The 1153433-nt window shown below is 38.0% G+C and overlaps 1 protein-coding gene and 1 non-coding gene across 3 annotated transcripts; one reads left to right on the plus strand and one right to left on the minus strand.

Annotated features, from left to right (window-relative positions):
- Positions 1-150303: 150303 nt before the first annotated feature.
- Positions 150304-932133, minus strand: ADGRB3 (adhesion G protein-coupled receptor B3). 2 transcript variants are annotated; one of them, XM_059083264.2, is made up of 31 exons: positions 931396-932133; positions 927983-928754; positions 636494-636604; positions 630606-630767; positions 624280-624444; positions 609841-610005; positions 609202-609366; positions 592579-592680; positions 592120-592226; positions 564516-564710; positions 546692-546760; positions 542432-542540; positions 519402-519551; positions 518485-518560; positions 498676-498778; positions 478240-478283; positions 301647-301773; positions 299944-300047; positions 295642-295744; positions 210360-210510; positions 207642-207711; positions 205294-205360; positions 202449-202534; positions 197839-197937; positions 197340-197511; positions 185282-185377; positions 183592-183631; positions 178705-179348; positions 168708-168743; positions 158653-158757; positions 150304-152161 (listed from the first exon to the last, which is right to left on the minus strand). In XM_059083264.2, the coding sequence occupies exons 2-31, from the start codon at positions 928737-928739 to the stop codon at positions 151973-151975; spliced, it is 4569 nt and encodes a 1522-aa protein (XP_058939247.1). In that variant the 5' UTR covers positions 928740-928754; positions 931396-932133; the 3' UTR covers positions 150304-151972. The 2 variants fall into 2 exon arrangements, with proteins under 2 accessions (XP_058939247.1, XP_066867492.1); XM_067011391.1 differs by lacking the exon at positions 931396-932133 and adding an exon at positions 929789-929833.
- LOC131740282 (U6 spliceosomal RNA) lies at positions 409117-409223 on the plus strand. Its single transcript, XR_009330879.1, has one exon. It is a non-coding gene; the product is annotated as a U6 spliceosomal RNA (small nuclear RNA).
- Positions 932134-1153433: the final 221300 nt, after the last annotated feature.

The following is a 1153433-nucleotide window of genomic DNA, read 5'->3' on the forward strand; positions in this document are numbered from 1 at the left end:
TACAGTTTTTTCTCATCTTCCTGTATTCTAATTCATATTTTATTTCCCTTTTGATGGCTTTTATTTGCTAATAAACTAACAAATGATGTCAAGTTCAGCTGAGATCATGAAAGTGAAAGAAATAGCTGGAGTTTCGAGGAAAAAGGAGATGCATTATCAGAGAGTAAACTGATTACAAGAATATAGTAGGATTATGAGGTATGCTTGAGGGCCCACTTAAGGTTTGGAGGAATAAAGTGGATCTAATCTGTACACGTGTGTTTTTTGTAAGGCAATGTCTACAGCTCAAGAACAAGCCTGGAGTAAAGAGAGAACTGAGTTTAATCAAGTTCAGATTTTGCTGACCTACATGATGAAGTCAAGGAAGTTGCGAGGAAATTCAAGAGAGGGATTAAAATGATCATGGCATCTAACTAGATCAGCAGGTGAGGGCGGAGATGAACCGTGGAAAAGCGGTAGGATAAATAGACATGACGAAGGGAGAGAGTCCAAGGAAGTTGGCTGGAAAGATGAATGGTGGTGATCGGAAAGGCAGATCTCTGTGATGGGCCGTTAGGAGCTGCTGCTGATGTTGTCAGTGTTGACGTTTGACCACGGGATGCGTGCTGGAGTGGACCATGCGACAAGACCGCTGGAGGAGAAAAAATAAAGAAATTGAGAGGCCAGTGTTTGGATGGGACCATTCATGTTGATATTGAAATAATGCAGAGTCACCATAGGAGTAGTGGTAACAGTGAAATGGAGCACGACTCTACCGTCATTCCTCCCCCAGCTTCTCTGCCTGCCTTTTGTCTGTAGAAAAACTTTAGCCAAAGAATAAGTTTAATCAGAGAAGTGAGAAAATGCAGAAGCAAAGGAAAGCAGTCAAATAAGACCAAGTAATAATATAGTCATGAATCAAAGTCAAGGACGTTTAATTCCTCCTCAAGGGTTATAGACAATATTCTGAACCATGTCTTTTGAGCTCTTTTGTAGACACTGAAACCTTCAGTATCTGAAGAAGTTAAATGCATGATGACCAGACTGTAACCATGACAGAAGCTGCCACAGTTCTGAGAACTGGCCTCAAAGAAATGGGAAAAAATCGACCCTGGAAGTGAAAACTAACTGTATTTAAAATAATCAAGATGACACTGAGGGCTTCCCTGGTGGCGCAGTGGTTGAGAATCCGCCTGCCGATGCAGGGGACACGGGTTCGTGCCCCGGTCCGGGAAGATCCCACGTGCCGCGGAGCGGCTGGGCCCGTGAGCCATGGCCGCTGAGCCTGCGCGTCCGGGGCCTGTGCTCCGCAACGGGAGAGGCCACAGCAGTGAGAGGCCCGCGTACCGCAAAAAAAAAAAAAAAAAGATGGCACTGATCTGACCAGGGCGTGACCAATTTCTAGATGACGGTCAGAGCTGTCTGTGCTGTTTCTGCATGTAGCCCCCTCCCTGTTCCTGTGCACCTCTGAAACTCCCCTTTAAAAGCTCCTGTCCATTTGCAGAGACATGGATGGATCTAGAGATTGCAGTACTGAGTGGAATAAGTCAGACAGAGAAACACAACTATCATATTATATCACTTACATGTGGAACCTAGAAAAATGGTACGAATGAACTTATTTACAAAACGAAAAATAGAGTCACAGATGTAGAAAACAGACTTACACTTACCAAAGGGGGAAAGGGGAGGGGGGAGGGATAAACTGGGAGATTGGGACTGACATATACACATGACTATATATAAGATAACTAATAAGGACCTACTGTATAGCACAGAAAACTCGCCTCAGTCCTCTGTAATGACCTCTATGGGAAAAGCATCTAAAAATGTTGATATATGTATAACAGATTTGCTTTGCTTCACAGCAGAAAATAACACAACATTGTAAATCAACTATACTCCAATAAAAATTAAATAAAAAATTTAAAAAATAAAATAAAATAAAATCTCTTGCCCGCCAACCGGTGGGGGGAAGTCGGCCTTTGAATATAAGTCTGCCCTCTCCCCCGGTTGCCGGCCTCTGAAATAAAACACGCTTTCTTTTCCACTAACCTTGCCTCTTGAGTATTGGCTTTCAAGCAGCAAGCAGCTGACCCGACTTTCAGTAACAACTAGGAAAGTCACAAACAAGGTGCTAACATGAAGAGGGTTGGAAGAGGGTTGACTAGAGACTCAGTAGACAGCTCCCACAGGTGACACGTGCTTCAAAAGGGGTAGAGATTTATGAGAAAAGAGGCAAGAAAATTGTCTGAAGCTGTCCACAGGGAGCAAGGAGGACCCACCCTACCTCCAGACCCTGAAGTATATGCAAAATTGGAGGAAAATGGTCCTACTGGAGCAGCTACTGGCTGCTGTGTGATCAGATTTCTCCAGCAGAGAGTAAAGCAAAGGCTCTGTTGTGAGTTTGAGGGTGAAGGATATTTTGCTGATATTAAGTGGCAGGTTACAGAATTCCCAGCTTAGAAGGTCTCAGAGGGGTTAGAGCATGGATAGGATTAGGGGACATACAGAGCTGTGTATGATGATTCCAGGTTATAAAGGCTAACCTGAAAGTGTGGGACTGAGGTCAACAAGGACATAAAGCTGAGGATTAATTCAAATTTTTTTTTTTTTTTTGGAAGTGGGGAAACTGAACGAAGCTTACCTTTGCATCTGAATGTCTTTAAAATGAGAAAATCATGTATTTAACTTACTGGGAGTAAAGAAAGATAGTGATAAATGAGGTCGAGAACTTGAAAATGAAACTGACTTTTTTTCTTTTTTTGCGGTAAGCGGGCCTCTCACCGTTGTGGCCTCTCCCGTTGCGGAGCACAGGCTCCAGACGCGCAGGCTCAGCGGCCATGGCTCACGGGCCCAGCCGCTCCGCGTCACGTGGGATCCTCCCGGACCGGGGCACGAACCCGCGTCCCCTGCATCCGCAGGCGGACTCTCAACCACTGTGCCACCAGGGAAGCCCTGAAACTGACTTTTGATAACACGGGACAAATGTCGACCTCACACATTTGTGAACAAAATCATACAAGTATCATACCTTACATACTCTCAAACACTGAGCACTAAACAGGTACAATAGAAGTAATTGGAAATCATCTTTACAAAATAGATATTCTCTGACATGAAATGGAAGTCTCTGTTATCAGCTATTATTATTTGAAAATGCTGCCCATTGAATCATTTCATTCAAAATAATTCGCTGAAGTAAAATAGGAGAACTGATATTTTGTAAAATCAGATTATCAAGACAAAATGAAAGAATAATAGAAAAAACAAAATCAAATCAGGAAACCACAGGTTTAACATTTTATTGATGGATTTGAAGAAGAATCAGAATTAACATTTAGAAGCAATTTGCATTTATTCACTTTGTTGTTGTTGTTTTAAAACGCCCTTTTTCTACGTCTCATGTTTTTTTTCTGATCCCAAAGTCTGATATTTTTTGTGTTTGGTAACGTACTGTCCCTCCAGCCTGCATTGTGGGCTGAGGTTGTGTCACTGGGGCGGAGGACAAGTGAGAGGAAAGTGACACGGTGAAGATGCAGCCTCACCACCTGTTACATTTAGGGACCCAGCCCTTCGCTGATAATCCTTTATGCTATAATTAGACTTACAGGAATCTGGTTGCCACCTGTGAATGCCAAGTATGCTTCCACGTCGTGTTTCACGTTTTATCTGCAGAGACAGTACACCCAGGAAATAACCAGCTTAAAGAATGTGCAAATTCACACCCCTGAACTGCTGAGAAATTCTTTAGTCTAACTGAGTAGCTGTCAGAGGGTGCTATATTAGCTCTCCCTGACAGACGTGTAACGGAGTTCAAAAAGTCATTTCTTTTTCCTTCCATTATTACACATGTGACCGAACATAGAAGTCGAGTGCAAGGGTTTTGCTCCAAAGATGAAAAAAAAATCACCATTTGAGCAGCGCCTGCGACACAGAGCATGGTGACCAGCGTGGAGACTCCAGCCAGCCCTTCCTGGACCACTGAGGGCACCCGACAGACTGGAGGCTGTGATTTCCTCCGAGCAGGGAGGCCTGTGACGCAGTGCTTTCCTTGAGCGAAGAGGACCCACGGCCTATGTGGGTGTCCTGGATAATTTCATGAGGACAGGCCACTCTTCTGCACCATCTCAACGCAGTCACAGTCTCCAAAATATTTCTCCTGGTATTGACATTTCCTGGGAGTAAGTTGAAAAAGGGGAGGCATAATCTAGACAATGAAATATCTCTATTTCTCCACTAGCTTTAGAACTGTGGAGGGGATACATGCCAAGGCTGAAACCTTGCAGGAAGGCTGACCGTTCCCAGAGGAGGGGTGTTTGCCACTTGATGAGAACAAGAGGGAGAGACTGAGGAAAATGTCATCTACCAGAGACAGAGCACGAACTTGAACCCCAGGTTAGGTACGTCGGGGACCTCAGCACGTGACGTCTGCCTTGAGTTTACATTTATTTCTTGGCACGCGGTTTGGCAAGACGTCAGTCTAGGATCTAGGTGGATGTGTTGGGAAACAGCTGGATCCTACAAGAATATTCTTTTAAATTTTATGATTGTGTTGACAGCTCACGTCAGACAAGCGGTCTCCAGCCTAAGCAATGGTGGGTGAAAGAGCTTGCAAAGTGGAGGTGAAAAGGGCATGAGAAAAACCAGAGTTACCTCTGAAATAAAGGACTTTTCAAGGCAGTTATATGGAATTTCAGCTGCTGGATTACTCCTACAAAGAACACTTAAAACATTGCCCGCCCTCCCTCCTCCCTTCCTTCCTTCCTTCCTTCCTTCATTCTCTCTTCCGTGCTGCTTCTCTTTTCTCTTTCTCTGCTTTTCTTTCTTTCCCTCTTCCTTCCCTCCCTCCTTTCTTTCTTCCTTCCTTGCCAGATAAGCCATGATTTTTACTGCTTCAGTGCTACGCAGTGGTGGGTGTGGGTTTATCTTTGGTATGGTATTAAATTAGAGTCGGGTTAGTTTCATTTTGCTGATGAAGGATGTGAGTGTAAGATCATTCTCCGTTCTTTCTACCCTGTCCCCTTCCAGAGGTAAAATGGTCTTTGACTTTCTTTACTTTTCACCTCATCCACAAGCTTGTTCATTTTATTATCCACAGTGATACTGTTATCTACATCAATCTCTCTAGAGCGGTGCTTTTCAAACTGACCTATACAGGGTCTTGAAATTAACTTAGTGCGTTGTAACCAGTGTTTAAAAAATGAAGTAGTGGGGAACATATGATATTGGAATGCCTTGCACATTGGAAGAGTCTTGTTTTAATGAAATAGGTTTAATTTATATGTATGGCTGTACTAGAACACTATAAGAAATATATCCCTTCATGTGGACACAGATAAGAAAGTTTGAAGGGCTTCCCTGGTGGCGCAGTGGTTGAGAATCCGCCTGCCGATGCAGGAGACACGGGTTCGTGCCCTGGTCCGGGAAGATCCCACATGCCGCGGAGCAACTAAGCCCGTGAGCCATGGCCGCTAGGCCTGCGCGTCCGGAGCCTGTGCTCCGCAACGGGAGAGGCCACAACAGTGAGAGGCCCGCATACCGCAAAAAAAAAAAAAAAAAAAAAAGGTTGAAAACCACAGCTGAGGGAGATGGGGACTCACTGGTGGCTGCTGAGGGGCCCCAGAGGGCAGTGACCACAGTGGCCCACAGACATGCCATCTGGATTACTTGAGGTGGCGTCTTGTACAGATATTGTTCTTCTGTTTTCTGAGCTCTTGGAGTTGCACTGGTTTCCGTTTTCCAAGCCTTGTCTTTTAGACAGTTCTATAAACTCTCACTATCCTTCCGGTAAGTTATTTTGCTGCCTAAGTGAACCAGAGTTGAACCATAATAGCTTGAAAAGGTCTCTGAATTATGCCCTATGTAGAAGACTTAAATGTTAACCCACCTGATACTGATGCAGCAAGAGTTCTCACGTGGGGAAGGTCAGCTGTAACTCGGGTCACAAATCCAAAATTAATGTGGTTCACTCCTTTTCCCTTTTTTTCTGCCAGGAAATACAAAGAAAGTCAAGTTGATTTCACTAATTAGGGTCCAACAGATCCTCCAATGAAGCAGTATTCTGAGTATCGGTGATGTCATTTAGAATTTGAATGAAGTTTAATATGCCACATCACTCTTTTTTTTTCCCCTTGAACACCGCTTTTTTTGTTGAATGAAAGATGCTTTAAATTTTATAGTTCTTTACAATTTTCAAAAGTGTCACACAAAGGATTTCATATAATCCCGTAATAACCCCGTTATTTTAAATCTCCCACTCCTGTCTTCCCCCTCCCTCCTTCCCTCTCTCCACTGGTAACCACTAGTTCTCTATATCTGTTAGTCTGCTTCTTTTTTGTTTTATTCACTAGTTTGTAGTATTTTTTTATATTACACATATAAGTGATATTATACAGTATTTGTCTTTCTCTGTTTGACTTATTTCACTTAGCATAATACCTGCCAAATCCATCCATGTTGCTGCAGATGGCAAAATTTCATTCTTTTTATGGCTGAGTCGTATTCCATTATACATATATATATATATATATATATATATATATATATATATATATATATCTTCTTTATGCATTCATCTGTTGATGGACACTTAGGTTGTTTCCATACCTTGGCAATTGTAAATAACACTGCTATGAACATTGGGGTGTATGTATCTTTTCGAATTAGAGTTTTCATCTTTTCTGGATATATGCCCAGGAGTGGGATTGCTGGATCATATGGTAGCTCTATTTGCAGTTTTTTAAGGAACCTCCACACTGTTTTCCTCAGTGGCTGCACCAATTTACATTCCCACCAACAGCGTAGGAGGGTTCCCTTTTCTCCACATCCTCACCAGCATTTGTTATCTGTGTTCTTTTTGATGATGGCCATTTTGAAGGCGTAAGGTTGATATCTCATTGTGGTTTTGATTTGCATTTCCTTAATGATTAGCAACATGGAGCATCCTTTTCACGTGCCTGTTGGCCATCTGTATTTCCTCTTTGGAAAGATGTCTATTCCGTTCTTCTGCCCATTTTTAAATCAGGTTGTTTGTTTTTTTGATGTTGAGTTGTATGAGCTGTTTATATATGCTGGATATTAACCCCTTATAAGTCATATCATTTACAAATATCTTCTCCCATTCATTGTTGTCTTTTCATTTTGCTTAGCCACTTTAAAAAAATCTTTATTGGAATATAATTGCTTTACAATGTTGTGTCAGTGTCTGCTGTACAACAAAGTAAATCAGCTATATGTATACATATATCCCCATATCCCCTCCCTCTTGTGTCTCCCTCCCACCCTCCCTATCCCACCCCTCTAGGTGGTCACAAAGCATCAAGCTGATCTCCCTGTGCTGTGCGGCTGCTTCCCACTAGCCATCCATTTTACATTTAGTAGTGTGTATATGTCAGCGCTACTCTCTCACTTCGTCCCAGCTTACCCTTCCCCCACCGTGTTCTCAAGTCCGTTCTCTACAACTGCATCTTTATTCCTGCCCTGTCACTAGGTTCAACCTCACACCTATTTGTTTTTCTCTTTCTGACTTACTTCATTCTGTATGACTGACTCTAGATCCATCCACCTCATTACAAATAACTCAATTTCGTTTCTTTTTATGGCCGAGTAATATTCCATTGTATATATGTGCCACATCTTCTTTATCCATTCATCTGTTGATGGACACTTAGGTGGCTTCCATGTCCTCACTGTTGTATATAGGGCTGCAATGAACATTGGGGTACATGTATCTTTTTGAATTATGGTTTTCTCATGGTATATGCCCAGTAGTGGGATTGCTGGGTCATATGGTAGTTCATTCTTAGTTTTTTAAGGAATCTCCATACTGTCCTCCATAGTGGCTGTACCAATTTACATTCCCACCAGGAGTGCAAGAGGGTTCCCTTTTCTCCACACCCTCTCCAGCATTCATTGTACATTTTTTGATGATGGCCATTCTGACCAATGTGAGGTGATACCTCATTGTTGTCTTGATTTGCATTTCTTTAATGATTAGTGATGTTGAGCATCCTTTCATGTGCTTCTTGGCCATCTGGATGTCTTCTCTGGAGAAATGTCTATTTAGGTCTTCTGCCCATTTTTGGACTGGCCACATCATTCTTAAGTAATGTTCACTGAGAGCCAATTGTTATACTTGGCAGTTAGAGTTAGAAAGGATTGTAAAGGGTAAAATCACCAGATGAAATTGTTTGAAGTAGGACAATTTGTGTCTCTGCTAATAATTCAACCAAATATTAAACACTTAGAGAGTTTAGGATCTAGGCAGAGTACTAAGCTATAAGTACATATAGAGAGAGAGCACTTCCTTTGTTCATAGTTGTACAGGATGAGACATAATCTAAACATTCATCAATAGGGAATTTTCACAATTAATTGGATATTTATATAATTGACTATGATGTAATGAAAAAAGAAAGTTTTCTTTATGTACTGACGTGAAACAATCTCCGAAAAAAATTAATTTAAAAAAGCAAGGTGGAGGGTGAGGCATCTAGTAAGCCCCATTTGGTTAAAAAAAAAAAAGAGAATATTACATGTTTGTTTGTTTAGGCATAGAAACACCTGTGGAAAGAGCCACAAGAAACTGATGCCTTTGGCAAAAGAACCTGGAGGACAGGGAAGGCTACTTTCTTATTATCTTCTGGACATTTTGAATCTTGCATTAAAAAAAAAATCAGTAAATTAAAAATGAAAAACATCTTCTACATGCTGATCTTTAATCCTTTTGTGAGTTTATTTAAGCTTCGTTTGCTCTTTTTACCTTAGCCTTGGCGAGATGAAGATAATAGACTCTCAGAATTCCCCATTTGGGAGAATGTGGAATTGAGATGAATCATTAGCCTTGATGAATCCTGAAATACTGGAGACCCAGCAGCACATGACTTTCCAAGGGTGAAATTTGGCCCTTGTCACTTGGACCAAGTGTGTTTTGGCGTGTTCTAGAGAGCAGCAGCATCTGTTTTATTATTTTGTATTGCATATGATCACTTGTAAGTGTTTCTACAAACGGCAGGTATTTAAAGCATAACACCAGATGTGCACAAATAAAAATAACCCCAGTGATAAGGACTTGATTGCTGTCATAACTCATCAGAGCTTCTGAAATTGACTATTTTGTGACACCCAGGATTATCATTTGCTACGACTAAGCCCTTGGTACTGCCCAGTTCTTATCAAGGCATTTCTATGAATGTATTTGAAGAACATAATTGTATTTTATATTTATAAAACAGATGAAAAAGTCTGATGCAATATACTGGTATTTAAAAAGCCAGTGGCCTACAGCATCAGGAACAGCACTTGGACCATAATCTTCTAAAGAACCCAAGAGAAAGGAAAATAATTAGATAACTTTTAATAGAATGCTTATCTGTGCATTTGTTTAATAATTTAAACATCTATGCTTCCTATAATCTATATTTTTCTGCGTTCTTTGAATTTTTCTAGTACCCAGAATGAAATTAACCCAACGTGCTTCTCTATTTTTCCCTTTGAGCCCTCATTTAGATATTAGCCTATCTGATCAATAAAAAATATCTGTTGTCATATCCATAGTATATTTCAAGAACTTGACCTAAAATTCTTGACACATATTGGCTAAGTGGGTGCACTAATAATATTCAATAGTCTATGAAGTTTTATTAGCAGAGGTATAATAGTAAGATAAAAACAGTTTAAACTTTCAGGTTCAACTCCATAATATCTAATTCATTGTATGCATTTTAAAAGGTGTCATATTTTCCACGGGTACAGCTTGCATACCATCTGTTCGGTGAGGGGATATTTGGAGTCATGCCAGTTGGCAGCAAAAGCTATTGTTGAGGCTTAAATTTGGCACTTAATACCCTCTTTCTTATCCCTACCACTTATCCATTCATCCACCAATAAATTTACCTGAGCTAAGTGGATAGGTTTAAACAATTCAACCAGCCACAGAGTTTTTCTTTCTCTCAGACACAAAGTGATCCTGGTAAAATCTGCAGTAAAGATGATTATCCCTTCCAATGCTGCCTGTGAATTTTGGAATAGAAAATGTTTTATCTATCTATCTGGCTGGCTATCTCTATGTGTATATCTATATATAGATTAAAATTTCCCCCTATGGAGTGAGGCTCCACAACATAGAGCAGCAGTATCAGAAATGATGAGGATTCTTGGTTGAAGGAAACTGATGATTCTGGAAAAGATGAGGGGGAAGGAGGAGAGAGTCCATTTGCAGAGTAACAGATGTCTTAGAATGGAATTAGATCTTGGGTTTGGCAAGAATTCGTAAAAGCTTCAGAGGTAACCTCTGCTACCAAAGTTGACATTACATTTCTTTGTCCAGCAATCAGTTAATTTCTGTAACACCAGAACTTTGGGCCCACGATCTGGCAGGGAAGCTGATTTAACTCAGAATAAAGATATTAACATTTAAACAGAAACACCCTTAGGTTTTATGTGGTTATAAAATTGTTTTAAATAATGCAAACAAATGAAAAATTCAAATTAAATATTGCAAATGTTATTATAATTTCAGTTCCTTCTTGGTAATAATACATGCCTAGTGGTGCCTTTGCTACTTGACCTCTGGCTTTCTAAAAAACTGCTCTACATAGGACAGAGCAATATTCAACCAGAAATGCATTTAGTCCTTTCCCATGGATATATCTACATTTGTTTTTCCATTTGTGCTTCCTAAACATAAACTCTCACATGGATTTTGTTGAATTATTTCACTAGGAAACTGGTAAGTATATGTCCTTGTACTGATTAGGTATAATGACCTTATTTTGAGACTAGACATAGAGAAACACTGTATCAATTTATTAAGTACATGCATGAAACCATCTTTTTCAGCTTTGTTTTTGATAGTGACACACTCTTACTGCTATACTGTGTATCTATATAGTGAAACATATCGTTGTCCAGAGAGTGTGGCTTTAGGATTAAATTTGGAGTAAAGTAAGTTTTGACGTCAGATCTCAGCTCACCAGTTATTGGCTATAGGACTTTGGCAGAACTACTTAATCTGAGTGTCAGTTTTCATTTGTAAAATGGGGAAAGTAATTATACCTACATCAAAGATAGAATTAAATGAATTGTGTGTGATGAGTATTTTTCCTCTGTGGTCAGTTAGTCTCCTTTCTTGGCTTTTTGTCTAACATCTTATTGTTTTACTTATTGCTAATCATGTTTTGTATATAATGCTAATAACTTATTATTATATTTTTGGTGAACAATCATTCCCAATTCATAGCCTTGCATTTTGTTTACGATATTTTAAATGTGCAGTTTTAGAATTTTGATGTTGGCAAAATTGCCTTGTCCTCTCTAGATTATTTCTTCCATTGTGCTTTACAGTTAGAAAGTCTTTCCTTACCTAGAGATCAGGTCCTCCTAGATATACAAACAGTTGATCTTTGAACAATGCCAGGGTAAGGGACGTCCACCAAACTGAGAACATGTAGTACTATCGTACGTATTTATCAAAGAAATCTGTGTATAGTGGACCTGTGGAGTTCATACACACACACACACACACACACACACACACATGGTCATCCCTCAGTATTCACAGGGGATGTCAGGACCCACCCATGTGTACCAAAATCCATGGATGCTCGAGTCCCATAGTTACCTTATCTGCTGATTCTGCATCCACAGATATGGAGGGCCGACTGTGTATGTATTTCTTGTTTTTATGCTTCAGTTTAACATTTATTTCTTCAATTTATTTATAATTAGCATATGATGCCAGATGACAACTTGAATGAATGTTCTTCCAAACGATTAGTCAATTTACACAAAGGCAAAAATCTTCCCACATCTTCATGTATTTAAAATAATACATTAAGTTCTTATTTTGCTAGGATTGACTTCTAAGTTTTTTTTTGTTTTTTTTTTTTTCTGTTACACTGGTCTCTTTGTTAATTCTTCACTGCTTAAATTTTTCTGTTTGTAGCAGGCATTACCATCTGGTATGGTCAGTCTTCCTTCATTAGACATTATCAGAACTTTGGGCTTTTTTCCTACTCTTTTTCCAGATGTGTTTTAGACTTTGTGTAATGTTTTTATAATTTTAATTTTTATGTTTTGAAAATGTAGTAGCTGCACAAGCAATAGAGCAGAGAGTAGATATTCCTACCAACCATGACTCCTATGTTTTCTTCCCCTTGAAGTTGCTGTGTGTAAGAACTTAGGCATGTTACTTAATCTCTCTGCCTCAGTTTCCTCACCTGGAAAATGGGGATAATAATTGTACCTAACACATTGAACTTTTGATGATTAAATTATATAACTAAATTGTTTAGAATAATGCCTGCCCTATTGTAAGTGCTCTGTAAAACTTAGCTGTTTTTATCAGGAGCAAAGTTTCTTGTAAATCCTTCTAGAGATAGTCTATGTTGATGAAACGTGCTTTATTGCTTTATACAAACAAATGGAAGCAAAATGTGTACATTCTTCTGCACTTTAAAAAAAAAAATTAAATAGATCATGGAGCTCATTCTCTATCAGTATATATATATTTTATATATATATATATATAAAATATATATATACCTATCTTTTCTTTTTAATTACTTCATAATATATTATTGTATAAATATATTTTTTATTTAAAAAATCTATTGCCAATGAATATTTAGATGGCTTGCAGTCTTTTGCTACTGTAAACAATGTGACAATGAATGATTTCATCTTAAGCACATGTGTAAGTATATTTGTTGATCAATTCCTAGAGGTACAATTGTGGATCAACGTGTATGTTCATATTAAATAGTAATAAATCTTTTTGATTTGACCTCCATAGATATTATATTAACTTGTACAGACATCAGTGCTGTGTGATAGATTCTGTGTCAGTACTGTATTACTAACACGAGAGATTATCAAGCTTGGTCTTTGTTAGTGTGAGAGGTGAAAAATGTTGTCTCATGGTTTTAATTTGCAGTTGTTTAATTACGATTAAGGTTGATTTCCTCTGATATGCTTTAAAAATTATATTTATTTTTATTTGAGCAGTCAATGAATGTCTTTTGCCCATTTTTAAAATCAGAGTTTTGCTCTTTTTTATATTGATCTAGAAGAAATTTTGGAATATTAAGAATATTTGGTCTTTGACATGTATGTGGCAAATATATTTTTTCCATCTCTTCACTTGTCTCCATAGTTTATGAATTGTTGTTGGTTTTTTTTTTTTTTTTTTTTGGTATGCGGGCCTCTCACTGTTGTGGCCTCTCCCGTTGCAGAGCACAGGCTCCGGACGCGCAGGCCCAGCGGCCATGGCTCACGGGCTCAGCCGCTCCGCGGCATGTGGGATCCTCCCGGACCAGGGCACGAACCCGTGTCTCCTGCATCGGCAGGCGGATTCTCAAGCACTGCGCCACCAGGAAAGCCCCTATGAATTGTTTTGAGGTGTAGAAATCTAAAGTTGCTCTGTGTGTCAAGTTAATCAATATTTCTTTCTGTGACTTCTGGGTTTTGACTTCTCTTTTGTGTCAAGGTCTTGGTAGTAGGTCACTTCTGTTGTTCCCTACATTTTCTGGGTGCTATTCAGGAATGAACTCAGGAGAATTAAGGGTTAGGAATAAGATGTTCACGTTCACGTTTAATGGGTTTTAAGGCGAGCCACCAGAAGATTAAAGTAATGGAGTCAGAGTAAGGCAATCATCCTCATGTCCATCTGTCATGAGAATGAGCTTAGTGTCTTCCTCTCTGGATAAGGACTGCTTGCTGGTGAACTGCCAACCCACAGGCCATAAGATACAAGCTATCATTTTCTCCCATTTGGTGACTTCTTTTCTTTGGGCAAGTTACTAAAAGTGGAATTTTAGACCCAAGAATAGGGCTATTCTCAAGACCTTTGACACCTATTCATATACTATCCTCCATAATTTGTAGAAATTGGTACCAACAATGGATGAGAGCTCTCTTTCCTAGAGATCTTGTTAATTTTTTTAAATCTCTCCCAATTTGTAGGTAAAATATAAAATTCCAATATTTTTAAAAAATTGCTAGTGAGGCTAAAATGTTTTTGCTTATTGTTTTTTTTAACATCTTTATTGGAGTATAACTGTTTTATAATGGTGTGTTAGTTTCTGCTTTACAACAAAGTGAATCAGTTATACATATACATATGTTCCCATATCTCTTCCCTCTTGCGTCACCCTCCCTCCCACCCTCCCTATCCCACCCCTCTAGGTGGTCACAAAGCACAGAGCTGATCTCCCTGTGCTATGTGGCAGCTTCCCACTAGCTATCTAATTTACATTTGGTAGTGTATATATGCCCATGACACTCTCTCACTTCATCACAGCTTACCCTTCCCCCTCCCCATATCCTCAAGTCCATGCTCTAGTAGGTCTGTGTTTATTTCCTGTCCTACCACTAATCTCTTCATGACATTTTTTTTCTTAGATTCCATATATATGTGTTAGCATACGGTATTTGCTTTTCTCCTTCTGACTTATTTCACTCTGTATGACAGACTCCAGGTCTATCCACCTCATTACAAATAACTCAGTTTCATTTCTTTTTATGGCTGAGTAATATTCCATTGTATATATGTGTCACATCTTCTTTATCCATTTGTCTGTTGATGGACACTTAGGTTGCTTCCATGTCCTGGCTATCATAAATAGAGCTGCAATGAACATTTTGGTACATGACTCTTTTTGAATTATGGTTTTCTCAGGGTATATGCTCAGTAGTGGGATTGCTGGGTCGTATGGTAGTTCTATTTGTAGTTTTTTAAGGAACCTCCCTACTGTTCTCCATAGTGGCTGTATCAATTTACATTCCCACCAGCAGTGCAAGAGTGCTCCCTTTTCTCCACACCCTCTCCATCATTTATTGTTTCTAGAGTTTTTGATGATGGCCATTTTGACTGGTGTGAGATGATACCTCATTGTAGTTTTGATTTGCATTTCTCTAATGATTAATGATGTTGAGCATTCTTTCATGTGTTTGTTGGCAATCTGTATATCTTCTTTGGAGAAATGTCTATTTAGTTCTTCTGCCCATTTTTGGATTGGGTTGTTTGTTAATTTTGTTATTAAGCTGCATGGGTTGCTTATAAATTTTGGATATTAATCCTTTGTCAGTTGCTTCATTTGCAAATATTTTCTGCTTATTGTTTTTATGTCTTTAGAAATGATTATGTACTTAAGTAATTTCAAAATTTTATGGTGTTTGACTTTTTATTATTGATTTATAAGTGCTCATTATATATTAAGTTTATTAATCCTTTAATCTAGTGTACTGATTATTCAACAATCCAAATGCTTTCCTGGGTTCTGTTAAAATATATGTATATCACATATGCATACTTAATTTTTACATATCATTTTACCATTTTCTCTTACATATAAATGCTTATAAAAGATAAATGTTTATATAAATATAAATAAATGCCTATAAATATGCATTATTTCCTTTTAGATTTTAGATAACAATATGACTATAAAGGACATTCATTTACTGTGGCATATTGTTTTGAAATCTGTTTTAAAAACAGTGTAATTATAAGTCTCTTTGTTAAAATTTTAGTGTAAGTTTTAGAAGTTCTACCCTTCTAGCCTTGTATTGAGTGTTAAGGACATTTTGCCTCTGTAATGTTGCTCCAGATGCTTTCTTTTATTAAGAACTCACTTACAGGAGGAGTGACATCAGCATCATGGTGGTGTGAGATGCTGTCTTTTTCCCTTCAATTTACAAACAGTAAAACATCCATAACTCAACAAAGTTTCCTCTGTCCAATACACTAGGACATCAGAGAATTCCACACATCCATACTTCTGAAGGTGGGTGGATTGGAATATATGGAGGAGGAACAGCTGAGGAGAGCCCACAACCCAGGTAACCCTAGACATGGCAGAGGCACCCACTGTCCTGGTGCCCCAGGTGGTGACACCAGTGACAGCAGTGATACTGGCAGCAACAAGGCACCAGCAACCATGGAAGCTCAGGTACAACAAGGGCACCAGGTGACATTTCTGGCAGGAGGGTAGAAAGTGCAGATGAGGAAGCCTAAGTAAGAGAAACCAAAAACTTGTGCTATAGTGCCACCTACTGAAAATGAAGACATCTAATTATCAAGCTGTTGAATTGTTAGAATCAAGTGAAAAAAACAAAAACAAAACAAAACAAAATAAACCCCTCCGCCTAAGGAAGAAAGGTGTTCACTACTTCAAATGCACCAAAAGAGGAACAACTTTTCAAGCACATGATAAAACATGGTATCACAGTATTACAAAAAGAAAATGATAATTCTCTAGAAGCCAAACTTAAATTTACAGAATATTGTGATCTAACTGATAGAGAATTCAAAATAATTGTCATGAAGAGACTCAATGAGCTACAAGAAAAGTCAGAAAGAAAGTTCAGTGAGCTCAGGAATAAAGTTAATGAACAGAAGGAGTACTTACCAAAGAGATGGAAACAATAAAAAGAACCAAACAAAAATTCTGGAGCTGAAGAGCTCAATAAATTGATAAAGAATGCATTAGAAAGCACTGGAAACAGAGCAGATCATATGAAAGAGAGAATTAGTGAACTCAGTGATAGAAATGATACAGGAGAAAAGGAGAGAGAACTAAGATCTTAAAAAATGAAGAAATTCTTTGAGAACTATCTAACTTCATTGGGAAGTTCAGCATAAAGATAATGGGTATCCCAGAGGGAGAAAGGAGCAGAGACTTTATTAAAAGAAATAATAGCTGAGAACTTCCCAAACCTGGGAAGGAACTGGGTATGCAAGTCCAGGAAGCTAAGAGACCACCTAATTACCCAAATGCATAAAGACCATTTCTAAGACACATTATATTAAAACTGTCAAAAGTCAATGACAAAGAAAGAATTTTAAAGCAGCTAGGGAACAAAGGATGGCTTTCTCAGCAGAAACTCTATAGACCAGGAGAGAGTGGAATGACATACTCAAAATATTGAAAGGAAAAATGGTCAACCAAGAATACTCTATAAAGGAAAGTTATCCTTTAGATATGAAGGAGAAATAAAGGCTTTCCCAGGCAAACAAAAGCTGAGGGAGTTCATCACCACCAGACCTGCCTTACAGGGTATTTTGAAAGGAGCTCTTCTCCCTTAAATAAACGGGCAAAAGTACAGAAAACTTTAAGTAAGGTGATAAATAGAGAGACAGAATCAGAAAATCACAGCTCTATATCAGAAGAGGTTGTTAAACACTTAATTATAGAATAAAGATTAAAGGGAGAAAAAACAGTAAAAATAATAATAGTTACTTCAATTTGATAACAAAACTCCCAACATAAAAAGAGATTATTTGAGACAATATCTCCTCCAGGAAACAAACCTCAGCTCTAAAGACAAACAGAGGCTCAAAAAAGAAGGGATGAAGGATGATACTCGAAGCAGATGGCAGCCGAAAGAAACCAGGTATAGCCATTCTCATATCAGACAAAATAGACTTCAAGCCAAAAGAAGTAACAAGAGACAAAGATGGACACTTTATGATAAAGGGGATAATGCATCAAGAAAGTATAACAGTTATTAATATATATGCACCTAACATAGGAACATCCAAATATAAAAAGCAATTACTGCCAGACCTAAAGGAAGAAATGGACACTACACAATAACACTGGGGGACTTTAACATCCCACTTATATCAATGGATAGATCATCTGTACAGAAAGTCAACAAGGAAACAGCAGCCTTAAATGAAAGATTAGACCAGATAGATTTAATAGATTTATATACAACATTCCATCCAAATGCAGCAGAATACACATTCTTCTCAAATGTGCATGGAACATTCTCAAGGATAGAACATGTGTTGGGACACAAAACAAGTCTCAGTAAATTTAAGAAGATTGAAAGCGTATCCAACATCCTTTCTGTCTTCAGTGGTATAAAACTAGAAATCAACTGCAAAAAGAAAGCTGGAAAAATCACAAATATGTGGAGACTGAACAACATGCTACAGGAAAACTATTGGGTAAATGAGGAATGAAAAGAGAAGTAAAAAAATGACTGAAGAAAAATGAAAATGAAAATACAACATATCAAATTCTATAGAATGAAGCAAAAGTGGTACTGAGAGGGAATTTTATAGCAGTTCAGGCCTATGAAACTCAAATAAACAATCTAACATTACACCTAAAGGAAGTAGGTAAAGAATTAAAAAACAGAGTCCAAAGTCAGTATAAGGAAGGAAATAATAAAGATCAGAGCAGAAATAAATAAAATGGAGACCAAAAAAAAAAACCAAAAAACCACACACACGAAAGATCAATGAAACTATGAGCTGGTTGTTTGGAAAGATAAACAAAATTGACAAACCTTTAGCTAGACTCACAAAGGTAAAAAGAAAGAAAACTCAGATAAATAAAATCAGAAAAAGAGGAGAAATTACAACAGATACCACAGAAATACAAAGGATTATAAGAGAATACTATGAATAGCTACCCACCAATAAATTGGTCATTGTAGAAGAAATCAATAAATCCTTAGAGTCATACAACCTTTCAAGACTGAATCATAAAGAAATAGAAAATATAAGTAGACCAATCACTAGTAAGGAGATTGAGATGGTAATTTAAAAAACCTCCCAAAAAACAAATATCCAGGACTGGATACCTTCCAGGTGAATTCTACCAAACAGTCAAAGAAGATTTAATACCTATTCTTTTCAAATTCTTCCAAAAAAATTGAAGAGGAGGTAATGTTTCCTAACTCACTTTGCATGGTTAACAACACCCTGACACCAATACCAGACAAGGACACCACACACAAAAAAAATTACAGGTCAATATCTCTGATGAGTATAGATGCAGATATCTCAACATAATATTAGCAAACCAAATACAATACATTATAGGATCATATACCATGATCAAGAGGGATTTATTCCAGGGATGTAGGATGGTTCAAATCAGCAAATTAATTAACATGACACATCACATTAACAAAATGAAGTATAAAAATCAAATGATCATCTCAATAGATGCAGAAAAAGCATTTGATGAGATTCAATACCCATTTATGATAAAAACTCTCAACAAGGTGAGTATATAAGGAAAATAACCCAACATAAAAAAGGCCATGTGCAAGAAACCCACATTTAACGTCATACTCAATGGTGAAAACTGAAAGGTGTCTCTCTAAGATCTGGAACAAGACAAGGACTCTCACTCTTGCCACTCTTGTTCAACATATTCCTAGCCACAGCAATTAGGCAAAGGAAAAGAAAGGCATCCAAACTGGGAAGGAAGAAAAACTGTCATCATTTGCAGATTACATGATTTTATATGTGTAAAACCCTAAAGACTCCACCAAAAGAACCATTAGAAATGTTAAATGAATCCTGTAAAGTTGCAGGGTAGAAAATCAATATGAAAATCTGTTGAATTTCTATGCACTAATAACAAACTAGCAGAATGAAAAATTAAGAAAAGAATCTCTATGTCTTCTTTGGAGAAATGTCTATTTTCGTCTTCTGCCCAGTTTTTGATTGGATTGTTTGTTTGTTTTTTGGTATTGAGTTATATGAGCTGTTGTATATTTTGTAAATTAAGTCCTTGTTGGTTGCAACATTTGTAAATATTTTCTCCCATTCTGTAGGTTGTCTTTTCATTTTCTTTATGGTTTCCTTTTCTGTGCAAAAGCTTGTAAGTTTGACTAGGTTACACTTGTTTATTTTTGCTTTTATTTCCTTTGCCTTGGGAGACTGATCTAAGAAAATATTGCTAGGATTTATGTCAGAGAATGTTTTGTCTATGTTATCTTTGAGGAGTTTTATGTGTCATGTTTATATTTAAGTCTTTAAGCAATTTTGAGTTTATTTTTGTGTATGGTGTGAGGGTGTGTTCTAACTTCATTGATTTACATGAGGCCATCCAGCTTTGCCAATACCTCTTGCTGAAGAGATTATCTTTTCCCCATTGTATATTCTTTTTTTTTTTTTTTAACTTTTTACTTTATATTTGAGTATAGCTGATTAACAATGTTGTGATAGTTTCAGGTGCACAACAAAGTGACTCAGCCATACATATACATGTATCCATTCTCCACAAACTCCTCTCCCTTCCAGGCTGCCACATAGCATTGAGCAGAGTTCCCTGTGTTATGCAGTAGATCCTTGTTGGTTGCCTCTTTTGTTGAAGATTAATTGACTGTAGGTGTGTGGGTTCACTTCTGGGCTTTTTATTCTGTTCCATTGATCCATATGTCTGTTTTGTGCCAATGCCATGCTGTTTTGATTACTGTAACTTTGTAGTAGTGTCTAAAGTCTGAGAAGGTTCTGGGCTTTTTATTCTGTTCCATTGATCCATATGTCTGTTTTGTGCCAATGCCATGCTGTTTTGATTACTGTAACTTTGTAGTAGCATCTAAAGTCTGAGAAGGTTGTGCCTTCAGCTTTGTTCTTTTTCCTCAGGATTTCTTTGGCATACAGATGGCCAATAGACACATGAAAAGATGCTTGACATCATTAATTATTAAAGAAATGCAAGTCAAAACTACAATGGGGTACCACCTCATACCACTCAGAATGGCCATCATCAAGAAGTCTACAAATAATAAATGCTGGAGAGGGTGTGGAGAAAAGGAACCCTCCTACACTGTTGGTGGGAATGTAAATTGGTACAGACACTATGGAGAACAGTATGGAGGTTCCTTAAAAGACTAAAAATAGAACTACCATATGATCCAGCAATCCCACTCCTGGGCATATACTCAGACAAAACTATAATTCTAAAAGATACATGTACCCCAATGTTCATTGCAGCACTATTTACAATAGCCAAGACATGGAAACAACCTAAGTGTTCATCAACAGAGGAATGGTTAAAGAAGATGTGGTCTATATATACAATAGAATATTACTCAGCCATGAAAAAGAATGAAATAATGCTATTTGAAACAACCTAGATATAATGATACTAAGTGAAGTAAGTCAGACAGAGAAAGACAAATATCACATGATATCACTTATATGTGGAATCTAAAAAAATGATACAAATGAACTTATTTATAAAACAGAAACAGATTCAGAGACATAGAAACAAACATATGGTTACCAAAGAAGAAAGGGGTGGGGAGAATAAATTAGGAGTTTGGGATTAACAGATACACATTACTATATATAAAATAAATAAATAACAAGGACCTACTGTATAGTACAGGGAACTATATTCAATATCTTGTAATAACCTATAGTGAAAAAGAATCTGAAGAAGAATATATATATTCTTTATACATATATATATAAATCTGAATACAGATAATATACAAACATGTATATATATGTATATCTGAATCACTGTGTCATACACCTGAAACTAGCACAACATTGTAAATCAACTATACTTCAATAAAAATAAAATCTCATTTATAAACTCAAAAAAAAAAATAAAATTCCAGGAATAAATTTAAACACTGAAAATTGTACACTAAGAATGATAAGATATTGTTGAAAGAAATTGAAAAAGACAGAAAGAAATGGAAAAATATTCTGTGCTCATGGATTGGGAGGATTAAACTGTCAAAATGTCCATATTACTTACAGCAATCTACAGATCAATGCAATCCCTATTAAAATCCCAATGATATTTTTCACAGAAATAGAACAGAAGACTTAAAATTTGTATAGAATCACAAAAGATGGCAAATAGCCAAAGCAATCCTGAGGAAAAAGAACAAAGTTAGAGGTATCACATGCTCTGATTTTAAATTATACTACAAAGCTGTATTAACCAAAACAGCATGGTATTGGCAGAAAACAGACACACAGATCAATGGAAGAGAATAGAGAGGTCAGAAATAAACCCATATAGATACCAACAACTAATTTACAACAAAGGAGCAAAGCATATACAATGGAGAAAGATAGTTTCTTCAGTAAACGATGTTGGGAAAACAGGACTGCCACACACCAAAAGAAAGAAACTAAATTACTACCTTACACCACACACAAAAATTAACTCAAAATACATTAAAGACTTGAATGTAAGACCTGAAACCATAAAACTCTTAGAAGAAAACATTGGCAATACATTCTTTGTAAATGGTCTTAGCAATATCTTTCTGGATTTGTCTTTTCAGGCAAGGGAAACAAACAAAAATAAATAAATGGGACCGCATCAAACTAAAAAGCTTCTGCACAGAAAAAGACATCATCAACAACATGAAAAGACAGCCTACCAAATGGGAGATTATTTGCAAATCATATATCCAATGAGGGATTAATATCCAAAATATGCAAAGAACTTACAGAACTCAAGAACAACAACAACAGAAAAACCCAAGCTGATTAAGAAATGGGTAGAGGATCTGAACAGGCATTTTTCCAAGAAGAAAAATGGCTCATAGGCACATGACAAGATGCTCAACATTACTAATTTTAAGGGAAATGCAAGTCAAAACCACTATGAGATATCACCTCACATCCATCAGAATGGCTATTATCAAAAGGGCCAGAAATAACAAGTGCTGGAGAGGGTGTGGTGGAAAGAGAACCCTCATAAACTGTTGGTGGGAATGTAAACTTGATACAGCCATTGTGGAGAACAGTATGGAGGGTCCTCAAAAAATTCTGAGTAGAACTACCGTATTATATGGCTATTTCACTTCTGAGTATTTATTTGAAGAATATGAAAACACTAATTAGAAAAAATATATGCACCCCTTATGTTTATTGCAACATTGTTTACAGTAACTTAGATATGGAAAAAACTGAGTGTCCATCTATGGATGAAAGGATAAAGAAGATGTCGTATATATATATATATATATATATATATATATATATATATATATTTAGATATATATCTATATCTATATCTCTCTCTATATATATGCCACCTGAATACTATTCAGCCATAAAAAAGATGAAATCTTGCCATTTATAACAACCCAGATGGACCTTGAGGGCTTCATGTCAAGTGAAATAAGTCAGACAGGGAAAGACAAAGACCGTATGATCTCACTCCTATGTGGAATTTAAAAAATAAATAAAATGAACAAACCAAACAAAAACAAACATATAAACACACAGAGAGGAGAATAGTGGTTGCCAATGGGGATAGGGGTGGGATGAGGTTGTGATGGGTAAAGGGGGTTAACTGTACGGTAATGGTTGGAAACCAAACTTTAGGTGATAAGCACCCTGTCGTGTATATAGAAGCAGAAATGTAATGTATGTGTGAAACTTATACAATGTTGTAAGCCCGTGTTACCTCAATTCCAAAAAAAAAAAAAAAAAAAATGTTCACTTGAGTAAGACTGACATATTTGGAAGTATGCTTTAGTTACTTTCAAGATGAAATTTCTGCTTCCTTATGCTGTTATTTCAACATGCATAGAATTTTGAAACTGAAGATGCTTCAAAAGGGGTTCCTCATTTCCTCGAGCACATGCAATCCGTTCTTAAAGCAAATCATTGGGTTGGAAGTCTGTATAACTCAGTTGTTTATCTAGTTCACAAACTATGCCTTGCTGATCAATTTGTCATTTTCCCGTGTCCTTTTTAATGCTCATCTCAAGATTCCAAGCCTCAATTTGTCAAATATAAGGCAAGTACTCTCACTACACTGTGCTAAGTACTGTTCCAAGTACTTTCAGTTCATTGTCATTTAACCTTCACAAAAATTCTATAAAGTGAGGTATATTATTACCCCCAATTTGTAGATGAAGAAATTCAGGCACAGAGAGGGTGACTTTGCACAGATCATTCAGTCAGGGCAGCCAGGATTAGATCTACGGAGCCCCAGGTGAATCAGAAAGTTGTATTTTTATGTAAAATCTCTAGGTCCGTTAATGGTCGTAACTAATGCAAATAAATTTTAAATATTGTGTGAGTCAACAAAACGCAGGCAGAAGACAAAATATCTGCACACTGAACACAGCAGTGCACATTCAGTTTTTGACTTCAGGCTTTTAGGATTCCTTGCTCATTTACATCTTCCAGCTACTTCTGGCTTTGCTAACCACTGCTGCCTCTTCTGAGTCTTTCTATGGGCCATTTATCACACTCTGATTTCCACATTATTAAGCTGGGCTTGTTCACTCTCTCCTCCTCACTTTCTTGCAAGTAATCGAAGAGGACAGATAGGCACAATTGAAGGAGGTGGACTGTGGGGGTAATGGAAGGACATATAATTATTGAAAAAAAAATCCACATATAAGTACACCATGCAATTCAAACAAATGTTGTTCAGGGGTCAACTCTACACTGAAATAGGCTTTTGAAGATGACTTCGGGAAAATGGAAATGTTGTATTCTGAGATGAATCAGGCAGTCTTATAAAGAAGCTGTTCCTTGCCTCTGACCCTCTTTAAGAGGTTCTTTGGGCTGAAATACTGCAGCACTCTGTCTCATTAGTGGAGTACATTAAGTCTATTGTAGGATTATGTTGTCTCTCATCTCCATTCTGTTGTCTATAACCTCCTTTTAGAGTTTGAAAACTCCTCATTTGAAGTTTCTTCCCCATGCTCTTTCTTGTGTTACATTGGCCACACTTACGCTCTTTTCTTCCTTTCTTTTCTTGCATATATATTGCTGGTGGTACTAGTCTTCACATTTCAGCTGCACTTTAATTGGGATATTTCATTTGAATCCTTAAGCTTGTCAGTTTTACACTCTCTTGCTCACAACATCCAGCAGAGAAATCAATCCCATCAGTTTTCTCTTCTCTGGGTTGGCATCGTTGAAGTGCTCTACAGGAAAAGGAGGCCTTTATTCCAGACATAGAGAGAAACTTCATGAACTGAAGGGCTGCTGTGTGACCTGCAAAACCAAAAACAGGATTGACTAAACTGGGACATCTCTGCCTCTTCCTGCTGCACTAAAATAGAGAATATATTCGGGTGACCCCATTTGTAGTCCGCTGTTTGAGGGCTCTGTGATAAGGGCTAAATGATGACAGGGAATAAAATCTAAATGAATGCCAGGATTTAAAAATATATATATATTTACAAAATTCCTTTAAAGATGTAACTGATGCTACATTATAATTTTCTAAAAGAGATCATGATTGACAATTTTTTATCTTGTAGTTGAAACATTTCCTCTCAATTTTTGTGAAAGGTCCCTTTTGACTCATCCTATAATGCTAAGCAACCAGATATATAACACTGAATGATATTTTATCTGTATTTTCTCAACATTCTATATATAATAGAAATTTGGATGTACTAGTCTTCCTTCCTTAGTGAAAACATGCAAACATCTCACAGAAAAGAAATGGGTGCAGTAATCTTTGACACGCCCTGTTTCAGAACAGTGGCCATATACTTATTAATATTATTTATTGTAATAATAAGAAAATAATTATATAGCAGGGTGATAGGAGGTTTGGGATTTTCCTTAAAATATCCCATAGAAATCTGACAAGTTCTACTTATATTTTAAGTTCAGCGTTTATTATACCTCCTAACTCTGCCGGGCAGAATCAATTATTTATCTTTTCTGCTTCATAGAATTTTGTTCAGTCATAGTACCTGGTGTGTTGTATTGTAATTTATATTTCTGTCTCCTCAGAAGGGCTGTGAAGGACTATATTCTTCTGGAAGAATATATGGTATATATCTGCAAAGAAAAGGATCTCACTCAAGTGTTAATAATTATTAGCTTTGGATGGAGAGATTATTTGTGATCTTTGAAAATACATTATTTTTGTTTCTGTTTACTTAAATTTTTTATTTTTTCTAGTATGTTGTCATTTTATCCCAGCAAGTACGTATTGGCTTTTTGTCAGGTATTGTTCTAGGAATTAGGTAGTATGTTGAGAATGAAACAGAGCAAAATCCCTGTCCTCATGGAGCTTATATTCTCTTGGGAAGAATCAGACAAAAAATGTAAAGAAGGAAAAGCAGGAAGAAGAGAAAAAAAGAATGAGAAGAAGAGGAAAAAAGGAGGGGGAAGAGAGAAGATGGAGAAGAAAGAAAAATAACACTAGTAGTAGAGCTCAATGATGGCTGGAGATCATTTAGAGGTGAAAGCAAGTGAAAGGGTGGTTTCTAAGCCCGTGCACCACAGCTACTGAGCCTGTGCTCTAGAGCCCGTGAGCCACAACTACTGAGCCCATGTGCCACAACTACTGAAGCCCGTGTGCCTAGAGCCCATGCTCCGCAACAAGAGAAGCCACTGCAATGAGAAGCCCCTGCTCACTGCAACTAGAGAAAGCCTGCTTGCAGCAATGAAGACCCAACACAGCCAAAAATAAAAATAATTGAAAACATTTTTCAGAAAGTAGGAACAGAGGGTAAGTAGGAACACAAGTGATGGAAGATAGGAGAATATATATTTAAAAAGCAGAGGATCCATTCAGGAAGCCTAATATTTGACAGGTAAGGGCTCTAGTCAGGGAAACCAAAGTGATGGGACAGAAGAGATCAGTGATGGACCTGCCGTACAGCTTTCCAATTGAAGGGTCCACCTAATTCACACTCAAACCCACCAGTCAAATGTGAGGGCAGAACAAAGCCTCTTTATGCATGTGGGGTCTCACAAAGTTATCTTTATTATATTTTCTGGAAGTTGGTAGAGGAAGCACTCCACCAAAACCAGAGGGTAGACAATAAGGGAGAGACGTGGGGTCGAAGGACAGAGGGTTCTAACAAAGGGAGTGGGTGAAGGGAATTCCAAGCATGTGGGTAGAGGGAAGTGCCAGGGCTTCAGCTGGACAAGCATATGGGCTAGAGCAGGAGGACAAGAGGCCACCACATGGAAGTCCCCCCCAAAGACCACCCTGAACTGGTGACATACCTGATGATGGGTTTGTACTGAGATGAATCTGAGAGTTTGTTAGGAGATTTTAAAAATATATAAATTTGTGGTGAATGCACAGAAGACTAAGCCAGCAAACAAAACCAAGCAAACAAATAAGCAACAGTAACAAGCAAAAACACCCCAGTCAAATAGAAACACTAGAAAAAAGTAAATGGAAGAGCAAATGTTAGAAAGAAAGAAAATATAATCATATATGTACTATGTGAATGAGCTGTAACAATGTATACGTAATCACAATTTTGGTAAAAATGAATATTGACTTAATAAAAATTATGATATAACCACATTGTGAGAATGGGGTAAGATGTATATGTATTTGGTCATATAAGAGATTTTTAAAATGTACTTCTGTGTAGGTTGCCAATTGCCAATATCCAAAAAATAATGATATACTATTTATAAGCCTGCTGTTCAGAAATGGGAAGTAAAACAATCGAATAAAAAGATAGTATAATTTAAAATGATTATCTTTTGGTGGTGGAAGTAAATGGTGAGGAAGGATAGGGCAGGACACTGGTGTTTTTTGCTGTAAGCCTTACAATAATAGTATTTGACTTCTAAGATAGATACGCACGTTATTTTGAGGAAGGAAGGAAAAAAGGGGAACAAAGCAAGAAAGGAGGGAGGGATGGAGGAAAAGAGGGAGGGAGGAAAGGGAGAGGGCAGGAGGGAGAAAAGAAGAGAGTGAAAGAAAGGAAGAAAGAAGAGTTAAGAGGAGGCAGAGAGATTACAGACAAATAATAGAATAATAAGTACTTTAGCCCTGCAGAATACATCAGCTATTTTTGTGTGTTATGAGGGTACTGGGGGTGGAGAGGAAGGGATGATCTATCCTCTACCTTTTCCCTCTTTGGAGCTAAAATCCCCCAATTCTTGTCATTATAGTGAGAATTCAACACCCAGCCTCACTTTCATCGACATGGAAGCATACAACCCCAGGCTGATCAGTGTTCTCTCATAATTCTGGACAAAGTGATTGGCTCAAGGATGGACACATCATTGATACAGATTGACATGGATACTGGGGGATAGAGTATGTCTCTCTTTTTCCTGGATTTCTTAGCTCTAACCCTGGAGCTGCTGGGGATCATCTATGCTACCACGTGATTGAATCTTTCTGGAATAAAGCAAACACAGAGGAAATCAGAGGGTAAAAAGACACAGCCTCAGATATGGGATGATATCATGCTTGAAATAGGTCAAGGATTTCTTAGTTATCCATGCCAATATATCTCTCTCGTGCTTTGGCTAGTTTGATCTGGCTTCTGCCATCTGCCACCAAGAGTCTGAGTCACTGAGCCTTATCTCTATTCTCCATCCACTTTCTTCTTTGTCCCTGACTTGTTTATACCACCAACTTCAGGAATCCATAGCTCCCTTTTACAAAAGTCCACATTCAAAAAATCTGTATAAACAGTTTTGGAAACAAATTAATATGTTATCTTAATTGGGAGTATTTGAGTGTTGATATGGTGTGAAACAGAGGTGAATATTAAGATGTTCTTTTGCATTTTGTTTTTTTTTGGATATTAATTTATTATTTATGTTATTTATGTTGACTGAAGTATAGTTGATTTACAATGTTGTGTTAGTTTCAGGTGTACAGCAAAGTGATTCTGCTCTCTCTCTCTCTCTCTCTCTCTCTCTGTATATATATATATATATATATATATATGTTCTTTTTCATATTCTTTTCCCTTATAGGTTATTACAAAGTATGAAGTAGAGTTCCCTGTGCTATACAGTAGGTCCTTGTTGGTTATCTATTTTGTATATGGTAGTGTGTAAATGTTAATCCCAAACTCCTAATTCATCTCTCTCCTGCTCTTTTATTTATATATTTTTTTAAAATTGTATATGTTCAAGGTGACCATTTGATATACATACACAGTGAAATGATTGCCACCGTCAAGTTAATTAACATATCTTCCCCCATAGTTACCATTTTCATGTGTGTAGTGAGAGCACCTGAAATCTATCCGCTTAGCAAATTTCCGTATTCAGTACAGTCTCCCTAACTACAGTCATCACGCTGTACACTAGATCTCTAGACTCATTCGTCCTATGTCAATGCAACTGTGCCCTTTGACCAATCTTTCCCCATTTTTCCCATCTCCCTTCCTCTGGTAATCACTGTTCTATTCTCTGCTTCTATGTATTTGACATTTTTAGATTCCACGTATAATGGGATCATGCAGTTTTCTTCTTTCTATGTCTGGTTTATTTCTCTTAGCATAGACCCAAGGATGGAGAGAATGAAACGTGCCCACCAAACTGAGAAGGTATCTTGAAACTGAAAACTGAAGGAGCCAGCTCCCTATAATCAATGGATCGGTTTATTATTGAGTAACTGACACACAGTGTGGAATCAGGCAGACAGTGATCCCTCCATTATTCAGCAATTCTCCACACCACCACGGGGCCACTGGGACAACTTTATAGTCAAACTCAGGCATGAGGGCATGCGCTCAGAGACAGGGCGTGCATTCCTAAGTCAAGACTGTATCTGATCTATGATGGGTGACTAGACTCATGAGTGCCGGGAACATGTCAGCAAAAAATCTTATTGTTCAAAGACTAACAGAGCATATGGGCTACCTAACGAACATGAAATAGTATCTATTAACTACAAAGCCCTTGACAACAGAGAAGAGATTTACTACACAGTAAAGTCCCAGGTAGGGTCAGAGGAAGAACAGGAGGAGCTGAAGGGGCCCAAGATGGTGTTAGTTATGCTAACAGCTGTACAACATAACAGCCTCCAGGTTCATCCATATTGTTGCAAATGACAGAATCTCCTTCTTTAAGGCTGTGACTATATACATACGTACATATATATATATACATATATTTGTATATATATATATATATGTACGTATGTATATAGCCACAATTTCTTCTTCATCCATCCGTTGATGGACACTTAGATCTTATTCATATCTTGGCTATAATGAATAATGCTACAAAGAACCTGGGAGTGCAGATATATTTTCAAGATACAGATTTCATTTTCTTTGGCTATATCTCCAGAAGATGCATTGCTGGATCACAGTATAGCTTTATTTTTAGTTTTTTAAGGAACCTCCATACTGTTCTCTATAGTGGCTGCACCAATTTACATTCCCACCAACTGTATACAAGGGTTCCCTTTTCTCCACCCCCTCACCAACACTTATTTTTTTTCTATCCTTAGGATATTTTAACTGTCTGGAAATCTAGGTGATAATTAGTCAAGCTTCATAACAGAGAAAAGAAGTATGTTTTAATTCTTGCAAACAACTTGAAATGTTAGCTGAGGTTACCTTTAAGTCATTGACCTCGTGGATGCATTTAAAGGACAGCTTAATTCAGTCAATTATTTGTATCTTTTTAGAGATAAAATCATATTTCTAGAATGTGTAAATAGTCAAATAATTGATTTTTTTCTTTTTCAAAAGTTAGCTATATGCCACATAATGTGTGTGACTGTATTTTTCCAGCATTTCCCTTCTCAATTATTCTTTCATTTCTCCTATCATTTACCCACTTTGATTATAATTGTAAAATATCTGCCATAAGTAGGGTGAAAGTTTTGGTAACGTAGTGTAAGTGTACATGTTTACTGCTGACAGTCTTCATGTAGATTTTAGGAGCTCTTTATAATTCTTAATGACTCAGCCTGAAACATTGTCTTTGTGAATGAGTAGTTCATCTCTTCGCAAGTGTAACATCCGTACAGGGGACTGTTGTAACTCAATGTCCTTCCTGTGCCAGGTAAAGGTCAAGCTCAGGAGCTTCCTGTCGCTGTTGCAGATATGACTGGGGAGTTTTCATTACAGGGAAAGCTAAAGGTCAGACTGGAACTGAGCCAGCACACACTTTATGTGGAAGGAAATGTCAGAACCAGATGGAGGCCAGTGGAATTTCTATCCATGATATAGGGGTGACCTCCTCACTCTTGAATGGTCCTACAGATTGCGAATGACGACACCTCTGTGTCTAGTTAACGCCAGTTGTTCAAAGTGCAATATTTGTGACAAGTTCAATTATGAAGTTTTCCATCTGTAAACTTTTCCAGAGATTAAATTGAGTGATAACTGTTCCTACCTTCTCACTCTCAGGATTCATACTGCATCAGAATTGACATTCAGAATTACAGGGGAAAGAAGAATGAGAAAGAGATGTGCTTTCTTTACAATTAACCTGTAATCATAGAAAAGTTCCTGCCCCTTCTTCATTGCCTCATTTTCACATCTTGTTCTTTCTTCACATCATAGAGATTTCTAACAATAAGTATTAGTGTTTTAAAGTAGTCAGTAGTCCATATACTATTTAAATAAAAAGTTGTTATTTTTAAGGAAAACGTTTCCCACAGTCACTGAAAGTAGAATCAAAGAATACCAATTCTTAAGTGCAAACTGCTAGGACAGTTTTCTCTGATATCAAAGCAACCTGAGATAGATTACCATGCATCCTGCTCCAAGGCTTTCTGTGGATGGAGATTGTACTAATGTCTGCAGAAGCCTATCTCTATCAACAAAACTCTCTTATCTCTAGTGTAAATCTCTTCTCAATCACAATTTAAATCCACTTCCCAGCTTATATAGCCCTCATAGTATGGAAATACTAGGAAGTACCCTTTACATAAAATGTTTCTACTTTTTAAAGTAGCCGTCATCCCATTACCTTGTTTTTTGAGGATTAAACAACCCAAAGGCTTTATTCTTTCTTAATAGGCTTTAATCACGCCACCCATAATTTTGGTCTGCCTTTTCCAGCATCTTTTTCAAATTCTCCAAACTGCTCTTAAAATACGGAGATCAACCTTAAGCCTGTACAAGTAAATGGGAATCAGTGTCTACTCTCATCTGGCCAACTCCTCCAAGTATGAATTTTTAAAGAACTCAGTGCTGACTCATAATAAACTCATGGTCTGTTATCAGTTCCCACATTTAAAAAAATGTGGTCCTGATGTCTAGCCAGTGATTTCCACAATTAGGATAGTGTTTGGTTTGGGACTTAAAGCACTGGGAGATAAATGGTGAAATGTTCCCCTTTTTCTAGTTAATTTCTAATTAATGATGTATGGTACCCCCCGTTGTGGAACTGTCAAAATTCTTTATCCTACTTTGGTGAATATAGTCTCATTAAGAACATGAAATGTTTTAAGTACTTCAGGAGGAGAGCTACTTGTCAGCCAACTTGACATTGTTGTGTAGAGATACCTTCTTGATCAGTAGCAATAAGCCAGTGGTTATGTTGGAGAAAAATTGCCAATCTGAAACTCTTCTCAAACTTCATATGCATTTATCTGCAATTTGTACATTGGCATATTTATAACACACACGTATGTTTACTGTGTATCCTCAGTGTGCAGAAGGGAAACATAGGTCTAGTCTTTGCAAAATTTTAGAAAAAACTAACTTTGCAAAACTGCAGCATGTCACAAACAGACTATGCGTCTGTATAAATATGGTCACAGGTATTTAAAATATGTACATGTTATAATTCTGCTTTTCTATTTGGGAATTTATTTTTTTATTTTTTTCCTATTAAGTAGACCCAGGTAGATAATACAGAACAGTGTCAGACATCTGAACCTAAATGTGAGACTCACTCCTTCTTAGACTCATACTTTTTCTGAAATGAGCTTGAATTTAAGAAAGATTTTTAATGAAGGAGAAATGATGGTTTAACAGATGGCAGATGGGAGCTTGTTCTAGGTTTTTGAAATAGCATAAACTGTCCTATAAAGCATCTATAGAAAGAGACAGACAGAAGGGGAAGTGAGTGGTATTTCTTGATTACTGTGTTGGAAACAGGTGGGGGAAATGATGGAGGTGTTACAGGTAGGCGGGCTGGGGAGAGTGACATGGACATCCCGGCTGATTGGCAATGCAGGATAAAGCACCATGGAGAGCCTCTGGGAAAGGAAGATAATTTTTGCAGCAGCAAAGGAAGAAGAACCAGCTATTTGCTAAGTGAGAAGACATAGGATACGGAAAGCAAAAAGAAGAGACTTAGCATATGGTGAACATTCAACCCCTAGAAAGGGTTCCAGCTGCCCTCTGTAACTTCCCACAATTAACTTCCCTTCCCGAGAGTCGGCCTCTGAACTGAGTGCGGTGAGAAGCAGGTTTGACTGAAGAGTCTCTACCTTCCATAAACACACATCCTTCAGCACTCCCACACAGGCACGTCTCAAGTCCGCAGCACTGCGGTCACGAAGGTGGGCAAAGGAATCTTCCTTCCAATCTTCATGGAACTTGTTTTGGGGAGGGATAAGAAAATAAGTAAGCGGACAAGTAAATACCTTACAAGTTGCACTAGATGCTGTGAAGACGAAATAAAAACATGCAATAAGAGAGATTACTGAGAAATGTCACTGGGGGGGGGCAGTGAGAAATCTACTTTAGACAGCCTAGGGTTAATAGAAGCCTCCCTGAGGAGGTGATATTTGAGATTAGTCATAAGATCAGAGAAGTCGGTGGTCAGAGGAAAGAGTGTTTCAGGTAAAAGGAACAACCTTTGTGACAACCTTGAGGGAGAGATGGGGCTAGGCCCCACCACAGTCTTGTAGGCCATCTTAAATTATTTTATTTTGTTCAAAGTGAAATGGGAATAACTGGAATGCTTTTAACAGGAGTGCGACATGGTCAGATTTATTTTTTTGAGAGATTGCTCTGGCTATTGTATTGAGAATGGCTGTAGCAAAGTTGGCAGAATTACACACAGATATTGTAATAACTTGAACAAGAGTCATTAAAGCAGTGGCAGCTGAGAGGAAGAGACTCAAGATATTTTTGTCGTTGAGTTGATAGGGCTTGGAGGTAGATTAGACACTAGTGATGAGCGGGAAAGAGAGACCAAAAGCAGCCCTCGGGTTTGAGCACCCGGTGAATGGTGGTACCATCTATGGGAATATGGAGGACACACAGGAGAAAAACTGGGAGGTTGAGTATTGCAGGCATTGTATTTGAGATACATGAAATCTGAGATGTCTGTAAGACATTCAGTTGGAGATATCAACAGCTCTCTGTTTGATATCACAATAAACACTTGAGTCTGGAGCTCAGAGATGTCTGAGTTACAGATACACATTTGGAAGTTATCACCTTGTAGGTGGTAGAGGCAACATTCATACGGACATACACCTATTCTGTGGATGGGAAATATCCAGGGTACATAAACCGGTATATTCTACCACAAAGTTACATTTGCCATCTTTGATATCTCAGGTCCTATAAACTTTGGATTTTACTCTAGGATGGGCTTTAGAGCCTAATAGAATTTTGTGGAAACTTCAGGATACATTTGAAGATGGAAGGCTTGATTTGTTTTGAAGACTATGCTCTGCCAGGCAAATGGTGAAGAATCCAATTAGGATTCTCTAATGCAAAACCCTAGGTCTCCTCAGTTTTGCAATTGTTACCTTGCTTTTGCTATTGGGCCCAATAGATTTTTTTCTTTAACCCTTTCACAGATGGTTGAGGACATCTGTATTAAGCCAACAATGAAGATCACTCCATTATATTCTTCTTCTTGTCTTTTAGCTGTTATGATAATAATCAAAATTAGCATTTTGGAGTAATCTTTCATACCTTCAAATTGTTTTTAAAAACACTGACTAATTATTCCTCAGTACACTCTTGTGTAAAAGGAAATGCTTTTATGGATGTAAGGATGGGAGAGCAGGTAAATTGATACCATTTTGACAGCTGTTGTTTATTCAAACCATCACTGAAATTGCTAGGTGAAATTTCTTAGACAGTGAGTACAATGCATTTACTTTTAAAAGAACAAGAGTGACAAAGAATGAGCTCATGGCCATAAGAAAGGTAAATTTCAGTTATTCAAAAAACTGAGACTGAATCCTAAATAGCTGAACTATAGTCTATATAATTATGTAAGTAAATAACTATATATATAAACATCTACATATATAAAGTTATATATAACTATATATTAACTTAAACCTTTATAACATTATTTATATTATACATAACTATATAAACCTTTATATAGGATATATAAAGATATAATTTTATATATAACTATATATATATGAAAAGTTTGCCTCTTTTTCAGACTTGGAATGTCAACCATTTCGCATAAAATATTTGGAAGAAAAGTTTACATCTTCTTAATCAGAACAAACTAAACATAATTTAATATTTTCTAGATGATTTAGGATTATCATTATAAACATTCACTATTGCACTGTCTTACAATAATATGAGGCCCACTTCCCAGGAGCTGTGGAAGGTTTTCTTCTGGTTTCTCCATGAGATGGCAAAAGATGGTGGTACTGTTGCCGTTATCTGCTTTCAGTACTTTGCTTCCTGCTCATGCCTGTAACTCTTTTTCTAAATTCTCCTTCATTTTCTTATCTCTCATCAGTCTCATGCCCAAGTCAATGTCCAAGGAACCCTATTGGGTAAAAATCAACAAATTTTTTTAAAATGTAAATTTTTTCTACTTTTTAAAGTTTGTTTTTTATTAAGCTCCTTTAAGCTCTGTTCAGAGAAGTGAGTTATAATCAGAATAATAGAAATCCATCATGTGTATCATGCATACATACACGAGTACGTATCATATAATACATACTCATGTATCCACATACAAAATGATTATAGATTACTAAGTATAGATTATCATTTGGATTACCCTCATGGTACCACAAGCCCAAACTCAGACAGTAATATAAAAAGTTGCCTGGAAATAGTGAACACAATATGGATTTATTCCAGAAATGTGAGTATGATTTAATAATTTAAAAAATTAATAAACAGAATTCACCACATCAGTAGATTAAAGGATAAAAATAATTTTATTATCTCAATAAATGTAGATAAATATTTGCTAAAATTCAACATATGTCCAGAAAACTAGGAATTTTTGAACTCCATAGAGCCATGCACATGGCTAATTTAGAAATGTGTAAAATGGATTTATCAAAGAGCTAAATGAAATAGAATCCATAAAACCAAGACAAAATATTTTATGTATGTATGTACTATGTATGTATGTACTATGTATGTATGTACTAAGTATGTATGTATGTATCTTTCTCTCTCGCTTCCTCAAGGTCTGTTTAAATCTAAAATCCATGTCTTGTTCCTTTGTTCCAATAAATTGCCTCCATAAACCATTAAAAAATTAAAGAAACTATTTCAATTCCCATACTGTTGGCACTGAAGTATTTAGGATTAGGTTTTAGTGAAAGAATTAGTAAATGTGCATTAGGAAGTTGAATATTTATTATTAAATCTAAGAAAAGTAAATTTACTTTATATTCATACTTAAAGTTCTTTCTGTATATTAATGAGACAATAGCCATTAAATATTTTAAAATAGAAATAGTTGAATCCAAAAATTATAAAATTAGCTTTTTTTTAGCTTAAGTCATCATCTTTTGGTGCAGGCTGACAACTGCAAGTTGACATTTTGTGTTTGTCTAAACATAAATATTAATTTTTCCCCATTAAAAACTAATAATATAATGAACAAATTATATAAACATGGTCAATATAGTATTTTACCATTTCTGATACCAATACTCCAAAATGTTTCATCAGCTTTGACTTCTAATTCCGTATGTGTGACCCCAACTGTACAAAGAAAGGTTGTAGAATTAGCACCTTTTAGTTGTTGTGAAGGAACAGAAATAAAATGTTTACAAGATTCCAGGAGTTTATTGTTCGTATACCAGAATGCTAAATTCTGGGTCATAACAATCGAGTAACGTAGCTATAAAAATGAGTCAAGATGCAAATATTGGCCTTATATCCAGAAGATAAATCACTTGAAAACTCAGTAGTACAATATACTGACAATTCCGAGAACTCGTCAGGATACATTTTTGCCTTATGACGCAGACAAACCATAAATTCAGACTAGAGAGTATATTTTACCTTTTGTTTTTGTTTTGGAAATTGTTACTGAGGGTGATTTATGGACAATATTTAAACTAATCTTTTTATATTAGTGATGAGTTTTACGACTTGAAAATACAGAGTATGGTTTAGTGGCTTTATTTTTGTTTTATTTTTTTATTTTATTTTTTTATTTTATTTTTTGCGGTACACGGGCCTCTCACTGCTGTGGCCTCTCCCGTTGCGGAGCACAGGCTCCGGATGCGCAGGCTCAGCGGCCACGGCTCACGGGCCCAGATGCTCCTCGGCATGTGGGATCCTCCCGGACCGGGCACGAACCCACGACCCCTGCATCGGCAGGAAGACTCCCAACCACTGCGCCACCAGGGAAGCCCCTAGTGGCTTTATTTTGTATCCTGAAGATTGTTATGTTAGATAAAGCTGCTCTCAGATCCAGAAGAATAAAATTAATCCCATGTGGCCTGACATCTATGCTCTTGTGTTTCCTCCTTGACACTTCATCTATGATTACTCTTACGTCCTCAGCCATGCAGACTTGGTACATTACAGATGAGACAGCCAGGGAGACCCAGGGGTCCAGAGTTAGCTGGGCTGGGGACATATTCCTAGGTTTGGGAAAATTAGTCCATTATTAGATAGACTGAAGGAAGCAAAGGCCTTCTTGCTTTTTCAGCTGGTGTTGTAGTATCTGTCTCTCTCACAGTAAAGAAAGAAAATTAATTTTAATTTTTACACATTTTGGGTTGGTATTCTGGGTTGGATTACTTCTAGATGTCTAGTTGTATCTGCTGGGAAGGAAAGGACATTTATTTTGGATCTGAGACTTCGGTGATATCCAAACAGGAAACCCCCCACTCCCCATATTATTCAACTCCTGAAAGCACACTACTTTAATCATAAAAATATTATTATTATTATTAATAATAATGGAAGCTATTTATTGAGCACTGACGAGGAAAATTTTGCCTTAACTTAGTTGATTAAATGAAGTTAATCAATGTGGACTTACTTGTTTCAGTTTTTTTGTGCTTTTGTTTGGTTTTTACATATACTGTATTTATAAAATATATTCATATTTATGTTGCAAATACACACAAACATCATGTTTTAGAACAAATGTACAGTGGTTGTGCTACACTGATACACAATTTAGATACTTTGGTTCTTTATGCTCTACGTGGGTCCAGGGCAGTGTTGTTATTTGAGTTGTATTTGAAACTGGTATCACTTACTATCAGTTTTGTAATCTTGGGCCCCTCACTTTAACTAATGAAGATGATAATTGTGCCGACTTTGTTGGGTTATTGTGACACATTTATGTCAGTGTGTGACAAAGAACGATATACAACAACAGACAGCTGTTAAAATTCTTTTTAACATTTTCACAAGGCAAGTCTTCAGAGATCAGGGATCATATTTTTAGAGAAGTTTCTTGGTAAAATTCCCAGTATTGCACAATGTGCCAGAAGGCTTCCGATAACTGCTGTTTGATGGCTTGATTCTGAATGATCAGGTAGGAAGGACTCAGAATTTAGGAGCTTTCTGGTGCTATAGATGAATGAGTCAGTAGAATGTAAAGTGATAATAAATTCAAAGATTCCATGGCATAATTTAGTAGCTTTTCAATGATCTGCTAGCTGTTCTTTGATAATGGTGTTGTCCTGCCTTAAGCAAATTTACTACTGACATTAAGTGGGGAAATTAAATTCCTGTGATTATCAACATCCTATTGCTTAGCATCAAAAGGAGAGCTCTCTGTTTGGTAAGAGTGGATTTCTGATCATAAACCTTAAACCTTAGAACAGGGAGGACTGTCACTTTTATGGGAGCATCATGGAAATGCTCTGTTGATCGTGGAAATGTTAGCAGGTGTTCATAGATATTTTTATTGCTATGTTTCCTCTGCAAAATGGGCTCTCTGCCAATATATACACACTCCCACACTTATCAAATTTTTTTAAAAAGGAAAATAACAACACAGAATAGTGGGATGGCATGGAAGGGAATGTCACCGTCATATACTCAACTTCATTTCTGAAGAAATAGAAGACCTCCATGTTTTAAGTTTGAGCATCTTCTAATTGTTCTCTCTAGAATAATCATTGTGGTTCCATTTTAGACCCAGGCATCAAATTCTCTTTGGAGTTTTTGACCATCTTGTTTACTCAGAAATGCTAATGTCTTTCAATTAGCTAATCTAAAATTTATATAGGAAGTTCTTTAATTTTCTTGTCACTTCTTCAGCTATATCACTGGATAAACTGGGGTAATCCTTTGTTTTTATTTAGTTTTAAGGCTTTCTGTTACTCTCTGTGCTCCAACTTTTCTAGAATCATGTGCCTGATTTAAAGTTTAAGTTTTAACTTGAAAATGAATTCAAAATACTTTTCTTTGATAATTCATAATATGCCCTTGAGATTATTTTGAAAAATGGCTCACATGGCTAGAAAAATACATATATATATTTATAAAATATATCTTTATATGTAATTTCCTATATATTTCTATATAAATATATATCCATCTAAAATTACATATACATTTAAATATTATTCATATTTATATAGCAAACTCATATGAAAAGCAAGAAATATGTTTAATAGCAAGTATTGTATAGAGATATTAATCCCATGGAGTAGGAGACTGGATTGCACTGATATTTTTAAGATACAAATTACATGTTACAGGAATTCTAGCCTTCTCTATTTTACACAGGGAGAAACAGAAGAACCAGACTCTAATTTAGCCATATGTACTGTGTTCCCAAGATTTACTTTAATTCCTGGGAATCCTGGAAAGAGACAAGGAAGACTGAATGCCATTGCCTTTCAGATTTTTCTCTCCTTTCCAATTCATTTCCTTTGAATTTATTTTTGGAAAGTGGTATAGGGTGTATTAGAAATTTAGCATGGTTGGGAGTTAAGCCATTGTTGAGCCCTCTCTTTCCCCTCTAATGAGCATCAGAATAATCCTTCATCTCTGCGACTCTTTATTTTTAACTGCATCTCCTCTTTTCTCCTCCATTCTTTTTTTCCTCATGTAGATTCTTTTTGTTGTTCTGCCACCATCACGCTTTACAGAAAACTTTAAAAGGCAGTTTTATTAACATCAGTGTAGTACAGCCCACAGATTGTCTATGCAAATGCCATTCTTTCCTACTTCCTTAGAGGAAAGCCCCAAATTTACTCCAAGCAATGATGTATGTCTACGTAAAGTCTCCAGGTCACAGCTTGCAGATATGGTGGCAATGAGATGTTACTGGGTAGGGATTCCCAAAAGGATCCTCACAGGGTCTGACTTGGTAGGACGTGTGCCCTTTGCCACCCCCTTTCATCCCTCTTCCTGCCAGGAACGCAGATGGAATGGACGGTAAGGTGACCCTGAGCAAGGAAGCCATGTTCTACTGGTGGAACCGAAAGGTATGAGAAGCTTCAGCCACTGGTAACCCTGGACATGCCAGCCTCCAGATTCCCTTCCTCCAGACCTCAGTCAAGTGAGAGAAATCAATCTTTGTCTTGCTTAGGCCATGTACTGGGATTTTGTATGGTATGCTGCAAAATTAAATCCTGTATATGCACATGTACACATAATACAGGATTTGATTTGGGTGCATATCAGAGAATATCCAAAACTATTTCAAAAATTTTAAATCTCTATAGTGAATAGAATGTGTGTGTGTATATATATAAAATATATAATATATATACATAAATATGTGTGTATATATACATACGTGTACATACATATATATTCAATGTAGAAATTTTTAGAATATGAAAGAGCATAAAAAATTTAAGTAGAAACCACTTGTAACTCTATTACACAGAGACATACATTGTTAAAAATGTGTTTCCTTCTATTACTTTTTGAGATTTTTTTTTTTTTTACAAAATTGAGATCTTCCTTTATTTACTTTATATCCTTTTATATCCTGTCTTTTTTCACTTACAATTATATCATATCATTAAATATTCTTTCAGAATCTGATTTTAATAATCACATACTTGTCCATCTTTTGGATCTACTGCAGTTGATTTACTTAATCTCCAATTGTTGGAGATTTAAATTGTCTCCAATATTTTGCTAGACTAATTTTTAAATCAATCTTTCCATACTTTTATGAGTATGTCTTTAGAATAAATTTATGAAAATGACATTGTTAATCATAGTTTAAAATGGCACAAACATTTCTTAAATCCTTGACAAATTTTGTCAAATGGTATTATACAAAGAACATTCTCATCATCACTAATATAGAGTACTGCCATTTAAAATATCTTGTGTAACTTGATGGGTAAAAAGTGGCCTCTCTTTTTTAAGAAGATGTGCTTATTTGATTACTAATGAAATCAAATCTTTTTCATACATTCTTGGAAATTATCAGTTTTTCTTATCAGTTTATAGAAGTACATTGCAGATTAAGGACATTGACAATTTGGGTTGAATTTGCATTGTGTTGTCTGGCTCAATGCTGGCACCTAGTAAGTGCTGACAAATGTTTCTTGATTTGGGGCATTTTTCCTTTAATATTTAAAGGTAGGAACACAGGAAAGTGGTACATTTTGGTTTGTGGCAGAATATAAAAAGGAGACATTCTGTTTTGGATAAGTTGTTCTGGGGTGTTGACTGGGCATCTAAGTGGGAGTTGACCACACAGCAGTCTCTGGGAAGGTGTATGGGCACCACTTATGCTGTATGGAGAAAATATTGGAACATTTACTTGTGTTTATTTTTAATTTTTTATAAGGAATTAAGCTTTACGAAGTGTCACCTATGGATGGGTACTGACTGCCCTGAATGATCCCTACATTTTTCACCAGGATGGGTTATACACAGTAAGTAAGATTTCCTGCACAGAGAGTTTAGTTTTGCCCTGAGAATTGAGCTGACAGAGGTCCCTCCCATGTCTAATCAGGGCCCTGCCACAAAGTAACATCACTGGATAAATGGATTTACAGAGCTTATTACTGAGTTTTAATAAATATACCTCAAAAATGGAAAAGAGGTTTAAATATTAATATGGAAATTATAACTTGAAAATGATATTAATAATATAAGCACCTGTGCACACAAGAAACTGTCAGAGTCACACTCGTGGTAGGAGCTCTTTGTCAGCCTCACTCCATGATTAGAAACAGCAACCATCTGCTTAGATCTAACAGGGTCCACCAGATACTTTCACATTACCCACATGTAATTTTTATAATAACAGAAAGTGAGAAAATAACTGCCTTTTGTACTATAGAGAAAATATATTGAAAATATACATCTGGATATCTTTTCACCATTTAGCAATACGTACCATTGATATAAATATATATACACACATACACACACACACCCTCTACACATATTTAACACAATTGGAAACAGAATTTTCTAGATAATTTAAAAGTATTTCATGTTATACTTGTGAAAATATAAAGTAACACTGTCTAATGAGTTTTCAAGGACAGTAGGATGAAATCAGAGAAAAAGCATATTTACCTGTTGAATATTTGCTTTTTTTTTTTTTTTTTTTTTTTTTTTTTTTGCGGTACGAGGGCCTCTCAGTGTTGTGGCCTCTCCCATTGCAGAGCACAGGCTCCGGACGCGCAGGGTCAGCAGCCATGGCTCACGGGCCCAGGCGCTCCGCGGCACGTGGGATCCTCCCGGACCGAGGCACGAACCCGTGTCCCCTGCATCGGCAGGCGGACTTTCAACCACTGCGCCACCAGGGAAGCCCAGAATATTTGCTTTTAATGACTGCCATGACCTAATAAAAAGTGTCTCACGTAAATATCAAAATGAATTGAATTTCAAAACTGACCTGGAATCTAATTAATGTATAACAAAATATTAAACCAAGGTTTTCAAAAGTAAGGAAACATATTTCATCTCTTTGTACTCAATATATTTGGGCAGAGTGGATAAATAAAACTTAAAAATACTGAAAGTGTTATATTGAAAATATTTAATCTCATTGTAAAATGATTTTATCTTTGCACAAGTGTTATAATATAAGCAATATATTAATATATTAGTCCTTCAAAAACCTATACAGATAGGGGAACATTAAGCTCAGAGACCACTGGAAATAAGAATGTAACATTGCCCTTTTGAAGATATTGGGTAATTAAAGTCATTAGGGATTGCATGTCAAATGAGAAAAGGACTGATCAGACAGTTCCTCTATCTCATGACCATGTAGAATCAACTTATAGAGTAGAAGCCTAGAGGATGCATAATCCACAGAATCGATACTAGAAAGCAGGGTGAAAATGCAAAGGGCTTTGTGTCCAGAAGCCCTCACCTTCAATTCTGCTTCCACCATCCCTAGTTGTACAATTTTGGGCAATTTATTTCTCAGAAATTTACACTCAATACGTGTAAAATGTAAATAACACGTAATTCTTAGAATTACTCTGAGCGTTTCTGAGATAACCTGTGCAGGATACTTCACCTCCCACCTGGCACACTATAGGTGCTCAACCTATGGCAGTTTTTCTCACAGCATCTTTACAGGTACATTTTCAGTAGCCCGTTTGCTCAGTGTGATGTTATTGCTGGAGAAACTGGATATCCTACTAATTACCAGAAGAGGCTGAATTTCATTTGAGAATCGGAGTCACTACCATTTCTTCTGTTTTATTTTCATTACTACACTGATGTGAACTAGTATTTACTCCAATTTTGTGATTTTGGATGGATATATTTCTGGTTGGTGGATAGGGTTCTAAAAGATTCATATTACCTATAGTAGCCTCCCAAAAGCATTTGTGTTTTATCTCCAATCCCAGTCCATCTTGCATTTAAATCCTTTTATTAGACATCACATCCTTTTGCTTTTCCTCTGTGCTGTTTATTAAATCATATTGCTTTATGATAGCATCCCCATGCACTCTTATCTTGCCCTTGCACCTCTCCACCCATCCCACTGTGATCAAGACACTACTTTTAGACCATCTGTTTTTTAGACAGAACATGGTAAGTGAACAGTGCTGCTGGCCGCCCTACCAGGAAATCTTGAAAACATCTTTTGTAGGCTTTGTGGTCTATCTACAGATGCTAGGAAATTCATATGTTATCAACCTCCTAGGGTCCAAATGGTACTCAGAAATTGCAGCCTTCAACTGAGCTTTGTGATTAATTGTTGCTGTCAGTCATTTGTCAGCAGAAATGGTGCCCTCACCTTTAGCTTTTCACCATAAATCAAAAGTCTGGGGACTGACCTGGTGGTCCAGTGGTTGGGACTCTGGGCTTCCACAGCAGGGGGTGCGGGTTCAATCCCTGGTTGGGGAACTAAGATACCACATGCTGCAAGGTCAAAAAAAAATTAAAAATAAAATTTTAAAAAGATCTACATTTAAAAAAAAAGTCTTGATGAAGGCAATCAAGAGGATGGATTGAGGGTAAGGATAATGGTAGCTGATCTGAGCCTCCACCTAGAGATCCCTGGATGTCCCCTTCCCACTCAAGTCTTTCCTGTCTCCTGGAAGTGTCCTTTCCTTGTGACTCTTACAGACCTCTGGCGTTGTTATCTCTGCCAGCCTCCTCCGAAGACCTGGGGCCTTGCTGATGTCCACCCCTCAAACCCCATGACATAGATGGGAGGGAAGTAGAAACCACCTGCAAGAGCAGCTCTCTTTTTATAATTTTTTACTGAGATATAATTGATATATAACATTGTATAAGTTTCTGGTGTACAATGTGTGGAATTGATACATTTATCTATCACAATATAATTACCACTGTAGCATTAGCTAACACCTCCAACATGTCCTGCCATTGTCATTTCTTTTTTGTGATAAGAACACTTAAGGTTTAGTTTCTTAGCAACTTTGAAGTCTATAATACAGTATTGTTAGCTACAATCACAGTGCTGTGCACTAGGTCTCCAGAACGTATTCATCTTCTAACTGCAAGTTTATGCCCTTTGACCAATATTTCCCCAATTCCTCCATCCCAAGTCCCTGGTAACCACCATTCTGCTCTCTGTTTCTACAAATACAGTATGACATCACTTGTATGTGGAATCTAAAAATGAGGCTGTATTTTCTGTGGTGGGAAAAAAAGATTTTTTTAATTCCATTTTTAAAATTTTCAAATGGAATGGCCTTTGCTTATTTATTTATTTTTTTAACACACAACTAGTATTATGTATTTTATTTATTTCTATCTCCATTTATCCAAGATCTTAGGGCAAACTCTGTAGGGCTGACCCAAGGGAAAAATTAGAGCAATGCTCACATTATTATACCCCAAGTCAGTTGTTCTTATATCTGGCTGTACATCAAAATCATTTGGAAAACCTTTTTCTCTTTAATTAATTAATTAATTTTTATAGATGTATAGTTGATCTATAATATTAGTTTCAGGTGTGAGACTTAATGATTACACTCCATATAAAGCTATTACAAATTAATGGTTATATTTCCCTGTGCTGTACAATATATAATTGTTACTTATTTATTTTGTCCATAGTAGTTAGTATCTCTTAATCTCCTACACCTGTCTTGCCCCAGTCCCCTTCCCTCTCCCTACTGGTAACCACTAGTTTGTTCTCTATATCTGAGTCTGTTCCTCTTTTATTATATTCATTCATTTGTTTTATTTCTTAGCTTCTACATATAAGTGATAACATGCAGTGGTTTTTTTTCTCTGTCTGACTTATTTCACTAAGCATGATACCCTCTAGGTCCATACATGCTGTTGCAAAAGGCAAAATTTTATTTCTTTTTATCCTGAGTAATATTACATTGTGCAAATATATAACACACCTTTTTTATTCATTCCTCTATTGATGGACACTTAGGTTGCTTCTGTATCTTGGTTATTGTAAATTATGCTGCTATGAACGTTGGGGTGCATGTATCTTTTCAAATTAGTGTTTTTTTGTTTTGTTTTGTTTTTTCAGATAAATACCCAGCAGTGAGCTTGCTGGGTTATACGGAACTTCTATTTTTCGTTTTTTGAGAAACCTCCATACTGTTTTCCACAGTGGCTGCAGCAATTTACATTCCCACCAACAGTGTAGGAGGATTCCCTTTTCTCCACACCCTCACCAACATTGGTTATTTGTGTTCTTTTTGATTATGGCCATTCTGACAAGTGTGAGGTGATATTTCATTGTGGTTTTGATTTGCATTTCCCTTATGATTAGTGATGTTGAACATCTTCTCATATGCCTGTGGGTCATCTGTATATCTTCTTTGGCAAAATGTCTATTAAAGATCTTCTGCCCATTTTTTAATCAGGTTGTTTAATTTTTTGATGTTGAGTTATATGAGCGTTTTTTATATTTTGGATATTAACCCCTTATTATTTGTAAATATTTTCTCCCATTCAGAGGTTGTTTTTTTTTGTTTTTTCAAAGGTTTCCTTTGCTGTGCAAAAGCTTTTAAGTTTAATTAGGTCCAATTTATTTATTTTTGCTTTTGTTTCTTCTGCCTTAGGAGATAGAAAAAAATATGATGTATATCAAAGAGCATTCTGCCTATGTTCTTTTATAGGAATTTTATGGTTTCTGGTCTTACATTTAAGTCATTAATCCGTTTTGAGTATATAGTGTGAGAAAATTGTCTAATTTCATTATCTTACATGCAGCTGTCCAGGTTTCCTAGCACCATTTATTGGAGAGACAGTCTTTTCTCCATTGTGTATTCTGGCCTCCTTTATCATACATTAACTGACCATAAGTGCATGGGTTTATTTCTGGGCTCTCTATTCTGTTCCATCGATCTACATGGCAGTTTTTATAGCAGTACCATGCTGTTTTGATTACTGTAGCTTTGTAGTGTAGTCTGAAATCAGGGATCATGATACCTCCAGCTTCGTGCTTTTTTTCTCTAGTTACTTTGGCAATTCAGGGACTTTTGTGGTTCTATATAAATTTTAGGATTATTTGTCTAGTTCTGTTAAAAATATTGTAGATATTTTTATGGGGATTGCATTAAACTAGTGTATTGCTCTGGTAGTATGGAAAGTTTAATAATATTAATTATTCAAATCCATAAACACAGGCTATCTTTACATTTATTTGTGTCATCTTCAATTTCCTTCATCAGTGTTTTATAGTTTTCAGCGTACAGGTCTTTTACCTACTTGGTTAAGTTTATTCCTATGTATTTTATTCTTTTTGATGAGATTTTATGTGGGATTGTCTTTTTGCTTTCTCTTTCTGGTAGTTCACTATTAGTGTATAGAAAAGCAACAGATTTCTGTATATTAATCTTGTACCCTGCAACTTTACTGAATTCATTTATTAGTTCTAATTATTTTTTGGTGGAGACTATAGAATTTTCTATATCTATATCTATATCATGTCATCTGCAAATAGTGACAGTTTTACTTCTTCTCTTCCCACTTGGATGCATTTTATTTCTTTTTCTTGTCTAATTACTATGGCTGGGACTTCCAATATTATGTTAAATAGAAGTGATGAGAATGGGTATCCTTTTCTTTTTCCTGACTTTAGAGGAAAAGATTTCAGCTTTCCATCATCGAGTATAATGTTAGCTACATGTTTGTCATAAATAGCATTTATTATATTGAAATATATGTTCCCTCTACACCAATTTTGATGAGAGTTTTTATCATGAATGTATAGTAATTTTTTGTCAAATGCTTCTTCTGCATCTATTGAGATGGTCATGTGATTTTTATCCTTGCTTTTGTTAATGTGGTGTATCATATTGATTGATTTGCAGATATTGAACCATCCTTGCATCTCTGGGATAAATCCCACTTATCATGATGTATGATCCCTTTTATATATTGTTGAATTTGGTTAGCTAATATTTTGCTGAGGAGTTTTGCACCTACAGTCAGTAGGGATATTGACATGTAATTTTCTTTTTTTGTAATGTCTTTATCTGGTTTTGGTATCAGGGTAATGGCTGCATAGAATGAATTAGGAAGTGTTTTATTCTCTTCATTTTATTGGAATAGTTTAAGGAGGATAGGTTTAGCTCTTCTTTATATATTTTGTAGAATTATCCTATGAAGCTGTCCAGTCCTGGACTTTTGTTTTCTGGAAGATTTTTGGTTATGATTTCAATACCACCACTAGTGATGGGTCTGTTCAGATTACCTATTTCCTCCTGATTCAGTCTTGGAAGGTTGTATGTTTCTAGAAGTTTGTCCATTTCTTCTATGTTGTCCAATTTGTTGGCATATAACTGTTCATAGTATTCTTTTATGCTGGTTTTTTTTTTTTTTTTTTTTTTTTTTTTTTTTTTTTGTACCTCTGTGATATCACTTGTTATTTGGGGCCTCTCTTTTTTTTCTTGGTGATCCTGGCTAAGGTTTATCAATTTTGTTTTTCTTTTAAAAAAAAAACCTCTTGGTTTCACTGATCTTTTCTATTTTTTGTCACTATTTTATTTGTTTCCTCTCTAATTTTATTACTCCCTTCCTCTGCTTACTTTGGGCTTTGTTTTTCACTTTCTAATTCCTTTAAATGGTAGGTTAGATTGTTTATTTCAGATTTTTCCTATTTCTTGAGGTAGGCATGTATTGCTACAAACTTCTCTGTTAGAAGATTTTGTTGCATTCCACAGATTTTGGGAAGAGGTGTTTCCATTTTCATTTGTCTCAAGGTATTTTCTGATTTCCTCTTTGATTTCTTCATTGACCATTTGGTTTCTTAGTAGAATGTTTCTTAGTCTCCACGTGTTTATGTCTTTCCCATTTTTCTTCCTGTAATTAATTTCTAGTTTCAAACTGTCATGGTCAGAAAAAATAATCTAATATAATTCATATCTTCTTAAATTTGTTGAGACTTGTTTTGTGGCCTAACATGTGATCTATCCTAGAGAATGTTTCATGTGTGCATGAAAAGAATGTGTATCCTGCTGCTTCTAAATGGAATGTCCTGTAGATATCTAAGTCAAACTGGTCTATTGTGTCATTTAAGACCACTGTTTCTTCATTGATTTTCTGTCTGGATGATCTGTCCATTGATGTCAGTGGGTCTTAAAGTCCCAGACTATTATGGTATATATTGTTGTACATTTTTCTCTTTGTGTCTGTTACTATTTGCTTTATATATTTTGGTGCTCCAGTATTGGGTGCATATATGTTGAGTGTAATAGCCTCTTCTTGTATTGATCCCTTTATCATTGTATAATAACCTTCTTTGTCTTTTGTTATAGACTTCTTTTAAAGTCTACTTGGTCCGATATGAGTATTGCTATCCCTGCTTTATTGTCTTTTCCATTTGCATGAAATATCTTTTTCCTTCCCCTCAAATTCAGTCTGTGTGTGTCTTTAGCTCTGAAGTGAGTCTCTTGTAAGCAGCATATAGATTTCTCTTTTTAAAACAAATCATCCACCCTATGTCTTTTGTTTGGAACATTTACTCCACTGACATTTAAAATGATATCGATAAGTATGTACTTCTTGCCATTTTGCTACTTGAGTGTTTTCTTCATGAGAGGAATGTAGGTTTCTTACAGCCCCATGTCAGTCCCACTGGTTTTCTAACCAGCTATGTGGACTCCTTTTCTGGTGATGGACCCCAGGGCTGAGTATCCAATGTGTGGCTCAAGCCACTCACTCCCCAGGGTGGTTCTCCAGCTGTGAATCTCCCTTTTCCTCTGAGTCCCCTCCCAGGGGCCCAGGTCGTGACCTGATGGCTTCTCCTCCCTTCCTACCTGATTCTGTGTGAATCTTTCTTACAGCCTTGGTAGTACAGGACTCTTTTTGCCAGTCCCCAGGATATTTTCAGTGAGAAATGTAGATGTAGATGTATTTTTCATGTGTTTGTGGAGGGAGGTGAGTTCCATGTCCTCCTACTCTGCCATTGTGATCTCTCTGGGAAAGTTTTTTCTTTCTTTAATTCTATGTTTTGGAGCCTAAACTTAAGTTCCCAAAACTTACTGAATGCAAATGTCTAGGGTGAGACCCAAGAATCCCACCTAACACTTCACCTTTGAGTGATAGCCAGTGAGTGTTTCTGAACCACGTTCAATACCATATTTTCCTCCTGCCTCAGAGTAAGTCTATGCCTCTTTTCTCCCTGGTTCTCTCTACAATCTCCTTTTTGGAGCTTTCCCATCACTGGCCTTCAAATCTCTCCTCCCTCATCACACATGATTACATTAGTTAGAACAAGGAGATTAAAGTTAAGGTATAATTGTGAGGACAAATACAAATTTAAAATAAGAGACCCAATTCCCTCTGCAGGAAATAAGGGAAGAAACTTTCCCCCTCTAGTTTTTAGAGCATTTACTTTAGTAAGCTCTTTCTTCTTTCTTTGAAATTTTATAAATACGTTTGAGTACTAGATAGGCCTTTTGTTAGCTTTATGACACAGGAATGACTTTCTCAAGGATCTGGAAACCATCCTTTGGAATGTAAATATCAAGAACAATACTGCCCAGTCTCTCCATATCTGTGGGAGGGCTAGAGCCTAACTTTGGGGGTGCCTGGCTACAAGTTGCAAAACAGCCTCCTGTCACAAAAAGATGAGATTGTTTTTCACCTGGAAAAAGCCAATTATCTAACACAGATGGTCACCCCAATAACCAGGTACAGTCAGGATGAACTCTGTGTAACAAATGGTGCCGTTGAGTCCTCTTATGTAAGCACTAGTTATTATCTTGCAAACATATGGCATGGGCTGTATCTGCTGGCTGTATAAAGGGTGAGATTTCTCTGTCTTTGTATCTCTTAGTGGACTGACTGTGATGCACATCACGTTCTGGTTTAATGCTTATTCCATAATGAAACTGTTTTCTTTCTCCTCTCCATTTGTGGGAAGTTTTTCTGGGTTGGGAGAAGATTTTTTTTTTTTTTTTTTTTGGCTGTGTTGGGTCTTTGTTGTTGTGTGTGGGCTTTCTCTAGTTGAGGCAAGTGGGGGCTACTCTTCATTGCAGTGCACGGGCTTCTCATTGCAGTGGCTTCTTTCATTGCAGAGCACGGGCTCTAGGTGCATGGGCTTCAGTAGTTGCAGCACATGGACTCAGTAGTTGTGGCTCGTGGACTCTAGAGCACACAGGCTTCAGTACTTGTGGTGTGGGGGCTTAGCTGCTCCACGGCACATGGGATCTTCCCAGACCAGGGATCAGACCCGTGTCCCCTGCATTGGCAGGCGGATTCTTAACCACTGTGCCACCAGGGAATATTTTGTTTTTAATTATATTTTCCTAATATAATCAGTGAAGGGAAGGCTCATGAAGGAAGGAAGAGTGTTTACAGTGTATAAGATAAATTTAACTGCTGGAGAAGTCCCTGATGAAGATGGGGAGGAGAAATATGAGGAGTGGACTGTAATAGGATATCTAGGAGTAGATGGGTCAGAAATGTACAGGTGACCTAAGACATCTAAGAAGAACTGCTACCTTAAAATAAAAGGCAATGAGTGCCTTTTGTTCCTCTTACCGTTGGGGCTGAGGTCTCAATGATCTGTGGGCTTTGGAGTTTCTAATTTTCTAAAGCAGGCGGGTCTGGGCTGAAGGCGAGCAACCAGGTGAAGGAATAAGGTTTCTTTCTCAAACCCAGGTTGGTGGAAATGATACAAAGAGTCATAACTTAATGACATATTCTCGTTAAGAAAAAGAAATTTTCTGACAAGAACTTCAAAAAAGTAACAATGACTAATGAAGAAATCAAGAAGATTCGAACAAAATGTTCTGCGAAACTGGGAGAATAAGCCTTTGCGGATCTGGACAGGAACAAATTTACTACAACAAACAAAAGACTGGCGAGCCCCTCTGTTCCCATGCCACCTGACAAGCTTCTGCCGTCTTCCATAATCTCACTGCCTCTGCAGATACGCAACTCCTCCCCAGGGGAGCCTGGCCGTAAATGGTGAGTGCGGAGAACTTGGAACAAGCAACCTTCATCCGCTCAGATCAGTGCTTATGTGGTTTTCACTCACTTCTCGCTTCAGCGGCTCCTGGCACATATCTGTAGATAGGCTTTTTTTTTTTTTTCGGTATGCGGGCCTCTCTCTGTTGGGGCCTCTCGTGTTGCAGAGCGCAGGCTCCGGACTCACAGGCTCAGCGGCCATGGCTCACGGGCCCAGCCGCTCCGCGGCATGTGGGATCCTCCCGGACCGGGGCACGAACCCGTGTCCCCTGCATCGGCAGGCGGACTCTCAACCACGGCGCCACCAGGGAAGCCCTGTAGATAGGCTTTTGATGGGTACTGGAATCGATTCATATATAAGAATGTTCTAGGAGCTCTGCTGCCAACTAGTGTGCAGATACAGACTGTACATCACCATGTATGAACTGCAGGCTGGGTTTACATAAATGGCCCTATACCTTGTAGATAAACAAGGGTTAATCTACCTTCTGCAGCTCCACAGGGGGCAAACTGCCTGCATGTGGCTCAGGAAACGTTTGAGTCCTTGACAAGCCAGTGCATTTCTGTTTGCTTCCTGAGCTGGGACACGTATAAACAGTATCCGAGTAGCTTTTTGTTCCAGTGTTAAAATGTATTTGTCTAACGTGCTATCACTTAGGCAGAAGGTATGGCTGTGTAGCTTCCAGGGCCTCAGAGCATCTCATACATCATAAAGGAAGAATTAGAACATAGAATTGACCCCCTCACTTCTGTGAGAGCGTGGCACCTCTGTCCAATCTATCATACCTAAAGGTGATGTGCATTGTCTCAAGATTCCTTTACTAGGCACATGTAACTCTTTGCCTAAACGTCCATCATATGCATTTTTGAATGACCTATCCTGGGACAGATCTTCCTTTGGCTGGTTTGTACGTTATGACTCAGGTGTTGGAAGACATTCTGTGTTTAAAGGATGAGAGCTCGTGAGCTCAGGAGTACGTATGGCTCACTTTTGCCAAAATTTATTCAAATAAATCCATCAAATATTTGAGGTTACCTACAGTATGGAGATCCCAGAAATAAAGATAAAACAAAAGAAATTATCCCAGTCCTTTAAAAGTCTACATTCTCACTGAGCATAAAAGATCAAAACACATGACTCAAAGAATGCAATGCAGTGTGTAATCTCAGTTGTCCAAATCCATTGCCCTTACTTTTAAATAGGAAAAGAGAAGAAAAATACTTCAGGATGTAGATACAGCATCAACTGTTTTGACTAGTTCATAAAATGTGGTCAAATGGAGAGGACAAGGGGCCAGTCCACCATGAGCAAAAGAATGGAGGTGTGGGAATGGGCATAACTGATTCAACAAGTTCTAAAAAATATCAGCTTGTCTGCAAGAGAAATTTCCTATAGGAAAATGTGTCACTTGGGATGAGTTACAAGTGCAGAGAAATCTTAGTTAGTGGAGGATTTTTTTAACATAGAATTGCATTTCCCACTCATGTGAAAACCCAGAGCTATGTGATCTGAGGACTGTAGAAACACTCTGATGTCAAGAACCCAGGATCTTTCCATCGTGTGGCTCTGCCATATATTAGCTCCCTGTCAAAATCATGTGATTGTGCGTGCTGGCTTTTCCAGTCATCTGGGTATCATTCCAGCTGGAAGAAAAAGGACACACTTTCATCCTTGAAAGTCACTTCCTTCCTTTGAGGACAATTCCTGGAAATTGCATGCACAGGTCCACTGAATTCTCACGAATTTCATTGGCCACAAGACACAAGGGAAGCTGAGAAGTGTAGTCTTCAAGTCAGGCTGTCATGTGTTTAGCTTAACAAAATTAGAGAAAGTGAGAATAAACATAGGGAACAGAAAGACATCAGTGCCACAGAGAGTGATGAGAAATAAGGTGGAGCCCTTAGAGAGTCTAGATCAAGACTCTGCAAATGTGTTCTCTGAAGGACTAGATAGTAAATATTTTAGGCTTTGTGAGCTATACAGTCTTTGGTATAACTTACTCAACTCCACCACAGACAGTAGTAAAAAAGCAGCCATAGACAATAAGTAAGCAAATGACCATGGCTGTGCTCCAGTAAAACCTAATTTCCAAAAAGCAGGTGGAGAGCACAATTTGGCCCACAGACTATAATTTTTGATTCCTGGTCTAGATTATAAACTTAACCTCGAAATTTCGTGTGCAGGGCAAAGAGAGGACTAAGCATGCCGTGGTTGAACGATCACTGAACCGTTGTTTGGAGACCTGGGGCCCGTCCTGGTCTAGCACAAGTTAGATTTGCAAATTTGAGGAAGTCATTTTGCCTCACAGAGTAAGAGTGTTCTCATTATGCTAATGAGGGGACTGAATAGAAAGTCTCTAATGTTATTTTCAATTCAAAAAGACTGTGGAGATAGTGGACTTAAGATGTTTAATTGGAAACCTGTTGCAGGGATCCTGGTGTGAAATGGTGAAGCAAGGGAACTAGCAGGAAAAATGGAAAGACAATTTCAAAGGAAAATAAACAGAAAACAAGTGGTGATTAGATAGATAAGGTAAGTTAAGGAAAGTCGTGAAATGCCTGGAAGGTTTTTTTTTTTAATTCATGAAATGCTTAATTAAGTTTAACACAATTAAAACTTCAAAAACTCTATCACTTTAACAGATACACATGCAATACACTATTTCTAGTAAACTTTTTTTTTAACATCTTTATTGGAGTATAATTGCTTTACAATGGTGTGTTAGTTTCTGCTGTAGAACAAAGTGAATCAGCTATACATATACATATATCCCCATATCCCCTCCCTCTTGAGTCTCCCTCCCACCCTCCCTATGCCACCCCTCTAGGTGGTCACAAAGCACCGAGCTGATCTCCCTGTGCTCTGTGACTGCTTCCCACTAGCTATCTGTTTTACATTTGGTAGTGTGTATATGTCCATGCTACTCTCTTACTTCGTCACAGCTTACCCTTTCCCCTCCCCATATCCTCAAGTCCATGCTCTAGTACGTCTGTGTTTTATTCCCATCCTACCCCTAGTCTCTTCATGACATTTTTTTTCTTAGATTCCATATATATGTGTTAACATATGGTATTTGTTTTTCTCCTTCTGACTTACTTCACTCTGTATGACAGACTCCAGGTCTATCCACCTCATTACAAATAACTCAGTTTCATTTCTTTTTATGGCTGAGTAATATTCCATTGTATATATGTGCCATCTGGAAGGTTTTGATAAGTGGAGCTGAGAGAATGTTGATTCCACATCACAGACAGAAACATAGAAGGGGATCCATCTTCAGTAAAAATTCCAGGGAGAATGATTCTTCTCCACTCAGATTTTTCCTTCTTTGTCAAGGGTCAGCAAACCTTTTCTGTGAAGGGCCAAAGAGCAAATATCTTAGGCTTTATGTGCCACGCAGTCTGACACAAACACTCAACTCTGCCACTGTATGGTGACAGCAGCCACAGACAATATGTAAACAAAAGGGCATGGTTGTGTTCCAATAAAATTTTAGTTATGAATACTGAAATGTAAGCTTCCTGTAGTGTTCATGGGTCACAAAATATTATCCTTCTTTTGATTTTCTTCAATCATTAAAAAAATGTACAACCTATTTTCAGCTTGCAAGGCTGTACAAAAAACATGTGATGGGTCCATGGGCCATAAATTTGCTGACTCCTGGCCTATGTGCAAGCAGTTCTCTAGATTTCTGATCTTTCTCAACAATCTCTTTTTGGAAGTCTGTGGAGAGAAACTGGGCCTGTGTAGCTCTAGGTCTTGGAAGCTAGGGTTACACTCCATTCTGCTCCTGTCAAATTGGGGATGTAATAAAAGACATAATGAGCGAAACTTCTCTGGTCAGGACAAGGTACCTCTGTTTATTTCCGAGAAGTTCGTTCGTCCTCAGATATAAACTGCATCCTCCATTCCAGATTTACCTGAGTGACATTCTGACCTGCCACGAATTGATCTTATTGGGTTCAGAATTTGAACAGTAAGAGAGAGCTATTTATCAGGCTACCTCAAAGACCTTGGAAGTTGGCATGCATTCCCAGAGGCCAAAAAACCATTGCTTCAGAGACTTGGCCACGGACAGTGGTGACTGGGCTAGTACCTAAGACATAGGAGTTAATGGGTAAGTGACTTGATGTGTAAACACAAAAGCGTGGGAAGGTCCACCTTGATACTAGGAATAGGATTCTGAAATGGGGGTAGGAGCCAGAGGTAAGTTGACTGTAACAAAACTGGCGTTATCTTCCTTCAGCTCTGAAACTACCCATCAGCCGATACACGCGGTTGTCAATGGTTTTGACTCAAGCTATTAGGACTGATAAGAAAGCCTGGGACAACAGAGAACTTAATTTAAACCATTAAGCCCTTCCTGTTACCGAAATATGGGCTTGGCTTTAGAGACAGAAACATAACCAATATACGTATTTTTCAGTTTTAAGGAGCTGCTTGAGAAAAAAAAGAGTTAACTCCCTTTTAATAAAAAGCATGCTGTTGCACGTCTCAGAAGCAGAGAGGGAGAAAATCCATTAAAAAGAGATTTATTTGGATTCCTAATTAATGCATCTAAATACAACAGGCAAATTGACAGCAATTACTGGAACTGTTACCCAGATTTAAAACCAGTGCTAAAGGAGTTTACATTTTAGCTTTGTAAGCAATCTGGTCTCTCCTGTTTTTCATTCACCCCTTCTGAAGGTTTTTCTTCTCTTCTAGACAAGTTGGACTAGAAAAGACCCTGGGCCTGTATCCCATTCTGTGGCATCTGTGCATGGTATCTCCTTACTCAGTACACAATCCATGTGGCCTGTCCCAGTGCAACTTTCTCTTCAACACAAAGACCAAGTTCCATTTCCTTTAGGATACATTGCCTGACTATTCCAACCCTGATTCATTTTCCCCTTCTCTAAACTCTTACAGCTCAAAACATGTATTCCCTTTTTTCAGGAAGATGGATGTTGTTAACATTCAAGACCTACCCACACTGGGCATACGCTGGTCTTGACAAAACTATAGAAGAGTATTTCCTAGATCTGCACATTTATTTTGTTGCATAGTATTTATTAAATGGTTTAATATATATTGAGTAACTATAAATGGCACACTGGTAACAGTTGCTATTTGTGTGATTGGGCCTAATCAAGACAGATTGTGACTTACGTTCATTCTCCAGGGCTTTAATTTAACTCCATCCCTTTTTCTATTGAAGAAAGCCTAGCTGAATACAAGTGAAAGTGAAGTTTGGTACTATGTGGTATTCCATGTGCCTACTGTTGAGAAAAAAAAAACAGCCAAAATTTAGTGGCTTAAAACAACAATATTAATTTTGCTCACAAATCTGAAATTGGACATGGATGGTGGGATGGGTCCACTTTGTGTCACTAGGGGTGATTCAGTGAGGGCCCAGAGGGTCACGTCCAAGATGGTTCATGGATGGAACATGGATGTGAGATTGGTGCTGGCAGCTGGTGGGAAGTTCAGCCAGAGCAAGGAGACCAAGGCCCGGCTTCCTTTCCCTGTAGGCCTCCCCGTAGGTTGCTTGGGCTTTCTCACAAGTGATAACTGATTTCCAAGAGCAAACATCCCAAGAAAACAAGGGGAGAACACAGGGCACTGCTATGACCTCGCCTCAGAAGTCACTGATGTCTATCTTCTTTTCTCTGTTGGTTGAGGCAGTCTCAGAAGCCTACTTAGGTCCAAAGGAAGGGAGCATAAATGCAGCCTCTTGAGAGAGAGTAGAAAGGGTCTAGAAGAGGATGTGGTGTAGGAGGTATTGTTGCAGTCTTCTTTGGAATATACGACCCGTCACAATGGCGTTTACTGTGAATGAATGGATTGCAATGCTCTAGTATTTTAACCACTTTTTTGTAGAGGACCCTCTGCTTTATAATCCAGTGTTCTGGATTTAATTTTAAATTGGTCTTAAATTATTTTCCCCTGGTTGCAGGTGTACATGGCTTATTCCCCAAACTAGTTTAAAGGGCAAGGGCCATATCTATAGTTTTTAACCACTCACAAGGCTTGGTGGAATGCTAGACACCTAGGTGATTCAGGAAGTACACATTGGAAGTTGAGTAGAGAAGGGTTTGTGCCATAAATTCTGTCTAAATAAAGAAATGAGACTTATACTTTAAGCAAAACCTAAAGAAGTGGTAAAGAGACTGGCCCACAAACTCTCTCTCATCTGCCTCATCGTGCAGTTGTCTCCTGTTCTCGGGGGTGTAAAGTGTTGCAGAATTCGGGAACAATTATGATGGAGGAATGGTGGGAATCAAGCCCAGTGTGATTACACGCCCTGAACCAGGTGATAAATCCACATAGCTGGGCAGGGAGAAGCAGTTATGAAAGTCAGGTGGCTTCTGTCTCTGTCCTAAGCATCACTTTAAAAATATTTTTAAGAAACGCCATGCTTTATTTGCTCCTATCTTGGAACTCCAAATTCTGTGTTGATCTCTCTCTGTCTTCTGTGTGTGTGTGTGTGTGTGTGTGTGTGTGTGTGCACGAGCATGTGTGTGTTTAATACCTTGGAATGATTGTATACTTTTGATGAAACTTACCTTTAAAATAAAATAAATAGAAATAAAAAGAAATAAGGATTTGGTTTGTACAAACATACCTCTGAGGTATTGCAGGTTCATTTCCAGACCACCACAATACAGTGAATATTGCAATAAAATTACTCACACACATTTTTCGGTTTCCCAGGGCATATAGAAGTTATGTTTACACTATGCTGTAGTCTATTAAGTGTGCAATAGCATTATGTCTAAAAAAACAATGAACATACCTTAATTAAAAAATACTTTATTGCACAAAAACTCTAACCATCATCTGAGTCTTCAGAGAGTCTGAATCTTTTTGCTGGTGGAGGTTCTTGCTCCTATGTTAGTGGCTGCTGACTCATCAGGGTGGTCACTTCTGAAGGTTGGGGCAGCCGAGGCAATTTCTTAAAACAGGACAACAGTGACGTTTGACACGTCAATTGACTCTTTCTTTCATTAATGATTTCTCTGTAGCACGCAATGCTGTTTGATAATATTTTACCCACGGAGAACTTCTTTCAAAATTGGAGTCAATCCTTTCAAACCCTGCCACTGCTTTATCAACTAAGTTTGTGTCATATTCTAAATTCTGTGTTGTCATTTCAACAATCTTCACCAGGAGTAGATTCCATCTCAAGAAAACGTTTTCTTTTTTTTTTTGCGGTTCGCGGGCATCTCACTGTTGTGGCCTTTCCTGCTGCAGAGCACAGGCTCCAGACGCGCAGGCTCAGCGGCCATGGCCCATGGGCCCAGCCACTCCGAGGCATGTGGGATCCTCCCTTACCGGGGCACAAACTCGCGTCCCCTGCATCGGCAGGCGGACTCCCAACCACTGTGCCACCAGGGAAGCCCAAGAAAACGTTTTCTGTGCTCATCCATAGAAAGTAATGCCTCATCCATTCAAGTTTTATCGTGAGATTGCAGCAATTCAGTCACAGCTTTAGGCCCCACTTCTAATTCTAGTTCTCATGCTGTTTCCACCACATCTGCAGTTATTTCCCCCACTGAAGTCTGAACCCCTTCAAGTCATCCCTGAGGGTTGGAATCAACTTCTTCCAGACTCCTGTTAATGTTGATATTTTGACCTCTTCCCATGAATCATGAATGTTCTTAATGTCATCTAGAATGGTGAATCCTTTCCAGAAGGTTTTCAATTTACTTTTCTCACATCCATCAGAGGAATCACTATCTGTGGCAGCTATAGTCTTACAAAATACATTTCTTAAATCATGAGACTTGAAAGTCAAAATTGCTCCTTCATCCATGGGCTGACAAATGGATGTTGTGTTAGCAGGCATAAAAACAACATGAATCTCATTGTTCATTTCCGTCAGAGCTCTTGGGTGACCAGGTGCATTATTAATGAACAGTAATATTTTGAAAGAAATCTTTTTTTCTGCGCAGTACATGGCTTAAAATATTCAGTAAACCATGTTGTAAACAGATGTGCTGTCATCCAGGCTTTGTTGTTCCATTTATAGAGCACAGGCAGAGTAGAATTAGAATAATTCTTAAGGGCCCTGGGATTTTCAGAATGGTGAATAAGCACTGGCCTCAAGTTAAGTCACCAGCTGCAATAACCTCTAACATGAGAGTCAGCCTGTCCTTTGAAGCTTTGAAGCCAAGAATTGACTTCTCCTCTCTAGCTATGAAAGTCCTAGATGGCACCTTCTTCCAATAGAAGATTGGTTCATCTACATTGAACATCTGTTGTATGTGTAGCCACCTTTATTAATTATCTTAGCAAGATCTTTTGGATAACTTGCTGCAGCTTCTATATCAGCACTTGCTGCTTCACCTTGTACTTTCTTTAAACCTCATTAACCAACCTCTGCAACTTCAAAGTTTTCTTCTATAGTTTCCTAAGCTCTCTCAGCCTTCAGAGAATTGAAGGGAGTTAGGATCTGGCTCTGGATCAGCCTTTGACTTAAGGAAATGTTGTGGCTTGTTTGATCTTCTATCCAGACACTAGGTGATTGCTATCTCCATATCAGCAATAAGGCTGTTTCACTTTCTTATCGTTTGTGTGTTCACTGGGGTAACATTTTTAATTTCCTTCAAGAACTTTTCATTTGCATCCACAACTCGGCTACCTGTTTGGCACAAGAGGCCTAGCTTTCAGTCTATCTTGGCTTTGGATGTGCCTTCCTCACTAAGCTTAATCATTTCTAGCTTTTGACTTAAAGTGAGAGATGTGTGACTCATTTTCACTTGAACACTTGGAGGCCATTGTGGGTCTTTTAAATTGGCCTCATCTCAATATTGTTGTGTCTCAGGGAATAGAGAGGCCCAAGGAGGAAAGAGATAAGAGAATGGCTGGTGGGTAGAGCAGTCAGAACACAAAAAACATTTATTGATTAAACTTGCCATCTCATATGGGCACGGTTCATGGTGTCCCAAAACAATTATAGTAGTAACATCAAAGATCACTGATCACACATCACCATAGCAAATATTCTAATAATGAAAAAGTTTGAAATATTCTAAAATTACAAAAATATGACAGAGACACTAGTGAACAAATGCTGTTGGAAGAATGGTGCCAACAGACTTGCTCCATGCAGAGTTGCCACAAACCTTCAACTTGTGAAAAATGCAATATCTGTAAAGCACCATAAGGTGAGATGCAGTAAAATGAGATGTGTCTGTAATTGTAGGTGAGGAAAACTTTTCCCTCCTACTCTTCTAGGTTCTTTGGTTGGTCTAAAAATTAAATTGACATAAGACAAATTAATGGGAGTATAAAACAAATTTAATTTTGTAAATAGGGGAACTCCAAGGATCTGAGGTGCTCAGACAGTTAATTGAGGTTTATATACCATCCTGAGCTAAGGAGAAGGGGATAGGGGTCTGCGGCTTCAAAAAGGAGGAAGACAACTGACAGGAAGAGGAAGATCAAACAACAGTTAAACAAATGTTTGCCCTCAGATGTCTTTCTTATGTAAAAAGTTATCTCTGGTAATAGCTCTTTTCCTGGTCCAGATCCCATGTATAAACTCTTCTAGGCAGTTAAGGAAGAGGTTAAAAACAACAAAAAAAACAACTCTTCATGAGTTTGTTAGGCCTTGATTGCCATCAGCTTAAAATAACCCACATGCAACGTGGCATATTTTGGGCTCATATATTCTGCTCCTGCTTGTAATATTTCTAAATCTGAGCATGTTTTAATTCACAACTTATAATTGTGTCTGGTGAGCAGACTTCCAAGATAGTGTTCATGCCTTTGTGTAATTCCCTCTTTTGAGTATGGACTAGACCTAGTGACTTGTTTCTAAAAAGCAGAGCACATTAAAGTGATAGGATGTCACTTCCATGATTATGAGACCAAAGACTCTGCCTTCCATCTTGGTGAGATGCTCTTTCCTGCTAGAAGGTTCTCTGTTGCATTCTCAGGTTTCTTGCTTTGAGGAAACAAGCTACTGTGTTGAAGAGGTTCATATGGCAAGAAGCCAAGGGTGGCTTCTGGCTCTCGGAAGGGCCCTCAGTCCAAAACCCACAAGGAATTAATTCCTGCCATCAACCACACGAATGAGCTCTCAGGTGGATTCTTCCCTAGTTGGGCAGCCTGGCCACCAGCTTTATTACAGCCTGTGAGAGACCCTGAAGCAGGGGATGTAGCTAAGGTTTATCTAGTTCCCTGATCTACAGAAACTGAGATAATACTTTTTGTTGTTTGAAGCCACAAAATGTTGGAGTAAGTAGTTACACAGCGATAGATAATTAACACACTGTGATGACTACAGCAAATCTTAATTCTAACATCTACAAGAAAATGAGATACAACCCTGCTTTGGAAAATATAATAATCACCCCAAATCAGGTGATTGGTATGCAACTAGATATTTATTTTCCTTTTCATGACCTTTGTTCCTTTCTTAAAAACAGTTCATCAGTGAAAAACTAGTATTGGATTGAAGATACAAAATATACTGAGTTTAAAAGCACTGGTTTTCAGTGTGAGTTATTGCAAACTTTGTCAGGTGCCAAGTTTTGGTAAATGTTTTCGGTAGCACTTTCTTTTCTTTTTGCTTTACAATGAATGATACAAAATTTATTTTGACCTCAATGATAATTCTGTCAATAAGTCTGTATCACAAACAAATGCCAGTTGAGAGGAAAGCAATAAATGTAAGAACAATAATATAGATGGTATGGGGCTTAGGTCATTTGAGCAAATGATCCATCCTGTGGGCACCAATGCATGTATATGAGTGTAGAGTCCCCATAGCAACAAGAATTTATATTTTGCAAAGATTTCATTGTAACTCTCTTTGGAAATTCTTCCACCAACTCCATGTTGGAGGAAAAGCATTCAAATGAATTCACTCCCTTCATTAGGAAATAATGGTCCGGTGATATTAAAATGATGATTGAATAAAATGCCAATTAGTCATTATTTCCCACAAATCTCTGGTCTCACAAGTCAAATGTGGGTTTGTCAATTAGGTTTACTTTGTTTCCTTTGGTGTGATGAAAGATAGCTTGTAATATAACAAGTTACATATGGAGGAGTGAAAAGCCCTGAAAAGGCAAGAATAAATTAGTTTTCCACCAACAGTTGGCAGTAGCTTGCAGTGATCTTTGCCTTGTGTATTTTTAATAAGTATGGAGCCTTTATGGTTGGAAACATTCATCCTGTGCTATTTGTACCAGGTTCATATTGTTTAACAGTATTACTCTATGAACTAGATGTTTCCTGGGAGATAACTGTTATGAGTGAGTTATTAAGATAACCTCATGGGAAAAATAAAAAAGAATGATTGCTCTTCAATGGTGACACTTTGTTTAATGGGGTAATATTTTTCCTTACAGAACTTATTGCTTTCTGGCTAAGGGTAATGAGGGAACACAGGTAGACCTGTAGTCTGACTTCAGTTATTTTCAGGGTGTGAGGGGTGGGAAATTCCCCCCCAACATCAACTGTAACTGACAGGGGAATAAAGCTGCTGCATGGGAATGGCTCACATTTTTTTGTTTTTGTTTTCATAGAAACAATATGCACAGGAAAATATAAATCAATACAGAGGCTGCACTAAGCTTCCAGAATTTGGTACCAAAAATATATGTGAAGAGGGATATGCTTTTGCATTACCTATGACTAAGGAGGCTTTTTTTCCTTCAGCTCCCACAAGAAACATTAATATTCATCTTTATAGTTATATAATTTATGGGATTTATTAATAATTGCTCATTTTGGGATATTTGGAGTATAAAAAACATGCACAAATATGAAAACAAAAACGATGCACACTCCCACTGCTTAGAGAGAACTATGTGTTATGTTCTGGTGTGTGTGTGTGTGTGTGTGTGTGTGTGTGCACGTGTGTGTGTGTCCAGCTTTGCCTCTTACTGTCTAATCTTAAGCAAATAACTGAATCTCCCTGTATTTTGGCTTCTGCGCCTGTAAAATGATGATAATAATAGCATTTTCATAAGACTGTTGTGAAGATTAAATAGATTTATACACACATATGCCTGGCCCATTATAAGTAAAAGCTATTATTCCTACACACACAGAATTTGATTCAAACTGATATTATATTATACATATGATTTTTAAAACGTTAGCAGTATATTAGGAAAATTACTTTTACTTCATGAAATAACCTTTTATGATATGATTTTAAATGGCTAGATAATATTTTGTCATACGAATGTACCACAATTTAACAAATTCTTTCTTGTTAAATATGTCATTTTTGTCGTTATAAATAACACCACAATCCGCCTCCTTTTATCTCCATCTTTACCACAGATCTGATTCTTTCTTTAAAATAAAGATAAAGAGGGGAAATTCTTGAATCCAATGGCACTTACGATTTTAAACTCTTTTTCTAAATGTTGACCAGTTGCTCACCAGCATATACCCCCATGGGAAATCCATGAGACTTCCTTTTCCCTGAAACCAAACAATATGAAAAAAACCCTCTTACCCCTCTTGCTCCTTACAAATCCAAACCAACACCAAAACCAAAACCAAAACCAAAATTGTAACAATTTTATATGGGTAAAAGCAATATTTTAATTTCCATTTTTATTACTAGCAAAGCTGATTTTTATGTTTATTGATTATATCTAGTTATTATTATTTTGGTCTGGATGGTCACCCTTGAAAGCTTTATTTAGTTTCCTTTAGACATAAATTTAGAGAGACTGATAACTAAGAAAAGATAAAGGAAGTAATTCTTCTTCTATATCTTTGATTAAGGGCACACAGAGAGTGCCACAGCAACCTGCTACTCTGTTAAAGCACGGGTAAATTAAGTTTCAGAAGTTTTCAGCTTAACTAACAACTGACAAGGGTGATTAAATCAGTTAATACCTGAACTGATCTGGTTTAAAAAACAAAATATAAGTGAGATTTACTTGACTTGTGTCCACACGAGGGCTCTCAATGCTGCTAAACTTCATTTCTGGAGGAAACTTTTCTTTTTAGAGAAGATGCTTAATAGTTAGTGAATCCCATTTGACGATTAAATACTTTGGTCTTTAGGAATGTTCCACTATTTCATGTGAAATAAAATGTAAAGCAAAATGTTACAGATGGTGTGATTAACTGCCTAGAAAATCCAAGAGAATCTACAAACTATTACAACTGAGAAATGAGACCAACAAGTTTACTGAATACAGAAATCACCACCAAAAAATAATCTCATTTCTATATACCATCAAAACCAATTAGAATGTGTGATTTTAAAAACTATTTTGATATAACAAAAAAAACCCCAAAGTCTGTATGGTATCATTGAAAGATGAACTGAAGCACATTAAAATTTTCAAGAGTTTATTTGAACATACATCAATCTGAACTAGGCAGCACCAAACCAGAAGTGGTTAAGAGCGTTCAACCACCAGGAGCTAGGGGAGAGATTTTTATAGAGAAGATATGGAAGCCACGCCAGCAAATTGTTTGATTGGCTATAGTGTAAGCAGTTACCTTATTTGGGAAAAGCTGGTTGGCTGTTTGTGACTGATCGTTCTTAAGTTTCATTTTCTCAAATTCCAATGTGTTGACTCTTAGGTTTTGATTGCTTATGTAACTACCAAGGCATTGGGGCTACCTCATTCTAACAGCCGCCTTGTTTAATTACTTTCACTGTATCTAGGAATAAATATAACACAAATCATTCAGGTTTATTATGGAAAAAATCTTAAACCTTTACTGAAGGTAGACCTTAATAAGTGGAGAGAAATACCATGTTGTGTGTGGAAAGACTCAACATTGTAACTGTTTCTATTTTGCCTGAATTAATTAATAAATTCAATACTATTCATATAAATCCCCAAAATACTTTTCTTGGAACTTGATAAGATTATCCTAAATTTGGATGGAAGATTGAAGGGCAAATAATAGCCAAGATAATTTAACTGATTAATTAATGTGTTTTTAAATTGAAATACAATTGACTTACAATATCATATTAGTTTCAGGTGTACAATAAAGTGATTCAATATTTTTGTACAATACAAAATGATCATCGTGATAAATCTAGTTACCATCTGTCACCATACAGTAATTATAATAATATTAACTGTATTCCTTATGCTATACATGACATCCCTGTGACTTATTTCTTGTATAACTGGAAGTTTGTACCCCTGAATCTCCCTGACCTATTTCACTCATTCTTCACATTGCTTTCCCCTCTGGCGACCACCAGAGTGTCCTCTGTATCTGTGAATCTGTTTCTTTTCTGTTATGCTTGTTTGTTTGTTTTGTTTTTTAGGTTACACATATAGGTGAAGTCTTACGGTAATTCTTTATCTATCTGACTTATTTCACTTAGTGTAATACTTCTAGGTCCATCCATGTTGTAGCAAATGGCAAGCTTTTATTCTCTCTGTGGCTGAGTAATAGTCCATTGTATACATACCACATCTTCTTTATACATTCATCTATCAATATACATTTAGGTTGTTTTCATATCTTTAGCCAAGATGATTTTAAAGGCGAAGAAAGAAGAGGAGATGGAGGAATGTTTATTTATTCTATCAGATTAAAAAACTTATAAAGTCATCATAATTAAAACTGTGGATATTGATACTAGATTAGATAAATAGGTCAAAATGAATAGAATTTTGAAATCTAGGAATAAGCTCATGTTTATAACTTGTTAAATGCTGAGGTTGCACTATACATTAATAGAAAGAATAACTATTCAATATGTTCTTTCTCCATATGGTGCTGAGACAAAAATCACTATCTCTATGAAAAAAGGTAAAATACTACTCTCAACTTATACTCTGCTTACCCCAAAATTGCAGGTATATTAAAGACTTAAATATAAAAAAAGTAAATTCTAAAACTTCCGTGAGAAAAATAGGAGACAATCTTTATGACATAAGGATAATGAAGTTTTTAAGATAAAGCACAATATGCACAAATCATAAATGAATATATTGATCAATTTCTCTATGTCAAAAGACATCACTGAATGTGAAGATAAGTTACAGCTTTGGTGAAAATACTTGTAAACCATAGATGTGATACAAAATTAGTATCCCAAATACATAAAGGACATCTACCTTCCCCAAAGAAAAGAAGCACATCTCTCTCCTTCCTTCCTTCCTTCCTCTCTCCTTCCCTCTCTCTCTCTCTTTCTTCCTTCCTTCCTTCCTTTTTCCTTTCTTCCTTCCTTTCTTTTTCTTTCTTTCTTTCTTTCTTTCTTTCTTTCTTTCTTTCTTTCTTTCTTTCTTTCTTTCTTTCTTTCTTTCTTTCTTTCTTTCTTTCTTTCTTTCTTTCTTTCTTTCTCTCTTTCTTTCTCTCTCTCTCCCTCCCTCCCTCCCTCCCTCCCTCCCTCCCTCCCTCCCTCCCTCCCTCCCTCCCTCCCTCCCTCTCTCTCTCTCTCTCTTTCTTTCTTTCTTTCTTTCTTTCTTTCTTTCTTTCTTTCTTTCTTTCTTTCTTTCTTTCTTTCTTTCTTTCTTTCTTTCTTTCTTTCTTTCTTTCCTTCTTTCATCCTACCTATTTATCTGTCTGTCTACCTACATGCCCATGATTCAGAGAAGAAAATTGAAGGGCCAATAACTGAGGGTTGAAAATATGTTCATCCTCACTCATTGTACAGTCAGGATCCACTCAGGAGACATTAATCATACCAATCATTTGAACAGGGAGATTTTAATACAAACAACTAGTTCTCAAAAAGTAGTTAACTGATAATAGAAACTAAAAATGACTCTAAGGGTACAGAACTTCATTAGAAGTTACAAATGAGGAAAGCAGCTACCACCTCTAAGCTGAGGGAGAATGAACAAGAAAGGAATTAAGAGCTTAGATGACTCTGTCTCTCTTCTCTCTAAAGCTGCCAATGGGAAGAAACTTGCTGGTGGACATGGGCTAGCCAGGTGGCTGGGAAGCTGGCCTAAGGGCATGGGTAGACTGGAGTCAGACCATGCAGGCCACTGAAGTGGGTACACACCACCAGGCCTCTTGTGTACCAATTTGCTGGCTGCTGTGCTAGACTAGAAAAGCACACTGGATTGAGGGAGGGATACCCTTTCCTCTTGCTGTGGCTTTACACTCCCTTCAGTGACCTCTACTGATGAAGCCATAAAAGGATGAAAGTTGAAAACTGGTGCACTGGTAATCAATAAAGTGCATGTAAAACAAGGGGTTACCACTGACAAAACTTAAACAAGTGTGATAATACCCAAGTATTGAAATGACAGCAATCATACCTTGCTGCTGAGAATGTAATCAACAAAGATGTTTTAAATTTATTTTTTATTGAAGGAAAGATTCCTTAAACTCTGTAATACTTTACAGTTTTCAAAAGTTTCACAGATGATTTCATATAATCCCATAATAACCCTTTAAAAATAATCTCATACCCTTATATTGCCCCTCCCCTTTTTCCTCTCTCCACTGGTAACCACTAGTTTGTTCTTTATATCTGTGAGTCTGCTTCTTTTTTGTTTTATTCACTAGTTTATTGTATTTTTTAGATTCCACATATAAATATTATATGGTATTTGTCTTTCTCTGTTTGTATAATACCTTCCAAGTCCATCCATGCTGCTTCAAATGGAAAAATATCATTCTTTTTTATGACCGAATAATATTACATTGTGTGTGTGTGTGTGTGTATATATACTATACCATATCTTCTTTATCCTTTCAACTGCTGATGAACACCTAAGTTGCTTCCATACCTTGTCAATTGTAAATAATGCTGCTACAAACACTGGGGTGCATGTATCTTTTTGAATTAGTGTTCTTGTTTTTTTTCAGGTAAATATCCAAGAGTGGGATTGCTGGGTCATATGGCAGTTCTACTTGTAGTTTTTTAAGAAACCTCCATATTGTTTTCCACAGTGGCTGAACCAATTTACTTCCCACCAACAGTGTAGGAGTGTTCCCTTTTCTCCACATTCTCATCAATATTTTTTATTTGTGTTCTTTTTGGTGATAGCCATTCAGACAGATATGAGATGCTATCTCATTGTGGTTTTGATACGCATTTCCCTGATGATTAGTGATGTTGAGCATTTTTTGATGTGCCTGTTGGCCGTCTGCATTTCCTCTTTGGAAAAGTGTCTACTCAGTTGTTCTGCCTATTTTTAAATCAGGTTGTTTGTTTGATTTTTTGTTGTTGAGTTGTATGAACTGTTTATATATGTTAGATATTAACCCATTACCAGTCATATCATTTGCAAATATATTCTCCCATTCAGTAGGTTGTCTTTTCATTTTGTCAATGGTTTCCTTTGTTGTGCACAAGCTTTTAGGTTTCATTAGGTCTCGTTTGTTTATTTTTGCTTTTGTTTCCTTTGCTTTAGAAGATGGCTCCAAAATAAATATTGCTGCAGTTTATATCAAAGAGTGTTCTGCCTATGTTTTCCTCTAGGAGTTTTATGATTTCTGGTCTTATATTTAGGTCTTTAAACCATATTGAGTTTATCTTTATATATGGTGTTAGAGAATGCTCTAATTTCATTCTTTTATATATAACTGTCCAGTTTTCCCAGCAGCACTTATTAAAAAGATTGTCTTTTCTCCATTGTATATTCTTGCATCCTTTGTCATCGATTAATTGACCATAAGTGTCTGGGTTTATCTCTGGGTTTTCTATCCTGTTCTATTGATCTATGTGTCTGTTTTTGTGCCAGTACATACTGTTTTGATTACTGTAGCTTTGTAGTATAGTCTGAAGTCAGAGAGCATGATTCCTCCAGCTCTGTTCTTCTTTCTCAAGATTGTTTTGGTAATTCGAGGTCTTGTGTGTTTCCATACACATTTAAAATTTTTTTGTTCTAGTTCTATGAAAAATGCCATTGGTAATTTGATAGGGATTTCATTGAAACTATAGATTGCCTTGGGTAGTATGGTCATTTTAACAATATTGGTTCTTCCAATCCAAAAACACAGTATATCTTTCCAACTGTTTGTGTCATCTTCAATTTCCTTTTTTTTTGTTTTGTTTTTAGCTGTGCCTCAAGGCTTGCAGGATCAAACCCAGGCCCCTGGCAGTGGAAACATAGAGTCCTAACCACTGGACCACCAGGGAATTCTCTTCAATTTCTTTCATCAGCATCTCATAGTTTTCTGAGTACAGGTCTTTTACCTCCTTAGGTAGGTTTATTGCTAAGTATTTTATTCTCTTTGATGCAATGGTAAATGGGATTGTTTCCTTCAATGAAGCCAGTTTAAATAGTAATTGTCAATCTTGAGCAAAGTTGAAGATGTGCAGACCTCATCACCTGCAATGCTACTTCCAGGAACACACAACACAGGAGACCTCCCACATGTGTACAAGGAGATGTGTATGATAGTATATATTTCAGATATATGTTTAATGACCAAAAATTAAGCAGAAGACAAATGTCTTTCCATAGGGGTATTACACAATAAATTGTGGCATTTTCAGTGGTATTTTAACTCTGCAGCAATTTGAAAATATGAACTATATCTATAGATATCCACATTGATAATTTTCAAAAACAATGTGAGTTTAAAAAAGGAAGTTTCAGAAGACCTCTTTAACATGACATCATGTATACCCATTTTAAAAATGCAAACAAATACTCGATATCAGGGACTAGTAAAATTTTCTGTAAAGGGCCAAATAGTAAATATTTTAGGCTTTGTGAGCCACATATAGTCTCTGCTGCATATATGCATTTTTTCTTTTCAACCTTTTAAAGATATAAAAACTATTCTAACTCATGGCCATACAGATCAGGCCATGACTGGTTTTGACACGCAGACTATAGTTTGCATAGCTCTGCTCTATATTGTCTACAGAAATGTATGCATGTGAAAGCATGGATAGGAAGGCTACATAACAACTTCACAATGGTGGCTAATTCTCAGAGGGAGTAATAAAATCAGATTTGTAGATTATGGTAGAATGTTAATATTTTCTAGCCTTGGGAAATGAGTACATGATATAGCTCCCTTACTGTACCCTATATTTTCTGCATTTTTAATATATATTTTATAATTAAACATAACTTGTAGAAAGTGTAATGAGAACCATTGGCATACATAACCAGCAGATTGGGACTGGTATATTGCAGGTATAATCTAGTTGAAATAGGCAACTGAGAATTATTTTTCTAGTAATTTTTGTATTATTTATATAAATATTTAGAATTAAAGCTGAAAGTATGTCTCATTGTTAATATTAGTTTGTAGTTGTTTTCTATAATATTTAGGAAGAGATAAGGGAAAACTACTTAAGTAGTCTTGTTAAGAAAACAAACATGAAGAAGATAAGAGTGAGGTCTAGAGATAAAAGAGAAAATTATTTGAGGCAGATATTTCCCTTGTGATGAAAAAAGATGAATAAGGCATCATATCAGAGAAACCAACCTTTTAAAGTTATGGGTTTAAATGTGAGGCATTGTCTTCATAAACGATACTCTTATCATGCATTGGGGGATAAGAAATTTGTTCCTGTTCTTAAATCCTTATTCAGAATCAGTAATATTTGAATTACAGAGTAAAAATCAGGACAGATTTTATTTAACAATGGTAGCTGTTTTCATTTAAAAATATTTTGGAATGCAGTTTTTTCTGCTATTTGTTTGGTAATGATAAAATTCATGTCACAGAGAGCAGTGCTTTACAGAAATGCCAAGGAGACAGTCATAGCCCCTTTTCAAGTGGTTGGAGCTTTTAGGTTTCTCTTACATCTTTGTTGAAGGTCATGGAGCACCCTTAACTTATGTGCAGTGTAATGTAGTCTAACATTAGAAATGAGTAGTATTGTTTTAATTTTAACTTACCTAACATCTTATTGTATTATCTGCCAGGGAAGTAATTTTAAAAATATGACCAAACCAAAAATAGAGATCATTATACAAACGCTAGCACATGTTCAAGGAGGTCAAATGCTCTTTAGAAGCATTAATTAAAATTTGTAGCTCTCTAGAGAAGTAAATAAATATAATTTTTCCTATGGAGCAGTAACCTTGACAGAGTAGAAGATTGCGTTAGCATGAACCTTAGTTCTAAGTTAAACGGTGAGTCGTTACCCAGGATACACAGAACTCAAGGTTCTCTTTCCTCTTCCCTCGAGGAGCTACTGTACAACTAAGTCTCTAAGTGCTAATTAAGGAAACAGACCAACAAGAAACAAACAGACAAAAAGACAAATGAAGTCTAGAACTAACTATAACATTAATTTTGGAATAAAGCACTTACTTAATCATAAGGATGTTCCTGTAGTTTAACCACCATTGTCCTATCCCTCTAGCTTTGACTTCTCTGACTGTAGTTTGATGTTGATGGTTACTGTGAAGTACCTCACAGGCATTCTCAGTTTATGACATGATACATGAGAAACATCTTTAGCTTTGGGGGGGGAAACTTGCTCTAGAAATTTGACATTCATTTTACGTGATGAAACAGGTAATTACGTCTACCAATGTAAATAAATTGCTCATTAAGAGCACGTGTACAGTTATGTTCACAGTAAAGTGAAAACCATTCTTCATGAGGGAATTTAACAATTTACATAAACACTTGAAAGATATGATCTTCTAGAGCATTTAAAAATTCATATCATTATATTTCAGAATGAAAGGATAATTGTTTTCACGTTCTATGATATATGGTCAATAATCACTCAGCAGTGTTGCTACTTAGGCAGATATGTAATTGATACATTGCAAAATTCCAGAGTTGGTAATAGAGAACAAGAAAAATATTAACAAACAACACATTTTTGGTTGGTGATGGGATATTCCACAAGGCTCTGACAAATTATGATCTCGCATTAATGGTCATGAACCAGATGCATTGTTTATTAATGTATTAAATATTAAATCAGTAGATTCTGTTTAGAGGCTTCATTCAGGAATTTGCTTTCTTAAAAAGATATTACTATTGCTCCAACCAATTTAAAAACTAACCATAAAATCCAAAGAGTAAGTATAGGAAAAGCATTCACATTAGAGCATACTTTAGCAAATTTCCCTATGTAATTGATTTCATGGAATATTGCTGGGCTGGCATGTTCCCCCAGCACTCCTGGGAATACTGCAAAGACAGGACAACAACACTTAGTGCAGGATTATAATAATAAGTTTAATTAAGATAAACCAACATTAATTCAATGGTTTGACTATGAGGTTGGCAAAACCTTTTCCTCCGTGCTGCCAATGTCGTAATCTCATGAGTATGCCTGCTTGTTTAGAAGAGCTGAATGTGGGGAGTTTTCCTTTCAGACCTCCTTGAGGAAAGTGCACTTTCCTCTTGCACAGGCCATTTTCATGGTTACTCAAGGCAATTCTAAACTTCTTGGGACCAGTAAAATCCCATAGTCACCCTCTCAACCTCATACCTACGAAGCTTATCTAAAATCTAGACCCATGTGACAATGTGACAATGAACGTTTCATGATTTTGCCACAGGATGGGGAACTTCTCATTTTTTAAAATGGAAATATAGTTGATTTACAATATTGTGTTAGTTTCAGGTATACAGAATTATGATTCAGTTATATATATATATAATTTTTTTTAGATTCTTTTCCATGATAGGTTATTTACAGGTATTGAATATAGTTCCCTGTGCTATACAGCACGTCCTGGTTGTTTATCTATTTTATATATAGTAATGTGTATATGTTAGTCCCAAACTCCTAATTTATCCCCTCCTTTCCCTTTCTCCTTTGATAACCATAAATTTGTTTTCTATAACTGTGAGTCTGTTTCTGTTTTATAAATAGATTATTTGTATTATTTTTTAGATTCCTCATATAAGTGATATCATATAATATTTATCCTTCTCTGTCTGACTTACTTCAATTAGTACGATAAACTCTAAGTCCATCCATGTTGCTGTATATGTACCACATCTTCTTTATCCATTCATCCATTGATAGACACCTAGGTTGCTTCCATGTCTTGGCTATTTTAAATAGTGCTGCTATGAACATTGGGGTGCATATATCTTTTTGAATTAGAGTTTTCATCTTTTCTGGATATATGCCTAGGAGTGGGATTGCTGGATCATATGGTAGCTCTATTTTTAGTTTTTTAAGGAACCTTCCTACTGTTCTCCATAGTAGCTGCACAAATTTACATTTCCACCAACAGTGCAGGAGGGGAACATCTATTTTTTGACCTGAAGGCTTAGAGGCCTTCAAATGTCATATTCATCACCTGGATATGGGAGCAAGGAGAGAAGAAGAAGTGTCAATCAACCCTAGCATTTTACTAATTTGCTGATTACTGGTGCACATGAATATGTTCAAACTGTAGTCTATGGATGATTAGAATACAGATTTGTAAAGACACTTGGAATTAAGTCCAGACTCACTATCTTTTCAGGAATGCCCTCTGTGTGATCCTTCATAGATGAATCTTGCATTAGTCAGTGTTTCTGTAGTGATAATCCCAAAACGTATGTTTCATATTCAGTTTGATGTTGGTGGCTCTGACTCTGCACATGTCTTCTCATTGCAGGACTGAGGATGAAAAAGTTCCCAAATTCAGGACATGCTGGCTTTGTGGCCAAGGGGAAAAAGCAAGAGAGACACAAGAAACTCATAATGCCTCTCCAAGCTTAGGTGCTGCATAAAGCCTTGCTACTCAAAGTTTGGTCTGATGATCAGCAGCTGTGATGTCACTTGGGAGTTTGTTAGAAATACAGTATCTCGGACCCCCTCTAGACCTACTGAATATGAACCTTCATTTTGACAGGATCTTCACCTATATTTAGACACATTAAAGTGTGAGAAATACTGGGGTACATCACACCCCCTCACAATCATTGTCAAAACCTCAATGTGGATCAGGGAAGTGCACACCCACAGGAAGATACTGCAGGTCACAAGGCAGTGGACAGGGATAAATAATCTTTCAGGAAGCAAAAACTTGAAAAAATAAGACAGTCTACTGTCCTTAAAGCAGCCATGTAAACCAGTGAGACTTACTATTTCTTGAGGCAGCCCATTTCAACAACTGAATGTGTCTACTCATCTGGTTTTCATCCATTTATTCTACTCTTGTCCTCTGCAATGAAGAATGCACCTACTGCCTATTCTGCATAACTTTCATTCAATGAGTTAAATGCACTGCCTGTGTCTTTCCCTCTCCTGAGTATCATCCAGTGGAAACAGACCTCCTCTCCTCAGCATTTTCCTTGGGTTGCCCAGCCTACTATCCTGGGATCCCTGCTTGGTTGCCGAGCTATTCAGGTCAGGAAACTAGAATTGAATCTGATCCTTCAGTCTCTGCCCAGCACATAGAAGAGTAAGGCTATTTCATCCATTTTTATCAGGACATAATATTTCTATAATATGAGTTTGCATTAGGTTTATAGTGGTTGTGTCATTCTTGTGGACTCCTAGTGTGCTTATGCCACCATCTTAGAGGTTTTCATATCTCTTTCCTTTTTCATTCTGCATCCAAGCAATTGATTATTTGTAGTTAATATCAAGACATTACCTTAATTCTGATAAATTAATCTTGGGATGTTGACTCCTTCTTTTAGAAGCTGAAGATTTAAAAATTCCTGATTCCATCATACTGTAAATTAAATAGCTTACTCAGTTTCAATTTATCTATGGATTTATTGAGCTAGCATGCATGTAGGGCTGAAGCACATCCTGGTTTGGGGATCCTGAAGCTTAATATAATTCTAGGAATTCTTTTTAAAGAAAAGGAATGCTAAAATACATTAGTTTTCCAAATTTCACAAAATCAATGCTTGGGCTCTTCCAAAGGCTTTGAAAGTGACCTATGGGAGTGAGCGCCTCTGAAAGATAAGCATCATTAATTTCACAGTAATTCTGCCACTGAACTTGGGATATGATGTATGAAAAATTGAACAATTGAAGTGTCACACAGTGTCAATATGCTTATTAAAAAAGGTATTGATAACTCTAGAATGGTAATACAGAAAGAAGAAAAAGAATATGGGTAGAGAGGATTGAAAAATAGTTATCTATAAGCCAAAATCAGGAGCTTGAATGAAATGAGCAGTTAAAGTTGGATTAATACCCTGTCTTTCCTTCCTTCTATATCTTACAGATTATTAATAAAAATCATAAACCAGACAGGGCCAATAGAAAATTCAATAAAGTGCTATTTAAGAAAACCAATAAAAATATATTTGTGTGAATGTGTGTATATATATATTATATATATATATTTTTTTTTTCCCTGTTCTCTTTTATCCATTTAGAGTTCTCTAATTGAGTCCAATAAATTTCCTGTGAATCATGTATGAACTGTACTTTATGTGATACAATCCATCTCTTGACAAAAGTCCATCATTCTGATGTCATATATTTTTATCAAAGACACACATACAGTTGACCCTTGAACAACAGGAGTTTGAAATGTGCATGATCCACATAACCATGGAATTTTTTTCAATAATTACATACCACAGTACTACACAGTCTGCAGTTGGTTGAATCCAAGGATGTGGAACCACGGAAACAGAGGGCTGACTCTAAAGTTGTATGCGAAGAGTTGGCACCCCTAACCCCTGCATTGTTTGAGGGTCAACTGTATTCTATTTTACTTCATTATAATATATATATATATTTTTTACTTTATTAGTCAGGGTTCTCCCCAGAGGAAGAGAGTGAATAGGATTTGAATATATAGAGAGGGTTTTTTTTAAGGAATTGCCTCACAGGATTATGGAGGTTGGCAAGTCCAAAATCTGCAAAGTAGTCTGACAGGTTAGAGACCCAAGGAAGAGCCATTGCTGCAGTTCAAGTCCAAAGGCTGTATGCTTGCAGAATTCTTTGCTCAGGGGAGGTCAGTTTTTGTTGTATTCAGGCCTTCAACTGATTGGATAAACTCCACCTACATTATGGAGAGCAATCTCTTTTAGTCAAAGTCCATCCACCAATTTAAATGTTAATCTTACCTGAAATACATCCTCACAGAAATATCCAGTATAATATTTGGCCAAATATTTGGGCACCATGGCCCAGACAAGCTGACACATAGAATTAACCATCTCATTTACTATCATCACCCTCAACTGGAAGAAGACTTGAAAAATCTTATTTGTGCCCCCAATTGTTGTTTCCCGCTCGTGTCTTTGAAGTCTTGAGAACTATGTTCCATGTCCCTTCCAAGATTTTCCCATTTCCTCATTATGGAAATGAACCCAAGCTGTCCCAGAGAGTTTGACAAGACTCATGAAGCCCATATCATGAACCATTTCTATTGATTCATGAAGGTACATTTTTATTGCCTGAAGGAACCAAAAATTCTTTGCTGATACAGAAATCTGCAAAGAGATGAGGCTGACGAATCAAGAGATGAGCTGGTAATTACTGATTTATCTGTAAAAGAAAGGAGAGGCTAAGATAATCAAATCTACTTTCTATGCTGTTTTTGTTTATATAATAGCCATTTGACTAGTTTATAAGGATTAATCTGTGCTTAAAGTGCCCAGTAAAACTCCCAGGACTACATGTAGAGAATTTGTATTCTCTTGTTTTGTAGGGAATGTGGGTGGAGAGGAGAGACTGCAAGGTAATGAGAGCTTCATCTGAGAGCACATATATATTTTAAGCTTCTGGCAAGTCAAAGATTAAAGAGGACTTTTCTTTTCTTTTCTTCTTGATGCAATTATTAGAAACCCCGGATCAGCGAAAAGCCTGTACAGAGATGCTCTGTTTTACTCACAAGATTTTTGGGTAAACTATGGTCTATCATCCTCCGATCTTATCATATTCGTTCCCTCATCCACCAGCGTCTGTTTCCCAAAATTATTTTTCATTCATTCCTTTATACCCTAGAGCACTGGGATACAATGTTAAAAGTATACTTAATACTTAATGGGATAGTTAATAATGCTGAATGGCATCTCTGTTGGTCACTCAGATATGTTTAATGGCAGAGACAATAATACCGGGCCAATGTTTTTTCTCAATTCTGACCTAGTCAGCCCCTGTACTTCCTTCTGACCCATCACAAAAGGGATAAATCTCATAAAGGCTTCTCTTTTTTTCCTAATCAATCTCCTCTCCTTCTGAACCTGAGTAATATCCTAAAAGGAAAAATCCAATGTTTTTTATGTATGGGTATCTTTCTTGCCTCAATGCAAGCCCTCCTAGTTGAATATGGTACCATTTCCAAATATACAACATGTCTTCATAAAGTTAACTCTGCCTTATCTGTAATCTTGAAATTGTTCCATGGAACTCACAGAAATCTCACAGGAAGTAATCAAGCCAAGCAGCTTAATTTAACAACAAAAATAATATAAAAATGCAGTTGATGACTGTATATTAAACATATACTACAGCCAAGTCTAGCCTGCTGTCAATCATCAGATATATTCAGCATGGCCAAGTCTACCAGCTCTGAAAGTTTTGTAAAAAAAAAACAAATGCAATAAACTTAGGGTCTTGGGCTTGGGGTTGGATGGAGTGGGTGCAATCTTGGGAAGTACAGGATTCTTCCCTTGTTCTATCGTTGGCTTTGAGGGGTCAAGGCTGGAGATGTTCCATCAGAACTGTAAAAACACAGTTGGTTCTCAGATTAAGATTTTGAGGGATCAAATTACTCAGCAAAATGATTTATTTGGGGCCTTGGCTGAGCAAATTGGTTGATAACAAAAATATCTGTCTAAAAACTGATTTTTTAAAAACCTTCACTTGTGACTAATATTTGTATATTTTTATGTTACTTTTAGGACCATGGTTGATAACTTCTTTTTTAATATTAGAGGACATAAGTTTTAAAAGCAAAAATTTAAATGGAACTTCAAGCTATCAGCAAAGCACTGTTCTGCCTGATGTTTGGTCTCTACCATTTCATCCTAGGGATCTGTAGACATGGTTTGAAAGCCACTGTACTAGGATTTAAATTTCTAACAGCCTACATAGACCAGTGGTCAAGAGGACAGGTTCTGAAGACAGATGAATTTACGCTCTAATTTTAGCCCTGAGATTTATTAGTCTTGTGAACTTGGGAAAGTCATGCGACTTTCCATGCTTCATTTTCCTTAGTTCTAAAATGAAGATGATAATATTATCAATGTCATAAGGTTATAAGAATTAAATGAGACATTTTAGGGGTCCTTAACCTTTTAGGTGCCATGGAACCCTTTGGTGTAAACATTTTTCAATTCATAAAATAAAATACATAGAATTAAAAGAAAACAAATCATTTTGAAATACATTTATCAAAATATTAAAAATTGTGTGCCACACTAGTTAGTATACATGGTTCTTTACACATGAAATAATAAGATCTGAGGACAAGTCAAATAACTCATAATTTCAATGTAGTAATAAGCATAAACAAGTATTTCAAGGTATCTGTTGTAAGCGTAATGTGTGATGAAAATATTTGTGATTTCTATTGAAAGAAATGCTAAATTTCTGTTGAAAGAAGTGCTAATTTATGTTAAAGGCTAGGGAAAATTAAGATGTATTTTTTCCCATTCAAATTTATGGATCCCTGGACTTTATTGGATTTTTACTCAAGAACCCTTGCATTAGAAAGTTTTAGCACAGTATCTTATAGATTAGGGGTTTAAGGTATGTTTGCTGTTGTTACAGTTACTACCACCATCATCATTGTCACCATTGTCATCATTTCAGAAGGCAGGAATATGTATTTGGAATTATTAATTTAGCAATAGTGTTTGAAGCTTCTTAGGAGCTACTACAAATAGACTAAAAGCTGAATATTTACTAATAGTATGGAATAAAATATGACAGTATCAATTTGGATATTTTCTTAAAACCAAAATGCAGAGGCTTAGAAATGTCAATAATTAGGTGCCTTGCTATCTCTAAAGTTTTTTTCATTCATATCTGTTGGAAAAGTTTTCTTTCTTTTCAATTATAATGCTATGTTGTTCCCATCTCATCACTCATTTCCACATGTTGTCACATTGGATAGATAAATCATTTGGCTTTAAAAACCATTGAAATTCATATAAATCTCTTCAGAAGCTTCTTTTTTTTGGGGGGAGGGATGTATTTGAAGCATGTATTTATTCAACACTACAGTTTTTTCGTGGTTTATGTGCATTAAATCATCAGAACACTGAGGTACAGACGCCTTCCTCACCTCATCAGTAGGTGCACTCTCCATTCTGAGGTTTACAGTTTGCCATACTCCTCTAGGCACTGATACCTATTTTTAAAGCTCACAGCCTGAGAATGTACTGTTTTCCCAGAACAATTTTTATTCCACAGGAAGACTTCTCTTTGTTCACTAAACTTTGAGTTTATGATTCATCACTCAAACTCCACAATACATTCTTTGCCACCTTCTTTTATAAGATAGCTACAGATAAAGTGTTTAATCTGAATACCATGAGCCATTATTTTTTTCTAAGATAAACGCCTAGTGTGTATTTATCTTAGAAATTTGCACTGTGTATTTCTAAGAGGAGACTAGATGCTCCATGTTTGTATGAGACACAGTAAGCCATCTAGGAAAACCGGAAGTTGTCCTGAGATCAGGACTCATTCACTAGTCCCAAGAGGACAGAAGCTTCTTGAAGGGGCAGCTGTGGGAGAATTCTATGACCGATATCCAGTAAAACTTCCTAAATGTTTTTCTTAACCATCTTAGCCCTCAAAGACCCATTTACGGGTGTTGCTCCTACCAGGGATCCTTTCTTCCTGCGCTTCACATGTCATAAGCATACAGCTCAATAAATTCTTACAAACTGAACTAACTGGCACCTGGATCAAGACATAAAACCTTACCAGGAAATCCCTTCATCCTCTCCTTAGGTACTACAAGCCTCCAACAGGGTAACATGACCTGACCCTTAACATCTTAGATGAATTTTGCCTGTGGTGCTTTTAGAAACACACAGAACTCTTTGAGTCTGGTTTAATTCAGTCAACATCACTTTTCTGAGATCCATCCATACTAACTCATGTAGTTGAATTTATTAGTTGCTGAATAGCATTTCATTGTGTGAACATACCACAGTTTGTCCATTTTTCTGTATAGGCATTTGGATATTTCATAGGCATTTTGGATTAAGAATAGTCCTAATATGAATATAACACTTCTGGGCCTTAGCTGAACATCCGAATGACTTCTGTTTGGCATTCATCTATGAGCGTAATTATCGCGTCTGATTGTGTAAATTAACCCACAGGAAGGAATTATCTAATTAGACTCACATGAACCACAGAGATCTTATCCCTCAGCAAGCTTTACTAAATAATTTCAATTTGAAGGCGATTGACAATTTCAGAAAGAGCAGAGAGAGTTCAGGGCATCAAGGGTGGCTTCCCCAGTCTTGTCTTTCCTTGCCCAATATGTCCTGCTGGCCCAGAATAATAGATGAGATCTCTGTTACATTTGCGGGGTCCCTTCACAAGTCAGGAGCATTTAAATTGTGAAGCCATGGAGCTGTGGAGTTTAGGTGAGGTTCTCCAGAGGGCCATTTCTCACGTATCCTGGGTTCTTTTTCTATGGGTAATCCTTAACTAGGACATCCTGCCAAGGGCGTTTCAGATTTAAGGTCACTTCTCCCAAATATCATTAGTCAATTTATCTGGAGGTCTAGTTATAGAGCAAATTACACTGGACGACCCCAAGAGCCTTTCTCCCAAGAGCTCCCCTTGGTAAGGGCAGGGAATGGATCAAAACCCAGTTGCTTTAACTGCCCTCCTCCCAACACGGGCAGTTTTAATAGAGAATGCCAACGAGACTGACAAAGTGGTTATACAAATTTACACTCCCAGCAGTATTGTCCGAACATTCCGGTTTCTCTACTTCCCCACCAATGCTTATTTTCCATTATCGTTTGCTTGTTTATTTTCCTTTTCACCATCATTGTAGGTGTGTGGTGAAATCTATTTGTGGTTTTAACTTGCGTTTCTGTGATGACTAAAGAAGTTGAACACCTTTTAATACATTCGTTGGCTTTTTGGATATCCCCTTTTGTAAAATATTTGTTTGGGTATATTTGTCCATTTTCGGCTGGGTTTGTGTATTCTTTCCCTATTGACCTGTAGGAGTTCTTTGTATATTCAGGATAGATTTCTTCAGATATACGTGTTATGAATATCTTTTTCCACTCCATGGGCTGCCTTTATACTCTCTTATTAGTGTTTTTTGATGAACAGAAAGTCTTAATTTTATTATCGAGTTTTCCATGTCTTTTTAAAATGTAAAGCCACCTGCTAATGACCTTCCCGTTTTCTCTGCCTATTAGTACTAATTTGGGAAATAAAAGAACCAGGGAATTCTGAGCAAAAATGATGCCTTAGGAGGGAAGGGAACAGGGAAGATGATTTTTACTACTTTGTAAATTTCACACAACCATGTAATTCGTGTTGTCACGTCTTATGCTCTGAATGGCTGGCCCTGTTGCTGTCTGACAGTTCTGGTGTTAGCAAGCCTGAGAATTTTGACTTTTTTTGTGGCTCAGCAGTATCTATTTGCTACTTTTGGCTCAAAAAAAATTACCGAATCCCTACTTTCCACATCAGACATTCAGACATGCAGAAACTCTGTGTATGTGTGTTCTCTACCCAACACTAGAACTAAGTACATTCCATATCTGCTCTTGTTCTCGAGATACAGAGGATTTTCTAAAGCCTTCAGAGGAAAATGGACTTTATCACCAAACACTTTCTTCAGCCCCTTCTTAATGATTCACTCGTTGGAACAGGGCAATTGTAATCAATTTGTCTATAGTTTCTTAAATCTGAATATATAACTTTGTTCATTTGCTATTGTCAGGTTTTTGGATTTTATCCATTCTAATAGTAGTGATATATCACTGTTGTTTTAATTTGTAATTTTCTAATAACAAATGATGTTGAGCATGTTTTCATATGCTTATTTGTCATCTGTATATCTCTTTTAGTGAGGTGTCCAGATCTTTTGCCCATTTTCCAAATGGGTTGTTTGTGTTCTTATTGTTGAGTTTTAAGAGTTCTTTAGGGCTTCCCTGGTGGCGCAGTGGTTGAAGGTCCGCCTGCCGATGCAGGAGACACGGGTTCGTGCCCCGGTCCGGGAAGATCCCACATGCCGCGGAGCAACTAAGCCCGTGAGCCATGGCCGCTGGGCCTGTGCGTCCGGAGCCTGTGCTCCACAACAGGAGAGGCCACAACAGTGAGAGGCCCGCATACCGCAAAAAAAAAAAAAAAAAAAAAAGAGTTCTTTATATATTGTAGATACCAGTCCTTTAGCAGACATGTGTTTTGCCAGTATTATCACCCAGCCTGCCTCTTGTCTTTTCATTCTCTTAGTAGTGTCTTTCACAGAGCAGAAGTTTTAAATTTTAATAGAGTTCAACATTTTTCTTTCATGGATGTGCTTTTGTACCGCATTTAAAAATTCCTTGCCAAACACAAGAACACCTAGATTTTCTTCTCTGTTTCCTTCTAGAATTCGTATAGTTTTGCACTTTATGTTTAGGTCTATGATCCTTTTTAATTTGATTTTTGTTAAAGGTACAAAGACTGTGTCTAGATGCACTTATTCAAATGTGGATGTCTAGTTGTTCCAGCACGATTTGTTGAAAAGACCCTCCTTTCTCCATTGAATTGCCTTTACTCCTTTGTCAAAGATCATTTGGCTATATCTGTGTAGATATATTTCTGGGTCCCCTATTCTATTCCATTGATCTACATTATTTCACCAACAACCACACTGTTCTGATTACTGTAGATTATATGTCTTGAATCAGATAGTGTCAGACCTTCAACTTTATTCTTCTTCAGTGGTATATTGGTTACTCCAGGTCTTTTGCATTTCCATATAAACATTAGAATCAAATCAGTTACACATAAAATAGCTAGTTGGGATATTGATCAGGATTACTTTGAATCTATAGGTCAAGTTGGGAAGAACTAACATCTTAACAATATTGAGTTTTCCAATCAATGACTATGAAATACCTCTTCATTTATTTAGATATTCCTTTTATTTTATCTTATTTATTTATTTTTTATTGAAGTATAGTTGGTTTACAATGTTGGGTTAGTTTCTGGTGTATAGCAAAGTAATTTAGTTATATATCTATATAAAAGTTATATATATATTTTTCAGATTCTTTTCCATTATAGGTTATTACAAGATATTGAATATAGTTCCCTCTGCTATACAGTAGGATTGTCTATTTTATTTTATTTAAAATTTTTAAATTTATTTTGGTTTGGCTGGGTCTTAGTGGCAGCACACAATACCTTCGTTGCCGCATGCGGGATATTTTTAGCTGCCGCATGAGGACTTCTTAGCTGTGGCATGTGGACTCTAAGTTTTGGTATGCATGTGTGATCAAGTTCCCCAACCAGTGACCAAACCCCGGCCCCCTGCATTGGGAGCGTGGAGCCTTACACACTGGACCACCAGGGAAGTCCCTATCTATTTTATATATAGTAGTGTGTATCTGTTAATCTGAAACTCCAAATTTATCCCCTGTCCCCTTCCTCTTTGGTAATCATAAGTTTTCTATGTCTGTGAGTCTATTTCTGTTTTGTACATAAGTTTATTTGTATCATTTTTTTAGATTTCAAATATAAGTGATATCATATGATATTTGTCTTTGACGTACTTCACTTAGTATGATAACCTCTGAGTCCATCCATACTGCTGCAAATGGCATTATTTCATTCTTTTTTATGGCTGAATAATATTCCACTGTATATATAGACCACATCTTCTTTATCCATTCAACTGTCGATGGACACTTAGGTTGCTTCCATGTCTTAACTATTGTAAATAGTACTGCAATGAACATTGAGGTGCATGTATCATTTTGAATTAGAGTTTTCCTCTTTCCTGGATATATGCCCAGGAGTGGGATTGCTGGATCATATGACAACTCTATTTTTAGTTTTTTAAGGAACCTCCATACTGTTCTCCATAGTGGCTGCACCAGTTTACATTCCCACCAACAGTGTAGGAAGGTTTTCTGTTCTTCACACCCCTTCCAGCAATAATTATTTGTAGACTTTTTGATGCTGACCATTCTGACCAGTGTGAGGTGATACCTCATTGTGGTTTTGATTTGCATTTCTCTGACAATATACAAATTCTGGATGTTTTGTTAGATTTAGTCTTATGTACTTCATTTTTTTGATGGTATTGTAAATGGTAGTATTGTATTTTTAATTTCAAATTACAATTATTCATTTCTGATATATAGGAAAGCAATCGACTTTCATTGATAAACCTTGTATCCAGCAACCTTTCTGTAATTACATATATTAGTTCCAAGTGTTCTGTTTTCAATTCTTTGGGATTTTCTACATAGACAGTCATGTCATTTGAAAAAAAGGCAGTGTTTTTCTCCCTTCCTGGTCTGTATACATTGTATTTCCTTGTCTTGTCTTATTGCATTGGCTAGGACTTTCAGCACAGTGTTGAATAGGAATGGTGAGAGAGGACATCCTTTCCTTCTCCCCAGTTTAGGGAGGTGGCATCCAGTTTCTCACCGTAAGTAATGATGTTACCTGTAGGGTTTTTGGGGAGGTGTTTTTAATTTGAGTTGAAGAAATTCCCCTCCATTCTTAGTTTGCTGAGAGTCTTTATTGTGACTGAGAGTTGGATTTTGTCATATACATTTTTGCTTCTGTTGATATGATCTTATCCTTTTTCTTCTTTAACCTGTTCATGTGGTAGATTACATCGATTGACGTTTGAATGTTGAACCAGTCATGCCTGCCTGGAATAAATCTCACTTGGTCCACAGTGTATAATTCTTTTTATACATTGTTGGATGTTATTTGCTAACGTTTTGTTGAGGATTTTTGCATCTATGTTCATGCAAGATACTGGTTTGCAGTTTTCCTTTCTTTTAATGACTATCTGGTTTTGGTTTTAGAGTAATGCTGGCCATATAGAATGAGTTAGGAAGCATTTCTTCTGCTTCTATTTTCTGGAAGAGACTGTGGTGAATTAGTATTATTTCTTCCTTAAATGTTTATAAAATTTATCAGTGAAACCATCTGGGCCTGGTATTTGATTCAACTTCTTTAATAGATATGGAACTATTGAGGTTTTTCTCTTTCTCCTTATGTATTCTGCTAATTTGTATCTTTCAAGGAATTGGTCTATTTCATCTGAGTTATTAAATTTAGGGGCATGATGTTGTTCATAATATTTTATTATCACTTTAATGTCTATGAGATCAGTAGTGATGAGCCTTTTTAATTTATATTATTAGTAATTTATGCCTTTTCTCTTTCTCTTCTTGGCTACCCTGGCTAGAGGTTTATTAATTTTATTGAGCTTTCCAAAGAACCAGCTTTTGATTTTGATTTTTAAAACTAATTTTTCTGCTTTCAGTTTTACCAATTTCTACTCTAATTATTTCCTTTCTTCTGTATGTTTTTGGTTTAAATTCTTCTTCTTCTCTCTCTCTCACCCAAGTTTCCTAAGATTATAAACGTTTAGATCATTCTTCTTTTCTGATATTTACATTTTTTTTGTTTTTTTGTTCTTGTTTTTTTTGCTATATGTGGGCCTCTCACTGTTGTGGCCTCTCCCGTTGCGGAGCACAGGCTCCGGACGCGCAGGCCCAGCGGCCATGGCTCACGGGCCCAGCTGCTCCGCGGCATGTGGGATCCTCCCGGACCAGGGCACGAACCCGTGTCCCCCGCATCGGCAGGTGGACTCCCAACCACTGCGCCACCAGGGAAGCCCTTTGATATTTACATTTAATACAATAAAATTTCCTCTAAACACTGTTTTTGCTGCATTTCATAAATTTTGAGGTTGTATTTTGTCATTTAAGTTCAAAATATTTTAAAATTTATTTTGAGACTTTTTAATGACCTATATGTTATTTGTAAGTGTATTATTTAATCTACAAACATTTTTGGATTTTTAAGCTGCTTTTCTATTATTGATTTCTAATTTAATTACATTGAGGTCTGAGAACACATCTGTATGATTTCTATTCTTTTAAATTTCTTAAGGTATTTTTATGGCCCAGAACATCATCTGTCTTGGGCCATATTTCATGTCAGCTTGAGAAGAATGTATATTCTTCTCTTGTTGGATGTATTCTATAAATGTCAATTACATCTATAACTAGAAAGTGCTATTCAGTTCAACTATATCCTTACTGATTTTTTGCCTGCTGATCTATTGATTACTGAAAGAAGGATGTTGAAATCTCCAATTGTAATAGTTGATTTGTCTATTTTATCTTGAAGTTCTATTAGGTATTTTCTCATGTATTTTGATGCTCTGCTGTTATGTTCATCCACATTTAGGATCATTAGGTCTTCTTAAAAATTAACCCCCTTATTATTATGTTATGCCCCTCTATATTCCTGATAATTTTCTTTGTCTGAGGTTTGCTTAGTCTGAAATTAATATAGCTACTCAAGCTTTCTTTTGACTAGAGTTAGCATGGTTTATCTTTATTACTTTACTTTCAACCTGTTGCTTTATATAAGTGGGTTTCTTGTAGACAACATATAGTTGGGTCATTTTTTAAAAGTCTGCTCTGCCAGTCTCTGTCTTTTAATTGGTATATTTAGACTATTCACATTTTATATTTAGACAGATCACAATTTGACTATTCATATAATTAAATCAATATTTACCATATTTGTAACTGTTTTCTATTTGCTATAATAATTTTTCTTTCTTTCTTTCTTTCCTTCTTTTCTGCCTTATCTGGTTTGGATTGAGTATTTTATATGATTCCATTTTTCTCCTCTCTCACCACATCAATTACATTTCTTTTTTAAAAAAATTTATTGGTTGCCCTACAGTTTGCAATATACATATACAACTAATCTAAGTCAACTCTCAAATAAAACTGTATCATCTCAATTAGCACAGGTACCTTATAACAGAATATTCCCAACTTCTCCCTCTCACCCTGTATTTCATAGCTGTCCATTTCACTTACCCATATGCTATCATCACCCAATACTATTATTTTGAAGTTACCTATTAGATCAATTAAGAATAAGAAAAATAAAAAATCTAAAAGATTTTTACCATCTTTGATACTCTTCCTTTCTTTATATAGATCCCTATTTCTGACCTATATCATTTTCTTCATCAAGGAAGAACTTCTTTTAACATTTCTCACAGGCGTTTTTTATTTGTTTCAGAAAGGCTTTATTTCTCTTTCACTTTTTAGGGATAGATTCACTGGTACACAATTCTAGATTAGTGGCTTTATCCTTCAACCCAGTAAATATTTAATTCTACTTTCCTCTTGCTTGCATATTTTCTGATAAGAAGTTCAATATAATTCATATCCTTGTTTCACTATGCTTTAAGTATTTCACCCAACATCCTGACTTTTGACTTGTTTTGAGATTTTCTCTTTGACTTTGGTTTCCTGCAGTTTGAATATGATAAATCTACGTTTGTTTATTTTACTTTGTTTCATGTTCTCTGAGCTTCCTGGATGTGTGGTTTGGTGTCTGTTATTAATTTTGGAAAATTCTCAGCTATTAGTACCTTAAATATTTCCTATGCTTCTTTCTTGTCCTTCTGGTATCCCAACTTACTGTATGTTACACCTTTTGAAATTGTCCCACAGTTCTTGAATATTCTGTTCTGTTTTTTCATTCTCTTTTATCTTTGCATTTCAGTTTTGGAAGTTTCTATTGACATATTTTCAAGCTCACAGATTCTTTCCTCTGTTGTATTCAATCTACTGATGAGTCCATCAAAAGCATTCTTCATTTCTATTACAGAGCTTCTGATTTTTGGTATTTCCTTTTGATAAATTCTTAGAGTTTCCATCTCTCTGCTTATATTGCCTATGTGTTCTTGCATATTTTCTATTTTTTTCTAGTAGAGCCCTTAACATAGTAATTATCCTGACTTTAAATACCTTATCTGATATCCCAAAATCTGTCATATTTCAGTTTGGTTCTGGTCTTTGTCTCTTCAGACTGTGGAATTTTTTTTTTTTTTTTTTGCCTTTTAGCATGCCTTGTAATTTTTTGCTGACAGTCAAACATGATGTATCAGGTAATTTACTATGAGGTTTTATGTTACCTGGGGCTTTGTTTAATATTTGCTATAGTTGTAGGTGCCAAAGTCTTTGGTTTCCTCTAGTGTTCTTGTTTTTGCCTCTCCCCCTCCCTCTTTTGTCTGTTTCCCTAAGAAATTCTCTTAAATAGAGTCTGTTGCTAGCAGCTCCTTCAGCTGTGGTCCACTGTTTGCTGGAACTCTGCCGTGGTGGTAGGTGTGCGGGAGGGGAGAGGGTCTATAACCTTGTGATTAAACCTCAGTCTTTCACTGGGCTGGCATCCCTGAACTGTGACTTTCACAAGTGTTCTTGAACTTTTTTTTCTCCCCTTAAGTGAGACAGAAGGGTAGAGGAGGCTGGAATTGGCTAGTTGTCCTTCTCCCAAGTAGGATAAGGAGCTTATAAAGTCTTTTTCTTGGAGAGTAGCCCTTCATTATAGGGAAAAACTCAGAATGTATTTCAGAATGGTTACTCTCCTCCTCCCCCTCCCAGAAATGTAAGGGCGTTTTCTTTGAATCTTCCCTGTGAGAACCTGGTGGGGTTCCTGGAAGTAAAATTCACGAAAATGTGTCAGGTATCCTCCTTCTCAAGTTAGTCCACACTCAGCCTCCAGCAATTCATCAAAATTACCATTTAACTGCTTCTACCAGTTTATGGCTCCAGCTGCTTCTGCTGCAAGTAAACTGGTCTCATCTGTGATTCTCTGGATTCACCTCATCTCTCCAGATCTTGAGGTGGTGGTTTGTCCTATGACCTCAAGTCTCTAATGGGTCCAAGAAAAGTCAGATTTTCAGTTTGTTTGACTTTTTTCGTGTAACAATCAGAGCAACAACTTCCAAGCTCTTTACATGTCAGAGCTGAAACTGGAAATTGAATATCTTTTTTAGAAATAAAGATATATGAAACTGTATTTTTTTCAACCTTAGGACCAATATAAAATTTTCACAGAGTTTCTTAGTTAAGATAATTTTTATATAAATAAAATTGAATATAATTAAAATTAAAGTAGTCAAATCTCAGTTATCCAAAGGCTGGTTGTACTTACAGATTGTCGGTAGCTATGCCTTCTCACATTTCCCCCAAGTGTCTCTGATTTGGAGCAATGCTCTTACTCAAATAAGACTTCCTAAAGTGGTTGGGAGTGGGGAAAAAGGAGGAGGGAAAAAATCCAAGACCATTTTTTCCTCTGTTAGAAACATCAGGGTGAGAAGTGAGGGACGAGGTTGAGACTAATAGATAAAGTGAAGTGTCAGGATTGTGGAAATGAGTTAGACGCTACCCCAGGCCTGCGTTATTATACCTAATTGGGTAGATAACATAGAATATAGGATTGGAAAGAGTTTGGTGAATGTTATTAAGGGAAGACCTTGCAAAGTATGAGATTCATCCTCTTCACCTTGTAAAATTTTTCACTCCGTTCCCAGTGGCTAGCAGAATTTTCAAAGCCTTTAAATCATTTTCATCATCAGAGAAGGTTATCCTATTCAAGATTTGACAGTCTTCTAAAGACCCACTTCTGTGACAATATGTCTCCACCAAAGAAGAAGGATTATACATTAACATTTGCGATGTGATTTGTCAGTTCCTATGAGTTATATCACGAGGTCTTTAAATTTTTTCCTGCAGATGATCAGGTAACATCCTTGGAGCTTTATTTCTGAAGAGCAAAGTATAAACTACGTTGGAGGGCAAATAAAATGCTTCTACAAGCATTAAGGCTTAATTGGCAAAGTATAGCCTTATGACTTGTATTTAGATGTGAGTTTCTTATTGTTGCTTTCAAAAACACCCCAAAATTTAGTGACATAAAATGAAAATAATTGTTACCGAGCCCAAGCCCCCATACTGCTCGCCACACGACAGGCCAATAAATCGAGAGACGAGTTGTTGGGACAAGGAATAGAGACTTTACTCAGAAAGCCAGCAAACAGAGAAGATGGTGGACCCGTGCCCCAAAGAAACATCTTGGCTGAGTTAGAATTCGGGTTTCTATTATACTGAAAGGGGAGGGAGTAAAGGCAAACATTTCTTGGTTCCCGTCAGACTCCAGAGGGGATGTGTTAATATCTTCCTTCCTGCAGCCATTCACAGGTGGGCCTGGTCAGGATGTTTCCTGTGGGCGAAGCAAAGGTATTTTAGCTGAATGCTAATCACCTGTGAGGCAGGGTTCTCCGAGATGGGCCATTGTGTACACTTTAAGGTTATAGGCAACTTTCCTTCAGTGATGATTTTGTAGTAGAACACAAAGGTTCTTCCCTATTATGTAATTGTTTATCTTTCATTGTTTTTGTAGGTCAGGGGTTTGGGAAGGGCTTGCTGGGGCAGGTCCTCTCTTGAGGGTCTCAAGCAGTTGCAGTCAGATGTCAGCAGAAGCTGCAGGATCATCAAAGTATGCCTGGGTCTGGGGCCCCTGCTGCAAGGAGGCTCACTTAGCTGGCAGTCTAATTCTGGCTCCTGGCACCCAGGTCTCTCCGGTGGGTAGCTTGAGTGTCCTCATTGCACAGCCACTGGCTTCCCCCAGAGTAAGCAACCATCTGAGAAACCAAATGCCCAAGGTGGAAGTGGCAGTGTTTGTTATAACCTCACCTTGAAATTTACAGCCACTATGGAGAACAGTATGGGGGTTCCTTAAAAAACTAAAGCCTTTCGTTTTACATTGAGTGAGACTGGAAACAACTGGAAGAGTTTGAACAGAGAGACATCATCTGACTTCAGTTTAAATGGAGTGCTCTGGCTGATGTTGAAAAGAGATTGTGATGCTGCAGGGGTGGAAACAGAACGACCAGTTAGGAGGTCATCACAAACATCCAAGAGGGAGGTGATGGGGGCTCCAGTTGGGTGTCAGCAGTGGAGGTGGGAAGAACAGTCAGATCCTGGGTGTATTCTGAAAGAATGCCTAGGGGTTTCCTGGGTTTTCTCATCCCAGGATGAGACCCAGTCTCAGATGACAGATGACTCTTCCACAGGAGAGTGGAGTTGCCACGTGTATCCAGGAGGGGGCGCGCTCACCCACGTCAAATGCTGCCCTTAGACTGAGGAGGGGGAGGATTGAGAAGTGAAAACTGGTAATGTGGTTGTTATAGGTGACCGAGACAGAGTGGTTTTGGTGAAGCTAGGCATAAAAGACACATTGGAATTTATTAAGAGAGAATAGGAGGGCAGTTGGAGACAGTGTGGATAGATAGTGCTTTCAAGGAATTTTGCTCTAGGAAAGCAAAGCAATATAGTGCTACCTGGCAGCAGAGAGACAAAGGAAAGGTTTTTTTGTTTTCGTTTTTGTTTTTTATAGTACCGGAGAAATAACAATGCATTTTCGTTGTAATAGACTAGCAGAGAAAATAAATGTGTTGATGTGGGAGAGATAGAATTGCTAGAACGATGCCCTTAAGGAGGAAAGAAGAGATGGGGTCTTATGTTTATGTGGATGGCCTGGTTTCAGATAGATGCAGGGGTAATTCACTCTTAGTTGCAAATAGGAAGGCAAAGCATGTAGGTGGAGATGCAGGTAGGGGTCTGGAAGTTCTCTTCTGGTTGCTTCAATTTTATCAGTGAAAGAGGACTCAAGGGTAACAGCTGCACATGAGTTTGAGATGATTATTGGGTCAATTAATGAGTAGTCAGGTGAGTGGTGATGTATCACTCTCAGGTTAATTCAGGGTTAATCACATCTTTGTCCAGTGCCTTGGCATGGCTGGATGGAGAGTAGGGGGAGGTGAGTAAGATAATGGAGTCTGAACTTTGTTAGGAGGGAACTAGGCAGGAAGTGGGGCAGGGCATCTGGGCCCAATTCAAGAAAACTTGGGGTTCAGAAGAGGTTCTGATTGCAGCAGGGGGTAAGATCTGGGAAACACTCTGAAAATCAACGCAAACGGTGAGGAGCCACAGCATCGTGTGTACGGGACGGGGAGAGCCCCTTGTGTGTACGGGATGCATGGACCCCATCCCAGGGACAGCTAGATCCTAGCAGAAACCCTGGCTCCTATCGTACTTCTAACAGTCTGTTCAGGTAATAGGAGGGCTGAACATGGAAGCCCTTTGTTGCCTGGAGCTTGAGAATCCTGTTGAAACAAACAGAAAATGGCAGAGTTCAGTTTATTTTTGGTCTCTCTACGTAATGGTGGAATCCTATCTATTACATTAATGTTTTGTCCACACAAGCATGTAAATTTAAGCAAATAGCTGAACACTGGGCTTGTTCCAGCACCGTCTCTGATATCTCAGAATAAGAGTAATTTCTAAGTGAAGCAGATTGTAAAATGTATGTTCCCTTTAAACAATTCAAATGTTCGTATACACTGTAACATGTCATTCTGAGAGGCATACACCACTGTGAATGAGAAAGCTGTGTGTTAGAGAGCAAAACATCCAAGATCACAAGTGGTGATTGACAGGTCCAGACCCCCAATTCTGATTTTGATTCAATGAGCACTCTCTAAGTTGCTATGTGCTAGATACCCTGCTGGGTGGTTTGTTTCAGTCTCTTTATTTCCAGCCCTCTGTTCTGCACACACACACCCCACCAAATAACATCATCTCAAGAAAGCTGCATCACCAAAAGGACTATTTTTTTTAGACTAAGTAATGTGAAATGATGGTCACATCTTGTATTGATCAATATCCTCCCATTATTTTCACTAATAAGTGATTTCAACTTAAATCTGCAATAATTTTCACAAGGAGGAGCTATAGCCATTTCTCCTGCAGAATTGTAATTGCCCATGTTCTAATTTTTTGTTGTTGTTGTTTAAAATATCATCTGAAAGAATCTTATAAAATGAAGACTTTTTCTTTTTAGTTAACTATTTTCCATTTGTTAGTCAAAGGAGAAAAGTGTTGGTGTTTTTGGTGGTAAGGCAATTAATGGTACTGAATTCATGTCCTGCCATTTCTCCAATGAATACTCTGTTTTTGACTTCAGACCAGTGTGCATAACAGAAAAATAAGGGGCAGTAGGAAAACTGTGCCTCTCTTTCACCTGTATTCATCTTGGAGGCAGGTGTCTATAGCTACTTTATTTTTTATTTTTATTTTTATTATTATTTTTTTTTTTTTGCGGTACGCAGGCTTCTCACTGTTGTGGCCTCTCCCCTTGCGGAGCACAGGCTCCGGACGCACAGGCTCAGCGGCCACGGCTCACGGGCCCAGCCGCTCCGCGGCACGTGGGATCTTCCCGGACCGGGGCACGAACCCGTGTCCCCTGCATCGGCAGGCGGATTCTCAACCACTGCGCCACCAGGGAAGCCCCTATAGCTACTTTAAATGGGTGTTCAGATAATATGGTGACTTGTCATCACTATGCCAGAGCAAGTAATCAGACTCAAGAAAGAGATCTATATGCTTAAAGAAAACTGTCTAAGCTGACAAAGTTGATCTCTATAAAGAGCTAATGGGTTTAGCTGTTTAAGTGCTTGCTTGGGAGAGCACTATGAAGACAAAACTAACAATGCCAGTGACAGTGCAGGTTAACGCTTCAATTATTTACTGTACTGGTATTTTAAGATCAATATTCCTTTAATTTATACAGTTTGGAGCCAGGATAGGACTTTACGTCTCAGAATTTCACTCTACCATCCAGGGGAGGTTGTTTTTTAAGAACGTACGCAACTATTTGAAAATTCCAACATGATGTGTGAAACTTGGTACACCCGATAATAAAATATATATATTAAAGGTCTTTCTTTAGGAAGCACAGGGCCAGAAATTGTTACACTTGTTATGTTCTAAGTGTATTGATTAAGTTCTGCCTAACCTTGTTGCTTATCTGAAACAGGAATGGGCTTCTTAATAGAGCAATGCAAATAGAAATGGGGCATAGTTACTTTAATAAAGAGCTAACACATTAGAGAAAATCCCACAGGAATTTTCAGAAACCTGTATTTAAAAGCTGATCTTTCAAAAATCTAAACAAACTAGAATTGAGTGACCACTTGTTTCTCTTGCTAAAGAAAATAATTTTTATTGTTTTAAAAAATCTAGTACTTTCCCTAGGGCTGTTCACACCATTCCTACCACCTTCCTTTAAACTTTTTATACTATTTTTTACCTTAACTTTTTTGAATGAATAATACTTTCATATGTTTCAAAAATAAAAATAATATAAAAATATATACACAGAGAAGTTTTGCTACCACCCCTGTTTTCCTCCATCTCCAATAAGGAATAGCTGTGAAGAAACATTTATTTATTTTCTTGATACTATTTGTTGAGAATTTCTAAGCTCTCTGGGGATGCAGCCGTCCTTCTCAAAGCAAGAGCCATTCCAAGCGAAGCCAAGTGAAGTGTACTCTTGATAGTTGTTTCACTGAATAAATACTATGCAGACAAAAAAACTATAGAAACATCAGTTTCTCTTTCCCCTTTTGCTCTGCATAAACACATGGGCATATCATCTCTAAAAGTGGATAAGTCCATCCCTCCATGGGTTGTAAGGACAACAAAATCACAATATATACATGGTGCATAGGAAATGATTCACTAGTTCAAAACGAGAGGTCAAGGCAGACAAAATGGCCCCTGAGAAACTGACTTCTTCAAGAAAAATGACCAAATTTTAAAAAAATCTAATGTGTCTACTCAACAGTGCTCTTGCATTTATATAAACAGAAGAATCAGAAAGTGGGACACTTTTATTTCAGGTGACTTGTGAGTACTGAATTTGAAAAATCAGTCATTGAACAGCAGAGTAGATACCACAGAAAACTGGATCAGTGAACTAGAAAAGCAGCTCAAGAAAGTCTCAGAGAAGATAAAGGAAAAAAAAATAAAGGACTAGGGTACAAAGGACAGAGGATAGACGCAGAAAAGGGGTCATAAAATCCAAATAAAATTAATGATGAGACATAGTCTACTAAATTGAATTTCAGAAACAAAGGGGAAATCGTTCACATATCTAGTCAGAAAATCTTATAGAAGGCAAAAAATCCTTTTTGTCATACTTCTATGAGACTAAACACTAAAAGAGGAGGAAGAAATGTCAGCAGTTGTGGCACAAAAGCTATACTGCCCGAAAAGCCATTGTTCACTGCAGTAGCAGGAAAGACATTTGCAGATAAACAACAGCTCAAAAAGTGCTTTATTTGCTTACCTCTCTTACCTCACATAGAGGGATGTTAATCATAAATTAGAAATGGAAAAAGTGTAAGTCTAAAATTGTTAACATAGCTTAGAATGCCAAAACCATAATGTATTGATTAGAATATATGTACTATCTGGAAAGAAAAATAATAATCATGATAATCTGGATGTTTCTTTTTATTTATTTTAAAAAAAACATTTTATTTTCAAAAAATTTCCAACTCTCAAGTGTTGCATGAATAGCATGACAAATTCCTGAATATCCTTGTCCCAAATTCAAGTTTTGCCCATTGTCAATGCCCTCATAACAAAAGGTCTATTTCAGGACCACACATTGTACCCAACTGTCATATCTCCCTGGCTTCTTTCAGTCTAGAAGAATTCCTCAGTCTAATTGACTTTAATGACCTTGACATTTTTGAAGGTCAGTTATTCTGTAGAAACTTTCTAAATTTCTGTTTGATATTTCCTCTTGTGTATAACCAGGTTATGATTTTATTTGCTGAAATAATAGAGAAGTGATGCTGTATTCTTCTCATTGTTGGATTTTTCTTCTTTTGGAGACAGATTATTTCAACAAAAACTTGGGGATGGGAAGAAGAGGAGGTAGAAATATATTAACCTTTCACCTTATGTGTGGCTATCAATAAACGTAGTTTATTTTTTACCTTGATAGACTAATGTATGTTAAAATGTAATTAAAATGTGAATGCGGGAGAGCTGGGAAGATGGCGGAAGAGTAAGATGAGGAGATCACCTTCCTCCCCACAAATACATCAGAAATACATCTACACTTGGAACTGCTCCTATAGAACACCCACCGAACGCTGGCAGAAGCCCTCAGACCTCCCAAAAGGCAAGAAACTCCCCACGTACCTGGGTAGGGCAAAAGAAAAAAGAAAAAACAGAGACAAAAGAATAGGGATGGGACCTGCACCAGTGGGAGGGAGCCATGAAGAAGGAAATGTTTCCACACACTAGAAGCCCCTTCGTGGACGGAGACTGCGGGTGGAGGAGGGGGGAAGCTTCGGAGCCTCGGAGGACAGCGCAGCCACAGGGTGCGGAGGGCAAAGCGGAGAGATTCCTGCAGAGGATCGGTGCCGACCAGCACTCACCAGCCCGAGAAGCTTGTCTGCTCACCTGCAGGGGCGGGCGGGGCTGGGAGCTGAGGCTTGGGCTTCGGTCGGATCGCAGGGAGAGGACTGGGGTTGGCGGCGTGAACACAGCCTGAAGGGGTTAGTGCACCACGGCTGGCCGGGAGGGAGTCTGGGAGAAGTCTGGAGCTGCCGAAGAGGCAAGAGACTTTTTCTTACCTCTTTGTTTCCTGGTGCGCGAGGAGAGGGGATTCAAAGAGCTGCTTAAAGAAGCTCCAGACACGGGCGCGAGTGGCAGCTATCAGCGCGGACCCCGGAGACGCGCATGAGATGCTAAGGCTGCTGCTGCCGCCACCAAGAAGCCTGTGTGCGAGCACAGGTCACTCTCCACACCTCCCCTCCTGGGAGCCTGCGCAGCCCGCCACTGCCAGGGTCCCGGGATCCAGGGATAGCTTCCCCTGGAGAACGCACGGCACGCCTCAGGCTGGTGCAATGTCACGCCGGCCTCTGCCACCGCAGGCTCGCCCCGCATCTGTGCCCCTCCCTCCCCCCCGGCCTGAGTGAGCCAGAGCCCCCGAATCAGCGGCTCCTTTAACCCCGTCCTGTCTCAGCGAAGAACAGACGCCCTCTGGCGACCTATACGCAGACGGGGCCAAATCCAAAGCTGAACCCCGGGAGCTGTGCAAACAAACAACAGAGGGGGAGGTCTCTCCCAGCAGCCTCAGGAGCAGTGGAATAAAACTCCACAATCAACTTGATGTACCTGCATCTGTGGAATACCTGAATAGACATTGAATCATCCCAAATTGAGGAGGTGGACTTTGGGAGCAATAAATATTATTTTTTCCCCCTTTTCTTCTTTTTGTGAGTGTGTATGTGTATGTTTCTGTGTGAGATTTTGTCTGTATAGCTTTGCTTTCACCATTCGTCCTAGGGTTCTGTCCATCTGTTTCTTTTTTTTACTTAAAAATTTTTTTTCTTAATAATTATTTTTTATTTTAATTACTTTATTTTATCTTACTTTCTTTCCTTTTCTTTCTTTCTTTCTTTCTTCCTAACTTTCTCTTTCTTTCTTTCTTTCTTTCTTTCTTTCTTTCTTTCTTTCTTTCTTTCTTTCTTTCTTTCTTTCTTTCTTTTTATTTTTCCTCCCTTTTATTCTGAGCTGTGTGGATGAAAGGCTCTTGGTGCTGCAGCCAGGAGTCAGTGCTGTGCCTCTGAGATGCGAGTGCCAACTTCAGGACACTGGTCCACAAGAGACCTCCTAGCTCCACATAATATCAAATGGCGAAAATCTCCAAGAGATCTCCATTTCAACATCAACACCCAGCTTCACTCAATGACCAGCAAGCTACAGTGCTGGACACCCAATGCCAAACAACTAGCAAGACAGGAACACAACCCCACCCATTAGCAGAGAGGCTGCCTAAAGACATAATAAGGCCCCAGACACCCCAAAACACACCACCAGACATAGACCTGCCTACCAAAAAGACAAGATCCAACCTCATCCACCAGAACACAGGCACTAGTCCCCTCAACCAGGAAGCCTACACAACCCACTGAACCAACCTTAGCCACTGGGGACAGACAAAAAAAACAACGGGGACTATGAACATGCAGCCTGCAAAACGGAGACCCCAAACACAGTAAGATAAGCAAATGAGAAGACAGAAAAACACACAGCAGATGAAGGAGCAAGATAAAAACACACCAGACCTAACAAATGAAGAGGAAATAGGGAGTCTACCTGAAAAAGAATTCAGAATAATGATAGTAAAGATGACCCCAAATCTTGGAAATAAAATAGAGAAAACACAAGAAACATTTAACAAAGACCTAGAAGAACTAAAGAGGAAGCAAACAATGATGAACAACACAATAAATGAAATTAAAAATATGCTAGCAGGGATCAATAGCAGAATAACTGAGGCAGAAGAACGGATAAGTGACCTCGAAGATAAAATAGTGGAAATAACTACTGCAGAGCAGAATAAAGAAAAAAGAATGAAAAGAACTAAGGACAGTCTCAGAGACCTCTGGGACAACATTAAATGCACCAACATTTGAATTATAGGAGTCCCAGAAGAAGAAGAGAAAACGAAAAGGACTGAGAAAATATTTGAAGAGATTATAGTTGAAAATTTCCCTAATATGGGAAAGGAAATAGTTAATTAAGTCCAGGAAGCACAGAGAGTCCCATACAGGATAAATCCAAAGAGAAACATGCCAAGACACATATTAATCAAACTATCAAAAATTAAATACGAAGAAAACATATTAAAAGCAGCAAGGGAAAAACAACAAATAACACACAAGGGAATCCCCATAAGGTTAACAGCTGATCTTTCAGCAGAAACTCTGCAAGCCTGAAGGGAGTGGTAAGACATATGTAAAGTGATGAAGGAGAAAAACCTACAACCAAGATTACTTTACCCAGCAAGGATCTCATTCAGATTTGATGGAGAAATTAAAACCTTTACAGACAAGCACAAGCTGAGAGTGTTCAGCACCATCAAACCAGCTTTACAACAAATGCTAAAGGAACTTCTCTAGGCAAGAAACACAAGAGAAGGAAAAGACCTACAAGAACAACCCGAAACAATTAACTAAAGGGTAATAGGAACATACATATTGATAACTACCTTAAATGTAAGTAGATTAAATGCTCCAAGCAAAACACATAGACTGGCTGAATGGAAACAAAAACAAGACCCATATATATGCTGTCTACAAGAGACCCACTTCAGACCTAGGGACACATACAGACTGAAAGTGAGGGGAGGGAAAAAGATATTCCATGCAAATGGAAATCAGAAGAAAGCTGGAGTAGCAATTCTCATATCAGACAAAATAGACTTTAAAATAAAGACTATTACAAGAGACAAAGAAGGACACTACATAGTGATCAAGGGGCCGATCCATGAAGAAGATATAACAATTGTAAACATTTATGCACCCAACATAGGAGCACCTCAATACATAAGGCAAATACTAACAGACATAAAAGGGGAAATCAACAGTAACACATTCATAGTAGGGGACTTTAACACCCCACATTCACCAACGGAGAGATCACCCAAAATGAAAATAAATAAGGAAACACAAGCTTTAAATGATACATTAAACAAGATGGAGTTAATTGATATTTATAGGACATTCCATCCAAAAACAACAGAATACACATTTTTCTCAAGTGCTCATGGAACATTCTCCAGGATAGATCATATCTTGGGTCACATATCTAGCCTTGGTAAATTTAAGAAAATTGAAATTATATCAAGTATCTTTTCCGACCACAACACTATGAGACTAGATATCAATTACAGGAAAAGATCTGTAAAAAATACAAACACATGGAGGCTACACAATACACTACTTAATAATTCAGTAATCACTGAAGAAATCAAATAGGAAATCAAAAAATACCTTGAAATAAATTACAATGGAGACACAACAATGCAAAACCTATGGGGTGCAGCAAAAGAAGTTCTAATAGGGAAGTTGAAAGTAATACAATCCTACCTTAAGAAACAAGATATATCTCAAATAAACAACCTAACCTTGCACCAAAAGCAATTAGAGAAAGAAGAACAAAAAAACCCCAAATTTAGCAGAAGGGAAGAAATCATAAATATCAGATCAGAAATAAATGAAAAAGAAATGAAGGAAACAATAGCAAAGATCAATAAAACTAAAAGCTGGTTCTTTGAGAAGATAATTGAAATTGATAAACCATTAGCCAGACTCATCAAGAAAAAAAGGGAGAAGACTCAAATCAATAGAATTAGATATGAAAAAGGAGAAGTAACAACTGACACTGCAGAAATGCAAAAGATTATGAGAGAATACTACAAGCAACTTTATGTCAATTAAATGGAAAACCTGGAAGAAATGGACCAATTCTTAGAAATGCACAACCTGCCATGACTGAATCAGGAAGAAATAGAAAATAGGAACAGACCAATCACAAGCACCGAAATTGAAACTGTGATTAAAAATCTTCCAACAAACAAAAGCCAGGACCAGATGGCTTCACAGTCGAATTCTATCCAACGTTTAGAGAAAAGCTAACACCTATCCTTCTCAAACTCTTCCAAAATATAGCAGAGGGAGGAACACTCCCAAACTCATTCTACGAGGCCACCATTACCCTGATACCAAAACCAGAAAAAGATGTCAGAAAGAAAGAAACTACAGGCCAATATCACTGATGAACATAGATGCAAAAATCCTCAACAAAATACTAGCAAACAGAATCCAAGAGCACATTAAAAGGATCATACACCACGATCAAGTTGGGTTTATTCCAGGAATGCAAGGATTCTTCAATATATGCAAATCAATCAACGTGATACACCATATCAACAAAACTGAAGGAGAAAAACCATATGATCATCTCAATAGATGCAGAGAAAGCTTTTGACAAAATTCAACACCCATTTATGATATAAACACTGCAGAAAGTAAGCATAGAGGGAACTTTCCTGAACATAATAAAGGCCATATATGACAAACCCACAGCCAACATCGTCCTCAATGGTGAAAAACTGAAACCTTTTTCAGTAAGATCAGGAACATCAGGAACAAGACAAGGTTGCGCACTCTCACCACTCTTATTCAACATAGTTTTGGAAGTTTTAGCCACAGCAATCACAGAAGAAAAAGAAATAAAAGGAATCCAAACCGGAAAAGAAGATGTAAAGCTGTCAGTGTTTGCAGATGATAGGAAACTATACATAGAGAATACTAAAGATGCTACTGGAAAACTACTAGAGCTAATCAATGAATTTGGTGAAGTAGTAGGATACAAAATTAATGCACAGAAATCTCTGGCATTCCTATACACTAATGATGAAAAATCTGAAAGTGACATTAAGAAAACACTCCCATTTACCACTGCAACAAAAAGAATAATATATCTAGGAATAAACCTACCTAAGGAGACAAAAGACCTGTATGCAGGATATTATAAAACACTGATGAAAGCAATTAAAGATGATACAAATAGTTGGAGAGATATACCATTTTCTTGGATTGGAAGAATCAACCTTGTGAAAATGACTCTACTACCCAGAGCAATCTACAGATTCAATGCAATCCTTATCAAACTACCACTGGCATTTTTCACAGAACTAGAACAAAAAATTTCACAATTTGTATGGAAGTAAAAAAGACCCCAAATAGCCAAAGCAATCTTGAGAGTGAAAAATGGAGTTGGAGGAATCAGGCTCCCTGACTTCAGACTCTACTACAAAGTTACAGTAATCAAGACAGTATGGTACTGGCACAAAAATAGAAATATAGATCAATGAAACAGGATAGAAAGCCCAGAGAAAAACCCACACACATATGGTCACCTTATCTTTGATAAAGGAGGCAAGAATATGTAGTGAAGAAAAGAAAACCTCTTCAATAAGTGGTGCTGGGAAAACTGGACAGGTATATGTAAAAGTATGAAATTAAAACTCTCCCTAACACCATACACAAAAATAAACGCAAAATGGGTTAAAGACCTAAATGTATGGTCAGACACTATCAAACTCTTAGAGGAAAACATAGGCAGAACACTCTATGACATAAATCACAGCAAGATCCTTTCTGACCCACCTCCTAGGGAAGTGGAAATAAAAACAAAACTAATGGGACCTAATGAAACTTAAAAGCTTTTGCACAGCAAAGGATACCATAAACAAGATGAAAAGACAACCCTCAGAATGGGAAAAAATATTTGCAAAGGAAGCAACTGACAAAGTATTAATCTCCAAAATGTACAAGCAACTCATGCAGTTCAATATCAAAAAAACAAACAACCCAATCCAAAAATAGGCAGAAGACCTAAATAGACATTTCTCCAAAGATATACAGATTGCCAACAAACACATGAAAGAATGCTCAACATCATTAATCATTAGAGAAATGCAAATCAAAACTACAATGAGATATCTTATCACACCGGTCAGAATGACTGTCATCAAAAAATCTAGAAACAATAAATGCTGGAGAGGGTGTGGAGAAAAGGGAAACCTCTTGCACTGTTGGTGGGATGTAAATTGATACATCCACTATGGAGAACAGTAGGGAGGTTCCTTAAAAACCTAAAAATCATCAAACTACCATACGACCCAGCAATCCCACTAATGGGCATATACCCTGAGAAAACCATAATTCAAAAAGAATCATGAACCAAAATGTTCATTACAGCTGTATTTACAATAGCCAGGACATGGAAGCAACCTACATGTCCATCGACAGATGAATGGATAAAGAAGATGTGGCACATATATACAATGGAATATTACTCAGCCCTAAAAAGAAATGAAACTAGGTTATTTGTGATGAGGTGGATAGACCTGGAGTCTGTCATACAGAGTGAAGTAAGTCAGAAGGAGAAATTCAAATACCGTATGCTAACACATATATATGGAATCTAAGAAAAAAATGTCATGAAGAGATTAGAGGTAGGACGGGAATAAAACACAGACCTACTAGAGCATGGACTTGAGGATATGGGGAGGGGGAAGGGTAAGTGGTGACGAAGTGAGAGAGTGGCAGGGACATATACACACTACCAAATGTAAATTAGATAGCTAGTGGGAAGCTGCCGCATAGCACAGGGAGTTCACCTCTGTGCTTTGTGACCACCTAGAGGGGTGGGATAGGGAGGGTGGGAGGGAGGGTGACGCAAGAGGGAAGAGATATGGGAACATATGTATATGTATAACTGATTCACTTTGTTGTAAAGGAGAAACTAACACACTATTGTAAAACAGTTATACTCCAATAAAGATGTTAAAAAAAAAAAATCCAGTGCAGCCAAAAATTAATTAATTAATTTAAAATAAATAAATAAATACTGTTTCTGTATACTTTTTATACGCCTCCTGTGTTCTGGCTATATTCTTTGTCATCAGCTTATTGAATAAAATAATCTTTAGAAAAATGAAGGGTTACTGCCATGTAACAATTAGCATCTCTTTTGAGGCGCACTTTGGGTTAAATAGGTTTCTGTGGGCTGGCATCTTCACTGTGTATAATGCTGACAGTAGGAGAAAATGAATCTGGGGTTCCAAATAACATTCTTAGGAATAAAAAATATTGCAGGATAAGAACTTTTCATTCTTTTCTAGTCACTCTGTCCCTTTGGCAACCACTTGCTCTTTGGGCCATTGTGAGTCTCTGAATAAACAAGAGACAATCTGTGTTCATACTTTGAGTGGCAAGTTTAATTTAGACAATCCGAAAATTTGAGAAAAAGATTCCATCCACTCTCTCTGAGCTTTTTTTCCCCTCAAGTTGGCTAAAGCTCTTCCCAATGTGGTTGGGCTCAAACTTGTGTACATGGAGCTCTCTTGGTGCGGTTCAGTGCCAGCATCCTGTGGAACTCAGTCCATCGTAAGCCAAGAGAGCTCCTTTTAGAATTTCATCTTCTGTTTCCTGGGTTATGTAGACAACTGCACTCATGTGAGAGCAATACACAACTTTGTTACCAGGAGTGTAAACTGCTTGAGTTCTGTAACAGGAAGGAAGAAAATCAGAACCTGTGCCTCATTTAGATTAAGCTTTGGGGAAAAATTATGGGGAATTACGTTGGCAATATGCTATTGCATGCTGAAATAGTAAAATTGAATGTCCATAAGGACAGTGTAGTCAAAGCCCAAGGAATAAATAAACATGTTTCCTGTTTCCCTAGTTTGGAAAACCATTGGTCACTCTTTTAGCTATCGGTGTTGAAATTTTTTAAAATTATTACAGGTTGTCCTTACGTTGCACAGTTGTGAAGGAACATTAAATGGCTGTGCCAGCTGACACCAAGCATGGAGATCTTAATCATAATTGGGAAAATTTATGATCGTTCTGTGCTATTAGAAACTGTCATCAAAACACTTAAAACTCTCCTACCATTGTTTTTAAGTATATAGGGAGATGTTTTTAAATACTAAAACTAATATTTATTTAACATACTGCTATTTAAAATATCAGAAGGAACTTCCCTGGCGGTCCAGTGGTTAAGTCCCTGCCTTCCAATGCAGGGGGTACGGGTTCGATCCCTGGTCGGGGAGTTAAGGTCCCACATGCCTCACGGCCAAAAAACCAAAAACATAAAACAGAAGCAATATTGTAACAAATTCAATAAAGAGTTTAAAAATGGTACACATCAAAAAAAAATTAGAAACGTTAATAATGAAAGTTTCATTGTTTTGTAAAAAACTTACCAAGGGTAGCTTGAACAGTGATGCCCTTATTGTTGTCATATAACTAACCGCCTTGTCCAATTATCACATTCCTTCATAAATCTGGATCAGCTTCCCATGTTGTATCCTTTTCCCTTTCAATGTTGTGAAATATCTCCAAGAATTTCTTTAGTGAGACATTTTTGCCAACGTCACTTCCTCTAAGACATGGTCCTCCTTTTCCTCAGCACCGTCTTCTTCCTGTCTGTCCACACCTATCTGTCCACAACATCACTTCCACTAGGCTCTCCAGCTGTAGGTCTAGAGCCTCCCCAATGGTGGCTGTTCCAGTGTCCCCACAGTCAGCTGTGACTCCGTGCAAGTTCCAGTGAAATATCTCTCCCAGTATAATCACCCCTCATTTCTTTGCTGCACTTGCATTTTTTTTCCTTCACTTCTTTATTGGAGTATAATCGCTTTACAATGGTGTGTCAGTTTCTGCTGTATAGCAAAGTGAATCAGTTATACATATACATATATCCCCATATCCCCTCCCTCTTGCGTCTCCCTCCTACCCTCCCTATCCCACCCCTCTAGGGGGTCACAAAGCACCGAGCTGATCTCCCTGTGCTATGCCGCTGCTTCCCACTAGCTACCTATTTTACATTTGGTACTGTATACATGTCAGTTCTACTCTCTTACTTCATCGCAGCTTCCCCTTCCCCCCCCCGTGTCCTCAAGTCAGCACTTGCATCTTTGTTGGCCACTTTCCTCTTCGATTATCCATTTTTGGAACGAGTCACTTGGAAGCAACCAGATGTCTTCAGGAACCACCTGGAGACACCACTGGGAGAATAAAAGGGAATAAAATGATGTTCCTACCCTGATGCATATACAGCATGAAATATCATTTCATCTATAGGCTCATTAATCTCCTTAAAAGCAGTAGCGCTAATAATCTTCATAATTTGAGAACCATTTATATCCAAATGAGAAGTCTCAGTAGTGGAACCTACTACTAATAACCTAGAATGAGAGACAAGGAGGCAACACAAGCACTTGCTTTCCTACCTGTGAACCAAACGGGATCTGCAGTGACAGACTTTGAAAGAAGCCAGGTGTTTGGTCATGATCCTGAAGCACGTCTGTTATCTACCTGGTGATGTGTGGACAGCGGCTCGCAGCGAAGTGTGTACTTTATGCTCACGGTGATGAGGACATGGTAACTGACATTTGAACTGTGTGGTTGGGGTCTCTGCTGCTTTTTAAACTAAGCCGTGGTGACTAGAGCTCTTGCAAAGTGAGGACAGCCAGTACTGGATCAGAATTACATCCTCAAAACTTAGCTGAGAGGCGATACAGTTCTGTGGGAAAAAACTGGAGGCGCTTCTGAACTTCCAGGGGCACAACTCTTCCGAACTGTTGTATTTGAAGCTGTGGATTGAACAACAAATCACTTTGATGGCAGCACAGCCCTAAAGACTCAATTGCGTGAATAGAGCTGACACACACGTGGAGTACAGCTGATGTGAACCAAAACTGACATTCAGAGTGAGCCTGTTGGCAGAATCGTAGGCATAGAAAAGAGCAGTTCATCTCGGTGTAATCAGAAGGAAATGAGGAAAGTTGGAAAAAACGTGGAGTGGTTCTAAACATCATAAGTAAAGTAGAGATACTCTGATTTCATCAAGGCAAGGATTTCCCACGGGGGCCCCTGGTTATTGAAGGAAGCTAATTACATTAATATTTTCTTCTTGTCTTTCCTCTGTGGTACAGTGAATTGTTTTTCCAGGGTCTTAATATCACACCAAAACAGAACATATTTTTAAAAAATTAAATGGCTAACATAGTGTCTGGATAACTAAAGTAAAAGTTGAATGAAGAAAAGTTTCTAATAAATAAGGCAAACATTGTACAGTGAACAAGAAGATTTTTTTAAAGTATGTGGGTTATGCTCATTAAATCAATTAGCAAAAATATTTAAAATTATTTTAGAGTAGGAAAGAATTTGTCAAAATAGCTTTCAGGAAAATAATCCGAATGCTCAAGAACATTAAAATAGAGTCAAGAGGTCCATCTTTGTTTGGACGCGTCTTGTGAAGCAATTTTGGAGCTCATAAAAGGCAAGAATTCCATGCAGCCTAGAACTGTTACTTGCAGCTTCATGAAAGATAGGTAAACACGTGAATTTAATATTAGGCTAGATGATTGTAGAAAAATCTGTACATATAGGAGCAATAAGTAAAATAATTATGAGAACAGGTAAGAATAAATTCGATTTCATCTTCAGCTTTGATTCTTTCCCAACGGTATTGCATTAGTAAATACACAGAATGTGGCTCTGCATCTGAGGTTTGCTGGAATAATTGATAGAGTGTCTTGTGAATTGGATTTATTTCCCAAACTGGGTTTAGCAGGCTTGGAGAAGGGCAGCTGGGAATATTGCAATCTGGCTGACAAACCAAACCCTGATGATGGATGTGAGTGGGTCCAGCTGGAGGTAGGAAGGAGCTGGTGGGGTGCCTCCCTAGTAACTATTAGATATGATCATAATTAGCACTTTTATTAGGGAATCTGAATAAGGAGTAAATACCAAATTAATGGAAAGGCTGAAAAATGAACTAGGAACAATAATTTATAGCAGTGGGGAATGTCATAAAATACAGGTAGGGGAAACTGAAGAACTGCAGTGAGAAAAAAGAAAGAAAAGAAAAAAAATAGAAAACTAGTGAATCATTTTCGCATGATTTTCATCTGAAACTTAATTATAAAGTGCTCTGAAATGGCATAATAATAACTGAACTTGCCTGCATAGACAATAAACTTGGGCATTATATGTTGTGATCAGGGCTTTGTCATCTGCAATGAATTATTCTGCCCACCTACACCCGTATCTCATCTGTAGCAAGAAAAGGCCAGGATGAAATGCCGGGATTGGAGTTTCTGTCGCCAGAACATCATACATACTGTCACACACACATACAAATTGTCTTTGGCAGCAAAGCCCATAAATATTTCCATGGGTTATGAAATAACCCTGGACTGCCTTTTATAATCACAGATGTCGGACAGAACCGTAGCTTCATCCTAAGGCAAATGGCGGGTCTGAGGCAATGAGCACCCCGTCAGGTTGAACCCTGAAGGGACTGTCCTTTACAGGAGGAGCTACAGCTGGCAAGCTCCCGAGGAATTGCTCCTTGCATCTTGCTTCCTTCTTCTGTGTCCCTGTGCCTTTTTTTCCCTGCTCATGCATCTGGATATCCAAAGAATACATATGACGCTGGCCATTTTTTGTTGTTGGTGGTGTTGTTTTTTTGCGGTATGCGGGCCTCTCACTGTTGTGGCCTCTCCCGTTGCGGAGCACAGGCTCCGGACGCGCAGGCTCAGCGGCCATGGCTCACGGGCCCAGCCGCTCCGTGGCACGTGGGATCCTCCCGGGCCGGGGCACGAACCCGCGTCCCCTGCATCGGCAGGCGGACACTCAACCACTGCGCCACCAGGGAAGCCCGATGCTGGCCATTTTTAATCTCTAAATTCCTTTTCATTACATTTTTCAATTCTCTGATTGATTAAGGGAGAACCTTCAGTGATAAATGGATTTCAGTGTCTACTTTAAGACTATAGATCTATCTTTCAATTAAGAGCGTTTCTCTGAAGCTTTTGGCCAAGCAAGAACCAGATGGTAGGAGTTGTTATTTAATATCAAATACAAATTCCAAAATTTTTTCTAGCATTTAACATTTATACAGTTGCTCCTGTGTTCATTTGGAAAGTTGAATGGGTGGATAACATTCTTAATTAAGCAGCAAATCTAATGTAGCCAATGAAAACCAAACTGGAACCCATAAATTCACTTGTGAAGGCTTCCTAGGTTACTGCCCTCTGAGGAAAGAAGAGCAGCAAACTGAATTAAGGCTGAATATTTTTCTGGTCTCTATGGAAAAATTTTTCTTCAAATTTTATTTTTTTACCTTTCTGCTCTTAAGTCAATTAAGATCACAGTTATAAGAGCAATTGCATCAACTTTGCCCTAACAGCCAAGGCCTTCAAAACCACTCAAATCAGGGCTTCCCTGGTGGCGCAGTGGTTAAGAATCCGCCTGCCGATGCAGGAGACACGGGTTCGTGCCCCGGTCCGGGAAGATCCCACATGCCGCGGAGCGGCTGGGCCCGTGAGCCGTGGCCGCTGAGCCTGCGCGTCCGGAGCCTGTGCTCCGCAACGGGAGAGGCCACAACAGTGAGAGGTCCGCGTACCGCAAAAAAACAACAAACAACCAAAAAAACCACTCAAATCCATTCTGTTCTAATGTAAGACTTGTTCTGTCTTTTAAACTCAGACTGTAAGTCCCCTCGGCAGCCTGACAGATTCTTTTGTTGTCTCATTGTTGCCTCTAAACACACCGTGCGCGTCTTTTTTCTTGAATAAACTTAGCATTTTATGAGCAAAATGGCATGAAAGCTCTCTCTCAAATCTTTACCTTTACACCTCTATTGGAATTAAAGAACAAAAATGAAAGCAAAAAAGTAAAACAAAACTAAATCCCAAGGTAACCAATACCAATAATCAACAGCAACAACAGCAAAAGCAATGACAAAACATCAGGAATTTTTAACTAAGGGCACATTCAAATCAAGGGAGAAAATTTAACACAAACCACAAAAACAAAACTAAAATCCTTTATTGCTTATTTGTGAATGCTTTTTTACATTATTTCAACTAGCAGTTATTCTCCTAGTTAAGCCATATAGATATTATACAAAGAAACAGATTATCTCATTTATTCTTATAACCTCATGAGAATACAGTATCATTGTTCCTACTTTGCAGACAAGGAACGGGAGGCACAGAGAAGTTCAGAACTTAGCCAGAGACACACAGTCTGAAAAACAGGTGTTGAAGGACCCACACTCAATCAGCTAGCTCCATTTATTTCTCATTTTTGGTAACCCCATGCTTAAGAAGTTAAAAAAGAAACATATCTCACTCATTTTAAGAAAGAAGTTCAGTGATGCAAAAGGCCCAGTAGCAATTCAGAGTGGGACTCTTCACTGCTGGGTGAAACAAAGTGTTCATTCTGTTTTCAACTTTCTAGTTCCAATTTAATCTCCTACAGCACCAGATGAGTGTTTATACTGAACTGCCCAGGCCCTGCAGAGCAGGCAAATGAGAGGGACGCTTAGTGGAGATATTTATGTTAAAATATGACTGACGGGAAGGTTTCCTGCGTTCTTTCTGACGGAGGGAAGAGGCAAGCTGATTGTGGACCTTAATGACATCTGTAAGTCTCTTTTACCAAATAAAGTAACAGAATTCTGGGAATGAGATTCTACTACATTAACGGTCCTGCCAATTATCAAGGGGAGGGGATGAAACAGAGCGTTTGCACAGAGAGGCAGGGATCTTGGGGACAAGCTTAGAATTCTGCCTGCCACACAGTAAGAGAAGCTTCTGTGAAATTTGTGTTGCCTCATATACAATAGAGGGGAAAAAAAAAAAACCCTGAATATTACACCTGTGCACGGATAAAGTCGAACCTTCCCCAAACCCTGGGGCCCTGGAAAACAGCTATGGTTAAGAAATCCACCCACCCTTTTGTGTTTGGGAAAACTGGTAAATGGAAAGACCCACTCTTCCCTGTATGACTGAGCTATAGCTCAGGGCTACCCGCCTTGTTTACCTCTGATGAGGCCAGGCAAGGACCCTCCAAATTCCCACTCTGCCTCATAAATGATTAGCTAAACTGCTCTGTCTCTACTAATCAATTGCTGCAAAATACGCATGAATCTGATACGATTGAAGTTTAGTTAAGCTTCTCTCCTTCCTCCAGACCCCTGAACTCTGGTCCACCCTCAGCCTGCATCAGTCCCTCCTAAGAATAGGCTGACCTCGAGTAGTGCATTCTCTGACCTACTGTCTTGTCACTGCCATGTCCACCCCACATTCACATCCGTCCACTGCCCTACAGCAGGCGCCTTCTGGTTTCCAGATCTGACAGTCAGAGCATTCTCCCCATGGCAGTAGTTCTTAGTCCCCCCTCTTGCAATAATCCTTCTGAATAAAGTCTCTCCTTAACCTAAGTCCTGGTTTGTGGATTTTTAAAACATACAGCTGTGCCTTTCAAAGCAATATTCTATTCAACTAATGTAATTTTTTAAACCATTGCTCTGAAAGCAGGGCAATTAATCCTCCGTCTCAGCTGCTGTGTGCTGAGACAATGGCCCAAGTGAGTCCTGCAGAAATCTCCAAGGAGCCATAGTTCCTTTCCTTGGAGCAGTTAATTAAACATCACCCCTCCCAGACTCCAGTTCAATCCAGCTAGCTGAAATTAACACAACTAACATTAAAGTAAGTAAGAATTTCAAGGAAGAAAACTTCAAGGAAAGGTCACAACAGTTTTAAATGCATGAGATTGCCATAGATTTTGGCAGTGTGGGAAAACTATTTTTATTTAGAGGCTCCATCAGGATAAAAGTAATCCTAATCCCTTAACTTGGTTGTGTCCTGGGATCCATAGGGAATAAAGTCAAACTCACCCAGTCCATGATCTTCAAATAAGGCCTTATAGTCTAGTCTAGGAACTATTAGTCACACTACTTCTTCATTTGGAATTTTTTTTTTTCTTTTGCGGTACGCGGGCCTCTCACTGTTGTGGCCTCTCCCGTTGCGGAGCACAGGCTCCGGACACGCAGGCTCAGCGGCCATGGCTCACGAGCCCAGCCGCTCCGCGGCACGTGGGATCCTCCCGGACCAGGGCACGAACCCGTGTCTCCTGCATCGGCAGGCGGATTCTCAACCACTGCGCCACCAGGGAAGCCCTGGAATTTTTAGATTTCTGATGAGGACAACTTGAAGTTATAACTGATTTTTAATATTTTTTCATAAACCATAGTAATTGGCCGATATTACTTTATTTAATGATCAACTTTACTATGAGATACAAATAGAAGATGCCACAGTTAAAACTACAAGAACCAACCTATTCTTTGATGTTAGGTAGGTCCAGGTTTTCAAAACTTGAATTAAGAAAACTCTTTGGATTACTGAGGAAATTTAGACCTTATCTTTCAAAGTCTAAACATTTGGTTCAAATTTTAAAAGCTCCATTTCTACTGAGGACAGTCCACTTACCAGATCTAGAGATTTAAAAAGCAAAATGGGACTCAGAGCTTAGAAGTTATGGAGTCAAGCAAGTTTTAAAATATCTACTGGGCTGAATTCTCAGTAATAAACACTAGACTTTTATATTGGAATAATGTCATTTATCATACAACATCTACCATACTACATAGTTTAGAGGTGGAAAAGAAAGAAAAACAAATCAATGTATGTGTGATTTAAGACGTGATATATTTCTCTAGCCACTAGCAAAACAGAAAATCTGGGCTTCCCTGGTGGCGCAGTGGTTGAGAATCCGCCTGCCGATGCAGGGGTCACGGGTTCGTGCCTTGGTCCGGGAAGATCCCACGTGCCGCGGAGCAACTAAGCCCGTGAGCCATGGCCGCTAGGCCTGCGCGTCCGGAGCCTGTGCTCTGCAACTGGAGAGGCCACAGCAGTGAGAGGCCCGCATACAGCAAAAAAAAAAAAAAAAAACCAGAAAATCTGCTTTATTTAACATCTCCTTTTGCATGTTAGCATAAGCATAGTGGTAATTTGATAAAGGATATAGAAAGCCTGACTTAATGCAATTAAGTGGGTCCATGTCAAGTCCTGTTATTATAATCTTCATCTATTTCTTCTTTCCTAGCCTATGTTTGAGAACAATGAATAACACTTAATCATATAAGCTGATATGATGGATTAATATGAAGTTCTTTGGAATTGGGGTACTTATATATTTGAACATTTCTACAACTCTCTGGATCTCATTAACTTTGTAATATCACATGAACATCTTATTATCAAAACACGGACACAGTAGCATAGTAGGATATTTGGCACATTAGGACAAAAAAGGGCTAGAATTTGCTCCTCAAATGTAATTAGTTCAGGTACAATTTCAGGAGAAACAATAAAAGGAATCAACCTTGTCTAGATATTTCAAATATTTGAATACCAATACTATCTCTTAGTCTTAAGCCTATGGATAAATTACCGTTACCCAGCACGGTGCTATGATAATGTCAACATCATCACCAATTAGTCAGGACACAGCCAGTCCCACCACCAATTTATATGACTTGATTTTAGCAGGACCCACACCTGCATTCAGTATCCCTTTCTTCACCTTTAAAGGATCACTGGATGCACTGCTAGTGGTACCGTGAGCATGGTGCATTTCTATTGTCTTCCAATTCCAATTTCATTCTTATCCTCTTTACTCTTTGTAGATGATTGCCTATCGAGACAGGTCCACTACATAAGTTATTTACAAATTTTCTTTTCCATATCAAACTTTCTGCTTTTATTCATCATATTCTTTGCTTCCACCCCACAGCAAGAAGTGAATTCTTTATTGCATTCCCTCTCACCCCCTCAGGCACCTTGTGCATTTATTACATCCTATTTCATTGGCTCCTCTCCATCTGCCTACGGATATTTTCAAGCCATTAGTTTTCCCACTTTTTCCTTCAAGGTCAATTTTTTCCTTCAAGGCCCTTTTTCTCTAAGTTTGTATATGTCCATTTCCTCACTAGTTATACAAAAATCGGTCCTCTGCAGTCTATTTCCCAACGATTAGTGACATCTCTATTGATTGCCTGGTTATCAAAGCTTTGAGAAAGAAAAAAAAAGGGTAGCCCCTGAGATCCAAAAACACTCACGGTGGGGCCTTTCTTATAAGCTGGTCTGAGTCTCACAGCAAGGCCAAATTGCTCTCTTGTTGGACATAAACAATGTCAGAGAATATCAACATCAGAAAAAGTCACTCTAAGACCGTCATAAGTGTGACAAAAACAAGTCCAACCGTGCAACATACAAAATAACAAACATCCTGTGACCGCGACTTCTTTACCAAATACAGCTTTAGCTTATCTATATAAAGTTATCTATGTAAACAATTTTATTCTCATTTGCCAGCCTCGTATAAAAGATTTATTGAGATACTCAATCACAGTGTGTGTGTATGTGTGTGTGAATTACCTGGATCCAGTCACCGTGACCAATTTCCCTGAAAAAGATGTCACGTTTCCCCTCCACATTGAGAAAGCCCGACAGTGAGAAAGAAGAATGAAGCCAATAAGCAGAAAAGCGGGGTTAGAAAGGGAGTGGGTGTCCTGAGGTCTCTCTGCCAGTGCAGGGGTTTGTTCAGCTGTTCCTTAGATTCTGAGAATTCATTAGTTTATCTTATTTGCTAAACTCCAACTGGGTTTCTGTCACATGGAAATGAAATATTCCAAACTGGTATACTTATTCACTTTCTTCTTCCAGTCTGCATCTCAGTCTTTGGGACCAGACCTTTAGAAAGGTGACCCATGTTTCTGGCTGGAGAACTGTAGAGGAGGATGTACTTCAAAGACAGACCTCACTGACTTTGACCAAGATGTGTAGTTTTGGTTTGTTATGCATAGATAAGACCTATACTAGATCTCTCTGTGATCCTCCAAACCTTTTTTAATTCTGGAAAAATATTCTAAATGAAAAATGACTTTTGTTGATATGCACCATCCTCAGAGGATTTGCATAGGATGAACATGGTGGGAAAGTAAATGGTATATAAACTTTTGAAAAGAAGAAGATACCAACATCTAGCTAAATAAATTATGTTCTGATTGGAATTTCCATTTTTTTCCCTAAAGAAACACACATACATTTAGGTCACAGCTCTGCAATTTGCAGAGGTAATAGTCTTAGTAAATAAAAATGAATGACCATCACTAACAGGTCTTATTTTATTAGCAGATTTCTCCCCCATCTGGGAGAAGATCCTTGGTGTTAGCTCTAACAAGTGACTCAACGTAGGGGAAGGGACAAGCCACGGTCTTCATATTTCGTTCTAGACAACCTCTATTTGTGAAGTCTCAGGGTTTCTAGACAAAGACTTACCAGAGAGAAAGGAAAAGGGGACCAGAAGAAAAGATGCTTGATGTCTTGACGTTAAAATGGCAATGGATGTTTAATGTGGCCAGTAGAGTGTTATAATGAAAGAGTAATAACTATGCAAAGGAAAAGTGGTTTCTTTTGATATTATATTCACATGTAACATGGTCCACTGGAAAGTCCTGAAGGACAGCGTTGATTTCTTGAATCATCTATTCCGGAAGTTTTTGTTGAGCACCTGCCCTACACCACAGGCTATTCTAGGTACTAGAGATACAGTGCTAAGCAAAACAAAGTCCCTGCCCTCAAGGAGCTTACATTCTCTAGTGGACAGCAATATACTGAGAATCCACGACATGGCTGGTCTTCATCTTTGTAGACGGGGCTTGTGAAGACGACCACCATCTTTTTACACGCATGAGAAAGTTGCATCGTCCAAATGGAATTGCAAAAGCAGGCGTCACTCAGCAAATTTTACAGCGGAAGCAAGACCCTTTGGGTATGCATTTGCCCCTGAATACCTGTTTTGCCAACATACTGAGGCCTGGTCACAGGGGGTGAGGTCAACAGCCTTCTTCCTTCTGTTTATATGGGAACTATATATAATTCATTTTCCAAACTAGGAGACGTTGGAAAGTCAAAGGAGGCACTAATAATAATTATGCCAGGACAACAGCATTCTCCAGATCCCTTATTCCTGCTGGGGAGGTCTGAGGCATTAAACAGCCATCTGGTGCCACCTAGCAAGACCCTCGAGCTTCAGAAAAAGCTGGTTGACTCCGGTGATACATATGAGACTCCAGTTTTGACTTCCGTAGTTCGTAGAGCTAGACGAAACTGTCAGCAGGGAATCCTTGATATTTTGACAGCCTCATCCCCAGTTCTACAAGGAATGAGATGTTCTCTCCAAGCCAACATTTCTTGCTTTATCAGCTTCAAAAAAGGCTAAAGTACAGGTTTGAATTTTGAGACCTTGGGGGCCTGTAAGTTAAGAGCGAACTGTGTGAGAGCTCTCTACAGCGCCCCTACTGGGTAATTGAGCACATTGCACAATTCTCTAGGCTGCCACACCACGGGAGAGGGGCAAGACGATGTGACTTACAAAGGCCATTCAGTTTCTAGTTTTTATGATATAATTTGTAATGTTTCATAAAAGTGACACTTTTACTAGTCCAGGTCATAAAACATGTAATCGTTTTGCTTGACAAATGTTGGTGCGGGAGATTAACAGCTCTGGATTTGTTGTTACTATTTATTATTCTTTAACCTTGATTGAACTCCACTAGTATTGCTATTTCATAAGACACAGTCTTTGTGCTTTAAGAAACATCTATTATGTTATTTAAAGCTCATACACAAGTATGTGAACATTTGGGGTCAGGGACAGAGTGGGAGAGATTTAGGGAGAAGCTTGCCTTATCTTGGGGTAACCAGTAATTACCAACTTAATTTTATTTGATGAATTAACCCACATTTCCTTCCGGCCCCACTTGTTCAGGCCTCTTTTGGACCACTTTCCCCTGAGACATCTAAGTCCCTTCCCACTAGCCCTCAGATCATTGCTAGAATTGCCGGGAAGACCATACCTGCCTTGTTCTCTGTTGAAGTCCCGACCCCTTGCACTGCTCATGACACAGTGGTTGTTTGTTGAATACAGCAAGTAGCATTTTTAGAAACGTATGTGGGTTGGTAACGTGCAGGATGTCAGCAACACTGAAACACAGAAGCTGACAAAATATGACCTATACTCTGGGGAATTATTTGACCACACTGATGGCATATATAATTTCAGTTAACATAGTTTCTTCTGTATTTTAGAGATTAAGCAAGCATCTCTGTGATTTAATTGATGTACATCTAGCAAGCATTCCTAAAACATAAACCCTGATCTATCATTTTAGTTTATTTCTTCTGAACTGAAGGACTTTCTTCAAGGGCCCCCTATTAAAATGCAAATACACTCTGGACCGTTAAGAAGCCCCATGGCTGAGATGAGCTCCCAAGGCAACCGGAGATAGGGCTGCAGCGGTGTCCCCTGCACTGTCTGCCTCCAGTTTGCCCCACAAAGGCCCATGGTAGCATTTCCACATAGGTTCCAAAATACCTGAAAATCTGCAGCTTTGTGGGGAAAGACTCCACATTAAGCAATATGTAACTTATTCAAGATTATACAACTTGCAAAATAGCAACCGTAGGCATTATTTTCTCTATTATGAATCCACAGCTGTTTTGGGGGATAACAGCAAGGGATCAAGGGGGGGAGGAGGATTTAGCTCTTATTTCAAATTAAGATTATCATCAGTTTTTCGAAAAATTATGAGCAGCAGTACCAGTGCTGCACTGGAGTTCGTGTTATTAGCTTTTCTTTCTATTTAACTTCCTTGAAAACTTTATTTCAGTAGTGAAGATAGGTTTTGATGGATGGGGTGAAAACTTGTTTTTGCCTTTGAAAAATGTGTTTACTCCTCGGGCTCTCAAACTTCTCATGGCAGTGTTGATAATTTGGAGAAAGTTGGGAGCAAGCAAGTTATGTTTTGGGTTACAAAGGACAGAAGGCAGCACCTGTGAATATCATATCTTCCCATCTGCTTGTGGAAGCACAGTCGCTACTTTAATCTATAATCAATTGTCTTCCTTAATCAGAAAAGTGCAATGGGTGGAAGAATCTCCTCCAGCCTACAGTGAATGCTCTGCAAGGTCACACTATTTTAAATACGTACTGATGAGTCAATGGAAGTTTTAAAATGAAAATGTTATAACCAACACGTTATAAAGGGGTTGCAAAGCACCAAGTGGATAATGGCTTACAAAGAGTTTAGAAAAATGTTAATCACATGGAAAATTTGATGCCATGGAAAAGAAAGGGTAAGGAGGTATACAAACTTAAAATTATGAATCACAGACTTCCCTGGTGGTGCAGTGGTTAAGAATCCACTTGCCAATGCAGGGGACACGGGTTTGAACCCTGGTCTGGGAAGATCCCACATGCCACGGAGCAACTAAGCCTGTACGTCACAACTCCTGAGCCTGCACGCTACAGCCTGGGAGCCACAACTACTGAGCCTGCGTGCCCAGAGCCAGTGCTCCTCAACAAGAGAAGCCACCGCCATGAGAAGCCTGTGCACCGCAATGAAGAGTAGCCCCCGCTCGCCGCAACTAGAGAAAGCCCGCACGCAGCAACGAAGACCCAATGCAGCCAAAAATTAAATAAATAAATAATGAATCACCCTTTCTACATAAATTACTTTAGCTAATTAACATTATGAAATCTTGGGCTTGTTGTAGATTTGCTGCACTGATGTAAGACTATTTTCTCCCAAGGTGTTGTCACCATTGCCATTTAGACAACCTCCCTGTGATCAGCCTGTCTCTACCACACTTCACAAGCGCACACGTTCATGTTTCATCCAAATATAACGGATCCAAAACGTGCCACCCAACTAAGCAGCAAAGAATGTCAACCCTGAGCTCATCCCCTCTGAGGACAGATTTCTTAGCCCCTCCGAAAAAAAGATAGGTTTATATTTGAAATGATGTGGTACCATTATGGACAGGTCATCTAATATAGTAAATCCTATTTCAGATCCGTTTATTAATATAAGATGAAGGATAAAGCAACACAGAAAACAATAATGTGAGGTGTAAAATAAAACACTTGTTTTGCTAAGGATCATCCCTTAACATAAAATCTCACTATTCTCCTGACTCTACTATAAAGGTTTTAGCTTTTATTTTATTTTACTTTTGAAATGTATGCCTGCCTCACTGCTCTTCAATCTGTCTTCTTCTATTTATATTACCATATCATGGAATGAAAAGATGCCAAAGATATGCAGAGGCCAAGTCCACCCAATTTGATATTCTAAAATACAGAGGAAAAAATAACTTCCGATGATATGCAGACCAGAGGAATTTTGGTTCTGGGGCAGAAAACAGTCTTCTCCTACTTTTCTACCACTTATTTCTCTGGGCTTGCTTAAAATACATAGTAAATATATATTTTTTACAATGGCATCGCAAAGATTCAGAAAAAAATGGATAAGCTGAGCTGGAGAGATTTTATGCTTACCTCTCTCTTTTTCCACATTGTGAACTTCCTCGGGGTTGCATTTATTTATTTAATTTTATCCTCAGCACTTAGCAAAGTGGCACATGAGAAGTTGGTGCTCAGAAATGTTTGAATGGGGCTTCCCTGATGGCGCAGTGGTTGAGAATCCGCCTGCCGATGCAGGAGACACGGGTTCGTGCCCGGGTCCGGGAGGATCCCACGTGCCGCGGAGCGGCTGGGCCCGTGAGCCATGGCCTCTGAGCCTGTGCGTCGGGAGCCTGTGCTCCGCAACGGGAGAGGCCACAACAGTGAGAGGGCCGCGTACCACAAAAAAAAAAAAAAAAAAAAAAAGTTTGAATGAACGAGTGAATACAAAATACATAAAGATGAGAATTAATAAGAAAAATTGAGACTAGGAAGGGTGACAGGCAAAGAGACCAGTCAGTTCACCATCCTTTACAAATATACCTTTTCACTGTAAACAGGAAGGTTTTGGTCCCCTGATATTCCTCCTTCTACTATTTATTTATCTTTATAGAAACATAAAGCCCATTTGCTTCACTCTTGTTTTTGCCAATTGTCTGCCACCTGAAGTTTCTGACTCCTGTTTCCAAAAGACAGCACATTCTCCTGTTTTTGTTTTTGTTTTTCCCCTGTAAGGAGTGTTTTTCCTACACTTCGTCACGATTACCTTGACCCTGATCTGAATGCAGTAGATTCTGACGTTGGTGACTCAGGAGAGATCATGAACACACACACACACACACACACACACACACACACACACACACACATTGAATTACTGAATAAATCTAGTTTTGCTCAAGGGTTCTCAGTGATCCATTTCCTCCTCCTGTTTTTTGTTCCACATACTTTGTACTGTTGTGTTAGCAATAGGTCACAGTTTTGGTTTTCCGGCATCACTGGAGAACTTAATTGATGAAAGCATCACCTTGAGTTTAACCCTCTTTGCAGTTATTTCCCTAAGAAAAGCCATGGCATTTATTTAAATGCATTTTTGTTCGTATTTTATGATTTTTTTTTTTAAAAACACTATTGTGGGATCATTGGCATACAACAAACTGCACATATTTAGGGTGTACAACTGGTTAAGTTTCGAGATCTGTATTCACAGGTGAGACCATCAGCATACTCCAGAGAATTAACATACCTGTCACCCCAAACTGCTTTTGGCCCATTTTCTTCAGGGTACTGGACCTTTTCTGAAAGAAATGAGGTAAAGGGGTGAATTCATTTTGTTTTAGTTATTCTCTCTGCCTATTCCATTCCTGGGGTATAATTAAAACTTGTAAGAGAAATGCTCTTTTTACAGTTTGAGATAACTTTATTACTTCTTCTCTGTGACACTGCTGAAGATTGCTTTCGTTTCTTCATACGGCAGAGAAGAGCTGCTTGTCCCCGACTATCCACACTTGCCCTTTTCCTTAATGAGAGCCACCCTGCATTGTAGCTGGACAGACACACATCCTCTTAATTGACAGCCAGGTTTCCCAGTTTCCCTTGTGGTTGGGTGTGAGCAGGTTCTGTCCGATGGATGTAGACAGAAGTAGCTCCTAGGAGTGCCTTGAGGGAAGGCGGGTAAGGCACTCTCCTTCAGCATCTTAGACCAGGAGACGGAAGCTACAAGTTGAAGATGGGAAGACAAAAAACAGAAGACACTGTCTCAGCCTGAGACTTTCCTAGCAAACTGTTATGTGGGAGAAAAATAACTTTCTGTCTTCTTTAAGATACTGTTACTTGGGGATTTTACTGTTGTTACTGTAGCCAAACCTATATTCGAATTAGTACCCTTCCATTTTATAAATAAGGAAAACTTGGACACAGAGTGGCTAAGTAAACAAAACCGCTTTGAGCCATCTTATTAAAATAATTATTTGTTTCTTCTAAAATAAACTCAAGGGTAAAGTGTACTCTTTGAAATCATTTCCAGTGAGGGGCATTAAAATATCGGATATTTATTTAGGAAAATGTTCCAGCAAGATTGGCAACTTGAGATGCTTGCATAGCTGCTGCTTGGCAGACTTCATTGTGGTTCCATAAAGTCTGTTCCCAGGAATTGTCCTTTGGACAAATTCTTGGCTAGACACACCTAGCATCACTTATTATATACGAACATTAACATTCTTCCTATTTCTCTAGGCCATTGCTGTTTCACCTTCATCAGAGTGGCAGTTAGAAACTTTTCTAGATTGATAACAAGAGCTGATTTGATATCATCAAGGAAATGGCTCTTGCATGATGCTTCCTTAATGTTCTGCCAGGAAGGACTGAGTGTTAAATATGTCATCATTTTATACTTTTTATGTGCAGAAAGTCTCATTTGACATTATCTCAGTGCCATAGCTGCACTGATTTTCCATGCTACCTTCCCACCCCTCAACACTTGGAACTCCTTTATTAGAATGGTAGATATTATGTAATGAAGGTAGTTCTGAAAGGCCATAGCATAACAGACATTTACTGCTACCGAATTGAAATATCAGGTTCAGAAGCTGAACAGGTTGCCTAGCAACCGGTACTGCAAGCTCCAGTGACTGCTCATACCTACTGAGATTGACAAGGGGGCTGCCTGTACCTTCCTATTTAGCAATTCTGACAGTGAGACCAAAGCTCCCAAAGGAGGAAAGGAGGTGATTAAATATTCACATTTAAAGAGGGAAATATAGATATATCTTGTATATACAAAATACATTGGCTATAATATTAGAAACTTTTCTTAGAGAAATTCCTATATCAATTGAGAGAGAGAGAGAGAGTGTGAGAGAGAAAATCAAGAGAATGGAGGAAGTAGGAAAATTAGGATTTGAAAAAGAACACGAGGGAAAAGGGACCTGCTGCGGGCTTTGGTTTTCCGTCTTATATTGAAGTGCAGTTTATTTTAGCCGAGAGCCCTACCTGATGCATGCACGACTGGGCACGCCCAAGAAAATTTATCTTAGACTATAGCAACCATGAAATGACTTCTGAATATCTGAGCAGGTGGAGATCCATGTTCACGGCACTGTTTTATACGCAGTCATACTTATGGTATGTTTGCTCCGATTGTCTCGCAGTACCAGAGGTCTGTCTTAGCAGTGCACCTTTTCATCCACTGGGAATGAGGTTTTATTTTTTGTTGTGGTCCAAATAATTAACTCCTATGAAGGATTCCTTTTCTACACTGCTTCACAGACAGCATTTATTTTCTGCAGTTTGTGAAACATGTAAACACGAAGCACCATTCAAAATGTATCTTTTGGAAATAGATTCAGGGTTTATTTATTGTGCATGACAATCCTTTTGTAAAATGTTCAAGCAAGGAATGGAAACCTCTTTTGTTTTAAAGGAAAAGAAAGGATTCATTTTAAGATCCTCCATATTTTGGAGGTAAATCATTGCTTATAAGTTCTGTCCCATTTCAAATAAAATTAAATTCACGTTTTGCGTAAATTTCATCTAGGAATTAATACTTTTAACCTCATGGATATAAAGCACATGGCCCAGCTAGAATATTTTAAAAATACATACACCTTCTGATCTAGCTGGAATTTCTTAGAATGTGCTCCTGATGTATGAAAACATACAGATTAAAGGACCCTCCATAAAGTATTGATAACAAGAGCAAAAATCTGATAACTTGATAACTTGTTAATAGGGTACTAGTAACATAAATTATCGTTGTATAGCCATAAAATGGAGTCCTAAGAATCTATTATATTATATATTATATATATGTATGTATTATATGTGTGTATATATATGTATGTGTATACATATACACGTACATACATACTAAGGATGTACATTTTTTGCAGGAAATATATTCAAAATACATTGTTCAGACACAATTTGAAGAAGACAATATAAAGAAAACCACAGAATACATAAATGTTTATATGTGATACAAGCCTTTACAGAAGTTGTTTCTGGAGAAATGTTTAGGGTACACTGGCCGGTGAGTAAGAAGGGATTTTTGCTGTTTACCATAAAGACTTTTGCCTTTAAAAAAGAATCACACACGTAGTACTTTTATAATAAAAAATGCTGAAACACATATTACTTAGTACCGACACTCTAAAATAACATTGTTTCGTTTCTGCTGTGTGTAGACATATGCAAACCGAAAAAAATTCTTTTCATATCATTTTAGCACAGCATCTTTGAAATCATCTTGTCTTCAATAATCCTGTTAGGGAAAAGATCATAGAGGGTGTCTCGAGGTCTTCCTTGGGTCTTATGTGTGTTTCTAGGGTCTTAAGTAAATCAACTCATGAACTTTCTGAATTACAGGCAATTATCTTTTGAAGTCTTGAGAAGAGTTAGGGGATTAGGAAGGAACAAATGTAATACTGATCCCTTTCTTTCTTTGGAGCCCCAAAGCCAAATATAATTATCTTCTGTTAAGTCTATTTCATCCCCCAGTAAAATAATGAAGCCAGTAGCAGTGAAGTGGCTCTGAAGCCTTGATCATCTCTTATGCAAAGAGCGATTATTCAAGGATCTGTAGAGTCAATATTCTAATTGGGAGGAACCTGTGTGTCCACCTCAGATGGCATCACCCTTCTGGACGCTCCTACAGAAACACAGCTCATGTGTTTATTAGAGAAAAGCCACGAATGACTTAGGTGCTGGGAATTTGACAGTTTATGAGAATGGTCTGATGTTTGGATGGTTTCCTAACTCTGGTCTAAGATGAGATGGTTCAAATACAATCAGTTTGGGTTTTTTACTGCAGCAAGAGCATCTGACTTCTGGTTACCAAGGGTTTTCTGAAAGGAAAGTTAAAATACAGAGGCCCCTAATGTGGATGGCGTAGCCAATCCGTGGAAGAGCTCTCGCAGAGAAGCCTGAGCTATTTAAGAATTTGCACAAACTAACTCGCATTCCTTTGTAATATCCAGGTTACCCAGTGTAAAATCACAGTGTCAAGCAATGTAAAATGAATGAATGAATGAGTAATATAGTTTAAATATCCCTTACTATCTTCCAACTGGGGATTACTTCAAAGTGGGTTTTCTTGAGCATAAAAAAGTTAAACGCCACTGCAGAATGCCCCCCCCCCACACCATCAGCACCTCCTGACTACCTTTATTCATGGCATGTTTACTGTAGTAATTGATTTTCCCTCCACATAGATCCAGAAATGTTGCTTATAAATGTGAAATGTTATTCTGTCTCAGTCACTATTGCTGTGTAACAAACAACTCAGAACTTAGTCGTCTGAAACCATTGGACAGGGCACAGCAGGGACGGCTTATCTCTGCTCCCTGCCTGGAACTTCAGCTGGGGGGAACTCAAGGGTTGGGAGCTGTGCATTGACTTGCCTGGAGGCTCTTTCACTCACATTTCTGGGCTGGGGGAAAAAGACCCACACCAGCCTCAGTGTGTTGAAAATATGGCTTCTCCATGTGGCAAGGCTTCCTCACAGCATGGCGGCCACAGGGCAGTCCATCTCATGTGGGCGCTTGGGATTCTAAGCACAAACATCCAAGCAAACAGGCAGACACTCACAGCCCCTTTACAGCCCTGCCTCAGGTGTCACACGGTGTCTCCTCCACTGAACACTACTGGTTGAGGCAGCCACTAGCCTGTGCACAGATTCTGGGGCTAGGGATGCAGACCCCACCTCTGGGTTGCAGGAATAGCAAGGGATTTGGGGAGACAGTGTTTTGTTTTGTTTTATTGGAGTATAGTGGCTTTACAGTGTTGTGTTAGTTTCTGCTGTACAATGAAATGAATCAGCTCTATGTGTTCATATATCCCCTCCCTCCTGGACCTCCCTTTCCCCCACCATCACACCCCTCTAGGTCATCACAGAGCACCGAGCTGAGCTCTCTATGCTATACCACAGGTTCCCACTAGCTAGCTTACAAATGGTAGTGTCTGTATGTCAAACCTAATCTTCCAGTTCGTCCCACCCGCCCCTTCCCCTCCCGTGTCCACATGCCTGTTCTCTGTGTCTGCGTTTCTATTCCTGCCCTGCAGATTGGTTCATCTGTACCATCTTTCCAGATTCTACATGTGTGCGTTAATATACGATATATGTTTTTCTCTTTCTGACTTACTTCACTCTGTGTGATAGACTCTAGGTCCATCCACATTTCTACAAATGACTCAGTTTCATTTCTTTTCATGGCTGAGTAATATTCCGTTATATATATGTACCACGTCTTCTTTATCCATTCTTCTGTCAATGGACACTTTTAAAATGACCACATTCTCATTTACAGAAACACATCAACACATTCTGTTGGCCATGGAAAGTCTCTTAACATAAACAAGTATCATCCACAACCAGATCACTGAAGGCATAATTATGGAGCCTCTGCTCTTTGCCAGCCCTGTATAAAAACCTCCTATGCAGCAACTCTACTTAACTGTAGTATTTTCAAATTACACTATGAAAAAACAAACCTTAGAGTAGGTAGAAGAGATCGGAATTTAGGGACCATTTGGTTTAACCTTTCATGTAATACAAAAACCCTGTCTACACCACCCTCCCTGTTCTCAACTAGATTTCCATTGAATCCTTCTGTCACAGGAAGCTTACTCATTTATGAGTAAAACTGTTCTACACAACTCTAAATACTATAATTGTTTTCACTACAATGAGTAAAAAGATGTGATTTCATTTTAATCTTTGGTCCTAATTTTGCCTATTCTAGCAATGCAAATATAGTCCTCACCTATGTGACTGGTTCTTTTTAAACAGCTGGAGAAAGCTAATATATTTCCTGGGAGTTTTCTTTTCTCCAGGCTAACTATCTTCAGAGCTTCCAACTTTCAGTTAAATATCTGAATTTCAGGACATATATGTTCCTAATCGTGTTCCACTGAGTGCTTTCTGCTTTGTCCATATTCTTTTTAAAATGCAGTTCCAGGGGCTTCCCTGGTGGCACAGTGGTTAAGAATCCACCTGCCAATGCAGGGGACACTGGTTTGAGCCCGGGTCCGGGAAGATCCCACATGCCGTGGAGCAACTAAGCCTGTGTGCCACAACTACTGAGCTTGCATGCCACAACTGCTGAAGCCTCCCTGCCTAGAGCCCGTGCTCCACAACAAGAGAGGCCACTGCTCGCTGCAACTAGAGAAAGCCCGCTTGCAGCAACGAAGACCCAGTGCAGCCAAAAATAAATAAATATAAATAAATTTAATTTTAAAAAATGCAGTTCCAAAACTAAGCTCTACATCCACACTTGAGTTGATTAGGAAGAAATCAGCTACAGCTGAAAATTACCTCCTTTGATCTGGACAATATATTTCTATTAATACAACCCAATATTGCATTTGCTATTTAATTTAAGCACATCCTACAACTGGCTTAGCACTACTCATGCCAGAGAGCCTTGCCTAGTAATTGCTTGTGAGGACCCAGAGTCAGAAAGCTTGGTTTCACATCTTAGAGCCACATCGTTTCTACTTATATGACCTTAGACTAAACAGTCTGCCCCTCAGTTTCCTCAGCTGTAAAATGAGGATGGTGATAGTACGACCGTGACACTGCATATAAAGTACTTAGTGCTGCACTTGGAACAAAATCTACAGTCAGTAGATATCAGCTAGTCAACTAAGTCCAATTTATGTAAATTACTGTTAAATCAGCCCTCACTCCTCCCAGAACACCTGTCCTTGTGCAATGTTTTGAATATAAAGTGCATACCTTCAAATTACCCGTGCATATTCCATTGTGTTAGCTTGGAGATCAAACCTACTGGTATGTGTTTTATTCTTATTCTGTGTTTTGCTGTCTCAGGCATTTCCTCTGTTTTGTATCATCTGCTGAGTTCTTTGCTGTGCCTTCTCTGTCTTTGTCAAAGCCACTGATAATGGAACACAGGCCAAAGAACCAAGCCGCTGGAAACCCTTTCTTTCTTTCTCCCTCCCTGTCAGCCTCACGCTCCTCCTCACCCTCTGAGTGACTCTCCTCGAGTGTCCTGTACAACTACCAATACTCTCACCCCATGGCCTGGCCTCAGACCTGCATTATTTCTTCCAGTTTTGAATCCTTGAGGCTCTGAACAGTCCTTGTCCATTGCAGGCACTCAGAAAACAACCAAGTCAGCATTGCAAAGTGCTACGGGAAGACAAAGGAGGCATCTATTGATATGACCTTCAGCAATCAGGGAGGACTTCTTGGTGGTGGTGATGTTAGAGCTGGGCCTGGGAATCAGGAGTGTTATTCCTGGTGTTGGTGGTGTTTATATAGACAACAGCACAGTAATTTCAGAACCACAGGGAAAGCCTTGTGCTGGGGCTCTGAGGGTAAACGTTTGTTGCTTATTCAGAAAATTTAGCCTTAGGTCATTAGCGGATAAGAAGGGAGTGCGTGCTGCGTGCGTGCGTGTGTGTGTGTGTGTGTGTACGCATGTGTGTGTGAAAAGAGGGAGGGGGAGAGCGGGTGGGAGATGAGGCTGGAAAAGCAGAACTCAATTCTTCGTAGCTTTAAGAGCCTTTTGCTAAAGAGCTGGCCTTCGTCCTGCTAAAGTAAGGCTGCGAAATAATTAGATTTTTGTTTTAGAAAGATAACTGCAGACAGAAACGGATAGAAGACTGAACTGGGGTGGCCGCAGAGGGAGAGGAGATAACGGAATTGACTGATAAGAGTTTTAAAGGTGGTATCGATAGGACGTGGTGGCTGATGGAAGTAGGATGGGGGAGATGCGTGGGCAGAGAGGGATGCCGGCTCGCTCCAGGGCATCCAGCTTGATTAGACGGGCTGAATGAAGAGACCACTGAGGCGGCAGACGGCGCTGGACAGACAAGGCGTGCAATCCTGTTGCCTTGTGAGCCTGCGTCAGCAAAGGCAGACAGGAGTTTTTTATGTATCCGTCGTGTCATCTATCCGTGGATTCCTAGTGGCCTGCACGGGCCTCATGAGCCGTGAGGGCAGCGTCTGGAAGCCGTGCAGCTTCCCTGCCTTGCTGACTCGCGGCAGCAAAGTCTTTACTTATCCAGAGGTCTTCACCGGTGACAACACCTTCGAGGCGGGGGGGGGGGGCGTCTTCCTTCAGGATTTTATGAAGAGAATAGATGAAGGAGTTGAAAATGGCAGACCTCACACTAGGAAATTAGAACTGAATACGCTTAGGTTCAACCCAATGATGGGGAACCTCTAAATAACCATATCGAAGCCTAGACGTTTTTCATTATGAAACTGGTGAAAGTCTTCAGTCAGGTGGGGCGCAGATAATTCTTTCTTTTCCTCCAGGTGCTACAGGTCCTATTCTTTATTCCCTGCTGCTTTTGTGCCACACCAGAAAGTGCTCGCCACCCGTGAATTCACCAGTAATTGCTCAGATTTTAGTCAGAACAAAGCCATAATTGCATTCAGCGCTTCTTTATGTCAAGTGCCTTGCACTAAATATCTGCTTTCAGTTGTTATTCCTGGTACTGCTTCCTTTCCCACATGACTGGTCTGCTCTCCCCACCCTTCCGTCTTGACTATTTGCTCTTTATTTTGCCCTTGTGAGCTTGGTATTCATTTCCAAGGGGAGGAAGAAAGAGCGAAGGAATACTGAATAGAGAATCAAGAAAGTATTCCTCCATTTTTCCACGGACAGATCTGGCCTGACATTTACACATTGTAATGCTGCCTGCGTGATTGTATTAAAACGCCCATCATCGGATGAATGGATAAAGAAGCTGAGGCACATATATACCATGGAATATTACTCGGCCACAAAAAGAAATGAAATTGAGTTATTTGTAGTGAGGTGGATGGACTTAGAGACTGTCATACAGAGTGAAGTAAGTCAGAAAGAGAAAAACAAATACCGTATGCTAACACATATATATGGAATCTAAGAAAAAAAAAAAAAAGGTCATGAAGCACCTAGGGATAAGACGGGAATAAAGACACAGACCTACCAGAGCATGGACTTGAGGTTATGGGAAGGGGGAAGGGTAAGCTGGGACGAAGTGAGAGAGTGGCAGGGACATATATACACGACCAGACGTAGGATGGATAGCTAGTGGGAAGCAGCCGCATAGCACAGGGAGATCAGCTCGGGGCTTTGTGACCACCTAGAGGGATGGGACAGGGAGGGAGATGCAAGAGGGAAGAGATATGGGGATATATGTATATGTGTAACTGATTCACTTTGTTATACAGCAGAAACTAACACACCATTGTAAAGCAATTATACTCCAATAAAGATGTTAAAAAAACAACAAAAAAACACGTTTTACTGTCTCTTGTACGTGTGGGGTTTCACTATCTTTTTGGCTACCCTTGAATTGTGGTAGTTAAAGGCAAGAATGCACGTGAGATCTCCTGGTGAGGAGACTGTATAGGCATCAGAGGGAGGCTTGAAGGGCTCCCGGTAAACAACAACACACCCAGGAGTGCGAGGCGTTCTACCCTGGTACATGGCGATCATGAGTTCCACTCCTTCTTTTTCTCTAAAATGCTCATAAGCCATTCATTTAATCACCCATTCCAGAATTCTGCTGGAGGCCGACGCTAAGCTCACTGATGTATAGTTTCTGGAATTCCTGGGACGCTTGCCCATCTCGCCGGGCACATCTCCCAGGCTCTGTTATCCCGCAGTGAACACGTTCAGAGGCTCTGAGTTCAGAGTTTCTCTGCACCATTCACTGTTCCCCGAGGCTTGTGTCCCTGTAGAGGGTTTGGTGCTCTATCACCATCTTCTTGCCTTTCTTATGAAATCTAAATTCTGAATTTTCCTATTAATCTTAGAACCTATCTTTTAACTCCATGCTGTGAAACCGAAGATGTTGGGGGAGAACGAGAAGATCTTAAACCTTATGGAAAACAAATAAAAAACATGGAATGCAGAAGTTATTCGATTTACCTATATTAAATTTAATACTCCGGAGTTGATTAATTTTAGAGAATGCATCTATTGTACTTAATGTTCTTTTGGAACATTAAACTATCAGTTTCTGATCACCCCTCCTCACCCTTAAAGTCTCACCTGAATTTTACATCTGCTAGAATTTCTTCTCAGCTCACAGCCTTAAGCTCGTTAGGACCAGGTCTAAATGCATATACTCGAAGCCCATCAAAACAATGCAAGCTGTCTGGACATTTCTCTTCCAGACAAGTGAAAGAAGTCCAGTGGCAGCAAGAGCTCTTATGGGGGTTCAGGTTGTCAGGGACCCAAGTACCTCCTCCCTTGCTTCTCCTTTTATGCTTCGTATTTGTTTGCACAGCCCATGATGTGTCACCAGCTAGTGACAGCCTCCACATTTGCATTTCAGCCAGCCGGAAGGAGCCAGGAAGGGCAAACCTTTCCTTTCAATGAGACTTTCTAGAAGCCCCATGTAATACAGTATCTTCTCACATCCCATGGCCACACACATCTGCAGAGACGCTGGGGTAACACTGCGAGCAATTAAAAATCTAGGCTTTGTTAAAGAAAGAAAAGGAAAAGGGATTTCTGCCAGGCAACCAGCTATTCTTGCCACATTGTTATTCCTGAATTTGCATTATACTTATCAAAAATATCATTTACTGGGCTTCCCTGGTGGCGCAGTGGTTGAGAATCCGCCTGCCGATGCGGGGGACGCGGGTTCGTGCCCCGGTCCAGGAGGATCCCACATGCCGCGGAGCGGCTGGGCCCGTGAGCCGTGGCCGCTGCGCCTGCGCGTCCGGAGCCTGTGCTCCGCAACGGGAGAGGCCGCAGCAGTGAGAGACCCGCGTACCGCAAAAGAAAGAAAAAAAAAAAATATATATATATATATATATATATATATAATTTACTGAGGATTAACTTTAAACATCCTTGCCCTCTTGAACTTGAGTGTAATTTTTTTTTACAGTCTTATTCTTCTTTCCATAAGACACCCAGCTTTACGACTGCATCTTAGCACATCACACAATGTCTTTGGATGTGTCACTCTCAACTCTTCTCACAGTCCCTCACAGGACTTAGGGACATTGGGGGTGACGGAGAGTCACTTGATCTTTATTTTTTTAAATTTTTATTTATTTTTTATTTTTTTGCAGTACGCGGGCCTCTCACTGTTGTGGCCTCTCCCGTTGCGGAGCACAGGCTCCGGACGCGCAGGCGCAGCGGCCACGGCTCACGGGCCCAGCCGCTCTGCGGAACGTGGGATCTTCCTGGACCGGGGCACGAACCCGCGTCCCCTGCATCGGCAGGCGGACTCTCAACCACTGCGCCACCAGGGAAACCCACTTGATCTTTATATTAAGGTTTTCATGATGGGCTGTCTGCGATGGGTGAGCTCCTGCTTGGATTTGATAAAAACTGGAGAACTATCCATTAGAGAAGAGCAACTTTCCATCTCACTTATAGGTTCACCTGTGTCTCCTGGGAACTGTAGAGCATCCCTACGTGGAAACGTGGAAATGTATGCTGGGCGTTCCTCCCCTTGACATAAAGTTGCTGGGTGCAATGCACTGCCCGGCATCCGACTGTTTCCTCCCCGCACTTCGGCTGTTCCGTCTGTGACCCTCTCAGGCCTCCCTTCCCTCTCCCTCCTCACTGTTGTGTTAGAGGTCACAGTTTCCTGGGCTCTCATGTCCCCTGATTCCTCTCTAGGGGCAACATCTACTCTACAGGTTCAAGGACCTCCATGGCCGACTGTTCACTCATGTGTTTCTCCAGTGCAAGCCTTTCCTCTGGGTTGTAGACTGAGTCCCCCTCTTCTGTTGATCTAAAATTAATTAAGCCCCCAATTACATTCATGCTCTCTAGCCCCCCACTTACCCCTCTACCTGACGACCTTCTTCAGGTGTCGTCTCTTCAGTGATTGCCACCGCCATCCATCTTGTTGCAGAATCTAGACATCAGGTAGCGTCTTTGCACCTTCCTCTTCCTCCCTACACAATCCCAACCATCCTAAGTTCTGTTGACTTTACTCCCTTAAATCCAGTCACTTCTCTCCATCTTTTCAGCCAGGTGACTCTCAGCTTTCACTTACTCTGCCACCTCCTAACGTGTCTTTCCCATACACCCCCACCCAGCCCATCTCTACATCATGTCCAGTGTAATGTTTTCAAAAGACAGATCAGAACATGATCACTCTCTTGTTTAAAATACTTCAAAGCTTCCCCCGTTTTCTCTTGGGAGAAAACAGTTGCATACCATTACCTACCACCCTCCATTTGGTGGAGCCTCAAATGTGCACATGCCCTTCTTTGGACACTTCTTTCTCCATCTTACCCTCGACCACAGGGCCTTTGCACATACCAGTCTCCTTACCCCCTGCATCCACTCAGATCACATGGGACAGCTCTTCATCATCACATTGCTGCTCCATCACCACTATTTCTGGACATGCTCCCGAAGTTTGCAACCAGGTCAAATCCTCCTCTTCTGTGCTCTCAGGGCACTGTGTCCTAGCACTTCTCTTCTTCATGAAATTTATTTGTTTTAGGAATTCCTGATTAACAGCAGTCTCCACCACAAGACTACAATCTCCACAAGGTCTGGGACCATATTTGTTTTGGCTCTTGGGTCCTCAGTTCTCAGAAGAGCTCCCAGCTCATAGGGGACATTCAATACCTACTTGCTGAATGAATGGATGGCTCTAGTAAATCCTTCATAATGACAAGAACACATCTTTTAGGACTGATGCTCTCACAGTGACACCAAGACATTAGTTGCCTTTCCTACTGTGGTGATATTTACACATTAATGGTGTAAACACAACAGTGGTAAAACTTCTGGTGATTTTTTTTTTTTTTTGGTGATATGCGGGCCTCTCACCATTGTGGCCTCTCCCGTTGGGAAGCACAGGCTCTGGACGCGCAGGCTCAGTGGCCATGGCTCACGGGCCCAGCCACTCCGCGGCATGTGGGATCTTCCCGGACACGAACCCGTGTCCCCTGCATCGGCAGGCGGATTCTCAACCACTGCGCCACCAGGGAAGCCCACTTCTGGTGATTTTTAGCACAAATAAAATCAGTGGCACCAAACATTACTAAAAGTCATTCTGTTGTTCTTCACTGCAAGGCATTCTCAGTAGAAAAACAAAACAAAAATGAATAAAAGCAAAACAGAGCACAAAGCCAATTTCACATAAGAATGGCGTTAATGAATCTGTAAAAATTGTGTTACATCTTGACCCTGAGTACGTGTCCTTTTAGTATTGTGTAGTATAGAATACTACCAACTTGTTACTCACTTTGCAGCTGAGTTACAAACTGAACGAGCTACTTGTTTCAGGAAGTGACATATTTACTTGAAAGAATGAATTATAAAAAAGTACCCCCTTAAGTATTTGGGAGACATTTTCTTGAAACTGAACAGAGAGAACCTGCCACTTCAAGGAAACTGACTGACAGTATTTGTTGCCAATGATAAAATTTTAGCATTCAAGTGAAAACTAGAATTTTGGAAAACTCAGGTCTGCCACAGCAGACTTTATAGCTTCCCTACACTTAGAGACTTATTCGATGAGACTGGTGGTGATATGAATAAATGTGATCTTTTGATAGTACATAAATGAAGTGTTTTAACACTAGGAAGAGCTGCATAACTTGTCCAATATTTTCTAAATGATCAATGTATGATATTCCAAAATTGTTCAGAGTACAGGACACATTCAAAGGACAAGACAGACCAATACATTTTAATGTAAGAGAATATGAAAATTTTATAACAATGATTTCAGATTTGACATTGCAACTATTTTTTGGAATTTTTGAATTTTATTTTATTTACTTTTTTATACAGCAGGTTCTTATTAGCTATCTCTTTTAAACATATTAGTGTATACATGTCAATCCCAATCTCCCAATTCATTACACCACCCTTCCCCTGCCACTTTCCCCCCTTGGTGTCCATACTTTTGTTCTCTACATCTGTGTCTCTATTTCTGCCCTGCAAACTGGTTCATCTGAACGATTTTTCTAGATTCCACATATATGCGTTAATGTATGATATTTGTTTTTCTCTTTCTGACTTACTTCACTCTGTATGGCAGTCTCTAGATCCATCCACATCTCTACAAATGACCTGATTTCGTTCCTTTTTATGGCTGAGTAATATTCCATTGTATATATGTACCACATCTTCTTTATCCATTCATCTGTCAATGGGCATTTAGGTTGCTTCCATGACCTGGCTACCGTAAATAGTGCTACAGTGAACATTGGGGTGCATGTGTCTTTTTGAATTATGGTTTTTTCTGGGTATATGCCCAGTAGTGGGATTGTTGGGTCATATGGTAATTCTATTTTTAGTTTTGTTTTTGTTTTTGTTTTTGTTTTTGTTTTGGTGGTACGCTGGCCTCTCACTGTTGTGGCCTCTCCCGTTGTGGAGCACAGGCTCCAGACATGCAGGCTCAGGGGCCATGGCTCACGGACCTAGCCACTCCACAGCATGTGGGATCTTCCCGGACCGGGGCACGAACCCGTGTCCCCTGCATCGGCAGGCATATTCTCAACCACTGCACCACCAGGGAAGCCCTATTTTTAGTTTTTTAAGGAACCTTCATACTGTTCACCATAGTGGCTGTATCAATTTACGTTCCCACCAACAGTGTAAGAGGGTCCCCTTTTCTCCAAACCCTCTCCAGCAGTTGTTGTTTGTAGATTTTCTGATTATGCCCATTCTAACTGGTGTGAGGTGATACCTCATTGTAGTTTTGATTTGCATTTCTCTAATCATTAGTGATGTTGAGCATTATTTCATGTTTGTTGGCAATCTGTATGTCTTCTTTGGAGAAATGTCTATTTAGATCTTCTGCCCAGTTTGGGATTGGGTTGTTTGTTTTTTTGATATTGAGCTGCATGAGCTGCTTGTAAATTTTGGAGACTAATCCTTTGTCAGTTGCTTCGTTTGCAAATATTTCTCCCATTCTGAGGGTTGTCTTTTCATCTTGTTTATGGTTTCCTTTGTTGTGCAAAAGCTTTGAAGTTTCACTAGGTCCCATTTGTTTATTTTTGTTTTTATTTACATTTCTCTGGAAAGTGGGTCAAAAAAGATCTTGCTGTGATCTATGTCATAGAGTGTTCTGCCTATGTTTTCCTCTAAGAGTTTTATAATGTCTGGCCTTACATTTAGGTCTTTAATCCATTTTGAGTTTACTTTTGTGTATGGTATTAGGGAGTGTTCTAATTTCATTCTTTTACATGTAGCTGTCTAGCTTTCCCAACACAACTTGTTGAAGAGATAATCTTTTCTCCATTGTATATTCTTGCCTCCTTTGTCATAGATTAGTTGACCATAGGTGCATGGGTTTATCTCTGGGCTTTCTATCCTGTTTCATTGATCTATATTTCTGTTTTTGTGCCAGTACCATATTGTCTTGATTACTGTAGTTTTGTAGTATAGTCTTGCAACTAACTTTTAAGATACTCTTGCTGCTGAATTTTGGCATAGTGTCAAAGAAGACTATCCAGAAGTATCTAAAAAGATTATTTAATGACTTCTTCCCTTTCCAATCACACATCTGTGTGGAACCTGATATTCTTCATCTACTTCAACCAAAACAACATGTCAGAACACACTGAATGGGTACGTTGAAGGAATGCAGAATGGATCTGAGAATACAGCTCTCTTCTATTCAGCCAGGCATTTAAAAGATCTGCCAAAAGTGTAAAATACTGCTATTCTTCTTATTAAATTTTTGTCCGTTTTGGAAAATAAATTATTCCTAAAATATGTGATGTATGCTAACAGGTTATGGATTTATTATTGTTATTTTTAAATAAATAAAAGTTAAAATAAGCAATTTAGATTTCTAATATGTATAGTTCAGATATTTTAATAAAGAAACTATTGGGGAGATAGTCAAGAATTTTTAAGAGGTTTTGAGCACAAGAACAATTGGGGAGCCAGTGTGAGTGCAGGACCCTTGGGGCTGGCTGTTCACTCTTCACAGCCCTGCAGCCTTGTCCTCCTGCCCCTGAGAGCTCTGGAAGGCATGCCAGCTCTCCTCTGACCATGAACAAAGAAACGGGTACTTTGAGGTCCTTTAGGCATAAGAGGAACTTCGTGATTAAAAAAAAAAAAACACCTGAAAAAGATTTCTGTACATGACAGAATCATGACACAAGCCCCATCGCTCTGGCAGCCACAGCTCCAGGGTCTGTTTGGCTGCAGGTGGGTCAAACTCCCAGAGGACAGGCGAGCATCAGCTCCATGGCTAAAGAAAATCAGGAATCGGAACCAGTTTGTCAGAAACGTTTTGTAACCTTAATTGCTTTCTTAAATATCTTTCCCTCTGTAGTAGGTGATACTTGAGAGGTAGTTATCTTGTCAGCGTGTTTCCTTCTTGTTTTATGTTTTGCAATACTTGGGTGATGATGAGGAGGAGTGGGGTGTGCCGCTATGGGAAGTTTTCGTTTTGCAGTAAGTTGTGCAGCCAGTATTTTGAGTTTTTAATGAACATATTTTATTTTCTTTTGGAAATTGGAAAATTCAGTTGGGGGCTACACTGATCCTAAAATGGTGGTGAAACCATCTCTATGACGTGGATGGAACCAGAGACTGTCATACAAAGTGAAGTTAAGTCAGAAAGAGAAAAACAAGTGTTGTATATTAACGCATATATGTAGAATCTGAAAAAAATTGGTATAGACGATCTTATTTACAAAGCAGACATAGAGACACAGACATAGAGAAAAAAATTATGGACACCAAGGGGGAAAAGGGGGTGTGGGATGAATTGGGAGATGGGGACTGACATATACTATTATGATACTATTGATACTATGTATAAATGGATAACTAATGAGAACCTACTGTACAGCACAGGGGACTCTACTCAGTGCTCTGTGGTGACCTAAATGGGAAGGAAATCCAAGGAGGAGGGGATATATGTATCCATAGAGCTGATTCACTTTGCTGTACAGTAGAAACGAACACAACATTATAAAGCAACTATACTCCAATAAAAATTTTTAAAAAATAGAAACCACACACACACACAAAAGAAACTCTAACTTCAATCATTTGATTGGAAGCAATTTGCCAAAAGAAGACAAGTCTGTGAGGGGCACATCTTCCTCAATGTTTTGCTGGAGACCTAAATTGCTTTGTGACAGTGATTATCTACTTATGTACTTAGTGCTGTCGGCAGAGACTTTATAGGCTGACTTTATATCTGAACACAAGCCTTACTCTAAGTAATCTTAACAATTTAAATAATTCAAATACCTGTCTTTACATAAAAGAAAAACTTAGAACATACTTTTTGGTAAATAAATTCTATTCTCTGAAAATCTTTGGAAGTGTTCCAGAAAGACTTAGACTGCAGGTAGGAGAAATATTGATGTTATTTCAATAACTTTTATTATTATGTGGTTAGATAACATTTTTAAAGGTCATCACTAGCTCTCATTGTGGGACAGTAATTAGCTGAAGGGAATTCTCTGCATTACTTGAGCAGTTCAACGTCCAATAAGCCTACCTGTGGATGTAATTTCAAATAAACATTGGCAGATATTTTCTTCTTGTACAGTGTTCTTTTTCTAAAAATATAAGAGATCCTTGTGTTGCTTTTGGAAATAATAAATCAAACTCTGAGGTCAACAAAACAGAGATGATTGCTGCATAGTTTGCAAATGTTCCGTTGTGTGTGGGAAACCTGGGGTCAGTCACTGCGCTGGAGAAGCTTTTCTAGAATGTTCCCAGACTTGGTATGGTGCATAAGGTGAGATTCAGGGTCAGGGAAGATTTGACGATGGCTGCTGTGACCCTTTGAGCCTTAGAGCTCTCCAGAGGAGAAGCAGTTACGCGGGGCTCAGCTCACCAGGAACCGACTAGGTAAAAACAGTCACTTAAAAGAACACCTTCACTTTACGTTAGAAGAATTGATTTGAGAAGCCGGATTCAGCTTGTAATCAAATGGAGAACAGACCTTCTGGAGATAAGGCAGAGGAAATAAAGGAGCACACCTCACAAGGGTCTGTGCTTCCTGTCACCAAGCAGTATTGGTGAGTTGTGGCTTTCTGTCACTTCCAATCCCTCCTCACCAATGTCTGATCACATCAGGAAATGAGTTGGCTACCTGATAATCTACGTTTTAATAACTTAGTTCTTAACTGCATTTGTTATCCTAGTCAGAAAAGAAAAAGATTTCTTTATTCTCAGAAAAAGGAGTAAATCCTTGCTGCTACTGGCTATTTACACTGGGCCAGGTCAGTCTTATCATATATTTCAATAGCCTCTTCCTCTCTTCAAAGAAAGAAGGCATTGTCATATCACATCTCCTGTAAGATTATGTAACCAGATTATGTTACAAAAACAGCAATGGACTCAGTGCTGTCTCCTGTAATGTGATAGTGTGTGATGATGGTCACACTTCATAGTGTTAACTTTCTTCTCTTTTCTTTCGTTAGAGTTTAGGAGCATTCATAGTTTCACTTGCCTTAAAAACAAAAACTTAGTAAAAGAAAAAAAGCTATAAATTTTCAAGGGCTTTGTCAAATTGTAAATGAGGCATGTACTATGAACTTCTCCCCTGAGACAGAAGCAAGGGACACTTTTATATTACTTATAAACCATGGGTTGGTAGTGAGATGGCATTCCATGAAGAAGATTTATATTTCAGAAACTTCTGCCATGGAATAAAAAATATGGCCTCTTTAATGACATTCATTTCCTCAATACGATCTTTATGTATTTTGATATATGAATTTTATGGGTCAAAATCCTTCATCAGAATTATAGACTCTTCAAGTGAGAGTAGATTCAACATACCCTGCCTCAGTTAGTAAAGTTATTATTAGATGTACTTTGCTGTCCCACTTTCTACATAACTAGAAAGCAATTATGTCCATGTACCCATGACCCCTCCTGTTTTCCTATTCTTCTTCTTTTTCTCCTCTGCCACATTTTTTCCTGTCCAGCAGATTCATCTCCTACACATAAGTAACCAGAACATTTGTTCCTTTGGGCCACAGGGAGTAGTAGTGTTTGCTTTTGTAACCAGTCAATAGTTGAGGCTGAATGAACTCTTGAAGGTAAAAAATCTTATTCTTAATCTTGATCAGTACTTTAGCAAAATAGAAGAATGGACTTCAAACAGATGACAAACAGCATTCGTTTCTCTAGATACAATATTTCTGTGGTGCCGTAAATATGTTTCCCCAGTGAGTTTATACCATTTACTAGAGAACCTATTTTCTCTAGATACATAGGTAAAATATCTGTATTGGAAAAGCACTTAAGAAGCTTTATTCCTTGTTCATAGCAACATCTGGCCAACAGCTGGAAGTTCCCTGGACACCAGTCTTGACAAAGGACCGCGCAGCTTAAAATCCGGGTCAGTATCTCGCGTTTGTTTTCTTTTCCCGAAGTGCTTTCTACATATGCCTTTTCTCTTTCTCTCAACTCAGCTATCAGTTCTCATCCTGAGTGCCTCTCTCCCCCTGTCTTCCTACCTTCCTCTGCTTCTCTTTCTTGTTCCCCCTCCTCATCCACCAGCCCCTAAAAATAATGGTCATGGTTGTAATCGTGTGTTGCTGGAAAACACAGGTCACGATGCAAAGTGGCAAATCGATATTCATTCTCTAATTTACATTTTTGAAGCCTTCTGGAAAAGGCTTTTTATACATTTTTGAACAGCACAGAGACTTGGATATACAAACATTTGAAACACCTGGGCTTGTATAACTTGCAACTTAGGAGAAAAGGAGTCATTTCTAAGTGACCTATATTCCTGCATTTGTGGCTGTGAACAGGAAGTAGAAGAGTTTGTTTAACCTCTTTCACCCTGAACTTAGCAAGTATTTTCAGGGCGGCCCTCATCTGACTATACAATTTTGCAAGATGATGGAGTGCAACTAGGCAGATGCCTGTGAATGCCTTCAGGCTTTTCTTGGATGCCTAGTTAAAGGAAGCAAGATGATGTCTTTTAATGATGAAATAATTTTTAGACAATTTTCTCTTTGAGTGTCAAATGATAAATTCTGAAAAAACACCTACCATGCTAGAATTATAACATTGGAAGTTAATTACACTAATTCAAATGGGGTTAGGAAGGTCTCTGCACAGCTGCAGTGAAGTGAAGCATTAGAAATTACAGACAAGGTCTAGCATCTTGCTATGTAAACACACGGCTCTCACGATGCTGATGTCAACAGGACGATTGCTCTGCCACATCCCAGAAAACATGTAGGGGAAACACTGGGGCAGAGGGTCTCTGCTTGGGCTCCTGAGAAACCTGGATGCCATGTGCTTACTAACATTTTCTTGGCTGCTCCAAAATAGCGCTTACACAATTGCCTTTAAAAATAAATACACCAAACAATCTCTAGGATATGCTGGTCTTTTGATACCGTCATAAAAAATATTTTTGAAAACCCCACAACCCTGCTTATAATTTAAGTATTTTTAAGATTCTAATGCAATTTTTTCATCAGATAAGTGATCTGCTCAGTCCAAGGAGCTGTGCTGAGGACAAATGCCTGGGGCCTGTTCAATAGGTCACAGGATAGATTTCTGTGAAGTTGGCTGTAATTCGCTGCCGAACTTGGCAGGGACAGAGGTGCTTGTGGACTCTTCTTCCAAGCCTTTCCATGGCAAGAAGAGAGAACCTGGCCCTCGCTGAGGCTGCTGCTTCACCCCAGGCGTGGGCGGACTGCGTCAGCCAGCCCCGGACAATTTCATAGGCACCTAGCAGATGGGCTTCCCAACAGAGGAGGACACGGATTAGTGAAACTGGAGGACCATGATAGGGATGGGAGAGCCTCAATTCAAAGCACAAAAAGTATGTGCGTTATATTTCGACCAGGCTCCATGAAGAAAAGTAGGTCCAGTTCTCACCTCCATGATAAATGCCCGAGAAGGAAATTGTGCAAAGAAAGGGCTTCGTCCAAGATCTCCCACGGATTGGGCCATTGGATATGGCTGATCTGTCTGCAGGTTGGGTCTAAGGAATTCTGGAAAGGAAAAGGAAAAGGAACGGTACCCCAAAGCTGGCTGTACTCCAAGATCCTGAAACAAGAATAAAGAAAAGTCCTCCTTACAATGGCCACGTGGTGGAGGCCACTTGCTCACAGTGGGCTGTGGGAACAGCTCTCTTTTTCAGGGAAGTCTGTCCGCTGACGTGATGAGATGGCCGGACCCCGGGATGAAGATGCCTTGCCAGGAGTTCACTTCGTTCTTTATTCTGCTTTCCGGATCCTTGGGTCACTGGGGAGGTTAGGCGGCCAAAGAAGGGCCAACCAGTGGCTTCTGGTGCTGTCTCCCTCTCCTCCTGTGAAGGGGAGGGTCAGCAAGGAGCAGCCACGTGGAATCCGTGGACTATCCCCGTTTCCCATCTCCTCAGGCTCAGACGTGAGAATGCCTGGGCATGTTCCCAGGAAAGGCATCGGGTGGTCAGTGCGCGCGCGCTCTCTCTCTCTCTCTCTCTCTCTCTGTCTGTATATATATGAACATGGCATGCTTTAGTAACCTGATAATATTCTCCAAGCAAAACGTACTTTGATATAAACCCTGGGATCTCATTCTGTCACGTGACCTTGTGTTGAACCAAACCCAGTCACGTGCTCCGGGGAAGCTCTTGGCAGCTCTCCATCAGCTGCATCTGTATGGAAGGGGAGTGGCCTTCTGGATACCCATGTCTCTCTGCTTGATTCTGCAGATCTGTCCTTCATTCGTCCCAAATACTTGCCAGTGAGTTTACCCTTCAACTTTCTACCCCCTGAACACTATTCAGTTTTCAGCAGAATAATTGGGAGCTTAGATTCTGGGGCCAAACTGTGAGGATGGTCCTGGCTCTGCCTGTGTCATGTTGGAGGAGTTATGCGTCCCAGTGCCTTTATTTGTAAAATGGAAATAATGATAGAACTTGCCTCCTAGGCTTATTTTGTGGATTAAATTAATATTTATACATAAAGTATTCGCAAGCACGCAGAAAGAGCTTAAGATTATTAACCAAACCTCTGTTGTGGAAAGTCATCTTCATGGGTGATTTCTTGAAGTAGAATGATGTTCTCCTCTTTTTGGATTCAGCCAGATCTTGGGGGAGCTTTGTATTTGTAGCACAATGTTTTGACTGTGAAAAACTGGTTTTGGTGATTGTACTTGGGTGTTAAGTATTTATTTGTATTAGGATTCTCTAAAGAAAGAGAAGCAATAGGGTGTGTGTGTGTGTGTGTGTGTGTGTGTAAATATTTTACAGAGAGAGATTTATTTTAAGAAATTGATTCATGTGATCACGGGGGCTAGTGAGTCTGAATCTCCAGGGCAGACCAGCAGCTACAGACCCGTGGAAGTGTTGATACTACAGTTCTAGTCTGAAGGCCGTCTGGGGAAAGAACTTCCTCTCCCTTGGGGAGTCTCTTAAGGCCTTCCACTGATTTCCTAAGGCCTACCCATATTATGGAGGGTAATCTACTTTACTCAAAGTCTTACTGATTTGAATGTTAATCTCTTCCAAAAAAATACATTCACCATGATATATAGACTGGCGTTTGACCAAATACTGTGGCCTAGTCCAGTTGGGACCTAAATTAACCATCATATTACTGTTCAAGGAGAGACATACGTCAGACAGAGAAAGACAAAAACTGTATGATATCACTTATATGTGGAATCTAAAAAATACAACAAACTAGTGAGTATAACAAAAAAGAAGCAGACTCACAGATACAGAGAACAAACTAGTGGTTACCGGTGGGGGGAGGGGAAGGGGAAAGACAATATTGGGACGGGGAAGTGGGAGTTACAAACTACTGGGTGTAAGAAAGGCTACAAGCGTTGTGTTGTATACAACACGGGGAATATAGCCAATATTTTTTAATAACCGTAAATGAGGTGTAACCTTTAAAAATTGTACAAAAAATAATCAGAAATATTTTTATGATCTCCTATATGTGGTATATTAAAAATAGAACAGGTTTTGTGTAAAAAAAGAGAGAGAGAGACATGAGAATTATCTCTGTAAAGCTCAGGGAATTGAGGAGGCTACGGGTATGGAATTCACCATGTAATGCAGCATGAGGGTTCATGAGAAGCACCTCTTGGCCTTTTGTGTCTACACAGGAGATGTTGTTGGTTTCATCTTAGGGTCTTAGGGACACTGAACTACATAACTAATTGCAGTTTATATATACATATATATATATACATGTAAGATTCCATGCTGCACTGTGCGGCTGGCTTGTGGGATCTTAGTTCCCCAACCAGGGATTGAACCCACACCCTCACCATTGAAAGCACAGGGTCCTAACCACTGGACCACCAGGGAATTTCCTACAGGTTCTATATTTGCACTGGTTGCTAGGAAGCTCAGAGCCATCACTTGGTGCAGCTTCAGAGAAGAGTCTAGAACCTTGAGGCATACATTTTAGGTGTTAAGTTAGCCTCTATGTCACCTTGATTGTCCTTCCTCATGTTCTATGTATCAGTGTCTTTTCCTAGGACATGAGTCCATTAAATTATTGTAATTCTCTTTGTTGGTCTGTCTGTTCCCAAAGATACTAAGTCACTTGAAAACGAGGACCATGCTTTCTTCACTGTTGAATCGCCACCTCCTACCACAGTATCTAAATATTTGTTGAATAAACATATTAATGTATATAGTTTTTATAAATCACCTCAAGTTCACTTCAGAATAAAGCACAACTTAATTACTAAATAAAATTATCTTCCAGTCTACATATAAAATTCTCTATGCATTTTAGAAATGCAATTCTAGATTTGAGAGAGAGAAAAAGAGAGAGATACTAGATGATGTTAGGTATTTATCTGAAAAGTTGACACAAACCCAGAGCTGATTAAACAAAAGAACAGGAATTGAAATGCTGACTTTCACTTCTAATCTTTCTGACTCTCCTCTTTAGTTGAAAACTGTTTATTAAAAGCAAGCTGACTCCCCTTCCTGGAGTTCAGTGTTTTTGGTGAGGAGGAAGCTGTAATCAGACACTTCTCAAGAGGCTCCGAGGTCAAGAGGCTCTGAGGTCTCTGACATCGCTGGTTGCTTCCAGAAGAATCGTTTTCATGATGAATTGCTGTCTTTTGTAGCGGTGAGAAGTGGTTGATGCTTCGAGGAAATTAATGCTCTAGTGGATTAAGCTCGCAGATGTCTTAACAGTTTAGTTGGTTTTTAGGTGTCAGTGGATGAATTTACCTGTGACCAGGAAGATCTTAGCACCCCCCTCGCTTGACCAAACTTCAGACAGGATTCTCCTCGACTCTAGGCCTCTGACCTGCCTCTTCTTGGAGCTTTTACTTTAGAGAACTTGGAATCGTAAGTTCTCTATCTACCTCTGTGAGATGTAGGTCTTTTTAAAAGCTTCTTGCAGGTTTTACAGTACAGGAATGTCTTTCTCAAGCACCTGGACCAAGTCTTTGAAATGTGATCTTCAAAGAAGGAAGGGCAGGAGCCTAACTTCAGCAGAAGCCTTGCTTCAAGTGGAAAGTTACTTCCTCATAAAGAGAGGGGCAAGTTTGCATTTCTTTTGGGTAAGGCCAGACAGCAATCTGCACCCACATCCCAGCTCTATCTGAATTACAAACCAAAGTGCCATTTTTTACATTTTAGAAAGAGCAGCATTTCCGAACCAGTATACAGTGTGGTGTAAAGATACAGGGAGTCCAAATGAAGAGATGATTGGTGAGCTCAGAATTAAAGAAAATTAGGTGCTCTCACCTAGCTTGGAATATTTACCACTTTCACTTTGGAATACTTTTTGTTTAAAGAGTCATGACTATTGTCTAATATGAGAAAAATCTTTAATCACTGCTGGCTGAACATGGACAGTTATTTATTTTTTAATTGGAGGAAAATTGCTTTCCAATGTTGTGTTAGTTTCTGCCATACAATAAAGTGAAACAGCTACATGTATACCTATATCCCCTCCTCTTGGACCTCCCTCCCTCCTCTCCCCCCATCTAGGTCATCACAGAGCACCGAGCTGATCTCCCTGTGCTATACAGCATGTTCCCACTAGCTATCTATTTTACACATGGTAGTGCCTATATGTCAAACCTAATCTCCCAGTTTGTCCCACCCTCCCTTTCCCTGCCGTGTCCACATGTCCATTCTCTACATCTACGTCTCTATTCCTGCCCTACAAATAGGTTCATCTGTACCATTTTTCTAGATTCCACATATATGCATTAATATACAACATTTGTTTTTCTCTTTCTGGCTTACTTCATTCTGTATGACAGACACTAGGTCCATCCACATCTCTACAAATGACTCAATTTCATTCCTTTTTATGGCTGAGTAATATTCCATTGTATATATGTGCCACATCTTCTTCATCCATTCATCAGTCATTGGACATTTATGTTGTTTCCATGTCCTGGCTACTGGAAATAATGTTGTAATGAACATGGGGTGCATGTGTCCGTTTGAGTTATGGTTTTCTCAGGGTATATGCTCAGTAGTGGGATTGCTGGGTCGTATGGTAGTTCTATTTTTACTTTTTTAAGGAACCGCCATACTGTTCTCCATAGTGGTTGTATCAACTTACATTCCCACCAACAGTGCAAAAGGGTTCCCTTTTCTCCACACCCTCTCCAGCATTGAATGTTTGTAGATTTTTTTTTAACATCTTTATTGGAGTGTTAGTTAGTTTTGTGTTAGTTTCTGTTGTATAACAAAGTGAGTCAGCTATACATATACATATATCCCCATACCCCCTCCCTCTTGTGTCTCCCTCCCACCCTCCTTATCCTACCCCTCTAAGGGGTCATAAAGCACCAAGCTGATCTCCCTGTGCTATGTGGCTGCTTCCCACTAGCTATGTATTCTACATTTGGTAGTGTATATATGTCCATGCCACTCTCTCACTTTGTCCCATCTTACCCTTCCCCCTCCCTGTGTCCTCAAGTCCATTCTCTACATCTGCATCTTTATTCCTGTCCTGCCCCTAGGTTCTTTAGAACCTTTTTTTTTTTTTTTTTTTAGATTCCATATATATGTGTTAGCATACGGTATTTGTTTTTCTCTTTCTGACTTACTTTACTCTGTATGACAGACTCTAGGTCCATCCACCTCAGTACAAATAACTCAATTTCGTTTCTTTTTATGGCTGAGTAACATTCCATTGTATATATGTGCCACATTTCTATCCATTCTGTTGATGGACACTTAGGTTACTTCCATGTCCTGTCTATTGTAAATAGAGCTGCAATGAACATTGTGGTACATGACCCTTTTTGAATTATGGTTTTCTCAGGGTATATGCCCAGTAGTGGGATTGCTGGGTCGTATGGTACTCCTATTTTTAGCTTCTTAAGGAACCTCCATACTGTTCTCCATAGTGGCTGTATCAATTTACATTCCCACCAACAGTGCAAGAGGGTTCCCTTCTCTCCACACCTTTTCCAGCATTTATTGTTTGTAGATTTTTTGATGATGGCCATTCGGACTGGTGTAAATTTTCATTTCTCTAATAGAGATGTTGAGCATCTTTTCATGTGCCTCTTGGTCATCTGTATGTCTTCTTTTGTGAAATGTCTCTTTAAGTCTTCCACCCATTTTTTAATTGGGTTTTTTGTTGTTTTTTTGATATTGAGCTCCATTAGCTGTTTGTATATTTTGGAGATTAATCCTTTGTCTGTTGCTTCATTTGCAAATATTTTCTCCCATTCTGAGGGTTGTCTTTTCATCTTGTTTATGGTTTTCTTTGCTGTGCAGAAGATTTTGTTTAATTAGGTCTGATTTGTTTATTTTTATTTCCATTTCTGTAGGAGGTGGATCAAAAAAGATCTTGCTCTGGTTTATGTCAAAGAGTGTTTTTCCTATGTTTTCCTCTAAAATTTTTATAGTGTCCTGTCTTACATTTAGGTCTTTAATCAATTTGGAGTTTATGTTTTGTGTATGGTGTAAGGTAGGGCTCTAATTTCGTTCTTTTACATGTAGCTGTCCATTTTCCACTTATTGAAGAGGCTGTCTTTTCTCCATTGTATGTTCTTGCCTCTTTTGTCATAGATTAGGTGACCATATGTACATGGGTTTATCTCTGGGCTTTCTATCCTGTTCCATTGATGTATATTTCTGTGTTTGTGCCAGTACCATACTGTCTTGATTACTATAGCTTTGTAGTATAGTTTGAAGTTGGGTAGCCTGATTCCTCCAGCTATGTTTTTCTTTCTCAAGATTGCTCTGGCTACTCAGGGTCTTTTGTGTTTCCACACAAATTGTAAAATTTTTTGTTTTAATTCTGTGAAGAATGTCATTGGTAATTTGATAGGGATTGCATTGAATCTGTAGATTGTTTTGTGTACTATAGTCATTCTCACAGTATTGATTCTTCCAATCCAAGAACATGGTATATTTCTCCATCTGTTTATGTCATTCATCTTTGATTTCTTTCATCTGTGTTTTATAGTTTTTTAAGTACAAATCTTTTGCCTCCTTACGTAGCTTTATTCCTAGGTATTTTATTCTTTTTGTTGCGATGGTAAATGGTATTGCTTCCTTGATTTCTCTTTCTGATTTTTTGTTGTTAGTGTATAGGAATGCCAGAGATTTCTGTGCATTAATTTTGTATCCTGCAACCTTACCAAATTCCTTGATTAGTTCTAGCAGTTTTCTGGTGACATCTTTAGGATTTTCTATGTATAGTATCATGTCATCTGCAAAACAGAAAGAGCCATGACTATTGTCTAACATGAGAAAAATTGTTTCTTTAATACACCTGGCTGCACATGGATAATTCTTCTCATTCCAGTGGGCTTAGTTTCTTTCACTGTGACAGTGTTGAACTTTACCTGAGCCCTATGATTTTGGAAAATGGCAGTGGTTAAGAAATCCCCCACCCTTTTGTGTTCCAAAAAAAAAGTCTTACAAAATGCAAAGAACCACCCTGCTGATATTACTTAGACAAGACTCTCAGATGAACCTCTTGTGTACTTATGACAAAAGTCAGACACAGACCGTCCAAATTCCTATGCTTTGTCTCAAGATTACTAACAGAACTGTTTGTGCCCATGGACCAATCTGAACAAAATACTTGTTAACTTGACCAAACTTCAGTTCGGCATCTTCCTTTTCCCAGGCTCCTGAGCTTTGGATCATCCTTGAGTTTAAACAACAATCAGGAGATTAACCAAGCAGGGAAAATGGAACCACTTCCCCTGCCTGTTGATCTGTCCCAGAATTGTCTAGCCATCAAGAAAGACATTGCCAGTGCTACTCGGTCTCACTGTCCACTTATCCTACTCTCCCACCCAGTTCCTTCTTGTCTTGCTGACTCACCCCTTCCTGCCTGCCATCTGGGATGCTCTGGCCCTCACAGTTGGAGTGTTCTCCTTACTGCAACAGTCCCTCTACCCTATTGCAGTAGTCTTTTCAAATAAAGGTTCTCCTTACTTAAGTCTGGATTTGTTTTTTGACACCTAAAAGATGATAGCCATTTTCATTGGTCACCAAAATTTCTTCAGTCTCTATGTTCTTCTGGTTCTCTGTTCTTATTAAACCTCTTTTCTGTTGTAATATCCCAGTTACAGATAACTACAGGAACATCTCATGAGCAAGATGGTTTTTTCATCATGTGAAAAAACTCTGTGTAGATTGACATGCTGGAGACATGTTTGTTTCATATTCTTCAGTGAAGTGCTACAACATTGTAGAATTTCTTGAATTGATTTTTTTTTTTTTTTTTTTTTTTGTGGTGCACAGGCCTCTCACTGTTGTGGCCTCTCCTGTTGCGGAGCACAGGCTCCGGACGCACAGGCTCGGCGGCCATGGCTCATGGGCCTAGCTGCTCTGCGGCACGTGGGATCTTCCTGGACCGGGGCACAAACCCGTGTTCCCTGCATCGGCAGGCGGACTTGCAACTGCTGTGCCACCAGGGAAGCCCTCTTGAGTTGATTTTGACATCAATAACTCTGGAAAACGAAAACTAATAAAGTTTTCCTAAGAAGCTAAGAGTGATTCAAAATTTACAAGCTGAATTTTTTGAAGCAGTGGGTTTTTGATTACGCCTTTTTTTTTTTAAAGTTCTTGCTGCTATGTATTTTTTTTTAACCAAGTGTCTGAATCCAACCTGAAAATTCAGGTTGGCTTCTCTCTTCCATCTCCTGTTGCATGTGTGCAGGTAATAACAAAACTGGGGGAAAATTAAGTACATTTCAGGTGGGTTTGAGAGGTAAAGCAGATCCAAATAGAACCACACAATGGACTCTAGATGCAAATCTGTTTAAAATAACCTGTTATTTTGGATAAGCCATGCTTTTCTGCTACAATCAGCTCCAGCCTCAGCACCTCCATGACAGCTAATGCATGTTTTCAGTTTTCTGCCTCTATGATTCACCTGAAAAACATTTCCATGGAACTTGTTGTTATTTGATTGGGGGGATTTAATAATGTAGAAGGAACAAGTGGAAATACCGTGGCATCAGGTGAATGGCCCCAAAGTAGAAGTCAGAAGACCTGGGCTCTAACAGTGGGTCTGTCATTTATTTATGGTGATCTTAGGTAGCTCACTTAGCCTCTTCTGAGCCCCATCTTTAGGGTAATTAATTCCTGCCCCTTGTGGTAATCTTAAGGACAAAAAGACAATATAGGGTAATAAGAGCTTCTTAATATTTAAATAATATTAATACTTGCTTCACATATGTATCTCATATCTTCAGTATATTGTGAGCTACCTAAAACAGAGGGCTTATAGAAGTAAACACATAATAATTGTTCAGTAAACCCTTTTGGATGTGTGACGATATATATGCCTAAGAAATTCTAAAATAAATTTCACAAATAATTCAACACTTATTGTGTGCACATTACTGTGGTAGGTCCCTTACAGATACAAAAATGTATCAGATGTGAATCCTGCCCTCCAGGCACTTACAGTCCATCAGAGGATATCAGAAATGTGTATAAGTAACAAGATAGAAGATTTAAAAAATCCTAGGAGAGGTACAGAAGCAGAGCTGTAAGAGTTCACAGGAGAAATTATTTTCTAGTTTGGAAAATCATGGATAACTTCGTGAAGAAGAAATATGACGTTATCCTGAAGCATAAGGAAAATCCAGTCATGTGGAAGGGGAGACCTTCCAGTCCAAGGGCACAAGGACCCTGGCAGTGGAAACTTCAAAGGCGTGTACTGGAAGAGGGCTGCCTTAAAGTGATGATTCCTTGATACTTACTGACCAGCATTCTTTTTCCTTACAGATTAAAAAACAAACAGAAAGCACCACTACAACTCAGCATCCTTCTTAGAGTAAATTTACACTAACATTTTTATGTATGCAAGTTTTGGTTAGCTTTCATATATTAATCTAATAGTTAGAGTTATTAGAACTAGAGAAAAATGGCAAAAAGTGTAAGTTTTTGTTTTATGGTCATGAATATTATTGTTTTAGAAGAAATATTACATAATATATTGAATTTATGTCTTTAAACATATAGAATTTGTTTTCAAACATATGCTTATTGTGTTTTTTTTTTCTTTTTCATCAAGATTTTACAGTTTGAAATGGGGAACTGTGTATATGATTTTCATTCCCTCTACAGGGTACTGAGATGGAGCCGAGCATTATGGATTTTATATACATATATGTGCATATGCATATGTGTGCATATGTATACATATACACACATGCCTATATGTGTGTGTTTATATATAATAGAGAGAGAGAGAGAGAGAGAGAGAGAGAGTGAGAGAAATTTACTAAATATTATTCCTGCCACCGGAAAGTCATCTGATACACTTAATAGGCATTAAATATTACAATTACATTATAATTAGCATCAAGTTTATTTTTATTGAAAAACCAGTCCTTCGTTAGGTTGTATTCTCTTTTGCATAATGAAATCACTTTTATTTTTAAAATCTGATTAAAAATATACTTCTCACGTCTTTACACGGAGCACAGGAAGGGTATCTGACAGGAGTTGGGTTTTAAGGCTCGAGCTCAGAGGCGCCCTTGAGGTCGAAGCACCTTGGTGTCTGCCTCGTGGCCTGTGGGCCGGGGTCCCCTCGGTCAATGGCAGCAGGAGACCATCTGAGTCTCGGCCAGACCACGGAAGACCGGGCAGCCCAGGCTTAACCAGCAAACTAAATAAACATCTTAGAAATTTCGAAGCCCCCAATCTCCTCCCCACTCCCTTTACTTCCCTCAGACTGAAAAGCACAATCTCATCGTCCCCGAAAGGACGAGGAAATAGCCGAAATCATCTCCCCAACCTGCTCCCCTGGCCCCCGGGTTCCTCTGGTGCCACCCTGAGGGGCGGGGGATATCACTGTGTGGCTCTAACACCAGACAGGACACCAGGAAGCCTTCTGTAGTAGGCTCATGTCAGACTCTTCAAATCACAGATAAATCATCTGCCAATACATTCACTCCCCTTTCCTTCCGCTAGAGAATGTACAGATACAATTTTTTTAAAAATCCAGAATAAGTTCCTTTTCCCCATATGCTATGAAGAACGGTAGTACAAGTAGTTTCTTCTGTGAAACATGCAGTGAACTTCATTATTTATAATAAACATTGCCCCTGTATTATTTTTTGTATGGTAACTTACTGTTTCCTAGTAGCAGTTATCTTTGTTTTTTTGCCATGAAAGAGAAAAAAGGTAATATTTATGTAAGAGTACGATGGCAGCAGATTTCTGACAAGCCCCATTTACATGGTACATTGCTCCAAAGGGTGTGTGAGTCGAAAATACAGAAGCACTATACAGACCTACTATTACATTGGAGAAATCATTAGCCTCAAAGGAGTAATAACGGTATGCTATTAAAACCATGAATACATTTTCAGTATCTGTAGTGAAACAAAACTTTATAAATATGTAAATTTCCGTTCAACAAATCCAAAATAAAATGCACTAAAAAACTGATATGTAGACAAAAGTTTATTTACACCATACAACATTTTAAATATTTTATACACAGCTGCAGCAGAGAAAGCTACTCAGAGCTTTCTAGAGAAAACTGCAATAATAAAGATGTGAAATATATTATTCATATAAAAGTGAGATTATTACTTTATTGCATTTAAAGCAATGAAGAATGTAGCTCAACAAACATTCATTTAATGACAAAAACTTTGCTTTTATATTATAAAGTAAAAAGTGTAGTAATGGCCAAACAGACTGTTATAAACTTTAAAAACTGCATAAATATATACATTGTGCTTCATGGTGAAGTTTTTTGAAAACTAAACCATATGAAGCAGTTACAACATGAATCGTTGCTTGAGGTTTATCTATAAAGTTTACCCTACAAATCCATTCCACGGGTACTTACAACACAGGGTGGTCAGGACTGTACACCTGGGCTTCTCTCCACTCGCCCGACTAGGGAGAAGTTACCAAAGCAAACACCACTGACATTTGGCATGTGGAGGTGCTGACATAAGAGAGTCACACTGTCCGGATAGAAATGTCAGGCTTCCCAAGTCTTAAGTTGTCAGTGCAATACATTTTGTCTCCACCTCAGTCCATTGTGATTTTGTTAAACTTCTGTTTGAAAGTCCCCCTCCTGCACATCCAGAGGCAAATTCAGACATTTCTCCCACTCTGCTGGCCTCAGTTCCAAGGTGTCCTTTGCCTCTGTATCTAAGACATTGATTGTGGTGTAATGTTGGTATTCACTGGGGTTTTTGAAAGTGTCCCATGGATTCTTGTTTGGTGCTGGGTTTTCCTGTCGAGAAGAGAGGGGAAGAGAGTCATTTATTTGATGACTAGGATTGCTGCTTGTTGAAATTTCCAGGAAGAGAGCCTGTTCCTAAGCTTAATCCAGTTTATGTGATTCAGAGATGATTTGAAATTGTGGCCAGCTGCAGGAAATGGTTTTGATTTCAGTTTTCTTTCATTGAACAAATTGATGAACACCTTTTTTGAGTCACCCTAAAATTTTCCAGCAATCGAAGGAAGTGAACAGTATTATAGAAGGCAAGGTAGATGCCGTTTTGTTTGGGGGCATCTTGTGAAGTGTCAGGATGGCTATGTGTTCAGGTAGGAAGGAGCGTTAAGTTACTGCTAAGATTAAATGTAGAAAATTTAAGTATTTTGTCAGAATCTTTGGAGGGATAAAAAAAATTGAGGATATGTCGTAGGGCATGTTATGCAACATTAAAAACTGTAAACCCAAACTAGCCATATTTCATAAAATGAAATTTTAGATCACTGTCTTTGGTTAGTTTTTCTGCAAGAAATTATCCTTTTTAGAATATGAAAATGCTGCTATGTGTAATCTATTTTTTTATCTGATGTATATTCCTCACAATTTTCTATATACTTCGGTGGCACATTAGCACAAATCCTTTCAAAGAGCACACATTTTTTTGGAAAACATATCCAGCAATATAAGCATTTAAAAAAATGTCTACAAGTCATTTCTTCTTAAGTTTCATAGTCCACAACCTCTAATTACCTAAGATTTAAGATCTGTCAATTATGACATCACCAAGACCTTCCGTGTTATAGGTGCCCGATGACTGCATGAGCAGACATCATTTGTGGTTTTTATAGTCTGGCATTTGCTGAAAGTTAGCAGTAAAATTTCTCTATTTTAAAGAAGTATGATTTAAAGATTTCGGTCAAATGAGGGGCTTTGACTAGGATACACTAAGCTGAATAACATCAAAGAACAAGAAGGAAATCATGACTGAAATCTCCTTAGAAAAAACTTAGGCTAAAACAACTATGGTTGTTAAATGCGTCCTTTACTCCCTCTCCCTTCCCCCCTCAACCCCCCACAAATTCTGGCCTTCAACTGACTCTAATCAATTAGCAGGGGGAACAAAAAACAGGTACTTGAATAATTATTTGGATTCCATTCAGTATATTAAAAATCATTCTTTGGTTGGGATAGGCAAAAGAGACGACTTACAGAAATACTTACAACTAGAAATTACATTATTAAATTTCTCAATACATTAGATGTTTGCAGCACTTATTAGCCTTAATCATGAGGACACACAAGAAAAAAATAGCTAATAGGTAAAGATTTAATAAAAAGTTAACTTTGGGGATATGTACAGTGGATTAATTCTGATTTAGTCTAATACCCTAAAGTCTCATGAACTATACAGTCTTGTAACTCTCCCCTTCTCTCTCTCTCCCTCTTTTCTTTCCCTCTCTCCTTCCTTGTTTCCCTTCAACCCATGTTTATTTATCAGCTGCTCTGTGCTGGCATCATATTCGGTGCTAGAGAGAGTAAAGTGATAAATCACTTGGTGAAAAGCACATGGTCCACCAGGGAGCATAGATTTAAAGCCCAATACACACAGGACCAAAATTCCAGTTACTCCATTCCATATGAATGTGACCTTGAACAATTTACACCATTTCTCTGAATCTCAACTTTACTATTTGCAAAAGAGAGATATGCTTTGTCTTTTGGGCCAAAGGAGTTGGCCCAAAGTGCAGCTCATTACCTACTTTGTGGGGCTGCAAAGATGAAAAACATGGAGGGGCTTCGCATGATGCCTGATTTTAATAAATGCTCACGAGATAGTAATCATACATATCATAAAGGTGTCTATAGTTAAATGACGGTATAAAATATGCAGTTATATCCACATCTACGATCTGGAAAAAGTGCTGAGGGAGTTTGGAGGGTGGAAATATGGCTTCCCTTTGCGGAGCACAGAGAACTTTCTGAGAAAAGTGACATTAAGGCTGGCATAGAAGAATGGGCTTTGTCATGAAGGCATATGTGTGGCTGGAGGTCAGGTGGCTGGAAAGGCACGTGTACCAAGAAGTACAAATCCAGAGAGCATGGAGATAGACAGGACATCTCAGAACAGTGCCAATTCATTTTAGCTGGAGTGAATACGAGTATCAGAAAAAAACAGGCAAAGGTGAACTGAAAGGCAGATCATAAGGGGCTTTGCCCGCCAGGCTACTTCCCAATTTGGAATTTATTTTGTAGGCAATGAAGGATGTTTGGACCTTAGGGGCCATTACAGGGATCTGAGCCATCAGTCTTCAATGGAAAGCCATGGGGTGGATTTTATCCATCTTGGAGGAGGGCTGTCTCAAGGAGCTTTCTGGGAATCCTAGGTTTGACAGTAGGTTGAATGAGTTCAATCCTAAAAGGATTCAAGATACGTAAAGCGTTAGTTCACTGGCTTTAAAAATAAAGGTTTCATTATGTTTGGAACAAGTGTGATTTTCCTTTTATATTTTAAAGATCAAGCACCATGGATACAGGAACTAAAAAGGCCCATTTTAAACTCTGTCAGGATGTCTAGATTCTAATTTCAAAGAGTATTATTGCCAGTACGGGACTGATCGAATTTCTGAGAGCTTCTATGAGTCGGTAATAAATTAGTTAATGGGGTTCATCTCCTCTGGCATCCCATAGTACTCTCTGCTGAGCTGTGGTTCTCACCACTGTTCCCAAGTGTGTGGACACCCTTGAGTGGAGAAGAACCACCCCCCCAACCCAGCAATCAGGGTGGGAACAGGACCCCCAGGGAGTGAGGGGGCTGGAAGTCGGGGGCTGGTGCCCACGGGTCACCCATCTTCCTCTGTGCTTGGTGGATGGATTCTCACGTGGAAAGTGTAAACTGTTCAATGGTCCAAGGAACGATCAACCTTGGAACAGCGAGCCACCCAGGCCAGGAAAGCTTTCGATGGAGGCCTAAATCCTGATGTAAAATTCACTCAGAGTTGGTACAAGTTCCCGACTTGATGTAACTGTTTTTATGTTGGTTGGTTTGCTTTTTGAGCTCAAGTATGGAACAGAGGCGATGTACTTAAACTGAAGCATGCGTGATAAAAGCCTAATACATTATAAACTCAGTATAAACCAACATGCGTGAGGCTTCCAAAAATGCGAATGTGCTCTTAGGCTGTATAAATAGAGAACATTAATGGAATATGAGAATTCAGAGCCACCGGAAACATGGCCTGGGCTGCCTGCGTGTTTCCCGCAGTTCCCAGCCGGGGTTGAGGGTCGGGCAGACTTGGAAGTCCCTCCTGCCTCCACCCTTTCCTCCTTCCCTCTTTCCTTTCACCTTTTGTTCCCTCCCTCTCTTCTTTCTTTCCTTCCTTCCGTCTTCCAGTCTATCGATCGCCCGGGGACAAAGTGAAAGAGAATGTGTTTATTTCACATTCTAAAAGAGGGAGGATTGGGAGCTGCTCCTTGCGCGGGTAGGGTCCTGATGGAGACACTGACAGGGAAGGGCTGTTAACAATGCCTACCCCTTGTAGGGATTCAGGTGCTGTCCGGGCTGGAGCAGGGAGACGGACTTAATGGTCTTTTGGTTTCCCTTTGATTCCCCACATTCTACATAATTACCATCATTTGCAGGTGCCAGACAGGTGCTGTGAGTTAGGAGCCGGAAAAAAAGATGAAACAGACTTTATTGAGGTTTGTGTTTCGAAAATGTCTTTCTCCATCCAATTATGCACTGTTCCATTAGCAATATGCCACTATGAATTATATGACTGAATTAAGGATAGTGAACTCACTCGCACGTTCCTTATTAATCAGAACTGAATAAGGATTTCTCTTCTCTGTTCTCATGTATTTAGGACAATAGTGAAGGAGCAGTGACAAACTATCCAAATGATAAATATTTATAAATCCTTTCCAGAAAAGGCAGGCTGCTGCAGAGATGTGCTGTAATTAGTAGACTATTTTGGTTGTCAGGAAACTGAGATTCAGATATTTGTGCCATTAATGATTTAATACCCAGACCATACAAGGGGAAATTATAGTCATATTATAGCAGCCAGCCAGCTGTATCTGTTGCATAAGGCTTTTGGATTGGTAAACATAACCTTCTCTTAAAAAAAAAAAAACAAAAACAAAATGAAGTTTCTTCCATTTATTTCCATATTAGCTTTCAACATTTCAAAATGAGCAGCTAATAAGTTTACGTCTAACCTCAATGGTGCAATTTTCATTTTCCTGCTAACTAAAAATTGACAGCTTAATATTTGGGGCGGGGGGCGGTAGATGAGAAAGAACCACTCACTACGTGTAAGTGTTTTCAATGCCTAGCCACATAACACATGATTCCTGCTGTATGGAGGAAAATAGACTGATATACACAAACTCTTTAGAGACCAATGAAGAGTTAACGTGTATATACTTCTGATAACCTTCATTTAACAAATGCAGATTAAACTATTAGACATGCAAGAAATCAAGAGCGGCCGTTTACTGGTAACTTACCATGCATGACCAGCACCATACTTAGTACTGAGAAGAATACAAGAAAAACACAAAGACACATAAATTCTTGCTGTTGATAAGCTAATGACAGCTAATCAGGAAGCCAGGATTAAGATCCATACACATATGAAAGAATCACTAGCATTAGAAAGTGACCCGAAATACCTTAGAGTGACATGTATTTCAGAACGCCAGAGGGTGGAAGGAGTAGGTCCAGCCAGGGCCTGCAAAAGTATGAGGCAAAGAAGGCGTGCCACGCTTGGAGAGGAGAAGCGTGGAGTCAGACGGCTGTCCTAGCTCCAGCTCTCAGAGCTGAGTCTCAACTTGTAGCATCTCAGGGTCCCACCCGCTTTGGAAAGTGCGAGGATCGAAGGAAGCGTATTATTAAGGACTGTTTTTCTATGCCCAAATTAGAAGGAGAAAATTGAGGTGCAGAAATTGAGCTTTGTAACTTGCTCAAGATCGTTCTTGAGCCCTCGAGTTCTTAGCAGAAGCTAACTATCTGCTAGAAAGCTCAAGCACATAGCTCTTGCTTGAGCTTTCTTCTAGGGATCTTCCTCAACTTACGACGGGGTTACGTCCCGCTAAACCCATCATAAGTTGAGAATATCGTAAGTCGAAATGCATCCAATACACCTAACCTACTGACAATCATAGCTTAGCCCAGCCGAACTTACAGGTGCTCGGACAATCACATCAGCCTATAGTTGGACAAAATCATCTAACACAAAGCCTCTTTTATAATAAAGTGTTGAATATCTCACGTAATTTATGGAATACTGCACTGAAAGTGAAAAACAGAATGGTTGTCTGGGTACAGAACGGTTGTCAGCGTATCAGTTGTTCACCCTCGTGATCTTGGGGCTGAGTGGGAGCTGTGGATCTCTGCCCCTGCCCAGCATCACGAGAGAGAGTACTGGACCACATCTCACTAGCCTGCGAAAAGATCAAAATTCAAAGTACCACTTCTACCGCGTGCATATTGCTTTTGCACCATCATAAAACTGAAATAGCTTGTCGAGGCATTCTACTGATTTCTGGACGCCTGCTCCAGTGCTCTCACGAATGATGATACAGCCTTCTCTGGAGCTTTGATTCTGCCATGCACATAGTAGCTGCAAAACAGCATTTTATTTGATTACATCCTATGCTAGCATTATAGTAGTGGGAATGAGTGAAGAGAATGGCGGCAATCAACAATCAAAGCCCCCAGTGCTGATGTGTATCCTGAAACTCTGGTAGACAAAACCCACCACTCTAGTTTTAGGTAGCAACTCTCTCTCTCTCTCCATATATATATATATATATATATACACATACAGATATATGTGTTATTTATATATTATATACTTATATATTATCTATCTATATTACATAGGTTATATATATTACATTCAATGACCTTAAAATGCCAGGCATTCTAATGAAAATATTTAGCCAAGTACTTGGAAATTTGAATTAACTGAGTTTTAACTCTGATGCTAAAAGGTCCAAGTGAATCCAGCACATTTTTTTTTTTTTTTTTTTTTTTTTTTTTTTTTGCGGTATGCGGGCCTCTCACTGTTGTGGCCTCTCCCGTTGCGGAGCACAGGCACCGGACGCGCAGGCTCAGCGGCCATGGCTCACGGGCCCAGCCGCTCCGCGGCATGTGGGATCTTCCCGGACCAGGGCACGAACCCGTGTCCCCTGCATCGGCAGGCGGATTCTCAACCACTGCGCCACCAGGGAAGCCCTCCAGCACATTTTTGATATATAACTAATTCCAATTAGACCTAATAATTGAGAACATATGAAATATGAATAGAAAACTTAAAGACTCTGTCATTCCTAATTTGCCTCTTAGTACATTTCAAAGCACCTTCGGGGGATTATTTCTTATTTTTCAGTTTGCCACTCTTGTGTTCCCAAGACAACTGGGAGCTTCCCGAAGGCAGGGGTGACAGCTGACATGATGCATCTTTATCGTGGCATCAGGCACTGATGAAGTAAAGCATACTCACCAGACTGCTTGTATTTGGTATATCCCGAAATCTGTCCAAAGTTTGAAATTTCTGATTGAGTTCCTGAAACAGTTCCATATGCCTCTTCCTTGTATGCATGACCTTCTGCAAAAGAGAGTAAGATGGCTCTCGTTTCGAATCTGATTTATGCGTTAAAAGAAGAGATTTAGGTTTTTTTTTTTTTTTTTTTTTTTTTTTTGGTACGCGGGCCTCTCACTGTTGCGGCCTCTCCCGTTGCGGAGCACAGGCTCCGGACGCGCAGGCTCAGCGGCCGTGGCCCACGGGCCCAGCCGCTCCGCGGCATGTGGGATCTTCCCGGACCGGGGTGCGAACCCGTGTCCCCTGCATCGGCAGGCGGACTCTCAACCACTGCACCACCAGGGAAGCCCGAGATTTAGTATTTTGATATGCTAATAAGGGAAATCAAGTTTTGCAGGAACTAGAAGGTCCCAGAAGATGCCAAAAATGCAAATGGTTTGTGCCAAATCCTTGTCTTACGGTCAGCACTTCTGGAACATGAAGAATTGGCTATTTCTTCCACTTACAAGATTACCAAAAAATAGTTTTCTCCTGTGGGTGCATTGAAACTATAGCAGTCATTCCTGTGTAAGATTTTCATCATTCAAAGTTAAAGCTGTTTTACAAAAGTTGTTACAATATTAAAAAAAAAGTTTAAAAATTTTGACTTGTAAAGCACCACAGCCTCTCAGTGTTTGTCATGGGAGATATTACATTTTTATGTTTTATTTCTATAAACACGAAAATCTTAGCTGGCTGTACGAAAGGGGAAGCAAAATCCCAGGCCCTGCCATTTAAGGCTGACTCAAAGCACTGAAGTGTCTGAAATATAACGTGAGATCTAAAATCTTACACTTTCCCTGTGAATAGTGATTGAGCTTCGCAGAAGGAAAATCTGACCCATAGGTTTCACATATTTGTTTACAAAATGGTACAGAATCTTAACACTTAGAATTCAGAGCATAAGTTGTGTGGTTGATGAGCTTCTACAAACACAGATACAAATATATTGATATCCTTCAACCCTGGTTATATACTTCTTCCAACTTCATCATAACTCAACAAATAGAGTCAGAAATAAAAAATGACCTTGGGGGTAGGTATAATATCATGAGCTGAATCTTTTTCTGTTACAGAGCATTTAAAAGAGCACTAACAAAGAAGAGTTAGATAATAAATCCCCTGTATTTACAAATGTAAAGGAGAAAATACCTTCCTCTACTGTGATTTTTTAAAGTTAAAAATTTCAAAGTTTTGGTGCTTCTCCAAGATTATGCCTTCATGTTTGTGTAAGATTTTATAGTTTTTTTTAAGCATGTGATTCATAACTCATCATTTGCTCTTGTGGATTGCATGGGTATACTATATTCATGCCTCAGCTAGGATTTGAACATTTGGTCTACTGTTTTAATTACCAAATATTTTCAAAAGTAAGGATTTGTTTTGAAAAAAGAATTATATCTTTGGAGGAAGATCTATAATGCCCAATTTTCTTCTCAGAAGACATTGCATAGAACACTATCTCCGTGAGAACAAAAACGGCAAAAGAAAAATGCAAATGGCATTTTTAACATATCTTAAAAAGGCTTCTTCTCTCTTATGCCAACTTTAATTTCCTGTATTTAATGAATCTGTGTTTAGGCAATACTTTGTTTAGCTAATTCTTCTATTTTCACTAGCCTACTTTCACAAGAGAGAATTCTGCCATTTTAAGTCTTGCTCTACTGGATTATTTCCACGTTGGCTCTTCTGAGCTCTAGGAGTTCACCGTTGATGAATCAGAGTGGGGAGGATGGGAACATGGCACCATCCCTGGTGACAGGAGCATGAAACACAGCACCCGGCTACAGAGTGATTAACTTCCCTGCAGTTTTGGGGAGAGTACAAGAAACAGATTTGCAGGGTTTACAGAGAAACACCAGGCAAACGTAACTTGACTAGTGATAGCTGATGGGGACTGATGAGAGGGAGATTTGCATAAGCAACGCGATGGAGGGATATTGAGGACCAAGTAGCTGGAAAACAATGCAGTACATTCTGTCCTTAGGGAGGCAAATGTTTCCAGCAGCACCAGGACCTTAGACACTGACTAAAATATGGATTTGTGTTACAAGGAATGCTTTTTTTTTTTTTTTTGCAGGAGCCAGACTCTGACGGTGGGGTGGTGATGGGCGGGTCTGATGGCTTTCAGGGAACTTGGGGTGGGGAGGGGGGAGGAATGCTTTTAAAAACAAAACAGAACAAAACTATAATCACCAGAATATTGACTCTGACTCTAACTTACAAATAGTGTTTTTCATGATAACGAGTCTAACCACACAGTTACTTTGTGCTAGGGTGCAGTAGGAGTGATGTCATAGTACTGACATTTCTCAAATGATATTTCATTCCGTCAGTTAATACATATCCGTGACATCACATATTGAGCTAAACGGGGGAGTAACAATGGTGTGCAAAATCTGGTAGAGTCCCTGCCCTTTTATAGTTAGAGGTGTAATGGAGGACCTAGGTGTTAATCACATAATAACTCAAATGCAAGTTAAATTAGACTGTGGTAAGGAAAACAAGCAGTGCTGTTATAGCAGTAAGTGACAGGGAAATTTGCTAAGAGAAATCCAAGCTAGGTCAGTTCCCCAATCTTTACATATTCATTTTTAAGTTGCAAATTCTCAAATCAGTTATTCCTGCATCGTGTTTGTTCTCTTTCTTCCATTTTATAAAATGCAGAGAATTCCTAGTACAACTTTTAATCTTATGCCCCAATCCCCTTTCCTCAAGGAGATCATTCCTTTCCAAAGAGATGGACTTATTTTCTTCTAAGACGGCTGATACTACTGGCACAGCACGCCTGCTCTAAGGTGGCCCTGTGGTGAGTTTGCTGTGTCGTCTTCCACTTATCTTTTATTTCATCAGAGGGTCCAGACTTTGCACTGGGGAACTCTCCATCAAGGTCTTTACCGTCCCCTGCCAAGAGGTGAGTTTTTCCATATCCTTCCAACAAAGGTCTCTTTTGTCTGTCAGTCAAAGTCACTCTCTGTCTCTTGTAACCAAATATCTCTGGTGGGTAAAGCATGTTTAATGAAGCAAACAAAGTGTCAAATATATCCCATGGAAATGAGGATACCTTAACTGATAGGAGTTTGAAAATCATATCCTGATTGAATGTGCAGTGGCTGATTCTGAACCGAGTGGATTTTATTTTGAGGAGTTGGATTGTTAAGACATTCTCCAAAATGTATATGGTGGATACCACCATGATATAACCAAAAAGCAGTTTGCAATGTTCTCCGTAAGTTCATGAAAGCTACTCTGAACAATAGAGCTCAGGACCCTGAAATGAATATAAAGACAAATGAAAAATGTAGATGCTAAAATTCAGGGCCCTTCCTATCTAGAAACATCCTCATGCCAGATAATCATTCTAATTTGAAACTGCCATCTTAGCACAGCCAGAAATCACCATAGCAATGGCGGCCTGCTGGTTCTGCGAGGAGTGTCACATTTGGGTTGCCAAGGGACAGCTCAGATGTCTGTCATGGGCCCGGTTTGACCTTCCATGCATGATTCCTTCTGGTTCATAAATTCAAGTACATCTTTCTGCTTTTCTTAGTGGGGAAGGTTCCACTGACAAGAAAGCCAGCATCACAGTGAATATTGGATGGTTTCTATCCCAGTAATGTTCTGGGATAAAAACTTAAGCTGCAGTTTTAGTTGCCACAAGTAATAAGGGTTTCCCTTGATTTATTCACTTGCCTAAATAATTATTTATTTGAAGCAGTCACACCTTTGATGATCTTACTTACCTAATTAGAAGTTTTCAAGCTTCTAAATCTTACTGGTTCATTTGGATGGCTCTTTTTGGATTTTTACAGACCTTAGTGTTTATCTGTTTACCTTTTTCTTTCTTTTGTGACCTAAACATCCTACGTCTCAAAGAAATTGACTTCTGCGACAAAACTGTAACTCATGTGGATTTTCTATTTAAGCAATCAAATATATTCTAATTGGCAATACATAAAAAATTCAGGTTCCTTCAGTTATAACGCCTTTCAAATATTACAGGCATCTTTTGCAATAAAGATAAATGCTTGAAAAAAAAAAAAAAAAAAAGATAAATGCTTGGCAATGCTCCCATGCACTCAGATCATTATCACTCAGCTTTTTTCAAAGCTGTATTGAAGTGCCATCCCAAGAAGACCAGCCACCTAACTGCACAAAAGTAGTGTCTCCCGAATAGCTTTTTTCAAAGGACTCTTATCTTTTATTTTATATCTTTGTAATTCAAGGGAGGCAGTCTTGGCAGCCTTTTAATTGTTGAAATTAGAGAAAAAGTGATACACTGTAAAGCACTTTCATGAAATTTCAGATATTAGAGAAAAATTAGGATGTGAATAAACTTCATGTCTTGAGCTCCTATTACATCCCAGCCAATCTCCTTGATTAAACACTTGGGATGTATCAAATCTAACAGCTCTAGGTCTGGACAAATTTGGATTTCGATCTTACTTCCATGGCTTTCAAGTTGTGTGGTAAGAGGCCCCAAACCCAACCTCCCTTTAGCCACAGTTTCAGTAGTCAGAATAACCTTGTAAGATTGTTTTGAAGACTTAAAAAGGGCTATAAATCACATCACTGGAGCGCACAGGTAAGAGCCAAAGTAGCCATTATTATCTTTCCCAATCCTCACAATAACCCCAGGAGGTCCTGGTCCCTATCTCACTTGACTGATTAGGAGACTTAGCTTGAGAGGCCGGTAAAGCTCCCAGCTCACACAGGTGGTGGGAGGTTGGAATCCCTTCCGAATCCAAGTGAATTCTCTCTGCATGCTGCTTGCTGTCTTAGATGGACCCCGCAGATCCAGGGAGCATCCTTTATCAGACCGTTCACGTCTGTGATTATGCCATCTCATTTTTTTCGGATGGAAAAGGAGACGAAACAGTCCAGGGTGGGTGAGGGGCCTTCTGTAGAGAGCCCATGAACTCTGTGGATATTAATCACTCTGCAATGGTCCCATAGTACTGTCATTCTGGTTTGAAAGCTGGTCTCCTTATTTGGTCTCTGAACACCTCATGGGCCGTGACTTTGCGTCCCTGACACCTAGCACAGTGTTGGCATTCTGCAGGTGCTCAACAGATGGGTATGGAATAAATTAAATGAATGAGATGTCATGGAGACATAGATACATAGGCCTTGGAAGGCCATCATCAATCTTGCCCCCTCTCCTTCTATTCAAGAAGTCTCCCCACTGGAGGGGAGACTCATTTTAGTGGCCCCAGACAAAAAGCCTCCCTTCCTTTTCTGGTCCACTTGTGCTCCCTTATCTCCCGTACAAGTGTCTTATAAAGGGCCTGCAGGTGGTTTGAAACAAACTGAAGGTTTTCTCTTCCAAATTCAGAGTCTTGAATCATAGAGTTGGAATCTCTTTAAGTCTGAATTACAGATAAGATAGGCTTTACTATATATAAACTTTTAGAAATGGAAAGAAATTGCTAGAAAAAATTGGAGAATCTCCCGACTATAAACTTTAGATGATGGGGCTGGGAAATCATGTGCTGTTAGGAATTAGAAACCCCTTGGCCTGAATTACCTTTTCACTGTTAGGCGTTTATATAGCTATACTGCCAATGTCCATATTTACTCATATAAAACTAGGTTTATCTCTACTCGTCTCACTGCTTTACAGTCTTCAGTCCAGAGTGGGCTGTTGAATACTAGTCTGCAGTGATGAGAAAACCCATGTCGAAGGAGCAAGAGACACTGCAGGAATGAAGGTTGACTATCCAATCAAAGCCACATTGTGGGAAGGTGATGATTTATGTACTTTTCTTTGGCCAGAGTCCCAATGTATCCATAAGACAGAACCTGTAGCCATTTGAACTGTCTGACATTACAGTGTCTATTTATGTTTCAAACATGTTTCTATTTGAATAAATATGTACTCAGGGCTTAAAGGAAACCAGACAAAAGGTCTGAAAAGACTGAATAAGGTGTGTGTGTATATAGTGTGTGTGTGTGTGTGTGTGTGTGTATATACCTATATATATATATATATATATATATATATATATATATATATAGTCACTGTCACTCAAGAGTATACTTGGCTACAAATAAATAATTTTGCAACCGTTTAAATTTAGGAAGCTACAAGAGATGGATATAGCCAAGTTCGCAGTGCTCAAATTTTTCCTCCCCAAACGTGCAGATTGCCTAACAAAATGTACCCACTGCTGGGGCTCAGGGACAAAGCAGGAAGGGGCCTTTTATGAGAAGGACATTTCTAAGAAATCATATGCTTTCTATTGATATTTAGAAATTAATTTAAATTTTATCTTCTATGTCATAGCTTAGCTGTGTTCACAGTGATATAAAATCAGTATAAAATACTATTTTATCTTACTTGACTATGTTCTCCCAAATCTTCCAATAAAACTAAGTCCCCACAAAGAGAGTTCGTGATCACAGTGGATGGGTGCTGTCTTGGGCCTGCTGCCCACCACCACTGCCCAGAGTGAGAAGCATGGGTTTACTGGGAGTGGAGGACTCACTAGAAACATCAAAGGAACATTCTAAGGTGTGTTTAAAAGGCTGCATGCTTCCCATGGAGGAATGTGACAAGTTTTACCCCCATGGTTTTGCAAGAGAAGATACAAAATAGATACCTCTCACCATGTATTTTTAACAGGGAAAGGATAACAATGTCCATTACGGTTTCAGAATGGAGGTTTGTAATAGCGTTCCTAAGAATTCCTTGAGATTTGTCCTCAATCCAAGACAGACAATATAATCCACCTGCCAAATATTTTTGACTTAACATCATATTAATCACCTTAATCCCTAAAGTATTAAAATGCAATTCATCCTAGCTAGATGTCGCCTTGGCTTCCCTGGATCTGTTTGTGGCACTAGTAGGAACCCAGGCTCAGACCCAGAGAGCTATCTTTTTTCTGCTCCCCTGCCCTTTGACCCTATGCTCAGTTAAGGATCTGATCTTGACTCTGCAGTGTCCCTTTATCCATTTCCTTTCCTACCACCTCTAGGGAGTGGACCTTCATTTCTTCTTTCTTTGACTAGTCACTTCCTAATTTATATTTCAACTTCCTCGTTCACCATACTATAATCTCTCCTTGCTATTACTGCCATATTCATCTTTCTGTAGCCCAGATTAATCCTACAAATATTCCTCACTAAAAATAAACAAAACAAAATACAACAGAAAAGACTTAGCAGCTTTTAGTAACAAATCAGGTAATTGTTTCCATGGTTGCAAGCCCTTCACTATATGGTTTCTAAATTACCCCCTCTGTCTGTGCTTTTCTTCCACAGACCCCATGTTATGGTGAGTTTTGACTTACTTCTTGTTTCTTGCACATGCCACACTCAGCCAATCTCTATGCCTTTTCCTCCTCTGGGAATTTCTACCTGCCATTTCGAGCTCCTTGAGTTATACTTGATGTGGGTAGCTTTGAGGTCCCATGTGGCTATCTTTGAGGTGTTACCTCCATAGCAGTCCATTTTCTACACTGTTCTCTGCCCCTACTCAGATATAGTGCTTGATCATTTTTTATTAAAGCAAACCAGATTAAAAATTCAATTTTTCATCACTCACTCAACAAAGCCTTATTGGATGCTTACGATATACCAAGTCTCTGCTTGCAGTTAGGAATACAAATCCAGTAAAAGGTTTGGTCACAGAACATAGGGTCATCACTATAGTATTTTATGTGTTATTTTCCAGAAAGCAAGAATCCATGTTCTACCATTTTATGACCAGTCAACCTTTTGCTTTCTTTGCTCAATACTGCCTTGGAGATCAGCTCCATGAAAGGGCTCTTCCCATGCATGACACTTACCCACAGGGTTTTATGGATATGTGAGTTAAGAGAATATTGTTATCATGTGTAGCTTCTGGGGAGTGTGTGAAGGGAAGATGTTTTCAGGAGTCCAGGAGGCAAAGTTTGTCTGTCAGTGACAAAATGCCTGAGTTGGCCATAGTGTGGTAAAGCTTGCTGGGGTTGGGTGAGGGTTATCAGAAAGACTGACATAAACATAATTTATCCAGCCTGAATTAAAATGGGGAGGGGACAACTTGAATTCTTCTTCAAGGACCATCCATAAAGAACAGATAGATTGTGTTAAACGTTTCGATGCGGCCATAATTTTTCTGAACACAATCTGAGACATCTGCTACATAACCGTAGTTGCACATAGATGAAGGGAAGCTCTACTAAACGGTTGCTGAAAAAAGAAGTAATACCTCAAGACTTTTTGGGGCACGATTTGACACCTATAGAAATCACACAATAACTAAAGTAATTAAAGAGCACATGAAAATATCCAGGTTGCAGCATTGCCACTTCCTTTCGTTACCAGCAGATGTTTCGATAATATCCTGGCTGTATGTTGGAATCTTAAGCACAGGAAGAAGCATTCGCTTAGGGAGTCTGCTACCAGTTGCCATGGAGAAAAATACAAATACAAATACAAAAGAAAAATAACAATTTTTCTAAAGCTCCCAAGGACACTGTATGATTAGATTTCTTTTCGGTGCTGGCAATTACATAACTTTAGCTGGTTGCACTGAGGCTTAATTTTAGATCTAGATTTTTACTATATTTTATCACTGATGCCTAGTGGGTCAATTCCCACCCCCTTCCCTTTGTACTAACACAACAACTGATTGTTTTCAGGAATACACACACACATACACACCGGATGATCCTCTCTTTTGGCTACCTGAAGAATTAATAGAAAAAACCCTAAATATCTGTCCCTTAAAAGGCACTAAATAATCTGAAAGTGAAGACTTTTGCTTATTTCTCTTTGAATTTATAGTCTTGATACTTTTACCTTAACAATTTAGAATATAATGAAATATTGGCTCTGTGCCAGGTTACTACAATTGAGACACATCAGTAGTAAAATGTGCCACTTAATCACTGAGGTCAGATTCATTATCATTACTTTGTATCTTGTACAAATACTCCCGAAATATGCCTAAAAAAGATCAATTCTCCTTAGACTCTATTCAAGGTAAAATCAAGACTTGCTCACTATTGCAGTAAATAAGAACAATTGTCTCCCTTTTGATACCTGATGTGAATTACTGAGCTACAATACTCGTGTACATAAATGAAATGATGGAATTATGAGTTTCCATGTTCTGGGAGGCTTCTGTAATTTTAGGAATATCAGCTAAGAGTGTTGAGTTCTATGTAAGTATCACAACCGTACAAATACGCTGGAGAAACTGATAATGTATTATATCCAATTATGTCAGCAGGCTATGAATCATATCCAATTATCAAGATGCATAAGTGCATTTTATGTGATGCTCCAACATCATTAATTTTGTGCATAGCACAAGCTGCTCAAACGGTATGATTTCAGTGATTTCTAGCATCAGTATTACAGCAGCAATATAAATGCAATGTAAATTGGAAAATGAACATCTTTGTCTTGTTTATATCTGTGAAAAAGCATTTACCAAACACGGGAGCACGTTGAACCAACACTTGCTATTGGAAAAAAGAGTCTGGAAGGTACCACAGGGAGCCTATGGTACCACTGACTCCAGGCAAGTCAGTCCTGAGGAAGCCTAGCTACCCAGCCAAAGCCCCTCACATGACTCCCTTCACGTCCTTACTGAAGGAAAAAAAACACAATTGTTTTAAATAAGAAAAATCAAGAAACCGAAATTCCTACCTCCCAACAAACTGAGGGAGGTAAAAAAATTGACTAAGTTCAACTCTCAACATAAATTTTCTGCTTATCTTAGCGTTTATGAAATGGATTCTTTACTTGTCTGGAAAATCTCAGTCTTAGCATACATTTAAAGCAGTTAGAACTTAATTTTTTTTTTCTACAACTAGTTATACAGTAGGGATTTTAATTTAAAATGTCTGACTTCTCATTTAATTAAAAAAAAAAGTAGAACTTCTACACAGATGCACAGGGTAATATATTTAAGTAATTATACACCAACTTTGAATTCAAGTAATTCAAATTAAAAAAAATAATAATCCTTAGACACTTACCTCAAAGTCAAGGTCTGAATATCGTGATTTTCTTCTCTGTTAGGTATTTTTTAAAAAGAAGAAAAACCAATAAAGTTATGTTCAGTCATTCAAATAAAACAAAATTTACTGCTTTCAATAAGATAATCCTGCTTCATTGTGTTATAAGTATTTCCTGCACATAAGAATCTGTGAACATTTTTATGATTTCAAACTATTCCACTCACATTATTCCATTTTCACTTTGGACTTCCTTTAAAATTGAAGAATATAAATGTACAACATATTTCTCTTGGCCTCTTAACTCTAATTTTTTCAATAAGGAAAAAGTTTTAAGTGAAAATTCACACAAAACATTCAATCTTGAAGGAGACTTTAGGTCTACTATAGCAAAACTACTTTATAGACACAAAGGGTTCAGAGCTGTGTGGGAAAATCATCTAGCTGTCTAAAGACCTTGCACCATCCCCCTGCAATCTTCATTTCTACCAAATTCTATGTAACCCTCCGTCTATATTCCAAAGTTCTATATAGGTCTCACCCATAAATTTCTTGGTATTTGGTAGTCCTCCATGACAGGAAAGTCCCTCTCAGTGCTAGACATTAGGAACTGAAGTATTTGTTCTAATTTAGTAAAATGAGTAACAAACAGTCTACACCTCAGCAGGGCATGGATATTAATGAAAATATCTCACTATGTCTCTGACTGTTAAACAGTTCCGAATCTAGTTACAGATAAATACGCCTTGATAAAATCTCTAAACATGATTAAAATGCAATTAATGTGATTATATAATATCAGTGCAGGGAAGGTGTTCTAAACATCTGCTCGAAGCAGTCACTGGATTCTTAGAATGATTAGCTGTAGAAGGAGATAGCTGATAAATATAGAAAGAGTTCACCAAATTGTTGGATATCAAAAGTTTCCATACAGGATTTTTTTCTCTTTTCTTTCTTTTTTTTTTTTGAAGAAGTGGGAATGAAATACAGGGGCAATTAATAAATATTAAACAACACGTAATATCCAGGAAGTTGGGAAAATATATAAACCTTTGGACAAACTTCTTCTGTTTTATTGTTTCCTGTCCAATAGCTAGAGCATAAAGTTCAACAACCTACGAGGGAATCCTTTCCAAGATAGGTGAGAGATTCTTGTAACTGTTGAGTATCAGGAGAGAAAGAAAGGAACTAATACAGCTTACTGGAAAATATGACTAAATTTCTCCAGTGAGAGTGAAAATCGTCACTATAGACCTGGAACCTTCCTAGGTAACCAACCACCCCCCTCAAGCATGTTGCAGTAAACAGAAAGCAACATACCCAAGGAGAGATTTTGTTTACTAAACAGTTTAGAAGTTCTGAAATCATAAGATTTTGGTGGGGCTGCTTAAAGACTGAGAACCGCGTCCTGCAGTGCCTTCCTGGAGAGCGCTGAGAGGGGGACTGCTTTATTCAAGGGAAAGTCAGCGTGAGCTCACGTTGCTCCCTGTGGCCAGCATACCCTAGGCCAGCCCTGGTGACATCCTGCACGAAGAGACGTGCGTGGGAAGCCGTTTAACCCAGCCGTCCTTTGCCATCACCCCGCCACTGCTGTTGTCTGGCTGTGCTGTGTAACGGCCAGGCTCCAGCGCATGCAACCCGCTGTGCTGTGAGATGTTAGACCAAATGTCAGGGTTTCCCTTCTGCCCTCGGACGCTTTGCCTTCTTGGCACTGTGGCTCAGCAGGACATTTCTGTAAGTATACGTTAAGCAAAATTCTTTCCTAATACAGTCAAATTCAAGCATGGAAACAGTGTTAAGCAATTATTAACCGAACACGAGTCACACGCTTTGCATTCCATTTGAAAATTAAATAGTGAAACCTAATGGAAAAGGTCCAGTTAGTCAGCAAAGAGGCCCATCCACTGCACGTGTTGAGGGCTTCTCCGTCGCAAAGGTCCCAACAGCCATATGCTACCTTCTTCGTTGAGTGCAAAGCTGTGTGGCCTAAGAACTGGAAATGCGGATGGAGGCATATTGCCGAAGGCTCCTGATTTCAGGGGCAAGAACAAAAGATAGGAACCCAGAGGAGCAGCCGAGATAGATTCTCCCTATGAGAGCAGATGCCACCTGTGCGGATGTGAGACATGGAAAAGAAAACGGAGGGAGCCCCATAAATCAGTTTCTCTCCCGTCTATTCACTTTATTAAGATCACATTCTAACCTGAGGGTGTGGTGGAACTAGCAACCTTGAGGCATTAGACTAGGAAATGAACACGTGAAGCCGATTTCAACTGAAACAGCCGAAAGATAGTTGGGGGTAAGGTGAGGAGGTGGGCTGGAAAATACAGCAGTGAAGACTGAAAAAGTAGAGAGCGGGAAAAAAATGTGGCAGACTTTTGAGAGTCCGAGGGAGATCAAATGTGCACATTATTCATATCCCCACAATCCCGCTCAAGTGTTCAGACCTTTGGTAAAGTGCTTTCACGTTTGAACACGATAACCGCCCTGTGGGATGGCTGGGAAAGTACTGTGCATTATCCCTGTTTATGGATGAGGAAAACTGAGGACCAGAGGAGTTCAAATAACTTGCCTACTTCACCTGGGTAGTTATCACATGAGCTGGGATTCCCACTCAGGTCTGCTGCCTGCAAACCCTGTGTTTTCTCCACTGTTGCTCAGTAACCGCTCAGTGGCATAAGGAGCGATGGTTCATAGCCAAGATAGTTTGCTGACTGTCCCTAGAACTCGGCAAGAATAACATTACGGGATCCAGTCAATCCCAGGCCGGCAGCAGCGGGACTGAGATGCTCTGCAAGCATAAAGCAACGTCAGGCAGATGAACTTTTACTTGTCAATTATATTTTAAAGGAGAAAAAAAAAGCATCGATATGGCACTTATTTGAGAGAAAAATCCGATGGCAATTTACAAGAATTAGTGTCAAATAAAATAACTTAAAATCATTCTAACGCAAGATAGTTTATGAGCCATGATGCAACGCAGTGGCAGACTTCGCTTTCATGATGGGTCTCCCGTCGCAAAGTCGACTTTATCTTAAAGAAGTATCTGCATTGGGAAATCTGTGATGGAATGGAAGGACCAGAATGTTAACTTCTGTTTATCACTTCCTCATTATAACACTCATTATCTCTCAGTCTGTTTTGCAACGTGCTGGAGAGTCTTTCAGAGCACTGAAGTCTGTGGAAACTGTGACTGACTTATGGGCTCATTCAAATGTCCCTCTGAGCTCTCTGGAATGTTATTGTAAGGGAGGAAAGTGGTTAGAAAGAATGGTTATATGTTTAAAAGATGAGAATCAATGAAGAAAAGTGTTCAAGTCCTAACAATTTCTATGATAAGTTGATAATTGAAGAAATGCTACCTATAAATTTAAAATAAGCCAGGATGGTGTTGACATATTTTGGGAAGATATAAGTCCCTTTCTCTGTTCATCCCCCAGTTCCCAAATAACTTGATACAAATCATCCTCTTTGTCGTAGTAGGTGACGTTTCTTTTATGCTCTTTCCTTTGCTTAATTCCCTACTTAGAACTCACCCCAACTTCTGTTCTGTCCTCAACATTCCATTAAAATTCTTGTTGTCTTCTGGTCTCAGATGAGCTCCAGCTGGATGGTTTCCAAGGTCAATTTTCTCTCCTCATCTTAATGGACTCTCGGAAGCTTTTGAAGGTTAATCCCTTCCTCATCTCTCTCAGCTTTTCCTTTTGTTTTCTTTTCCTCCTTCTTACTTGCTGTAGTTCTGGAGTCTCCTTTGCTGGCCCTTCCTCATTTCCCTGCCCTCTAAGTGTTGAGTTCCATAGTTTTCTTTTTTCTTATATTCTCTCTTGGATGAAATCATTCATCCCCAGGGTTTTCAATACCATCTTTTAAGTTGCAAACACCCTTTTCTTTCCCGTCACAGGAAATGTTGCATATCGAGTTGGTGAAGCCAGGCATTTAGGAGTCGCCCTTCAGCCCTCCCTACCTCTCATCCTGCACATCAAATCCATCAGCGGTGCCCTCTGTTCTCTATGCAAAACACATCTTAATCTGCCCTCCACAGTCAAAGGCATTCTTATCTTCTGTGTGGTTGACCTCAGGGGTCTCCTAACGGTCCTCCAGCTTTCTGCTCCACTTCTATTACCTCTCCCACTACCACTGGATCCTAATCCTTTCCATTCCAAACCATCCAAGTGATGGATGGATGGATGGAGAAATGATCATGACAGTTGCTTAACTGTCCTCAATTTTTTTTCTTTCGTTTTATAAGGTTCTGCAAAATCTGGTCTCTTCTTCCTATTCCAACTCGGTCTTAAGAAGCTTGCCCCTTGCTACATGTGTCTTCTAATCCTATGAGAATATTCCAAGCTCTTTCCTGCCCCAGGACCTTTTCACATGCAATTTCTTTTGTCTGAAACACCCCGGATCCTTCAGCACCTCACAGGCCATGTTCCTCCTTAACTTCATTGTTCACCCTGTGGAGCTTCAGAAGGCCTCCCAGATCACCTCGTCTAAAGAAGTGCTGTTATTCCCCAGCACAGCACACTCTTTTAGATTATTCATTTGTTAACAGTTCATCATCTGTCTCTTCCACAGTGTTTATTCACCACCAGGGCAGGATCCACATCTGTCTTGGCCACTTTTATATCCCTGGCATCTATCAGAGGGCCTGGCATAATAGAAGACATTCACAAAATTATTGATGAAAGATTGAAGGAGCTACACTATGAAAGCCAAACAAATCCAAAAGAATCACTTGTATTTTGGTTGTGTTTTGTTCTTTTTCTCAGGAATACTCCAGGAGAATTTGGATAAGCATGTGGGCTATATACACAAAGAAAACCATTTTGAATAGATCTATTGACAGCCAAGAGGATTGAGACCATTTAGAAGAATGCAGGCCTACCACTAACAAACAGAGGGGAAAATTCTTTAGGATGATTTCAGAGTAAGAAAATGCACACCAGTATGAGGCTACTCAGAGGAATACTTAGCAAGGATGTGTATAATGGCATCTGTCCATAGCGAAGCCTTGTAGAATGATGAGTAATTTCTCAAAGGGAATACTTCACTGTTTGTGCCTTTTCCAATTAAGTTGGACAAGATACTAGAAGATTCACAGTGAGGAATAAATTCCACGGACTAATAAATGCCAATGTGACTGCCATTAAAAGTTTCCACTACAGACTGAGCAATGAACCCACTCAAGGAGAAAGCTTTGATGTCAAATCCATTCAAAATATCTGTGTAAATGAAACTCGAGAATCATTAATTTTGAAAAATGAGTTATTTGAGCTAATTTTGCTTGTACGCCTGCACAAAAGACAAAATTTCCTAATCCAGGGGCAAAAGCAAAACACTGAAGAAGGGCAAGCCTTCCTTTCACCACAGCTACATGAGGAAAAAAATTTTCCAAAAGAGAAAGATGCTCTGCCCAATGGTCAGTCCTACAATGGTTTCTGTTAGTGACAGAAGTATGGCCACAACATTTTGTCTAATTTCCTGAATACTGACCTAGTACAGCAATCAAGTTTCTTGACCGATGTTCAAGATATAATGGGAATGAAATAATAATCACACGACCTTACATCTGAAGTGCTCCTTACAATGTTCAAAGGGTTTTTCACATAGATTATCCAATTTGATGTTCACAACAGCCATAAGGGAAGCACCTGCAATGTGCCGCTATAGCTAAAATGTTTTACCTTTCAAAACCATTATGCTGAGAGCTCTATAATTCATGCCCAGAGGAAAACTGGTGTATAAAAAGTTAGCCTAGAATGGTGTCCCTTTTTAACCCATTTATACATTGAGAGAGATTTATCTGAGCATGTTTTGAGATACATTGCTAAGTTATATCTGAATGTTCGGAAAACCTGGAGTAGCAGAACTTGGTTTAAAAAAGAAATTGTGCAATTTACTATCTAACCCAGTTTAGTTATAAAAAAAGATAAGGCGAAGCTAAGCTAAGCACTTCATGTGCTTACATTGGAGCAAAGTGTTTCACAGGAATTCCAGGGATGGAGGGACTGAGAAGCCACAAAAGGGACCACGAGGGAACCCAGGGATTCACAGGAGAAGGAGCTACTGTCCACCCCCGCCCACCAGGCTGGATGGACAAAGGGAGATGACACAGCGACCTAAGCCCGGGTGCTGAGGCACCTGGTAGAAGCCGGAGGCCCTACAGAACAGCTAAGGAGACACGAGGTACTGCCCAAAGCAGAAAGAGGCGGGAAAAACACCCTGGATTCGTTCTTTTCCCCAGCCTCCAATCTCTCACAGTGTTTCCTAGTGGCCAGTCTTCTCACCCAGCTAGGAACCTGTATCAACCCCGAGAGACACAGGGGAAAAAGGGTGAAGGTGGACCCTGGACCTGCACCAAGTTGGGAAGGCTTTGAGTAAGGAAATGTGTTCTATTTAGATCTACCAGCTACAAGCCATCGAATGTTCCAGTAAGTCAAGACAAATATTGACCTATCTTCTTACACTGACATATCTATAATTTTTTAAAAAGTACATAGAACCACAGACCAAGGTTTAAACTTTTGATATATTTCATAGTCCTCAATGGCTTGAGAATGCCAATACTTCTTTTCTCCCCACTTGCTTCACAGTACCTCCTAGTTTTTTTTGCTTTATATACATACCATGCACTCAACACATTTCGCTCATTAATTGAAGGTGAGTGACTTAAATGCTGATGACAACGTTCAGCAATTCGAGGACATCTAGGACTGAAGCCACTGTGAGACATTCTACCATGTGCATGTTGCAATGAATCCCTAATTGTGGAAATCTCAAGTTTTCAGAATTGCTTAATAAGTCCATTCTGGGAATGGATACAGTTTGGAAAATGGCGGATAACATATTCCACGAAAGAAAGACACAAGATAATATTAAGACGGGAGAGAAGCTGGAAATGCTTTTATGCCAAAAAGTTTGATGCATTTATGAAACTTTCTACGCTGAATAATTGGGGGTTAGCTGAACAAGCTCTCCTGTAGGTTGGAGCCTTTCCTGCTGGCACTGCCTTCAGGGCTGGGGAGTCTCCCTGTTGCTTTGTTGCATCCTGCTTATTTGAATAAATACTTCCACCCACTCTCTGGCTTTGTTTCTTTCTCCTTTGACTCTTGTTTTTCCTCACCTGAACTCTTCCTCACCCATACTGAATTCTGGGCTGCAACTGACAGGTTTTACCCTCTTCTTTTTCTTCTCCCACCACCTCCCACTTTGTCAAATTGTGAACACCCACTCCTCCGGAGGCAACTTCCTGAATTACTAGGAAAATCTTTTTATTACATCCCTGAAAAGTCCCCGAGGCATCTGGCTGTCCTCTGCCATCCCACTTTCCCAGGCAGGATGTCCCTGTGGCTGGAACCTCCCTTCTCACTCAGAGAAGACTCACATTGTTCTATGGCTCCATGGCTGCTACACAGTCACTCACTTTCATCTTCATGTTGTCTTCTAGGTCTCAAGACACCTCCTGGCCACTGATGCTCCCTGCTCCATGTCGATGCTCTAGTCATCTTTCTGCTTTTCCTCTATTGTCAGAATATCAGCTTGCCTGCTGGTTGACTGCAGACAGAGTGTCGTTCACTCCGCCCACGAAGGAAGCCATACCAGACTTTATCTTCATGGCCACAGTCTTATCTCCCAAATCTGCTAGCTGTATACACCTACACTTCATCCATTTCACGTTTTTATTCCATAAGACCAAGGGTCTGTCCACGCTTAAATGAACTCTATAAAGTTACTCTCATGCTAATGTTCAGGCACGTGACTGTCTCTTTGAGACAGCGTAAAATTGGATCAGGACAGAAAGATTCCGGTCCTAGATTTGCTGTGCATTTACTCTGTGACCTTGAACAAATGACTTTACTTCAAGGATTAGAACAACTTATCCATCGTCCAGAGGTGTCGCGAAGATTAATTAATTCACGTTTTTAAGGTGATTTGAGGATCTGCTAATGAAAGATGCTATATAAATGCTAATTTTTATTATTCATTCCCACATCTATATATTCAGCTGTCTCCTAAAATGGTCACCCTAAGCAATTACTAACTATTAAACTCTTTGAAGGAATGAAAATGAGGAACTGAAATTTCATTCTGAATCCTGAATTTTCTTCCTTTTCAAGATGTAAGCCTTGTGATTTCTAAGTCATTTAAATGCAGATCTTTTGGCTGAATCACACTCATATATGATGCTTATTCTTAATAATAAGGATATGGAGATTTGGAAAAATTACCCCTGAACAAAGCAGCACTCAGAAATTCAGTCTATTGTTCAAGCACATACAACCTGTACAATATCAAACCAGCAAGGTTTTAAGCCTTTTAGACATAAAGCATTTTTATAACAAGCAAAATATTTTAATGCAATTCCATTCTAACCCCTCTAGCACATTTTAAAGAGCCATTCTATGTAGAAGACTCCATATGGTCTTTAAGATTATTTACAGTGTTACGTTATTATATGCACACTCACTGAAAATTCTTGTAAAAACTTCTGTGATTTTGCATAAATGTTATGTAGTTTGTGCTTATGTGGTCATTATTTTAGTAGACCTGCTAGTCTCTGGGATATTCAAGTTAGAGATGGAAACAGTGGCTATTGTGCTAATTCAGAATGATTGGACGCTTTTGTCTACAGGGAGCTCCAGCCACTCAGGAGTGAACTTGGACTCACAGCCCCTATGCCTTTGGTTCCAAGGAATGATTCTCCTCAGAAACCCTATTCTGTTTAAGACTGATCTACTGATAGAATTTAGGGATTTATCCTAGATTCCCATCTAGGGTAGAATTTCCTCAACGCAGTTTGGAAAACCCTTAAAATTACAACGCACATCAAGTCACTTCAGCCTTTCAGGGTGTCTCTTCATCTTGGCCTCGTGGAAGGCACAGCCTTGTGGGATGAAGGAAGGGGCAATTGCCTCTGGGCACTTTTGAACATTAGAACATTATCAGCAAACTTCTGATGGAAAGAGTAGGCAACCGATTATATTGTCTTATGAAATAATCTGTTATATTAAGACAATTGGCAATACATATTAAAAATGCATATATTGCATTGTATACTGAATATATGCAATATATCAGCAGTGGGTTTACAGCAAAACTTCAAGACAGAGGATACGAAAGTCACATACAAAACAGTAACAGGAGGTATGTCAAAAGAAAACTAGACATTACTTGTCTTACTTGACTTAGATCTTACTTGATTAATTGTAATACAATATGAGTGATATTGATACCTGTTGACTACTCTTTACATCACTTTGTGGGTAGAAAAGAAGGAGGGGAGCTTGCTTTTTCACAAAAGCCATGTGGTTTGACCTCAGAGTCCTGACTCTTGATCTGCTTGATTTACATCCCTCCCAAGAGTTCACAATTTAAGACCAAAACATTTAGTGGTCATAATTCTGTAAGAGCTAAGAAAAAAACATTTCCTCTGAAAGATATCAGTCTAAGGTAATAATAAAGTCTATAATCAGTGTAATGGTAGATCTCATTGAAACATTCCAATTTTGTTATTTTAACAGCTGCCCTCACACAGAAAACCCAGACCTTGGCTAAAGTTTGTAGTGCCATCCAGAAACTACTTTAACCACCAAAAGACTTCTGGTACCCAAGAAACATCAGGAGGATCTTCTGTTTCTTTAGGAGCGCTCTACTTGGTTCCCATTATGACAGATAGGTATCGTTTTAATTATAGATTAAAACGATAATTATAATTTAATTTAATTATAATTATTTTTATAATTATATTTTTAAAAATATGACCTAGAGAAAGGGGATTCTGATGCTCTACTGGAAAAAGCATACGTCCAGAATCTTAAACACAGCATACCCCAAATTCTTAGACAATACATAACTGCAAAAGCTAATGTGACTCTTCTCCCCCAGTGCAGTGCCCCATGAATCTATCTATCTATCTATCTATCTATCTATCTATCTATCTCTTATCTATTAATCAATCAATCTATCAGTCTACCATCTATCTTTCAAATATCAAGGGAAGGCTTGTTCCATTGCTTACTTCTAAAGAACTCATTGATATCGTTGATCCAGTTTCACTTCTCGATAATCCCGCATTTTCATCCAACTCAGAGGCCATGAAGTTCTTCACAGCTGTGCGAGGCTCAAAGGGCAAATTCTGCATATGTTCCTGGGGTGCGAGATGTTGCTCTAAATTCATATTGAACTGGTCCATGACAGGAGGATTCATGTTGAATTCAGGATTCACTTTGTAGTGCAATAGCCTTTCGTGGGGCAGGGTTTCCATGCCAATATTCATTTTGCTTTCTTCTTTCATTGATGGCTGGGTATTAACAGAACTTCTGGGCATCACAATATAGTCACTCTCCATCATTCTTTCTTGAGGATGGACGATGTCCATATCTGCCCCTCTCAAATTATCATCCGTACATAAGTACACAGTTCTCCGCAATTCACTGTTCTCTTTTTTCAAACATTGATTGCCCAGCTCATTCATACTCATGGGCATGTGCAGACCTGTGGGTTGCTGAATAATGACTTTGGAAATGACGTTTCCAGGCAATGTTGAATAGCTTAGCCCTTCAGAGTTCGTTCCCTTTTCTTCTTCATCATCATTTAGAGAAATCCTGGAGAGGGTGCCTGTTATTGTTGCTGCTCGGCAGGGACCAATATCCTTGTGAAGAACTGTGAATTAGAACATAAAAGTAAATAAAAGAAAGTCAATGCACGCTTACCAATTACTATTGTATTCTGTTGTCCCTCATTGTACTAAACATTGTCCTTAATAAAAGAAAAATTATTAAAAATTACTCATCTGTTTTTTGCACATGGTCCAAATTACTCAATCACTCTGTGTTGATTCTGATATGCTCTGATATCAGGTATGTGGGTTCTCAGGGAGCCCACAGATAAAACATATGGGAAAACTGATGAAGAGACTTCCAAAAATCTCAGTGCCCTAACCCTAAATAACTCAGCCTAACTTTTCAGGGGAAAGGCAGATTACCAGAGAAATTTTCTCCATCAATCTACTGCAAAGGGCTTTATAAAATTATGGATATACTAACAAGAGTTTGACTTTTTCTTAAAGGGTTTTCCCCTAAAGTATTCTACAAGTTCTACTCATTAAAATACTTCTTTTTTTTTTTTTTTGTTTTTTTTTTTGCGGTACGCGGGCCTCTCACTGCTGTGGCCTCTCCCGCCGCGGAGCACAGGCTCCGGACGCGCAGGCTCAGCGGCCATGGCTCACGGGCCCAGCCGCTCCGCGGCATGTGGGATCTTCCCGGACCGGGGCACGAACCCGTGTCTCCTGCATCGGCAGGCGGACTCCCAACCACTGCGCCACCAGGGAAGCCCTAAAATACTTCTTGAGAGAGGTAATCAATGAGAATTTCATCCTACTACATCAGGAATCCCTTCAAACATTATGCCCATTGAAAACTAATGAGCATTCATCTGTGAAGTCCACATGGTCAAGTAGATACAGGGTTCAAATGTACTTATCATCTTCAGTTCCATGCAGGAAAAGTAAGGCATTTTTTAACAAGATCAATCCAACAGCTCCAATGCCCTTGAGGGGGTATTAAAAGTGCCAACTGACTTTAAGCAGAAAAAAGCTGTATGAGCCTCTAAAAAAAAACCCGTATGATAGCAGAAAAAACTGTATGAGCCTCTAAAACCTCCATTCCATTTTAAGCCTGCAAAATAATGACTTAAACTTAAAAATGCATGATAACTTGTAGTAAGAAAGAGAACAAAATGAAAACATAAACCACACCAAGGAAAAACCAATCAACAGAAGCGTTCAGAATATATATATATATTTTTTGGCGGTACGCTGGCCTCTCACTGCCGCGGCCTCTCCCGTTGCGGAGCACAGGCTCCGGACGCGCAGGCGCAGCGGCCACGGCTCACGGGCCCAGCCGCTCCGCGGCACGTGGGATCCTCCCGGACCGGGGCACGAACCCGTGTCCCCTGCATCGGCAGGCGGACTCGCAACCACTGCGCCAACAGGGAAGCTCCAGAATTCTTTATTAAAATATAGTTTAGTTTTTTCTCTTTTTTGCCTCTCTAGAAAGAAGAAAATCATATTTTATGTGTAATGGAGGCAGAATGACTTGAAACCTGCTTAGTTGTGGACAGCTGTCGGTTTTGAGGTCTGAGAGAATGAAGTTCTGAAGATGTATTCTTGGTCATGGTGGTGCTGAAAGCACACAGAACAGCACTGTGTGCGAGCTGGTTCAACATGGGCCCTCAGTGCCGCCCTATTAACAAGCAGAGCCATTGGCATTGAATGTTTCGTTAGGCATAGGTAGCTATAAAGTATTTGGTTTATTATCTCCTCATGAAAAGTCTCAGACATATTCAATTTTACCCATTATTATCCAGTTTTCAAATAGCATCGTAATTATTATGCATTAAAGCAGAGTTTGCAAAATAGAAGATTCTGAATGCCTTTCCCTATTTACAAAGAAGGGAAGCTTTCAAATTAATTCAAGACATGCATCATTCACGTACTATCTTTTATCTTTAGAGATACTGTATTTAATCATTGTATTAGGTCTCTTTCTTCTTAGTTATTCAAGATGTTATTCACCTATACTCCAATAAAACTTTTTTATAAAAGAGCAGAAAAAAAAAACCCCAAAAACAAAACAAACAAAGATGTTAAATCTACATCGCATATTTTTTATTAATCCACAATTTGGTGTGACTTTTTATATTTAACTATAATGTTTAAAAAGTAGAATAATTCAGTTTTAAAAAGTTATTTCCAAACCTCTTAAAATAATAGATAGTTAATGAATTGTGGTTGCCAGGAACAATTTACTTGAACATATTCAGAGATAAAGTATGTTAAATTAATAGATTTAGTAATATTCCAAATAAAATACCTTAAAATATCTCCAAATTCAGGGAAGAATATTTCTAATCCTTAACTGTAGGCAAAAATTAATCCAAAATTTATAGCAATACAATTTAAAGGCTAGTTATGGGAACCTATTACATTTTATTAAGGACATATAATTTTATACTTTTATGAGTATTTTGTAAACTATAAAGTAAACCTTGGTACTGAATATTGATTTCATAATCTGCATTTGTATAAAATGTGTTTAGTTTGTATGAATGTAATATGATTTGTAGTTATAGTAGCACATTTTTATCAATGATACAGCTATCTTTGCTGAAAATTTGTATATCTTAAATCTTTGGGGAAATATAATTCTTCTGATTAAGTAGTGTTGACCCTACATGAGAAATTTAACTGTTTCTTTGACTTACTTAAAATGGATATCCAAATTTTGAATATAAAACATAAACAAATCGGCACCACCTACACATACAAATGTGATGTTGAAGTAATGGGACTTTTGAGAGAAATTAGTCAAGTTGTGAAGGGCAAAATGCAAATAAAACCAAGACAAAGCAAAAAGCACCTGAATATTTTTCATAATCAGATATACGCTCCACCCTTTGGGAAAGTGAACTTCAACAAAACTTAGAGAAAGATTATTCAGAGACCAGGAATTGAGACTTTAACGCTGAATATACATCAACATGGAAGGAAATCTTTAGAAAAACACAGGGGCAAGTTCCTGATAAGCTTAGCTAAAAAAGGGCACAAACAGAAAATGCAAAATTAAAAGAATTTTTTTCTAATAAAATAATGATACTGGCCTAATATTAAGAATATTAAATCTCAGAATACAATGAATCTGCGGAAAATGGGTATTTTAACAAAAGAGAACAAGATGAATATAACTCCTTTATTTGTAAAGTTTGGATGAAGATTTAGAAGACATTCTTATCAAACTTTCAAAGGCCAAACAATTTCAAATGGATAGCATGGTAACCTAAAACCAGTAAGACAGTAGCAAATAGAGATAAATGCAAAGGCTAGGTTTTTCAAGGACAAACAAACAAACTAACAAAAAAACCCTGGAACCTTTACATATCGTAGACTGGGAAATCCCTGACAGCTACTACAAAAAGTCTTGGGGATTTTAAATGATAATCAGCTGACACTAGTACTGTACCAGCTGCTATGAAATCAGATGCAAAGCATTAATACAAGGAAAGGTCTAACTGTGATAAATGCTGGCTTAGTGTGGGCAGCATAGTTAAAACTTGGGCACCATAATTTCAAATGATTGACACCTGGGGCACCATGTCTACCTGGGAGGATGCTCTGAGGAATGAGTGAAGAAACATGGATTTTTAGTCTGGAAAAAAAAAAAAAAGACCTAGATTGAGCTAAGTAGTATTTGCTTTCAAATGTTTGGATAGTTAAGTGAAGTGGATAGTCTCTCTTATTCTCAAAGGCACCACGAAAACCAATGAATAAAAGGTTAAATAAGGTATATCTTGTCCCAATATAAAGGAACATTATTCATCTACTCTTGGTGGGTGTCCACAGGCTGGAGAACAGATTTTGGGAACACTGTCCCCGAGATCCAGCTCTCTAAGACGGTGCCCGCATGCTCTGAGAATACAGCAACAAAGCTGTGATACACACACACACACACACACACACACACACACACACACACACACACACAAAAATGCTATTTCATCCTTCCAGCGTGGAAGATGAAACCGAGGCTCAGAGAGACGTCAACTTGACTGGCCTTACACCTGACAACTAGTAAATAGTTGGATGGAAGGCTTCTGTCTCCAAGTCAATGCTTTCCGGCTCCCAATCAACCAGTTTCACTTCCTCGCATTCCCCATTCATATTCTCCCTCTCTCTCATTCCCTCCCCCCTCTCCTACATCAGCTATTACAATGCTTCCAGTTGAAAGACTCAGTTTACACATTTACAGCAATGTGTGATGGGTAAACCGCAGCATTTTCTTTAAAATCAAAAATCATAAAAATGATTCAACGTCTAATGATTATATTTTCAAAATTCAAATATTCTTACCTGATCTACAAGCAATGTCTACATCCTTTTCAAAGTCTGTCTGTAACAAGAAATAATGACATAGAATCGTCATTTAATGAAGACCTCAAGTGACTTTTACTGACCAAATTATCTGAAGTTAACAAATATCTGACTAGGAGATACCAGGATATTGTTTAGTGCAAAGGAAGTTTATCAAGGAATAATCAAATTGTTTTCAAGAGTATTTTCTAGAGACCACATGTTGGATAAAATCAATGGAAACATGGTGTATGATTTTAATAAGGCAAAACTATACCCATGGTCATCTAACACCAGATGTAAAAAAACAGAATTTCAAGGCAATTCCTTAAACCACAATAAAAAGATTGGAATGTGAAATATTATGAAGATACTTAAATAAATGTCTTTGTTATTTATATTTTTATGCATTCATTTGAATATATTGTTTGTAATGCAATATCTTACAATACAGCTTTGTCAAATCCTTAATAGTCAAACTAGGCTCTTCTGATGATCCATTTTCATGCAAATGTGACAAAAGACTTTCAGGCTTAGGAATTAAAATTGAAGATTAAACAATACTAATCTGGCCTAGAACCTGCTTAGAGTTTAGTTCCATCCTCATATTTTCCCCAAACTTTTACTGTAAACAAATTAGTTTTTTTATTTTTTGCGGTACGTGGGCCTCTCACTGCTGTGGCCTCTCCCGTTGCGGAGCACAGGCTCCGGACGCGCAGGCTCAGCGGCCATGGCTCACGGGCCCAGCCGCTCCGTGGCACGTGGGATCTTCCCGGACTGGGGCACGAACCCGCGTCCCCTGCATCGGCAGGCGGACTCTCAACCACTGCGCCACCAGGGAAGCCCAGATTAGTTTATTTTTTAATGGTGAAATTAAATTAGCCCATCTTAATCAATATTTAGATTCAAGATATCAGTATTTATCTCTGTTTTTAATAAGGAATTAATTATTCCTTCTCCTGTCTTAGTTACTAGTATATCATTTAGACTGTTTTTGTGTTGCCTAACCCAAACACATCGATAATAAATCAAGCATATTACTAAGAAAACTCTAAGCCATGATGTTAATGACACAGTTTAAACCTTATTTCATTTCTAAAATATACGGAAGTGGTTATGTGTAAAGTACCCCTTATCCCAACAACAATCAGAGCTCATGTACAATGGTTGGCCTTCTTCTGGGAGCGTGTCTGCCCCTCATGCTTTAGGGCAGTGGCTCTCGTCTTGGGCTGCCCCCTGGAGCCACCAATGCCTGGGTTCTCTCCCAGGATGCTGGTTTCCTTGGTCTGGAGTGCGGCTCCTCTGAGGAATCTGAACGGGAAGCAAGGCGAGAACCACTGCAGGTCTCGCTTTAAGACCAGATGTGCAGGTACCATCCTGTTCTGATCTGTAAACAAACATGATCCCATGGACACACTGCTAACCCTAACTCTGTGTGAGGATGAACATACCCCCCGGTGTCGCCCAGGAACCCCACACTCAACACATCAAGGCTCCAATAACAGATCCAGGACTCCTAACCAGTCCAGACAGAACCGTCATCTGATATCAGAGTTCCAAGCCTGTGACCGAACTACAGTCAAAGTCGTTCAGAACGGAATTTTGATACTATTTTACGACTAAGAATATTTGCTTATTCCCTTGAGAAATCATGACTGAATCAAGACGCAGAGGGGAATTAACAGCTCACCATGATTTGAGCATGCCCGTTAGGAAAAGAACTGGAAGAATCAGCATTGATTGGGTCCTGACAGTTTCTCAGTCGGCATCTAAATGCATCTTGAACCTGTGAAAAAAGGACAAACATTCATTTTTCTTCTCTGTTGGTAATGACCAGATACTGTCTATATTGGCAATTGACTGAGAAAACCATTATCACTGTTTTTATGATCCAATACCCATTTTTTTTTTTTTTTTTTCCCGGTACGCGGGCCTCTCACTGCTGTGGCCTCTCCCGTTGCGGAGCACAGGCTCCGGATGCGCAGGCGCAGCGGCCACGGCTCACGGGCCCAGCCGCTCCGCGGCACGTGGGATCCTCCCGGACCGGGGCACGAACCCGTGTCCCCTGCATCGGCAGGCGGATTCTCAACCGCTGCGCCATCAGGGAAGCCCCCGATACCCATTTTGTTTACTTGGTGCACCTGGACTTTCGTCCATGCCCAGGGAATTCATCATTTGCCATCATCTGTAGAGGGAGGTGCTGGGAACTCCTCAGCTGTCCCGAGGCCTGTGTCTGGCTCAATACTAATCATTCTTGCCAGAGGGCAGGATTATTTCCACTGCTACAAACAATATGCCTGTCTTTCAAGGGGGATTTGCTATTCGGTATGGCATAATCTTCGTAACAGCTTTAAACATTGGGAAAAATGAGATGAGTCAATGATCGGTCGACCAAAATTGACCTGGGATTTTCCTTTTATGTCTTATGTAACACATATTGGGGAGACTATTTCTTGTCTTGCTTCAAGTACTACGCGCCCTTATGTGCAAAACAACAACAACAACAAAAAAAACCCCACACGCAATGAAACAAAAAGATAACAAAAAGTACTCTGCTTCTGGTTGATTCTCGTGGAACAAAAAAAGGCCACTTAGCAAAGCCAAACTTCCTTTACATACATTCACAACGGGATTCTGAGCAAAGAACAAACAGAACACAAGGAAATTCGAAGAACATTAAATCCTTTGTTAACAGCACATGGATAAATCTGAATAGATGAATAACAAACACACAGATCAACCCACAGCTACCCTGATGTCATGGTACCTCTGTGTCAGCCGGCGCCTCCACTCCTGCGGCTCATTAGGCCCCTAACAAGCTTGCCGGTGGGGCATCACCATAAGTCAAGTCAACGGCAACGTCATTTTACTAGTATTTGGCTTTTCTGACTTCACATTATTCTTACTCCCCTCCTTGTTTATCGTAATCTTTCTTATTGGGTTACCAAACAGAGCACAGATGATGCGGCATTCCTTCTATTTTCCTGAAGCGCAATGGGAGGGGCCACCAAGGGAAACGTAATGATGTCCAGCTTTGCAAAGCACGTATATAAAATATCCCGTCACTGGTTGTGAGATGTGCGTAGTTTATGTATTGGCCATAAAAACCCCCTGAGCCTATTAAAAGCTGTTTGCAGCTCCTCTCACCCATTTCAAACATTTGTTAGCAGCCTCCTTCCCAAACGGCAAGATGTGGAAAGTGACATGAAGTGTAGTTACCACCACTGAGCTCTGGCTGCCGTTCCATCATGAGACCTCTGCCCACGTGGTGGATTTCTCCCCTCAGGTTCTAATCTTGGTGATGCAACCACTATGGCTGTGGATTAAGCGGGGGGGTGGGCTCCATATTCTCTGACCCTTCCATTTTCTGATTCTAATATTTCTTTTTTGAACCATTTTTTAATTGAAGTATAGTTCACTTACAATGCTGTGTTAGTCTCAGGTGTACAGCAGGGTGAATCTGTTATACATATATATATATACATATATATATATATATCCTTTTTCAGATTCTTTTCTGTTATAGGTTATTACAAGATATTGAGTTCCCTGTGCTATACAGTAGGTCCTTGCTGTTCATCTATTTTATATATAGTAGTGTGTATATTCTAATATTTCTAAATCTGGAACTTTCTGGAAAAAAAGAACAAGGAGTTGTCTGATACAACCGGGTGAGGTAATTTCTTATTTCCTCTTTCAGACACATCAGTAAAAGTGCAGGCTCCTGATCATCTTTTCCTGAAGAACTGGATGCATATTTGGAACTAATTCATCCAGCTTCTCCCTTGGAGGAGACATGGCATGGACAAACTAGACTCTTTAGAAGCGAATGCTTCATAGATTAAGAAGTCATAGCTGTGAGTCATAAAGCGATACAATTAATAATCAGGAGATCATTATACACTAGGGTAATGCGTCTCCTGTTTGCCAGATCATCTCTGTTTCTGTTACACAGACATTTGCATTTGGAGGAAAACTCTAAGAAAGTATATCTGTTTCAGAAAAAAAATTCTAAGAACTAATGTCAGAAAAATGGGGCCTTGCCAATTTTCTGTTTGTGCCCTGAGGCAACTGTTAAAGAAGCACACACTTTATAAAGGAAGATAAATAATATGTTAGAAATGTTGCCTTCCAGGAGCTTGTCACATGAATTTGTTTCAAATCTGCTTCTGAACACCAGCATCCATAAAATATGAAAGGTGGCCCTTGGTAAAATGAAACATTAACTCTTGCTCACCAGCTACTCTATTTTCAGGCCTTCAGAGTGCAGTTGTCAAGGATATTTTTGTCTGACAATGAAATACGGAAAAGCAACTCCTCTAAGTTTCTCTTCAAAATCCACTCTCTGATTGCTTGAAGGAGATATAAAAGAAATCTCTTTTTCATAACACACACATACAAAATCGATACCTTAAACTACCAAACTCCCAAATATGACAATGCATTAAGGGCATTTCCATACTGGAGAATGATGTCAGCTACATGAATCAGCCAATGCTAGTCACAAGAAATATAAAACAGAAAAGCATAAAAACTCTACAGTAAATTCAAGGTCATTTTAATGGTCATGTAAATGCCATGATTTAAGTGTTGGTTTCCCTGACACTTTTAGTGCCTCTGTTCCTTCTAATTCAGAAAGATTTGCAGGAGAATTTCCTGTGTTTGATTAAAAAAAAAAAATCTTAAAAATGCATTCAGGCAATCTAGCTGAACTAGCCTTAACTATTTATCCAACACTGACAGGGAAGCATGATTACACTAGATTTTGTACTGTGTACTAGTATCACAGAAAAGGGTGTTTCAAGCAGGACAGTATGTGGAAAATGCATCCGCAGCTATTTGAAAACATTTTGATAACTAAATGAATGTTCTATCAGGTAAACAAAGAGACTTTTATCTTCGGTGAACTAATGTGTATTGTACTTTTGGACAACAACTAGAAGTTTTAAAAAAGCAAGTCTACAAGGACCTTAATTCCGAACAAGGAGCAAGCATAAAAACAAACAAAAGACAGAATCTCGATCTGGCTATTGCATGCTGAAATTAAAATTTTCTGTGCCAAAAGAAACTGGCAATAATAGTCTTTACAACACTGGCCAATAATAGTCTTGGTGTCTTTCTTGTCTTGTGAGTAAGACTGAAGAAAAATAGCTGTTAGAAGATTTGGATATTTACTATTTAAGCTCCTTAAGCTGACTAACTGTTTGTGGAGAATAAGTCACTTATTTGAGGTACCAATTTAATTTAAAATGTCTTTTTAGATATTAAAATCATTACACCTGATTTCTTCCCATATCAATCATGTTTTAAACTTATGTAGGACCAGTAAATAAAATTTTTAAACAAACCCGTCTAGAATAATTAAATATTTAATACCAATTTGGCACAGTTAAAATCTAGATTTCAAAATGTCCTCTTTTTATAATACTCTACCATAGATCCTTCACCTTGACGTCAGACAGAGGGTTAAAAAGTATCGGGGGTGTAGCAAAGAATTGATATGTGAATAGCCCTGGAATATTTAGGATACTTTAAGGAAACCTGGTAGCATGTTGTGAAATAAAAAAGAGCGGCAAGAAACATCTCCAAAAATAAGGTGAGGTGACCACAATAAGCTAACAGGTTGTCTTCTGAAAGGATCCTGCCAGGCACCACCAAAGTTATCCGGACCAGATCCTGCTAGGGCTGCGCTAAAAATCTCCTGAAAAAAGCTATCAACCCTTTTCCTGTGGACAGATTCCTGGATGAGACCAGAGTTCAAAGAGGTCCACAGGGCGGGTCTCTCTCCTGTCCCTCCCCTAGGGACAGTGATTCGGTTCATCTCAGCAGCAGCCAGCGAGAGCTTCTCTGCTGGTCCCCGCTCCGAAGACAGCTGGCAATGTCACTGTGAAAGTCGGTGCCAGATTTAGAGATTGCTGGGGAAGAGCATGGAGCATTGCTTGGCAGTGCTGCAATTTAGAGGAAGCTTCAGGAGAGAGCTGCACTGTTTGAAACAGGCTCTGTATTTAGCTACAGACCCCAAAGCTTCACCTTTTAAAAAGACAGCTTTACCTCCAGTTTTTCTTCCTGACTTCCCAATTCCAGAAGATCATTTTAAGCAAAGAAAAGAAATAAAGTTACATTCTTGTAATTTTTTGAGATTGTTAGCTTGGGAGGAGAGAAGTTCCTTAAATGTTCTGGTTATTTTCTGAATCTAATATCGACTATTGTTTCCATTGATTCACATCTGTACAAATGGCTTTTGAATTACATGAAATTTCATACAGTTTCACCATTAAATGAACAAGGGTGTTGTCAATTTCATGTGTAAAATACCAATTCACAGAAGCACCATGAATGACTACCCACTATTAAAATATTATTTGACCTCTCTGATAGCAAAGGAAATGAACAAAAATGGTTTGTCATTTGCTATATGTTGAAGGGAAAATATGGACTTCGGCCCCAAATTTCAGTCCTAATGATTTTCTATCAGAATTCTCTAACACCTAAAGGATCTTTCACTTGGTCTCAAAATTGTCACAGCTTTTACTCTTTTTTGTATCAGATTTGGGGGTTACATAAGCTGCCCCAGACAGCATTTCACATACATGATCTGAAAAAATGTAACAGGATTTCTTCGGCATGCAGAAGAGAAAAGAAGAAAAGGGAAGTCATACACCAGCCACCTCCACCCATGCCTTCACCGAAGATACTTCATCTTAGCCTCGTGCCATCCACGTCAAGGCAGAAAATAAAAACTTAACTCATGACCTCTTATTTCTTTTATTAATTTTAAAACTTTACTCCAAACATACTCAACTGCCTGTTACCAGTTTAACAGTGTTGCAAGCTGGGACCCAGGGGTCTGAAAAGAGAGAGAGGTGAGATTTGCCCTTCTATGCAGCCAGGCACCCCGAAGATTTTTGGGTAACAGGAAGCCGTGGCTGGATGCTACCTGGCAGACATGCCAGAGTTTGCCAATCTCTGCCATGAGCTCTCTGTGTCTTAATTTGTTCACTGACGCCACTGTACTAATCTGATTTCATGCTTTTGTTAACCTCCTGTAATGGAGTTGGAGAACCACGCATGCAGATTACGATGGATAGAAATATTCATGACATAATTGCAATTATGCTTCAATCAGGAAAAGCTAATCTGGAGTGAGATATAAGACTTATATTTTCCTGCCTAAGAGATGAGATGACTGTTGAGTGAAGGGAGGCTGGTGATTTCTGGGGAAAAGTATAGAGGGCTTTATATGGTCCTTCCTCGGGTCCTGTCCACGCACCTATTTAAAGGCACTCTCTGCGCTTCCTACCCTCTGTTCCGATTAAAATCCAGCTTTGTTGCGGTAGCTTTAGCCATCCTCCCGCTTCCAGACACACATTCTATCTTATTAAAAAACAAAACAAACAAACAAAATCTTTAAATGTATTTCTTTTGAAAGCTTCAGTTCAGCCCGACCAAGATAAAGCTCTTAGCAACCCACCTCGCTCTCCCTTTAACCCAACTTCCCTCCGAGCAAGGACAAGAACCCAAACGCTCCCCCACCCTGGGCAACTCACTCACTTTCTAAAATCTAATCTTCTCGACACACCAAGGCCGCTGCACACCCCAAGGAGAAAGCTCTAAAACATCACTTAGTGCTGTGCCCTTAAGTGTCGTCAGTTCTGTCTTCCTCCTGGTGCTGCAGTCAGAGCCACTAAAAAAAACTCCTCCACTTGTGTTATGCCTCCAAGTGCCTCAGGGGGTCTCAGAGGAGAGTCAACTCTCCACCACTCACCGCAGGCTTCATTTCTTGGAAGTCGTATGCCCGGGACCCTCTCTCCATTTTCCTCCACTTGAAACTTTCGCTTTCTTAATCAGGACCCCGTTAAGTTCTGAAGTCTCCTGTCACGCACTCGCCCATCTTCAAAACCCACTGAAGCTTCCATGGGCATGAGTCCTACCTACATTCCCTGTAGATCAAGCTGGGAGATACATGTAACTCTCCAGCTGAACTTGTTTATATGTAATACGACCTCTTTTCAAATTGCTCTCTAGTTATTTCACCACTACCGGCCTCATTTATTTTTTAAAATGATTTGGGGGAGAATATTGGTTTTAGATGAGATAGCTGAGGAGGCTTGTCTGCTTCACATGGTCACTGTCGTGTGTTTGTAAATAATTTTGTTTATCTGTATTTTTATGAAAACAATAAGACGAAATGGGACATTGACAGAAAAAAAACATTGTGGAAGGGAGAGGGAGAAACAGAAAGAAAGAAAAAAGTGTTCCTGTTTATTTTCAGCATTTGCTACAAAATCACTTCCCAGGTTTGGATGAAACTTCTGGGACCTCCTCTGGTGGAGCCTGGCTCTCCAGTCAGTGCTGGGGAAAGAGAAAAGATGAGCTTGGCCCTGTTACTGATGTACAGAGCAGCCCTAGGATCCTCACATACCGATACAACAAAATTATCCACTTAAGTACTCTCCTTTTTCCCTTCCTTTCAGTGAAGGGGTTTTATTTTGTACTACCATCTTGTTATTTTACCCCTCTGACATCAAGCTGTCTGACTGTCTTAGAGCCAGGCACAGCCAGAGACAGGAGAGATGAGAAGAATGTACAGGCACCGGGAAAGTCGTTTCCTAGCAACAGGAACTATTTCAAAGCTTTCATAACTCTTGTGCAGTTAGAATTTCCGTAGCAATGTGGAGAATAGTAAATAGTGGCTATGTCGCTATGTGCCTTTTGCAAATGAATTCTTCTCAAGAAATGATGGTTAAATGAAGGAAGCACCTATATTTGTTCTGTTAGATCCTCTCTCATTACATATGACACATATTAGTTTCCAAGATCTAGGTTTGTGGCTGAAAGTAATGTGTTGTGATAAATCAGATGGTTTAATTTTTAAAAACATTCTTATTCCCTCTTGGTGTTTTCACTTCTGTCGGTGGCATCTGCTAAAGCAATTCAAAAGAGAAAGGGGCTTCAGAAGAAGGCCCTGGGGGCTTCCCTGGTGGCGCAGTGGTTGGGAGCCCGCCTGCCGATGCAGGGGACACGGGTTTGTGCCCCGGTCCGGGAAGATCCCACGTGCCGCGGAGCGGCTGGGCCCGTGAGCCATGGCCGCTGGGCCTGCGCGTCCGGAGCCTGTGCTCTGCAACGGGAGGGGCCACAACGGTGAGAGGCCCGCGTACCACAAAAAAAAAAAAAAAAAAAAAAAAAAAAAGAAGGCCCTGTACTTCAAGAATACACATTTTATGAAACTGAAATATTAAGATATCAGCTCTGGAGGTCACAACAAACTGCTAGTCAAAGAATCAATGTGCCTTTTTAGAAAAGTGAAAAATAATTGAGTTGAGATGGTAGTAGGATGATCCTTTCTCCTTCCCCTCCTGACTTGAAATAATTGAGGTTTTCTAATTTGACCCACTGAAAGCAAAGCCACTTTTAAAACAGATGGAGCCCCACACACATCACATTCAAAATGCCACAGTTACAGTATTTCATTTCTTTTCTCCTTAAACTGCAAGGCTCTCTTCCCCTATGTGCAGACCCACCTGCTTCACAGAAGACTGTAAAAGTCAATATGGGTAAAGCCTTTTTTTGTTGGTTTATCTTTGACTTTTTTTTTAAACATCTTTATTGGAGTATAATTGCTTTACAGTGGTGTGTTAGTTTCTGCTGTATAACAAAGTGAATCAGCTATACATATACACATATATCCCCGTATCTCCTCCCTCCTGCGTCTCCCTCCCACCCTCCACATCCCACCCCTCTAGGTGGTCACAAAGCACCAAGCTGATCTCCCTGTGCTATGCGGCTGCTTCCCACTAGCTATCTATTTTACATTTGGTAGTGTATATACGTCCATGCCACTCTCTCACTTTCTCCCAACTTACCCTTCCCCCTCCCTGTGTCCTCAGGTTCATTCTCTACATCTGCATCTCTATTCCTGTCCTGTCCCTAGGTCAGGAACCCCTGTCCTCAGAACAATGTTTTTCTTTTTTTAGATTCCATATATATATGTTAGCATATGGTAATTTTTTTTCTCTTTCTGACTCACGTCACTCTGTATGACAGACTCTAAGTCCATCCACCTCACTACAAATAACTCAATTTCATTTCTTTTTGTGGCTGAGTAATATTCCATTGCATATATGTGCCACAGCTTCTTTATCCATTCGTCTGTCCATGGACACTTAGGTTGTTTCCAAAGCCTTTTGAATTCATATTGGATGAATCATTAAAGACTATAAACAACTATATTATATTAGTATGTATCAAAAATACACAGAAACATGTTTATCTGTACCCAGTCCCTTTTTTTTTTTTTTTTTTTCAGTACACGGGCCTCTCACCGTTGTGGCCTCTCCCATTGTGGAGCGCAGGCTCAGCGGCCATGGCTCACGGGCCCAGCCGCTTCGCGGCATGTGGGATCCTCCCGGACCGGGGCTCGAACCCGTGTCCCCTGCATCGGTAGGCAGACTCTCAACCGCTGTGCCACCAAGGAAGCCCTGCTTATATACTTTTAAGAAAGAAAAAGACCAGGGAATTCCCTGGCAGTCTAGTGGTTAGGACTCTGCGCGTTCACTGCCGAGGGCCCGGGTTCAATCCCTGGTTGGCGAAATAAGATCCCACAGGCCGTGTGGCACAGGCAAATAAATAAATACATAAATAAATATTTAAAAAAATAAACATTTAGCTTAGGTGCTGGCATACAGCAAGAACACCATAAATATTAAACAAATAAAAAAGAAAGAAAGAAAAAGTCCATACAAATTATCTTGAATTATTGTGACGAAAATATTTTAAAGTGAAGAAAGCAGTCGAGATAAAATTGTATTCCTAGCATCTCCTATGGGATTATCAAGTAGATTACTAGATTTGAGTCATTATACAATATTTTACAGGTAGCTATTGAGTCTATTTGCTTTGGTCTATTTTTATGAAATGTTTGTTCACAGGAGATAGCAAGGATATGGAAAGATGCCTTATTCTCCTGGACTGTGGTTAATGCTAGGGCAGTGTGATCACAGGTAATATGAGATAGACCCATTGCTAGTGCTGGGCAACACACATTTAGAAGGTCAGAAAGAATTGCTATGAATTCAGTGAGACATCCTTATGATGTGGTCTTTGGGATTTGCAAAAACTAGCGGGAAGCTGCCGCATAGCACAGGGAGATCACCTCTGTGCTTTGTGACCACCCAGAGGGGTGGGATAGGGAGGGTGGGAGAGAGGGTGACGCAAGAGGGAAGAGATATGGGAACATATGTATATGTATAACTGATTCACTTTGTTGTAAAGGAAAAACTAACACACTATTGTAAAACAGTTATACTCCAATAAAGATGTTAAAAAAAATTTTTTTAATGATACTAAAATAAACAGAACAAAACAAAACAGGGTTCTTTTGTTTTTTCAGTAACAATTTCCACTGAGGAATTCTGAAAGAGACTTGCCTATAACTGAAATCTGCTCTGTGTATTCTTTTTTTTTTTTTTTTTTTTTTTTTTTTTTTTTTTTTTTTTTTTTTTTTTTGGTGTGTGTGTGTGTGTGTGTGTTATGCGGGCCTCTCACTGCTGTGGCCTCTCCCGTTGCGGAGCACAGGCTCCGGACGCGCAGGCCCAGCGGCCATGGCTCACGGGCTTAGTTGCTCCGCGGCATGTGGGATCCTCCCGGACCGGGGCACGAACCCGTGTCTCCTGCATCGGCAGGCGGACTCTCAACCACTGCGCCACCAGGGAAGCCTGCTTTGTGTATTTATAGTACTGTTACAGGGTATTTTTAAGGGTCAATGAAAAAATACTAGATATGCAAGTTTCCATTTCAGTGTTGGAATGAGAGACATGACACTCTGCTATTAATTTATCAGCTATAAAATTATTCAATTTGAACTAATCATTGAAAATGCAATACTAACAGGGCCAATATCCATAGTCTTATTCCCAAGTAATATAGAAAATATATATTTACAGACACCTATTTAACAGAAGCATTTATTATATGATTTAATTACCCTTAAATCATGTTTTTGATAATTATTAGTCCAATTAGCAAGTATGGGAAAGTTCGGATGGAATTGAATTTTTGTGCCCAATATTTTTCTTCATGTAAGCAGCACAACTTTGATAATCAGCCAACAAAATATCTGTCACTTTACAACCTGAATATTTTGATCATAGCCCAAGGCTTTTTAGAGAGCTTATTTCTGAAGAAAAAGAGAGGCTTATTTAGGGTTGGGACATTTTTTTCCTCTTTAACACTTAAAGTATTAATATCTTCTGAAAATCTCATGCAGATAAATCAGGGATCTTGCTTACAGCCTATACTACTCATCCTTAATCATCAATCAAAAGTGTACCATGTGTCTACAGACTTTCAACAATTTTGTTACATAAACATATTAGAGATAACATTAACGCAGAAGACTCTCTGGATAGTTATGGTTGAAGAAGAACATAGCTCAATTTCTTTTTTAACTTTTAAGCAACTTTGGTCTATAAAAAAAGCAACACTTGGAAGATTTTTAATGCTGATATTCTAGGCAGAAAATGTGATGTCTTGGTAACGAAGACCTAGATCAGATGTTTTAAATGATGAAATCCCCCCTTCCCCTTGCAATGTGAAGTCATTCTTTTGCTTTCATTGTTTTCCATCATACGATGTTCTTGGAATACACATGTGGGTTTATTGCTGACATCCGTATTATACTAAAGTAGCTCAGAAATACTGCTCTCATCGGGTAAATGAGGTAGAAACCTTTGCTTACCTTCACTCATCGCTGTGAAAGCTACAGGATGTGTGCTCAGGTGCGCATGTGTCTTTTTGCAATATGTGTGCATCATAATAAAGTTCTCAAACAAGCTAGATAATGTGACGTGACAGTGGAGACCATCTTCTCAAAATTACTAGCATGGCACTGTGTCACTGTGTGTTTCAGACACCACCGTCCCCAGAGTAAATGCTCCGATGACTCATAAACCTTGTAAACACTGTATTGGTGCTTGCAAGCACTCAGAATAATTGTTGCACCAGTTGGAAAACAATATTTTATCCCTATACAACTCAAGTCTGAACTCCATCACTGATCTGGATGGATTTGGTGTGGGTTAGTGTCTCGTGAAGGATGACTTCTTTCCTTCACTGCTGCCAACAAACCTCACCAGGACCTGGAGAAACACTGTGATTATAGACCTACAGTCCTCGGGGACAATTACTGCCCAATCATGCTCCACTGGGTCCATTTTTTGTATTTTCTGAGCATCGACATCCATATCAAAATCATCCCCTTTGAGTAACCTTAACCGCACCTTAGTGCAGAGACAAAAGAACCCCTCATTCATCTTCAACATTTTCTTTCTAAAACAAAGTCTGTTACGTATGAGGAATGGGGTTATGCTGTGTGCAGAAGCATGAGTTAAGGAACAGGTTTAAGAAATACCGTCTCAATTACATTTTAGGTACGCTGCCCACCCTCTTATCTACACCTATGATTGCCTCATAGCCTCTCTTGAACTCACTGTCCCTGGCTCTTGGCACCTCTGGTTGCGTTTTCCCTTGCATCACCCCATCTGTTTTCATCTGTCACTTTCAGTGTCCAAGGAGCCCCCTTGAACTCTGCCTTAGCATTTCTCCTTAGCGTTGACTCCCAAACGATTGTCTTTAGAGGAGACCAGCTTTAACCTGAAGATCAAGTCATTAAAAGAAAAGATCCCATTTGTTAACATGGAAAATACTCTTCTAAGTACCATTCTTCTCTTTTGCAGAATGATCTTTCTCACCTCTCTCCGAAGAATGCAGTGGACCATGACGATCACAAAGCCTTGCAATGAATCAAACACAGCAAAAAGTATTTGAAACAAGATGGAGCGTTTGTCTGTCATGGCCAGAACTGCAGACATCCACGTCAGAGCCAGAAGGGGCAACACCACACAGGAGCTCCAAAGAGACGCCCTGTTGGAACACAGAGGAAGCGACATTACGTAGCTGCACGTATGTATGCCCCAAGCGACAACCAAACCCCAGTTCAACAAAGCATTCTTGTAGGTGGCACCAAGACATTAACTTGGAAACCACAAAGCAGATAACATTTGATAGTTTTATTTATTTTTTGATAAAGAATCCCACAATAGTTACAATAGCCGTTGCAAACTATAAATATTTAAGTATGCTCTTAGCTCTAATATTAGCAAACATGATTTTTTTTTTTTCCATCGTAGAATTTTCTCACATGCACGGTAAAAGATTTGTCACAAGAAGATGTAAATGATTGGGACTAACATGGCGTTACTGGCGGTGGTGGCTGACAAAGCTGTTGTTGAAACTACTCCACACTTGGCACATTTGAGCGTCAAACCGCTATGAGGCTCACTCATCTGACTGCAAACAAACAGAACACCCACAAAAAGAACAAAATATTGAATTGTCACCAAAAAAAAAGTTGCCACTGCAAGTTAGCTTTTAAATACGATTTCATGCAGCAAAGTATATTTATCAAAGAAGAACGCTCTCGGTTGTGTTAAAGATGCATTTACACTACACATTATTTTTGTAACGTTCACCGCTTAACAATATGGGCCTTTGTTACATGCGAGGCACATTTCCATCATTTAAACCATAAATGGCCCTTGTGTCTACAGATAAAGTTGCCCAATACACTGAGTTAAACAAAAGCATGTGTTTGTGTAGACATACAGTGAAAACCCTTTATTCAGACCCTTGATAATCAAACAGGTAAGGATTCCTAGCTTCAAAGATTTTCAATGTCACTTACAGAAGACACATAATATCAATTAAAACCTTCTGAAATGTACACATGTATCTCAGAAGTCCAATATAGGGAGATATATAGTTTAGGCTTTTAGTCATTTGTGGAAGATGTAGCTTTTATCTCAACATATTCATATTTGGAAATTACTTATAGCATCAATGTACTGTATATTTTAGGATGATCTGAATATAGGGACTGATGAAATTTGATGAAATATTAGCTGATAATAAAAAGAGTGATAGTTTTCTGCTTTAATAAAACACATTTAACATAGTCACCAAGTTCAAAATATTCTTTTGGCACATTTTGTCATAGACTCCAACCTAATAGCTTTTAGATGGTCTATTCAAGTCTAGAGGATGTTGCAGATAAATTCAGATTCAATCTACTATCTCATAGAAGCAAAGTCACACTACGTAGAAAAACTTGACACATTTTTCTTTAGAAAAAAGTCCTTTGAAAATGACTGGTTTTTAGAACCCTATCGTTTTAGGAAAAACCAAAAAGAATTACTTGCATCAAATTTCAAAACACTTTGAAATAATTTTCTGTGGTCTCTTGTCCATTTCCATGGGATGTTTATGTCTACAATATAGGTTTGCCCAGTAGGTTTTTCAAAAAAAATAATATTGTGGTGGGCCTGTATTACTATCTGTAAAATAAAAATGGCAGAACAGAGAAAGTCATAAGGGGCTCCTAACTCAGAAAGTCTGGTTTCTTTCAAAGAGGTGCCTTCACTGGTGAATTGCACTTGGATGAGATGATAAATCTGAAAGCTATTAAGTAAATTGATCCGTAGATCCTGTGAGAAAAATCAAAGCTCTCAGAGTTAGATATGGGGGTGGAGAATATGATTCTAAACCGTTCACTTTACTGTTTCAACCCAGGGCATATGTACTAGCCACAGGTGTCCAGACTTTTCCAAATAAGAAGTAATAACAGTCTACCCAGTTTGGTTCATGAATGCCCCAATGGCTGGTGTGTGGGAAACTGCTCCCAGGAGAATGCCTAGACCAGTGGTCTCCACAATATATACTTTAAAATAGTAGATGAGAAAGTTCCGTTGCAGAAAAAAAGAAGAGAAAATAAAATATTTTACTTGAGATGTTCTAAAAAGACACATGCCGTTGTATCTTGCTTTCATTCTTTCCAACTATCATTTTATATAAGATGTGTTGATACTTGCAAAAAATTCCCCCTTGGTAAATACACTTTATGTATCAGAAAAGTTAATCTAGTTTGGGTATTACAAAACTTGTCAAACTATTGTACTATTATTTAAATATCCATTCACTCATTCCTTTATAAATCTTTACTGAGCATAAACTATATGCCTGGCAGTTTCTAATAATTGATGATAAAAAGAAGAAAGGGAATAGATAGAAGAAGTAGATAAAATGGGAGGAGGAACATCTTGGTAGCATATTTGATTCTAAATAAATAGTAATGTTTCAAAAGAAACACTTGTTTTATATATATATATATATACAAACAACCTGAAATGGTCAATATTTACAATTAGGGAGATCAGTTGTTAAGTTAAGCAATTAGCTTCCTGCCCAATGTTTCTTTAGATAATTCTGATTATTTGTTCTTCACTGAAGTCTTTTTTTTTTTTTGTGGTACGCGGGCCTCTCACTGCTGTGGCCTCTCCCGCTGCTGAGCACAGGCTCCGGACGCGCAGGCTCGGCGGCCATGGCTCACGGGCCCAATGTGGGATCTTCCCGGACCGGGGCACGAACCCGTGTCGGCTGCATCGGCAGGCGGACTCTCAACCACTGCGCCACCAGGGAAGCCCTCACTGAAGTCTTTATCGCTGGCCCCACTGCTTCTCTGTGAACTAAAAATTAACTGCAAATACTTATATCTTCTAAAAAAAGACATTCAATCACACTTTGGAAAAGAGAGCAAATTTCAGTATTTAAGCTAAAATAAGATTTTCTATTATAGAAAAAAATTTTAAGCCTAGAGTCATTAATCTGTTAATAGTCTTTATCTGCTTTGGACAGTAACCAGCATTCTGCTTTTACAACTTGTATTAACATCATTTCTATTTCTCCAGCAGTGGCCTTTGTACCAGAAAAAAAAAAAAAAAAACCCAAAACTGTTTGACTCAGTTTTTCCAGTAAAACACGTGTAACTTCTAACGATATTTTTAGAAATAAAGGTTTAAAAATTATGATGTAGATTGAAATGGATAATTTCTAAATTCATAATATGACCATGTTGTCATTTCTCCTAAACCTCTGTTATCTCTTACAAAGAGCTACGTGAATCAAACTGGATGTTACGTATAAAATAATCAAATGAGAAAAAAATTCTGAGTTTAATAAATCCTTAGCATTAAGCTCTTTCTGATAATCTCGTCTCTTTTTCTGACTTCAGTGTCATGAATGGTGGAATGATGGATGCTTGATTGACAAAAGTTCAGGGTCCTTTGCAAGCAAGCTGTCCAGCTTGGATTCTTCATTTCACCCATCATAACAATAGCCACCAACTGCTGAGTGAGTGCTTGCGATTCGCTAGAAATTCTAAAGAACGTTTTATACACTTTGTATTTCATAGACTCTATTATGAGGCGAGAGTTATTATCCCCATTTTACCGTTGAGAATACTGAGCTGCAGAAAGATGAAATAACATGCCCAAAGACACACACACAGCTAGGAAATTGCAGAGCTAAATACTGAGCGTGGCTTTCTCTTTTATTTTAAAGCTTTATCCTAACCACTAACCCACTCCACCCCCCAATTAAAAACAATAATTATACAAGTCTACACCACTAGTGGCAGAACTGAGTTTCTATACCCAGTGCCCAATATGAACAGTTTATTCTAACATGATTGATCTAGGCAAGAAATAACTGAAGTAGCTATTGCTCCAATTCTAACCATACTTCAGACTAATGAGTAACAGTATGACAGTTTCAAGTTCACATGGTATAGAAAGCTCAGTGTCTGTACAAGTTCAAGTCTGTCTATTTCAAGTTGCTTTAGAGATTCATCTGAAGTGAAGACAGTCTCTAGATAGGAAGTGATTCCCCCTCAGAAAGGAGCCTCCAATGATGTTTTTATTTATCACTGCAAGTTCTAATGCTTGATATGAATAATATCCAACTTTATACTGAAGGCCATTAAACCTAGTCTTCTACTAGGAAAAAAAAAAATGCCTGGACTATCTTGTCTTATAAATCATTACATAGATTATAAATACACAAAGGACTTGAAATTCCCACCAGTCAGTGATGAAATACTATGCCTATTAAATAATACGTAAATTATTAAAGAAAAGAGAACAATTAAGAGTGAAGTTTTGAATGAAAGTACAGTCAAACAGAAAGGAGAAAGCTATAAACTTTTTATAAAAAATGATACAAAGGGAAATTCAAAGGCATTAAAATTTCATTCAGGTTTTTACAAATTTATATGAGCTAACAATATAACCTTAAAAAGCTGCTATCAACCTGCTCATGAAATGTTATTAAGTCATTAGATATGGTGATATTACAATGACAGTAAAATTAAAGGAGATGCTTTTCAAAATTTTATAAGTGGTTAAAATGTACAAGTGACAATTATGAGTAACTCTTTGCAGCAAGTTATAGTGAACATGTCATAAAAATGAATACATATGATAAGAATAGTGTTTCAGAAGTGATTATTTCAAGTGAAGACTTTTTCTGATATATACAATGAATCAAAGAAAATGTAATATTTTGCCCTCCTAAGGTTTGCTTGTCCTGATTCTCTTGTGTCCCATACTAAAATTATGTTCCATCTACCCTCCGGTCCTTTGTGACTAAAACTAGGAGGTCTTTGGAAACCCTCACCCAAGGACAAGCATTTCAAGGCTAGCCTTAATATTTAATCTTCTTATCTTACAAAGAGGCAATATGCACAAACAAAATCCAGATTTTCTTAATGGTATTTTTAATTATTTTCAGATTTTGGTCACACCTATTTAGGAATAGCCCATTGGAAACTTGAATGGCAGGATCTACCACACACACCAGTTTGTCAAGGACAAAATTCAAGGCACAGTCAAATGCAGTTGGTGACCTGGGATATTGGAGTATGGGACGCACTGGTAAAGACCCTTCGAAATCCACCAGTTGCAGCTTACCCGGCTCTGTGTTTCAGCTTTCTATCTAGGATCCCATCTCTTGAAACAAGTTTATTAAATACCAAAATGCCAATCACCATGTTGACCTGTCAAATAGAAACAAAGGTTGGCCTTTCAATGATATTGAAGGGAATCAGGTCCCTGATTTTTTCCTGAAAACCCACTTTTATCCATTCACAACCTCGGCAGAATTATGTACTCACAATGGTAGCGATAGGAAGCACTTCCCAAATATTTTTCAAGTGTGTAAAGGAAAACGGGACACTTTAACAGTGGTGTTCGTGTCTGTCTCTTAAAGGATTCTCATGCGTTGGAAAGGTGTGTGACCTTAATGTTTTAAAGTGCATTAAGCACATTTAATTTCTATGCTTTGCAGCTTACACTGAGGAAATTAACATTCAACTGCCGAACTTTTAAATTGCCATACTATGCCAAGCTGGCGTTCTTCTCTCTGAGTCATCCTTGAATAAAATAAATTGGTTAATGAGTTTTACCCTATGCCTGGGAATCAAAAGACTTTGTCTCGCAGTGTGTGGCCAGGGTGAGCCCTGACATCGAAAGGTGCTAAGGATGTGTCGTTGCTCCAGCTGGGAGAACAGAATGTCTCAATTCTGCACAGTGTGCAGCTACTTCTCCCATGAGGTGGGGGGCATTTTAATGCACCATGCTTTTCTAGACAAAGGAGAAAGCCGATTCAACTCAGCAGCATCCTTTAAAATGTACCCTAACACTAATGTTTACAATGTGCTCTATTGAACACTTCTCAGCATTTTCTAAGACTCTCTCATCCACTCAAAAGGTCTTTTGCATAATACAGCTGAAATGAAATCACACATATTTGTCTTTCTCAAGTCAAACTGTAAAAAGCTGTAGAGCTTGCTGTGGTCTATTTTTCTTTAAAGATTTATTTATTATTTATTTATTTAATTTATTTTTGGCTGCGTCCGGTCTTGGTTGCGGCATGCAGGATCTTACGGGATCTTCCACGAGGCATGCGGAATGTTTCGTTGCCGCGTGCAGGTTTTCTCTCTCTAGTTGTGGCACGCGGGCCCCAGGTTGCGTGGGCTCTGTAGTTGTGGCATGCGGGCTCTCTTGTTGAGGCGCGAGAGCTCAGTAGTTGTGGCACACGGGCTTTGTTGCCCCGCGGCATGTGGAATCTTAGCTCCCTGACCAGGGATCGAACCCACGTGTCCCCTGCATTGTAAGGCGAATTCTTTAGCACTGGACCAACAGGGAAGCCCCACTGTGGTCTACATGTTGCAGCTTTATTCTAAGTGCCCCCGGTTCTCTAGCCTACCAGCGCTTCCTGATAATGGAATCCAGTACAATGCTGGAACCAAGATAGATAATCAAGGAAAAATATTTTCTCCTTTTTGCCTTCCTGCCCCTCACCCTTCATGGTCAAAAGAATCTTGGTGCGACCCCCAATGCAAATGGTGAAGCCTTTACACTGAAACTAGTAGTTCACAAAACTTCTGTTTTAAATGAAGCAGGATGACCAGGTAATAAAAAAAGAAACTTCCACTTCTCCAATATGCTTTGGGCAGACAGAACATAAAGCTGAAATCTGTTGAATTACTGGTGTAAGGAAGATCCAAAGCACACGTTAGGTAAGGACTTAGGTGTCACTCTTCATAGCTTCCTTATGATCAAGAGAAAGAGTTACTCATCTTTGTACGTCTATTATTTGAACTAAAAAAAAAAGGGTATTCCATGGAATCTATTAATCTACAATTTAATCGTGAGGGAATTCATCACCACTCCAAAGATCTTTTATCTTTCAATTATACACATACGTTTTGTTTCTTCATTTTAGGGTTATACGTATGTTAACCTAGTAGCCTAGAGAAATAATTCAATTGATTAAATAAAAATTTAATGCAGCAGACAAAAATGTGTGCAATAGTTTCATTTTCCCTATGCTCTTCTAACCCTCATGTCTAGATTTTCTTTTTCTTGTGAATCATAAACAGTTCCTGCTCTGTTATAATTTAGAGGTGGAAGAACAAGCTTTAAAGGATGAAAAGTCATGCAGGGTTATTAAGAAAGATATCGGTAGCTTCCAATTTATTGACTGAATCGTTCAAGAAACCAAAGGGTAACTTTTCAATTAGAAATCTAATTGTACAGCAAAATGGATCTTTGTATTTAATTCAGATTGTTTCTTTTCTCTCTAACATTTTTCAAAGATTTATTAGGCAAGAAAGATTTGTAATCAATAAATTCAGAGAGAGAGAAAGAAAGTCAGATTAGCGGGAAATTTTCATGTTCCTGTAAACAAACATGTAAAGGAATTATTTTCTGATTCAGAAAAGAAAAATTTGTAAACCTTATGCATAACATATGGCAGGGGTTCTCAACTGGGGGCGGGGCGGGGGGGAGATTTTTGCCCCCAGAGAACATTGAGAAATGTCTGGAGACATTTTCGGATTGTTAACAACTGAAGGGTATTATTTGTATTTAGTAGGTAGATGCCAGGGGTGCTGATAAATACACAGGACAGCCTTACAACAAAGAAATGTCCAGCTCAAAATGTCTTCAGCATGGAAGCTGAGAAACTTTGACCCACGAACATATATTTTCTTGTTGTTATTTGGTATCAGCCACAGTTATTATTAAGAGGTCTTAATAACTATGTAGCTCATACAGAGTAGTGTGAAGCTGAAATAATAATGATGAAATTCTATACATTAATGAGGAAGAATTTACCGAAACTTAAACTTCGTCACAAATGTGAAATTCCTGTAAGAGAAATCCCACACTCCCATGTTTCATATTCTTCAGCCTTCAAAATAAGAATATTTTAGCGTAATAAAGGACTGAATAAGTTGATTTCGGTGTTTACCAGGACAACAGCAGCTGCGGGTCCCACAAAAGCGTAGAGCAGTCCTCCTTCAAGGGAGAGCCAGCAGCTGAAAATAACATCAGATAAAAACTAACAAAAATTAGTGATAAGGGTTAAACCACTAAAGTGTGATACAAACAACTTGGAATTTTGGTATATTTCAAAGGTTTGTAGTTTTAAAAAACACAGCACAGAAGATGTGGAAAAAAAGCTAAAATTAGCGCATTTCATGAGTAAGAAATACTATATACCTCTCACAGAAAAGACGCTTTGATTATAAGGTCTTACTGTCGGGCAGTTAAAACATTTTAGACAAATTACTCTTGCAGTGAGATTTTTTATACTGACTTTCCGTACAAAGGTGATGATTAAGTTTTGTAAAATGCTGCTTTATATCCATTATGGAATTTTTCAAATATACTTTGAGACAAGAACAGCGTGTTTTTAGTCTTATACGTGCCATTTACCTGTTCTTCTTTGAGGCCATTGAGATAGTGGGAGACATTGGTTTAAAAGACATCATTGCAAAGAACGGATAATCTACATTTTGCATGCTTTTTTTCTTCTAATTTTACTTTTTCCTAGACTACTAAAAAAATCACTGAAGATAAGCTTTTGAATAAAAATAAATACAGCTGTGTTTGTTTCAATTACTAGATTCACCAAGAGATGCAGGTTTGCATTGATAGAGATATATTGATAGGTAACCACATTGATAGGTAACCACTTAGGTAAAAACACTCATTCTCTCATAGCAAAGGGCCATCAAGAGGTCCTCTTGATGCAGTCATGCCCACCATTTCACACGCTTGTCTTTGACCTCTGACCCTTTCCATATTATTTCTCAGTCCCCAGAATCAGCAGACTGCCTCCAAAATGACCAACAATCAACAATTAACGATAACTGTTCTCTCTTTCTCTCTTCTAAGAACTTTTCTATATTGGTCGTGGTGGTGGTTACATGACTTATGCATTTGTTAAAACTCACAGAATTATATACACTTAATAAGGTGAATGTTACTATGTAGATCAGTGCGTGTGTGTGTGTGTGTGTGTGTGTGTGTGTGTGTGTGTGTGGATTCAAAGTCTTCATCTAGTTACTGCTCCTTGGCCATAACAGCGGATAGATAAAATTCTACTTTCCCACTGTGAGGTGGACTATTTAATATCTATTTTAAAAATAAAATACCTGGAGAAAAAGCTGTTAGTCTGATAGAACGTTTCAGTTTGGTGTCTCTGAGACTGTCACTCAATTTCTACTGCATTTTTGTGTAAATTCATCTTCAAACTGATACATTCCTCATCGTATTCCATTCATTGTTAATCATACACTCCTTGAAAGCTGGAACTGTGCCATCTATAATCCTACTTCTTTCCATGTCCCCAACATGGTGCCTTTTCAAAAAGAGGCATGCTACTGTGAAAAGCAATAGCTTAAAGGTAATGGTGCTGTACTAGGAGTGCTCTACAGCATATGCTACCAGAGTTCTTGCAATTCTTTGGAGGATTCTTTCGGGTGGCGGGTGAAGTGGTGTCTTTTGGCACACTCTCCAGTTGGATGTACCCACCGGAGGGCCTAATTAGCAACGATCCTTATCTCAAACCTGAGCACAGTTAAACAGGACATCTCCCTTTAAGACGTGTGCCTCTAATAAGATGCACATCTCTTTCCTCATTTCTCTACTGCCTCCTCAACTTGAAAGAGCAGATGAAGTAGAATATGAAAGTGCATTGTTTTACATTTGAAATATTAAGCATATTCTCTCATAGAATGTTATAAGTATGCCAGCTCTGATTAGGATGGGCTGATGCCACATCCCTTTTTCTCCCTTCTAATTTCTTTCATAGCCCACGAATTTTCTAGTTTGGGGTCTATTTATTCCCTGACCTACAGGTTTCAACATGCACTACCCTAACATAGCAACAAAACTTGAACTAACGTGACATAATTTGGTGGCTACAAGTATATACTATCATCTGTGAAATCAGAAGCTCAGATTGGAATCATATTCTAAAATGTAAACATGTCAAGGTTTATCCAGTTCTTCAAAAAAGGTATCTGAGATTGAACATGCAAAGTAAATTTTGAAATATTTTAGAAATTAAGGACACTGGTCTTACAAAGAAATGGGAGACTGCAACAAGAATTCTGAAGAGTCCTGCAGCATTTAATGTCTAACTTCTGTGCATTTAAGCCACTTACATCATTCCTCAGTAATATGACTTATACCATCGCTAATGACTCAGTGATAAAGTACAAGCCATCAGCAGTGCCAGCCAAGACTAATGAAGCATATTTGATGATTTACTTAATTATAAACAAGATTTATCACCGTGGACGGACTTACTAGTGATCAGTGCCATATCCTTTTGTCCTGGTGAAGCCTACCGATGTGGCCACCACTAGTGCTGGTAAACCTGCAAGAAAAGCATTGTCACACTTCACATTCAGCTACAACCACTGTGCACACTGGCTCAAGCAAAGCCAGAACAAACTTGGAGAGCTGAAATCGGAGGAACTACCTTCAGATGAATCACTTCATAAAGTATGTTTCCATTACAAAATTTCTTCCAAGGACAAAAACATGAGTACAGCAGCTGGGTTTTCAAGTCAGCTCATTTCTCTTATGTTGCTAGGTTACCACCACATTTGACATGGGTTTAAAGGAAACTCATAACAGAGATTTAGTATATCTTTTGTTTTTTTCCCTAGGGGTTTACACTCTTATAAAAGAAATGTATATTTATAAAATCGGAAAGGCAAAAAAAGGATGTTCTGGTGTGATGGAATATCACAGAAATGGAACATTCAGTTGGCCTCATATTGTTCCACATCAAGTTGTACTTATAATGAGATAGAAAAAAATAAATCACTTAATTCTTTATGATTTACTTATAATAACAAGAATGTATGAACAGGGTTAAGGGCTCGAGGAATTGATTTTTAGACTTCCTGTTCATCCTCCTTTAACAATCCTGAACAAAGTTCAGGGAATTTATGCCAGTTTTTCTTCATGAACTTCTAGGTAGGTATCACCCCGGGCAATACTTAGTCCCTCTTGGCATTCAAGTGCCTGCATTCCTGCACCAATTCCGACCTGACATCTTTTAGTTTATGTCTCTATGAATCAAGCTTACTTCACTCAAGTTCAATGGAAACTCCCTGTGTTTGGCGAATGGGGTTCAGTCTAACCTCATGGTTTATCCGGTCATGCCTTTTTTTCAGGAAGACCATGTTTGTGTTTTCAGGTTGAAAAATCCATCATCTAATCATCTGCCTGTGTCCCCTCCATCCACCTTCTTTCTTCCTATCACTTTTCCTTATTCTCTTCTGGGAATCTTCAAATGACACCACATTCCTTCACAAGGTTTAAATGATGGGAACTGTAAATTGCACCTCTGAGGGACACACCGTGTTTTTTTAAACAAATGGCAGTCTCTTTCTCTCTCTGCATATATATGATATTATATGTATGTGTATATGTATATATCTCTCTGTGTATATATATGTATACACACATATATATATGTACACACTTATATTTGTAAATATATGTATGTATGTAATTATATATATAAAATGTCTCTTCCTCCCCCTTTCTTGTCCTCCTCCTTCTCTTCCTTTCTCATATAGTTGACCTTTTTGATTGACCAGACCGAGTTTGTTAGATAAAAATTCTCTTCTGGGTCCTAGCTGAAGAGCTAATAGTCTTCAATCCATACAATTTAGATTACAAATTTTTCTCAATTATTATGTTGCACTTTGCCGTCATGAAACTCATATGCCATTATTCTGCCCACTCCCAGTCTAGAACAATTGGTTTAGCTTTTTTGCTACCCAGAGGAGTTTAATATTTGCTGTCATCCTGGAGACCAGCTGTGCACCCTTCTCCTCAATATCATCTTTGGTAATGATGTTAAATAAGGTAGTTAAGGTACCTGAAAATTGCTACTCTTTATACTTCAAGGAAAGTCTTCATGTCCCTGCATACTATAGTTCTTGGACCTAATCAATTCCTGATTCAACTTTCGAAGGTCTTTAACATGAAATCCAGACAAAACTTTTAAGAAACTGTAAGTACATTACATTCTCCTATCTCTTCATAATGGTTTTCCCATTTCCCTGTGCAGACATGACATCCCCTAGCTGAAAACTGATGAATAATCTTCGTGTTCTTGGTTTTATTTTTTCCAGCATGAATTATTCTGGTATGGTAATAAGTCCACTTATTTGTAATTTTTCAGGGTCCCTCTAGCATCCTATTCTCCAGTCTTCTGGTACATTGGGCATTTGTTATATATTTGGTCCAAAATTCCCCAGTTTTTTTTAGTGCAGGTCTTTTGAAACTCAAAGGAAAATAAGACAAAATCCTGCTTTTTTTCCCTAAAAGTGGTTTCTTAAGTGAATTAAACAAATTAGTTAATTATAATTAAACTAATTTATTAATTCCAGTTAAACATTAGAATTGGTCCTTTGAAATGTATAGGTCTTCTAGATGTCCATTTCATAAGTCAATGTGAGAGAAACTTTTCCTAATGAACAATTAATTCATCCTCAGCCCGTCAGCAATTCTGTGTTTCCTTTGAGGACCCCACGGACTAGCCGTGAGGTTTCATTCATGGTCTGAACAGCTTTCTCCTGTGAGGCGAATAGCTCTATTGAAATGGACTCCTCAGAGCTTTCTTGTGGGGAGTACAGTACATGGTTAGTGTGCAGGACTAGAACATCATGCTTTGAGCCCTGAACATCTTAAGACATTTTGTGTTTCCAGAACCTGTTAGTAGAGAACACTTTGATTTCCTGTCTGTAGATACCTCAGGTCTCATTTCCTACCACGTGGGCACTATTGATTATCAACTGACCAGCTACGTGGTCATCTAATATTCACTCCTTTTCAAAGTTCCAAACGTTCAAAGAATGTTCAAATATGACCAGCCTCCTATATGTCCACATATCAAATTAGACAAAATAGCCTGGGGATAATCACACTCTCCAGCTTCATTCATTACAGAAGTGTTCAAGGTCATTTTAACAAGAGCACGAAAGGGAATATTAATATGCTTACCCCATCCAAGGCACAAAAAGCGTTTCCTTATAAGCCGCGTCCTAATTTTTCCAGTTACAGCCATATATGATTGCCACGCCTCAGTCAAAACCCAACAGAATGAAGCCAGGAAGAAAAAGTGCAAAAATGCAGTGGTGGTTGTACAGATGCTCTGTAGAAACAGAAAAGACTCACACTCAATATGCGGGCATCACGTGTCCCTCAGAAGGTTGTTAATCTCCAACTCATTGCTTTTACTTCAAATATCTACCTCTGCTTTGTGACAGAGTAATTATTTACAGAAATTAGAAACTCTGGAGTCTTTATGCTGTACATTATCTATGATAGAAAAAAATGTCCTAATTCCACTTGTGTGTTCAATTTTTTATGAGGTGAAGCCTGAATGTAAATTTAAACTCTAGGGAGATTTAAATGACTACTTTACTTGAATTTTTTTCTTGAAACATAATTATGGGAATGATCCTTTCTTTGGGTTAATTTAAGTTACAGACATCTTGCATAATTCTTTTTGGTACATTCTTTATCCTTCCTTTTTAACCAATAATGCTTTGTTGTATTATCTGTTGATGTTAAGATTATATCGCTGCAGCCTTTCAAAAGAAAAAAATTACTATGCTTTTTTATACAAGTGTGATATTCAAGGTGTAAGGGCAAAGTACAAAATGAGGTCTGGCTAATAGCCTAGAAAAAAAATAGCATACGTATTTCAAAGTACTTAATACATTGCTCTGTGTTATTTCACTGTAATGTGTATCCTAATCAAATCATTTTGAAAAGCTAACCAAGTCACTGGCTGTACACAGCCATGATTTCAGAGATCTTTTCCTTTGTGCAACTTAATCACTTAAATGTGCCACCATTCGTTACTTGTGACTCATCTGCAAAGATGAGCAGCTTCATTTTGGTAAAGGCCGCTACTTACTTCACTACTGGTATAATTTCTCTGTGTAAATCTTGTTAAAATGCCAGTCTTTATAAACCAGTCCCAGTAACCAAACTAATTTCTTCCTTTGTCAGTTTCAGTCTTGCTGTTTCCAAAAATTGAAAAAAAGCAAAACATATAGAGCTACCAAAAAAAAATCACTAAAAACTCATAACAAAGAAATAAAAATACAATCCCCATCCTCCCATCTCCATTCCGATCCACTACAGAAGAACATCTTTAAAAAAATTTAACCCAAATTATTTGTTTATTCTTTGGAAATTCACCAGATGTTAATTTAGCTTTTCAGTTCTTTTAATCATATATAAAAAAAACTTTACCATGTTTATCTCACCGGGTCGTTTTAATGAGGAGGGATAATGTACAGATGCTGAGTAGGACTGTGCTAGGCAGATGGCAACTGCTTAACCGATTATGAGTATAATCATCATTTCTTTAAGTAGTACTAAGAATGCTGTTACCATTTTTTCAGCACGGGATTCCTTATTTCATGTGGTACTTAAATCTACTTGGTACTTAAGTTTATTCTTACAAAACTGATGGGAGTTTGGGACTGACATGTACGCACTGCTGTATTAAAAATGGATAACCAACAAGGACCTACTGTATAGCACAGGGAACTCTGGTCAATATTATGTAACAACCCAAATGGGAAAAGAATTTTAAAAAGAATAGATACATGTATATGTATAACTGAATCACTTTGCTGTACACCGGAAACAATCACAAGATTGTTAATCAACTCTAATATAAAATAAAAAGTAAAAAAAAAAAAGCAATCCATAAAAAAATTGATAACTTTCAGTCTGAGAAAATCATGGATTTCCAGCACCTTCTTCCTCATCCCTTTTCTCCTGTTTCAGCCATAATGTAGGAGCTTTAACCAACAGTGATTCCTCCTGTACTTGAGACACAGACTTTTTTCCACGTTGAAGTTTAAACATCTGCAGGCTGATTACTTTGCTCCTTCTTGATCTGTGGTCCCTGATCCCGATTTGAATTTCAAAGATAACCCTTCCATTCAATTCCTGGACTAGTTACACTTTCTAATTCACCTGTCATTTCCTTCCAACTGGTCGTCTCCTCTCAGTTGTATGTGTTTATTGATTTATAAACTATCAGTACAGGGTTATATGAAACAATGCAAATTTTTGAAATGTTGAAATGATAAGTGCTAGAGGCACTGAAATTTTGTAAGAAGTAGTAAAATGCTCAAGGTCTCACTACAGTGACTTAATTTGCACTCGCTATATTATGCTTGTTACTTTGGGATTTCTGAGACTCCCTTTAATTCTAATGTAAATTGAAATACACATAATACAAATAATTTGGGGTTACTGACATTTATATTTCGAGAATTCATGTCTCTTGGGAAAATAATATGGCCAGAACACGTGTGGGGAAATATATAGTAATGAGAGAAGTAAGACCCATTTCTATGGGTGGTGGCATTCTACTATGATCAGATGAAATTCATATACATCTAGAAAGTGCTCCAAGTATGGCATTAAGCTGTCTCAACGTAAGAAAGGTGTATCTGTGGGCTAAAGAGGTCTAAAGTTATGAAACTAATCTTGTATGAAGGGTACAGCAAAACCCTATGATGCTGAGAGAGAGGGAGCTACATTTTGCTTCATTATCATGTGAAGGATCAGTATACTCAGATATGCACTTCATGAAACACACACCGATTTTTCTACTGATGTGTTTGTTCTATTTGCTAAGCTGTCTTTTAAAGTACAACTTTTATAAATAGCAATTTTCAAATAAAGTCTGTTATTTTCACATTTGTCCCATCAGTTTCCAGAAGGTGGCCACTCTAAGTCTGGGGCTCAGGATTCTCTGATTTCTTCTTCCACAGACCCTAAATCCCACATCTGGAACCCACAGAGATCACTCATCCTTGGATCCCCACCGTACTGGGGGCTTTTCCTCTTATAAACTCAAACTCTGATTTTCCTTTTCTGTCAACCTTCAGGTCTTGTCACTTGCTCAATTCTTCCTGCCACCGGACCCTCTGTGGTGACCTCCACCCTCTCACACCCTGTCTTTACTCAGCCCGTGTGTGTCTGCTCTCAACTCCATCAGAGTTGGGTCTTCAGAGCTTGCCACTGCAAGCACAAGACGACTAGTTCCTCAAGCTCATCATCCACTTCTTCACTCCACCTTCCCTGTCGGACCCCAATTTGGTCCTGCTTGTGTATGACGAGTGTTGTTGACAAATGTTACAAAACTTGGAAAGCTGTTTAACTTGGCAAAACTGAGGATAGTTTATACCTATAACCTTCACGTACACTTTTCATCGCAAATCCATAGGGACAACAGAAAATGTTGCATAAAATAACTGGACAGAAAAGATATGTAAACTGTGGTCGACTAGGTACTGTGAGAATTGCCTGAAAAACAGAAAGCCGACGAGGGAGGATTGAAGAATACCAAGCCCAAGGCTACCCATTAGGAGTAGAGATTGAGACATGGAAAGCAGGATATTTAAGATATATGGATGATACAGAGGTGCCTACAACAGTTTAAAAGTATTTTTGGAAGAAAAAAAAGAGAGAAAATTTGGGGAGGACGAAGCTTTTAAAGAAATATTATGGGGAAATTTCTCAGAACATTAAAGATTCTGTAGCTGAAAGACAGATACATACACGCACGCACACACACACACACACACACACACACACACACACACCCCAAGATCTATTGTGATGAAATCTGTGAACATCAAGAATAAAGAGAAAATTTTAAAAGCTGTCAGAGTCAAATGAAAGATTACTTCCAAAGGAATAAGAATCACATTGATGTCAAATTCCTTGTGAGCAACCCAGGATATAAGCAGATAATACGCTACCTTCAACATTCTAAGGGAAAATAACTTTGCAGAATTCTACACCCAGCAAAACTATTATTCAAGTAAAGGAAGAAATAAAGACATTTTTAGAATGGAAAGGAACTTTGAAGTTTATTACCTTAAGATTCTCTCTGAAAGAATTGCTAGACAATAAAAACCAATAATAATAAAAAATCCAGAAGAAGGGAATGAGACAAAAGAAGTCTCATGAAAATCAATATTAAAATATGTTAAGTCTAAATAAATGCTTATTAAAAATTAAAAACATATATTCATTATATAGCCACTTGGATATATAATTCAAAATACTATCAATGACGGCTAAAAGGTGAGACATAAAAGTTGCAAGGGAGCAGGGGAATTTAAAAGTATGTTGAAGCCTCCTTTTTGTCTACTGATTAACTCTAGATGTTAGAAAAACATGTTTGAACATTTATGTTAACAATGTTAAGGTAACCGAAAAAAGGTAGAAACAAATAATATGTTTGTAAAATAGTAGAAAAATTGAACTCAGAAAAATCTATCAGTCCAATTAAAGGTAGGCAAAAGGGCAACTAGAAAACATAATACATAGAAAAATTAAATGAGGGTAAGAATAATTCCAAACTACAGGAATCACAATAAATGGGAATGCTTTAGATTCACTAGTTAGAAGTTAAGAACTTTTATCCTGGATAAAAAATAAATAAATCCAGTAATGAGTTTATAAGAGACCTCAAACACAATGACATAGGAGGACTGAGACTAAAGAGATGAAAGAGCTATTTTAAGCAAATGCTAATAAGCAAAAATCAGATGTCACAATGTTAATATTGAAAAGAGCATTAAAAGAGATGAAGGACTTTTCATACAGATAAAAGGAGCAGGCCATAAATAAGTTTCTAAAGCAACACATTTCTATGAAACTCATCACAAGTTTCCAAAGTATATGAAACAAAACCTGAGAAAACTACAAGGACAAACTGTCAAACTAAGTTTACAATAAAAGACAACCTATAGCTCTCAGAAAGTCATAGAAAGTGGAGAAAAATAGTAATATGGAATACTATTAACAATCAATAAAAGTGATTAATCTTCTTTCTTTACAATATTATACATAAGAAACAACATGTGCAGTTCTTTAAAATACAAACAGAATATTTATAGCAGTTAACTAGTCCTAGGACAGAAAGTAGAATAAAATAAACTTAAGTAATTTGATAACATACAGGACATTTTCACAAACTACAATGTAATGAATTTAGAAATCAAAATTAAAATTCTGTACCTCTTGGGGGGAAAACTTTTAAATAATTAATGAATTAAAGGGAAATTAAAATCCAAATTATAAACTATTTAGAACTGAAAAACAGTATCAAAACTTGTGCAATTTTGCTATGACAGTACTCAGGATAGTTAAAGCCTTAGATAGAAAACAAGAGAAAATGAAAATAAATGGGCCACTTAAAGAAATCAGAAGGCATTTTATAAAGACAAAAGCAGAAATTACAAATGAAAAAATTTAAAAACAGTCAAATTGATCTATAAAACCCAAGCTGATTCAAGAGGCCAATAAAGCAGCTACACCTTTGGCTATTGTGATTTTTTTAAAGGGTGGAGGAGAAAGAAAAATAAATAGCATTAGGAATTAAAAATGTTATTAAAAGTATCATAAAAGAATAGCAGGTAATATATATATATATATAATTGAAAATCTACATAAGATGGATATTCTTCAAGTAAAACATAAATGATCAAAATTGGCCTGAGAGATAAAATTTAATCTTAGCTAAAATGGAAAGGTAGTAAAAGGTAATAAAAGAAATCTTCAAAAATGACAGAAGTTTCAGAAAAATTTACCGGCAAATTCTAACAAACTTAATGTACTATAAGTCCCATTTTATAAAATATTTTCAGGCCAAAGAAAAAGATTAGAAGTATCTGATGCATTTTACAAGGCTAGAATAACATTGACATCAAAATGAACAAGAATGCTATGAGCCACTTTCACTTATCTACATAAATGTGAAAGTATTAAATTAAAGATCAAATCCAGAAATACAGAAAATAAGATAATAAATCACTGTAAAATAAGTGTGCCCACTAATGCAGGATGATTTCAACATTTAGAGTGACCTCAATATAATTTATTATATTACCAGATTAAAGAAACCATGTGACCGTATCAATAAATGTGAAAGAATTTGATAAAATTCAAAATCCAATGATCATTTAAGATATCTTCATTACATATTATGAATAGAGAAGAACATTCTTACTTAATAAAGGTTATCTCTCTAAAACTTATGATTGAAAATTATATCTAATAGTGAAATATTAGAAGCATTCCCATCATGAATAAAAGCATGCCCACCATCACCTCTACTATTCTAAATTGTATAGGAGGTCCTCACCAAAACATTACAACAAAAAGTAATAGGAAAGGAATAGACAATATTTTCATCATTGCAGAAATATATCTCCTTACTAGAAAACCCAAAAGGATCAATTTTTAAACAATTGGAAATAATAATAAGAATCAACAAGGTGGCTGGAAATAAGATCAACATACAAATATTATATTTCCTGTACACTGATATCAGTACACAAAACTGACTTCCTCATATACCAGCAATATCCACTGGAAGACGTAATACAAAATTTCTAATTAATCATGAAAGATTTGTCTCTTTTCTCCCTCCCAAACCATGTTAAAATGGCCAAATTTGTAAGCAACAGGAAAAAAAGAGAATAGGCAGTAGACAAGAGTGAATGAACTCAAGGCGTTGACAAATTCAGAAGATGCTGAGGGAAGGAGGTGTAACTGACTTAGAGTGGCAGAGAAAGTTACAGCCTAAGTTCTTGTAGGGTGAGGGGGTGGTGGAAGAAATACTGACTGTTATGGAGCCAGTTCACTCTGCAGACCTTCAGAGGGTTTAACACGTGGAAACAGTAGGGGCCAGAAATGGAAGGAAGACCCAGGTTTGCATGGGAGTGAAAAAGAGCCAGGTTGGTTGAAAACTCTACATACAGAGTAGCTGAAACTATTTCTTCCCAGCTCAGTGCAGCCTAGCACTGTCACAGGGAGGCTTAGTCTTTGGAAAATTCAGTGGGTTGGGTTCTGAACTCAGACAACAGTCTCAGTGGGTAAGTGTACAAGGCAGATAAAAATGTATGTATTAAACCATAGGGCCCTCCCTCTCTTTCCCCCTCACTTCTACTCCCCAAATGCCAGCAGGTCAGAGGTTAAAATTCTCCCCCAAAGGGGAAAAAATCTTCATACACTGGCTCATCCTTGATTAACATATAGATAACCTTTTTTTTTTTTTTTTTTTTTGTGGTACGCGGGCCTCTCACTGTTGTGGCCTCTCCCGTTGCGGGGCACAGGCTCCGGACGCGCAGGCTCAGCGGCCATGGCTCACGGGCCCAGCCGCTCCGCGGCATGTGGGATCTTCCCGGACCGGGGCACGAACCCGTATCCCCTGCATCGGCAGGCGGATTCTCAACCACTGCGCCACCAGGGAAGCCCTAGATTACCTTTCAATAAGTCCATCTACCCTAGTAGAGAGCTTCAAGTCACTTTTTGGGGCCTTGCTTTTATATATGATTACACAGCCAAAGATAATTAGATAATTGAAAAAATCTTCCAACGTGGAAGAATGAAGAAAAGCCAAGCGAAGAAAAAAAAAAAAGTGAGGCGGGAGGAGAGAGAATAGAGGTAACAGAAAAATTAAAACTTCTAAAACAGACTAAGTCCTTCAGAAACTGAGAAAAGACATTGCACCTATAAAACAAAATCACTAGGGAAAGATTATCAGATGAAAGAAAAGGTCCTATTCACAATAACAACCAAAAGTATAAAACACCTCAAATACATTTAACAAAAATGTGCTTCATGTAGAAAATTCTAACATTTAATTAAAGTACGCAGAACAAGACATGAATAGATGGAAAATATATTATGTACATGAATTGGGAGGCTCAGTGTCATGTAAATGTCAATCTTCTCCAAATTGATAAATATATTCAATGCAATTCCCATCAAATTTTTTTTTTAAGTTTGACAGGCCAATTCTAAGTCATGGAGCAAAGCAAATACAAAGAATCCTCCAGGAAGTCTCAATAGAAGAATAAAGCAGGATAGAGGTTTTCCTAAAGCATAAAAGAGAATAACATGTAGTCAGATGATCACCATCCCCATTTGGCACATGAGGGTTTGGAGGCACTAAGTAACCTGGCCCATGTTTCATGGTTACTGAGTGAGGAGGAGTGGTTAAGACGTTGTCTCTGACCCCAGAGATTGTGCACTTCCTTAACTACCTTTGACAATGTTTTCTTGCTCATTAATAGCCCAAGCCTCACAATCCTTTTCATCTTTTTCAGGCCCCAACTTCTCCCCTTACTCTTATATCAGATGGGCTTGCCTTCAACATTACTGATGAGGTACGGACCATCAACAGTATTGTTAATCTCATATTCCCTGGGACCCTTAGCTTCATCTACCTCTGCCTCCTTTCCAGAGCAGACCCTCACCCTTCCAGGAGCTGGTGTAATAGAGCTAAGAGGCAGGTTCACACACTGCTTCATCTGCTGTAAAAATGAGGATGCTGACAGCACCTACTTTGTAGGACTGTTGTAAAGGTTAAATGCCATGATCTATGTAAAGAGCTTGATACATAGTAATTACTCTGGACCCTACATTTGGTCAGCTCTATACTCTCCCCATTTAGTTAGCTCCTATATGCTTATATACATAATCTCCTAGCCAGAAATCTCTTAAAATATCTATCTTCAACCAACAAACCAACCAATCAACCTCCTTTTCATTGACTTTTTATGGACTGGTTCTCATTGGGTTGCTTTCTCTCTTTCCAATTGTCAAAATTCTTGAAAGGTTAAGCTGTTCATCAACTTCTTTACTACCAGCTCACATATTCTCTTCTTGCCATACAGCATCTCCTCTGAATTGCCCTCCTACAAGAATAACCCATGACTTCCTAATTTCCAGAGCTCATGAATGGAATTTTTTTAGTTTGCCACACAAACTTTGGACCTCAACATTCTCACACATAATGAGATCGTCACTATATGATCTTTAATGGCTTCCTTAGCTCTAAAATTCTACAGTACCATGAATATTCTCTAATTAAAGACCTCATCAGGATAGTCACTTCTTCTTGAATTAATTTAATTTTTAATTAATTAATTTTGGAAATTTATGTTTTCCCAGGAAATTATCCTTTTCATTTATATTTTCCAATATCTTAGTATCTGGTTATATACTATAATGTTCTCATAAGTTTTAACAAATACTATTTGTTCATTTCTAAGTTTGATTATCTAAATTTCTTACTTCTTATTAGGTTTATCAAAGATGTCTATTTTACTTGTTTATTTCAAATCTTAATGATTCTTTAATTCCAACTTGAAAAATATTTTACATTATTACAGTGAAGAATTTTTCAAAGTGTGAAATATAATTATTTACTCTTTTCATTTGGCAGATTTTCAAGAATTCTAGGAACAAAACATAGAGTTTACCTTATTTCCAACTTTCAAATAAATCAGAGAGAAGGGTGTTAACATTTAAAAATAAGCAATCTTAGATAACTATTTTGTAAATATTTCAAAAAAGCAAAAGAGAAAATGCTTTTGATGAGAGATACATGATATAATAAAACCTCCATGCAGAGAAACCTGATTTTGTTAAAAATATGAAAAACAGATATTGAGATGAAGCACTCCAGGAAAATATTTATAAACTATCAAACAGTATCAATATCCATATACTTTAATTTCAGCATTTATGGAGAAATCAAGAATTATTGCAGTTACCGTGACATTTTAACAATCTTAGACAAACTGAAATAATTCCTTAACATGAACGAATTCGTATTTGAATTATTTTAATACTTTCCTGTATTCACATACTGATTTGTCCATAATAAATGGATTTTAAATGTGTATACCTTGCTATTCACATGGAATAAAACATGTATTCAATACCAGACACATACAGCATAATTTGGGGATGCATCCATAACTCTTTACATATGAATGTTGCTATGGGAAGAAATTATGGCTCACCACCGTTGTGATTTTCAAAGACAGTCCTTTAAAGGCTACACTAATAATTTCCTATTTGTAATATTCATAAAACGGTAGTTCTTACAGACTAAAAATGAATTGTTGTGAGGGTGAAATAAGATAATGGATAAAAAGGGCTTTACACAAAGGTAGTACATAACTTCACATACAGTAAGTGCACAATAAATGATAGATGTTAATAATAAGATCATAATTAAAACCTTAATCAAATACATGAATTATTTTCATTTGGCAAAACAAACTTATTTAAAGATGTTTTACTACATTTTCAAAGATGATGAGAAAACTAAGTTGTAAAGCTCATCCTCTGTCTTAAACACTAATTTCACAGCAATGTTACAAGGTCAATATTTATAAATGAGGAAATGAAACTTGTGAAGTCGTGTCTGAAGTTGCACAGGTAGCAAATGAAGAAGAATGTGCTCCTTTCACTACAATATGCTGCCTGTGCCGTGAAGGACCCGATTTTGCTAATACTCATATTTGTGTGGTTATACTATATCTTTTCAAGCCACCAAAAATTATTTTTGAAATAAAAGTGTATAGCTTTTAAATAAATAGATGTTACTATAAACAAACAAAAAGGATATTAAGTGATTTGTCCTTATTGTCCAAATCATCACCAAATAAAACAGAAAAATGCACCATTTAAAAGTACAGCTTTACAACAATAACAAATGTTGGTGAGGGTGTGGAGAAAAGGGAATCCTTGTGCACTGTTGGTGGGAATGTAAATTGGTGCAGCCACTATGGAAAACAGTATGAAGTTTTCTTAAAAAACTAAAAATAGAGTTGCCATATGATCCAGCAATTCCACTCCTGGGTATATATCCAAAGAAAATGAAAACACTAGTTCTAAAAGATACATGCACCCCAATGTTCAGAGCAGCATTATCTACAATAGCCAAGATATGGAAGCAACCTAAGTGTCAATCAGCAGATGAACAGATAAATCTACTCAGCCATAAAAAAGAATGAAATTTCCCATTTGCTATAACATGGATGAACCTGAAGGGTATTAGGCCTAGTGAAATAAATCAGACAAAGACAAATGCTGTATGTTATCACTTATATGTGGACTCTAAAAAATAAAATAAATGAATGAATAAACCACAACAGAAACAGACTCACAGATATAGAGAACCATTTAGTGATTGCCATTGGGGAGAGAGATGGAGGAGGGGCAAGATAGGGGTAGGAGGTTAAGAGGCACAAACTATTATGTATAAAATAGGTAAGCTACAAGGATATATTTATACCGCACTGGGAATATAGTCAATAATTTTTAAAATGGAGTATAATCTACAAAAGTATTGAATCACTATGTTGTACACCTGAAAGTAGTATAATATTGTAAATCAACTATCTTTAATTAAAAAAAGAAAAAAAATGTTGAGACAGTAGGTTTCATGTTAAGTGTTCTATTAAAAACAACAACAACAAGAAAGGGACACAAGGCAACTTTGGAAAGTTTTGGATGTATCTACTACCTTGATTGTGGTGATGGTATAGTGAGTGTTTGTGTATGTTTAAACTCATCTAACAGCACACATTAAGTATGTGCAGTTCTTTGTATATCAATTATACCTTAATAAAGCTGTTTTAAAAATGTACAGTTCTGGTTATATAGATTCCACCAACACATATGCAAATGCCGAATGGAGTGAATCATTAAAACCATTAAGTGTTGTGGCTTTAAGCATCATCATTTCACAAAATTAAATGAAAACTTTATGGTATTAAGGATTCAATCAGAATCTTTCTGTTAATGTCACTTCTTCAGCCTCCCTCATTCCATAGCTGCTGTGACATGCTATATCAACAGCAATGTCATTTGCAGAAAACTGACAAACATCTCTCATAGACCCAGATACTTAGCTTGTGCATTGTTCCCCTTGGATGTAAAGGAAAATATCAAGAGAAGAGATGTAATGGACTTTAGTTCTCTCTTGAAAACTCTTGGCTCACCATTAAAGTTCTAATAATCACTTAAAAGTAGTGGCACAAAACTAAGATGAGGAAATGTTATTATATTATTATCTCTCTGATTCATCTTTTTTGAAAAAAATTGAATAAAGACATTGCTAAATAGTCATGTACGATATGAAATAGTTAATAAGTAAAGGAACAATATCAATGGTTGGTAAATATGAATACCACAAACAATAATAACTCTTATTTGCTAGATTTTTATAATTTCATATTAAAATAAAGCAGCACTATTAAAAAGAAAATAAATGCTAGATAGATGTCAATAGAGATAAAAATCTGTTCCACAGATGTCAAAAATATGTATCTTGCAAAAACATGTTCCTAATTTGCAGACCTTGGAAAGTTTGTCACATATAATGGGGAAATCTGGTTCTTTGAAATATGTCCTTTGGGAATCCAAACATTTGTACATCACACACAGCAGATGCTTCATTATATACTGTTATCTCCAGACTTAGGAAATAACTATTTTATTCAAAATGAAATTAAATTAAGCCACTTGCTAAATAAGGCCAACAGTTCATCTAAAGCTTCACTAATAACTTGGAATCTTTGAAATGTATTATAAGCTCTAAGACATTTCTAAAAACTGACTTACATTGTGATCTGTATTTGTAGAGGAAATCATTCATTAGTGAGTGTATAACCTCTGGTTTAAGCAAGCACCATATACAGTCACTCAAAAGGGATAATAGTAACTTGTGTATAAAGTTGCCTTCAACTTGTAACAGCAGAGCAAATAAAATAAAACTCTGTAGCCTTGTTGCTGGGATTTCTAGGTTTTGAAAATATTTCTTTGATGACTTGGAAGGCAGAGGAAGACAACAAGAAGAAGACATTTTAATATAAAGAAGACATTTATTTATTTACTGTTTATCAAGTTTAATCAACTGTCTACTTGGTATCACAAGACTATTTCAATGTGGAGTGAAAACAACTTTTGATTTAGAGAGCACATGGTGTGAAAAGGTCCTAGGTTTTAGAGGCAGCCTAGTATTTGTCAACTTTGGCTGGACAGGATTATCACCTAGGGAGCTCTAAAAAATATGCACCTATTAGTGCGATCCCCTAAGACTTTAATGCAATCAGTCTGGGGTGTAGCCTGGCCATTTTAGAATTGTCAAGGCTCCACTTATGATTCCAATGTGCATCCAACATAGACAGTCAATAACTCCAGACGTGTGACTTTGCATACTTATTCAATTTCTCACAGCTTCAATCTTTCATTTGTCAGATGGAAGTGAAAATACCCACTACATAGGGTCACCTTAAAATTACATATAATTGATGTAAAGTGCTTAGCTCTTGGTGGGTTCTAAAAAGGATTAGCAATAATGACTATCCACGCAAATTCTCAACCCATTATAGTAACTTATCTAGTCATAGTCAGTTCCTAGAAAGAATAACAAAAATGGACCCCTCTGCTATGCATTCATATTTTAATTTATAATGCCAATAGAACTGATATACTTCTTTATAGAACCCCCTATGAAAAGAGAATCAAGTAGCTAACAATGAAAGGTGTGGAAAAAAAACAAGCCAAAACAGAGTAATGCTGTCCTTGGTGGTGCAGGGAGGAAGGCAGACTCCTCCAGATACTTAAAGGAAAATGACCGATGCTGAAAGACCTCCTCAGTTAAATTATGCAATTCACTCGGCCAGTTATGGGACTCTGGCCATGACGACTTGTAGAAATCTCAAAGAACTTCTCCAAAGAACCAGTTTCAGCCCTAAGATTGGGTGGTTCCATTTGTGCTTACCTTTCAAATCTCTATTTCCTTATCTCTGAGCCATCCAACCCCAGATATTTCCAGTCCAATATGTCTAAAAATAAACTCTTCACCCTTCCTCTTTAGCTAGCTCCTCTTTTTCTGTTTGTTATTATTGAAAGAACACCCTCATTCTCATGAATGAATGAAATCTAGATGTCAGCCTTGTAATTCCCCCACAACCAATCAATTACCCATTCCTATTTGAGTATATATAATAACGATATACTGACTCCACTGACCTTTCCATTTCCACAACCTTAGATGAGGCCGTCACACGCTCTCTCCTGAACTCTTAGCGACAGAGTGAGATTTCGGTGCAGAGACCACCCTTATGCCGGCCCCATCTCCAGCTCCTTTAGCAGGCTCCAGAGTAAGCACTGCAAGATGTCCCTGCCACTCCCATCAACAAGCTAATCAAGGAAAGGTCTTTGATAATTCAAAAAGAGTAATGTACCACAATGTTCATTGCAGCTCTATTTACAATAGCCAGGACATGGAAGCAACCTAAGTGTCCATCAACAGATGAAAGGATAAAGAAGATGTGGCACATATATACAGTGAAATATTACTCAGCCATAAAAAGAAACGAAATTGAGTTATTTGTAGTGAGGTGGATGGACCTAGAGTCTGTCACACAGAGTGAAGTAAGTTAGAAAGAGAAAAACAAATACCGTATACTAACACATATATATGGGATCTTAAAAAAAACGTTTATGAAGAACCTAGGGGTAAGACAGGAATAAAGAAGCAGACACAGAGAATGGAATTGAGGACAAAGGGAGGGGGAAGGGTAAGCTGTGACGAAGTGAGAGAGTGGCATGGGCATATATACACTACCAAACGTAAAATAGATAGCTAGTGGGAAGCAGCCGCATAGCACAGGGAGATCAGCTTGGTGCTTTGTGACCACCTAAAGGGGTGGGATAGGGAGGGTGGGAGGGAGGGAGATGCAAGAGGGAAGAGATATGGGAACATATGTATATGTATAACTGATTCACTTTGTTATAAAGCAGAAACTAACACACCATTATAAAGCAATTATACTCTAACAAAGATGTTAAAAAAAAAAAGGAAAGGTCTTTGAATATGTCTGGTATATACTAAGTGCTAAATAAATATGTGGTGTCATTATCAGTATTTTTATAATTGTTAGAAGGGGATATGGGTACGAGATTTATTTTCACAATGAGGAATACTAAAGTATGTTTAAATGTTAAGTGAAGAATCAAATAGAGAGAGAAACTGAATCAGGAATGAGAAAAAACTGCATCAAGTTCAGGAAAATTCTGACAGAAACGAAATCTAAAGTACATGAGAAGAATGAACCTTTGAGAAGGTCCTAATTTAAAACAGAGAAGAAGAATGACGGGGTGAAATGTAGATGAGATGGCATATTTGTTGTGGGAAAGTAAGATCATTCTTCTCTGTGATGGCTGGCAGATTCTTTCTGGAGTAGGATTGAGACAGTTGCTAAAGTTATAGAAGTAGGAGGGAGATCAGAGGTTTGAGTACATATGGAGGGACTGGGAATCCTCTTTGCTGAGAATTGGAGGGCCAGATGACATGGAATTGCTAGGCAGCTTTGAAGCCTCTATCCAGCTGAGTGACCATGCACCTATTAGCTCATCACCACTGGAAAACCGAAGACCTAGAGCATAGGCCCCCATCCAACTCTGAAGCCAAGGATTCCAGTCCCCTCCAAAAGTTGAGAAATACTGGTTCTGCTGTTTTTCTGTTTGGGTGTTTTCCTGGGTTCCATTTGCAATGGACCATCCAGTACACACATGGTTCCATTTTCTCCCCGCTTTGACTTCTTGTTACACTCCCCTTGCTGCTGTGCTCTCAGAAGACAGAAACCAGCTCCCTGGAAACAATTCAAACTATTGCCAGGAACAAATCAAAATTTCAGCACATTGGTTGGGATATACTGAAATCACATTGTCTCAAACCCCTTATTCGGAAGCAAGGTTGAAGATGTGTCTCAAGCTGCTTCTTATCTTCTAATAAACAATGACTTTTGAAAGTTTGGAACCCTGCCAGGCTAGGTTCTCAGCTTCTCAGCATGTGGGACAGACAACTACGGTCAGAGTACTGTGGTCCAGATTGGACAAAAATAATAGATCACAAAACAAACTATTTCCAGTATCATTACTTTTATAAGTAATGACTATAAATACCTTTTTGGAAGACATTCATTTATTGGGAAAGAATAGTTCAGCCCAGACAAACCCTAGATAATCTCTTTCTTTATCATGTCTTAATAGGTTTTGCCGTCAAGGAATTCAGGGTCCAAATATTTCTTGAGTATCCAGTGTATGGAAAATCCTGTATTAGGCTAGTTACAATATAAACATTTTACACAAGAACATAAAACTATAAATTATTTAAGTATAAAACACATCTGCAAGCAGTGATGACATATGCATGTGTTTAGTACAGATTACCGAAAGGAATAAAGTCAAGAGGATAAGGACACTTAAAATTCAGAATTTAAGTTGCTGGATTTTTGGTGTGTGTATAAAACCCATTCTTTTTTTTTTTTTTTTTTTTTTTTTGCGTTACACGGGCCTCTCACTGTTGTGGCCTCTCCCGTTGCGGAGCACAGGCTCCGGATAAAACCCATTCTTAACATTACTTAATTTCTTTTTTCAGTACAGAATATTAGCCAAATTTTATGAGGACAATTCACTTTTAAATCTGGAGATTAAATGACACTAGCAAAAAGTTGATTGAAAAGGGGAAGGAAGTAAAAACACTATTTTACGTTATTTTCAGAACATTAAAACATTAGTATATTACATAATAACCTCATACTTTGTTTAGAAATGGTGACGGCTGGATCACAATGTTTCTGGGTTGGCCAAAACTTTATTATTAAGCTCCTTTGGTTTCAATGTGACATGTCATGCCTTATACCGTTTCCTTTGATCATATTTTAAACTTTTATTTAAAACCAAAACAGCAAAAATGCGTCAACAGGAAAAGAGAAGCAAAATCGAAAAAGCAATTAAGTCAAAAATAGATCTCACTAAATATTTTAAGTGTAGTCTTTTATTCTTAGATCATGACTTTTAATTATACAGTTTAAAGTAATGTGGATGAGCTGAGAAACTCCCTCCTTTTTTACTCACAAGCAAGAGTACAAGCGAGAGAGATCTGGGCTCATGGTTGAGGGGGAAAAGGTGAGGAGTGCAGGAGGAGTTGAAAGGTGTTCCCAGTCGTCTCTAGAGAGCTATAATTTCATTCCCCTCGTTCTAGGAGGGTGAAACCCGTTCCTCTCGCCCCACCTCCAGCCTTGCCCCCTTCTATACTTCTCCATACATTTTTGCCTTCTGAGGAGAGGTGTGGCATAGTCAAAGTTAGTGTTGGAACAGAAAAGAGAGAAGAAAGAGAATTCAGTTACATCCGCAACCTGTCCTCCTACTTTGACCACAATGTCCTAATGCCAGGATTCCACAAGGAAGAGAGCTTTGCTACAGAATCAACTCGATTCCAATGAACCAAATACTATACAAATAACTGAATCAGTTCAGATCAAGTTAATATTATATAAATCATATCTGTCTTTTTCTAAGTATCTACTTATTTATCTTATTCAATTCAATATGTACATGCCAAGTGTATGTTTCTAAGAGAAATCAGATTATGATTCATATTCAGTTCTCAATTACAGGCTCTCAATGCATGAAACACTCTCTTGTAGTACTTGAAGCACTTGAGAGGAATACACATCCTTTCAGGTTTCTAGGATCCCATTTAATGCATGACTATAGCAAACAATGATTGTATCTCAGAATAACACAACACCTTTTTTTTCTTCCATGAATTCAAAATCATTTTCTCTTGTATTATCACAGTATCTGTTGGAAACTCCTATTTTTATGCTTATTTCAAAGACTATAGCTTTTAAGGATCAGGAATTTGTTTTCTTTTTTTATATTCAGTGGAATACCTGGCCCATAGATTTTATCCAGTCAATAGTTGTCCTATGAAAAAATTAAGAAAGTAGCTCTGTTATTAATAAATTCAAAGGAGATTTTGGCTTGAATATACATGCTGTTGCTTGGTGGTGATTAAGTGTGAGGAGTTATCCATTATTATTGTTGTAGAGATGACTAGCTTCCTTCGATATTTGTTCACTCCTTGACCTCGTAACAGAATGTTAAAAGATAATACCTGGGCACATAAGGCTCCAGAATAAAAACTGAAATTTTCCATCCTTTCTTTTAAGGTCATATGATTAGATTCTTGCCAATGGAAGATAAACAAAAATAGTATGGGAATTTTGGAAAGTATCCTTTTCTTTCCCTTTTCCTTTTTGTTGTAAGATGGAAGGTTTACGTGATGGCTGGAGCTTGAGCAGCGATCTTGGACACCGAGTGGAAGTTGCAAATTTAGTATGGCAGAAAAAAGTCCAAAGGAACTGGGTCCCTAATGACAGGGAGCTGCCTATATTTATATTAAGTATGGAATAAAGTTTTATATCTTTTTTTTTTTTTTTTTTTTTTTTTTTTGTGGTTTTTGTGGTATGCGGGCCTCTCACTGTTGTGGCCTCTCCCTTTGCGGGGCACAGGCTCCGGATGCACAGGCTCAGCGGCCATGGCTCACGGGCCCAGCCGCTCCGCGGCACGTGGGATCCTCCCGGACCGGGGCACGAACCCGTATCCCCTGCATCGTCAGGCGGATTCTCAACCACTGCGCCACCAGGGAAGCCCAAGTTTTATATCTTTTACATCACTCTTGTTTTAGATTTTCCCATAACTCAGAGCCAAAGTTAAACCTAAATATTATATTTGGTATCAATGTATAAAAGACAGACTTGTATTATCATGTTCTTAATTGATAAAATATTATATATTGTGCTAGAGTAAATACAGTCTGTGAACCAATTGGAATAAATTTTACTACTCTGCCAAGCTCTGAAGTAAATCCAAATATTTACACTCCATTTAATGTACACTGAACCATATCTTCCTCGTCTCCACTAAATGCCCCCTCACTTAGCAATAAACAATATTTGTGAAGTGAGGTAGGTGGCTTTCCCAAAGTCACACAGTAGGGGCAGAGCAAGGACCCAAAGTCATGGCTTTTGATTTATTCCAGGTCTCATTTGCTTTCCTTCACACTGAATGTTATTAGTGGATCTGTTTGAATTGGAAATGACCAATATCATCTAAAATTATTAAACTGGAGCAGATCCTAGACATATAAAACTTCTCACTAAACAAAATTCTCACCTTGTTCCTCCCTGCCTTTCTAGCAGACAGAAGTCAAGATTCGTGGCTTCATATTTTTCCTAGTGTGATACTGACACCAGAATGTACACTTCAGTTTCAAATTTAATTCATAAGTTGGGATGAACACCTCACCAATGTATTTGAGGCTGGGGGCTCTGTAGCAAAGAGAGAGTAACATTTGTGCCAGCCACATCCCCCGACTATTCCCCCATCAGCAGGACCAGTTCCCGGAGTTCTTCCACTGGGATGACCAGTTGGCTTGGGCTATTGTATTGAATTAGAACAGCTAGGAATGCGATCCTCCTGGGATCTTTAAGTACATATCTTGAACCTAGAGCTTGGGAGTGTTCTTTCTTTTGAGGAAAAAAAGTTCCTACTTGCTTCAGCAAATAAAGGCAGAACCAGGTCAAGCAGAGAATTTCCAAAAGTATCAGGGAAAGGTGAAGAAGAGCTATTCAGGAGATGTGGTTACAATGTAAGCTCCCTTTGACTATTAGTTTAAATAGGATGTTGCAGGAACTCAAAATGTATCAGTGTTCAAATTATTCAAAAACCAGAGATTATGATACTTCACTGTTTGTAATCTGACTTATTTTTTTTGACAAACCATTTTATTTTTATTTATTTATTTTTTAACATCTTTATTGGAGTATAATTGGTTTACAATGGTGTGTTAGTTTCTGCTTTATAACAAAGGGAATCAGCTATACATATACATACATCCCTGTATCTCTTCCCTCTAGCATCTCCCTCCCACCCTCCCTATCCCACCCCTCTAGGTGGTCACAAAGTACCGAGCTGATCTCCCTGTGCTATGCAGCTGCTTGCCACTAGCTGTCTATTTTACACTTGGTAGTGTATATATGTCCATGCCACTCTCTCACTTCATTCCAGCTTACCCTTCCCCCCCTCCCATGTCCTCAAGTCCATTCTCTACATTGTGTCTTTATTCCTGTCCTTTCCCTAGGTTCTCCAGAACCTTTTTTTTTCTTAGATTCCATATATATATGTGTTAGCATACTGTATTTGTTTTTCTCTTTCTGACCTACTTCACTCTGTATGACAGACTCTAGGTCCATCCACCTCACTACAAATAACTCAATTTCGTTTCTTTTCATGGCTGAGTAATATTCCATTGTATATATGTGCCACAACTTCTTTATCCATTCATCTGTTGATGGACACTTAGGTTGCTTCCATGTCCTGGCTATTGTAAATAGTGCTGCAGTGAACACTGTTAACCTGACTTATTTTTAATGTGGATTACTCAAGCATGGCGATATCTTTTAGATTTGCTTAAAATGCAGCACTTAACACAAGTGTGACTCTGAAATCCATAAAAAAATTAACTATATTTTAAATCAGTCACAATACAATTGGCTCTTTAATATCATAACTTTATAGAAGATAATGACATTAAGAGATTTTTAGAATCAAATACACATCAATGAAAAGGAGTAAATTACTGAGAATGCAATGCAGCTGGACTTAGAACTGTAGTTTGAAACCAGAGTATGAGCACAGTTGGGAAAGCAAGAAAGTTGGTGGTGGCAAAAAAAAAAAAGAGTTAGTTTTACAAATATAACCGATACAATATCTTAAGAACAAAGCACAGAGTAAGGAGAATGAGGGGGTAGCATTGCCCTGCAATATGACAGAGGCTACAGTAAGAAGCTATGGTCTTGTGGTTAGTAGGAATGAATAAGTGGAACACTCTAGGAAATCTTGCTGGATCTCCAAAGTCTGCCATGTGCCTTCCTATGTTCTTGGGCCCCATCCTCTTGGATAAGCATCACTGTATTATCACAGCTCATTTAATTGTCTATCTACTCCCACTCCACACTGCCATGCACACGTTCAGATGAAAGGACTGAAGAGGAAGCTTCAGTTTGCTGTAACTTTGCTGCTGTTCATCGTTATAAATGTAGAATCAAGCCTGACCTGTGTTAAGAAATAAAAACTCTCAGTTGTTGAATGAATGAGTGATTGACTGAGTGAACCACTGGATGAATGAACACTTTCTGTCTTTGCATTGCTCTGTTTCTAGTTACTAATTTGTCTGGCTTATCTCCCTGAATGCAAGCCTCCTGAAGCAGCTCTATCTCCAGTCCACTCCTCTATTTGTTACTGAGCCACGAACGAGAAGATGTTCTTATTTTTCCCATAAATGAGAAGAGGTAGCACCTTATAGTCTATGTATGACAAAGACTGGAGACTTTGGATAAAAGCAAAATAAAAGATAAGTGTTACTGGTCCTGCTTTTACAAAGAAACTATATGTCGGATGACCATACATCAAGACATCATTGAACTTATGTAGATAATATCATGATGGTGCTGGATGACTCAGTGACACACTCCTGATTTCTATGGTATAAAAGAAAATTCACAGTGATTAACTAATCCCCAGTCCAAAACCAACATATATTTAGGATCAATGATAACACACCATATGAGGGCTTGAAAAGTTGAAAAAGCTCTGTGGTCAAGGAAACAGCCAGTATAGATTACTTACACGAGCCAGTGGTCAGGTGGAGTGTTTACCTGCAGCTCCACAAAGTGACCATGGCCCTAGGTCTGGTTCCTCTGTGGGCCGGTTGGTTTCACCTTGTTCTTTCTCCCACACCCTGACACACTAACCTTAATGAGCCCCAGAGGAACTGTGAAGGAACTTATGTGTAGCAAAGTATAAATCTAACCTTAGTTCTAGAAAGAGGATTAAAGTGACCCAGGTGCCTCTCCTTTATAGCAGAAGGGCAACAACTTAAGAAAAACAAAAGATGACCTGATAATTCAAACAGAGAAGTAATTCATCCTTTATCAATCAGCCATCTCTATTAACCAGAAAAGTAGATTGTGCAGCTGTCACAATGTGAATATCTTGAAATTAATAATCAGAGAAAGACTGAAAGATGTTCCTTTGTCTTAGGAGCATATATATTTAGGATAAGTATAATTCAGGAAAATTGTATATTCGATGGCCATTAAAGGTCCTGTGTTTTTTTTTTGGTTGTTATTTGATTTTGCTTTTTTTCAGTGGTTGCTATGTGCTAGGCACTGTGTTAAGTGTTTTAGCTACATTATTTCTAGACTTTATGATAGTCCTTCCAGGAAATATTATCACTTATTATTATTACCATATACAGATGAGGAAAGTGAGGATCAGACAAATTAAGCAAAATACTCAAAGTCCAATAAAATGTAATGAGTCATGTTAAGATTCAGATCCAGACTCACAGAACTCCTCAGCCCGTGCTCTTATATGACTCTGCACTTCCTCTTAAGTATTGGAAAAATACAGATTCATATATGGTACACAACAGATTTAGACACCAAAATATTCTATTAACTACACCATTTTAGAGAACAGACTAGTACATGCCTCCAAAACTGACAATGCTGATAGAAAGTGCTACCCTTATTCTAGAGGCAGATAAACTGAGAAAAATAAAGAAATATTATACCTCCAAAGCTTTGACATACAAGACTGACAAAATATAACTACCAAAGAAGCAAAACATAACATTCACTTGAGTTTAATGAGTTCAAATCAATAGACAGCTGGTCCCTGACTTACGATGGTTCAATTTACAATTTTTAAACTTTATGATGGTGTGAAAGTGACAGCAGTCAGTAGAAATCCTACTTGAAATTTTGAATCTTGGTCTTTTCCCAGGCGAGTGATACATGGTCCCTCGTGATGCTGGGCAGAGGCAGTGACCCACAGCTCCCAGTCAGCCCCAAGATCACGATCGTGAACAACCAATAGACTGACAACGATTCTGTACCCAGACAGCCATTCTGCTTTTCACTTTTAGCACAGTATTCCATAAATTGCATTTGATATTCAACAGCTTATTATAAAATAGGCTTTGTGGTAGATGACTTTGCCCAACCGTAGGCTGATGTAAGTGTCTGAGCACCTTTAAGGTAGGCTAGGCTCAGCTATGACGGTCAGTAGGTTAGGTGTATTAAGTGCATTTTCGACTTACAATATTTTCAACGTATGATGGGTTTGTCAGGACATAACCCCACTGTAAGTCAAGGAAAATCTGTAGTTAAAACATAAGGAAGACAGTTGCAGTGTCTCAGATATCTAATTTCATTTAAAGATTCAGTAGCTGTATTTTCACTATACTCTCACTGCTAGTAGGAAAGGAGTCTAAGAAACACATTGTCCCAGAGAGGAAAAGAGAGAACATTTAAATTTTCTTTAAACAAGTCTTTGAAATCCTAAAATCGGGGGATTGAACTTATAGAATATGTTCAAGCCATGTGGATGTTATATTTTTGTTTTGATTCAAAGCCTGGAAAAAACAAACGGGGTTTTCCATCATGATCTAATTAGGCACTCGATATAAGTTTGAGGAGAAAACCTACAACATTAATAACTCAAGGATTAAAAAGTTCGACTTGCTTTGCCATTCAGTTATAAAGAGTGGTAAAAATACAGTTCAACTTGGAAATTAGAAAATACGCGTATGAACTCCTCTTCTTTAAACTATGACTGGTTTAAAATGTTTGCTTAGAAGAATATTATTGAAAGAAGAAAAAAAACCAGAAATGAACGTCAAAGCAGATAAAAGATAAAAGTCTACAGTGAGGCCATAACAGAGCCTGAGCCTTGAGAGCAATTACAGACTGACGGAAGTGTGCCGAGGTCAAGGAAAATGTTCTTGAAAGAAGAATCAGGATTCATAGGAGATTATAATCAAGCTAATGATGGGGTCCTAGTATACAACTAAACCAAACCCCAAACTCAAAAACTAAAAGCTGCTTTTCCCAGGCCTCCCATTAAACAAAAGGTCCTCTAGAGATAGGTCAGTTTTATGGGTCATTTTAAAAATAATGTCTTTTATTGTGTAGGAGAGAAGACCTAGAATGAATATCAGCAAAACAAAACAAAACAAAAAACAAAAACAACAACAACAAGGAAAAAACAAGAAAAGCTTAAGAAGAAATGGACTCCCAAAGGAACAGATATCAGATGATGTGAGAGGAAGTGAATAAAGGCCAAAACTTTGTGAGATGGAAAAATGCTGAGTGTGAGGACACACGTGGTGAGAAGGGTGACCAAGGCCTTCCCATCCCCTCCTGGACTAAACGTCAGACAGGCTTCCTCTGACTGCAGGCCCCACCTGCCTTTTCTTAGAGCATTCACTTTAGGAAACTTGGAATTGTAACTCCTTCCCTGCCCCTTGGAGATGCAAATCTTCTGCCACCCAGGAATGTCTTTCTCAAGGACCTGGAAGAGCCCTCTTTGAAATGGAACTGTCAGAAAGGTGGTGCCCCTCCCAATCTCTGCAGGAAGGGTCACTAACCTTCCCCATCAACCCCCAGTGCTTTTCCCATCACTGACTCCAGTGTCTAATAATCCTCTCGCCTTTTGTTTCAGCAGAGTTGAATCAATCTCGTTGCCCAGTTGCAACTGTCTTTCTCCTCTATTTCAATAAAAAAAACTCTTCCCTGCCATTTTGAACGAGCGCCCAGTGCATTTTTTTTCTTTTACGAGGGGAAGAGACTCAGTGCCATGGACTGCCTAGTGTGTGGTTTTATGCGACTCACAGTAACTCCTGAGTGGCCTGAACTCACATAAACTCCCAGAGGCCAAGTAACAAAAGTGATCATACTTAGTAAGTGGAAGAACAGGGATTCAAACCATGAACTCTCTCTGTGGAAGGCCAAAACGAACGGCAGAGAGGATAGATGTTAAAAGAGTAATTTGACAGAAATTTATTTGAATGTATCTTTCTTATTAAAAACAGCATCATAGGGACTTCCCTGGTGGTGCAGTGGTTAAGAATCCGCCTGCCAATGCAGGGGACACGGGTTGGATCCCTGGTCTGGGAAGATCCCACATGCTGTGGAGCAACTAAGCCCGTGCGCCACAACTACTGAGCCTGCGCTCTAGAGCCCGTGAGCCACAACTACCGAGCCCACGCACCGCAACTACTGAAGCCCGAGAGCCTAGAGCCCGTGCTCCGCAAAGAGCAGCCACTGTGATGAGAAGCCCGCGTGCTGCTACGAAGAGTAGCCCCCGCTCGCTGCAACTAGAGAAAGCCCACGTGCAGCAACGAAGACCCAACACAGCCAAAAATAAATAAATTTATAAAAAATAAAAAATAAAAACAGCATCATAAACAAACAGAACTAAAATATCCATTTCAAGACAACTCAGAAAGTACCTTTCATGTTCGTTCGCTTGGCTCCTTCTCCTAAGTACCAGCTGGTGCCCTTCTTTCTGGATTCATCTTGAACACTTCATGAACCATCTTTTGGAACTGTTCTGTTCTCCTCTCATTTAAGGCCAAAACCAACATCCTCCCCTACTCCACACCAGCTTTAGCCACCTGACTGCTGAGGGGGAAAACTTCAGAGCTTCTCCTTTGCCTTCCTCACGCCCTAGTGATAGGAAGTGAATGTACTCTAAGTAGCTTAACCTCAAAAAGCATCCTCAAGCCAGGTTTTCTTGATGTAGTGGTTTCCTTAAGCTTTCCCTAAGTGGTCTATAGTATTTAACTAGTAAAAAGCAGAAAGGTATTTACAGAGTAAAACTTCCCTCGTATTTATTGGGCTGGAATCTATCGGTTCTGTCAAGATCATATGTTGATGAACAACCTCCATTGGAAACAACCATGACCTCACTGTCATCACCACAAAACTCAAAGTACCAAGCTTTGCCAACCAAACGTGCAGTTTCCATGGTTGATTTGGCTGTGCATCAATCAGGCTGCATTTAGCCCTGAGTGAAGGTCTAAGAAAGATGGGAGTTGGGCCAAATGCTGTTTCAACGTGGCAAGACCATAATCTAAGCCTATGATATAACAAAACCCCGATTTTACCCTGTGGACATGCACTTGCTATCCTCTGAACATCTTTTTAAAAGGCAGCTGCAAATTTTCACAAAGAATGTCTATGAATGGGTCAATCATAATCCTAGCATAGAGTCTAACGAGCCATGAGGTCCCGTGAAAGTGATGATAAGTCTCAAGGTGGGTTCAGACTTTTCTGTGGAGGGTGCCATCAAGTATCATGTCTTGGTCTCAACTCCCTCATAGGATGGTTACGAGGATAACGCCACATGATTCCAGTGAATACATTTTGAAATTAAAGCCTGGTAAGTAAGGAGAATTATATTTATTACTACGAGAGTGGCCATCTGTTTTTGAAGAATTCAAGTGAGAACATGACCATTCGCTTTATAGCGCGTCATTTTCAGATAACGTTTTCATCACCTCCTGTGCCGGTATGTTACTTGAGCTGAAAGATTCTCTGTCTCATAATTCTCTGACATGTTAAGGGCTCGGATTATTTTTAAGGAAGGCATCAAGTCCTATTAATGCTTGAGAAATATTGCCATGTCCCAAAACTTGCATTTGGGAGATGGGAGATGGGAGAAGTGGGGTAAGCAAGCAAAAATAAAATAGGTAAATAATGATGAGATTGGAAACACTGCTGAGTCTCTCGTTTGTAACTTATTATTATAAGAAATAACCATCTATGTTGGTTATTTAACTTGATTGACCTTTATGAGTCCATTTAATTCCTTGAAATTTGTAGTGCAATTCTGTCGATTGTACTCATTACAGATACAGATATTAACAACAAGGAGCCTATCTCACTTTGGACATTCATCGACTTAGGTAACATGAATATTTTGACAGAAAGTTCCTCGTTTGGTGGGAGTCACCAACAAAGCACAATTTATTGTTTAGCTTAAATGCCAACAGAAGCAATGAGGGTAACACAACTACTCAGATTAGCTGGAAGACATCACTAACACTCTACATATGCAAACATGATGCTACTAGTCCAGCAAATGGGAAACACCTTCTCAGATTTCCTCCAAGATGGCCACGTGATCTCCTGACTCACAGACACATCCTAGTCTAGCCTTCCCATGTGAGTGAGGGCTGTGCTAACGTTTGGAACAGAACAGACAACCGGAGGCAATAAATATGAACAATCAGTGCTTCATGGCTTGGCAGTTTATTATATGGTTTACAGGTTATTGACTTTCCTTCTTTGACTCCATTAAGAATGGTCTAGTACTGTCAGCCGTGAAGGTAGAATATTGCACATTATTAATAGTTCAGGTGCAAGTGTTAGGGAACTCTGTTCCCTGCCCTGGTGTTTGCATGAGGGAGCATCTTCTCCCAGGATGGGAGAGTAACGAGTGATGCCTGCAGTCACCTCTCTCTCCTCTCTTTGTTGGGTGGTTTAAGGGGTTGAACATTATTTTTCCCAGGTGGTATGGCCTCTCTCCGCCTTGGGAGCAGCCTCTCCAATCTCCCCTCCATATTCTAAATCGCCCAGCCCTCGGGTGAGAAGCCTCAGTCTCTCCCTCTGATCTTGCTGTGTGTCCAGGAGAGGAAGGTCAGTTTGGAGAGGGTGGAGGAACAGGATGACCAGTTACCAAAAAACGAAGGCCAAGTTCCTCATTCCAGCTCTATTGCCACAATCCTGACCCAAGGCTTGATCTGTTTCTCAACCGTGAGGCTATGATGACTACTTCGGAAATCCTGACTAAAAAATACGGGAAAGGTCTGCAACTCTTAATCACACACAGCTCTGTTGTTTTGTTTCTGTTGTTGTTTGTTATTTATAAATTAGATCTTGATTCCAAAGGTCCTTGCATCTTCTGACATGGATAATTGAAAATTGGCTATAGTTTTTAGTAACATCAAGCAGTCAAGTTGGTTTCTTTGCTTTTCCTTCTATTGTAAAAGCTTGGCAGTGTCTGCCAGGTCAGACAGAGCAGGCTTGCTGCAGTGGGAGAGGTTTACAAGCAAAGGCACAGAACGTGAAAAACAGATCCTTGATTTTTCTCAGTAATTATGTTTCCAGTGATGATTTGGACAAGGTGATATAGAATACAGAATAGAAGTTTTAGCACCCAAATTAGGATTTTTAAAAATAAAAAAATCTTATTCTTTAGTAAAAAGGAGCAAAAGTCAGAAGTCAGATATATGTCAAATTCTTGTGCCTTCCAGGAAAAAACAAAGAACAACAAACCTAGGAACTGAATCATTATATAACCCAGGCAGCATCTCTCCTGAAGTGTTATCAAGAGAACAAATGTGAACATATCCAGGCCCGCTGCACAGGTTTTCTATCCATTATATAAGTACCATATGTGTAACTCTTATTTTAAGAGCTAGCAGTGCACTGCCCTAGTAGAATGACACGTGAAAGAGATCCAATGTGGGAAGTGTCAGAGCGGATTGCAGAGAACCCAAAGGCTGCAGCTCACCAACAAAGAGTCTATATTAGGTAAGAGGCAGCATTTAGTTGAATCACTATAACTTTCCTGCCCCTCTGCCTGGCATGTTGATATATTCCCCTTCTATTTTTCTCCATCTGTCCTATTTACCTTGTAACTCCACATGCAAATTTAGGTACAGCTAAATATATAAAGCCTTTTGAAATATGACTTATGAAATGTGCATATGTTAGGAAAAGGTTTCAATTTTCAGAAAACATTTTATACCTCTGAATTTATCTCTTTAATGGGGCCTGTTTTCTTTAGTTCTGATAAATGCACAGAATGACCAACTGCACACAGAAAAGATCACGGCAATCTAATGCTTTTTCAAAAGCTTTTCAGTGAACTATATCAATCAGAGCGTAGTCAGGAAAACAGAAAACTTTCTAGGTGTTTCAAGCAGAGGGAATTTAATGCAGGAGATTGATTAAACAGGGGAGAGAAGAGCTGAGGAGGAAAACAGAGGACAGTGATGTAACCCAGATGTGACATTAGTGGGAAGATGCCATCACCACCATCCTTGGGGGATTCCTCAAAGTCTTAGAACTGGGCAAGGTGGAAGCTGCTCTGGGCTCTTCACTTTGGAAGGCCTCTCTCTGTTCCTCCCCAGCCATGTTCTTTCCTGGCTGGGAAGAACTTTCCTTCCAGAGAGAAAAAAACCTCTGAGTCAAGAGGACATACATTCCTAGATCTCATGCCCTGCCCCCTTCTAGACCATGTTCCAGGTAAACAAGTCCTGGTCTTCTCACCCAAAAGGACAAAGCTTGTCTCCAGGGCCTGAAGAGGCCTTTTACCTGGGTCTTTTCTCTCTCGGACAGCACAGATCCCTGGAGTCAAGAGATGGCCAAGAGGAGGCAGTTATTTTCAAGAGAGGAGTGGGTGGCAGTGGTGGACAGAGTTTGGCTGGGGTCTGCTGTGCCCATGCAGGTGCACTTAAAGCTCCTTACAGCGTGGACAGGAGCCAAGAGAGGAAGGGAAGGGGTTGGGTAGCAAGCCCGAGGCCTGAGAGTTCTGAGCTTGAACCTGGCCTTCCAGCTCCAGGCTCTTCTGAGGAACTTAAAGGCTCAACACCAACGAGACTGGGGGATTAGGGGACACCTGTGGGCAGAGAATTCTTGGCTTGGACTGGCTGGAGTAAAGCAAAATGCCTGGCATCCCCACTCACAGGATTCTCATGGCTCCTAGACGTGGGGAAGAGGAAGGACACATAGTCAAGCTTTCTGTGTGGGAAGTAAAGCCCTCACCCTAATGAGTAAGAGAAAAGGGATATTTATCTTGTGGATTCCCAAGCAAGTGACTTTATTTTTAAATTTGTCATTATGAAGTTGTATTTGCCACAAAAAAAGGGAAAATACTTTGAGTTGTATTTGATTTATAACTTTTAAATATTGGACATATCTCTGGGCCTCCTTTTGTATCCTCACCCTAGGTTCTGCACGTGCTGAGACAAGGCTGGCCAAATCCCCCTGTTGGAGCCTTTCAGTGGGGGTTGGACTCATGTGGGGACTGATGAGTGGGAAATGGGACAGCCCAATGAGAACCAGAATCACAGAGGAGGTGCAGCCACTGTAAGTAGAGAAAGACCCTGTCTTCTCACCACCTCCTCTCTCTAATCCTCCTCCAGAGCTTCCCATGGGTCATCCTGCCAAGGAGCCAGGGGGCAATGGAGTATGACAAGTTTGGTTCCCTAGAATCTGGAACAGAGCAGAGCAGTGCAAAGGGCAGGGAATGGAAGTGACAGCAGACAGATGTCCCACAAAACAAGTAAGCTAATGCAGTCTGTTGTAGACTCCTTACCTGGTTCAGATACTCTCCGAGAGCAAAAATGTATACTATGCACACACTCTTTTCAAGTGCACATGGAACATTCTCCAGGATAAATCATATGCTAGGCCACGAAACAAGTCTCAACAAATTTGAGAGGATGGAAATTATATCAACCATTTTTTTTTTTACCACAATGGTATGAAACCTGAAATCAATTACAGAAAAAAAAGGGGGAAAGAACAAACATTTGCAGACTAAACATGCTACTAAAAAACAATGGATTAATGAAGAAATCAAAGAGGAAATCACTTATATGTGGTATCTAAAAAATAAAACAAATGTATAGAGCAGAAACAGACTCAGACTCATAGAAACAGAAAACAGAAACAGAAACAAACTAATAGAAATAGAAAACAAACTAGTGGTTACCAGTGGGGAAGAGAGTGAGGAGGGTCAAGATAGGAGGATGGATTAGGAGATACAAACTAGCAAGTACTATGCATAAAATAGATAAGCAAGAAGGATATATTGTATAGCACAGGAAATTATAGCCATTATCTGTAATAATTTAATGGAGTATAACCTGTAAAAATACTGAATCACTATACTGTAGACCTGAAACTAATTTAATATTGTAAATCCACTATGCTTCAACAACCAAAAAGAACTGTGCATCTGAAAAAAATATATATATACATACTATACCTTTCTTGGTCTTATATATCAATTGTTTTTTAAATAAGGGAAGGAGAATTGGCGTGACCTGGGGGACAATTTGCAACCCCTCATTGTATTTCTTAATAAGAATTTTCCATTGTACTCCCACTATCTCTAGAAAATGTTTGCCCTGAGGTTAGGGGTTGCTACAGGCTTACCTCACTGAAGAATGCATATAAATTGGGCAGCTTCTGTAAACTGGGCTTCAGGGTAAAAAATATGGAAAATATTGTGATGAGTAACTCCATTCTGAACACTAAAAATAAATGCAGCCATTGAATGCTAATGGTAGTAAGGAAGTTGGAATTCATAATAATAATTAAGAAAATTTTAAATACGAAGTAACAAGGTATTTTGGGAAAACTATGGATTTCTACATTTGAATCCTAGTTTTGCTGCTTATCAATGGATATTGTATACCTTTCAGTGAAATACTGAAGCTCCTTTAGCCATTGTTTTCTCCTCCTTCAAACAAGGATAATATCCACCTATTTAGTGACAAGTTATAATCCAAGCGTGTAAATACTCTAGCACATGTCTGTTATGTAGCAGACACTCAAGTGATGCTTATTAATAGCTCTGATGATACTAATCACAGTAACAATAAAGAGAGCGTTGATGGAATTCTGAGGCTTATCACAAGGAAGACACATGCCCACAGACTAATAGAGCCCTCATTTCTATTTTCCAGAAAAGCAAATGAAGACATTCTCACAAAAATTGACGTGAGAAACATTAAGAAGAGGATGACAAAGCTTCCTTTAGAAATTCATTTCCAGTGTTTAATATTTTATTCCTCATTGCTAATCTTAATGCTTGAGCCAAACTTCTTCTGTCTATACAATCAGCTACAACTAAAGTGAAAGCTGAACAGAAAGGGTATCATTCTGGTAAAGATGATAAACTTTGGCTTAGAATTATCCTAAGGGAAAAAATACTAGATGTTTAGAAAATGTATTTTGAGTAAAGGTCAGCCTTGGTATGAGCTTGTTTTAGGTAGTCTCATGTTAACTTTAACGTACCTTTAAAAAATTATATTATTTCCTTAAGGAAATATTATTTTTCCTTATTATATTATCATTTCCTTATTATATTATTTCCTTAAGGAAATAATACAATTATTCACACAATTTTGCCTGGGGCACTATTATATATGGTAAACTCATAATGGTTAGAAAATTCCTTAACTAGAGTTTGTTTAGACTTTTGCTACGAGATGTATTTACTTATTCGTTCGAAATAAAGACTTTGCTTTTTATTATAGCATTTAATGCTTGTCAGAGAGTAAAAAGGAGATAGAGTTGCATGAGTGGCTTTGAACGTCACACATTTTGAATTTAAGGGGCTTTAGTCGTATACTGACAAATAGAATTAAAGACTTAGAACGTGGCTCAGGTCATTAAGTAGTTATCGTGCAGTCATGGCAGGACAAGGAAAACGTGAATTGAAGCCACCAGTGACCTACCTGTGTCTCTCATCTCTCCTTTTTCCTCTGCCACCTCCCGCCCTCAAGGGTTAATGTTTTGACAACCCCACCATCAACCTTGTCACTAATTATTTTAGAACTAACACTGCAGCAACTTCTGCTGGGTGCGATTGCTGCTTTCCCATTTCTGTCCCTCCCTTCTGTAATTAACCTTGCTATTCTTAGCTACAAAAGCACAGATCTCATGCCAGTCTCCTCCACGATTCTATTTTCTATTTCAATGGCCGGTTTCTGTCTGATTTTCTCCTGTGAAAGGGTCTGTAATCACTCAGCTATATTAATGATATGGCCCCATCACACCCTTTTCACTCTGATAATCTTCTGCACAATTCATTCTGGGAGTTTAGCAACTGGAACCGAATCGTTTACTTGCTGCCGCATCCGCCACAGTTCTGGTCCTGAAGTGTGTGAGCGTCAGTAACCGGTGACAATTAAAGTGCCACTAAGAAAATTCAGTGTTTATGTGGGGTTTTAACAGGCTTCCTTCCTGTTCACCAAGAAGAAGAGGTGATTCTCCAATGGCTGTACCTCATACAGTCACGGATCACCCAGCCGCCGACTGTCTGCAAACGGGGTGCACAGGATGCAGGGCAATTAGTTACAGACAGAAGCACACCTGAAGGCCAGACACTGCTCCCGGCTCCGGCTGCCTGGCCCTATTTGCAGCGGAGCCAAACCTGAACGGCCAGGGCGGGGGTTATGGGACGGAAAGGCACACGTGCATCTACCGCAGATCAGGTGCCTGGACCTGGGGCGGGGGGGAGTCAAGTCCGTGCACACCTGGCGGAAGCTCTTTTTTGTGCCACGTGCACGCAAGTGTCTGTGAGTCACAAAAGGCCGTATAACCGGGCGGCTGGGGGATGCAACTGCAAAGAAAAGGCCGAGGCAGAGCTACAAAACCTGAAATAAATCCGTTCTTACTGAATTAGGAAGGAGGACCGGCAGTGAACAATAACTCCCCCTCTTTTCTGGTTTTGTTTTGTTTTCTTTTGGTCAGAAATGTATAAAAGTGCTAAGAAGGGATTCCGGTGGTTGTAACAACCTGGGCCTTGACTGAGGTCCACACATGTCCCAGGCATGGCAGCTGGGTTGGGACCTCTGGTGTGTGGAGGGGATTTTCTCAGGCTGTGATGGGTGAGGCAGCTGAGGCTCTACCACTCAGCATCACCTCCTTGGCGATTGGTTTAAAATTCCCACAATTCGTGCTGCACTCTTGGGCAGAAAACCGGGCTCTGTCTCAGGAGGTCCCCTCTGAGATGTCCTCGTGTTACTCAGGGAGCCATGGGACGGACACCCTTCTCGACACTTATTTAAGTATTTCATCAGCTACCTGCCTTTCTCTTTGGTGGTTGTTGTTTTTGCGGGGGGGAGGTGCAAATAGACCAAAAAGAAATGAACGCATGATAGAGACAGTTTGCTTTGGGGGTAGGGGTGCAAATAGGGATGGAAGGCCATAGAGGTGAAGGAGGACAAACAGGAACTGGGCTCCTTTGAAGGACAGATGGCTCTGCTCATACCAATCATGGCACCTTGACATGCTAAGAAATCTAACTTGCTGGAAAACATTTTTTCCCATCATCCCACGTATAGAGGTGTCATCATTGTCAACAGAAATTGTGCAGCAGGTCTTTAATTTAAAACAAATAAATTTTTAAAATGGTTCTGAAGAACCTAGGGGCAGGACAGGAATAAAGACGCAGACCTACTAGAGAACAGACTTGGGGACACGGGGAGGGGGAAGGGGAAGCTGGGGCGAAGTGAGAGTAGCATCGACATATATACACTACCAAATGTAAAATAGCTAGTGGGAAGCAGCTGCATAGCACAGGGAGATCAGCTCGGTGCTTTGTGACCACCTAGAGGGGTGGGATAGGGAGGGTGGGAGGGAGGAAGACGCAAGAGGGAAGAGATATGGGGATATATGTATATGTATAGCTGATTCACTTTGTTATAAAGCAGAAACTAGCACACCATTGTAAAGCAATTATACTCCAATAAAGATGTTAACAAATAAATAAATAAACAACCACAGCAAGGGAGGGTGCGGAGTGAAATCACAAACTTACTCAGAAAGTACACCAGCGTTTAAGCCAACGGCTCCCTCGGGGAGTAGAGATCTGCAAGAATTGTCATTAGACTGTTGAACCTTAAGCCAATCCATCAAGATGTAACAATGGAAGAAGTTTGGAGTGAAACTTCATTTCGGTTGCTAGAGAATGGTGGGTGATGAATTTGAAGGAAAGCAAATGGTTTCAATCACAATGTAAAAGGTACTGTCAGGAACCACGTTTTGTTGCTACTGCAAGTTTCAGCTGCCCCAATAACAGAACACGCTGAGAATTCAAATCTCCATCTTTTTTTTTTTTTTTTTTTAAAGGCAGGTTTCTTGAAAGTTGCCATGTGTTTTAAAGTAACTTTTCCTGGACCTTAGAAAACAAAATGATTGCACTGAGACTTCTGGAGTTATATCAATACTTTGGGGTTTCTCAATTACAGAACAGATTCAAATAGAAATTCAGGCAATCATATGAATCACTTTCATACACAAGACTAATCTGATTTATTAGAGGAGAAACTGAGGCAAGTTTACATTCAGAGAGGAGTGTACAATGGAAGAGAGGGTGGGTTTGCAGTCCAGGGCAGCTTGGACTCTGTCATATATTATCTGTGTGACCTTGGCCTTCACGAGCCTCAGTCTCCTCCACGGTGAAAAAATGGGGACAATTACACGGCCATTGGGTGGTTGTGAAGTTTCAATAAATCAACGTTTGCGAAGGTACCTGGCTTGATGCCCGCCACATAATCTGCTCGTTTTTCTTTAATACTGCAATAGTTTCTTCCATGAGAAATGGCGGTGAACACTGACGCAAGTTATTTCATCTTTTACACAGAATCCACATGTTAAAAGTTTTCCCATCATCCCCTCCTCCCCGAGGAAAGCTTAATCCATTTGGGGAGTAGAGGCGTTTGAGGTCCCTTCTCACTTAGCATCCTGTCCACTCTGCAGAGAGTGTCAAAGAGCAGACATAGTGTCCTCAGTGACGGACACAGCACGACCTTGAAGGAAGAGGTGAAGCATGCACACACACACAACATACACACCCTACACACACACCCTACACACACACACAAGCTCAAAAACTACAGCCTTCAAACTGTTCAGTTGTCTCTGAGAGCACCTTATGTTCATATATTATGAACAAAACATATGATGTGAGTATGGGATCCAGAGCCACAAACTTTGAAATGGCTGCTCACATGCGATGGCTGAATAAACTCCATAAAACCTTTGCATGATGTGGGCTTGATAAATGTTAGGTTAAAGAAAATCAGCATCATGTTAGTCATGCTAAGTTTACTCTCATCAGAGAGGCTGACGTAGTTGGTCACCAGCACACTGTGTATTTAACATCACAGGTATTACATAGTAATTTAATAACTGAGAAGAATGTGAAGATTTTATGGAATTTGATTCTACCTCCTTTTTTCTGAGTTCGACTTCTGATTCCCTTGCCTTATAATAAGTTGCTCCCAAACATAAGAGTTAGATGGATTCCATGGTGGATTTAAATATGGGGGCTTTATAAACACAGCATTTATGCACATTTCAGTTTTGAAAAGACTCCAACACAATTTCTCCTGGTTTAATATTTGTGTCAGCAATGGCCTCCTCCACTTGGATCCAGGGGCACTTTCTGGCAGGCCCTCCTCTGGATCACTACCTACCTGACAGCCCAGCTCCATGCACCTGGGGTTTCTGGCACACACAGCCTTGGTGACAACAGTTAAAAAGGGACAGTCAACAGCATCTCCTTTGCAACTTGGGGCTCCCACACTGCTGTCAGAAATGAGCCCTTGAAAGGAGGATGGAAGAGGCCCAGCATTAATGGGGGAGGAATCAGGACAGATAATTAGGTGAGGAGACTATGAAAGCAAAGGATTAAGAGAAAGGAAGATAGGGGCAAATCAGATGACGGGCAGTGAGATTAAGCAAATGTTAAAGAGAGATGGGGGGCTTCCCTGGTGGCGCAGTGGTTGAGAATCCGCCTGCCGATGCAGGGGACACGGGTTCGTGCCCCGGTCCGGGAAGATCCCACCTGCCGCTGAGCGGCTGGGCCCGTGAGCCATGGCTGCTGAGCCTGCGCGTCCGGAGCCTGTGCTCCGCAATGGGAGAGGCCACAACAGTGAGAGGCCCGCGTACCACAAAAAAAAAAAAAAAAAAAAAAAGAGAGATGGGAAGATATACGGTTTAGAAATGAAGGATATATTTCTGAAAGGTGTCTTGAGCCAGAAGAAAGAAACAGCATGATTAAGAATGAAGACTGTCAGGAAAATTTAGCCAAATGCCAGCCTTTCCCTAGGAAGTCATTTTTTTTGTTCATCCTTTTTTTTTTTTTTTCCAGAAACCTGCTTTGTAGATGCACAAGTGGAACAAGAGTGTGCCAGGGTAACAGGAAGGCCCACATTTCAGAAATGAGAAACCAAGTTTGGGGAGAAGCCAAGCAGGGAAGCAGTCCATGATTCCTTTGCCTTCTTTCATTAGGGAGGTATTTAACTAAAGGAAAGCTCTTGATTTGTCTGCTGGTGGTAGAACTAGGCTGGCATCTGCTTAGAGAGAAGAGGTAAGCAGAGAGGCCCGACTCCAGGAGGTCCATGTGGGGAAGAGGCTGGATGGGGAGGGTGTGGACAGGTGATGTAGAACCTCAAAGTACAGGGAGAGGCTTGAATATGCCGCTGCGAGTAGTTCTGGGGTAGGAGACTGTCACATAAAAGCACCACTTTAACAACCTAAGTGTCCATCGACACAGGAATGGATAAAGAAGATGTGGTACTTATATACAATGGAATATTACTCAGCCATAAAAAAGAATGAAGTAATGCCATTTGCAGCAACAGGGATGGACTTAGAGATGATCACACTAAGTGAAGTAAGTCAGACAGAGAAAGACAAATACCTTTTGAGATCACTTATATGTGGAATCTAAAAAAAATGATACAAATGAACTTATTCACAAAACAGAAATACTCATTAAAAAAAAAACTTATGGTTACGAAAGGGGAAAGAGGGAGGAGGGATAAATTAGGAGATTTGGATTAGCATATACACACTACTATATATAAAATATTAATAGATAACCAACAAGGACCTACTGTATAGCATGGAGAACTATAGTCAATATTTTTTAATAATCTATAAGGGAAAAGAATCTGAAAAAGAATATGTATATTATATATAGTATATTATATATAATATACATAAAATATATTAAATATAAAAATCAATATATATATTATATATATAACTTTTATAAATGTACATATGTATAACTGAATCACTTTTCTGTATACCTGAAACTAACACAACACTGTAAATCAACTCTACTTCAATTAAAAAGAGATTAGGATGTGAATGGGGGGGAGGATGGTTTGGAAGCAGGAGCTACTGTGAGGCTACTGGAGGAAGGTGGGTTTGTGGAGACAGAGGTAAAGGAGCCAGACTACAAATGAATTTATCAGAGGAAATTCATGATCTCTTCCCTAACCATTCACTCTCTAGAAGCAAAGTCATTTCTATTTCCTCTGGCAGGAAACAGAAGTATTTAGACTTCTTAATATTGGGCAGAGTTACCACTATCTCAATCCCCATGGATTATTGAAACATTTATGCCTCTTGGGCGAACCCATAGCTTCTTCTAAAGGAAGAACCCATAAATTCTATAGCTTTCTGTGAGTACCTTATTACTCCCCAAAGGTGTTACATTTTTTATTGTCAACTTTAATCATTTCTTTATTTTCAATGAGTAACTGTATTCTTAATGCTTTTTCTCGACAATTTCATTTGGTAAATCTAACTTTTTATTTCCTTAGTGTTTTTCTTACAATTCTCAATTCTCCTTGATTGTTTTCTGCACCAACAAAGCCATGATAGCTGATAGCAATCTTTTTTTTTTTCTTCTCTCAATGTTTTTAATGTAGAAGGGTAAATCAATGCACACAAAAAATTGGTACATACCCATGACTAGACATTTCAGGAAGCCCCTTTAGTCAATTGTCAGGTTAAGTGGCGATGTTCGAGTAAATCTAAGTAAACCCAAGTTATTTTTGAAAGCAAGATACAGAATGCCAAGAAAAAGAAAGTCCCACTTCAATTTGCATTTCTGTTCCTTTTAGAAAGATTCAGAGAAAGGGCCAGATGTTGAAAAGCAATAACCAGGGTTCCTGGACCCATTTCACGTGATGCCTGGCCAGGCTTCATCTCCATTCTGACAGTTTGCAGCCCTCTCCAGTTGCTGGGGTAGGAACCACGATGCTGCTAGTCAAGCAGATCAAGTCAGCTGATATGATGCTATTCTCTGACCTTTACAAAGAACACAGCAGGGATCAATTATTTTCATTGCCCAGTAACTTCCAGAGGAAAGCTGGACTACACAAGTAGTGGAAAAATATGATGACTCTGCGTAGAGTAAATGCATAAAGGCAGCAGCCGGAGAGAAGAGATGGAAAGTGGGAGGAAGATGGGGGTAGCCGAGGAAATCTCAGGACCCTCGTCAGGCCAGCACCGCCAGGCAAGGTGAGGGGTGATAGACCTTCAGTTCTACTCTGCTGGACAAGCCTCCAAATAGAAATCTTAAGAACAATAGGACTTAGAGCTTCTTTGTCACCTACAAATAACAGGAGTAAAAGTAGTTTGGGGTAAAAGCAGCATCATTCCAGAGCCCCTTCTGCGGGAAAAGCCAGTAATCCATGAGTCACTGTCATTATTTCTCTCTTCAGGGAAGGGCTTACAGACTCTAGGAAGTGTCTCATGCTCTGGATTTTAGTAGGGGGAATATGTGTGAAGCTCAGCTGTCAGTTGACACCACCCTGCCTGAACACACTTGTTTGGTCTAGTAATGTCACAGTTGAAAATGTGAATGCCTTCCCAGCTTGTGCTGAGACTTCTTTGGGATATCTGTGAATCTCCTTGGATGTATAGTTAATGAAGGAGAGCACGCATCAGTTTACTGAAAAGAGTATTCATGGACTCGGTGTAAATATATGGTCTATAGTTCCTATTTGTCGTCATAGCTGCTAGCTATTGCCTTTTCCCCATATCCCGACCAATGTGCTAAACTTTCTTCACAGGAGAAGAAAACTGATGGGTGAAGAGCTCAGTAACCTGCCCAAGTTCACACAGCCACGGTCTGAATATAGGTTCCACCACAAGAAACTAAAACAATGCCCAGCTTCTCTGGCAGGTCTTCCCTCGTGGGATGGAGACGCCCAGCCTCCCACTGCACTGAACGGGGGGACCCCGCACAAACATGGTGGCTGTTACACAGTCAGCTGGGTGGCAGGATGCTCATTTTCCAAACCCTGAAGAGAAAGGTGAAGCATGCATCGTCTGCAGCCCCTGGGCTTGCCAGCTCTGTCCGCTATCATTGGTAGATCAGTCTTACTTGATTTTCATTACAATCTAATCTCTTGCTCAAAGCATTTTCTAATTGTGTCACTACTTTGTTACCAAACAGAAGCAAAAAGATATATCTTTTAATATATCTCCCAGTCCCCCTGGCAATCTCCAAGAGAATAAAGTTTCAATCATTTTCCCAGGTGCATCCCCCTTTATGCCACCTCCGACACCCTGTGTTTGCAGCAGCCCCCGGACTGCTAACCATTGTTCTATTCTTGCCGTGATTTTCTCCTTGGCGCGTTTTCCTCATTAGTCCACCTCTAGCTATTTATTTTCTGTCCATCCTTTCTTTGCTGGCTCATAGAATTTTACCTGAACCTCCCAGCTTCCACGTATCTTAAAATGCTTTGAATGCTAAGATGACTTTGCTTTTATATATTTTAAGCTACTTAAAGGCAGGAATTGTGCTATGTCCATTTCTATTCGTCTTACGTGATCCTAACCTAGTGATCAAGAAGTATTAATATAATTACTTGCTAAGCTCCCACCCCATAAAGTCAGATTTAGTTTATGCAGTTTATAGTCACCTGATAAATATTGGGCAGTTTAAACCTCAATAATCCCATTATTACTCCTTTTACATATTTTCCACCCTCCCACCTGTCCTTTATGAGAAAAACCCAAATGCAAACTCTTTATCATAACTCTGACTTAAGCCCTTTAAGTACTTTATGAAATTGAGATTTTAAAAAAATCAGTTCTTAAGAGTCATATTACTTATATGGAGTGACCTAAGTACATATCAATTCACTTTTTTTTTTTTTTTTTTTTTTTTTTTTTTTTGCGGTACGCGGGCCTCTCACTGTTGTGGCCTCTCCCGTTGCGGAACACAGGCTCCGGACGCGCAGGCTCAGCGGCCATGGCTCACGGGCCCAGCCGCTCCGCGGCATGTGGGATCTTCCTGGACCGGGGAACGAACCCGTGTCCCCTGCATCGGCAGGCGGACTCGCAACCACTGCACCACGAGGGAAGCCCTCAATTCACCTTTTATGAAAGTAATTCAGACTCTTCACTGCCTTCTTTAAATTTATGTTTTTTCAAAATTTGATTTTGTGAATGTGTGACTATGTGTTTGTTGGGACTTTTTAACTGCTCTTTTAGATTCTCATTTAGTGCCCTTTTTCTTGAGAAAACTCGATGGGAAGCGGAAGCAAGACCCCTTGGAGGAGTGGGAGAGAGAGAGACTGCCATCTTAAGCCTCTAAGCTCTGGGCATCCAGGGAGGGCCTTGATGGAGGCTCACTGTGAACCACCCTTTACTCCTTGTGAGCCTTGGAAGCTGGAGGGATCCCCCCTACTGAGCTTTGCTCATCCCCTTTCCCAAGAACATGCCTGGGATCAGGACACCAATAAATTCTTAAGGAAGCTAGCTTAGCCTCACCACCGGGGAATTTACTTTTTGCTCCAGGAATATGATCTGTCATGCAGAATGTAATAGATTTCATTCACTGCCATAGCTCTCCATCATGTAGCTTCATTTGGCGCCCAACACAGGGCAAGGCTTTTGTATTTGCCTAAAAGAGTGGATTCCCCCAAAAGGGAACCCTAGTACACTGTGGGTGGGAACGTAAATTGGTCCAGCCACTGTGGAAACAGTATGGAGCTTCCTTAAAAAACTAAAAGTAGAGCTACCATATGACCCAGCAATCCCAATCCTGGGCATATATCTGGAGGAAACTCTAATTTGAAAATTTACATGCACCCCAAAGTTCACTGCAGCACTATTTACAGTAGCCAAGACATGGAAATAACCTGCATGTTCACTGACAGGTGAATGGAAAAGAAGATGTGGTACATATACATATACAGTGGAATACTACTCAGCCATAAAAAATGAAATAATGCCATTTGCAGCAACATGGATGGACCTAGAGATGATCACACTAAGTGCAGTAAGTCAGATAAAGACGAATACCATATGATATCTCTTATATGTGGAATCGAAAAAAATGTAACAAATGAACTTATTTGTGAAACAGACTCACAGACATAGAAGACAAACTTGTGGTTACCAGAGGGAAGGCGGGATGGGATAAATTAAGCATTTGGGATTGACATATACACACAACTATATATAAAATAGATAACCAACAAGGACCTACTGTATAGCAGAGGGAACCATACTCAGTATCTTGTAACAACCTACAACAGAAAATAATCTGTAAAAGGATATATATATATATATATATATATATATATATATATGTAACTGAATTACTTTGTTGTACACTTGAAACAAACAGAACATTGTAAATTAATTATACTTCAATAAAAAAAAAAGAGTTGATTTTCCCAAAATGAGCCCTTCTCAATGGCCTCCGTCATCTGGCTCAGGCTGGACCCTGGTCTCTCTTTCAGAGCATATTCTGCCTTCCCTGGGGGTGTTCACATGCTGGGGAGCCTAGAGCTGGGCGGCGCAGGTGCGCTGAGAGCTCTCTGCAGGGGCTTGAACCATCCCTCCCCGACCTGAGCCGGGCCTCCGGGGTCTGTAGAGGGGCGACAGCTCCACACTGGGCGCAGATCTTCTACGTGAGGCACCCACGGGAGCAGCACTGCGGATACCACCCTGTCGACGGCGTTCTCGCACCACAGTTTCCTCCTCCAGTCCCCGCCTTGTATCTAGTACACGCTTCCTGGAAAGTGAGTCAGAGCGCTCATTTCTGGGAATCTGTGTATGTGTCTGAAAATGGGTTCACATCCCCGAAGAAATAGGTGCCAGATGCTGTTGGGCCCGCCCTGCTTCCTGTCTACCTCGGAGCGTGCTGGACCAGCGAGCGGAAAAGCGGCTGAAGGAGACCTGCCTGGGCACCCAGGCTCCGGTGGCCCGGGATGCTCTAAATTACCAACAACGCTGTTCCTTGGTCTGTGGCCCAATTAAATGCTGCCAGGCTGACTGAACTTCTTAGTTCTCCAGGTAGCATTGTCCTTTCCACTGAGCTTCATATTAATTAATTGGCCTGCTGCTGCATTTCAGGAGGGGATTCGGAAAGGCTGGTTACTAGGACATTTTAGTTTGAAAGAGGGGAGATCCCACTGAGATTCTGTTTCTTTTTACAAAGAACTTTTTTTTTTTCCAATATATTTCTTATACATTTTGGTTTTTTCTTTTCTTTTCTTTTCTTTTTCTTTTTTTTTTTTCTTTTTCTTTTTTGGTAGTCACAGAAACATACAATTTTCTTTTGCCATTAAAGCCTGCTGGGGTATTTGCCCTTTGGAGCCCACAAATAACTTTGTCTTTGAGAATCATGTTAGATTAGATACTCGTTGTGTGCAAGTCATCAGGCTGGGTTCTTGGGATGAGAGAGATTGATTAAAATCTGTTACTTTCCAAGAAAGTAACACACATACTTGGCTGGCACTTACTGTGTGCCAGGAACTCTGCTAAGTGCTTTTCACATATTAACTCATTTAACCTTCACAGTATTAACACGAGGTAGATATTATTCCCATTAGACATAGATAGGTAGATAGATAGATAAGGTAATTGGACACAGAGAGGTGAAAACACATGCCCAAGGTCACATAGCCAGAGGTGATGGAGCCAGGATCCCAAACCAGGCGATCGGAGGCCAGAGTCCTTGATTTTAACCATAATACAATACTGCTTCTCAGGAAGACGCAGAGACACAAATATCTGTACGACACTGACACTGGTTCCACGTGGGGGGGGTGCCTCAAAAAGGAGCTGACAGGTCGGTTCTACCTGGTGAGGTCTGGAAAAGCTTAAAGATTTGTGAGTCACAAATGGGAAGTGTTTTGTAGCTTTGCCCATTGAGATATACAGGCGATCTGGCCTCAGCCTTCTGTTACAAGGAAGAATATTGTTCTGCACGCAGCAGAGTAGAGAGCCAAAGTGAAAACCAGGAACGTTTATTTTTAAAAGTCCCATGTCTTGCCATCCCTCCTTCTCTGGCTGTCAGATCTCCTCTGAGGAAAGCATCTCCTGCCCATCAGCGGGGAGCCTGGCCAGGAACCAGGGGCACAGACACCCCACAACCGTGGGAGGCTGCTGACTAAAGCAGCAAGAGGCTTTTCTCTAATGTATTTTTTGCCTTCTTGGAGGTTTTGTTGGAGAGGCAAGATACAAAGAGGGGGTACCAGCTGCCAAGTGTAAGAAGATGAAACTCAAAGATAGTTTCAGTTTAATGCAAGTGAACAGATCCTTCTCAAGCTCCCATGTTGCCCTTTAATTTCTAGGCAAAAGAAAAACTTAGCATCTTTCCTTAAGAGGGCTGGATTCTATAGACATCGCAATTTTACTATGTGGCCAAAAGCGGTCCATTGAATTGGTTAAGTTAGCAGGTATTAACCTTGACACTTGTCATGTCAGTATGAAGCCTATTTATCAAAATTTTCAAAATCAGTTCCTCTGGGATATACAAAAATATATAACTGATATCTGATAGATCAGAATCAGAGTCAAATTTCAAATGTAGTAAAGGAGGCATCATTTAAGAAACAGCTAGATAAATATACACATATATTTAACGTGCTATCTGAGGTATCGAGGAATCAAGGAAGGGAAGTGAGAGGTGAACTGCTGGAAGAGAATTCTTGTTATAGGACCGTGAAAATCAGGACATTGAAAGAAAAAAGCTTTCATTTTCTTTCCCAAGAATTCCATGAAGTTCCTCATTTCTGGATCATATCTAAATGTGCTATTAATTACAGTTTAAATATAGTGAGTACTTTTCTCTATGCCAGGGACTGCTAAGTATTTTATATATCTCTTTACTATCTTTAATCATCAAATAATTGTCTAAGACAGACAGTCTTATTACTCCCATTTTACAGATGAGGAAATCGAGGCCAAATCAGAGCAGGAAGGCAAAGACATAGGAATTTGAACCAGGAACTCACACTGTTTACCAGGACGCTGATTTACTTCCTGTAGCTGACTATGAACAAATGTTTACTAATTTTTTGAAAACCAGTTGTCATGTCTGTCGTCCGAAAGAGTTACAGATGCAGGGTTAATACAGAATTTGTTCAATTTATGCTTCTGATTAGCTGTCAATGCTATTCTGCAAAAAAACAGATTGCGTGAAGTGAAGAGCAGTACAAGGCATCAAACAATAGGTAGAAAATAGTTCACGAGATAATAGGGGAATTCTAATACACCAACTGTTATACCAAATTAATTCATCACTAATATACTACCACTATGCACCATGGAGTTTTTATCAAAGTTCACTAAATTCAAATCTATGATGATTAACACTTTTCTAATGCCTTGAAATGAGGAAGGAGTTATAGCAAAGGGTTTCTTGCTTTCTCATAAAAGCAACTGATCACAATGTCTGAATAATTTTCACGTATGAATATATAAAAATTGTCTTTCCAGGATGCCACGTGATAGGAAAATGCTAAACACCAGCCATTTTTTTTTCACAGTGTCTGTATGGTACATTGACACTGGAATTCTGTGAAAGTGGTTATGAATCTCAAAACCCTATTCCTTTTCGTTGTTGTTTTCGTTTCTTAATTTTATTTATTTTTGGCTGCGTTGGGTCTTCATTACTGTGCAGGGGCTTTCTCTAGTTGTGGTGAGTGGGGGTTACTCTTCGTTGCGGTGCAAGGGCTTCTCATTGCGGTGGCTTCTCTTGTTGCGGAGCACGGGCTCTAGGTGTGCAGGCTTCAGTAGTTGTGGTGCCTGGGCTCGGTAGTTGTGGCTCACAGGCTCTAGAGCGCAGGCTCAGTAGTTGTGGCACACTGGCTTTAGCTGGTCCGTGGCATGTGGGATCTTCCCGGACCAGAGATTGAACCCGTGGTCCCCTGCCTTGGCAGGCAGATTCTTAACCACTGCACCACCAGGGGAGTCCTCAAAACCCTGTTCTTTTTAGAAACATCTTGTTTTCTGTCAAAAACATGTTCATCAAGCATCGATAAGAAAAAAGACATGGTGTGTGCAGAGGAGGATATTAGTAAAAAGTAGCACAAATGTCTCCAAGGATAGAACTTTATTCTTGGTACATGACACAATAATTAAATAGCAGTAACAGTAATTTTGGGTTGGTCAAAAAGTTCGTTCGGGTTTTTCTGGAACAGAAAAACCCGAACGAACTTTTTGGCCAAGCCAGTAGTCAACATCCATCAAACTCCTGTTACATGCCAGATACCGTCCTAAGCACTTCACTTGTATTATCTCATTGAATACTTACAACAATACTACGAGGTGAGTGCTAAAACCACTTCCCTTTTACAGATTCTGAAACTGAAGCAAGAGTGACTCAATAACTTTGCAACGGTCTCAGAGCAGGAGGTGCAGCCAGGGAACCAGACCCCTGGCTTGTGTTGTCAACTGTCATTTCTTCTGTTTGCTAATGACAACGATGGGGCGATGATGGTGGTGATTGGAGGTGAGGGGAGCACAGCCTTCTAGAAGTCATCAGTAGCAGACCACATGTCTAAAATGCGGCTACTGTCCGACCCGAAAGCTCACGTTGTGGCAGTTTCTGAGATGACAGCTGCAAACCCCTTTGAATTCCCTTGGAAATGCTTATTCTACAAATCCGCAGCTCCCGCTTGAACTGTGCTAGCTCCATGATCACTCCACGAGGTCTGGTATCCTGTCTCCACCAGCGCATCCAATGTGTTTATGCTGATACTTGACATGCAGGACGATGGGCCACTCTGCTCACAAGAGGAACCGTGGTGACCGGTAGAGAACAGTGCTCCCAAATCCATTTTTGGGTGAACGGATGGAGAAGGGCTTTAAGACTGTAGTGCTGATTTTGTGTTCTTAAAGCACCCTATAAATCAGAAGGTGCCACAAGGCTGGAAGGTCCTTTAGGCTGACAGGCTATGAGGCGAAAGCAGCGAGGTGAGCCGATTCATACCATCTACATCTTGTCAATTAATCCATCCCCAGAAGAGCCGCTGGTTCCCCACTAGTGGCTGATGAGAAAACCTTGGAAAGTCCTCTCTGGGCCCTGGAAGGAGCAGGGTTAAACCCTTCTCATAATATGATGGACGTTAAAAAACCAAAACTTTGGCCATCATTAAAAAGTCTACAAATAACAAATGCTGGAGAGGGTGGGGAGAAAAGGGAACCCTCCTACACTGCTGGTGGGAGTGTAAATTGGTGCAGCCACTATGGAGAACAGTATGGATGTTCCTTAAAAAACTAAAAATAGAGCTACCATACGACCCAGCAATCCCACTACTGGGCACATACCCAGACAAAACCAGAATTCGAAAAGATACATGCACCCCAGTGTTCACTGCAGCACTTTTTACAATAGCCAAGACATGGAAGCAACCTAAATGTCCATGGACAGGGGAATGGATAAAGACGACTTCCATTCTAAATATATATATATATATATGGAAGCTTACTCAGCCATCAAAAAGAAAGAAATAATGCCATTTGCAGCACATGGTTGGACCTAGAGTTTATCATACTAGGTGAAGTGAGACAGAGAAATATCATATGATATCACTTATATGTAGAATCTACAAAGAAATGATACAAATGAACTTATTTACAAAACAGAAACAGACTCACAGACATAGAGAACAGACTTGTGGTTGCCAAGGGGGAGGGGCTAAGGGAGGGAAGGACTGAGAGTTTGGGGTCAGCAGATGCAAACCAGTATATATAGGATGGATAAAGAACAAGGTCCTACAGCACAGCACAGGGAACTATATTCAATATCCTGTGATAAACCATAATGGAAAAAATATGAAAAAGATTGTGTATATATAACTGAGTCACTTTGCTGTACAGAAGAAATTAACGCAACATTGGAAATCAACTCTACTCCAATAAAATTGAAAAAAATAACCCAAAACTTTGACAGGAATTCATCCATCTTCCTCTTTTACAGGGACTCCCTTCCTCCCCACCTGCCCTGGGGTATTTTTATTTTAGATGAATACAGATGTGGACTGACTTATGCTTGATAGGTTACTTGCTTCTTTTTAAAAACTCATTTGAATGCCCCCTGACCACAGCTCTGATTTCATAAGATTGCTTACTTCAATTTCTTCTCCTTCATTTGGTCCTTTGCTAATATCTAGATATTTAGTGTCATTTGTGAGTGTAATTTAAATGGTTGCAATTTTTCTCTTCCTGATGTCCTGTCCTGTCCCTCTTCCTAAGTATAAATGAAGATATTTTGCAGAAATTTGGTAAATACCAGATGCTCTAGAAATCTAGGAGAATCCTCTTTTTAATTCCTCATTGTTTTTTTCCACAGTTCTGTCTGCATTTTTTACCTTAGGGGAACAACCAGTGTTAATGCCAAATTTGAATGAAGGGATATTTTCTTATTTAATACAATTTAACACCATGCAAAGAACCACAATTAACGCTTGGTTACCATGGCAATGTTGCAATTCAAGTAAAAAGGAAGAATGGCTAGGACTTAACTTGCATTTGGTGGAATGATATTGAGAGAAACCTTAGAGCCCATATATTTGAATACAACGTTTTTCTTATTTTTTTGTATTCTTCTTTCCTCCAGAAAGTATTGGCCATTGAAACTCAGGAGAAATCAGTCCATTCACCTCAAAATACTCAGAGGTCACTCTAAATAATTATTTTCATAAAATCGCATGTGCTGAGAAAATATCTGCATGTCTGCTGAAGTTTGCACTTACACCTAGCCCTGGGCACTCTTTGGCTTATAATTATCATTTTTGATCTTGAGGGTCTTCTTTATTCAAAATATATCAACAATTAATGCAGGGCTGGGTCATTTCATGAATTTTACAGGGAAAGCTTTCCTGACTGTGTTTCACAGTGGTATCTGGATCATACAGAACATAATCTCAGGTCCTGCCCTCCCCTCCCCCCCTCCCCTCAAGAAAGTGAAGTTTAAAAAACGCCTTACGTAGAGGCTACTGTTGGGGTTTCTAGTCCAATGCGGAATTTTCAGTACGAATTCAGTAATACGTCTTCCTCCCTCTCTCCCTCCCTTTCTATTTTTCACTCAAGTTTTAGTCTCGTGAGCATTTTTTCCTAAAGAATTGCAGTTGAAGTAAAGATGAATGAGGAAACTATAGAGTTAATGACAACTCAAGCTCTGGAGCACTTCTGAGCTTTTGCACAAGGAATTCAATCTACTCCATGTCGTGGTCAGTGGGGAAAGAGGCAATAAGAGGCAATAACGGTGAGATCTCAATGTTCTTGGCATCCCAGGCCTACATGGCAGCACTGGGGCGCCTACTAGAAGCATAGAATGGTCAGTCTCTGTAAATCCATGGCAGTCCCCAAAGCGTTCGCTTTCTCTTGTCAAGAACAATTCTCCTCCAAACCTACAAGGACTGACTGGGTAGGAGCTAATTATACAGTCCACCGAATGCAGAACCTAAGTGGGGATGGGGTGGGATGGGGAGAGAAGCTGTGCATTGGTACATTTCTAAGACTTGCTTTCACTCCTCGGCCAAGGGTCCCATTGATGTTTTATCGCTGTTTGGTCCGGACCCTCCTCGTTAAGGGGATGTATGAAGGAGTTTAAGCCCTTTCTGTTGCCTGATTGACTTCTTGCAGAGGGCAGCCTCACCTGTCCAGTTGGATTTAACTTTCTATTTGGCTAGAATAAAAAAAGGAAACGCAACTACCGTCATGAAAGACAACCTCCTCCTCAGCACACGCTTCCCACACCGCACACGCTGCTCTGTAATGAACTCCACGGTTCTTTGCTTCTTGGCATGAACACTGCAAGTCAGGTAAAAATGTTTAGCTGTGTGTGCCCTGCGGATGGAAGGGTAAAACTCACAACATTGGTTTGGCTTAGAACCCAAAGAGTTTTCCCAGAGGCAAAAGGTTTGTGTACCAGCATCGCAAACATTGATGCTTGTTCCTTTCTTCTCAGACATTTTAAAGTGCAACTTGGCATTGTGAACACTTCAGTGTATGGATATTATTTTCATCTTCCGGGCCTTGTTTTCCTCAGAATGCCCATTTCAGCTCCTTGTAGGTTTCAGTACAGATCTGTTGAATTGGGATGTCTCTATTCACATATTTACCCCAACTTCTGAAGAGATCCGCCAGCAGCACGCCTCCACAGGACTCCCACACAGCTACCAGCCAGAGCTGCCCTTTCTATTCTTTTTAAAATTTATTTATTTATTGAAATTCTAATTTTTAAATGCCCCTTTATTTTCACAGTTTTCAGGCAAAGTTTTAGGAAATTTAAAAGACTGGCAAAGCTGCCTGAGCCTTAAAACCAAGAGATTTTGAACCAATTGGTCTTCTTGTAAGTTTATTTTATTTTTATTTTTTTTTTTTAGTGGTACGCAGGCCTCTCACTGTTGTGGCCTCTCCCGTTGCGGAGCACAGGCTCCGGACGCGCAGGCTCAGCGGCCATGGCTCACGGGCCCAGCCGCTCCGCGGCCTGTGGGATCTTCCCGGACCGGGGCACGAACCCGCGTCCCCTGCATTGGCAGGCGGATTCTCAACCACTGCGCCACCAGGGAAGCCCTTCTTGTAAGTTTAGAAACCATATCAGTTAAAAGTAGGTTTCACAGAAAATGGCAGAAACATCAAGGTAATAATAAATTTTTTAAAATGGGTAGAAATTACTCCTCCCCCATGTAAATGCACGTAAATACAGATAATCCAAGGTGGACAAGACATTTCCATGACCACTGGGTCCCAGCTGCTTTCTTTTTTTTTTTTTTTAACATCTTTATTGGAGTATAAATGCTTTACAATGGTGTGTTAGTTTCTGCTTTATAACAAAGTGAATCAGTTATATGTATACATATATCCCCATATCTCCTCCCTCTTGCGTCTCCCTCCCTCCCACCCTCCCTATCCCACCCCTGTAGGTGGTCACAAAGCACCGAGCTGATCTCACTGTGCTATGCGGCTGCTTCCCACTAGCTATCGATTTTACATTAGGTAGTGTATATATACCCATGCCACTCTCTCACTTAGTCCCAGCTTCCCCTTCCCCCTCCCCGTGCCTGAGAAAACCATAATTCAAACAGAGTCACGTACCACAATGTTCACAGCAGCTCTATTTACAATAGCCAGGACACGGAACCAATGTACGTGTCCATCGACAGATGAATGGATGAAGATGTGGCACATATATACAGTGGAATATTACTCAGCCATACAAAGAAACAAAACAGTTATTTGTAGTGAGGTGGATGGACCTAGAGTCTGTCATACAGAGTGAAGTAGGTCAGAAAGAGAAAAACAAATACCGTATGCTAACACATATATATGGAATTTGAAAAAAACAAACAAACAAATGGCTCTGAAGAACCTAGGGGCAGGGCAGGAATAAAGACACAGACGTAGAGAACACCCTTTGTATATTTTGTTTGTTTGTTTTGTAGTACGCGGGCCTCTCACCGCTGTGGCCTCTCCCGTTGCGGAGCACAGGCTCCGGACGCGCAGGCTCAGCGGCCACGGCTCACGGGCCCAGCCGCTCCGCGGCACGTGGGATCTTCCCAGACCCGGGCACGAACCCGTGTCCCCTGCATCGGCAGGCGGACTCCCAACCACTGCGCCACCAGGGAAGCCCCACCCTTTGTATCTTAATTCAGTGCATCATCTGTTTCGCCGGGTAGCTGCTGAGCGACGCAAGTTCGCCCCAGAAACACACTGCTCTCCACTCAGCCCGTATGGACATAAAGGCCCCTGGGGCACAGCCTTCTGCAGTGGAAGCAGAGCGACGTCACACCTGAAGTCTCTGCAACCCTTCCACGGCTACCCAAGGCTGTCTTCTTGCTTTTCTTTAGCACTAGTGGTCTCTTAGAGTCACACAAGAAAACCTCAAAGCCGTCGCATCGTTCTCTGTTTAACATGCAAAGATTCCCATAATAGGCCTCCAAAGAAAATGACCAAAACCAAGGGAAGAAAGAGCTTCTGATGCTGACCGCTCCTGAGCCCCTGCTCGCTGCCCGATTCCGCTTTCAACACACCCACCCCAGCTGCTGGCCTGAGTCTTCAAAACCTTGGGTAACACAAACAGCCAACACTAAGGATTTCTGGGTGCATAATACAACCCACATAAAACTAAATTTTCTGTTTTTCTAGACTGTATGCAATTACCCTTTTTGACCATGCTGGATGTAATCAATCAAGTTGCGATTCTAAGTGGACTCCTTTTCTTTTTGAGAAAATTGAGCACGGTGAACGTGATTTACACACGTTCCCACAGGCAAACCTGAACTTGGATTAGCGGAACCTGACCAGATCTCAGAGGCATAGAAGTGGATTTGGATGGAAAATAATTATTTTTAAAATGTTAATAAAGCAAAAAGTTACCAGGGATATAACATAGAGGGGGAACCTCAGACTCATGGAATGACTGAAAAGTATTTATCGTGTGCCCAGATGATACCAGATCGGGGAACGGGTGAGAGTCCTGGGTTGATGGCAAATCCTTCCCATCCCCTCCTCTGCCCCCAAGCCCCGCACCCCCTGTGGCTGCTCTGCCTGGGGCTCAGCTCTCACCTGTCTGTGGAATCAGCTGCCCTTTGCTTCCCCATCTCTGGTCTCTCCTGACTCCAGGCCCTCCCGTACACTGCGGCCGGCTTCGTTTCTCTCAAGTTCACTTCTCTCCCCACATCTGTACCATGGCACTCGGGGCCCACCTCAACCCAGCTTCCGCCCTTCTGTTCAGTACACACTCCAGGCCCTGACTGGATGTGATGCTGGGTACTGCTTACCCCACTCTGTCTGTCTTTCTTGTTGGGCACATTCCCATTGATACATCAACTGCTTTGCCAGTTCCATGTCCCCCGTGGAGCTTTCCCTAACGTCTTCTCCCCTCTCCCACTTGTGATGTGTGGATTGATTTCCTGTCTTCTCTTCTGAGCTACAGAACAGCCACACTGTGTTCTAATTAATTATCTGCTGACCTGCCCATCTCCAGGACAGGAATGAAAAACCATTTGTCTCTGGACCCCTAGCACCTGAGAGAAAGGAGAGCTAATACAATAAATCTCAGCACGTATTCCAAGTTCAGATGGGAATTTCTACAACTGTTGGGACCAAATTTTCCTACACCTATCTATTGGGCAGGACTTTGTGTGTGTGTGTGTGTGTGTGTGTGTGTGTGTGTGTGTGTGTGTGTGTGTATGTGGGCGCACGTGTTTGCTTTTCATTTATATCATTTTTTTCTTTACTTCTTTTCTGTTCTTAATTATTTTTCTTAATTTGTTCGGAAATATTTTTTATGAGTCACTTTTCGCCTTTCAGATAAGAAGAGATGTGTGGTATCTCCAACAATAAGAATGGTGTCTTTGTGTGCTGCAATTTTGCTAATAAGCAAGGAAAGATTCAGATCTTCTTAATAGGCTCTGCTAAGTCAAGAAAATGCAATGAGATACAGAGCCATAGTAAAGAGCAGGGGTGGCAGGGGGCGTGGGGGACAGAAGGGGAGAGAGAGAGAGAGATTGAGGGAGGAAGAGATTGATTTACATCATTTCTGACCTGAAATGAGTTCAATAATATGTTTTCCATGATGTTTTGGCTTTGAATAGGAAACTGAAATTCAGAATAAAATGCCATAATGCTACATAATTAAGGGAAGTTTGATGCTGTCTTGTTGATTTACATATTACCCAAAATAGTATTGATGAACAGAAAAGGAATCTGGATGAATGCATTTAAAAAAATTTTATTTAACTTTTTGGACTTCGGGCATGCAATATTGGATTAACCTTAATCTCTGGTCTACGAAACAGTCTCATCACTGTTCTCTGCATGGCTCTCTTTTTTCATTCACTGATCCATTCATTCGTGGATGTATTAATAATGTAACATGTACTCATGGCCCAGCCACATAACACAAAAGATAGATCCTTGAAAATAATTTTTATACAGCCATCTGGTCCTTTGCCAACTGGCCCCCTCGATTCTTAACCTATGGTGACCAACTCTAAACACCTGTTAACTGAGGTTGCCCTTTCCTTATTATTTGGTTTTATTTCATATTTACACATTCTCACATTGAATCCTTCCTCTGGGGAAAGGAAGTCTTTAGTCTAGTTCTTACTAGTGTTTACTACGACAATACTGGAGAATTCTTCCATTAATGACACAATTTTTAGCTTTCCCAATTCAATGCAAATTATGCATGTCTTTATGGTAACTGATCATTTGAAGGCAAATGTTGTCAACTGATCCAAAGCCAATGAAGAGAAAACTGTCATACCAATTTACCGGATTGCCTGAAAAATGCCTATCTCATGTAAGTTTTTCCACTTAAAATAGTGTTAGTCTCATCTACTGTAATAAAACAGCAGGAAACAAAAATGAAAATATTTAGAAAATCAACTTAAATTTGTAGACATCACTGCAATAATCTATGTGCTGTATTGAATGAATGTGGAAAAGTGCCATTTTTAACCAAACAGTAGGGCAGATAGTTGAATTTGAGATCCCAATGATTTGCAATATGATTAAGGCTTAGAGTTCAAACTGTTATTAAAATTTGACTGTCAGTTATATCGACAAACAGATTTGGAGTTTTCCACGGTGTCTTCATGCTTTAAGTTCCTCCTCAGTAAAATGTGCATAATCAGCTCTACTTCCCTTAAAAGGACAATTTGATTACTCTTAAAGATTCTTTCAAAATAGTAGACACCTTGTTTTTCTTCTCAATATTGAAGTCTTGTAGACTGGTACATCTTATTGTTAAAAATACTTATATTTCATTTTAATCATGCCCATAAGCCTACTCTTGACATTAAGGGTCTGAAGTTCATGTGAGAGACAATGGCCAAATCAGGCTGATGTTTACAAAGAGGAAAGGGCATATTCCACATCCCAAGACTTCTATCTGTGACAGCCTTTCTTCTTGTTGCTGTGTGACCAACAGTATGCTCGTTTATAATTAATTCATTTAACTGATGAATGTACTTGACATTATGTACCCAAAGCTCTAATCATGAAAAGCCTAGTGACCTAAAACCCAACTTTGACAAGAATTCACTGCTGGAAGTCTAACATCAAAATGTCAGCCACAGTGGAGGAACCGTGCTCATTAAGAGTAAAAGACGCATTGCAAACTTCCCAAACTGCCATAATCACACATACAACTCTGGTGAGCCAAGGTGTACAAATGAGAAACATTGCACTTTATACCTTTGTGTTCTAGAATACTGTCCCTTAATTAAGAAAATTGCTCTCAAATTTTAATTTTACAGTCTTTATCAGTGTGTTAATGCTACACATGCTTTTTCTCATATTTAGTGAAAGGATTCTATAAGACAGTGAAATATAATGTAGTTTCTAAAACACTTCAGTTGTTTTTGAATTTCGAAAGGAAGTTAGTATATATGCAATCCTATGTAATAAGCCTAAAGCACCAAGAATATGATATATTAACTAAATGAAACGTTATAGTGATATAAATTTTACTTCTTGGGCCATTTCTTACTCCTTTCCTGTAAAATCATACGATACTACAAAATGATTATTCCTGTAGGCACAGCAATCATGATATTTCTTGATTTGATTGGAGGTATAAATGATTTAATGCTAGTATTGGCTATTTTAGAAATCTCAAAGCTAATGCTAACAAAATATCAAAATTATTTGATAGCTATGCATTTATGCAATTCAAATTCTAATAAAGGAGAACCACTTGAAATATAACATTTTGAATGAACAATTGTAACCAAAAACTCCTTTGTCAAAATGCACACATCAGCTTTTATCTCAAATTACAGGAACAATTAAGATGAATTATTTACATTTAAAACATTTTTACATGATGGTTCCTTTTAATATTTCTTATCCTCTTCAAAGGAAATCTCAAGGAACACCTGTAGTCAATGAAGACAATTTTTAATGCTTCATTTTTCTTTATATTCTAATAAACACCTCTGTATTCTGTTGTAGCTTAGAACACTTTCTGGAGTTAGACAAGCCTAAGTTCAACACTTGGTTCTGTCTGAACAGCTGTGTGACCTTGGGAAAGAGAGTTAACATGTGTAGGTTTGAGCATACTCATTTTAAAGGGGGTTGATAAAAGAACCTATTTGAATGGATTGTTGGAGGAGAAAATGTGATGATTTATATAAAATGCTTAGCATAATATGTCACAGGAGGTAAATACTGAATACAAGTTGGGTGTAATAACAATACTTATGGTGATGATGATTATAAGTAGCAGGCATAGTAGACCAACGGCACATGCGAAATATGTGAACCAAGAGGACCTCATGACCATCTGTTCCTCTCAGTTTAGAAAAGAAACCATCAAGGCCCAGACAGCTTCAGTTACATCCCCACTGTGTCAGCCCTCTCGTGCTCTGTTAACTAACCAGCCTGACTCCCTGCCAGCCCATTTAAGGAGTGGGTAATGCAAGGAAAGTAGCCTAAAGCTAAGGTGACTAGAGATTTTCCTCTAATGAACAGAGAGAAATCATTCATGACAGAAGAGCAAAGTTAAATCACTGTATCGATTGCTCAGAAAAATCAATAGGAAGTTTCTATCTAAAGGGCTGCTTCTGAGCTGAGAACAAGGGGTCACAAAGCCTGAGAAATAAAGAGCACGGCTCCCCCCCAGGACAGAATGTGCCAATAGTTGCTGTGGACGCCCACAATGCCCTGGGAGTCTGAGAGCAAACCAGCCCTCCGGGCCACCTTAAAATGTTAGCGGGGTCATCTTGTCAAAATGGTGATGGCTTAGAGAGAAGTCTAACAGGAACAGCAATAAATCCAACTCGATATAATGTCATAACCTTTTAATGTAATACTGGGTCTGACTTTGACTTCATACCTAACCAAAAAGAAGCAGGCTCTTTGAGTGTACAGATCTTCCTTGATTTATGATGGGTTTGCCTCCTGATAAACCCATCATAATTTGAAAACATTGTAAGTGGAAATGCATTTAATACACCTAACCTACTGACCGTCATAGCTTAGCCCAGCCTAGCTTAAAGGTGCTCAGATACTTACATCAGCCTACAGTTGGGCAAAATCATCTAACACGAAGCCCACTGTATAGTAAAGTGTTGAATATCTCATGTAATTTATGGAATACTGCGCTGAAAGTGAAAAACAGAATGGCTGTCTGGGTACAGAATCGTTGTCAGTGTATTGGTGGTTCACCCTCGTGTCCGCGGGGCTGAGTGGGAGCTGTGGATCTCTGCCCCTGCCCAGCATCGCAGGAGAAGATGGGACTGCATAGCACGAGCCCAGAAAAAGATCAAAATTCAAAACTGAAAGTATGGTTTCTACTGAATGCATATGGCTTTCACACCATCTTAAAATGGAAAAATTGAAATTCGAAACATTCTAAGGCGGGGACTGTCAGTGCTCAGTTCGACGCTCCAGAAAATAAGATATAGTCATTACATTTGCTTTCAAATAATTCTGTTATGAACTTGGATTTAAAAATTATAATTGGATACTATAAAAACATAAAAAGAGAATTTCACATTATAAAAACATGTTGTAAAAACGATATCATAAGTCTTCATAGCTCCTTATCCAAATACTGCCACTGTACTGTTAAAATCCTTATTGTCTGATTTTTAGTAAGATTCAAAAAGTTGAAAAAATAATACAATGATACATACATCTAAAAAAAATCATTTTAAATGTCTTCCAAGTTTGGTTAGTCAAAAAAAAAGGAATCTTCAAGTCTTATATTTTACAAATTGTGAATAGAAATATTTTTGAGTTGAGTATGCTTCCTGGTTTGTAAATAAATATTATAATTCTTGAGTAGTTTAATGTAAATCAGAAACTGACAACTATATTGAATCAGAAATTATTTACTGATGAACCAACAATTATACAAAAGTAACATCATTACCTTCATGCCATGATTTTCAGGGCTGCACTCAAGATTTTACCGTTGTCAAAGTGATGGCAACCCCGACAAGGGATTTACTACCCAGTGGCCAGTGAGCATCAGATGCTTGCTTATTGCAGGATAACATGAGTCCCCAACTCAGTTAAAATTGCTTAATTTAAATCTCATGAAAATTAAATGGAACTAAAATCAACTTTTCAATTGTTTTAAATAACATTTACTTTATTACAACAATAGTTTTTAAGTCTCCAGTGGCTTCTACATAAAAGAAGCATTTTATTTGATATTTCAAATTATATTCATTATATTTATGTATAATTTATATAAGTAAATAAATGTGGCTTTAAAAAATAATTTAATAGAAAAGATTATTGGGTATTTTATTAACATGTAACACTGAAACTGGTGAACCGATTAATACCTGGACATGTACAAATGACTTTCATGTTCTTTCCGTCATACGACATCTTTTGTAGACTAAGATTAGCCTTTTGTGCCAAGATCTCCACAGAAAGAAATGTGCATTGGCCCTCAAGGGGGAATGTCTACCTATATTTAAGTAATGCTTCCAGAGACTTTGCAAAGTCCCCCACTGCTGCAAAGTGCATATAAGCACTGAAAAACTAAAATAAATACCCTTGAATTAAAAGCAAAGAAACATACAAACACATTCAGATTTTGTTTTCTTTAATCCGTTACTGTCAACAAGAAAACATGAACACCCTGCACTGTCCTTTGATAACATGCACAGATATCTAATTATTACCTTTATCTATCCAGTAAATATTTCATGTCAGTCAGTAGCTCTGAACCATATTTTCCTTTTCAATTTCCTCTCTTTTTGAAATTATCAGGCAGAAAAATATAAACAGAAAACTTACTGACATAAAAGCACTGCTCTTTCAAAAAAACTAAGAAAGCTTCTGCAAACTCTCCTTTATCTTCATGTATTTTCTGAAAGGACTCAAGCAATTTGAAGTATTTCTGTAATTTTTTTCACTTATTAAGCATGTAAATAATGAGCCATGGAATGAAGCAGGGACTGAGCTGAACAAACTGCATTTGCCTGAAAGAATCATTTGTCTTCTGTATCGGAGCAGGTTATTTCCACAAGGGAAGGTGATTCTCTCACCTCAGTCCATCATAGAATTGGGTTAAGCTAATTGAAAATGTCCTTCAGGACACATGTGGAGACAGCGTTCAGGGAAAATAGAAAGAAAAGAAGTGACCAGGAGAAATTTCTATTTTTAAAATTAGCCAATAAGCTCCGGTTTCTGAAATCTTGGAATGCAGAGGGTCATATTTTGGATTTTTTTAAATGTTGGGTTAAAATTATTTCTTATTTTTGGAACATGTAATTTGGTAACATTCATCTAAATCAGGTTAAATTTAGAGACGCTTTCATAATGAAGTTAAATTTTAATCAAATTTACAGATTTTCTTTTTAAGAAATACATAATGCTAGGCAGTTTCTCCACCTGGAAGATGGGTGCTGTTAAAAGAATCACATGGGGCTTCCCTGGTGGCGCAGTGGTTGAGAGCCCGCCTGCGGATGCAGGGGACGCGGGTTCGTGCCCCGGTCCGGGAAGTTCCCACGTGCCGCGGAGCGGCTGGGCCCGTGAGCCGTGGCCGCTGAGCCTGCGCGTCCGGAGCCTGTGCTCCGCAACGGGAGAGGCCACAGCAGTGAGAGGCCCGTGTACCACCCCCCCCCCCAAAAAAAAAAAAAGAATCACATGGAGAGAAACTTGAGTCATGCTCATGAAGAATGTCCTTACGGAGGTGAGGGTAGGTGGTGAGGGACGAAGTGTACGGATGTTTACCTTCTGCTCTATGGATAACAGACTATCCCACCTGTGTCAACCATGCTTGTCACCTTACAGGGTCTATTATAAACTGTGTGCCCTGGCTGCAGAGCAGCATCACGTGTGATGCTCTGTATGACCCTCGTTCCCTGACCTCAGCCCTCAGAGGGTTTAATTCAATTTCATGGTCCAGTCCCACGACTCCCAGCTTTGGAAAGCTCACTGGCTAACTCTGATGAGCAACCAGGGTTGAGAACCACTGTCTAAGGCGATGTTCCAGTTTATTTGTTTCTGCTGAAAGGCTATTATGTGGACTTCAGCAAGAGATAGAAAGAGGGAGAGAGAGTAAGGAGGCTAATTACATTTTGGAGAGTGATCTTACTCAGAGAGAAACGAAAGGAACCATGTTTCTTGGAATTCACAATTGACTTTCCAGAAATGTAATGCATCAATAGAATACAATGAACAAGACAGCTGAGAATACCTTTGGACCTCTAATATAAAAACAAGTAGATATTTTTCTGGCAACTATGAAAAGATGTTTCTTTTTAATGTTGAAAAGAACTCTCACCACAATCCATTGCTGTTATTTTGTATCCTACGGGAGAGCTGGGTGAGTGTTTGAGGTGAGCCGGGATTCATACCGTTAACGGGCACATCTGAGGCAAGACTTATGGAAAGAATGCAAGTAAGAGTTCACGCAGGAATCTGAGACAGCAGATGTAGCACTACATGGGTTTTTATAGTAAAATACTCAAGTATAACTTGAGTATAAAGATGAGTATACTCATCTTTATTGGAGAGCAATTGCTTTACAGTGGTGTGTTAGTTTCTGCTTTATTACAAAGTGAATCAATGTGTTCCCATATCTCCTCCCTCTTGCGTCTCCTCCCTCCCACCCTTCCTATCCCACCTCTCTAGGTGGTCACAAGGCACCGAGCTGATCTCCCTGTGCTATGCAGCTGCTTCCCACTAGCTATCTATTTTATATTTGGTACTGTATATATGTCCATGCCACTCTCTCACTTTGTCCCAGCTTACCCTTCCCCCTCCCCGTGTCCTCAAGTCCATTGTCTAGTAGGTTTGCGTCTTTAATCCCATCTTGCCCCTAGGTTCCTCGTGATCTTTTTTTTTTTTTTTTAGATTCCATATATATGTGTTAGCATACGGTATTTGTTTTTCTCTTTCTGACTTACTTCACTCTGTATGACAGACTCTAGGTCCATCCACCTCACTACAGATAACTCAATTTCGTTTCTTTTTATGGCTGAGTAATATTCCACTGTATATATGTGCCACATCTTCTTTATCCATTCATCTGTTGATGGACACTTAGGTTGCTTCCATATCCTAGCTGCTGTAAATAGAGCTGCAATGAACATTGTGGTACATGACTCTTTTTGAATTATGGATTTCTCAGGGTATATGCCCAGTAGTGGGATTGCTGGGTCATATGGTAGTTTTGTTTTTAGTTTTTTAAGGAACCTCCATACTGTTCTCCATAGTGGCTGTATCAATTTACATTCCCACTAACAGTGCAAGAGGGTTCCCTTTCCTCCACACCCTCTCCAGAATTTATTGTTTGTAGATTTTTTGATGATGGCTATATAAACAAATGGGATCTAATGAAACTTAAAAGCTTTTGCACAGCAAAGGAAACCATAAACAAGACTAAAGGACACCCCTCAGAATGGGAGAAAATATTTGCAAATGAAGCAACTGACAGAGGATTAATCTCCAAAATTTATAAGCAGCTTATGCAGCTCAATATCAAAAAAACAAACAACCCAATCCAAAAATGGGCAGAAGACCTAAACAGACACTTCTCCAAAGAAGATATACAGATTGCCAACAAACACATGAAAGAATGCTCAACATCACTAATCATTAGAGAAATGCAAATCAAAACTACAATGAGATCATCTCACATTAGAGTTTTTAGCACACTAAAGCAAAGCCCTGCTGGGCTTGAAATAGCCATGGTGGTTTCTAGGTATAAATCTCCTTAGTCTATAGATCACAGATACCCTACTTGTATTTAACTTCTGTACTGCAAGTAAAATAAATTTCCCTAGAGAGATTTCTCCTCATTTTGTAAGTTGGCTTTTCCAAGAAATTTTAATTGGATATAGTTTTTGCATAATGTTTGCCTTAGATTTGATTTTAAAAATGGGGAGAAGCAGTGAATAAAGATAGCAATTTATTTCATCTCTGGATGAGTGCATATCTGTGTCCAAGGACATTGTCCTTGTAGCCTCTATAGTTTTGACTCCAGCGTTAAACTGGCTGCTATGAAACATAAGGAAATAAATGGAGTGGGAGGAACGTTTTATTTACACAAAAGGTATATAAGTGAGGTTCACCTGGGCAGCATATACATGGAGGAATCTGATTCTGTTGCTGATTATTTGCTTTGATCAACAATCTATTTCGCTCTTTCCTCATTTGTAAAGTGAGAGGTTTTGAATGAAGCTAATCATTAAGACATTACAGTTGACCCTTGACAATGTAGGGTGCGGGGCACTAACCTTTCTTACTGTCCAAAACCTGCGTATCACTTACAGTCAGCCCTCCGAAAGCACGGTCCCTCCATATCAGGGTTATTTGTCCATAGGTTCATCTGACCGTGGATGGAGTAGTACTACAGAATTTACTACTGACAAAAATAGGTGTACAAATGGACTGGCGCAGTTCAAACACATGTCATGCAGGATCAACTGTATACAAATTCCTATGAGACATCACATCTACCTCCCTTACCATTCAATCTGCCTGAAAACTCACTTGCCCATGAAGCCTCCTCAAATTAATCAAAAAGCATACAAGTGCACTGCCCACATTTTAACATGAGTTTGGGACTTTGAGGGCTGCAGTTCTTGAATTTAGACTTGATTGCTAAACATAAATGTAACCTACACAAGACTGACACATACGGTGAATAGAACACACGTGTCTCCGCTACATCGTTGTGGCCTCCAAGTTGTGAGGACCTATGAATGCTGCTTAAGAGAAACCGTGGTTCCACTCATGGGTCATCCAAATTCCTTGTGTCTAAATGCAGAAGTCCTTTAGGGGCCACCATGCAAAAATCTCCCTTGTCATCATCATGCTCCTTGAAGAAAAATGAAATTTTTCTGAAGCATAATCAATGACCTATCTTAAACAGAGCAGGTTAAGAACATTCACTGAATTCGTGATGTTTCTGCTCCCGTTACTGTATAAAGACAGATCTGTTTCCCTCCCTTGTCTTACAAACTGCTAACTGAAGAAAGCCATAGCAAAGTGATGTTAGTTGCTTCCTTTAACACCTTCTGAGAGCTATTTTTGTTTTTACTGAAGATAAATGATACTTACAATTAACTCTAACTTGAGCCTTTACTTTTTAATAAATAGATTCCTGAAAACTTTTCAGTCAACCAAACCCAAAATGGCTCCCTTTGGGGGAAATTTGACATCTGTATTTAGAAAATGTTTTGTGTAAAGTCTCAGATGCCCTATTATATTTAAAGCATTTGTTGGAATGTTCACGTGAGATTGATGAGAAAAATTGAGGACCCGCCAATAAATGATAGATTTTTTTGGAAAGAGAGTTGGAAGCAATTAAAAATAACATGGCACACTAAGGTCCTAACCACCCACAGAGAAAATCATTTGTGTAAGTAAAGAACTGGTATTAATAAGACCAAGGAGGGTGAGGATGGAAAAAAAAAAAAAAAAACTCCTACTCAAAAATCCTCATCTTTCACATGCTTTCAAGTCTGCTTATCTTTTCTACTGAAGACTTCTAGTTTCTAAGGTACCAAAAATGTATATATGTCTAGGAAAAAATGAAATAAAATAGTCAAGAATTAGCATGTAAATAAAATTATCTTTTTTTCTTCAAGGTAGGATCTGTATGACCCACAGTGAAACTCTAAACAGAAGCACTGTTTTCTATAGCACACACCATAATTTGATACAAGACCAGTGTATCTTGGACCCCATTCAAAGTGTGTTGACTTAAAGACAAGAAAGGGTTGGTTATTTCTGGCCCTTTGTGGTACATTATGTTACCTTTTCCCCTAAAAAGTTACTTTTCTCCCTATGTATTCATAGGAGATACAGAATGCCTTTGAAGGCAAGGCATGCTAACATTGACTATAAATGTTTATAATCTGTTAATATTGACCCTCTAATTTAATCTCAATTGTTTCATAAACATTCAATAATGCTATATTTTTTTCCAGCACTAAGAAAGAAATACCAATGTGAATAAGGAATTCTCAACTAATCTTAGGTTCTTGCAATTCTAGTCATACTTGACTATATACTCTAAAATTTTTTCCTTTATTCAAAAGTGTGAAAATGCTTTGGCCTTCACTGGTAATTTTCAACTTGATTGGTTAAAATAAACGCTACATAACCTAAACCAAAGACTTACCACTAATGACCAAATATTAGATATTATTATATACAGTGACTTGGAAAATCATTCCATCACATGAAACATGGATTCATATATACTCATGGGTTGATTCTTTTAGGGCTTTGTCATTTAACATGGCACCTGAATAAAAGTATAAAAAGGTTCATGAATAAAACACTTGAATGATTTTACTGAGACTCTACAATTTTCTGATAGATGAAATAAACGTATAGAAATTGGCCTATTTATATAACAATTCTACAACATTCAGCAGTCACTGAATCTGTATTTTGAGGTCAAACTTATTTTCAGTTCTATACAACTGACAGTTCTTCAGTCTAGATGAACTCTGATTTCAAAGGAATATCTTAGTCACGTAACACAATGTTCATTGCAGCTCTGTTTACAAGAACCAGGACATGGAAGCAAACTAAGTGTCCATCGACAGATGAATGGATAAAGAAGATGTGGCACATATATACAATGGAATATTACTCAGCCATAAAAAGAAATGAAATTGAGTTATTTGTAGTGAGATGGATGGACCTAGAGACTGTCATACAGAGTGAAGTAAGTCAGAAAGAGAAAAACAAATACTGTATGTTAACACATATATATGGAATCTAAAAGAAAAATAAATGGTTCTGAAGAACCTAGGGGCAGGACAGGAATAAAGACGTAGATGTAGAGAATGGACTTGAGGACACGGGGAGGGGGAAGGGTAAGCTGGGATGAAATGAGAGAGTGGCATTGACTTATATACACTACCAAATGTAAAATAGATAGCTAGTGGGAAGCAGCTGCATAGCACAGGGAGATCAGCTTGGTGCTTTGTGACCACCTAGAGGGGTGGGATAGGGAGGGTGGGAGGGAGAAGCAAGAGGGAGGAGATAAGGGGATATATGTTTATGTATAGCTGATTCACTTTGTTATACAGCAGAAACTAACACACCATTGTAAAGCAATTATACTCCAATAAAGATGTTTAAAAAAAAAGGAATATCTTAGTTTTTTCAGTCTCTTAATAAAACCTAAAAATATTGCAAGCTGAACTTATGGCATTTCTGAAATTCTATCAGTTCTAACAGCTTGAGCCCTTTCTCTTACAAAAACATGCAATTCCCTGCAAGTTTCTGAAAAGCTTCACAGCAACACTCATTAAGAAAGGCCACAGCTATAGATTAGCTTTGCTGCTACCATTTTCCTTTTAAAGTATTTTTTTGGAGACAGTCTCCTATTCAGTAGTGCATCTGCATATAATTATTCAAATACAAAAGCCTGTTGTAAAAAGAATGCGGGGGTGATGCAAAAACACCAAAAGCAAGTGAACTGATGTGACTTTAGACACAACTTTGTCCTTCACTGTATTCACAGATAATTACCATTAGGAAAGATTTTTAAGAGACGGAGGGCAGATTTCATCCATTTGCAGGTAGATAATGTTCCTAAATAAAATTTAGACTGGTTCAGATGTATAATAAACAAAATAATTTGCATCTTTGGTATACTGATGCATCATCACTAAATTGTTGGGAAAAAACTACAATAGCAATTGCTAATGTCCACATTTTGATACCAGGACACAGGGAAATGAGAATATATGAATGGAACATGCTGGTCTAAGATGGAGTTTATGGAAATCACAAATGGACAAAAATACTGGACAAGAAATCTTTTTTTCTTCTAGGTAAGAACCCTAGGCTCTTAGAGATATAAGGAATTTAAAGGCAGTTTCCATTGACCCCCTCCAAGCAGAGTCCAATGATGCCATTACTCCACCCTGGCCATCCAACCTCCACCAAACGTATACACACATATTTCCATTCTGCTGTTAAGAAAACTGCCGTTGAGACAGGCTAGACTTGCCTAAGATCACCTCTGGATAAGTGACAGGGTTAGGGTCTGAGACAAGGACCCCTTTGTACTAATGCCAAGTTGACTCTGAAATGGTAACTAGAAGGAAGTCCTAAGACTAAGACAAAGCGAATAGACTTATTTCTGCTCCCAGTGAGGAATGTCACTCCTTAAAGAAAGGTAAATACACTGTAGCAGAGGGTCTATTGTTTATGTGTGCCTAAATTAGAGACTTCTGGAAGGAAGAACGCTAAAGCCTGGTGAGACGTATGGAAGTCTATAGCCTCACTATATAAAAACATAGACACAAACTATTTCCCCCCAAATCTGTACTCATCCAGTCTGCTCTACCATGTACTAAAAGGACAAGATAATTTAAAATTTATTTTAAGTTTGACTTTCAATACTCCCCTCCCATACATCCTCTCTCCCTCCATAACATAGAGAAGTACCAAAAAACTCCTATAACTCAGCACAAAGCACATCACCCACATATACATACATACATGAATAAGATTTTGTTTATTAAAAAAATAGATTTTATACAAGGCATCCCTACGGAAGAGATGGTTTCTGATCTTGAGAATTTGAGTTAAGTAAGATTAACTTTTTAAAACTTCTAGTTAACTTTCTCCAGTTGCCAACTGCAATTTTATAGCCTGGAAAATATGGATTGCTATAACCAAAAAGGGAAAACTTACCCAGCTTAAGGAACTCCAGTACTGATTTTTATTCCCTGATGTATTCAATGCCTTCTTATATCTGATTTCATTAGTATATATAATATTTATATGTATATATAATATTTATACGTATATATAATATTTGCTGGATTATACTCTAGGACATTATTGAAAATAGATAAGTAGGGAGAAAAATCTATAAACGTATTCTTTTTTTTTTTTTTTTTTTTTGTGGTACGCGGGCCTCTCACTGTTGTGGCCTCTCCCGTTGCGGAGCACAGGCTCCGGACGCGCAGGCTCAGCGGCCACGGCTCACGGGCCCAGCCGCTCCGCGGCATGTGGGATCTTCCCGGACCGGGGCACGAACCCGCGTCCCCTGCATCGGCAGGCGGATTCTCAACCACTGCGCCACCAGGGAAGCCCATAAACGTATTCTTGTTAAACTTTTCAAGGTGAAACTAAACATGTGTTCCTGAACACAGGCACAGGGGATACATTAAATAAATGCAGTCAGAGGGCTGACAAAGTTGGCTGCAACAGCGTTAGTCATTGAAGACGTTAAAAAGACTTAAAATTATTCCCTGTGTAGGCCCAGCTATTGTTGAGTCTCCTCTGCTTGGAGCTGAGAGCTTGTATGAATTTTCTGCAAAAGTACTGACTCACTTTCTTATTAAGCAAATTTGAAATGGTCTGATATTTTTGGCTTTGCCGGATTCCTTTCTCTTAATATCTTGTGCTTTTCTCCAAGAAGGTCAAAGAGTTAATATTCATCTTCATAACATTGCTGTGGCATAGTCTTATCCTTATCTGACACACAGGAAAGCTGAGGTAAGTAGAAGATGACACAGAATAGACCAAAACAGGGGAAGTATTGACGAGCAAACTTCAGCCTTGTCTTCCTTACCCACTTTTTCATTTTCTGGTACAAGCTCTGAGACCAGCAACTCTGAACCAGAATGACGATCATAACCACCTGCAGGACATTTTCAATCTGTTCCCACCACTCCCGGGGGCAAAGTTTGGGGAGGACATGGGGGAAGGAGGGTTGAAAACGCTCCATGTGGTTCTAAATGCCCTGGCTCCTTTACCCTAATTGACAAACACTATTGTCTCAGTAATTTCCCAATATGAGCACTTTGGCTCTTAAATGTATTTCCCTTCATAAATCACCTTTTAAATGATTATCATCCCATGATAATTATTTAACAATTCCTACTTTGGGGCCCTGGACTATATATATACTGCTTAGTCTTAAGAAAAATGGTTGTGGGATCTAACATTTTTGACACATAAAGGTAATTTATTTCTTTATTGACTTTGTAATATTCACTTTATTGAATGCATTAACTTTAGTATTTAATATTTTCATACTCAGCACAATTCCCAAGTCTCTTCACTCCCATATAGACATGGATTCAATATGCAGACATTTCTTATGTCAACAAGTTGTCCCTTTTACCAGTATTCTATGAAAAGGACCCCAATATTATATCTTACTCATGTTCCCTTAAAGTTACAAGAATAAGAAAGAATCAGATGGGGTGACTGGGAGATTGGGATTGACATACATACACTACTACGTATAAAATAGACAACTAATGAGAACCTACTGTATAGCACAGAGAACTCTACTCAGTGCTCTATGGTGACCTTAATGGGAAGGAAATCCAAAAAGGAGGGGATATATGTATATGTATAGCTGATTCACTTTGCTGTACAGCAGAAAGTACAAACACAAACATTGTAAAGCAACTAGACTCCAATAAAAAATAATAAAAAAAGAAATAATCATGGCTGCATGGGATTATTTTTTATATTTAAAAATATAAAAAAGCAGCTCTCCTCCATCAACAATATTTCCAATTCTGAAACTTGGTAGTTTTTCTCTAATCCTCAAGAATTCCTTTATTGATCTTAGAATTCTCCCAGCAGAAATAGTTGTCTCTTTTTTTATCCTTCTCTGTGAATACAATTCCATTTCTGAAAATGGAGCTTAAGCATTTTCTTTATGTTGCTAGCTGTGGCGATTTCATTCAAATTCCCCTTTTCCAACAAATGGGCTCTGGAGGCTTAACAAGGATCCTCTTCATGCCTGGACATGAGGCTGGGGAAGATGCATAAACACACTCCAGCCATCTCTACCGTAGGCTAACAACCCCATCTCTACAAATAGATAGATCTGCCAACAAGCATTAAGGACACTGTGTGAGCCACCCTGCGTGATTCCCCGAAGAACTGTGTTTCCCCTTGATGTGCATAGCTGAGCTCTGTTATCACCAAAATAAATTACAAGTGGGCATCCAGGGGAGAATGTACGCTGAAAATGCACTTTGCTCATAAAACTCACACTATCCCCCTTGGAGACACTAACGCAGACCAGTCAACTCAATCTTGAACCTGATCAGCAGACAAAATGGAAAATAATTAACTTTTCCCCCATCTGTGGAATGCATATTTGTCATTTGTTTTCAACTGAGTTTATCATTGCTTGTGAGCCGTGGAACTAGGTAAACAGTATTTTGTTTACTTCAGATGGCATTTCTTTTTTTATTTACAACCCACAGTTAATAAACCCAAATGAGAGGACTGCTGGATGCAAGTTTGCCAGGGATGTAAATGGGTGCAGGATGGAATATAAACACATTTCAGGGAAAAAAAAAAATTGGTCCTTATTGAATATGAAAAACATCCACAAGGTAAATCTGGGAAATAACTATAAGATATATATAGCTTTAGGATTTACTAATCAAAGAAAATGCATCACTTTTTCTTGACAGTATAGAAAGTAAAAGGAAAAAAGTATAGAAATGGTTATGCTATACAGTCCTGTTTCCATATTCCTGAACAGCCTCACAGGGAAAAATAGAAAAGGCTTTCTAATAGTAAAACACAATTTATACTCAACAACTTCCTTTCCAGTATTTGGGGAAAAATAGGCGCACTCATGGTATGACTTTATTAGGAAAAAAGGACCAGGCTCTACTAATGACACATGGATAAATGTCTTATATTACCTTTTGAATAACAACATTCATTGAGTTTGCATTAATAGGCAAAAGAGTGGCTATTTTCAGATATTTGGATGCTGAGCAATTTAGAGGAAGCCAGATAACAGAATACTACCTATACTTTAAAAAAAGAAAAACCTAGTCAGTGAAATTTAAAACATAAATGGTTTCCAGACCGAATATTCACTGATGGGTTTTTTAATTTGTTCTCACTCACTGGAGATGAAGTCAGAAGTGGTCTGCTTGGCATAGACTCTGTCCCTTATGCTCCTTTCTCCCCCTTACTTTGAGAACTGCTTTGCTCCAATGTAAAAAGTGTGCCTCGGACTTGCTGGAGGGGGGCGTAACTGCTCACTCCCTAGTTCTCTAAAAACACTTTTTTTGGTGCCTAGTCGTAAAAGACATCAAGAGACAGGCCTACGTGCCTAAAGAGAAAGTGGTCCGTGAACTTTTGATCTTAGACACAATTTTGCCTCAGCTGGTAATTAACAAGCTCAAGGAATTTAAAGAGATGAATTCAGTCCATAATTGCATAGGTTTTGATGAAAATAGACACCATTTTGGAAGGAAAGCGCTCCACATTTTAGAGAAAACGTATATAGGAAGTAATCAAGTGAAAAGTCCCAAAAGAGCGAAGGATTAAAGAACAAGTGAAAAATTGCTTGGAGCAGAATACTTTCCCTAGAGCAGGACACAGATCCCTCCATCAGTGACACAGGACACTGATTCCCCTCAACTATTTCTTGAGTTTAAACATGAACATTATACCAGAGTCAAAACAACATTGCAGTTTATTACACTCCTTTCTTTCTCAGTATCCTTATCCAATTGGTCACAAAATCTTAACGATTCTACTTCATGAAGCCAATCCATACCCACTGCTACTAATTTAATAATAATAGTTATTGAAAGTAGATATCAGTTCTTCCCTACGTTAACCAGAAGCGCAATGCCAACAAAATTGCAACAGAGTTTTTTGCAGAAATTGACAGGTTGATCCCATAATTCATTTGGATACCCAAAGAATCTAGATCAGGCAAATCTAGACAAAGGATCTAGATTAGATAAAATAATCTTGAAAAAGAAGAATGAAATTAGAGAACTCAAACTCTGATTTCCAGACTTACTATAATTTAATTTTTTATGAAGTTACCAAGGTAATTCAAAGGGGAAAGGAAAGTCCTTTCAACAGACAGTGCTGGACAATAGGATATCCATATGGAAGAAAACTGAACTCCAATCCCTACATCAGATCATATACAAAAATTATTTTGATGTACCATAGATCTACATAAAAGCTAAAACTATAAGGCTTCTGGAAGATAACTTAGAAGAATATCTTCGTGACCTGGAGGAGTGAGCAAAGATCTCTTATAGAATACTCACAAAACACAAACTATGAAAGAAAAATATGATAAGCTAGATTTTAAAAAAATAAAAAACTTCCACTTAGCAAACAATGCCATTAATAAAATACAAAGGTAAGCCACAGACTGGGAGAAAATAATATGTACGTATATATATCATATATAAGAAAGGTATATAAACATTACATATATATATATATATATATATATATATATATATAAAACAAAAGAGCTGAATTTGGAATACATTAGTTTAAAAACCTCTTACAAAGCAATAATAAAAAGAGAAACAATCCAATTTAAAAAGGGAGGAAAGGACTTAAACAGAGACTTCACAGAGGTGGCTATAAAATGGCCTATAAGCACATGAAAAAGAGCTAAACCCTATTACTTATTAGGAAAATGTAAATTTAAACGTTCGCAAGGGTGTAGAACACTGGAACTATCATAGATTGCTGGTACAATTATGAAATGGTACAACAATTTTGGAAACGTGCTCAGCAGTTTTGTTTTGTTAGAAATACTCTAACCTCTCAATATTCTGTGATAACCTACACGAGAAAAGGATCTGAAAAAGAATGAATATATGCATACGTATAACTGAATCACTTTGCTGTACACCTGAAACTAACACAGCATTGTAAATCAACTGTACTCCAATAAAATTTAAAAAATACTCTAACTTCTTTTTAGCCCAGCAATTCTACTCCTAGGTATTTAACCTAGAGAAATGAAAATACATGTCTGTCCCAAAACTTTTATAGGAAATTTAAAGCAGCTTTATTCATAATAACAAAAAACCCTGTAAATCATCCAACTGTGTCTCAATTGGAGAATGGATTAAAAAATTGTGGTGTATTCACACAATGGAGTAACACTCAGCAACATAAAGGAACTAACTACTAATACACACAACATGCAGCTCAGAGACACTATGATGAGTAAAAAAGCCCTGAACAAAAAGGTACTCATTATTAGATTCCACTTGTATGAAATTCCCAAACAGGCAAAACTAAGGTATGAGGACAGAAATCGGAAGGATGGCGGTCTCCAGGGAGGGGTGGCTGGAAGAGGCCAGATAACTTTTTATGTGGTGGGAATGTTCCCTGTCTAGATTGTGCTTTTGGTTACCTGGTGCAGGTGGGTCAGCACTCATTGCATTATTCGCTGTACATCTCCCTGTGTGTACATTTTATCTCTATTAAAAGCTTATCGTGTGCTGGACACTCTCTTAGGTGTAATTTTATTTGCTCCCCATAACATCCCCTCCCCACTTCTACATTTGAAAACAATGGCAACGTCAACAGCTGAGAGTTAGACATCCCCTGCATCTGTATAGGGACATTTGAGGAGTGAGTGCCTGCTGTTATGTGCCAGGTGCTGTGCTGGGCTGGGGGTACACAGTGTGAATAAAGCAGACAAGGTCCCCTCCACTCTTATCTAAAAATAAGATGACGGGTTACAGTGATGGTTATGAAGAAAAAGAATGGGTTCTTTGAAAAGAGCAATGAGAAAACTATGAGCGTTTTGGTTTGGGGGAGTTGGTGGCGTTTCGGGGAAGGACTCTCTGAGCAGATTAGACTTGAGCTGCAGCCACGTGTCAATTAAGAGGCTAGTCTCGGAATGAAGGCAGAGAGAAGGGATGGGGGACAAAGGTCTGAGGTGGGGACAGAGCACGGCCAGGCCCAGCATACAAAGGCGGACACGCGTGAGTGGCCTGCTGGTCTTTGGACCAGGACGACGGGCACAGACCAGGTGTGAGGTCCTCTGGCCGCTGGCTTGCTGGGTACCCTCCGTGGTGTTTTGGAAGGAAGGCCAGTGAGACGGGAATGCAGGGAAGGAGGGGAAGGAATGAATATGAGTGGTGAGGGGGAGAAGGGCTCTGGGTCAGGTCATGTAGGAGCTTGTGGGCTGTGTTATGGGGTCTGGATTTCGTTCCGGCTGTAACAGAAGCTTCACTTCTTCTGACTGAAGGGTTTAAAGCAGACAATCTGGTTTGCAATGTAAAAAGATCACTAGGCTGGCATGTGGAGAACGGAAAAGTAACTTGACAAATGGCACGTAGCCAGTGGGTTAGGTAGAGCTTAAAGAGCCTTCAGGGGAGGGTAAGGGCAGCCTCCACTGCACCTGAGTGATAAGCCACCTCACGGCGCGTGCTCGGCCCCCGACCGGCCTCCACATGACCCTGGCTCTCCCACATGGGAGAGCGGCCCCAGGAGAGATGCTGAGCAGAGCTGCCCACCTAGATCACACCCACATTCCTGACTCAGAAACTGGGAGGACTGCAAATATTTATATATCGTTAGGGCCATGAAATTGGAGGGAATTTGTTTCACAGCAACTGATTACCCATTTCGTTTCTATAAAAGGTGCTCTTCCTTAGGTATACAGGATTCACTTTGTACCTTTCTTTTGGAAATTACGTAACAAAAGTTTCTAAACAGAGAAGCAGATTCTCTTATTTTTAACAAAAAGAAACAAAAGTAAGTTATCTGTATGAGAAAAAAAAAAACCCAGAAAACCAGAACTAATTTATATTTGTTAATATAAATATAATATATATATTTATATAAAATATAATAATTTATATTAAAAGTAATGTACACTATTCTTGTCCATTAGGAGAAATCACTTTAAAATACAAATAGAATTTAATTAACCATAAGATTGTAACATAGACACAGATAAGATTCATTCAAAATCCTTTGTCGTCCTAGTTGTGTGTATATACTGATGTATCGTCTACCAGAGACACATCTATAGAGATATGTAAAAACTATGTGCATTGTAGTTTGACATAGAACATGTATCCAGGTCCTCATCATGAATATTTGTGAATTAAAATTTAATTTAATATATAATTTAAATCACATACAATTAAAAATGATCATTCTATCATACATTTCTACTGTTTAAGCTAATGATTTCTTCTTGACAATTGAAACTTTAATCCTTGATTCAGTGCGCTAGCAGCCTAGATAACTATAAATATTTTAATTTACACACTTTGAATTTCATAAATCTTAAATTCCATAGATAAGACTTAAACTCAACTCAATCATATGCCTACTTCATTTTTTTGAGGCTTAAGATTTAAAATGAACTGACTAGCATCACAAAAGAACTAAAGAGTGAAGTTTAATCTTCAAACATGCTCATTTTTCTCAGTAATAGGCATTAGTGTTTGTGCTTTAGTTCTGAGGTTTGCTATAGCAATGCTTATGATCTAACATACATAATAATAATACAATTTCTAGGCTAGAATGAGGACCGGAGGCTGAGACATGACCAAAAGACTCTGTCTATGGTTGAATTCAGTGGGGAATTAGCTGGACTCTGCCATCCCTCTTTTCTGTGTCAGATGTTACTTTTCTGCCCAAGACTGTCAGGTGAGAGAGACTTCCTCTAATAGGGGCTTCACCATTTATTGCTGTACTTTAAGAAGTTTTTTTCTACAAAGAGCCAGCTTTGTTGTCTCATGCACTGGGCATTTGTTAGCTGCTCTTAGCTTCTTCAATTCATAAAAGGTCTTACTTGGTTGAGAGTGATTGGATTCATGTTTTATTCTAATTTTGTATATACTGGTAACCAATCGTCACCACATGAAGAAACTCTGTGTTTAGTTCTTGCTCCAAAGAAGGAATTCAAAGTGAATTTCCCTCCTTCTTATCTCTGCAGAGGCCTTTTCAGAAACTGCCAAAGGTCTCCTGTTCTAGTTCTGCAGGCTATAGAGACAAAACCTTGGGTGGAGATTTCAGAACTGAAGGTTATTTTTACATAAAAGCATCAGCCTAAAAATGGGCTGGCCTCAGCTGACATTGTAGTTCATTGTACAGTAGATGTTTCTGGAAAACTCAAAATTGCTCACGGTTGGCAGTGACTTCATGTCAAATCCAACCACATCCATGTCTTAATATCCATGCTGATGCAGCTTTTGAGCTACAACAGCTATGCTATAGCCCACAAAGTCCCAAATATTTATTATATGGCCCTTTACCCTCCAATCTTACCAACCCTTGAATTAGATTCTGAAGTATTTATGAAAAGAGTTCTCTTTGGCCACAAAGTTAACATAATGGACTACTGAAAACTCTATTATCATATTATCTCAAAGGACTTTCACTTTTGTGAGAATATGATTTAAAACAGTTCACTTTATGTGGTGGTTTTTTTTAGCACATTTTTTTTAGTACTTTAGAGTGTATTCAGAAGTCTCATAAACATTATAAGTTATAATTATACAACATGGCTCCCTTGTTGACATGAGACAAATTTCTGACCATTTCATATTAGGTACTGAGAATAGAGAAAGTGAAAAAATCATACATAGGGAGAAATTTGTAATTTCTCTACTGGTTTGATTCTAGAGGGAAAAACAATCTTCAAGCTTTCTGTCATACTCCTGGAGAATCATTCGACTGCTCAAATTCTCTCTCAGATATCCCTGCATCAAAATAAAATCTGACTTACGGTGACCTTCAAAAAGACCACAAATAACAAATGTTGGCAAGGATGGCAGAAAAGGGAACTCTTGTACACAGTTGGTAGGAATGTACATGGGTGCAGCCACTATGCAAAACCGCATGGAGGTTCCTCAGAAAACGAAAAATAGAGTTACCACATGATCCAGCAATCTCACTTATGGGCATATATCCAAAGAAAACAAAAACGCTAATTTGAAAAGATACATGCACCCCAATGTTCATAGTAGCACTATTTACAATAGCCAAGATAATGGAAGCAAACCAAGTGCTCAGCAGATGACTGGCTTAAGAAGAGGTGGTATGTGTACATATAAATACACACACACGGGCATGCGTGTGTGCACGCACACACGAACACACACACACACACACACACACACACACACACACACAGAGAGAATGGAATACTACGCAGCCATAAAAAAGAATGAAAAAATATCATTTGCAGCAACCTGGATGGACTTGGAGGATATTATGCTCAGTGAAATAAGTCAGACAGAGAAAGACAAATACTATGTGATCTCACTTATATGTGGAATCTAAAAAATAAAACAAACAAATGACTATAACAAAATAGAAACAGAGTCACAAATGTAGTGACTAGTGGTTACCATGGAGAGAGGGAAGGGGGGAGGGGAAGAATAAGGGTTGAGGATTTAAAGGTACAAACTACAATGTGCAAAATAAGCTACAAGGATATATTATACAACACAGGGAATATAGCCAATATTTTATAATAACTATAAATGGAGTATAATCTTCAAAAACTGTGAATCACTATGTTGTACACCTGAGGCTTTTATAATATTCTATAGCAACTATACCTTAATTTTAAAAATTTCCAAGTAAAACAACAAAAATAAAAAGAGTGACACCATTAGGCATAGCACTGTAAGCTGCCCCAATATTTTGCAAAATATTTTAGCTCTCTTTGAAGAGAGGACACCGTAAGAATGTGAAACCAAGTCATTTCTAAGATTTACTGAGACCTAATCACAATCTCTTCCTACTGTCCTGCCATGCTATAATCACTGGAAAATTTGTCATTGCTTATTGTAAATCACATGGCGTTTAAACCAAAATACCAGACTAGACTCAGAATGTCAGGGAGCCCCCAAATTATTTATGACCAATAGGAAGAATTTTCATCTATGCAAGACTGGTATACCAAAAAAATACACACCCCAGTACTACCAGCCATGATATACCTCCCCCATCCCCAAACCCCCAAAACTCATTACAAACAAATTCAAAATTGAAAAAAGGATAAAATTTGTTTTAACTAATCATCTCTCATTAAAAAAAGGTCTCAGAACAAGTCTTAGGTGTTTTTCTCAACTACTTTTTCTCATCATAAAACAACAACAATAATTGACCTTGGTTGCAATTATCCCAAATAAGGCCCCCAATGTACAAGTGCTTTTACTGCTGTTACATTATCCCTCATTTAATCGATAGAGCCACAGCGTCATTCATTCAACATTTATTGATTTCATACCATGTTTAAACAAGTATTAACAGTAGTGGTTTTAAAACCTAAAAGCAGGAAAAAAAACACCCTGGAGGGCTTCCCTGGTGGCGTAGTGGTTGAGAGTCTGCCCGCCGATGCAGGGGATACCGGTTCGTGCCCCGGTCCGGGAAGATCCCACATGCCGCGGAGCGGCTGGGCCCGTGAGCCATGGAGCTGAGCCTGCGCGTCCGGAGCCTGTGCTCCGCAACGGGAGAGGCCACAACAGTGAGAGGCCCGCATACCGCAAAAAAAAAAAAAAAAAAAAAAAAAAAAAAAAAACCCCAAAAAACCACCCTTGAGAATTACAGTAAGTGGGAAAGGTTGATCAGTGAATGAAAATTGTTGGATAATGTTGGTGCTAAAAATAGAGCCATATACCACATGCTATGGAGGTGTTGAAGGGCTTCATGAGGATGATTTACATAAGCCAACTTCCAAAGGGTGGTAGGTGTTTATCAGGCGAAGTACAGAGGGACAGAGGCAAGGATGGGCCCAACACACACGGGGTAGGATGCACTGGGAAGCGCAGAGACGGGCCCCCCGGCAGGGAGCAATGGTGGGAGACCAGAAGCTCTGCTGGAGGCCACCTCAGCCTGGAGAGACAGGAATATTTTTATAACTCATCTATCCAGAAGGAGTGCCCTTTCTGTGTCCCACAAAGTCAGTTTATGTACTAGAGGCAGCCCTGAATGTGGCTGATGTTCAGAACGTGGGGTTAATCTCGTGAGCCCTACAGACCCACTGTAGAGCTGGAAGCAGGAGAATGACTTAATCAGGTGGGTGCTTGTTTTCCTTTAAATTTAGGATCTTTTGCACAGTAATATGCTAATGTAAACAAAGGCTAAGGGAGCAAGACAAAAGTTGGAAGAATGTTATGCTCCTCCAGTGAGAAATCATGAAGGCCAGGTCGAAAGTGGGGTGGCTGGGATAGACACTAGGGATTGGCCAAAAGGAGGAGTCTCTACATTGCCTGTAGAACATTTCTGCACGATTGCTTGAGGATGAATGAACAGAGGTGGTCAGAGTAGGTCTGACACCCTCCAAAGCAACTACCAGCACACAAGTCTCCCCTGCTGAAGGAATGCTCTCCTTTCAGGAATTTTGTCCAGCTCTGGAGACTGACCTAAGAACACACACTGAATGTCCAAACAGGCTTCCTTGTCCCTCAAGCTTATTTGCCTCCTGTTACTGTAACCATTCTAGTTACCCCTCGTTGTCAAGTTAATGCCCCTTCCATCTCCTTTGCTTGGTTCAAACCCATTCTTCATATTGATCTTTTGCCCTAATGTGAAGTTGACTTCGATAACGTGATCCTTGGCTCCTACCACACGTAACTGGAAACATATGGTCAGGGGACAAGAAGGCTAAAGTGGGCCAAGAGAGTCCCTCCAATCCCATGCCTCTCAGTCTGTGAGCCTCATGCCAACAGGGCACAATAATCCTTGCTGCCAGGAGCCTGGGGAAATCAGGAAGCTAACCTACCGCTCTGTTCCGTGGTTTGGTGAAGGTTTTCAGGGACCTAGAAGGACCCTGGGAAAGTTAGTAAGATGCCTCAAGATGGAATTACAAAGTGAATCACACCTAAGCTTATTATATCCAAATCCTTTTACAAACGTCACAGCAAGTCAATAAATGAGATTTTAATAAATCTAAATAGGAAGCTTTAGCTTCAGCCATTGGGATCACAAACACATTTGAGACAAAATAGACATGGATTTGGGACATTATTGGCAGGAAGCGACTTCTGTGAGAGAAGTTATGAATAAGCACACTCCTTTTGAAGGTTAAGAACATTATTTTACATGACTTATCAAGTGGGAATATTCACATTTGTTGGATTTCAGAGTCTCTAACTAAGACCCAGGAACCAGATTTCCTTTAAAGCATGCGATCGATCACTTAGAGCTTAAACCAGGCCCCAGGAAAATAGTCTTTATCACTACGTTGGCTTAAATTCTGTCTAGAATGGGGGACCCTAATCCTTGTAAAACTAACCCAGCTGTTAGCTCCATAGGTATAAGCCTAAATGATGAATTCAAATAAATTAATTGACTTATTCATTCAATAAAGAGGTATCATATATTGACTGTACTCAGATTCTATGTTGGCAATGAATTTAAGAATGAATGTAACCTAGCCCTGCCCTAAGAAGTGTATAGCCTTGTTGGAAACAGGGAACAAAATACAAGACAGTAGTTTTGCAGTAGGAATCATGGAGCCGCAGAGCTGGGGTACCGAAATGTGGAGGATGGGAGAGGGCCTCACAAAGGAGGAAGAGTGTCAAGAATGGGCACGAGGGCTTCCCTGGTGGCGCAGTGGTTGAGAGCCCGCCTGCCAATGCAGGGGACACGGGTTCGTGCCCCGGTCCGGGAGGATCCCACATGCCGCGGAGCGGCTGGACCCGTGAGCCATGGCCGCTGGGCCTGCGCGTCCGGAGCCTGTGCTCCGCAATGGGAGGGGCCACAACAGTGAGAGGCCCGCGTACCGCAAAAAAAAAAAAAAAAAAAAAAAAAAAGAATGGGCACGAGGCAGATGAAGATGTTTGGGAAGTCAGGTGGGGTGCAGGAGAGTCACAGTGTTCCAGGCTGGAGGGGGCTGCGATATGAGTAATCACCATGATTCTGAGGAACTGTAAGCAGCTTGGTATTGCTGGTGTGACTAAAAAAAAACAAAGTCAGTAAAGTAGATCGAAAATGGAGAGGTCAGCGCAGGTCATGTTTAAAGTTTCTCAAGTTTGATAAGCTATAGAACTCTTTCTCAGTACAATTTATTCCTGAGCCCCAATATATTAATGCAAGAAAATCAGAGAATAGGAACCTTCACAGATAAATAAAACATTCTCACCACTTGTGTCTGAGCACAGTTTGAAAAATCACTTCTGCAGGAGGTCAGACAGCAATCCATGTTTGCTAAGGGGAGTGGAGTGGTCAGATTTGAATTTGAGCTCCATCACTTGAGCTACAAGGTAGAGAGTGAGGTTAATGATGCTGGAAGATTAGTGAAGGTGATTCATACCCGATTGAGGCAAAAAGCTGGAGGTGAGAAATATGTGAGGGTACACATGGCACAGGGGGCTGATTTATTAGATTTACTACATGATGGAGGAGGAGGCATCAAGGATAATGCTCAGAGTTCCAGCTTACGTAACTGGGTTGGAGACTACAGAAAGTACACGCAAGTTATATATAATGTGTTTGAGTGTGGGGCAGGGACACAAATGGGAAATTTAGTGGTGAGCAGAAAATTGGACACGAGGAAATCTGAGGCTCAGAAGAGAAATTCAGAATCAGATGTATACCCGTGAGTCACCACCATGATCACAAGAACTGTTTAAGGAGTGCTTACAGAGTGCTTCATATGTACTCTCATGTAACCTTGACCGCAAGCGACACTGTAAGGGAGACACTGAGAGGAAGCTGAGGTCCAGGGAGGCTGAGTATCACTCTCAAGATCATGCAACTAGGAAGCAGGAGATGTGGGATGCTTGGGTCTCTCTGGCTTAAAATGCCTGCTCTTCACCTTCACCACCGAGAGATGGATGTCTCCAGGGAAGCCTGGAGAGCCTGACCCTCCAGAGAAGAGCAGACTCTTTCAGGCAGTATCAGAATGGACAGAATGGGTGGCTGAAAACACATACTCAGTATTCCTCCTCAGACACGGAACACGTATAGATTCAGAGGCCAGGCATGGAAGTATTGATAAATGTGTGGAGAATCTCAGTCTCTCGCAAAAGAAAGTCACGGGAGAAATAAGTGAATCAGAGAGTCCTTCACCTAATTAAAGTATTAAAATTCAAGATTTTATTTTAAAAAACCACCCACAATTCTGACAACACAGAAACATCTTCCATTAGAATAACCACAGCCTTCTAGTTTGGCCTATCTTTACGAATTATCTCTAGGCAAACTACATGACAAAAACATAACAACACTTGATAAAGGAAAAATAAGCACCAGATGTAGTAAGGAAACTTTGTAGATTATGTGACTTTTAAAAAGTGCTCCAACACCGAGTTTTTATATTTTTTGCAAGACTGAGTGAAAAGACACAGGCCTATTATGTAATTCAGTGGTCCATACATAAAGAACTATGAGAGAAATTCTTTCTGAAGAGTGATAAGGAAATGTCTGCACATCTGAAATACTTTGGGAAGCTTCCTTGATCTGTCAATGAGGACTTTTGCTAGGTCTTGTAGGTCTCCTGGGACTAAAGTTATGGTCTAACTTTGCCCTCACATTTAGTTATTATTTTTCAAAATAAGGATGTCTATTCAGGATGTCTATAATTTATTTTATAACACTTTGGTATTCTCAGTATGATAGTATTGATATATATGTGCCAGTTAGTTTAACCTTTAATCCTAGGAGTTGTCCAGGAAGGCACAGAACAAGGCAGTCACCTGGCATTGTATTTGAAAGGGTCATACCCCAGAGTCTTGCAGAGTCAACCGCAAATCCTTTGGATTTAGGTAGATGCATCCACAACCAACACTTCAATTATTATCAGACTGACTACAGGAGATTGGTCTTTATTGATGAACTAGTGCCTAGTCAATTATTATGGTAGTATCAATGGGTTCCCTTGGTGAAAACAAAGGCATTGAAAGATATGTAGATGAGCTAATATAGTTAAACACTTCTTAGTCTAAATAGACTGCATGCAAGATTCCATTGAAGCTTATATCCTGTACTTCATAGAAACGAGGCCCACAGTTTTATCCCCAATCATTCTGTACTCAGACACTTGATTAGGGGGATTTCTGATTGAAAGATGCTGATTGAAGGCACGGAAGCCTGTCTCTAGAGTATTGCTATGTCCACCTGAAGTGAATGTTGCACACAAGGTGTGGTCATGGTCAAAATATCTCAAAATGACAGAGACCTATAGTTTCATTGAGTTTACAGAACAGGTTTTGCTCTTGATTTGCTAATAAATGTTTATCTAATAAATATCACACTGTCTGATTGAATCTAGACTTGGCTTCCTTTCATTATAACCTGGTAGTGAGGTTGTAGGGAGAAGTTCTCTCTCAGAATCTTCTTGGGTGTCCACCATAATCTAACCAAAAAAAAAAACCAGAATACCCAACTGTTTTACAAAATTTGACTTCCATCAGTTAAAAAGAATGCTATAAAATGGTTAATATGATAAATCATCTCAAAGTGTTTTAGAAGAAGGTAAATATATATTTTTGTGATTAAGAAAACTATTCTCTGAATATATCTGTTTCCAAAATAACCTTCACTTTCTGCAAAATAGTAGGTTTAAAATAGTCTACATGGCTCTACAAAAAGCATTTGCATACTTTAAGGTACAAAGGAAATTCTAAAAATAAACAACATTCAAGTGATAAAGGAATATCCTGGTTGAAATTTAAAATACACAGAGAAATCAAAGGGCAATGACATTTTATAAGATAGCTTGAAATATAATGAAGTCAGTTATAATTACATTTTATAACTGCATTTTTAGAAGGGATAGAAGAAGTGCATTTGATTCCTTTCTCTGCTGTCAGCAATTGAATCTACAGTTCAAAGATTTGAATACATCATATTTTAAACAATGGATCATTTCAGCTTGTTTCTATCCCAACTCAAAAGAAAGCAGAGATACTCAGTAGTGAGATAATTGAATCAATTATATTTCAACAAGCACTTTGGAGAAAGATCCCAGTCTGACACTTCAAACCATTCTGGACCTCCGTATCAAATACCAGTTTTCACACAAACTAGTCATGACAACTCTCAGAGACAGTACCAAAGAACCTGTTCATCAAGAAGCCCTCTCAGATGCTTCCATTTTTCCAAGTGGGGAATGGTAAAGCATCAATCAAAATTTACCAGGGAAATCAAAGATAGGAATTTGATCAATTACAAAATGCCCACAGCAGCGATGGGATCCTACACACACCCTAAAAAATATACTGTACCCACTGATAATATTTTACCTTTTTAAAATACTGTCCTGGAGTTAATACAGATCATGAGTTTATACGGATAATACATTTTGGTATTTTTTCTCTTTTTTTTTGAGACCTCATTAATCCTCCAAACAGTGAAGCAGGTATGGCTTTTCACATACTGCTATTTCACATATATTTAAAATGAAGTGAGGTCAATTTAATTGAATTCAGCACATGTATCATAATAAAATATATGATTATTTCCCCTGGAAACCTGATATTGTTGAGAGTGACTAAGAATAAAATCCTAGTGTGTTGAATTTTTCTCTCCTAGTCACTCCATAGTGGATTGTCTTAGCCTTGCAAAGATCATCTACTCAGAGCTAGTAAAGCAAAATTAACATAGCATGAGAGAAAAACAATAATTTTTCATTTTCTTTAGCATCACCATCACCTATTCCCCCACTCCTCCCCACAAACATCAACAGTGTAGTAGCAGAAATCAGCACAGTCTATCTGGAACAGAGCCACTAGGATCCCAAAACCATATAGAATCTATTCTGCAGAAACAAAACTAAACTGACCTTTTATATTTTTAAACCAAGCCCATGCTGGCCATGCTTCATAATCAGCAATGAAACGTAAAACTAGACTTGTCTTATCTTGCCTTTGATGTTCATAATATTCATAGATATCTAGCAGACATTTTAATTACAAACAAAAAACAGGACATTGAGAACCTGGAAAAGCCAAAATGGGCAAGCAGAATGTAATTTCTCAAGACTGCTTTAGTCTCTAAGTATCATTACCATTTCGACCTACACAACATGGCAGTCACTTGGTACATGTAGCCACTGAGCACTTGAAATGCACTTGGCCCAAACTGTGATGTATTATAAGTATAAAACACACACCAGATTCTGAAGACTTCATTTAAAAAAAATTTAAAAACATTGTATTAACATTTAAAAATATTACTTATATGTTAAAATGGTCATCTTTTGGATATACTGAGTTAAATATATTATTAAAATTGTTTATTTGCTTGTTTATTTTTATGTATTTTAATGTGGCTACTAAAATATCACTATTACATACATAGCTTGCATTTGTGGCCTACGGTGTATTTCTATCGAACAGCAATGATCCACCAGAAATACACAACAACCACTAAAATATGTGGCAAACCTTGTGGAAAATTCTACTATTTGACCATTTGGCTCAGAACATGTAAAAACTTTGCCAGACAGCATAAAGCAGTTTTAAAAGCATATTTCCTACTGAAGACAATGATGTTTTCCATATTCTAATGAGGGACATAACTCAAGAGTGTTTGGAGGGTAAAAAATGACAGGGAGACTTTGGTGGAAAAAAACAAAACAAAACAAACTACCAGCTCAAGCTAACTCTAGCTCGAATTTTTCTGGATCCCAGACCCAGTAAGTGATTTCTACTTCAGAGGTAAGCTCTCCTGCTTTGCACGGAGCTTCAAGGATAAACAGTTAAAGAATTGTGACCAGGTATGAACAAGTGAAGGAGCATTCCTAAGGGACCTGAGGTCCTGCCGATGAGGGATTCTTCACTGGCAGGGCTCACGGGGTGTCTCCCCTCCATCCCCAGCCCTTTCCTTCCCTTCCCAGCTTGCTTGCGCCTACCCCCATCCACTTTCCCTCTGCTGGTTACTCTGCACACTTTTTTTCCCCCTCCCAATTCCAACGGCATCTCCCTCACTGTGGTCTTTCTCCTTTCTTCCTCTGACTTTCCTTTTCCCATGAATTTCTTGTTAAATGGAGGTTAAATATAGTCAGAAGGTGGCACTGAAATATATTTTAATAGACTTTACATTGTCTCACCTTTTTTTAAGAAGACACAGGAAAGAAATGGGAAAAGAACTAAACATTCAGATACGTGAAAGGTGAAAGTGCTTTTTGCTTCTACAAGGTTCCTTATTGGGCTCTTACTGTTCCCTTTTTTGGTGTTTGTCCTTCATGGTTAGTGACCTTCTGCTTATCCCCCCTCCACCCCCTCCCCACAGCGCTAGGATAATATTGGTCAAGAAAAAATCTTGATCAGAATCACCTAAGCAGTTTCCCAGGCCTCTCTAGACCCCAAATTGTATTCTTTGGGTAGGAATCAGATTCTTAGGAGTGTAAGTTAGCAAAATAAACAAACTATCCATAATCTTTGATGTTGATGCATGTCCTACAAATATCTAATATATAAAAGTACCTACTGAAAAGTGCATTGGAGGTTCTAAAAATGATAGCTTATGGGGAAAAAGTTCAATTATTGACTTTAGTATTTGGAAAAAAATTAAGAAAAGGACTGACAGTCATTTCTCAAAAAACATGGTCATTCAACTCAAGTCATATATTTTACATTCTACTGAAAGTGATTACACAGTTAAAGAACTACAAAACTGTTTAAGTATCAAAATACTTTTTGCCTCATAAAACTTTTTGAAACGCATAAAATCTAGAGTCACTTCCTCCTAATACTGTCTTCGGTTATGGTCTAAAATAAGTTTTTTGGCGGATTTTTCAACAGCTATGTTACACTAGTTAGCAATTTATAGTTGAATTTTAGGAATCAGTATGTTAATAAATTAAATCAAAACACAGGACATTCTATTACAATTAGGATAATGAATTAAAATTTGTGCTTTTGATGTTCCAAGGCTTTGAACTCATAGAGCTTTGACATAATGTTTAATAAACACATTATGTTTACTATTATAAACAGCCTCTCAATCCCCAAGAAATTAAGCCAAGGGAATATATTTCTGGACTGGAATAACCAATACTTTTATTCAGAAACAAATAAAATAGTTTTATTTTTAAAAATAATTTCACCAGAAGTTCCCTCTTTTATCAAGAATTAACGTTTAGATTATCAATAGCCAACTTTATGTCACAACATAAACAGAAAGAGAAGCATAATAATCACCAGTCATACCTTATTTTGTGTCTGAGTCTGTCCAACCAGGATGAGGATGTTGGATGAGATGATAGACAGGCAGAAGTTAATCAGAATTATGGACCTCTCAGAGCGTATGTACCTAGCCAGAGAGAGAAAGTGTCCAACTTTAAAATTCAACGGAAAGACGAGAAATTCTCTATTATGCAAATTGGTGGAATACATCCAGAAAAAGACACTAGCATGAAGACTTTACATGAGAAAAAATATTTAAAAATTTGTTTTCAAGGAAGATTATTCTTAGAGATCCAATTTTATAGTGACATATAATGTCCAAGAGACCTTAAATTTATTTTTCTTTAGACATTAGTGTGGACAACATGGCACTTCTGACAGAAACTAAATTGCACATCTGTTATCACCATAACTTTTTCTTACTAGAAGTATAAAATTTCTTAGAATGATATCAATTAGTATCATTACCTTCCTATTTGTGTATACGTAATATGCTAATTATTGTCATTTACATCAACAAGTAGAAACTGAAAACCAAAAAGAAAACCCCCACACAGATTCTGAAATATCCCCCTTATTTACTAGGAAGATGCCTTTACTCTCATGAAACCATGAACAACTTTCATCCACACCTTCACTCGCTCAAGTATTTTTATATAGTTAGGCTGTTACTCTTTATGTTTTTCTTTTCCTGAATAATTGTTCCAAAACAAGAAAAAAGAAAACGAATCTTTACTGCTAAAGTCTAATCCAATCCACAAATGACAATTCATCATTAGGCTGGAAAATTAGTTGGAGCCTGCCATATTTTACCCGTAGGAAGAAGTATTTATATACAGTCTGTCATATAATTTTTAAGCATATCAAGAATGTAAGCCCAGGGGTAAGACGGGAATAAAGAAACAGACCTACTAGAGCATGGACTTGAGGATATGGGGTGGGGGAAGGGTAAGCTGGGATGAAGTGAGAGAGTGGCATGGACTTTATATACACTACCAAATGTAAAATAGATAGCTAGTGGGAAGCAGCCACATAGCACAGGGAGGTCAGCTCGGTGCTTTGTGACCACCTAGAGGGGTGGGATAGGGAGGGTGGGAGGGAGGGAGATGCAAGAGGGAAGAGATATGGGAACATATGTATATGTATAGTTGATTCACTTTGTTATAAAGCAGAAACTAACACACCATTGTAAAGCAATTTAAAAAAAAAAAAAAAAAAGAATGTAAGCCATGGAGAAAACTCCTCAGAATCAAATGTTCTACCAGGTGTTTACCCTAAAAGGATAGCAGCTATCTTGCTTTGCTGTACCCTGTGGTAAATCACTGAGTGACAGTAACAAAAAGACATATTTGTTCTTGCTGTGTATTTGAGACTGTTCAATTTGTGTTAGAACATGAATTCACTGTCCACAGTGTGGGCTTCCCTGTGCAGTGTTCCATGGGGGTGCCAGAGATCTGGAGGCACTCTTTGGAAGGTAAAAATCTATCAAAGTTCTTTCTCTCTGTTTGTGAGGAATATTTAGGCAGAGGTCCTACATTCCATCACATGTTTCAGAAAAGAAAGCAAAACAAAAACAAGAGTAATAATAAAATATACAAAGACATTTTTTAATATAAAAGAATCTTCCTTTCTTCACAGAACAAACATAGAACGAACCTAGGTGGACCCTCAATAAAAAATGGCCTCAAGAGTAATCTTGTCCCTGCATCATCAGTATCTAAAAATATAATAAACCACACAGTGGGATGCTGAAAACATCATCAAATATTAAGTTGTTCCTTTTCTTTTTTGGTTGGGAATGTCTCATTACAACATTTAAGGGCTACACACAGTTGACCCTTTATGTGATATTAAAGGCTTCCATGACAGCACAAGTACACAGATGACATTACTGAAAGGCTTACATTGATATTATTTGCTCAGTAAATAGAAAAATCATGGTAATGAAGACCTAGACTGACCACCCTGAAGAGTCTTTAGATGTTTTCATTTTCATTAACATTGTGACATTATTGCCTTAAAAATTGCTATAAGATGTCTCAACTTTCAGAACTTTTTATAAATGTGCTTTATGTTTTAAACAAAATTTGTGAATGCATCATTTCAATACATGGATTCAAAGGACATGCTCAGTTGCTCTGTGATGTAATAACGTAATTCTACAAAACATATCTGTAGATGGAGAGAACGAAACAATGGATTCATTCTTTGATGAATATTTCTAATGAGCTACATGAGACACAGCAAATTTCAAAGTGGTATATTATATATAAAATAATTCTGATGTTCACACATTTTACACATAATTAGAAAAGCAAACAAAACCTAAACCTTTTAATTAGAAAAAAAAGGCAGTAAGATACTGACATACAGGAACGTTACTAGGTAAATTTAATGTTTACAAGATGCATTGAATTCATCATGCTACAAGATTCACTTAAGAGTTTATGAATATTGAAACTTCTATCAAATTATTAATATTACTTCTATCCTTCTACCTGTAGATAATGAGTTAATGGCCAGTAATGGTTAGGAATTCAAACTTGTGTTGTTTCTAAGTACTGTCTTCTAAACTTCTCCGTTTCATGTCAAGTTTGGATAGATCCTTTCAGGTGGTAATTCCTAGAAAGCTATTGCAATAGGTGATTTTCCTGGATTTTCTGGATTACAGCAAACATCCCTATGGACTAAATAATCCTGTACTTCTTTGATAAATTTTATATATCATTTATACTAGCAGTGTTTGTGCTAGCGTTAGCCATATATATTGAGGCGTGAAGAGAAGGTGTAATTGGTGGCTGAACCCTAAGTACTGAGAAATGGAACTTGGTTCTGAATACTTCAGTGAGTATGACTTATGATGCCATTGATGAATTGTGATACTATTACCTGGTATCCTGGCCCATAAACACTGCCTCATTTCCTGAGAAATACCATTCAGGCAATTGTGGGAGAGAAAGTCTTGTTCCCAGCCTTTGTCTGTCTTGCTCTTGTATTACCAGAACAATGCCTGCTTGACTGAGCCCTGAACCCTGGATTCTACTGTCTACAATGCCAAGCCTAGAACAAGCTATCTTTCACTTCATGAGACTGGCCATATATTATCAGATTCCCTCATTTGGTATTTCACTACCCTGCATGGGAAGGCAGGACCTCTATTATGTATCTGTACCAATGGACCAAGAATGTGTACATATTTTATTTTTATATGAAGCATGAAAATCTTAACATCTTTGACAATATAATATCCTGGACAATTAATTTTTGTCCTCAAAAGAGTAAAGAATATGATGGAGAACAATGTTGTTTTTCAAAAAAAGGATGTTAAATCAAATGATCTTTCCTTATTAAATTGTAATTAATTTTTCAACGAAATTTTTTTTTTAATCTTAAGTAAAAGACAAGTAAAATACTAGGCCTGGCTACCTTTGCAATTTAAATATTTCAAATATTCAGGAAATAATACATAATTATATATTTGCTAATATGGTAACTGTTTTTAGAACATTTTAAGGTAATCAAAATGGATATAAAAATAACATTTGAAAATTTATTGAGGAGTTTATTTATATACTAGTTATCAATGTCAGTAGACATAATAAACTTCACAAGTCTAATTCTCATTAACAGAACAAGAACAAATCTTAGAGAACTACTAAATTTTCATACAATGTCAAACATGTAATTTCTCATATTATAGAACAGTATTTTTCAATCACTCCTCCTTGTTTATGTATTTTTATGACTTTTAAAAATCAGTTTGTCAAAATCTGACTTATTGGAAACATTCAGCTGAGAAGTCTTTTCTAAAGCTTTATGGTATTGTATTAGTGCATTAATATTATAGAAGACTTTACACATTGGGACACACTGAAAGCATGTGTTTAAAACTTAAGCATTTGGAGACCATATTTCTATAACAGAGAAATTAATTTGACTGTACCATTAAACTCTCAAGCTCAATAGCAGTTGGGATAAATATAAACAACACATAGACTGAACTTGGGGTATTAAGAGTACCATGCTTGGGGGTAAGCAACTTGTTGAAGGCTACCATCATTTGAATTGGGAAGAAAAGTGTGTGTGTGTGTGTGTTTTGTTTACTTGCCCATTATAGGAAAATATAGACAAGAAAATTAAGTAAACACTTATTTAGTGTTATTGAGCTCATTTATTATAGCTCAATCACGGCAATTATAATTCTGTTTTCAAAGTACTTCTTTCAATAAATTAAGAAAACATGAGACATTTAATAGTTATTACATGCCTTGATTTAACTCTGAATAACCGAACATTCCATTTCTAGTGCATTAATTGATTACATACCTCCATAATGCTGCATAGACAACGGCTAGGGTGATCAAGGCCAAGCAAGAAAGGCCACTGCCTACAATTAGGGTAACTGAAGGTGTACTAGAGGATTCCATGATCTGTAAATTAAACAAAAGAAAAAAAAAAAAAAAGAGAGAGAGAGAGAATTTTTTAAATAAATTAAAATAACTTCTAAACTCAACAAAACTATCCTAACACTCAAAAATAGCCAATATAGTTGTTATAGTAACCAGATAATTACCCAGTAACCACTCTGTTCACATATCCTCAACCTCTAAAATGACTAATTCTAGCTACTCCCTGTCTCCCACTGTGAAGTAATGAAGGCCTTAAGAGTTTTCAATGCTTAATTGTGGCATATACCCACTTATGGCTTTCTAAAATAAATAACTGAAGCTACAACTTGGTCAACATTAACATGTTAAATTTCATCTAGTTGAAATTTGAAGCAGTATTTATTTTTCTTCAACTAACTACAGTTCAGTTATTTCACAAAATGTATTTTGGTGAAATTTACTTTGATCCTCCCATTATGTAATCCAAATCTGGCACCTAGATATTAAAAATTTTTCAAACTTTCTGACTTTTGTCAACTTTGTTCTAAGTCAAGTATTAAGTATTCTCTCATTTAATTTCACTAGCTTGGCCTCTAAGAATATAGAAGAAAATCAGATTTCAAGTGTAAGACCTTAGAATATACTTGTGATTTTTTTTTCTGTGAACAAAATATGTAGAGATAATTTTCACAAAGTCAATATTAGTCTCTAAATACTTGACCTTGAAAAATAAGCCTTATACCTTTTAAAACATATATAAAGATCAATGAGATTTCTTTCTTTAGACACTAACATGGTACTAACTAATAAAATCTGCTTGTTTTTCATATTTTTAGTATTGGAAGTTTAAAGAAATACACTTTAAGATCAAGTGTGTTCCAAATCTTAGATATGCACAATCAATTTTATAGGCATTTTTGGCTATCAAAATAAGTAAAAAGAGTGATGCATATTTAGGCCAGATTTAGACAGAAAGTCACATTTTTCTTAATAATTATTTTTCAGCACTTCAATTTCTGAAATAATTTTTCAGAGTACATTTGATGAGGATGTTATTTTTTCTTTCAGACAGTTTATACAACTGTCTGTTTCAGAAACTAGTTTTACAAACCTATATACTTCTAAGGAATGATTTTACAGTTTCTGACAGTCTCTGCTTTCATAAAAATTTCATTTAATTAAAAAAATTATATATCCAAGGACACCCCAGAAAACCTGTACTGAAAATATCCAATGCAGATATGCAATGTGTTTGGCTCTAGTGTCTGGGGTCTTCATTCTACTACCAACAGTAACCTCACAAATTCCCCAGAACAGCTTTAGAGTTCTAAAATAAAGGTTAAGCTGACAAGTATTTTTATTTGAAAGTTTGCAGCATATTAGCAATATGATTGGAGTACATCCTCAAAACTATACTGCAGAAATTTCAAGTTAGAAGACATAAAATTGAGTAGAATTTAGTTATAGCACACCAACTAGAATTCATTTCACCAAGCTACTGTAGCTAAGGAGGAGACGAACCCAATTTTGCCACCCTGCAACATTTTCCATTTCCCCATTTAAAATGCAGTTCCCTGGAGAAACACTCTCCACAATGTCCCTGCCTTTGCATTAAAGCCGTGTTTTCCCTTTGTTACTTACTATTTCTCTAGGTTGCTGAGCCAAAATGGCGAAGGTAGACAGACGATCACATAAGCATTTCGTATGGGATGCATCGGTAAGCACAGTTTTACATCCCTGGGTGGACCAGGTTCCCAAAGACTCGTTCCTGCAAAGGGTGGTGGTGGGGGGGGAGATCGGGATAAATACGCCTGACTGCCAAATCCGTAATGAAGAAAATGCAATTTAATTGAGAGAATCGTCTACTGTAATTCCCGTACAGGGGGAAAAAGAAATCTACTTGTTGTTGAACAGGACGTAATTTAGATGCATCTCCAGTAATGCAAAGCGAGAGTGTTTGGAGAAAGCAGGCGGGCGGCGGTACGGCGTGCAGAGAGCTGTCCAGCGCCGGAGGTGCTGAAACCGGGACTGGCTCTGTCCAGCCCTCTGCGAGGAACGGCGGCGGCGGCGGCACGAGCAGCCGCCAGAGCGTTGGCAGCTACTTCCTATGGTCATCGGATCGTTTCAAACACTCATAGAGTGTAAAGAGGCTTTTCACATTGCATACCAGCTCTGATTCCCGTCCCGTATTTTTGGATCGTGAACGCTGGCTTTTAAACCGAGGATTTCTCTGAAAATCCTGCCTAAAAGGTTAGATAGCTTGTGGTGGGTGATACAGAATCTTCTCTGCTGGTTAGGGATTTTTCCTCCCTTTAGAATTAGCTGCTGTGAAAATTTCACCCTGGAAATCGGAAGCAGCAGAAACGGCATCAGCTGGTTCCGACTCTCATTGCCTTTGCCTGATATCCACGGGAGGGGTGGGTTTCAGACATCGGCTTCCCACTCCACACTTCACTCAGCCCAAGCTCCTCTGAAGCCCTTGGCATTTCTTCCCCTCACCCACCTCTCTGCCCCGGGGTGGAAGCATTAAGCTAACCCCGAGTCTGCCAGAACATTTAGAAGAATAACCCCACCTCAAAGTCCGGTAGGAAGGGGGAAAGAGGGCCTGCTTCAATCTTCCCTTTGGTGTAGCCATTCAAAATTCTAAAGCATATGGTTTCTTTCCCACCCCAGCAGAACAATAAAAATGGTATCAACCTACGCCTTCTTGGTGGGGGGTGAAGATGGGGGAGAATCCTTCCACCCCCCGGCTGAACTACTCTACAGGAAGAGGAAGAAAAGAAAAGAAAAAAAAAAAAAAGCTATAGAGTTCAACCAATCAACTTTATTATCATTACACGTGTTATATACTGAATGCACCAATTGTCACCTCCCCTCCCCCAGTCACGGAACTCTCCAAGTAGCAAACCTGTGTGTATGTGTGTGCTTAAATTTCAAACCAAGTTACTATCTATGTTAAAAAATGATTCTAAAACTCCAGAAGGATAACACATGGCTTGATGTTAATTTTGATACGGTACTTTTTATTTCATCTACTCCATATCTCTGAATGCCTAAAGCTATTGGGTTAAATATGAATGCAGTCTATTTCTGAGCTATTTCAATGACAGAGGTTTCACTGTGACAGTTGGACTTGCAAGTTGAGCTGTAGAATATAATTCACACTATCCCTTTTGGGGATTTAAATGCAATATATTTTTAATAGTCATTAATTTGATTTAAATATTGATTTGATATCACTAATATGCACGACTCAAAATACTCTTAATTACAACTTTTAAAAAGGAATAGACTATATTTGGGGAGCGGTACGAAAACATTATACCTAAGTTCACCCCAATACTTCTAAGTATTAGACAATTAAAAATTTGGTGGGTCTCTTTTCTTTCTCATGATGTCTGTCATACAACCATGCAAAATTATGTATATATATGTATATATATATATATATATAATTTCAGTTATATTTCAACCAACTGTAACAGTTTTAAATTCCAATTCTACCTAACCAGAGCAGCACTTCCATTTATTTCATTGGCTGCCTGTCTCTTATCGTCTTGTGACAAACAGTTAAGGCCAAATAAAAAACATTTATCTCAGCTGATTAAAGTTTAAAGAAGAAAGATACATTTAAGAGAATCTGACATGTTTTAAAACACAACATTGCATTATTAATCCTGTATGGCAGCTTTACTTTAATGCACCATTTGTGCTTTCAAGATGGAGTCCAATATCTACACTTTTCACATTATGTGGCTATGACCAATAAACCAATTCAAAGTCTTACCAGGAAAAAAGTTTACTGCAAATAAGACCTCATGAGACAAAGTGATATATTTATATCTAGGTAATGAAAGTTTGTTTACTCAAGAAAATGTTAGTATTACTAACCTTTGGCTGTCAGATGTAAAGTCTATGTTCAATGTAATGTTGCTAGACTCTGAAGATCATGTAAATTTTATATGACATCTTCAGAAAAGTAGGCCAATTTACTCTGCTCTGTACAATGATTGCAGTGCTGACCTGGCCCAGCCCCAGGCAAAACTGGGAAGTGACACTGGTCTCCATGTTTCAATCTTTCATTTCCCCCCAAGCATGAAATGTTTCTAATCTCACTGGGCCCCTTTTGATGGGTACCTTTCTGAGGCTACATAACTTTTCTCCTTACCTTTCTTAGAAATTATTATCCCTTTGTTGACTTTATCTGATGAAACTAATGGAAAATATTATGAGTGACTGAGTACAGCTTGATGTGCTCTCCCCAGTTTAATACAAGTTATAAAGCACAAAATAATGCATCTGATAGGAGAACACCAGAATATGATCAGATGAGTAGGAGTGAAAATTTTGAAAGGTGAGGAGGTAACTACCAACTTCTATATTTAGTTGCTTGCCACAGCTGAGTAATAAGTGTGATGCCATCTGATGCCAAATTTTAAATTGTTTCATGAAACCTCTTGGTATTTTAAAACCAGATAAAACTCTTATAAATTAGTTTTTAAAATCACTAGCATACATGTCACTACTATTACAAAAACTACAGTATATGTCACCTGTATTTTCACACATTTCATAGCTATTCTTACTGTACAAAATTCTTCGAAAGCACAGTACATGTGTCTGATTGATTTCAGGGAGACCGTGTAAAGCAAACTGATGTGTGGTAGAGCTAATGTGAAGCAAAACAGCTTCCCCAGTCGGCACAGAACAAGGTTTTAAAGCACGTGGACTATTCCAGCAGTCACATTATTCTTCTAATGTCATAGATTTGCATGCCATGATTAATGGTATATCTGTGAATTATTCTTAGTTATTAAGTCTAGCTTGTCATCAACGGGGCAAGCAAATACAATGAAATATGTATGAACATTAAAGATATAATAAGAATAACAGACTGAGGATGTCAGAAGCAAACACAAAATGATGATACACACGTTTTACCAAAAAAATCACATATTTCTTTTTCATAGTGTCTTTTCTGGGCATTAATTTTTTTTTTCAAATAGTTTTCAAAAATAACTAGGCCTGCAGAAATTTCATATAACCAGCACATTCTTCGTTGGCTACACCTACATTCACCCATGTTAGCTCTTAGCTGTCATCTGTACCTCTTCTCCTTCTTCCTATTATTAGCCTGGCTAAAAGAAGAAAAGAGTCTGCCTGTCCCAAGTATTTGAAAGTACATACCCACAAGGACAGAATTTTGTGAAAATATATGACACAAAATCTATTATTTCCCACCTTAATATTTATTTGAGGCCTTTCCCCAATTTCCTAAGACTCTACATGATTCCTCTTTGGATCGGAGTTCATTGTTGGGGTCTGGATTTCATGGGAGAGTTAAATAATATAGCACGTGACTATATACTCTAGCATTTAAGATTAAAGAAAAAGATTATCCATTCACTCCAATGAAAAGTTGTTTAGGAAAATACTGATAGCAGAAACATATAGTGACACATTTCAAAATTGTTTCAAGAAATCAAACTTTTACCTTTTGAAATATCCATACAACTAAATATTCCACTTAAGTCAGTCTTTTATAAAACCATCTGTTCTGCTTCATAATACATCAGTGTATAAAGTATTTATCATGAATAAGCTATAAACTTTAGCAGGTTTATATCTCAGGGTCTAATTTTAATTTAATTTTTATTACATTTTATAGTTGATTTTCTTTTTTTTAATTTATTTAAAAACATTTTTTTACCTTAAAAAAATTTTTTAACATCTTTATTGGAGTATAATTGCTTTACGATGGTGTGTTAGTTTCTGCTTTGTAACAAAGTGAATCAGCTATGCATACACATATATCCCCTTATCTCCTCCCTCTTGCATCTCCCTCCCACCCTTCCTATCCCAACCCTCTAGGTGGTCACAGAGCACCGAGCTGATCTCCCTGTTCTATGCAGCTGCTTCCCACTAGCTATCTGTTTTACATTTGGTAGCATATATATGTCCATGCCACTCTCTCACTTCATCCCAGCTTACGCTTCCCCCTTCCTGTGTCCTCAAGTCCATTCCCTACATCAGCCTCTTTATTCTTGTCCTGCCCCTAGGTTCTTCAGAACCATTTTGTTTAGATTCCATATATATGTGTTAGCATACAGTATTTTTTTTTCTCTTTCTGACTTACTTCACTCTGTATGACAGAATCTAGATCCATCCACCTCACTACAAAGAACTCAATTTTGTTTCCTTTTATGGCTGAGTAATATTCCATTTTATATGTGTGCCAGATCTTCTTTATCCATTCATCTGTCAGTGGACACATAGGTTGCTTCCATATTCTGGTGATTGTAAATACAGCTGCAATGAACATTGTGGTATATGACTCTTTCTGAATTATGGTTTTCTGTGTATATGCCCAGCACTGGAATTGCTGGGTAACACGATAGCTCTATTTTTAGTTTTCTAAGGAACCTCCATACCGTTCTCCATAGTGGCTGTATCAAATTACATTCCCACTAACAGTGCAAGAGGGTTCCCTTTTCTCCACACTCTCTCCAGCATTTATTGTTTGTAGATTTTTTGCTGATGGCCATTCTGACTGGTGTGAGGTGATACCTCATTGTAGTTTTGATTTGCATTTCTCTAATGATTAGTGATGTTGAGCATTATTTCATGTTTGTTGGCAATCTGTATGTCTTCTTCGGAGAAATGTCTATTTAGATCTTCTGCGCATTTTTGGATCGTGTTGTTTGTTTCTGTGATATTGAGCTGCATGAGCTGCGTGTATATTTTGGAGATTAATCCCTTGTCAGTTGCTTCATTTGCAAATATTTTCTTCCATTCTGAGGGTTGTCTTTTCATCTTGTTTATGGTTTCCTTTGCTGTGCAAAAGCTTTGAAGTTTCATTAGGTCCCATTTGTTTATTTTTGGTTTTATTTCCATTGCTCTAGGAAGTGGGTCAAAAAGGATCTTGCTGTGATTTATGTCATAGAGTGTTCTGCCTATGTTTTCCTCTAAGAGTTTTATAGTGTCTGGCCTTACATTTAGGTCTTAATCCATTTTGAGTTTATTTTTGTGTATGGTGTTAGGGAGTGTTTTAATTTCATTCCTTTACATATACCTCTCCAGTTTTCCCAGCACCACTTATTGAAGAGGCTCTCTTTTGTCCATTGTATATTCTTGCCTCCTTTATCAAAAATAAGGTGACCATAGGTGTATGGCTTTATATCTGGTCTTTCTATCCTGTTCCATTGATCTATATTTCTGTTTTTGTGCAAGTACCATACTGTCTTTATTACTGTACCTTTGTAGTATAGTCTGATGTCTGGGAGCCTGATCCCTCCAGCTCTGCTTTTCTTTCTCAAGATTGCTTTGGCTATTCGGGTTCTTTTGTGTTCAAATACTAATTGTGAAATTTTTTGCTTTAGTTCTGTGAAAGATGCCATTGGTAGTTTGATAGGGATTGCCCTGAATCTGTAGATTGCTTTGGGTAGTAGAGTCATTTTCACAATGTTGATTTTTCCAATCCAAGAACATGGTATATCTTTCCATCTGTTTGTATCATCTTTAGTTTCTTTCATCCATGTTTTATGGTTTTCTGCATACAGGTCTTTTGCCTCCTTAGGTAGGTTATTCCTAGGTATTGTACTCTTTTTGTTGTAATGGTAAATGGGAGTGTTTCCTTAATTTCTCTTTCAGTTTTTTCATCATTAGTGTAGAGGAATGCCAGAGATTTCTGTGCATTAATTTTGTATCCTGCTACTTTACCAAATTCATTGCTTAGCTCTAGTAGTTTTATGGTAGCATCTTTAGGATTCTCTGTGTATAGTATTATGTCATCTGCAAACAGCAATGGCTTTATTTCTTCTTTTCTGATTTTGATTCCTTTTATTTCTTTTTCTTCTCTGATTGCTGTGGCTATAACTTACAAAACTATGTTGAATAATAGTGGTAATAGTGTACAACCTTGTCTTGTTCCTGATATTAGAGGAAATGCTTTCAGTTTTGCAACATTGATACAATGTTGGCTGTGGGTTTGCATATATGGTCTTTATTATGTTGAGGTAGGTTCCCTCTATGCATACTTTCTGGAGGCCTTGTATCATAAATGGGTGTTGAATTTTGTCAAAAGATTTTTCTGCATGTATTGAGATGATCATATGGTTTTTCTCCTTCAATTTGTTAGTATGGTTTATCACACTGATTGATTTGCATATATTGAAGAATCCTTGCATTCCTGGGATAAACCCCACTTGATCATGGTGTACGATCCTTTTAATGTGCCATTGGATTCTGTTTGGTAGTATTTTGCTAAGGATTTTTGCATCTGTGTTCATCAGTGATATTGGCCTGGAGTTTTCGTTCTTTGTGACATCTTTGTCTGGTTTTGGTATCAGGGTGATGGTGGCCTCAGAGAATGAGTTTGGGAGTGTTCCTCCCTCTGCTATCTTTTGGAAGAGTTTGAGAACGATAGGTGTTAGTTCTTCTCTAAATGTTTGATAGAATTCGCCGGTGAAGCCATCTGGTCCTGGGCTTCTGTTTGTTGGAAAATTTTTAATGACAGTCTCAATTTCAGTGCTTGCGACTGGTCTGTTTATATTTTCTATTTCTTCCTGGTTTAGTCATGGAAGGTTGTGCTTTTCTCAGAATTTGTCCATTTCTTCCAGGTTGTCCATTTTATTGGCATATCATTGCTTGTAGTCATCTCTCATGATCCTTTGTATTTCTGCAGTGTCAATTGTTACTTCTCCTTTTTCATTTTTAATTGTATTGATTTGAGTCTTCTCCCTTATTTTTCTTATTGAGTCTGGCTAATAGTTTATCAATTTTGTTTATCTTCTCAAAGAACCAGCGTTTAGTTTTATTGATCTTTGCTATTGTTTCCTTCATTTCTTTTTCATTTATTTCTGATCTGATCTTTATGATTTCTTTCCTTCTGCTAACTCTGGGGTATTTTTGTTCTTCTTTCTCTAATTGCTTTACATGTAAGGTTAGGTTGTTTATTTGAGATGTTTCTTGTTTCTTGAGGTCGGATTGTATTGCTATAAACTTCCCTCTTAGAACTGCTTTTCCTGCATCCCATAGGTTTTGGGTCATCGTGTTTTCATTGTCATGTGTTTCTAGGTACTTTTTGATTTCCTCTTTGATTTCTTCAGTGATCTCTTGGTTATTCAGTAGTGTATTGCTTAGCCTCCATGTGTTTGTAGTTTTTACACATTTTCCCCTGTAATTGATAACTAGTCTCATAGCATTGTGGTCGGAAATGATACTTGATATGATTTCAATTTTCTTAAACTTACGAAGGCTTGATTTGTGACCCAGGATATAATCTATTCTGGAGAATGTTCCATGGGCAGTTGAGAAGAAAGTGTACTCTGTTGTTTTTGGATGGAATGTCCTATAAATATCAATTAAGTCCATCTTGTTTAATGTATCATTTAAAGCTTGTGTTTCCTTATTTATTTTCATTTTGGATGATGTGTCCATTGGTGAAAATGGGGTTAAAGTCCCCTACTATGATTGTGTTACTGTCGATTTCCCCTTTTATGGCTGTTAGCATTTGCCTTATGTATTGAGGTGCTCCTATGTTGGGTGCATAAATACTTACAATTGTTATATCTTCTTCTTGGATTGATCCCTTGATCATTATGTATTGTCCTCCTTTGTCTCTTATAATAGTCTTTATTTTAAAGTCTGTTTGGTATGATATGAGAATTGCTACTCCAGCTTTCTTTTGATTTCCATTTGCATGGAATATCTTTTTCCATCCCCTCACTTTCAGTCTGTATGTGTCCCTAGGTCTGAAGTGGTCTCTTGTAGACAGCATATATACAGGTCTTGTGTTTGTATCCATTCAGCCAGTCTTTGTCTTTTGGTTGGAGCATTTAATTCATTTACATTTAGGGTGGTTATCAATATGTTTGTTCCTATTACCATTTTCTTCTTTTTTTTTTTGGCGGTACGTGGGCCTCTCACTGTTTTGGCCTTTCCCATTGCAGAGCACAGGCTCTGGACGCACAGGCTCAACAGTCATGGCTCATGGGCCCAGCTGCTCCATGGCATGTGGGATCTTCCTAGACCGGGGCACGAATCTGTATCCCCTGCATCGGCAGGTGGACTCCCAACCACTGTGCCACCAGGGAAGCCCTTACCATTTTCTTAATTGTTTTGGCTTGTTATTGTAGATCTTTTCCTTCTCGTGTGTTTTGTGCCTCGAGAAGTTCCTTTAGTATTTGTTTTAAAGCTGGTTTGGTGGTACTGAATTCTCTTAGCTTTTGCTTGTCTGTAAAGGTTTTAATTTCTCCATCAATTCTGAATGAGATCCTTGCTGGGTAGAGTAATCTTGGTTGTAGGTTTTTCCCTTTCATCACTTTAAATATGTCCTGTCACTCCCCTCTGGCTTGCAGAGTTTCTGCTGAAAAATCAGCAGTTAACCTTATGGGGCTTCCCTTGTATGTAATTTGTTGCTTTTCCCTTTCAGCTTTTAATATTTTTTCTTTGTATTTAATTTTTGATAGTTTGATTAATATGTCTTGGTGTGTTTCTCCATGGATTTATCCTGTATGGGACTCTCTGCGCTTCCTGGACTTGATTGACTATTTCCTTTCCCATATTAGGGAAGTTTTCAACTATAACCTCTTCAAATATTTTCTCAGTCCCTTTCTTTTTCTCTTCTTCTTCTGGGACCCCTATAATTCAAATGTTGGTGTTTTTAATGTTGTCCCAGAGGTCTCTGAGACTGTCCTCAATTCTTTTCATTCTTTTTTCTTTATTCTGCTCTGTAGTTATTTCCACTTTTATATCTTCCAGGTCACTCATCTGTTCTTCTCTCTCAGTCATTCTGCTATTGATTCCCTCCAGAGAATTTTTGATTTCATTTATTGTGTTGTTCATCATTGTTTGTTTGATCTTTAGTTCTTCTAGGTCCTTGTTAAATGTTTCTTGCATTTTCTCTATTCTATTTCCAAGACTTTGCATCATCTTTATTATCATTACTCTGAATTCTTTTTCAGGTAGACTGCCTATTTCCTCTTCATTTGTTTGGTCTGGTGAGTTTTTACCTTGCTCCTTCATCTGCCCTGTGTTTCTCTGTCTTCTCATTTTGCTTAACTTACTGTGTTTTGGGTCTCCTTTTCGCAGGCTGCAGGTTTGTAGTTCCCGTTGTTTTGGTGTCTGCCCCCAGTGGCTGAAGTTGGTTCAGTGGGTTGTGTAGGCTTCCTGGTAGATGGGCCTTGTGCCTGTGTTTTGGTGGATGAGGCTGGATCTTGTGTTTCTGCTGGGCAGGACCACGTCCAGTGGTGTGTTTTGGGGTGTCTGTGAGCTTATTATTATTTTAGGCAGCCTCTCTGCTAATGGATGGGGCTGTGTTCCTGTCTTGTTAGTTGTTTGGCATAGGGTGTCCAGCACTGTAGCTTGCTGGTTGTTGAGTGGAGCTGGATCTTAGTGTTGAGATGGAGATCTCTGGGAGAGCTTTCACCCTTTGATATTACATGGAGCTGGGAGGTCTCTGGGGGACCAGTGTCCTGAACTCGGCTCTCCCACCTCAGAGGCACAGGCCTGACACCCGGCTGGAGCATGAGGACCCTGTCTGACACATGGCCAGGTACGTGGGGAGTTTCTTGCCTTTTGGGAAGTCTGAGGCCTTCTGCCAGCGTTCAGTAGGTGTTCTGTAGGCGTTGTTCCAGATGTAGTTGTATTTCTGATGTATTTGTGGGGAAGAAGGTGATCTCCATGTCTTACTCCTCCACCATCTTGAAGGTCTCTCCTATCTCAGGGTTTTAGTGGTCAATTTATTCAAAACCAAAATAGCTAAAACAGCAATTCTTTAAAAAATTACACACAGCTTCTGAGCACACTGTCCTTGCAATATATGTACACTGAAAGAAAGTAATTATTTCCCAATCATAACAGTCATTAACTTGTAAGAATTAGGTGAATCTATATCACTTTTAATGTATATGTCATACCAAAATGAATAATGCATATTGTTTCTTTGTATAAATTATTCTCATAATACAGAAAAAATTGGAGTACAGATAAAGAATGTTTGCGATTTTGAGTAAAAAACAGTCTTTAAGGGTAATTTCTACTTTTCAGGACATTGGAATTACTGAGAACTTTGTTATCTCTAGCAACCATTACTATGTTAAAACACAGTGAAACATGAAATTAGGAAGTTTTGCTAGAAGTAACCTTAGTGATCACCTAGCCCATTGGTTTTCAACACTTGCTCTATATTAAAGTCGCCTGGAGACCTTTAAAACTTAAATCCTGAGGCGGGTCTGGGCATTATTACTTTTCTAATGCTCCCCAGATCTTTCTAGTGTGCAGCCAAGGCTGAGAACCACTGATCTATCCCAACCACCTAGTTTTACAGAGGAAAGTGAAGTGCAGGGAATTCAGGAAGCTTATTTTAAGGCACAGAGTGAGATTAAGGAACAGAGTGAGATGCAAAGTTGGGCTTCTCATTTCCAGATTATAGATTTTTTTAAAAATTAACTTTTAGTTGTAGTCCGTTTTAAACCAGAATGTAATGAACAGTCCTATAAAAAGACCTGAATATCATGCCTATTTACACTTGCAAACAATGTGGCCCTCGTGTAATGGTTTTAGCAAAGTACGAGTTATCAGTGGATGAAGTTAGCTAAGGACAGATTGTCATGCTCTGGTGTTCATCCTGTTTTTTAAGTGATATATCCTATGACATGTAAAAAAAAAAAAACATTGATTTTATACCAATTTTTCATGACATAAAGCATCTCTCATCTCTAGTGAGATCATTTATAGTTTGAGGTGATATAAAAGTTGAAGTTACAAATTCTGAAAACATGATATTGAGTAAAAGTTATAAGCTCTCTTTTCCTTCTAAAAATATCCTCTATTTAGATACAATAGAGGATTTTATATCAATTATCATAATGTCTGCATATAGTATTATACACTAGTATACACAGACACATATATAATTTTTTTTAATTTAAAAAGAATAATACCAACATAAAGCATTTATAGTTCATTCATTGTGGTGAAATTTAGAAGTGAGTACTTTCCTACCAGCAGGAAGAACACTTATCATCCACTAGGCTGAACCTGGAATTAATAGTAATCCCTCCAGACCATAATTAACACCAGATTTCCAATTCTTTGCCTAGAAATGAACTAGTTCTAGGAACATGCTACACTTAGATCTTTCCAACACTCCTCTGTGCATGTTCATGTTTTTTTGTCCAACACTAGAATATTAGTGCTTTTGACAATTGTATCTTGTTCATATTTGAATCTGTGACATACCGCTTTTCACTTAGTGGGGACCTAAATGTTTGTTCAGTTAATTTAATAATTATTTACATTTCAAGGGATGGCTTCTAATGCTGTTGGACCCAGACAGATTGTCTTAGTTCCAATTCATTTGCTGTCCTTCAGCATATAGCAGAAATGCAATCTGAAGAGTATCAATGAATCTTAATAGGCTAATCTATTTGATTTTGGTCTTCAAACATCATTTGATGATGAACTCTGAAAGACTCAGCATCCTGCAGTGATTATGTTCACTCCAGCAGTGAGGCCTGAGTCTTCACTAAGCAGTCAATAAGTATTTAGTGAGTGCTTTTCAAATGCCAAAGTAGAAGACACATACAAAAAGAAAACTAACAGTTTCTTTCTTAGAAAAGTTGACAATCTGGTTGGAAGACTATATAATCCAAGAATGTTTTCTATCTTATTAGTTTTACAAATTATTCCAGAAAATGCTGTTGATACGGCCCTTCTATTTTAAACCACTATCATCTCCCCTCTAGATAAATATCATCACTGGGCTCCTTGTTCCTTCCTTGCTATGTATCCTCAAGTTCAATTTCAACACAGCAGCCAGAGATCCTGTTGACACATATGTGAACTCACATTGCTCTGTTCAAAACTCTATCAATGGCTCTTCCCATGTCACTTGGAGTAAATGACAAAGCAGTTAAAATAACCTACAAGGACTTTTACCAGCTGGTCTGTCATTATCTCTTTTTTAAAAAAAGTATTTATTTATTTATTTATTTATTTATTTTTGGCTACATTGGGTCTTCATTGTTGTGCACGGGTTTTCTCTAGTTGCAGTTAGTGGAGACTAGTCTTTGTTGCAGGCTTCTCATTGCAATGGCTTCACTTGCTGCAGAGCACGGGCTCTAGGCATGAAGGCTTGAGTAGTTGTGGCTTGCGGGCTCTAGAGCACAGGCTCAGTAGTTGTGGTGCATGGGCTTACTTGCTCCATGGCATGTGGGAACTTCCCAGCCCAGGGCTCAAACCTGTGTCCCCTGAATTGGCAGGCAGATTCCTAACCACTGCACCACAAGGAAAGTCCCTGTTATTACCTCTTTACCTTCCTCTCCTAACACAATGACTTTGCCCATCGTTTCCAACCACACTAAGCTCTTTGCTTTATCACCTTGGCATTTTGCGCTGGCAATTCTCATGGCCAAGAATGTATTCCTGAAAGATAGTAACATTGCTATTCCCTCACATCATGTAGGTCTCTGCCCTTACGTCATTCTCCCAGAGATGTCACTGACTATCCAACTTAAAGTAGTAACTCTATATCTGTAGTAGGTTAAAATGGGCTCAAATTCTATATAATTCTTCTCAGCAAGAGGTGAAGTTTCCTTCCTCTTCCTTTGAATCTTGATAAGCCTGTGGCTTGATCTGGTCAGAAAATGCAGTAAAAGAGATGTGTGACTTTGCCTGGAGGCCTTAAAAGGTCTTACAGTTTCTACTCTCATCATCCTGAAATTCTGCTTTCATGTGAGGACAAGAAACCAGCACCAACTACCAGCCATGTGAGTGAGGTAGTATAAGATCATCCATCCCTAGGCTGAGCAGTCAGGTGACTGTAGCCTCGTGAATGACACTAGAGGAGACCAGCTGAAGAACCAACCAGCTGAACTCAGTCAAAGAGCTTTGAACCATGGAATCATAAGCAATAACATGATTCTTTCTCTAAGCCACTAAGATCTGAGGTGACTTGTTGCATAGGAAATGATACACTATCCAAGACTTTCCCACATGCCCTTGACCTTACTCTGATCTATTGCTGCCCACAGCACTTATTACATCTGATATACTTATGTATGTATTTTTAAATTCACTTTTTGCCTATCTTTGCTTCCTAGAACATAAACTTCCTGAGAACAGTGATATTGTTACATTCATTTCAGTCTTCCCAGATCCTAAAACAGTGCTGGACACTTAGTAGGTGCTCAATAAATATATGTTGAATGACTACCTGGTACAGATTTTGTCCTAGTGTAGTTGGACTTTTTGACCACATTATTTTATTTATTTATTTATTTTAACAAATATGTATTCATCATCAAATAGATTCAGACACTGTGCTAGGTTATTCTGTGGACATATAAATTTCCACTTTGCCTTTTGGAGCTTGAGAGCTTCAGTGGAAATTATCTTGCAGGTGTAGTGTCATTGCCACTTTGTCATAAAATACACATTAAAACCAAGAATATGTTAGTCTTGAGGGTCACTGAATAATATTTACAAGAATGGTAGCACCAGTTTTATTTCCAGTAATATTATTTATTTATTTATTTACTTACTTTAAAAACTGTGGAAAGAACACTTAACATGAGATCTACAGTATATACAGCTGACTGCAGGCACAGTGTTGTACAGCAGATCTCTGGAAATTATTCATCTTGAATAATTGAAACTTTGCCCCTGTAGAACAGAGACTCTCCATTTCATCCTCCCCCAGCCCCTGGCAACCATGATTTCAGAAGTATAGGCAACAAAAGCAAAAAAAGATAAGTGGCCTCTATAAGCTATAAAGCTTCTGCACAGCGAAGGAAGAAAACTTGAGTGAAATGGCAGTCCACAGAATGGGAGGAAATACCCTCAAACCATATAAATGATAAGGGGTTAATATCTAAAATATATAAGGAACTCTTACAACTCAATCGCAAAAAAAATCAATTAAAAAATGGGCAAAGTATTATCTTTTTTGTTGTTTTTTAAACTGGAAATGTGAGAGTAGAAAGGAGTATGGGAAGCAATAACATTAAGGGAACCAATCTACTGGCTTATAAACATGTATAAATATCTTCACCATGATTTATTAATAATTAAAGGTTAAAATATGCTAGCTGCCATCATTAATTAGACAATAGGCAAATAAAAATAATCATGCTAATGAAAATAACAGCTAACATTTACTGTCTACTCCAAGTTAGGTGCTGTGGTAGATCCTTTAAATACATATATGAAAAAAATCATAAAATGAAATATCAAGGTTGGAGAGTACTGACCAATAGACCTAATGCCTCCATCTGGGATCCTGAGGACCCTGGAGTTGGAAGGTACCTAGATATCTCCATCTGTATAAGATCTATGTAACCCCTGGATGCCTACCTTTGGCTTTATTATTATATGTTTAAAATACAGAAATGGTGACTTTCCGAAGGCCATTCAACTGGCACAGGGCTATGCCAGCAACTGAGCCCAAGTCTGTGTGACTTCAGAGCAGATTCCCGTCCTCTGCTCTCTCAGCAAAGAGGAGAAAGGAGACGGCACGGTCTGAGCTAGGAATGCACAGGGAGAACACCCAGGAAGGTCACGGTTTTGGGAATTAAAACCTGACAGATCGTCATACAGAGTGAAGTAAGTTAGAAAGAGAAAGACAAATATCATATAATATCGCTTATATGTGGAATCTACAAAAATGGTTCAGAGGAACTTATTTGCAAAACAGAAATAGAGTCACAGATGTAGAAAACAAACTTATGGTTACCAAGGGGATAAGTGGGGAGGATGGATAGATTGGGAGATTGGGATTGACATATACACACTACTATATACAAAATAGATAACTAATAAGAATCTGCTCAATGTCACAGGGAACTCTACTCAATATTCTGTAATGACCTATATGGGAAAATAATCTCAAATAGAGTGGATACATGTATATGTGTAACTGATTCACTCTGCTGTACACCTGAAACTAACACAACAGTGCAAATCAACTATATTCCAATAAAATTTAATTTAAAAACCTCACAGAAAATAGGTGGGAAGGATCTCATAAAAAGGTGATTGGAAAGGGCAAATACTTAAGAGAATAAAAAGATGTGGCTTGAGAATTGTCACTGTGGGCACAGAGGACATTAAGAACATTTGAGAGAATGATTTTCATAGAGGTCTCAGATGGAGACTAGACTTCTGGAAGATAAAAAAAGGAACCCTGTGATATTGAAGAGGTTAGCAATAGAAGAAAAATGACTGCATGCAAATCAACACAGAAACATAACATTTCATCAATTATGTTTTTAATTTGAAGTAAGAATAAATCTCCTAACGCCTTCCAATGCAGACCTTAACTGTCCACTGAGAAGAGATTCTGATAGGATGTAGCAATGGTGAGACAGAAGTCCCACAGTTTGATTCAGTGTTCATATGAGAAAGTGTTATTCGTGTCAATAAAATGAAAGAAAATTCAAGAATAAAGTTTCATTCTGTGTATGGCTGATTCATTTTGTTGTGCAGTGGAGGCTAACAGAACATTGGAAAGCAACCATACTCCAATAAAAATTTATATCATTTTAAGCCTTTTTTGTCCTCAGAAATGTCCCCCAAATTTGTTTAGACAAATTTAAAAGAAAAAAAGAGCAGAATTAATGGGCAGAAAAAAAAAAAAAAAAAAAAAGAGAGACAGTTTGCAGGATACGGAGGTAAAATTTTGAATGGAACTGGAGGGGACTGCTATAATATATTTTAATTTATTGATGAATTATGTATTGTATGTCTACTAAGGTAGCAAAAATACACTTTAGTTCTATCTGTAACTAGATTAAGAAAGATTTCCAAAGTCGTTCTTGAGTGTAGGTAAGCTCCTAAAAATTATTTTTCCTCTCATTTCTTATTAAAACACTTTCAAATTTTTTGAACACTGAGTGTTAGTTAATCTCAAAATCACAAAATAATTCATTCTATCTGGATATTTTCCTCCCTCAAAAAAACTGTTTATCTGGGCTAGTACCCAGTTTCTAGTCTGATATAATCTGCAATAGCTGAGATGCACAGCCTTAGAAAAGCAGGATTATTGAAATAAAATAGAGCACATGTAAACATATGTTACTTTCCACACTAGTTCTCAGATAATATGGACACAAAGCAGTCCTGGGATATGGCTAGACCATTGTAAATTTATAAAACAACAATGTGTATCCAAGCTCTGTCCAGTTAAAAATTAACTTGCTCATTTCCTGATGCTAATGGCTTTTATTTCTTTTTGTACAGCGTTAATGCCAAATGTGTAAAATACACATATAAAAGAGATTGAAAATATATTTGACAAATTACAGTAGTTGCTTCAGGGTATTGAATTATAAGTATTTTTTGCTTCTGTATATTTTCCCATATGACTATATTACCTCTATAATTAAAAAATTGTTTTGTGATTCAAAATAAAATTATATGAAATAATATCAAGTTAATATATGATTATCAGAAGATTAATTCTTTCATAGTCTTTACTTGTAGAAAATGAATATTTCTTCATAAGTACTTTTATAATTTGCACCACAATAGTCCCCTTACCAGAAAACTAAAGGGATAACTTTAAGGAAAATCTATATATAGCTTCAAACCCGTACATATATTTATATGTGATTCAGGAATATGAGAGTTCCAATTTTAAATGGATCCACCAAGTCTTTTATTATTGGATATCAAAAGTCATTTTGTAGCATACAAATATTTTCTCTTAAATTACAGTAGCATTATGGCACACTGAATTGAATTAATAATGGTTGGGGTCATAAACTGATGTTTAATTTTATTACTTTCCACTATTTACCAAGGGAGGTATAATCTTACATAATCTTTTGCTAAAGTTATATAAATAATCTACCCAGATTTATAGTGATAAAGCAGACTTTGCAAACTGACATTTAACCACTGACTTACAATGGTCATCAATCTTTAAGCTTTAGCCACTATTTTGCAGAAGACCCAGTAAGAGAATATATAGTCCTGGACCCACAAGGGAAGGTCAGCTGTTTATCCTGGAAATTTACGCTGCATATTTTGGGACAAGATGATAAGTGTTGTGAATTCTTACAGAGTTCCTAGCACCTTGAAGTCAAATCACCAAACTGTTGAAAATTATCAACCCAAAATACTTCATAAACCATTGTAAAAGGTACAACTATGATTCACAACAGTTTTCTATAGGCAGAAATCCTGGCACAAAAAATTTCAACACAGAATCACTGAGTAAGCGTCTAAGGCAGCTATTTGTATTATAGGACCTTTTTTCCCCTATTCCATTTGACATTATAATTATGATGTGGTTTGGCTGTAAACTAGTCTAGTCATACTTTTGGCACTGGGTCACGGGCCTGCTGTTTTCCAAGTTAAATCCTGGAGCACATGCCTGCAATGTTAACCTAAAATGGAAGAAGAGTTCTCAACAATTTACTGTTGAGACAGGAAACTGAGGCATCACTTAGGGGTGGAAGCTTAATTCACTCAAAATTCTGATGCATTATTTCTGGGATAAAGCTAAAAGTCTGTTTTTTTTTTAAATATCAGAGTTATTACTTTCAAGAAACAGACATTTTAAATCTTGGGTTAATCACACTTCAAAAATTATGATTCATCATTGCCTACACAGAAACTGAAAAAATGAGGATTCATTGGACATATATATAGTCTAAATGACTATCTGGGTGGCACGATATTCTTAGAACTCTGAAAAAGGGAGCCCTGAGTATTAGGGGACTGTTTCTCTGCTCACTTCCTCAGTGTATTATGTGCAAATTTGGGAATGTGGATATTCACAGAGAGGAAATGGAAATGATTGTAGTGGCAGAACAAAGTATTACTGCATACAAACACGTGGATGTGAAATAAGATAGTCTATGAAAAACTGAATTCAATTAAAATATAAGCTAAGAAAATAATCTGTTCACCTCAACCAAGTGGCTCCTGGTCATATATTTATTCAACTAACACACTAATTGTGTACCAGCCCCCAATATCACTCATCTGCAACTAATGAATTCTTTATAAATGAATCAATATCCCAGCATTGCAGTGTTGAAAGTGAAAAAGCTCATTCAATAAAAGCCACGCTACAAACATTTTGTACCTATTTGATGACAGAGATAAGTTCTTACACCAAATCAAACTTTGTAATAATGGCGTCAATAAGTATTCTTTTCATCTGTTTTTTTTTCCTTCTAATTAAAATTATGCTTTGAATTTACTTGCAACTAGTTTCAAAAGACCTTGCCAATTTTCCTCCCTTTTATATCATCTATAGAATTTATGAGAAAACAAATATCCTTGTCCTGCATAGTTGTGTCGTCTTTGTTTTTTAAAGTCACAGATGTGGCAACAGGAAACACAGTTGCTGGTTTCAGCACCACCACAGTACTGTTATCTGGAGGAAATCCTTAGCCTAACCTGGGACTCAGTAACCTCATCGATAACATTGGACAATTGCATGTTCTAGCTACCTTTTTGGGATTTGTGTTGAAAAAACTCAAGATAATAGACATCCTTACCAATTATTTATTTAGTTGCTATATGGCCCAGGCATTATTAATGGGAATGAAAATACTTTCTCTAAAGAAAGTTTAAAGTTCTATATAAATGCAATATATTATCATGATGATCACATCTACCATTTTATCGACAAGAAAACCATGTCAGAGGAGTCAAGTAACATGAGTAAGACTATCCATCAAAGATTCTCTCTCTTACCATTGCATCATAACATTTCCAGGTTTAAGAGTCCGGGTTTGGAAGACCCCAAATTAAAAGAAATAAAGTAATTCATATCCTCCATGAAGAAGAAAAGAGAGGGTATGACTTGATTTTTCACCATGAATTTTTTTTGTTACTATAAAGACCTAAAGAATTGAAAACAGAACCCTGAATTAGCAAATATCTTTGTGATTACAGAATCACACAGCCAACAGCTATATCACATATTGTTTTTAAGTCATGGGTGGCTAGCGAACTATCAAGAGAAAATGTATACACTCCCAGGGGAAGGATCCATGTCATATCCTGAAATGAAATACAAAGGATGTGATCTTTCTATCTCCTAAACACTGCCAAGAAATTATCAATGGAAACCTCCCATTCAAAGTACTCTCTCTGGAAATTATGAATATTTAAAACAAATGCCCTTAGAAGTATGGTCAAGAAGAACAATGTGTGAAATTACAAAAATGTAGTAATTTCTACAAAATTCTGGCTTTGAGGAAACTTGAAGATAGATCAAAAAGATGTTAGGTAAGTGAGGATAGAGGACCTCTACTGCTGATGAGAGTTCACAGAGAAAGCATTGTTCCCAGACTCTAGAACATCCTGGATCACCCACCTGGCCAGGCATTTGCTAAGCTAACCACTCTTGACTACATGTCAACTTGACCAGAGAGAAGCAATGGAAGGCTGTGCTTAATTCCTCAATGACAGCAGAAGCAGAAAGGATGATAAGCAGGAGTGACTTTACGTGAATTATGTAATGTGGCTTTTTTAAGTTCAGTGCTTAACAGTGCTTAATGCTTAAGTTGATTTTTAAATTCTGACATAAAAGTTGAAAGAATGGTATTCTCTGAATTCATGGGTAGGTGAAATTAAGGCTCATTAGGTGCTGATTTAGACATCATAAAATACTGACTTTCATCATTTAGAGAACATGAAATTTTGCTTTAACCTCATTTATTTGTAAATTTATATAAAATGTTTTAATGCCTTCTTTATGCTCTGCACACTATAGGTTATAGAGATTTCAAAGACTGAAAGACGCACATAGTAAAATGTGAAGACAAATATGCACTTGTCCATCTCCACTCCCAGTTAAGAAAATTTCAAACCCTATAACCCAATTAGAAACTGTAAGAGTGTGGCTAGAGATCTGGTGACAAAGGGAAAGAAGTGTGTGAATCCATTTCTCAAAAGTTTGGCATTTAAAGAAATATGTGTTGTATGTACTTAAATAAATGTGTTCTATCTTCTATAGGCAGAAATCCTGGCACAAAAAATTTCAACACAGAATCACTGAGTAAGCGTCTAAGGCAGCTATTTGTATTATAGAACGTTTTTTTCCCCTATTCCATTTGAGATTATAATTATGATGTGTTGTGTTCTGTCTTCCTATGCGTTCTGTCTTCCTATCATGCTGTGGTTCCACTGGTACTATGGCTTCTCTGTACATTAAAAAGGTGAGCTGTGAAAATTCATGGTTGAAGGACAGCCCTGAACGCTCCATGGCACAATTAACATTTTAATAAGAAGTCAGGACCTTCTGTGTTTTGGATCGATCTCAACTGTCGTCTAAGTGGACCTCAATCTGTTGAGCTCAGAGAATGGGGCGATTCTGTCTTAGTGAGATTTTAAACAAAAGTAGATCACACAGGCCACTGTTTCAGCTTGATACTGCTCTCTCCTTCATTAGCAAAGCTCCCTTATATTCAAAGGTGCCATTTCAGAGTCCAACAACTAGTTTTCAGCTCTGGCTTCTTTTTTAACAGGTACAAAAACTGTACCCACAACACTCACATTCCGGGAGTGGCTAATTGCAGGTCCCCCTCATTTGCAAGGTGCATTGGGCTAACTGCTATTTGGGGACACGATAACTTGAAGAGGAAGTATTGGGTAATGCTTGTTATTTAATTATTTACAAATCAAACTTTGCCTCATATACCAGAGGCACTAAACTTCTTCATTGGAGACAAGTTTGAAGGTCATTAAAAAGCAATTTGTTTTGAGGTTTCAGAACAAAAAGTACCTTAAAAATGTTCTAATGTTTAGAAAAACACTTTTACTCCTAGATAATATCTTTCAACAGACATTAGAAACCAATCTCCTATTTTCATTACTAGGCAAAATAAAGAACTGTCATGAGAAAAATTCCTATGGGAAAGTTTCAAGCATCTTAAAAACGAGGCTTATAATAGGAAAGCCTTCTCCATCTTAATATAACATCACTAATATAAAACTCGGGTTGCTTCTCCCTTCTTACCTCATTTCTGACTACTGCAGACCCATTACTATAATGCATGTTACACATATAGCACAATATTTGTTATATTATTATTCCTATAAGGTAAAGGCTGCAGAATCTCAGGGAATTTTGACTTTTATTTCTTAGTGACAAGAAAGCAGAGCTCTAGTTATCTCTAAAAAGTGAATATTAATAATGCACATAGATATTGAAGTAGTTCAACCACTACTTGAAATTTTGCTTACTGATTCAGTCAAGGACAGCGTGCACATTTACCTATGAGTTACACAATCTTTTAGCAAAGTTGAAGACTCCAGTTGTGTTCATTTTGTCCTTCAGCATTCCTGTTTTCCTCTTAACCATAATCAAGGATATTTTTTTTAAAAAAAAGTATAGAAATGTCTGCCATATTTAGTTGATTGATTTTATGAAGAATAGTTGTCACATGGTGTCTGCCACTGAAGTGAATGTCATCTGGAGAGGACTCCAAGTTCTCCAATGAGAATCAGACATCAACATAATGCTCCACAATATAAACTACCTATCTTTGTAGCCAACGGTCTAGGATACATAGAAGATCCCAGGAAATCAGAAATATTCCTATTGAGGATGCATTTGGGAAGGCTGGTATGAAGACTGTTTATCCTCAGAATGACACAGAAAATTCACTTTGCACAATTTCCAACATTGCAATTTTAAGACAAAGAAACAAATTACCTATGTTAAAACTTCTCTAACTCAGGCCATTAGATGTATCTTCAATGTCCTAGAGTTTAACTGTAGCCATTTGGAGAGACAGAAACAGAATCAAACACAGCCCTGGGAAGTGTAATAATGATGTTCTGGAGCAGTGGTTTTATATTACTAAGGTGGCTTCTGGACTTTTAACACATGAGACAAATGCGGATAGAAATCCACTTCACCTCCAAGTAAGAGTGATGGTATTTCATGAACTGGTTTGGGAAGATATTTAAGAACCCTGTAGATGTACAGAAAATCTGTTGTGGGCGACAGCGTAAATTTCCACTGGCTCCACCTTAAAGGTGAAAGATTCTCTACGGAAAGTCAAGCACAAAAGAAGAGGAAGAAGAGGGAGATCTTGCTTCTGGAGTCCCCTGTCTCTAGCCCCGGAGTTCAGTAGGATTTCTTTTAGGTTCTGAGTACAGATGTCCTTATGGTAACATTTATTCATATCCTTGTGAGTTTTTTTTCTTTTATATCTTATGTGAACTGTTCACTGTTACGCATCTTCTCTTTCCAGAACCAAAGAGATTCTTGGTTTGTATATCTACACCAGGACACCAACCACCCAGGGCTGCAGTTGATACAGAAATCTGACACAAATAGAGCTTTATAGGTGGAAGAATATTACTAATGGATTCTAAGATTGGACTGTTATTTAAAATACGAGTAGATCTCATTTGTACAAGACTCAGTCTTGACATTAATGGGTTCAAATATTCAACAACAAGGACTTATGGACCACTCTGGACAGAAGTGTTCATACTGATATAACAATGGCTGCTTCATTTGAAGTATAATGCTTGAAAGACCCTGATCTTTTTTTCAGACTGAGATAAGTTTTTTACACACACACCCAAAGGTATTAATGTTAAGTTTGAAAAGAAGTGTCTCGAGACAATCTCCTAGATTTCAGAGGCTTTGAATCCCTATGCAAGAGTCAGATATTCTGAGCCCAATATTCTCCATCACGTCTTTCATACCTTTGCATTTTTAAAAATAAATACTTATCTAGCTCCAAAGGGGTGGGGTGGCAGGGGAAAGGAATATAGTTACATTACTCTTAATTCGGCTAGGTTCAAATCTTACTTTCAGATATACCTCAGGAAGGGCTCAAGGACAGAGAACTCTCCCACCTGACAGCCAAAGGGTCTGCGAAGAGAAGCAAATCAGGGTTTTGAATTATCCTAGCAGTACAAAGGAGAAAACACGCTAACACCAAATCACCCATCTCTCGTGGTCCTTTTCAGCCAAGTCGAAGGCCATGCGGGACCAGCGTTGAGATCTGCTGCAGCCCAGATGGGATGCTGGGTGACACACTGCTTCCTTTGCCTTGCAGCTAAGCCACCTTGAACAAACCGCTGCATTCCTGCTGTGTCACACAGCCCTCTTTACCAGCCATGTTACCAACTATAGATAATTTAGGACTGCTACACTCAGGAATAAGGGACAGGAAAAACAGATGCTCAAGGCTGGGTTTTACCAATTTTATTCTGTGTGCTTCTTATTGCTTCATAAAAACTTTTTCCCCATAAGTTTTAATTGCAATCACTATGCAGATGGTTCTTAGAGACTTGAGGTAAGGAGGCCAGCCATTGCCTCAGCCTCACCTTCAGTGCAGTACTGATAAGTTCCCTCCCTTCTCAGTGACCGCTGCCAGGACTCAGGCAGAGCCTCGGAGGGTTTGTCTGTGCTTTATGAGGACCACGTCTCTGGTGGGACCCCTTCTGGACGAGGCATCTGCACCACCCACTCAGGACTCAGAGAAGCTGAGGGTTCCTTCTTGTCGGTCATTGGCTGGACTGGCTCCAGAGTGGCTGAAAGGAGGTGTGATGATTTATACACCCCTTTTGTTCCAGGAAGAAGGTTCATGCCCTTGAGTGTCTTTTTCCTTTTCCTCAATAAGCCCCTTCCTGGCTTCAGGACAAGATAGGCTGCAGGTGCACGTGAGGCTGGGCGCACTGTGCTGTCCCAACTCTAAACCTGAAGGCCTGCAGTTCCTCTGTTGATTGACAGCTGATTTCATCATCTCCCTGAAGACCATTAAATTCAAAGCTACTGGGATCCCCCTGCCCATGAAATCTAAACACAATCTCTTTCAGGACCAGGGGCGGGCTCTTTCCAGTTATTCTGGCCAAATAGATTTTGTATACTTTGGGACTCCATGGACCCTTCTAAGGCTTTCTAGGCTGTTTTTCTGTTTCTGCAGAATGGACACACATGGGGCTTCCTTTTATATGTTCTTGGAATTGCTCTGCTCAGAGGCCTATATCCCAGGGGTTTCTCTTTCCTCCGGTCTCTCACAGTGGGGCCTGTGGTTGAGGACATTTACACAGCCCTGGTCTTACCCACAGTCTCACTTACCTCTGAGCTCTCCTTCGTCTGTGCATGGGCATCAGTGCCCACCATGACCCCAGCAAAGCCCTGCATGACTCTTCCCTTCACAAAGTGTTAAAAGCCCTTCAAATCACTAAGCTTCTTGATAGGAACCTTGATCTTGAAATAGACTTAAGCAAATTTTCTCACTAATTCTGGTTATTCAAATGCAAATGCTCCCAGGCAGTAGTCTTTGGGGATGTAAAACAGTTCTGTTTAGACCCATTAGCGCCTCTCAATCAAGCAAATTCTTTGGCCCAAGGTCTCCCATTCATCCATCCACTTAAACAAAGTGTCTACTATTGTCAGGCATTTACTAGACTTTGGGGAAGATGAAAAAGATACTCTGTCACCAAAACCATTATCATCCTTAAAATAAGGTCAATATTTAGTAGCAACTTAAAAACATGATGGGTAGAATACACATTTATTACTATTGTAATCTCCTGTGCCAGTAGAATATTTTGAAAATAATCTTGCCTTCTAGAAAGTCAAGATAGATAAATCGGTTCAGGAGATTTAAACTTATTTTAACAATCTAGGTCACGGTGAAGAAGAATGAAAGGGTTAGCAACATTCGGCTAGAGGATTATCAGGACCTAAGAAATGTATTTCATTGTGTAAAAGAGAGCCACCCAGACTTCTCCCCTTCTAACAAGAAATGACAGAAATTTTGTCTTAACTGTGGGAGGAGGTCTTTAAATCATCAAGAATATTATTATGAGAGAATGGACAAGACCACCACTAATAAACTAGGTTATGATTATTAGTTTGTTTGTTTTTTATTTTTTGTTTTTCTCCCTAAGTCTTTAAAATGTCTCTGATGAGAATTGTGGGGAGAGGTTACATTAGGTCTCTTGTAGGTCTTATAATTCTTTGTTACAGAAAAAAAGCTTGAGTTTAGTCAATATTTTCCTGAAAAGAAAATGCCCTAACTTTTGAAAGCAATAGACATTTTTTGTTGTTGTTGTAATTGGTGAACTTTGTTCAAAGATTTTTTTTTTAAACATCTTTATTGGAGTATAATTGCTTTACAATGGTGTGTTAGTTTCTGCTTTATAACAAAGTGAATCAGTTATACATATACATATGTTCCCATATCTCCTCCCTCTTGAATCTCCCTCCCTCCCACCCTCCCTATCCCACCCCTCTAGGTGGTCACAAACCACCTAGCTGATCTCCCTGGGCTATGTGGCTGCTTCCCACTAGCTATTGATTTTACGTTTGGTAGTGTATATATGTCCATGCCACTCTCTCACTTCGTCCCAGCTTACACTTCCCCCTCCCCGTGTCCTCAAGTCCATTCTCTACGTCTGTGTCTTTATTCCCGTCCTGGCCCTAGGTTCTTCAGAAACTTTTTTTTTTTTTTTTAGATTCCATATATATGTGTTAGCATATGGTATTTGTTTTTCTCTTTCTGACTTACTTCAATCTGTATGACAGACTCTAGGTCCATCTACCTCACTGCAAATAACTCAGTTTCGTTTCTTTTTATGGCTGAGTAATAGTCCATTGTATATACGTTGCAGATCTTCTTTATCCATTCATCTGTCGATGGACACTTAGGTTGCTTACGTGTCCTGGCTATTGTAAATAGTGCTGCAGTGAACACTGTGGTATATGACTCTTTTTGAATTATGGTTTTCTCAGGGTATATGCCCAGGAATGGGATTGCTGGGTCGTATGGTAGTTCTATTTTTAGTTTTTTAAGGAACCTCCATACTCTTCTCCATAGTGACTGTATCAATTTACATTCCCACCAACAGTGCAAGAGTGTTCCCTTTTCTCCACACCCTCGCCAGCATTTATACATATACACATATATATACACATATGTGCACACACACACACATATATAATTATGTTTATGTTTATTCTGTCACCCTTTTTTTGAAGCTAGGACTAAGAACAAAAGGAAATGGGAAGAATCATAATTTATAGGTTCTCTCTTTTTTAACATTTTATTTTGAAATAGTTTTAGACATAAAAATGTTGCAAAATAGTACACAGAATTCCTGTATATCCTTCACTCAGCTTTCCCTAATACATTAATCTGACACAACAAGAGTGCAATTCATCTAAATCATGATATTAACTTCAGAACATACTATTAGGACTTCCCTGGCAGTCCAGTGGTTAGGACTCCGAGTTTCCCCTGCTGGGGGCCTGGGTTCGATCCCCGATCAGGGAACTAAAATCCCACATGCCACACGGTGCAGCCAAAAAGTAAAAAACAAAAACAAACAAACAAAAAACATGTCTTAACTGGTCTGCAAACCTTATTCAAAATTCAGCCTTTGTACCTCTACTGTCCCTTCTGTGATGGACCATCCCATCATCCCATCTGGGATCCTGTACCACATTTAGTTCTCCTGTTTCCCTAATCTCTAATCTGGGGTAGTTCTTATTCTTTGTCTTTCATGATCTTGACCACTGTGAAGACTACTGCCCACTTATTTTGTAGAACCTCCCTCAATTTAGATGTGTGTGCCCTTTCTTAAAAGTAGATTGAGTTTGTGCATTTTTGACAGGAATATCACAGAAGTGATGTTTTTGTCTTACTTGGTACATCATATCAGAAAGTACATGACACACATAGATAGGTCTTATTCCCGGTGAAGTTAACTCCAATCACTTGACTTAGGCTGCATCTACCAGATTTCCCCACTTTTTCCATTTGTAATTAAGAAATATCTTTGGGGGAGATATCTATGCCCTCTTTTTGAAATTTTCACAGGGCTGATTCTGGGGCACCTTTTATAGGGACAGGAAGCTTATTTCCTTCTTAACACCTAACATGCTCTACAGTCATCCCCATGGCTCACTGGGCAGTATGCCTCTTAATTTTAAACCTCAGCAGAGGGGCTTCCCTGGTGGCGCAGTGGTTGAGAGTCCGCCTGCTGATGCAGGGGACGCGGGTTCGTGCCCCGGTCCGGGAGGATCCCACATGCCGCGGAGCGGCTGGGCCCGTGGGCCATGGCCGCTGGGCCTGCGTGTCCGGAGCCTGTGCTCCGCAACGGGAGAGACCACAACAGCGAGAGGCCCGGGTACCACAAAAAAAAAAAAAAAAAAAAAAAAAAAACCTCAGCAGAATTGGGGAGTCAAGTCTGTGCAGCTAATGTCACCAGCTTGGCTGTGGTTTTAGTCACTTTTTAGGTTGATCCTTGCTTGAATTTTCTTCCACAAACACAGTGTAGTTCCTGAATTTCTAGAATGCATGGCCCAACAATATAAAGGCCTAGCACAAAAATAAAATGGATCTGAATCAGCAGGAATGGAGGATGCTTTAACTCAGTACCTAGTCAAGCAGACTGACAGCGGTATTCAAGGGCTGCTGAGAACCCAGATCAGGTACCAAACGTGGTCATTTATTATCAAGCTGACACTCCAATGCAATATTAGCCCCAACTGACAACTGGAGCAAAAAGGGAATTAAAGATTTTCAAATCCATCGTGCACATCCACGTCTCTGTGCCTTTGCTAAGACTGTTCTCCTCTCTTCTCCCGTTTGTATCAACGCCCTTCCTTCCTTAGTCCAGGTCAAATGCCATCTCCTCTATGAAAACATCCTTGACCTCCACCTCAGGGCTGCCAGGATTCTCCATGTCCAGATTGGCATTTGTAGCAAATCCAATATTGTACAGTGGTTGTTTACCTTGGTCTCTTTCACTCATACTCAGTTTTCAGGTCCTCAGTATCATTCTACTTGGAACCACAATATATAGCTTTGAACATATCAGGTGGTAAATACTGAGTAATTAACTACAAACTTCAAAAACATTGAAACAGTAAATGCTATATCATTGTCTTTCTAAGTATCTACTTATCGACCATCTATCTCCTCTAGCTTTACCCTTCTGGTTACAGAAAGATTTAAGGTGACATTTAAATATATACAATGAAAGATAAAAAAAATAATAATACTAAACCAAAATAGATATGAAAAAGTAGGGGTGAGAAGAAGGGGCCAGGAGTGTATCCAGCGAAATATATTTTATAATATCCTATACTGTTGCTAGGAATGGGGTCTGTTTTAAACTAAGTCTTATGATAAACATGAAAAAACTAGTTCCAAAAATGTCATGAAACGTAAGGAACCATGCTGTGTAGCCACAGAATGTTCTATTTGATGATTCTATAAAAAATTAATAGACTGAAGCCTCACTTAAACGGGGGGCGGGGGGAACCAGAAGGGGACCTCTCACTTCCTGTGATGAGGGCAGAGCCCAGCAGGAAGAAGAAAGACTCCTCTACTTTCCTGGAAGGACTCAGCCAATGAAAAGCCATGGACTCTTTGCAGCCCTCCCACCTTCCTTTCCCCTCTGCGAAAGGGTTCTCCTTCTTTTGCCATGAGGCGTCTTGCAAGTGGCTCACCATGGCCAAAGACCCTGAATTGCAATTCTCTGCTGATCCCAAATAAACTCATCTTTTCTGGAGAAGTATCCGGCAGTCTATGTATTTTTGTTAAACAATTTCTTTATCCTAAAGCCCAAATACAGTAAGTATTAACTTTGAAAAGCAAAACACAAAAATAATCCTGAATTCAGGCAAAAGTCTTTAGTGATTGCCAGTCAAAGTTTGTTGAAACAATCCACACACCTGCTTCCCATTCACGTTGATGGATTTGGAAGAAAGCTTCCTTAGAAACCAGGCATGGGTATGCTACCCATAAGTAAATTCAATATGAGGGTTAAGAGCAAAGTGACTCTCCTGTTTGTTGGACTTATCTCATTCCTAGAATTAGTACATAGGGAAGAAAATTGTGTGCATTTGAAAGCTTTCTAAAGGGGAAATGGGGGAGTGAGATATGAACAAACAGCTGAATTTGTTTATGTGTGTTCACTTTAATCTTGTGCTAACTGTTCACATTCATCACAACATAAAGTGACTCTGTGAAATGAATGCTTTATCTATACCTTGTACCTACTCAAGTATCTCATTAGATCAGTGGGTTAAAGTGAAACATTATTTGATCACACTACTGGAACACTTTGGTCAAGCTATGCGTCAACTGTGTTATACAAGATGATATCATTATTTCCTCTCCTTTATAAATTTAAAACTAAAATAATATCTGCTACCTCCCATTAGCTATCTACTGCTGCAAAGAGGCATCTCAGGCCCACAGATCAATGAGAAATTTCGAAAATCAGCAAGTTGAAAAACTGGTTCAGACTTGCTGTTAAAGGTTACTTGCAAAGACACTCAATCAAACACTACCCCTTCTTCTTTTCCAATACATCAAGTTTTCTTATCAAACCAGTGCTTTCATGGTGTGTAATGGGATTTGAAATACGGATAACTAGTCAATTAAATATTTCAAATATTCCGCCTACCAAATCAAGAAAAGAGAAGTGCAGTCAAGGAGTGAAATTTTATGAATGTTCATTAATCTGGAGGAATAAAAGAAAAGGGCTTATTTCAGCTTCTACTGGGGAGTCTTCTTTTTCCCTTCCTTTTCAAATAAAATTTTTATGGAAAAAATAAAACAGATAATCACCTTTAACTTTAAATTCATTTGGAAAGAGTTGTAAATTAGCTGTCTCTTGTTAGGTCATCTTTTCAAAATTTCAATGCCCCACATAAAGTGGGAACTCAAAATAGTGTGGTCTGAATTACTCTTAAATACAAAGTCTTGCATTTCTTCCATTTCAGGCTGAAGGAACTCATGCATCCACTTTAATTTTTTAAATGTAGCTGTATATGATTTACATTTTCAGCAATTCAGCAAAATAATTGGAGGGCAATATTGGAAAAGGCCATCATCAAACACATTTCACAGGCAAATAAGCGACAAGTAGAATGAGTTTTGATTTTTTTTTCTGATGTTTTATTGCAACCTTATTTGTTACAGTAGGTTGTTGCAATATGTGTTACTGCAACCTTATTTGATTTTCTGCAAATTTACTATGTCAATATTGGAACTTAATTGTACTGCTAAATCAGAGGCCAGAAAATATTAAACTTCTTTTATATTTAAGAATAAAAATAATTCCACTAAATAGAATTAAAAAGTGTAGTTTTGGGTTTCTCTCTTCCTCTCTTGATACATTTCTCCAGATTACGTAATTTCTGAGCATGCATCCCCAAATCAAAAAATGCTGAGGTATGTAAAACACATGTAGCCTAGTTGTAACTCATACAGAATTGGCCTTACAAGATTACATGAGGGAGAGCAATATAATTTGGTGGCTAAGTGAATGGGATTTTGAGTCATCTACTCATATATATTCAACTAATCTTGTTTCAGGCTCAGCTGTAGATTCTGGGGATATGGCAACAAGCAAAGCAACATTCCTGCCCATACATTTGAGTGGGAAGAAGATGATAATATAAACCAATAAATATTTAATAGAATGTAAACCAGAGCAGGGTAGGGGCATAGTCAATGACAGAGAGAATCCAGGGCTTCTACATGGGCAAGTTGGCCTCTTTAAGCTCAGTTTTTACATCTTTTATGATAACGCTTACCTCACAGAGTTGTTGTAACACCTTAAATAATATAATGCAGGGAAAATGCTTCGGCAGTACCTGGCACTTAGATGCACTCAAAATATATACATATATTATAGACTCACAGGATTAGGTTTGCCAGACACCCCAGATGATATTCTCTTACACACAGAAACTGAAGGAAGGTCGCCCTGGCCTGTCTCAGGGACCCCAATTCCTTCTCTTTTATTACTGCATCATGCATGACATCTCCATTGCAGCCAGCATGAAAAAATAAATGGAAAGAGAACTTTCTCCCTTTCCCTAAGGATACTTCCTTAGAGTCACTTCTGCTTGTGTCTCATTGACCAGAACTTGGCCAGATTTAGGTGAAAGGGAAGCTGGGACATGTGGAATTGTTGTTTGATTTGTTTTTAAAATTTATTTATTCATTGTTGGCTGCATTGGGTCTTCATTGCTGCACACAGGCTTTCTATAGTTGCAGTGAGTGGGGGCTACTCTTTGCTGCGGTGCACATGCTTCTCATTGTGGTGGCTTCTCTTTGTTGTGGAGCATGGGCTCTAGTTGCACAGGCTTCAGTAGTTGTAGCACACGGGCTTCAGTGGTTGTGGCTCGTGGGCTCAATAGTTGTGGTGCACAGGCTTAGTTGCTCCGCGACATGTGGGATCTTCCGGGACCAGGGCTCAAACCCATGTCCCCTGCATTGGCAGGTGGATTCTTAACCACTGCACCAAAGGGGAGGCCCCTATGTTCCAGCTCAAAAGGAAAGGAGTTTTTATTGTCGAAAAAAGGGAGAACAATGGTGACAGTGGCAATCTCAGACACATGGGGCCAGTATTATTGAAAATATTTCTTTACTAAGAACCCAGGCATGAAGAGCCTCTTCCTCTGCGCCAGCTTTGAAAACCTAACATCTTCGAGGGTAGAGAAATGCTGTAATAATGAGGACCCCAGGTGGTGTGGGGTTAATAAAGCTTTCTTGTATGGAGTGGACTTTAGCTAACTATTTAAGTCAATATTTTGATAATAATAGCACTAAGCAATAATCCATTACACAATACTGTTTTAATAAGGCTTATTTCTAGCTGGGTTTGCTTTATGTTAAAAATTACACAAATTATTTAGTGTTAACTTGGGTGATTTTTTTTTTTTTTTTTTTTTTTTTTTTTGCGGTATGCGTGGCCTCTCACTGTTGTGGCCTCTCCCGTTGCGGAGCACAGGCTCTGGACGCGCAGGCTCAGCGGCCATGGCTCACGGGCCCAGCCGCTCCGCGGCACGTGGGATCTTCCCGGACCGGGGCACGAACCCGTGTGCCCTGTATCGACAGGTGGACTCTCAACCACTGCGCCACCAGGGAAGCCCAACTTGGGTGATGTTTTAAATGAAGGAAATATGTGAGCATACAATATAAAAAGATATTTCTAACATAGTATAAAATAAATCCAGCTTTATTATAGTAGATTTTGCTGAATATTAAGTTAGGAACATGTTAACAAGCACACCATAATCTTTAGAAATTGAAAATTCTATAAAGTATACAAAACCTACTTTCTACTTTTACGTGTCCTTAACTTTGTCCATTAGTACTGGAGCTATAAAAGAAATTGGTGATAATTTACAACAATTCCATAATTTTACAGTCTTGGAAACTAGGTCAGGGAGGTTAAAGGACTTGCTCAAGGAAAAACAACTAATGATGGCAACCGGAAAGTGAGTCTTCTAATAATTAGATGAGTTGTTTTGTAAAAAAAAATGTAAAAAAAAAAAATATAAACTAGAGAATAAAAGCAGCCAAGCAGATGAATTTTATGCACCCAGGTCTTATCACCATCTTTAGACAACTTAATTCAAGAGCAGAGAGCACACAAGACATCCAGTTATCATCTATCTATCTATCTATCTATCTATATGTATATACACCTCAATTTTGTATGAATAGTTTGTTCAGATCTTTAAATACTTTGGACTTTTCATAAGTAAGAAGTTAACCATTTTCATTAGTATTACAGAAAAAAGAAATATGATTTGTGTCAACTAAAAAATATATGGTTCAATGAAAACATTTTTGCCTCATGGAAAAGGGAAAAGTATTTTGAGGGCTCTGGGCTTTTATATTTCACACAGAATATGTGTGAAATAACTTAGCTTGAGAGCCAAGCTAATTTGCAGAGAGGCTCTGAAAGTTCAAGTTAATGCGCCCAGGAAAAAGGTTAAGCTTATTCTTAGTGCACCACTGGTCAGCCAGCCAGTCAATCAACACCGTTTACTAAAAACTGAATGTGTTCAGGGCACAGCTTTGGGAACGTTAAAATATATGTGGTAGTTCTGTTCCTCATATCAAAACACTTAATTACTGTAGAGATAACTGAGAAACTTCTCAGATGAAAAACTGGAGGTGACATATATACAAAGCTGGTGGCAACCCTCTTGGCCTCTGTCCATAAGACCAGAGGGATCACTGGAGTTACTCATACACAAATTTTGGTAGTGAACTGAAGAGAATTAAACCATGAGATTGCAAATGACGCATCCCATCCAAAGAGATTTCCAGTTCTTTGGAGTGACGTACGATGTTCAGTTGTGTTGAGTTATGTGTGACGATACTGATATGATTGCTAGGTTAGAAGACAGATGTATGAGAGATAAGGATAGGTAGGGGTTGCAGAGAACAATGCAAGAGCAGGAAGTAGAAAGCACTGTGGCTGGAGGAGTGACCAGGGGCTAGTGACCGAAGGAACTTAAGGGCCACATTTCCAAGACTGGCCTTCACCTTGTAGATGATAGGTCAACACTGAGAGATTTCAAAGGAGAAGGACATGTCTTCCACCAGCTCCAATTTCTCCTACAACCCCCAGCGTGTGTGCAATTCTAGTATAGTTAATCATGGGTGAAATAAAGGGAAGGATGAAAAAAGAAAATTAGAAGAAGTCAAAGAAGTAAGGACAAGAGAAAGGGCTCTGCAATTTTTTGACCCTAAAGCCAAGGTCTCCACTCAATCCTGACAATGCCTCTTTTTGCTGATGAATGATGTTTCACAAAGTATAGTTGTTCAAAACCTACTCAGTGATAATAACAGTAAAACTATGGCAGTAACAGTAAAACATCGTCTGATCTGCCTATCAGACAACATCCTTGTACTTTCCCAGATTAGAGTGTGATTTAAAACTGTTTTCACAATGTCTTTGTATAATGCAGTGTTAATTTCATGTGGAGTTTTTGATGAAATACATGTATCCTTAACTGAGCTCCTCTCGGGCCTCTGCACTCTTATACTTCAGTGCTTGGGATAAACATGTTACGTCACATGATTACTATCTGTCGTGGTGTTAGTTTTCACGTACTGTTTGCTGTTATGATTAGGCACTAGCAGCTGGGAAGACTAATTTATTACTCGGCTATTATCACCGAAGATCATGTAACTCCAACGTTCTGTTAAAGCATTTTATCACATTCTGCAGTCTCTGCCAGATAAAGGCTTTCTTCTGGAACTCCTCAGGTTTCTGTGGAATTTATCATTTCTTCAACCAGCAAAGTTGAAGCAAATAGGTACTTATTTCTGGTGGCTGCCAATAAAGTATTTGATTTCTCAAATGCCTCTGTTCTCATAATGCAGCTTTTTCTTGATTCAGTTAGTTGTAAGAAATGGTGTTTATAAAAATTCAGCTGTCTGTGCCCTCAACCTTGAACTATCAGTTGGAGACTAGCTTGGTTCTAAATATTATTTGAAATCTCAACTAGGAATCATCTTCACTGTATTATTTCAGTATATAGAAGAATACTTTCAACTCTAGGTAATAAAAGGTCTATTGATATTGCAAGTATAGGTTTTGGCTTATAGGATTTTGAGACAAGCAGAGAAAGAATTTATCTATCTATCTGTGTAAATAAATGGAATGAACAGTATGGATTGGAATGTTTTAGAATTTAGTATAAGTGGAATAATGCAACTGGTTAAGTGTCCATGTCCTAGATGAAAAGAAAAAACGAGTCAGAATCCACTTCAGGATATAGAAAAATATAGAGGTTCTTGGGATCCGTCATAGATACCATAGAAAACTTTGCAATTAGACATTAGTTCAATCTCGGAATTCTTAATATTGAAAAGAAGAAGGGGAACCTAAAACATCAATTTCATGAGACAACTTGCCTGTCAACATTAGAATATTTATAACTAAAACATGGCCTCAGTAGATTAACATCTGTGAGTTAACAGAAGCAATATGTCCTCAAGACAAGCCCAAGTTCAACTTCTGAATGTAGAACCCACATGAAGGATTGCCAATCTCCCTGGTGGACCACGCTGACACGTAGGATTGTCATCATGTCCTGCTGGCACACTTCAGAGTTCAAAATACTGAGAGCCGTAGAGTAGAACTCAGCTTTTCACCCGGCTAAGATATTTTAATCATGATGGTGATGCCATATTTTTGGACACCTTATTTGTGTAATTTTAAATCACAAGGAGACAACAGAAGATATATTGGTATTTGGTGAAATGACAGGCTGAATTGGAGAGTGGTGGGAATATGCTGAAGGTGGTTGAAGCAGTCTGTTCAGAGAAAGAAGAGGGTCCAAGTGGGAACTCTGTAAACAAGAAGTCTCATGGAAAGAGAGATACAGTGTAGGACGGACCTGATGATAATATCTGTGTAGTTATAATTCTAGAATGGACAAGAGAGTGGTAATGCTGATAATGATGACGTTAAGAACACAGGCATATAAAGAATGTAAAATGGTCTACTTATGCTATTTTATTTTATTTATTTATTTATTTTTTTTTTGCGGTATGCGGGCCTCTCACTGCTGTGGCCTCTCCCGTCGCGGAGCACAGGCTCCGGACACGCAGGCCCAGCGGCCATGGCTCACGGGCCCAGTCGCTCCGCGGCACGTGGGATCTTCCCGGACCAGGGCACGAACCCGTGTCTCCTGCATTGGCAGGCGGACTCAACCACTGCGCCACCAGGGAAGCCCTACTTATGCTATTTTAAATCAGTAAAGTATAGATGTATAGAAGAGAATGGAGCCAAAATCAGAACTCTAGGAAATGGTTTCTTTTAGGAGTTAGGAGACAAAAAGTTGGAGGAATCAGAGAAAATGTGAAGGATGGAGGGGGTCAGAGAGAAAATACTACGAGTAAGGCAAGATACACACACACAGATACAGACACAGAGGAGGTTGGGAAAAATCAGCAGAGAACTTCAAGATCAAGTAAGGTAGTCAAGAGTGCTAAGTGTCCCAGAGAGAGGTTCAGAAAGAAACAGCTGAGACAAGGCCCTGGGAGCTGGAAACACTAAGGAGTCAGAGGAGGATGTGAGATCCAGCCAAGGTGGGGAGAGTGCAGAGGCAGCAGGTGTAGACCCTCCCATGAAGATTGTTCAGTAAAGCACTTTAAGAAATGGGTGTTAGTTCAAGAGAAACCAGGGAAATATTTTAAGATAAGGGAGAAATAATAAGGGTGTTATTTGTTGTTGTTAGTTTATTTCTTCATTGGGAAAGAATGTAGATGGAAGTGTGTGAAGAAATAGAGTGATTTATTGGGCAAGGTCTTGTGACAGTGGGACAACAGCAGTGATTTCTGTGTTAAAACTACAAAGTCATATGCTCTGTGAAGCATTTTTTCATCTTATGTTACTTAAACAAGTATATTTTTTGCATTTCTTTAACAAATCAATAGCCATAGGAAAGCATGCTCTCAGTCCTTTGGAAACTGGAAACCCAAACCCTAGGGAATGGGTTCTAGCTTCAGCTTAGAAAAACTTCTCTTCCACTTCTGTTTCCGACTGTTTTTAAAATTCCACCTGGGGATCTAGGAATTGGCTTCTTCTAGTTTCTCCAAAGCCACCTGCTTGCAAATTTCTGTTTGAGTCTATGGCAAAGCCTGTGGGTCTCCAAGGAGATGTAGCAAAGGACCCTTGCAGAGGAAGCCACAGATCTCCCAGCTGCTTTTCTCAGATCATAATGGCCACTAGCTTTTCTACAGCTGCTTAGATTTCCATTTTGAACAGAAACATTCTATCTTTGGTTAGAGTCCTCAGCTGAATAAAAATTGCATGCAGACAACACCTTGTTGGGGGCTTGGACTCTGACACTCAGCATTTCTTTTCAGGTGTCATCAGGGATTCTGTTCTCAGGCCTTTGCTCCTTTCTAATCCACACATTTCTCTTTAGTAATTTGATCAGTCAACATGGGTTTAATTTCATTTGTATACTGATGACAACAGATTGATGTTATAAAATTAGCCATAATGTTCTCTCTGCCACATCTGTGCTATATGCTTGCCAAACTAATGTCAAGGATAGGGTATCTAGAAATTGTCTTCAACTTATCACTACTAAAATAGCTGTTTTCATGAAATGCAGGCATACTCTTACTCCTTGGTTTCTCCTTCCCAGTTTCTTTAAACTTCATACTGGAAATCAACACCTGGAACATGAGAATACCAGACCCAATAGAGCATTCTCTTTTAATTTTTGTGATTAAAATTTTATTTCTGGTTTAAAAAAGAAAAAAGTATACATAGAGCAGAAAACTGTTAACATAAAGTTCTAGCAATTTAAGTATTAAAAACAACACTTTACTTCTATTTCAGAAAGCAAATGCCAGGGGGCGAAGCCAGGATGGTAGAGTAGAAAGACCCTAAGCTCACCTCCTCCCATGGGCACACCAAAATACCCAATTATTGAAAGGGCATCTACCTATGAGAAAGACCTGAAGACTAGGAGAAAAGATCCTTCACAACTAAAGACATAAGCACGAACAACACAAGACTGGTATAAGGGGCAGAGACACGGCGTTGGCAAGACTCATGCCCCTGGTTGGTGACCCACAAATGGGAAGATAATCACAACGCAGAATCCCAAGGAGTGAGGGGGCCCAAGGCTTACACTGGGCTCTCCATCCCAGAGGTCTTACACCAGGAAGATAAGCCCCCAGAATGTCAGGCTTTGAAGGCCAGTGAGGCTTGTGTATGGGAGAGCCAGAGAGTTGTAGGAAACAGAGATGCTACTCTTAAAGGGCAAATACAAAATCTCACACACTCCAAGTCCCAGTGCAGAGGGAGTAATTTGAAAGCTTCCTGGGTCAGACCCATTTGCTGATCCTGGAGAGCCTTCTGGAGAGGCAGGAGGCAACTGGAACTCCTCTTCAGAGCAAAGATGCTGGTGGTAGTCATTTCTGGGAGCTCATTCACTATGAAGACACTGATGCTGGAAAGTGCCATTTTGCAGTCCTCCCACTAGGCTATTAGTTCTCCCACCAGCGGGCCAGCACCAGCTCCAGGATCTCTGGCCCTGTAGTCCACACTTCTCTGGGAACCAACCCCACCTACCAGTGGGCTGGCAGCTACTGCACAAGATGGCCTGGCCACCAACTGGGCCAGGGGTCAATCCAGGCTACCAGCATACCCACAGTAGTCAGCACAACCACAGCAAAAGGGCCCCTGCAGCCCACATAAGGGACATCCTTAGAGCATGTAGATCTGGTAACCAGAGGGGAGGGAGCTACCAGGCCCCATAAGATGTCTCCTACATAAAGCCACTTCTCTAAGATTGAGAAATGTACCTGACTTACCTAATACATAGAAATAAGCACAGAAAATTAGGCAAAATGAGGAGAAAGAGGAACATGTTCTGAAGGAAAGAACAAGACAAAACTCCAGAAGAAGACCTAAGCGAAGTGGAGATAAGCAATCTACATGATAAAGATTCAGGTAAGGATCATAAAGAGGCTCAACAAACTGAGGAGAAGAATGAATGAATACAGTGAGAATTTTCTTTTTTAACATATTTATTGGAGTATAATTGCTTTACATTGTTGTGTGAGTTACTGCTATATAACAAAGTGAATCAGCTATATGTATACATATATCCCCATATCTCCTCCCTCTTGCATCTCCCTCCCACCCTCTCTATCCCACCCCTCTAGGTGGTCAAAAAGCACCGAGCTGATCTCCCTGTGCTATGCAGCTGCTTCCTACTAGCTATCTATTTTACATTTGGTAGTATATATATGTAAATGCCACTCTCTCACTTCTTCCCAGCTTCTCCTTCCCCTTCCCCATGTCCTCAAGTGCATTCTCTACATCTGCGTCTTTATTCCTGTCCTGCCCCTAGGTTCTTCTGAACCTTTTTTTTTTTTTTAGGTTCCATATATATGTGTGTGTGTGTGTGTGTGTGTGTGTGTGTGTGTGTGTGTGTGTGTGTTAGCATACGGTATTTGTTTTTCTCTTTCTGACTTACTTCACTCTGTATGACAGACTCTAGGTCCATCCACCTCACAACAAATAACTCAATTTTGTTTCCTTTTATGGCTGAGTAATATTGCATTGTATACATGTGCCACATCTTCTTTATCCATTTCTCTGTTGATGGACACTTAGGTTGTTTCCAGGTCCTGGCTATTGTAAATAGTGCTGCAGTGAACATTGTGGTACATGACTCTTTTTGAATTATGGTTTTCTCAGGGTATATGCCCCGTAGTAGCATTGCTGGGTCATATGGTAGTTCTATTTTTAGTTTTTTAACGAACCTCCCTACTGTTCTCCATAGTGGCTGTATCAATTTACATTCCCACCAACAGCGCAAGAGGGTTCCCTTTTCTCCACACCCTTTCCAGCATTTATTGTTTCTAGATTTTTTGATGATGGCCATTCTGACTGGTGCGTGAGGTGATACTTCATTCAACCCCATCCAAAAATGGGCAGACCTAATAGACATTTCTCCAAAGAAGATATACAGATTGCCAACAAACATGTGAAATGAGGCTCACTAATCATTAGAGAAATGCAAATCAAAACTACAGTGAGAATTTTTAACAGAGAGTTAGAAAATATAAAGAACCAAACAGAAACTGAAGAATACAATAACTGAAATAAAGAAATACACTAGAAGGAATCAACAGTAGATTAGATGATACAGAGGAAAAGAATGAGTTAACTGGAAGACAATGGAAATCTCCCAAGATAAACTGAGGAAAGAAAAAAGAATGAAAAATTGAGGACAGTTTAAGAGACCACTGGGACAATATCAAGCACACTAACATTTGCATTATAGGGGTCCCAGAAGGAGATAAGAGAGAGAAAGGGGCAGGTAATTTATTTAATAAAATAATTACTGAAAAATTTCCTAACCTGGAAAAGAAACACACCAGGTACATGACGTACAGAAAGTTCCAAACAAGATAAATCAAAACAGGTCAACGTCAAGAAATATTATAATTAATTATGAATTTAAAATTATAGTCAATTAAAAATGAAAAATATTGAAGATAAAAAGAGAATATTAAGAGTAACAAGAGAAAAGGGACTAGTTACATACGAGGTGACTCCCATAAAGCTATCAGCTGACTTTTCAGCAGAAACTTTGCAGGACAGAAGGGAGTGACAGGATATACTTAAAGTGATGAAAGGGAAAAACCTACAATCAAGAATACTCTCCGTGGTGAGGCTATCAGTCAGATTTGAAGGAGACATAAAGAGGTGTACAGACAAGTGGAAGCTAAAACAATTCAACATCACTAAACCATCATTACCAAAAATGTTAAAGGGATTTCTCTAAGCAGGAAAAAAAAATAACAACTGGAAATATAAAAATTATAAATAGAAAACTCTCATTGCTAAAGGCAAATGTACAGTAAAGGTAATAGATCACTTATAAAGCTAGTAGGAAGGTTAAAAGACAAAACTAGTAAAATCATTTGTATCTACAATAGGTAGTAAAGGGATTCACAGAACAAAAAGATATAAAGCACTAACACTAAAGAAAGTCAACAAATCACAAGAAGAGCAAAAGAAGAAGGAACAACAACAATAAAGAAAATTGTAATAACAACAAGAAAAAATGGACAAAAGGGCAATAAATACATACCTACCAAAAATTACTTTCAATGTAACTGGACTAAATACTTCACTCAAAAAACAGAATGGCTGAATGAATAAAGAAACAAGACTCATCTATATGCTGCTTACAAGTCACTCACTTTAGATCTAAAGACATACACAGACTTGAACTTGAGGGGATGAAAAAAGTTATTCCATGCAAGTGGAAGCAAAAAGGAAGGTGGGGTAGCAATATTTATATCAGACAAAATAAACTTTAAAACAAAGACTGTAACAAAAAACAAAGAAGAACATTGCATAATGATAAAGGGTTCAATCAAACAAGAAGATATAACAATTATAAATATATATGCACCCAACACAGGAACACCTAAATGAATAAAGCAAATATTAACAGACATAATTATAGTAACACAATAATAGCAGGGGATTTTAACACACCACTGATATTCAGAAACAGATAATCTAGACAGAATATCAATAAGAAAACCCTGGTCTTAAAGGACACATTAGACTAGATGAACTTAGTGGTTATATATATATAACACTTAATCTAAAAGCAGCAGAGCACACATTCTTTTTAAGTGCACACAGAACGTTCTCCAGAACAGATCACATCCTAGGCCACAGAACAAGGCTCAGTACATTTAAGAAGATTGAAATCATATCAAGTATCTTTTCCAACCACAATGTCATGAGACTAGGAATCATCTAAAAACATATGCTGCTAAACAACTAAGGGGTCATTGAAGAAATCAAAGTGGAAATCAAAAAATAACTGGAGACAAATGAAAATGAAAACACAATGATCAAAAAACTATAGGACACAGCCAAAGCAGTTGTTAAGAGGGAAGTTTATAGTGATACAAGTTTACCTCAGGAAACAAGAAAAACCTCCAGAAAAATAATCTAAACTTACACCTAATGGAACCAGAGAAAGAAGAACAAACAAAACCCAATGTTAGCAGAAGGAAAGAAATAATAAAGATCAGAGTGGAAATAAATGAAATAGAGATAAAATAACAATAGAAAAGATCAATAAAACCAAGATCTGATTCTTTGAAAAAAAAAAACAAAATTGATAAGCCTTTAGCTATATTCATCAAGAAAAAAAGAGGACCCAAATAAACAAAATCAGAAATGAAAGAGAAGTTACAACTGACATCACAGCAATAAAAAGGATCTTAAGAGATTACTATGAACAATTATATACCAATAAAATGAACAACCGAGAACAAATAAATAAATCCTAGAAATTTACAATCTCCCAAGACTGAATCAGGAAAAAATAAGAAACATGAGCAAACCAATTACCAGTAATAAAATTGAATCAGTAATTTAAAAACTCTCAACAAACAAAAGTCCAGGACCAGACGGCCTGACATGCGAATTCTACCAAACATTTATAGAAGAATTAACACCTATCCTTCTCAAAGTATTCCAAAACCTTACAGAGGAAGGAATACTTCCAAACACATTATATAATGCCAGTATCATCCTGATACAAAAACCAGACAAAGATACTACAAAAAAGGAAAATTACAGGCCAATATCACTGATGAACATGGATGCAAAAATCCTCAACAATATATTAGCAAACTGAATTCAACAAGTCATTAAATGATCACACACCAAGATCAAGTGGAATTTATCCCAGGGATGTAAGAATGGTTCAGTATCCACAAATCCATCAATGTGATACACCATTTTAACAAATTGAAGGGGAAAAAAATCATATGATCACTTCAATAGATGCAGAAAAAGCTTTTGACAAAATTCAACATCAATTTATGATAAAAACTCTCTAGAAAGTGTGTGTAGAGGAAACATACCTCAATATAATAAAGGCTGTATATGACAAATCCATAGCCAACATCATACTCAATGGTGAAAAGCTGAAAGCATTTTCTCTAAGATCAGGAACAGATAAGAATGCCCACTCTTACTACTTTTATACAACATAGCTCTGGAAGTCCTAGACACAGCAATCACACAATAAACGTAAGTAAATAAAAGTAATCTAAATTGGAAAGGAACATGTAAAACTGTCACTGTTTGCAGATGACATGACACTGTATATAGAAAATCCTAAAGATTCTACCAAAAAACTATTAATACTAATAAATGAATTCAGTAATGTTTCAGGATACAAATTTAGTATATAGAAATCTGTTGTATTTCTACACAATAATAAACTATTAGAAAGAGAAATTGAGGAAACAATCCCATTTGCAGTTGCATCAAAATGAATAAAACACCTAGGAATATATCCAACCAAAGAGGTACAAGACCTGTACAGGGAAAACTATAAGAACAAACTGAAAAGGACACAAATGGGAAGAGAAACAATGTTCAAGGTTTGGAAGAATTAATATTGTTAGTGAACAGACTATTCAAGGCAATTTACAGATTCAATGCAATCCCTATCAATGCCATTTTTCACAGAATGAGAAGAGATAATCCTAAAATTTTTATGGAAAAAACAAAAGATCCTGTATAGCCCAAGGATCTTGAGAAAGAAGAACAAAGCTGGAGGTACCACACTCCCTGATTTCAAACTTTACTACAAAGCTATAGTAATCCAAACAGGAATAAAAACAGATGCATAGATCAATGGAATGGAACAGAACAGAAATCCCAGAAGTAGGCCCACCCTTACAGGGTCAATTAATCTACAACAAAGGAGGCAACAATATACAATGAGGAAAAGACAACCTCTTTAGTAAATGGTGTTGGGAAAACTGGACAGCTACGTGTAAAAGAGTCATATTGGACTACTTTCTCACACCATGCACAACAATAAATTAAAAATGTATTTAAGACTTAAATATAAGAACTGAAATCATATAACTCCTAGAAGAAAAAATAGGCAGTATGGTCTCTGACATCTATCTTAAGCAATGTTTTTTGGATTTGTTTCCCCAGGCAAGGGAAACAAAAGCAAAAATCAATAAATGAGACTACATCAAATTAAAAAAAAAAACTTTGGGGGCTTCCCTGGTGGCGCAGTGGTTGAGCGTCCGCCTGCCGATGCAGGGGACACAGGTTCGTGCCCCGGTCCGGGAAGATCCCACATACCGCGGAGCAGCTGGGCCCGTGAGCCATGGCTGCTGAGCCTGCACGTCCGGAGTCTGTGCTCCACAATGGGAGAGGCCATACCAGTGAGAGGCCCACATACTAAAACAAACAAACAAACAACAAAAAAACACTTTTGCACAGTGAAAGACACAAATCAAAAAACAAAAAAAAGCTGCTTAGTAAATGTGAGAGGATATTTGCAAACGAAATATCAATAAGGGGTTAACATGCAACATATACAAAGAATTCATGCAACTTGACAACAAAAACACAAACAACTATGTTAAAAATGGGCAGAGGACCTGATTTAGACATTTTCACGAAGAAGACATAATGGCCAAAGGTCCATGAAAAGATGCTCAATATAGCTAATCATCAGGGAAATGCAAAACAAAACCACAGTGAGATATTACCTCACACCTGTCAGAATGGCCATCATCAAAAAGACAATAAATCACAAGCACTGGTGAGGATGTACAGAAAAGGGAACCCTTGGGCACTGTTGGTGGGAATGCAAATTGGGACAGCTACTATGGAAAACAGTATGAAGTGTCCTCAAAAAATTAAAAATAGAACTACCATATGATCCAGCAGTTCCACTTCTGAGTATTTTTTTCCAAAGAAAACAAAAACACTAATTAAAAAAGATATATGCACCCCTATGTTAACTGCAGCATTATTTACAATAGCCAAGATGTGGAAACAAGATAGTGTCCATTGATAAATGACTGGATAATGGAGATGTGGTAATTTATATACAACAGAATATTACTCAGCCATGAAAAAGAATAAAATCTTGCCAGTTGTGACAACATGATTTTACTTACATTAAGTGGAGTAAGTCAGACAGAGAAAGACAATTTCCTCATGATTTCACTTTTATATGGTATCTAAAAAACAAAACAAATGAACAAACAAAACAGAAACAGGCTCATAGATACAGAGAACAGATGGTTGCCAGAAGGGAGGGGCGTGGCGACGATGAGTGAAATAGGTGAAGGGGATTAAAAGGCACAAACTTCCAGTTATAAAATAAATAAGTCACAGGGATATAATGTACAGCATAGGGAATATTGTCCGTAAAATTGTACGGACTTTTTTTTTTTTTTTTTTTTTTTTTGCGGTATGCGGGCCTCTCACTGTTGTGGCATCTCCCGTTGCGGAGCGCAGGCTCCGGACCGCAGGCCTAGCGGCCATGGCTCACGGGCCCAGCCGCTCCACGGCACGTGGGATCTTCCCGGACCGGGGCACGAACCCGTGTCTCCTGCATCGGCAGGCGGATTCTCAACCACTGCGCCACCAGGGAAGCCCAATTGTACGGACTTTGTGTAATGACATATGGTAGCTAGACTTACTGTGATAGTCACCTGTCAAGTATGAAAATATTGAATTGATATGTTGCATACCTGAAACTAGTATAATATTGTAAGTCTATTATACGTCAATAAAAAAGAGAGCAAATGCCAGAACTGACCCTATCCCTTTTCATCTCAGGAAACGATCTTCTAATCAACATCGAAAGGTTCAAAACTTTTAATAACAAAATAACTAAAATTTGGATAGGGTTATAAAGATTTCAAAGGACATTTATGAAAATGACCACTTTTACTTCATATGAAAACCTTGCAAGAGAGATATTATTATTGCCCTCATTTTGCAGCCAAGGCCATGAAGCATAGAAAGCTCAAATAACCTCCACAAGATCATCTGTAAAGCAGGTCACCAATAAGGACCAAGTACAGGGTTTTTGGGTTCCAACCTCAAGATCCTTCTATAATTCCACATTCCCTCCAAGCATTCTGGTCAGTTTCTGAGAATACTCATGGCTGCTATCACAGTAAGGTTTTGTTCCAAACCACTGAACATGAGAATAGGATGGGCCTTCCTCTCCTAGAAAGAAGCAGATCCAAACTTAGCTTTTAGAAACTTGGAGGATTTACCTTGGTAAGACTGAATGTCAGGAAAAAAAATTTATCTTTTCCTGGTTACAATAAGAATAGTTAATGTTTCTGGAACAATGATCTCATACCAGGAACTCTATTAAGGGCTTTAAATGAATTATTTCATTTCATCAGTAGATGGGGATTATTATTATCCCCATCTACTGAAGCAGAAACTGTGGCACTGACAATTTAACTTGCCCAAGAGCACCCAACTGGCTTGATCAACACTCTGATTCCTGAACCTGTGTGGTTAACGTCTGTTCATATTCCCTTTCAGCTAAAATACTTCGAATGCAGTTGGTTTACCAAGAAAGCTTGTTCTCCAGAATAGTAATGTAACACCTAAGGAAGCGTTGGCAGAGATGTGCTCAGCAATGGAAAAGAAAAGTGAGAGGAATAAAGTTTTTGGTGTAAGTCTCTCCACTGCAGATATTGACTGACACACCTTCGCTGTTGGGGCAGTTCTGCTTCATCTCCGTGGGTACCCTTGCTGCTCTGGCAGCACCATTAATGGATCTGCATTTAGTTACACACCCAGTTGCTCTAGGGTTCTCATCATGTGCTCCAATGAGCCCAGTCCTTGAGCTAGATTCACATAAAATGATGGGACTTCTTTTGTGTTTTGATAGAGGGTGTGATTAGCAGGCATAAAATGATATTTTGGCAATTTATCCATTAATTGCTCTGAAGCAATTGTACTTCAATCACGCTGTATTTAGGAACCACTGACCCACTTTTTGATTTATTCATTCATTCAGCGGATTCACAGTACATGTGAAATAAAATCTGAACTCCTTCTGGTTGACTCTGCAGCACTATGTGATCTGACCCTGTTAAACACACCAGACTTGTAGACTTGTCTCTCACAACTTTCCCCGGTGCTCCCTTATTTGCATCTTTTTCTCTTAAATAAGCCAACTTTATTCCTGTTCCAGAGCCTTTGTAGTTGCTGCTGACTTTGTCAGAATGACTTGATCCCCCCAATCCTCAGATTCTCACTTGATTTGGGAATCTGCTCAAAAGTCACTTTTTCCCAGAGTCCACAGTCCTCCCTCATCACCTTATCTAAACACCACCCACCCTCCCAGTCCTATCCCTTCACAGTGCTTTTCCTTTCTACCACTTATCCTAAGTGATGACAGCGTGTGTGTGTGTGTGTGTGTGTGTGTGTGTGTGTGTGTGTTCATTCCCATTTTTCTACACTAGAATATAAACTCAGGGGAGTAAGGGCTTTGTCATCCATCTATGTTACCAGCACCCTGAACAGTATTTGGTTCCCTGCAGGTGTTTGAGTGCCTAGTTTTCTTCCAGGCACTTCTCTAGATTCTGGATACAGCAATGAACAAGACTGACAAAGTCCTGTTCTCACAGAGCTTATACTCTGATGGGGAAGACTGATTTAAAAATAATGATTTATCATGTCAGATGGTAATGAATTAATAACTTGTATACCTACAGTACATACCACTGTGAAGAGGTTCAGAAACACAGAAGTAGAAAACATCATCCTATCTGACAAATTTACTATTATTCATATAAATATAAAAGAATAAAAGAGAATGAAAAGACAAAGCAATGATTAGGGAACAGTAAAGGTGTTAGGGAGTCAGAGGAAGTAAGTTTTGAATTAGGAAACGGAAGACGGGGTGGGTAGATGTGAACAAAGGGAGGAATGGCTCCGTGCACATGAGATTAATTTTTTCCAAAGTGCTTTCTGAATCCTTCTTTATTTCAGGTTCTCTTATTTCCTCCCAGCCTTTCAATTGTCTAGCCTCTCACCTTTGGTTGACATTATACCCACATCGATAGAACACCTACACTTGATATCATTGTAATATGAAGGTTTAATTTACACCCGACTCCAAACTCTTTCGGTGCCTCACCTGAAGATCCTGAATTAGATGAGACAAGGGGATCAGGAATCCTACATTTAGAACAGGTGAGTGGAAACGTAAATTTGTAAAAATCAGTGGAGATTTAAGCTGAGCATCTGATATACCATAGTTATTCCTTTTCCATGAAGTAGCACGTTCAAGGATACATGTGTTTCTGCACATTTTCTTATTTTGAAGTCCCGAATTCGAGATTTTCATTTAAGTGTGTAAGTGGGTAAGTGAAAAATCCACCAGTGTAAAAAAGAATCCTTAGAATAATGATAAGCAGGAGGATCTTGTTAAATGCTCTTACCAGACACACAAGAATAATATGTTGGTAGGAACTTTTGGAGGTGATGGATATTTTTATGGCATGAATTATGGTGACGGTTTTATAGGTTTATGCATATCTCCAAAACCATCACGTTGTCTACATTAAATATGTGCAGTTTTTTTGTATGTCAATCATACCTCAATAAAGTGGTTTAAAAAAATAAAGCACATTGCTTTCGAAATTTAGGCAGAAGCTAAGTCTAGTTACTCAATATAATATACATATATATGCAACATTAAAAACAATTACCATATGTAATTACATACATATATTTAAAAAATAAAAATGCGAAAATATTTTTGATTTGAGAAAATGGTACATACACTGGTTGAATATTAAAACTACCGAATATGAAAACAGAGAATATTAAGTTGACCAGTAAAAGTTCAATTTAGACCAAAACCTACTAGCAGAATTTTTATCTCACCTTCTGTCTTGCATTCAAGGGATCCCAGTGTACACAATATTAATATTAACAATATAACAATAAGAGCTGTTAGACACACACATAAACACGTACAGGTATGGTTGGCAGAGTGCAAAGTGCTATTATTTCTTTCTTTCTTTAGAATCTAAGTGTTTATTTATTTATTTATTTTTGGCCATGCTGCGCAGCTTGCGGGATCTTAGTTTCCCAACCAGGGACGGAACCCGTGCCTTCGGCAGTGAAAACTCGGAGTCTTAACCACTGGACTGCCAGGTATTTCCCAGTGCTATTATTTCTAATTCTCACAACAACCTAGCAGGGCAGTAGTAGTAGTATCTCTGTTGCAGCTGTAATATTGAAGTTCTGAAAGGTAAATTACTTGCCTGAAATAATGCATTCAAATTCAGGTCTATCTGAACCTACAGTCTGTGCCTCTTACACTCTGCCTCATTGCCTTTCACTAGATGAAAAATAACCCTTCATGAAAAACCAAGGATTTTTCCTTTTTTTTTTTTTTTTTCTTTTTTTAAGAGTAAAGGGCAGAAGGGATAGCTTGCGTAAAGGCAAATACGTATGAAGCATTTCGCTTGTGGCAGAGAATTCCCCATGACTGGTGTGCAGACAGTGAAGAATCTTTCTTACATGCCAAAATAAAAAGGTGGGATTTTATCATCTCTAGAGGGCTATTATTGATCGATAGCGTCACCGCGTATGTCTGTATCAGGGAAGGATTGCAGGAGTTAGTGTTTGTGAGGTACTTAGAACAGAACTCGGCACATAAAGCTGTGTAAGAATTAAACAAATAAATAAATCTTTCATATTGTATTTTAACTATTCACTAGAAGAACTCTCTTTCTCTTATGCATGTTACTTTTTTTTCCCTCTAGGGAATCTATCCATCTAAACATAAAATAGTATGCCTACCTTCTGTAAACACTCTCATTTTAACTAATTAATTTAACTATGTATGCATTTGTTTTTATCGACGTATTATTGACGTATGACATTTATATTGGTTTCAGAGATACAACATAATGACTCGATATTTGTATATATTGCAAAATGATCACCATAATAAATCTGAAGTCTCTTTTCAAACAAAAACAAGTGTACCACAGGGAACTTATTTGCTCTGCTCTTTCATTAGGTAAATGTTATGGACTAGGCATTGTTCTCCCCAAATTCATATGTTGAAGTCCCAAAGCCCAGGACCTCAGAGTGTAACCCTACTTGGAGACAAAACTTTTAAAGAGGTGACTAAGTTAAAATGAGGCCAATAGGACTGGTGCCCTTATAGGAGGAGAAAGGGACACAGGGCAGGGGTAGAGGGACATGCAAAAAGAAAAGGCCACGTGAAGACACAGTGAGAGCGGGATGTCTACTTACCAAGGAGAGAGGCCTCAGGAGAAGCCAGATCTGCTTATACCTTGATCTTGGGTTTCTAGCCTCCAGAACTTTGAGAAAACAAATGTCTGCTTCTTGAGCCACCCACCCTGTGGTATTTTGTTATGGTAGCCCTAAGAAACACATGCAATAAAGTTGACCTGTTTGACATTTTATGAAGGTTGACATGCCAGATCTATTTTTACCTGGTACTTGAGTTAGGGCTTTAAATCCCATGACATTAGCAAGGGAGAAGATCTTTGCTATGCAAAAGTTTATGAGTTTATGCACTGGTGCATTACATTATACACATCATAAGAGGGAGGGAAACTTCTGTTTAGAAGTGATTTGAGGTTCTCTGAGTGGTATACAACTTTTATCAGAAGAAAATTCATTTCTCCTTTGAAATCAATAGTTGTTTCTTAAACTCCAAATTCCTAAAGATAAATAAGGCTTTGTGACATATTTATACTTTGGTGAAGCATAGAAAAGGGAGTTTGTTTAAAATGGTGTTTAGAAAGACAGTAGAGGCCAGGGAGAGAGACAGGGACTGTGATTACATCCAGGACTGGTACAGTGTGGCCTTGTCTGGCCTTGTATATAGAAAACCTCTTTGTGTATTGGGTTCTCCAAATGTAGAACCAATCGATGAAAACCTGACCTCCATGACAGGAAGCAAGGAGAAGGTGTGGGAAGAAGAATGGGAGAATAATGGCTGAAATCTGGGCTTTTGAACTGCTTCTTGTTCTACGAAGATCAGCCAGTCTTTTAAACTTTGGAAACTAGTGTCTGCCATTTGTATAGCTTTGAAACAGTTCCATTAACGAAACTCTGAAAACTGAAAAAGTTCAAGTCCGATGTTTCCAAGGACCCAGTGAAAAGTAGGTATAAGCAGGGAGGCTTGTCCCTCAATTCCTAGGACATCTGGGTGTCTCTCTCCAGTTCCACTACAGCTCAAGCATAGCGGGCCCAACGTGCCTGCCAGCTCTGACTTCTCCTCTATAAGCAAACACCCACCTCCGGCAATGGAATCCAGGCATTTGTCCACTTGATAAGCGAAAAACATTTACAGCTAACATTTAACATTAACAGCTATGTGTCAGGCAGTGCTCTCAGCACGTTACCTGTAGCAGCATACTGAAGTCTCATAATCCTTTAGGACATTATTACAATCATTATTACATTATTATTATGTACAATTATTACAATTCACTGTACTGAGGTGAGAGAAACTAAGTGCCCCAGGCCACACAGCCAATCAGCACAGAGTTGGTCTCAAGCTCAGGTAGTGGAGCCCCAGAGGCTCCACTCTTAAATATCGAGCCCTGTGGGCTCAAAGACTAACAAGATCTTGCTGCCCAAGATCCCTCTAGTATGGTTAAGCGGTTACCCTAACTGGGGGTTAAGAGAGTTTGATCACCTCACGTGACTCATCAGTAGAGGAACCAGATCTGGAAGCCAATACATCTCACATCCAGGCTCCTTCTCACACAATCAAAAGCTGTTTTGGGCAACAGAGAATGGAACTCAATGCTAATCCACCTCTTTGTCTTAAGCTGCCAAACCGTGCCCTTATCAAGAAGGAACCTGGAACACCTGGAGAGGACATAGTTATAGCATCCAGGCCCAAAGATAAAGGCCTCCCCAGCAATGGTACAGCCCAGGCAGCGTCACCATCACCCACTGTGTATGCCTCCCTCTGGGGGACAGAGCATGGCAGCAAGTGCTGTGTAAGTCCAGTTGCGTGCAACCCCACACACTCAGTGCAGGTCTGTGCGGTGATACTCTCTCCCACTGCTCTTTGATTTTTTTTTTTTTTTCTGTACACGGGCCTCTCACTGTCGTGGCCTCTCCCGTTGCGGAGCACAGGCTCCGGACGCGCAGGCTCAGCGGCCATGGCTCACGGGCCCAGCCGCCCCGCGTCACGTGGGATCTTCCCGGACCAGGGCACGAACCCGTGTCCCCTGCATCGGCAGGTGGATTCTCAACCACTGCGCCACCAGGGAAGCCCTGCTCTTTGATTTTGAGGAAGCTTCCTTCCTATTTCCTTCACCACCTGTCATATGACTTACTTTTCAAAGAATTAAAAATGAATACACATTTCCTTTGTTGTAGACCTAATTTATAGCAGCTCCAGAGGTAAATGGAGAAATAAGAAGGAGAGAAATTCCAAAGTAGAACTCATTGATTTGGAGATTTCTAGAGAGAAGTGAGAGGGATAAGAAAGATGGGAAGAAGAAAACATCATGAAAATGAAATGAACGCAGTGGATGGAGAAGACAGGTAAGGGATAGACCATTAGCGGGAGGAAGGGAAATGGGCACCACAGGTCAAGGAACAGAGCAAACTACAGCCTCATCTCTTTTCCTGGCTCTCTCAGACCTGACCCAAGTTTCCCATGGGTCAAGTTCCAAATTAATGTCATCTTAATTTATGCTCTATTTGATAGTTCACGTAGCCCTTCTTGTCCCTTAATTCACTGAACAATCCTATGACATACTCAAAGTAGGTTATTATCTTACTTTCTAGGTGAGAAAACTAAGATCTGAAGGGTTAAGTCATTTTGCAAAGGTCACACAGCTGGTCTGTGGCAGAGCCCAGGTATCCCACCTACAAGCTCAGGGTTTTTTCTCCTGCAGGGTGCTGTTCAGTGTGGTGTCACAGTGTCAGGAAAGGGGAACTAGCATCTAGATGTCTCCAACTGTCTCTGTCTCTCTTTGTCTCTCTCCCACTCCTGATTTTGTATGAGATTGAGCTAAGAAGAGAAGACTGAGAAAAAGTACAGACACTGAAGCACACCTGCGTCCACCAATCGAGGCTATATCCTCCATACAATTCTCCTCATCAAGACAATGAATGCAAAGGCTCATAAAGTCACAGAACACTGTGTTTTAGGTATGTTTTCTTGCTGGCAAGTACCTGCCATCTCACCATCAAGCCACCTCACACTGTCCCGGCCTCCTCTGGGAAAAGAGGGAGCCGCAGAAGTGGGGCTGCTGAGTCGGGGGAGACGGGACAGGTGTGAGGAGTGACATGAGAGGTGAGATTAACGTGGCAGGTAGGGGCAGGCAGTCCGGAAAAACTAGTGGAGAGTAATTCACACAAGAATAGGGAGATCGGGATTGACATATATATATATACACAGCTGATACTATGTATAAAATAGATAACTAAGGAGAACCTGCTGTCTAGCATAGGGAATTCCACTCAGTGCTCTGTGGTGACCTAAATGGGAAGGAAATTTAAAAAAAAAAGAGGGGATGTATGTGTACGTACAGCTGATTCATTTTGCTGTACAGTAGAAACTGACACAACATTGTAAAGCGACTATACTCCAGTAAAAATTAATGAAAAGAAAAAGAATCTTGAAGAGTCCATTCAAGTCTTCATTTAAGAGCAAAAAGAAATCTAGTTTAAGGTAACTTAACTTGATGATTTGTTGGGACTCATGATATTGAAACATAACAGAAAGAACATCAATTCCCCCATATAAGTTCTCAGGAAATAAGTGCTTAGCCAAGTATATGTTTCCTCCCCAAACTAAGTGAATTTGCAGCAAAATGTTGCAGTCAGCAGTGAAGAACGATGATAAATATCTGTAGGTAAAAGCTCTAAGCTGGGGATGTGTCTGCCTTGTTCATCATTGTTTCACTCCCAGCGACTTTACTGTAGAATATAATGGGCCCTGGAAAATGTCTCTTTGATGAATAAAAATGAATAAACACCCATAAATGAAACAGATACATTTTTCAAAATATAAGCAAGATCTCATAAGAAGGGATCAGCGCTGTGTACACACAAAGAAATGGATAACACAGCTTGGTCTTCTTTGAAATAAGAAAAACAAATCATTGAAAGACTCCAAGTTTGAGAACCATTTTACCATTTTATACTCTCGACGAGAGAACTTATGGGCCGGAATTCCTGAGGCTAAGATTAAAGCTAAGGATTATGGGCTTCCCTGGTGGCGCAGTGGTTGAGGGTCCGCCTGCCGATGCAGGGGACGCGGGTTCGTGCCCCGGTCCGGGAAGATCCCACATGCCGCGGAGCGGCTGGTCCCGTGAGCCATGGCCGCTGAGCCTGCGCGTCCGGAGCCTGTGCTCCGCAACGGGAGAGGCCACAGCAGTGAGGGCCCGCGTAGCACCAAAAAAAAAAAAAAAAAAAAAAAGCTAAGGATTATTTGATTGCTAGAACCTTGTTTGCCAAGTTGCCTTTCCCTTGCTCCCCATAACCTAGTTTTAAATTCCCTGCTCTAGACTTAGATCAGGAAACATTCACTCACACTGGTCTCAGAAGCGCATGTAGCTTACCTTCCAGGCAGCAAGGTGCAGTGGAGAAAACATTTAACTAGGAGTAGCAAGACATGGGTTCCAGTCTTAGTGTCACCACTACTGACTGTGTAACCTCAAGTAAGATTCTTAATATTTGGAGGCTAGTGGTATTTCACTTCAAGGGGGTAGCAATACTTGTAGAGAGTCACATGCAATCAAGTATATGAAAGCATTCTGTAAACTCAAAAGCACCATACAAATATAAAACATTATTATGGTTATATTCTGAAAAGCACCTCTCTATCTTAAAATAAGATTAGATGCCATTAGTAAATAAGATTCAATATGCTGTATGTATCTTACAAAGTAAAGAGAATAGAATTTTACTGATGAGCAGTCTAAGGTCAACTGCTGACTCATTTTAGCAGAAATTGGCTTACATTATAATAGATGTGCCTATTTATAATTCTGAGAGATTCCCTAAGGAGAATCATATTGAGCTAAATGGTATTTTTACCAGACAGACTTCTTTTCCACAGCAATGAATGTGAATATTAATATGTGCTACTCTACTTACAGTCACATTAATAATTTCATAACATTCCTAACAAAGCAATAATAAAAGATGTTTATGCCTTTTTGTGTGCTGAGTCAATAGTAAATCCGGAAATCTTTCATTGCTGATGTGAAATCTTTAATATGAAAGAGCACCACTGTGGAAAAATAGTAGAAAGAATTCTAAGCACGAAAAGTGCTGGTGTAAATGCAAATATCAAAACATAGTTTAACCAATAATAATGTTTAGGTGACTATTTCCCAAAGAAACTGACTCTTTGGGGGTCAATAAGGAACCATTCAAGTCTCATTTCTGACTCCATGAGAGAAAAGATGTTATAATAAATTCTGACATCCATGCGTTATCTCCAGCTGTGGGACTGCAGTTTTTCTTCCATTTCTAAGTGTTCCTAAAGTACCCACAATGCTCCAGAGGAAATGATGTTAATGTCAACGGGCATCATTTCACAAGTGACTGTGGAAGAGGAACACAGAACTGCTTCCTGTTCCATTAAATTCAAAAATTTACATTTTACCCTAAAATGCCAGACAGCATTTGTGATATCATATTTATTTTATCTTACTGTATATACTTAATTTTATTACATATGAAGAAGTATTTATAATTGAATTTCAGTTATTTGTGCAGTCCAGTAAATGCTAAATGGGGGCAAATGGTTTATCCAGATATGCACATCCAAGCAAATTTGTCTGTTATAATTTTTAAAAATTTAAAAAAGTTTAATCCCAGACACACAGGTATTTTTAAATGAGTTTTATATTTTTTTTTGTTTTCAATATTACGACTTGGACACACAATGGCACCCCAAGAATGTATCTGTTGTGAAAAGTCATGAATCATAAACCTAGTAAAAAGAGACTCCAGGAGGGAGACATAAGTGAAAATGGCCTTAAAATATTTCTTGGGTAGTAATTCACAAAGCAGAAGGCATTTCATGGACAATACTCTGTTTTCTATCAGGGTAAGAGGCGAAAAACAAGAAGTCGACCTTACAGTTTTATTAAAATGATAGTTCGCTGACTCTGGACCTCACTACCTTCTCCGACCACATCCAGAGCAAGGCGATACTGATCACATAACACCTTCCTGAGAACAGAAGCTTGAGAAAGAGGAGTCTTACAAAAGAAATCACACCTCAGAGTGACTGCTGAAAGGAACCAGTTTGAGTTCTTTTGGTTTACCAGCACTTTAGTTATCACTTGGACAAGCTATAGAATAATTCATTTTCTGAATGACCCCAAATTAAAGGGACTTGACAGCCTCAGGTCCTCCTTGCTTTTTGCTGATGTCAGGACTCTCTGGGCACGCAGAGCTTGGTGACCAGCCAACGCTGGCTCATTCTGTATCTCTAGCAGCTTTTCCCTTTCACATCCTCTGTGCTCTCCTCTCAAGAGCCTCCTCTGTCAAAACTGTGGAAGCTTCATAGAAAAGTGGGCTGTTGAAAGTTCCTACATGTACAACATCTACCTAGACAACGTCCTTCTTTGATTTGTGTTAAAACTGATTTGCATTCTGCTTTTAAATTGGCTAAGCTCCAGGAAACAAAACCCACCAGGTAACAACTTCAAAGAGGACGTGAAGTCACAGTATGAATAATCCGACGTGAAACTATTACTGCTGGTACATTACTGCCTAAACTTCAATATTACACGAGTCATATAATTTCACTTTCAAGATAAAAATATCATTCAGTAAAGACCTGATCTACTAGTCCTGTCAGAAACCATCATTATACAGATGTTCCCTTGTAATTTTACTACATCACCAGGTAGCCTCATAATAACTGTTAGCAGCTGTCATTGCTCTAAGCCTCATATCAGGTAAAAATCTTATCTCTGGCCCTTAAGGCTTCAGATTTAACATTATAGGTAAATATCCTATTTTATTTTAGTCTTAAAGGTGTTACTTAAATGAATTACCTAGAACAAAATTTTAAAGCAAAAATGATATCGTTCTCTCTCAGTCTCACTCCCTAACCCCTACCCCAGCCCTCATATATACAAACACAAAGCAATATAAAACCCACGAAGAAGTACACATTGCTTTTGATTCCACCTTTATAATTTCAGGAAGGAATGAGGGAAAATCAGAAAGAAGAAAAATCACATTTCAAATGTTACCTTTACCATCCTAATTACCATTCTAATATTGTTCTCTCATAGTTGAATCTGCAGATTGAAAACTCAATTCAGCTGTCTACCTACTTAAAAATAACCTTGCTATAAGTATACATGGGATTAGAGACCCAAGCAACTGGTAATAGCACAAGTTGGTTTAAAAAAAAATGTGTGTACACACACAAAAACTGAGACATATATGAGCACTGGCTCTGGCTTTTCCTACTCTTACAGACTGAAATTCAGTTTGGTTCTGGTATTGGCCCAAACGGCAGATTTGAGGAAATAAGAGTTTTAGTTCAAGATTAATACAATAAGTTGGAGATTTTAGTTCATTCTGCTTAACCATTTACTTATTAAAATCTGTATTAAAAATAGTGACTGAGGGCTTCCCTGGTGGCGCAGTGGTTGAGAGTCCGCCTGCCGATGCAGGGGACACGGGTTCGTGCCCCGGTCCGGGAAGATCCCACGTGCCACGGAGCGGCTGGGCCCGTGAGCCGTGGCCGCTGAGCCTGTGCGTCCGGAGCCTGTGCTCCGCAACGGGAGAGGCCACGACAGTGAGAGGCCCGTGTACCGCAAAAAAATAAAATAAAAGTGACTGAGCTTTACTACATGCCAGGCAATTTTTTCTCGTATTCTCATTCTACACTGGGTATAAAAATAAATGGAATTGGTGATGATGAGAGCAAAAGAGCTTCTATTCAATAAGTTTTTGTCCATGTTCACCACTGATTCTAAATTTCTAAGTGCAAGTAAATCAATGCTGCCATTTGCTTCTATGAAAAAGATGAATAAAATGTGTTTAGATCTATTACTCTTAACGTAAGAAGCATGGGGCCTATTTGTCTAGCCGTGGCCAAGGACAAAGATAACCTACAAAGTTTCATTTGCTCAGTAAAGGGTTGAGGGCCAGTCGACAATTGTTTTGTTGCTGTTTTATTCGGTGGCTCATTTGAAGAATGACTTGAATGCCCCATGGAGTATCATACCCAGCCTCTTTTACCCCTCTGAGCAGGCTTTACCCAACTCCCTCTGTAGAAGAAATCTCCAACAAGGTTAAGTGATTACCCTCCCCCTACCGGCACGCGCGCACGCGTGTGTGTGTGTGTGTGTGTGTACACATACACCATGTGTATTACAAAATCTAGAATTCTGATTTCCCTTCTTTTATTCTGCTTGATAACTTTGGTCCTTTTGGCCTATTCTGTCTTGATGTGTTTGCTACTAAAAAGAGACTTCTTACACAAAGATATTTTATTGGAAATATAAATGTATCAGATGCCAGATTCTTGTACAAGGCTGTCATTTATCATTTGGGAGTTCACAATATGCAAATTGCTTCTTAGAGCATACAGATGACTTCTATATGCTCACTGACTTCTGGGATGCAAAGCATCCTAAAAGTCAATGATAACTAGATTCTGCCTTTGAAAGATAAGGCACATACACATATTTTATTTCTTTCAGTTACAGGAATAGAGACGTAAATAGAACCTCATGAAATAAGATCAACATATGCTTCTTGTAAAAGAAGGGATAAGAATGAGTGAGGTCCTTTAAGAGTTTAGAAAGCACTTCACTATTCAGAGGGAATATAGTGTGAATAGTGAGAGAGAAAACGAAAGGAGAAATTCCAAGAAAGACGACTCTGGTCCTTGCACAGTTATGCCGTGTTCTGTTCTGTGCTGTGCTGAAAATGTTCCTGGATCTGGTCTAATCTGGTGCCTCAGTTACATAGTAGTTTTTCTTTCATGAATGATGTGTGAGGGTTTATACACTCTCTTAACCATTCCTATGGCCAAGAAGGGTTACAGTCAAAACTTTTAAACAATACGTCAGTGAATAAAAGTCTGTAAAACTATAAGAAGAGTTTTCATGCTATATTATTCTCTGTTCTGCATTTTGTCAATATTAGAGCTGGATGAAGCAGGTTATATGTACAATGATAGGTTCTTGAATTTTCATTAAACCCAACATCTAAAATGGCTATTCAAAAGAAGGTATACTTACTGCCCTGTTCTTCCATATATGCTATTTTCCTCTAAAGTAGCATTGGAAGGCTAATCCCAGTTTAGAAAATAATAGAAGAATTTATATTAAAAAATTAAAAAATGAATTGAGGATGTTTGACAAGTCTATGTGTGTGTAATGCATGGATGGCTCTTTGTGCTTAATGTAAAAGAATCACTGTCATTCAGAGAACAACCTTCTCTCTCCACTGCATATGAAGAAAATAATTTAAAACAAGTAATCTTCAAGTAAGGTTTAGGGCACATTATCTTCTGCCCCAACAAATGTGTCCCATGCAAATTATGAATTTAGAATAACAAGGTGATTTTTCAAAACATTTTCATTTGCATTGTTTTCTCTTCCCTTAGCAGTTGTTCTTCTGGGTTCATATGAAAGTATCTTTTATCCTTTCCACAGATCCATGTACGCTTTTTTTTTAAAGAAACCAATAAGATAGAAATCTATTTTGAAAGGTCATATTCTTCCAGTAAGGCAATAATATCAGGCCAGTTTATAATTTTAAAATAAAAATAATGCTGATTTTGGATTTTACAGATGTTTTAGGATGGTAAATTCTATACATGACAGAAAATTACAAAACTTCACATAAAACTAATGTACACACACAGATTAATGAGGTATTCTGTATAGGTTTTTTTTCTTTTACATCATTTTTAATTTGTTACTATTTTTGTTGATGGTAGTGGAGGCTATCATGGCAACAGTCACTTTTATTTGGGTTGGAGGAAAGAAAGATTACATTTGCATTTTTCCCCAAGTCATATGAGAAAAGTTAAACTGTCACATTCATTTTCCTGTTTCTTATAGCACTTAGGACATATATGTACCAAGCAATGGACATGGCAGTGGAAGCCGATGGATGGGAATCCATTTCTTTATAATGGATGGACCCACACAGAGTCACTGGTTTCAAACATGATTTGTTAAGTTTATTAGGACACAGGAGTGCTTCGGAACTGTTGAATCCATTTCTTTATGGACAAACATAAACTGTCATGGCCACCAGCCTCAGCTGTTATTTGATTTATGAAGATTAAAAAAGCATTACTCTCTTTTGCCTACACACCCTTACATTTTCTAGAGTTATTACACTAGCTTTTGTGAATTTATTTTTATTCCAATTGGAACCAAATGACTGCATTAATTAATTTTTCTTAATAATAACTGTTACCATAATGACATGGAAGATTAAGGGCATATAATTTTTTTTTACATTGTCCATATTCATAAGGCACAAGAAATAATATTAGGGTTTTTTTTTCCATAAAAATGAGTTTGTTCAGACCTATGAAATTTTTATTTTCATTCATATTTCTTCAAGTCTATAGTATTTCAGATTGTCTAATATAAACCTCTATATCTTGGAGGATCAGAATTTAAGGATGTGAGTTACCATTTGAGATTAAAATATGGATCTGCTTTCATTCTTCACACATATCATGTAAGTTCTTAATTGCAGATTGAGGGAAAAAAGAACCTAATAATCTGGCCATATCCTCTTAGAAGTAGCTCAAGGATTTTTAATGCATAATACATACTTTGGTAAGGAGCTCTGTACCAGAATCTTGAGTCTAGCGCATTCAGCAATTTAAACTTGCTGGAGCACTTCACAAATTGGAATTCCAATTTGAAAGAATGAAGGTCCCCTAAAGACCCACAGCACTCTAATAATTTTAAATTATTTTCCGCTTCGTAAGTTCAGAGTCCCTACTGCTTATAAAGAGACATTTAAAACAAAAAGGAAAGTACCACAATCATTTCAAATCACCATGTATAGTGTAGGACAATTTTAAGACTGAAGTACTTGTAGGTTTTCCCATTTCATTTGAAGACTTTCAATTTGAAAGTAAGTCAAGCAGCTTTTATAATGGAACAATTCAAAATGAACTTAGTGATTTAAACGCAACCAAAACTATGACAAAAGTAGAGTGCACATGGTTATAGAAAAATATAAACATAAAGTGTATCCTCTGAAATACAAAAGGAAGTTAAATTGCCCTATAAATTAATTGGCATAAAATAGTGGGAATGGGGGGGGGTAACATCCATATAACAGTAATATCAGATCTTTAAAGGGATAACAGAGAAAGTCGTTATTGAATTTTATAAGGAAGGATTAGAAAAAGAACAAGATCTATATTGGTGAGTGTTTGATCCAGTGCTATGCTGGGGTCAGTTCCTCCAGCCTCACGAGAGTTGATCGCATACTTTGTCCTCATTCTCTACTGTTATGTAACATTATGTTGGTAGCTTGAAATAAGTCACGGTAGCAGTATTTACATCATGAAAACTGACAAATTCGTTCTTTTTTCCTCTGGAGAGTTAGTTGTTAGACATTTACCAACATACCATTGGTGCATTACATCTAATTCATTTCTATGCTAGGCTCTTTCAACTGAAAGGGGCAGTGATCACTCAGATTGCCTCAAATAATGGAAAGGATAATAGTGGTTATGGGAAGAATAAGGGGAAAACGAATCTTCAGCAAGAGAAGAGTCCCAGGCCAACAGAGACAAACAGAAACAAACAGTGACGAATCAAGAGCATCATGGAAATAACTCAAAGGTCTGTGGTTCAGAATCCAAGGCAGCTCATTCAGCTCAATATCAAAAAAACAAACAACCCAATCAAAAATAGGTGGAAGACCTAAATAGACATTTCTCCAAAGAAGACATACAGATGGCCAAGAGGCACATGAAAAGGTACTCAACATTACGAATTATTAGAGAAATGCAAATCAAAAGGACAATGAGGTATCACCTCACACCTGTCAGAATGGCCATCACCACAAAAATCTACAAACAATAAATGCTGGAGAGGGTGGGGAGAAAAGGTAACCCTCCTACACTGCTGATGGGAATGTAAATTGGTACAGTCACTATGGAGAACAGTATGGAGGTTCCTTAAAACACTAAAAATAGAGCTACCATATGACCCAGCAATCCCACTCCTAGGCATATATCTGTAGAAAACCAGAATTTGAAAGTATGCATGCACCCTGATGTTCATTGTAGCACTGTTTCCAATAGCCACGACATGGAAGCAACCTAAATGTCCATCAACAGAGGAATGGATAAAGAAGTTGTGGTACATATATGCAATGGAATATTACTCAGCCATAAAAAATGAATAATGCCATTTGCAGCAACATGGATGGACCTAGAGATTGTCATACAGAGTGAAGTATGTCAGAAAGAGAAAAACAAATATCGTATAATATCGCCTATGTGCAGAATCTAGAAAAATGGTACAGATGAATTTGTTTGCAAAGCACAAATAGGGTCACAGATGTAGAGAACAAACTTATGGTTACCAAGAGGGGAAGGAGGGGTGGGATGAATTGGGAGATAGGGATTAACATATATACACTACTATGTATAAAATAGATAGCTAATGAGAACCTACTGTATAGCACAGGGAACTCTACTCAGGGCTCTATGGTGACCTAAATGGGAAGAAAATCTAAAAAAGAGTAGATATATGTATACGTATAACTGATTCACTTTGCTGCAAAGAAGAAACTAACACAACATTGTAGGGACTTCGCTGGTGGCGCAGTGGTTAAGAACCTGCCTGCCAATGCATGGGACACAGGTTCGAGCCCTGGTCTGGGAAGCTCCCACATGCCGCGGAGCAACTAAGCCTGTGCACCACAACTACTGAGCCTGTGCTTTAGAGCCTGTGAGCCACAACTACTGAGCCTGCATGCTGCAAGCACTGAAGCCCACGTGCCTAGGGCCTGTGCTCTGCAAGAAGAGAAGCCACTGCAAAGAGAAGCCTGAGCACCGCAACCAAGATTAGCCCCCGCTCGCCACAACTAGAGAAAGCCCGCATGTAGCAACGAAGACCCAACACAGCCAAAAATAAAAATAAATAAAAATTAAAAAAAAAAAAAAAAAAAGCTAACACAACATTGCAAGGCAACTATACTCCAATAAAAATTTTTAAAAAAGAATCCAAAGCAACCGAGGTTCCTCAGCAGTAGGATCTTAGCTTAGGATTCCTCAGCTAGATTTCTGCTTCAGTGTGCAACTCCACACTCATCTCCCCTCTACTAGCTGGTTTCTTCAGACGCTACTTTGCAACTTCTCTCTGTGTCACAGTTTATGCTTACTCATGATTTTGAATCACTCACATCTCTGTTTTATACGTCTCTTTAAGATCCCTCCTGCCGTGTGTGTGCATCTTTTCATTTTAAGCCCTTGCTTCCTACTAAACACTGATTATTTCTATATTTCCATGTCAAAATTACTGAGGTTGGGAAATCTGGTGAGCCAATTTCTGCCATGGAAGTCCTCTTATTGGAATCATGGAATTTTATAGAATTGAATTGTGTATTGTATATCTTCTCTAGGTATTAATGGAAACACAATGCTAAGTAAGATTACCCCTAAATACAAGAAATTATCAATCTTTTTGACTATAAAAAATCTACTTGGCTAAAGGACTATAGTAAAATGTAATAAAATAGAAGAAGTACAAAGATAGTGCTATGGACATTCAAAAAAAAAAGAGAATATACTTCTGGCTATGTGAGGGCATTTTTAAGGGAAATAGTTTAAATGGTCTTTGTAGATGGATAATTATTAGTAAAACAAAGCTTTAGAAGATGCCATTCTAGGCAGAAGAAAGAATCTGGAAATTTGGGGGCATGTAACTCTCCACAGGTCGGTCACATTTCTGCACACCTTGAGAGCAAATCACCGATGATCATTTTTCTTGGAATCTGTTCCAAGATAGAGACAGTATCTCTCTTTGGAGCAAGGGATGGGAATTCTCCCTCTTCATCATAAAATATTGAAGCTTCCTAAGCTCGGGGTTGGTGCCTCTCTTATAACACAACCCACTGTTAGCACTAGTACTGTCTCACTCTCTGTGTCAACCTACTTGAAGTGGGTCTTGAGGAGCTGGCCCCCAAAATGGCGATACGCTGCTCATAGTTTTGCATTCAATAATCAGCTTTCCTTTGTCTCTGTTCCAGAGTCTCATGGAGTCTACCAGCATCTATGAAGCTGCAGCCAGCCAACTTAATTGACTGCAAGTAGGAAGACATCTTGGATTCATCACAGTTCTTGACAGAAGCACAATGAAAAGGCCACATTCCACGTACAGGCTGGAACCTGCATATGTATATAGGAGACTGGAAAGAAATACTGCAAAGTCCACCAGAAGCCCCTCTGTCTTTGACTGTCAGGATGAGGTGTTTGTATTCAGTCAAGTAGTTGGTGCTGAGCCACTAAGAGGTTTTCAAGCAGAGAAATGGTTTCAGAGACATATCTGAGAAAGGTTAGTCTGACAGCAGTGTATATATAGTTCTGATTTGAGTGAGAAGAAGAAAAGGCCAGAGAGGAAACTGCTGAGGAATGAAGACACACTTGTCATTCAGGTCTGGACTGGACTAGTGGTAGTGCCAATAAAGAGGTGGGCTTGACGTGAGGCCCAGCGCAGAAGCAGAATTAACAAGAATCCACTATTAGCCAAACTTCAAAAGGGAGGAAGAACACGGAGTGACGGATAATCCCAAAAGAAGCTTAATAGAGCCGCCATGTTTGACTCAGTAATTCTCTTGGGAATCAAACCTAAGGAAATAATCTTGAAGATAGAGGTTTATGCAGAAAGATAGTATCTCAATATCATTTATTGCAGTGAAAGATTGAAAATAATTTAAATATTCAAGTTTTAGGGAGTGATAAGAAAACTATGCCATAGCCATGCAACTAAAATATTTATTAAATATTCAAATTGAAAGTATTTAGTAAAATATATTTCCTTAAAAATACCTTAATGAAATATTTTTAAAACACCGGGCTATATTTATTTGACAATATATATGAAATAAAAGAAAACATGGTATGATCTCAACTGTATAAAACTCTTCAAAAATATTCAAAAGGAATTTAGCCACTAGGTAATGAAATTACGAGTATTTTCAACTCTACACATCTTTACCTCTTAGATATTTTCATAATGCATACCTAGTACCTTTGTAAGTTTTAAAAAATAAAATTTATTTAAACTAAAAATTGGGTTTATGAACTCAACCTATGTGACTGTCAAAATGTAGTCTTATCTTTTAAAAAGAGGTATATTATAAAGGAAGAGTAAACATGAAGGACATATATCATAAATAAAACATCAGTAAAACCAAATGAACCATTTCATTTAAAATAATGAGAGTTTTAATATTTATCAGAAAGTGACAGAAAATCCCTTGCTCCAGTTCTCTGAAATCTTCAGCCTATCAGCTAAAGTATTTTCTGCAAGAAGGGCTTAGGTAAAACTTGGAAGTGAACAGATTCCCATTTTCCGGTGTCCACCCTTACCTTCTGCATTATCCTCTTTTTCCCTCCTGGTCACAAAACCCTTTGGGTACTCCCAGCATGGTTTCATTTCCCCTGTATTCTCAGGCTTTCTCCTTGCAGTGTGGATTCACACACTGTTCCATTCCCTGACCTTCTTTATCCACTGGCCATTATCTATTCAGTATTTCTCTCACTCCTTCCAGGTCCTACTCTCTGCTGGGTAACGACAAAGAGTAGTAATGACATAGAAAAAAAAAAAAAAAATCAATGCTACAAGATTAATGAACTATTGGAATATCTCTTCTGTTTACCTAATGCTTTCATTGTATGAAAATACACATGTCCACAAACTTATGGTTACCAAAGGGGAAAGGCAGGCAGGGGAGGGATAAATTAGGAGTTTGGGATTAACATATACACACTACTATGTATAAAATAGATAAACAAGGACCTACAGTATAGCACAGAGAACTCTACTCAATATTTTGTAATAACCTATAAAGGAAAAGAATCTGAGACAGAATATATATATGTATATATATATATATATATATATATATATACATACATATATATGTATAACTGAATCATTTTGCTGTACATCTGAAACTAACACAAGATTGTAAATCAACTATACTTCAATAAAACAATAAAACTATATACATATAAATAAATACCCCCCCCCAAAAAAGAAAATACACGTGTCCATCTTCATCTCCACTGCTACCATCTTAGTCTAAGCCATCACCAGTCTTCACTTTCAACTGCAAATAGTTTTCTTACTCTTGTCTTATACACTGAGTGATCCATCAAAATGTAAATTATAAATAAACAAAAAGCTAATTACAAAACTAGGCCATTTAGTCTCCTGTTTAAAAACTTACTGAGTAGCTTCCCAGTTCCCTTAGGAAAGAATGTGAATTGCTCTCCTGAACTAGGGGGCCCGATCTGGTCTGGCCCTGCCTGTGAACTCCTGTCTCTGTATGTCCTCTGTGCACTCCAGGTGCACGGCCATTCTTCCTGTTTCCATCTCTGGCTTCTTGTGCTGTCCTGCAGGCCACAGCTCCGCAAGGAGACCTCCCTGACTGCACGGAGGAGCCCGTCTCTCCTGGGAAGTCTCTCTTCTGCTTGTTTACTTGTTTATTACCTTTCCTTCCCCGTTAGTGGATCTTGTCTGTGTAGGTCACTGCTGCTCACCAGGGGAAGGGCATGATGAAATAGAGATGTAGCTGTTCTCTAACATAAATGACTCAAAATACCAGTGGTTGAAGGAAAATAGACATTTACCCCTCTCTCATGTAAAAGGAATGTGGTTAAAAATGATATGGAGGCCCCACGATCTTACTGGGAACTCAAGCTCCAATCTGTCCCCTGCTAAATCCTCAGCACACAATCTCCAACCTGAAGGTCACAGCATGGTCGAGAAAGCACCTAATAACTCAAGCCATGAAGTACGAGACCTCCAGCAAGTCCTACAGAACACTTCTGCTTGCATCTCACTGGCCAGACTGAGTCACACGGCTATACCTCTCTTCAAAGGGGGCCAGGAAATGGAGTGTTAATTCTGCATGGCCATGTGCCAGAATCAAACATCGAGGTCCACTACTGAGGACAAAGAAGAAAATGGATACAGGGTAGCAACCTCTCCCATGGGATACAGAGTTAGAACAGGCTTCTTGATGTGACATAGGGTTCCCTCTACTTTTTCTTCAGTGTTGCTCAGTTACAAGATACTGCTTAGCATTCTTTTGTTCACATTCAGAGAGAGAGAGAGACAGAGAGAGACAGAGAGACAGAGAGAGGGAAACGCGCCTCAGGTTGCTTTCTCAATAGAGAGAGGAAGCACCTTTCCTACACAGCCCAGAAAGTGTCTCCTCCAACTTCATTGGTCACAACCAACAACTACATCCAGGGGAAGGAATTGAATGCATTAGCCTGGGGCTAAGTCATATGCACCTTTCTAGAACCAGAGGTTGAGATGCCGTGGCCCTAAGCAAAGACACTGTGGCTAGGAGCTATGGATCCCGGATGAACGAGGAGAATAGTTAACCAGAGCAGGAGGAGGAGAAGGTGGGCAGGTCATTTTGGAGGCTGCACATGTTTCTCAGCCCAAATCATACAAATACTTACATGTTGAGCAAAAATGCATGGTATCTACTCATTTTCTTCAGTTTCTTTAGTTCTAGTCCTCATTAACTAAAATCAGCTCAAGTTAAGAACTGCACTGTCCACTAAGGGAGCCACCAACTACCTGGGATTATGCAGCTTTTGAGAGTTAGCTCGTAGGGATTGACATGGGCTGTGAGTGTAAAACACACGCTGGATTTCAAAGACAGTACGTAAAAGAGAATGTAAATATCTCCTCAATAAATTTTATATTGATTGCATATTAAATGTGACTATTTTAGATCTACTGGGTTAAATGAAAGATATGATTAAAATTAATTTTACTTTTTGTTTTTTTGTGTTTTTTTACTTCTGAATGTGGCTACTAGAAAATTACAAATTACATAGGAGGCTCATATTATATTTCAGTTAGACGACACTCATCAAAAAGGTTTTAGATTGTCTCCTAAGACACCTCCTTATTCAAGCTCTCCACCTGGACTTCCTCTACCTTCAAGCAAACCTGAACAACTTGCAGCTGACATACTCTAATTCCGTACCCAAATTCCACTCCCTACTCACTTTTCAAGCTCTTATGCCAAAAGGCCATGTCTTCCGTAAAGCGGTACCATGATACCCTTTCCAACTTTCTCTGAATACGACTTCACCTGTGCAGGTTTACAGCAGGGAACACCATTTGCTATGTATTACAGTGGATTGTTTACATGGTTTAGCACCTTTACAGACTTCATGCTTTCTTTTCTGGGCGGAAGTTTTGCTTCTAAATCTTTCTATCTCCCCTTAATTCCTTGGCTGCTGTAGGACTTTAACAAAATATCTGAGGATGAGAGAATAAATAAGTGCTGCTGTAGCGGAAAAAGAAAGGGGGACTGATAGGTCTACTCTTGAAGAAAGGCTGAGAAGTTCAAGAGTGAGTGCTAAAGGAAAAGCAAGGGCCCCAAGGGACTTTGAAAGTGATGAAATACTAGTTAGGGGTCATAAAGAAAAAAACACTTCCTATGAAAGCTAAAAGTACGCAGGTAAGAATCCACATCATTCAAAGAATTTAGATCTAGGGGCTTTTCAGCAAAATGCTTTCTTTTCTACATACACTTGAACTGGAAGTGGTTCAAGGGAAAAAGTTATAGATGTGGCCTTATTATAAAAATTTGGAAAATTACTTTTGAGTGTCTCAAAGCAATTCAGTCTAAAATCCTAGTAAAATGTTCTGGGGTCCCTTAAGAGCAGGGTAAGGAAAATCCATCCAAAGCTTCTCCTTTGGGTCAACTTCCCCTCATCATTGGCACTTAGAAATTGCCGTGCTCCCTGAAGCCTGAATGGTCTCCTTGAGCTGACGTCTTGGTGGAATTATTAGGTTTCAGGAGTGCACCAGAGAGCCTTCTAGTCAATTCTAAGTTTTTCTGCACTTAGCCAGCCAAGGACCCCAGGGCTGCTACGACAGAACAAAGGCTGTGCAGGATAATCTAGCCCAAGGTCAGGCTGTAAACTATCATCTAACCAGGCCATAGCTGCCAGGAAAAAGTTCACGAGCCACTGCATTAGACAAGGTTAAATCTTCCAGAGCTTTAAACTGGAAACCAGTAGTTATAGAATATTATCCTTCTTTATATAGTCCCCAAATCTTTATATTTAAAGTCAAAACATCGGCAGCAGATTCAACTTGCAAGGTCCTTAATATGTATTGTATTTGATTTATTTTTTTTATAGCACACTTGTGTTTTGCGATAGGTTAAAGCATTGTACAACATAAATTTAAAATAAATAAGAGAAATAGGCAAAGAAAATAAGGCTTAGTAAACTCCAGTAGACATTACATTGAGCACACTGTATATGCCAAGAAAACCTAGATACTTGCTAAATGTGGTCGACGTATCTCAAAATAAGCTGCATTTCTAGTAGTCGGTTCTAAAATTGTATAATGAGGATTTATGGTAAGTGGGTACTTTTTTCCCAATCTACCCATCTGATCTCATTTCCCCCCAACACCATTTGATTCCTTTTAATGTATATTTGTCCCCTAGACAGAATGGCTACAGAGGAACTCTCTTTTTGCCTGCATAAAGTTCCATCTGCTTTATTTAGTATAACAGGTACAAATTACATTATTAGAAAAGGCCACTGAAAGTGAATTCCTTTGAAACATAATCAAACTTTTATGGTAAATATTACAAAACAGAAGCAATAGCAACAAGTTAAATTGAGATGTTATCTTAGAGTAAAAAATTAATTTATGATATGCTTATTTTAATAAATTTAGTTTATAATTCAACTAGGCATCAGTTGTTATAACCACTGTAGACTGAATCAAATGCTGATTTTTTCCAACAGAAAACTAAGATAGAGCAAAGTGGCATTCCGCCAATAATTCTGGTATGATATGAGTAATTCTACAAATTTACTTATAGAAACTTCATGAAATCAGATCTTGCAAAATCTGGAATTTCAATCTGCAATTGATTTGCACCAAAAAGAAATTTTAAGTTGGACATTTAATGTGAGTCATAGTGAGAGACTGACTAATATAAAAGCCTTCGATTGAACTGGCATGCGTAAGTGTTACTGTGAATTGGGTAGGTTGTTTTAATGGGGACTAGTTTTATAGAATATTACTTCACTGGAGGGTGTTTTCCTTCAAGCGACCTTTGGTTCTCCATCATCATCATCAAAACTTGGGTACTCAGATGGTGAATATTTGGGTAATTTGTATACCCCAACATTAACTAGTCATTTAAGTTTCTTTGTTGCTTCTCCATAGATTCTGTTCACCCGTGCTAGAATGCTGCTTTTAGTTCCACATTTAATAATTCAGATAACTACAGCCATATTTGCCTGAAACTGCTTTTTAACTGGTGAAAACGAACTTGGCCATTGCCCTGTTCTCATCTACTTGGTGGCATACTCTAACTTTCCATTGATCAAACAATTTTCCTTCATAGTCACTGGGTTGTAGTTTATTCGATTCTAAACTATGCAGCAAGTCAGAATTTCAGGCCACATAGGTATAGAGGATGTCAAATTTCTTTAATTATCTAAAAATTAATTTGTAATATGAGCCTCGATTCTGCAGCCATGCTCCAGGGATGTATATAATCTTTATTTTTTTTATTATTATTATTATTTTTTTGCGGTATGCGGGCCTCTCACTTTTGTGGCCTCTCCCGTTGCGGAGCACAGGCTCCGGACGCGCAGGCCCAGCGGCCATGGCCCACGGGCCCAGCCGCTCCGCGGCACGTGGGATCTTCCCGGACCGGGGCACGAACCCGCGTCCCCTGCATCGGCAGGCGGACTCTCAACCACTGCGCCACCAGGGAAACCCTATAATCTTTAATATGAGCAGATCATGCATCGTCCCTCACTCTGGACTGCAAGGTCACTCTAAATCCAACTCCCACCCAGTTACTTCTCAGAGCCCTTCTTGAACACAAAGAAAAAGTTCCACTACTGTGGGAACCCCATGGAGGTTGCCTAAGAACTTTAACCATTTCAGAGCTAGGCTCCCCTGCCCCTTGCACGGGCAACTAAGAACTCTGGAGATTGACTTAGACCCTCTGCCCGGCTCCAGTACAGGCTGCCCAGCCATTTCCATGGTGCAGCTTCTGTACTTGCTCAGGGACAGAAGAACTCTGGGGTCTGGTTAATTGTGTTGGGCTCTCTTCAGGAATACGCACATGTCCCTTCTGTTCTAATATTCACAAACATATCTGGGAAATGTATTATCCTCCTAGCCAGGGAAGACATTACTTAAAATTGGAGAAAACAACCAGAAAAAAACCCAAATTACTAAATTTAGCTGTTTGGCGAGGAAATCCAGGAAGAAACAGTGGACAATCCTAAACCAATTGGGATTAACTTGTGTGCACTGGAAGGATAGAGGCATCAGCTTTAGAAAAAGAAGGTTTATTTCTTTCCCGGAATTTTTGTCCTTAAAATGTGTACCTTCTAAGAATTCATATCTGAGTATGTCACTTCTTGTTCGAAAACCTGCAATGACTTTCTACCAAATACAGAATAAAGTTCCTACTCCACATATTGGTCCTCAAAATCCTCCTGATTTGGCCCCAAGCTACATTTTCAACCCATCCTCTTTGTATTGTAAGCTATAGACACAATTCTCTATTTGCCAATGTGCAGACATGTACAGAAGCGGAGCTCTATTCAAGCTGCTCTCCGTAAGTGATGCACAGGACCAGAAACCTCCTCTCTGAGAGTGAAACTCTAAATAAACATGCAACAGAACAGAGAAGATATGCCAAAAAAAAAAAAAAAAAAGAGAGAGAGAGAATGTCAACAGACTAAGACTTCAGTATACTCTAATTGTTAGAATAAACAACACCCAAGAATTTATTTTTTAACATATATTTGTATTGAAGTATAGCTGATATACAATATTATGCAACTTACAGGTATACAGTATAGTGATGCACAATTTTTAAAGGTTATACTCCTTTTATAGTTATTACAAATATTATCTATATTCCCCATGTTGTACAATATATCGTTGTAGCTTATTTTATACATAATTGTTTGTAACTCAATCCCCTGCTCCTATGTTGCCCCTCCCTCCTTCCCTCTCCCCACGGGCAACCACTAGTTGGTTCTCTAAATATGTGAACCTGCTTCTTTTTTGTTTTATTCACTAGTCTGTTGTATTTTTAAGATTCCACATATAAGGGATGTCATGCAGTATTTGTCTTTCTCTGTCTGACTTACTTCACTTTGCATAACACCCTCCAAGTCCATCCATGGTGTTGCAAATGGCAACATTTTCATTCTTTTTACAGCTGAATAGTTTTCCATCGTGTATATAAACCACATCCTCTTTATCCATTCATCTGTTGATGGACACGCAGGTTGCTTCCATATCTTGTCTATTGTAAATAAACCTGCTATGAACATTGGGGTGCACGTGTCTTTTCGAATTAGTGTTTGGGGTTTTTTTTGTATACATACACTGGAGTAGAACTGCTGGATCCTATGGTAGTCCAATTTTTTGTTTTTTGAGGAACCTCCATACTGTTTTCTACGGTGGCTGCATCAATTTACATTCCCACCAGCAGTGTACAAGGGTTCCCATTTCTTCACATCCTAGCCCACATTTGTTATTTCTCTTCTTTTTGATGACAGCTTCTTTTTGTCTTCTTTCTTCTGACAGGCGTGAGATGATATCTCACTGTGGTTTTTTTTTTTTTTTTTTTTTTTTTTTTTTTTTTTTTTTTGCGGTATGCGGGCCTCTCACTGTTGTGGCCTCTCCCGTTGCGGAGCACAGGCTCCGGACGCGCAGGCCCAGAGGCCATGGCCCACGGACTTAGTTGCTCCGCGGCATGTGGGATCTTCCCGGACCGGGGCACGAACCCGTGTCTCCTGCATCGGCAGGCGGACTCTCAACCACTGCGCCACCAGGGAAGCCCCTCACTGTGGTTTTGATTTGAATTTCCCTGATGATTAGTGATGTTGATCATCTCTTCATGTGCCTATTGGCCATCTGCATGTCCTCTTTGGAAAAATGTCTATCCAGGTCTTCTGCCCATTTTCTAATCAGGTTGTTTTTTTGATGTTGAGTTGTATGAGCTGTTCATATATTTTGGATATTAATCCCTTATCAGTCATATCATTTGCAAATATTTTCTCCCATTCAGTAGGTTATCTTTTTGTTTTATAGATGGTTTCTTTGGCTGTGCAAAAGCTTTTAAGTTGAATTAGGTCCCATTTGTTTACTTTTACTTTTATTTCCTTTACTTTAGGAGACGGATCCAAAAAAAAATTATTGCCGCGATTTATGCCAAAGAGAGTTCTGCCTAGGTTTTCTTCTAGGAGTTTTATGATATCCAGTCTTACATTTAGGGCTCTAATCCATTTTGAGTTTATTTTTGTGTATGGTGTTAGGGAGTATTCTAATGTCATTCTTTTACCTGTAGCTGTCCAGTTTTCCCAGCACCACTTATTGAAGAGACTGTCTTTTTCTCCATTGTGTATTCTTGCCTCCTTTGTCATAGGTTAACTGACAGGAAAGAACTTATTAAATACAAAGTGAACTTGTTGTCAGTGATAGAGCCTTGGTAGAGAAGGGAGTCAGGGAACAAACACTGACTGAGAGCTGACTGTACTGCTCACAGGAGGGTTCCTTGCCGTCACTATCAGTACATGATGGGTTGTCTCTATAACACAGATGGAACAATAGGCATATAGGACCTATTGATGCAACCCTGGTATTTAATATCTGTGAGCACAGGACCTTTGTCCCTTTTTGATCACTGTTGCCTTCCTCAGTGCAGTGAGGGGCGTACAGAGGTACTCAATATTTGTTGGAAAATTGTCTCACCAACTGCCAGAGCTCTGATCTCTGTGCTCCTGGCAATCTTTTAGTTATGATGTAACTTCTCATGCAGATATGACAACAAGGCATGAATGTACTTATCAGGGAATAGATGATGAATTAATAAAGTATCACTTTAATTTTTATATATTGGTTTCTGACGATTTTAAGTCAAATAAATCTAAAAACTGATGATCCTTAGAAGCACTAATACTCAACGTTGTGAATCTACAAAGCTCCGAGTGAGACTATGTGATCTTAGAGGGTGAGACTACGTGACCACACCAGGATCCTCCTTCACTGTGAGAATCTGAGAGGCCAAGTGATCCTCCCTATTTAACGTCCTTTCTCCAAGCTACAGAACCTGCCAAAACTTCTGTTTTCATCATCTTCACCCACAGACCAGCCCTCCTAGAAGTATTCGCAAGGCTCACCTGTTCTGTATTCTGTATTCAGATTTCATAGGAAACATTCTATCAAGGGGTTAACTTGTTCACCCACTTGTTAAAGGGGGAAACTAAAATGTGCCTTGCTGAAGGATGATTACTATTACTGATAACGTAAATTTCCAAGTGCAGAGAGAGTAGTCAGTGCTCAGCAAATGGCAGCTATTATAAGTATCGTTTCAGCAATTTGCTGATGTTTCTAATACTGCGTTTTTAAATCAGTTCATTTTAATAAGCATGTTTTCAGACAAACTTCTTGACTCAAGGAATTAAAATTTAACTTTTCTATGCCTTGGCTTTTTCAACACTAAAATATAGATAAAAATAATACCTATTTCATAGACTTTTGTGAGATTTAAATTATGTTATATAACTCACTACTATATATAAAAGATAACTAATAAGAACCTGCTGTAGAGCACAGGGAACTCTATTCGGAGTTCTGTAATGACCTTATATGGAAATGGAGTCTCGAAGAGAGTGGATATATGTATATGTATGGCTGATTCACTTTGCCATAGAGCAGAAACTAACACAACAATGTAAATCAACTATACGCCAATAAAAAAATAATTAAAATAAAAAACCTAATGGCTCCTCCTTAGGGAAGTAGGGGATGTAATATATATTTCATTTCAACTCTGTTTCAAATAAAGCATCAAAGTGCTAAAAACATTTTTTAAATAAATTTAAAAATTGTATATATAAAATGGTTAGAACAGGGTCTTATGAAATTATAAGCTTGGATTAAATACTAGCCATTATTATTAGTAGTATTAGTAATACTTCTAGAGTTTAGAGGAGTGACATGTAAGTAATGATGATTATAATATAGTAAGACAAACAACCTCAGAGGTATGTGAAAGAACCACAGGTAACCCAAGGAAATAAGGGATAATTTTTATTAGGGCCTCTTGAAGGAAACTCCCCAGAAAAGGTGAAAGGTGAGCTTGTTTTTGAAGGGTGATTTAAATTCACCAAGCAGACAAGGGACAGGATTACGAGATGACAGCACCGACTCCAGGAAGATACATGGAGTCCAGGAGAGCATGGTATGGTTGGTGTGCAAAGGGAGGTTAGGGGTATGACTTCTGGGGGAGACGGTAGTGCCAGAAGACGACACAGAAGTGACAGATAGCTTGTGTCCTACTAAACAGTTTGCATTTTATCTTGGGATTCTTAAGGTAGAGTTCCTAGACCTCTATCAGGCTTAAGAAATGGGCTTCAGGAAGATCACAGACACCTAGAAACTGGGTACAGAATCTTGTGCTGTAGGTGCATTTTAAGCAGGAAAATGACCCATGGCTTTCATCAGAGTCTCAAAAGGATCTCCACGACCAAAATGAAGGACCACTGTTATCTGCTGGAGATGACATTCAGGATTTTAAGCAGGATCCGGTGTGGTTTACAGAAAGGTCCCTCTAGTGGCAGTGAGAAAGAAGGCTTGCAGGAGATTTGCGTGATGAGTGAGGAGACTCTCAAGGGTCCAGGCAGAGATAAGGGCCTGAGGGAGGAGGAAAATGGACATGGACTGGGGAGGATGAGCACTCTCCACTTGCTATTAGAAGGACTCATTCATTCTACAAGGACCTGTGGATGCCTTATATATTCCAGGCACTGTGCTAACTGCTAGATAATATTGATAGAAAGTCCTAGCACTCAGAGAGCTTTGAAACTAAAAGAAGAAACATAAAATGGAAAATGATCTAACTTTAATTGTGATAGGTGCTATGCCTCCCTGTTAAATAGAAATTTCCAGAGTTCAGGGACTGTGCCTTATTCGTCTATCTTCCAACAGTGACTTGCCCACAATAAGTTCTTTATTAATGCCTGTTTCATGGAAGAAATATCTTGATTTATCCCTTGAGTGGTGACCTGTCGCATGGTGACCTGTTCTGGGTGGTTACCTGACCTGACAATAAACACATCTATACAGGCTTCCGAGCTGGTGCTTTCTCATCCTTTAATGACAAGGTTTTGCTTTGAGAGACGAATCTTACCCTAACCTAAAGTTTGCAAGTTACAAAATAATGAATTCATTTCTTCAGGTAGTTCATGGAATCATTTCAATGTCTGGATATGTGATTACATCTGACTGCCTCCTTTCTACTTTGGGAAAAAATACTAGAGATACAGAGCTAAATCAGACATAACTTGCACCTTCCAAGATCTCACAATCACATGGATGATTCTGCCTTTAAGAGAGGCAGGTAATACTGAAGGAGGAACAGAGTCATACCTGTAAGTTGTCTCCTTAGGCAATTAGGAAAACTGCTCCAGAATTTAGGAGGAATTAGAAGAAGTCAGGGTTGAAGTTAGAAACGGTTCAAATAATGCAATATTTGCTCTTAAACTTACTTACTCACTCAAATAATGCCATACTTTCTCACTCTTACTGAAAGTGTTATGCAATATTTACCCAGTCAACCGGCCCCTTAATCTATCCTCAGACAATCTAGGTGATGGGCATCTATTTCACCTGGGCTTTGGGTCACTTCAAAGCATTGGTTCCACCTACCATTTCTGAAGTGAATTGTTCAGCATTTGTAAGGCCAAACTAAGTGTCCATCAACAGATGAATGGATAAGGAAGATGTGGCACATATATACAATGGAATATTACTCAGCCATAAAAAGAAATGAAACTGAGTTATTTGTAATGAGGTGGATAGACCTGGAATCTGTCATACAGAGTGAAGTAAGTCAGAAGGAGAAAAACAAATACCGTATGCTAACACATATATATGGAATCTAAAAAAAAAAAAAAAATGTCATGAAGAGATTAGTGGTAGGATGGGAATAAAACACAGACCTACTAGAGCATGGACTTGAGGATATGGGGAGGGGGAAGGGTAAGCTGTGACGATGTGAGAGAGTGGCAGGGACATATACACACTACCAAATGTAAAATAGCTAGCTAGTGGGAAGCTGCAGCATAGCACAGGGAGTTCACCTCTGTGCTTTGTGACCACCTAGAGGGGTGGGATAGGGAGGGTGGGAGGGAGGGTGACAAAAGAGGGAAGAGTTATGGGAACGTATGTATATGTATAACTGATTCACTTTGTTGTAAAGGAGAAACTAACACACTATTGTAAAACAGTTATACTCAAATAAAGATGTTAAAAAAAAAAAAAAGCATTGGTTCCACCTACCATTTCTGAAGTGAATTGTTCAGCATTTGTAAGGCCAAACTAAAAATGCATCTTGTCTCTGCCTCTTTTAATTTCTTTTCATATGATTTGTGTAGTTTCACGTGCTGATTTTCTGGGTCGTAGGGAACCTTTTCAAAATTGCGTACATTTGTACTTTGTTGAGCATTATTTATTTGTCTCGTGGCAATATGCGGGGAACCTGGTTGCACTGCAGGCAGAAAGCCATTGCTTGATGAAGATAAAGAATCAGGGCTTTGATATACTTCTCGATGCACGCGCTAACTTTTCCATTATTGTCGCTATGGCTGAAGTAGTGCTAAGGAAAACACCTACACTTGGGCCTCTGTCCGTGGAACCCATGACCTTAAATTAAGCTGTCGTGGTCTGACGTGATGGGTAATGGTTAGGGCATCTCTGTCCCCTTCTCCCTTTTGGAGGTGATTAAGAAAATGGATAACATGTTGAACTAAATGGCAGCCAAAATCAGTGACCAGGAAGTGAGAGCAGACTGAGGCAAGTGAATTGACTTCAGACAACTAAGCAAGCCAAGGAAACAGAACCCTCAGCCAGAGGGGCTAAGCTGCCCCCTGCTGCCCAGCGAAAGAATATGGAAACTGCTATTGAGACTGGATGTCCATGACTCAGGGAGATGGGCTGGGAACAGCTGATGCAGTGAGGCAGGCTGTCTACTTATGAATCTCCCACACTTTTATTTTTTATTTTTTATTTTGTTTTTAACATCGTTATTTGAGTATAACTGTTTTACAATAGTGTGTTAGTTTCTCCTTTACAACAAAGTGAATCAGTTATACATATACATATGTTCCCATAACTCTTCCCTCTTGCGTCACCCCCTCTCCCACCCTCCCTATCCCACCCCTCTAGGTGGTCACAAAGCACAGAGGTGATCTCCCTGTGCTATGCGGCTGCTTCCCACTAGCTATCTAAATTACATTTGGTAGTGTGTATATGTCCCTGCCACTCTCTCACATCGTCACAGCTTACCCTTCCCCCTCCCTGCCACACTTTTAAAGCCATTTGTTTCTACCTTTAAATTAAAATCATTTTCCTCTCATTTTATGAAATGTTGCTCTATTTTTTATGTTCATTTTCTTAGCAACTTTATCAGCTATTGTGTCCTTGAATATATTATTAATTTGCAGCCTAGTCTAAGTTTTCAGAGAGAGAAAGGTACGTTGAATGTCTGTACTTATGTATCTAGAACCATCAATTGCCTTTATCTTAGAATGTTCTTAGTGGACAAACCTAAAGTACCTTTTCCAATAGTCCAGCCTGAACCCTCTCTAGATTTAAATACATGTTTAGAGGTAAATAAGGGGACAAAATTGTACTGAAACCCTTAATGGAATTTAACTCCACACAGATCTTTTTATGTAACCTTGTAAGTTATTTTCAAATATATTTTCAAATATATTTTCAAATATCTCATTTATAGAGGAAGTTTAGACGCAAAATTGGAGGCATAATTGTTAAATATGTTGATTAAAAAAGAATTAATTTTCAAAACATAAAAGAATATTAATTATATAAACATAAAACTTATCATGTAGATTACTGCAATAGCTTTCAAAAGTCTCACCTCCATTTTCACCTCCTCTCCATGCTGCATCCTTCCCTGTCACTCACATGCTTGAAATTATCTACAGCAAATGGTTCTCGGACTACGGTCTCCAGACCATTGCCATCGTAATCCCCTTGGCCACCAGAGACTCCCAACTCCTGGTATTCACACCCTTCCATTGAGTACAGCTGGATTTAGTGACTTATTTCTACCAAACAGGATATGGCGGATATAATGGGATGCCACCTCCAAGATTAGGTTACAGAAAGATTGTGGCTTTTATCTTGGGGTTTCTCTCTTGCTCTCCTGCTTGCTGTCTCTGAGGAAAGCCAGTTGCCATGTTGTGAGTTGCCCTGTGAAGAGTCTACAGGGCAAAGAATGGAGGAAGGTCTTCAGCTAAAAAATAACCCAATCAAAAAATGGGCTGAAGACCTGAACAGATATTTTTCCAAAGAAGATATATAGATGGCTAACAGGCACATGAAAAGATGCTCAGCATTGCTAATTATTAGAGAAATGCAAATCAGAACAACGAGATATTACCTCACACATGTTGAAATGACCATCATCAAAGAGTCTACAAATAACAAATGTCGGAGAAGATGTGGAGAAAAGGGAACACTTGTATACTCTTGGTGAAAATGTAAATTGGTGCAGCCACTATGGAAAACATTATTAAGTTTCCTCAAAAAAACAAAAAACAGAATTACCATATGATCCAGCAATCCCACTCCTGGGTATATATATCCTCCCCAAAATGAAAACACTAATTTGAAAAGATACATGCACCCCAATGTTCATAGCAGCATTATTTACAACAGTCAAGACCTGGAAGCTACCTAATTGCCCATGAACAGATGAATGGATTAAGAAATGAACAATGGAATACTACTCAGCCATGAAAAGAATGAAATTCTGCCATCTGCAACAATGTAGATAGACCAACAGTGTCTTATGCTTAGTGAAATAAGTCAGACAGGGAAAGACAAATACTGTATGATATCACTTATATGTAGAACATAAAATAATACAAATGAATGTATATATACACAAAACAGAAAGAGATTCACAGACAGAGAAAACAAACTTGTGGTTACCAAAGGGGAGCGTGAGAGAAGGAGGGGCAAATTAGGGGTATGGGATTAACAGATACAAACTACTATGCATAAAATAGGCAAGCATCAAGGATATATTGTATAACACAGGGAATTATACCCATTATCTTGTAATAACCTATAATGGAGTATAATCTGCAAAAACACTGCATCACTACATTGTACACCTGAAGCTAATATAATACTGTAAATCAACTATACTTCAGCTGAGAAAAATGGGAAGGAAGCCTTGGAAAAAAAGAATCAGTTTCTCCTTCAGTCAAGCTTTCCAATAAGACCACAGCCCTAGCTGACACTTGAGTGCAATCCTCACCTGGATTCTTGACCTACAAAAGCTGAATAAATGTTTGTTGCTTAGCAAATTCGAGGATCTATTCCAGACCTATGGAAGCAGAAACTTTGGGGGTGGAGGCCAGCAATCAGTGTTTATAACAAGTCCTCCAAGGGATCCTGATGTACTTTCTTTTTTTTTTTTTAAAGATTTTTCTTTTGATGTGAACCATTTGAAAAGTCTTTATTGAATTTGTTACCACATTGTTTCTGTTTTATGTTTTGGTTTTTTGGCCCTGAGGCATGTGGGATCTTAGATCCCGGACCAGGAATTGAACCCACAACCCCTGTATTGGAGGGCGAAGTCTTAACCACTGGACCGCCAGGGAAGTCCCCTGATGCACTTTCAAATATAGAACCACTGCTTACAGGAGAAAGTCTAAAATCCTTAGCTAAGCCCACAAGACCCTTTCTATGGCTTTTTTTTTAACCTTTGTTCTCTCATCCTATGTCATTCATCCCTAAGAATTCTCCTCCCCATTGAATTTCGGCAGCAGCACCTGCAGCCAAAGAAGTTTTAGAAGCCACTGACTGTCTTCTTAGCTGATGCAAACTATGGTAAGTAAATTGTATACATTATTTCATTAATTAATAATTACTAGAGTCATGATAGATACCACTTGAATGCAGACTACATATCTGGCCACTCTCTAGGTCATATCACATGAGGATCTCCTAAGCAAACCCTGGGAAATCTATAGTGTTATTATCCTTATTTTAAAACTGAGGAAAATAAGTTTCATAGAGGTAAAGTAAGTTGCCTAAGATCGCACGGATAACTTTTGGAGTCACGAATTGGCATGAGTCTGACTATAGCCTTTGCACATGGAGCCAGTGGTCACACAGCCAGAACATGCATTTACAGTTCCTTGAGCAGTTCCTATGTTCTCTCAAGTCCCAAGGCCTCTTCCCTCTCTGTGGCATAGATACTTGCTCACTCATTCATGTTTACTGAAAGCTTATTATATGCCTGGAAATATTCCAGGCATTATAAATATAGCAGTGGAAGAAAAAGCAAACAAACCAACAGGCAAAAAGTACAGCTTTGGAGCTTACATTCTAGTTGGAGATTGGAGGAGACAGCCTAAAAGGAAATACTTGAAAACAAAGAGTTATTCTAGATGATTAATCAAAAGAGCATACAATAAATCAGGAAGTGTATAAGGAACCTGGTGGTGGTAGAGAGAAGGTGTTATGATATTAAATACAGTAATTAGGGAGGCTGGCACTGAAAGATAACATTGCAGCAGATTCCTGATGGAGGAAAGGGAGGTGGTTTCCGGTTTGGGTAGGAGAATGCCATGATTGGAAATAAGCAAGTCAAGTGCAAAGGTCCTGAGGTAGGAGATATCTGCCATGTTGGGGCAATGTTAAGGAGACCTGAACAGCTGCAGTAGACTGACTTAAGGAACAGGCAGCAGGAGAGGAGGCCAGAGAGAGAAAGGAGGGCAAATAGCAAGAAGGGCCACGAAACATATTGCAAGGAATTTGGGGTTTTTCTCTGCTTGGGATGGGAGGCAGTGGAAGGGTTTGAGCAGAAGAAATGGCATGTTTTAACTTACAGTTCAGTAGATCACTTAGGCTGATGTGTTGAGAATAGACTACACAGGCCAGGGTGGAAGCAAGAAGCCCATTCGGAGTAGTTAGAAACCCATCTCAAGTAGTCTGGGGTCTAGACCACTGATCATGGAAGCTTGGGCCATGATGACAGCAGTGGGGTTCATGAGGCTCTGTTTAAAGACGGGGCTGACAGTATTTCTAAAGGATGTGACATAGAGTGGGAAAGAAAAGGAGTCAGCTTCTCTGGTCTGAGCAACTTGAACAACAGAGCTGTCTTTTACTGAGATGAGGAGAATGTGTAGCTTGTAGGTTTGAGGGAAAAGTTCAAAACTGTGGGTTTGTATGGCTAAATCTGTAAAGCAGAAAAGCTATCAAAGTGGAGACGTCCAAGTGGAAATCAGATATACGGAGACATTCAGAGGAGCACTTGATGCTGGAGGTGCAAATCTGGAAGTCATCGGTTAATACACAATCTTTAAAACCACAAGACTGGCTGAGATTATTAAGAGAATGAATAGAGATAGAATCCCTGGGACTCTCTGAACAAATCTGTCTACTCAAACATAGCCCTTTCTCACTCCTTCCTGTCCTTCCTAAATATTTACATAATAAATATCTACTATCTGCTTGGCAACCAGCTGGACCTGGTTGGTCTGCTTGTTCATTTTTCTCCCCAACTAGAGCAAGAACCCATTGAGTCAGGACTCATTTATATTTACCTTTCCATTCCAGGTACCTGGCATATAACAAGTTTTTAATCCATGTTTTTTGAACAAGTTGTTAACTTAATCAACTCCACTAGGACTTGAGGTAAGAAAATAAAAACACAAAAAAATTTTTAAAAAACAATTATAGTCTCTCCATAATAATTATGACCATGGTTAAAATGCTGGTGGCATGTAAGGGAAGCCTGTTCATTTTACTTTAGAACCGCTAAATTCTACTAAATGATGAGAGACTTTTATTAGGACATGGAACTTAAAAGTGGGTTAGAAAGTTATGGAAAAAATTTCAGGAACAATGAAAGGAGATGCTTTAGAGGGAGCTGAGGTCTAGTCACTTATGAGTGTCTACTTTCAGATGTGCTATAGAAATCCAAAGGACATTTTGGAACTTCAGACATTAGACTGAAGCCACACTTTCTCAGTTTCCCTCAATTGAAACTGGAGAATCATTTCACAAGACATAGCACAGAGGAAGGGGCTTGGAACCCAAGAGAAATGAGAGAAGATGAACAATGCTGAAAGAAAACTGGAGTTAGGAGTTCGGTTCTGCCTTATCTGAATCTTCAAAAAGATTGAAAAATTGTGATAATCAAGTGACATTATACTTTGCATTATGGTATTCTTTACGTTGGAGTTGGGAGAAAAGCAGCTCACTCTGGAAAGTGCTCTTATGTTCACTTTGAAGCAGATGAGAAAAAGCTGAGTGGAAGCAAATGAAAAAAAAAAATGATGTCTTCAAGCAATTTTCAGAGAAAGCTGTCATAATACTTTAGCAATGCTGGAAGACTTATAGACAGGGATACTTCTTCCCCCATAAGATCCTCCAACGAGTAGTATCAATAAGAAAAGTTTATTAGCAATGTAAATTCAAAATACATTTTATTTTTCTTTTCCTATTTTTATGAAGCTGTATTTAATTCAAGTGAAGCATAATTCTTAGCTGAAATGTCTTTGAATTAGAGCAACACCCATCTATTACATTTACCCTGCAACTGCTCAAGCCTTGTTTGTATTGCTTTCTTTGACTGCACTTTAGCTGATGGTAAGAAAATTAATACTTAATGTAATGTGTGTTTTTCAGTCTATGTTTAATCATCTTAGGTTACATGGAATTAGAGATATGACAGATGGGAGAAGGAGGATTCAATTATCCAAAGCTATTTTAACAATTCAATAAACATTCATCAATTTCATTTGGTACCCAAGGAACTTTATTAAGTATTATGGAGGGGTAAGGGGAGAAAGAAATAAAAACTAATCCCTGTCTTCAAATTATTTACAATATATTGGGTTGGCCAAAAAGTTTGTTTGGGTTTTTTCTGTTATCTTATGGGAAAACCTGGACAAACTTTTTTGCCAAACTAATAGTAAGGAGGAATCATAGAAATAAATAGTGAATAAGAAAAGCATCATAAATGCTATTAGAGTTCATACCTGTTTTACTTGTATGATAAGATTAAGCAGAAGATGGCATTAAAGAGATCCAATTACTATTTATTGAAAAAAATGAATGATCTGGGAGAGTATTTCAGACAGGATGATTCTACTCCAAGTAACAAAGCACCAGGCCAAAGAGGCCCAGACAAGAGAAATTTGTTAATAAAGTATACTTAAAAAGAACTCAAGATATAGGTAGTTCTCTGGTTGGAGAATTCAGCATCTCAGTGATTGCCAGAATCCAGTTATTCTGTGATACACTTGGGGTTTCCTCACAGTCACAGGGTGGCTGTCACCACTCCAACCATCAATTCCTCATATAGAAATATCCAAAATCATGGATGGGAAAAGGGGAACTTCTCGGGAGGATTTCTCTCTGGAGTAGCTTTGACAAAAGATGAAAATTAACCACATATTTTCTTAGCAACACTGGTCTTCCTATTTCCACTTTTGTCTCTTTACAATCCATTGTCCACACAGCAACCTAAGGGATCTTTTAAAAAGTAAACCAATCATGTTGTTTCTTTAGCTAAAGAACCCCTGTTGGCGAGGATGTGGAGAAAAGGGAACCCTTGTACACTCTTAGTGAGAATGTAAATTGGTGCAGCCACTATGGAGAACAGTATGGAGGTTCCTCAGAAAACTAAGCAATACCACCCCTGGGTATGTATCTGAAGAAAATGAAAACATTAATTTGAAATAATACATGAACCCCAGTATTCATAGCAGCACTATTTGTAATAGTCAAGATATGGAAGCAATCTAAGTGTCCATCAACAGATGAATGGGCAAAGAAGATGTTTTATATATATATATATATATATATATATATACATATATATATACAATGGAATATTACTCAGCCATAAAAAAGAATGAAATGTTGCCATTTGCAGCAACATGGATGAACTTGGAGGGTGTTATGCTAAGTGAAATAAGTCAGACAGAGAAAGACAAATACCGTATGATATCACTTATATAGAGAAACTAAAAAATAAAACAAACTAATGAATATAACAAAAACCAATAGATTCATAGATATGGAGAAATAACTAGAGGTTACCAGTGGGGAGAGGCAAAGGAGGAGGGGCAAGATAGGGGTATGGGATTAAGAGATACAAACTATTATGTCTAATATAAATAAGCTACAAGGATATATTGTACAGCATGGGGATATATAGCTAATATTTTATAATAATTATAAATGGAGTATAACCTTTTAAAATTGTGAAATACTATGTTGTACACCTGAAACTTGTAAATCAACTATACCTTAATAATAATAGAAAGAATGCACAGACACACACACACACAGAAGAACCTTAACAGAAAAAAATTTAAACCAATCATGTTCTTTTAGCTAAAGGGCCCCGTATGACTTCTCATTGCTTTTATTTTTTTAAATATAAATTTATTTATTTATTTATTTGTTTTATATATTTATTTTTGGCTGCATTGGGTCTTCATTGCTGCACACAGGCTTTTTCTAGTTGCGGCGAGCGGGGGCCACTCTTTGTTATGGTGCATGGGCTTCTCATTCTGGTGGCTTCTCTCATTGCAGAGCACAGGGTCCAGGCACGAGGGCCTCAGAAGTTGTGGCGCACGGGCTTAGTTGCTCCGCGGCATGTGGGATCTTCCCGGACCAGGGCTCGAACCCGTGTCCCTTGCATTGGCAGGCAGATTCTTAACCACTGCGCCACCAGGGAAGCCCCTCGTTGCTTTTAGAAAATAACCAAACTCCTTACAATGTCCTAAAGACTCTGCATGATCTGATGCCAGAGAAAACTCTGTTTTCTCACCTAATACATCCCTCCTCACAGTGGCTTGTCCTGAGCTGCTGTCTCACCCCCCGCCCCCTTCCCCCAGCCTCTCTGCTAACCCAAATGTTCTTTATCACACTATCCTGCTCTTTCCTTCACAGAAGCTTTCCATTTTCTGAAATCATCTTGTTCATTAATTTGAGGGCACAGACAATGCCCATTTTTTTAACCAACACCTCGAATAATAATAGCTTGTTGAAAAGGAGCTTACCATTTCTGTGAAAGACAAGTACAATATTTTGGGGTTTAACTGACAATAAGTCTCAATTAAATATTTTTAAATTAAATCAATCAGCACATATAAAACAATACTAATGTCTCCCAATTACAGTTATATTTTTTGACTTTCATTAAATATATATATAAGAAACATAAGGACCTATATAGACACTGTCATATTGCCAAATCAGTGAAAAGGACTAATTTTCTTTCAGGTTTTGGCCAAATATCAGCATTCAAATAATTACTGTCATGTGATTTCTCTCATTTGCAGCTTCCAAATGAAGAAACAAAGCTTTCTCCATTTTACTTAACTATGTCTTCCTCCTTTCAGAAGCAGTTGAAATTGTTGCAGTTTTTAGAAACAGATTGTCTTATGAAAAATGTTTTAACTGATAGAGATTATTCATACTTAGCCTCTGCTTTAGAAACAGCTCCCATGTGAGGTGACAGCAGTAGACTGATTGGGATGGATGGTGGGAGCTGTCTGCTCTTAACTCCCTACGCTGTGATGATTCAATTTATTCCTGCATCTAATAATCCTTTAAAACTACTATCAGCTTAAATTTTGTAATAATATAGAATTTATAATGTACTTTGACAAAGGGCAAAAGGTATTATACATTGAGGTACATGATGGCCTAATGCCAAATTTCATATTTTCTTGGAAGCTGAAAACTTGATTTCTTGTAGTCAAACAAAACATAGTGAACTGTTATTTCTATTTTGGCAGACGGAAAGAGCCCACACCACCTGCTTGGTGGCCCACACAAAAATGTAGATGTTTATCTTGTCTGAAAGTTAATAGAGGGAGGATTTGGGGAGATGTGTCTAGAAGGGCAACATTGCCAAGGTGTGAAATATTCAGTTAATTCCTTTCTCGTTTCTTATATATACTGGACACATCCTTCCACAGGAGGGCAATTTGTCACATTAGGTTATTAGCTACATGAGAATTAGCTCTCAAATTCAACTCAAAAAATCAGCTCTTGGATTTCAGAACACTTGTAAAGACTATCAAGAGTTTCAGTGCTACTTAAACAACCAGATGCAGGCAAAATGCATTTTCAGTGTTCTCTGTTCAGTTGATCGCTTTGAAACTGTCAAAGCTACTACAATTTAAAAACCTTTAGGCTGGTCATTCTTTATGTATGAGAATATGCTATCTCAGCAAGGGCCTTATAAGTGTGATGAAATCCAATACCCGTTGTCTGAAGGAGTGGATGGATGGACGGATGGAGACTGTGACTGACTCACATACAGTGTTCAGTCCAGCTCAACAGACAGTGGGCAACTAATGTGAGCCAGGCGCTGTGCTGGCCCCTGGGGAAATCGAGTTGAAGCGCAGGTCTTTGACCTTTCGCCCTGCCCTCTAGGGCAGAGACTGCCCATAACGCAGAAGCTCGTTATCACGCGCTGTGTGCTAAATCAGTGGTCTCTAGGAGGTGCTCTGAGCAAACAGAGGGAGGGGCTGAAGTTGTGACCTGAATTTGCCAGGCCCAGATGAAACGTATGGCAGGAAGCAAGGTGTGTCAGGAAACAATAGCCGGCTGACTTCTGGCACAATAGGGCAGGTGCAGGAGGAGGAGAGAGCGTGATGGAGACCAGGCTGGACCATGGAGCCTCCTAAACCACGTTGAGGAACCTGCACTTTATCTAAGAAGCAAGCGGGGAACCAAAAGAAAGAGAAAATATTCTGGTAGAAAAATGGAAGATGAATTCAAAAACCAAAGACCAGGGGTCGAATCACATCTCCTACTGCAACTGTTGATTATAAGTGCAGGTCTCTCACCATCACATGAAAAGTAGGAGCTGCCGTAAAAGCCCAGCATTGACCTCTTTGGGAGACGGTGAATACGCAAAGAGGTTGGCTTTTACAACATCTCTAAGGTAGTTTAAGTTATTCCGACTGAATTCTAAGGTTGCACTTTTCTGGGGGTGGCGGTCCAAGATAAGTCAAATGATCTTTGTCTGACGGATTCCACTTGAAATGCCCCTATTTTCTTAAACTTTACTAATTCTTCTTTACGAGAAGGCTATGGTGTTCTACATCACTGAAAAGAGCTTTCCCTTCCTGTGAAACGCAGTCACGTTTGGATGCAAAGTGCTAACTTCTCTCTCTTTCATTGTTCCCTCCATTTACTTTTCATCCTATTTTTCTATAATCCTTCTTGGCCTTTAAAAAAAAAAAATTCTCCCAACCTCCCTTTCCCCGTATTACTCCATCTGTTTGTGTGTCTTTGAGTCTTTAGAGTTATCAACCTTGACAAAATACCCTGTACAATTCCCTGGACCACAAGGCTACGTGTTTAGAAGCAGGAAGAAGGGTGAGTCTTGAAGGACAACTTTATAATGTTCTTCTCTCTGTCTCCATGCTACACTTTCTGGCTTCTGTAAACATCTACTTTTTCACAGAGTTTATAATTGGAAGTCCAACTTTGTGCTGTTTTCTTGGGTTTCCTACATTTTAGCGATAGTTTTTTCAATATCTGGGAGTATACTTCACCCGGAATTCACTTCTAGGGCTATATATTGTTGGTTATGACGCCAAGCTCAGCATCTGAATTTGTTTTATCATCTTTTCCTTAAAACTATGGCTTAAATATATATTAGAAAATAAGTGAGATCATAAATTAAGTGCCTCAGTGCAGCTCCAGGACCCTCAGTTCAGCCAGAGAGATATAAATGACCCCCTTTATAATCTACTTAGACTTTTCATATAGTATCACAGTATAGTTTTAAAATATAGATATAAACCCAATTTCTCTACCTGCTCCACCAGCTGTCTAGATATTCAAGCAGATACTATTGTAGAGAATACTATATAAAATCAATATAAATGTGTCACTGAAAAATACCTTAAATGTGTCTCAGTTGTGAAGGGTCAACTTTGATATTTATAAGACAAAAACACATACCCAGTTCTGCCTATGAATTCAGGCACTTAACACACTTGCAGGTTTAAAAACTGTGTAGCCAACACAACTGCCCCTCTGAGTGACTTGGGATACACGGAATTAGCTGTGTTCTTGTGATGAGGGGCAAGTCACTAACTGCACCTGTAATTAATCACCTGCTCACCTAATTACAGAATCACAGATTAGGTATTCTTGAAAGCGATTCACTTTCCACACTTCAGATTAAAGATACAGATTTACATAATAGGAGAACATTTATCCCACTGATGGTTTCTAATAAATTCACACTCAATTTGCATTCAGGAGAGTCACAGTTGGGACCTGAATTTAAACACTATCTTTCCAACATTTCTCTCTGGTGGTAGCTGTGGAAGCTACCAGAAGCAATGCCTCCACCAGATAAATCCATTTTGGAGTATCAAGTGTGGAATAATGCATGTCTTTTTCACTAATAAGAATAAGATGAGCTTGAAAAGAAGTACGATTACTCTTTCCTCACTCCCAAAGAGCAGCTTTAAAAAACAAAAATAAAATGTGGTTGCTTTGGTTGGGCCCTTTCAAATATGAAATATAACCAACTAGCCAAACCATTTAAGGTAACAGAAATATATGGACAAGGGCCCCTAGACAGGATTGTTAACAAGACATTAGCTTCATTCATTCATTCAACAAACATTTAATGACTACTTGCTCTATGCCAGGCATTGGATTAGATGTAGCAGTAAATGGAACAGATACAAATCCCTCCCCAACAGATCTTGCATGGGGGGCAGGAACATGTAATAATCATGATAGTTAGGAAAAATAATACAGTGTTCGGGTAGTAAATGTTAAGGAGAATAAAGAAAGTGGGAGAAGGGAGATGGGGAGTCAGTGTGGGGGAAAGGATTACTATTTCCTCCGAAGGGTAGCAGAGAATGCCCCCCGAGACGGTGATGAAGGAGAAACTTCTAACAGAAATGAGAGGGCAAGTCCCACGGGCATCTAGAGGGAGAGCATTCCAATCAGTGTGAAGGCGGTTCTGGAGGGTGCCTGGTGTGCAGGAGGGAAAGCAAGGAGGCCAGAGAGATGTGGAGAACAAGGGGGAGAGAAGTAGGAAACCAAGACAGAGAGGTAATCAGGGAATGGGTAGTTCATGCTGAGCCTTGAAGGTCATAGTATAGACACAGGTTTATCCGTTGGGTGAAGAGTCTGGGAGGAGCTTTGTCTACTGATGTGCTATCAGTAGGAAAGGAAAGGAAAACGTAGGTTGTAAAGTTTGAGACATTGAGAAATTGGGGTATCTGAGCTATAAGCAAGTCTGAGTCTTCCATTTTAAGCTGATGAAATCAAAGCACAGAGTAGTTAGGATTTGCCTACATGTAGCTAGTCAAAGGCTGAATTCTAACTCAATCACATATGCTGTCTCAGAGTCTCACAGACAGGTTCAGGAAGGAATGTGTCTTAGTTTCAAGGAGGCCGGAGACCCAGAGATTAGTATTGACGAGTTTAGAATCAGTGACCCTAAGCTGAACAATCACATTAACAAAACATTGGTGGGAAAAGGAATTCTCTAACATTATGCTTTGATCTTTCTTTTGGCAAGTATTTCATTTATTGAATGTTTTTAATCTGATCATGTTCCATGAAGAAGATTTGGTTGGATTGGTCTGTCCCTACATTTTCTCTTCAGGGGTTAACTCGGAGTGGTCTCAAAAACTCTTTATAGGACATATAACGGTGGTTTGCATATGCAAAGGGCATCTGTCTTGTCTATAGTTGAGTGTGAGTGACGTGCATAGATGTGCAGGGCTTCATGGGAGTGCTCTACGTCCATTTGGCTTAGTGTGTGAGGCTTGAAGCTAATTAAGTTGAGAGAGTGAGGTCTTCCCCATGTGGGCATGAACCTTGACCCTGTCACAGCTGCAGAATGCATCCCAAACCCTGGCCAGCTGTCTTGAAAATGCATGCCCTTGGTCAAAAGGACAGAACCACACAAGTCAATCACCGTGGATGGAAAAAAACATTCTCAGAGCACGTGCCATGCTAACGGTGGCATGCAGCATCCTCTTAAAGCCCACGGTGATCAGTCTTGAGTTGGAATAAGGTGGTTAGTTCCCCAGCTTGTGACAACAAAGACTAGATGAGCAGCAATGCTGTTTCTCAGTGTGGATGTCTCTTCTTGAGTGCAGGGGCCTCTGCTGAGAGTGTCTTTCTCAGTGGGTCTCTCTGTGTGGGGGTGTGAACATGCTCTAATCTGGGATGTGATAAAGGAAGAGTGCATATTTGTTTGTTTTTCCTCTATGCTCTTCTTGAAAGTCTGAGTCCGGTTACTATTTTCATGAATTGTCTTATTTAACCTTATTTATGAGGCTCTTGCATTCAGAGCATAAACTTAATGATATAATATTACCTATTAGTATGTTGCTATTAAGCTTAGAGTCTTTCCACTAGGATGCTGAAAGGACCAGGTTTGAAAGAGTTCAGTTAGTCATCGAGACTACATGTCTTAGTAGCAAGAGTATTCACTCTAGTTCTTGTCTGTGCTATGCTGCTGACCAATTAACTTACCCTGAAATAGGGGCATTTCATTTCTCTGGGTCTCCATAAAATAACCGCTTTAGATAAAGGGATCTCTAAATTTCCTTCAAAATATAAGATGTTTCTAGTTTGCTCACATCATGTTGAGAGTCAATGTGAAAATATGTATTTGAAGTCAAGATAGACTAGTTGAAAATGGCACAAAAAGACAACCTACTGACTGAGAGAAAATATTTGCAAATTATGAGACCAACAAGGGCTTACTTTCCAAAATATAGAAACAGCTCATACAACTCAATAACAAACAAACAACCCAATAAAAAAATGGGCAAAGACCTAAAGAGACATTTCTCCAGAGAAGGCATACAGGTGATGAAGAGGCACATGAAAAGATGTTCAACTTCGCTAATTATTCAAGAAATGCAAATCAAAACTACAATGAGGTAGCACCTCACACCAGTCAGAATAGACAACATTTAAAAGTCTACAAACAATAAACGCTGGAGAGGGTGTGGAGAAAAGGGAGCCCTCTTGCACTGCTGGTGGGACTGTAAGTTGGTACAGCCGCTATGGAGAACAGTACAGAGGATCCTTAGAAAACTAAAAATAGAACTACCATATGACCCAGCAATCCCACTCCTGGGCATGTATCTGGAAAAACTCTAATTCAAAAAGACACATGTACCCTCAGGGTTCATTGCAGCACTATTTACAACAGCCAAGACACGGAAGCAACCTAAATGTCCATCAACAGATGAATGGATAAAGAAGATGTGGTACATATATACAATGGAATATTACTCAGCCATATAAAAGAGTGAAATAATGTCATTTGCAGCAACGTGGATGGACCTAGAGATTATCAAACTAAGTAAGTCAGACAGAGAAAGACAAGTATCAAATGACATCGCTTATATGTGGAATCTAAAATACTATATAAATAAACATATCTACAAACCAAAAACAGACTCACAGACTAGAGAACAGACTGTGGTTGCCAAGGAGAAGGTGGAAGGGGAGGGAAGGGTTGAAAGTTTGGGATTCGCAGATGCAGACTAGTATATATAGAATGGATAAACAACAAGGTCCTACTGTATAGCACAGGGAACTATTTTCAATACCCTGTGATAAACCATAATGGAAGAGAATATGAAAAGGGAAATATATATATACACATATATATGTCTGAATCACTTTGCTGTACAGCAGAAATTAACACATTATAAATCAACTGTACTTCAATAAAATAAAAAAGATAGACTAGTTGTTATTAACACAATGGGTGTCGGCCCTGGACAGACCTGTGATCTAAGCCTGTCTCCAACTTAGGAGTTACCGGGTGAGCTTGTGCAACTTGCACAAATTTGAAAAATTATCTTCTCATTTGTAAAACAAGTATAGAAATCCAGAAACCATTTTTGGGAGGATTAACTTAGGTAACATACTTCAATAATTGAATGGCAAGTAAAAGTAAACAATGGTAGCTATTATTAACTCTTTTTCCCACACATTTCTACATATAGTTCATGGATATAAGTCATTTCATTATATTAGTAATGTACAAATCAACACAGTTCTTCACATAAAGGCAACCTTATCCAACAGATATATGTCATAATCAAGGGACAGGGAAGATACACCCACAATAAAATCTTGCACTGAAATCAGAATGCCGGAAATTCCTGTGTCAGCAGTTACTTTTCACACTAACAGGGCACAGAAGAAGCAGTCCTAATATCAGTAGATCACTCTGCCATTTTTTGGCATTTGACTGCCTGCAGGAACAAGTCTTTGTGGCACTGCTACCAGGCAAAGAAGTAGTGACAGCAGGGGGTGCACTGCTACCAGGCAGAGAAGTAGTGACAGCAGGGGGTGCGTGGGTGAGTAGAGGGGGCTGGTAAAACACTCCCTTGAGGAAGCCCGGCTGCCAGGTGAAACCAGGTATCTGGTGTGGGGACAGGCTGAGGTGAAGAAGCATGAAAATAGGGTTGAAAAGCTCCAAAAATAGGAGAGTCACCATGTTCTGAGAGGCAGAACTTGGTAAGGCACCTGCTTGCATAACCACACATAGACACGAGTGGCAGTTATCTCGTGTCGAGCCATTTTTTCAGTACTGCTCAGTTTTCAAATAGAAATTCTTGGGCTTAGAGTAAACTCACAAATCAAGATCTGCTTGTTCTGAATAGAGCCATGAGCTAATTTCAAAGTAAAATAATATTTTCCTCTAGAGTCTTCTGATGGGCGTAAAGCAAGTTTTCTCCCATGAACATTTTTCCTCTTATAACCTCTGCTTTCCTTAGTCACTTGAATTATGACATGAATTTCATCATAGAGTTCTCCCTTTCAGTCTTAATGGCAGCTTAACAATGGAATTTTCTTATTCCTCATTATAATTCATTAACTTAGCATTTTATAAACCTCATTAATTTGGAGTTCAAGGAAGAAAAAAAAATAGCAACCCCCAGTAAAAAAAGCATTCATCATATCCGATAATTCACTTTAACCACCAAAGAGCCTGACACTGGCCCAGACTCCTTTCTCCAAGAAAACAACTTATGGAAAAATCAAGTAAGCTGTTGATGGGAATGTGGAGGTCGGGGGTCATTAAGGATAGTTTTAACTCTCACTCTCACTTTGGCACATTTATGCTGTGAACACTTGACTACATCGAATAAGTTTATCAGTAAACTGTGATGACATCATGATGGCACCAGGTCAGGACCATTACACAGCTATGCCTGAGCCCCAAACAGCTCTGGAAGTTAGCAGCTGAATATATTCAGGCACATGGAGGACCCTGAAATAGTTACGCATAAACTGCCTGTAGCTCGTGTCTTCCAACTACACCTTTCCTGATGCTGGGACAATGTTGCTGAGTAAAATAGATGGGACAGAGATGCCAGCTATTCTACAAAAAGCTTTTTTTTTTTTTTTCACCTTCCTGGGAATATAAATGAGCAGGACCCTATGGGGCCGTCCCAGGACAGACTCCCCACCCCCACCATGTCCTCCGCCAGCCTTCAGTGTATAGAAAAACTTTAGTCAAAGAATAAGTTTAACCAGAGAAGTGAGAAGATGAAGAAAGAAAGGAAAACAGTCAAGCAAGACAAAACAATAATTGTTCAGCCATTAAACAATGTCAAGGACCTTTAGTTTCTACTCAAGGGCTATAGATAATATTCTGAGCCTTGTCCTTGAGCTGTTTTGTGGATGCTGAAACCCCACCAGGTGGGAGAAGTTAACTGCATGCTGCCCACAAACACATAGACACCAGACAGTTTGGAACCAGAAGGTTGATGATGTTGACTCCCAATTACCTCCCCACCAGCCAATCAGAAGAATGTCCACGAGCTGATCACACACTCCACAACCCCCCTTTCTGAAAGCCATCGGGGGCTTTCAAACCCTTTCCTGAAAGCCATCAGGGAGTTCAGGCCTTTTTGAGCACTAGCTGCCTGGACTCCTTGCTTGGCACCTGTAGTAAACACTGCACTTTCCTTCACCACGACCCGGTGTCAGCAGATTGGCTTTAATGCACTCGGGCGAGTGGGCCCGAGTTTGGTTCAGTAACAGAAACACATTACACCATACATTCCTGGCTTCTTCCCTGTCATTAGGTATGGTCATTATGTTGTTATTATATATTACATTGTATTATATTGTACTGTATTGTATTATATTACATTATATTTTATGTTATGTTGTTATATTTATAATTGTATCTGTGTGCTTGTTTTTATTTAGGTATGATACAGTTTTCACCAATAAAATGTACCTAGAAGTGGTAGGCACCATTTCTAGGACTGGATCATTAAAACCTCCCATCCTTTTTCTTCCCTGTTATTTTCTTCTTTCTCTTGTATGGAGTGCACCTGATCCCTAAGCAGCCTCTGCAAATATGTTGCCAATGGAAACATATCCTCCCACTGGGTTCCTGAATGACAGGTTGGAAGAAGGTCACCCTGCCAACCTCTTTATCTCCTTCACCTCATGACCTCTCAACAGGAAGAGAAAGGTATCTATTGTGTTTGAGCCACAGTAAATTAAGGAGCCCTTTCCTACAGCAGCTAGCATACTGTACCTAATACGGAGAATACAATTTGAGAAGCTGATGTTTCAAGCCACTGATATTTATTTATTTGCTTGTTTCTTTTAATTTATCATAGTATAAACTGATTCATCTAAACTAGCCAAGTAAGCACAGGAAATATAGGTTCACTTTATAATTTTACGAATTGGCAAGGTCTGTAGCAAAGGATAAAACTACTGAATATAACCTATTGGGCAAAGAGTAACATAGTTGACAGAAAAACAAGTCTGTATAGAGACAAGGGGAAAGGACTTTAGATGTTTATGAACTTTTACATGAGTCCACACATGACACACACAGAAAGCAGGAGTTATGAGGGAAAACATTGGTCATCTATTTTAATTTCACATTTCAGGCCCAAAAAAGTCCTTACAAAAAAGAAACACTACTGCATTTGTGGGGTAAAGAGAGAAAAAATATTTTTTACTAAAAAATATATTTTTTTAAAGAAGGAAATTAACAGTGAGGAATTGAAATCTGTTCTTTACTCAATATAATCACTGGCCCTATAGAAGATATTATCTATTCATAGTAAGTAATATGTTTAATATACAACCAGAAAATGCCACAAAGAGCTGGGCATTATTCAAAGTAGAAAGATAAATATTCTCCTCTAGGTGTACATATAAATATGCTGTTACTTGAAGTTCAGGGTTCTAAATATACTCTGGCTATTAAAGGAAGTAAAGACAGTTCAAAGAGGAACCAAATAATCAAAAATAATCAAAGACTGAAGAATTCTTTATTTTGAAGATGGAAAAGGGTAGTAGGTAGAGAATAACCAAAAGGAATACAATCATGAAGGGAATTTTTTTTTTTTTTTTTTTTTGGTGGTACGCGGGCCTCTCACTGCTGTGGCCTCTCCCATTGCGGGGCACAGGCTCCGGACGCGCAGGCTCAGCGGCCATGGCTCACGGGCCCAGCCGCTCCGCGGCATGTGAGATCTTCCCGGACCGGGGCACGAACCCGTATCCCCTGCATCGGCAGGCGGACTCTCAACCACTGCGCCACCAGGGAAGCCCATGAAGGGAATTTTTTAAAGAAAATAGATTTGTTTGTGGAATTCTAAATTTATTGACCTAGAGAAGTAGACAGAAAATTTAATATTAAATAAAATAGGCAATTACTTTTCAATATAGTAGGATGTGTATTCTGTACCAAAAAGCATTGGTAGTATTTTGTGTGGGCAGTCCACTACATATTCGCATTTGTAGTTGATACATTCATTCATAGAGAAAAATAGATGTCAGATATATATTCCTAATTGGGGGGGGGGATTTTAGGTATATAAACCTAATCATGGATTATACTTGTTTTCCTCCAGAAATTATTTTATGATACTAGTGGTACTTATAGAATATGGGAAGGGGAAAAATATAATTTTTTACTCATGATGACATTTCTTATGTTTAATTTTTTTATAGCCACAGTAGTTTGCATCTTATTTACACCTATATTCATATATTTGTATATGCACACACACACTTGTACACAGACACACACGCACACAAGTGGATACATACATAAACATTTAAATCTGTATATATACACACATATGTATAGTCATGCTAACTAAGGGCATATTTCTGAAATTATTTCTTTTCATTAGAGAATATGCTAGGAAAGAGATATCACAGTTATTATTTAATATTGGTCCCTGCAATTTTCTTCCTTCTTCAGTGGAGACTAAATCAAAGTTATGTCTTGGTACATTTCCTTGTATTTCATTTCAATTACACAGGGAATCTCTTGAAGAGGGAACAATTTCTGTTTTACATTGTTTATTGCCACAGACTAACCTGTTATGACTTTACCAAATTCAACACTTGGCACTTTTTCTTCTTCTCTTAATTGTCCCTGTCTTTTTCTGGTTATTATGGACCTTTTTTATCCCCAGGCAGATTTTTGAAAATCTTAAGTCAAAAATCAGGAGTTGCTGAATTTTCCAAGTCAGATTTGAAATGGGTTCTTTGGTATTGTTTAGACACAAGACACTGCAAATTCCTAGTAATAAACATGCTTTAATTTCCTGGATTTTTTTGTGCCAGGACAAGAATTTTTTTAAAATAATGACATAGAAAGTATAAATGCTATGTTATCTGTACTTACAAAATTTATATGTAGAAATTAACTCATGTATAGTCTTTCTCCTTGCTATGACAGAACATTTATTCTGTTGAGTGAAAAGTATGTTTTTTTAAAAGATAACTACACTTTTATTGGTATTAAACTAGCCTATAGAGGACATTTTTATGGACCTTACTGAAATCAATGTCACCAGGTAAATATCTGAAAATACTTTACTTAAAGAGGCCTGATTTAATGCATCAAATCCTTTCCACATAAAATGTAGTTATTTTTGCTGAATAGTACTTATATCTGTTAGGCTACCTCTGGAAGAAACCAGAAGATAAGTCTATAATGGACAAAAAAGGTCACTTACTTAGCATAAACAGTTCTGTTACTTATTTGGTATTTACAAAGCTCCTTCCTATTTTAACATCTGTTTGATGGTCCTTCTTTTCTCAAGGGAGTACTTTGGGGCTCCTCTTAAATAAAATTCTCAATGTACTTAAATTTATACCCCTCAGAATACACTGTGGAAAAAGATGATCTTTCCAGAAAACCAAAAACAACACTATCAACAGGGATTGCTTGTATGTGAAAGGTCCAGTTTACCTTTAGAAAACATACACGTTAAAACCTATGTAATTGAGCTTCCCTAGTGGTTCAGTGGCTAAGAATCTGCCTGCCAATGCAGGGGTCATAGATTCAAGCCCTGGCCTGGGAAGATCCCACATGCCGTGGAGCAACTAAGCCCGTGTGCCACAACTACTGAGCCTGCGTGCTGCAACTACCGAAGCCTGCGCGCTTAGAGCCCATGCTCTGCAATGAGAGAAGCCACCGCAATAAGCTTGTGCAAGAGTAGCCCCTGCTCACCACAACTAGAGAAAGCCCACACGCAGCAATGAAGACCCAACACAGCTAAAAATAAATAAATTAAATTAATTTTTTAAAAAAATCTTAAAAAAATAAACAACCTATGTGATCAACCTCTGACTGAATGTATTCTATGGGAATGTTACTCTTCAAATTCTTTTGATAACTAGCTTGTATTTCCTTACTGTCCAATTGCTCATGTATGGTCTTAAAATTAATTATTCTCCACTTATATTAGGTATGTATGTATATATGCCCCCTCAAGTGGAGAACCCACTTTGCTAGGTTCATGAGGGAAGAATATGTCCTTCTGATCAACTTGTATCCTCTGTCCTCCTTTTACCAAAGTGGCTAGTGTTTACTACTGTACTTTAAAAAATGCAATAAGAATCACACGTGTGATGTGACACAGGAAGACCCATGATAGTTACAGAGAAGCAAAGGGCATGGCCTCTAATCTCAAGTGTGTTCTCAAAATTCAATTGGCAAAGTAAGACTCAGAAAGCTATCTGTCAACAATGTAGTGTTTGGTGACCAGAATAAATAATCAGTTCTCTAAAAGATACAGAACTTTATGTTGATGAGGAAAAGCTTTCAAGAGAAAGTGGGACTTGAGCCCTCAATGGAAAGTAGGAGTTGAATATGTAGAAGAGAGAAGAGAACATAAATGGTGACAACAAAGGGAGAAGGAAGTGAATGTTCTGTAGGTTGAATGTTTATTTAAAGCAGATGTGTGGGTTGAAGACAAGATTACAGAGTAGAAGGACTTGAGCTCACCTCCTCTCATGAAAACATCAAAATCACAACTAACTGCCGAAGAACTATTGACAAAAAAGACTGGAACCTACCAAAGAAAGATACCCTACAGACAAAGACAAAGAAGAAGCCATACGAGATGGTGGGAGGAGTGCATATGTGACATAATCAAATCCCATACCCACTAGGTGGGTGACCCACAAACTGGAAAATAATTATGAGGATCTCCAACAGGAGTGAGAGTTCTAAGTCCCAATCAGGCATCTCAGCCTCGGGGGCTGACATCAGAAGGAGCCCCCAGAGCATTTGGCTTAGAAGGCCAGCAGGGCTTGATCGCAGGAATACCACAGGACTGGGGGAAACAGAAACTCCACTCTTGGAGGGAGGACAAAAAGTCTTGTGAATATCAAGACGCAGAGAAAAAGCAGTGACTTCATAGGAACCTGGGCCAGACCTACCTGCTGGTCTTGGAGGGTCTCCTGGGGAGGTGCAGCGGGGCAGCTGTGGATCACTGTGGGGACAAGGACACTGGTGGTGGAGGTACTGGGGAGCACTCGTTGGTATGAGCCCTCCTGGAGGCTACCATATTGACCCCAAGACCTGGTCCCACCCATAGCTTATAAGCTTCAGTGCTGGGATGCCTCAGGCCAAATAACCAACAGAATGGGAACATCCCCACCTATCAGTAGACAGGCTGCCTAAGGTCTTCCTGAGTCCACAGCTGCCTCTAAACATACTCCTTAACATGGCCGTGCCCACCACAGGGACAAGACCCAGCTCCACCCACCAGTGGGCAGGCACCAGTCCCTCCCACCGGGAAGCCTGCACAAGCCTCTAGATGAGCCTCACCCACCGGTGAGGTGGGGTGGGTCAGACACCAGAAGCAAGAGAAACTACAATCCTGCAGCCTGCAGAACACAGACCACAAACACAGAAAGTTAGACAAAATGAGATGGCAGAGGAATATGTTCCCAACAAAGGAACAAGATAAAATCCCAGAAGAACGACTAAGTGAAGTGGAGCTAGGCAATCTACCTGAAAAATAATTCAGAGTAATGATAGTAAGGATGATCCAAGATCTCAGAAAAAGAATGGAGGCACAGACTGAGAAGATACAAGAAATGCTTAAAAAACAGAACATGAAAAGAACAAACAGAATTGAACAATACCATAAGTGAGAAGAAAAATACACTCAAAACAATTAAGAAAATGGTAATAGGAACATACATATGGATAACTACCTTAAATGTAAATGCATTAAATGCTCCATCCAAAAGACATAGACTGGCTGAATGGATACAAAAACAACCCATATATACATTGTCTATAAGAGATCCACTTCATATTTAGGGACAAATACAGATTGAAAGTGAGAGGCTGGAAAGAGGTATTCCATGCAAATGGAAATCAAAAGAAAGCTGAGGTAGCAGTACTCATATCAAACAAGAGACTCTAAAATAAAGACTGTTACAAGAGACAAAGAAGGACATGACATAATGATCAAGTGATCAGTACAAAAAAGAAGATACAAAAATTGTAAATATATATTACCCAATATAGGAGCACCTCAATATGTAAGAAAAATGCTAACAGCCATAAAAGGAAAAATCAACAGTAACACATTAATAGTAGGGGACTGTAATGCCCCTGTAATGCCCCTGTAATACCCCTGTAATCCATGGACAGATCATCCAGACAGAAAATTAATAAGGAAATGCAGGCCTTAAATGACACATGAGACCAAATAGACTTAAATGATATTTATAGAGCACTCCAGCCCAAAGCAGCAGAATACACATACTTTTCAAGTGCACATGGAAAATTCTCCATGTCTGATCACATGCTGGGACACAAAACAAGCCTCAGGAAATTAAGAAAATTGAAATCATATCAACCATCTTTTCCGACCACAACACTATGATATTAGAAGTCAACTACAAGAAAAAAACTGTAAAACACACAAACACGTGGCAGCTAAACAATATGCTACTAAACAACCAATGGATCACTGAAGAAATCAAAGGTGAAATTTAAAAAAATACCTAGAGACAAATGAAAACAAAAGCATGACAATCCAAAACCTATGGGATGCAGCAAAAGCAGTTCTAAGAGGGAAGTTTATAGCAATACTATCTTACCTCAGGAAACAAGAAAAATCTCAAATAAACGACCTAAACTTACACCTAAAGCAATTAGAGAAAGAAGAACTAACAAAACACAAAGTTAGCAGAAGGAAAGAAATCATAAAGATCAGAGCAGAAATAAATGAAAGAGAAAGAAAGAAAACAATAGAAAAGATCAATGAAACTAAAAGCTGGTTCTTTGAGAAGATAAATAAAATTGATAAACCTTTAGCCAGACTCATCAAGTAAGAAAGGGAGTGGGTTCAGATCAACAAAATAAGAAAGGAAAAAGAAGTTACAACTGACACCACAGAAATACAAAGGATCATACGAGACTACTACAAGAAACTATATGCCAATAAAATAGACAACCTGGAAGAAGTGGACAAATGCTTAGAAAAGTACAATGTCCCAAGACTGAACCAGAAAGAAATAGAAAATATGAACAGACCAATGACAAATACTTAAATTGAAACTGTGATTTAAAAACTTCCAAGAAACAAAAGGCCAGGAGCAGTTGGCTTCACAGGTGAATTCGTTCAAAGATTTAGAGAAGAGTTAACATGTATCCTTCTGAAGCTATTCCAGAAAACTGTAGAGGAAGGAACACTCTCATACTCATTTGATGAGGCCACAATCACACTGATACCAAAACCACACAAAGATACCACAAAAAAAGAAAATTATAGACCAGTATCACCGATCAACATAGACACAAAAATTCTCAACAAAATACTAGCAAACCAAATCTAACAATACGTTAAAAGGATCATACACCATGATCAAGAGGTATTTATTCCAGGGATGCAAGGACTTTTCAATACCTTCAAATCAATTAGTGTGATACAACACATTAACAAATTGAAGAATAAAAACTATATGATCATCTCAGTAGATGCAGAAAAGCTTTTGACAAAATTCAACACCAATTTATGATAAAAAATCATCAGAAAGTGGTCATAGAGGGAACCTACCTCAACATAATAAAGGCCATATATGACAAACCCACAGCCAACATCATACTGTACAGTAAAATGCTGAAAGCATTTCCTCTAAGATCAGGAAAAAGACAAGGATGTCCACTCTCACCACTTTTATTCAACATAGTTTTGAAAGTTCTAGTGATGGCAATCACAGAAGTAAAAGAAATAAAAGGAATCCAATTGGAAAAGTGCAAGTAAAAGTTTCACTGTTTGCAAATGACATGATACTATACCTAAAATTCTAGAAAATTCTAAAGATGCTACCAGAAAACTACTAGAGCTCATCAATGAATTTGTAAAGTTGCAGGATACAAATTTTATACACAATAATCTGTTGCATTTCTTTACACTATCAACAAAAGATCATAAGGAGAAATTAAGGAAACAATCCCATTTACCATCGTATCAAAAGGCATTAAATACCTAGGAATAAACATACCTAAGGAAGCAAAAGACCTGTTGTCCAAAAACTGTAAGATGCTGATGAAAAAAATCAAAGATGACACAAAGAGTTGGAAAAATATACTATGTTCTTGGATTGGAAGAATCAGTATTGTCAAAATGACTATACTACACAAAACAATCTAGAGATTCAATGCAAATCCTATCAAATTACCAATGGCACTTTTTGCAGATCTAGAACAAAAATCAAAATTTGTATGGAAAATTAGATAGCTAGTGGGAAGCTACAGCATAGCACAGGGAGTTCACCTCTGTACTTAGTGACCACCTAGAGGGGTGGGATAGGGAGGGTGGGAGGGAGGGTGACAAAAGAGGGAAGAGTTATGGGAACATATGTATATGTATAACTGATTCACTTTGTTGTAAAGGAGAAACTAACCCACTATTGTAAAACAGTTATACCCAAATAAAGATGTTAAAAAAAAAAAAAAAATTTGTATGGAAACACAAAAGACCCCGAATAGCAAAGCAATCTGGATAAAGCAAAGTGGAGCTGGAGGAATCAAGCCCCCTGACTTCAGACTACACTATAAAGCTACAGTAATGACAAGAGTATGGTACTGGCACAAAGAAAGACTTATAGATCAATGGAACAGGAAAGCCCAGAAATAAACCCACACACCTATGGGCAATTAATCTATGACAAAGGGGGCAAGAATATACAATGGAGAAAAGACAGTCACATCAATAGTGGTGCTGGGAAAACTGGACAGCTACATGTAAAAGAATGACATAGAACATTCTCTAACACCATACTCAGAAATAAACTCAAAATGGATTAAAGGCCTAAATGTTAAGACCAGATACTATGAAACTCTTAGAGGAAAACATAGGCAGAACACTGTTTGACATAATTCACAGAAACGTCTTTTAGGATCCACCTCCTAGAGCAATGAAAATAAAAACAAAAATAAAGAAATGGGACCTAATTAAACTTAAAAGCTTTTGCACAGCAAAGGAAACCATAAACAAAACGAAAAGACAACCTATAGGATGGGAGAAAGTATTTGCAAGTGATGTGATTGACAAGGGATTAATCTCCAAAATACACAAACATGTCATGCAGCTCAATATCACAAAAACAAACAACCAAATCAAAAATGCACAGAAGATATAAGTAGACATTTTTCCAAAGAAGACATATAGATGGCCAAAAGGCACATAAAAATATGCTCAACATCACTAATTACTAGAAAAATGCAAATCAAAATTACAATGAAGTATCACTCACACTGGTCAGAATGGCCATCATCAAAAAGTCTACAAACAGTAAATGCTGGAGAGGGTGTGGAGAAAAGGGAACCCTCCTGCATTGTTGGTGGGAATGTAAATTGGTGTAACCACTATGGAGAACAGTATGGAGGTTCCTTAAAAAACTAATAATAGAACTAACATATGCCCCAGAAATCCCACTCCTAGGCACATATACAGAGAAAACCATAATTCAAAAAGATACATGGGGCTTCTCTGGTGGCGCAGTGGTTGAGAATCCACCTGCCGAGGCAGGGGACACGGGTTTGTGCCCCGGTCTGGGAAGATACCATATGCCATGGAGCGGCTAGGCCCGTGAGCCATGGCCACTGAGCCTGCGTGTCCGGAGCCTGTGCTCCACAACATGAGAGGCCACAACAGTGAGAGGCCTTCATACCGCAAAAAAAAAAAAAAAAAAAAAAAAAAAAACCCAAAATGATACATGTACCCCAATGTTCATTGCAGTACTATTTACAATAATGAAGACATTGAAACAACCTCAATGTCCATTGAGAGATGAATGGATAAAGAAGATGTGGTGTTTATAAGCAATGGAATATTACTCAACCCTAAAAAATAATGAAATAATGCTATTTGCAGCAACATGGATGGACCTAGAGATTATCATACTAAGTGAAGTCAAACAGAGAAAGACAATTATTATATGATATCGCTTATATGTGAAATCTAAAAAAGATACAAATGAACATATTTACAAAACAGCAACAGACTCACAGATACAGAAAACAAACTTATGGTTACCAAAGGGGAAAAGTGTGGGGGGAGCGCTAAATTAGGAGTTTGGGATTAACATTCACACACCACTTAAAATAAAATAGGTAAACAACAAGGACCGACTGTATAGCACAGGGAATTCTACTCAATATTCTGTAATAACCTAGCTGGGAAAAGAATATGAAAAAGAATAGATAAATGTATCTATATGTAAGAACACATCTAGGTATATGTAAAACTGAATCACTATGCTGTACACCTGAAACTACCACAACATTGTAAATAAACTTTATCCCAATATAAAATAAAAATTTAAAAAGTAAAGCATATGCGTGAATGCTTTTTCAAATAGTCCCATTTAAATTTGTGTGCTTCAGCTGCAAACCACCACATGGACACTGCACTTGTTGTTACTACAAACTATGGACTTGTATTCAAACTTCAATCTATTTTTTTCAACACCATTTGGTAGCAGACATAATGAGAATGTTCAGTGTCATCTCTCTACTCTGCTTTAAATATAATTTTCAATATTAACTTTCAGTACTCTACTGTTTGACCTCCATGATAATGCCAAGATTTCTAATTAAATGCCTTATTCTGAAAGGCCATTGAGTTAAACACTCTTCTTTTTTTCTAATTTTAAGATAATTTATATTAGGTTGTAACCTGGAAATAATGGCTTTCTTCCAAAACTTGAAATTCATGGATTCTTTTCAGAATATCATTCTGTTTTAATGGTTCTTAATTCTCATCTGGAGATTTTCACAAAAAATATAATTATAAATTGGGGAAAAACTAGCAAATAACTATGTCTTATATCATTTTGTATTAAACAAAGATTAAAAACATGTTCAGAAACAGACTGAGAGAGGTCTCTAATGGGATTTGCTTGGTGGAAGAACTACTGAAGGATGTATCTCAAGCAGATGAAAATTGATACAATAGGAAGGACTGAATTTAGAAGGAAATAATGGGAAAAGCATTTGCTAATCATATGCAGGTAAAACTTAACAGGTATGACTTTTAAAACAAAAGTAACAATGCATAAATTTGGAAAGTATAAACATAAGGTAGATATCAAAGCCTGGAAAAATATAATCAATGTCAGGAGGGCACGACAGGAGTTAAAGAGTTCCAAATCTTTGTACTGTTCTGGAAAAGGGCTGAGATACTGATCTACACTAAACTCTGTTAAATCAAATTTATAAGTTAAAAATAATGGACAACCATTAGGTGAAATGAAACAGAATATATAACTTCTAAAACCAGAGAAGGGGAAAAGGCATCACAAAGCCTCAAATCATCTAAAAGAAAGAAACAGAGGAGAAAAAGAAGTCGGGGGTGGGGTGGGACACCTCCAAATCTACTTTAGTCAATTTAGAATAGCACTCTCCCCTCCCTTGGAAGGGTGTTAGTGTCAGTGTGTGATACGAGCATGTAAGAGGGCAAATATGTGTTGAATGAATATGAGTTGTGAACTGGGCATGTTCAGGAAGCCAAGACAACACACAACAAAAATGATAACCAGGGCTTTCCTACCATCTTTCAGGCCAACTAATCTCTACAAAAACTGGTTAGAAATAATTAGGGTAGATTATTTACTGGGAAGGGAAAACTGGTAATGAGACAGAGTCTGGGAAGGGTATTCAAGAAGAGGATTGACAATTTCTGCACCAAAAAGGATCCTTAGTGAACATTTCCTTTTCTGATTTTGTACAGTATAAATACTCAGTGGATAGTAGAAAGCATCAACAGCTGTAGTCCAGCGAAATAATTCTCCTAGCCTCTCACCTGAACAGGTGTCTGGTTTGATTCACATGGGACCATGATTGGGAGTCTGAGACGTTATGGTGAATGTAACACAGGAAGAAATAATCTAACCACAAGTGCATAGCTATTTAAAAATAAAGCTTTTTTATTTAAAATTTTCAATGTGTGATACTTTTCCCAACCCACCAATAATGTTTTCACAGGCTTTTTCTGTTCAATATTCTCTTCTTCCAATATTCCTTCTCCCCTCACCTCAAGCAGGGTCTTTTAATTCTTTTCTCCTATTTGCACCATGAAATCCTGCACTTGGGCTAATTTCCTTCTTCACTGTTTCTTATCCCCTATTCTTTCTTTGATGCTACTCTCCAACTTCCTTATTCTACACTTTTCTCTTTCCCTTTTGTTTTCATCCCATCTGCATTATCTACATTTTTTAAAGAAATTCTATTAGGTTCCAGAGGCGTTTATTTAATTCTACACACATGCACTGAATTCTTAACTCCACTAGTTAACACTATAAGGTAGAACTCAAGAGCTGCCTAGGTTCAGATTTTTGTTACCTTACATACTTGTTGCATGGGTTTGGCCAAATCACCTTCTGTATTTCAGATTAACTCCAGGTTAACTCAACTGTAAAGTAAAGATAATAGTAATACCTCTTTCATTAAGTTCTGAAGATTAAATAAATTAATGCATGTAAAGAGTGTAAATGAGTGCCTGACAAAAAGTCAGCATTTTATAAATGCTATCATTATGCTTTATGCACTGTTAAGTCTCTAGGAATATGGATGGTTCAAACATAGATCTATGTTCACAAGGAATTTATGATCTAGTGGTGTTCCAGAAAGTTAAATTATCTACCCTAGGAGGAGGCTGACTGAAACAAACAAGCTCTACATGGGAAAAGAATTCATAAACTATACAGAACTGGTCTTGCATGCACATTCACTGCATCATTATTCACAATAGCCAACATAGGGCAGCAACCTAAGTGTCCACCAGTGGAAGAATGGATAAAGAAGACATGGAGTGCTTGGTTTGGCAGCACATATACTAACATTGGAATGATACAGAAGAGATTAGCATGGCCCCTGTGCAAGGATGACATGCAAACTCGTGAAGCGTTCCATATTTTTATGACACATTAAACAAAATGGACTTAATTGATATTTATAGGACATTCCATCCAAAAACAACAGAATACACTTTCTTCTCAAGTGCTCATGGAACATTCCCAAGAGTAGATGATATACTGGGTCACAAATCAAGCCAGGGTAAATTTAAGAAAATTGAAATCGTATCAAGTATCTTTTGCAACCACAACGCTATAAGACTAGATATCAATTACAGGAAAATATCTGTAAAAAATACAAACACATGGAGGCTAAACAATACACTACTAAATAAGCCAAGAGATCACTGAAGAAATCAAAGAGGAAATCAAAACAAACCTAGAAACAAATGACAGTGAAAACACGATGACCCAAAACCTATGGGAGCAGCAAAAGCAGTTCTAAGAGGGAAGTTTATAGCAATACAATCATACCTTAAGAAACAGGAAACATCTCAAACGACCTAATCTTACATGTAAAGCAATTAGAGAAAGAAGAACAAAAACCCCCAAAGTTAGCAGAAGGAAAGAAATCCTAAAGATCAGATCAGAAATAAATGAAAAAGAAATGAAGGAAATGATAGCAAAGATCAATAAAACTAAAGGCTGGTTCTTTGAGAAGATAAACAAAATTGATAAACCACTAGTCAGACTCATCAAGAAAAAAAGAGAGAAGACTCAAATCAACAGAATTAGAAATGAAAATGGAGAAGTAACAACCGACACTGCAGAAATACAAAGAATCATGAGAGATTACTACAAGCAACTATATGCCAATAAAATGGACAACCTGGAAGAAATAGAGAAATTCTTAGAAAAGCACAACCTTCCCAGACTGAACCAGGAAGAAATAGAAAATATAAAGATACCAATCACAAGCACTGAAATTGAAACTGTGATTAAAAATCTTCCAACAAACAAAAGCCCAGGATCAGATGGCTTCACAGGCGAATTCTATCAAACATTTAGAGAAGAGCTAAGACCAATCCTTCTCAAACTCTTCCAAAATATAGCAGAGGAAGGAACACTCCCAAACTCATTCTATGAGGCCACCATCACCTTGATACCAAAACCAGACAAAGATGTCACAAAAAAAGAAGACTACAGACCAGTATCACTGATGAACCTAGCTGCAAAAATCCTCAACAAAATACAAGCAAACAGAATCCAACAGCACATTAAAAGGAACACACCACATGATCAAGTGAGGTTTATCACAGGAATGCAAGGATTCTTCAATATATGCAAATCAATCAATGTGATACACCATATTAACAAACTGAAGGATAAAAACCATATGATAATCTCAGCAGATGCAGGAAAAGCTTTTGACAAAATTCAACACCCATTTATGATAAAAACCTCCAGAAAGTAGGCACAAAGGGAGCTTACCTCAACATAATAAAGTACATATATGACAAACCCACAGTCAACATTGTTCTTAATGGTGAAAAAGTAAAACCATTTCCTCTAAAATCAGGAACAAGACAAGGATGCCCACTCTCACCACTTTTATCTAACACAGTTTTGGAAAGTTTAGTCACAGCAATCAGAGAAGAAAAAGAAATAAAAGGAATCCAAATAGGAAAAGAAGTAAAACTGTCACTGTTTGCAGGTGACATGATACTATACATAGAGAATCCTAAGGATGCTACCAGAAAACTACTAGAGCTAATCAATGAATTTGGTAAAGTTGCAGGATACAAAATTAATGCACAGAAATCTCTGGCATTCCTATACACTAATGATGCAAAATCTGAAAGTGAAATTAAGGAAACACTCCCATTTACTGTTGCAACAAAAAGAATAAAATGCCTAGGAATAAACCTACCTAAGGAGACAAAAGACCTGTATGCAGAAAACTATAAGACACTGATGAAAGAAATTAAAGATGATACAAACAGATGGAGAGATATATCATGTTCTTGGATTGGAAGAATCAACATTGTGAAAATGACTATACTACCCAAAGCAATCTACAGATTCAATGCAATCCCTATCTAACTACCAATGACATTTTTCACAGAACTAGAACAAAAAATTTCACAAGTTGTATGGAAACACAAAAGACCCTGAATAGCCAAAGCAATCTTGAGAAAGAAAAATGGAGCTGGAGGAATCAGGCTCCCTGACTTCAGACTATACTACAAAGCTACAGTAATCAAGACAGTATGGTACTGGCACAAAAAACAGAAATATAGATCAATGGAACAGGATTGAAAGCCCAGAGATAAACCCAAACACATATGGTCACCTTATTTTTGATAAAGGAGGCAAGAATATACAATGGAGAAAAGACAGCCTCTTCAATAAGTGGTGCTGGGAAAACTGGACAGCTACATGTAAAAGAATGAAATTAGAACATTCTCTAACACCATACACAAAAATTAACTCAAGATGGATTAAAGACCTAAAGGTAAGACTGGACACTATGAAACTCTTAGAGGAAAACATAGGAAGAACACTCTTTGACATAAATCACAGCAAGATCCTTTTTGACCCACCTCCTAGAGAAATGGAAAAAAAAACAAAAACAAACAAATGGGGTCTAATGAAACTTAAAAGCTTTTGAACAGCAAAGGAAACCATAAACACGACGAAAAGACAACCCTCAAAATAGGAGAAAATATTTGCAAATGAAGCAACTGACAATGGATTAATCTCCAAAATTTACAAGCAGCTCATACAGCTCGATATGAAAAAAACAATCAACCCAATCCAAAAATGGGCAGAAGACCTAAATCGACTTTCTCCAAAGAAGATATACAGATTGCCAACATACACATGAAAGGATGCTCAACATCATTAGTCATTAGAGAAAGGCAAATCAAAACTACAGTGAGGTACCACCTCACACTGGTCAGAATGGGCATCATCAAAAAATCTACAAACAGTAAACCCTGGAAAGGGTGTGGAGAAAAGGGAACCCTCTTCCACTGTTGGTGGGAATGTAAATTGATACAGCCACTATGGAGAACAGTATGGAGGTTTCTTAAAAAACTAAAAATAGAACTCCCATATGACCCAGCAATCCCACTACTGGGCATATACCTTGAAAAAACCATAATTCAAAAAGAAACATGTACCACAATGTTCACTGCAGCACTATTTACAATAGCCAGGACATGGAAGCAACCTAAGTGTCCATCGACAGAGGAATGGACAAAGAAGATGTGGCACATACATACAATGGAATATTACTTAGTCATAAAAAGAAACAAAGTTGAGTTATTTGTAGTGAGGTGGATGGACCTAGAGTCTGTCATACAGAGTGAAGTAAGTCAGAAAGAGAAAAACAAATACCGTATGCTAACACATATATATGGAATCTTAAAAATAAAGGGCTCTGAGGAACCTAGGGGCGGAACAGGAATAAAGACGCAGATGCAGAGAATAGATTTGAGGACATGGGGAGGGGGAAGCGTAAGCTGGGACAAAGTGAGAGAAGGCATGGACATATATACACTGCCAAATGTAAAACAGATAGCTAGTGGGAAGCAGCCACATAACACATGGAGATCAGCTCGGTGCTTTGTGACCACCTAGAGGGGTGGGATAGGGAGGGTGGGAGGGAGACACAAGAGGGAGGGGATATGGGGATATATATATACATATTAGCTGATTCACTCTGTTATAAAGTGGAAACTAACACACCATTGTAAAGCAATTATACTCCAAGAAAGATGTTAAAATTAAAAAATAAATTTAAAAATAAGATATGGAGTATTTCTTAATCACAAGAAATAACAAATTCCTGTCATTTGTGACAATGTGAATGGCTCTTGAGTGCACAATACTAAGTGAAATAAGTCAGGCAGAGAAAGACAAATACTATATGATATCACTTACATATGGAATTTAGAAAAGCCGAGCTCATGGAAACAGAGTACCGTGGTGGTTACGAGGGGTGGAAGGCATGAGAAATGAAGAGATGCTGGTCAAAGGGTACAAACTTCCAACTAGAAGATGAATTCCTTCTGGGGATCTATGGACAGCATTATGATTAAAGATAATAATACTGTACTACATACTTGAAAGTCTCTGAGAGGTTAGATATGAAATGTTCTTACAACAACAAAAAGGTAATTATATGATGTGATGGAGTTGTTAGCTAACACTACAGTGGTAATCATATTGCAATGTATGTGTATCAAAGCAACACACTGTACACCTTCAACTTATATGACCTTATATATCAGGTATATCTCAATAAGTTGGGGGGGGGAAGACTTAGATGAGACCCATTGACTCTGTGAAAATTCAGCAACCCAGAGTAGGAGGGTACCTCAGGTTTATCCTTACATTTTTATGAAAGTCAAGTATTGTAAAGCAATAAGAATCATGGAATTATGATTAATGTGAAATTGGGATAGTAAGGCCCCTACACCAAAGTAACTAAGTTCTTTGAAGATAGTCTGAAAATAAATAATTTAAACAGCATCAAACTTACACACTGAAAAAAGGTGAGAGGAGAAAGTAGCACCATTCCATTTACATTTTTATTGTGTGGCTTGTTGAGAAAGCACTAAATATAGATTGCTTGGCTTAAAGCCTGGATCAATGATTCTTGGAGATTTTTTTTTCTTTCTTCCTTTGGGGAAGAGGGGTTTACATCTGCTATGTGATTCACCAAAGAGCAGAAAAAGACTTCGGAAGAAATTCTATGATTCCAGTTACTATCCATTAAAGGCAAAGAAGGAACATTTTAAATGATCAGTATTATCCCTGTAGAATAAATAATTGTCTTCAACTCATGGGCTATAGGATCCCCTAACAGCTTTGTTCATTTAAACGGAGGCTTTAAATTTTAATAAATGACTCTAAGCTCTGGATTTTGTCATTTCGGCTTTGGGGAATTAAATCTTTAAGTAAAATTGTGATGTGGCAAAGATACCAAAATACATTTGACTTTCAAATAAAGGGAGAGCTCTTAGATACTTTTTCTTGTGAAGACAGGTGACAGTGAGGATAAGTAGATGTGTCTTAAATACTGATGATAAGCACACAAAGTGTTCACAGGGGCTTGCACTTTTCATAGATTGGGTGCAGCCCTGCTACAATGTCTCACTGGAAATAGAGTAACTGGATTTTTTTTAATGGAGAATGTATCCATATGTGAACACATTGTGCTGACTCTTAACATTTGATTTCCTTTCTCTATAGGGAGACAGCTCTAGTATCTCTTTAGGGGGCGGGTATGAAGGAGAATTTCAAAGGCACTTGTGTCCAAATGCCATGCCAGAAGAAACACTGTTACCTTGGTTGTAATCTTGCTGTGTGGGCCCTTGCCTCACACAAATTCCTGGGCACTGGAGCACTCCTGGAGCAAAATTTTAATATTTGGAAGTTGGTAGAAGCTGATACCAAGGTGTTCACAGTATCAAGAATTTTTGGAAAAAGAAATCACACCTAATATATGAGGTTGATATATTCTGGAATAAAATATGTTCTGTAGTGCAAACAAAGAAAGGAAGAAAGGTTAAGTTTTTGGAAGACTAACCATGATTCAGCTGTTTTTTACACATTGAATTTAATACTCTTTGAGTAGTTTTTATCACATCCTCATTTTTATAACAGAGGGAAAGTAAGACGCAAAGGGCTAAGTGATATGTCCCAAGTCACCCCATGATTAAGTAGAAACTGGATTAGAAGCTACATTTGTAGTTTCAAACCTAGAAATAACCAGACCATCCCACACTCACTTGATGGTTACAGAAAGAATCGCAATGACTGACTTCGTGTATCTGAAGATATCAGGGAAATTTTCTAACACGGCAGAGTCTACTCATGTTCAAGAATGAGAAGCCAGGAAACCACACGTAAGCAACATGAATTACAACAGCAGTCATTTCTTTTAGGATAAAGAAGAAAACAAAAATTATGGAAGTCTCCAGTTAGATGTAAATATCAGTACTTAATTTCCAAAAGAAATACACTATGTGGTTTAAAAAATATGTTTTCTCTTAGTATTTTCAAAGCAACATTGCCTATCAAGACTTTAATATGATGACGAAGGTGGTAATTACCATGGAACAAAAAGCACATAGCAAAATTTAATGGTGGATTTAGAAGTTAACTGATATTAAGGCCTCAGACCTCAAAAACAATTTCGTGTAGTTTATGGGTCAGACTGACCTGTACAGGATCAATTTTGACAGGAGTCAGAAATCAGAAATAGACTTATAAAGGGACAGAACATAGCTTAGGCACTGTCATGATAGAGAGAAACATGTAATTTTGAACCAGAGATTTGCAGACTGCTATGCACTTTTCATAAAACATGATGAAAAATCCAGTTTGGAAATTGCAATTTAGGAATACAATCTTCACTGACAAATAACTCAAATTTGAAGGCAAGAATTATAAGATTGGTTTGTTTCAAATTCATGTCAGCCAAGACATAAGCAAACAGTCATTAATACGAGGATGTCAAGAAGGAAATGATCCCAGAAATATTGTGTTATCCTCTTCCCTTCAGTGCTGAATCAAGTCATATTTACTGACTGTGTAAAATATTTTAAGGCAGAACCTGGTGCAAAGTCTAATTAGAAATAATAATAAACAAAATGTGTCTTAGTGGGCTTGTAGTAAATGTTTTAATGCCATTTCTAAGCTTCAGTCTTTAGGATTGAGATTGGGAAGGGGCATCTCAGTTTCTAACCTCCTTTGTTTGCAGTTTGTAAAGGTATGAGGCAGATGGTTTGGGGCATACCATGAGTGACTTTGGATGATTCCGTGTGATAACTACAGTTGGACCTCAGAGATTGCTGGAACATTAATGACTGGCCATTATGGTGCTAAAACCAATTTCAGAGGGAGACACATTTGAATATTTTATCTCTTAGCACAGAAATACAATTACTATCTAATTAGTGATAAATTAGGTATTTTTATTAGACAATGTTTGTAAAGCACCCTACTATGATGTACATTACTGGGTATGAAGAGCTCAAAATTATACAGTCAACATTCAGCTATGGGTGGACATGAAACTCCTTTCTGTATTTATTTTAGAATTGTTCTTGGTTTTCTTCAACATGGTCTCAGTCTCAATCAGTAGTGATTTGATAAATGTTCTCCAGCCCTACAGTTTTCTCAGTAGCTTCCAGATTAAAACTTAGTGTCCTTTGGGTGAATACAGTCATATTCAAACATTTCCATGATCTCTTTTCCCTTTCAACACTCTTCCCAAACTCCCTTTCCTCCTATTCTCAAACCTGATTAAAATCTGTGTCAGAAAAGACCAAAGAATATTTGCACAAAAGGAGCCTGTGAACAAATTGGTGACAGGCTGTGAGTCTGGTTTGGGTCACTTCTCTGTTGGTCAGTCTTAACCTCGTCTGTCTAATGAACACATCCAGCTTCGAACTCCATGGGTGGCCTGTTTGATGGTTTGGGGGCATCCAGCTGAGTGACCATCTATGGTCTCCTGACCTCATGCATCTCCCTGAAAACCCAGCCACCCCTAACGCACAGTCTATCACCCTGGCTTCGCAGGGTCCTCCGCCTCACTGGGTGGGACGTGGGAGTGCCTTCCTTGGTCATCTTCAGGCCCATTAAAAATTACAGAATTCCCATCCTGTTCATTTTGACTTTGCAGGAACCTGAGGGAAGAGTGATTTCTGACCTTTCCTTTAATTAATTAATTATTTAATAGATATTTATTGGAGTATAATTGCTTCACAGTACCATGTTAGTTTCTGTTGCACAACAAAGCCAATCAGCCATATGCATACACATGTCCCCATATCCCCTCCCTCTGTGTCTCCCTCCCACCCTCCCTATCCCACCCCTCTAGGTCATTGCAAAGCACCGAGCAGATCTCCCTGTGCTATAAGGCTGCTTCCCACCAGCCAACTATTTTACATTCGCTAGTGTATGTATGTCGATGCTACTCTCACTTCATCCCAGCGTCACCCTCCCAGCCCATGTCCTCAAGTCCATTCTCTATGTCTACCTCTTTATTCCTGCTCTGCAACTACATTTATCAGTACCATTTTTTTTTTTTAGATACCATATATATAGTTAGCATATGGTATTTGTTTTCTCTTTCTGACTTACTTTACTCTGTATGACAGACTCTGGTCCATCCACCTCACTACAAATAACTTAATTTCATTTCTTTTTATGGCTGAGTAATATTCCATTGTATATATGTGCCACATCTTCTTTATCCATTCATCTATCGATGGACACTTAGGTTACTTCCATATACTGGCTATTGTAAATAGAACTGCAGTGAACATTGTGGTACATGACTCTTTGAATTATGGTTTTCTCAGGGTATATGCCCAGCAGTGGGATTGCTGGGTCATATGGTAGTTCTATTTTTAGTTTTTTAAGGAACCTTCTTACTGTTCTCCATAGTGGTTATATCACCTAATTTATTTTACAACTCTCTAATCTCTCTACAGCCCTTTGATGGTGTTGGAGAGTGGAGTAATAAGAGACGAGGTACATCCTAGCCAGGGAACTGGGTGCTAATCCCCCTTGTGAGTTGAAATCCTGAAATGTGGGAGAGAGACACATCCACATTGGGAACAGGGAAGACTAATGACCTTGTTTCTTCTCCCTTCACACTGTTCTCAAAAGTTCCTCTCCTCCCTCCAGCCTCTGACCCAATCTCACCTCGCTACACTCGTCCCTAGTATCTTCCTGAAGGCAAACTCCCGTGAATCCACTTGGCCTCATGTTCACCTGGGGAAGATGAGAGTCTGGCCGAGGGTATTAAAGTTCTTTAATTTAGGAGCTGAAGAGTTAACCACTATGGTTCTCAGCTTGGAGATCCTACTACATAATCCAGCAAACTCATCTTAGGGTTGAAAGGGTCAAACTCTAAAGGAAGAGAAGGAAGGGAAGTTCTTGATGATATGACCTCCCTGTGTTACAAACTACTATGTTAGCCCTTAGACCTAAGCCACTCACAATCTATAGTCAGAAATATGAGCTGGGGAGCGCAAACTAAAAGATGTGGACTTGACTTGTGTTCCCAAATGTAGGACAGAGCACAAGCTTTTCATCACTTTGCTGCTTCCCCAATTCACTGAAATGACATCAAATATATTAAGATAAGTCCCAAGGTCCAAGTAGAAATTTTGAGACCATGGATGCAGACAGAATGAGACTGGAAGAGAAACCAGAGTAGAACCAACTGCCTTCAAGGTGAGAGGTGAGCGTTGTTGTTTTCAAAGAAGTGCTGGAGAACTTTCAGAGTCACTAAAGGAATTAAATGAAGAGGGGCTAGTCAGGTGCCCTCCTCCTGTTTAGATGCACATAGGCTAATCGAGTTAAAGCTTGAGAAGTCACCAAAGAAAGTGCCTGATCTGTCTGGTGAGGACTCCAAATGTCGGTTTGGGAGCTGAAGAAAGAATCAGAATGGAGGATAGGGGGAATCTAGACTCCCACAAACGATACGGAAGAACGGCTCACACAAGGGAAGGCAGTGCTGTCCAAGAGGGATGTTAAGCTGAGAATTTCTTGGTCTGCCTACTTGTTCCCTGCCCATGTGCCCTCAGAGGAAGCCTGCCTCCTACAGACCTCTGCCTGGTAGTCCCTGCAAGGAGGGACCCTGCAAGGAGTCCTTGCAGCCAAGGGGAGACTATCCATGGGATTCTCCCATGTCGGATATATAGATACAAACAAAACACAAACAAACCATGTCTTTCATCTACTAATATGGACCGACAACTGAGCACCCCAAGGCTTCTGAAGAAAACCAATGGCAAAAAGAAAAATGCCAGGAAGTAGATAGAGAATGGCAGACTCTAGAGGAAATAGAAACAATTAGGGGAAGAAAATAATTTCACATTTTTCTAATTGTTATCCTCAGGGAGATTTGATAGCATATTGCATACATGGACAAAGAATAGGCTGCTCTGTAGAAAGAATGAATCAAAAAGTGAGAAAACATCCTTGGAAATTGAAATTATAATTGCCTTAAGTTAAAAAAATAAAATAAAAAGAACTACTCAATGATAGAGTGAAGATACTGAATGCTGAATCAGTGACCTGGAAGATAAAGAGCTAATATTAGTCTTTCATTTGCTATGAACTCATTTGCCCCATGTAACATTCCTACAAAGTAGGTACCATTGTTATTACCCTCACTTTATAGATGGAGAATCACAGACAACACAGAGATTAAGTAATTAGCCAAAGTTCATACAGCAAGTAAGTGGCAAGGACAAAATTCTAACTGTGGCAGTCTGTAGTGTAGAAAAAGATAAATATATGGAAATTAAAGGAAGAAAAGTTAAGAGATGTGGGAAGATCTAGAGAATCCATCATCCTTCTTATAGGAATGTTAGAAAGGATGAGGAAATAATCTAAGAAATAATAGAAGAAATTTTCATGGTGTTGAAGAAAGATTAGAATCTTGAGCTACATAAAAAGAACTTTTGGAAAAAAAAGAAACAAAATACCCACTTGGACACAAACTCTATGTAAAATACAAAGATGATTAGAAATGCTAAACATTATGGAGAGATTAAACTATCATCTACGAAAAAACACAAACCAGAGTCCCGTGCAATGATGCGTGGTGGGGGTCAGTGGTGACTCTAAGGTTTATAGGGAGGATGACTTAATCCCAGAAGCTTATTTCTAGGCAAGCTCTCAATCAAATGAAAATGCAAAAGGAAGAGATCTTTAGATGGAAGCCAGATCACGTAAGTCCTCTGTCCCAACTCTCCAGTTTCTATTTCACGCCAAGTAATTCAGTCCTGACAAAGGCCCACAGGGCTCTGTATATTTTGCATCTTGTTGTCTCCATCTCTGAAATTGCTGTCACTCCTCTCTGGTCATACTGGCCACCTTGCTGCTCCTAGATATGCTCCAACTCCAGGCCTTTGCAGCCCCTCTTCTGACGAATCTCTTCCCCAAATATCCACCCGGGTCGCTCCTTCGCACCCATGAAGTTTAGACTCAACTGTCACCTCAGGGACTCCTTCCTTAGGAACTTTATGTAGAATTCCCTTCCTCTCACCTCCCCATTCTCAATATCCTTCTCCCTGTTTTATCTTTCTTCATAGTGTTTATGACATAGCATGCGTAGCATATTCTGTAATTTGCTGATCGTATTTATTGTTTGCCTCCGTCCACTGGAATGTAACTTCCAGATGTGTGTCTATTTAGTGCACCGTTGTATCTCAGCCATCCAGAACAGTACCAGACACACAGGAGATCTTCAACATACGTTTGGTGAATGAATGTTGAACACGGCAAGAATATGATTAGAGAATTTCAGAGGTAGAAAATAGAAGTTTCCAGAATAGGCAGATGAGTATTGACTTAAATTGTACTTATATGAGACAAGACTTTTAAAATCTACTTTATTATTTAATCCTATTACATTACCTTCACTCTCTTCTGAATGTAAAAAAATACAAAATGGTAGTTAATTTTTAATTTTCCAGCCTAGTGATGTTGTCTATGCTCTGAAAATGTATTCATTTCTATGTAGACCATAATAGTTCCTCAATCAGAAACCTAGAATAATGAAGGCTACCATGATTAACTATTAGGTGACACTTGGAAATCAAAATGGCAGAAACAAGCTGGTTTCAAACATACATATACAGTTTTGCTAAAACATTGCCATGGCAAAAATATGTTAGTGACTTCGAATATAAAAACTCATGCTGTGTAACAAGTTTTTTAAACCCTAAATCATTCTTTGCCACCACATAGACTTGGTTTTAACGAATAGCTTGAGTATTTTTTCTTATAACAAAATGAAAGAATAATGAGTTTTCCTGGAAAAATGGTTCCAAGACTACATCTCCCTTTATTTTTAGCTTACTTGCAGACTTCTGTAAACTCAGAGACATCATACTCTACATTTTCTAGAAAAGTAGAAAAATGAACCTAAAGATTGCAAACCAAATTTAAACAGATGCTAAAAGATAACCGCACGCACATAGAGAAGCAAATTCATATTGATACAGCTTTTTCTATTTTGTAGTAAAACTACAGACTTCTCTTTTCTTTCTATATCCAAGGCAGGTAAAGAAATTATTTAATTCAAACAATTATTCCTTCTACCAAGTCATAAAAGTAGCATCATCAATCTTACATTTGCTTAGCAGTCATCTTCACCTGCATGTTAAAGGTCTAGCAAAACTTCAAGAAAAACTCTGGGGCTTCCCTGGTGGCGCAGTGGTTGAGAGTCCGCTGCCAATGCAGGGGACGCAGGTTCGAGCCCCGGTCCGGGAAGATCCCACGTGCCGCGGAGCGGCTGGGCCCGTGAGCCACAACTACTGCGCCTGCGCGTCTGGAGCCCGTGCTCCGCAGCAAGAGAGGCTGCGATAGTGAGAGGCCCGTGCACCGCGATGAAGAGTGGACCCCGCTCGCCGCAACTAGAGAAAGCCCTTGCACAGAAACGAAGACCCAACACGCCATAAATAAATAAGTTAATTAATTAAACAGGTCCACACAGATGATTCATTGTCATATGACTGTTGTAGTCTGTTAAAAAGAAAAATTCTGATCTTCCATGTAATGTTTATTACTTCTTCTTGAAAGCAAAAGGATATTAGAAAAAAGTATTATACCTCCCCATCCCCAGCCTCCTGTCTCCTCTTCCTAATTCTTACAAAGTGCACAGGTTTTATCTGGTTCCTCACATCAATCTGGCGGCACAGGTATCAGTGTCCACCCTTTAAAGGTACAGAAATTAAGGCTCTGGTGGAGGGATCATCTTGCCCCAGTCAGGCAGGCTTTGTGTTTCCATTCTGTAACAGCGGTCCATGGCCCCTGTCGAAGACACACAACGTTTCTCAAACTTGAGTGAACATCAGAATCACCTGAAGGTCTGGCTAGAGCGCAGACTGCCGGGCCCCATGGCTTAGAGCTCCCTATGGAGAAAGTCTAGCATGGGGCCCAAGAGCCTCCATGTCTAACACGTTCCCAGGTGATGCTGATCCTGCTGGTCCACGGACCACACTTTGAGAAGCACTGCCGTATACAAATACATACCCTCCAACCTTTTGGATTCAGAACTCCTGTCCCCTTCCCACAAACCTCGTCCGTGAGTCGTTTCCTCCATCTCACTTAATGGCAACTCCATTCCTCCACGGCTCAGACCAATGTCTCTGAAGTCTTTCTTGAATCCCCTACAGCCTGCATACTGTGAATCCCATCTTTCAAACATCTCACGGCCTCTACTGCGACCATCCTGATAGAGACACCAGCATCTCTCACCCAGATCACTGAAACAGACCCACATTTGACCTCCCTGCTTATATGCTCCCTCGCCTACAGCTGGCGGTAAACACAGTAGCTCCAGAAAGATACATTTAAAATGTAACTTTATATCATTCTTCCGCTCAAACCCTGACATGACTCGTGTCCTCAGAGCCAAATCCCAAGTCCCTGTAATGGCTCGGAAGGCCCTGCATCATGTAGGCTTCAGAGTTCCCCAAAACCACCTCTCGTTAGTCTCGCCCCTCACAGCACTCCGACCGCTCCAAACTCCTTGCTGTTCCTTGCGCAAGCCTGGCACTCTTCTATTTCATGCCTTTTACCTACCCCAGCTGCCCCCTCTGGCTGGCATGCTCTGTCTCCAGAGGGTCACGGGAATACATTTTCTCACTTCCTTTGTTTTTGCTCCAATCTCCCATCTCCATGAGGGCTACGCTGGCCACACCCCTCCCCCAATCCCCACCCACGACACTTTGCTCTACATTTTAATTTTCCCATAGCCCGTATTACCTTCTATAACATGATTTGCTTATGTATTATGTTTCTTGTTTATAGCCTGTCTACTACCCATGTTAGAATAGATGCTCTGAGAGGACGGAAATCTTCGTGTGTTTTGCTCACTTCTGTGTTCCAAATCACTACTATGGTCTCCCACACAGCAGGCACAAATAAATACTGTTGAAAGAATGACTGCATCATTACTCTTATTCACTTAACATTTCATCAGACTGATAAATTCCATGCTGACAGTCTGCTCCAGAATCAGCCACTCATCAATAATCCTGTCTGAAATAACTTTTTAGCTCAGCGAGACAAAGAAATTAAAATTATCAATAATTTCTGACTTCTGTGTTAAGTCAGTAGTTTTCTATGATAGTGATTAACTGGCAGATAGGCATTTATATGGTGGCATGTGAACTCTAAATACTGTTAATAACAAACGTCAGCTTTGAGAAATCTGTAATCTAGAGTGTCACGATATGTCCATTACAATGGCAGCTCTAATTCTTTTTGAGTAGAATAAAATATGAACAAGTTAGAGCTTAACTCATATTATATTCTTTTAGGGCACATTTAACATATACTCTTCATTTCAAGGGAAAAACAATATTTAGAATATTGCCACCAAATATACAGTTTTCTTATAGATAGACCAAATATAAATTTGGTTATTAATTACTAATTACTTTCAAAAGTTTATATGGTAATATATTCCCATTTATAATAAGTATAGGTACATACTAAGGCATATTTTTTTTTTTTTATAAAACAGTGGCCTGTTTATGGGTTTCTGGTACCAATCAGATATTGAGAACATCTGGGACTGTGATTTGACTCCCTAAAAAACGATCCCAACCTCCAGTCTGGTGTGAGACCTTCTGCTGCAGAGACTGGGAGTCTGAACTGGAACATGTCCTAGAGGCCCTGCAGCCAGGGCTGAATGTCACTTAGTTTTCCACAATCACATGCACTCACATGAGGGCTGAAGTTAGAACTGAGCTGAACAAGAAGAGCAGCAGGTGCCAGGCATGCAACCCGCGGTGCAGATTGCTGTCTGACTTTCTTTCCTGTAGGCAGCTTCTTGATGATAGTAGGAGTGTCACTTATCCAGGTGGCTGGCTGAGTTCTGTGCTGAGGCTTTGAGGGTCTCTTCTTGAAACTGAGTCCAGTGGATTCAGTAAGCCCTTTAATACCACAAGCTAACCTTGGAAACGCGAATTGTTTCCCGGTAGTTTGACCAGAACAGAATCCCAGGTCTGGAACCCAGTCATCAATGCATGAGTCAGAACAAGCTTCTGGTCTCCAAAAGGGTGAACGATACCAGAATTACACCATATCTGGAGGGATCTCAATACTCATGTAGCTTAGCCATTTCATTTTACAGGTAATGAAACTGGGAGCCAACTGCTTTCTCAATTTGATTGATGATAGAGCCACAGCTAGACGGCAGGTGCCCCTGACTACCTGTTCAAAGTAATTCTTGCTATAATCACACAGACTTGGGCCTAAGTGTTCATTACACTGTTACTTCTGTGACTTTGTGAAACACATGTATTGGTAAAAGTGTCAGAAATCAGGAAAGGAAAATCTGGATGCTGCAATCAGACAATGCTGTTATCTTCACATTTCAAGAAAGTCATTCTAGAAATGGATGATACAGGTTTGAACTGAGGACCTCAGCAATTCCTAAAACAGGCAGCAGTGAAGGGAAAGGATGCTCTTTGGAGGCCATTGCATAATAAGCTCCCGAATTTAATTTTAACCTAATTCAATAAAACACATCATACTCAGACACAAGAAGAGAAGACGATAGTTACAGGGCATTGACAATTTGTCTTGGGTTTGAAACCTTCTGCCTTAAAGCTCAAGATAATATAAAATTTAAAAACAAACTGTCCTTGATTCATCACCCTTATTTCTGAATTTGTTGAGATAATTAGATTTTAAATTAATGTTTACTCCTGAAATATTACCTACTGCCTGTGAGAGTTTCCTTACTGTAATATGGCTGTGATATTACTTATTAAGGGGTGATGATTTAGATGACACAAGTATATCTTTTTCTCTTCCTGCCTTCTAAAGACAGAAAAAAAATTAATTTATGCCTGGTGGCTTGAGAATCACCAAAACCTCAGGAATGTGTATTCTGTTGGAATAACATACTTTGTACTTTATCGGGGGATTATACATTTCAACAGTAGTAGAGAATATAAATATAATGGAGTTCTATGCAGCCCTACCAACAGTTGTAGAAATATATTTATTGACATGGAACTATATTAATGATACAATAAATGAAAAAACAGGGCATAAAACTGTATATAAAGCATAAACCCATTTTTGCAACCCTATTCTCGTTATATCCAGAGCCAGATCTATATTAACATTCTGGCTAAATTCAAAAAGCTTTAAGAATATGTACCAACAGAGATGATGGGATTACAGGTACTTTGTCTATACTTTTTTCCAGTTTCCTTCAGATACTATATATTGGCTTTTGTAATAAAATAACGGTAGAGGAAGTATCCTGAAGGCTTTGACTTATGAAGTCAGAACAGCCCAACTGGAGGGAAGGGACATCCAGCAAGCAGACCACCGGCCAGGGTCCAGGACTGCAGTTCTGTGCTCCTTGCAGCTAATTAAGCCCGCACATCAGCCCGGCACATTAGCACGCCTGGTATGCCCGCTGTCGTAATGTGCTCTCAGAGCTCTGGCCTGAGGATGGTCCATGTGTTATTGAAAGTTGTCTTCTGAAAACTATATATATATATATATAATTTTTTTTGCTCTGGCAATGAAGTTTGTTTATTTTATTGGAGTATAGTTGATTTACAATGTTGTGTTAGTTTCTGCTGTTTAGCAAAGTGAATCAGTAATGCATATACATATATCCCCTCTTTTTAAGATTTTTTTCCCATATAGGTCATTACAGAGCACTGAGTGGGGTTCCCGGTGCTATACAGTAGGTCCTTATTAGTTATCTATTTTATATATAGTAGTGTGTATATGTCAGTCCCAATCTCCCAATTTATCCCTCCCCAACCCTGTTAACTCCTGGTAACAATAAGTTTCTTTTCTACATCTGTGACTCTATTTCTGTTTTGTAAATAAGTTCATTTGTATCATTTTTTTAGATTCCACACATAAGTGACATCATATGGTATTTGTCTGTCCCTGTCTGACTTACTTCACTCAGTGTGACAATCTCTAGGTCCACCCATGTCGCTGCAAATGGCATTATACCTTTATCTCACTCTAGCTGTGTTACCCTTAAAGAAGACACAGCTGTTGTTGGATACTATAACTTTCAGGATCTCCACCGTCTTCATACCACCTGGGACAAAAAGTTGCCTTCAGTTTTCATTGTAATCAGTGAAAATAAGCATCCACAATCCCCGATTTTTCCTGTTCCCTCCTACACCTTACACGGGTCTCATCAAAGAAAACACTTAGCCCTGGCCAGTCAGTCCATAAGAGAGCAAGTAATGCAAATCTCTGTTTTAAGATGCACTTGAAAGAGAGCTTCCTTGCTCTGTAAATTCTAATACCCAGGCTGACTCAGGGGACATGATTAATGTCTGTCTAAATCAGACCTAAAGTAATAGTCATTCAATTATTTGGTACTGCAAAGCATTATTAGGAAAAGTCATAAAGACAAAAATTATACCCCCTGCATCTCACAAAAAGTCTTTGAATAAATCACTTCACTGAAGCAAAATAATTGACTAATGGCCTCAATCATGTAAGTTTATCCTCTCATTTTCATGCCAGGAAACGTTGCAATAAATAATAGAAACTTCAGAACTAGGTAATATGTAAACATATTTAGTCATTTTGTATAAATATTTACAATCTATTGAAGTAAAAATTTGCTTTCTCATTTAATTTACTGAGAATTAAAAAGAAACTGGAATTAGGCATTCTATCGTGTTTACTAATTATAACTTTCTTTAATTTTAGTTTTTTAGAACTTGAGTTTCTGTTAATTTGTAAAATCATGTAAGAATTAGAAAAAGTATTTCTCTGGGGAGTAACTGGAGGGGTGTGTGTGTGTGTGTGAAATTTATGTGCATAATATACATAAAACACACATAGATATGTATATGTATAAGATGAATATTTTATGGTATTAATGTTTTAGATACATGGAAAAATGTGCATGAGCTGCATACTTAAATTGTTTCTAGTACTCTCATCTCTATAGTATTAGAGTCCTAGAAAGTTTTAGCCAGAGACTACGCTTCTCATCCTTTATTGCTACCCGGTGGGACACCTGGTTTTGAGTAAGTGTTGGTCAATGGGACGTGAGTGGAAGCAATGTGACCAGCTACCACATCACATTCTATAAAGTGTTCACCCTCTACCCCTTTTCTTGTCCCTTTCTGCCATTCTGATGGGTTCAATGGAGCCTCTGCCTTTGATTCAGAGATAGAAGCCAAGCCAAGGATGACAAAGTAGTACCACCTGGGAAGGGGGTGGTCCTCAGGTGAACTTGTGGACTGAGGCACCTCCCTTGCCTGGCTGGCTTCCCTGCCCACCTACGGACTCTTATGAACAGACAGGGTAACTTCTTCCTTGTTTGAACCCCTGCATTTTTAGGTCTGTTTGTTGTAGTAAGTTACTCTGTGTCTTAAATATCACAGAGCCCATTTGTAATCAGGAGATGCCAGTGCCCAAATGATGAGATCACTTCTGCCTGTGAGAGGATCTCAAACCACTGGGATCTATAACGGATTACTTCATGGCCTCTGAAAGTGACCCAGATGCCAACACATACCCAACAGGCTACCCAGCTGGAAAAGAACTCTTTCATTCTTTCTATCAAAGGTATCACAGACAGGTCTTTGAACCTGATGGCTCCTATGTGCTCAATGGTTCTGTTTCTTCTGCTTTTCACAAGTCTGAAGTGAAATGACATTTTCATTAAAAATATTTCATTGCAGCAGTCACAATTATCTTGGTTCATGTCATAGAAAACCCAACCCAAACTGAGTAAACAATTAGACAAACATGTTGAGTTTTTAGCTGAAGAATCCAGTGTTAGTGTGAAGTTCAGGTATGGCTTGAGTCAGAAGCCCCATGATGTCACCAAAGATATACTCATATTCCTTCCTTTTTTCCATGCTGTTTCCCCACATGACAGTTTTATCCTAATGCTGATTCCCCAAGGTCACAAGATGGCTGCAGGTAGCAAACAGGGCTTCATACTGTCTCATTCAGGCCACAGAAAAGGGAGAGAGTTGTTGCAGAAGAAGCCGTGAGCTGTGGTTTTTATGGACAGGCCTAGGTCAGGTGTCCACCTCACATCCATCAGGTGGCCTTGATTTAGGTTAGATGCCATTGCCTTGGTTAGGAATAAGGTCAAACTTACACAAAACCTATGGTTTTACATGGAGGAATGAGTGTTTCTCCTAAGGACAACTGTGATATTCTTCCCAGAAGGAATGGGATTACATGCTGGGCAGCAAAACAGCACTTAATATATTTCAACCCCAGTGTATCTGGAAGGTCCCTAAGTGACTGTAACGTGCTTAAGTGAGATATGATTCTAATAATGTTTGTGTGGGGAGCATCCTATTTGTCGATAAAAGTCTCTTTATACTACAATATTATTTCATGAAAAACTAAAGCATCAAGAAGACACCAAATCCATTTGATATTTTGAATAAAGATAAAAAACATAATACATTTTCAAGAAAAATTTCCTAGATGTATTCTATTTTTGTGAGGTTGAATGTTCCCACAAATGGAAAGTTTAATCATGCATATTCCACTGAGAAGCTGAAGAGCAAGATTTCAAAATGTTCACTGTATGTAAACGGAAGATAACAAGTATCAACATTAGGAAGGTTGCTAATTTTCCTGCTTTCTTTCTACACCCCTGGTACTATCAACAGCCTGAAAATTAGGTACTAAATGTTTACAGTTTACCACTTTAGATAAGCTTTGTATTATTCTACAAAATAAATGTGATTTAAAAATTATTGTTAATTTTAAAGCAACTTATCTTCTACCACTTTAATAAGAAAAAGGAAAAAAGATAAGGATGAAACTGGTTTCAAGAGAAAAGTTTGGGACTTGATTACATATGCATTATTAAAATAAATTCTACAACAATCAATGAGACTTCATCAATACAAGATGCTTTTAAACTTCTTTAGAGTAAGTTCTGTCTTTCTATAGCAATTTCCTATCTAAAGTATGATGACTTAACAACAAGGTCCTACTTACCGTGTAGCACAGGGAACTATATTCAATATTCTGTTAACAAACCATAATAGGAAAGAATATAGAAGAGGAAAATGTGTGTGTGTGTGTGTGTGTGTATATATATATATATATAAATGTATATATATATATATATATATATATAACTGAGTCACTTTGCTGTACAGCGGAAATTAACACAACATTGTAAATCAGCTGTACGTCAATAAAATTAAAGAAAATTATGATGACATTTTTCTCCCATTTTCAACACAGAGTGACTTGGCAATCATAAATTGTTCACAACTGGTAGGGATATTATGTCCAAAATATGGTCTTATTCCATTTTTAACTCAATACATGGAATGTTTTAATCTCATTGTTAAACACGGGAGTTATTCCAGAGTTAATACCACAGCCTAAAAACAGGAGCAACAGTTCATATAATTAAAAAAAAAAAAAAGAAGACAATCATAGTATCACTGTGCCATTTCCATTTTGAAAGCATCATGGCTATTAGCTATAAACAACAGTGACAATGACACCTTAAAGCAGCAGAAATCACTCAACACCATTTGCACAGGGGGGGAACTGGCCTGAGAAACTAGACTTGCTACACTAAACCCAGCAAACAGTAGTTAATCTTATCACCTTCTCACCCCCACTGAGTCACCAAAACAGAGCTCTGACAGTTACTGACCCACCACCTCCAACACAGAGAGTCGGTACAGGGGCTCTGCCGTCAGACAGTCTGCGATGGAGCCCAACTCTTCCCTTGCTAGTTGGACAAGTCACCTAACCCCTGGAAAGCTCCATTTCCTCTTGTGTTAAATAAGGCTAATAACACCTACCTCACAATGTGAGTTAGCTAATGAATGTGAAGCCCCGTAGCATGCTTTCTGGTAATCGACATTACCTATTACTATTATTACTATTTTTATTCTTCACTTTTATTGAGTTACATGATGTCTAGCAGAGCCAGATAATGAAGCACAAAGCAATGCGAGGGTCTGGAATGGGTGGGGCTGGGAGACAATATCCATTCTGAACCTCTCACTGGCCCTTGGTCACTGATCTTGGAAGCATATCCAAACAGTAGGCAGCAGTAAAAAGAACTTTTACATCCCTCTTTAAAGGACAAAATGACACTTCTTCTTCCCCATTTATTTTACTAACGAGATACAGTTTCAGAAGAAATCCAACCTTGGCTAAAACATGTCATCAAACTGGCTCTCACTTTGTTTATGCTAACAGAAACAGCATCCCAGAATCTTATAGGCCACTATGGTGGGTAGTTTTTACAGAAGCATAGATGGGATAAGGTAACCCTCTAATTGAATGCCCTCCAGTGGCTTTCCATTGACCTTGAACATGGCCAAACAGGAGGCGCCCGAGACACTCTCTGTTGCTTCATAATGATCAGCACTGCCCCCTCCCATCGCCTTTGCTCTTTACTGAGCTTCCCAGCTCAGAATATGTAAGTTACTGTGATTACCTCCAAATGAGGCCCAGTTTCTTCCCCGCCCACTAGCCCCATCCCCCCAAGATCACTAGCATTTCAGATCCCCGAGGGCACCAAACCCTTTCCCCGCCTGATGTCCTTCCAGCACTCCTCCAGATCTCTCCCCGCTGGTTGACTCTTATCTGTCATCAGACCTCAGTTTGATTTCCTGTCCTCAAAAAGGCCTTGGATTTCCCTAAACTGAATTCTGACCTCCACTCCATTCTCCTCTTTCCTAGGATCTTGTCTTTGCTATCCCTGCCCTTATCCCAATCTCCCATCTCTCTCGCCAGTTCCAGACGGAGCTGACCTTAGAACTCCAGTCCATTTGACTTCATTTCCCACACGTACATTACCAGGCTGGTCTCACAGCCTAGGTACACTCCCAGTTTTCCAACACTCGCTGTACTCAATCTCCAGGTCATAGGAATTGCAATGCAGGGAATCTCTTGGCCAGGTTTGGCAGTGACTGTCCCTCCTCAAAGGAGGAGGCCTAACAGCCTCTGTGACCTGGAGCTAAGATTCCTAGTCCTTTCCACTGACTTACTTCTTGGTCTACACAATCGAGACGGTGACTTCTTCTTTGGCTCTCGCTTTTTAGCTCAGTGATATAGATATATATAGATATATATAGATATTTTTAAAATAGTGTATTTTGTGACTGCTAGTAACCCACACACTCTTGGTTCACTTCTCACGATGAGAAAGCTACAGTCAAAGAAGCGTTTTAAAAAGGAAGCAAAACTTTTTTATTCCTAGAACCTTGCATAATCCTTGGCACGTATTAGACACAATAAATATTTGTTAAATGAATAATTTTCAAGGGTTCTAATGTATATTTAATGTCGTAGATTAAAATAATACAGGTTTGAAAGTGATCTTTTTATATACATTCAGTGTACTTAAAAAAAGAAACATTAGTTTTAGGAAAGCTGGATTTTTAAAACTCTTTTGCTCATCTACTTAAGCAGAAATGTATCTAAGGTTTTTGCTACTTAAAAGAGCCTAATTAATAAGAAAGCACACAAACACACTGTGTAATTTTCTTGTAGAAGGTTAACAAAGATTAATCATAGTCTACTGTTTTGCTATTTACGAAGAACATCGAGGATTTATTTAGACATCCTCTGATGAAGATAATTATTGAACAGATTTATGTATAATAGTAGCACGAAGATCCTTGATGAAGTAATATGAGTTTGGAGAGACTGGAGAGTTGGGCCAGATGTATGTTTGCATGAGTTAATGGGCTTGGATCAAAACTGCTTCCATTTTGTTTTTTTCTGATAGGAAGGTTTTTATCCCGGCCGTGTGCAGGGTCCACAGCTACACCGTACGGCTCCCCTAGTGGGGGACTCTAAGCACATTTAAATCCCGACATAACTTCCTTCAGATGTGTAGATACTCCATTCCTCTCTTCCACAGCCACTAGCACACCGGTCATGTTTACATTCCCACGTACTGCAGGTATGAATGGATAATTCACGATGAGTACTTTCCCAGAAGCACTACCCTTTACAACAGAAGTCCCTTGAGCAAAGTGCCTTTTCTGGCTTTACAATATAGAAGACTATTAAAGCCTCTGGAAAACTGCTGAATCCACTGAATTCTCCAGGTGAACAAGGGGATCTGACCAGTGATGATATAACTGAAATAAGTTGACTGAAGAACAAAAGCTTTTACTGACTTAGATACTCTTCAAAAGGTGAGTTACTTTCTCTTGGGAAGGACGGGGGAACACAAATGCATTTTCTCACATTTTTAGTTCTGTTGGGACAGGAAAAATTAAGGCCTGATAAAAGTAATAGGTGGCAGAAGTATGGCTTCAACCTTGGCCTGAGGGGCTCTGCACACCACCATCCAGTTAAATGCAATTTATACCTCTTTGCCTGAAAGTGCGTGGAGAGGCAGGCGCACCTCACCCAGGTGATGACGGTGACATTGGCAAAATAATGTCAAAAATGTCAAAACGTAAAACATAAACAATGTTAACAAACATAAAAAAAAGTAACAAAATTAGTATCAGGTTTCATCATTGTTATAAAATAATGTCCTTAGGTTATTACTATTTTTGACACAAAATTTAACTTTTACAGCTGTGTTTGGTTCAGATAGCCTGGTTTAATAAGAAGTTTTCTTGGAAATCTACTTCTTAATGGGATCACAGTGATCTGTGTTTTTTTTTTTTTTTTCAGTATGACTATTTCCAAGTTCTCTAGCTGAAGTTTACTTCATTCTGTATTTATTCATTGATTTCATAGTATTTTTAGCAACTAGGAAAAAAAATCAACGTTTTAGTCAAGGAGAAAAATGTATATAAAGTACATGGTTTTCTGCAAACCAATCTGCCATGTGGCAAGGAGAACTAGTTCATGGCAAGAGGCTGGTAAAGTCAACCTCAGATTATTTTAGCAGCTGTGGTGTGGAACGTACATATAGATCCAAGCTCTAGATGAGACATTTCTTGCAGCCTAGAGTTGGCGGTGCACCCACTATACATCCATTCCATTTACAACTACTAACAGTATCGACTAGCCTCCTACTTCACTTACTTAAGGATCAATTCTTAAGTCATTTGATATAAACCACAGCACTAAAGCAAGTTCATTTTCCAAATGTTACCAGAACCATAGCAAATTCATATGTTGTGATATTTGGCTTCTCCCAATAAGAAGGTATTTTAAAAGAAAGATATCTTTTAGATAAATATGGAAGAATAATGAAACAGAATATACATATTTGCTTAAACTTCTTTGAGGCAGGCAACAAATAACTTGTTTAAATATGAATTTTTCCTAGAAATTTCCAGAAAAGTAAATTACCAGAAAAACGTGTGGATTAAAAAATATATATATATATCGAATTATTGAGCTACTGGGGAAGTTTTTATTGAAACAAATATATTTTCAGTATTATCCCTTGGTTCCTTACCACAAATGTAGTTGGTTAGGAGTTTCCACATGTTTTCTTTATGATATTATAGAAAAGGGCAGAATATTCTTTGCACAATTATTTTATTATGTTTATAGATTTTTATATCAAAGGCTGCAAGAAATCTTATAAAAACAAAAAAATCACACACTAAAGATTAACAACAAGCGAAATTTGTGTTCTGTCCTAGACCTTTAACAAACTAAAATATAAAATTTGAGGGAATCTAGAATACAAACAAAAATTTCAACCTCATAACATATTATTGTCCAGAGCCTGGCATATTCACGTGTAATTTAAATATTAATGACAGGACCCAGGAAAACCTTGAGATAGGTTCCAATTGTTAGTTAATTTGCATACAAGTTCTCCCACTGTTACCACCTGGTAACTGTTAAACACAAATGCTTCTGCCTTAATAGATGCCGCTTTATAATTATAAATGTATTTTGCAGAAGTTCACTTGGATATATAGATGACAAAGAGAACTTTTCTGAGGGCAAGTGTAAGAGAATCCATGCAATTACCCTTCTTCATTATTTTCACAATCCATTACAGGATGGAACTATGGATGGCAGTTATAGGAAAGAATTAAACATCTTTAATCAAGTTTAGGAGCTCATAAAAGATTTTTAAAAGTTGGATAAATGTCATAGATTTGTCATAATTAATAAATATCCATAGGCTCATTGCTAAATGAGACTTTTTTTCCCTTAACCAATGTATTAAGAAAAAATGATTATGGAGACAGAAGGTAAGGACATTTTACTTGATTGACAACTGGCACACTCTAGTTATGACATGTATAATTAAATCTATAGACATAACCTGCTTAATGTAGCCATCTAAGCAGAGCTATAGAAAATAGCTTTTTTGATGCCTACTTTGCTTAAGGAAAATTAGCTTCTCTTGAAGCATCGGCATGGTGTAAATTTCATTCCAGTAAATAATGTAACAATTTCATAGTTATGACTTATTTCTTTCAACTGAATGAAGCATAATTTCAGTATACCAGAAATATTTGGACTCTTCTAAAGATCAGTATAGCTGAATTTCATCTGTATGTGCCCAAATATGGATTATGCCAACTTCCTTACAGAGGTCAGCAGCTTTTCTTATTTGTTAGTTGTTTTGAGGACAACATCTGAGCACTTTATAATATTCATTTTGAGAATACCATGGAAATGAATTCATTCCAAGCATATTTTTCTTGTTGGAATTGTTGTCATGAGAACGAATACACAATATAACACAATGTCTTTTATTTTAAAACAAAAAATACCGGAGGTAAAGAACAAAAAAAGAATGAAATGAATACACTTTGGATTCCATGGTTGTCTATTCTTATGGAGAAATCTGAATAAATCTAAACATACGAGTGAGCTTCAGCATAAAATGAAAAACTGCAGAGTGATAATTTATTCAAGAGCCCTCACATGAAGTATATCAAAAAAGGTTACAAGTTGCTTTGAAAGAGGTCAGCTGTATCTGGACTCTCATTACAAGTCCAATCTGTTCCATAAATCAGACGTGGCACCAGGTAGCCTCTTTTCTACCAAATAATCAGTGCAAAATTACTGAAGCTCTCTTTTCCATTTGGGCTCCACCAGGAGACCTTTGTTGCCCCACTGTTCACTGATCCATACCTTAACACCACCGTATACTCATGGTGACATGCGCGCCTCTGCTCCTGTTAGCCCAGAGAACACGGCCTCAATCACAGAGCCAGACCTCTGATCCCTAATGCCATGTATTTAGACGGCTGCTTCTTAAAGGCTAAAACAGGGACTTCCCAGGTGGCCCAGTGGTTAAGAATCTGCCTGCCAATGCAGGGGACACAGGTTAGATCCCTGGTCTGGGTAGGTCCCACATGCCGCGGAACAACAAAGCCTGTGCGCCACAACTACTGAGCCCCCATGCCTAGAGCCCGTGCTCCACCGAAGCCACTGCAGTGAGAGAGGCCTGCTCACCACAACGCTCGCCGCAACTAGAGAAAGTCTGCGCGCAGCAACGAAGACCCAATGCAGCCAAAAATAAATAAGTTAATTAATTTAAGAAAAATAAAGGCTAAAACACATTATAGACACAAGTTTGTGTTTCTTGAAAGGAATTTCAGATGTACGTGAAAAACATTACATGTACAAAAACACACATATTTGAAATATCTTTGCAGGCTTATTCTAAGTTACTCACCATACTGACTTAACCCTATTTATAAGAATTTCAGGACAGATGCATCTCTGCTGTTTGCGATCACTTTATATAGTTCATACAGCAAGTTAAATGATTCTAATGTGAAGGCTTCAAGATGACTGACTGTGCAAATTTTGTACTTAAGTGTTTTTTAGATGGAGAGCCTTAACATATTGTATCAGGAGAAAATATAGTATTCACACTGGAGTAGACTGTCTAGGTTCAATTCCGATTCTACCCTCACTAGCTTAGTGATACTGGACACATTTTTAAATTCTCTGTGCTTCATTTTCTCTTGTATAAAATGGGGATGATACTATCTTATATGGCTTCATGAGATTAAACATATTTGTATATTAAAAAAATTTGGAACAGTACCCTGCACCTAGGACGTACCATATAAATGTTTCTCATAAGAATGGTAAATGGAAATTCAAGTCTATTCTTTCATAGTCTACTTGTGTAAGAAAGATATAAACAGTGTGAAAACCCCAACAGTTTAGTGCCAATTCATCTCTGATTCCTGTATTTTACTTTTCAGCCCTTTGTTCTGTAGCACACATACATGATACTGACTATCTGATATTTGCACTTATAGCCCTAATGATCTTCAGCTCTCTCAAAACTCTACGTCAAAACAAGGAAATAAAATTGTTTTAAGAAATATTCTACACAAAATTTAATTTTGCTGTATTGTAGAGCTTTAAAGAACAACAATCTATACTCCTGGTATTAACCCCCAGGGAACCAAACTATTCATTTAAGCTATTCTTCACCGTGTAATAAGCATTGTAGATCCCTTGAGGGGAGTTGTTAATAGTGATCAGATCCAAGTTGCCCTTAATCCAGGGAACAATGTAGAGCATGAAATCTCATTTTTAAAGTTAGAAAATGCTCTATCTCCTGTCCTGATCTTTCCATGTGTCTGGGGTTGCTTGTCCAGATCTGCAACTGGGACTTCACCAGCCTCCTTCTCCTTCCCTCTCTCCCTCCCTTCTTTTTCTTTCTTTCCCTTCTTTCATTAAATATACACTTTTTCTGATATGGAAATTGACCTTAAAGTCTTGTTTTAAAAGGCCAAAATTTAACAGTAATTGTCTTTCTGAAATTATGATACCCATTTTTAAGTTATCTTTTGAAAAAGTTCTAGCAGCTGGAAAGTATCAGGGTCTTATCTTATTTGAAACTAGAAGCCAATGTGTGATCAAGGAGAGGTCTGTTTATGTTCCCATTGGCCCATACGCCCCAACGCATTTAATTTAGAGGAAAGGCAACTGTTTTACTTGAGTAAAAGCTCCCCAGTTATTAAAAAATGGGAGAATTTAGTTTTTGCTTTTCTTTCCCTCTTTCTTAAAACAAAAGCAACTTTTCTTAGGGATCTAAGTCACACACACAAAATATTAGTTTAGAGAAGCAGGCATTTTTCATCTGTTATGCTAGATGCTGAAATTCATAGCTGTGAATAACATTGTTTCTCTGGTTATCACTCTGAGTATAAAGAACATGATATAAACTGCAGTAAATTAGATATACCTCTCAAGTGTACAACAGAATAAGCAGAAGCATAAAATACACGGTATTTGTTGGAGGTTATCCGTGCCTCAGTATACAAATAACTTTTTTGGATTGATTCTGAAGACACTATTTTCCCGGTGAACATTCTATGGATTGGAACAATTTTTTTTTTTGGGTTTTAATTTTCAGTTATTCTACATCTAGTTACAGCCCTCCAGGTGAATAATGAATAGTATGTGTTTTGCACAGAATACAAAGGACAAAAGCAATAAAAACCAAACAGTAAGGAAGATTGAAGGAAAAAGTTAACATATGAGAGACATTTAAGAATTATAGATGTAAACAGAATGATTTACAGATAATTCTGCATCACAGTGTAGGAAAATTCTTTCACACATATTCCTCTGCAAATGGGTATTTCTAATAAAAGTTAAAATAATATCTAGAGGGAGGCCAGTAGTTGTTTATTTTTTTATAGGAAATACTCTTTCTTTTTTTGGTGGTACGCGGGCCTCATCACTGCTGTGGCCTCTCCCTTTGCGGAGCACAGGCTCCGGACGCGCAGGCTCAGCGGCCATGGCTCACGGGCCCAGCCGCTCCGCGGCATGTGGGATCTTCCCGGACCGGGGCACGAACCCGTGTCCCCTGCATCCGCAGGCGGATTCTCAATCACTGCGCCACCAGGGAAGCCCGGAAATACTCTTTCTTAATTTGCTCATGTATAAATGACTTATGTGTCTGAGACGCAGGAGGGAAAAGATATGGGAACGTGTGTATATGTAAAACTGATTCACTTTGTTGTGGAGAGGAGGCTAACACACCATTGTAAAGCAATCATACTCCAATAAAGATGTTAAAAAAATAAATCTAATAATAAGGTTTATAAAATTGACTTTAAAAGTATTTGGAATGACTCCACATTTTCCTATCTTATTCTTTATGTATATTAATGCAAGAGCCACAAATATTCACACAAAGAAAAAAAGGACTGAAAAATATTCCATATTCCATGTGTAGATAGATCTCTGTGGGTAATGATTTACTTAGTTCAGCTTGCATGATACTGGGCGAGGAATGCTTAAGCAGAATTGGCCCTTGGATGGTCTCACCCAATGTATGGCCTTGCATTGAATGGTGACAAAGACCACATTTCTGCCTTGTGGGAATGAAGGAAATCTATTTTCATCTCAGATCCCCATCTGGTAAACACAAACATGTTCAGAGTGTATGTATTTGGGGGAGAATTAACGAATGGGCACCTAGGTGGTAGAAAGTATAGCAAAGTGAAAAGTGAGGAAGGCCACCATTTTGGGAAACAGATTGGAAGCAGGGCCTTCCCTTGGATACTAAGGATGAAAGTTTTACTTACAAACTTTGCACTAATGCATAAGCAAAAAAGAGACACTTTCTGCTAACAGTAATATGGCAGGCATTCCTGAAACACATAGTTGCCATATGTAAGGAAGACAGCACTAGATGTAGGTTTTAGTAGAATCTGATAGCAAAGAAATTTAGGCTCAGCCAGAACAGAAGCTGTCACTCTCTTAGGCAATTCGACTATATCGTATCATCAGTACCTTGGGTTAAACTGTAACAAGAGTTCGGAGCCCCATCATCATTGCATTTTGGACTAGATAATTCTTCATTGTAGGGGACTGTCCTGTGAATTGCAGGGTATTTAACAGCATTCCTATCCTCTACCCAGTAGATGCCAGTGGACCCCCCATCCCTGTGTGACATCACTAGACGTCTGCTCGGGATGGTCACCCTCAGCTGTGAGCCCCCGGAAGGAACATGATGCTGATATCAAAACTGCACACCATATTTTTATAACTTAATTTAAAATTAAGTTAATTAAAGATTCCCCCAAAATTGGTGCTCAGAGAGTGCACTGGTACTAATAAAGTTTTCGCTGAAATGAGATAAAATGAGAAAAATATAGGACAACATAGTGACTTTTTGTCCTAAGTAAATGTACTTCTTTTTTCCATTAACATTTTAAAGTTATCATTTTATGTGAAAAACTGTCCTTTCTTAATGTTCTTATCATAATAACATACAGTTTTACTTGGATTATTCTAGTAAAATAAGTTAATAGTCATTTCTTGGGAACCAATAACATCCCAAGTTAATACCTAGTAAGTATGAGTATGTATCTCATGGTGTGCTTCACTCATTCTCAAAAAGTTCTTGTGTTGTTTTCCTAGTGTCCCAAGTTAGTAACACTTGAACTTGGTAGTTCATTTTGGTCATGATTCCAGTACTCAAAGTAGTAAAAATCAGATAAGATGTCCTCCTTCTTCAATTAAAGTTTTACTTGTGTGTGCATGTGTGTGAAGAACAGAGAATACAATAAAGGAGTGGAGGAAAATAACTGATAAAGTGTGTGAAGAACAGAGAATACAATAAAGGAGTGGAGGAAAATAACTGATAAAGTGGAGGCAGTTTATTCAAGTCAGAAATCATTCAATGGATAATTCAAGAAAATAACCCATTTTACCTAAATGATCTAAATCCAACTGTGTAAATGAGGCCACAGAATATCTGGTTTTAATGCTAAAATAACTATACTTTTACTTTTTCTTTTCATATTGATTACCACAACTGTTTCATTTATTGAATGAAATAACTCATTAACATTTAAAGGTTTTTATCTGTTTCCTAGGATCTTTGGAGGGAAGACTATAATTTTTATCTATGGTGAATAGATTTGTGTATTATTCTGGGAAACACTTCCAAAGTGCTTGGTATATCTAGATTTTTCCAGTATCTGCAGCAGCCCATGAGATACATACTTATACCTCAGAGACAAACTGTTTCAAGCACATAGACATGACCAGTTAGGAATATTACACTGGGCTCTGCAGGAAATGCTTCTCATTGAACAATTCCAGGGATTACAAAAAACGCAATGTGTTTTCAGCAGAAGATTAGTTATTTCATCCATGTTCTAGCAGTTATTTAAAAAACTACATTATTTAAGTAAAATCATTTAATCTAAAGCTGTTCATTGTGTAATACTGTCATTCATTTGAAATGTTTAAATCCCTAGAGTCATCTGTATTATTCTTATTAATCTGGCCACCCTGTAGAACATATCTGAATCATAGATACTCTAATCTCATGATGTGGTAAGTGGCAGCCACATGACCTACCTTTAAAAATTATTGAATATTCTCAAAGATAAAAGGAAACAGAATGTAATATTTACCTCTCTTTACTAGCTATAGCTTTTAAAGTGAAATCGCTTTCTAAGTGTCCTCTTTTAGTCTAATATTAGAGGACATCAGGGTCCCCTTCTAGTATTTATATACGGCAAAAATTCAAACAGCTAACACACAGAGAAAATGAGATTTCTCTTTTTTTCAGACGCAATGCAAATTCCATTTGGACTCCTGAGAGACCTTGCATTTCACTAAACATGTCACTTGAAATGCAGTGTGTAGTGTGGTTAAACACAGAACAGAACCTCTGGGTCCTTGACTGGCTCCCTAAGATGAAATGAGGCTCTTATGGAGATCAGAAAGGTATTGTTCTTTTCTGTGACAAAGATGAGACTTAATGTGTTTGAACAGAGTGTACCAGTGACTTTTAAAACTGGGTAGCAGCTATGAGAGCACAGTCATATGCGTAGAAATGACCAGAGCAAGGTCTTTACAAAGAAAAAAGCACAAACAACAAGCAAAATTATATGGCTTGGGCTTAGGAAAATATCAGATTTTAAGTTAAAAAGCTTGGAGTTTAAGTACTTAAGGCAGTGGGAGAGCTAACATTCAGAGTTTTTTTAATAAAAACTTATAAATATTTTAGCGGCATCAAATAGTTAACATAATTATGAATGCTCCTCTTATGCTCAGGGGAAATCTGGATGTGTGTATAGATGCACAGAATAGATGATGATTTAATGGGTGATGACCAAGGAAAAGAAGAAATCCTCCTCCTTCTTGAGCAGGAGACAATCATCTTCAATTAAAGCAAGCTCACAGAGCTTTGGGACTTGACTTGGTTTTACATCCTGATGCAAGGCATCAGCACATAAAAATGATAACTTAAACTTTAAACTTCTGATCACAGCAGTTTGCAGTGAAATATTAGAAAGGCTAAAATATTCATTTATGACCTAATGGGACTTTCCAGACTTTGTCATACTAGAAACATTTCAAATGGAGTCTTTAAAAAGTTCCAGAAAGAAATGGAAACCTCCACTAAAAAGTGCAAAGTCAATTACAAAAAAATCTGAGACAAAACAATGAATACAAGTGTTGATTTTTAATTGTCATTAGAGGTATTCTAGGTACCCCGATCGTTATTTTAGCTTATTGTTCATTATTTATAACTGCTCTATGTCTACTCAATATTAAAAAAGAAATCATCTGAACTAGGGTCATATAGGACATATAGAAAAGAAAAAAAAACAATATGCAATGTAACAGTACAAACAAGTGTGTGTGTGTGTGTGTGTGTGTGTGTTTGTGTACCACCCCAGGTTTTTGAAATACTGAAGTAATAAATTGCAATAGGCATCTCTGTTTGCCAGGTTCTAGGAATCACTTTGTGATTACTTTGCAAGGTAAATAAATGTCTTTCATATAGCCAGAATACATGAACTAAAAAGTACAAACACATGAAAGAATGCTCAACATCATTAATCATTAGAGAAATGCAAATCAAAACTACAGTGAGATATCATCTCACACCAGTCAGAATGGCCATCATCAAAAACTCTAGAAACAATAAATGCTGGAGAGGGTGTGGAGAAAAGGGAACACTCTTGTTCTGCTGGTGGGAATGTAAATTGATACAGCCACTATGGAGAACAGTATGGAGGTTCCTTAAAAAACTAAAAATAGAACTACCGTATGACCCAGCAATCCCACTACTGGGCATATACCCTGAGAAAACCACAATTCAAAAAGAGTCATGCACCAAAATGTTCATTGCAGCTCTATTTACAATAGCCAGGAGATGGAAGCAACCTAAGTGTCCATCATTGGATGAATGGATAAAGAAGATGTGGCACATATATACAATGGAATATTACTCAGCCATAAAAAGAAATGAAATTGAGTTATTTGTAGTGAAGTGGATGGACCTAGAGTCTGTCATACAGAGTGAAGTAAGTCAGAAAGAGAAAAACAAATACCATATGCTAACACATATATATGGAATCTAAGAAAAAAATAAAAGTTCATGAAGAACTTAGGGGTAAGATGGGAATAAAGACACAGACCTACTAGAGAATGGACTTGAGGACACAGGGAGGGGGAAGGGTAAGCTGGGACAAAGTGAGAGTGACATGGACATATATTCACTACCAAATGTAAAATAGATAGCTAGTGGGAAGCAGCCACATAGCACAGGGAGATCAGCTCGGTGCTTTGTGACCACCTAGAGGGGTGGGACAGGGAGGGTGTGAGGGAGGGAGATGCAACAGGGAAGAGATATGGGAACATATGTATATGTATAACTGATTCACTTTGTTATAAAGCAGAAACTAACACACCATTGTAAAGCAATTATACTCCGATAAAGATGTTTAAAAAAAATACTAAAGCATGGCACTTTCTGCCAGTCAAAGCTATTAAAACATTTAGGTAAACTAAAAATCTTACTGCTTAACTCAATTTTCTTAGCCTGGACTTTAAATTTACTCACCAGTCTCTTCTACCTTATCATCCTATTTATCATTTTTTTCACTAACTAAATATGTTGGTTGTGCCTTTGAACAAATTTACTAACCATCCCCTCTATGCCTAAGCTGCTGTCAACCATGCCTCCCAAGGACCTGTCCCCTGTGCTTCTGCAAGGCTGCACTCAACGTTCACAAAATCCACTTCAGAACTCTTTGTTGAAAGCCTTCTATGATCACAATTTCCCATTCTTATGGCTATTTTTTCAAATTAGAAATTGCAAAACCAATTCAGTAAATCTACTGTTCTTCTGCTTGTTCTTGGCATTTAATCCAGATTTTCTTGACTTCTAGAACACAGTGAGCGCCATATGTGGAAAGTAGCCTGCAGAAAATCACAGGCCATTCTAAAACACGGTGTTTATTTATTCTGACTTGGGCTAATTAGACAAAGGCATACACAGTCAAGACGGAGTGAGTTATGAAACATCCCCATGCTTAACAAAGGCCTGAAGCATAAAGGCTGCACTGATGCCTTCTAAGAGACCTGTAGCTTTGCTTAACTTCGTGTAGCTCAAGTCAGAGGTAGCTTGTGATCTGCATTATCGTAAGCGCTCCTAAAAGTGTGCTGACATGTACATCTTGAAGTTCTCTAAATAAGTTTTCTGCCTCACATAGGAGTGATCTAGGCATTGGTGGTCTCTCTGCAAGTGGGCAGGTATCCAAGCCACAATATCTAACTAGAAATTTAGAGTTTTTTCAATGTACATAAGCCATTCAATGAAAAAGAAACTTTAATCTTATCTTCTATACAGAGAGTCAACCATGAATATCTGAATGATATATCAGGAAAAAAGTATATTTGATGGAATAATGAAAGCCAACATCTGACGACCACATCATAAACACAGAATGACACATGGCTTTCCACATCTGCCGAATAATTCAATCTCTCCTGTCTGGGTGCCAACTGAACTTGGATGTACGCATCCAAACGGTCAACATTAATTAGCGTTTGTGGGTTAGTCTACCATTTGTGCTCAGTCAGAAAGTAGTCTGACCTAATAAACATCAGTACCAGCATGTCTGTTAGTAAACACAGTAGCAACTCATAAGGGAATAGTCATGAAAAGAAGAATTTTCATCTTTAATCATTTCAATAATGATTAGGTCAGAGCATGAGGGAATCATCAATTTTGATGGCTAGGGAAACACATCAATTATGTTTCCCTCCGCAATAGAATAAGGGTCCACAGAGAGAAGGTGAGGCACAGACCCTCTGCTTCGGCCCTTAGGGTCGTCCTCCACTGTTCTCCCTCTGTCTGCCCTGTGTCCAGCTGCTCAGCAAGTTCTGTTGCTTTTCAGTCACAGACACCCCTCTGACCTGTCCACACCTCTTCATCCCCTTCCACTGTCCAAACTCCTTTCTGTCCGGCCCAGATTCCTATGGGGCCTCTGAAGAAGTTTCCTCCCTGTTGTCTTGATCTTTCTGCCTCAGTTTCTTTCTCCATCACTATCTAAATTTAAAAATATATATGTTTCCTTGTAAATTTCTCTGGTCTCAATAATTTGTGTGGCTTTCCGTAACTTTGAAGACAAAGTCCGAACTCTCTAGCAAGGCAAACACAGCTCTCCCCGCTCTGGCTCTGACTACCCGTAGTTCTTGGGGCTGCCCACCCCCTGTACTTAGGCTCCAAGCATCCCCAGCAAGCTAGGTGCTCCAACACTACCCTCCACAGCCTTACACATGCTGCTGACTCTGTTTAGAAAACTTCCTTCCTCTGCTCCCAACTCACCCATCCAGCACTCCCCTGACTATTTAATAATTCAGGCATCACTCCCTCTGAGAGACTGCCCCTGGGTCTCCCCATCTGACAGGTTCTATATGCACTCTTTTGTTTGTCAACCGTCTCCGTATGTTCCCTTTTCTGTTTTTGCCACTACACTAATTGTAGCTTCTTGAGGGAAGGCTTCATGATTCAGTAGACCTGAGCTGGGGCAAAAATCTGTGTTTCTAACAAAGTTCTCCGATATCAGTGGTTCTCAACCGGAAATGATCCTGCCCCTCCCCATCATCGTCGGAGACACTTGGCAACATCTGGAGATATTTTTGTTTGTCACAAGTAACGGGGAGTGGAGTGCTACCCGTCTCTAGTGGGTAGAGGCCGGGACACTGCTAAACATCCCACAGTCCAATGTGAAGAGAAGCTGCTGGTTGGTGGAGACGGAGGGTGTGCTCTAGAGATGCAGCACTAACTCAGCCTGGACCACACCCCTAAGCGGACTGGATAGGCGAAGGTACACGTTAGAAAGATACAGCTTAAATGAGTAGGGCTGTAAGACGTTTCTTCACTTAACTGTAAATTCTTTAACCAGGAGCACTCATTCTCTAACAATGCTGGACAAATGAGGTGTCAATAAATCAGTAATTTAAGTAACACGCACAATAGAGGCTCGGAAAAGTTCCTGATATTCCCAGGTATACTGCAAGGGAGATACTAGTTCAGAAAAAAAAAAAATGATGTAACTGTTCATTCATTGATTCATTCAACAAAAACTCCTTTTGATGTACAATTATTGAGTATCTAATTGACATATATCCGACAGAACTGAAATAGCCTACTTTCTTTATAATGTTAATGATTATGCCTAAGTTCAAGGTACGTCTCAATAAGTATTCTGTGTTAATATTTTTTGACACGTTTAATTACAGTCTGAACTGATTTCTACCCTGCTGACATAATACTATTCATGAAAAAAAATACTATTCTGTACTTTCAATAATAGTAGAAATCTGCAAATGACTTTACTGAGCATTTTCAATATCAGAGAGCAATACAACGCTTGATCTTTAGGGCTTCAAAGAATTTCCACTAATTAACCCTTTATCTCCTTAAAATGATATTATCCCTCCCGGGCATTTCAAGACAACTGTAAGCCTCCTCTTCTAAACCTGTACTATCAAAACATAAGAATCGTTACTTTCACCAGCTGTGGTTGATTTACCATAACAAATTAAGAACTTGTCAGTAATTATGAAAATAATTTCCTTCTTTTATTGAAATACTTTGCAGCCACGGCAGCTTAGCACATTATTATTCTGGGTGGCGTAGGTGTTGTTGAAAGGCAGTGTGAAAATAAGAGGCTGAATTATGAATTCCTCCCATGAACACTGAATCACTTTGTGTTTTCTGTGGCAAAAAACTTATTTTTCTTCTGAAGGAAAAAGAAGAACAAGAACATTTTAACTTTCAGGAACACATAGATTGCTATATATTGAGCTAGATGATCTATCAACTCTGAAACAGTATTTTATTCTTTATATATGTCACAAAACTTACCATTTTTGTGTAACATATCTATATGGACAAGGCAATAACCTACACAAATTTACTATAAAATTGAACACTTCAGGTTCAACTGGGTAAATATTTATTCAATGCCTATTCTGCCTAGGAACTGTTCTAGGTGCTGAAAAAGCAGAAATAGAGTGATACAGTGAGGGCATTCACAGAAACGTGGGGATGAGGGGAGGCCTCTTAAGACAGCCAATGGCATGCCACACCATCTAATAAGTTTTGAGTGCCTGAAACTGTAGAAAATGCACTTTCGTGTCCTTAGTTTTGAAAGGTATCTTACACTTCAGCAACGTGTGGTCTGTACACAGAGCCAGCCAAAAAGATCTGTCAGCATAGGACCTACGTTGAGCTGAGGCATAAATGCCTTTTAACTGCAGTAATTATTCAAAGGACAGCTGCTCACTTGTGACCTAGACTCATGGACGGTCTGAGGTCATTCCAAAGGTGTTATATTTCTTTTAGCTGAAACACAACCTAGTTGTCTACAAGCTGCTTTCCAATTCTCCCTACCTATAACTTCTACATAGTTTCTTTTATGTTCCCAGAGTCAGTTCAGTACGTAACAGCTGTATGGAAACCAAATATTCTACTTTCCACATTTCTAACTTAAGAAGGTGGATGGTAATGGATTTAGTTAGGACAGTGATGTTAAATTCTACCTTCTAAGTCTCAGCTATCTTGTCCTGAGACTTGAAGTTGACGAAGATTAAAGAAAATAAACGAGATTCCCTCTGTAGGCAGCAGATATAGAGGCAGACTAGGCCTCTTCTCTGACTTCAGTTTCAGTGTAGGCTCAAGTTTCAAACTTTAAAGCATCCATATATGTGTATGATTCCCAAAAAAGGAGCTGACTGGTTGTGGACTTTGGTAAGTAGTACTTTATTGAGACTACATGGTACATTATTACAATTATGTTTCTAATAAAAGAGCTTAGGTAGTGTGCAAAATTTTCCTTGTTACTAGAACACTTTTGGGGGGGGGGTCGCGCCTTGCTGAGTTAATACAACTTCAGAATCTGCTTAGTTAAATGTATATTTCAAACACACACGCATCCACGCATAGCAATTCCCAGGTGGCTGCCACTGTGATGCTGGAAATGGTTTAAAATACTCTATTGGAAGACTCCTTTCAATGCTACTCCTATTTCCCCTGTTCCCCTTCTCCATAAAAAACAAACAAAAACTGGCACCAGGTTTCAGGTATTTAACCATATTTTCGAATACAGTTTCATAAAACCTAGTAAAGTGAACCACACTTTTAAAGATCACAACTACATCACAACTAGTGAGAGGGAACAATGCCACCCACTCTGAGTTAGCCTACAGAGCAACCCACCTTAGAACAGCGCTGGCTTATGCAGCTGGTGAAAATTCAGGGCAATGAAACTTGCCTAGTTCTTGCCAAAGCCCAGTTCTACAAATAGCATTAAAAAGTAGTCACATAACAACAACAGGACATATGAAAAGAGCTGCTTATAGAAAGCACAGAGAGTGGCTAGACAATCTTTTGTGTATTATGCATTGACAACATAGTGTTTTACTCTGATGTTTCCATATAGATTTCCAAATTACTTTCCTTTTTATAGACCATATTTGTTTAAAGCAAATTAAATTTTTTTTTCAATTAATTAATTTATTTTTTGGCTGCATTGGTCTTTGTTGCTGCACGCGGGCTTTCTCTAGCTGTGGTGAGCGGGGGCTACTCTTCGTTGCGGTGCCTGGGCTTCTCATTGCGGTGGCTTCTCTTGTTGTGGAGCACAGGCCCTAGAGCACCCGGGCTTCAGTAGTTGCAGTGCATGGGCTCAGTAGTTGTGGCTTGTGGGCTCTAGAGTGCAGGCTCAGTAGTTGTGGTGCACGGGCTTAGTTGCTCCAAGGCATGTGGGATCTTCCAGGACCAGGGCTCGAACCCATGTCCCCTGCATTGGCAGGCCGACTCTTAACCATTGCACCACCAGGGAAGTCCCTAGACCATATTTATACATATTTTAAATGACTTCTTTTGTTTTCAATCTTTTCAAAATATTGCATCTGCAATAAGAACTCAATTTGACTCCAAATAAAAATTTTAAGATATTGTAGTTATAGTTGTTACTTGATTCATAGCTCTCAAGTACAAATGAAAATGATTAAATAGTAAGTTTAACTTTTTTAATGAAAATCATGACTACTACATACATTCTTATCCTATTGCTTTTCCTCAACGGTCACCAAAGTTAAATCTATAACCTGTGGATTTAGTACCGAACTTTAAAAAACATTGGTCTCACATTTCCTAATGTTCATCCACATTTTAGATAATTTGGAAGAGAATATTATTAAAATTTTAAGAGATATTTATAAATATATAGTGAATTTCTTGGTTAATGGGGTCTAAGGAGAGATGACATTACCTATCTTTAATTACTGAATGTATTTAACACAGAAGCTGTCAAATGATTATTAACCATGGTACAAGTGAACAGTTCTGAGGCTTAAAATGTAAAAAAATTCAATAGCAAATTAAATATTAAGAAAAATGTCCAGTCTGTTTGTTTATAGGCTATATAAGTAGGGGAAATTTTTAGCTGAAGTCATTCAAACAGCTGAAAAAATGGAGCTCTAAAATCATCTAACATAAATTCTCTGCAATTTAAACCTGGATCTTTTCAGAAATAGAACAACAGACACTGGCAAATTAAGAGAGGTTCACCAGGGACCCGTCCTTACCAGCCAGCTCCTGTTTCTTCCCATGAATACCATATCCAGTAATATTTTAACAACCTAATTTTTAAAATCCTGTCAAAAGTGTTTCCTGGAATCAGCCCAGGGCTCCTGAGAACAGTATAAATTGGAGAGAAATGTTGGATGAATTCCCAATCTTGCTAGCACTGATTTTTAAAACATTCAGTTTAAGTAAATACTTTGAAAACTGACTTCAGTGATTGTGAGGAACACTGGAAGAAGGAGGGCCCGTGGGTAAGGGGCACAGCAGGTGCAAACACTGATGAGAGTTTCCATGGCATGGACCAGTCTCTTCAGCAGCATCGCTTGGCTTTACTTTATACAGGTTATTTTCTCCCTTTGCATCCTATAATACTACGCAAGGTATATGACAACTTAAAAAATTATTTTTCCAGATATATTAGGCTCATTGTTCAGACAAGGGAATATGGGTATCTATCCTTCCCTGTTAGAGTATCCCAGCAAGTAACCAACGGCCTAGACACTCACCCATCCCCCCCACAAAGCTTTGTTGAACTTCTGCCATGTTCCAGTCACTGGACCTAGCATGTCAAAGCAGATTGTCTGCTGATCATCATGACCTTCCTATGCAATAGGCAATACTATGCCCATTTTTACTTTTTAGGAATCTGAATTTTAGAGTATTTAGATATGTTAGAGTTATTTTTATTATCATATTTTTTCTATATTACTGATTAAAAAGTTGAAGCTAATTTTCAGTTTCATATGCTCAAACTTTATTGAACTTTATTGAACTTCTGCCATGTTCCAGTCACTGGACCAAGCGTGTCAGAGCAGATTCTCTACTGATTTTCATGGCCTCCCTATGCAATAGGCAATACTATGCCCATTTTTACTTTTTAGGAATCTGAATTTTAGAGTATTTAGATATGTTAGAGTTATTTTTATTATCATAGTTTCTTCCATGTTACTGATTAAAAAGTGGAAGCTAATTTTCAGCTTCATATCCTCAAACACGTAGGCAGCCTTACTGACAAATTGAGAGCCCCTACTTCCTACAGCATTTTCACTGAACTTTGAAGAGGAATACTGTGCAGTATTATTCCTTCAAAAATTGCACTTTCCGGATCATTATTCATATAGTAAATAATTGACTGTAGAAAACTATAAATCTAGATATCATTTGTAATATTTTGGTTTTAGAAATGCCTATGGATAAGGTCAGAGAGTTTTCCTTTCTGAATTTTAATGGCAAGTAGAAAATGAATCGACTCTGCCTATTTAGTGTTTTCTTTTTTTAAATTTTCAGCTGTTTCAATTTCAGAAAATATTTAACTTTCATAGTTTATGTCTACCACTTCTCAGGCATTACACAATTTAGTTTCCTAGTTGGGATAACTGTGGGACCAGACAGACAGACACTTAGACTGCAGAGTATAAATGAAGATGGAAAGCCAGACATTTAATGAAACGTAACTGGAAAGGACTGGGAACTTCACCACCAAATATAATAGCTAGTTAGGTAGCCTAGGAAAGCAGCTGGTCAAACCTGAGGAACCAGAGATGGATCCTGAAGTGATACCTTGCCCATTGGGAATATTTATTGTTAAATAAATATTGTATAATAAATGGTGGCATTTAGAATAAGTCAATCAAATTAATAAAAATAAATCAACTGACTTAAATAGCACTCTCTACTCTCCTATCTTGATCAAACCCACCATGTCATTTTTTTACCTTTTAACACACTATATAATTTATTTACCTATTATATTTATGTTCTTATCACTCTTACTTCCCCATCCTCCCATACAAGCTCCATAAGTCAGGTATTTTTTGTCTGTTCACTAATATATGTGTCAGGCACCTTGAATATCCAAACAAATAATAGGTTCTAAAGAGATATTTGTCATATGAATTAATGAATTTACTCAGCACACTAACTATTTGCAAATCTCTTTGCTAAGCATAGAATTTACAAAGGTGAATGAGACACACTTCCAGTCCCCTAAGTACTCAGCTATACAAGGAAATATCAAATTGCTATAATACAAGGCAGAAAATATAGGGTTATCAAGGATAGACATAAAGTTCTTTAGGGCAGTGCTTCCAACAAATAAGGTGAACAGTTCAAGAATTAGAGGTGTGATAAGATATTGATTTAGATTTCTGATTTCCAGCAATAAGTTATTTTTCAGATCAGTCCTCCTATGTGAATACTGATAGAAATGCTGGAATACATGAGGAAAAAATGGGACAATGATGCAGTCCTCCTGCAGATTTGCAGCTTGGGTTGACATCACCTGGATGGCCCAGGTAACCTCAAGACTGAATTGGAATCCTGAGTAGTAGTATCACCAAGTGCTCAGAAGAGGCAAAAACAAATCATCTTTGGAAGATTGCACCTTAATAATAGGCCTCAAAGAATCCTCACAAATAATGTTTTAAGGACAGTTAGGATGATGTAATCTGGCACACTTGGAAATAAGGTCCTATGAGTGAGAATTAAGAGAAACAAAAGAGAGCAGAACAGACCCACAAAAATTCAAATACAGAAATTATTAACCATTGATTATAAAACTTCACTTACTAAGGTAAAATAAATAAAACATAAGTTTAAAAATACCTGCATAAACTAGGAAAGTTTAAAAAGCAATCTAATAGATTAAAAAATTACCAAATGGAAACTCTAGGAGTGAAAAAATGACAATAACTTAAAATCAAAACTCTATGGATAATTAAACAACAGATTAGACAGAAGTGAAGAGAAAAATAGTGAACTGAATTGTTAGGTTAAATTTTTTTTCCAAAATATATTACTGAGAGAAAAAAAAACAGAGCAGAAAATCAGGAAGAGAGGTTATGATACAAGGAAAACAGGAAACAATATTCTTTAGAGTTCTAGATAATGATGAAACACTATAGGTGAATATGTATTTGAAAAAATAATGATTGCAAATTCTCCATAACTAATAGGTTAATGGTTCTCTCCCCCCTTGGGCACCCTAACGTGACTCAGCTTGCAAACATTTAATTCATTTATCCCAATGTGCTGTATAATTATTTTCTATGTGTGCCAAGACATGAAAAATGCTGGAAAACACTTTTTGGGGGCAGGAGTTGCCAATTTTTTTCTGTAAAGGACCAGATAGTAAATATTTTAGGACTTGTGGGTCATATGGTTTCCATTAAAATGACTCAATGCGACAGCTGCAGGACAAAAGCAGCCATAAACAATATGTAAACAAATAGGCATGGCTGTGTTCCAATAAAACTTTATTTACTGAAACAGGTATCAGTCTGGATTTGTCCCACAGGCTCTAGGCTACACTTTGCCAACTCCCATTTTAGAGGATGAAGGGTTACAATAAAAAATATGTGGTGCCATTTTACTCCCAATATTAGTCCTCAGAATGCACGTTAAAGGCATAATGCAATATTTCTTGAACTTTATAGCTCACAATAATGGACATAATGGGTTGTTAATATTAGAGGCACTTGTATAAACTTTATCAGTTAAAAGGGATAGTTTATACACTAACAAATCCAAAACTATGCTTCAGGAACTAGGTTAAACTGCATAGAATCTATGATGTAATTGAAAACATTCTAAAATTTTTTTCAAACATTTTAAAGGATGAAAAAAAAACTCCTGAAGAAAGCTGAAACAAGGTCATTTTAAATTATAATGGATTTATGAGAAAACACACAATTGTGGATATATGAAAACTTAAAAAAGTAATGTACAGTCTAAAACAGAAAAGCAAAAGTAAAGAAAAGCTTCATTTAGTTTCTTACCAATGAATCTTTAATTATATTGGTAGTTTCCCCCAAAGTTAAGGTTTTTCCAATGCTTTTTGCAGTAATTTTTAGAAGACTACAGTTGTTTTATGAACAGAAGTAAAAATTTTATCAATTACAAATCTGAACGCCCGTAACTATTATGAATTTGGGCATGATTAAATTTGACCATGATAAAATATTTAATTTGTTGGAAACTGGGTAAATTTTAATTCACAAGGACTCATATTTTGATAATGCAAGCATCTAATATTCTTATTTCTGTTAACATGTGTATAATCAAGGGGATAAAAAGTACAACACTTTTATATTATTAGAGAACTGATCATTGAACCTGAATGGATAATGGCAAATTCCATGGAATCCTGACATCTTAGACACAAACACATAAATTTAACTTAACTGCTTCTTTAGTTGGATCCATATGGGCTCTGAATATACTCACTGAGGCAGAAGTACATCAAATGCCATTCAGAACTAGTTATTTCTTACCACTCTAACTACAGAAAAGCAGGCATGACCTCAGAGACTATCCAGTAAAATTTAACATACTGACACCTAGGACATATATTGAACATATTAGAAAATGCACATAACAATGTCAATTTGGAAGCTTGAATGTCATAAGATTGTCATATAGTTATGTAATTTCTTTCCAAAGTATTGACTTCTATGAGACGCTCAGTTAAATTTTAATATTTTAAAAGACCAATCTATGCAATAAGAATAATAACGCTTCTTGAAGCTAAATAGTTTTAAAATCCTGTCTCTGGTTAATTGTACAAACAAAAATTCCAGTGATCTACTGGACTCATGACTGTAAGTATGCTGAATATTTTGAATATAGACTTTCTTCTTTCATTGCTTCTCAAGAAAAGTTTTCAGTCAGGTAACTTCAGGTCTGTAAAGGATGTCTCCATTTTCCCCCCTATAACAATATGACCAGCCTCTTACTGTTTTACATAGCTGTTCTTGGTCTATTTTCTTTTTTTTTTCTTCCAGTTTTTTGAGATATAATTGACATATGGCACTGTATAAGTTTAAGGTGTACAGCATAATCATGTTGCTTTCATACATCATGAAATGATTACCACAATAAGTTTAGTGAACATCCACCATCTCATATAGACACAAAATTAAATAAATAGAAAAAAGTTTTCCCTTGTGATGAGATTTGTACTCTTAACAACTTTCACATATAACATCCAACTGTGTTAATTATATTTGTCCTGTTGTACATTACATCCCTAGAACTCAGTTTTTCTTATTAACTGGAAGTGTGTACCTTTTGAACACCTTTATCCAATTCACCTTTTCCTCACTTCTACCTCTGGTAACCACAAATCTTATGCCTTTTTCTATAATTTGTTTGTCTATTGGTTGTTTTTTGAAGCATAATTGGTCTCTTTCCTTTCTTAACTATTTTATAAATTGTCTCCAACAAGAGCTCTTCCTTGATGTTTTTGTTCTCTTATAATAACTGTAAGTTATTGAGATTATTAACTTCTGTCCTTATCAGTTTGCCCCAAGTCTAGCAGTTTAAGGAGAGCAGTTTAAATAGAATCTATAAAGGAGCTTTATTATTTGGTTATTATTTGGAGGGTAAAGGTTGGTTATCCAATAGTAGCAATGTTTTGTTTAATTGCTCTGAACTTCTAAGAGCTAACAGGTCTTTCTTAAAGTGTATGTTCCTAACAGTATAACACATTTTTCCCTAATGACACAGGTATGTTGGTCACCTAAAGAGCAAGGACGGCGATAACAAGCTCTCTGGAGTGATGGGATGAGGCTAGAGAGTTAGTTTTATATTTTCTAGGAATCATACTGTGAGGTCAATGAAATGATGATTCCAATATGAGTAATAAAAAGAGGATGATGCTCTGGGTATGAAGGAATAAAGATAGCAAAAGCAAAGAAGAGTAATCACCTAAATTCAATTACATAACTTTGAGATAAAACAAGCCAGTGTCAGTCTCAGTCAAGATGTGATTATTCCTACTTCCAACTCCAATGAATCAATCTGAAATGGAAAGTCTAGTCTGTAAAAGTTTTTGGTTTCAACTATAAGGTAGGCAAATAAGTTATAAATGGATTGATAAAACTGTTTATCAATAGTTAAGAAGTTACAATGAAAATTCATGCAATTAAAACTCTCGAGGCAGGTGGGAGGGGCCCTCCCAGACTCCAGACCAGAGGAGCAGGAGAGGAGAGGAAGATGTTTGCCCCTCCCACTCCAGCCCAGGAAGGCTGCTGGGCTCCCAGGTGAGGTCCCCTGCCCTCTGAGACCAGGGGTGGGGGGCACAACTGGGCCCCTTCTGCTCCTTGAGCCTAAGCCCCTCCCCCCACAGCCCCCAGGGCCTTTTCCAGCCCTGTGGTTCCTGAGCATCGGCCCCACCCACCACCCAAACCTGGCCCTTGCTTAGGCCCCGTTCTCACAGCCAAGGCTTTTCCCCGCCTTCTTTTTTTTTTTCTTCTGCTTTTTTACTGCTGTTTTACTGACATACCTTATGGTTGTTGATTATCTATATTTTTATTTTTATATTCTTTCTAACATCACTGTTAGTTTGCTAGTCTAATTTTATTTTTTACTTTGTTATTGTTCTCTTTTTATTGCCACCCCATGTGGCTTGTGGGATCTTGAATTATAAGCACAGGGTCAGACAGAAGCTCCTGCAGTGGGAGCTCCAAGTCCAAACCACTGGACTAACAGAGAACCTTAGACCCCAGGAAACATTCATTGGAGTGAGGTCTCACAGAGGTCCGCATCCCAGCACCAAGACCCAGCTCTACCCAATAGCTTACAAACTCCAGTGTTGGAAGCCTCGGGCCAAACAACCAGTAAAACAGGAACACAATCCCATGCATTAAAAAAAAAAAAAATAGATAGCAAAAAAATATGTCACAGATGAAGGAGCAAGGTAACACCTATAAGACCAAATAAATTAAGAGGAAATAGGCAATCTACCTGAAAGAGAATTCAGAGTAATGATAGTAAAGATGATCCAGAATCTCGGAAATAGAATGGAAGCACAGATTGAGAAAATACAAGAATTGTTTAACAAAGATCTAGAAGAACTAAAGAACAAAGAAACAGAGATGAACAACATAATAACTGAAATGCAAAAATACACCAGAAGGAATCAATAACAGAATAACAGAGGCAGAAGAACGAATAAGTGAGCTGGAAGACAAAATAATGGAAATAACTGCTGGGGAGCAGAATAAAGAAAAAACAATGAAAAGAATTGAAGACAAACTCAGAGACCTCTGGGACAACACTAAACACACCAACAGTCGAATTATAGGGGACCCAGAAGAAGAAGAGAAAAAGAAAGGGTCTGAGAAAATATTTGAAGAGATTATAGTTGAAAACTTCCCTAACATGGGGAAGGAAATAGTCACCCAAGTCCAGGAAGCACAGAGAGTCCCATACAGGATAAACCCTAGGAAAAACACACAAAGACACATATTAATCAAACTAATAAAAATTAAAATCAAAGAAAAAATATTAAAAGTAGCAAGGGAAAAACAAAAAATAACATACAAAGGAATCCCCATAAGGTTATCGGCTGATTTTTCAATGGAAACTCTGCAGGCCAGATGGGAGTGGCAGGATATACTTAAAGTGATGAAAGAGAAAAACCTACAACCAATATTACTCTATCCAGCAAGGATCTCATTCAGATTCGATGGAGAAGTCAAAAGCTTTTTGGACAAACAAAAGCTAAGAGAATTCAGCACCACCAAACCAGCTTTACAATAAATGCTAAAGAAACTTCTCTAAGTGGGAAACACAAGAAAAGAAAAAGACCCACAAAACAAACCCAAAACAATTAAGAAAATGGTAATATGAACATACATATTGAGAATAACCTTGAATGTAAATGGGTTAAATGCCCCAACCAAAAGACACAGACTGGCTGAATGGATACAAAAACAAGGCCCATATACATGCTGTCTTAAAGAGACCCACTTCAGACCTAGGGACACATACAGACTGAAAGTGAAGGGATGTAAAAGGATATTCCATGGAAATGGAAATCCAAAGAAACCTGGAGTATCAGATAAAATAGACTTTAAAATAAACTGTTACAAGAGATAAGGAGGAACACTACATAATGATCAAAGGATCAATCCAAGAAGAAGATATAACAATTATAAACGTTTATGCACCCAACATAGGAACACCTCAATACATAAGGCAAATGCTAACAACCATGAAAGGAGAAATTGACAGTAACACAATAATAGTAGGGGACTTTAACACCCCACCTACAGCAATGGACAGTTCATGTAAACAGAAAATAAAGAAACACAAGCCTTAAATGACACAATAGACCAGAGAGATCTAATTGATATTTACAGAACATTCTACCCAAAAGTGGCAGAATACATTTTCTTCTCAAGTGTACATGGAACATTCTCCAGGAGAGATCACATCTTGGGTCACAAATCAAGCCAAGGAAAATTTAAGAAAATTGAAATCATATAAAGCCTCTTTTCTGACCACAGGGTTATGAGATTGGATATCAATAACAGGAAAAAAGCTGTAAAAAACACAAATATATGGAGGCTAAACAGTGTGCTACTAAATAACCAAGAGATCACTGAAGAAATCAAAGAAGAAATTAAAAAATATGTAGAAACAAATGACAAGAAAAACATGATGACCCAAAACCTATGGGACACAGCAAAAACAGTTCTAAGAGGGAAGTTTATAGCAATTAAATCTCACGTCAAGAAACAAGAAATATATCAAACAATCAAACCCTACACTTAAAACAACTAGAGAAAGAAGAACAAAGAAAACCCAAAGACAGTAGAATAAAGAACTCATAAAGATCAGAGCAGAAATAAATGAAATAGAAATGAAGAAAACAATAGCAAAGTTCAATAAAACTAAAAGCTGGTTTTTTGAGAAGATAAAAAAAAATTGATAAACCCTTAGCCAGACTCAACAAGAAAAAAAAAGGAAAGGACGCAAATCAATAAAATTAGAAATGAAAAAGGAGAAATCACAACTGACACTGCAGAAATACAAAGGATTTTATTAGTATTACAAACAACTACATGCCAATAAAATGGACAACCACAAAGAAATGGACAAATTCTTGGAAAAGTACAATTTTCCAAGACTGAACCAGGAAGAATCAGGAAATATAAACAGACCTATCACAAGTAATGAAATTGAAACCATAATTTAAAATCTTCCAACAAACAAAGTACAGGACCAGATGACTTCACAGGTGAATTCTATCAAACATTTAGAGAAGAGCTAACTAATCCATATCAAACTTTTCCAAAAAATTGCAGAGGTAGAAACACTCCCAAAATCTTTCTATGAAGCCACTCTCACCCTGATACCAAAACCAGAAAAAGATGTCACAAAAAAAGAAAAATTTCGATCATAATCACTGATGAACATAGACGCAAAAATCCTGAACAAAGTACTAGCAGACAGAATCCAACAGCACATTAAAAGGATCATACACCATGATCAAGTGGAATTTATCCCAGGGAGGCAAGGATTCTTCAATATATGCAAATCAATCAATGTGATACACCACATTAACAAATTAAGGGATAAAAACCAGATGATAATCTCAATAGATGCAGAAAAAGCTTTTGACAAAATTTAACATCGATTTATGATAAAAAAAACTCTCCAGAAAATGGGCATAGAGGGAACCTACCTCAACATAATAAAGGCCATATATAACAAACTGACAGCAAGCATCATACTCAATGGTGCAAAACTGAAAGCATTCGCTAGGATCAGGAACAAGACAAGGATGTCCACTCTTGCCACTCTTATTCAACATAGTTTTGGAAGTTCTAGCCACAGCAATCAGAGAAGAAAAGGAAATAAAAGTAATACGAATTGGAAAAGAAGTCAAACTGTCACTATTTGCTGATGACATGATACTATAAATAGAAAATCCTAAAGATGCCACCAGAAAACTACTAGAACTAATCAATTATTTTGGTAATGTTGCAGGATACAAAATTAATGGACAGAAATCTCTGGCATTCCTATACAACAACAATAAAAAATCAGAAAGAAAAATTAAGGCAATACTCCCATTTACCAATACAACAAAAAGAAAAAAATATGTAGGAATAAACCTGTCTAAGGAGGCAAAAGACTTGTACTCAGCAAACTATAAAACACTGATGAAAGACATCAAAGATCACATAAACAGGTGGAGAAATATGCCACGTTCTTGGATTGGAAGAATCAATATTGTGGAAATGCCTATAATACCCAAAGCAATCAATAGATTCAAAGGAATTCCTATCTAACTACCAATGGCATTGTTCATGGAATTAGAAGAAAAAATCTTACAATTCGTATGGAAATACAAAAGACCCCAAACAGCCAAAGCAATCTTCAGAAAGAAAAACAGAGTTGGAGAAATCAGACTCCCTGATTTCAAACTATGCCACAAAGCTACAGTAATTAAGACAGTATGGTACTGGCACAAAAAGCAAAATATACATCAATAGTACAGGATAGAATGCCCAGAGATAAACCCATGCACATATGGGCACCTAATTTACAACAAAGGAGTCAAGAACATACAACGGAGAAAAGACAGCCTCTTCAATAAGTGGTGCGGGGAAAACTGGATAGCTACACGTAAAAGAATGAAATTAGAACACTACCTAACACCCAACACAAAAATAAACTCCAAATGGATTGGAAACTTAAATATAAGACCAGACATTATAAAACTTTAGAGGTAAACAGGAGAAACACTCTTTGACATAAACCACAGCAAGATCTTTTTTGACCCACCTCCTAGAGTAACAGAAATGAAAATGAAAATAATAAACAAATGGGACTTAATTAAACTCAAAAGCTTTTGCACAGCAAAGGAAACAAAAAACAAGACAGAAAGACAACCCTCAGAATGGGAGAAAATATTTGCAAAAGAAACAACAGAAAAAGGATTAATCTCCAAAATATACAAACAGCTCATGGAGCTCAATATCAAAACAACAAACAATCCAGTTAAAAAATGGGCAGAAGACCTAAATAAACATTTCACCAAGGAAGACATACAGATGGCCAAGAGGTACATGAAAAGATGCTCAACATCACTAATTATTAGAGAAATGCAAATCAAAACTACAATGAGGTATCACCTCACGCCGGTCAGAATGGCCATTATCAAAAAAGCTAGAACCAATCAATGCTGGAAAGGGTGTGGTGAAAAGGGAACCCTCCTACACTGTTGGTGGGAATGTAAATTGATACAACCACTATGGAAAACAGTAAGAAGGTTCCTTAAAAAACTAAAAATAGAACTACCATATGACTCAGCAATCCCACTACTGGGCTTATACCCTGAGAAAACCATAATTCAAAAAGAGACATGCACCACAATGTTCATTGCGACACTATTTACAATAGCCAGGATGTGGGACTAAATGTCCATCGATAGATGAATGGATAAAGAAGATGTGGCACATATATACAATAGAATATTACTCAGCCATAAAAAGAAACGAAATTGAGTTATTTGTAGTGAGGTGGGTGAACCTAGAGTCTGTCATACAGAGTGAAGTAAGTCAGAAAGAGAAAAACAAATACCATATGCTAATGCATACATATGGAATCTAAAAAAAAAGGGTACTGATGAACCTAGTTGCAGGACAGGGATAAAGAGGTAGACATAGAGAATGGACTTGATGACTTGGGGTGGGAGGGCAAAGCTGGGGCAAAGTGAGAGTAGCATCAACATACATACACTACTGAATGTAAAATAGTTGGCTGGTGGGAAGCAGCAGCATAGCACAGGGAGATCGGCTCGTGCCTTGCCATGACTGAGAGGGGTGGAATAGGGAGGATGGGAGGGAGGCTTAAGAGGGAGGGGATATGAGGACATGTGTATGCATATGGCTGATTTGCTTTGTTGTGCAAGAGAAATTAACATGGTATTGTGAAGCAATTATACTCTAATAAAGATCCATTAAAAAGAAAAATCTCTCGACAGAGTGACTGAGATGGCAGAGTAGGAAAACATGGAACTCACCTCCCCCCACAAACACATCAAAAATACATCTACAAATGGAGCAATTCTCACTGAATCTAGCAGAAAGTCTCCTGCATAACCAAGGCTGCAAGAAATATTCCCATGTAATCAGGTAGGATGGGAAGAGAATAGATCAGTTGGGGACCTGTGCTCCTGGGAGAGAACTCAGAGGAAAAGGGAGGTTACACAGATGGAGATCCTCCCTTGGGAGTGAGCAATTTGAGCCACATATTGGGCGCCCCAGGCATGGAGTCTAACTCTGAAAAGATGAGTCCCCTAGACTGGTTGGAAAGTTGGTGGGACTAACAGGAGGGCTGTGGGGAGCCTGGACTCTGCTCGTGAGAGATGTGGAAATGTTTGCTTACTCCCAAAACAGGGAAGAGAGGGTGGATTGAAATGGTGTGGAGAGCTGGCTGGTTTCCCATGACCACCCTGACATGTGCCCCAGATGGAGCTGAGCAAACACTCTGGACCCCCTTGCTTCCTGATGCAGCTCCACAGTGGGGAAGGACTGCTCTGGCCAAGGAGAGAACTCGGCATAAGGCACAGAGTTGACTGAGACCTGCAGAAGCACCTGAGCAGGGTGGGGGTAGCCATTACTGGCACTCACACAGGCCACATATCAGAAGCAGTCTGGGGCACTGACTATGGCCAGGGCCACCACAGCCTATGTGCAGATCCACACCAAGCAACCACACCAGCCCCTCTTGCTGCTGGACCTCTGGGGTGACAGTTCCAGTGCTGGGAGAGGGGAGAGGATACATCTAGACGGAACAAAGCCAGCTAGGACCTGACCCTCCAGGTTTTTGCTCCAGTAACTTGGGACTCAACCCTGCCCCTGATAGGTTGGTGATTGTCACTGAGCACAGGAGAAGCCCTGCTTCACCCTTTGCTCTGGCTCTCTTCCCTCTATATCCAGGCCCATCTCCTACCAAGGTAATAGCTGCCAGCACACACCAAGGAAAAATGTGACTTTTGTTCACATCAAATTCAACTCTCCCATCAAAACCACGGGGCACGTGCAGACTATATAGGAAAGTTCCTACATAAGAACACCCATTTACCAATGCATTAGGTAACACTTTCACCTAAATTCATAGGAACAGAGAAAGTTAAGCAAAAAGAAAAGGTAGAGGAACCACACTCAATTGGAAGATAAGGAGGAAAACTCTGAAAAAATAATAAAGCAGAAATTTAAAATTGACCAGATAAAGAGTGCAAATCATTAGGAATGCTAACTGAATTAGGGAAAATAATAGATAAACACAGTGAGAATTTTAACAAGGAACTAGAAAATATGAAAAAGAACTTAACAGAATTGAAGAATACAATAACTAAAATGAAAAACACACCAGAAGGAATTACCAAACTAAGTTATATAGAAGCACACTTCAGTGAACTGGAAGATAGAATAATGGAAATCACCCAATCGGAACAGCAAAAAGAAAATTTTCTTAAAATGTGAACAGTTTAAGGGACCTCTGAGACAACATTAAGCATACCAATATTTGCATTACAGGGGTCCCAGAAGGAGAAGAAAGAGAAGGGGATCAGAGGGACCTTCAAGATGGCAAGGAGTAAGACGTGGAGATCACCTTCCTCCCCACAAATACATCAAAAATACAACTACATGTGGAACAACTCCTACAGAACACCTACTGAATGCTGGCAGAAGACCTCAGACTTCCCAAAAGGCAAGAAACACCCCACGTACCTGGGTAGGTCAAAAGAAAAAAGAATAAACAGAGACAAAAGAATAGGGATGGGACTTACACCTCTGGGAGGGAACCGTGAAGGAGAAAACGTTCCCACACACTAGGAGCCCCTTCATGGGCGGAGATGGGGGTGGATGGGGGAAAAGCTTTGGAGCCACAGAGGAAAGTGCAGCAACAGGGGTGAGGAGGGCAAAGTGGAGAGATTTCTGCACAGAGGATCGGTGCCGACCAGCACTCACCAGCCTGAGAGGCTTGTCTGTTCATCCACCGGGGTGGGTGGGGGCTGGGAGCTGAGGCTCGGGCTTTGGAGGTCGGATCCCAGGGAGAGGACTGGGGTTGGCTGCATGAACAGAGCCTGAAGGGGGCTAGTGCACCACAGCCAGCTGGGAAGGAGTCTGGGAAAACGTCTGGACCTGCCTAAGAGGCAAGAGACCATTGTTTTGGGGTGTGCAAGGATAGGAAATTCAGAACACTGCCTAAATAAGCTTCAGAGACGGGCGCAAGCCACGGCTATCAGCATGGACCCCCAGAGATAGGCATGAAATCCTAATGCTAACGCTACAGCCACCAAGAAGCCTGTGTGCAAGCACAGGTCACTGTCCACACCTCCCCTCCTGGGAGCCTGTGCAGCCCACCACTGCCAGGGCCCCGTGATCCAGGGACAACTTCCCTGGGAGAACACATGGCGCACTTCAGGTTGTTGCAATGTCACGCTGGCCTCTGCTGCTTCAGGATCTCCCCCAATTCCAATTTGATTACCATACCCCTTCCTCTCGCCAGCCAGAGTGAGCCAGAGCCCGCTAATCAGCTGCTCCTTTAACCCCATCCTGCTGGGGGCAAAGAACAGATGCCAGAGGGTGACCTACATGCAGAGCCTGGGCCAAAATCACAGCTGAACCCCAGGAGCTGTGCGAACAAAGAAGAGAAAGGGAAATTTCTCCGTACAGACTCAGGAGCAGCAGATTAAATGCCCACAATCAACTTGCTGTACCCTGTATCTGTGGAATACCTGAATAGACAACAAGTCATCCCAAAATTGAGGTGGTAGATTTTGGGAGCAACTGTAGAGGTGGGGTTTGCTGTGTGCAACTGAATTGTTTCTGATTTTTCTGTTTATCTTAGTATAGTTTTTAGCACTTTTTATCATTGGTGGATTTGTTTATTGGTATGCTTGCTCTCTTCTTTTAAAATTATTTAATTTTAATAATTAAAAATTTTTATTTTAATATTTTTTAAATTTATTATTATTTTTTTCTTTTTTTCCCTCCGTTTTCTTCTGAGACATGTGGCTGACAGGGTCTTGGTGCTCCAGCCTGGTGTCAGGTCTGAGCCTCTGAGGTGGGAGAGCTAAATAAGTTCAGGACATTTGACCATCAGAGATCTACCGGCCCCATGTAATATCAATCATCAAGAACTCTCCCAGAGACCTCCGTCTCAATGTTAAGACCCAGCTCCACCTAACGGCCAGCAAGCTACAATGCTGGATGCCCCATGCCAAACAGCTAGCAAGACACAACCCCACCCATTAGCAGAGACGCTGCCTAAAATCATAAGTACACAGACACCCCAAAACACACCACAAGACACAGTCCTGCCAACCAGAAGACAAGATCCAGCCCCACCGACCAGAACAGAGGCACCAGTCCCCTCTACCAGGAAGCCTATACAAGCCACTGAACCAATGTCACCCACTGGGGGCAGACACCAAAAACAACAGGAACTATGAACCTGCAGCCTGTGCAAAGAAGACCCAAAACACAGTAAGTTAAACAAAATGAGAAGACAGAGAAATATGCAGGAGATGAAGGAGCAAAGTAAAAACCCACCAGACCAAACAAATGATGAGGAAATAGGCAGTCTACCTGAAAAAGAATTCAGAGAAATGAGAGTTATGATGATCCAAAACCTTGGAAATAGAATGGAGAAAATACAAGAAACCTTTAACTAGGAACTACAAGAAAAAAAGAGCAAACAAACTATGATGAAAAACAGAATAAATGAAATTTAAAATTCTCTAAAAGGAATCAATAGCAGAATAACTGAGGCAGAAGAACAGATAAGTGACCTGGAAGATAAAATAGTGGAAATAACAACTGCAGAGCAGAAAAAAGAAAAAAGAATGAAAATTGAGGACAGTTTCAGAGACCATTGGGACAACATTTAAATGCACCAACATTCAAACCATAGGGGTGCCAGAATAAGAAGAGGAAAAGAAAGTGTCTGAGAAAATATTTGAAGAGATTATAGTGGAAAACTTCCCTAACATGGGAAAAGAAATAGTCAATCAAGTTCAAGAAGCACGGAGAGTCCCATACAGGATAAATCTAAGGAGAAACACACCAAGACACGTATTAATCAAACTATCAAAAATTAAATACAAAGAAAAAATATTAAAAGCAGCAGGGGAAAAGCAACAAATAAGATACAAGGGAGGGCTTCCCTGGTGGCACAGTAGTTGAAAATCCACCTACCGATGCAGGGGACACGGGTTCGTGCCCTGGTCTGGGAAGATCCCACATGCTGTGGAGAGGCTGGACCCATGAGCCATGGCCACTGAGCCTGTGCATCTGGAGCCTGTGCTCCGTGACGGGAGAGGCCACAACAGTGAGAGGCCCATGTACCACAAAAAAGAAAAAGAAAAAAAAGATACAAGGGAAGCCCCATGAGGTTAACAGCTGAAATTTCAGCAGAAACTCTGCAAGCCAGAAGGGAGTGGCAGGACATATTTAAAGTGATGAAAGGGAGAAAACTACAACCAAGATTAGTCTACCCAGCAAGGATCTCATTCAGATTTGATGGAGAAATTTAAAACTTTACAGACAAGGAAAAGTTAAGAGAATTCAGCACCACCAAACCAGCTTTACAACAAATGCTCAAGGAACTTCTCTAGGCAGGGAATACAAGAGGAGAAGACCTACAAAACCAAACACAAAACAATTAAGAAAATGGTAATAGAAACACATATCGATAATTACCTTAAATGTAAATGAATTCAATGCTCCCATCAAAAGACACAGACTGGCTGAATAGATGCAAAAACAAGACCCATATATACACTGTCTACAAGAGACCCACTTCAGACCTGGGGACACATACAGACTCAAAGTGAGGGGATGGAAAAAGATATTCCATGCAAATGGAAATCAGAAGAAAGTTGGAGTAGCAATTCTCATATCAGACAAAATAGACTTTAAAATAAAGACTATTATAAGAGACAAAGAAAGACACTACATAATGATCAAGGGATCAAACCAAGAAGAAGATAAAACAATTGTAAATACGTATGCACCCAACGTAGGAGCACCTCAATACATAAGGCAAATTCTAACAGCCATAAAACGGGAAATCGACAGTAACACAGTCATAGTAGGGGACTTTAACAGCTCATTTTCACCAATGTACAGATCATACAAAATAAAAATAAATAAGAAAACACAAGCTTTAAATGACACATTAGACAAGATGGACTTAATTGATATTTATGGGACATTCCATCCAAAAACAACAGAATACACTTTCTTCCCCGGTGCTCATGGGACATTCTCCAGGATAGATCATATCTTGGGTCACAAATCAAGCCTTGGTAAATTTAAGAAAATTGAAATTGTATCAAGTATCTTTTCAAACCACAATGCTATGGGACTATATACCAATTACAGGAAAAAAAAAAAAACTATAAAAAATACAAACATATGGAAGCTAAACATTATGTTACTAAATAACAAAGAGATCACTGCTGAAATCAAAAAGGAAATAATAAAATACCTAGAGACAAATTACAATGAAAACACGATGATCCAAAAGCTATCAGATGCAGCAAACTCAGTTCTCAGAGGGAAGTTTATAGCAGTACAATCCTCCCTCAAGAAAGAAGAAAAATCTGAAATAAACAACCTAAACTTACACCTAAAGTGATCAGAGAAAGAAGAACAAAGAATCCCAAAGTTAGCAGAAGGAAAGAAATCATAAAGATCAGACCAGAAATAAATGAAAAAGAAATGAAGGAAACGGTAGCAAAGATCAATAAAACTAAAAGCTGGTTCTTTGAGAAGGTAAACAAAATTGATAAGCCATTAGCCAGACTCATCAAGAAAAAATGGGAAAAGACTCAAATCAACAGAATTAGAAATGAAAAAAGAGAAGTAAGAACTGACACTGCTGAAATACAAAGAATCATGAGAGATTACTACAAGCAACTATATGCCAATAAAATGGACAGCCACAAAGAAATGGACAAATTCTATGATAAGCACAATCTTCCAAGACTGAATCAGGAAGAAATGGAAACTATAAAGCAACCAAGCACAAGCACCAAAATTGAAACTGTGATTAAAAATTTCCAACAAATAAAAGCCCAAGACCAGATGGTTTCACAGGTAATTCTATCAAACATTTAGAGAAGAGCTAACACCTATCCTTCTCAAACTGTTCCAAAATATAGAAGAGGGAGGAACACTCCTAAACTCATTCTACAAGGCCACCATCACCCTGATACCAAAACCAAAGATGTCACAAAAAAAGAAAAATACAGGCCATTATCACTGATGAACATAGATGCAAAAATCCTCAACAAAATACTAGCAAACAGAATCCAACAGCACATTAAAAGGATCATACACCATGATCAAGTGGTATGTATCCCAAGAATGTAAGGATTCTTCAATATACACAATTCAATCAATGTGATAGCCCATATTAACAAACTGAAGGATAAAAACCATATGATAATCTCAATAGATGCAGAAAAAGCTTTCGACAAAATTCAACACCCATTTATGTTAAAAACTGCCCAGAATGTAGGCATAGAAGGACGCTACCTCAACATAATGAAGGCCATATATGACAAACACACAGACAACATCACTCTCAATGGTGAAAAACTGAAACCATTTCCACTAAGATCAGGAAGAAGATAAGGTTGCCTACTCTCACCACTACTATTCAACATAGTTTTCAAAGTTTTAGCCACAGCAATCAAAGAAAACAAAGAAACAAAAGGAATTCAAATTGGAAAAGAACAAGTAAAACTGTCACTGTTTGCAGATGACATGATACTATACATAGAGAATCCTAAAGATACTACCAGAAAACAACTAGAGCTAATCAATGAATTTGGAAAGGTATCAGGATACAAAATTAATGCACAGAAATCTCTTGCACACCTATACACTAATGATGAAAAATCTGTAAAAGAAATTAAGGAAACACTCCCATTTACCAATGCAACAAAAAGAATACAATACCTAGGAATAAACCTACCCAAGGAGGCAAAAGACCTGTATGCAGAAAACTATAAGACACTGATGAAAGAAATTAAAGACGATACAAACAGATGGAGTGATATACGATGTCCTTGGATTGGAAGAATCAACATTGTGAAAATGACTATACTACCCAAAGCAATCTACAGAATCAATGCAATCGTTATCAAACTACTAATGGCATTTTTCACAGAATTTGGACAAAAAATTTCACAATTTGTATGGAAACACAAAAGACGCCGAATAGCCAATGCAATCTTGAGGAAGAAAGTTGGAGCTGGAGGAATCAGGCTCCCTGACTTCAGACTATACTACAAAGCTACAGTAATCAAGACAGTATTGTACTGGCACAAACACAGAAATATAGATCAATAGTACAGGACAGAATGCCCAGAGATATAGCCACACACATATGGGCACCTAATTTATGACAGCAGGCAAGAACATACAATGGAGAAAAGACAGACTCTTCAATAAGTGGTGCTGGGAAAACTGGACAGCTACATGTAAAATAATGAAATTAGAACACTTTCTACCACCATACACAAAAATACACTCAAAATGGATTAAAGACCTAAATGTAAGGCCAGACACTGTAAAACTCTTAGAGGAAAACACAGGCAGAACACACTATGACATAAATCACAGCAAGATCCTTTTTGACCCATCTCCTAGAGAATAGGAAATAAAAACAAAAATAAACAAATGGGACCTAATGAAACTTAAAAGCTTTTGCACCACACAGGAAACCATTAACAAGAAGAAAAGACAACCCTCAGAATGGGAAAAAATATTTGCAAATGAAGCAACTGACAAAGGATTAATCTCCAAAATTTATAAGCAACTCATGCAGCTCAATAGCAAAAAAACCCAAACAACCCAATCCAAAAATGGGCAGAAGACCTAAACAGACATTTCTGCAAAGAAGATATACAGATTGCCAACAAATGCATGAAAGGATGCTCAACTTCACTAATCATTAGAGAAATGTGAATCAAAACTACAATGTGATATCATCTCACACCAGTCAGAATGGCCATCATAAAAACATCTACAAACCATAAATGCTGGAGACAGTGTGCGGAAATGCGAGCTTTCTTGCACTGTTGGTGGGAATGCACATTGATACAGCCACTATGGAGAAGAGTATGGAGGTTCCTTAAAAAACTAATAATAGAACTACCATATGACCCAGCAATCGTACTGGGTATATACCATAAGAAAACCATAATTCAAAAAGAGACATGTACCACAATGTTCACTGCAGCAGTATTTTCAATAGCCAGGACATGGCATGGAAGCAGCCTAAGTTCATCGACAGATGAATGGATAAAGAAGATGTGGCACATATATACAATCGACTATTATTCACTCATTTCGAAAAAGAAATGAAATTGAACTCGTTGTAGTGAGGTGGATGGCCCTAGAGTCTGTCATACATAGTGAAGTAAGTCAGAAAGAGAAAAACAAATACCATATGCTCACACATATATATGGAATCTAAAAGAAAAAAAAAATGGTTCTGTAGAACCTAGGGCCAGGACAGGAGTAAAGACGCATATGTAGAGAATGGACTTGATACATGGGGAGGGGGAAGCACAAGCTGGGATGAAGTGAGAGAGTAGCACTGACATATATACACTACCAAATGTAAAATAGATAGCTAGTCGGAAGCAGCTTCAGAGCACATGGAGATCAGTTCAGTGCTTTGTGACCACCTAAAGGAGTGGGATAGGGAGGTTGGGAGGGAGATGCAAGAGGGAGGAGATGTGGGGATATATGTATACATATAGCTGATTCACTTTGTTATAAAGCAGAAACTAACACAACATTGTAAAGCAATTATACTGCAATAAAGAGGTTAAAAAAATCTAAAAAAATAAAGAATACCTGTTTGAAACAAGTAAATACAGTTATAAGACATTATATATGAACCTCATGGTAACCACAAATCAAAAACCTACAATAGATACATAAAAAACATAGAGGAAAGAACACAAGCATAACATTAAAGAAAATCATTTACCCACAAAGGAGGAATCTAAAAAGAAGAGAAGACCTACAAAAACAACCAGAAAACAAGTTGTAAAATTGTAATAAGTACATATTTATCAATAATTATTTAAATTTCAACAGAGTAATTGCTCTAATCAAAAGATATTGGGTGGGGCTTCCCTGGTGGCGCAGTGGTTGAGAGTCCACCTGTCGATGCAGGGCACACGGGTTCGTGCCCCGGTCCGGGAAGGTCCCACATGCCGCGGAGCGGCTGGGCCTGTGAGCCATGGCCGCTGAGCCTGCACGTCTGGAGCCTGTGTTCCGCAACGGGAGAGGCCACAACAGTGAGAGGCCCGCATACCGCAAAAAAAAAAAAAAAAAAAAAAAAAAAAAGACATTGGGTGGCTGATTTGAGAAGAAGAAAAAGACCATTTATATGCTGCTTACAAGAGCCTCACATCAGAGGTAAAGAAATATACACAATGAAAGTGAGAGGATGCAAATGGAAATGTCGAAAGCAGGGTAGCAGTACTCATATTAGACAAAATAGACTTTATAAGAAACTCTTTCACAACAGACAAAGAAGGATATTATATGAGGATAAAGGGATCAACAAAAGAAGAGGATATTACACTCATTAACATATATCTATGCAATACAGGAACACCTAAATATAAAAAGCAAATGTTAACAGACATACAGGGAGAAATTTATAATAGTATAATTACAGTAGGGGACTTTAACACCCCACTGACGTCATTGGATGGTCATCCAAACAGAAAATCAAGAAGGCAACAGTGGTCTTAAATGACACAATAGACCAGTCGGACTTAATATATCTGTACAGGACTTTACATCCAAAACCAGCAGAATACACATTATTCTCAAGTGCGTATGGAACATTCTCCAGGATAGATCACATACTAGGCCACAAAACAAGTCTCAACTAATTTGAGTGGATAGAAATTATGATATATAAAGTGTTTTTTTTTCCCAAACAAAATGGTATGAAACTAGAAATCAACTACAGAAAGAAGAATGGGAAAATAACACATGGAAACCAAACAACATGGTACTAAAAAAAACAATAGCTTGATGAAGAAATCAAAGGGGAAATCAGAGAATATTCCAAGACAAATGAAAATGGAAACACAACTTTTCAAAATTTATGGCATGTATCAAAAGCAGTATTAAGAGGGAAGTTTACAGTGATACAGGTCTTCCTAAAGATATAAAAAACCTCAAATAAACAACCTAACCTGCTACCTAAAAGAATTAGAGAAAAGCCCAAAGTCAGCAGAAGGAATAAAATAATAAAGATCAGAGAGGAAATAAATAAAACACAGACCACAAAAAGAAAAAAAATACTCAATGAAACCAAGAGCTGGTTTTCTGAAAGGACAAAAAAATGATAAACCTTTAGCTGTCTCACCAAGAAATAATGAGGACTCAAATAGACAAAATACGAAGTGAAAGAGGAGAAATAACAACCAACACCAGAGAGATTCAAAAAATCATGAGAACAGTATGAACAGTTATATGCCAACAAAGTGGACAACATAGAAAAAATGGGCCAATTTCTGGTGACCAACACCTGCCAAGAATGAAACAAGGATAAACAGACAATTTGAACAGAACAATTACCAGTAGTGAAATTGAATTTGCAATTAAAAACCTCAAGCAAACACAAGTCCAGAACTGGACAGCTTCATAGGTGAATTCTACTAAACATATAAAGAAGAACTAATAACTATCCTTCTCAAACTATTCCAAAAATTAGAGAACACAACACCCACAAATTCTTTCTATGAGGCCACGATTACCCTGATACCAAAGCCAAACAAAGATACTACAAAACCAGACATTTACAGGCCAATATATTTGATGAATATAGATGCAAAAATTCTCAACAAAATATTAGTAAATCAAATTCAACAATATATAAAAAGGATCATACACCATGATCAACATTCCAGGGATACAAGGCTGCTTCAACATTCACAAATCAATCAGTGTGTTTCACCACCACAACAAAAGGAAGGATGAAAATCACATGATCATCTCAATAGACACAGAAAAAGCATTTGACAAAATTCAACATCCATTCATGATAAAAACTCACCAAAGGGGATATAGAGGGAACATATCTCAACATAATAAAGGCAATTTATGGCAAACCCACAGCTAACATCATACTCACTGGTGAAAAGCTGAAAGCCTTTCCCCTAAAATTAGGAACAAGACAAGGATGTCTACTTTCACCACTTCTATTTAACATAGTACTGGAAGTCCTGATCACAGTATGAGACAAGAAAAATAAAGACACCTAAATTGGAAGAGAAGAAGTACAACTGTCACTGTTTGCTGAAGATATGGTGATATACATAGAAAACCCTATAGTTTCCACCAAAAATCTATTAGAACTAATAAATGAATTCAGTAAAGTTGCAGGATACAAGATTGTTATACAGAAATCTGTTGCTTTTCTATACACTAATAGCGAACTATTAAAAAGAGAAAGCAATAAAACAATCCCATTTAAATTTACATCAAAAAGAATAAAATACCTAGAAAAAACTTAACCAAGGAGGTGAAACGCCTATACCCTGAAAACTATAATACATTGAAAAAGGAAACTGAAGATGATACAAAGAAATGGAAATATACCTCATGCTCTTGGATTGGAAGTATTAATATTGTTAAAATGGCCATACTACCCAAAGAAATCTACAGATCTAATGCAATCCCTATAAAAATGACATTTTTCACAGAACTAGAACAAATAATCCTAAAATTCATATGGAACCACAAAAGACTCTGAATTTATAAAGCAATCTGAAGAAAAAAGAACAAAGCTGGAGGTATTGACAAAGCAATCTGAAGAAAAGAGAACAAAGCTGGAGGTATCTTGGTTCCTGACTTCAGACTATACTACAAAGCTACAGTATTCAAAACAGCATGATACTGACACAAAAACAGACACATAGATCAATGGAACAGAACAGAAAGCCCAGAAATAAACCCATGAACCTCTGGGAGAAAAGACAGTCTCTTTAATAAGTGCTGCTTTTAAAATTGGACAGTTAAGTGTAAAAATATGAAACCAGAATATTTTACCACACCATGTGGTTCAGACTCAAAATGGGTTCAGGATCTAAATGTAAGGCCCGAAGCAATAGAACTCCTACAAAAGAACACAGGCATATCACTCTGAGATAAATTGTAGCAATATTTTTTTTGATCTGTGTTCTAAGGCAAAAGAAACAAAATGAAATATAAACAAATGTGATCTAATTAAATGTAAATGTTTTTGCACATCAATGGAAACCACTGACAAAACAAAAAGACAACCTGTGGAATGGGAGAAAATATTTGCTAATAATATGGCTGAGAAGGTGTTACTTTCTAAAATATATAAATAGCTCATACAACTCTATATAAAAAATCCAAACAACCCAATTAAAAAATGGGCAGAAGACCTGAATAGACAGTTTTCCAAAGAAGACATACAGATGGCCAACCAGCATATGAAAAAATGCTCAACATCACTAATCATCAGAGAAATGAAAATCAAAACCACAGTAAGGTATCACTTCACACCTCTCAAAATGGCTATCATCAAAAAGTCTACAAATATCAAATATTGGTGAGGATGTAGAGAAAATGGAACCCTAGTACACTGTTGCTCAGAATGTAAGTTGGTACAGACACTATGAAAAACAATATGGAAGTTCCTCCAAAATCTAAAAATAGAACTACCCCATGATCCAACAATTCCACTCCTGGGTGTATATCTAAAGAAAACCAAAAACACTAAATTGAAAAGATACATGCACTCCAATGTTCATAGCAGCACTATTTATAATAGCCAAGATATGGAAGCAACCTAAGTGTCCATTAACAGATGAATGGATAAAGAAGAAGTTTTATATATATATATATATATATACTACTCAGCCATAAAAAAGAATGAAATTCTCCCATTTGCAAAAATGTGGATGGACCCAGAAGATATTATGCTTACTGAAATTAGAGAAAGACAAAATCTCTATGTTTTCTTTTATATGTGGAATATAAAAAATAAATAAAATTAATGCATATAACAAAACAAACAGATTCACGGATATAGAGAACAAACTAGTGGTTACCAGTGAGGAGAGGGACAGGGATGGATCACAAGTTTGGGGTATGGGATTAAGAGATACAAACTATTGTGTATAAAATGAAGAAGCAACAAGGATATATTGTGCAGCACACGGGAATATAGCCATTATTTTGTAATAACTTTTAACAGAGTACAGTCTATTAAAATGTTGAATCACTATGTTGTACTCCGGAAATTAATATAATATTGTAATCAACTATACTTCAATTAAAAAAAAAAACTCCGAAACATTTTCTGAGAATAAACATGATATTTCACAGACCTGTTAGAATCAGATGGTGCTACTGAAACCCATGGCGAAACACCACAGGTTCACATAAAGGAAGGATTATGGGTTTTCCCGTGAAAACCCATGTGTGTAGTCAACACACATGATCCAATAACCAAAATCCAAATTTGGAGTAGCCCAAAGAATGTGCAAATTATCAATCACACAAGTGTAATAAAAAACAAAAAAACCCCACTTTTTGTAACTAAAATAAGACTTTTTCTGAAGTGAGGAAAGTACTTTCAGTTTACTTCATGGGCCATCCATGCTGAAGCATTTTCTGTATCCTGTTAATCAGTTACTCAAAGCAGAATAAAAATGTCTTTTATAATTGTCTAAAACTGTTGAGCCTAAGCAGAGTAAAATAAAATGGCTTTGTTTGGGATTATCAGGGTAGTAGATTATCACCAGAAATAAAGTTAATTGTTTATGATGGACCTTAGTACTGTAACACGCTGAAGCATTCTCCCTTCAATCTTCCAATCTAATGATTGCTAGAAGTATATGTCAGTAATAGAATGAAACATAAATGAAAATAATTCTTAAGTAAAAAAGATACCTTAGAAATATTCAAACATTCATTCTTATACAAAACTAACCAGTAAGTATTTGTTGAATTCATACTATGTGCAGGTGTATCAGGCATTAGTGCAGTTAGTGAATAAGAAAGGTAAAGTCTCTCTCTTGTGGTATTTACTCTCTAGTGGGGGAGAAAGAGAGTAAGCAAGAAAAATAAATAAAAAGTAGCAATGCATGCTGTGAATAATGTAAAATAATGTTATATAAAGAGAACAACAGGGTAACAAGTTGGACTATGAAAGACCACCTTAAGGAGGGATGTACAAGGAGGTATGCAGAACAGTTTGTAAAATAAAATAAATTGAAAACCACTTCAAGGCCACCAATATTGGGAATACTAGATAAATTATGATATATCTATACAATGCAGCAGGTACAAGGGATAAAACATATGTAGTGAAATTTTAAAACTTCCACAATAATCGTTGAATTGAAAATTTAAGATGACAAGTGTTACATACAGTATGACAATATTTATGTTAAAATAGTGTTAATTTCTATGGCTACACATGTGTGTCAATGCATAAGGAGATGCCTGAAATTATACATAACAAAATATAAGTAGGAGTGACCTTGGAGAGGTGGTGGATGTGAAGACCCAAGGTATTAATGATTAATGGGGTCTTGTGAATTAGCAGTTATGTTTTATAGTTTTACAAGTAAAAAATACTCATGCATTACTTTTGTAATTAAAATTTAATTTTAAATATTCAAAAGTAAGGCAACTTGATATTGCCAGAGGGGAGGTGAGATGGAGTGGGTGAAATGGGTAAAGGGGGAGGGTCAAGCCCTCCAGTTATAAAATGAATCAAACCTTGGGATGTAATGTACAGTACACAGGGGATGAGTATAGTTAATAATACCAGATTGCAAACTTGAAAATTGCTAGAGTAAATCTTAAAAGTTCTTAAAGAAAAAGAATTTGTAATTATGTATGGTGACAGATGGTAACTAGACTTATTGTGGTGATCATTTAGCAGTGTATACAAATATTGAATCATATTTCACACCTGAAACTAATATAATATTATATGTCAAATATACCTCAATAAAAAATTAAGGCAATGTGATTATGTAAACCAAAATTAAAAGACAACTTCTAATTTCAACTTTGTTACTGCAATCTTGAAAACACCATTTAGATCAATGTTTTTCTGTGTAAAAAGGAATAGCCATATCTCTTCATTAACTATTCTTAGAGGTCTTATACTCAAAGTTAACATCATTGCATCGATAAAACTATTATGTATGTGAACATGAGAGAGTGGCATGGACATATGAACACTACCAAACGTAAAATAGATAGCTAGTGGGAAGCAGCCACATAGCACAAGATCAGCTTGGTGGTTTGTGACCCCCTAGAGGGGTGGGATAGGGAGAGTGGGAGGGAGGGAGACGCAAGAGGGAAGAGATATGGGAACATATGTATATGTACAACTGAATCACTTTGTTTTAAAGCAGAAACTAACACATCATTGTAAAGCAATTATACTCCAATAAAGATGTTTAAAAAAAAATACAAAACAGAAGAACAGATGTGAAGAAAGAAAATAAAGTTGTCTTAACCTTCATTGTTTAAAACTCACCCAGAAAAACAATTTAATGATGAAAGAGTCTGGTAAAACGTGTGATGGGACGGAAGTTCTGTCACAGTGGAAAGCTTTTTGATCACTTTTCAGATACATCAAGGAAACATGAACTGCACTGATCTCTGGAGATAATCTGATCTGAAAGGCAGCTAAGCACACCTCCTCTCGCTGAATTGTTTTCTTCAAGGACAACTAAAAAGCTGAAGTTTGTAAAGTTAAGACATGTTGTTTGTGATGGATACGAGTCAGCAGATGTTAGAGAAAACAGAGCATGATTGATTCCTAAACTTAACACTGACCTCAAGCCCCAACAGTTCTATAAATTAAACTTGAAACCTTAGAAAAACTGTGAAAGCAAACCCAGAGAGGCACAAAATAAGGGAATATTGTTTCTTCTGTAATATCCCTGTAAGTCCCAAAGGTCTTTTGGAATAACCAACACGTTCCCCTTTTTGGATCAACATAGACACACATTCTACCCACTAAAAAGGTAATAAAACTAAATAAAAGTTGGTTATTATTCATGGATATATGCAAGTATCTGTAATCAGTTGCTTAAGATGGCATGTTTTTCTTGAGTAGAAAACGTTCAATTAGATTTTTGTAGCCTTTTACTTTTCCCTTGTCTGTACAACACACTAAACAGTGCCTTAAAATATACTACCAGCATCTTCTCTGGCTATTGGTAAAGAGGAAATCTTGCAAAAATTCTATGACCATGGATTTCTCTATGTGGTTTTAAAAAGAAAAAAAATAATTATGACATCAGTGAGAAACATCCAGCTCATGTTATCACCAGGACAAGTTGAGATTCTCCATATGCACTAAGGTTCCTAGGAGAAGAGGTTCCCTAGAATATCAGAATCTATAGCAAAAAATCATGCTTAATATCATTGATTTTTCACCCACATAAATACTAGTTTAAATTACATCAGTATCCTAAGAATTAGCACATTCCCAGTAGGTTTGCTCTTTACCTAGAAAGTCTAAGAATGTCCTTCTTCGAGACTCTCTAGTAACTACTGATGAGAGACAAGTAACATCATAAAACCTTAGATGTAGATCCAATATAGGGTGAAGAACATGGGGGAAAATCTTAGAATACATAGAACCCAACAGTGTGGTGCGTTAACTGACAGCATATACATGGTGGTATTAGCTTTTGGATTGATTGACATTTATCCCCCCTCCATGCAAAACAAAACAAACCAAGATTGTATAACCTGGTTACTAAACTGAAATAAACCCACAGATGTACTTAAAGTATGAGAGTCTAATTAAGCCTTAATCATGGATTTTTCTGCTCTTTGAGACCTCAGAATCTCATAGCATTACCAATGAGATTAAGATGATTTTGACCAGATATATTGCAATTACTTGTTACAAACAAAGTAATACATGAAAGAATTATTCATCCTTATATGAATAAGAAAATTAAATGTCACTCAATGTTTTTATAACAAAATAATTTGGAAAGGCCATATAAATTTCACATTATTCTGATAATAGATTCAAGGTCATGCAAGTAACATATTGGCTAAATGACCATAGAGATTGCTATTTTATTCTGCGATTCTAAGCTCAATTACTAGGGCAAAATGTTGAAACAGCATCTGAGCTCCTATAATTTTAAAATATTAGAGCTTTTAAAAATCCTCATGGAATTCGCATCGCAATGTGCCTTACACATTAGGTAATGCAATCCTACCTTGGGATGTAACCTGATGGCATCATCACACACAAACACATTCATCATGCTGTCCTACAGATTCAAAAAGGAGACTGCTTTCTCTCCTAGTGTAACTCACATCCCACTAACATCATATTCCTGTTGACTAGAAACCCGCTGAAATAACTTAATGTGCTTTGAATGTTTAGTCCAAAGTCATGTAAGAAAACATCTGTCACTTACGTTTTTGAGTCATCCCATAACACACAATAAGGATTCAAAGTACCCTAAAAATAAGCAGAGAAAGAATAAATGTATCTTGAGTACATACATAAAAAACTGAAGGATTATGTGAAATGCAAAAAGAATGGCACATTTCTTATCCTGCAGTAAGATTCTTTAAGGATTCCACCTCTATTTTTTGCATTAAAAATTTGCATGTCCTTTCTCATAGGTTTAATGGCCCATTTTAAGAAATTTTATTCATGAAAACTTTACATTTATTCCAAACATCATAACCCATAGTTGGTTTTTTTTAAAATTATAAGTGAAGGCCTCATAAACGACAAGGTCCATACTTTGATGATTTCTATTTCATTTTTTTCCCCTAAAATAGTAATTGTGGGATTATTTCTTTTAAGAAACCAAAGTATTTTCAATATCTAATATTTAAAATATTTATAATAATTCAATCACAGTGAAACTTTCTGCATTAGGCACACCTGCCACTTCCTCTTCAGCCTCCAGTGGTGCAGCTTCCAAAAGGCAACACATGGCTGCATTAATTGGCCATTTCCAGAGAGTCTGTAGGCTTGCAATATTTTCTTAATCAACAGATCATATTCCTATAGAATCACATCTAATAAAACTATGGGAAAAACATGCTAAATGTTTATTCAGTTTAATTATTATGTAATGAGTAGCCACAATGACCTTCAGCATGACACAATGAGTTTTCCACATTGGATTATCCACCAAGTACCTTCTGTTTTGAAGAGACTAATTGTGGGAATGTTTTTCTTTCTGTCCTTCTGTCACATTCATTGGGCCCTATTTTTCCCGTTTGAAACTAACCTAGTAATTCTTCTTCTCTGATATTGTGAGCTATCCACAGATCCTCTTCTCTTTTCTATTAAACACACTCTGTAGCTTTCAAGTTCTCTCATCCTCCACGACATTCATCTCCTGGAGCACACACTTTAAAGTGTGTTTAGGGAACCCATCCACCTGTGTCCTACCTGCACAGGACAAAGCGGTACGATTGCCTCTGCAATGTAGGTGCCATATGCCTAATAATGCATTCCAACAGTGTATGGGATATTTTGGTAATCTTCCGCTGAGGTTGACAGGTATTATTACCCACTGAAGTCTCTCAGGAGCTTTTTGAATTCTGATTTTGACATGACATATATTCACTCTTTAACTTTGTGTCACTGCATGATTAAGAAACAAACGTGGTATCTGTGGGCTCATCGAACAAGTCAGTGATAAAAGTGATGAATAGGCCAAGGCAGGTGAAATTTACAGTTCTGAAACAGCCTACTGGCTCCTTCCCGCAGGGGGACACGCTCCCTCGGAGAAGCTGCCCTCAGTCTTCTTTCCAAGTAGATAATCACTGGCATGTACCTGGCAAAGCAACATCTTTAAAAGTCCAGGCGTCTTTGGTGGGGCTAATGGTGGACTCTGGGAGGCCTCATGCCAATGAGTACTTCCCAGAACTTCTGCTGCCACTGTCCTTGTTCCGTGGTGAGCCACAGCCGCCCCCTGCCTCTGCAGGAGACCCTCTGACACTAACAGGTGGGGGCCGGACAGAAGATGGCAGAAGAGTAAGACACGGAGATCACCTTCCTCCCCACAGATACATTAGAAATACATCTACACGTGGAACTGCTCCTATAGAACACCAGCCGAACGCTGGCAGAAGATCTCAGACCTCCCAAAAGGTAAGAAATTCCCCACGTACCTGGGTAGGGCAAAAGAAAAGAGAATAAACAGAGACAAAATAATAGGGACAGGATCTGCACCAGTGGGAGGGAGCTGTGAAGGAGGAAAGGTTTCCACACACTAGAAGCCCCTTCGCGGGTGGAGACTGCAGGTGGTGTTGGGGGAGGAGTTTTCGAGCCATGGAGGAGAGCGCAGTAACAAGGTGCGGAGGGCAAAGCGGAGAGATTCCCGCACAGAGGATCGGTGCTGACCAGCACTCACCAGCCCGAGAGGCTTGTCTGCTCACCCGCTGGGATGGGCAGTGGATGGGAGCTGAGGCTCGGGCTTCAGTCGGAAGCCGGGAGAGGACTGGGGTTGGCAGCGTGAACACAGTCTGAAGGGGCTAGTGCGCCACGGCTGGCCGGGAGGGAGTCCGGGAAAAAGTCTGGAGCTGCCGAAGAGGCAAGAGACCTTTTCTTCCCTCTTTGCTTCCTGGTGTTTGAGGAGAGGGGATTCAGAGCGCTGCTTAAAGGAGCTCCAGATAAGGGTGCGAGCCGCGGCTATCAGCGCGGACCCCAGAGAGGGGCATGAGACGCTAGGCCACTGCTGCCGCCACCAAGAAGCCTGTGTGTGAGCACAGGTCACTCTCCACACCTCCCCTCCCGGGAGCCTCTGCAGCCCGCCACTGCCAGGGTCAGCTTCCCCGGGAGAACGCACGGCGCGCCTCAGGCTGGTGCAACGTCACGCCGGCCTCTGCCACCACAGACTCGCCCCGCCTCCGTGCCCCTCCCTCCCCTCGGCCTGAGTGAGCCAGAGCCCCCGAATCAGCGGCTCCTTTAACCCTGTCCTGTCTGAGCGAAGAACAGACCCCTCGGGCGACCTACATGCAGAGACGGGACCAAATCCAAAGCTGAGCCCCGGGAGCTGTGCGAACAAAGAAGAAAAAGGGAACTCTCTCCCAGCAGCCTCAGGAGCAGCGGATTAAATCTCCACAATCAACTTGATGTACTTGCATCTGTGGAATACCTGAATAGACAAGGAATCATCCCAAATTGAGGAGGTGGAGGTTGGGAGCAAGATATATTATTTTTTTGCCCTTTTTCTCTTTTTGTGAGTGTTTATGTGTGTGCTGCTGTGTGAAATTTTTTCTGTATAGCTTTGCTTTCACCATTTGTCCTAGGGCTCTGACCATCCTTTTTTTTTTAAGTTTTTAAAATTTTTCTTCTCAATATTTTTTTTTATTTTTTATTTTAATAACTTTATTTTACTTTATCCTTTCTCCCTCCCTCCCTCCCTCCCTCCCTCTCTCTCTCTCTCTCTCTCTCTCTCTCTATTTTTCTCCCTTTTATTCTGAGCCCTGTGAATTAAAGGCTGTAGGTGCTCCAGGCAGGCGTGAGGGCTGTGCCTCTGAGGTGGGAGAACCAACCTCAGGACACTGGTCCACAAGAGACCTCCCAGCTCTGTGTAATATCAAACGGCAAAAATCTCCAAGAGATCTCCATCTCAACACCAATACCCAGCTTCACTCAATGACCAGCACGCTACAGTGCTGGACACCCTATGACAAACATTAGCAGACAGTAACACAGCCCCATCCAATAGCAGAGAGGCTGCCTAAGATCATAATAAGGCTACAGACACCCCCAAAAAACACCACCAGACGTGGACCTGCCCACCAGAAAGACAAGATCCAGCCTCATCCACCAGAACACAGGCACTCGTCCCCTCCACCAGGAAACCTATTCAACCCACTGAACCAACCTTAGCCACTGAGGACAGACACCAAAAACAATGGGAACTATGAACCTGCAGGCTGTGAAAAGGAGACCCCAAACACAGTAAGATAAGCAAAATGAAAAGACAGAAAAACTCACAGCAGATGAAGGAGTAAGGTAAGAACCCACCAGACCTAACAAATGAAGAGGACATAGGCAGTCTACCTGAAAATAATTCAGAATAATGATAGTAAAGATGATAAAAACCTTGGAAATAGAAGAGAGAAAATGCAAGAAACATTTAACAAGGATCTAGAGGAACTAAAGAGGAAGCAAGTAATGATGAAGAACACAATAACTGAAATTAAACATACTCTAGATGGGATCAATAGCAGAATAACTAAGGCAGAAGAACAGATAAGTGACCTGGAAGATAAAATAGTGGAAATAACTACTGCAGAGCAGAATAAAGAAAAAAGAATGAAAAGAACTGAGGACAGTCTCAGAGACCTCTGGGACATCATTAAATGCACCAACATTTGAATTATAGGGGTCCCAGAAGAAGAAGAGATAAAGAAAGGGACTGAGAAAATATTTGAAGAGATTATAGTGGAACACTTCCCTAATATGGGAAAGGAAATAGTTAATCAAGTCCAGGAAGCACAGAGAGTCCCATACAGGATAAATCCAAGGAGAAACATGCCAAGACAAATATTAATCAAAGTATCAAAAATTAAATACAAAAAAATATTAAAAGCAGCAAGGGAAAAACAACAAATAACACACAAGGGAATCTGCATAAAGTTAACAGCTAATCTTTCAGAAGAAGCTCTGCAAGCCAGAAGGGAGTGGCAGGACATATTTAAAGTGATGAAACAGAAAAACCTACAATGAAGATTACTCTACCCAGTAAGGATCTCATTCAGATTTGATGGAGAAAGTAAAACCTTCACAGACAAGCAAAAGCTGAAAGAGCTCAGCACCACCAAACCAGATTTACAACAAATGCTAAAGGAACTTCTCTAGGCAAGAAACACAAGAGAAGGAAAAGACCTACAAGAACAAACTCGAAATAATTAAGTAAATGGTAATGGGAACATACATATCAATAATTACCTGAAATGTAAATGGATTAAATGCTCCCACCAAAAGACACAGACTGGATGAATGGATACAAAAACAAGACCCAATAAATGCTGCCGACAAGAGACCCACTTCAGACCTAGGGACACATACAGACTGAAAGTGAGCGGATGGAAAAAGATATTCCATGCAAATGGAAATCAGAAGAAAGCTGGAGTAGCAATTCTCATATCAGACAAAATCGACTTTAGAATAAAGACTAGGGCTTCCCTGGTGGCGCAGTGGTTGAGAATCCGCCTGTCGATGCAGGGGACACGGGTTCATGCCTAGATCCGGGAAGATCCCAAATGCCGCAGAGCGGCTGGGCCTGTGATCCATGGCCACTGAGCCTGCGCGTCCAGAGCCTGTGCTCTGCAATGGGAGAGGCCACAACAGTGAGAGGCCCACGTACCACCAAAATAAATAAATAAATAAAGACTATTACAAGAGACAAAGAAGGACACTACATAATGATCAAGGGATCGATCCATGAAGAAGATATAACAATTGTAAATATTTATGAACCCAACATAGGAGCACCTCAATACATAAGGCAAATACTAACAGCGATAAAAGGGGAAATCGACAGTAACACAATAATAGTAGGGGACTTTAACACCCCACTTTCACCAACGGACAGATCATCCAAAATGAAAATAAAACAAAATGAAAATAAACAAGGAAACACAAAACACAATGATACATTAAACAAGATGGACTTAATTGATATTTATAGGACCTTCCATCCAAGAACAACAGAATGCACATTTTTCTCAAGGGTTCATGGAACATTCTGCAGGATAGATCATATCTTCAGTCACAAATCTAGCCTTGGTAAATTGAAGAAAATTGAAATCATATCAAGTATCTTTTCCGACCACAATGCTATGAGACTAGGTATCAATTACAGGAAAAGATCTGTAAAAAATACAAACACATGGAAGCTAAACAATACACTACTTAATCAAGAATTGATCACCGAAGAAATCAAAGTGGAAATCAAAAAATACCTAGAAACAAATGACAATGGAGACATGATGACCCAAAACGTATGGGATTCAGCAAAAGCAGTTCTAAGAGGGAAGTTTGTAGTAATACAATCCTACCTTAAGAAACAGGAAACATTCCAAATAAACAACCTAACTTTGGACCTAAAGCAATTAGAGAAAGAAGAACAACAACAAAAAAAAACAAATTTAGCAGAAGGAAAGAAATCATAAAGATCAGACCAGAATTGAATGAAAAAGAAATGAAGGAAACAGTAGCAAAGATCAGTAAAACTAAAAGCTGATTCTTTGAGAAGATAAACAAAATATATAAATCATTAGCCAGACTCATCAAGAAAAAAAGGGAGAAGACTCAAATCAATAGAATTAGAAATGAAAAAGAAGGAACAACTGACCCTTCAGAAATACAAAGGATCATGAGAGATTACTACAAGCAACTATATGCCAATAAAATGGACAACCTGGAAGAAATGGACAAATTCTTAGAAAAGCACAACCTGCCAAGACTTAACCAGGAAGAAGTAGAAAATATGAACAGACCAATCACAAGCACTGAAATTGAAACTGTGATTTAAAATTTTTCAACAAACAAAAGCCCAGGACCAGATGGCTTCACAGGTGAATTATACCAAACATTTAGAGAAGAGCTAACACCTATCCTTCTCAAACTCTTCCAAAAGACAGCAGAGGGAGGAACACTCCCAAACTCATTCTATGAGGCCACCATCACCCTGATACCAAAACCAGACAAAGACGTCACAAAGAAAGAAAACTACACGCCAATATCACTGAAGAACATAGATGCAAAAATCCTCAACAAAATACTAGCAAACAGAATCCAACAACACATTAAAAGGATCATACACCATGATCAAGTGGGGTTTATTCCAGGAATGCAAGGATTCTTCAATATATGCAAATCAATCAACGTGATACACCATACCAGCAAGCTGAAGGAGAAAAAACATATGATCATCTCAATAGATGCAGAGAAAGCTTTTGACAAAATTCAACACTCATTTATGATAAAAACCCTGCAGAAAGTAGGCATACAGGGAACTTTCCTCAACATAATAAAGGTGGTATATGACAAACCCACAGCCAACATCATCCTCAATGGTGCAAAACTGAAACCATTTCCACTAAGATCAGGAACAAGACAAGGTTGCCCACTCTCACCACTCTTATTCAACATAGTTTTGGAAGTTTTAGCCACAGCAATCAGAGAAAAAAAAGAAATAAAAGGAATCCAAATAGGAAAAGAAGAGGTAAAGCTGTCACTGTTTGCAGATGACATGATACTATACATAGAGAATCCTAAAGATGCTACCAGAAAATGACTAGAGCTAATCAATGAATTTGGTAAAGTAGCAGGATACAAATTTAATGCACAGAAATTGCTGGCATTCTTATACTCTAATGATGAAAAATCTGACACTGAAATTAAGAAAACACTCTCATTTACCATTGCAACAAAAAGAATAAAATATCTAAGAGTAAACCTACCTAAGGAGACAAAAGACCTGTATACATAAAATTAGAAGACACTGATGAAAGCAATTAAAGATGATACAAATAGTTGGAGAGATATACCATGTTCTTGGATTGGAAGAATCAACCTTGTGAAAAGGACTCTACTACCCAGAGCAATCTACAGATTCAATGCAATCCTTATCAAACTACCACTGGCATTTTTTACAGAACTGGAACAAAAAATTTCACAAGTTGTATGGAAACACAAAATATCCCGAATAGCCAAAGCAATCTTAAGAACGAAAAATGGAACTGGAGGAATCAGGCTCCCTGACTTCAGACTATACTACAAAGCCACAGTAATCAAGACAGTATGGTACTGGCACTAAAACGGAAATATAGTTCAATGGAACAGGACAGAAAGCCCAGAGATAAACCCAAACACATATGGTCACCTTACCTTTGATAAAGGAGGCAAGAATATACAGTGGAGAAAAGACAGCCTCTTCAATAAGTGGTGCTGGGAAAACTGGACAAGTACATGTAAAAGTATGAAATTAGAACACTCCCTAACACCATACACAAAAATAAACTCAAAATGGGTTAAAGACCTAAATGTAAGGCCAGACACTATCAAACTCTTAGAGGAAAACTTAGGCAGAACAGTCTAAGACATAAATCACAGCAAGATCCTTTTTGACCCATGTCCTAGAGAAATGGAAATAAAAACAAAAATAAACAAATGGGACCTAATGAAACTTAAAAGCTTTTGCACAGCAAAGGATACCATAAACAAGACCAAAAGACAACCCTCAGAATGGGAGAAAATAGTTGCAAATGAAGCAACTGACAAAGGATTAATCACCAAAATTTACAAGCAACGCATGCAGCTCAATAACAAAAAAAGAAACAACCCAATCCAAAAATGGGCAGAAGAACTAAATAGACATTTCTCCAAAGCAGATATACAGATTGCCAACAAACACATGAAAGAATGCTCAACATCATTAATCATTAGAGAAATGCAAATCAAAACTACAGTGAGGTATCACCTCACACCGGTCAGAATGGCCATCATAAAAAAATCTACAAACAAGAAATGCTGGAGAGGGTGTGGAGAAAAGGGAACACTCTTGCACTGCTGGTGGGAATGTAAATTGATACAGCCACTATGGAGAACAGTATGGAGGTTCCTTAAAAACTAAAAATAGAACTCCCATATGACCCAGCAATCCCACTACCGGGCATATACCTTGAAAAAACCATAATTCAAAAAGAGTCATGTACCACAATGTTCACTGCAGCTCTATTTACAATAGCCAGGACATGGAAGCAACCTAAATGTCCATCAACAGATGAATGGATAAAGAAGATGTGGCACATATATACAATGGAATATTACTCAGCCATAAAAAGAAACGAAATTGAGTTATCTGTAGTGAGGTGGATGGACCTGGAGTCTGTCATACAGAGTGAAGTAAGTCAGAAGGAGAAAAACAAATACCATATGCTAACACATATATATGGAATCTAAGAAAAAAAATGTCATGAAGAGCCTAGGGGTAGGACGGGAATAAAACACAGGCCTACTAGAGCATGGGCTTGAGGATATGGGGAGGGGGAAGGGTAAGCTGTGACAAAGTGAGAGAGTGGCATGGACATATATACACTACCAAACGTAGGGTGGATAGCTAGTGGGAAGCAGCCGCAATGGCACAGAGAGATCAGCTAGGTGGTTTGTGACCACCTTGAGGGGTGGATAGGGAGGGTGTGAGGAAGGGAGATGCAAGAGGGAAGAGATATGGGAACATATGTATATGTATAACTGATTCACTTTGTTGTAAAGCAGAAACTAACACACCATTGTAAAGCAATTATACTCCAATAAAGATTTTTTCAAAAATTATTACAAGGTAATGACTAAAATTCCCTTTGCTATACAATATATTTTTGTTGCTTATTTAAAAAAAAAAAGTCCTGGCAATTTCTTTGTGAAACACTGCCTTTGTAAGTGCTGTTCACTGAGTCCTTTGTAGAATTCCACTAGGAAAAAGAAACTTAGCTCATTATTCTAAAATTAGTGAAATCTACCCCAACTTTCATTATTCATTTTAATTGGGACATTGACTAACTCCCATATTTTAGCACCATTACCATTCTCCAAAATCCATCAAAGACCACATCTCTAAGGCATCCTTCTTATCAGATGCTCATACCTATAAACTATGCTCTTAGAACATAAAAAAAAAAAAAAATTCCCTTCCCTGAAATGGGTTATAGCCTTACAGAGATTGAAGAGGAACACACATGGACTGTTCATATAACAAAAAAAGAGACATGCTCATATAAATGTCACTAGTTGATAATTTACTTTATAAAGGACAAATGATGGACAGAGCATCATGGATTGTGTCAGAGAGAGTTCCATGGAAGAAATGGGTCCTTTTCTAGTTCTCACAGGAGGGATAGATATGGATGTTCAAGAGATGGGGAGGGGGATAGTGTTTCAAACTGGCTTCTTTCTCTGTCCTATGAGACCCTGTCTGGTTTTACCTGAAATCCTCATACAGCTTGTGACTTCCTAAGAAATCCTCAGCAGAGCTACAATGTCGTATGATAAAGTTATGCTATATTTATCTAGGGTTCTGTTCAAAAGAGCTCAGAGCACTTTCTAGAAAGTAATTATCCCTGGAGTATGACAATGAAAGGCATGGGAGTATACATGTCATGGATATAGACGGTATGCGTAGGTGAGGACCTTGAAATTACAGGTCCTCTACATCTAGTTCACTTCTTCAGTAATGTACGAGTGAGATTAAGTTCAATCTCTGTATAAACCAAAGCAGGATACTGATTATAGGATTAATATTTCATAATTAGAGCTCATAACAGGTTACGAGAAAAGGAAATAATATTAGAAAAGAAATAGAATATGAACTTAATTGTTTAGATATCGCCTTCCATTTTACCCCTCTAAAGACACTAATTTCTACTTTAGAACAAAAGTATAAAGGTGAGAAATGCCTCTTCTACCCTTATCCATGCCTCTGTCAACCCTCAGTTTCACTCACTACCTTCCTCACCCCTTACCCCTTAGATCTCATGATTCTCTCTCTTTCTGTCCTTGTGAAAATTTAGAAACAATCCACATGAGAATTATAGGTTCCAAAACGCACCACTCAATCTTGCATTTCACTGTACATTCCGGACCTACACAAAAGACAGGCACCCCTCTGTGAACATTCATTCCAGAACAGTCACCCATACGTGGGCCTATGAGCTGAGGTCAGTTATGGAAACATCTGAAGTTTACAAAAATAAGCAGAACAAACAAACTAGAGGAATCTTAGTACCTGGATAGACCAGTCACTTAGAGAATAAGAATGCGAGATGGTAAAGAAAGCAAAACCCAATGATGAATCAATTCTATACATGAAAAAAAAAAAAAAAAAAACCTGGCTAAAAGAAACCACTTGTAAAATACTTGTTATAATTTTAATATACTTTTCTCAAAGGTACTCTGCTGCAAGATCTGTTATGAGGAATTTACAGAAAATCAATTACAGGAAATGGCAAGCCCGACAGAGAGCAGAAGCAAACGTAATGACAGGAGCAAGAGGCAAATAGGTAGGCTGTGAACCAACTCACAGAAGTGGATTTAAGAAAAACATGAAACTAAGAAACCAAAAGCTGTCAGGTAAATGAGCCAAACCAGCTAGAGAAGATTAATTTATAGAGCTGTCAATATAATTGACACTTAAAATATTAAAACCGAATGTATTTGAAAACCTTTGGAAAGAAAACGCTGTTCTTGACAAACATATTTTTGGCCAAAAAACTGTCTCTTGACTCCACTGAAGACAGTATAGTTGAACTTGAGTTAAACATTTGTACTCACCCACTTTTAAGCGTTTAAAAATGTACCGTGACCTAAATTTCCTAATTACCAAAGGTGTGCTACACAGCACTTTTAGTGCCTTTAACAGTCTTTGATATTTTCTTTTACTTCTCTCCTCTGTCTCAACATCAAGCAAACCATTACTGATCATCCTTGACTGGTGATGGGGTTACATTCTGATAAACCCATCTCAAGTTGAAAATATACGTTGACAATGCACTTCATACACCTAACCTACAGAACATGATCGCTTAGCCTAGCCTACCTTAAATGTGCTCGGAACACTTACATCAGCCTACATCTGGGCAAAGTCATCTAACACAAGGCCTTTTTTTTAAAAAAAAACAGCATTGAATATATCATGTAATTTATTGAATACTGTACTGGAAGTGAAAACCAGAATAGTTGTATGGGTACAGAATGGTCATAAGTATATCAGTTGTGCACCCTTGTGATTGTTTGGCTGACTGGGAGCTGTGGGTCACTGCCCAGCATCATATGAGAGTACCTACTGCACATCTCTAGCCCAGAGAAAGATCAAAATTCAAATTTCTAAGTATGGTGTCCACTGAATGCGTATCGCATTCCCACCATCATAAAGTCAAAAACTTGTAAATTGGTGACTGTCTGTGTATCTATTTAACAATGCAATACATCACTGGCTTTGTCCATGTATTTTTATACGTGGTTCTTTCTCTTCCTCTGATCTTCATAACTTTTCTATTTTCTTGTTTGTAGAATAGGGAATTTAGACATCTTTTCTAGCCCTTGCCCTTAATGATTCTAGAATGACACCTATCAATGAATTCCTTTTCTTTTACAAAACTCTCTTCCAAGTCTTTTTTCCCCTATGGAATATTTTCAATACGTCTCACTATGGTATAAAGAGAAGAAGTGAGAAGAGTGAGCCAGGAAGATGATCAAAACAAGCTCATTCATTCATGCAAAAGTCACTTAGCAAACACCTGTAACATTCCAGACACCCTGGAGGCACTGGGGCTACAGCATTGAACAAAACAAAATCCTTGCCTCATACACTTAGCTATCGTGAAGGGGGCAGGGAGAGAGACAAAAAACATAAAGAAGTAAATATATAATATGCTAGGTGGTAAGATGTGTTATGATGAAAAGTAAAATACATGAGTAGGAAAGACTGGGAAGTTGAATGGATTGCAATTTTGTATATTGAGAAGGCTTCACCAATAAGATGATATCTGAACAAATGCCTGAAGGTAGTCATTTACAGAAAAGATAAAAGTCCCAATAAACATGAATGCTAAACCAAGTTACTTTAATTTTTTCCTTGGTGCTTTTAAGTTTGGAATAAATTCAATTCACATGCTATCTTAATTACACTCTTGCTTATCTTCATGTTTTCACGGTGTTTTTCTCTGGACCTGCTCTAGAATCACCTGGGATGCTGATGAAAAATGTAGGTTCCTTGGCTCCAGGAATTTTGAGATTGGGGCTTAACTTAGGAACATACATTCTAATGACTCCCTCCACTCCTTATAATTTTTAATGTACATCACATTTGTAGAAGCATGGACACACAACAGAAATAACATGGTTACCTCACTCTGCTTGTCTTTACATTTTCGAATGCTTAGTCCTCATATGCCATAGTAAATTCCTAATCTGGAAACCTCTTAACTTTCTTGTACCTTTCATAGTCCTCTTGAAACAAAAAAAATATCCTCTTGTCTGTAGAGGTAAAGCAAGCTCATAGACAAAGCTTCTAAGGACTTGGAGAAGGCCAGTGACCTCCTTGTCACTCTTTCAACATTTCCAGTGCTCTGAGCAAGATGTTCCAGGGCGAGTCCTTGTGTCACATCTTCCAGTGAATTGCACATTGAGTTCTTGTACGTGGACAGGAGAAAGACTGTTCAACTGAGACTCCAAAGCCTCTCTTCATTTCCAAAACTTTAGATATAAAGGCATTACATTAATAATATCTGGATTTTGCTAAGCTTACCCTTTTTCTATCCCCACTGTTAGTTGTATTTATTATATAACTGCACAAGCAGATTTTGGGAATTCCTAAGAACATTTCCAAAATACCTGACCTGACCCACAAAAGGCTAATTTATATCCTGCCTATAATTCTAATACTACTTGAGAAAAGCCACATTTTCAAAAGCTCAGGAATGCATTCTAAGGGAAGTAAGGTTCTCATAGACGTAAATTTTTCCACAGTCAAATCTCTGACAGGTCACGAAAGCTGATCAGTGTGAGAGGGGGCCCTTTTTGGATTGTGTCTTCTAACATATAAACATCTCCATAATCCCTGAAAATGTAACATACCACCCAAGGCAATGATGCAGTTGAAAAGGTATCATATCACGTGCAACTCTACAACAGGAAGACAGTCTGTTGAATGTTCTCCATACCTCTTCTCAAGGTTTTGAGAGTATTTTAGCATTTCTAAGTGATACTTAGAAAGAGTTAAATCTGGGTCTAACTCTCATTTTTTGACGGGGTAGCTGACATATACCTGAAGTCCAAAGAGCCTCATTGAGAATGCAATACTGTGTTCTTACTTAAAAGGAGATGGAGATATGGAATTTTTCAATTTATTTACATGAGTTCTACAGAAAGCACCTCATTGAAAACCAGTTAAATCAAGAAGATGGAAAAGGAATAGTTGTCTTTAGCTAAAGCAGAAGAGCATAGAGGCCACTGAAGTGAGGAAGGCAGAGTCTGGTTCTATCAAGACAAGTCACGTCTTCCAGGACTTGGCAGCCATCCAGTTAGAACCCAAGGGGAGGGTACATGTGTAATCCAGCTTCTGCTATCTGGTCACTCAGTAGCCCACATTAACCAGATGACACTATTGTTGTGGATGGGATAACAGCTTGCTTCTCTAATTTCTTAGATATATCACTAGTCACTGAATGTACATTATTTCCTGATAAATACTTTCTATTTGACATGTGGGAAGTAGTAAAAGGAGAACCGCTCTCAGAAATTATTTATACGTGTATCCTTCAGAGAAAATCATTGCCTCCACATATATGTCTTAGAGGGTCTTCCCCGTATGTGACTGCATCATTTCCAACAATAGCTGCACAAGTCTGGGTGCACCTCTCAAAAAACAAATGGTTTATCTGTGGGTAAAACTCTCCAAGGTTGAAGTGGCAAATCCCCCGTATGTGACTGCATCATTTCCAACAATAGCTGCACAAGTCTGGGTGCACCTCTCCAAAAACAAATGGTTTATCTGTGGGTAAAACTCTCCAAGGTTGAAGTGGCAAATCACTTTAATAAACACTCAAATAACTAGATTCCATATAAATACAGCATACAGCTTGTCTTTTCCTTTTATATCCAAGAGGTTGTAACAATGTGTCCTAGTAGTGCTTTTATGGGGTTGTGGCGGAGACAAGGGCTGACCAGGCTATTGTGCACAGTTCCAATCTATCGGCTGCCAGCAGAGAAGTTTTGCTAAATTGCTTCAAGAGCACAACACACCTACAAATGTCAGAGTTGCTCCTGGCAACCTCCAGTTTTCCCTAACATCCCACCACCATTTTACAATGGCCATTCTCATTGTCTGGTGATTCCTTTATTCAGATTCCTAAAGTGCTGGCCTGATAATCAGTATGGCAAAATGTAATCTCTAGTTGCTAACTGACTTTCACTGAGTAATATATTATCATTATTGTAGTTTATCTGATTCAAAATGGCACTGTTACTGTAGGCATAGATATTATTTTCATAACCAAAAAGTTAATTTTGCAATGCTCCAATGCAGGGTTATTAGTTTTCTATTGCTGCTGTAACAAATTACCACATACTTAGCAGCATAGAACAACACAGATTTTTTTTTTTTTTTTTTTTTTTTTTTTTTGCGGTATGCGGGCCTCTCACTGTTGTGGCCTCTCCCGTTGCGGAGCACAGGCTCCAGACACGCAGGCCCAGCGGCCATGGCTCACGGGCTTAGTTGCTCCGCGGCATGTGGGATCTTCCCGGACCAGGGCACGAACCCGTGTCTCCTGCATCGGCAGGCGGATTCTCAACCACTGCGCCACCAGGGAAGCCCAACACAGATTTATTATCTCACGGTTTCTGTGCGTGAGGAGTCTGGTGAGCTTAGCTGGGTTTCTGCCCAAGAAATTCACAAGGCTGGTATCAGAATGTTTGCAGGGATGCAGTCCTTTCTGGATATGGGGATGAATCCACATCTCGGCTCATTCGGGTCTCAGCAGGATTCAGTTCCTTGTAGTTGTAGGACTGAGGTCTGCATTTCCTTCCTGGTTGATAACCAGGGGTTGTTTTCAGCTTTTAGAGGCCGCCCATATTCCTTGGCTTGTGGCCCTCATCCTTCATCTTCAGAGTCAGCAATGGCAGGGTGAGTCCTTCTTACCTTGCATCTCTTTGACCATAGCCAGGAAAGGCTTTCCAATTTTAATGGCACATGTGATTAAACTGGATCTACTCACATAATCCAGGATAAGGTTCTTACCCTTAATCCCATCTGCAAAGTCCCTTCTGACATGTAATATAATATATTCACAAGTTATGGGGGTTAGGATATGGGCATCTTTGGGGGGGCCACATTCTCTTTACCATACAGGCAGTGACAACTTATGCAGTCCAGGGGCCAAATCTGGCTTGCTACCTACTTTGTAAATGATATTTTGTTGTAACAGAGCCACATCCATTTTTATATACTGTCTCTGGTTGCTGTCACACTACAATAGCATAGCTGACTAGATGTGACAAAGACCATTAGAGCTCATATGTCTAACCTGACTCAACTGAAAATGTTTGCTGACCCCTGCTCCAACAATAGCATAATTAGTCTAAAATCTTTTTGAAGAATATCAGTGCTGTATTATGAATAAGAATAAACTGAATGTGAAATGTAAGTGGGAAGAAGGCTTACTCAAGTTTAGGAATTTAGGATAAAACTAAAAAAAAAAAACCTGTAGCTAGAGAACAATTTCTATCTCAATTTCAGCCGTTGGCAGCGCCATCAATCTACTTGTCTAGGTAGCATTTCAAGACTCTCCCATAAAAACTACCAAGGGGTTTAAGCAGGCAAAACATCAGAAATCTTTTCCAAATGGACGCAAGCTAGGGTAGAAAAGTAATTTGAAAAGTAAAGGGGTAAAAATGCCCCTTTGTAGAAATTATATCTGTATAGAATGAACGTCTTTAAGCTTTGCCAAGTGATTTTTAATTCTCTGGGTTGTTATCGGCCTTTGCTATTCATGAAAATATCCACTGATGAATGCTGGAATTTCTTTTCATTGTTTCTCATGCTAATGGTAAAAAGCATATTCATCACAGTTTTCCATTGTGTTTTCCACTATGATTTACAAAGGCCATGGCTCATGAATAATTTTAGTGTATACACATAAAACAAACTCCTTAATTTGTTAGCTAGATCCTGTTAGTCTGCCAGCAAATACAGCAAAGAAAATAAAACTGCAAGCCCCAGTTCCCATGAGATCGTTTGTGAATATGACCAATTTGAGAACTACAAAAAAAACCCAGTGGATTTTCCTCAATACTGCAAGATAGCAGGTTGGCCCTACCTAGGCCATGAGAGTTGTTGCTTAGAGGAAGAAATAAAACGAAAGGCGAAAATACACTGCAGAGGCTGCAGGCCAGGGCAGTCCAATGTGTCCTTCCACCAGAAATGGACCTACATTTAAGACTTTTTATTGGAAAAAAGTGAACTTTCAGGCTTGCAAGGTTGATAGAGCACGAGATAACTAAAATGCATTTATTTTCTTATTCTTCTAACTCATCTTTTAACGATAAGGATGTTATATATCTTGGAAATTCACAGCAGGCTCAGATCTGTTAGGACCAAGGCATCCGAATGGTGGGTGCGAGCATGTGTGCATGTGTGTTCGCTTATGTGTGCACATATAGATCCATTCTGCTGTACTTCTTTAGGTCCCAATAACGACTTTCAATAAATGTATTAACTTTCCTTGCACATTATGGAACCTGCCAATATTGATAAGTATAAATGTCACATTGAAGAAACCTTAAGTAATATGAAAAACAAAATTCTTTTTCTCAGAGAAGCAAATTTGGTAGTTCCTATAATCAAGCAATTGCTATGCCCAAGCACTAAGGACCACAAACTCAGACTCTACCGATTATAACAATAAAGACATGAGCCTCGAAAACTGCACTAAGAATACTATCATACTCTTTAATGACTTATGAGCTGGTTAAAACTGCAAATGGCTTTGCTGAATACAATTTGAAATTTCAAGATTTCATGTTCTATTACCTATTCCTACCAGTTCCCAATGGCCTTATTACACTTAACATACTGTAAATGTTATTTATTTAAAAGCTTTTTAAAAAAGAACATGCTTTGTTTAAATAATGTTAACAAGCTTTTCCCTAGACTTATAATAACTATTAATTTCCTTTCTTCATTTTTTTTGCACATGGTGTATACAACAGATATAATTTGCAAGTCATTATTCTCTTCTGAGCTTAGAAAAGTACAATAGATACATTTGTTGTAAGAAAATAGAGGAAAGTAGACATAAGCAAGATGTCATATCTAAAACAGCTCAACTTTGAAGGCCATACCAATGATAATACATCTGTATCTATATAGTTATAATGAAATTTCAGCTTGTTCTAATCAATTTTAATTTTCATGTTTAAGATACATCTTTTCTTCACACTTTAGTGAAGACTATTATATGTCAGCATAGGCTCTTTTGACTATCTCTTCAATGAAAATAAACTAAAATCAGAGCATACTTTACAAGACACTCAATAAACCAGTCATATATTCCTTCCCTCAGTGTACATTGAAGTCCTTAACAAAATCTAATCTGCATGGTAAATATAAATATCAATACAACAAGCACTGGAAATTTTAAACAGTAGAACGTGAAGGACTGTAGGTGTGGTAAGACAATGGTGTGGGAGGTATCTATAAAGTGGAGGGAAGGGACTTCCCTGGTGGTCCAGTGGTTAAGACTCCTCCTTCCAATGCAGGGGCTGCGGGTTCGATCCCTGGTCGGGGAGCTAAGATCCCACATGCCTCGCAGCCAAAACACCAAAACATGAAACAGAAGCAGTATTGTAACAAATCCAATAAAAACTTCAAAAATCAAAGTGGAGGAAAGAAATGAGGGATGGAGCAGCCCAGAGAATCTCCACCATGTGGCTGGGAATCAGGGTGGCCTCTGAGGACAGGCACAGGTGAGCGTTGCTCCTGACACAGGATGGACGCGGGTGGGAACCCCTTGAGGCATTTTCTTCTCCAGACTAAACTTTTCTTCTTCTCCCTCAGACCCTTTGTGTAACAGATTTGTCTATATTCTCTTAAATCTAGGCCTTCCAGAGTAGAGTACTGTTTTAGGAATCTGGTCAACTCACTCACTCAAAGTACTGAAAGAATTAATTCTAAGTGACTGAGGATAATCATCTCACCATTCTTATATTCTGACTTTCATTGCCACTCCAGAGTATAGCTGGTGCTTCATAAAAGTTATTCACCATCCACTCTGGTTTCCGTATGTAGAAAATAAATTTTCTGTGCATGATTTATCTCTTTTGAAATTGGGCTGACAACAAATGCCCCCAGAAAATTTGACTCAAAGCTTAAATCTGTTCATTTCAAATAGTTCTCTTGAATTGAAATAATGAGACTGTTTTATCAACACTATTTTTAAGGTTATTCTTTCTTCAGCTTATGAAAAAAATGCCATTTAATTAACATGTGCTTTAAATTCTCAAGAGTGATTTTATGTTTATTTAGGAAACTTTTGTGAATGTTCATTTACAGAATTATTTACTCCATAAGAAACAGGATATACATTCTGATATTGCATTGCTTTTTCAGTAAGCAATTCAGGGAATTATTATCTCTTACTGTGTTTCACCAATGCCTATAACTGGATAGACATTACCATGATAAACAATATATACAAATAAATATATAAATAAATATTTTATAATATATGTTGAAAGTACAAAGTTCCTTATTCAAAAATTATGTTAAAAGAATCTCCAAGGGGCTTCCCTGGTGGTGCGGTGGTTGGGAATCCACCCGCCAATGCAGGGGACACGGGTTCAAGCCCTGGTTCAGGAAGATCCCATATGCTGCAAAGCAGCTAGGCCCGTGTGCCACAACTACTGAGCCTGCACTATAGAGCTCGCACACCTAGAGGCGGTGCTCCAAGACGAGAGAGGCCACCACAATTAGAGGCCCGTGCATGGCAACGAAGAGTAAGCCCCGCTCACCGCAACTAAAAAGAAGACCTGTGTGCAGCAACGAGGCCCCAACGCGGCCAAAACTAAATAAATTAAAAAAAAAAAAAAAAGTATCTCCTAGCTTTCAGTGTGGTGATGAGATTAGGGTCATTAAAGGTATGAGGAGGTAGATATAATAGAAATAAACTACACTGTCAAAGTTAGATAGAACAGTATGGTCACATTTTGGCAAAACTGGGAAAAGGCCTAATAGTTTAAGTATCAATCATGATGTTTAGAAGTTACTGCTGAGAGATTTGAGATTTTCATTAAACAATCTAGGAAGCTGGAACACCTTTGTAAAAAGTGGTTTACAGGGAAGATAATTGTCATTTTTTTAAATAAAATGAAGTGGAGTTTTTTAAAATCAGAAATTATAAAATACCAAAAATGTACAGGTTTTGTAAACTAAAGGATGTGAGAATCAATTTCGTCATGTCATTCACTAACTATACGAACCTGGGAAAATCAATTATTTTGTGCTTTCATTAATTGTATGCAAAAGTCAAGTTCGTAGAAACTTTGCAAGGGATTAAAAAAAAAACCTATGTACATGCAACATATGAGACAGTTTAACACAGGAACTGTAAAAGCATAATTAAGAAAGTCTTAATAGGAATTACTTTCCCTGCCCCTTAAATCAATGATTTAGGTATTTAAGGTGGATGTATAAAGGATAAGTAGATATTTTAAATTGCTACATAAGGCCTGAACAAGGTCTAAAGAATTTCAGTTGCAGGTGGATGGATTTAACAAAGGGTTCTTGTCATTCTGGATGGAAGAATTGGATTTGAATCACTGGAGCGCCCAAACAGTTACAAGGAGGCTCCTCTGATCCTGGGTGTAGCATTTGAAAAAGCTGCTCCATCGACTCTCCTACCCTGGGGTGCCCTGGAGGACATAACTGCCCTTCGCTTTATGTCTGTAGCTTCTGTTGCTGCATGCATCTTAAATCTGTGTGTTTACATGGCAGTCTTCCTCACCATGCGGCAAGACTGGTTCTTTCATCTTGATCTCCCCCACTTCTTAGCTTACAGCCCAATAACGACGTGGGCACTGACAAACTATTAACTATTATCCTGGAGAAATTGAAGAGAGTTCTATCATGAACCAAAGCATAGGATAATGTGTCATTTTGTTCTTATATAATACATATCTTCATAACAAATTAATTCGTTTGCAGCTCTAAAGAGTTTAGAAAATGTGTTCTGGTCTTATCAGTCGAAAGAAGGACTGTTAACCTTCTTTAAAAGGTAAATTCTACAAGCCAACTCAATGCCAAGTGGATGATACTTACATTAGCCAAATGAGCTAGTTCTATCTCCAGGAATGAATCAGTTGTCTTGGGTTCAGGCCTTATGGTGACCACGATGATTTTGGAATTAACGACAGTATAATTTCTGAAACAGAATAATTATGATTAAAAGGAGACAGGATTGATGATGAATATTAATTCCTACTGTTCAATACGTGTTGTGATGACATTTTTAATAAACGTATCCTAAGCAAAGACATAGAAACATCGCTCAAACAGATTTAAATCATGATACTGAACTACTATTAATGGAAAGATATAGTTGATTTTTTGTTATAAATATACCCAATCTGGAACTAGAAAACTTTAGGGGGAGAAAGCTGTTGCTGTGTGTTACCATTTTAAAGGCAGGAAAGATGGAAAAGCAATAGCGCTAACAATTACTTAAATCTGATTCACCTGCGAGACAGGTGGATCATGAATTCAAACCTTCAGGCAATCTTTAAATGAATATAATCCATTCATCTCAAGGTGGACCTAACAGTTTGGTTTTCCAAGAGACCAAATATTCTTCTTGCAAAGTGTTGTCTTGGCGTTTTTTAGACTATCTCAAAATTAGTCAAGATGAATGATTAGAAAGTGGTGTAGAATGAAAACAAGTAGAATTTAAATATCAATAAACTTTGTTGCTAATTACTGACCATCATTCATTTCAACAATAGAGATTTACACTTCTTTATCTCAACATGCTAGATGTAAGGAACACATTTGCATTTGGAAATATCTCAACAGTACAGTTCATTCACAAAGAAGTTTTAAATATAATCATATTTACAAGCTACAAAAAAAATTATCCCTAAATATAAACACATAAAATGGAACCAGTTCTTTCTTGCATATTCAGATTTTCATCCAACATATATAAAATCCTATACACCTCCTATGATATAGAGATTTAAAGATTTTATTGTACTTTAGTTATTTGAAGAAATATATATATATATATATATATATATATATATATATATACACACACATATATATATTCATCCTTCTTTTTTACTATTCTGGGGAATTTATAACAGATAGCAAGACAAAGTCACTTAATTTTGTTCCTCTTTTTTGTTGTTTAAGGCATTATTTATAGGTAATAAAATTCATCAACTTTAAGTGGACAGTTTAAAGCTTTTGGTAACTGTATGCTACAATGCAAGCACCACCAAATGCAGACAGACAACCCTCCACAGTTTCCTTGAACCCCTTTGCACTTGATCCCCACACCCCTCCCATGGTTCCAGGAAACCATGGGCATGTTGTCACTATATTATGTCTCTGTGGAATTTCATTATATAGAATCATACACTATGTAGACTTTTGTGTTTGACTTAATTCACTCAGCATAATGTTTTTGAGATTTATCAGTCCTGTTTCTCTTTATAGCTGAGTAGTATTTCATGACATTGAATTTGTGATCTATTCATCAGTTAAGTAAGCAAACTTTAGGTTGCTTCTGATTTTTAGCTCTTATGATTTTTAGCAGCTATTCATATTTGCCTATTATGAATAATTGGTATACATACATTCTGGATGGACATATATTTTCATGTCTAGAGTAAATAACTATGAGTGGAATTGCTTGCTCATGTGGTAAAAGCATGTTTAATTTTATAAGTTACTGACATACAGTTTTCTAAAATGTCTGTGTCATCAAAGTCATATAATTCTAATATCATAGAATAATGTTGAACCTCACATTCTTTGTGAAAATGTTTTCTCTAATGGGCTGATCTTTGGCACAAAATTTCACCAGAAAAAAATGCCAACTATGCCACACTTGGAGGATTATTTAGTAGCAGAGGAACTATAAACATATTCTGAGTGGGATAACATTTTTTAACCCATATATTTAGTAATGTCAAATAACAAATTCTAGAACACTCAGGAAGTTTCATGGTACCCAGCCTAACAGAAAAATAGTAAAAAACAACAAAGTATAAATTTGTTTTCAGTATTCCTTAGGAGGAAGGTGGTTGTAAACAGAGAAAGTTGGTTGACTGTTATTTATTTAATTTAATACTAAATGAGTTGGGCTTCCCTGGTGGCGCAGTGGTTGAGAATCTGCCTCCCAGTGCAGAGGACACAGATTCGAGCCCTGGTCAGGGAGGATCCCACATTGCTGCAGAGAAACTAAGCCCGTGCGCCACAACTACTGAGCCTGCTCTCTAGTTCCTGCAAGCCACAACTACCAGATCCCGTGCACCTAGAGCCCATGCTCCACAATGAGAAGACACCACAGTGAGAAGCCTGCACACCATAACAAAGAGTAGCCCCTGATCTCTGCAACTAGAGAAAGCCCGCGCCCAGCAATGAAGACCCAGTGCAGCCAAAAATAAATAAGTAAAATAAATAAATTTATTTAAGAAAAATACTAAATGAGTCAACTGAAGGTAAGGGGCATTGAGAAGGATATGGAAGTAAGGTCTAAATGCCAACTTCCTTTGCAAACTCATGCTTCCCTGTTTCTCTGTGAGCAAAAGTAATCAGGGGATCAAGTGAGAATAGATGGGATTAACTGTGAGGTGATACCAGTTGATTAATTATGTTAACAGATCTGACAGGATTCCCAGAAAATGACAAGATATAGATATACCTTGTCATATATATATATAAAACTTGGAGCTGGGGACAAAGTTAATCTGCCACCTCCAAAAATTTTATGGCAGTTTTTCCCAAAGAACAGTCCTGGGACACAGATGCAAGTTCCTTTTTCAGGAATGAATACATTTGAGTTCAGGTTTGGTTATCTGAAACAAAAATATTTACATATCACACAAACCCAATCTGCCCCCTTATTCTGGTGCTGTTTATAATCCCATTTCCCTGCTATAAATAAAACCAAATGCTAATTTATAAACTGCTAATTTTAACAAATTTTAGTTAAATTTTATAGTATACAGATATTTTATATTATTTTAGAAGTGGCTGATTTACTGGAAAATACAAATGTGGGTATTCCAAACAGGAATTTATAACTTGTCAAGATATTTATGAAGTTCTCCTTGTGTGTTTGGGCTTGTGGGTATTTTAGCCCTAGGAAACTGGATGGTGGAGAGCCAAGTGGCTTAGATAAGCAGCCTTCTGTAGAAGAGTATTTACTCTATGGCAGGTTCACCAGTTAATCAGCCTGGTGGAGAAGGTCCCTAGAAGATGAAATCTGCCTTATGGCTTTTGCTAAGTATGTGCGTGGGGAATGCGGGGAGAGGGCATGTGTGTGTACGTGTGTCAACTCATTTAGACTACATCTGAGAAGGGATGTGTGTCAATATATTTATGCATATGGATGTGCTTATCACATTATGTGAGTCCCCTCCCACCTTGAGTTATTACCATATACTAGCTCTACCCCACACCCATTAATGCTATATATGTCTCCTTCCACAAGATTATAGTTCAAGGAGGGCAAAATTTGTATCTAGCATTTATGTATCCTCATTTACATAATGTGTGGCACATTTTAGGGCTAACACATATTTGAATGACTTATTAAGTACCACATAATAAAAATATCAAGCTTTTGGCCAATGTGATTTAAAATATAATGTCAATATCACAGTATCCAAATATCTAATGAAGGAAAAATAAGCAAATTTACATTATGCAGTGGCTCCCTTTTAAAAAAGTGTACAGTCTACAAAATTTCTTTAATTTATTCCATCAATTTATTCTAATTTGCATAAGTGAATAGCTGGTTCCTCGTGTGCCATGTCAGGCTTTGTGATCTACTAATGCTTCCTGGCTGGGTTCACATTTGTATTCACTGCTAGAAAAGCAAATCTTACAGCCAAATGGATTTCATGACTAAAGTAATAAAGATCTTTCTTGTCCTTGAGATTTGCACTAGTCAGTATCTAAAACATTTTAAAATGTGTAGAGTTCTTTATTCAAAGAAGGCTCAAGTTATTCTTCACAATTTTTACAAAGGATTAAAGTGCTTAGGGTACATGAATCATATCTTAAAGAGAGTAAAAAAGTGACTATAAAATGCAATGCAACTGTTTGAAAGAGACTCACTTTAGGTATAGGGCCATACATAGGCTGAAAGAGAAAGATCTAAAATGATACTCCTTACAAATGGTAACCAAAAGAGCAGGGATGGACATATTTGTATCAGACAAAATAGACTTTAAGCAAAAACTGTAATAAAAGACAAAGAAGAACATTATACAATGATGAAAGGGTCAATTCACCAGGAAGATATAACAATTATAAATATATGTAGCTAACGGCAGAGCACCCAAAAATATGAAGCAAACATTGGCAGAACTGAAGGGAGAAATAGACAGTAACACAATAATAGTAAACTATTTCAATACAATACCCGGCTTTAATAATGCATAGATCAATCAGATAGTAGATCCATAAGGAAACAGAGGACTTGAACAACAGTATAGATCAATTGTACCTAACAGACATATACAGAACACTCCATCCAACAGTAGCTGAATATACATTCTTCTCAAGTGGATACAGAGAATTTTCCAGAATAGATCACAGGTGAGGCACACAAAAAAAAGTCCTAACAAATTTAAGCAACTGGAATCATACCAAGTAACTTTTCTGAACACAGCAGAATAAAACTAGAAATCAGAGGTAAAAGGAAAACTGGAAAACTCACAAAGATGTGAAAATTAAACAACACACTCTTGAACAATTAGTGGGTTAAAAAATAGATCACAAGGGAAATTAGAAAATATCTTAGACAAATGAAAACACAACATACCAAAACTTATGGGATGCAGCAAAAGCAGTACTGAAACAAAAATATATAGGGGTAAATGCCCCGTTTTAAAGAGAAGAATGATCTCAAATCAATGACTTAACTTTACACCTCACAGAACTAGAATAAAAACAAACTGAACCCAAAGTTAGCTGAAGGAAGAAAATAATAAAGATCAGAGCAGAGATAAATGAAATAGAGAACACGAAAACATAGAAAACATCACCCAACTAAGAGTTGTTTGAGAAAAAAAAAAAAGATGACAAATTCTTAGCTAGAGTAACTACTAAAATAAGAAGGAAAACTCAAGAAAAATCAGAAATCAAGATGACACATTGCAACTGATGCCACAGAAATAAAAGGATCATTAGAGACTACTATGAACAATTATATGACAACAAACTGAATAACTTAGAAAAAGCAGATAAATTCCTATAAACATACAACCTACCAAGATTGATTCATGAAGAAGTTTAAAAATCTAAGCAGACCTATAACTAGGAAGGACATTAAATCAGTAATCAAAAACCTCTTGACAAAAAAAAAAAAAAAAAAAAGCCCAGGACCAGATGGCTTCACTGAATAATTCCACTGAACATTTAAAGAAGAATTAACACCAATTCTTCTCAAACTCTTACAAAATATTAAAGAAGAGAGAATATTTTCAAATGTATTTTATAAGGCCAGCATTACCCTGATACCAAAATCAGACAAAGATGCCTCAAGAAATGAAAACACAGGGTAATATTTATATTGAATATTGATGCAACAATTCTAAACAAAATACAAAACCAAATTCAACAACACATTAAAAAGATCAAATACATGATCAAGAAGAATTTATCTCTGGGATGCATGGTTGGTTCAACATAAGAAAATCGGTCAGTGTAAAACACCATTATTAACAGAATGAAGAAAAAAAACCACATGATCATCTCATTTGATGCAGAAAAAGCATCTGAAAATTTTCAACATTCTCTCATGATAAAAATTTTCAACCATTTAGGTATAGAAGGAATGTACCTCAACATAATAAAGGCTATCTATGAAAAACCCACAGCTAACATCATACTCAATGGTAAAAAACTGAAAATGTTTAATGTAAGATGAGGAAAAAAGCAAGGATGTCATCTATTGCCACTTCTATTCAATAAGGACCTGGAATTCTTAACAATTAGGGAATGCCTAGTAGCCTAACAATCAGGCAAGAAAGAGAAATAAAAGGCAACCAAATTGGAAAGCAAAAACCAAAATCATCTCTTTTAGTAGATGGAATGATCTTACATGTAGAAAACCCTAAAGATTCCACAAAAACCCTTTTAGAACTAATAAACAACGTGGAAAAGTTACAAGATACAACATTGACACACAAAAATCAGTTGCATTTCTATATACTAACAATGAATAATCCAAAAAGGAAATTAAGGAAACAATCCTATTTACAACAGCATTAAAGAGAATAAAATACTTAGGAATAAACTTAACTAAGGAAGTGAAGAACTGCACACTGAAAACCTGAAAATATTGTTGAAAGAAATCAAAGAAGACACAAACAAATGGAAAGACATCCTATCTTCATGAACTGGAAGACTTAATATTGTTCAAATTTCCATAATACCCAAAGCAATCTACAGATCAATGCAATCCATATCAAAATACTAATGACTTTTATTGCAGGAATAGACAAAAAAAAAATCCTAAAATTCATATGGAATCTGAAAGGACCCTGAAGAGCCAAAACAATCTTTAAAAAGAATATGAAAGCTGGAGGTCTCATACTTACTGATTTCAAAACATGTTACAAAACTACAGTAAGTCAAAACTGTATGGTGCTGGCATAAAGACAGAGACTGATGGAATAGAATAGAGAGCCCAGAAATAAACCCTCTCATATATGGTCAAATTATCTTTCACAGGGTTGGCAAGGCTACCCAGTGAGGAAAGGATAATCTCTTGAAAAAATGCTGCTGGGAAAACATCCCATGTTTTCATTATTCACATGCAAAAGAATGAAGTTGGACACTTACATTGCACCATATACCAAAATTAACGTGGATTAAAGATCTAAACATAAGATTTGAAACAATAAAACTCTTAGAATAAAACATAAGAGGAGAGCTTCATGACATTGAATTTAGCAATGATTTTTTGATATGACACCAAAAGTACAGGCAACAAAAGCTAAAGTAGACATATGGTACAACACCAAACTTAAAAACAGTAAAGAAAACAACTGACAGAGTGAAAAGGCAATCTATGTAATAAGATAGACTATTTATAAGCCATATATATAATAAAGGGTTAATATTGAGAATACATAAAGAAATACTAAAATTCCACAATAAAACCAAACAAATTAAAAAGATTAAAGATAATTTTTAAAAGATTAAAAAGAGACAAGAGACTTAGATATCTCTCTGAAGATAATATACAAAAGGCCAATAATACATGAGAAAACACTCGACATCACTAATCATCATGGAAATGCAGGTCAAAATCAAAAGGAAATATTCCTTCATATCCCTTAGGATGGCCAGGATCAAAAAAAAAAAACAAAAAACCATAAAATAACGTGTTGACAAGGTTGTGAAGAAATCAGAAGGCTTCTGCACTGTGGTGGGAATATAAAATGGTGAAGCTGCTATGGAAAACACTAGGCAGAGTCTTCAAAAAATCAAAAATATAGTTACCATATGATCTAGAAATCCCACTCCTAGGTATATATGCTAAAAAATTGAACTGAGGGGACTTCCTTGGTGGCACAGTGGTTAAGAATCTGCCTGCCTAATGCAGGGGACACAGGTTTGGCCCTGGTCTGGGAAGATGCCACATGCTGCGGAACAACTAAACCTGAGCTCCACAACTACTGAGCCTGCGCTCTAGAGCCCATGAGCCACAACTACTGAAGCCCACGTGCCTAGAACCCATGCTTCACAACAAAGAAAAGCCACTGAAATGAGAAGCCTGCACACTGCAACAAAGAGCAGCCCCTGCTTGCTGCAACTAGAAAAAGCCCACAAGCAGCAATGAAGACCCAATGCAGCCAATAAATAAATAAATAAATTTATTTATTTTAAAAAACTGAACTGAGGACTTCATCAATGTCACTGAGCTAAATACATTTAGTTTTAAAACTAAAATTAGCCTATGGCTGCTACAAGTAAGGTTGGGCTAACTTAGAACTTTGAAAATTAACAAGAATTTCAACCACTGCAGCCCAGAGTGCTGTAGTCCCCCCTGCGTGAGCAGGACAAGTGCAGACAGCTTGGAGAAGGGGGACTTGAGCACCTCCGCGAGAGTAGCCCGGTGGCAGATGGTGAGGAACATTTGACTGCAGAACGACTCAGTGTCAACAGCACAGCCAAAAACACGGACCTTCAGTGACCAAGACATGGAGCAGAGGTGCTCCCCAGACACAGCCCAAAATCATCAAAGTCCTTGCCCTCTTTTTTCCAATGGCCAGCAAAATGGAATTACCTATAAGAAAGCTTATTCCTGGGCTTGGCTGACAGGGACTTGGTGCTCTTGCTGGGTGTCAGGCCTGAGCCTCTGAGGTGGGAGAGCTGAGTTCAGGGTATTGGACAAGCAGAGACCTCCCAGCCCCACATAATATCAATCAGAGAGAGCTCGCCCAGAGAGCTCTGTCTCAATTCTAAGACCTAGCTCCACTCAACGACCAGCAAGCTCCAGTGCTGGACACCACATGGCAAACAACAAGCAAGACAGGAACACAACCTCACCCAGTAGAAGAGAGGCTGCCTAAAATCATACTAAGTTCACAGACACCCCCAAACACACCAACAGATGTGGTCCTGCCCACCAGAAAGACAAGATCCAGCCTGATCTACCAGAACAGAGGCACCAGTCTCCTGCACCAGGAAGCCTACACAACTAGCTGAACCAACATTACCGACTGGGGGCAGACACCAAAAACAACAGGAACTATGAACCTGCAGGCTGTGAAAAGGAGACCCCAAACACAGTAAGTTAAGAAAAATGAGAAGACAGAGAAATATGCAGCAGATGAAGGAGCAAGGTAAAAACCCACCAGACCAAACAAATGAAGAGGAAATAGGCAGTCTACCTGAAAAAGAATTCAGAGTAATGATAGTAAAGATGATCCAAAATCTTGGAAATAGAATGGAGAAAAGATAAGAAACATGTAATAAGAACCTAGAAGAAATAAAGAGCAAACAAACAATGATGAACAACACAATAAATGAAATTTTAAAAATTCTCTAGAAGGAATCAGTAGCAGAATAGCTGAGGCAGAAGACTGGATAAGTGAACTGGAAGATAAAATAGTGGAAATAACTCTTGCAGAGCAGAATAAAGAAAAAAGAATGAAAAGAATTCAGGACAGTCTCAGAGACCTTTGGGACAACATTAAACTCACCAACATTCGAATTATAGGGGTCCCAGAAGAAGAAGAGAAAAAGAAAGGATCTGAGAAAATATTTGAAGAGATTATAGTTGAAAACTTCCCTAACATGGGGAAGAAAATAGTCAAACAAGTCCAGGGAGTGCAGAGTCCCATACAGGATAAATCCAAGGAGAAACACGCCAAGACACATATTAGTAAAACTATCAGAAGTTAAATAAAAAGAAAATATATTAAAAGCAGCAGGGAAAAGCAACAAATAACATACAACGGAAACCCCATAAGGTTAACAGCTGAACTTTCAGCAGAAACTCTTCAAGTCAAAAGAGAGTGGCAGGACATATTAAAGTGATGAAAGGGAAAAACCTACAACCAAGATTACTCTACCCAGCAAGGATCTCATTCAGATTAAATGGAGAAATTTAAACCTTTACAGACAAGCAAAAGTTAAGAGAATTCAGCACCACCAAACCAGTTTTACAACAAATGCTCAAGGAACTTCTCTAGGCAGGAAAGACAAGAAAAGGAAAAGACCTACAATAAAAAACCCAAAACAATTAAGAAAATGGTAATAGGAACATACATATAGATAACTATCTTAAATGTAAATGGATTAAATGCTCTAACCAAAAGACAGAGACTGGTTGAATGGATACAAAAACAAGACCCATATATATGCTGTCTACAAGAGACCCACTTCAGACCTAGGGAGACATACAGACTGAAATTGAGGGGATAGAAAAAAACATTCCATGCAAACGGAAATCAAAAGAAAGCTGGAGTAGCAATTATCATATCAGACAAAATAGGCTTTAAAATAAAGACTTCTAAAGAGAGAAAGAAGGACACTACATAAGGATCAAGGGATCAATCCAAGAAGAAGATATAACAATTGTAAATATTTATGCACAAAACATAGGAGCACTTCAATACATAAGGCAAATGCTAACAGCCATAAAATGGGAAATTGACAGGAATACAATCATAGTAGGGGACTTTAACACCCCACTTTCATCAATGGAAAGAACATCGAAAATGAAAATAAATAAGGAAACACAAGCTTTAAATTAAACAAGATGGACTGAATTGATATTTATAGGACATGCCATCCAAAAACAACAGAATACACTTTCTATGCAAGTGCTCATGAAATATTCTCCAGGACAGATCATATCTTGGGTCACAAATACAGCCTTGGTAAATTTAAGAAAATTGAAATTGTATCAAGTATCTTTTCCGACCACAACGCTAAGAGACTAGATATCAATTACAGGAAAAAAATCTGTAAAAAATACAAAGACGTGGAGGCTAAACAATACACTACTAAATCACCAAGAGATCACTGAAGAAATCAAAGAGGAAATCAAAAAATACCTAGAAACACATGACAATGAAAACACAACACAAAACCTATGGGATTCAGCAAAAGCAGTTCTAAGAGGGAAGTTTATATATAGCAATACAATCCTACCTCAAGAAACAAGAAACATCTCAAATAAACAATCTAACCTTACACCTAAAGCAATTAGAGAAAGAAGAACCAAAAAACCCCAAAGTTAGCAGAAGGAAAGAAAGCAAAAAGATCAGGTCAGAAATAAATGAAAAAGAAATGAAGGAAACAATAGCGAAGGTCAATAAAACTAAAAGCTGGTTCTTTGAGAAGATACACAAAATTTAAACCATTAGCCAGACTCATCAGGAAAAAGAGGGAAAAAACTCAAATCAACAGAATTAGAAATGAAAAAGGAGAAGTAACAACTGACACTGCCTATATAAAAAGGATCATGAGAGATTGCTAAAGGTAACTATATGCCAATAAAATGGACAACCTGGAAGAAATGTACAAATTGTTACAAAAGCACAACTTTCTGTGACTGAACCAGGAAGAAATAGAAAATATAAACAGATCAATCATAAACACTGAAATTGAAACTGTGATTTAAAATTTCCAACAAACAAAAGCCCAAGACCAGATGGTTTCACAGGTAATTCTATCAAACATTTAGAGAAGAGCTAACAACACCTATCCTTCTCAAACTCTTCCAAAATATAGCAGATGGAGGAATACTACCAAACTCATTATATGAGACCACCATCACCCTGATACCAAAACCAGAAAAAGATGTCACAAAAAAAGAAAACTACAGGCCAATATCACTGATGAACATAGATGCAAAAATCCTCAAAAAAATACTAACAAACAGAATTCAAAAGCACATTAAAAGGATCATACACAGTGATCAAGTGGGGTTTATCCCAGGGATGAAAGGATTCTTCAATATATGCAAATCAATCAATGTGATACCCCATAATAACAAACTGAAGGATAAAAACCATATGGTAATCTCAACAGATGCAGGAAAAGCTTTCAACAAAATTTAACACCCATTTATGATGAAAATAAAACCCTCCAGAAAGTAGGCATAGAGGGAACTTACCTCAACATAACAAAGGCCAGACATGACAAATCCACAGCCACATCGTTCTCAGTGGTGAAAAACTGAAACCATTTCCACTAAGATCAGGAAGAAGACAAGGTTGCCCACTCTCACCACTAGTATTCAACATAGTTTTGAAAGTTCTAGCCACAGCAATCAGAGAAGAAAAAGAAATGAAAGGAATCCAAATTGGAAAAGAAGAAGTAAAACTGTCACTGTTTGCAGATGACATGATATCATACATAGAGAATCCTAAAGATGTTGTCAGAAAACAACTAGAGCTAATCAATGAATTTGGTAAAGTAGCAGGAAACAAATTAATGCACAGAAATGTCTTGCACTCTTATACACTAATGATGAAAAATCTGTAAAAGAAATTAAGGAAACACTCCCATTTACCAATGCAACAAAAAGAATACAATACCTAGGAATAAACCTACCCAAGGAGGCAAAAGACCTGTATGCAGAAAACTATAAGACACTGATGAAAGAAATTAAAAATGATACAAACAGATGGAGAGATATACCATGTTCTTGGATTGGAAAAATCAACATTGTGAAAATGACTATACTACCCAAAGCAATCTACAGATTCAATGCAATCCCTATCAAACTACCAATGTCATTTTTCACAGAATTAGAATAAAAAATTTCACAATTTGTATGGAAACAGAAAAGATCTTGAATAGCCAAAGCAATCTTGAGAAAGAAAGACTGAGCTGGAGGAATCAGGCTCCTGGACTTCAGATTGTATTACAAAGCTACAGTAATCAAGACAGTATGGTACTGGCACAAAAACAGAAATATAGATCAATGGAACAGGATAGAAAGCCCAGAGATAAACCCACACACATATGGTCACCTTATCTGTGACAAAGGAGGCAAGAATATACAATGGAGAAAAGACAGCCTCTTCAATTATTTGTGCTGGAAAACTGGGCAGCTGTGTGTAAAAGAATGAAATTAGAAAACTTCCTAACAGCATACAAAAAAAATAAACTCAAAATGGATTAAAGACCTAAATATAAGGCCAGACGCTATAAAACTCTTAGAGGAAAACATAGGCAGAACACTCTATGACATAAATCACAGCAAGATCCTTTTTGACCCACCTCCTAGAATAATGGAAAAAGAAGCAAAATTAAACAAATGGGACCTAATGAAGCTTAAAACCTTTTGCACAGTAAAGGAAACCATAAACAAGATGAAAAGACAACCCTCAGAATGGGAGAAAACATTTTCAAACGAAGCAACTGGCAAAGGATTAATCTCCAAAATATACAAGCAGCTCATGCAGCTCAATATCAAAAAAACAAACAACTGAATCCAAAAATGGGCAGAGGACCTAAACAGACATTTCCCCAAAGAAGATATACACATGAAAGGATGCTCAACATCACTAATTAGTAGAGAAATGCAAATCAAAACTACGATGAGGTGTCACCTCACACAGGTCACAATGGCCATCATAAAAAAAAAAATCTATGAACAAGAAATGCTGGAGGGGGTGGGAAGAAGAGGGAACCCTCTTGCACTGTTGGTGGGAATGTAAATTGATACAGCCACTATGGAGAACAGTATGGAGGTTCCTTAAAAAACTAAAGATAGAACTACATACAACCCAGCAATCCCACTACTGGGCATATACCCTGAGAAAACCATAATTCAAAAAAAAGAGTCATGTACCACAATGTTCATTGCAGCACTATTTACAATTGCTAGGACATGGAAGCAACCTAAGTGTCCATCAACAGAAGAGGTGGACGGACCTAGAGTCTGTGATACAGAGTGAACTAAGTCAGAAAGAGAAAAAAAAATATACGGTATGCTGACACATATATATGGAATCTAAAAAAAAAAAAAAAAGTTTCTGAAGAACCTAGGGGCAAGACAGGAATAAAGACGCAGACATAGAGAACACACTTGAGGACATGGGGAGGGGGAAGGGTAAGCTGGGACAAAGTGAGAGAGTGGCATGGCCATATATACACTACCAAATGTAAAATGGATAGCTAGTGGGATGCAGCTTCATAGCACAGGGAGATCACCTCAGTGCTTTCTGTCCACCTAGAGGGGTGGGATGGGAGGGTGAGAGGTAGACACAAGAGAGAGGGGATATGGGGATATATGTATACGTATAGCTGATTCACTTTGTTATACATCAGAAACTAACATACCATTGTAAAGCAATTATACTCCAATAAAGATGTTTAAAAAAAAGATAAAAGAGAAAAAAAAATAACTAGAATTTCAAGTTAAGTTTTCTGAGTGAGGCAACACCTAGACCCACAATGAAGCCAAGTGATCAGGGATTTAAATTCACTTTCAAACAGTATGGCCCAATTAAACTCAGACTTTTGTAAAGAATGTACTGATTGGCAATATTACAATATTTTATAGTATTAGTCATGCCAATTTGTCATCCCGATGGATAATTTTAATTTCTAATGTTCTCAATGTAGGGCATTATAAAAAGATACAGAGTATCACAAAACTACAGTATTTCATTGTAAAGTCAGAGTGAAGTGGGAAGGTTTAGTGTCTGGTCCTCAAACTGAAGAAAAGGTGCTCTTGAGGGAAATCAGTACTTCAGGTCCAGTGCCTTCAGGATGTATTGGTATAAAAGTGATTGAACTAGAGACTGTCATACAGAGGGAAGTAAGTCAGAAAGAGAAAAATAAATATCATATATTAAGAGTTTTATTACTTAATCAAATTAATTCATCATATTAGTTAATTAATCTTATATGAATAATATCACATATATGTAGAATCTAGAAAAATGATACAGATTAACCTATTTGCAAAGCAGAAATAGAAACATAGACTTAGGGAACAAATGTATGGACACCAAGCGGGGAAAGGGTGGGGTGGGATCAATTGGGAGATTGGGATTGACATATACACAGTACTGTGTATAAAATAGATAACTACTGAGAACCTACTGTACAGCACAGGGAACTCTACTCAATGCTCTGTGGTAACCTAAACAGGAAGGAAATCTGAAACAGAGGGGATCTATGTATACATATAGCTGATTCACTTTGCTGTACAGCAGAAACAACACAACATTGTACAGCAACTATACTCCAGTAAAAATTTCTTTAATAAGTGATGTTTTTGTTTTTGTATTATTTCTAATATTTTCCTGTTTTGCCTTTAATTTCCAATATATTCCTGTTTGCCTTTAGTTCCTATAATATTAGGAACTCAAATGGGTTCCGTTTCCTAAATGTGAAAAAAATTACCATCATTTAGCTTTTATTAGGTTGGTGCACTTGACAGCAAATTTATGTAATTTTGCATTATTGACTTTGTTTTTTCTTTTTAAAAGATAGTTTTCATGTTAGTGGCTTATGAGAACATTGGGGTTTTTTTTGTTGTTTATTTTTTGGTTTCTTTTTTGGGGGGTTCATCTGTATTTTTCCTGGCACTATAATACTATACTGGAATTTGCACATAATTTTAATTAGATCCTTTACAATATCTTGAGTGTTAATAGATACATTAATGTAATGTGCCCTTTTTATGTTTCTTTTACTTTATTTCTTTTTAAAATTTTTTAAACAGGACTATATTTTCCATACATCCTACCAGGAAAAGTACACATTGATCCCATACTCAAAAGTATTGTGATCTTCCTATAGAACTGGAACTTGGCTTTATTAAATGAATCAGAAAATGGGTTGATTACAACTGTTTCTTGAAGTCCTTGGCTTGAATGTATGATTGGATATACTTTTTTTTTTCCTTAGAGATAATTTCTGTCAAATACATTCTTACAAGTGTCATTGCTGGATCAATGAAAATTTATTTTTAAAGCCTCCTGGAGTTACCAAATTGTCCTACTAAAAGGTACTACAGCTAAAATCCTCACCAGCAGTGTAAGAACTCACCATGCTGTGGGTAGTCATTAGTCCTCTAATGTGAATGGGGCCTGTGTGGGTGGTCTCAGCTCCCCACAAAGGACCCCTTGCCCTTGGCTGGCCAGCTTTCAGCTATCAGCCCCAAAAGTGATCCTGAAGGGGGGAAAGAGTCCAGGCCTTGTTGCCCATGGCCTGTGTTGGGGTCACCAAGTTGACCCCAAGCACCTTGAGCTGCCCACACACAGCTACCTCCTCCTGGGCCTTTCAAGATTTTTCTGTGGAAGATATATGTGTATTCAAAGGAATATAGAAATGTGTACTGCTTAAAGGAGTAGATATGAGCATCACAGAGGCAGCAAGACAGTGGAAGTGTTCTGGTTTTGGAGGACCAAAGACTTGAGATGGACTAGAACCCACCCACCTACTGGACATGTCATCTTTGGCCAGTCAGTGAGGCAATAAGGTTCTCTTGTCTGTAGAACGAGAGTTCTGGATGGCATAACCTTTAAAGGGCTTGCAGCACTAATGTCCACTGGCTCTATGCTTTTTACTGTAAGACATTATTCCTAAGAATACAGTTGGGAGGCTGAGAATAGCCCTTATTTAGTTTGGACTTGAGTAGAGCACATTTCCTTCAGACGAAGGCATAATTTGAATCTACTTAATTGTAAAAGGAAGGACAATCCAGCAGTAAAATTGAAATTGCAGCTTGAAGAATAGTCGAATGCATATTAGGGCAAGAGAAGAAAAAGAAATATCGAAATGAAAGAGTCAACATGAAAAGTTACTTCTGTCTTTGTAGGAAGGAGAATTTCTAAACTATATCTATTCAAAACATTATCAAGTTCTCCTTCTGGGTCCCCACGAGGGGAATTATGCAAAGTATTGTTTTAAAATATTGTATCAAAATATAAAATTTCTGGGCTTCCTTGGTGGCGCAGTGGTTGAGAGTCCGCCTGCCGATGCAGGGAACACAGGTTCATGCCCTGGTCTGGGAAGATCCCACATGCTGCGGAGCGGCTGGGCCCGTGAGCCGTGGCCGCTGAACCTGCACTTCCAGAGCCTGTGCCCCACAACGGGAGAGGCCACAACAGTGAGAGGCCCGCATATCGCAAAAAAAAATAAAATAAAAAATAAAAAATAAATAAAATTTCTGGAGACTTAACAGCAAGCCTAACATTATTCTGTGTCTGGGAAACTTGGCTCCAAAATATTCAACACATAATTATTAGTAAAATGATCACAGAAGAAAATGTGTCACGAAAATTTAGTAAATAATAAGTAAACTTATAGAGCAAATTTGTGTATTTTTTCATGTTGAATAAGAAGATATTTCCTTTTCTATTGGGTTCAATTCACACAGTCGAATTTTACAGTAAAACAACAGAATACATGTATTTTATTCCTTTGTTCCTAAAATATTTGAATAGTGTAAACACTAAACTTCTATGTACCTCATTTTTTTAAATGGCTTATATAGAATATTTTATCAGATAAGACAGTTATTCCAGTAAACATTTCTTGGATTTGTATTATTTATTAAGCACTGTTCTGGGAGTTCTGACAGTAGAGGAGATTTAAAATCATTAAGACAGTTCGATGAGGAGAGTTTTTGCTTAGTAAATGTTTGTTAAGTGACTATAAAACAAAGACATCACCCTTGTCCTTTGAAAAGCTTATTCTACTCACTAAACTTTCTGTAACAACTTTCTGAAAAAAAAAAAAAAAAGAAAAAAAAAAAAAAGAAAAAGGCCGAGATTGCTTAGTGGTTACCTTATTTTACAGTATGAAATAAAAGAAAATGAGAAGTAAATGCTAATATTTCACTTTTCAAACAGTGCTTAAACAAACTTTTCATCCTGAGCATTCTACTGTCATTATTTCTAATGAATCCAAAGCTGAAAATTGTTTTTCTATATTCATTTACCTAATTATACTTAGAAAGTGTGAGTGGGTATACATATTCATAATTCTTACAAAAAGATTATTAAGAACTTCAAGCTAAAAAAATATGTCAGAATGCCACAATCCTACAATTTTATTGAAATAAAGACAGGGAATTTTTGAAGTTAAAAAGAACCTTTGAGTCCAACCCCACGATTTATAAAGTCAGTGACTTGCCCGAAGGCTAATCTGTGTCTGTTTGTGTCCAAGGTAGTACTAGGGGGTGCAGTTCTTGACTTTTCCCAGTTTCACCCATTCAACCGCCCACAACGTTGTCCTTAGTCCACCCACAAGTGACCACTACCTCTGCAATAATCTCAAAAATGTTGAAACACTTTTTTTTAGGCTGATATCCCTAGATACACTTCCAATTCCCTTGACTGTATAGCTTTATGAAACTTGGAATAATCTGACTTTGTGTAGGTGAGCGAGTTCTATGGTGTTATTCAAAATAAGATTAGTCATAATGAAACTCTGTTAAACATGTAGCAGGGAAACTAATTCACAATCTACAACATTTCACGTTGAATATTTTATTTGCATTCACTATGTCCCTCTGCAGCAAACAGAATGAATGTTGCATATAAAGGTGCTTCTATTTTGAAGTTGAACTGAAGGCAGATGATGACTGAGTGACTGCACAAGTTTATAAATTTCTTGTTATGTTAAATTGAAATTAAAACCCAAGTCATCTTATTGTGAGTTAGTGCCTAGTCTAGAATTCCTGCAAGATTAGCTTTACGCAAACGAACTCCCAGTGGAAATAAGGGTCTGACTTTGAGTACCTGGGTACCTTTTTCTTTTTTTTTAATGCTTTATTTATTTATTTATTTATTTATCTTTGGCTGCGTTGGGTCTTCGTTGCTGCGCGCGGGCTTTCTCTAGTTGCGGCGAGCAGGGGCTACCTCTTCGTTGCGGTGCGCGGGCTTCTCATCGCGGTGGCTTCTCTTGTTGCAGAGCACAGGCTCTAGGTGCGCGGGCTTCAGTAGCTGTGACATGCGGGCTCTGTAGTTGTGGCTTGCAGGCTCTAGAGTGCAGGCTCAGTAGTTGTGGCATCCGGGCTTAGCTGCCCCACGGCATGTGGGATCTTCCCGGACCAGGGATGGAACCCGTGTCCCCTGCATTAGCAGGTGGATTCTTAACCACTGTGCCACCAGGGAAGTCCCTATCTGGATACTTTTAACTTTAGCACATTTCTCCTCAAATAAACATCATACACAGCAATAGAGGTGGTGTAACTATAAATCAATTTTAGCTGTGAGTAATCGTACAGACCAATGTGTTTTAATAAAACCCATGGCAAAGTTGAGAGTAAATATATTAGCTTTGAAAATCTGTTAGTAGAACAAAACCAAACACAAACCTATTCAAATTCAAGAAACCCAAATTCCATCCAGAGAGGAAGGGGGTTAAAGAAAGCTAGATTCCCCAGAGTTGTCTCCGTGGACAAAACATCCCTCTGGATGATTCACAGACTATAATAATAATTCGCTGCACATAGATTTTCTCCAAATAATCGTGACTAACTGCAGCTGTATTGCTTCCTTGGGAGACCTTTTCCTGCTGGACTGAACTCTAATTGTTTTTATTTATTAGACCATTTGTTAGGCCCCTGGTATAACTGTACACATCATTCGCAGTCTCTCCTCTCGAAAAACTTAAAGTTTTATTCATGAGGCTGTGGGTACGTGCTCACGGCCGTGTGGCTGTATTGAACTAAAATACAACTTTGTCTCAGTCCTCCACAGTGAGGTGGGGTGGAGGAAACAGGTCACCAAGAGTGAGAACAGCACCATCCAAAGAGATGCGTATCATGTTTTCTGTACAATCTGGTAAAATACTTAAGATGGCAGAGCAAATAAATTAATGTTGATAGAATAACTATCTGTAATTGTTTCTTTTTAATGTTTGGGAAGAAAGAAATCAATGGATTTCTTCCAAAATTAGTCCTCTAATTGAACAACGTTTTTCTTAATGTAACTGTAATTGAATATTTATCTAGAGGCAAATTGAGATCTTGTGCAGATGAACAAAACCAAGTATTCCTAGCCATCATGACACTCTTTTAATTTCATGTAATGCTGATGGACAGTACAAGTAAGTACAAATAAAGGAAGAAGACAGATTCATTTTAAAATGATCCATTCTATTATAGAGCCTTGAGGTTTTCTTTTTCTTACTTTTTTTTCCCCTTGGTCTTAAGGCAAGTCATGATTAGTTACCAAAGAATTACACAGCTATAATCAGGAACCAAAATTGTCTTTCCTAGTTGTTTTGCAATGTACAATATGCTAATAAGCTGTTCATTAAATTGGCATTTTCTATTTCATTTAAGAAAAAAGCCCTTTGTATTACCAACCTTTGACTATTTTCATAGAATGAGCTATAATCACACATTTGGCATAATTTACAGAGATTACAACAGCTTATTGCTTTGTAGCTTACCTCAGGGTGGGCAAAATTAGATCTAAGTTTTTGTACAGGACTGCTCCAAGAACAAAGACCGATGATTCATCTAATTCTAGAAAGAATAACATTTGAAAATATTAGCAAAACAGCAAGAAAAATACTATGTCTTATAAAACTTTAATCTCCTAATTACAAGGGGATTCCAGTATCTGCTGATGCAAAGCCAGGTTTAAGAAATGCCTTCTTAACCGTGCCAGGCAAGTGAGTCCACACACTGCATGCATTAATTGTAGCTCCAGAAGATGTATTTTCAGTGGTTTTGTGTCATGAAGTAACTTTCCTGCAGGCTGAGACAAGAAGCAGCTGTAGTTACGGCTAAGGAGTTTAAATTCCCTATGATATGGGGGAGAGCCAATTCTCTTTTGGAGCTCTCAGTTAAAATGTCAAAATTTCCAACATAAGAATTAAGATCACAATGTCACTATTGAAAAGGGCCATTAAATTTTAGAGGCTACTGAAGATGTTCTTAAAACTTAATTTTTTGTTAGATTTGTTTTTAGATACCAACTTTTTAAAAAAAAAAAGTGAGGCAGAAACAATTATTTTGCATGGAATGGAAAATCCAACACATTTCAATATCTAAACTTAAAATCTTAGGCCAAGTGCTTTACACTGGGATGAGACTGTCAACACTGAAATTTGACCCTGACAAGCTCAGGTCTATAATTTGCACTTGTATTTTTATTTTTATTTTTCATTTTAATAGAGCCTTTCCTCAAGTAAATTCAGATTTAAAGCCCAAATTAGGTTTTCTATAGTTACAAAATGAGTTTAGAGTCGTGATAGCAGACTGTTTCCCAAATTGCTTAATACATGGGAATTGATGCCAAGTGTATTATTAAACTGAACTTATAAATTTTTTGTTCGAGGCTTAAATTATTTCACATATTTACCTTTTGACGATACGGGGGTAAAGATGCTCTTTGGAATCACCACCCTGTCTTCTGAGTTTCTTGCCCAGTCAACCATGCCCTTCCGTCCTTTCATTGGGAAGTTGATGTCTGTTAGAACAGAGGCCGCGGGAAGCTTCTGAATGCTAGCCACTGTGAAAAAAGAAGTAATGATGTCAACTAAAATCTTTCAGTGCTATCAAAATTGATCAGATCAGATCTTGCAGTATATTAAAAATAAAATTTCTAATCCTCATTATATTTATCAGAGCTATAAAACATGCTAATTCCTTAAAATTAGAGGATATTCATTGGGGCTTCTGACTTTTCCTTATTAATTTAGTTTCTGTTGCTTTCAGCAGGGATCATACAGTGACGGTCAGTGGCTGGGTGGACACTCTCATGAGCATTGACATCTGCGGCCGTCCTGGTTGTTCATGGTTGGCCTCCATTCCAATTCTTGGAATCCCCTACTGTATTTTTGTTAAATACTTTGATTAACACACCCGATTCACAGACTGACATTTTCATTTAAATCTGAACTTTGTCTTCAGAACAAGTTTCCTGCACCTACCTCTAAACACTGTCTTTGGAACAAATATTTCCTGGATGAGATGGGGTGCCGTGAAGACATGCAAAACAAACCCATTGCTCTGGGAGACAGAACTGTCAGGATTCAAATAATGAAGCACTAAAAATGCCATAACCGCAGAGCCAATATAATATGCAGAAGTGTTCAGCGAATCGGACAGTAATAACCAATTCTTAAAATGCACACCTACAATTGACAATAATAAATGTATATATATGAATGGAGAATTCTGCCTTTACTCACAGTAAGTATTTTAATATATATTGAGAAAATTAATGAATAATATGTTTGGTAATGCCTGAATATATTTTTATTATATATATTATATATATACACACACATATACATCTATATATAACTACATATAACAAAACTATGATAGTAAACACTCAAGCACTTATTGAGTGCACACAGTTTCAATTAAGAAATGTAGTCTGTAGAGCTTTTACATGGGTCCATACTTGTTCCATATTAGAGTTTCAGGTGTTCCCTGGAAGATTTAAATGGAAATATGATGAGGAAACTCTAAAAGCTATCCCGATAAGAAAGGTGAAGTAAGAAACCATTAGACTCCTCATAAGTGGATTTCATTCAAAAGAAACTTGTAATTAAAACAAGTGAGGATGAAAATGAAGAATTTAACAATATTAGTTGTATAAATCTATTACCATACCACTGGCTCAGTTGCAAATTAAACTGGTTATGTATTACTATACTTTATTAAAGCTCTTTCAGGCAATTATACACATCCATTTTCAGCATAGGATAGAATTTCATTTGGCCTGTAATTTGACATAATAGGCTTAAAAAAGGATTTTGTAACTAAATGTTGAAGGAAAGAGGGTGCTGGGTAACTCATAAATTATCATGGATGTGAAAGGCTGTTTTTGGACAACATCTCTAATTCTTTAATTTCTTTAATAATTCAAACAATATAGTCTTGGTTGTCCAGAAATAACCCAGTTCATGTGTCCTAAAGGGTCCAAAGCCTCCAGTGCATACAGATGGACAGATCAGCACATTAGTAGCATGTTTTTTCTTAAGGGCCCTACAAGCTTTAGCCAATACGCAAAACTAAGTTCATCTACTTCCAAATTCCTTGACTCTAACTTTGGTTGTCTTTGTGTTTAGAGGAAATGTATTTCACCTCTCTGCTCTAAAAACCGATGAAAAGAAATTAAGGTTTTTCTGATTTCTGGTTTCTACTATAAAGGAAAACAAACAAGAGGTAAACTGTTGGATCTTGAGGTCTAATAATTCCTGTTTCTATATACATTGGATAGAGAACAAAAATAAATAAACAAACAAAAGGAATAAATAACATGGAGGAAGCTTATTGTGTACCAATGATATATCACTTTATCCTGAATAAATGCTGGTCTAATATCTTATTCTTAAAAATATAAAAATGAGATAATTATACATGCATGTCCCTCACATTATGAAATGCATTAATTCTTCATTTGGAGGTACATTGGGTATAAAATGATGACTATTTTTTAGATCGACTTTTGAGTCTAGACTAAAGGAATATAAAAATCAATTAGGATCACTAACTTCTGCAAGAAGTCCTTTAAGTTGCATAGCATTGAGCATCAAAAGGATATAAAAACAAACATGTATTCATTAATTTTAGTAGAAATGTAGTCCATAAAGTAAGATGGTATTCAATAACTACATTATGATAAAGGGATATGACTTCACAGACTGATAAGCTTCAAATCTAGCCTTCAAATGATCAGTATACATGTTCTTTAAAATATGCAGTATTTAAAACTGTACATCTTTACCTTAAACCTATTTAGAAAGATGCCTAAGGTGACACTGTGGTTCTTCATGACCCTGCAGTGATTAATTAACATGAAAACTATTTCCATACAGCAAAAATGATTTAAAGATGATTTTTATTTTCTCCTTCTTTCAATCCCTGTACCAGACACTTGGACCAATCCTCAATTCCTTCCCTTCTTCACTGAAGTTCTCCAAACCCCTCAGGTAAAATTTAGATGCAGTTAGTCTTTAGGTAACTAGGGAGCTCAAAAGAGGTAAGATTAAAAATGAATACCTTACATATAACCAGAGAAAACCATAATTCAAAAAGATACATGCACCCCAATGTTCATAGCAGCACTATTCACAATAGCCAAGACATGGAAGCAACCTAAATGTCCATCAACAGATGAATGGATAAAGGGGATGTGGTACATATATACAATGGAATATTACTCAGCCATAAAAAAGGAACAAAATCATGTCATTTGCAGCAACATGGATGGACCTAGAGATTATCATACTAAGTGAAGTAAGTCAGACAGAGAAAGAAAAATAGCTTATGATATCATTTCTATGTAGAATCTAAAAAAGTGATACAAATGAACTTATTTACAAAACAGAAATAGACTCACAGACATAGAAAGCAAACTGATGGTTACCAAAGAGGAAGGGGTGAGGGAGGGATAAACTAGGAAGTTGAGATGAACATATACACACTACTACATATAAAATAGTAACTAACGAGGACCTACTACATAGCACAGGGAACTAAACTCAATATATTGTAATAACCTATAAGGAAAAGAATCTGAAAAAGATACAACATTATAAATCAACTATACTTCAATTAAAAAAGAAGAATGCCTTAAAGTATGTCTAGAGTACATATGTGTCTAGTGCTGCCAAAGGACATGAGTGCAAAGCATGAGGGCACAATCTACGTACTTTGCTTCTGTAACAATTGCTGCATTAAAACCAATCATTGTGGGTATTTAGATGATAGAGCATCTTTCCTCAAAAATTGAGAAAACATCTTTCTTACAGAAGATTAAAGTGGTTAAAAAAAAATCTCAAAGGACACAATGTCCCTGAACAAATAGGCACATCTTGAATGCTCCAAGAACTACCCTAAATTCACTGTATCGTGTTTTAATTACAACTCTAGATTTGATTTCTTATGCAATAAAAATAGGTGACTCAACATGGATAAACCTTGGAACAAACCCAGCTGACTTTCAGTTTGCATTTTTAATGCTTTCGTTTTGCATTGGGATATGCAACATAAAATCCTCTGACAGCATCATATCTGTTATTGGCCAAGCTCTCAAAGGAGTGAGGTTCGGTATAGATTTTTGCTCATCAGAAAGCATAAGGGAATTTTTGCAAATGGGTCGAAAAGCGCATGAGCTGTTCTTTCGTTTTTGTTTTTTGTAACCACTGAGCTCTCCTTTGGTTCATCAAAGCACGTGGTGCTTCTAACCTGTTCCTGAGGAAAATCATGAGGTTTTAGCCCTTTGTCCCTATCAATTGAGGTCCTGGACGATGGCGACTCTTGTCCTTTTCATCCTTGTAATGTGAATGGCCCACTACAGTTGAATCAGTTGCATCATGAACAAGAAAATAAGGGATAAATTAGGAGTTTGGGGTTAACATATACACACTGCTATATATAAAAAAATGATAATCAATGATAATCAACAAGGACCACAGGGAACTCTACTCAATATTCTGTAATAACCTATAAGGGAAAAGAATCTGAAAAAGAATACATAAGTATATATATCACTGAATCACTTTGCTGTACACCTGAAACTAACACAACATTGAAATGAACTATACTTCAATTTAAAAAAGACATAATGAGAAAAAATATGGCATCTGGAAGGAAAATGCTAGAGTGAAAGTGTATGGTAAATGGTGTAGGAAACAGCAGAATGGGCAAATGAGGGCCATCAGAGAGGAAGGTGGCAGTTTACCAGAGTGGGGTAAATGTGGACTCTGGATCTAGGCCCTGGATTCAAATCCTGGGTAGTTTAGGCTAACTATGTGGTTTGGGGGTTTTTTTTTGCGGTACGCGGGCCTCTCCCTGTCGTGGCCTCTCCCGTTGCGGAGCACAGGCTCCGGACGCGCAGGCTCAGCGGCCATGGCTCATGGGCTTAGTTGCTCTGCGGCATGTGGGATCCTCCCGGACCAGGGCACGAACCCGTGTTTCCTGCATCGGCAGGCGGATTCTCAACCACTGCGCCACCGGGGAAGCCCCAAAGGCATGTTTCTTATTTCTACTCTTGACCTTTTGGCCAGACTTCAGTGCTCTCTACGGAGGATCTCCTCAGCTTCTTCTCAGGTCACTCCTACTCCCCAATAGGTAATCCTGCTGACACACATGTTTACATGATAACATGGTACATCCCCAGGCAGACACACCACCCTTGTTCAAGATGAACTCTCTCAACCAAGGACGGGCAAACTACAACCTACAGTCCAGATCTGTCCTACCAGCTATTTGTGGATGGCCTGCAAGCTAAAAGTGATTTTCACATTTTTAAGTGGTTGAAAAACATCAAAAGAAGAATTGTATTTCTTGGCATGTGAATATTAAATAAAATTCAAATCTCAGTGTCCACAAATAAAGCTTTATTGGAACACAGACACACCATTCATTCACATGAAGCCTAGGGCTGCTTTTAAGCAACAAGAGCTGAGTTTAACAGTTACAGCAGAGACTGTAACAAACCCTGAAACATTTACTATCTGGCCCTTTACAGAAAAAGTTTGCCTACCCCTGTTGCAGACATATATCAGAGAAGCTATTTTTAAATATTACAATCTTTCTTTAAAGAGAAATACATTCTAAATTATCTTACTTTCTGCACTTTTTCTGTTAACTATTGCATGTTCTTTCTGAAGGCCTTTTTCTTTCTATACTATGTAAAATTTAATGAGGGAAATTTAACCTGATTATACCAATTTTCTTTCAGGTTTTAAAAAGGGTATGTCACATAAATTTTCACCTTCTCTACACAAGTTGTTCATGATTTCATTCCTCACATAAATACAAAACAAAATGTGATATACAAATCAATTTTGCATGTATACCTGAACGGTAAAACCAAATCAATAAAGAAAATGCTTTAGGGGCTTCCCTGGGGGCGCAGTGGTTGAGAATCCGCCTGCCGATGCAGGGGACACGGGTTCGTGCCCCGGTCCGGGAAGATCCCACATGCCATGGAGCGGCTGGGCCTGTGAGCCATGGCCGCTGGGCCTGCGCATCCGGAGCCTGTGCTCCGCAACAGGAGAGGCCACAACAGTGAGAGGCCCGCATACCCCCGCCCCCCCCAAAAAAGAAAAGAAAATGCTTTAGGAAGTAAATTCTCCCTCTTCTCCCAACCAGTGAAATGAAGAACAGTATTCCTGTCCTTCCTTCCTAGAGCAAGGACCTTTAGATGATAATAAACCAAGTAAAAACAAATGAGAGTGTTTGTGTATGCAGCATCATGTGTGTGTGTGTGTGTGTGATGTATTGTTTTGATATCTATGGGTATTCAAACCTTACCAGAGGAGTGAGGCAGGAACCTGTGAGAAGTCAAGCACCCACGCAGTCAGGAAACAAAACCGAAGTCAACCATCCCAGGGCTTCCCGAGAGAGTGAACATCCATCCCCAGAAGAGTACTAGCAATGCCAAGTGCTACAACTTGACAAGAGAACGATCACTGTGGACTCAAGAGTTCTGTCTGGAAATGCATTCATCCAGCAAACTTCTATTGAGCCCTGCGAGTGTTGCAAGCAGGGTCTTACCGCTGAGGACCTAGCAAGTGAGCAAGAGACACATAGTCTTTGCCCTTCACGAGCTAGCAGTCTAGTGGGGGAATGCACACAGTTCGTTAGTGAAGAAACAATTCAGATGATTCAAGGTTGTGACAGGTGGCATGAAAGAAATAACTGATGAGATGGCGCGTGGTCAGTCGGCCAAGAAAGGCCTCTCTGAAGAGGGAGAATGTGGGCTGTGGTTTGACAGCTGAGTATAAGTTAGGGGAAGAAAAAAGAGCCTGTGCATACCCAGAGCCTGGCAAAGGGCTGTGATGTTCCAGATGTATCAGAGTAGCAGTGTCTGGGTATGAGGTGAGGGAACTTACTGTGCCCTAGAAAAAGAGTAACGTTTTTAATAGAGCGTGAAGGTTTAGGGAGAGAAGCAGTCAAGCAAAGGGCTGGAAATGATACTTTAGGCTAAGTGATTTGAGATCTGGAGCATGGTCAAATTTAGAACTTAGAGATGTAAACTGGTTGTCTTCTAATTAGAAGTCATGTAAACAACGAGGTCCTATTGTAGGGCACAGATAACTATATTCAGTATCCTGGGATAAACCACGATGGAAAAGAATATGGAAAAAGTTGTATACAGGGCTTCCCTGGTGGCGCAGTGGTTGAGAGTCCGCCTGCCGATGCAGGGGACGCGGGTTTGTGCCCCGGTCCGGGAGGATCCCACGTGCCGCGGAGCGGCTGGGCCTGTGGGCCATGGCCGCTGAGCCTGCGCGTCCAGAGCCTGTGCTCCGCGGCGGGAGAGGCCACAGCAGTGAGAGGCCCGCGTACCACAAAAAAAAAAAAAAAAAAAAAAGTTGTATACATATACTGAGCCACGTGTCTGTACAGCAGAAATTAACACAACATTGTAAATCAATTATACATGAATAAAATAATTTTTTTAAAAAAAGAAAGAATAGGGATTCCCTGGTGGCGCAGTGGTTGAGAGTTCGCCTGCCGATGCGGGGGACGCGGGTTCGTGCCCCGGTCCGGGAGGATCCCACGTGCCGCGGAGGGGCTGGGCCCGTGAGCCGTGGCCGCTGCGCCTGCGCGTCCGGAGCCTGTGCTCCGCAACGGGAGAGGCCACAGCGGTGAGAGGTCCGCATACCGCAAAAAAAAAAAAAAAAAAAAAAAGAAAGAATAGTTGATAATGTGGACATGGATAAGTTCCCCCAAAAGACAGAATATAATAGACAGATTTATTCATTCAACAAATATCAATTGAGTACCTTTCACATGCCAAGCACAGTTCTGGGCACTGGAAAAACACCAGTGAACAAAACAGTTAAAGTCCCTGCCCTCCTGGGACCAGCATGGTATCTGGGGAGAGACAGGGGACAAACAAACGGAACTAGATCGAATGTCAGTAACAGTAAATGATCTGCTAGAGAACGATGAGTGGGGTAGGGGACCTTTACTAAATAGTGGAAGCTGTTTTGGTCGGCTGACCTCCATGCAGGCACCTGAAGAAGAGACATGGTGAGCTGTGCAGACGTCAAGAAGATGACAGAAAAGAGGCTGAGAAGTGTAGTTTAGGAGAGATTCACTTTTAGAGGGTAGAGAGAAATAATCAGGGAAAGACACCAAGAATAAATGGAGAGAGAAAAAGATAAACCACAATAGTAAACTAACTGTGAAACAGAAAGATGTATTTTAATAATGCCAGCGTGGCTTTACAAGAAGTCAAAGGCTTTATAAAGATTATGGAAAAGGGCCACTGGTTTAGAAAAAGGAAAACCATACTCTAAAATTAGGTTCTGGCCATGCTCTGCTGCAGAGTTGGTAAACGTCCTATAAAGGGCCAAAAAGTAAATATTTTCAGCTTTGAGGGCCACCGGGTCTGATAGGAGGACCTGGAAGCCGCCCCAGACAATTCATACCTGAATGGTCATGCAAGAAAACGTGGTATTTAATCACAGAAGAACAATTATCTGACGTGACCAATATTGTGGTTCTCTAGTTCAACAAACGTTTTGGGGAGCAAAATTCTTGATTTCCAGCCACCAAAGCACTTCTCCATCTTCCTAGAAGATGCCACCAGGTACTCAGATGTTTGAACCAAAAACGCAAGGGTTGCCCTGGTTTTCCTGCATCTCCTACAACCATCCATCAACACCATGCGTCTTCCCTCTGTCTCCTTTCCAGATCCCTCTGGAAGCCTCCAGTATCTCTCACCTGAGCTAATTCAAGGGCCGCCTGACTGGCTTCCTTGAGTCCACTCTTGTTCCCTCAAGTTCTTCTCTCAGAAACCAGAGTTAACTTTTAAACATGTAAATCACACCATGTTGTTCTCTCACTTGAAATACTTCAGTTGCCCATCAGTGCTTTTAGAGTGAACTCCAGATCCACACGAGGGCCTCCCAGGCTCCGCATGGCTGGCACCGGCCTGTCTGTGAGTCACGGCCAAACGGCTGTCCTGCTGGCTGCCCCTGGTCTTTCCTCTCCAACACAGGGCTCTTGCTCTCCAACTAGAATATTCTTTTCTACTCTTATCCTCGAGTGTCTGCCAAATTGTGTTTTCCTTAGCTTGGTCTATCTGAACCGCCCAATCTAAAGAAGTTCAGCTCCCTCATTTCTCTCTATGATATCACCTGTTTATTTTCTTTATGGCTCTATATTCATAGGTAAATATTATCCAGCTTTATGTTGATTTATTGTCAGCCTCACACACTGGACTATAAGCTCCAAAAGTAAAGGAATTTTCCCTATTTACTTATATGTACTAGGGTCCTAACATCTAGTAGGTTTGACACAGCTCCTTGTAACTTTTTATAATGAATGAGGTTTTCCAAAGGCTCACTAGCAAGCACTGGGGTTTAATGTGATATCTTTGGGCCCTGAAGACAAAGACACTTGGTTTTCCAATTACTTTGTGATCTTTGGCAAGTCATTTAATTGCATTTTACTTTGACCATCTGTAAAAAGTCAATAGCCTTTCATGAGGATTAAGCCAAAGACACCTCATTTCTTATACACAGTAAGACATGACATATGCCAATTTCCTTTTATCCTTCACCTCAACCATTCTCCGCCTTGTATAAAACACCATGGAAGATCCAAAATTTAAAAAGAAAAAACACCTTACATAGAAAGAAACTACAACCTGGTGAGACACCTGTTTCACACAAATATCTTCAGTATGGGCCGAATGGGTATAAGAACCCTTCTTCTGAACTCCAAACCTGTCTACTTCAACTCTTCAATGGTATGTCTCCAGGCATCTCCAGTGTAGCATCTCTGGAGCTTAACTCTTGATTTCCACCCATTCTTCATCAAAATAGTCTTTCCCTTAGCAGCCTTTTCCATCTCTAACAGGGTACCTCCACCTACCCTTTTCTCAGGACACTAAACAGTAAGTTATCCTCCATATTCACCTGCCAGAAGCTCATTCATGACTGTGGTCACTGTTTCTCTTCCAAAACATAACTCAAACTTGGCTCCTTATCTCCTCCTTGATGCCCCCCCCCAAGAGTCCACCAAGACGTGGAAGCAATCTAAATATCCATCGACAGAGGAATGGATAAAGAAGATGCGGTACATATATATACAATGGAATACTACTCAGCCATAAAAAAGAATGAAATAATGCCATTTGCAGCAATATGGATGGACCTAGAGAGGATCATACTAGATGAAGTAAGTTAGACAGACAAATATCGTAGGATGTCACTCATACATGGAATCTAAAAACGATACGAATGAACTTATTAACAAAACAGAAACAGACTTGCAGATATTGAAAACAAACTTATGGTTACCAAAGTGGAAACATGGTGGGGAGGGATAAATCATGAGCTTGGGATGAACACACACACTACTCTATACAAGACAGCTAACCAGCAACAACAAAAAAAGAATGACTGTTGGTAGGGAAGTGAATACAGGAGCTCTATATCTGTGAACATCGTTTCCTTCCCCTCAAGCTCAGAAAACAGCTTTGGTCTTTGGATCATAAAACCAAACAACCCAAAACAATCCCCAAATAACAATCACTCTTCCTCACTACACACATGCGTGCACACACACATAAAAACACACACTCTAAGACTGAGCCCTCTATTTCACTACAATAATTTATATGTCATCTAAAAGGGCACACAAACCAATTATAATTTTGCTTTGTCTATGTAGTCTAAATTGTACTGCTCAATAATATGCTTACTCTGCTGTTAAGAAATTAATATTTTAGAAGTAAACATTATATATTTCTAATCTACTAGGATACTTTTTGAAATATTATGGATTCTTGGAATAAATTTTAAAGATGATGAGGTTATTCTCTTTAGTAAAAACATTATTACATTTTAGGGAAGCCAAAGAAAAAACTGAAGGAGTTAGGGAAAGTTAAAAGAGAGGGCTTCCCTGGTGGCGCAGTGGTTGCGAGTCCGCCTGCCGATGCAGGGGACGCGGGTTCGTGCCCCGGTCCGGGAAGATCCCACGTGCCGCGGAGCGGGCCACGGCCGCCGAGCCTGCGTGTCCGGGGCCTGTGCTCCGCAACGGGAGAGGCCCGCATACCGCAAAAAAAAAAAAAAGAGAATTAATCAGGCAATGAGTTGGGGGAGAGCAAAAGGAGACTGCCTAGAAAAAAGGAGAGAGAAATTAAGGCTCTCAAATAATGAAGACAAGATTCTTCAAAAGGAGGAAGGTTCGTACTTCAAAAAGTAATAAAGTAGCCAAATGGATATTGAAGTTGACCATTAAAACGTTTTGTAGTGGAAAAGGAAACGTTGCAGTATCTTCGTCCCAACTATATCCGCCTGTATTCCTATTGCACTTTAGAGCCCTTTTAATAATTTCAGCGTGTCAAGCTTTATTTGATATCAGAATATATATTTGGATATATGAACTTTTATCCAATGTAAATCATTCCTGTATGAATTGTTCAGTCCCTACGACTATAACATCCTATTTTGTAGCTATCAGCTGCAACTTGAATAAAATTACTGTCCAGCATATAAGGTTATGTGGCCTTTACAGCCTGTTATTATTGGGTTTTCAATTCAGTTTAACTTTTGTTAAAAAGTATCTTCATTCTTTGATGTAACTTTAAAGGAAAAAACACCACTTTTCCCCTAAGCCCATAGTATGAATTTTAATGATATCTAAAAGAACTGCATTTCGGTTGAGAAATATTTTAGGACATATACATAAGGGCACACTCATTCATACCTGCTCTCTCGTATTCATATGCCACTGACAAAAACAGAAGATAAAATTAAAGAAAACACAGTAAACTAACCACAAACGTCATTAGTTACATTTCTAAAGTTAAACTTCTTCACATGAAAAATTTATGTGGGCAACAAACACAGAAAAATATTCTGGACTATGCAAAAGACATTATTTAAGGACAAAAGAGAACTAATTCATTTATGAATTCAGGAGGATTTAGCACTACAGAATTATTTAATGCATCTATTGAGACAGTTGATACAATTTTGCAGGTGATGGATTACGTGTTAAGGGGCAGAAACTATAAAATTAAAGCCGAAAAAAATTCTTCGGTATAAATCATTCAGGAGAGCTAGGATTTGACTAATGACAAATAAATTACATGGAAGAGAGGAGCTTCTTAAGATAGCAAAGTGCAAGTACCAATGAAATGTTTTGGGTCCATCTGTGTCATTACACTACAGAAGACAACTGCATAACAAACTATTTCCAAACAGACAGGCATGGCACCAGTGGTTTTCCAGATTTAGTTACAGTAACTACCTAGAAGTCTGGGATCCTGGCTGCTCTGTTAAATAAACAACAAGTGTACTATTGAGATAAAAAATAACAACAACAACCAAAAGCTTAGGGTCTTAAATTTAGGTAGCAACTTTGGAAGCTCCCTGGAAGAGCCGACTGTACATAAGGGGATGGAGTGACCTGACCAAAGTCACATGCCCTATCAGTAGCAGAGCCCATATCTGGCCCTACATTTGTCCACTACCAATTACCGAGGGCCTATTACATGCCAGATGATGTGTAGATCTTTAATCTTTACAATAACTCTTCAGGAAAGATATCATTACCTCTACTTTAGAAAGGAGCACACTGAGGGATTTAGAGATGAAATAACCTGCAGAAGGTCAGTTAGTTGTGATATAGCCAAGGTTTGCAGCCAGTCAGGCTCGGAAGCCAGCGTGTTTTCCTGGATACAGGACAGCATCCCTGCTTCCGCTGTGTTAAAGAGCATCAGTCTTTAACTTTAATCTGGGTCCGAGTTTTCTGTCAAATTCAGATGAGAACTTTTTTTTTTTTTTTTTTGAATTCAGTGAAGGAAACAATGGAGAAGAGGAACAATCTAGCACAGAATTCTTGGTCTAACCAAATAAAATAAGACATTTGAAAAGGTGAAACCATAAAAAGAAAAAAAATGAAAAAACAGTTAAAAGGGAATCAGTACTTCTTTTCTCTTCACTGGTTATTGTTGTAGAGGCAAACTGCTATTGCCATAGAGATAAGCTATTATTGCCATAGAGACAATTAAAATGGGACTGTATTTCATATTCACACAAACTCATGGCAACATCCTTCTAATACAGTTGAAGAGCAAAATTAGAAAGATGTCCTGCTGTGTGACAATGTTAGTGATTCCAAATCCTTATGGCATAAACCAATAGAGACCAGACATGTTATTTTACAACATTCAACTGTTGTGTTCAGTTGGCTTTAGGTGTTATGTTTCTAGTCTAGCCTGTAAGTGTGAGTCTATTAGATTCCGAAGGAACTGATTCAAAGAGAAGAATGAAGTCAGGCTGGGAAGAGTTATCCTTCCAGCATCTTTTAGAGGCAGTGTTTGCAGTGAACTAGGAAGCCATCCACTTTCCCACATGGCCCTGTGCTAATCCCACCTCTGAAAGTCTTTCCCTGATTAGAACCCTCCTCCTGATCCCCAGCCGATGAACTGAGGCAAAGCACTGATTCCTTTAGGCAAAGCTCTTCACAGCCTCCCGAGGGCACAAAAGTCACAGTAACTTCTCTTCAGAAACTCATGTTCTCTATAGAGAACAGTTAAAACTCAAATCCAAAATGTTTGTGGTTAGGACTAGGTGTCAATGCGTGTGAAACCCAAGAATTCTGTCTGCATTCTCACCAGAGATCTTAATTTTTGAAACTGTGGTTTTCTATCTCAGGACAGCTTCCACAATTCATGTCCCATACACCAAGATGTAGCCCTAAGACATACCTCTTCACCGTCTCTGTAACACACATTTCATCCTTTAGGCTTTAAACGCTTCTTCCTTAGATACGCACAGCTATGCTAGAAGTCAGCTTGTCCTCTGCTTTTCCTGTTCCTGTTTCTACGCTGCTGAGCATCTCACTTGACAGTGTATGTTGTACATTGCCTACTGAGGTTTGTGTGACCTCATTAGGTTTCTTCAGACCATGAGCATTTTCCCTGTAAATATAAAATCCAACAGAAATGATGGGTCTAGGCCAAAGATTTAGTCTTTACCTAGGCATCCTCCCTCAGATAGTTACTGAAGGGATGGAGAACGAATGGATGACAAATAAGTTCACAAAATTTTCACTGGCCAAGATATGTTATAAAAGATTCAGAAAAAAGCATCATTCAGGCATCTAAAGGTTAGGCCTCATTTTACTTTGATGTAGAAATACAGAATACATGAGTAAGATTTCCCTAGAGTCATATCAAAAGCTACAGTGAAGTTCTCTATATGACAGAAGTAGGTTAGCGTGTGGTTGGCTGAGCAAGATAATGAAACAAATCTTTAACTTTCAATTACTAAGATGCAAAGGGATAAAACTGCATCCACTCTGAACGGAAAGCACTGATGAGAACACATCGCGTGGTTGCCCTTAACGCTCTAGCAGCAAGGTTGTATTGCGAGTTTTTGTGAAAGCGTTAATTTGGGAAACACTCTATAATACAAGGGATGCTTTACCAAAGCTTTTCTTGGAAAGCCTGAGGAATAAAAGTAGAAACAAACAAATAAAAACATTTTCCTATGCATTGTACTCAAATGGCATTTCTGAAAAGAGTTTCTTAGAATAACAGTCCCTGTCTGATACTAAGGAATTTTCATTAAATGGATACTCAGATGATGTACACATAAGGTACTATAAGAATGGAGGCATGCCAAAGTAGCAACATGTAGACTCTCTATTCTTTCTTTTTTAATATATATTCTTTTTCATATTCTTTTCGGGCGGGGAGGGATGGATTGGGAGTTTGGGATTAGCAGATGTAAACTAGTATATATAGAATGGATAAACAACAAGGTCCTACTGTAGAGCACAGGGAACTATGTTCAACATCCTGTAATAAACCATAATGGAAAAGACTCTATTCTTTTTTTTTTTTTTTTTTTTTTTTTTTTTTTTTTTTGCGGTATGCGGGCCTCTCACTGTTGTGGCCTCTCCCGTTGCGGAGCACAGGCTCCGGACGCGCAGGCCCAGCGGCCATGGCTCACGGGCTTAGTTGCTCCGCGGCATGTGGGATCCTCCCGGACCAGGGCACGAACCCGTGTCTCCTGCATCGGCAGGCGGATTCTCAACCACTGCGCCACCAGGGAAGCCCAAAAAAGACTCTGTTCTTAACAGTAAATTAATCCAGGGTAAAGAACTAAAAACTATTCAAGATCCAGAGATCATGTGAGAGATTCACAGCAGAGCAGTAGTTTGGATTAGAGCTAGCAGTTGGCAGAGTACAAGGACACCAGAGGGAAAGTTTAGGGCATCTAGTTACTCAAAATGAGAAAGAACAGCTATTAACAATGTTTTCTAGTTCAAGTTTTTTCAGGGACAAGAAGTACTATTCAATAATGACTCCATGAATAATTGTGTCCTTAAGTAGGGTTGTATAAAGCAGATTAGATAGATAAACCTGGAACTATGTAACTATGTAACAATTATGTAACTATGTAACCATTATTATATGTAACTATTATGTAACTATTTTCACCCCAGTTACCTTCTAAAAGAACACAGACCTACTGTTAATTTGAAACACTATTACCTGATGAGAGTTTTCTATGTTGAGGCCCAGGGTTGTAATTATGTAAGTATTACTAGTAGAAATAACATTTTTTAAATTGGAGAGATAAAGGTTTGCAAAGACCTTTGCAAAGATCTTTGCAACTCAGATAATAAACTTTTATTTATTATTATTTTCCAAAAAACCTAAAAAACTACAAAATAGTTTAAGTAAGATGAAGCTGACAAGTTTATGGCTGGACTTAGTTGATCCATAAGTGTTCTTCCATTCTTGAGGTTCCAGGACTTTATAAATAGAAGAAAAAATACAAAAATGGTAGGAAAGGTAGAATTTATTTCACGTGTTAACTGGCAGCTCAATCTGTCAGCTTTCAAAAAGTCATTTTAATGAACAATTTCATTCTAGCTTTTGACCAAGGATTCAGAGGCTGTAATGATGACAGGATGCTCATGGCTTCAAAGGATAGAATTGCTTAAACTGCAAGAGCAAGGATTTGTGTTGGACTCAGGAACAAGACTACATAAAGAAGAAACAGCATGGTGACTATAATCGACAACTGTCTATTATATATTTGAAAGTTGCTAAGAGAGCAGATCTTAAAAATTCTCACCCAAGAAAAAAAAATTTTACCTATGTGTGGTGATGAACGTTAACTAAAGTGATTATGTTAATCATTTCACAATATATACATATATCAAATCATTATGTTGTATACCTAAAACTGATACAATGTTATATGTCAATTATATCTCGATGAAAATACTTTAAGGAAAAAATAAACCAAAGAGATTGCTTTGGATCCTGAGTTTTAGCGACGTTTAAATGGCCACCAAAGGAGATTTATGACATCTGTTTAGAGTATAGAGATTTGGAAATTAACCTGTCTTGTTTTTGTAGTTGGGTTCTTGGAGATGTAGTGGAAACATTTCCTTGACAATCTCTTTCTTGCACAACCTATTTCTAGCCATCAGTAAACTCGGTCCGACGTACCATTAAAATACCTCCAGCATCCGGCCTCTTCCCCCTATGTCCCCTGGCATCTGGTCCAAACCACAGAGCTCTCTCGCCTGCCCTATTGCCATAATTACCCTCCCGTCGCCCTGTATGCACTCAGACCCCCGACAGTCCACAGTCAGAATGGTCCTTTCAGGACATATACCAGATCCGGTTGCTTTTCTGCTCAAATCCTCGAGTGGTTTTGCATCTCGTTCAGAGACCTACAGTCAAACGCCCTCCGCAGTCTGGTTCTCACTCCCCTTCCACCTGTCACAGCCGGCCTCCTCCAGGCCTCTACGACGCCAAGCACTTGGACACATCATGGCCTTTGTGCTGGTTCCTCCTGATGGAGATAATCTGTCCCCACATGTCACCGTGCCTCATGATCTCAAGGCATCCAGGTATATACTCAACTAGCACTTATTCCTGACCATCCCCCCCTCCTCTCTCCCCTCTCTGTCCCCCTTCTCGATGACTTGTCTTCACATCACTTAGAACCATTGGGCATGTCAGAAGGTGCTTGACTGACATCTGTCCCTGCCGCAGAACACAGGTTCCATGAGAGCAAGAGCTTCATTCGATTTGTTCACAGAGAAATCCCCAGAACCTAAAACAGAACCCGGCCCCCTCTTAAAGCCAATTAAATCCATGCGTTATTACCAAACTACTACACAGACACTAGGGAGCATCTAAATGGGGTTCTCCGTTGGGTGGAAGGGAGCCCATCATATCCCCGTAAGGAGTATGTCTTTCCTACCACTAAAAGAGTCTGGTATGGCCCTTTCTCAGCAGCCTCCCCTGAGCGCTTCACCCCAACCATTTGGAATAACTGTATCATAGAAAATGCAATGAGATATAATTCCTATTAAATGAGAAATAATCAAAGAACTCAATGTTGCATATTATTCCAAGCCATAGTTTTAAAATGCTGCTTGAACTATTTATTTTCTCAAGGGAACCAATGTTAGTATCAGTATACTACTGATACATAACCAGTATTAGTAATGATACTAATGATATCATTAGTATCATTTAAAAAAACCAAACAAACAGGTATTTTTAGTTTGTTCTTTCTGACCTACAGAAATACACACCATTTGCTTCACAAGTCTAGCAAGAAAAAGTGTAGTGAGCCAGTCAGAGGAGGTAACATCTGACACTTCCAGACTCAAGTCTAGCTGACTGAACCAATGTCAGGTGCTACAGATAAACAACAACAACAAAAAGATGTTAAATTGTGTATTTTTCAGGCTCGGTGTCAACTCACTACAGGCATCTTTTTTCCAAAGAAAGGAAGTTTCAACAAGTGATGGAGGTGTATGAACCACAAAATGAAGCAGTGATGGAAAGGGAAATAGGCCTAAAAAGAGAAGCCACTTTATTATTTTTATTATTACATCATCAGATTGAAGACGGGTTTCTCAATTGAAGAACAAGATATTCTCTAAAGGAATGATTAAATTTACCAGTGAGTGTAAGAAATAACATAGGTTTGATGTTGCTGAGACAGCATTGTGGAGAGAAAGGAGATGTCAAAATTGCATTATGCCATTCTTAAGATTGAATTTGGATTCGATTTCAGAAAACACCAAGTATGAATGTTCATTCTGAAAAGCCCAGCATTTCATATTTCTAAACCAAGAATAGACAGTGATATTTAGCTTGGCAGAGAAAAATGTCTTAACATTAATGTTTTCAAGGCACTGGCCTTATTGGATTACTAGAGAAAACTTGAAACTATACTTTCCAGAATATTCTATTTCTAAGGGTGTATATAGGGGTGACTTCTGAAATTCCCTACAGCCAATAACTTTAATATTCTGTATTATGAGACTTTCTTAACTTAACAATATTCCTTTTTTATCTGATATTGCCAACTTTGAAGAGTTCCTAAGGAACTGTTGTGAGATAGTGTTAAGTGGATGTAGCAACATTGATCTGTGCAAACTAAATCCTTAGAGATAATTGTATCAAAATGTTACAGGTAAATCCACTGAAACCACCTAAAGAGCTTGGAAATTTAGATCTTGTTCATTGTGTCTGCCCTTTTCCTGGAGAACTCTTATGTTTTACCACCAGCAATCACATAGATTTTTCTTAACTCCACTACTCTGAAAGTTTTTAGCAATTGATATTAACTACAGTATTATTCTGAAATGTTCTCTCTTTCCTATTAATTACATGCCACTGATTTTCTGCTTCCCTGCTCTAGAACCCCTTATAGAACATTGAGTTCTTTTTCAGAGGGGAATTTCAGGAAAGTGATGAGAGAAGAATGGGGCTGAAAAGAACTGAAGAGAAAATGTTTGGAGAGAAAGTGTAGAAAGTCAGTTTAAACACTCTTCAAGAAATATTCTTGTTGAAGAAAACTAACTTGAACTCGCATTAAATAATATTAAGATATAGTCCCCCTGACCTAATCGATAATAAATATTTTTAAAATATATTGAAAAATTCACATTTTTCACTGAAAAAGATCACTTGCCTGTACAGCATATTTAGAACATGTAGAATACAACTCTATGATAAATTGAAGCATATTGAAAATTTAAGTCTCTCTGTAGCACATCAATTTTTCATATTCATTCATTTGTTGAGTAATTATATAAGCTACTTAGTAGTGTTTACTAAGTGCTCACTAAATTTTATTCATTATAATTTATCATGTGTCCATTCTGAATGTCATATTCATATGTGATATGAAAAATATTCAGTTACTTTATAAATGCATTGGCTTGGTTAACATCTTTGTTCATAGAATACTTTTTTCCAAGGCTTGTGTTAATAAATGTTTGAGGTCATAAGTCGTTTGAGAAATTGATCAATGCTATGGACCTGTTCCCTCCAGCAATGAACATGCTCACATTTACACCAACACGCTCATAGTTAGCACATAAGAGCATTTCAGTCATCAAAAGCTGATACAGGTAGCGACACACACTTTTCAGATAAAAGAAGCTTCAGAACTTTTCATTTGAATTATTTTGGAAGAAAATCTTTCCAAGACATGTCACTCATTTTCCTGCCATCTTCATCAGATTACAGAAACTTTTATCTTGATGAATAAGGCTGTTCCCACCATATGGGCTCTACTCTGCCAGGTTCTTTCAGAACTTCTTTTTCTTTATTGTTTCAGGTATTCTATCTGCTATGTATGTGATTCTAACAGCACCATCTTTGCTTCCAACCCTTTCTATCAAAACCAGGAACCAGAAAACAGAAAGCCTCAAACTATTTAAAGTTGAAATAAAATAAGCTATCTGCAAGGTTCTAAGACTCTCTTATTAAATTGTATGGTCTTTCTTTTATTTGTGGTTATTCAACTCTGCCTCTTTCTTCAAGAGCTTATCTATATTCCAGAAAAGTGAGGTGCTGTGCATACAGGCTTTATAAGAAAAATTCGTGGTCTCTATAAGACATGATGATCTTCTGAAGTTCTTTAAGGAGTCTTTTTTTTAAATTTAATTTTATTTATTTTTTTTATACAGCAGGTTCTTATTAGTTATCTATTTTATACATATTAGTGTGTACATGTCAATCCCAATCTCCTAGTTCATCACATCACCACCCACCCCCGTCGTTAAGGAGTCTTATTCCATCCCACTGAAAAAAAAAAAAAGGACATTATCAATAAACAAACTTTCTTAGTTACTTAGTCTCTATTTATCACTAACATGCTCTGTGTATGTGTGTCTGCGAGCCTGCAAGCATGTGTGTGTGTGTGTGTGTGTGTGTGTGTGTGTGTGTGTGTGTGTATTAATGCTCGATGTTGGATAATTAATATTTGGACTTAGGACATAAAACAAATGCCAACTCACACAGTTGACAAGTTGTCACTGCAAATTATTCTCTCTGTGCGTCCTTGTCCAAAAACATTGGACATATCCGACACAACACTATAGCCATGCTTTACATATACTAGTATCAAATTGGATAACATGAAGAATGTGAGTAGTAAGTGATTATTATTTATATTACCCAATGTGATATGAGTGGATTGCGACGGTTAATTCTACGCGTCAAAGTGACTGGGGAAGGCATGCCCAGATGGCCGGTTGAACCGCACTTCTGGGTGTGTCTGTGAGGGTATTTCGGGAAGAGACTAGCATTTGAATCAGTAGACTGAGCAAAGCTCTCCCTCACCAATGCAGGTGGGCACTGTCCCATCCATTGGGGGCCTGAAGAGAACAGAACGTCAGAGGAAGGGTGAATATGCTCTCTGCTTATGCTGGACATCCATCTTCTTCTGCCCTTGGACATCAGCGCTCCTGATTCTTAGGTCTCTGAATTCAAAGTGGGGCTTAACACCATTGGCTTTCCTGGTTCTCAAGCCTTTGGGTTTGGACTAGAATGACACCATCAGCTTTCTGGGCCTCCAGCTTGCACAGAACGGACCTTGGAACTTCTCAGCTGCTGAAATTGCATGAAGCAATCTCCCCAAGTAAATCTATTTCTATGTACCTACAGATATGCTATGGGTTCTGCTTCTCTGGAGAACTCTGACTAATGTATGGATAGACTTTGGGAAATTCTTAAATATTATTGAGAACAACCTTCTTCTGGTCATCAAACAACAGTCAGTCAGTCCCTGGGCTAGTATTTGGAGAAACCAAAATAAATAAACTCTCTTTTGGGTGCTGTAATAATGTTCGGGATACTTATTCACAGAATATATAACCTTTTCTTGTATGGATAATCAGTGAAGTGATCAGAAGGCCAAACAATCACACTGTCCTTACACAAGACTGAAGACAATATAGGACAATATTGGTTTTATTTGCAGCATTAAATTGCTTTGTCACTATGCTTAATATACTTCTTAAAGTTCAGTGATGATAAAGGAAGTAGGCAAACCTAGGCAAAGCATAATTTTAACACAAAAAAAAACACAAAAATACAATTTTGGTAAGTCAAGAGAAAGATAAAGAGTAATAAAGATTTGCAATTTATGGATATTTATGGAATTTTTGTCGTAAATCATACTAGTACTATAGGGCATTTGGTATGCTCTTATTCAAAGAGCCTACTTTAAGTTCAAATTTAAGTTACTAGACTCTAAGATCGGTTTTGGTTTTTAAAGTTTTTTCCAAACACATTCTGAACAAGTGCCATGTTTTGATCTGATAATACGTTTAATTTAGCCATGTGTTTTAGAATTAGGTGCTAACATTAACAAAAATCAAGAAAACAACATCTCTTTGCTTTTCCCTCCTCTGTTTTTCTTGTAAATTACTATTGTCCAATCTGGCATAGCAGGCTTCCTGGTTCCTTCCTCCCGAAAAAAGTCATAGGCCCTTAGAAGAGTGATTCCATCTTGAATGACCAGTGTCCCCAGAATCTCTCTAGGGTTTTCCTTCCATGTGCCCCAAACTCATGGTCCAACATGCTACCCACTTTTTCCACGGATTTTACCTTTCCTCTCTTTGCCCAGCCACTTTTGGAATGGACGTTTAATTTGGATTTTCTCTGATTTCTGAATTCATCCTTCAATAAAGATACTATTTTCGGGCACTTCTTCTTCTCATTGCCCATAGCAAGGACAGCTCCCTTCATTCCTGAAGCAGCGCAAGCTGCCGGACATCTACTCTCAGGAAAAGTCTGTGCCCTCCACCACCTCTGGAAAGTGGATTAAGCCATAGCTCTAACTCATAAGGCCTCAAGCTGCATGAAGATGGCATGTGGGCATGGAACCACCTGCAGACCTTTGAGGTCTCCATTAACACAGGTTCTCTTCAACTGAAGAATATTACTGGTAGTTAGCTATTACCAGTTACACGTTGAGGTCACCCTGGCAGAATATATCTCAGAGTCAAATGAGTCGCTATAGGATTAAAGGACCTTCCGAAGAAATCAAGTATAAAATGAACCACCAAAGCTGTAATGATAAAAATGTTACGTTCTGTACCATGTGAACTCCCCTAGTTAATCCCTCCACGAAGTTAGGTCTCTTCCTGATCTAGAAACTAAAACTTAAACATCCTTTGAATAAGAATGTGAGGTAAGATATTGATTTAAACACATCTTTATCTACAGTTAGTAGTCTTTATGTGACGATTGCTAAAACATGAAAATGAAAGAAAATCTGAGTCATAGTAACATCACAAGACGAAGCTGTAAAGAAATAAAACTGTAAACCTGTATCAACTCAATGCATATACCATTTAGGAAGAATATTTCTTTGTTCTTGCAGTTTTTTTAACTACAAAGAGAAATGTGCCATTTGGTTAACATAATTGCTGTTGGCTGAATGTACAATAATTGTAGCACTGTAAGAGGCCGTGTGGATTTTGCTTCTCTGTGTAATTCCTCCCTATAAGAGACAATGTTATAAACAGCTAAGGGAAGAAAGATGTTTTCACTTTATGTGTGCTAACATTAACAGAATCCACTACAGAGACCCGAGAGACGCACCGTGACCTGGAAGTTACTCAAGAAAACTTAGGCAGCAGCAGCATTGTGACAATGACCCCTAAAGGTCTCTGAAGTGTCCCACCCTTACGGAGATTCAGCACTTCTTTGGGACCCCTAGCAAGAAAGTGACTTAGCATCTTCATGAACAGTGTTTGCGAGACCATGAAGGCTTATTTTTTATATAATCACATAGTATATACTATATATTTTCAACATGAGATTGGAAAGCAATAAACATTTACTATATACGTGTACAGGTAAATACAAGTAGGCTTAAATAAATGTATACAGATACACTCAGATGCATGTGAATGTCTGTGTGTAGGTATGTGTCTATAGTGCATATGTGGTTGGCCCATTGAAAAATCAGACACCAAACATCCACAATACATTACTCACGTAGACTCAAAGATATGAACAATGGGTACCACACTTAGAAATGTATGACTCAGATACTTGCAAATTTTTTTTAAAAATTCAGTCAGATTTTGGGAAAACATCCTATTTCTTACCTACATTTCCAGTCATTAAGTATGAATTCTGAAAGTCCATCATCCCCATTCCAACAATGTGTATAAAGTCTTCAATCACCTGCATTAACTCTATTGAGCCCGGATAAATCTACAAAAATAAGCAAAGGTTAGATGGAATTTTAAAAATCTATATAATAGAATATATAACTGGACTTTAAAAAAGACACAATGAGATCATAAATGAGCTCTGATTTCTTTGAAGACATTTCTCCAACTAGCAGCAGCCGTATTTTTTTTTTTACTTTTAAAAATTATTTTTAATCATTTTATTTTATTTATTAATTTATTTTTTAACCCATAACAGTTGTATATTTTTTGAACTAACAGTTGAGAATGACATCAAATGTCAGACAGCAAGAACTCTGGAGGTGATATGATGCCATGATTAATCCTTCATAAATCCAAGAAAACTCAAAATATCTAACAGATTGTACACTTAGAAGTAGCATGTCTTTACTTTTGATGGGTTCCTTTCCTCACTTAAATATAACATAGAACAAACACTGAAATTTGGGGGCTTTTTACATTTTTTTTACTTAGCATCTGTACGATGAACCCTGAGAGAAAAAATAATTATTATTGCCATCATGAATATTTACAGACTAGTAATTTCACTGCAAAATAACTATCTTGGGAGAGACATTTATTTCTAATCATTGTATTAGCTGCTGTATGAATAATAGCATTGGCAATACTTGCAGATCATAAAACAGCTCTAGTATAGGTGTTCCACATGTACATATGTAAGACACGGCCAACACCATCCACCTCATACACTGCAAACAGATGAGTGTTTGCTTAAAGATGACCTGATTCTGGCAATAGCTCATAGTGAGTGGAATGTGAGGTCCATTTGAAAAGACAGATGAATTTTAGCATGTGTAACCCATCATGCTGACAAAGTCAGCCTGTGTTACATAACCAGATTAAAGCAGAAAGTCTTTTGAAGTTACATTCATTGCTTTTAGCCATTCAGCAACACTGCAGCTTCAAGCCATGAAAAATTTAAGTGGATTAGAGAATCTTAATGGCTTTGTATTTGCAAAGGCTTGTGCGAAGGGGGAGAGACACTCTGATTAGCAGAAAGATACGTGGGGCAGGGTGGCCAGCAGGCACAGTGTGTATATTTTACAGGAGCTTGTGGCCGCACCCAATCAAAAATCAGACACCTCGAATGCATCATATATTTACTCACATATGGTTGAAGACATGAACAATGGTTATTACAGCTAGAAACGTATGGCATAGATAGTTGTAATTTTTTTTTTTAATTTCAGGAAGATTTGGGGACAAATGCTATTTCTTACCTATTCCATTGCAGAAATGTGTGTGAAATATCCTCCCCATTCCAAAATGTGTGTGAAATTTCCATCAGTTCCAAACTTCCTGCTCCTACCGTATTTTTTCTTCTATTTTTGCGTAGGTGTGTGTGTCTATGAGTATGTGTAGTGTGTGGGTAAATACAAATTAAAAAGAAGAGGCTTAATCCTCCCTGTTGAAAATAGAGAAGAGACTCCCTCCCTAACCCCTTGCTCCCCTCCGTTAAGAGCATTTACTTTAGAAAACTTGTAATGGTTAAATTCTTTCTCTGTCTCTTTGAAATGTATGTAAACCTTTTTGAAAGTTAAATAGCCTCTTCCCAGCTTGAAGACCCAGGGATGTCTCTCCTGTGGAAAGTAATCATCCAGCTTGCTGTGCAGTGGGAGGGGCGGTGGGAGGGTTAGACCCTGACTTAAGCGGGTGCCTAGCTCTGAGTTGCAAAACTGCCCGCAGTCATTAAGATATCAGAGCTCATTTTTCCTTTGGATAAAGCCAATTAACTAACAAGATGGTCACCCCAATTACCCAGTGCATTTAGGATGAACTACCTAAAGTCCTCTAACTTGAGAACTATCTACTGTTTACCTCGAGGACACGTGTGTAATGAGTTGAACATCTGCTCGTCTGTATTAAAGGATGAGGTTTCTCTGTCTTTGCATCTCTTAGTGAACTGCATGTGATGCATGTCACATTCTGGCTTAATGCCTATTCAATAATAAAACTGTTTTCTTTCCCGTCTACTTTGGGGAGAGGTTTTCTAGGGTGGCAGCAGATTTTGTTAGCAGTTATATGTTTCCAACAGTTTTCAAATGTCATAGAGCTGGGGCTGATTTTTTTTTTTTTTTTTTTTTTTTTTTTTTTTCTGTAAAGAGTCAGAGAGTGGCTTTTTGGATCACGGGGTCTCTGTTGGAACAACTCAGCTCTGTCCTTGCTGTACCATAGCAGCCATAGGTACTGTGGCTATGATCCCAAACTTCATTTACAAAACAGGTGCGAGCCTGGATCTGGCTCAGCGGCCACAATTTACGCACTCCTGGAGAGACACGGGAGCGTTCAGTATAAAAAGGAAATACTGATGATCACAATTATCATGATTGAAATGGACCGTCCATTCCAACTACAATGATGGTGTATAAAACAGTGCTATATAGAATGCAGCCTTTTTTTTTTCACTTTAGTATACTGTGTTTTTAGTAGGATGCTTTAGCTAAACATAGTTTCATCCTTCATAACTGGGGTTTCTGTGTAGTGAACAAACTATGAAATGACACTGTTTATTGTCCAAAAGCATGAGTTCTAATGGCAAAAGCCTTCTGATTTCAATATTCACCATTTTACTCAGCTAGTCTTCCAAATGCACACAGAGCTATGCTTTATATTATAGTTTGTTGAGACTATTCCTCTAAAATAGACAAAGGATTATCTTTGGTAGATTTTGAACAGCTCTTATTTCTGAAGAGTTCACCCTTTGTGCCAAAACGTGGAGACTCATTTACCATTTGGCTGCATTTATGAAAACACCGCTACAGAAGAGTTGCTTTTATTTCAAATAGTTACTTCAAAGAAGCATTAAGGATCATCACTACTGAAAAATATTTAAAAGATAAGAATATAGTTAACTCAAAATCACAAGTCAATAGGTGGATTATGGATTCAGGATTTTTCCACTGACAAAAAGTTCTGCCACTGTTCATTATTTGCTCAAGTTGGGGCCTTGCAGTAAATAACACCATCTGATGGATTGCAGTTTCGTTTTAAATAGGGTATTATACATTTGTCCTAAATATATCCATAATTAATAGCCTCCAGCACTCTAGAAAGATGTGCTTAGCCTCTGCAGTGTATTCTAAGGAAAGACTCCATTTTCTTACAGTTGAGTGAAGGAGGTTCTCCTCTAGAATGAAGCCAAGGACAAATACATAACTCAAACTAGTAGGAAAAGATAGATTCAGTGTCTTAAACTAAGGAGTGATTTTTTTTTTTTCTTACTATGGCCAGAAGCACAGCACTTGTACCTGATAATGAGGTGGACCCACTCTGGACTATTTTTAGAGTCTATCCATAGAGTTCCTATGATAATAGAAATAAAGGGCATGCTTTACTCCTGAAGGCCCAGAATATGATTATAAAGGGAAAGGAAGAGAGAGGGTCCCCTTGAACCTCAGTAAATATTCATTTTCAATATTGCACTGTTCTCGTGGAATTTTTAACAAGGGTCAAGTAGAAAACTTTTAAATTAAATTTCCACAGGATTTTAAAAAAACATGCTTATTCTCCCTTTCTTAACTCTTAACTCACTTTTTCTGTGATTTACAAAAAAATAGTATTAACCATGTGTCAGTGAGTATAGCGTAAACAGCAGGGCCAGGCATTTTTAAAACAGTAACTAAACCAATAAGGCCACTTGCTACAGTTACCATGCTTAGCAGAAAGAGGAAAAAAGAGCAGGATACATTTCTTTTAGTGAGAACTCATTTTTACAACTCTTGGCTTTGAATCAAAATTCACATCTGTATACATAATTCAGATTACACACAACAGAGTAAATACAAATGATTTTACTAGTTAGTACTCCCAAAGTTTAGTTTGCAATGTGTCCTTTTAGATTAGCTTTTTTTCCTATAGTCTGTAGACAGGAAAGGAAATGATGGGTGAGGCATAGAGTCATTATGTATTAATACCTTAAAGTTAAACATCAACCTGCTCTGTTTTTTTCACATGTGAAATATCATGGATCCCATAGATTGTTATGATAAAGGAGGTCACCTGTTTTCTCTCAAATTAGAACGACATAATCCAGAATGACTTTAAAACTTTTCCCGTTACGTGCTTGGAATAGCGAGCCATTACTTTTTTCACATATGATGAAACCTTCGTTAACCGACTTCGTTTTAAGTTCTGAAATAACACCAGCTTTACCTGTTGTGCAGCTTCCCATTTTTCCTTGTTCTCTTCATCTAGAAGGTTGCTAACTATTTGAAAGAAGTTCTGTAAATTAAATTAGATAAAAGGTTTAATGTTACATGAGGGAATATCCTTTCCAACAACATCCGTTCGAACTGATCCTGTGCTGAGGGTTAGAAACACTTTGCAACACTGCTCGATGACCCTAACCTGCTATTCTAGAAGATCTCTGAGGACCCTCTCTCGGCAACACAATGCTGGGATATTTCTAGAGAACGTCACGTGTTCGGAAGACGTCAGAAGAGGCACGTCACTCACTTACTTTCTATCACAGTTATGTGCTCAGCATTCTACTCGGTCATGCCACCGTATAATCATTCCTTACAAAGAAGCTCTCTCTGTAAGCTCCCGTAAGAAAGTACCCTGTGTTCGTCGCATTAAAGTCGTCCAGTTCCCTGTGAGGAATGATTGCTACTCACACTGCCGGGTCAAGGGGCGTCACGGTGAAGGCACGGGCCACGGGGAAAGCGGAGGCCAGTGAAGCCTTCCTCCTCTGTTGGGTCCTGGCTCTACCCTTCCTGGCTCTTTTACTTTAACGTTTACAACTACTTAGCGTAAAGACGACATGAAATGTTTCAAGTCCCTGCATGGTAAGTGCTCAATTAAGTCTTGGCTATTTTCAAATTATCATTCTGAATCCCCCTGCCTTTTGCAGCAAGGCAAAACGGAGGGACGTCCAAATCCTTGTCATCAGCCTGGTCCCTAACTAACTGTTGGAAACCCATTGGCTTTAACGTGTTCCAGCAGCGCCCGTGATGAGTTTCGATTTTTCCCTTTCCAGGCGGACAGGCACCTCTCGGGGTTCGGTTTTTGTTTCCCACGCGTCCGCATCGTCTTGTGTTTCAGTACTCACTTCACACACGAGGGATCTGGAGCAAAGAGAGACCTTCCTATCCTCTCATACTCGCTGTGAGCCAGGAGAGGAAAACCAGGGTGCCAGGGGCATGGGGTCACAGGAGACCTAAGAAGTGTCAAGTGAAGCCTTGGCATCTGTCTGAAGCTACACGGACGGTGGTCCCTTGCTTTCAGCCTCAGAGCCCATCTCTTCTGGCTGCTCTGTATGTCACGAACAGGACCGCACCGCCTTACGCTGATACCTTTGCTTAGGACAGGTCTCCCTTCAGGGGTTGGCGGCCTGGTAGTCACAATTTTTTAGCCTCCTAACCCTTCTTCCCTATCCAGCCGGCTTTTCAAAATAGGCCTTTACTCTAATTCCAAAGAAATTCACCTGCGTGTTTTTAGAAGAAAAACCAAGCAGCTTCATTTCCTCTTGGGGTTTGAATCTGTTAGCATCTATATTTAATTGCCCTATTTGTGCTATTCATTTTAATAGTTCCCGGCAATCATATGGCTGAAATATGTTTCGAGTCACAACCTCTATAAAAGTTACAGAATATTTTAGGCAACTCTTGAAAAAAAAAAAAACAACTGGCAAGTCTGTTTGAGACCCGTTTTCTAATTCGTTTAACCTTTTCTGTACTACCAGCCATTTTTTCCACTTAAAATGTCCTGGCTGGGGTGATAACATTTCAAGAGCTTTGTCCACTGAGCTGAAACTCTACGTATGGGCAGAAAGAATTAACCTTCAGACTTCTGCGATTGCCTGTGGCTGGTGAACTCAGTAGGGAACGTGGTGCTAGTGAGACAAAAGCTGCAGATTTCACCCCCTTTCACGCCGTCAGCCGTGCTGAGGTCCAAGACCACGCCTGCGTCCTAGCCCCTGCCTGCTCTCATACAAAATGCATGCTGCACCTAACAAGGGTACCTCAAGAATGGGAAGCAACTTGTGCCAACGCATCTCTGTTTATGGGAAAACATTGCACAAAGCGTGTTTTACTGACAGGGGGTCAGCAGCTCTTCTGCGCTGTACGTCAAGGCCAGTGAGCACACGAGATTCCTTGATCAAAACGATAAATTCAGAGTTCAGTGTTTCAAAATCACCAGAGGGCATACATAAAAAAAACCACAGATTATTAAAATATACGTTCTAGTAAGCAGAGAGTCTAAGAAAGGCGGCTGTACTATTTTCCAAGGCCAATAAATCATACTTGACTAAACGAGCATGGGAACGCCGTACAGAATAAAGCTCTCCTTCTAACTCCCTGTGGATTGAATTTGGAACTGGTCAGTTGTGGGTTCGTGTAGGGGGACAGGGGCTAAGCCTCAACATCCCAGATGGGGGAGGGGGAGGGGCATTTACGGGGATACTGAGCTTTGCTTGTTCCTCAGTGTATCCTCATCGCGTGCAATGCCTTGCCCACAGCAGGGGGTTATAATAAAGTCCTAACTTAAAGGAGACAATGAAATCACAAAGTCAGTACGCCTCGGTTTCTCCAACAAGACTCAAGCATCATTCCTCGGAGTTGACCCTGCTCTAATCTGTCTCACACACATTGAAAAAAGTGTACTTCGATATATCAATTCACTTACACATTTGCTCAAATATCAGACTGACAGATGGAACAAAGCAGAACCAAACAGCACAGCATTTTGAAGAGGGGACTCATAACCTTTCAGGCCACTTGACTGAATTTTTGAGAAAAGTATAAAGCCACTTCCACGGCAGCAGATACACAACTTCCAGAGTTTTTCAAGAGCTCTGCTCCCTATGGTCAGACCTCTCTTTGGATGATATGTGGATCAAGTCCCTTAGCCCCTGAACTGCATCTGACAGCTTTCTGTTTTGATTCGATCAAGTCCTGATCTCTACGGCCTAGACTGATTTGAAAACTTCAGTGTCCTTGGCAGAGTCTGAGTTTGGAGCTTGAACAAGGCAGACCTGCTTTAAAAATTCCCCCAATATTTATTACCTGTGTGGTACTGGGGCTAACGCTGCCCACCTCCGCCTACGTTCTCTAGCCTGTAAGGCAGAGATGCAAACAGCTGCAGGGCAGAGCAGCTGGGAAGCTCAGAGCTAATTCTCAGCACAGTATCCGACACACGCTAAGTGCTCAGGTTATGGCAGCTTTATGATTTTATTCCCTTTGTGTTATCTTTTTACGACTGACGGCATGATTTGTATTTATAGCCAGATTATGGCCCATGATTTGTTCAGCAGAAAGCTCTCCTTCCTAAGAATGTTCTCTGCTGGGAGGGGTTTCAGTGCTGTGATGAGACACTCAGCACGCGGGAGACCCTGAGCAAACGGCTGTGGGACACCGTGGGCAGGAAGCAGGACTCTGGTTTTCCTCGGCAGGAAGTATTATTAAAATCAGCACAGCGAACGCATGTCGTAAAGAGAAGTATCGATGTCTCTGCCCCATTCAAAGTGCAAGTCCTAGATTTGGCCAGGTGAGACTAAAAGGACACTCGATTTTCTTACTGGAGTATAATTGCTTTACGATGTAGTGTTAGTTCCTGCTGTACAACTAAGTGAGTCAGCTATATGTATACATATATCCTCTCCCTCTTGGACCTCCCTCCCTCCCTATCCCACCCCTCTAGGTCGTCACAGAGCACCAAGCTGATCCCCCTGTGCTATACAGCAGGTCCCCACTAGCTATATCTATTTTACACCTGGTAGCGTGTATATGTTTATACAAGTCCATTCTCTACGTCTGTGTCTCTATTCCTGCCCTGGAAATAGGTTCACCTGTACCATTTTTCTATATTCCACATACATGTGTTAATATACGATATTTGTTTTTCTCTTTCTGACTTACTTCACTCTGTATGACAGATCTTCTAGAGTCATGAAAATAAAAACAAAAATAAACAAATGGGACCTAATTAAACTTAAAAGCTTTTGCAGGGCTTCCCTGGTGGCGCAGTGGTTGAGAATCCGCCTGCCGATGCAGGGGTCACGGGTTCGTGCCCTGGTCCGGGAAGATCCCACATGCCGCGGAGCAATTAAGCCCGTGACCCATGGCCGCTAGGCCTGCGCGTCCGGAGCCTGTGCTCCGCAACGGGAGAGGCCACAGCAGTGAGAGGCCCGCATACCACAAAAAAAAAAAAAAAAAAAAAAAAAAAAAAAAAAAAAAGCTTTTGCACAGCAAAGGAAACTATAAACAAGACAAAAGACAACCCTCGGAATGGGAGAAAATATTTGCAAATGAAGCAACTGACAAAGGATTAATATCCAAAATATACAAACAACTCATGGAGCTCAATATCAAAAAAAAAAAAAAAAAAAAACCCCAAACAACCCAATCAAAAAATGGGCAGAAGACCGAAACAGACATTTCTCCAAAGAAGACATACAGATGGCCAAGAGGCCCATGAAATAATGTTCAACATCATTAATTATTCGAGAAATGCAAATCAAAACTACAATGAGGTATCACCTCACACCGGTCAGGACACTCAATTTTATGAAAAGCAGTAAGTATGTAATTCTTTGCTCTATATCTGGTTGGCTTCCACTTGACAAATTTCTCAAGGACTATGTACAATTTCCTATAAATATATTGAAGCACATCTTAGCACGTACTTTTGCTGAATTCCTTATTGAAAGAGAGCTGTAGATTAGGCTCATGATCGGAGATATCTAGGCCACAAGAAACGTCTTCTCCTCCTCCTAACCCAGCAGCAAATGCCTGGGCCCCGAGAGGCAGAGACAGGCCCCAAGGAACAGAGTTAAGAAGGAGAACTGAAAGCTGTCAAGAATGGTGGTGGTCCTGACTTGAAATAGAGAGGGATCATAAGAGAGGCTTAAAGGCTAAGCGAGGAAGCAGGGACACACCATTAGGATGAAAATGGTACAGCCCAGGACAGTCATGCATCCCCAATCCAGAGAGCAGCTGACGGCTGCAGGTCAAGCGTGATCCATCCCTTTCCTGTCTCTCCACTCTCTCTTGAGCGATCCTGTCCCCCACTCTCTCTAGTTCAGGCTCAGCCGACTTCACCATGTATCCCAAACCTGTTTCTGTCCAGTCTCCAGAACTATATAATGCAGCTTCTTTTCTTCAGCTGCTTTAATTCCTGTTCTTTACTTGAATAACCCTTTTCTTGTCCTCCACATCTAGATTTACATGCCATTTCCCCAGAAAGGCTTTCTCACATCACCACCCTGTACGTATACAGAGTCTGCACAGTCTCTTTATGCTTCTGATTTTGAGTAGTGAAAGTTTTTATTTTTTCATTTACCAATACTGCCATCATTCATGCTTTGCCCAAAATCCATGGAAAAAAGAACAGCCCATGCCTGGAAGTAATCACCTAAAAGAATAAGACGTGAAGGAAGAGGTTCTATGGACCAGAAGGGACCCTTGTTCTCTGTTCTGAGAGTCAGCTTTCCCCAGTACCTGCGGAATTATTAGTATGACGGTCTCTGACTCTCCCGGCCTCTACATCCATGCGTGAGCAAACCCAGAAAAACTACTATGCACTCACCCAAGGATGAAGAAGTGCTCCTTCACCCTAAGGTAATGCAGGCAGCAGCCAGCTGTAAGGGAGCCACTCACAGGGCAGCAAACATGCGGAGCTGCAGTCGCACTGTGTAGATTTCTTTTGAAGTATATCACCATTCATAAGTACAATGTATTTGTATGATGATCAGTTTAGGGCTTTTTCTCTACCAGCTTATAATTTAGTTGGGATTGTTTCCATTTCGTTCACTCCCATGCCCCCAGGGTACAGCACGAGGCATAGGAAAATGTAAATACTCAAATATTTCAAGTCGACTGACTGCAGGCCTACTGTGTAGAAGACCATGGGGTAAGCACTGGGGGAATTAAAAATCATGGATACACGGTCCCCACCTAACGTGTGGCCTCCTTTCAACACCCTCCTCTGCTCTATACCCAGGGTTCTTGTAGGTCCAGGGAAGGAGACAGGGTGCTTATTTTTACAGATCAGAAAGCTGGTTCTCCTGATTAAATACGGGATCGAACTCTTCCTATTTGAATGGCATTTGGAAGTCTCAAGGCCATCCTGGTCACAGACACCCACTTTTGAGAAACTGTAGGTCCTCACAAGTACAGGATGTTCGGCCCTGGTCCTCTCCCAAGGAAAGGGTCTCCTCTTCCACAAACAGCTCGTTCTTTGCCAAACACAGTGGACCCCCCTACGCATCACCACTGCTGCCCCATCCCTGATGGAGCGAGGGCTACCTTGTTCAGCAGCAGAGGGCATCAGGAGAGAGAGAAAAATACACTCCAGGCAGCAAAGCTGGGGGCTTTGGGGAGGAAGAAGGCTTGGGGAAGGGAACATCCCGGGGAGAGTTTGCCAAGAGCCCGAGTGAGAGACAGTGAGGACAGAAGTGGGTGTGAGGGTGGAGGTGAGGAAAGACCCGGTGGATACTTGAGAGGCAGAAAGGCACTCACTCCTTCAGGAATATTTCCTGAACACCTACTGTGTACTTGGCCCCTTTCTGAGCGCAGCGAACGCAACAGTGAGCAAGATACACGAGGGTTCCTGCCCTCACGGAGCTTACACTGTGGTGTGTAAAGAAAGGACATTTAATAATAAGTAATCATTTAAAACATGACTTAAGGTGATGAATCAAAAATAAAATAGTGTATGGGGCCAGGAGGGACTGGGCAGGGGAGGGCTGTGGGTGCGTGTGTACCAGTGTGGACATGTGTATGTGGGTGTGTGTCTGTGTCTAAGTGTGTGTGTATGTGGGTATCTTTGTGTTTGTGTGTCTATATATGTGTATGTGTGTTTGTATGTGTAATCGTGCACGTGTGTATATGTGTCTGTATGTGTATATGTGTGTGTGTGTAACTGTGTGGACGTGTGCATGTGGGTGTGTGTATGTGGGTAACTGTGTGGACGTGTGCATGGGTGTATGTGTTTACGTGTATATATGTGTGTATTGTAATTGTGCACGTGTGTATATGTGTGTATGCGTATGTATGTGTATATGTGTGTGTGTACGTAACTGTGTGGACGTGTGCATGTGGGTGTGTGTACGTGGGTATCTGTGTGGACGTGTGTATGTGTTTACGTGTATATATGTGTGTATTGTAATTGTGCACGTGTGTATATGTGTGTATGCGTATGTATGTGTGTGTGTGGAACTGTGTGGACGTGTGCATGTGGGCGTGTGTTATCTGTGTGGACGTGTATGTGTGTATGTGTTTACGTGTATATATGTGTGTATTGTAATTGTGCACGTGTGTATGTGTATGTGTGTAACTGTGGACGTGTGCATGTGGGTGTGTGTATGTGGGTAACTGTGTGGACATGTGTATGTGTGTTTGTGTGTTTACGTGTATATGTGTGTTTGTATTGTAATTGTGCACGTGTATATATGTGTGTGTGCGTATGTATGTGTATATGTGTGTGTGTGTAACTGTGTGGACGTGTGCATGTGGGCGTGTGTATGTGGGTATCTGTGTGGACGTGTGTATGTGTTTACGTGTATATATGTGTGTATTGTAATTGTGCATGTGTGTATATGTGTGTATGCGTATGTATGTGTGTGTGTGTAACTGTGTGGACGTGTGCATGTGGGCGTGTGTATGTGGGTATCTGTGTGGACATGCGTATGTGTTTACGTGTATATATGTGTATGTGGATGCGTGCACGTGTGTGTGTGTGCGTGTGTGTGTGTGTGTGTGTGCGCGCGCACGTGCACAAGGCTGCTTCAGGTGGAACAGTCAGCAGGAAAGACTTTTCTGAGGAGCTGACATCTGAGCTGAGGACAGTGATGAGGGCGGCAGTCATTGACAGCCCCCAGGAAGAGAGCCCCAGAACAGCAGTGTGACGAAGGAACACAAACAGACAGGAAGCAATGCAGCTGGCATGGCCTTGACCCGGGAGCTAGAGCGGGGGAGGGGGAGAATATTAATACAGGATGAAAAAGAGAGGCAGGGGCTCAGAGAGAGAGGGGCCTGGATCCCACCATAGTTATGTGACACGAGTTTCAGGAAAAATAAAAATCTAACGTTGGCTGCTGAGTGGAAAACAGAGGACAGGAGAATGAGAGCGGAAATGGGGAGGTCACAAAGGAGGCCGTGTTGTCTGCTGGCTGGATTAGGGAACAAGGTGTCGTGGTGACGGAGGGAGAGGGCAGAACCGGCCCTGGCTCCTAGAGGACACACAGCTCTGCTGAACACGCAGAAGACACAGCAGAGCTGCGTGTGCCCGGGGACGCTGGGCTCAGCTCTGTTCTGGCCAAGCGAGAGGGGCCTGGGACAGAGCGGAGAGCACACGCTCAGCTGCCTCTGTCCCTACAAGCCTGAAGCTCAAGAGGTCAAACCTTGTGAATCCTTAATCCTAGCTGAAACCTGGAGCCTTTGGGGGAAAAACTAAAATGACCAGGAATAGAGCTGAATGGGATAAACTCAAAGTTAAAAAACACTGGTGATAAAATAGACAGGAAGAGGACCAGGTGAGGGAGATGAGGGCTTAGGGAAAAGGAAGTAGGAAGGAAGGCAGAGGGGACATTAAGTCCGATGAGATGGACCAAGTCCGCAGCAAGGTAAACACCCGAAGAGAGTTCAACATACAATGCCTTGGTCTCCTGTATTGTTTGAGCCTCCATGCACTTGGGCGATGACACTTGCACGTGAGATGTACAAAACCAGGAACACACACCCAGGTTACAGATTAGGGCCTGGATAACTGATATCCAAGCCCTGTGACTGGGCTATGACTCTACTTCTTAGCCTCCCAGTCAAGAAAGTGTACAGAAATAAAACTGAGTAAGAGGAATATTATTACACAAATAATCTTAGGCTTGTTCTACTGTATTTTTTTAAAGCTAAATAATCCCTAGAGAGTGCTTTGCCTATTTTTTTTTTAATAGGTGGTCTCTCAGCGGATCAGGACAGTCACATCACGCTGGTTTTAATCTTTTATCTAGAATACCTATCCTAGAAGCCGATCGACTGGCCATCGGCAATGAGAAACCCTCAAGGATTCAGGAAGCAGCAGATGATAATTAAGGATGCCCCCTGGAAGTCATCAGGGACCAAGATATATGGAGAATATGATTCAGAGACAAGAAACTGATGCACTGGAAAACCAGAGGATCAATGGGGGGACCAAGGGATTGGGGTATCAAGGTCAGAAGGTCAGCCGTGGGGTCCCCAGCAGGCTGGGTCACCGGTCTGGAAGGCTGTGGTCGGAGGGCTCCTGCCAACGGGGGGGGGGGGAGGGGGGGGGCTGTTCCAGACAGACCAGCTTCATATGCCAGATCCAGAGGGTGGGAGAGCAGATTATTGGAGCAAATATTCCCTAACGTTCACTAGTTTAGGAGAAAATAAACCCAGAGTCCTTAAGGACATCTTCGTTTTTCCTTCTCGTTTGAGTCACAGATATCACAGAAGCTCTGACTCATTTTGGAAACAACACGGAACAGGGGTCCAGGAATCTCGGGCTGCCTTTCCCACTGATCTCACTGCTCTGCTGAGATGAAAGACGGTTCCACCCGTGGAGTTTTGGAGCTGCTTGCACGGGCAACTTTCTACACAATGCTACGAGTCTTTCCAGGGCCAAGTGTAGGATGGAGGGCTCCAGAGAGAGGGGGTCTGCTTTGAGGTGCAGGTGACCACCAGGACGGGGGAGTGGAGAGAAGCAGCATCTATTGTCAGTGCTTGCGGGGGGGGCGAGCTTGGTGCTGCTTTACAAACGAAGGGTAAAAAAGTTAGTGATGCTAATATGATTAAATACGTTCATCAGTTATTCCCAAGAGGGAGCCCTGCAGAGCAGCCAGTCATGAAAACATCATAACAAGTGTGGCAAAATCTTCCTCAAATCCAGACAGGGCGTGAGGTAAGAAGTGATCACCACAGTTGGGAAGGCCTGGCTGATACACCAAAGGGCCACCTGGGCAGGAAACACACACACACATCACAGGTTCACCCCTGGGATGATGTAAGCAGAGCCATAGAGGTCCTGTCCCTGGGAAGATGCCTGGTACATACCTTTCTTGGCTAAGGGGAAATTCTCACGGTTCCTTCAGGATCCCCTATTGTGCGCTGAATTGTGTCTGCCCCCTGATCCATATGCTGAAGCCCTTAACCCTCGGTACCTCAGAAGGTGATTGTATTTGAAGACAGGGCCTTTGAAGAGGTAATTAAGTTAAAATGAGGCTGGGTCCTAATCCAGTCTGACAGGTGTTCCTGTACGAAGAGGCATTTAGGACACACAAAATCATCAGGGGTGACACACACAGAGAAAAGGGCCACGCGTGAGGCCACAGGGAGAAGGCGGCTGCCTGCAAACCTGCCCACGCCTTGATCTTGGACCTGCAGCCTCCAGAACTGGGAGACAATACACTTCTGCTGTTTAAGCCACGCAGCCTGTGGTATTTATTATGGCAGCCCTGCAAACTGATACACTCCCCCATAATTTTTTAAAAGAAAAATTTAATAATAAATGGAATCACAATAGAAGACCACCTGTACACTGTGAGCATGGAAATCTCAACATTTTCTTGACTCTGATGGAAATGATGAGGGATTCTGAAACGACAAAACTACCTATCCGATGCTTTATCACATTTTTCTTAAGCTCCACCAAAGTCATTCATGTACGTCACGTGGCATGTGCATTGTAAGGACCTATGGAGGTCCTCACTTCCTCTCAGCCTGCAGGCATCTTCCAAATTTTATCCATGGTAGGATTTACTCACGTTGATGGATGAAGGAAGATGTGTTTATTAATATCTCACCCATTTAAGGCAGGTATTTGGCATTGGATTTCTTCTTTCCATCTTATAATAAGGGCACATTCTCCACACTACCTAGAAAGAGCTTTTAGCTGTACACGTTCTCTCTACCACGGAGAAAGAATAGGGAACCGTCTCAGGCTGGAAGCATTGAAAAGGCTGCCGTTTGTGACTTGGAGTGATTGTCAGCTGGGAGTTGCCATCCTGGGCTCCGCTTGGTTCCCACAGATCCAGGAATCCTGGCTATTGATTCAAGCCATCCTCTCACCCCCTTGCTGGCTAACTTTGAACTGGCTTTGTGGTACCATCCTTAAGGACTAACACTTCTTTTCTGACTTCCATTCTCCTTGATACATTTCCTGCCCTTCTCCTCTACTAAGAGTGGGGGGAAAAAAAAAGAGTGGGAAAAAAGCAGTGGCCCATTCTTGCATAGGTAATGCCATGAAGAATATCTGACCCTCCTTTGTTCCCAGGAGCGATAGCAAAATACACGTCTGCACTGGCAGCAGACACCTGTGGTCCAGAGATGCTTCAGGTATTTGCTCCATCAGAACCTCACCTTCCTCGATCATAAGGGCCGTCGCCATGTTCCTTGAGCTTTTACTGTGTGCCACGTGCTGTGTAGTTTTACACAGTAACTCAACCCTCACGTCAGCACTGTGCATGGGTACCAGCATCCAATACAGTGGAAGAGAAAGAGCAGCTCAGGGAGGTCCAGTCACCTGCCCAGCATCAGAGAGTTAACAAGTCGCAGAGCCCTGACCAGAAGCTCGGGATTCTGACCACAGCAGCCACTCTGAGTCATCACGCTCCTTTGCCTTCCCTACCTCTCCTACTTACATTCCAGGAAATCATTAATCTTCTGCTGCACAATGTTCTTTAAGCAGAGGATCTCAAGTCATAAGGTGCTGTCTGGTAGGCTAGAGTTATACTACAATTCCAAACCTAAAGGGCCCGTACTAGATCGTATTTAGTCAAGAGAATTAGTTTCAGCATTACATGATGGCTTTGGATTGTCACAGCCATAATTGCTTCCCCATTTACCAGACCACTCTTCTGTACACAAAGAGTGAAAGCATCTCTCCCTGAAAGCATCAGAGAAATAATACTCAAGAATCCTCACCTAGTGCTTGATGGGTAGCGTGAGAAAGATCCAACATACGTGCTTGCCTGTCAAGTGTTTTAGGAAAGAAGATGCTTGGCTTATCCAAAATCACCAACTCTGCTTTCAGTTTAATTTCTTGATCACCTAACTCTGAGAATTTTATTTAGAATGTAGTTTGCCTTTAAGGAAGAAAGTGGAAGCTGAGTTTTGAGCTTCCTATTGGGAAATGAATTTTCAGGCCTAGAGAACATGTTAGACAAACAAGTGATTTTCAGACATTGAGTGGCGACCGGTTTGAGGGTCATGATTGACTTTTCATAACCAAATAGGAGCGCATAGAAAATACAAGAGTGCGTTACCCACAGAAAAGGCAAATATTATTTTGTAAAAGTCTAGTTTTCAATTATATATTGATGTAAACTGTGTGCCTTACTGTGGGTCATAGTCAAAAACATTAGGAAAAAACACTGAGTTAGACCAACAGAATTTTGTCAGGGAACAAAAGCATGCCTGAAAAGAGACAAATCCTTGCATCCAGGAAGTTTGAGGGCAACTTTACACAAGGAGTCTCTGTGGATACTCCATGTGTATTCTTTCCAATTTTTCTTTCTTTACCCCAAAATATAAGCTGTCTCAGGGGCCTGCCTTTCATTCCATTAAGTGGATCATGCCTGCTTTTTCTGATCCACTGTCACTGAAACATGCTTTCTTTTTTCCAACCTCTAGGTCATTGCTGTAACATTTTCAGGGGTTTCTTTCCCGCAGTCTTCCTTTACTCACTAATCACCCTTATCCACCTTGGCCAGACCATCTTTCCAAAAACAGCACTCACGTTTAGTAACTTTGCTTAGAGAGAGTAACATCCAAACTCTCCTCTAGCCTTGATTCTCCTGCCTTCACGATCGACATTTTCCAACGCGAATCCCATTTTTTTACCAACCGTGGTCTTTTGAATGTGTCACACTCGTACCGTTTCTGTGGCTTTGACTGGAGTTTGATTATTGTTTCCGCACCCAGCTTGTTTCTCCAAAGTCTATCTCAAGGCCTAAGGCTCCCACGAATTCTTTTCTTATCGCTGCAGTTCAGATTCTATGTTTTGAGAGTTCCTGGAAGTGAGACACTGTACTCATATCTCTCCTCCTCATTACTGGTCTAGCCTCATTCATGAGTTATCTTTTCCTTCAATGACGTCGCAAGCAGCTTGAGAGCAAGGCCCATCTTTTACTTTTATGTTAAGAGTTACAATGCCAGAACTAAGGGCATTACAGAGCACCTACTCTCTGCTGGACGACTCACAAACCCCATCATGTATGGGTTGTTATGTATTCAACCTGAGTTCCTTCTAAGCCTCACAACAACACTGGAAAACAGTTACCAGCGAACTTCGTTACTCATGGACTCCGCATTTGCAAATTCAACTCCTCGCTATAATTTATCTGTAACCCCCAAATCAAAGCTCATAGCGTCAAGGGCGTGCACAGTGGTGAATCTGAGTCACCCACGCACAAGCACCCAGCTCAGGTCACATGGCCATGCTCTGAGTTTGGGTTTCAGCTCATATACTGTAAACATGCCCTTTTCGTGGTCTATTTAATGCCCAGGTTTCTTTCCATATTTTTTGTTGGTAATTTCACCGCTGAGAATGGCCATCAGCATAGTTCTAGAGGTCCACCTAGTATTCCTAAACCCAAGAAGGCTGTGTTATGCCTTATAGAGAAAATATGTGTGTTAGATAAGGTTTGTTCAGGCATGAGTTATATTGTTATATGTATAACAATAACAGAAATATATATGTTATTTATGTGTGTTTGATGTCTTCAGATATATATATTGTTATATGTACAACAATAACAGAAACACACATAAAACAGGTCATGTATTAATTGGCCGATGAAAATTATATGACAGATTCTTGAAGGAGCCCATCCTGTAGTTCCCCTATGAGTAAATGATTCAGTATTCTTTCATTTTACAGAATATAACTACCGTGACTAAAGAGAATAGACTGTACTACTATTTCTTCTTTAGATATGAAGAAATAAGGTAGAGTAAGATTAAGTAATGTGTCTGAAGACATCAAGATATTTACTGGACAAACTGGAATTTCAACTTGCATGTCTGATTCAACTTTGTCAAGTTCCTGGTGTGGGTGTTGTGAGTTCATCCTCTGCTGATAGAATGAGACTCAGTATGAATTTTCCCAGGGGTGGAAAAAAAAAGACAAGTTTTCCTCTCCTTTTCTTCCTTTCTCTTAACTGGATGTTCAGAGTACTTTTCTTAGTTTTTTGTGAAGTAAATTCCTCAAATATTACTACATTACTCATATTCACTAATTACTTGAACACATATTTGCATGTCTACTATGCTCCAAGTGCCAAGCTAAGCCCCAGAGACCTAACTGTCTCTCCACAAGCTTAACATTTGCTGCTGAAGGGAGGCCTGAAAACAAATGACTACAATGTTATGTGAGAGACCTGCTCTAGTAGGGATATTTACAAGGTTTCAAAAAGACCAGACAATTAGGAAAACACTGAATTCTGCCCCAGATCTAAAGAGAAGGCTTTGGAGTAGGAATTATTTTTGAGCTGGATCTTGAAGGACTTTTGCATCAAACTGGAAATGGGAAGAATAAATTACACAGAGGACCAATACAAGCAGAGGTTTGGACATATGACCAAGCCCCAAGGCTCGGAAAGAATATGCCTGAAGGGAAGGGACTTTTGGAGTAATTTTCTACCAGTTTCCCAAAATAAAACTATTACTACGTCTTATCCTTCCAAGACATAAAAGTACACTTTATGTTTTCCCCCAATTTTAACAGGTTGTAGCTATACTATCTCACTTTCATCAATGTATCAAGTCAATTGTTTACTGAATCCAGCATCACCAGGCATTTTACATAAAATGCCTTGCATATAACTACGTTTAAAAGAATGTATTTTCTTTAAATAGTTTTCCTTAATCTCTTTTTGGTCTTTGCTCTTTTCCCAGTTTTAAAAAAAAAAAAGGATAAAAAAAGCTCAGTGGTATCTACCTAGTTATTAATTTTGTTGTTAATGAATTCGACAAACATTTGTTGAGCAGCTTCTATAGTCAAGATTCCTGTCTGGGGGGAGGAGGACCTGGAGCTCGGCTAGTATCCAAAGATGGATCAGGGTTATTTCTTCTTTTTCAAAGATTTGCAGATGAGTACTAATAACTCAAGACATAAAGAGATGCAGGAGGAAAAGTGCTGCTGGAATTCAGAGGCCCAGAGTCTGTACCAAGAGACTGATTTAGGAGACGGAGACAGACAGCCAGTCTGAAGGCATAGAGGAAGCAAAGGCCCAGAGCCAAGAACACACAGTGCATCCAGGAAGCAGGAAGTAGTTCACTTGGTTCCAACTCTGTGAAGTGAACGAGTAGTCCATGCACACGGCTGGAAAGGCAGGTGACCTACGTACGGCGGGCATACTAGAAACCAAGACAGGCTTCGGGTAGTCTTTGAGGAGGCCTTGGAGCCCCGCTGAAGATTTCTGACGGAGGAGTGACAGAATCAGGGCTGTCCTAGGACAGCCAATAGGACCATGGTATACAAGATGAGTAGGGACGTTGGTAAGGATCTGAGGGAGGACGAAAGGAAGGAGGCCACGGAAATAACGGAGGCTGGGGTAACTGGAGGCCAAGAGAGGGAAACAGAAGTGGGAAGAGAGAGGAAAGACGGATGGAAGAGGCACCGTGTAGGCTGACCCAACAGGAAAGGAAGAGAAGGGAGAAGTCAAGATGACATTACAGTTCCAGCCTACGGACCACTAATTCTACAAGGCAAAGCAGAAAATACAAGGAAACGTGGCACTCAAGATGAGTGTAGCTTACTCCATAGGAAGCCCGGGGTGCTAGCCGATCAGAAGTGCCCAGAGCCCTTGAAAGTGGAGGACTGAAGTCACAGTAAGGTTGTAATCAAGCAAAGGCAACAAATACGTCCAAAAGATTTGTATAAAATTGTTTGTGGAAAGTAGAATAAAAGTGGTACAAAGTCCTCTAGAATTTCAGAGACGAGAAAGGTCATTTTCAGATGGAGTTTGGGGCTTGCAGGTCTGGCAGTCAGAAAGACTTGCTGGAGCTGTGCCAGGAGTCTGACGGGCAGAGATGGAAGAAGAAGGGCTCCCAGAAGAGGAAGGTTTCCAGGTGCCCGAAAAGACACTAAGAGAGACAGTGAAAGAGCTCCCGTTTGTGAATGACTGGGACACCAGCCTGTTGAGAATTCTGTGCGTATGTGGAGGACTAAGGAGAGAGTAGGACAGGAATGGAGGAAGGTATTTCTGAGCATGCCACAAGGACAGCACCACCATCAGCCACAGTGCTCTACTGAAGTCAAGCCGGCTGATATCCACGCCGAAGCCTATGGTTACACTAACTGTTCGTGGAGTCCGCGTACTCCAGTGAGAAGCTCAAGCATAATATGTCCCCAGTACAACCTGGGAATCCTAGTTTCCTGAATTTCAGCACCTAAGCGTTCAAAGAGGCCCGAGAGCTCACTGTGTGCAGCCTTCTGCCTGATGTTTCAACTGCGAACACAGGATCTGAGGTTTTTCAAAATTACAGCTTGTATTTTATGTCAAGGGCTTCAGATGTTATTTTTCAATGTAAATGCCAATGGATAGAAGTATCTCAGAACTACAGGGAAAGGTTGTACTTGGCTTACTGAGTACATTTTTGAAACTGGAAAAACTCTTTCATTCTTTGTAAAGAAACAAAAGCGTCTTGGGGATTCCCCGGCGGTCCAGTGGTTACGACTCGGCGCTTTCACCGCCAGGGGCCTGGTTCCATCCCTGGTCGGGGAACTAAGATCCGGCAAGCCATGCGGTATGGCCAAAAATAAATAAATAAAAACAAGAAAACCTCACAAATGCATCTCTGAAATGCTCAAATGACAGTAACTTCCACCTCCCCTCCCTACTATGTATTTTTACAATTAAAAATGTATTCCTGGACACTGGTGATATAATATAGAATGCAGTCCCACTAACTCTCATTGCAGCTACTTTCAGCAGTATATGCATATAATTTAAATACTATATGTACCTCTATACAAATTAGGGCATTTAATATTATTTATGAATAATTCCATGATTCCAAAAAGCCTTCTACTCCTCTTTCCCTCAATCGCTGATCAAAACAAAGCAAAACAAAAGAAAAACAAAGAACAAAACAAAAAACCCACCCTCTGAATTCTCCAAGTGAAATGCAAATAAAACTCCCAAAGGAAGAGTGGGCTGCCTGATATGGGAGTTTTGCAAAACCTTTATTTAATGAATGTCATGCCAAGATACAGGAAGAACATTATGCTGGAAATGCAAAAACCAACTCAACATTCTTGTTAGGTGCAGGTTTTAGCCTAGGCACAAGAAGAGTTAATCTGAAATGCAAATAGAGATGCATTAAATATGCTTTTTTTGCCATTCAACAAGCTTTGTCTTAACGGCAAAGGCAATTCTAAAACGGGATGAGTACTTAAACTTTACTATGGAAATAAGTGATGCTGTTCTAGAAGTCTTCCACCACAAGAAAAATATGCTGTGAGGAGTTACTGAATTCCTTATTTTCCTACCCAGAACAATTCTCTACTCGCCTGGTATTTTCAGGCAATGGTTCCACGGAATTAAACATGGCCTTCCCCCTTCTAATAGCAAAACCCCAAACAAAACTTAAACTGTGTCTTCTCTGCATGCTATAGTTAATGTGCCTTCATTATGCTTAATGTACTTTTAATAGTTTCCTACGGCAAGATGGTGATATTAAATGTGGGAATAAAATATTCACGCTACAACCTGGAATTTGCTATAGTGCCTTTCTGCTGAGGACTCAAATCACTTCACACACATTCTTACTCACTGTCTCCTGGAGGTGCATTACGTGTGTTTTACGGTTGAGGACACCGAGGTACATAGAATGACTAAGGTACTGAGGACGTTTCAAGAGCTCAGCTGAGCACGGCCTGGATGCCTTCCCCAGCAGGAGTGAGCACCCTCCCCTCCAGGCCAGGAAGCCCCTATGGTGGCTGCACTGGTTTCTCAGGACCACAACTGATCCCAAGCTCACTTGCTCTTCCTTCATGGAATCACCTCCCTTACCTGGACGCCATCAGATGCAGGGATGTAACTTGCCCTTTTAAACGTGTCTGTCACATTCCGGAGGATTTCCACGGACATCAGAAGATCACCTGCATAGAAGTTTTTCCTCTGAGTTAAATCCAGCAGTGTCTTGGTGACCTGGGACATCCCATCACCTGCCAGCATTCTCTGCCCTTTCGCAAGGTGTTCTTTGATCTGTGATGGTCAAAAGAACGGAATAAACATCAGAATCTTCATTACTGTTTCTTCACATACCTTCATCAAATGAATGTATTTAAACTGCACGGACAACATTCCAATAGCACTGAAAGACCTGGGAGGATTTCAAAACTAAGTTGTGTGTACCCCAAACTCACACGGATAGACCTCCGCATCCCTGTCTGCACTTTGGCTGACTTGACGGACTTGCCTTTTCTAGTTTTCAGAAAACATAATTTAACACTTCGCAGAAAGCATGTGTTAATTTACATTTTTAATTGAAATAAAAATAAAAGATAGTTTTGCACGTAGTAAACAGGGGAGAATGTTCAGTGAGGTGTGAGCAGAGATGGGAGATTATTAACACTTCAAAATATCCTTTTATATTAACAAGCCGAGGTTAATAATTTTTGCCTTACCTCTTAAAATAAAGTCATCTTTATACAGCAGCAAAACTAAAAAAGAGTTTTCACGAGGACATTTAGCTTAAGAAAGACATTTAGTTAAACTGTAAAGAACTACTATGACAAAAATGACTGAAAGCTAGATTATTTTGGCTTTATTTAAAAACAACAACAAAAACCTCTCAGCTAGGTCTTCAGCATCAGGATGAACTATTGAGATGCAAGCTTAAATTAGTTTGATGGCCAGGGAAACACTCTGTCAGTTTTCATATTTGCTTATCCTCCAGCCCAAGGGAAGAAAAGCAACTTATCATGTGGAAGAATGTTAAGGAAAGAGAAGGTAAACTGACAGCACGGATCTGTTATACGTTTACTTGTTTACTAGAAGGTTAGTCTTTGTCGTTGCATTGTTAAATTTATGATAACGACGACTTATCAAAGGATCATGAAATAACCAAGAACTAACACACCAGAGAAAGACCGGACTAGAAAGGTTAAAGTGTAATAACTATAATCATCAATTTCCCATTAAGGAAAGTGCCAACAAATCCTTTGAAGTATGGCAGTCAATCTGAGAGAATCCTAAAGTTAGGAATTTTCTTTAAAATGGATTTTAAAAAGTGCTATCTTGACACTTCAGATATTTAACTTTTCTCTAGTCTCTAAAGCTCTGTCTAAAAATATTTTGGGAAAATAAAAATCTTCAGAGACATTCTCTGTTCCCATCGTGTTACGTTAAAAAAAACATAACATTGGGGCTTCCCTGGTGGCGCAGTGGTTGAGAATCCGCCTGCCGATGCAGGGGACACGGGCTCGTGCCCCGGTCCGGGAGGATCCCACGTGCCGCGGAGCGGCTGGGCCCGTGAGCCATGGCCGCTGGGCCTGCGCATCTGGAGCCTGTGCTCCGCAACGGGAGAGGCCACAACAGTGAGAGGCCCGCATACCGCACAAAAAAAAAATAAATAAATAAATAACATATATAGGGAGTTTGTTTCTTGCCATTTTATAATTTCATTTCTCTCCTGTCTCGCCTCAGTAGCAGCCATCAACCCCTGACTAAAGCCAGAGGATGGGTGAGAGAGACATCAGTGATCTAGTCCTTGCTTATCTCTGTGGTCTCAATGCCCATCTTAATCAAGATGCAGACACTGTGTTGGCCAATCAGAAAGGATGCTGACCTCCAGTAGACGCCAGCTAGTGCACCACGACGATGTGTGCTACCAGGTTGACCTTCAGTCCTGCCTCTAATTTAGTGATAACTGTTTGCAATTTCCTGTTCAGGTCATGTGTGCCATAACATCCCAGTTTTGCGCTGGATATGCTAACCTCCTCCCTTACGTGGTCTCATGTTTCTACACCACTCGAATAGTCCTGGTTTTTCTAAATATCTAAACAGAGTTAATCAACTCCTTGTCTGTGCTGTCTCTTAATTCTTACATACATCAACCACTCTATCACACTGAATTAAATATAATCATTTGCTTATATGTCTTCTGTGGGTGGTCTTTCTGAACCTTGAGGGTAGGTTCCCTGCCTTCCTCACAGCCTTAGAACACAGCACTGTAAAAGTTTGGTAGAGTGAATTCAGTTACGATATTCTAACTAGAGCTTTATGTCAAAATACGATGGAATGGGCTTTGGAGCCAGGGCTGCCTAGGTTTTTATTTAAATTTTTCAACTTATTATTTATGTAATTGAAGACATCAGAGAGTATTTTTCGTGTATCTTCTAAGCCTTGAAAAATATGCCTATATGGTTAAAAGTTTTAAAAATCGTTTAAAAAAATTCAAATGAGCTCACAAGCCTACCATAGTCAGCACAGCTACTGCACACGGGAAAGCTCCCTACTTCATCATGGTCTGTGTGCCCTAGATGATCTGGTTCCTGGAGACTGCTAACACTTTCCCTCTGGTTCACTGTGCTCTGGTCACTCTGGTCTTTTTGATCTCCCTCAACAACATTTCCTACAGGCCTGTCTCAGGGCCTTTGCATGTGCTTTTCCTTTTGCCTGGAACAGTCTTCCCACAGAGATCCACATGCTTTTTGTCATTTCCTCAGAGAGGTCTTATCTGACTTCCTATCTAAAATGGTATCGTTGTCATTATCAATGATCTTATCCTTCTATTTATTTAGGTATTAATTTATGTATCTCACCTTTCAAAAAAAATCTCACCTTTCTTCTTAGTGCTCAACCTTACCTACCACTGTGCATCTATCTTTTGGCTTATTTGTTTTTCTGCTTCCCCCATTAGAACTTGTGAAAGAAGAGATTTTGTATATTTTATTCACTGTTACATTCCAGTACCTAGAAGACTTACTCAATATTTTGGACCAAAGAATGAATGAACAAATGATTGAACGAGTCCCTCTCAGCTCATGTGAGGTCACGGGATTAAGTTAGGCGCACTTGGAAGTCGTCCTAAACCGTTCATCAACACAGTCCATAGAAAACACTGGTATCAAACAGCATGAGATAAATCAACTACCTGACCTACAGAGACAGTGCAGCTTCTGGGCTCAAAAGTGTCTGCTTCAGCAGGTGGAGTGTGAAATGTTGAAGAGAAATGAAATTAATAAAGTCTACCTTAAAAAATGTCACAGAATTCAGTGTTCAGTTTGGTGCTGGCAATGCAAACCACAGCTGAGATGCTCAAAACCAAGGAGCACTCAGACGGTTCTCCGCTAGGGATGTGTGTTGTGCAGCAACGGTCGCCGAGGTAAACTTAGTCTGACTACTCAACTCAGCTCCCTATCTGTTATTTTGGCAACACCTACCCATGTATGTGAGGGTCTAACTCATGTAGAGAAAATTCATCCTTCCTTGCAAACAAAAGCATCACAGCATGGACTTGAACCTTGAGGAATACAACAGTCAGACATGTTTTCTGCCTGCAGTAACAATAACACAGAAGGCTTTGGATGGCTCAGTTAATCAGAGCTAGGAAAGGCAGTCTTTCACGTCTGGGTCAGCACCAAATGTGGCAGTCAGTAGTAAATTAATAACATCACTGCCATCTGACAGCTGGAATGAACTGTTCTCAGTCCTCATCTTTGGAGACAGATGTGCCCAGACCACAACACCAGCTCTCACAATTGGCACTAATTAGCATCCTTCCTGGCATTGTCAGTGGAAGGCACCCAGCCAAGGCATAACAATACTTGTAATGTTTGTACACACTAGCATAGGCTACTGGTAGCATTTATGAAGAATATATAGGGTGTTCAGATAAGACAGATCCAGGACATATATAGGTGGAAAACAATTCCAGTCTCTTGATCTTCCTTCCATATCAGAAGAGTCCTTACCTTGTGACTACCCTTTCACTACCTTTTTCTAGAATAACAAATCCATGTTTATCTGCTGGACTGTTCTGGATCATGAAGAAATAGAGCTCAGATTGGGTTTGCTCACCTCACCTTTCTCTATTTTCACACTGTTCCTTTATTTGCATCCTTAATTTTCATCTCCATGATTTTACCCTACGGTTAACCTCTATGATTTTGAATCCCACCTGTTCTTCAATCTTCATTCTTTTTCAATCTTTCCCTCTCTCAAAAATATGGCCTGGAAAAAAAACTCTAGAGGATGGCTTAAAGATGGCGGAAGAGTAAGACGCGGAGATCTCCTTCCTCCTCACAGAGACATCAGAAATACATCTACACGTGGAACTTCTCCTATAGAACACCCACCGAACGCTGGCAGAAGACCTCAGACCTCCCAAAAGGCAAGAAACTCCCCACGTACCTGGGTAGGGCAAGAGAAAAAAGAAACAACAGAGACAAAAGAATAGGGACGGGACCTGCACCAGTGGGAGGGAGCCGTGAAAGAGGAAAGGTTTCCACACACTAGGAGCCCCTTCGCGGGCGGAGACTGTGGGTGGCTGGGTGGAAGCTTCGGAGCCGCGGAGGAGAGCGCAGCCACAAGGTGCGGAGGGCAAAGCGGAGAGATTCCCGCAGAGGATCGGTGCCGACCAGCACTCACCAGGCCGAGAGGTTTGTCTGCTCCCTCGCCGGGGCGGGCGGGGCTGGGAGCTGAGGCTCAGGCTTCAGTCGGATCCCAGGGAAAGGTCTGGAGTTGGCGGCGTGAACACAGCCTGAAGGGTTTAGTGTGCCACGGCTGGCCGGGAGGGAGTCCGGTTGAAGTCTGGAGCTGCCGAAGAGGCAACAGACCTTTTCTTCCCTCTTTGCTTCCTGGGCGCGAGGAGAGAGGATTAAGCGCGCCGCTTAAAGGAGCCCCAGAGGCGGGCGCGGAGCTGCCGAAGAGACAAGAGACTTTTTCTTGCCTCTTTGCCTCCTCGGGCGCAAGAAGAGGGGATTAAGAGCACCGCGTAAAGGAGCTCCAGAAACGGGCACGAGCCACGGCTGTCTGCGCGGACAACAGAGACGGGTGTGGGACGCTAAGGTTGCTACTGCTGCCACCAAGAGGCCTGTGTGTGAGCACAGGTCACTCTCCACACCGGCCCTCCCGGGAGCCTGTGCAGCCCGCCACTGCCGGGGTCCCGGGATCCAGGTACAGCTTCCCCGGGAGAACGCGCGGCACGCCTCAGGCTGGTGCAGCGTCACGTCGGCCTCTGCAGCCGCGGACTCGCCCCGCACCCGTGCCCCTCCCTCCCCCGCGCCTGAGTGAGCCAGAGACCACGAATCAGCTGCTCCTTTAACCCCGTCCTGTCTGAGAGAAGGGCAGACGCCCTCGGACGACCTACACGCAGAGGCGGGGCCAAGTCAAAAGCTGAACCCCAGGAGCTGTGTGAACAAAGAGGAGAGGGGGAGGTCTCTCCCAGCAGCCTCAGAAGCAGCAGATTAAAGATTCACAACCAACTTGAAGTGCCCTGCATCTGTGGAAAACCTGAATACACAGCGAAATATCCCAAGTTGAGGAGGTGGACTTTGGGAGCAAGATATACTATTATTTTCCCCTTTTTTTCTTTTTGTGAGTGTGAATGTGGGTGCAGCTGTGTGAGATTTTGTCTGCATAGCTTTGCTTTCACCATTTGTCCTAGGGTTAGACCGACCCATTTTTCTGTATTTTTTTAATAGAAATTTTTCTTCTTAATAATTATTTTTTATTTTAATAACTATACTTTATCCTACTTTATTTTGTCTTCTCCGTTTCTTTCTTCCTTTCTTCCCTCCTTTCTTCCCTCCTTCCCTCCTTTCTTCCTTCCTCCCTTTCTTCCTCTCCTCCTGCTTTCCTTCCTTTCTTGCTTTCTTCCTTCCTTCATTTCTTCCATCCTTCATTTCTTCCTTCCTTTCTTCCTTCCTTCCTCCCTTCCCTCCCTCCCTCCTTCCTTCCTTCCTTCTTTCCTTCCTTCCTTTTCTTTCCTTTCTATTTTTTCTCCCTTTTATTTTGAGCCGTGTGGATTAAAGGCTCTTGGCGCCCCAGTCAGGCACAAGGGCTGTGTCTCTGAGGTGGGAGAACCAAACTCAGGACACTGGTCCACAAGAGACCTCCCAGCTACACGCAATATCAAACGGCGAAAATCTCCGAGAGATCTCCACCTCAACACCAAGACCCAGCTTCACTCAAGGACCAGCAACGAACAGTGCTGGACACCCTGTTCCCAACAAAGAGCAAGACAGGTCTACAGCCCCATCCATTAGCAGAGAGGCTGCCTAAAATCATAATAAGGCTACCAACATCCCCAAACACACCACAAGACGTGGACCTGCCCACCAGAAAGACAAGATCCAGCCTCATCCACCAGAACAGAGGCACTAGTTCCCCCAACCAGGAAACCTCCTCAACCCACTGAACCAACCTTAGCCACTGGGGACAGCCACCAAAAACAACGGGAACTATGAACCTGCAGCCTGCAAAAAGGAGACTCCAAACACACTAAGATAAGCAAAATGAGAAGACAGAAAAACACAGAGCAGTGGAAGGAGCAAGATAAAAACACACCACACCTAACAAATGAAGAGGAAATAGGCAGTCTACCTGAAAAACAATTCAAAATAATGATAGTAAAGATGATTCAAAATCTTGGAAATAGAATAGACAAATTGCAAGAAACAGTTAACAAGGACCTAGAAGAAATAAAGAGGAAGCAAGCAACGATGAGCAACACAATAAGTGAAATGAAAAATACTCTAAATGGGATCAATAGCAGAATAACTGAGCCAGAAAGACGGATGAGTGACCTGGAAGATAAAATAGTGGAAATAACTACTGCAGAGCAGAAGAAAGAAAAAAGAATGAAAAGAACTGAGGACAGTCTCAGAGACCTCTAGGACAACATTAAATGCATGAACATTCGAATTATAGGGGTCCCAGAAGAAGAAGAGAAAAAGAAAGGGTCTGAGAAAATATTTGAAGAGATTATAGTTGAAAACTTCCCTAATATAGGAAAGGAAATAGTCAATCAAGTCCAGGAAGCACAGAGAGTCCCATACAGGATAAACCCAAGGATAAACACACCAAGACACATGATAATCAAACTGTCAAAAATTAAATACAAAGAAAACATATTAAAAGCAGCAAGGGAAAAACAACAAATAACACACAAGGGAATCCCCATAAGGTTAACATCTGATCTTTCAGCAGAAATTCTACAAGCCAGAAGGGAGTGGCAGGACATATTTAAAGTGATGAAGGAAAAAAACCTACAACCAAGATTACTCTACCCAGCAAGGATCTCATTCAGATTTAATGGAGAAATTAAAACCTTTACAGACAAGCAAAAGCTGAGAGAGTTCAGCACCACCAAACCAGCTCTACAACAAATGCTAAAGGAACTTCTCTAGGCAAGAAACACAAGAGAAGGAAAAGACCTACAAGAACAACCTGAAACAATTAAGTAAATGGTAATAGGAACATACATATCGACAATTACCTTAAATGTAAATGGATTAAATGCTCCCACCAAAAGACACAGACTGGCTGAATGGAAACAAAAACAAGACCCATATATATGCTGTCTACAAGAGACCCACTTCAAACCTAGAGACACATACAGACTGAAAGTAAGGGGACAGAAAAAGATATTCCATGCAAATGGAAATCAGAAGAAAGCTGGAGTAGCAATTCTCATATCAGACAAAATAGACTTTAAAATAAAAACTATTACAAGAGACAAAGAAGGACACTACATAATGATCAAGGGATCGATCCATGAAGAAGATATAACAATTGTAAATATTTATGCACCCAACATAGGAGCACCTCAATACATAAGGCAAATACTAACAGCCTTAAAAGGGGAAATCGACAGTAACACAATCATAGTAGGGGACTTTAACACCCCACTTTCACCAATGGACAGATCATCCAAAATGAAAATAAATAAGGAAACACAAGCTTTAAATGATACATTACACAAGATGGACTTAATTGATATTTATAGGAAATTCCATCCAAAAACAACAGAATGCACATTTTTCTCAAGTGCTCATGGAACATTCTCCAGGATCGATCATATATTGGGTCACAAATCTAGCCTTGGCAAATTTAAGAAAATTGAAATCATATCAAGTACCTTTTCCGACCACAATGCTATGAGACTAGATATCAATTACATGAAAAGATCAGTAAAAAATACAAACACATGGAAGCTAAACAATACACTACTTAATCATGAATTGATCACCGAAGAAATCAAAGTGGAAATAAAAAAATACCTAGAAACAAATGACAATGGAGACATGATGACCCAAAACGTATGGGATTCAGCAAAAGCAGTTCTAAGAGGGAAGTTTGTAGTAATACAGTCCTACCTTAAGAAACAGGAAACATTCCAAATAAACAACCTAACTTTGCACCTAAAGCAATTAGAGAAAGAAGAACAAAAACAAAAAAAACAAATTTAGCAGAAGGAAAGAAAAGATCAGATCAGAAATAAATGAAAAAGAAATGAAGGCAACAATAGCAAAGATCAATAAAACTAAAAGCTGGTTCTTTGAGAAGATAAATAAAATTGATAAACCATTAGCCAGACTCATCAAGAATAAAAAGGAGGGCTTCCCTGGTGGCGCAGTGTTTGAGAGTCCGCCTGCCGATGCAGGGGACACGGGTTCGTGCCCCGGTCCGGGAAGATCCCACATGCCGCGGAGCGGCTGGGCCCGTGAGCCGTGGCCGCTGAGCCTGTGCATCCGGAGACTGTGCTCCGCAACGGGAGAGGCCACAGCAGTGAGAGGCCTGCATACCGAAAAAAAAAAAAAAAAAAAAAAAAAAAAAAAGTTAAAAAAAAAAAAAAGAATAAAAAGGAGAAGACTCAATAGAATTAGAAATGAAAAAGGAGATGTAACAACTGACACTGCAGAAATACAAAAGTTTATTAGAGATTACTACAAGCAACTGTATGCCAATAAAATGGACAACCTGGAAGAAATGGACAAAGTCTTAGGAATGCACAACATGCCGAGACTGACCCAGGAAGAAATAGAAAATATGAACACACCAATCACAAGCACTGAAATTGAAACTGTGATTAAAAATCTTCCAACAAACAAAAGCCCAGGACCAGATGGCTTCACAGGCAAATTCTATCAAACATTTAGAGAAGAGCTAACACCTATCCTTTTCAAACTCTTCCAAAAGATAGCAGAGGGAGGAACACTCCCAAACTCATTCTATGAGGCCACCATCACCCTGATACCAAAACCAGACAAAGACGTCACAAAGAAAGAAAACTACAGGCCAATATCACTGATGAACATAGATGCAAAAATCCTCAACAAAATATTAGCAAACAGAATCCAACAGCACGTTAAAAGGATCATACACCATGATCAAGTGGGGTTTATTCCAGGAATGCAAGGATTCTTTAATATATGCAAATCAATCAATGTGATACACCATATCAACAAACTGAAGGAGAAAAACCATATGGTCATTTCAATAGATGCAGAGAAAGCTTTTGACAAAATTCAACACTCATTTATGATAAAAACCCTGCAGAAAGTAGGCATACAGGGAACTTTCCTCAAAATAATAAAGGCCATATATGACAAACCCACAGCCAGCATCATTCTCATTGGTGAAAAACTGAAACCATTTCCACTATGATCAGGAACAAGACAAGGTTGCCCACTCTCACCACTCTTATTCAACATAGTTTTGGAAGTTCTAGCCACAGCAATCAGAGAAGAAAAAGAAATAAAAGGGATCCAAATAGGAAAAGAAAAAGTAAAGCTGTCACTGTTTGCAGATGACATGATACTATACATAGAGAATCCTAAGGATGCTACCAGAAAACTACTAGAGCTAATCAATGAATTTGGTAAAGTTGCAGGATACAAAATTAATGCACAGAAATCTCTGGCATTCTTATAAACTAATGATGAAAAATCTGAGAGTGAAATTAAGAAAACACTCCCATTTACCACTGCAACAAAAAGAATAAATTATCTAGGAATAAAGCTACCTAAGGAGACAAAAAACTTGTATGCAGAAAACTATAAGACACTGATGAAAGAAATTAAAGATGATACAAATAGGTGGAGAAATATACCATGTTCTTGGATTGGAAGAATCAACATTGTGAAAATGACTCTACTACCCAAAGCAATCTACAGATTCAATGCTATCCCTATCAAATTACCACTGGCATTTTTTACAGAAGTAGAACAAAAAATTTCACAATTTGTATGGAAACACAAAAGACCCCGAATAGCCAAAGCAATCTTGAGAACGAAAAATGGAGCTGGAGGAATCAGTCTCCCTGACTTCAGACTAAACTACAAGCTACAGTAATCAAGACAGTATGGTACTGGCACAAAAACAGAAGTATAGATCAATGGAACAGGATAGAAAGCCCAGAGATAAACCCACACACATATGGTCACTTTATCTTTGATAAAGGAGGGAAGGATATACAGTGGAGAAAAGACAGCCTCTTCAATAAGTGGTGCTTGGAAAACTGGACAGCTACATGTAAAAGTATGAAATTAGAATACTCCCTAACACCACACACAAAAATAAACTCAAAATGGGTTAAAGACCTAAATGTAAGGCCAGACACTATCAAACTCTTAGAGGAAAACATAGGCAGAACACTCTACGACATAAATCACAGCAAGATCCTTTTTGACCCATCTCCTAGAGAAATGGAAATAAAAACAAAAATAAACAAATGGGACCTAATGACACTTAAAAGCTTTTGCATAGCAAAGGATACCATAAACAAGACCAAAAGACAACCCTCAGAATGGGAGAAAATATTTATAAATGAAGCAACTGACAAAGGATTAATCTCCAAAATTTATAAGCAACTCATGCAGCTCAATAACAAAAAACCAAACAAACCAATCCAAAAATGGGCAGAAGAACTACATAGACATTTCTCCAGAGAAGATATACAGATTGCTAACAAACACATGAAAGAATGCTCAACATCATTAATCATTAGAGAAATGCAAATCAAAACTACAATGAGATATCATCTGACACCACTCAGATTGGCCATCATCAAAAACTCTAGAAACAATAAATGCTGGAGAGGGTGTGCAGAAAAGGGAACCCTCTTGTACTGCTGGTGGAAATGTAAATTGATACAGCCACTATGGAGAACAGTATGGAGGTTCCTCAAAAAACTAAAACTAGAACTACCATACGACCCAGCAGTCCCACTACTGGGCATATACCCTGAGAAAACCATAATTCAAAAAGAGTCATGTACCAAAATGTTCATTGCAGCTCTATTTATGATAGCCAGGACATGGAAGCAACCTAAGTGTCCATCAACAGATGAATGGATAAAGAAGATGTGGCACATATATACAATGGAATATTACTCAGCCATAAAAAGAAATGAAACTGAGTTATTTGTAATGAGGTGGATAGACCTGGAGTCATACAGAGTGAAGTAAGTCAGAAGGAGAAAAACAAATACAGTATGCTAACACATATATATGGACTCTAAGAAAAAAAAAATGTCATGAAAAAATTAGTGGTAGGACGGGAATAAAACACAGACTTACTAGAGCATGGACTTGAGGATATGGAGAGGGGGAAGGGTAAGCTGTGACGAAGTGAGAGAGTGGCAGGGACATATATACACTACCAAATGTAAATTAGATAGCTAGTGGGAAGCTGCTGCATAGCACAGGGAGATCACCTCTGTGCTTTGTGACCACCTAGAGGGGTGGGATAGGGAGGGTGGGAGAGGGGGTGACACAAGAGGGAAGAGATATGGGAACATATGTATATGTATAACTGATTTACTTTGTTGTAAAGGAAAAACTAACACACTATCGTAAAACAGTTATACTCCAATAAAGATGTTTTTTAAAAAAAATATGGCCTTAAGTTGGGTATCCTATTTAAATACCAACACCTCATGCTGCTATTTCCTTTCAACTAGTCTTCATTGTTTCTCTTCAAAATCAAAATCAGAGGTATTAAATCTGATTTGAAACCCACAACTCTTTAGGTTGCAAATTAAACTCAATAATTACCTACTAAGCATTCTCTCTGGAAATCTTACTAGTGTATTATGTTTAAAGAACTGTTGGAGCCATAAAACCTGGATTTAAATGTAGTTCTAATATCTACTACTTAGGAACACTGGACAGATCTTTCCTAGAATCATTTGATTTGTCTGTAAAAAATAGCAAATAGCATTAGAATGTTGCTATTATGTGTTACTGCAAAGAGATTAAAAGTGGACACAGTGACTCTTTCCCCTCCTTATTTTTCATCTTCAATTTCTAGTTCCTCTAAATACTAGCTATGTAATGTTTCTCATATCTATCCTTTTTACCTCTGGGCAAGAACGAGCCTGGAACAGGTCTTCAATACCTATCATCACACTCTTTTACATAGTCTCCTAACTTGCTTTACTGAGTCTTTCCCCAAGCTAAACTATCCTACCTTTCACATGTCTGGACATATCACTTCTCTGCTAAAAAAAAAAAGTCCATCATAAAATCCATCCATTTTCATATTAAATCAAATATACTCTCCATTGTTTGACTTATGAGGCCAAACAAATATAATCTTAACCAACAATTCCAATCTTTTCTCTATCTCATTTTATCCACCCAACCCTATTCTCCCATTATTTCTATTCTGTTAGTGATTATTTCAGTCCTACATTTCCATCTTTATGGCTACTTAATAATTCAATCGCTTTGCTTCTGAATTCCTCATGGTAGTCTTTACTATTATTATTTTTGATTTTTCAAACTGGTAATAGGAGATTGGTTCAAGATGGCAGAGTAGAAGGACATGCACTCACTCCTTAGGAGAGCAGCAGAATCACAACTAACTGCTGAACAATCATCAACAGGAAGACACTGGAAATCAACAAAAAAGATACCCCACATCCAAAGACAAAGGAGAAGCTGCAGTAAGACAGTAGGAGGGGCGCAATCACAATAAAATCAAACCCTATAACTGCTGGTTGGGCAACTCACAAACTGGAGAACAATTATACTACAGAAGTCCACCCACGGGAGTGAAGGTTTTCAGCCCCACGTCAGGCTTCCTAACCTGTGGGTCTGGCAATGGGAGGAGGAATCCCCAGAGAATCAGACTTTGAAGGCTAGTTGGATTTGATTGCAGGACTTCAAAAGGACTGGGGGAAACAGAGACTCCACTTTGGAGAGCACACACAAAGTCTTGCGTGCACCAGGACCCGGGAGAGGGAGTAGGGACCCCACAGGAGACTGAACCAGACCTACCTGCTACTGTTGGGGGGTCTCCTGCAGAGGCAGGGGGTGGCTGTGGCTCACTGTGGGGATAAGGATACTGGCAGCAGAAGTTCTGGGAAGGACTCAATGGTGTGAGCCCTTAGCTCCACCAAAGAGCCTGTAGGCTCCAGCACTTGGTCACCTCAGGCCAAACAACAAACAGGGAGGGAACACAGCCCCACCCATAAACAGACAAGTAGATTAAAGTTTTACTGAGCTCTGCCCACCAGAGCAACACCCAGCTCTACCCACCAGCAGTCCCTCCCATCAGGAAGCTTGCACAAGCCTCTTAGGTAGCCTCATCCACCAGAGGGCAGACAGCAGAAGCAAGAACTACAGTCCTGCAGCCTGTGGAATGAAAACCACAGTCACAGAAAGAGAGAAAAAATGAAAAAGCAGGATTATGTCCCAGATGAAGGAATCAGGTAAAACCACAGAAAAACAACTAAATGAAGTATAGATAGGCAATCTTCCAGAAAAAGGATTCAGAATAATGATAGTGAAGATGATCAAGAATTTTGGAAAAAGAATGGAGGCAAAGATTGAAAGATGCAAGAAATGTTTAACAAAGACCTAGAAGAATTAAAGAACAAACAGAGATGAACAATACAATAACTGGAATTAAAAATACACTAGAAGGAGTCAATAGCAGAGTAACTGAGGCAGAAGAATGGATAAGTGCCTGGAAGACAGAATGGTGGAAATCATTGCCACAAAACAGAATAATGAAAAAAGAATGAAAAGAAATGAAGACAGCCTAAGAGACCTTTGGGACAACATTAAATGCACCAACAATCACATTATAGGGGTCCCAGAAGGAGAAGAGAGACAGAAAGGACCTGAGAAAATATTTCAAGAGATTATAGTCCAGAACTTCCCTAACATGGGAAAGGAAATAGCCACCCAACTCCAGGAAGCACAGAGAGTCCCAGTTAGGATAAACCCAAGGAGAAAACATTCTGAGACACATTGTAAGCAAACTGACAAAAATTAAAGACACATGTTGTTGTTTTGTGAAAGAGTTCTTAAAGACTAGCTTTGAGTGTGTTTCTCTGAGGGTGAGGGCCTCAGGCAGCTCAATGATACTGGATCATTTTACCTTAATTTCCATGTTAATTCCTTCTGTTTATGGTTCAGCTAAGAGTTTCAGTTTCTGAAAGGTCATTTCTTTCCTCTTCCTCCCAAAACCTTGTATAAATTTAAATTTCTTAGACATATCCTAGACCTACAAAGTTTTTCTTGCCCATGAAGCCAGAGCAATCACGATGGTGCCAGCTTTTGCAGGGAGCTAGGTATAGTATCATGACTTGTGTGGAAAGGGCTCTTGTCAGCAAACCCAAGACAGCTTTAGAATCTCAGCCTCCAGTACCTAGGACTCACATATAATCTGAAACTCTCCCAGGCTTATACTATTTGAAAATACATTCTTGCTGTAGTTTTCAGAACCTCAGTATGATCTGTGAAGTACTAGCTTGGTCCATCCCTCTGCTCCTCTCCTGCTGCAGGTCCCAAATACCAACCAGAATGAACTACTCACCATTTCCCAAAGAAAGCCCATGGATCCTACTCTTACTCCCTGACTTATGCACTTCTATAACTTTAAATGCTTTCCCCAGATCCTTTTGTTAAATTGTTTTCTTTTCTCCTTCCTGAATTCTTTTCAGATAACTGCAATCATTATATGATCTCTACTTTCAAACCTCATATAAGTAATCTTGCTCTATCTTATATTATTATAGTGTTTGTGTTCTTATCTTATCTATTCTATTAGACCATAAACTCCTAAAGGGCCTGTAGTTCCTCTTTTCAATTTGTTTACCCTGTAATTTCCAGCACATTGTCTGACACACAGAGGTATCTTCTCCAAGTGCTTGTTAAATTAAACTGAAACCACAGACGAATTTTCTTTTTCCTTCTGTAACTATAATCCTCAAAAGTCAGCAAGGTAAAAACATAGCTGTCCACAATTATTCAAAACAAAGAAGTATGTAATAATTAGAGAACATTTTCATTTTCTGACAGAATTGCCTTTTAAATGATATCCAATTAATATAAATAGGCAAATGATTTCAGAAATTTTAATTTCTACAGTTATAGTTACAGAATTTCTACCTTTTAAAAAAAATAATGACAATTACAACAAAATATAGCATTTATTAAATGCCTATTTTATGGCAAGCATGGGACCATGTTTTACATGAATTATCTCATCTGAGTTTTAAAACAAGCATTGGAGGTGCCATAATTATCCACATTTAACAGTTGAAGATGTAGAGACACAGTGTGCTGACATGAGTTCCCCAGGATTGCCTAGCTCCTAAATTGTACCAAGATTTGAGCTAAGGCAGTTGGATTCCAGAATCCATGCTCTTAACACCACACACTCAAGATTTGAGCTAAGGCAGTTGGATTCCAGAACCCATGCTCTTAACACCACACACTTAACTAGGTTTTATACAGCACTGTGGTTAGAAACTATCACAATGTTTAAATATTTAGAAGTCATCCTCAACCACGTTGGTTTTAAAGAGACACTAAATCTTTTTCATATGTAAAAAGAATATAAAAATCAAGAGGCCTGAAGAGCAACTTTCCAGGCTGTTGAGGTGCTGTCAGTTATTTGAGCAGTGGTCAGTATTTTTGAATGCAATGCAGAAATGTTCCTAAAGCCATTTACCAATATCTATGAAAGCTTTTGTAGGTAGTTTTATTCAAGTGGAGAGAAAAGCCCCCATGGATACATCAAGGTTTCTGTTTCCCTTGGGCTTTATTTTTGGAATTCTCTTATTTTAGTCACTGAAGTAGTTCAGAAAGATTTATAATTTTAATATTCCTGGAAAATTATAATTGTCAGTGATTATATCTGCTCACATTGCTGTACTCTGTGAGCATTTTTTTCTCCAAAGGACAAGCTTTAAAAGTTTGTGTCATTCACATTTAATACTGTTGACAAGATCAACAGTGAAAAGCAAAAAAAAAAAAAAAAAAAAGTCTAAAAATAGTGCTTTTTATACTTCTGGATGAAGCCTCCTTGCTCTTTATATAGAGAGATGTGGTTAAGGTCATGGTTTAAAGAGTAGGTGTGTTTCTGAAATAACCTTATTTTTTTCACTTTATGCTTCGCACTTCCAGCCACAGTTGTCTCTATTGTGAATCCTAAAAAAAGGTTCATCGTAGTCACTCTGTGCAAATGACACACTTTAAACATCATATATTCATATATTATTTTCAGCTTCAACTCCTACAGTCCATCTGTAAGGTATATTAAAGGTTCTCACAGCTCTAAGTGGCTTCAATTAAAAGATAATTATACAAGAAACTTCTTTTCATAAAGCAATGATCTAAATATACATCTTTTGCTTCAGTTAATAACTACCATTTTCTAACACAAAAGTCACTCACTAAATGATAGTTTTAAATTATTTACAGGTTTATCTGGTGTCTCCAGGAAAGACAGAGATCATTCTGTATGAAAAAGAAAGTATATCTTTTGTTCTAGTACATGAATACTTCTCAATTTTCCCTATATTTGATACTAAAAAAAACATACATTCATCTTAGGGCTAGGACTTCAAATACGAAAAGACAATTCTTCTCTAGAGACAATGTGATAGGGAGATTTAGTTAAATATTCCCCTGCATAAATTATATATTATTGCCCAGAACCCAAGATGAAAAGCATTTGGCCATAGGTGCATTATCACAATTTCTTCCCCCAGGAGTTCCTGAAGTGAGAGAGAGGATGCCATGAATTTGAGGATTGCAAGGTATTGTTATGAGAATAAACTGAGTCATGAAGAAAACTGAGCCAGGTATACACTGTGCATATTTCCTTGTAAAACCTGGAAAGTTACAAAGTAAGAATGAGAGCACAGTAAACGTACCTCCCCGCAAAAAAACTAGGAATAGCTTTAATTTCTAGTCAAAATTTAAAAGTACAATTCCCGAGCATAGGCCATAGGTAGGTGGAATTTCTTAACACCAAACAAATCTAGAAAGATTATTAATATTCTGACCCAGGGGAGAGAATGTTCTAGAGCATATGCATGAGCTCAAAGCAGTATGGTGGTTCCAGATCGGGACCCAAACTTTCAGGCACCTGCCCAATGGGAGGCAGAGCAGTAAGTAACACTCCTTCTCTGAGGCTTTTTCAATTCTGTTTCTCTTACTTGGTTTCCTAGTTCTAGAGATACTGCATCAGTCAGAATGGGATAGGTTATGCTGTGATAACAAACAACTCCCAAATCTCAGTACCTAAAAACAAAAGATGTATTTCTCACTCACTTTACATATGCAACCCAGGTCATCAGGGAGGCTCTGTTCATGCTAGTCACTCAGGGACTTGGGATGACAGAGGATGAAGGATTTTGCACTGGCAAGGACATTCCCAAGCCTGAAATAAGAAAGGTCACTTCTATACACAACCAACTGGCTGGAACTTCAAGGGATGAAGAAGCACGATCCTCCCATTTGCTAGGAGAGAGAAACTAGGTATCATTTAACATACTATGCCTTTCAATGGTACGGAGCTGGCCAGCACTCATTTAAATTCTTTGCATTCATTCAGCAAAACTTCAACCCTAGGTAAACTCTACGACAGTACTTAAATTGTAATGTGTATATGAATCACAAATGTAACTTTTCAAAGTGCAGGTCTCGGACACGTTCTATATTTCTGACAAGCTCCCAGGTGCTGCTTCTACTTTTGGTCTTTAGAAAACATCTTGGCTCCACCAAATGCATTCTCTGCACCTGCATCCAAGTAGCTCAACTTTCCTGGAGACAAGTCACATCTACACTGGCTAGTTCTATTCTAAGTTCCTTATGTCACACTTTTATACCATGCAACCTTTGGCAACCCCTAAGCCACCTGCCTCAAGTTAATCTTCATCGTCTTGCCTCCTCATTTCAGAAAATGATATCACGTCAGCCGCATGTTCTCGCTCAACCTTAATAAAGGGTTCCATCATCTCTCCTCTGGATTCTGCAGTGAGCTCCACAGCTTCCCATCCTGCCCCGTACAGTCTATTCCCTATAGAACGGCCCTCTGACCCTCTTTCATTACATTGAATCATATCACTCCTTACTGTCAATGGCTTCCCATTCCCCTTAGAATAAAATCCAAACTCTTAGCAAAGGTCTTTAAGGCACAGAACAAATTTTTCCCCTACCTAGTTCTCCAACTTCATCTCATGACACTCTCTTCTTGCTCAATACCTCTGACCACTGGATCGAGTTTCACTTCCTTGAACACCTCATGGTTTTCCCACACACTATTCTCCCCAGTAGAATGTACACTCATGCCCTGAAAAACTCTTTGCATGTCTACATCTATCTCATCTTTCAGGTCACTCTTAAAATGTCATTTCCTCTTCGATATCTCACTGACTTTCTTATGTAAAGTAGTCCCCAAATTTTATTCCCTATGTTGGCACTTTGTCAAGCTCCTCCAACATATCACAGTTTGGAATTATTTTGTCTCTTTTCCTGTCTACTTTATTTTGTATTTGTTGTGTGTGTCATATTCAAGTTGCATCTTTGGGTCCTTACACTGTGTTGCACCTAGTTAAAGCCCAGCAGATATTTGTAGAATAACTAATGAGTAGTTGAATGGATGGATGAATGATTAAATAATAGAGTACACTTTGCTTTATAATATTTTCCTTTGGCATTAGCCTAAACATAATTATCTGTACAAGTATATTCCATTACATCATCCCATGAATAAGTATCAAGTCAGTGGATTTCAATGCCTAAAACTAATTCTAACATTTCTTCACCAAGTCACAATAATCCATAATAAGGGAGAAGCTTAAAAATCTTCTGGGATTTATAGATATAATCAGTTATATGTTGTGCATTTTTTAAAAAAGAGGAAATAAAGTATAATTTTAGAAGTATTTCATTATACAGTTTTGTAATAGACTCCCTTAAAATTTCCTGGGAAACACTATCATATGCGCCTAAAGATTTTTTTATATTTTATAATACAGTGAAAATTTATCAGTTTAGTAAAGTATAGTAATTCCTGTAAGGCCGATGTGTTTGCCACTACAACTAGAAAAAACCATATAAATTACGAAAATCATATGCTTCAAGCTCTCAGAGCTTTAGCGAGCTATGGATGAGATGAGCTAAGTTTCCAGAAAGAAGAGATCCTTTCTGAGGTAGGCAAACAATTTCAGCCAGCTGGTTTTTTTTCCCCTTAGGAATGTTTGCTAAATTTTGGCAACAAGTGAGGGGAAGGTGTGGCCAAAGCAGAGGACTTCTAGGGTAGAAAGAGAAACTAATGTTCTTTGGTTGCTCAGGGCTGAAGAACTATAATGGAAATTGTAGGGTCCCTAAATATCTTACTGGGATTTTCCTCCATGAGACATTTGCTGGATTTTTGGAATGTGTAGGAAGCTGAAGAGTTAGGATAAACACTTTTAAAAAGCAGAGTGTAGTTTTCTCCATCCTTGTAAGTAGGCATTTAGAAGCAAACGCCTAGTGAGGGAGGAGTCCAGCTTTAAGTAACCAGCTGTCTCCCACTCAAGACATCTGATGTATTTGAAGTTGCCTGGGCAGAAAGCCTGGACACTCTGAAGGGCAGAGCTGAATCTTCTACAGTTTCTCAGCGCTGATAGGATGGGCACACATGACCTCTCTATCCAAAGCGTATAAGATACACAGTGGAGAAAGGGAGACTAAGGGGATGTGGTAGTCTGACGAAAACTGCAAAACATCTTGACCCAGATGAATCCTTGGCTGCTTTAAAGTTCCTGCTCCTCATTATGTCTGAAAAAGTAGGAATGCTTTTTGGTGGACATCAACACTGTCCCAAAATCCTACATTTGTTTTACACAATGGCCGAGATTTAATTAAAATTTACTAGGGCTTCCCTGGTGGTGCAGTGGTTAAGAATCCACCTGCCAATGCAGCAGTCATGGGTTCGAGCCCTGGTCCGGAAAGATCCCACATGCCACAGAGCAGCTAAGCCCGTGCACCACAACTACTGAGCCTGTGCTCTAGAGCCCGCGAGCCACAACTACTGAGCCCGTGTGCCACCACTACTGCAGCCCACACGCCTAGAGCCTGTGCTCCACAACAAGAGAAGCCACCGCAATGAGAAGCCTGCGCACCACAACGAACAGTAGCCCCCGCTCGCCACAACTACAGAAAGCCCGCGTTCAGCAACGAAGACCCAATGCAGCCAAAAATAAATAAATAAATTTATTTTAAAAAATGTACTACCTATGTCAGATGATGTGACTGATGAAAGAAAACAAAACAAGCCCTTCACAGATTATCCATCTTAGATTCTGCTGAAAAGAAATTTTAAATGACTGGCTAAAATGTTAAAGAAAACAGAGAAGAGAAGAACAAAATAAAATGTGTCCATTCTCTGATGGAGAATTCTAATAGAGTTGAAATGTTAAAAAAAAAAAAGAAACCAACTTAAAATAAAGGAGTTAGTGAACTACAGCCCGTGGGCCAAATTCAGCCCATTGCCTGTTTTTGTAAAAGTTTTACGGGAACACAGCCATGTTCACTAATTGTCTATAGTTCCTCTTGTGTTACAACACCAGAGTTGAGTATTTAGAACAGACACCATATGGAATATAAAGTCTAAAATGTTCTCTATCTTGTCCTTGAAATACATTGTAAACTTTGACATATGAATTGCTTAAAATATCAAGATTTAATTAACATCCTCCTTCCAAATTTTTTTTTCAATCAGCTCCTTCAGGGTAGACAGCATTCAATAAATGTGAGCTATATGAACACTCATTAAGCTCATCATTTTATTTAGGACCTCACGTTGAAAACTTCGGGATTGTGAAGTTGAACTCAGACGCCAAAACCTTAACATGTGGCCTTGAATAAATTAAGAGCCTTCTGTCCATTTTCAAGGAAATAATGTTTTTCAATGTTTCCTTGGCATTGTTGGATTCTGCCATAATTATTGGAGCTCTGGGAGCGAGGACTCTTGACAAACCTGAAACTTGGCAACAGAAATAAGAAGGCAGCCACGTGCTGTGCCTTGAGTACTTAAAAGGACGACGTCCACATTCTTTCATGAGAGGGCCAAGTAAGCAGAAACACATGTATATGAATGCCAAATTAATGTGGTAATTAATAACAATAATAGCTCACATTTATTGAATATGCACTATAAGCTAGTAACATCTCCACTTAACTGGCCTTGGGTGAACTTCCCAAATTGGTATTTTTTAAAGAACTCCCACATGGTTATTATGTTCAGCCAGGATTAAAAATCTACTTCTTCGGGCTTCCCTGGTGGCGCAGTGGTTGAGAATCCGCCTGCCGATGCAGGAGACACGGGTTCGTGCCCCGGTCCGGGAAGATCCCACATGCCGCGGAGCAGCTGGGCCCGTGAGCCATGGCCGCTGAGCCTGCGCGTCCGGAGCCTGTGCTCCGCAACGGGAGAGGCCACAACAGTGAGGCCCGCATACCACAAAAGAAAAAAAAAAAAAAATCTACTTCTTCCCGACTTCCCTATCACTTGCTGTGTTCTAACGTTCTACTGTTCTCTCTCTCTCTCTCCTAATAAACACTGACATTATACTGCAAAAAACTGGCAGAACAAATAACTCTTCTTGTCTCAGGCTCACTTACCTTTACTTAAGTGATGAATATTCAAAAATTAAAATCATCTGCTACTTCCCCTGGTTGGCTGGACCACAGCACTCGGTTCTTTGTGTTGCGATTGCTGATTAAAAAAAAACAGTAAGACTTGCCCACATTTCTGGCTCAAAATATATTTGGTGTAAACAAAACTACGGTGGCCATTGTTTTTTTCCTTTCCTCTAAATAAGCTGCAGTCATCAAATGTATTAGCCTCTTTTAGGCAATGTGTTTGGCATTTGTGCAACTAGGTGGTGGCCAACAAAGTGTGATGTGTGAGAAGTTTTGTTGCAATGGAGCAAAATTCACCTGGAAGGTAGGGAATATGGGTCAATATAAAGCATATGCTATGATGTGATTTCTTTGGTGCTATGATTCCTACTCAACTAGTGTGAAACTTACAGGATTCAGGCTACCTTAAGACACGATGAATAGCTCAAAATGAGTCACAGTGGCCAGTAGGAACTTCCACTCTAGCTGTTTTGAAACATCCCTTGTAGGGCTATGAGTGTTTTGGAGTGATAAACAAGAGTGTTACTTTAGACAAGAACATTGACGGGCGATGTACTTCACTGGAACAGAGGGAGAATGAGTAAAGTCAAGACCCCCTTTCCTGGGGTAACTGTTACTCCTTAGAAAGAGACCACTAAGCTGAGTGACGTGAAGACTCTTCCCTGGAGGACCCGACGCCACGCAGCTGAGAGCCGTTCCCGTTGGAGGGGACGGCAACTCCCCACTCACGCTTGTCCAAGACCTGTTGCCAGACCAGAGATCACTGCCTCCTTCCTGGACTTTTCCAGGAGGGGTTTGTTACTCCCTCTTCTATTTTCACAACTCTGTGTTGAGTGCTAATTGTGTGTAATAAACTGAGTGATTCACTCACTCTTTGGTGTACCTCCAATCCTGTGTCACCTGCCCTCCTGCTGGGCCCTGCAAGAAGCAGCAAGTACATTCTCCACCCCAGCCTCTCTCTGTCTCTGTCTCTGTCTCCCTCTCACTCACCCTAACCTTCCACCTCATCTCTCTCTATCGTTCTCTCTCTCTCTCTAATTAACACTCATAAAAGTACAGGAAAACTGGAGAAACAAGTCCTTAAACGACAGTTCAAGCTCCTTGACATCCCTTCCCACAAAATCAACCTTTCCATGACTAGACAGATCATTGCTCCAACTTCTGTATCTATTCATTTGTTAAATGATGTCTTGAAAAATAGAAACAGAGGTTATAAAGGACAGTGACCTCAAAGGACACATTTCTACCAATTCTTCAAATTTCCATGTGGAGGGACTTCTGCTAGTGGAATATCTGTGACCTTGTTCTAGAACTGTCTACCTGCAGAGGGTATCCATTCTGCTAGTTCTATGCCATCTGTCACTTTGGGTGTGTGTGTGTAGGCATGTATTTGTATGTGAATAAAAGAGAGAGAGAGAGAGAGAGAGAGAGAGAGAGAGAGAGAGAGAGAGAGATGTACCCTGATTGTCCAGGTGCACCAGAGACAAGGCAGTCTGTTTGCTTAATTTGGGGAGGGGTGGAACTGGCCCCCTTGGTCCACAGTATTCACCCATTTTCTCCAAATATGTTTATAAGTAAAAGAGACACTATTCTTGATGTGCCTGAACTGTGCCTATTTCTCAATAGGTTCAGAAATTATTTCTACCTTGCTTGGTACAAAATTCAAAAAATATCCCAGAATATGAAAATGAAATATTAACATATGGAAAAAACACATGAAATCTCCAAGAATCCCACTACATTAAGCACTTTACTCCTCTAGCCTGACTTTTTTAAACTGTGTGCATTTGTTTGTGACTTTTCTTTTTATAAACAGCAGTTGGATCATAGTGTTTAATTTTGTACCTTACAAAGTTTCCAAGAGACTTCATGAATTTTCGCTTACTGAAGTTCTTCTGCAATGGCCAAGTAAGTTCATGAAGTAATGTCATAAATCACTCCACATTTCTAGATATTTTTGGGTTAGGAAAATTGCACGTGAGGGATAATACTTATTAATTTCATGTGGTTAAAATCCACGAACATTAAGTCTGGTACATCACCTTCCTAGAACTCTCCAGCTGCCAGCATCCCCCTCCTGGTAAGAAAAGTGGCAGAGTCATTCTTTACACAAGCATCTATGGAATATCTAGAATATACTTAGCATTGTGTTGGGCACTAGAGAAATGAAGATTAAAAGAAATGGTTTCTGTCCTCAAGGAATTCAATAAATGTTCAATATGACAGATTAGTGATTTTATATATTACACTCATTAATGACACCTTTCTGTCTATCTCAATTGGTTTATAAGTATGAGAGTTCATAGGACACACTCAACTAATGTTTGTTGATGATAAAATGTCATTTCCAACTTAGTCTTCATATATTTTATAAAATGGGCATATAAAATATTGTAATCTATGTGGGTATGTACATAAATGAGTTTTATGAATATAGAGTGGCAAGAAATGAAATCCCCCAAGGAAAATAGAATATTAAATTGTGAAATGACAAACTCTACTAGAGAAGAGGCAGAGTCTTCAAGGTAATTTAAGAATTTGTGGGAGACAGAACTGTTCTACATCATAAGCACTACCGAGCTTTGCTACTCAGGCAAAGTATGTGAAGCCACAAGAGTACAAGCATGTGAGGAAGGGGATTTTATTTCCACCTCCAGCTGACTTTTCAGAGTACACATGATGAGCTCGATGTACTAGGTAACCATTCTTTAAGGCATATGTTGGTCCTATACTTCCCTGAACTTGTAAAAGAGAAGACCATGGTCCCTAGGCAAGTACTAGAGGCATGTATGTATGGATGTGTAAGTATGTATACATTTCTACATGCGTATATAAACAGAATTCATGAGCAAAAATACATGTGACATCTGGGACTTCCCTGGTGGCGCAGTGGTTAAGAATCTGCCTGCCAACACAGGGGACACGGGTTCGAGCCCTGGGTCCGGGAAGATCCCACGTGCCGCGGAGCAACTAAGCCCGTACTCCACAACTACTGAGCCTGTGCTCTAGAGCCCATGAGCCACAACTGCTGAGCCCACGTGCCACAACTACTGAAGCCCGCAGGCCCTAGAGCCTGTGCTCCACAACAAGAGAAACCACCGCAAGAAGCCCACACACCTCAATGAAGAGTAACCCCCGCTCACCGCCACTAGAGAAAAGCCCACGTCCAGCAATGAAGACCCAACAACGAAGACCCAACACAGCCAAAATAAATAAATAAATAAACAAATGTATTTTTTAAAAACTCACGTGATTTAAAAAATATATATACATGTGACATCAGTCCTATCCATCCATCCACTCAATTATCCACCTGCCTACCTACCTATCTATCCATTCATCTATATCTCTCTGTATTTTTCCACATGAAGAGTTCAAGTTAATAACTTGTTGAGTTCTAAAATTTTACTCTTATGGAGATAATTTTTAACACAACCCATTTTCTTTACCTGTAGATATTAATACCTCAGAGTTACAAAGCTCTTTGCTTTGCAAACATCTCACATACAGTATCTCATCTACTTTTCCTCAAAACCTCCAGAGGTGCTAAGATGAGGCTACCGATTTCAGCTGCAAATAGCAAGCCAAGACTTGAGTGAGATCACATGACTTTTCCAAAGGACACACAACCAGAAAAAGGTGCCCCCAGCACCAGAATCAAGGGCAGAGGATTTCAAATCAAAGGCTCAGGAGGGAGTAAGGCCTCCAGAAAGGAGGTTAAGTTTTGGAACAGTTGTACCTGGGATGCAAATTTCACCCTTGCCTCAGGTAACTGGACTGCTCCCCGGCGGAGCTTCAACCTGGGGCAGGTATGCCCACTTGCAGGTTGTGGTAGGGACTGAAGTTAATTTGTGAAAGTGCCCAGCTGAGTGCTTGGTCCTCTTTGGAAGATGAATGCCCTGAGGCTGCTCCTTATTCTACAAAATCACGCACTTGATTTCTGTCTGCAAGTCAGCACAGGCATGGACACATCGGCTGTCCAATCACTGACTGCGTGATTTCTCTGCAGCTCACAATCCGAGACCACCTCTCCTGTTTCACTGAGTGTTTCTCTCTCTCTCCATTATCAGATGACCTGCACTCACAGAATACAGACTCATTTAAATATTACTGTGCAAAACACTGAATTTAGGAAGGAAAAATTTTCTGCCAACAAGTGATATTATTCATTCTTAACAAATTTGTAAGAATTGACCTATGGTTTACTTAATCCATGCAATTATTCTCATATTTATTACCATGAATAAACAAGAACTAAATATGGATATTATTAAGATTAAGTAAACAGAGTCGAATGTCTAAAATTAGGGGAAAATAAAATTCATTAAAAATTAAATTTATAAGAAAGTCTTGATTTTATATATATATAAATATATATAAATATATATAAAAATATATATAAATATATATAAATATATATATAAATATATAAATATATATAAATATATATAAAGTATATATATTTATATATATATACTTAATTCTGAAATATTTCAATTTTGACAGAAATAAAGCTCAGTGAAGCCAAATATCACCAAATACTGATATGCACATAAATATATATTATTAAACATACGTATTTGTGTGTAATCAGTATTTATGTATATATATATATATATATACAATAACATGTATGTATATATATGAATGTACATACACACAATAATAGAAATAAGGGTCTGTGTAGCCAAATAATCATCAGTTTAATTACTGATTTGGTAAGTAAGCATATTAGACAGCATTTGGTTTTCAGATGTTTTTAAAATGTGCTTTTTGTTTTTCCGATAATCAAGTACATTTACTTCACTAAGAAGCGTTCTTATTGTACAAGCTACTCCATCCACAAGCAAAAATGTTCTTTAGGATTTTTTTTTAAGAATCAGGCTTATTTGTGAGCAACTGTAAGAAGATGAAAACAAAACATAAGCACAACAAAACTTCAAGGCTCTTAACTGAAAAGCACCCCTGCCAACGCTGGGCTCTCCAGGGGCCCCGGCTCAAATTTTGCTCTGAGCCCCGCGATGTTTGTTCACGCAGGAAGCTCTCTCGACTGTCAGGATGAATGACAACAGTCTCCAAAAATGACATGACTTGCACTCGTAAAATACCAAGTGACACTTAACTGTGCTCGAAATATACCTACAGCATACTCTGCGAATAATTCAATGATGTGTGGGAGAAGAGGGGCTATTTTGGGAAATTTGTCCCATATAGTCTTTTGTAAGCAGCTAATTTTCTCTGATACAATAACCCTGTCATTTTTTTTTGGGGGGGGTGTCTTAATGTCAAAATGCAGTGAGAAATTTGATACCTACATGACACAGCTTTATCATTTCCCACCTACTAAAGTCCTAAAGAATTTAATTTAAAAATGTACGATATTTTGAAATAAGTCTTATGTACTATGTAACACAGATGTGTGCCAATCATAATACATAGATTAACTCTTATAGATAAGCCTGAGTAGCAGATTGTTATTCACGCCTTTTCCTCATTGGACAAGGAATCCATTCATTTAAATAGCAGGATCCATAAAAACACAAACCCTAGGAACAAAACTGTTTAGCGCCGACTTATAAAAATTAGCTTTCTAGCACAGCCTTTTTTCCTTCAGGCATTTTTTTTTCAGAGATTTTACTGATTTGATTGTATAGCAGAAGATTAAATTCTCACACAGCGATCATTAGCAAAAAATAAACAGAGCAAGTACTAAAGCTGGCTTTTGCACCTACTGAATGCTGCAAGTGTCTGTACTCATTTGATATGCATCTTGCAAAGCTCGGCTGTTCCCAGAAGGCCACTCCGTGAAGATTGAGCGAGCAGCGTCTGCTAGCGGTGCCTGCAAGTCACAAAAACAGAGAGCTTTACGACAGGGAGGCTGGGAGGTGACACAGAACTGGGAGGCGGGCTGAAAACCTGGGTTTGTACATTTTCTCGCTTTTAACAAACATGCGTGTGAAATTGTTACTTTGATAATTTTTACAATGCATATTAGTCACACTGAGAAACCACTGCATCATCAAGATTTTCCAGGTCTCGTCATTGGCTCCACTTAGGAAGCCCTTTACTAAAATTGTTTTATTAACTGTTTATTGGACAGATTTATTTTTGGATATAGGACAAATCATGGTGAGGAACACAGCATGCTGCTCTTGGTGGGTGGTCAACTTTGGAGGGTCATCCTACATTACCTGTGGCATTCAGTGGGCACTGATTGAAGGCCAAGTCCCCTGCTGGAGTCCTTTTCCACACCATCGACATCAGGTAATCCTCTGGGCATATTTCATAAGGTGCTGCAATTTAGAACAGAGGGACTTGAGTGCCGGTGGTGTTTATTTTTAAAATGGTGGCAATCAGCAACCCTGAAACGCACCTCTGCGACTGCAAAGAGTTTTCATTTCTTAAAAGTGTATTGTTTACTGAAATGTCAGAGATGTCTTCAGAAACAAAACACCACTAGCTTTCATTTCATCATCTACAAAAATCCCCACAGAAATGTACTTTCTTTGGAAAGGGCTTACCGTGCAGGCTTTTTTAAAAGGTCATCTGGATTTGCCTATAAATTGAACATTATATTCAAGCATATACATAAAAATCTTTCCAGTATTCACCTATATTCATAAAGTTTGGGGATGTCATACAATAAAGTGATTTCTAATTAACTGAAAGCCATATCAGAATTATTAACTGTAGGTGATACGAGTAAATAAAGGGCAAATATACATAACTTTTCATTTCTTCATATAAGTATGACGCCTATCATACTACATTATATAAAAATTACCAGATTTTATCTTTTAGCCTTATGCTTTGCAAAAGCTCCATTTGATTACTGAGGTGAGAAAGTTAAGGGGAATTTCGAGAATAACAGATGCACACCAGAAATATGTTCATGGAAAGCCAAAGAATTCGTGAAAGAAGAAGGTCTGTCTATGTTGCATTAAACCTCAAAGAACACATTCGTCCTTTCTCCAGACAGAACTCCTGTTGTGCTTTCACACAGAATTGCCATTTATATGTTCTGATATTTGTCCTCACAACCTGCCTGGGATAAGTTGGGTCCCCTCATCTCTGTATCTTGCACTTAAAGGTGCGTCTTGCACACAGAAGTTGTTCAAAGTTGAGCGTATACATGAATGACCATATGGCTATAGAAATACCTTCAGGAAGTAAACAAGGACCTACAAAATAACAAGTATCTAATATATACAGAAGTGTGATGTCCAGGGAGCAATTTCTTCCTTTGGGAACAATATACTATTAAACCCACGCTAATCTAATTCTACTGAGACTAATTCTACTTCAGAATGTATGACCTCATTAGGACCCGTGACAGTTGTTAGTAGGTGAAGAATGCAGCTTGAGACATTGCCATCTTGAAATAATATTCACTTTATAATTACCTGAAATAAGATGAGTGGTTGAAACTCGTGGGCATTCAGAACTGACAGTGGCACTGAAGATCACCTAATCCACTTCCTTCTTCTTTACAGATGGGGGCACCAGGGCCCCCAAAGAGGCTCGTCCAAGGCAATGGAACTGGTGGAGGCATCAGCAGAACTGGATTCTAGAACCCTGACTCCTGCACGCCCTCTTCGCTACCTTCACCAGGCCCGTCTTCATAAATGTCCCCTCCTCAGCCACCAGTGATCTCCCACTGGCCAAACGCAACACGTTCACCTCGGTCATCACTCACTAAACCTTCCCTGCAGTATTTTTTATATTGACTTCCCCCTCCTCCTCGGAAATCCTTTCTTTAGGGTCTTAGAAAGCTCTTCTCTCTCAGGTCTCCACCAAGCACTGGGACCATTCTTTCTCCCTACCTCATTCCCTGCATCCTTTGCAGAATCATCCACCCCTTACATTTCCTTATGTTAAATGCTTTCCTTAGATAATTTCAAACCTTTAATAACAATAATAGCATTGAGCCCTTATTAACAGTCATACATGAATGGGCTCATTTAATTTTCCCCAACAACTTTATAAGTCCGACACTATTAGCCCCACTTATCAAAAGGGAAAACAGAAAGGCACAAAGAGGTGAATTGATATTCTTTTTCGGATTCCAAATATATATTTTCGGGGCTTCCATGGTGGCGCAGTGGTTGAGAGTCCGCCTGCCGATGCAGGGGACACGGGTTCGTGTCCCGGTCCGGGAAGATCCCACATGCCGCGGAGCGGCTGGGCCCGTGGGCCATGGTCGCTGAGCCTGCGCTTCTGGAGCCTGCGCTCCGCAACGGGAGAGGCCACAGCAGTGAGAGGCCCGCGTACCGCAAAAACAATAACAACAATAAAAAAAAAAAAGCACAAATATATATTTTTAAATTACATGTGGGATGCACGGTGTAAAGTGCTACAATTCTCCAGCAACTTCCTTCTTTTATGCCACATCAAAAAATTAATCTCTAAAATGAGGAGCAATCCCATAACTTGTTGCATAAAATTTTCCACGGTTCTCCAGTTACCTGACAGGATAAAGGGGATTGCGCTCACTGTGATTAAAGGGTCCTTCCAGCAAAGCCCTAACCTCGCCCTCCAATTATGATGCACATTTATTGTCCCATGGACCAGCCACACAGAACTGTCATCCTCCAGATACCCTATACCAATTTACACTTCCCTAACTTTGCAAAAGCTATATCTTCTACTTAAAATACTCTCTCCCCTCCTTGTTTTTCTGTTTGTTTGCTTGTTTTTGGTAATATTCCTGTATATCTTTAAAACACATGTTAAATGGTGTATTATCTGGTGTGCCTTCCTCAGTACCTGTCATTGAATAGACAAGTATTATATCTCTTCTCACGATGGATGGAAAACATCTGGTTACAGTGTGAACCTCGTCAATTCCTAAATTTTGCCCTTTAGGAGACTAATTATGTTTTACTTTATTTCTCTTTAATCTGCTGTAAGGAACCGCTAAGCTGTCTAGCACATAGTAGGTGTTCAGAACATGTTTGTTGAGTACATCAGCTTTACTGAGGAAACAATATAATAGACTAGCCCATCCAGTAGAACTTTCTGCCGTGACGGAAGTGGGAATTTCACTGTCCAATACGGTGGCGTCTAGTCAACGTGGCCATCGAGCACTTGAAATGTGGAGAGCAAATGTGTTTCTGTAAATGTCAACCAAAACTACTACAGAATATGAAAAGGAAACTTATAATACATGTTAAAAGTCACAAAATGCACCATGCATAGTTTATTCCATAGTTGAATTCTATAAAATTAATTTGATATCATTCTATAGAATTAATTAATTAATTAACCTGGTATTCCTATGACACTTGAGTATTCTTTTTGTTTATCGATATCCAACTTCTGCTCATGGTTTTCCTCATTAACTCTTCCTTTGTAATCTTTCACTTCACTTGTACTTTTTTTCTGTTTTCAAACAATTTCTTCAGTTCCACTGATGTTGAAGTACATTTCGTAAAACTTGTTGCTATAGCTTTCAGGGTTTTTTTTTTTTTCTGATTCAGGCTTGACATAAGCCAATGAAGGAGCAGTGTGCACCCGGAGGTCTTCATTTCCCTGTATGTTTTCAGAAAGCTTTCCACACGTATTGTTTTGGTTTGTTTTTTTTCTTTATCCATTCATCTGTTTTTGTGTGGGGGTTTTGAATTCTTTTCTTTTTTTTTGAATTTTTGAATTTTTTTTTTTTTTTTAATACAGCAGGTTCTTATTAGCTATTTCCCAGTCTCCAAAGTCATTACCCCCGCTCCCACCTTGGACGCGTATTGTTATTCCCACAAGAGCACCCAGCCCCCGCCGACCTTCGGGTCAGAAAATCTGGTAATTGCAAGCGTTCACCACTAGATGGCACGGGTGAGCCAACAGGGTGAGCTCTTTACCGGGCCCACACCTGGAACTGATGAGGTTCAAAATCAAGGCAGGATATGGGTGACCGCTCCACTGTTTTTTAAAGGTATACCACGTGGGGGAGGGTTCTTCTTTCCATGTAAGTACAACGCTGAGCCGTGAAAGGAACGTCAGCTACGAGGCCCCTCAGTCTGGCCCCTTCCTCACCTCCCCGTCCACTTTCACTGCCTCCCGGGGGCTTCTCCAACTCCAGGGGGACCCTCACCCCACAGCCTGTGCACCTGTTCTTTCTGCCCAGGACCCGCCTCCCCCTTCCCTCCCTAAACCTCCTCGTGGCTCCTGTCCGCTGCCCTCAAGCTCTTCTGGAATCCCGCCTTCTCACCGCAGCCCTTCGTCTGCCCAGTTGTTCTCCAAGACACCCCTCACCGTGCAATGCCACACGGTGTCCTCCCTTATTTATTATCAGTAGTAGTTTTAGCCTCCTGCTAGAATGTGAGCGCCATGAAGACGGGGCTTTTTCTCTTTTGTTTCATTCTAAACGGCACATAGCACTCATAGGTCCTGGTAAATGACAGTGGGAGATATAGACACACATGTACTTTTAACCAAAAACTACCAAATACGTTCATAAGATCTATTTTTCCAGTACTCCAGTGCTTAAGATGACAGCGAATGAGGAGGATTTTGCAGAGTACTGAGGACTCTGTATGTGTGTGTGTGTGTGTGTGTGTGTGTGTGTGTGTGTGTGAGTGAAATAGGCCAGCCGTAGGTAGTCATTTTCATTTAAGAGCAATAAGACAGAGAAGTTAGCTACCATAGGTTTCCTAAAAATTAGCCAAAATGGGTTTCCACGGTACTGCATATTTACAAAAGTTGACCTTGTAGGGCTGTGCCTGACTTGGTAAGGGTCCAGGAGACCCTGTTCAGAAGCCCCTGATATGAACTGCATACATCCTAACTGGTCAAGGAAGAAGCTGATTCAACAGTTATTTTTCCAACCACACCACTCAAGTAAGTATTAGTTCCCATTTACCTGGTGACAATCAATGTGAGGTACTTTAACCAGACCAAAAAAAAAAAATCACAGTAATTGTTTTAAACCTAGAGAAGTCAGCAAACTTTGTTTTCCCCTCTGTAAATGCATGAAACTTTGGATTCGTTGTGCTTCTTGTAGATAGAAACTCAGTACACAAATGATAAGAAGGGAAGATGACAGAGGAATCAGAGGTTCAAAGTTGCAAATCGGTTCAGGATTTTCAGCTTTTTAGAAGGAGTGTCAAATCCCACAGCTGCTTTAAATATTTCATCAAAGGTGATTTGGCATCTTTGAAGATTAAATCTTAAAAAAAAATTAGTTCAGAAAATAGGTCTGTTTCTGCTCATATCCAAAGCAAAACAGCCTAGATATTAAAATGACAATTTATTTTCTTCCATCTTAGGTTTATGAAGCCCCCAGGGGTGAAAAACTTCCTGGGGTCTTCTCAGTGGCAGCAATGGAACTCATTCGTTCTACAAATACTTGGGCACCTATCATGTCCCAGTCTCCTTGGGAAGTACTGCCCCCAAAAAAGGAATAGACAGAGCCTCTCAACTCCCAGATCTCGAGGGCCACAGAAGTAGAGACATTACAGTGCCGTCAGGCTCCCACTAGGATCAGAGGAGTCCCGGTTGCCCTAGGGGCACTTTAGGGGCAAGCAGGCCAGCAGAGTATTTCCAGAAGGATGTCCAGGTTGAGATGTGAAGGGCAAGGAGGAGTCAACCCACAAGGATGGACAACTCTGCCTCGGGAACCACACGTGGCAAGACCCGGGGCAAAAGGAGAGCCTGGTCCAGCCAAGGCACTGGGAACATCTCCCCTGGGAGAGCTGAGGCTGGACAGGTTTGGGCCACTGCAGGAGGAGGAGGCGGTGAGGATGACGACGTAAACTAGAGGTGTGAACTTAAGGGCGAGGGAGAGATGTCATGTTTGGAATGCTGTCCCCGCAGTGTGGAGAGTGGGCTGCAGGCGAGTGAGACTGACGTCAAGGAGGCCTGTGACCATCGAAAGGGTGTAACTGGGGAAGAAGGGCTGTGGAATCACAGGAAGTGGCTGCAGGAAGTGGGTGGATTCCAAATGTGTTTAGGAGGAGGGATGGGCTCAGCTCCAGGGCAGGTGTAGGAGGTGAGGACGAGAGAGGGAATAAAGATGAAACTCAGGTATCCAGGGAGGGAGTCTGGTGTGCTCTACCCCAAGTGACAGCACACGGGGAGGATATGGCTTGGGAGAGAAGATGCTGAAAACAGTTCTGAGTGTGAGCTATCTGAGAGCGCATCCTAGTATGAAAAAGCTGGCTGGTGTATGGCACGAAAGCACAGGAGAGAAGCAAAAGCTGGAGATAGAGATTTGTGTTAATGGGGTTTTTTCTTTTTTTTTTTTTTCTGTTTAATGCTACCTGCGTGCCCTTTGTAAGTTAGAAAATGTATAATTAGCTCAGGCCACGCTGCTGTGCTCAAAATAAAAACATATTATTGCGTAGCAATATGAAGCACTTGCTTTTTTATGCCTCAGCAAAATGGAACCACGACTCTGTTCATCAGCTGAAAGATCCCACTGTTCGGTCTCACTAGTGCAAAGATATAAAAACCCATCTGTAAGATACAACTGGAGTTGAAGGCACAAGTACCTAGTTAGCATGTGCCCTTAAAACAAGGTGGCAATTACCTAGTGATTAGCTGTTAATCTGTCTATTCAAACTGATTTTCTGTCTCTTAAAAATAGCAAAAATTATACAGGGCTTAAATTAATTTGATGTGGAAAATTAGTTTTCACCACTTATGCTAGAATTTCAGCATTAAAGAGAAACTGAATCTAAACTGTAGAGCTGCAGGCAGAAAAAGAAAAGAAAAAAATATGCACGATGCATGACCCCATATTTTCAAATTTCACTTGCTGGCAATTCATTAATTCTTATGTTTTGGGAACCCCCTGTGCTGGGGGGTACAGAGGTAAATAAGACAGATTCAGCCTCTGTGCTCACACAGTTTACAGCTCTAATTCAGCAGTGGAGCTTACACATGTGAAGATTTCATGCAGCTACTAACAAGGCTGAAGGGAAAAAGAGGGGTGTTTATCAGATGTGTTTCATAATAGCCTTCCTTCTTTAGAGAATGATCGTTATCAGTCTCAAGTTGCTACACCGTTACAACGGCAGTATTGAATTAGGCAATCTTCTAAGCGCATTAAATATTTTCATTCAAATAATTGTCATAACCTTTAAAGTGGATCCAATTATTGTCATCCCTGTAAACATGGGCAAAACAAGGCAGAGAGAAATCGCTCAGTGGGGAGGTGGTGGACCTCAGTCCATCGAACAGCTCTCTCTCAGCCCATTTTCAGAGAATGTTACACCATCTCTAAGCATTTGTTGCACTAAAATAAGTACATAAGTGTTTTGCAAAAATTTGTTTCTAAGTCTGGAAGTCAGCAAACCGCGAACTTTGAATTCCCTGGCGAACAGTGTGCATTTCAGGTTGCCTGTTTGAGTACTTGGTCTGACAATGTGTTATACATAACACACACCCCAAAATTCTGAATTAGTATTTTTTAAATTCTATATTTCAACTTAGACAAGGTCGCCCTACTTCCAACTTGTTAGCAAAGTTAAATAATAATTTAAAAGATAGCTAACTTTAACTGTGGAGAATAACTCTTAAGTAACTATCCTTTCATGAGACAAAGGTTTATACTGGAGTACCCGTGAGGTTTGTGCTGTGCTTTCTTGCCTTTTTACATCATTATAGGAACTGCTGAGGGTAACAGCGCTCCACAGCCTTCCCCAGGTCACGGCAGATGGAACAAATGATAACATTTGGAGGTACATTAGGGTGATGGGCAAGGCTACTTCAGGCTCAAGGCCACGGGCCACGGCCTCCTGTCTTGTGAGCTGCCCTAAGGCCTTAAGAATCCCTATTTGGGCAAACCTGGGGCCCGTGCTAGCCCGAGAAAATGGCTCCGAGACCACCTTGAGGAGCTCTGGCCTAAAAGAATGAGCTGGGCTGAGATTTGGGGAAACTGGGTAACTTGCTATAGAAACTTACATATGTTTTTTACCCCCAACGTTTCGATGATTTATTTCTTTTTTTTCTTCCGATGATTTATTCCTAAAGAAGGAAGGATCGTGCCACAAATTCTAACTACAAAATAAAAATAGTAGATGCACTAAAAATGCCCATTCAAATTCTAATTAAGTAATCTAACAGCATTTTGAAAGAGTAAAGTAAGATTATAAAATGTATTACTTTCATAGTCATTTTGAAGTGTATTCACATGCTTTTACACAGATGATTTCATTAGTCCAGTTATAGATTTTATGATATGGAATAAATACATTCAAAAGAGCATATATCTAAGGACCTGCTACAGTCAATGCAGAGTAGGTAGGGGATTTGGAAGGTGAAAATATATAGCTCATTTGCAATAAGCTGGAATTCTAGCTAAGAGGTATATAAATATATATATATATAAAATAAAATAAAATATAATAGCAATATATAATACGGGAAGCACAAAGCACATTTATAAGGGTTCAAAAAAGAAAGACCACCCATGCAATTGTGGGAGAAAGAATGCTTAAGTGAGAAGACAGCTTCTAATGGCTTGGGCTCCCAAGATGCTCCTATTTCAGTAGGTGAAGATGAGGGCCCAGGACACTAGGGGAGTCCAGGTGAATAGGAGGGCAAGCAACAGAGAAAGGACAGAATACGTGCCTCTCGATCCAGGAACCAGAGACTGCATCTGCTTGGTTGCTTTACATACAGAGATTTGCCGTATGTACAAATGAGCCACCGATGAGGACACTACTATCCCCGGTATCTCAGTATGCACGGAATCGGGCAGGGTACCAGAAGCCACGGAAGTTTTTTAATGAGCGAGTCACATGACTAAGGCCATGAATAGGGGAGAATCATCAGATAAGAACCTGTGTGGAAGAGATTAGAAAATGGGGTTGATGTCATAATGTGGGTAATGGACATAGAACACCTGGACTGCACTTTAATCACTCTAATCTAGAGTATTCCATCACTGCATCCTTGACACAACCCCCTGGGCATGTATCATTATCCCATGTAATGTATGAGGACGATGCGGCTCAAGCCAACCTTGGTTTGACCACACTCCCAGACTCTTTCCGCTGGAAGGCAGTGGCCAGGGGTGGGGGGAGAAAGCAGGGCCCTGGGAGGAAAGACCTGACCCAGGTGGACCCCACCACTAGGAAAGAGGTTGGAAAGGAGGAGGAAGAACTTCAGACAGAAAAGCTCCCCCGGGGGCATAAGGGTCTGATTTGATACCCCAGTTGGAAAGGTCTGTTAGGTGACAGTTCTCACACAGGTGACAGCTGGAGAGAGAGAAAAAGCAACCAGAGCGCCCCGGGGGCAGGATCTCAGGGCCATTCACGCATCAGGATGTGTGAGGGGAGGAAAATAAGTGGTGATGAGAAATGTCAAGGGCTAAGGTTCAGGTTTAGTGCCTTGGGAAAACTTAAACCCCAAAAGGAGTTTACTAATTGCATTCATGTTCATTTTATTCACTAAAAATCATTAAGTGGTTCTTAAAATATGCTTATTTTTATTGTCAAAACAATGTGGACTGAAAGGAAGAAATAAAAAAGGTAAAACGTGCTGCTTAAATTTTCTGTTTCCATTTGCGAATGGTCAGCACGTTGACAAATATTTCTGAACTGGTCAAGGTAGAGTAATATAGGATTACAACAAACTGCTTGTTAAGTTTTTGCTGTGCAGAAGCTGTGAGAGTTTTCTCCCAGCTTCATCTGATGAGCAATCTGATAAGGCGAATTATGATAATAATTATTTCCATAGCAACAGGTTTGAATAGCAGGCCTAGAGTACTATCTGGCATATGTACTGATTATGTCAGAGCCCAGTGGTTCTCCCTGCATTCTGCCTCTAACACTGAATTGATTTGCTGTAGAATCTCGGACAGGAGCAGGTCAGGAAACCCCAGCTTTTCGGGAGGATGGGATGCTTCCCCGGAGATTGGTTAAACACCAGGTGGCCTCTCTCCCTATGGGGTACCTTCAAGTTCTAATTTATTTCCCTACTTTTTAGAATGTATCTGAGGTGACTTAGCAAGAAAAAAGTAGGACATGGCAGAGGAGAAAAGTCACTCCCTAGTGCCACGTACTGACACCACTGGACTCAGTGGTTGGTTTCAGGTGAACGGCTGGTAGGAACTGTGTGGGCGTGACATTACTTGCCATGTCCAAAAATGTGCAGTGAAACACTTGCCTTAACCTTTTGAAACTGAACAGGTAATAATATAGTTCCTTACGGGGTATACACATAACATCCAACAGCAAAAATAATAGCAATCCTAATGAAATAGGAGCTTTTTTGAAGTACTAGTAGTGATTAGTCTTGTGGTCTGGAATCAAAAAGGTAAAGCAGGTGCCAACTTGTGTGTGAATATTTCAATAGAGACTAGTATGCTGTTTTGTTTTGTTTTTTTAATATATTTATTTATTTATTTATGGCTGCGCTGCGTCTTTGTTGCTGCACGCGGGCTTTCTCCAGTTGTGCTGAGCGGGGGCTACTCTTTGTGGTGGTACACGGCATCTCATTGCAGTGGCTTCTCTTTGTTGCAGAGCACGGGCTCCAGGAGCTCGGGCTTCAGTAGTTGTGGCACGCGGGCTCAGCAGTTGTGGCTCGCGGGCTGTAGAGCGCAGGCTCAGTAGTTGTGGCGCACGGGCTTAGTTGCTCCGCGGCATGTGGGATCTTCCCGGACCAGGGCTCGAACCCATGTCCCCTACATTGGTAGGCGGATTCTTAACCACTGAGCCACCAGGGAAGCCCAGTATGCTATTTTTCCTCTTTAAAATATGTAAATTTTACACTTACATATTTGGGTTTCCAAGAATGATTACGTTTAACCCTAAAATACGGTGGTCCATACAATTTAGAAGTCTAACTTTTTAACTTGTCTCTAACAGAGATAAAATATTTATATTGATAGTGATTAATTAATTCCCCACTCCTCCAACTGGGAACCGAGGAGAACTTTAAGTCGATGTGAGCTCAGACCCCATCCTCCTCCCTGACACCCAGCCCAGATATTATCCACCTGTGTGCGTATAGTAGCTCAGAGCCTTGGGGGACAGAGCAGTGAAAGCACACTCGTGCTACAGAAGATCTGTGTCCTGGAGGGGCAGAGCCTCGCATCAGACAGGTCTCAGTGACACCCCTCCTGCTCCCCACATACAACTGAGCACAGCTCTGCCTCAACCATCATACTTTGTCTACAGCGGCTAGTTAATTGCCCCCTATATTTCTGTTTTATTTTGGTTGAAACAAGAGTTGGGTAGGGAGACTTGAAATGCATTGTCTGTATTTTCATTATGAACTGATTCCAGAAACAGTCCCTCCTTATTTATGAAGAAGTGTGAATAAGACAAAATTCTGCAGTCTTATTCAGATGATATCTCAACTTTCAACAATGGAGCTGAGGTGGAGAACTGTTTTCCACTCTTTGTGAGTTTTATCACTAATATTTATTTATTTATTTAGTTAGTTAGTTACTTACTTACTTACTTATACTCCAGGCTGGTGCAACCCAAGAGGTAATCTGCAGCATCATCACCATCATCTGGGAGCGTGTTAGAAATGCAGATTCCCAGGCCTGGACCAGACCTACTGAATCAGAACGTTGCGGCAGAGGACATTGGCTCATGAATCTCTGTCTTAACAAGCCCTCTGGGGGCATCCCTGGTCGTCCAGTGGTTAAGGCTCCACACTCCCAATGCAGGGGGACCGGGTTTGATCCCTAGTCAGGGAACTAGATCCCTCATGCTGCAGCTAAGGCCAGTGCAGCCAAATAAACAAACAAAATAAATATTAAAAAATAATTTAAAAAAGAAACAAGCCCTCTGGGTGATTCTTTTGGCCTCTAAAGTTTGAGGTGCATGTATCTTTTTTAATTATAGATTTGTCTGGATATATGCCCAGGAGTGGGGTTGCTGAATCATATGGTAGTTCTATTTTTAGTTTTTTGAGGAACCTCTATACTTTTTCCATAGTGGCTGCACCAGTTGATATTCCCACCAACAGTGCAAGAGGGTTGCCTTTTCTCCACACCCTCTCCAGCATTTGTTGTTTGTAGACTTTTTAATGATGGCCATTCTGACTGGTGTGAGGTGATAACTCACTGTAGTTTTGATTTGCATTTCTTTAATAATTAGCGATGATGAGCATATTTTCATGTACTTCTTGGCCATCTGTATGTCCTCTTTGGAGAAATGTTTATTTAGGTCTTCTGCTCATTTTTCAATTGGGTTGTATTTTTTTGTTATTGTTATTGAGTTGTATGAGCTGTCTGAATATTTTGGAAATTTAGCCCTTGTTGGTCTCATCATTTACAAATATTTTCTCCCAGTCTGCAGGATGTCTTTTTGTTTTGTTTATGGTTTGCTATGAAAAAGCTTGTAAGTTTGATTAGGTCCCATTTGTTTATTTTTGCTTTTATTTCTATTGCCTTGGGAGACAGACCTAAGAATACACTGGTATGGCTTATATCAGAGAACGTTTTGCCTCTGTTGTCTTCTAGGAGTTTTAGGGTGTCACATCTTATATTTAAGTCTTTAAGCCATTTAGAGTTTATTTTTGTGTATGGTGTGAGGGTGTGTTCTAACTTCACTGATTTACATTCAGCTGTCCAGCTTTCCCAACACCACTTGCTGAAGAGATTGTCTTTTCTGCATTGTGTACTCTTGCCTCCTTCGTTGTAGATTAATTGACTGTAGGTGTGCAGGTTTATTTCTGGACTGTCTATTCTGTTCCATTGATCCATATGTCTGTTTTTGTGCCAATACCATGCCATTTTGATTATAGTAGCTTTGTAGTATTGTCTGACATCTGGGAGGGTTATGCCTCCTGTTTTGTTCTTTTTCCTTAGGATTGCTTTGGCAAGTGTGGGTCTTTTATGGTCCCATATGAATTTTAGGATTATTTGTTCTAGTTCTGTGAAAAATGTCATGGGTAATTTGATAGGGATTGCATTAAATCTATAGATTGCTTTGGGTAGTATGGCCATTTTACCAATATTAATTCTTCCAATCCAAGAGCATGGGATATCTTTCCATTTCTTTGAATCATCTTCAATTTCCTTTATTAATGTTTTATGGTTTTCAGCATATAAGTCACCTCCTTGGTCAGTCTCATTCCTAAGGTTGTTTTTTGGTTTTTTTTTTTTTTTTTGATGCAATTTTAAAAGGGATTCGTCCACTAAAGTTTGAGAAGCACAGTTTGGGCAATGTCGAGAGGCACTCAGAGAAGGTAGGAGCCCACAGGAAGCAAGTATGGTGATGCTTTCTTCCTACTGAAGGAAAATTACTCAGAAACGAAATGAACGGCTCTCTTGGTCTCCAAAGAGGACATAATTCTGTTGGGGAGCAATCTTGCAGAGACAGTCACTCCAGAGGGGTGGGGGGCTGTTGAGGGCTTACAGTCAGCACATTACAGGGGACCAAATTCCAACACAAATGCGTCTCAATGTGCAAGACAAGTCTGAGCCCACAGCATCACTACTGACTTCACTTGGGATGAATATCTAGAGTTCAGTATCCCGATAATTGCTCCATCTCTGGTCTAAGTTGCTGTTACCATGCACACTTATGGTATGGCACCCTTACTTCAAAGTTCTTCTCAGAACATTTAACCTGCAGGCTTCACTTACCACTTGCAGACAAAGCAATGGTGACTCCAAAAAGGACATTTTATGTATAAATTAAGTGTAACATCTCCCTGTGAATGGCAGGTTCCAATTTAACAACTAATGACTAAAGAGTCATACATCCTATAATTGGGCTCTGGAAAGAGCAAGCCCTTCCCTGGGAGCAGAGCAGGGAGGCCCTGGGAAGCCTGGGCTAATGTAGGCCAATCACCAGTAACTCTGTTTTCTGAATGATATTAACCAGGGGAATATTGGGGGGAAAAGCCGACCAAACAAAAGATTAAAAATAGTATTTGTTCACATTGTAGCAACATAACATAATTAGGGGAGCGATTAACTTTCTACTATTTTAACCCTCAAAGCCTGGGTGTACAATAAGATTGAGATCAATGAAATCATTATTTGGTGAGGTTGACCAATTTAAAAATTGGGCAACTTAATTATCTCCCTTGTAGCTACTCTATTCCTTAACTAGCAGTATTTTTAAAAAGTAATAATAAAATTTTTTAATCCCTTTAATTCTCTTTTCTTATGAAGACAGGGGCATCATTGATGCCCTTTTTAATACTTTCATTTTATCTGTTTACCAGGAAAGAAATATCCTAATCTTGATGGGAAAATATTTTTTATTTTCCATTTTTAGTAGATGTCATAACAGCTTTTGATTAAACCCAGATGATTAATCATTATTTTTATTAATTATCCAGACAAAGATGTGCATATATTACATTTCTCCTTCCTGACAACTGAGGGTCTCTTGGAAAACTTGATTAATTTGTTTTGTATCCAAATTAAGTGAAGCATACAAATAAATACTAGTTTATTTGCTTCCAGCAAGAGGAAGAAAAATTAAGAGAGAACAGTACTAAAAATAATACTAGAAAAAAACTTTGTTTCAAAAGAGACATTTGTTCAGGCTTTATCACTGACAAAATGAGAAAAAATGCCTTAGCAACTGTTAAGATAAGTTTGAAAGTTTTCTCAATTTATATTGTCAATGTGTAAATTTGGAGCAATCTAATGGCAGAAATTAGGAAACCTATGCTCTAATCATAAAGGAATATATATTAACTACAGAGAAACAATTGTGTGGAGTTGAAAAGCCAATATATAAGTCAAGTCCACCGTGGAAAACTGAGTTATTTATAAATCCCGCTTTCTTGATAAAATAATCTGGGGATGTCATGGCTGTGCATTGAAAAGTTAAAGGATAAATATTAAAAGTAAAAAACCTCCTTTATTTTGATAAAATTTCTATACTCTACAGAGGCAGATAGCATTGTTGAAATTAATAGTCACATATAATTTTTAATGGATAATGTGATTTGTATGCAGTTACAAGATTAGGATATATTTTCAAAAGCTTGGTACATATATTTATTTTTTTTTACCCCTGTATAAGCGCTAATTTGTGAATTGTTTAGCTGATTCAATAATTCATTTTAATTCAAAAATGTTATTTACATACTTGAGGGGATTTCAAATCATATTTTTGAAAAGAGAAAAATGAAAATGTTACGGTTAATACCAAAATTATATATATATATATAAAATATAATCTAAAAAGTGTTTACAGTTTTATATGATAATTTTTCAATCTCCCTGAAAGCACGAAAGCTAGCGAATAAACCTAGCAAATGAGGTATAATATCTTTTTTGTAAATAGATATGTAAAATGTTTTCCAAACAGCAGGTGGCAATCTTTATAAAGCTCATTGCAAGCACCACCATCTTACCTCTATATATGCAGATAAAAGTCAGTTTTAAAGGACCAGTTAAGAACCTTGGCACGCTCAGAATAGTTCAGATAACTTCAGATATTAAAAGGGTCTTATTTAGTCATGGCTACTGTTCCAGTGAAATTTCTCCCTGGGCAAAAGAAATGATTTTGTTTAATGCTTCTTAATTCTTATGCAGCATAGCAGAAATTTCATGATGCTAATCTGTATAGGTATCCTTCTAAACAGAGTCCTGCGTGCTGGTTACTTCTTATCATTCTGGATTCATATGGCCTTAAGAATTAACAAAACTAATTTGAGATCTTTTTTAAGAACTAAGAAAATGCTACTGATACACTGTTACCCTTAGAGTCCAGTTTCTGTTGCTAGTAGTGTTGAACCATGAAAAAAAGTCTTTAGAATTCTAAATATGGAGAAATAAAAAGTTTTGATCCCTGGAGAGCTCTTAGAATTCCTTTGTTTTTCTAAATCCCACTAGTCATGTTACACAGAGACAGAAATCCAGTTTCCTGAACTGAAAAGGAATCTCAAACAGCTGAAGCCACCACACCCACTAGGACCAGATAGCCCAAGATCTGCGAGCTTGCCTGCAAGAATTACTAGTGGCAACAAGGGCTCTAACTGGGTCTTCAAATTCTCTAAGTTCAGAACTTTATACCCAGCTATGAAGTTTTTAAATTCCATGCTATTAGCTTTTCCAGCATGTTTATAAAATTTTGCCAATGGTATCATTCTAAAATCCGAATTTTCACTTATTTATTGAGTCTTGAGTGTGTCAATAGTATTTTATGAAATGTACACACACTTAGGAAGGAGTCTTTGTTCTAAATGAGCTTTTAAAATATATGACCTATAACATAATATGATTTATACTCTGGGCAATTTCTGACCTTCTCTTTTTTCTATGCTCATATGTAAAAATCCTCCAATGTAGCAATACTTCCATTTTTTTACTATGAACTAAGGCGTGATGCTGTTATTTGAAAGTGAGTTTCTCACAGGAATTTCCTTTTACAGTGGGAATGGGGCAAGAGCTAGTTACCTGGGGTGTCCAAGGTCACACATCAGGATGGATTAACAGCAGAGTTTACAAGTTTCTGAGTTTCCACCTCATCTCTTTATCTCCTTACTAATCCACCTCACACTGATGTCTCTATATTTCTAGTAAAATAATCTAAGGCAACTTGTTTTGTGTTCTCAGTAAACAAATACTTCATAAAGAGAGTGAAAATAAAAACCAGCACTCCAACCTAATTTCAAAAATTTCTAGCCGCGTTATTGTTCAATATGCCTACTTTGGTGTTATTACACTTTTCAATGTCATTTTTCAGCAAATAATTTTAAAATGTATAGAAGACACAGTCTCTGACACATAGACAAAACCTCATACATTATGGAAAGAAGTAAATTGCCACATTATTAGCAATACTTCCATCGAGCGAATACGGCCTTTAACCAATGACAATGTTTTTAATCCTTTCTTTTCCCCCCCAGGTACCAAAGTGTTTCCCTGGGGACGATCTGAGCTCACTCACCCGGACATCGCTGCTCGCTGCATCTTCTCACTTCCTCGCCGGTCCCTTCACACGGCTGCCCGGTCACCGCCACGCCCTGGCAGGTCCTCATCCGCCTCCCCCAGCCGCCGTCACAGGACTTGGAACACCCACTCCAATGACCCCACTGATTCCACTGACCATTGGCTGCAAGAAATACGTCAAGGTCAGTGGCAGTCGTCCAGTGCACACTGCTTTAGGGATTCGAAAATCTGAGGCCCATGACTGTTCAATTTTTATTAATCTACCACCATGAATAAAATGGACACAGATATTTAATGTGATGGTCAAATTTAGAGCACCGTGACGAACCAGAAGTTTCTGTAAGCTTGTCAGAAGCTGCAAGTGGACGTTGACCTTTACTTGTAAAGAACACGAGCTCCGTGCTAGACTTCATCAGTTTCATCAAAATTTAATCTAATCTCATTAATTTCATCTAATTTAAGAATCTGTTGAATTTTGTTGCTTTATTCATGTAACACACAGTACGATGAGCTCTGGTACCACTGGCTTCATTGACTAGAAATGTAAAATTACCTGACGATTACACGACCGTCTGGCACGATCCTGTCACATTATCTAAAGGGCAGGCATCCTTCGAATGCAGTCATCAGGCCTCACCTGTGCACTCGGGGTTGTAGCACTCTCTGCTTTCTGCCCAGGGCCCTCTGCATTCGGAGCCCCCGTGGGCGGCTGCAGTACACTGCCGGCTCCTCTGCTGGGTCCCATTCGAGCAGGTCACGGAGCACCGGCTCCAGAAGCTCCACTCCTGCCACTGTCCATCAACTGCCAAAGCAGAAGCAGAGACAGTGTGAGGAGGTCTTCTAGGAGAGAAGGGTGTACACAGAGTACGCTCATGCCTTTACTGCACTGTACAGATAATGCATTTTTTACAAATTGAAGTTCTGTGGTGACCTGCCTGGAGCAAGCCTACAGGTGTCATTTTTCCAACAGCATCTGTTCACTTTGAGTCTTTGTGTCACATTTTGGTAACTGGCAATAACTCGAACTTTTTCTTGCTTATTATATTTGGTGATCTGTGATCACTGATCTTTGATGTTAATATTGTCATTGCCTTGGGGAACCAGGCACGTGTAAGACAGGGAACTTAACAGAGAAATGCTGTGCGTTCTGACTGCCCCACCCATTGGCTGTTCTCCCATCTCTTTCCCTCTCCTCAGGCCTCCCTGGCACAACAATAACGAAATGAGGCCAATTAATAACCGTACAATGGCCTCTAAGTGTTCATGGGAAAGGAAGAGTCACGCGTCTCTCCCTTTAAATCAAAAGCCAGAAATGGTTAAGCTTTAGTGAGGAAGGCATGTTGAAAGCTGAGATAGCCCCGAAGCTGGGTTTCTTGTGCCGAACAGGTAGCCAAGTTGTGAAAGTAAAGGACAAGTTCCTGAAGGAAATTAAAAGTGCTGCTCCAGCGAACACACAAATGAAGAAAACAGCGTTATTGCTAATATGAAGAAAGCTGTAGTGATAAGATAATTCATGAAGGTGGCTGCTCTAAACAACAGATTTTCAATGAAGACAAAACAGCCTTCTATTGCAAGAGGACACCACCTAGGACTTTCATAGCTAGAGAGAAGTCGATGCCTGGCTTCAAAGCTTCAAAGGACAGGCTGACTCTCCTTGTAGGGGTGAATGCAACTGGTGACTTTAAGTTGAAGCCAGTGCTCATTTATCATCAGAAAATCCAAGGGCCTTTAAAAATTATGCTGAATCTCCTTTGCCTCTGCTCTACAAATGGAACAACAAAGAAGCAGTCATGACGCACATCTGTTTACAACATGGTTTACTCGATATTTTAAGCCCACTGCTGAGACCTACTGCCCAGAATAAAAGATTCCTTTCAAAATATAACTGTTCATCAACAATGTACCTGGTCCCCCAAGAGCACTGATGGAGATACACAATGAGATTAATGTTGTTTTTCATGCCTGCTAGTCATTTTGACTTTCAAGTCTTATTAAGAAATACATTTTGTAAGGCTATAGCCACCACAGATAGTGATTCCTCTGATGGACCTGGACAAAGTCAATAGTAAACCTTCTGGAAAGGATTTAGCATTCTAGATGTCATTAAGAACATTCATGATTCATGGGACAGGGTCCAAATTGCAACATTAACAGACATTTAGAAGAACATGATTCCAACCCTCATGGGTGGCTTTGAGGGGGTCAAGGCTTCAGTGAAGGAAGTGACTGCAGATGTGGTGGATATAGCAAGAAAACTAGACTTAGAAGTGAAGCTTGGGGAACTCTTCTTAATATGTAACAACCTACATGGGAGAAGAATTTGACAAAGAATAGATACGTGTATATGGATAACTGAATCACTTTGTTGTACACCTGAAACTAACACAACATTGTTAATCAACTATACTCCAATACAAAATAAAAAGTTAAAAAATAAGTAAAAATAAAAGTAAGGGAACACTGGGACTTCCCTGGTGGTCCAGTGGGTAAGACTCCATGCTCCCGATGCAGGGGGCCCGGGCTCGATCCCCGATTGGGGAACTAGATCCTGCATGCATGCCACAACTAAGAGTTCACGTGCCGCAACTAAAGATCACGCATGCCGAAACTAAGACTCGTTACAGCCTAAATAAATAAATATTTTTTTTAAAGTAACATTAAAAAAAATAAGGGAACATGAAAAAAAAAAAAGAAGAAGTGGAGCCTGAAAATGTGATTGAATTGCTGCAATCTCATGATAAAACTTGAAGGGATGAGGAGCTGCTTCTTATGGATGAGCAGAGAAAGTGGTCTCTTGAGATGGAATCTACTCCTGGTGAAGATGCTGTGAAGACTGTTGAAATGACAGCAAAGGATTTAGAATATGACATAAACTTAGTTGGTAAAGCAGCACAAACATTTGAGGACTGACTCCAATTTTGAAAGTAGTTCTGCTATGGGTAAAATGCTATCAAACGGCACTGCATGCTACAGAGAAATCGTTCATGAAAGAAAGAGTAAATCCATGTGGGAAACGTCACTGTGGTCTTATTTTAGAAACTGCCCCAGCTGCCCCAACCTTCAGCAGCCATCACCCTGATCAGTAAGCAGCCACCAGCATGGAGGAAAAGGCTCCACCAGCAAAAAGATTACAACTTGCTGAAGGCTCAGACGATGGTTAGCATGTTCTAGCAATAACATATTTTTAAGTTAAGGTGCTATTGCACTCTTAAGAGACTACAGTCTAATGTAAACAGAATTTTTATATGTACTGAGGAACCGACAATTGGTGTGAGTCATCTTCCTGTGATATTCGCTTTACTGAGGTGATCTGGAACTGAACCTGCGATATCTCTGAGGTGCCTGTACAAGGTAAAACTAACCTTGAAGATGAGTCCCAACCAAGAGACTCTAAATGAATGCAGCTAGATTTTATTAACCCCTGAACAACTATTACCTGATTCTGCACTTCTATTTATTTTATGTGTCTGGTATCTCTTTCTATTGACCACTCAACAAGCCAAGATGGGTACGGGGGGCAATTAATACAATACATAATGACCAGTAACTCACAGAGTTCACATTTTAGAAAAGAAACCCGTAGAATGAGTTAACTAATTAATTCCATGCTAATCAATTAATTCCATGCTAAATAAATTAATTCTATAGCATTGCTGCAAAGGATGATTTCAAGATATTGTGAGATAAGAGTGTACAGAGCATGGGGAGTCTTCCCAGACAGAGTGAGGTTTCAAGTATGCTTGAACGATAATAGGAAATCCCTAGGGATAGGGCATGTTCCCTGAAGATACACAAAGATCCCGGGCAGGACTGAATGGAGGGCGTTGTGAACAGCATCCAGAGAGCCAGGTGAATAGCTACACAGAGGAGTCTGGGAAGAAGACAGAGCTCAGATTTTGCAAACTTTTTGTCAACTGTGTTATGGATTTTGCCTATTTTTCACAGATCATTAAGAAGCCATTGGAAAAAAAAGAAAAAAAAGAAGAAAACAAAAAAAAGAAAAAAAAGAAAAGAGGAAAAAAAAAGAAGCCATTGAAGAATTTCAATAGGATTCTCTGATCATATGTAGTGCAGGGTAGAGAGAGAATCACAGGAGACGGTGAGAAGGGGCTGAGCTGGGATGAGGAGAAGGTACCAGTGGTGCATTCCTGGGGCGATCAGGGCCACACGGGAAGGACCGTGAGTGGAGAGAGGACCAAAACGATGTCCAGGTGTCTGGTGACCAGAATGGAATATAGATGGTTGAATTTGTCTTTGGAAGTTCAAACTGAGATGCACTTATTTATTCACTCATTCGAATGACTGTTAAGAATCTCTTAGTCATCAGACTCCGTGGTAGGTGTTAACAAGAAATACAAGAATTTGAATTCCAACCTCAAAAATATGATAACAGTAAAAGAAGTACTCTACACATACAAATAAGTAAATGAAAAATTAAGAGCAATACGTCTTAACACAGCAATGAAGACTTTCAGAGAACAGATCACACCTACTTGGGGGGTAATTATGATTTCGATAATTTAGACAGAGGAGACAGCACTCATGAAGGTATAATCCCACAGGCCACAAACTACAAGGGAGCAAAGGAATCAGGCAAAAATATTTACCTAATATAGAAGGCATAAACTAGCATGTAAGTGTTATAAATGCACTAGGATATGACTCTCTACTTTTTCCAATATCATTCCATGGCTCTTGGTCAATTTCATTACAGCGAAAGAGAGTTCACCATAAATCCAAAGTTCCAACATAAACTAATGCTGCTGTGAAAACCCACCTAAACGAGAAAGGCTGGCAGAACACGAGTGAGCTCTTTCAACCTAATTTCAGGTCTTGCTGGTAGCTGTTAAAAAGAAGCCTGTTTAATATGTGTCTAGCGGTACTTAATAAACACTTTGTAAGATGAAAAATCACAAAATGCCAATTTAATCATCCCATTAATGTAATTTTAGCATCTCACTTTATTAAAAGTATCTGACACAATCTTATTGGCTATGTAATCCATTTGCCAGACTAAAATGTCTAGTGAATCAAGAGGATGATATGAACTATCCATTTCCTGTCTATGTTGGCTTTGAAGATGAATGTGTTTTTCATTTCAGAATTTTGCTTTTCAAAGATAACCCTTATTAAGTTTGCTTTCGAGAAGAATGGTTAAAAAAAAAAAAAAACATTCATGCCTGCAGCACATGTACCACCTCTTTGGCAAAAGAATATACAGGTATTCAAAATTTTTGAGAACATTCAGAAAGCAACACATAAACAAAGACGAATTGAGGGATGCCAATCAGTTTAGTACTCAGTGAGTAGAATAAAAGAACATCTCTTTTCCTTAAGAATTCTGGTTTGAGGTAAATTTTTAGCTTTTTTTTTTTTTTTAAATGAATGTAATAGCTACACACTCACTGCAAAGAACAGAGGATTCGTGTCTCTGGCTAGGAAGATATGCACGTGGTAACGGCTGAGTCAGAGGTGGAATCAGAGAAGATAACTGGGCAGGGGTCTGTATTATGGACGAGGAATAGGGAAAGACCTTGCCTAAGAGAGATTAGGAAAAATATTCGTCAAGTGTTTTGCTCACAAGGCTTTTTTTGAAAGAAGACTTTGCATCACCATTGTTAACATCTTTTAAACATTTTAAACCCATACATTTTGTAATATTAGTTCACTCCTTTCTGCCAAAGTACACATTTTCTGTTTTGGCTAAAGTTCAAGAATGAGTTAAATTAGACATTTGAGGGAACTTCTGAGGTTCAACACCACCATAAACATCAACAAAACATATATTTTAGGTATGAACAGTTTTGTTTATAAATCAGTTACAGAAATAAATAACAGTGAAATTGAAGATGTATCAGGTAGATATTTTTGATGTTTTATTTTACACTGAGAACTCCTGAACATCCACTGCACCAGTATGAAAGAATGGACTTGACAAAGTAACTGATTGGATATTTTTTAAAAAGAGCAAAAACCCAATATTCCTTTAGTGTGTTATAGAGTGTGGTACGGCAAAGTTCCTTTTCCACTGTGAAAATGGAAAACTGAGAGGTTAGAAAGAGAGGGGTATGTGAATTTAATTTAAAAGATTAGACAACTGACTTATATGTACATGAAAGAGTTTCTTTAGTGCCAAATGTGGAACGTTGTTTTATTTTAGGTTTTTTGTTTGTTTCTCATCCTAGAATTAAAAAAAAAAAAATCATTAATTATGTTCTGGGGGGGAGGGATAAATTAGGAGTTTGAGATTAATATATATACACTAATATATATAAAATAGGTAAAGAACAAGGACCTAATGTATAGCACCGGGAACTATACTCAATATCTTGTAATAACCTACAAGGGAAAATAATTTGAAAAAAAAGATATATATGCATATATAATTGAATCACTTTACTGTACGCCTGAAACTAACACAACTCTGTAAACCAACTATATGTCAATAAAAAAATTAAAGTAAAAAACAATATCACAATATCGCTGAAATCACCTAAACCAAAAAAAGATTAAAAAGATCTTTCAGGAAACGGTAGTGTCATTTTACTTAATGGGAAAAAGTAGAGATTTTTGAGAGGTGGAAACTAAGAGCTCGGTTATGGGCATTTAAGCATTTCCTAGTCTGATATATGCATTATACTTCAGGGATTAAATGTTGAGTTATTTAAAAATAAAAACCAATTATCATATGATACACCTAAGATTTCTCTTTCATAACCTCTTGTCTAGGTACCACACAAGACATGAAGAGCCTTTTTTTTTAATCTGATGCTTAACTGCGATCCAGAGTGGTGCCAAAGCTGCTTCTCCTTCAGCTGCATTCAGGTTTACTCCCCACCTGGGTGAGTACGGAGGCAAGAGACCCCAAGCCCCTCCCCACCCTACCACCCACCCAGATACGACTGCCTTCCACACTTACAGGGAGAACCCCCAGACTCACTGCCAAACCACGAGCTTGAAAACACCTCAAAGCTTTCTTTCTAGAGCTGTGTTCCTCCTGAAGGCTAATTAGCACCTTGTCATTTTGTCAGAAAAGTGTTCCCGATGATTTGGGGAAATGTAAACATTCCCAAACTGGCTCCTCTGTACTCCTGAGTAAAGATGCACACAGAGCATCCGCACTGTGACCGGTCTTGTTCTGTTAGACTCAGGGGAAACTGTGCTGATAAAGACCCACCAAGCGCTGCTCTCCTGGAACGTGTAGTCTGAGGGGCTGGGGTGGAGACAGATGATGATAAACAAGTAAACAAATGAGTGAACAAGAGAATCACAGCTGCAAGTGTTCTGAAAGCAGTGTGACCACAGGAGAGCTTAGGGGCCATCACTAAAAGAAGCCAGAAACATAAAGCTCCGTGGAAGGCTCTACCCGAGTGAGGTCTTGAGGTCTAGAAAGCTCTGTGTATTCGGGGACAGAGACAAGCCTGGGTCTCGTGGGGCTCATGAAGAGGAGGAAGCGGCAGGAGGTGGCTTTGCAGGGTGAGCAGAAGTCCGACCCTGGAGGGCCTGGCAGGCATGGGGCCAACAAGGGGAGGCACCACAAAAGGACTTTAAAGTAGGGAAGAGATGTGAATTTGGGGGGCGGGTTATTCCTGAAATTTATTTTATTTTATTCACATAAAAGAAATGTATTCATCTAGTAAACAAAAGTTTTGTGCTGGGAGATTAATGAAAAAAAGAGCCACCCCTCATTCCACCCTTCTTGGTCTCAGACACTATCTACAAAGTCAACTCGTAAGTCTTTTAGATCACTTTGTTTGATTTTTTTTCTCCTTGGCAGTCACCATCCTGCCTTAAAATAATAGACTTACACTACTAATTTTTCACTTGTCAACTGGAATGTCTCTTCTTTTGTTTTTCAGGTTGGAGCCAATCTGAGATGTGACATTTTGACCCTTCATTTTGCGGTTGCGTGTAGATTGCATTGCACAGAGACAAGAATGGGTATGGGAGATGTGGGTAAATGGTAGAACCTTTCACTGAACTGGGTTAGAGTAGGTTTCAAACAGGTCCGCGGGTACACAGTCCTGAAATAAGAATGTCTATTTGGAACGCGTTGAATGTGTGATGCCATTATAGACCTGATGCAGGGAGTCCTACTCTGAATAGACTTTGTTTAAAGCTGTATCTCCCAAATTTATTTAAAAATCAATCCTCCCTCCCCTCTTTCCCTCTTTTTTCCTTTTCATGGGACACCATTTGGTAAACGTCGCATTAGAGGACATAATTTCTCCCATGATAGGCAGCCAGGTTAAGAATCAGTACTTTCTTAGGCTTTTTACTTTCTTTTCATTTCCGTCATAAGCATTTGCAGTTGGATTTTTCCAGTGCTGTTTTTCAATTTAAAAACTCCAAATGCCTACTTCTTAACGAACCATCCCACAAAGGTGACTAAGAATAGAGAACGCGAGGCTGTGTTTTGAAGCTGGGAGGATGCCGAGATCAGCCTGTCCTACCTTCACGTAATGTGCTTCCTTATACAACAGTGTCACTCTGGGGACACAATGTTTTTTTACAGCAATGTGACACATGACCAGATTTTCTGGACCCAGAAGAATTAAAATTGCAATGGCTAAAACATTAGATTCCTGGGGTTTGCTGTGTTAAAGAAACTTCCTCTGCAATTGTGTTCACCCGGAAGAAAAACCTATCTCTGATGTGCAGGGGACAATTCCTATGATACATTTTATCTTATGTTATTATTTTTAAAATTTTTTTATAGTTGATTTACAATGTTGTGTTAATTTCTTCTGTATAGCAAAGTGATTCAGTTATACACGTATATACATTTGTTTTTATATTCTTTTCCATTCTGGTTTATCCAAGGATATTGAATATAGTTCCCTGTGACTATGATATATTTTAATGAAAACACTATGTTTCAGTCTATTTTCTCATCTTGACCAATAACTGGTGACACTATAGTATAGGTTGGATAATAATAACCACAAGTTAAAGTCATGAATATTTTGAACACTAAAACCATCATTTCAACAACTGCTCTGGGTTGATTGCTGATGGCTGATTAAGTTACCTGTAGGGAGGAATCGAGGGAGAAGAGTTCTGGCCCCTGACTTTGAGGCTATCTGATTTAGGGGCGCCAAAGTTGGAAAGCTCTGATTTTTACTAAATTGGGAGTTACCCAGGGAACGGGAAAGACTCCTTTGGGATACAAGACTGAAATGTAGAAGAGCCATATGCTGAAGCGCAAAAACCTATGTTTCCTATTTGCCATTTTAAAATAAATGACAAAAGAGGAAAATCAAAATGAAATATCATTTTTAAAAATTAGAACTAAGAATAGAAGCAAGTTATTGTGGTAAGGGCTAAGAAGGATTAAAAAAAAAAGGTTGGTAAGTAAATTAAGACAAAGTTTAAATGAGAAAAATATTAAATAGTAAAAGAAAGCAAGCCAGGATTAAGAAAGACACAATTTTTTAAAACTCTCATAAGCTAAGCACTGAAAGATCACCGGAATAATGCTGAAAATCTGAAATGACACAAAATGAATACAATTGCCACATAATAGACTAGAAGGTTAAGATGATGATATGCAAATTTTAATTAAAGACCAGGTTACCGAGGCAGCATTTGTGCTGTAAATTATAGCATCCTCATGTTGAGACAATCAGGGACCTTTGAACCAAGGTAGGGCAGAGGCTCGGGATCTTTCCACTCTCTGTCCTCACAGGAACGCTCCCTGCAGAGGGACTGTGAGGAGGTCACCCTCTCACAAATGCTGAAGGATCAAAATACTAGGACCACAGGAGACTGAAGCCTTTTGCTCTACGTAAAAGATGTTAGGTTCCAACTGTGTTCCTCAGGACCTATCGTTGGGTGGTTCTTTGCTTCTTCTTAGAGTTTAAGAATCTGCAAATATATCTGGAAACTACGACCGAATGGGATCTGTCTGGAACGGTTCTGGATTCTCAGGAATGAATTTCTCAAATGCAGGACTGCTCAGCCCCACAGACTGAAATGGGCCCTTATGCAGCTACTTCTCCCTAGAACGATCCTAGCCAGAGAATACCTTTGAGTGTCTGATGAAGGCTGTCCATAAGAAATAAAGCTCAAAAACTATCATAATATCCTGAGTTTACTTCACCAAATCCCTTGCTTTTAAAGTAATATTCCCATATAAATCATGATCCTCGACTTTATATTGTTTTATAGTTTTCAAGATTCTTCTACCTAATGTTAATCACATAACATTCCTATGATATAGTAGGGTAATGAATACCAGCTCTATTTTAAAAATGAAAGAAGTGAGGAATAGAAAAGAGGAAGAAGTTGCCCAAGTAAATATTTAAAATTAAGGATTAGAATATAAATAAATAAATACATAAGTAAATAAATAAATAAAATTAAGGATTGGGACTAAACCTCAGTCCATGTCTCGTGAACTCCAGACCACTGAGTCATATAATTATATTCATTTATACATAGCCCCATATATAAATGAAAACTTGTCAATAGTTCTTTATTTCAGTCTTCAATCTGTCACTCACTTATTTATCCCTACCTATCCTCTATATTACTTGTACTCTACTTCCTAAATATATATCAAAAAGAGAATTGTCAAAACTGAAACAAAGAGGGCCAAACTTAAATCATTGGCTCTTCCAGTCTTCAGCTACTGACAGAGGGAAAATAAAATTATTACTATGAAGTAAAATACTATGAAGAGAATTACCATAGAGCTTGAGGCTTTGAACTAAAAACTTAAGCTTTCATTTTCCCAAAATAATTTAATTTTGGAAAGGACAATATCAATTTGATTTTGTGGATATACATTATATAATTTTAATGGAGGGCCTACCTAGAAAATGCAAACATTCCATATGTCTGTCACTTTTCTCCAGCTGAATACTAATCAAAATCAAAATCATTAAAAACAGAAGCATCTAAAGTGATCAAATCACCCTGGAGGAGGAGTCACCACCAAGGTGACACCCAGGGTCAGGTCTGACACTTAGCCAGACCTGGGTATTGTTGCCTGCTTCCTTGGTGTCACAGCGAGGCTGTGTTATCCCCTGTTGGACCTAAAATTATCAGAAAACACATTAAGAACCAGACAAGGTCACTCTGAGACTGTGACTAAAATGAGGTAAAACAAGGTCACTCCATAGACAAAGACAAGGTCCCCGTGGAACCCACAATGTTCCAAACATTCTCCTCTCTCAGCTAAGATGAGTGACTCACTTCTTCACCAGCTGCGTCTGGTCTTCCCTCCTCCTAGATAATTTACTAAGATACCCAAACATAGCATTGTCCCCCTTCCCTGACATCATCAAATCTGGAGCAAACCCCACTTTTTTAAACCTTCTGTGAAATCACCCAACACAAGCCCAAACCCTGGATAAGTGTTTCCTAACATCCCCTTACTAAGATGCCCTGCAATTCCCTATGTTGATTTCCCCTCACTGCCAAGAGTAACAAACCCAACTTGTTCAACTACAGGTGTCATCCTGATGGACTCTCACTGGAGGACACTGACATGATAATAATACTAGTATTAGAGAGTGTTTGCTAGTTTGCTACCTACCATGGTCCTCTCATGAAGAGGGTATTACTATATTGTCCTCATTGTACAGCTGAAGAAACTAAGGATCAGAGGGGCAACATAGATATGAAAAGATGATATCTAAATTTAAATATGTGTTTTCTTGCAAAAGTCCAAGATCTTTCCCCTACAACACATTAATGTATTATTAAGTAGGCACAGAAAATGTCCTAGAAAAATTTGGATGAGTATTAGAAATTCGTACATGTCAAGAAAATCCAATCAATAGTCATCTATTGCATACCACCAGGTACAAAGTGGCATGGAGAGATAAACAGGAAATAAAAGAGCATCTCCTTGTCCTCAAATATATCAATTATGAACTTGGTGCTCAATTAGTGACTGCAATGAAAATTCAGAGAAAACAGAAAACATAGGTTGGACTGCCAGAAGTTCTGACTTTGGTGATAAGAGAAACATATCCCAAAGACCCCTGAACACACACATACGTACACACATCCTTCCACAGTACCACACGTAATTATTACTACAGATGAGAAAAGGAGGAAGACGAAGTCCCATCACGTTTATGAGCCAGTGAATGAATCGCAGTGAAATCCTTTCTTTGCTCTGTATACCTCTGGCCAATCAACACCAGTCACTGTTCTCAGACACAGTACAGAAGTCGGTAACTAGTAACTCAAACTAGGAAATATCAGATCAGATCTACCCTTTCCTTCCTTTCTTCTCTCCTTATATGGATCTCAGGCAAGTAGTTTACTTTCATCTCTAAAGAAGCTGGAAGAAAGTTGGATATTGACTAAGGAAAGTATCAGATAAAAATAGGATGCCATCTACTTAGCAGTAGACATCAGAATTTGCATAAATAGAACCATTTCATTATTTGATGTGAGCAATATTCATCTTTGCTCCACAATCAGCCTAACCAAGGAGAACCAAGTGTGGGTCTTGGCGCACTTCTTCATCACTGACACTTTTCCCATTATAGGTTTTCCCTTAAGAGGTTGTCTTAGGGATCTCAGGTAGGATGGCTACAAGAAATGGAGGTTGAAACCACTTAATATTCAAATTACCACCTCTCATTGAGACTAGAGTATTTGTATGTGTTTTTCAGAATTGCATTCAATTTTTCACATGCTTATTTCTAAATCCTCATAAGATATTACAAATTTCTTGAGATCGAGGACTATATATTCTTCTCAGTAGTGTCTTACATCTAGTTGATACTTAATAATGTTTTATATTCAGTGAAGGTGCCTGAGATTAGCTATAAGAAATTATTTCTAATTCTTCTAATATCTAGGAAGAATTTGAAATATTTGTACCAAACATATATAATTTAAAAACATAATGCCAAAATTTTGAGCAGAGTATAAAAATATACTTTTAAAATCATAGCTATAAGAATTCCCTTTCAGACAGTAAGGAAATTGGGATAAAATATGGTAAGAATTTTATCTTTTATGATGTAACTAAATCCAAGAATGGAAATAACGGAAGTCAGAAACAACACATTTATTAAGTATTCAAGATAGATCCATAATGCTCACTTTGTGAGAAAATATGAGCTAGGCCAGATTTATAATTAGTATAATCATAACTCCCCAAAATTACAGACCTAACAAAAGAAAGCCAACCAAATTTAAGGGTCTTAGAGTGGCTCCAGTGATAGTATAATACAGGTAAAACACACATGGTTACTACTTGAGTGATAAAGCAAAAACTACATCAACTTAGAAAAATGAGTTCTCTTATCTAAATTGTAACAACTCAGCACCTCTGTGTACTCACCCAAGCATTTTTCTGCTAGAAAAAATTCATGGAAAGTGGACTATGAAAAATCTGGTTGATAACATTTTACTGATCAGTGCCATTTTATCTTTGTACTTATGGGGATCAACTGAGGTAAAAGAATTAATTAGAAACTAATATATTAAAAGAGAGTCTATAGTTAGCTATAATTTTTTATTTCCCAGTGCTATCTATTTTTTCACACTCCACAGAAAAATAAGACTGAACTCTGACTCCCCATAAATATCAGAGCTCAGCAGTTAAAAAAAATATTCCAATATTCCAAAATTTGTATAAATTTACTCAAATCTTTGGAAAAAAGGCAGAGCATAAATATATATGTGTGTGTCTGTGTGCCTATCTGTATGTTTACAGAGAGATAGAAATAAGACAGAACATAAATAGATTTTCTGGGAGTGATTTGCAAATAAGGAATCATGATTATTGACTCCCCAATATTCATAATACCTGAATACTGAATCATATGAGTTATATTCACTATTTGTAGAATTCATAACATTCTGAAAGTGATGATATTACTCAATACAACTACTACATATTTACATGTATATTCCTAAGTGTAGCAAGCCAGTAAAAGAGAACAGTTAAGCTTGTTAGATGACTGTTGTTTCTCTACATTTTTGGATGTTTTTCAGTCTTCAGATGTTTTCGACTCTTCAAATTTCCAGAAGAACTTTGAATCACTGCCTTATAATATAGGGTATTAACTTGGGGAATTTCGAGGGCAAATGTAACTCAGTGTGAGTTGAATAATGTATCTGGAGCTCATTACTGGCATCCCAGCTCTGTTGCTTGCATGTAGAACATGTGACTGCATGGACAGGTGAGAAACTCTCCCAAAGAGAAGATGATGCTTATTTCTAATGGTCCTATTGCAATTTTTGCTAGCCTCTGCCATTTGCCACTCCTGTCTGTGTCTTCCTCTAGAAGTGCCTTTGCTTTTCCTGGGGAGATTCTATCATTTGTTTGTTTTTATTTTCTCTCATAAATCGCAAGCCCCTTCAAGGCGGAGATCAGTCTTTTTCATTTTGTAGGTATCTGTTTTATATGTGAACGTTTCAGCAACGTAAATAATAGCATTACGAAGACTTCTCTCTGGAGTAATGGGTGGAATTAGCAAAGTCAGGTAAAACAGAATTGAAATATTTTGAAGGAAAAAAATTTTAAATAACATAAATACACTCTAAGAACAGACTATACAGTCTTCGTAATCACATGAAGACTGTATGTCATTTATGATCTAACCATTTTATGCATCTAGCAGTGAATCTAGAGAGTCTGATTTGCTAGCAAATGTCTATCATGCTCCCACGTGGTCAAGGGTGCATCCCACGCCTGAGCTGAGTGTGAGAGGATAACATCAGAAGGGTTGCCTCCACACCGGTCTCTCTAGTTACAATGTGGATGCAACAGTCAGTTCAGGTCTTTGGGATGGCTTATAATTTTTCCAGGAGGGAAATCCAAGTAGAGATAAAATCTTAGTGGGAATCATTAATATACCTATTTATAGAAATCCAATAAAGGTGAGCATTCATTGATACTCAGTCAAGGAAATATTATACACAATTACATATGATAGAATCAAGGAAGGTACCCAATTTTATTTAAGCAAGAATCAATAAGCAAAGGACACATTTTCCAGTGTGACTGAATGAACGTCGTATTCTTAATATCTCCTAGGTATCCTAGGGACCATATACAGGGACATAAATGCCAAGTTCCCCAAATCCAGAACAGGCTCACCTGGGCAGAGAGCGATATTACAAGGCTTATGATGAGTCTCGGGTCCTTCACACGGCCTTCCCCCATACTGGGGCGGAGTGCACGCCCGTGTTCTTGTTCTTTGGCCTCGACCACACGTGAATGAACACAAACTCCACGGAGACCACTCCTCCCAGACTCCATGGACTGTAATAAAGCAAAGAAGCTTCAACAACAGAAGCAAAGAGGCGAAGTCAAAGATTATTTTTCTCTATAATTAAGAAAAAAACTCATCAAATAGACAAGTATGAAGATATTTTAAAAATTCAATTGAATTACTCTTATTTGTCACAAAATGTAAGTTAAGTCAGCAATCATTTAAATAATGGAAAATTGCATGTACCTCTTTTTGTATTTGAACAATTATTTATGTTATAAATTTTAAATGTTTTTGTGTTTTTTTGAATGGAAATGCACCTCTCTCCATCATAGTAAAATAGTCATGAGTTACTTCTATGTAAAAGTAACATCAACTAAATTTCTTAGAGTGATCTTCTGGAGTTAAAATTGCATTTAAATAGATAAGGGTCAATTTAATTCTTCCAACATTTACAAGGTTTCAGGATTAATAAATTTTATGGTGTCAGAGAATGAAAAAAATCTGAAAATTGATGGTACATATTTTAAACAGCTTTTTGACCTCACATTTTAGAAAACATATTTTTGCCATTTAAAAAATGTGGGTGTTTAAAGTCACTGTCCTTTGAATAAGAGGGAAATTTCAAAAACTCTATCTACTTGCATAAGAGCCTCCTCTCTCCCCAGTTTTAAAACGAGGGGCAAATATGAAGACCTCTTTCTAATAGCCAGAAAAACAGAAGATACCTGTCCTCTTCCAGTAACTGGATACACTGGAAATCCTCCTAATTAATAAAAATTCTAGAAAAAACTTATGATCTTATTAAGTTATGTCTTATATAAGTATCAGTACACCAGTACTTCAAATATGCCATTACGATGAATTCACACTTGATCGGAATACTAACATAATTTGTGTTCCTCCATAATAACCACTGCAAAGAAATGCTGACATCTTTTGCAGAAAGTCCATGAGGGATCAAAGTTTAGGTCACTTGCTTGCACTGTCCAATCACAAATCACAAAACATGACACAGATGTTCATTTTCTCCTCAACATTGGCCGGGGTAAGCAGAAGTGTCAGAGGACACATGCCAGTAAATGTAGTACATCTAGAATATTTTGCATGTTATCTGCTGACCAAGTTGTTACTTTAAAAACACAGATCTGACATCCTTAATTATGAGGCAGCCCGTTCTTTTCTATTTATACTATTTAGTTGCCCAACTTGTGAAAATATGTTCAAATATTGGAAAAATTAGCCAAATTTAGGTAATATCCAATGAAAAATTCTTTAAGATTCTGTGAAACTTGCTGGAAAGTATATTTCAAAAATACTATACAGAAAAAGTGAGAGAAATTAAGATGTTTGCATTTTTCCCATTTACGTCTGGGAACACCAAAGACAATTTGTATCCATCGGTGTAAGAATAAATAGTAAGACTGTGTTTAAGTCTAAGGAAAAAAATACACACATACCTATATTTACATATAGGTATATATGATCAATTACAGCAAAATAATTTGGAAGTAACATATATGAATGTACTTTGTTATGTAAACTGCACACCTGTAAGCAATTTTTGCATTTATTTCTAGTTACCAAATGTTCTCCACTTAAAAACCATCTTTTCTCCCTGATTTTCTATATAAGATGCTAACAGACTATATAGTATTTTTATGTCTGGTTCTGTTCTGTTCTGGTTCTGTTGTCTCCCATCAGATCACATTGTTGCACATGCAGTGAACAATCCCAGAAGAAAAAGCTGCTAAACTGGCAGAATTTTCTCTAAAATCTCAAAGAAATGTTCATTAATCTTGATGATTTAGTTAAATTATGGAGCTAGAATCCTCTGAAAACTAATCTTTTTTTTTTGAATTTATTTTTTTTAATTTTATTTACTTATTTTTTATACAGCAGGTTCTTACTCACTACTTTTTAACAGTCTTTATTGCTCCATGGTGAAATTTCATGACTTCTCCACATCAATTTTAAAAAGCAAAAATATGTTTTTTCATTTGAAAAAGACATACAATTATTAATAATTTGTTACTTTTGATACTTGATACTATTGAATTAGTAGGAAATTGTAGCACAAGTCTTGTAATTTTATGAATCCTTTTCATAAAGATTTATGATAAAGATTAATTTTTTTTTATTTTAATGGAAATTCATTGGATAAACTACTTTATTTTCAGTAAAGTATGAAAATCTGTAAATGATCTAGTCCATTTGAAAAATGTACCAAAAAAACTAAAATCAAATTGATCCATTTTTATAGTTTTTTCTTTAGACACTAGCTATAATATCATGTCTCTGATTTATCTAGAGACGAAATGAGGAATACACAATACACAAATTATATTACTACCAGGTTTCTGAAATAAGTGTACAAAGTATATTGTGATTCAGATTGGGATGTATAAAATAACTCCTTTAAGTGAAAGGTTTTTTTCTTAGGGAAATAAATGGATGTGAAAACAGTGACATAAAAAAAAAAAAAAAAATCAAAACCGTTCCTTAGCCTAAATCAGCTTTTTTCTAAAAGCCTGGAATATAGAGTAGACTAGTGGTTCTCAACCAGGGGCAATAATGACCTCCCCCTCCCAGGGGACATTTGGCAACGTCGGAGACATTTTTGGTTGTCACGGCTCAGGGGAAGAAAGGGGGCTACTGGTATCTAATGAGTAGAGGCCAGGGATGCTGCCAGACATCCCCAAATCTCAGGCCAGCCCCACAACACAGATTTATCCATATCAAAATGTCAGTGGTACCAAGGTTGAGAAATCCTGGAAGAGGTCATAAAACTGTACGTCAGAAACCAGGGCAGTAAATACAGAATTTCATGTAGCTCTCTATTTTTCTCAATTTACTTTCTGTTTATCCCGATCATTTTCTGCCCTGAACAATAAGAGGTTCTGAAGACACTATGATGTCAGAGCAACAGTTTTGTAAAAGGCTGGATATCTTAGGATTCATATTAGAAATAACACATTATTATGCAATTTAAAAACTCTTTAAATGTGAATAATGCTGGTGAAAAGTTACTACTTTATAATACTATTGATTAGCCTTTAAGAGTACAAATAAATATAAGCTCTAGTTCTATCATCCCACATATTTTGTGAAAAGTGACATTAATATTCAGTTTGTCCTTGTGTCATTTTCATTAATTAATTAAATAGCAAATACCCTTGCTTATTCACAGTGTGACAAGTAGGTTATTTCTGAGATAGTTTTCTTCTTGGGAATAAAGTATTTCAGAAAGATATTTACACTGTTCAGCGTACTATGTTAGGTTTTAAATTCACTTTTTGTCACTGTTTTCATTATATATTGTGTAAAAACATACATATTTACCAGCATGACAAATAATTGAACAAAATATCGAACGCAAAGTATTTCATAACAAGCACAATCACCGTCTGAAAGGTATCACAATTTCCTGTAGTGGGATACTGATTCTACATTTTTAAAATAATAAAGTTGCTAAATTATTCTTCATGTTTGGAAAATTAAAAAGAAATCAACAAAATGCTTTTTAGTGTCTTTAATTCAACATCGGCACTATAACAATGATTACAAGATACGTATTTCTGGGGCTTCCCTGGTGGCGCAGTGGTTGAGAATCCGCCTGCCGATGCAGGGGACACGGGTTCGTGCCCCGGTCCGGGAAGATCCCACGTGCCGCGGAGCGGCTGGGCCCGTGAGCCGTGGCCGCTGAGCCTGCGCGTCCGGAGCCTGTGCTCCGCAACGGGAGAGGCCACAACAGCGAGAGGCCCACGTACCGCAAAAAAAAAAAAAAAAAAAAAAAAAAAAAAAAAAAAAGATACGTATTTCTTATCATCAGTAAAAGATAAACCTATACGTATACGAAGGTGGAGAGAAACCAGTGTTTAGTATGTACTTCTTCAGTAGGCATAATAGTAGAAGGTTTAAGAAACTGAGGAAAAGCTTTATAATCATAGAATAGTATTCAGCTTTCTGGACATGAGATGCAGAGTGAAAGGGAGTACACACTGGTCCCACTCTACTGGTCTCACGCCCAGTGAGGGGCCGGGTCAGCAGCCTTGGGCAGAAGGTTGGAGATTTCCACATGTCAGCCAGTGAGTGTTCATAACTAGTGTTTGGAAAGTTAGCTCTGAATGGAGAACTGTAGAGAACACTTTAGCACCCACTCAGACTTCCATTTGGGGATCTGTTTGCCATTAGATTCTAACCCTGTATGTTGAAAGGATCTTGACTCTTCAGAAGGATGCTGACCACATAAATGTATATGTCAAGTACAGCTTAACTCTTTGTTGACGATTTTCTTGTTGCCAAGTACAGGGCACTTGATCGTGGAACCCTTAACATAAATACTGTAAATAGGGTCCAGCTTTAAGTTCTAGTCCAGACAATGCACTTGACCCACACCCACCTGAAAATCCACTAGCATTTCCTCACGAGGTCCTTTTACCTATAAAATTTAGACACATTACAATTTCTAAAATGCCCATCTCCTTACTGCTCGTTTCCCTTCTCTTGCCTAATGTACTTGCGTACGTTTGCTCTGTGACCCCTATTATTGTCAACTTTTTTCCTTGTCTTACCCACCCATGATCTCCTTACGCATTTTCCCCCGTCTGTTATCTTTTTATGTTTCATTTGATGTTCTTTCTCCTCACTGACTTTTCTTATTTTCAGTGGAACCATTGCTCTTTTCCTACTAATTCTGTCTTCCCTCCCTCATACCTTTCTGCCCTGTTTATCTTTTTTTTTAAATTGAAGAATAGTTGATTTACAATGTTTCAGGTATAAATCAAAGTGATTCAGTTATGTATATATATATATTTTTTCTTTTTATTCTGCCCATCTTATCTTTTTAATTCTACCTTTGTCTACTGCTTTGTGCCTCCCAAGCCTGTAGCAAAGGGATCTCCCATCTCACTGCAGCATTCCTCCTCCACGACTGCCCGCCACTTCTTTCCCCTTTTATTTTTTCCAGCTTGCCTTTTATTTTATCGGAAAATTTACCATCTAATCCTTGGTAAGTGTACAATTCAGCAGTGTTAAGTATATTCATAGCGTTGGGAAACAGGTCTCCAGAATGTTTTCATTCTGTAAATCCAAACTCTGTACCTATTAAACAGCTCCTCCTCCAAATTGTTTTTGAAGGGGTTGCCCTCACCCCTTCTTCTGGGAAATGGGGACTGTCCCTGCCCCTCCCCCATGCCACCCGCTCTGTACTCTTGCTTTTAGCAACTGCAGAATTAGGCTTCTCTGGAAATGGAACTTGCCAGAAGACTAATGCACACTTCACCAGATGAAAGGCGGCTGTAATGCCAGGCCCTTTCTTTGTGCCCACCTCACACCAGAGGCCTCTGGAAGGGCTGTGAATGCAAAGCCATTGTCAACTGCAGGGGTCTGAGTCGGCATCAGCCATCCACCAAATGGCTGAGCAGAAACACAGACCTGGAGAGTCACAGGATTACGTGCTTCGGACTTCTTGAAAGAAAGCCCAGAATCCTTGTAGTACTTATTTTTACATGAAAGTCAGTGGTCTGAGAAGAAGAAATGCTTATAATATGCATGTATGCACCAATGGACAAAAAAAATGTTGATGTAACATGGAAAATCTGATCCTAAGTGGGTAAGCTATTACGTTATGCTCCATTTAATATGAAAGATCTTTTTTTTTTTTCTTTTTCCCATTAGTGACTTTACGTTTACAAGAGCAGAGGATGGCTCTGAGGAGGGTTGTCACTTGAATGAAATAAACTAACAGAAAGTCCTTTGGCCCGGGGCACTAGTTTCCCCGATGGGGTCAAATAAGTGGTAGGAAAATAGCTGACTGCCTTAAAGGCTGTATCAACCACTGCCTTAAACACCGGGTACTGATCACATTTCCAGGATGCTGGCAAATTTCACTATTCCTCCAACATTCAATTGGACATTTTCACCCTCTAAAATAAGGAAAGACTTGGAACCTTAAATACCATTAGAAACAGATACAGAATTTCAAGCTTATAGCTGCGGTGGGTAGGGAGTCACTTTTGTAATTTCTTGGCTGCTCTGAAAGCGGAAAGAATCATACACATAATAAAATTTCACAGTTGAATACAAATTACACTTATCCACTCTAATTAAAATGCCTATACCAGGTTCATATGAAAATAACACATCATTCCAAATGCGTAGCATGACACAATTCAATAACATCCACAGTTGTAGTTGCTGCTAACACTACCTGGACAGAGGGCAGTGTTATTGCAAACCCTTGATTCTCTTAATGGGCCGCTGCAGTGTGTCCCGTAAGGTGATACACAAGTTCTGGTTCGCACCTGCGACCCCTGACCACAAGTAACTGAGCATGTGCTCCACTGGGACCACTCTTCCACGCCAGATTCACCTGTGTGCAAGACAACAAATAAACATGAAATACTGTATTGAATATTCATCTAGTAAGCATTATACCAAACTGACATTATGACATGCAAGAATAATTTCAATGTGAAAACATGACAGTACATCAAAGATACACAAAAACATTTCAGAGAAAAAGAAACTTAAAGAGAGATACTATTACACTGACGCAAGATCCAAGTTAGCTATAACCTTGTTAGCAAGACTCCACTTCACAAATCCACTGGGCCATGGATGCTATGAAGGGACAAGTCAGCATTTTTCAAGAATGATTGTTGGAGTGATTCTCTTCAAGCCAATCTAAAGCTTTGTCCTTTGATGGAAGAGGAAACAAAATGTATTGCTAAACTTACTCTGGCTTTGGTGAGTAGGAATATATTGATGTATCCTTCCCCAGTCGTTTGTTCCAGAATCTCCTTTCTAATGCTGGATGAGGTGGGCCTCTGGGAGTTTGGGCATATCAAATTTTTATTGTGTTGAACACTCACACTTGTTTATAATTTATTCCTTGTGCAATTCCTACTTTTTCATCTTATGACAGCTATTTATTTTGTGATAATTTTTTCAAAAACATTCTACTCACAATTTTCCCTATGATGATCTACAGTAGAGAAGTAAGTTTTACTTGAAATGAAGGAAAATTCCTCTAGGATTTCTATTAATTTAATCTGGAACTAAAATTTACTAAAAAAATAGGGCTTTAAAAGTCACCGAATGTCTGAATTCATTAACTTTCATGGAGTAGGCATCACCCTGAAACTATGTCTAAGTTCTATTATGATCCAAAGTCATGTCCCAAGGAGACTTAAAGTCAAGAATTTCTAAGACCATCTCAACAGGCTTCTAATTCTATTCTGGAATGGTGTTCAGGATAGATTTTTAACACTAATTTGAAAACTTGCAGTTGCTTTTCTACAAATACAAAATTGGGCCATTTACCTGCTGGCAGGAACGAGTTAAATTAAATTTAGACTTTGTTGAAAAAGACTACTTTTGCTTCACTTGGTGAAGTGTTTCTGAAAACTCTGCATCACTGCTTATATAAATCAAGGAGCAATTTATATTTTACAGATTCTGTTTAGAATTTGATTTGCCTTTAGAAGAGAATTCAACTGATAGAGTATGAGGATCCATTCTCCACCTTTTTTGGAAAGGTTAATACATGACTTAGAAATGACTAGCAGTGCAACAAGGCATCTGGTCCTCGGGCTGGGACCCTAGGACAGATGAAGTTTGGACCAGAATGTAACTCAACTTGCTGATCACTGAGAAGTTCTTTGTCCAAAAAACAGAGTCAGATGAAATAAAACATGTGTTCGATAAAGTAGTTCAAGTTACATTCTGGTGTAAGCTTCTTATCTCCTTGAGGGCCCATGACAACTAGGTCACAGACAAGCACACTTTGAAAAAAATTTAAGCTTAAAGTTGGGGAAAATCTAATGCAAATTTTTTTTCTTGTGATATTTCAACCTGTGTTTGTGATGAGATTAAGTGAAGTAGAAATATTATGGTTGAATGTGATTAATTAAAAGCCAGAAAACCTTGAACATTGTGAATTCTATAATAAGTAAAATGATAAAGGTTATGAATACAATTAGTTCTATTTTTCCACAAGAGCACTGCATTGTTATGATGGCAGGAAAAGAAGGTTTAATTAAACTGAGCAATGAATCAGGATCAAGAACTATTTTTATGTGCATTTCTGTAAAATTTTTAAAATTTGGGGTTGCTTCTGAATGTATGAAGCTACAATGACGTTGAACAAGCTAGATAATGATGCCTGGGTCATGAGGGATTGATAATTAGTGCTCAGAATTGGCATTATTCACTCCCCCTCAAACTGGTGGTTTATTTTGTTGATCAAAACCACAAGAAATAAATGAATAAGATATAGATGGGCTTTCAGATTCTGAATCAAATCTTGCCGTTGAAATACTGGCCCACCTACCAAAATGACCCCATTATATCTCAGTCTATAATTTCAAGTGACATTTCCATGAAATAGTTATGATTTCCATGCTGCCACAGCCTTATCCCAAAAGGCATGAAGGCTGTTCTAGTCAAGCACATTGGGGCTTTGTGAGAAATACTTTATAGCAAAGATATTCTGTAAAAAATTCACTGACCTTAAGACAGTAAAGTATAACACAAAGTATACTATTTTTAATATATATGTCTTTGGAGATAGCACAAACGAATTTGGTTCCTTAACTTGTAACTTAAGGCATATTACACATTATGTAGAAGGATTCAGTATCTAAGGTACTATTAAGGCTCTTTATTCTGACACGAAACATGAAAGGAAACTGAAAAAGCACATTAAAGTCAGAAGATCTGTCGTTGATGGAAAGTACCGCATATTAGCTCTGTGACCTTGAGAAAGTCACTTTATTTCTCTGAACCTCTCAATAAAATGAGTAATACATCTACCTCAAAACCTATTTGTGAGAATTAAATGAGGTGAGGTATGGGAGTGCATTTTAAACTATAAACAAAATACTAATAAAAAATGTTGCTAGTATGTTAAAATCATGAAATCAGAAACATACAATTTTATTTTTCTGTTTTAGATAACATGTCACATACTATTTTCCCCACTGGAATAAAAGACTACTTTCCTAAACATGTTTATAAGATCATTTGATAACTATGATGTTAAAAAGCATCAGTATGTGTAATTAAGAAGTCTTTAGCCATCTTGTTGGTATTTAATTTAGATGTCTATATTCTATATCTTATCATGGCATTTCACTTCCATAGACTATAAATACAGCTGTGTCTTAAGACTATTTGAGCATTGTACAATTATGTCCAAACTAGCCCAACTCAGTTACCAAACTGACCAAAATGGTCAAGTTATTTTGATAAAGTAACGTGACTTCACTAAATATTACTCTTCTAAAAACATTGCCAGTCACATTATTACTTTATAGAAAGTTTGTTTTTAAATACTGGGTTGACTGATCATAATGATTGAAGAGGCTAGGTTACTCATTTTGAGAAGTAATTCTTAAGTTATACGGTCTGATAGCTTTTGCTTTGTTTTTCCTCATGACTAACATAAAAATATATTGTGTTTTATTATTCAGCTTTACCCCTATTGCATGACTCTTTGTTCTCAAATTAATGCTAGCAATTACTCAGCATTATTTACCTGCAACACCAATTTCTTGGTTTGAAAGACAAATAGAAAAGTATAAATAAAACAACTTTTGTAGAATTTTATTGTGTTATACTGAGTTGTATTTATTCAGACTACCTTAACATCTGGAGAAAGTATAATCTCAGAAAATATTTAAGGGCAAAAAATGAAAATCCTGCTCTTTTTAGCTTTATAATTGCCTCATGTCAAATTATGTATTTTAAAAACTATGTTAAATAATGCAGTTTTCCAGTCTTTAATCAGTATCACGGAAATGTAAATTTAAAATGTTTTATACCTGTATTTATATTTACCTGTACTATATTTGGTTTAAAATGAAATAATAACTATATGTTATTCATTTGTTAAAGCATCCAATCAATATTTTCAGAACTTTAATTCTGAAGTTCATTGACTTTTCTGACTTTTTTTTTTTTTTTTTTTTTTTTTTTTTTTTTGCGGTATGCGGGCCTCTCACTGTTGTGGCCTCTCCCGTTGCGGAGCACAGGCTCCGGACGCACAGGCCTAGCGGCCATGGCTCACGGGCTTAGTTGCTCCGCGGCATGTGGGATCCTCCCGGACCAGGGCACGAACCCGTGTCTCCTGCATCGGCAGGCGGATTCTCAACCACTGCGCCACCAGGGAAGCCCTCTGACTTATTGTTAACAACATGGGGAAATAGCTTTAAAGCTCCCCATGGATCTATTTAATAAGCATTTCATTTATTTTACCAAATCATGTGTCCCTATATATTAAATACAAAACAATGCCTGGAAAATAGTGAGTAAATTAAAATGAAAACTAGTAATTCCTCACTAAGAAAATATAATGTTCCTTGTGATTTGAACTTGCAAAAAGGTTTCTGGCTGAAAACTCTGAATTTTCTTGGTCTGTGTCACAGGCAAATCCAAAAACTGAATTTCTATAAACACTCCAGGCCAAATTGCATAATATTTATGCATAAACTAATTTTGCTACGTTATTGGAAATTTAAACTATGGTTCACCATTTCATTATTAAGTGACCCCAATTTTAAGGAATTTCAGTAAACCAATGTCTGCCACTTCTTTTGCAAAATGTCAGGACACCTCTAATCTTACAGAAATGCCCCATGAAACGGCACAAGAAGTCAGCCCATGCCCTATGTCTTTACTTAGAGTCAATCATCCCCTGATCTCTGGTCAGTAGTTGAGACTTTTTGATCCTTGTAAGGGAGAAAAATACATTTAGAAATTTGAAAATTTGCCTGAAACTGGTCGTGCACTTTTGAACTTCTTCAATCAAATAGTAAAAACATAAATCAGCTTTTCTTAAATAAGAAGGTGCACGAAAAGAAATCCAGATGAGCAAGTTTTCTTCATTTCTGGATTTGGCTGCAACATATTTTTTTCAAAAGCTAAAAATATGTCCTTAATGTAGAATTTATTCTAAATGTTCTCCCTTTTCTGAGAGTTCTTTGCCCTACTTGCCACTAATGTATACAAGTCTACTATTCGCCCATTACCAAGGGCACAATTCATTAAGAATATTTGCATTTTTGAGTTATAGATTCAAATCTAGTGTTCTGAATAAGTATTATCCTAAGATCACATGAACTAAAGGAAATATTCATTCTTCAAGGGAATTTCATCAAAATCAGTCTTAATGCCATGTCAAAAAGTTGGTCAGGTACTTGAAACTTCTGTATTAATAGTAAAACTCCTCATCTAGATTGGAATGTATAAGACTTTATGAAGACATAGATAAAACTGTTAGTTTGCAATTTCCTGCAATAAAATTGACAGATGCAAATGTTTATAACACAGATTAATCATGTTTTCATCTAAGAATGTTCTACATTCAAAGAAGAGGGGGAATTATAGCCCATTTATTATGATGAGCCAAAAGAGGAATGCATCTATTTGTTTATATATATATATTTGGAGGGATGTATTTTAAAGTAATCTAATTTATTTAGGATTAAAAATGTTATAAACCAAAAAATCATTTTTGTTGATAGTTAATTATTTGGAGTGTATTATACCTTACTAATAAAGACTGTCAACTTTTTATTATTTAGCTTATATAACAAAACTCTTTTCAAATTAAAGATATTAAATTCTAAAAAAAGTTTCTAACTAATTGCTATCCACTTTCACAGTTAATATTTATATGATACATGACAAGTGAAAAAATATTCAACATATTAAATATTAAATTTCATCATCTAAAGTCCTGCTTAAAATAATAATTCTGAAAAGTCCGAAAATAATCAATTATTGATGAAATAACTTTGCTGAGTTTCTTTAAAAGTTTAATGATACATTTTAAGTAGTTAATTAACATAAATAAATAATAATATATAAATCCGAAATGTCCCACAATGAAAGCAAAATAAATCTTACACATTTTTTGTGCACTTTTCAGTTCACAGCTACTTCATTTATGGACTTTAACTGGTGACAAAAAAAAATGGCTCAAAAAAATATCAGCTCCAAAAACTGACAAATGTGCAGCAAAAGATTATGAAAACATGCAGTGGTTTCATTAAATTAACAACAATAAATAGAAAAATGTAACTAACGTATTACCAGTTTGTGCCATAAATTTAGCAGCATCAGCTTGTTCCTGAGGGACCCTTTTTTCATGAACAGATCGAGGTCGCTGACTTTTAATTGTATGATCTCCCATCATTCCAAATTCTAAAGACAGAATAAAGGTATATGAAAGCCTGTGTGCAGACATTTCTCACAAATTACATCACTGTCTCATGCAATATGTTCCTACACAGACCTAGAAGTTACTGATCAAATCCACGATTCTAAATGTTTTAGGCTGATCTGCTTGGAACATTTCTAAACTCAAGTCAAAAACATCTATAAACAAGAACAAGGTTTCAAGAAACAATGATAACAGTCAGTGAAATGACACATCAGGTTTTAAGTCAGCTGAAGCAACAGAAATAGTGTACTCTTTTCTGATCGTGTTTTGAAGCAATACATGAGATAAAATACAACCACAGGGCTAACTGTTGTTTTTCAGAGATAGAATCCTGATGCAAACCAGCTGCTGCTTTGCTGAAGAATCTTCACCCCGACAAGTTTTTTCAGCACTTCCTTAAGGAGTGAATAATCCTGTAATCTAGTTTACCTAAGACAAACATTCACTTGATGGACTATTTTCCCAAAGATGAGGTTGCCCTTAGTGTCCTCCAAAGCTTATAGAAAATGGTGGCTTAGATAATTCTCATTCTCTCCTGCCTTGTGCCCATATAATTCTTCATCCCTTTTCTAACCACTTGGAAGAGAGTGTTTTCTCTTTTAAAAGTTATGTTTAAGAGAGAGAATGACTCCAGGTTTCTGTTATTTAATTCTTTCAACGTATACCTCCTAGGAAAGGAAAATAATCTGGGCCTAACTCAGAGACAGATGGGGGAGAGGAAAAAATAAGCTGAACAAAAGAATAGATTCCACATAGCATATATTTTTTAATCTATATGCTTAGAACTCTGTAAGCATTCCATGCTTATTTCACTGTGACTGTAAAATAATTTGAATAAAACCAAAGCCTGATGAATGGGGTGGTTAGTTCTGGCTCACAGGACAGTAGGTGGGGGAAAAGCATTGCTGAGGGGCAGGGGTCAGAGGTGCTCAATGTTCTAAGAAAAGTTCTGGGTCTTTAACACCAGGTCTTTCATACATGACACACATAACTGGGTAAAATATGTTCTAATGACAGTGCAAATAGATTGCTAGAACTAATAATGTCAACATTTGGGAATGGATAATTTCACCAGCTTATTGTTTTGGCTTTTCCCATCCATCTTTAAATCATCTTCTGCTAAAATATTACAATGTACCTTGTACGACTAAGCAGTGGATTTTTTATGCACAACTCTGATCTTTTATGCAAGGAGAAAAGACTAGCACATGTTTTTGTCCAGCCTGGCAGATTTCCTCATAAATATTAAAGTATGGCTCCTGACAGATTGATCTGTCAGAAATTCTTTCCAGATATTCTACCCAAGAGAACATCCCATGAGAAATCTAAGAAATCTAAATGTGTGTTTGTTTTTGTCAGTTTAGATAAAATCCAAGGCAGGAAATGGAAATTTTCACTAAATGTCAGTTGGTTTAATCTCGTAAAATCCATCATTGTTTTCCATTACTGCCAACATCCTTTCATTACGTTATGTGCTGCCTAAACCATGCTTCATTCTGTTAACGAGAATTATCTAATCACCTATCATTTAATGATTTTGGAAAGTGACCACGTAGAAAATTTATATCTAGACTCCTGCACTATCCAATATTTTGAAATATTATATACAACTGAAATTTCTCTTGATCTGAAAATAGCAAAAGAAATTTAATAGTAATTTTTATTAACAGTATGTTTTACCTTCTGTCCTCTTGAATTTATCATTTAAATTGTGTACGTGTGTGTCTATCATTTAGGGCATCTGAGTCAGAGCACATATTCACATAAGTAATCTGGGGGCTCTGATGCTTACACTGAGGCAGTTTGGGCACCCAGAGAGCAAAGGACACCAAAGAAAGTATCCCATGCCTACAACCTCCTAACTACAAGCTAACTTTATTACCTGCTCTAGTAGAAGGCAATTCTTCAACTCGGTGGCAGCATGATAATAGCCTGCAATTTGTTTTCTAAGGAAAAATAGTTTACAGGGACTATGATCCTGAAATTTAGGGGTCTGAGGATATAGGTTGGTTCTGAGATCATTTTAAAAGTGCCATATTCAATTTTTAATGAGTTCTGAAATTTAAACACGAGTAAAGTACTATTTTTTAAAAAAATATGCATTAGTATTTCAGTGAACTATTTCACATTATTAGCTGGAATGTAATTGAAGCTTCTCAAATACAAATTACAAATTTTATATTACAAGTTAAATTTCTACATTCTTCACTCTAGTCACTTCTACTTATTAATAATCAATGTTATATGAGCATTAGTGCTAATGCCTTATTATGGGTAACAGCAGTTAAGAAATTCTTCAATCATCTGTGGACTTGATTACATAAGTTTTACATAATCGAAAGTTTAAAATAAATTTTCTGATTATTGCTATCAATATAATTTATATTAAAAATTACTTAGAACATTAAAACTATTCAATAATATGAGGTCTTGATATAAGTAGATTCCCTATAAGATAGAAGACATGCTAACAATTTTACTTCCTTTTCTCAGATGGAAAAGCAACAAACACTAAGGTGGTATTTTTTTTAACGTGCTAGACGGATTGTTTCAGACCTAAAACAATCCTAATTTGTAAGTGAAACACGTAAACTCTTATCTAATTAAGTGAGTTTCTTTTGCCAATGTTTAAGGGTTGTTATCAATGGTAAATTTAACAACAAATGCTACGGCTCCATCCATTTCTCACAATGGAATACTTTCAAAATATTCGTGCTCTCTTTCAAGATGATATAATCTTCTTGATTTCTCATGAACATAAAGGCCAATTGGATCATCTAAACTTAGGGAGAAAAAGCTATCATTTTTGATATTATTCTCTTATTTAGTGAATATGGGTTAAGGTAAACCTTTAATGTGTTACGCTTTCTGAATAATACAAGTTCTACATGGTGGTTGATTTATATTCAAATGATTCTGAGGTAGCAAAGATCATATACTACATTAGTTACACGAGAAAAACAGCATAGCCAAATAAAAAGATGATCTGCTTTGGTGAAAGCAATGAAAAGCAAGTTATGAAATCAAATGAAGTCATGTACAGCATAATACTGTATATGTACATATGGTACATGGCTTATGAAAATACAGGTTTATTTCCTATATCTTTATGTTGATGGTATCGATGAAGTGGTGCATAAATAACTGCGTTCATATATAAAACTCATATGGCTTTCCATATTTAGGCACATTTTCTCATATACACTCTTGCACTGTGCTTCTCGATAAAAAGCAGTAGTCTCTGGAAGTACAATACAATCAAAGTCACATGAAAAAAAGGTTTTGAAAATCTGTTGCTTTAAGTATAGTTTTATGTCTTTTCTTCCCCCATCCAGGAATATTATAAGTAGATCGTTAAGAAACAAATAGACTTGAAAACTGACTCTTGGTAAGTCAATCGTCAGTCATGAAGTTTTTGTCTGGAAATCAAGGGTTATAATAATGTGAAGTCATCAAAAAGTTAAAACACACACATATCCCTTTGTTATTTTACCATGTGTTTATTCTTCAATGTATGGACATGTAGAACAGCAAATTAGTCGATAACAGCTATTACTGCAAACTATCTTGCAATATAAATATTAACTTCCCATTGTTAGCTAGCTTTCCTTCGCATTTCTACAGAAACTACTCTAGCCCACTGTTGCTTCTCAAGAAACTCTCAGAGATATGCCCTACTTTTAATCTACAGCCAAATTGCACTACTTTTTGTCATGGAAATGGTCAAGCCAACGCAGCCTTTCTCTTATTTTCCTCCACCTGAAACACCTGCTCCTCCAGCCATGCTGCAATAAAGCCCTCTCCAAGTCCACCTCCAATGGCACCACCTCCATGAACTAACCAACCAATCAGAATCAGCCTCTGTCTGCCCTAACTTCTGTTCTGCTTTGTATCAATAATGGACTTTTACTTATTAGATTGTGCCTTATTCCCCGAACTGGATTGTAAACTTAGATGGGAAGGAAGTATGTCCTACAAGTTTTAAAAGCACCTCCTGCTTTGCATATAACCGGGGTTCAACATTTATTCTATAAATAAATTTCATGCTAAGAATTACTTCTCCAAAAGGCAAATTTCTAGATGCCTAGAACCATTTCTTTAACTTGTTTGGTGAACAGTTCAATGCGGAAAAAATAAAATTCTTAGCGAAGTACTTAAAAGTTAATTATGTATGATTATGATGGTCAACATTTCTTTTGTCAACAGAGCTAACTATTGTTGCTATTGTGTCGATAAATATATTCAGATTATTATTTAAATAATTGAAATATTACTTTATTTAGAACTTAAATCTCATTGTCCCAAGACAAAGCTTAATGCCCTAAAACAATGCTTAATTTTTGTCAGTAAACATTTATCAATTACTTACTGTTTCAGGTATTAAAATTACAAACATAAGTAAAAAATAGTCTCTGATATTCTCATACCCAAGAAAACCCACTAAAAATGGCTGATCCTTTCAAATACATAAAATTATTTACCTTAATCAAAGCATTAAGCTGAACTGGTATGTTATTAAATTCATTCATTTATTTTTACACTTATTGGAAACAGAGTTGGCACAATTATTTTGCACGCAGAGTTTTTGTGTGCATAACATGGCCTGGAGATATTTAGGTAGTGAAGAAGAGACCAGAGCATCAGTCATTATGATATTCTTCTGTTTTCTGAGATTATTTTTTAAAATTTTTTGCAATATGATTAAACGTAAAAATTGTTTTCTCTCCCTCGACAACTCTTTGTTGAGTGTCAGTATAGTCAGGTGCTTTATGAAAACATAGAGCTGATTGGGAAAAAGACTATTATCTTTTGGAGTCTACATCATCGAAGATATTTCTAGAACTGGCATGAACTATTGGAAACAAGGAATTTTAAAATTAGACATCATTAGCTGAAATTCTGAAGAACGCTGTTTAAGAAATACTGTTTACTGTTAATTATACATACACTAATTTCATTTTCCCAAAGAACCAAACAGGAATAGAATAAGTGGATGAAAAACAATTTCCAAAGAATTAATTCAAATTAATGACAATTATATAATAAATATCAGGAAATATTTAAATAAATTTTGAGAAAATCAAAAATTAATATTAAGAAATATTTAAAATAAATTAATACATGTTAAGAAATACTAGAAATCTGAGAAATTCATCATTAAAATTTGAAAGGTTAATTGATATTCTTTCCTTCAAATTATTTCTTGGTTCCATTGCCATAAGCAGATACCTGGTTATAGGCATGAAGATGCTATTTCTTACAATAATAAAACAGAATCTTGCTTTTCAAAATACTCCCACAGAAATGATTTTATTAGATAGTTGGCCATGACTCTGTTAAGTAAATGGGTGATTTTATGGCACTTCTAAAATGGACAAAACATAGTATAATGAAACGATATACTTCTAGTATGTTTATAGAAAAATTTTAAATGATCAGATGTTTTCAATTAAGTTGTTAAATTATGAAACCCAAAATATTTTATAGAAGCGATTGTCAAATATATTTAGTGTCTATACTCTTAGTCAATGATGATATATTCTAATTCATTTTATTTCCAAATAGAAGCTTTGAAATAATTACATATAATGACAGATTCTTTTTAGATCTTTTCAAACATGTATTCAAAAATTATATTATAAAACATCTTATCTAGAATGATTCCAGGACATTTGGGGTATAAACCCTTAAATCATCATTTTTACACTTACTAGTCTTACTTCTGGGAAATGTTAGTAAACTGGATGCACTGTTCCATGCAAGAAATCATCAATGTGTGAAATCATGTAGGAATTATTTGTTAATATTTCTTATATATTATTCAATTGCATTTTATGATCTCATCTCTTTTTGAGATAACCTTTGGACTTTTATAAACTATCAGTAATGGTTTGCTTGAAAGATACTTTATTTGTTGGTGATGAATAAAATAAATGTAGAAGCACATAAATAATAAAAGCAATTCTACTTCCAATAGTAAACTAGTAGGATTCATCTTTTCTTGTTGACCTGTATCAGAATTTAATTTAGCATTTTAGTACATCAGTGGCAAAATAAGATGCTATGTTGTGAGTTCCAGCACCTTTTGTAGGGGACTAAAACCCTCACACTATAAGACATGAATAATCTTATTGCTAAAGTGGCCCAATAAGATCTTAGGGAATGTGAATTACAAGAAAGTCAACTGGTTTGTCCCTGGATGAAGCAGTTCTATATTTTCCTAACAAGAGCAGGGCTGGCTTGCTTTCCTGCCAAGCTCTCTGACATGCAGAGGGAATAAGGCCCACAGGAAGCTTCTTTTAGGCCTTATTAAGAACCCTGGAAAGTATCTCTATCCGATTAAATGTGAAACTTCTGTAGGGGTTTAAGAGGAAATGAGTGAGAAATCATGGTTTGATTTCAATTTTAGATAGATTACTGTAATTGAAGAATGGAGAGCAGAGTCTAGGGGAACAAAATTAGAGGCAATATAAACTATGAAGAGCTACTGCAATTGTCCATATACAACTATTTGTGATTGGGTAGGGGGTCAGGATTGATCGATGGGTCACCAGAAGCTCCTAAGCCTGGGGGCAGCAAATGGATGGGGTACACCCATTAGATAAGAATCAGAAGCCCCAGCTTAATGCAGGTTGAGTACATATCTGGACCATTGGGTCCAAATTGTTGGCAACTAGAGCAATTGTCAGTGCCCCAAAAGTTCACAGGGAAGTGTTTTATAAGAAAGTTTATACTTGACAAAAGTGACACTTTTAGTATGGTATTTTTGAGAGATGTTACCTTTGTATATATATATTACATTATGCATATTGTATTATATGTATTATATTATGCATTCATTTAGAATGTTTAAGAAAAATGATTCCTCTATGATTTTTTAATTAAGGCTCATATCCATATGGGACTTTTACACTTGCTGAAGTTCAATCTCATTTCCTATAACAGTACAGCACAGAATAATTTAACTTAAAGCAATATCACTGAACGCATATTTACTGAAAGAAATAATTTAACAAGATACCCCGTGAGAATAATTAGTACAATCTACACTCCAACTGAAAGTTAAAAGATTAGATCAATGGTTGCTTGACCCAGACATCTCAACATATATACACAGTGGGTAAGCCATGAAATGGATTTTTCATGCTTTTTCATAAGGCACTGGTATCTGGATAGTTCTGAAGCATATTTACTGCACTTAAAGCACCTTCACGTGACTCACATGATCTCAAGGTTGTACCTGGAGGTAAGAAAGGAGAAGTTCCTCTGTCATTTACACTTTTTAACTCATCCATTTTGTTGCCAAAGAATTTCTTTTTTAGAGAATCTATAAATATCAAAAGAAATAGTTCCACTCATGTTTTACCATTTATTGCTATATTTTTGTGTCTTATCACATAATGTTTTAGTTTACAGCAGTAACATTGTATACATGTTTACTGAAAGAAATATCAAAACTGAGTTTTTAATGAAAATGATTCGCCTAAGACATACATATAGTGCTTACAGCAATTTCTAAAAATAACTATAATAACATCTTAACTATCCTCTCAATACTGTAGCTTATTTTTTTTCAGGGACACATGAGTACATGTGGATAATAGTTTCAGTATTTTTCTAGTCTATAAATTATCCTTATAATCAATTAACATATATTCAAACTTGATCCATCATTTATCATTATCAGTATTGAAGCCCAAGGGGCATTCTATAGAGAGAACTAAAAATGATTAGCCGTGGGCTTCCCTGGTGGCGCAGTGGTTGAGAGTCCGCCTGCCGATGCAGGGGACGCGGGTTCGTGCCCCGGTCCGGGAAGATCCCACGTGCCACAGAGCCGCTGGGCCCGTGATCCATGGCCGCTGAGCCTGCGCGTCCGGAGCCTGTGCTCCGCAACGGGAGAGGCCACAGCAGTGAGAAGCCCGCGTACCGCCAAAAAAAAAAAAAAAAAAAAAAAAATGATTAGCCGTTTCAAAGCAGTGTTTCAAATACCTAGAGACAAGGAAGACCATTAAACTAAGATGTGAGCTACAGCTGAATTGTCAGGGTGGACAAATGAAGTGAAGACCAGCAGATGCAGCTCCTGTTTTGAGCATCACACCTGAAGTTCTCCGAACCTGTTTCCTCCTGTTGCAAAAGGGGATTCTGGGAACAGGGTCTCCGAGGTCTTCTGAAGCTCTAAAATTGCATTGTTTTCTCAGGTCGGAAGCTGGCACGTGAACATAACATACAGGCCATCTCTCAGCAGACCTGGAGGCCTAGAGGCTCTGACCAAGGTTGACTGGGGTGTGCAGAGACACACAGGCACCCACGTCTAAGTAAAACACAGAGTTGTAGTTGCTTCTAAACCTTTTCTTAAGTCACTCAGTGTGGAACAGTTCCCTGGATGCATGTCTAAGCACCAAAGCAAGGTTTACTTTGCATGGGAGGTCTCAAGATTGCACAGTACTTATTTAAGCACCTTAGCCAGCATCCACGCTGGAGAGGGATTTTTTTAGAAGACAGTATGCTTTCAAAGGCATTGAGCATGAATAGAGTCCGTTCGTTCAACAAACATTAAATGAGCAATTACTATATTCCAGACAGGATTCTAGGCACTGGTGATATAGCCGTGAATAGAGTAGACAAAAATTTGTTTTTGTGAGAGAAAATTTTATAGTTATTCCTAGTCCGATAGGCAAGGCTTATAAAATCTTTCACAAATATTAAATTTACTAGCCAGCCCTCAGAAAGTTTCATTATAAGCAGTCAAATATATATTTGTCAGATTAATAACTTTTAATTTCATTCTTTCATTCACAAACTGCTTCAGATAAAACTGATTTCACTGCATGTCTCATCCATATCATTCAACAGAAGTCGGTTAAGAGGACCACTTAGATGAAAACGGTTGAATCAAAAGCCAGGTCACCATATCCAACACAATGCTGTGGTCTCATTGGTTTCTCTTGTATTATCTTCAGAGTTTTCTTTCCTTTCAGTTTGAATTGATTTTGTTATACACTGATCTAGTCTCTCTATACCCCTTAAGAAAATGTTTGTTCTTTCTCATTCCATTCACTATTGTCATATTATATCTTTTATATCTTTTTATTTTTGTAAACTACCCAAGAAGACATAAATACGCTTTCATTATACCATGCCTCTTTATTTTTCTGTGGCCAGATATTTACATCTATGTTGCCTTCAGAGGTTTGCCTCCAGAGGAAAGATTCCTAGAAGTGGTTTTGCAGTGTGAAGTCCTCTCCCATCCCAAATATACTTCACAACAAATAGTGAAGGGAGGGAAAATGTTAGATTTTTTTGGTCTATTTTCTGTCAAAATACAACACCCCTTTTCATCCTAATTAGTGCTTTTTCTTGTCCAATTTTGCTCGATATTAATACTATTATTACTGCTTTGTTAACGCCTTTGCTACATTTTTTTCCATATGCCTTCTACTCTTCAGTGTCATTTTGCTTTAAGCATATATCTTATATAAAACATGTATAGTTGTATTTTAAAAACCCATCTGTTCCTTTTAGTAGGAAATTAAATCCATTGACATTCATCATATTTATTATAAGGTTGGACTTATTTCTTCCATCTTATATTAGGATTTCTCTTTAGCATATTTTCTTGCTGTTTCTTCATTTTTCCCCTATTTAAATTTTTTTGGATCAGTAGGAATTTTCAGTTACGTTTTCTCCTCTAGTTATCCTTCTTCAATTATTCCAAGTGCTGTACACTAATTTTATCACATGTACTTAAGTAAATTTTTAAATCTATAAATATCTGTAGTGAATCAGTATCTGTACTCTTTCCCAAACCAAGACAAGAATTTGAGTGTGCTCTCCATGTCTCACTGTCTTGATACTCACATATCATTCATTTCCAAATGACTGTATATTGTGCTGCAATAATTAGACTTAACTATTAGTCTCAGCTATTAGTCTAACTATCAGTATTAATTTCTCTGTTGATCTTTCTTAGATTTGTTTAATTTTGCTCAAGTACATCCTTTAACAGAGAAGGGTCTAAAATTGACTCATCTTGCCTTCACACTTGAATGTTAGTTTGGCTAGACCTAGAAACTTAAGGTCAAGAAGTTTTATCTTAGTTCCCTGACCAGGGATTGAACCTGGGCCCGCAGCAGTGAAAGCACCGAGTCCTAACCGCTGGACCACCAGGGAATTCCCAAGGTCGAGAAGTTTGTTTTTCATGCTGAACTTCGATGATAACTTGGACCCTGAATGCCGGTATCCAGTGTTGCCTGTGAGATGTTTTCTGGAAAGAGAATCTGCTTCTCTTTCTGGAAGGCTTTTTTGGGATTTTTCCTTTTATCCTTGGAAATTTTACCAATGTATGTCTAGACATCAGTCTTTCTCACTCAGCTTATTTGGTACTCTGTTCCCTTTCCATACAAGAACCAACCCTTTAGCTGAGCACACTGAGGGCTTTTCTCCAACTTCCTCTTTTCTTGGTTTCCTTCCATATCGGGGTGTGGAGGTTCGGAGTTACTGCAAGCTGCCCTCTGCTTCCATCCCAGCCCCTCTGTATCCACTAAGAACTTCCTCTGAGAAAAGTCAACCCCTGATTTCTGACTGTTGAAAGGTAAGTGCAAACCATATTACTTTCCATGTCGTTCTCTGAACAGTTCTCTTTCCTACTTACATAAGCCTTTCAAAAGCATATCCTCTAATTGCTCACTTTCCCCTCCCCCAATAATGTCAGGCTATCTGACTTCAAGCCTCCTTCCCGGAATGAAACTGCTATCTGGGAAGTCAGTTGCCTCTTAGAAACTGTCACATTCATCCTGATTCCTTCAGCATTTGACACCCTCCCACGCTCCCCCCGTCCCACAACTTTTCCTAAAACGTTCACCTCCCTTGGTTTTCAAAGCTGACGATTTGATTTTCTTCCTCTTCCTGACTGCCTTCCGTCTCTTCCATTGCTTTAGTGGCTCTTCATCCTCTAAAAGCTAAGTTTTCCCCTCGGGATTCATCTCAATACTCTCTCCCTGAGAAATTCCACCCATTCCTACTGACTCAGGTACCGCTCTTGGTCAACCACGTCTCTAGGCTGAACTATCTCCAGGCCACCTACACTACATTGCCCCCTAGATACTGTGATACAAACTTAGTATCTATGAAAACAAGCTAATCCCTGCCTTTACTAGAGCCGGTCCTAGATGTGCATTTCAAATTTAGTTTTAATAAACATACGGTGCTCAAGATAAATCGTTTGTGAAGAGAGAGCAAAATAAAAGTTGACCAGAAATAATGCAGAAAATTTTCTTAGATTTATCAAAAATATCCTGATGGACCAGTTTGGTTATGTAAAGATGTGCCTTGGCACTAAATCTGGAAAACTGATGTGATAGAGAGATATTATTTTACATAATAACAGAGTAGTAATTTGAAATTTACTGACGCTGCCAGGGAGACAAGGTGAGGCTTCCCGTGGAAAATAGAGGAAGGAGGTGAGGTTGAAAGGAGAGGCTTAAGGAGTAAGGAGAGAACCGTCCAGAAAAATGGTGGAAAGTTGAGACCAGAGGAGAAAACTCTGAGATTCTATGTGCAAGGAACATCAGGAGCAATTTTAAGAACACTGATACTTAAGTATAAATGTATATACTGTGCTGGGGTGAAATAAAATCCCTCTACACTACAATCAACTCTTATTGAAAGCCTATACCCTGTATTAGAAATATTTACAAAGAGGTGATTAAAGAAAAGAAAGATTGATTTCACATTGAGGTTGGCAAGGGACAGAATAAAGAGAATAGTCCCAGACACAAAATACAAAGCAACAATTGATGATATAGCTAAAATACATGTAAGAGTAGATGGGCAGGAACCCATAATTCCTCCCTCAAAAAATCCCTAGAGATATTGGGAGTATATTGAATTTATAGTTATAAATTATGTGGCAGATCAAGCCAAGTGTTTGTTTAAAAATTATACTAAGGTAAAGACAGTCTTCCAAAGGCTGGAGAATTTGGGAGCACATCAATGATAACTGTAGGGTTAGAACTTGACATTCTTATACTGGGCTCTGGGTAGCTCATACTGTAATATATATTAAACATGGTCCCTCAGCTGATTGTGTACTTTCTGAACCATATGCAAATTCTAACCTAATCTAGCAAGGAGTCCTAAGTTGTTTACTAGTCATGACCTAACTGGGTTCTACAGGACTGGTGGCCAAGTGGCCAAGGACTGGCAGAGAGGGTTAAAGATGGCATCTCTTATATGCTAAATCCTTCCCTATTTTGGTTTAGGGCTTTTTCTTCTTCCCTCACCCCAACTTTCACAGGAGACACTAGCTTTGACTACCCAACTATTGTGAACTGTTCCACCAAGACTTAAGTGGGAGACGTAATTAAAGTTTTGCTTTTCTGAAGGAAAAACAATGTCTTCTTTGTGTTGTAGTTTTAATTTTTTTAATGTTTTCCTTAATTATAATATCTCTTCCAATCTATGTATTCTGGATATTATTATCCCTTTGCCAGAAGTATATGTCAGGGTACGTCTTCTAGGCTGGGATATACCTGGCATAACAAGTTATTTTAAAATGAATATATTGGGGTTTTGATGACTAAAGTTTGATGAGTCAACACTGTAAAACAGCTGTACCAAAACTCAATAGAAAATTTTGAGTTTGGGATTGACATGTATGCACTGCTATATTTAAAACAGATAACCAACAAGGACCTACTGTATAGCACAGGGAACTCTGCTTAACATTATGTAACAACTTAAATGTGAAAATAATTTGAAAAAGAATAGGTACATGTATATGTAGAACTGAATCATTTTGCTGAAAATAACACAACATTGTTAATCAACTCTACTCCAATATAAAATAAATTTTTTTAAAAAAGATGATTAAGAAAAACTGTGGTTGCATTTTTTTAAAGCGTGGAATTCAGGACTTTTGGTCTACTTAGCATTTAGTTGTGGTCATTAGTGTTTTACAGAGGAATATTGATAAATATGTAGAAAGAATAGTGCTCAGAATGGTAAAAGAGTGAGAAATGGAGTGAGGATTGTCTCAAAAACTATAGTTTAGTGTCAGGCTTATTTTGGAAGTAAATTTTGAGTGCCCAGTGGATAAGAGCCTCAGGAAAAATAATGTAGTAGAAAATCTAGGGAAAACTTAAAGAATCAAACCTCAATTTAGAATTATAAGCTCTGTAAGTACCACAAAAATAGATTCTTATTAGAATCAAACACTAGGTATGTTTAGCTTGGGAAAAAAATTCAGGAAGAAATGATAATTTTCTTTGGATATCTGGAAACCTCAAGTAGCAGAAGGATTACAAATAAATTAACTATGTTGTTTATTAAGAAAGAATTAAGGGGGAGGGTCAAATCCATAGGAAGAAATTTCTAACAATTTGGGGTCCATAAAACAGAGTGGGTGGCCATATGAAATACCAAGCTGTTAATCAGTGGAAGTACTTACGCAGTGGCTGTGTGACTAATGAGTACTGTAGCAATAATTCCTACATGGGTGTATCTCTGATTCCTAGAATCGGTGATTCTTCCTGTTCCCCCAACCCCATAGTCTATCAATTTTCCACTGTCATGTCTCCATCCAAAGCATGTTTCAAATCTGTCAAGGTCTCTTCAGCTCCACCACCACCACTCAGGTCCACATCTCACTAGCCTCCAGCACTGGGATCATTGCAATGACCTCCTAACTGCCCCCCACCCCTGCCACCACTTCTGCTTGCAATCCAGCCTCCACATAGCAGAAAGGCAGACCTTTTAAAAGATAAAACAGATACTGTAAATCCTCTTCTTAAATTCCTTTCATGTCTTCCCAACTCTTAGAATAAAATCTAAACTCCTTACTCTGGGTCTTATTAAGAGCCCTGTGTAATCTGCCCAGACTTCATTTCAAAAACCATCTCACATCCTTCTCCCCATGACTAACCATGTTCCAGCCACACTGGCCTTCTTTTAGCTCCTTAAACATACATTGATTTCTTTCACTGGAAAGCTCTTCTGATCTTTGCATGGTTGATTCATTCTTTTCATTCTTACCAAAGCTAAAATCTCACCTCCTTCCAGAGGTGGTCCCTGACCATCAAATACAAATACAGTCATTCTCTAAGACCTGAATTTAATTCTCTACAGAACTTATCAATATCTGTATTGTGTTTGTTTTTATGTATTTGTTTAATAACTGTATCCATCAACACACTAAAATATGACCTTCATAAGACTAGAAGTCTTGTCTATCTTGTCCATCACCATATCTTGTGCCTTGTAAGTGACTAAAAAAGTACTTTGGAATGGAAAGAGAGAGGAAAAACAGGAAAAAAGGGGAAGAACTTTATTATTATTGAATAATATCATGATCTTAATCTTACTCACTGCACTCTGGGTGACTTCCTCAGATCTACCTTCCAATTCACAAACATTCCCCTTGACAGTGTCAAATTAGTATTTAACCCATCTACTGAATTTTTAACTTCAGTGACTATGTTTTATTTTTGGTAGTTCTATTTTTTTCCAAATCTATTTTCTGTTATGTTGTTCTGTATTTATTATTTCTTTATTATTCTATTATTTTTAAAAAATCACTTTAAACATATCTCTTTTATGGTTTATTTAAGGATTTTGTTTGTTTGTTTTCTATTTCAGAGTGTGCTCCTTGCATTACATCTGCTGATTCCCCTGCATGGCTTTTGTTTTCTCCTATATTTTATTTTATTTTGTATTATTTTATTGAGTGTTCATCTTGCACAGCATTTTCTCCCCTATGAAACTCCTATAATCCTCACTGTAAAAACATCCTTTCACAGCAGTAAATTTCTTGGCTCTAGGTTGCTATATCACATAAGCATCAATTTCTATAATATACCTGCATGGCATGTGCTACTAATTGTTTCTTTTGTTGGGGGGTGTGCCTTTATTCTCCCCACCAAAGCTCTTGAAAGAAGATGAGCTTCTTTCTCACTGTTTCCTGGGGCCATCAAATAAAATTTCTCTAAACCTCCTTTGACAGAAAGGGTAATTCTATGAGGCCCCAGGCTTTACATAGTTGAATTGATTTTAGTTCTCCAAACCTACACAGGTTGAGGACATTCTTCTCTCCATGTAGCAACAATGAAATCCTAATTCTTAACCATTTAGAGCTTATAACTATCCAAAACATTCAAAAGCCCCCGGCTTACCCCTAATACTTTGTTTTTTGTCTTTTTATTGTTGCTGTTGTACTTTATGGACACCTATAAATCTCCTTTTATTTTCAGTGTGGCTCACTTTTGTTGTCCTAACATTTAATCCAGCATTTCTATGAGTTTTTATCAGGGCTGGGGTCCACCCACATCACTCATTCTGCCATATTGTTCGAATCCTTTCCGAAAGTTAGGTATTGTGTTTAAGTGCTATCTTCATCATGAGTTAGGTTCTATTATTATTCCCATTTTAGACATGGAGATGATGCCGTTTCAAGAGGTTACATTACTTGTCCATCATTATACAGTGAGGATGCTTTGGGCTTGGGATTCAAAAAGATCACATATAATTGATGCCCAAGCCAGGCTTTCAAGTATAAGGCCATATAATTAATAGAATCCCTTTCAACTTTAAAATTAAGTATATATCCTTGCACTTTGCATGGTTTATTTCCCTACATTGGAATATGTGGTTTCATGGTGTTAATCATGACGGAATATATAATCAGGCTAGTGTTTGCTCAGAGATTTTAATCATCTCAGCGGCAGATCACTTCCAATTGCTTTGTAGGTTTTCCATGATACTCCATGGGAAGGAAAATATGCTAAATTAAGAGTTTCACAATGTGAATTAATATTAAGATGCCCTAAAAAAGTGTAATCTTACAGTGTCATTAACATGAGGTTGAATATAATGGAAATATTTTAATGGTGAGTAATGTATCATACTGCTCCTTTCCTAATGCTTTCACCCTTGGCAACAGATGCCTTTTTAATTTGCCTCTACCAAAATTTCCTTTACTGAGCATAAATAAGAAGATGCATTTATATTTTCAATAAAGAATTTAAAAGTGTGAGTACTAGTCCACATTACATTCATTCGGGAAGAGAGGCACATAAAAAAATCAGAGAAATGTATATATTCAATCTAAGTTACTGAGACTGAAAAGGCATTAATTTTGGTATCCTCTATAGACTGTAAAGGTTTTCTGACTCCAATTTTAATAAAAGAATAAAACCTTACAACAGTACTCAATTCTTCTTAGTAAATGGCCAAAAAAGAACTGAACTCCTTAACCAGACAAGCAATCCGTTCATCATTCATAAAGGTCACGACTGAGCCACACAAGAACTTAATTTTTCTGTGTGACAGTGCTCTGTTTTTCTCATACCCTATGGTTTTAGAGGATCAGAATTTCCCACTACCTCAAAACACTAGCTTGACCTCAAAAACAAGTCTGGAAAAAATATTCTTCCAGACATTAAAAAAATGAAACATCAACAACTACCAAATGATGTTTGACATTTAAGAATGACCTTTGTGCAGCAAATAAAGTCATTTTCCAAAAAGCCAACATTCAAACTTTCCCAGAAACACATTTGCAAATGAAAAGACATCACCAGCTAAAAAAGTAATTGCTGGCCATAAACCTTTTTTTTTTTTTTTTGCAAACACCACTAAAATTAGTGAAGTTAAATGCCCAGATTAAGAAGAAATGCTCCATCGATTCTCATGTCACTTTTGTAGCACTGCTGAATTGGTTTTGGTAACTTTACTGAATGAACATTTTCTTTTTGCTAAACTGCCTTCTCTTGCAGCTTCCTTTAAAGATGGAGAGCATCTTATGCAGCTATCCAGACAGTCTCACTGAATTTAGTGACTTACAAATTTAAAGGAGGTTCATGGTTTGCTGTCTTGACCTCAGGTTTTGCCCTTGAAATCTCACACTGATTCTACAAAAAGCAATCTCCAGGCTTCCTGGAGCAGGTTGTCTGGAAAACGGTGGTTAGAAGCATTTTGGTTCTACCCTGAGACCTGCCAGTAAGTGATATCAGCAAATACGTTAACAAAGTTACCATAAAATGCTTATATGCATATACCTGGAGAAAACAATAATTCAAAAAGATACACGCACCCCAGTGTTCACTGCAGCACTACTTACAATAGCCAGGACATGGAAGCAACCTAGGTGTCCATCAGCAGGGGAATGGATAAAGAAGATGTGGTACATATATACAATGGAATATTACTCAGCCATAAAAGGGAATGAAATATTGCCATTTGCAGAGCCATGGATGGACCTAGAGACTACCATACAGAGTGGAGTAAGTTGGAAAGAGAAAAACAAATATTGTATAATATTGCTTATATTTGGAATCTAGAAAAATGGTACAGATGAACTTATTTGCAAAGCAGAAATAGAGACACAGATGTAGAGAACAAACTTATGGATACCAAGGGGGTAAGGGCAGTGAGATGAACTGGGAGATTGGGATTGACATATATACTCTACTATGTATAAAATAGATAACTAATGAGAACCTACTAATAATAGTGTCACAGTATACATTAAAGCGCTGACATTCAAAATTAGGTATGTCTGTTTTCAAGGCCTATGTTAATTGCTCTACAATATTAAAGTAAATACACAAAGGGACAGTATCCATCCCCTGAGTAAAAGTAATTCAAGTTCATTATGGAAAATAAAGATGCCAGAAAAAAAATATTATGTTTATCCCTATTCCAAAAATTTCTTAGTACCGCCAAAAATTTCTTACTACCGTTATCTTCCAAGTTTTAAACTTTCTTTTGCGGGGAGGCATATGTCATAAGATGTTATGAGGTTTCCTTTAGAACTTGTACAGGGGTGACATTTTAGTCAAAGATTTCACTGTTGAGAACAAATTTACTGAATTAAATCTCCAGCATCTGCCATGGACACAAGAACAGCTTTTACCATTGAAAGTCATCCCAAGGTAAGGGTATTTGGTGTTTTTCCCAAAAGAAGAAAAAGAGGTCTCTGGAGAATCACTGATATATTTAGGGGAGACTAAAACATTTCCTGGTTGGACATTCACTGAAATCATCAGACTTGCTTGTCAGCCGTGTGTTGTCACATAAAGAGGAGAAAGCACCAGTGGGAGATGCTTCCATGAGACCCGTCAACTAAAAATACAAGAGTGGGTTAGTTTTTGCAGCTGAGGAAGGGGGATGAGGATCTGGATAACTTCAGGGTTTAAAGATAACAAGATTTAGAAGGAATGGAAGTGATACCTTCTATGGGCAATCAGGAAGTCACAACATGGAATTACTTTTGAGAATTTTATGACTTCACTTTCAGTTTAAGATGAGAATGAAACTTCTTAGTGAAAATGTAGGCAGATGAACTAAGAAAGTCAATATGAGGAGAGATATATGTATACATATATATGTGTATATATATATATATATTTTTTTTTTTTTTTTTTTTGCAGGAAGCACTTTTAACTGGCCAAGGAAAAGGGTTTTGTTTTTGTAAAAAGTCAGATCAATATATTTCCAGTAAGTAATTTTCACCCCTACATATTTTCACATAGCGATATTACTCTTTTACTATTTACAGTGCTAGGTACAGACTAAGTTTTTAACAAATAAATACTTACGACTTGATCAGTTGGTTGAAGATAACCCAGACTTGCCTGAGGCATGGAAAGTACAGGGTGAAATAGGAGGAAAGAAATTAGAGTTTGGTGAATGTACATGAAAAAGGACTTTTCTCTCTGTTTAACAGCTTGTCCAGGTGAGAAAGTACATTTGAAAATTTCCGAAAGATCTCTCTCTCCAAGAGCAAACGATTATTAATTTAATTCTTTAAAAACAGAAAATAAAATAGTAATCTTGGTTTCTAAAGCTTCCTCATTTTAAAGCTTATTGACATTTTCTTGTGATAAAGGTTGGGTGAGATCTACAAAACAAAGAAGGATCAGAAGCTGCTTTAGGAGAAGACCCACATTTGGGACTGGAAGAGGAAAGTGGAACTTTGTAGTAAGATTGAGAGAAATAGTGAAAGCAGACAGAAAACCTAGGAGAGTATTTCACCAGGGAAGCCCTGCATTCAATGAATAAAAGGGAGTTTAGAAGGTTACTGGATTTGGAGATTAGGTAATCAATGGTGACCCTCAAGAATCAGATAATTTTCAAAAAGATGAAAGAGAAATAACTTGATTAGAAACAGAAAAATTAGAATTGAACATTGATAAAGCCAACAGATGTGTCTTTTTGAGATTCTAACAAATGCAATGAAGAAATAAAATATGCATAAAATTAAAAGGGGAAGAGAAAACTACATAACTTATTGATTTTAATATTAAGGAGAATATTATATTTGTAAATATTAAGATTTTATTGAAATTAATAATTTTCAGAAAAAATTAGCAATAGTAATTCAAGAAGCAGGAAAAATACTTAATTGTCCAATAAACAGAGGACGGAAAATGTTGTTAAAGAACTAGATGCAAATAAGGACCAGTTTCATATACCTTGAGAGAGGCTGACTTTTAAATTTTATAACAAAGTTATTTCCTGATATATACAAAATGTTATAGAACTTGCAAAAGATGAAAAACTACCTAATCCGTTTTATAAAATTAGGATATCAAAGATAGCAAAATATAACAAACAAAATGGGTAAAAAGAAAAAGCCTAAAGCCAAATAATTTATGTGAAAATCCTAAATAAAATAGTAGGATGAAATTAATAGTGCATGAGAGGAAAAGGTCTCTCACAACTGGGTAAGGTCCGTTCACGGAATTATGTATCAATATTGGGAAATCTTTGATAAAAATTATACTTTAGAGAGATCTGGAAAAGCCTGAAATTCATCAGCTTTTCTTAGTTAAAATTCTTTTAAAACTAGTGTAAAACAAAGACGGTTGCCCACCCTCCTGTTCTACAAGGGTCAAGTCATTAGCCACTGAAGTCGCTGACACAGTGCACCTGAAAGGAGTTCAGGACGAAAAACAAGATAAAGCGCTCTGTGCTTTGGAAAAACAGGCCCCTTAGATAGTTAGGATGCATGTCTCAGGAAAAGACTTTAGTGAGTCCAGATTGTCGCATCTGCCCATACATAGAAAAGCACTGAAACCATTAACTGAGACGCCCGTTCCTCAGGACTAGCAGTAATCTTTCACCCCGAAGTATGCTTGGCTGCATGCACCCTCTTCGCCAAAATCATACATACACTGGCCTCTCCCTTTACCTCTTCAGAGGAGCAGTTCCTCAGAGTTACTGACAGGCTGTCTCCTGGGCTAGAGCCCTCAGTAAGGTCCCTGAATAGAATTAAAACTCACAGCTCTCACACTGTGCGGTTTGGTTTGGTTTTGCTATTTCAGCCAACACTCAGAATTCTCAATCTGATTAAGGAAAACAACCACAGAAGTAGCAAATCAACAGCCTTATCATACTTAGAAACAAAACGCTAGAGACATGCTCCTAAGTAAAAAGCACAAAACAAGGATGATCATAATGACAATGATTGCTTCGCATTGGTTTGGAAGTAGAAGCAACACAATTAAGACTCAAAGCATTTATACAACACACATAGTGGGGAAAGAAACCAACTACCTTTATTTGCAGACAAAATTATTTACCTAGACAGACCAACTGAAAAACCGGTAGAATTAATAAGATGTCATTATGTCTGCATATGTGATAAAATACCCAAATTAATAGCCTGACTGCAATCAAAAATAATAAATTATAAATATTTTCTTAAAGTATACCAAAATTATAACACAAGCAATTAATTTAGCAATAAGTATGCAAAAGCTTTCTGAAGCAAAACTACAAACCTCAGTCAGAATTATAGAGTCTGCCAGACACAGTGCTTCACAGTATGACGTACAATTACCCTTCGTATATGTATAACGTTGTTTTGAGGTTTATGAAGATGAATAGCCTTGCCTAATGTCTCACAGTTAAGTGGCAGCAGGAAGAGAACAGGAGGGCAAGAAAAAGGGAGGAAAAAGAGAAAGTGGCTGTTACACAGGCTAATGGTCACAGACAGAGACTTTACTGTCGAAGACTTTCTGTACACAGTAAAGATTTGGTTTATCAAAAACATCATAAATATAAGCTAAGGTTTAACAGCAAACCAGCAAAGATATCTGTGGTACTGTTACCTGAATACACAGTTAACAGACAAAAATGATAATAACGAATACACACACTGACTCCACCAGCAAAGCAGATACGATAAACTTCAAGAACAAAAAATTATTTTAATGTATTAGATTAGCAAAAGTTTAAAGTGAGACAATCCTTTTAAGAGCTCATTTCGCACAGTGAATGCTCAAAGAATGCTCCTGGAATCCGAAATATCTCAACCTTTGTCTTTAGCAACAAGGCGTTTTTTACCTTGAACTTTAAAACTGTCAATATTGTGTATTGACTGGGCAACTCTACTTTCCTGAATATACTAATATCTGATTAAAAATACTGGAGATATGGTCAAACATGTATGATCAAATGCTTGTTAGTTTCTAATAGCAAACAATCAGAAACTAAGGAACTAGGAATTAATGAAATGAATGCAGCACTTAAAAACCATTCCCAAGAAATTTTAATGGCAAGGGAAAACGTTCTTGCTATATTTATAAGCACAGTAAAAAAAACCCAAACAAACAAACAAGCAAACAACTCAAAAAGAAACCCGAAAGACAAAAATAGGCCCACAGTATTTACTGTGAAATAAACAATTTTCGTGTGTCTTTATAATTCGTTGTCTTTTCCAAGTTATCCACAATGATTATATGTTACTTCTAAAAGCCAGGAAGGGAGCATTTGAAAAAATTTGTTTTCAGCACAATTCCTCTAGAATACAGGGAGGGAAACTAAATTCATGTATTTTAGGAGAGTAGGTGGTGAGAAAATGGAGACCGTGATCAAGTTCGTCCGTTCTGTAACTGTAAAGAGAGAGGAGGAAACTGCGTCAACAGCTAGAGGGAAGAATTGAGTTTGAAAACTTGGGAAACTTTTTAAGCTAATTTGTAAAACTCATTTACAGTTTGGAGACAATCAAAGAACTTCTGTGAAGCAAGGCGCCGTGCTCAGTGCTGGGCAGTGATGCGGCAGAGGATGGAGGTCACGGACCAGCCTGCAGCAGGTGTCTCTGAAGTGGGACACCTGGAATGATCTGCTTGGCCAACCAAGCAGAAAGGGAAGCCTGCTAGAGGCCTCGTTGCTTAGTGATTAAAAGAGATCACCGCATATTTTGCTACAAAATATATCTATTCCCAAGTAGCCCGACAGCTTTAGTCCATAATAAAGGAAGTGTTTTTCCTCAATCCTTATGGACAGTAAATTATGAGATCTCACAGAGTACGAAACAGGATGAACTTATTATTCGTTATTCTTAATGTCAGAGGCTCGGGAAGAGGCTTTGTGGAGTTTATGTCAGCTGCAGAAAGGATAAGAGTAGCACTGACAACATAAACTGAGGATGAATTAGAGGGCTCTTACATATGTATCCTGAATCATAACGTTGTTCATCTTTAGGAATAGAGCTCTAAAAGCTCGACGTGGTTTTGGACCTATGATTTGGGACTATTACTAAAGATATGATTATAAAGTATAATGATGCTATACTGGTCAGATAATGTAATACAAAGGAGACAGCTCCATCAACCTAAACATACATTTTCTTCGTTATGACGTCATCCAGTATGAGCCAAAGTTGGCGGCTACACCCAGTGGTCATGTCCATCTTTATAAGCGGAGTAAAATTCAATTCTCAGGTAACAGCATCAATTGTATGAACATGCCTTACTTTAAATGATAAGAAAAGGAAGATTTACATTCTTAATGGTCCTAACATCACTGAAATCACAATAGAGCTTCATTAGATTGGGTGTTTGGGGAAGAAATGGCTCTGGGGACTAGTTTCAGTATTTCAAACAGGATCATGACAGAAACATGCAAAACAGAAAGTCACAACAGAGGGTTCTTGGATGCCCACGGTTGGCAGTATGTCCATGGAAACATCCTAAATATCTATCAATAAGCAAGAATGAAATTAGGATACAGCCAAAAATACAGACTATTTTGCAAGCAATGAAAGATGAAGCAGATGCGTGTGTATAGACTCGGAAGAACTCCAAAGGCACGTTGTGAAGTGAATGAAGTGTCACATAACTTGCACCTGATTCCACTTACTCAGACCTTCACTGAAACACGAGTGTGCTCCTGTGTGTGCTTGCATGCACGTACAAATGTCTCCGAAGAATCACGCCAACTGGTAACATTGGTGACCTCTTTGTATCAAGGTCAGATGGGGAAGTATGAAAGTATGTGGTCAGTATACTCTTGTACTGTTTGGGGTTTTTACAATAAATATTGCAATACAAGTTTTACAATAAATATTAATATTCATGTTAACTAGGATAATCATTTTAAAACTGGCACTGAACAGTTTTTTTAAAAGCCTACAGATTACCAAAAAAAAAGTCAAGTAAGTACACGAAAACTCAGAAAGGTCCTAATCCTTGTAAATCTACATAAAGGAATAGGAGATTGTATACCTCACAGGCAATTGTAAGCTGGAGGTGGCTCTGGACTTCAGGCACATACAGGAAACATTATCTAAAAGCTGAGCTTTAGGGAACGTAACTGAAGAGAGAGGTTCTCACAGTAGGAGACCACGGTGCAAATTCACTCTTCATCACTATGACACGCCCCTGGTTTGGGCAATGATGTGGGTATCTCTTTCAAGTCACAACTAACTCAGTTCTGCAGTCAAAATGCAATGAAATGCTGTTCCCACTGAGCTCTGGGTCACTTCCACCGGCATGGTCGTTGGCATTATTTTGTTTCTAACATCGTTGTACTTGCAGGGACATTCTCACACAAGTCTTTTCGAAATATGATTCTCAAAATGAATACTTTCATGCCTATTTAGGCATTTTTCTCTTTTTAAACAATCTTTATTGAAGTATAGTTGATTTACTATATTGTGTTAGTTTCAGGTATACAGCAAAGTGAATCAGTTACACATATACATATATCCACTCTTTTTTAGATTCTTTCCCATACAGGCCATTACAGAGTATTGAGCAGAGTTCCCTGTTGGCACTTTTCTTAACGTTAATAATTAGACGAGGCTGAGGTGTGCTCAGAGATCATGTGATGCTAAAATTACTAAACTAGAAACCTGAGGTCACACAGAAGAATGTTATACTCCCATCAAGCCTGCCTAAAATGTCCTGCCACTTAAATTTTGCTTTATCTCCTTTCATTTTCAAACTTTTAGAAGAAATAAACTTAGACCATGTTTTAAAAAGTTTAGATTGCCTAGGAAATACCTGTTATAGTTTTTAAAATATATATCAGTGCCTAATTCAGACCCATTAAATCACAATTTATGGTGGGGAGCCCCAGGAACAGGGATTTGTAACTAGTACCTGGTGATTCTGCAGTCCATCTTTACTTCCTAATAATCACCCCTCCTCTAAAACATTTATCAACCACCACAAACTGCTACAAAAAGTTTGGTTTGGCTTAAAACATGCCTTAAGAATTTCACAGGAAATCTATATTTCTGACTTCTATTTAAATATCTGAGGATCTAGCAATTAAGGCCAGCCTTCTTCTATGGAAAAAATTTATTTGGACTAGATAGGCCCTCTCCAGTCCTTAGTATCTCCACGAGTTCCTAAATACCTTTCTTACCAGTTTCAGTAATTGATTTTACCTATTAGGACTTGTGGTTGCCAAGGGGGAGGGGGTGGGGGAGGGATGGATTGGGAATTGGGGCTTAGCAGATGCAAACTATTATATATAAGATGGATAAAAAACAAAGCCTTACTGTATAGCACAGGGAACTATATTCAATATCCTGTGATAAACCATAATGGAAAAGAATATAAAAAAGAACATATATATATATATGTATATATATAAATCACTTTGCTGTAAGCAGAAATTAACACAACATTGCAAAACAACTATACTTCAATAAAATAAATTTTAAAAGTTCTACTTGTTAGCAACTCCAGACTTTGGAATTTCTCACACCTACATATAACCTGGTTATTCAATCTCATAACTCAAAACTAATGTCTGACTTTCAGACTGAACTTGGTAGAGGATCCCTTATACATGCCACTGTGTGCTGAAAGCTCTCACTAAATTATTTGGTTTGATTCATCCAAAGGGCCTTGAGAGATGACTAGAATTTCTTCAGATTGAGTAAGTGAGTGAGATTTAGTTATTGCTCTTAGGGTGTTATAAGTATTACAAGTGTTAACAGTATTACAGGCAGTATTGTCATTTTATCAAGTTTCAAATAGCAGTAATTCAATTGTAGGCATCCTAATTAGGTAGGACTTTCTATTAAAGAATACTAATAGGATATTGGCTGGTTAGCTCTTTCATGATTAAAAGTCTGATCCCTAGAATAATAAATACATACTGAAGCAAATAAATATGTGTTGGATAGGTTATAATGTTTTTGAAATACCATCATCAAATTTGTAATCTTGTTCCATTCATTAAGAGATAGGTACTCAGTACTTTCATGATGGCTTTTCCTTACAAGATAGATCATTTTGGCTTTTTCTCTATTTTAAGTAGTAAGAGATTTAGAGACACAATACTGTTTAACATCATCATCATCATCATTATTAACTCTGAAGCTGTTTAACTTCAGACTGTCAAATCCATTATATATGGTCATCATTTATCATTGACTGTTACTTAGAAAGTTGCTCTTGTCTCTCCAGACAATTTATCTCCTTTTCACAAAAGGCTTCTTTCATGGTTAGATCACTGGGCCTATTGATAGTGAACTCAATTCAGACATGGAAATTATGGGCCAATTAGTTTTTTAATCTTTGTCCCGGATTAAATTATATGTCCTAGATTTCTAGAGGAGTCCAATTAAAAAATTCTATACCCATAAATACATTCTTACATGTCAGAACATGTGGATTGATATTTGTTTCTATATTTCATACTCAGCCTTCACAGGCAGCAGAGGCCTTGCAAAGGGGTACTCCCTGATATAAAACAATTTAAAAATACATCAAAGGCATATTATTACATGAGGTCAGAGAGACTTTGAAATCACATTGTCTAAGCTCTTCATTCTACTCCATCACACAGAGGTTAAGTTGAGAGTTCTAGTGCCAAGATCATTAGGTAGGACTTTTTTTCAGTTTATCAGCCAAATGGGAAAAGGAGCATATGATTATATTTGGAAAATGAAATCTTTTTCACATTTATAGCAAAGAATATGGTTAGTCCCTCCAACCCCTTATCTAAACAAGATTGTAGACTCTGTCATGGCTTTTTTTCAAGATTATCATATATATGTATATATATGTATACCATATATATATATATATATTATATATACAACATAACATACAACCAAGTATATTAATCACAATTTGGTGTTGAAATCTCAACTAACAGTATCCTAATTACTTGTAGACTGGTTTCAGAATACAGATAAGAAAATACATGGTACAAAATTGTGGATTCTCTATACACCAGGATGACGTTACTAAAAACCTGATGCCATGAGTGACAGAAGGTTTGCAGGAAGTCACCCCTACTCTTAGTCATGTCCACTTTATGACAGTATGTTATCCAGAAATATATTACTAATACAGACTTGGGCAACAGATGTAGGGGACATTGTAAGAACAATAATGCCACAAGCCATGGAAAAACCATCATGTTTCATTTACTGGGAAATGAATTCCTATGTTAGAAGAGCTGCTCTTTGGAATGTCACAACAGTGGATAAGACCTTCTATAAAACCACAGGTGACAGTGTTGGCAGAAGCGGTGTGGGGAAAGAAGAGTGTCTGTGTTAGCAGATGTTGCCCCTTCCACAACGGAAGTGGTCCCACTGGTTGACCTCGTGGGCAATCCTGGCACATCAAGTCCTCAGTGTCGGTCTCCACTGCTGGCAGCCTGGGCGTGCACACTGGAAGTGGATTGCTGTCGGTATGTGGGGGCCCATGTTGCTGAGCCCATGTACAACTTCCTTCCTCGTCACCACGGCCACTTTGGTCATGAGGCCCTGGGGTGATAAGAAGAAAGCCTGGGGAAGGAGATTGACTGAAATTCACAGAATGGGTCATCTTACCTACTTATTAATTAAAATTCTTCTCTGCTGAGGTCACCCTTTAGTGAGCCTTCCGATGAGATATACATATCTTCAAAGTAGTTTGCCTGCTTGGAGAGGTCTATCCATGTACCTCCTCCCCAGACTTCCTTGTGACCAATTTTCCAAGCATGTTCCTCCCGAGTCCCTGACAATCTATCCAAGCATTTAGCCACGATCTGTGAATCTCTGTAGACTTGTACTTCTGGTTATGCAGCAGTAGGTAACGAATACACTTAAGAACATTCTTAGAAATGGGATTACAGGATCAAAGGTAATAGTAATTTTAATGATTTTGAGTTATTATTTTCCCACTACCATTAAATTTTTTCACTGCCACCAAACAATATGAGTATGTTCATTTGAGTGCTACCTTATTGTGAATTATTATATATTTTTTTAAATTGGTGATCTAACTACTGTGTGCCAGGCACTGTGTTAAATGTCTTATTTTATCACCTTCAAGGAAAAATGTCAAGTTCCATATTTTGCGTTTACCTCACCATAGCGTTCACGTTTTGTTCTTAGTCATCTGTTGAACACTTAATTTTAAAATATTAGTTTACTGGAGTCTTTAGTATATTTTAAACTTTTAATAGTGTTATATATGCTTCACATTGTTTAGGCAGAGGTTTAAAAATATGTATATACTAATCTTTTGTAACTTTTTCTTTCTAACACATTAAACCTTAGAAAAATACTTTTCTGAGACATATGTGGTCCTATTATTGCTATATTTAGTTTTTTATATTTAACATTTTAGTCCATTTGGCTTACAGTTTGGTAGATAGATATTATCATAATGATGTAAGAATGGCAGAAGCATTTATCTATTTACCTAAGGAATAGTTTTATCGCACACAATTTTTTTCCAAAAGCCTTTTAATATTAAACTGTAGGTAGCTGTAAACTAATTTTTTAAATTAACTCTTTTAGATTCGTCTTAGATGTACAGAAAAGTTTGGAAGATAGTACACAGAGTTCCTGCCACCATACACCCATTTGCTCCATTGTTAAAATCTTCCATTACTATGGTACATCTGTCACTACTCATGAACCAATACTACTCATGTTACATTTTTAGTAACTAAAGTCCATATTTTTCAGATCTCCTTAGATTTTAATGTCTTTTTTTCTGTTCCAAGATCCCAGCCAGGACACCACATTAGATTTAGTTGTCCAGTCTCCTAAGGGTCCTCTTGGTTACGATAGCTTCCCAGACTTTCCTGGCTTTTGATAACATTAACAGTTCTGAAGAGGTCTGGTCAGGTATTTTATAGAATGTTTCTCAACTGGCATTTGCCTGATATTTTTCTTATGATTAGACTGAAGTTATGGGGCTTGGGGAGGAAGGTCACAGAGGTAAGGTACCATTCTCATCACATTATATCCAGGGTAAATGCCATGAAGATGACTGATCACTACTGATGCTGACCTTGGTCACCTGGCTGCGGTAGTGTTGACTGGTTTCTCATCTCCACTGAGAAGTTATCCCCCCCCCCTCTTGTCACACTGTACTCTTTGGAAGAAAATCATGTGTGCCGTCCAAACCTAAGGGCTGGGGAGTCATGCTCTATCTCCACTCTTTCAAAAATAAGTGCCAACGGGCTTCCCCGGTGGCGCAGTGGTTGAGAGTCCGCCTGCCGATGCAGGGGTCGCGGGTTCGTGCCCCGGTCCGAGAAGATCCCACATGCCGCGGAGTGGCTGGGCCCGTGAGCCATGGCTGCTGAGCCTGCGCTCCGCGATGGGAGAGTGGTGGCGCAGTGGTTGAGAGTCCGCCTGCCGATGCAGGGGACACGGGTTCGTGCCCCGGTCCGGGAAGATCCCACGTGCCGCGGAGTGGCTGGGCCCGTGAGCCATGGCTGCTGAGCCTGCGCTCCGCGATGGGAGAGGCCACAGCAGTGAGAGGCCCGCGTACCGCAAAAAAAAAAGTGTCCAAAGTAAATTTTCTCTCAAAACAAATACTCTGGAGCTCTGCTATATATATGTGTTTCTCTGCATTTCTTGTAGTAGGTATATTAAATCTGAAGTGTTGATGTTTTACAATAAAATTATCTTCATATAGTCTTCCTTCCGCAATCCTTTTATTTTTTCAGTATCTAACCACCCTCCCACCAGCTACACATACACCAGTTTAGATCAGTTGGTGGGTTTATTGCTAAGTGTGTTCTAGCCTGGAAAAAGCACGGCTGAGATTAAAGTCTAATACCTCAGTGAAGCCGGGAGAAAAACTTAAGTCTAAGGTTGATCTTGTAACCCAGGTGAGGTACCTAGACTGGCAGCTGCGTGTGGCCAGGGGACCGAGAGATTTATTGAATTACAGATAAGAGAAATAGTTTTTTGCTTTGTTTGTTTGTTTATTTAAAGCTATAGGCTCTGATTCAACGAATCATGTATTAGAAACCATCTTTCTTACTATCGGGGGAAGCAAGAGAATCAAGGTGCCTAGCCCAGCAGACAGGCACTTTTATCTCTGATGATAGGGTGGGATCAGGTGACAATTTAGAATATTCGTTTTCGTTAAAATTCTTAATGAAACATCAGATGTTCAATCCCCATCTGCATTCTCATTCCTTTTACTGTTTCTCTCCTTTCCCCACATAACTTGTGCTTCCCAAGCAAGAAATAGGTTTGTGTCCTGTGAAACGTACACACCTATGAGACTCTACCTTTTTCTAGTAGGATTAATTAAGGCAGGAAGGTGACAGTTGGGAGAGGTCACAGTCAATTAAATAGAGAAAAACTGGTTCTTGACTAAAGGAAAATTCTTCTCATAATTTTCTGCTTGCTCCATAACTTTAGACTTGTAACTTTAAAAAAATATATGTTTTCTTTCTCTCTAACAGCTAAGGGCTATCATTTTTTTAAAAAGTTTATTTTATTGTTTTATACAGCAGGTTCTTATTAGTTATCCATTTTATACATATTGGTGTATACATGTCAATCCCAATCTCCCAGTTCATCCCACCACCACCCCTCCCCCAACTTTCCCCATTTGGTGTCCATACGTTTGTTCTCTACATCTGTGTCTCAATTTCTGCCCTGCAAACCGGTTCATCTGTACCATTTTTCTAGGTTCCACATATATGCGTTGTTTTTCTCTTTCTGACTTACTTCACTCTGTATGACAGTCTCTAGATTCATCCACGTCTCTACAAATGACCCAATTTCATTCCTTTTCATGGCTGAGTAATATTCCATTGTATATATGTACAACATCTTCTTTATCCATTCGTCTGTCAATGGACACTTAGGTTGCTTCCATGACGTGGCTATTGTAAATAGTGCTGCAATGAACATTGGGATGCATGTGTCTTTTTGAATTATAGTTTTCTCTGGGTATATGGCCAGTAGTGGCATTGCTGCATCATAGAGTAATTCTATGTTTATCCTTAAGGAACCTCCATACTGTTCTCCATAGTGGCTGCATCAATTTACATTCCCACCAACACTGCAAGACGGTCCCCTTTTCTCCACACCCTCTCCAGCATTTGTTGTTTGCAGATTTTCTGATGATGCCCATTCTAACTGGTGTGAGGTGATACCTCATTGTAGTTTTGATTTACATTTCTCTAATAATTAGTGATGTTGAGCAGTTTTTCGTGTGCTTCTTGGCCACCTGTATGTCTTCTTTCGAGAAATCTCTATTTAGGTCTTCTGCCCATTATTGGATTGGGTTGTTTGGTTTTTTGATATTGAACAGCATGATCTGTTTATATATTTTGGAGATTAATCCTTTGTCCGTTGATTCGTTTGAAAGTATTTTCTCCCATCTGAGAGTTGTCTTTTCAACTTGTTTGTAGTTTCCTTAGATTTGCAGAAGGTTTTAAGCTACATTATGTCCCATTCGTTAATTTTTGGTTTTATTTCTATTACTCTAGGAGGTGGATCAAAAAAGATCTTCCTGTGATTTATGTCAGAGAGTGTTCTTGTTTCTGATTCTTGTCCTTTTCTAGAACTTTAGGTTCCCCACAGGAAATTGTTGCCCACACAAAGATTTACCACTGTTTTCATTTCACTTTTGCCCTCAACTCCATAACTTCCTTTAATAACAAATGAAATATTTTGTTTTTAAAAACTATTACTTTGATTCTTTACAAAGTTTTTTTGTCTTCTAGTGTAGTTCAGTTTTGTTATAAACTTTCTCAAGAATATATACACTGATGACCATTCAGCAAAGAAATGACATCCCTTAACATTCCTGGCCACCTCCCCACCCCCTACATGTTCACATTTCATTTACCTACTGTGGGCCTTGGATGTTCTATGTTTGTAACCAGTTTATTGGTGACTTTACTCATCAAGAAACACTGGGAAACACTGATAAGAATAACTGACATACCGTGTAATACATTCATCCTCTACCAATGTCAAATTTTGAGACAGCAAGACATAACATTTATATACTAATGTTTTGAGACATGGAGTATTTTCATGTATGAGAAATTTAGTTTAATCCTCTTAAATGCTTGCAAACAACAAATACTCCTCCCCTCCTATAGAACACATGGCAGATCTATGGCATAGAGTACAGAGAGATTTGTTCAATTCCACCCTCTTGGTACATTCTAGAACCCCAGACCCAGAAAGACGCCCTCTTAAGCATCACAAAAATTTGCAAATCCTGGACCCTAAATACACATTCCTCAAGACTTGCAAAAATAAAACAAAGAAAAATGAGAGTGCAAAAGATATTATATTTCAAGTCAGTGTGACTCATTTCAGCATTTAGTCAGGAAATATAGTCTGCACACACTGAACTTAGGGAAAAAAATATCAGTCTCAGCAGAATCATCAGCTTGTGAAGTCAATGGAATATTTCTGAATTAAGGAAAAAGGGTATGCCAAAGTAGAGTTACGTCTGGGAAAGGATTATTATGTTAATAATTATGCTCTGTTTCAGAGGGGAATGCCTTAAAGACTTTTTGTTTCTTGTGTTTAAAAAATGCACTTAATACCACTTCAATTATTTTTCCCACTCACTCCCTTTACCTATGAGATCTAGATTTTGACAAAAGTGTTTCCCTTTTTTTCAAAATATGCTTTTTGATAACCTAAAAATGCAGTCCATTAGGAATTACCAAGTGATAATGGATTCCCATCTAATTATATACACACTAGAACACTGAAATTTAAAAAATACGTTAATTCACATAGCAATTGGATTAATAGTTATTTGAAGTAACAAATTAAGCTTGTATCTTAACTTTTATGATTTGAAGTGAAATGTTTATGCCAGAATGACTGGGGCACATCACATGTTCCTCAGACTCATTTAAATTTTTGAGATCAGAATGAGTTAGTGTTTTGACAGAGCTATCTAAATAATTACCTCATCTGCAATTTTTTTTCAAACTAACCAATCCATCTGTGTATACAACATGAGCTCACAAGGTAATTATCTACTTTCTAACATGCCCCTTTGGGCAAGGGAGGAAGATAAAGGAAAGACATAGTCTTTCAAGGACTCATGTTGTAATTTTCACCACTTGAGACTCATCTGCCTTTTATTTTCTCAAATTATCTACCTAAGGAGGCATAGTCCAGCAACAAATTAATGATACAAAATTTGTAACTCACACAGTACAGAGACTCCTTCCCCAGAAGAGACATTCTAGAAGTTCAACAGTTATATCAGAAGAACCTTACAGAGCTCATAAAATATGTCCCATTTTTACATCCCCAGTTATCATTCAGAATACTAAAACAGAGACCCATTTTGCTTTCATTCTTTAATGTAGGACATTAGCCGACTGTACTGTATTCCCATGTAGAGAATTTTCATGATTATCTAATTAACAGTCACCACGTGCTAAGTAATGGGTCATGGAGTAACTATGTGAAATTCAACAGGAAAATGAAGGAATTAGAAAAAGATTTCAAAAGAGAGGTTATTTTACAGTATTATTCATAAGATTATCTTCAATTTGGGGACAACTTTATTGGACTATTTTTTATACTTAAGGCTTAATTTTATATTACCAAAATATATCATTAAAAATCACATATGTTCATAGCCTCCCCCCAAAAAAAACCACATGTTATCTATACTTATATAATTTATACCCATCTAAGAAAGTTTATGCTTTTCAAACAGCTTTCTGGAGTCACCCATTTGGATATGCGTCTAAATTTCAGATGAAGGAAGATATATAAGTATTTGAATAGAGTTAAAGTTAGAATTAGAAGCTGTTTTTTAAATTCAACCTTATTTCCCAGACCCTTGGTATTTACACAAACTGTACATCAGCATAAAAAATTAAATACATGGACTTTATTTTTAATTTAGATATGGAAATAAAATTAGAATTTAGTAAACTCATATTTTTGAGATAAAATGTGCTTGCTTCATACTAGCATATTCAGTTATATTTTATTTCTTTTTGTCCCTTTATTTCCTTCTTCCATCACTGTGCCTTTCCTTTTGTATTTTTAAAACATTCATAGTAGTGGAAAAGGAAGCATAACACTGGGGGCAGGAGGGAAGAGCTGCTTGTCCTGGAGATACCTTTTTAATCAGTAGATATGAGCCCTCATTTTAAATACTAAGGAAAAATACTGGCTTTCATATATGTAATTTCTTTATACATAACTTTTAAAAGACAAAGGTCTTTTAAAAACTTAAAAATGATGCACCATCAATTTCATTACTAGTGAAATAAAATTTTATTAAAAGTATCATTCTCTGGTTACTTAAGTAATGGAAGCAGTTCAACAGGCCAGCTGCTTTATTTCACTCATATAATGAAAGTAAACAACTATTTTTCTGAGTGATAAATTGGTCCTAATTTCTCATGCATTTCCAAGCGAAAACAGATCCTTTCACTTTCTCTAATACGCTGTCAATCTGAGAACCAAATGTTTTATTTTATTTTGCTTTCTAAATGGTAATAATGGGGCTTCCCTAGTGGTGCAGTGGTTAAGACTCCACCTGCCAATGCAGGGGACACGGGTTGGAGCCCTGATCCAGGAATATCCCACATGCCAGTGGTGCAACTAAGCCCATGCACCACAACTACTGAGTCTGTGCTCTAGAGGTCGCAAGCCACAACTACTGAGCCCGCGTGCCACAACTACTGAAGCCCACATGCCTAGAGCCCGTGCTCCGCAACAAAGAGAGGCCACCTCAATGAGAAGCCCGCGCACCGCAACGAAGAGTAGCCCCTGCTCGCCGCAACCAGAAAAAGCCCTCACGCAGCAACAAAGACCAACACAGCGAAAAATAAATAAATTAATTAATTTTTTTAAATTAAAATGAATGGTAATAATAGTGGTGTCTACCTTCCATTATTATTGACAATTCCAGAAAATACCCTGAGCAAAAGTGTTGCAGTGCTTTCAAGGGTCATAGAAACCTAAAGAATATATCAGAGGTAGGCACTGGAGGGGTAGCTAAGAAATAAAATCTTCCTGTGGTGCAGGAAGAAGCTGAGTGGAGCTAGAGAGGCTGGGAATTCCAGGCTTGAGGCTCTATAAAGTACAAAATTTACACAACTTTATTCCACATGAAGTACTACCCAAATTCTGTCTTTCAACACATACTGTTTTAGTTTCTTCTGTTTTAAAAGACTTTTCCAGGTATATATTTTACCAATCTGTTTGTGTAAGTTCCTCTGAGCATTTATTTGCTGAAAACAGACTCATTTCACAGCAACAAGAGATTATTTATGGAAACTTGTTTGTAGTTACATAGTCTTTGTCAGGCAGTCTTTGTTGGTACTTGATCAACACTCAACCAATATTTATTGCGCACACACCATATACCAGGCACTCTGAGAGGTTTGAGAAATAGAAGACACACATGATCCCTGCCTTCAGGGAGTTTATAGTCCTGTAAAGGAGGCTGAGGGTAATATATAGATAATTGAGTACAAATTATGATCCGTGGCATAAAAGATAAATTGTTGAGTTGGAGAATACGAGGGCCATCTAGCTATTTTAGATAAAGGGCTCAAGGGAGGCCCCTCTGAGGAAGGACACCTACACGGAGACCTGAAAGACTGAGAAGAAGGGACACTAGAAAGAGCAGGGGGAAATGAGGGAGGGGCATTAGCAAAAGGAGGACAAAGGTCTGGCCTGGAAAGTATCGGCCTGCTCGGGAAGGCTGATGTGGCCGGGGCTTTGGCTGGGAGGGTGAGATTGGAGATGCCTCCTCAGAGCCGTGATGCAGTAGCTTGGACCTTACTGCAGACACTGAAGAGCCACTGAGGAATTTTAAGCAGGGAAAGGACATGTTCCAGTTGCTATTGTAGGGGTGTCACTTGGTGGCTGAGTGGAAACGCGATCACGGTGAGACAGAGTGTGCTAATCCTCTCTGTAACGCACTTATCGATGAAGTAGCTATGTGGCTATTTAAAGTTGAAACTAGTTAAAATTAAACAAGATTTACAACTCAGGCCCTCACTAGTCCCATGCGGCTGCTGGCCACCAAGCTGGACCGCAAAGATGGAGAACATTCCCGTCAGTGCAGGACCTTCTCCAGGCAGTGATGTTCTCTGACACCATCCACATCTTCTTGGGCTCCATCCTTACCTCCTCACCTTCCCACAGAAACTGCCAGCTGTAAGATCCCTCTCGGCTTCCTCATTCTCACTGCTCATTTTTCCTGACTCTTCCACTTTTATGCCCATTTCTATGCCTCCTGCCCCATCAAAACTTTTCTTTCCTCTTTCTCTGTTCCAGACACAGCTTTCCAGCAGTCTGTTGCACATCTTCCTAGAACAGCTACGATGGCAGTGTAAATTCAAGATGCCCATAATTGTATTATTTTTCCCTGGGACCATGAACTCCTCCTGACCCCTCTGTTTTTTATTTATGGCACTACCAATGTCTTACTCACCAGATGGAAGCGCCCTGCACTCCTTTCTCAGGCAGCCATTCAATCATACATAATCTACTTTCTTAATGTCTCTTATATATTTCTTATTTGCAATGTTACCTAATTAATTCTTGCCTGGGCTAATTTTATAATTTCCCCAATAAAATGCATTCCAAATCAGCATTGGTAGATACATCTTCTTGAATTAAAGTTTAAACCCATGTCTTCAAAGATACTCCTGCTCAAAGATACATACTCTTTTCCCAGTACAGTATACTGCTGTGAAAATAATGTTAGATTTCCGATTTTACATAGCTTGTTTGCTGTTGCAGGAACCTATCCTGTGCGTTTCACCCTAAAACTTTGTTTATGCAATTCCCTTTCCATCCACGAAACATTTCGCGTCCACTTATATGACTACCCAAACTCTCCTTTACGATCTGTCATAAATACTACTTGCTCTATGAATTTGTTCTTTAGGTTCAAAACTTGCTATTTTCTCTGGTTAATTCCCAGTAAAAGTTGTTTGTTTTTTTTTTTTAACATCTTTATTGGAGTATAACTGCTTTACAATGGTGTAACTAACACCATTGTTAATTATGCCTATTATGTTATATCTGCTTTATAACAAAGTGAATCAGTTATACATATACATATGTCCCCGTATCTCCTCCCTCTTGCGTCTCCCTCCCATCCTCCCTATCCCACCCCTCTAGGTGGTCACAAAGCACCGCACTGATCTCCCTGGGCTATGCGGCTGCTTCCCAATAGCTATCTATTTTACATTTGGTAGCGTATATATGTCCATGCCACTCTCTTTGTCCCAGCTTACCCTTCCCCCTCCCCGTATCCTCAAGCCCATGCTCTAGTAGGTCTGTGTCTTTATTCCTGTCTTGCCCCTAGGTTCTTCATGACCACTTTTAAGTTTTTAATGTCTTTTTTTCCTTGAGTTTAAAATTTTTCACCCTGCATTACAGAGTTTATTAATTTCTTATACCTAATAATCTCTAAAATCAAAACTAGTGTGCACATACTTATATTCAAGGCAGCATCTAACACATTTATTTAATTGAATTAAGTAGAATATACGAACATCTCCACATTCATTACAGATTTCATTGTAGCTCTCAAGGAATACCCTGCCTAGAATTATCTAGGTATCAAAAAAGTCTAATGTCCTTGTAAAGATTGCTCAAGTATAGTGTAACGGCGCTCCTTTAAAAAGTTTGGGAGTGAGAACTGAAGTCTTCTGTCACTTTGGAATCACTTTAGATGGACTGCTCTTACCTGTGAAAAGAAGCATAACGTATTCTGTTTTGTCAGGGCAAAAGTATTTGCTAAGGATAAATTGAACATCCTATGTGAAACTCTCAAGTGATAGTACTTGCCTGTAAGTCAACCTCTGCAAAGATTTCAATTCTCAGATTCTTTAGCCCAAGTTGAATTCCTGAGAATGTAAAAGTCATGATCTGCTCTTGGATACTGAGCACAGTTTTCTCGATGGGTGGCACATACTGGGAAGGACAGATATGCTGACATCTTGATGAACTAAGTGCTTTAGTGTTCCCTTAGGACTTTATTGAAAGAAAGATTTCAAGAAAAAATACCTTATCATTTAAAATCATTCAAATCATTTAAAAATCATTAAAATCATTTAAAAAGCATAATATGTACAGAAAATATCATTGAATTTTTATTATTTGCATATTCTTTTGGAGAAATTTTTTGAAATTCATTATTATTTGATGGTCATATGTGTAGAGTTTTACAACAGTACTTATTATTTGTATCTACGTATAACCCTATATATAATGGTATATATAGATAGATACAAAAGAATATGGAAATTTTACTCCATAATGTTGGATTAATCTTGCAAACTCTATTAATGCCATAACTGCTGCTCATTTAGATGTCGGGGATACTTATTTGACGTCAGCTGGAGCACCAAACAGGATAGCCTAAAAGATAGATATCATATACCTGGTTCCATTCGTGCGGCTGGATAAACTCATTGTCTCAGGTCAATTAGCCATCAATCAAAATCCAGGACCCAAATGTTGATGTAACTTTTGTAAGACTCATTGTCCTAAGATGCTACTTTTTGTTGTTGTTGTTATCATAACTTAAATCATGTATGGAAATCAAGATGCTGAGTCAAAAGGAAGTCTCGAATTCAATATTTGGGTAAGAACAATGATGAATTCTTTAGTCATTAAAGGTCATTAGTCACACCACTAAAACATTTTTTTTAATTTATTTATTTATTTATTTTTGGCTGCATTGGGTTTTCGTTGCTGCACACAGGCTTTTCTCTAGTTGTGGCAAGCGGGGTCTACTTTGCTGTGGTGCATGGGCTTCTCATTGCGGTGGCTTCTCTTGTTGCAGAGCACGGGCTCTAGGTGCACGGGCTTCAGTAGTTGTGGCTTGCGGGCTCTAGAGCGCAGGCTCAGTAGTTGTGGCTCACCGGTTTAGTTGCTCCTCAGTATGTGGGATCTTCCTGGACCAGGGCTCGAACCCATGTCCCCTGCATTGGTAGGTGGATTTTCAACGACTGCCCCACCAGGGAAGCCCCACTAAAACATTTTTGTTTAAAATGTATACACTAACAAATTCTACTTTTGTCCCACTATCCTACCTGCCCTAATTCAGCTTATCTTTCCCTTGACATCTACCTCTATCAGCCTCTGTCTTTAGACATTTCTAACACTAAAAAAATAGTGTGCCTAAAAGAAAATACATTAATGAACATAAACTTTATGCGCCCTACTTTTATTCATTTGGGGCAATTAATAGATTTGAAGTTAAATGTGAAACAGTAATTCAATAAGAAATTGAGGAAGTAGTATAAAGTTTCCAAAATAATCGTTGAAAGTGCTGAGAATCAAGTACACTCCTGTTTCGGGGCCTCTCCATGTGCTGTTCCCTCAGACTTGATTTACTCAGGGAGTAAATCATTTTGTACTATTACCGTATCTCTTATCAACACATGGAAACAATTATTAAACTGCATTAATAAGCCCACTATTGATCTCCTGTAAATACTTCAGAAGAGTGGTTACACATACTCTGCAGAAGCATTTTCTTCTTACCATCTCCTGTCTCTTCTGTTCTCACTGGATTGGTCCCTGAACCCCATCAAATTCTGATTTCCCACTGTCAATCTCGAATTGTTCCTCTACCCCCAAATTTCCACCTACGTTTCTAGTTTTGAGAAGGATATATTTTCTTTAAGTAACTATGATTTTGTGTAAGAAACTGAAAGGCATTTTTTGGCATGCAGTAAGCACAGCATTTGGAAAGGGCTGCCAGTGAGAAGAGTGAAAACTCAGCTCTTGTCACCCACCCAGGTATGCGAGCAGAGATTTCAATTTTTATGATAACTCATGCTAACTAACTTTGAAATCTTCCACGTTATGCTGCCTGCTCAGATACTGGTGAATATAAGTTTCGCCTTCAGTGGCAGTACAGGGCTACCACTTAAATTTTGACTTTTACAAGAAATATCTCTTTTGACATATTTTACGTATTTTTATGAAGATAATCCCCATAAGAGAATGGTGAAATAAATTACATAAGATAATGTTGGTAAATGCCACCACTTTTATTCATTTTCATTAAAATAAACATTGAATAAAGAATTTAGTAAAATGAATACTACTGATGTTAAAGAATACCAGGTGTTTAGTATGTGGATTTTTTACCACGGCACAAAAAATTGTTTTGAAAAGAATAGACATAACAAATCTAATTATTTCAATAATCTTTTTAAGCTAGTTGTGCTGGTTGATGGTCATAAAAATATTTAAGAAATTCGTTTGAACACTTGTGGGAAATGGGCAAAGAATAAGAACAGTTAGTTCAAAAAGGAAAAATACAAATGACCTATGAATGGAAGAATATAATGTTCACCTACAAGTAACTCACAAACGCAAATTAAAATCCTGAGAAATATTTTCTAGCTACTAAACTGCTCATTGTTTTACTGTTGAAAGAGTGAGGAAATGACTATTTACATATTCTACCTAGGGGGTTATCCACTTCTATATGACAATTTGAAAATATGTACAATAAGACATAAAATTGTACAACTTTGAACTAACATCGTGTTTAGAAATTTACTCCAAAGAAATAATCAGACAAATGTGTGAATACACACACACATGTATATACATGCATGTATATATGTGTATATCTTTATATGTGTGAGTAGGCAAATATTTTATGATAACAGTATTTATAGTAGAATATATTAGGAACCATCTAAACATACTAGAAAGTTACTGAAATAAAATTTAATAAAGGTTATAGGGATGATGCTGTTTACAATCATTCACTGAAAAGACATTCACAACTAATTATGGTTTGAGAAAAGTAGGTCACATAACAGTAGGTACAGAATGTTCACATTTTCAGTACATAAAATATGATCACATTTCTGTAATAAAAGATATTTTAAGTGTATGCAGAGGAAATAGGCTGACATAAATCAGTGGTTATCTCTGGATGGTATGATGATGGTTGATTTCAATTCTGTTTCTTTTTTCTAGCTCAGTTTTCTTAATTTGGATGAATTTTTAAAAATAACTTTGAAGGCATCTTGAAAAATTGCCTAAAAAATATATAAGATATTTTGGTTGGAGAAAGTTTATTAAACGATGAGTTATGACTCACTGTCTGGAAAGGAACTGTGGATAGGTCCAAGAATGATTTTGGAAAGCTATTCTTGAAGAAGGAGAAAAAGGGAGTATATGTGAAACAGTCCATATTTCTGACCAGTGGTCCACTTTTACTCTCCAGGAAGAGACAAATTATAGCACTTAAGGGTCATCATTGCCCAAGCTACGCCTGGTAGAAGCAAGCCACATGGAGCATTATATAAAAAAAGTACAGCCACTAAGTAATGAGTATTGTCCTTTTGGTTTATGAAAAATATTAGTTAGAGAGAGGTAAGTAAATAATGTCAAATAGGTAAACACCAGCCCACTAATACCAGTAAGTCTAAACACCAGGATTTGACAGCAGTAGCAATACAAGTGCTTTCACCTACTATCCTAACAAGCAGGTGACAGTGTAGGCTGAGACTAGACCACATTTCTAGTTGATGTGTAAGTTGTATATCTTACTGGAAAATATTGCTGCTACTAATTTACTGAATTAGAATGCATCCAACATTCCAATTGATTAAATAGTGACAAAAACTATTCCCCAAATGTATGAGGTAAAAATTTCTGCTTTCTAGGACTCCTCACTTTTCCTTGAGTTCCATATCCAAACAATTACCCAGTCCTGTCTCATCTTGTTTCCTTACTTTTGTTTGATCTCTCAAAAGTACTCCTTACTTTCCATTTGCATATCCATCACTCCAGTCTTTACTGACTCAGGCCAGGATTCTGACTCCAGGCTTCTAAATGCGACGACCATTTCTTCTTTCCAATCCCTTTGTTAAGGCTTTCACTGGATACTTTCGACCTATTTGATTCCAGCATTTCCCTGCTCCAAAGCCTACAAGGGGTCCCTGTGACCCATATCATGAAATACACATCCTGAAGGCTGGTGTTCCTTATGATTTGCAATCAAATTGCCTGACTTCTGATTATGTCACCAAATTATAGTGACCCCCAAACATCTTCAGATTTCCCCTTCTATAATCTCCACTACTATTGGTCCTGAGATGTCATAAACCCTCCTCTCAGGTCATTCAAATACTCTCAGTTTTTCAAGATCCCAAACGAAGTCCCTGACCACTATGGACCTCTGAGATGCCACTGTCTGCTGAACTGATTAAGCTATTATACATGTCTTGCTTATTATAGTTTTCTGATTTCGTCCTAAACTATAAATTTGTTATGATTAATTATCATTTCCTAAGTTCCCGTCTTTTCTATCCAACGAGATTACAGACTCTCTGAGATGAGGCACAGAGGTACTCAAGTTGGGTATGAGTACTCCCAGGTGGGAAATGAAGCTTTTGAAGGAACTTCTTCAGATGCTTAAATTCCACGTGGACTCTGACCTGAAACGATTTCCTTGAGAACCCAGCCTTTTCAAAAAAGGCACATCTTCATAACGCGGACCCCCTCTCTCTCCATCTCTGTCCCTTTCAGATTGTTCCCGTATTTAATGAAAGCCCTAAGCTGGCCTCAGACGTCCCATGATGTACTTTCTGTCCTCTCTCTGCAGCCTCATCTCAGACACAGACCCCGTCCTGGACCTCTGGGAGATTTCATGTCTCTGCCCAGAGCCCAGTTCTGCTTCACACCACCCGCTGCTACATCTCACTCCTCAGATTTCAGCTCAACACCCTCCCTCGGTCAGAGAAAGCCCCAAGTCTCACTCTAGGTCAGGATGGTGCCGCTATTGTCTCCATGACAGCCTTGCTGCAGTGGTCACAATTTCTACGTGGCTACTGATTTCTGTGACGATGTGCTGTGTGCCTTGTCCTGGACTCAGGTCCCACAGCACAGAAACTGTGCCTGTCACTGCCCAGCAAGGTGCCCGGCATGACGGAAGTACCCGGAGTATAGCAAAGACGAGTTTCATTCTCAAAATTAAATCTATTTTAGACTTAGATGAACTTTGGAGATCATGAAAACCACATTTAGTGAGAGACGAGGCAGGGACTCAAACCCAGCACGTGGATTTCTAGTCAACCTCTCTTTGAATTCCACCACTCTTATTCTGTAGGACCTTAACTATACTTACACCCCTACCCCCCTGGGCAGAAACCGTTCCGAGCAAACAACAAAGGCCTGGAAAACAGGACATGTCTGAGACATGCCCTAACCGCGAGCAAACAAGTATGGCGGGGGGTAAGAATGATTAAGCCAAAGAGTTTAAAGGTCGCCCCAGCCAACCATAACTCATGTGACTCAACCCCCCACCACAAAAACACGAAAATGTAAAGTAGGCATCCGACAGCTAACCAATCAAGGAACTAGAGCCAAGACCCCACTCCGGTAAATGTAAAGTAGGCATCCGACAGTCAACCAATCAAGGAACTAGAGCCAAGTCCCCACTCCGGTCCGGAACAAACCAATGAGAAAAAAAACCTTGATATATCCACACTTTGCATAATGAAAAATGAAAGCTATAAAATGTATGTGATTCCGCTTGGCGGGGGGGTTCCTCTTCGGCCTCCTGCATGAGGACCAAGGAACCCCGGTGCACCGGCTCCTAATAAACCTCTTGCGTGTTGCAGCGACTCTCGACTCTTGGCGGTTCTTGGACGAGCTGGGATCCCTCAGAGACCGTTCAGGTCTAACAATTCATACTATCCCACTGAACAAATATCCATCGACAGAACACCAATCTAAGCAGTATGCTTAACTTCTTGTTCGACCTCAAGCCTCATTAATTATAACTGTAATCAAATACATGAAACGTCTACAGCTTTAAAGGTATCTCGCCTCAGTATTCTCATCTGTATAGTATGGTGATTCTTCACAAAAGCAGCTGGGGGAGCCTATCAGAAGAACAGACTATAAAATAACTAATTTCTTTATCACTTTGGTACTTGGAGAAGAAGAGGTTTGATCTTTCTTTTAATCATTTACCTAAAAGAAACATAAACATTATAACATGGTCAGTTAAGAATTAAGGGTAATGAAATACTTAAGAAAATTAATTCCTCTCAAATGCCTTTCTATAGGAACAGTTTCACAGAGCATCTCAGAAAGACAAATTTGCCGTCCTGAACATTTTCTTGCTCTGAAGGCTGGTTCCTCACACCTGACTTACAAAACCAGTAATGGAAGAGGCAGCTAATGGAACTGTATTCTTACCGAATGGATCCCCCAGGGCAATAAACATTAGGGGCCTCTTTGGTATTACATTATCTCAAAAAGTCTTTTTAGATGGTGTATAAAGGTGCCTATAGTAAAAGCAGGGAGGAGGAGGAAACCTGTATTGCCACAGAAAACACCTCACATAATTTGTGTAAACTAGCATAGTTGAGGTTTCTTATGTCACAGGATAAGGGAGGCACCTACAGACCATTAAAAAGAAAGGGGGTGATCCCATCCACAGAGTAAATTCCATTCAGAGAGAGAATATAAAGGATATTATCATAAAATAGAATAAGGTGATACAACGTGAAGGAAGCATAGCATTCTTTAAGACTATAATCTATTTTTTAAAAATCACAACAAAGCATCATCATTTTATTGTACGTTTAATACAATAAAATGGAAATCTATAGCTCTTCAAATGGAAGACCAGTACTAAATTTACATGGAAAACTCCCAACAGGAAATGAGAACTTCATATCCTGTGGCTTAAATGTTACACTTGAAAGAATAACAACGATTATTTGCATGCAAACTACACACATTACCAATATTGAATCACTACTTCAAAAGATGTTTTTGAAATACCTCAGGACTCTACCATCTAAATATATTTCTTCCTTGTGGTAATAGAGTAATTACTGATAATATCCATAATTTTCTGCAGAATAAGATCCATATTATGTCCCAGGTTTAGAAACAGCATTAGAGGAATATTTATGAAATTAATGGGAATGTAACATTTCTAAGTCAAACCTTTAAGAGAACATTAAAGACTGTTAATAGATCTAGTTTATCAACACTTAGGAGGATACAATAGTATACGAAAAAGGATTCATAGATTTCACACAAGCAATTATGAATGGATTATGATAATCACAGACCTGCATACACCAAATCTGGAAGTAATTTGCCTAGCAAAATAAAAACCATAATTATAGTAATACTTAAATATACATCAAATATTTTGTTTACTCCAGTATGGAACAGATGAATATGATAATCATTTTTACTATTTTAAACTGAAACACAAGCATAAAGGAAGCAAATCCTTGTTTTACTCATTTATCAAAATAATTAATTAAAAACTATCTATGAAAAGAGAGAGCTACCTTCCAAAACATCAATCAGAATGTTCCACAATGAACTCTAATCTCCAAGAGATTCCATGATCTCTGAGACTAAAACCCCTAACCCTTTGTTCAGACTGTAATGTTGCCTTATAATAGGATTTGTGTCATGACTTATCCCCAAACACCTATGCACACTAAGTGGAAAGCTGCATGAAGAGAAGAAATGTGTCTTAGTCAACTTTAGGTTGCAGGGAATAGAGCCCTGTGCACTCAAGATCACTTAGGAAATATTTCCTGAAGGGAACGTAGCTCACCCATTCAACATATACTAGCCACACACCTACTCTGTGCCAAAATTGTGCTAAGCACCAAACAAAGCAAACATCGTCCTTGCCCTCAAGGAGGGCTCCATATTAGATCTGTTTCTTTTACTTTAACCTTTGTGTTCTGTTGCCTATGCTTAGTCATGCTGGCTCTGCACCTTTCGTAAAAGAATGTTGCCTTTAGCCTGAAATATACATGACAGCCCATTCTCAAGGCTCTGACATTTAAAGGTATAATACATTTCCATTCATATAGAGATAAAAAGTTGCAGAACAGAGAATAACATTTGTCTTGTTGGAGGTTTACAGGAACATCGTGACCTGACCTATGTGGACAGCTGCAAGAACAAAGGATTCCAACACCAAGAAGTTTGCAATTATCAGCCACCACACTACCACCACCCCTGCCCCTTTTAGTATAAAAGAAGCCTGAATTCTGACTGCAGTAAGATGGTTCTTTGGGACACTAGTCTGCTATCTTAGTCTCCTGGCTTTCCAAATAAAGTCTCTATTCCTTGCCCGACGACTCATCTCCCCATGCTCCCCTCCCAGAGATAACCACCACTAGTATTTTGATGCATTTCCTTTTTAATGTCTCACAAACTTCATACAGATAGTGTTAAACTTTTGATTAGCTTTATATTCCCTGGCCTTTTATTTTTTTTAAGGTAAGATCTATACTTTTATGATTAAAAATAGACCTTTGACAACAGTGCCTAGAATATTATAGGCAGCCAATATCTGTTAAATAAATATATGAATACACTATATTAATTTGTTCTGGGGATGATGGCCCTTTTGATTTTCTTTTTCCTGTGTGCTGTGAAAAATGCCTCACCTTCGATTTGAATTGCAAAGTCCCCCCCGCCCCCCCCGTATGCTGTGGCCCCTCCCACCGAGGAGCACAGGCTCCGAACGCGCAGGCCCAGAAGCCACGGCCCACGGGCCCAACCGCTCTGCGGCACACAGGACACCCCCCCCCCCCCGGATCAGGGCATGAACCCGTGCCCCCTGCAACGGCAGGCGGACTCCCAACCACTGCGCCACCAGGGAAGCCCTCTGGTTGCCTTCTTTAACTGTCTTCTTTATATAGTACAAACTCTTCAAAAAGCATTGGTTTGGTAGTTATTTATGGTATGTGGTATGAATTAGGAGAGTTTTGTGGTTCCCTTATGATACACAGGATATCTATCTAGCCAGCTTGAAATGAGAGTGTTGTTAGATGGAGTGGGAAGAGATGCTTTGGAGGGTTGGGTAGCAAAAAAGATAATTTAATGTAACAGAAGCTTTGACTGTATAAACATTTTTACACTTAAAGAAAAAATTGACTTAAATGTCCGTTTTTAAAGTGATAATAATATTATGTAATTGTACAGGAAACAGGAAGGGATGACACAGGCCATCTTTAACCCTGCAACTTATGGCCATGACTCGTTTTAGCTGCAGGAGTTGTGATCAGAGGGGGCAGCCTGTCCTTCTGAGTCAGTGTCACGGCCAGAACCCAATCATACCCTCCCCTTAACCCCAGGCAGTGGCTGTGCAAATCTGGAGGTCAAAAGTCAGGATCTCTGGCATACCGAGCCTTCTGATAATATAACAATGTCCCCTGATTTAGAAATCTCTCCTCTTTATATAGTTTCAAGCAGTCTGATCATACCTATTATTATAAAGGGGCTACAACTTGTACATTGCCATTTTATAGAAATTGGTTTGCATCTCACAATTTGTTATGCGGTCATGTAGACATGCTTTGAACGCAGTTGACCTGGGTCAACATGCCAGTGCAAAGTGTGAAAAGCCTCGATATCTGCTTTGGCTCATTTAGCCTAAATTTTATTGAATATAGGAATTAACTAATACCCCAAAATGACTTAGATGGTGCATGAGCTAAAATTTGTCAAGGCCTGATCACAGTTTGAACTCAGAAAAGATGCACATTGAAAGACTGATGATCTTATTTGGTCTGCTAGTATCCCTCAGTACCTAAATACATAAAGTACCTCAGAAAACCAAAGGATTTTGACACAAGACTCTTTTAAAATTTGAAAATAGCAGATTCAGAGAGATAGAAATATTATGATCACAAGGAAACAAATAACTGAATTCTGAGGTCATTGAGCAAGAGGAACACCCACCAGTGGTGTTCCCGTGTGGCTTCTCTCCCTCTCCCCTCTCCTCCACCCTGCCTGCTGCCCCTTACTCTTGACTTTAAACAAGTCAATTACAAGAAGGAAACTAATGGTTTAATTCAGATGAGTCCAAAAAAAGTCCTGATATGTTTACTTTTAAAGAATATACTGGCTCTTAATTTTACTTTTCTTAAGTATACGTTTATACATATATATAATCTAGTATTTTAAGTGAGTTAAACTATTAGAAGGTGAAGCTAATAATTTTAATAATCTTTAATAATAATTTTTAATAATCTTCATCACAAAACTGTTAACTCTGTCACTTCCATTAAGGACAATGCTCAGTGTGTAAGTTTTTGTGAACTCATATCTCATTGAATCCTTATTAATGCATTATTGTATTATTGCATCCCATCTTGCTGAATACGAAACTGAGTTTTAATCCAAACATTGCATCTCTATAGCAATAACAGTTAAAGTAGATGAGAGCAAATTTGAATACTGTACCTTAAATCGCCCCAATTTAGAGGATATTTGCCTCTGCAATCATGTCCCTTTTACAACAATCATACTTGTGTAGAATTCTTAGATGATACAGCTTTTTTTTTTTTTTTTTTTTTTTTTTTTTTTTTTTTTGTGGTACGCGGGCCTCTCACTGTTGTGGCCTCTCCCGTTGCGGAGCACAGGCTCCGGACACGCAGGCTCAGCGGCCGTGGCTCACGGGCCCAGCCGCTCCGCGGCATGTGGGATCTTCCCGGACTGGGGCACGAACCCGCGTCCCCTGCATCAGCAGACGGATTCTCAACCACTGCGCCACCAGGGAAGCCCAGATGATACAGCTTTTAAAATAATAATCTGAACTTTTATTATGCCAATATATAGAGTTAAAAATTGTTACAAAGGTCTCATCATAAGACTACTATAAGGATAGGAGAACTTTAGAATTTTTCGTAATATAGCATTTTATACAAAAAATATGCATTGTACTCTAATTATGCTTGATTTAAGTTAATTGGCTTGCTTTTACAACTGGCTTTAGTCATCAATATTTGATTTAGGTACTGGCTATGTGATCATAATGAGCTTTAGAACAGTTAATCCATTCATTTTTATTTCTCTCATTCTCTGGTGTTCTCTTTCTCCCTCTATCTTTCTCTCTCTCTTTCTCTCTCTCTCAGTATAAAACAGTCTATGATTTCATTTTACAGGTACGATGGTACACATCTATAATTTTGGTTCTCTGGCATATATTTACTCCTATATACTTATTCTCCAAGTGAAAATTCTATTTCCTCTGGGGAACCACATTTACTTCTGCTTTCGTCATGTGGTTTGGACAAGGCTGATGCTAGCTCTGTCCTCCCAGAAGGTGCTGGGGTGAGGGGGATGGAGGCCTGGGACCTGGGCCCATCCATCAGAGACTACTTCCTAGTGATGACAAGCTCAGGGGTGGGGGTGGAACTCAGGCTGAGACAATGAAAGCCCTCCCTGGAACTTCCACTGACGTCACTGGAAAGATGCACCCTTAGGCTTTTTCTGCCAGGGGTGCCAGCCAGGAGTGGTGGAAACCTGCTTTCCCACCAACTGGAAGAGAGTCACTGAGAATGAAGCCAACCAAAAGGAAAGCAGAGAAGAGAGATGGAGAGTCAGATTTCTGAGCACCTGGGTCCAGTCAATAAATAAACAAACCCTTTCTCTTCCTTAAGCTATTTTAAGCAGTCATGCAAATAGAAGAATCCTGACAAAAACTGAAGTGGTCACAGAATACACATACTTTTGTATCCTGGAGAAATTAAAGGATTATCCATTATCCCGTATTTGGATCTTTAGATACCTTCCAAACTTTCATTAATATCAACAGCATAGCAATGAACATCTAAATCAAGAAGGGTTTTCTATGGTTTGGATTATGTCTATAATTTTTTAGATGATTACTGGGTAATGAGAATTGTTTTTTACAATTTTGCCAACAATCTATCGAAGTTATTGCAAACACTTCACCCTCAGCAAAGTGATTAAATTTTTTAAACAGGCAAAATAAACCAATCTTCTGGACCACGTAGCTATATATAAACATGGCTTTAATTAAGTTCCTCGAAATTTTATCTCTCTCTTATAATAACAGAATAAGCACTTAAAACCCTGTGAACGTAAATCAGGATAAAAATAATGAAATGTTTTCCAATAAGCACAAGGATCAAAGAATATAAACCATTATTTTAAAAGTTACTCTAAAAGACTTCCTTGAATATATTAAAATCTAAATGGAGTAAAATAAAATAGAGAAATTTTGAGCTTTAATGTAATGAAAAGTTACAGCAACAAGAATTATAGTCATTGTGGAAAAGCTGACATGATCCTATGTGAAAATTAAACACTCAAATTCCACTAAATATCATAGATTCTAGTCATTTCTTTATTTCCTAATGAAGTTGGTCACATATGGCCTGATCTTGATTAGGTACTTGACTAGTGAAATAAAATTACTTGACCCCAAGTTTTAAAAAAGGGAACAAGATTGAGCTGTCAACTTTGCAACAAAATTTACCTTTTATGATGATTATTCTAGTTAGCAACTAAGATGGTCTACTAACCAGAAGTGTTGCTATACCTTATTTTTAAACTGTATTTTCCTGTTGCATCTCTTACTATACATCAATGTAAGGTACTTTTTAACAAATGAATTGAGAGGAAGGAAATATCTTCTTATCTTCAATACTTCAGAAAGAATATTCAGATATGTCTAATCAGCTAAGACTCTTTAAAATTGGGGATGTGCTGGGAACAAAGCCCCCTTAGGAATATCCATTTGGAAGACCTCCCCCCCACTTCAATGAAAGCATGATAAGTGAAGAAATATCAGTAAAAAAAGATGATGGGCTTTTTATGGGGATAAAGTAGTCTTATGTGGACAGGAAATATTTTTTATCATGCCAAATTATGAGAATGTTCTATGGTTTGCTTAGGGATTACCTTGAATCTAAATACAAAGTATAATAAATCCCTAATCCTTTCTTTTAAACTTATGTATTATTCTTCACCATATTTTTCTAAATGGTGGCAACTTTCAAGGTATGTATAACTGTTCCCAAACGCTGCCACCTAAAGGTTAAAGTTGGGAACAGCCTAATAATGTCTAGAAACCAAAACAGTACAGAACCTGAAGATTCACAGAAATCCAATCATCTCATTATATCCAAGTGTTAATTTACATATACACTTATCTACCTGAATGTTTTGAAGAGAAATACAGAAGTAAAATATTAAATATTTAATGAATATTTTATCAATGACCTTACCAAATAAAAAAGGTAAAAGAATCAAGAATGAATTAAATATGTACCAAAACACTACTACAACTACTACTACTACTACTACTACTACTACTACTACTACTACTACTGAAAATTTAAAAGATGTTTTATGGGTCAGTTTACAAATTAAAATGTTTGAAGTATTTTTTTCTGATTAAACATTTAAGATTATGATATAGCTAAATGAGACCTATTTTTGTCAATGCATTATTGGCTGGTTATAAATTGATATTTCTAATTTTGAGAAAAGGTCAGTAAAATCCATCATGCAAACTAGTTAAAACCACCAATAGAAAGCAACCTTGACCATACGTAAAAATACTGGACACACTTGGTCTGAAAATATTTTGCAGAAGGCAAATGCCCAGGTCAAATCCAGATGACTACGGTATATCCAGGAAAGACAATACTTATATGTAACTGTTAACCTACCTAATGATTTTATAATTGTGCTTTTGGTAACCCACAAGAAGAATACACAATACAACACAGTATTCTTAAACTTATGCAATGTTATATGTCAATTACATCTAGATAAAAGCTGGAAAAAATTAAATTATGTAAACTTACAATTAAATTATATTAAACACAAAAGAAAATAAAGAACAAAGCAAAATAAACATTTTGCAGTGTTTATTCATTACTTCCCATGAAGATTAACATTATCTGGAAAATTCTGGCCAGCAAAAAGTTATTCTAGGAAGAGATTGGAGATAATCCCCTGGAAGAAAAATAAATCATCCACCTGTTGACACCATCAAAAACCCTTTGGTATGATTATATATTTATCAAAATCTTCTTCAATACTGTCAAATCCCAGGCACTTGCTATGAAGGCATTACACAGTGTCACCTTTAGAAATCAATAAAATATTGCTTTGGCTTTTATACCTCTCTCTTACGAATTTAGTTAAGATGGGTCTGTTTTTCAAGGATTGATCATCTCCTGGTAGAATGATACAGTTTGGCTTCAGAAGCCACAAAGAAGGCTCTGCAGACTCCACCAAGAAAGACACAGTTCATGGAAGAAGTCCTACACAAACAGCAGGTCACCTTTCTGTCGGATGTCTTTTTAGCTGTGATTCATCACGTGTCTGTGTATGGTCATCTCAAGACAGGAAGGTCCCTGAAGGCAGAGACTCTCCATTTGGTTCATTCGACCTCTAAGCTCTGGTATAGCCAATACATATTTACTGATTGAGTGAATAAATGCATTGCTCATATTTAAAATTAAAATGCATACAGTAGTTTATTAAATCAGATATGAATGGAAATAAGTTTCAAATATAAAATTTTACAAATTCATATCCACAATAACTTCCACGAAGCTTCATTCTAGCTTATGCTTTAGCACTGAATAGAAAACATTGACAAATTAATTTCAACACACAGTGTATGGACAATAACAATGCTTGTAATTTTCTTGGGCAAACATGGTACACATTAGTAAGCTTCCCATTTGAAATTAAAAAAAAAAATTAAAACTGGTTGTCTAATAAAATATTCTCAGAAAAAATTTTCACTTATTAACAACAAAATCATTTACTTGAAATAAGGTAATTTGGTTGTATTTTTAAATGTGATTAAAATAGTATCAACAGAGTTACTACTTAAAATATGTTAACACTTTGGAACTCAGAAGGCAGAGACTCAAATCCCACCACCTTTCCGCTACTTCAACAAAGTACTCAATTTCCTTAATCCTTAAAATGGCAATAATAATACTTGTAAACACATAGGAATGTTGTGTCAGCATAATGAAACAAAATAAAATCTGAACAAATGATAGGCATGCATCAGGAAGAGGAAGAACATCTGGTAATGGACTTGAGCTCTTTCTCATAGTTATAAGTGGACACGTGCCCTTGTTGCTAGAGGTGGTCCTAGGATCATGGCATCAGCCGGGGGAAACCATTTGTTTTATGTGCAATGGCTCGCTTTCAAGCTTGCCATTTAAGCCTAACAAAAGTGTCAGCTGATTTAGGCAAGTGTTGATAAGAAAAAGATCTGAGACCCAATGTTTTGTTTTGTTTTGTTTTACAGTTTTGCTTTGGAGCAAAAAGAAAGAAGGAAAGAAAACATTTGTACCCACACTGATGCTTGCAGTGGGCTGTCATCAAGGCACTGCTGTCTGCATCAGGACCAGTTATCGTAACACTCAGGCTTTCACTCATGACATGAGGCATCATGGGACCAAGCTTGCTCCCAGCATATACCTTTGCTCCACTTAATATTCAGTCATCAACATACTTTACTCATGACTCCTTAATTCGTATTTATGAACAGCAAATGTACTATGTGAATCATGATCACAAAGTCATGAGACACATTCATGATGGACAGATTAACTGAACAATTTAATTGCAAATTCCATGAAAGTCACTAATAGTTATTTAATACATGGTCATCAATGTTAATAATTAATGGACAGTGGCTTTATTTGAATTTCAAGTATGGAATTCCACTAGGATCTGGCTCTATACATATGAGTTACTAAACTATTAATACTGGCCTTCTCAATTTTCCTAAAATCATATGGTTTTTGTTTAAGGTACATAAAGAGCATTTTCAAGTTTGCCTAAATATGAAGCTTAACATACTGATGCATAGAAAGCTAATTCAGGGCACAGGGAAATTTTTATTTATTATTAACTTTCTAAGAGGCTGGGGTGTAATCCAGACTAAATGCTCCTTGAGGTAGGAATTTTAAAAGGTATATTTAAGAGTTTACGTTAATAATTCATAAGCCATAATTCATAATTCATAGTTTTGAAAAATTTATAGTCATAAGAGTCAAGCTTGGAAACTTGAGTGTTACCTGAAAGTGTAATAATAAATTATGAAGGTACAACATGTTATTTCCCAGAAGGTCATGTTTTAAGAAAACAGTTACAGTAGCAATACTTATGTGAATCCATACATTTTTATATTTGCCGAAAGCACCTTTAAAAACAGAAGCATTTATTATCGGGAATATTATCCCATCTATCAGAAAACCCCACCATTATCAACAATGTCCCATGGCATAAAAAATATGCACACACAGCATTTCCGAAAGTCAGATCTCAGAGTCGGTACCTACTGTGATGCATGGAATATTAGCATCCAGAGATCTTCAGTCTGGAATCATTCGATTTATACTATTTAACAACCAATATAATTTTAGAGCTTTCATTGAATATTTAGGATTTTCTGAGTTATGTTAACTAATTTGGAATGAAGAGAGAATATACGCTAAATTTTTATAAAGTAAAAAAGTCCTTCAAAACATACCGAATTACCTTTGGAGAAATGTAATATAAGCATTTTGAATATGTAATACACTTCCCGAGTATAATGAAGTTATCATTCCTTCATACTCCCCTCACTAAGAATGAGTATTTTATTAATGTTGCTTCTTTGGTGAAGAAACTTGGATCTTGTAAGATCTTGCACTTTTCACTGTTGAAATTCAGTCAATAATCTAAGGGTGAATCTGACACATTATTACTTCAATGTTATTGAAAACAGCAACTGAAGTCATTGGTATATCAGGACACTTCCCTCAGGGCACACAGAACCTTGTCCACCTGCCCCCTTTCTCAACCTTCCTAATTTAATCCTTACTGCTGATGCAATGACTCCCGTCTTACCACTGGCTTTTACAGCACCCAAATCTGTTATCCTAAATGTTGCCCCAGTTATTTCTTCTCCAGGGATTAATGGCATTACATCCAGAGGATTTTCATTAGCCTTCAGAGAGAAAAATACGTGAAATATAGCTGTAATCCAAACTACAATCTTACAAAGAGTAGCCAAACCTAAAACCAGAAATGATTAGAAGTGATTCACCTGCTGTTTAGAAAGGATTTTCATCCATTTTCTTTGCTGAGACTGATTCAGAATTACACAAAGCTAATGCATTTACCATACTACATTTTTTTTAACGACTTTTTGATGCAGACCATTTTTAAAGCCTTTACTGAATTTGTTATAACATTGCTTCTGTTTTACGTTTTTTTGGTTTTTTGGCCGCGAGGCATGTGGGATCTTAGCTCCCCGACCAGGGATCGAACCCGAACCCCCTGCATTGGAAGGCAAAGTCTTAACCACTGGACAGCCGGGGAGGTGCCAATCATACTATATATTTATGCTACATATTTTAACACATCTTGAAGGATCTGTCACAATTTTAGTCATTGCAAACTCTTCATTTATTAGTGGCTAGCTCAGTTCTTTTCATTTCTAGCAATGCCATTTTCCAAGAATCAGCACGTCTTCCAGGAACTAAGGACATAGAGAAACACATGTAGTTGTGGGTTTGTGGAAACTGGAGAAGGATCAGTCTGTAGCCATTAGGTAAGTGCATTTATGAGTCCAAACACCCAAATGTTCAATACATTTCTCTCCTAACTCCTGTTTTTAGGAATATATATATATAATTAATATTTATTTATAAGTATTTATTTATATTTACATATATTTTGTGTTTGTGTGTGTGTGTGTGTGTGAAATGATCCTAGAATGTTTAAACTTCCTCAACCAACAATAAAATACATTAAAATTCTAATTATGGTCCTAGAACTTGTCAAAGTACCTCTAAATGGGTCACCGATACAGAACCACTGTGTCTTTTCTGTTCAGATCAGCTAAGCACGAGGAAGCCCTTTTGAACTAAGAGCAAATATAGCCACATAAACCATAACTTGATTACAATTTTTATGGGTGTGTTACTGTAAGAAGTAGATCCTTAATTCAATGATAAGGTAAAATAAATCCCAGGATTAATAAAGAACTCATTCTCAAAAGCATTTGACCAATATTTTTGATGTATATTACACACCAAACAGTAAACACTGACAAAGCCTAATCTAGAGACTTTAAAAATTCTATATGTAGGAGAATTAAAGAAAAGTGAAGCTTAAAAAATATGACAGACTTTCAATCCAACGAGTTGATTGTTCTTCTATTTCTTGCTTTCTCTTCTCATGTATTTCTTTTTTAAAAATCCCTTTCCTAGTTGTTTCTTCTGTTCAAATCATACCTTCCTGACAATTATTTTCACCTTCTCCATACTTTCTTTTTTCCGATCGGTAGCAACTTAGCTATTGCATTATTTTAAATAAATAACAGGTTGCCAAGTCAGTACACAGTATCTCTACAGGCAAACAAATGCTATTAAGGCTGGTATACACTTATCTTCAAAGAGCCTCTCATTTCCTGCAACCTGACAGGAGTCATTGGCTGCTACATTCTGTAAATATTGCCTTAACTGAATTATAGTAAGCTTTCTAACCGCAATCCAAGTGTCAGAGCCTCCCGCATATGGATATTTATACCTTTTTTTAAAAACCACTGTTTTATTGAAGTCTAGTTAATTTACAACGTTGTGTTAGTTTCAGGTGTACAGCACAGTGATTCAGTTATATATATATTCTTTTTCAGATTCTTTTCCATTATAGGTTATTACCAGACATTGAATATAGTTTCCTGTGCTATATGGTAGGTCCTTATTATTAATCTATTTTACACATAGTAGTGTGTATATGTTAATATCCAATTCCTAATTTATCTCCCTTTACTTATACACCTTTTATTTACATGAAAAGTACAGGAAGAGAAAGTTAATTTATAAAATGTATTAAAATCATAAAATTAGTTATAATCATTGAAAATAATTAAAGTTGTTATATAAAATCTTAGCACAAGTTTAAGCATCAGAGATGATCTTAGGAAGACACAGATCCTGTCAAAAGAAGAAATAGATTAACTCTAGTGAAATGCTATTTACTCCATAAAAATGTTCTCTCTTGCTTTTTAGGTAGATTTTAGGATGATAAAAACAAATTTAATTTGACAAGAGGGTAATGGGGGTCCCACATTTTGATGAGTATGACATATGTCTAATAGATATATGTTGAAGACAAAATTTTTCCTTCATGGATGACACTTCAATGTTTTCACCTGTGAAAGATGGGCTAGATCAGGGGTCAAAACCTCAAGTATCTTTGGAGGTTACGCAGGTACTAAATAGTGAAATTTCCTGTTTTCAAGGCCATGGGGATGAGGGGATCTGTGGAAACCTGGAGGAGACACACCCTTCTACAAGGCTCAGTTGTAGACTCAGCTTCACCTGATGGCCAGACGAGCCCAGCGTATTTTCAAGCTGATTTCGATTTTTCAAAACAAGCTGAGAATCAAGATGTCTATGTGAAATTTCCAAATATTTAAAATATTAAGGAGGCCAAGCACAACTGTGGTTGAAAGCTGCCTATGAGTCACCAGTTGGTTTTTTCCAGAGCCAATGACCTAAAACTCCCTACAATACCCATATGGCAGTGTGTTTAGTGGTCATTTCTCATGGGAAACCCAAGGCAATGATGTCACTGGTTTTGGACACACTGTGAAAATCCTATGGCTACTACATCAAGAAAGATGAGTTTGTCTTACACTGCACAAGAATATTGTTGCTTTTTAAAGTCCTCTGTGTGTGTGTGTGTGTGTGTGTGTGTGTGTCCCTTACATAAAGTTGGATTTTAAAATAGCTCTTTATGATTTTCCTTATGTGAGAGTGATTTCAGAACTTTAAATCAATTGAAAACTGGGATACTTTTTCTTATTTTCTTTATATTGGGAATATTACTTTTGCTTTTATATTGTATTCATAAATGGAATGATCTAGCTGACTTGACTATACAAATATTGTTTACTAAGTTTTATTGTCAGCTTTTATTCATGCAAAGAATAACGCTCAATTTGATCTTTGATTTTCCTGCATGATTTCTCTCCTTGTTTCCAGTCTAGAAAATTTAAGCTTGTATAGATATAATTATCAACCTAAATTTGAAGCATGCATATGGCATACTCAAAACAACTAAAGATATTCCTTAAATTTTCTTTTGCAGAAAAATCTCTCTGAAATCTGTGGTTTTAGTCATAGTTAAAATTATAAATAAAGAACTATGTGTGTCAACTATAAGCTATTCACATTTCTGAAAGGACTATGAATTTGGGGTTGTTTTTCCTATTCCTATATTTAGCAAGTGAACGATAGATGGAATTAGTAATTGCAATGATAAATGCATAATAATTGAAATGCAAGCATCTTGTAATTAGTTTCTCTCTGATGAACTTTAGCTTCCAGTTGACTGCTGAGAAGGATAAAATCTTTGAGGTTAAACACATTAGTTTCATTGGAATCTTCTGCAAAGGATTCATTTTGCTTTGAGAAGCATCAGCAAAATCAAAGTATAAAGTTTTAGAGCTGGATGGGATGCTGAGATGAAGTTCACACACACACACACACACACACACACACACACACACACACACACACACACACGCACCACTATCTGCCAGTCTTATCTCCAGAATTATATTCAGAGTATAAAATACTTCTCGTCACTAGCCTTCCAGGAGTTTGTATTATTGGATTGCAAAGCTGCATGTCATCACACATCTGGCATATGCCTACACAGAAATATTGCACAAATGTGTATTATAATATTTATTCCAAACATCTCAGAGAATGATAATAATAGTTATCAAGGTTATGACAATTCCTTAACTAGATTTTCCAAAATAAACCTAAAAATAGCAGCATTTTATACTCACTTAAAAACAGGCATTTGGCGAGCAAGGGAAAATAAATGTTTATTTTAAATGTGCCTTGTGAAACTACTGTATAATTGCTTAAGCCAAATTTTGTGGCTTTCATTTACAAATTAGATCATTCTGTATAAAATGATACGTGGTCCCTGCTAGGAACATCATCCTAGATGTAACGGCATATAGAGTGGGACTAGTGCCAAAGTTGGTCACAAAGAATTTTTAAGCAACTCTTCTTTCTAAAGAGAGGTGCCTGGAAATTGGAGCCAGATCTCTTCCCCGTGGGCCTCTAAGAATCAAGAGATTACAGAACCCCTCCTTATCCCTATCTAGTAAATAGATGCGGGAAGAGCACAAGTGGAGTGAAAATGGTTACATCCTGTGAAAATTTGATGTCACCGCTAGAAGGCCATGGTGAAAAGGAGAAGGACTCCCATGCTGTTGCATGGCTGGACGTCTGCTGGGGTACTAGATTTACTCCTGGGACTCAGACCCTTTGGTCAAAAGAGAGCTGGAGAGAGACAGCAGGGAGGGTGGATGGAGGGGGTAGGAGTGGCCCCTACATGCCACATATATACGTTTGGTAGAGGAAGACATCCACGGACCATGGGGACACAGAGGAGGAAGAGGACTGGAATCCTTCTGCTGGCAGCCCACGCAGGATGAGCCTTCATCCCCTCGATGGAGGGACCCCTGCGGCTGGAGGGTGTCCGAACTCCATGAGGGGTGAGGGCTAAGAGGGCTGCAGGGTCAGTTCCAGAAGGATCTCCCACTCCCACACTAGGGAACTGAGCCGCAGGAAGGGCCCTGCAGGAACCCCCCACGAGACACCAGCATTTTGTCCTATCATCACAGAGAAGGTGGACCCTAAGTGTGAGATGGGGTGAGAAAAGGCAGACCCTTCTCTTCCCTTACCACTCCAGCCCCCTCAGCCAGAGCCAAGTTTGTGCTTGGAAAAGAAGAGAAAATGAAATATTAAGCAAGTTTGAGAACTGAACTGGGCTTTTAATAACCAAATTCCCAAGAAAAATTAGCCAAATATCCAAAACGTTGTTAGGGGATAGGAAAGGGTCTGAGGACAATTGTAAGATTAAAGAAAAGAAAAAAAAAAAAAAACACCTATTTTAGATTAAACTTCCCCCTGAGTTAAACGCCTCAATAAACTGGGGTTTCAGCAAGACTCAGGTTACTTTTGGTCTTTATTCTATTCTATTCTTTGAATCTACATTTGGAGAAGAGGTAGCTGAAACTAGAGGTACAAATAACTCTGCAGACCAAGATTTATAGGCGGTAGGCAAGTTCATCATTCCCTCAAATCCTTCAAGAGGCCAAAGATAATAAAAACTTAGGGTATATTGTTTAGTTTTTCAATTGAAGTCAGAGCCTAAGAAGACTAAGAAAAATAGTCCTGCTGTAATCGACACCTCATTCAGGCAGCACTGGCTTTATTTATCATCTAGCGAATTAATAACCTAACAACAGCCAACTATCTTCAGAAATCTAGTGTTTCAAACCTCAGGGCCTGAGTAGACGAGACTGAAATAAAATCTACTGAGGTTTTAACTGAAGCCAAGAGCAAATGAACCGGCCAGTATCTTGAGCAGAGAAGATGCTGTCTTCACACAGTTAACTCTTCACTTATACTAATTAGGATTAATGAGGAGAAGCATAAAAAGACTCCAAAGAATGGTGGCTTAAACAAAAGAGAAGTCATTTACTTTGCCCTTAATTTGGGGGTCTCTTTGTCAGCTTTCCACTTCATCATGCTTAGGGTGTGACGTTCATCCTCTCCTCACCAAGGGAGGGATGTGAGTTCTAAGCAGTTGGATAGAGAGAGGCAGAAAAGCACACGGCTTCCTTTAAGGCTGTATCCCAAAAATGGTACACTTTCCCTCCATCTCTTTGTCCAGAACTAAGTCACAAGGCTGCTCCTTCCTGGCTGCTGGGGCCCAATTGAAGGTGAAAGTTCTACTACAGTAGAAGGAGTACATAGGGGCCAACTAGCAACCAGCAGTTACTAACACATACATCACTCTTACGACAAGCTTAACTAGACATAAAGTCATATCTAGGAATTAACTAATCGTATATTCTGGACAATCCAGATAAGTATTACAAACCCATGCACTAAGCTTTATTCACACAAGAGTCCTTATATCCACACTATTAGTTTTTACCCTAATCAAATAATTTTGATTATATGGTACAAAGCCCACAGTTCAAGAGAAGCAACCAGTTATAAGAAAGGAGAGGAGATGAAAAAGGAAGAAATACCAGATTATAATGAGTTCTGGTAGCCCAAAAGCAAATGTAACTAAGAAAAAGACACAACTCAAACAGCACAGAGATCTAGAATATTTAGTATAAGACATATACCATTCACTCATTATTTTACCCTACAAGTATCCCTGGAATAATAACCGAGGTTCATTATGAGCTTTCAAAAAAGGCTGGGCTCTTTTAAGGCAGGCAGGGTTGAATGTAATGATGTTTTGGAGTGGCTCAGTTAAGCTGCTTTCTGTGCTTACAGACAATAATCACCAGGCATTGCAAAGACTCAGTTATTCAGAAAAATCCATTCTCCATATAAGCCAGATAACTGAGAGTTTCACTTTAATGTGTCCCTGTGTGCATTCTTAAGTGTGTTCATCAATAAACAGCTTTTACGTTTTGGGACATACAGATTTTTTAAATGTGTGAGATTGCAAATTGATTGCATTACACATAAGGAAGATTATAAATTTTATTGAATGTCAGTAACTAGGGTTCATAATCATTCTAATATATATATTCATTTTACCCTGAAATGACATTATAACTTGTTCTAATTGTTAAAGTATTCCAAATTACCTTAAACTTGTCCCAGTCAATGTGCAATGAGAAACACTACAGACTGTCTTCTTTTATAAATATAAGGTAATTTTAATAACTAACTGTTAATATTAAATTAAATGAGAATTTCTACTAATATATTTCTCTTAGATGAAAACATCTGACTATTTCTTCTCATCTGTACTGATAAAGTTGGATTTATGAGTATTTAAAACATCTCGGAAAATTCAAAGGTGGCAAATAGAACGTGTCAATTAATGAAAAGAAAATGACTCTTTTAGTTGCACATCTCTTATACAATGTCTTATGGGAAAATGCAGAAAACTGGCAAACACTTGGGGATATAAATGGTGGTAAGTATGCACAAAACTTACAATATGAAAATTGTAATAAAATCAAAATAAAACATAATTATTAACTTCGGGGAAGACAAAAAGTAGTGAATAAAAGGAAAAGTAATCATGGCTGTGAATAGCATCTATATAATCATAATAAGGTAAATATTTGACACTAACCTACACCAAAATTATGACCCAATCCTATGAAGAATCTTTCAAGGGTGCACATGTGTGACAGAGCAGGGAAAGAAAGAGAGGCAGCAATTCTGATCTTCTGTAGTGAAAAGTTAAGAAATCATTTCTAAAACTGCAAATCAAGAGGAGGCAGTACAAACATATCCTGCCGAGACTTGAAGGTGAACGCTCAATGGATCATTCGAGAAGTGGTCTTTTATTTGTATTTTTGATCTTTTAAACGAAAAGTAAGAACAAAAGCAGACAAAGTGGGGGGAGGGAAATGTAATTCATAGAAGCCAGGCAAGCTTGGCTAAGGCAGCTCGGGCAGACAGTGTCACATGCTGATGCTTTCTGCGATTTGCAGCAAGTTACTTCATCTCTCTAAGCACTGGTGCTCCAAACCCCACTGCTGTAAAAGAGGATAATATACCTTATTCACGGAATCACCGTAAAGATTAAGTTGGTAATGAGTTAACACCGTGTATGGGTAAGTACACAGGGTCTTGCTCAGTCCCCTTCTGCTGTCTCCTGAGTTGCTTTTTTTTTTTTGCGCTACGCGGGCCTCTCACTGTTGTGGCCTCTCCCTTTGCGGAGCACAGGCTCCGGACGCGCAGGCTCAGCGGCCATGGCTCACGGGCCCAGCCGCTCCGCGGCACGTGGGATCTTCCCGGACGGGGGCACGAACCCATGTCCCCTGCATCGGCAGGCGGACTCTCAACCACTGCGCCACCAGGGAAGCCCTCCTGAGTTGTTATTATTGTGTAATAAATCACTAGGATGGAACACTGATTGCTCCCATTTCATCCATGGTGTCTATAGGCTAAATAGCAGACACAGAAACGAGAGAGACATTACCCCATAGACAGAATTAAATGAAGGAAGAGTTGAAAACCAATGCCATAACTTTTGTAGTTTTTAAAATTTTTAGTGAAATATAGTTGATTTATAATTTAATTTTTATTGAAATATAGTTGACTTCAGGTGTATGGCAAAGTGATTCCTATATATTATTTTCTTTTTTATTGGGGTAGAGTGGCTTCACAAGGTTGTGCTAGTTTCTGCTGTAGAGCAAAGTGAATCAGCTATATGTATACATACATCCCCTCTTTTCTGGACTGCCTTCCCATTTAGGTCACCACAGAGTACTGAGTAGAGTTCCCTGTGCTATACAACAGGTTCTCACTAGTTACCTATTCCATACATAGCCATGTATACATGTCAATCCCAATCTCCCAATTCATCCCATGCCCCCACTTGGTGTCCATACATTTGTTCTCTACATCTGTCTCTATTTCTGCTTTGCAAATAGGTTCATCTGTACCGTTTTTCTAGATTCCATATATATGCGTTAATATACGATATTTGTTTTTCTTTCTGACTCACTGCTCTCTGTATGACAGTCTCTAGGTCCATCCACATCTCCACAAATGACCCTATTTCATTTCTTTAAATGGCTGAGTAATATTCCATTGTGTATATGTACCACATCTTTTTTATCCATTCCTCTGTTGATGGGCATTTAGGTTACTTCCATGTCCTGGCTACTGTAAATAGTGCTGCAATGAACATTGGGGTGCATGTGTCTTTTTGAATTATGATTTTTCTCAGGGTATATGCCCAGTAGTGGGCATTCTTTTCCATTATTGGTTACTACAAGACATTAATAATAATGAGTATTAGTTCCCTGTGCTATACAGTAGGTCCCTGTTTGTTATCTATTTTATATACAGTAGTGTGCATAGGTTAATCCCAAACTCCTAATTTATCTCCCCCCACCAGTTTTCCCTTTTGGTAACCATAAGTTTGTTTTCTATGTCTGTGAGTTTATTTCTGTTTTGTAAATAAGTTCATTTGTATCACCTTTTTTTAGATTCCACATATAAGTGATATCATATGATATTTGTCTTTGTTTGACTTACTTCACTTAGTATGATAATCTCTAGTCCATCCATGTGGCTGAAAATGGCATTCTTTCCTTCTTTTTTATAGTTGAGTAATATTCCATTGTGTATATATACCACATCTACTTTATCCATTCATTTCCTGATGGACATTTAGGTTGCTTCCATGTCTTGGCTATTGTAAACAGTGCTGCAATGAACACTGAGGTGCATGTATATTTTCGAATTAGTTTTCTCTGGATATACGCCCAGGCCTGGGATTGCTGGATCATATGGTAACTCTATTTTTCTCCACACCCTCTCCAGCACTTATTATTTGTAGATTTTTTGATGATGGCCATTCTGACTGGTGTGAAGTGATACCTCACGGTAGTTTTGATTTGCATGTCTCTAATGATTAGTGATGTGGAGCATCTTTTCATGTGCCTGGTGGCCATCTGTAGGTCTTCTTTAGAGAAATGTCCATTTAGATCTTCTGCCCATTTTTCAATTGGGTTGTTTGCTTTTTTCGATGTGGATCAAGAATATCGAAGGTGATCAGAACGTGAAGACGAGGAGTTTGTGAAGACATTTATTTGGAAAGAGTCATAGTAGATCCCCTCCCTCTATAAGAAATTGTTGCTGGAGTCAAGCTGTGCTCTTCTTCTTAACCCTAGAGTGAGGGCATTTCCGTAAGATAAGTCGGAGAGCCGGAAATAAGTTCCCTGTGGTTGGGAGCCAGGGCAGGGCAGTGCCTGACTCACTTCTGGGAAAGCAAGAGTGGCCAAGGGCAGCAGCATAAGATAACAACAGTAGTAGTAGTAAATAACAGCATGCATTCATCTAGCCCTTACAATATGCCAGACACTAAGCACTTAACAGGTACAGTTTCACCTTATTTAATTCTCACAGCTTCCTAAAGGACATGAGGACCCTGAAGGTGCCATAGATAGAAAATGGTGGAATCTGGGTTTGAACGGAGAAAACTTGGCTCCTAGAATGCTTATCTAAAAATTATGCTAGGTTAATTATCACTTAAGATGAGATTCAACTAAAATTGAGTACCTTGCCGAAAAGAAACTGAGGGGACTTAATTCTGACATGGTCTCTTCGACAATGAAATATGCCGCATTTGCACATTTGTGTAACTGTGGTATACTGAAGAGTGCATAAAATGTTCCAGTTAGACAGCTGGTGAGTGGTAGAGCTGGAATGCAAACCAGTCCAGCTGGAATATAAAGTCCAGGCATCGTCCACTCAACTAGAGTCAGATTCATAACCTGCAAACAGAGGGTAATAGGATTTGTTTCATATGGTCTCTTGTTTTTCAAAAGCAATGACTAGCACAGTGGTTCTCAAAGTGTGGTCCAGGAACCGCTTGGAGCACCCAAGACACTTTTGGGGGGTCCACAAGGTCAAAATCGTGCACAGGTAAAAGATCCACTTGAAGTTCAAAACAAACCAACAGACTTTGATGTAGTGGGTGTGCAATGTGTATTAATATGGCTTCCAAGTTTACATTTAACTAACTTTAAAGAAAATACCACTTACTGAGTTTTAGGATAGCACCAAATAATACCCATAGTTATTTGAAAAGGATATTAAAGAATCCTCCCTTTTTGAACCACCTATCTGTGTGAGGCTTCATTTTCTTCTTACACAGAGCCAAAATAGTGTATCAGCATATACATAGTCTAAGAGCAAAACATACACACTCAATGCAAAAGCAGATACCGAAATCCAACTATCTTCCACATGCCCAGATGTTAAAGATATTTGCAGAAACATAAAATGATGCCACTCTTCCCATTGTTTTGTGTTTTAATTTGAACAATACAGTTATATTTCATAAAAGATTATACTGCTACTAATATGCCATAGATTTATTATTTTATTTTAAATGAAATAACACATACTTTAAATTTTTCCCAGTTTAATTTCAATTAATAGATATAACCCATATAAACAAAAATTTGGGGAGCTCCTCAATAATTTTTAAGCATGTAAAGTAGTTCTGAGTGTAAAATGCTTGAGAAAAATTGGCCCAATAACTTCTCCCTTAATTTGGTCAGTAATAGGTATAGTTTTTTAAAAAATCTTTTAAAATTTTATTTCTCACTGCAACTTAAAAAAAAGTCATTCTACTATGTAATAATGTACTAGTTCTGAACGCCTATGTTACTCAGCTGCATAAGCATTGTGGAACTGTTACTAATCCAGTACATTCTTAATATTTAGCAAAACAATGAAGCCTATAATGTTATCATTTTTCCATTGCTCTTTGCAGAGTAAAGTTTAGCGTCATCCAACACCCTTTTTCAAAATTATTTTGTTTAAGAATGGTGTATATTGGAGAATACAAATGTCTGATCATCTCAAATAGAAAAGCAATCTATAATACCTGAAGAAAAAAGGATACATTTTTAGCACAATATATGTATTTTAAGAAATCACTAATAACATAAAGGTTTCAAACTAGATATTACAGATGCTTAGGGGTTTTTGTTGTTTTGTTTTACTTAAGTATTGAAATTTTAATCTTATGAATCACAAAGCTTATGTTCCAGTAGACTCTCATTCAGATAGTAGACATGAAACTATTTGAAGACACTATAAAGTAAAACTATATCTGCTATTTACAAACATTTAAAATTAGAGTTCTTATTGTCTTTAAAAAGCCTAGCCCACAATCACCTTGGTTGTAGATATCTGAATACGTTTAGAGTTTATATCTACTAAGAGGCAGGCATCAAAGAGTTAAACAGAAAATTGAACTTTCATAAAGGAAATAATAATGCAGCACACAGCAAAAGACATGAGGCTCAAGGGGAGCTCTTTTATGTCAAAATAAGTTTGGAATCAGGTTTCTTCCTGACCAAAGCTGTCCTGCTTGGGTCTAGCTCATTAGGCAGAGACAGGAGAGGTAAGAAGCTACACGCAGGAAGAGGGTACAGGGAGGGGTTCTTGGAGCAGGTCCAGCAAGAGCCAGGATGCCCTCCATGGATACCCTGCCCTGAAGGAGAAATGAAGACAGATGGGGGAGAGCCTGGGGTCTGCAGCCATGGGGACACAGTGTGGAGGGCAGAAACTGGGTCAAGTTCAGATCAGAAAGGAATGTGCCCCAGCTTCAGAGTTGGAGAGAATGAAGTTGAATACCCAGTGGATAACATCTGGCAGTTGAGACTCTAAACCTGAAAAACCCTGGCACAGACAGGATATTACTTTTCTTCGTAGCCAAACCCTTTGCCAGAATGAGAAAATTCCTGATGGGCTGGTCACCTCTCTGCACCACCCAGCCCAGCTCTAAAAGCTGAGCTCTTGAACTTGCAAAGATGCAAACTAAATAGAGAAAAACTATTTCCAGAAAACTAGCAGCCATGGGCAGAGATCTGCAGAGACTGCCCAAGAGAAGGAAACAATAAGTGCTTTAGAGGGACAGTTAATAGAGTCTGGGCCCACAGAATCTTTGATCAAGCCAAGACAGAAAACCTTTAGAATGAGTCTTGATAGGAAGAAGCAGCAGTCCTTATACAGATCACTACAAAACAAACACAGCAAGAAACAAGCAGATGGTGCAGAATTAAGAATCAGGATGAATAATAAAATGTCTGTAGAGGACAGGGTTGAAGAAAATTCCCTTTGCACACATGTGGTGAAGGATTCCAGCACTTCCCTGGTTCTGCAAGACTGAAAGTAAACACCAGAGCTCCAGTATTTGTAATCTATGCTATTCTTATTCATGTTTCAGTGAACTTTCTAATAAACTGTATACATTATGTTCCATGTGTGATCTCAGTCATTCTCACATCATTTACCTTGTATTTTGCAAGTCCAAGTTCGAACAACCTCTTCACTTAGTGTTAAATGAAGACATAAAACAGATCCCAGGTTCACAGATACTGAGAATATTCCCAGACGCAGAAGATAGCAGGTGCTGCACCCCTCACAGAGCTATGTTTAATTACGTTTTTTACTCAAATTATTAACAGAAACATTTCAGATTTTAGTTGTTTTCCCCACTGCCCACATGTTGTTTCTCTGTGTAATAACATTTTTGATTTCATATTTCTTCCAATAACAAAATCTGGGTTGTATTTTTACTTAGAAAGATAAGAATCACTATAGAATGAAAAACATTATTAAATGTTTTGCCAACAGTTGAATGAAACCACTCATTTTTTTCAAACTTATGGTTATTAAATATGGGACTTCAAAAATCTTTTGAAAACAATATAGGTTATGAAATCTCCACTCAATTATAACATAAGTTAATTGCTTTTTTCCCAAATGCATTTTTCTTTTTACTTACTCTGGGTAATTTCTGTCAGATATTATTGTACAAAGATATATCATACATTGTTCTGCTTTGGCTTGTCATGACTGCAGAAAAGATTAAAAGTTTACCCATAGGTAAAAATAAATTATATACACTAACGAATAAGAGTTGCAGGAGAAAAAAAAAGTCTGGTCTCTAGAATGTACACAAAGCAAATGATACATAATTTCAGGGATGAAATTAAACACTGATCCTTGTCAAATTGATCCCATCTGCACTGAGGACATTTTTGTTGCTGAGCGATACACACAGCTCATCATTTAATATTCCAGTCACAAAGGTGACATGGTTTCCATTCGTGGCATTTTACTCAATTGAGCCTAAAGAAGTAACTCATTATTCCATACTCAGAGCCAACATTTTCTACTTGAGACACAATTCTAACAAAATTAACGTGAGAGGAGGATAGTATTAATTCATTTCCAGCTAAATTAGTTCTCCCGTCTTTGACAGACTGCATTGCCCCCGTGTACAGGATTGAAAGCAACAGGGTTTTATTTAAAGAAAAAAATAGGTTTAGAATGTAAAAGACACAGATTATGCTCACATAGCATTTTTTGCAGAGGGACACCATTAAAAAGATGCCACTAATGATGCTGACATAAATCCTAAAAGGTGGATCTTTTTTTTGTTTGTTTTAGGTGAAAATGTTTAATGATGCCAAAATGCATTTATTTACCTCTGAAACAAAACAACTTCAGATGGCCTTTATGAGCTTTTTATCAATAACTCAAGTGTTTATCCACAGTATTTAAAGATACACAAGTTATTGGGTATATACTGACAGTTTTCTACTAACTGTACAAAATAATTTGAGCATTTTAATCAGATATCCATTACCATAATTCTTTTATTTTTCTATATTAGGCTAACTTAGTGTATCCAAAATATACTAACTTAGCTTTAAAGACTCCTAAACCCTTTACAAAAATGCTTTTACCTGTGGAGACCTTACTAATTAAATATAAAAGACATTAAGTACAAATAAGATTTTTCAAATACAGAGGCTGTAATTCAAATTCAAATTGAATTCAACTTCAAATTCAAGGCTGCTACAAAATAGCTGATAAATCTACACACTCATGATTAGAACATATTTGTAAGTACCTGGTCTTTGATATATGATTTTTAATGTCATTTTTTTAAAAAAGAAGAAATATAAATTACCAGTTTATTTAAAAGTAGAATAGTAACAACTGGATTAAAGCATAAGGACTTAAATATCTACTACGATAGATTATAACAATCAATGTTGAAATGAACAGTCAATAGAGATTTTAAATATGTGCTTGTGCCATGCGCATGTAAGAAAAGAAAATGTGCTCATTGTATAATGCAAATGAATAGCTTACATTTTTACAAATCAGTCAAAAATATCAGAGGATAAACTGGCTCCATGAAAATCATATGTCTAATGCAACTTCTATTTACTATGCTGAAGCTCTTCAAAGTCATTTTACCTACCAATCAGAGGAAAAACATTTAGAGATACATTTAAGGACCATCCACACACATGATGATAAACTTTCTGTTGCTAACTAAGGGCTATATTTAAAATGCAATATATTTTTAAATTCCACAGTTCATGTAGCATAATTGTCTCAGAAATATAATGATCATAAAAATTATATGTGGTGTTGGGAAAATAATTTGACAAGGTATGTGCAGAATTTTAAGATTAAAAAGGGACTTCTGGGTTAAGATGACTAAAATATCTTCAGAGTATTAGCATTTTCTCCACCGATACCTAATCATGAACAAAAAAGGGTCACACACACACAAAATAACCAACAGTATCCAGACAAGAAACTAGGCTAACATAATTCAATGATCTTCAAAAACTAGCAAGTAAGACAGGGAGGGAGAGAAGACTTAGATGAAGAAAAAGAGGAAGGAAGAGAGAAAAAGAGAGAAGAGAGGGTCGGGGGGAAGACAAGCCAGGGACATGCTCTCTGGGGTGGGGTTGCTGAGGTCAGCCCTTGCTGGCACCTTTCTCTGCCTCTATACTACTGAGTCACACCCTTGATAACCCTCAGTAAGGGTGCTTAACCTGTAGGGAAGTAAATCTGAATGGGCATCCTTATTAGTAAAGTGCAGTAGAAGTGAAGAGTCTGGAAGATATGAAATGAATTGGAGGGCTGATCCAATGTCCAAGGGTTAACCCTTTGAAAATCATATATACCTTCACCCCTAAAGTCAGATGAAGTGAATCCAGAATTGAACATTTGACAAAATTTCAGATGGAGAGAAAACTCTAACAAACACTGTGCACCACCTCAACTCACCCTCCTATTTCCACTCAGTCTGTCATGCTACAAAGCACAGAAAGCTCAGCTCGGTGCTCTGTGACAAGCTAGGTGGGTGGGATGGGGGGTGAGAGCGAGGCCCAAGAGGAAGGGGATATATGTACACATAGAGCTGATTCACTGCATTGTACAGCAGAAACTAACACAACATTGTAAAGCAAGAATATTGCAATTTAAAAATTTTTTTTAATTAAAAAATATTAACCTACGACAAAGGAGGCAAAAATATACAATGGAGAAAAGACAGTCGATTCAATAAGTGATGCTGGAAAAACTGGACAGCTACATGTAAGAGTGAAATTAGAACATTCTCTAACACCATATACAACAATAAACTCAAAATGAATTAAAGCCCTAAATGTAAGACCAGACACTATAAAACTCCTAAAGGAAAACAGAGGCAGAACACACTTTGATATAAATCACAGCAAAAAATTTTTGGATCTGTCTCCCACAGTAAAGGAAATAAAAGCAAAAGTTAAAAAAATGAAACTTAATTAAACTTAAAAGCTTTTTGCACAGCAAAGGAAAAAAGCATCAACGAAACAAAAAGACAACCTAGTGGATGGGAGAAAATATTTGCAAATGATATGGTTGATAAGGGGTTGATATCCAAAATTTATAAACAGTTCACACAACTCAACATCAAAAAAATCAAACAATCCAATAGAAGAACTGAATGCACATTTTTCCAAACAGGAAGTGAAGGTGGCCAACAGGCACATGAAAAGATACTCAACATTGCTAATCATCAGGGAAATGCAAATCAAAACCAAAATGAAATATCACCTCACACCTGTCAGAATGGCTATCATAAATAAAATAACAAATGTTGGCAAGGATGTGGAGAAAAGGGAACTTTCCCACATTATTGGTGGGAATGTAAATTGGTGCAGCCACTGTGGAAAACAGTTATGGAGTTTTCTCAAAAAGCTAAAAATGGAAATAAAAATATGACCCAGAAATTCCACTCCTGGGTATATATACACGCCCCAAAAAAACAAAAAAAATCCAAAACATTAATTTGAAAAAATATATGCACCCCGATGTTCATAGAAGCATTGCATTACTTAAAATTGTGAAGGTATGGAAACAACCTAAGTGTCCATCAAAAGTTGAATGGATAAAAAGAAGTGATATATATATACATGGGAATACTCAGCCATAAGAAAGAATGAAATATTGCCATTTGCAGCAACATAGATGGACTTTGAGGATATTTTGCTAATAGAAATAAGTCAGACAGAGAAAGACAAACACTGTATGATATCACTTACATGTGGAATCTAAAAAATATAACAAACTAATAAATAAAATAAAAAAGAAGCCAACTCACAGATACAGAGAACAAGCTAGTAGTGGTTACCAGTGGATTACCAGAGGTTACCACAATATAGCAGTGGGGGAGTGGGAAGCACAAACTATTGCATGTAAGGTGAGCTCAAGAATGAACTGTACAACACAGGGAATATAGCTACTATTTTGTAATAACTGTACATGGAAAGTAACCTTTAAAATTGTATAAAATTTTTAAAATAAATTTAGACACATGCAACCAAAAAAAAAAAAAGAACAGGATAAGAAAACCAAATGTACAGCCATCAATCTGCAGCTCCAAAAGAAAACTGATATTGGATATAGTGGGAAGAGAGCAAACATGTCAACCATACTTTATCAGAGCAGATAAGGCCTCTGTAGAATTCCCAATATGAGCAACTAAAGGCAGAAAGACCAAGTTTCTAACATCAAAGAAAAATAACTAATGGAATAAGATGGAATTCCAAACAATTATTTCATGATATAAAATAACATTGAGAATGTGAATTCTGCAAAAATGAGCTCAAAGATGAGATGAAACGACTACATGAGATTAAAATGGTTATCAGAAACTTGAGAACACAAATCAAGGATCACAATTCCAACATTACATAACAATACATAATATAGAAACAGTAGAAATAAAATTGATTAAAGATCAAATAAGTGAAAATCAAGTAATGTAATTGAAACCGTGATTTAAAATTTTCCAAACAAACAGAAATCCAGGACCAGATCACTTAACAGGTGAATTCTATCAAACATTTAGAGAAGAGCTAACACCCATCCTTCTCAAACTCTTCCAAAAAACTGCACAGGGTAGAACACTCCCAAACTCATTCTACAATGCTACCATCACCCTGATACCAAACCCAGACAAAGATATCACAAAAAAAGAAAATTACAGGCCAATATCACTGATGAACATACACACAAAAATACTCGACAAAATACTAGAACACAGAATCCAACAGCATATTAAAAGGATCATACACCATGATCAAGTGGGATTTATTCCAGGGATGCAAGGATTCTTCAATATATGCAAATCAATCAATGTGGTACACTATATTAATAAATTGAAGAATAAACACAATATGATCATCTCAATAGATGCAGAAGCTTTAGACAAAATTCAACACACATTTATGATAAAAACTTTCCAGAAAGTGAGCATAGAGGGAACCTACCTCAACATAATAAAGGCCACATAGGATAACCCCGCAGCAAATATCATTCTCAATGGGGAAAAACTGAAAGCATTTCCTCTAAGATCAGGAACAAGACAAGGGTGTTCACTCTCACCACAATCATTCAACATAGTTTTGGAAGTCCTAGCCATGGGAATCAGAGAAGAAAAACAAATAAAAGGAATACAAATCAGAAAAGAAGAAATGAAGCTGTCACAGTTTGCAGATGGCATGATACTATACACAGAAAATCCTAAAGATGCCACCAGAAAACTCTTAGAGCTAATCAATGAATTTGGTAAAGTTGCAGGATACAAAATTAATACACAGAAATCTCTTGCATTCCTATACACTAACAATGAAAAGGCAGAAAGAGAAATTAAGGAAACAATCTCATACACCACTGCAAAAAAAAGAATAAAATACCTAGGACTAAACCTACCTAAGGAGGCAAAACACCTGTATGCAGAAAACTATAAGACACTCTTGAAAGAAATCAAAGATGACACAAACAGATGGAGAGGTATACCATGTTCTTGGACTGGAAGAATCAATATTGTGAAAATGACTATACTACCTAAAGCAATCTACAGATTCAATGCAATCCCTATCAAATTACCACTGGCATTTTTCACAGAACTAGAACAAAAAAATTTACAATTTGTATGGAAATACAAAAGACCCCCAATAGCCAAAGCAATCTTGAGAAAGAAAAACAGAGCTGGAGGAATCAGGCTCCCTGACTTCAGATTATACTACAAAGCTACAGTAATCAAGACAGTATGGTACTGGCACAAAAACAGAAATACAGATCAATGGAACAGGATAGAAAGCCCACCCAGAGATTAACCCACACACCTAGTCTATGACAAAGGAGGAAAAAATATATAATGGAGAAAAGACAGCCTCTTCAATAAGTGGTGCTGGGAAAACTGGAGAGCTACATGTAAAAGAATGAAATTAGAACACTCCCTAACATCATACACAAAAAGAAACTCAAAATGGATTAAAGACCTAAATGTAAGGCCAGACACTATAACTCTTAGAGGAAAACGGGCAGAACACTCTTTGACATAAATCACAGCAACATTTTTTTGACCCACCTCCTGGAGTAAGAAAAATTAAAACAAAAATAAACAAATGGGACTTAATGAAACTTTAAAGCTTTTGCACAGCAAAGGAAACCATAAAGAAGACAAAAAGACAACCCTCAGAATGGGAGAAAATATTTGCAAATGAAGCAACTGACGAAGGATTAATCTCCAAAATATACAAGAAGCTCATTCTGCTCAGTATCACAAAAAACAAACAATCCAATCAAAAAATGGGAGGAAGACCTAAATGTACATTTCTCCAAAGCAGACATACAGATGATCAACAAACACATGAAAAGATGCTCAACATCACAAATTATTAGAGAAATGCAAATCAAAACTACAATGAGGTATCACCTGAGTTAGAATGGCCTTCATCAAAAGATCTACAAACAATAAATGCTGGAGAGGGTGTGGAAAAAAGGGAACCCTCCTGCACTGTTGGTGGGAATGTAGACTGATACAGCCACTATGGAAAATAGTATGGAGTTTCCTTAAAAAGCTAATAAACAACTACCATATGACCCAACAATCCCACTACTGGGCATAGACCCAGAGAAAAACATAATTCAAAAAGACACATGCACCCCAATGTTCACTGCGGCACTATTTACAATAGCCAGGACGTGGAATCAACCTAAGTGTCCATCAACAGATAAATGGATAAAGAAGATTTGGCACATATATACAATGGAATATTACTCAGCCATAAAAAGGAATGAAATTGGGTCACTTTTAGAGAGGTGAATAGACCTAGAGAGTGTCATACAGAGAGAAGTAAGTCAGAAAGAGAAAAGCAAATGTCGTATAATAATGCATATACGTGGAATCTAGAAAAATGATATAGGTTATATAATTTGCATTGCAGAAATAGAGACAAACATAGAGAACAAATGTATAGATACCAAGGGGGAAAGGGGTCGGGTGGGAGGAATTGGGAGACGGGGATTGACACACATACATTATTGATAATATGTATAAAATAGATGACTAATGGGAACATACTGTATAGCACACAGAACTCTACCTAATGCACTGTGGTAACCTAACTGGGACGGAAGTCCAAAAAGGAGGGGATATCTGTATGTGTATGGCTGATTCATTTTTTTGTGCAGTGGAGGCTAACACAAGAGCGTAAAGCAACCATACTTCAATAAAAACTAATTTTAAAAAAACAAATTAAAAAAGATCAAATAAGTGATTTGAGGAAACACTGAGGTTTATATAGTGAATGCTGATTTTTTTAATGTAAGGGATTAAAATGATTAAAGTAAAACAAATACAGAAGCAAGACAAAGGGAATCCAGCATAAAGATCATTTATGTTCATGAAGTAGAGATGCCCACAAATGCAAAAGAAGATGCATTTTAAATCTCTAATATAACTCCTCCCTCAATGAAGAACTGAATCTACACTTTAAAGTATACACTGTGTTGGGCTTCCCTGGTGGTGCAGTGGTTAAGAATCTGCCTGCCAATGCAGAGGACATGGGTTCAAGCCCTGGTCCAGGAAGATTCCACATGCCATGGAGCAACTAAGCCCATGTGCCACAACTACTGAGCCTACACTCTAGAGCCCGCGAGCCACAACTACTGAAGCCCACGTGCCACAATTACTGAAGCCTGTGCACCTAGGGCCTGTGCTCCACAGCAAGAGAAGCCACCACAATGAGAAGCCCGCGCACCACAATGAAGAGTAGCCCCCACTTGCCACAACAAGAGAAAGCCCGTGTGCAGCAACAGAGACCCAACTCAACCAATAAATAAATAAAATTTTTTTTTAAAAAAAAGAATACACTGTGTTTCAAACAAATTCAATACAGAATAGTCAATGCCAAGGCCAGGCCTGGTCAACCTACTGACTCTACAGAGTCCCCTAGTCTCGCTTAAAAAATTCCTTAATAAACATCAGGCTAGCAGCAGATATTTCCAACTTTCAATGCAAGAGGTAATAAAGCAATGTCTACAACGTTCTAGGGTAACAAAAGTGTAACCCAAGAATTCTATAACCAGTCAAGACGTTATTTATGTAAAAAGGCAATAGGCAGATACTATTCTTAAACAGGAAAAAATTGAAATAATGCAACGCCCAGAAACCTTGTTGAGAAAACAAAAAAGAAACAAACAAATATAGGTAGATCATTAATATGTCCAATTAAGAGATAGATGAAAATAAACACTGAGGAATTAACAACCTATGGTAAAAGTACTGGTGAGGCACATGAATCTATTTACACACAGAAATATTAATAACACCCCATGGGATCGTGGGTTATGGAACAAAATATGAATGTCATATTGGACATGGGAAATGTAAAAACAATAATATGCCTTGTTAAAATGAGTCGTAATATATTCATCTTTTAAACAGAGAGTTGATAGAGTTAAAATTGAAGTAGATAGTTTGGGGAAAATTACTCTACTTTTAAAAAATGTATACTTCCTTCTCCATCCTCTCCTGTCTTGCTTTGCCTTTTCCCTCCTTTCCTGACCTCTTCTCCACTCTCTATCCCACTCTCTTTAACCTTAGAGGCATATTTTAAGAAGTACTAAGTTGTAGTGAAGAATCATTTGTTTGACACTAAAATTTTTCATTTTCCTATCAATTTATTTTTCTTCTATGAAATTCAGATGAAACTAAAGTTAAGGTTTTTACTTAAAAACATATCTATACTACAGTTCCCATATTATAAATTATTTCCATGTTTTCATCCGTCCAGCTATCCATGCACCCAGATATTTAGCTGTATTTCTGCACAGAGAGAAGGAAACTGGTGGATTGAAAGATGGACTGGTGTCCAGCTAATGTTAAAAGTTACTATTTTAGAGTGGTAGAATTTAATTTTTCATCTTTAATTTTCACTATTACTTGTATTCTTTAAGCATGTATAATTATGCCTCCCAAAATGAAATATATTTTTCTTTAAAAACTGGAAGCAAATGTGTAAAAATGGCGTACTATTCAAATTTTCAGTAGCTGACTCCTAATGGAAGATTAATGACAGGTTTGATTTGGATACTCTGGGTATTTAACAACGTGTATACAATTTAGCTACTCATCCCTTGATATTTCCTCTCTTAAGAGATCATTTTTAAATTTTATCAAACCTTTTTAAAAATTGTAAATCTGAATTTAACTTAACTGTGCAATTTAGATGCCAGTGTCTGCATTCTGGTCTTTCCTTAGACTTTCCTGTAAAATCTCCAGACACAGATTCTAAAATGATATTAGTAAAAATATGTCATAAAGTACCTCCACTGGGAAAGATTTAATTTAAGGATATTCATGTTTTCCAAAAGCCCTTTTCCATGATTCAAGAACCATTTTTCACCTAAAAAACATCAAAGCAAATATCATTCCTTTTCAAAGCCTTCCTGATAAACAACTCAAACATTTCATTCACCACAAGTCTGAGTTAGCATTAACACTTTAAAAAAATGAATCAGCCTTAGAGGGCAATCTTCTGTCTTTCCTCTAAAAAATTTAAGTGAGGTTACGGCCTTCTTATTTAATGGGAAGAAACATGAAAAATTGCGTTAGTCTTAGAACTGTCAACGTTCAAAATTCAACAGACAATTCACATAATGCTAATATCACCTCAGAAAAAGATTTTTAATGTTAGTATATGTGTAATCATTATTAAGTTTTATTAAATTTTAGTAGCATTGATCAAGGAAAGAATAATAACTTCTAGGGGGAAATAAATTTCAGCAAAATAAATGAACAAAAGCACTTTTACATTGTTTTTTGTTCCTCAGTTAGAATTTTCCTTTTCCCTGTTGATCTTGAAATTGTGAGTCTGTAAACCATATAGAAAAATACAATAAGCATATTTTAGTAGAATTATGTAAAACATGGTAGAAATAGATGTTATGAGTCTAAGAAAGAAAAGACCCTATAAAAATACATTTGGAATCTAGGAGTTCCCTGGTGGCGCACTGGTTGAGAGTCCGCCTGCCGATGCAGGGGATGCGGGTTCGTGCCCCAGTCCAGGAAGATCCCACATGCCGCGGAGCAGCTGGGCCGGTGAGCCATGGCCGCTGAGCCTGCGCGTCCAGAGCCTGTGCTCCGCAACGGGAGAGGCCACAACAGTGAGAGGCCCGCGTACCACAAAATAAATAAATAAATACATAAATACACAAATAAATAAATAAATAAAAATATATATGGAATCTAGAAAAATGGTACAGATGCTCTGGTTTGCAAGGCAGAAATAGACACACAGATGTAGAGGACAAACACATGGACAACAAAGGGGGAAAAGGGGAGTGGGATGAACTGGGTGATTGGGATTGACAAATATACATACTAATATGTATAAAATAGATAACTAATGAGAACCTGCTGTATAGAACAGGGAGCTCCATTTCACTGTACAGTAGAAACTAACATAACATTGTAAAACAACTATACCCCAATTAAAAAAATATATATATATATATGGGATATTTGGCAGCTAGTTCCTTAGATCAATGCAAAACAATAGCCATTATGTTGTTTCTATGCTCTTAAGAGTCAATATATTTATAGGAAAAGCTAAATTTAAATGAAAACATTCAAAACTTGAGTTTCAACCTGTCTTCCTAGTTAGTATTTGTTAACAGTGAAGATTAGCATTTTTCCTTCAGCTCTTTAGATGGAAGTTTTTATTGTTGTTGTCAATGGGAATAATAAAGTGTCTTTTATTTATACAGTATTTACCAAAGTGCAAGATGAAGTAAAGAGACCCTGGGACTTAACATCCAATGTGGAAGATTTATGCTTTTCCTTTCACCTCTCTTAATTGCTCTTATTTTAAAATTTTTATTTATTTTTTATACAGCAGGTTCTTATTAGTTATCTATTTTATACATATTAGTGTATACATGTCAATCCCAATCTCCTAATTCATCACACCACCACCCACACCACCTTCCTCCCTTGGTGTCCATACGTTTGTTCTCTACAACTGTGTCTCAATTTCTGCCCTGTAAACCGGTTCATCTGTACCATTTTTCTGGGTTCCACATGTATGCGTTAATATATGATATTTGTTTTACCCTTTCTGACTTACTTCACTCTGTATGACAGTCTCAAGATCCATCCATGTTTCTACAAATAACTCAATTTCGCTCCTTTTTATGGCTGAGTAATATTCCATTGTATATATGTACCACATCTTTTTTATCCATTCATCTGCCGATGAGCATTTAGGTTGCTTCAACGTCCTGGCTATGGTAAATAGTGCTGCAATGAACATTGGGGTTCATGTCTCTCTTTGAATTATGTTTTTCTCTGGGTATATGCCAAGTAGTGGCATTGCTAGGTCACATGGTAATTCTATTTTTAGTTTTTTAAGGAACCTCCATACTGTTCTCCATAGTGGCTGTATCAATTTACATTCCCACCAACACTGCAAGACGGTTCCCTTTTCTCCACATCCTCTCCAGCATTTGTTGTTAGTAGATTTTCTGATGATGCCCATTCTAACTAGTGTGAGGTGATACCTCATTGTAGTTTAGATTTGCATTTCTCTAATAATTAGTGATGTTGAGCAGCTTTTCACATGCTTCTTGGCCATCTGTATGTCTTCTTTTGAGAAATCTCTATTTAGGTCTTCTTCCCATTTTTGGATTGGGACGTTTGTGTTTTTAATATTGAGCTGCATGATCTGTTTATATATTTTGGAGATTAATCCTTTATCCGTTGATTCGTTTGCAAATATTTTCTCCCATTCTGAGGGTTGTCTTTTATGTCTTTTTTATAGTTTCCTTTGCTGTGCAAAAGCTTTTAAGTTTCATTAGGTCCCGTTTGTTTATTTTTGTTTTCATTTCCATTACTCTAGGAGGTGGATCATGAAAGATCTTGCTGTGATTTATGCCAAAGAGTGTTCTTCCTATGTTTTCCTCTTAGAGTTTTATATTGTCTGGTCTTATATTTAGGTTTCTAATCCATTTTGAATTTAGTTTTCTGTATGATGTTAGGGAGTGTTCTAATTTCATTCTTTTATATGAAGCCGTCCAGTTTTCCCAGCATCACTTACTGAAGAGACTGTCTTTTCTCCATCATAAATCCTTTCCTCCTTTGTCATACATTAGTTGATCATAGGTGCATGGATTTACCTCTGGTCTTTCTATCCTGTTCCATTGATCTATATTTCTGTTTTTGTGCCAGTACCATATTGTCTTGATTACTGTAGCTTTGTAGTATAGTCTGAAGTCAGGGAGTCTGATTCCTCCAGCTCCATTTTTTTCCCTCAAGACCACTTTGGCTATTCCGGGTCATTTGTGTCTCCATACAAATTTTAAGATTTTTTTTGTTCTAGTTCTGTAAAAAATGCTATTGATAATTTGATAGGGATTGAATTGAATCTGTGGATTCCTTTCGGTAGTATAGTCATTTTCACAATATTGATTCTTCCAATCCAAGAACATGGTATATCTCTCCATCTATTTGTATCATCTTTAATTTCTTTCATCAGTGTCTTATTGTTTTCTGCATACAGGTCTTTTGTCTCCCTAGGTAGGTTTATTCCTAGGTATTTTATTCTTTTTGTTGCAATGGTAAATGGAAGTGTTTCCTTATTTTCTCTTTCTGAATTTTCATCAATAGTGCATAGGAATGCAAGAGACTTCTGTGCATTAACTATGTATCCTGCAACTTTACCAAATGCATTGATTAGCTCTAGTAGTTTTCTGGTGGCATCTTTAGGATTCTCAATGTATAGTATCATGTCATCTGGAAACAGTGACAGTTTTACTTCTTCTTTTCTGACTTGTATTCCTTTTATTTCTTTTTCTTCTCTGATTGCCGTGGCTAGGAATTCCAAAACTATGTTCAATAATATAGGTGAGAGTGCACATCCTTGTCTTGTTCCTGATCTTAGAGGAAATGCTTTCAATTTTTCACCATTGGTAATGATGTTTGCCGTGGGTTTGTCATATATGGACTTTTTTATATTGAGGTAGGTTCCCTCTATGCCCACTTTCTGTAGAGTTTTTATCATAAATGGGTGTTAAATTTTGTCCAAGGATTTTTCTGTATTTATTGACACGATCATATGGTTTTTCTTCTTCGATTTGTTAATGTGGTGTATTACATTGATTGATTTGCATATATTGAAGAATCCTTGCATCCCTGGGATAAATCCCACTTGATCATGGTGTATGATCCTTTTAATATTTTGTTGGATTCTGTTTGCTAGTATTTTGTTGAGGATATTTGCACTGTATTCATCAGTGATATTGGACTGTAATTTTCTTTTTTTGTAGTATCTTTGTCTGGTTTTTCTATCAGGGTGATGGTGGTCTCATACAATGAGTTTGGGAGTGTTCCTTCCTCTGCAATTTTCTGGAACAGTTTGAGAAGGATGGGTGTTAGCTCTTCTCTAAATGTTTGATAGAATTCACCTGTAAAGCCATCTGGTCTTGGACTTTTGTTTGTTGGAAGATTTTTAATCACAGTTTCATATTTTGGTCTGTTCATATTTTCTACTTCTTCCTGGTTCAGTCTTGGAAAGTTATACCTTTCTAAGGATTTGTCCATTTCTTCCAGGTTGTCTATTTTCTTGCCATAGAGTTGCTTGTAGTAGTCTCTTAGGATGCTTTGTATTTCTGCAGTGTCGTAACTTCTCCTTTTTCATTTCTAATTTTATTTATTTGAGTCCTCTCCGTCTTTTTCTTGATGAGTCTGGCTAATGGTTTATCACTCTTGTTTAAATTCTCAAAGAATCAGCTCTTAGTTTTATTGATCTTTGCTATTGTCTTCTTTGTTTCTATTTCATTTATTTCTGCTGTGATCTTTATGATTTCTTTCCTTCTACTAACTTTGGGTATTGTTTGTTCGTCTTTCTCTAGTTCCTTTAGGTGTAAGGTTAGGTTGTTTATTTGAGATGTTTGTTGTTTCTTGAGGTAGGAATGTATTGCTATAAACTTCCCTCTTAGAACTGCTTTTGCTGCATCCCATAGGATTTGGATCACCGTGTTTTCACTGTCATTTGTCTCTAGATATATTTTGATTTCCTCTTTGGTTTCTTCAGTGATCTCTTGGTTATTTAGTAACGTATTGTTTAGCCTCCATGTTTTTGTGTTTTTTTCCTTGTAATTGATTTCTAATCTCAGAGCGTTGAATTCAGAAAAATTGCTTGATATGATTTCAATTTTCTTAAATTCACTGAGCCTTGATTTGTGACCCAAGATATGATGTATCCTAGAGAATGTTCTAGGTGCACTTGAGAAGAAAGTGTAATCTGCTGTTTTTGGATGGAATGTCCTATAAATATCAATTAAATCTATCTGGTCTATTGTGTCATTTAAAGCTTGTGTTTCCTTAGTAATTTTCTGTTTGGATGATCTGTCCATTGGTTAAAGTACCCCACTATTATTGTGTTGTTGTCGATTTCCTCTTTTATAGCTGTTAGCAGTGGCCTTGTGTTGAGGTGCTCCTAAGTTGGGTGCATATATATTTATAATTGTTATATCTTCTTCTTGGATTGATCACTTGATCATTATGTAGTGTCCTTCCTTGTCTCTTGTAACATTCTTTATTTTAAAGTCTGTTTAATCTGATATGAGTATTGCTACTCCAGCTTTCTTTTGATTTCCATTTGTACGGAATATCTTTTTCCATCCCCTCACTTTCATTCTGTATGTGTCCCTAGGTCTGAAGTGGGTCTCTTGTAGACAGCATATATATGGGTCTTGTTTTTGTATCCATTCAGCAAGCCTGTGTCTTCTGCTTGGAGCATTTAATCCATTCACGTTTAAGGTAATTATCAATATGTATGTTCCTATTACCATTTTCTTAATTGTTTTGGGTTTGTTTTTGTAGGTCCTTTTCTCCTCCTGTGTTCCCCACTTAGAGAAGTTCCTGTAGCATTTGTTGTAGAGCTCTTAATTGTTTTTTTTAAATGTCGTTTTTTAATTCCTTACCACTGTGTTGTTTTCTGTTTTAAATGTTCTAGTCCTTTTTAATTCATAAACTTTTTTTCATTTTTATTTAATAACTTGTTATTTAATTTTATAGTATGCTTAATACATTTTAGTGCTTCCTCATATTTAAGTCTCTGAGGTTTTTAAGAAGTATTTTACATTGATATCTTTTTTGGACTTAATTTCTTAGTCGTATGATAGAAGTTCTTAAATTTTTACTATGTTAAAACCTTTCTTTTTTTTTTTCTTTATTCTTTTCTTTTGCAAATGTCACCCTCTCCTGGTTCCTTTTGAACATGGCTTTTATACTTTACTTATGCTTTTTGATTTCGTATGCTTAACAGTGGCCAATGGGAAACAGGATTGCAAGGCTATGACTAGATAAAGTCTACACCACCAACAGGAGATTCGAACTTTCTTCCTAGCAGTTAGCATCTGTCTAAAATTAGCTCATCAAAAAGTCATATTCCTGGGTACTTGGAAGAATGGAAGAGTAAACATTCCCAGGACAGTGGGTACTGTTTACATAGAAATGGTAAACTTGACCTTTTAGAATGATGCTGTCTTTGACATTCTACATAATCAAGGCATCATATAAGAAGCTGTACAGGGACTTCCCTGGTGGTGCAGTGGTTAGGAATCCACCTACTATTGCAGGGGACATGGGTTCAAGCTCTAGTCTGGGAAGATTCCACATCCCATGGAGCAACTAAGCCCGTGAGCCACAACTACTGAGCCTGCGCCCTAGAGCCTGCAAGCCACAACTACTGAGCTCACGTGCCACAACTACTGAAGCCCATGCACCTAAAGCCCATGCTCTGCAACAAGTGAAGCCACCACAATGAGAAGCCCAAGCACCACAACAAAGAGCAGCCCCCACTCACCAGAGCCAAAAATAATTAATTTTTTAAAAAAGGAAGCTGTACATTCTGAAGTTCATGGTTTCAGATAAACTTTGACTAAATGTGCTACAACACTGGAGTAGAATGATGGCAGAATAATATATACAACTTCACCTGACCTTCCTGAGAAGCTAGATGGTGACAAACTCCTATGAGAAAATGACAGAAGAGGTTCTTGTATTTCTATCACAGGATGTAAATGAAGATCATATTTCTAATTTGTACCACTGTGTTCATGACTAGTCATAGCAAGGGAGTGAGAGAGCATGACTCTCAGATCATGTACCCATTTAGCCTTCCCTTTTGTCTTGACTTCCAGGAACTGAGAGCTGATTTAGTCCCACTTTTGGTCTAGTCTTTGCCTTGACTTAATTTTGTTCCAATTATCTGCTCATATTCTACATGTCTCTCTAAGCCACTTCAACAGATTTTGCAATAAAAAGGAGTTAAAAAATCAAACACACACAGACACATGAAATAGTCACCAAACAACCCTTTAAATTCGTTGAAGCATCTCGTCCACTTTGCTTATCCGCATATAAGGTGTGGAGAGGTGAAGCCGTTTATACAAACCAAGTCAGTATATAAGTAACAGATCTAGAACTCTAAACTTAGGATCCGAGTCCTACTTAAACCATTGTTCTTTCCAATATCTCATTTGGCTATGCTACAATTTTAATTTTACTAACAGAAGAGTTTACCAAATAGAAGGAATATACTGTTGCTTGCTGTTATATCCAATCTGGATTGGTAGTATTTGCAAATAAGGTAACTGTGGAATAAAAAAAGGGGACAAAAAAGTAAATCCAGTTCTGTTCAGGAATAAAAGTGTGTTGTTGTCATCATTTGTTTCCGTTAGTACTTTGATAAGAGCAAAAAAAAAAAAAAAAAAGTGAGGCAAATTGCTGCCTATGCTCCAGGAGCTACCTGTCTGCATGTGTTGTGTAAACAGTTGAGCTGCAGGGGACAAAGGGGCCAGTGTTAGAGAAGGCTGATTGTTCAGACAAGACATTATCATGACAGAGCTAATGTTAATTCTTCAGGGTTTTTTTTACATCTTTATTGGAGTATAATTGCTTTACAATGGTGTGTTAGTTTCTGCTTTACAACAAAGTGAATAAGTTATACGTATACATATGTTCCCGTATCTCTTCCCTCTTGTGTCTTCCTCCCTCCCACCCTCCCTATCCCACCCCTCTAGGTGGTCACAAAGCACAAAGCTGATCTCCCTGTGCTATGAGGCTGCTTCCCACTAGCTATCCACCCTACGTTTGGTAGTGTATATATGTCCATGCCACTCTCTCACTTCGTCACAGCTTACCCTTTCCCCTTCCCATGTCCTCAGTTTTGAAGAGACTTAGGGAAATGGGCCTAGTAACACATGAAGCTTCTGGAAAGCCATGTTTACTGAAATATCTACTGACTGGTTTCTGAAGCCAGCATCCTGGTAACAGTCTTCAGAGTTCCTGGCATTCCTTTACCTATCATATTCCAGGTTGGTATTTCCCTATATAGTTTTTTTTTTTTCTTTTTCTGAATTCTGCTTTTTCCCTCTGATTATTTTTTTCACATGAAAGTGAAAATGTAGGAGTTGAAAATTCAAAATCTGGAATGAAGGCAATGGTTATCAGAATAGGCTTGGAAGTTAACCTTGATGGGAGATACTACAGCTCAGCTTGACATACTGTTTGGTGGTTGCTACTACAAATAGATTTTGAACCTGGTTAAACCCTCAGACAGCAGCATCCTCCTTACAGAGTGGGAGTGGGAGTCCAAGTACAAGTGTGGCTCTAAATGATAAATTCACTCAGATGAAGCTTGGCCTTCGGAAATCATGCAAAAGATCGCAGGTCAACAAACCAATTTTTCAAATGAGAAAGACTATACTCCCATCTTGGAAGGTTATCTTTAAGCCCATATCTATTTCTTGGGCTAGGACCATAAATTATCCTTGAACGACACAACTCAGTTTTTAGCCTATTTCAAGTCTTCAAAAAGAGCAAATGAAACTTTTTATTGATACCCCTTTTTCTTTAAAGGACATGCACTTAAAAGAAATTCTTGCATTTATCTACCTTACACTACACAAATTACAGATTAATTTTACCATATTATTTATAAAAAATTTGAATAGTTGCACAAATAACATAGTTATGCTCTATATAAAGTGAATATATTACATAAGAGTTCATTAAAGGCAAAAATATATCAACTATAAGACTTTTACACGTTTTGTGCTTATTTTTCTAGTTTGAATTATTAGCATCTGTATTCATTCTTATATTCTCACGCATCTTATGATGTAGCAAGTAACAAAAGGACCGGCCTTACGAATCAAGATTGTTAGTTAATTCCTGCAATCCAGGAAAGCTTCATAGCCAGCAAGTTAGTTATAGAGCAAAGCTCTTTAGTTGTGTTGTGTTTTCATCCAGTCCCTGGTTTCTGGTGTGTATCATTCTAGGAAGTAATGCATTTCTTCCTGTCCAAGGGTTTGAGTAGGAAAGAGATGGTGGTACAGCAGGGTCAGTGGTTGGATTGGTGAGTGTGGGGCTGCAGTGGGGAAAGCCAAACAGTTTTTCAATTTCTCTAAACTTTTTTTTTTTTTTTGGCTGTGTCCGGTCTTTGTTGATGTGCGTGGGCTTTCTCTAGTTGTGGCGAGCGGGAGTTACTCTTCGTTGCAGTGAGCGGGCTTCTCACGGCAGCAGCTTCTCTTGTTGCAGAGCACAGACTCGAGGTGCGCAAGCTTCAGTAGTTGCAACAAGTGGGCTCAGTAGTTGTGGCTCGTGGGCTCTAGAGCGCAGGCTCAGTAGTTGTGGAACACGGGCTAGTTGCTCTGCCGCATGTGGGATCTTCCCGGACCAGGGATCAAACCCATATCCCCTGTATTGGCAGGATTCTTCACCACTGTGCCACCAGGGAAGCCCTCAATTTCTCTAAATTAGGATCCTCACAAGGGAGCTTCCTTTTTTTTTGAGACACATGGACTTTTAACACCCTGAGTTCACAATGAAATGAAAAATGAATGTTGAAGTCATAAGCACCATACCTTCATGTTGTTTCCACCCTCCCTCCACACATCCTCTTTCACAGACATTTTACTCTTAAAATAAGGTGCATGGAGATGAGAGAAGAAATTCTGCATTGTTATTCTTTAAAATAACAGTTAAACATCCGGAAATAAGGTTGCCTTGCCTGGTTATTATTTTTGAAACTAACCAACAAGAATACAAATACGGGAAAGAAGAACTTGTCTTGGTGAAACTAGAAAATGGCCACAATCCTGACGAAGGATCTAGGAAGATGGGCAGCAAAGAGCAGTAAAAACTGGTCCTGGTCCAGGGAAGAAGTATAGTGGGCCTCCCTGCTCTGCAGCTCTCAGGCAGCACACAGCCCACAGTGCCAGGCCAGTGTCCCTTATCTAGAAAGACAGATGGACCTGTGAGGGCAAATAGGCAGGAAATCCCTGAGCTCCTCGTCCCAGGGCAGCAGATGGGAAAACACACATCTGTGGCATCTCCAACACAAGGCAGGCTTTTGATTTGTCACATAAAGGAGAAAGCGCACTCTGCGCCTGTGCTTTGGTGTATTAGAGTAAAGCAAGGTGCGATGCCCAGGACTGGTGACATGTTATGAATCGCTGGGAGCCTACCCGCAGCCCCGCTAGCCAAGAGCAGAGGCGGTCTCCCTGCAGGGTGAAGTGGGGGGGGGGGTGCCGGAGAGGTGCAGCCCCAGCATAAACCAGCTAATACCCCACCAGCTCACCTCCGCACGCCAAAATTACAAAACTGCTGGGCCAGGGAAAAGAGATCACCTCCACTAAACAGTGAGTATGATTCCGGAAGAAAACCAATTTTAAGCAAACTCAAGTCCAAAAAGTGCCACAAGAAAAAGAGAGAAAATGACATGAAAAGCTAAAGGCAGATCAAGAATCTATAGTAGAAAACTTATGCTGTAAAATAGACAAACAACTATAAAATACTCCCTGAAACCTAAGAAATTGCAGAAGTTATGACCTCTCTAATACATGAACTCTCTAAATGCATGTAAGGGCTCAAAAAGTTAAAAACAAAACAAAAACAGGAGGTGAAATTTGAGCTGGAATAGCCAGAATAAAAAATGAAAAAGAAAAACAACGTTAATAGGATTATGCCTCATGTTTATGTGGGAAGTAATTTGTTTCCTTAATGACTCATCTAGATGATTTTCATTTACACTGAGGATAGTTATTTTTTTCCTAAGATAACTGAAAAAGAAACATAACACACACTTCTTTCTTATGAATATAAGAGAACAAGAAGCACCACACATCATTTGCATACATTTTGTCTAAATATAAACTCCACGGGGAGATCAATCACTTCAAATCACTGAACAACTACTTAAATTGATTGCAGTGATGTCAATTCAAGCTGAATCAGAAAAGTAGTGTCAGTAATGATGGCAAGTCAGACCGCCCAACTCCTCTGTGCCGCCTGTCAAGACCCCTCCATCCCCCAGAAAGCAGCAGGTGAGTACATGGAAAGCATCGAATATGTCTCCTTACTTTAGCAGACCTAATACTAAGCGTCTTATCTTGAAGTCCCGCTGTATAAGCTCATAGTATTTTATCTACTTATTAAGGTAGTCTGATGATTCCAGTCTGTAACTAGTGTTGACAAAAACTCCTGAACTTTCTTTTAAAATTTTCCCCTAATACAGTGTGCCAAATATTTTAAGGGTTGACATGACATAAATAAATACATTTTTAAAGTTTTTAAATGGCCTCGATATTGGTTTTCTCATCTGAAATATTTTCCATCTAACCAAGTCGTAATGTTTAGTTTGAGAAAAAAAAAAAATATTTATGCCTGATTTGTCCAAAACTTAAAGGCTTGACCCAGATTCTTGAAACCAGAATCTTGAACTTGACTTTGTAAACAGTATTTCACAAGCCCTTCTGAATTGGGGCAGGATCTTAGTATTTTCCTGCTTCAGTGACTCATGGGATCAGAGCAAGAGGCCACCCATAAATATATTCTTCCAGGCTCCCTCCACACTGAACAGATGGAGTATCCATGAATAAATGCAGCAAATCTAACTCAGAATATAAAAAACTGCGGAAACATCAGCTGAAGTATTCTCCTGAAGGAGTTCATCTTGGCTGCAGTCTTCCTGATTTCTGGTCCTCCACACAAGGTGGCTATTTTTTAAGTTGCTTCGTTTTATAACTTCTGAATTCAGATCAACTAGTTACAGAATGGAACCATCAGACTACCTTAAACCTTTTCTATTTTTGATTTTTAAAAGTAAACTTTATATGTAGATATACACAAAATCTTAGGCACAGTCCCATTATTATTTTAACAATCTCCTATGATTCCCAAATTAAAATAATACTGGCCCACACTCAGGAGAACTTGAAGTTCAAGCAATTATTCTTACACAGTTGGTTATTATCTTTGTGTTGATCTACACACACCTTCCCTTCGTTGAAATTTGACCCCTGTATGTTAACAATGAAAGGGAGGAAAGCATAGGGACCTCAAGACCCTGCTGTGAGGGCACAGGGCTTTGGGTATTGTACAGACTGGAAAAGGACCACAGCTGATCAGAACGATGTCACAAAGTTTATTAGCCTCGGTTTACATGTTCCTTTACTTTGTGTGGCACAATTATGTTGATTTATAAATACGATATGGTTCCCAGATTATCAGATTCATTTTCATTCATTTACCAATCCTTATTAATTACTTGTACATAAGCACTGTTCTTGGTGCAGACGGTACTGAAGAGATCAAAGCAGACATGAACCTTACACTCTAGTGCAAAGGAAAACGATTTCCTCTTGACTGGTTATAATATCAAACAAGTTAACCTTTTCTTTTCCCTTTTTATAAGTATCTTTTCTAATTACAGAAAACATGTTTACTTTAATTTTTTTGAAGTAATAACTACAAAATTTTTTTCCAGCAATACTAGAACTAAATCATGTGTAAGTTATGAACATTTTAAGCAGAGTAATTGTCAAGAAAATAGTTATTCTTTCCATTTTAAATAAATTTGCAGTAATATTAATGAACTTCTATTGTTTTAGTAAGTTTAATAATATTTAGCAAGTTGATACACTGATTTCAGGAAAATAGGAAGATAATAAAGATTCTGACTTCAAATAATTTTTCATGTAAGAATGCTTAACTAGTTAAAATAATAATGACTTTTAACTACTTTCAAATATAAACACAATAATACTTTAGTTCGATGATTAGATTTCAACTTTTAGATTTGACTAAAGCCACAACCTGAATGACTTGATATATTGTGTTCCTTTGACAGTAAAAGGCCTTCATAGTACCAATAATACAATAAACTGAGTAACTATAATATTTTCAATCTCTGTATTCCCATACTTATTCAATTTTTTAGTTAGTTTAGTTTATATACACTACCTTAACATTATTTTTAATGAAACAATTTTGCATTCTATCTATTAATTTGTTTGATTTATAAAATAATTTTCTTAACATAATTGAGCATGAAAAGTTATTTGTAACCGAATCAAGAAATCTTACAGTATCCTGGATTTTTAGATTGCCTATATATGCTCTTTCCCATACAGAATGGAGATGACTATTTTGGTTTAAAATCATAAGTCTTTGAAATAAACATGTCTTTTTAAAAGTCATGTTTTAAAACATGAGACAGCCTTATATTCCTTAAGTGTGGGCTGACTGTATTTCTGAGCACTGTGCTGGTAACAGCTCGCAGGAAGGTACACAGCGAGCAGATGCTAACAGGTCAATATTGGAGGATCATCAATACAGGGAATTCAGGTCCCAGGCAGCACAAAACAAATGTGCTGTTCCTTAAAAGCAAACATGCTACTGATCCAGACCAAATAGGTATGTTCTTTGAACTCATTTTCCAGGTATGTAAATGGATTTGTAAATAGTTTTTCCACTTCTGTCTACCCACTGCCCCTTTATTTTTAACCAATATTCCACAGCTACAAATGTGGCCAAGGTTAAGACTGAATATGTGACTCTGAGAAAAAGAGCTAAAAGCTGCACAAAGAACTCAAATCCTAGGTTGATCATATTAGTACCACACTCTAATCAATCGAATCACTAGTCAAAGCTGTAATAAGAAAATTAAAGAAGCTAATTTGCAAAACTGTGAAACATACAATGTGATTTGTTTTCATTGAGGCAGGAGCAAAGTTTAATCTCATCAAACTGGATACATGATTTTTGTTGATATTTTGTTGATATGATATATTGAGAAACATTTCACTTTATCTCTAATTTTGGACTTTGGGTCTGGAGGCAAAGCAATGTGGGAAACTCAGAGATGAGTCAGAAGAGTCCTCCCACCAGGAAAATTAAGAGTTTAGTTGAAGAGGTGAAATACCTGAATAATTACAAAACAAAGATTAAAAAATGATGTACCTTTAAGACTATAATGATATAGATGTTTTAATAAATGGTAACTTAATCAGCAGTATAAACAGTCATTTTAATAATTGAGTTAAATACTTTCTGAAGGTCTTGAGTCTGTTTTTACAAATATGGTTATGTCATATAACCTTAAGGATCTTAATGTTAATTCTATTCAATCCTACTAGGTTCTGTATACTTTGGATACAAAGTCCAATTTAGAACATATGCTTTAAAATACACATAGGTAATTTAAATGAAAGGTTGTGATTTAAACTCCTTAATATTGGGACACCAACAAGAAAAGGTAGCCCCACCAGGTTCATAATTCAATCACTGCCCGTGATCCCGGAAGCAATGACATCACCGACTTTGTAAGCCCCTCTGGGCTCAGGTCATGGTAAGAACAGTCAAAAGTGATCTGCAAGAGGGTTTGGCATCTAATGATGGGTGGCTGGAAATACTCTTTGGGGCAGGGGACATAATTTACGATATAATTAGGATAACTGTTTTCCCCAATCTTTGAAGCACAACTTATTTTGTCATTTCATTTGACTTTCTGCATAATCTGACCCTTTTGACCATGTCCCTCTTCTTAACACTACCCCCACCTGACTTCCCAGCCCTTTTTCTCTCCTGGTCCTCTTCCCACCTCCAGATGACCTCCTCAGCTAGTGGCTTTCCCAGGGATCCACACTTGACCATCTCCCCACAGCCCACAGGCTCTCTCCAGGAGGTCTCATTCTCTACCCTATTCAATGACTCTGAAACCTTAACAAGGTAGACCAGTGTGTCTCATAGACAGAAAATCCGGCTTGAGTAATCCGATAAATACAACTCAGTCTTCTCTCTTGGGTTCCACCCTCATTTGCTCAACTGCTGAATGACCTTCCACCTAAAGAGTCCACAAAAATCAACACGTCCAAAATCGTTAAAACGAGCCTTTCCTTCTGTCTTCTCCACTTTATCTCATCGTTTGCCTCAATGAGAAAGAAGCCTTGGGGACACTGTGCCATCTTTGCTCTTTTACACTCACAGCTGGTTCATCACCATGGTTCCTACTGTGTCTCTACAACTTTTCCAAGTGTGTCCCTTCTCTATACTCCTTTTCTGTTGGGCAGTCAATTACTGACATTTTCAGGTCTATGGTATTTTTAAGCCTGTAATTTCTGGCCACCTAGGCACAAAAACTGTCAATGAATTAAGTTCAGGAAAGGAATTCACTTTGCTTTTCTAAATTTTTATATACCAGTTGGTTTAATTGAAAATGAAAGACATTACTATTGTCTCTTAAAGCAAATAACATGTAGATGTGAGAACTAGGACAGAAATTCCAAGTTCTATATATTGCTTTTAAACACTGAATCTGTGGTTGGAATTGAGAGATGTAGGTGACAGAAAAAGTTGCTTGACATTATAAATTCCAAATCTGAATATGAACCTTTGCTTCCTTTGAATTTTCTCCTTTTCTCTCCTTTATCTAGCATTTTATTGTCCATATGACAGTAAAGGGCAAGGTATTTCCAGTTCTGATACCATCATAGATCTTAAAATGTCAAAAATAACACTTGCTAGTGGAGACTTTTAACTGGCTCTGATTATGATTCACAAGAAATCCAAACATTTCTTAAAACCAGCCTCATCTATCACTATTCTGCTCTAAGGTGAAAGTTTAGACAGCTCAGACTCTATCTGCTGTGACAGTAAGATCTCAGTTGTTTACTGCTCTTCTTAAACAAGGTATATCTACTCACTGATGTTCATTTTGTAAATTCAGTATGTCTGAAGAGCAGATGTAGTTATCTATTTCAAATACTCATTCTTTTCATTATGTTCTATCTCATATGAGATTATTTTACTTCGTCTTCTAATAATAGTAAATTCCATTCAGAACGTATTCTATTTTAATCAATGTGCAAAACAGTACTCTTGTTTTATGATAGTCATTTAAATATGAATGTGGGAAAATTAATAACAATTAACCTGAATAATCTGACTTCTAAGTGAGTTCTTTTTTTTTTTTTTTTTTTAATTTATTTTTTTTTTGCGGTATGCGGGCCTCTCACTGTTGTGGCCTCTCCCGTTGCGGAGCACAGGCTCCGGACGCGCAGGCTCAGCGGCCGTGGCTCACGGGCCCAGCCGCTCCACGGCATGTGGGATCCTCCCGGACCGGGGCACGAACCCGCATCCCCTGCATCGGCAGGCGGACTCTCAACCACTGCGCCACCAGGGAAGCCCTAAGTGAGTTCTTTTGATTATACTTCAATTCAAAAGCAGATCCCAAGAAAGAAGTACCTGAAGGTACCTAATGTATTTGTCAATAAAAATGTTTCCTGTTTTACATTCATAAAAACAGGATATTAGGTATTAAAAGAGTTTTATTAAAAGCATGCTGAATAATTAATATTTTCTCTTTATCACGGTTTATTAACTCCTTCTAACAAGAAGGCACTTCTGAGCATGGTGATTTCACTTTGAATCAACACAAGTCAAAGAATCACACCGGCGCATGCGCGCCACAACACTCAACTTACCAAAGTTAATACATCTTTGAAAAAAGATGAATTCTTTCTAAAAGATTTAATTAATTCTATATTAAGGAGAATACGAATTTTTCATCCCCTGCCTCCATTGATGCTAAAATAATACAGAGTATTGTACTAAAGATCCAAGTAATTTTATACAACACCTCACCCCATCATAATTCCTTCATTCCCTTGGCTTTGTGTCATAAATTTCTCGACTCATTTTTATGCCATGAACTGTTAGGACTGACTTTTGTTTTGGCACTGCAGCAATGACATTATAGTAGTTATTTGAAAGGTACATGGATTAAACCTTGTCTGGTTCTACCTGAGATATGGACTCCATGAGACAGCAATTAAAGGGATAATACAGACCTTGAGGCTGCACTTTTAGGGATGGAACTTATTTTAAAAGTGAATGAAAGATTCTTTAAATTCTGCAGTGCTTTACAATTTTCAAAAGTTTCACACACATTATTTCATATAATTCCATAATAACCATTTTCTTTTTTTTAATCCCTTACCTCTCTATTCCCCCTCTTCTCTTCCCTCTCCCCACTGGTAATCACTAGTTTGTTCTCTATATCTGTGAGTCTGCTTTTTTTGTTTTATTCCCTAGTTTGTTATATTTTTTAGATTCTACATATAAATGATATCATACAGTATTTGTCTTTCACTGCCGGACTTATTTCACTAAGCATAATGCCCTCCAAGTCCATCCATGCTGTTGTTCCATTTGTTTTTATGGCTGAACAGCATACCATTCGATATATATCACATCTTCTTTATGCATTCATCTGCTGATGGAAACTTAGACTGTCTCCATACCTTGACAATTGTAAATAGTGCTACTATGAACATTGGGGTGCACGTTATCTTTCAACTTAGTGTATTTCTTTTATTCAGATACATGCCCAGGAGTGGGATTGCTAGGTCATATGGTAGTTCTATTTTTAGTTTTTTGAGAAGCCTATGTACTGTCTTCCACAGTGCCTGCACCAATTTACATGCCCACCAACAGTGTATAGGGGCCCTTTTTCTCCACATCCACAAAGCCAACATTTTATTTGTATTCTTTTTGATAACAGTCATTCTGACAGGTGTGAGGCGATGTCTCATTGTGGTTTAGATTTCCATTTCCCAGATGATGAGCCACGTTGAGCATCTTCTCATGTGCCCGCTGGCCATCTGCATTTCCTCTTTGGAAAAGCATCTATTCAGTTCTTCCGCCCATTTTTTAATTGGATTGTTTATGGAGGATTTTTTTTTGATATTGAGTTGTCTGAGTTGTTTATATATGTTGGACATTATCTTCCCCCATTCAGTAGGCTGTCTTTACATTTTGTTCACAGTTTCCTTTATTTTTCTTTTAATTATGCAGCAGTCTCTTTCTGTGGCACGCATACTGTTAATTGCCATTTCTACCTTGTAGACTCCGGTCACACAGCGGGCACGTGCAGACGGACAGTGCGGCCCCCGCCCCTCAGGTGTGGAATTAGGTCTGTACACTCTAGCACTCTCCTGATAACCACAAAAGCGGCAAGCATCAGGACCAAGCACTCTTTTACAGTAAGTCCCCTACCTACGAACCTTCACACTGAGAACTTTCAAAGATGTGCACGTGCGTTCCATCCATGTCAGGCGTGAGTGAAATTGCAGCTTGCCCTCCGTCTCCCATGGCTAGCGATCCTTCAGCTCTACCATCTCCCCCCTCCTCTCCCTCCTCAGTCAGTAAGTCTTCTTTCCTGCTCACTGGATGCCAGCCCCTGTGTGTCAGCTGTTGTGCTGTACTATTGTACTTTTCCAGGGACTGTACTGTAAGATTAAAAATGTTTTCTTTATTTTCGTGTTTGTTTTTTATGTATTATTTCTGTGAAAAGTATTATGAACCTATTACAGTACATAGTACTACATAGCCGATTGTGTTAGTTGGGTACCTAGGCTAACTTCACTGGACTTACGAACGCGCTCTCACAATGGATCTTGTTCATATTTACGGGACTTAACTTGTATTTGACTCCTGCTAGGTTTTAGCTATTGTTGAAATTCTCCTGATTTTTGGATATCAGCAAGATATTTTAGACACACTGTTTTACTCCTCATTTTGTTGTTTGTCTATCAGTTGAATCAACGGTGGAGCCACTGATTTAATTTTATTTTGTTTAAATTTTGATTTCCAACCCCCTGCTCCCATAGGCCTGCTCACACTTCAGCCTCAACACGCTCCACTAAAGACATGCTTTTCCCAGACCACTGAATGCTTTATTTCAGTAGGAAAATATTATACATATTTGAGGCAGTGCTATCTCTAAATTGTAGAAGCAAAATTAAAAGTTCTTAAATTGAAGCTTAATTTTGGATGTCTAAGTAACATTTGCCTTGTACATGCATTTTCTTCTTTTGAACAAAGTGGCAAAACGTCTTCTTCTGACGTAAAGCGACTTGCTGGCTTATTGAGATTACATTTTACGTGTTAAAATATGTTATCCAGGCAGCAGAGAACTAAGTACAATTATGAATGTAATCTACTTAATCTGTAATACCACCTAGCCAGCCAAACTGAATAGCAGGAAGCACCTGCCTTATGTACTTTGTATCCTATAAATTAAAAATATAAACTATAAATTAAGTACATTTTTTAAAGCAAAAATGTATCTCGCTCATACCATGCTTGCCAATCAATCAGTCAATAGAGAATGTTACTGTTTACTACTTAGTATACTCTGTGCTTTTTATACATTTTAAGAGATGTGGTCCAGCCTCATGTGATTAAAGCCTAGTGGTAAAGACTGGCTTTCAGCAGATGATCCCATGATCCTTGGAAAGTGTTACAAAGGTCTGAATGAAGCCACGGGTAGGTACCCTTGGAGGCAGATGTAACTGCTATGCAAAGGTTCTGTGGCGAGCAGGGAGCTTCCAGGAACCGAAGGTCATTGTGGCTGGACCACAGAGAGAGACTGGAGTACGCAGGGTGTCTCATGCTGCACTAACAAAGAGGATGCATTACGGTTGTCAAACCATCTGGCCACTTCTGACAATCTTGTAGATTATATGAGCAAAAAACCCATCCATGAAACACCTTAGAACAAACATCCTTTTAAACCCCGGGCCTTGCCTCCACTCACGCTGTGTTGCATCCATGCCTTCCCATCTATTCCAGAGCGAAGTTCCAGGAGTCTCCCTTCTCTCCCCTGCATCATCAATTTTTCTCTCTCTTCAATTTTTTCCCTCTACAAACATGCTCTTTTCACCACCCGAATAATACCCTCTTTCAGCCCCACTTCCCTCTCCAGCTACGGCCCCATTTTCTTGCTTTGTTAAAAGAAAGAATCATTTCCTTTCTTCTCACACTCTCTTGAACTCACTCCAATCAGCCTGAAACCTCCCCTCCAGACTACAAAGCTAAGGTCCAATCACAGTCCTCTCCACGCTGTCAGCGTTGCTCGCCCACTTGTCACTGTATTGGTGACCTCACTTCCAGGACGCCACACTCCTGGTCTCCCTTCTAATAGGGGGCCTGCTCAATTTCAATCCACTTTTCTGGTTTCTCTTCATCTCCAAACCTCACAACATAGAGCTCCCCAGACTAAAGCCCTAGAATTCACCTCTTTTCTATCCTTACTACTTTGGGGAGCTCATCCAGTGTCAGGGCTTCTAATCTATATATTGATGCCCTCCAAATGTATGTCTCCAGTCCTGCCCTGTCCCCTGAATTCCTCCCGTTCTCTTTGAAGTCTCCACTGGAATTTTTAGTTGGCATCGCCAGCCTAACGCCGCCCAAGCTGACCTTCCCCTCCAGATGGTAGGTATCCTATTCCCTTCCCCATCTCTGCTAGTGGTGAATCCATCCTTATAGCTGTTCAGACCAAAAACAATGTGGTCACTCTGGACTCTACTCTTTCACACACCACAACCAATCCATGGACAAATCCTGTAGGGCTGTGCCTTATAAATACATCCAGAATCTGACCCCTTCTCACCACCTCCACTGCTGTCACTCCGGTAAAACCACCACCATCTGCCATCTGGGGCCCTAAGATGGCCCCTTGGCAGATCTCCCTGATTTACATTTGACCAATCCCAGTGTATCTCAACATGGCAACCAGGTAGATCCCTTTAAACAAATCAGATGACACCATTTCTGTCCTCAAAACCCTCCCAAAGCTCCCAGCTCCACCTGGAGTTGAAGCCAAACTTTTTCCAATGTCTGCACAATCTGGCCCTGTTCTGGCTCTGAGTTCATCAGCTACTGAACCTCTCTTTAATCGCTCAGCTCCAGCCAAGCTCCCATGCTCTTCCTTGTCCTAAACTACCTTTGGGCTGCTGTGTTTATTTAATGTTCCCTTTGCCTCAACTATCCTCCCACATAACTTCCTTACTCACTCCCTCACTCTCTTCAAGCCTCTCTTCTCAGCGAGGCTCTCCCTCCCTGAGTATAACTTTCAAAGTCTAATTTCTGCCCCCATGAACACTCTCTCTATACTATTCTCCTATACTCTCCTCTGTAGCATTTATCCCACTGGACATACTCCGTATGTTACTCACTCATTCTAAGTATTGCCTCATCCCTAGTACAATGTAAACTCTCTAAAGGCAGAGGATTTTGTCTGTTTTGCTCATGTCTGTGTTTGCAGCAAGGAGAATCGTATCTGAAACACAGTGGGCATTCAGTAACTATCTGCTGAATACATAAACAGGTGAATGAATTCCATATAAGAGAAAAACTTCTGGCACAAACATAGGGAGGAAGCTGAACACCAGTGCAGATGGTTAGTCCTGAAGTTACTATAAATGGTGGTTATTTAGGGTTCTGCTTCTTAGTCCATGGGGAGTGAAAAATGTATTAATTTCATTATTCTGTTTTATTTGCATATGATATCTATATTACTTACGTATGTATTCCCTTATATACATGAAAACCCTGTTTATATGTGACATATTACACAATGAAAACTTTAAAGTGATCTTGGATACCTGTGGAGCACCTAGAAAGAAACAAGCGCAAATTCTCCCTTGAAGAGCATTTCCACGCTACATTAAAGGTCAGGCAGAATTGTCAGAAAATGTGCAAAAACACGTGCTCACAGTGCACACTTACAAAACACACAAGGAGTGAAGCAACCACGAACATAACGCATCAAAAACAAACTGAAACAAAAATCCAACCATAATTAGACCATAAGAGGTTCAAATTATAGAATTAACTGGATGCCCATCACAAAACAAACACATTTCAAAGCTAAAGACACAAATAATGAGTGAAAATATGTGAAGCCAATAAGATACTATCAAAAAGATGAGAAATGTTAGGAAAAAATAACTAATATAAATGCTTTCTGGGAAGACCTTCAAGATGGTGGAAGAGTAAGACATGGATCCCCACAGATAAAGAGTAAGACATGGATCCCCACAGATACATCAGAAATACATCTACACGTGGAACAACACCTAGAGAACACCTACTGAACACTGGCAGAAGACCTCAGACCTCCCAAAAGGCAAGAAACTCCCCACATACCTGGGTAGGGCAAAAGAAAAAGGAAAAAACAGAGACCAAAGAATAGGGACAGGACCTGCGCCAGTGGGAGGGAGCCGTGAAGGAGGAAAGGTTCCCACACACTAGAAGCCGCTTCACGGGTGGATACTGTGGGTGGCGGAGGGGGGAGCTTCGGGGCCGCGGAGGAGAGCGCAGTAACAGGGGTGCGGAGGGCAAAGCGGAGAGATTCCCGCACAGAGGATCGGTGCTGACCAGCACTCACCAGCCCGAGAGGTTCGTCTGCTCACCCGCCGGCACGGGCGGGGCTGGGAGCTGAGGCTCGGGCTTCAGTCGGATCATAGGGAGAGGACTGGGGTTGGCGGCGTGAACACAGCCTGAGGGGTGCAGTGCGCCACGGCTGGCCGGGAGGGAGTCCGGGAGAAGTCTGGAGCTGCCAAAGAGGCAAGAGACTTTTTCTTGCCTCTTTGTTTCCTGGTGTGCGAGGAGAGGGGATTCAGAGCGCTGCTTAAAGGAGCTCCAGAGACAGGCGCGAGCCACGGCTATCAGTGCGGACCCCAGAGACGGGCATGAGACGCTAAGGCCACCGCTGCCGCCACCAAGAAGCCTGTGTGCGAGCACAGGTCACTCTCCACACCTCCCCTCCCGGGAGCCTGTGCAACCCGCCACTGCCGGGGTCCTGGGATCCAGGGATAACTTCCCCGGGAGAATGCATGGCGCACCTCAGGAAGGTGCAACGTCACACCGGCGTCTGCCACTGCAGGCTCGCCCCGCCTCCGTAGCCCTCCCTCCCCCCGGCCTGAGTGAGCCAGAGCCCCCGCATCAGTGGCTCCTTTAACCCCGTCCTGTCTGAGCAAAGAACAGATGCCCTCAGGCGACCTACACGAAGGGGCGGGGCCAGATCCAAAGCTGAAACCCAGGAGCTGTGCAAACAAAGAAGAGAAATCTCTCCCTACAGCCTCAGGAGCAGCGGACTAAATGTCCACAATCAACTTGATGTACACTGCATCTGTGGAATACCTAAATAGACAAAGAATCAGCCCAAAACTCAGGCAGTGGACTTTGGGAGCAGATATACATGTATTTTTCTTTTTCTCTTCTTGTGAGTGTGTATGTATATCCTTCTTTGTGTGATTTTGTCTGTATAGCTTTACTTTTATATATGTCCTAGGGTTCTGTCTATCCATTTTTAATTTTTAGTGTAGTTTTTGGCACTTTTTATCATTGGTGGATTTGGTTTTTGGTTTAGTTGCTGCCTTCTTTCTTTCTATTACTTTTTAATTTTTTTATTTTTAATAATTATTTTCTATTTTAATAACTTTATTTTATTTTCTCTTTCTTTTCTTCTTCCTTCCTTTCTTCCTTCCTCCATCCCTCCCTCCTCTTTCCTTCTTTCTTTCTCCCTTCTTTCCTTCCTTCCTTCCTTCCTTTCTTTTTCCTTTTCCCTTTTTCTTCTGAGCCATGTGCCTAACAGGGTCTTGGTGCTCCGGCCGGGTGTCAGGCCTGAGCCTTGGAGGTGGTTGGGCCGAGTTCAGGACACTGGACCACTAGAGACCTCCTGGCCCCACATAATATCAATCGGTGAGCGCTCTCCCAGACATCTCCATCTCAATGCTAAGACCAAGCTTCACTCAACGAACAGCAAGCTACAGTGCTGGACACCCTATGCCAAAAAACTAGCAAGACATGAACACAACCCCACCCATTAGCACAGAGGCTGCCTAAAATCATAAGGTCACAGACAACCCAAAACACACCATCAGACGTGGACCTGCCCACCAGAAAGACAAGATCCAGCCTCATCCACCAGAACAGAGGCACTGTCCCCACCACCAGGAAGCCTACACAACCCACTGAACCAACCTTAGCCATTGGGAGCAGACACCAAAAACCAGGAACTACAAACTTGCAGCCTGCAAAAAGGAGACCCCAAACACAGTAAGTGAAGCAAAATAAGAAGACAGAGAAAAACACAGCAGATGAAGGAGCAAGGTAAAAACCCACCAGACCTAACAAATGAAGAGGAAATAGGCAGTCTGCTTGAAAAAGAATTCAGAGTAATGATAGTAAAGATGATCCAAAATCTTGTAAATAGAATGGAGAAAAGACAAGAAATGTTTAACAAAGATCTAGAAGAAATAAAGAGCCAACAAACAATGATGAACAACAAAATGAATGAAATTTAAAATTCTCTAGAAGGAATCAATAGAAGAATAACTGTGGCAGAAGAATGGAAAAGTGACCTGGAAGATAAAATAGTGGAAATAACTACTTCAGAGCAGAATGAAGAAAAAAGCATGAAAAGAGTTGAGGACAGTCTCAGATACCTCTGGGACAACATTAAATGCACCAACATTCAAATTATACAGGTCCCAGAAGAAGAAAAGAAAAAGAAAGGGACTGAAAAAATATTTGAAGAGATTACAGTTGACCACTTCCCTAATATGGGAAAGGAAATAGTTAATCAAGTCCAGGAAGCACAGAGAGTCCCATATAGAATAATCCAAGGAGAAACACGCCAAGACACATATTAATCAAACTATCAAAAAGGAAATACAAAGAAAAAATATTAAAAGCAGCAAGGGAAAAACAACAAATAACACACAAGGGAATCCCCATAAGGTTAACAGCTGATCTTTCTGCAGAAACTCTGCACACCAGAAGGGAGTGGCAGGACATATTTAAAGTGATGAAAGAGAAAAACCTACAACCAAGATTACTCTACGCAGCAAGGATCTCATTCAGTCTCGGCTGAGAAGTTTAAATCTTTACAGACAAGCAAAAGCTAAGAGAATTCAGCACCACCAAACCAGCTTTACAACAAATTCGAAAGGAACTTCCCTAGGCAGGAAACACAAGAGAAGCAAAAGACCTACAATAACAAATCCAAAACAATTAAGAAAATGCTAATAGGAACATACATATTAATAATTAACTTAAATGTAAATGGATTCAATGCTCCAACCAAAAGACATAGACTGGCTGAATGGATACAAACACAAGACCTGTATATACGCTGTCTACAAGAGAACCACTTGAGACCTAGGAACACATACAGACTGAAAGTGAGGGGATGGAAAAAATATTCCATGCAAATAGAAATCAAAAGAAAGCTGGAGTAGCAATTCTCATATCAGACCAAATAGACTTTAAAATAAAGACTATTACAAGAGACAAAGAAGGACACTACATAATGATCAAGGGATCAATCAAAGAAGAAGATATAACAATTGTAAATATCTATGCACCCAACATAGGAGCACCTCAATACATAAGGCAAATACTAACAGCCATAAAAGAGGAAATCAACAATAACACAGTCTTAGTAGGGGATTTTAACATCCCACTTTCACCAATGGACAGATCATGCAGAATGAAAATAAATATGGAAACAGAATCTTTAAATGATACATTAAACATAATGGACTTAATTGATATTTATAGGTCATTCCATCCAAAAACAACAGAATACACTTTCTTCTCAAGTGCTCATAGAACATTCTCCAGCATAGATCATATCTCGGGTCACAAATCAACCCTGGTAAACTTAAGAAAATTGAAATTGTATCAAGTATCTTTTCCGACCACAATGCTATGAGACTAGATGTCAATTACAGGAAAATATGTGAAAAAATACAGTTAGAGGCTAAACAATACACTATGTAATAAGCAAGAGATCACTGAAGAAATCAAAGAGGAAATCAAAAAATACCTAGAAACAAATGACAATGAAAACAGTCTAATCCAAAACCTATGGGATGCAGCAAAAGCAGTTCTAAGAGGGAAGTTTATAGCAATACAATCCTACCTCAAGTAACAAGAAACATCTCAAATAAAGAGCCTAACCTTACACCTAAAGCAATTAGAGAAAGAAGAAACAAAGAACCTCAACGTTAGCAGAAGGAAAGAAATCATAAAGATCAGATCAGAAATAAATGAAAAAGAAATGATAGAAACAATAGCAAAGATCAATAAAACTAAAAGGTGGTTCTTTAAGATAAACAAAATTGATAAACCATTAGCCAGACTCATCAAGAAAAATGGGAGAAGACTCAAATCAATAGAAATAGAAATGAAAAAGGAGAAGTAACAACTGACACTGCAGAAATACAAAGGATCATGAGAGATTACTACCAGCAACTATATGCCAATAAAATGGACAACCTGGAAAAAATGGACAAATCCTTAGAAAAGCACAACCTTCCAGGCCTGAACCAGGAAGAAATAGAAAATATAAACAGACCAATCACAAGCACTGTAATTGAAACTGTGATTTAAAATCTTCAACAAACAAAAGCCCAGGACCAGATGGCTTCACAGGTGAATTCTATCAAACATTTAGAGAAGAGCTAACACCTAACATTCTCAAACTCTTCCAAATATAGCAGAGGGAGGAACACTCCCAATCTCATTCTCAACCCCAGTCAAGTGGGGTTTATCCCAGGAATGCAAGGATTCTTCAATATACACAAATCAATCAATGTGATACACCATATTAAGAAATTGAAGGTTAAAAACCATATGATCATCTCAATAGACGCAGAAAAAGCTATTGACAAAATTCAACACCCATTTATGATAAAAACCTTCCAGAAAGTAGGCATAGAGGGAACTTTCCTCAACATCATAAAGGTCATATATGAAAAACACACAGCCAACATCATTCTCAATGGTGGAAAAATGAAACCATTTCCACTTAAATCAGGAACAAGACAAGGTTGCCCCCTCTCACCACTATTATTCAACATAGTTTTGGAAGTTTTAGCCACAGCAATCAGAAAAGAAAACAAATTAAAGTAATCCAAATCAGAAAAGAAGTAAAGCTATCACTGTTTGCAGATGACATGATACTATAAATAGAGAATCCTAAAGATGCTACCAGAAAACTACTAGAGCTAAGCAATGAATTTGGTGAAGTAGCAGGATACAAAATTAATGCACAGAAATCTCTTGCCTTCCTATATACTAATGATGAAAAATCTGAAAGAGAAATTAAGGAAACACTCCCATTTACCATTGTAACATAAAGAATAAAATACCTAGGAATAAAACTACCTAAGGAGACAAAAGACAAAACAAAAAGTTTTGTGTATGCAGAAAACTATATGACACTGATGAAAGAAATTAAAGATGATACAAACAGATGGAGAGATATACCATGTTCTTGGTTTGGAAAAATCAACACTGTGAAAATGACTATACTACCAAAAAGCAAAGTAAAGAGTCAATGAAATACCTATCAAACTACCAATGACATTTTTTACAGAACTAGAACAAAAATTTCACAATTTGTATTTGAACACAAAAGAACCCGAATAGCCAAAGCAATCTTGAGAAAGAAAAATGGAGCTGGAGGAATCAGGCTCCGTGACTTCAGACTATATTACAGCTACAGAAATCAACAGTATGGTACTGGCACAAAAACAAAAATATAGATCAATGGAACAGTATAGAAAGCCCAGGGGCTTCCCTGGTGGCGCAGTGGTTGAGAGTCCGCCTGCTGATGCAGGGGACACGGGTTCGTGACCTGGTCCACGAGGATCCCACATGCCGCGGAGCGGCTAGGCCGGTGAGCCATGGCCGCTGAGCCTGTGCATCTGGAGCCTGTGCTCCACAACAGGAGAGGCCACAACAGTGAGAGGCCCGTGTACCACAAAAAAAAAAAAAAGAAAAAAAGAAAGCCCAGAGATAAGCCTACACACATATGGTCACCTTATCTTTGATAAAGGAGGCAAGGATATACAATGGACAAAAGACAGCCTCTTCAATAAGTGGTGCTGGGAAAACTGGACAGCTACATGTAAAAGAATGAAATTAGAACACTCCCTAACACCATACACAAAAATAAACTCAAAATGGATTAAAGACCTAAATGTTAAGGCCAGACACTATAAAACTCTTAGAGGAAAACACTGGCAGAACACTCTATGACATAAATCACAGCAAGATCCTTTTTGACCAACCTCCTAGAGAAACGGAAATAAAACCAAAAATAAACAAATGGGGGGCTTCCCTGGTGGCGCAGAGGTTAAGAGTCCACGTGCCAATGCAGGGGATATGGGTTCGTGCCCCGGTCTGGGAAGGTCCCACATGCCGCGGAATGGCTAGGCCCGTGAGCCATGGCCACTGAGCCTGCGTGTCCAGAGCCTGTGCTCCACAATGGGAGAGGCCACAATAGTGAGAGGCCTGCATACCGAAAAAAAAAAAAAAAAAAAAAAAAAACCAAATGGGACCTAATGAAACTTAAAAGCTTTTGCACAGCAAAGGAAACCATAAACAAGACAAAAGGACAATCCTCAGAATGGGAGAAAATATTTGCAAATGAAGTAACTGACAAAGGATTAATCTCCAAAATTTACAAGCAACTCATGCAGCTCAATATCAAAAAAGCAAACAACCCAAAACAAAAATGGGCAGAAGACCTAAAAAGACACTTCTTCAGAGAAGATAAACAGATTGCCAGCAAACACATGAAAGAATGTTCAACATCACTGATCATTAGAGAAATGCAAATCAAAACTACAGTGAGGGGCTTCCCTGGTGGCACATTTATTGAGAATCTGCCTGCCAATGCAGGGGACACGGGTTCGAGCCCTGGTCTGGGAAGATCCCACATGCCACGGAGCCACTAGGCCTGTGAGCCACAACTACCGAGCCTTTGTGTCTGAAGTCTGTGCTCCGCAACAAGACAGGCCACGATAGTGAGAGGCCCGCGCACCACAGTGTAGAGTGGTCCCTGCTTGCCGCAACTAGAGAAAGCCCTCGCACAGAAACTAAGACCCAACACAGCCAAAAATAAATAAGTTTAAAAAAAAAAAACTAAAGTGAGGTATCACCTCACAACGGTCAGAATGACCATCATCAAAAAATCTACAAACAATAAATGCTGGAGAGGGTGTGGAGAAAAGGGAACCGTCTTGCAGTGTTGGTGGGAATGTAAACTGATACAGCCACTATGGAGAACAGGTTCCTTAAAAACCTAAAAACAGAAATACCATATGACTCAGCAATCCCACTACTGGGCATATACCCTGAGAAAACTATAATTCAAAAAGAGTCATGTAGCACCATGTTCATTGCAGCTCTATTTACAACAGCTAGGACATGGAATGTCCTAGCAATGTAAGTGTCCATCAACAGATGGATGGATAAAGAAGATGTGGCACATATATACAATGGAATATTACTCAGCCATAAAAAGAAACGAAATTGAGTTATTTGTAGTGAGGTGGATGGTCCTAGAGTCTATCATACAGAGTGAAGTAAGTTAGAAAGAGAAAAATAAATACCGTATGCTAACACATACATGGAATCTAAAAAAAAATGGTTATGAAGAACCTAGGGGGAGGACAGGAATAAAGATGCAGACATAGAGAATGGACTTGAGGACACGGGGAGGGGGAAGGGTAAGCTGGGACAAAGTGAGAGTGTGGCATAGACTTATATATACTACCAAATGTAAAATAGATAGCTAGTGGGAAGCAGCCACATAGCACAGGGAGATCAGTTCAGTGCTTTGTGACCACCTAGAGGGGTGGGATAGGGAGGGTGGGAGGGAAATGCAATAGGGAGGAGATATGGGGATATATGTATATGTATAGTTGATTCACTTTGTTATAAAGCAGAAGCTAACACACCATTGTAAAGCAATTATCCTCCAATAAAGATGTAAAAAAATGTTTTCCACTATCATTCTATTTATATACACATACATATAAATACACAGTTATACACTTGAAATCAGTAAAGTTTATTTTATGTAAATTATACCTCAGTAAAGGTAATTTTGAAGAAAGTTACAGAAAGAGAAAATAGTCATTGAAATAAAGATGCAGAGAATGGTGTAAGCAGTAGGTTACTAATGATATGAAAAGTAGTGACTTAGCAGATGAAGGTAAAGGTGTGACTCAGAATTCTTCATAGAAATCTAAAGAAACGGAAATATAAAGAGAGGTTAGGAGATGTGGAGCACAGGGTAAGTCTCTCCTGGCTCTAATATGACTTTCACAATGAGAAAACTGGTACAGTGAAAGATGGGATATATTCAAAGTGAAAATGGATAAAATAGTCTCATAAATGATGAAAGACATGAAACCTCAAATGTAGGAAGAGTCCACAGCAAGTCAATTATAAAGAATTCCACAGCTAGGCATACAGCGCTAAAACTTCAGCACAGTAGGACAATGAGAAAAATACTACAAGCTGTCAAAGAAAAACTTCTATGAAGGAATAACTATTAGACAAGAAAGAAACAACAGAAATCAGAGGATAGTATAGTAAAATCTTCATTTTTCAGAGAAATTAAAAAAATTAAATAGCCAACTAAACTATCATACAAGAATGCAGGAATTATTATGACTTTTTAAATAGAAAACCCGAGAAAGTCTACCAGTAACAGAAACTCACTTGGAACTTCTAACATGATAGAAAAATGCAATGATTACTTAGTGTAGGAAAGCAACTGAATTTCATTTCCTGTTTTATGACATGAACTCAGAGTCAAAACATCTTTTCAAACTTCTCACATCATCTAACAGGGCACATCAAGCATGAATGGCTTGCCATGAAGACTGCTGGTCACTGACATGATTATTAACCAAAATATGAGTAGTTCTTATAAAAATCATATCATAAACAACTGGAAATAATTTCCATGACTGGAAAAAAAATGTTCCTCATTATCATGAAGACCTTAAAAAACCAAGAACAAGAACATAGAAAGGTAATCATATTTTCTTCTGCATTACCTTAGTGAGCATCCCCACTGTTTAAATAAATCATAGAATAAAGAGTAAGGAGAACTTGCTATAACATTTTTGAGGTAAACTCATTTTTTTCCATCATAAAAGTAATAATTTCTCAAAGTGTAAAAACGCCTGAAGTATGAAAAGTACCTATACTTGACTTCCTCCATTTTTCTCTATGCCCCATTTTTTAGAAACATGATCATATTGAATTTTGTGCTCTAAACATTTCAATGAACATTAATAGCACCTCTTAGTGGCTCCATACTATTCCACCAAACAGACTAAGGTTTGAAACCTGCCTGCCTCTGCCCCATGAGAGCCTCTTCAGCTGCTGTGAATTATCTGAGCGTAGCAATCATCCTGGCGCCTAAAACATTTTGTGCTTTATGTTTATTTCTTCCAGTTAGATTCCTAGAAGTGGAATGACTTATTCTTTAGCTCGGGAACCAATATAGCTTTCTTGTCGGATGTAAAAGGAAATGATGCTTCCAAAGATTCTTAACTTAGTGGCAACACAACCTCTTTAAGAAATTGTCACTATCTCTAATGACCAGAAAGTCATTTAATTCAGAGTGTAAAATGAAATGCCTCGTAAAATGCTTGGATGACAATTTCTATTTCTCAAGATCTCTTATAGAATTTCTTAAGGTATAGTCCAAGGCTCTAAAACTGAAACTTTACACAGAAGCATTCTTTTTTAAATTTGCATGATGAGCTATTCCTTTGGTTCATCCTTTGGAGATCTGGTAGTTCAAATCAAGATCAGATGGACCTTGAATAGCAGCTTTTGAATTTTAATAAGAAAAACTGCTAAACAATAGGAACATTAGCTTTCAGAGGACACAATAATTCTATCCGAAGAAAGCTTTTAAATTATTCTTATTTGACTATGCATCTCAAATATATCAAATAATAGGTATTTCAAACAAAACAAAATGTGGAAAAAGAAGGAAGTAGTCAAAAAGGAGCCAGATTCTCTAATATCAAAAAGATCTCACCTGGCTGCTTCTGATCCCTGTGTTCTGATAAATTTTGTAATTGTATGCCTCAAATTACAAATAATTATTTCTTTTTCCCCTAACTTCTCTTTTTGTGCCTTCTCCTTAAATTTATTATTCATCCATTTGGAGATGATGGAATTGGTTACATAAAAAGCTGTCTGTTAAATTGTGCCTGATATATTAGGAACACACTTGAGATCAGCCTCTCAGCTCTTTATTTCCTTTATGGCATCAGTGTTCCTTTTTCTCAGGCCACAGGCACACACATCCCTAGGAGAGCCAGGAAAGCAACATTCCTAAGGGCACAGAATCTGAAGTCAGGCTTTGTGGATCCCCGAGCCTTCTACTGTTGGACAATTTACATGAACTCTGGGTGCTTCATGTTCTCCATCTGTAAACCTGAATAATAACAGTGCTGAACTTCCATGGTGGTTGTAAAATATTAAATGGGTTAATATCTGTCTTAGGAAGAGTGTGAGACACACTAAGTACAATCCTCATTTTAACTAGTATTATCGATAGTTTTCCAATTATCTAATTGAACCATGGAACTAAATTACTTTGTTTCTTAATAAGATACATGTCGGAAAGTTATAAATAATGTCTCTAATGCAACAAAAGTTTAAATAAAACAAGGCAGCTTTGCTATCAATTGAGTTTACTAAAATTATCAAACTTTTCCTAAGCTTTCTCAGTTTATACAACACTATGCTAGATTTTGTCAAGTTTTAAAAAATAAGAGGCAGATTATACATATGGTCCATTTCAATCAACACTTAAAATTTTTATAGAAACAAATAAGAAACAGAAGAGGTCATTAAGTCATGCCACTGAAAATATATTATCAAGCAGCAAAATGAGACCACTCCCAATACCACAGTATTGACTAATATTTGTATCTAAGTAATAAGTAATAATATTTGTACCTAAGTAAGTAATTAACATAGATTTGAATGAATGTCATTTATTCAATTTAATAAATATTTGAGAGTACACCTGTATGGTATACTGGGCTACCCGTTGCAGGGTTAGAAATATAAGTAAAATGAAGCCCCTGCCTTTTTGGTGCTTACAGGCTGAAGGGAGGATAAAATAAATATACAAATCAGCATAGCATAAAGCACTGTAATACAAATGCTATAAGACAAGGTAAAAACAAATAACTAGGAGCTTCAGTTATTTATTTGCTTGATTAGTATTTATAGAGCATTCACTATAATCTCTTTTTAAGGCGCTTGGAGGGAGAATTTTAAAAAGAGAAAACATGAGCAAAGTAGAGAGATATGCATAGCTACAGTAAAACTGATTGAGTTAAATTAAATGAACACGAAGGCAAGTACTGGGTACAAGGTAGATCAGCTTTCTGTGTAGGGCCTTGAATGCCAGTCAAAGCAGAAGGCCATGGAAGCTACTTTGAAGGAAACTTGTATAATCAGTAAGTCTAGCCTAGCAGAGATGTAGGATGGATGAGGATAGGAAAAAGAGATGATGCGGAACCAATTATAAGGGTATTTATTACAGTAGCTCAGGCTGAAGGTAACAAAAGATGGATGGTGATAGTGGGGGGGAAAAGAAGTAGTGACTTTGAAACCAAGTCTCTACTCACTTTCCACTATGGAGGAAAATTCCACAGCACAAAGCAAACAAGAGCGAAAGGGAATGAGAAAGTGCGGTTGTGTTTGTAATTTCAAAGCTGATATGTACTACCAGGATAAGAAAGGAAGGAGAACTAAATCGCCATGAGGGAAGCAGCGAGTTTTGTCTTGGGACTTTGGGCGTTGAGGTGCCCAGTGGTGCCGCTTGTTGGCAGAGATACCCAGGACCAGCTGGATATACACGCGAGATGTCAGGACCCCATGTAGAGATTTGGGAGTCATGGCGCTAGAGGTACCAACTAAACTCAACTTGTGGTCGTGAACGAATACACCAAGAAGGAGAGTCATACAGTCACCTGAGGATGCAATCTGGATGCAGACAGGAGAAAGGCAGGCTAACAAGGAGACAAGGAATGGAGGGGAAATGCACAGTGGGGCAGAGGAGAAAGCGTGTATGGCATAAGGGGCCACGCAGTGCAGAGACATTGCGGAGGAGAGAGAGTAAAAAAGCATCCAGGCAGCTAGAGGGTTGTTGAAATGGGAATGAACAGTCTTAATGGAGTGAAGCTGGTGAAAGCCAGATTTTAAAGGGGTGGGTGAGCGTCACGGACATGCACCCGTCATTGGCAATAAGCAGCTAGTTACAGATGAAGATAGGTGTGTCCCATTGCTTTCAGATAGAAAGGTGAGAAAAATGAAAGAAGTCTGGATATCCTGAAAGCTGGATAATTTCTTTAGTGGAATAAACAATACTCCACTCATTCAACCATCACTGCTGTAACAGATGACAGCTGTGAAATTTCAGGATAAAGAAGCATCTGCCATGTGCTTTGTTCCTTTAAAGTCAAATGTTTTCTACACTGAAACGTGTACTTATCAATCTTTTACAGAAACACTGTTGATTTCTTTGAAATATATCTTTCCTCAGAGAGTTGGTTTTCTTTAAGAATTTGAAAGAGAGAAAGTCTGGAAGATTAAATAAAGAATGGAGAGGCTTTCTCATCCTTGAATTTTCCATCTTTCAACTTTTTGTATTGGCAAAATATCATACCATTTCTTCGGGGCCATCTGTCTGTGGATAAGAAGACTTGCTAGTTCTTTCTGGAACTGTAGATAATTCGAGCTGCAAGTAATAAATAACTAACCCTACCTTGTATGGGAGAAAAATGAGGTCCAAAAAGTTCCCAGGGACCAAGATTATATGGCTAGTGGGAGAAAGCCTTTTCTCCTTTCCAAGAATGTTTTCACGCTAGTTACACAACTGACTCTAAATCAAAATTTCCTTCTCTTAGTTTTCCCCACCAAATCAAGCTGTTTCATTTCTCCAATAGTGTTTTCACGCATCACAACTGTTTGGGCGGAGGGTCAGGAAGAGGAAAGAGGAGGGAGAAAAACTTGAGGACCTGCCCTGTGATATGCCAGATGCTCCTTCCCTCCTCAGCAGTGGAGGTGGGCACCGGGCTTCCGATTATACGTGACGGAGTGGTGACATAAAAGGCGTGAAGCCAGAAAACTGTGTGTGCTGACTTCTACTCACACTGCAGGGGCAGTGCAGATGGAGAGGCTGAGGGCCCAGAGAACCACGCCTGTGATTTGCATTCTTCCTCCTCTAAAGCCTTTGGTCTGCGAGCTTCTCACCTAACTTAGCAAGGCAGAAGGAATGGGTCCCAGTTACTAGAACAAAAAGCTACTCTCTTCCCTGAGCTTTGGCTCCTTTAAAAAAAGAGAGAGAGAGAGAGAAACTCAGTTACTTTCTTTCCTACTTTCCTCCTTTCACCTCCAGCCAAAGATACAAAACATGACACTAAACACTTGAAGTACAAGCACAACAGTCATTTTACAGTAATGAGCAGGTAGAAGGCAACACAAATGGTGAAACCAGATCATTAATTCTTTTTTTCTCAAAGTTCTACCATACAACTTTCCCTGTCTAGTAGCATAACCACTCTTTTGTGTGTGTGTGTGTGTGTGTGTGTGTGTGTGTGTGGTACGCGGGCCTCTCCCGTTGCGGAGCACAGGCTCCGGACGCGCAGGCTCGGCGGCCATGGCTCACGGGCCCAGCCGCTCCGCGGCACGTGGGATCTTCCCGGACCGGGGCACGAACCCGTGTCCCCTGCATCGGCAGGCGGACTCGCAACCACTGCGCCACCAGGGAAGCCCAACCACTCTTTCTAATTGCCTCTCTGCTACTCACAAATGCATTTGGCTTGAAAATCAGCATGAAATATGACCATAGAGACAATTTATTGAAGGCTTACCACAGATGTCAGGCACTATCCTAGATACTTTTTAAAAACATTTTTTACTAAAACTTGCAACCTTCTTAAGGATTATTAGAAGACCCATTTTACAGAGGCATCTGTGTGTTTCTGAATGTTTTGCTCACTAGTATCTATACACAGGACTTGTGTACTTTAACTTAACAGTCCTCTTAGCATTCTAGCAGCATACCACATTCAACAGCCTTTTTATACTATACAGTGGTACCAGCTGGAAAAGAGTATTCAGACGTAGGGAGAAAAATCTAGCTAGAAGAATAAAGCTAATGCCTTAAAGGGAACCAATGTGAAATACAGAGCCATAGATTTTATACATCTAAGGACAAGTAGAAAGAATAAATACACTTTCACCATTTATTACCTCATCATTGATTAAATAAACCCTCGATCTTTGGCATTTATATCGAGGTAGGTACTGAGTCTTTCTTCTACTTATTTATTCAACAAATATTTACAAAATATCCATAATGGCCAAGTGCCTGGTGCTGCTGTGGTGTTAGCCTCTGAGAAACAGAGAGGTGAGTAAAACAGGTGTTTACTGTTCAGAAATTTTAGTCTAGCAGGGGAGAAATGTACGGAAGACAAGTATATTTTATAAAAGAGAGCATAAAAAATACGTTGTGAAGATTTCAGCCAGTCTCTTTGGGTTACAAGATAGTCTCCACGTATTCCCCAAATAATATTTGAGAGAATAACGATTGGTGGATTCATACTGGACTAGTGAGCCGCCAACAAGAAATGTAGAAGGCCACTATGGGCTGGTATTCAACAGAGTTTTGAGTTTTGATGGGGCAATGGTAGTCATGAGAAGCCAACCTAAATATCCTAAACAGAGGAATGGATAAAGAAGATGTGGTACATAAATACAGTGGAATATTACTCAGCCATAAAAAGGAATGAAATAGTTCCACAGACATAGAGAATGGTCGTATGGATACTGGGGGGAGGGGCAAAAGGGGGGTGGGATGGATTGGGAGATAGGGATTAACATATATACATTACTACGTATAAAATAGATAACTAATGAGAACCTGCTGTATAGCCCAGGGAACTCAGTGCTCTGTGGTGACCTGAACAGGAAGGAAATCAGAAAAGAGGAGATATATGTATAAATATGGCTGACTCACTTTGCAGTACAGCAGAAACTAACACAACATTGTAAAGCAACTATACTCCAATAAAAATTTTTTTAAAAACTTCATCCATAATGATACTACACTTAAAATGACTTTTTCTTTTATCAGGATTCCCTCTCCTGGGCCTAATCATCTTTTTGTTTTAATAGGCATCTTTTATCAAAGTCCAATTTACATGCAAAAAAATCACACAGATTCCAGGGTATAGTTCCACAGATCATATCACAAAGTACACACACTCAGTTAATCACTACACAGGTCCAGAAATAGAATATTACCCTAACCTAAAAGCCCCGTCATGTCGCCTGACGATCTGTATCCCTCCCTTCTCCCCAGATGTAACTTCTATCCTTACTTCTGTCACCATAGATTAGTTTTGCTTATTTTCAAATGCTATTTAAATGAAATCACACAGTATATGTTTCCTGTGTAGGTGGCTTCTTTGATTAATCTTGTGTTTTTGATATGAATCCATCATGTATGTAGCAATAGTTCATTATTTATCTTTGTTGTATGGTGTATTATATTATATAAATAAACTATAATTTGTTTATTCATTCTTCAAAAAAACAAAACAAAGCCCAGGCCTGGGCTGAGGAGGGCTGGCTGCATGCGTGGGGACCTGGTGCTGATGTAGCCCCTGAAGTCTGCTTACATGGAAGGGGATTGAAACACATAATTGAAGGGAATAAAGGGTGTGCCAACACCATCTACAAATAATTTACAATTATTAATTTGTTTAGGGTTGGGTCTGCTTTTTTCTTTTCTTTTTCTCATTTGTTGTAGCCTTTGTGTGATTCCATGAATAATTTTAAGGCCAAGTAGGGAGAAACAACTGAAACTTTCATGCACTAGAAAAGGGAGGTTGGGAGCCGTAAGCATTTAGAGAAAAATAAATAATATATTTGTTTCATCAGTAAGAATTTGCAAACCAACAAGAGGGAAGAAAGCTTTCCTCTTTAATCTGGTTGTCATTAATACTGCAGGAATTATTTTTGCACTCCTGTAGAGCTAATTACAAATCAATTTTACATAATTCGATATTAATACTCTCTGTTATGTTTCCTAATAACTCTCCATTTAACAGTCTCATAACTCAGTACAGATTCTTAATCATTTTCACAGTAATAAATAATCATAACTTTTATTCCAATAAGCATTGGCAGCTTGTTCCAAACTAAATACTTCTAGGTTTATTTCAGATTTAAATACATCTCAGTATATTCAAGAGTGCCTAAATTACTCATTCAAAATCAATTTAACTTAGTTTGCTAATTTAAAATCAATTAAATAGCATTTATTTTCCTATATATATCAACTAATTTTTATACTTTCATATAGAAACTTTTGCCCACTGCATTTAATTTTATTCAGTCTTTGACTTTATTCTGTTCTTCTTCCAGGGACAGATCCTTGTCCTTCAGGAACTTTCAAAGCTAAAAATAGAAGAAAGGATGTTGGAAGACACCTTCCCCCGTCTGCCTACACAATCAACAGTTTTCTTTCAAGATACACAGTTTGTTTTGTTTTGTTTTTAACTTCTTTTTTGGAGTATAATTGCTTTACAATGGTGTGTTAGTTTCTGCTGTATAAGAAAGTGAATCAGTTATACATATACATGTGTTCCCGTATGTCTTCCCTCTTGCGTCTCCCTCCCTCCCACTCTCCCTATCCCACCCCTCTAGGTGGTCACAAATCACTGAGCTGATCTCCCTGTGCTAAGCAGCTGCTTCCCACTAGCTATCTATTTTACATTATCACAACCAGTTTTAAACCAAAAGCATATATGCTCCAACAAATAGGAAAGCTGAAATACCATGAAGAGATACTATTTTAAAGGCTTTCTAACGTTTTTAGATAAATTGTAATGTCCAAAGACAATTGTCTCCTGTTACCATATTCTTTTTTTGACATATTTTTGTTCCAAAGTATTTTTATAGCCTAAAATTACAACATATTGTGCCATTAAAATTTCAGAGAAACTGCAGAAGATTTTAGAAGTTCTTTAGTCTGAGGAGGGTACTAATTTGCAGCTAAAAGCTTAATATTGCGTGAGAAGAAACTATATAAAATGATTCTGAGTCTGGTAAATAAATCCATCAATGTGAGTATGAAAAATATGTGTAATATTATGACTTTTTTAAAAAGTATCGAATATAGTATAACATATACCAACCAAATTATTACATTCTTTTTGGAAATATGTAAAGCAATGCAAATATTAAAGTTCTGTGGAAGATGGATTTTTGGCTGTGTATCTTTAACATATGTCTATTTTGTGCAATTATATATGCAAAATATGCTTAAGGCCAGTGATTTTTTTCTTTGGCTGAGTTTCATAGTTCAGCAAGAGTTTTCAGGGAACTATTATTTCAGGCATGAATGACACATACACATATTCTCACACATTCATAAGTATTCTTGATAATCAAATCAGTCATGTGGGTATCATGAAAGTTGAATATTCAGTACTGAAAGTATTTGTGGAACAACAAAAAGTACACTAAGAAAATAAATATTTCCTTTGGGAAGTTAATAAGAAGGGTCTCCTAACTCAATAACATTAGACAGAATGCTGTTGTTTTACTTTTTCATAAAAATTAGACTACTTCAGTTGACTCTGATAAATTTAGCCGGTTGGCTAATAATGCCAATGCTATAAGTAACTTATACAAAGATTCAAACTACATAAGGCCCGTCTTTTGAGATTCAGTATTTAGTTTGTGAAGACCATAAATAAAGGAAGAGAGTAAGAGCTGAAATGTAAGTTCTAACTTAAACTCCGTATTGAACGCTTAAAGCATCTGATCAAGGGCTCTCTGAAGGATCGGCTAATGGGTGTGAAACAAAGCATTACATTATTCATGCAAAGTCAAATTCTTTTCACCATCTGGTCACTGCATGTGCTAAGTTGATGTGGGCCTACATTCCTGCTACAAGGTAATATTAGGTCCACTATCTGGTATTTTTGGAAGCCAGCTTGTACGTGGCACTCTTCAACATATTTAGCTGACACTACCAAGCACAATTTAGCCCAGTGGGTACAAAAGTCGTGTGCTGTATTGAGGATGCTAAGAGCATTTAGATTCCCTGGACTGAATTCTTGAAGAACCTCTAAGTAGCGATCTTTGTACATGGCCCGGTGGGAGCAACATTCACAGTTAAGCATCTGATAAATGACACTTCGTGAGGAGAATAAACCTTAATGCGCTACACAGGCCACTAACGGGTACAGTCATTCAGAAATAAGAATTAAGGTAGAGGGCTTCCCTGGTGGCGCAGTGGTTGAGAGTCCGCCTGCCGATGCAGGGGACGCGGGTTCGTGCCCCGGTCCGGGAAGATCCCACATGCCGCGGAGCAACTAAGCCCGTGAGCCATGGCCGCTGGGCCTGTGCGTCCGGAGCTTGTGCTCCGCAACGGGAGAGGCCACAACAGTGAGAGGCCCGCATACCGCAAAAAAAAAAAAAAAAAAAAAAAAAAAGAATTAAGGTAGATTCATCTACCCTCAGCATATTTAATCATGTAAATATTTCTATTATCCCTAAGCTTTCTGCTGCCTACAGGATAAATTTCAAAGTCTACTAGCCAGGCATTAAAGGCTCTTTACAAGTGGGTCCCAACACATATACCAGCCCTCACATGAGGTCCCTGCAATAGCCAGGTCCATCTACTAATCTATTTGTGTCTCCCAAAACCACTTTACGGTTGCAGACTCATATTTTTATTCAGGCCGTTGCCTCTGCACCTCTTGACACCTGTTCAAACCCCAGGTTTGACAGTGGCCAAATAATTCTAATTTTGCCATGACAATCCTTTCTTTACTATAACTGAAAATGAATTCTTCCTCACTCAATTCTTAGAGTATTCACTGACTCAATCACTCAAAACTATGCATATGTTTAACAGCAGATCAGTTCTGTGTATGTGTATGTCTGTCTATCTGCCATCATCATCTGTCTGTCTCTATATCTCTAGCATATCACATTTCTCCCATGGCATCTTGAAAAGTGCCTGGTCCGTTCTGATGTTCCATAAGTAACTGGTAAAAAAAATTAATTGATTTGGCATGATGGAGAGATCTAACACTAAGTCATCAAAAAAAGAAAAAGAAAACTCATGAAATACAAATCTTAGTCAGATCCATATGGTTTATGCCATATATAAACTTAGGTACACTGGTTTGTTTATATATAGATGTAGAAAACTCAGCAAGCTTCCAATACACAGAAAATGCAAGTGCCTAGGAATTAAAATGTTCTTATCCTTAATTATTATTATATAAATAAACAACTACAGTTGTTGTCACTGCAGGTCGTGTCCGGGGCAGTGATTCTCAGTGGGCTGGTGTTTTTGACGGCGTGACTGTTTTCAGAAGCATTTATGGGACATTTTGAGTTACAGACAACATTACTCCATTCTACCCTAAGGACCTGACAGGCCTCAATCCTCCCCGGAATCACAGCCGCCCAACACAGCCTATGTTATTGGCCAGGAGTTAAGTGCTTGTCATTGGTCACTGATCATTTGAGTGATTTTCCATTTATGCTCCTACAGAAGGTAATAATAACAATAACAACAACAACAGAATGAAAAGGAAATTAGTCCAATGCCAGAAAAAAGTCAAATATTAACATCTTTGGACACCCATGAGGAAGTTAAAACTCCTAAATCATAATGGTAAAACCAGGAACCCACAAAATTCTCTTACTACAAAGCTCAGAGCATTTTTGCATAAAAAATAAAAATGAACTTTTCACTAAATAATGTATGTAAAAATATGTATTTTTTGACATTATATTTTCAGAGCTGTGGAAAGAATTGTCTTGATTTGCATATCCTTGTGTTGTGATTCAACTTCAAACATTGGAAGGAAAAGACGCAGAGATTAATATGTTTTTAACAGAGATTAAAATGTACAAGTCAAAAAGAGCGCCACAGGAAATGTATTTTTCATTAATAATCAATAGTTTTGACACTGATATTGGTAATATTTTTTTTCAATGAAGGAAATCCAAAATTAGCATTTGACCTTTGGGGCTGTGAATTCATTTCTTGGTTTTTTATGCTATTTTTTTTTCTCAGATGAGAAAATTTATTTAAATTATATAAATAGAGAAATAGTCTTATATTCCCAGAAGTCATAATAAATATGCTCCCAAATGTATTTTTTTAATTAAAAAGAACCCCTTTTATTAACAAGGATCAACTATCATTATCTGTTATTTAGGTGGTATTTATATTATCTGCCTGGGCAAAATATGTTCCAACATCAATAGATTTATAGTAAATATGCTGGCATACAAACAGCATTTGGTATTCAAATTCTTAAAATAATTTGTATGCTTCAGCAATTCAGAGAGAGGCTATACCTACACAGCTTAATTACTGTGTTACTTAAACATTAATTACACTCATCATTTAGGTTCTCATGAAAGACAAACACTCTGTAGGTAAATAGTCATTCTATCCTAATATGTCACTGCTTGCATTTCAAGGATGAGCCTTCCAGCAGGACTCAGCAGCAAGTGAATAAGTCCTCATCAGTTTCTGCTTTCCAATGCGTTCTCCATTTTTTTTTTTTTTTTTTTTTTTTTGCTGTACGCTGGCCTCTCACTGCTGTGGCCTCTCCCGTTGCGGACGCGCAGGCTCAGCGGCCATGGCTCACGGGCCCAGCAGCTCCGCGGCACGTGGGATCTTCCCGGACCGGGGCACGAACCCGCGTCCCCTGCATCGGCAGGCAGACTCCCAACCACTGCGCCACCGGGGAAGCCCCGGAAAGTTTATTTTCTTATAGGGTTCTGTGCATTTATACTGTTCCTAATGCTTGAGAACAAGTCAAAATATATGAGTAGATTTTCTAAGCCAACACAATCTTTTGAAATCAGGCTATGGGTCAGAATTTTCAGTTAACTTTACAATTTGAAATCAGTAGATTTCAAACTTCAGTGGGCACAAGATCATCTTCGGTGCTCCTCAAAAATAAAGATCCCTGAGTCCCGTCCCAAGAGAATCTGACTTAGCAGATATGGAGCCAAACAGAGCATGCAGGAAGCTCTGCTTCTAACAAGCCCAGTGTTAATGCTTTTACAGGTGGTCCTCTGACCACAATGGAGAAATACTGCTGTAGCTGATTCTCTAATGACAGCTGCCTATGCAAGGACCGGCATTCATTTTATTCCTTTCATCCTTTCCTGTCTCCTCTTCCTTCCTGATGATATCCACCCGTGAATGGATACAAAATGTACTTTTTGTGAGTTATCTTATATAGTGTCTCATGGATGTTAGTACATTCTGAGCGGGTATTATGAAATATACAAGTATTATATCTGGAGTCCAACTTGATACATTCACTTTACCCATTCCTAGCATATAGTACTTTGGGGACAAAAAGAACTGTTCAGGAGGGGAAAAAAAGATACCATCTGCATAGTATTGAAAAGGGATTAGATTTGAAAAAAAAAAATCTTAAGTGTAGCAAATGCATACTTAGGGATAGCAAAAGAAAGGTTTTGAGAAGTAAGGTATTTTTGCTAGACTTAAATAGATAACAAAGCCTGTGGAACTGAGAACAGTTCCAGAGACGTTATCTAAAACAGAAGCCAAATCTGGACTTGGTGTCCAGCTGACAAGGTGACGGATGATGTCACCGAAACAAGCACCCCTCCCTTTGACTGGACTTTAGACTCCACTAAATGCCAGGTCAGAAACTACCACACTGGAATCCCTGGAAACCTGATTTAATTTTATTTTGGCTTTATTTTTTCAGAGATAAAAAAGAAATCAGATCCATCTAACCTTGAAATATGCTTATTGAACTAACTTAACAAATATTTTGGAGCTTTCTTAAGGCACAACAAAGTTATCGTGGCTAGGTATTAAAGGAAATGCAAATGAAAATTTGCATACTTAAATGTTTTCCTCACTCTCCTCCCTGAAATTCCTTCAACTATTAACTAATGATACATTTAACTAACTGAGCTGTTGTAAGTGGTTCTGCACAGTATCCTAGACAAAAAACTCTAGTTTTTTTTTTTTAAGGTTTCACAGATTTCTGAGCCCTCGCTTAAGTGAAATACGCATAAACATTTTTAAAATTAGTTTGAAAGAACTCTGTCTACAGTCTACTGATAACTGAGATGCTACTGCCTGTGCATCATTACCATACTGTCTCTATTTTTATTTTGGAATTTATGGCCAAATGGCAAGCAGAGTACACATCACTAATCACTGTCATGTTAAAAGAAATTAATAGCTATTTCGATGGGATAAGAAAAGAACAAGTCCAATGTCACCATTATCTCACCTTATCTATAATAAAATTGGGTTTTATTTGAGATATTTTATAGCATGCAAGTTCAGCAATTCATGTTAAAAGAGTTCTTTTTAAATGTTCAAAAAGGCTAAGTTGCGTTACATCGTTGCTGTTAGGAAGTTAACTTCACATAACCTTTTCTTGATGCTGTCTAGTGCACAGGTATCAAAGCCTTAAAAATGTGCATAGCTTTAACACTACATTAGGAATTTATTTTAAGTAACTAATAAGACAACTGCATAATGATATGGATGCTTTCCATAGCATTGCAACAAATTAAGTATATTCTAAATGTGCAATAATATGGACCACTTTAGAATTATGCTATATTTCAGAAAGGAAATACTATTCAGATAACTCTGATTTATAAATGTAAAAAATTGGTCATAATATATATTAATAAGATTTCTGATTATAATTTGTATATTTTTATTATATATATGGTCACATTTTAAAATATACACATATATATTTATATGCCTGCTTGTATAAAAACTGAAGAAGATAGCTAGATATTTATAATATCCAAGATATAGTCTAATATATTAACTGTCATTGTTTCTGGGAAGTGAAATTATAAGTACTTTTTCTTTTTAATTCAGGCTGCTTGCTGACTTACAAGTCTATAAATAAACTTGAATATTTTGTAAGTAAATAGTAATGAGAGTAGTATGTAAATTTTAGAATATCAGATCTGTAGACTACTATGCAACCATTAGAATAATAATATAAAAGATTTTAACAACACAGATAATTCGGTTTGACAGTATGTGAATAAACAGAACATAAAACTGTAGATAAGCTAAGATTCCAACTTAGAGTCATAAAAGTTATCTGGAATGGAACACAGAAAGGTAAAGCCAATGATTTGCTAGGTTCTGAAATTATGAGGGCTTTTAACATTTTAAATGTTAATAGTGTTATAGTTTTTTAAAAAATCTGAACTAGGGTGCTTAGATCCAAAGTTGTAATCTACAAATATGAAGCACCTATCCTGCAGTTCAGACTCTGAGTACCTATTTATTTCTGAACCTCTGGTAACTGGGTAAGGTCCTTACTGACTACAAAAGAAGAATGTGGGCTGTGATTATATAAACCAAAGTATTCATATTAAAAGTTAACAAGTGTACTCATAAGGACAGTTTATTTATATTATGCCTACAGGCAGTGCCATGATGTCTGCATTTTTTTTTTAAAGGACAAAAGCCAATCCTCAGGAGTTAAAAAATAATCCATCTTAACTTTAGTACTTTAATTTCGTCAAATCACGAACATCGATTTTGCAAACACTTATAATCGTAAAACTACACAGGAAAGATCATGTAATGAACTTAAGTGTGTAAAATAATTACCGTGGTCATTCATTCATGCACATCTATAATCACGGCCCCTCGCTGAGCTCTGGCACATAAGTGCCTTATGCAGTCACCTAAGACTTGGTTCCTGTAATTGAGATGTAAACCAGTTGGAGAAGGCAGGAGGCAAACACCTCCCACAGTTAAGAGCTATAGATACTCTGAACTTTTATTTCTGGTCTCAAGGCCTTCAGAGGATGAAAACAATTCCAGAATGTCCCCTGAGGGATGGGAGTGTCTTTCTTTCCTGGGTTTAATAAGACAGAACTTGCCCCATATTAGGCTTTCTAAACCATTCAATTATACTCATTAGCAAGATGCAGTTCAATTAAGTAAATCCAATAAAATTAGACTGAGAAAAGAAACAGCTATCAAGTGAGTGATCAATATGGGGGGAGATTAAGAGTTTGTAAAATGTTCACGTTCTGTTCTATAGAGTACACAGAGTATAAATTCATTTTAAGTTGGCATTTTTTCAGAACCATGGTCTATACATTTTAATAGAACAGGAGAAATCAGAGAAAAGTCAGAGATAAGAAATCATGAAAGATGAAAAATAAGAGCTACAGTTAGTATTAATTGAATTTGAATGATCAGATATGTAAACAAAAAAACTGAGAAATTATATTTTAAAATATTAATTTAAAATATTGAACTCTGGGGACTTCCCTGGTGGTGCAGTGGTTAAGAATCTATCTGCCAATGCAAGGGACACGGGTTCAAGCCCTGATCCGGGAAGATCCCCCATTCCACGGAGCAACTAAGCCCGTAAGCCACAACTACTGAGCCTGCGTGCCATAACTACGGAAGCCCACGCACCTAGAGCCCGTGCTCTGCAACAAGAGAAACCACCACAATGAGAAGCCCCTGCACTGAAGTAGCCCCCGCTCGCCGCAACTAGAGAAATCCCATGCGCAGCAACGGAGACCCAACGTAGACAAAAATAAATAAATAAATTTATTTAAAAATAAAATATTGAAATCTGTTGTAGTCATTATAGCAAACACTTTCTCCCTGACTGCAAATTCACCATTTAAATTGTAGAAAGCTATTTTTTATTCAATCTCTTTCATCAACTTATTTTAGAGAGATATGTGATATGGAGGAATATTATAGAATTGCCCTCACCAAAGAGCTCTGATTGAGGACAAACTATTATCAAATAAATCAATACCTAGTGACCACTTACACTGTGGTAAGCACTGTGAATGTCAAGATGAATACAGACCCTAACCTAACTGAGGAAATAGTGTAATGGGAAAGAGAAAGTTTTAAAAATACTTTCAATATGTGACATGAACTATTACCGAAAGTTTGTAATACACATAAAACATGTGAAAGCAACAGAGGCAGTTACTAATTCTCCACGTAATAATTAGAGAAAGCAGGTGGTCCAGTGGGAGTGACATTTGGGACATAATTTGCAAGATAAGCATGACTTTCTCAAGTTGAAAAGTGTGAAACAGCATTCTAGACAGAGAGCAACAGTGTTACCCAAGGCCTGGAGGTATGAGTGTGCATGATATTTTGGAGGCCTTCTGGTGCGGCTCTAAAAGGTTGTGCAAAAGTTAGATTGTGTTACAACGTGACAGGCCAGTACGTTTATTATATAGGTAATGGGGAGCCACTGATGATAGTTGAGGAAAGCCATGTCCAACTAGGCTTTCAGCTCCTAACAAACAGGTAAAGAGTCAGAAAAGTAGGAGCAAATACTGGAAAATCCATATTCTTCAAACCAGAAGTGGGCAGTATTTCATGAAAGAATGCTGGAGAAAAGTGGAGAAAATGAGAACAAAGATGGAAAGAGCATGGATCTGGACTTCAGGACCACGTCAGTAGTGCGGGGCGACTTTAACACCCGAGAGCACGGAATTGAGGGATAAATAGAATTGAAGTGAAGTCATAGGTATCCACTAGCATCTCCACATAGCCGTCAAATAAAAAGCAAGCAATGAGCAACGTGGCAGATGCTGGAGAAAGAAGCAGTGATACTGGAAAACACTGTTGTTTAAAATGAACCAAAATGAACAAAATTAAAAACAAGCAGAGTGGAGGTTGACAGAAAGGAGGTAGTGGAAAAGAAGATATCAAAGTTACGAGAAATAGGTCATCATCCAAGACAAGGGAAGGGATGCAACGGAGAGCACAGGTGAGCGATCTGGAAGGGGACACACTGCTACGTGGGGCAGGGAAGCCAGAGGGCAGCAGGACTGGAGAGTTGAAAATAGTGGTAGATTTGAACTGGCCACTCTGGAGAATGAACAAAGAATGCAACTCTGGGTAGAGAAAGGGACAGCTGAGTAGCCTGGAGGGCCCTGTGAATATGAGATTCCAAATTATAACGGAGTCCAGAAGCAGTTATTGGAGTCTCAAATAAGTTGACATTTGATGGGGGTCTTTGAAGAAGTCACAGGCTTTCAACCAGTAAAGAAGGATCAGAAGGGCATTCCAATAAGAGAGAGAAACATAAGAGGCCAGAGGTGAGTGTGTGGTGTATACAGGCAAAATAATTAGGAGGCAGTTGTTCAATAAAAGGTATATAGCAGAAAATTAAAAAGAAAGAAAAAAAAAAGAGTTTGGCTAGAAAAGAGATTGAGGAACAGGGACCAGTGACACCATTGGAAAGGTAAGTCAAGGAGAGTGCCTGACTGTCATATAAAGAAGTTTGACATTCATTCTGTTGGAAACGGAAAAAGATTTTAAATAAGGGGATTGAATTAAACGAAGGGTTTTAAAAAGGTATCACTGGTAGGAATGTGGAACCCAGATTGGATTGCTGGAGATTGTATTTATCTAACCACCTACCCGGAAAATCTAATCCCCAGCTATTTACACAAATAAATTTTTAAAACTCTAACATTATCTACACAAGGCCATTGGTTTAACTGATTAAGTTGATTCATTAATCAAGTATTAGTTCAATTAGACTTGTATTTCAACTGACCAGTTGTTTCTGTAAACACACATCACTATGATTATTTTGTTATAGTCTGCTATTTTACACAAGATTCATGAACTTCAGAAATTATTAAGATTTTATACTCTTTGTCAATATTTATTAAGTTCCCCATCCTCTAAGCAGATCTAGTCAAAACTATTGCTTCTCCATTACAAGTGAATACAATTTGAAGCTTGAAACACAAAGAGAAATTAGACAAGCATTACTGTATTTCTCTTGCTGCATCTGTAGTATGATGCATCCACATATCACCATGTTTGTTTCCCAAACAGTGCTCTTGTTTCCGGGAGTCCAGTAAAATCCACCTACTCAATGGAAAGAATTAGACTGTATTGAAAATTCAGTTACCGTGGCATTTCTGTGTGTATGTGTGCATTTTTACTTTATTGGAAAAAGAAAGAGTCTAAGGTTTGGAAACTTGGGTCATGTCTGAGTTCTACAAAATTCAGTTTTGTGTCTTTAGATGCATCCATTAAATTTACTGGATTTCAATTTCTTCAAGTGAAAAATAAAGTTGGATTATTTCCTTTTCTTGCTTAAGGATCTAAGAGTCATTTTTTATGTCTGCTTCATTATTGTGTGCTTTCACTCTCTTATAAATCCTAGAATCTATGTAGCCGAGTTCAGCTTATTCTTAGGCTATGTCCTCTGCTGTAGTTCAGACATGTTTGGGCATATGTGTCAGGCTAGTGGGACACACTGGAGAAGAGTGCATTTATCCACTCCACGTGAATATCTTTCTTTGGCTTAAGAAGGAAGGGGCAAGCCTCGTGCTCTTGGTTGAGAGGTATTGGGGAGATCAAACACGATAAGGACAGGATAGAGACACTCTTTCTGTTGAGTTTGAAGCCTGTCTGAAACCCCAAACTGGAGGAGAGTGATACTAACAGCCTCGAGGAATAAATCATGACGCTGAGCAGGGGAGAGAAACCTTTCTGTTAACAAGACAGCATCTGATGAACCCACGTTCTGCAGACTCCGAGAAATAACACAGGGCAAAGGAGACTGAGATTTCCCACCATGCACATGGGCAACAGGCAAGTAAAATAATTAAATGAATACATATTAATGAAGCCTAAACACACAGACCAATGGAGCTGGAGAAAACTGAAAGGAAATTTGGTTGTTACCTCAGCAGCAGCACTGAGTCTTGAGCAATGATACTCTCCTTTTTGTACAATAGTTTTATATGTACTGGTCTTAATTACTACTTTTTTCATTTTTAACATTTCCTGTAATAATTTTTTATAAGGGAACTTCTAAACTGAAAAAGGAAAACAAAAACCAAAATGGCTATAGTAAGCACACAGGAAGCAAGGGAACTTCTCTCCCAAATATTCTTGGGTAAGAGCCAAATTCCTTCTTTTTTAAATTAACTTATCAAGTATAGTTAATTTACAATGTTGTGTTAGTTTCAAGTGTACAGCAGTCAGAATATATTAATCTATAAATATATTCTTTTTGAATTCTTTTTCATTATAGCCTATTACAAGACATTGGGTATGGTTCCCTGTGCTATAGAGAAGGTCCTTGTTGTTTACCTATTTTATATATAGTAATGTGTATATGTTATCTTAATTCCTGATTTTTCAGCTAGATCATTCAAAGGCAGAATCCTGTTAATTTTTAAAACTCTGCAGTAACTCAAGGTTTAATTATCTGACCTGTCAGCAGCAATTGACATAACTGATCCATACCCTCCGTCTAGTGATATTTTTATCAGTAAAATTCATAGATAAGATGCCGCAAATCTCTCAGTGTTTCTTCTCTTTCATCCACTGTCCTCCAGTCCAGAAGATCCCATTCACATCCACACTGATGACCCCCAAGTTTAGAGCTCCAGATGGAACCTTCTCATAACTCCTGACATCACGGTCCAACCATGGACCCGACATCTCTTCGTGAATGTCCAAAGGCATCCCAAGCTTAGTATGTCCAAAACGACACTCTTAATCTCCCCGTCTTCCATATTCCCCCCAAACTGTGCTCTTCCCGCACCTTAATGGCTCAGGCCAAACACCTAGCATTCCTCCTTGACTGTTCCTTTTCCTCACCTTGGGACTCATCCATCCATACAGCCATATATCACAATACATATTGATCCTAAACACTCCTCAGATCCTCAACGCCTCCCTAGTCCAAGACGCCGTGATACCCTCCTGAACTTCTGAAACCGCTTTCTAACTCATCTCTCTGCATCTATGCTACCTACCGACAATCAATTTTCTATGCTCCACAGCCATCATGATCTTCTAAAGACATAAATCGGATCTTGCCACTCTGATGGCCAAACTCTTCTGCCATAAAATCCCAACAACTCTTCTCTACGGCAAGGCCACTTCCTCTCTCTCTGAAACTCACTTCCTACCCCATTTCCCACCTTGGCTCTCTCCACTCCCACTCGATGCCAAAATTACTCCTGTTTCCTTTTCTCTCTTCCAGATCTTCATGTGGTTGTCTGCTTCATTCATTTCTCCACTTAAATGTCACCTTCTCAGAGAGAAGATATTTAGATATTTCTAATCGTCTTGCCTCTAACGGGCTTCCCAGCCTAGAGCTCCTACTAGCTTATCTGCTTTAGTTTTCGCTAGAGCACTAACCACCACGTGGAATTCTATTATATACTCTTTTTTTGCACATTATCCATTCTCTCTACAGACTGGGAACTAAGAACAGGAGATTTGTCTGGTTTGTTTTTTATATGAACAGCACTTAGAGCAATGCTGGCATCTAGCAAACACTTGATATTTGTTCCCATCCCCTGTCTAGGTAGGTGGTACCCCTTCCTGTTCTTCCTCCAAAGCCTGAAACCTGGCAGTAATCTTGGGCTCTGTCTTCCTCACTATTTAAATCCAATGAGCCACTAATTTCTGGGGATTCTCCTTCCTAAATACCTTTCTCCTCCCTTCTCCATGGCACTGCCTTAGTGGAATGGTGGCTATGCTGTGACTTTATGTGTATTTGGGTTTCAATATTTTATTATCTGTTTTGGGATTTTGTAACCATTTCCTAACTAGTCTCCCTTATCTAAACTTGCACTCTTTTTACCTTCTTTTACCCACCAATATATTCTTTAAACTGAAAAAGTATTTATTTTTTCTATTATGTAAGTCTGTTCAATTATCTTTCTTGCCTAAACCCTCCTGTCTTCCCACAGCCCAGAGGGTAAAGTCGAAATCAGTCAGGTGGGTATATAAGACCTTTTACCCAGCCCTGCCAGGACCCTACCTCTTCCTGCTGTCCTTCCATACTTGAAGTTTAAGGCCGATGCACTTAACCATTCCTGAGCAATTCGTGGCATTTCACCCATCAACATCTTTTTTTTTTTAATTGAAGTATAGTTTATTTACAATGTTTTGTTAGTTTCAGGTGTACGGCAAAGTGATTCAGTTTTACATATATATATATATATATATATATATATATATATATTTCAGATTATTTCCCAGTATAGGTCATTACAAGATACTAAATATTATTCCCTGTGTACAGTAAATTCTTCTTGCTTATCTATTTTATGTATAGTAATTTGTATCTGTTAATCCCATTTCACCCTAAGATATCCTAATTTATCCCTTCCCCCTCCCTTTCCGCTTTCATAACTATAAGTTTGGTTTCTGTGTCTGAGTCTGTTTCTGTTTTGTATATAGGTTCATTTGTATTATTGTTTAGATTCCACATATTATAAGTGAGATCATATAACACTTGTCTTTCTCTGTCTGACACAATATGATATTTTCTAGATCCATCCATGGTGATACCTGTTTAATTAGTCCTATTGTATTTATCTCCTTTAAAAAAAAACTTACATTATGTACCAGATCAATACATAATAATATGGGCTATAAGATTTAAATATCCAATATATATTTCTTACTTTATTTTTTGATCAGTCCACATAGAAGATTCTACATATAAGTGCTATCACATGATATTTGTCTTTCTCTGTCTGACTTACTTCACTTAGTATGATATTCTGTAGGTCCATCCATGTTGCTGCAAACAGCAAAATTTCATTCTTTTTTATGGCTGAGTAGTATTCCATTGTATATATGTACCACATCTTCTTTATCCATTCTTCTGTCATCGCCCATCAACATCTTTACACAGAACATTCTCTCTACTGGGAAAATCCTGCTGACAATAACTTGCTCCTCCTAGAAAACTCCTTTGCTGTTTTGAAAGCACAGTTTGAGGTTCCTTTCTCCAGGAAGCTCCTCCTTCCTCTCCAGGCTGAGTCACCCTCTCATCAGTTATCTCTCTGTATTTTATTTTATTTTATTTATTTATTTATTTTTTGCGGTACGCGGGCCTCTCACTGTTGTGGCCTCTCCCGTTGCGGAGCACAGGCTCCGGACGCACAGGCTCAGCGGCCATAGCTCACGGGCTTAGTTGCTCCGCGGCACGTGGGATCTTCCCGGACCAGGGCACGAACCCGTGTCCCCTGCATCGGCAGGCGGATTCTCAACCACTGCGCCACCAGGGAAGCCCAGGAGTGATTCTTAAGCACAGGCTTATCTTCACTTGGCAGCAAAAACAGAAGAGATTCACAAAGATGGAACCTGGAATTCTAGGAGCCTATGATTCTACAACATTATACAAAGCCATTAACACACATTAGGTATGAAGTCTCCAAGCCAGTCCAGTTGATGGACAGGTTAAAAAGAAAAAAAAAAAAATACTGTTCTAAGGAAATAAATATTAAGAGTTTTTGGACTCTTGGAAATCTGATGAAAGATACAGACTTTCTCCTCGGATGCTTTTCATTTTAATTCAAGGTGTTCTTGGAGACCTTCAAGCTCACTCACGACCGTTTGGTGTTTACTTATTACTTAGCTTAACCTTTTTCCAAGGACTTCCAATAATTTCAGCTTTTAGATTCCTCATAAATATTCAACCTTTAAAAATTAAAACTTGACTGAGGAAAACTTCTGACGTTTTGATTTGAGAAAAAAAACATTGATTTAACCTCTAGCTAGCTAAGAGCACCTTAAGATTTGCATTTCTATCACTGTATACTTGCATCTGATTATTTTAAGAAGAAATATAAAACTGCTCCTGTATTATCAGAGCAGCCTCCCGCTTCTTGACTGTCGTATCAACCTTTATTTTAAAAGAATATATCTCATTTGTCTTAGAGTTCTGTGCCTTTCTATACTATATACTTTTGTTTTATTTCAAGATGTATTTTTTTCCTTCAGGATTAGTTCATTTACCTGTAGTTTATCAAAGATAACTTTAATAACTTCCTGCTTTTAATCTCCCTTCTTTCAAAAATTCCACGGGCTGATTACAAGTCTTAAGATGTATGACTGTTGAAATTATGAGTTTCCAATGGCATATGCATAAAAGCCCAGGTAACAGCTAACATCCCTGAACTCACCTGATGGTCCAGGGGCTGAAGATCTAAATGCTACACACATGTTCACTTTCACATTCATGGAAATGTTACTTAAAAGTCCCATCACTTGGTTCCGCCTGGGTACTTCTGGCTTTAGTCAATATTTTACATAATCTCAAAACTGGCAAAAAATAATGATGGTTAAGAATAATAAAGTTTACGACATTTTTCATAGACCTTCCCCAGGAAATCAACTGAGAACGTTCTGGTTGATCTGCGTGAACTGAAGGAAGATATATAACATTCTACCGTCTTAGGACTCCAACAGTGCCTGGTCTTAAACTTTTAAATTATCTGAGCACAGTTAACAGTCAAGTACGGGACAAGATCAAGCTGGATTTAAGTGATGAGACTCCAACACCCCTGTGATCCTTTCTACACACAGACCTCTCACGGAGGATTATCTATCGGGGAAGGACTTTCAATCCCTGACTCAGCCTCTTACTGACTTGTATTCCTAACAGGCATATGGTTCATCACTGTAGCTCTCATTTCCTTCAAAACCGCAAAGTAAATAAAGCCACTGAAATAGACCACCGGATTGTAGATATGCTAACTGCCGCATCTTGGGTAAACTACTTAATTTCTTTGGGGCTCACCTTATATGTAAAGTGGGAATAATCATGGTACTTGCTTTATAGGGTCGTTGTGAATATTTAATAGATGAGCATACAATGTGGTGCAGGGTCTGTGCTCATACGCTGCTGGAGCTATTACCGTAGCACCAATTTCTTCCCCAGGTAGCATCTCATTTTGCAGAAGAGAAGAACATAAATACTTGCATTTCAAACTGACGGCACAGCTTTAATAGTTCTTATATTTATTTGATCTATGTTTATATATTAGTATAAATACGCACATACAGTATCAGAACATAAAATGGGTTAATATCACATGGCTCTCCCTTCAGGGATTATATTTTGATTCACTTATTTGCTCTGCCTAGAGCTTTGAATCATTTCCATATTTAAATGATACATAAAATTTGCTAATATACATAAGCAATTTTACCATCTAGGAGCTCCAGCCTCGGTTTGGTTATATTGTGGAAAGTAAGAAACAGGATATTTGAGCTGAAATACTACTTCTCACATACAATTCCCAAACTGCGCAGGCGATTTTTAACACTTAGAGTTCTAATGAGACAGGTTTACATGCATCTTGAGAAAGCAGCAGCGGAAGAATTCACTCTGCCCTGAATGCAAGGGTAGTAAATAGCACACTAACTGCATATAGTTTCCAGATTTAAACATGATGGATTGTTTTCAATGATGAGTGAGATTGTAACTAATATAAACTAGTCGGTAAAAAGGGTGATAATTGTAGCCCGTTACAATTTTAAAGGACAGAGTATAAATTTGAAGAAAATTATAACTGCCCTAAGAACAAATTCATGCGTACAGCTAAGAAAGCAATTCACACTGGACTATGTAGATAAAGGGACAACCTCTGGATGTAAATACAGTTGACCCTTGAGCAACACAGGGGTTAGCGATGCCCATCCTCCATGCAGCGGAGAATCTGAGTATAAATATAGTCAACCCGCCATATACGTGGCTCCTTCATATCCCCAGTTACACAACCCCGCTCTCAACCAATCCCGTGTAGCACTGCAGTATCTGCTATCGAACAAATCCACTTATAAGTGGACCCAAGCAGTCCAAACCCACAACGTGCAGGGGTCACCTGTAGTGTATATAAATACACGTACACACACACACAAAGAATACAAAAGATACAGACTAGTTTTACTTGGTAAGACACTGTGGGCTGTTGGAATTATAATAACAAGCAGCAAATTTTAAAGATCAAAACCCAGCTATCCTCCCACGGTGGGAAGAGGCCAGAAGGGGGTTAAGAGCCTAGAAGACCAGCTGGGCAGGCTCCCAGACACCTCCCTGCGCTCTGTCAAAACTGTGTGCCCGTGAAGTCTTCTTTTAGGTTTAGCCAGGATCCTAAATTGAATTGAATCATAAAGCCAAATCCTTTTCATGGAAAAAGTTACCAGAAATCATTCCAAATAATTCCAAATGCTTGATAAGAGAAATGAGGGGAAAAACTGTCATACAGAGTGAACGAAGTCAGAAAGAGAAAAACAAATACCATATGCTAACACGTATATATGGAATCTAAAAGAAAAGGGAAAAAAATGGTCTGAAGAACCCAGGGGCAGGACAGGAATAAAGATGCAGACATAGAGAATGGACTTGAGGACACGGGGGAGGGGGAAGGGTAAGCTGGGACGAAGTGAGAGAGTGGCATGGACATATATACACTACCTAATGTAAAACAGATAGCTAGTGGGAAGCAGCCGCATAGCACAGGGAGATCAGCTCGGTGCTTTGTGACCACCTAGAGGGGTGGGATAGGGAGGGTGGGAGGGAGGGAGACGCAAGAGGGAGGGGGTATGGGGATATATGTATATGTATATATGATTCACTTTGTTGTAAAGCAGAAATTAGCACACCATTGTAAAGCAAGTATACTCCAATAAAGATGTTAAAATAAAAAGAAAAGAAAAGCAGCCACTATCTAAAATGACCAGAAATGTGTCCCCTGGAGATAAACAGCTGCATTGGCCAAGGGCTCCTTTCCTGGGTCTCCCTGGCTTGAGGGTAGAGAACTCATCCAGCGGGGAAGCCTAGGTGTTTGCTCAGGTATCTGAATGCAAACATTTCGGTCGGGGTGCTAAGTACTCTATCTGTTAAGGTCGATGAATGAAAACTGTACCAGCAGCAGGACGGTTGGCGTCGCCCAAGCATACGGGGGGGGGGGGGGGGGGGGGCGTAATGGACTATATGGTGACATTTCTTCCCTCAGCTTCCTTCCTCCTGGCACTAGCGGTCTTGTAGCTTTGTGTAGCCCATTTGGCCATCCGACCTGTCGTCCCAAATGACAAGAAGCATATAGCCGAGAGGGAGCAAAGACTCTTCACCTGTGATGCAGCTCAGCTATGCCAGGGTGAGGGGGTGGGAGCTTGGGGGGGGGGTACATTATTGTTGACAGAATAGAGCCTAAGTGTCATCTGATTAGCCTTGTTTCTGCTCAACATGAGGCATACCTACAGCAAACTGTTTCTGCAAAGAGGGTTAAAAGGCCAGGGCTCTTGACAGTGAGAGGAAAGGTTGAATGCGCAGAACACATGAAGCTGCCAGGACATCACAGATACAGACAGGGAAGAATTCAGGATGGAGAGATGGAGGGCTTCAGCACCACGGACAGCGTCACATGGTCTTTTACACAGGAGGAAAAGCAAGGCGTTACTCAGAATTCAAAGACCACCAAACAAGAGACTAAGCACCTACCGTAACTAAGCAACAAGGGCCCTGAAACAAAACTGGGCAGCGTAGCTCCCAGCACAGGAGCCACACCGGCCACTGTAAGGACCGTGAAGGAAGCCAAATTCCACTCCCTGCTGTCAGGTAGCACCTATGCTGGCGCTAAGGAGGAGAGGAGGAAAGGCAGATTCACAATGACCTGCACTCAGGTGTCCGTCATTCTCACAAACACGCTTACCACTCAAAAAAATTTTTGAGTAAAATAATCTTTAGGGATACCTGACTCTGGAACACCCCCTATAAGACTTCTAATCAAGATTCTAGGGCCTAGAAGCGGTAAAGGAGGAAAACAATGCTCATCTTTCTACCAAATTCTTTCTTAACAAAGATTCTTTCTCTGACAGAGCTACAGGTTATGCTATCCCTGCTCTAGTGCAACACGTGTCCAAGTGCATTGACCAGAGACTGTGGACTCTGATTTCATTCCTAGAACTTGTCTTTCTGGGCCTTCCAAACCATAACTCGGATTTACCCACACACATTATGATAATACCCTTGGCTTGTACTGTCACATTTAACTGACTTCTAATTGACCTGATGGAAACATTAAAAATCATTTCCAAAGTGTAATTTGATAATTTGAATACTTTGTTCATCAGTCTTTTTTTTTTTTTTTTTTTTTTTTTTGCGGTACGCGGGCCTCTCACTGTTGTGGCCTCTCCCGTTGCGGAGCACAGGCTCCGGACGCGCGGGCTCAGCGGCCATGGCCCACGGGCGCAGCCGCGGATCCTCCCGGACCGGGGCACGAACCCGTGTCCCCTGCATCGGCAGGCGGACTCCCAACCACTGCGCCACCAGGGTAGCCCCAAAGTCTCATATTTTTTAAATATAAAAAAAATTATATTTATTTTCAAGAAAACCATTTCAGGTTGCTTATGTGGAAAACGAGGTACAGTTTCCTCATTCAAAATCAGCCAGCTCGTTCTCTAACTAAGAGAATCTGCAGTGTCTACACGCTACACAGCATTCGGTTTTTCCCAGTAGGAAGCTGAATTCCCCTAGATAGTCCATTTCCATAGAAACAACAGCAAACAAAGGAGTAAAAAAAAGGAATAAAAATCATAATCTAATTTTCTCCGTATTTTATATTGTATATATTCATCATACTTATACTGCATATATTTATAATTTATATACACACAAATTTTATTTTAAAAGCAATGCTTTCTAATTGTCACCTGCACAGTCATGAATCACTCTGTAAATATATGTGCACATGAGCACAGTGTGGAAAAAACATAAATGAATGTTCATTTTAGAATCATGACACTGACAGTTTTAAATCTTTCCTCTGAGTAATGCCTGTTGACAAGTCAGAAGAAGATATTACCAAGGAAACTCAGAAAGTAGAGATATAAGTTGTCATTTAAAAATCTAAGATTTTTTTCTTTTACCAGGTATAGATAAATCAATTCCAATATAGGCTCATTAATACTGAATTATTTTGCTAAATAAGTAGCGGTGATGAAGGTCTGCGAGAATCAGAATGTCTTGCATCCCTTCATGTTCTGGTTATTGACCATAAGTAAATCCATCCACTTCTCCATTCACTTAAATTGCTTTAAACACAACATGTGGCAGCTCCCTAGAGTATTTTGACATTCAAATAAATAAAATGAACACTATTAAACTCTGTGATGAAAAAGAAAATAAGAAAAGAACATGGACTATTTCAATATTAAGAATTCTTTGCTGATTGAATCTGCTTTGCTGACACGAAGCTACCTCCATTTTAACACAGATGATGTATAGAACTCAAATGAGTTCCTAAAAGAAAGTAAATAAATCAAAGAAGGCAGGAAAATCATTTCTCACCTGCTAGTGAGCAGACCAAAAATGCATTTCTACCTCTAAAGCATCTTGCAACATAATGGAAACGAGGTAAAGCTAAGTTTAAAGCTCATATAAAAGCATTCAATAGCTTTCTATTTACTGAAGAAATTGATATCCTTGACAAGTGACATTTCTGAGATGTAGACGATTGCCAAAGGGAAAAAAATGAAATGCATCACAAAGTCCATTACTGAGAAGTTATAAATGTGCCTGCAGATACAAAAGGAAAACACAATTCACAGAAAAATTGGGGGAATTATAGGGAAATTTAATTTCTTTGAATAAATACATGACATAATTAAACAGAATAATGAGAGATAATTTTGAACCAAGTTAATACAGAGCTCAATCAAGCAGAAGCCTACTCAAATATCACCAACCTCTTTTCAGTAACATCGATTTACAATGACGAAGTTAACAAAGAACGGTCAGTGGTCAGATGAAGCTGGTGGCATTTCTACTTGACTAGCAGAAGACTTAAGTTCCAGTCTGTTTTTTCAGGACATCTTCTGACATCCACCCAGTCCCAGAACAATGATTAAGTATTATATGAACATGTCATAATAGCCGCCTAACTGCAAGCAGGGGAGATCTTCTAAAGCAAAACTGTCCAGGACTCTCCGCAGCATACGATCATCAACAGTTTCCCACTTTCTCCTGGATGAAGTGTCTCTTGAATATGACACAGTTCTCACGTGGCTCCTGGCTTCCTCACCTTTTCTCTTACCCCAAGTCCTCTCCCCACGCTGGGCTCCAACAGCCCCGTGTTACCTGCTCATAGCCAAGTTTTCCAGGCTCTCAGAAATGTTATTCAGGGCTGTCACCGCTGTTCTCTGCTCTGACCGCCCCTGCCTTTTGGTTCCCCTGGAGAAACCCTCACTCCTATTCCAACTTCAACTTGACTGTACTGTCTCCTCTGAAGTCTCCCCTGCTCCCGGGACAAACTGGTCACTTATTCTTTTGTAGCTACCCTATACCCTGGACACAGAAAAATCCTAGAACTTCAAACACTTTATCATACGTAGGGAGGCCATACAGCGTAAGGCAAGGAGCATGGATTTTAGATTCAGATGGTCTAGGTCAGAATCTTGGCTATGCAGCCTTGTGACCCTCGGCAATGCACCTGACCCCTGAAAGCCTCGATTTCATCATCTGTAAAATGGGATAATAAACACAATTCAACGGGTTAAATGAGGAACTACATTTAAATCATTTATTATCATTCCTGGCACCTACATAGTACTCAATGAATGTAACTGGGTAGTAAATACGAGTTGGCAGCAGCAATAAGGATAGTCGCTATTGTTTACATGACAGCCTCTTCCTACAAAACTGATTATTTCTTCCCAGCGGAGCTAATGTGCACTCCGTCCCTGACCTCTGTGCTCAGCAACAAGCCATCAGGTGGTATCTCTGTCAAAAATGAGAAGTACACCTGGTCCAACGCTATTTGGCACTTTTGCTCTCAGATCAGTTCCCCACTCTTAACTTTCTTCTGCTTGGAATACATGTGGGTGTGAAACTATGTTTCCCCCCCTGCCCACACATTAGGCTTTGGCTGAGTTTGGCTGGTGGGTGGCACTGGTTTAACAAGGTACCTCTGCTTCCTGGGACCCAGTCACCCCATCTCTGCTCTTTGCTTCTCCAGCGAAGGCAGACAGCTTCTGGTACTTGTCAACCTGCCTGCTTCACTTTCCCATGGTTATTCTTGTAGCTCTTCCATCGAATTCTAACCAACCCATTTTAAATGCTCCATATTAAAGTGAGAGAGTGCCATGGACACATATACACTACCACATGTAAAATATATAGCTAGTGGGAAGCAGCTGCTTAGCACAGGGAGATCAGCTTGGGGCTCTGTGACCACCTAGAAGGGTGGGATAGGGAGGGTGGGAGGGAGACGCAAGAGGGAGGAGACATGGGGATATATGCATATGTATAGCTGATTCACTTTTTCATACAGCAGAAACTAACACACCATTGTAAAGCAAATATACTCCAATAAAGATGTTATAAATAAATAAATAAATATCCTCTATTGATTTATCTGGTACAAATATGCCTTCCCGGCTGCACCCAGTTTTTTTCTGAATGGGTCTGATGTTTAGTCGTAGGGGCCCACAAAGCTTAAGTGGAGATAATAAAACATTTGCTCTGCCTATTTCACAGGGTAGTTGTGTGGGAGCCAGGAAAATTCTGCCCATGAAAGTATTCTGAAACTATAAATGGTTGCACAAATGTAACATTTTGCTCTTAGCATTTTCAGTTGCAAAGGAACAGCTTAGCTTCACTGATCTAGAGCAGCAATGTTCCAAACGATACCGATGTCTTCCCATGACATCATGCCTGTAATTTGCACAGTTGAATAAAGGGGAGGACAAAGTCCAAGATATAACTGAGCTTGGCATTGCAGAACTCCTATGAGCTCATAAGTCAGAAGACACTGATAGAAACGGTGAGAATTATGATTTTGCAGAAGACAAGGAACCACTTGGAAGACAGCCACCTTAGACGTTCTCCAAGTCTTAATTTTGCAGATGAGCAATCACATCAAACTCCACAAGAATTCATGCAATGGCAGGTTATAGTATCTGCCTATTTGAGAACAACACAAAAACAAAAGCAAAACATAAATGCAGATAGGAAAGCTTTGCTTAGGAAATCCAATTTTCAAGTAAAGTTTTGAGTTCTGAATTAAGACATATTACAAAGCAGCTATCTGAAACACAATTGTTTTAAAAACAATCATTAAGACACGATAAATGATTTTTTTAAACTGCATAATTGTGAAATTCAGATAAAGTCTATAGTTAATGGCAGTGTACCAATGTCAATGTCCTTGTTTTGATAATATATTCTGGTTATGTAAGATGTCACCACTGGAGAAGCTAGGAACTCTGTACTATTTTTGCATCTTCTTATAACACCAAAACTATTTAATTCAAAATAAAAAGCTAAAAAAGAAAGACAGTATTTTGTATGCCAAGGGGTTGTATACAGGAAAAAATCCATTAAAGTTTGAAGTGCAGACTTTGTACTCTTAAAATGACTGTCTGGGACTTCCCTGGTGGCACAAGTGGTTAAGAATCTGCCTACCAATGCAGGGGACACGGGTTCGATCCTTGGTCTGGGAAGATCCCACATGCTGCGGAACAACTAAGCTCGTGTGCCACAACTATTGAACCCGTGTGCCACAACTACTGAAGCCCATGCACCTAGAGCCCGTGTTCCGCAACAAGAGAAGCCACCGCAACGAGAAGCCCTCGCATCGCAATGAAGAGTAGCCCCCGCTCGCCGCAACTAGAGAAAGCCCACATGCAGCAACGAAGACCCAACGCAGACAAAAATTTAAAAATAAATTTTTTTTAAAAAAAAGGTCTGGATGAAATTAGAAATGCAATTCTTGCTCTGCTACGTGACCAAGCTACTTATGCATTTTCGAATCAGTCCACAAACATGCATCATCAAGACATTATGCACTCATATGTTACCACATTTTCCTCCTCAGGCCTTTAAACCATTTGGAAGGTGTTCTACAGTCTTTTCTGAACCATCCTTCACCTGGCCGTAGGTTTCAAGCAATTTAAACTCTGCTTGAAGCTTACTCGCTCCTCAGGAACATTCAAGGACAACTGGTCACCAAATACCCACAACTCACTTTTCAGAATTTCAAAGAGAGCACATTCCTATCAAACGTGAGGCTCTGACCAGTTCCCATGGATATTTACGTCTTGGTTGATATGTAAGGCTTGTTTGAGGACTAGGAAAACATCTGGGCAAACAGCACAGTTCCATTCTTAACCATGTCGATGTTTGGGGATGGACCCTCAGGGATGAGTTCCTCCCAGAGTCTAGATGCCCGCAGCTCCTCAGAAGGACGCGTGGAGCCCGGCACTAACAGGCAACATGACCATGTGAATTCTCACAGCCATCCTGACTTTCCTCCAGATGGAAAAACATACAGGCATCCTTTTCTTGGGCTCAACGGAATTCTTCAACCTCAAAGACGCTGCTTTCAAAGAAACAAACATACTCTTAGGGAAACTGCTCTACAGGATGTGAAAGTGTCTGTCCTGGGGCTGTATCTCCTTCCACAATGTTACTTCGACACACAGGCATAGCTTGGGCGAGAAGCAGGTAAAGTAAGAAGTCAGCAGGCTAGCAGGCTCCCTCCCATCCCCTCCCTCAGGTGTAAAGAGCTGCTGGGGGGGTGCACCACGTACAGCACCAATGCTGCTGTCTGTCTGGGAACGTTCTTAGCCTTTCCGAGCCTCATGCAAAGTACCACCGCATGTTTGACGTCTGTGATTAGCTTGGATGAATTTGGCACAGTGCTCGGCTCACAAGAAGCCCTTTGCTTCCTGAAAGCTAGGAAGTCAGAGGTGGACCTATTATTCTGAAATACCTGGGCACTGACTCTGCTCTCTTCCCACTGATGACTGATTTTAGTTCAAGATCAGGTGCGCCAAGTGTTGAGTAAGATCCCCCCCCCCATTCCTCCCCGATGTGCAATTCTCCTGCAATGTCCATGTTATCCCTGAGGGTCACAAGGATGCACAGCAAGAACTGAACCCTCCGGGGCTTCACAGACCCCACGTTGCCCCGGCGGCATCATTTGGCCAATGTGGGGCCCTGTTAGGGACTCTAGGAAGGGCGCCTTGTCGGGTGGGGTGTATGTTTGTGGGGAGGGGGAAGTGGGGAGGTAACTTTGCTGTATCTGCTCTAGCTTTAAACGCACTTCGTTTCCACTGGGATGTTCTTTACCTTGTCTAGCACACACACACACGTACATATAACGTGCGTGTGTGTGTGTGTGTATGCATTGTGTGTGAATATATATATAATTTTTTAAAATATCTTGACAATAAAACTGGAAGAGCGATCGCTTCTCACCAGTTCACCCTCCTCATAACCAGTGCAGCCCTCGGTGATGGTCTCCGCTGCGGTGATCCTTGTCTTCTTTCTTCACTGTAGATTCATCTCCATTGGTGGGTTCCCACTGGCTATACTAACACTTTGGAAACCTGAGAAACCACGATCAGGTTTTGATGAGGTCCAAACCAGAACTGCCTTCCCTGTTCCACCAGATGGCAGTCCCGCATCAGGACCAGAAAAGTAAAGGGGAGTGGGAGGGAGTTGGTGGTAATATTTTGGATATAGGAGTATGTAATTCTGGTAGTTGCTGCGATGGGAAATACTGACAAATATACAGGTTGATTCCATAAGAAACGAAGTGTAGGTGTTTTGTACAAGCTCATCACAAGTGTTCTGCAAAAAAAATACAAAAGCACACGACTGGAACTGCACAAATTAAAAATATTTTGATAACTAACCTAAGCCTCTGCTCCCTGACACTGAGAGTGGAAAACAAACTTACAAAACATAGAATGTGTTCGAGTATGTGGTTAGAGTCACTATCTGGATTTGGTTAGTACTCTAAATACACCTCCGTTTCCTAGCTAAAAACTGCCTCAACTTTTTCATTTGGGAAGGGAATATGTCCTGATGACATATTGCCATAGAACTAAGTTAGAACATGGGCACGTGCAGTGAGCAAGCTTCAAGGAATTGTCTTTCTGTGGTGATAAAGAGCTTTTTTAAAATCTGGTTTTGCCCAGCAACATGCGGTGTATGAAATCTTTCCATCTGTCTCTCTCTCACAGCAGCCTTTAGCAAGGACCAGGCTACATAGCTGTCACCCATTCCTGGGAAATCCAGTCCGGAATCTAACACACCTCTCATGCCAGTGGCTTGGCTCTACTTCAAGACCTTGTCATTCTCTGGCAGTAAGTGATGCTAATGAAATAGCATCTACTTCAGGATGCCTGATGTGATGTCCTTGAAAGGCTAAAGGGCAAAGCTCCATAGATAAGAATGGGCAGACTCATGCTTGTAGCCTCTTCCCTACAAAAACTGAATGTGGCCGTGGCCTCTAGTGCTTTGTGGGTGCGTTGCTTTTAGGATGTGCTAAGTTAACTAGATCAGGATGATCTGGCTTTACCTTGCTTATCAAGGTAGCATTTTTCAGCATGCTCTGGACATCACCTAAATCAACCTGTAGCTTCAGCTTTCAAATTTGTATTTTTGAAACAAACTGTTGTACATTTCTGTGCATGAGTCTTTTGGACCTTCATCTCCTCTTAGTTGGAAGTCATCTGTAAACCCCTTGGACGGATGGTTCAAAATCTTTTCTGTGGGTAGATGTTAGCACATCATGCTTATCTTTAGTAGTTTTCTTAGTTCCTGGAGAGATCAATTAATTGTTCTCTATGTTCTTTGGTCCCATTAGCAGCTTTCCAGTATTAAAGAAGCTTGTGTTTCTTTTTTTAGCCATTTGCCACCATTTCTTTCATGTGTCCAAAGACATTTTCCCCCTTGATACTGTGCCTTCTATCGCAGATTATTTACTTATTCTGATTATCACTGGTAGGTAATATGAGTTACTTGTACTTTGCTTCCCTAATATATGTTTCTCTTGTATGATCCAAGTATAGAGAGATTTAGAGAAGGAAAATTATTTGGAAAAAAAGTTTCTACATTTCTTTCAGAATTTTGGGTCAGGCATATTTTTTTTGTTCAGGTATTACGACCAAAATGTTGACGTCTACAGATATGTGTTAATTGCATCACTGTGCAAGTGAACTGAAAGCAATTAATTTAGCACAAAGTTTGTCAGCAATGGTAAAAATACCACTATGCTTTTGGAGATAACATACACCTATGCACCATTACAGTGCATGGTTCAATTTCCCCTGCACATAAGGGAAGGCATAAAAATGGAGCTTGTCAAAGTCTGCATTTTACGACAACTGAATTGCATTACATCACAAAAGTAATTATCACATATTATAGATGCAAAAGGAAAAAAAATGTAGGTCTGCTAGGCTGTTTTGCAATATTTTCTAAATCAAGTAGCTAAATGGGTCACAATACTTAATATATTTTTCTTAACCCAAAGGCCCTGTAGAAAATTGACCTAATTAAAGTACTTCTCAGCTGACATCTCAGTTCAAATGGTATTTTCCTGCAAAGAAAAATTACGTGGCTAGAAGAGTGTCCAGTAGTAACGTGCTTGCTAGGTGTTTTTTTCTACACCCTGAGAAAACCATAATTCAAAGAGTCATGTACCACAATGTTCATTGCCGCTCTATTTACAATAGCCAGGACATGGAAGCAACCTAAGTGTCCATTGACAGATGAATGGATAAAGAAGATGTGGCACATATATACAATGGAAAATTACTCAGCCATAAAAAGAAACGAAATTGAGTTATTTTTAGTGAGGTGAAGGGACCTAGAGTCTGTCATATGGAGTGAAGTAAGTCAGAAAGAGAAAAACAAATACCATATGCTAACACATATATATGGAATCTAAAGGAAAAAAATGGTTCTGAAGAACCTAGGGGCAGGACAGGAATAAACACGCAGAACTAGAGAATGGACTTGAGGACACAGGGAGGGGGAAGGGTAAGCTGGGACGAAGTGAGAGAGTGGCATGGACATATATACACTACCAAACGTAAAATAGATAGCTAGTGGGAAGCAGCCGCATAGCACAGGGAGATCAGCTCAGTGCTTTGTGACCACCTAGAGGGGTGGGATAGGGAGGGTGGGAGGGAGGGAGCCGCAAGAGGGAGGGGATATGGGAATATATGTATGCATATAGCTGATTCACTTTGTTATATAGCAGAAATTAACACACCATTGCAAAGCAATTTATACTCCAATAAAGATGTTAAAAGAAAAAGTTACAGTTTCACCATTGTTGTTTTTTATGGGGGGTTTTTTTGTTTTTTTTTTTTGCAGTACGCAGGCCTCTCACTGCTGTGGCCTCTCCCGTTGCGGAGCACAGGCTCCAGACGCCCAGGCTCAGCGGCCGTGGCTCACGGGCCCAGCCGCTCCTGCGCCACCAGGGAAGCCCCCACCATTGTTTTTAAATGTCTTATATTATAGCTCTTATAATTATTACAAGAAACATCAGTATCATATTTGCCAATGAAAGAAAGGAACGAACTGTCTTTAAATATAAATTATATCACACACATTAGAATGGATGTAAAAATGGCTTTAAACATTTTACAACCTATTATGAGACAAAAAAAAAAATCTCATCAATGGTGATTCTCAAGGTATTCAGGAGACTATGAAAAAGTCTAGAAAAATAACTGTGTAAATCTCTACCCAATGTAAAATAGCTAGCTAGTGGGAAGCAGCCGCACAGCACAGGGAGATCAGCTTGGTGCTTTGTGACCCCCTAGAGGGGTGGGATAGGGAGGGTGGGAGGGAGACGCAAGAGGGAGGAGATATGGGGATATATGTATATGCATAGCTGATTCACTTTGTTATACAGCAGAAACTAACACACCATTGTAAAGCAATTATACTCCAATAAAGATGTTAAAAAAGAGAGATTTTAATTTTTCCACTACTATGAACTGTATTTACTTATGAAATGAAGGTTAATGATTTCTTTTTGATTATTTCCTATGAAAATCTTCAACAGAATCAAAGTAGATTAATAGCTTTAGAAACAAAGGTAATACTCATCAGACTACAACCTTTCACTGTGAGGAGGCACTATAATCGCCAGTATCATTTTTCTTCGGTTTGTTTACTTTCCATTACTCATAATTGCTTCTTTTAATTGGACCAAGCCAGCTTCCTTCAGACTCCCCTGGAGAGTGATGTTGGCAGAAATGATTGGCAGTTCCCTCTCCTACACGGTGCCATCCTGAAATTGCAAATGTCAGTTAACAGGCTTCTTTCTGTCTCCGATGTTTAAGAGTGGGAGTCTGCATTTAGCAGAAAGTAGTCTGGGTGCACATAACTCTGAATAAATGCATGTGAAATTATGCATTCAAATCATGGAATCGGGGGACTTGAAGGATGCCAGAGAGATCAACCACTCCATCCATTGCCCGCTTTCCAGTCCTTCATCTCTTTGTCAGCCACTCCGGGCAGGTGAAACTATAGCTTACTTTCAAAGATCATTATACGTAACCCCTTCTCAGTTATCTATGGTAGAGGGTTAAGAAGAGCAACACTGACTTAATTTTCCAAAGCAATTTTTTTTTTTTAATATCACAACTCTTTGCACTAAGGCTTTTATGAGATGCTCTGACCAGGAATAAAGTGTCAATTCTTAGTCGCTTACCTCCTTATTTTTTGTATCCAATTAACAATGAGGTACTATTAGCAGTGAAATGGCCATGAAGTGGGGGGCAGTGTGATAAGAAGAATTTATCGAGGTAACAGAGTCTGTGGGTGTCCCAGCCTCGGATCATAACTGAACATGTGCTCTCTATGTACTACAGCACGTAAGGAAAATGCTCAAGCCACGTTAACCTATACTGGAGTGACACAGCACAAGGTGGGAAACTTGACCTCCAAATCCTTATTTATCACACCACTGAAAACGACAAAAGTCAAGTCTATTACTGAATAAATGCTATACGAATAAAATGTCTTTATGATAAGTCAGCTAGGTGTTTATTTTAAGGGAAAGAAAGAAAAGAAAAAGAAAACAAGAAATTCTTTGGGCAGCCAGGCTGCCTGGATTCAAAATGAACAGAGGAACAAAAGAGGAAGCTTCCCAAGGTTAGGTCATGATTAGTGGTGGCTAAAGTAGAGAAATCTGTTACCACGGTGGATAAAAGGAGATGAGAGGCCCCAAAAGGAATCTTGCTATCTTTATCTGTCATGTATGAAATCTGGGAGAAGTCTTGGTTGCTGACTTTTATTTTATCTGAAACAGTGACATGCTTTGGCAGCCACTGTTCTAAGGGCTTTAGAAACATTAACTCATTTAATCTTGGGCATCGAGGCTATAAGAATGAGGCTTGGGGCCCTCCAGCTGCTGTCTGCACGGAGGATTGCAGTTCCTGCCTTAATCTTACTGTCTTCTCCCTAAAGAAGGCACCGTCTGGCCTGCACTCCCCATGGCCGTGTCCAGGGACCTGCAGCAGCCAAGGGGCCATAAACGCTACACGATGTACAGAGGCAGCCATGTTCTGTGCCCCCGGACCAGTGGCAGTGTCCCCTCAGGTCAAAGAAAGGCGAGGGCTTCCCTGGTGGCGCAGTGGTTGAGAGTCCGCCTGCCGATGCAGGAGACACGGGTTCGTGCCCTGGTCCAGGAAGATCCCACATGCCGCGGAGCAACTAAGCCCGTGAGCCATGGCCGCTAGGCCTGCGCGTCCGGAGCCTGTGCTCCGCAACGGGAGAGGCCACAACAGTGAGAGGCCCGCATACCGCAAAAAAAAAAAAAAAAAAAAGAAAGGCGAAAAGGCACTCACTCCCCTGCCTGGTCCTCACTCTTTTTGACCCCTATTGCTCACCCCCCATCCCCACCCCTGCTCCATGTCAGGAGCCACGACGAAATGCAGACTGGAGGTCAAATAGACGAAGGAAGGAAAATGAACACTTTTTTTTTTCTGAGCAATTAACTTGTGAAAGGCACGGAAGTAAGGGTTTGTGGAACTTATCTCATTTAATCCTCATGAGATAGCTTCTTATCCCTGCTTTACAGGTGAGGCTGTATTAGTCGTGAGCCTTTCTCTCCCTGTTCCCCAGACTTTCCTGTCTCCTGCCCAATTACTCTCTTAACAAACTGAAATGTCTCTTGCCTGCGAAAAAAAAAAAAGAAAAAAAAAAGCTCTCTTCCAGAACTCCTCTTCCCAAAACCTTACAAGATAAGAGCATAATTATAGAGCAGGATTTTGCTTAGGGGCTGGAATATATTTGTTGAATCCTGAACAGGTTTTTTTTACTGGAAATGTGTTTACTGCTATGATAAATACACTTGTTGATAAAATGTTATTGTTGTAACTTTCGTGTGGGTGAAAAATGTTTCAAAATAACCTATTTGGGGAGCCAACTGGGATAGAGTCCCAGGCCTCCTATTGTATTTCACACCTTCAGAAATGTTTCTGAGAAACAAATGTGTCCGTGAAGCATGACCTTTTCCTGAACAGAAATATCACTGGAAAAGAAAACAGCAATAAACATAAGAAGGCCACACGCCACTGCATGCCCAGTGTCCATAATCCTTTTCCTGTAATTAAAACTATTTAAAAACCTGTGTAACTACAAAAGCAAAATTGGGGGAAATTAATCTAGTTTCATTCCGAGGCTGTTAGAGCTAAATTCACATATTTCTGAAAGCGATCTTGAGGATACCAAAAATCAAAACTTCAGTGATTCCCCCAAAAAAGGAAAGGAGGCAAAGTGGAAAATTCAGCATTATTCTGTCTAAAAATGGCATTAAAATGCACAACATAGATTATTAGAATTCTGAATCCAGTTCTCATCCTGCTCCCGAAACTCCCGCTGCTTTCTTAGGACCAATGACTTAACAGACAATAATATAAAGAATCACAAGGATACTTCACTTACTCAGGAATACCTTAGTTCACACAAAACCATTTTCCAGAAAAATTAAAATCTAACAGTAGGCATTACAAACTTAAAATAAAATCTTGATAGAAACCTGAAATGTATTAGACATTTACTCTGTCCTCTTTATAGACAGAATCCATCTCATAGAGTTTTACAAATTTACTTGTAATTTAGGTGTCAAGGCCCCACTTTGCCTTCCGCCTCTTACCTCTGAGTTCGCATGTGGACACCCCGCCACCTGACCCTTTATGCGCCAACAACACCGTTCCCGCGTAGGCCTTCCCATCTTCATGTCTTGCTGCCTCTTTAATAAACCCAACTCATCACATCACACTTCTGATTTCAGCTTAGATACTGTAACCAGCAGGACCCTATGGGGCCTTCCCAGGATGGACCCCTCCCTCATATCCTCGGCTTTAGCCCCTCCCTGTAGTACCCAGAGGATCGTGTCTGAGCTGCACTACACATGCTCAACCCCTACCAATGGAAGAAGTTAACTACCTGATGACCGTGAGCATGTAGCCCCCAGACCTACTGGAGCCTGAGCACTGATGACGTTAAGCCCTGTGACACTGCCTGGTTGCCTCACCATCAACCAACCAGAGGACTGTGACCGAGCTGATCACACACCCTGGGACGCTCCTCCCTCACCTGGCCTGTGAAAATGCTTCCCTGAAACCCATCGGGGAGTTTGGGTGTTTTGAGCACGAGCTGCCCATTCTTCTTGCTTGGCACCTACAGTAACTGCTGTACTTTCCTTCACCACGGCTGGTGTCAGCAGATGGACTCTACTGAGCACTCGGGCGAGAGGACCCAGGTTTGGTCTGTAACAGTGTCACCTCCCACACGGAGTCTTCTCTGACTCTCTGAATCTGGGCTCCGCGTTACTCCTGGGTTGTCACGGCATCACTCACGTCCCGGGACAGAGCTAACCACACAGTCCTTATAACTGCCTGTTTATTCCTCTGTGCCTTTGGATTAATTTCTGCCTCACACACTTTTGATCCTCTCAAGTGAGTACACTGCCCAACGCATAGAAATCAATAGATGTGTGTTGGATGAATGAACACGTTAATGAACACAAACGACCTCACTATGCGCTAATACGAACTAACTTAACTGGGTTCTGTCAGGGTTTGTGAACCGAACAACAGGTTGGTATTGGTTTCACTGATGTGTCCTAATTTAGGGAGTTGGCAGTATTTAGGATGACATCAGTGCTGTGAGTACAGCACAAGACAGAAGAAGGAATCTGTATTCTTTCCTTCAAACAGTAGCATGAGGAGCTGGCCTTGAGTCCTAAGTCTGCCACATATGACTTGGGCAACTTTGGGAAATCGGTCAGTTTCTTTAAACCTTAACTTCCTTCTGTGCTAAATGAGAATAGTCATAGTGAACCCACGGGTTGTTGTTGTGGAAAGAATGAGACAATGTATGCAAATTTTTTAACAAGCTATAAATAGCTACTTGTGTCATGTCTGTAATTACTATTCCTAACTAATATAGGGCTATCTTAGCCTACACTACCCTGAGCTGCCTTAGTTTTATTCCATTTCAAATGTCTTGACTTTTCACATTAGAGTAACTGATAGAGCAACATCTCTCAGAATTGGTTACTGGTATGGTAATTCATTACTGACACTTTTGTTTTTGTTTTTGTGTTTTAAATCACATGTCCCAGCTATTCCTTTTTTTATGCTGAATATCTTTACTTCCAAATATGCATCTTGAATGTCACACTTTCTTCCAAAATCCGGCCCATAGCTGCATGAGATTCCTGGATACCTCAAATCAAGAGCCCTATCATTATCTCAAAAGTCCCCATCGGAAATTACCCGTCACAGCTCCAGAAACCTGCTCCCGTATCCATTTTCCATAACTCCCTTCATGGTTTCACCATCCCTTCCTAGACTTAGGTTCAGGAAACCTTCAGAAGCCCCTCCAATACCCCAATCCTTCCTCCTTCCCCCGTGCACACACCCAGCTGCAAGCCTTTTCAGCTCTGCATCTGCAATATTTCAGGCCAGTCCGCTCCGTGACCATCCACTACTCTCTGGCCTGGGGAGTTGCTACGTCTTCCTAACTGATCCACTTCAGGGGGATCTTACTGCTCTAATTCCTCCCACAAAGTGAAGTGGAACTCTATTCCACTTCTCAGTACAGCTCTCCTCACAGGCGTCCTCTGCTTATAAATAGAAGCGAGCATAAGCAGAGCTGTTAAAGGTTTCCCATGCCCTCAGGAGGCCACACTCCGTCCCCAAGCACTCAGGCAGGACCTCATGCAGTCTGATCCACAGTGCCTGGAAAACAACCTCTTCTCCCTCAAGTTCAACTTATCTTTCCTGTGCTGCAACCCCTCCCTCTCCCACCAGTCAGATGCCAAGGGGATCAGAGAACTCTTCTCTACACATCTTATCCAGCCAAGCACATCAAGAGCACACCGCTGTCCATCTCCTTATGCTGCTGTATTTTTCTTCGCGGCACCTGAAACTACATGATATTAATAACTTGCTTGTTTGCTTGTACGTTATCTGTCTCTCCTTGTGAGAACGTAAGTTCCCTGAGCACAAAGACTTTGTTTCACTCACTGTTGTATCCTCAGAACCTGGACTCAGGAATGAGCACTCAAACAATACTTATGGGATGAATGGATGAACATGGCTGTTATCACATTAGGCGTTAAAATACAACAGCTGCCTACATTTAAACCTCTTCTATTAGAATGTAATCTACATATGAGCATGGGCACAGCTCTTGTTTATATCCCTTTCAGCTCCCAGCATGGTCTTGACACATTAGAGGTGTTCAGTAAGTGGTGAATCAAATCGCATCATATGCATACCTTGGGTATTTGATTTTTATTACTGCTCACTTTTCAACCTCTTAAGGAAAAGAAATTGTACACGTTCCAATTATTCTGTTTTTGAAGTCACCAAAATCTGACATGTGGAAATTGAAACATTTCCGTAATTAAAATAAAAGTTTACATAGTAAAAGTGGAAATTAAATATTAAGATAATTCACTATGATCCACTCATGGCCGCACTCTTCACTTGATCAGTGTAAAAGAACTTTCGTTCAGCATTCGTGGACCAAGCAGATGCTAATGAGAGGCAAAAAAGGCAACAGATAATGCATAAAGTGATGAAAAGAGGGTCTACATAGCTCCAACCTTATAAATTGAGACAGAGACGTGCATTACCAAAATTACGACATCAGTGATTCTGGCAACCACTTATCAGACAGTGTTGCTGTTCCCTTCATGTATTCCTTCCAGAGTGCCTGTCTAACTGGCTAAAGAATCAATAAGAGCCCTGGCATAAAAATGAGAATGAAGTCTCAGAATCCATTTACTGAGGTTTGTGTATAAAACAGCAGAAAACAAAGTATGCAGATTTCTTTTTCCCATTCTATCAGGATGATAAAGACAGTGTTTGTCAGTTCAAAGTGAAGACAGCCAGAGTAATTTGAAATACTGAATGAATAAAGATATGCCATGCCATGTTTTTAATGACTGAGCTTCAGTTAAGTTCAATAGGAAGTCATTAAAAATTTAAGGCATTCTCTCAGGGGTCAGTTTCCCCGGTCTAGACTAAGAGGACAAAGGGTTTAGAAATTAGTTCTTACCTGATTGATAGCTATACTTTTAAACTTCTTTAATAAAAATTATTTCAAACATTTTTATCAGAACTTCATTTCCTAAACACAAGCGAAAATACTGCTACTTCCCATTTGTGTTCATACAATTTAGAACTTAATTTTGAATATTTAATATTTTCAAGAACAATAATCCTGAGATTATGCTAGATCCAAAATTCATATCAATATATTACAAATGCATTATGAACCACTATGCTAGATAGAGTACTTAATATAGATTAAAATGTCTTCTATAAGTTTAATTATGCCATATATCAAATGAATTTGTTTTACAAACAAAGGCTTGCAATAAGGGAAAAAAAACTGGCATTTGTGTTTTGTGTACTTTTTTAGTTGAATCAGACAAATGTTTTTTAAGTTTTGACAATGATACACATCTTTGTTTTTCATCTTCTTTAACCTAAAGGAGATTGCATACTGTCACTAAGAAAGAAACTGAAATACACGCACACCTCAGAGATATTGCAGGTTCAGTCCCTGACAACAATGAAGTGAATATCAAAATAAAGCAAGTTCTTTTGGAATGTCTGTCTTTTCTTGTCTACCTGGTAAAGTTTTACTCATACTTCTATACAGGCACACCTCAGAGATACTGTGAGTTCAGTTCCAGACCACTGCGATAAAGTGAAAATTGCAATAATGCAAGTCACACACAATTTTTGGTTTCCTGGGACATATAAACGTTATGCTTACACTATACTGTGTAGTCTCTTAAGTATGCAATAGCATTATGCCTAAAAAACAATGTATCAGTACCCTAATTTTAAAATATTTTATTGCTAATAACTGCTAACCATCATCTGAGCCTTGAGCAAGTTGCAGTAGTTTTACTGGTGGAGGGTCTTGCCCTGATGCTGGTGGCTGCTGACTGATCAGGGTGCTGGCTGCTGAGGCTGGGGTGACTGCAGCAGTTTCTTAAAATGAAACAGCAGTGACGTTTGCTGCATCTCTTCCTTTCATGAGCGATTTCTCTGTAGCCTGCAATGCTGCTCGACAGCATTTTACCCACAGTAGCACTTCTTTACGACATTGAAGTCAATCCTCTCAAACCCTGTCCCAGCTTTGTCAACTAAATTGATGTTAATATTCTAAAGCCTTTGTTGTCATTTCAACAGTCTTCACAGCATCTTCACCAACAGTAGTTTCCATGTCAAGAGACCACTTTCTCTGCTCATCCATAAGAAGAAACTCCTCATCCATTCAAGTTTTACCATGAGATGGCAGCAGTTCAGTCACATTTCAGGCTCTACTTCTAATTCTAGTTCTCTTGCTATTTCCACCACATCTGCAATGACTTCCTCCACGGAAGTCTTGGACTCCTCAGAATCACCCTTGAGGGTTGAAATCGATCTAAACTCCCTGTTAATGTTGATAGTTGGACCTCTTCCCATGAATCACAAATGTTCGTAATGGCATCTAGACTGATGAATCCTCTCCAGAAGGTTTTCAGTTGACTTTGCCCAGATCCATCAGAGGAATCACAATCTGAGGCAGCTATAGCCTTACAAAATGTATTTCTTATTTAATAAAATTTGAAAGGCAAAATGACTCCTTGATCCGTGGGCTGCAGAATGGATGTTGTGTTACCAGTCATGAAAACAACATGAATCCCATGGTCCCTCTCCATCAGAGCTCTGGGGTGACCAGGTGCACTGTCAATGAGCAGTAATATTTTGAAAGGAATCTTTTTTTTCCGAGCAGTAGGTCTCAGCAATGAGCTTAAAATATTCAGTAAACAGTGTTGTAAACAGACATGCTGTCATGCAGGTTCTGTTGTTACATTAATAGAGCACAGGCAGACTAGATTTAGCATAATTCTTAAAGGCCCTAGGATTTTCAGATGGTAAACGTGCACTGGCTTCAACTTGAAGTCACCAGCTTCATTAGCCCCTAACAAGAGAATCAGGCTGTCCTTCGAAGCTTTGAAGCTTTGAAGCCAGGCATTGACTTCTCCTCTTTAGCTATTTAAGTCCTAGATGGCATCATCTTCCAATGTGAGGCTGTTTCAACTACATTGAAAGTCTATTGTTTAGTATAGCTGCCTTCATTATCTTAGCCAGATCTTCTGGATAACTTCCTGCAGCTTCTACATCAGCACTTGCTGCTTCACCTTGCACTTTTATGTTATGAGGATGGCTTCTTTCCTTAAACCTCATGAACCAATCTCTGCTACTTCAAACTTTTCCTTCTGCAGATTCTTCACATCTCTCAGCCTTCAAAACATTGAAGAGAGTGGAGGCCTTCCTCTGGATTAGGCTTTGGCTTAAGTATACATTGTGGCTGGTTTGATATTCTACTCAGACCACTGCTTTCTTATCATTAATGTGTTCACTAGGGTAGCACTTTTATTAATTTCCTTCAAGATTCACAACTTGTCTACCTGTTTGGCACAGAGGCCTAGTTTTTCGCCCAGTCTTGGCTTTCAACATGTCTTCCTCACTAAGCTTAATCATCTCTAGCTTTTGATTTAAAGTGAGAGACATGTGACTCTTACTTTCAATTGAACACTTGTAGGGTGATTAATTGTCCTAATACAAATACTGCTGTGTCTCCTTGTAGGGTCATTAATTGTCCTAATAAAATATTGCTATGTCCCAAGCAGAAGGAGACACAGGGAACAGCCAGTCAGTGGATCAGTCAGAACACAGATATTTATCAATTAAGTTCGCCATCTTATATGGGCATGGTTCGTGGTGCCCCAAAACAATTACCATAGTAACATCAAAGATCACTGATCACAGATCACTGTAACAAACACAATAATGAAAACATTCGAAATACTATGAGAATTACCAATATGTAACCAAGACACAAAATGAGCTAATGCTATTGGAAAAATGGCACCCACAGACTTGCTTCAAGTGGGGTTGCCACAAACCTTCAATTTGTAAAAAACATATTATCTGAAAAGTGCAATAAAACAGGGTTTGCCTGTCTTATAGAAGAAAATTCAGTCTTATCTCTAGAAAAAGGAATTTTACTGTGAGGCAGAGATTCTAAAATATAACAAGCATGATATTTTAATACTGATTCTCCTGTCCAATGTTACATGTCCTGTGGCTCAGGGCAGGCTGCCCCCAAATATGCCAAAGTGGCATATGGATTATTTTAAATTAAAGTTAATGGAGAGACAGCTGGAACAAAAAGAAAACTCTGGCCCTCCTCTGTCCCTGTGAAAGCAGGAAACAAAGCTCCAATGGGGAGGTATCCTCCCTATGGCAGGGGGATGGAGGGTATCCTATTGCCAGAGACAGGGAATTCGAGGCCAAGAAAGCTGTCTAAATAAACTGTGTTACTTCTTCATTAATCTGCTACCCCAAGCAAAACCCCTTTGTTTCATCAAATCTTCACACATATTTCATTCTTTGTCTAAAAAGTTATATCAACAACCTGCTTCAGTCACTTCTTAGTTCTCTTACCTATAGGGCTTCCATACTTACAAAATTAAATTTGTTTTTCTCCTGTTAATCCATCTTATGTCAATCTGATTATTATACCAGCAAAAGGACCTCAGAAGTGTAGAGGAAATCCACTACACACACACACACACACACACACACACACACACACACACACACGCTTCATGGTGGAACTGCTGTATCTACTAATCTTTTACAATTTTCTTTTCTTTATTGTCAACACCTAGAATATTCTGACATATAAAATATAACAGCCATGATTTTTATCATATATGCAGCTAGTACCAATTTTTAACTTTAAATTTTTTAAGTTTAAAGAACTGCAGATTTTTTCAGCCAAGAGTTATATTACACTATGATTTTAAAGGGAGAGATTATGTACAACTTTGCCCTTGTAATCTTTTAAACTACAACTTCCCAAATTGTAGTTAAATCAGTATTGTAATGTTATTTATTCTAATTCATAAAACTTAAAAGATGGGCCAACATACTCTGATCATTTCTACATCAGTGATGTGGAGATGCTAAGACAAATAATTTATGCCTCTAGAAACATACAATTAAGGAGCTAAAAATAAATAACCTTTAAAAAAGAACTTTTACTTTAAAGAAAGTCTAGAGTTACAGAGAATACAGACAATATAGAGAGAATGTAGTTCACCTGGCATTAGCAAACATGACCATGTAGGGTCAGAATGTATACAAGAAACCCTAAGAAGGGTGTGCTGATACGATTTATCTTGGGAACCATGGATTACAAACCTGTGTGTTACAAATGAACTATTTGTTCCTTAATCAGATTTCACCAAGTTGATCTCTGCATCAGGAGTTGATTTATTATGTATTTATCATTAACAGAGACTGTATATTTGCATCATGGATAAACTACAACTTTTTCTCTATAGAGAATCTTCTATGGATATATCTCTTTTGGAGATTGTTCCAGTGGGAGTAGTGGTTGTGAAGTGTCTAAAGAGGAGTTGGACAAGAAATAAGAAAAACATTTTTAAAATGACTACTGCCTAGCATCCTTTCATGGACTTGTTAACAATTATCTGTAAGGCAAATGGTTTAAAACAATCAAGAAAACATAAATCAAGTAAATATAAAATTATGTTCAAAATAGACTTATCTAAGAAGCATCAGCAATTGCATTAAAGCAAAAATAATATGTTATTTTTGTTCATTAAATTGCAAATTGCCTTTAAGATCTATAATTATAGATCTAGGAATAACGTGGTCCTGAAAAACAATGCACTTTCAAACATAGACCTATTGTGTGTATAAATTGGCCCAGACTCTGTAAAACAACGGTCAGTACATGTATAATCCTTTAAAAAGTTCCTACTACATAGGAAGCAGCTAGTGCAGTACCTCCAGGAAAATGTTTAGCCAAAAACTCATTTAATAGGATACATGAAAAACTGAAAATAAATAATCTGAGTATTCAGTGGAATAAGCTAAGAAAGAAAGACAGAATTAATACAAGAAATGTATGGAAAAGAAACCATGAAGGGAAATAGTAATTAAATAAAATAGAAACTAAGAACAAAAAAATACAATTGACATGGTCAGTAAAAATAATTTCCTGTGTTTTGAAAAAGAACCCCCAAAATATCTGACAAGATTAAACAAAAATAAAATAATAGCTCACATAATATAAAAAATGTAAAACAGATATATCTTCACATAAATTTGTGACTTTAAAATACATAATTTATCATTAAAATATGTCACTAAATTTGAAAACATAAGTGAAACAATATGTTCCCAGAAATTTGTTAATATTTAGAAATATACAAGTTAACAAAATTGACCAAAGAACAAAAATAGGTGTTTCATCCAGGAGTATTTGCAGAGATTTTTTTCTAAAATTTCAACTAATAGATAATCCTTATAGACATTGTTCCCTAGTACAGAAAAAAATCCAGAATCATCCAATTTTATGAAACTAGTATAACCTTGATCTTAAGGCATCATATGTAAAGAAAATTATAAGCTTGTCGAACTTATAAATAAAGATGAATTTAAAAAGACGAGAACCTTGCAGGAATCGATAATAACACACTGTGAACTATGCAGTATAAATAACCTAACCTTCTGCTGCAGTTGGCTGTTTAAAATATTTATATATCATAGACAAGAAAGGTTTTTTCAATGATGCTCCACATTTAGAAAATCTACCAATGTTATTTCATCACATAAAGGATATGACCAAATTTAATAGATGCAGAAAATGTATTTTATAAACCTTAATGTCTATTCATGACTAAAAGCATCGTGAAGAACTTGGGGAAAGTTACTTCCTTAGTCTACTAAAAATAGTTTTCCCTCTTCCTCAGACAAATGTAAAGTAAATATCATGTCTGATTGGTGTAACTTTACAAGCAGTCCGTAAAAATCAACGCATGAGTATCTGGTATTACTTCTGCTGTTCAACATTGTCCTAGAGGCCCCCCCAGGACAAAATGATAGTGAAAGTAAAGAAAAGGTATGAGAATCATAAAGCAAGAGTCAAAACTTACACATTCTGCAGAAAATGGACATTTATGATCTTCATATGAGCCCAGAGAATCTACAAACTCTTAGAATTAATAAGAAAGGTCAAAAAATTGCTGGATATCAGGTCAACATGCTAAATTTAGTAACATTCTATTAAACCAGCAGTCACCAAACAGAAATTTTAGTAGAATGAGGAGTAAAATTTTCTAAAATACAATGGGATAAAGTTTACCAAAATGTGAAACATTTTGTAAATGAAATTATATATTATTATTGAAGAACATAAAAGACACAAATAAATGTAACATGTTGAAATATTTAAAGATGAATTAATCAATGAACTCAATTCTAATCAAAATCCCACCAGGAATTATTTGGAGAACATTTCTTTTCTGATACAAGGATAATGTTATTAAAGCAAAGAATGGAACATAAGTTCAAAGGACATTTTTAAAAGGACTCCATCTCTAGCATCTTCCCTTTTAAATCTTCCTTGAAGAAGTGTGCAAAATTACATTTACTTTATCCAGTGCTGCTGTTCTGGCTCCTCTTGGTTTGGTAATCTCACCTTCATTTCTGATTCTGGTTCTGACAGGAGTCATATATACTTCTTTATTCTTTTCATTCTCCTTTTGAATCATGGTGATAATCTGTTTGGTATCCTATGATGATACAGCTCAGTCACCATATTCTTTACCTCTTTTTTCTAACTGAATTGTGATTTTCTCTAAAACTCTGACATGTTCTAACTTTTACTTGCTCTAGAACTTTATTCAATTAAACTAGGTTTTTTGCAAGTAAACTTTTACAAGAACATTACTACTTATTGAGAGAACAACTGTGCACAAAAATTTTATAAAGCCCAATGCCTGTTTGTGTCTAAAAATGTTGTTTTAAAAAAAGGAATAGAAACAATTAAGGAAAAATAACTTTTTTTCAAAAACAAGCAAATAACATGAAATCATCCTTAATGATCAATCCTCAGATGCATTTCCATTAAAATCAGAAACAAAACATGAATCTCTGCTGACACTTCTAACAAATTCTCCTTAACATTTAAACTGTGCATCCCCATCATCCAGTCATTTTAGTAGAAGGAAGAAATCCTTCAATAGGTGCAAAAAGGTGGGTACATGAAAATGTTCATTTGTAATAGGGAGCATCAACAAGCAATATAAATGTCCACCAATATGACATAAATGAATAAAATGAGTAGTCCATTCTTTTGAATCATTAAAACATAACAGTTAAAAGCAGAGTTCTTTCTTAAACATGTGTGTGTATATCAAAAAGTTCTTCTGAGTGTTATAATATTAATAAAGTAAAGCAACCTAAATAACTACACACAGGAGTGTTTTAAGTGATTATAAAACGTCAGACTGAAGTTTAAGTTACGACAGTTTAGTGCGTTACTTGAAGTCTAAGACCTGTGTTCCTCTCCTGAAGATCACAGAGATTATAATGTGAGATTCATAGAGGATTAAACATGGTATTGTAAGTAAACCACTTATCAGAGTTCCTGACATGATGTAAGGTTTCAAAGAAGGATAGGTGGTATTACTATTATTACTATAATTCTTATTTTATTATTTATATCTGTAAGTCATATTCTTTGATAATTGTATTTGGGTTCCAATTATCAGTGATCATATGATAATATTATTTAACTTTAATTATAATATAGCATTTAAAATTTATGCAAATATGTTTATGATTTATTTCATTGCTTTCTTGTTTAGGTGAAAGGTTAGAATGCAATCTTTCTTTTTTTACTTTCTTTTACTTTTCAGGTAATTAATTTACCAGTCCTACTTATTGAACAATTCTTTGATTCATTAATTTGGGGGTCACATCTATTACTCATTGTATATTTATCCATACTTGCGCTTACGAGGGGGTGGATTTATTTTGGCTGAATCTTATGCTTTATCTATACAATGCTAATTTATTTATTGTGAGTTTACAGTACGGTTTAGCATGGAAATCAAGCTGCTCATTATTACTCTTTTTTTTTAACAAAACATATACGTATTTCTCACCTGTTTTCCATATGAACTCCAGGATTACTTTCACAAGCCCTTAAAAAAATGGATCAGAAAAAAAGAGGAAAAGTAGAAGGAGGAAAAAGAAAAGAGAAGGTCGAGCAGAAAAAGAAGGGGGAGAACGGGGAAGTGGGCAAGTCTAAAAAGGCTGCAGTAATACGTAGCGTAGTTTGGAAAACAGTGATATTTGCACATTACTCAGTTTCACCAGCAAGGGGCATGGTTAATCTCTCTACGATATTTAAATATATTTAAATACTTACTAGGTGGACATTTTAGATCAAAGTAGACTTTAAATGTGGTGTCATGGTTTAAATCGTTATATGAATGATGAGAATGAAAATCTGTCATTCTTCAAATACCGTACAATATCACTTATCTAAAATATTACACAAATGAACTTATCTACAAAACAGAAACAGACTCACAGGGAATTAATTCCCTGGCAGTCAAGTGGTTAGGATTCCAGGCTTTCACTGCTGGGGGCCCAGGTTCAACCCCTGGTCAGGGAACTAAGATCCCACAAACTGCATGGCGTGGACAAAAAAGAAACAGACTCAGAGATATAGAGAACAGACTTGTGGTTGCCAAAATGAGGTGGGAGAGGGATGGACTGGGAGTTTGGGATTAGCAGATACAAGCTATTATATGTAGAATGGATAAGCAACAAGGTCCTACTGTATAGCACAGGTAACTGTACTCAATATCCTGTGATAAACCATAATGGAAAAGAATATGAAAAAGATGGTATATATGTGTATAAGAGTCACTTTGCTGTACAGTAGAAATTATACAATATTGCAAATCAACTATACTTTAATAAAATAAATTTAAAAAAATAAAATCTGTCATTCTTATACAAAAATATTAGGCAATAAAACGTTCATATACAATACCTCTCAGGTAATCCCAAACTTGACCTACGTAGTATATAATTGACCTCATAAGAACATTTTCCATTTTTCAATTACTATTTTGGAAGACACGCAAGTATAATGATGAGAAAATCTGACAGTAAAATAGATTAGCAGTTCCATGTTTAAAACACTTAATCTGAGGAAAAACAAGTTGGACCACCCCCCAGAAAGCAGAATCTAAACAAAGATAAGGAAGAAAATAAACAGGCCACTTAACATCAACTACAGTCTATATGATAAAACAGAAAATAGAAAATACATGGCTGGATCGTACACAATGTGGATCACAGGAGCATAGTAACCGTGTGGACTCCTTGAAGAAAACCTACTCAACATTCTGTAATAACCTATATGGGAAAAGAATCTGAAGAAGAATGCATATATTTATGTGGATAACTGAATCACTTTGCTGTACAGCAGAAACTAACACAACATCGCAAATCAACTGTACCCCAATAAAAATTTAGAAAAAGAAACAAAAAAAGAAAACCAAGCAAGGCCCACACAGGTACTCCAAGAGGCTGCCAAGGATACTGAAGGGCGGCCCAGGCTGCCCTGGGTGGAGAGTAAGATACACCAGTAGAGGTAGAGCCTGATTCAGGCCCAAGGGAGCCCACCCCAGAGACTAATGGGGCAAGACGGAACCTGACCACAACCAGTACCAAACTAAAACCTGGTTGATTGAAAAGAAGGAACCAAATAAGGAGGTTTAGGGTATCCGTATAAAGCCATAAATCCAAGCACGCTGGTGTGTGACTATTTAGGGCACTGCCTACCGTCTACTTGTCTCCCAGCTGCCTCTGGGGACTGGGAAGTGGGGAACTCCTTGCCCTCACAGGGCATGGGGCTGAGCTGGGCTGCAGGAATCAAACCAGTATTTGCTGCTCTGAGCAGCCTGTCCCTTAGGACCACTGAGGAAGAGTCAGAACACCCACTGGAGGAGGTTGCTGGAACGGAGACCTAGGGAATTGACTTTTTTTTTTCCCCCAACATGGAAACAACCCAAGCTATTTAGCTAGAAGGCAAGGTGCAAAAGGATGCTAATATATGTTAAAAATTGTAAGTTTGGCAAAAACAAAAAAGATAGGATTTGAATATTTTCCCTTGTTTCCACTCCATGTCATATATCTAAACTGCAGCTGGCAAATTTATTCAGAGAACTGAACGTGCTGCACTTATAGTGTCCGAGGGTAGGCTCAGAAATCGGACACCAAGTCCAGCTAGATTTCATCCCCAGTTATGTTTTGCTGAGGGGAAATCTATCCTGGCAAATGACAGAGTTTCCTCTAGCTGGGATACTAAAGGGGTCATTGCCCACCTGCATGGTAACTGCTACTTCACAGATTCTTCGCCAGCAGCCACTATTTAATAGAGTTGTGGGCATATTATGTTTGTGGTTTTCCTTCTGACACAAAGCAAGATGAGTTGGACTGGAACTTTCGCCTTGACTTGCTTTCATAGTTTCTATTATTTTTTAGGAACCAATACTTGGTAGTGTCATTTTATTTAGTTCTCTCCAAAGCAATCCTTTGATATTTTATGAATTACTTATCTCATTTTAATAAGGCTTAACATGGAAAATTAACCTCCTATACATTCCTAATTAGTTTTTAATGAATTTTAGCTTCTCTGTTAGGAAAAGATCTATCCAACTAACTACTAGGAATTTAATCTCCATTACTGAAGCATATGACAACCATCCCTAGGAGAGAAATGTCCTTGAGGGTGTGTGTGTGGGGGGGGTGTGTGCGCGCGCGCCCGGTGTGAGAGACAGAGAGACAGTCATTCTCAGAAATAACAAAAATACCTAATTTTTCCCTTCAACTTTGATGGCATATGGAGTCAGCATCATTTGCAACTAATGAATGACTTTTATTATGAAATACTGAGATAACATAAATTACATGATGCTCAGATAAGCTGAATTGCTTGCTTCTGTTTATATCTTATGCTTTTAATCAAGATTTAATAGAAAATAATAGACCTAATTAATTATTACATAATTAAATAGAATTTTCCAAGTTAAGAACACATTGACTAAAAGGAAACCAACGGCATATATAGTACAGCAAAAGGAATAGTTTCAAACAATTAAGACATTACTTTAGTTAATAAGCAAAAATTCATGGGATTTTCTTAGGTTAAATTTTATAATATATGATAATGTAGTGAAATGATTTGTGCTATTAACATCCATTTTCTTCAACTATAGCCCTTAATTTGTACCTCTCAATTGACCTAGTTTCTTTGGCTTTTCTGGAAAGACAAGTTACTTTTCACATATTGAGAAAATTTTCACTAACACAAGAACTGATCTACGTTTAAATTGTATTTGAGTTTAAGAAATACTGGATATACATTTGGGGAATATCTTGTACACAAAAGAATCAATTTGATCTAAAGACTTCATGAGCACCACTTTATATAAAATTAGGCCATGTCAGAATGTAAATGTAAAAGTAGTTCTGGAATAAGGAAAGCAGTGGCCAAATATGACACACACAGTAACTATATTAAAAATAAAAAGAAGCCGGGATTGGAATTAATACAGACAATATAATAAAAGGACTTGCCAAGAATGTTAGTTAATGAGGAGCACACATTTTGTTAGGTGAGAATTGGTGAATTATCTTTTAAGAACTGAATAAGAGAAGTATAAACAGTTTGGAGTAATATATAAATCTTTTTTACTCATAAATGAATAGTAAATTAATTTAAATATTTTGGAATATATTGATTATATTTTCTTTTCGTTCTGCCTCCATATAAGGAAAAACAAATGCTTTTTAATTGAATAGCTATGTACTCTATATAATAATAAATAATAATAAACAGGCCACAAGCCATCAAAAAAATACATATTTGAATTACCCAGATCTTCTGTAACTCGGTATCCTTTTCTCAGCAGGTAAGCAAACAAGGTAGTTTGCTTGTTTTAAACTTTATCATGAGTAGACTCTTCCAATGGAATGATCTTTCTGGGTTTTCAAGCCACAAGAGTTCATGGCCTAGAATTTCATATTCTGGGTACCTACTATATTTAAATACCTTTGAAATTATGTGTGTTTGCGGGCCTGTATATGTCAAACTGTCAGTCTCAGAGATCACCCCGTTGAGCTACAAAGCTGGTTGTAATTCAAAAAGGAATGAATCCATGCAGTTACCCTAGGCAGCTTTTAGGATGAGGAGAGGGGTGGTCAAATGGACAGATAAGTAACTCATTATACTACAAGCAAAATAACATATATGTCATAAAGCTCTAAAGAGTTCTGAATACACATAATGGGAGGAATATTTAATCATTCATTTCCAGCTAGGGGCTGTAAAATTTGCATTAAGAAAGAGATGCTGGGGCTCCCCTGGTGGCGCAGTGGTTGAGAGTCCGCCTGCCGATGCAGGGGGCGCGGGTTCGTGCCCCGGTCCGGGAAGATCCCACGTGCCGCGGAGCGGCTGGGCCCGTGAGCCGTGGCCGCTGCGCCTGCGCGTCCGCAGCCTGTGCTCCGCAACGGGATAGGCCACAACAGAGAGAGGCCCGCATAGTACAAAAAAAAAAAAAAGAAAGAGATGCTAATTCAGCTGGACTGTATGTGTAAAAAGGCACAGGTAAATAACATTTTTGGCTGATAAGACGACAAACACTAAGGTGCAGGAAATGGAAAGTATGTGAAACCCTGTTGTTCAAACTCGAGATGTATGGAAGAACACGTTATAAGACGAAATCATAGATGACATAAATGATATTATGAGGAAATGGGTTCCAACTGGAAGTTTTTTACAACAAAAGTGACACAATGAAACTCTCTTTTTTCAATACTGTGTTACAGTTGTGTTACTGTGAGTGGAAGCAAATCAGCAAGTAAGGGATAATGAGTGAAAGCATCACGAGATAGAAACCTGGTGCTCCAATAACTAAGGTGATGATAATGCTGATGGTGACGATAGTGGTGATGGTGAGGCTGGGATAATGATGATGCTGGTGATGGTGATGGTTGTAATTAGTGACGTTAGGAATCCACATAGCAGGGATCACTTACTGAGGTCTTCATATGTATCAAGAACTTGCTAAAAGTTAGTATCCATTACCTCTAAACTTAATAGAAATTCTGCAAGGTCAATTTATCTCCCACAGATGAATACATGAGCCTAAGAAGAAGTAAACAGCTCTCTTAGGGTCACACATGTATTATCAGAGACCATAATGAAAAGATGGGTCTGTAAGGCTCCACAGCCCACATATGTAGACTTTCACCAGGATGCTTCCCATCAGTGAAAGGAAAAGGACACGCATTCTAAAAACCAAGAAGATGGAATGAGGAGTTTCTCATCAAAGCTGCAAGTGGAATCAAGCAACAAGTAGCATAAATATTGCAAACAAATACCCAAATCAGCCATTTTAGAGGTCCATGGTAATGCTAGAGAACACTTCCATAAGTAGTAACCATGGAAACCGACTGTAAGTGACTAAAATGGTGGGAAGCTTCCAGTAGTTTTTCAGGGAGATAAGGATATAGGTTGTTATTTTGAGTGAGGAAAGAAAGACTAAAAGGTTATTTATTTCGTTGTTGTTGTTTTGCTTATTGCAATAGGAAATTCTCAAGCATCTTTAGGGCTTGCAGAAAAAGAGCTGTAAAAGGCAAGGAGGAAATTTCAGGAGCATATGGGGAAATGAACGGGCACAGCACTGGAGAAATGAAACTGCATGTGATTAAAAGCACTGGTAGATAAGTTGGCCAAAGCCAAGAATTTAGAGCCTACAGCATTTTATTTTCAAATCAATGGTCAGGTAGAGAAGGAATCTTAAGACTAAAAATCAGTCAGACCAATGAGATGGAGATAAGAAAGCTGCCAAGATTCAGGCACTAACTTCAGGTTTTCTGCTTAGCAAAAAGGTAGTGCCCAAGGATGAAATCTGTTTTTCAAAGTACAGGCAGATGGAGAGTCCATATAAAGCTGTGAAGGGGAAATCAGGAGAGAAAATACACATCCGGACAGGTGAAACCAAGCAGGACCCTGTGGGGCTTCTGGGCACAAAAGCCTTTCTGTGTCTCCCATTCCCATTTCTTGATTACAGGAAATAGGCTTCATTCAGCCTCCAGGACCTTCCCTGAGTTCTAACAGGCAGGTTCAAACAGATGCTAATCAGGAAAGGGAGGGGATGCAGAGACAAGGGAGGAACAGTCAGGAAACAACAGTGCAGCCTTGGGGCAGCGTCCTGGTTCCACCTCAAGGGATACACACAACAGTGACTTTGAGCTCTTCTGCAGATTCCAAAACCCCCATCAGGGGGGAGAAGTTAACTGTGTGCTGCCACAAGCAGTAGACCCCAGACAGCTTGGAACCAGAAGGTTGATAATGCCGACTCCCACTTACCTCCCCACGAACCAATCAGAAGACCGTCCATGAGCTGACCACGCCCTCTTTGAACATTACTATAAGACTCCTCACGACCCCCTCCAGGTTGGGAGACACAGTTTTGAGGGCATTAGCCTGCTGTGGCCCGCTTTGCCTGGCAAAGCAATAAAAGCTACTGTTTTCTACTTCACCCAAAACTCTGTCTCCGAGATTTGATTTGGTATCGGGATACAGAGGCCGGATTTGGCATCACAGGTGGAGAAATAGGCCCTTAAATTCAGCTCGGGGTCCTGGTTAAGAGAGGTTCTCCTCTGGAAGGGGCTGTGCACTGCTGCTGAAAAAGAACAGAAAGTCGGGGAGGGATGACTATTACAGAAATCTAAGACCAAATTGGAGGGAAGCTGATGTGATTCTCAACACACTGCTGTTTCTAACTGCTCAGAGAAGCAGGGATCTGGGAGTGTGGAGAAGAAGGTGTGACACTATGAGAAGGGCCAGGAGGCGTGCAGCAGCCATTCTGGGGAAAGAATGAGAGCCTCAGACGTGAGAGATGGAGGAGCTGAAGACAGCACGGCGAGCTCAGCTGAACGCCTCACAACAGTTTACAAAAGGAAAGCACATGTTCTGTGATTAAATGTCCATTACCACACTGTGAGAAACACCGTACCCAAATTATAATCACTCCTGAATGTAAAAATGTGCTCTGCGCAGAAGCAGTGTGTCTGCAGCTATTACAAGATCGAGGGTTTGGGAATAAACAGTCTCTGATCCTTGAGGCACCTTCTTCCAACATTAAAAACAAACATGTGAGAAACAAACCGGCCCTGAGCTCCCATCTGGTCCCCTGCATGGACCCACCCGGAGAGATTTTTTTTGGTATTGAATATGGCCTGCGGGAAAGCAAACACCTGCACGACTGGACAACAGCCCACCGCCATCCTAGCAAACAGGTTGCCTTTTTTTTTAAGGTGTTTTAAAAAAATTTTTTTGAAATATAGTTGATTTACAACATTGTGTTACTTTCAGGTGTACGGCAAAGTGCTTCAGTTTTTTATATATATATGAATATATATAATATTCTTTTTTAGATTCTTTTCCATGATAGATACTACAAGATATTGAGTAGAGTTCCCTGTGTTATACAGTAGGTCCTTGTTGTTTATCTATTTTATATACAGTAGTGTGTATCTGTTAATCCCAAACTCCTGATTTATCCCTCCTTGCCCCCTTTCCCATTTGGTTACCTATGTCTGTGAGTCTATTTCTGTTTTGTAAATATGTAACCCACTGCCATCCTAGCAAACAGATTTCCTAAACAAGGAGCCTGTGCTTCAATCCGCCTCTCTGTGTTTGTATCTGAGCAATCGCCTGGTTCCACAAGCCCAGCCTTCTCTGCTGTCTCTGTGCCCTATTCCCCTCGGATTGAAGGTGCTCTGTACGCTCTTGAAATATTACCTTATTAAACTGTTTTAGTTCTTAACTCTCAAAGCCATGGGGTAGATAGGAAGGAAGCAGTATTATTTAATTATAAAGTAACTCTCTCCTTAACCAAATGCTTTAAATTATACCAGGGCAATTTTTTTATTGGTGGCATTTAAATGGAAGTTATATACAGCCGTCTCCTGGGGCAGGAGTACTGTGTCCTCTACCCTTAATTTGACCTGCAGAGATTTTCCAGAGCTAAGTTAGCCAGCAGGCCCATCAACCAGAATTCTAGACTTAGAGGACACATATATCAATGTTTTCTAAAGGCTCTTTCTAACAGGGCCTGAAAACAGGCGGAGAGGTTTTTACTTTACCTGAGAACTACCCTCCTTTAATGTGCTCCTGTTGGACAAGAACTTTATTTTAGTGGAAATTTAAACAAAGGGACCATGTCTACAGCAGAAGGTTGAAACAAAACTATAAAACCCTCTTTATCAGAAAATAGGATGTCTTAGGGGCAATGTTCCAACGTAAATGTCCTCAGTTAACTCTTCGGAAAACTATCTCCCCTCTGTGCCTGCGACCTTCCCTCTTCCGGAATCAAAGAACTCAGTTTCTGCTCTTCTCTCTTCTATCATTAATATTTTCTTTCCATTTTTTTTTTTTTTTTTTTTTTTTTCAGTACGCGGGCCTCTCACTGTTGTGGCCTCTCCCTTGCGGAGCACAGGCTCCGGACGCGCAGGCGCAGCGGCCATGGCTCACGGGCCCAGTCGCTCCGCGGCACGTGGGATCTTCCCGGACCGGGGCACGAACCCGCATCCCCTGCACCGGCAGGCGGACTCTCAACCACTGCGCCACCAGGGAAGCCCTATCATTAATATTTTGAATCTTTCTCCCCCTTTGTGGTTTCTTTCCTCCTTCCTTCAAATCCTGAGTGCTCAGTTTTCCCTGGGCTGATCTCTGTTCCCTTCAAACTCTCACCATCTTTAGGTATCTTCCACTGATCCCCTCCCACAGGGCTCCCTACTGACCTTTCTTTCTTCCTTCAGGTCTGAGTCAGCCCCATCGTGGGTAGGTGACCTTACCATCTAATTCTCCAAGAAAGACCAGACAGACCATTGCATCTATCATGAGCTCACGCCTAGAGTGCCCTCCGCTTCAATCAGTGACCCTAATGTCTCTCATCCTTCTCTCCAAGGTCAAAACTTAAAGCTACCCCATCCTGCTGAGTGGGGCCCAAGCTACCCACACCTCCCTCCCCAGGTGGTTTTTCAGGCAACCTCATCAAAGGCAGCATATCTGCTGTCTTAATTGTCTTGCTCTCTTTCCTTTATATCTTTTTTTCATAATATGCAGTTATTTACTTTTTAATTTATTTTATTTTATTGAAGTATAGTTGATTTACAATTGGTGTTAGTTTTAGGTGTACAGCAAAGTCATGCAGTTTTATATATATATACACACACACAAGTGTGTGTGTGTATACGTATATACGTATATATACATAGATATATTCTTTTTCAGATTCTTTTCCCTTATGGGTAATTACAAAACATTGAGTATAGTTCCCTCTGCTATACAGTAGGTCCTTGTTGGTTATCTATTTTATATATAGTAGTGTGTATATGTTAATGCCAAACTCCTAATTTATCCCTTCTGGCCCCCTTCTTTCCCTTTGGTAGCCATGTTTGTTTGTACATCTTTAAACATAACTGTATCAACAAATAACCTGAGGAAAGCTCACCCTCCACCCTCACAATGTGCTTGACCCTGCTGTTCACTCACATGGCCCTCAGTTCCACTCAGGACCCCCACTTCCATTTCAGGACCCTCAGTTCCACTCTCACTGGTGCCTGCAAAGTGGCTCTGCACCCACTCCTTTGTGCCAGTTGCAAAGGAGCTCACAGGGCTGGTTCCACCACAGACAAGGGCAGTCACACCGCACACAGAATCCTGCTGACATGCACAGCCCTTGTTCTGTCTAGGGACTCTCCCTTTAACGCTGTCACATCAACTTGTCCTGTGTCCTCTGGCACCTTCAGTGCCTCATCTGTTTGACTGGCGGTCCTTGTTCGTGATGTCAGCACACGTCTCTCTCCCCTGCCCCCAGCCCTTCCCTCAGGAACATTACTCAGCTCCTCAGCCCTCTGCGCCCTCAGTGAGTGTGTCCACGATCACGTCTGCAACTTCCCAAGTGGTGGTTTGTCAAATTGCCCTCCTCACGCTGCACACACAACACGTAACATTGCACAGGTAAGCTCTCTCTTAAACGAGAGTCGCATCTAGATTTCTTTATGAGTTACTGGAGCTCAGGACCCATATTTTCTATTCTATACACTTCTCATACCTCGATTCCCTTTGCAGAAATTGTAATAGGGAAGAACAAATCTGGCTCCATATTGGGTCCCTTCCTTTTATTTTAACATTTGTGTTCTATTGCTTTTGTTACAAGTTAATCACTAAAGGGGGGCTGCCCATAACATAAAGTATACATAATTGCCCACCTCTAGGAAACCTGCCTCCCATGCAATGAGTATTAAGCTAAAATACCTTTGTTTACCTCACAGGAAACATCCTGACCAGGCCCACCTGTGAATGGCTACAGGAAAGAAGAAATTAACACATCCCCTCCAGAGTCTGGTGGAAACCAGGGGATATTTGCAACAACTTACTGCCTTATTTTACTTTGCCTCTTCACTTCCCCCCTCTTTGTTCTATAAAAGAAACTAGCATCCAAACCCCATCCTAAACCCCAAGGTGGTTCTTTGGGACATTAGTCCACCATCTTCTCAGTCTGCTGGTTTCCAAATAAAGTTGCTATTCTTTGCCCCAACAACTTGTCTCTTGATTTACTGGCCTGTCGTACAGCGAGCAGTACAGGCTTGGCCTTGGTAACAATAGTGTGCATTCAATAAAAAATTGGGGGCCACCTATCTGGTACGATGTTAAGTGCCACGAAGAGAAGACAAATGAAACACAGTGCATGCTTGGTGAGTCCCCCAGCACGGATGCAGCACCGGGGATGGTAGAGCAGACATGTGCATAGCCTGCCATGAGAGGGAACAGGAGAGGAAGCCCTCACTCCTACCTTCTCAGTTCTGAGCTGCCCTCCAACATCACTCTTATCCAGACTCCCTGCCCCCACCGCGACTTCTTGGTCTTTAAGATTCTCTTCCTCTAACCAGTGGGCTGGCAGGAAAGATGAACAAATGCCTGCCTTTCCTAATCCAACATGGGGATAACACTGTCCCTTCTGCCTCACTCATGACTGACATGAAGATCAAATATGCAGTGCACTTGACAGCAGTTTGTAAATGTTTTATCCTTAGTTTTAATCTCTGACTTCCAGAGAAAAGTAAAGCTTGCTTCCTAAGTCACCCAAACCACAGTGTGACACTAAGCTTTCCCCCCAGGGACTTGCTCTTTTACAGAACTCACACCTCCTCTGGATTTATATTCATTTTATATTTTCAGCTGTTACCTCAAATAATATACCTTCTCTGGATACTAAAGTCCTTCTATTTAAAGTGATTTAATTTCTAAATCTCATTTTAAAATGACCTTGTGTTTTTAAAAATTGCATCTGACAGTCTAGCCAAAATTTCCAACTTGGTACTCTTCCAAATCTCAAACCAAATTTTTCAAGTTGTCTTAGGGATACACCAGCCCCTCTGATCAGCGCCAGGCTGCTTTACTTCTGTAAATGACATATCATCTTAAAAACACACCAAGTTAGGAAAAATGACTTTTCTTTACATTCACTTTCCTACTCTCAGTCAGTTACTGAGATTATTTTTTACAATGTTTCTTAATCGGTCCTGTTCTTTGTTTTTCCATTACAGTTGGCCCTCAGTATCTCTGAAGAATTGGTTCCAAGACCTTTCACGGATACCACAATCTGTGGATGTCCAAGTTCCTTATACAAAAGGAAGTAGTACAGTCAGCCCTCCATATCTGTGGATGTACAACCCAGGCCCTACTGTATTCTCCCCTCACTGTGGTGGACTTTACCTGGACTATTATAATTAAGCAGCTCTGCTAGGCGTCACTTCTACCCTCAGATCAAATAATGCATCCTTATTCATAACTACCCCTAACAAATGTTTTCGCAGCAGCCTTATATTAAAAAATCTTTCCAGGGGCATCCTTTGCCAGAAAGGAAAGATGAGTTCCAAATTACTCTCTTTGCCTACCTTGCTGATCTGACGCCCATCACTGAACCTGCAGACACTGGGAAGACTCAACTGATTTCCTCTCATGCCTTTTTTCCATTTTTTTCCCTACTCTTCCTGAAAGGCTCAGCTCAAGTCCCATTCTGTCCAAAGAGCTTTCTAACCAATCTCCTTTGTTGAACACATGCCCAATTTTGACATTTTCCTGGCAGGTGAAGCCTTACGTTGTCACTGATATTTTTTGTGTATGAATTCTGTTCTCCTCGTAAATCCTGGATGGAGCATTAATACCACACTCTATCCTTATCTTCTAGGGTGGTGCCTTTTCCATAGTAACTCTCCTTATTCTTGATGAAAATGCTGAGGATGTGTTGTCATCTCTTCAGCCTCAGGCTGTTAACACCTTCTACATGTACCTCTTCCAACACCATCTCTGTGAAAACAACACAGTCCTTCACTTCTCATCAGCAGCTTCTCAATGATTTTCAAAGTTAACTGCATTTTCTTATGGCCCAAGGCCTGCCTGAATCTTTTATGTTAACTTACTTCCTATTTCTCCCATCACTAAAATATTGTGCAGGTCTGTACCAGATTTACTCATTAAAATATGACTTTATCAATCGAAACCAGTTAATCACACATGTACTGTATGTGCCTGATTCTCTGGGGCAAGAATGTCAATGCTGCCTCTTGAATGTTACCCCAGAAGCTCAGTGTGACTCCCATGAGTCCCCATCAACCGGACCCATCTTCTCGTTTCACATACCTCTCTTTGTTTAATCTCTATATTCTGAGACTTGTTCAAGGATACCTTCATATTTCAGGAATATTCTACTGTAACTGAAAAGCCATTACCTTTTTTGAGCTAAGCCAATTCTTATACTTCTTTAGTAAGCTAGCAAATTCCCTATCCCAACTTTAATTTCTTTTAATATTTATACTGCGTTATCTTGCAATTTGCTTATATATCACTTACAAATCACGTCAACTTTTCACACACACATTTTTAACCAATTACATCATAGGTTCCTAAAAGCTAGAACCTGTGCTATAAATGTCCTTGTATTTTCTACAGTATTCGGCATGGGTTGATGTGAGATGAATTGTCAGCTAATGTAATTGAATTAACACAGAATTAGAGGAAATACATAATTAGTACCCAATTATTCATATCACTACCTCACATCCTTAAGGGCCTGTATGTTATACAGACAGAGGATTTACAGTGGTGTCACACACAAAGTTTGTACTCAATAAATATATACTTATACATATACTTAATAATATATACTTAATATACTTAGTATATACTTAATACTTAATCATAAAATATAATATATACTTAATAGTAAAATAATTGCAATATGTCTTCTTCCATTTATCTTCTCTCTGCATATGAAACAGAATTTTCTAGCAGTGAATGGACTCCAATTTTGACAATGGCTACAAACAGATGGAGGAGTGAGGACAGGCTATGTCTGTATTTTTCTTTTTAAACCATCAGCTTTTCTTAGTTCTCTGCGAGTTGCATTTTAAATTATTTGAGTGCAAAATGCTTCCTTAATACGGGGGAAATTTTAATAAGCCTTTTGGTTATGTAAATGTGTTATAATACCTAGGAGACAAGCATTTTGCATAATAATATATTTTAAACAGGTTTCTTCCTTTCTCCATGAATTTACATGTCTGCCGTTTTATCATTTTATTTTATTTAACTTGAAAGCTGAGTTGTGAGTGGGCAAAGTGCGGGGGGGTGGGGGGGGGCGGGTGGAGACTTGTTTTCGAAACTCTGCTGAGCCTTAGCAGATGAAAGGCAGTGCTGCGGAGAGGGGAGTAGGTGGGCACAAACCGTTTGGGGGTGAGCTGGTAAAGGAGGGGAGGTGAACTGGCCTCCGAAACACAGAAGAAGACAAAGCAGTGAGTGCCCAGCGAGGGACCAAGTCTTGTCCTGTGCAGCCTGAGAGCAGTTATATCTAGCACGGAGTTGGAGTCATTCTTGCCCATCTGGCATTTTCTGTAAATACCGTGAGCAGAGCTTGGACCCAGCTATGCTCTGAGTGACAGGCTTGGTGGAACAGCTGTCCAGGAGCGGAACAGCCATCCTGGGAGAGGGATGCTGCACATGGGGTGCAGAAGACAGCAAGAGTGGGTAAGATCAAGATCGCAGTCAACCCAGGGCAGACGCGTGAGAAAGGGAGGAGTTCCGACTCTCAGAAACACATGAGAACAGGAGCCTGGTAAAGAAAGGACAGGCTTCCTGCAGCCAGGCCTGCTGCAGGTTAGAAAATGGCAGTTTGGGCATTAAAGGCTGAAGGCTGCAACGTGCAATTAATTGCTTTAAAACTGTACACTTTTCTGGCTTATGTTACACACATCTTCCACCAACCCGTACCTCCCCTCAGCCGGCTCCTACACCCCTAGTCTCTCACCTGGTCAATGATAGGTAAGAAAGTATGTAGAAAGAAACATTGAATGAATCATTATCTTCATTTAGTTACAGATATCATACAGCGCTCCGATTGCAAAATCTGCATATTATCCATTATAAATATTTCAAGACAAGTACACTCCAAGAGTTCTCTAAATATGGGTCCAAACAAAACAGCAAAACAGGTTGTTAAAAGTAAGGCAGAGGTGAATGGAAGTGTCTCAGAATAAAGAAACTTGTTAAATGCCAGAAAGAAAAGAATCATCATGGACAAAGTTTAAGCAAAGATAAAATTAAAGATTAATTGACGGGACTTCCCTGGCAGTCCAGTGGTTAAGACTTCACCTTCCAATGCACGGGGTGCGGGTTCAATCCCTGGTCGGGGAGCTAAGATCCCACATGCCTTGCAGCCAAAAACAACAAAACATAAAACAGAAGTAACATTGTAACAAATTCAATAAAGACTTTAAAAACTGTTCCACATCCAAAAAAAATGATTAATTGACAAGTTATTTGCTCATACATATTTGCTTCAGTGCAAATACACAGAGGAACTGCATTTGATAACATGGAAAAATAAAGGCTAACATACTCTATGCATTCATTTATTTATAGGCTCTAAACAATGGAAATACAAAAACACTCTTCTTGTGGCAGTAGATAACACATATGCCCTATTTTGAATGACTCTCTTCCACACATTCTTGCTACCCTCATTCACATAGGCAGAAACTGTGTACTCAATACTGTATAGTTCAGAAACATATAAAAGCTTTTATAGCAATTCAGTGATCACAAGACTCAGTGCTTAATGAAGGACCCTTGATTTAATATTAGCTTAAATATAAAGTATTCTAAAACTCCTTACTTCCTTTTAGAGCAATACTTTTTATTCTTATCACAAAATATGTGGATACTGATGTTTATGGCAGCACCGTTAACTGGTGAATTTCAATAAACCCAGTTTCATAATTCAGATGCTGAAATTTTAATGTAAATTTTTTTTCAATTATCCACTATGGCATAAAATGGAAACTCAGTCAAATATTCTGGTTACCATAGAGATGTTTTACGTGGGTTACCAATTATCCAAGAATTACATACAGCACACTAAAATAGTCAATTCCTCAATTTTGATAAAGTTTCATTTTTTTAAGAAAAATGACTGTGCTTCAGGAGCTTGTATTATTATGGAGTCATATATGTCTATCAATATCCTTAGAGATATTTAGAAATGCTGCTACACACCAGGTACCAAAGGCTTTACCCTAAGTTTGACTATTGTGACATTTTTCCTTAGTCACAATCCTTGACTTACAATGCCAGAATTATTTTTTACATATCCTGCAACCATGCAGCAATTACTGCTGCAAAATGTTAGTTAGACTAGGTAATTTCTGTGATTAAACCATGGTGACTTATGAAATTTAGTAACACTTTTTTTTTCCTGACAGACACTGTTACTGGACAGATTCACAGGGACGTGAAACTTAATCATGATGTAGGTATCTGAAACCACTTTTATTCAACATTACAATACTAGGCTAATTTACATGCAATATTGCCAGTGAAATGCTAATACTGCTAATGACAATTTTTACCAAGTGACAGTATGAACACTGTGGGCATTTTGTTGCCAAAAAAACTCTCAACTAGATAATTCTGATGATTTCTAGGTTTCACAATCTCCCATGAACTATTCAAAGATTCTTCCATTTCACACTTCCTTATCAGCCTTCTTCCCTACTCTATGACTAGTGCCAAATGTGCAAATGCAATTGGCTGAAATGGTTCCATGTACAGTACTTAGATGAATTATGCTAAAGTGTATGGAAATGTTGTTATCAGTTTCTGAGTCGATTCTAGGAGATTCATTCTGGTGCTTGAAAATGCACAGGTTCAAATGGATAAAAAGTATTAATTGATTAAAAAGCATGTCATCAGACTTTCTTTAAAAAAGAGTTCTTAATCAATTGCTCCATTACTGCAAACTCTGCCGCAAATATGAACGTTGCAGAAATGTTTGTCTTTGAGTGACTTCACTACTTTCGCTGCTCACCACGCGTGTGGATGATTCATTGCCCTGAGAAGCAACACACAGGCTCACGTTCACAGGAGCCTATTTTCCTGGCCACATATCCAGACTCTTCATTCAGGTAGGCTATGTTACACCAAAAGCATTTTTTCAGATATATAAATATATATTAATCCATAAATAAATTCATGCATTACGTGTGACTGGATAATTTAAGTTCTTATTTCCATGGGCCTCCCTGTCTCTGGCCCTGCCCACCCGAGCCCTGTGTAAGCCACCCTAGTACACGCTGCCATAACAAGGTAGTGACTTATGGGAACTAGGAGCTGACCCTGAGCCCGTTTTGTTCTGTTTTTTTTTAATTTATTTATTTATTCATTTTGGGCTGCGTTGGGTCTTCGTTGCCGTGCGTGGGCTTTCTGTAGTTGCTGCGGGCGGGGCTACTTTTTGTAATGGTGCGAGGGCTTCTCATGCGGTGGCTTTTCTTATTGTGGAGCACAGGCTCTAGGTACGCAGGCTTCAGTAGCTGTGGCTCGTGGGCTCAGTAGTTGTGGCCCGTGGGTTCTAGAGTGCAGGCTCAGTAGTTGTGGCGCACAGGCTTACTCGCTCTGCAGCATGTGGGATCTTCCCGGACCAGGGATCGAACCCATGTCCCCTGCATTGTCAGGTGGACTCTTAACCACTGTGCCACCAGGGAAGTCCCCCATGCTGCTTTTATGACCAATAGATTCTGTGCAAAAGACACAACAGCCCAATGACAGAGCAAGTTCAGCAATCCACAGGGAAAAACAAATGGACTGTGGGACTAACAAAGCATAGAGTGAAATATTAGAGGATGTGAAAACCAAATTATCTTCAAAGAGTATTAAATAAAATTAACATGTTAGTTTAAAAGGATTAGAGAGAGTCAAAAAATTACTTAAGAAATCAAATGAATGTTTTTGGAGAGTCCAGAAAAACCTACAGAAGAAAAAAATAGAAGAAAGCAAGCCCAAGGATAAATTTTAAAATGCTCTACTAGAAAGAGTGAAAAAGGAGAACATTTTCACAACCAAAGAAAGAGAGGGCTAAAAGGCCACTGAGACAACATCCATGTCACAAGGCCCTGTGGGATGAGCTTTATTTAGACACAAGAAGTAGGATTCTAATCACAGGTTAGTATCACGTCCTATTAAATAAACTCCAATTTAGTTGATTATACAAAGACTATAAGCATTTCTGGAGTGAGATTCTTTCTAAACAAAGTTGCAGAATGGGTTCCTGTAAATTAACAAGGAGATAGCGACAATCATAATAAAAAGACAGAAGCTGGCTAAGGATATGAACAAGAGGTATCAGGAAAACACATACAAATCATATGGTACATTAAAAATGATATTAGCAAACACTGTTATGTCTCTAGATAAACTATTTAAATTGATATTACCCAATAGTGGCAAGGTTATATCAGACATTCTCACTTTTGTGGAGGTTAATTTGCAGTACCAATTTTAAAAAGAACAAAAGCGTAAATATAAATATCCGTGATTGAGAATTCCCCTTATAGGAATGCATCTGTAAGAAAATTTGTACAGAGTTGTTGACTGCAGCACTTTCTACAATAAATATGCCCATCAATAGAAAAATGACTGACAAGTGTTATGCTGTCAAAAACTGTGACATCATTATAATCAACATCATCTTCCTTACAAACAAAGGAGAGCTGTGTTATATTGCCAAGTGCCAAAGGCCAGCTGCAGCACAAAAGAAATAATAAGCTCTCGCTTGGGAGAAAACAGTAACCAGTTATACATATGTGTGTATATATATATTTTATATATGTATATACATTTATATTGTATTTATAGGTATGTTCTAAATTAATTTCTAAATATATATAGAGATATAGGCATAAGACATAATATATAAGTGTATATATAGACATATATGTGTGTATGTATATATATAAATGTATACATACATTTATACATGTACACATAAATGACATATATGTATGTGATTCACAAAAATCCTGTGGAAGGATACATACTGATTTTTAAATTTTCCTTTTTTTTCAAGTTTATAAAAATATTTTATTTATTTATTTTTTGATATTTAGAACAGCTTTATTCATAATCACCAAAACTTGGAAGCAACCAGGATGTCTTTTTTAAAATTTTTATTTTATATTGGAGTAGACTTGATTAACAATATTGTGTTAGTTTCAGGTGTACAGCAAAGTGATTGAGTTATACATATACATGTATCTATTCTTTTTCAAATTCTTTTCCCATTTAGGTTGGTTATTACAGAGTACTGAGCAGAGTTTCTTTATTGTAGTTAAGAAACACTTAACACAAAATTTACCATCTTAACTGTTTTTAAGTGTACAGTTCAGTAGTGTTAAGTATATTCACATTGTTGTGAGATATCTCTAGAACTTTTTCATCTTGCAGATCTGAAATTCTATACCCATTGAACAACAGCTCCCCTTTTCCCATCCTCTTTCAATTATACCAACTCAATTTTCAAACAATGAACCTTATTTCTGAGAATGAAGGTTATAGACAGTGTTTTTATTTTCTCTTCTCCTCTCTCAGAGTCAAGTCCCAGAGGAAGTAGGAAATCTGTCAGATTCGTTGTTAAATGTACATCACCTGTCACTGGAAAGGCTTGAATCTTCATTTAGACATTTATGTTGAGATATACTATATAAACAGTGTGCTTAATTAGCACTGGAGAATCCACAATGTACATTGAATTTGAAATTGTTCTACATCGTGAAGAAGCTACTCATTAGCAATGATTTGTGATAAGACTGGGGAAAAAAAAAAAAAAAAGCAACTTATTTTCTAGGATTTCTCCAAAAGTCAGTTGCAAGGCAATAGTAGTGAAAGATGTCACTGACTCGTAGCTCTTATTTCAGAGAAAGTGTCTCTGTGTTATTTTCTTCATTTTTAGGTGAAATTCTTCATACAAGATACATGCATATTCAGCCCTTTCACTGAACTTTCAACAAAGAAATTTGTTCAAAATCTTTATAAGCTTTTTCAGGTTGCCCTTCTTTCCAAAGCAATATAGTCACACGTGAATGGTGATGAGAGAATTTACACACTTAGCTAAAATAGTGTAAGAAAAAGAATGTAAAAAAGACGGGAAAGATATTTTAAAGAAAATTTCATCAGAAGCAAATATACTCAGTCTCTAAGGATTTAACAACATAAATCCACAATGCTCCCTCCTCGAGAAGCCAGTTTCCTGTGATCACCCTTCTCTGTGTAGGATGGAAAAGGTGACATGACCTGGTGGGTAAGGCCAGGCTGCTTGTGGTCAAATGCCAGCCCCACACCGTGCTAGCTGTGTGACCTTGGGAAGTTTCCTTTATCTCCTCTACCTCGGGTTTCATAATCTGCATCATGTAGATAAAAATAGCCAAAATAGTTCATTTTTGGTGACAATTCAGTTCAGCTCCTCAATTCCCTCAGCTAACCTTCAGATCACTGTCTGTATGACAGAGTATAGGGGCAGGGCTGGGTCATACGAACGATGCCTACCAACACTCCCCTAACTATGCTTCAGTTTCTACAAACTCACTTAATCTTTGTTAAGAGTGTAAGACAAATGGAACACAAGGTGTGTCCCAATTTAAATTTTATTTTTAAAAAATTACTGCTGTCCTTCTACAAATACACTGAAGCTAGTTTTCCAAACGTATGGATACAAGTAGATATTATGTCTTACTGACACAGTAAGAACGGATAATGCTGCACCTACTGCATACATGTTTTTAAAACAAAAGCTCATGTAAAAATGAACACTGGGGCTTCCCTGGTGGCGCAGTGGTTGAGTCCACCTGCCGATGCAGGGGACATGGGTTCGAGCCCCGGTCCGGGAAGATCCCACATGCCGCGGAGCACCTGGGCCCGTGAGCCATGGCCGCTGAGCCTGCGCGTCCGGAGCCTGTGCTCCACAACAGGACAGGCCACAACAGTGAGAGGCCTGTGTACCACAAAAGAAAAACAAAACAAAACAAAAAAAAATGAACACTGACATTGTGGTCCACACAAGGCCAAGGTTCCTACAAAGTCCATGGTTCATTCTCACTAGCCAATTTGAATGTTTCTGAAACAGTGCAGCGAATTCTAAACCTACACTTCTGCCATATTCCCACCTGAGGTTAATGATACAAGTTGATTTTTTTAATATATTTTATTATTATATTTTAGGTTGCCTTTAGTTTACCTTGGATCATCTTTCTTCAAAAGATATTTTCTCTTTTTTTGTTTTTGTTTGTACATTTTTTTTATTGAAGTATACTTGATTTATAATGTATTAGTTTCAGGTGTACAGCAAAGTGATTCAGTTATACATACATATATATCCATTTTTTTCAGATTCATTTCCCTTATGTTATTATTGTACAAAACATTGAGTAGAGTTCCCTATGCTCTACAGTAGGTCCTCCATGGTTACCTAGTTCATATATATAGTAGTGTGTATATATTAGGAGTTTTGGATTAACATAGACAAGTTGATTTTTTAAGGTGTTTTTTTTTTTTTTTTTTTTGCGGTATGCGGGCCTCTCACTGTTGTGGCCTCTCCCGTTGCGGAGCACAGGCTCCGGACACGCAGGCCTAGCGGCCATGGCTCACGGGCTTAGTTGCTCCGCGGCATGTGGGATCTTCCCGGACCAGGGCACGAACCCGTGTCTCCTGCATCGGCAGGCGGATTCTCAACCACTGCGCCACCAGGGAAGCCCAAGGTGTTTTATTTATCTATCATAAGAATGTTTTTTGTTTGTTGTCGATATTTGTTTTCCACTTAACACTTTATGGATTTTTGTAACAAGAACTCTTTGAAAAGCTTGCCAAACATACAACACTGTATATGATTATAAGTAGTACAGACTCCCACTGACTAAAATATATGCTGAGATTTGTTTTGAAAGGAATTTTTTATTGGTCAGAAGAAAGCAGTAGAAGCAGAAACCATTATATGTGCCCAAGTGTACAATATCTGATAAAATGGAGATGCTAGCAAGCTTTGTGAGGATCTCCTACTTCTGAATAATTGGAATTAGTCTCCCATGGTTGTACCTGTGTTGATGAATATTGTTGTTCACTCGAAAATGCTAAATCAGCGTCTCCCTTAACAAGCCACAAAATTTTGCTACCAGTAGTCCAGAAAGTTGAACAAAAGCAAAGAAAATTACAGTTAGTCCCCTACGTACAAACGAGTTCCATCCCGAGAGCGTGTTTCTAAGTCCAATTTGTTCGTAAGTCCAACAAAGTTAGCCTAGGTACCCAACTAACACAATCGGCTACACAGTACTGTACTGTAATAGGTTCATAATGCTTTTCAAACAAATAATACATAAAAACAAACAAAAAATAAACATTTTAAATCTTACAGTACAGTCCCTTGGAAAGTACAGTAGTACAGCACAACAGCTGACACACAGGGGCTGGCATCCAGTGAACACGCAAGAAGAGTTACTGACTGGAGGGGGAGAGGAGGGGGGAGATGGTAGAGCTGAAGGATCGTCAGCAACAGGAGATGGAGGGCAAGCTGCACTTTCATTCACGCCTGACGATGGTGGCACAGGCTCTGCTTCCTTGCTGAATTCAATTCTATCTACTGAATTCAATTCTATCTACCCTCTTGAAAAAATGATCCAGTGATGTCTCGGTAGTAGCTCTTTTCTTATCAAAGATGACACGGTAGCACTGGATTGCATTCTGAACGGCTGCTGCAACCTTCATGTACCTTTCTAGGTTCGGGTCCTGTGCCTCAAAAACTAAGAGTGCCTCCTCAAATAAAAAAAAATCCCCTTGCCATTTCCTGCGTCAGGAATCTCTTCGGTTCTTCAGTTACTTCTTCCTCTTGTCTCTCTTCGTCCTTTCTCTGGGCCTCCAATTCCATCAGGTCTTCATTAGTAAGCTCCTGGTGTTGCACAGCAAGGAGTTCCATGAAGTCGTCCTCTTGCAGATCTAGCTCCAGCTTCTTGCTGAGGGTCACTAAGTTGCTGAAGACCTCTTTGGACTCCTCATCCACCTTCTCAAATCCACGAAAATCATGAACAAACTGTGGGCAAAGTTTCTTCCAACCTCCATTCATGGTTATGGCTGTAACCTCACACCAAGCAAAGCCAATGTTTTCCACGGCCTTGTAGATGTTACAGTCCTTCCAAAATTGTCGCAAGGTTTCTGATTCCTCAATCGCCTCTACTGCCGGATGAAAAGTGTGACATAAATAATAGTTCTTGGAAGTCGCTATAACTCCCCGGTCCATAGGTTGGATGTGTGACGTAGTATTCGGTGGCAGATGCGTTACTTTGACGTTGGGATGACAGACGTCCTTGAATGGCGGGTGGTCCAGAGCACTGTCAAGCAGCAAAAGAATATTGAATGGGACGTCCTTCTCCAAGCAGTATTTCTCTACTTCTGGGATAAAGTGGTGGAAAAACCAGTCCTGGAAAATGGCCTGTGTAACCCAGGCTTTGGGGTTACTCTTCCACACAACAGGAAGAGAGCCTTTGGCTATGTTTTTAAGGGTTCTTGGGTTCTCTGAATGACAAACTAAGAGAGGCTTCAGCTTCGTTTCTTTGAAAGCATGGCCACCAAACAACAGAGTTAGCATGTCCTTTGCTGCTTTATAGCCTGGCATCAACTTTTCCTCCTTACTGATGTAACTTCGGTCTGGCATCCTCTTCCAGTACAGTCCTGTCTCATCCACATTAAAAACCTGCTCAGGTAAATACACACCTTCATCAGTAATTTCTCGAAGCGTTTCAGGAAATTCCCAGGCAGCTACCGTATCTGCAATTGCTGCCTCACCATGTACTTTTACGCTGTGAAGTTTGGCTCTAGCCTTCAACGGATGAAACTAGCCATGGATGGCATTAAAGGATGTGCCCTCTGATTCTTTGCCATGTTTCTTCTTCAAGTCTTCATAAAGGCTCTTAGCTTTCTCTTGAATCAGCATTAGGCTGAGCGGGACTCAGAGCTGATGGTGACCCTGCATCCGCACACTGAGAAGTTTCTCCATCTCCTCCATCACTTTTCCACGCTTCTTCGATATTCTGTCAACATCGTTGGCACAGCAGACTTCACAAGTTCCATGATCTTGTCCTTGTTCTTTAGAATCACGCCTATGGTGGAACGATTCATGTTATAACAATGAGAGACGTCAACCATCTTTCTGCCTCGCTCCACTCTCTTAATTGTTTTCACTTTTGTTTCCATCGTTATCACTTGGCAATTCTTAGCAGTACCAGCTCCATCACTGGTGCTTTTACGCTTGCTTCCAGACATCCTGGGCTTGAAATAAAAATACTGTACTACTGCACTCTATACAGTACTGTACAGTTAAGTACAGAAAAGCACAACCACTTGTAGAGGATGCACACACAAGACAATGTACGCCAGACACGTGAACTAACTTATGTGACTGAACATGCGAATGCACATTCACATCTTTGAAAGTTCACAACTTGAAGGTTCATAGGTAGGGGATTTACTTTACTTAAAACCAATCAGATGAGATAATGAAACAAAATGACCACTGACAGTTTAAACTCTCCACAAATAACAAGAGATGGCGTGAGATCTATTAATAATTAACCTATAATTTGAATATGTGAACATGTGGAATGTATTTAGTACTATGATTTTTGAAAAATAAGTCAGAGTTAAGAAAGGACAATTCACTTTCCCGACCAACTATTCCACATATTTTTTCTTTCTAGACCTTCATCACCTCCCATCCTCGCTGGCGGCTGAGTTTATAATCACAAATTATAAACAAGCAGAAAAGAGTTTCCAAGGACTCTCACCCACGTATCTACCATCCACCTGCATCTGTACCTACAGACTCTGGTTCTTTCATCTCTTCCAGGCTCCCATCTGAAGAACGCCCCCCGAATTGTGCACCAGGATCCATCCCCCTCTCACCCATTTAAGGGCAAGTTTTCATCCTCTCAGTTCCTTATGTCATCAAATTGTTCTCCTCAGAATAATTCTCATCAGCATATTAAAGCATCCTGAACATTTTCCCACCTTAAAAAACAAATCACAACAAAACTCCTGCTTGACTGCACATAATGTGCCAATATCCAGCTCTGTGCCCCTTTCCCACCAAAGTTCCCAGAAGGAGTTGCTTTATTTGTTCCTTCTGACCACTCTCTTACTATTCACCCTTGAACCTAATCCACTTGGGTTATGCAGATTTATGTCTGGTAAAACTGCACAGAAGTGAAGAACTCTTAGCGTGGTCATCACTGACCACCATATTCCTAAGTCAGTAGTCAGAGATCTGTCAGTTTACTGACCAACAGCAGAAAGTGCAATGTTACCTCACACCCATTCCCCTTTCTTTCTACTCTTCCCCCCACCCACTCAGAGTCACACAGTGTGTTTATTGTCAATAGTTTATCTGTCTTGGGCTTCCCTGGTGGCGCAGTGGTTGAGAATACACCTGCCGATGCAGGGGACATGGGTTCGTGCCCGGGAAGATCCCACATGCCACGGAGCGGCTGGGTCCATAAGCCATGGCCGCTGAGCCTGCGCGTCGGGAGCCAGTGCTCCACAACAGGAGAGACCACAAGAGTGAGAGGCCCGCGTACCAAAAAAAAAGAATTAAAATTAAAATTTTAAAAAATAAAAAACTAATTTATCTGTCTTGTCCGTCACCATTTCCTCAGAACCTATAGCACCCATGGAGGGTTTAATGCTGCTCAAGTAATTTTTTTAGTATTTTTTCTTCTAGTTTTATTGAGATATAATTGAAATACAACACTATAAATTTAAGGTATAGTGCATAATGATTTGACTTAAATATATCATGAAATGATTATCCCAATAAGTTCAGTGAACACCCACCATCTCATGAAAATACAAAACTAAAGAAAAAAATAATATTTCTCCTTGTGATGAGATCTCTTAGAATTTACTCTCTTAAAAACGTTCATACACAACATATAGCAGTGTTAATGATATTAATCACAATGTACATTACAGCCCTTCCCCCTTCTCAACTTGAGTACAGGACACTACACTCTTAGTTTTCTATCTTTGGACAAGTACCTCTCAGTCTCCTTGGTTGTACCCTCTTCATGTCTCCAACTATTAATGTTGGATTGAGTCAGGTCATAGTTCTCACACCTCTTCTCTATTTAGAGTGACTTTCTTGCTAAGATCATAAAATTTCGTTTTAAATTTTATTTTTTTTAACATCCACCGACGACTTACATTTTTTTTTTTTTGACTTCCATATTTTTATCTCTACTTGGACCTCTGTGAAACTCCAGGTTAGTATATATAATGGTCTCTACTGAATGTGAAATGTTTCTCAGATTTATCACGACCTAAACCAAACTGGTTATCTTCCTGCAAAACTTGCTTCTTCCATGGGCTTCCTTATCTCGGTAAACAGCAGCTCCATTTTTACAGCTGCTCAGACCAAAATCCTCAGGGCCATCCTCGCTGAGCTGATGACCCTCTTACCTTCATGTCCTATACTCATCATCCAGGAAACCCTGGTGGCTCTTCCCTCTAAGTATAGCCAGACTCGAATAATTTCCCACCATCTCCACCACCTTCTCCCTATCACCACAGTTATCGCCCTCATTCAGTCCGTCGTCACGTTCTGTCCTGGCTCATGGGAAGAGCCTCCTAATGGGTCTCCCTGCTTCCACTGTGGTCCTCCAACTGTTCTCAGCTCAGGGCCCAACATGATGCATTTAAAACTTTTGTCAGATCACGTGACTCCTCTACACAAAATCCTGTGAGGATTCTCCATCCCACTGGCCCGTTGTGAGGATCTCCAAGATGATACAAGTCCTGGCCTCTCCCCATCACTCAGACTCCATCGGCGACCACTCCCTCCCCTACTCCGGTCATACAAGCCACAGAGGGCATCCAGACTATCCTCCAAATCGCTAGCAATGTTCTTGTTTTACGTCTCTGCATTTGTCATTTCATAACCGTTTACCTCAAAGTATCAGCATGACTCACCCCCTTCTTCCTTTCAGATCTTTGCTCACAGAACATTTTCTTATTAAAACTTGTACTCCACCCTTCCCAGCAAGGCTGCTCCTTTTCTCTTTTATTTTTCTCCATAACACTATAACCACTTGGCAGATTATATATTTATAATTGAATGTATTTACTGTAAGCCCTCCCCACTAAAATATGAACTCCCATAGGCAGATACTCCTTGTCTACATTTGTACTACTCTATCCTTGGCCCCTAAAGTCCCCCCTAGCTCACAGGCAGCTTTCAATAAATATTTATTGTTGGCGACTTGCAGTTTCACCTTTTTTGGCTTTACTTTGAATCAGTCTTGTATAGGAAGCTGAGCTGATTTCTGGCCACTGAGAATGAGGTGATTGCTAGAACACCCAGCGAACCCCCAGGAAAACCCCCTTTTATTTCAGGGCCCTCAGTTTCCCTGGCCTCAGTTTCCTAGCTTATATCTCTACAGCCCTGCCACCTCCTGCCTTCCATCCAGTGCCTGATAATAACATCCTGACTGCAGATGGGGCAAGTGGCAAAAACTGGCATTTTTTGAGCCTGAATAACCTAATTCAAATCCTGATGCCAGCCTTAAGGAGATAAAAGACTTATTATTAGAAACAATGTCCTTATATTTTAAATGGAGATTTATAAAGTAGTAAACTAATAACACATAATAACAAAAAACTGAAAAATACACAAGTGCCTTTCAACTTTATTTTTTAACTGGGGTATAGTTGATTTACAATACTGTGTTAGTTTCAGCTGAACAGCAAAGTGATTCAGTTATACGTAAATTTTTTTCAGACTATTTTCAAGTATAGGTTATTACAAGATATTAAATATAATCCCTTGTATTATACAGTAAATCCCTGTTACTTATTTTTTTTATATGTAGTGGTGTGTATCTGTTAATCCCATACTTCTAATTTAACCCTCCCCCTCCCCTTTCCCCTTTGGAAACTATATGTTTGTTTTCTATGTCTGTGAGTCTGTTTCTGTTTTGTATATAGATTCATTTGTATTATTTTTTAGATTCCACATATAAGTGATGTCATATAACATTTCTCTCTCTCTCTCTCTCTCTCTCTCTATATATATATATATATATATATCTCACATCTTCTTGAACCAATCATCTGTTGTTGGGCATCTAGGTTGTTTCCATGTCTTGGCTATTGTAAATAGTGCTGCTATAAACATTGGGGTACATGTATCTCTTTGAATTAGTGTTTTCATTTTTTCCAGATATATACCCAGGAGTGGAATTGCTGGATCATATAGAAGTTCTATTTTTAGTTTTTTAAGGAACCTTCATACTGCTTTCAATAGTGGCTGCACCAATTTACATTCCCACCAAAAGTATAGAAGGGTTCCCTTTTCTCTGCACCCTCTCCAGCATTTATTATTTGTAGACTTTTTGATGATGGCCATTCTGACAAGTATGAGGTGATATCTCAGTTTTGATTTTTCTCTAACAAATAGTGATGCTGAGCATCTTTTCACTTGCCTGTTGGCCATCTGTATGTCTTCTTTGAAAAAATGTCTATTTAGGTCTTCTGCCACTTTTTTGATTGGGTTGTTTTTTGATATTGAGTTGCATGAACTGTTTGCATATTTTGGATATGGACCCCTTGTCAATCCCATTGCTTGCAAAATATTTTCTCCCAGTCCACAGGTTGTCTTTTCATGTTGTTTATGATTTTGTTTACTGTGCAAACGCTTTTAAGTTTGATTAGGTCCCATTTGTTTATTTTTGTTTTATTTCTATTGCCTTGGGAGACTGAGATAAGAAAGTATTGCTACAATGTATGTCTGAAAATGTTTTGCCTATGTTCAATGCTAAAAGTTTCATGGTATCATGCCTTCTATTTAGGTCTCTAGGCCATTTCGAGTTTGCTTCTGTGTATGGTGTGAGGGAGTGTTTTAACTTCATTTATTTACAAGTAGCTGATCAGCTTTCCCAGCACCACTTGCTAAAGATACTGTCTTTTCTTCATTGTATATTCTTGCCTCCTTTGTCGAAGATTAACTGACCATAGGTGTGTGGGTTTATTTCTGGGCTCTCTATTCTGTTCCATTGCTCCATATGCCTGTTTTTGTGCATATGTATATTCTTGCCTCCTTTGTCAAAGATTAATTGACCATAGGTGTGGGGGTTTATTTCTGGGCTTGTATATTGTATATTGTACATTCTTGCCTCCTTTGTCATAGATTAATTGACCATAGGTGTGTGGCTTTATTTCTGGGCTCTCTGTTCTGTTCCACTGCTCCATATGTCTGTTTTTGTGCCACACTGTTTTGATTACTGTAGCTTTGTAGTATTGTCTGAAGTCCAGGAGGGTTATGCCTCCAGCTTTGTTCTGTTTTCTCAGGATTGCTTTGGTAATTCTGGGTCTTTTGTGGTTACAAATTTTAGTATTATTTGTTCTAGATCTGTGAAAAATGTCATGGGTATTTTGATAGAGATCACATTAAATCTGTAAATTGCTTTGGATAGTATGGCCATTTTAACAATATTAATTCTTCCAATACAAGAGTATGGGTTATCTTTCCATTTCTTTGAATCATCTTCAATTTCCTTCATCAATATTTTATAGTTTTCAGTGTATACGTCTTTCACCTCCTTGGTTAAGTTTATTCCTAGGCATTTTTTTAATGCTATTTTAAATAGGATTGTTTTTTTAACTTTCTCTTTCTGATGAAAAAATACACAAGTGACTTTTAAACATGGGGAAAATGTGCAACATCACTAGTAATGAAATAGATGAAAATAGTATTGATATCATTTTTCCTAGTAAATAACAAGTTACAAAATACTCAGTGCTATGAAAGATGTGGAAAGCTGGCTCCTGGCTGAAGGAAGATTATTTGATACAACCCTTCTACTTCATTCATAACTCCTAATACAGTAATTCCAGTTACAAACATGAATAACCTGAGGCTCACATAAAGATTTAAGCATAAAAATACTCACTGTCACATTATAACGTTGGAAAAAATCAAATTTTTATGTTAAAAAAATTATGATGTGTTCACAGACTAGAGTATCTCGTAACCATATACAGAATTTCCTGTTACACAGGAGAATGCTCATTATGTCTTATTAAGGGAAATATTCTTATTGAAAGGTATGGGACATTAAAATGCTAAACATGACTCAATCAAGTATGTTTAAAAAAAGATGGAATGACAGAACGTATAGCAACTATTAGCAGTGAGTGACTCTGGGTGTGGGGACTACTTTTCTTAATTAAAAACAAAAGTAAATATACTGTTATAAAAGTTTGCCTACTTCCTTTAGGACTGTAGGATAATATAGAATAAATTCAAAGATGTTGAATTAATTTAACAACAGAAATTATTTGATATCCAGCCTTTCATTTTCATACAACTAAATCTTCATTCTCCTTCAGTCAAAAGTTCACGAGTCCTCTAAAGGACTCTAAGTCCCCAGTCTTCTTTTGGGGACTTGTCAAGTCTTCCCCACCACCCCACTCTGTCACTTATCCATCCAGAAGTCTTTATCTTAGACCCTTCAATTAAACCCTATCAGCATTTACACAGAACAACAATATACCTGCATTTAAGACCAATTGGTAGAGACACTCAAACTGTGGGAAAACAAACCTTGTTGTTTGTTTGCAGATAAGTGGAGTTCAAATGAATACAGTTTAATATATTTTTTATTTTCATGGAGATATTCCATGAATATAATTATTATTTATATTGTAAATTTTTTAAGAATTCTTTTCAATTTCCTGTTACTCTGATGACAATAATCACTCTTGTAATCATTATTTTTATTATTATTTCAAATTTAATTAATTCCATTTTGTCATAAAACATTGATAAAGCCATACCGTTCTCCACCCATAATGCAAAATTCAAAGCCAATAATTATAATAAAATATTTTTAGGAGAAAAGGAGAATTCAGTAGCTGCTGTTATAAAAATTGTAAAATCTTTTTGCTCAAAACCTTTCACCAAAACTGAAGCATTCATCTATTTTAAGACAGATGGGAAAAAATAGGTTTCCAGAGTTTGCCCTTAATATGGGATTATGCAATATCTAGGTTTTTTCCTCTATAAATTAAATCCAGTCTAATGCCTTAAGCCTCCACTGAATAACTGTTTCAAGCAAGGCATGGTGATAGGATAAGCCGCAATATCCAGGTTAGAAGCCTTTCCAGAGAATAAGTTTGAAGACGGAATTTTTCCCTCCTAATTTTGTTATAATTCCAAAGCTAAGCATGTTTAAAAGCTCCAAAATATGTAATCAATTTAATTAGGCAAAACTTTAATTTTCAATGTATTTTAATATGGGCAATCATACTGTTTGATCATCATAACCTCCTTAGTACTTTCCAAATAACTACCCAGTAAATTAATAGATATATTTCTATCTTTAGTTTGTAACACTATGTTCACCTGTTTTCTTCTCTATCATATACATTTACGCAGCCTATAATTGTAATCCAGTCTAATTCTTAGATGTTAACAACTCACCATTGTGTCCTCCATCATAGAAAAGTAAAAATGTGTTAAATATTCTGAGCACTAAACAGGCTTTTAGAAACTGGGGTAAGCCTTTTTTTTTTTCATGTCACACATGTCTTAGATTCAGCTATCTATATTTTATAGTTTAATTAATAACCTTAAATCTAGAATTTGATTCTAGAACTTGATTATTCATTCTTTCAAATAACATTTTTTATCACATGCTATGTATGTACTAAATATGGCACATAATAGCAGTGAATCAGATAGAATAGATTGTTTCCAGGAGATGGCAGGCTAGAAGGGAAAAAAATGGAGGAAATAGTCCCAGGTATGGTGAGCGTTATTAAAGATGGTTATGGAGCTCATAACCAGAGACCCTAGTAGATACACCAAGTTCAGGAGGAGGTGAAGTCAACAGTATTCAAAGCAGAGAGAACAGCAAAGACCATGAGGCAGAAAAGATCAAGGTGAATTTTTAGTACCTGAATTGAGTCCCAGATGGCTTGAGGACATTACACTGAACAGGGGACAGAGCTGAACAAGATGAGGATGGAGATGTACAGATTTATTATTCTTTTTTTATTTTTAGTTTTTACTTGCAATGGGAAACTAAGAATAGTAAATTAAGAGTGACATGGGCAGTGATAAAATGATCACAATGTTTGAAGTTTTTCTTGAACCTTTGCATCAGTATTAGTCATTTTCATGGTACTGCTGACCTTGTGTGATCTCTGTATTTTACTACTTCATTTTACTCATTCAAGTACTGGATTTCCCAGAAGCCCAGGTTAGACTCTATCAAAAGGGTAAGAAGTAGGAGGCCTTTCGGGTGGCCTGACCAACAGACCTAATCTGAACCAAAACCTGGACTCTTCCTCCTCCCATACCATGTTCCTATAAAATAGTTGACTACTCTTCCAAATGTTTCATTAAAAGCCAATCCAACATCCTCCTCATTCCTCCTTGTTTTTTGTCGGTGACAAATACGCCCCCTGGCTAGACTGCCAGGTAGCCTCCTTGCCCTTGAATGTCCTTCATATCCTGTTCATATCCACCTGTTCCCATTTTCATTACCATCCTCCAGCATCTGGGCTACTTCTCATCTTTCTTACAGAATGTTCTTACAGAATTCATGTTTTTCTTCTACATTACCATCACCCTGGATATACCTTTAAATATCCATATGGAATGGCTCGTTCAAAGTTTCATGATGTCAACTTCAGTGTCTTCTTATATTTATGCACATGCCCTTCTGCACATGCCCAAGACTTAAACCACATCCTCAGGATAACAGGCAGAACTCCACGTCACTCACCAGAACATTTTGATCTTTCGCCCTCTGAATTTTCAAAAACCTTAGAACTCCATATCACTAGCTTCTTTATTCTTCTTGATAATCAAGTACCTCTAAGTATTACTTTTGCCAAAGGTATCCCCAGCATGGATAATCTCCAGTCAAGATAAAGGGGAAAGATGCTAATTTTTCAATGAGAATGCCTACCTATGAAAAAGTAGTAAGAGCCCAACAGAAGATAACCTGTAGGTTCACAGAGCTCAGAAAGGAAAAATGGAAAAGAAATGTTCAAAAATCAAATGTTCAAAGCCACTCTGAGGGAAGAGGAGAAGATGTCTTTACTCCCTTCCACCTGTATTCTATATTCCTCTGATATATGTCATCATTAATAGTTCTATCCTTCTCAAGTCATATGAGAAACTTCCGCACACCCTACAATTTTATTTAACTATTTTCTAGTACGAAATATTTCTATGAACCTCGCTTTATTTTCAAGTTTCTGTTTATATATCTATTTGTGATATCACTTCTTCCATGAAGAATTTGAGAAAGTCCCTTCTCTAATTATTGATTAGCACTCTTGCATCTTCAAACTAAAATTCTCATGAAGATGGTAAGCAGTGGTTCTCAGAGTATGGTCCCAGACCGACAGCAATTCATGTATTTCTGAGATGGTATCAGAAATATAAATTCTGTCCTGCCCCAGCCTACCTGAATCAGAAACACTGGAGTGAGGTCCAGTCACTTGTGCTTTAACAATCCTCCAGGTGATTTTGATGCTCTCCAAAGTTTGAAAACCATGAATAATTTTCCTTAACCATGACAGCACCTTAAAACTACATGGGATCTTTTAAATAAGACCCTTGCCTAGGACTCACCACAGACCATGAGAATCCCAATATGGCAGCAGCCCCAGGTTTTACCAAGACTCTGATACACAGTGAGGGTGGAGTCTGCATTTCCTTCACCCCCGGCACAGATCTCCTGCACTTCAATCCGACTCCGGTCCACCCTCAGAGGAACACTCTGTAAATCATCCTGGACTTCCTGTCCCCCAGTTCCTCAGACCTCTTCCCAGTCTCCCTGTCACCCACCATCTCTCCAGGTCCACACCACAGTCTGAGCAATGGTCCTGTGATAGGACAGCATGGGCTCATATCTTCTTCATTCATGCCTGAATTTCAAATTGTTATAGCTTTTATAACTAGAGATAACGCTCCTTTAAAAATAATTCAATATTTAAATAGTTTAAAACAAATTGAACGAAATTTTTAAACTAGTAAATTACATTTTAAAATCACTAATTACGTAATGAAGAATTATTTCACTATTATAAGGAGTAATACTAAAGTTAATTGATTTATAAAAATACATTTATGAGTAGATAAGCTAAATATACCCATGAAGGTATTACTGCATGCTTTTTCACTCTATTAAAGAACAATAAAATCTTAGAAAACAACCCAAAAGCACTGAACAGATATATATCTGTATATATGCCAATAAATGAAGATATATATTTAACTTGTTAATAACTATAATTTATTCAAGTCTATTATTTTTATAAACAGTGATCAATTTTTGTATAGTGATAATGTGATCCACATGTGTATAAATTAGTAATACCTAAAAAAATCTCATTTCTTTCTCATCCTTGAAATTAAATATAATTTTACATTGTAAAAATGACTGAACTTATATTATTAGTTTTACCATAAATGAAAATAATTCGATTTAAGCATATGTCAGTGTATGCTATAAACTATGCCTGTGACTAAAGCTTGAGTAATCCAAAAAGTGTATAAAAATTATGAGTCTGACCACCAGTGACACATCATATTATTAGAAAGTACAAAAGATTTGAAGAATATCATTTTTAAAGACATTTAAGTTCTGAACTTGAAGCTTTTAAATAAAAGAATCAGCACTGTTGATCATATTTTCATGTCACAGTTGAAATTTTTGGCTTTTGTTTTTTTCATTAGCTCTTTTTGTGTGACTGGTTTGTACTCATCTTGACATCTTGAAATGCAGCTTAAGCTATGCATTAAAGTATAATATAGTTTATGTTATTACATCAAAGATATGCATATTCCTTGTAAAAGTCTCAAATAGAAATAACTTAAGTCAAACCCTAGTGGAGTTATGTTTCTTTTTGAAAAAAATATATAATTGACCTATAGTAAATCAGTATCATGAGGATTAAGATATCTATGGGCAAACACTCTTCTGAGAGAAAAAGATTATCCATGAGATTATTGATCAAATATTCATTTACGTATCTGTCTCATTGTCACTTTTATTTTCAAGTCTCTTTCATCTTCAGCAGACTTGGAAGGAAGGGCTTATACATCTTTTGTGACTCTTTCTTATAATACTTTCTTCAACTTGCTCAAACTACACATTTGATTTCCTCGTTGCTTGGCTGTAATCCAGACAACTCATTAATTCCTTCTTGTTTTCTCCCTAAAGGAGTTTGTTTTTTGTTTTTTTTTTCCCTGCCTCTGTGAATAATTAAGATTTTTCTTCTTCCTTTCTGAACGTTACTCTGCAGGTCTGTGATTCACATCAAAGCAGTGCACTGCCTCAATCTGCAGATAAACATCTGGAACAAAAGCTAACTCGGCCTCATGACTAATGAAAACAAGGACACTCATGCATCAAGGAAAGCTACATATAATTTAAAAGCCCGGGGCTTCCCTGGTGGCACAGTGGTTAAGAATCCACCTGCCAGTGCAGGGGACACAGGTTAGATCCCCGGTCCAGGAAGATTCCACATGCCGCGGAGCAACTGAGCCTGTGAGCCACAACTACTGAGTCTGCGCTCTAGAGCCCGCGAGCCACAACTACTGAAGCCCGTGCACCTAGAGCCCATGCTCCGCAACAAGAGAAGCCACCGCAGTGAGAAGCCCACACACCACAATGAAGAGTAGCCCCCGCTCGCCACAACTAGAGAAAGCCCGCGCGCAGCAACGAAGACCCAACGCAGCCAAAAATAAATAAATAAATAAACTTAAAAAAAATAAGAAGCCCCATTTAAACCATTAGTTTTCACATCTTCCACTACTACTTCCCTTTGTAACCGAGTTGTTGAAAATGATGGAATCTACCTTTGAGCGTTACCTCCTTCTTTCCAGCTCACCTGCTAGAAGGGTGAGAGCCCAATAATGACCAAAAGCAGGGAACAAACTGGGGAGAACGAGAGAAGACTCTACAGCCACAGCCCTTCAACAGCCAAGAGGCAATAGCGTGCGACTTTCCTCCACCGGGGCCATTTCAACACGGACGTGCCCACGTTTCTAATTCTTCCTCTGGCTCCACAGTGCCTGAGTCATCATCTGTGTTGGACGTTTGCTAGATGTGTGTCATAATTCCATCTTAAAATGCAAACTGCTAAAGGAAAGAGATGTCATGGTGTTTACATTCTACACAGCAGTGCAGTCATATACACAGAAATGAAATGTTACTCCTCATATGGGATTAATTTCATTTTCTCTTGCAAAGCTTCATCAAAACTCTTATGATAGATCGTTCTAGAAGTTTAGAGGGGGAATGACTTGTACAAGACCACATGATTCATTTTCTATGGCTAAAGGCTACTAAAAGTTTAAGTATAACTTTACATTTAATTGAATATAAGAATTTAGATATTTACCCGATTCAGCTTTGAAAAGATTTCTAAGTGCCAGACATTTATAAAGATAAATAAGAAACTGACCCTCTTTCCCACAATTTCACTGTTTAATCATAGAAGCAGACAAGTAAACAAATGGAATAGGATATAGTCTTATTTCCGAATACCAACTGCCTTATTTTTCAAGCATCCTTTTGCTACTAGATAGTAAACTTCCCTAAGGTAAAGTCGGTTTCTTATGCATCTGTATTCTCAGAGGTGAGGAGACTGCTTTTACCAGTTTATAGCTTGGCACAGTCGATTTTTGGCTTCTAGAAGTGGGAGCCATACTATAAGAATATAGAGAAAAAAAATGTGTATTTATAAATGGAGAGTCAATAAAGCAAGGAGCAAAGCCATTATCTGACTATGCTCCCCTCAGCACAGCACTGATACTAACTGCTCTGAAAAGTGCTTACTGTAACAGCAACATTAGTTGCAAGAACTACAATTGAGCAATAATTGAAACTTTGGCCCTGATTCTGTAAATATAACAGCGTGGGAAAGAGATTCTCAGGTATTCTTCTATGATCCCACCCTGGCCCAGGGCCCTTCACTGCCTGCCCTGGAGCACAAGAGCCCCACAAAAATTCAGGCTCTGGATCTCCAGGAACCAGAGACATCCCTCCAGCCTCTGCTGCCTGATGGTCATTCAGATCCTCCTGTTTCCGGCCTTTGATCTGCAGTATCCATCACGCTCTCTAGCACTAGATGGGGCACTCTGAATTGGGGGTTACTTGGTTGAGAAATCAGATGGCCTGAATTTCCTTAAAATAATCAAGCTTCCTAAGATAAACAGAGACTTAACAGAACACATTAGAAGCTTGTTGATACCTCAATACCGATTCTTACAGCGAACTGGGAATTTAGAAAGGATTAGATTACACCTTCCAAAGGGACTTCATATTTTCCTGATGACTCATCCGAGAAAGCCCCAGGGACTGACCTCTAGATGAAACAGCAGCAACACCAACAAGCCCAACAAGGGGAGCTTTCAGGGCAGCTCGCCACCCAAGGGCGTGGCCAGACCAGGGCCACCCAAGGGCGTGGCCAGACCAGGGCAACAGGGCTGTGGGACAAGAATTCCTGTGGGTAGACCAATACCGCCTGTTAATGCTGTTTGGAGAAACTTGATTACAAAGCAAAACTCTTGTAAAATTTACTTACTCTTTGAGTGTTTGGATTATTCTACCCCTACATCCTCAAAACTTCTTGCCTACGTCAGAGTGGCTTAGCTGAGTTTGTTACTAGAGGAAAGCGAAAAGGTTCACGAATGTCTCCTCGTGGAAAAAAAATAGTACAGTGTAGAATTCTGGCTTGAGTAAGAACTTCTTTTTTTAAAATCTTTTATTTGAAGTATAGTTGATTTACAATATCCTGTAGTATAGTTTCAGGTATACAGCACAGTAATTCAGAGATGGATAGATAAATAGATAGATAGAATATATAGATATATACCTTTTCAGATTCTTTTTCCTTGTAGGTTATTATAGAATATTGAGCAGAGTTCCCTATGCTATACAGTAGGTCCTTGTTGGTTACCTATTTTGTATATAGTAGTGTGTACATGTTAATCCTATACTCCTTCTCTATCACTCTCCCACCCCCTCTCTCCCCTACTCCCCTTTCCCCTTCGGTAACAGTAAGTTTGTATTCTAACTCTGTGAGTCTGTGTCTGTTTCTGTTTCGTAAATAAGTTCATTTGTATCATTTTCTTAGATTCCACATAAAAGAGGGATCATATGATATTTGTCTTTCTCTGTCTTTCTTTGTCTTTCACTTAGTATGATAATCTCTAGGTCCATCCATGTTAAAAAATTAAAAATAGAGCTACCATATGATCCTGCAATCCCACTCCTGGGCATATATCTGGAGAAAACCATAATTTGAAAAGATACACACACCCCAATGATCACAGTGGCACTATTCACAATAGCTAAGACATGAAAGCAACCTAAATGTCCATCAACAGAGGAATGGATAAAGAAGATGTGGCACGTATATACAATGGAATACTGCTCAGCCATAAGAAGAACTTCTGATAGTTCTTTCGTCTCACTGGGAGCTGCACCCCATGTCGCATTTTCAGTCAGAGCTGCACAGCACTGTTTATTGGGTAGGTTCAGGGGCCCGGGGATCAAGCTGTCTTGTTGAACACAGCTCTGCTGCCTCTTGCTGGCTGTCTCACCTTGTGTCTCAGTTTCCTCGCCTGTGAAACAGGCTAACAACAGTTCTTCTATCATAAGGATGCTATCGAGAGCAAATGACATGAATTACATATATATAATTTAGAAGAATGCCTGGCACTCATTTGCTATGAAAGCATTTACATGTATACATCTGTGTGTTTTTGCAAAATAAAATATTTTGTAATGAAAATTAGACTCTTTGTCTGGTCTGGAAATTCAGTGACTGTGGAAAAAAAGATTTCTTCGTGGTTTCAGCAAGTTTTTTGTTTGTTTGTTTGTTTTCTGGTTCCATATCCCTAGACTGGGAGATAAGGGTTTTGTGGTATTCACCGACTGCCAAGCACTCAATTTGCTTACATAAATCTAGATACAGAAAGCTGTACTGCAACACTGTTAAATATCATCTGGACTTGGAGGGGAAAGTATGGCTTGGGGAGCTACCAAACAGCAGCAAATATGTCATCAAGCTGCAAAGGAAATCAAAATGTACCTTAAAATGTCCCTTGGGTGTACTCTGTCAATATTTTGTTTTTCAAAGAACACAGCCTATCTTCTAGAAATTTCATTAATGTGCTAAACCATCAAAATGTCAATTTGAGTGAAACTTACAAGCAAAAGGCCATTCTCACAGAAGAGTCGGAAAAATCAAATCAAGTAAAATTCAATAAAAATGCCCAGATCATATCAAACAAAAGAAATTTATATTAAGCTTCTGACAAATAAATGCCTGATTATTTCATTCTCAGAAACTATTAAAAGTTCAACAGTCCTCTTGGTGAAGGAGTTCAGCTGGACTCTGAGAATTGTTTTTTTGTCATCTGATTGAAATGACAACCATTTTATCACCAAGAAGGATGTGCTGTCAACAAGTTGGATGCAGTACGCTTAAGGGAATTCACACAAACAATTCCTAGCATCATTCTTCTAGTTTTTCACGTGACGTTTGGATTTCCAAGCAATGGCTATAGAATCTAAAGTCCCAATGTAAGGCAAATCTCACGAACCTTCAAAAGTAAACTGAAGGGCTTCCCTGGTGGCGCAGTGGTTGCGAGTCCGCCTGCCGGTTGCAGGTTCGTGCCCCGGTCCGGGAGGATCCCACGTGCCGCGGAGCGGCTGGGCCCGTGAGCCGTGGCCGCTGGGCCTGCGCGTCCGGAGCCTGTGCTCCTTAACGGGAGAGGCCACAATGGTGAGAGGCCCGCGTACCGCAAAAAAAAAAAAAAAAAAAGTAAACTGAAAAAGTCCCAATGAAAGAACATATAGAATTATAGTGACTCCTTACAATGACAACCCCCATGCCTTAGTCTAAAAAGTGACTTCTGGAAAAAAGGGGGTTAAATTACAATGTACCACCACAGATTTCTGTGTATACCTCTTTTGGTTTTTCTCAAATTTTATGGGATAGTGCTGAAAGCAATCTGGAAAGGCTGTTTAAAAACAATCAACCAAGAAAGAGCATCCTACTAATTATGTCTTGGTGTAATTCTGATAACCTTGAATTTTCTGATAATATTTAATGATTACATTAAATGATATATATATTTTTTAACCTAAAGGATTTTTTAAAATTTTTATTTTATATTGGAGTATAGTTGATTTATAATGTTGTGTTACTTTCAGGTGTACAGCAAATTGATTCACTTATACGTGTATACATGTACCTATTCTTTTTCAGGATTTTTAATTTCTACTTTTAAATAAGTTTTCCAGGAGTTTGCAACTATGTCATTATGGGTAATAAATAATAAGCCTGGACTTACTATTTATAGTTCTGGGTTTATATTTGTTTTTCTGTTGTTTAGATACAGTTTAAGTGCATTTGCTTTCACAGTTTCAACATAGTAAATTAATTATTTAGAACACTTGGCTACACAGAGCTACTGACTCTTAATCCTTCTATTGTAGAATCACGGAATACCCAAGCTGAAAGGGGACTGGACATCAGGATTCACAAGCCCAGTGCCTTCAGAGGACATGACCTGAATACCCGACAAGAGGACCTAAGGTATCCTAGGAAAAGCATTTCTGGTTGAAGACATTAAAATTCCAACAGTTGTGTGAGCTCGACCAAACAAGCCTTCAGTGGACTTCAAAAGACCTCCAGTTTTGAACCCTGACCTAGTCCAATAAGGAAACTGAGGCCGATAGAGTGCAAAGTGTCCAAAGCACAAGGTAGCACACTTGGGGTCAGAATCGAATTTCCCTGATTTCCACCCCAATGCTCTGTCTACTTCACCCTTTTCTCCCTCTAAAAGCAATGTATTCTGCTCCATTTTAACATTTTAACATGTACAAAATACAGCAGGTCTAACGAGAAGACACAGAGGTCTGGAATCATACAAAACAGGAAATAAGGGCTTCCGTGGTGGCACAGTGGTTGAGAGTCCGCCTGCTGACGCAGGGAACACGGGTTCGTGCTCCGGTCCGGGAGGATCCCACGTGCCGCGGAGCGGCTGGGCCCGTGAGCCGTGGCCGCTGAGCTTGCGCATCCGGAGCCTGTGCTCCGCGACGGGAGAGGCCGCCGCGGTGAGAGGCCGGCGACAGCAAAAAAAAAAAAAAAAAAAAAAGATAGGAAATCAAAGTCAGTCCTCAAAAACCCCACAGCTCTAGGAATTTTATCATAAATATTTTGCATCTTCCATATTCCAAATCTGGAAATAACCAAACCCCCCAAGTAAAAGATTTTCCATGCCCTGTCCACATGGTCCATCTAAATGCAGCTCAGCAGTCTCAATTCCTAGGAGTCCAGACTGAGCTTCAAGACAGATGGTAACAAACCATGCAGAACATCTCTGCAATGACACAGCTCATTTGTTTTTCTCTACATAGAAATGACCTCTATCTTTCTGTTCACGGAGTAATGGATAATATACCAGACCACGAATCAAGAGGCCAATCCCAGATTTGGTTTTACAACTGACTGTGTTCACATACTGGGCAAAACACTTAACCTTTTTGATTCTAATTTCCTTTTCTCTAAATTGAGTAGGTGGAAAAGGTAATCTATAAAGCCCTTTTCTGTATCCCTCTGTTACTTTCGCATGGGTGTACATACCTGTGGGTGAAAAACATTCACTCAGATGATAACAAAAAAAAATCACGGAAGAAAAATTTCCATCTAATACTGTTTGACAAATAATCCTCACCAGAACTAACCTAATCTAGATAGCACCCCTCCAACATTTCTGGCTTTTACCCACAAGCATGATGGAAAACTTTATAGTCAATAATAGTAATAGCTTCCTAGCTGCCAAATCCATAGGCCTCCGTCATAGCCTTTACCTTTCTCAGACTTTCTGCAAAATTTGACACTGTTGTTCATCCTCCAGCCTTCCTCTATTTCCATCTTGATTACTGTGACAACACTCCTTGAACCTGTATTTCCTTAATTTAATTTACTTTCAGAGTCTTGGCTTCTTTTCGTCAACCCTCACCTCAAACTTCTGTCAACTATGCCCATTCTCCCACTGTGCTGGTTACAGACTTATCCCCCCCTGGCATCAGAACTACCAAATGTAGTCACTAATGATTCTCAGATCCTAATCTCTCACTCCATCCTCTCTCCCACGGGATCTTCCCAAATGCTCCCTAAATGCTGCACAGCCAACTAAAAACCTTTCCTCTCAAAACAGGTCTTTGCGGCATCCTCTCTGTTACCCAAGCTAAAACTATGGCATCATTCTTTTTTTTTTTTTTTTTTTTTTTTTTTTTTTTTTTTTTTTTTTTTTTTTTTTTTTTTTTTTTTGGCGGTATGCGGGCCTCTCACTGTTGTGGCCTCTCCCGTTGCGGAGCACAGGCTCCGGACGCGCAGGCCTAGCGGCCATGGCTCACGGGCTTAGTTGCTCCGCGGCATGTGGGATCTTCCCGGACCAGGGCACGAACCCGTGTCTCCTGCATCGGCAGGCGGATTCTCAACCACTGCGCCACCAGGGAAGCCCATGGCATCATTCTTAAGTTGCTTTTTATTACTTCTGGCATCTAATTGGTCATCAATTCCTTTCAATTTGTGATGAAAATGTTGTTGGAAAACACCCCATTCTGGGCACTGGCTTCTGGCTTCGTTCCTATCTTTGGCATGTGGACGGCTACCACAACCTCCTAAATAACTTCTGTCATTCTATTCTAGTTTTCCTTCCGTGTAATCTATCAGCTGAACTCCTGAATTATCTTTCTAAAACAAAAATCTAATCATGCCATTCCCACTGCCTTAAAAATTTAGGAATCTAAATTCCATGAAATAAATCCTAAAATTCTCAGTGCAGCCTATATCATCCTTCAAATTCTAGACTGAGCCACTGTTTTGCCCACTCCTGTTCCCCCAATGGGCATAGGTTTCCTCTTTCTAAAATTTGTGATGCATGCTTCTATTACAGTGCCCTGGAACGTCACATCCCTTCTGCCCAGAAATCCCAACCCCTTCCTAATCTATGTCGCTTTCTTAAGCTCCTCAAGGCAACTGACAGCACAATTCTCTGACTACCAGTAGCACAGCCGAGAGATCTGACAAATACAAATATAATTCATGGAAACTATGGGTTAGATTACTAAACATTAAGACAGCATTAGAAATACTGGGATGTATGGTGGCCATACGCACGCCTTTGTTACAGCAGTTGTAACTATATTTCTAGCGAGAGCACAGACCATGTCTTGCTCTGGTTTATATTCCTAGTGACTAACAAACTGCTTATGCATCTCCTCCATGAATTAAAGTAAATGGTTCTTGGACAGTCTTTCCCAATGAAAAAAGTTAAAAAGTAGAGATGGTGGGCTTCCTTGGTGGTGCAGTGGTTAAGAATCCGCCTGCCAATGCAGGGGACACAGGTTGGAGCCCTGGTACGGGAAGATCCCACATGTCACAGAGCAACTAAGCCCGTGCGCCACAACTACTGAGCCTGCGCTCTAGAGCCCGTGCTCCACAACTACTGAGCCTGCGTTCTAGAGCCCATGCGCCACAACTACTGAGCCCGTGCACCACAACTACTGAGCCTACGTGCCAAAACTGCTGAAGCCCGTGCACCTAGAGCCCTGCTCCGCAACGAGAGAAGCCACCACAATGGGAGGCTTGCGCACCACAACGAAGAGTAGCCCCCACTCGCTGCAACTAAAAAATATGAAAGCCCGTACTCAGCAACGAAGATCGAAGGCAGCCAAAATTAAATTAATTAATTAATTTTTTTTTTTTTTTAAATAGAGATGAATGGGAAAGGCTCTTCGTAAGAACTCATAAAGAAATGTGAGTTTTTACAGATAATTCACTTTTTTAAAATCTGTGCTTGTTTGTTGTATGCTCTAGCTTGGATCTGCCAGGATCATAAATCTAGAAAACAAAGGGACACACAAAGTCAGTAATCAGTTCTCTTCTTTTGTCATCTAAGAGTTCAAATTAAAATTTTATGGTTATTTATGTATTTATTTCGCTTACCTCTAATACAAAATTTTGTGAGAGTTTGTGTGTTTGTGTATGTGTGTGTGTGTGTGTGTGTGTGTGTGTGTGTGTGTGTGTGTAGAGATGTTGGTATCCAGGAAGTAGAAAAGCTTGTTTTCACCACGAGCCAGAATTATTAAATTAAATACTTCTTCCCAGAACAATAAACCATTGAGATTTAGAGACCTGACCTACAGTTGACCGATATTTTGGCCATGCCCAAAAGTCAGTAAAAGTCCACTGAACCTCTAATTTAATATCATTTTCCCCATTTTGCAGTTAGAATCTGTTTCTAGTCAGGAATGTGGAATCCACGCAATACAAGCTAAAAAGAATCAATGTCTGAAATCTGAACCTCTGAATGTGATACCATGACATCTATATGATTCTTAAAACTATCTGTCAAGACTTCAACATTTCCTGGACCAGTACATAATAAGCAAATTATAAAATAAATGGCCGGATAAAAGCAACATTTCCACGGAGGCTATTTCCTTAATACTTTACATATACTACCAGGTCATGGAGAAATTTATCTCCATTTGTTTTAACATCAGGTCAAGGTTTCTCAAACCCGGCACTGCTGGGCTGGATAAGTCTTTGCTGTGGAGGACTGTCCTGTGCATTGTACAGTAGTTACCACACCCCTCAGTGGCACTAGACGACACTAGATGTCAGTACCGCCCCCCAGGTGTGACGCCCAAACATGTCTCCAAATGTTGTCAAATGTCCCCTAGGCAGCAAAATACTCTCCAGTCGAGAATCATTGCTTTAGGTGGCGAGCAAAATGGCTAATCCTTTTTTATATAGTCACCACATAGCACCTCATCCAGCACATAACAGGTATTCAATAAATATTTCCCGGAGGGGCTTCCCTGGTGGCGCAGTGGTTGAGAGTCCGCCTGCCGATGCGGGGGACGCGGGTTCGTGCCCCGGTCCGGGAGGATCCCACATGCCGCGGAGCGGCTGGGCCCGTGAGCCATGGCCGCTGCGCCTGCGCGTCCGGAGCCTGTGCTCCGCAACGGGAGAGGCCACAACGGTGAGAGGCCCGCATACCGCAAAAAAAAAAAAAAAATTCCCGGAATAAATTAGTAAGTGCTAATTATATTTAAGACTGTATGCCATACTCTAACTCAGCAATCCTACAATTACATATGGATTAGCCCCAAGGTATATCCAGTCCATAAGTACTGATGAAAGATCAGCACCTCCCACCACTGCTGGGAAAACGTACAAAACCAACAGCATGTGACTTCCTTATGTGTAAGTAAGTTGCACAATATTCTATGTGAGGGGGAACACAACTGACCATCGTTCCTCTTCAGAGATTACAGACTCATAGTGTAAGTGGGAAATAACACTGCCTTCTGAGAGTTAAGCTGTCAAACCATCACTTAGCAGATAAGACAGAAGTCACAAAAAGTCATCTTAAAGGGGTCAAATGTCTCTGAGATTGGCAGCCCTTGGCTGTAACTTCACTGAATGTATTAACATCTGAAGATGGAAGATGCCACTTAAGAGAGAGCTGCTCAAGCTGGAAAAAAAGTCATGAAGGCAAACATGGGGCCTGGGCGATCCGGGGACTGACGCCATGTAGCGTGTTATCTTTTGCAAGTCACATCTTTTTACAAGCAAACTGCACAGGAAGCCAAATCATCAGAAGTTTGCTTGTTGAGCATAAAATCATAACAAAAGAAGCTGGTTATGTAACAGAACGTTTAATATCTGCAAACACTGGTATTTGAGTACAGCCTTGTCCGCAGGCAAAACCACCAAATGAATGTCACCATACAAAGCCCTCAGGACACCCCAGGGTTGCCCTCCGAGAGCACTGTGGCCTTGGGGGCCTTTTGCGGCCTGTAATTTCCTCCTTGGAACTTCTAAGATATTTTTTCCTTGCCTTTTTCATTTGTTTGCTTGTTTTCTTGGTCTCATTTCTAAATGAACATCACCAAATCCAATAATTAAATGTAGATAACATGGGGTCGGCTCCCTAAAATTATCTTTTAGGAAAGAAAGAGTTGATTTATATTTGAGACTTCACACAACGTCTCATATTATGGAACAATTTCTAATCACTTTACTTTTCAAAATAAAGTGCTATTGGTGGGAATGCACATCAGCCTGAAATGACCTCAAGCAATGATGGTTTGAGATACCGAAGGAACCTGATAAAAGCAACTAAAACAAGAGGGGAAAAAATTTAATGCAAGTCATTATTCAAGGCAGTATAACTTCATCTTTTAATAGCAAATACATTCTGTGGCACCCATGAACATACACCTCAGGATTAATTTTTTAAATCCTCACATTATGCAAATAAATATTTATGGCTTGCAATAAAATTATACACGGATTTAAAAAGTGCTTCATTTCAAATAATTTGGTAGGAAGCAATGATATTGTCAATCTGCATTACATAACTCAAAAAATAATCCTGGTGATGATGTAGACACAGCTCTGTACAAAATGCATATGAAAAGAATGAAGAAAATTATTTCATAAAATGTGAGTGAAAAATGTTTAATTTTATTGCATAGTTACATTAATAAATTAAATACGATCAGCTAAAGAGATGCTTAATCTACATGTAAAAGTTCATTTAAGTTTGTCCTCCTCTCTGAAAGGTCCTCACAATGGAAAAGGAGAATTTACCTAGTATTACAGGTTGCCACCTCTTTGGGCTCATAGATCAATTTAAAGTATGGCCTTCCCTTCTTCTGCTTTGCTTGGACGATTTAGAAGAGACCAGAGCAATTTATTTTACATATATACATAATTATATTTAAATATACATATCAAATGACAGTGATAGATACCTACAGATAAATATGCATACATAAATAAAATATCTATATATGGATGTATCTACATCTACAGATACCTACTGAGACTGAGGTGATAATTTTTTAGGTGGATGCCTCACTTTTCTGAAGAACGGAAAATTCTCAGAAAGCTTGAACACCGTATCATCAATATAATGACTATTAAGACATGAAAATGACTGCTACAAAGGAAAACAGCATTATTATCTTGCTAATCCGAGCTCTGTCTACACTGATTGACAGGACAATTCTATGAAACAAAATATTCTGTGAAACTAAATATCCAAAGGATGTTTGACTGCTCTCCTTACTCTGCAAGGTGACATCAGAAACAGCCTCCTTCCACCCGGCTCCTTTTCTTCACATGCTAGCTAGGGCTCTAGCCTCTGTCCCTAAACAGTTGTATTGCATAAAAAATCAACTCCTTGAATTTGCACTTTTCCGCACCCAGAGGATTCTCATCAACTATGTTCATGCACAAGGAGTTTAACTCAATTTCAGTAAACACAAGTGCAGAGACGACAGCTACACAAGTAAGCTGGGGAAACGTGTAAGAGCCCCCTTTCTCTACCACCAATGACAATGCATCCAAGCCCTGGGCCAGCCTCGCCCTCCCTGCCTTTCTCTTTCCCTATGGTTACTTGGCATCCAACCTCAGCACAAGCACACACACACTCACACGTAGAATCTACGTGTGAATCTTTAGGTGTTTCTAATTTCCTTCTTTCATGTTTATCTTGGCATATTTCATCTTTGAAAAGATGCCAGTTCATCAGTGCAAATGCTGAAGGACCCTAGAAAAAAATGGAAACTTAGGAACAAGACTTTATATCTCTAAGAGCTTTGGCCTAACTTTTGAAATCGGTTTCTTGTTTTACACCCAAACCTTAGAGTACTAGCCAAACTACAACTAGGGATCACAACAGAGGGATCAGAGCTATCTTGTAGACTTTATTAATTCTTCTCTCTCTCTCTCCCTCTCACTGCATGCAGTTCATCTTTAGGTAGAACTATTTATAAACCCGTCTATTTTTTCCTCTATCTACATGGTCAAATATGGTTCGACTAGCTACCATATATTAATTTTATATTAACTTAAATTAAATTAAGTTAAAATTCAGTTATTCGGTTATACTAATCACATGTCAAGTACTCAACAGTCACATGAGCCTGTGAATTTGAAGCACAGATACAGAACACTATCCATCATCACAGAAAGTTCCATGGCGGCACTGAATGACACCAAGGACAAGGGCTCAAAAACAAACTGAGGCAGGAATGGGAAAAGAGTTTAAGTTTATATTTCCCTTTTTGACATAATAAACATATTTCCCAACTATGTCTTCATTTTTTCACCAATTATTTTATATAACTTACAGGGTACCAAATCTCTACAACACATTCTATTAAGCACTAATACATAATTAGTATATAATAGAATAGCACATATTCTAGTTCTGGGTTGGCAAACTCTAAGGAACCAGGTGGTAAATATCTGACTTTGAGGACCACTGGTCCCTGTTGACACTACTCAACTCTGCTGTCTTAAATGATGTGCTGTCAAATGGGCATGGCTGTGTTGCCATAAGACATTATTTACGAAACAGGCATGGGCTAGATTGCCCACAGACCACAATTTGCCAACCCCTTCTCTAGTTGATGTGTAAGCATTTACCTAATAGGTAAAGAATTCTATATATATGCAAGATACACTGTGATAAATGCTATCGCCATGTTCAATGTCTTAGGGAAACACAGAGTTGAGAGTTAAGATTTTGACTGAGTCAACTGGAGATTTTCCAGGGGAGGGGAGATACGAAACGGGTCTTGAAAGATAAACGTGACCTCAGTGAGTAAATATGAAAAGAAGGGAATTTCAGTGACAGGAAACAACCTGAAGAAAGACAAAAGGCTTAACAGCATAGGACCTGCCCAGTGAGCTGGGGGCAGATCCCTGTAACTGGACCTGACAGAGGCACCTGGACATGTATTAGTAGGAGGCCACCATGCTTTCTAAGAATATGCCAGGATGGACTTTGCTAACATCAACAGGAAGCAGGCTCTCTGTAAGTGGTCCATGGCTCAGCTGCATCATCTCCGGGGTGTTTGTTAAAGTTTAGAGTCATGGGCCCCAGCCCCCAGAAATTCCAATTCAGTGGATCTGTGGTAGTGCTTAGAAACGTCCATTCTGAGCAAACATTGCTGGGATTCTGAGGCACGTTTTTAACATGTGAGAACCACTGACATACATGGTTAGTTAAAACATCTCTAAATACAATTCCTTAATCATTTAACACAGACTGAATAGTTTGAACGTGTAAAACGAGCTAAACAATGAATAAAGGTTGAACAGTCTTAGAATTATTATTGAGCCCGTTTCCATCCTTCATCCTTTCTCTAAGTAAAAATTAATTTACTCCTCACTGCTTAAGTGGTTTCAAGAAGTTCCTCCTCATTCTAACTCATCTCAATTCACTACACAAGCCTGTGTTCACCATATCATTCCACTGATGAATTTTTATACTTTAGTTATTCCCTTTTCCAGGCCTGTTTTCTGGACTGAAATATATGACTCCTTAAAATCATTCTCACTCATACCCCTTGCCTCACATTTTCCTGATCAAATAATTTGTCCAATGGAATTTCTCCGTAACACATTCTTGAGACATACTAATTAAGTTTATGTAACATGGCAGAAACACAATATGTTTTACTAATTCACAAAATCATAAGAAAAATATAGGTAAATTTTATATCCTCATTAAATACGGCTAGTGATGTGAAGACCTCTCTAATCAATAAAAGTCCATCAAATTCTTCAAAACAGAAAGGTTGCTTCCAGCCCTTTCTCAGTACAAGAGCTGTCTTGAACCCAAGTGACTTCCAAGCAGAATCACTTTTCCCTAAAAGCACTACCTTGAACTCATCTACACTAAAACTCATTTTTATCTTACCCACTCAGGAAGACTTTCTATAAAATAATTTTTATTTTCATCATTTTGAACAGCTAAGACATTTGTAGACCAGAATTTGTTATAATTTGACATTCTAAAATCTATCATTTTTAATGCAAAGGCTTTCATTTGAATTGGAGAAATTAACATCTGTAACTGGAGCTCTAAATTTGGAATTATTATAAAATACAGCGAATTATGTTTAGATCTATTGCTATATGGACATTCTTAAGAGCTATGCGTAGGAAACATTTAAAACTGTTGATATAGCAGAAATAAAAATTTCCCTTAATGATGGCCCTTTATTGAAAGGTGGTTCAGGCAAATTGAAGCAATTTACTTACAAATATGTTATAAAATATGGTGGCACTTTTTGAAAAAGAAGGTCCTTTTCAAACAAAACATTCTTGAGTAGAACTTGAAAACTGCTGAATATCCCACGTAGAGAGATAAGCACCTAAGTGAGAAGTGAAGAAAGCCTACCACCAGGTCTTTTCATGGAAATAAAGAACATGAGAAAATTAATCCTACAATAAAGAAAAATCTTTGAATCTTAAGTTTACAGGCTCAGAGAAAATAAATCACTTCCAAAAGTCAGAGCTTATCTCTAGGGAACAGGAGGGTAAATTATTTTGCTCAGATGCAGACTCTTCACAAACCTCCCAAATACTTCAGCAGACTTTCCAGCAGGAGAGTTAAAAGCAGTAATGAGCTTGAAAAAGTTTAACAACTGGTTCTCCTGGGATGTGAGGAAGGAGGAAGCTCTGATTTGCAGTGTCTGCCAATTTCTGTGGTAGAAATACTCCTAGTGGGCAATTTCAAGCCACCAATGTGAGGTCACTGTATGTAGAGTGAGGAAGGAATACCAGCTCTGTGAGCTTGTAGGAGTTGGCTCTACTACACCTCTAGAAAAGTAACCAAAATGAAGCTGTGATACAAATTTTAGCATGTCCAAATAAATATAGAAAATAGAGTCTATATTACAAGACCAGTAAAACATGGGTCCACAACTTTAGGAGATGTTTAATATCTCCAGGATCCTTTCATGAGTATGGACATACTAAGTTGCTCAAGCAGTTGATCAAGTAGGATAATAATATTTCAAATCAACTGAACTACATTGTACTTACACATATAGTCCATGTGAATATATTTATGTATATGAGTATACATACATATATTCATACAAAACGAGCAATGAAAATTTACCCTACAGTTTCATGGAAGCAGATGAATACATCAACTCCAGGTGTTCCCAAGGCATTTTTATGGAAGAATCGTGGTGGGGTCACTGGAAAAAACACAGTATTTTCACCTTTACCCTGACTGCATGCACATTTTAAATTGAAACACCCTGAAAACAATTTTTCAACATGCCAATTATATTGGGGTACACAGAACATTCCATCCAGCTGTGTTTTGCTACCTGATCAGCATTATTTTCCAGACTGTCCTACCAGGGAGAATAAATCCCTGAACCTAAGTGTGGTTTGTGCACACCTGTGCATCACCCTCCCACTACCACCATATGGTGATGAAGCTTGTGTAAACACTGACAACAGTGTCACGTGACTTGAACAGAATGAAAACAACTACCATGTGTGCAATAACCTTTAGACAAAAAGCGCTTTCCATAACTGAAAATCTACGTATTGTTTTGGGTATGTCCTCTCACATCTTCTTATCTTTGGGAATTAAAAAAAAATGTTGCCTAGACTACACTGACGAATGCTCAAAAGGTTTTGAAAATAACGTACGATTAACACTATTTTTTCCAATTCAAAAGACTATTTCAGAAATCAGAGCCTTAAGTCCAGATTAAAACCACCAAGGCACCAAATATCTTACAGAAGTTGCCAAACAACTGTCTACAGTATATAGGTAAGGACATAGGTACAAAGTGTGTAGACTGTTATGTAACAAAAGAATACTTTTTAAAAACATCTGTTAGCGAGTATTTACTGCCCTTCTAATGAACAGAAATTACTCCATAATGTTCCTTCCCTGTAAAGTGTTATTTATATTTTAAATGCATATATAAAAAATAATATAAGTGTTTTAACTTATTAAATAGATATAGATGAATTATCTTGGGATAAGGGATATTAAATTCAACTTTCTAGGTGTAAAAGTAAAATTTTAACTTGGATTTAAGATACACATGTGAATACCTGAAAGGAAAGCAGTTGCCCTTTGTTAGTCTTGGAGTGTTCCAATTAAAGAGACGATACCTGATGGGAGGTTACAGCACAGGGGTCAAAAGAAGACAATTTGTTAACAAGAAGGGTGGCAACGGAAGACACACAACGGGTCACGAAAGTAGAAGTTAGGGGACTTCCCTGGTGGCTCAGTGGTTAAAAATCTGCCTGCCAATGCAGGGGACATGGGTTCAAGCCCTGGTCTGGGAAGTTCCCACATGCTGTGGAGTCACTAAGCCCATGCACCACAACCACTGAGCCTGAGCTCTAGAGCCCATTAGCCACAACTCCTGAGCCCGCGAGCCACAACTACTGAAGCCCACGTGCTCTAGGGCCCATGCTCCGCAACAAGAGAAGCCACCGCAACGAGAAGCCCGCGCACCGCAACGAAGAGTAGCCCCCGCTCGCCGCAACCAGAGAAAGCCCGTGTGCAGCAATGAACACCCAAACCAGCCAAAAATAAATTTATTTATTTACTTTTTTTAAAAAAGTAGAAGTTAAGTTGACAAAGCAGATGTTAGGGTAGAATTAAGAAATTTCCATTCAATTCAGAAAACAATGGATTGTCAGAGACAGAGACCCAGCACACACAGAGATGCAGAGACAGAGCAGTGACACTGGGTGAAATGCCTCCAGTAGTCAATCTGGGAATGATTTTGTTATCATACAAATTACGCCTCAGAGTTAAAACATAACTCCAGGGTACAGTGGAAAGGAAACTGGAATCTTCTAGGTATGAGTGCATGGAGTGTTTGCAGTGAGAGCAGGTAGTCAAATGGCGGGGGCTCTGGTTTTATGACTCAGAACAACATTCTCTGAATGAGTGCTCACAAAAATTGAAAATTGCATTAAAGTGCCTAATCCATTCACCTCTGAGCCTTTTCTTTCCATCAAGGTGTTGTTTTGTTATTGTTGTTCACACCATATGTTTTCCCTAATTAGACCATAGAGCTGAATTTGATTTGAAAGAAACGGCTGAGAAGTACAAAATATCTGCTGATTCAAAATATAACCTTCAGCTATTTGGGGTACAAGGTAGCCTTAATAATCCAAAAACAAAAACAAACAAACAAAAAAGATTTTCTGCCAGTGTTTGAGGTGTTTACGCCCATGTAATAAACTAGCCAAAATCTGTAAGTCCCAAAACAAATTTATAAAAAAGTTCTTTCATCCTTCAGCAAAACCATCAGTATTCAATAAGATTTATTTTAAAAATATCAAAACTCTGAACCCTGAAAATTAAAGCTGGCAAGCTGCTTCCAAGGAAGAAAGGGGTCTTCTTAACTACTATAGAGGGATTCCAAATAACAGTGATAAAAGTTGAGAATGGCTATTATCCAAGTAGACAGGAAAGAACAAAATCCATTCAACTGGTCTAAAACATCCGAAGTCATAATTTACCGAACTTCTCTTTCATGTTTTCCTCTGTTTTTCCTTGTCTGTCCAGGGTGCCCTTTTCCCCTAATACTTCCTCCTACATTTCTACCTCTTTGCCTCCATCCATCCTCCTTTTCACAACATTCCTTTTCATACCCTCTCATTTTTACCCTACATTCTTTCTCCTCCTGATTTCTGAGACATGCAGGGTACTAGTGTAAGAATATAGATTCCTGGTGATTTTGACCAAGTAAAGAATAAAATATGCTAGAGGCAAAAATTCACATTTGGCATTCTAGTGTTAGAAGCAAAGCTATTAAAATGCAAAAAATAGGACTTTAAAATGAATTTTAAATAGTAGCTATTGAAATGCCTGTGGTGAAGGTCAAGACCAAAATCACTAATACAGCCATGCCCCTGAAACCCAACAGGACCCTGGGAGGCCTTGACAGTGACAAATCTTTTGAGTCGCCGCTATACAGAAACCAAGACCCTCACCCAGTGGTGGATGGTGACTACACACTGACCCCAGACTGACTGAAACCAGAAGGCTGATGACTAAGATTTCAGAAACAACATCAGTCTGTTACCTCACCACCAACCAATCAACTTATTGTTACCAAAGGGGATAGTGGCCGGGGGTGAGGGGGATAAATTAGGAGTCTGGGATAAATTAACAGATACACACTACTATATATAAAATAGGTAAACAACAAGGACCTACTGTATAGCACAGGGAACTATACTCAATATCTTGTAATAAACTATAATGAAAAAGAATCTAGAAAAGAATATATATTTTATATATATATACACATAACTGAATCACTTGTACACTTAAAACTAACTCATTGTACGTTAACTATAATTTAATTTTTTAAAAAATTTTAAAATAAAGTCCATGAGCTGCAACTCTCATCCCAAATCTTGCCTTTAAAAACCCTTCCCTGGGGCTTTCCTGGTGGCGCAGTGGTTGAGAGTCCGCCTGCCAATGCAGCGGACACGGGTTCGTGCCCCGGTCCGGGAAGATCCCACATGCCACGGAGTTGCTGGGCCCGTGAGCCATGGCCGCTGAGCCTGCGTGTCCAGAGCCTGTGCTCCGCAAAGGAAGAGGCCACAACAGTGAGAGGCCCGCGTACTGGAGAAAAAAAAAAAAAAGCCTTCCCTGAAAGCCATTGGAGAGTTCAGGTCTTTTGAGCACTGGCTGCCCCTTCTCCTTGCTTGGCACCTGCAATAAATGCTGGACTTTCCTTCACCACAATGCAGCAATGCAGTGCCAGTAGATGGGCTTTACTGCACTGCGGGTGAGCATACCCAAGTCCAGTTCAGTAACACTCTTTGCCCTCTCAGTTAGAGTCACCAGAAATTGCTGCCTCTTTATTTATTTTATTTGTTTATTTTTGGCTGCATTGGGTCTTTGTTGCTGCGTGCGGGCTTTCTCTAGTGGAGGCTAGCGGGGGCTGCTCTTCATTGCAGTACACGGGCTTCTCATTGCAGTGGCTTCTCTTGTTGCTGAGCACAGGCTCCAGGTGCACAGGCTTCAGAAGTTGTGGCACGTGGGCTCAGTAGTTGTGGCTCATAGGCTCTAGAGCGCAGGCTCAGTAGTTTTGGCGCACGGGCTTAGTTGCTCCATGGCACATGGGGTCTTCCCAGACCAGGGCTCGAACCCGTGTCCCCTGCATTGGCAGGTGGATTCCCAACCACCAGGGAAGCCCTGTCTCTTTATTTATAAAAGGTCTTTTAGGGCTTCCCTGGTGGCGCAGTGGTTGAGAGTCCGCCTGCCGATGCAGGGGACACGGGTTCGTGCCCTGGTCCGGGAAGATTCCACATGCCGCAGAGCGGCTGGGCCCGTGAGCCATGGCCGCTGGGCCTGCGCGTCTGGAGCCTGTGCTCCGCAACGGGAGAGGCCACAACAGTGAGAGGCCCGCATACTACCAAAAAAAAAAAAAAAAAAAAAGGTCTTTTATTTCTGCTGAACTCAGACACTCAGACAAGTTGCAAAATAATGATGTTCCACACATAAATTAAGTCTCTGCTCGACTTCCATTCCATAAAAAAATTTAGTGCACTTTGGAAGTCAATAAATGTATTAATAATATTTTGGCCTCAGTGATAATTTTTGGAACTTTAATTCATTCTTTTCAAGGACATTCATCCCAGAGTTATCTTTTGTTTCCACAGCATAATATTTCAAGCCAAGAACAGACAGAATCTTTAAGATATAGTCACATTAAAAGTATGGATAAATTGGAAGATTAGGATTGACATACACACACTACCATATATAAAACACATAACTAATAAGGATCTACTGTATAGCACAGGGAACTCTACTCAATACTCTGTAATGGCCTATATGGGAAAAGAATTTTTAAAAGAGTGGATATATGTATATGTATAACTGATTCACTTTACTGTACAGCAGAAACTAATACCACATTGTAAATCAACTATACTCCAATAAATAAAAAACTATGCCTTTCCAAACTAATATAACATTGTAAGTCAACTATACTTCCTTAAAAAATAAATAAATAAAACCAAAACAAACAAAATATGCCATCCCAACAAATCAAGTTCCCCTAAAAGCCACTGCTTCCAACCCTATCTCATTAAGTAAGGTATTTTCACGGTGTTTAGTTTACAAAAAATGTTCATGCTAATTAGGTTGAATGTACTAAGGGGCAAGAACCATGTTTCTCTGGGTGATGTGATGAGTCCCTGTGCAGACGTAAGTTGATCAGTGGTCATGGGTGTGAATTAATCAGAGTGGCTGCAGAGAATGAAAGCAGCAGTGGGCCAGCAAGCAGTCTGGAAAGGACAGGCTAACAGCTGACCCAGCAGCCAGGTCAGCCTCATTCTCCTGGAGCTAAAATCTCATTGGCTTTGTTGGGTAGGCTGAGCCCCAGATAAAAACCAGAGGCTGGCAGGGGGCACCCGTGCAGAAAGTCAAGGGGCAGCTGTGGGGAATATTAGAAAGCACACTCAGTTCCTATTTCAATTTGAATTAAGCCTTCAGAGGGTTTGCATTTCCATGATTCTCATTATTTGCTCATTTTGTAAATTCCGTTTGCTTTCCTATGCACTAACCATAAGAACTCATACAAAATAGAAATCATTTTATGTGCTGTTTATAGAAACTGTATGGTGAAAGAGGGATTCGAAATTATAAACAGTTTACCAGTCTTCTGGAGGGGAAAGGAGTCCAAGACAAAGAAAATGTTAGAAGAGGTGTAAAAGTGAGAGAGAGAGAAATGCAAGCAGTTCACAGCCTTGGCAGGAGGAAAGAAATAAGGTCTTAAGTTATGGATCTGGGATCTAGAAAGATAATGATAGCATCAGCTGTGCTCATTCCGTAAGGATGAAGAGACCTGGCCTGGGTGGAAAACAAAGGATGTATAGACACAGATGGAAACTCACTGGGGTTAAATTCACAGCAGTCTGAGGGGTGAGAAGGGAGAGTGGAAATTAAGGTAGTTAACTTTCCCACCAAAGTCTTTCATTTATTTCAAGAAATGGAAGGGAAGGAGAAAAGACAAGGGGTCCCAGAAAGAAAACTACTGTGTGCGTGGGAGGTGGGGGGACGGGAAGCCCTCAGGGAGATTTAAAACTATCAACGCACACATCTGGGAGTTCAATTTCCAAGAAGACCAACCAGCTGAACCTACAGTAAGGGAATGATGTGAACCCTGGGCAGAGCCATCCCCTAGTCTAAGGCTCTGAAACTAGGGTAGAAGTCGCGGCTGCCCTCTGATCATTAGTGGCTTCTGCAAAAGGAATGGCCCGCAGCAAGCTCCCTACAGATGCACCCTCAGGGGCTGGGGTGGGACACCAGCACTGTTCCCCGACCATTCCCTCAACTTCCTTGCTGCAGCAAGAGAGAAGGTTCTGCCTTAAACTAGAAACATCCTAACAATGGCGTACATGTCAGAAATGGAAGCTGGTTCTTCTTTAAACAAAAGCAAAAGTGCAGCTGCCACCAGAAGCCAGATAAACCCAAATAACAGATGGCACTAATGGCTAGAAATGCCACACTCAATACAAACGTTAGCAACAAGAGCAGGAGGAGAAGACTGAGAACCACCCAGAGTAAAAGTTGCTGCAGAACAGGTTGGACACGGTGAGCCAGGAGGCAAGAAAACAGAAACTCATAGCACCGGCTCTGAAGTGGATTTAATAACATACAAAAAGAATCAGGGGACAAAAGGGGATTTCAGGGAATGAGGTTCCGCTGATTCTTCTGAGACGAACACAGGTTGAAGGTTATATTTGAAACACTTTTGAAAAAAACACAGCCTACATCTTTGATTTTACTCTCCTCCCAGCATCTACCCACCGGCCCCTGTAACCTCAGGATGATGGAGAAGCTGACAGGATGAAACCTGGAGCCAGACCACCTATGGGGACATCTGCTTGTAGGACATCAGGTAAATGACTCCACCACCAGTGGAGTTTTTGCTTATAAAATATAGATAATAAGAACCTCCATTTTATATGTTTATTGTGAGGATTAAGGGCGATAAGCTTTCAAAACAATAACCACAGTCCATCACCCAGTAAGTGTACAATAAGTGTTAACGTGTCAGTTTTTCTTTCTTTATTATTATTTGTATTTTTATTAATGTAAGATTAAGATAAAAGGAAGAAAACAGCAATAAGATTTAAGATAATAAAAGGAAGATCTCAGCAAGGATTAAAATGAGGATCAGGAAAAACATAGGGCGTTTCAGCTTCTTAGGAACCAAAGAGCATAATAATCTACACCAAAAGAAAAACCCATTGACCTGAAGTAGTCCTTCAAGAGAATTCGTACATTTAGGTCAAGTCTATGAACAGAAACTTCCTTTTGCACACGTAGTGTGACACAAATAACGTATCCCAGTTTAATATTTTAATATAGAAGCTGTGTCCTTGATGAAAATGATAGCCCCCGCCCTCTAAAAAAATCACACTATTTGGAGAAAATAGATGCTTTCTCCTCTTGGCATAGCCAACCATATACCCTCCCAGTCCACAGGCTCTGCAGCCCCAGCTATAATGCTGAGGCACATTTTAAACACTGAAAAGTTTGTGAAGCTTGAGAGAGCTAAGAAAAAGCCCTCTGATTCTACTAACAGATTCATTAGTGGAAAAGCATGCACTTAGTATTCAAGTAATGTTATTGTTATGTAAAATTATTTTCTTAAATCTGATACATATTTGCATGGGAAGAAAGCAACGTCATATAATTATTATAATTTTTGCAAAGTTAGATTAATTTAACATAGTGTGATAGAGCTTAATGCACATTTTACCTCTTGTAAAAGGTATTAGAATACGATTACTATGCAGTACTTCACCTCAACTGGAAAAAGAAAGAAATCAGTGTGACTAATGGGAACGTGAGTCACTATTAACAGGCGGACACAGCAGTGAGGCTAATGTATCTGCATCTCATTTTGGATTTAATTATTGCAATAACATCTCATTTGCTTTAAGGTATTACAATTATCTCCTGTTTTAAATTGAAAGGTATTTTAGAAAGAATGCGGTCAATGAAGCAAAGGTTCAAAATATCTAGAGCACTGAGCTTTAAAGAAGAACCACCTACATTTTAAAGGAATCCTCACTGAAGGAGTGCCTGGGAAATGCATTTCCTCCCATCCTAGCTCCACTGTCTGTGGCCCTGAGTGAGGCAAAGGTTTTCTTTCTGATTTCAATGCTATTAAATAAGAAAATCATATTAGGTACAGGTTGATAATAGGCATTGATGTGAATCATCTCTTTAAAAAGAAGCTCAATTTCAGAAGTTCATAAGACACCATTTGCAAGTATGAAACATTTGCTTAAATTTTGGTAAGATAAAACTATTTTAAAAATGAAATCAAGTGAAGCTTCAAACCTGATATGTATCTAGAGTCAGCCATTAGCTTGTTCTTAATTAGGTATTCCTGAAATAATTCAAAATATTTGTTTAAATATTCAGGATAGATGTCAGTGGTTAAGATCTTTTTAAAGGTAGACCTCTTTCATTAGAAGTATCTTTAGTTTTTGTGTCTTAAAAATCTAACAATGTGTGATGATCCAAACTTCTGCTACTTTTATGCAATGTACGTGTCCGTGAACTGAGCCCTCCAGAAATCTTGGTGGAGAAATGCCCTTTTCTTAGGTAGGGCAGCAGGCCAGTGCTCTTGAGACAGGCTGGGACCTGGGACCTGGGACCCTTTGCTGCACCAGGACAAACCTGTCCTCAAGGCACAGATACAAAGAAACCACAAGGGACTAAAAATAACTGTGCACATGCGCCGTTGTAGCAAATCATGGACAAGAAGATACCAAAAGTACAAAAAAAAAAAAACAACCCAACCATCACTTACGAAGAGCAGGGACAAAAACAGAGTGTCGGGAGCAAAAGCAGGGCACTGCACATGACCGATGCACTCATCACCACCAAAGGGGTGGGCACACCACCTAAGCCACCCCTTGGCCTGATCTCTGGACACACCCCTACCCTCACGCCATATAATGGAACCAGTTCGCCCCACCTTGGGGAGCCAGCAAGGGTACCTATTACTTGTTTTTGCTCCTCCCTGCTGCAGCAGGGGTCCCAGTAAAACCTTGCCTGAATTTCTTGTCTGGCCTCTGATCAATTTCTCTTGATTGGGGAAGGTTGAGAATCCTGGTTGGTGTCACTCTGATGGGGGGGGGGGTACAGGTCAGAATAATTAATCTCTTACTGCCCCTACACTGCTAGACTTCCTCCTAAAAATAACTCGCCCGACTTCATTCTTCCATTTACCAGTTAATGCGATTATAATGATTTGATGAATTTATTTTGAATAAGAACAAAGATTATTTCTCAATAATTTATAAGTGTAATTACTTCATCTCATACTTACATGAAATTATATTTTAATCTTTAGCCCATCTGATTGGATTATAGCAATTGAACATGTAAACATGTAAACTAGGAACTGACACATGGGTAAAAATAAACCCATTTGGTCTTTTCTCAGAGAATGATTGTTTATAATAATAAATTTTTTATACTTGAAAACTATCTCTTCACATACACACACACACACACACACACACACACACACCTGCATAAATACACAATGATCTTACCTCACTTTAACAGAAAATATTTAACCAAACGAGTTTCTTAAGGTATTTGGATACACAATGCAGATGTGGTGTTAGGAAGGAAAATATCTACAAAGCACAATTAATCCAAGAAGATGTGATTTAAACTCTATTTCAGCTTTGTTTCAAGGCCAATGTCAATATAATCCATCAGATGATCAGTTCAAATAGGCTATACAAAAACAAAAAGAAGACCTTTTTGTCACCGGTAGGGTAGAGTCATTGTCAGCAAAATCCTTTAGTCAAAACAAACTTAATTATAATTGAATTACTTATGGGTGGATATATAATAATATGTATGCATTAAAAATTATTACATATCCGAGGAGTAATACTAATATCGAATAAATCTTTATTACATCCCAGGGCTTGTTCTCCCAACTTGTATATCTCATCTTATTCCACAACAAAAAAATACTGTTATCCCCATTTACACAGATGTGGAAATGAACATACAGAGATATTCAGTAACTTGCTGAAGGTCACAGAGGTAGTAAGTGGCAGAGCCAGGAAATGAACACCGCCAGCTTGGCTCAGAGCGTGTGCTCAAACACCGCGGCCACACAAACACACAGATGTACGTCCGTGCTGTGCACACACAGTCCCCTCCTTATTCACAACCAGCTTCACTTTCTCACAGGCTAGGTAAAGCCAAAGTTTACGTTCACCAAATTAAATTGTTTTTCTGCTTTAATTACACTGCCGTATCTTTAATTTCTTCAGCCCATTCTTGATCTAGTCGACTTAGAAGGTAACTCTCAAATCAGAAGAAAGTTCAAAGGTTAGGAACCTGACAGATTTAAATTGTGCCTATGCTCAGAACACCAAGAACAAGGAAATTATAGGGACTGATGTATGCTAAATGACTTACATATTTTTCTTTCTTTCTGTCTTATGATGACAAATTAGGTCTTACTGTTCACATTTTATTGATGAGAAAATAGCTTTCAAGGGAATGAACAATTTGTCTAAAGGCACCAGCCAGTGAGAAGATGCGTGATTAGTCCCCAGTGACCCCTCCTGTCTCTTGTACCCTCTTCTGCCTGGCTCTTTGCTCAGGAGAACGACCTCTATACACGAGCTCCCTTGCTGCCTGGCCTCCTGTTGGGCTGGCCAACTGGGGTATTTATTCTTCACTGCCCCGTCCTCCCCACACCCAGCTCCGTTTTTTACGGGGTCAGAATTTTAGCAGCGGCCTCCTGCAAGCCCCGCTCCTGCAGCGTCCTTCCCTCTGCTTCACACTCGCTAAGTGACTAGACCTTTCTTCCCATTTGAACTTCCGTGTCCATCTTGGCATTGCCCAATTTTAGCAAAAATTCTGCTAAGTCAGTTTACAGAGAATCCCGCACCCTCAATATCTGATCACGTTGATATCTGACCAAGGTGATGGTCCTCTGGATCCCGCAGGTGACACCTGATCACACTGGTCTACCTTCTCAAGAATCTTGTTCCATCGGTTTAGCCAAACACCCCCGCCCCCTTCCGCCACTTAGGAGCGCTCCATCCACTGACCCAACCCTACTCCTGGGCTGTAAATCCCCACTTTCCGTGCTGTATTCAGAATCAAGTCCAGTTTTGTACCAAGGACTCTCTTCCTCTATTTCAGCAGTTCCTGAAGAAAATCTGGTTTTGCTGCTTTAAGTCCTGCCCAATATTTTTCCTTTAACACGAGTCCTTGAGTGCTTCCTATCTCGGGTTGGTCTACTTAAGCCTGCCCACACTTCTAAATGGCCCTTCATTAAACTTTCTTCAATGAAACCATGCATCTGCTTCCTAGAGGCCACTGACTGACCCAGAGAGACCTAGAATCGTCAACCTAGACTGACTCTACCAGGACTCTTCAAAGAAACACACATACTATGGAAAAGAAAAGGGAGGACCCTGAAATTAGTTTGCTCTCTTTCAAGACCGCTGAAATGCTGATTGGCGTTAGAACGGCCCTGAGAGAAGGCAGGCTTCAGAGGATCAGTCAACTGTTCCAATTCACTGAGCACTTACTTTGTTCCAGAGGGGCTACAAGCAGCAACGAATGGGCTCTAGAGACAACAATCCGTGCCCAATTTGGGCTTAGATCCTAGGGGAGGAAATATACAATTCAACACAGTAGTAAGCACTACAGCGTGCTATATTTGGGAGAAAAGAATAACATAGATGAGCCAGTTTTCAGATACAGGGAAACAGACCAAGAAAAAGTAACTCTAAGCTGGTACCAAAGAGCAAAGGGTAGCTGAACAAGTGAAAGAGAAGCACGCACATTCCAGATAAAGGGAACCATACATAGCCTAGAGATCTGTGATCTGCTCCAGGCATGATATTTCAAAAATATAGCATTCCTTTGTCCAGTAACTATTCTTAAATGCATTTGTGATCTCAAAACTATTTTTCTAGTATTTCTTCAAATAAATCTATACTAACATACTTGTAAGTACCTTTGAAATGTATTGTTTATGATGTAGCTAAATTACTAAGAAGATGTTACAGCTTTCAAGGACTGGTTTTTATTTTTTCATTTAAATCCAAGACAAAAGTATACCTCACATTATAGGATTTTATTTTTAATGGAATTTTAAATTTTCACTTTTAAAAGAAGCCCTTTGCCATAAAGTGAGGTTTCCATACGGCAAAATATTTTGCAGCCATTTATCAAATCAAAGCACAAGTATATATGTTTGAGGACTCCCAATTAAACTGAACATTTTGAGACTTTGGTTGTTTGCTTCTTTGTTTTTTAAAGCAAACCTGTATACTCTGCTTCTTTATTTGGACTGCTCTTGAAGTGAAAGAATTTCGTTCTCAGATGCAAAAATGTCAGATCATTGCAAGACTGGTCCATAAACTGCAACCTCAATAGACTTATAATCTAAAAATTATTGACGGAAATAATTTCTAAAAAGAGTGAAAAGCTTTAAAGTAGGTGAATTCAAATTTGGTTCTGTTAAAAATAGCTGCTTCCTAGAGCATGCTGTTCTCTTCTTAACTTTTAATGAACTCTTGAAAGCTCACTTGAGAATGATAATCAGGTTGGCATTATTCCCTGAATGCCCCAAATCTAAAAACAAAGCAAAACTTTTACAACAACAAAGATATATAATACGTGAGGTTAATAAGCCTTGATGCTTCAATAATACCATGCTTACCTCAATATTCCAGAGGCTCTCTTTCTTATACTTTATTTAAAAAAAAAAAAAAAATACTTGGACTACCTGTAAATTAAATGCAGACATGTGGAAAACAGTATGGCAATTCCTCAAAATATTAAAAATAGAACTACCATTTTTCCCCTCTAATTTTTAAATTGTCTCTAGTATGTACTTATCACTTTTACTATATTAATTTTTTTGATTACAAAATTAATATATTGTAAAATGTATCACATGCATAATGTAAAATATTTCAAGAACTCAAGCAATTTTAAAACATTTCATGTAGAAAATTGAAGATTGATTTTTTTTTTTAATAACTTTAAAATCCACACACAAAAAAAATAGAACTACCATATCATCCAGCAATCCCACTTCTGGGTATATTCAAAGGAAATGGAAACAGGATATTGAAGAGATATCTGCACCCCCATGTTAATTACAGCATCATTCACAATAGCCAAGATATGAAACAACCCCAGTATCCACCAACAGATGAATGGATAAAAATATAAGGGGGGTGTGTGTGTGTATATATATTCTATGACATATATATAACATATGATATATAAATATATATTATATATGATTATATATATTATATATGATTAATAGTATTTTTTTATATATATGATGGAATACTATTCAGCCATGAGAAAAAAGGAAATTCTGCCATTTATGACAGGATGGGCCTTGAGGACATTATGCTTAAGTGAAATAAGTCAGACAGAGAGAGAGAAATTTTGTAGGATATCCCTTATATGTGGAATGGAAAAAAAAAAGGAACTCAAAAAAATAGAAAATGGAGTAGTGGGCACCACGGGCTCGGGGGTCGGGGAATGGTAGAGATGTGGTTTACGGGTACACAACATGCAAACAGTAGATAAATAAGTCCTGGAGATCTAATACACAATACAGTGACTATAGACAACAAAACTGTATTTTAAACATTACACTTGCTAAGTGACTAGACCTTTCCCATCACTAGAAAAAACGATAATTATGTGACCCAATAGAGGTGTTAGCTAATGCTACAATGTATCAAATCAGTATGGTGTACACCTTAGATTTACGCAATATTATATGTGAATTATCTCAGTTAAAAAATTAAATGCAGACAGTGCTTCATGGTAAAATATAAATAACCAAATAGGTTATCAACGTGTATTAAAGACCTACATATCAACAACACTGTCCTTATAAGCTTCATGCAAAGGCCTCCTTTAAATGCAATAGGGTGACATACTAATTTCAGTGAGGCTTCTTGTATTTAATATTTCAGGCATTATGCAAAAATGCCAAGTAAATCCTCGAAACAGGAAAGGTCCTCAGTTTTAGCCATAATTTCTCTTAGAAATTATGTGAAATGAATAACAATGTTAATTTCTTACATTTCAATTATGAACCTGGCCTTTATGAGTATATGACAATGCTCCCAAAATTTCAAAGTCCTTTGGTGACCTACAAAATAGTGGTAGTATATAAAAAAGACTGTTTAAATTGTATTTAAGCATGCTTTTCTTATTAATTTTTAGCTAATTAGGAGAACAAAAAATACTGATTATGAAGTAAATCACTGATTCTTTTTTTAATTTTTAAATAAATTTTTAGTGGAGTATTGTTGTTTTACAATGTTGTGTTAGTTTCTGCTGTAGAGCAAAGTGAATCAGCTGTAAGTGTACATATATCCCCTCTTTTTTGGATTTCCTGTAAATCATTGATTCTGAGTGTCAAAAAACGAAATCGTTTTGGAATCCACAAAATTTGATTTTTTTTCCAAAATTTTATTATGAACATTTTCAAATATACAGCAAATCTGAAAGAGTTTTACAATAAACAGCTGCGGACCACTACCTTGACTCTACTATTACTATAGTTATTTTATTAATATCAAGCCACTATTAACCTTTCCCAACAACCATCAAACCATATCATTTTGATGTACTTTAAAATAAATATTTTTAAAAATCATAGATCTATCTTAAATACTCTGTGAAATTATCGTCAAAAGGGACACAAAAGGTATGCCACTTCGAACCACGCATAAATGTATCCAGAAAATAAGAGTAAATCCTACATATTTTATATTTCATCCAAGTGCATCAGCCAGTTTCCAATTAGGAAAATAGAAACCACTCTGAGTAGTTCCAAAAGACCAAAATATTACCATGAGAAATTTATGATACTTTTATCTTGGCTGATTATAGAGTCTCTCAGCTTCATACACATTCTTATTAATGGGCCTGAAATATCAAGAGGCTCTAACATTGAACCCTAAAGGAGTTCACTGTTGTGCCCTTTTGGCCTCAGATTCTTCCCTAGCCCACTCCTGCTCTACTCTGGCGGGCAGGAAGGATTGACCCTCCCACCAACAGGCTGCCTCTGTACACTGACACTCAAGTCATTAAGGAGCTAAAAAATAATTTGATGAACTGCATAAATGCACTCAAAGATTTCTATATAAAGTTTTGCAGATTCTAAGACAATTTATCAATCCTTCAAAACCAGAATCAACCATACCCAGTCTCTTTTGCTTCCCCCAGTCTGGGGAAAAAAACTAACACAAACTGAAAACCTCAGGTGTTTACGAACACCATTTCCATCTTGAAAAAGTGGTTAGGACAACGGGTGAATGTGGAAAGGGAGAATTTTCCTGGCCTCATGCGTCTGCAGCGTTTGATCTGGGAAACTTCTGATTTCCTTTTGTGTGGCAGAAAAATAATGAACAGCCAATTTAAATAGCTTTCAAAGCACAGGAGAAGAATGACTTTTTTGTTTTGCAAGCTGCCAATCAAGAACCCTGAACCAAGATGTGGTTAAAAAAAAAAGAGAGGAAGAGAGATCATCAAATAAAAGAAGCAAGTTTTCAGGAAGACGTTCTGTTTTTTTTTTTTTTTTTTTTTTTTGCGGTATGCGGGCCTCTCACTGTTGTGGCCTCTCCCATTGCGGAGCACAGGCTCCGGACGCGCAGGCTCAGCGGCCATGGCTCACGGGCTTAGTTGCTCCGCGGCATGTGGGATCTTCCCGGACCAGGGCACGAACCCGTGTCTCCTGCATCGGCAGGCGGATTCTCAACCACTGCGCCACCAGGGAAGCCCCCAGGAAGACGTTCTGTTAATTTGAGATGAGGCAGAGCTATAATCATAGCCACAAACACCTTGCAAAACAAGCTTTGAATGTGGTTTTTTTTTTTTTTTTTTTTTTTGGCTGCACAGCACAGCTTGCAGGATCTTAGTTCCCTGAGCAGGGATCGAACCTGTGGCTCCGGCCCCGTAGTAGAATCACAGAGTCCTAACCACTGGACCACCAGGAGGGAATTTTTCCCCCTCTAATCGTGCAGTTACCAATGCAATTTTATCCCTTAAAAGGAGGAAGAGTGGATTTTTATCGTACATGTTGAAAGGAGGAGGTATGAGTATTATGCATTTAATTTGGACAAGCCATAGTCTTAATGGAGCTGTGGTCTGAATTTGTTATCCTGGACTGGCCATTGCATGTACATACAGTACGCTCTTTTGGATGTAAATCTTAGAAATGCAGTATGAATGTTATCATTAATGAAAACATTATCCCAGTCTAAAATATATATATAAATATAAACATTTAAAAAAAAAAAAAATATATATATATATATATATATATAAATATAAAATAAACATTCACACGAATATGCGGAGGGTGAATAGGGTTCATTTTTGTGCCAGTTCTGATAACCGGTAGTGACAGCCTGGGGCCCTCTCCCCTCTCTCCAGTGTGACTGTGCGTCCTCATTTGTGCCAGGTGGGAAGGATGCCTGAGTGGTGGTTGATGGCCACTGTTGGACAAGAGAGAGGGAGGTAGCGGAGATTCATGTTTATTTGTCAACCTTGGCCCAAGCATTAATTTGAAATTACTGTACAGACGTTGGCTATGAAATATCCAGGTAATATCATTGATTTCTTGGTTTTAAGGCTGTACCCTTTTCAACACTATATGATTTTTTCAGAGGCCATTTGCTTGCTGACAAAAATAAATGACAGTTTCATGATGTCAAGTTTCACTGCTTATTCAGATCATTTCAGAATGCTTTTCATGGTGCTTCGGTATAGTATCAAAGATATCAATTAGGATATCTTAAGGCTTTCATGTGTTCTATAGAATTCCTGGACTAAATCTAAAAAAGTTATAAATTATTTATCCTAGTCACAAATAAGGAAAAGGCCCAAATGTTCCTTAATCCCATGATAACGAACAACTGATATATCAAAGGGTTTTCTATTTGTTTTTCTTATACTCAAACTGTTTAGATTTTGGTGGATGGGTTAAAAAAAAAAAGACACATTAAAAAAATTAAAGTTACAATGTATATAGTTTGTATTTGTTTTAATGGCAGGAGTTAGAGGCGAAAAATAGCACCAGGTCCCTTTTATACCCTCCTATGATTGGGAAATAATAAATTGAATCCAACTCACTCAGCATAGATTTTCTTTTTAATCTCTTCTTGTATTGAATGCAGTAAGTGAAAAAAAATGTCTTGAAAATAAAATAGATCTATTCTGAACAAAAATGTGTTTTATATGACTTTCAAGAGTGTAAATATTTGGTGGTGTATTTATGAGATGCCTACTTGAAAATCTGCTGTGGGTACAACCTTCCTGAACTTGGACCTTTTGCCCTGTCTCTACAGTACAGTCCTCATTCAGGACCAGGCTTGCTCCCTGCTCCCTGACCCACACACCTGTACGTGCTTCCGCATTATTTATATAAATATCTGACTCTGCATTAAAGATCAAACCTCGTCCATTTACTTTTTCTTTGATGCCTTTGTCTCCTCCACTCTCTGGTTTCTTAGTGTATGTGTGTATTTGTGTGTTGTACAGACTTCCTAACGAGGGCTAGTGGACATCTTCACCATTAAGTGGTGAAAGAAGGATCTGAGTCACAGGGGTAAGGGTGGAGATGCCTTTGAGAACAGGAGGGACCACACCTAGGCAAGTGTTAAGCGTTGAAGACTCTCCTCTGCTGAAATCACTAACTGCCCCTGGGACTCAGCTGTCTCTCGTTTGTCCGCCAGCCCTGGGATGACCACTTAGAGTCGGGCACGGGGCAGGGGGTCCCAGGAGCACATCTTGCATAGGCTCACCTGCCCTGGGTGGTGATACACAGTCACCTTCTGCCTCTTGTTTTTCAAGCTAATACACACTTCTGGGGGTCTGTATTTTGTGTGTGACTGTGTGCCCAGGCCAGCAGGTCTGATTTGGTTCTCCAAATGAGAAATGCTCACTTAAATCAAAGGAAACTATGGAACGTTAAAGGAAGAGCCTATATGAACAGAAGAAAATGTGATCGATCTAACACCACCAGCTGCTGAGCATGATACATTTTTCAATTTCACCCAAATTTATCCTAAAATATTAACATGTTTATCAGTCAAACTATGAAGATTCATCCCCTTTCGCCAGTATTCAAAATAAATCACTACATCCCAAGAATATCTCTTTGGTTTTAAAAAGGTTTTTGAAATATTGAACTCTGAACATTTCTAGGGACGTTAGTTGGATTTACTCTTTAGAATTACCTCATTTATGTGGCTGTCTTTTTCTCAATAGCAGTAATTTACACAAATAGATACACCAATCTAAGATTAGGCTGAAGTATCTGCAAATTGTACACTGTTTATTCAAAGAACAAGCTTCCCCAGCTGCTGTTAAATGGGGAAGAATTTATGTCCATTCATATTACAGAACTCGACTTTTCAGGATTTGTGGTCCAAAATACGTAGTGTGCAGGGAAATGATTTCATCATAAATCAATCCTTCCTTTTAAAATGGTATTTTTAACATGCATTTTGTTAATTAGTTTTTCTGGAGAAAATAACTACAGAAAAGTTAGAGACGTCTATGTTGAAATAAAAAGAGCAGTAGATAGGCATCAGAATCACCTGGGAATCACCTGGGAAGCTTTGCACCAATAATACATGTGCCCAGATATACCTATTCTAGATTCTGACTAAACAGGTCCTGCTATTATCCTGTGCCAGTTACCTGTGTCCTTCTTGCTTTGTTTTACCTGTAAGTCACAAGGCTGATCACATAACCATCTCCTCCATGAACCTTCCCCGAACCCACAGATTGGAATAAATACCACTGCTATTAGCTTTCCTACCACCCTCTCTCTCCAGCATATTTTACGCCATTAGTAATAACCATATTCTCTCTATATCACCAGTTTTAGTGCTCTTATGTCCATCACTAACACTCAGAAAGGTACAATGATGCTTTTTGTCTGTCACATGGTAAGATATTCAGTGATATCAGTTGAAATAAACAGACTGAAAAGAATGAATAAAATAAATAAAACAAATGATCTAAGATGATTAGATAAACCAACAAAATAGAGCAATTAATAGATAATATTATCTATGAATCAAAGTTTTCTATTTATCATGGAAAATTCATTTCAATTCACCATGGTATAATTTAAGTTCTTTACAATTTGGTCTTTCCTCATTAATACCTATCCTTTATGTTATAATCATTCACATTCTTAAATGATTACTGTCTCATGTATACTTTGTATAAGACTTGCTTTTTTCTGTTCTGATGACCCTTCCTAGGTTTGCTCACCACCAACCGGATAAAAAGCGTTCAATTCAAAACTGTTCTAAATTGGAAGGCAATTCAGGAAAATTAAAATATAATTAGTATTCCATTGGTTAGTTACAAATCCAACACAAATGATAATCATGTAATCATATTATAATTTAACTGTAAGAGTTATAATATTTTGTGCTTAGTAACCTATATCAATTTCTATATATATCCGTGAATCTATGTGAATCTATACATCCATTTGATGCTTAACCCTAAACAGTAGGTATTATTCCAATTTTACAGATGAAGAAACTCTAGTTTATCCTACAAATAACAGGCACAACATTATGTGAATATTAATTGGTGGAGCCAGAATTCAACCTCAAGTTCTTCTGATTACAAATTATATGAACTTGAAAATATTCAAGAGCAAGGAACTAGTCATGTGTCTGGGAATCAGGGAAATGTGGAAAATGCTCAAAGGTGTCTGTTTTACCAAATCTTAATGATTAGATGACAGGTGACCAGCACTGTGTCAACCCACCAGCAGTAACAGTGCTTGTCCAGTATTTTGCACTGAACAGAAGACAAGGAAGGCAGAGGATGGCTGAATCCTTGCTTTCTAAACAGTGATCACCATTATTCCGAAACAAATAGCTATGTCATTCCACTAGGATGATTGAAATTATTATTATTATTATTTATTATTATTATTATTATTATTTTTGCGGTACGCGGGCCTCTCACTGCTGTGGCCTCTCCCGTTTGTGGAGCGCAGGCTCCGGACGCGCAGGCTCAGCGGCCGCGGCTCACGGGCCCAGCCGCTCCGCGGCATGTGGGATCCTCCCGGACCAGGGCACGAACCCGCGTCCCCTGCATCGGCAGGCGGACTCTCAACCACTGCGCCACCAGGGAAGCCCTGAAATTATTAATAAAATAATCAGCATCACCTATTAGAATGGCCAAAATCCAGAACACTGGCACCGCCAAATGCTGGTGAGGATGTGGAGCAACAGGAACTCTCATCACTGCTGGTGGCGATGCACAAGGGCGCAGCCACTGTGGAAGACAGTCTGGCTGTTTCCTACAAAACTAAATATACTCTTCCCATGCTATCCAACAAGCGTGCTTCTTGGTATCTACCCAAAGGAGCTAAAAACACATGTCCACACAAAGACTTGCACGCAGATGTTTATGGCAGCTTTATTCTTAATTGCCAAAACCTGGAAGCACCCAAGATATCCTCCAGCAGAGGAACAGATAAAAAGTGCGGTGCATCAGACACTGGAATATTATTCAGCGCTAAAAAGAAATGAGCTACCAAGTCATGAAAAAGACATGGAGGAAATGTAAATGGACACTAAGTGAAGGAAGCCAATCAGAAAAGGTGACAGACTATATAATTCCAACTATATGACACTCTGGAAAAGGAAAACCTACAGAGACAGTAAAAAAAAAAAAAAAAAAAAAAAAATCAGCAATCTCCAGGGTTGGCCAGGGCAGGCTAGAATAGGCAGAGCACAGAGGATTTTTAGGGCAGTAAAAATAATCTCTATGATACCGTAATGATAGATACATGTCATTACACATTTGTTTAAACCCAACAAATGCACACCACGAGTGAGTGAACTGTAATGTAAACTATGGACTTCAGGCGAATGTGATGCGTCAAAGTAGGGCTCATCAATTGTAACCAATATGCCCCTCTGGTGTGGGATGCTGATAAGGGGGTTATGTGTATATCAGGGCAGTGGGGATACAGGAAATTTCCATACCTCTCTCTCTGTTTTGCTGTAAACATAAAACTGCTCTAAAAATAAAAGTCTTAAAAAATAAAAAAAGCAACAACAGATGGGTCAATAACAAAGAAGGTTATTATGAGGGACTTAGCCTCCTAAAATAAAGATAAATGAGTGAAAAAAGAATACGTGCCACAAAAAAGTATTTCATGTGTTTTTATAAGAGCAAATAATGTAAATAAACACTAGTTTACAAGCTCAGAGAGGAAAAGTCAGTCATTTGCCACTTGGACTAATATAAGCAAGGATATCAATAAAGACCAAAAGCAGACTGTATAAAAAAAAAAATTCTAACTTTAAATATAACAGAGTCCTTATTTTCGGAGGTTCATTCTGAAATGAACCATGAAACAACTGGTTAATTAAAATGAAACAGCAATTTTATGAAATTTACCTGTGTCAATATAAATGTAAAAATGATGTTCCACCAAAAAGAATGGTGTTAATTTTTAGGCAGAAGTATTAAAAGCTGTATTTAACATAAAATCACGGCTGAGCATTTTGACCTCAGGTTTGATCCATCCCACACTCAGTCCCTCAGAGAATACCTTCATAGGATCCTTTACATCACCTGAGGTCTTTTTATTATTTTCCCACTGACTGAGCTGACAGGTGACAATTCTCCAAGATAAGAAGCACCACACTATGATGGCATCAATTTACAGGAGAATGAACCATCCTTTAATTAATCAAAACAACCTGGGGGGGCTTCCCTGCTGGCACAGTGGTTGAGAGTCCGCCTGCCGATGCAGGGGACACGGGTTCGTGCCCCGGGTCCGGGAGGATCCCACATGCCGCGGAGCGGCTGGGCCCGTGAGCCATGGCCGCTGAGCCTGCGCGTCCGGAGCCTATGCTCCGCAACAGGAGAGGCCACAACAGTGAGAGGCCCGCATACCGCAAAAAAAAAAAAAAAAAAAAAAAAAAAAAAAAAACCACCAAAAATCTGGGGCTTTCTAGACGTTCTTTAAAGCAAATGCTCGAGCAAAGTTAACTACAACTTTGCTAAATTTGCTTCGCATTGATCTTCTATAATATACAAATAAATGGCTAATTTTCTTGACTAAGGGACGTATATACTTTATGATCTCTAAAACCGTTAATGTTCAACTCTTTGGAGCCAGATTGGAAACTGCCTCTTAATTTACTTATAATCATTAGGACAAAAATTACGTAAGTGTTTAGGATTCAGAATTTTTCATATAATGTGAAACATCTGATTCTCATTAAACATTTTAAAATGAAGCTCAGGAGGAGATTTTCTTTTCGTCCAAACAATAAGATATGAAATTCCGGGGCTTTCTTTATCGAAACAGTCTCCTTAATTCAATTGTGGTTTGTATTTTACTTTTAAATGAGGCTGTGCAAAATTTCATAATTTCCCCTTTTAGATTTTCTCTTTATTTTTTAGGATACAAAAGTGACAAATGTCAGTTTTCAAGAACACTGCAAAGTATAAAAAATTTAAACCCCCCAATTCATAGACTGCATTTTTAATATCATTGTAGAGGTCCTTTGTATTTTTAATGCAGGAGAAAAAACGATATTCACTTTTAATTTCAAAAATAGGCAACTGATTCCACAGTGACACAATGACTATGAAAAAGCCAGGCTTTGCCTAAAGAGACAATGAGAAATTCTAAAAGTTCCCTTTAAATATTAAGACTCAAGCCTGGCTAATTCAGATTGTGAAAGCTTACTATTAACCATTGATAACAGGAGGTAAGACAAGTTCTGCCCAAGCAGGAAGAGAAGGGAAAGCCTTCAGAGGAGAGGAGGGGAGTCAGTTAACAGGCTCTGTAGAGCAACTACCACTTTGGCCTCAGCCAGATATGGGTAGGGGCCGAGAGAATCCACAACAGAAATTCCAGAGGTGTAGATGAAGACCTAAGCACGTGGCTGAGATGAAGAGCATCTGAGCATGTGGCTCCTTCCCCACCACATTTAATGTCACACAGGCTGTTCTTTTGCCTCTGTAGGATCCAAAACACTGGGAAATGATGCAGAAACTCTCTGGACGCTCAGAGACCTATGCTGTCCTAGAGAGCCAGCAGTCTGATCCCATCGACGCTGCACAGACTAGGAGAGGTGACCAATAGCGAGAGCCACCAAGAACAGACCACGAGTCGTAGCTGCCGTGGACTTTGGCAGCAGGGGGTGAGCCATGCCCAGACACCAGACCTCTCCAGCCCCAGTCTTTAGGAGACCGAAAGAGACCTAGATAATGGCACACAATCCAGGGGGCCCCTTCCCATCCCCAGAAGACATAGCCATAGGCTTTCTTTCACATCCTGATGCCATCTTGGAATTCTCATGAAAGATGGAGGATTTAGTCAGAAGAGATCTTTCACTGAAACTTTAGATTTCCCATCTGCTCTCCCTGCTACTCACCTGCACCCACTGGTGACAGAGAAGCACAAGTAGAATCTATGCAGAAAGACGGACAAGTTTTTCTTGCAGGCGATCTGAGTTGCAGTGAGTAAAATTCATATTTAACACGCTATATAGCACTTCCCAGATGTGAGTTTAGGACTGCCAGATATTTAGTCATTATAGCCATTTCTTTAAAAGCCTCGTAAGTCTCCCCTTTGTCCTTTCCCCACATTCAAGCAGTTACCTGTGCTAGCCAACATGGCAGCCACTAGCCACATATGGCAATTAAAATGTAAATCAAATAAAACTGACTTAAATTAAAACTTCAGTTTCTCAGTCACACTGGCCGCATTTCCAGTGTTTCAGAGCCACATGCAGCTAGCTACTGGCTACCACACTGGATGGCTCTGATGAAGAATATTTCCATCATCACCACAAGTTTTATGGACAGCACTGACAGCAGACTATACTGTGCCTGCTGCCTTCTAACAGGAGATATAAAATAGCCCGACACAGAGAAGAAAGGAGCACTCCTGACCTTAATTTCTGAAAGCCTAAACGCATAGGGACACACAGAGAAGTCCAAGGCATACCCACAATGTTTAGGAGAAGGGTGAGACTGAAGCTTTCTCTAAAGGTAGGAACCCTGGTCTGGGGAGCAAGCAGTTGGTGATTATGGGATAGAATCCAGAGACGCAGTGGAAGTAGGCAGCTGCTGGGATTTTGGAAAGCCCAGAGTACGTACTGCCTTTCCCTAATGTAGCCTGGAAACAATCAAATGTTGCCAACTTTGGAAAGTGAGAGGGCACCAGACCTTAAGAGGCTGATCTGACAGGAACACAGCACGTCTCTGAGGTAACCTATGGGAACAATAATTGAGGGCCATATGGGATGACGGCCATCTCAGCAGACCTCTGTGTGTGTAGGCAGAGGACCTGGAAACCAGATGGATTAGCCACCGCCGCATCTTCCCTCCACCCCACTTCCACGACAGTATCTTGATACCGGTTACCCCAAACTTGGATAAATCTCAGGGAACTGAGGGGGAAGGGTCGGCTCAGAAACGCACTGAAATTGACTTTCTGCCATCTTAATGGATGGTGATTCCAAATGGGTCTACGTGCCTTACCACCCAAGTCGAGAAACGATACTCATATTCTTCACGCTTTCTTACAAATAGGGTTCAATATGTCAATTCACCAGGCCCTTGGCATTATGCCTTGTGCAAAAAAAAAAAAAAAAAAAGAAAGAAAAAAAATACCCATTTCGTCAACAGTGCCAAATTCACAAATGATACTTCTGAGTGCTTTCCAAATTTGAAGGTAGATGCCATGTGTTCCTGGTGATTAATGTGCACCTAATTTGTCTATTAGTATAGAACACCCACTCCTGCTGATATCGTAAGTTCAGGATGAAAAAAAGTATTTTGCTAACTCATAGGCATAAACATACATGAAAATCAAAGACCAATATACATCATAGTAAAAAAAACTCAAGAGTATACAGTACCATGTAGTACTTAATTTTATGCAAATCCAAAACCGTTCCTAAGGAATCAGGGGAAAATGATATGCCATATTCTAGTTAACTGATTTATATTATAAAATATGGACGGTTCTAGCAATATCTTTTTAATAATTTTAAATTTCTTAAATGCTGAAGACCATCTTTAAAATATTGCAATGTTCTTCTCACACTGGATATGTTTCAATACATGGCCAAACCCCAAGACTAGCAATTCATTTCATTTACTCTCTTTGTTGTGCAATGCATTTTCATAAGCCTAAATCCCAGAGTTGGAATTACAGGGACATGAGGGAAAATGTGGTCATTGAACTATATCACCCATTGAACTCACAAAAGAGTGGAGACTTTTATCAAGAAAAATCTGACCTCAAGCAATTTCCCACTATTATTTCCTTCCTTAAATTCAGTTACCTTTAAAATTGAACATGCTGTCTGTTTGAAGCTTCTAAATGTCCTTAAATTGATTACATGGAGCTGAGTGGTCATATAAGCACCAAGCAACAACTTGCTTTTTTTTCAGTATGTGGTTTTAAGTGTGTGACCTTAAGAGCCCTTTTGAAAACATTATTTCATTGTTGACATTTTTAAGGAGGCAACTCTGTCTGCCCGAGTAGCTACCACTTTCATTTCTCTTTACAGCCCCCTTTGCAGTAGGAAAAATCATTTTCCAACATCTCAAAATAGGAGTGAGAGTCAAAAGGCAAACTTTTTAAAACAATATTGTTTCGAAATTCTATCCGCTTCAAACTTCTAGTAACACACACAGCCATGAAATGTATGATAACCTCCAACAGACAATACTGGTCTCAAACAACCACTTCAGAATATCCCTAAGGCTTCCCTTGCTGGTTTGATTTCAGCATTAGTTAAGGACCATTGACACTGAATGTGTATTCCATGGGCTTTTGGGTAGCTACAGTATAGGTTTAAGTAACCTCTGGTATACTTCAGGTTTTTTCTAACCAAGATGCAGAAATGGTATAACATATGGAGTATTTCAATGTAATGCCTCACTTCTTAAAATTAGAAAGAAAAAAAAAAACCTTGGAGCTTAGAAGCATGAACAAAATTTGAGCATCATGAATTACATTTTTTCAGTATCCTAGCTTACAGTCCTGCTATTCTCTACGGTTTTTTTCCTCTGTAATTTTAAATGTGGAAGAAAGCAGATTTCATTACTTTAAACACCAAATTAACTTCCTAGGGAATAATCAAAGTAGTTATTCCATATGTAAACAGCATTTTAAATGACATCAAAGTTAATGGACTCTAAAAACTGATTTCAAGAGATTTTGCATAGTTACTTCAAACATTAGAAAATGTTTACCCTATTTCAAGTCTCCTAGGGAATATATTTAAAATTATTTTAGGAATAAATATTAAAATCCTCCTTTTATAATTATACAGTAGTCTAAATATTGGAATTAACCCATCATAGATCTTGTATATATGAATGTGTATGTACACAGCTGTATAATTGTGTACATATGGCAATTCTTTTGTCAATCCTCTATATGCTAGCATTTATTTGTGCATTAAGATCTAGCTTCTTTCATTGAATTCATTAGTGTCTGTTAGGAAAATATAATGCATTTGAAATTTATAAACAATCCATATATATATATATATATATATTTAAATGGGGGCTAAATTTACTTATTTATAAATTGTGGTCCTTTTAATTAAGGCTTAGAATAGTACTCAGTCTCAGGCAGAGTAGAAATAGAAATTGGCGCTTTAATAAGTGCTTACTACTATTATTTCATGGTCAACATTAGCCCCTATTGTAGCTATGTACTGAAATAATCTGTGATCTAAAATGGATAGTTATGAATTTATTTAATGACGTGAAATATGAATTTAAGACTATATTAATGTCTTTCCAATGACTGCCATCATACCTAAGATTGTTGGATAAGAAAGTGGCAATTGGGGAATTCCCTGGTGGTCCAGTGGTTAAGACCCTGTGCTTGCAATATGCAGGGGGTGCGGGTTTGATCCCTGGTCAGGGAACTAAGGTCCCAAACGCCGTGTGATGCAGCCAAAAAAAAAAGAAAATGGCAATTGAAGAACCAATGCATTTAAAATCCATTACACTTGGGTGGGTGTATATATAAAATATATTAAATTTAAATACATGGTCTTCAGTCTGGGGAGTTCACTAACTGAGATACTGGGTAATAAAGAAATTTCCACCAGTGTATATAAGCTGCTGCAAGTCACAGACACGTAAATTTTCAAATTTCCCCAAGAGGGATAAAACTCAGACACTGCACATTCATCTATCAATTGACCAAATGCAAGTTCCTTGTTCCAAGGCTCTGGAAGATTCCTGCAGCTGAGCCTTAGACTCTTACAAAGTCAGCAGCTATTTTCAGAGAAAAGAGAACAAACATGATGAGAAACCCATCCCAATGCCTACTACAATTCTGGGGTTTAATTAAGAAAAAAAGTCATGTCCTCTATACAACACATTCCATTTTGTTTAAGATCCATTCAAAAACTCAGCTGGTGCCCCTACAACTAAAATGGGCACATGATTACATCTAAACCTATGGGTATTTTAATCTACTTCATCCTAAAGTCTACAGCAATAACAAGTGAATTAAAATCAGTGAAAAGAATTTTGGGCAAATATTTATCAGGTCCTTAAAATATGTAGAATAAGGTGGCACTGTCGGATAAAGCACCCAGTTGTCTAGAAAAAAAATATTATAGTCATTTTATAAAATGATTACTGGTATTCTTTTTTAATTCTTTGAATAATTTATTCCTTTCCTTGACAAAAGTATAACCCAGAGGCAGAGACCAAGAAGGCAGAATAGAAGGGCATGCAGCTCACCTCCTCCCACAAATACATCAAAAATACTCATTCATGTGGATAATTCTCACAGAATACCCACTGAATGCTGGCAGGGGATCTCATACAACCAAAGCTGCAAGAAAAATCACCACGTAACAGGGGAGGGGAGGGGAGGGGAGGGGAGGGGAGGGGAGGGGAGGGGAGGGGAGGGGAGGGGAGGGGAGGGAGAGGAAGGAAGAAAGGAAAGGAGAGGAAAGGAGAGGGGAGGGGAGGGGAGGGAAGGATAACCCAGACTGGCTTCTCTATGAAATGAATAGGAAAACAGATATAAAATAACAAAGCATGGAGAAAAGAGGAAAAAAAGGGAACTGTTATATTCAGGGTGCCGACCATATGCTAGATACCAAATAGAATTAGTTTAACCTGTGTTAAATATATTTAGTCCTTACACAAGGTAGCTGTTATCCAAGCTCGTATTATTAAAGTTAGGCTTGGAAGTCAAGCTCAATCTCAGAAAACAAGTAAAATGAATGAAGCTTTTCTAAATCAAAAATCTACATTCATCCATTACCCCAAGAGAACTGATGATTTAACATTATTTAGGGGTTAGAAATGCAAACTTTTCTTCTTAGTTTTTCTATATATTTAAAATATTAAGGAATTTGATCCTGTTTATGGAGAACATACCAGTGGGCAGAAACATTCATTCTGATAGCAGCAAACCTATTATTATATCGCCCAAAAAGGAGTTATTCCTTTCAAGATTTAAATTCTGAGAGGAGGAAGCTTGTAGCCCCTACATATATGTTAAGCTGTGTTTCCATGCCTCAAAATACACAAAGAAACAAAGGGGCATTATAATATTTCCAAATCTTTTGGGAACAAACTTCCCACACACACCGGAGTTGCAGTTAGCCCCACACATGGTTCCTGGCAGCTCAGTAGCACATAAAGGCTAAGATTTGCACCTACATCAATTATTCCATTTTTCTCGGATTGCAGGATCCAGGAACTCAGACAGGGAGGAAAGGCAAGGCCACCTCTCCCTGGCTGAGAAGGGCTTTGCTGTCACACCCACATAAGCCTGTCACCACCAACACACCAGACAAGGACTGTGCCCAGAAGGCTCAGGACAGAGTGCTTTCTAGGAAGTTGCTGGTGCAGGAGCTGTAAGTATAAGGATCAGGAACTGCAGAAGACATGAGAAGACAGTCAAAATGCTGTCGGCAGGCTGACGGGTGTCAGGGGCCAGGAAGCTGTTCTGCGTTCACAGGGGAATTTATTGTGTGCTTAAACTACAATTCACCCTCCTTTGATAATATGTACTCTTCACAAACATATTTAGCAATAAATCCCTCAGTATTACATGATTTTATGATTTCACACTGTAACTGTGCAGGATGCTATGGGGCTTTCCCGGGACAGAACCCCTCCCCCCATGTCCTCTGCCTGCCTCTTGTTTGTGGAAAAGCTGAAGTCTCCCACGCCTCCCCTGAGTCACAAAGGTCTGACTCAAGAACTAATGATTGAAAGGATGTGAACACATAGTGACAAAAGTAGCAGCTGGACCAGGAGAACCTGTAACAACTTAAACAGGAAATCAGCCACGTGGGAGTCACAGAATCTTTAGTTCCTCCCTGAAGTACCTAGATAACAGTATGTGATGCTCATTTCCTGGGTTGTTTTACAGATGCTAAGACCCCCACCCAATGGAAGAAGTTAACTACTTGATGACCTTGAGCATGTAGCCCCCAGACCTACTAGAACCTAAGGATTGATAATGTTAACCCCTGTGACACCACCGTTACCTCACCATCAACCAATCAGAGAACAGTGCATGAGCTGATCATATAACCTGCAACCACCCTCCTTCACCTGGGCTTTAAAAATGCTTCCCTGAAATCCATCCAAGAGTTTGGCGTTTTTTGAGCATTAGCTGCCCCACTCTCCTTGTCTGGTACCAGAAGTACAATAAATCTACACTTCCCTTCACCACAACCCAGTGTCAGTAGATTAGCTTTATTGCACACGTGGGCAAGTGGACCCAGTTTCGGTTGGGTAACAACAGCCCCTTATGGACTTTTTTGAATTGTTTTGTTTCTTTTAGCCTCTATCATCAAAAAAGCAGAACAGGCAACAAAACAAACCAAACAAAAACTACAGCAGTGTTGCTTTCTTGTTCGTGGAGTTTCAAGTAGTGGTAAAGACAGTTTAATTAGTGGTAATGTTAGAAATTCATATAGACATGTACCCAGGTAATCAAATAGTAATCTGCATTATTCAAGACTTTATTTCAAGGGTACTTGGGACCTGTGCTGGTTAATTCTGGTTTGTTCCCCCACCATATTCATTGTCTGCCTTTCTCGGCTCTGCTTTGAACCCTATGAACTGCAGCACCCAGGGTCCCTGAGCCTCTGGCAGATCCCTAGCAGCAGCCAGTTGGGAGGCACCAGCAGGAGACCTGAGAAGGTCGGGCTGGGGCCACTGCTGAGTGCTGTGCCTAAAGCCCCGGTTCTAATTCCAGCTGAGTCCGCCATCCCTCCCCCTAAGGGCCTCAGGCCTCCCAGGCTCCAGTGCTAGCGCTTCCTCCATTGGCCCTGCCAGGCCTGGGGTAGCTGCTGACAACTTTCCACTGAGCCAGTCTCTAGGCACTTCACCGGAACCCTAGCCACACCTCTGTGGACAGGCCTTCCTTAAACTGCATCAGGGAAAAACTCTGAGGGTGTCTTTTGTGTCTGTGCACAATATGACAATGACATAGCAACAATTAAAACAATGGGAAATCATCCATGGAAGGATTAAACAATCCCAGAGAAAAGCCTAGACTTCAGAAATGTATTCCAGTCAGGTTCTACAGTCCATTGATCAAGGTAGGTTGCAAATCTGATTCCAAGCTTTCAGAGACCAGAGGCTCATGTCTTGTGAACTCAATGAAGCTTCAGCTTTAGGGCCCCTTGCTTGCAGGGATCCTTTTTTTTTTTTTTTTCATTATTTTTAAATTGAAGTCTAGTTAATCTACAATGCTGCATTAGTTTCAAGTGTACAGCGAAGTGATTCAGTTACACATATATTTATATACATATACACAGGAGAGAGATACATCTATTCTTTTCCATTATAGGTTATTACAAGATATTGAGTATAGTTCCCCATGCTATAGAGCAGGTCCCCTGCTCTATAAATTGTAAATTAGGAGTTTGGGATTAACATATACACACTACTATATATAATGGGTAAACAATGGGGACCTGCAGGGATCTTAAGATCCTGGGAGGGAACCTAGCAATATGCTTATATGGTAATTTATTTTGTCAAATTGGCATAAATAAGATATTTCAGTTGCAATCAGTGAAGACCATTGTCTCTTTCTAAGACAGTTTTGCCTCTATCAGACGGGGTGACAATACAATGGCCACGGGCAATCTGAGATCCAGCTACAGTGAAGGTAACTAAAGGATCCATTTAGTTTGGGTCTTGTGAGATCTACTTATATAGTCAGAGTAATTGATGTATCATTGCTGTCCTTCCCAAGGGAGGAATGGATTCTTGGAATCCTCCTGGCTGGTTACTTTCCAGGCATTGTGACACGAAGGTTTTATCACAATGAAAGCATCTCCTGCTGTGCCCAGTAGTGGAAGTATGTGGGTAGCTGAGGAGAAAAAAAGATTTTCAAATATACAGAGCATGGTGTGAGTTCTGTAGAAAATTATTCCAATCATCAGGCCTATAAAAACTCTAAGTGGATAATTTGGTTCTCATCAATGTCAAAATAGAAGTTCTCTGCTATCAGCAATACACTTGATAAACAACCATACTTTCTATCTTATGGACAGGAACTGTATGAAATAGAATTTATCATGACCCTTGGGTTTTCAGAACACAAACCTGGAGCAGTATTACAAACAGCACTTCGGCCATTGTGTAAAGTTGCATGTATTATTCATTTCAGCTATCAATAATAACATACATGCTAGGGGAAGACTGAGTTAACTTCCTATTTTTCTTAGGGGGAAAAATGTAAAATCAATGTCTTAAGAAGAGGAGATTTAAAAAGTAGGCAGTCAAAAAAAAAAAAGTAGGCAGTCAAAAATTTAGGAAAAGTGTTTTCAAAAGGTATCTCAGTCACTTAACTACTGAAATTATTAAGGTATTGTTCTGAATTTCATGACATTTGTGGCATTTATCAGTTTTTTAAATTTGCATTTTCTTATGAATTTGTTTCCTTGTCTTATAGTTTTGTATTCTTTCTTTAAAGAGACTTCAAGATTGATTAAGGATGCAGAGACCACAGAACCTCTTTTGCTTTGTTTCTTGTTTTTCCCTGACATGGTCAAGCAAAGATCACCAACTAGATAAAAATTATCCCTCATATTAAAAACTATATGTATTTTTATTAAGAGGAAGTACATATTTCCTTGCACTAGTGTCTGTTAATAAAGGAATGCAGAATTCAGATCAGTAATAATGTTTATGTTTTTAAAAATTTAAGAATGAATATATGATACCCAGGAGAGAAAAATGAAGTTAAAAAATTCCACAGAATTAAACATGGATTGCTTATATTCGGTGTACCCCTTCTCTTTAACACTCACCATATAGTTTATGTTTGTTGAGAGTTACGAGGGACATAAATTTAGGACAGGCCTTTCATAGAAAAACCAAGACAGAAGCACAAGACGTATTTCTATAATCTTACAGTGAAGCCTGCGATTGCACAAAAATCAGTGGAAAGACAATATAGGCTGTGAACCTAAGTGAGTATGAAATAGCCTGGGATTTGGGAAAGAACAAACTGGAATAGGTGAGGTTGGTGCCCTCCTTCTAACAGAAATTCCAGCAGGAGGAAAAAGATAAAATCATGACTCGGACTAGGTATCTCAGGGATTGCACCTTTACTGAATCTTTCCGGCTCGGGTGAATACCAAGTATCATACCCAATTAAGTATAAGTAGGTGAAGGGAAAATTATAATCTCTTACAGAATGGAATATTTAAATTTAAAGAGAAATTAGAATCTTTAAAAGTCAGATGGAATCTAAAATTAACCTCATTGATCGTGGCCTCAGGTCAGGGAGGAAAGAGAACAGAAGCCTTAAGATCAAGTCACCTACATACCTATTCAGCTCCCACACTTTTCTGACACTGGGAAAGTTCCTTGACCTAAATTTTATCATGTGTTAAATGATGGGGCTGGAGTTGAATTTCTTAGGTCCTTTCTCTGTCAACAAGCCAAGCCTGGCAACTCGGTCCTTTGACTGGTGCCTGGATCTAAAGAGCCCCAGCTCTCCTGACTTAAATTTCTTTGACAAGTTACTCAATCTCCCTGCGAATCAACTTCCCCAAGGGCCAAATATAGATAACAATATCATTTTGTCTTTCTAAATGTATTTGACCGGACTGGTGAAAAAGTACATTGTTCTTACACTAAAACTTAGTGTGCCTTAGTGAATAATGCACCTCAGAAAGTTCACTGTATAAATGCTAGTTTTTAGGGGAAAATATGCTTGGAGACTTTCAGGTATTTTACATATGAAAACTAAGCATATTAAAGAACATTTGCATTCTCATAGCACTCTCTCACAGAACCTATCAAAATTGCTAGTTGTATACTATTCGTGTAAGTTACATATTCAACATCTCTGAAAGGTAAGATTCATGGTCAGTGGTATATAAGAAATATACAATATGTGTTTTTACAGACATACATGGTTGAAAATGTATGTTATAGTCAAAGACCTGCAAAAACAGCAATTGTGCAAACTTCCACAGTAATCCTTTCCATCAAAAATATTTTTTTAAAATTATCTTTGTGATTTTGGGCACAGAAACATTAGTTCCACCTTCTACACAAGGATTCTCACCTATCCGAATAACTGCTTTACTCTTATCCTCCTCTATCCCTGCTGTTATCTTTAATTACATCAGGATTCTTCTACTCTCTAAGTGGCCCATAAACTTGCACTTAGCACACTAAGTTTCTTTATTCTGTTCCAATTTTCATGAATTCGTTGTACCTTGCAGAAGAACTACAGGTACTATATCCTCTCATTAAAAAAAGACTAATTCTCAGGAAGATATAACTTGATCATCTAAAAAGTGATGTCTATAAATTAAAAAGTGATTTTTTAAAAAATATATGCTTTCTGAAACATTAGGTGCATTTAGTGATTTTTAGTAGTTTGGGGTTATATATATTTATACACGGTAACAGTTGCATTCTATCAGGAAAATATCCATTTCGTGTGTGGCAAAATTTCTAACGGTCTGAATATATGGGAAAAAGTTCCTAAATAACAGCTTTGAGTCAGGGAAAAACAAGATTCCCTTATTAGTGTTATATGGAGAAAGACATTTAAATTTCACGTTACATATTTTTCTTTTGAAACGTTTATACACATACACCCCTATATAATGAACATATTATATTGGTACATGAAAACTATTAACATTCTCAATTTTGAGTCAATACCATAATTACATAGAGTTTGCTATTCTAATTAGTTTCATGAACATAAAATAATGTTCCAGAGCAAAATATTTTCTGAAGTTGAAGTAACGGCCAAATACTTTCCAAACACATGTAGCCATATTTTAAAGTCCTACCATGCCATGATCTCTCCAAGAGATCAGGTGTATGTGTCAATAAGATAAAGCCTCTAGGGACTCACAAGCTAGTAGGTTAGATATACACTGCCAAGAAGCACCTTAAAGCCACTGAGTGTCCTAAGGGCAACCAGAATGAATTGGTAAATACATGGAAACGATGAGGGATCATTAATCTGCTTCTGTATTGGAGAAAATCAGAGAGAAAAAAAATTTTTTTTTTTGGAGTGCAATCTGGTTTTATTAACACATTTGGTCTAAGGAACTCATCTCCGTTTCCTGATGGACAGGTAGGACACTAACTAGGCTCCGATGATTAAGGTTCCAGAAAGGCCAGCCACCCACAGAGCTTGGGAGTCTACAGGAGACCTTAAGCACTTAAGGGAGCTTTTCTGAAGAGTTCCCGAGTGGCTTGGAGTAGAATCATGGGACGCTGGCTAGAAATGCTAGCAGTGCTGTTCTGAAAATGGATGTCAGAGCTTCTTCTCGTCTGGCAGGACAGGCTCTCATACAGGATGGTGCCCCAGCAGGCTGGCAGACCGATGCACTGCAGTGCAGATACACCAGTCCCTTGAGTGCCTGCTTTGCCACTGAGTCCACGAGACTGCAGGTGGAAATGCTGAAGCACTGGTAGTGAGAAGGAAACTGCAGGTCCAAGGCTTCCTGGACAGGGACCAGTTGGGTCTGAGAGTTGTCTCCAGTTTAGGGCATCCGTTTACCAGCATGCGCCCCTGGCACTGGAGCAGGGCATTTGTGCTGGGTGTGGCCCAACAGTGCTGTAGGCGCAGCCCTACATGATGACTTCCATCACAGATTTCTCTCTGATTTCTGAGAAGTCAGAGCTGCATCTTAAAATTTTAAGATGGAATTCTGCACAGTTTTAGGTATGTCCACATATCTGAGGATATCCTCTTCTCTGTGAGCCACCTTCTGTACTGGCTGCTTGCTGGACTTGTGTACAGATTACCAGGGAGCACTTCCCTTTGTCATTAATCTGCAAAATCCCTTCACCCCTCCCTGAATTTCCTGTTTTACGGATCCCATATCTTCCTCTTTCTTGGTTTACATATCATTTTGCTGTATACCACCTAGAAGCTTCCTGAGAAAGAATACTGGGAAGCACATTTTTGCAATTTTTTGGTCTTACAGTGTCTACAGTCAACCTTTATGCTGCATTGATTATTTAGTTAGGTATAGAATTCTTGGTGGAAAATCATTTTACTGGAAAAATTTGAAGAAATTTATCTTATTATCTAGTTTAGAATGTCTCCATGAAATGACATTCTTTTTTTTATTCACTTGATAACATAGACCTTTTGTTTGAATTTTTCTTTAAATCTTTTCAAAAATTTACTTTTTTATTAAAGTATAGTTGATTTACAATGTTTTGTTAATTTCAGGTGTACAGCAAAGTGATTCAGTTATACATACATATATATCTATTTTTTTCAGATCATTTTGCCTTATAGGTTATTACAAAATATTGAGTATAGTTCCGTGTTATTTAGTAGGTCCTTGCTGGTTTTCTACTTTATATATAGTAGTGTGTATATGTTAATCCCAAACTTTTGATTTATCTCTCCTTGCCCCATCCCCTTTGGTAACCATAAGTTTGTTTTCTATGTCTGTGGATCTGTTTCTGTTAAGTTCAATTTTTTTTTTTTTTTTTTTTTTAGATTCCACATATAAAGTGATCTCATATGATACTTGTCTTTCTCTGACTTCCTTCACTTAGTATGGTAATCTCTAGGTCCATCCACATTGCTGTAAATAGCATTGTCTCATTCTTTTTTTTATGGCTAAGCAATATTCCATTGTATATAAATACCACATCTTCTTTATCCATTCATCTATCGATGGACATTTCGGTTGCTACCATGTCTTGGCTATTGTTAATAGTGCTACTATGAACGCTGGGGTGCATGTATCTTTTCGAATTATGGTTTTCTCTGGATATATGCTCAGGAGTGGGATGGCTGGATCATATCTTAAAAAACATTTAAACTGACACTTTAACTTCCTATTATCTCTACTGTTTATGTGCCACCTGTTTCTCTATTTTGTTTTTGTTGTTTTGCTTTTCTGGAAACTTTAAAGATCTTGCCTTTATTCGCAATGTTGAGAAATTAATAACAAATGCTATGACTGCACCTATACCCTCCAAATCACTGTCCTGGGAAATTGGGCCCAAATCTGGATACCATGTCCTTTATTCTTTATTTCTGAAAAACTTAATAATCAATTACATATTATTTAATTTCATTTCTGCCCATGATATTTTTCTATTTTGGGAATTCCCATCAGCCATTGTGTCTTATAGACTGATTCTATACCTTTTCATTTTTTTTTTTTTTTCTTTTTTCTTTTTTTTTTTTTTTTTCCGGTACGCTGGCCTCTCACTGTTGTGGCCTCTCCCATTGCGGAGCACAGGCTCCGGACGCGCAGGCTCAGCGGCCATGGCTCAGGGGCCCAGCCGCTCCACGGCATGTGGGATCTTCCCAGACCAGGGCACGAACCCGTGGCCCCTGCATCGGCAGGCGGATTCTCAACCACTGTGCCACCAGGGAAGCCCCTATACCTTTTTAATTATTTCAGTTCTCACTATCCATCTTTGTACTTTTACTTTCTATAATCTTTAATTTTACATTTCAACCTCATATATTGAACTTTTTTTTTCTTTTTTTTTTTTTTTTTTTGGTGGTACGCGGGCCTCTCACTGTTGTGGCCTCTCCCATTGCAGAGCACAGGCTCCGGACGCACAGGCTCAGTGGCCACGGCTCATGGGCCCAGCCACTCCGTGGCATGTGGGATCTTCCCAGACCGGGTCACGAACCTGTGTCCCCTGCATCGGCAGGCAGACACTCAACCCCTGCACCACCAGGGAAGCCCATATATTGAACTTTTATTTTGCTTCTTATATTTTTAATTTCTGAGATTCTTTCATGTTTGTTGATTTCTTTTTTTATTTTGTTTTAGAGATACAATACATTGTATTTCTCTCAAGATAATAATTTATAGCTTTTTTGAAGTTTTCTTTTGCTCTCTGAAAGTCTTCATTACCTGTGTTCCCTGTTCACCCTTTTTATTTGGATTCGTAATATTAGAGGTTTTCTTTAATTTACTTAAGAGTAAAGCACTGAATAAGTGGCCTGTCACTGCAGCTTGTGTCCAATAAATGGGGTTCACAGATGCAAACAGAGCTCTTCCACCAGAGATGAGGGTCAGTGTTCAAGTGTGTGAAGGTCTTTTGTCTGAGTTGGTTCAGTTTCTGGTGAGTCTTTCCCTGGAGGGTGTATGGGTTGAGTATCTGGGCTCTCATGGAGTACAGGAGTAAAGCACAGTCTCTTTCTCGACATATTTTCACCCCTGTTTTGTCCAGCACATCACCCCACCCCCCTATGACTGTGAGAACCAAGTCCAAACACTCTCTGGTTCCATATTTGTGTATTTTTAACATACACAAAAGTATAAGTTCCTATTTTAAGAGTGATTATTTTAATGACAAGAATTAACGTAAAATTAAATTACAGCCATATGTGGCTATGGTATATGGCATTAGTTCCACTCCAAAGGATAATCTATTTATGTGTAGCTAGTTATTGTCTCTTATAAACACATCCTCAATTTTTTTCTGGAAAATTGTCCCTATATTCATATTAGAATCTTTCATAATTGTAATTTATATCATATTGCTCTCATTTTCCTCCTCCCAATGGAAATCAAGTCCCTCTTAACAAAGGCTATATTAAAAGAGCGGGGCCTCATTAAAAGTAGGCCAGACATCTCAATTCAGATTTCAATGACCCCATTATGAAATGTAGGATTAAATCTGAAGAAATGGCCATATTCTGCATTTCTTAAGGGTTGAGGGTCTAAAAAATACATCTTTTGTACCTTTTTTGTCCCTGAGCTAAAAAGATTGTTATAAAAAGAGCAGACTGAGCTTTTTTTTTTCCCTAACTGACTTAGTATGAACTGTACAATGCAGTGGAATTAATACGAAGAATAAAATGGCCAGGAAAGGCATTGCATAGGCTCAATAAGAAACCAGATCAATAAATAAGACAGATGGGTAGATAAACCAACTATATTAAATCCAGAGTGACAGAGAAAACTGAAGGGCAGTCATGAGAGCTCTCAAGAAACTACTGGAACAGTACAAATTATCCTAAGACACTAGGAATGAGAACAAGACAAAGCCTGTGAGCAAACATTCCAGAGCTAGATTTATCCCACATCTGTGTTGCCTCACATTGTAAAAGTTTAAATTCATATGAAAATCTACAGTTTCAAATCTTCTTGATAATGTTAGATCAAGTTACACTTGCCCCCATTTCCAATGACAGCTGTCACTTGGCGCTAGGAAGCAGGTTCCCCTCCAGACTGTTTACTGGTGTCCTCACCACTCACACAGTTCAGGCATGCCCATGTACTTACCCCTGACATGCTTCAACCAGTTCTGTACCTGCCTGGCATAAAAATGCCCTTGCATTTGCTGTGCCTTGTATGAGGCACTAGTACAGACAGAAGAACATCACCTTAAAGGTTAAGTGCAGGAAAGTGTTAGCAAGTATTTATAAACCTAAGTCAGCTAACATCACCCCTCTGCTCACAACCCTCCATGGGTCCCATGTCTCACTCCAAATGGAAGCCAAAGGCCCTACAATATCAACACAACCCCCAGCTGCCAGGCCAAAAAATTAATCCTGATTCCAGTGACCAACTCATTATTTTTAATGTGAATATTTACCTAATATAAAGAAATTCATACTATAGAAAACTTTAAACATATGAAATACTTAAAGAAAAAAATACTCGCAATTCCATAGTTTAAAATAATCACTATGCTGTTTGTTTGGGTTTTTTTTCCAGCTGCTATATACAGATCATGTTAATGGGTTTTATTTTAATTTTTATTGGAGTATAGTTGCTTTACAATGTTGTGTTAGTTTCTGCTGTGCAGCAACGTGGATCAGTTATACGTATACACATTCACTCTTTTTTAGATTTCCTTTCCATTTAGGTCACGATAGAGCACTGAGTAGAGTTCCCTGTGCTGTACAGTAGGTTCTCATTAGTTATCTATTTTATGCACAATAGTGTGTATATGTCAGTCCCAATCTCCCAATTCATCCCACCCCCCCCAACATCCCCCCCCTTGGTTACCATAAGTTTGTTCTCTACATCTGTTTCTCTGTTTCTGCCTTGCAAACCAGTTCATCTGTACCATTTTTCTAGATTCCACATGTATGCATTAATAAAGGATATTTGTTTTTCTCTTTCTGACTTACTTCACTCTGTATTACAGTCTCTAGATCCATCCACGTCTCAACAAATGACCCAATTTCATTCCTTTTTATGGCTGAGTAGTACTCCATTGTAGATATGTACCACATCTTCTTTCTCCATTTGTCTGTTGATGGGCATTTAGGTTGCTTCCATGACCTGGGTATTGTAAATAGTGCTGCAGTGAACATTGGGGTGCATGTGTGTTTTTGAATTATGGTTTTCTCTGGGTATATGCCCAGTAGTAGGATTGCTGGGACATATGGTAATTCTATTTTTAGTTTTTTGAGGCTCCTCCATACTCTTCTACATAGTGGCTGTATCAATTTACATTCCCACCAACAGTGCAAGAGGGTTCCCTTTTCTCCACACCCTCTCCAGCATTTGTTGTTTGCAGATTTTCTGATGATGCCCATTCCAACTGGTGTGAGGTGACACCTCATTGTAGTTTTGATTTGCATTTCTCTAATAATTAGTGATGCTGACCAGCTTTTCACGTGCCTGTTGGCCATATGATGGGGAGTTTCTAAACTAACATTTTTTTCTGCCAATTAAATTTAGAGTGCATCGCACAATTGAAAGTTATCAATGTAAATAAAAATATTAAAGGAATTTATTGTTCTGAATTTATATTCTTAGGTTTAATTTCCAGCTTCAGGCTACCCTGATTGTTATCTTCACTTATGCAATAGGTTTTGTCTTCAAGGGTATTCCCAATTTTGGGGTAAAACAAAATAAGATGACTTTGAGTAAAACAGCATTAATTTTTTTTTTTGGCTGCGTTGGGTCTTTGTTGCTGCACACGGGCTTTCTCTAGTTGCGGCGAGTGGGGGCTACTCTTCGTTGCGGTGTGTGGGCTTCTCCTTGTGGTGGCTTCTCTTGTTGCAGAGCACAGGCTCTAGGCACATGGGCTTCAGTAGTTGTGGTACGCGGGCTCAACAGTTGTGGCTCACGGGCTCTCAAGCACAGGCTCAGCAGTTGTGGCGCACAGGCTTAGCTGCTCCGCGGCATGTGGGATCTTCCCGGACCAGAGCTCGAACCTGTGTCCCCTGTACTGGCAGGCGGATTCTTAACCACTGAGCCACCAGGGAAGCCCCTGAAATACCACTCTTAAGAGATTCTTGTAAAAGATGGTCAAAAGCCAGTAGGGTATATTTGACCCACAACTGGGTTCAGGAAGGAGAGCTTCAGCTGCTAAGGGTTGAGTAGAAGGACAGCCACCTGCACTGGTTCCCCAAGCACAGTGCCCAGTGGTTTCTTCCTTGGACCCTAGGTTTCATGGTTGGCCTTGATCAGGGAACTGCCCTCGCTGGGCTGGCAGAATCTCCCAGGTGCCTGCTTGCACGTGACCTGCTTGTCTCCAACACCTCTTCTTCACACTATTGGACCTTGTCTACTCCTCACCTTTAGCCAGAACTTCAATCCAATGTCACACTAGAGTAAATGCAGAGGTTCCCAGAACAAGTTCAAGAATATGGTCCCTGCCAATATCGAAATTTGACCTAGATAGCTATAGAATCTCTCCTGGATTAAATGGAAATAAGTCCTAAGCACTCTAACCTAGTGCCTAGTTCAAGGACCACAGCCTGATTGCTCTTGTTATAATGTTTATTATTTACTTGCCTAGAGGCCAGTCTGTACCTAGAGTAGTTCTATAGTGAATATTCTGATCTCAGATTTTAAAAGTAAAAAAGAAACAATACATCTTGAGAAAGAAAGTCATTTTTAATTAAAAGCCATGACAGATATACATTAATCCATCTTTTCTTTGAAAACTAGGTAGTTAAATATATTTATACATTGAGTGCTTCATACTGTCCTATAGTTAGATTAATAAGGACTCAAAAGTTGATGCAAATTTTCCTAGAAGTTTCGGAGGGTTAATTTTATGTGTCACTTTGACTAGGCCACAGGGTGCCCGGATATTTGGCTAAACATCGTTCTGGGTGTGTCTGTGAGGGTGTTTCTGGATAAGAGTAACATCTGAATGGACAGACCCAGTAAAGCCAAGGCCCTGCCCAGTGTTGGTGAGCTGCACCCAATCCACTGAAAGCCTGAAGAGAAAAAAAAGGCAGAGTAAGAGAAAATTTTCTCTCTCTGCCTGACTGTCTCCAAACTGGAACAGTCTTCTCCTGCACTAGGACTCAGACTGGTACCAGGACTTAGACCATCAGCTGATCCTGCTGGTGGACCGCTCGTCCTGGGACATAACCTCCTAAACCACATGAGCCAATTCCATATACATATGAATTAATATATATAATAGAATGAATGAATATATGAATATACACTGATATAATAGAATGAAAGAACAAACACTAATGGTTCTGTTTCTCTGGAGAACCCATGCTAATACAGAGTAAAAAACAACTCAACATGAAAATTTTTTAAAAATACTGAAAGAAAATGTGTAATTGTTTTTCTGAAAGAGTCCTTGATTGTGCTGATGTAAATGTAGCAGTCATGAAATGTGCTTTTTCGATATAAATGTCCCAATAAATTGGAATTTTCTCATTTAAGTGCCAACAGATTGCATTTAACTTGAAATATTTTCTCCAAAAAGTCCTTTGGAAATGCATTTCTTCGTTTTTAAAACTGTGCATACCAAGTATATCATAGATATCTCTAATTTACTTCATGTCAGCATTTTGCCCACCTAGTAAAGAACTGAATTGTAATGTGAGCATTGTTCGCAGACTAGGGAATAAAATAGAAAGGTGTCATCAGAAGAGTTTAGGCTCTGTGTGCAGACAAGTCTTGGTTCTAAGTCCAGATCCACCTGTGGGATTTAGGAAGTCACTCACTTCAGGAATGGCTCACTTTCCCTTCAGAATTATGAAAATAGAATTAGCCCTAAACTGTAGGGTGATTAGAACATTTTAGATACTATATAGATAATATCTGCCACATTACATGGCATTATTAGCCTCACAGTTTTTTATTATCTCTAATCTGAAAAATCAGATCACCAATATTATTAGAATTTTTATAAATTAAATTAATCAATCTGCAAAACAGCTTGAAAATTAGCCTCTGATAAACTGAGGAGTCTTTAGTAGCAACCATTATGACTATCATTATCAGCCTGATCAGAAACTTTGTTTCCTTCATCTAAATATCCAGGTATTAAAAGGGCTCAATGGCTATAAATTCAACCTCATTAAAAGATATTAACTTTATTAACTAATTTATTAAAGATATTAACTCTATTGTATCTCAACAGATTTTGGAAAAGTCTGATGTTTTAGAATAATGACACAATTCACTAAAGAGATTTTGTTTCAGAGGAAAAGAACAAAAAAGTGTAGCTTTAAAAATGTCCTAATATGTTTCCAACTTCATCACCCAGGTAACATACATTTAATTTCTGATAAAATAATAATGTCACCGAATTTGAGAAGTTAACTTTAATTAGATAATAGAGTAAGAAAGTAGTGATTGAAATAGCATTATTCCATGGGATAATTAAGAGTTTACAATGGCTATGTAACTCATTTTAACTATTACAGACAAGCAAGGAAAGATGCAAAGGTAATGAATAAGAAGACAGGCGCATTTATCCCATAACTAGAATCTCTTTCCTTTTTGGATGATTTTAAAGCATCCTGTTGAAATCATCCTTACCCTTTATGCTATGTCTCCATATTACTGACAAACTGATCTCCTACATACTATGTAATTTATGGGATAAGAGCTCTGAGTCTTCTGATGGTAACCCTACAATCCCACAATTCTGAAATAGAAAAAAATTTGGCAATACATAGTTTAATTTACAAGTTATTTTTTTCTTTATCTTTTCTTTGGCTGCATCAGGTCCTAGTTGCAGCATGCAGGGTCTTTCTTGAGGCATGCCGGCTCTTCGTTGTGGTGCACAGGCTTCTCTCCAGTTATGGCACGTGGGCTTAGTTGCCCCACGGCATGTGGGATATTAATTAGTTCACCGACCAGGGATGGAACCTGCATCCCCTGCATTGGAAGGCAGATTCTTTACCACTGGAACACCAGGGAAGTCCCTCCAAGTTTTATTTATTTATAGGTATTTGTATTTTTATAAATATGAATTTTATAAATTCACACAAAATATATATAATTTATATGTATATAAAAATACTTGTATTTTATTGTTGTTAGTAACCTGTCAATAGGTATCTGAATGTACACCTCAAAGGAAGGGTAAACTAACTATGAGACCACTTTCAACTCATTTCATTTAGTTCTTCTGGTTCCTGATCCCTAGGCTTAGAAATTAATTTCTATGCTGCTGGGTTGCTCTAGTTATTCCATTCAGAGTAGCCTAAAGACTTCAGGATTAAAGTAGATGAAGCACTCTGCCACATTTCAGACATACTAAGAGTCTAGAATGCTCCACAACCTGTTACTAAAGTGCACAGCTGAGCCTGTCCTCAGGCACACACTTCAAAACTTCCCTTCTGGGCTTCCCTGGTGGCGCAGTGGTTGAGAGTCCGCCAGCCGATCCAAGGGACACGGGTTCATGCCCTGGCCTGGAAGATCCCACATGCCGCGGAGCAGCTGGGCCCATGAGCCATGGCCGCTGAGCCTGCGTGTCCGGAGCCTGTGCTCCGCAACGGGAGAGGCCACAACAGTGAGAGGCCCGCGTACCGGGAAAAAAAAAACTTCCCTTCTTAGTCCCTGTCCACTGTCAGTCTCCCTCTCTGCTTGGTTTGCATATGTAGATTTTTACTGCCTCTACCTTTTCCCTTTTGTTCTTTTCTTTTTTCTTTTTCCTAGCTTATTGTTTCTTGCTTTTTTCCCAGCTTTATTGTACAATTGATAAATAAAAATTGTATATATTTAAGGGAAACAACATCATGTTTCATATATGTATACGTTGCAAAATGATTGCCACAGTCACAATAACTAACATATGTTTTGCCTCTCATCGTTACAGTTTCTTTGTGTGTGGTGGGAACACATAAGATTAAGTCTCTTAGAAAATTTCAAGTATATAACACGGTATTATTAACTGCAGTTACAATGCTGTACAGTAAAGCTTCAGAACTTATTCATAGTATGTAACTAAAACATTGTACCCCCTGCCCAACATCTCCCCATCTCCCCCACCTGTCAGAACCTGGAAACCATCATTCTACTCTCTGCTTTTAGAAGTTCCATGTTTTTGGATTTCACACGTGAGATCACGAAGTATAATATCTGCTTCTCTCTATCTAGCTTATTTCATTTAGCATAATGGCCTCCAGGTTCATCCATGCTGTTACAGATTTCCTTCTTTTTTAAGGCTGAATATTTTCTTATCTATTCATCTGTCAACAAACATTTAGGTGGTTTCCATATCTTGGATATTGTGAATATTGCTGCAGTTAACATGACGGTGCAGATATCTCTTCAAGATACTAATTTCATTTCTTTTGGATAGATACCCAGAATTGGTATTGCTGGATTATATGGTAGTTCCATTTTTAATTTTTTGAGGGACCTCTGTACTGTTTTCCATATTGGTTATACCAATGTACACTCCCATCAACAGTGTAAAAGTGTTCCCTCTTCTCTGCATCCCTGCCAAAAAACTATCTAAAAAGGAGATTAAAAAACAGTCCTGATAGTAGCAAACAAATCGTATAAAGTACTTAGGAATAAACTTAGCCAGAGTTGAAAGACTAGTACACTGAAAATTATAAAACATGGATGAAAGCATTAAAGGAGACACAGATAAATGTAAAGACATTCCAAGTTCATGGATTGAAAAATTAATACTGTTAAAATGTTCATACTACAAATAGTGGTCTAAAGATTCAATGCAACCCTTATCAAAATCCCAATGACAATCTTTACAGAAACAGAAAAAACGGTCTTCAAATTAATATGGAACCACAAAAGACCCAGAATAGCCAAAGCAACCTTGAGAAACAACAGAGCTGGAGGCATGATATAAAATATATTACAAAGCTACAGTAATCGAACCAGCATGGTACTGGCATAAAGACAGACCCAGAGACAAAGGGAACAGAATACAGAGCCCAGAAATAATAACACACATCTACAGTCAATTGTTCTTAGACAGGTGCAAGAATAAACAATGGAGAAAGAACAGTGTCTTCAATAACTAGTGTTGGGAAAACTACATAGCCACCTGCAAAAGAGTGAAACTGTACCCTTATCTCACACCACATACAAAAGACCTGTAACTGTAAAATAAACAAAAAATACAGGGAAAAAGCTTCTTCACATTGGAGCGGTCAATGATATTTTAAGTTATGACTGGCAGCAAAAGCAAAGGCAGCAAAAGCAAAAATAGACAAGTGGGATTGCATCAGACTAAAAATCTTCTGCACAGCAAAGGAAACAACCAACAGAATGAGAAAGGAACCTATGGAATGGGAGAAAATAGTTGCAAACTATACACCTGATAAGGAGTCAATAAGCAAAATACGTAACTCAAATAACTCAAAAGCAAAAAAAATAATAATAATAACCTGATTAAAAAATGGGTTTAGGACCAGAATAGACTTTTCTAAAAAGAAAACAGACAAATGCCTATCAGTATATGAAAAGATTTTTCCTTTTGTTGCATCCTTTTTTCCGCCTCCTATACTCATCTGACAGCGGTATACTATGAAAAATAAAAATTTACATTTACTGTTCTTAATTTTTTCTCTATAGGAAAAAAATAACTGAACTCAGTTTTTTTTTTCTTTCAATGATATCTTTCTTTTGAATGTGTCCTCATGTTGTTTGAGGACAACCTCAGTGTAGAATGAGGTTTCAAATGGAAGGATTCATTAATGGTGGAACGTAGGATTGACTAATTTTTGCCAATAAAAATGTGAGCAGAAGTGGCTCTTCTAGTCCATAAGAAGCAGGTGTGCCTTCTTTACAAGCTTTCCCTTTTCTCTACTTGGGTACAAGAATCTCCATGTCCCTAAGGGGTGAAGAGCCACAAGCAAAGAATCTGAATCCTGGGACTTTCCTGGTGGCGCAGTGGTTAAGACACCGCACTCCCAATCCAGAAGGCCCCAGTTTGATCCCTGTCCAGGAACCAGATCCCACATGCATGCTGCAACTAAGAGTTAGCATGCTACAACTAAGGAGCCAGCAAGCTGCAACTAAGGAACCTGAGAGCTGCAACTAAGGAGCCCACCTGCTACAACTAAGACCCAATGCAACCAAATAATTAAATATATATAAAAAAAAAGAATCTGAGTCCTACTATCACCCCATAAAGGAAAGCTGCCCACAAACCAGGAACACCTTCATTGAACTGTTACATGAGCAAGAAATAAAATTCTACTTTACTCAGCCACTAAAACTTTTGAATTTGTTACAAATTAACACACTAGGGCTTCCCTCGTGGCGCAGTGGTTGAGAGTCCGCCTGCTAATGCAGGGGACACAGGTTTGTGCCCCGGTCCGGGAAGATCCCACGTGCCGCGGAGTGGCTGGGCCCATGAGCCATGGCTGCTGAGCCTGCGTGTCCGGAACCTGTGCTCCACAATGGGAGAGGCCACAACAGTGAGAGGCCCGCGTACCGCAAAAAAAGAAAAAAAAAAATTAACACACTATCACACTATATATCTCAGTGATTTTTTTTTTTGGTCTGGTCTTGAATATTTTCATAGTAATCAACAACTATTTAATTTTATGCAAGTGCCTCCTATACAATTTGAATGTTGAAGTCCCATCATAAATATTCAAAAGAGGATTCATAGAAAAAATGTAAAAACCTAAACAATGAGTAAACTGGGATAAAATTTAAAAGAAAAGGAGTTAAGAAAAGCCATTCACTTGTATTTGTGTGCATAACACCTAAACATCTGTCACGTAAGTCACTGGAGAGCTTGAAATAATATTTTTGAATTTTTAAAATTATTTTTATAATGTTCCTTTGATTTTGTTATTAGATTTCAACTTACATATCCTAGACTTTATGAATCCTGGAATTAATGGAGTGCTAAGATTTTTATACTACTGACAACCTTGAATATTAAAAATTATAATAAAGTTAATGAGTATGAGAAATTTTTAAAGTGACAGATGCAAAACTGGCTATTAGACCCAACAGGGAGGAATCCTGAAAATATAAGATCCGAACCGGGATGTACTCTCCAATTTTATCTTTCAGTCCACTTAATTTTCCTCTGATCGCACCAGCATTCCAACTCCAAAAGAATTCAACCTTTTTTTTAAAAAAACCACTGTTTTTCCTTCTACATACCTGTCACTTATTATCTGTTCTACAGCAGAGATCACAAATCCAAAAGCTTAAGCGGATGGGGCTGTGGCCCAGGCCTGCAGGTTATACTTCCTTGGCAGTGGTGAGCTTGTGAGGAAATGGGGGAGGCAATGCCCCCTCTACAGGGAGCAGATGCCAGGCTCCAAACAATGCCTTGTGGACATGTCAGTCTAGTGATTCTGAATCCTCTGATTTTTTTCAGAAAAATTAACAATCCAGAGCTGCATGTGAAATTAACTTCTGAGACACTGGGAAGCAACCAAAATACATGGTGGACACAGGCCTGACCTGTGTTCTAAAGATTCTACCTGTCTGTGAACAACTGAGGGTATATTTTAAATTGATGAAGAAAACGAAAAGCAACGAGCATTCAGGAGCAATGATACTTTGGCCTCTCTTTTGATTTAGCATGACCTAAAGAGACAAGATGGCATTTTCTATGACGCTTTTATTAACGATAGATTATCAATACTGTTATTTATTTCAGGATTATACCTCATGCCATCACATTTTTTTTCATGTAAGTGAATAAAGAAAAATAAATTTGGATGCATCTTTTTGCGTAGCCCCCTCTATTATTACTTGAAATTACATTTTAAATTCCTACGATTCCATTTATATCAATAAATTCTGAATGTTCTCTTGAAACATTCAGGTGGGAAAAAAAAAACACAAAAGGGAAAAGTAATGACATTCCATAAAATATTCTGAGATAGCATCTGTAGTGATAAGAAGAAAATAACTTAAGAAAATAATTCTTCAGAAAACTGAGAGTTATCAAATATTTGTATTGAACCAAAGCCAGTAGAAATGCAGAGGACAGCAAATCTTTTACTATTTAAGAAATCTATATGCAGCACAAAAAAATAGATTTTAACTTTTACACAACGTACATATTGTTTTGTTCTGTTGTGAGCCTTTTAAAAAATACAAATGTCTGAATAAAAGAAAGGACAGAAACTTGCCATATAAAGCAAATAGTCTTGCCAAAAATTAACATATGGAGTACTTACTCTTTATGTATACTCTTTGCCAAAAAGACAAGATGAGCACTAAATAGGATTTAAGAGTTCTAGAATCAAACAGCAAAATGTAATTAGAACAAACAATATTCTGAAATGGCTGGGTCCTGAGTAACTACATCATAATATTTTGCAAATTGAATTAAGGAGTCTCAGAATTTTTTAAAACATGTCCTTTCAAGGAAGCTATTTCCATTTAAATGTAGGTTTATTAGACTGGAAATCCTTGGTTACATAGATATGTTACCAGACTCCTTATATGCACAGAAGAACTGTAACATTAATTCAACTAACATACATTAAAAAGCACATTGTACTCAGCATGATACCAAGAGCTAAGGAGAACATAAAAGCAATAAGATGCTGTCCTTGTCCTGAGGGATTTTACAGTCTGGCTGGAAACAGAAGACCACAGAAATATTAGAAAACAAAAGCAAGTGCCTAATAATGCAGCTTGAAAAAGATTCACATCGTAGGTAGGTGCTTAAACAGCCATTCTTTGGCTGTGAGTTAGCTTTGTTACAGTTTCATTATTACATTAGCATTCTAGAAAGACAACACCATCCATAAAAATGGCACAATTTCATTTAGGAAACAAACAACAAAATGTTGGCAGACGATTTTAAAGGAGAATACTATGTAGGTCAAAACATTTTGAATAAATATGTACAAGCTATTTTTTTATATGAATGATAAAATGGGACAAAGAAAATAAAGCATTTTTGGGGTGAGTGGAAAACAAAATGGTGAGCTGGCAAAGAGAACAGACTTTTCTATAATTGCATAAAAATTTTAAATTATGATAAATCTAATCAGAGAAAAAGAAAAAGAAAATCATCAAAGAGCAGAATTGACATTTATAAACAACGGGTTTGCCAATTACTACTTATGTGGGGTTTGGGTGATGAGAGAAGATTCCAAATAAAACAGTGATTGAGGACCTTACCTAAAGCTCCCCTTCCAGGGAGATATGGGGAAACCCACCTGGGTGATGAGGGGCTCCCTCACACAGGGCTTTTACTCTCTCCACCTTATATGCAGGTTTTAGCCTCTTACTTCACCTTGGTTTCAATTTTTCTTTCTATTCTAACATTTCTTTCACTCAACTTTATTTCTCAGTCTAAATACTATTTTTAGATTTTAAGCCCAGTCGTAATCATTTTTCTTTTTCTCCTTGCTTTTGATCCTTTATATCTCCTATCTTAAATCTTCTGTGTACCTGTTTCTTTCATACATTTTATTCTGGTCATTAGTTTTTGTTTTTGTATTTTTTGCGTTACGCGGGCCTCTCACTGTTGTGGCCTCTCCCGTTGCGGAGCACAGGCTCTGGACACACAGGCTCAGCGGCCATGGCTCACAGGCCCAGTCGCTCCGCAGCATGTGGGATCTTCCCGGACTGGGGCACGAACCCGTGTCTCCTGCATCGGCAGGCGTACTCTCAACCACTGCACCACCAGGGAAGCCCTGGTTATTAGTTTTAAGCCTGAATTTAAATGTCACAGCAATAACTTACTATTTACCTCCTTCGTTTTCTCTTCTTTGAACTGAGGACCAGCAAGATGCCAAGCTCAGAAGAATGTCAATACATCAGACTAAGGAGAATGGAGGTTATCTAACTCCCAACTACCCTGCACTTTTAACCATGGGTTCAGAAGAAAATGTTAAATTTTCCCTGACAATACCAATTGTTTACGACTGCCAACTAAAAATTGTTGCTTCCCATCTGGTTCTAGAGGAATAAAGTCACTGGCCACTGCAGCCACTGACCTTCAACACCCCCTGAAAGGAGTTCAGGGTGAAGATCAGGAGTGAGGCCCTCTGTGCTCTGGGAAAAACTGGCAGAAGAGGCCTTCAGATAGTTAGGTATCTTCTTCCGGAGAAGATATTATGAGCCCAACTTCTTGCATCTTCTCACATCAAGAATATCACTAAAATTTAACAGTGGCATCTGCTCCTTGTGACTAGAAGCCAGCCTCTACCAAAATGTGTGCTTGACTGCACTCAAATCACATATACACCGACCCTCCCTACCTCTCTGGAGCAGTTCCTCAGGGCTACCTGAGAGGCTGTCTCCCTGGCTATAGTCCTCCTCTTGACCCCAATAAAACCTAACTCACAATTCTCACTTGCATTTTTTTTTCCCAGTAAACACAACTAAACTGCATTAAAGCTAGGACTGGTATATAATAAATTCCAATATTTGCAAAATTAGCCAGAATGAGGGTATTCTCTGAAACAGAGTCCAAAATCTTAAAACTAACTTTCCTATCATATCTCTTACTTTAGGCCACACCCTCTGTCCAGGCAAAACCTAACTAATCTATGAACCCCGAGAATGCTCCTTTGCTCTCCCAGGACAGTTTTAGAAAAATAGAAGATTTGGACCTAGAAACACTTGACTTTTAATGTTGCTTCTTTTCTCAATTGGTCTGGCACTCTGGGAAATGACTCACCTGAGCCACTCCTTCCACTTGGGCTCCAGTGAAAGTGGTTCCCTTCCCCCTCCTGTTATTTGATCTCTGTCCCCTTGCAAAGGGTACACATCAGGGTTCCTAACACCCCCACTTCATGCATCCCATTAATTTGCTAGAGTGGCTCACAGAACTCAGGGAAACATTTTACTAACTGGGTTATCGATTTAGTATAAAAAAAATAACAAGGATGTACTGTATAGCACGGGGAACTCAGCTCAATAAAATGTAACAACCTAAATGGGAAAAGAATTTGAAAAAGAATAGATACATGTATATGTATAACTGAATCACTTTGCTGTACACCTGAAACTAACACAACATTGTTAATCAACTATGCACCAAAATAAATTTTTTAAAAATTAAAAAAATTTTAATTAAAAAAACAAAACAAAAAAAGATATAACTTGAGAACAGACAGATGAAGAGATATGTAGGGCAAGGTATGGGGAAGGGCTCCGGGCTTCCAGGCTCTCTAGGAGCCCCACTCTCCCAGCACTTCCACATGTTCACCAAACCAGATTTCCTCCAAACCCCCATCCTCTTCAGTTTTTATGGAGGCTTCAGAGTCATGATTAATTAATCACTTGCCTTTGGCGATAGATTCATCTCCCCTGCTGGAGGAGGCTGGGAGTTGGGGGAGGCTGGCTACTGAAACTTCCAACCCTGTACTCACACCTTCTCCTGCTAACCAGCTCGCCTCATTAACATAACAAAAGACACCTTTATTGCTCTAATCACAGGAAATTCTAAGGGTTTTAGGAGCTCTGTGCCAGGAACTGAGTCTAAGAACAAATAAATAGTTCTTAATATAAATCACAATATCACACCTTCCTGATATGACTTCCTGCACTATCAATTTTGTTGTACTAGAATCTACATTTCTCAGACTTTCCTGTATGCGGGGTTTTTTACCTAATTTAGTTGCAGTTTATTAGACAGCACTGTACAATATTTGAAAGAGAGGTGCTCTCTGCTATGAGGTTGCCCATGAAAGCATCTGTCTTCAGGGCAGTGGTCCCTTAATGACGGCTGCTGAAAGACAACCCCAGGCTTTAGTCTATGGCTCTGGCAATTGCTGCACAGTTTTGAGCCAATATCTGACCTGGTAACTTCCTGTTCGCTGACTCGTACCAAAGGGGATTATCACAAGTTAGCTTATGCTGTACAGTATTTAGCAGCTTAAAACCACAAACATTTATAATTTCTCAAGATTATTCGGATCATACGTGTGGTTCTTCTGAGCCTCAGGCAGTCCCAGCTCCAGCTGGATGGTCACACATCTGTGGGGAGGGCGGGGACGGTTTGGGTACATGTGGGATGGGATCCCCAGCATGGCTGGATCCTCTCTCCTGTGGTCTATCACTTTCCAGAAGGCTAGCTCTCATTGCAAGCATTTTTCAATGTCCCATCGGCCAAAGCAAATCACACAGTACAGGTGATTGAAAATGGCAACCATATTTTGCAGCTTCTCCCATCCAGCATCTATTTCCTCATCTCATGAATCTGGGCTGCCCCTGATACTTATTTTGACAAATAAAATACGGCAGAAATAACAACCTGCTGCTTGGAATCAATCCTCGGCACAAAGATGTCCTGGGCACACAAGCCTTTCTGTGTCTCCCATTTTTTGATTACAGGAAATAGGCTTCATTTGGCCTCCAGGAGGTTCCCTGAGTTCCAACAATCAGGTTCAAAGAGATGCTAATCAGGGAAGGGAGGGGATGCAGAGACAAGGGAGGAACAGTCAGGAAACAAAAGTGCAGCCTTGGGGCAGCGTCCTGGTTCCACCTCAAGGGATACACACAACAGTGACTTTGAGCTCTTCTGCAGATTCCAAAACCCCCATCAAGGGGAAGAAGTTAATTGTATGTTGCCCACAAGCATGGGTAGACCAAGTAGACCCCAGATGGGTTGGAATCAGGTTGACAGTGTTGACTCCCACTTACGTCCTCACCAACCAATCAGAAGAACGTCCACGGGCTGACCACGCCCTCTTTGGACCTTTACTATAACACTCCTCACTACCCCCTGCAGGTTGGGACAGTTTTGAGGGCATTAGCCTGCTGTGGCTCCCTTTGGCTGGCAAAGCAATGAAACTATTTTTTTCTAATCCTTCAACCAAAACTCTGTCTCTGAAATTTAATTTGGTGTCCAGGTAGAGGCTGGACTTGGTTTCAGTTTCTGCAGTTACTCTTTTGGGACTCTGAGAAGCATGCTGTGAAGAAATGCAATCTAAACTACTAGAGGCTGAGGATATGGGGGAGAGCCAAGACACCAGCTGATGTGCATAAAGCGACCTTAGCTACTCCGGCCCCATCAGGACATCAGAGGAGAGCTGTTGTGCCCTTTATCTGTGTAAACATCTAACCTTCTCAAGTCCCTTGTGCTTAAATAGCTAGTTATTTAACTGAACTTAGTGTAATTTTTATCATAATATATATATATTGCAGCAATAAAGTATATCTTCTGGGACTGGCAAGTTTTAACATTACTATACAGTACTTCCTTCTATGCTCTTTGTACTCACTAGACAAAAGGAAATTAGAAACATGAAGAAGCAAATGAAACCAACCTATAATCCCACTAGAAGACAACTAACATTTAGGTGTGTTTCTATATTGTCTATACATATAGACGTAATCTAAAACCAAACTTTGGCTTCATAATCACAATTTTTCTTTTTTCACTTAACATTATTATATCATGGTCATTTTTCTATGTCACTGAATTTTCAAAACCATGAATTTGAATACTCATATTATTTCATCATAAAAATATATCATAACTGAGTTAATCATTTATTTATTACTGGGCACAAGAATTTTTCCAGTTACTGACAAATATAAAAATTAAACAACATTACATAAAGATTTCTCTGAAAATTCAGTTATACTCTTAGAATGAAGAATTACTGGTTTAAAGCTCTTAGTATATATTGCCAATTTTTTTTATATAGTTTTATCAAGAGTAGTCTAAGAAAAGGCACCTATGATTTCACTCTTATTATCACTATTATCTTCTTTAACATTTTCTGATTTGATAGATTAAAAAATTGATATCCTAAATGGCATCCTAATTGCTGTTTCAGTCATGTTTCATTACTAGTGGTTTGGTATCCTAATATATTTACTGTACCTTTGGATTTACTTTTTTGTCTATTCTACTCATATCCTCTATTCTTTCATTACAGTAATTTCTGCTCTTTATTAATTTAAAATAATAATGCTTTCCAGGCCCAGTGGAAAGCAGAAATTTGATTTATACGAGCTATTTATGCAGTAAGGACATCAACCTATTATATGAAATATTTTTTTAAATACCTTGCCTATTTGGAAATTTGGCTTTTAGGTTTGATGATAACATTTTCTGCTATGTATTAGTTTCCTTTTCCTTTTTTTTTTAACCTTTTGATGGTCAATTTTATCAAAATTTTCTTTTGTATTTTCTTCCATTTTTGTCTGTTAAATACCCTGAGATTAGTTAAGTATCAATATTTTCTTTTGAATTTTGAAACTACATTCTTACATTTAACACAGATGTGAAGATTTTTAACCCATCCAGATTTTTAACCTTTCAGCATAAGATCTGAGGGGAGATTTTAAACTTGGAATTGTAGTTTTCCAAATAGCCCTCCAATGCTATGGGTTGAATCCTTGATTCCACTTGTATTTGTTAGTGATGCTTCTCTTACTGAATATTAAGTTCCCATTTATAGTAGGGTTGTTAGGGCTTTATATAACCTCACTGATATATGTTAATGTTGGCTAAATACTGACACTCTTTACTTTATAATTACTTGATAATTGAGTTCCCCTCAGAGCTCTTTCAATTTAAAAAAATGTGTTATTAGAATAACATTTGCAAAACTTTCCATTTGAAAAATCCACTAGAGTGATAATCTGACTTTGGAAAAATTAACATTTTCATATTTCTTAGATTTATCATCTAAGAAAATACCCTATTTCTCCATTTAAAAATTATGTTCTTTACCAAAGTGTTGTACGTTTTCTTCAAATATTCCCAATAAACTTTTATTAAAGTTGTATGTAGTTACAATAATGAAATTTTGCTATTGCTGCTATTGTGAATGGACTCTTTATCATATTGATTTCTTTAAAAAATTTATTTGGAATACATATTAATTCTAAGAATTGTTTGGCTCTCTAAGGTTCTATAGATTAAAAAATTCATACTGTCAGAGTTCCTAAAGTTTATTCTATGAGTTAAGTTAAACAGAGGAGTACCACTGCTGACTTTGAGCAGAGAAGGACCTATGAACTAGCATTTTCACATTCAAATCCAGTTTCAGTAGAAGTGTGAAACCACCAAGCAGTTTGATGTGTTCTGCTTAAATTTGTAATATTAAATGTTTATTTTCATCATACTATGAGCAAATAATCATTTTAAAACCTTATCAAAGCCCCCGTTGGTTTTTTTGTTTGTTTGCGGTACGCGGGCCTCTCACTGTCGTGGCCTCTCCTGTTGCGGAGCACAGGCTCCGGACGCGCAGGCTCAGCGGCCATGGCTCACGGGCCCAGCCGCTCCGCGGCATGTGGGATCTTCCCGGACCGGGGCACGAACCCATGTACCCTGCATCGGCAGGCGGACTCTCAACCACGGCGCCACCAGGGAAGCCCAAAGCCCCTATTTAAGTAATGTCTTCTTAGTCACTTTAGAATTATAACTCAAATTATAACTTTATCTCAGCTAACGAAACCAAGTTTGATATTCATATTTTAGTTATATTTCCCCCAAAGTAAAAAAAAAAACACACAAAATACATCAGTTCTATATGGAAGACCGTCATTGGTTATAAGGCTGTTTGCCTATAAAAATAATGTTAGAACCACTGAACGAAAACTCTTAATTTTCCAGGTAGTACTCCTGACAGCAGTGGGTCAACTTCATATTTATAAAATACTAGAAATAATCATTAATTTGGATATGATAGCTTTTTTTTCAAAGGGTACAAACTACTTCCCTTTAAATTACCTCATTATCTTGACCTTTAGCCTACTGAAATCCCATGACTATTATATCAAGGTCATTTGCCATTATTTTGGGGGGGTAGTCATCTAATTATGCTTACGGAATTCAAAATAAGTTACAGTTTTGACATTCACAAGTCTTCAAACATTATTTTAAGGGAAAAATGAAAATAGCCAATGACAAAACTAATTAATGTTAAGACAGAATCTAAATTTGCTGTTTTTATAGTGAATTAATAATATATTTTTTCCTTGAAATACCTTTATATACTGCAAAATAATGAGCACTTACAAAAACAGTAATAGATTATTTTCTGGGACCCACGACCAAAACAGAAACAGCCATTCTTCCCAAGTGGAATATGACAATCACACGTATTCACCAAAGAGCGTAACAGATGGGGCAGGTAGGTGCAAATAAAGACCAATTTGTTCACCTCTCTACCAGAGAGGAAGAGTCATATAGATATGCAACGCCTTTAAAGTGGGAAGCAACCTCCTAGATACAGGTCCAGGAGTCAAAACCTCAATTCCATCCGTGGTCACACACCTAACCTGAGTATATAAAGCAGTGGTACATAAGCTGTAGAGTCTGAAAAGAACTGGTGACCCTGACTGAGGCATTTAAATTTAAAACTGCTTTGAACTCTGTGCTGATACATCAAAATACTTGTCCAGGCAGATTCAGGTCTGCTAGTCTATGATTCTAGAACGTCAAAATATTTCTCCAGGCAGATTCAGGTCTGCTAGTCTATGATTCTAGAACTCATCTATGAGATATTTCAATAATGAAGACCATGAGACTCACAGAAAAGAAGTGTCTCATCTAAGGTCAGGGTAAATAAAGCCTATGAATAGATTCTAGCTGGGGTACATATATAAATAATTAAAAGATACTATATTAACCCTCAGAATACATCTATTTATCAGTTGATGTTAGATAAACAAATTTAAAGAGATCATACTGAATCACTAAACTTAGGAATACAGAAATTAGACACTACTATACTGATGCTTATGTGACATAGATTTACAACAGTACAGCTATAGCTTATAATAAGGTCAAAGCTCATTTCATGTACCTACTGACATTAAATTCCACTTCAAAAAAGAATTATCAAAATTATTTCATTTCATCATTACATTCAAAATAAAGATTTGTAGAGTCACTGATTTGAATTAATTCAGAATTTAAAGTGAAATCCAAACAAATATTATCCAAACAAATATACAAATATTAGCCCCCAAAAGCCCCAACCACGATGATGACGATGATGATGACAGCTAAACATTACTGTGTAATTATTACGGTATATGGTACTTGGCTAAACACTTTGCACATTTGTCAGCTTCATTAAACCTCACCAGACTTATGGGCAATAGCTACCACTGTAGTTTTTTTTTGTCCAGAGACATACATGTTGTACTAAAATATTATAATTTTAATTTAGATAAAATTCTTCTGAGAAAAATATTTTGGTCTACAGTTAAAGCCTGCAAAGGATCTGTATCTTGCTAAACCTTTTCTCAATCCCTGAAACCCAACAGGCACAATAAAACAAACACAAAGAGAAAGATGAACTCTCCAACCCAATGGGCCCGATGAAACAGATATAGAGGGCAAGACTGACTTCATTATCATCAAAGAAATGAAACCACCCTAACCTTTCAAACACCAGCCACAGAGAACCTACAAACACCATGAAGTGGGGAGTGTTGATGAAGAGTGGTAACTCCCTCCTCACCCCCCCAGCACGATACTGACTTCCCTAGAGCATCCTGCGGGGTACAGAGGGCTGAAGCTGATGCCTGGTGAAGTGGAGGGGGTGAGATCCTGTGACTTAAATGACCTAATCTGATCCACACACTACACGTCTGAACACAGAAAACTGAGACAGGCCCTCAACCAACCACCAAAAAGGAATTAAAAAAAGAAAAAGATTTACTAAGAATGTTTAAGACTATAAACTCTAGATCCATCTACCTCATTACAAATAACTCAGTTTCATTTCTTTTTATGGCTGAATAATATTCCATTGTATGTATGTGCCACATCTTCTTTATCCATTCATCTGTTGATGGACACTTAGGTTGCTTCCATATCCTGGCTATTGTAAATAGAGCTGCAATGAACATTTTGGTACATGACTCTATTTGAATTATGGACCTAGAGTCTGTCATGCAGAGTGAAGTAAGTCAGAAGGAGAAAAACAAGTACCGTATGCTAACACATATATATGGAATCTAAGAAAAAAAATGTCAGGAAGCGACTAGGGGTAGGATGGGAATAAAACACAGACCTACTAGAGTATGGACTTGAGGATATGGGGAGGGGGAAGGGTAAGCTGTGATGAAGTGAGAGGGTGGCATGGACATGTATACACTATCAAACGTAAAATAGATAGCTAGTGGGAAGCAGCCGCATAGCACAGGGAGATCAGCTTGGTGCTTTGTGACCACCTAGAGGGGTGGGAGGGAGGGAGACGCAAGAGGGAGGAGATATGAGAACATATATATATGTATAACTGATTCACTTTGTTGTAAAGCAGAAACTAACACACCATTGTAAAACAGTTATACTCCAATAAAGATGTTAAAAAAAAAAAAGACTGTAAACTCTAACAGAAGTCGCTCCAATATACTCACAACCACACTCTCTCCGCACCCCCCCCCCATCAAACTCGCTCACTTGCCCCCGTCCTATGTAATTTTTCAGCAAATATGTGGGTGCAGTGAAGTGCAGAGCGGTGTTGAAGGGCTTTGGGGACTGACTGCCTCAGTGCAGACCAGCGTCCTGCCCTGTGAGTCCTCCAGCAATAATTACACGTAACCACTGGCCCTCAGCTTCCTCATTTGGGCCAGAGCACATGAACACACTAGGATGGCAAGATATTTTATCCTAAACATCAAACACGTCTCGAACATTTTCACATTGCTCAAAAAAAATACAGTTTTGAGGATGATGGCCCAGCAGGTTTATGGAGTGTTGTAAAACAGAAAAAAATAAGATTAAGATTATTTATTCTATTTTAGAAATGCAGAACACACTAGGGGCAATAAAATAAATTAGGGCAAATGAGAACATTGATCATTAACAAAATGACAAATATCACTCAGCATATTTTGCTCCTTTTACAAATAATCCTTTTATCCCATGAATGGAACTTCTATGTTCAAATTTTGCTGACAGGGTGATTTTCCTTTTGACTCTCATGCTTTTAGTGAAAATTAAATTGCACAGAAAGTGCCACACTGCAGATGTTTCAGTTGGGCTACTTGTAATTTATAGATAATGTAACTCTAAAGATCGCAATCTGTGGTATACTAAAATACTTGAATCAGTTGGCTTTCTCTTATTTAATACTGAAGCTTCTAGATGAAGAAGACACAGTGGAAGGCCAAGTACTCTGTTCAGCTCTTTGTATTTAATTCCTGTTGAAATCAAGGCAATGTGCTCATTCATAGCTGGGAATTTCTATTTTAAAATTATTTTTATTCAAAGCTATTAACAACTTCCAAAGAAAGACAGGAAACATTTCAAGCGGGCAACTCTGAATCCTATTTTCTTTAAAGGCACAACGTGTCTTTCAAAGTAACTCTGAATTCCTACAGCACACTGTGGGCAGAACACATACAGGTATTAATGGCAGATTTCAGCAAATACAGGCAATTTAATAAGCATAAAATTGTCTGCATGGGTTTGGATGAATAATTTAATCCTATTAATCTCAAATTGAAAATCCCTAAAATATTATATAAAGATTTTTTTCAAATACTAAAATGTGATATGTTTATGCATAATTTATTGTGCAAATTTTTGGTAATCATACATTTTTTTAAATTCTAAGAAGAAAAAAAATGTTATTACAAAATCAAGAACTACTTTCAACAGCTTTCAAAATAGAACTGATGGGGAAATGGTACAGTTCTATGTAGAAATTATATAATGAACACAAACTATAACTTATTGTATACAAAATACCATTAAAATTCTTAGAATCTGAATCTAGATAGTCTACTTCATATTTATTTATGAACCTTCAGAAAACTGAATTAGAATAACAGAAAAGAAAATATAAGTTATTTAAATTTTTTTCTTATCTATTTTAGTTCTTCTTGAATAACTTGTTGAAAGCTGATAAAATGAATATAATAAAAATTTATTGTTTATTTGACAAATTATATAATATCTGGGGAACTTATAGCAACATTTTTTTCATGAGATAAATAACATCAATTCTTAAAATCTCAGGTGTTATTTTCTCTTTTCATTTTTCCCCTTTAAGGGACTAGTAATTCTAGATTAGTGATTTTTATATTTTGTGAAATAGTGCCGATGAAGAAAGGCAACAAGCACTATTTTCATGATTCCCTTGTAATAAAATTAATGTATATGCGTAAGAGATTTTTAACAAGACTAAAAATGATATTTTTATATATGACACACTGTGGTATAAACTTTCTATAATGAGTGGATTTTATATTCTAACATTATTTTTAAAGTACTTTTGCCATTTCTAACTACAGAGTCGCAAGAATAAAACCTTTAACTTAACTCAATGACCCCTAAAAGACAGTGTTTAAGAAATACTGAAAGAAGAAATAGTTTTATATTTTGACTCTCAGCTCTCTTTTTGCCTTGCCTAGCACCATTTTGATTTTAAACATTAGACTTTACAATGCTTTGGGAAAAAATACAACTCCTGAAATGCATGTCCTATGACAACAGCTTTAAAATCCTCACCAAAAATTCTTTACTTAAGCCTTCAGATCCTGTTTTTACCTCTCACCACTTGGCTACTCTTGAGGACTCCCAATGATCTTGCCCTAGACTCCGGACTTGACCCCAATTCTCTACCTTACGTTATTGTCAATTTTGATCATATGAAATAAATTATTCCTCTGAAAATTAACTTAGAGTACTTTCTCCAATTATTTACTATTTTCACCAAAATTATTAAGTACCAATTACATGCAAAGAACTACTCTAAACTCCTTAGATTAGCTGATTTCTGTGGTGAGTCCCATAGCTATTAAGTGACAGAGCTATGATATGAAAGACCATTTGCTTTTTCACAGGACACGGCCAATTTAATTATCTGCCAAAACCTCAGACTCATCATTTATGAACCATACTTGACTGAACTTGAACCAGCTCGCCTTTGCAAGTTTCTAACCTGTCCCAATGCCACAATCATCAAAACTCAGACCTTTTCTTTCCCTCTGGTACTTCATTTGAAAAATGTGTCACCTCATGCCATTTTAAACATCTCAAATGGATCACATAGCTCTTCACCATAGCTTTTCCATTATTACTGTTTAGTCACACTTTGTTTGGATTATTGCAGAAGCCCCATCACTAGCCTCCTGCAAGGCATCTGATGCCCTACATCCCTTCCCAGATAGTCTAATTCTGCTAGTTTAGACTGCATTCAATCTCTACCTTCTTGTCAGCCTCCCACACACTCATCATGAAATCCCTTCAGATTAGGTGCCTAGCCTAAATAAAGAATCCTCTGACCTGCCCCACCTAAGGCTATCTGTGCCCATACCCCTTATAATCCAATCCCTACACCACTGAAGAGTAGTGCATAAACATCTCCTGGTGTGATCTCTGTTAAAGCTGCTTCCTTCACCTCATTACATTCTTGCCAATCTTTGAACATCCAATCTAATTCTCAATGGCCATGAGCCATATTATCTTTTCTTTTTGACCTTCTATAGTGTTTGCTTCTTTTCAATAATGGCAAACATCTTAAATACCCTTCTCATTTGGGATATGTATTAAACGCATTCCCTATTTCTATTACATGGCTCTGATTTCAAGGGCAAGAACATAATATATGCAATTAATACCTGTTTGCCATTACAGGTTCATCACTGGTGATACCATACCTAGAGACACTTCTTAGAAAGCAAAGGTCCAAAACAAATATTTTGTATATAAGATAATTCAATTCAGCTGACTACATCACCCTGAGATACTATGTATATGCCAGTAATTACATATTTTGAACTATGATATATATAAACTTCATATAATTTTATTTTTCAAAAATGGTCTCAGGAAAGGAAAACACCAAGAATCGTGATTTTCTTTCAGTCAACTATTCCACTTACCTCGTACGAAATATATATATATGTATATATATATATATATATATATGCCATTTACAACCATTGTAACATGGCATGAACTAAATAAACCTTTTACTAAGAGAGGAAGCACATGGCAAAACTAAATCCTAATCCTTGACAAGAGCTTAAAAAATGGAATTATTGCTGTGCTACTGAAGCATTTAGCTAGAGATGAGACATTTTAAAAGAAATCCATTACGGTTTACTTTATAAGAGTTTCAACTTTATCTCTAATTGTTTTCATTCTATTAACTATGCCTAGAAATTTAGATATACAGGATTAAAATTTTTAAAGGGAGGGATATCAGTTTGTGGGATTTTGAGTAAATTGAAAGGACAATTCATTCTACCAATTTCTGGTGTTTTCTAATAACTAAGAGTATAGTGATTATTTTTTAAATTGAATCAGAAAGTTAACCATTTTTCACTGGGATCTGAGCATGGGATCAAGATCATTTAACATTTCTAACTGAAAGCATCCCAAAGTTATCAACATACTAAATGAAAATAGATTAATACAAAAGTAGATTTATTTGAAAAGGTAAAAACTTACAGTATTAAAAACATACTGTACTTATTATATATTACACATATTGTACATACATTTATAACCTAACAAATATATTAAACATCTTAAAAAGTGTGTGCTCAATCCTTATCTATGAGCCAATTCAACATTAAGGTTCTGCTAAATATGACAGGGCTGTTACTGCAATGTGGCTTATTGCCTAAAGTATGCTGATTTGCATTGCAAGGAAATTCTAACTATCTGTATCAACTATCAAGAGTTAGCTTTCTTTTTACAGTTTATGATAATGAATTTGGAATCTGATTTTAATCAGTGTTATTCCCATTTTTCATATAAATTTCAGCTGATATTCTACAGTTTGGAATTCTCAAATCTTCTTCTTTTCCCTTTTTAAGTAAATCCCTATAGCAAAAGAAAGCAAGAATGAATAGTAGTTAATCCTTCCTAGTGTTTGGGAGTGCATCGGGGATCAGTGTGTAAAAGATGGTTACTGCCGCCTTAACTCTCATTACTCCAGCTGTTAACCAGATGTTCAAAACAAGTAAATTACCGAAATGTTTTTCTAAATTATTTTTCCTAATCTGCTAAATTATGCAAATGCTAGAATATTTTTAATCATGTACCTAAAGTTCTGCTACAAAATTAGCATGATATAAGAATTTGGGAGTAATTCAAAAACAATACCTTTTGAAATGATGAAGTATAAAAATAATTAGTATTGGGTCTGACGGGATATAAGATATATTTGTGTTGATTAAAATGTAAGATCTATAAAATTCAATAAGAAACAGAATAAAAAGTTATTGGGGAATATGTTTTCCTAGTTCATATAAATGTGAAAGAAATTCAAGAAAACATAAAATAAATGAAGAGAAAATGGAAATAAACCTTAAATCTTCTGAGGTACCTGAACTTTTCACAAAATTATTTTTCAGTTATCTTTTCCTCTTTTTGCTTTATGACATTTACCTACATAAAGTCTCTGAATTCCCCTTCTTAGAATAAATGGAATAGCTGTTCTTTTTATGAAGAAAAATAATTTTATTTTGATTACTCCCTCTCAACTCTTACAGCCCCAAAACACTTAATCACTATCATTTAGAAGGAAAAGTTGGCATCAGCTTGATTGTCAGTATTTGAATGTTATCACAGTTAAGAAAATTCCACAAAGAATGATTTTAGTCGGAATGGATCATGATTTATTCTTTTTCCCGTAAGACAGTGACAGTATTCATTTTCTTTTTTTTTTTTTTTTTTTTTTTTGCGGTACGCGCGCCTCTCCCGTTGCGGAGCACAGGCTCCGGACGCGCAGACTCAGAGGCCATGGCTCACGGGCCCAGCCGCTCCGTAGCATGTGGGATCCTCCCGGACCGAGGTACGGAATCCCTGTCCCCTGCATCGGCAGGCGGGCTCTCAACCACTGCACCACCAGGGAAGCCCAAACAGTATTCATTTTCAATGCCCAAGCATATAAAAGTTGAGAATTTAAAAAGAATACATCAAAATAAATTTAAAGACAAAAATTAAATAAAATATTCTCTGAGCTAGGGAATGAACTTTTCAACTTTGTTTCTTTTTATAAGTATCCTGTATTTTCTAGTATTCAAGAGCTTAATCTAACTGTAACCTATTTTTGTCTAATATAAATGGCATCTTCCCAACTTAAAATCATTAACTTATACAAGATAATTGTCATTCTAATTTTATTTTGATCTTCCACCATCATAATTACAGAAAAGATTAAGCACCTCATTGTGTTAATATGGTACTAAGTAAAGTTCAAGCAATTAAACCATAGCGTTTACCAACCTTACTCTTGAAACCTAAGAAATTCGTATTTTATAGAAAACTATTAAAACAGACTGTACTTAAATCTCAATGAACATTTACATTAATTGCAAATATAAAAATTCAAAAATGTATATGTAAGAGTAAAAGGGACTTCATAAGCATTGCATGTCTCAGAGCAGGTCAAAATCAATACTCCTATTTTCATCAGTTGAGGTTTCCTGGGAGAGATGAGATTGAAGAGTTCCGTGAATAATGGACTTGGTTAAAGAAGAAATCTCCTTTATTAGTGAGGCTCTAACACAGGCTACAACTTGGGGAAGACTGAAGGCTGAAGGAGCATTAACAGATGAGAGGCTACAACAAACACAGGAGGAAATGGACTTCAGAGGGATTAAAATAAAATGCTATACTCTTTTAAAACATCTTAGAGCTCCACAGGATTGCAAGAGTTAAGCACCTTTGCAATTATTCAAAATTTTAGACTGTATTCATGTGTACAGAGTAGAGGTATACTGTACGGATTAAGAGAAGAATTCAATTTCAGTTCTGTCCCTTCTCAGTGTCATTCTGGCAGGTCATTCAGCCCTGCTGTGTCCGAGACACCTCATCTGGAAGTAATAACAATAACATCTCAGAGGAGTCTTACAACATTAAGAGTTGATATCTAAAATTGTACCTGACACACAGATAGGTATTCATCAGTACTGTGATTAGAAAATAAACACATTTACAAAAAATACATTTAAAAAGTATAAAGCTTGGTAGTCTGTTTTGTTCCACTTGGATTCTCTTCAAAATATCCATTATGCATGGTAAATTTCTATTAAATGGATCTCTAAAGTATCCGTTCCCCACTGATGTCAGGTTAACAGAAAAGTTTATGACATTAGGGGGTTATGTTGTACAATGCCAAGGTGTAGGAAGCTGGAAGTCAAAATACTTAGGCTTAAACCTGAATTATGGAAGGTTTGTTTTAAAAATCTGAATATAGTTTCACCAATTAAGTTTGCTACACTTGTTCAAAAGCACAAAACTGAGTGTTTTTAAAGACTGTTTACCAAGTATTAGGTTTGCCCAAACTCTAATTATTTTAAGTAGAAAGTGACGGGCACACATTTTATCTACTAAATCTGATGGATAATCCCATCAGAACAACTACAGGTCCGGCTACTACATCACATTTGACCTCAGAAATATTCCCACCCATGACATATAGAGAAGAACAGATTCCACACTGTAGTCTTTTCAGGACTGATACAAAAACACTCCATGAAATTATGAAGTTCTATCCACATGTATCCCCACTTTAGTCTGTTTCAAAATTTACCCTGATGCAAAATTTACCTAATTTGTATTCCTTAAAGATCAATATATTTAATCTTTAATTACTTGACATGGGGTAGAGAAACCCTTGCTTATTTACAAGTAGCTTTTGTCCTCTAGAGAAAACAAGTCGTTCTGTAAAATTACAGTTTCTCCCACACAGTTTTTTGGCACTTGGGATAAGGTTTCCGGCAACAGTTAATTTACTCATTCTCCTCCAATGCCAGGTCTTGACTTTCCCAAGACACAAAAGGGAAGAAAGGATATGTTTATTTTCAAACTGCTTCTCTGAGGACATGGAGTGGAAGCTTATTACGGAGTGATTCATTGTACTTCTGGTCTTCATTCTACAGATGAGGAGAGCTAGAGCTGAACACAATTGAAGTCATACTTTAATTCACTATGGGCAGCCAGAAACTTAAAAGTGTTCCATTACTTAAAAACTGCATTAAGAGAACTGACCACTTCTGCATTTCTCATGCATTAATCTTAATATTGTTTAGGTACAGACTACATTTTTTTAAAAAAAGCAATGGCATAGAGATGATCTCTCTTTTACAGACACAATGTGATTCACAGATATGAAGCCAATTGCTGCAGGTCACAAAGTTGGCAGAAGGCAGGGCTGGGAATCAAACTAAAAGGGTTGAATGTGCAGCTCAAACTGTCACAGCTTCTGCTGATGTAGGAAAAAGAAAAAAGAAAAAACCAAGGGAACAGTGTTTTCCTAGGGACAGATCAGTCTTACCTAAAAACACCAAGTCCAACAATCCATCCAACAATCTGTGATATTTATTAACACAGGACAGGACCCTTATTTCACATGCACACTTGCCAACGAACTAAACTAAAAGACTTAATCAAATTTACAAGTTAATATTGTCAATGACAATAATAACAACATTTTTGGATGCCCCTCTTCATTTTCTTAATGGCTTTCATATATAGTACAGCTTTACTTGCATACAATCCTATGAGCTTCAGATGCCCAATTTTATTTTTGTAACTGAGCTAACTGAAACTCTCTGAGAAATAATGTGACCTGCCTGAAGTCATGGCAAATCTCATCCAGAAGGCAGCTATTCAGTCTTCTAAGTGCTCTTCCAAATACAAAGGACTCTAGGGAGTTAAAGAAAATCTAAAGCCATGTTGCCAATTCTCTTGTTTATAATGGCAAAAGTAAAAGTTTCAGAAAAGCCAAAGTAAAAAAGTATGATCTTTTGAAAAATAGTGTATGGATTTTTATTTGATTGATATTTTCTTACAGTAAGCCTTAGAATAAATGTTACCAAGCAGGCCGCAAGCAAGATATTTTTCCAGGAGATCTGACTCTCTGCTCAAAAGGAAAAAGGGATTCGTGCAGGCCAAGACGTAAGTTAACAGTTTGCTTCATTTTAACATGCCTACCAATCCTAAGAAATCAGGATATAGATTTTAACTTGTCTTAACCAATAAAATGTGAATCCATTTAAACCATAATGTTATAGAGAAACGACTAGCCCAAAGGGACATAAATATTTTCAGGAAAATACGCAGAAGATGAAGTTGCTTAGGTGGACAAAATACAATCAGCAACTCTTTCTGATTAGAGTGGCCCCAGGTCTTCAGGAGAACATCTTTTCGGGCAATCACTCTTTGTCAAACCATCTGTGAATATCACTGGCTAGTCTGTTTTAAGAGAAAAACAATGATGTTGGGAACAGAGTGATTCACTTCTGAAATGAAGAGGAAAGGAGAACAGATATGGCACCTTAACTCAGACTTTTTCTCAGGAATGTGAGGCTTCAGAGGGAAGAAAGGATGAAAGATACAGTGCATTTCTCCAGACTACATGACCCAGGAGGCAGTTTACTTTCTTTGAGGTCAGTTAAATAAATTGATGACTTTTTTCTTACAAATCAAAATTTTATTTGTTGCCTAAAGAAATCACATGAAGTAAAGGGTTCCAGAATCATCCAATTACTGAAAGGTGACATTTATTGAGTCTGTACTACACAGTCCAAGAATCATGTTAACTTTTTACATTAATGACCTCATTCAATCTCTCAGTTACCTCACTACAATAATCACTTCTTCACCGACAAGAAACCGAGGTTTAGAGAGATGCATAATGTTCTCTGTTAGAAGTGGAGAAAATGAGATTTGAACCCAGGAGGTCTGACTCCTAACCATTATGAAATGTTGACTCTTGCAGCAATTTTTGTTTTACATCAAAATTAAGTTCTATAAGGAACATCTAAAGTCTGACACTGAATTAATGGCTATGGGATGTGTGGGATCTAGTATTTAACAAGTTCCAAAGGAAGAAAATAATCAACGATTAAAAAGAATTTGAGGGCTTCCCTGGTGGCGCAGTGGCTGAGAATCCGCCTGCCGATGCAGGGGACGCGGGTTCGTGCCCCGGTCCGGGAAGATCCCACATGCCGCGGAGCGGCTAGGTCCGTGATCCATGGCTGCTAAGCCTGCGCGTCCGGAGCCTGTGCTCCGCAACGGGAGAGGCCACAACAATGAGAGGCCCGCCAACCACAAAAAAAAAAAAAAAAAAAAAAAATTAAAAAAAGAATTTGAAAGAGTATTAATTTGTTATGACATGATATATATGAATTTTTCACAAATGGAAAAGTTAAATTATTCACTTTTTGGAACTGACATTTATTTCCAACTTTTAGAAACCTGCTTGGCAAATGATTTACTCTTATATCCTAAGTAAAACTTTAATGTCTGGTATCCAAGAAGATCCACAGAATACTGTTCTGAATGTATTTGTTAAAAGGACTCCAAGAGCATTTTCAAACATATCAATATAAATGTTAAAGCTTCCCTGGCAAACGGTATATTTATTGTTCATCATTCCTGTGATCTTCTTGTAAGTCACTCTAGGTAGATTTATATTTGATAAATATTTAGTTAATTAGTGCAGTTTAGCAGGGAATATATTCTCAAACTATTGAAAAACGTTCATCTTTTCAAATCATATTGCATGTAATACCTGTGAGCATTTAATGCCACAGATTCATGCATAAGCGACTGGGATGTGTGTGTCCCGCAGATCAGATGTAAAACACGTGGGAAGGAAACTGACAGTTCATTGCATACCTGGGTTTTCTTCGGAACATGATATAAAATGAAAAAAAAAATAAAAGAGAAAGCGTGTGTGCTCATTTCTGTTTTAATTTCTCAGTTGTTCAACGTTCTGTATAGCCCTGTTGGAATCCTGAAGTGTGTCTCTTATAATTAATGAGCATATTATAATCCAAACTTGAGAACAGGAGAGGCAGGGAAATAATGCAAGGCTCAGCCCAGTGTAACAAAACTTGCCCATGTACCACCAACATTCACTCCTGCTAAGGAACGCTCAAAGGCATGTTCAAAGTTCACATCAGTTCAGTGTTCCCTCCCACCTCTCCTGGAAAGGAACAAGGCTTCTCAATGTGGCAAAAGCGCACCTACTCAAACGCGAGGTTAATTATTACTCCATAATTAACCTCGCTATAGAAAACTGTTAAGATTAATGAAGCAGTGATTATAAGTTCCCCTTGAACTACCCTAGAAATATCTGTTTACCACAAACACCTACATGTATATTGATAACAGATTCTGTGCAAATTATTGCGATATGAGATCTAGGTAAACACATATAAATCATAGTCTATGTATCTGAAAAAAAACAAGTCAGAAAGGAGAAGGAGGAAGAGGGGAAGGAGGGGGAGGGAGGGAAGGAAGAATTAAGACAAAGAAAAGAAGGAAGGATAAAGGACAGGGAACAGAACAAGTTTTTACCTTTCAGCAAGAACTGCCATGCCAAAATGAATGCTTCCTACTTCTTTGACAGTCATGACTCGGCAAAAGACCATGATACCCTCTCTAATCTGGGTGAGTTGAAAATACAGAAAAACCCAATAACTTTAAAAATATGTCAAAAGAACGGTCTCTTGTAATCTAAACATACACTGATTGTAGTTCAGTGTTCATTTTAATTAGGCTACAACAATTAAATACTGGTAAATACTACCTAACATGAGGTCCAGAGTGTTGCTAACGGTAAGTACAAATTCAGCTACCCCAGAGTACATTGTAGAAGATGCAGGTAGGTGAGTTCCTCTCCACAAAACATCACAGACCTGTCTGGTCACCGCATCATCACAGCTCAATTACAGAACACACCACCAATGTAACTCATCACCTTTTAGCACCCTCATTAGCACCACTGTGCCCCAATCTTCCCTAACTGGACACTGTATCAGCTAGAATATGCTAGGTTAGGCTGCAGGAAGAAAGACAAACTCCAAATCCCCCGTGTCTCAAAACAGAAAAGGTCCTTCCTGGCTCAGTCCTCAGGACCATCACAGATCAGCAAAGGGCATGGGGAGGAGGGGGTCCTCTCCTTTTACACATTCAAGGACGCAGGCTGACACAGGAGGCCCTTCTCTCTGGCACAGGTCTCCCCTGCCAGAGGTCAAGAGACCTTGGTGCTGTGACTCCAGCAACGAAATGACCCGGCTCAGAGGTGAGAAGTGCCACTGCTGTTTACAACTCATTGGCCAGAGCCAGTCACATGAGCCCATCCAACCACAACTGGTCCAGAAAACAATCCCTACCTGTGCCCAGAATGGTGGAAGTCTGGGACTATTGGAAGGGCATTAATAACACCTCAACTATCTACTCATGTCTATGGAATGGCAACGCTAATATGCTTTAGGTGGTTGTTTTAATAACCTGCTTCAGTTGTGGATATCTGTTATGTGTGAACAATCAAAGGAATTCAAAATCCATCTCATGCCCAAATAACGATTTTATTCCAAGAAGTTTGACCGTTTGCAACTGAACTGTTTGGGAATTAACAAAGCATTGAGGAAGAGAGTCTGAATGAACACCACCAAAATATAGGACATATATAAAGATTTAACGTTAGGGCTTCTAACTGTTTATCAATTAAAGTTAAAGATCCAAAAGGATTCTAAAACAATATTCATTTTTATCTAGGTAAATTCTAGTCTGTGAGCAAGAGGTATGATTGGAATAGGCGTATTTGCAGGTTTGGGAACTCCAGGTGGAAGAAGGTTGGAATACAGATGACGAGACAGAACGACGGAGAATTGGAGTGTTCATCCTGAAATCCTACATGCAGGCCCAGGACAAACTGACTCCAGAGACACCATGAGGGAAGTGTTCACAGGACTGGCACTAGGGATGGGTCATGAGCAGGTCTCTCATTCCACGAGTTTGACAGAAAGGAGAAGGGGGGGCAGTCTCACCTCTGGAGACCCTTTAGGCTAGGCTCTGAGCCTCCTGTCCACCTCAACGAAAGCAGCTCTATTTTTAAAAATCGCTTTTGTATATACTGTCTTTTATCTAGCAAAAGAGTTTCCACTGCTAAGGGGAAAAAAAAAAAAGCTGTATTAATTCACATCCTACACGTACTTATTTCTTTTGCAGCAGTTCTTGCTACTTAGTGGATTAACTTCTAGTCAGCTCCACCTCTGTGGTTTCTCTGGCCTAAGGATGCAGAGACCAGCGGCAGGCACATGTAATATTCATTATTGCCTACAACTCATCTATGCTCTTCATCACCAACCGAACACCAAAATAAAGCCGTCAGAAAATTCCAGGAAAACCACTAAACAGAAAGAAGCCATACATTTTTTTAAGAAAATGGATTGTTAATATATTACAAGCTAAGAAAGGCATTAAAGTTCTATGCTGTACAAATGGAACAATAGCTCTTCCTGGCATTTACTTGAGATGGAAGAGCTGCGCTTGGTTAAGAAAAATACATTGTTTGCCCTCTTAAGTTACAAAAACCAAGGTCGGCCAGAGAGCTGACCACAGGCTGACATATCTGTAAAGGAAGCTGACCTCGCTGGGAATCCAAAATAAACTGGAATTTCTCAGCCTACAGTGCAGAAACAGATCTTTGAAAATTTTCCAGATTTATGTGGAAAGATTATATAAAGTAAACAGATTTCTGTCTTCCCAAGGTGCCCTCTTTTCCACATTACAATTATCATGAGCCAACATTAGAAGAAATATTTCCACAAGCATCCACTGTATAATAAATATTTGTTATGTACCACCTATTCAGAAAACAGAAGGTCAGGAAAAAAAAAAAAAAAAAGCCTTATTAGCCCCTTTGTTTTTTTGAAGTTACTTTTCTTTTTGCCTCTCAGGACACTTCCTTGATGTGAAGGGCAACCTCAAGACCAACACAGTTAAGAGTCAAAAATTGCAATTTTCTTAATGAAATTATAAGGGCAAACTTAACTGCCTTGGTTTCTTTTTTTGCAATGAAACAAAAGAAAAAAATGCTCTGTGTGAGTCTTGTTGGGTTTTTCATTGTTGTTTTTGTTTTTGTCTTTGCTTTCAGAGGTATAGTGAAATCAACAGGCAAAATGATACTTATATTAGCAACTGCAATTCTGTTTTCACTTTATATTTCCATTATTATAATCATATAAAATTGGAACTAAATAGTAATGTCGGGATTTTTTACGTTTTATATGCAACCCTTGAAATTACCAACTTACAAAACTTTCTTTGAATACCCAGGCCAGTTTAAATGTTCTGCGGTCACGTCAACACTGAAAAATTGTATGGAAGAGTTATATGAATGTATACATGTTATGTGATTTTAAAACAAGCTAAGTCATCAACGAACCAACAGGTAAATATAGAAAAACTCTTGGAGGAGGGCCTAAACTCAATGGAGTCATGAAGATGAACACATATTGATCCTGAGTTAGGACCAAGTATAAAAAATACATCACCTGAGCTTTAAAAAATGACCAACTGGTTTTCACTTTCATTAACTCAATTCTTTAAATTATTATTATTTATTTAATAGGGCTGGCCCATATGCCAATCTCCAAAAGGGCTAATCATTATGTAAGACCTTTAGCAAGTTAAAAGGAAAGATCAAAAGATCAAAACTTAAAATGCTTATTTCCAGACCCATCCCAAAGTAATTAGAAATCACCTCACCACCAAAATCATACACCCCTGTACCAGTCAGGATCCTAGTAAGAAACAGACGGTGTCCTCAAGTTCAGTAATTTAGAAGAGCATAAGGCATGGACAGAGGCTGGAGAAACCAAGGAGACAAGAGTACAGTCCTGGGGTAAGAATCAGGAGGCAGGCAGGCCTCAGGAGTGAGAGGAGAGAGGGGTCTTCAGAGAGCCCAGGGGAAGCCCACCCCACAGGAGCCGTGACCTTCAGTACAGGGAGGGGACCCTGACCTCACTGCCCCAACCTACAGCAGTATTTCGCAGTGCACCATGGGATAAAAAATGTGACATGTTATTTCTTTAAAACACTGATTGCCCTAGAGAAATAATGAAATGAAAATCCAAGACAGACCTTGATAAATCATTTTCCTAAATCTGGACACTCTGCACTTGAAACACATTGCTCTTTAAATTTAATGAGCTTAGACTGAAAGTCAATAGTTTTTTGAGACCTGCATCACATTTGTTTAAATAATATAGGACAAAAAAAAAAATCTAATGAATGAAAGCTCTGATTTGTAGAGACTAGTCTGTATTCAGTAGTCTAGCAAAGTATACTCTGATTATTGTCCTGGCTGGATACCAGGTAATTTTCTTAAAAAATAATTAGAACTATCCCACCATCCTAAATGACTGTGTCTCTTTTACATTATAGAAATGGCATTAAATATAAACTCCAAGAACACTTATGTTCAGCTGAAATAATGTTCCCATGATACATCTGCAGATTGGGATTCCTTTAATTAGGTAAGATTTGGACTAAGCTAATGCCTAAAGCCCCTTATGAATCTGAGAATTTGTGATTCAGATTCAAGTGTTCCAGAAACAGTGAGAAAACTCACAGCTTTGAAATTCTGTAGTTTTTCATTTGAACCAATTTGTATTAAAATTTTTAAAGAAAGGAAAGCTATGGTCAGTCTTCAGGGCATAACCAGCCCATGCTGATAACAGGTGTCTCACACAGTTACTGCCCAAGTAAAACAATTTGTGCCACAGACCTTTGTAAACTGGAAAGCACTTAACGTCAGGTTTCATTATATTATTTTAATTTATAAAATGTTTACTAAACCACTTTACATCTTTATTTTCTTAAGAGTGATATGTAGATGAAGCTTCTCTTTAAAAATAGTTTATTAGAGAACAAATTATCCTTATTTATATATGCAAGCATAGATATTAATTTTTAAATAAATTTTTAAATGTTATCAAATTTTTAAACATTATTTTAAAATGGAGGAACACCAGTAGAAATGTCATGAAATAAATACTCTAAACCATTCACCCAAGATGAAGCACCCAGGAGAGCAAATATTTCTGTGACATTTCTATCACCTTAACACATTTATTGCTAAAAAGTAATTCACCAAGGTAACTTTCTCTGGTTGATTCCACAACTGTTTTAATGCTTTGGATTATGTCTAAGTGCGTATAAATTGCATTCTCAACATTGTAATCTGGTTCCATCAGTGTTCCAATGTCTTTTCCATGCACCTATTTGCTCAGTTTTCCCAAACAAGTCTCAGTCTCCAAAGAAACTTGTTATCTAGAAGAAATAATTTGAGACTATAACAGCCAAGATTAGGTTAGCAGCTAAATTAGTTCACTTAACATGGCAGAAACCAAAGAGTAACCATTTGGCCTTGTATTTTACAACATGTTCCAATCATAGGCAGGGGTCCCCAACCCCCGGGCCAAGGACCACTGCCGGTCAGAGGCCTGTTAGGAACTGGGCCGCACAGCAGGAGGTGAGTGGCAGGCCAGCGAGCGAACCCCATCCCTTGCATTACTGCCTGACCATACCTTCTCCCAGCCCCGACCGTGGAAAGATTGTCTTCCAAGAAACCTGTCCCTGATGCCACCAGTTCCCCAAGGTTGGGGACCGCTGTCGTAAGGGGTTCGTTATGAGGAAAATGCGAAAGTGCACATCAGCAAAAATGTCCAATTTCAGAGAAGACACCTAACCTATTCAGGGAATTAGTTTTGAGAGAAATAGCTCCATGCTAATGTATTTACTATGCATTTGTTACATAATTGCACTTTCTTTGCAAACTAGAAATATATTACTTATTATTTACTTATTAAACATAAATTATTTATCTATGATAAATATATTACTTTTATATTTATAATATATTACTATAAATGTATTTATAATAAATAATAACATGATAAATATATTACTTTATTATTATAAAGGTTAATTATTATTAACCTTTAACAGATATGTAGCTGGTCATTCTCTGCATGTGAGCAAAATTCCTGAATGACAGTTGAAAGATAATTGAACAAAGAGCATTTAGCATTTAACTGAACATAGAACAGTTAGCATTTTATGGAGTCTTAGAGATGGCATTCTGTAATTCTGCTTTAAGAAAATACCAGAAGCTGCAAATGAGTAGTAACAACATTTTTAAATTTTCAATACCTGAATATGCAAGCCTTTGGGGGACTCTTAGGGCTCGTTGGCCTATAATAACTGATCATAATTCACTGCAAAAAAAATTCCAAAAAAGTTCGACTTTTTTCCAAATGTTTTAATATAAACTTAATGTGTCAAGATCATTCCTTTTCAAAACAGATCTCAAAACATGAACTTAACTTTGCATAATGCAGCAGAGTAAAATACTTGGAAACTGTTTAATTTACGTTTATATTTTACAGACTTTACAAAGGATCAGCGATGATATCCAAAGGACAGCTTCCCAGCCCTGGGATGACTCACAGCACTAGCTTGGTCTATTGGATGTTTTCATCATGCCACCATCAGCACAAAGGTATTGAGATGGGACCTTTTCTTTATATAATACAAAACAGACATAACTTCAAGATGCTTAATGACCATTTGTTAAATGCCCTAAATTCCTAAACAAGTTCAAATAATTAAGTGGCAACCTACTTCATTATGTTATCAATCTTCCATCATTTATAGCTAAAAGATAATTTAAAAGAGGCTTCAAAAACTGAACTGAAGGCCTAATATAACTTGAGCATTTGACTAAGTGTCTTTCACGTACAATCGCATTTAATACAACACGCCACTACAGTATAGATTGCTGAGTCAAGCTCAATAAGCACAGTCCCTTGTCAAAGATGCTACGAGGTGGCTGGGTCACTCTCAAGGCCCAAGTGCATCTTCCACCAAAATACACCTTTCATTTCAATGAAGTGACCACAGTTAGAAAAACTGAACACACCTGTCTGATTTCTATTCGTTAATTGAATTAATAAGAAATTTCCACAGGGTTGACAGGAACTAAAATATTCCAAGCCATTAATTTCATTCATTTTTTTGTTTTTTTTTGTTTTTTGTTACTACATAATGTCATATCCTGTTCTTCTGTACCCTGAGGAATAAGCATTACTAGCAACCCAAGAAGAGAAGTAGTTGACACAGAAGAACACAGGTCTGAGGTGAATGTACAGATTTAAACCTGGCTCTCTCTGTTCAGAATCTTAAAACCCAGCTAACGGTATTTTGAAAAAGTAAGAAAGGCTGATTTTTGAACAAACACTGATTTTCGATCCAAGGGCCAGATGACTTTTACAGGTAATATATATCAAAGTGACTCTAAAGAAACCTATATTTTATAAAAGTATTCCGTTTAACAATAAAATCACTTCTATTAGGAAATGAAGTATAGGAATGCATGAAGCTAGATTCTAAGTAAAGTAAAATTCCCATCTCAATTTTGAAGAAAACCAATCTACAGCCAACGCTAAAACTGTAACAGGGAAGGGCCAAATCGGACTACAGGCTGGATCTGTTTCTTTTACTTTAACCTTTGATTTCTGCTGCTTTTGTTCTCTAAAAGGATACCGTCTATACTTAATGGCCTGCCTCGGGGAACCCTGCCCCTCTGCCTGAATGTTAAACCAAAGTGCCTTTGTTCAGGGAAGCATCCTGACCCTGTCCACCTGCGAATGGCTGCAAGAAAGAAGAAATTAACACATCCCCTCCCCGAAGCTGGCCGTTCCAGGGGATATTTACAAAACTCACGGCCTTTTTACTTTACTTCCTCGTCTCCTCCCAGTCTCTGTGCTATACAAGAAACTGGCATCCAAGCCGGATAAGGTGGTTATTTTGAGACTTTAGTCTGACTGCTTTCCCAATAAAGTCGTATTCCTTGTCTCAACACCTCGTCTCAGATTTATTGCCCTGTCCTGCGGCAATCAGAGCGAGCTTGGACTCAGTAACAAAACCTGCCTGACACACGTGCATACAATAAACGTTTTCTTGTTTATATTTTAATTTACTGTCTATGAAAAAATGTTGCCATATGATAGAGTTTTCATTAAAACTATATATCTGAGTCACTTCCTAAACTCTTTGACAAAATTCTACAATGGCAAAAGTAAAAATTAGGGCATCTTACTTGGCCAGGCCTACAAGTTTAGTAATATTATATACTATTACTATATGTATAGATTACAACATAAGTAAGGAGTAGGTAACAGAAGCACTGAACTTGACCTGCAATATTCTTCCTCTTTCTTGGAAAGAGTTTGCATACATTTCTCTTCAAACTGTGGAAGAAAAGATTTGGGAAATGTCATTTCTGGAGAAGTAATGCTAGAGCCAGAAGAAAGAAATGTAGATGGAAATGAAGGCAATTAAACAGATAGAAATTGGCAAATTTTCTTATCCCTGTTTTTGCAGACAGCTGTGTATAGAAAGTTTCATTTATCATTAACCTAATCTATTAAAATAAACACATAGGGAATTAAGACTATTTCTCAATGACTCCATTCTTCTTGTTCTTTTAAAAATGTTATTAAACAATACCTTGAGATAAGGTATTGTTATATAAATAATACATTAATGGAGCTGGAAATGCTATAAATGCCATCTCAATTTATTGCTATCTTTCCTATTGAGTTGTTTTGTTTTGTTTTATTCATTTAACATTCATTTCAACCAATATTTATTGAAGGTCTGCTTAGACTGTGCTAGACTATTGGAAGACCAAGTCTGTACACTTGAAGAACTCGCAAGAGTAGTAGAGGAAGATGGAAAAAGAAATGGAAATATGTGCTAGAACAGAAATACAGTATGTGCAAAGGGCTGTGGGTCCAGCCAATGGGCAGGGCAAACTGTCACGTACAACATACACAGTAGATCTTTCTACATTCTGATAAAGAGTGTGGGATCACGGCATTTACGAAGGAAGTAAGATCAAAGGAAGGTAAAGAGGAAGGGGAAAGGTGGCTGAAGCAGTAATGAGGGTAAAAAGAGCAAAGGTAGAAAGAAATGAAAACACTTAAAATGAAACACACAAATTGCTCTAGACATGCAAATGCACACACAAACACAGGCTAGATTTTACACAGGAACATGGTGAGACTTCCCTTGGGCGGTTGATTATCAAGGATTAGCAGAGGCAGAATGAAAAGACAAATAAGTGTGTGTGTTCAGATTTCCTGGAATCTATACAGGGATCCCAATCTCCCTTCACATAAGTAGCTCCATTGATATAAGCAGGAAACAAGGGTTCCATTAAGGCTTACTATGTGATTTAGATATGCTAGTGTGGAATTTTTCTCTCCAAACTGTTTAAATTACTTATTTCAAGTGAAGTAGTAAGAAATAAGTAAGAAATAAGAAATAAGTAAGAAACACATCACCTTTTATATTTTAGCTATATAGTCCAGAATCATCTTTGGTAAAAGAGTCCTATAACACATATTAAAGACCTCATGAATCAATGTCAGTCTTGTCCCATACTCATATCTGAAAACCAGGTAAACAGCAAGGTTATTGGAGTTTTCTTTTAAAAATAGTTATATACACCGTACGTGGACAGCTTTTTTAAAACAACTGCCTGAAATAAGACATTATTTTTAAAAGGCTTCATTTTGTTGATTTACTTGGTTTTCAAAACTTCACATAAAAATTGGGAAACGACAACAAAGTTTCTATAATCACATGGCACCCTCAAATATGTCAAATACAATCTTAAATAGGAAGACACTGAAATGCACTAAAATCTCACACTGTAAAGAAGCATCATTCACTAATTAACTTTTATAATGTAGTCAAGATAAAATTTGTAATTGTTGGTGTTGTCACTTCAAACAGTGACAGTCATTATTTTCTGGCTATGAAATTCTTAAGTACATGAATGTATTATTAACAAATATCTTAGTAGAAATCCTTAGTAGAAATATCAAAGTAGAAATCAATATCCCATTGCTGGGAGCCCATAGTTTCCTCAAATACTAACTAAATATGATAATTCCAGTGGACACATATTCCAAAATATTCAGTATTTAGTATACCTTTGCCATCACTATCAGCATCACATAAAAAAAATTCTGAAACTGCATTTACTGAGTGTAAAGACCCTTCTGTCAAATTTGTGCCATGTCTATGATATAACAAACATCAAAATATTTCTACTCAAGGCTACTGAGTCAGTACTTACTACAGTGACTAAAATGGGAGTCAAAAACCATGAAGAATAATCTTGTCTATATTCCCCTGATGATTTACAGGATGGTTTATTTTTCATAGAAAATAGAAATCATAAAGTAATATAAAATATAAGTGGAATTTTTAAAACCCCATTTTAGAAGTTGGGATTACATGTTAACCAAATAAAGTAAAGATATTTTGGAATAAAATTAGATATGAGTAGCACAATTATATGTAATTATTACACATAGCCCTCAAGCCCTGTGGATATCATTACGTGGTAGTTTACTTGAAATAGTATTAAATAATTCTTTCATAAGATTTTACATATCATTATATCAACTATTTAAGATTTAATGTACTTTGCATAACTTTGACTAAATTACACATCCGCAGATTTTCACAGTCCTTTCCTACAATGCAGCTTAGCCTAAAAGGTCTTCTTTGAATGAGGTAAGGAGTACTATACACATATTTTATAAGACTTACTTACAAATTCATCAGCTACAATTATGTCATCAGGAATTACTTATCATTACCTTTCTGACTCAGAACACCTAAACAATTCAAGGGCACAAATGTAGAATACAGAAACTGATACAGCATATATTCTTCCCCTATTACATAAACTTTTCCTTGTCAGTTCTGTTAACGTGCTAACAATTTTAATACAATCTTTGAATGGTCTGTAGAGGTATTTCGTTCTCATTTCGCCAGCTAATTAGCCAAAAGAAATGTACATACTCCCCCATGATTTAAACATCGAATGTCTAAAATCACTCTTATTCTTCGGCGTATACTAAAACGAATGGCCGTCTAGTCCAAATTCTATAAATTCCAGCATTGTCCTAACCCACATCTCATGCTCAAGACCAGCAAAATCTCTGAAAATCATACTTAGTGTGCACACGACTTTGTTTTTTGTCACTTGTCACCATTCACAAAAAAGGGTTGTACACCGGGATTCTCTTCCCACTGTCATCAGCAGTCAATTTGATGATAAAATTTTAACTACTGAAGATACAGATTTTCTCAATTTTATTAGAACAGCAATAAAACAAACGAGCAAAAACTAGTTTCTGGTGTTAATTGTCTTATTAGCCAGCTTGTAACATCACACTTTCCTGGCGTACTGTAGCTTCTTATTCTAGGGGACATTAATTGGGTTTAAATGGTGTTAAATACCATCCCTGCAGTTGCAAGTGCTTCACTGGGATTTTTACTAGAGAAAAGAACTCCTGTAATTTAAAACCACTTTGCTTTCTTCAGTCACAGCTGTTAGGGAGACACTGACCTGTAGAAATCTTAAAGGTTTTTCACCCCTTTCCCAGGGCCATTAGTCTGCATTTATTTTCTAAGGCTTCTTTGCTCCTTGTGCCACGGCTCTTCCGTAACTCCCATCCCCCAAAATGCTTTCAGAAGAAAAATCACCGCTTTCCGCTGGTTAAGCCCTTTTCTCTCTCTTTCCCCACCCCCGCCCCTTACAAAACCTTGGCTACCCTTAAAGAAAATTCTCCAACAACGTGTCAATTTTATATTGGCCACAAAGACAACTTCTGTTGGGAGAGGGGAGTAAAGAGGGACTGGAGCTTGGCTGTGCCTTTCCACAGACAGGGATCTTTGTGGCGATCGGAAAACACTTCCTGCATAAAAATTCAACACACTCTCTGGGTGCAGGGCTGGGGGGCGGGGGCGGCTATGTACCAGCAGTGCCCTCAAACGAATGGAACGCATCCCCTAACCTTCCAAACCGGAAAGTCATTTTTTCTCAAAATGTGTCAGCTTTTTTGCCTTATTAAACATAATCCACTGTCTCAGATCCCGGGGCAGCTCCCCCTCCAGCGTCTGGGTGAAAGCTATAAATCACTTCGGTACTTTCTCTCCTTCCTCTGCATTTCCGCTGCACTGTTTTTGCATCTACTCGGCTCTGACAAGCTCCCGCTCCTCGTGAGTATCAACAGGGTACCGAGAAGCTAAGAGCAAAAACTCCCGCGAATGCGGACGCCGGGTCTTGCAGGACCCGCCTGTGTTAATTCCGCTCCCTCCCCCGTCACGTGACTTCACTGCCCGGAGACCCGAGTCTGCACCCCCAGTGGGCTTCCCTGGAGGAAAGACCCGGCACGCGGGCTCCTTCCCAGGCCTGGGGAGGAGGGGCACCCTCGACCTCCTGTGTCGCCAAGTCATTTGGTCCACACAGGCTTGCCACTGAGTTTGTGTCACCTTTCCGGTCACGAAGCCCCAAATTCCAACCTGGAAAGGGGTCATGGATGAGAGGGTGGGCCGGAGGCGAAGGGAGAAGTCTACAGTTCCATTAACAGGTGTGTGCGTGTGTGTGTCCGTCTCCCAGAGGGGATGCAGCCCAATAAAGCGCCCCCCACCCATTCCCTCCTCACCGACCTCCAGCGCAAACTGGCGCCACGTTTTAGCATCTCATCTCTCCTCAACATGCCACTCGCACCGGGCGTCAGGATGCTGAGCGCTATCCCATCCTCCCCGCCCCATCTCTCCAATCTTGAAACGTAAAACTAGCTTTAGGAAGATCACAAGTCAAATCAATCCAAAGGTGACAGAGGAAAGGGGCAAGGGTTGGGCCGGTGTGTGACACAGCACGTTTTAACTCCATCCCTCAGCACCACTCCCCGCCCAGCTCCCCCTCTCGGCCGGCGCTTACCTTCTTTGGGCGGTCGCTTGGCCTCTCTGGTAAGATTGCAGACCTGGGTGGTTTGCAGCTCTTGGGTCAGGCAGCCCTCGGTCTGCTCATTCAGGGGTAACACCACGTTATTTAACAAAACCAGCGACTGGTCGTCGGTTCCCCACTCTCCCAAGTGTTGAGGGCAGGTGCATTTTGTATACATGATCCCGCAGGTCTCCGTTCTCCCATTTTCTGATTTCAAGCATTTCTCCAACCAAGTGCATAATACGTGGCAACCAAACTGGCTTGGGCTCACCTTGTTCAATACCAAAAACTCAAAAAAAGATTTCTGATCTTCTTCCCCTTTTTTCTGTAATCCTGGGAAATCGGTTGGAAAGACCCGACGTATCTGAATAAAATTTTTATCATACTGTAGAAAAACGAAAGCATTCTTGGATTCGCAGAGTTGCATTATAGAATGATTCTTTCTTAAAAGATCCTTGATTTTTTCATGGGAAAAATGATCAAACTGATAAGCCAGGAGGGAAAAGTTAGAGCAGCTAAGGTCCTTTTTGGAAAATTTCAGGTAAATGCTATATTTGGTTGGATCTGGATTTTCCAGCGTCCAAGTGCAGTTTGTAAAGTTTTTGGGAAACATTTCACTTACAGAATACGATCCATAAATGACTCCTTTCACCAAAGTTGAACACCAGAAGTCTTGGGCAGCATTAAATCCAAACATAACCAGGAGATAGGTGGAAAATATATAAATCAGCAGGTTACGAACAGCCTTCATCCTATGTCATTTGGCCTGTAAAAACGGCAATGAAAGAAAAATGCAAGTAGGAGTCTACGCGCATTGAAAAAAAGAAACTCCTTTCAATATCACAGCCAGCTGTTTTCAAGATTTCAGTAAAAAACCCTTTTTAAAAGAAGGGCAGGTAATTTTTATTTTATAACGCACGAAAATTATGTGTTGCTGTGTGAACAGCGCCCTCACGTGGTCATTCACAGTGGCCAAATTCCCTACATTCAATTTAAGAATAATATTCAATAGATTATTAATAGGAATGCTTTTATCTACCAAGATTTCCTTCAAGTGCGTGGTGATTCTACTGAAAGAAGAGGAAATTTTTGTTTTTTAAATGTAACACCCTAAATGTTAATTTTTGAGATATTTTTAAGCAACCTTTACAAACCTATTCTCCCCCCTCAGCCCTCTGCCTGCAGTAAACATCACACAAAATCTAATCTGATAACCTGAGAACAGCTGTCATCATATTATTTCTTTTCTTTTAAATGTGAAAAGCAATTATGATCAATGATAGCCTCAATTTTGAAAGCACAAATGATCATTTGTTGCAGGCTACTGGGTGAACTGGTGGGAAATTTCTGTGCAAAAATACAGGTATTTGTATGAATTAAGAGAATTTGTAAACCATCATCCAAGAAAGGGCAGATACATAGGGAAGACCTGCTTTTGGACATTATCATTGAGAACCAGGATTTAAGGCAGTCATTGCAATGTGACATGCCCTCTTGGGATACATAAAGTAGACCACTATATTAATATCTGTATCCAAAGGCAATGTCAGTGAAAAATCCCAGAACCACAGTAACTGAGCTGGTTTCAGCTTTATTTTTTTTTTAAATAGGGCTATTTTATCTAGAGTTATCTACTGTAATTTAAGATTTACACATGGTACATAAAAGATATTAGCAGTCTTTCCTAGCCGATTTCAATTATTGAATTGTTCCCTCTCCAACAACAGCTTCAAAGCTCCTCTTTTTCTCTATTTTTTTAACCTGGCCTTGCATAATACAGTAATCCTTGGTTATATTTACCTCTGTAAGTTGTCATCCAAAAGTAACTTGAATATTTTTCAGCTGTAACCTTTAAGTTATTTCTTAGAATAAATGACACTGCTTTTTTTTTTTTTTTTTTTTTTGCTTAGCCTTTGAGCTAAGTGATGCCAAGTTAATTTTTAAAGTCTTTAGGCTGCAGTCTCTTCCACTGTTCTGTAAACAGAGACAGACACACAGACATATAGATAATTAAGAGTTTTCATGTCTTTGCCTGGGTCCTCTCTGAACCAAAGGATATAAACACTCTTCCTTTCCGTTGCATAACACACACCAACGCATGCACACAAAATCCAGTGACTTAAGTCCCTGAAGACAGATCTGCATTCCCCAGATCATAATACAAATTCTAAGTTTTGATATAAGCAAAAACCCCAACTCTAAATCTCCATATAGCAGCAGTTTAAAATAACATCAGGATTGCAGGGACTATCAAAACAGTGTTTTCCTAATTCAAACATACAGTTCAATGAATAATGCATTTTCTTCTTGAGAAAATAAAGCCAATGAGCATGAAAAGGTTAAAAAATAGGGAAAGTTAGAGGAAATTCTGGAAGGAATTTTCCTTTTTCTTTTTTTCTTTCTTTTTTTTTTTTTTTTTTTGCTGTAGCACTTTGCAGGCAATGCAGGTCTGCGCAGTGTTCTTCAGGATAGAGTGTAGGCGTTGAGAGCCAATGTGACAATAAGTGTCTAAATTAGGAATTCCATCCATGAAAGGGGGCTTCATTTTATAATCGCCAACTCAAAAAGGGGTCGTATTTCTTTTCCTAATGAAATCCGGTACTTTTGCTTCCATCTATTTGACGGTGCAAGTCTGCATTGCCGTGCTCATCAAGGATTAGAAAGAGTGAGGAAACGGCTCTGATTTCACTTTCAAGCTGGCTCAAGAAAGCCCCCTCAACGTAATGCTCTTTATTTTAATCATTCAGCCTTGGTGTACGGAGTCTCCTTTTCTTCTAACTAATCACAAATGAATCACTGAACTGTCGCTGCCACCACCCCCAGCCCTCGCCAGCCCCCGCCTGCAGGGCCACTTCAAACAACTGTATTTCTTCTTTTAAGAAAGAAAGACGAGGGTGCGGGTGTCGAAGGGCCCGGCCCCCGAGGTTTCAAGGATGTGGCATTTATTTATTTATTTGCTTGTTTCCTGCTGAGAGGCAAAGAGGCGTTTAGTTTAGCTCTCCTCAAAACTGATTCTCTGGATGACACTTTTCAGTCGAACACAGACGGCGCCATCACTCCACTGAATTTTTTTTCCCCAGTGGAAGACCCACGGCCTCCCCTTATCTTAACTTCCTTTTAACCTGAAATCTCCCCCCATCAAATTACCCCAATCACACATAACCGTCAGGTTTTCTAGGTCTCCCTGCCGATTCCTTCCAACCCAGCACATCTCTGGAAAACCAGACTTTCCCAACTTTTCAACTGCAGCGTTTAAGTAAATGCAGACAGTCGGGTTTGCTCGCAGCCTCTCCATCCGCCAGCAACAGCCTGGCCTTTGCAGGTCTTCCCTCCGCAAACACCCGGCGGAAAGCTCCTCGGTGGCGCCCCCGGCAGAGGGAAGGTGACCCCCGGACCCCCGTCCTTACCTTCCACTCCGAAAGCTCAGGGAGGCTCTTGCTCTAAGACACCAGCACAGGCACGCGTCCCAGCAACAGTGACGGAGAGACTCCCCTTCGGTCCCAAGCACCGTTGCCCATTTTCCCCGGCTGAGCTTCAAAAATCAGTATTGATTTTTTTCTAACGCACTCAGAAGAGAAGCAAAAGCTAGGGGGCGGGGGGGGGAAGAATCAAAGAGTGGAGGGGTGGGAGAAAAAAGCCCTCAGGACCCCGGAACCTAAGCCGTAGCCAAGTGAATCCAACCTCCAACCCAGGCGGGGAAGGGGGGAGCCCCCCGAAGACAGACACCAAGGAATAATAAAAAAAAAAAATGCAAGTGGCTTAAGAGCGAGGATTTGTTTTTCCAAATCTACCCCCCAGTAAACCGGTCAGCCAAGAAGCCGAGAAAGCGCTGAGACGAGAAGCGGCGGCGGCTGCTAAGGCAGATTTGTTGGGGGCGGTGGGTTTATTACGGGAGTGTTCGTGGTCGCCTCGGAAGCCTGGAGCTCATGCTTTCTCCTCTTTCCGCTCTCCTCCCGCCTCCTCCTCCTCCTCCTCCTCCCCCCTCCCCCCCACCGCAGGTACTGATGGACTGACGGCGACTAAGGAGAGGGGAAAAAAACCGCGTCTGGTGATGTCGGAAAGCTGTTTGAACGCCGGGCGAGGAGGGAGGCGCGGGAGGGAGCGAGATAGTAAAGCTCTGTCTCGGGTGTGCGCACGGCGCGCGGCGCTCGCTCTGCCCGGACGCGCGAGGGAGGGGGCGCGCGGCCCCGAGGCGCGCGCCGGGCCCCGCGTGCTCGTGGGCGTGCGCGTGCAGCGCGGTGCGCCCGGCGGCCGCCCGGGGCTGCGCTCACGGCGCCTCGCTGAGCTCTGCCTGGGCCCTGGTGGGGCGCGGAGGGAGCAGCTCGGGAGGGCGGCGGGCGGGGCTCCAGCCCGGGCCGCGGTGCGCCTGCACGTCAACGGCTGCTCCGAGCCCAGCACGTCCCGGGAGCGGTGCTTTCTGCGCCTGGGAGGTCTGTGCGTCCTCAGTTCCCAGCGCCGCTACCGGCGGCGACCGGCCGTCAGAGAAACTCCGGGGGAGGCGAGGCCAGGGGGGGTGCGGAGGACTGGAAGGCGACTCCCGGGGCTGGGGAGTAAATGCCGCACTTGATCGCCTTTCTCTTTCTTTCAGCGCCGACCTGTCGCAGCTCTCATTTCCGCACCGGGATTCGGAGGGATGGATTGCCCACCGCGGAGGGGGCAGGTCTCGGCCTCCGAACTGCTCGCGTTCCCGGGTGGAACAATCCTAGTTTTTCTCAGCGAGGCTTCAATTAACATCTTACTTGCTCTGGCTGATAGCGGCGACCGAGGTTGGGCGTCTGCGTTGCTTTCTGCATGTCAATGGGATCGTGGTTATGGGGTCTAAACTTTTGTTTTCCTAATGTTTCCGATTCTTTTTCGAGTTTCCCTAGTAACAGTTTGGGGACGCGGATGGGAAGGAAGGAGGGAAAGGAGGAGGAGAAATGACCAGATTCTCGATATAGCAGGGAAAGGGGGATAAATTTCCACCACTCCCCACCTCGATTTTCTTGCCTTCTGGACAGTTGGCTGACAGGTATTTGATGAACTAGATTACAGTACGTGCTGCAAAAGGTCATTCTCCTACCGATTATGCCTTTACTTGTAAACGCAATGGGTGGTTTGCAAAACAGGTGCTAAAATAGTGCGTTGAAGTTGTGGGAAGAGACCACACTGGGTAATTCATATAAAGTGTCGAGTCTTCTTATGGGCGAGTTGCTTGAGCGACAGGTGAAGTTGAAGAAAACAAATTCCCAGCATTTTCTCTCCGTACTTTTTCTGCATTTTTTTCTTCTTGTTGTTGTTCCACACCCCTGGGGCGATTGGATAGCCAAGAACATCATTTTAAAAGAGGATTGTAGAGCAAACAGGGAGGTGCAGTACAGTGATCTTCTATTCACAGGAGTTGTTTGAAATATTAAAATTGGCCCTTTACTGCTCAATACATACTAATAGGGTGACCCTCTTTAAGTCTTTTTCTTCTGGGACAGGTGTTCAGAGTAACACTCTGTAAGGGAAACAGTTAAGCATTCCCCATCCAGCAGGCTTTAACCATGTTCCAGGAAAATTCACTGCTGAGAGAGCCGCCTGGGTGGCGTTTTGGTTTTGTGTTGTTTTGGGGTCATTACAGTAATTTTTATTCATTGAAGAGAATGCGAAAGGAAAATAAGCTTTATGTCCAGTGCATAATCCAAAACATTGTGTCTTCAGCAAACAAAAAAAAAACAACAACATTCAGCAACAGAAAGAAGAAACACATTTCATTTATTTCAACTTCCACAGATTGTGATTATGATATTTGCAAGACATTTTGATCAATTCTGTTATTTTTGCCAGAAGCAAAAATAAAGAGACTAATGACATGCAAAAAAAAAAAAATGGAAAAAAGGAGAAGGGTTTGCATGATTTGTACATAAAAAAGAACCAGTGTGAGGTTTACAAATACTTCTACTTTGCATCTAGGGATTTCTCACATTATCTTTGAACACTGATTCAGATGTTTCTTTAAAAATCTTGTGTGTCTCGTGACAGTGACATAAGAATAACAGCCAAAAGGGACAATTTTAAAAGCCTTAATCCTGCAGGGAAAGGAGCACTCATCTCAGGGTCATTTATATTCAAGAGGAATGCAGGACTGGGTTAGGGAGAAAGCCACCCTTAATAAAGCACTTCACCCTTCACACTGTTTCCTATAACCTTCATAAATTGCAGGCTACGGAGCCGGCCTGATGATGATCCGGCTGAGGTATATTTATAGCAGATGATTTGTGGATGATAAATATGCAGGGCAAGATGCGGTCTCCAGTACCCCCAGGCTGGTCTGACTTGCTCAGGGAGTCAGAATCAAGAATCACAAAAAGACCCTTACATGGAGAATCTGGTCTCGGGCCCCTGGCGACAGCCCGCTCCTGAGGCACACCGAGGGAGAATCACCCCGCTCCGTGTCTGCACAGAGTTCCACGTGAAAGCACTGCTGGCACATTTACCCTCTCCAAAAGAAACACAACAGTTGACATGCTGTAGGCTCTCTGTGTCCTTTCCTCCCTTTTGAGATTGGTCTATTTCATGCTTTTATGCGTTTTAAATTCACCATTTCAAATTATCATCATCAGCTTTCCTTGGCCTCTTTCACAAGTCCATGTATGTGTCTGTACATAAACATGTGCACACACATTTTACATATACACGTGTGATACGTACGTGTGTGCACGTATGCACACGTTATACATAAGTGTACATACACACATAAATATATAATATGTACATATGTGCTTCAGTTGTTACACATGTATATGTTTCGGAGGATGGTTTCCCTGCATTGCTGTGTATTTCTCTTTGGTAATTTACTCTAACCCCTACACTGCCAGATTAATTGTATAAACTAATTTTCATTTAGGTGTCCTTTCCCAACTTTCAAAAGGACTAGTGGGAAACCAGTGTTAACACATCAAAATATAGTATTGTATTTTAAATTGGCCCAGGTTTGTAAAGTTAAAATCTTTCAAATTTCTTTCTCCTATTATTGATGGTTTTATTAAGATTACTACAGAAAAATGAGATTTCTGTGTAATTTATCGCTTGCCTTTTCTTCTGTTGCCTATTTTTTCTTGCTAAGGCTGTTCCTTCTGCATTTGAAAATCACCCCGTCTTCTAAAATCATTGCTTAAAATTCAGTATAACCTACACAATTTTCAGTCTCAAAAAATGTGTTTCGAATATGTTTACTCAATTTTAGAAAGTGTTTTCTCTCTCCTCACCCCTTTCTCTCATAGTCTTTCTGGTATTACTCTATTACCACGTTCTAAATTTTATAACTTTTCTTCAGTAAGGCTTTAAGAGGGACAAATAAGTTTGTAGAGTATTCCTTGTTCAATATGCTCTAATTTTTCAGTACTTAATGTCTCCAATATACACCAAAAAGGACTTTTGGAAGCTACTAACTCCTTTTAGACAATTAATGTAATGAAGTTATATTAGTTTCCAAAAGTCTTTTGGTATAAAGTAGATAACTAATGAGAACCTACTTTATGGCACAGGGAACTCTACTCAGTGCTCTGTGGTGACCTAAATACACATCTGTGGATATGTGTATATGTGTAACTGATTCACTTTGCTGTACAGCAGAAACTAACACAACATTGTAAAACAACTATACTTCAATAAAAAATAAATTGAAAAAAGAATGTAATAACTTCAGATATATGAACCTTAACTACCTTATTATTTACTATAATCAACTAATGCTTATATATGTTCTGTTAATAAGATGATCAAAGTATTACATGCTTAAATTGTTATGAGTACTTCCCTTATGCTTAAGATAAGCATATTTACTATGAACCTAAACAACTCTTTTTCCTCCTCCTCCTTCTCCCCTTTTTCTTCCTTATTATCATTAAGTATTGGAGTTTCTTAGGAACTTAGCTGATCCTCTTCAGTCTCTAAAAACAAGTTGGCTGTTTTCACTTAAAGACATCCCAGAATAGAAAGGACATGAGAAGTAGAAGCATAAAGGACTATGTGACATGGTCCTTATCCTGGTCGGTTAGTTCAACTTGCCCCATGCCAGACACAGCCAGAGTTACATGGGTAGGTAACACATAGTGTCACATTTGTGTGTTGTCAAAGCATCTTGGGAAATGACTTTAACAGCTCAAAATATATGTTTTCAGTTAAATATGAATTCACCCCCAAATCCTTCCCTTGTCAGCTATTTTGTTTGTCTACTATTTTTGTATAAAGTTATTATGCCACTGTATTTTATCCCCAGAATTTCAAATGAACTAAAAATCAAGATTCTTCATTTTTATCCCTGAACCTGACACTGTTTTTATACCTGGTCATGGATGAGATGCTGTGGACTCTGGGCTTCAGCTTCTTCCCAGGAAAGAGTTTGAGGAAATAATTTCTAAGGTTTTTCCTGATATCTTCTAACTAAAACAAGGTATCTCACAAGAAGTGGCAGCAATGAGAGAAAAATGCAACAAAGTTATAGACGAGGAAGAATCACAGATGTTCCGTTCAAGCACTGGAAACTCCTCTATCATAATTTTTATTTTATTATTATTATTATTTTTTTTTTTTTTTGTGGTACGCGGGCCTCTTACTGTCGTGGCCTCTCCCGTTGCGGAGCACAGGCTCCGGACGCGCAGGCTCAGCGGCCATGGCTCACGGGCCCAGCCGCTCCGCGGCATGTGGGATCCTCCCGGACCGGGGCACGAACCCATGTCCCCTGCATCAGCAGGTGGATTCTCAACCACTGCGCCACCAGGGAAGCCCTATCATAATTTTTAAAACCTCCATAGTTTTACCAGCTTTGGCCTTTCTTCCTTGCTAATTAGTCACCTGCTAATGTAAAGACAGCCCTTTACCTTCTTATTCTTCCCTCACTGTGATCATTTCTTTCCTAAGGTTGAGTTCCCACACTACCAGTAATGACGATAAGAACCAAAGCTCTGAGGACCAGCGTGTCTGTTGACTTTCATCAGCACCAGAGATTGAGGTCTATTAATCACCCATTATTTCTGAGCTCTTGTACTTTTCCAGCCCAGTTCCTTACGAATCCTGAACCACCTGTTCCTGTTTCTGCCAGATTCTCCCACGTTGCCTTCTAAGAGCTCCTTGCTGTTTGATGCCAACACATCTTTCGCAGGACAGTAACCTCTGTACCCTCTGTTGACTGAAAACTGCTCTTTCGTGACAAAATGACGTCTCCTATTTGCGTGCCTCTTCTACACCCTGATTACCTAGGGTCTCTGGGGAGATGGGATCATTTTCCTTGGTGTCCATTGCTGGTTTCAAATTTTCACTCCTAGGCTTCCCTGGTGGCGCAGTGGTTGAGAGTCCGCCTGCCGATGCAGGGGACACGGGTTCGTGCCCCGGTCCGGGAGGATCCCACGTGCCGCGGAGCGGCTGGGCCGGTGAGCCGTGGCCGCTGAGCCTGCGCGTCCGGAGCCTGTGCTCCGCAACGGGAGAGGCCACGACAGTGAGAGGCCCACGTACCACACACACACACACATACACACACACACACAATCTTCACTCCTCATCTGCCTTTTACACCTCTTTCCCCTTCACCAGCTTCACCTCTTCCTCCTTGTTCTATCATCTCCTGACTTGCAACGTTTTTCTTTTTGTTCATGCAATCCTTTAGCTGCTGGCTCACAGCTTCTCCATCCAAGTTCCAGTCTTTCTTCTCATGCTTGCAACATCCATGTCGATGGCTTGTATGACACAACAACTTCTCAGTTCCATTTCTGTATTTTCCTTCCTACCCACTCAACAACCTGTTTCTCTGGTCTTCAACTAAAGAGGTCATAAACCAATGACCACACCATCTTCAGTATTTCAAATTTAATGTTTCAGTCTCTAATTACAACCTTCTACACTTGTATACTCACCTGCTCAATAACCACATAGAACCAAGTCTTCCATAAAATTTACATCTTTAATCCCTTGACCCTGCCAATTTCTTCTCCCTCCTTATACCCTGTTATAGGCAGCCCCTAACCTGGCCCCCCATAATCTCTACTTCCTGTCATTCGTGCCCTTGGGTAATCATCCCCCTTGGACTGTGGGCTAGATTTAGACATTTGCTTCTGATGGATAGAATACGGCAGTAGTAATAGGATGTCACTTCCTGGGTTGGGGTATAGAATGGCTGTGTCTTCCATCTTAGGAGCTCTTTCTCTTTTTACTGGCTCTGAGGTCAGACAGTCACCAAGGTGAGAGACAGCCCTGTCGGGAGGCTCATGTGAGTTTGGCTAGGAGCAGGTCTTCTGAGGCCTGTCCTCAGCCATGTGAGTGAGTCAGAAGGGGAAGTTTCACCAGTCAAGTCTAGCCATACCAACATCTCAGTAGGAGCCTTGTGAGAGACCTTGAATCAGAACTACTCAGCTAAGTTGTTCCCCGTTTCCTGACCTGCAGAAACTACAAGATACCAAGTGTTTGCTGTTTCCGATTGCTAAGTTTGAGGATAACTTGCAATGTTAACAATAGATAACTAATGCACCGTGTCTCTTCTGCTGGTTCTTCTTCTCTATGACCTCAAAATGCCACTTCCTTAGAGGTAAATCTTGGGTCTACTTCCCTCCATTTCTCTACCATGTCTTCCTTGGTGATCGAATACATTCCCTGACATCGAATATCACTGTAAGAATGTATGCACACGTACATATAAACATATATACACATACTTACATACAAATGCACAGGCACACACATATATTTCTTTAGCTAGGAACTCTCTTCTGAGCCCTAGATTTTTTTTTTTTTTTTTTTTTTTTTTGTGATATGCGGGCCTCTCACTGTTGTGGCCTCTCCCGTTGCGAAGCACAGGCTCCGGACACTCAGGCTCAGCGGCCATGGCTCACAGGCCTGCCCGCTCCGCGGCACGTGGGATCTTCCCGGACCGGGGCACGAACCCGTGTCCCCTGCATCGACAGGTGGACTCCCAACCACCGCGCCACCAGGGAAGCCCCTGAGCCCTAGATTTTTATATAGTCAATTATTTAATTGATAACTCTACTAAAGATGCCTCACAGTCATCTCAGACTTAAGTAACCAAACAAAACTGGTTTCCCCAAAGAAATGTATTCTCCCTCAGTCTTTCCATCTCAGGAAACGACACCACTCTGCACCCGGTGATTCAACCTGCAAACATCAGAATTATGCTTGTGGCCTCACTTTCTATCACTCTCAAATCCAATCTCTTGATGAGTACTGTCTGTTCCACTTTGTATCCATTTGCTAGGGCTACAAAACGAAATATCACAGACTGGGTTGCTTGAACAACAGAAATATATTTTCTCATGGCTCTGGAGGCTATGAGTCCAAGATCAAGGTGCTGACAGGGTTGATTTCCTCTGAGGTCTATCTCCTTGGCTTGCAGATGGACACCCTCTTGCTGTTTCTTCACGGGATGGTCCCTCTATGCCTGGTTCCTCTGGTGTCTGTAAGTCCTAATATCCTTTTTTTTCATAAGGCCACCAGGCAGATTAGATGAGGGTCCACCTTAGTGGCCTCATCTTAAATTACTCACCTCTTTAAAGACCCTGTCCCCAAATACAGTCACATTCTGAGGTACCGAGGGTTAGAGATTCAACATATGAATTTTGAGGGGACACTATTCAACCCATAACACTTCTCAAACACATATCTCTCAAATCTAACTAATTCTTTCCCTTTTCACTTACATCTTTATTTTCCAAAGCATGTAGTTTGTGCCGAGTTGACTGCAGTAAACTTCTACCTGGTGTCAAATATTCTTCATTAATCTACCTTCAATCAATTATGCTCAAGGCAAAAATGTGCTCTTTTCAAAAAGGATTGAGAATCTTTTTTTTTTTTAACCCTAGTTACTTCTCATGGCACATATAATAAATCCAAACCCTTAATCATGGACAACAGGGCCTCACATCATGTGACTCCTGTTTCCCTTTCATCCTGCACCGCTTTTCTGCTTACTTACGATGCCCACGCTGCTGAAACTTTCTGTGTCTCAAAGACACCAAAATGTTTCCTTTCCTTACAGCCTTCCTGTAGAAGAAATGGGCTTCCCTTCTCTCGCTTTTGGGATAAAGTTCATTGGCCTGTCTTTTTCTCATCCCTCAGGTTTCACTTTGAAAATCCTCTCTTCAGAGAGGCTTTTTTAAACCACCCAATCTATGGTCTCTCTCCTTATATTCTTATACTTATGTGTCTGTTTTTTAATATTTGCTAATTTTTAATTATTTAATTGTTCTTTATTTCTTTTCCTCCTTAGCCTACAAGCTCCATGATGATATACCCTTCCCTAACACAGTGCAAGACACACAGTAAGGGATTATTAGGTATTAAGTGAATGAGTTGGTTGGAATTTGCAACATGATAAATTCCTTACATTGGTATTGTTGGGCTCACTGGGGTATTTTCTGTTTTAATAGCTGTATAACATATACGTGTATCACAGCTCAGCTAGAGTTCTCTCTTCCCTGGACTTTGTTTCCTTCAGTCATTTCTCATGTGCCTTGTCTCCAAACTTTCCACCTTTATGGCTGCTTTCAATCGAATTTATTTCAGTTTGTCACAGTTCTTGGGTGCCCTAATTTTTAAATGACTCCTTCTTTTAACTTTCGCATGTATGTAAAATAATCCTATTTAGTGTATTCAGTTTAAGTGAATAAACATTTACTGAGCATCTACTTAGCCACACTCTGTAGTTACAAGGATGAAAATCTCATGGCCTTCTATTTGCAGAGAAGACTTTAAACCCCCTGAAATAAACCAGTCATTGATGTATTTAACACATAATTACTAAGCACATACTCCATATAAGGCATGTTGTAAGATGTTTGGGAAACAGAGGTGTTATGAATAGTCCCTGCCATCGTAATGATTTCTCTGTTGGCAGAGTTAACTAATGAACAACTAGCCACCTCTTAGTTATAAATTGCAAATGTCTCAGAGGACAAAGCTATGGCATTCTGAAAGGTGAGGTTGTATGTGGTGGGGGAAGGAGTGTGTATGACCAGGTATGGGAGGGCAAAGAACATTTTCCTGAAGCAGTGGTATTTGATCAGAGATCCGAAGGACAGTGAGAGATTACTAATCATCCCAGGTAAGGGGAAAAGAGAGCACAAGGTTATTGAGGCAGCTGGGGGCAGAACACATTCTAGAAAAAGAAAATAAAGGTGAGGGGAATGAAAAAAAAAAAAAAAAAATGAAGGGGTCATGGCAATCGATGTTGTTGATAAAGATTAGGATAAAAATCAGTAGGTCTTTATCCTAATAGCAATATTGATTGAAGGATTGTAAACAGAAAAGTAACTCATTGAGATTTCTGTTTTTAACAGTCCATTCTCACTTCAGTGTGAGGAGTGATTTGAGGGAGGTAAGAATGGACGTAAAGAAACAACTTAGGAGGCTACTGTGTACGTGACCACAGTGGTGTCAGTGGAGATGGAGAGAAAAAGGAGTATTCAAGAGACATCATCGGGGCTTCCCTTCCCTGGTGGTGCAGTGGTTTCGAGCCCGCCTGCCGATGCAGGGGACGCGCGGGTTCGTGCCCCAGTCCGGGAAGATCCCACGTGCCGCGGAGCGGCTGGGCCCGTGAGCCGTGGCCACTGAGCCTGCGCGTCCGGAGCCTGCGCTCTGCAACGCGAGAGGCCACGGCAGTGGGAGGCCCGCGTACCGCAAAAAGAGACATTTGGAGGTAAAATCAATAGAATTTGTCAATGGTTACATATAGCAAGAATGACTGGATTTAGATAAGGTCTTCTGTTAGTGAATCTGCATTCTGCTGGTTCATACTGAAGTAACAGTCAGTTTTAATACTTTGATCAATGTATTTATGTACTTATTTATTTATACAATTGAGTATTTTATCCTGTGTGTGTGTGTGTGTGTGTGTGTGTGTGTGTGTGAGAGAGAGAGACAGAGAGAGAGAGAGAGGGAGAGAGAGGGAAACCACATCCGAAGAACATGGTGACTTAATAACAATCATCTATTTTTCTCAGAAATATGCAGTCTGAGGAACGCTCTGCTGGCAGAGAGGTTTGCCTCTGTCCCCTGCAATGTCAGCTGGGATAGATAGTTCGACTGCATCCAAGAATCGGCTTCCAAGATGGCGCACTCAGGGACTGGCATTTGGTGTTGGCTGTTGGCAGATTTTGTCGGTGCCCCTTCCCATTGGCCTCCCCAGGGCTGCTTCACTTTCCACGCAGCACTGCAGCTGTCTCCCATGGGTCAGGAAAAGAAGGCTGCCAGTATCTGAAGGCCTATGTCTGGAAGTCGGTACAGCATCACATCCAGCATCGTTCTACCAGTCAGAGCTGTCGCTAAGCCTGCCCAGACTCAAGGTACCTGTGGAAGGTGGGGGGGACATCTTGATGTAATCACCTCTCCATGGAAGGAGTGTTAATGAATTTGTGATACACGGTGCCCACTCCGTTTATTGACATCTTATTGGTGGATAATATTATTCAAAACATTCCTTAGTCAATGGCATCTGTACATCTGATGTGCTTATCCAAGTCAATGGACCATGTTAAATAGATCAGGTTCAAATAGAGTGTCCAATAAGATACCACTAGGACCTTCTCTCCATTAGAATAGAAATTTCTGGAAAGCAGGGATATTGTCTTATGCCATGACATTCACCAGATGAATATTTGTTGGCTAGCCCACTAACTGACATTCTTTTAGTTGTTATAGAATGCATATTAATCAAACAGCCTATGCTTATCTTTCCTTTCTCCAGAAATACGCCAGATTATGCGAAATACCTTGTAATCAGAAGCATAGGCATTATCCTTATAACATTCCTCTCTTGTACCATCCCTAGAAGTAACCATTAGATCAACAATATTGTTTCTTAGTATGTCCAGGGTGGTTCCTCTTTGTCACCATTTTGCTTTCTAAATATTCACAAACTACCTATTCAATAATTTATTCTGTAACTTTTCCAGGGATCAATATTGAATTTGTTAAACTGTGATTTCTAGAAATTAGTTCTCTCTCCCTTTTGAAACAGAGTCAATATCTACCATTTAATGATGTATTTTTCCTGTGCCTACTTACATTCCAGGATTTTTCAAACATCATTGAAAATGCTTTCATAAGAACATTTATACTTTCTTTATACTAGGATGCAGTTTTTCTAGACTAGGGCATTTGAATCAATATAAAGGATTTAAGGGTCCATTTAATATTTTCTTGACTTCTTGACTATCATTTCACTCAGACATTGTTGGACGATACTTTCAAGGCGAAAGATCATTCTCTTTTTAGTGGAAGATAAAATCAAAGTAGGAATTGAATAATGCTGCTCTTTCTGTCTTCTATTGTCATTAAACATTCTGGGCCGTGAAGGCAGGATCTTCTTCAGACTTTCTGTTATTATTGCACATTTGAACGTTTTTGTTTCTTTTCTTTGTTTATGTGGTAATCTTTCTTTTTAATATTCTTACAAAACTTTTTCTAAGTTATTTTATCCTAGTGATACAACTGACTCGCTCATGTAATTTTGGCCTTACTGAACAGGAATTATGTAGATTATCCATTTGAGGCGATTTATTTTCTTAATACTTTTTTATATTGAAGTATAGTTGATTTACAACAACATGTTAGTTTCAGGTGTACAGCACAGTGGTTCAGTTATACATAGAGTCCTTTTCAGATTCTTTTCCCTTATAGGTTACTATAAAATATTGAGTAGAGTTCCCTGTGCTACACAGTAAGTCCTGTTGGAACTTTCTTAATACTTTAAAAATATTTTTCCTTGAAGATAAAATGATCTCTTGAAAATTTCAGTCTTTTGGAGGGAAATTTGTTTACTGAAACCTCTTGTAAATATCCTGAATTTTAATACTATGGAGAATTTGACAGTTCCAACTTGTAGAGAGGCATTTCTCTCTAACTTGAACAACCTATAAATAGGTTATTTTTGATTTTGCTTTTGGAGATGAAATCTCAGGCAAACCTGCCATTTCTGTGTCAACACCATCTCTCTGTGGTCTTAGCTGCTCTGCTAAGGGAAACATTGGTAAACAACTCCTTACAAAGTTCCCTTTTTAAAGGGCACCTGACCTCCCTAACTGATGCTTTCAGTGTCAACATCTGGAAGAATGTCTGTATCTCCCAGAGCCTGCTCAGGGCTGCTGCGGAGTTTGCTGCCCAGATTGCAGGCAGAGCACCCAGCGGACATGCTAATCCATAGAGTACTAACGATAAAGGAATTATTCAGTGACTTAAAAAAGAAGGACAGGGCTTCCCTGGTGGCGCAGCGGTTGAGAGTCTGCCTGCCGATGCAGGGGACGCGGGTTCGTGCCCCGGTCTGGGAAGATCCCACATGCCGCGGAGCGGCTGGGCCCGTGAGCCATGGCCGCTGAGCCTGCGCGTCGGAGCCTGTGCTCCGCAACGGGAGAGGCCACAACAGTGAGAGGTCCGTGTACCACCAAAAAAAAAAAAAAAAAAAAAAAAAAAGAAGAGCAAACTGCTGATGTGATGCCAGTCATCAAGATGCATCCTCATATTTTCTTTTTAGGAAAGAGGAGGGGATTCAATATGGATTTTTATTAATCTTTTCCCCCTGTGCCTCTATTGAATCACACAAAATTAGAATTTGTAAAAACTTCAAATTAATCTGCCATATAAAAATGCAGATTCATATCAATGTATTCAGCTTCCCCATAGGCTAAAAAGGAAGTGTCCTCATCGAATAAATGTTACCTTCTGATATTACTGAACATGTTAAACACAGAAAGAATTTCATGCTTCACACCTGCAACTCTATTTTGTTTGACTCAAAATTTCATCCTTCATGCTGTGCTTGTGTCAGGACCTCCAGTAACAGCAGAATATGTACTGAGGCTAAATTTTGTTTTCTTCAAGAAAGTAACTTACAAACTGGAAAGAAAAACCTAGATGAAGCGCAAGTATTGGCAATGATAAATCATTCGGTTTATACACTCTCCACTTTTCTACAGAAAAGTTTGCAGAGTTATAAGACAGATTATGGATTTTCATAACCCTAAGCAACACTAGAACACTAGAAGCAGTTTACTCCTGTGTTTCTGAAACCTGCCCCATCATCAGTGTCAACAAGGATCTTTATTAACATACACATTCCCAAGACCCTTCTTCAAGGATTCTGATTCTCTAGGCTTTCCAGAGTTATATTTTTAACGTTGACCCTAAGTGATTCTTATGATCAGGTGAGTTTGGGAAGTAACGGTGTAGCTCAAGGTCCTCATTTACAAGTAAGGAAAAGGAGACACAGGCTTCAACAGTGAACTGTCCAATATTGCCTAGCTGGGTGATGACAGAGCTGAGATGGGAAGCTGGGTTTTCATGGCCTGTTTCTCTTTCCCATTTCCGAAATCATTTCTATTTTGATGTTTTTATCTCGATTCCTGAAAGACGATTATTCATCCAGTTTTCCTGAGTAGATGTTTTTAGCATTATATGAGCTTATTTGAACAAAAAATATACTGAATTGTTTTCCCTTACTTGATGGTAAGACATAGGCATTGCTTATCTTTCTGCACTGGGTCCTGCAATATACCTGCGTTATACCTGCATTATAGCTGCTCAACCTTCACATGATGGGAAGCCATCTGGTGACCCCTCTTAACCGGGCCTGGAGAGAGAGCTGCTTAAATATCTTGTAACCACTGAGAGCTTTGATGGGTATACTTTGAAATTAATTAATTAAAATTGTGGATGAAATTCATGGAAGTGAAAGAGGGCTATTCTTAAAATGAATAAACTTTTATTAATGCATCCATTTAAGAAGAATGTTTATTGTGCCTTTGTTTCTGCAATACGCATACTGTGTATTTGAAAAAATTCAAAAAGATCATCGTGGCCTACAGTGCAAAGATAACCAAAACGTGTTAGTGATGTAGTTATAGGTTTTGAGACAGATTAAAGCTTGAATTCTGACTTGGCTTCCTGGTGACTGTGTAGACACAGGAAAGTCACTTTACATCTGAGTCTCAGTATTTTAAAAACTCACTTATTAAGGCAATACAACTTACTTCACATCATTGTCACGAAGATTAGGGATGACATGGGAAGTGCTAAATATGGTGGAAGAAATGAGGACCTCATTTATAAAAATATATAACTATTATAATTATAACATATAATTATAATAAATTACCAGTATAATAAATGGTAACTGTTAGCACTATTTACAAACATATTGTTTGGCTCTGAGTCATATATACTGACTCACATATGCTGAGTCAAGCAGTGGTGATATGAGGATGAGAACAAGAGTTTCCTGTTCTCAAGGTCAAGGAGAGGTTAGACCTGGAACATTGCCCACTTATATTACATATATAGTTTAGACTAGAGACTGCTTCTTGTATCAAATATTCCAAGCACTTGACAGAGAAAGGTTAAAATGAGCTAACATACTACACATTTTTTTTTATGGTTTAACTGTTAAAATATAATTGTTTAAGCTTATTTGGCTATATATATTTTTTTCCTTGAAAAGCAAAATAAAATCCAGATATAGAAAAAATATTTGAATTAGTTTTCTAGAGATGGTAACATTCAGGTCATAAACTTTGGCATCTGAATGATTATCAGTAAATCCTAAACATGTTTAATTTCTTTTCAAAAAATGTTACTTGTATGATAGGATATGAATTATGTATTTATAGTTTTACATACTTAAATATATCTGTCTTCATACGTGGATATAGCATTTGTTATTTTATTTATTTTTATAAATTTATTTATTTATTTATTTATTTTTGGCTGCGTTGGGTCTCGGTTGCTGCACGCGCGGTCTTTCTCTAGTTGCGGCGGGTGGGAGCTACTCTTCGTTGCAGTGCACAGCCTTCTCCTTGCGGTGGCTTCTCTTGTTGCGTAGCACGGGCTCTACGCCCACGGGCTTCAGTAGTTGTGGCACGTGGGCTTCAGTAGTTGTGGCTTGCGGGCTCTAGAGTGCAGGCTCAGTAGTTGTGACGCACGGGCTCAGTTGCTTCACGGCATGTGGGATCTTCCCGGACCAGGGCTTGAACCTTTGTCCCCTGCATTAGCAGGAGGATTCTTAACCACTGCACCATCAGGGAAGTCCCAGCATTTGTTATTAGTGGTATATAAAACCAGCATTCAGATACATTCCTATTTATATTGAATAATTTTATATAATCAGACTTGGTTAATGAATAATGAGTGTATGGTTCAGAAACAATATTAGTGTTTTAAACTTAAATTTAGTTTTATTTCTGTGAAAATAAGAGAAATAAAATATCTATTAAAATTCTTCTACATGTGAGAAAATGATACTGGGATCTTTAAACCTACTTTTCATTTCTGATTATTTAATAGTGATAATCTTAATTTTCAAGGATTGTATAAGAATAAATTCAAGACATATGCTAACTAACAATTTTCATGGTTTTTTCATTCCACGTTATTAAAAAGTTTGCTGAAAGAGGCTTTGAATGTAAAGTTTTATTCTGAGATGAACATTGCCAACGAATGTCAAACTATTCATAACCTCCTGAAAAACACTCAGAGAATATGACTTTGGCAGTATAATTGAGTGCTTCCATAATAAAACCCAAGTAATTGGAAAATTAATTTTCTGTAGTGTGCTTACAATAAAAAGTAGGTTCTAATAATCGTTGAAAATTTAGTTCATATGAATTAGAATTTAAGATTAAACTCTAGCTGTTTTTAGGTATGACTTTTAGAAGATGTTAAATGGTGTTAAATGTTCTGGGATCATTGTTATGTGTTACTAAATAGTGACACTCTTTTCAAGCAATTGCTAGGTATAAGAGTCAATTTGATACAACCACCAATATTTTCATTTTATAAAAATTGCTAAATGTATCAATTATTTTAATACAAAAAGAGAAAAGGACTCATGGAAACTTTTGAAAAGAATTTTTACCAATTGTCAGGCAAATTCTTCTTACTCTCTTCTAAATCTCCGTAAATAGTCACTAAGTAACCAAGACACCAGATTAGTACATCATTGCCCATGGAGTTCCTAAAACTTCAGAATTCCATTGAAATTCAACAGGAATTTTAGAATCAGATTATCTCCCTTGTTACACAAAGAAAATGAACGTTGAGATCTGAACAGCATTTCGGATCTAGTATACTATGCAAGAAGACATTTCATTCCTCTTTGTATAGTCTCCTCATGTCTGTTAGGAATGTGGAATGGAGCCAGATTTCAGGATGAACAAACCTCAATTTTGATCAAATTCCTATAGCATCTGTTTGATACTTTCAATATTTTAATTTATTCTTTCTTTTTTTTTTAAAGATTTGTTTTGGGTTTTTTTTTTTTACTGTGTTGGGTCTTTGTGGGCGGGGCCTACTCTTCCTCGCAGTGTGGGCCCTTCTTATTGCGGTGACTTCTCTTATTGCAGAGCACGGACTCTAGGCACACGGGCTTCAGTAGTTGTGGCACACAGGCTCAGCAGCTGTGGCTCACAAGCTCTAGAGCGCCGGCTCAGTAGTTGTGGTGCCTGGGCTTAGTTGCTCCATGGCATGTGGTATCTCCCTGGACTAGGGCTCAAACCCATGTCCCCTGCATTGGCAGGCGGATTCTTAACCACTGCACCACCAGGGAAGCCCCTAATTTATTTTTAACACAGGTATTTCATTTCCACCTTTTCTCAACTTGTTTTTGTTATAAATTTATATAAGAGATATAGTTACCAGATAAGGTTAAAAGAGCATTTGAAACCTATGTATGAGAAGGAAATATTTGAATAAATCCCCTAGTGATGAGAATGAGCAAGTCAGCTTAGGTAATCTGGTAAGTAAGTTGGCTGGAGGTTTGTTACCATAGCCTCTACCAGATAGATGGATACATACATTGATAGATAGATGAGAGGTGGGTGATAGATAGATTATACATAGATACATGGATACATGGATAGATGATAGACAGATGGATAGATAAATAGACAGATGCTAGATAGATCAATCAGATGTCATTAGGAGTCTTCTATGTCTCCTGAGATCTTAAAAGAATGCTTCAAAAACCCAATCCCAATTCACATCTGTGGAGTGATTATATCACAAACCACCCAACACACAATGTGACATTACACATTATACATTCATACTCCTAAAATTCTCTTTAATTATATAGCCATTTTTCTCTCCTCATCCATCTTTCTTTTCTTCCCCTCCAGAAACAATGATCAAAAAATTCTTATTTTCAATCATGTCTCTGTACCCCTGTATTCAAGTCTTACCTCGAAGCAGCTCACCAATGTAATTTTCCAAATAAAGATATATTTCCTCCCTGAGTAAAGTTGTGGTACCAGCTATAAAGATAGTTTCAATTTTATACTATATAGTTAAGTCAATATGAACATTGGTAATGATATTGCTAATTATATTTTGCATATTATACTGGCTAAGAGGTGAATTCTGAAAAAGAGAATACTGGGTCTAATTTGTAATTCTACCACTTATTTGAGTTTCTTAACATCTCCTGAATCCCAATTTCTTCATCAGTAAAATGGGGAGACTAATGCTCATCTTATAGTGTTGTTGTAGGCTTAATGGTAGGGGGCATAAACTACTGACTACTATTCTCAGTGTATCAAAGGTACTCAGTTTCCTCAAATCTAAAATGGAGATAATAATAGTACCTGTTTCATCAAGTTATTGTGAGGTATGAATGAAAAAATTTCAACTAAAACACTTAGCACAGCAAGTAGCACAGGGCACAGTAGTGAGCAATAGATTTTACTGCTATTGCTATTAGTGATAACTCAATGTCACTTTTCTATTCACACTATAAATTTCATATACCCAGATATTAATAACAATAACTGTTCATTATTTATCTTATTTTAGTAATGCTTTTATACATAATATTAAATTAGATAGTTTATTACTCTCTACCGTATAAGCAAGTCATTCTACTGGATCCACAAATTCAAAGTCAAACATTAGCATGTATTTAACAGACAATGTAAAATACCTAGGAAGAAATACAGACTCTATTTCACAGTCCTTAATGTCCTAGCCATTATTTAGTAGTAAATTTCACATTAAGATAAAAGATAATCTGTGATCCTCATTTTCTACTCATTTAAATATTTATAATAGAATGACAATATTCTGGATATAGTCTTCATAGGTTACTATTTCTTATGTGTGTACGTATATGTATGTGTTGAGGGTAATAAGGGGTGAAGAAAAATAGAAAAGATACATAAATCATGATAATAAACTAGATCAAAATGATTAATTTAGGAAAGTATAGGCGGCAGTTTTAAATGTATCACGTAGGAAGATTCAGGCACATCTAACATCTGTTAAACAAATTGTCATCAGAAAGGAGAATAACTCATGTGGTATAAAAGAGATTTCTAACTAAATCCTTTGGCTAGGTTCATACTCAGTTGCTTAGTTTAGCTTTTGAAGTAGTGACCTAGAAATAATTCATAAAGGTCCTTGCTTATTAAAATGATTTGCTATTATAGCAATAACACAATCTCATTCTAGATAGCATCCAAAAGAATCAGTACAATGTCCCACCTCTTTCCTCCAAGTCTAGGGTTTAAAAAAAAAATTTTTTTTAACACATAACTCTATTCTCCTGGCTAAGTTCATATCCTCCTGGTTTCCAGCCAATTTTTAATTGAATTTGGTTAGTTTAATTGCTCCTCAGAGATGTCCATAAAATGTGCTCTCCCAGATTTCCTAGCAGAAGTGCCACTGTCTTTGTTCAGCATTCATTCTCAAGCAGACAGCAAAACTACCATCCAGTTCCGTCTTGCTCAACAATGACTCTTTAATGTGGTCACCTCATGTGCTTTGTATTTCAATTATAATTTAGAATGAATTAAAATCCATTTAAATGGATAGCATTACCTCTTACTACCCTGATCAAGATCGATTTCAGAACATTCTTTTTTTTTTTTTTTTTTTTTTTTTTTTTTTTTGCGGTATGCGGGCCTCTCACTGTTGTGGCCTCTCCCGTTGCGGGGCACAGGCTCCGGACGCACAGGCCTAGCGGCCATGGCTCACGGGCTTAGTTGCTCCGCGGCATGTGGGATCTTCCCGGACCAGGGCACGAACCCGTGTCTCCTGCATCGGCAGGCGGATTCTCAACCACTGCGCCACCAGGGAAGCCCTCAGAACATTCTTTTTAAGGTAGCTCAGTAAAAGTGTGGGTTATATTATAGATCCTTGATTTTATACCATCAATTTGATTCCCCTTTATAACTTAATCCTCCATTTGTGTGGATGTTCATCAGCCAAATAATATGCAGTCGCGTGTTTATGCCATATGCTCTTCATAGGTGAAACATCAAAATTTTCCACTTAAAGAAATATTTAAAATTCCAGGATTTTTGTGTTTCAATATTGTAGTGCAGATTTTAGAATCAAGTTTTTTTGTGGAAGTGAGTAAAGTTATTTGCTATAGACTGAAGAATCACATTATGGTGTTTCAACATAAAAGTATCTCATAGAATGAATTCTAAGCTTATGAAATCATTAACGATAACATCATGCAAGGGTATGGAAATTTGCATTTTATGTGGGAGTCCATTCCTATGTATTTCGTCATTTACATCAACCTGTCAAAGAGCTGGGACTGGCATTATTATTCCCATTTCATACATCGGGAGTTGGCATACTGTGGTCTGTGGGCTAAATCTGGCCAGCCACTTGTTTGTGTAAAAGAGTTTTATTCGATCACAGCCATGTGCAATCATTTACATATTTTTTATGGCTGCTTTGGAGCTACAAAGGTGGGGTTAAATTGTCATGACAGAGAAGTATAACCCGCAAAACCTAAAATATTTACTTATCTGACCCATCACAGAAAAAGTTTGTCCAACTTTGTTATAAATGCCTAAAATGAAATTCAAAGTTTGATTGTTATATATTTATATATCTAATCTAATGCACATGTGCAATCACTCAAATGCAAATCCAACTCTTCTGAATCCAAGTCCAAGTTTATTTTCTCCTTAACATAGTATGAATATTAGCCAAAAACTCCTGCCTCAACAATGAAAAGCCTAACAATCTATTTTTCTTTGATATGATTGCATAGATGTCATTTCAGTGTACAACTACTTACTTATCTGGACTCTACAAGGAATAAAAACAATGAGAGGGGGAAATCTGAGGCACCAGAAATCACATTCCATAGCCGGTGTATCAGTGCATAGGAGCCGGGATGCAACTTTGCAGAAGCCCAAAGTCGGGAACGTGGTACCCAAACGGAAGGAAGCTTGAGTGAGAGGGGTTATTGATGGAAGATGAAGTCAGAGGGAACTCTGAGGACCAATGCTGAAGTTCCAAACAAACAAACAAAAGTATCCTGGATTCCAAGGCACTGCTGTGCCATCTGCTCTAACAGTGGCTTTTTAGACTCCTTGTGCTCCTGGAGGCTCTCCTCTGGTTATTGTGATAGATTTTACTGTACTAATAATAGCTATCTGGATTTTTATCATAGAACTCACTCTCATCTCAACAAATACCATGATGACTAAACACATTTACTTTCTTATTCCAATTGCTGTGCATGGCTTGACAATTTCAAACAATTTTACTAACATTAATAAAGCTTAGGTTTTTCTTAAGTCATTTTTCTTGAAAATAGGTTACATTTTATGTTAGCCCATTGCTTTGTTATATTTATTCAAATATTTTCTTTCTCTTTATAAGTCTATTTCTCTAGTGGAATAATATGCTCTATTTTTAATTTTTTGCTCCAAGTGAATTAGTATTTAATATATGTCAATACAGATTTCATTTAAATCATTTTGGCTTGTAAATTAAACCCTTTGAAAAAACTACAAGTTTTGGGCCCCACTCCCACCCACATAATACTAACAGATGAATAAGTCCCTCAATTTGCATATATTAACTGAGTTATGGATGTGATTCTTAAAAGTTGCATATACAGCGCTTCCCTGGTGGCGCAGTGGTTGAGAGTCCATCTGCCGATGCAGGGGACGTGGGTTCCTGCCCTGGTCCGGGAAGATCCCACATGCCATGGAGTGGCTAGGCCTGTGAGCCATGGCTGCTGAGCCTGTGCGTCCGGAGCCTGTGCTCCACAACGGGAGAGGCCACAACGGTGAGAGGCCTGCGAACCACCAAAAAAAAAAGTTGCATATATAATTTAATAAGGAACATATGTTCATTAAGAATATGACCAGTTTGAGGAAGAAAATATTCAGAACTAAACATGGTAAGATTTCTATTTATAATCATCCACATTGTTGCCTAGGCATAAGTACATTTAAGTACATATGCACAATTGTGTCATCCTGTGTATAACATTTTTTAACATATTTTTAATTAAAAATAATTTTGAAATACCTTAATGAATGATGTAAAGACATATTATACTTTTCAAATTTCAAAGAAATAAAGTGGAAAAACTAGTACTACAATATAAAGCCATTTGTGTAAAATTTCAAAATCATCTATTATATGGCACACAGAATAATAAGGGTAACAACACAGTCAGGAAACAAACATAACAGTTTCCAGATAAAGGTTGACTCTGGATAAGAGGGAAAGAAAAGGATAGTGATAATAGGGTTTTAAAACTGTATCTAAGTTTTATTTCTTTATAAAACAATCAGTGGGAAATATTGCAAATATTTAACATTTGTTAAATCTGACTATAGTTGGCCCTTGAACAAGGATTTCAACTGTGTAAGTTTACTTATACATGGATTTTTTTCAATAGTAAATACTATACTACATGATCCACAGGTGGTTGAATCTGTGGATATGAAGAAACTATGTATTTGGAGTGCTGACGAAAAATTATACTTGGATTCTTAACTGCACAGAGGGCAATGACATTTGATGCCCACATTGTTCAAGGGTCAGCTGTATATCATACTGTTTTTATCCTAGTACCATAATGTTTTGATTACTATAGCTTTGTAATATAGTTTGAAATCAGTACATGTGATGCCTCCAGCTTTGTCCTTCTTTCTCAAGATTGTTTTGCATATTTAGGGTCTCTATGATTTCCATATGGTTTTCTCTGGGTATATGCCCGGTAGTGGGATTGCTGGGTCATATGATAACATTATTTTTAGTTTTTTGAGGACCCTCCATACTGTTCTCCATAGTGACTGTATCAATTTACATCCCTACCAACAGTGCAAGAGTGTTCCCTTTTCTCCACACCAGCATTTATGGTTTCTAGATTTTTTTGATGATGGCCATTCTGACCAGTGTGAGATGATATCTCATTGTAGTTTCGATTTGCATTTCTCTAATGATTAATGATGTTGAGCATTCTTTCATATGTTTGTTTGCAATCCGTATATCTTCTTTGGAGAAATGTCTGTTTAGGTCTTCTGCCCATTTTTGGATTGGGTTCCTTGTTTTTTTGTTATTGAGCTGCATGAGCTGCTTGTAAATCTTGGACATTAATCCTTTGTCAGTTGTTTCATTTGCAAATATTTTCTCCCATTCTGAGGATTGTCTTTTGGTCTTGTTTATGGTATCCTTTGCTGTGCAAAAGCTTTTAAGTTTCATTACATCACTTTTGTTTATTTTTGTTTTTATTTCCATTTCTGTAGGAGATGGGTCAAAAAGGATCCTGCTGTGATTTATGTCATATAGTGTTCTGCCTATGTCTTCCTCTAAGAATTTGATAGTGTCTGGCCTTACATTTAGGTCTTTAATCCATTTTGTGTTTATTTTTGTGTATGGTGTTAGGGAGTGTTCTAATTTCATACTTTTACATGTACCTGTCCAGTTTTCCCACCACCACTTATTGAAGAGGCTGTCTTTTCTCCACTGTGTATTCTTGTCTCCTTTATCAAGGATAAGGTGACGATATGTGCGTGGGTTTATCTCTGGGCTTTCTATCCTGTTCCATTGATCTATAGTTCTGTTTTTGTGCAAGTACCATATTGTCTTGATTACTGTAGCTTTGTAGTATAGTCTGAAGTCAGGGAGCCTGATTCCTCCAGCTCCGTTGTTCTTTCTCAAGATTGCTTTGGCTACTTGGGGTCTTTTGTGTTTCCATACAAATTGTGAAATATTTTTGTTCTAATTCTGTGAAAAATTCCAGTGGTAGTTTGATGGGGATTGCATTGAATCTGTAGATTGCTTGGTGTAGTAGAGTCATTTACACAATGTTGATTCTTCCAGTCCACGAACATGGTATATATCTCCATCTATTTGTATCATCTTTAATTTCTTTCATCAGTGTCTTATAATTTTCTGCATACAGGTCTTTTTTCTCCTTAGGTAGGTTTATTCCTAGTTTTTTATTTTTTTGTTGCATTGGTAAATGGGAGTGTTTTCTTAATTTCACTTTAAGATTTTTCATCATTAGTGTATAAGAATGCCAGAGATTTCTGTGCATTAAATTTGTATCCTGCTACTTTACCAAATTCATTGATTAGCTCTAGTAGCTTTCCAGTAGCATCTTTAGGATTCTCTATGTAGAGTATCATGTCATCTGCAAACAGTGACAGCTTTACTTCTTCTTTTCTGATTTAGATTCCTTTTTCTTCTCTGATTGCTGTGGCTAAAACTTCCAAAATATGTTGAATAATAGAGATGAGAGTGGGCAACCTTTTCGTGTTCCTGATCTTAGTGGAAATGGTTTCAGTTTTTCACCATTGAGGACTATGTTGGCTGTGGGTTTGTCATATATGGCCTTTAGTATGTTGAGGAAATTTCCCTCTATGCCTACTCTCTGCAGGGTTTTAATCATAAATGGGTGTTGAATTTTGTTGAAAGCTTTCTCTGCATCTATTGAGATGATCATATGGTTTTTCTCATTCATTCAATTTGTTAATATGGTGTATCACATTGATTGATTTGCATATATTGAGGAATCCTTGCATTCCTGGAATAAACCCCACTTGATCATGGTGTATGATCCTTTTAATGTGCCGTTGGATTCTGTTTGCTAGTATTTTGTTGAGGATTTTTGCATCTATGTTCATCAGTGATATTGGCCTGTAGTTTTCTTTCTTTGTGACATCTTTGTCTGGTTTTGGTATCAGGGTGATGGTGGACTCGTAGAATGAGTTAGGGAGTGTTCCTCCCTCTGCTATATTTAAAAGAGTTTGAGAAGGATAGGTTTTAGCTCTTCTCTAAATGTTTGATAGAATTTGCCTGTGAAGCCATCTGGTCTGGGGCTTCTGTTTATTGGAAGATTTTTTCTTTTTTTAATGTAGTACATGGGCCTCTCACTGTTGTGGCCTCCCCAGTTTGTGCAGCACAGGCTCCGGATGCGCAGGTTCTGAGGCCATGGCTCACAGGCCCAGCCACTCCACGGCATGTGGGATCTTCCCAGACCGGGACACGAACCCGTGTCCCCTGCATCGGCAGGCAGACTCTCAACCACTGTGCCACCAGGGAAGCCCATATTTGAAGAATTTTAATTGCAATTTCAATTTCATTAGTTGTGATTGGTCTGTTTATATTTTCTGTTTCTTCCTGGTTCAGTCTCAGCAGGTTTTGCATTTCTAGGAATTTGTCCATTTCTTGCAGGTTGTCCATTTTATTGGCATAGAGTTGCCTGTAGTAATCTCTCATGATCCTTTGTATTTCTGCAGTGTCAGTTGTTACTTCTCCTTTTTCATTTCTAATTCTATTGATTTGACTCTTCTCCCTTTTTTTCTTGATGGGTCTGGCTAATGGTTTATCAATTTTGTTTATCTTCTCAAAGAACCAGCTTTTAGTTTTATTGATCTTTGCTATCGTTTCCTTCATTGCTTTTTCATTTATTTCTGATCTGAGCTTTACGATTTCTTTCCTTCTGCTAACTTTGGGGTTTTTTTTGTTGTTGTTGTTCTTCTTTCTCTAATTGCTTTAGGTGCAAGGTTAGGTGGTTTATCTGAGATGTTTCCTGTTTCTTAAGGTAGGATTGTATTGCTATAAACTTCACTCTTAGAACTGCTTTTGTTGCATCCCATAGGTTGTGGGTCATTGTGCCTCCATTGTCATTTGTTTCTAGGTATTTTTTTATTTCCTCTTTGATTTCTTCAGTGATCAGTTAGTTATTAAGTCATGTATTGTTTAGCCACATGTGTTTGTATTTTTTACAGATCTTTTCCTGTAATTAATATCTAGTCTCATAGCGTTGTGGTTGGAAAAGATACTTGATATGATTTCATTTTTCTGAAATGTACCAAGGCTTGATTTGTGACCCAGGGTATGATCTATCCTGGAGAATATTCCATGAGCACTTGAGAAAAATGTGTATTCTGTTGTTTTTGGGTGGAGTGTCCTATAAATATCAATTAAGTCCTTCTTGTGTAATGTATCATTTAAAGCTTGTGTTTCCTTATGTATTTTCATTTGGATGATCTGTCCATTGGTGAAAGTGGGGTGTTAAAGTCCCCTACTATGATTGTGTTACTGTCGATTTCCCCTTTTATGGCTGTTAGTATTTGCCTTATGTATTGAGGTGCTCCTATGTTGGGTGCATAAATATTTACAAGTGTTATATCTTCTTCTTGGATTGATCCCTTGATCATTATGTATTGTCTTTCTTTGTCTCTTGTAATAGTCTTTATTTTAAAGTCTATTTTGTCCGATATGAGATTGCTACTCCAGCTTTCTTTTGATTTCCATTTGCATGGAATATCTTTTTCCATCCCCTCAGTTTCAGTCTGAATGTGTCCCTAGGTCTGAAGTGGGTCTCTTGTAGACAACATATATATGGGTCTTGTTTTTGTATCCATTCAGCCAGTGTGTGTCTTCTGGTGGGAGCATTTAATCCATTCACATTTAAGGTAATTATCAATATGTATGTTCCTATTCCCATTTTCTTAATTGTTTTGTGTTTTTTATTGCAGGCCTTTTCCTTCTCTTGTGTTTCCTGCCTAGAGAAGTTCCTTTACCATTTGTTGTAAAGCTGGTTCGGTGGTGCTGCACTCTCTCAGCTTTTCCTTGTCTGTAAAGGTTTTAATTTCTCCATCAAATCTGAATGAGATCCTTGCTGGGTAGAGTCATCTTGGTTGTAGGTTTTTCTCTTTCATCACTTTAAATATATCCTGCCACTCCCTTCTGGCTTGCAGAGTTTCTGCTGAAAGTTCAGCTGTTAACCTTATGGAGATTCCCTTGTGTGTTATTTGTTGTTTTTCCCTTGCTGCTTTTAATATGTTTTCTTTGTATTTAATTTCTGATATTTTGATTAATATGTGTCTTGGCATATTTCTCCTCAGATGTATCCTGTGTGGGCCTCTCTGTGCTTCCTGGACCTGATTAACTATTTCCTTTCCCATATTAGGGAAGTTTTCAACTATAATCTCTTCAAATATTTTCTCAGTCCCTTTCTTTTTCTCTTCTTCTTCTGAGACCCCTATTATTTGAATGTTGATGCGTTTAATGTTGTCCCAGGGGTCTCTGAGTCTGTCCTCAACTCTTTTCATTCTTTTTTCTTTATTCTGCTCTGCAGTAGTTATTTCTACTATTTTATCTTCCAGGTCACTTATCCGTTCTTCTGTCTCAGTTAGTGTGCTATTTATCCCACCTAGAGTATTTTTAATTTCATTTATTGTGTTGTTCATCATTGCTTGTTTCCTCTTTAGTTCTTCTAGGTCCTTGTTAAATGTTTTTTGCATTTTCTCTATTTGATTTCCAAGATTTTGGATAATCTTTCCTATCATTATTCTGAATTCTTTTTCAGGTAGACTGCCTATTTCCTCTTCATTTGTTAGGTCTGGTGAGTTTTTACCTTGTTCCTTCATCTGCTATGTGTTTTCCTGTCTTCTCATTTTGCTTATCTTACTGTGTTTGGTTTCTCCTTTTTGCACGCTGCAGGTTCGTAGTTCCCGTTGTTTTTGTGTCTGTCCCCAGTGGCTAAAGTTGGTTTAGTGGGTTGTGTAGGTTTCCTGGTTGAGGGGACTAGTGCCTGTGTTCTGGTGGATGAGGCTGGATATTGTCTTTCTGGTGGGCATGTCCACATATGGTGGTGTGTTCTGGGGTGTCTGTGGCCTTATTATGATTTTAGGCAGCCTCTCTGCTAATGGGTGGGGTTGTGTTCCTGTCTTGCTAGTTGTTTGGCATAGGGTGTCCAGCACTGTAGCTTGCTGGTCGTTGAGTGGAGCTGGGTCTTGGTGTTGAGTTGGAGATCTCTGGGAGATTTTTGCCATTTGATATTATGTGGAGCTGGGAGGTCTGTTGTGGACCAGTGTCCTGAAGTTGGCTCTCCCACCTCAGAGGCACAGTACTGACTCCTGGCTGAAGCCCCAAGAGCCTTTCATCCACATGGCTCAGAATAAAAGGGAGGAAAAGTAGAAAGAAAGAAAGAAAGAAAGAAGGAGGATAAAATAAAATAAAGTAAGATAAAATGAAGTTATTAAAATAAAAAGTAATTTTTAAGAAAAAAAAATTTTTTAAAGTAAAAACAAACAAAAAAACCAAAAATGGACAGATCCCTAGGACAAATGGTGAAAGCAAAGCTACACAGACAAACTCTCACATAGAAGCATACACATACACACTCACAAAAAGAGGAAAAGGGGAAAAAATAATATATCTTGCTCCCAAAGTCCACCTCCTCAATTCAGATGATTCGTTGCCTATTCAGGTATTCCACAAATGCAGGTACATCAAGTTGATGGTGGAGATTTAATCCACTGCTCCTGAGGCTGCTGGGAGAGATTTCCCTTTCTTTGTTTGTTTGCACAGCTAGCGGGGTTCAGCTTTGGATCTGCCCCTACCTCTGCCTGTAGATCGCCTGAGGGCGTCTACTCTTTGCTCAGACAAGCCGGGGTTAAAGGAGTCGCTGATTCGGGGGCTCTGGCTCACTCAGGCCGGGGGGAGGGAGGGGCACGGATGTGGGGCAAGCCTGCGGTGGCAGAGGCCGGCGTGACATTGCACCAGCCTGAGGCGAGCCGTGCGTTCTCCCGGGGAAGTTGTCCCTGGATCCCGGGACCCTGGCAGTGGCGGGCTGCACAGGCTCCCGGGAGGGGAGGTGTGGAGAGTGACCTGTGCTCGCCCACAGGCTTCTTGGTGGCGGCAGCAGCAGCCTTAGTATCTCATGCCCGTCTCTGGGGTCTGCACTGATAGACGCAACTCGCACCCGTCTCTGGAGCTCGTTTAGGAGGTGCTCTGAATCGCCTCTCCTTGCGTACCCCGAAACAATGGTCTCTTGTCTCTTCAGCAGCTCCAGACTTCTCCCGGACTCCCTCCTGGCCAACCATGGCGCACTAACCCCTTCAGGCTGTGTTCACTCTGCCATCCCCAGTCCTCTCCCTGGGATCCGACCGAGCCTCAGCTCCCAGCCCTGCCCGTGCCGGCAGGTGAGCAGACGAACCTCTCGGGCTGGTGAGTGCTGGTCGGCACCGATCTTCTGTGCGGGAATCTCTCCCCTTTGCCCTCTGCATCCCTGTTACTGCGCTCTCCTCCATGGCTCTGAAGCTTTCCCCCTCCGCCACCCGCAGTCTCTACCCGCGAAGGGGCTCCTAGTGTGTGGAAACCTTTCCTCCTTCACAGCTCCACCCCACTGGTGCAGGTCCCATCCCTATTCTTTGTCTCTGTTTATTCTTTTTTCTTTTGCCCTACCCAGGTACGTGGAGAGTTTCTTGCCTTTTGGGAGGTCTGAGGGCTTCTGCCAGCGTTCGGTGGGTGTTCTATAGGAGCAGTTCCACGTGTAGATGTATTTCTGATGTATCTGTGGGGAGGAAGGTGATCTCCGCATCTTACTCTTCCGCCATCTTCCTCAACCCCACCCCAGAGTGTATAATTTTTATACAGTCCCATAGGGGATTGTGTATGTCTGCCTTCCTTGCAGCGTGTTGGTTGTGGAGGTGAGAAGTTGGAAGCATTTTGCATCTCCATTTCAAGGGAGTAAATCAGTAAAATGTGCTTGATGCATGCCATGTTGTACTGTAGTTAGATGCAACTGATTTGAAGTCCACACAACAATAAGGGCAGATCTTAAGTGACAATGCCTAGTGAAAAAGCTGAGAAAGTGATTTAGCTATACAATACAAGCCTTTATGAAAGTTAAAAATACTGGCATACAAAACAATAATATACACTTTGAAAAATCACAGGCAGACATAAGATTAAATGGTTGCCCAGGCAGAGAGGTTGACAAAGAGGGAGAGATAGAAGGGAATCAACAAATCAAATAAGAAAGATGGTAAAATCACACTCCCTGCTTGCATACAAACTGTATGCTCTACAATGAACATTAATGATTTATCCATAACCACCAAATAAGAAGTAGCTCCTTTGTTGTTACAGTAACAAAATGTAGCATGAACACAATCCCTAAATTAAATGTCTGTGAATAGGTGACTATGTGATAGCTTTTATAAAATAGAATGGGTCTTTAAATATGAGGACTTTTAAAAATATGGGGAATTAAGAATTATTCTCCTTGGTAGAATTGTTAAACAAGCCACAATCTGTCAAAACATTTACATGTAATCTATGTTTTTGTGCTCTAAAATCACTAAAAATCCCATATATGGAACATAAATTTCTGAACTTTATATGATGGACAATGTACTACACAGAAGCCAATTGAGAGATAGTTACTGAGTGTAGGTTTTAAATTGGTCTCTAATAGGAAGTTAGAGCACACATTTGTGATTAGTATTAAATTATATTTCCCCCAGAAGAAGTCTGACCAAAGTGGACTGCTACTTCTATGTTGAGCATTCTGTAGGTAAAATACTTTAAAATTTTTCATGTGCCACTTGAATGATTGACAGTATTATTACTTAAGTAAAGGGGAGACAACCTCCACGGGTAGGCAATATCCTCTAATAGATATGGGAATTTGCCTTTCTTCGGCAATGAATACTGCTTAAAAGAGAACGTGATGGGCGGATGTCATTAAAAATTTCTTGGATACAGAAAAAATCATCGAGCTTTCACCACAGAGTACCAAGCAGCTTGTGTCTTCTTGTCTAGGTACTCCACCATGGATGCTGTTATACTCAGTTTAGAACAATTGATACTTTTGTCGTTTTATCCAGGCAACTGAAGGAGTTAATAGTTTTTACCTCATTTGAAACTTTTTTCCTACTGATTTATGGAAATAATCCAAATATATAATGACATTTATTTCAGAACTGCCAACCAATTAGCAACATCCATTAGACATTTCGTAGGTTTAAAATGTCTCTTGGTGATGTAAAAAACTACATCATTAAACAGTTGTTCCAGTATACTGTCCTTATTAAGAGTCAGTTTGGACTTTAGCAAGACCAAAATACTCTCAATAATGTGACCATAGAATGTTAGAAAAACAAAAAGAGTAATTGCCCAAGTCTGTGTCCATAGGTAGATAAGAACCTGTGCTGAAACTAATTGGACAGAGATGAATATTCTCTGACCTAATGTACTATTTTTCTATCTCATAGTTGGACATGATACTTAAAAAAATACTACTACAACAGTATAAGCCCAATTTCATATAGAATTCCTGTTGTTTTGTGCTTGCTGACTTCAAACTAAACCAAAGGACTAGGTTTAGGCTGATGGGCAGTGCTATTCTCCCCTCAAGCTAGGATGAACATGGAGGTCTGGAAAGCTAGTAGCAGAAAAAGGGATTTTAAGATCACCAGAGTATCTTCGTGCTGTCCTTAGGATTTAACAAACGAATGTAAATGCACTCTTAAATCTTCCCTTTTAAGTATGGATGAGGAGAGCAGAAAAAAGCTAAATTCTGAGAGTTAGTAAAACAAGTGCTTCCCTTCAGAGATACATGTTTGTTTATTTTTAAGAAATGCTTGATTTAGAAAAGACTTTTCTTTGAAAATGTAGTATCAGCCTTTAAATATTTTAAAGTCTTTGTAGAATTTTTATTTTCCACAGAATTAGTCCCTTTGTTGCAATATTTGGCATTTCTCCAGTAGGAATTCAACCAATTAAAATGTTGTGACAAAATGATTATTTGATCTTATTGAAAATCTCCCACCCTTCCTCTCTTTCTCTCTCTCTCTCTCTCTCTCTCTTTTCCTCCCTCCCTCCCTCCCTCTTTCTTTCTTTCTCTGTCTCTTGATCGATTTCTTTTTCTTTCTTTCTTTCTTCTTTCTTTCTTACTCTCATTAAAGCTGAGTTATGTGCTGTACTGCAATTTGACTCATAACCATAAAATTTAAGATGGCAGGCACTTAGGATATATTTCATCATTTGCATTATCACACAGCCACCCACTGCTGGGTCAAATTCAGATAAACAGGGAAACAATAGGGAAATTACGTGTTCTTCAAGTGCCAGTTGCTATGCGTGTGTAGGAAAAATATTTTCTTCTACTACCAGCTGTATTATATTCAGATATTTGACTACTTTTGTTACTTCTTTAAGCCAAAATATACATTTTACTATGACAAAATAATTGGGATACATTGCTTTAGATTGCTTTTTAATAGAACACTGTGTTTGAATTCAAATATCTTATGAATGTGACAATTTCAACATCGTGGGGAATATAGTCAATAATAATGTAATATCTTTCTGTGGTGACGGACGGTAACTAGACTTATTGTGGTGATCATTTTGTAATGTATAAAAATATAGAATCACGATGTTGTGCACCAGGAACTAACACAATGTCATAGGTCAATTATACTTCAAGAAACAAACTCCTAGAAAAAGAGATCAGATCTGTGGTTACCAGAGGTCAGGGTAGGGGGGATGGAGAATTGGATGTAGATAGTCAAAAGATACAAACTTTCAGCTACAAGATAACTAGAATTTAATCTTCTGATGGAGAGATTAATCAGGGCACTGTCGTACAATCTAATCTGGTTTTTGAAATCTGTAATTCATTGTCAGGAGGGAATTTATACTAGGCATGCATTGTAAAGATGCTAGTTTTATTCATTCTAAAACCTCAGACTGTATTCTTTTACCTTTGAAGAAAAACTCTTATCTGTATCCATATTTTATGAACAAAAACTGTGACTATGAATTCCATTTGCAATTTTAATTGAGGTCACAGGAAATTTTTTTTTTCTTTTAAACATCTTTATTTGAGTATAACTGTTTTACAATAGTGTGTTAGTTTCTCCTTTACAACAAAGTGAATCAGTTATACATATACATATGTTCCCATATCTCTTCTCTCTTGCGTCACCCTCCCTCCCACCCTCCCTATCCCACCTCTCTAGGTGGTCACAAAGCACAGAGGTGAACTCCCTTTGCTATGCAGCAGCTTCCCATTAGCTATCTAATTTATTTTTGGTAGTGTGTATATGTCCCTGCCACTCTCTCACATTGTCACAGCTTACCCTTCCCCCTCCCCATATCCTCAAGTCCATGCTCTAGTAGGTCTGTGTTTTATTCCAGTCCTACCACTAATCTCTTCAGAGGTCACAGGAAATTGAAACAGTAGAATGTGAAGATTTTCTTCAGAAAAATAGAGTTAAATGGCACCACCAAACGACGCTACTTAGTCAGGAAATGATGTACTTACCTCAAAAAGAGGGAGGAAAAATCATCAAGAAAGTTCAGCACAAGCTTTGGGCCTCAGTGGGTATCTGGCATTAAAGTGAAATTAATCCCCAGCAGATAAAAAAAAGAATAGTTTTGCTGTCATTAGGTTGGGCAAGATATTGTCTGATATAAACCTAGGTCTGGAGTCCTATTATTTTTGAATCTTAAAACCTTCTGAATGATAGAAGCTGTAAAGGCTTGGTGTAATGGTCACCTGGAAATAACTGTCCCTGACAAGAGATGATCTGGTCTTTTCCATATAATGTTGATGATAATAATAACACCTTACAGTATTTTACAGTATTCAAACATTCTATCTCTTGGAGCTAGAGCCCAACCAAACTTGGGGCAAAGGTACTATTTCTACCTGTAATTTTTCGGTGGAAAAAACTATAGTTCAGCATCAATTGTCTATGGTCGTATAGATAATAAGTGTCCGATATAGATTTTTTTTTTTTTTTGTGGTACGCAGGCCTCTCACTGCTGTGGCCTCTCCCGTTGCGGAGCACAGGCTCCGGACGCGCAGGCTCAGCGGCCATGGCTCACGGGCCCAGCCGCTCCGCGGCATGTGGGATCTTCCCGGACCGGAACCCGTGTCCCCTGCATCGGCAGGTGGATTCTCAACCACTGCGCCACCAGGGAAGCCCGCGATATAGATCTTGAATGTTGTTCCTTTGATTCTAAGTGCTTTGCCTCTTTATTTCACTAGAGTTATTGCAAAGTGTTATCTGGAAGGATGAACTTTCACATGTTTAGAGAACAGGACGTTTTTTTAAAAAATTGGTTGGGAAGTTGAAACATGCTTTGAAATAGAAGTTGCAGCATTGTGGGGTCAGGTTTTGAAAACAACACTGAAGAGTCGAGTGAGCAGCATTAGTCTGTGTCTTTTCTAGATCTTGGTTTGCCTGTTTATGAAGCAATAATAAATACTTGCTCCACTTACTTCTCAGGATCATTAGAAGATTCAAGAATAATGCCATGTTTTTATAAGATGTACTATCTGTGCCTGCATGCAGATACGTACTGAAAAGTACTCCACGCAGAAGCATCTGTTGACCCACCTTTTGTGTGGATCACTAAGTGTTCAGCAAACACTGTTAAGTCATATTACTGAGGAATCAGGTTTAAAACCTGGAAAAAATGCCTACAGGGATACAGGAAAAATGCTTTTTCTACCTTTCCCATGCCCTCCCCCACTTTCCAAGTCACTCAAAACTTATTTCACTTTAAATTTTAGAGATTTGGGGCTTCCCTGGTGGCGCAGTGGTTGAGAGTCCGCCTGCCAATGCAGGAGACACGGGTTCGTGCCCTGGTCCGGGAGGATCCCACATGCCGCGGAGCAACTAAGTCCGTGAGCCATGGCCGCTGGGCCTGCGCGTCCGGAGCCTGTGCTCCGCAACGGGAGAGGCCACAACAGTGAGAGGCTAGCATACCGCAAAAAAAAAAAAAAAAAAAAAAAAAAAAATTTAGAGATTTATATAAGAATTTCTTTTGGTAATTTTTAGATGATTTTGATAATGGGCCTCACTGACACTGTTGGAGTCTCACCCAGATTCTCGAGGAACCCCTTTAACTGCAGCTTCAGGGGCTGCTAAGGGCTCAACTTTCTGAAAACTTCCCTGGACCTCTCCCTTTGGCTTTTGGAGCTGCCTCACTCACTAGGAGGCCAGACAATGCCTGACTGTGCTGGGTTGCAAAGACCCTTCCTTCAGGGAGATGGACTCTGTAGTGAAATGCATACTCCAGAGCTCGATGGGGGTGGGGTTGGGGGTGGATCGGGGTGAAACAGCGTCCCTGAAACCACACCTTCACTTCCCTTCTCCCCTTTCCTGATGCAGCCTCATTCAGGCTCTCATGAGCGTTTCCTGAGGCCACGCCCTTGATACATCCATCGTAGGCATAAGAATCTAAATTTCAGGCTCTCCTTCTAGGGACTCGACGTCAGACAGACCCTGAGTCCTGTTATTTAACTCAAAGCTACTTAAGCAGCGACATTTTTGGTGGTTTTCAGTAACTTATTATTGTTGATCATAAAACCGAACTTTGGTAGGAAGTAAAAAGGAGAACCGATTGCTCAGATGAAGGTTAAGAGTAAAAATTTGAGAGGAAAGTCTCTTTGGCTACTTCACAATACTGCATAGGCTAAAGCAGGATAAAGAGTTCCTAGGCTGTGTTCTTTATTCAAATATTATAGAAACAATGGGTCACTCAGCCTCGCAAATAATCACTTTAGTTTTAAAGCAGAATTTCTACATTTTGACTTTCGCTTTCCCCTTTAAAGTGATCATTTAAAATGCATTCTCATGTATCCATTTTTCATTTCTGCCTTTTCTTGTCTTTTTTATTTTTTTTTATGCTCTAGTGTCTGGTAACTATAGATATGGATGACCTTGTTTTCAGTGTAGAAATAGTTCATTCCTGCACACGTTTCGGCTCTTGGCCTGGGAGCAATGATGGATGTTTGTCCACCACCGGAAACAATATTCATTTTTGGAGGGAGTAGTGTTACATACGATTTTATAATTTTAGTGTTGCTACATATTTAAGAATAACAGTAAAACGCTCATTCCTGACTTTGTTTCCAAGACCCCAGGCTACCTGTGGCCATCCTTCCTGTTCTACCTTGATTCCTAATCTTCAACATTTCTCCAAGTCGTCCACTGAGCAGTATCTCAAACCTCCTGCTTTGGGGCTTCCCTGGTGGCGCAGTGGTTGAGAATCCGCCTGCCGATGCAGGAGACACGGGTTCGTGCCCTGGTCCGGGAAGATCCCACATGCCGCGGAGCGACTGAGCCCGTGGGCCGTGGCCGCTGAGCCTGTGCGTCCGGAGCCTGTGCTCCGCAACGGGAGAGGCCACAACAGTGAGAGGCCCGCATACCGCAAAAAAAAAAAAAAAAAAACAAACCTCCTGCTTGGCATCACCATCTGCACTGCCCCTGGTCACCTGTTGCATAATTCTCACGTATTACTTAGTCATGTTCGGAGGTCTCCCTGGCTCCCTAATAGCTACCAATGACTCAAGTGTATCACGTAGACTTACTCTTGACACCTCTCCGCTCCTTCCTCTTATATATTTCATGCAGGTGAGTGGATAGTGGCTAAACTCCCATGAGAGGGCAGAGTGAATCAAGGTTGAAGTCTTATTATAGGGGATGTAAGCAAGGGTGAAAAATCTTCAACAGAGGATGGATTGGCTGTGTCACGGGGAGCAAGATGGTGAGGGAGCCTAGGTTGGCTTCATTATTCCCTTGTTCTATACTTTCCTTGGCATTTTCTACATAATTATTCAATCCGCCACATCATTGTGGAGGTAAATATTATCGTCTCCATTTTAAGATAAGAAAACTGGGTTCAGAAAGCTTCAGTAATTTAAGAGATAGTGTTGTCAACATTTCAAACCCAGATTTGTCCCACTCAAAAACATGATTATCATTATTATATGATTGACTTTCCAAATATTTCTGATCCAAATACTTGAGTTGCTTATTCTCTTGACATAGCAAGAATTAATAGCTGAGAAATACAGGCTTCATACACAGACTCTTTAGACACTCCAACAACCTCTCATGACTTTTTTTTTCATTTTTTATACACTTTTTTTTGGGGGGGGGGATCTTGATGTAGGGTTGGAAATATAGTATGAATGCTCCTGCTAATAATTTATCCACTTTCCAAAGTCTTTATCTTTTTTCTTTCACCTATTCTTCTGTAGACTTATTCACTCCCTCCCCTCCCAGTTTTAATTCATTCTTTCTTCTTTCTTTTTCTTCTAAATCACAGTACAGGTTTTGTTTCATCCAAGGGCTTTCAGTTTTCAACCAGTCATTTATCATTTATTCCAAGCCTTTTCAATACATTTCTATTCTTTTATCTCTGTAAAAGTTAGTGTTATGAGGATAAGTGATAGGAGCTCTATGAAAACAGAGTTATACTATAATATCCCCACTCACTTGGAATCGTTCTGGCTCATAAAGAAATACTATCTGTTGTGTTCTTCTACTAGTCTGCAGTTTTTTGATAGATGCAACACGTTCCCTCAATCCACCTCATGGGAGAGTGAAAGAGTAGTTTGATCACAGATATTATAACTCCCTGCATAGTCCTTAGATAACAAATGATTAAAAACAAAATGTGGCTGTTCGAAAACAAGCAGAAATATACCAGTTATTGGATACAGTAATTTGAGAATAAAGAATTAAATTATAATTGCTAAGGTGAGAAAGAAGTCAGATGTTCCCTGGATACTTGGAAAACATCCACTGTGGAGTTTGTCATATAAGTTCTCTTCAGCTAACCTCTCATACAGGAGAAATGATTCAACACCCATAAGTCAAAGAATTTTGTAATCTTAAAAAGTGGCAATTTATTGTTCTATAAGGAGTCAGTCCATTCTAATGATCAGACTTGCTTCAAATAGAATAAAATCACAATGAAGTAAAAAAAAAAGTCATTATGCAATTCAAAATAAGATTTTATCAAGATGAGGCACAAACTCTGACTCAGTCTGGAGCAAGATGCTTAAGCATCCTAATTTTATACAGTACCTAAAATAAAGATGCAATAGAGACTCCAACCTTGCTGGCTTGTTTGGGGGGCACTGAAATATATATAAAACATATTGCATAGTGCTAGCTAGACTTCTTTATGTATTAGATAAACTAGTGCTATTATAATCATTATCTGAAAGTTTTATGACTAGAGTAAACACTGATTTATTTATGATCACCTGGCATTTAGAATTGAATAGTTCTGCATATAAAGTATTTATTTATTTGGTTGAAAAGTTTTTTTAATATAAAATTCTTAGTTTCTTTTGTGTGAAAACTAAGGAATATTCTTTGAGGGACTGTTTTACTCTCTAATAGAAAAAGTATATCATTTGTCACCATCAAGAGATCAGGGCTGAAATGGGATCTCTATTTCTCTAGCCCGTTTGGAGCAGTTTCACACCATTACCTTGAAGGGTTGTGAGTCTATCACATGGCCATTAGTGCACTTACCAAAGACAAAACAAGGAATTATTTCCACAGTTCATTCAGACAATGGAAGAAAACTCACAGGAATTTCCAGATGGAATATCAAGACTCTGCTAGGGAAAGAAAAAAGTTTTAGTTATGGGTATTTAGAAAACCTAAAGGAGGGAAAAAATAACTGGGTAACTTATGATACTGTTAAGGTCTATAGTTCTAGAAAATATGAATAAACTATATGATTTATGGTCTGTCAAGATGGAGATGTTACTAAAACATTTAAGAATCTTATACACTTGAAGATCTGTTACAAGTCTCCCTTTATATTGCAATATTATTTTATTGGCCTCTACTGTTGTTATAGGTCTATAAAACCAAAATTCCAATTGAAGTAATAGTAGATGTTTACAAATTTATATGAAGAAAGTAAATATCTGTCCATGAAGCACAGATACATAACTTATCTATCAAAAGCATACTTTATAGACATGTAAATTCTATAACTGAATCCACTAATTTCTGTTTGACCAAATTCAAATGACACTTGCATACGCTTTCAACATACCTCAAATGACAACTGTCCATTTAGTTAATTACTCCTTTTATGAATAAGCATGTGACACTGATATACTCTCTAGTTTTTTGTTTTGTTTTTTTTTTTTGAGTTAGCAGTGATCAAGGCATCTCTTTCTTTTCATAGCACTTCAGTATTGTGTTCATTTTCTACTTGTGTTCTGTGTATGTTTTCCTTGTTGTAAAGGAAGCTGTAAAATGTACATCATGTTACTACATAGCGGATCCTGCATTATGCGATATTGTTAACAGGCTTAAATGTCCAGAGGAATGGTTCTGAGCCAAGAGACAAGGCTCTGACAAATAGTAAATTTCCTAGAGATCTCAGCCCATGTGAGTTTGGTCACTGTGAGTTTTCACGAACAACTTTTTGTGGGCTTCCTGATCCTACCCTCTGAAGAAAGTCATCTGAAGGCTGGAATGACCGTGATAGGAATCAGAAAATAACACCGAGCAAGAGATCGTTCTCGCTCCTAGAGAAACAAGAGTTACAGGAATGAGTCCCTGAGCTCTGGTCCTGTTTGTGCTCCAGCCTCAATCAAAGCACGGTAAAGGATCAGGGCAAACTGGCAATCAGCCCTACCTGCAGATCCTTCCTGTAACAGATGTTGGTGGAGAGGAAGGATGAGAGATGACATACAATTAAGTTAGAATGACAACCAAGTGAGAAAGAGGACAGTTCTTCTTTTCTTTTTGGTCTACTTGTGTAGGTGAAGATTAATTTTCTCTTCTTTATTTTTTCATCTTTTATTTTCTCTTCTCTCTTTAAGAATCCCAATGCTTAATCATTTACCCCCAGCTGTGCAGACTATCTGTACCATTTCTTTTTCCTTTCTCTCGATAAAATACCCATCTTCTCATCCCTAGAAACTTTACATCCTCTGCAGAGCTCTAAAATGTTCTAATTGGGATTATGTTTTTAGAAATTCAATATATGTTTGCAAGTCTTGTCACACATTTGCCTCGTAGAGATTACTTGTGATGACAGATTGTCAGCTTCTAATGGGCTTAGAGCTACTTTAAGGTTTAAATTTTGAACAGTTCTTAGCATAATGCCTTGTGTTCAGTGTATCAGCTGGCTGGTGATATGTTAACTGCATGCATTAATTGATATTTTTCTTTCCTTTTTCCAAGAATTATGTAACTCTCACCCAGAAAATAAAACCTGGTAGCTAATATGAATATCTTCATTCATACAACTTGACCAGCTTTTTTTTTTTTTTTACAAAGTATAAATATTATCTTAAAAGAGGCAAAGATCAAAGTAAAATATTTTCATATCTATTAAAGGATATGAAATAGAACCAACTCTTTTTTGTTAGAAAGATAGAATTCTTTTTTAAAACTTTGTGTTAGACCTGAGATAACTAAAGATTTTGCTTTACAATTTAAAAAATAATTTCAGTGTGAAAAGAATACAATAACTGAACAAATTATAAAAAGACAAAAACTTATGATTGCCATGAAATATCAATGCCTCCTCCTCTTATAATAAACGCCAGCAACACATGTAAAAATATTTCTTAGGACAAAGTTCTGATATCTTTTTATTACATAATGGCAGGAAGGGTCAAGAAAACACAAATGAACAGAGAATGTTTTCCATGTGTGAACAAAGGCTTGTGCCTCCACTGACTCATCAGAGAGTTGAACAAAATATGTATAAAAAGGTTCCCTTCCTTTCCAGGCAAACGCAGTCCCAGGCCAGGACCCATGCCTTCAAGAGCAGAGTGGGGGTGGACTTCAGTCCACAGTCATTTCCTCAGACTCGTCCTTGTGCAGGACGCTAGTGCTTACCAGTCGAAGGCATCCCTGATGATATTTGTCGATCACCTATGAATGTCTTAGGAGTCAAAGAACATCAGAATTAGTCCCCTTCTACCTGCATTTTCCAGCTTTATATTAACATGCAGATATTCTAGGTAACACATGGAATGATATTGATGGTAATCATTTCTTTTTTACACAGCCTAACACTATCCTCACAAGCTTGAGTAATTCAACCTGTCAGGTATTTTTCTAAATTGTTTTCTTTTGTGGACTGGTAGCCCTAATACTTTTGAACAAATTTCATATTTTTCCTAAATGAATTGTGATGCCCTTTAGTTCTTCAAAATTTAACTTCACTTGGAGGTTTAGGGGAGAGGCTTTAAGATACTCTCAGAACAAGAACCAAAAATTAGGAATCAGCTCTTTAGAAAGTAGCACAAATTGTTAAAACCTATTGGCTTTGATTTTACTCCTTTCTTGCACCTGGTCTCCTTGTCTGATTTTGATTGTTGCATACTAATCTCTCTCAGTTTCTTAGTTTGGTATTTGCTGCAACTTGTCTCATGATTGCTACAGACTTTGCCCTTTATCAAGCTCAGATTAAACAACTGATTTTAATGAAATACTTTTCTGTCCTCCTTGGGATAATGTGTTAACATTTATTCCTGAGACTACCCATTTCTAAGAGCAGAGAAAACATTTCCAAGTAAACCAGATTCCCCATATTTTGCTAGTGTTGGTGACCAGGTAGACTCAACATATGACAACTCTTGATTCTCTTGAGTTAGGAAGCCTGTCATTCCATCATAAAATGGAATTTGATCAATTTGAAAGATCGATAAATATCATATTTTGCATAAATATGCAAAAGTTCTGCTCTATTCTTCTTACTATTACAAAATTCTACAAACTGAATTTACTTGACATGTTCTTATATTTTCAACCAAAAAATTATGACAGATGGGTAAGTTAGTATCTTTCATGTTGTTAAAGGAACGAAGATCAGGGTGAGAGCTGTGTTGTGTACTTCTGTATTCACCATTGCAAAGTTCAAGCTATAAAGTAGTGCCTAATAAATTTCTGTTGAATTGAATTTCTTTTCCATGTTCTAGATTATAGTTTCATATCAGTTTCCCAGGTCTAAAAAGTGACTGCTAGTAATTTTGTTGAAATCCTAAAAAGAAAGAGGTGTGTGTATATATATATATATATATATATATATATATATATATATATATATATGTAGGGTACACTGAGGAACATAAAATAGGAATCCTTCCTTAAAATACCTAGAAAATTCTGAATGGGTTATACTGTGCCTTCAGGCAAGGATAATTTGCCCAAACTCAAAGTTTTGTGTGAATGTGTGTGTGCCTGTCAGTGTGTATAATATTTTGCGGTTATATACCATATTTTGATATATGATTAGGAAATGTACCCAAAAACCAGAGACTACTTGCAGGCCGGCATATGCATGTATAGTGTATAGTAATCGTGACAAAAATCCTTCTCAATCTTAAAGAATATGCAAAAGCCTTATTTAGAGAAACAACTTAGAACTTAATTAGGAAATAGCACCAAATCTATAGGACTGGGTCTAGGAATATTTTATATTGCTTTGTTACAGAAAGAACAGAGATGAAGAGTAATTTGTATGATGGGCTTGCAAGGGTTCACACGGACAGGAATGGACAGCAGTGTAGGCACATTGGAACAGTGTACATTTACTTTGGGATGCAGCCTACTGACTAATTAGTCCAGATAGGAAAATCTTAATGCCATGATATTTTTTCCTTGAAAACCGTAGAAACAAAAACATTTGCCTTAATTTTAAAGATCAGTTTAATTGTAGCCGTCGCTAGTTTTACATGTTCATTTTGCCTGAATTCATTTCACTGACATTTTACTTCACAGCCTCCTAGAGTTTAGGAGAAGGTTTGAAGACACTAAATCAGCTATCAACAGCCATACAGTACTTTGGAATGCAACAAAAAGCAAAGAAAAGCTCAGCATGTTACATTTAAACTTGAGTGAAGTCTATAGTGTGGGTCACCCTTTTAGTGGTGGCTTATTTTTACATGAAATAGAACAGCGTGACTATTTTGTACACCAGAATTATAATATTTAATATTGTTATCACAACAAGGAATAAACAATTGTGTAAGGAAATGGGTGCTCCTGGTTCTCTGAGCTACAGTGCTGACTCAGTCATGCAGAACTAATTTCCTGGCGGTCTCTGAATGCACATAAAGCTGCTCTGTAGCTGCCGCTGACAATGAACTAGTGACTGGAGAAAGGAATCTTAAATACAGTCACATCTCTAGACTGTTAAAATCCTGTTCACAAGGCAGGCTGATCTAATACGCTGCACGACAGGAATAGCATTTTTTAAAAATGGCTAAACAGTATACAATGCTTCTCATCTTTTTTGGGGGGTGTTGCTAGGCAACTGTATCATTTTTACATACATTCCTCAGAGCACCAAAATTCTATTTTGGCTATTTCTTTCCAATGAATAATTAAATGTTGAAAAGTTGTCTCGATACATGATTTTATAGTAAATATTTGTCATTATATCTTAAATGAGGCAATTGTTTAAATTTAGAATGACCATTAAAAAAAAAGTCCTACAACAATTTGAGTAGAGAGTCTTATAGGAAGAGTGTTAATATCTGATACTTAAAAGGAACAGACCACTTTAACCGATTTCTAATCTAATTACAAAGGTTGACTTGCTAATTAGGGTTTATTGATCTAGATGGATCACCTGATTGGGTTTGTTTAATGTGCTAATATTAGAACCACACTGATTTCTCACACTTTACTACTTGGCAGGAAATAAAGCTGAAAGTTGCATCACACAGTCACCCCATGTGGGTTTTGCAAGGGACTGATTGTACTGGCGATCCTCCTGGGCACATAGCAAGACTTTACTGCCCTCTAGTAGTTTACAGCGTTTGCCAAGTTCATTTAAGAAATTGATTGTATTTAGGAATTTAGAACTATCTGAGAGAAAAATAGCATGGGTATCTGAGTAAAGATTAAATATGTTAGAGTTGGAGATAACTCTAGATAATTTTTTTCTACTGTCTTCATGTGAGGTAAGCATTAATATAAAATTCAATTATAATATAGTCTTATTGGCTTCATCCTTTTCATCAAGCTTTATTCACCTTTTCATCACGTGTGATACCCTTTAATCAATATCACTTTTTTGAAAAGAGGTAAATATGAAGAAATAGGTTATTTCATGTATTGGAAAATATGGTATAGAATAAAACGAGTTGGGGCTTTAAAAATACAAAATTAAACTGATTAAAGTAGATTTTATTAAGTTCAAAGTATATATTTAACATATTTATTGAATTGATCATTAATTTTAAACATGAATAAACAATGCTTTCACTTAATTTAAAAATAATGACGGGCTTCCCTGGTGGCGCAGTGGTTAAGAATACACCTGCCAGGGCTTCCCTGGTGGCGCAGTGGTTGAGAATCCGCCTGCCGATGCAGGGGGCACGGGTGGTTCGTGCCCCGGTCCGGGAAGATCCCACATACCGCAGAGCAGCTGGGCCCGTGAGCCATGGCCGCTGAGCCTGTGCATCCGGAGCCTGTGCTCCGCAACGGGAGAGGCCACAACAGTGAGAGGCCCGCGTACCACAAAAAAAAAAAAAAAAAAAGAAGAATACATCTGCCAATGCAGGGGACATGAGTTAGAGTCCTGGTCTGGGAACACCCCACATGCTGCAGAACAGCTAAGCCCGTGTGCCACAACTACTGAAGCCTGTGCGTCTAGAGCCCGTGGTCTGCAACAGGAGAAGCCAACGCAATGAGAAGCCCGCGCACCGCAACGAAGAGAAGCCTCCGCTGGCCGCAACTAGAGAAAGCCTGCATGCAGCAATGAAGACCCAACACAGCCAAAAAAAAAATAAGATAAAAAATAAATAAATTTATAAACAAAAATGGGGCTCATTAACTTAATATACTCTTATGTGAGTATTTTTCAACTCATCAAACCCTAGAAAAAGAATCTTCTTATTTAGCCCTATAATTCAGGAGGAGTTTAAAATTTTCAAGTGTTTGAATTTTTAAACTGTAAAGATTTGTTTTTAGTGTCTAATTCTAAAAAGTATAATTTAAGTTTTGGAAATTTGAGACTTTTTATTTGTTTTCCAGTTTATAACAAATTTCTGAAAAAGTTTTGTGGGAAAATTAAAGACATTTTCTATTTGAGAAGTTCAAAATATACATATCAACATTTTTCCTTATTTGTTATGTTGTACAGTCTTCCTTGTCTTCATATTTCTACTAGATCTGTCATAGAATGATTACTGTGTTTTTAGTTTCCATACACTAATTATATTATTTTTTCTAAGTTTTAATTTATTATTTTTTTCTGTTTCCTAATATATTTTCTTGCTATATTATTCAATTAATAGAGGTCAGTCCATGTTATGTGTTCATTATTCATTGAGCTCTCATTGGTATAAATATTTGTTACATACCTGCTTTTTATTTGAATTTTCTTGATGGAATAATCCAATTTTACTTTTTATTCTTTGTAAACTTTGTGCATCGTGTTTTCTTTAATACATTTATTTATTTATTATTTATTTTTGGCTGTGTTGGGTCTTCATTGCCGCGTGCTGGCTTTCTCTAGTTGCAGGGAGCGGGGGCTACTCTTCGTTGTGGTGCGTGAGATTCTCATTGTGGTGGCTTCTCTTGTTGTGGAGCACGGGCTCTAGGCACTCGGGCTTCAGTAGTTGTGGTGCATGAGCTCAGTAGTTGTGGCTCATGGGCTTAGTTGCTCCACTGCATGTGAGATCTTCCTGGACCAGGGCTTGAACCCGTGTCCCCTTCATTGGCAGGGGGGTTCTTAACCACTGTGCCACCAGGGAAGTCCCCCTATGCATCATTTTTGTTTATACATTTTTCTATCGTGTTGATACTCTTGTGAGCGGTGGTAGTGACCGTCTGTCACTGTTTGCTCTTCATCTCTCCCTTCTGTGAACCCTTCTTCCTCCTCTGCTTGTGGGGCATGACGTACTCCACCTTTGCTCTGTGAGTCCCACACACCTGGCCATGGTGGTCGGTTCAGAAAAGGATTTGTAGCCCTGGTTGAGCTGATCAGAGGCTTTTCTTACTCTGTGAATCACTCATGATTTGGAATGTTTAAATCCGTAGCTGTGGTTTGTTTACATCGTGGTCACCCGATGGAGAGAGTTTTCCCGTGAAGGAAGTTAACACCGGGAAATGAAGGTGAAAGATGGAAAGCCATGGAGTCGCAGCTGCTTTTGAACAACTGCATCCTCCCACATCTGAAACCAGTCATGCCACTTGTGCTTTGCAATTACATATGCCAAGAAATTGCGTACGTCGAGTTGGGTTTCTGTGACTGTAAGTCAAGAGTCCTGACTACAATGGAAATACACAGTTGTATACTTTTTATCTCAATCTGAGTGTCTGTTTATTATTGGGAAATTAAAATCATTTTATATTTACTTGTTAATCAAATATATTTTCATAAATATCTTATCATAGTTCATTTGTTTTAACTATCTCTCAGTGTATTTACAATGATTTTAGATGATATGCCACAGTGATTAGGTGCACAGCTTCTGCAAACATCTTGACCAGTGTCAAATTCTGTCTTTGCCACTTCCTGGCTGTGTGAAGATGGATAATCAGCTAATCCACTTCTGCACAGTAAGGGGATTGGTGATACCTACACCCGAGGGGTCCTGTGAGAATTCAGATTATATGTAATTTTAATAAGGATTGAGAGGATACGTTAATTCCTTAGAAAATGGCGAGCCACCTCAATGAATATACACCTTAACAAATGTTTTTGTTTTCTTTTAATTTTCCTTTTAATGAACTAGGATTTCTTTATATTTCCTGTGAGGGAGAATTCTTCTATCTATCTATCTACCCAGCTATCTATCTATCTATCCATCTATGTATTAAAAATGTACTAGTGGTTTATGTTAAGTTAAAAAGAAAGTGTATCTACTTCTATGTAAACGTAGGCATGGGTTAATTCTGTTTCTTCTCACATAGCATTATGAGCAGAAAGATCTACAGACAGATTTTCTTCCACATGGACAGTTTTTATTACAATGATTATACTTTTATCATTCTTTTTACTTCGTTTGTTCTCATTTCTTCTTCAGCAGCACCTATAATTCATGGGTTGGGTCCCCATTCTCTGCCCTCCTTATTTATCATCTATTTCACTTTCATTGGTATTTCATTTTCCCTGAATTCGTAGGAAGCTTTTTCATTTTGTCACTTGGTCATTTCTCTGCAGTGTTGATTCTCCTTTTAATGGACTCTTCCTGGGGAACTTAATTCCGATATTTCATTTTAGGTACTTTTCATTCTTGTTCTATCCTTTTTTGAATCCCTTTTTATTTTGATACCCTGAGCCACTCAGTCCATTGTCTTTTAATCTGATATTTAATCTCACCTTTCACAGTAGCCACATATTGTATTGGTTTTATAGCTGTGCAAAGTAGATGCTTTCTAAATATTTAATTTGTCTGCTAGAAAAGAAAAATTTAAAAATGTACAACTTGTCAAGCTTTAGGGAAACTCTCCCTTGTCTTAATTGCAGAACTTTCTCTCCTTTTCTCTGCTGTGGCTAATGACTTACTCATGTGAAAGTAAGATAGTCCTGTATTTGGGCTGAAGTTTGCCAACAGAGAAGATGTGAATTCTTTTTCATACACATTAGTGTTCACTGGGCATGGACAGAGTCCTTCTCAGTTTCAAAGTATATAGAGGTATACACACCCTCAACAAATTCCCATGACCTTGTAGCATTTGCATAAAATGGCTTTAATGCCTAAATAAGGAATGTTTCTTGATCCTATTGACTAGTTATCTCTGTGGAGAAGAATGTCTTCCTGTATAATAAAAGGCAATTTGTACTTTTTTGACAGAAAGGAATATGTAAAAACACAATTAAAGTAAACTGTACCCAGGATCCTCTCAGATTTCACTTCTAATACCCACTTTTTTTTTTTTTTTTTTTTTTTTTTTTTGCGGTACGTGGGCCTCTCACTGTTGTGGCCTCTCCCGTTGCGGAGCACAGGCTCCGAACGCACAGGCTCAGCGGCCATGGCTCACGGGCCCAGCTGCTCCGCGGCATGTGGGATCTTCCCGGACTGGGGCACGAACCCATGTCCCCTGCATCGGCAGGCGGACTCTCAACCACTGAGCCACCAGGGAAGCCCTAATACCCACTTTTGATTCTGAGAAACAGAAGAAAAAGAACACCTCTCTGGCCTCCTGGGCTTAGCTGATGATTTAGTACAACATTGGCCTCTAAATGGATGGAGGGAAGAAAGGTATCTAAGGTGATCGGGTGGTTGTGAGAAGTGGCGGAATCAGCATGTGATGAAGGGGTTGCAGAGTAGACTGCTCTCAGAGATAGATTCCCACAGAGTAAGGCATGAATATTAAGTTTCTGAATTGATAAACTCTGAGATTCTGTAGTACCGAATCTTTAGAGAGCTGGGTTCAATCTAAATCTAACAGGCTTCGTGTTCGAACCTGTTAATTGAGTATATCAATCAAAGCATCCATTGATCACTGATAATTTCTCAATAGGATTTCTCTTTGAAACTTTAACTCATACTGTTGTATTTCACCACCGTTATAATTTTTGTGAGTTTTCATGGTTATTCCTATTAACTGCTATTTTATTCTCAAAGTAATAGTATACATAAACATTGTTAATAGACTTCTAGTTCTAGCAATGTATCAGACAAATTCATCTGAAAAAGCTGCTGGTATAAAATATGGATAAATTCTGGATAAAGTTTTATCAAATATATATATATATATATATATATATATATATATATTGTGTGTGTGTGTGTGATATGCGGGCCTCTCACTGTTGTGGCCTCTCCCGTTGCGGAGCACAGGCTCCGGACGCGCAGGCTCAGCGGCCACGGCTCACGGGCCCAGCCACTCCGCGGCATCTGGGATCTTCCCGGACCGGGGCACGAACCCGTGTCCCCTGCATCGGCAGGCGGATTCTCAACCACTGCGCCACCAGGGAAGCCCTCAAATATATTTTTAAATGACCACTTGAGCATTCAAGAAACTAAGGAAAAAGCTAAGAATCTAAAATAAAGGTGAAACCAAAATCTAACTGCCTGCACTGACTATAAGGCCATCCTGGAGGGGTTCCAGTTGATAGCTAAGGGGCTTGGTTATTAACAACTTCCTAGGGAGACAAGACAAGACCTTGCTTGGATGTATTCACAAAAGGAAATGGGAGGGAACCAAATGCCTGAAACACTAGGATTCAATCCATCAATGCCAACAGAGCAAGACTTTTCTATATTTCTATTTAGACTCTAGGTCAGTAAAAAATATCTTAATTGTGAATTTGTAACCAAGAGCCTAAACCCCCAATATGTTTGGATTTCAAATGTATGCTCTCTGTATGGGCCAGAAAGCAACAAGTTGAGAAGTTAAGATGAAACTACACCCCAAGCTGAGAAGCACCTGATAAAAGCAAATATGAAGATGCTCTAAAGGAAAGCAGAGTCTACTCAATTCTTGGAGGATTTCCACAGAGGAATTTTTAAGATTAGCTCAGGGATTTTTTCCTCCAGTGTTGGTGAATTGTGCTAACCAGACTAATCCTCTGGCCCAGAACAAATGGGAAAGTGGGATAAATACAGATCTAGGCCTAGCCCTAGGTGGATAATCCTATAGATAAATCTGCACCAAGGTGTGAGAAATTACCAAGATTGTGAAGAAAGGTGGAACAACATCTAGGAGAGTATAGAGCTCCAGAGACAAGAGGCCAGCCTTTGGGTCTCTTTTTACTCTGGAGACCCTGGTCTATCTTGAAGGGGATTGATGATCTGAGAAGTTGGGGAGCAGTTTTGACAATCCCATAGGGCTAAAGATCATAAAGGATGTGTGACATCAAGGACTTGCCAAGTGGTATATGCTAATAACCATGCTTTCTGAGCATGAATTGAGATGGAGGGGCTGTACCCTAGGATAAGAATGAGCCAGAAGTATTGATACAAATAAACTAACAGAGACTGTAGCTAGCTTCAGATGATCTCAATGCCTGAATCGGATTGTAGTTCTCTCAGAATGATTCTCCCCAGGCACCTGGGAAATGCAAAGCAAATTCTCTGTGGAGGAAAATAACATTATCCTGGGCCTGAAATTATTTCTATGATTTTTATATACAATATCCACCACTCAATCAAAACTAACCAGACACATCAGGAGATAAAACAATGTGATTCTAAAACATGACAAACAATGGATAGCTGAAACAAATCACGGGGGATCCATATAATGGAGTTGCCAGAAAATGACATTAAAATAATCATGCTAAATAGGCACAAAAAAATAGAAGCAGCATGGAGATTTTCAGCAGATACTTGGAAAGTATAATAAAAACCAAATAGAAATTCTATAACCAAGAAATACAATAACCAAACTTAGAGAAGAGAGAACATGGTATCTTTAATGTGGACCCTTGATCTTTTCTCCAACACATTGCCCTTTCAGTTTGGTAAATGTTCTGGGGTTATGGTAAATTCTGGTTTATTCTCATACACACAGTGTTTTGTGAGTTGACCCCAGGTGGTTTATTATTATTATTTTTTAAAATTTCAATTGAGACCATTGCATTATATTTTACATTAATTGCTCTGCTTTATTATGTATGTGTCTATATCTATCTATGTTTCTATCTACCTATCTATCTCTCTCTCTTCCCATACCTAATGTGTAGATATGTCCCTGTTTCTCTCATCTTTCCTTTGTGTCAGTGGACATGTAAATAAGATTTCAGCTAGGTCTTATAATGAATAGATCCTTCAAGAGTATTTTAATGAAACATTTGAAGGAAAAGTAAGCACTGATGGAATCTACATCTTAAATTTGAATGACATCACTTGAGATACTTTTTGATAACTCATCCTATCATCTAACTCTTAAAGATTGTTTCCCTCTCTGTGTGCCAGTAATTCATTGTCACATACTGAAGTTTCAGTGATAAACAAGAAAATATCCCTTCCCTCAAGGAGCATATGTACTGAAGGGGAGATGGTTAAGTAAACAGGCAATTAAAACTCAGTGTAGGTTTATGTTAGAAATTAATGCAAAATGGAGCCTTTTATAAATTTATTTTTATTTATTTATTTATTTTTGGTTGTGTTGGGTCTTTGTTGCTGTACATGGGCTTTCTCTAGTTGTGGTGGCTTCTCTTTGCAGGGCATGGGCTCTAGGCAGGTGGGCTTCAATAGTTGTGGCATGAGGGATCAGTAGTTGTGGCTTGCAGGCTCTAGAGTTCAGGCTCAGTAGTTGTGGTGCATGCGCTTAGTTGCTCTGTGGCATGTGGGATCTTCCTGGACTAGGGCTTGAACCCGTGTCCCCTGAATTGGCAGGTGGATTTTTAACCACTGTACCACCAGGGAAGCCCCCAAAATGGGGCCTTATGGAATGATATTTCACTCTGTCTACAGGGAATGAGAAAGTTCTTGTAGGAGATGCCTTTACCCTAAACCTGAAGGATCAGTATATGAGGATTGGAGAGGAATAACATCTCAAGTGAGAGTTACTGGAATCTGTAAAATTCTGTATGGATGGAGGAAGAATCTAAGGGCAAAAATCTTAGGTGCCAATATTTTTGGAAAGAGAAACAAATCTACATATGATCATGAAGAGTATTATCCTATTACTGAACTTCTACTACTAGCAACATGGAACTATTCAAGACTTTTAAAGATGGAAAATACTATAAATATTTTGTTTTTCCATAAATCCATCTGGATGTAGTATGATAAAAAAATTGCTCTGATCTTGTCCAGAAGCTGAGATATCATTTTTAGCAGTAACCCAGAGAAAATTTATAGGGCTCAAATATGTTATTAATGGGATCAAGAGAAGAGCATGCCATCAAGAAATATTAAATAGAAGAGACAGGACCTGCATATTGGTTGGACCTAGAGAAGAATGAGAAAAATGCTTCAAAAATGAACACCAATTCCTGGCTTGTGAAATGTATAGATGCCACTGTGTTTGCAGAGATGTGGATTTCTGGAGGTGGAAGCAGTTTTGGAGGGAAATACCATAGGCCCAAGTTCAGTCACTTTGAATTTGAAATGTCTGTGATTTGTTCTAAGGGAGTTAAAAATAGAAGAATTTATGGTTTTGAATTTTGAAAATGTATTTTTACAAAGATTTAAAATTTGTGTTTTATTACCTTACAGGTAATACTGAAGTCATTGTAGTAGATAAGAACAACTCAAATGGTGATTTCAAATTATGGGCAAAGATCTCTTTGTGGGTCATGCATAAATTTAGAAGGACCAAAACTTCATTTTTAAAAAATGAAATAAAATAGCACAGAATACAGAATAGTAGACAGCGTTGCACACAATTCAGGTATAAGAAGCATGAAAAAAAATTGTTGGGTATAGAAATAAGCAATCACTACTGGCTCCAATGTCTTTCTTGTTATTCAAGGGAGAAAGAAACTTATGTGTCATAATTGACAGCCCTGTCTCACTCAACCCCCACTTCATCAAATCCTGCTGATTTAACTTCCAAATATTTTGAAGATCTTTCTACTCTTTCCCATTGTCATGACCAGCATGCTAGCCCCAACAGCCTCCAATATTTGTGTAATAGCCTCTTTACTGTTCTCTATGTGTGCAATTTTATACTCCTTATCTCTATCCAGGCTGCACCCAAAATGATCCTTTTAAACCAAAAACCACATCTTATTTACTCACCATACCCAGACTGATCCAGTGTAATAATTCTGATACACTGCTTTTCCTTCATTTTTGTAAGTGATGTGCATGATTATGATTATTCTAAGTATTTCAATTTTACAAAATTGTAGAAATAACCCTCTAAAGAAATTCATATCCTACTTTTAAATATACCACTATGTACTGATAATTTATTCCATGTTAGTACATATTTTCCCAAAGCAGAGGTTTAATGGTCCCATAACATTGCAGAATCTTCATATATACTTATTTAATTATTACACTATGAGAACCTTAAGTTGTTTCCAATCTATTAACTTTTACAAACTAATTATAGATACATGCTTGTATATATTTCTTTCACCATATTTGATTATATATTTAGGAGAGAAACACAGAAGTTATATAATGTGAAGATTATTTAGTATAGAACCACCTCAATTAAATTGTTTCTACATAGGATAAGAACATATTTCTATTTCTTAAAAATATTGACAAGTTCTTCCTTGAAAAATTACACATATTTATACTCCCACCAGTGCTGTGTAGGTACCTCTGCACTATTGATTTTCTGTCTGTGTACAGTTTAAAACCTTGCCCATCATAGTTCTCTTTTCTTTAGTCTTACTTTTTCCACTTATTTTTTAAAATTTTAAGACTATTTTTAAGGGTGATTTTAGGCTTATTTAGGCTTTAGAAAATTCTGAGGGAGGTACAAGGATTTCCCCTATACCGTCTACAACCCCACCTGGAGTCTCCCTGCTTTATCAGCATCAGTCACCACAATGGTACATTGTTTTTAAACATGAACCTACCTTTGCACGTCATAATCACCCAACATTCATAGTTTTCCTTAGGGTTCACTCTTAGTATTGCATATTCTATGGGTTTGTACAAAAGTATAATGATATATAGCCATAGTTATATTATCATAAAGAGTATTTTCTCTGCCCTAAAAATGGGGCAACCACTGATTTTCTTACTGTGTCTATGGTTTACCTTTTCCAGAATGTCATATAGTTGGAAACATACAGTATGTAACCTTGTCAGATTGGCTTCTTTCACTTGAGAATATGAATCGAAGCTTCCACCTGTATTTTCATGGCTTCATAGCTCATTTCTTTTTAGCTCTGAATAATATTCCATTGTCTGGATGTGCTACTTATCCATTCAGCTACTGAAGGGCATTTTGTTTACTTCCAAGTTTTGGCAATTATGAACAAAGCTGCTATAAACATCCTCATGCAGGTTTCTGTGTGGACATAAGTTTTCAGCTCCTTTGGGTAAATACCAAGGAACATGACCTGGATTATATGGTAAGAGTATGTTGAATTTTGTAAGAAACAGCCAAAATGTCTTCCAAAGTGGGTGCACCCTTTTGCACCTCCACCAGCAATGTAGGAGAGTTCCTCTTGTTCCACATCCTCTCCAGTATTTGGTGTTGGCACCATTCTGGATTTTGCCTGTTCTACTGAGTATGTAGTGGTATTGCGTTTTTTTGTTTGTTTGTTTGTTTGTTTTGGCGGTACACGGGCCTCTCACTGTTGTGGCCTCTCCCGTTGCGGAGCACAGGCTCCGGACCCGCAGGCTCAGCAGCCATGGCTCACGGGCCCAGCCGCTCCGCGGCATGTGGGATCTTCCCGGACCGGGGCACGAACCCGTGTCCCCTGCATCGGAAGGCGGACTCTCAACCACTGTGCCACCAGGGAAGCCCTATTGCGTTGTTTTAATTTGTGTTTCCCTAAAAATGCAGAACATCTTTTCATGTACTTATTTACCATCTATTTATCATCTTTGGTAAAGTGTCGGTTAAGGTTTGGGGGTCATTTTTTAATTGGGTCATTTGTCTTCTTATTGTTGAGTTTTAAGAGTTCTTTTTATATTTTGAACAATAGTCCTTTATTAGATATGTTTTTTGTAAATATTTTCTTGGAGCATGGGGTTTGTCTTCTTAATTCTCTTGATAGTGTATTTTACAGAGAAGAATATTTTAATTTTAATGAAGTCTGGCTTAATTTTTCTTTCATGGATAGTGTCTTTGGTGTTGTATATAAAAAAGAATGTTCAGGGTAATCTAGAATTTCTCCTCTGCTATCTTCTAGGAGTTTGTAGTTTTGCCTTTTATGTATAGGTCTATGGTCCACTTTGTGCTAACTTTTGTGAAGTGTGTAATGTGTGTGTCTAGATTCATTTCTTTGCATGTGGGTGTTTTGTTGTTCAAGTGTCAATTGTTGAAGATGCTTCATTGTATTGCATTTGCCACTTGTCAAAGATCAGTTGACTCTACTTATAGGGGGGTCTATTTCTGGGTTCTCTCTTCTGTTCCATTGATCTATTTGTCTGTTTTTTCCAACAATGCCACACGATCTTGATTACTATAGCCTTATAGTAAGTCTAGAGGTCAGGTAGTTTCAGTTCCCCAACTTTGTACTTCTTCAGTATTATGTTGGCTATTGTGGATCTTTTGCTACTCCATACAAACTTTAGGATATGCTTGTCTGTATCCATAAGATAATTTGCTGGGATTTTGATAGGGATTGCATGAATCTATAGAGTAAGTTGAGAAGAACTGACATCTTAACAATGTTGAAAGACATGTTCTTATCCTTGAATGTGGAATCTCTCTTCATTTATTCAGTTCTTCTTTAATTTCATTCATCAGAATTTTGTAGTTTTCTTCATATAAATCTTATACATATTTCGGTAAATTCATGCTTAAGTACTTCAGTTTCTTGGATGCTAACGTATATCGTATTGTGGTTTTAATTTCAGATTCTACTTCTTAATTATTGGTATATAGGAAAGCAATTGACTTCTTTATTTTTTGCATTGGAGGATTTATTATTGTTTTTAATCAGTGAATTTTTTTTTCTGGACATCATCTCCACTCAAGCAATATTATTTATTTTTATAAAACTTATATATTAATGATAGGACATTTTAATTTTTTATTCAGTTGCTACACCCTCTTATGCATTTTTTGTTGTTGTTTTTAAAATTAATTTTATTTGTCTATAAAATTAGATTATACAGGCTACTGGTATGTAATGAAGTATTGAATTATCTATGCTATTTTAGAGACTTCAGATTTTCTCCATAGTTTTAATGAACCCCAAATCACTAATATTATCAAAATAGGTGTCAAATGTCAGAAGTTGAAAATAGTATTCTCTAATTATTAAATTCTAATCTTTTGGCAGTTTCTCCCAAATTATACATTTCCCATTTTCAAGATGTATAATTAAGACCGCATTTTCTTTTAATTTAATTCTTTATTTATATATATATATATATATATTTTATGGGGCACAGGAATATGTATTTTCTTTTCTTTTCTTTTTAAATTTTATTTAAACATCTTTATTAGAGTATAATTGCTTTACAATGGTGTGTCAGTTTCTGCTTTATAACAAAGTGAATCAGTTATACATATACATATGTCTCCATATCTCTTCCTTCTTGCATCTCCCTCCCTCCCACCCTCCCTATCCCACCCCTCTAGGTGGTCACAAAGCACTGAGCTGATCACCCTGTGCTATGTGGCTGCTTCCAACTAGCTATCTATTTTATGTTTGGTAGTGTATATATGTCCATGCCACTCTCTCACTTTGTCCCAGCTTACCCTTCCCCCATCCCATATGCTCAAGTCCATTCTCTAGTAAGTCTGCTTCTTTATTCGTGTCTTGCCCCTAGGTTCTTCTGACCATTTTCTTTATTCTTTTATTTTTTATTTTATTTTTTTTTAGATTCCATATTTATGTGTTAGCATACGGTATTTGTTTTTCTCTTTCTGACTTACTTCGCTCTGAATGACAGTCTCTATGTCCATCCACCTCACTACAAATAACTCAGTTTCATTCCTTTTTATGGCTGAGTAATATTCCATTGTATATATGTGCCATATCATCTTTATCCATTCATCTGTTGATGGACATATAGGTTGCTTCCATGTCCTGGCTATTGTAAATAGAGCTGCAGTGAACATTGTGGTACATGACTCTTTTTGAATTATGGTTTTCTCAGGGTATATGCCCAGTAGTGGGATTGCTGGGTCGTATGGTATTTCTTTTTTTAGTTTTATAAGGAAGCTCCATACTGTTCTCCATAGTGGCTGTATCAATTTACATTCCCACCAACAGTGCAAGAGGGTTCCCTTTTCTCCACACCCTCTCCAGCATTTGTGGTTTGTAGATTTTTTGATGATGGCCATTCTGACCAGTGTGAGATGATACCTCATTGTACTTTTGATTTGCATTTCTCTAATGATTAATGATGTTGAGCATTCTTACATGTGTTTGATGGCAATCTGTATATCTTCTTTGGAGAAATGTCTATTTAGGTCTTCTGCCCATTTTTGGACTGGGTTGTTTGTTTTTTTGTTATTGAGCTGCATGAGCTGCTTGTAATTTTGGAGATTAATCCTTTGTCAGTTGCTTCATTTGAAAATACTTTCTCTCATTTTGAGGGTTGTCTTTTCATCTTGTTTATGGCTTCCTTTGCTGTGCAAAAGCTTTTAAGTTTCATTAGGTCCCATTTGTTCATTTTTGTTTTTATTTCCATTTCTCTCAGAGGTCGGTCAAAAAGGATCTTGCTGTGATTTATGTCATAGAGTGTTCTACCTATGTTTTCCTCTAAGAGTTTGATGGTGTCAGGCCTTACATTTAGGTCTTTAACTCTTTTGAGTTTATTTTTGTGTATGGTGTTAGGGAGTGTTCTAATTTCACTCTTTACATGTAACTCTCCAGTTTTCCCAGCACCACTTATTGAAGAGGCTGTCTTTTCTCCATTGTATATCCTTGCTCCTTTGTCATAGATTAGTTGACCTTATGCACGTGTGTTTATCTCTGGGCTTTCTATCCTGCTCTATTGATCTATATTTCTCTTTCTGTGCCAGTTACATACTGTCTTGATTACTGTAGCTTTGTACTATAGTCTGAAGTCAGGGAGCCTGATTTCTCCAGCTCTGTTTTTCTTTCTCAAGATTGCTGCGGCTATTCAGAGTGTTTTGTGTTTCCATACAAATTGTGAAATTTTTTGTTCTCATTCTGTGAAAAATGCCAGTGGTAGTGTGATAGGGATGGCATTTAATCTGTAGATTGCCTTGGGTAGTGTAGTCATTTTCACAATGTTGATTCTTCCAATCCAAGAACATAGTGTATCTTTCCTTTTATTTATATCACCTTTAATTTCTTTCATCAGTGTCTTATAATTTCTGCATACAGGTCTTTTGTCTCCTTAGGTAGGTTTACTCCTAGATATTTTATTCTTTTTGTTGCAATGGTAAATGGGAGTGTTTTCTTAATTTCACTTTAAGATTTTTCTTCATTAATGTTTACAAATGCAAGAGGTTTCTGTGCATTAATTTTGTATCCTGCTACTTTACCAAGTTCATTGATTAGCTCTAGTAGTTTTCTGGTAGCATCTTTAGGATTCTCTACATATAGTATCATGTCATCTGCAAACAGTGACAGCTTCACTTCTTTTCTGATTTGGATTACTTTTATTTCTTTTTCTTCTCTGATTGCTATGGCTAAAAATTCCAAAATATTTTGAATAATAGTGGTGAGAATGGGCAAACTTGTCGTATTCCTGATCTTAGTGGAAATGGTTTCAGTTTTTCACCATTGAGGATGATGTTGGCTGTGAGTTTGTCATATATGACCTTTATTATGTTTGAGAAAGGTCCCTCTATGCCTACTTTCTGGAGGGTTTTTATCATAAATGGGTATTGAATTTTGTTGAAAGCTTTCTCTGATCTATTGAGATGATCATATGGTTTTTCTCATTCAATTTGTTAATACAGTGTATCACGTTGATTGTTTTCCATATATTGAAGAATCTTTGCATTCCTGGGATAAACCCTACTTGATCATAATGTATGATCCTTTTAATGTGCTGTTGGATTCTGTTTGCTAGTATTTTGTTGAGGATTTTTGCATCTATGTTAATCAGTGATATTGGCCTGTAGTTTTCTTTCTTTGTGACGTCTTTGTCTGGTTTTAGTATCAGAGTGATGGTGGCATTGTAGAATGAGTTAGGGAGTGTTCCTCCCTCTCCTATATTTTGGAAGAGTTTGAGAAGGTAGGTGTTAGCTCTTCTCTAAATGTTTGATAGAATTCGCCTGTGAAGCCATCTGGTCCTTGGCTTTTGTTTGTTGGAAGATTATAAATCACAGTTTCAATTTCAGTGCTTGTGATTTGGCTGTTCATATTTTCTATTTCTTCCTGGTTCAGTCTCGGAACGTTGTGCATTTCTAATAATTTTTCCATTTCTTCCAGGTTGTCCATTTTATTGGCATATAGTTGCTTGTATTAATCTCTCATGATCCTTTGTGTTTCTACAGTGTCAGTTATTACTTCTCCTTTTTCATTTCTAATTCTATTGATTTGAGTCTTCTCCCTTATTTTCTTGATAAGTCTGGCTAATGGTTTATCAATTTTTTAATGTTCTCAAATAACCAGCTTTCAGTTTTATTGATCTTTGCTATAGTTTCCTTCATTTCTTTTTCATTTATTTCTGATCTGATCTTCTTTCCTTCTGCTAACTTTGGGTTTTTTTTTTTCTTCTTTCTCGAATTTCTTTAGGTGTAAGTTTAGGTTGTTTATTTGAGATGTTTCTTTTTTCTTAAGGTAGGATTGTATTGCTATAAACTTCCCTCTTAGAACTGCTTTTGTTGCATCCCATAGGTTTTGGGTCGTCGTGTTTTCATTGTCATTTGTTTCTAGGTATTTTTTGATTTCCTCTTTGATTTCTTCCGTGATCTCTTGGTTATTAAGTAGTATGTGGTTTAGCCTCCATGTGTTTGTATTTCTTACAGATGTTTTCCTCTAATTGATATCTAGTCTCATAGCGTTGTTGTCAGAAAAGATACTTGATATGATTTCAATTTTCTTAAAGTAACTGAGGCTTGATTTGTGACCCAAGATATGATCTATCCTGGAGAATGTTCCATGAGCACTTGAGAAGAATGTGTATTCTGTTGTTTCTGGGTGGAGTGTCCTATAAATATCAATTAAATCCTTCTTGTTTAATGTATAATTTAAAGCTTGTGTTTCCTTACTTATTTTCATTTGGATGATCTGTCCATTGGTGAAAGTGGGGTGTTAAGTCCCCTACTATGATTATGTTACTGTCGATTTCCCCTTTTATGGCTGTTAGTATTTGCCTTATGTATTGGGGTGCTCCTAAGTTGGGTTCATAAATATTTACAATTGTTATATCTTCTTCTTGGATTGATCCCTTGGTCATTATGTAGTGTCCTCCTTTGTCTCTTATAATAGTCTTTGTTTTAAAGTCTATTTTGTCTGATATGAGAATTGCTACTCCAGCTTTCTTTTGATTTCCATTTGCATGGAATATCTTTTTCCATCCCCTCAGTTTCAGTCTGGATGTGTCCCTATTTCTGAAGTGGGTCTCTTGTAGACAACATATATATGGGTCTTGTTTTTGTATCCATTCAGCCAATCTATGTCTTTTGGTTGGAGCATGTAATCCATTTACATTTAAGGTAATTATTGATATGTAGTTCCTATTACCATTTTCTTAATTGTTTTGGCTTTATTATTGTAGGCCTTTTCCTTCTCTTGTGTCTTCTGCCTAGAGAAGTTCCTTTACCATTTGTTGGAAAGCTGGTTTTGTGGTGCTGAATTCTCTTAGCTTTTGCTTGTCTGTAAAGGTTGTAATTTCTCTGTCAAAGCTGAATGAGATCCTTGCTGGATAGCATAATCTTGGTTGTAGGTTTTTCTCTTTCATCACTTTAAATATACCCTGCCACTCCCTTCGGTGTGCAGAGTTTCTGCTGAAAGATCAGCTGTTAACCTTATGGGGATTTCCTTATGTGTTATTTGTTGTTTTTCCCTTGCTGCTTTTAATATGTTTTCTTTGTATTTAATTTTTGATAGTTTGATTAATATGTGTCTTGGAGTGTTTCTCCTACAGGATTTATCCTGTATGCGACTTTCTGTGATTCTGAGACTTGATTAAGTGTTTCCTTTCCAATATTAGGCAATTTTTCAACGATAATCTCTTCAAATAGTTTTTCATCCCTTTCTTTTTCTCTTCTTCTTCTGGGACCCCAATTATTCGAATGCTGGTGCATTTAATGTTGTCCCAGAGGTCTCTGAGTCTGTCTTCAACTCTTTTCATTCTTTTTTCTTTATTCTGCTCTGCAGTAGTTATTTCCACTATTTTATCTTCCAGGTCACTTATCTGTTCTTCTGCCTCAGTTATTTTGCTATTGATCCCTTCTAGAGAATTTTTAATTTCATTTATTGTGTTGTTAATCACTGTTTGTTTGCTCTTTAGTTCTTCTAGGTCCTTGTTAAACGTTACATGTATTTTCTCCACTGTATTTCCAAGATTTGGGGTTATCTTTCCTATCATTATTCTGAATTCTTTTTCAGGTAGACTCCCTATTTCCTCTTCATTTTTAGGTCTGGTGGGGTTTTGCCTTGTTCCTTCATCTGCTGTGTGTTTCTCTGTCTTCTCATTTTGCTTAACTTACTGTGTTTGGGTTCTCCTTTTCACAGGCTGCATGTTTGTAGTTCCCGTTGTTTTTGGTGTCTGTCCCCAGTGGCTAAGGTTGGTTCAGTGGGTGGTGTAGGTTTCCTGATGGAGGGGACTAGTGCCTGTGTTCTGTTGGATGAGGCTGGATCTTGTCTTTCTAGTTGGCAGGTCCACGTCTGGTGGTGTGTTTTGAGGTGTCTGTGACCTTATGATTTTAGGCAGCCTCTGAGCTAATGGATGGGGTTGTGTTCCTGTCTTGCTAGTTGTTTGGCATAGGGTATCCAGCACTGTGTTTTTCTGGTCATTGAGTGGAGCTGGGTCTTGGCATTGAGATGCAGATCTCTGGGAGATTTTCACCATTTGTTATTACATGGAGCTGGGAGGTCTCTTGTGGAGCAGTGTCCTGTAGTTGGCTGTCCCATCTCAGTGGAACAGCCCTGATGCTTGGCTGGAGCACCAAGAGCCTGTCCTCCACACGGCTCAGAATAAAAGTGAGAAAAAAAAAGAAAGAAAGAAAGAAGAAGATAAAATAAAATAAAACAAAGTAAAATAAAATAAGGTTATTAAAAAATAATCATTACAAAAAATTTGTTTTTAAGTAATAAAAGAAATAAGGACAGACAGAACCCTAGGACAAATAGTAAAAGCAAAGCTATACAGGCAAAATCACACACAGAAGCATACACATACACACTCAGAAAAAGAGAAAAAGGGAAAAAAAAAATATATATATATATATATCGTTGCTCCCAAAGTCCACCTCCTCAATTTGGGATGATTCGTTGTCTATTCAGGTACTCCACAGATGCAGGGTACATCAAGTTGATTGTGGAGCTTTAATCTGCTGCTTCTGAGGCTGCTGGGAGAGATTTCCCTTTCTCATCTTTGTTTGCACAGCTCCCAGGGCTCAGCTTTGTATGTGGACCCACCTCTATGTGTACGTCCCCTGAGGGCGTCTGTTCTTTGCTCAGACAGGATGGGGTTAAAGGAGCAGCTGATTCGGGGGCTCTGGCTCACTCAGGCGGGGGGGAGGGAGGGGTACAGATGCGGCGCGAGCCTGCGGCTGCAGAGGCCAGTGTGACGTTGCACCAGTCTGAGGCGCACCGTGCGTTCTCCCGGGGAAGTTGTCCCTGGATCACGGGACCCTGGCAGTGGCGGGCTGCACAGACTCCCGGGAGGAGTCTGTGCAAGCCTGTGCTTGCCCACAGGCTTCTTGGTGGGGGCAGCAGTGACCTTAGCGTCTTATGCCTGTCTCTGGGGTCTGCGCTGATAGCCGCGGCTCACGCCTGTCTCTGGAGCTCCTTTAAGCGGCGCTCTGAATCCCCTCTCCTCCGGCTCTGGGAAACAAAGGGGCAAGAAAAAGTTTCTTGCCTCTTCGGCAGCTCCAGACTTCAACCGGACTCCCTCCCGGCCAGCCGTGGCGCACTACACCTTCAGGCTGTGTTCATGCTGCCAACCCCAGTCGTCTCCCTGGGATCCGACTGAAGCCCGAGCCTCAGCTCCCAGCCCCGCCCGCCCCGGCGGGTGAGCAGACAAGCCTTTCGGGCAGGTGAGTGCTGGTCGGCACCGATCCTCTGCGGGAATCTCTCTGCTTTGCCCTCCGCAACCCTGTGGCTGCGCTCGCCTCCGCAGCCCCGAAGCTCCCCCTCCACCACCTGCAGTCTCCGTCCGTGAAGAGGCTTCTAGTGTGTGGAAACCTTTCCTCTTTCACAGCTCCCTCCCAGAGGTGCAGGTCATGTCCCTATTCTTTGTCTCTGTGTTTTCTTTTTTCTTTTGCCCTACCCAGGTAAGTGGGGGAGTTTCTTGTCTTTTGGGAAGTCTGAGGTCTTCTGCCAGCGTTCAGCACTTGTTCTGTCAGAGTTGTTCCACATGTAGATGTATTTCTGATGTATTTGCGTGGAGGATGGTGATCTCCGCGTCTTACTCTTCCGCCATCTTGAAGCTCCTCTCCTGTTGTGTATTTTGGATCACTCTATCACACTTGGGGCAAAAGTAGATTTTGTACTTCTGAGGGAGTCGGTCAGGGTCTTTCTCCACAGGTTCCTGTCACTTCTTGCCCACCTACGAAGATGATAGCAACATCAATTCCTTAAATTATTTTCTGGATGCTGAGTTACTCTTCTTTTTAGTTTACTGTAGTGGTTTCAGAGCACAGAAAGAGTGATTATTCTGTCTTTCAGGTCTTATTACATGTTTTAATACTTAAGTGAGATTTACACAAATGCAACTAGCAATCTAATTCAGGTTAAGGGGTTGCAAGAGAATGGGGAAAAATTCTGTAGTTCCTCCCACCCCCGCTTCTATACACACCAAACTTCCTTGGTGTGCATCAACCCTCATCTTTTCCCGGAGGAGACCTGGCCTTAGTATAATTTTATCTGTTTTCCGATTAAATTATTTTTCTCATATAAAAACTGCACATATTTATTGTAAAAATTTTGGAAAATGTGGGAAAAGACAAAGAATAAAATAAATATCATCTCATATCTACTTCCTTTAAAGAGGTTCATTATGTGGTATTTGAAAATATTTATTTCCTTGGATGCAAAATGAATTATTTTTCTTTAGATAGAATTAAGGTACAGTAAGTTGAAAACTTCAAATTCTGTTTAGAGAGAATGGAAAAGCATTCAGGTAAAATAGTTCTAAATGTCACTTTTTTCTTTTGACATAGTAATAAAAAAATAATTGTACATTTGTTTATTTGCCACTATTTCAAATGTCACTCAAACATCGTTTATAAATATTTTGCCTGATATATACTCAAAGTCTCTAAAAAAGATTATACAAAAGGGAATATTTCTAAGATTATATTTTAATAATTTATGAAAGATGGTGATGTTTGCAATTCTGCCCAGAGAAGTCATCGCAGTGATTTGGTGGTAAGAAATGTTGTTATTCATAGTTTCCCCTAAAGCCAGAGAAATCTGTATTGATAAAACTTTGAATCTCCTTTCACCTGACTTAGAAGAGTCACCTCTCATAACCTGTCAAATGTGGGGAAATATTACAAGAGGCAAAAAGAGGAGAAAGAGGAGAAAACACACAAGTTTAAGAGGGCATCCATAAAGCTGCCAAATATCTAAGGATATGCAAAAATTCTCTCTCAAAGTCCCTTTTCCTGATTTAAACAGAAAGCACTTCTATAGCATAACCCTCTCAGAGCCAAAGTACAGGCAGTTTTTCAGAAGTTATAGTCTCAAAGGACCACAGATTTTCTTTTTTCTGAATAAATGTTTCTTTTCCTTCCTATTCTTACCTTTGCTTCCTTCCTTCCTTCCTTCTTTCCTTCCTTCTTTCTTTCTATTAACATGTAATTGATGTACAATATCATATTTGTTTCAGGTGTACATCACAGTGATTCAATATTTATATACAATTAAAATGATCCTCATAATAAGTCTAGTTACCATCAGTTACCATACAAAGTTACTACAATATTATTGACTATGTTCCCTATGGACTATATATTACCACCCCATGGCATGTATTTTTATAACTGGAAGTCTGTACCTCTTTAACCCCTTCATATATTTCATCTGCCTCCCCAATACCTATCCCCTCTGGCAACCACCAGTTTGTTTTCTATAACTATGAGTCTATTTTTCTTTTGTTTTATTTGTTTGTTTTGTTTTATAAATTCCACATATAAGTGAAATTCTACTGTAATTGTCTTTCTCTGTCTGACTTATTTCACTTATCATAACATAATCTAGGTCCATCCATGTTGTTGCAAATGGCAGGATTTCATTCTTTTTTATGGCTGAATAATATTCCATTTCATATATACATATATGTATATGTATACATACATATATACATATACATATATGTATACACATACACACCATATGTTCTTTATCCATTCATCTATTAATATCCTTCCTTGTAGGTTGCTTCTGTACCTTAGCTATTATGAATAAAGCTACAATGAACATTGGAGTGCATATATTTTTTCACATTAGTGTTTCTATTTACTTCAGATAAATACCCATATCTGGAAAGGCTGAGTCATATGGTACGTCTACTTTTACTTTTTGAGGAAACTTCCTAACGTTTTCCCTAGTGATTGCACCAATTTATGAAATGTATGATCCCACCAACAATACACAACTCTTCCCTTATGTCCACATTCTTGCCAACACTTGATATTTCCTGTCTTTTTGATAACAGCCATTCTGACAGGTGTGTGGTGATATCTCATTGTGGTTTTGATTTGCATTTCCCTGATGATTAGTGATGTTGAGCATGTTTTCATGTGCCTGTTGGCCAGCTGTCTCCATTTTTGGAAAAATATCTATTCATGTTCTCTGCCCATTTTTAAAAATCAGGTTATTCATTTTTTGATATTAAGTTGTAGGGGTTCTTTGTATATTTTGGATATTAACCTCTTATTGAAAATATGATTTGCAAATACCTTCTCCCATTAAGTAGGTTGCCTTCTTGTTTTGTCAGTGGTTTCCTTTGCTGTGCAAAAACTTTTTATTTTGATGTAGTCCCATTTGTTGATCATGTGCTTTTATTGCCCTTTCCTGAGAAGGCAAGGCCAAAAAAAAATGTCAAAGAGGATATTGCCTTTGTTTTTTTCTATGAGGTTTATGGTTTCAGGTCTTATATTCAATTCTTTAATCCCTTTTGAATTTATTTTTGTATATGGTGTAAAATAGTGATTCAGTTTCATTCATTTGCAAGTATTTGTCCAGGTTTCCCAGTACTATTTATTGAAGAAACAGTCTTTTCTCCAGTGTATATTCTTGCCTCCTTTGTCATATATGAATTGGCTTTAAGTGTGTGGGTTTATTTTTGGACCCTCTACTATGCTCCATTAATGTATGCATCTCTTTTCATGCCAGTATCACACTGTTTTGATTAAAATAGAATGTAGTAAAATCAGGAGTCATAAATGTCCATATTTTGTCTTCTTTCTGAAGATTGTTTTGGCTATTTGGGGTTTTTATGGTCGTATACATATTTTAGGATTTTTGTTCTACTTCTGTGAAAAATTCTGTTGATAGTTTGATAGGGATTGTATTGAATCTGTAGGTTGCTTTGGGTTGTATAGACATTTTAACAATTTTAATGCTTCTAATCCATGAGCATGGTTTATCTTTCCATTTATTTGTGTCTTCTTCAGTTTCTTTCACAGTGTCTAATAGCTTTCACAGTATTGGTCTTTCACCTACTTAGTGAAATTTAGTCCTAAGTATTATATTTTTCTAATGTAACTGAGAATTATTTTTATTTTTTGAATTGATGTATAGTTGATTTAAAATATTGTGTTAGTTTCTGGTGTAAGGCAAAACGATATATAAATTATATATTCATATCATATATAAATAATATATTATATTATATATTATATATTATGTTTATATATAATATATATAATAAATATAGATATATATGTATTATATATTACATATTATATATGTATATGTAATATATATTATTTAATGAATATATAATTCACACATATATAATATAAATAATATATAATATGTATATTATAATAATATGTATCTTATATATAATATATAATATATAATACATATACTACACATGATAATATATTATAAATTATAATATATGTATTACATATTACTATATGATATATCCTATATGATATAATTGAAATATATACATATATGAATATATTTTATTATATATTATATGCAATATTATATATATTATATATAATATAAGAAAGTCATATATTATTATATATTATAACTATATAAAATATGTAAAAATACAAAAATATAAAAATATGAATATATATAAGTATATAACTATATAAATATATATTAAATATAATATAAATATAAATATAAATAGTATAAATATAATTATATTATATTAAAATGTAAGGATAAATATTTTGAATTATATATTATATATATTATGTATGTGATAAACATACTAATATATGTATATATCATATACATATATGAATATATATAATGTACAATATATTTCTATATTATTTTATTATATTATATTATTATATAATTATATATTTATATACTATGTATTTTATAATATATGCATTATATATTATATATCATATTATATAAATATAAAATATAATTATATATATTTTATGTATTATATATGATATATCATGTAATATACATGTTATACATTATATAATTATATATATTTCATATTATATTATTAGGTTTTGTTTTATTATTATATTATATTATATATTGTTATATATTACATATAATTATATATTATTGTATATTATATTATACCATATAATTATATATTATATCATATATTATGTAATATATATTTTATATATTTTAAAATAATATATTATATTATGTATTATTACAACATATTATATAATAATAGTTATATAATATTATTATTATATATTTAAAATAATATAATAATTATTGTATATTAATATGCTATAAGATATATATTATTACAACATGTTAGTATATTTTATTATAGTAATGTTATAATAATATATAATATTATTATTGTTATAATATATATTATCACTTATAACATATTATTATATTATAACATATATTATAATTTTATATTATATTGTATATATTATGTAATATATATTATATACATTATAATATGTTATATATATTATAATATATTATATATATAACAATATATATATTATATGCTTTTCCATTATTGCTTATTATAGGATATTAAATATAGTTCCCTGTGCTATACAGCAGAACCTTGTTTATCTATTTTATAAATAGTAGTGTGTATCTGCTAATCCCAAACTCCTAAATTATCCCTCTCCCACCCTCTTTCCTCTTTGGTAACCATAAATTTGTTTTCTATATCTGTGAATCTGTTCCTGTTTCTTAAATAAGTTCTTTTTGTGTCATATTTTAGATTCCACATGTAAGCAATATCATATGGTATTTGTCTTTCTCTTCCTGACTTACTTCACTTAGTATGATAATCTCTACATCCATCCATGTTGCTGCAATCTGCATTATTTACTTTTTATGGATGAGTAGTATTCCATTGTATATATATATACCACATGAAATGTCCTTCCATCCATGGACATTTAGGTTGTTTCCATGTCTTGGGTATTGGAAATAGTGCTGCTATTAACATTGGGGTTCATGTATATGTTCCAATTGTAGTTTTCTCTGGATATATGCCTATGAGTGGGATTGCTGGATCGTATGGCAACTCTGTTTTTAGGTTTTTGAGGAAAAGATGCTTGATATGATTTCAATCTTCTTACATTTGATACTTGTATTTTTGCTTCATATGTGATTTCCTGGAAAACATTCCATATGCACTTGAAAAGAATGTGTATTCTGCTGCTTTTGGATGGAAGGTTCTATATATATGTCTCTTAAGTCTATCTGGTCTAATGTGTTGTTTAAGGCCAGTGTTTCCTTATTGATTTTCTCTGGATGATGTATCCATTGATGTAACACGAGACCTTAGACTCTTATTGTATTACTGTCAATTTCTCCTTTTATGTCTGTTAATATTTATTTCATATATTTAGGTGCTCCTATATTGGGTGCATAAATATTTACAAATGTTATATACTATTATTGGACTGTCCCCTTTAATATTCAGTAATATTCTTCTTTATCTTTTATTACAATATTTGTTTTAAACTATATTTTATCTGATATAAGTATTACCACCTCAGTTTTCTTGTCATTTCCATCTTTATGGAATATCTTTTTCCAATTCTTCCCTTTCATTCTAAGTGTATCTTTAATCTGAAGCAAATTCTTGTAGGCAGCATATATATGTCCCTTGGTTTTTTAATTCATTCAGAATACCCTATGCCCTTTGATTGGTGCAATTAGTCTATTTACATTTAAAGCAATTATTGATAGGTTCATACTTATTTCATTTTGTTCATTGTTTTCTGGTTATTTTTGTAATTCTTTTGTGTTCCCTTCTTCTTCTCTTGTTCTTTTTTCTTCCGGTCTGATGAATTTCTTTAGTGTTATATTTGGATATGTTTCTCTTTAATTTTTTGTGTATCTATAATAGGTTTTTGGTTTGTGGTTACCATGAGGTTTATATATAACAATTGATATATAAAGCAGCCTATTTTAAGTTGATAGTCACATAAGTGTGAACACACTGTAAAAACACTACATTTTTACTACTTCCCCCACATTTTATTTTTACATCATATTTTACATCTTTTTATTTTGTGAATCCCTTAACTACTTATTGTAGTGCTAGCTGATTGTACTTTTGTCTTTTAATCTTCATGTTGCTTTATAAGTTGTTGATCCACTACCTTTCCTATATATTTTCCCTTACCAATGAGTCTTTTCTTTCATATTATTTCTTATTTCTAGTAAAACCTTTTTCTTTTCCATGTAAACATTTCTTGTAAGGCCAGTTTAGTGGTTATAAACTCCTTTAGTTTTTTCTTGTCTGGGAAATTCTTTATCTCTCCTTCATATCTGAGTGATAACCTTGCTGGGTAGAGTATTCTTGGTTGTAAGTTTTTCTTTTCAGAACTTTGAATATATCATGACACTTCCTTTTAGCCTGTGAATTTTCTGCCAAAATATCCATTTATAGTCTTTAGGAGGTTTCTTTATATATAATTAATTTTTTTTCCCTCTTTCTGCCTTAAAAATTATCTCTTTATCTTTGACTTTTTAATTATAATGTGTCTTAGTGTGGATCTCTTTGGGTTCATCTTGTTTAGGATTCTCTGTGCTATCTCCACATGGAAATCTGTTTCCTTCCCTAGGTTAAGGAAGTTTTAACCTATTATTTCTTCAAATAGATTTTCTGCTCCTTTCTCTCTTTCTTCTCCATATGGGGCCCTAATAATGCAAATGTTAGTATGCTTGATGTTTTCTCAGAGGTTCCTTAAACTAGTCTCATTTTTAAAGATTCTTTTTTCTTTTTGCTGTTCTGATAGGATGATTTCCAGTACTCTGTCTTCCAGATCACCGATGCATTCTCCTATATCATCGAATCTGGTGTTGGTTCCCTCTAGTGTATTTTTCTTTGTTATTGTGTTTGTCAGCACTGATTGGCTCTTTATAATATTTTGTAACTCATTGTGGAAGTTCTCACTGTGTTCATTCTTTCTTCTCTCATGTTACTTGAGCAACTTTATTACTCTTTCTTTGAACTTTTTATCAGGTGATTACTTATCTCCATATCAGTAGGGTCTTTTTCTGAGGTTTTCCCTTGTTCTTTTGTTTGGAACATATTTCTCTGTTTACTCATTTTCTTGGCTCTATATTTAGGCAACACTAATGCCTCTCTTAGTCTTGGAGGAGTAGCCTTGTGTAGGTGATGATCCTTCTCATTTAACCCTGACCTATCTCTTTGTTGTCTCGAATTTTTGTGGTTGTCTATACCTCTGGTTTATTCTTAATATGCCCCTGTTGTTGAGAGTGTGTCAAGATCTGTTAGTGTTCCAAGTGGAGGAATCTCATTTAGCACCTAGTTTCAGCCTGATTGATGCCAGACTCTCAGGCTGCAGCTAAAGTATGCAAATATATACAGTCTCATAGGACAACAGTTATAATACCTAGCTACTGCCAGTCTAGGAGATCTGGAGAGCACAGTTGTAGAATTCACGCCTTCAGATGAGTGTAAAGTCTCCTTTCTTAGAGGCCTCATCAAGCTGTAATGAGCCAAAGAGGTGTGTAGGAATGGTATCTCCCTGCTTATGTTCCCTGGGAGCGCCCCGTGAGACTCTAGAAATGTGTTATGCCTGAAGCCTGTCTCTCAGGGTGAAGCTCCAGGTTAAGTAAAGAGGCTTCTTTCACAAGAAGACTAGGGTTGTGGTTCAGTTGGCATCTGTGCAGTGATAAGAATGGTTTTTCTGATTGTTAGAGTCCCACGAAGTTCAGAAACTCCAGCTCTCTTGGTGATGAAGGGGTATCTCCTGTGTGGATTGTGCATACCTAGTGGCTTTAGATAGGCAAATAGAGAGGGATTGCTCTCTTGCTTCAAAAAGACAAAATGACATGACACAGGCACCTGTGGGTTGCAGAAGTGCAACAAGGAGTGCCTTCTCTGTGTGCATGCATCAACTATAGGCCAGGAGTGGGCAAATACTGTTACTGTCACCCACCAGCCCCAGCCAGGGGGCAGGGGAGTGGCACAGCTACCTGCACTTGCAGACTTTAGCTAGAGTGCAGAATGCTGCAGAGTTTCATGCTCACCTGCCACAAGCAAGGAGCAGGGGAGTGCTGCAGCCACTGGACTTCTCCAGCTTCAGCAGGTAGTGGGATAGTGTCATGATTGCTTGCTCCCTTATCTAAGCTTGCCCACCTATGCTAGTAGGTTAGGTGGGGATTAGAACAATGGCATCCACCAGTGCCTTCATCTCCAGGGAACATTTGAACCCTCCCCTGTTCCTCCAGCTATGCTTTTAGATATGTAAATGACTCTCCTTCACATATAGTCTTGGCACTTTTCAAACTGCTGTTACTTTGCTAGGTCTTGTGGTGAGGGAAACCCCACATGGACCTTTTAAGAGGAGAGTCTCTGTTTCCTATCGCACTTTGGGACCCTTGGATGTCAGCCTCATTTTTTTTCTAAGCCAGACATTTTAGGACCTCACCTCTCTGGTGTAGGTTCCAGGGACAGGGTGCCTGATGTGGGTGCTCTCTTGGAGAAGCACCTACGACGTGAGACCCCTCCCTATAGTGTTTTACGTGAGATTTTTGGCCAGACTTTCTCACTGCGTCTCTTACTCATCTCAATGTGGTCCTTTTTATTCTTCGTTGTGAAATAGATGTTCAGCTAGTTCTCAGGTTCTTTTCAGAGGGAATTAATCCATATGCAGCCGCATACTTGTTGTGTCCATGGAAAGAGGTAAGCTTAGGCTTTTCCTACACTGTCATCTTGAACCACCTGGCTTTGCAACTGACTTTTGTATATTAACATTGTTTCTTAAAATCTTGCTATAATTGCTTATTAGTTCCAGGAGTTTTTTAAAAAAAATTCTTTGAGATTTCTATATAGATAATCAAGTTATCTGTGAACAAAGTCAGTTTTATGTCATTCTTCCCAATTTTATACTTTATGTTTCTTGCTTCCTTGCATGATCAAGGACTTACAGTATGATGTTGGAAAGGAATGGTGAGAGGGAACATTCTTGCCTTCTTCCTTATCTTACTGCAAAAGCTTCAAGTTTCTCACCATTAAGTGTGATGTTAGGTGTAGGCTTTTTTTTTTTTTTTCTTCTATATCTCTTCTTTCCAAATTGAGAAGAGTTCCTTTAAATTCCTATTTCCTGAGAGGTTTTTTTTTTTATATATATATCATGAATGGGCACTGGATTTTGTCAATGCCTTTCCTGCATTTATTGATACGATCATGTGATTTTTCTTTTTTAGTCTGTTGATGAGTTACATGAATTTATTTTTAGTATTAAACTAGTCTTACATACTTGCAGTAAATCTCACCTAGTTGTGGTGTATAATTGTTTTTATACATTTTGGGGTTTGATATGCTAATGTTTTGTTGAAATTTTTGCACCTATGATCATGAGAGAGACTTTTCTTTTTTTAATCTTGTAATGTCTTTTTCTGGTTTTGATAGTAGGGTAATGCTGGCCTCATAGAATGAGTTAAGAAGCATACCCTTCAGCTTCTACCCTCCAATAGAGATTATAAAGAATTGGTATAATTTCTTCCTTTAATGTTTGGTAGAGTTCTCCAGTGACTCCATCTGGACATGGTACTTTCTGTTTTGGAAGGTTCGTAACTATTGATTCAATTTCTTTAGTAGATATAGGCCTATTCAGATCATCTATTTCTTCTTCTGTGAAATGGCAGGGTTGTCTTTCAAGAAATTGTCCATTTAATCTAGGTTATCAAATTTGTGGGCATAAAGTTGTTTATAGTATTACTTTATTATTCTCCTAATTTCCATGGAATCTGTAGTTGTCTTCTCTTTCATTTCTGATATTACTAATTTATGCCATTGCTCTCTCTCTTGCTCTCTCTTTTTGTATTTAGCCTGGCTAAAATCTTACTGATTTTATTGATTTTTTTGAAAGAACCAGCTTTTGGTTCTGTTGATTTTTCTGTTGATTTCCTATTTTCGGTTTCATTGATTTCTGTCCTATTTCTTATGATTTTTTCCCCTCATTTTAGATCTAATTTGCCCCTTTTTTCTAGTTTCCTAATGTGGTAACTTACATGATTGATTTTATTTTATTGTTTTAAACTTTTAAATTTTATATTGGAGTATAGCTGATTAACAATGTTGTGATAGTTTCAGGTGCACAGCAAAGTGACTCAGTCATACATACACATGTATCCATTCTCCCCCAGGCTCACCTCCCTTCCAGGCTGCCATATAATATTGAGCAGAGTTCCTTGTGCTATACAGTAGGTCCTTGTTGGTTATCCTTTTTAAACATAACAGTGTGTACTTGTCTGTCCCCAAATCCATAACTATTCCTTCTCTGCACCCTTCCCCTCCGGTAACCATAAGCTCATTCTCTAAGTCCGTGAGTGTATTTCTGTTTTGTAAATACATTAATTTGCATCATTTCTTTTTAGATTCAAGAGATATCATACAATATTTCTCTTTCTCTGTCTGACTTACTTCACTCAGTATGACAATCTCTAGATCCATTCATGTTGCTGTAAGTGGCATAATCTCATTCTTTTTTACGGTTCAGTATAGTGCACTGTATATATGTATCACATCTTCTCAGTCCATTCCTCTGTTGATGGACATTCCATGTCTTGGCTATTGTAAACAGTGCTGCAATGAACATTGGAGTGCATGTATCCTTCCTGACCATGTTTTTCTCCAGATATATGCCCAGGAGTGGGATTGTAGGGTCATGTGGTAGCTCTGTTTTTAGTTTTTTAAGGAATCTCCATGCTGTTCTCCATGGTGGCTGTACCAATTTACATTCCCACCAACAGTGTAGGAGGGTTCCCTTCTCTCCATACCCTCTCCAGTATTTATTGTTTGTGGATTTTTTGATGATATCCATTTTGACTGGTGTGAGGTTATATCTCATTGTAGTTTTGATTGCATTTCTGTAATCATTGGTGATGTTGAACATCTTTTCATGTGCTTCTTGGCCATTCATATGTCTTCCTTGGAAAAATGTCTATTTAGGTCTTATGCCCATTTAATGATCAGGTTGTTTGTTTTGATGATATTAAGCTGTGTGTAAATTTTGGAGACTCATCCCTTGTCAGTCACGTAATTTGTGAATATTTTCTCCCTATCTGTGGGTTGTCTTTTTGTTTTGCTTATGGTTTCCTTTGCTGTGCAAAAGCGTTTGAGTTTAATTAGGCCTCATTTGTTTATTTTTGTTTTTATTTCCATTACTCTGGGAGACAGATCAGAAAAGATATTGCTGTAATTTATGTCAGAGAGTGTTCTGCCTATGCTTTCCTCTAAGAGTTTTTACAGTGTCCAGTCTCACATTTAGGTCTTTAATCCATTTTGAGCTTATTTTTGTTTATGGTGTTAAAGAGTGATCTAATATCAATTTTTTACATGTAGCTGTCCAGTTTTCCCAGCACCATTTGTTGAAGAGACTGTCTTTCTACCACTGTATAGTCTTGTCTACTCTGTCATAGATTAATTGACCATAGGTGTGTGGGTTTATTTCTAGGCTTTCTATTCTGTTCCATTGATCTATAGTTCTGTTTTTATGTCAGTCCCATAATCTTTGATGAATATAGCTTTGTAGTGTAGTCTGATGTCAGGGAGCCTGAATCCTCAAGCTCAATTTTTCTTTCTCAAGACTGCTTTGTCTATTCAGTGTCTGTTGTGTCTCCATACAAATTAAAATTTTTTTTTCTCTAGTTCTGTGAAAAATGCCATTGGTTATTTGATAGGAATTGCACTGAATCTGTAGATTGCCTTGGGTAGTATAGTCATTTTGACAATATTTATTCTTCCAATCCAAGAACATGGTATATCTTTCCTGTTTGTGTCTGATCTCTTTCATCATCATCTTATAGTTTCTGGAGTATAGGACTTTTGTCTCCTTAGGTAGGTGTATTCCTAGTTGTGTTATTCTTTTTAATGCAATGGCAAATGGATTGTTTCTTGAATTTCTCTTTCTGATCTTACATTGTTAGTGTATAAAATGCAACAGATTTCTGTGTATTAATTTTGTAGCCTGCAACTTTATCAAATTCACTGATGAGCTATAGTAGTTTTCTGGTAGTGTCTTTAGGATTTTCTATGTATAGTATCATGTCATCTGCAAACAGTGACGGTTTAACTTCTTCTTTTCCAGTTTGGATTCCTTTTATTTCTTTTTCTTCTCTGATGGCCATGGCTAGGACTTCCAAAACTATGCTGAATAAAAGTGGTGAGAGTAGGCATCCTTGTCTTGTTCCCGATCTTAGAGGAAATGCTTTCAGCTTTTCACCATTGAGTATGATGCTAGCTCTAGGTTTGTTGTATATGGCCTTTGTTATGTTGAGGTAGGTTCCCTCTATGCCCACTTTCTGGAGAGTTTTTATCATAAACATTTGCTGAATTTTGTCAAAAGCTTTTCCTGCATCTATTGAGATGATCACATGGTTTTCATTCTTCAATTTGTCAATGTGGTGTATCACACTGATTAATTTGTGGATATTGAAAAATCCTTGTATCCCTGGGATAAATCCCACTTGATCATGGTGTATGACCTTTTTAATGTATTGCTGGATTCGAATTGCTAATATTTTGTTGAGGATTTTTGCATCTATGATAATCAGTGATATTGGCCTGTAATTTTCTTTTTTAGTGGTGTCTTTGTCTGGTTTTGTATCAGGGTGATATTGACTTCATAGAATGAGTTTGGAAGCTTTCCTTCCTCTGCAATTTTTTGGAACAGTTTCAGAAGGGTAGGTGTTAGCTCTTCTCTAAATGTTTGATAGAATTCGCCTCTGAAGCCATCAGGTCCTGGACTTTTGTTTGTTGGGAGTTTTAAAATTACAGTTTCAATTTCAGTACCTGTGATTGGTCTGTTCATATTTTCTAATTCTTCCTGGTTTAGTCTTAGGAGACTATACCTTTCTCTGAATTTGTCCATTTCTTCCAGGTTTTCCATTTTATTGGCCTACAGTTGCATATAGTAGTCTCTTATGATCCTTTGTATTTCTGTGGTGTCATTTGTAACTTCTCCTTTTTCATTTCTAATTTTATTGATTTGAGTCCTCTCCCTTTTTTTCTTAATGAGTCTGGCTAAATGTTTATCAATTTTGTTTATCTTTTCAAAGAACAAGCTTTTAGTTTCGTTGATCTTTGCTATTGTCTTATTTGTCTCTATTTCGTTTATTTCTGCTCTAATGTTTATGATTTCTTTTCTTCTACTAACTTTCAGTTTTGTTTGTTCTTCTTTCTCTAGTGGCTTTAGGTGTAAGTTTAGATAGCTTATTTGAGATTTTTCATGTTTCGTGAGGTAAGATTGTATTGCTATAAACATTCCTGTTAGAATTGCTTTTGCTGCATCCCATAGGCTTTGGGTCATTGTGCTTTCATTTTCATTTGTCTCTAGGTATTTTTTTATTTCTTCAGTGATCCATTGGTTGTTTAGTAGCATATTGTTTAGCCTCCTCATGTTTGTGTTTTTTGTAGTTTTTTTTTCTGGTAGTTTATTTCTAATCTCATAGCGTTGTGGTTGGAAAAGATGCTTGGTATGATTTCAATTTCCTTAAATTTACCGAGGCCCAAGATGTAGTCAATCTTGGAGAATATTTTGTGTGCACTTGAGAAGAATGTGTATTCTTGTGCTTTTGGATGGAATGCTGTATAAATATCGATTAAGTCCATCTAGTCTAATGTGTCATTTAAGGCCTGTGTTTCCTTACTGATTTTCTGTCTGGATGATCTGTCGATTTATGAAAGTGGGGTGTTAAAGTCCCACACTATTATTGTGTTACTATGAATTTCTCCCTTTATGACTGTTAGTGTTTACCTTATATAGTGAGGTGCTCCTATGATGAGTGCATATATGTTTGCAATTGTTATATCTTCTTCTTGGATTGCTCCCTTGATTGTTATGTAGTGTTCTTCTCTATCTCTTTTAGCAGTATTTTTAAGTGTATTTTGTCTGATAAGAGTATTGTTACTTGAGCTTTCTTTTGATTTTCATTTGCATGGAATACCTTCTTCCATCCCATCACTTTCAGTTTGTATGTGTCCCTAGGTCTGAGGTGGGTCTCTTGTAGACAGCATATATATGGGTCTTGTTTTCATATCCGTTCAGCCAGTCTATGTCTTTTGGTTGGAGCATTTAATCAATTTACATTTAAGGTAATTATTGATATGTGTTCCTATTTCCATTTTCTTAATTGTTTTGGGTTTGTTTTTGTAGGTATTATTTCTTTCTTTCCTCTTTTCTTCTCTTCTCTTATGGTTTGATGACCATATTTAGTGTTGTGTTTGGGTTGGTTTTTCTTTTTTGTGTGTGTATCTATTGTAGTTTTTTGGTTTGCTGTTCCCATGAGGTTTTGATATAGCAGTCTATATACCTACAGGTTGTTTTAAATTGCTAGTCTCTTTCCCCCTTAGAGGAGTTCCTTTAGCATTTGTTGCAAAGCTGGTCTAGTGCTGAATTTGCTTAGCTTTTGCTAGTCTGTAAAGCTTTTGATTTTTCCATCAAATCTGAATGAGAGCCTTTCTGGGTAGAGTATTCTTGGTTGTAGGTTCTTCCCTTTCATCACTTTAATTATATCATGCCACTCCCTTCTGGCTTGCAGAGATTCTGCTGAGAAATCAGTTTTTAACTTTATGGGAGTTCCCTTGTATGTTATTTGTCATTTTTCCCTTGTTGCTTTTAATAATTTTTCCTTGCCTTTGTCAATTTGATTACTATGTGTCTTGGTGTGATTCTCCTTGGATTTATCCTGCCTGGGACTCTCTGCACTTCCTGGACTTGGGTGGCTATTTTCTTTCCCATGTTAGGGAAGTTTTCGACTATAATCTCTTCAAATATTTTCTCGGGTCCTTTCTCTCTCTCTTCTGCTTCTGGGACGTCTATAATGCAAATGTTGGTGAGTTTTATGTTGTCCCAGAAGTCTCTTAGGCTGTCTTCATTTCTTTTCATTCTTTTTTCTTTATTCTGTTCCATGGCAGTGATTTCCACCATTCTGTCTTCCAGGTCCCTTCTTCATTCTTCTGCCTCAGTTATTCTATTGATTCCTTCTCATGTATTTTTCATTTCAGCTACTGTATTGTTCATCTCTGTTTGTTCTTTACTTCTTCTAGGTCTTTGTTAAACATTTCTTGTATCTCTTGATCCTCACCTCCATTCTTTTTCTGAGGTCCTGGATCATCTTCACTATCATTATTCTGAATTCTTTTTGTGGAAGGTTTCCTATCTCTACTTCATTTAGTTGTTTATCTGGGCTTTTATCTGGTTCCTTCATCTGGGACATAATCCTTTGCCTTTTCATCTTATCTATCTTCCTGTGAATGTGGTTTTTGTTCCACAGGCTGCAGGACTGTAGTTCTTCTTGGTCTACTCTCTGCCCTCTGGTGGATGAGGCTACCTAAGAGGCCTGTCCAAGCTTCCTGATGGGAGGGACTTGTGGTGGGTAGAGCTGGCTGTTGCTCTGGTGGGCAGAGCTCAGTACAACTTTAATCTGCTTGTCTGCTGATGGGTGGGGCTGTGTTCCCTCCCTGTTGGTTGTTTGGCTTGAGATGACCCAGCATTGGAGCCTACAGTCTCTTTGATGGGGCTAATGGTGGACTCCAGGAGGGTTCATGCCAATGAGTACTTCCCAGAACTTCTGCTGCCAGTGTCCTTGTCACCGTGGTGAGCCATAGCTGTCCCCCACCTCTGCAGGAGACCCTCCAACACTAGTAGGTAGGTCTGGTCAGTCTCCTATGGGGTCATTGCTCTTTCCCCCTGCGTCCTGGTGTGCACAAGACTTTGTGTGTGCCCTCCAAGAGTGGAGTCTCTGTTTCCCCAAGTCCTTCTGAAGTCCTGCAATAAAATCCCACTGGCCTTCAAAGTCTGATTCTCTAGGAATTCCTCCTCCTGTTGCCAGACCCCCAGGTTGGGAAGCCTGACATGGGGCTCAGAACCTTCACTCCAGTGGGTGAACTTCTGTGGTATAAGTGTTCTCCAGTTTGTGAGTTGCTCACCCGTGGTTGTGGGATTTGATTTTATTGTGATCGCGCCCCTCTTGCCATCGAATTGCAGCTTCTCCTTTGTCTTTGGATGTATCTTTTTTAGTGAGTTCCAGTGTCTTCCTATCATTGATTGTTCAGCAGTTAGTTGTGATTCTGGTGTTCTTGCAAGAAGGAGTGAGTGCATTTCCTTCTATTCTGCCATCTTGAACCAATCCACATGATTGATTTTAGATCTTCTTTTCTAATATATGTATTCAATGGTATAAATATACCTCTAATCACTGCATTTACTACATCCCACACATTTTAGTATGTTGTGATTTCATTTTCATTTTTTTCAAAATATTTCATTTCTCTTGAGTTTTCTTCTTTGACCCATCTGTTATTTAGAAGTATGTTGTTTAATGTTCACTTTATTAGGGATTTTTCATTTATCTTTCTGTTACCAATTCCTAGTTTAATTCTACTGTCATCTGAGGTCAGACATTGTATAATTTCTATTATCTTAAATTTGGTAAGGAGTGTTTTATAGCCAAGAGGTTGGGCTATTTTGGTGAATATTTCATGTAAACTTGAGAAGAATGTGTATTCTGCTGTTGTTTGATAAAGTAGTCTATAAAAATATCAATTATATTGATTTAATTGATGATGATGTTGAGTTCATTTATATCCTTACTGATTTTTTGCCTGCTGAGTCTGTCCAGTTCTGATAGAGGTGTATTGAAGTCTCCAACTATGACAGTGGATTCATCTATTTTTCTTTGTAGTTATATCAGTTTTTGCTTCACATAATTTGACACTCTGATGTTAGGCATATACATATTAAGAATTGTTATATTTTCTTGGAGAATTCACTCCTTTATCATTTTGTAATGCCCTGCTTTATCCCTGACATCTTTTCTTACTTTGAAGCTTGTTTTATCTGGAATTAATATAGCTACTCCCTGTTTCCCTTTGATTAGTGGTAGCATAATATATTTTTCTCCATCCATTTACTTTTTAAAAATAATTAATTAATTAATTAATTAATTGTCTGCATTGGGTCCTTGTTGCTGGGTGCAGGCTTTCTCTAGCTGTGGTGAGCAGGGTCTACTCTTCATTGTGGTGCGTGAGCTTCTCATTGCTGTGGCTTCTTTTGTTGCAGAGCACGGTCTCTAGGCACATGAGCTTCAGTAGTTGTGACAGGTGGGCTTTAGTAGTTGTGGCTTGCAGGCTCTAGAACACAGGCTCAGTAGTTGTGACACACGGGCTTAGTTGCTCTGTGGCATGTGGGATCTTCCTGGACCAGGGCTTGAACCCATGTCCCCTGCATTGGCAGGCAGATGCGCCACCAGGGAAACCCTGATCCATTCTTATAATCTCTTTTAATTCGTGCATTCAGACCATTGACATTCAAAATGATTATTGTTATAGTTGGGTTAATATAAACCATATTTGTTACTGTTTTCTATTTGTTGCCTTTGTTTTTTGTTGCTATTTTTGTCTTCCACTATTTTTCTGCCTTTTGCGGTTTTAATTGAGCACTTTTTATAATTCCATCTTCTCTCCTTTCTTAGCATTGTTAGCATATCCGTTTTCCCTTTTTTTTTTTTAACTTTTTAAAGTGTTTGCCCTAGAATTTGCAATATTCATTTACAACTGATCTAAGTCCATTTTTTAAATAACTTCATGGTAGTGTGAATACCTTATAGTTACAAAATAATCCTAATTTCTTCCTTTTGTCTCTTGGGTCATTGTCATTCATTTCAATTATATGTAATGTACACACATAGGCATACATAATTAAAAAGTTGTTATTATTTTGAAGGATTTAATTTTTTTCATTTTTATTTTATTCTTATCATTTTGAAAAAATGATCTGTTAGCTGTAATTCTTATCTTTGTTCCTTTATAGTTAAGGTATTTCCCCAACCTCTGGCTTCTTTCAGGATTTTTTCTTTATTTTTGAGTTTCTGTAGCTTGAAGATGAGGTGCATAAGTATAGTGTTTTTGTATTTATCCTGCTTGGTGTTCTGGGGTTTTCTTTCTGAGTCTGGGGCTTGTTGTCTGACATTAATTTGGGGGATATTTTCAGTTATCATTGCTTCAGATATTTCTTCTGTTCCTTTCTCTATATCTTTTCCTCTGGCATTTCCATTACATGCATGTTACAACTTTTGTTATCCCACAGCCCATGGATATTCTGTTCTGTTTTTTTTTTTTCTTAATCTTTGTTCTCTTTGCTTTAGGGTTTTCAAGGATTCTGTTGATATGTTCTCTAGCTCAGAGGTGCTTTCCTCATTTGTGTCCAGTCTAATGAGTCCATCAAAGGTATTTTCATTTCTGTTACAGTATTTTTTTATCTCTAGCTTTTTTTTTTTTTTTTTGGTTCTTTCCTAGGATTTTCATCTCTCTGCTTACATTGACCATCTGTTCTCACATGCTGTCTACCTTTTCCATTAGTCATAGCTGTTTTACATTCCTGGGCTGATAATTCCAAAATCCCTGCCATGTCTGGTTCTAATGCTTGCACTGTCTTTAAAATTTTTTTTTTTTTGGTTTGCCTTGTGGTTATTTTCCTTGATGGCTAGACATGATATGCTAAGTGAAAGGATCTGCTGTAAATAGGCCTTTAGTGAGGTGGTGGTGAGATATGAGGAGAGGTAAAGTGTTCTTTAGTTCTGTGTTACAGCATCAGCCTTTTATCAGTAGTCTGTAAACTTCACAAGTGTTTCTCAGTTTTTTTTCTCCCCTCTTAGGTGGGACAAGAAGGCTAGAGCCGGCTAAAGTTGCATATTTCCCATCCCTAGTTAAGCTCCAATAGTATCCCAGCAGGCTAGGCTCTGGTTAGGTTCCCCTGAGAGCTTCCTTGTTAAGAAGAATAGAGTGCTCTGGGTATTTCAAAATGGTTTCTTTTTCCTTCCTCCTTCTGGAAGTAAGAGGGGGATATTTCTCTGATATTTACTGTGGAAACCTGGCCGAGCTCCTGGAGGTAAACCTCATGAGTTTGTGGCCAAACCGCCCCACCCCCGCACCATGACTGGGATTTGTCCATTACAGTTCTGGTTTTCCTGCCCCAGCACTGGTTTCCACAGTGGTTTCTGCTCGTGAGTCTCTGCCTTGGTACACTATGACTTTCTGTATTTGCCTGTCTGTCTCTCCAATCTTGGGGTGATGGTTTGCCTGGTGTCCCTACCCCCACCCCCCCATCTTATGGATGCATGAGGAGCTGTTGGTTTCTCAGTCTGTTTGGCTTTTGACTTGTTGTTAGGAGGAAGTGGCAACTTCTGAGCTCCTTACATGTGAAACCAGACAGCCTTTTCATTTATTTTTTTAATTGGCATCTTTCTTGAGTTTCCCAAGCCTAAAAGAAAGTTTTAGAAAAATCTGTAAATTCTCCTTCCTGGGCAACCAGTTAGAAAACTATTTTCTTTGTATTTATTGCCAAAATACTTGAATGAATCAACTACATTCACTTCTCAACACTCAATGCAATCTACTACCCCCATCACATTATCAAAACATTTATTGCTAAATCAGTGATGTATTTTCAGCATTCATCTTATTTAACCTTTCCAAATCATGAGATAATGCTGCCTCTCTCTTCTTGATATTCGACTCTCTTACATTTAGTGATACATTGCTTCTAATCCACACTTTTTTCCAGGTTTGCCTGTTAGTTGTCAATTTTCCACCAGCTCTTTACCTGAAAGCCCCACAATACTTAAAACTAAACGTAATCCCCAGACGACTGTGTGATGACCTGCTCCCATCCTTAGTCCTCACTTTACACCTGCTCCTCCTTTAATTCCTCCTGCACTTAATGATGAAATTTGGCAGCCTCCGCCTGGTTCCTTTGCCCTAACCAGGCCTCTCTCTCTTGTTAGACCTGGGTCTACTGTCTGCTTCTTCCAGATGTGGGTTTTGCCACATGCCTCTTTGTGAACTAGTTCTGATTAAGGCAAGGAAACTGTCAATCACCTCAGAAACCTATTTGGGAACTTCAAAGTAAGTTACTCTCTCAAATCTGGGATCTGGTGGCATATCATCCCTTTACCTAAGATTTTCTACCAAACCCTCTGCGTTATCTCACCCATAGAAGTGGGTGTCTATTTTTGTTCATCTTTCTAGATTTTTCCAGGCTCTTTTCCAAGAGCTTCTCCCACTCCATTCTTCTGTTCTCCTTCCATTCTCTATGGAAACTTTCTAAATCCTAAATTCTGCCACATTATTCATCTGTTTAAAAACCTTATATAATTCCCTATAGCTTCTTGTCAATATGTGATTAAGAAGCTTCACAATTTAATAGTCACTTGTTTACCCAGTAGTCTCACTCCATAGAACAATTCTCCAGACACCTAATACACAGTAGTCACTTTGTATATTATATTGGTGTGGGTGTTGTAATCCATGTAGTAGGCATTTCTGAAAACACAATATTATTAAAAAGCTGTTGTTTCCCAGTCAAAGTTTCTGATATAGTAGGTAGAGTTGGTGTATGGCCCACACTTTAATGGCAGTTAAATTTAAAGTTATAGCAACTTATAGTCAGTCCTAGGTATAGCCTCTGATTTAGGATTTTGCAGGTCATATGATGGAACTATATTGGACATACCCTGGTAAATAGTCATTAGGTATGTCATTAGCTCAATGGTATGCAAGTTCAGATTGATGTGTAAGTACTGCCGTTTAAAATATAGAGTAAGAGCATGTATAATATAGTGTATAGTATCTCCATGTCTAAACAGGGTTGACACCAGGAGGTCAGAGAAGCAGGGAAATATCTGGGTCAGCCAGTGGAGGTAATATAACTCTAGTTAGAAGGAGGAGGGAAGACATGGATCAAGGGAAAGAGATATAACTCACCAAGGCAAGGCTGGATATTATCCACACTTTAAAAATAGGAAGCACAGTAGATACCTAATTAGTTGGGGAAGGCACTGTTATGACAGTAAAGGAGCAGAATCTGATGAGACTCTGTCAGCTAGGGCCTTTGTTTTAACTGAACTTTTGCAAATCATCATATCCATTGAATAGGGAAGAACTCTAACAAGAACTGCTAAAGTCAACTTTGTAGGAGATTAATGGCTAGAGCCTAATGTATTAAAAATGGGCTTGTTCTAGACACTACTTTTCCTTTGGAGGAATCCCAGCTTCTTAAAAAATAGCCAAATCTCTCCTAGTTTGTGAAATATAAAAAGTTTACAACACTATGGTTTCCATCAAATAAGCCTGCAATTCAAGGTAAATCCAATCATGTACTAATGAAGTCCTAAATACTATGACATCAATGTAAACATTTATATGTATTTAAAGTATGTTCTTTAGAAGTCAAATTTATATGAGTATTTTTCTCTCGAAATTGTAAAACTATGTCCTGGAATTTTTCACTTTATAATAATTGCTTGCTATATGTTTATCATTGCCAAAGAATAAACTATCAATTGTGATCATATATAAATAAACATGGTGAATATTCTAGAAGAGTTAACCCAGGGGCTGCTTGGGACAAAAAGGGAGCTATTTAATTGAGAGAAATTTTATTGTACATCTTACAAAGCACTATATGTGTTATCCTTTCTAACAGGGGTCAAATCTCCTTCAGTGGCTAAACACAGAGACTTTATCTCCTTAAACACCCACTAGTGGTTCCTTACTTACAATGGTATATTTAAACTTCTCACGGTTACTCAAGTGCTGGACACAGTGGGTTGAAGCATATTTACTACATTTAAAATAACATCACATGGGTAAGTAAATAATGTGGTTAGGGCCTTCAAATACAACATAGTTGAATGTTTCTTCAAAAACATCCTTTTGTGTTTTAAAGTTATGGACAGCTGGAAATAGTTACATAAATATTTGCCATACCTATATTTATTGCCACTAAGTCACAGATTTTTAAAACTCCTAAACTGATGTACACATACACAATATACATATATAGTGAGACAATCGTATTGTGATAAATGTAATTTTCTCTAGATAAAAACTTTAACCTATGATACCTAGTCTATACTTCCATCATAAAAGAAAAGCACACTTAAGGCAAATGTAAGTTACAAATAGCAAAAGAGTTTGAAAATGCAGAATGCTTATCTAAAATTTTCCAAATTTCCTGTCTACTGCGTAAAGACTTAAAATTCTATTGCATAAGAGAGAAAGTGGTTCAAGATTTAAAACAAAAACATTTCCGTAGAAAGAATTGCTTCAGACCTTTAGCAGGCTTTACAAAGGTAGTATCAAATGCTTTGCATCAACTAAAATAAAGCCTACACATATTTTAATAGACCAGTTTTAAAAAATTAATTTGACAATCATAATGTATGTCAATTCACTCATTAATTAATGGTTATGAACATCAAAATACTGAAAATTACTGATAATAAAGTAACATCACAAAGACTATTTTTCTTAAAGCCCAGTTTTAATATACTTTATAACTATTTGTAATGATTACAACCAGCTTTTTTTTAATAGTACCTTAGAGTACACAATGCACTTTCACATATATTCCTTCATTTAACTTATATCTATATTCAAATTTGTAACTGAAATAAAAGCTTAATTCAGTGCAATCTTTTTTTGTTCTGGCTTTAGAAGACATCCTAAGGGAAGGAATTGTACACAGTGTTAGTTTCATATGAGGATTATTTTTAAAGAAATATAAGAAAAGAGAAAGTTATAAATAATCAGAGGGAAACCAGAAAAGCATGAATTATTTGACTGTGAGTTCTTCATTACATGTCATTACATGTCATTCTGTCAAATACGGGCAACAAAAGACATGGCCAAATACACCTTGATATTCAATTTATCTTAAAATCACTTAAGAAATGATGAGTGTAAGGACAAAAGATGCTTATATAATTAATAGATCATAGTGTTGACAGGTTAAAAAATCATTTTGGAATATTCAGTGAATGCTTTCCATGGGTGAAAATAACAAATAAAAAGGATCATGATATAGAATTACAGCCTTGATATCTTTCCTCTTTAAGCCTATCAGGTGCTTTAGTCCAGTAGGTCTCAGCCAATTCACTCTATCATCACACTTTTTAGGACATCCCATCCCAACACTTTTTTTTTCCAGACTTCAGAGAGGCCGTAGAGATGTGCAGTCTGCTAAGGTGAAAAGACACACACACACACACAAATGCTGTTTAGTGTATAAATCACAGAGCAATTCAAAATATCTAGTTATTGGACAAGGAAGGACAGCAAAACACTATGCCCTGCATAAGTAGAGATAACTTTGAAAGAAATTAGTAATTACCAGCTAATAAATAGTAACCATAGATGTAATTGTCCAACTTCTCCATGGCCTGTAAATTCTCCAGCAGGGTGGTCTTGTGGATGGAGTGATGGAAAAATCAATGTTTCTGGTCTTAGAGCAGAGAACAAATGCTTTTGTTCAATGTTTCTTAAAGACAAAAAAACATATATCCCATTTATCTTATTAGAGTAGAATTCTTTTCCCTTGTATTATTTCTCATGGAGTAAGTGTATAGAGAAGACATTTGCATGGCCAAGATATGTCTATAACATATTTTGCTCATAATTTTAAAGTTAGTTTTCTAGGCTGAAAATAGAGCTTTGTGTGTGTGGGGGGAGAGGAGACTCTGATGTGGGGAGACTGCATTGTTTGGGAAGGTGAAATAAATTACCATTGAAAAATATGAAAATAGTGTACAGTAAGTTAATTTCTTAATGTGAAAACCAATTTGTTGTGCAAAACACTGCATTAAAACCCTAGATCCAAAATTGGAGTTTCCCATTTTTAAGCTGTTTTATTGTTAATGGATCACCTTCAGAGAGTCTCAATCTCTGGGAGTAACAAATCCTCAAAAGGAAGGGTTTAATTTTCAAGTATTTCCATTTTTTAATTTGAATTAGAACTATTTTCATATGAATGTGTATATATGCAATCATTTATATGTAAGCATGTTTTTAAAATAAAATAAATGTCCTCAATGTCTCAGATTTGAAGTGACTAGACACAATCACTGAAATGTAGCCATAGTCATATCCAAAATTTTTGTTACATTTCTCATAACAGAAGGCTATTAAAACACCCAGTTTTTCACTCAGGGGAGTTGGGAAAGGTGGTGAGGTGACAGTGTAAATTATAGATTTTCATATTGCACATGTATTGATTAAGCAAAAACTAAGTGTATTAGTTCCCTGTGGCTGCCATAACAAAGTACCACAAACTGGGTAGCTTAGAACTATAGACGTTTATTCTCTCTTGGTACTGAAGGCTGGAAGCCTGAAATGACGGTGCTGACAGGGCCATGCTTGCACTGAGGCTTTAAGGGGCAGAGCTTTGCCTTGTCTTAGCTTCTGGCGGTTGCAGACAATTCTTACTCTTCTCTTGACTTGTAACTGCATCACTCCAAACTCTGTCTCCAATTTCACGGGCACATCTTCCCTGTGTATCTCTCTGTCTCTCTCTTCTTCTCTTCTTATAGAACGTATTAGGTAACTACCCTACTCCAGTATAAACTTGTATTAACTGAATTAATTACAGCTGCCATGACTTTATTTTCAAATAAAGTCTAATCCTGAGGTTCTAGGAAAGACATAATTTTTGTGTGTGTGGATACTATTCAACCCAGTACACTAAGAATGTTTATCATCTTTTGGTAACTTTCATCACTGGAAAAAAGATCTTGAATTGAAGACCATGTGATTAAATGTCAAGAAATTTAACTTCAAGTTTTAAGTTACAGTAAGTCTATGTGTCCTAAAATTTATTGAAATAATATTGAGGTGGTACCTTATTCAATATGGGCTGAACAGCATTTAAAATTACTGATATAAATGAATGGAGCCATTTACTGAAATTTCCTTTATATATTTGATAAAACAGAAATAAAATTTGGGCAGAAAAATGGAAGAAGTGTTGATGGGATTAATCAGTACACTGATAGGAATAGAAGCTGAAGAAGAACAGCCTAAGGCAATAGGTACTTACAAGCAGATATTTGAAAAAAATCTCATTTTTCAAGTATTTATGTGAGGTATTATTAAGAAATTCAGGTGTATCTCAAGGTAACTATCATTATACCATCACTGTTTAATAAATATTTGTTAAATGTCAGCTATGTCTATAGCTCCATGTAGGTACCATGCAGTACAGAGACAAGTACAAATATGGTTTTTATTTCTAGTCCAAAACCTTGAGGAAACTTTTGTATCCTAGATCTGCAGTGATACCAACCTAAATTATGAAGGAATGATAATACCTTCATAGTCCTTTGACTTACAAAACAACTTTAATAGTTGCATATAAAAACCTAAATTAAGAAAAGGCAGTGGAAAACAGAATGTCATTCAATCTTACAACTTTTAATTATGTCTGGTGTTCAAAAACAGAACAATATTTATAGATGTCTAATAATTTCATATTGAACTAGTAGAAAATTTTAAATTGAATTGTACTGTGTTCTACTGTCTTTCTTGGTTCTTAATGTACTTGTCAGAACACAGAACAATTTCTCACTGTCATGAAAACACACTTATTTTCCAATAGTTCTTGCTAAGGGAATATAGACTTCAGCAGAGTATTTTTATGGACTAAGTGCTCATACAGTTGTTTAAGAGGTCAGCAAATTTTCTTACATTTTAGGCTACTTCTTCCACTTAATGAAAACTATTTTGGAAGTTTATTAGTTTTCCAGGTGTGCAGACTGCTCTTTAGCAAGTTCTTGCTTCCTTTAGCTTGAAAGAATTAACCATTTTGAAAATGTGGCAATTTTTTAGAAAAGTTTAAAGAGAATTGGGCTCCAAATGATTGGACAACAAAGAGGTGAATTTGTTTTCCTTTACCTACACAATGTGAGGTGGCATCCATATGAATGACATTGTGTTGAGCAGTGTATTTTGTATGTAAACTAACTGGAACAATAGCAAAATAAATTTCTTACAAGTTCATAGTCAAGAAAACATTGCCAGATGCTACAATATGCCTTCATATTACTTAATTCAAGTGAGAATAAATTAGAGAGAACAGGGATTAACTTTAATGTTAATTCATTTATTTATTGTTAGTCATTCAGTAAGTGTTTGTTAAGGGCAGGCATTGTTCTGTACACTTGGGACACATCAGTGAAAAAAGAGAAAAACATTTTTATATTCAAGGAGCTTATCTTCTGGTATCAGTGAGACAATAACAAATAAATATAATAAATAAGTAAAATTATATAGTTTTTTTAAAAGGTTATAAGTGTTTTGGAAAAAAGAAAAAATAGAGTAGGGTAAAGGGAACTGAGCATGACAGCTGTGGAGGTGTTTGCTTTATTTTATTAAGTAGAATCACGTGGACGGACTGCATTGAGCTTGAAATCTGAGCACAGACTTGGAACTCCATCTAGGAGAAAAGCATAAGGTGAAAGGAAGAGTTAGGGCAAAGACTCCAAGGCAGGGTATCTGAGGTCATCCCAGTGTGACTGGGATGTAGTGGGTGAGGGATAGAAGGGTGGAGAGGATATTAGAAAAGTGATGGGAGAGCCAGATGGAGTAGGACCTGCTAGGTAGTCCATCTAGAGACATTGCATTTACTCTGAGTTCAATGGAGAGTCATTCTAAGCAGAAGAGTGACTTGATCTTATTCATGTGTTAACCGGTGACTAGGGAAGAGCAAGGGTAGAAGGGGAAAGCTGCAGGATAGTTCTCTAATCCTAGTGAGAGATAGTAGTGACTTGAACCAAATTAATTGTCATGGTAGATGCGATAATAAGTGGTCAGATTCTGGATATTCTGAAGGTAGAGCTCACGTGATTCTCCTACACAGTGGGTGTTGCAGTGAGCAGCAGAGAAGAGTTTATGATGCCGATAAGACTTTTGGCAATTAGAAGGAACAGATTTGGTATCAGCTGAGATGAAAAAGCTGGACAGAGAGCAGGTTTTGGGGAAAAGATGTTCAACTTTGGAAATATTGAAATTTTCCAAGGGAAGATATCAAGTTGAAAACTGAATTTCATGATTTAAATTCAGAAGAGAGGACTAGAAAGGAGATTTAAAAACAGCACTGACATAACAGTACCAGAAACAGATAAATCATTTCTGAATATAAAGTATATTTAAATCCTTGGGAACAGACAAGATAATTATATGCGTTTCCTGTGGCTGCTGTAACAAATGGTCACAGCCTTGATGGCTTAAAATTACAGAAAACTGTTCTCACTGTTCTGTAGAGCAGAAGTCCAAAATCAATTTCTCTGAGACGAAGCCAGGGTGTTGTTAGGCTGCTCTCCCTTTGGAGGCTACTGGATGTTCTGCTCCTTGCTTCTTCTTCTTTTTTTAAAATATTTTAATTTTATTGGAGTAGAGTTGATTTACAATGTGGTGTTAGTTTCAGGTGTATAGCACAGTGATTCAGTTATACATATATGTATATTCATTCTTTTTTAGATTTTTTCCCATCACAGAGTATTGAGGTCATCAAATGAGGCCACCACAGAGTATTGAGTAGAGTTCGCTGTGCTCTACAGCAGGTCCTTGTTGGTTATCTATCTTAGATATAATAGTGTGTTGCTCCTTGTTTCCTTCAGCTTCTCATTTCTTGGCTTGAGCTCCGTCTCTCTAATCTCTACCTCCACGGCCACACTGCCTCATTCACTTCTCTCTCTGTCAAATCTCCCTTTGTCTCCCTCATTTATGAGTGTACATGATTGCATTTAGGACCCACAAGGGTAATTCAGGCTAAACTTCCCATGTCAAGGTACTTAATCATATCTGCAGAGATATTTTTTTCCAAATAAGGTAGTGTTCTCAGATTCCAAGGATCAGGAGCTGGTATCTTGTGGGTGTTACTCAGTTTACTACAATCACCAAGGGAAGGAATGTAGATAGACATGAGAAAAAAAATGAGCATTCATTGCCTCTTTTATTGTTTATATCTTTATGGAGGTATAACTGATAGATAACAAATGGTTTATATATTGTGTACTGTTTGATGAGTTTTGACATTAATGAAAACATTACCACCATCAAGGTAATATTTGCACCACCTAGAAAAGTTTGTTATATGTAACAAACTTTGTTATATGTATGTAATTTGTCTCTCATCTAAACAATGCTCAACTAAACAATTATTCGCGTTATGTCATTATATATTACTTGGAATTTTCAAGAATTTTAAATAAATAGAATTATGTTTGGAAACATACAAAGAAACTATTAAAAATAAAACACAAATATAAAAAAGACAGAGAGAAAGAAATAGAGATGAGTGAATCCTGAGACATCAAGACATACTCTTTCCAGGTAGTGGTAGGCTAGGGCAACCATAAGTCTCATCTTGTTTGTTTCCCTTCTCTCAAGGGTCATTTTCCTGTGCTACTTGTCCAACATCTGAAAGCTGTTGCTTCATATATTTTGGCAAGTTTATTATTGCTTAAGCCTGAAATGTAAATCTGGTTGCTTACTATATCATGACTAGGAGTGGAAATTCAGAGTATATTGATTCTGACCAAAGTTCTTACTATTTGGCTTTTTCTTTATTTCCTTTGATCAAGCCCCTGCCTTGTCCTTCAACTAGTTTTTACTTATATTCCCTCAGGCCAGAGTTCCTAATTGGTATTACAGATATTTCAGAGATAAGAGTACTGCTTTTGATCTTAGTCATGATTCTAGACTATGTTTTTATCATTTCTCTCAGTAAGTCTTGCTAATCCCTTCCAGAATGCTCTGAAAACAATATGCCTTCTTAAACTTTCCTGATGTATGCCATCTCCCCGGTAACAATTCTTCTTGCATTAACTCATGAACCTAGTTATCTTATCTCAGTCTCTGAGTTTCCCTAATCTCCTCCTCTAGCCCAAGTTATGTGAGATCTATCTTCCTGAATATAAATCCCTGGTCTTTGCCACGGAAATAATTTGTCCACAAAGATATCTATTTCCTAAGATGCTTATCATTTAGGAGATATCATATCCTCTGAATTTGGGGGTTTCTGTTCTTTAGCTGTATAAATCCTGTTTGGAGATCTAGAGAGAAGTCTATATTTAGGACTTGATTTCTGAATAGATGAAATATGGCGCTGGGTTTTCTGCACACTGAGAATGTTCTTTTGCCAAAATTGTTTCCTTAAACCTCAGAATTTTATGTGGAAAATGTTGCTTTTAGACATTTGAAAGAAATATGCTTTAGTCTTAAAAAGTATTTTACTTACATGTTACAAAGTAACAAATGCACTCTGAAAGGGATAAGAACATAAGCCTTATCTAGTAAAGGAATAGAGAAATCTTCAGGAATGACTGAAGTGAAGAGGGAAACCCTGATGTGCATGTGGGCTAAAAATAAATGGCCCACTTTACAATTTTGTCTGAAGTTGGTCCTCGATATAACAAAAACACCTGAAATCAATGGGTTTGTCTGGAGCCATGTGGCTGAATGAATCCACAGTGATCAACAAAGCAACCACTGACAAATACGATACAAAAAGCCAAAGCTTTTCTACTTAGTTATCTACATTACTACAGCTTCTTGAGAAAGAATGAAGACGTTTGTTCTAAAAGTAAAAATAGAGTTTAAAGATGTGTTCTGTCTGTGAAGGGTCTATTTCAGTTTCTAGCTCAGCTGTGGCTAGTTATTTTAACAGATGTTTTCAGTTCCTTCAGAATGCACAGATTAAGGAAATTTATGTTGAGGAAATGACCACATATCAAGATGCTTTGTCTTACATGGTCAAAGGCCATCAAGGAAGAATTGAGACATCTGAATAAGGAAGGTATATTGGTCTCACCTAAATTTTTATTCCTGAAAGGTGTTGGGGAAGGAAAGAAGGAGGCTAAAACAATAGCAGAATCTACCTGCTCTAAATGGCAGTCCTATTTTAGTAGCAGACCCAGATTTCTCTGGCAGGGCTATTCAGGGAAACATATGCTTACTTGAATCAGTTCACATACAGGGAACATGGATGTCTTGATGACACATGTGGCTGCTAGAGCCACAAAATTAAAATGTCTACTTTCCTTTTTTTGCAAAAAATCTTTTTTTTAATTGAAATACAGTTGACATACAATATTATGTTAGTTTCAGGTGTACTACATAGTTTGACATTTGCATGTATTATGAAATGATGACCACAGTCTGTCCACATACAAAATTATTACAATATTATTGACCATATTCTTTATACTGTATATTACATACACTTGGCTTATTTATAACTGGAGGTTTGTAGCTCTTAATCTACTTCACTTATTTTGCGCCCTCCCCACCCCACCTTCAGGCATCCTTCCATTTGTCCTCATTACCTATTAGCCTGTTTTCATTTGGTTTTGTATTTTTTAGATTCCATACACAAGTGAGATCATACAGCATTTGTCTTTCAATGTCTGACTTATTTCACTTATCATAATACCCTCTAGATCCATCCATTGTTGCAAATGGCAAGATGTCATTTTTTATGGATGAGTAATATTCCATTGTGTGTATATACCACACTTTTTTATCCATTCATCTGTCAGTAGAGCTACTGTTTTGTTTTCTTTGGGTAAATACCCAGAAGTGGATATGCTGGATCATATGGTAACTCTATTTTTAATTGATTGAGGAATCTCCATACTGTTTTCCATAGTTGCTATACCAATTTATATTCCCACCAACAGTGTACAAGTGTTCCCCTTTCTCCACATCTTCACCAACACTGTTTTTTTTTTGATAATAGCCATTCTGAGGTGGTATCTCATTGGATTTTGATTTGCACTTCCCTACTCATTAGTGATGTTGAGCATCTTTTTATGTGTCTTTTGGCCATCTGTATGTCTTCTTTGGAAAAATGTCTATTCAGGTCCTCTGGCTATTTTCTGATTAGGTTGTATTTTTTGAGGTTGAGTCATATAAGTTTTTGTATATTTTGGATATTAACCCTTACATATCATTTGCAAACATCTTATCCCATTTGGTAGGCTGCTTTTTCATCTTGTTACCTTTACCATGCAAAAACATTTTAGCTTGATATAGTCCTACTTGTTTTTTGCTTTCATTTCTGTCACCTGAGACATATCCAAAAAAAGTATTGCTAAGACCAACGTCAAATTGCGTACTGTCTGTTTTCTTCTACGAGTTTTATGGTTTCATGTCTTACATTCAAGTCTTGAATCCATTTTGTGTTTATTTTTTAATATGTTGTAAAACAGTAGTCCAGTTTGATTCTTTTGTATGTAGCTGTCTAGTTTTCCCAACATCATTTATCGAGGAGGCTGTCTTTTTCTCTGTTGTATATTCTTGCCTCCTTTGTCAAAGATTACTTGACCATATAAGTGTGGGCTTATATCTATGCATTATCATTGATATATGTACCTGTTTTTGTGCCAGTACCATAGTGTTTTTTGTTCTGTTTTGTTTTCTTTTTTTTGTTTGTTTTTTAAAAATTTTTGGTCATGCTGCACAGCAGGCAGGATCTTAGTTCCCTGACCAGGGATCATGGTCAGGGATCCCTGACCATGCCCCCTGCAGTGGAAGCTCAGAATCTTAACCACTGGACCATCAGGGAAGTCCCCCATAGTGTTTTGTAGTATAGTTTGAAATCTGGAAGCATGATACCTCCAGCTTTGTTCTATCTCAATATTGCTTGAGCAATTTGGGGTCTTTCATTTTTTTTTTTTTTTTTTTTTGCGGTATGCGGGCCTCTCACTGTTGTGGCCTCTCCCGTTGCGGAGCACAGGCTCCGGACGCACAGGCTCAGCGGCCATGGCTCACGGGCTTAGTTGCTCCGCGGCATGTGGGATCTTCCCGGACCAGGGCACGAACCCGTGTCCCCTGCATCGGCAGGCGGATTCTCAACCACTGCGCCACCAGGGAAGCCCGGGGTCTTTCATTTTTCCATACAAATTTTATTATTATTTTTTCCAGTTCTGTGAAAAATGCCTTTGTTATTTTGATAGCGATTGCTGTAGATTGCTTTGAGGAATATGGTCACTTTAACAACATTAATTCTTACAATCTATAAACATGGTATGTCTTCATATTTATTTTTGTCATTTTCAATTTCTTTCATCAATGTCTTAGAGTACAAGTATTTTGCCTCTTTGGTTAGATTTATTCATAAGTATTTTATTCTTTTGATACAATTGTAAATGGGATTGTTTTCTTAATTTCTCTTTCTGATAGTTCATTATTAGTGTATAGAAATGCAACAGATTTCTGTAAGTTAATTTTACATCCTGCAACTTCACTGAATTTATTTATTATCGGTAGTAGTTTTTTGGTAGTGTCTTTAAGGTTTTCTATCTCTCTATACATATAATATCATGTCATCTGCAAACAATGACAATTTTACTCCTTCCTTTCCAATTTGGATTCCTTGTATTTCCTTTTCTGGTCAGATTGCCATGGCTAAGACTTCAAGTACTATGTCAAATAAAAGTAGCAAGAGTAGTTATCTTTGTCTTGTTCCTGCTTTCAGGAATGTTTTCAGCTTTTCACCAGTGAGTGTGATGTTGGCTATGGGTTTGTCGTATATATCCTTTTTTAAGTTGAGGTAAGTACCCTCTATACCCATTTTGTTGAGAGTTTTTGTTTGTTTGTTTTAATAATAAATGAATGTTGAATTATGTCAAAATCTTTTTCTGTATTTATTGAGATGACCATATCATTTGTTTTCTTCATTGTGTTAATACGGTGTATCACACTGGTTAGTTTGATGATATTGAACAATCTTTCCACCCCTGGCATAAATTAAATCCCACTTGATCATGGTGTATGATCCTTTAAATGTATTGCTTATATTTTGTTGAAGAATTTTGTATCTATGCTCATCAGAGATGTTGGTTTGTGCTTTTCTTTTCTTGTGGTGTTCTTGTCAGGTTTTGGTCAGAATAATGTTAAAATTAAAAAATGAGTTTAGAACTGTTCCCTTCTTTTCTATTTTTTGGAAGAGTTTGAGAAGGATTGGTATTAATTCTTCTTTGAATGTTTGGTAGACTTCACCAGTGAAGCTCTTTGGCCCTGGTGTTTTGGTTGTTGGGAAGTTTTTGATTACTGATTCAATATCCTTACTAGAATTCAGTCTTTTCAGATTTTTTTATTTTCTCATGATACAATGTTGGTAGATTCTATGTTTCTAAAAATTTATCTGTTTCTTTTAGGTTTTCAAATTTGTTGGCATATATTTGTTTGTAGTAGTCTCATGATTCTTTATATTTCTCTGGTATCAGTTGTAATGTCTCCTCTTTCATTTCTAACTTTATTTATTTGAGTCCTCTAACTTGGTTAATTTTTTATGGTTTAAAACTGGATTTTTATTTTTTGGTATCCCTTAAAGATGTTTGGATTTTATTCTGGCAGGCACTTAAGTTATTTGGGAATCATTGTTTTTTTTTTCCTTTTTAAAGCTTGATTTTAAGCTTTGTTTGCTTGTTATTCTGAGTCCAGATTAACTATTGGTCAGGCTCTAATTTAGCCTCATTACTAAGGTGTGGCCCTTTAGAACTTAATGTAATATCCTCTATCATGAGATCTCTCCATTCCATCTAAAGGGACAAAGTACTCTTAAAGATATGTGAGCACTTGGAACTTTTTAGCTTATTTACTTCATCAAACATGGGGAGTGTTAAACTAGGAATACAGACTTAGAGTAGACATAATTCATCCAAAGAGTAGACATGACTCTGCTGATTTTGCACTCTCTGAAAATTCTAGCCACCTCAGACTCTCTTAAATCCAATATATGTATTCTCTACTTAGACTCCAGGCTCTGTTTGGGTTTCTACTCTCTTCATTGCAGCTTGACATTTGACTCTGGGAGGTATCTGGGAAAATCAAAGGCTCACCTTGTTTTATTCTCTTCAATGGAATACTACTCAAAAACATACAGAACAAACTATTGATACATGCAATAGTTTGGATGAATCTCAAGGGCATGACTCTGAATTAAAAAAAAGTCAATCTCAAAAGGTCACATGCTATATGATTCTTTTTATATAACTCTCTTGAAATAACAAAATTGTAGAGATGGAAGAAAGATCAGTGGCTTTGCAAGTTAGGAATAGTATGGGGGCAATTGAGTGGGTATAATAACAAAGGCTTAGCATGAGGAAGATTTTTGTGGTAATGAAATAGGTTTGTGTCTTGATTGTGGTGGGCATTATATAAATATACAGATGTGATAAAATGACACAGAACTTAACACCCACATTGTGTCAATGTCATTTTCCTGGTTTTTATATTGTACTATAGCTTTGTAATTTATTTATTTATTGGGGAAATTGGGTAAAGGGTACATGGGACTCTCTATTATTATTATTTTTTAATTTTTAAAAATTTTTTGTTATTTTTAATGTATTTTATAGAAAATGTGCCTATAAATACTAGGCAGTTTTTGCATTTGACTAGTGGAACAATTCTTCTTCCTTTACATTTATTTCCCAAGACATTCTATTTTACTATATTTGTGCCTTCAGAAATTCAACAAAAATGCTGCTTTCTAGATATATATATATATATTTTTAACATCTTTGAGTATAACTGTTTTACAATAGGGTGTTAGTTTCTCCTTTACAACAAAGTGAATCAGTTATACATATACATATGTTCCCATATCTCTTTCCTCTTGAGTCACCCTCCCTCCCACCCTCCCCTCTAGGTGGTCACAAAGCACAGAGGTGAACTCCCTGTGCTATGCGGCAGCTTCCCACTAGCTATCTAATTTACATTTGGTAGTGTGTATATGTCCCTGCCCCTCTCTCACTTCGTCACAGCTTACCCTTCCCCCTCCCCATATCCTCAAGTCCATGCTCTAGTAGGTCTGTGTTTTATTCCTGTCCTACCACTAATCTCTTCATGACATTTGTTTTTCTTAGATTCCATATATATGTGTTAGCATACGGTATTTGTTTTTCTCCTTCTGACTTACTTCACTCTGTATGACAGACTACAGGTCTATCCACCTCATTACAAATAACTCAGTTTCATTTCTTTTTATGGCTGAACAATATTCCATTGTATATATGTGCCACATCTTCTTTATCCATTCATCTGTTGATGGACACTTAGGTTGCTTCCATGTCCTGGCTCTATTATTTTTGCTACTTTTTGTGAATTTATAATTATTTCAAAATTTTTATACCATATCTTATTCCACAGAGAAAACTCCAGCACCAGATTGTTTCATTGGTAAATTACGTCTTACATTTAAAGAAGAAAAATAACAATATAATAACAATCTTACTTTGAAAAATAGAGGAAGAGAGAACACTTTCTGAGTATTTTATGATGCCTGTATAATTTTGCTCCTCAGAACTAGCAAGGAGATTACAAAAGAATGAAGTGGCAAATATTTCTCATGAGCATATACATAAACATCTTAATAAAATAAACAAATTTATTCCAGAAATATACATAAAAAATAAAGCACCATAACCAAGTGTGATTTATCCTATGTATGAAAGGCTGCTCAAACAATATAATTCACCACATTAAAATAATGAAGAGGAAAACCACATAGCCACCTTAACAGACATAGAAGTAAACATTTTACAAAACTTAACACCCATTATTGAAAAAATATATTCTCAAAAATATATTTTTGCAATCTGATAAAGAGTACTAAAATCCCACATCTAACCATGTACTTAAAGCTGATATATTGATTGCTTTCCCACAAGATCAGGACTAAGGCAAAAATGCCTGCTTTCATGTTTTCTATTCAACATTACACTACAGATCCTAGCCAGTGCAATAAGGCAAGAGAAAGAAATACAATCAAATAGAATGAATAACATTTGAAAAGAAAACCTTAAAACTTTTTTTTATTCACACAAAACATAGTATATGTATATAAAGAATTTTTAAATAATATGATTAATAAATGAATTTAACACCTTTGAAAAATACATATTTAATATAAATGTCAACTTTTTATTCTTATGTTAGCAATTTAACAAATGGAAAAATAAAATTATAATATCTTTACAAAAGCATACAAACTATAATACATAAGGAAAAATTTAATCAACATAGGCAAGAGGCTATGTTGAAATATACAAAATATCACAAAGAAAAATTTAAAACCCACTTAAGTGGAGAGAAACACCATGTTCATAGATTGGGATGTTTAATATTTTGCAGTGTTAATTATCCCTAAAAGGATCTATAGACTTAATAAGATAATCATAATCAAAATCCTAGCAAGATTTTTTTGATAGAAATTGACAAGAGAATTTAAAAATTTATATAAGAATGCAAAATATCTAGAATAGCCAAAACATTTTTAAAAACAAAATTAAATTTGAATTATATTACTTGTCAAGATTTTCTAAAAGCTATTGTAGTCAATTTAAGTATGGTTTTTTTGGTACAAGGATAGAAAAATAGATCAATTGAACAGTAATTAGAGTCCAGAAATAGGCCCACATATATCATAATAAAATAATTAAAAACAAAGTAGTGTAGGTTTTTGCATATTTTGAGGTTATGTTAGTAAACATATCAGGGTAATAAAACTTAAGGGAAATCTACTCTTGTTTTATATGAAATGTGTACTAACTGCAGGTTTACCCTTTCCAACATGATAAAAACTTAAGCACAAGTGTTTAAATTTCTCCCTTTGATATCCTATCTGAAAAGATTTTTAAAACATAAAAATAGAATCCCTGTAATATCATCATAAACAAAGAAAGAACCCAATCTAAATGCCCAATTTTCCAGATTTCTGACCAATTGAGAGTACATAGAACAAAATTTAAGCACAGTAAAGAGGGAAATTTTAGAAATTCTCTTTCTTACGAGAGCAGTATGGTGTCATGTTAGGTAAATAGAAACAATTCTGTCGGAATTGCATCATGGATCTTATGAGGAGCAATAAATGTACTGTAGATGACAGAAATAGATGGAAATTATAGATGACAGAAACGATGATGGTAAACAGATGGAAAGCTCTGCACTTGAACTGAATTCAATGCTACAGAAATTGAACTGAATTTCACTGATTCAAGAAAGTTCAAAATCAACGATCTTTGTTTATCAAGACCAAGTAAGACACACAAACACAACATAAACTACATATTATAATTTACAAAAGATGATAAAATATGGGAACTGTAGAAAGTTTTGAAATTACAGCTCAAAATGACTCATGACACACCAGCTAAGAATTAGTCATATTGTGGACATTTGTTTTATAATGGTAAATCACCAGGCAGAAAAGTAATATAGTTTACCAATGAAGGAAGGAATGTCTTTAGATTTTAGTCTGTAATATAAACATTAGAAGATAATGAGTAAAGTTGTGTTTGATACCTTAAAAAGTTGTCTTTTTATATCACTGCAAAGAAAACAATCCCCAGACATATGAGAATCAATTCTGTGGTACTAGGGGATATTGTAGGTCTCATCACATATGGGCAATGTTTTGCTGGCTTCAACCAAGTTCTACAAGAGAAGAATTTAGTCTAGAGCAGCCAATTTTAAAGCAGAGATTAAAGGAGTGTTATGGGAAATTTCCAGGAAAGTTGCTTATGGGAACCAACTCAACTGAGAAGATTGCCATTTGCATCTTCGCTCTTTTTTTCTGGCCTGCAGACTTTTCATGTGATGACTGGACCCTCAGTATCCATCTTGGATTATGTAGTGATTTTTAGAATGAAGCATGCCCTTGGCAATGGAGTAGAAAGATAATTACCTTAGTCACTGATAGCCCCATAGAGCTTTCCTTGGACTTCCTCCTTCTAGGTTTCCTTTATATAAAAGAGAGAGGTAAACTATCTTTAATTCACTACTGTGCTTTTTTTAAAAACTATATGCAGTCATTTCTAACTGGTAAAATTGGGTATAATAAATAAGGAAACACAATTTTGTCCAGGTATATAGTTACCAATCTCAAAGAAGATTTTCACAATGTAGCTATGTAAATCTCTATGCAAATTATTGCTTATTGGAAGATCAAAGCATCCTGGATTTTCACTGATTGCAATACAAATGCTTGTCACTAGGGAGCTGTGCACTAAACCCCTGCCTTGTAGAACACTGATCCAAGTGTCTAACTCTTTACATGAATTTTGATGCACTTTGTCTTTTCTAGGTCGTAGTAATTTCTGGGTAATCAGAACATTTAAAATTAAATGTTAAAAGTACCATCCATAAACACTGTAAAGTGTTGCCAAGGAAATTTGCTGTACAATTCAAAGGTTTTCCTTCCAACTGTGAGGGAATGAGTCATGTTGGCTGACTTATAGCACTAGGAAGAGTCTGGCCCCAAAGTAGCACTGAAACAGGTTGGAAACACTGCCTTCAGTCATTCATTTAAAGGGTATTGTGTTTTCCTGTTTATGAATTTCTTACTGAGGAGTTGTTCATGGACAAAAGTTGCTGACCTATTCATTTTTCACTGAAATATTTTTCAAAATACTGTGTCATGCTGGGGGAATTTGGGGGAAGCATATTGAAAAATTGATATCTACTACAGTGATCTGTTAAGTGTGAACTGCTAGTATTTTCAACATTGATTATTTTTAAAATTGTTATTATTTCTTTGTAAAAATGCTTAACTTGGGAGAATTCTGTTTGAAATGATTGGGTAAAGATATATGAAGGATAATAACCAATTCGGGGTGAAGGAGAATAAATTAATGAATATTAAAGTTAATAATTTGCTCTCTGCTTGACCTGAATTTAATGTAGAATTAGATATATAAAATCAGACTTTCATTCATGCAGTTGATGCAAGATTTTAAAGTCCTAGAACATTATACTTTAATATGTTTTAAAAGTACAATTGAAACTTTATTTTAGTGGATGTAAGGTCAAGACTGGAAAGAACGATGGAAATAATGACTCACGGCAGTTATTTTAAAAAATTATTTATTTAATTTATTTATTTTTGGCTGCGTTGGTTCCTTCGTTGCTGCGTGCGAGCTTTCTCTAGTTGCGGTGAGCGGGGGTTACTCTTCATTGCAGTGCGCGGGTTTCTCATTGCGGTGTCTTCTCTTGTTGCAGAGCATGGGCTCTAGGCTCCCGGGCTTCAGGAGTGTGGCTTGCAGGCTCTAGAGCGCAGGCTCAGTAGTTGTGGTGCACGGGCTTAGCTGCTCCGCGGCCTGTGGGATCATCCCCTACCAGGGCTCGAACCCATGTCCCCTGCCTTAGCAGGCAGGTCCTTAACCACTGTGCCACCAGGGAAGCCCACAGCAGTTATTGAAAACTATGGGAATTCTACTCTTTACATTAGAATCAGAAAATATTTTGTATATTATATATTTAGAAAAGAAGTAACTTCTCCATAAATGCCAAAATATATGATTTTTATATAGTTAACATATATTTACTATATCATCTTACATTCCAAAAATAATATGAATATGTAATATACCTCAAAAAAGTATACGGCTGCTAAAAAATACACTCGTTTTAAATTTCTTTGGATTATTTACGTTTTTATGGAGATGCCTCAAGGAGTCAAATAAAAATCAAAACTGACAAGAATATATCTTTCTAATCCCTTTTGTTAATATTTCCCTTTTTTGAAGACAGGGACAATGTTTAAAATAATAACAGTATTTTAGAAGGGAAATGTGATCTCCAGCATCTTTCTGTTTATCAGAGAATATCTAATCCTTTTATATTCTAAGTTTTCATCCTTTTTTAGCACATTAGAAGGAGCCATTAGAAATGACCCTGAGTGCATTCTACCTTCTAACATTAATTATGTGAGGAAAGGATGATGGGGCAGGTGGACAACCCATAGCATCTCAATGATACAGATGCTGGAAGTCATCCATTCCAAATTCTTTATTTTGTGGGATATGAAGCTGATTGCCAGAGGTTAATAGCATGGAAGAACCAGTAATCAATTGTTGAACTAAAACTAGGTCCTGATTCTCTTAATTATTCACAGTCCAATGTTCATACTGGAACATTTCCTTTAATTACTTCTACCTATATAAAATTTTTCCTTCCCCAGATTGATAGTTTTATATTATTGTAAAGTGTTCATTTGTTCATTGCTAATATGACTAAAATATGCATTTTTATTTTAAAATTTTATTTAGAAATATTTATTTTTTATAAAACATGTAAAATATATTTAAATGTTATTTCATTATTAGGCCTATCAGTTTCTCAGAATTGATTTAGAAATATTTTGCATGTTATTTTGGCAAAAAGAAAAAAAGAATAAAGGGCCCATCTTTGTGTGTTGGACAAATAAATAGTTGGAGTAATGTTTAATACTTGGTAATGTGCCTATTACCATGAGTCTATATGAAATTATTTTCCCAATATTTTACACTTCTTTTGTAACATGTCTGTCTTAATTTTTCAAAATTGACATCCTCAAAGCTGTCACAGGAGATGCCATATATGTCATGACCCCATATCCACTGGTTCCCTGGCCTTGGTCAATGGGTGGTTATGTGAACTAAGCTAGGTTGAAGAAGTCCCTAGGGCTTTTGCAATTAGGACTAAAGAGGGCATCGATACTAACTCTCATCAGTTAGAGAAGCCATGGGATTTAGAATCTGGAAAATTTAGTAGCCATGTGTCTTAAAAAGTGAGTCAGTCTGCAGTATGAGGATGTACTCCAAATTCAGAAAGAAAGAAAGAAAAAAAATAACCAACAAATCAATCACCCGCTGCCAAAAAAAAAAAAGGAGATGGGGAAAGTGTTCTAGAAATATAACTTAGTTCTATGCATTCCTGAGTGCAGGGTGCATCCCTGTCCTTCACAGGGCTTCATTATTTAAACTTCTTAGTGTCTCATAAGTCAAAACATTTCCTCTTTTGTTTAAGTCTGTGTCACTTGCATCTGAGAAAAAGTATCTGAGCGAGGCAGGGTTTGGGAGGGGCAGTGAGTAAGTACCCCATGAGCTGGACTGGAAAGTCAGCAGTCCTTGTTATAAACGAGCAAAGTACTTGGTTAAATCAGATACTGAGCATGTGGCTTGAGCTTCAAGAAATAGTTGGCTTCAGGAGACCTGAGAAAATATCAACAAATGGGGAGTTGTTGTAGCCTTCAATAAAGGGTTAAAAGACTGAATACTTACAATACCATCTGAAAAGTTATGTAGAACATCAGCACAAATGTGTAGAGTTCTCTCATATCAACTTTATGAGGTATAACTTACATATTACAAATTTGCCCATTTAAGTGTGTAGTTCAATGAATTTTGACAGATATATACATCACTATAACAATCAAGATACAGAATATTTCCATTATTCCCCAAAGTTTCCTGCAGTCCTTTGTAGTTAAATTCCACTAGCCCTAGCCCCAGGGAAAAACTGACCTGTTTTGTCATTATTAATTAGTTTTTGCATGTCCTAGAATTTTCCATAAATAGAATCATGTGGTACCTTTTGAGTCCAGCTTCTTTTGCACAGAATAATGTGTTTGAGATTCATCCTGGAATTATAGTTGAGATTGCTTTGAACCTACAGCTTAATTTGGGAAGAATTGAATTCCTCAAATTATTGTCTTCCAATTCATAAGCATGGTATATCTCTCAATTAGGTCTCCTTATAGTCTCTCATCAATAATTTGAGGTTTTCAGTGTGCTAATATTATACTTTGTTTGCTAAAATTTTGTGTAATTATATTACTGTTTATGATGACTATTGAAAATGTATTTTGAAAATTTTATTTTCAGATTGTTCACATAATTAATCATTCTTATTGAATGTTTTCCTTGTTGAGTTCTGGGAATTCTTTGTGTATTCTGGATATAATCCTTTAATAAATTATGAGTTTCCAAATAAATTCTCTCCATGTATGACTTATTTTTTCATTCTCTCCACAGTGTGTTATTCAAGAAGCAGGGTTCTTTATGCTGGTGCAGTCAAGTTTATCAATGTGTTCTTTTATGGTTTATGATTTTGGTTTCATGTCCAAGAAATTTTGCTTTACTAAAGGCCACAAAGATATTTTCTTATATTTTATTCAAAATGTTTACTGTCTTATTTTCCTTTTTTAGGCTTGTGATATATTTGGAATTAATATTTTTGCATATTATAAGATAAGGGCTGTGTTCCACCCCCCCCTCCGTGGATAGATAATTATGGTCAATCATTTGTTGATAAGACTATCTTTTTCCATGGAATTTCTTGGTTACTTTTGTTGTAGTTTATTTGAACATATAGGTACACTATACTAATGCAAGTACCACACTGTCTTGATAACTCTATCTTTACAGTAATTCTTGCTCTTCTTTTACGAATTTGGGTTAACTCTTCTGGGCTCTTTGAATTTCCATATCACTTTTGTCCATTTCTAATAAAAAGACCTCAGAGGTTTAAATTCTCATTGTTTTGGATAGAACTATTTGGAAAAATTAATATTTTACAAATATTAATTAATTAATATTTTAAGAATAGTGAACCTGTCAATATACAAACATGATACACCTCTCCATTTACTGAGATCTTCTTTTCATCGTGTTTGTATATAAAACCACCAGGGAAGTTTTCTGTGTGCCTGTGTTATACATGTCACATGTGCTTTCTTCCTTTCAGCCCTCTATAATTTACATTCATTTACCTACATTATTGCACTGGCTAGAACCCTCAGTACTAAATTAATTATAAGTAATGGTAGTGGTAGTCCTAGCCTTGATTTTTGTTTAAGTAGGAAAGAATTCAATATTTTACTCAAGGGTAATATTAGTTATACATTTTCCATAGAATCCCTTTATCACATTGGGAAAGTTTTCTTCTATTACTAGTTTGTTGAGAGTTTATTTTTTTTAAATCCATATTGAATAGTACATCTTGTCATTTTTTTTACACAAATTGAAAATGGCTTTTATCTCTTATTCTGTGAATATGTTGGATTATATTGATTGTCAAATATTAACCCAACTTGAATTGCCAGGATATAACATACCTGGTTGTGCTGGATTATTCTTTTTATAAATTGCAGGGTTTGCTTGTTCAGTATTCCATTAGGGATTTTTGTATCTACATTCTTAAGGCATATTACTCTGCAGTTTTGTCTTCTTGTGATCAGAATCTTTGTTGGGATTCTGTAATTTCATTTTATTTTTGTAATGTCTTTGTAAGGTTTTGCTTATTAGGGTCTTGCTGAAGAGGGGGCTTTCAAAATTAGTTGGGATTTGATCCTCTTTTATTCTGAGAGGGTTTTTGCTAATTTAGATTGATTGCTTTTTTAATTGTGTGATAGATTCACCAGTGAAGACTTCTTGGTCTGTAGTTTTCTTCATGGGAAGGCTCCTAACTAAGAATTTAATTACTTTGATAGATATAGGGTTATTCATATTGATATTCTTCCTTCATTTGGCTTTTGTAACATTTGAGATTCAAAAAATTTGTCCATTTCATCCTAGTAATTAAATATATTGGCTAAGTGGTTTTAAAATATATTTATTTATTATGTTTTTATTGTCTGTATTATCTATGGATATATCATTTATCACTTCTGATATTGCCATTTTGTTTCTTCTCTCTTTTTGTCTGGGTTAGTCTAGCTAGAGATTTATCAGTTTTATCAATCTTTTTAGAAAAATAGTTTTGATTTCATTGATTTTTTGAATTGTTTGTGTTTTCTACTCCATTGATTTCTGCTCCTTATTTTTATTATTTCCCACCTTCTACTTATTTTGGATTCACTTTACTATTCTTCATCTAGAATCATAAAATCGTATCTTAGATATTTGATTTTAGACCTTTATGATTTTCAAATATAAATATTTGAAACTTACATTTGCTTTGAAAACTTGCTTAGGGTTTACTACATAGAATTTGATTTGGTTTATGTTTCTTATTCTTCATATAAAATATTTTATAATTTCTCTTATGATTTATTCTTTAATCCATGGGTATTAGTTTCTAAATATTTAAAGATTTTTATTTAACACTGATTTCATTCATTTTAAATTCATGGAGACTTCTTTTATGGCCCAGCCTATTATTTTTCTTGATAAATGTACCTTGTGCCCTTGAAAAACATTTATATTTTACTGTTTGTTTCGTCAACTTGGTTGATAGTGCTGCTCAAATATTCTACATTCTTACTGATTTTCTACTTATTCTACACGTTGCTGAGAAGACTGTTAAATATTCCAACAACAATTACAATTGTGTATTTGTCTATTGGTATCCAGCAAGATTCCATCAGAGAAGCAGAACTAAGATGGAGAGATATATGTATGCATACTTTATACAGTATCTATATACACACATATATAATACATGTGTGTGTATTACATATATAGCTACAGGGATTTTAACTTGTGTAATTATGGGAACTGGTTAAGCATTCTTTGTGAAGAACTTGCCTTCTCATATGAAGTTGGAGCTGAAAGCCTCATAAAAGGTAGAGTACAAGAGAAGATGTCTGTGAAGTTGGGGAGAAGACGGACAAGCTGAAACTCAAAACCATGATGTGGAACCACTAGGATCCGTTGAAACCCATATCAGTCCCCTTCCTCTCTAATCTTGATGGAAGTTTTTATTTCTAATATCTATTTCAGCATATTAGATATGTTGGTGAATGATACATTTATCATTTACCCCATGCATTGCTTGACCATAAAAAACTATATTCATTTGGAAACTCTCTCTACTTTCAGCTCAATTTTTCTGTGAACTCAAAACTACTCTAAAAAGATAAAATTTATTTTTTTAAAAAGCCACATTCAAAGACGGAAAGGAATGAATAACAGGCAGAGGTACCAAATCTGGAAGTGGATGAAGTTGTTAGTTATGAGTTTGGTTTATTTTCTATTGTAACAGGAGTGAAGGTATTCACAATTTAATGTGATATGTCCAAAATAATATACCCAAAATATATTCTGGGGAAAGGGGAGAAATTTGTAAATTGTGTATTCAGGAATAATGTATTGAGAAGCCAAGGAGGTAACTGTAAAAGAAATTTGTGGCATTACCTCTACACATGGACAAACTTTTCTCCTGGACACTTCCACTCTCCAATGCATCCCATCCCTAGAGAGCTACCATGCTCTTCTCAAAATACACGTCTCTCACCAAAGGTCCAAGTGTGACCATGAACCTGCTCTCTCTTGTCAGAATTGGAAATCAAAGAGAGTTAGTAGATACTGTTCCCTATTAAAACATATTCAGCATCCTTATTGCTCATTAGCAGAAACTGCTTCCACTTATGGAGGACTAGAAATGACAAAACTCCTTTCTCACTAAAAAAAAGTTTATAGAAATATTAAAAATTTATTCCTTTTAAAATTTAACTATAGTGACATACAATATTATTGTAGTTTCAGGTGTACAAATAGTGATTCAACCTTTATATAGATTACAAAATGATCACCACGATAAGTCTATTAACTCTCTGTCACCATAAAAGCTACTAAAACATTACTGACTATATACGCACAGGCTCAGTTGCCATGGCTCATGGGCTCAGCCGCTCCGCGGCATGTGGGATCCTCCCAGACTGGGGCATGAACCTGCATCCCCTGCATCAGCAGGCAGACTCCCAACCACTGCGCCACCAGGGAAGCCCGGTTTTGAGTCTTATATTCTAGTTTGTAATCCATTTTGATTTTTTGTGTATGTTATAAGATAGTGGTCCAGTTTTATTATTTTGCATGTATCTGTTCAGTTTTCCCAACATCACATCATATATTGATGAGACTGTCTTTTTCCATTGTATATTCTTGCCTCTGTTGCATAAATTAATTCACCATGTATGTGCAGGTTTATTTCTTGGCTCTCTATTCTGTTCCATTTGTCTATGTATCTGCTTTTGTACCAGTACCATACTGTTTTGATTAATATAGCTTTGTAGTATAATTTGAAATCAAGGAGAATGATACCTACAGCATTAGTTTTCTTTCTTAAGATTGTTTTGGCTACTTGGGGTATTTGTGCTTACACACAAATTTTACTATTATTTGTTCCAGGTCTGTGAAAAAATACCATTGGTATTTTGATAGGGATTGCATCAAATCTGTAGACAACTTTGAGTAGTGTGAATATTTTAACAATATTCTTCCAATTTGTGAACACAGGATATCTTTCTATTTGTGTCATCTTTAATTTCTTTCATCATTGTCTTATAGTTGTCAGACTACAGATCTTTCACCTATTTGGTTAAATTTATTCCTAGGTATTTTATTATTTTTAATGCAGTTATAAATGGAATTGTTTCCTTAATTTCACTTTCTGATAGTTATTAGTGTGTAGAAATGCAACTGATTTCTGTACATTGATTTTGTATCCTGCTACTTTATTGAATTCATTTATTAATTCAATAGTTTTTTGATGGAGTCTTAGGGTTTTCTATTAGTATCATGTAATCTGTAAACAGAAAGTTTTATTTCTTTCTTTCCAATTTGAACTTTTACAATTTCTTTTTCTTGTCTCATTGTGACTAAGACTTCCAATATTATGTTGAATAAAAATGCTGGTAGTGGGCATTCTTGTCCTGTTCCTGATTTTTTGACAAAATGCTGTCAGCTTTTCACCACTAAGTATAATGTTGACTAGAGGTTTGTTAATATATGGCCTTTATTTTGTTGAGGTATGTTCCCTTTATAGACACTGTGTGGAGAGGTTTTTCAGAAATGGATCTTGAGTTTTTGTCAAATGCTTTTTTCTGCCTCTATTTAGAAGATCATATGATTTTTATCCATAGTTTTGATATTGCGGTGTATCACATTGACTGATTTTGTGGTTATTGAACTGCCCTTGCATCCCTGGAATAAATTCCACTTGATGTTTGTTGATCCTTTTAATGTATTTTGAATTCAGTTTACTAATATTTTGTTGAGGATTTGTGCATCTATGTTCATCAGGGCTATTTGCCTGTAATTTTCTATTTTTGTGGGTCTTTATCTGGTATTGGTACCAAGGAAGTTCTGGCCAAATAAAATTAGTTTGTAGCATTCTTTCATCTTTTTTTTCCCACTAGTTAAGAAGGATACATATTAACTCTTTAAATGTTTTGTAGAATTCACTTGTTAAGCAGTCTGCTCCTGGAGTTTTATTTGTTGGGAGTTTTTGTTTACAGATTCAATTGCATTGCAAATGATTATTCTGTCCAGATTTTCTATACCTTTCTGATTCAGTCTTGGAAGATTACATGTTTCTAGGAAATTATCCATTTCTTCCCAGTTGTCCAATTTGTTGACATAGTAATCTCTTATGAGATTGTTATAAGATTGTTCATAGTAATCTCTTGTGATCCTTTGTATTTCTGTGGTGTTGGTATAACTTCGTTTTCATTAGAAATTTTATTTATTTGGACACCCTCCCCTTTATTTTACTTGTCACTTCTGCTTTTATACTCGTTTACTTTGATGTTTCTTTTCAAAGATCCAGCTCTTAGTTTTATTGATATTTTCTATTGTTTTTAGTCTTTATTTAACTTATTTCTGCTCTGACCTTTATTATTTCCTTCCTCTACTAATTTTAGGATTTGTTTGTTCATCTTTTCCTAGTTCCATTAAGTGTAAGATTAGATTGTTTATTGGAGATCTTTCTTAATTCCTGAGGTAAGCCTGTATTGCCTGTATTGCTATGAACTTCCATCTTAGAACTAGTCTTGCTGTTTCCCATAGATCTAAGACCATGTGTTTCCATTTTCATTTGTTTTCAGGTAGTTTTTGCTTTTGATTTATTCAATGACCCATTGCTTGTTAAGAAGCATGTTTTTTAGTCTACACATGTTTGATTTTTAGTTTTTTTCTTCAATTGATTTCTAGTTTCATACCATTGTGGTTAAAAAAGATGCTCAATATAATTTCAGTCTTCTTAAATTTATTGAGTTTTTTTTTTTTTTTTGCCTAGTATGTGATCCATCCGGGAGTATGTTCCATATACATTTGAAAAGAATGTGTAATCTGCTGTTTTGGGGTGGAATGTTTTATATCTATCTAATAAGTCCATCTATTTTAACACATTGTTTAGGGTCAATGTTTCCTTATAGGTTTTCTGTCTGGATGATCTATCCATTCATGTAAATGAGGTGTTAAAATTAACTATTATTTTTGTATTATTGTCAATTTATCCCTTTTGGTCTCTTAATATTTCCTTCTTATATTTAGGTGTTCCTATGTTGGGTACATAGTTATTTACAAGTGTTTTTTCTTCTTGTTCCATTAATCCCTTTATCATTACATACTCCTTTTTTTTTGTCTGTTACAGTCTTGGTTTTAAAGTCTATATATCTGATATAATTATTGCCACCATTGATTTTTTTTTCATTTCCATTTGAATGTAATATCTCTTTCCATCCCATCACTTTCAGTCTGTGTCTTTGGATCCAAAGTGAGTCTCTTATAGGCAGCATATATATGGTTTTTTTTTTTTTCAATCCAATCATCTGTTCTAGGTCTTTTGATCAGGGCAATTAGTCCTTTTACATTTAAAGTAATTATTAAAAGTCATATACTTTCTGGCATTTTGTTAATTGTTTTCTGTTTATTTTTTTGGTTCTCTTTTCCTTTCTTCTCTTCCCTTGTGATTTGATGACTTTCTTTAGTGTTATATTTATATTCCTTTCTCTTTATTTTATTTTTTTGTGTATCTGTAATAGGTTTTTGATTTTTGGTTACCATGGGGTTCATATATAACAATGTGTACAGCAATCTATTTTAAGTTAATGGTCAAGTTTGAGTGTATTCTAAAAGCACTACATTTCCCCCCACACTTTTTAGGTATTTATGTCATACTTTGTATCTTTTTTTTGGCATACTGCTGAAGTTATTATTTTAGTTAGAGATGATTTTACTACCTTTGTCTTTAAACTTCCTCCTAGCTTTATAGATGATTGACCCACAATTTTTACTATATGTTTGCCTTTATCAGTGAGATTTTTTCTTTCATAATATTCTTTTTCCTAGTTTTGTCTATTTCTTTTCCATTTAAACAGGGTTGATTTAGTGGTTGGAAATTCTTCAACTCTCCTTCCATACCAATGAATATCTTGCCAAGTAGAGTATTTTTGGTTGGAAGTTTTTTCTGTCAGCACTTTGACTATATCATTTCACTCCTTTCTTGCCTATAAAGTTCTTGAAAAATCAACTTATAGTCTTATGAGAGTTTCCTTGTACATAACTAGTTGTTTTTTTCTTGCTGTTTTTAAGATTCTCTATCTTTAGTTTTGACATTTTAATTGTAAATTATCTTGGTGTGGATCTCTTTGTGTTCATCTTGTTTGGGACTGTCTGTTCTTCCTGGACTTGGATATCTATTTCCTTTGCCAGGTTAAGAAAGTTCCAGCCATTATATCTTCAAATAGATTTTATATCCTTTTCTCTCTCTGTGTCTTCTTCTGGGACCCTTATTATGCAAATGTTCGTATGCTTGCTTTTGTCCTAGAGGTCCTTAAATTATTCTTTTTTTTTTTTTTTTTTCCTATTCCAACTGGGTGATTTTCACTACCTTGTCTTCCAGATTGCTGATCTGTTCTTCTGCATCCTGTATTCTACTGTTTATTCTGTCTAGTGTATTTTTTTTTTTTTTTTTGCGGTATGCGGGCCTCTCACTGTTGTGGCCTCTCCCGTTGCGGAGCACAGGCTCCGGACGCGCAGGCCTAGCGGCCATGGCTCATGGGCTTAGTTGCTCCGCGGCATGTGGGATCTTCCCGGACCGGGGCACGAACCTGTGTCTCCTGCATCAGCAGGCAGATTCTCAACCACTGCGCCACCAGGGAAGCCCAAGTCTAGTGTATTTTTTATTTCAATTTTTGTATTCGTCAGTTCTGATTCATTTTATATTTTCTATCTATTTGTTGATGTTCTCACTGACTTCAAGTATTCTTCTCCTAAGTTTGGTAATCATGTTTATGATTACCATGTTTAAACCCTTTATCTGAATTGCTTATCTCCATTTTGCTTAGTTCTTTCTCTGTGTTTGTCTTTTTTTTTAGTTTGTTTGGAAGGTATTTATTTGTCTCCTCCTTTGGCCTAACTCTCTGTGTTTGCTTCCTTGTATTGAATATATGGTCTATATCTCCTGGTCTTGAAAGAGCAGTCTTATGTAGAAAGAATTCTGTGGGGCCCAGGGACAAAATCCCTCTGGTCATCGGAGCTAGGTGTTCTATGTGCAACCCCTGTAAAGGCTGTGTGCAACCTCCTGTTGTGGTTGAGCTGTGATTCTTGGGGGGACATTGGTGTGAGAGACTGACCCATAGCCTGGTTGTCTATAGGTCTTGGCTGTGACTGCTGTGGGTATGTTGGTGGTTGGCCCCTAGTCTGGCTGGCAGAGAGGTCCAGCCATGACTCTTGTGGGCACAATGATGTGAAGGGCTTGTCCCTGGCTCAGATGGCTGTGAGGTCCAGATATGACTATTGCAGACATGCTGCTGTGTGGGCCTGGGCCCTGGGAGCAGGATTAGATTTGGAGGGGTTCCAGTGCCACTCCAGGTCACCTACCAGGTAGGGAGGGGTGAGAGCTGTTTTGGAGGGGTATAGTGCCAGTCAGGGTTATTGCTAGGTGTGGCAGTGTGAGAACCACTTTGGAGAATCCAGCCTGGTAGGCGGGTTGGGCAGGGCAGGTCCTTAGGGGAATGCCAAGGCAGAGTACACAGTGTTAGTTAGGTTGATGGAGAATAATAGACTAATGCCCACCAGTACTGGGCCAACTGGGTGAAAAGAGAGTGAAAAAAAGGCAACTGCAAGTGCTTCCATCCATAGAGAAGCTTTCACCAGATCCCTGCCCTTCCAGCACTTGCCCTAAAATTGGTCAGCGAATCTCTTCATGTGACCCAGGTTGTTTTCAAGCTGCTGCCTCTGTGCTGGGACTCAGAGTGAATGAGTTTGTGCATGAGCCCTTCAAGAGCAGAGTCTCAGTTTCCCACAGACTTCGGCCTCTTCCAGACATAATCCCTTCTGGTTTTCAAATATTTCAGACATTATGGGGACTGTCTTCCCAATGTAGGCCCTGCCTGGGGAGCTCAATGTGGGGCTTGGACCCCTCTATCCTCATGGGGGACCCCTATGGTTGTGATATCCCTCCCGCTTGTAGGTTGCCACACTGGGGAGTGTGGGCTCTGACTAGTCCACTTCTCTGCCCCTCCTATCCATCTTGATGCGGCCTTTCCTTTATATTCTTAGTTGTGCAAAAATCTGTTCTGTTCATCTTCAGGTTGTTATCAGAGTAGTTGTTTTATATGTATTTGTAGTTTGGGTGTGTCCATGGGAGGAGGTGAGCTCAGGATCTTAGTATGACTCCTCAGTTTCTCACTTTTGTAGGTGGAATATGGGGATGCAACTCAATTCTGTCCAACTAGACCCTGGAAATTTCTGGAAATGATTGTCTCCCTAACTGAAAGAGATGCATGGGGAGAAATGACCTTTCCCTTAGTTTGTGCTGACAGAGAAAGGATACCCAGGGCTGTATGAGACATCTTCTGAAAAGAGCCCATGTCAAACTGTAGACAAGCCAGCAGGGTAAATGTGGAAAAGAGAAAGATGGGAAAAAAATCTGTCACTTTGATTCAGGCATCATATTAACTAATTCTGGAAATGCTTACCTACAAAAACAACTTCCAAAGTGAAGGATCTGGGAGATGTATTATTCTGTAGGAATCACCATGATGTAAAATTATTTCAATCTTTTTATGATAGTTGAAGGTCTAATGTTAGAAAGCAATTATTGGCAGGTCTTTTGCCTATTAGGGGAATAAAGCTTATCTGCTTTTAGAGAGTATAAAGCTTGGGAAATGATCAATATAGAGAAGAAAAATGATAGTCTTAGGAGCATTTATATATTGTGTCTGAGCTTTCTTTGGTCTCAGTTGTGACTACCTGACCATTTTTTAAATTGAATGAGTTATACAACTCCTCCCCTTTAGTGTTTACATTATTCTTCTTTTATTTCTGATACTAGCCACCAGACTCCTAACGAATATACCAATAAACTTTAGGCAATATCAAAATCTTTAGCAATCTGTCTGTGATGATTCACCTGCACCAATTTTGACTCCTTTGCAAAGTGAAGCTACCTGAAGATATGACTGAATGAAGAATTTTGGGAAATACATATTGAAGTTTTCCCAGATATGTAGTATGGCATTTTGCGAATAGTAGGAGGTCAGGATATGTCTGTTAAACACCAGAGGAAGAACTTTGGCAAAAAAAAAAAATATATTCCATACTGGAGAGAAACAGATTAGATTACTTTAGTTAACTTTTTTCAAATCATTTAAAATAATATGACATGTATGAAATAGTTGCTTTATCTTTAAATTTTTATTTTTTTAACTTAGCTGAAAAATGATTTTCAGTGCACGCTTGCTGTAGCTAACAACCAATAAGTGACAATCTACAATATTGCACTGACAATATTGCATTATCAATGAATTAAGGAGAAATTTAAAATTCTCTGTATTTGTTTTATCTTTTACATGTCCTGAGAGAAATGTCAAAATGCGAAAATGAGCCTACTTCATGCAATACAATTTTGGAAGAAAATACGTAAGTTAAATCAGTGCATTTTTGTGATAATGGACCTCATTTCATATGGTGTCTAGAACACACAAAAAACGCTATATAAATATGGTGACTAACAATTTATGGTTTCTGTTTGATAGCATCCCTAAATATATTAAACTTGGGAATGGGAAGAGACTTTGATAGTTTGGTTTGAAATTCACATTATATAAGCACTCTATAACAGTTCCATTACTCTGGGATTATACCTGGGTTGTGATATTGCAACATTCAGTGGTATTATTCAGAATAACAAAGAATACTTTGGTGGCATTTAAACTCCTTTATCTGAAACTCTAATAAACCTAGTCAGCTGGTTTGGATCAATCAAAATTTAGTTTTAATTTTAATTCAAGGAGAAAATAGATATAGATTTTTAGTTTTGTAATCAGAGTTTGTTATTAGAGACAAGTCTAATACATATGTTTAGAAATTTTATTTTTCTTGTGTGTGACAGAAATAAAGAGAATAAAGAGAAAGGGAAAATTATTTTTCTGAACTTATCAACAGTGTCTAAGAACTGTAAATTCGTTTAAATAATTTTATACTAGCTTTAAATTAAAGAGTTTTATTTTTGCCTTAAAATAAATGCATACATGCGTATAATTTAAAAATACAAACACCACACACACACACACACACACACACACACACACACACGTCAGTATAGAGGTATACAATATTACACCTAGTTCTTTACCCAGTCCTTATTTCTCAGCTTCCTTTACCTTTTTCATAATAACACTTCAGAGGCTCATAGTCAGCAAAAATCAGGATAAGTCTTGTTAGAAATCTTTTTTTTTTCCCCAAGAAGAAGAAAAAAATTTATTGTAGAAATATAGTTTTGGCCATTATATATTTCGTGTTTTCTGTAGTTTTCCAATTATACTTTTTAAAAATTAATTTTTATTGGAACTTAATTGCTTTATAATGTTGTATTAGTTTCTGCTGTACAGCAAAGTGAACCAGCTTTCTATATATACATATATCCTCTCTTTTATGGATTTCCTTCCCATTTAGGTCACCACAGAGCACTGAGTAGAGTTCCCTGTATCATACAGTAGGTTCTCATTAGTTATCTATTTTATACATAATGTGTATATGTCAATCCCACTCCTCCCTTCCTCCTTTGGTATCCATACGTTTGTTCTCTATATCTGTCTCTCTATCTCTGCTTTGCAAATAAGTTCATCTGTACCATTTTTCCAGATTCCACATGTAAGCGATGTTATAAAATATTTGTTTTTCTCTTTCTGTCTTATTTCACTCTGTATCACAATCTCTAAGTCCATCCATATCTTTGCAAATGGCACAATTTCATTCTGTTTTATGGCTGAGTAATATTCCGTTGTATATATGTACCACATCTTCTTTATCCATTCCTCTGCTGATGGACATTTAGGTTGCTTCCATGTCCTTTCTATTGTAAATAGTGTGGCAATGAACATTGAAGTGCATGTATCTTTTTGAATTATGGTTTTCTCTGGGTATATGCTCAGTATTGGGATTGCTGGGTCATATGGTAGTTCCCTCTATGCCCACTTTCTGGAGAGTTTTTATCATAAATGGGTGTAGAATTTTGTCAAAAGCATTTTCCACATCTGTTGAGATGATCATATGGTTTTTATTCTTCAATTTGTTAATATTGTGTATTGCATTGATTGATTTGTGTATATTGAAGAATCCTTGCATCACAGGGATAAATCCCACTTGATCATGGTGTATGAACCTTTAAGGTGTTGTTGGATTCTGTTTGCTAGTATTTTGTTGAGGATTTTGTTGAGGATTTTTGCATTTGTGGTCACCAGTGATATTGGCTAGTAATTTACTTTTTTGTGATATCTTTGTTTGGTTTTGGTATCAGGGTGATGTTGGCCTTGTAGAATGAGCCTGGGAGTGTTCCTCCCTCTGCAATTTTTTTGGGAAGAATTTGAGAAGGATGGATGTTAACTCTAAATGTTTGATAGAATTCGCCTGTGAAGTCATCTGGTCCTGGATTTTTGTCTGTTGGAAGTTTTAATCTCAGTTTCAATTTCATTACTTGTGCTTGGTCTGTCCATATTTTCTATTTCTTCCTGATTCAGTCTTGGAAGGTTGTACCTATCTAAGAATTTGTCCATTTCTTCCAGGTTGTCCATTTTACTGGCATATTGTTGCTTGTAGTAGTCTCTTATGGTCCTTTGTATTTCTGTGGTGTCAGTTATAATGTCTCCTTTTTCATTAATTGATTTGGGTCCTCTCCCTCTTTTTCTTGATGAGTCTGGCTAAAGGTTTATCAATTTTGTTTATCTTCTCAAAACAGCTTTTAGTTTCATTGATCTTTGCTATTGTTTTCTTCATTTATATTTCATTTATTTCTGTTCTGATATTTATGATTTCTTTCCTTTTACTAACTTTGGGTTTTGTTTGTTCCTCTTTCTCTAGTTTCTTTATGTGTAAGGTTAGGTTGTCTATTTGAGACTTTTCTTCTTTCTTGAGGTAGGATTGTATTGCTATAAACTTCTCTCTTAGAACTGGTTTTGATTCATCCCATAGGTTTTGGGTCATAGTGTTTTCATCGTCATTTGTTTCTAGGTATTTTTATTTCCTTTTTGATTTCTTCAGTGATCCATTGGTTATTTAGTAGGATACTCTTTACCCTCCATGTGTTTGTGTTCTTACATTTTTTTTCCTGTAATTGATTTCTAATCTCATAGCATGTGGTCAGAAAAGATGTTTGATATGATTTCCATTTTCTTAAATTTACTGAGGCTTAATTTGTGACTCAAGATGTGATCTATCCTGGAGAATGTTCCACGTGCACTTGAGAAGAAAGTGTATTCTTCTGCTTTCAGATGGAATGTCTTATAAATATCAATTAAGTCTATCTGGTCTAATGTGTCATTTAAGGCTTGTGTTTCCTTATTTATTTTCTGCCTGGATTATCTGTGCATTGGTGTAAGTGAGGTGTTTAAGTCCCCCACTATTATGGTGTTACTGTTGATTTTCCCTTCTATGGCTGCTAGCATTTGCTTTATGTATTGAGATGCACCTATTCTGTGTGCATAAATACTTACAAATTTTATATCTTCTTCTTGGATTGATCCCTTGATCATTGTGTAGTGTCATTTCTTGTCTCTTGTAATAGTCTTTATTTTAAAGTCCATTTTGTCTGATATGAGTATTGCTACTACAGCTTTCTTTTGACTTCCATTTGCATGGAATATCATTTTCCATCCCTCACTTTCAGTCTGTATGTGTCCCTAGGTCTGAAGTGGGTCTCTTGTAGACAGCATATATATGGGTCTTGTTTTTGTATCCATTCAGCCAGTCTGTGTCTTTTAATTGGAGCATTTAATCCATTTACATTTAAGGTAATTGTTGATATGTATGTTCCTATTGCCATTTTCTTAATTGTTTTGGGTTTGTTTGTGTAGGTCATTTTCTTCTCTTGTGTTTCCTGCCTAGAGAAGTTCCTTTAGCATTTGTTGTAAAGCTGGTTTGTTGGTGCTGAATTCTCTCGGCTTTTGCTTGTCTGTAAAGCTTTTGATTTCCTGGTTGACTCTGAACGAGAGACTTTCTGGCTAGAGTAATCTTGGTTGTATGTTTTTTCCCTTCATCACTTTATTTTTTTATTTATTTATTTTTTTTTTTTGTTTCTCAATTCGAATTTATAGTGAGGTTTAATAGCATCACACAGCCTTCATCTAACACGGGATTTCTCAGTCATGGTTCTATTGACGTTTGGGACTGGATAATTCTTTGTTGTAGGAGCCTGCTCTGTACATTGTAAAATGTTTAGTGGAATCCCTGCCTCTAGCTGCTAGATGCCAGTAACACCTTCCTCCTCATTTTTTTTTTTTTTAAATTTTATTTTATTTATTTATTTATTTATTTTTTATTTTTATTTTTTTTTAAATTTTTTTTATTTATTTTTATTTTTTTTATTTTTTATTTTTTTATTTTTTTAACATCTTTATTGGAGTATAATTGTTTTACAATAGTGTGTTAGTTTTCCCTCTACAACAAACTAAATCAGTTATACATACACACATGCTCCCACATCTCCTCCCTCTTGCATCACCCTCTCTCCCACCCTCCCTATCCCACCCCCCCAGGCGGTCACAAAGCACAGAGGTGATCTCCCTGTACTATGCAGCAGCTTCCCACCAGCTATCTAATTTACATTTGATAGTGTATATATGTCCCTGCCACTCCCCCACTTCATCACAGCCCACCCCTCCCCCTCCCCATATCCTCAAGTCCATGCTCGAGTAAGTCTGTGTTTTATTCCCGTCCTACCACTAACCTCTTCATGACATTTTTTTCCCTTAGAGTCCATATATATGTGTTAGCATACGGTATTTGTTTTTCTCCTTCTGACTTACTTCACTCTGTATGAGAGACTCCAGGTCCATCCACCTCATTATAAATAACTCAGTTTCATTTCTTTTTATGGCTGAGTAATATTCCATTGTACATATGTGCCACATCTTCTTTATCCATTCATCTGTTGATGGACACTTAGGTTGCTTCCATGTCCTGGCTATTGTAAATAGAGCTGCAATGAACATTTTGGTACATGAGTCTTTCTGAATTATAGTTTTCTCAGGGTATATTCCCAGTAGTGGGATTGCTGGGTCGTATGGTAGTTCTATTTGTAGTTTTTTAAGGAACCTCCATACTGTTCTCCATAGCGGCTGTATCAATTTACATTCCCACCAGCAGTGCAAGAGGGTTCCCTTTTCTCCACACCCTCTCCAGCATTTATTGTTTCTAGAGTTTTTGATGATGGCCAATCTGACCGGTGTGAGATGATATCTCATTGTAGTTTTGATTTGCATTTCTCTAATGATTAATGAGGTTGAGCATTCTTTCATGTGTTTGTTAGCAATCTGTATATCTTCTTTGGAGAAATGTCTATTTAGTTCTTCTGCCCATTTTTGGATTGGGTTGTTTGTTTTTTTGTTATTGAGCTGCATGAGTTGCTTATAAATTTTGGAAATTAATCCTTTGTCAGTTGCTTCATTTGCAAATATTTTCTCCCATTCTGAGGGTTGTCTTTTGGTCTTGTTTATGGTATCCTTTGCTGTGCAAAAGCTTTTAAGTTTCATTAGGTCCCATTTGTTTATTTGTGTTTTTATTTCCATTTCTCTAGGAGATGGGTCAAAAAGGATCTTGCTGTGATTTATGTCGTATAGTGTTCTGCCTATGTTTTCCTCTAAGAGTTTGATAGTGTCTGGCCTTACATTTAGGTCTTTAACCCATTTTGAGTTTATTTTTGTGTGTGGTGTTAGGGATTGTTCTAATTTCATACTTTTACATGTAGCTGTCCAGTTTTCCCAGCACCACTTATTGAAGAGGCTGTCTTTTCTCCACTGTATATCCTTCCCTCCTTTGTCAAAGATAAGGTGACCATATGTGTGTGGGTTTATCTCTGGGCTCTCTATCCTGTTCCATTGATCTATATTTCTGTTTTTGTGCCAGTACCATATTGTCTTGATTACTGTAGCCTTGTAGTAGAGTCTGAAGTCAGGGAGCCTAATTCCTACAGCTCCATTTCTCGTTCTCAAGATTGCTTTGGCTATTCAGGGTCTTTTGTGTTTCCATACAAATTGTGAAATTTTTTGTTCTAGTTCTGTAAAAAATGCCAGTGGTAATTTGATAGGGATTGCATTGAATCGGTAGATTGCTTTGGGTAGTATAGTCATTTTCACAATGTTGATTCTTCCAATCCAAGAACATGGTATATTTCTCCACCTATTTGTATCATCTTTAATTTCTTTCATCAGTGTCTTATAGTTTTCTGCATACAAGTCTTTTGTCTCCTTAGGTAGGTTTATTCCTAGATATTTTATTCTTTTTGTTGCAATGGTAAATGGGAGCGTTTTCTTAATTTCACTCTCAGATTTTTCATCATTAGTGTATAAGAATGCCAGAGATTTCTGTGCATTAATTTTGTATCCTGCAACTTTACCAAATTCATTGATTAGCTCTAGTAGTTTTCTGGTAGCATCCTTAGGATTCTCTATGTATAGTATCATGTCATCTGCAAACAGTGACAGCTTTACTTCTTCTTTTCCTATTTGGATTCCTTTTATTTCTTTTTCTTCTCTGATTGCTGTGGCTAGAACTTCCAAAACTATGTTGAATAAGAGTGGTGAGAGTGGGCAACCTTGTCTTGTTCCTGATCTTAGTGGAAATGGTTTCAGTTTTTCACCATTGAGAACGATGCTAGCTGTGGGTTTGTCATATATGGCCTTTATTATGTTGAGGAAAGTTCCCTCTATGCCCACTTTCTGCAAGGTTTTTATCATAAATGAGTGTTGAATTTTGTCAAAAGCTTTCTCTGCATCTATTGAGATGATCATATGGTTTTTCTCCTTCAGTTTGTTGATATGGTGTATCACATTGATTGATTTGCGTATATTGAAGAATCCTTGCATTCCTGGGATAAACCCCACTTGATCATGGTGTATGATCCTTTTAATGTGCTGTTGGATTCTGTTTGCTAATATTTTGTTGAGGATTTTTGCATCTATGTTCATCAGTGATATTGGCCTGTAGTTTTCTTTCTTTGTGACGTCTTTGTCTGGTTTTGGTATCAGGGTGATGTTGGCCTCATAGAATGAGTTTGGGAGTGTTCCTCCCTCTGCTATCTGTTGGAAGAGTTTGAGAAGGATAGGTGTTAGCTCTTCTCTAAATGTTTGATAGAATTCGCCTGTGAAGCCATCTGGTCCTGGACTTTTGTTTGTTGGAAGATTTTTAATCACAGTTTCAATTTCAGTGCTTGTGATTGGTCTGTTCATATTTTCTATTTCTTCCTGGTTCAGTCTCGGCAGGTTGTGCATTTCTAAGAATTTGTCCATTTCTTCCAGGTTGTCCATTTTATTGGCATACAGTTGCTTGTAGTAATCTCTAATAATCTTTTGTATTTCTGCAGTGTCAGTTGTTATATCTCCTTTTTCATTTCTAATTCTATTGATTTGAGTCTTCTCCCTTTTATTCTTGATGAGTCTGGCTAATGGTTTATCAATTTTATTTATCTTCTCAAAGAACCAGCTTTTAGTTTTATTGATCTTTGCTATTGTTTCCTTCACTTCTTTTTCATTTATTTCTGATCTGATCTTTATGATTTCTTTCCTTCTGCTAAATTTGGGGTTTTTTTGTTCTTCTTTCTCTAATTGCTTTAAGTGCAAAGTTAGGTTGTTTATTCGAGATGTTTCCTGTTTCTTAAGGTATGATTGTATTGCTATAAACTTGCCTCTTAGAACTGCTTTTGCTGTATCCCATAGGTTTTGGGTCGTTGTGTCTCCATTGTCATTTGTTTCTAAGTATTTTTTGATTTCCTCTTTGATTTCTTCAGTGATCACTTCGTTATTAAGTAGTGTATTGTTTAGCCTCCATGTGTTTGTATTTTTTACAGATCTTTTCCTATAATTGATATTTAGTCTCATAGCGTTGTGGTCGGAAAAGATACTTGATACGATTTCAATTTTCTTAAATTTGCCAAGGCTAGATTTGTGACCCAGTATATGATCAATCCTGGAGAATGTTCCATGAGCACTTGAGAAAAATGTGTATTCTGTTGTTTTTGGATGGAATGTCCTATAAATATCAATTAAGTCCATCTTGTGTAATGTATCATTTAAAGCTTGTGTTTCCTTATTTATTTTCATTTTGGATGATCTGTCCATTGGTGAAAGTGGGGTGTTAAAGTCCCCCATTATAATTGTGTTGCTGTCGATTTCCCCTTTTAAGGCTGTTAGTATTTGCCTTATGTATTGAGGTGCTCCTATGTTGGGTGCATAAATATTTACAATTGTTATATCTTCTTCATGGATCGATCCCTTGATCATTATGTAGTGTCCTTCTTTGTCTCTTGTAATAGTCTTTATTTTAAAGTCTATTTTGTCTGATATGAGAATTGCTACTCCAGCTTTCTTCTGATTTCCATTTGCATGGAATATCTTTTTCCATCCCCTTACTTTCAGTCTGTATGTGTCCCTAGGTCTGAAGTGGGTCTCTTGTAGACAGCATATATATGGGTCTTGTTTTTGTATCCATTCAGCCAGTCTGTGTCTTTTGGTGGGAGCATTTAATCCATTTACATTTAAGGTAATTATCGATATGTATGTTCCTATTACCATTTACTTGTTTCGGGTTGTTCTTGTAGGTCTTTTCCTTCTCTTGTGTTTCTTGCCTAGAGAAGTTCCTTTAGGATTTGTTGTAGAGCTGGTTTGGTGGTGCTGAACTCTCTCAGTTTTTGCTTGTCTGTAAAGGTTTTAATTTCTCCATCAAATCTGAATGAGATCCTTGCTGGGTAGAGTAATCTTGGTTGTAGGTTTTTTTCCTTCATCACTTTAAATATGTCCTGCCACTCCCTTCTGGCTTGTAGAGTTTCTGCTGAAAGATCAGATGTTAATCTTATGGGGATTCCCTTGTGTGTTATTTGTTGTTTTTCCCTTGCTGCTTTTAATATGTTTTCTTTGTATTTAATTTTTGACAGTTTGATTATTATGTGTCGTGGCGTGTTTCTCTTTGGGTTTATCCTGTATGGAACTCTCTGTGCTTCCTGGACTTGATTGACTATTTACTTTCCTATATTAGGGAAGTTTTCAACTATAATCTCTTCAAATATTTTCTCAGTCCCTTTCTTTTTCTCTTCTTCTTCTGGGACCCCTATAATTCGAATGTTGGTGCGTTTAATGTTGTCCCAGAGGTCTCTGAGACTGTCCTCAGTTCTTTTCATTCTTTTTTCTTTCTTCTGCTCTGCAGTAGTTATTTCCACTATTTTATCTTCCAGGTCACTTATCCGTCCTTCTGCCTCAGTTATTCTGCTATTGATCCCATCTAGAGTATTTTTAATTTCATTTATTGTGTTGCTCATCGTTGCTTGCTTCCTCTTTATTTCTTCTAGGTCCCTGTTAACTGTTTCTTGAAAATTGTCTATTCTATTTCCAAGATTTTGCATCATCTTCACCATCATTATTCTAAATTCTCTTTCAGGTAGATTGGCTATTACCTCTTCATCTGTTAGGTCTGGTGTGTTTTTATCTTACTCCTTCATCTGTTGTGTGTTTTTCTGTCTTATCATTTCGCTTATCTTACTGTGTTTGAGGTCTCCTTTTTGCACGCTGCAGGTTCGTAGTTCCTGTTGTTTTTGGTGGCTGTCCCCAGTGGCTAAGGTTGGTTCAGTGGGTTGAGTAGATTCCCTGGTTGGGGGGACTAGTGCCTCTGTTCTGGTGGATGAGGCTGGATCTTGTCCTTCTGGTGGGCAGGTCCTCGTCTGGTGGTGTGTTTGGGGATGTTGGTAACCTTATTATGATTTTAGGCAGTCTCTCTGCTAATGGATGGGGCTGTAGACCTGTCTTGCTCTTTGTTGGGGATAGGGTGTCCAGCACTGTTCGTTGCTGGTCCTTGAGTGAAGCTGGGTCTTGGTGTTGAGATGGAGGTCTCTGGGAGATTTTCGCCGTCTGATATTACGTGGAGCTCGGAGGTCTCTTGTGGACTAGTGTCTTGAGGTTGGTTCTCCCACCTCAGGGACACCGCCCTGGTGCCTGGCTGGGGTGCCAAGAACCTTTAATCCACACGGCTCAAAATAAAAGGTAGAATAAATAGAGAGGAAAGAAAAGGAAGGAAGGAGGGAGGGAGGGAAGGAAGGAAGAAAGGAAGGAAGAAATGAAGGAAGGAAGCAAGCAAGGAAGGAAGGAAGGTGCAGAGGAAGAAAGGGAGGAAGGAAGAGAGGAAGGGAGGAAAGAAGGGGGAAGGAAGGAAGAAAGGAGGGAAGGAGGGAAGAAAGGAAGAAAGAAAGGGAGAAGACAGAGTAGTATAAAGTATAGTTATTAAAATAAAAAATAATTATTAAGAAAAATTTCCTTTTAAAAAACAAAAACAAAAACAAAAACAAACAAACAAACAAACAAAAACAGAAAAATGGGTCGGTCTAACCCTAGGACAAATGGTGCAAGCAAAGCTATACAGACAAAATCTCACACAGCAGCACACACATACACACCCACAAAAAGAAAAAAAAGGGGAAAATAATAGTATATCTTGCTCCCAAAGTCCACCTCCTCAACTTGGGATGATTCGTTGTCTATTCAGGTTTTCAACAGATGCAGGGCACTTCAAGTTGACTGTGGAGCTTTAATCTGCCGCTTCTGAGGCTGTTGGGAGAGATCTCCCCCTCTCCTCTCTGTTCGCACAGCTCCTGGGGTTCAGCTTTGGACTTGGTCCCGCCTCTGCGTGTAGGTTGTCCGAGGGCGACTGCCCTTCGCTCAGACAGGACGATGTTAAAGGAGCAGTTGATTCGGGGGCTCCAGCTCACTCAGGCTGGGGGGAGGGAGTGGCACGGGGGCGGGGCGAGTCCGCGACGTCAGAGGCCGATGTGACGCTGCACAGGCCCAAGGCGCGCTGTGCGTTCTCCCGCGGAAGCTGTCCCTGGATCCCGGGACCCCGGCAGTGGCGGACTGCACGGGCTCCCGGGAGGGCCGGTGTGGAGAGTGACCTGTGCTCACACACAGGCCTCTTGGTGGTGGCAGCAGCAACCTTAGCGTCCGACACCCGTCTCTACTGTCCGTGCCGACAGCCGCGGCTCGCGCCCGTTTCTGGAGCTCCTCTACGCGGTGCTCTTAATCCCCTCACCTCACACCCGAGGAAGCAAAGAGGCAAGAAAAAGTCTCTTGTCTCTTCGGCAGCTCCGCGCCCGGTTCTAGGGCTCCTTTAAGCGGCGCACTTAATCCCCTCTCCTCGCGCCCAGGCAGCAAAGAGGGAGGAAAAGGTCTCTTGCCTCTTCGGCAGCTCCAGACTTCTCCCGAACTCCCTCCCGGCCAGCCGTGGCGCACTAGCCCCCTTCAAGCTGTCTTCACTCTGCCAACTCCAGCCCTTTCCCCGGGATCCAACTGAAGCCCGAGCCTCAGCTCCCGGCCCCGCCCGCCCCGGCGGGCGAGCAGACAAGCCTCTCGGGCTGGTGAGCGCCGGTCGGCACCGATCCTCTGCGGGAATCTCTCCGCTTTGCCCTCCGCACCCCTGTGGCTGAGCTGTCCTCCGCGGCTCCGGAGCTTCCCCCTCCGGCGCCCGCGGTCTCCGCCCGCGAAGGGGCCTCTAGTGTGTGGGAGTCTTTCCTCCTTCTCGGCTCCCTCCCACTGGCGTAGGTCCCGTCCCTATTCTTTTGTCCCTGTTTATTCTTTTTTCTTTTGCCCTACCCAGATATGTGGGGAGTTTCTTGCCTTTTTGGAGGTCCGAGGTCCTCTGCCAGCGTTCGGTGGGTGCTCTACAGGAGAAGCTCCACGTGTAGATGTATTTCTGATGTCTCTGTGAGGAGGAAGGAGATCTCCGCGTCTTACTCTTCCGCCATCTTTAAGCCGTCCCCCTCCCTTCATCACTTTAAACATATCCTGCCATTTGCTTCTGGCCTGCAGAGTTTCTGCTGAAAAATCAGCTGATAACCTTATGGGGATTCCCTTGTATACTATTTGTTGCTTTTTCCTTGCTGCATTTAATATTTTTGTTTTGTATTTAATTTTTGTTAGTTTGTCTGTTTATTGGGTGGAGCTGTGTCTTGGAGTCGAGATGGAGACCTCCAGGAGAGCTCACACAGATTAATATTCCCTGGGTCTAGGAATTCTCTGGAAGTCCAGCATCCTGGATTCAGTGCTCCCACCCCGGGGGGCTCAGCCCTGACCCTGACCCCTGGCTGGGAACCAAGACTCTGTGAGCCAGGTGCATGTCCCAAAAAAAAAAAAAAAAAAAAAAAAGTAAAACAAACAGAGAAACAAAACCCAAAACAAATAGGAAAAACAAACAACATCAGAAAAAGGAAACAGACAAAACCCAAGATAAATTATAAAAACAAAACCAACCAAATGAAAACAACAACAAAGAAAACAGACACAAAAAACCTCCAAGGAAAACAAGTAAAAAGAAAACAGTCAAACAAACAGAAGAACCCAAAAACAAAAACAAACAATAAAAACAAAACTAAGAAAAACAGAAAGCAAACTAAAAAAAAGCAAAAACATAAAACAAATACACAAAAAAGATAAAAACAAATAATGCAAAATGTAAAACAAAGACAAAAAAACACAGAACAAGAAATTAAAATAAAAATAGAAAAATATATTAAAAATAAAAAAACGGCTTCCCTGGTGGCTCAGTGGTTGAGAATCCGCCTGCCGATGCAGGGGACACGGGTTCGTGCCCCGGTCCGGGAAGATCCCACATGCCGCGGAGCAGCTAGGCCCGTGAGCCATGGCTGCTGAGCCTGCATGTCCGGAGCCTGTGCTCCGCAACGGGAGAGGCCACAACAGTGAGAGGCCCGCCTACCACAAAAAACAAACAAACAAACAAACAAACAAAAAATAAAAAAACAAAGTGATAAAAAATAAACAACAACAACAGTACAAAATGAAACAAAAAGCAAACAAACAAAAATATTTTTCTGGTTTCTGCTTTGTCTGTTTCCTCCCATAATGAGCCACAGCCAACCTCCACCTCCCCAGGAAGTCCTCCAGTACCTCTAGGTAGGTCTCTGGACCTACTGTGGGCATTGTGGGGGCAGCTCAGTCTCTGACCCAACTCCCTCATGTACTTGCCTCCAATGTCCACAGCTGCTAAAGCCAGACTGGTCTCAGTTGTGGGAAACCTCATTGTCAGTTCAGATGTTCTGTAGGCGTTGGATACACCCGGCTGACTGTGGGGATTTAATCCATGGCTTGTGCAGCTGCACAGAGAGATTTGTGCCCCTCTTCCTTAGTTGCACTGCCCCTGGGGCTCAGCTCTGCATGTGGGCCACCCTCAGGTGGCCAGGTCCCCACCCTCAGGTCCCCACCCAGGCAAGAGGGGGCAGAAACAGCAGCTGACTGGGGCACACTTGCTTGCTCAGGCCAGGGAGGGATAAGGTGGCCACAACTGGTGTGCATGTGCTTGCTCCGATGGGATCCCCCTGTAGTGCCTGCGGTAGCAGAGACCTGTGAGAAGTTGGAAGAGACTGGGGCATTCTTGCTCTGGTGGGAGTCCCTCCCAGTGTCCTTGGAGGCAGGGGCTGGCCTGTGGGTGGAGAACCTGTGATGTCAGTCCCACTGCCACTTATGTGCCACTCAACAGTAGTGCCTCATTTCCGAGGCAGACCACGCCCCCTCCAGGAGCATTCCCAGCAGTGGAACCCCTCACTCTCGTCCCCTCTGGTTGTCTCCACATTGCTCAGCTCCCTGTCCTTTCAGGCCATCTCGGCACAGCCAACAGTGACCCTCTCCCTGGGTTTGCTCTCCTAATCCCAGGCTTTAGCACTCAGCCCTGGCCAGTGCTGGTGGATTCCCGTCTCAGGCTGGTAGGCCCAAGGCTGATTCCTGAAGAGGCTTTGGTGGGGTCAGCACTTGGGACTCTGCAGCCTGTGCAGGTAGAGGAGACCTTGGCTTGAGAGGCGAGTGAACCTGCTCAGATGGGTGTCCATCCCAGTGCCTGCAGTGGCAGGGGCCGGTGGGTGGGTAAAGGAGGTTACAATGGTGGTTCCACCCCTTGTACCCCACTCAACAATGGCATCTTGCTTCTATGGTGACCCAGACTCCTTCCACAAATTTTCCAGATGTGAAGTTCATTGCTCCCATCCTTTCAGGTTGTCTCTTCACAGCCAACAGCTGTCCCCTCCCTGGGTCTGTGCTTAGAACCCCACTTTCCAGCACCTAGACCCCCTCCACAGCAGGAGACAACACGACTCAGGCTGGGATGCATAGGGCTGTGCACAGACCATGCACACACATCTTACTCTGTTCTGCCTGTCTCAGACTGGATGCTGCATTCCCCTCTGACCCCCTGAAGCTCCTTCTCTGCCCCAGATGATTTTCTCACTGTGAGGGAGCTTCTCTGGGTGCAGGCACCTCTCCTCACCTTCAGCTCCCCACCAAGGATGTTGATATCTTCACATTTCCTCTTTTCTTTTTCTCCTTCTTTCATTCTACTGGGTTGCATGGGGATTTTGCTTGTGCTCTTAGGTGTCCAAGGTCTTCTGCTAGTATTCAGCAGCTGCTTTGTGAGAATCTTTCCGTCTGTAGATGTCTTCTTGATGTACTTTAAGGAGAGGTGAATTCTGCGTCCTCTTATTCCACCATCTTGACTCCTCCTCTCCTAAGAATATTAAAATTATGCTCTGGACCTATGAATGTGAATATCTTACTTGCTAAATAGGATATTGTTTTAAACAAAATGCAAAATTGTTGGGAGAAGCCACAGCTCTCAGAATAGTTCTTTACTCTTTCTCTTTTCTTTTAATTCACTTGAAAGTTGAGTGCAGGCTTTGCCTGTTTGGTAATAGTCATGCTGTTATTTCAAAGTTACATTATCAGCCACAGGCATATTACCTTTTAGCATTTACCCTTAAAATAAGTGGTGGCCTTTAGCATTATGATGTGTGATTATACTACACTAAAAATAATGGGAAAACGCAACAACTTGTAAGAAATATAAAAAAAAGTTTAAAAGCGATTTTTGTTAAAAATACCTAAAAACACCACATAACTCCTCCACTCACTTTTCAAAAATGAATAATATTTTTGGGGGGATATGGGAAAAACTGGAAGAAGGAGGGAAAAGGACAATAAATAGAATGACAAAATGGAAAACGAGTTATGTAAAAGTATATTTGTACTGTATTTTGAAAAGACAAAGGCAATTTACTAACATAGTGTATTTCTCCCAGCCATAAAAATTAAAAGAAAGAACATAAAATTCAACCTGTATTAATGTAGAGTAGGGAACATTTGAAAGCATTGATTGAAAAGGATAAAATGACATACCCTTAATTCTCTAGAATATAGAGTTACTTTCAAGAGTAAAAAGTAATTGTACATGGAAGATAGGGAATAGCAGAAGAATCTGCTTATTTTGTAGATATATTTTGGCTTTGGCTATTACATAAGGCTGTTATGAACACTTGTCCTTGGTTCTTTCTATGGACTTATACTTTTATTTCTCTTAGGTAAATACCTAGGAGTAGACTGGTTAGATTATGTAACAGATATATTTTGAACATTTTAAGAAACTGGCTTCCAAACTGGTTGTCATATTTTACATTCCCACAACAGTGTATGAGAGTTCCAGTCTTCCACCATCTTGCCAAAACCTGGTATGGCCGGTCTTTTAAATTGTAGCCATTCCAGTAAGTGTGTAGTGGTATCTCATGGTTGTTTTAATTTTTATTTCTCCAGTTACTAATGACGTTGGGCCTCGTTTCATTTGGTTATTTGCCATTTGTACATCCTCTTTGATGAAACGTCTGTTCAGATATTTTGTCTGTTTAAAAAACTGGGTCATTTGATTTCTTATTATTGACTTTGAAAGTTCTTTTTTATTCTAGACACAAGTCCTTTATTAGATATATAATTTTAAAATATTTTTCCCAGTCTGTGATTTGTCATTTCATTCTCCTAATAGTACATTTTGAAGAATGGAAGGTTTTAATTTTGAGGAAGTCAAATTTATCAGTTTGTTCCTTTGTGGAGTGTGTTTTTGATGTAATATCTAAGAAATTTTTTGCTAACTCAGCTTCACAAAGATTTTCTTCTATGTTTTCCTCTAAAAGTTTTATAGTTTTATAGATTTTACTGTTAGGTCTATAAACCATTTTATTTAATTTTGTTATATAGTGATTAATTTATTCATTTTTGGATTTGGATATCCGAATGGTTCAGCAAAATTTGTTGAAAAGACGATCATTTGCTGAATTGTCTTTGCACCTTTGCCAAAAATAAGTTGTCTATAAATATGTGGGTCTTTTTCTGAACTCTCTTTTATATTCTATTGCTTTATTTGTCAGCCTTCATGAAAATACATTGTCTTGATTACACTCAGCACTCTTTGCTGTTCTTTATCAAGGTTGTTTTAGCTCTTAGGTCCTTTCATTTTTCACATAGACATTGGAGTGTGCTTGTCACGTCCTACCAGTAGGTGGACCATTATTTTGACTGAGAATGCATTGAATCAACAGATCAATAAGGGGAGGAAATTGATAGTTTTACAATATTGAGTCTTCTAATCCATAGTCCAGGTATATTTCTCTATTTATTTAGATCATCATTAATTTTTTTCAAGCAATATTTTGTAGTTCCATTGTATAGGCTTTCTAGAGGTGCTTTGAACATTTGTGTTGTTAGGGATTTATTCATTCCATCTATGTGATTTAATTTATAGGCATAGTTTTACTTACCATCCATTTACCATATGTAGAATAGAGTAATATCACTTCTCCTATTCCTGAAATGATAATTTGTATTTTATCCTTTTTTTATTGTTCTGACATGGACAGAGATTTATCAATTTTATTGTCCTTAGAACCAGATTTTGGATTCAATAAATTTTTTCTATTATTTTTATGTTTCTTATAGTTATTTTCCTCTTTGGTTGTTATTATTTGCTTTCTTCTGCTTAATTTTAGTTAAATTGTCTCTTTTTCTAGCATCTTAACATAGAAACTGAGATCTTTGACAAAATATTTGATGTTTACTATAAAGAATAATAAATATCACTCTAATAACTGTTTTTCAGCATCCTACAAAATCCAATGTGCTGTGTTTCTACATAAGTTTAAAGTTAACTATAAATTTATTTTGTTTTTTTGACCCATGATTATATAAAAATATCATTTAATTAAAAATATTTGTGGGTTTTACAGATATTTGTCTGTTATTGAGTTCTAATTCAATTCCATGTATTATTACTTGAATCCTCTTGACCATATGAAAAGTTGCTTTCTGGTTCAAAATATGGACTATCTTAGTAAAATGTTCTGTATGTACTTTACAATAATATGTAATTTGCTGTTGGTGGTGAAGTGTCCTGTAAATTTCAATCAGGTTAAGTTGTTTCATAGTTTTTCATGTCTTCTATATATTTATTTATTTACTGTCCACTTTTTCTATTATTTATTAAGAAAGGGATCTTGAAATTTCCAACTACAATTGTGGATTTTTCTATTTCTTCCTGTGCTTTTTTCAGCTTTTGTTTCATATATTTTGAAGCTATTTATTAGCTGCATCCCATTTAGAATTTTATACCCTCTTGATTGACACCCTTTACTTTTATTTAAATTGAAATACAGTTGATGTACAATATTATGTTAAAGATTTACTACATAGTGATTTGACATGTGCATACATTATGAACTGATCACCACAATAAATTGAGTAACCACCTATCCCCATATAAAGTTATTACAATATTATTGACCATATTTCCTATGCTGTATATTACATCCCTATGATTTACTTATTATATAACTGGAGGTTTGTAACTCTTAATCCCTTAGACCTATTTCTGCCAACCATCCACCCCTATTCCCCATCCCTTTTGGCAACCATTCATTTTTGTTCTGTATCTATGACTCTGTTTTTATTTTGTTTTTTTCTTTGTTTTGTATTTTACTATCCACTTATTTGTGAGATCATGTGGTATTTGTCTTCTCTGTTTGACTTATTTCTCTTAACATAATAAAATTTAAGTACATCCATGCTGATGCAAAATGACAAGATTTCATTTTCCACAGCCAATAATCCCATTGTCTATATATGTATATATATATATACACCACATCTTCATTGCCCATTCATCCAACAATAGACACTCAGATTGCTGCCATATGTTGGCTATTGTAAATAACACTGCAATAAATATTTGGGTGCATATATTTTTTGAATTGGTGCTTTTGTTTTCTTTGGGTAAATACCCAGAAATGAAATTGCTGGATCATATGGCAGCTTTATTTTTAATTCTTTGAGGAAACTTCATACAGTTTTTCATGATGGCTGCACTAGTTTGCAATCTCACCAACAGTACATGAGTCCCATTTTCTCCACATCCTTGCCTTCACTTGTTATTTGTTGTCTTTTTGATGGTAGCCATTCTGACAGTTGTGAGGTGGTATCTCACTGGGTTTTGATTTGCATTTCCTTGATGATTAGTGAAATTGACTCTCTTTTCATGTGCCTCTTTGCTATCTATATGTCACAGGTCCTCTGCTCATTTTTTAAATTGAGTTGTTTGTTTGTTTGATGTTGAGTTGTATTAGTTCTTTGTATATTTTGGATATTAACTCCTTATTGGATATAATGTTTGCAAATATCTTCTCCCATTTATTAGGATGGCTTTACATTGTGTTGATAGTTTCCTTCATTGTAAAAAAGCTTTTCAGTTTGATGGACACCTCTCATTTTTAAAATTTGCTTTCGGTTCCCTTGTCTGAGGACATATATCAAAAAAATTATTACTAAGACCAAAGTAAAAGGGTGTATTGCCTATGTTTACTCCTAAAAGTTTTGTGGTTTCAGGTCTTTAATTCAACTCTTTAGTCCATTTTGAGTTTATTTTTGTATATGGTTTGAAAAAGTAGTTCAGTTTGATTATTTTGTGTACAGCAGTCCAGTTTTCCCAACACCATTTAGTGAAAAGGTGGTTTTTTCATTGTATACTTTTGTCTCCTTTGTTGTAATATAGTTGACCATATAAGAATGGGCTTATTTCTAGGCTCTCTACTTTGTTCCAATGATGTATGTGTCTGTTTTGTGCCAGTACCTTACCATTTGATTACTGTAGCTTTGTAGTATAGTTTGAAATCAGGGAGTGTGATACCTCCAGCTTTGTTATTCTTTCTAAAACTTACTCTGGCTATCTGGCTGTCTTTTGTGTTTCCACACAAATTTTAGAAATATTGTTTCATTATGTGAAAAATGCCTTTGGTATTTTGATAGGGATTGCACTGAATCTGTAGATTGCCTTGGTTAGTATGGTCATTTTAACAATATTAATTCTTCCATTACATGAGCATGCTATATCTTTACAGTTGTTTGTGTTGTCTTCAGTTTCTTCCATCAATGTCCTACAGTTTTCAGAGCATATATGTTTTGCCTTTTTGCTTATATTTATTCCTAGGTATTTTATTCTTTCTGGTGCAACTGTAAATAAGATGGTTTTCTTAATTTTTCCTTCTGATAGTTCGTTGTTAGTGTATAGAAACACAAGAGATTTCTGTATATTTTTGTATTCTGCAAATTTACTGATTTCATCTATTAGTTCTAATAGATTTTGGTGGTATCTGTAGAATTTTCAGTATATACTATTGTGTCATCTACAAACAGTGACAATATTAGTTTTTCCTTTCCAATTTGGATGTTTTAAAATAGCTTTTTCTTGTCTGATTGCTGTGGCCAAGACTTTCAGTACTCTGTTGAATAAAAGTGATGAGAATGGGAATAAGCATCTTTTTCCTGATCTTAGAGGAAATGCTTTCAGCCTTTCACCACTTAGTACAATGTTGGCTGTGGATTTGCAATATATGGCCTTTATTATGTTGAGATATGTTCCCTCTATATCCACTTTGTGGAGAGTTTTTAGTCATAAATAGATGTTGATTTTATCAAAAGCTTTTTCTGCACCTATTGAGATGATCATATGGATTTATTCTTTAATTTGTTAATGTGGTGAATCACATTAAATGATTTGTGGATATTGAGCAATCCTTGCATCCTTGGGATAAATCCCACTTGATCACATGTATGATCCTTTTAATGCAATGTTAAATTTGGTTCCCTACATTCTGTTGAGGATTTTTGCATCCACGTTCATCAGGGACATTGGCCTGTAATTTTTTTTTTCAGTGTATTTTGTCTGAGTTTTGTATTAGAGTGATGCTAGCCTTGTAGGTTTACTTTTGAAGCCTATTACCTCTTCATATATGAACATTGGGATGCATGTATCTTTTTGAATTATGGTTTTATCCAGATATATGCCCTGGAGTGGTATTGTTGGATCATAAGGTAGCTCTATTTTTAGAGAAGAGTTAACACCTATACTTTTCAAACTGTTCCAAAAAATTGCAGAAGAAGGAACACTCCGAAGCTCATTCTACAAGGTCACCAACACCCTGATACCAAAACCAGGCAAAGATATCACACAATAAATAGGCCAATATCATCAATAAACATAGACACAAAGATCCTCAACAAAATATTAGCAAACTGAATCCAACAACACATTAAAAAAATCATACACCATGATCAAGTGAGATGTAAGGATTCTTCAACATATATAAATTGATGAATATTATACACCACATTAACAAACTGAAGAATAAAAACTATATGATCATCTCAGTAGATGCAGAAAAAGCTTTCAACAAAATTCAACACATATTTATGATAAAAACTCTACAGAAGTTGGTATAGGGGGAATATAACTCAATATAATAAAGGCCATATATGACAAACCCACAGCAAACATCATTCTCAATGGTAAAAACTTGAAAACATTGCCTCTAAGATCAGGAACAAGACAAGTATGTCCACTCTCACCACTTTTATTCAACATAGTTTTGGAAGTCCTAGCCATCACAATCAGAGAACAAAAAGAAATAAAATGAATCCAAATTGGAAAAGAAGAAGTAAAACTGTCACTGTTTGCAGATGACATGATACTATACATAGAAAATCCTGAAGATGCCACCAGAAAACTACTAGAACTCTCCAATGCATTTGGTAAAGTTGCAGGATACAAAAATAATACACAGAAATCTCTTGCATTTCTATACACTAACAACAAAAGATCAGAAAAAGAAGTTAAGGAAACACTCCCATTTACCATTGCAACAAAAAGAATAAAATACCTAGGAATAAACCTACCTAAGGGGGCAAAAGAACTGTACTCAGAAAACTATAAGATACTGATGAAAGAAATCAAAGATGACACAAAGAGATGGAGAGATATACCATGTTCTTGGATTGTAAGAATCAATATTGTCAAAATGACTATATTACCCAAAGTAATCTACAGATTCAAGGAAATCCCTATCAAATTACCAATAGCACTTTTCACAGAATTAGAACAAAAAAAGTTAGTGTTTTTATGGAAACACAAAAGACCCCAAATATCCAAAGCAATCTTGAGAAAGAAAAATGGAGCTGGAGGAATCAGGTTCTCTGACTTCAGACTCTACTACAAAGTTACAGTTATCAAGACAATATGGTACTGGCACAAAAACAGAAATATAGATCAATGGAACAGGATAGAGCATCCTGAGATAAACCCATGCACCTATGGTCACCTAATCTATGACAAAGAAGGTAAAAATATACAGTGGAGAAAAGACAGTCTCTTCAATAAGTGATGCTGGGAAAACTGGAGGGCTACATGTAAAATAATGAAATTAGAACACTTCCTAACACCATACAGAAAAATAAACTCAAAATGGACTAAAATCTTAAATGTAAGACCAGATACTATAAAACTCTTAGAGGAAAACATAAGCAGAATACTCTTTGACATAAATTGCAGCAAGATCTTTTTGGATCCACCTCTTAGAGTAATGAAAATAAAAAACAAAACTAAGTAATGGGACCTAATTAAACTTAAAAGATTTTGCACAGCAAAGGACATCATAAATAAAATGAAAAGACAACCCACAGATTCAGAGAAAATAATTGCCAATGAAACAACAAACAAGTGATTCATCTCCAAAATATACAAACAGCTCATGCAGCTCAATATCAAAAAATAAAAGAACTAAAACTAAAACTATGAGGAAGAGGAAGATGGCACAATGATATTGAGCTGTGTTGATCAATTAGTTTACTATTTCTGTGTGGTATATCTCTGGAATTTCAAATAGGAAGGTGTTTTTTTTTCATTGAAAGAGGGTATTCAGGGCCGGAGGTAGAGACATCCAATATCCATTTATTCACTGATTTATTAAACTAATATCATTACTTAGTATGTGCCAAGAAATTCCCTACATGCTCTAATTATAAAGGTTGACACATGAAGCCAAATAAGTATAGAAAAATTTTTCCCAAAATTGCAACTTTGAATGAGAAGAAAGAAGAACCAAAACCTAATCTCTGCAAAATACCTACATCTCAGATTTGAATAGAGGAAGCAGGGACATAGAAGGGTACAGGGCATTTCCAGAGAAATAGAGGGATATCAGGAAGGAACAAAGAAGAAAGACTCCCTACCACAGAGACCGTAAGCTGTGATTTGTCCACAGCATCAGGAACCATACAGAGTTGTAAGAGTGCCTGAAAAGCTGGGGTTCTAGAAAAAGCTACTACATTTACCAAACAGTAGTAAATTAGTGACTTACAAGCCTGGTAGAGTCTGGGAGCTAAGCAAGTTTCAGAGACTTAAGGAAGAAAAACAAGATGATGGTTAGGGAACCAAGAATAAATTATTCCTTAAACATACTTAGCAAGGAAGGAAAAGCATAAAGGCTACAGTAGTTTAGGAGGAAGGGGTTAGCGGAGAGAGGATAGGGAATATATTTATTAGGAATGGCTCATGAGGAATACATTACTATAGCATCTTCTTTATATATTTATTGACTCCTAACTTCAGAAGGAAGTGAAATGAACTTTAGAGCAAGCTGGAGCACTAGGAGGAATATGAGGGTATATATCACCCCAACTATGCCCAACATGTAAGCTGGACAGTCTTCAGGAAAAATATAGAAAAACAAAATGATCATAAAAAATAAGAATTTCTGTCATCAAAGGATACCATAGGAAAATTGTGAAAAGATATTCTCAAATCACATATATGATGAGTTTAATATCCAAAAAATTAAAAGATTTCCTAAAAGTTATTAAGAATTAGATAAGGAAACTAGCAGAAAATGCTGACATAAGTAGACATTTCACAGTAGATGAAACAGTAATGGTCAGTGAATACATGACAATCTGTTAAGCATCCTTAATAGTCAGGAAAATGCAAATTAATTAAATTTACAATAAGATAAAATATAAAACCACAAAATAGCAAAAATTTTAAAGTCTGATAATACCAATTTTAATTGAATATTAGAGAAATGGGAATGCTTAATTACTACTAATGGGAGGATAAATTACCACAAGTACTTTGGAAACAATTTGACATCACCTAACAAAGTTGGAGATGTGTATGCCTACAACCTAGGTTACAAGGTATATAATTGGGAACCGTTTCCAAATGTACTCAGGAGATATTGAAAAGCATTTGTACTGTATTTTTTGAATTACAAGAATAATGAAAAAATCTTGAGTATCTATTGAGAGGAGAATTATTAAATAAATTGGTTATAACAAAATCTGATATGAAGTAAAACAATACACAGTAATGGGTCTTAATCTTAGTAATGTTGAATGAATAAAACAAATACAAAAAGAAAGTATACAGAATTATTCCATTTCTGTGAGTGCCAAGTTATATATAAATAAACAAAATATTATTTAGGGATACATATAAGTTGGTAAATCTACAAAGAAATGCAAGGGAGCAATAAACTTTAGAATAACATTCAACTCTGTGCAGATAGAAATGGTCATTCATAGGAAGAAACATAAGATTCTCAAAGGTATTGACAGTGTTCTATTTCTCAATCTCCACGGAGGACACTGGGGTGTTCCTTACTTGATATTCTTTTAATTATACATTTATTTTGTATATACTCTTTGCAGTTATGATATACTTCATAGAATTAATTTTAAAGGACAATTAATAGCACAATGAAGAATGTACCTATAAGCCTCCATAATAGCTAATGCAGTTTTTCAGAAGGCTGACACCTTCACTATGTAAAATACTGTTACCTTTTCTAGTGACTCAGACTTCAGAGCTGTGTGTATCTGTCACTAATATTTTGAAATACAGAGATGGTATTTCTATTGAATAATTTTTTTTCCTGTCTGAAAACACCATTTAGTTGTAGGTATTATGTAGGAAAATAGCCACAAGATATTTAGGAGTACAAAAATTTTATTGAAACTAGTAATATGTTTATGAGGTACTTGTTATAATAGAAAATTATATTTAATATTGAACTGGACAATCTAGATTTGAATATAAGTTTTTACAGTTTCTGGTAGTTATATTCTTAGTCAACTCGCTCATTCTTGTTTTCTCATTTTGCTAATCTATAAAATGAGGTAACAAGACCAATCCCATAAGGCTGTGTAGTTTTCCCTTTGGAAGAGATGGTCACAGTTCAGCGTCATCAAGAACGGGCAGAGAAAATACATGTAAATATTGAAAACATGGGTTCTGAGGATGGATAACTTCTGAGATAATTAGAATAGTTAGCTCTATTGTAATATTCTCATGATAAAATAAAAAACTGAAAAAGACGTTTTTGTTTTGAGAATTTACACTATATATTTTTGGCCTTGAATCTTAAAGCACATCATGCTTACAAGAAAAAAAGGAGAACCAACATTTTCTAGAGAACTTTGAAAATAGTAACTAATTTATGCCACTCAAAAAACATTTAACATTATATACTAAAATCCTTTTGGCATGAAGAAATGGCTCATATACATTATTCTATTTACAAGTTTATCAGCCACAGATATGAGAAAGTAGTTTAGGTTTAATGGAGACAAATAAAATGTTTGCCTATATTTAATCCATAGAAACCATACTAAATGTGGGCTAGATTTGCACATATTGGTAACATTTTTTGAAGTCAGGAAATATATGTTTTAGAATATATAATAAAGATAATACTTTTAATGTTAAAGTGAAAAAATGGTATTTGATATAAATTTAGAAAATATTTTACTTAGAGGAAATAGAAAGAAAAAATGAATATAGAGCCAAATTAGAGCTGCTTACTTGGGTATAGTTCTGTTTTATAAAAATCTTGTAACTATGGAATCATTTCTCAAAGCAAAATCTTACTTGAAGTTCCCAAAATGAAACCAATAAAAATGGAGCAGCTTTTGTTGAAGATGTTAGTAGGAAGCAGGGGTGTCTCCTTGCCATGCCCCTCCCATCCCCCAACCATACCTGCTGAATATCTTCTCATAAATTTGGAAAAAGTAAGATAAAGGCATGGATTCTCCAGAATTTCCTCTTGCTCAAAATATTGATATCTTTGTCTCCTGTAAAGAGTAAGTCATTGAGCCAAAGCACAGCTCTGCAGGTGAGTTACTAACTTGGGACGGACAAAGTCTCTAAACAAAAAATGCACTAAAAATGTAGGTTGGGATGTTGAAAGTTTGATGAGTCAGTTTGGAGTGTAGATCACAGCTCAATAAAGTAATGCCCGGTTTCTCTACTAAAGAGACTGCTCAGCCCTCTGTGGTTTCGAGTATTAACATTAGCTGGGAGCTAGAGAAAAGTGGCAATACAACTGAGATGAAGAGGGAACAAAACATAACCTCCCACCCTTTCATGAAATGAAACTTCTAGAAATGAGTGTATAACTCTCTAGTCTGGGGGTCTCCTACATTTTTATGTCATGCATTCCTATCACTTAACTTTTTTCAGTGTACACTCTCTAAAAATACACATATTTATACATTATTTCAATGTACTATATTACTAAAAGTTTCATGGTATAAAACAAAAACAGAACTTAAAAAAGGATGAGAGGAAAATAAATACATATAGATGGCAAAGGTTTTTCCTTCCACTTCCCAACAGGAGACAACTGCTTAGGTTTTCATGTCACATTGATTTTGTACCCTCCATTGCAAGGATTATAAAAGGAATAGTTTGGAGTAGATGAGCACCATCAATGTAGATTTCAGTATATCTCCTAAGATAAAGGCATGCATAATATTAGAGAAAGAATATTATGAGATTTATAAGTGACATCTTAAATAATAGTGCTGACAGATCTTGCATATCTTATTCTAAAATTACATGATATGTTTTGGTTGGGGATTCAAGCTTAAATTATTAAAAAGAGTCTTTAAAGTTGTTTTGAACTGGGTCAACTAAGCTGATTGTTCTCGAGTTTTATTTTATTTTAGTGTGGCTAAGTTTATTTTAATTTTCATCAGAAACTATCTTGTAGAATTATTTAAACTCAAATTAGAGATATTTGTATAGGATGACTGAATGAAAAGCAATTTATAAATATATGACACCTACTGAAATCATAATGTGTTTCTGAGTGCTAAGTGATTAGGAATTATAAAAATTAAATCTTTTTATTTATTCTTGCCGTGTGTAATTCAAAATTCGGAATTTTTCAAATAAGAAGTTATTGCTCCTCTCTCTTATGGGTGATATTTTCTGTTGGAAATAAAGGATGATTCATGTCAACAGTGGACTGTAAAGTCTCCATCCTTTATTAAAAAGCTCTCCAAGTTCATTTGATCACTCTGCCCTTGTTAACGTATTAGAGGCATTCTGCATTAACATTACATCATGTAACACCCATAAGATTACAGGGCATAAATGTGCAAGTAAACAGCATTGTTGCCATAGTTTTAAAGAAGACAAAGTAAAAATTTCCATTTTACTGCTCATGCATTTTCATCCTTCACTGACAAAGCCATATGTGAATTATTGGAAGTTACATTTTTCCAACTATTCACCGGGCACGTGATCCTACCTTCTAAACTTGGATTATTGAAGACTATGCATGAAGACGAGAATGATGACGCTCCCACATTTAGCCTAAAACACTTTTTTTTTTTCAGAAGAAAAACGTATGCAAGCAGATTAAATAAACAATATAAGATTGTTGGATTAACAGATTTCTGAAGAAAAAGGAACATAAAATAATACAAATATCCAGTTATCTTAACTAAATTAATTTTTAAATTGAGATATAATTGACGTACAGCATTGTATAAGCTTAACATGTACAATGTTACAATGTGATGATTTAATACACATACATATTGTGAAATGTTTACCAAAATAAGGTTAGTTAAAACATCCTTTACCTCACGTAATTGCCATTTAGTTGTTTGTTATGGTGAGAACATTAAAGCTTGGCTCTTGTAGCAACTTTGAAGTATACATGACAGTCTTGTTAACTATAGTCATTATGTTGTACCTTAGATCCCCAGAATTTTATAACTGAAAGTTTCTACCCTTTGACCAACATTCCATATCTTCCCCACTGCTGATCCCTGGCAACCACCATTCTATTCTCTGTTTCTATGAGTTCAGTGATTTAGATTCCACATATAAACGAGAACATGCAATACAGTCATACCTCGTTTTACCGTGCTTTGCTTTATTGCACTTCACAGATATTGCGGTTTTTAAAAATTGAAGGCTGGTGGCAACCCTATGTCAAACAAGTTTATGGGCAGTCTTTTTCCAACAGCATTTGCTCACTTTGTGTCTACGTGTCATATTTTGGTAATTCTCACAATATTTAAAACTTTTTTCTTATTATTATATTTGTTATGATGATCTGTGATCAATGATCTTTGGTTTTACTATTGCAAAAACAATATGACTTGCTGAAGGCCTAGATGATGGTAATCATTTTTTACTAAGAAAATATTTCAAATGAAGGTATTCACATTGTCTTTTTAGACATAATGCTATTGCACACTTAATAGACTATAGTATAGTGTAAACATAACTTTTGTATGCACTGGAAACCAAAAAATTTATGTGAATCATTTTATTGTGATATTTGCTTTGTTGTGGTGGTTTGGAACCAAACCCACAGTATCTCCCAAATATGCCTGTATTTGTCTTTCTCCATCTGACTTATTCCACTTAGCATAATGATGCCCTCAGGGTCCATTTACATTGTCATAAATGGCAGTATTTCCTTCTTTTGTATCACTGAATAATATCCCATTGTATGTGTGTGTGTATGTGTATATACATCTACATATATCTTACTTATTCTTTATCCATTCATCCATTGATGAGTATTTCTCACTAGAATTTGTTAGTTTTTGTCATTTTGATAATGGTCACTCTAACAAGTGTGAGGTGATAGCTCATTGCAGTTTTGATTTGCATTTTTCTGGCAATTAGTGATGATGAACACTTTGTTGTGTACTTGTTTGCCATTTGTATGTCTTCTCTAGAGAAATTCAGGTCCTCTGCCCATCTTTTTAATAAGATAGATATTTTTTTGCTTGTGTTCCTAATGTATTTTGGATGTCAATCCCTTATCCAGATATAGATTCAAAAAGATTTTCTTATATTCCATTGGTTGCCTCTTTATGTTGCTGATTGTTTTGTTTTTTGCTGTGCAGAGTAATTTAGTTTGATTTAGTCCCAACTGTTGATTTTCACTTTTGTTGCTTGTGCTTTTGGTGTAATATCAAAATAATCCTTGTCAAGACTGATGTCAAAGATCTTTTTCCCAATGTCTGTTTTCATCTGGGAGGTTTACAGTTTCAGGTCTTCAATTTATGTCCTTAATTCATTTTGAGTTAATTTTTGTGAGTGATAAAAGATGGGGTCCAGTTTCTTTTCTTTTCTCTTTTTTGCATATGAATTTTTTACCAACACCATTTATGGAAGAGACTATCCTTTCTCCACTGAGTATTCTTGGCTCCTTGTTAAATATTAGTTGACCATATGTATGTGGGTTTATTTCTGAGCTCTCAGTTATGTTCCTTTCATTTATTTGTCTGTATTTATGCCAGTAACATGATTAAGATAGCTTTGTAATATAGTTGGAAATCAGAAATTATGATGTCTTTGTGATGTGCTTTGTTGTTTCTCAAGATTGCTTTGGCTACTCAGGATCCTTATGGTTCTATATGTAATTTAAGATTATTTTTCAGTGGGACAAGGATGTGGGCAGGTGCATAGGGGAAGGGGCTAGTTGTAGATGAACCCAGTGGTACAGGCCAGTGACCGGAGACTGGGCTGAATCCAGGCCCACATGCAGCTGTGGTGGCCTTGGCTGTCAGCATGCACATCCATGGCTTGAGATCTCATCATAGGCGTGCATAGCAGTAGAGGCTGGTGATGGAAATCAAGCTGGTGGCATTCAAGTGACCAGCTGGAGGGGCTTGTCCCAAGTGCACACTCCCAGTGCCGGGGGGTAGCTGTGGAGGTATAAGCTGGTGTTTTGCACTCACACAGCTGCAGAGACTTGGGCTAGCTACCTGTGTGGATCCCAGGTAGGGGAGAGAATGGGGAGGGACTCAGGTGGCTGATGTCTGGAACGTAGATATCTGGGGGTGGGGGAATGAAACTTGTGTGGGATAAACAGCAATTATGCTGCCCACTGGCTGCTTCATTGTGAAAGCAGTTGGGGTTCTCTGCACAACAGGTCATTGGAATTAGAGTGGCTCCCCCCATGTGTCTGATATTGGTAGCCTCTGTTCTTCCTTTTTCCTAAGTGTTTCTCTACATCTTAGCTTTGCTGGTCTCTGGGTGGGGTTAAACAAAAGCGGCTCCTTTGGTGTTGCCTCAAAAGGCTAGGGAGACTGGCTGCTCACCCCACTTTCCCTTTCCTGGCAAGAGGAACCCTTTCTATCTGGATAATTTCCTCTTGGCATTGAGCTGTGCTGGCCTGGGGGTGGGACGATGCAGGCAAAATTAAGCAGTTCTTCTTCCTTTTTTGTGCACTTCCTCCCAGGTGTTTTGTTCCACCGCATTGCTAAAGTTTCTTGAGTAGACTCCTGATGTCTCCTAGAGCTGTTTTTGTTCGTGAATTGCTTTCTAGTTGATCTTTTGCGGGATTGAAGGTTGGAAGCTCCTACTTCACTATCTTAGTGACATCTGCCCCCTAAATTAATTTTCTTAGTTTCCTTCAACCTCTATGTTTCCTTGGTTGGGGGTACATGTATGATTTGTTTTGCCTTCTATAATGTTTTGGAAAGCCAATTTTTTTGAAAGCTAGTGTGTTTTGCAATTATGACATATAGTCACCATCTCAATAACTGAGATCTTACCTCTACTACTGGAAATATATCTTCTGTTAAAAACTGACCAAGAAGATACTAATAATAGTATTTAGCATATGTTGAGTGCTAGTTATGTTTCAATCTAAAGACTGTACACAGATCATCAGACTGAATCTTACCACAGTTCTGTGAGTTAGGAGATATTATTTCCCTTGTTTAAATGAGTAAATTGAACTTAGAGAGGCTAACTAACTTGTCTAAATTCACACAACTAATAAATATTGGAGCAATGAACCTCAGTCCTGTTATCAAAATAATTCAGTTATAATCTCTAACTGTATCCAAATTTTCACAAAAAATCAGCCTTTGGTATTTTGAGTACATTTTCAATTATTTTTGACAGATACTTTCAAGAGTACAGATGAAAATAAAAACATTATATAATGCCACCATTTTGTTCCTGTTGAACTATAAAGAACATGGAGTAGAACATGAATGGCCCTTACCTTCTACAGGTGGAAAAATAGTTCACATCAACATGGAAAATAACAATTTATTATGACAGGAAGAGCCCTGCCTTTTCTTTAACTAGACTCATCATATCTATAATATAATATGTATCTAAATGCTTAATGTTTTTAATGTAATGGAATAGTTGAATGAATGTCTATGCAGACTGTTGTTTTTCCTGAGTGGAGTGTATGAATATATTTAACTACTGATTTTACTTTCTTATACAATATAAGCAGATTATCAACCTGAGTTTTAGTTGTATTAATAATATACAGCAATCATCATTAGATATCAGTGGGGAAGCCCTGTCTTACTTAATTGTTGTGTCACTACAGTCTGGTATGTCACACGTACTTGGTGTTCTACAAATGTTCGGTGAATGGATGAGTTAAATATTGCTAATTTGGATAGGTAATAAAACATTTTTCTTCCTTGAATTTACTATGCATTGTCACATTTGGTTGGCATCAATTACATTGTTCTCTCTGCTTGAAATACTATTTCTATTTCTCCATCAAGAAAAATTTACATCCCTTAGTAGACTTCCCAATAATTCTTCTTATCTGCCCTTATTAAATTATTTTTTTCAAATTTTAACTCTTTATTGACAATGCATTAGACATTTTTCCTAATAAGTTACCCAGAAACAAATACTTACTTTTTTTAATTAATTTTTTTAAATAAATGGCCTTGGGTTATGGGGCTTTGTAAAAATTGATGTATAATTCATATATAAAATTTTTTTTCAGGTACACAATGTAGTGATTCAATATTTGTATACATTGTGAAATGATCACCTCAGTAAGTCTAGTTAACATTCAATGCCATACATAGATACCAAATTTGTTTTATCTTGTAATGAGAATTTTAGGATTTATTCTCCTAGCAAGTTTTACCACTTTCAAATATGTAATATAGTATTATTAACTATAGACACCATGCGGTACATTACATCCCCATAACTTATTTTATAACTGAAAGTGTGTACCTTTTAACATCCTTCACATATTTTTTTCCCCTCCCCACAGCTTTGGAAACCACCAATCTGTTCTCTGTACCTATTAGCTTAGTAATTCTTTTTTTTCTCTTCCATATAAAAGTGAAAACCTATGTTATTTGTATTTCTCTGTCTGATATTTCATTTAGCATAATGCCTTCAAGTTCTGTCTATGTTGTCACAAATGGCAGGATTACATTTTTTCATGGCTGAACAATATTCATTCTATAACCATTCAACCATCAATAGACACCAAGACTGTTTCCATATCTTGGTTACTGTAAACAATGGCACGATGAACATGGAGTGCATATATCTTTTCAAGTCAGTGTTTTAATTTTATTTGGATAAACACACAGAAGTGGAATTGCTGGATTATATGGTAGTTCTATTTTCAGTCCTTTGAGGTTTATTCCACATCCTTGTCATCACTTGTTATTTGTTGTCTTTTTAATGATAGACACCTGAAAGGTGTGAGGTGATATTTCATTGGGCTTTGATTTGCATGTCCCTGATGGTTAGTGAAGTTGAATATCTTTTCATATAGCTGTTAGCCATCTGTATGTCTTCTTTGGAAAAACTTTTACTCCAGTCCACTGCTCATTTTTAAATCGGGTTATTTGGGGTTTTTTGATGTTGGCTTCTATGAGCTCTCTGTTTATTTTGGATATTAACCCCTTATCAGATGTATGATTTGCAAATATTATCTCTCATTCAGTAAATTGCCTTTTCATTTTGTTGATGGTTTCCTTTGATGTGCAGAAGCTTTTTAGTTTGATATAACCCCCCTTGTTTATTTTTGCCACTTTTATCCTTGCTTTTGGTGTCAAATCCAAAAATTCATCACTAAGACCAATGTCGGGGTTACTGCCCATGTTTTCTTCTAGGAATTTTATAGTTTCAGGTCTTATGTTCAAGTATTTAATCCATTTTAAGTTAATTCTTATATATTGTGTAAGAGTCCAGTTTTATTCTTTTACATGTGGCTGTCTAGTTTTTGAATGCCATTTATTGAAGAGACTGTCCTTTCCCCATTACATATTCTTGGCTCCTTTGTTGTTAATTGACCATATATGCATGAGTTTCTTTTGGCCTCTCTATTCTGTTTCACCAATCTATGTTTTCTTTTATGACAATACCATACTGCTTTGATAACTATAGTTTTGTACTATAGTTTAAACTTAGGGTGTGTGATGTTTCCAGTTTTTTTCTTTCTAAAGACTGTTTTGACTATTTGGGTGTTTTGGAGTTCCATACAAATTTTAGAATTGTCTTTTCTATTTCTGTGAAAATGACATTGGAATTTTGATAGGGATTGCATTGAATCTATAAATTGCATAGTATGGACAGTTCAACAATATTAATTCTTCTATGAGTGTGGATTATCTTTCCATCTGTTTGACTCTTCTTTAATTTATTTCATCATTATAATTTTTAGTATGTAGGTCTTTAACCTCTGTGGTTAAATTATTTCGAGGTGCTTTATTCTTTATACTGCAATTGTGAATGGGAGTTTTATATTAATTTCTCTTTCTAATACTTTGTTGTAGAGGATAGAAATGCAACAAATTTTTGCATGTTGATTTTGTATCCTGCAATTTTACTGAATTTAGTCCTAACAGCTTTTAGGATTTTTAAAATATATAATATTATATCATCCTCAAACAGTGACAGTTTTACTTCTTCCTTTCAAATTTGGATGCCTTCTTTCTTTTTCTTGCCTAGTTGCTCTGGCTAGAACTTCCAACACTATGTTGAATAAAGTGACCAGAGTGGGCACCCTTGTCTTCTTTCTATTCTTAGAGGAAAAGCTTCTAGCTTTTCACTATTGAGTAAGATGTTAGCTGTGGGCTTGTTATATATGGCATTTATATCTTAAGATATGTTCCCTCTATACCCACTTTGTTGAGAGTTTTTATTACAAATCGATGTTGAATGTTGTCAAATGCTTTTTCTGCATCTATTGAGACTATGATTTTTATCCTTCATTTTGTTAATGTGGTGTATCACACTGATTGATTTGCAGATATTTTTACATCCTTGAAACTCTGAAATAAATTCCACATGACCATGGTGTGTGACCCTTTTAATGTATTGCTGAACTCAGTTTGCTAATATCTTGTTGAGGATTTTTGCACCTATGTTCTTCAGGGATGCTGGCCTGTAATTTTCTTTTCTAGTAGTGTCTTTGCCTTATTTTAGTATCAGGGTAATACTGGCTTCCAAAAATTCGTTTGGAAGTGTTTCCTTCTCTTCTATTTTTTTCTTTTTTGGAAGCATTTGAGAAGGATTGGTATTCTGTGAACATTTCATAGAATTCACCATTGCAGCCATCTGGTCCTGGACTTTTTTTTAAAAAAATTTTTATTTTTAATACAGCAGGTTCTTATTAGTTATCTATTTTCTACATATTAGTATATATATGTCAATCCCAATCTCCCAATTCATACCACCACCACCACCCCTCACCCCCACTTTTCCCCCTTTTTGTCCATACATTTGTTCTCTACATCTGTGCCTCCATTTCTGCCTTGCAAACCAGATCATCTGTACCATTTTTTCTAGATTCCACATATATACTTTTATATACGATATTTGTTTTTCTCTTTCTGACATACTTCATTCTGTATGACACTCTCTAGGTCCATCCATGTCTCTACAAATTACCCAATTTCATTCCTTTTTATAGCTGAGTAATATTCCATTGTATATATGTAACACATCTTCTTATCCATTCATCTGTCAATGGACATTTAGGTTGCTTCCATGACCTGGCTATTGTAAATAGTGCTGCAATGAACATTGGGGTGCATGTGTCTTTTTGAATTATGGTTTTCTCTGGGTATATGTCTATGGTCCTGGACTTTTGTTTGTTGGGAGGTTTTTGCTTAGTGATTCAATCTCTTTTCTACTAATCAGTCTTTTCAGATGTTCTGTTTCTTCATGATTCAGACTTTGTAGCTTGTATGTTTTTAGGAATTTACCATTTCTTCTAAGTTTGCCTATTCGTTGGGCCATAATTGTTTATAATAGTTACTCTTTTACCAACTATATTTGTAGATGTTTATTAAGAAATTCACTGAGGGCTCCCCTGGTGGCACAATGGTTAAGAATCTGCCTGCCAATGCAGGGGACATAGGTTCAAGCCCTGGTCGGGGAAGATCCCACATGTGCGGATCAACTATGCCCGTGTGCCTCAACTACTGAGCCTGTGCTCTATGGCCTGTGAGCCACAACTACTGAAGCCTGTGCCCTTAGAGCCCATGCTCCACAACAAGAGAAGCCACTGCAATGAGAAGCCCCCGCACCGCAGCGAAGACCCAATGCAGCCAAAAATAAATAAATTAAATAAATTTAAAAAAAAGAAATTCACTAAATATTTATTGCATGAATTTTGCTAGGTTGACATATCTTTATTTTTATTAATATTAGTAAACAGTATTATCTGATAAATGATATTTGATATGATTTTTTGTGCATATGTGTATAATAATTGATGTTCAAATGCATATAAAATACAGAATATTCCAGGGCAAGTGCAGTCTTTAAACTTTTTATTTTACTCAAAATAATTTTCACAATTTCTCAAGCTTAGAGTACCAGGTAAAAACTAAGAGTGCCCTTGCTTTTCTGATTATTAGATCACCTCTTACCTTTCCTGAAATTCCTTACTTGTGCTAACTTTTGTTCAATGAAACTCTCCTTCCCTGGTTATTTTACCTTCCAGGCTAGCTTTTTTGCAGTTAGCATCTTAACTCAATCCCAGCTACACTGTAATAACTACTCACACTATTATACAATCAGGAAATATTTATTGAGTGTCTACTATGTGCCAGGCATTAGCATTCTCTACAATTAGAAATATCAGTGAATAAAACAGACAACAGCCCCTGCCCTCCTGGTGTCTCTATTCAATAAAAATAGTACATTTATAAATTATATAACTATAAATTATGTTAGAAAAATAATAATTATTAATATATTTCCTTTTAATTTCTTATTCTAATGTTGCAAATTTACTTCTTTTGTGAGCATTTTTTATTGATAATATTAAAATGCCTTGTTCTCCCCTTTATTGAAATTTGGTTTTAGTCATTATCTGAAACAAACTTTTTGACATTTATTTCTGGGCCTACAAATTGTTTTCTCAAAAAGACTGAAGTTCATTGATTTTGTTTATATTTATAAAAATACATGATGGGGGTCAAAGCAAATCAGGTCAAATTCCAGTTCTCTAGGGCAAATTATTTAATATCTTTACTTCAATTTTCTCATCATTAAAATGGGGATGATATTGTTACAAGACTAGTCACCACATCATAGATTTTATGAGGAGCAAAGAAACAGTGCATATTAAGTGGATATTCAGTTATCTTAAGCTATCACTCATTATTTTTCTTTGAAATGTGATAAATCTGGAATCAGAATCTTGCTCTTATCTTTCCTAGTTGCATGACCTTGGGCAAAATATTTAATCTCCTAGAATTTCACTTTCTTTATCTGTATTTAAGAAATATGTAAACATATTGCTTTTTAAAAGTACTGACTAAAATAACATATGTAAAATGCCTAGCAGTGCTTGCCATATAGTACACTTTCAATAATTTAAGTTAATTTTTCTGAGGTTCAGAGTGAATATCTGTGATTTCAAATGAAAAACAAATAAAACTATATATCCTTCTATCAAATATGGTTAATAATTTTTCTAGTCCCTGGGACTTCCCGGGTGGTTCAGTGGTTAAGAATTCGCCTGCCAATGCAAGGAAAACAGGTTCAAGACCTGGTCCGGGAAGATCCCACATGCCGCGGAGCAACTAAGCCTGTGTGCTACAACTACTGAGCCTGCGCTCTAGAGCCTGCGAGCCACAACTACTGAAGCCCCCGTGCCTAGAGGCCGTGCTCCACAACAAGAGAAGCCACCGCAATGAGAAGCCCGCACACCCCAATGAAGAGTAGCCCCCTCTCACCGCAACTAGAGAAAGCCCACGCGCAGCAACAAAGACCCAATGCAGCCAAAAATAATAAACAAATAAAATAAAAAAATTGTTTTTTAAATAATAATTTTTCTAGTCCAAACCTTTGAGCTTTTGAGAAACTACAACCTAATATGATACTTCACTTCTAATCAACATAGTACTTTGTGTATTGTAAAAACCAATTGTTTCAGACAGATCTATTAAAAAAATGTTTAACACTTATCAGATGTCAAGTAAAGAATTAGGCCTTCATTTTGAATATAATACTATATATGTAATTAAAACAAAGACAATATTTCAATATTATATTTTAAGTGCTATGATAACAAGAGAGAGATATGAGTGGTATTATCATAGCAGCAGCAGATTGTATATTATAGTATAGTATGGAGCACAGAGAAGTTTGGGATATGCTGGGGTTGAAACTCAGAAATATGAAAGAATAAGAATTCTGTATTTGGAAAAGGGGTACATGCTGAGCTTGGGCTAACGCATGGGACTAGAAGCATCCTGGCAAATTCAGGGAACTATAAGGAACCCTACATTCCTAGACATTGAAGTATGAGTTATGAGTTAAAAAGAGGACTTTGGGGATGCAGACTAGGGATTGGGGTCTTATACTAACAAGCTCTGACAATGGCTTTAAAGTCCCTTAGCGGAAACAGAGTCATTAAGGATTTAGTGGTTGGGGAGAGTATAGTCACTGCCCTGTTTCTCCCCCACTCTTTGTTCAAAATCCTCTTTTAGACGCTTTACACTTCAAAGTTTTCTTGTAATGCATTAATTCATTTAATTAACAAATATTTATTAAGTAGCTGTCATATAACTGGCACTGTTCTAAGCAAGGGGGATTAAACAATGACCAAAACAGACAAAAATATCTGTCTTCATGGAGCTTATACTTTAGGGAGAGGAAGACTATCACTAATCAAGATAAATAAGTAACATAGAAAAAGAAAATATTTAATAAGATAATTGGAAGTAAGATAGGCAATAAAATGGAGAGGAGAGAGTGAATATGTGTGGATTTTGGAAATTTAGAAAGGGTTACCAGGAAAGGCATACTTTAAAGAAGTGATATTTAAGGAAGGCTTTGAAAGAGGTTAGCATAAAGAATTCTTTGAACTAATATTATAAACCTTATTTTATATAACCTGAGCTTAATGCATCATTTTAGCAGATGAATATGAATAAATTTTTAGCTAAAATGGATCAGCCTGGCTGAAGCATGTAAAACAGATTTAAGTTAGGCAATATTCTAGGTAACAAAATTCATTCATAGGTTGCTAAGTAATAAATAAGTTCACATGGAGAGTTAGTGGTAAATTATAGCAGAAGTCATAGGGAAAAGAGCAGTGGCAAGGAAGGCAAGTCAGATAAAGAAATCTTTAAAAATATAAAATTGGCACAACTTTGTAATAAAATGCATGTAGATGGTTGATAAAGCATGAAAGCTAGGATAACTCACAGATTTCTGGATGACATTATAGGGTACAGATTTTAGCAAAGGAAGCCTTGAAAGTAATATAACAAAACTGTTAGCTTCGTGAAAGTTCAGCTCACCAGCTGTCTAGTATCTAGTTCTGTAATATAGTCCCTAGTGCCTGGCATTACACCTGCCATATAGGAATTCAGTTAATATTTATTCAATCATTGAATGAATATATCCCATTAAATTTGAAGTAATTGTGACTCCAAGGAATTAGATAAGTTGGGTGCTAGGGATGAATCCTGGAGTGAATGTATCGATTTGGAAGTGGCAGTGGTGAACTCAGAGTGGTAGTTAAAACCAAGAAAGTGAACAGAATCGCAAAGGCAAATGTGTTTACAGAGATCAGCAGATTTAGATTGATGGAACACAGGAGAAACACAGGAATACATGCACTAACGGGATGGGGAAAGAATAGCACATACAATACCCTTCATTCCCTTAGTTGAGACTTCAGTGTTGTTAGCAGTTTGTGACACCTTCCACCCGTTTCTCTCTCACTCACTCAACTGCTGACATTATTTCCCATCATCCTTGGAAACTGGCATGCATTTAAAAGAACACAGACACATAACCACAATCAAAATCAAGATATTAATATCAATAGACTAAAATCATCTAGTCCACAGATTCCATTTAGAAATAACCAATTGTTCCAATCATGTCTTTTATAGCAAAGATTCCAGTCCAGGATGATACAATATGCTTATTTGTCATGTCTCTTTAGTGTCCTTCAATTTGGAAGAATTCCTCCATTTTCCCTTGACTTGCATGATCTTGGCATTTTTTAATTCTAAAATAAAATGTTTACTAAAAAATCATGCAATCTAACAAGTAGACCAATTAATTGTAAATAAACAAGATTCCCCCCCCCCACCTAAAAAAAGGTTTTTTTTAGAGAAACAACCTAAAATATTTCCAGGTGAAATAGGATGTTTGGTGGGGCTGTCTGAGCTGGGGATGGCCCTTCGGGGTTCTTACCACTTTAGTTTGGAAATGTCTCTGTAAGAAAACTTTAAAAGAAATACATGACAATTATTTTGTGGAAATGTCCTCAATTATTTAGGTTTGTATGTATTTTTCTCAGAATTAGATTACATTGTCCAGGTATCCTGAAAAATAGCAGCTGTGGAAAATATTCTTTTTTAAAAAATAGGTGGATTCATAAATTTATAGCATAAAATTATACATTTTAAAGGGAGCAATGTCTGTCTGGCACTTGTTCCTTCTGGGAGTCCCATAATACATATGTTGGTGCATTTAATAGTTTTCCACAGGCCATTGATCCTGTTTATTTTTCTTCTTTCTGCTCAGTGGTCTGAACTTCAAGTTCACTGATTTATCTTTTCTGCCTCCTTACATCTCCTGTTGAAGTTTTCTGGTGAATTTTTCAGTTATTGTACTTCTCAGCCCCAGGATTTCTATGTTCTTCCTTTTTATAATTGCTATCATTTTATTGATATTTTTATTGACATTCATTTTCTTCATGTATTCTTTTCCTAATTTCCTTTAGTTCTTTGTCCATGGTTTTCTTAAGCTTTTTGCAAAGCCTGCATTCCTTGTTATGTGTGGTCACTGAATTCTCTGTTATCTCAGGGGTCAGCCAGTGACCTGACAGGGATTCACTTAAATGTGTTGAGCTAAAAGAGAGAGAGAGAGAAAAGTGCTACTTTACCTGGCCTTGGCCGTTTGGCCATGAGCTGGGCATTCATTCAATGCTAAGCCAGTCCACCTACACTCTTTTCCTCTTTGTGAGACTTTTCAGTTTTGTCTTTACCTCCCCCTTGCATGGAGACTACAGACCCACCAAAGGCACAAGTTGTGGGTCCTCTCAGGTCTTTTCTGAGCCTATCTGGACCTGGGCATGGGCATTGTGTTTCCTCTTACCCCAGTGTATGTGGAGGCCCTGTGAGCTCTTATTCCCTCAAGGGACTTCCTAATCTACCTTGTCCTTCTTGGACTTTTAATTCACTTTGCCACTTTCCCTGCTTGCTCTCACTAATTAGGTGGACACAGACAGTATATATACTTAAATATTTCAATAGCTGTGGCTGCCTGGAAAGCCTGCCTGAGAAGTGTGGAGAGGAAGGGACAAAACAAAGCCAGCCTCAATGGAATTTTACTTGGCTTTAAAAAAGAATGAAATAATGCCATTTGCAGCAACATGGATGGACCTAGAGATTGTCATACTGAATGAAGCAAATCAGACAAAGACAAATATCATATGATATCACTTTGTATGTGGAATCTAAAAAAATGGAACAAATGAACTTATTTACAAAACAGGAATAGAGTCACAGACATAGAAAACAATCTTATGGTTACCAGGGGGAAAAGGGGGGTAGGGATAAATTGGGAGATTGGGATTGACATATACACACTACTATATATAAAACAGATAAGTAATAAGGACCTACTATATAGCACAGGGATCTCTACTCAACACTCTGTAATGACCTATATGGGAAAAGAATCTAAAAAAGAGTGGTTATATGTTTTATTTTTAGCTGATTCACCTTGCTGTACAGCAGAAACTAACACAACATAGTAAATCAACTACACTCCAATAAAAAAACAAAATCAGACAAACCAAAAAACCCAAAGGCTAGTCTCTGTGCTGATTCCTGAGGGAATTACAAACATATAAAAATGCACACTGTCAAGGTTAGCCCTCTGGAACCAGCAACCTGCCCCAGGAAAACTGGCTAGTATCCCATGTTTACCATGATCATGATGGGGAATGGGAGATGGGAGGTGAGTGAAAATACCCCAGCAATCTCTTACTACAAATCAGCTGCCCTTTTCTTCAGTAAGCAGCCCTCTAGTTGATGAAAGTTTTGGATTTGTTTCCAGATTAAAAAGAAATTGATTCTGTCAGTTTTTGTGAGTTTATAAATGTTTCGGTGGAAGAGCTGGTCCTTTGAATGCCCTATTCATTCATTTTCCATGACGTCACTCCTATAGAAAATATTCTTGTCTATACATGTTTTTATTGTTTATATGTTATGTTTAATGTTTATCAACATACATGAAGCTCTAGACTTTAATAGAAATTCAATTATGATTCTATTTCTTTTTTTCTTTTTATTTTTTTGCGGTGCACGGGCCTCTCACTGTTGTGGCCTCTCCAGTTGCGGAGCACAGGCTCCAGATGCACAGGCTCAGCGGCCATGGCTCACTGGCCTAGCTGCTCCGCGGCATGTGGGATCTTCCCAGACTGGGGCACGAACCCGTGTCCCCTGCATCGGCAGGCGGACTCTCAACCACTGTGCCACCAGGGAAGCCCAATTCTATTTCTTTTTATACACAATTTCTTTCTTTCTTTTTTTTTTTTTTTTTGGTACGCGGGTCTTTCACTGTTGTGGCCTGTCCATGGCTCACGGACCCAGCCGCACCGCAACATATGGGATCCTCCCGGACCTGGGCACGAACCTGTGTGCCCTGCGTCGGCAGGCGGACTCTAAACCACCGCGCCACCAAGGAAGCCCTACACACATTTTTATCTTTTCATTTATGAAATATCATTTGCCTTTTGACATTAAATCTCTTCATACTCTTCATGCTTTGCATAATTGATTGTTTTATTCCTCTTCATTGATATTTAGGTTTACTATCTTGGTGTAGAGTCCAAGGTATGAGTCGCTTCCACAATGATCTACAGTCTTGGAATTGGTAAGCACCAATTTAAATTACTTACAAATATTCAAGCATTGTGGAAGTGGCATTGATACAATCTTGTGAACATAAACATGACTCCAAGAAGATCCCATATAATATTTACTTTTACAATTTTAACAAAATCTTCTTTGGTAGATATAAAAATTGGCCTATGCCTTTCTATATAACTGATTATGAGTACAGGATGAATAAACATCCCTTAAATTACTGTGCATAGAATTGGAGATTTCTCATTAACATTTATTTTTTACCTTAATGAAAGTTGCTATTTTTCCATAATTTCCTGATATAGTAGCTTAATATAGAAAAAATGTTTTTTAACTTTAATTCTGAATGAAACTGTTCAAATTAGAAAAGAATTGCATTTAGTTAATTTAATTGACTACAACCAACCATTACCTCAACCATGTGGTCACCAATAAAATTACCCTGGAGGAATTAGTTCAAGCAATGATGCTTATTATCATCTACATGTTATTGCTCACTTTAACATACACCTGGCCCAAGTAACCATGTAATGTAAGGATTCAATTTAGAGACTTTGATTCTAGATTATATGTTGAGCTAATCAGACCAGACTCCCCTTTTAATGGAAATAATAAATGATGGGAGTTATAATTTCATTACAGAAGAACATTTTTGGATTAGTTGGATTGAGATAACAGAGTTTTCACTAAATTCTTGAATTCTATTTTTTCTTTTCATTTCTATGTAATTTATACTTTATAACTGAACTCTATGGTTTTCTTAAAATTATATGAAAATATGAAAAAATTTTTTAATCTGTAAAAGTAGCCATGCTTTATGCTTCTATACTCTGCTGTTTCTTCCTGACAGCTGCCAGACGACAGATAGCTGGCCCATTTGGCTTCCACCCCAAGACTTGCTTCTTCTGTCCTTTGCTCTGCTGCACCAAGATCTTTTATTAACATCTAACTACAGCAGCCTTATGTCTCTGGACTGCAAATAAGAATTACTCAGGGAGAGGTCTGGAATTTGTTCCATTATATACTGGAATGGGGCCAAAGGCTGACTACTTGATTTTTAGTCTAGTGACAGATTTAGTATCTGTTTTCTCAAGAAGCCAAGAAACTTGAAATATGTCCAAAGCTGTCCTTATTCCCTAAGATCTGAGATATTATTATAACTTGAAATCTCACCCGTTATCTTCTGAGTCTGACAATAATTGGTGGTAGTGAATGAGAAGATTATGTGAGAGTTCCCATTGCACCTAAAAGAGAGGGAAAACAAAAAAGATTCTTTTTTTCCTTATTTGGTTCATTAAAACAAAAGTCTTTAACCCCAAGGAGAGGAGTTGCAGAAATTATAAATGTTACTGTGAGGTCACTATTAATATTTTCAGATCTGTATTAAAATGGGAAAATTATATAGATAGGAACCCAGAGTTAAAGAGACAGCCCTCCTAGAGTTTCCTATTCAAAATATATTTACACAATTAATACCTTTACTATGTACTAGTAAAATTATATACATTAATTAATCTATATGCTAACTTTGTAAAGTAGGTTATTTTATTCCACACTTTGCACAGGGGAAAGTTGAAGATTATAGATATTAAGGAACTTTGCCAAACAACATTCTCATGAAAAGATGTTAATAAGGGTAGTGTAGAAATTCATTATCTTTTTGGTGTGAGTTTTCTATATCATAGTATCTTTTATAGTAATAAAAGGTGAGATCTGCATCTTCTCTTAGAGATTATGAAGCAAAGGATGTGAGAGTTCGTGGAATTCAGTTATCTCCCTACAGATGAAGCTATTCAGGCCAGAACATATGGGCAGCATGTCCATATACATAGAGTTAACTAAAGGATTAGTGTATGGTTTGGATACTGACCAAACAAAAGCCCTGAAAAATTGGAGGTAGTGCTGTCATCAATACAGAGAAGGCACCAATGGGAGAGGTGGAGGCCCAGGGTTAGAAAGTCAGTCCGGTTCAACAATGACATCCACAGTCTGCCATATGCTCTTCTCTACAAATATAAACCACAGTCTCATATTTTCAATATTTTATAGCATATAAGCTTATTTTTTAAATTAATTTTTATTGGAGTATAGTTGTTTTGCAATGTTGTGTTAGTTTCTAATGTACAGGAAAATGAATTAGCTGTATGTATACATATATCCCCTCTTTTTTGGATTTCCTTCCCATTTAGGTCACCACAGAGCACTGAGTAGAGTTCTTTGTGCTATACAATAGGTTCTCATCAGTTACCTATTATATAAGCATATTTGTGATGGTTAATTTTATGTATGAACTTGACTGGGCCATGAGGTATCCAGATATTTCATCATATCTTATTCTGGATGTTTCTGGACAAGATTAACATTTAAACTGGTAGACTGAGTTTGCTCTGACTGATGTGTGTGGGCCCCAATCAATCAGCTAAAAGATTAAATGGAAAAAAGAGACTGATCATCTCCTGAGTGACAGGGGATTCCTTCTACTTGACTGCCTTTGATCTGAAACTGGTGTTTCCTGCCTCTGAACTAGAGCATTGGCTCCTGCTGGGTCTCCAGCGTGACAGCTTTTGGAATGGCTCCCAGGCCTTCAGACTCAGACCAGAACTGTACCATTGGTTCTCCTGAGTTTCCAGTTTGATACCTCACCCTGTAGGTCTTGGGACATGTGTGTGTGAGTGTATGTGTGTGTGTGTGTGTGTGTGTGTGTGTGTGTACACAGAACCTCTTGGTTCTGTTTCTCTGGAGAACCCTCATATACATATGATTGTTTACTTTTTCCTATTTTTAGTATGCAGAGTTTTATTTTTGTTATTACTCTGATTTGGGAGAATATTCTATATTTTAAAATTTAATTCCAGTAAGAAAATGTTATGATAAGGGCAACATTCATAAAACTTATATTTTTCTATGTTAGGCTATATTATGAAATGTGAAGTCGAGGGTGATATGCTTTGATTTTCTTTGGCTTTTGTAAACTATATTAATGCTATCTTCCAAGCTACCGGGTATGATCATTTACTATTATGACTTTATAAATTAGCCCTCTTAATAAACCCTATTAATAAACCCTTTGTTTATAAAAAGTAGAAAATACCAAAACTCTTCCTATAGCAATGAACCCCCTCATCCAAAAAAATATACCGATAAGAAGCTACTTTGTAAATTTCATCCTTATCTAACCATTGGCCCTACATGATTTTAACTTCAACAAATATCTGATAGCACGACCTTAATGTGTTATTTATGTATCTATATTTAAGGCTATATAATCTGATCTCAAAATCAACCATGTTATAAATAAGCAAACAAATTATGTACAAAACCAGAACATCCTACAGTTAACAAAGAGCATAAATGTAACTGGCTCCCTGAAATTTCCCTTTGACTTAGTTGGCACATTAAACATAAAGGAATTTTAAATGCTTTACATAGACATTATTATTTAATAATAGGAAGTATACACATTTAAGAGAAATTTTCTATAGAATTGCTCATAACTACTACTGTCAATTATAGGCATATTATGTGCCAAGCATTTCACTAAGAACTTTGTTATAAGAAATTAGAGCTGGCACCCCTACCTGGACTAGATGGCATGTTGATCCTTTTAATGACTATTTAAAGGAATTTCAGGACACCAGGGGAGAGACTGCTCAAAGGGTTTCAGCAAATATTTTAAACCCTAATAATCAATTCTTAAGTAATATGGTGATGTTCCCCGGACTTTATTTATTTATTTATTTATTTATTTATTTATTTATTTATTTGGCTGTGCCAGGTCTTAGTTGCGGCATGTGGAATCTTTTTAGTTGCAGCGTGCAGGATCTTTTTTAATTGTGGCATGTGGGATCTTTTAGTTGCGGCTTGCAGAATCTTTTAGTTGTGGCCTGTGAACCCTTAGCTGCAGCATGTGGGATCTAGTTCCTTGACCAGGGATTGAACCTGGGCCTCCTGCATGGGAGCATGGAGTCTTAACTACTGGACCACCAGGGAAGTCCTTCTCTGGACTTATTATCGTCCTGTGGTTGAAGGTGACAGGCTTCAATTTAAGAGGTCCCAGTTCAGGACTGGTGACAAAGTTTCCAGCCCTTACATTCTGGATTATCTGTAGTTCTGAGCTCTGAGTGAACTATAGAATCACCTGGATAACTTTCTAAAGACACTTATGCTTAGGCCCTATTTCTGGAATTTCTATTTAATTAGTCTGGTGTTTGCCATGGCAAAAGAAGTATCCCATACTACTATAATGTGCAGGCAGAATTCAGAGCTACCGGCTTAGAAGGAAGGACAATGTGACCTCTTCTCTTATTTACTTTTTTTTGGGTAACTTTCTCTTCAGCAGAAAAGGCAGAGATAGTAGCTGGTGATCAACTCTCACCTCAGGCTCTCCAGGGCTTATTTCTAGTAGATATTGTTTAAGCAAAGCCATATTATTTCTCACCCTGCTGCTGATAATTAACCTTCAATGCAAGAGCAAGCCTCTTCCTAATTAGGGGACACAGATTCAAAAGGATAAACCAGCAAAATGTTTAAACATTAGGAACTTTAAGTATAGAATTTGCATCTGTTATTCATTTTCCCTCAAGTATATATGCAGTTCTTGATCCAAATAAGGAATGACAAAAATTATAGGATGCACTAACATTTGCATATTTTGTTTAGGATCAAATGTAATACTCTTCACGTCCCTCACAAGAAGAAAAGATCATTACATGGCAGATGATGAGGGAGGGTGGCTTAGAACTGTGGAAACTCTTCCTAAGAATCAAAAGAATACATAAAGCAGGAGCAATTTGACAGAGCAGTGAAATCCCACTCAAGCTCCATTCAGCAGATCCTGTGCTGGTGCAGGACTACATCAGCAGGAAAGATATGGTGCCTTTCCTAATTTGTCTGCCACGACCAGAGGGAGGTGTCTCTCTTTCCTAACTATGCAGAATAACATAAAGTTTAAGAAAACTTACTATGGAATAGTTTCCCTACCACTTACTTGTCACCTTGGACAAAATAGTTAACCTTTCTGTGTCTCAGTTTCTCATCTCTAAAATGGGAAGAATAATAAATACTAATTGAGCAGTTATGAGGATTGAATGAGTCATTATTTTTAAAGTGCTTAGAATAGTCCCCATCGAATAGTTATTAAAATATAAGGGCTTGTTAAATAAAAAAAAATAATGAAAATACATATAATTTTATTGAACATTTTTAAGCTAACTTGAAGGTGGAAATTTTCAACTTGTGCTTTTTATAAATGAGAAAATCTGAGGTCTACAAATTCTAAGAAAATTTCTCCAGGCCTTTGTGAATTAGAGCAATCCTTAGGCTAACACCTGGTTTATGACTACCAAAATAGTAATTTTCCCATTGTTATTTGAATAACTAAAACACACTTTGTAGAGCTCTACTTTTGAGGTTTCTGCAGACAGCAGCTGGAAACAATTTGTTTAAATATAGAGAATGAAATACAAGGTACAAGTGGGCTTTCTCAAGAGGAAACTGTTGGGGTTCTTCAAAAGAGAGTGTTATATGTGCACTTAGAGGTCTACAAACAATTTTTTCACTTCTATTTGATTTGACTGTCACAAAAACTGTATATGGTAGTTTTTTCCTACTTTGGAAGATGGAGAAACTGAACCTAGAGAAATTAAGTGATCATACAAATCATATGCTTAATAATTTGCAGACCTGGCAACTATTACCACCCAGATTTGATTTAAGGATTGTGCTGTTACCCTCAAAATGACTTTATGAATCGTGTATAGCAACTTAGGATGAATGGCAAATGACATAAAATCACTAGTAATTGGACATTGCTTCATCAACATGGCTGTTTATAATTGCAATTATTCTCAATTCTAACACTTCTTATATTCTTTCTATCCTTTTTTCTTCTTAGCATATATTATTGTATAATTTATTTATTTTCTGAATTCCTATTAGAATGTAAACTCCATGAGGTAGATATTTGGGGTCTTTTTTGTTCATTGTCTTAAGAGTTGGCAATCAACAAATATTGACAGAAAGAATAATGTATGAACCCTTCTTTTCCTCAGCAAAGATGGACTTTGTGTGGAGCTATGAAAATATTTACTATTAATTTACTATTAAAAAGAGCGTAAAGGCTCTAGATGGATAAACACCAAAAACGGCCATGACGTGACACTTTCAGTTGTCTCATGACCTTCTAAATCTTTGGAAGATGGTGAAGTTAAATCAGTTACTATTTGAAATATTTCACAAAATTATAATAGTTGTAATACTTGTATAGTACTTTATATGTGCCCATGATCATTCTAAATGCTTTATATTTATTAACTCATTTAATCCTCACATCAACCTTATGATGTAGATACTATTATACTCACCATTTTAGAGACTGAGGACTGAAGCACAGAGAGGGTAATTCATTTGACCAATTTCAGATGGCTAGGAGGTGGCAGAGACAGGATTCGAGCCCATAGAATCTGGCTCCAGAATCCATACTCTTAATCACTACCTAGTGCTGTATATTGTATTGCTGTAAGAGAAAGTCAGATGTTTAGACTATTAGACATGAGGTAAAAAGTTCTTTGTTTTCAATTTTTAGAAACCTGACATTTTATCACCCAGGAAGACCAGTAGAAATAACTTTAAATGGAGCTAATATTCTCCATTACACAGAAGCTTTGAATCTTATCAAGCAGTTCAGAAGTACTTGAGTATGGTTCTATATTCTTTAGCAAATAGTAAGAAAAGATTGACTGCTATGACTTTCTAATTTTTAGAACAAGTGTTAATTTTATTATTTATCCATAATACAATTGCACAATAGCTTGCATTGTCTTATTTTGAAGACCTCAGTCTCATCTACAAGGTTTCTTTAGCATAATTAACAGAAAAGAATACTGTAGAGCATCTAATAAATTAATCTTTTGGATGATGGTTTTTGGTCATAAACATAAATATCAGCACATATCTCCCAATTACACAAGTTGTAGTTTGTTAGTTCCTGTAATACTGAAGGCTTGTCTTGCTCTTGTTTGAGACACTAAAGTTCTTTGCCTACAGTGATGTCATGGCTGTAGCCCCTGCATTGGGAGTGAAGAGTCTTAGCCACTGGAACACCAGGGAAGTCCCAGAAAATGAAAATTTTATGGCATGGGATTAACATCAAATTGGAGATGACAAAAGAAAGAATCAGTGAAATTGAAGAAGACCATTTGAAGCTATCTAACCTAAACAAAACAAAGCAAAATTGTCCAAAATAAATAAAGCCTTTGTGATAAATAGAATGCAATTTGAATCCAAAAAGTAGAAGAGAAAGAGAAAAATTATTTGAAGAACTATTGGTAAAATTTCCCCCAAATTTGGTGAAAAATAGTAATTTAAAAATCCTGGAACTGAACTGAATAAACTGAAATCAGGATGAGTAAAAAATCAAATTTATGAAAACTAAAGGTAAAGAGAAAGTCTTAAAACTAGCTAGATAAGAATAATGCATTGCATACAGAAGAATAATGACATAGATTTCAGTGGACTTCTCATAAGAAACAATGAAGCCTGGGAGACAATGGAACACTGTCTTTAACATGTAGAAAGAAAAAAAAAAAACAAAATGAAACCTGGCAATCCCAGCTTCCACATCCAACACAAGTAATATTCAAAGTAATGGTGAAATGAAATCATCTTTGAGAAGAATGAAAGCTTGGATAATTCATCACCAGAAGACCTGTGCTACAGGAAACACTAATAGAAGTTCTTCAGGCTGAAGAGAAAAACAATCAGAAAGAAACTAAGACCTTCAAGAAGGAATAAAGCACAATAGAAATGGAAAATAAGTGGTTAAATATAAAAGGCTGTCTTTTTATTTCCTTAATTCTTTAACAGTCAGCTGGCTGCTTAAAGGAAAAATTACAAAATTGTATGTTGGTGTTAATAACGTCATGTACATGTTAAATATGTGAAAACAAATCACAAAAAAATGGAGGCATAAATGGAATTATTTTACACTTTCATGAAGTTCACATAATATGTCATTTCTTACAATTTATTGAAGAGGTATAATGTGTGGTAATTTGTGACAATATATGGTAATCCTTGGAGCAAACAGTTAATAATATAAAGAGAAATTCTCATTTAAGATGGTGCTATAGGAAGGTCCTGAACTTACCTCCTCTCACAGATGCAGGAAATCTACAGCTACATATAGAAAAATTTCCTGTGGAAAAACCCTAAAAACTAGATGAGTGACTCCTACACATCAAGCAAATTAGATAAAAAACAAAAAACAAACCAAAATGAAGTGTGTAGGAGAGGCTGTGATGCAATCTCACCATTAACCCCACTTAAGGTCCCATGGTTCACAATCAGGAGGGAGCTAAAACCCAAGTCTTTCTTTGTGAAGCAGAAGGTTTGAACCCCACATCAGGCACCCCAACTTGTAAGACCTGCACCTGAGAGAAAAGTCTCCCAAAATATCTAGCTTTAAAAAACAATGGGGGCTTCCCTGGTGGCGCAGTGGTTGAGAGTCCGCCTGCCGATGCAGGGGACACGGGTTCGTGTCCCGGTCTGGGAGGATCCCATGTGCCGCGGAGCGGCTGGGCCCGTGAGCCATGGCTGCTGAGCCTGCGCATCCGGAGCCTGTGCTCTGCAATGGGAGAGGCCACAACAGTGAGAGGCCCGTGTACCACAAAAAAAAAAACAAAAAACAAACAAAAAAAACACAATGGGGTTTGTGCCATGAGACCAAAAAGACTAGAGCAAACTGAGAAAGGCTCTTAAAGGGCCAGCACACTCAGACTCACTCACCCCAGAGACTAGCATAGAGCCAGCCAATTGAGAGGTGCTTATACTTTATGTGAAAGAGGTACCCAGATGTTATGTAAAAGAGGACTTAGACATCACATTAGGCCTGATAGTTAGGAGGTACAAACTATTATGTATAAAATAAGCTACAAAGATATTGTATAACACAGGGAATATAGCCAATATTTTATAATAACTATAATGGGGTATAACCTTTAAAAATTGTGAATCACTATATTGAACACCTATAACTTATATAATATTGTACATCAACTACACCTCAATTAAAAAATTTCATCCAAAAGCAACAGAATAAACATTCTTCTCAAGGACAAATGGAATATTTTCAAGGAAACATTATGTTAGGACACTAAACAAGTCTTAAAAAATTAAAAAACGACTGAAACCATATTAAGCACATTTCTTATGGTATGCAACTGAAAAACAATTACAAAAATAAAACTGGAAAATTCACAAATATTTGGAGATTAAACACATGTTACTGAACAACTAGTGGTCAAGGAAACAATAAAAAGAGAAATCAGAAAATACCTTGAGGAAAATGAAAATGGAAATACTACATACCAATAATTATAGGATGCAGCAAAAGCAGTACTAGGAGGGAAGTTCATAGCAATAAACACCTACATCAAGAAAGAAGAAAAATCTCAAATAAAACACCTAACTTTACACCTCAAGGAACTAGAAAAAGAAGAACAAATGAAGCTCAAAGTTAGGAGAAGAAAGGAAATAACGAGGATCAGAGTGTAATCAAATAAGATAGAGATTAAAAGACAATGTCAAAGATCAAGGAAAATAGGAGCTGGTTCTTTGAAAAGATAAACAAAATTGATACCTTTAACTAGACTCACCAAGAGAAAGAAGTGAGAGCACTCAAATAAATAAAATCAGAAAAGAATGAGGAGATGTTACAACTGATAACAGAGAAATACAAAAGATCAAAGAAGACTGCTATGAATAATAATACACCAAAGATTTGGATGACCTAGAAGAAATGGACAAGAACATAAAACCTACCAAGTATGAATCATGAAGAAATAAAACATCTGAACAGATTGATCACTAATAAGGTGATTGAATCAGTAATCAAAAACTTCCCAACATACAAAAGTCCAGGACTAGAAGGCTTCACTGGTGAATTCCACCAAACATTTAAAGAAAAATTAATACAAATTTCCTCAATCTTTTCCAAAAACAGAAAAGGAGGGAAAAGTTCCAAACTCACCATACAAAACAAGGATACCACAAGAAAAAAAATATGTGAGATCCCTGATTTCTAATTATATTACATAGATATAGTACAGGAATATTTCAGAGATATTGCAGGTTCAGTTCCAGACCACCACAATGAATTGAATATTGCAATGAATTTTTAATTTTCCCAGTGTATATAAAAGTTATGTTTACACTATATGTAGTCTATTAAGTGTGCAATAGCATTATATCTAAAAAACAATGCAAATATTATAACTTAAAAATAATTTATTGCTAAAGAATGCTAATCATCACGTGAGCTTTCAGTGAATTGTAATCTTTTTGCTGGTGGAGGGTCTTCCCTCAATGTTGACGGCTACTGACTGGTCAGGGTGGTGCTTGATGAAGATTAGGGTGATGGGCAATTTCACAAAATAAGAAAACAATGACATTTGCTACATTTATTACTCTTCCTTTCACTAATAATTTGTCTGTAGCAGGTAACACTGTTTGATAGGATTTACCCTCACTAGAATTTCTTTCAAAATTAGGGTTTCTTCCTAAACCTCGCTGCTGCTTTATCAACTAAGTTTATGTCATATTCTAATTCGTTTGTTATTATTTCAACAATCTTCACAGCATCTTTACCAGGAGTAGATTCCATCTCAAGAAACAATGTTCTTTGCTCATCCATAAGAAGCAACTCCTCATCCCTTCAGGTTTTTTGATGAGATTGCAGCAATTCAGTCACATCTTTGGGCTCCACTTCTAATTCTAGTTCCCTTGCTATATCTACCATATCTGCAGCTATTTCCTCCACTGAAGTCTTGAATCCCTCCAAGTCATCCAGGAGGGTTGGAATCAACTTCTTCCAAACTCCTGTTACTGTCAATATTTTGACATCTTCTCATGAATCACAAATGTTCTTAATGACATCTAGAATGGTGAATCCTTCTGAAAGATTTTCAATTGACTTTGTGCAGATCCATCAGGGGAATCACTGTTTATGAAAGCTATAGCCTTACAAAATGTTTTTCTTAAATCATAAAACTTGGAAGTAAAAAGTACTCCTTGATCCATTGATTGCAGAATGGATATTGTGTTAGCAGGCATGAAAACATTAACCTCTTTGTTCAACTCTGTCAGAATTCTTGGTAATGACTAGTAATAATTGAAAAACAATTTTTTTTTTCTGAGTCTTACGTCTCAGCAGTGGGCTTAAAATATTCAGTAAACCATGTTGTAAACAGATGTGCTGTCATCTGGGCTTTGTTGTTCCATTTAGACAGCACAGGCAGAGCAGATTTAGCATGATTATTAAGGGTCCTAGGATTTTTGGAATGGGAAACGAGCATTGACTTCAACTTAAAATCACCAGCCGCTTTAGTCCTTAACAAGAGAATCAGTTTGTCTTTTGAAGCTTGAAAGCTGAGCATCGACTTCTCCTCTCTAGCTATGAAAGTCCTGGATGGCATCTTTTAAAAAAAATTTTTATTGGAGTATAGTTGATTTACAATGTTGTGTTAGTTTCAGGTGTACAACAAAGTGAATCAGTTATACATATACATATAGCCACTCTTTTTTAGATTCTTTTCCCATATAGGCCATTACAGAGTACTGAGTAGAGTTCCCTATGCTATGCAGTAAGTCCTTATTTCTTATCTATTTTATACATAGTAGTGTGTATATATGTCAATCCCAATCTCCCAATTTATCCCTCCTGCCCTTACCTCCTGGCAACCGTAAGTTTGTTTTCTACATCTATAACTCTATTTCTGTTTTGTAGATTAGTTCATTTGTACCCTTTTTCTTTTTTAGAGTCCACATATAAGCTAAAAATAGCTTTTCTCTATATCATCTCCAGCATTTATTGTTGGTAGATTTTTTGATGATGGCCATTCTTATTAGTGTGGCCTGATACCTCATTGTAGTTTTGATTTGAATTTCTCTAATAATTAGTGATGTTGAGTATCTTTTCATGTGCTTTTTAGACATTTGTGTGTCTTTGGAGAAATGTCTATTTAGATCTTCCACCATTTTTTGATTGGGTTGTTTGGTTTTTTGTTTGTTTGTTTGTTTTTTTGCAGTACCCGGGCCTCTCACTGTTGTGGCCTCTCCTGTTGCAGAGCACAGGGTCCGGACGCGCAGGCTCAGCGGCCATGGCTCACGGGCCTAGCCGGTCCGCGGCATGTGGGATCTTCCCGAACTGGGGCACGAACCCGTGTCCCCTGCATCTGCAGGCGGACTCTCAACCACTGCGCCACCTGGGAAGCCCGGGTTGTTTGTTTTTGATATTGAGCCACATGAGCTGTTTGTATATTTTGGAGATTAATCCCTTGTCAGTTGCTTTGTTTGCAAAACAATTTTGTCCCATCCTGAGGGCTGTCTTTTTGTTTTGTTTACAGTTTCCTTTTTTGTGCAAAGTTTTTAAGTTTCTTTAGGTCCCGTTTGTTTTTATTTTCATTAATCTAGGAGGTGGATTAAAAAAGATCTTGCTGTGATTTATGTCAGAGTGTTCTGCCTATGTTTTCCTCTAAGAGTTTTACAGTATCTGACCTTACATTTGGGTCTCTAATACCTTTGGAGTTTATTTTTGTGTATGGTGTTAGGGAGTGTTCTAATTTCATTCTTGTACATGAAGCTGTCCAGTTTTCCCAGCACTGCTTATTGAAGAGGCTGTCTTTTCTCCATTGTATATTCTTGCCTCCTTTGTCATATATTAGGTGACCATAGGTGTGTGGGTTTATCTCTAGACTTTCTATCCCATCCCATTGATCTATATTTCTGTTTTTGTGCCAATACCATACTGTTTTGATTACTGTAGCTTTGTAGTATAGAAGGCTGTTTTTTCTGCATTGAAAATCTGTTCTTTAGTGTAGTCACCTTCATGAATTATCTTATCTAGACCTTGTGGATAACTTGTTTCAACTTTTATAATACATCAGCACTTGCTGCTTCACCTTGCACTTTTATGTTATGAGTATGGCTTCTTTCCTTAAACTTCATGAACCAACCTATGCTAGCTTTGTACTTTCCTGCTGCAGCTTCTTCACCTCTGTCAGCCTTCAAAAAATTGAAGGGAGTTAGGGCCTTGCTCTGGATCAAGCTTTGGCTTAAGGGAATGTTGTGGCTGATTTGATGTTCTATCCAGACCACTAAAACTCCTCCATGGAAGCAACAAGGGTGTTTTGCTTTCTTATCATTTTTGTGTTCATTGGAGTATCACTTTTAATTTTCTTTAGGAACTTTTCCTTTGCACTCACAGCTTGGCTAACTGTTTGGTGCAAGAGGCCTAGCTTTTGGCATATATTGGTTTTCAACATACCTTCCTTAGGAAACTTAACCATTTCTAACTTTTGATTTAAAATGTGAGATGTGTGACTGTTCCATTCACTTGAATGCTTAGAAGCCATTGTTTGGTTATTAATTGAACAACTTTCAATGCTGTTGTGTCTCAGAGAATAGGGAGGCCCAGAGATAGATAGAGAGAGAGGGAGAGAGAGAGAGAGAGATGGGGCATGGCTGGTTGGTGGAACAGTCAGAGCACACACAATAGTTATCAAGTTCACTGTCTTATATGGGTGCACTTTGTGGCCCCCAAAATAATTACAATAGTAACACCAGAAATCAATGATCACAGATCATTGATCATATGATTACATCATAACAAATGTAATGATAAATTTAAAAGTTTGAAGCATTGTGAGAATTACTAAAAAATGACAGAGACATGAAGTGAACAAATGCTGTTGGAAAAGTGGTTCAGATGGACTTGCTCAAAGCAAGGTTGCAGAAACCTTCAATCTGCAAAAAACATGACATGCGCTAAGCACAGTAAAGTGGAGTGCAATAAAACAAGGTATAACTGTAATTAAAAGTGTGGTATTGTCATAAACACAGACACATAGATCATTGGAACAGAAAAGAGAACCCAGAAATAAATTTACACACATATAGTCATTTAATTTATGCCAAAACAACCAGGAATATATAATAGGGAAAGGACAGTCTCTTAAATAAAATGTGTTGGGGAAACTGGACAGGCACATGAAAAAGAATGAAACTGGACCATTATATTACACCATACACAAAATTTAGCTCAAACTAGATTACAGACTTGAATATAAGACTTGAAACCATAAAATTCCTAAAAGAAAACAGGCAGTAAGGCCCTTGACATCAGTCCTGGTGATGATTTTTTGAATTTCACACCAAAAGCAAAGGCAATGAAAACCTAAACAAGGGAGACTATATCACACTAAAAGCTTCTGCACAGCAAAGAAAACCATCAAATAAATGAAAAGACAACCTACTGAATGAGAAAATTATATGCAAATCACATATCTGATAAGGGGTTAATATCCAAAGTACATAAAGAATTCACACACCTCAGTAGCAAAAACCAAACAATCCAATTTAAAAACAGGTAGATTCTGAGTAGACATTTTTCAAAAAATGATATCCGTTAGGTACATGAAAAGGTGCTTAACATTTCTAATCATCAGGGAAATGCAAATCAAAATCACAATGAGATATCACTCTCTGCTGTTAGAATGACTGTCATCATAAAGACAAGACATAACAAGTGTAGGTGAAGATGTGGAGAAGAGGAGGGGGTTCGCTTTCATACTTTTTGTGGGAATGTAGATTGGTGCAGCCACTATGAAAAACAGTATGTAGTTTCTCTTAGGGTTGAAAGTAGAATTACCATATCATCCAGCAATTCCACTTCTGGATATCTATCCAAAGAAAATAAAAACATTGACTCAAAAAGACATATGCACCCCATTTTCAGTGCAGGTCAGTTTACAGTAGCGATGATATGAAAACTACCTAAGTATCCATGGATGAAGTAAATTTAGTATAGTTACAGAGGAATATTGTTATGAAAAAGAAGGTAATGTTGTAATTTTTGACAACATGGATGGATTTTGAAGGCATTATACTAGGTGAAATAAATGAAATAAGTTAGAGAAGGACAAATACCATATGAACTCACTTATATGTAGAATCTAACCAAAAACAAAAACACAAAAACAAAACTCATAGATACAGAGAAGCTGTTGGTGGTTGCCAGAGGTGAGGGTTTGGGGATGGGCAAAATGGATGAAGAGGATCAAAAGATACAACCTCCCAGTTATAAAATAAATGAGGAGGATGTAATGTAGAGAACACTGCTATAGTTTTAAAGACTGCATTGTATACTTCAAATTTGCTGAAAGTGTAGATCTTAAAAATTCTCATCACAAGAAAAATTTTATAGCAATGTGTGGTGATGGGTGTTAACCAGACTTATTAGGATCATTATTTTGCTATATATAAAAATTTTAGAGCAGTATGTTGCACATGTGAAACTAGTATAATAGTATACATAGTACTATATTGATATTATTGTCAATTATACCTCAATTAAAATAAGACAGACCTGAGAACAAAATAATGGTGAAGTGACGTTGTTCTCACCAGAGTTAGGTTTTGCTTTTGGTCTGTAACTATTTAAATAAATTGTTGATGGCTCTGTTTCATAAATTGGCAGTCATTTCTTTGTCTATACCTTGATGTGTTCATACATCACATGTGTTTCACTCTACTTGTAGAGGAAAGATGAAATGATGGCCCTGCGTGTTTGGTATTATTCATTACTTTCTCCCTACCCCCACCCCAGATTTTTGTTAGTAGAGTTCGGTACTATATGTATTTTCCCATAGGCAAATGCTGGATAGTTTCATTTTTAATTTTTATGAACTTTGTGACCTGTGAGTAGTTGTCCTCCATGAGTTAATAATTAGGACACACTGATTCAAGTGATCATTATGTGCCCCTTTTGAATATAATAGCTCATCTCTCTCTATATATATATTTGTAAACAACTCAAGGAAGCTAACTGAGACTGAGAAGGGTGATATCAAAGAACAATTTTCAAGAACCTTGATAAAATCAGTATTATACAAATAAATAATAAATATATGTGATAGATTTATTTAACTCATTAATGAGGGAAGCAGGATGGTAAACTGATTCAAAAGGAGGTTTAGGAAATGAGCATTGATATGCACTAAACAAAAATTTTTAGATTTCTAGGTTGTATAGAATCCTGGATAATATCATAAAGGGCAATAAAACCATTTCCTTTGGTTATAATTTCAACCAGATAGAAATTATTTGCATCTCTACTGAAGTCTGTAAGGTAACATGTAACATTGGATAGTTTCATCTCTGATCAGTAATAAAAAGCATATAATAGTTTCATTACACTAAAGATTTCAATAATTTTGGGTGAGACTATTAAATAATGCTCTAGTGTGATATTGAAAGCACATGTAATAATCCTTCTATCTTATTTCCAAGTTTTTCATATTTTTACTTAACAGCAGTGATGTCATGATATTATGTAGATTAAATAAATAATATATGTGAAATGCTTTATACCATAAAGCCTTGTAAAATGTAAAATGACTTTTTGTAGTTTAAAATACACAAATACTCCAAAGGCAAGTCTGACATAAAGGAGACAAGTTAGAGTTAATATCTTTCCTCTGAGATCCTAAAATAGAGACATTGGTGACTCCAGTGCAGGATAGTAATGAATTTCTGTCAACTGGGACAATATATGCACAAAAAATTAGAGGAACCACCAATCCTTTTACTATGCCAGGCAGAAATATTGAAAAATAAAATTTTTCTCATTTTCTTTCCAACAGCCTAAAGACGATGCTTAGGAAAACCTGAATTTCCTACTTTATTAATTCAACAAATAATGTGTTGAGCACTACCATGTGTCCTGTGTGTCCTGTTGTGGGGAGCTAAAGGGAAATAAGATATTCACTCTCTCCATAAGGATTCAGATTTAGCAGCAGAGACAACACAAACATAACTAACTAGATCAAAGATAAGGGGAATAATTATTTTGTTTTAAATAAGGCAACATGAAGCTTTGATTAATTCAACTGTTGTTTCATTATTTATAAGTTAGTAGCAGTATTTCTTGTCTTTTTCTAGAAAAGTTCATACTTAACTGCATGTGAAACTCCCAATTCCTCTGTCTTTATATTTTATGTTTTGTTTCTTCTTTATTTCCTTTGTTCTCATGTTTTCAAATATAAAGTAATTAAAGAAAAATAGTAATTGAAAATAATTATCTGTAATTAAAAAAATTTTAATAAGTTGAGATTTAGTAAGTCTGACAAAAATGTTAGCTTGTTTAATGCCTGGTATTAAAAGAATACAGACCTGTGTTTGAAGAACCACACTGAAACAAAAAAAAAAGAAAATGAAAAAATATAATTTAAAAAGTGAAATAAGGAAACTATAAACAAAATGAAAACCCACAGAATGGGAGAAAATATTTGCAAATGAAGCAACAGACAAGGGATTAATCTCCAATACATACAAACAGCTCATGCAGCTCAATATCCAAAAAAACCCCCAACTCAATCAAAAATTGGCAGAAGACCTAAATAGCCATTTCTCCAAAGAAGACATACAGATGGCCAAAAAGTACATGAAAAGATGCTCAACATCACTAATTATTAGAGAAATGCACATCAAAACTACAATGAGGGACCACCTCATACTGGTCAGAATGGCCATCATCAAAAAGGTTACAAACAATAAATGCTGGAGAGGATGTGGAGAAAAGGGAATTCTCCTACACTGTTGGTGGGAATGTAAATTGATACAGCCACTATGGAGAACAATATGGAAGTTCCTTTAAAAACTACAAATAGGGCTTCCCTGGTGGCACAGTGGTTGAGAGTCCGCCTGCTGATGCAGGGGACGTGGGTTCGTGCCCCGGTCTGGGAAGATCCCATGTGCTGCGGAGTCGCTGGGCCCGTGAGCCATGGCCACTGAGCCTGTGCGTCCGGAGCCTGTGCTCCACAACGGGAGAGGCCACAGCAGTGAGAGGCCTGTGTACCACCAAAAAAAAAAAAAAAAAAAACTACAAATAGAGCTACCACATGAACCAGCAATGCCACTTCTAGGCACATAACCTGAGAAAACCATAATTTGAAAATATGCTTTCACACCAGTGTTCATTGCAGCAATATTTACAATAGTCAGGACATGGAAGCAACCTAAATGTCCATCAACAGAAGAATGGATAAAGAAGATGTTGTACATATATACAATGGAATATTATTCACCATAAAAAAGAATGAAATTGTGCCATTTCCAGAGACGTGGATAGACCTAGAGACTATCATACAGAGTGAAGTAAGTCAGAAAGAGAAAGACAAATATATGATATCACTTATATGTGGAATCTAAAAAAATTGATACAAATGAAATTATTTACAAAGCAGAAACAGACTCACAGTCTTTGAAGAAAATTTATAGTTACCAAAGAGGAAAGGTGTGGGGGAGGGATAAATTAGGAGTTTAGGATTAAAATATACACACTATTATATATAAAATAGATAATCAACAAGGACCTACTATATAGCACAGGGAACTCTACTCAGTATTCTGTAATAACCTATATGGGATGAGAATCTGAAAAAGAATGGGTATATGTATATGAATAACTGAATAACTTTTCTGTGCACTTGAAACTAACACAACATTGTAAATCATATACTCCAATATAAAATAAAAATTAAAAAAATTTTTAAAAGTGAATTAAGGAAATTAAATACTATTATTAAAATATTTTGGGCTTCCCTGGTGGCGCAGTTGTTGAGAATCCGCCTGCCGATGCAGGGAACACGGGTTCGTGCCCCGGTCCGGGAAGATCCCACATGCCGCGGAGCGGCTGGGCCCGTGAGCCATGGCCGCTGAGCCTGCGCGCCCGGAGCCTGTGCTCCGCAACGGGAGAGGCCACAACAGTGAGAGGCCCGCATATCACAAAAAAAAAAAAAAAAAAAAAAAAAAAAAAAAAATTTATTTATACTAAACATGTTAATAAATCAAAGTAAATGGACTAATGGGCCGAATGGGAAGGTGTTTTATCACATAAGATAGAAAAGCAAGACCAAACTGTATGTTACCTATAAGATATAAACGCAGGTATAGGTTGAAAGCAAAAGTTTGTAAACAAGATATATGATGCAATCATATGTAAACATAATTAAGCTGCTTAGCTATATTCATATCAAATAAATTAGCCTTTATGACAAGGAAAACTATCAGATACAAAGAGAGACATTTATAATGATAAAAGAGACAGTTTATCACAAAAAGATCACAGAAATCACAAAATTGTACAAAACTAATAACAGAATTTCCTAACTAATGAAATAGAATTGACAGAAATAGATACATTTAGAAATCTACAATCATAGTAGGATATTTTCAAACCTCTCCCTGAGCAATTAAGACAACAACAAGAGATGAAACTTTACTTAATTAATGTTTATAGGCCAGTCCATCCAACAACTGTGGATACATCAATAAAACTATTGCAAATTATGTATTGATCAAGTAGGGTGTTTTCCAGGAAAGAATAGTTTATACAACACTTAAAAACAAACTAAGTAAATTTACCACACTAACAGAATAAAGAATGAAAATGATGTAAAATTCAATATTCATTCACACTAAACAACTTTTGATTTCTGAAAAAAACTCTTAAGAATATAAAAGCAGTATAGATATTTTCAGTATATGTATCTGACAAAGAACTTGTATCCTAAATATATATAAACAACTCTTATATATCAATAATGGGCAAAACAATTAAACAGACACTTCACAAGAAAAGATATTCACGTGGCCCATAAGCATGTGAAATAATGCTTGATACCACTGGTCATCAGGAAAATTCAAATGAAAATCACAATAAGATAGGAACTTCCCTGGTGGTCTAGTGGTTGAGACTCTGTGCTCCCAATGCAGGGGGCCCAGGTTCAATCCCTTGTCAGAGAACTGGATCCTCCATGTAACAACTAAAGATCCTGCATGCCACAAGAAAGATTCTGCACTCAGCAATGAAGTTCCCATGTGTTGCAGCAAAGACCCAATGCAGTCAAATAAATAAATAAATATTTTTTTTAAAATGTAATTTATTTTAAAAAAATCATGATTAGGGGCTTCTCTGGTGGCGCAGTGTTTAAGAATCTGCCTGCTAATGCAGGGGACATGAGTTCAAGCCCTGGTCTGGGAAGATCCCACATGCCACGGAGCAACTAGGCCCGTGAGCCACAACTACTGAGCCTGCGCATCTGGAGCCTGTGCTCCGCAACAAGAGAGGCCGCGATAGTAAGAGGTCCACACACCGCGATGAAGAGTGGGCCCCACTAGAGAAAGCCCTCTCACAGAAACGAAGACCCAAATAAAAATAAAAATAAATAAATAAATAAATTAAAAAATATATATACATTAAAAATCATGATGAGATAAAATTGTAGAGTTACTAGAATGGCTAAATTTTCAGACTGGTAACACCAAATATGAGTGGTGACATGCAGCACCTGGAGCTCTCATAGATTACTTGTGGGAAGGTAAAATGTTGCAACCACTTTGGAACAATCTGGCAGTTTCTTTCAAAGGTAATTATACATCTATCCTTTGACACACTCTTAGGTATAATTAACCCAATTTCAGTGTTTGTTATTTACTCAAAAGATATTTTTAAAAAAGAAAGAAAAATAAAAACATCCTCAAGATTAATTGTACAGGAATATTTGTAAAAACTTTAATAAAATTACCCACCAACTGGAGACAAATCAAATATATATGAATAGAATAATGGGTAACCAAATTACAGTTTATTCATACAATGGAATTCTACACAACAATGAATGGTACACCTTACAATATGGCTACATCTCAATAGATTACTGGGATTAAAAAAAAGTCAGAAACCAAAGAGTAAACACTGTATGATTCCATTTATATGAAGCTCTATGGCAAGCAAGATTAATCCACAGAGATACTGGTTGCCTTTGTTGGGTGGGGATTGACTGGAACAGGAAATTTTCAAGAGTGATGCTATTTAATATCTTGGTTGAGGTAGTGGTTCCCTCATTTATGTATTTACCTACACTCACAGAATTGGGCCCTTACATTTGGTGCATTTTGCTGTGTGATTTACTTCTAAAATAGAAAAAATTTGAAAGTTTTTAAAATTAAGAAAAATCAGATGAAACTACTGTGGTAGAAAGCAGTGGAATAAGTTTAATGAGGCCCAAGGAAAGCAGAACACATAAATTAAAATATATTTCTAATTTGAGAGATGTAAATTATCAATTTTTGCAATTGTTAAAAAAAAAAAAGAAAACCAGCCTTAAAAATTCCTTGGAGAAATGAAACCAGTTCAGTCATACAATCAAAGCTTAATTTAGATTATTTTGCAAGACTAACTTGACTAAGTCATTTCTTGTTTATACCTCTGAAAATTATAAGGAAAACAAACTGCTTCCCAAAATTGATATGAGATAATCACTAATTCCCTATAATTAAAATTTTTTTCTAACACTGTAACCAACCACTGTGAAAATAAACAAACACTACCTTCACACTATATAAACTGCTTTATAATAATATGTCCCTAAGTCACATTCCCTGTTTTGGTTTGAATGCTCCTGATTTGGGAACTGTTTTATGGTGTGCACACATTAAACCTTTTACTAATTTCTACCTTGGTGATTCATTGGTTTTACTTCTGTTATTTCTGAACTTTTGACACAATTGAAAGTCTGACTTAAATAAAAAGTTGGATCCAGTATAAGGTACTTAATACCAAGCAACTGGACCTTGCAAATGGAATTCTGGAAATTGGATTTCAATTCCACTGCACCCAGCCAGAAGGTTACAAGGATCTCTTACCAATAGTAAGCAGGGTAGTGGTGATCCATGGTGAGTTATGGTATCAGTATTCCTAAGATTTATACATATGATGAATTTGGATGAGATACAGTATGAGAGCGATGGTATTTATAATGATTATAGAACCAACTGGCTCTTGTTAACTGTCATTGAAATGGTATTGGCACAGAAACAGAAATGTAGATCAATGGAACAGGATAGAAAGTCCACAGATAAACCCACGCACATATGGTCACCTTATCTTTGACAAAGGAGGCAAGAATATATAATGGAGAAAAGACAGCCTCTTCAATAAGTGGTGCTGGGAAAACTGGACAGCTACATGAAAAAGAAGGAAATTAGAACACTCCTTAGCACCATACACAAAAATAAACTCAAAAAGGATTAAAAACCTAAATGTAAGACCAGATACTATGAAACTCTTAGAGGAAAATATAGGCAGAACATTCTATGACATAAATCACAGCAAGATCCTTTTTGACCCACCCCCTAGAGCAATGGAAATAAAAACAAAAATAAACAAATGGGACCTAATGAAACTTAAAAACTTTTGCAGAGCAAAGGAAACTATAAACAAGACAAAAAGACAACACTCAGATGGGAGAAAATATTTGCAAATGAAGAAACTGACAAGGGATTAATCACCAAAATATACAAGCAGCTCATGCAGCTCAATATCAAAAAACAAACAACCTAATCCAAAAATGGGTGGAAGACCTAAATAGACATTTCTCCAAAGAAGACATACAGACTGACAAGAAACACATTAAAAGATGCTCAACGTCACTAAGCATTAGAGAAATGCAAGTAAAGACCACAATGAGGTGTTACCTCACACTGGTCAGAATGGCCGTCATCAAAAAATTCAGAAACAATAAATGCTGGAGAGGATATGGAGAAAAGGGAACACTCTTGCACTGTTGGTGGGAATGTAAATTGATACATCCACTATGGAGAACAGTAGGGAGGGTCCTTAAAAAACTAAAAATAGAACTACCATATGACCCAGCAATCCCACTATTGGGAATATACCCTGAGAAAACCATAATTCAAAAAGATACATGTACTACAATGTTCATTGCAACACTATTTACAATAGCCAGGACATGGAAGCAGCTTAAATGTCCATCAACAGGTGAATGGATGAAGAAGACATGGCACATGTATACAATGGAATATTACTCGGCCATAAAAAGGAGAGGAATTATTTGTAGTGAAGTGGATGGACCTAGAGTCTGTCATACAGAGTGAAGTAAGTCAGAAAGAGATAAACAAATGCTGTATGCTAGTGCATATATATGAGATCTAGAAAAATGGTAGATTTTGATGAACCTAGTGGCAAGGCAGGAATAAAGATGCAGAAGTAGAGAATGGACTTGAGGACACAGAGGGGGAAGGGAAAGCTGGGATGAAGTGAGAGAGTAGCACTGACATATATACACTACCCTACGTAAAATAGATAGCTAGTGAGAAGCTGCTTCATAGCACAAGGAGATCAGCTCATTGCTTTGTGAACACCTAGATGGGGGGGGATGGGGAGTGTGGGAGGGAGATGCAAGAGGGAGGGGATATGGGGATATATGTATACATATAGCTGATTCACTTTGTTGTAGAGCAGAAACTAACACAACATTGTAAAGCAATTATACTCCAATAAAGATGAAAAAAAAATATGGACATCAAAAAATAAATCAATCTGCCTCATAGAATCACTGAACTCAATTCCCAGAAAGATGTAGATAAAGGCTGGACACACATTCCTAAGTTGTTTCTACAGGAAACAGACCCCCACTGGAAGAAAACTGCTGACTGCAAGAACACAGACCCCAGACTGGTTGAAACCAGAAGGTTGATGATGCTTGCAACTTCACCTTGATGACAACCAACCTGAGAACTATGCACAAGCTGATCACACACTGCAGCACCCTCCCTTACTTTGCCTTTAAAAGCTGTTCCCTGGAAGTCATCAGGGTATTTGGGTTTTTTGAGCATGAGCTGCCCATTCTCCCTGCTTGGTGCCCTGCAATAAATGCCATACATTCCTTCACCACACAAAAAAGAAAAGTTGGATTTCTTAGATGACATAGAGAATTCATCATTTGGAAATTAAAACATGTGTTTCAGAGATCTATGACTTGACCCTCCACAAACAAAACAAAGTGAACAATAAAATACACCTAACTCTTCTCTCCTAAAAATAAAATGTTTCCCACATTAAAGTATGCAGAGCATTTCATCATCTCCACCTTTTATTTTGCAATTTGTCACATGCATTAAGATTCTCAATAGATAAGAGAAAATTTCACTTTATGGAAACTTTCCTACTTAAAAGATTGAAAACTTATAATTTCACAAGAATGAAGACAGCAATTTGTCTCTTTTGTATAGTAAATAGTCCATGTAAAGAGTTTATAAGATTTATAGGTTTGAATTTGCTTTTGCATCCTCCCACATGCTCATCAAGTTGTTTAGTCAAAAGAAAGCATGTTTAAGAACACTTCTAAGTTATAGGTAATGTGTGCCTTTACCTCCATTTCTTTAGATATGGTGGTCCACTCAAGTCCTAGGGCTGTGACAGGATGGTTAGATTATGTGGCATAAAATAATTGAGTAAATTGAAACTATAATTCCTTATTTTTCAACATTAAAATGATAGTTCTGAATATGAGAAAATAGTTATTTTCCCTTAGCACTTCTGAGTTATCTTTAGAGATCAGGGTATTTCATTTATAGAACATATTTTTAGTTGAAATTATGCAGAAAGCTGAGAAAGCATTTAGGTACGGGGCTTTCAGCCCTGTTTGGAAAGGTCATGAGGAGGACTGCCCCACATGCACAATCAGAGTATTAGTACACTGTGTTCTTCCTCCATTCCTGTCTGAAATTATTAAAAATAAACTAAGCAAAGCAAAGACAGATAAAAAAGAAATCAGGTAAAATAAAAATGAAATAAAGAAGCAGAATATATATATATATATATATATATATATATATATATATATTCTCTATACAAGAATAAAGACTTTACAAAAGGCTGAACCTCTAAATTAAAGGATTAAAAATGTGACATATAAATAATCATCCTGCACAATGGAAAATCCTAACTAATTAATGTTGGATTTCTTAGAGGACATAGACTACAGAATTTTTCCTGATGTGAAACTGTGAAACTTCAAAAGTATGTTATACAGAACCATTTGCTGAAAGCTATTATGACTCCTCGATTTGGCTTGTTTTACAAGATGCTTGAAAGTCAGTCACCCAAGTTTTTTCCTAATTTGAGGAACAGCCATAAATGAACAAAGTAAAAAATACAGAAAATAATAAATCAAGGGCAAATAATATGCAATTCTCCTGCTTTGTTGGAATTATGAGGCATATTCAATAATCCACATATGTATATATAAAATTTAATTTGCAATGGACATACAAATGATTTTTTTATCAACCAATCTTTCTCACAGCATCATAAAATGATGAGAAGGGTTTAACATGGAGTTATTTATTTTATGTGCCAATTGTACTTCTACAAGCCTGTTAATCTTTGGTTTATTGCAATTTTTATTATTAAACTTAAACTATAAACTATGTATTATACTTAGTTTTTATATCATTATAATAAAACAGTGGAATTAACATTTTGGAAAAAATGTCATTCTAAATTTCATTAGGGATCCACAAAAGCTAAGTGATATTTGTGTCTAACCTCATTACAGTGACAAGGCTGCCTAATTTTCCTATAATATCATGTGCCATAATGCAATCTAATTTCCTTTAATCTTCTGAGATATAGAGATTTAATATTTCAGTATGTAAATGATTATTAATATTAGAAAATAAGTTGGTAACTTTTTCCATATATATATGTTTACTTCTTTCTTTTAACCATGTACTTTAATCATCTTTTTTATAACCATGAGGATATGAATATGTTTTAATTTATAAATGTTATCTACCTACATTAAATAGAAGTAAGTAAATGATCAACCTGAGGTGTTGTACCAGAAAATAGAGATGGGGGTTGAAAACAGAGACTAAAACACAAAAAAAGATAGAAATAAGTATAATTTTGTCACTTTTTGATATGTATATACTGAAGGTAGCATATGTGCCTTCCCTTTTTGTTTTTTTAAATATATATTTCTTCTATCACAATATCACACACCCCCAGCTTTTTCCCAGAGCGTTTTAAAGCACACCCCAGACATCAGTCATTGCACTTACATGCATCTATAGCTAATAAGGGCTTCTCGTTTATTTATTTTTAAAATTTTACTTATTTATTTATTTTTGGCTGCTTTGGATCTTTTTGCTCCGTTCAGGCTTTCTCTAGCTGCGGTGAGCAGGGGCTACTCTTTGTTGAGGTGCATGGGCTTCTCATTGCAGTGGCTTCTCTTGTTGCAGAGCATGAGCTCTAGGTGCACGGGCTTCAGTAGTTGTGACACATGGGCTCCGTAGTTGTGGCACATGGGCTTAGTTGCTCTGTGGCATGTGGGATCTTCCTGGACCAGGGCTCGAACCCCTATCTCCTGTATTGGCAGGCAGATTCTTAACCACTGTGCCACCAGGGAAGCCCCTGTTCCTTCCCTTTAAAACTGCACTGAAAGTGTTATTTACAGGTGATCTAATTTGAAAAGAGCTTTGAAGTATCATAAGAATTTCAGTAATGCTGTTGTTTTCTATGTATATATTTATTCTATTTAATATTGTGTCAGCAATTAATTATTTTGCAGTATATAAGAAGAAAAGTTCACATACAGCATATTTTTGCTTTTTGTTTCAAAATATAATATTAGGTAGTATTCTTTAAATATGAGGTAAGATTCATAATTCAGTCTCAAAAATATAATGACATTGTCTTGACACCTCAATTTTGTAAAGCCAATTCTTCTTTCCCTAGTTCTATGCCATGAGTAGGACTTGTTTTTTAAAATATTACCTCTTTTGTTAATTTAAGTACATAGAAAAAATTGTAAATGCCACTGTTAGGGCAAGTCCTATATAGAAGCCAAATTGTGTACTCGGAACATTTGCTATAGCAATGTATTCACACCTTTGTCATTAAAAAAGGATGTTTGATTAGGTGATAAGGCAGCCTATGTATCTGTTTGCCTGGCATTAAATGTATGGTGAAATAATTAGAAATGGTGAATGCTTTATTAAATGGTGAACTGCTGCTTGAGCTCTGGGAATACAAGTTTAAAAATGCAAAAGCCTATTCCCTTCTGATGTTACAGTTTGAAATCCACATGGATCTGACCTCTGAAAACATAAAAACGGGATTGGAGAGCAAGGAGGAGCATGGATTTTTCAATCAACAATGAAAAAGAAAGCACATTATTCAGCTGACAAAAGCACAGTAAAAATATGGCTCTATGAAAACTTTGTGATCAACACAGGAGTTCTCAAATGTCTTTTTTGTTTTCCTTATTATCTAAATTGTTTTGGGTGGTGTATTTCACTGTTCCACTGTGCTTAATTTTTCACAAGCCATTTTCTTAACACACTTATTTGTCTAAACTTCTGCAGATTAGGGTGAATATAAAAATATAATTATCCCCTTGAATTTTAATTGTAAAGTAACTTCTGAGAACTATACCTTCACCAGCACTTGTGATAGGAACAGCTCCTTTGATTCAATAGACCTCTGTATTTTTAACTTATTTAATTATATTACTTATATATTGTTTCCATGTAAGTTAATATAAAGTCATCCTAATAAAACCGTTTCAACTTTCTTTCTTTAGTGCTTTAAATTCTTTAATGCTGTTACCAGTCTAATAAATTAACCATACTTGTCTGAAGGAAACTTTTTTTTTTCTTTTGCATTACAGGTTATGTAATCCAGTAACTTGATAAATTTCAGTAAAAAATTTTACACGGTGCCATTAACAAATTGCTAAAGACAAAAACAGACATAAAATTATTTGAACGTATCATTTGTGAATTATGTTGATGATCATGACTGGTAATCCATGAACAATTGTTTGTGCCTCTCGGCCTGGGATCTGGCCTCTAGCTGGTTTCTGTCTCTGGGTGATTAAGTTTAAGAACCAACATTTCCTTTGCCTTCCCACGAATTCAGCTGCAGCACTCATTCCGATAATAAAGGTAACAGGGTGACAGAGAACAGTCCCTGAGTGGGCCGTCTTTTTCCCTTTGGTGTTACAGAACTGCCACATTTAACTGGAACTACAGCACATGGAGGCAAAGTGATGCTTCGCCTGGACTGTATATGCGGCCTCCAGTCCCCCTGCTGGACTCTGATTCCAATTCAAAGCCTGACTGGTCAATGGGAATAGATATAGATGAACTGGGTTAAAACGCTTTCAATCAATATATTTAGGGCTTTCAATTCATTATACGTTTTGTATTTCATAATGACCCTATTATATGTAACAAGAGTTCAATTTTACTTTCCTTTTCCAATAGGAAAAAAATAATAATTTCATGGTCACAAAATTAAAATGCCCGTTCTTCCACTCCAGGGGTTCTCTACATGCCTTTACAGTGATCAATGAGAGGAAAATGTATGCATTATGAATAGACACTTCATGGTAAATCTTAGCTATACTACTGGTTTTTAACCCTGATTCATGCTAGTGACCTTGAATAAAGGAGGAGTTGTATAAAATTAATTTTTTAAGTTACTAAGAAAATATTCTTGCTTCAAGGAGTAGATATGAAAAATAGTAACATGTTTTGAGTTCCCCTGAAGAAGTACTTCAAGTATTATTAATTATAGTAATAAATGGGAAGGAAAAATATTCCACTGGGGCCTCCAGAAATAAAAAAATGTCACCTAAACCCTTGCCCTGCCATTCTCCTGATTTTTTTTTAAAGGTAAAAGAACTTGTCTTTTTTATACTGGTTACCCACAAAACAATGTTTTTTGGGAAATAAATTATATGTGCAGATGTTAAGCACTAATTACTATTTATTTGTATTCAAAAAGAATTATTTGGACTTCCCTGGTGGTCCAGTATTTAAGAATCCACCTGCCAATGCAGGGGACACAGGTTTGAGCCCTGGTCCAGGAAGATCTCACATGCCGTGGAGCAACTAAGCCCCTGTACCACAACTACTGAGCCTGTGCTCTAGAGCCCGCAAGCCACAACTACTGAGCTCGCACGCCACAACTACTGAAGCCTGCACTCTAGAGCCTGTGCTCCTCAACAGAAGAAGCCACCACAAGGAGAAGCTCACGCACCTCAACAAAGAGTATCCTCTGCTCGCTGCAACTAGAGAAAGCCTGTGCACAGCAAAGAAGACCCAGTGCATATATCCCCATATCGGATTCACTTTGTTATAAAGCAGAAACTAACACACCATTGTAAAGCAATTATACTCCAATAAAGATGTTTAAAAAAAAAGAAGACCCAGCACAGCCATAAATAAATAAATTAATTAAATTAAAAAAATTTATTTTCAAGTCTGAATAGAGCTTCCTGTTTTCCTAATTCTTATCTAAGGTATGTGAGAATGCTACCTATGGGTGGGCTTCTATTATAATGACTTTAACATAATTTTGAAACCTTTAGCACCTGGGACTTTGAACTTAATGGCAAAAAGATTGCTGAAAGACTATGTTTTAGTATATTACCTTCTTCTTGGACCTTATGCACAGAGGCTTAAGATCCACAGAATTTTCATCTTGACATGATAGTATTATACCACCAAAACTATAATAAAAAATTAGATTGGTTTTTCTATTATAACACCCATTTTTCACAGATTAAAGATCCTGGGATCAAAATAGCCTTGGCAATTTGATATGCATGCTAGGTCAGCTTATAAGTTACAGTCAAAGGTGGAATGACTTTATGAAAATATATATCTATAAAGAAAAATGCAAGCAAGCAATTTTTTCTAAAGTTGAGCTCAATATCAATCCACTTACATATAGTAAAAAAAATAGTATTTGCTCTTCTGTTCATTTTGAAAGAATGGTAGTATGTACTATTTTTTAAATTTCTTAATGTAAACAAGACACAATTGCTATGGAAGTTACTAATGAAAATTTAGACATTTTATGGAAAATATGGCACCTCATAGAAGAATCATCACCTATACTCACATACATAGCCTAACATTTTTGTGCAACAAATCACTGACTTTCCTACATGCACAAGTTCCCACTAGATTTTGTTCTAAATTAAATAGGTGCAACATTAATGTATTTTCTAAAATATATTTCTGGAATATTTTGTTTTCCAGCTCCATTTTTGCATCTCACACTAATATTCCCCAATTGGCATTTTAATGGTCCCTCCAGAATAAGAACAAAGAAGTCTGTGTGTATTACAAACTGGAAATAATGACAAGTATCTACTCTAATCTGCTTATATAATGCTGTTTCCTAATAATCCTTCTTGTTCCTGGTTGATAAGCCTATTCATATTAAATATATAAGTTTGTAAATTATATCAATTATCCATTTAAAAAGTTAGAAAATAAAAGAGTCATCTCAAAAAGAAAGATGTCCATATATCTACAAATGCTCTCTTGTGACAGTAGCCTTTCTAAGTACATTTGGTTCTACAGGCTGTGTTCTAATAGGACATATTTTGCTGCTTTGTGGTGAACTCTTAGACATGGATCTGCCATTTTGAATTCCTTTTCAGGGTTTATCTAGCTCAATAATATATTTCAGTGAATACCCTATGCAGGATTTCCAATGATTTTAAACAACTTCTCCTTCTCTCCTAGAAAATTATAAAGCACTAAGATTTCCTCTACGAGCCACCAGAGATTTGCCTATCATATGGACATGGCAGTTTCACTTGCTCTTTTTCTTAAATTTTTTTCTCAGCTGAATGGTTTAATAAGAATCTATTAGCAATTCCATAATATCAATGACTGCATATATGTTTAGAAACATAGCACTTAGTGTACATTGATTCACTATGTTATTTGTTAAAGTATTTTATTTGCATTAACAAAAATTAAATTGAAAACATTAAACATGGGATTTACAATAATTTAAACTACCTCAAAATATTTTTAAAAATTAAAGGCACATATATACATAATTTATAGATTGATCCATAAATTTGTATTTTACTGTACTGTACTGTATAGAGTACGGTAGTACAGTATCTTTATTTCAAGCCCAGGATGTCTGGAAGCAAGTGTAAAAGCAGTGGTGATGTAGCCGGTACTGCTAAGAAGCATCAGGAATTGGAGGCCCAGAGAAAGGATGAAGAGACAAGGAAGAGACAAGAGGAAGGATAAGTAACTGAAAAACCGAAGAGATTCACAATGCAGGAAATGCCAGGGTATTTTCTTTATTTGAGGAGGCACTGTTAGTTTTTGAGGCACAGGACCCGAACATAGAATGGTACACGAAGGTTGCAGCAGCCGTTCAGAATGCAGTCCAGTGCTACCATGTCATCTATGATGAGAAAAAAGAGCTGCTACCCAGATATCACTGGATCATTGTTTTAAGAAGGTAGATAGAATTGAATCCAGCAAGGAACCAGAACCTGTGCCATCAACGTCAGGCATGAGTGAAAGTGCAGCTGGCCCTCCGTCTCCTGTTGCTGACGATCCTTCAGCTCTACCATCTCCCACCTCCTCTCCCCCTCCAGTCAGTAACTCTTCTTGCCTGTTCACTGGATGCCAGCCCCTGTATGCCAGCTGTTGTACTGCACTACTGTACTTTTCAAGGGGCTGTACTGTAAGATTAAAAATGTTTTCTTTATTTTTGTGTTTGTTTGTTTGTTATGCATTATTTGTGTGAAAAGTATTATGAACCTATTACAGTACAGTACTCTATAGCTGATTGTGTTAGTTGGGTACCTAGGCTAACTTGGTTGGACTTAAGAACAAATTGGACTTAGAAATGCACTCTCTGAATGGAACTGTTTTGTATGTAGGGGACTTACTGTGATTTTATTGTGGCTACATTTATCTATTGTCTATATAAACTATCTTTACTTTGAAAAATGAATATTCCACATATTCTAAATGAGACAGACTCACACAATCTTGAAAACAGTTTTAAAAAATGATAGGGATTGTAAATATTATTTACCTTAATAATTTTTACATCCATATGCTGTGTTCTTTCAGCAGTGCTGCTTCCTCTTCACCCTGCCTTGTCCTTGTGCTATCAGGTCTTTAGCCCACATACAGCTTCCAGATTGTTGAAAGTCCCTTAAACAGAACACAACATTCTTGTTTTTTTGGAAAGGAGAATGGAAAGAAAGACTCTTTAAAAATGAGTTAGAGTGGCCCCAAATCATCAAAAAAATCTACAAGCAACAAATGCTGGAGAGGGTGTGGAGAAAAGGGAACCGTCTTGCAGTGTTGGTGGGAATGTAAATTGGTGCAGCCACTATGGAGAACAGTATGGAGGTTCCTTAAAAAGCTAAAAGTAGAGCTATTATATGACCTAGGAATCCCGCTCCTAGGTGTATATCCATAAAAATTATAATTTGAAAGGATGCGTGCACCCCGATGTTCATTGCAGTACTATTTACAATAGCCAGGACACAGCAGCAATCTAAGTGTCCATCAACAGAGGAATGGATAAAGAAGATACAGTATACATATACAATGGAATATTACTCAGCCACATGAAATAGTGCCATTTCCAGAGATGTGGATGGACCTAGAGTTTGTCATACAGAGTGAAGTAAGTCAGAAAGGGAAAAACAAGTATTGTATATGCTTATATTTGGAATTTAGAAGTATGGTAGAGATGAACTTATTTGCAAAGGAGAAATAGAGTCACAAATGTAGAGAACAAACTTATGATTATGGAGAGAGAGGGGAAAGGGGAGTGGGGTGAATGGGGAGATTGGGACTGACGCATATACACTACTATGTATAAAATAACTAATGAGAACCTACTGTATAGCACAGGAACTCTACTCAGTGCTCTGTGGTGACCTAAATGGGAAGGAAATCTAAAAGAGTGGATATATGTATATGTATGACTGATTCTCTTTGCTGTATAGCAGAAACTAACACAACATTGTAAAGCAACTCTACTCCAATAACATTTTTTTAAAAATGAGTTAGTGGCCCCAAGATTTAAGCTGCTCTGACAGTCAGAGGGATATGGATTATAAAGCATATGCTGATGAAACAGTGCTTACACAGGACCCACAAGTGCACCAATGAAGCATTTGAAGATGATTTTGAGGCAGAAAAAATATGTTTCAGTATTGGCTTTTCTCTGTTTGGTAGCACTGTGCCATGATCTCACCACACTGCAAGCACAATGACCTTTCTGTTACAAGAGCACACTGACTTTGTTCATGCCTTTGGGCCTTGCCCTTGACTCTCCCTCGTATGGCTCGTTTCTCCAGGCCTCATCTTAGAGGTCACCTCCTCAGAAAAGACTACCCACCAACCAGTTGAAATTAGCTTCTAATATCCTTCTCTCCATTTAACCTATTCTTGTTTAATTTTCTTCATTACTCATCACAGTCTGAAATTATATGGTAAATCATTTCTTAAAAATATACCAGTTCCTGCTAGGTGATTAGGCTCTGTCACAGTAAGTATCTTGTCTTTGTCCCCATGGTGCCAAAGCGTTAACAAGAAAGCCTGAAGCAGGTAAAGAGTCAACAGTATCTTGTTAAATGAATGAATTTACAAAAGTCAAGTTATGTAAAACCAATATACTATGCAAACTATGTAATGAACAACCTGACTCTCTTGGAATTTTCAGGCTGCCCAATTTCAAACTCTGAGTCAATTTCCATATTCTCCTAAAGAGTCACGACTGTCCCTCTCTAGCTACTGCTTTTCCTTCTTCCTCAGGAGACTGAAGAGAATGTGGAGAGAAGCATGCAGTGGGGAAACCATTACGGTGGAGACAGAAGTGCCTAAATATCAGCCACATAATTATCTCAACTTGTCCCCTCTAGATAGCCTGTGTTATCCAAGTTTTAATGATCAATTATTTATTAGCCATATATGATTGCTATGGCTACAGTTCCATATGTAGAATCTGTGCAGTGACTGCCCATTTTTATATTTTTGAAACTTCAAATTAGAAAAAGAATAACTGCTAAATCTTGCAGGTGACACAGGATGTTTCAGCGATACTTTTCCTCAGAGGCATGCAGACTGCACAGTGTTATTCACATGTATATGGTATTTTATGCAGAACAATAGGTTTTTAATTCTTAATGAAGTTCCCTTGTGACTCACATTCCTGAACCATTCCAAAATGTTAACAAAATTTAAACAATAAATACGAAGTTTATGCAAAATATAATTTTGTGATAGATTTGCTTCAAGACCTGTAAGTTATATATAGCTCTTCTTATGCTAACAGAAATCTTCTGCTTTGAGTTAACACATGCACATGCCTGTATATTTACTCTCTTATTCATATGCATATGCTTTTCAAATGAAAGACTCAATATTTAACTAATAATATGATGGAAGTGGGTAATCATATGAATACTTGTGTTCACTTGAAAGTACTATGTTTTGAGAAAATTTATGAGAAATACTTACATATTTCTGACATTTAATTTCATTATGTATTAGAATTATTAAATTCTTTTACTGAAGACATTAGATTAAAATAATCCTAGAAGACAAAACATATATTAAATCCATCATAATAATCTAAATGCGGAGCTTTAGAAAAGTCATAGCAAATGATATTCTTCTTATGCTATATATGCAGAGAGTTGAGGCTTGGCCCAGAAAACATGTTTCTTGATGAAAATTTTAACTGAAAAAGTACATTTTCTTCTTCCCAATGCTCCAATCAAGGAAAAGTATTAGCAGAAATACTCTAGATGACCTTAACTGTAATGATAACATATAGATATTTGCCATCATTTTTATCCTGTACTGTTCTTAAAAAGCACTCTAATTTTGTGACCACACATATTCACTAACATCTTATTTACCACGCTAAACCACCATGATTTCGTTCATTGATTTTCTCTTAGAATGATGGTCTTAAAGTTCTTTTTGTTTATTTAAGCCACATAGTACAATGGCTTTTTACTTTTTTTACTTTTTACAGAACCCGCCATTGAAAAGATATGGTGCAATGTCTATTTGTATTGACACTTACTCCATCCGTCTTTGATTAGATACTACAAGCAATTGACTCAGGTTTTTTTTTTTTTTTTCAGTTAGAAGGGCATAGGATTTTGTCCTTCAATTCAGTGTTATTCCTCCTACCTTTCAAGTTCAATCTTTCCATTGCCTAATATCAATAACAAACAACTTATAGGTCCAATCTGATTTATTTCAATTCTCATTTCATATGCCCTACCCAGTCAAAATTTCTCCCTTTATTTCATAGTTGTTTATTTCTTTAACTTTAAAAATCTTCAGTAATTTCTCTAACAAAATACTACCTCTTACAAAAATAACCATTGATTAAAAAGCATAACAAATATTAACTCCACTAGCCTATTGACTAAGATTATCAAACTAAAGACTGCACACACAGCATTACTATTCTTTAACAAAATTAGTGTTCCTGCTCAGGAGAGGAAGAAGATTATCAAGTGCTATTAACGTCATCAATAAGGTTTAATATTATTTAAATAAATATATAATTTTGAGATCATATAGAATTAGAATACCAGGGTTAATGCTATTATTTCTGTTTAAAAAGGCTTGATTTTAAATAATAATTCAGATGATCTATCACCAAATCAGTGTTTCAGAAGGTAGAACTAATTCTTTTTTGTTTTTAACATCTTTATTAGAGTATAATTGCTTTATAATGGTGTGTTAGTTTCTGCTTTATAACAAAGTGAATCAGCTATATGTATACACATATCCCCATATCTCTTCCCTCTTGTGTCTACCTCCCACCCTCCCTATCCCACCCCTCTAGGTGGTCACAGAGCACCGAGCTGATCTCCCTGTGCTATGTGGCTGCTTCCCACTAGCTATCTGTTTTACATTTGGTAGAGTATATAAGTCCATGCCACTCTCTCACTTCGTCCCAGCTTACCCTTACCACTCCCCGTATCCTCAAGTCCATTTTCTACATGTGCATCTTTATTCCTGTCCTGTTGCTAGGTTCTTAAGAAGCACTTTTTATTTTAGATTCCATATATATGTGTTAACATACAGTATTTGTTTTTCTCTTTCTGACTTACTACACTCTGTATGACACAATATAGGTCCATTCACCTCACTACAAATAACTCATTTTCCTTACTTTTTATGGCTGAGTAATATTCCATTGTATATATGTGCCACATCTTCTTTATCCATTCATCTCTCAATGGACACTTAGGTTGCTTCCATTTCCTGGCTATTGTAAATAGAGCAGCAGTGAACATTGTGGTACATGACTCTTTTTGAATTACGGTTTTCTCAGGGTATATGCCCAGTAGTGGGATTGCTGGGTTATATGGTAGTTCTATTTTTCGTTTTTTAAGGAACATCCATACATTTTCCATAGTGGCTGTATCAATTTACGTTCCCACCTACAGTGCAAGAGAGTTCCCTTTTCTCCACACCCTCTCCAACATTTATTGTTTTCAGAATTTTTGATAATAGCCATTCTGACCAGTGTGGGATGATACCACATTTTAGTTTTGATTTGCATTTCTCTAATGATTAGTGATGTTGAGCATCCTTTCATGTGTTTGTTGGCTATCTGTATATCTTCTTTGGAGAAATGTCTATTTAGGTCTTCTGCCCATTTTTGGATTAACTTGTTTGTTCTTTTGATATTGAGCTGCATGAGCTGCTTGTATATTTTGGAGATTAATCCTCTCTCTGTTGCTTTGTTTGCAAATATTTTCTCCCATTCTGAGGGCTGTCTTTTCATCTTGTTTATGGTTTCCTTTGCTGTGAAAAATCTTTTAAGTTTCATTAGGTTCCATTTATTTATTTTGTTTTTATTTCCATTTCTCTAGGAAGTGGGTCAAAAAGGATCTTGCTGTGATTTTGTCAGTGTTCTGCCTATGTTTTCCTCTAAGAATTTGATAGTGTCTGGCCGTACATTTAGGTCTTTAATCCATTTTGAGTTTGTTTTTGTGTATGGTGTTAGGGAGTGTTCTAATTTCATTCTTTTACATGTACCTGTCCAGTTTTCCCACCACCACTTATTGAAGAGGCTGTCTTTTCTCCATTGTATATTCTTGCCTCCTTTATAAAAGATAAGTTGACCATATGTGCATGGGTTTATCTCTGGGCTTTCTATCCTGTTCTATTATTCTATATTTCTGTTTTTGTGCCAGTACTATACTGTCTTGATTACTGTAGCTTTGTAGTATAGTCTAAATTCAAGGAGCCTGATTCGTCCAGCTCCATTTTTCGTTCTCAAGATTGCTTTGGCTATTCGAGGTCTTTTGTGTTTCCATACACACTGTGAAAATTTTTGTCCAAGTTCTGGAAAAATGCCATTGGTAGTTTGATAAGGATTGCATTGAATATGTAGATTGCTTTGGGTAGTATAGTCATTTTCACAACGTTGATTCTTCCAATCCAAGAACATGGTATATCTCTCCATCTGTTTGTATCATCTTTAATTTCTTTCATCAGTGTCTTATAGTTTTCTGCATACAGGTCTCTTTTCTCCTCAAGTTAGTTTATTCCTAGGTATTTTATTATTTTTGTTTCAGTGATAAATGGGAGTGTTTCCTTGATTTTTCTTTCAGATATTTCATCATTAGTGTGTAGGAATGCACAAGATTTCATGCATTAATTTTGTATCCTGCTACTTTACCAAATTTATTGATTAGTTCTAGTAGTTTTCTGTTAGCACCTTTAGCATTCTCTGTGTATAGTAACATGTCATATGCAAACAATGACAGTTTTACTTCTTCTTTTCCTATTTGGATTCCTTTTATTTCTTTTTCTTCTCTGATTGCTGTGGCTAAAACTTTCAAACTTATGTTGCATACTAGTGGTGAGAGTAGGCAACCTTGTCTTGTTCCTGATCTTATTAGAAAAGTTTTCAGTTTTTCACCATTGAGAACGATGTTGGCTGTGGGTTTGTCATATATGTCCTTTATTATGTTGAGGTAAGTTCCCTCTATGCCTACTTTCTGGAGGGTTTTTATCATCAATGGGTGTTGAATTTTGTCAGAAGATTTTTCTGCAACTATTGGGATCATCACATGGTTTTTATCCTTCAATTTGTTAATATGGCATATCACATTGATTGATTTGCATATATTGAAGAATCCTTGCATTCCTGGGATAAACCCCACTTGATCATGGTGTATGAACCTTTTAATGTGTTGTTGGATTCTGTTTGCTAGTATTTTGTTGAGGAATTTTACATCTATATTCATCAGTGATATTGGCCTGTAGTTTTCTTTCCTTGGTACATCTTTGTCTGGTTTTGGTATCAGCGTCATGGATGACTCGTAGAATGAGTTTGGGTGTGTTCCTCCCTTTGCTATATTTTGGAATAGTTTGAGAAGGATAGGTATTAGCTCTTCTCTAAATGTTTGAAAGAATTCGCCTTTAAAGCCATCTGGTCCTGGACTTTTGTTTGTTGGAAGATTTTTAATGACTATCAGTTTCAGTGCTTGTGATTGTTCTGTTTATATTTTCTGTTTCTTCCTGGTTCAGTATAGGAAACTTGTGCTTTTCTAAGAATTTGTCCATTTCTTCCAGGTTGTCCATTTTATTGGCATAGAGTTGCTTGTAGTAATCTCTCATTATACTTTGTATTTCTGCAGTATCAGTTGTTACTTCTCCTATTTCATTTCTAATTTTGTTGATTTGAGTCCTCTCTTTTTTCTTGATGAGTCTGGCTAATGGTGTATCAATTTTTGTTATCTTCTCAAAGAACCAGCTTTTAGTTTCATTGATCTTTGCTATTGTTTCCTTCATTTCCTTTTCAGTTATTTCTGATCTCATCTTTATGATTTCTTTCCTTCTGCTAACTTTGGGATTATTTTCTTCTTCTTTCTCTAATTGCTTTAGTTGTAAGGTTAGGTTGTTTATTTGAGATGTTTCTTATTTCTTGAGGTAGGATTGTGTTGCTATAAAATTCCCTCTTAGAACTGCTTTGGCTGCATCCCATAGGTTTTGGGTCATCGTGTTTCCATTGTCATTTGTTGTTAATTTTTTAATTTCCTCTTTGATTTCCTCAATGATCTCTTGCTTATTTAGTAGAGTATTGTTTAGCCTCCATGTGTTTTTATTTTTTACAGATTTTTTCCTGTAATTGATATCTATTCTCATAGCATTGTGGTCGGAAAAAATACTTGATATGATTTCAATTTTCTTAAATTACCAAGGCTTGACTTGTGACCCAAGATATGATCTATCATGGAGAATGTTCCATGGCACTTGAGAAGAAAGTGTATTCTGTTGTTTTTGGATGGAATGCCCTATAACTATCAATTAAGTCCATCTTGTTTAATGTATCATTTAAAGCTTGTGTTTCCTTTTCTATTTTAATTTTGGATGATCTGTCCATTGTTGAAAGTGGGGTTTAAAATCCCCTACTGTTATTTTGTCACTGTTGATTTCCCCTTTTATGGCTGTTAGCCTTTTAGTTATGTACTGAGGTTCTCCTATGCTGGGGGCATAAATATTTACAATTGTTTTATCTTCTTCTTGGATTGATCCCTTGATAATTATGTAGTGTCCTTCTTTGTCTCTTATAATAGTCTTTATTTTAAAATTTATTTTGTCTGATATGAGAATTGCTACTCCAGCTTTCTTTTGATTTCCATTTGCATGGAATATCTTTTTGCATATCCTCACTTTCAGTCTGTATGTGTCCCTAGTTCTGAAGTGGGTCTCTTGTACACAGCATATATACGGGTCTTGTTTTTGTTTGTTTTGCCATTCAGTCAGTCTATGTTTTTTGGTTGGAGAATTTAATGCATTTACATTTAAGGTAATTATCAATCTGTATGTTCCTATTATCATTTCTTAATTGTTTTGAGTTTTTTATTGTAGGTATTTTCCCTCTCTTGTGTTTCCTGCCTAGAGAAGTTCCTTTAGCATTTTCTGTAAAGCTGGTTTAGTGGTGCTGAGTTCTCTTAGCTTTTATTTGTCTGTAAAGTTTTAAATTTCTCTGTCAAATCTGAATAAGATCCTTGCTGGGTAGAGTAATCTTGGTTGTAGGTTTTTCCCTATTATCACTTTAAATATGTCTTGCCACTCACTTCTGGCTTGTAGAGTTTCTGCTGAAAAATCAGCTGTTAACCTTATGGGGATTCCCTTGTATGTTATTTGTTGCTTTTCCCTTGCTGCCTTTATTATATTTTCTTTGTATTTAATTTTTGATAGTTTGATTACTATGTGTCTTCGTTTGTTTCTCCTTGGATTTATCCTGTATGAGACTCTCTGTGCTTCCTCGACTTGACTATTTTCTTTCCCATATTAGGGAATTTTTCAACTATAACCTCTTCAAATATTTTCTCAGTCCCTTTCTTTTTCTCTTCTCCTGGGACCCATATAATTGGAATGTTCATGCTTTTAATGTTTTCCCAGTGTTCTCTGAGACTGTCCTCAATTCTTTTCATTCTTTTTTCTTTATTCTGATCTGTGGTAGTTATTTCCACTATTTTATCCTCCAGGTTACTTATCTGTTCTTCTGCTTCAGTTATTCTGCTATTGATTCCTTCTAGAGAATTTTTAATTTCATTCATTTTGTTGTTCATCATCGTTTGCTTGCTCTTTAGTTCTTCTAGGTCCTTGTTTAACATTTCTTGTATTTTCTCCATTGTATTTCCAAGAATTTGGATCATCTGTACTATCATTAGTCTGAATTATTTTTCAGTTAGATTGCCTATTTCCTCTGCCTTTTTTGGTCTGTTGGGTTTTTACCTTGCTCCTTGATCTGCTGTGTGTTTCTCTGTCTTCTATTCTTACTGTGTTTGGGGTCTCCTTTTCACAGGCTGCAGGTTCATAGTTCCCATTGTTTTTGGTGTCTGCCCCAGTGAGTAAGTTTGGTTCAGTGGGTTGTATATGTTTCCTGCTAAAGGTGACTAGTGCCTTTGTTCTGATGGATTAGGCTGGATCTTGTCTTTCTGATCATGTGGGTCGCTTCTGGTGGTCTGTTTTGAGTTATCAGTGGACTTATTATGATTTTATGCAGCCTCTCAGCTAATGAGTGGGGTTGTGTTCCTGTCTTGCTAGTTGTTTGGCATAGGGTGTCCAGCAATGGAGGTTGCTTGTCATTGAGTGGAGCTAGGTCTTAACATTGAGACAGAGATCTCTGGGAGAGCTCTCACAAATTGATATTACATGAGGCTGGGAGGTTTCTGGTGGGCAAATGTCCTGAACTCAGCTCTCCTACCTCAGAGGCTCAGGCCTGACACCTGGCTGGGGCACCAAGACCCTGTGTTTCTGCCACACAACTCAGAAGGAAAGCAATCAAAAAAGAATGAAAATATACAATCAAATTATTAAAATAAAAATTAAAAACATATTAAAATGAAGAAATAAAAAAGTAATACAAAAAAAGACAGACGAGAGCCACCAAACCAATTAACAAATCCATCAATGATAACAAGTGATAAAAACTATACTAAAAAAAAAAAAAGGACCGACAGTATCCTAGGACAAATGGTAAAAGCAAACGTATAGAGACAAAATCACACAAAGAAGCATACACATACACACTCTCAAAAAGAGAAAAAGGAAAAAAATATATATATATAAAGGAAGAAAACAACGAAATCAATAAACCAATCTACCAATGATAATAAGCTCTAAATACTAAACTAAGATAAACATAAAACCAGAAAAAAAATTAGAGGCAGAAAGCAAACCCCAAGTCTACAGTTGCTCCCAAAGTCCAGTGCCTAAATTTTGGGATGATTCATTGTCTATTCAGATGTTCCACAGATGCAGGGTACATCAAGTTGACTGTGCAGATTTAATCCACTGCTCCTGTGGCTGACTGGACAAATTTCCCTTTCACTTCTTTGTTCGCACAGATCCTGGGGTCCAGCTTTGGATTTGTCCCTGCCTCTGCATGTAAGTCACCCTGTGGCATCTGTTCTTTGCCCAGACAGGTTGGGGTTAAAGGAGAAGCTGAATGGGGAGCTGTGGCTCACTCAGGCTGGAGAGTGGGATGGGAATAGAATGTGGGGCAAGCCTGCAGTGACAGAGGCTGGTGTGTCGTTGCACCAGCCTGAGAATGCCATGTTTTCTCCCGGAGAAGCTGTCCCTGAATCACGGGACCCTGGCAGTGGCAGGCTGCACAGACTCCTCCGGGGCGGGAGGTGTGGATAGTGACCTGTGTTGCACACAGTCTTCTTGGTGGCTGCAGCAGCAGCTTAGTATCTCATGCCCATCTCTGTGGTCCACACTGATAGCCGTGGCTTGCGCCCATCTCTGGAGCTCATTTAGGTGTTGCTCTGAATTCCCTTTCCTCACGTACCCTGATGCAATGGTCTCTTGCCTCTTAGACAGGTCCAGACTTTTTTCTGGAGTCCCTCCCGGCCAGCTGTGGCACACTAACCCCCTTCAGGCTGTGTTCATGCAGCCAACCCCAGTCCTCTCCCTGGTTCTGACCTCTGAAGCCTGAGCCTCAGCTCCCAGCCCCCACCTGCCCTTGTGGGTGAGCAGACAAGCCTCTCAGGCTGGTGAGTGCTGGTTGGCACTGATCCTCTGTGCAGAAATCTCTCTGCTTAACTCCACCCTTGTTGCTGCGCTCTCCTCTGTGGCTCTGAAGCTTCACCCCCACCACCCCCTTGTCTCCACTAGTTATGGGCCTCCCAGTGTGTGGAAACTTTTCCTCCTTCATAGCTCCCTCTCACTGGTGCAGGTCCCATCTCTATTCTTTTGTCTCTGTTTTGTCTTTTTTCTTTTGACCTACCCAGTTGTGTGGGGAGTTTCTTGCCTTTTGGGAAGTCTGAGGTCTTCTGCCAGCGTTCAGTAGGTGTTCTGTAAGAGTTGTTCCACATGTACATTTATTTTTGATGTATTTGTGAGGAGGAAGGTGATCTCCACATCTTACTCCTCTGCCATCTTGAAGGTCCCCTCCAACCGATTCTTATTTCAGGAGAAAAGTATACTAGAATACTACAAATTATATTTTAAAGTATGAAATGAAAACAAAGCATAAAATAATTAAAAATAGGAACTTTAGTTCTCTCCTCAGTCTAAAATTACTAATATCTCTTAAAATACTGTTACTTTGATCTTCCAAAAACATTCCCTTTTCCCCATTGGCTCTTGCCAGTATCTATATCTGATTATTGTCTAATTCTGGATACTTAGGTACCTATTTGCCTTTTATTATCTTCAATACATTGCTATGTGCTGTGTCAGTTTCCTTTGCTCAGGCCTATGCTTTTCCCCAAAAGCCTCTTTGTACAAGCAAGTATATTTTTCCTCTTGTTTTTACTAAACAGTTTCCATATTTAAAAATGCTTATGCATCTTCACCTCTGCACACCCATTGTAAGATTTAATTTTAAAAAATAGCCAAAGAGAAGTGATGTCAGCATCATGGAGGTGTGAGTCTTTTCTCTGTTCTCTCCTCTTTGATTTACAACACTTGGACTGAAAAAAATCCATAACTGAAAAAAAGTGGCTCTGCACAGCATACCAGAACACCCACGAGTCCTTCCATCCATGGACCAGAAAGGGGGTGGATTGAACCACAGAGGAGGCAAGGAGGCAGCAGAGCAAGGGAAGTGGTGGCAGAGTCAACAGCAGCAGAGAAGGCGACAGCTGGTCCGAGAACAAGCCAGCAAAACCTTTCTGGTAGAGGAGGTGAAGGGTGATGGTGGTGGATGGGGATCTGCCCAGCTGCTCACACTGCAGCTGCAAAGATAAGCTGTGTACTTTGAAGAGAGACTGCAATAACTGGAGGAGTGAAAGAAAAGAGAAGTAGGCAGACGAAGAGAATGGAAGGAAAGCATCTCCTGCTCTCTGCCCCATGAGGCATGAAGACCATTCAAAGACCTCTGGGAGGTCCCCACTTGTGGATTCCTCTACTGAGCCATGGGAATACACAAAGCTCCAAGTGTTAAGTACACACCTGTCCTCCTCTGCTGGCATACCTTCCCTCAGATATGAGGGAGGAATAAAGGCTTTCCAAGACAAACAAAAACTGAGGGAGCTCACCACAACTAAACCTGCCCCTTTAAAAAAGAAATATTTAAAAGAAGATCTACCTAAAATGGAAAGAAAAAAAGTACACAAAACTCTGATTAAGTTAATGTGTACTCAGAATACTGTAACTAATTTTAAAAATAATATGTTAAACTCTTAGCATAAAGTTTAAATGAAAAGAGCATGAAACATAATCATAACTACCACAACTTGGTAACAAAATTACAGCATAAAGAGAGATACTTTGTGACACAAAAATTATAAAAGGGGAAGAGTAAAATGATGGAATCTTTAATAGACTAATGAAGATAAATTTCTAACAGGAGAAAATGACTATTTTATTTATGAGATTATTTTTGTAAACCTCACGGTAACTACAAGGCAAAAATTTAAAGCATATAGACACACACATGTGCACACACAAACACACACACACACTGAGGGTAGGAGAATGCACAAATCTTCAAATTACAAAAGTAGACAGAAAGAGAGGAGAGATATAAAGTGGAGAGTCAGAATAACCAGAAGACCAAAGAAGAGGAAAGAGAAAATATAAAATGGTAGTAGTAAAGCCTTACATATCAATAATTACCCTAAATATAAATGAATTGTACTCACCAATCAAAAGGCACATATTGGCTTGATGGATCAAAAAACAAGATATGGCTATATGCTACCTATAGGATACTTGTTTCAGCTCTAAAAACACACATAGCCTCAAAGTGAAAGGTTGGAAGATTATATTCAACAAATGAAAACAAAAAGAAGGCAGGTGTAGCCACACTTAGACAAAATAGACTTCAAGCCTAAAGATTACATGAGACAAAAAAGGTCATTATATAATGATAAAAGGATCAATACATCAAGAAGATATAACAATCATAAATATACACACTCCCAACACTTGAGCACTGAAATATATTAAACAATAATAACAGATTTTAAGAAAGTAATAGACAACAATACAATTGTAAGGGGCATGAATACTCCACTATCAGCAATGGGTAGATTGTCCAGACAGAAAATTAGTAAGAAGTTTTGGAATTGAACCATGTTTTAAAACAATTGGAATTAATTGACATATACAGAACATTCTATCCAACAGCAGCAGAATGTATAATCTTCTCAAGCAAACATGGAACATTCTTCAGGACTGATCATACTGGTCACAAAACATAACTTAGCAAATCATACCAACTATCTTCTCTTGACCACAATGATATGAAACTGGAAATCAAAACAAGAGGAAAGTGAAAAGATCTACAAATATTTGGAAGGTAAACAACAAACTTCTAAACAACCACTGAATCAGAGAATTCAAAAAGGAAATAAATTATCCCCCCAAAATGAAAATGAAAACACAACATATCAAATATTGTGGGATGTAGCAAAAAACAGTTCTGAGAGGAAACTTTATAGCAATAAACACATATATTATTAAATTAGTAAGATCATAAATAAACAACCTAATTTTAAACCTCAAGGAACTAGAATAATAAAAACATATTAAGCCCAAAGTTAGCAGAAAGAAAAAAATAATAAGGATCAGAGCAGAAATAAATGAAATAGAAACCAGAAAAGGAACAGGAATAATCGATGAAACAAAGAGCCAGTTCTTCAAAAAGATGAACAAATTGACAAGCCTTTAGCTAGACTAAATGAGAAATAAAGAGAAAACATTCAAATGAATAAAGCTAGAAATGAAAAAGGAGACATTACAACTGATACTACTACAGAAATATATAGAATAAGAGATTATATGAACAAATATATGATAACAAATTATATAACCTAGAAGAAATGGGTGCATTTCTAGAAACACACAATCTACTAAGACTAAATCAGGAATAAATAGAAAATCCAAACATACCAATAATGGATAGAGACTGAAACAGTAATAAAGCAAGCAAACAAAAAACCCCTCCAAACAAGCAAATAAAAACCCAACATAGAAGCACCAGGACCAGATGATTTCACTGGAGAATTCTACCAAATATTTAAAGAATTAATACCAATTCCTCTGAAACTCTTCCAACATATTGAGGAGGAAGAGGGAACATGCCCAAACTCATTTTGTGAGGCCAGCATTACTTTGATACCAACACTAGATAGTTTACCACAAGAAAAACATATATATATAGACTAACATCCCTGATGAATATATATGCAAACATTCCCAGCAGAGTATTAGCAAACTGAATTCAAGAACACGTTAAAAAGATTATACACCACAACCAAGAGAGATTTATTCCTGGGATTCAAGGATGGTTCAACATACATAAATCAATAAAATCACATCAATGTAATGAAATATAAAAATCACATGATCATATAATAGATGTAGAAAAAGCATTTGACAGAGTACATATAGCTTTTGTGATAGACTGGGTATAGAAGAAACATAATTCAAAATAATAAAGTTTATATATGACAAACTCACAGCTAACATTATATTTAATGGAGAGAAATTGAAAGCATTTCCCCTATGATCAGCAATAAGGCAAGGATGCCAACTCTCACCACTTCTATTCAATACTGGGATGAATACTAGAGCATTTAGGCAAGAAAAAGAAATAAAAGGAATCCAGATTAGAAAAGAAGAGCAAAACTGTCAGTATTTGCTGATAATATAATCCTGTATATAGAAAATACTAAAGAATCAGTCAGAAAACTGTTGGAATTACTCAGTGACTTCAGTGAAGTGGCAAAATACAAAATCAACATTCAGAAATAAGCTGCATTCCTTTACACTAATGATGAAGTATCTGAAAAAGAAATAAACCATCTCATTCACAATAGCATAAAACATAAAATACTTAGGAATGATATTAACCAAGGAAGTGAAATATCTATACAATGAAAACTACAAAACTTTGCTGAAAGAAATCAAAGAAGACACAAATGAAAAGGCATACTGTGTTCACAAATTGGAAGAATTAATATTGTAAAATGGCCATACTACTCAAAGTCATTTGTAGAGTTAATGCAATCCCCACTACCAGATTTCAAAACATACTGCAAATCCAGGGCTTCCCTGGTGGCGCAGTGGTTGAGAATCCGCCTGCCGATGCAGGAGACACGGGTTCGTGCCCTGGTCCGGGAAGATCCCACATGCCGCGGAGCAACTAAGCCCGTGAGCCATGGCCGCTGAGCCTGCGCGTCCGGAGCCTGTGCTCCACAACGGGAGAGGCCACAACAGTGAGAGGCCCGCATACCGCAAAAAAAAAAAAAAAAAAAAAAAAAAAAAAAAAAAAAAAAAAATCATACTGCAAATCCATAGTAATAAAAACAGTATGGTAATGACACTAAAATAGAGACATCAACTAATGGAACAGAATAGAGAGCCCAGAATTAAACCCTGGCATATACAGTCATCTAATATTTGACAAGGGATCCAAGAATACCCAACTGGGAAAGAAAATTCTCTTCTGTAAATTGTTCTGGGAAAACTGAAGAAACACATGCAGAACCATGAAATCAAAAACATATCTCACACTATTCACAAAAATTAAAGTGAAATTGATTTATGTTTTACTTAAACATAAAATCATATACCATAAAACTCCTAGAAGAAAACATAGGTAAGAATCTTATCAATACTTGTCTTGGAAAAAATGTGGGGGCCATGAAGCCCAAAGTATACACAACAAAATAAAAAAACCAAAAAATCGGACTGCAGGGCTTCCCTGGTGGCACAGTGGTTGAGAGTCCGCCTGCCAATGCAGGGGACATGGGTTCATGCCACAGTCCAGGAAGATCCCACATGCCGCAGAGTGGCTGGGCCCGTGAGCTGTGACCACTGAGCCTGTGTGTCCGGAGCCTGTGCTCTGCAATGGGAGAGGCCACAACAGTGAGAGGCCCATGTACCGCAAAAAAAATAAATAAATAAAAAATAGGACTATGTTAAACCCAAAAGTTTCTGCAAAGCAAAATAAACATTAATAAAATGAAAACACAACCTAAAGAATGTGACAAACTTTTCACAAACCATATGTTGGATAAGTGGTTAATATCTAAAAAATATAAAAAGCAAATTAATATAATTTAAAAATGAGCAGAATAACTAAAAAATCATTTCCCAAAGAAGACATCAAAATGGCCAACAGACACATGAAAAGATTTTCAACATCACTAATAATCAGGGAAATGAAAATCAAAACCACAATGAGACATCACCTTATGCCTGTTAGAATGGCTGTTACCAAGAAGACAAGAGACAAACGGTGCTGGTGAGGATGTGGTGAAAAGTGAACCATCATATATATACAGTGGCAAGGCAAACTGGTCCAACTGTTATGGAAAACATTATGGAGGTTCCTCAAAAAAATATAAATATGATTACACTTTTATCCAGCAATTCCACTTCTGTATATATACCCAAAAGAAATTTAACACAGGATTTCAAAGAGATACATGAACTTGCATGTTTATTGTGGCATTATGTACAATAGCCAAGACATGGAAACAACCCAGATGCCCATCAATGAATTAATGGATAAAAAAGATGTGGTACATATACCTGAAGAAATATTATTCAGCCATGAGAAAGGAAGATATCCTTCGATTTGCAATGTCATGGACCAACCTTGAAAACAGTATGCTATGTAAGATAAGTCAGACAGAGAAAGACAAATACTTTGCGATATAACTTATAGGTAGAATATTTAAACAGTTAAGCCTGTAAAAAAGAGTGTAAAATGGTGGTTTCTGGGGGTGGGGGGAAAAATAATGTTGTTTAAAATGTTAGAGAGGATATGGAAAAAAAGGAACCCTGCTATATTGCTGGTGAGAATGTAAATTGGTGCAGTAACTATGGAAAATAGTATGGAGGTTCCTCAAGAAACTAAAAATAGAGTTGCCATATGATCCAGCAATCCCACTCCTGGATATATATCTGGACAAAGCTATACTTCAAAAGATACATGAACCCATATGTTCAGCACTATTTACAATAGCCAAGCCATGGAAACAACCTAAATGTCCATCAACAGATGAATGGATAAAGAAGACGTAGTGTGTGTGTGTGTGTTTGTGTGTGTGTGTGTGTGTGTGTGTGTGTGTGTATAAAATACTATTCAGCCATAAAAAACAATGAATAATGCCATTTGCAGCAACATGGATGTACCTTGACATTACCATAATAAATGAAGTCAGAAAGAGAAAGACAAATTCCATGTGATATCACTTATATGTGTAATCTTAAATATAAAACAAATGAACTCATCTATAAAACAGAAACAGACTCACAGACACAGAGAACAGACCAGTGATTGCCAAGGGGGAAGGAGGGGGGGAGAGAGATGTATTGGGAGTTTGGGACTAGCAGGTAAAAACTATTATATATAGAATAGATAAACAACAATGTTCTATTGTATAGCACATGGAACTATATTCAATATCCTGTAATAAACCATAATGGGATAGAATATGAAAAAGTATATATATATATATTCATATATGTATATGAATCATTTTGCTGTACACCAGAAACTAACACAGGCAGAGAAACTGGGAGATCATGTACTAGTCAGGTAAAGAGATTTGGGCAGGGTTCCAGCAATGTCCACTACAAATATGCAAAATATTAAAAAAGAAATTCTTTATTTTCAATAGCAGACAATATGCCCTTACAGAACACCTCTCCATTTTTTCCTAAGGAGAGTATAGAGAGGAATGTAAATCAGTCTTTCTGGTTTCTAATAATTTGTTTTTGTTGTTCTGTTTTTAAATCCCAGTGTAAATTTATTTTCTTTGAATTCATATTTTATATTTCAGGGTGTCTCCCCCACAGTATAATTTATCTATATGTTGATAGTGGATGCTGATTTGTTCTTCAGTTTGCCTGGCTTGTGGAGGGTAATTTTACCTCTTTGCAACTACTGTTGAAGTGTCTTCAGTTGGTGACATTTCTAATTTCAGGCACCCTGGATCAAGTAATTTGATGGAAAGAGAAAAGGAGAGGTAAGTGTGTAAATGCCTAGGTTTATCAGTTCACATTGTGTTCAACTCTATATAGTGGTAAATTTCATGAAACAGTGGTTTAACAGTTTTATCTGTTGTTTTATCCCGCAAGAAAGTACCAGTTTCTGCAACCCTTTAAATAAAATCTAATTATGCTTCCACCTGCCTTAGACTTTCTCCTACCATCAATTAACACCTATTAACTTAGACTTTTAAAATAGTTTTTCAAGTAATACTCATATTTTAAAACTTCTCTTCTTTGATAAATGAGGTTGTGAAGCCTTATTTCTATTTCATTTCATACTCCCTCTGGTCCCATATAATTTATATCTTCTAAAATTCATCACAATTTTAAGTCTGATAATTTTTGGGGGGTTGGTGGTTAGCTGGAGCTTTCTAAAATGGCTGTGAAATTATTCTTATTTTTCTAGAATATTTTTAATTTTAATGAGATTATGGGTAGAAGAACTAGTAAATGCAAATGCTTGCTTATCCATTTTTCCCAAAAGTTCTGTATCATTTTCTGCCTGATTATTTCTTGGAAATAAATATTTCCTATGCTTAGTGAAAATATACAACTAAAGCATATTCATAATTATATTTACATAATACAATATATTGATAATTGGTAATTTGTACAAATATAGTAAAGAATCTTTAATTTGTTGAGTAAGTTCATTAAAAAATTCTTTTCAAAGTCAGGATAGGGTAACCTTGTTTCTATCAGAAATGTCTTGTTTATTATGTATGTTGACAGATTATTTTCCAGTGCAGGTCACCCTCATTAAACTAGAGTTCCATGGGGAAGGTTTTGAAATGAACCTCTTTAACCCTTCTATAATATGTTTTTACCCTTTGGAATTGTGTATTTTTAAAGGCAATCTTTCTGCAATAATCTGCAAGATATAGAAACATATTCCATTAGAATTTAGGAACCTATTGTCTGGAAGTCTGTATTTTTTTTTTTTTTTTTTTTTTTTTTGTGGTACACGGGCCTCTCACTGTTGTGGCCTCTCCCATTGCGGAGCACAGTCTCCGGACGCGCAGGCTCAGTGGCCATGGCTCACTGGCCCAGCCGCTCTGTGGCATGTGGGATCTTCCCAGACTGGAGCACGAACCCATGACCCCTGCATCGGCAGGCGGATTCTCAACCACTGCGCCACCAGGGAAGCCCTGTAGTATGTATATTTGTTGTTATTGTTCCTTTTTTTCTAATCTTGAATAGAGAGACATTTCTATTACATAACTTTTTTCTTTTATAACTTATTTCTTGACTGAATTCCAATACTGTGATATTAAAAATGGGACAACTTTAATAATTACAGTTCATCAGGTTACAGTGGTATCTATGAAAGCAATATAAAATAAATGCTATGAAAAGAAATTGAAGTTTTGGTATCAGAGAAACTAAATAACCTCAGGAGATATTTTCACTCTATTTCAAAGATTCAAATATTTTAGTACTGTTATTTTGGAAGAGTTATATATTATCTCAGTAAGAGATTTTTCAAAAAATATAATTCATCTACTGGTTAACCTCATGTATGTAAATTTTCTTTCCTAGAGGAAAAAAAAGAAGTAAATTTTAAACATACTAATATTTTTCCACTGAAAAAGGTAATGAGACAGTCGGCATCTATTTATCAAAAAAAAAGTATAGAATGAAGATTCCTTTCCAATCATTATATGATTTGTATATAAAAAGATTATCTAAAGATAAAAAACATGAAAGAAGATAAGACTGTCCTATATTTTACACAAATATGTTAATATTCTTAGATTTCCCCTTTGAGATTTAATTTGAAAAGAAATATTTACATAGAAACTTGTTGAATGTATTCCAATTTGTATGTATGTATTTTCTCTGCACATACACATGAACAATGAAGCCAAAGGAATATTACAAAGAGAAAGCTAAAGCATAAAAATAAATGTTTTTCTAGAAAGTACAGAGTCAATAAATGGAATTAATAGGTTAAGTTGCTTTTAACCCATTAAGAAAATAATCAGTGAAGTCAGGGAAAACTAGGTTTATTTTGTAATGTATTTGAGATGTTAAAAGAGAAACTAGTTACGTAGAAGATTTAGACATCCTCAACAGATAAATAGTTTAATAATTATCTGTAATTTCTATCAGAAATGTCTAAAACACAAACTTCTGAGCAATAAAGTGCATCTAAAATCCACAGAAGAATGGATAATTGTATTATACTATGAACAAAATGATTATTTTAATAAAATACTGCAAATGAAAATAATAAATTAAAGGAATTTTCAGCAGTGAAAACAATCTCTTATGGATATGCAAGCAACTAGATATAAACAAATACTGTAATTTCACAGCAATTAAATGTCACCCAAAGAAATAAATTTTATACACCCAAGGCAATTGTCTTAACATATCAATTGACTAGGCTGAAATACTCAGACTTCTTATGCCTATTTCCTTATGGAAAATAAATATTACAGCAGTAAAATAAGGAATAATTGCCTTACATTGGCATATTGTTCATTTAATGTACAAAGATACTGCTCATAGAACAATAGTGTGTTGGGAGTTGCAAAGCAGAAAGTTAATTGGGCTTTTATGGGGTAGAGAGCATGGCATTTAATGGAATGTTATAAGATATTTAAGGATTGTCTAAGAGTATTTAGATTTCTAGAGCTTTGAATCAGGTAGGAAAGGAAGGAGAAATTAGTTTTAATGCATTAATCCATTTTGATGTCCTTCCCAAGAGGAGGAATAAAAAATGTCAAGAAAAATAAAATTTAAGTTATGTTTTATGGCAGTGAAGGGTGCTGGCTGAATGATTCCCATTCTTGTCAATACTAAGGACTATGCATAAAATTATATGTTTGCATAAAATTTACTAAGTTGATTACAAAACACTTTGGCACTGTATAATAGATAGATGTGACTGGGGGTGTATGTGGCATGATGATAACTGTCAGGGGATGGAGTAGAGAGAAGGGGAGTAAAAAAAGAATTGAGGGGCTTCCCTGGTGGCTCAGTGGTTGAGAGTCCACCTGCCGATGCAGGGGACACGGGTTCGTGCCCCAGTCCGGGAAGATCCCACATGCCGCGGAGCGGCTGGGCCCGTGAGCCATGGCCGCTGCACCTGCGCGTCCGGAGCCTGTGCTCCGCAATGGGAGAGGCTACAACAGTGAGAGACCTGCGTACCACAAAAAAACCCCAAAATGAATTGAGAATGAATTGGCTCTCCTAAAGAATGCAATTTGGTTGAGGAAAAATGCATATGCAGACAAAAAAATGAATAATAACAGTGCAGTTCAGTATGACATCAGTGCCAAGAGCCTGGTATATTCAAATGAGTTAGACCTATTCATGAAAAGAAGAGGTTACTTATGGCTGTATGGCCCAGATTCCTTAATGGAAGTGGGTAGATTTGAGCTTGGTGTAAATGGTTACTTAGAGCTTTAATATGTAAAGAAAGTAGGGAGAAAATTCAGCTGGAAAAGTAAAAGAGTAAAAAAGGGAGGAGGAGATCAAGATAACAGAGTAGGAGGATGTGAAATTCACCTTTCCTCATGAACACATCAAAAATACATTTATATATGGAACAATTCTCACTGAAAACTAACTGGAGACTGGCAGAAAGACTCCTGTACAATGAAGGCTGTAAGAAAGATCCACATGGAATCATGTAGGAAGAAAAGAGCGCTGATCAAATTGGGACCTGTGTCCCTAGGAGGGGGGGACTCAGAAAAGGAAGGGGATTACACAGGCAGAGATCCCCCTGCGGAGTGAGTGATTCAAGCTCCATGTTGGGCACCCTAGTCCTGGGATGAATCCCCTTGGCTGGTTGGAGGGCCTGGTGGGACCAATAAGAAGGCTGTGGGAAGCCTGGACTCCACTTGTGAGGAGGGTGCACATGCTTGCTCACTCCTGAAACAGGGAAGAGAGGATGGATTGAAATTGCCTGGGAGGCTGGCCTATTTCCCCACAACCAACCTGGCAAGCCCCAGGCTGAGACTAGCAAACACTTTGGCCCTGTGTGTTTTAGGATGCAGCTCTACAGAGGGATAAAGGCTGCCATGGCTGAAGGGAGAGCTCAGCTGTGAGGAGAAAAGGTGGCTCAGATCCAGAACTACATGAAACCACAAATAATAAACCTCTTACATAAGCTTGTACAAAGAGTAAAAGACAAAAAATTATAAAATCAACTATAAATACAATAATCAGAAAATGGATGGGGCTTCCCTGGTGGCACAGTGGTTGAGAGTCCACCTGCCAATGCAGGGGACACGGGTTCATGCCCCAGTCCGGGAAGTTCCCACATGCTGCGGAGTGGCTAGGCCCATGATACATGGCCACTGAGCCTGCGCATCCTGAGCCTGTGCTCCGCAACGGGAGAGGCCACAACAGTGAGAGGCCTGCGTACTGCTAGAAAAAAAAAAAAAGAGAGAAAATGGTTGAAGATTTAAAATATGACATCAAAAACATGATCTATGGGGGAAGAAATTTTAAAATGTTGATCTCTTAGAATGAGACTGAACTTAAATGACCATGTGTTTAAAACAAGTATATAGAGTTATAAGACAACATATATGAACCCCATAAAAACCACAAATCAAAAGCCTCAGTGGATATACAAAAATTTGAGAGAAATGAATGCAAACATACCACTTAAGAAAATCATCAAACTATAGGGAAGAAATTAAAGAAGATGAAAAGAACATAGAAGAACTACAAAACAATCAGAAAACAAGTAAAAACTTGGCAATAAGTATATACCTATCAATAATCACTTTAAATGTCATTGGACAAAATGTTTCAATCAAAGATGTAGGGTGGTTGATTGAATAAAAAATCAAGACCAATCTATATGCTGCTTACAAGAAACACATTTCAGAGCTAAGGGTTCACACAGACTGAAAGCATGGGGATGAAAGAAGAAATTTCACTCAAATGGAACAACAAGAAAATGGGGCTAGAAGCAGTCATATCAGACAATATAGATTTTTAAAGAAATTCTATAACAAAAAATAAGAAAGGGCAATATTTATTGATAAAGGGATCAATAAAAGAGGATTATTTAACACTTCTTAACAAATATGCACATACTAAGGGGGCACCTAAATATATAAAGCAAATACTAACAGACATAAAGGAAGAAATTGACAGCAAAATACAATAATAGTAGGAGACTTTAACACCCCACTTACATTAATGGACAGATTAACCAGACAAAAATATCAGTAAGGAAACAATCGTTTTCAATAACACATTAGATCAGTTGGACTTTATAGATATTTACAGGACATTCCATCCAAAACCAGCATAATACACATTCTTTTCAAGTGCACATGGAACATTCTCCAGGATAGATCATGCATTAGGCCACAAATAAGTCTCAACAAATTTAAGTGTATAGAAATTATATCAAGCCTTTTTTCCAAACATAACAGTATGAAACTAGAAACCAATTAAAGAAAGAAAATGGGAAAAGCACAACACTTAGAGACTAAATGACAGGGTACTAAAAAAACAATGAGTCAATGAAGAAATCAAAGAGAAAGTCAGAAAATATCTTAAGTCACATGAAAATGGAAACTAAACTTTACAAAACCTATGGGATACATAAAAGCTATTGAAAGAGGAAAGTTTATAGCAATAGAGGCCTACTTCAAGAAATGAGAAAAATCTCAAATAAACAACCTAAGCTGTCATCTAAAGGAATTAGAAAAGAAACAGAAAACAAAGCCCAAATTCAGCAGAAAGATGGAAACAGTACAGATCATAGAGGAAATAAATAAAATTGAGACAGAAAAAAACAATAAAAAAGATCAATGAAATGAAGAATGATTTGGAAAACATAAAATTGACAACCCTTTAGCCAGGCTCATCAAAAAATAAGAGAAAGGACTCAAAGAAACAAAATAAGAAATGAAAAAGAAACAACAATCAATATGACAGAGATACAAAAAAAATCACAATACTAGAACAATTATATGTCAACAAATTGGACCCTAGAAGAAATTGACAAATTTCTAGAAACATACAACCTTCCAAGACTGAATCAGGAAGAAATAGATAATCTAAACAGACCAATAAATAATAGTGAAATTGAATTTGTAATTAAAAAAATAAACTTCCAGCAAAAGTGTCAAGGACAGGACAGCTTCACAGAGGAACAAACAAAGAAAGAAGAGTTAATACCTCTCATTCTCAAACTATTTTAAAAAATTGAAGTAAATGGGAACACTCTCAAATTCATTCTATGGAGCTACCATTACCCTGATACCAAAACCAGACAGACACCATAGGACAGTACCTCTGATGAATATAGATGAAACAATGCTAAGGAAAATATTAGAAACTGAATCCAACAATATATAAAAAGGATCACACATTATCAAGTGGAATTTATTACAGGGATGCAAGGATGTTTCAATATTTAAAATTCAAGCAATGTGATACACCACATTAACAAAGGAAGGATAAAAATAAATGATCATCTCAATAGACACAGAAAAAGCACTTAAGAAAATTCAACCTTCATTCATCACAAAAACTTTCTTCAAAGTTGATATAGAGGGAATATATCTCATCATAATAAAGGCCATGTATGACAAACACAGTGTAACATTATACATAATGGTGAAAATTTGAAAACTTTCCTCTAAAGTCAGGAAGAAGACAGGATGCCCACTCTTGCGACTTCTATTTAACAAAGTATTGGAAGCCCTAGCCACAACAATCAGGCAAGAAAAAGAGACAAAATTCATCGAAATTGGAAGGGGAAAAAATAAAATTCACTATTCGCAAGTGACATAATACTCTATATAGAAAACCAAAATGACTCCACCAAAAAATTATTAGAATTAATTAGTGAACTCAGTAAAGTTGCAGGATACATGATTAATATACAGAAATCCATTGCTTTTCTATCCATTAATAATGAATTATCAGAAATAGAAAGCAAAAAACAATCTCATTTAAATTGCATCAAAAAATAATACCTATGAATAAATTTAACGAAAGAGGTGAAAATCTTATACTCTTAAACCTATAAAACAGTTATGAATGAATTTGAAAATGATATAAGGAAATAGGAAAATATCCAGTGCTCTTGGATTGGAAGAATTAATATTTTTAAAATGGTCATACTACAAAAAGCATGTTTAATGCAATCTCTATGAAAATGTGCATGATACTTTTCACAGAACTAGAACAAATAACCCTAAAATATATATGGAACCATAAAAGACCTCAAATTGACAAAGCAATCTTGAGAAAAAAGAACAAAGAAGGTAGTGTCACCCCCCAGACTTCAGACTGTATTACAAAGCTATAGTAACTAAAACAGCATGGTACTGGCAAAAAAAAAAAAAAAAAAAGCAGACACATAAATCAATGGAACAAAATAGAGCAGCCAGAAATAAAACAATGAACCTATGGTCAGTTAATCTATGACAAAAGAGACAAGAATATACAATGTATAAAAGAAAATCCTTTCAATAGGTGGTGATTGGAAAGTAGACAGTTACATGTAAAAATGAAATCAGAACACTTTCTCACACCATATACAAAAATAAACTAAAAATGGATTTAAGACCTAAATATAAGATCTGAAAACATAAAACTTCTAGAAGAGAACATCTGTAGAACACTCTTTGACATAAATCATAGCAATATCTTTTTGGATCAGTCTCCTAAGGCAAAATAAGTAAAAGCAAAAATAAATAAATGGAATCTAATTAAACTTAAAAGCTTTGGCACAGCAAAGTAAACCACTAACAAAATGAAAAGAAATGAGAGAAAAATTTTCAAATGATATGACCAATAATGTATTAATATTCAAAATATATAAATAGCACATACAACTCAATATCCAAAAAACAACCTGAACAAAACATGGGCAGAATACCTGAATGGGTATTTTTTAAAGAAGATATACAGATGGCCAACAGAAAAATGCTTAACATTGGTAATCACTAGAGAAGTGCATATCCAAACCACATTGAGATATCACTTCACAACTGCCAAAATGGCTATCATCAAAATGTCTACAAATAAAAACTGTCTACAAAATGTCTACAAATATTGGTGAGGATGTTGAAAAACTGGAACCCTACTACACTGTTAGTAGCAATGCAAATCGGTGCAGCCACTATGGAAAACAGTATGGAGGTGCCACAAAAATCTAAAAATAGAACTACTATATGATCCAGTAATTCCAGTGCTGGGTATACATCTGAAAAAAAAAAAGCACTAATTTGAAAAGATACATGCACTCCAATATTCACAGCAGCACTATGTACAATAGCCAAGATGTGAAAGAAAGGTAACATCAAAAAATATGGATAAAGAAGATGTGGTGTGTGTGTGTGTGTGTGTGTGTGTAATATTCCATTATATATAATGGAATGTTACTCAGCCATAAAAAAGAATGAAATTCTGCCATTTGTAACAATGTGAATGGACCTAGAGAGTATTATGTTCAGTGAAATAAGCCAGACAGAGATAGACAAATATTCTCTGTTACTACTTGTATGTAGAATCTAAAAAATAAAACAGACTAATGTATATAACAAAACAGAAAGAAACTCATGGATATAGAGAAGAAATTACTGGTTACCAGTGGGGAGGGGAAAGGTGGGATGGGCAAGATAGGAGTATGAGACTAAGAGTTACAAACTACTATGTATAAAATAAAAAATCAACAAAGATATATTGTATAGCACAGGGAATATAGCCATTATTTTGTAATAATTTAAAATGGAGTATAATATATAAAACTATTGAATCTCCATGTTGTACATCTGAAACTAATAATATTTTAAACCAATTATACCTCAATAAATATAAAAGCAGGTAAGAAAGGAAAAGGTGTATTGAGAGAAGAGTGGAGTTATTAAGTAGGTTTACTTTGGGGATTGAGTAATGAGAAAGGGTAAATTGAAAAGTTAATGAGATAGAGACCAAGATTGTGGCCTAGAAAAACCCAGAACTCAGCTCCTCCCATGGAACATCAAGTCAACACCTGCATATAGAGCAGTTCCTACTGAAGAAAAACTGAGGGATGATTGAACACTAGCTGCTGCACAACAAATGATAGAGGAACCACAGTATTGATGGGAACCTTGCCCAGATGTGATAAACTGAATAGGAGAGCTATCACTGATGGGCCCATACACAGACTTGCCTGCCATGGAGAAGAGTGAAAAAACAGTGGTTTAAAGGGCACCTAGATTATAGGTGAAGGGGATGCCTTTTCTATCTCTAGAGTGTCTACCAAATAGGCAGGAAAAAGCTGGAACTCTCTCTGGGTTTGGAATCAATTGAGGACATCATTTCTTGCCTTCTGCTTCCACTTAGCACAGACAGAAGTATGGTCCAGGCACTCAAGCTAGCCTGCCAAGGCCATACTAGCATGTTCCAGGTATTTGGCCAGCACTAGCTATAGCTATCTTCCTAAGCCCACCCCAGAATCATGTTTCCCAGCCTCCCTGGACACTGGCCATAGCTCCAGCTGTCCTGTCAAAGTGGCCTTGGCACAATGAACCCCAGGAATCCCCTGGCCTGCACCAGCTCCAGACGTCCCAGCAAGGAAGCAACAGCATGCTACACATCAGGTACCCCCAGGCCATGTCTACTCCAACACCAGCTGGGCTGCCAAAACTGCCTGAAACAAGCAATCTACACAGGGTTTGCTCTTACATAAGGCCACAACGTCAAGACCATGTGAGGTAGCTGTTTCACCTGATTTATAGACACAGACACAGAAAGCCAAAAAAATGTGGAGACAGATGAACATGTACAAAATAAAAGAACTAAATAAAATCTTAGGGGGGAATAAAAACCTCTAATGAAACAGATATAAGTAGTTTCAGCGATAAACAGTTCTAAGTAATGGTCATAAAGATGATCACCTAACACTGGGGAATAAGAGGAACACAGGGAGAACTTCAACAAACAGTTACAAGATATAAGAAAGAAATAATCAGAGCTGTACAATACAATAACTGGAATGAAAAATAAACTAGAAGGAGTCAATAGCAGATTAGATGACACAGAAGAACAGATCAGCAATTTGGAAGATACAATAGTGGAAACTGATCAATCAGAACAGTGAAAAAAATAATTTTTAAAATAAGGCTATTTCAGGGACCTATGGCAAAACTTCAAACATATTAACATTCTTACTATAGCAAACCCAGATGGGAAGAGAGAGAGGAAAGGGCAAAAACTTATTGAGGAAATAGCTGAAAACTTTTCTAGTCTGGAGAAGGAAACATACCCAGTCCCAGGAAGCAGAGTCCCAAATAAGATGAACACCAAAAAATCTACAGCCAGACACAATTAAAATGGCAAAGGCTAAAGATAGAGAGAGAACATTAAAGGGAGCAAGAGAATACAACTAGTCACATACTAGGAAACTACTATTAGACCATCAGTTGATCTTTCAACAGAAACTTTTCAGGCCAAAAGGGAATGGCATGATATATTTAAACTGCTCAAAGGAAAAATCTTACAACCAAGAATACACTACCTGACATGGTATTCATTCAGAATGGAAGAAGAGATAAAGATTTCCCCAGACAAACAAATATTAAAGTATTTCTCCACCTCTAAGCCTGCTGTATAAGAAATATTAAAGAGTCTTCTTTAACTGGAAAATAAAAGGTCATAACTAGATATGAGAAAATATACAAAAAAATCAAACTGGTAAAGGTAAGTATAGTAAAGGCAGTGAATCAGCCACTCAAAAAGCTAGTATGAAACTTAACAGACAAAAGTAATACAATCAAGTATAACTACAATGAGTAGTTAAAGGATACACAAAGTAAAAAGATATAAAATATAATACCTAAAACATAAAACATGGGCAAGAGGAGTTCAATGTGCTTTTAGAACATATTTGAATTTAGGGATTATAAGCGTAAAATAAATTGCTAATATATAAAGGTATATAGATATTAAACTTATGGTAACCACAAACAAAAAGCTACAATACATACACAAAAATATAGACAGAAAGAAACCCAAACATAACAGAAAATAAATTTAACAAACAACAAGAGACTAAAGGAAGAAAGGAACAGAGAAGAACTACAGAAACAACCAGAAAGCAATTAACAAAATAGCAATACGTAGATATCTATCAAGAATCACTTTAAATGCAAATAGACTAAATGCTCCAATTAAAAAGACATACGATAGCTCAATGGATTAAAAACAAGACCCACTTATAGGCTGCCTACAAGATACTTATTTTATATCTAAAGACACACATAGACTGAGAGTGAAAGGACTGAAAAAGATATTTCATGCAAATGGAAATGAAAAGAAATCTGGGGTAGTAATACTCATATAAGAAAAAAACAGACTTTAAAACAAAGACTGAAACAAAAGACAAAGAAAGACATTACATAATGCTAAAGGAGTCAATCCATTAAGATATTACATTGATAAATATTTTTGCACTCAACAGAGAAGCACCTAAATACATAAAGCAAATATTAACAGACATAAAAGAAGAAGTTGTGAGTCATACAAAAATAGTAGGGGGCTTTAATACCCCACTTATCAATGGATATATCATCTAGATAGTAAATCAATAATGGAAACTGGCCTTAAATGACATATTATACCAGACTGTATTAGTAGATACATACAGAATATTCCATCCCCAAACTGCAGAATACACCTGTTTTTTCAAATGTACATGGAATATTCTCCAGGCTAGATCACATATTATGCCAGAAAACAAGTCTCAATAAATTTAAGAATATTGAAATCACGTCACCCCCAAAGTTATGAAATCAATTATAGGAAGTAAACTGCAAAAAACACAAACACCTGGAGTGTAAACAACATGCAACTAAACAACCAGTGAGTTAACAAAGCACTCAAAGATGAAATTTTAAAAAATACCTTGAGATGAATGAAAATGGAAACATAACATTCCAAAGTCTACAGGATATAGCAAAAGCAGTCCTAAGAGGGAAGTTCATAGCCATATAGACCTACTGCATATACTAGAAAATTCTCAAATAAATAATGTAACTTTACCTTTAAGTAACTAGCTAAAGAAGAACAATGTCCAAATTTAGTAGAAGGAAGGTAATAATAAATATCAGAGTGGAAATAAATAAAATAGGGACTACAAGAATAATAGATAATATCAATGAAACCAAGAGCTGTTTTATGATGAAATAAACAAGATTGACAAAGCTTTGGCTGTACTCATCAAGAAAAAAAAGAGATGACTCAAATAAATAAAATCAGGAATAAATAAATAGCTACAACTGATAGCACAGAAATATAAACAATCATAAGGGACTACTCCGAACAATTATATGCCAACAAATTGTACAACCAGGAAGAAATGGTTAAATTCCTAGGAACATACAATCTTCTAAGACTGAATCAGAATTAAACAGATCAATTACTAGTAATGAAATTGGATCAGTGATAAAAAAACTCTCAACAAATAAATGTCCTGGAGCAGTCAGCTTCACAGGTTAATTCCACCAAACATTTAAAGAAAAGGTAATACCTATCTTTCTCAAGCTATTCAAAAAACTTAAGAGAGCGAAATGCTTCCAAACTTATTCTATTAGGCCACTATTACCCTGATAGCAAAATCAGACAAAAATGATACAAAAAAATTACAGACCAACACCTCTGATTAACACAGATGCAAAAATCCTCAATGAAATACTTGCAAAACAAATTCAACAATACATTAAAAGTATCATACACAATTACCAAGTGGGATAATATCTGCTAATCAAACAAGGTGATACATCACATTAATAAAATGAAAGAAAAAGTATATGATCATCTCAATAGATGTAGAAAAATCATTTGACAAAATCCAGCATATTTATGATAAAAACTCTCAATGAAGTGAGTATAGAGGGAACATGTCTCAACATAATAAAGGCATATATGACAAGCCCACAGCTAACATAATGTCCAGTTGTGAAAACCTAACATCTTTTTCTCTAAGATCAGGAACAAGACAAGGATACTCACTGTGACTACTTTTATTCAAATTGGTATTGCAAATCCGAGCCACAGCAATCAGATAAGAAAAATATATAAAATGCACCTAAATTGGAAAGGAAGAAGTGAAACTGTCACTATTTGCAGATGACATGATACCATATATAGAGAACCCTAAAGACTCCACCCAAAAACTGTTAGAGCTAATAAAGTCAGTAATGTTCCAGGATACAAAATTAATATACATATCACTTGCATTTCTATATCTTAATAATACTTTATCATCAGAAAGAGAAATTAAAGAAAAATTTCCTTTTAGAATTGCATCAAATAAATACCTAGGAATAAATGTATCCAATTAGATGAAATATCTGTACTCTGAAAAATATAAGACATTGATGAAAACAAAGACAACACAAATAAATGAAAAGATATACTGTGTTTGTAAGATATTAAGAATATTATCAAAATGTCTATACTGTTCAAAGCAATATACAGATTCAATCTAATCCCTATCAAGATTCTAATGGCATTTTTCACAGAAATAGAACAAATAATCTGAAAATTCATATGGAGGCAGAAAAGATCCAGAAGAACCAAAGAAATCTTGATAAAAGAAGATCAAAGTTGGAGGTATCATGTTTCTTATAAACTTTCCTTCAAAGCTACAGTAATCAAAATAGTGTGGTCCTGGCACAAAAACAGAGACATAGATCGATAGAACAGAATATAGAGCCCAGAAATAAACCCAAACATATATGGTCAATTAACCTATGACAAAGGAGCCAAGAATATACAATGGGAAAAAGACAGACTTTTCAATAAACAATGTTGGGAAAACTGGACAGCTATATGCAAAAAAGAATGAAACTAGACCACTTTCTTGCACCATCCACCAAAAAAAAACCAAACAAACAAACAAAAAACCCCCAAACCGTCTCAAAATAGATTAAAGATATAAATGTAAAACCTGAAACCATAAACTCCAAGAAGAAAGCATAGGCAGTAAGCACTTTGTCATCTGTCTTGGCAATATATTTTTTGGATCTTTCTCCTCAGGCAAGGACAACAAAAGTAAAAATAAATAAATGGGGGAGGCGAGAAGATGGCGGAAGAGTAAGACATGGGGATCACCTTACTCCTCACAGATACATCAGAAATACATCTACACATGGAACTTCTCCTATAGAACACCCACCGAATGCTGGCAGAAGACCTCAGACCTCCCAAAAGACAAGAAACTCCCCACGTACCTGGGTAGGGCAAAAGAAAAGAGAATAAACAGAGACAAAGAACAGGGACAGGACCTGCACCAGTGGGAGGGAGCCGTGAAGGAGGAAAGGTTCCCACACACTAGAAGCCCCTTATCAGGAGGAGACCGTGGGTGGCGGAGGGGGGAAGCTTTGGAGCCACGGAGGAGAGCGCAGCAACAGGGTGTGGAGGGCAAAATGGAGAGATTCCGCAGAGGATCTGTGCCGACCAGCACTCACCAGCCCGAGACGCTTGTCTGCCCACCTGCCGGAGTGGGCGGGGCTGGGAGCTGAGCCTTGGGCTTCAGTCGGATCCCAGGGAAAGGTCTGGAGTTGGTAGAGTGAAAACAGCCTGAAGAGGTTAGTGCACCACGGCTGGCCAGGAGGGAGTCCGGTTGAAGTCTGTAGATGCTGAAGAGGCAAGAGACCTTTTCTTCCCTCTTTGCTTCCTGGTGCATGAGGAGAGGGGATGAAGGGCACCGCATAAAGGAGCTCCAGAAACGGGCATGAGCCACAGCTGTTGGTGCAGACAGCAGAGACAGGTGTGGGACGCTAGGGTTGCTGCTGCTGCCACCAAGACGCCTGTGTGTGAGGACAGGTCACTCTCCACGCTGCCCCTCCTGGGAGCCCATGCAGCCCGCCACTGCCAGAGCCCCGTGATCCAGGGACAGCTTCCCAGGGAGAATGCACGGTGCGCCTCAGGCCAGTGCAGCATCATGCCAACCTCTGCCGTGGCAGGCTCGCCCCACATCCGTGCCCCTGCCTCCCCAAAGCCTGTGCCAGAGTGTCTGAATCAGCTACTCCTTTAACCCCGTCCTGTCTGTGTGAAGGGCAGATGCCCTCAGATGACCTACATGCAGAGGCGGGGCCAAGTCCAAAGCTGAACCCCAGGAACTGTGCGAACAAAGAGGAGAGGGGGAGGTCTCTCCCAGCAGCCTCAATAGCAGCGGATTAAAGCTCCACAGTCAACTTGAAGTGCCCTGCATCTGTGGAAAACCTGAATAGACAGCGAAATATCCCAAGTTGAGGAGGTGGACTTTGGGAGCAAGATATACTATTATTTTCCCCTTTTTTCTTTTTGTGAGTGTGTATGTGTGTGCTGCTGTGTGAGATTTTGTCTGTATAGCTTTGTTTTCACCATTTGTCCTAGGGTTAGAATGACCCGTTTTTTTTTTTTTAAATAGAAATTTTTCTTCTTAATAATTATTTTTTATTTTAATAACTATATTTTATCCTATTTTATTTTGTCTTCTCCCTTTCTTTCTTCCTTTCTTCCCTACTTCCCTCCTTTCTTCCTTCCTCCCTCCCTTCCTTCCTCCCTTCTTTCCTCTCTTCCTTCCTCCCTTCCTTCCTTCCTTTCTTCCTCCCTTCCTTCCTCTCTTCCTTCCTCTCCTCCTTCCTTCCTTCCTTCCTTTCTTCATTCCTCCCTTCCTTTCTTCCTCCCTCCTTCCTTCCTTCCTTCCTTTCTTTCCTTTCTATTTTTTCTCCCTTTTATTTTGAGCCATGCGTATTAAAGGGTCTTGACACTCCAGCCAGGTGTCAAGGCTGTGTCTCTGAGGTGGGAGAACCAACCTCAGGACACTGGTCCACAAGAGACCTCCCAGCTACATGAAATATCAAATGGCGAAAATCTCCCAGAGATCTCCATCTCAACACAAAGACCCAGATTCACTCAAGGACCAGCAACAAACAGTGCTGGACACCCTATGCCCAACAAAGAGCAAGACAGCCCCATCCATTAGCAGGGAGGCTGCCTAAAATCATAATAAGGCTACCAACATCCCGAAACAAACTATCAGACGTGGACCTGCCCACCAGAAAGACAAGATCCAGCCTCATCCACCAGAACAGAGGCACCAGTCCCCCCAACCAGGAAACCTACTCAACCCACTGAACCAACCTCAGCCACTGGGGACAGCCACCCCA

This window comes from Kogia breviceps, chromosome 13 (assembly GCF_026419965.1).
Source record: "Kogia breviceps isolate mKogBre1 chromosome 13, mKogBre1 haplotype 1, whole genome shotgun sequence".
NCBI lineage: Eukaryota > Metazoa > Chordata > Mammalia > Artiodactyla > Physeteridae > Kogia > Kogia breviceps.

What these genes read in the sequence shown, in the direction of transcription:
- ADGRB3 (XM_059083264.2), bottom strand. Translation starts at nt 928,739, where the DNA reads ATGAAGGCTGTTCGTAACCTGCTGATTTATATATTTTCCACCTATCTC. An exon ending in CTGCATCTGATGGCGTCCAG is followed by an intron (nt 546,761 to 564,515) that starts GTAAGGGAGGTG and finishes TTTAATTTACAG; the next exon opens with AACTTCTTTCAAATAGTTAG. An exon ending in ATTCAGACCTTGACTTTGAG is followed by an intron (nt 158,758 to 168,707) that starts GTAAGTGTCTAA and finishes TCTCTTTTGCAG; the next exon opens with AAGGTCATGCATACAAGGAA.